Source organism: Tympanuchus pallidicinctus, unplaced genomic scaffold, assembly GCF_026119805.1.
Source record: "Tympanuchus pallidicinctus isolate F22 unplaced genomic scaffold, pur_lepc_1.0 scaffold22, whole genome shotgun sequence".
Taxonomy (NCBI): domain Eukaryota; kingdom Metazoa; phylum Chordata; class Aves; order Galliformes; family Phasianidae; genus Tympanuchus; species Tympanuchus pallidicinctus.
This window is the reverse complement of record NW_026294739.1, coordinates 5,307,563-6,460,995: the sequence shown is the minus strand read 5'-3', so window position 1 is coordinate 6,460,995 and position 1,153,433 is coordinate 5,307,563. Positions and strand designations below refer to the sequence as shown.

General features: G+C 37.8%; 5 protein-coding genes and 4 long non-coding RNA genes across 24 annotated transcripts; 3 read left to right on the top strand and 6 right to left on the bottom strand.

Annotated features, from left to right (window-relative positions):
• Positions 1-29,264: 29,264 nt before the first annotated feature.
• On the bottom strand, positions 29,265-42,130 carry LOC128082667 (uncharacterized). 3 transcript variants are annotated; one of them, XR_008207768.1, is made up of 3 exons: positions 42,092-42,130; positions 34,229-34,455; positions 29,265-31,054 (listed from the first exon to the last, which is right to left on the bottom strand). It is a non-coding gene; the product is annotated as an uncharacterized LOC128082667 (long non-coding RNA). The 3 variants fall into 3 exon arrangements; XR_008207767.1 differs by having other exon boundaries at positions 42,077-42,128; XR_008207766.1 differs by having other exon boundaries at positions 42,071-42,127.
• A 53,484-nt stretch (positions 42,131-95,614) lies between these two features.
• LOC128082671 (uncharacterized) lies at positions 95,615-100,490 on the bottom strand. 2 transcript variants are annotated; one of them, XR_008207773.1, is made up of 2 exons: positions 100,427-100,490; positions 95,615-97,300 (listed from the first exon to the last, which is right to left on the bottom strand). It is a non-coding gene; the product is annotated as an uncharacterized LOC128082671 (long non-coding RNA). The 2 variants fall into 2 exon arrangements; XR_008207774.1 differs by having other exon boundaries at positions 95,615-97,303; positions 100,427-100,474.
• Positions 100,491-253,214: 152,724 nt separating this feature from the next.
• Positions 253,215-1,111,864, bottom strand: PXYLP1 (2-phosphoxylose phosphatase 1). 9 transcript variants are annotated; one of them, XM_052687066.1, is made up of 6 exons: positions 301,778-301,889; positions 287,638-287,769; positions 268,770-268,931; positions 268,057-268,183; positions 258,401-258,540; positions 253,215-255,500 (listed from the first exon to the last, which is right to left on the bottom strand). In XM_052687066.1, exons 2-6 carry the CDS (start codon positions 287,714-287,716, stop codon positions 254,569-254,571), a joined length of 1,440 nt encoding a protein of 479 aa, XP_052543026.1. In that variant the 5' UTR covers positions 287,717-287,769; positions 301,778-301,889; the 3' UTR covers positions 253,215-254,568. The 9 variants fall into 9 exon arrangements, with proteins under 9 accessions (XP_052543026.1, XP_052543025.1, XP_052543027.1 ...); XM_052687065.1 differs by lacking the exon at positions 301,778-301,889 and adding an exon at positions 295,907-296,052; XM_052687067.1 differs by lacking the exon at positions 301,778-301,889 and adding an exon at positions 289,250-289,366.
• SLC25A36 (solute carrier family 25 member 36) lies at positions 349,738-380,558 on the top strand. Of its 2 annotated transcripts, XM_052687075.1 has the most exons (8): positions 349,738-349,968; positions 357,139-357,309; positions 362,578-362,655; positions 365,753-365,853; positions 372,376-372,420; positions 373,243-373,309; positions 375,105-375,394; positions 376,243-380,558. In XM_052687075.1, the coding sequence occupies exons 1-8, from the start codon at positions 349,928-349,930 to the stop codon at positions 376,434-376,436; spliced, it is 987 nt and encodes a 328-aa protein (XP_052543035.1). In that variant the 5' UTR covers positions 349,738-349,927; the 3' UTR covers positions 376,437-380,558. The 2 variants fall into 2 exon arrangements, with proteins under 2 accessions (XP_052543035.1, XP_052543036.1); XM_052687076.1 differs by lacking the exon at positions 372,376-372,420 and having other exon boundaries at positions 349,740-349,968.
• SPSB4 (splA/ryanodine receptor domain and SOCS box containing 4) lies at positions 472,371-562,634 on the top strand. Of its 2 annotated transcripts, none has more exons than XM_052687078.1 (3): positions 472,371-472,461; positions 495,234-496,090; positions 560,779-562,634. In XM_052687078.1, the coding sequence occupies exons 2-3, from the start codon at positions 495,397-495,399 to the stop codon at positions 560,904-560,906; spliced, it is 822 nt and encodes a 273-aa protein (XP_052543038.1). In that variant the 5' UTR covers positions 472,371-472,461; positions 495,234-495,396; the 3' UTR covers positions 560,907-562,634. The 2 variants fall into 2 exon arrangements, with proteins under 2 accessions (XP_052543038.1, XP_052543037.1); XM_052687077.1 differs by lacking the exon at positions 472,371-472,461 and adding an exon at positions 477,182-477,397.
• Positions 704,659-711,500, bottom strand: TRIM42 (tripartite motif containing 42). Its single transcript, XM_052687164.1, has 5 exons — positions 711,145-711,500; positions 709,451-710,157; positions 707,333-708,153; positions 706,443-706,670; positions 704,659-704,748 (listed from the first exon to the last, which is right to left on the bottom strand). The coding sequence occupies exons 1-5, from the start codon at positions 711,498-711,500 to the stop codon at positions 704,659-704,661; spliced, it is 2,202 nt and encodes a 733-aa protein (XP_052543124.1).
• CLSTN2 (calsyntenin 2) lies at positions 753,150-1,056,132 on the bottom strand. Of its 3 annotated transcripts, none has more exons than XM_052687062.1 (17): positions 1,056,018-1,056,132; positions 923,646-923,768; positions 832,483-832,678; positions 829,287-829,495; positions 824,699-824,848; positions 816,188-816,373; positions 813,284-813,532; positions 812,857-812,978; positions 782,018-782,180; positions 775,986-776,152; positions 772,506-772,654; positions 770,889-771,103; positions 768,462-768,632; positions 767,746-767,891; positions 759,902-760,025; positions 758,220-758,404; positions 753,150-757,594 (listed from the first exon to the last, which is right to left on the bottom strand). In XM_052687062.1, exons 1-17 carry the CDS (start codon positions 1,056,106-1,056,108, stop codon positions 757,391-757,393), a joined length of 2,850 nt encoding a protein of 949 aa, XP_052543022.1. In that variant the 5' UTR covers positions 1,056,109-1,056,132; the 3' UTR covers positions 753,150-757,390. The 3 variants fall into 3 exon arrangements, with proteins under 3 accessions (XP_052543022.1, XP_052543023.1, XP_052543024.1); XM_052687063.1 differs by lacking the exon at positions 1,056,018-1,056,132 and adding an exon at positions 1,001,276-1,001,364; XM_052687064.1 differs by lacking the exons at positions 923,646-923,768; positions 1,056,018-1,056,132 and adding an exon at positions 902,534-902,628.
• Positions 760,140-782,065, top strand: LOC128082669 (uncharacterized). The gene is made up of 4 exons (XR_008207771.1): positions 760,140-760,355; positions 774,132-774,219; positions 775,549-780,485; positions 781,940-782,065. It is a non-coding gene; the product is annotated as an uncharacterized LOC128082669 (long non-coding RNA).
• A 6,806-nt stretch (positions 1,111,865-1,118,670) lies between the features above and the next one.
• LOC128082155 (uncharacterized) lies at positions 1,118,671-1,147,380 on the bottom strand. Its single transcript, XR_008207565.1, has 2 exons — positions 1,147,312-1,147,380; positions 1,118,671-1,119,676 (listed from the first exon to the last, which is right to left on the bottom strand). It is a non-coding gene; the product is annotated as an uncharacterized LOC128082155 (long non-coding RNA).
• Between the last annotated feature and the right edge of the window lie 6,053 nt (positions 1,147,381-1,153,433).

Below are 1,153,433 nucleotides of genomic sequence, written 5' to 3'. Positions count from 1 at the left end.
CTGGCTTTCTCCATTATGTTATCCTTGCTCACCTCTAAGTTCTTGTCAAGGATAGCTGGAACTGGTGTGAAGACTACATAAAAAGAAATGAAGAAAAGACACATGAAGGAAAAAGAGAAAAAGATTTCTGTTACATTTATAATCCCTTCACAGCTTTCATGCCAACAGGAATTCAAATGGGTCCTCAAGAAACAGTTATTTCTTCAGTCTGGGAAAATACCTTTCCGTAGGCTGATGCATAATTTCATGCAGAACTTAGTAAAATAAGATAAAATAAAATGAAAATGGTGGAGTGGGAATGGGGTGGAAATGGAGACCTGTAATGCTGTGCAATAGATGTTCAGGTACCATATTACTTAATCTGCCTTCCTGAGTGCAGTTTCATAATAAGTGTTAACAGGCCAGCTTTAAACACTAAGGAGTACATTTGCAGTGTAATGTGTAGGGATTTGGCTGGACAATTTCCCATTAACACTAATGTGCACTGCATGGTTAAATCCCTAAACACCACATTGAAAATTTAGTTTCAAAAGTGGCCATTATGTTTGGGTGTTGCATTTTTTTTTAAACAGTTGTTAGTCTATTAAAAAGTCATTGCACTTATACTCGTCAGACTAGACCTTTCTCATTTTATTTCAGTTTAGACAGGTTAGCCAAAGATATATTTTTGTAACTTCACATGCTAAAGAAAATTAGTGCTTTAGAACTGGCACTGATTAAAGTCTTCAAAATGCTTCATCTACTGATCTACTCAAATGGTAAAATCTTCAGAAAAATCTATGATCAAACTACTAATTTTCTGTTCACAGAGTTTACAATGGAGAGAGCTACATTTTGTTACTGTCACTACTGGTACTACCTTTAACATAATTTTATCTCAGTTTCTCTATCATTAAAAAAACAAAGTGAACATGTGCATATTTGATCTTCTTTTTCTAGTTAGGCATTTAAAGTGTTAGCAAGAAAAATATCAAGGGATTTCACACTCAAGTCATGAATGCATGTAAAAACAGGCAGACCAAAGGAGCCAAAAATGAAGCATGGGGCAACATTGTGATTATAGCTAAGTTCTAACTGACAACAGCATAATCATTGAAAAAGAAAGGCATGATCACAAGCTGGTCCCCACCATTCTTGCCGTAATCTAAACCTGGTTTGTAAATCATGAGGTCTTCAATGAAGCGTAGCATAGTCTGCATATGAATGGGGCAGTCCATTTTTATTACAAAAAGACGCTCAGTCTTAAACCAGTTTTTCTGCTAATTATGTTTTTTAAGGAAAACGAAGTAGAGTTCTGTGGGTTTATGCTGGGGCAAGGGAGATGAGCAGCAGAAATTCTTCAGAGTATTTCATAGAATTAACTGAGATGAACAGCTCTCTATAAACAATGTGTGAGTTAGAATTTGTACTCTGCTGCTGAGATTTGTAAGTGGATGTGAGCAGATGGAGTCCACCACTTTTACAACAATTTACTGGTTCTTTTCAGTGGCTTTCTTAATTGTAAGCCTGCATTACAACAAGCATTTAATTCTTCAAAAAGCCCAATTTCTGCTTACGAGAAAATAAAGTACTTCCTCTTGCAACAGCAGGTATGCACCGATGGAATCCTAAAAAATCTAACCCCAATGTGCTAAAGACACCTAATAATCTTTAAACTACATAAAATACCACTTCCTCCCCAGTACCAGGATGTTGTAAAAAGCCTAATTAGTCCTTATAATAGAGCTGACACCTCCAAAACACATAAAAGAGGACTTTCAATTTACAAAAGACAACTCTAGTTGTCCTGATTTTTACCTTTAATTAGATAATAAGAGCTAGCTCTATGAAATTGCAGATGAATATTCCATTAATTTGGCTGTTAACCAACATATGAGGTATCAGCTGAGGGTAATGTTAGATTTGTGAGAGTTTTTTAAAAGCAATATTATAATATTCTGAATTGATTTTTAATGCACACTGTTTCATGGATTATTTAATTCTCTAATGAGGCAGAAAGAAATATTAAAGGCAATATTTTAAATGTCAGGTATATGACCCAGTTTAAGGCAAAAAAAAAAAAGACTTCTCTTGATTCTTTTGCAACAGTACCAGTAACTGCCTAGATTTTGGAAATGACTTTCTAATGTTTAGATTTTATATTGGTGCAATAATTGTGCGCAGTAGGGTACTGTACCTAGCTATGAAATTCATTTAAAAATGAAATAAGAGGCATGATGAAAAATACAGAAAAGTCAGTTGCCCCAAAGGAAATATAAATAATTTTGAAAGCAGAAATGTTTCTGTGGCAACATGAACTTTAATAAGACAAAATTTGCAATACTAGTAAGCTGTACCTAATGACAGGTAAATGCATGAATTTGACAGAGAGAGACCAGTGTTCTATACACATAGAGCTGTCTCATGAAATAAGGAACTAAAGATTACATCTGACCATTTAATAAAAATCATCATCCAGGTCACAGTGTGCAACACAAGCTTCACAGTCAGGGGAAATCTGCACTCTGATATATAAGGGGATCAGTATGCCCTCTGATGTGAACATTGCCTTCAACTCATCTACTCAAGAAAGGACAAAGCAGAGGGGCAGCCCCAGAGACAGGTCCTTCTTTCTGCATGCCAGCACATCTGGCAAAGCTGATGCTTTCCTCCAATTCTTTTCTCAAACAGAATGTTCAAGCAAAATGTTTACCCATCCCAATGCAATGAACAAAACAAGACACATGGAACAGTAACTTCTAGTGAAGCTATACACAGGAGAAAAAGAAAGAACACAGAAGGACTATCAATAGTCACCCAAAGACAGAAGCTCAGATAGAATGACCTGCTTATTTTGCAAAAAGTGGAGGTGCTTTGGAAGCAGAATATCCATCCTGGAATTGGGATAGAATTAAATACATATGAATAGATATTAAGAAAGAATATAACACCATTTTGATTTGAAAATTTCAGAGGATCTAAAAAATAATTTCATGTTAAAATAGTGAGCTTTTTTATAGGAAGAAAATCAGAATACTGCATCAGAAATGATTTTTCCCACCTCTTTTGGAATCATCAACTCAGCACTTAAAACAAAGAAATAATAGTACTGTGTCCAACACTTACAATCAGAGCGTTCCATTAATACTGCTTAAGAGTTCTTCACAGCTCTCTTCTACCCACCCACTCTTTTCTCTCCAATATCTAAAGCAACTCCTGCAAAGTATTTAAGAAACTGCACTACAGTATTAGCAAACAGAATAAATAACAGGGTGTGCACAGCAGGGAATCATGCCCATTCCTACCTCAGTCACAGCCATCTCTCCTTGTGTATCCATACCAACATACAGAAATTTTAAAGTAAGGCACAGATTCACAAAGGAACCACCTCCTTTACCATGGATACCCAGGCAGAGCTGTTCAACATGAGCTTTCTCCAACTATGAACTGATGAGGCTCAGTCCAGACTAGAAGAGTTATTAAAAGCTGAAGGTAACCAACCGGATATCGCTGAGTGCACATTGCTGCCTGGGTAACATCTCTCTTATACTTGTTGCTTCAGAAATCAGGAAAAAAACTTTGAGTTGTTAATAATTGAAGAACACACTTTTCTAGTCTATAAGACCTAATTAAAAATTTAGAAGGCTCATAATGATCACCTATTCATTTCAAGGGGGAATGCTGGATAAGGAACAGGAGAGAATTAAATACAAATAAAATTACAGAAAAGACATTCAAAATCTGATGACTGTGTCTGCATCTAAGATCAACATTTCAGTATGCATCATGTTCTACAAATATGAATGTAAGGACCTGTCCATTCCATACTTCCAGAAACATGATGCATTTTAATACTAATCTGTGTTTTGGCTATATCTGGAGACACTTCTCTAGTGGTTGACAATCTGCTTTAAAGGATGTTCAACTAGTGGCCTCAGAAAAAAAGGAATAAAAAGAGAAAGCTTGAAACATGATGAGAGCCTTAAGAAGAGAGCTTTGGGAAGATCCAAAGAAGTACAGAAAAATAAAGGATGATGAAGAAAAATTGGGAGCATGACTGCATTGCTTATTTCACAGTAAAATAATGTTTGATGAAAATTTAAAATTAGGATATATGCCACCAAAAAAAAAAAATCGGTGGTGGGGGGATTTTTTTGTTTTATTTTTCATTCCATTCATGTTACAGAAACATAAAAAATGTAAGATTATATGTCCAAAAGCATTCACATAGGATCACTGAATATGTGGGGAAATTATTAATAGCAGCTCACATTTGAGTAGCAAGAAAGTATGTTATCCAGCTTTTGAAGACCAGAATGAGACCTATATAAAAGCAATTAATTCCATTAAAAACCAGACAAGTCTCATGTATGATTGGACATTTGCACTTAAGACCTATGAAGATAAGCTTTAAAATGGAACATTAATAATTTCTTAGCTGGTAGTAGTGGATCAAGTTCTGGAAATTGCTTTATGAGATGGGCCAGCTAAAGATGTCCCCAGAGGCACAAAAGAAAAAAAAGAAAAAAAAAATTATTAGAGGTCTTAAAAGTATGGCCTATGAAAAAAGAACTTGAGTTTTTTTAGCTGGAGAAGCAAAGCCTGCCTAAAGCACATGGTTATTCTTCAAAATATAAGCCACTGCAAGGGCAATACACTGCTATCTGAGGTGTATCTGAGGATAGGGTGAGGGAAAAAAAGGCTTGAATTGGTGCAAAAGAAACTAAATGCCACACTGGGAAAAATGTTAACTCTATAGAAAGTTAGATTCTTACATAAATTTCCAAGGAAGTTATACTGTTTTTCTCATTAAAACTATTGGAAATTGGGCTTGAGAAGTACATGCAAGAGATGAGATGGGGTGGCATTATCTCAGGACAATCTTTCAAAACTTTGTTATGTTCTAAATGCAAGAAAACAGAGATGTTTTCTTCTAAACATGTCAGTATTCTTGACCATATGACTAAACCTACAGCAAGTCTATGCACATGCTATCAGTCCCAATCTGTTAACTTATGGAGTAAACAACTAGTACTCTTTTAACTTCTGCTTCCTCAATTTAAAATGTTAATTTCTGAGAAATGGGAATATCTATTCCAAATAACTTTTAGACCTGCCATCATAATATTTTTAGAGAGACAGAAGACAGGAATAAGGCTATCTCGTTTTCTTCCTCAAAGCTGCTTCTTGCACAGAGGTCTGGTCTTAAATTGGCTACTACCACCAGCTTTTGCTTTAAAATTAAGGTAGACTACTAACACAAGTTCTAGAGAGAAACATCTGACAGAAGACATTTGTCTTCTCCTGCCTGGCTGCCAACCCCAGCAATACAATGGATATTAAGAAAGGAAGCCAGTGCCTACAGCAATGAGAAATGCATAGGGCATGTGGGGTGGCAGAATATTCCAGCTCAGACCCAACTCTAAATGACTGCCAGTCTGTTTAGAAAACATGTTCTGTGAAAGTCTTATTGACATTCACCAACAAAAATCCTAGCACAGAGAAGATTTAAACTGAGAATTGCACTTCACCTTCAATAGAAGCATGTGGAATCCACAATCTGCTTTGCCTGCATGATCCTCTTTATTCTCTCATACTCGAATGTACATTTAATGTACTGTCACAGATAGCCCCAATCTGTAACTATTTTGTTTACTATCAGTAATAAGTGAAGTGAATTTTTTGAGAAAATGGTAATTTTGTCTGAAACATTCTAACAGCTGCAAGGCCCAGGAAACAGGTTTTGTTCAATAAAGATTTATAAACCATAAGCTTTGTTCCTCTCTCTCATATTCATTCAGATGCAGATGAGCCAGTCTGTGTCATCAGTGAAAGGATACAAACAGGCATTTTTTGCACTGATATCCAGACAGCATTCCCTGTGAGATTGGCCTTTAATTTTTGTCACCAGGAACTGAAGTCTCCTTTCTCATGAAGGAGATAAAGAGGGCAGAAGTACCTAGGTCTCAGCCCACCATCATACAATCTTCTGAAGAGACTTCAGTTTAGTCATATCCAAAAAGAATTTTTTTTCTCAGAGCGGTGACAATTCACAAATTGTTTTCTCTTCATCTTAAGTTTCTATGTGGTACCACTTCTCATTCAGCTTGTCATGCTGAGCACAAAGCTTTTTAGCAGTTCAAATCAATGCACTGGCAATATATTTCCGAGCAATATACATTTGATTTTGTTGCCTGTTGGTGATTGTTTTGTTTCACTTTTCATTTACATCTAAGTAATGTTGTTAACGCCTTCAGCTAGGAATGTGATTCTCACTACCTCAATAACAAGACAACAAAACTATTCTTTTTACATTCAGGGACTACAGCCATAATTTTCATAGAGATTTAAAGGAAAGAAGAGCACCAGGGGTCAGACCTAAAAACTGACCTTGCTGCTGACAGGACAATGAGCTAGGACACCACATTAGACACCAAGAGGCATCTCAGAAGAGTAGCCTGCAGAAGTTACAAGCTTATCAGTGAGCCATCAGATGCAGCATACTAACTACCAGAATATTTCTAACCTTTTTCCCATATTAGATTCTTTTAAGTCATAAGGATAAACATTCAATCAACGAATTCACAACATTCAATCCACACCTGAAAGCCTTCTTTCAGTGTCAAAATACACACTTTTTCTGCTTCTTTTTAAAGTCAATGACTTAGACCAACAGGATGGTCATTACTCCCTTTACTGTCCATCAAGGAAGCTCTGTGGGCATCTGCAGAGGAAGGATACATGTTTTTAACTCTCCAGGTAATTTGTTAAAGTTAAGTTAGCATACTCTGTAAATCCTTACATAAAAAACGACTGATTCTAATCTACAGCAGCCAGACTTATTTTTCCTCAAATACTCTACATCTGAAGATACATGTTAACCATGATCTGAGTGGAACGTGCAGTGCAAAAAAAGCAGAACAGGAGATATGTAAAGAATTTTAAGATGAAAAAAAATTAAGCAGAAAATGAGTTATAAGGGTTCCTATGGACTCCCCAGTACAAGCTCACCTTTTTTTTATTTATTTTTTAATTTTTATTTTGCTCCTATTATAACCTGAAGCTCTAATTCCTGATGGACTCCTTTTTGCTCTCTGAAAACTACCAGCTTCATAATTTGCCCCATCATTAAAACAAGGTGGTTTCAATATCCTTATGTTTCTTGTTGATTTGCATGTGACTAGTCATTAAAGCAGGAAAAAAAAATTGCTAAACTCCTAGACAATAGTAATATTTTTATATCTAGTAAGATGAGATTTCTCCCAGCAAGATGTATTAAAAGATGCATAAGGAAACAACATGGTGAGCTGCAAGCAGTCCAGGAGACTCCAGGAATTCATTGATAACAACTTTCTGGTTCAGGTATTGCACAGACCGACCAGAGGAGTAGTGTTGCTGGACGTGGTGCTCACCACACAGAAGAAACCACAAAAGACATTAAGATTGGAGGGAACCTAGGCTGCAACAACCATGCCCTGGTTGTGTTCACGATCTTAAGAAACAAAGGCCTGGCAGAGTAGAGTCAACTTCAGGGTTTTTTTTGTTTTGTTTTGGTTTAGGTTTTTTAATTTTAATTTTTTTTAAGGAATTGCTGGATGACATCCCCAGGGAAACTGTCCTCAGGGGAAAAAGAACAAAACAGAGCTGCTAGCAGTTTACAGATGTTTTTCGGACAGTTCAAGAGCTGTCCATCCCCCAGAATAAGAAATCAGGCAGATGAGGCATGAAACCAGCCATAAGCAGCCAGACTCAGATGTTAACAACCCTCCTCATGGAAGGAGCTTTGAACGGGATGATCTTTAAGGTCCCCTCCAACCTAAGCCATTCTGTGATATTACATAGACTGATACAAAAATGAGGGCTGAAGTGCTACCATTCTTTACAGCCATCCTCTGAGCTCATTAATGAAAATCTGTATATCACAAGATTAAAAACAAAGAGTGGGTACACCAGTAAGCTTGAACAGATAGCCAGATTTCTGGCTCAATCAGGCAGTGTTTGCTAATGTCCCCTTTCTGATAACTCCTCATTCTTTTCTCAGGAACAAATCCACATTTTCCTCTGCAGCAGCACTAACTTCCAGCTGTGAAGAACAAGTTACCACAGAGTCCTCATCTGAAACACAGACTGTAGTCATCAGCCTGTATTCTGAAGGGCCAAGAAAAATCTGCTGAAGACATACCTTAGTTATGGAGAAAGGTTTTAATACCCTTTCCCAGCAGATCTGATGGCAACAGGGACAGAAACAAAAATGAGTATTTATTGCTGTAAATTCCTTACTTTAAAGAGTACTGAGGCAAGCCTTTGTCCATAATTTAAATGCATCAAATTAGAGGTAAGCACTTCACTAATTCTCCCACTTGTGTGAAGAGGGCATTTGTCAAAGGCTTCAGTGGGAAAGAAAACTATTTCTTAATGATTTTGCCACCACAACACTTCTTTATTTTGCTATTGCAAATCCTAACTACAGTCAAAACAACAAAACATTACAAAAGCCAAGGTGCAGGAAGTCAGTAAGTCATGGAAATCGCTGTTTCTGTCTATTGGAAATGAAATGCCCTTCTCTGGTTTCAGTTTCTACTGTTGAGACTCAGATTGTATTTCAGGATATTCTGCTAATTCAATCACACTGTAAAATACATTAACACTATTCACCCCCAGAATGTTTTTCGTGTAATTTTAGGATTATGATGACACAAAGCAATCAAAGCAAGACCATTGACATACACAGCTAATATTCTACAAGCATCTCATCACATCATCTTTAAGATTAATAACCCAAAAGGAACTTACACATTCCATTGCATTTTGCCTCTTACATCACACCCAGTGCAACAGCATAGAATGACAAGACTGGGATTTGTCATATGCAGCTCAAGCTTTCTCAGAAGGGAAAACCTGCTTGTGAATACCTTGTACTTAGTTACTGTCTTAATTTTTGACTCTGCTATCACATACTTTTATGGCACCAGAACAACTAAGAACTGTTCTTTCTGACCAGGTTTGACAGCACCTTTAAACTCTTCAGGGCACAACATGGTCTAGACTAAACATTTCTCTTAACCAATTGCTTCCTGCAGCAAGTAACTGAGGATAAGAAACCTGCTACTGAAGCATAGGCAAGTAATTCCACAGCTTGTTCTCATCATGAACTGTCCATGGAAAAGACATCTGTAGGAAAAACATTCCCAGTGGTCTGATAGCAACTGTTTCATTCTCTAGTCATCCTTACACCGTCCCAGAGATATAGTTTTGCCTCTAGACTTTCCTACTGAAGAACACAGGCTTTTAACACAACGATCAGCATAATTTTTGGACAAAGTTAGTTGTTATCCCAACTCAAGAGTTACCATTACATTCAGGATAAAATATATTTGCAGGACTGAAGCAAGTTTTATATTCCTTCTCCAGCTTAGGACCATTTAAAGGAGTGACTTCAATCCTGGGCTTACAAAACAATCCCTGCATAGAGCTCTCAGGCTGACTGAGGGCATGGAAACCTCCCTGCTGTGGGTGGCAAAAGCCACAGGAGCACCTTAGCACAGTAACCTTCAGCTTGGAAAGCCTTTACTTTTTACTAGCATGTATACATTTAAAATAAGTTCATAAGAACTGAAATGTAACAGCATTGCTACATGGTAACCCTCACTATATGTTGCCAATTGCAAAATGACAAAAAAGACAGCGAATTTCCATCTCTTAAAGAAAAAGCTGGCCCTGGATATCTGGAAACTCATTAAACCAGTAAAAGTTTGGTGGGTGTTTTTGTTTGTTTGTTTGTTTGTTTGTTGGGGGGTTGCTGTTTTTTGTTTGTTTGTTTGTTTTGTATTTTTTTTAAGCAAAAGCAAACTTACATCAACAAATGGAGAATTTAATTAAAAACAGAGGGCATGGATGGATCCTGAGATTTTAAGAATCAAGTTACTTTGAAAAGGGGGAGAAAATCTTCAGTGGATAAAAAGTGTTTAGAGTCATAATGAAAACACAAAAGTTCAAATGATATTTCTAAGTAATTGAAATTTGGAAGGGAATTTCAGAGGAAAAAAAATTTAACAGAGAAACTCTGATAATTATATATCCAATGACATTTGACACTATTTACACAACAACAAATATTTTTCCCCTCATTAGTGCAAATTTCTTCCCCTTCCACAGCACCTACAGGATGCCCATATTTGAGAGGAGGTACCTAAAAGACATGAGAGAATCCTGCTTCAGTGATGTAAAAGTCCAAAACCTTTATTCAACATAGACACTCACATTCTTTTTTTTTTTTTTTTTTTTTTTTTCCTCCCAGAAAGAAAAACGACAGCTGAGAGAAGGCTACATGCAACTGAAGATACATGACTATTTTCCTCCTGCCAGTTTTGAATAACTGCTTCAAACAAGGACCATGTATGCACGCCAGTCCTCAGTCCCAGTTATCCTGCCTTGGATATCTTCACCCTTATACAGGTGAAGATTTTCATGTTTTCATTCCTGAAATTGGTTGGAATCATTCATATAACGTTTCAAGAACCTCTCAATTTTAACTGAATTTTTGAAAAATGTGGACCCTAAACTGCCAGACTGAAAGCAAGAGAATCACACACCACTTCTTCCCCACAGTTACTTAGCAAAGTTATTTGGTTCACTCTTACCCTATTCTGGAAATTCAGGGCACCATGAGTCATTATCCTCCCTTGCCAACTACTGTTTCAAAGCAGAAATCTCCATAAGTGGAAATTAAATATTTCTACAAATTCATGCTTCAAAAGCCAAGAGAACTGTTTCTTAGAGTGCTTCTTGACATGATATTCAGCAAAATCCTCAGCATAATCACTGCACAGGAATCAGAAACTGTAAGCCTATTCCAGACCTGTCACTTTTGTTTCTGAGACAGAAAAATACATTACTCACACAGCTTCTACTGCCACTGAAGTCAAAGACAAATTCTCCACTGGATTGAACAGGCGCAGATCCACAGTTATATCATAGAGCAGAAAAACTGTAAAAGAGCAGTAATCCTCCTAAGGAGAAGAGACATACATAGTCACTGCTCTTTTCCAGCTATTCTAAAAGGTAGAGCTTCATAAAATAGAAAGATAAGCAGTAATAGGATGAAAAGCTACTCTTCTTGTATGAGGAAATAAATTAAATCCTCCTAAAATTAATTTACTTTCTCTATTTCTGCTAAATAAATAAACAATACAACAGCAGAACAAGATGGGCTTCTTCTAATTATTAACTAATTAACACTACTAATTAGTGTTTAGCAGCAATTATAATTATAATCATATCCCTGTGAGGCTACTGAGGCTGCCACATCAGATGAATTGTAATGTTCCCTCTCCCTCAACAAACTTAAATCAATACCACAACAAATCTGATAGGGTCATTTCATGAAAAGTGATCAGAGAGTCACCTTTAATTTCTGTGATAAACTCAGAAATTCAAAAGCCTTTTGATTTGTTGGAAAAGAAATACTAAAGCACCGCTCTGAATTACGGAATCAGTACATGAAGATCCTTGCTGTCCCATCTGGCCATCATTCTTTAGGTTTTCATTTGAATCACATAAACAATGGCAAAGCCAATATTTGAAGGCTTTGTGCAACTAGCATGTTTCCATTAAAAGACAAAAAAATGAAATAATTCAGGACAAGAAGGACCTTTGTTGTCCAGTCCCCCATTACTCAGTTTACTCAGAACTCCCCTACTGCTCAGTTTGCTAAGGTCTGTTCTATCCAGGTGTTGAATATCTACAAGTATGTGGATCCTATCCTATGGGTCTATGTTCCAGTGCTTGATCATTTTCACAGGAAAAGAATACTTTCCCTTATGTCAGATAGGAATGTCTATCACTGCATCTTACGTTTCCCATACAGGAAGAGACATCAAATACCCACCATATCTCAAGGTCTGGATGTCAGCACTCTCTCATGTAGACTGTCTCGTTGAGGCCTCTAATGTGCCAAGTCACTCCAGCCAGTGCTGGAGATCACGGCCCTTCTCAAGAAGTCCCATGTTGTCTGGAACACAATTTCTGGGCTATTTTGAAATCCTGCTAACTGCTGCTACAACTGGTGACTCTGCTAGTTGTAAACTGGCAGATCAGCTCTTACACAGCCAACTGAATGGTGTTTGACATTTCCCAAGCAGCAGTCAGCTGCAATTGTAGCATTTCCTCTTCAAGAAAGAGGCAACAGCAGATCTCTGTGAGAGCTGACAGAAGGCCTCCGGAAGCAACCAGAGCTCCCAGCCAACGTAACTCTCAGATGTTCCGTGAAGGTCTCTCTAGAAGAGCTTGAAAATTGCTGCAATAGCTGCTGCCTCTCTGCTAGACATCTCTGTTTGCTGAACTGTTTCAAGCTCCAAGCCCTCATGGACAAATGATGTGTACATTTTTCAAAGAAAGGAAGAGCTTTGAACTCTTAGAGAAGCGTCTTTAAAAATACACAGTCATATGGTAGTTGGAACAGAGCTATTCTAAGTTTAGTAACAAAATATAAACATGCCAATAAGGCATCTGGGAAGAGTCTGAATGATGCTGGTAAATATCCAGACCCATGAACCCAGCCAATGCAACCACACAGGACACAGGCAATAAAGCAAACAAGAAATTAATCTAAAGAATGAGTAGAAAAATACTGCTGCAAACCGGTCTGGCTTACACAAGACTACACTTGACCATTTCTTGAGAATAAGTGAGAAATATGGAGAAGATGCTGAGCAGATAAAATCTAATGTAAGTTTGGCAAGGATCTAAGGTACTTATTCATATACAGGTCTGGGCTTCACACACGTAATAAACATATACAAGAGGAGTACTCTTATCAGTACTGTAATAATGAAAACAAGTTATAAGCACACAAAATTCAAAGAAAACAGAATTTAAAGCATCCAGAGGTCTGATTTGAGAATACAACTGTTGATGCTTTCAACACCAGAAGAAAAAGCACGATAGAGCTGAGTCTCACAGCAGCTTTTGTTGTTGCGATTAGCTTTAAAAATGCTAGAAGGAATCACATAAGGGAGAGAAAACCCACTGGAAAACACCAGCTTTTGATCTACCCTAGCCAATTATCTTGTTTTATTACAATTTTTGTGTGTGCTTTTCTCACTACAATTATCATAAATACTAAAAGCAATAAAGAAATTAATCCTGAAGTTTAAGTTTCCCCTATATTCAGCACTGGTGAGGCCACACCTCGAGTACTGTGTCCAGTTTTGGGCCCCTCACTGTAAGAAAGATATTGAGGCCCTGGAACGTGTTCAAAGGAGGGCAACAAAGCTGGTGAGGGGTCTGGAACACAGGCCATATGAGGAGAGGCTGAAGGAGCTGGGGTTGTTCAGCCTGGAGAAGAGGAGGCTCAGGGGAGACCTCATTGCTCTCTATAACTTCCTGAAGGGAGGCTGTAGTGAGCTGGGGGTCGGCCTCTTCTCTCGTGTCATTAGTGATAGGACCAGGGGGAATGGCTTCAAGCTACGGCAGGGGAGATTCAGGCTGGACATGAGGAAGTATTACTTTTCAGAAAGGGTAGTCAGGCACTGGAATGGACTGCCCAGGGAGGTGGTGGAATCACCGACCCTGGGGGTGTTCAAGGAAAGACTGGATGTTGTGTTGAGGGACATGGTTTAGTAGGAGCTATTGGGAATAGGTGAACGGTTGGACTGGGTGATCTTTTAGGTCTTTTCCAACCTTGGTGATTCTATGATTCTATGATTCTAAGTTTCTCATTTTGCAAGAAAAGTTGACAGGTAGAAGAGACACGTGGGGGGCTATGACTTGTTCCTGTTCCCTGGCCACCAGCTTCTCCCTACCTCTTTTCCATTAAAAATATATTCTTCTCCATCTGTTATGCTAATTCCAGGAGGAAATCAAATGTACATTTTCACTAGTGAATAAAGCTCTGATCCTACAATTAGTTAAGCACAACCTTAATTTTATGCATGTGAGTCATTCCATCAGCATTCCCATATGCCAGAGACTTTGTGGGACCGATGCCTAAAATGAAACCATCAAGAATGAACTCAATTTCTAAGTTGCAGAAATGGAATTGAAAAGTACACGAAGAACTGAGATACTAGACAATAAATCCACAGAATAACACAGGCGAAGGAAGTGGTATAAAAAAAGGGGGGGAGAGGAGAAGTTCAATAACTCCTTATTGTGAAAAAAACAAACAAAAACCATGTAAGTGTTGATGTTATTAATTAAGAATTTTCATTCTTCATACCCCAAAGTTAGTACTTCTCCAACACAAACATGGCAAAATGCCTCATTTTAAGGAGTACATGCCAGACTTTGGAGTGAACTCTGCCTGCTTTTGGCCAGTGCAGCGTGATAAATTTGGTGCATCCTTCATTCTGGCCCCATACGTTAAAAGTAGGTTTAAAACCAATCCTATTCTGCATATGCAAAACAAGAAACAAATTTCAGGAACTCGTAGTATTAATGAAAATCACAAATGCATGCTTAGTATATTATATTTGAAAAACACCTGAAAAATGTCAACTAAATAGTTAAAACTAAATATAATGAATTAATACACTAATGAATTAATCATATGAATCATGTGTTACTTAAAACTGCTACAGTATTTTAGCAATGGAACAGTTTGTTCTGACAGTGGTAACTGCTAGTTCTATCACTGGAACACAAGCCAAAATCAGACTGGCAGCTTATTAGAAGACGGTAGAACAAAATTTAATAGTTTAGGGTAAGATCTCAATACTGACATTATTGAACACATTTAAAAGAAATGGGCCCAGAACATCACTTCCAACCTGGTAAAAGACAAGTTCATTGCAAAACACTCTAAAGTAGATGAGACTTATTAATTTGAACAGAATCTCACACCATTAGCATTTCCACAAAGTAGTTTATAGAATTGTCTTTTCCGATACGCAAAAAACTTAAACTATTTTAATATGTTTTAAAGCACATTTTCTCTAAACTCAGTGCACACTCATCATTTACCATCATAGGCTGTATCCAGGGTCACTGTCAGAAGGGAGGAAGTCATTTCTCCACAGGTATCACTGCTCTGTATTTCCAAAGTACCCAAGGCTTATCTCCTTTAAGTTTGTAAATATGCTACTCTGAGTCTCTGGCATCTGGGGATTAGTCTGAATTGAACTCATGAAGCAAACACTGGTTAATTCTGTTTCTCCTAAGCAGATTAGTTGGAATAAATAAATAAATAAAAGTATTATTTGATTTTACAAGAAGAACTTCTAGTACCAAAATATGAATTTAAAACGTACAGTGGGCAAATATTTACCATGCCCTCTTCTCACAACATTCCTGCCAGTAAACTTATCCCTGATGATATTCATCTCCTGTAAACACTGGAAAAGCAATTTCGGAATTGTTATTCCACTGCATATTCACTAGCTGTTGCTGGAGGTATTTTGTTCAGCTCTAATTAGCACAGCTAATAAGATCAATATTTTCATTACTGAATGTTGCAGTAAGGCAAAACACGCTTAAAAACTTATATTTACAAAAATGTAAGTTCTTCTATTCTAGTTTTCTATTGATATAGGAAAAACCCTTAAAAGTGGAGGAATGATTTTGGTGTGTCTTTCTGATACAGACAAAAAATAAAACTAAAATATCTATATGATTTGGTGGTTTTGAAAAAGGAGGTATCATTTTTCCAGTTGTTTGGATAGAACTATATACAGGTGCACATTGGCTTTTCCAGAAGAAATAAGCACAGAATTTTGAATCACTCTCCCAGGTCTCAGTGTTGACCATCACATTCTTTGCACTCTTCTACCTCAATAAATAAATTAAAAAAAAAAAAAAAGGAAAAAACAAACAAACAAACAAAAAAAAAAAACAGAGGCACGGCAATCTGGTAGCAATGTTTAAAGTAGAAACTAAAGGAAAAGAAAAGAATACAACTGCAGATGGCAAAGAGTGCTAGGTCTGAGGAAACACCACAGCAGCCCTCGACGTTCCTGCCCCACAGGGTAGAAGCATCAATCCCTGGGGCTTTCTGCAGCTCTTCCATCTGCAGGGAGCATGTTTGTGCTGCTGACAACAACACATCAGCCTCCACCTTCTTTGGACATTGTGGCTACTGGAGCAGCACTAAGAAAAGGGTGGTAAAACACACTTATCAGCCCTCTAGATACTTAGATATCTGGGCTTTGTTAGTTAGCACTCTTTGTTTCTAATAATGTTCCTGAGCCTTAAAACTCTTTTTTTTTGTTTTCAGTTTTTTCTTCCCTGACATTTTTCTCTTCTTTTTATAAAAGAAAGTTTTTTTTGTTGTTGTTTTTTTTTTTTTTTTTTTACACTTGAAAAACACTCTTCTATCCATTCACCAACCTCTCTTAATGAGCTGAGAATTCACTCTGCCTCTCCCTCTGCATATATGTCAGTCAGGAAATTGTCACTGTAAACTATCCTAAAATAATTCTGTGCTCATGTTGAGTGATTTCCAAAACTAGGCCTGCAGAAAAATATGATCAAATATCAGATGTTGTATAATTAAGCAAGACATAACAGGGACTAAAATATAGATCTAGGTGCTTTATTAAGCACAAGGCTAAAAGCGCAGGTTGTCAAAGCAAGAAAGTGCATTATATTGCACAGCTTGTAACATAAAGCTTTTTCCTCAGGCAACACATCTTGCACCCGTTGAGGTTTTGCCACCCATTGTGTCCACTTGAATTAGTTTTCACCATTTCCCTGACTTCCTTCTCTACCCAACTAGCTCTACTTCCCCTCCAGCTGACACACTAAACTTGCAATTTTCAGCATCAGAGCTGAGAGAGAGATATTCAAAAATCACAAAAGAAGAGACAAATTTGGGGTAACACTTCTGGAAAAAAAAAAAAAAAAAGTGAAAATGCACATGAATCATGCTACGCCGTTTTGCAAGCATACTCAGTTTATAGTTGGCTACTATGAATTCTCAGAAAAAAAAAAAAAAAAACAGTTCTTTTAAGATGGCAACTGTAGCAGCATGGCCATCTTAATCTACTGTACAAACATGGAGTACTACTTTAAGACATAGAGGAAGGATGTTTAACAGAAGGAACATAAAGACAAGCCATTTGGGGATGTAATCAGCTCAGTAAACTTCATATATTTATTTTCTAGCAGATGCGAATGCAAGCAGTAGGCTTAGAATTACGGGAGTCAGCATGTGTGTGGCTACTTTACAGATTCAAATGAGATAGTACATTCTGCTTCTCCATTAGAAAAGAGCTGGATAAGTGTTAGGAGAAGAGAGGGTGGGGACAAGGGGTTACTCAGAAAACCTGAAACTAAACATGTAGATAAAAACAGCCTCCAGTGGACTCTACATCAAGCCAATTCAACTCAACTTCTCAATTCACTTGTTTGAAAAATGGAGTTTCGATTTCTTGTCTGGACATATCATTACAGAGAGATGAATTCTTTCTATATGTGGCAGCAGCTCTTTCCTCTTCCTCTTTCCATGAAATAGAGCGGTATTTAGGAAAATAACAAAGACATTCTTTGCTAAATGCAATCCCTTGTCAACGTGTGCCAGGAAGCCCCAGGAATTCATCAGTCACCAGCACTATCTCATAAAGTACAAAATTGCAGCTAGTCCAAATTAGGACAGCAGGAGAACACTGTGTAACCCTATTGAAGAGCTCAATCTAAAGACTGTACTGAGAATAATTGAGATTTACAATGCATCATTTCCCATTTTCATTATGTCACACAATGGATTTACAGGCTGTTGCATCCCTCCTTTTTACAGTCTCTGTCACTAGATGTCACTACATCAAAAACTTAATGTCAAGTGCAGCCTGTGAAAGACAGTAATAAATTGAAGTCCTTCATATTTTATAAGTCCATTTGTCATACATTCCAGTGTGTTTTTAAACACTGTTGCAAATGTAAAAGAGAGCAAAAGTAGCTGGCCATTCTTATCACAAGCCAAACTGTTGCATTGCCAGACACCTCCTAAAAACTAGACAACAATTACTAGGCATACATTTGTGATAAAGACAGTAAAACCAGGAAGCAAGAAAATATGCAAACATAACAAGTTTTGATTGTAATTTTAATACTGTATTTATTACATCTTTAAAAACCCTGGTATATATGTGTGCACACATTGCATATACATATATATATACACATACACACATACATATATTTCATGGAATCATAGAATGGCTTAGGGTAGAAGGGGCCTCAAGGATCTTCAAGTTCCAACCCCCCCACCAGAGGCAGAGTTGTCAACCACTACATCAAGTACTAAATCAGGCACTACTTCCATACTAGGAAGGCCTTACTTCCTTGCTAAATTGAGTGAGTAAAGGTGAGTACATACCATGCAGCGGTATTATAGGAGAATCCTCTGCCAATGGACAGACAGAGAAAGTGAAGGTAAACTAAGATTTTATTGCTCAGGTCTAAAGGGCTCAATTAATGCTGCAGGCAATGTCTAGACTGGAGACCGTAACTGTGATTGGAAGGGGAAGTGAATTTTCCTCATCACACAGAGTTCCTCGTGAGGGTCTCAATAGTCATGTTTTATAAAGGAAAGCTGGAATTTATCCTACATTCAAAAAAGCCACTGCAACTCTACTCCAAATTTTTGGCCATAGAAACGAAACCAGCATCATACTCTTACATTCTCAGAGATATAAAAAAGACTCAGAAAACCTGAAACTCAGAATTTCCAGAAACAGCTGCCAAAAGTTTCATGTTTGTTTATTTATTTGAAGCGGTCTGCGTCTAATAAGCAATGCATCCTCCTAAGCCGTCCAACTAAATCAAAACAAAACATCCCAAATGCATCCTTTTCCGTCCTCATGCCCACCTCCATTCAGAAGAAAACTTGGATCTGCCAACAATGGCAGTAAAACCAAGAAAAAACACACAACCATAAACATTCCTATCACTACACTTCTACTTTGTTTCTGCTTTACTTTGATTCTGCTAGTTAAACTTCACTCAATCACTTACCATTTATTGGTTCATTTATCTCCTAGCCTCTACAGAGTACTATCTCCACAATCAAAGACAAAAACATGAAATACTGAAACTCAGTAAGAGCAACACAAACATTGTTAGGAAGGGACTGTACTATTCAAAGGTCAAGTGAAACATTATTTGCAGGCAAGCGACAGTCAAAAACATACCATATTGTGCTTCCATTATAGAGGTTTATATTCTATGTTACAATGAAATATAACTAGAGTTGCTCTGGAATTTCTCCTCATTTACACCAAAGTAAATCAGCAAAGGTTTGGATCATAGGAATTGATGACTGAGCTTAGTCATATCACAGAGGGGTACTTGTGCAGTCTTTAATCAGAGAGAGCTTAGTTCTTTCTTTATATATAAACTCTAGATCTTAGGGGATACAATTTCTGTTCCCTCAGTGAATCACGGCTTGAAGCTTGCTTAATTCTACCACAGCATGCATCTCATGTAATGGCTTCCCTGCAGACAAAATTTCTACCCAATGTACTAGGCTATTTCAGAATGAAACCACTCTTGTTTGCCTCAATTGGTTGGTATGGTACATAAATAGCAACACTCACCTAGTGATTTCTTTAAATGCTTGTTTTCAAATGCTTAAATTATTTTTGGTTTTGTTAAAGTTAGAAAAAGGTTAGGTGGGCAAGGAGCGTCTAAGCTTTGAAGCAGATTTCTATCAAGCACACATATAAACTGGGGGCATGTTAACCAACAGAAATAGGAGTTGCATATTAAAAATTAGATGACTAATTGCAATTTCTAGGACTGGTAGTACTATTTTAACTAGACAAAGAAGCATCCAAGTGAGAAAAAATCCAAAACAAGCCAAAGCACAAAAGAACAGTGTAAATCCTCAGATGGCTTTGACATATAAGTGTATTAATTTTCAGATAAGCCATGGACTTTGGATACAACATCTGATAGTAGAATGAACAGAACTCAGCAGTGGAAGAGAAGAATTAGTAGTGCATTAAGCAGTTCTGTTCCAGTCTGATGGAATCATGTGTTTTTACTGGCCACCTGGCATGTCAGCTTAATATGAGAGGGTATCAAACGAGAAAAATGAAAAGCTAACATCTACACGTGCATGGTCTTAATGAAATAGTAGGGTAAAAAAGCTGTCTTGCATCACTATTAAATAACTATGAGAAATAAATTACCTTGATAAGTAGTCTCATAGGGTTTATTTATCACAAGTATCCACAAATTTAAGTGTTTCCACTAGCAGAGGGTTTTCATTCAAAGACAGTTCATACTTGCAAGCTGCATCCCATTCCCTAGCATAGTAAGTACTCTTTTGCAATTCCTCAGTATCCTGGAATCAAACAAAATCTAGATATCTGATCCTCGGCATATATTCTCAGAAGATCTCAACCTATCAAGTGTTTTCTCTCCTGGTACTGCATAATTTGGTTTCCAGGTTTTATATAGCAACTGAATAGTTAAAAGGTCACTACTCTCACCTTTAGTCCAAAGGAAAATACCTTCACAGGTTATACAAGGTTATACTCTCAAAGCTCTCCCCTCTCTTTCCATCTCCATCATGGTTCATAGTGAGGGACTCTGTTGAAGGTTCTAGAATCTGTTACAGGGCTGCTTGGTATGTGGCCAAAACCTTTAATTATATTTGGTCCTAAATGACCTTCAGAACTCCCTAAGTCTCAGATTCCTAGGCTATAAGGGTATGTTTAGAGCACGCAGTGGAAAGAGTGCAGGAGACCATGAAGGCTGATCACTGACAATTCAAGCATTATTTCCATCTGAATGTTATGACACACGAACAACAGCAGTATCCTGAATCCCCAGTTTGAGAAGAAAACACCCAGCTGAGGCCTGGCCCGCACTGTGGTGTTGAGACTCTTGGACAGCAGCACTGTGCTTTGCCTGAGAAGCTGCCTTTGTACCCAATCTCCTCCTTGGTGCTACTAAGCATGTGATATATGCCTGAGGATTTGCCATTACAGTGTATGGCTTCATAGCTGTTTGACCACAAGTTTGATTATCTGGCCCCACAATACCCAGTATCTCTTGTTCTGGAGTTGTTACAAACATTTGGCTTAACTAATCTTCACATGCAATACAGACTTGACCAGTGCCTCCAAGAGGGCTGATAAGCCTTACTTAGGCAGAAGTCAGGAATGACATTTTAAAAAATAGGTGCCTGTTTTCTCACCTTTCTGCTTGGGAAAGTACAGATGATTATTGTATTAGAAAATAAAGCTCTTTATTCTGCCATTATTCTGCCTTTATTCTGTCAATATCCAGCCTTCGATTCAGCTACGCAAAACCAAAAATAAGAAAAATGTATAAAGTTTGTCAGTGCGCCAATTGGTTTTTCTTTCTGACCTTTTCTTCATTTTCCAATGACTGCCTTCTTTCATATGTTAATTACATCTAGAACTAGATTTTTAATTAAGGTGCCTAACAATCGGATAGGCAATTAGGGCTTTAACAAACACCTCATAAGCTAAGTATATCACTCTATTGATGAGTTAGGCATATAAGTGCTTTTGAAAATCTGTCAGACATCTATATTCAGCTTAAAGCTTCTAATGACCTTGAAAGTTATCTCTCAGCTTCTAAATAGCATTACAAAGCCTTTTTCTTTTTTATAGATACATGCTATGAACATATACAGATGGAATATTGTGGACCCTCTCTCAAGTAAGAACCACAAACATTTAAAAGCTTGTACAAAAAAACACCACCCCTTCAAGCCCCATAAACTTTCTAAGGAAATTAACTGTCCTGTAATCCTGCTGGTAGAAAATGAGTGCAAGTTGCAAACCATACTCCAAAGCATGGTAGAAAGAGTAATTGGCTTCCCTCTCAATCTTAAAGTTCTTGACCTTTTGCTCCTCATTAGGGACATAAAACATTGGGAAAACAGTTACATTTGTCATATTTCTTGTAAAATTATACAAGTAGAAACTGAAATGGTTTGGAGTTAGTAAAATGAATTGGAAAGGCCCCATGTGAGGAAATGGCTAAGAAAAAAATCTTGAAATTCTCTTTAGCAGTAGATATGCCACATGCACTTGTATGATGCACTTCAAAGTATTAAAATGCTAACAAAGTGAAATTATAAGCAAAGCTATAAAATTTAAAGATGTTAACAGATGTGCTACTGTTCTGGTATTTAAGACACGTACCCTGGTAAAAACAATGGTGATCATGCAAACATTTGACTTAAGAGACTACATTATACCTACTCTTCTACCTACAACTCATTACTGGCTATAGAGAATCAGAGCATACTGTCCCTACGCATTTCTACTCATAGAACTTCTTCTGATTTCAGTGGTATTTAAATTTAAGCTCAGGATGTCAAGGAGAATATCTGTTGACAAAATTGTTTAACTTGTTGGTAAGAGATAACAATTTATGAACTTCAAGCCCTAGGATTTAAGAGGTAAATAACGTTATATAATATTTGATTGCTAATTTCAGGCACATACGTTAATATGTGCATGAATACAGATATTTGTGTTGGCTCTGTAAAAAAGTGATATTGATAAAAATAATGTAGTTCAATATTTAACACTAAAATAACTGATATGCCAGCACTGAAATGGTGCACTTCCAAAACTGCAATACTGTATCTCTTGAAGGTGACTCAGCACACGAATTTCATGCTGTAAATCAACAGTGAAAGAAATGCAGTCATCATTGTGAAGGTGCATGAGAGAGAACTCCAGTCAAGGGTGTAAGAGTAATTGCCACTTCAGTCTCTCACTCTTGACTAATTTTCAATAGCTGGTCAGTTTCTCTGTCTGCGGAAGCTCAAGCAATAAGGCAAGCAGAAAATAACTGAGCATGAGAGTTTTCCACATTTGTCAACTACTAATTCTACAAACATAAGTTGGAATGAAGGCTAAGATGTAGATATCTAGTATGGCATGGGGGAGGCAAATAATTTTAGATAAGAATGCAATAATCAGAGATGTCATCTCATGCAAAGTGTCAAAATATTTAGGAAATCTGCAAAAGAGCTGAGCACATTTTTGACCTGTACAGAATATATAGTAGCATATTTGAAATTTCACAAGGAAATTCCACAGCAGACACATTTGATAATTATGACTTAAGAATGAAACCAGAGAGAGAAGCAGAAATGACCTAACTTCACTGTAGATTCTCTCATTCATATTTCTTTATTTACAGCAAACAAGTATAATCTTTGTACTCATTGGCTGACTCATGAAAACTTTACTCCATTTCTTTGGGAAGCCAGACCCTTGCAAGTGAGGAACAAGTATAAAGTGATGAACTGAGATACTGACATCTTTTCCAAAAATAGTTTTTCAACAAACTTCGATATCCAACTTCTTTGCTATTCTGTTGACGTCCGTTTAACGGTACAGAAAGCTTTCCAGAATCTTTTGCCATTTTGCCATTTATTTATTTATTATTAATCAATGTGTTTTTTAAACTTCTGTATTCCCTGATTATGAAATAAGGCTTCTGCACATCAAAGATTTCTAAGAACTTTAGAATTTTTCAATGTTTGATAATAGAATTCATTAATAAAAATTAATGCTTTCAACTATAATACTTTAAACACACAGCTGCTTAGGTAACACAGGTTGTATTTTTAATACAATATCTTTTTGCTACCAGGAAGAACTGTCCTTTACTGATCTTTAATGTCAACAAGTCATGGTTCCAATACTGTGGTTACAGACCTCCGGCATAGAAACATTCTCCTTGTCTGGCCTTGTAATTTTTTTGCCAGGGACTCCATACATTTAGTTGGTTCATTTCAATTGCCCTGAGGGTTTCTTGCTCACTTACTAACAGGGAGCTTGATGCATCATTACTTTAACGTAGCAAAAGATTAAGCTGTAGGATTCGCTATTAAATAAATCACTAGTTCTGTTCTTAACAGATGAATTCTTATATTTATCCACGCATCAGCAAGGTCTTTACATTTTAAGTGTTATTCGTAATGAATCTATTTTTGAGTTTGATGCAGAAATTTCTGTAAAATAAGGAGTAATTTCTTACAGTTCAGCTGCATACACACAGAAACAGAGACAAGGTGTAGCTGTAAATTTTCTTCTCAAACACACACAAAAAAATATCAGTACAGAGAACGTACAAATTCAAAAATGCCAAGAACAATTTTGTTTGCATGTTTTGAAATAGCCTGGCTCAACTAAAACAGCACGTGGTACAATCCTACAGTGCGTTAAACCGAGGGTTGTTTGAAGATCCAAAAGCTGTACCTTGCTTTTCTGTCTATAGAGCTCTGATCAGAAACTTCAAAACGGCTAATGAATTATATTCCAGTCCTTTATAAAGAGTTCAGAAAAAACGCTGTTGGATTACATATGAATCTCACACTGTATGCATTCTCATCAACTGAATTCCCAGACTACATACTTTTCTCTATACTTTGCATATTCTTTGTTTAAAGTTTCTAATTACCACATGCAGGTTTTCTTCTCACAGCAATTCAAGCTAGGAGAGGCTATCTTAAACATGTTTTTAGTAATAACCCCTTTTTCTCTTCAGCTCTGTATGTTGATATCACAGTTTATGCAACGCCTAGAAAGTGATTAACTCAGGCAATATACCTTGATCTCTTCGAACTTTTCTTGAACTCTTTGAACTCTATGAATTCATAGAGTCATAGAATCACAAGGTTGGAAAGGACCTACAAGATCATCTAGTCCAACCATCCACCCATCATCATTGCTATCACAACCTACTAAACTGTATCTAGTAGTTCCTCATCCAGATGCCTCTTGAACACAGCCAGGGACTGCAACTCCACCACCTCTCTGGGCAGCCATTCCAGTGCCTGACCACTCTCTTAGAGAAAAGGTTTTTCCTTTTTCCTCCAGTTAACATCCTCCAGCTGTTCCCCTATTCTCGTGCATCTCCTCATATACACTTCTTCCTAAATTTTAAGGATTATGAGCTCCTCAATTATTGTATGTATTACTGAAAATGATTTTATATATCTAACTGACACGGTTTAGAATAATTCTAGTTACCAAATCCTACAATTAATCTAGAGCCAGAATACAAGAATGACAGAGCATAGACACCATGAACAAAGTCTCTTTCCCGCACTGCTTTGCTGCACCTACTCCCACCTGCATATACAATTACTACAACAGCAGAGACTGCAAATTATTTCCTACTTCTTGGCAAAAAAGGAAAACGATCTTGTACTAAATTAGATGCCATCACAAAAAAACTTGTTCTACAATATATTTGATTTCTTCCAAAAACTTCAGCCATTATCTATGTCCAGGAAAGAAAATTAGTCATTTCAGTTGTAAAAAGCACTGATTATCAAATCATATTACCAATATACTTGGCAGCCTACCTCTCAAGCAACATATTTGTAGTCAAGTCTTCATATGCATTGTGGTTCAATGGACTGAAAGTCCTGGCTGTCCATTTGATCTGCTGACCTCGAAAGCCAGCTCCCATCTGAATTTCCATTTACAATTAAAATTTTCTTTAAGGCAGAACTGATCTCCAAAGGCAACAAATGAATTAAATTAGATTAGTAAATTACTGTTCCCACGACCAAGTTAAAAGACAAATAAGTAGTTAAGTGAGAATCTGGTAATAATATTGCATCACAGGGCATCCTGGTTATTTCCTTGTGGAATTCAAACAGCAAAATTTCAAAGAAAATATTCTCTCACCAATACTCACGGAAGTTTTCTATGAAATGCATACATCTATTTTGAATAGAAAGATTGTAAATCTGTCTCATACCAAAATAAGCTTAAAATGCAAAGTTAAAGACAGCCTATTTTAATGTCAGTGTTACGATCAATTGATGTTCTCTTGACAGAGAGGTTCTTAGTTCCAGCTAAATGCATTAGAAATTATAGTCTAGTAGGGCTGGTTCTTAATTTAAATATGTTTTCAATAATTCAAACTATATTTTGATTAATTAAACTTTATTAATGGAGCATTACAGAGAGTCTCTGTGGGATCATGCTACATTAAAACGAAGAAGCTTTTAATACAGACTTTTAAAATTTTCGAAGTAAATACTCATACAGGTCTTCAGTACTGCACAGTTCAGTTATATGCACAGGTTAGAAATGACGGAATATCCTTTTCATAGGGCTGTCTCATGCCTCTGCCCTCAGTGATTGCATGGCACAGTCAAGTAATTCTCAGAATGAAATGTTCTACAGACAAGATGACCTATAATGCAGTAGGTTATGGGCCACAAAAGATGGCATATAAATAACTTATAATGCAGAATACATGGAAAAGTATCTTCACTTTTATTTGCTGTCACATGCCAAGGGCAGAAGCACCTTCATTTGTAAAAACGATTAAGCATAGTTTATATGTACACCCAGATACTAATATGTAATAATGTAAGAAAATACTATTTTATAAAATCCCTCTCACTGGCAAGCAAGCATTTGGCAGCAAGAGCTCCACAATGGATAAATTCTTAATGATGGAAAGTAGGCTAACACTGAAATTCTGCTGGCATATGACCTTATTTTCTTTCTCTTCGTTCCTTAAACCAGTATATTTTTCTCCAGAACGGCTACATAAACTCGAGTCCCACACAGAAGACAAGCCAGTACAAAGCCCTGGCCTAAACTCCATCTAAAAATGACCTTTCTGATTCAAGAACATTAAAAAAAATAAATAAATAAAAAAAAAAAAAATCAACATGACATATAAAATCTTTATTGTCAGCAGCCATACAGTTCAGAGTGAGTTCTGTAATCCCAGTGTGAGACCTAGAGTGCACACAGGAAGCTGGATTCAATTTTTCACTTAATTCCAGAAGTTATCCATTATCCTTCTTACTGTGAAAAAGGTTACTTTTCCTTGGCAAGCTCCTTGCTACGAAAAGCTAAACTTGGATCTCGGTCACAAAAGACCTGTCAGTAGACATTAAATTATCTAATTGCAACTGAACAAGTCATATTTAAACTATGAATGACACAAGTCAAAATCCATTCTTAAAATAACCCCAAGTAATACACATACTTCCTTTTTCTGCTACTGTCTCATATATACACACGCAGTGTGAATCATAACTAAGGCCTGTGAAATGGTACATACTTAGTATTTTATGGTTTAATTGGAGATGTGGCTAGACGCAATGCAAGAAATGCAAGTTAATGGCTCCATGTCCAGGTGGGGGCCAGTCACAAATGATGTCCCTCATGGTCAGTTTTGGGACCAGCACTCTTCAAAATCTTTATCAGTGACGTAGATGATGGGATCAAGTGCACACTCAGCAAGTCTGTGGATGACACCAAACTGAGTGGTGCAGTTGATATGACAGAAGGAAGGGTTGCCACCCAAAGGGATCTGAACAAACTTGAAAAGGGGGGCCACATGAACCTAATGACATACAACAACACCAGTGTGTTGCATTTGGGTCAGGGCAATCTCAGATATATATACAGACTGGAAGAAGAACTTAAAAGCAGCCCTGCTGAGAAAGAGTCCTGAAAAACTTAATGTGAGCCAGCATGGTATGCTTGCAGCCCCGACGGCCAGCTGTATCCTGGGCTGCATTAAAAGAGGAGTGGCAGCAGGGTGAGGGAGGGGATTGTCTCTCTCTACTCTGCCTTCATAAACTTTATCTAGAGTTCTGCATCCAGGCCTGGGGCTCCCAGCACTAGAAGGATGCAGACAGAGCTATTGGTGCAGGTCCAGAGTAAGGCCACAAGGATGATCAAAGGGCTGAAGCATCAGCGTTAGGAAGACAGTCTGAGGGAGTTGGAATCAAGTGCCTGATTTAGCAGCTGGCAGCCCTGCCTGCAGCAGGTGCATAGGACCTAGAAGATCTCTGAGATCTCTTCCAACTCAAGCCACTCTGTGGTTCTATGAAAAATAAAACCATGCAATGAGGATTACATTTTTTTAAAAGACAACAATTTCAGTGCACAAAGTTCTGTTCACCATTAACAACTGCAGTGAAATCTTACACAAAAAGTAGATCTTCGTTATCAGTAACACAAAGCACTGCCTTGCTGAAGAAGTAATATTAGCTAATTGACTAGTTTGAGAATGTCTGTTGGTTTTGCTTCTAGTTGCTTGTATATGGATTAACTTCTCATTTTTGCTCCAACTGCATGCAAGGAAATGGTTGTAAGGGTCTTACTAGAGGCCATGTCTTTCCCCTCATCTTATCTTGTCATTCTTACAGTCTGTATTTTCCCCATCTAGCTCCTACTATATTTGGTACCCTTTAAGCACAGACAGAATGAAGGTTATGTTTAGCCAACAGAAATTCAGCTCACATTAGTAAAGCATTGGTTTAACAGAGATAAGTTAGCAATCCCCCTCCCCCCCCATCTCAGTGATACCTCATTATTGCAGAGACCTGTGCTTTTTTTTTTTTATATATATATATATGTACACACCAGCAGTAAGTCTCAAATGACTGAACATGCTTATTTGGTGTTCCAATGAACAGAGGTATTTCAAAGAATAGCTTTTTATTATTCCAATAGGACTTTATTTACCTATTTATATATGATTTAACCCCCATAGCTCTTTCCAGTCTTCCATCGTTTTCCTACTGCGGAACGCACAGCACCACCCATCAAGGCCAATCTCCACTGCCTATTTACTCGCTGTTGTAAAGGACCAGGGCTGCAGTCCTTGCAAACTTAACGGCAGGATCACATACTCACAGGGACCAGAAGTTGCACAAAGAATCCAAATCATTGAAACCATACCGAAGGCCTTAAGGTCATTTCATTTATATAGACATTTTAAGAATACAATCTGTAGATGTTTCTCTATACTGTTTATGACTGCTTATGCTAACTCTACTTCTCAGTGCACACATTAATTTCACAACTTTAAGTTCTTAGAACAGGTTGAAATACATAACCTTCAGAGTGTGAATGAAAGCTTTAATACATACAATTCTTTTAAATTTGCTTGGATTTTTTTGTCATTGTTTGGTTAGTCGGTTTCTTGTATTGATACGGATCAGATGCAAATTTCACAACCCAATCCAGCTCTGAACCTATGATGTCTTAGAGGTGTGCAGATTCAGGCTTTGGTTTTGTCTGACTTCTGTAAGTTTTTAAACAGTTTTCTTACTGAAACCAGCAGAAAAATGTAGAGAACAGTTTTTAATTAGAGTATGTTTTTCTGCATGTTGGCCATTACTAATTTTACTGCCTGTAGGCTATCTGGGAAGTAGCTGGAAAGAGCATCCTACCTTCAAAGTCAAAACCAGAAAAACTGGAGCTCAGTGAAGAAGTCACATTATACAAAACATCCAGTGCACCAAATTTCACTGCATTAGCAGTGTTTTCTGTCTTTTTTTAAAAACATATGCACAAAAAAATACAAAAGCTTTGTGCATAGCTATTTGAAAATAGTTCTAATACATATACAGTCTTAAGAAATATACCTACTGAAGATATAATGTAGACAATAGCAATGCTGGCAGCTATACTATTAGACCATTACTACATTAGGATTGGCATTATATGTTCTTAAAATTAGTTTTAAAAGTTTACGAGAACATATCGTTCAATGTGCATTCAATTTTCCAGGTTTTAAGACTTCATGTTAGTGAGCCCTTGTAAACCAGTACAGAACTATTCTCTTACTCTACTTACACAGATGTTCACTACACCTACTATATGCATATCTAGAAAGTAGCAGATGATAAATATCAGTCAAATTTTAAGCATACAAGATTTACATTTGCAGTGGAAATGATACTTCAGTGAGAATTAGTGAGACGGAAAATACCTGAAAATATGATCTCCTTTCTTTTAAACATCAGAAAATTAATTATTTTTCCCTGATATCAATAGGGCATTAAATCTGGAATTAATTCCATACGTATGAAATGAAAGCTGTAAGGATTAAAAGTGTATAAGGATGCTGCAGAATAAATCAAACCCACAGCAGATTCTGCAAGGTTGCTGAAGTGAACCATTCTAGGCAATCAGGATATGAAGATTAAATCAATTTATGAGAGGACAAACCATGCTCACCCTCTAAATATTAATTATTTCTAGTATAGTGGCACCTGAATGATTCAAACCCTTTGTTCATGAGACACACAAAATGAAGATTCTAGACCCAAAAGATAAATACATTAAGTGAAACCTTTTTGCTTAGCTTTTAAATACACGGACGGCTGTTTGAAGCGTCAACATTCACTGTGCTGGATACAGATTCAGAGAAAAGAGACGTATATTTCTACTTAAACATCTACAAACGTGGGCCCAAATTCAGGATTATCCCAACTAGATCAGGTAGGATCTGAAATACACATTCTATTATCTAACTGAAAAAATTACAGCTAATTGCTGCTGTCAGACTACATTTGTTAGTAAGGTTTTAACTTCTAGTTACTTTTAGCTTTTCACAAAGAGTGTCCTGATATAATAAAATTATTACAGCGATTAATTCATCTCCCTGTTAAATTTTTGGTCTAGGATCAGCAGAACTAGCCCCCACGTGACCTTTACTTGCAAAGTCTTCAAGTCATAAATAAAAATTCTTTTGTCTAGGCTAGATATTGTTTACAGACTGTCTTACTCATCTGTTCAGCTTTCAACATCTGGTACAACAAGATCTTTGCTAAAGCTACAAGCTCGGATCCCATGAGGAATACACAACTGAGAAACTTGAAATACTTTGTGTAGCCTGCCATAGTGTATGCTGCTAACAGAGGCAAAGACCAAAGAAATTGTTTCCTTACCTTGTCCCTTTCTACATCTGTAACTTGCATACACTCTCTAAGGACACTCCTGCTTCAATGTCACATGCCTCTGTTTCTTTCTAATAGGATGTAACTATCTACTCCTTTAATTTGCTCAGTTTTCTTATCCTGAATCGTGCATTAGACAGGATAATTGTGCTCTATGAGACAGATCTTCAACAGATCTATGCTACTGGAGACCTAATAAAAGTCAATGGAGATAGACAGCACCTGAGATCCTAATGAACCAACCACGTGGTTAAAAAAAAAAAAAAGAAGAAGAAAACCAAAACAATGATTTTATGTTCCATAAGAAAGCTCCAGTATCCCAGGACTGCAAGTTCATGACAAAGTAGGCCTCTCTTTTACAAAGTCCAATGAAATTCCCTAGCTGTTTTCTGGCATGCTTCAGCCCTGTGAATCAAACAGAGGAAGGCTCATAAAAATGTGTAAACAAACATAAAAGGCTGGCCCTTAGTGCTATTGTATTTCAGAGCTGGCTCAGTGCTCTTGTTAAAGGGCTGCTATAGACATATACAAAGAATCATATGAATAATGCTGGAGCCATCTACCTACAGCACAGAAACGTGATCTTCTCTGTTCAAACGTGGTTGAAATTTGTTAGAACTGGAAAAAAGATTACTGTTTCCTTAAAAGGGCATCACTGCATGCTCATTGCCCTTTTTTTCCTTTTGATACAGGGTTGTGAGAGGGGGAAAAAAGCCTAAAAACCTATTCAGCCTTGGCTGGCTTAATAGCTTTAACATATTATTTCTGAAGAAGATGAAAAACTCAGACTTGTAAAAAGTGATCCCAAAAAGAAAAGAACAATGGGGAAAGGAAAGTATGGGAGGCAGCTTAGTGTATAAACATCAGTTAATAATACTACATTTTGAAGTCTTTAACTCATTAATTTAAAGGGGTTTGGCTCCAGCTCTTTATTTTGGCTTTTCATTTTTGTTTGTTTGTTTTTCCCTTCCCAAAGCAAATCTGGACTGTAGATGATTACTCTAAAAACAAAGCAGTATGAAAGTCTGGTAGAGAGATTCTTTTCAAGAGAGATCATTTGAGAAATAAAGCATGCTTTAAATTAACAATGAGTTGCAACAATGACAGGCCTCTGAGTTTGGTGTCAGAGCTCCACATTAATTATTTGCTAAAGGAATAGGATTTTATGCATTTTAACATGAGAATAAATATTAGGTTAAGTAATTTCAAGAGTTTAGCCTAAAAGAAAGGCTCTTCCTGACATCAACAGTGAGAAATCCAGGGAGTTTAAACTCATAAACTTGAAACTAATACACATATAAACAGAAAAGCCTTTTCTAATTATCATGAACCCCTGGCTATGAATCTGCTGACAGTAGTGTGTTAGAGATAAGACAGCTGTTAATGTCCAAAACTAAACAGGAGATTTTTTTAAAATCTATTAAGAAGGATTTGTGCATTTGAAGTAGCAACACTAGCTGGTTACTAATTTTGAGATCACAATCAGTTGTGCTATGTTTTCTTACAACTACAAACCAATTTCAAGTTAAGCCCCATGGGGACTGGACTCAAAATAGTGAACCACTGCTGATCAAATAGGATCTTTATGGACCGTGAACACTTTGTTCAATCAATTGCAAGACTCTGATGAATGCTCAATGTAATATGCTGTGAGCTAGAACTATGCTACTCAGGAGAGTTCTCATGGAACACATCAAATGATCCTGTTGAAGCACTCTGCTAACTAGTTGCATATTCGGTGAGCGAATTTGATTAATCAGAAGACAAAGCAAGACTACAACTTCCTTCTGTGATCCAGATGAAGAAATTAAACTGTTTTCCCTGTAGCTACTGCATCACCTCCGAAAACTCATGGTCTAATTGTTGAATAACATGCCCGGTTAGACAAAATTGTGTTACACCATGGTCTAGTCTTAATAAATATGTAATAGTTTTACAAGGGGAAAATAGGGTGTGTTTGTTTGTTTTCTGAGATGAGGAGTTCAGCTTCCACAACAAAGATGATCTAATGTGAATATTCTGACCGAAGGCCTACACTTATTGTACCTCCTGAAAATTCCTCAGCTAGGGAAAGCTCTTTTGGTACTTAAAGCACAGCCTCATATTAAAACCTGTTGGGTTGTTTTGTTTGTTTTTTTTAATTCCATGCTCTATCTTAATTTTCTAATTCAATTTGTTTTGGACAGCAGCTAAAACAATGCATTCTCCAGTGGATTAAGAAAAAAATAATTAGAGAAGGGCTGGAAGAATTTATGTCACTATACACAGCTTGAAAAAAAATATTAAAATCATAGCCCAAGAAAAGATGCTTCCCATCATGTTTCAACTGCTTCCCTCCCCCGCCCCTCCCCCCCCCCGAGACCAACACACCTATTCCTTTTTCCACTACTGTCAACTAGTGGACTAGTCCTAACTTGTACAAGCCTCAATGTGACTTCAGGTCTTGCCTCTGCATTTTGTGGCACTGGGTGGCAGACCACATACTAACAAATGTTTGCAAGAGGACTGAAGCACATAATGTTTTGAAAGCTTACCACAGTAGTAGAGACCCATCCTTGAAAATTTTGTGTACAAAGAAGAGAAGTGGCAAGCATCAGCCAGGTGAAAGGCATCCCCTCTAAAAATTTGAAGGGCTATTTCAAAAAATATCACAATGGAGAGATGTCCATATAACCAAGAAATTTCATATGTTTGGGAACAGATGAAGGGGCAATCATGCAAAGAATCTGAGTTCAAGAAATAGATAACAATCACATATCACAGACTCATAATGGAGTAGGTGAGATTAAAAAACAGTTCTGCCAAGACTAGTTATAACTGATACTAGTTACAAAAATAAGACATAAGTTTAGCTTCCAAGCTTCCACAGCCTAGTTAAAACTAGTATTCTCAGACATATACTAGCTGAGGTTAATCCCCCACACAATGTCTAACTCTCTATAAAAAACATTAACCACTAGCCACCACAGGAAAACAAAGTCCCAGCAAAATGAAAGTTTATTTTCCACCAATTTTTTCTTTGTCAAATTAAGAAAGCATTCAGGAGTGTGGATAAAAATAAACCTCCCCTAACTGTGGAGGTGGAGTGCTCTGACTTGCATGGATTTTTAGAATTAACTGATAAGTTCAAGGAAAAATTAATATGGTGTTCAGAACAGTCCAGACGACCTGTGCCAAATGTAACAGCTGGCATTAATAGAGTAAGTTACATGATTATATTAATGATTAATGGCATAGCTTTACAAATATAAATACCCAGCTCTGTTCAGCTTTCAAATCAGCTGTAGCAGGAGTAGACCAAGCAGATACAAAGGAGCATAAATTTAAAGCAGAAAAGTACCGTGACTAGGATTCAGAAATCCCTTGTGAGCACAAAATAAAGCTGATGGCATTTTCTGAGGGCTTTCAAAAAGAAGTCCTGAAACACCAATATTTTAAGCACCTGTAATGCTGTAATATGATGGAAAACACAGCAATGACAGCAGAGTAGCAAAGCCCCAGGCTGCAGTAAGTGAGGATTTGCTCAAATACACCAGCTGTGGACATGGAAACAAAAGAAAAAAGAAAAAATCTGCTTACCCTTGGAAGGCCTCAGGTAGGCAGGGATCTCCAGCAAGACACCCTCACCTCCACTGCCAACTGTTCAGTGAGATCTGGGAAGGGGTGGATCCTGGCTCCAGCCCTTCAGGTCACTCAGGTATACAGGCACCTTAGCTCCTCTGGGTTGGCCTTGCTTTCCACCAGGTACTCAATCAGTGCTTCAAGCTGTGACTTAGCATTTCAGTTACAGCATCTGATGACATTGCCTGGGAAGAGAGCATACTGAAATCAAGACAAAAGTATTGTTTGATCTCACTGGAAACCGAAGTTCTCTTCTATAAAATGACCTTGAAACTTTGGTCTGCGTTGGAATGAAAACAAACCTTTCTGTTTGGGGAGTGGAAGAGTGGAAAGGTAACAGTTGGTAGTCACCGAATGCTAATAGCACTTGCCATGGTTTGGGTTTTTCTGAAGTAAATCTGAAGCTGCATCTCCAAGTCCCTGTAAGAATGCTTTAATATGTGCTGCTGGCCCTCTCTGGCTTCAGAGACTATCAAATGTTGGCATAGGAGAATAATAATTCCTACAAAATATTCAGATGTTGCTATGAAGCATGGGGATAAAGCTTTCTAGCAATTTTTAGCTAGTTTTAGTTATGGTTCTGTAGCCTTTCTATAATGGAGTTTTTGTCATTGACAGTAACAGGATTACATGCATCGTTAAAGGTTGCAGGAGCTCTCCCTTGGCAGGTGCAGTTAATGAAGAAAATGATTTTCAGAGTACTTGGTTTGTAACAGAAGGGCTTAATTATAGTTCCAACAAGCCTGAGCTGCATAGATCACTGTGATCAGCATCAGCTCCAAAAAAAACCATGATGTAGTACCTCAGAGAGATACTGAAAGCAGCACTGTGGGCCATAGGATAATAATACACATAACCAGCTTCCACAGATGAATTCTGAGAGAAGAGATGGCATTTCATTATGTTTGTTCCTCCTTTCTAAAGGTGATTAGAAAGAACAAGAATCCTGGGTTCTTGCAATGCATGATGCAGTGTACTCAAACTAAAGCACTCTCTTTCAGATGGAGTCATCAGACGATCTACCAAAGGCAACTGCAGCACTAAACCTATACCTATTCAAAACTTAGAACACTAAAGAATCAAAGTCAAAACCAGGACATTTTGCTTCCAGTATGGATGCCTATGGAATAGAGAAAATAATCTCAAGCTTGTTTAAGTTTTTAGATGTAGTAATTTGTTCTAAACTGAACAAATAACTGAATTGGAATGAATTAACTTTCTAACATCTGTCTAAATAACTTGTTTTTTAAAGCATACAGAACATGCTAAGAAGATCTATTCAATACCATGATTCTAAGAAGTCTTCCTTTTACTATCAGTCCTATTAAAATCAGTAGTAATTCAATCAAGAGAATACAATGACCTTAAAGAAACATGCCCAGTCTAATCCCTTAAAGAGTTTGCCTAAAGCTAGTGCCTATCAGAAACTAACCTTTATTTAAGACAGTAGTTGAACATAGACATTTGGCCATTAGCCATATATATACTCTTGAACAACTGTGTGTGTGCGCGTCCATTTCTAGGGTTGTTTACAAAGTTATTCATTATATTTGAAACACAGCCAGTATCTACATGGTAAAGTGACCAAGGACATGATCTTGCACAGATCTGGAGATGGTTATGAACTCTATTAAGTCCATCTGAAAAGAAAAAATGGAAATAAACTGTACTGAAAGAAGTCTGGATGTGTATTTACAAAACTAGGTCAAGCTGCCACAGAAATCAATCAGAACAGGAATAAAGCTTGTACAGAACTCTCGGGCTGAATTCTCTACTGTTTCAAGCAATTTTTATGTGTGGAAGAAATAGGTTACACTCAAGGGCAAATGCTGAGGCATCTAAGCAGCCTGGTGAGGTACTGATAAGAAATACAGTGGGGAAGACTCTTGTCCTTATCCAGGATATGACAAGTTGCAGAGCTGACACACTATAATGCTCTGGAGTCTAGAATATCCCTCATTACTTATTCTAAACATCTAACACATAATAATGGGTCTAGGCCTTACACTTACTTATGGTTCCCCTATCTTAGGTCAGCTTGTACCAGTGAACGTCTTTCAAAGGGAGTTTTGGGCAACACAATTGTATTTGAATATACATTGCCTTTTTTCTCATAGATTTCCCTTTGTGCATGCATTAGAAGACCTATCCCTCCAAATGCAGAGAAGTACTAGAACAGTAATTCCTGTCCTGTACCTGCCCGTGAAGTACACACACAAAGGTATCAACAGAACACACAACAACAATTCTATATGAATTAAAGGAAATATAATATATATCTTGTATCAACTATAATTATGAATAATGGAAAATATTTAAGGTGGCAATGAGCACCAAGGTAATTTGCAGAACATTTTGCATCAGATGAGTTGAAAACCTGCCTATGCTTTAAATGCTTTAACTTTGATATTCCAATCACCGCCTGCTGAAAATAAGGCAGTAGTACCTGTCCCACTGATAAAAACAGCATAATCATTCTGGATCATACAAATCTAATCTGATTCAACTTAGAGGAGAAGGATTAATCAAGAAGATTAGATTCTCTTTCCAGGTTTTGTATTGATTCTTGCAGTTCATGCAGATACTTGCATGAAGGACATGGTCAGTGCAGAATAATTTTCCAGTCCTGCCTCCAGAAGCATTATATATTCAGTTACAACACCTCAGTACTTCTAAGAAGCAGAAACAGTCTGACTCAATACTTCTCATAATTAGAAATTCAACTTAATTTTATTGGATCACGTGATTAAAGGAAATTACTTAGCACATGCATCACTGGGTTAAAGCAAAACAGCATTTCTACAAATGACTTTCATTTTTCACTTCCTTCCATAACCCATCTGCTTCTGATGACTTAATTGTTCCTTCTCAAGATCTAGAGAGATCGGTAGTCATTAGAGGAATCTATACCACTTCAAGATTCTAAGATCTAATGCTATGATATAAAATACAGACAAACTAACATCATATTGCTAACTGCAATTACAAAATTCAATTGTTATATATTTATGGAAGCAGGTTCTAGAAAGCCTCAGCAGCCAAGATGGCTTTTATAAGTAACTGTGAGCTGCCTTTTCTGTGGCAGCCCCAAATCTGTCTCAAGAGTAGAGCAGCTACCTGTTTAGAAAAGATGAAGAGTAGCATGTAATTCTAGATAAATGAGAACCATTCGTCTAACTACATTTTTTGTTTCGCTGTTTGCATCACAGATTATTATCCAAACTAATGTGGCATAATAAAAATAGTAATGGATCTCAGTCACAAGAAAATATATTCTACCTGAGAGTTTTGATCACAGGACACAGTTATGCCACATGCAACAGAAGAATCACCTCTCCCAGAGCAGTTATATTTGAACAACAGTATCATTTCACAGTGGCCACGATGGCTGCTTTTAAAAAGGGAAAATTCAACTATTCTCTTAAAGTACCTTTATCTACATAAATGAATTTGGACAAAGTGCATAATGGTTAGTACATTTACAGTATGGAGTTAATGCCCTGAATGTCAAGAGTAACACTGATATTTGGACATTGTGAAATCATTACACCTGTTCCCTCCATGGAGAGGAAACTGACATTTTATCCTTGGGACAGATGTATTTCATTACATAGAAGATGTAGCTCTACAGTGTCTCAACAAGACTTGTCCAGATTACATTTACTGTACTCCTTAACCTAGAGTTCTGAAAACACACTGAACGCCCTTTGTGAAAGAAGAAATACATTTGTTATTTTCTCATTTGCCTATTCATCTCCATTTCACTTCATTTAACTGCATTAAAACCACAACACATACAAAGTGACCTATTTCTAGCAGTGTTGCCGTTACAGCTCTTACAGTGTGGAAATGTTACAAGCAATGACAATACAAGGAGACAGGGGCACTGCACAATCAACCCCGTAAAAGAGAAACAAATCATACTGGGCGCTAGGAAGCCAGGTTCTCAATTACTGAATTTACATGCAGACATTTATTCTGGATTCTTGTGTTAGCTTCCAAACAAGACAGAAAATAATTGAAAACTTTCATTTAACACAATATAGCATTTAGCACAATACAGCAGCTGTATTAGACATTCTGTAATCCCCACCTTGGAGCCCTGCTTTTAAGAAAGCAGTAGAAAACAAAAGGAGAAAGTGCCTTTCAGCCTCTGAAGCATATTTTCTTCTTTGCACAATAATAATAACAGATTCAAACATCATTCTTCTGTACAGCTTGCCATCCCAGCACACAGCTTTGCTATGCTGTTTTATATCATACTTGATATTGGCACGAAAGTGTAAGCAACAGTGAGTGGAAGCAAGGCCAGCATGTACATCTGAGGGGACACAGGAAATAAACAGTTCTTTTAAAATACTGTGTTTCTAACTTAAGGTAAATTAAACTTTTTCCGTCCAACTCTTTTTTTTTTTTTTTTTTTTAACTAAAAATAATTCTTCATGCACTTATATTTTGCCAGAGTTAGAGAAGAATGAGGACAAATTAGCATTACTTAACCTAGGATTAAAAAGAAAGAATGCTCTCAAATGATTGGGGTTTTGGTTGGCCTTCCAATTATGGCTTCAAGAAGCTTACATTCCTACAGAAACTGAGAAGAACATAAATGTAAGTTGTTATTTATACTTCAAGGCAATTTTCTGTCCTTAAAGTTTAGCTATTTGTGTTTTCTTCCATATAGAAATTAAATCTGAATGGCCATGTTAAATTATTCCAATATGTATTCATCTTAGTCTATTTTAGCACGTCTTTCAAAAGCAAGGTTTTTCTGATTTTTGCAAAATATGCAACTTATTGTCTATTTCAGACAGCTGGAAATCACATTTAAGTTTAAACAGTTATTCAAAATGCCTTGCAGTGCTGTATGGTGAGATTCTGATTGCCCTCAGGGTGTGTTCAGTTTCTAAAATGACTGATTTGCCACCAACTATACAGTATATACAGGACCTAGTTTGATATATGTTAACCTAGCAAGTTAATAAATGTGAAAATAGACACGTGGACAACAAACTCCTCCCTCTTCCCCCCCCCTCCCCCCAAAGAAAAAAAAGAAAAAAAAAAACCCTAACCCACCCATGATTATTTCTGGAGGATTCTGCACGATCTAGGGGTTCTAGTTGGTGACAAGTTGAGCCAACAGTATGCCCCAGTAATAAGAAAAGCCAACTGTATATGTTGGGCATAAGGCACAACACTGCTGGCTTATCAAGAGAAGTGATTGTTTCCTCCACTCTGTGCAAGGGCTGTGAGGGCAACCTCAGTTGAGTGCGCGGCTTCTGGTGCCACAACATAGGAAAGAATTAAGACTATTAGAGAGTGATCAAAGGAGGGCACTAAAGATGGTGGAAGGTCTAGAGTGCAACACATATGAGGTCATCTGGTTCATTCAGCAGAGAAGAACCTGGCCGTTCTGGTGGACAGCAGGTAGGCCGTGAACCAGCAGTGTGCTTCTGTGGGCAATAAGACCAGTGGTATCCAAATGGTGATGCCCCATCCCTGGAGACTTTCAAGGTGAGCTGGATCAGGCCCTGGGCAAGCTGATTTAGCTGTGCATGTTCCTGCTCATTGCAGGGGAGTTGGACTACATGACCTTTGAAGGTCCCTTCCAACTCTAAGGATTCTGTGAATCTATGATTCTGTGATGAAGACACACTAGAATTCCATTCTAACCTTTAGCATTTTGTTTTCAAGAGAGAAGCAGGTGGACCACTACCAAGAAACTTGGAAAGGGTGCTTTGTCAAGACAGCAGAGTAAAGAATCCGCAAGTCTTTCAACTATGCAAAAATTGTCTGCATGTTTATTTAGAATCTAAGCAAAAATATTGATTCATTATTCTGATTTAATTACTTGGATGTTGCCTTTGAACAAAGATGCACATATTTTCACATTCCTTTTAGAGTCAGCATTGTCTGATGAAGTCTTGTGGAACTGCTGATTTCACAAGATAAACAGAAATTCATGCTAGCTCTTCCAGGGGCAAAAGCAAGCTTTGGAACTTGTGTTAAAATATATATATATATATATATATATATATGTAAAGTTAGGTTTGGTAAAGAAATTTTCATTTGAAAGCTAGACACGGTTCAGTAAAACACTCATGCTGAACCTGAAATTTTGCCTGCTCTGTGTGTTACCACATTAAAGTTTATGTGAGCATATAAGCTAAACCTGTCTAAAATGATTTATTAGATGTAAGTCAAGAATACCAAAGATTATTAGAAAGATCAAAAGTAATGAGAATATTCAAACCTAGAACTACGAATTCTGGCTGTTTTTTCTAGTAACAATACAGTGGTGATTTCAGGGAACCCTCAAATACATGCAAGAAAAGAAATACAAGGGCTGCTCTTTAAAGTACAGCCTCCTCTGTTATGATGTTGCCCTCACCAACCATCAGAGGCAGATAGTGGTGGTATGGCAGTGAAGGTTGAACGTTCCCAACAATATCGCATTACATTGTTTCCATGTGACAGATGGCAGCAGAGGGGCAGAGTGACAAAATGGCGTCTGACACAGAAGTGCAGAGGTACAAAGGTGTAGGTAGGTTCCTCCAAAAGTAATGTCTCTTATTTATTTCCATGGAAAACAACAACTAACATAAAGCGCACATTAACACTGTTTGATAGATCAAAATTCTCAGTTATAAAACACTATTTTTCAACATAATCAACACCATGAGCTATGGATTTTTGCCAACAATGAACAAGAGCCTGCATGTCACACTTATAAAAATCTGCACCAGAAGTGATCCACTATCACTGTTGCCACTGCTGAAACACCCACAGCTTCACTGTGTTCACACCCACGGTTGGGTCTCCAGAAACACTCAGCAACACTCAGTGAATGCCATTGGTTGCAATTTTTTCCGCATGGAAGAATTTAATGACTCACCTTTGCTTCACACTCACTTCCTTTTCAGATAGCATATTGTCAGACCACCTCTCTGCTGCCATCTGTCACACAGCAACAAAATGTAATGGAATATTGATGAGAAGGTTTAACCTCTGCTACCACACTACCACCATCACTTCTGATGTTGTGGGTCAACATAATAAAATAGGAGGTGCTATTTTCAGAGCAGGCTCTGTACAAAGGCCATGTTATACAGTGAAGTGAAGCAGACGTTGAATAACTACTATATTTTAGCAATTGCTATGCAGGAGACGTTATTCATGAAAATTATTTTTCTTTTTAATTCAATCTTGATTTTAAAAGTTTTGAGTACTTATATAGCACTCTATTCTATCTCACTCCAAATGAACTTTGAAATTCTGAGGATAAATGAATTTACATCAGAGAATATGTTTGAAAAGTAAGTGGGCAGTGGTTATCATGTTTTACATGAACAAGTAATTATTTGCAGGGAAAAAAAGGTTCCAGAGCTACAGAAATGAATGACATGAAAGAAGTCTCTTACTTATCTTCTGATTTGCCTTCTACCATAACAATACAATCAACATAGATGTTAACCATCATGCCTAAGTCTCAAAGCTGTATGTATTCTCTGTAATAGTTTGACTGCAGATCATGAAGTTTCATATTTACTCAGTCTTTTTCCTCATACAAATGAAAACAATTTCAACTAGAGATGAAAGTTAAGTCCCAAGAAGTTTACAAAAATGTAAGGGTACTAGCTTAAATCAGTACAAACTGGGAGAAAGTACTGTTTATTTCTATGTCAAAACAGCTCAGTATGATTGTATGATCAATGAATACAAAGTTGTTATAATTACAAAATAAACAAGAGAGTTAAGCAAAGCAGATTATAACAACAAAAAGAGAATAGATAGAAAGCTTACCCATACCCTGGGCTCACTTACAAAACTCCAGCAGAGTGGATCTCCAGAAGAGATCCTTCCCACTGGTAGCCAGCTCTTAAATAGGTCTAGGAGAGGTGCGGCCAGCCTCCACGCTTTCCGGCAGCACAGGTGAATTGCCTTCAGCTGTGCTCCTGTGGCTGACTCATTGCTCACCTCAGGTGACCAATCAGAGGTTCAGGCTGTGATTCAGCAGTTCCCATACAATGATTAAGTACTTCAAAATTCCACCTCAAATACCGAGAAATGAAAAACTGTTGTTTTCTATAGCCATTATCTCTAATTAAATTCTGCCTGCGTTTTATTCTAGCACAGTGTAGTTTCATATAGATCTTTTAAAAAATTCTCATCTAGTTTTGATTCAAAGCATAAAAGCATTTTTTATACAGTAGAGCAAAGGTTTTACACTAGCAAAAGCACAAGTATGTAAGAAAAATATTTTTATCCTATTTTGGTATAGAAATGAAATTATTCAGATAAATTTCTATGAATTCTTTCCTGAGTAACATGTGATTCATGAGAGCAAGGAATTAATGTTAGTTTGAATAGTTACATCTCTAATAAGCTTCATAACTAGTTATATATTTAGTTTCCCTCTGTGTTCGGTTTTATTGATTGAAAAAGCTCCAAAAAAAATTGGTTGCTTTCCCACACCAGAGGACTCACCCGACCTATAAAATGTCAAAGGCTAAATTTTCTATTCTAAAGAAGGAGATCTGGAAGAATACAGTTTGGAAGAATGTTTTGAATTACCAGATATCCTACAGTGGTCTTATTAATTTTTACTACACATTTCTCAACATTTGGACTTTAAAAAATTTTTCTACTGAACACTGCATCCAACTGAGTATGTTCCCATGAAAACTCAGGGGTATTCCTGCTGAATTCTCTCTTTGTTGTTGTTCCTGTTTTTACAAAAAAAAAAAAAAAAAAAAGATCAGACTAAACTCATTAATGCTCTTCAAAATCCGTCTATGTTGCTACTAGCTTCTGCAATCCTTTTTATTTACTTCTCTAGGAGTTACTCACAAGTGTCCTTGTATGAAATCTTTAGGAACTCTTATGAATGTGACTAAATGTTCAGGCATGAAATAGATTATTCATATAGTCTATACATTTTCTCTGGAGAGCAAGCCTGGAATCATTTCATTGAAATACCACACATGCTATTACTTGGAGGGAATATTGCAAGATAAAATTGGTAGACAGCCAATAAATCTTTGTTTCTCTAAGCCAAAAATAAAGAAATTATATTTTGTTTTTCTTCCACCAATAGTTCATGTCCTCTTCACATCACCCCTAGTCTAAAGTCTTGGTCTCCTCTTCTAATTCTATCAGAAGGAAGCAACTCCATTGTTTTACATAGCAGCTGACCACATCACTCACATTTAGAGGAAAATTTTGTCCAGTCAATAGTAGCAAAACATTCTGAAGATGTGTAGCACACAGCACTGACAATTTCAGATCATAAGCATATGGCACGTGTAAAAATTACAATTTGTTGGCAGGCTAGAAAACAGTAGGAACAGTTCTGAGAGCCCACCTTATTGTATTTCCTTCTGACTTCCTTACCACCTACCATTCCTCTCAGAACTTCTTCCTTCCCGCCTTTATTTTTGTACTGGAAGAGCCTCAGAAAATTCAGGATGTAAAAGAGACAGACATTATACAACAAAATCCCTGTACCATTACAAACACCAAGAGGATGTCCACTACAGAATAAGAACATTTTTTTAAAGACTGCTTCATAAAGAGAGCAGCTTCATCTTAATAGGGCCATAAACTTACATTCTCCAGCTCGCTCTAAAGCTCTGTCCTTTACTAACTTGGGGCCTTAGCCAAGAGCACTGAGATATAAGGAAGTTGTAGCTAATTGAGTTCAGAGGGCCTTGGATCAGATAATCCTGGCAAGTCTTACTCTTCAACAGCTCTTAAAAGGGAAATAAAAAGTCTGTCTTATTTTACTCTTTCAAAAAGAACCAGAACTGCACAGAAAGGAGTGGAAAGTATCCAGATGACATATGTCCTCTTTAAATATCTGGTAACCTAAAAAACAAGAGATGATTAACTCATGCTTTCAGAAAATTGAATTTACAGGGAAAACCACAAGGAACTTTAATTTCTCCTTGCTCACTACAGAGCTACATGCATCCTCTGAAAATTTTTGCTTGTTTTACCCATTTTGTTTTGAAGAAAAAGAGAATAAATGGGATCGCTATCTCGACAATCTACTCAAAGAGGTTATAAAGACAGACAGAAAATACAGTCACACGTATTTTTTGAATTTTGTATGGTCCAATCCAATGACAGAAGCCAATCTCCCCATACACCTTCCCTCTGAAGCTCAGAGCTATGCTCTCAAATATCAGAACTACATTGATACAATGCAGTGATGACTACATGACCATTTCCTAATAGTACAAAAGCTGCACAAATGGTCAGCACTAAGCAGTGGTTGTATGACAGCAGTCCTCATTACTTGGCTCATGGAGACCTCTTTAAACAGTTTTCCTTGCCTACAAAAAGCTTCCTTGCAGTGTGGTCGTCTCTGTTGACCAGGCTGGGGGAAGCAGAGAGGTCAGGCTCTCCCTTCTGGCTCAACTTCACCTCACAGAAAGGCAGGAAAATGATACAGGCAAAAAGTAGCTCAGCAGCATTTTCTTCCTGAGGGTGACAGCAACAGATCTGGTTCAGGCCCTTTGTTAGTAAAGAGCTGGAAAACCAAATTCAGTCAGAGAATATGCATTCCCATTTATATCAGAAAACAATCTGTGAATCTCTTTTTAAAAATGGTATTTCCCTCAGAAAAGTCCACAATCATCTGAAATGTTGCTAGTTTACCATTAGCTACAGACAAATATTTATGACATTGAGTGTTCCCAAGACAGCAAACGGTCTCTCTGTCACACCCAGCATAAGATTCAAGACCAGGTTTGGTTATCTCCTTTGCTTTTGTGAGCTTCTATCCAGCCTTTAACATTACTTGAATGTATTTACTGTGCTCTGGTAACAGAACAGAGAACACAGCACATGATAGTGATTTAAACTGTGTCATTAGCACATGGCAGGGGGGAGGGCTTTACTTGTATAGTTCACACATACCATACAAATTCTTTAAACAAATAAAGAGCTGCAAAGGGAGGGAGGGAAGGGAAAGAGACCTATACAAAACTGAAATTTTCCATGCTTTCCCACACTTGTTTGGAGGTCTCCCCACAATACGATGGAGTCTCTCCTCTTACCCAGCTCATCAGCAATTCCTCTCACACTGCACACACTGGGGTGGCACGCTGCCTACACTTCAAGAAGATCTTGGCAGTGCACAGGCAGCTTTGGAACATGAACTAGACGCAGAGAACATTACCTCATATTTTAATAGAGGCAAACACCATTTCAAATTAACCCTTTTTGGTTATGAATTCACAGAAGTAAGTATTGAACAACACCCACTGTATATTGCATTAGGGTGGAAAACATGATGCTTTGCCCACTTAAAAAAATCACCAATGCATTTTTGGGTATGTTGGAGTTACACAGTGAAAGCAACTGAAAAGAAGTACTGGGCCAAGCCCAAGATAGCACATCGAGCCATGAACAAATTGGTATTCTCTCCTCTCTGCTGGTACATATCATGAGCCAGGCTGCTGTGCTCTGATGGAAGCAGCACTCATCTCATCTGTTACACTGCCCTCAAGGACAAGCAAAAACCAAAGGAGAGGGAGGTTACTGGAAGTGTGGGACACAGGTGAAGTTGATTTTGTATAATTTAACAAAGCATGACAGTTCCTGACTCAATCTAAATAGTTCATCAGTTTTGTTTTGTTTTGTTTTTTTAACTTGGTGCTGCTCTACAGAAGATAGTTCATATGGATTAAAATCAGTAAAACTTCACATATATTATTTAGTGACAGTATTTAACAATCTTGTAGATAGGTAAATAAAATTCTCTCTTTTATTATTAAAAAAACTGAGGCAAACTCATTCAGGATCAGAGTTACTAAAGATACAAATATTTCTTCAGTGAGTTTATCGGCAGCCCTTAGGAGTCTAAGACCCACTGAATTAACTGGCTCTTTTAAAGTAAAAAACACAGAATTAATTTGATCTGGAACAGTTTGTGGTTATTGTTCAGAGATATTCTACCTTAAAAAGTTCTGCTAACCAGATAGAAGCATGCTCTGAATAACAGGAGAGGACAACAACCCTACCAGGCTGTGGGGCAGATGCAATAGAATACCTAAACATTTATACATCACCCAGATCTGCAGCATGTACGAAAACTGATTTATTGTCTTAACAACTCATGAAGAAGGAAGAATTAGTTCTCAGACAGGGAACCAAGGCAGAGAGAGAGTGACTTTCTTACAATCCCACAGGAAGCACACTCTAAGTAGATTGCTGCATCACCTGCAGTTTCCAGGTTAATTTTACACAAAGATTAGCAGTTTAGCAGCTCCCAAAAGCGTTTTCAACAGCAGCAGGTACCCTGTTCCCCAGGGTTTAATCCCACCTTGAAGAAAAGTAAGCACAAAGAAGCTGAGAGAATTTTCAGAAAACACAGGCAGTGGTCAGCTGTCAAAGCCTAGTAGTGAAAATGAAGTGTTTTCTGAAGTGTCTGCCAGATATGATGTAGATGAGAAATTACTGCTACCTTAACATATCCAATTCCTGGAGGATTTCTGAACCATAATTTATTCTAGATATATCTCTAACCAGAATTAACACCGTTCTGCACAGATAGACACATAGTTGATCTTCCTTCAGGATTAAGCACAAAGCTGTAAAAAGATTAACATCCTTCTTTCCATCCCTATCTCTGTAGTTTCAAATTGACAAGACTTGTCCATTCTAAGAAAACTTCAACTGAAAACATGGAGGGAAAGAAGTCAAGGAGAGAAGGCAACTACAGGGAGAGAATGCAGAGCACAGTCATTTATTTTCAGACTGCTTCCTGTGATCGCCTAGTGCCATCTTTGGATGAAGCTCACAGAGTAAGAAAAAGCCTTCAGTCATATCCAGGAGAAAATCAAGATATCATTTCTTTGATATCTCCTTGCTCACAAAAGCATTCCTGCTGCATTCACTGTCTTTATCTGCAGTTACTGAACTAGTGTCTCCTTTTCTTGTACCACAACTCTGTCCCCCACAGTGATAGCTGGAAGAGGCTCACTTTACTTTTATGACTCAGCATTCTCATGCACCATAGGGAAGAGGTACGTGCAAGGAAGCTGCTTCAAGAAGCTGACACAGTACAGTCTGAAAAAGGAGGGAAAAAGACAAAAAATACATATTCTTTTGTTGTTTCAGTTATCAGACATGCCCTGTGGATTTTTGTACATTCTTGTCCGTGGTTACAACTACAAGCGTCTTGGGCCAAACTCTCAGAGCATGTAAAATGCTCCAGAAAAGCCAGTATAACAATTTTAGCAGTTTCAGCAATTTGCTGTTGCCAAGAATGAGGCCCAGGAGCATAACAAAGACAGTTGCTTAAATCTGTTAATAAGTAGTGTACTTTTACCACCTTGACACTCTAGTGGCAAGTAACAAAGCCATTTCAAACTCACATGTAGGTGGTCTGCTTCATGATACAGAAAACAGACAAATGAATTGAAAAGAAAAATGAAATACATAGGTGCAGATGCACCTATATATAAAGAACACACAGATGTGTGTGTGTGCGTATTTGTAAATATGCACATACAGAGATATATAAATACAAATATACATGTGCACATATATGTATATACATAACAAAGGCACACAGATGAAAACTCAAACACGCAACAGAAATACAGGATCATTTCAATGAGATATATAGAGTTACTTTAAAAGTAGGTCTACAGGTTTTTTTTTACTACACAAAAGCCAACAGCCAACATTTGAAATATCAAGCAAAACAGTCATTAAGAAGTTCATGGACCCACCAGCTGCTCCTTTAAAGCTTGAACTTAACAGTTGCTGTAAGACGCCAATCTCTTGCAGTGGTGCAGCATTACAGTGCTTGAACAAATGGGTTTACTTTCCACCTAGCACAGCTAGGTATTTGGAGAGAACTTTCTTTTTTAAGGTTAATCTCAACTTCAGGTTGTCAGAAACTGATTTGTGGTTTTTGGTCATTTCGCACTGTAAGGATTTCATACAGAGTCAAGCAACAGCTCCTCATCTTTCTTCTGGTTCTCCTCTTAGGATTTTTAATTCCTTAGCAGGGACAAGGAAACAGAACAGGAAAAATACAATTTCTGCTACTAATGGATAGCAGAATGACATCTACAGATTATATTACTTTAAATTAGGAAAAATAAGGATAGTGCTATTCCAGGTCTGCCTTTAGATGTCCTGGTAGAAATACCTTTGCCACCACTTTATCTCCTGAGAACTTCTCTTTCTATCTCTGCACTCTCATGCTTTGCTTCCTCTTTTCTTGAAGCAATAACTACGCTATTAACAGGCACCACCCAGCTATCATACACTCACCTCTACCTGCTTTCATTTTTGTACTGCACTACTGCAAAAATGTATCCTAAGGAAGCCTCAGGCTGTTTTACTTTGTGACCTGGTAATGATGTTCTCTCATGCTAGCAGATGAGAAAGATGACAAGTTGACTCTAGTCTGCTCCACACAGGTGCCATTTGAATATTAATTTTCTCTAGGTAAAACTCTTACTTTCAGGCTGTCCTTTGAATTTGAACTTAAGATGATGAATTTCATACAATGAGATTAATTCCTGGTTATTGGAGACAGCTAGTAGAGACAGGTAATAGAGACCTAATCAATCACATTGTCTATCTCTTTCCAGTGACTGTGAGCAGGCCTCAGTTAAGAACCTGAAGTTAGTTCAGGTGATTCTAGACTGTATCTTCTAGTTTGTATTTGCAGAAAAAGAGTCCTGCACAGGAAGAGTTGACTTCTCCATAGGAGTTCTCAGGCAAAATGGAGCCTGAAGAAGACATTACTGCCATCAGTGGCAGTATGGACATGACAGAAGTGATGGCTCATTTTCACAATCAGCTGTTGAGGGAGGGCACATCTGCATGTCACCACCTTTACGGTACTATAAGACACAAATCAATCTACTGTCAAGCATAACCTGTGGTGCTACCAAAGCACTGCAACTGACAGCAATTCAAGACAACAAGAAGTATTTTATGTTTCTTTTAATCACAGAGAACTCACTCTAAGATGCCCTACATTGACTTTAGTAGTCCTACAAAATGCAGTAATATTCAGACATACTTGAAATGTTGCTGAAATGTAGGACTGCAGCTTTCCCACTTCATTCTTGGTGGAGGACTTACTTTTGTTTTTTAAAAAAGTTTTCTTTTAAAAAAAAATCTGTTAAAATATATATATATTTATATTTATTGTATTTCTGTAGCTTTGTCGGTGATTTTCTATAGATCTATTAATATTAAGTAGCTTTGTATCACTGTTTTGATCCCATATAGGAAATACAAGGAGACAGGAAGCAAGAAGCTATATGCAGTTTACAATAATTGATGTTTCCTCAGTATAATCTTGGCATCTCTTTAAATCCATTTATAATTGTTTGCTACCTATTCCAGAGTATGAACAGGCTATCTCACCCATGAAGGGCAAGTGCTAAACTCCCTGCCTGGCTATGAAAGATCCATAACTCAAAAAGGTTGCAGGCTGGAGTCTGTGGTCAAGGTTTGTCTTTACTTTCTTTTTTCTTTAAGCAAGTTGAAGAATTATACTCACTCTTCATGGATGAGACAGCCTATTTGTTCTTCTTCGCTTGTGTTTCTGTTAAATTGAGCTTTTTAAAAAGGGACTAAGCCCTGGCACCAGACGTTAAACAGAAGGTTGGGGATAGATCTGGATAATTAGTATTTCCAGACTTGTGAGATAAGTCAAGAACATTTTAAAAAAACCAAACCACTTGATACTGAAACTATTTTGGGTTTTCCTTGGGGCATATTTCCTCCAAGATGAGTAACAAAAGTAACAGTGAAGGAAACATTTCACTTGGTCAGGCATGAAATACATTGTTTAATTCTCTAGTATATTTATCACTTAGTTTGTGTGGTTTTTTATTTCAATCTAACAGTCTCTTTCAGTGATTGTTAAATGAGTCACCAATTCACATTAATCTACAAGGGACAAAATGAAGAAGGAAACACAGCAAAGGGAATATCAAGAGACATCAGAAAATTGGTACAACCATGGAAACAGAATTAAGCACTACTGTAGAAATAGAAAGGGATAAAAATAAAAAAAGACAGAAATGTACAACCTGCTTCACAGTCGAGCTGGAGGCTATTGCTCTCACCTTGACTCTTTCAGGGAATACAACATTAATGTATACAAATAAGCCACACCTTACAGGAATTCACACAGGACTGCTGGCAGGGTACCAAAGTCAGAAGATACTGCACCATCCGCTCCCTAGGAGTCACTAGGGATTCACAGCAGAAATCCTTTAAGGTGATAGTTTGATCCCATAAACAGCTCTCTGCATGAGTCCGATTCTCTTAAAAGATGTAGATGTAAGTGCTAGCTCTGCAAAAAATCTCAGAGGCAGGAAATGAACTGCATTTAACAAACACTTCTGACTTTGTATTCTACGTACTAATTCACATGTGTTTTGAACACATCAAATCTCCAAGAGCTGTAAGATGCTTACATTTCTTTTGTCACCTTAACAGGTTTCCTCCTCCTCACCATTATTCTCCATTACAGTATTTCCCTCCCCTAGTTACACTGGCCCCGAATGTTGAATCAAACAGACTGAGCAGAGGGTTTCAGAATCAATATAATGCCACTCTGCAGAGCTACAAATGGGAGTCCTTTCCCGCAGTGATTAAAGATCGCCAGCTTTCCAATGAGTTTCTAGACCTCAAGATCACAAGATCTTTTTAAAGCACTGACAATTTAACTATCCTTACAGGAAATGCATTTTTATTACATGTACAGGTTTTAAAACCTCAGGGAGCGTGGACCAAAATTATATGCATAGCTTTTACAGCAAAACAAATTGGTTACTGTTAATTGTACTATTAATTGCACAAAGTTAATGAGGTCACTTGTTTACTTCATTTGGCATATGTACTTAAGTTGTAAAAGATCAGGAGTGCTCCAGCATGCAGTGCTTGACAGATACAGCTTTAGAAGGTAAGTATTCCTCTAAAATGCTAATATATTTGTAAAATACTTTACTTCCTAGATTATCTACAGAGGGAGTACGGATATATTTAAATTCAATCACTTTTATGCCTTTGATGCTTAAATTTGTACTTTCGGTTCTTCTGCCCTCATTTCCCAGAAGGGACTGGCAGACACACGCATAGCTGCCCTTCATTTCCCATAATGCACTTCTACTACAGCTGAACTAAATCTCAGGTTGCCTGGTAGAAATGTTTTAGAGATTATATAACAAGTGTCAACCTAGGCAACAAGTATGATCCATCTGTTTCTGTTACATGTTGCTTGCTGTTGCATCAAGCAAGAAAATAAAATTAAAACTTCGAAATAAGATATCACAAAATTTCAAAATTCCTGAAAGACATTTCTCTATTTCTCCGTATTACTATTATTAGTTTGAAATATTCATCTCATACACTCTGCTGCTGAATTTTTCTGTATTTCTTAACTGACTGATATTTACTAGAAGCTCATTTGCTATTCCTAATACCTGAAGCTTTACAAATTAGATGCAGGCAAAAAATTCAAATATACATTGCAAAATACTTTGGAAGCTTTCCCAGTCAGTCAAGGATTTCCTCAAGATAAATCTTCAACCTTTTCAAAAAAGAAGAACAAACACAGGCTTTGTATGTGTATACTGCATATAATGTGTGAATTTATGAATGCCAGGGCCAATATTATTTCAAACGTCTCCTAATACCTCTGGAAAAAAAGGTCTACAAGATATTTTCTGTATTTATTTCCACTCTCCATTTTAGCACGAATTATTATTAATAACTTAGAATTAATTAAAGAATGTTTATTCTTTGGAAAGACTATCAAACTTCAGTAAAAAAAAAAAAAAAAAAAAAAAAAAAAAAAAAAAAAACTTAAAAAGCTGTTTGGTGCCAAAGCACCTCATCTGTGATTGTGATACCTCAGCAAACTCTAGTGGAAATGATCACAAAATCAAGGTCAATGTTATTACAGAATCACAGAACCTCAGGTGTTGGAAGAAACTTCTGGAGATCATCCAGTCCAACTCCCTGCTTTAGCAGGTTCCCTACAGCAGATCACACAGCTAGGCATCTAGGTAGGTTTTGAATACCTCCAGAAAATGACTCTACCACCTCTCTGGGCAGTCTGTTCTAGGGCTCTGTCACTTCACAGGAAATAAGTTCTTCCTTATGTTCAGATGGAGCATTCTGTGTTCCAGTTTGTGCCCATTGCCCCTTGCTCTGTCACTGGACACCACTGAAAAGAGCCTGCACCATCCTCTTGATGGCCATCCTTTAGGTATTAATAAGCATCAATAAGATCTCCCCTAAGTCTTCTCTTCTTCAGGCTGACCATCCCAGGTCTCTCAGTCTTTTCTCATAAGGGAGGTGCTCCAGGCTTCAAATAATCTTTTCCAGAAAGAATAAACAAGAGCAGGCTATCTCCTACAACATATTCTTGCAAGCACTTTCATTAGTGACAAAACCCAAAAGATGTTAAGCAGGGGTGTGAACTAAGTTGTTAAACATTTACACCCTTCATCCCTTAACATATTTTCTAGTATCCTTGTTCCTTTTTTTTTTTCCCCAAAGTTACACCAGACATTGTTGATATCAACTTTAGACCCTAGAGGCTAATAGGCCACTATGCATTTAAAATAATGGAATGTACTGTTATCAGTATATACTGGGAAGAACTAGAGTATCAATTCACTTCAAACACTGCCTGCCAGAGTTCCTGCAACCAGGGCATATTTTTTAGATGGCATGTTTTAAGTTTGTGGATTTGAAGAAATGTGTACCTCGGGCAAACTGGCACAGCAAGTAGAGCACATCTCATCTGATTAAAGGACCTTATTAATGACTCCAATCACGTCTTCCTTCTGTCATGCTTTTTCTTATGATAAACACCCATGTTCCAGTCATAATGAGTCAAGCAATTCCTAAACGTGACTTTATTCAAATCAGAGATGGTCCCCATAAAGTTCAAGCCACTAGCATCATTTTTATGAGAATGTTTGATTCTTAAAGAGCAATGTGACATAGGAATGGGATGAACAGATCACAGGAAAACAGTTTTTGTTATTATATAAATACAGTGATTGGGAGTAAACAATTTCTAATTTTCTTCCAAGCATTTTCAACCAGGTTTTACTGAAATAAAGGAATAAAGATGTAAAGAGGAAAATTTTTTCTTAAATCATGTCAGAACTTAACATTTCTAATTTTCTCCTCACAGCTTATGAACAGGATTACATCTAGAAAAATAATTTATTTTATACTCCACTTTCAAATCCTTCAGGCTGAATTCTCTCAGACATTTGGTTAAGAAATGATCTCTGGAGATCATTTGAGACAGGAAGGGCTTGATTTCCTATACCAAAAGTTAAAATGTTTGCTGGAGTTGTAAAGACTGAGGTCCCTTCCAACCCCTACAATTCTGTGATTCCTACAATTCTGTGATCCCACACTGCTTTGCTCAACACCACTGCATTACAGCAACAGCCCTGGGAAAGCCAACTTTGTATATAATGGCACAGAGCAGCTAGTTAATTCTCTTAATTGTGCTCTAAATATCCCAATATTTACTTGCATCAGGATTAGAGGACATTCATCCCATAACGCTACACACACACACAGCATGACTTGTGGCATACTGCTTGGCTATCACTGAGATACACCATCAACACACTGCAGCTGCACAAGCCAATTCCATTTCAACACTTTTGAGCAAATCCTTTTTCACTGTCTTTGCATAAAGCAATGAGGGTATCAGCTGATATAAGATTTATTTCTGATTATTTCCCAGAAATGCACATTTATTACTGCTGTGATAATATTTTCCTGCATTACTTCATCAGTTGTCTGAATTGCACCTACCCATCCTGCACAGCACTGCTTTGTTTTTTATTTATGTTCATGTGATCACTGTTATGACTCATACACATATATAAACTACAAATGATTTTTACAGCATAAAGAGCACTAATGTTATATTTGTTACATGAAATACTTCATAATTAAGGTTGCTAGATGTTACAGAATTAAGTTTTACTTTTCCTAAACATAATCAAAATCCTCAAAACTATATTTACAAATACAGTACTGCTACTGATTTTAAACAAATACTGTATGGAACAAAATATCTGCTACCAGCTTCAGATGCAAGGATGAAGCCACTTCACTTTTGCTTAAGACTGTTAAAGCTTGGTCTTAAAATGATAAATAGTTTTAAAAGAATTAAGAATTTCCTACAATTCACTCTAGTAAAATAGCACTATGCTGCCCCTGAGAATGTTAATCCTGAGGCATTTTAAAACAATTTTATGAGAAAGCTTTACTACTAAAAATTAACTATTGGCTGTCACGATGATAATCTGAGGCATAACACAAACAAATCAGTGTTCATACACTGCATTTCTACAGTGAAAGCACTCACAGGTTGGTGCAGGTTTCATCTACTACCATATTAGGCACATGGGTTATCATGCAGTTTTTCATCAGAGATGATGCAGGCCTCTCCTTCTGGCAGAATCCTTTCCTGTCTTTCCCATCTCACCACAGATCTTTTTTTTTTAACTTACCTATTTCAAAGCTCAGCTACTCATGCACCTTGTTCTGAGCACTACAGCTCATTTCAACCCAGTTACTTGCCCAGCTGGCCCAACTCTCACTATCCCTATAGTTATGTCCCTCTTACATGGGTCTAGATCTAATCTCACAGAGTCCTATCTTAACAGGACGCTGATCCTATCCAAATTGGAGACAGATAGCTTCTTCTTTCTAACCTGAACTTCAACAAAGAAGCTGCAGATATGCAAGCAAAGTGTCCTTGTCCTCATCCTACTTTCTCCCTCAGTGGTGCTGAGATACAGAAAGCTCAGCCTCACCATTTATTACAGGCAGTGGTTTAGGTACCTGCCAGAACCAATAGCAAAGTATCCATTTTGCCTTGACTATAAACTGCAAGCAACTACTCTTTAAACATAGTGTCAATGTTTTATTGCTGTTGCTGATCCCTAAAGGGAAAAAAAAAGAATAATGTTGCACCTCATTTCCCCAGTTTTGAACTGACTATTGCTGAAATTTTGATGCTGGCTTCTCCTATTGAAATGATAGGCCTATAAGAGTATTTTGGATATGGAACACTATTTCAGGCTTTTTCCATTATCTTCCTCCAGCCTCATAAAACGTTAGACACAAATGGTCAATAATCCCTTCTTATTTATATTGCAGTAGTGGCACTTCAATATGGAGCTCTGGCTTACTTTCCACTAACATACATCAGTACATTTCAGTTTTAGAACTGTACAGATTTTCTTCATTCACATTGTTATATACACACATCACTGGTGACTTAACATCCATCCACCACCACTCTATCAAAGCACAGTTAAAACCAAATGTTTAATACTCAAAATATCAATAAAACAGATCTTTACTTGGCTGGTACCTCAGAAGTTATGATACTTTGGACTAGGCATTGCTTTACTAAGATAAATTCCTTAATGTGGTTTAGTTCACCATCCTTTAGGTCTAGAAAGTTCAAGTTCAAAAACAGTATCTGACAATTAACAGTTAAGAAGGCCTCCAGGAAAAGAAAATGAACTGGGGACTGGATAGTCTCTGTTAAGTCGGAAGCCAATAGTGAGATTTCCACATAACAGTCTCTTACTGATATATACTTCTTACTGAAAAATAGTACAGAATCCCGGCCTCTTATTTTGGACAGTCTCCAATACAACTGATGATACGGTGAATATGGATATAAAAGCTCATGACTGCACCACAGTAACTATGAAAGAGATTTTGGAAGAAATACCGCGTGTAATTCAGAAGACATTATGGTCCCTTTTTTGTGAATTGAGTGATCTTTAGTGAAAAATCTAATGACACAAATCAAGTGCCTTTGTGCTCACACTAAAATCAATGTGTCAAAAAATTCAACATTTATAACAATAAGAAAAGACAACAATGAAATACCGTCCTTATTCACGCAGATATCTAACATCTCTAATGCAGCTATTTCCTTTCATTTTTAACCCCTAAATTCAACTCCAAACTGTAATTTTCTACCACAACAAAAGGCATTTCTAGACACAAACACAAGGAAGGGCTGTTTGTGCCTACTGTTGTTAGTACTAGCATATGCTAGAATATTATTACCTACTGCTTGTATTTGTCAAGTATCTTGTAATACTAAACAAAATAGCAAGTACAGGCAAAACTAGGCCTTTTGCATAAGATTAAAGAATCTCTTTTCTAATTTTTTTACTGTATATTTTATGTAAATCACACTCTATAGTTTATTAAAGAACAACTGATAGTTGCCAGAGGTGAAAACTATAATTAATTTGTTGTTGTTGTTGTTTATTTAGTACATTAAAGGAGAATACTCACTGCTGGAGATGTTTAGCTTATACAATTTATTTTAAAGGACAGTGAAACAGAGAGAGCGATGTGGAGTTTTTTGTGGGTTTTGTTTGTTGCTTGTTTTAATATAGAAAAAATGTAGGTAGAAAAGGAAAAGTTGTACCAGGTATGAGGCATCTAAGTTTTATTTTCCAAACTACTAAGCCTTTTTCTTTTTTTTTCTTTTCCTTTGGAATAATGAAGTGATAAAGCAAAACTGTATGAAATATTTAAAGTGTCTAAATATCCTATGTGTTTCCCAAAATCTAGATGCTGAGCCAAATCCCTGAGTTGATCAATTCCATTACTCTAGTTTGGTGTTAATGTTTGTTATTTAGTTAGTCTACTAGACCACACAGCATAGCAGAAAAACCATATACATTGTATAGATTGTATATTGTACAGATTTCAATTAATAACTTCACAGTTAAAAACTAGGATTAGTTTTAAACCAGCTGTGTAGACTTCAAATCACCATTTGAGCCCTCTTGCTGAAGATTATTGTACAAATACTTCATGGAATACACTTAACTGTGGAAAATGTGGTTAAGTACAGAGGGAAATACCAGCAAACAAACCATAGTGCAGAGTCAGCAGGACTGGTCTAAGTACTAATCTAATCTTGACTGAATTAGCCTGGTTATGTAATATAGGATTTTCTAGTTGGGCACCTCATCTATCCAACACCATTCTTCTCTCAAGAGAAACTCTGTACTTTTTTTCTACGTATTCCTTGTTGAAAGAACAGGGAATAGCCTATCTGAGAACAACCATCATTAATGCCCTAATTAGCTAGGATTCTGTCACTAAAAATGATTTTTCATTTTAAAAATACCACTTCTTTAAAAATCAAAGCTTCTCTTCTGAAGTGCAGTATTTTCAAATAATTAAGGTCTGGCATGAATTAAGTCAGAGACTGTAATTAGCTGAGAGCCCAATGATTAAGGCACTTCCTGAGGATGTGGAAGATTCTACTTCAAATCTGGTTTGCCTGGCTAGATCAGGAATCTAAATCTCAGTCTTTACAACTCCAGCAAACATTTTAACTTTTGATATAGGAAACCAAGCCCTTCCTATCTCAAAACGTAGAACAGAACAATGCCAGTAGCAACCATTTGGAGAGATTCGTCCCTTTTGTGGGCAACAGCAGCCTATTGAAGAGCCTACAGTATATATTATTAGGGCACCCATACTGCATGTAGAAAGTTGACACAAGACTCAGTTGCCTGAACAGGGGATTCTAATGCCTTTTCAAATATCTTAGAATCCAAGACATCTTCTTTTCTTCACAAGGAGAGTGGTTAGGCCCTGGAACGGGCTGCCCAGGGAGGTTGTGGATGCCCCATCCTTGGATGTGTTCAAGGCCAGGTTGGACGGGGTCCTGGGCAACCTGATCTGAATGTGGATGTTTGGTGGCCCTGCTAGGCAGGGGGGTTGGAACTACATGATCCTTGAGGTCCCTTCCAACCCAGGTGATTCTGTGATTCTGTGATTCTGTGATCTTTTTTGCAATTATGACAGCGACTTGCAGAACTAGACAATGACCTGTGTCCATTGTGAAAGTCAGTGGGGGATGGAGGGGGGGGGAGTGAAAGTCAGATGTGAGAGTTTAAGGCATCTCCAATAGCACTTGTTTCCTACATTTAATCACCTAAATCCCACCTTATTTCCCATGCAACTCTCAATTAGACAAAACAGAAGCTTGAAGATGCTCTATATATAAAATTAGTTAGCTGAATACTAATTGTTCTGGATGAGTCTTCTCTCAAAATCTTTTAGATTGCATTTAAATTTGGGTTAGAAACACTTTCATTATTATTACTATTATTAATGGTGAAAATGTTCATGGGGTGGGAGAACTATTAATCTGTTGGGTGAAGTAAATCTGGAGACAAGTGGTCCACAGTGGTCTCCCAGTATGACTTTGTACAGAAAAGAAGGGGATTTAGTAATAATAATGCTGTTTCGAAGTAAACTATTAAATAATGTTAAGGGAGTTCTAAAGGAGAATCTGCAGATTTTTAAGTTTTCTAGTCCACTAAAAAACAAAAAACCATCTGGCTTACTAGGTTAGGCTGCATGTATGCACTAATAAAAACTGTGTTTTATTGCCTGACTGTCATTTCCACTCATCTTTCTCCAGGACAAAATTATCTAAAACAGTGTGTCCTTGAGGACAGAACTGCGGAGGGCTCTCTATGGAAATCTATGGTATAGTTTACTACCATTTATGTCATTCTACTTAATTTGCTATTTTTTTACAACATGTGGGTAATAATCACAGCAAATTGATTCCCCTGAGCTCCTTGGACAATTAAAGCTATTTGGTTATTGCCACCTGCTTGCTGCTCCCATTAATGCAATTTTCAAGACTTTATTTTTTATTATTCCTTCCTGCTCCTTACCCTACTAAATTATTTGCCCAGTCTTGATATATTGCAATTAGCATTAAAATGGTGTGAATGTCTTTCCAGGAACCCGATCGCTCACACTGCCAAATACTGCTCTTTGTAAGGAGTTTCGTGAATTTTTAAATTTAGCTTTACCTTATATAGAGTCTAAGGAAAACAAGACTTAATGACATTACACTATTTTTATAAGGATGTGGCCAGTTTTGTTCTTATTTAAATCTCTCTGTAAATTTTTGATTCTGCTAATCTTCATGATACTAAATAACTTGCTGTGTCTTAACCCCTTCACTAAATACAGGGATAAGAGAGGAAAGTAGGTTCTGCATTTGTGCAGGTGTGTCATTGCAGTTTAGTCAGATATTTAACCTTTTGTTTCTCAGAATGTCTTCTTTTGCCCACCTATTTCTCTATTTGGCTATCGGATTTTTTCGATCTGCATTCTCAAATGAGCAATATCATATAGATCTCTCTTTCTTTACAAGAACAAAGTGAACACTGATTTTGGAGGGAGAAGAAAGGCAAGAAAAGATCATGGATTAGAGAAGTAAAGATTGAAAGGGCATGGAGGAAATTAAAGGCCTCAGCTCAATTCTGTAAGTAAAAATCAAGTTTTGCCCTATATAGCAGTTAGAAAAAGAAAAGATCTGTAACTGGTTTCATCTTTTAAAATGAAGTCAAATAACATTAGGTTTTCTCATTAGCCTCCTTTCAGGGCTATGCTGGTTACAGTCAGATGCATGTTATACACAGACTAGTTTCTCCATATTGAATTCCCAAGGTGGTTGGATAACTGTGGGATAAACAGACTGCAAGAATTCTGCTGTTCACAAATGGCCACATAACTTACTGACCGATTCTGATGGACTCACTACTTTAAAACTGCACAAATATGAGCTCATAGTGTTCCTCATGTTGCAAGTTGCAATTTAAAAACAAAAAACAACAACAAAAAAACAACAACAACAAAAAACCACCCTATGAGTATAGCCTTGATTTTTATTCATTGCTATTACTCATTTCTCAAGCAGACAAGTTTAAACATGAAAAAATTCAGACCTACACTAAGTACAAATGTAGATCCAAGTAACTGTCCTATAAATGAATGTGGTTATAGACCACAAATTGTACCTTCAATGGAGAGATTAGACATTAGTCACATTCCAAAAACAGCAGAAAACCAATAGGAAAAAGTAGCAACAACCACCAAAAGAATCCCTAATTTAGGAACAAAGCTTAACCTATCTTTTTTTTTTTTTTCTGCTTTGATTATCTAACATGCCAGTAGATTTTATACACCAGGGTAGAATTTCCAGACTTTGCAGATCATTTAAAAGCTTAAGGGATTATCAAACCAGTCGTTTAAAATGACATTTTCACTGTGCAAATATTTGTCTATTAGATAGGCTGTACGGCACAGGACCTGATCAGCCTTGGCAGTATTACAGGTTCTTCATACACTGCAAACCCCACTGTTTCCTCATAAAGCTGTCAAGTCTTAGTTTAATGAAACATATATAAACTCAATGATGTTAGCCATGTCTCAGCAAGCTAATTCTTTTTCCCTCCCCTGTTGAGTTACCCCTATTAGGACTTTTTTATCAATTTTTCCTTTTAGGAACAATACAGCACATTTGGTGCTGGCACTGTGATATGAAATCTGACTATATTTAATTCTTGAACAGTCAAAGTATTTACATATGTAAAAATGTCCTGAGTGACCATCCCTGCATTACTCACAGAGGATGAAAATATTAGGGAGCTTAAGTCCCTTGAATTCTTCCATGCTATACTCTACTGTTGTCGGAGATGAATTCCTTACAACTTCTTTGTGTTTGTTATTAGAGCTAAAGGGTTTTTACTTACATTCCACCAGACTCAGGGTCTGAAAGATTCAGGAGTTACGAGCAGTTTTCAATAGGTGGGGTGGAAGCTCATTAATGTAAACAGTCTTTGGAAATTTAGACTCTTTACCTGGTTTTGTGATACCTTGCTCAGAAGAAAGGTTACCACAACATCTATTCCTTTCAGCAGTAAAGAATATTTCTACCATAATTTTGAAGTACTGAAAGCAAGTAGTGAATGTAAATAAGTGAACAAGCATGGCAAAGAATCTTGTTACCCCAGAAAATATATGATACTTGTTTTCTGAAAACTTGAGCACAACCACTGAAAACTTGTCTGTATGTTCTTGCTATTTATGAATTGCCTCAAATCAGGAAGAAAAGGCTTCTACATAGTACTTCTCTTTCTACCAATGAACAAAGTAACTGATGCTTCCTGTTAATGATTTTAAAAAGCAAAGCAAACCAAAACAAACCAAAACCAAAAAATCACCTTCCAATACATACAGAATAGTAAATAACACTGACATCTGTCTGAGTTTCTGACAAAATTTTGATTGTTTCTGCCCAATGCTATTCTCCACTCTATATTTGCTTTCCACAAATATTCTAGCAAGCAGTTCATCTTTCAGAAACAAACATCTTTAAATGACTATTGCAGAACAGATTTGAAAAGTCAACTGCTAGCATTTGTAGGGGAAACATCAATTGAAACAACTCAGTTTGTTCAACTGAAAAACATAAATACACTGTTTCCAGACATAAAATGAAAATTTGAAAATATAGTTAATGTATGTAAGTAGCAAAAGTTATTTTTTGTACTTCTTTTTTCTTTTTACAAAAAAAGAGAGCAATAAAAACATAAAATTAGAGCAATATTTGATCTTGTTTTTCTGAAATGAATGAATCAGCCTCATTCAATGGAACTGGGTGCAATTTTTAGTGAGTTCTGAAGATGGTCATCAAAGATTTTGATGAAGTTTTCTTCTTTCTGAGCTTTATTCTTGAAACTAGTTGGTCACAAATCTGCTTACTGCCAGAAAGTGATGACATGAATAAGGTGAGATTGTGAAGCAAGGGATATATTTTTTTGCTGGTAAGAGAGATCATACAAAAATCTAGCAAAAATGGGTAATCAAATTTTTCTTTCAGTTGAATGTCTGATTGTAACTCTACACAATCCACTATTCCATTTGAAAAGTTGCATGTATTAATGTTGACTAAAAACGAGGTTGCGACTACTCCAAAAAATTGACCATTTTTTCAGCAATCTTGAAAAATATCCTCAAATACCTTCATTTAAACTGAAAGCAAGGCTGCATATTGCTCAAAGGATTACATTTGGCCAATGTAACAAAATGCATAAAATTATTTGCCATAGCATAATCTTGCCATAATTTAATTTTGTATGCTGTTATGGTTTGAAATACAGCACACATAAGTGGATTTTCACCATGAAGACACAAGTTTAAGTCATTCAAATGAGCCATCAAATCCACCAATAATGCTAAATCTGTGAATCATTTTCAATCTTCATGTTGTGGCACAAATTTTCGTTTTCATTCTATACAGGAGTTGATGTCATTTCACAAATCATAAAATCTTTTTAGCATTTTACCCTGACATACACACCTTTCTTCACATAAGCAGCATCAATACTTCTAAGTAACTTCCTAAATATGCAATAATTCAATTCCTTGGACTTCATGAAATTCATAGTTTTGATGACAATTTGCACAACATAATCCATTTGAAAAGTTGTGAACATAACTTTTTGTGACATATGATGAAGAGAGATTTCATCAAACCTGAGACCTGAGTTACTGGCAGCAATTGCATTGTTTTCTATTAATTTCACGGGTCTCTCTTTTTTTTTTTTTTTACCACTGATTTACCACTGAGGTGCCATCAGTAGCCACAACAGGCATGTTGAAAAAGGTTTAAGAAATCACATTAAGGTAACTTTTACAGCTTCCCACAAAACAAGAGATTCAGCTGTGTCTTTCAATTGAATGACATAATATTGTCAATATCTCTAATGAAAAGTTGAGCCATATCAGCAGCACCAATAAGTTCATCAATCACCAAAATATAAAATTTGAAATTAGCAGTTTTACTTTAATTAGAGTAGAGATACATTTTCCTATTTCTTCAGATCACCTGACTGTAATAAGGGGAGACAAACAGACTTTAGAAGAATTTTTTATCATAATAAATGATATCTTCTATGCATTCCGTATACTGCATAATAAAAATGGAAGGAGGGGACATTTAGATTAGATGTCAGAGAGAGTGCTGATTGTGCTGGCGCAGGTTTCCCAGAGAGGCTGTGGATGCCCCATCCCTGGAGACGTTCAAGGCCACATCAGATGGAGCCCTGGGCAGTCTGATCTTTTGGTGCCTGATTCAGCAGTTGGCAACCTTGCTTGCAGCAGGGAGTGGGAACTAGATGGTCTTTGAGGTCGCTTCCAGCTTAAGCCATTCTATGATTTTATGACAATATACAACTCTCTACTCAAATAACATTAAATTAAATTAAATCACACCTGAGAGAGGAACAAATAAGGTTAAGATAAGGGAAAGTAAGACCAATCCATTAACCTATTGATGAGGAATGCCTGGGATAGCATTTATTTTATATCATATACCAACATTATTGCAGTTGTTGCATTTATCAGTGGCAACACCAAATATGCTACATCCGATGCTTCAATAAATCATTTATTTTTCTATTTTTGTGAAACTGCCCCAGTGAAAGTCCTTGGGTGGACTCTGGCAGCAAAACTTTAACACAACTACCAGAAAGCAAATCTCCATCTGCCTGGGAGCCCTGTGATGTCAGTGGAGAGTCACAATCACCCCGTGACCTCAAAACAAGGCAGGTGCCTAGAAATGCCCCAAGAACCCCGAGAAGCTGCATTATATCATATACAAACTGGTGCTTCTTTCTGTCCAGGAGTAGAGCAGTGTAAGTTTGTCAGAAAGAAAACAACTGTCTTCTAGCAATGCTCAAGACCAGGTTGGATGGGGCCCTGGTAACCTGATCTAGTGGGTTGCAGCCAGCCCACAGCAAGGGGCTGGAAGTAGATATCTTTAAGGTTCCTACTGACTCACTCTGTTCTACTATTTTGCAATAGTAAACTCACCGTCAATAAATGCTTTGTTTTTTGTTTTTCGAGATCAGATTTGCTAACACAGAATTTGCTTTTACAACACAGTCCTTTTGAGTTGTAACTTCTCAGAAAAATTTGTTGAGATGACCAACTTTTTTTCAGTTCTGCTTTTTTATGTTTACAAAGTGTTCCTTGATACGCATGAAATTTAGCAGCATGTTTTTGTTTATGTCTTTTCACATTGTAATCTTTGAAAAATTAAATAGTGCTGCATTTTTTGTCTCTATAAAAAAGTATTCATCTGTCTACCTTTTCTTGAATACTTTCTTCATCCATGATTTTTCTTTTTTTCGTTCTGTTTTCTTTTGAGACAACATTAGGTAGATTTAAATATTATTTTCAGTAATCACTGCATTTTAGTTGTCAAGTGGCACAAGCAAACATCACATGCAATAAACATAGGTTTTTATTTTACTGTCTATGTGTGGTGGGCACAAGTGTTAGAGGTAGCCCTGCATTGTGTCCTCCCCACGTCCTGGTTTTAGCTGAGACAGTGCCAATTGCATATCGTTATTTAGTTGTTGTTGAGCGATGGGGGCATGCCAGGCATGGAGACAAACTGCTTGGTGGGGCAGAGCTACTTCCATGATGGCACAAGACAGTGGGCAGCCACAGAATGAGCTGTTGTTACTGCATTACTGTGTGTTGGACAACCTGGTCTAGCAATGTGTGTTCCAGGGAAGAGGGTAAGTAGTGAGACTCAAAACGTGAACTGCGCTTGCCTTTCTGCCAGAAGCATGACTCTTGATCACAGAAACAATTTAAATAAAAATTAGGAAAAAAAATAATCACAGCTAGCAATAAGCCTTCTTTCATTTTCTTTTACTCTTCAGGAGATTATTTTGATGGGAATTAGACAGCCCCCTGCAGGAAGCTCTTTAGTTCATGTTAAGTCTTTTCACAGTGTGCTTGGCAGAAAGAAAGGCTTGTGTTTGATGCTGTTCATCACACTGCTGCTGATTTTCTCAGGTCTGTTTGCACCACTTTCAAGCACTGCCAAAGTGAAGATCTCATATGGGTTCCAAGTCTGGCTGCTGTGTTACAGCACATCCCCTTAGGCAAGCCTACAAGTCAAGGCTGAACAAGTTTCACATATCAAATGCTCATTAGAGGATCTTTAGTAGGTCAAACAGCTCTTTCTCCAAGTGACTGCATATGCTTGCGCTAACACTGATTTAACTTCATTTCTAGATTGTATTTGAAAATCATCAATGAAATCTTTTCCCCTTTTGGGCATCTGCTTTGAAAAATGCTACAGCATCTGCCCCCAGAGAGAAACTCCTTTTCCTCTTCTGCCCTAGAGACTGAACAGCATTTGTCTTTTCCCCTTTTTATTTCCAGTGGCCATAAGCAATAGCGATGTAGGTACCCATGATGTGCGGATTAATAATGAGCATCTATAGTGCAGTGCTTCACTAAGGATTAGCTGGAACTTTTACAATACATTATTTTCTGTTTTGTATAACAGCATGTCATTGTTTTCCTCCCTTTTCTGCTGAGGTATAAGCAGAAACCATATAAGGTATAAGGTGCTGTCCCCCTGCCTTTTTCAGTAACCCATGCTTCCTCTTGCTTGATTTGTAACTGTGTTTACGTTTCTTTTCTTCCCTCCAACTTTTCAGGTATGGAGTCAATTGTATTTTGTTCCCTGACCTCTTTGCCATTTACTCTCTAGATATAAGTCAGGTTCATACAAAATTAGTCTCTCAAAGACTGTCCTTGCAAAATAAGCCTTCGCTTCTTTGCTACTTTTACTTCCTTTCACACTTCTGAAAATTACAGAGAGCAGATAAAGTTTGAATCACTTTTACTGCTTATCAGGGGTTAAAAAAATTCACAGTTAATAAGACTCAATCACATACATTTGGTTTCCTCTTTCTCTCCCATTACTCAAACTGCCTTTGTATTAGGTGAAAAGCTACTATAAAGCTGTCCTTTATGGCTACCAGATCCTATTATGTCTACACACAGAGGCAGCACTTCTGTGAACCTGGATCTCTTTTCCTTCCTGTTCAAGGTCTGCTCTACTGTAGTTACAGAATTTGGTGTGCCATCATTGCACGCACATAGAAGTGTCTTTGTGCTGGGAAGGGCTGATCACATCTCCTCCTTGCATCATCAGTGGAAGGCTTCTCTTCAGTACACCTTTAAGAAGGTGTTGCCTGCACGGAGTCAAGGATCCCAGCTTCACATTTGTTATGGTTGCACACTTAGTTAATTAGGACAAAACAATATCTGTGCAGCGTCCAGTCACTGCTATCAGAAATAAGCACATTCCACTAACCTATGCCACTGCTTGCAGCTCCCATACCAAGAAAATTTTGCATCTCCCTGTGGCTTAGTAAGCAAACTTTCCTTATTTCCTAACCTTTCCCATGGAGGAAATTATACAGTGTATAAAGAGATCAGCTTTCAAGCTCATCCCTGATTACAGGCATACCTATTTTTTCTTTCAGTGGCTGTGATTCAGCAGCATTTGGATCCATAGTTATCCTCAGCACCTAAATGTGAGGTAGCATTAACAGCTTGAGTCAGAAACATCACTCTTCAGTGGCTCTGTGGCCAGTCAGTCTCAGATGACATTTTTTTCTGGAGGACTTTTGGTTCATTGTTTCATCTTTCTGCTTGCTGCAGTCAAGTGATACAAAAACAGGACATAGCACATAGATGTTACTATAATTAGCCAGATTATTTACCCAATTACTCCTTCCTGCTTTTTATTCATTCCTGTGAAATGAAGGTATTTTGTGACGAGATATGTATTGCCACAATACAAGAAAATGCTATACGAAAGCCCACAGACCCCCCATGGATACACACTGATTTCACACACATTTTCCACACATTTCTATTGGCTCTGCTTGAGACCGCATATTAAAACCCACCAATCTTCCCAGTACAGGCTGATGAAAGTCTCAGCAGAAACAGCTGCATTTCACATGTGGTTTAAGTTAATGCCTCAGCCCAAAAATTTAACTCTAGCCATGCTGCTTTTTGAATGTTCACAGTCCTCTTTGCTTCACATTAGAAGCAAGGTGCTGCTTCCTGAAAGCACAAAATAATACAATGAGATTGGTAGCACTTCATTTCTGGAGTGTCCAAAATCACGTATTTTTATTGTACATAAGATGAAAAGTCATCTAGGTTTGACATTCTGTGAACACATAAAACATTTGCATAGCACTGCTATATAGCATAAACAAACATTGATCTATATGCAGTGATATTTCCCTTCCAAAAAAAAAAGAAGCATTACCAAAACTAAGAACACTTAGCAGTCCATTCTAAAAACTTAAAAAAAAAAAAAAAAAAGAAAAAGAGAAAAAAGAGCGAGCAAACAAACAAAGAAAAAAACCATAAAGTGCATCATTCTATTCTCTCTTCCTAGATGAGCCAAAAGGAAAAAAAAAAAAAATGAAACCATTTACTAGAAGCTGGCACACATCTAACAAGGAATAGCCTTTTATAATCCAGGCAAATCTCTGAGGTGGCAAATGTGAATACAGAAGGCCCTTCTTTTGTTCCCCTTGAACCCAGAATTAAGTTAAAGACCAGTAACAAATAATCTTACACAAACAAGCCTACAGATATATAAACATAGTCTCACTCACATGAACAATTAGCACAGATCAGTGCTGCCATTTTTTCTTGGCAATACACACTTCAGGCCAGGTGAATGTGCTCTGCAGGTGACCTCACTACAAACGAAAGCATCCTACAGATTAAAAGCTAATTATTTATAGCAGTGACATAGGTTTATGTGCATTATGTACACAATTCATTGTAGTTTGTCCAAGGCACTGAGTAAATCAATTAGATCGCAGGAAAAAGCTTACGAAGGACCTTCTTGAACACGCTCATTGTTAAGTATACTGCAATAACAACTTGTAACAAATGCAGGAGAATCCATTCTCCAGCAAAAGCAGTGACAAGAGTCCCTGAGTCAGGATTATTGACTAATTTTTTCAGCTCTGAGACAACAAAAATTTCATTTGCCTGAAGCCTTCCTGCTCTCTATTCACTTGCAAGATCGGGGACAAGAACCATCAAATCTCTTTCATGATTTTAGCTACTTCTTCTTCAAGCTGAGATGATGTTACTCTGTGCAATATAACACAGGCACCAATCATTACTAGAGCTCTTCTATCCTAGTATTTGCAGATAATCAGCTGCCTTACATGAGTGCAAATCCTAATAAAAAACAGAAGCAGCTAACTAAATATTGTACAAACTGTAATAACAGCAGGCAGATAATGAGAGCAGAAGGAAAGCTTAGTTTTGAAATGTTTTTACTGCAGTCATACTGAGTAGGGGGTGGTGCCTAATCACATGATTTTTGGCTCTTTATCCCTACTCCTCTCAAAGAACTGGTGAGTCTTACCAGCAAGGCACTATTTACTGTTGTATGCTGTGCCTCTGCTAGCGAAGTTTGACAATACAGTCACTCCAGAAAGCCTTTTGCAATGCAGAATGAGCCCATCATAAATTCCAAACTCACTTCAAAAAGCATAATAGGCAGTAGTTATAGCACTCCAGATTGCTATTTTTGTTTCTATCAAAGAAGAAGATAGTAAAAGATGGGATTTGGTTTATGATTGTTTTTGTTTTCTTTTTGATTTTTTATGATTTTTTTTTTCTCCACTGTTCTTTACCTTTTTCTCCCATCTATTCTTTGCTTCCATGTTTCTCCTACAGTATATCCTCTTTTCAAAGTGTGAGAAAAAGCCACAGTGTTAGCTCAAACAAGATCTGTCATTAATTTTCTCCCATATTTTTTCTTGCCCCATCCCTCCCTCCAACTCACCCACTAACTGCAGTATCACTGACAGGAGCAGCCACTGTGGTCTCAGTAGCTGTTTCTCAGTATGAGTCTCTAGACACAGGCAGCAGAAGAGGTAACAAATCAGGCAGCACTTCCCATGATGCTCTCTGAGCTTCAGACAAAGTTTTCAACTACCTTTGATAACCTTGATGGTTTTATTATTCCATTAATTTGCCAAATTGTTTTTAAGTGTACTGTAGTCAGTAAAGTGTACAGAAGTGGCAAAAAGTCACAGCTGATACCTACCTGACTCCTTGATGGGTAGAGGGAAGGAATTTAAGAAAATCATGTATTTTTATTTGTCCCTATTCTGCAGTGGAAGAATGGAATAGGTCAGGCTCATTCCCTTTTGGCAACTTCCCTTTTTGCCTTCTTCTAAAGGTGTGCAATAACTGAAGGCAGTCAGCCTTAAGGCCAAGGAAAAGAGAATGTCTGGTTCAAATCTCATGAATACTTATGCATACTGAAGAAATGAAGTTGTGCACAGCGGAATTATACCAGAATTAAGATAGCAGAGCCTCAAGGTCAGACAGTAGGCTAGACAGTACCACCACACTATGAAACCCATTTCCCTGGAAACCAAGAAAAGGACAGGTCATTCCTTAAGCTGTCAAAATCTGCTTTATTGCTGTTTTAACAGCTAAACAACAACAAAAAAGTGAAAGAGAATGAAGGGAAAAAGAAAAAGTGATGTGACTAAGACCTCCCAATGGACCTTTACAAGCAAAAGAAGAAAGGCAAGAAGAGTAAGAGGTCACCAAAGTACATGTAATTAACATAATCAGTGTAGGAGTGGTGTCAGCAAATTAAAAATAGAGTCTGTATCACCCAGAATGCATACCCAGGACAATACCATGAAAAACAATGGGGCATGAGACAAGCACTTTATAATAAAGAACCTGAGGTGATAGGATTCCCAGTCATTGAAGATGTATATGTACAACGTACCTAAAAATCCTTTAATTGGATTTCATTAATAGTCAACTTAAACATTTTACATATGTTTATGGTATACAAAATAAATTCCTAGGACATTCAAAGCTCCCAACCAGTGCCTATCATCTTACTTGCCCTCTCCCTTGCCTGTAGGCAATATCCCATGGGATTCTTGATTCTTTCAAAGATCTCTGGGAAGACATGGAATACATTTCCACTTCTTCAACTCAAGCAAGGCTATATTCCCTCCATTCTTCACAAGGAATTGTTGAAGCAATCTCATGCTTGGAAACAAGGCACATAATTTATCAGTATACTGGAGCGCCATGGTTATATATAATGTGAAGTAATTTGTAATATTCAAAACATTTACAATTAAGCGGGGTGTTTATTGATTTATGTTCCTTTCTTATTTATTTCTTCCTATCATCACTAAGCTATCTGAAGAACTATTTACTATGTATTTTCTGTTGTTCACAGACTTCATAGCACTTCTCTTGTTAACTGGAGTTATTAACTCCAGTTGTATTAACTTCTATATCCACTAATTAATTCATACAGAAAAACATTTCCTTTGTTTGAAATGAACCCTTAAAAAATATCTAAAAAGAATTCTTCAGAAAACCGTATCCTCTGCAGAAATATATTGCAAAGAAAGGTTCTAAGAATAACATGTGAAACACGTTTCTTTCTCTTGTGCTATTCTCCCTCTTCCTCTTTGGGTAGTGAATCAAAAACCTTTTTCAAGGAAAACTAACACGTATGGCTAGAAAATGGCTAGACGGCAAGAACAAGAAAGGTAAGTTTCAAGAAAGGTAATTTTCCAGAAACTGGCAATAGGAACAATTTTGCATTCCAACAGCAGAGAAACAATTATGCAGTTAATTTTAACTTCCTTGAGCTTAGCTTCAGTTGCAGGGCTGTTTTAATTTGCCAACTGGAAGTTCTCTCTGTCAAATGCGTTGGGGGCCCCATTCAGCCCAGGCTGGACCCTCATTCTTGCTTTGACTATACCACAGGTAAAACTGTGCACATGCCCATCACATTTGGATTCATCAAGTGCTACACTATGCAATAATCGGGCATGGAAGCAAAGGCACAGCACTGTTGGTTAGAAATTAAGGTATAGCATTGTTCACTGGAAATTAAGGTACAGATTGTTCACAGAAGTACAAAAGCAGAACACAGCTTGTATGCCATTAAACAGCATGGAAGGTGAAATGGAAGCTCTGCTACTAAGTTCTGTGATCCGCAGTAGTTCCATAGGCAAAGTAACGTGTTGGCAGCATCGAAGGAACTTGGTATACTGGCTCTAAGAAGTACAATGCTGATTTGGGAATTTGGAAGCACCAGGGTTATGTGATAAAGTGGCACATTTTCTACCCTGGACCAAGATTCTGTTGCTTTTTTTGACAAAATGCCATCCTTTGGGTGAACTTTGCTCATTATTATATCTAAACACATCTCCATCTAAAAAGCTGCCTTCTTTCAAGGTGAGATCACCCCTCATGGAGCATATTCTCTGAATTTTTTAGCCTATATCCTTAAAAGCGATGCAAGAGAATTTTACACCATTCCAAAACAAAGGTATGTATAACTAGAATCACTGAACGTCACCCGTAGAATAAAAAATAGTTACACTATTTTTTTTACACTATAAAAGGGTTAAGAGAAGGGAGACCATAGAGCATACCATCACAGACAAGCCAGGAGGACACTGCTGGATTCTGAGAACAGTTGTCAGGCTGAGCCTCTCTTCCCTCCCCATAAGGATAAATATTGGGTAAGATTTGCTCAATCAAGTGTGCGAATCTTACTCAATAGTAAGATTCCCCATGGGGGGAAGACACTACCAGACAAGCTGGGAAAGCATCTCTGATTCCTGGGTTCAGCTGACAGGCTTTCTTGCCAACCACAGGAATGCCTGTTGCGTAAGATTTGCACACTTGATTATGTTGAGTGCTTCCTCAGTAAACTTAGAAATATATCTATAGAATTTTTTATAATTCAAGTGTGCTTGCAGCCAGGTTGTATTATTCTTACTTCTTTGCACATGCTTTGCAGACAGTAAATTTATCACCATCAATCCAAAAGCATCTATAATCTGTTGCTACTAAACTGCACTATTCATTAAGCTAGCTATGTGAGTTCTGAGAACGGCCAAAATTCGTTTGCTGATCTGGTCATGTAAGATCTTACTGAGCATTACTGGACAAATAACGAAGGGATCATGTTGGCTCATTTGAATGCTGCGAGACAAATTGTGATCTATTTGTGAATTCATCATCACCATAGGTCATATACTGAATGCAACTGGACTTCCAGCACTAAATAGGGCATCATTCAAACATTGCCCTTTAACATGGCAAAACTTATGATGGAGCAAAGTAGTCTTTTCTCTGGAAGTTGTGATCACTTGTAAACAACAGCCAAGCAGGATGTAAAACAATACCTAAATGCTTTTGTCTTTGTTTGCTATACACAAAATAAATTGAATTAGCAGCTCAGTTCTTGGAACTGGGGCAGTGGCCTCAGGGAGAGTCAGGTAATTCCTCAGCCTCTGCACTGCATGATCTGCACCTTCTAACATGGAATACACCTGTCTTCAATTAGAATAAGATGACATTTCCCTCCACCTTCTTTGTTACTTAAGAAGGACTGAGAAAATCATTCTAATTCTTTCAAATTTTTCAAAAATCTAAAGTTTCACCTCTGCATTTTCATCTTTTCCTTATTAAAAAAGTCTACTAAAGAACAGTATTATTGTAGATAGTACCACTAATTATTTCACCTGAAAAGTCACCCTTTCAATTCAATCATAGCCTTCCCTCAGCCACCCAAAGGCTTTCTATTCAGTCTTGTAATGCATCCCTAATCTCTGAACAAACTGTCAAATTCAAAACCTAAACATATAGCCTTGAACCACAATATTATGAATTTTCCAAGTTCACATATGCTGGGAAATAAGCCAGTCCTCATTATTCTCATGTCAGAGGCCAAATACAGGAGTCTGAAGGATTTAAAGAGAGCTGAATTTCTTTATTAGCCTGACTTTTAGAACAAAGAGAAAGTCTCCAGTACACCAGGGTACCCAGTGCCAGAAGCGCGTGGTGCTGGCACGGCTGCCCTGCCTGTGGATGATGCTGCTTTCTCCTCTTTCTCCCTGCACAGAAAAGACAACAAACAACTCCTTCCCACTTTGCATATTCCAATCTACTATTTCAAACAGAGTCTTTCGCTTTTTATCCTAAAGTGGTACTTGTTAAAGGAGCTGTGACCACTCAGGCTATTTCCTTTGAGGATGATAACACTGCTGCAGAAGCTTCATTATTATGCTAATCGAGCACAGTCTGAGCAGCTTTCATAACTGCCACATTAAATCATCTACCAAGGGGAGGCCTCAAGAGCCATTTACATTGCACTGCATGCATATTAATGAAGGCACTAGCAGCAGAATTGTTTTTGAAGCAACAGCCAGGTAAAAAGAAAAAAAAAACGTACATTATTATAAATGTTGGAAAAGCTAGAGATGGTTAAACCTCATGAAGGCTTTGAAAGTTCAGTGGGCTTGGTTCTATTGTCTGTAATTAAGACTGAATAAAACAGCAGAGCAGAAACCTACAGCAGCTGCAGTTGTGACAAGGGTCTCTGTGACAGACTGCAATAGACTCAAAATATCTGTGCTGTACAACCAAATAAATAGAAGAGCCCTCCTTTCTTCATTCTCCCCTCTTCAGACCTCATCCCCCTCCCTCATGTCTCAAGACACGCCACTTGCTATGCACCTAGAGAAGATAACGCTACCATGAAATAAGATAAAGAACAGTACCTAATAGCATCCCTTCCGAATAATTCAAACACATCCATCAAGACCAAAGGAATAAAAGCAAACAAGTGACATTTAGAATGATCTTGGGCTGACAGCTGAATACAGATACACTTTTCCCAAAAGATAAACCACCTGGAAGCCACCACAGATGAAGGTGGATGATAGCAGACTGGTTAGGTTGAAAAACTAGCAGGAGCAATAATCACAGCAGCTCAGCTGCCCTGACACTGTCACACTGCTTTTATTCACGTATGTTATAGAAAATGTGCATTCTGAAGAGGCAGCTTAAGGGCAGTGCAATGGCATTATTGACAAGAACTGGGAGCTTTTCTCACTCCTATAAGAAAACTGCATAAAGAAACCTCTCTACGAAAAATGAAGATGACGTTGACATTGTTATTGAAGCAAAATCAGGACGTTTTTATCAAATCATAGGTTTGTTTAGACAGTTAGGCATATTTTAAAATGATTTATAGGTGAATATTATGTGCAGTGGGGAAAGAGCATACATTTTGGAATCCTAGCATCCCAGGAAATGTTTTATTTTATAGTTCAAGCCATGCACTCTCTTCCATCATCACGTTCTGCAATATCAACAATCCACTTCCCTATCTTCCTCCTACTACTCCCCAACTCTCCTCCCCAGTTACCTACTCCCCAGATCCAAACAGTTCTTGATAGCAATACTTGATGTCCTTAAGACATCATCTTCAACATTCCACCCTTCCCCCAACCTTTTTACTCTGAAGGGATTAGATAAGATGAAGCGAGTTTTTATAAGATCAAAAATTCACCTGGAACAACTAAATAACATTTTTTCTGCATGGATCTGAAGTATTTAACAACCACAGTCTCAGGTGAAACCCAAGTCAATATCAACATCAAGATATCTATTTTTATTATAAATGAAGATCATTGCATATGTTCAAAAGGTAAATAAAAGGCCAGTCCCACAACTAACCTAAGTGCTAACCTAACAAGAAAAGGATAAAGCTAGAAAAACTCTGAAATATTCTTCTCTATCCTAAGAGAAAAGGATCACTTGAAAAAGAGTGGATCTTCAAAATACTGGCATAGCCAAAACTAAAAGCTCTGTTCAGAGGTACTGAAGAAAAGGAGATACTTTGCTGCAGAATGGCTGATTCCCATGTTCCCCAGCCAAGAAGAAATTATTCTGTACTTCTCTATGCAACTGGCTTTTGAGGATACACAAATATATTTTCCTAGTCATATTTTCTAGTTATTTCTTTTCTTCTCAACTGATTTTTTTTACAACTTAAAAGTCAATAAATAATGCTCACACTCTCATAGAAACTTCTACCAAAAGCTAAAAAGTTTCAGTTTCCCAGTTTTGAGATTTTTCCTTTAAATGTTACCTTTGCTATCTCAGTTCTGTTGCCTGCATTGAGAGGCACCATATCATCATATGGATCTAAGTTTAAATGGACTGTTCTGAATATTTCAATACTGGTTTTGATTTTAGGTCTAAGTAAGTTAAATTAAATAATAGAGAAAAATCCTAAAGAATTGTTTGAGATTTGCCAGCCCTAATCTGCTGTAGATGTTTTTCTAAAGAAATTAGTCAAGTAAGTTGACACATGGACATAATGTCCATCACTCATGAAACAAGATATTTCAAAATGCCAAACTTTATCAGGAATCCAGTATATGCCTCCTGAGAAAATACAATAAAATATTTACAAGTATAAATCAACAAGCAATATTCATCTGATACTCTGCTATATGGTAGAACAGTTATAATGCAATTACTTAAATATGCTTACAAAATCAATGAAACTATAACCTTAATTATGATATAACATACAAATATAGATTTTTATATAGATTTTAGGTTTCTAGGACAAACCAGCAAAACATAAGGAAGGTCTGAATAACTGCTAAAGTCAAGAGCTTCATTTAGCAAATGGATAAAACATGTAACATTTAAAGTATCTAATTGCAAATCATGTACACACGCTGCATTTTGTTTGCTTTTTCCAAGCCTTACTCTCATTTCTGTCCAACTAGCTTCAAGAGAGTTTTGGTACAGACTGATTCCATCTATATGTTTATATAGTACCCCTCACTCCTAAATGAGGTCTTTGCAAACTACACTGCTGTTACTGCTGCTGTTAATGATCATGCATGTGATTTGCACATAGCAAAGAGGCACGTGCCATAACAGATTCATACTTGTGATAACTTCACAGGCTAATTTTATTTCATTTCATAAACAAGGCAACTGTATTTTGGAAATGTGTTTTCTTAGCAGTTCTAAGACAAGGATTATTTTGAATTATAGGCAAATGAATTAATCCCAGCTTTTGAAATGCGAACAAAGGGCTAGAAGAGAGCCTGTATGTGTGTTTTTTTCTGGTGGGCAGGGTAGGGCTAGTATTACTATATATGTTTGCTAAGATATTATCCAAATTGGGGACATTTCCCACTTTTGATAATCCAAGGATTCAACTTGCTAGTCTGTGAATCACAAGTTCCTAAAACACTGTGTATTTCATTTTAAGCACCATCTTATCCAAACCATTTAGTGTCTATTAGATCACTGTGACATTCTGGTGGTGCCCTGTGTAATTTCAAATGTCTGTTTTAGACATTTATTGTCTTCCACTTCCTCAGAGCTGTTCTGCACCCAATTACTGTGTCTTTCTGAAGGGATTCTTTTCTGCAAGGTGGAATTAGGACAGATTTCACTGTTGTCACTGCAGAGTTTCCCTTTCACGTTGTGATTAACTCAGCTAGCTGAAACATTATCATGGAGGATTCAGGGGAGGCTTCATAAAGCCATCTAAGACTGAAAGAGGCACTGCAAGGCATCAGATGTGTCTGTAGGACTGGCACTACAACTGGCTTATCAGATGATAGCAAAGTGCCAAGGTATTACCTGCAAGGCAGAGTCTACAAGTAAGGCTGAACCTCCGCTGGGTTCTGCTTTCCTTCACGAGGCTATGCAAAAGCAGTAGAGCCAGTGCCCTTTGGAAGCAGCTTCTTAGATTCATCACTCAGTGGCTAAGAAAGAAAAAAGGACGTCTATCTTTGATTATTAAAAAAAATAATAATAATCTTTTGTTAATTTTGACAGTTTTGGAGATCCACCTCCATAAGGGTTTGTTTTTCAGATATAGTCCATCCTTATTTCTGTGTATGAAATGTACGAAAGGCAGAAGCAGGGAAGAGAGGATAAACCCCCACTTTCAAGATTGGGACAGCAGCCTTTAGAAGCCACCAGAGGCATGAGGAAGAGAGTTCCCTGAAAGTGAAAATCTGCAAGTTGTTCTCCTCTGACAGAGGCTGCTGGGAATGCCACAGGCAAAAAGGAAGCCTAGGAATTACTCCCGCTTATAACCTGTAGCTCAAGGCCATTAGCAGACAAACAGAGAGGGTGTGTACACCACACATCTTGCAGCTTTACAGTTTGGTACTTTCACATAGAACGTTTGGAGTGTTTTGTCTTTTTTTCTAATGATGTAGTTCAAATTCACTGTGCTTCCTTGTATCAGTAATTAATCATCTGAGCAAATTAGCTGCTACCATGAGTTCTTGAATGTCATGTAGAAGCTAAGCTTACAAACTGGCAATGGTTAAAGGAAAATCTGTATTTAATAATAGACAAAGCAAACCAAATACCCAGATTAGAGGAACAGACAAGTGTTTAACAACCCTTCCCACTTTCGAAAAGCAAGTTACTTCTCTGCGGAGACAGCTTAGTACAATGGAGTACATAGACCTGGACCTCTGCCAGCACCTGTCTGTTTGAGAATTTCATCCACTTAAATAAACTGCTGCTCTCTGGATCTCAATTAACCAGACAAGCTGGTGCAATTGTAGAAAACTCAAAAATAAGAGAGAATCTTTCACAGATTTTCCATCTGTAGGCCTTCTGTAAGCATGACATATATAAATAGAACATAATATTGTAGGTGACATCCTTAAAATTATGACTTACACTACATGTATGAGAAGCTAGTAGAGAAACAGCAGCGTGAAGCCTCAGAACAAATGTTACTTTTCATGGCTTACTTCAATCAATGTCATCAGAAATAAGCATTTATACTATGTACCTTATTGATACAACAGCTCTAGTGGAATCTGAAATCTGCCAGAGCTGCTAACTGCTCCATAGCTTAACCCTATATCCAAGAAGGCAGAAGGGTTCACCAGCATGAATCTAATTACAGAATGGAGCCCTACATGTATGCAATGGCAATTTAACTAGCAGAATATAGATATATCAGAAAAGACTTGGACAGCGTAGTAAATCATGAGAACTTAATTTTCACTTTACAAGAGTCTCGTGGATTTTAAAGGAATGGAATAAATAGATTTCTATTAAGAAAAAAAAAAAAATCCTATTATGTTTACAAGATATTGTATTCCTTCCACATATTTTCCAACTTCACTCTAAAAATCCAGAGCAGAGATAGAAGTTTCCAGTAAGATATTTCAGCTTACACATATAAGCAAAAACTTTCTACTAAATGTCACTAGATTGTTCACATTTATTCTTTAATAATGACATAAAATGCTGCTACTCCGCCCCACAAAACAGCCTGCCACTTATCAGACTGTACATCTATGTAGTCTATTGGAATTGTATGCTTTTAAAATTGGATCTTTCCATATTTATTGGTAATACTTTTATAACAACAAAGTTGTTAACCAAATTGTGGTATTTGGGGCTTTAGCATCACAATGCAGAATTTTATTTTTATTTACAGTGCATTATAGACAACTGTTAAAAGTGGGTATTGTTAAATAGTAATAAGATAATAATTTTACATTTTCCACCTCGGTGATTAAAGAAATTTTGATTCTACTTTAATGCAGGGCTCATAAATATCAAAAGTACATGTTATATTTTTTAAAAACATCTATGAAGTGGCAGAATAGACAGGGGATTTAAAAAATGCAAATCAGTGTGTGGTACACCTCCTCTTTTTCCAAAGCACATCAGTGCAAATAAGAAAAGGAACATGTCTGGTGATTTACTCAGAAAACAATTCGGATAATCTCTACTACATTATACTGCTCACAACTTCCTATTACACTTAGAAGATGGAGGAAGACACTATAACCAGGTGTAAGTTTACTGATAAAATAGCCGTAAGTGCAAGACGCACATACTCTTGAAACAGCTGCTGTTGCCAAGGGAGTTTGATCAACTCCTACTGATTCCTTGGAATCTTATCTGTAGGCAATCACAAACCATAAAATATATACCTGAAGAAAGTTCAAGACACTCCCAATCTAAAAGGCAAGCAAATAAGCATCAAGGCCATACTGGCATACTACAAGAAAGCTACTAGACTAAAGGTGGCAAGACTGCAGATTCCATGCCCTAATCTCTATCTATTTTTTAGCTTATTCTTAACCCAAACCTTTAACTTAGGCAACTTTTTCTGCTGTGCTGCCTTAATACAAGCTGAGTATTGAAAGAAAAAAGCTTACATTGTATATTATACTAAAATATAATATACTACAATATAAAATAATACTTTCCAATAGCTAGTCCAGTTCAAATGTTTGCCCAAATTTCATATTTATTTTCCAATGATCTGATTATAAAAATTCAGTTGGAGGATGGAATTAAGAATGAAAAGTTTAAGTCAACAAAAATAAAGCTTAGTACAAGTTTTACGTAGCTGACAGAGTCTCATGAGACAGGAACTAGGGACAGTCATATTCACATGCAGTGTTGACCCCCACCATCATATAATGCCTTGTAAGATACTAGAAACACATGGAGCAGCAGTCTTTAAAGAGAGGTGAACTTCCTGAAAAAAGTAGCAGTAAATTCATTTTCTCTTGTAGTTTGTTCCACTATCCTTAACACACATAAACCTTTTTCAGATTTTTTTCCTTTTTCCAAGGGCTAAAGATGCAGCAATATACATATCTCCTGTGAATGTAATAACTACCCTAAGAAGAACAGAAAAACCATACGCTTCCAGTTTTCTGTTTTAGATTGATCTTTGGACAGTTTTATGTTAAAGTATACTGCCAACATCTGTACATTGTGACTGCATACTTCTTTATCTCATCAAGGCATGCCGCATGAGATTACTGTGCTCATTGACTTGCTATAACATGATCTCACACTGTAGATCTTCAGTGGTAGACTGAGGTCGGGGTAAGATAAATTGTATCACTGTTATTTGTGTGATCAATTGACTGCAAGGTCTAATACACTGAAATCCAACAGAATATGTGAATATTCTAAGGCATACTGCATTACTTAGAAATCAATGACTGCTTGAAAGGTTTGATAATTAGAGGCTTTAGGCTATTAACATCAGCTGGTCATTACGTCCACATAGATTGTTATAGCCTTTATAACCCTTTCTTATATAAAGAAAACAATTAAACATTTGAATTACATTAAAGAGTTGACAGAAGATAATTGGAGGTATCAGGAAATGATGTAGTCCCATTAATGTGAGTTACTCTGTCATTTTCATTGTTTACCAATATACTTGCCATCCAGATAAAGTAAAAGTAACTCTTCAGTTAGGTCTACATTCAAACCACAAAGCATGGAAAACAACAAATAAGTAACACAAAGACAAATGAAATATGATATGGTATCATCTTCTAAGAGTATTATCTTACCAGTAGAGATGACACAATGACAGCGGCTGAGTTTAAAAGGTGCAGTAGAATCTGCAGAACTTAGTCACCTTCCATACCTTTGTTTTAAAACTGTGATGTCCACAGAAGCATAGGGAAATTCTATGTTTCTCTCACTTCTGTTACCTGTTCTACATCATTTATTTTAAAAATAATACCACTAATAGAGGACAGCCTACCTACACACACTTTTTGCATTACTTCATAAAGTGCTATCTTCAGATCTTTTCTGAGTATGAAAAGCTCCTACTCCGAAATATTGAGAGCCTTCCCTTCTCTTTGAGTGCACTAATCTTCACAGCAATCAAGTTACTATCTGAGAGAGACAGGCAGATGATTACAATTCGGTCTAACTGGGTTACTTTTTACATTGTGAATTTCGACTGTTTACAGTACGGAGAGAATGTACTCCTTAACATTTTGCTGCTATTCTGTTCTTCAATAAATTGCTGAGGCTGAAGCAGCAGCAGCAGTTGTAATAATTCCCAGGGAATTCCTGGTCATGATGTACCAGCCTATTGGACATTGAAGATTTACTGTTTTGTACTTAAGGGAAATACATAAGAAAATATTTACAAGCGGTTATTAGGGCTAACTGATGTCCTTATCCTGTGCAAGTATAGAGGGAATTAAGGAGCTTCTATAATGAGAACAGATGTAAGGCTGCACGCTTATGCAGGACTAGTCAGCTGGACAAGGGAAGGATGAAGAACTATAAGGTAATTGCAGAAAAAGGGTCGTGGTTGGTAGAAAGTGGAATGTGAATCATTCTTTACCACAGTCACTCTGGCATATATAAAGAGAAACATATTCTGGACTTTTCTCACCTTTCTGAGGCTTCAAATGTAGTATCGTATCCAAATTTTGGACCAGTACTTGAAGCAGAATGTAGAACAGAAGCAATACAGAAAAAAAAAAAGCACATAAGATTAATGTTCCATAGTATTTAGATGGTCCACATGATCTGAAAGACTGGTCTGCAAGAGCCAATTTATGCAGAAAACAGGATTACATTAACAGTTACAGAAATGGGATTGCCACATCCATAGCTGACAAAACTTACACTGTGGTGAGGAAGCGTCAGGTTGAACTGAAACAAGGGGACAGGCCATGAAAACATCTGACAGAGCATGTAAGCGGTGGCAGGCACAGATAATCCTGCTCTAAAGGGAGACAGGGACAGCACTAGATGGTCACAGTACTAACCACAGTATTTAATATGATTGCTTTAAAAATAGGATTCCAGTCAGTTCTTTATTGTATTGATAGGATTCAAAAGCCTATAGTTTTTTCAGTTTTTCCAGACCATCCTGTTCTTTGCCCCATCTTTACTAATGTCTGTTATATCACAAAGACTGCTCACACAAGTTTGTTTCCACTGACTTTAAAGGACTTATTTTCCATTTGTAAAGATATAAACTCAGTCAGAATTAGATCCAGAGAGTTTCATCTATTTTTCTAGAGAATTCAGCAGATTGCCTCTAAACACAGCACCTCCATCTACTGCAGCAGAGTAAATTCAACTGCCCTAATACCTTCCATTTTGTCCTACCAGAAAGACACACATGTAGTTGGTTGTCATACTATATGCTGTGAAAAGCCAGAACAGATGGCCTAGTTAAAGCAGCTCACAGAAGAACTATAATCTCTGAACTGATACTCTGCTCCATTCTTTTAAGTAGTTTGGTTACAACTACACAAAATCTCAGGTGGTTCTACGCAAAAATAGGAGCAACATGCTCATGAGGCAAATGCTAAATAAATCTTTAGAGCAAACCTGCTTCTGTGGAAAAATTTTCTTGTATAAATTAGATTTACCCTAATATCCCACACTTGAGTCCACCCATAACAAACGCTGCTTGCACGACAAGACCCCAGTAATCTGCTCTCTTGCTCTTTAGATTATTTTCCCCTAGGATGCTCCATCTGTACAACTCCCCAGTGTTTTTTTTCACAAGGTCTCTGTGCAAATGTGGCCTCGGGGAGCAATCCAACACATTAAACAACTACAAACAGTTCTCCTGATCTACATGATAAGCTATACTGTACAAAATGGTGCTATGAGGAAATAAATATTTGAATGTGAAAAAGGTTATAGCTCACTAGGGGAAGCAGGAAAGCAGACAACGACCACAGTATCACTGATGATACTGAGATAGTGAGACAATATTATGTCCTCATCATGGCTGTCTGTTCTTACACCAGATGTTAAAAATAGTCATTATAGATGTGTAATAGAAAATAAAATATCCAGACCCCTTCTTGTTGTGTGTGTGTGTATTTCTGTCCAAATTATGCTTTATTGGGAAGTTTGCATGTGGCCTTATACAACTATCCAGCTTTGCAAATGGGTACAACGTGATGTGCATTCATAAGGCCATAATGCACATGTATCATACAGGATCCTATATAAATTCTACTTAGTTTAATGAACAAACTCAGAGCACATTTACTAGATTCTATGAAAATGATTTGCTGAATTTCGGAAAAGAAGTCCAATGAACCTCAAGCATCCATAAAAGCACAAGCTAAGAACTGTGTCTTTATCTTACACACTTTGTGTAAAGATTTTTGCAAACATCCTGGATGCAAAGTATCTGTGGAGACAACTGATTAAATTAGTGGTGACACATCTTTCAGACACTAAATAAAGGTGAAATAGTGCTGTCAATTGATCACCTATAATCATGGCAAATAGCATATTAAGAGATTTTGCTTTTTTAAAGAAACATCAACTGTCAGGCATATCTATGCTCATCCAAGGGAAACACGTTTCATATGAATTAATGGTTATTTCACCAGTGCTACAGCACTTTATTTTGTGTCAGCATTTTCTTGGTGAACCATGTAGTACTAGATCTGTAACTTGTCCATAAAAATTTGCCCAAGGCAGGAACCTGACATAAAAGCTAACATAGGTACATTATTCTAAGCTGGGGAGGATTAGCCACTTTAAGCTTATACAAACATAAATAAAATTAGTGATAATTGGGTTTAGTCACTTCCTTCAATCATTAAAAACATAACAACAGTACCAAGTGTAATAAAGCAACCACTCATAGTATTATCATACACTTCTGCGATATTTTGATACATCCTCATAATGTAATCAGTGCATATCCATCACTTAAGGTGCTTTAGTTGTTCTTTTTAAATCTCCACCCTGTTGCTTCTCAAATGTGTGCACAGAAAAGATACCTTACGAGCAGAGGTGTTAGTTACATTTACATACAGAGACCACCAAAGGCCAGAAGTAATATCTCATTAATAATGTATATACAGCCAATGAACCTAAACCAGATTACCAGAAGGAAATATCTTCTGGTTCAGACAGACAAAGAAAGACAGAAAAGCTTTACAGGAACATTTCATAACTTTAGGGTGTCTTCAGAATCCACGATGCTGTATGTCAATGGACCAACCAATGGCCGTACATCATTAGAAAACTAACCAGAGATATGCACATGTTAGTCTTTTAATTATTTCCATACATTAATATTTTCTCATGCTCTTTTGAGTATTATTTTAGACACTTGCAGACGTTTCTCTGAAATACCAAACGCCCGTTTTCCAAGATGGTGCTTCCCAAGAAATATCCCAGGATCTCTTTCATGACACTCTAGGAAGATAATATTTGTCTTCAAGGGCATTTCTGAGTGTAGCTCACTCAAATTCTGTTGACATTTTCTGTTCATCTGCAAAATCTCGTGGTTTTGGCAATCTGAGGCTTTCTGCCTTGAGCCCTATCTGAATTAAGCAATCAAAGTGGGTGTAAGAATCTCTTCTTTGATCATTAACGTAGATCAGCTCTGGTGGATGCCTTTCAGGCTGCTTTCTCTCCAGCCTTGGCCCAGTCCTACCTGACAGATTATCTTGTTAATCACTCTGATCTGCAACAGGACATTCATCTTTCTGGTTATGCCTGACATTCCTGTGTAATATAGTTTTATAATATAAGTAATATATGTTTACCTCAGTAAACATTTGCATTGCAATAAAACTATAACAAGCCAGGTACATCTTTTAGTATTGATTGTATAGTTCTTTGCGTGTGGTTGGTTTAGAACAACCTGCCACATGATTGATACAGTCCCATCCTGCAGCATTACAGAATCATAGAATAGCCTGGGTTGAAAAGGACCACAACGATCACCTAGTTTCAGCCCTCCTGCTGTGTGCAGGGTCACCAACCACCAGACCAGGCTGCCCAGAGCTACATCCAACCTGGCCTTGAATGCCTCCAGGGGTGGGGCATCCACAACCTCCTTGGGCAACTTGTTTCAGAGATAGTTCAGTCTATGATCATTTGCAAAGCTGTTCAGGTCACAGTGCTACAGATAAAAAGTCTGAAGATCAATGGAAAAATTTTAAATTAACATGCCAAAGCTACTCTACTAAAGACAGGCTGAAAAAGGTGGGGAAATATATCCTGAAATGAACCTTGATTCTTTGTGAGAGTTGTTAGTCCATATGAAACAGGAAAAAAAAAAATCCTTTCCATTAGTCCAAGGATACAACAAATGGAAACAATTCCATAGGAGGCTCCACAGAATTTTATCTGTATTGAATCATACACTGCAGCAGCCAGGCTCTCCCTGTGCATGCAGGATCAGAAACTTTGTACAAATCAAATTCATACAAACCAAATCTTAAAACTAGACATTCCCTAGGTTGCTTGGTTCACTGAGGTTTGGAAATTTCATATATCCAGCTACATAACATGTTCTGACAGAAATAGCATTACTATATCTTAATATCTGGGATTTTAAAATTGAATTCCTCATCATTTGACCTGAAATTCCAATTCACTCCAAAATGTAAACTCAGAAATGGGAAGTCCTTATTTTTACAAAGCTGAAGGCAGACCTAAAGTGCACTGTGACCAATCATGCTAAATAAAATGCATCAGCCAAGGGGCATTTAAAGCAAATTATTCTTATTATCTATTGGTTCAATCACTGAAATTTTTTTATATAAAAACAGTGAGATTATAAAGAAAGCGAAAGAAAACAAACTCTATTGGCCAATCTTCCTCAGAGGAAGATTGTTTAACATTATTTTACTCCAAAGTATCTAAATATCTCTCAGTCTCCAGTAACACTACAACCCACGCAGCTTTCTAAAAACTGTCACAAAAACCCAGCTTTTTAACCCCTGCCTCAAGCTGATCTCCAAGGTGCTATACCTCTGGTTTTATCCAAAGAATGCGCAGTATTGAAGAATCCTAGTTTAAATGGTTTTCTTTGCAACTTCACACACACACAAGAAAAGTCACGAGCACAAAACTGGAAAAATAATGATGCCTCTGGATTTGTTAGCTTGAGTTTTAGTTTTGCATGAATGCTAATATATGAACGTTTAGAAGAAAATAAAAGCACTAAATCAAATGCATTAGAGAGGAAATTTGATCTGGAATGTTACATAAAATGCTCAGCAGGTGGTAAAAACAAAACTTTAGGACAATCTGTCTATTTAAGACCTGTATTACATTCCTGCTTGACAAAACACCTTAGCACAGATGTAAATTTAAGTCTATGCTTAAATTCAACTGAATTCCACCAAAGATTTTTTAAGCTGTCAATCACTAGTGAAGCTAAAGGCTTTGAGTTCAAATATCATAATTCTCACCTGCAGACAGCAGGACTCCTGTAAGAGAGAACAATTTTCTGTAGCATGCCTCACTATTTGAAGAAAACAGTTATTATGGTTTTCAAACCCTGAAGTTAGGTATTTAAATCCCAAGGTAGGTACACGAATAATCAAGCTGCATGGTTTTCAGACATGCTGGGTTCCCACTGATTTTAATGAGAGCAGTAGATGTTCAGATCCTCTTGAAAGAAAGATTGTTTGAATACCAGGGTATGAATGAAGATGCTTGACTTTCAGATGGAAACTGCCTCAAGACCTTAAGAAACAACAGGAATTTTTTTTATTGAATGCTGTACATCACTGATTAGGGTCTCTGGCTCTGAGAGATTATTGATCAGCACAGCACACAGAAAAGAAAGTGCTTTTGCTTACAATATGACAGTACCTGAGGTAGAAATAGACCACTGTCTAACTACTAAGGTAAAAAAATGTAAAATTTCCAGTGAGCTTCTACATTACTAGCTCCATGAGTGCCTGGATTTCCTAACAAAAACACATGGAAGTTATGGTATCATACAGAAAGATCATAGCTTCAGGTTTCTCAGACATGGCAGGGATGACACATATTTCACTGTTTAGATTTTCTTTGAGTCTTCTGACACGTCTGACCAAAGTTCATTTACTTGGTTTCTCCATTACAAAATGGTGAAAGCTTAAAATCTGGGAATGGATAAGCTGCTACAGACTTTGGTCTTTCACAGAGTCATTGCCACCTGACCTTTTGAGTCTATCTCTGAGGGACCAGGGTCAAGCAATGCACAACTTGAGTGAATCCTGCTTCTGTCAGCTCCTTGGAGTTTGACAGGAACAAGACTCCAGTTATTAAGTACTAATCCATACAGCATCGATCACTATCTCCAAAACCTTGTTTTGTCAATATATTCAGTGGTGAAAAGCAAAATGCTGCACAGCACTTTCAAACAGATCCTTTTGCAGTATCTGAGATATAACTGAGAGGAAAGCAACTGCTCGTTGGCTCTCACGCTATTAAAGCGATGTGTGTGACAAAATATGTCATCCATGTAAAACATCAGTTTCTAATATCAGTTACCAACTAAGAAAGCTGACAGAAGAATTTTTGCGATTAGCAGCCTACCGAAATTGAAGTTTGATGGTAAGAAAGCAATTTCATCTCTTTTTCTATCCTCTATGCTTCTACACTTTCTATTGTTACAGACCATTCCCAAGTAAGGATAAGGAAACTGTCTGAGGAAAACAACTGAAAAAAACAGGGAAAAATTGTCTACAGGATTTTCAGATGTTGTTTCCAGAGTTGTTACTGTATAGGATTATCACATTTCCCAGAGCTGTATTGCATTTATTCAGTGTAAGCAACTTGATGGGTATGATTGTACCCACAAATCAGAAGGCAAGGAAGCAATTCATATTCCTGACACAGTTTAGATACCTGGTCATTACTTTCAGGAAATGCAAATTGCTCAGAAGGACAACTTTTTCAAGAAGCTGCTTATTTAGCTGTTTAATGGATATTTTCGTCACACCAGGTCAAGAGAAGTCACATCAAAAGCTTTGCCACAGCACTTGATGCTATATTATCCTTTAAGAAATTTGTCTCACATCATATTATATCATGATACATTAAGTGTCATTCCAGGATATGAAATAATCCATCAGAAAAACCCTTTGGGATCAAAGGAAATTGAATAACTGACATTTCTGCATGAACAAAGTGTAGGGGGAAGTAAAAAAGTTGACATTTCAGAAACAAACTGTTTGAAGAAGCTTAATTATTTCTTTTCCCCTTTTTTCCTCATAAAATTTTACTTGCGTTGTATTTAGGTCTCAAATTTAAGGCTCTTCTTCCACTCAGTGTTTGGATTTCCCACCAGATACACTGTAAGAGTTGTAAAACAGACATTCTCTGTTAAGAATCTGATCATGTTAGTCAGACCTTTTTGCCTTGAGCTTGCATTCATTATATCCAAGCCTGAAAGCCAGCAACAGAAGGGATTAAGGAAGCTATCCAGATCACACCCTCACTTCCCAACTCTTTTCCTGTTCCCTCTGTACTAACCCAGCCTGTATTCCCAAATACATTTGTGTGCAGACTGATGCAGAGTGTTGAAGTAACAAAAAGTCCTCTTTGGGGAAAAAAAAAAAAAAAAAAAAAAAGATTAAAATTGTTATTTATCTCAAACAATACAAACCTAATCTGATGAGTACAAGCAATAACTGGTAAGATGACTTTTATGACTTTTGTGAGCCAATATATCAAAACTAACACTGATGTTCAGCATAGGCTTGGAAACTTTAGTTACAACCTGACACACACAGAATGGCCATTAGTGCTCTGCTATGAAATAATTTATGAATATCAAGAGGGCCAGATTCAACAACCAAAGTTATGAAAAAAGAATATTAAAATATATTACATAACTTCTTAAATTATTTTATTTCTTCAGCCACGTATGTCTCCTTTTGATCATTTTTCATTTATTTTACAAGTTTCAGACGAATTATGCACAAAGAGGCAGCTCCTCAGAGCAGAAAAAATAAGCTAAAGTAGTACCTGTACACTTGGAAAAAGAAAACATTCTCCCATTGCATCATATGAAAACAGAGCACACACAAACAAATATTGACTGGTGTATTTAAAACATCACTGATACTGAACTTCTAAAGAGCATTTCTAGAATGTCTCATGTCTCACATCTCAGAAAGCAACTTGTTTGATGGCAAAAAAAACACATTTTAATAGGTGGTGTTTAATTCATTACTGTGATCACAATGGCATGACCTCTGTTGCACAGACAGGAAAGGGATTTTTTTTTAAACCAACTAACCTTAATTACTTTCAATTTACAAAACACATAAGATAGCAGTTAGATTTTTAAAACCGACAAAATTAACAGCTTTCCTTTAATTATCATCAATTAAGTAGCCAACTAAGGAAGCATGTTTAGAAACATCACAATGAATTAGGCTTATAAATCCCTTTAATGTTTAATGATGTCCTTTCCTAATTCATGTGGGAGCTACTGAAAAATAGCACTTTAGATGTTGCTTTTACTGGGTTCATGCCAACGGGAGGAGGCTCAAATGGGACAGGAATGAGTGAATAGAAGAGTCAAGGAGCAACATAGTCAGAGAACAAAATGCAATCTACAGTGCAGTTAATGCTTCTCTAGAGAAACCATGGGCCTCCACAAGTACAGTGATAACTGCACAGCATTTGTTCACAGTGCTTTGGGCTTGCTGCACAGCTTCTAAACCTGAAATTTTCCTTTGGGGAACAAACCATATCATTCAGTTTCTTAATGCAGGCATACTGTATGCAGGCTGAGCATTACATCCAGTTTCGCTCACTGCTTTTTTCTCTCCAGAGCACATTACTGAGGAAAATCAAGGGCCATTTTTCCCACTAGCAAATGAGTAAGCATTAGGTGGGTAAATAAGAGCATGCATGCAATGGGAGAGTTTATGAATTGTTTTGACCAGTACATGTGTACAGTTATTTATCAAAAAGTATGCATATATACAGTAATGCAATGACATCTTCCTAAAGACACACTTTGACCTACATGAATATTTTAAGCGAAACCCAAGAGTCCCTCCCTGTTGGCCTGAAGAGTGGGTACACGTGAGGGATGAGCTGCACACTGTTTGGAGCCACGAGCTGCACCTTGCTCCCAAGCACTGAGGGGAATCTGTAGTTTCTAATAAGGTCTTATTTTCTCTGTTCTCAATTTTATCCCTAATACCTAAAGTTCACCTAAATAGCCAGAGCAAAAGACAGTGGTTCAAGGAAAGCTCCAAAGCAGCAATCACACTGTGCAACCTGTCTGAAGGCTTACCAGTTCAGTTCAAAGGGCAGAAAGGGGACTTTGATTCTTTGAAGCGTAGCTCCCCATGGTGTTCCTTCCCATAAAGAGCAAACACGTGCCATAAAACTTTATGCTCAGACTTACAGGAATCTGGCTGAGGGCCTGAGAGTGCAAGGAAACTAATTAGTTTAAGCCACCCCTTGGCTCCCCTGTTACCTCCTATCCAAACAGTAGTGAACCCAAGAGAAGTTAAGACTTTAATGAAAGTACAGCCAGACCACAGGCCACCTGTTTTCCCTTATGTAGATTAAAAAGGAAGAGGGAAACAAAGAAAAAAAGACACCAAAAGGACAAGAAAATATGCACTACCCATAGTAAACTTCTATACCATACAGAATTCATCAGAAGTATATAGGGGCAAAGAAAAAAAGGGGAAAAAAAAAAAAGAAAACCCCACAGATCTGTTTTCCTCAGATATCAGTAACATGGTATTTCTATATATACCCATATGTACTACGAGAGAAAGGTGCAGTAATGCAGCACTGCTTTCCACAGTATTCAGCAGCATTACACGCACTTAAATAAAAGAGAAAAAAGGTCAGAGTAGCAGCAACACAGCATAGCCAGAGGCAAAAATGAGAGACCTTCTGCTCACAGCAACTGAGGCAGACTTGGGAAAGACTGCAGTCAGGCACTGCAACAATAATTCCAACAAGAGATGTTACTGCAACACTATGCTGTAAAATACTTTGCTAAGGGGGTTGTGGAACTGATGAAGGCAGGCACAGATCCAACAATCTGCCTGCCCAAACTGTGCTATTAAGTTATGATAATGCTGACATTTCCATTAACTAAGAAAGATGAAGGTAAACAGATTGACTCTACACCCTCACCTGACTACATAGCCGTACAGCCTAAATAATTAAAATCTGTTCTCTGTAAGCATAAACCAAGACACTGGTTGACACTGCAGAGTCTACGGCCCATGAATCCAATGGGTCTTTTAACATATCTGGCCTAATATTTAATATTGAGCAGAGGGGGAGGAAAAGATTGACCAAGCATCCTTCCCAACTCTTCTTTCCCAAGTCCATTCCTTACTTTACATTGTGTGAATGAACTCTCAGGTACAATTCTGTAGCTTCAAAATTGGACTCAGGGAGCCATTATTAACACACAAATTAACTCCTGTCTCTTCCTGAAAATTCTCCCATGCTGAGATCTGCCAGAAGCTGATGGCTAATCACCCACACGCCTTGTAGGTTAATAAGTAGCAAAGCGATCACAACTGGCCCTGCCACCGCTGTTCATAGGCTAGCTCAAAGCCTGGAGTGTCTCTGTACTAGTCCTGTCTTTGCATGAGATCAGCCCAACTCCTGAACCCAAAGCACTTTTCTAAACCAACAAATAATCAACTGAAGAGGCAGCATTTGAATATGGTCATCATCAAACACAGTGAAGTCTTGCCCTGGCTAACTGCTTTTTGCTGACAGCTACTCTAATCAGAAGAGCCAGGATATGATGTCTAAGAACAATTACAGTTCTAGAAAAAATTATACTTTGACAACTGCTTTGAGTTTTCGAAAGCTTTCAGTTTTCTCTGCATAGTTGTATCAAATGACAAAAATGCACAAGGTCTGGTCTAATATAGGCACCAAGAATACCTCTATGCATGATCTAATGATCTTGACTAAGATGTATCTCATAACAAGCTGTTACTCAAAACACAGATAAAGAAGTGCCAGCTAACACCTACACGATGTGCTCAGTCCTCTGCAGAGTTGACAGCTTTGAAGATCATTTCAGACAGGGTCCAAGAAGTAGATCCCATTGCTCAATTAGAAATCCAAGCTGGCCTACACAAATCTGTATTCTTGCACCATATTCATTTTACACGTGACTAGGGTCACAGAAACCCATGTGACCACTTTAATTAGCAAGGGTTACAACAAATGTTTGTGGGCCCAAGACGTGAGAGCACAAATAACCACATCCTCTCAAATAGCCATTTCAGGTTTTTATATTGTTTAAGAAGAAGGAAGAGCAATTTGCAAAGTAATACACTTACTGCGCTGCGATTTGAATTTGCATAATAAAAGCATTTGCTTTTTAAAGCATGTATTAATCCTCAGAAAAGAGAGAAAGTGAATGTTCTAATATAATTCAAGATAGCTAGACACAGTTCCATTATTTTAATATACATTTTATTGGGTTTTTGCTTTGGTAAAGAAACACATGTTATAACTAATCATAGTTCTAATTACTGCCCGATTCTATCTTTTATTACTGCTAAAATTTCTATTAAGGGAATGAAAGAAACTAATAGGATCATTAAAAGATCAATAGGAAATATTGCTTACACAGAAGTTGCATTGTATAAACATCAATTCAACAGTTACAATCAAAGGAATTCCTTGGAAACAGAAAATAATGCATTCATTCCACTTAGAAAAGAACATGAACTGATTTAAAGGCTATCCACAAGAAGAATTCTTATAATTTCATTCCTCTGAGAGCAATAGCAAAACTAAAAAACACAACAAAAAATGATTATCTTTCCATCTCCACACTTTGTATAGAGTCTGGATATCTTCAAAATGTATCACTAAGATCTAGGATGCACATGACATTCCTGAATATAAGCAATATAGGAACGTGAGTTGCTTTTAATTCTAGCCTTGTGACCAAGGTTGTTCTTCTGAAAACATTGCTCAGCTAGATCACGCTGGCTCTCCAGAATATCTAAGCCCTCTTTTTAGCTTAGTTTCATTTAAATTTATTTCATTTCAAGTCATTATTTTGCCAGAAGTTCTTAATCCAGCATAAACACAATGCATAAAAATATCACATACAGTATGTCTCTTCACATATGAAAACATCGAGCTTGATATAACTTTTTCCTGCAGCTGACCAGAATGAAAAAAGTATGAGTGTACTGACATAAAGCAAAATGGAGCATCAATGGTTTATGGGCTGATTTAGCCTGATTCCATGACTAGCAGAGCAGAGGGATTTGTGGATCCTGTGAATCCACATCCCAGAAAGGGATAAGGGAAATGGATAGAAGGATGAGCCTAAAACAAAACAGGAGCAATGATCTGAGGAAAACCAAACTAATTTACTAAATAAGATATCAAAATGCAAGATAACGCACTGTAATACTATTCCAGAGAGGGGGTGAGTTTCTGAAATTGAGAGTCTCCATTCTGAAAGAGTGTTTCTGAGCTGATAGGGAGAATCTCCAATACAACATAATTAGAATTGGAGCTAATAAATAAAATGAAATGAGAACATCTGAAAGCTAAAGGCCTTATACTAATGCTGTGACAAGGAGGCACCCGCAACAGAGACAAGCCAGATGATTGGAAGAAAAGGGGACATCACCTGACCTACAAAGGCCTTTTATCTATTCTCCCTTAGCAGAAGTGATAACAGATAGCAAACAGCCCTGCAGAATGCAGCAGTTCTTCTCCAGGATCTGTACTCAGAACTGGAGCAGTAGCTCATTAACTCCCAGTGCACTACATGATGTTATAATGTGAAATACTGATAAGCAAAAATCATAAAACCATGACATTAACTTCTGTAATTATTGGTAGTATTTTAATACTTTTTAAAACCTCAAATTCCACCACAACTTCAAATCTAAATGCAGAATTTAATGAGAATCTGATGTGGTTACTGACTGGACAGCAGCCCCAGATCAGCAGTATCACATCCTGAAATATGTAAGGAACAGCAAACAGATATTGCAATTTTAAAATAGAGCTCACAAAGATTTACTGTCTGACCCAGGACACCAAATAAAACAAGGAGTACCAATGGGGCACAGATATATGAATTGTGCAGATGCCCAAAAGCAAAACTAACAAATTTATTTCTGTTCACAATCTTACCTAAAAATCTCTCTCTCTCTCCTTCTGTTTTATGGTTCTCCATAGAGCTTTATGTTCTTATTCTTCCAAAGTATTTGGAAAAGCAACTCTGTCAAAGATGGAAAAGAAATAAATTAAATACAATAAAAAAAAAAATCATTGCTTAAAATGTTTCAACTCCTGAAAGTCAAACACTCTCTCGGATATTTGCAATGATGGCTCCTACTTTTTCCCATGAGTCAAAATGTCAGTTCCTTGCTACCCTTCCACATCTCAATTCAGTAAGAAAAACCTTATAAGAAGGATGTTTTTGGGAACTCTGTCATCACACAAACTAGCAAATTTAGCATAATCAACCTGCTCAAAGCTCAAGACTTCAGAGCACTACGTAAGGTAGATCTCTTAACATTTCTGCATGTTAAGGAATATTTTGTAGCTGTCTGTGTAGGAACCTTTCATCACCTCTTGCAGATAACTCAGAAATGAGTGGGCAGCTGGCTTGGTTGCAAGTTAGCCATCAGAGAGATACCCTATCTCCATAGAGAGATGGGTTCAGTTCTGAACAAGATTTTCAAGGTAGGGCAGAGTATCATATGAATGAATCTATTTCCATGTAGGTGAACTTAAATCAAAAGGTGCTGATAGAGATGCTGTAGGTCTGTGTAGAGACCATTTGTAAGAGTCTTCCTGTAATAAAACAGCTGGATTCCTCCAGAAGGTATTACATCTGCAGCGGCACCTGTATTTACTAGCATTCTTATGAGCTAGAAGATTGTAAGAATGGCAAACAGAAATCTCAGTGCCCCTACAGGAGCCAAACAGTACGGTATGAGTCAAATTTAAGAATCCGTGATTCTAAGCAGTGTTGTGCAGGCAGAGCTGAAGCATGTTCCCCAGAGCATCCATTGATGCCTTTTATTCAGCCTTTCTCACCATTTCCCAGCCTCCAATAGCCCAGGTGGAAACTCGGCTTTACAGACCTTAAGAAACAAAAAACAACAACAAAAAAAAACACAAAACTGCTCAATGTACATATTAGTAACGTGAGAAAGTTCAAGTCTTAACAGTAAAATGAACCGAGACTGAAGTAACACTAACAGCAACAGAAATAGAAGTGGTTCTGTTTCTGTTAATAAGGATACTAACATCTGCTGTTTTTAAAAACAGACAGGATTGCAGGTTACTGTAAGCCAGCACTCATCGTTTACAAAAATACAGCCAACAAAAAAACTTGATTTCAAGCGGGTAAAAACTGATGTGAGGACAGAATGAATTTTCTTTAACAGAATGTTGCAACTCTGTCTTTTTCTGCCTCGCACAAAGAACTATTAAAACAGGTCTTTCTGCTCAAAGCAGAATCAATGCTTTAAGTCAAAGATGTCTAATATTCTCAAAAAATATGGCCTGATAAACAAACAATAATGCATATTTTAGATAAGCAAGTCACACCACGCAGAAGTATCAAACAGCTGACAGAACCTAAATCATAACAACCTCAGAAGCAGGCACAGTAAAATTCTTAAGACCACACTGAAAGTGAAAGAAGATATCCAGGTCACAAACCTATCTGTCTGAAACCTTAAAATGAGTAGAAAAAAAAAAAAAAAAAAAAATACAAAATACATTTCCTCTTTTTGCTCCTCCTTCAGAAGGTAAAAATATTCTAAGTATAGCATATATGTAGATTAGTTTACATCTTCTCTGAAGTTTGCCCATATGAATGTTGCTTTTCTCTACAATGAGAGAGTTTTCTTTAAAAAAAAAAAAAGTCATTTTGACCATTTAAGGAATTTCAGGTAAATTTCTATTTGAATGTCAAAAATTGTTTCTTTCCTGAATGGCTGCTATTTCATGAATAAATGAGATTATAGACAATTTAGAAAGCAATATTCAAAGTTATAGTTAGCAGTAAATTATGCATTGCAGAGGTCAAAAGGATAGGCTTTGCAAAGCTCTGATTCTCTAATCATCCTTAAATTGTTTTACATCATTCCACATAACATACTGCAGTTTATCAAGACTATTAATGCAATGTACAGAGTCAGTTAAAAAAAACAGCAACAATTAACCTAATGCCATAACGCAGTTAATCAGAAAACTGATTTGTTTGAAAACAAAGACAAGAAAACTTTGACAGCAACAGTGTGCCTCTTTTGGACAATCACAACACCTGACAAAGGAAAAAAAAAATGTTCCCATTTAAAAAAATCACACAATTTTCTTAACCTGTGTTCTGAAGAGATATTATACAGCTAAAAGTGTTTGCTGAAGGTAATACAGGGAGACATTTTATAGCTATTCCACAAGGCTTTTCATCAAAAGAAAACTGTTACAAATACAACCCATTCTTGGCAATAAGGCCTTACCAGGTGTGAATACAATTCATAACAGACTACCCAAAACCAATTGTCTCTGGTGTTTATGCCTACTATTCCCGTACAAAAACTGATCATCCCGACACTGCCCCCTGTTGATATGAACAGTGCAAATTATTGGCTTCTGCAGGCAACTCTGAGACGTCTGTTTCCTTCTTTTGTAGCTACACCCTTTTTTCTTTTCAGGATTCTGTTGCCTGGAACTAAGCCATGATCTGGTACCAATCAAACCAGTGGCCTAATTTACTCCAGTAATAATTAGAAAAGTTTTTTGTATGAGGGAAGACACGAAAGGGTTTGGTTCAATATCATGCTGCATTTCAGGCGGCATCCTACTCTACTGTTCTAGTGATCTTCATCTGCAAACATTTTATCATTGTCTAGTTGTTCTAGTAACAGAATGCATATGTGTCAAATAAACAGTTAAAATTATGGCAGTGTATTTCCAACCTCATTGCACTTCTTGCATTTGCAGGATCACCTTGCCAGCATCTTAATTACAAACATCATACTACACTACTGTTTATGAGCAGAAGTTAAAGAATTCTTGACCATCTTTTCATAGCTTTTCACTGTTGCCTCTGTTCTTGTTTTCTGTTTCACATTTGGATTACTAAGCGATTTCCCAAGGTACTGAGTTTTGTGCACTGGCTATCAGTTTGCCATATCCTCTCATGAAACTCATCCAGTAACAAAAAAAACCAAAACAAAACAGAAGTACAAACAATACACTCAACACTTTACTGGCAAACACTGACTGTACGAGGAGAGACTGAGATTAAAATTGGACATGACACTGCCCAAGATCCATCAATCCTAATATAAGCCACAAGAATTTTCATTATAGTGGAATGCATGTAAGCTGGTAATTTCAAGGCCTTTCTTCTATGTGTTTTGTTTTCTTTGCTTGTTTGTCTTAAGTGAATTGCAGAAAATATTTTTATTTTTAAAAATATGTTTTGCAGAAGTAAATAATGTATTTTAACTACATACATTTAACACACAGAGCATGAGTGTTTTACATGGTTTCAATGATCCATGCTGTAACAGCTTCAACTAAGACAATCACATGGGCTTAATAAAGTCAGTTGTAATAAAAAAGAAAAGCTTTACTTTAAGAGGAAAATATTTATATTAGAAGCAATAATTATATCGTATTTTTCATCCCCAGAAGTGCTTTTTAAGTGTCATCTGGTGGTTTGCTAGAAAGACTGAGGGCCAGAATTGAATTTCTTCTCCCCACTGCCACCAACTCACTGTGTGGCCTTGGACCAATTGCTTCTTGTCACATTCTCAGCAATGCCAGGCACCCATCCCAGTACTGCTGAAAAAAAAAAAAAAAAAACAACCCAGACCATCAGTTTCCTTGGGCCTCATTTTCTGCATCTGTTAAATGAGTTTAGTTACTCCATTTCACAGGGCTGTCAGAAGCATTAGTCAGTATTTGTAGGATGTCTGGAGATTCTCAGATAGGAGAGTGCTACAGCAATCTATTTATTGCACTCTCCTTCCCATGCCAAAGAACAGGAGTCACTCTCTGAGGTGGAATAGAGCTGCCCTTAAAGTGTAAAAATTAGGAAGTGGGATAAAAGTGAAGGAACAGCATTTCTCAGTTCTTATAAGCAATAAGTATGCCCTACCAGCTGTATTGCAATAGCTCCAGAGACCACTGTCCAGCATGGATTCTTCCAAGAACCCTCTGCTATACAGGTACATTAGAGTAGAAAGAAGGCTACATAAGGAAACTTAATGCAAACTAATTAAAACAGTAATTGCACACAAGGTCTGCTGGAATGCACTGGATCAGTTCTCACTGTCATCATTATAGCAGAGCCAGAAAACTTCAAAGGCTTTATACCACATTCTGCAACACATACAAGAATTAGGCTCCAGAACAACTTCTAAATATTCTTTCTATTCTCTCAGGAAAATTTGATATTTAGTTACAGTCATCTAAGCCAAATCCTTATTCTGTATGGAAACATACTTGCTAGAATGTCTTCTCCCACACCGCCTCCAGGCATAGAAAGGCAACCGATACGCTTAAGACAGTTCAAGCTACTTTCAACCACTAATGTTTCCAAGTTTTAATGGTATTGTGGCATGCATTAAAAAGAGAGTAGCCAGCAGGTTGAGGGAGGTGATCCTCCCCCTCTGGTCAGGCCACATTTAGAACACTGTGTCCAGTTCCGGGCTCCCCAGATCAAAAAAAGACAGGGATCTCCTAGAAAGAGGCCAGCAGAGAGCCACAGTAACGATAAAGAGTCTGGAGCATCTCCTCTATCAGGAAAGGCTAAGTAACATGAGTCCATACCACTTGAGGAAAAGAAGACTGAGAGAAGGATCTGATTCATGTTTATAAATACTAAAGGGAGGTGGGGAGGGGGGGGGCAAATGGATGAGCCAGCCTCTTCTTGGTAGTGTGTAATGACAGGACAAGGAACAGTGGCCTAAAACTTGAAATGGGAAGTTCCACACAAACATCCAGAAGCATAACCTTCTTTAAAGCAAGGGTGATAAAGCATTGGCACAGGTTGCCCAGAGAGGTTGTGAAGTCTCCTTTACAATGTAGTATCTCTTAAAAACAGAGCATATAGTTTAATGTATACTCAATGATATTTTTTCTGTAAACAGGATTAATCTTTGAGAGGTGCCACATACTATCACTTCCAATAGCTATCAATAAATGGTCATTTACAAAGGATCATTCTGACAGGATCACATTAGAATATCCTCATATTTGCTTTCAAAATCAGCTACAACTCAGTGCACATAATCTGGCTGACTAGTGAACAGTAGCTTTAGAAGAAGATTAAACCCTCTTCCATAACTCAGCTTTTTTGGAATTCTTGCCTAAAGAATAAAGATTAACTTTGATGTCAGTATTCTTTAAAGTATATTTTCACTGACTAACATTTTGACGATGCAGTCTCAAATCCCAGAGGAAAACATTACCTGCACACTTGAAATCTCAATGTGATCTTACAGCCTCAATTCACTCACAAACGATGATAACATTCACTTTGAGGCATTTTCTGTTCCCATGGGTTGATTATTCATCCTTTAACAGTGCTCAGACCATGATGGCAAAATTTGGTCAACACTTCTTCATCTGAGTGTTGTGTATTTTCCGGAGCAGTGCATCAATCCAGCATATGATTATTCAGTTGCAAGTTTGTGGGTTTTTTTTTCCTGTTTTATTGTTGTTGTTTTCAAGAAGTTCAACTACCAGCTCACTCCTCTCTCTGTTTATTGAATTTGGCAGTTCTGAGAATACAACCTCACACTGCACCTCCTGGTGAAGAGTGAGACCATGTTGTTTGAAGACAGAAGGAAGACTCTGACTCCTTGTCCATAATGTGAAATTTACTCTTTTATAAAATCAATCTCAATTTGTTCCTTCCTGCTCTAAAGACACAGGTGAAAGGCTGGCTTTTTTTTTTTTTTCTCCACTCCAGTGTTACCTCACTGGCTGCAATGGAATTACAAACAATTGATACTAGCTCAAGAAAGAAGAGAATAAAGCCTCCCTCCTAATCACAAAGATGTTCAAACATTGTACTTCCTTGTAGCCTTTTGAGACATAGTTCAGTTGATGTGTTAACATCCAAAAAAGTGATATTTAAACATATTTTTTTGAACAACTCAATGCCCAGCTGGGAGGTGCAAGGCTATGATCAATATAGCAACCATAGAACAGATGAGTTTTCAGCACTGCCCATTAGGCTTTATAGATTGCTTTAAAGTGAGCTTTAAAAAAATAACAAGGAAAGCAATTAAAAAACCCACACCACCATTTTAGCTTTGACAATCCGTTATATGATCCCCATTTTGGAGAGCTAAGGGAGAATAAAAACCCAACCTTTTAGACCTTAGAAACAGGTGAGTGCATTACACAGCTGGGCCCATGAATGTCATACTGTCCCTCCATTTTTGCTAATGGCTGTGCTCAGTCTCAAATACCAGCAGGGAACTGAATTTATCTCCAAAGGGTACAAATTCAGACAATGAGAAACAGAGCACAGAGAGACAGACACTGACAGGCATTTACTCAACATAGTTTTTTTTACACCTTGCTTATCAGTTGTGATTTTTAAAATACAACACTTCAGTGAAGAACAAATATACATATATATATATATATATATATGTATGTATGTATATGATGACCTAAGTTATTTATTTAGGGAGAAAAAATTACTCAGAATGCTTGCTACTGGGGGATTTTTCAAAACTCTCTCTGTTATCGTATTCTCCTTTCAGAAGTGCCCTCAAATTTGTATCATCTGGAGATAAACAGAATCCTTGATTTGGATCAGTGTGTTTAATTGCACATATACGAAAGCACACATGGTGTAACAATCAACATGATGGGATTGTGATACAGAAGGCGTAACAACAAAAGAACTAACATCACACAAAGGTGTTACAAAGGAAAAGTACTCACCATCTCTGAGGATCTCAGCTCACAAGGGAAGGATCTCCAAGCAAAGATCCTCCCCCTGTGGGGGTCAGCCCTTGAGAGAGGTCTAAGAGAGGTGCAGCCAGGCTCCACCCCTTCTGGTCACACAGCTGAATTGCCTTCACCTGTGCTCCCAGGGCTGACCAGATCCTTTCCCAGGTGCTCAATCAGTGGTTCAGGCTGTGACTCAACAGTTACCATACATATAGATAAAACAATGGCTTATTACACCTACCAATCCATCACTGATATATATAATGAAGCTCAAGTGTACTTTTGTACAATTTTAGGTAATAAAAATGCCATTTAATTTTTCAGGCCATAATATAGTTATAGGAAGTCGTAGGTGAAGTTAAAATACAAAGAAATCACCTAGAAAAAGAAAACCTCACTCAGTGTTTGCCACACTGAATTAACACCAGAGCTGTGTACGTGATTTCAGAAATACCAGTGCAGTACTAAGGCTGATACTCCTTTTGGAGATTGATTCTGTATACTGCAACATACACATATGATAGTGTTTAAGAACAGTTGCATTCCTCTTGCACACCCATAAAAATGCATGTTTTACCCTTTGTTTTATTTCATTCTAGAAGAGAAAGGTCTGCAAGTAACAGCTCTAGATTTTTCCTCTTTAATCTGTTACCCTGACATTCCATACACACCAGCCCACACACACAGCCCTAAAAACACTAATTACAATAGAGCTCTGATAATGGTGGCTAGGTTTTGGTTTCTTCACGTTTTAATATATGCTAAGAAAGCTAAATAGGAGTTCCTGCTACACAAGTGAGAACTGAGTGAGTTGTCTCAGGTAGCACTGCTTGTCTGTTACACTAGAAATGACTGGACTCTTGGAATAAAATTCATCCAATTCAGTCACCAGAAGAAGAGAACCTTGCTGGATGAGAGTCTAATGTAATTGTGAATGCTGTTCCCTCTACTACCATGCAACCTCCGTCATCCAAATGCCTGCTGTATATATACCACTTTCTCTGCATGATTCATGCATTCCCTCATACGTTGTCTGTTCCATCAGCTGTCTGCTTAGGGGACTTGGAGATCTCATCCTTGCCATTCAGGTTTAGTTTTTATTTTCCATTACCAGTGCAGTTTTAAAACAGCAGTCCTATACCTTGCTGATGCAATAAGAGCTATCTGTCTTTGCTCCCACTAACACTGTGCTGCAGTCAAAGCTATTCAGACCTCTTTCTGCAAGATGTACATATCACATTCAGTATTTAAGAACACATGGCACAAACAAGAGATTTTTCAAGACCATCCCAAACAGTCACAGTACCTCTGTTGCAGCATAATCAGTTAGGAATTACAACTGATTGCCATTATAATGAACAGATTACTTGGGGTCACGTGGCTACAGACAAGTACTATCACGAGCTCTCTACATAAGGGGTGTAAAAATGGAACAGTATTATCTATACAAAATGCATATCCACTCCTATGTCACTGTGTATTCACACAGACAGAGATTAAATGAATTCACCACTGATATAAGGAAGAACAGGTTTCCTCACTTAAGACAGAGGATTAGGAGCCATGTGAAGGATTATACAGGTAAGTAAAGCAAAAATCACATCTCTCATTTTAACTTACTCCTTCTGTCACTGAAAAAAACAGGATCTATTTCAAGATGATTTGGCCTGAACCCTATTGTAATCGGTCTTAGCCTTTTTTAAAGGAAGAATTGAGTTGTCTACAAAAGGAGAAAGAAAAAAAAATCCCATCATGGAAAGCTGTGCTGTGAATCTAGTGTCAGTAAACAGCATACAGCTGCAGAGTGAGACTGCCATACATTGCTTCAAGTCAGCCAGCAGTGCATATGCTAAATGCATACTGATTTAAGGCTTGATCCTTAAAAATAGTGTACAAATTCAGTAGCCATATTCCAATCTACAGATTATAAATATAATACATGTGTGAATCACCTTTTAAGAGGCAGTGCTAAATAAGAATTTGAAGTACATGGTTAAGACAATAGACAGTATTAACATAATGTTTGAGCCTATTCTAAATTCAGTGGTAATCCTCTGATTTTGATGACCTTTGCAATGAGCCTTAAGACTACAAGTTATTAAAACACAGAACTTAATCAAGTAATTCTGCTTCCTTGCTGATTCAATCAGCTTTATCCTCTCCACTTCTAGATACTGAGGAACCAAGTGACAGAATTATCATTACTTTGCCATTAAAAGGAAGTATCAGCCTTTTTTTCTTCCACTAAAAATGTAAGGATGTAAATATGTAATTTCCACTGCCACTTTCATTGATTGATCTAATTTTCTCCCTTACTTTCCAGAGCGTGGGTCAGGCAAATTGATATTCCATGCTTTCTTCTGTGATAAGGACCTCACAGAGAAGCACTTAGTGACACAGCTGCAGTGTCATTAATGATGTACTTGTGCAGGGACATCAGAAAACTAAAAGAATTGTTATCAGGTTTAGTTCCTTCTTCATCTATCTGGATATACCTAGACTTGTACTGAAAAAGGTTTTGCATGTAACTATTACAATGAAGAAAAATAATTTCCTAATTCGGGTGTTATTTTTCTTTCCAAGAGTGCCACAATATCGTGCATACATATGTATCTCTATATATCTGTAAATGTGCTGAAAGAGATTCCCAACTCTTCTAACAGTGAGAACAATACATTAGATTTGAATGTCTGTGGTACTGTCAGAAATTACTTGAGGTATACAGTAAGACAATACAAAATCTTTCAGTCTTCAATAGTTTATACATTTCCTTTGTCTCTAAGGAAAGCTACACAGAGGATCTCACGCAGCAATTCCTTAAATAGCCTTAAGTTTGCTCTCTTGAATTTCAGTGTCCTGACTTTGCTTTTTGTTGGGCCTGTCGCCCTCAAGATTTCAAAATGCACGAGTGCATGCTCTCTGCCCAGGATAGCTCCTATCTTAACTCTTTAATGAGCTCCAATGCATTGGTGAGCAATGGGTCCAGAAACACATCTCCTCTGGTCCTTCTGTCTAATACCTGCATTAGGAAGTTATCCCTAATATACTCAGGAGTCACTGGGATTGCTTGAAGCTTGCCTGAGTTGAATATCTGTTACCCTGCTAGAAATCAGTCCATGAAATTCTGTTCACGTTGACACGAACAAGATTGTTGTCTTGTCAGTGAAGAGGAAGTTCTTAACTTCAGTAAGATTCTAAACAGGCTCATAGCAATGGAGAAAAAGCCAGGGAAAGGTATTTATTCTAGACTGCAAGCCAGCCTCCTTCTTTCAAAATCCCAGAGGAAAAGAAAGAGTAAATAGATACTCGGAATGCAATCAAATATGGCCAGGTTTTTTTAATTTCTGCCTGATGGTAAGGGATCTTGGTGTACTGACGGACTGTTGGCTGAATATGAGCCAGCAGTGTGCCCAGGGGGCCAAGAAGGCCAATGGCATCCTGCATCGTATCGGGAACGGTGTGCTGAGCAGGACTAGGGAAATGATCCTGCCCCTGTACTCGGCACTGGTGTGAGGAGCAGTCCCAGCTCTCTCCTCGTAGGAGAGATGCTTCTGTCCTCCCAGGAGCTTGGCTGCTGTTTGCTGGGCTCTTTGCAGTGTGCCCAGGTGGGCTCTGTTGTACTGGGGAGCCCAGACCTGGATGCTGGGTGTCACCGGGGCTGAGCGGAGCGGAATTGAGCGATGACCTCGAGCTGCTTCTAACTCTTCTCCTTTTGCAGTCCAGGGAAGCGATGTCCGTAGAGCTGAGGCAGAAGAGCTGTGCGGTGCCTCAGCCTTCTCTCCCACAGGCTCTTTCTCCTTCCCATCTCCGGCCTCTCGTGTGCCATGTCCACCTGTGACGGACACCTTGTGTGTCTCTGGCAGGACCGCTGACATCTGGCATTCCTTGAGCAGGATCCTCGGTGGCTTGTAATCCACCCGCAGGACTCTTAATGTCTCGCGTAGGGCTGGCAAGGTCTCGATGTCTCGTGTTCCAATGGGAAGACGTTGACGCCTCAAAAGTCCCCAGCAGGACTGAAGGTGGGCTGGGTGCTCGGGGCATTTCTAGGCACCTGCCCTATCGTAAGGTCACGGAGTGATTCTGACTCTATGGTGACATCACAGGGCACACAGATTTGGAGATTTGCTTTCTGGTAGTTGTGTTAATAGTTTTGCTGTTTGTTTGCCAGAGTCCACCCACAAACTTTCAGAAGGGCTGTTTCACAAACACTGAGACTCACTGAGGATCTCTGTGGCTCTCCTCTGGACTCATTTCAACAGCTCCACATCTTTCTTGTGCTGGTGACCCCAGAGCTGAATGCAGCTGGAAGCTCAGTTAGAGTTTGGAGTAGAAGAGAGAATCACACTCCTGGTCTCTCTACTCTTAATGTAGCCCAGGTTGCAGTTGTCTTTCTGAGCTGCAGGCACATACAACTGGCTCATGCTGAATTCTCCATCAACCAGCATTCTCATTTACAATAATCCCTCACCAACTCTCATTTATCCTACGACATAATGATTTTTTTCTATTTGTTCCTCTCTTGGTCTTGTCCTATCCTTCATTCTCATTCAGCTTGTACAGTATGGCCATTTCCATGTCACCTCTGCTCTCCCAGCTCTGTATACCCACAGCCATTCTTCTCGATTACTGATGCATTTTTCTGATAGAGAACACTCTTGAGCATGAACTGGCTTTAAAACAGATAGCAAGGATCTATCTGTCACTGAGTACTATATATGAATATAGTATAGAGAATAACCAGCTGCTATAGCAAAATATTCTTGCAGTTTGTAGAGGTTAAGAAATACTAGAATCATCTCATTTCATCTAAGCCCTTCAAATATGATGAAGATGTAATAATATCTAAAAGATCCTTTAACAAGAGACACATTCAGTATTGAAAATAGTTGCAGTTATAACTCTCCTTTAAAAAAAAAAAAAAGAAAGAAAAGAAAAAAAGTGAAAATTCTTGCTGGTAGAAGAATGGTCTTTCCAAAAATACATAGCTGCTATACCCAAAAGAACTGTTTCTGTATGAAGATTATCACATTTCATGCCGAACTCCACTCATGAAACCTCTTCATTACTAGGAAAAAACCTACATAAAAACCTCAAAAGCCTCAAACTTTGCTTGAACTTTTGGTTCTGTATTCCAATGCTTGCAAAATCTACTGTTAGAAATAAGGTCACTTAAAAAATTAAAAAATACAAAGATCAGTATTTTTAAAAATAGAAATTTCTTAAGCAGATTGACAATTTTTTCAGATTGAAGAATTTTAAAGCTTGGTAAAGCTATGCACAGCTATGCACCAAGGAAAAGTCCAGTTTGCAGTGTCTTCTGTCCATCGCATATATCTGTATTAGAATATTTGACTACGGAATTTAGTAAGTAATATGAATTTTACTAATAGAAACAATGAATAAAATCAAGCATTTGGAGACACACTGCCATGCATTATTGACACAAAATTCAAATATATGATTGCTGTCTTTCATATGAATTTCAAAATTTTTTCAGTAATATAAGTAATACAGCAAAGTAATATAATTGGTAAATGTAATGTACTTCATGAATCAGAATTTGATGTATTAATCCACATACATTTATAAATCACATCAGGATTTTCCCTCCCAAGCAGAGCTTGCTTTTTACCTACTTTTTTTCCCACGGATTCTGAAACAAAATGTTATGAGCCTACATCTCCAAATGTTGTGTTAACTCTCCAGGGGTTTTCCAGAAAGCATTGAAAGATCACAAGAGCAAAGTGTGCAGTCCAGATGAACTTGGCAAGCACTCTCACGAGGCTATAGAGACTGGAACAAGTGCAAACATTAATGTAGTTCACATGCCCTTAACGGATGCACAATCAGAAGTTCATCTACAGCTGAAAATCCTCGCTCAGACCCAAAGCAGTGAAGTCATCATCTGCAACAAGCTCCTTAAAGCTTCGTAAACAATATTTTTTGGTCTCTGTTTCATTCAGAAGAATTTTTTTAAAAATATTTTTCTGCAGGAAATAAAATGAAATGCTGATAATTTACTTTGTACTGTGCCAAACAGAGCTACGCTAAAGTATGTCACATGGTACACTGACATTACTTAACCTACTTATTCAACATGGAAGAAAACGAAGCCATGTTCACATACTCTCTCACGATAGATAGACAAGGACACTTGACAGGAGGCCTTCTGTGCAAGTACGACTGGGGGACAATCTCAGGCCAGAGATGAACGGTATGGAGCCAGGCAGAAACAAGAGTTTCCTAGGCTGTTAGTTGTTACAGTCTTTTAGTGACACTTGTGATACTGCAGAGCTGAGTAATTCAGCAGGAACTAACAGAAGCATTAACCAAGCCCTCTCCCCTTTTCTCTCTGTCACTCTCTCACTACAGTTCTTTCTAGTTGACTATAGTCTTTATTTCAGCATTTTAATATTGACAAGAAAAAGATCAGCAATCCTGCATTTCTTGATGTTTTTCAGTTTCCTGACTGAAAGTGACACCTGTTCCCAGTTAACCTCAACAGAATTTCCAAAAGTCCTGTGAAACTTTTTAAAGCCTACATCAAAAGTTCTCAGTAACTGTGTCAAACTCCACAAAACCAGTGCTGTATTTTACTTATCCATTCTTTACCTTTAGAGACTCAATAAATTACACTGACTTTTTTGTCCCTTAAAGGTATTTTAACTCCAGCTTACTGACCACACTGATTATAAGGTAGCTGACACCAGCTACCTGTGAGAATTCAACAGCACTGTATATTAGAGTAAGAAGTGCAGGGCTTTAGTACATGGCTATGATTACTGTAGAGAAAAGAATTAAATATCCTTAAAACTGTATATGCTAACTTTACTGGACAAATTCTTTAAAATAGAATTTTAGAGGCTCTACATACACCTACAAGTAGGCAATGGCTATTTAAAAATATTAGCTCCTGAAGACCTAACACTTCAAGGCAATTTTACTCAATTTAATACAGGCATTTAAAAAATTCTGGCCAAATAATGACCATCTATAAGAATCAATGGGAACTTTGAGGCATCTTTATTAGCAGCTATTCATACACATACACTGCTATAAATCTTCTTCTTTCCACTCTCCTATAACTGTCAAGTTTTGAACACTTCTTCATACAAGATTATAGTAGGAACAATAGAAATGGGAATGAGGACATTAAGATCATTCATTTCAGGTGGGGAAAAGAGGGTGGAAACTGGCAGCAAACCAAAAACCATCCACTGTAAAATCCAGGCTTAATATTCAAAACAAGTTTTTACTAGTACCATTTTAAATTAAACTGGAATCCTTTTTAATTACAGGATAATTTCCTTGAGACTTCTTACACGGCCCTATTTTTAGAGTGAATATGAGCCATTGTGGCAAACAGTTTTTCATTCTTGAAGTGCTATCATGAGGATGTGCCTGTCTCCAAGACATGAGTTACAGCACAGATGGTAGCTTGGGGAAATCCAGCTGTTATTTCAAATGCCCTGACACCTCCCTCCCTTTATGCCCCTGCAAGCTAAACAACCAGTCCTGCTCTGTTCAATCGATCCCAAAACAAGTACTTTCTAATCAAGCAAAAAAATAAAAAAAGAGTATCATTTACCTTTGCTGTTGACTTTAATTAAATGTATTTCACTCCGGTGCTGGCACTCTCTCTGAACCTTTTGCTATGCAAATTTCAAGGCTAACTTCTATTCAGAGAACAACAAGTATACACTTGAGAATGAGTTGGCATCTTTTCAGTGCTACTGCTGTTTAAGTGCACTCTCAGGTGTTTATGTTATCCTTCACAACAGCCTCTTCCCTTTCCAATTAGAATAATTAGAGAACAACTAGAAAAGCAAAAGCTTTGTTTCTTTTTATCCACAATAGATCATATAAGACTATATTTCATTCTGAAAATAAAGCTCCTAATTTCATGCCCCAAGCAGCCTGAATACACGTATTTAGTTAGGAGACATTTGTAATGCAGCTATCAGCTGCATTCACACACCCCCAGAAGATCACCAGCTCTGCTGCTGCTGTTACAATTCAATACAGCAGGGCATTTCAGGGACTTTATTTTGAGATCTTTAAGTGTTACTGCTGTTACACGTAAACCGAAACTAGCCCCCAAGATTAACAATACTGTGAGCTTGTACCAAGTCTGACATCAGTTCCAAATCAACCTGGAAGGTTTTAGACTATTTCTGAACCAGCAGAGAAAAAGACTATCAATCACTCTCTCTACACAGCGTGTTACAAGTCCATTCACAGACCTCTGCTCATTCACTAAATCATGAATACAAAGGAAATTTATATCAATTACTACTATCCAGTAAAGAAGATGAATTGCTTCCTTAGACTTAATTTCCAGAAAGGGAAAGCTAAAGAACGCCATAACTTTGCTTATCAAACACCAAGTAAAACATCTCTCTCTCCAAGTAAGAGATTTGAGGAGAAACAACGACAGTATAAAAATGTAGGAAACAAACAAACAAATAAACCAACAACTATCCTCTTGTTGGGCTAGTACCTCTTAGTACCTGTAAGAAACACAGAAGTGGGAGTCTTCATCCTGCCTCCACACTGTGCTCAGCAATACAGCTAAACATGCAACTATAAACAGGACTAAGATCTGAATTGCTGAGTGAGCTCTAATAACATGAATTACTTTCTGTAATCATTGCTTAACCACAGAGACTTCACTTGAGAAAAAGAGATTCACAAGTAGTTGTTCATGAATGTAGAACAGTTTCATGGAGTCTAGTGAGTCACATACAATTTTAAAGCAGCCTTAAATCCATTATTTCCGTTCTCCAAATTATTTCTACCTAATTCAGTTCCACACCTTTAAAGACAACATAGAATCACAGAATCACAGAACTGTAGGGGTTGGAAGGGACCTCCAGAAATCATCGAGTCCAACCCCCCTGCCAAAGCAGGTTCCCTACAGCAGGTCACACAGGTAGGCATCCAGGCAGGTCTTGAACATCTCCAGAGAAGGAGACTCCACCACCTCCCTGGGCAGCCTGTTCCAGTGCTCCGTCACCTCATTGTAAAGAAGTTCTTGCGCACATTTGTGCGGAACTTCCTATGCTGCAGTTTCTGGCCGTTTCCCCTTGTCCTGTCTCCACTCACCACTGAAAAGAGCCTGGCCTCGCCATTCTGCCCCCCACACCTTAGATATTTATAGACCTGGATCAGGTCCACTCCCAGTCTTCTTTTCTCAAGGCTGAACAGACCCAGTTCACTCAGCCTTTCTTCATAGCAGAGATGCTCCAGGCCCTTCACCATCTTTGTGGCCCTCCGCTGGACTCTTTCCCTGTCTTTTTTGTACTGGGGAGCCCAGAACTGGACACAGTACTTCAGATGAGGCCTTACCAGGGCAGAGTAGAGGGGGAGGATCACCTCCCTCGACCTGCTGGCCACGCTCTTTTTAATGCACCCCAGGATGCCATTGGCCCTCTTGGCCACAAGGGCACTCTGCTGGCTCATGGCCGACCTGTTGTCCACCAGGACACCCAGGTCCCTCTCTGCAGAGCTCCCCTCCAGCAGCTCATCCCCCAACCTGTACTGGTGCATGCAATTATTCCTCCCCACATCCCCAGACTCTACACTTGCTTTTGTTAAACCTCATCTGGTTTCTTACTGCCCAGCTCTCTAGCCTGTCCAGATCTTGCTGAATGGCAGCATGGCCTTCAGGTGTGTCAGCCAATCCTCCCAACTTCGTATCATCAGCAAACTTGCTGAGGGTGGCCATTATCCCCTCATCAAGGTCATCGATGAAGATGTTGAACAAGACCAGACCCAGCACAGACCCCTTGGGGACACCACTGGTTACAGGTCTCCAGCCAGACTCTGCACCCCAACAACCCTCTGCACTCTGTCAGTCAGCCAGTTTTCAACCCACCTCACTGTCCACTCATCTATCCCACACTTCCTCAGCTTTGTTATAAGGATATCGTGGGGGACAGTATCAAATGCCTTGCTGAAATCAAGGTAGACTACATCCACTGCTCTCCCCCCATCCACCCAGCCAGAGACAAAATCATAGAAGGCTACCAGGTTGTAGTACATGCTGCCAACGTTTGCATTATGAGGAAATACAGGAAAAAAAAAAAAAAGTAACTAAGTACAATTTTGGGGGAAGTGATTTTCCCTTAAAAAATAGAGCAGATAAAATGGAAAACAGAGAAGGATCATCTTCTTTCCCCAAGATTGCTGAAAAAAATGCCTTTCAACTTAAACTTTATCCATAGATTTGCCTGAGATTTACACCGAAGATTCTCATAGAAAAATTATTGACAACAAAGAAATTGTCCCATCTGCAGACAAAAAGTGTCATGAAGAGAGTCTCCAAAACAGGCAATGAGTCACTTTCTGTTAAATATCTTGTATTATTCTTAAATATGAGCTAAAAGACAAAGAAAACCACATAGCATACTACAAGAAGGAAAGACTACTAAGGGACTTCTAGACATGATGAATCTTCCAAGAGTAGAGCATCATTACAGTAATATCAAAGATAGTTATATCTTTGATGACAGTAATCCATAAGAAATAAGCATTTTAACTTCTGTTTAGCTAAAGTACTATACTATTACCCACACTACTCAAATGAGCTTAGCTCCGTAGCTGTGTCAACATGCACATTTTGACTAGCACATACCCAAATTCATCTTCTCCTGCCTTGCCCCCTCACCTTAACTATTACTTCACCATGCAGAGTGGCACTGCTTTCACTTCTGTTGGTTAAATTTCTGTGCTTATGACAGGCATAACTATTTTTAATAGCTTGAGGACTTTTCACAGTTTTCAAATAGGACAAAAATGTGCCTAATTTGCCTTTGATTCTTCTTCAGACATTTAAAGAGTTATAAAAAGTGTGAAAACACACCAGAAAATCAGAAACAAGACATGTATACTGTTTTGTTGATATATGTTTAGTACACACAGAGTAGGACAGCTGAGATTCAGGCCTCGTAATGACAACTTAGTAAACACCTAAGCACGAAAACTCTCAAGTTGTCCATATAATACTTATTAAAGCATCTATATTGTCTCAGAAATAGAAAATGTTGACAACTTTTGTTAACAAACGATTTCTTCCCTTCTACAAATATAGAAGTATCTAAGTTAGCAGAGTTTGTCTTCAGTTGTATTATCTATATAAGTACTGAAGTCATTTTATTAAACCAGGGGAAAGCAGAAGTGAGTCCTTGTGCTTACACTGCAAGACAGTGGATAACAATAACACTGGGTTTGAGTTTGCTCATAATAATGAAAACGATGGTTGATTTCACTTCAGATGTATGGTAAAATTGCAGTAAGTGAAGAGCTCAATCCCTCTCTTTTACATGTTCCAGTGGTTTAAAACTACATTATGCAGACATAGGTCTGATTCTCCTCTCATTTACACCATCCATAATAACTAGCCTACCATCTACTTTGGCTGGTTGGATTGGTTTGATGTTCTATCAGCACAACTCCAGAATTAAACCACTGACTTATGCAGGATTACTGCTAATACAGTCATAAACAAGATGAGATATAGCCATGGTAGATTTGTAAAGAAGTTTCCTCCTGTGTAAACATAATTCTGCATACAAGTTCTCAGCATTCACTGTAAGAGCTCAAATACATTTTGTATGTTCTCTGTAAAGGTGGTTTTTCATACTGTGTTTTTATAATATGAAGCTGCTTTACTTGCATATTTCTGGTATTATCTTTTGTATATACACATGCAAAAATAGTAACAATTTAATATATCAGGCAATAAACAAGTATTCTCTTGAGTATATATTTATCGACAACAGTAAGGATTTGTAGAATACATATGTGAATGATTCTATAGAATCATAATACTGATTGAAAAAAGTTCTTGCATGGGGGAATAACTTCTATGCAATTACAGTAGCTGCTTTTCTAACCTAAGACTTTCTTTCAAGATGATTTCAAAATGCTCAGAATAATCTAGCTCATGGCATTAATGTTTTTATGACACTGATTATCTAAAATTTCAGAAGTTGTCAAAACTTTTGAAAAAGGTACAACTTCACCTTTCTTTACCTTCTGTAATTTTAAAAAAAACTCAACAGGCATTTCAGAAAGTGTCTTTACATAACACAATTCCCCTTTTCATAGGTCGACTGAGTAACTGTCAGCATCATTCCTCAGTTCTGCTTTACAGTACTTTTTCTTGACTAGATATTCTGCTGAGTCCCTTCAGTGTACCACTAGTATTACTGTACCATAAGCATAAAATAATGTTCCCATTTCTTCGGGCCAAGATCCACCCAGTCCACACTGTCATGTTTCCCATAATGGATAGTGGGAAAAAAGCATAAGATTAAGACATGCATAGTTTCTCTTCACCCAGTTTTGGCAGCAAACAGTTGAGGAACTTCCAAAGCTGGACACCACCTCTTGATATGTGTTTAAAGAACTGAAGATGAACATACTCTTTAACAATTTATGCTGGTTTTAGTAAGAACATCATCACCATAACTGATGTTTTCTTGGAAACTTTAACCTCTAGTCTAGTCAAATGATCACCTGACAATCTAACTTTTCATCTTACTGATTGTATGTTGCATTCATACAGCACACTTTTATTTTAGAAAAGTGAGTCCCAGTTGTCTCTCTTTACACAGAAAGAGAAAATCATTTATGGAGTCAGATTCTGAACAGTAAGTTTACCTCCTGTTTCAGCAATTATTGTGGAAATAGGGGGAAAGCCTCTATATATTACATGGAGATAAATAGAATGATATACAAAAATTTTCTTCCCAAGAAACCCTGCTTACATCAATATCTTTCCCAAAAGAAAACAAGAAGGATTTTTTTATATATATATTTTTTAAGAAGTATCACATATCTTTCAAGCCAACTGCATGATTTTTTTCCTGATAGTACAGGGCCAACAATACAAAATCTTATAATTTATTCTGCTTGCATACCTATCTTGGTTTTCTTTCTCTCATTGTTGTGGGTTTTTTCCTTCTTTTTCTGAATAATGATAAAATGTAAAGGTCTGCAGCATCTGCCTATAAATAAAGTTCATCATTTTACTGAGAACAAGAACTGCCTAACTAAAAGAATATACACACATTCTGGATAAGTACAGTATATCACCGAAATGTTAGAGTATTAAGACCAACAGAGGCACTCCTGAAAAATATTCCATACTTCACTGGATTCCCAGTGTGGTCTCTGAAGTACAACCAACGTAAATCCACCAGTTTATGATGATTCAACTCTTAACTAGGTCAGCATTATTTTATACACAAAAGGTGTCGCTCTTTTTCTGTTTTACAACCACTTTTGCAGAAGAATTATGTAGAATGAACTCCAACACCAAATTCTTTAAGCCTCCAGCACTTTATCTTTGGCATGGGATTGACAGTAAACAGAGAATAAAAGTTGCTAAGAGATAAATTTCTCAGTTATTTAACTGCCAAATATTTGGTGCCTGAGGGCTGACTTCATACTACTGACAGGTTTCTTTTCCTCCAAAACTGCAGCTCTGAGGAATGTTTCTGTGTGATAAAATAAGAATGTAGGTACAAACCTCATTAGTAAACCTCTGAGAAAAAAGACACTGGAACTGTTACACTGAGTTCCCAGATTTTCACTTCACCTTTATTTTCTCAGTTATTTGTATATGCAGTAGAAGATGTGTTCTAATGTACAATTCCTGAAATTTTGAGAACCAAAATCCAAGAGTTTTCACATCCTGAGGACGGAGTGAGAAATGGAAGATTATTTCACTAGTGGAAATTTAGTTAACTACTGCCTTTTTGTTCCTGCTTTTTTGGTTGCTGTTTGTTTGTTTGTTTTCCATCACATTGTATCACTGATAACAAGAAGCCAAGAATTATTGGTTGCTTTTTTTTTCTTTTTTTTTTTGAGAACTCCATACACCCTCCCATTCTGAGGCTGGTGACAGCAAACGAATGCGATGTAGGATCCTAAGGCTTCATTGAGCTGTTTATCCTAAAATATCTCCCAGCAGTTGCAATTCTTGTGTACAAACTAACACTTCAAACAGAAAAGATTTGTCTCAGTTACCATTTTCAGATCCTTTAGAAAGTCCATGAACAACTACGGTTGTTAAAAAAAAAACATTTTTTGCTTTAAAAAATGTATTTGTTGCTGGGAAGCTGACAACTATTTTCTCCAAAAAAATTCTGGACAATTTATTTATTTCTGGAGAATGTATTTCCTGTGTTGACCTCTAGCATCCAGTCTGGCTCACAATACCAAGAAAATGGATCTATGTCTTCAGAACTACATTGAGCCAGCCAATTAACTCACATCCTGCAAATCGTTTTCTTTATTCAGTAGAAGAAAACTCTATCAGTAGAATAAAAGTCCACCATTACTGACCAGTTCCCTGCTCCTCCAGCTGGCAGTCATACAAGATACGTATACGTATAGGCAGTCATTTTGCCCATTTCTCTGCCACAAGTGAGATGCTGGAAAATAGAGAACCATGGAGGAACAGTTCTAGTTTGTTTTTCTTTCTATTTTTCTTAGAAATATGTTTCCTATTCCCTCATTTATTTAATGCAGCATTCATCTAAGCTATTTTATGCAAAGCCACCTGGTGGTGCTTTCTTCTGTCCCCCAAATTATGTATCTTATATTGGAATGTTCTTATCAAAGGTAAAGCTTCTTTTCTTTACCTTCTTAGAAAGTACACGTTCCCTGGGCTATGAATAAAATATAGTAAATCAACAGTAAGCAAAACCTGTATGAAACAGGGAACAATTGTGCTGCACATAGAATTCAGTTTAAGAGAAATTGCAAGCAGCAAGGTTTTCTTAAAAAAGTAATTGTACGTTTTGAACATAAGTTCGATGCAAGAGTTCGACTATATGGCGAGGAATGCTCACACTATTCTTTATCAAAAATATCCAACAAATTCTGGAACACATCTAGTTCAAACTGTTAAACATGAGATTTTATAACATTTAATAATAGCAATGGATTTTAATGGTAGTATAATGTTTTTCTTTCCCTACATAATTTTTTTGTATTCACTTTATATTTTAAGTATGTGTGTCAAATGTTCAGCTTGTCAGATTATATAGTAATAAATGGCATGCAATAACAGCATAGCACTCAAATTTCATCACAGCTTGGCCAACTGGACAAAAAACATCTAAACAAAGGAAGCATAGAGGGGCAAAAACTAAGCAGAAGTTACTTAATATAACTGTTGAACACAATAATGCAATACTAATTTATATCATATGGGAATCCATAGGGAGAGAAAAATAGTGATAGAAATTAAAATATTTAGACAAGCAACAGAATTAATCCAAGGTTTTTTGAATCCTCATGGAAGGTGCTGGGCTTCCCATCTGTTGACTAAATATCTTCCTAAATTTAATGCTTGGGTGAGATGTGTACACAAATACATCAGTGTACTTTCGTTATAGATGTAGGTACAGCTTTTTAAGACTTGGTGATGCTGGGCCTTTATTAGTAAAATACAAAGTATTAAAGTCACCATGATATGGGACCACACAAAAACTCACTGAAATTGTTTTATATTTATACCAACAGTAAACAGTAGATCATTGTGATGAAGTTCCTTCTTTCCTCCTCATGAAGTAGTCAGTGTGTTTCTTGTTTCAGATCAGTTGAATCATAGAATCATAGGATCACAGAATTGTTCAGGTTGGAAAAGACCTTAAAGATCATCAAGTCCAACCACAATCAAACCATACAACCCTAACCCTAACAACCCTCTGCTAAATCATGTCTCTAAGCACCACATCCAAACGGATTTTAAACACATCCAGGGATGGTGACTCAACCACTTCCCTGGGGAGCCTACTCCAGTGCTTAACAACCCTTCCTAAAGGGTAAATAAGTTTTTCCTGATATCCAACCTAAACATTCCCTGGTGCAACTCGAGGCCATTTCCCCTCGTCCTGTCACCTGTCACCAGTGAGAAGAGACTTAACACTGCTCTCATTGCAATCACCTTTCAGGTATTTGAAGAGACCAATAAAGTCTCCCCTCAGCCTCCTTTTCCCCAGACTAAGCAGCCCCAGTTCCTTCAGTCTCTCCTCGTAAGGCATATTCTCCAAACCCTTCACAAGTCTTGCTGTCCTTCTTTGAACTTGCTCTAGCACCTCAATGTCCTTTCTGTATTGAAGTGCCAAAACTGAACACAGTACTCGAGGTGGGGCCTCACCAGTGCTGAATACAGGGGCAGGATCACTTCCCTAGTCCTGCTCACCACACCATTACCAATACAAGCCAGGATGCCACTGAGCACACTGCTGGCTCATATTCAGCCGACGGTCCATCAGTACACCAAGGACCCTTTCCGTCAGGCAGCTTTCCAGGTACTCCTCCCCAAGCCTGTAGGATTGCCTGGGATAGCTGTGACCAAAATGCAGGATCCAACACTTGGCTCTACTGAAACTCGCTGAGGTCCAGTAGAAGTGCCTAGTCCAAAGTTCTTTTCATTGTCTCACTGGTAATATCTCTGCTTTTCAGTGTCACTTCAAAGTGAAATAAAGAGTTTCTTAAATATCTTAGGATTTTAATGACATTTTTGGTATGCCAGTACTTTTTTCAGACTTAGCTACTGGACTGTTTCCAACTTTGTCAAATAAGTGAATACTTTGATAAATATTCACTCTTTTAAAATCAGAGCTCAGGCAAGTACCTATCAATACACAACAACAACAAAACCTGAAGAGTCATGTCCATGTCCCTTAATTAGTTCATAATCATTCAGACTTCACACAAGAAAAATGTAATTTCTGCACAGGTGGTTCTCCTTGTATTAACCTCCTCCATTTCATCCTAGTTGTACACTGACATTGCATGTAAATTGATTGTATGCCTCAATGTCATAAGCTATCATAGTGACAGTAAAGTTGGCAGGATTATAACATGTCTGTGATCAAACTACATAGAAGAATAATTTAAAGATTACTACATCAGCCTTCCTACTTAAAAGAAGAATACCTGCCATTGTGCCTAAGGTTAAGAAATCATACTATCAAATATTCGGCTGTTACACAGGTTTGTGATGTTTCTTATGCTGATAATCCACATAGATGATTGGTGGGATGAATCAGGACAGTTTATATTTTCCTTTATGAATGGGTCAAATATCATTTTTTTTTTCTTATTATTTCAGAGCTAAGAAGGCTTTCACTCGCCTTTAAATCTGGTTCTGCTAATTATCTTCTTCAGTTTTTGGACTACAATTTGAAACAAGAAATGCTTTCAAGCAGTTTTCATGCTGGCCCAATTTTCATTCACTCGCAGGACAGAATGGGAGTTCCGACTTCACCTTGGAAATGAACAAAGGAACTTTGTGATGGTCACTTCCAGCAGAAAAGTAGCCTTGGCAGTTTTGAGAATAATATATTATCAGAAAGCATGCAGAAACTCTGTCTGTGAAGACACTAAAACAAAACTTTTTATATCACTGGGTTTTTAAGATGATTCAAAGCCCACTAAAGTCAATAGAAAGATTCACATTGATTTTAGGATGCTTTGAATCATACTCAGAACTGCTCGTTCATTAGACTTTCATCCAACACAGTAAAATAAATCCTAGCAATCAATATATTTCAATAAACACAGGAGTACAAGTATGGATTATAAAAAGCTAAAACATGGATAACTAGAATACGTACACACACACAACAAAACCTAGTATTTCTTCCTGGTTTTAATTATCTGTGTGTAGTTCAAAAAAGTAGTTTTACTATAATGATTGATGCCAGGAATGCTTTCCTAAGTCTGATACATTAAGGCAAAAAATTTACAGAAAACAATTAATGTATAAAATAGTTGCAGCAAAATTAAATCTACTCAACATTTGGCATGCTATTTACTACAATAATAAATATTTTGTGAATATGACATTTTTGCCGTTAACTTTGCAAAACTTCTACATTTCTGTATATAAATATTTGGAAATATAAATGATTTTTCTTTGGGCTTCAATACATTCCTGGTCTTTACGTACGCCCAGGTCAGATAAGTTTTGATTAAACAACAGTGGGCCAAGTTCACTCAAACTGATCACGAAAATCAGTAGATGCATCTTCGTGCACATTTTTCTGAGGGACAGATGCATGTAAACTCTTGTGACCTACCAACCGTATCTACACATTCACTCAGCCACTTTTCCAGCATATCTATTTCTTTAGTTATTTGTTGAATGTGGAATAATGACTTAATGGAAGACAATAAACTAAGGGACTAAATACAAAATTTCACAGTAGGAAAAGTGAGCAAGCATGTTGGACATTTTGAAAATAGAGGCTACACTGAATTTGCAAGTATAATATCTTTAGGAATTTCAGCAATGTGTTCAAAGCAGTGCATTACATCTCTTTTTCAAGAGCTCAAATAATTCTCCCTCTTCTTGCAGGCCTCTTCAAGTTTAATGGCATTCTACCAAATTATGATTCTTCTCATAGCACAAAAATCAAAATGCTTTCTCAGATACTCTAAGAAAAAATGAAGGAAGTTGAGATGCCCTTAAACTGTTGAAATAGTGTTCAGATAAACACTACACAAATTGCAGCCATTACATGGAACCTATTCTAAGAGATTGTCTTCTTAAAACAAAACTCAGTAGATCTTATCTTTGGGTTACAACAAAATGGCTACTTGGCTACTTGACTACTTTGAAAAGTAATCAAAATCTTATCGGAAGTGTAGAAAATCTCAACAAGCTGAACTAGAGAAACTCTAGTAAAATACAACTTCTAACAGTCGTGTCATGCAAAGCTTTGGTTATCATACTGCAGTGGCCATTTTCCTAACAGTTCCTTATTAATATGAATGATACCACAGAAGAAAAAACTTTGTTTACACTGACTTTTTAACTACCACTTGAGGTGTGCTTAATTTGATTTAAAAAAAAAATTCTTTTGACAGTCTCAGTAGGTATACACAGATTCTCCAATCCTGTCTAAAATCCACATCTAAAATCCATAAACAATTTCCTAAAACTCTTAACAAGCTGAAACTCTTAATAAGAGTTACAAAGTAGTAGCCAGTTAGCTGGCTTTATATAAGAAGAGACATGATGATCAAAGTCTGGTCTTTTCATAATGGTTGGCTAAATATAGTCACAATCACTTCCATTGACATTTAAATTAAGGTTTCCTTAATTTAATGCAAATCCATATACAAAAAAAAAAAAAAAAGAAAAAAGTCTTATCCTGGTAAACTACATTGTTAGGTATCACAAGCATTTATTATTCCTAAAAAATAAAAAATTGTATTTCACTAATACAAGAACTTTTGCAGTGTATAATTTGGGTAATGCTTTTTTTCATCTTTAGCCATTCAGAAATAAGCTTAAATATGACATAGAGAATAGCTGATACAGTTTGTTGTGTGTTGTGATAACAAGCACATTTTTGTAATGATACAACTCTAGTTTAGACGTGGACTCTTGGAGAAACAAACCTTGGACTAAAAATTCTTCAAGAATCAATATCTAGTTGTCTCTGTCTATCATGCAAGAAGATTCTCGATGGGACTGTAAACGTCAAAAACACCCATATGTCCTAAATCTGACATACATTTGGGATATTATTCTCATATAGGCTTCCAAAAAGAGGAAACTCCAAGTTTTTGGCACTATCAGACTTCACTAATGCTGTTTTTTTCTACAATTCCTACAATATGCCAGGATGAACTTAGAAATTTTCCCTGTGGGCATCCTTAGCGTTCAAATATTTAAAGTGTCACAAAACAACATATTCAAAAGAAATGAAATACAGTGTTTACAGTCATTAATGTAAAACAGTAAAGCAAAACCTGCATCTACACATATAACCAGCAAGTTCCCTCCTCAGATATCACAGAACATTTTGACTAACACCAGACATGACTTCGTTACCATCTGCTCAGTCTTAGTTCTTGTCTCAAGACTTCACTCAAACGTACAATGTCCTGATTCGGTCACTAACGATCTGCAGCACTGCACAGCGCTTTCCAGTACTTCCTATTGATTCATTTTGATCCCCTCCCTACACACATGCACATATAGGTCACCACATCCAGTAATGTCACAACTTGCTGTGATCTGGAAGGAAACAACCCCCCAGTTATTTATGTATAACTCAAAATGTAGTCATTCTAAATTACATAGATCTCAAGGTTGGCTTTTAGAATAGATCACACTTTAACATAACAAAACTGACAGATAGCAATTAATAATGTACAAAATAGTAGCAACAAAACTTACTCCTTTCCCACCTACTAATTAATAATGTGAAAGCAGAAGTAGAGAAGTGAGTTACCTAAACCTTTCTTTCAAACAATAACTGCCTTCTCTTCACTCCTACTTAGCATCTCATTGTCCTCCAACCATTCACTCTGCCTGATGCAGTCTCCTAAGGATACTGTAATTGTATCTGCCCCTAGAAAATCCTACTGTGAGAAATAAGAAGTTTCTTAGAGTTTTTTTTCTTTTTAATTGCTCCCGTAAGTGAATAAAAATATCTTTACTTCTCCTACCTTCCAAAATTCAAATTCTCATTCCAAAAATATTTCACTCGGTAAATCAATAGTGAAAACTATTGTGTTCTTAGCATACTCCTTCCATGTGAGTAAATTTATTTCCTCCACATGTTTATATTCTGGTATAAAAAGTTCATAGTACATAGTCCTGACAAAAACTGAAGAAAGCATAGTCATTCAGTTTTATAGCTAAACCGTGAGACTGGTATGCAGGAAATTATTCTTCAACAGGTCTTTTTGGGTTCTGTGCTTGTATTTCAGCAGATTTAACTGCATATAATAGTAAGGAGATAAGCACTAGAGCTGAGAAGAAAGAAAAAAGAAAATTTAAAAACTTGGAGTAAACTCAGCAGTAATTGCACATGTATTTGAGAATTCTTTCTGTAAGGATGAGAAGTTGCATTTCAATAAAAAGAAATAATGATAAGCTTGACTGTGAAATATGCAGAATCATTAATGTCGTAACTGAGCAGGTGTTGCAAAGTTAATTAGGAAATCTCCTGAATGTTTCTATGAAAACGCAATAGCCTATTATACATAGAGACAAAATTATGTTTCAAAGAGAGCTGAAATTGTGTTATCCAACAGCACTGCAGTCTTCTCAGGCTATTTTCAAACCTTGGGCTATAATGACCAGCAAGATTGAACAGTTCCTTTTTCACTGTATTTAAGAGATTTCAGATAAGATAACCAAAGGGAATTAGGATAGTATTTTCATGGAAAAAACTTTTCAATTACCTCTGTAGCCAAATAATGTTACTGTGGTATTCAAATTATTTCAAAGTTATGACCTAGACTAAGCAAAATGAACACAGTATTAGAATTTAATTGGAAGAGGAATATTGTAAAATTATACATAATAGTTGTTGTATAAGTAAAAATTCATAGAATGTCGGGCAAAGATGTTTTCTGAGGGCCATGATAGATACTGCAACAAAAGTACGTGGTAGAATCACTTCTCAGAACAAGCAGAAAATATTGCCAACCACTTGAGAGCCATTAGCATCTGCTTAACATGACAGAATTAGGTCTTAGGTGTCCTTGCTAAAGTCCCTAGGTACTGCTAAAGCAGGTTGCAACAAAGGACTATGTATATCATTTGATACAAGTCAATCACTAAAACAAGGGTTAAAAGATGTTCCTTATTCAAACTTAGGATGAAGGTTCAGGTACTTTCTGATTCTGAAGTTGCTCTTTAGGTTACTGATGTGCCTGATTTTAACCAGGTTTTGAAAATCACGAAGCTTCTTGTTGAGCAGTCTGCTTCAAACGTCACTGCAGTTACATACCTGGATCCCCCTGTGCACGTGCGAAGTGAGTTTAACAGTGCATACTGCATTCCAAAGTCTGAAGAGAAAGTAAGTACAAAAAGTGGAAACTGAAGTCTGCTGCCTTTGGTTACACGAGGCTACGAATGAAAGTAGATAGAAGAGGAAGAGAGAACAGTACAAGCTATTTTAAACTATGGAGTAATGTGGGCTAACATACATGAATTCAGACTTGATTTTATGTCATCCAAAAGAATTTAAGGACCACTATATCAGCTTCCATACTTGGAGGTTTTGAAGGTGAAATTTATTTGAACATGTTAGAACAAACTTTTTTGTGGTAAAGAAAGTTTTGGAAAGGATCTGCCCCTGGTCTAATGTGTCCCTTTCCTGTTCATTTGTCTTCCAGTCCAGAAACTTCTAGTAATCTTCTGGGTCACAACAGACTCTGCACAATCCACTTCAAAACTTTCTAAATCCAAAACCAGAATTGATAGTCTAATTCACTGCTATTCTAAGCAAACCTCCCCCAGTCTTTCTTACCCCTCCCCTCTTCTCTAGCTTTTAGGATGAAACATTTCCCTTTTCCTTCAGGATCAAGTTTACAGCAATCAGTACAAGGCAAAAAGTCAGCCCAGCCTTTGCCACTCATCCACAGCTCAGCAAAGGAGCGAAGTATGACTCACACATGCACAGAACTTCAAGAAAGCACAAATGCAGGAAGTGTTTACTAAGGTAAACATATCGGCTACATACTGCAGCAGAAAGGTCTCTTTTTGAAGCAATGTTTTATGAAATGGTATCATAATGCACATTTATAAAAAGAATTTCATGATACACAGCCTGTGCTGGAAGCAAACTTAATAAATATGATGACTCAGGAAATATGCCTGTTCCATATATTTAAAGAAATCATGCTGCCAATTTTCAAAGCTAGCTACAGAATCTCAATCTTTATCCACATTTTATGGACTCACAGAACAGCTGAGTTTGGAAGGGACCTCTGTTGACTATCCAGAGGTGCAACTCTGCCCTGATCAAGCAGAGTCAGCCACAGAAGGTTGCAGCATGTTCAAATCTGTTTTGAACACCTCTGAGGATGGAGACTCCACAACCTCTCTGAATAACTCATCCCACTGTTCAACCACTCTGACAACAAAAATGTTTTTGTTGTTTTTGTTGTTGTTTTGTTTGATTGCTTATTTCGCTGGTTGCTTTTGTTGCTGTTGTTGTTGTTTCAGATGGAATTTCCAGTGTTTCAGTTTGTGCTAATTGCCTCCTCTCCTGCCATGGTCACCATTGAGAAGAGTCTGGCTCTACCTTCTATACACCCTGCCCATATCTATAAAAAAAAGGTGAAATTCTCCCTTCTCCAAACTATTCCAGCTATCTCACTCTCTTGTATGACAGATTTTCCAGTCTCTTTAATTTAAAAAAGCTATTTTTTTTTTAGATGTGAGAAACTATTCAATTTAGGGTAATGCAAGTTAAAACCATTTTGTGCTTTTCCTCACAAAAACAGCTGTATGATACTTGCTGCCTCATTTTCTTAAGCACCTCAACTTAAGATTGCGTACATCCAGGTCTTGCGTACATCAGGAATGTATGGAAATGGGAAAGACTAGAGATATAAAAGATTACCAATCCCCTTTAATTTATGCTTTCAATCACTTAATACAGAGCTATAATTGCAATTTTAATCACATGTGTTCTGTGTGTGCATTGAATACAGAGGTCTTCATATGTCAACTAGCACCCAGTAAAGCTGCAGGGATTTTTTCCACTCTAATGTATTCATGTTAACATGTAAAAAGATCCGTTTTAAAGGCTCAGAAAAAGAAAAAGAAAAAGAAAAAAAAGGTACGTGACAGCTTCAACTATAACTGTCAAAAGCAAAAGGATATGAAATTCCAGCTTGCCACTAATGGCAGGGTACTTTTTTGTTTTGCCTTCAAACACTTAAAAAAAAAAACTCTCTCAAGGTGGGTGGCAAGCTGCTATTTTGTGCCCTGTGGATTACTGTCAGGAAAGATGCCACCAGATTAGGCAAGCAGGTCTGCTGAGAAGAGCTGAAAGTGAATGCCAATAATGTTCCCCTTTTAACATAGCTTTACTCTGGATTTTATGTCTTTTTATTTTGAGTGTTTTAGCAGGAGCAAGACTTGCTTTATACAATACATTTTGTGTTCTCTGAAATCTTATTTTGAATGTTTAAAACTCTCAAGTACTGGAAGTGTTATGAACTGTTTCCTTCAATTTCAAACATAATTTCATATACTGTAGTGTAGTGGCAATTCTGTCACCATTATTTACATAAAACAGAACAAATCACAGGGTAAGACACTACTTTCTCAGACTAAGACTTGCAGAGGATGATCCTAAGCTATTTTCAAACTGACACTTTCAAACTTGCTTAGGAAACATCCTGTGAGTATACCCACCGACCTGGAATGGTCTCAGCTACATTTCAGCATAAAAATTAGGGTTTTTCAAATACCAAAATCTAAAATAAATACAAGTATTCTCAGAATTTAAATATGATAAATTAAACAAGGTCAGTACCATTCCACCATTAACTCACTTTTTTTTTTTTTTTTTTTTTAATATATACTACAGCCTCATATATATATAACATAAATCAACCAAAAATATAGGCTGGAGCCAGTAGGTAAGATAGACATCAATCATATCAAGAAAATTCCACTGCAGATGATGAAGCTGCATGACTGTAAATCCCTTTGGGAGATGAGAATCTCATCCTGTATTTCCTGACCAGTTTAGTGTCACAGTTCAAGTTGAACAAAGAAGCTAGAATTGAAGCACTATTAAAAATAGATGAAAATAAATCACATTGTGGTATTTTTAATCATTAAAATGGAAAAACATGCTTTTAAGACACTGATAATTAATTTACCAATACAATGCAAATATTAACCATGAATACTTAATATATAGGAGAGAACAATTAATGAAAAAAAAAAAAGAAAAATATTGCTATGATGTTGGATACTCTCCTATAAAATATCAAATTGAATCAAATCACCAAGTCTGTATTAAATTCAGTAGTTAAAAACCAATTCTTTATGAAAATTCACTCCAGCTAGCAGCACTTTTATCTGTATTTCTATTAAAGTGCATAATTTTGTGACAGCAAAATGTTTTCAGTCATATCAATTTCAATTTAATTTCTTCTGGCAATATTTTGAGATCTGGTCCTCTGTTTATCAAAGAAGAAGAGAGAAATTAAAAGCTCAGATTTGTAATCAACTACTTAAGCACCATTTTGTTTTACAAACACATTCCAGAGGCCAGCTTTCCACCCCAAAAGGCAATGCCATTATCCACTTCTTACAACCAAGCAGCAACTAAAATACAAGTGGGTCAACTAAACTGACATTTTTATTAAAATGATTTGGAAGTGTTGACATAAGGTGCAAAACCAGAACATCCTAGGAGAAGCTCATCTCCAGCTGCAAAAGTATCTGAGATGACTCCTGCATCCGCCATCCAGCTTCTGGAAAAGCCACACTGGAATAAACTAAGAGAACAAGTTGACTGTGGTAAACTCTGTGCAGCCCATTTTGACTATTGAGAGCAGTCACATCCAGTTCTCCATTAAAATCTACTTTCACCCCACCCTGTTATATCTTCTTTCAGTGTCACCTGAAATTCTGCCATCTATGCCCAGCATTGCTGGGCATCCCTGGCAGTTCCTTACCCGTGGCTGTGCCTCACCTGACTTTAGGCTGCTATCCTCCTGGGTTTCTCCCTTCCTGCCCCTCACTGAAGGGCCGTCCGTATACATCATTATTTACAGCTAAGTCTATGCTGCTGAATTTGATGGCATTTTTGTCATTAACTTGAAAGGAAGTCAAATTCATTATACAAATGAATTTCATACAAATTGAGTCTTTAGTTTCCTTTAACCACTTAGGTTAAAGGTAGAAAAGTGATTAAGCAATGACAAAAAGTGCAAAGTTTCTATGTGACTGCACAGTCCTAAACTTCATTACGTTTCCATTAGCTTGACCAACTCTCTAACAAAGAATGAAATGGCAATACTTCCTTCCCCATCTGTATCATTACAAGAGCACACTCTCCAGGAAAGCTCTAAGGATTCTCTTCAATTTTGTTGCTTTGACAACTAGCCTTAGGGACTAACATCTCCATAGGTTTGACTTCAAGGTAACACCTGAGCTGAAGTGTTGCAAGAACAGAAGACAGTGCTAAAAATCATTGGGTCCAACAAACCTCACTTAATCACGGGAGCAGGAAGGAAGGAGGTTGCAAGAGGTGGTTCTTTGATATTTCCTTTCCAGAACAGAAACCTGAAGTTATCCATATAACTGCTTTAATTGTCACTTGTCCTGAGCAGAGGATTTGTGCACTTCTTGCTGCACAGCTACAGATACCACAGGTTAGAAAAGGCAGAGGATGCCTCAGCCTGCAATGCTGGTAGACTAGCAGACAGAGAAAAATCCTTTTGTTTGGATGCAGGAGGATTAGCTGCTGCCTTTGACAAGATGGTGGGGAAAAGGGAGATGATCTCTCAATTATTCTGGCAGTTGCACTTCCCACCACCTCTGCTTCATGCTGGGGGATGTGACTGCAAGAATACCAGTGTCTTAAATATTCAGAGTTCTGGTGGAAGAGAGATTGATTTTATATCATAGGAAAGATCAAAGCCATTTTTCCCTTCTCTCTCTCTCCATTCCTCTCGAGTTTAATTTCATTTCTTATTTCAGATGTGATCTCAGTATGTATATAAGTATGTCTCTTCATGTCTGTCATTCTGTCTGTTCAATCCTCACGTTCTCTCTTTAAGTTGCAAAATGTAACCAGGCAATGCATTTAGGTCTTGGTAAATGGGGTGTGTCCGAAGGCAAATATTAAGTGTTATATTATTGGATTATATATTTATCCTTTATATATATGAGGGCTGCTCTGAAATTAATGCCTCCTATTTTATTATGTTGGCCAATCTCATCAGAACAGTAGAAAGCCAGCTGAAACTAACTTTTCAACAAATACAGGTCTCACTCCATTGCATTACTTTCTGCATTTAAAGTTTTTTCTCTTAATTACCATGTCCATTCCTTCTGTCCACATTTATAATTTGGCATATAGTTCTGCCTTTTATCTTCCATATTATTCTTCATTCACAATGCTACTTTACTTTTCAAACTGTTACAAAATGATCTACTATTGAATTCAGTCACCTCTCCTTACAAAATGAATTATATTTGAAATATTCCATCAGATGCAAATTAAAAGAGGGAAAAAATGAAATTTTAGTTTAGAAGGATGTTAGAAGGAATGATACCATTTTCAAAAGTTCTGTATAATTAGTAGCTACTAAATGTATATAGTCGTCCTAAGAATTATGTCTGCCAGGCAGGAAACTTTTAATTTAGATATATAATACATATGTTTTCTCCCCAACATTCTTCTAGTGATACTCACACAAATAATAATTTTTATTTAACAAGGTTAATAAATAATTTTAATAAACTTTATAATAAATAATTTTGTAACAAGGTTTATAATAATTTTACATAACCTTATATTAAGAATATCACACTTGAAATGCTTCCTTACAGGAGTGTTTAACTTGTAAGAAATTGTTTCACAAGCAAATCTTTCATAGCCTTTGATAGCATTGCTATGAAAATGATTCTCTCATTGCCTGTTCTTCTGCCTTACTTTTTAAAACTAATCTCAGAGAATGTGAAGATCAGCTTCTGCTAGTGGACAATAGAAAGCTAAACAGGAAATAAAACCAGTACAAAATACCAAACAGATAAATGTATGCTTGCTGTTTTGTGGTTGTTTTGGGGTGTTTTTGTTGTTGTTGTTTGTTTGTTTTTGTTGTTTACATGAAAACTTCTTAAAAATGGTTCAAGTCATTTAGTGTATCTTCACGTATTTCTCACTAAACCACTTCCATAAAATATATTAAAAGCAGCATGAACACTACAGAACAGATTTCAGAAACAAAATATTGTTTCTTCCACCACTAAACTGTCAGGCAACATTTCAAATGTACACTTAACCAAAGTTGGTAAGCAGTAGAGGCCTAGTTTCATCTTGGCTGTAAGAGTTCCTTCTCTGCTGCTCAAATGCTCAGTCCTCCTACACAAACCTATTACATATTTTAAAACAAAGTTTGGTTAACTGAGATTCATATTTTTCTGATTCTGTTCTCTAAAATATCTGCCTGGACGAGCTCTCCTATGAGGAACGAATGCAATATAACAACCATGACTGCACGCCTCCCTTTTCTAAAACTTGGCATCATGGTACCCAGATGGAAATATGGTTTACCCAAGCTAGATTAGAAAAAAGAATGGAAATTAAAGAAAATTAAAATTCAGCTCCTATAAACTGCTTCCAAATATTAAATTTAAAAAACAAAAGGGAGAGAGATATGAACAAAAAAAGCAGACAAAAAACCACCTGTCACATACAGACTTCCCCAAAAATAAAATAGCTCTGCTGTGAGATGCTACATTATCTACTTTCCTTTTTAGACTTCTCTATGTAAGCTCAGTCAATCATCTACTGCCTTATTTAAGAAAAGCTACAGTAAATGAACCTTATTTGCTCTAATATTCAATTCAAATCTGGAAAGCAGATATAAAAAAAATCAACCACATTCACCACTTATTCACCAGTTATTCATAAGTTCAGAATTTCTTCTGAGGACTCTTACCATCCATCCACTGATTTGCTGATTTAAGCAAGCATTTGAAATAGAATTCTTGACAATTTTATTGACAACTGTATACAAAACTAACTGTGAATAACGGTTCTAGTTGTTAGCATGATGCATGTATTTCAGAGCAATAGAAGGGGATATATTAAAACAGCTTTCACAGTACACAAAGCAAGCTTAATGTTGGAAGGGAGTCAGCTTCATCAGGGAATCAATTACAACAAGGAGCACAGGCTCCTTTTGGGAAACAAAACAAAAAGAGCAGGCTGTGTTTTAATGCACCTGATAACTTCTCTGTGGAGGAGGAGCACCATTTAATGAAGTCTGACCAATACCTACTCTTTCTTCAATTATCACAGAATAATGATGATGACAGAACCTGAGCTAGCTGTGTTTTTTGTTTTTGCTTCTCCAGAAGTAATGCCTCTTATTTTATTACGTTGGCCCATTTTATCAGAGGAGGATGTTGGGTGATGGCAGCAGAGGTTGAACCTTCCCGCTAATACTCCATTACATTTTGTTGTGTGACAGATGGCAGCAGAGGGGCAGCCTGACAGAATGGTATCTGACATGGAAGTGTGAATGAAGAAAAGATGTGTCATTGAGTTCCTCCATGTGGAAAAATGGCACCCACTGACATATATTGATGCTTGCTGAACATTTCTGGAAAGCGAACAGGGGAAACCTCAGCAAAGTGAGGCAGTAGATGATGTGTTTCACCAGTGGTGACAGCAACAGCAGGTATCCTCCACTGTGTGGATTTTTACAAGCATGGTATGCAGGCTCTTGTTAATCACTTGCAAAAATGCACAGCTAATGGTGGTGACTGTTGAAAAATAGTTTTGTAGGTGATAATTTCGTCTATCAAATAGTTTTATTGTGCTCTTTGTTGTACTTCCCATGGAAATAATTAGAAGGCATTACTTTCAGAGCAAAATATCTATTATGGAAATTCTTACTTTTGCAGGAAACAATCAGCAAGACGCAGAGATGCAATAAATTAGATTTACTGGATATACACAGTAACACAGGGATAGAAATGTAGGTCTGAGAAAAGTTTTTGCTCTTCCTGTTCTTTGAAGTATTCCCATAAGGTCTGATGCATCATACATGGTCAAAAGCCTTCACGCCTTTTGTCTAACGGATGACACATCTGACAGCTCGTAGTCATGTGTTGATGTCCTGCACCACATTCAAAGCAAACTTCCTTGCTACTTTGCTGCAAATATATTTTGTTCTATGTGAAGAAAAGCGTCTCAAAAACAGTTCTATTTTCTGTCTGAATTCTCCCTATGTTTCTTATAGTTATCTGTTTATGTCTGAGAACATTCCTCCACATTTTAAAAGTCTCAGCTACACTGAAGAAGTTCTGTCTCCATTGTTACTTCAGGATTTACATCAGAAGAGCACTCTTGGGTAAAGGTACCATATGTCCTGACCAAAAAAAATAGAATCTGATGCAAGTATGAAAACAGAATAAATTTTTTCTTCACATGGCATAGCTGTATCCTCACTATTGTTTCTGCAACTTCATATTTTCAGCCAACATAGGGGGATATAAAGCATACAGCAGACTTCAAATTGGGCATGTATAAAACATTTTTTCACAATGAAGAAAATTTTCTCCATCTAGTTTTGACCTTTTAACTCCTTGAGATAAGCTGATATAGATGACTAAATCTTTACAAAGTATTACATATACAGTTATATTTTTTCTTGTTATTTCTTCTTGCCTCTGTTCCTAGCCCCTCCTTTTGATGGTGTTTTGTAGTTTTATATGATTTAGCCATCTTTTTCAGGACCCAATCAATTTTCACATCAACTGCACTAATTGGCAACAGACTTGACACATTTCTTGATTGCATGCTATAATGCTTAAAACAAAGCTCTAAACCTTAAAAAAAAGAGAGAGAAAATGCAGTAAAAATAAATGTTCTCAGGCAAATACTATTAAAATAGAATTCTCTGGGAAGCAAAAGAAAAGGGAAATCAAATTGCAAAAGACCACCCTGTTGTAGTGTTATTTAAATCCACAGGTTTTACTTAAGTTTTCTACTTCTTAGTAGTCACAAAAGCACTTTAAGCCTTTAAAGATACGTAGTATTTGTTCTATCGCCACTTAATAGATTCTCTATTCAGATAACTTTTTAAAACTATATGATTAATTAAGTCAGTAAAGGTGCAAATATTTAAATAAGCTTTTATGAATTACTATCAATGTGAATCACACCAGGTGGATATAATTTTTTTGTTGATTTGCAACTTCATGAAATTTAGCAAGGAAAAGGCATGAAGACTAACAGTTTTGAATATTTGACATTTCATATACAAGCTATTCTTTAATATATATTTATGTCTTATATAGATGCAAAAAAAATGAAGGTTAGCTTCTTTACTGGAGTTCACAGGTTTGTTCTTGCTTTGGGAATGGTTTCTAGATCAGCAATAATTTCTTATTTTATTATCAAAACATCAAAAAAATACTAATTATTTTTATTGCACTGTAGTATAAATTAAATCCAGAAACAGAGCAGTGGACGATTTAGATTTAAAAATCATCTTGTCTTAGCCAGCTATGAGCATCTTTGATCTTTTCCTTACAAATTTCCTTCTCAAATTTTTTCAGAATTGCACAATGAGGTTTGGGTTGTTTCAGTCTAGGTTTGTTTTCATTTTTGTTTGTTTTGGTCTTGGGGCAATAGGAGGGTGGCAGGAAAAATAAAACAAATGAAATCATCCCCTTAGAAAATCTTTTTGACTGATTTAAAACTAGGTTTCTTCAACTTGTAAATAATTCAGGATATTATATAGATCCAGCCATTAAGTAATTATACAGGCTTCCCAAAGATATGTAGCAGGGAAGCAAAAGTTAAAGGTCAACAGAAAGGTTCAAATGTGTTATCTGTGCAGAATTATTCTGACACTGCAGCAGAATATTTATATATCCCTGTAAAGAGTGAAGGGTATAACAATATCTTCTACTTTTACACTTCTGCTTTGATGAGGAGGCGCTTGTCCATTGAGCACAGAGCAGATGGCTTATGTGTTCAAAGGGACATATTCACACCTCTGGCAGAGAGATGGTTCCTACAGCTCTACTTTACTAGGAACTTGATTTGATGGAGTACTGTCAGTCTTCTGAATGTTATTCCTCAATAGCAAAATGGTGGCCCACGCTGCTATTCACCAGTAACTTATTTAGAGACATTTAAAACAGCTTGGTTCTTACCTCATTCAGAAATGCAAACAACTAATCAAAAAAGCATTTTTACCTAAAGGATTAAAATTTATGTTTGATTTCATATACATTTCCTGTATGTCTTTAACTCCTTTTTCAGTTCCAGGATTTTAACCAACACTTCATTTTCTTCTGTCAAGAAGGAATCTTTAAGGCAGATAAATAGAAATTCATGCCACAGGAGGATTCTGTGGTTAATGCTGAATGCACTACTAGCACTTTTCCCAGCGATGAGAATCCTGATGGTGCCAGAATGTGAACACATTGTAGCATGTAAGCTGGTAATGCTGAGGAATAACAATTTAAAAAACAAAACAAAACAAAACAAAACCTGACAAAGTCCTTTAGAAATTATAAATAAGGAGTTATACAAGCTGTACATAAGATGAACTTCATTTATATTGGAATCCTAGATTTTTAGGTAAAGGGAATACAACGAAGCATTTGAACCAATAGTGGGAACTCTATCATTTGAGTGCACGTATAAATTTCCTGAGTCTACAAAACAAGAACTAGTAATCTCACGAGACAGCCTGCTTTTGGGAGATTGCCAATCCAGCAGAAACCATGTAATATTATTTGACTAACCAGCATTTCAGTGTTCTGGATTTAGATTCAGCTGGTGGTTTTGGGGGTGTTTTTTGTGTTTCTTTTTTCCTGCTTCTGCATCACTGGGGATGTTTGAGTGCAGAGGAGCATGAAAATGGGAGAAAAATAAAGCTAGGAAAGGGATGGAAAACAAGTACTTTTTTTTTTTTTTTTTTTTTTTTCATTTTTTTTGTTTGTCTGGTTTGGTTTGCATCCGACACTGGTTCAGATTAGACTTGAATTGAGACAGGAGGACCTGTATATGATCTTATTTTATCAAAGCCACTGAATTTTGTTTTAAATAGAAATGAAAGAAATGTTTGAAATAGGAACTATCAATACATTTTCTTTTGCATACCTGCTCAGTTTGATAATCAGAAACCATATCTTAAGGGTTTTCTAGTCCTCATCAATTTCATAAGATGTTCCAGAGAACTCAGTTTGGGCTTAGGTTTGCTCAAGCTGCAATTGTATGAACATTTCTTACCAATTTGTACTGAGATCTATTATTATTCCTATGCTAGTCATCACAGAAGACATTCTTCATGCAAATTTAAAACATGTTTGGTTTTTTTTTTCACAATTCCTCTAGAAAATATTCAATTTAATTATGTGATACCTTCTTTAATTACTGCTGTTTAAAACTTCCATTTATAATTCTATAATAAAATTTGAGAGAACTATGGGCTTTTACAAGAACTATAACAGATGATTGTTAGAAACTTGGAGATACATTATCATTTTCCACAAAAGTCTTCAAGATTTTTCCATATTGATGTCAAGCAAATGTTAATAATCTTTCCAGTACGGAGCTGATTGTGTATATCACATAGCACTGAAATAGTACTTGAAGGAAAACAGCAGTCTACTCTAGTAAGAAAAGAGGATTCCTTACGGATTGAACCATAGCGACAGAGGAGAAAGAGTGACCTCTCCTGGCAATGAGAAAAATCTAGCTGTTACCTATCAGAAACAAAGGCTGTCGGTACAAAGAAATGAGTTTTATTTGAACAAGTTAAAGTGATTTTGGTTTTCTTTATTAATCAAGCATTTTTTACCTCATTTTAAAAAATCAAATTCTCACCTGATTTTAGGAGTTCAATAAGAGTAAGCTGGAAATGAAATTATAATATAGTTTAGTAAAGTTGAGTGAGGATAATTATTAATAAAATGTAGCTAACACTCTCCAAAACTGCTTTATGTTTGTGGGGTTCGTGTGATTATTTGACTTTATTATTTTTGATGTTTCGCCCATCAAATAATGAATGTACAGTTTGTGAAATGTCAGACATAATTAGAACAAATAAAGCTGTAGCATTAACCCCCAAAAAGACTCCATCCTCATTAGGAAGAATTATCATCCTATGAGCCATTTGCTAACAGCAAAGGCAGATATTTTTCAGGTGAGAAAGCTGGCACATAGGTAATAGACAAAGTTTCTGAAGTCAAACAAAAGTGGTTGAGAAATTAAAATTACAGACTGGTAAGTGTCTCTGCTCTGTTAAAAGTTTCTACTTAGGGGTCTTATCAAAGTGCTCTAATTTAACAGCGGGATTCGTTGATAAAACAGGACCATGTTCAAGAAAAATATCACTTATCCGCTTCCACAAAGTACAATGTGGCTCCTTCTTTAAGTTAAAAAATGTTGTACCAAATCAATATCAGAGTTGATTAAAGTCACAGAATATTTGTACGCAATGTAAGATATTGAACTCCCTGTTTCACTCATTCAGCCTTGTTCTGTATGTTCCGCATTGCTGTTACCGCTCCAAGGTTTCCAGGTTGCCTAGAGGACTCTGTTTATTCAGTTGTTCTCTTCAGCCAATATAAAGATGGTGTCCCTTTTCACTTAGGAACAAGTTATTTGTTAATTTATACCATCACCTAACTGCTTTTACTTGTGACTGATAAATACTAAGACTGTACTCCTAACATACAACCGGTACAACATTGTAAGTATTAGTTTGGATGTATGTACAAAAGCCAGGTCAAATAAAAAATATGGCTATCATATATGCATGTAATTAACATCCAATGGGAACATCTGGGAAGTCAGAAGGAACTACATATATGAGATAGTAGTAATGTAGACAAAAAATATGGCCTTTGACCTAGCTTCTACGATGACAAAATTGCTGGATCTATGGAAGAGAATAAGATACACAAGGTTAAACCACTGAAGTTTCCACTGAAAACCAAGATCTGACCTCAAGATAACAGCACAACAATGAGAACTTAACAATGGAAGAAGTTGTAATGCTTTTCCATCAAAAATTACAGTGCTACACATAGATTATGATGTTTGATTGAGACTTCACTCAATAAATTATTTTTTCTGTTTTCTTCAAAGAAGAGGCAAACATACATACACATACAGTATTGGAGAAATGTGATATTCTAACAGGATTATTTTTTGTAATTCCTACTTTATTCTGTATAAAACATTTTTCATAGCTATTTTATTTTTGAGGGTTTTCTACAATGGTCCCTCAGAGTTCAGTTTAGAAATCACTTAGTGACTTTAACTTGGACAGCAGTTTCAGAAACCTGTTTTCTAATACCTTCTTTGGACTGTCAATGAGAACACTGTAGAGCAAACCTTGTGCTCCTAAATAGATATAGGAGACAGTCTTTGAGCTCCTGTACTTTGAATTTCAAGGAAAATCGCCCCTTTTTGACCCCTGCTGCTGCTCTGCTCACAGAATATATTAAATATCAGATTTCAGATGGCTCCTTATTTAAGAAAATGACAATCCAGACACTTGGGATATTCACTTAGGATATTTTGTGCTTTACACAAAGCGATGAGGACTAGCTTATATGTAAGGCAATTTCCACGGTAAAAACAGTCTCTGTAATTTTAAAAACGCACTGAAATAAGGTAGCAAAATCCAAACCCTCATCTAATGCTTACTTTATATAATTACTGTTGGTCATTCTATTGGTAAGCTTAGACAAAGCTAAGACAGGAGAAGATACAGCGCTTACTGTAAGAAACACCAGGGACAAATGCTGTTTCTTATTCATTCCCTGAGCATAAGCATCTACTACCCTAGAACTATCTCAGGTTTCTTGAGACCATCCCAGATCTTGTCACAGTGACATGCAAGGAACATTGGCAGCAACAGGGGTATGTTTACCCTTCACACTTCGCACTTCATAGCCAAGAGAACACCACTACCAGCACCAATAGCACCAGTGATATTCAGTCCCCACAGCAACTGAGAATTTACATTGAGCTACAAAGTGGGAACAAAATCTAGAACTGGAGAGTCACACTTTCTCAAATGCAAATATTCCTTCTGGATTTGTAGGTGCCCTATCATATGGAGCAGCTGTGAAAGTAAAAAATTTCACCTGAACAGAAAATGGAGTTAAACTTTCATGCCAGCACATTTCTAAGGAATGTGCACAAAAATGAAAAAACACCATAAACATCATGAATAATGTTTATACACCATCCCGATGCCAAGTGGTCCTCAATATTATCAAATAGATGTGTTAAACTAGAAGACAGCAGTCCTCAGACATGAGGAGATACCTCAGTTCAGTAAGAAAATCTTCTCCACTGCAGATTTCTTCAAAGTATTTCTTTAAGGATGTAGCTATGCAGGCTATGGACAATATGAGGACATCTGACTGAACTTGTTAGGAGGAACAGCAGCAGCACAACGAAGTTTTAAAAAGCAAGATAATTGGGTCATCTGCCACAACTGACTTCCTCTCTGATCTTTCAGAAATCTCAAATGGAACTATCAAAGTTCAAAATACACTCAGTTTCAAAATATTAATCCATTTCATTACTACAACACTCTGTGAATGCATAAATTTTCTTTGAGAAGAAAGGAAGTTACAGTTCAGCTATTCTTTTTCTCCTGTAGCAGAGGATGCCATGCACCAGACAGAGTGACTTTTGCCCAGTTTTGTGTATTGGTAGATGAGGTTCTCTTAACTCACACTAGATCCGCTTCCTCTAGTGAGTGGTACATTCTAGTGATTTCCATAAATGTGAACCTACATCAGCCTTAGTAGAAGTTACACCACACCCTACTGCAGTATACGTCTTATCTTTCTCATTCCGAAGGCAAGAATACTGATGTTCAGTGGGTGGAAAAGTAGGTAAATTCATTAGTGGTTACAAAATATATTGAGATCCTGAGCTGGAAAGTTCTGTGTAATTGAAAAATAATGTATTATTTGCTTTGGCAATAATATTGTATTTTTAATCTGGTGGTGAATAATTGGCAATTGCCCACCAGAGACAGACAAAAAATTATAGTCACCAATGCAAAAAAATAAAAAACAAAAAACAAACAAAAAAAAAAAAAACAGAGCAGAAAACCTGATTATTTAATCATAATTACTATTTTTATTTCATGGATTAAATATTTAAATAAAGTATATGATGGAAAAGAGACACTTAAGGGCATGTATGATATGAACTTTGCTAGCAGTAAAACACCTGTGAAGAACTAAATATATGAATATAAATTCTAATATATTTGCTAGGCAGCAGTTATCATTGTCTTGTTCAACTCATATTTACCATCATACCACAATTGCGGGCCACGGTCTTTAAAACAAATGTTAGACAACTGCACAAAATGGAGGATGCATTCAATATTCCCCAGCACAGACTCCAATCTTAATTTAGGCTGAAATATTTAATCATTCACTTTGTCTTTAATTGTCATAAACTGAAGTTTAAATCCTTCACTTGTCATATAATCTTTTATGAGGAATTATTTTAAAAACTGAAATAATTCATTTGTACCTTGAATTGCTATGAAAGTTAACACTGTTAAGAAAATAAAAGTTCAGAAGGCAGACTATCAGCTTAGAACAGTCTGCTTAAGATTATACAGAAATCCAATCAGTTACATTCACTTCTCTGAGACTGAACCTGCCCCAAGTTTCCCAATAACTTCCTAGGAAGGTTTTATTTAATCAAGAACAAGTTCCGTGAAGCCCCAAAGGTCACAGTTTAGAAGGATTACCTGACCTAGACTTTGTATAAAGCAGATGGCCCTGCTTTATGGCAATTAGTAAGCAGGAACTGTGGTATCTTGTTATATCTTCTGATTATCTGTTTATATGAAGTTATGTGAAACTGGAACCTCTTTGAAAGTCAAGCTGTGTGGAAACCATTTAAGACTATTTCATTTCTAATTATAGGCTTGATAAAACCATTTTCATGCAAGAGTAGAATCAGTGCAGAGACTGTCAAACTCCTGAACATCCATCCATTTGCAAGTGGTCTAACTGTTTCAAAGGCTATCAGCAAGATAACCTTGAGATGGGGAATGGGAACCTCACTTTAAAGAAAATGTAAAGCTCATCTACAAAAGTTTAAGTCAATCTGACCATTCATCTGGGCCCGTCTTTAACTTCAGACTGACTGCAGTAGTCATTAGCTGATGCTGGTTGCTTTAAAGACGCATACCTGCTACCAAAAACAGAGACTGACATCATTACTTTTGTACTCCCTTGCATTTCCCATCACTTATCAAGATACCTGAAATTAACATAAAGTAGTTTTTAAACTAATTCTAACCGGATCTTACAGTGTTACAGAGTGGACTATGTTTGCCATGGCAGTTATATGCAAAATGTGACATCTTGTTTTCCAGACTTTAACACCTTATAGCACGTCTGTGTGGTCAGCCAAACATTGTCAGACATTGCACGCGCCAGCTCTGCCATAGCTATCATGAGGCACATCTACTCTAGAGGAATAAAACCACAATGAAATGTCTCTAGGCCTGAACTAACACATCTAGACTTCTTGTGAGCCTTAGTAGTTCAGGCTTAGCACTATGCTAACATAAATATTCTGTCTTAATATAGCTATCCAGTTTCCACGCCAGCTAGTTTAAACTAGGGTTTTTCAAACATGGCTGGAAGAAGTGTAAAACTACATTCAGTTAATGCAAGCCGTGAACGAAACTGTCATCACTCTAAGCACTTGACCTTCCACTCATTTCTTTGCTTCTCATAGCCTGCTAGACTTAAAAAACATTAGTATCCAAGACACTAACACAATGCTGTACAGTGGGAATTCTTCCTTGCATATCTGCTTTTTTCATCACGAATCTTAGGTTTTTCCCTCCAGAAGAAAGAAAAACAAAAAAGTATCAACTGCAACTTTGTGACTATTATGTATGAAATAGTTGGGCAGCCTTAGAAATCCAAATTGGTCTTAGTTACAAGTCTAGAAATGTTCCTGTCATAAAGGAAAGCTGCATCCCAGTGGCAAGTAACTTTAAGAAAATGTTTCAAACTTTTAAAAATTCAATCATAACAATGTTTCCACTGGACTAATAATGTCCAGTGTGGTGAGGAGTCTGTACAACCCATGAAAAGTGATTTCTTGGCTTAAAGTTGGAGACATGATAACAAAAGCTCTCAAAAGGAAATAACTTTATTTTTACTACTGCATATGTGTGGGCACCTCTGTGCCCCAAATTCAGAAAGTCTGGACTAAAAGAAATAAGAAAACAAACAAATAAATACCAAACCACAACAGCAACAAGAAACACATAGCTTTAAAAACAACGAGAGACAACATTCTAATTTAGTCTTGGGGCCGATTTCTGTTACCCTCATAAATTCCAGAAATGTTTTCTTGTTCATGTAGTTTCACTCATTTTGCTATATCTTATTATAAGCCCACTGGGAGCAGCAGTATTCAATGGGAAATTTCCTCTGCACAGGTAACAAGAAGTTTTTATCAGGCCTTTTGAGACAAGCCCAGCACCAAATGAACCCTTTCCAATAGTATTATTACCAAATGGTAACTGTTGATGTCAATTGGATACTCAAGAGGAATACAGAGTTTCCTGAAAATATGGCTTAATAACATATTTTGAGAAAGGCACCAATGATAAATGAGAGGATGAGCAGAAAATGTCCACGATAAAATTGGAACATACATATAGGGTAAGTGCTTTTACAACATAACCAGTGAAAGGTAGTCCTAACAAATATTAAAGATAGAAGATAGCTTAGAAATGTATTGATGGAAAGAAAAATGAACATGGTAACTGTGTTCACAATCTTTATAGTCAAAATGACCAAAATGGCTGGAGGCGATAATGATTCAACCACCTTGGTTTCTTGTAAAGTATATGAAAGCTTCAAAGAAATCTAGAAATTTAGTTCTGACCATCTTGTACTTCCATGTGATGTTATTTCCATATCATTTTATAAGAACTGCATGGGTAAGGCTATTAATTTTGTAACACGTTTCATAAATGCACACCTCTGATTGCATTTTTTCCTTTTTTAGCACATGCTTGATTTCCTAACATCCTGTGTGCAACAGATTCTGTCACTTCTTGCTGCTTTAAGGAGTTCAATTCATTTACTCCAAACAAGAGTAAAAGGTGAAATTTCCTTGAAATTTTGTGCTCAGTATATTTATACTTCTGCTTTCTGCTTTTTGAGTTGGTTAGTTTCTTTTTTTGCATTATTGTTATTTTGTACTTACAGGTTTGTACAATGTAGAGCTAGCAATCAAGGTGCAAACAATCCTCACCTCTATAACGATATGCCCATTAATCAGAAAAAAAATATCACTGCTAAATAGGTCATAAAATCATAGTACTCCAATCCAAAAAGCTGTGGGATCAGATAAAAGCAGATAAGTATGTAACATCTGGTTGATTCAGAAGAATGAATGCAGATGCAATACCCAATGTCAGATCTAGACATCTGCAGTTCATCACCTTTGCATCCAAAGTTACATGTATGTACTCTTTCCCATTGCTTTACTTAGCCTGACACTTTCCTGCTTTTTGACATTTTGAGCTCTTTAACAAAGGATACTCCATCATATTTAGAGAAGTATATGAAGATGAAAACATACCTCTGTGAGACCTATATGGGAGTCACACCTCTCTGACCATTGCACATCCAAAACTGTATGTAGGTACCTAACAGATTTCATATTCTTACAATCTGTCTCTACAATATTGAGTATAAATTATGAGTTTAGCTGCATTTGAACACATGCTCTTTTGTCCTGTTGTGCAATCCCATGACAGTCATGTTGATCTGAGTCAGCAGCGCTAGTTGTATGATAACAATACTCAGGTGCTTAACTGCTTCCAGGCTCAGAAACAAATTTAGAAAGAGACTAAACCACTTTGTCAAAGGATTTTTAAAAGGACAAGTTTAAAATGGAAAAATGGGTAAAGGTAATGCACCCCAAAATTAACCCATTCCAGTGAGGGAACTACTAAGTTCCCTATTTCTATGCATTTTGCATTTCTATGCAGAAATGTCAACTTTTAAGTCTTTGTCTGACATTCTTGATACAAACTACACATTGAGAATTCTGCATGTATAGAATTCCTTCTCTGTGATCCTGAAATGCTAAATAAGAAGTGACATCAAGCTTTACACAGTTCCTCTTTCCATGTCGAATGCAGTCAGTCACAGAAATATGACTCATAGATTTGAGGAAAATGTTGGACCACAAGTTTTGACAATTAAAGTAGGTCTGTATCAGTTTGATGAACATTAAGGATTTTATTTACCAAAATACATGGAAACTCAATCATTCGGCTATCTGTGACAGACAAAGTTAAAACCATTTCTGGAAATAAATCTTAAAAGAGTAGGAGAAGCCACAAAATGGAGAAAGGAAACTCTGGAAACAAAGATGAGCTATTTTCTAAAGTCTTAAACAGAATTCGTGAACTCTTTTTAGTCCAATTAATTGTTTTTGAGTTTTGGTTGTTTGTTTGCTTTTTAAATCGTTTTCATGCAATTCTGGGTTGTGGAGAGGATCCTCAAACCAAATGCCAAAATACCTTGAAAAGACTGTATACACTACTTGACTGGGAGTATGACATAAAAGAAAAATGTCAGAAAAGCTTCCTCTCTTGTGATTTTCTATTTAGTTCTGTAATTTCAGAACAAGATTTTTCCACAGTGTAAGAATTCAAGTAAGCCCACAAACCTTAGACAAATTAGATCAAACTTAAAAGATTTTCCAAGCTTTTTGGTGTTCCTCCTGATCAAAGTTAATTTCCTCAAATATTCATGCAATAGAAATATAAATAGTAATATTTAATGTTCTGCAAAAACAAATGTAGACAAGGTGCAACAGTTAATGATAAATGAGCAGAACATAAAATCAAATCAATAACCAAATGAAATGCAAATTAAAGAAAATACTAATCAAACACTTGCCATGTTCCATATAAGTGTTATGCGCTATTCAAAAATCAGCCAAGCATTTGTTAGCATCAGCCTAGGAAAGAGGGACTAAGTACTGACTCAGATTAAAAGCCTCTGAATTACCTATACTTTTAAACAAAAGAGTTTTCTTTTACCACCTCTTATCCAAACGCTGACTGAGCACGAATTTCTGTAAACTTAATAACATCTGACAGAACATAGCCCGAGGTGATACAAGAGCAGACTGAGGGAAAGACAAGTACTGCAACTCTATCCATACAAGCACATTTTTAAAAGACAAACAGTATTTTCTAACAATCAATGAACCTTTTTGTTTCAGTGAGATGGAAGGTGATCACTAATAGAATGAGATAGTCTGTTAGCTCTCATATATATAGCAGCCCTGAACTCCAGAAGCAAGACTTATGCTGTTAGGCCTCTCCCTGGTAAGGATGCTTCTCCAGGTTGACTGGCTCCAAAAGTAAAAAGGAATCGAAACTCTGAATTTCTCAGCTAGCCTTAGGGCAATTTAATGAGTAACTGGGGACATAATATTCACATGCTGGTTATCACCTGTCCAATGTCAAAATACAGTCTTTCCGGGAGTAAGCTGATTTTGTATCAGGGACTGTAAAGAACTTAAGAGTCATCTTATAACATACCAACCCCTACCAACACAAGCAAACAAACAAAACCACAAGGAAAAAGAAAAGCAATGTAAAATGCTCATCATCTGAGCATGGTTCCTCAGCACCACTATCACTTTGCCTAGAGCTTCTTTCAAGCACAAAAACTTTAGCAGAGAGACAGCAGAAATATTGCAAGGACATCACTGATCTGATAACACTCCGGCAACTAGCTTAAGTTTCTTTCTACTCCATCAGCAGAATCTGTAGCAGTTCTTCTTCATGGCTTTACCCTTTGCCTTTCTAAATCTAGGCTTACTCATTCTCTGCTTATAACATTAACACTAGTCACACAAGCCAACCACAACAGATGATGGGGATACAGGCGTACGAGTGTTGATTGATGGTGTGCTTCCTAAGTAAGCAGAAGAAAGTAACAAAGATGACCTTAAGACATGATTTATGTGTGTTTGCCAAGTCAGTCACACACATACGCTGTAGACTGGCTAGATACAAAGAAACAACAGATTTTGGTCATCTATTGGAAAAAGTTTTGCTCAAGGTGAAGAACTGGTTCATCACATCAGAAGGAGGACAACATGGAACAATTGCAGCACTGGAACTAGATGAAGAAATGTATTTCATTTTATTTTGGGCTGTTGAAATCACAAGTAGATCTGAAGATTTTCAACTAATACGGAAAGCAATGAATAAAGAAGCTAACATTGCTCAGAGGAAAGAAGTTCTGATTCTGATTACTTTTTAAAGACAGAAAATTTAGAAATGTGTGATTAAAATAATAGGATGACTGTGGCTTTGTCAAACAAGATAGAAGAGTTCAAAGTGTTTATCTTTGCTGTGTAAGATGAGGAACCTGAACTCATTTTCCATAGCTTTTGCAGCAGAAAAAATTGCCCAGCAACAATAAAATTTCATTAATCAATACCAAACCCGATTTTATACTCATAAATTTATTAACTCTTGGCTCTTAATATATAGACATAAATATATAAAATATTAAGCACAGGCCAAGAATCCAGCATAGACATAAATATATAAAATATTAATGCATTTACAGGTGCTATCCAGGTAGAGATTTGTACTGTCTACATGGGGTGTGCAAATGAAAGGACACGAGTCAGTAGCAAACTGTCCAACAAACACTTTCCTCATGTACAATTTTATCTGGAGAATAAATGTCTGATGCATATGTGGAAATGTGAAATGGTTTACAAGTCGGATTTGTTTTTATGGAACTTTTGGTTTACTGTGTGGTGAAATATGAAGTCACTATTCCTGTGTATTAGCTGTTTTCTGATCTCTCTCCAGATCTCCATCTGGGAGATCTCTCTCCCAGAGAGGTATTTTCATGGCTAGAATGAATTACCAAAAGATTTCATCATGCCTTAATTTATGCATATACAAAAGACAAAGGATTCTTTAAATCAATTATTTCATTCATAGCTGGAATTTATTGAAGCTCTGAATTTATTGCCAATTGCTGCTGTATATAGTCCATAATTTGGAAACACAAAACTATATGCATTTCCCAAAGTCACTGCATCTAATTACTCACAAATCCTGGCAAATAGCAATAGTAGTATACAGGTGAGTAAAGAATAAAAGCATGCATGCACCCATCTATAAAAGCTGCAATACTGGTCAAAAAGATCTTTAGGAGTTTTCTGCTGTTTCACACACTCCATTTCGCTGGATTTTGGAACACAGTTCTGGTGTTCTGCTTGGGCAGAGGAACATTCCCAAAAAAATAGTTTTCCCCATGAATGAGAGGAACTGCTCAAAGGAGCTCTTCAATGAGAGCAGTAATGATGGCTCACAGTACTAACGTTGTGGCAACATACGTACCAATAGCTCAAGCCTGTCTCTGCTCTAACGTCCCTACTAAGAGTACTTATGCAATATCCGAAAAGATGAAATAGAAAGAAATTGATTTGTTTCACGAGCTGAACAGATCTCAGCAACTTCCCTTTGATACTTCCAGATGAGTAACTTCCAAAAACACTTCTCAAACAGTTGTTTTGTTTCTTTGTTCAATATGTGGCCCAATGGTGTCAAGAGAAACCAGGTCACTTTCCTTATCTTTCAGTAAAAAAAAATAGGTTTCATTTGTTTTTCTGAAGTGCTGGTAATGTTCATTCTATAGGATATCATGATGAATCACTGCTAGATATTAGTCACTACCCCATAGTTCTTAAGATATCAAATTTAACTGACTGAATTTGTGCTGTTCAAATTAATTTAACAGGATTTTTGTTTCTTCCTCTTTTTACATGTACAGGTCTGTTTTTCATTTTCCTAAAAAATCTACACTATGACAAAAACAGACATTAACAGTAGAATTAGCATTTCATAGCAAGAGATATAAAAAACAAAGTGAATTAACTCTTTGCCTTCACAAAAAAAATAGCTCTCACCCTGGTTTTTGGTTTTTTTGTTGTTGTTTTTTGTTGGTTTTTTTTTTTTATGAAGTCTTAACAAAATACAGTTTTATTACAAAACAATGAAAGAAAATGTAAATGTAATGTAGTACTTCAGGCTTTTCAAAGCATTTTGAGGTCTGTAACCATTTCTGGCATGGGTATTTCTGACAGCATTTCTGCTAAGTGTACTTCACCACTGTTTAGACAAGTTTATTTAACATGATACCTGCCTAATGCTGCTCAGTAGGTTAAAGGCTTTATTCTATTAGCTTACATGACTCTGCTATGAGGTTTCTGAGAGCTTTCATGACCAGGTAGTAACCTTACATTCATTATAAGAGCTACAAGTTTACAATCTCAGAAATGTTACTGTACCCTAAATTCTGTCCTTATTTAGAACTTCCTGAAAGACAAGGGGGTCTGCACACAGACTACATATGATCTTCACCAATAGCACAAAGTTACTTTCTTAAATCTGTGGAAAAGTGCTCTCACTGGGAAGCATTATCATTTTAAGGGGAGCAGGTTGTCTGCCTCATGCATGGCAGGTGTCCAGTAAGAGAAAAACAGTCTTTTAATGAAGAAATCACTCAAATACTTGACACCTTCTCAATCCCCAAAAATAATGCATAATCAACAACATATCTGTTGGACACTATTTACTAATAATAGACATATTTCTACGTTTCAAGGAGAGATCTTGGTACTTCATGTTAATAATAACACCATTACATGACTCAGGGAAAAAATGGCTGAGAGCCCTAAGGGGGAGTGAGAAAATAATACACAGTAAAACCAGTACGCTCTGGAACCTCACACCTTTTTTTGTCTGAGCATTGCAAAGTTCCATGACAGTAAGCAGAAGTCAGTTAGAAACACCCACTATTACAGGAGGAAGCCCCAGAATGTAAATTACATACAATTCATAAATTACTACTAGAGGCATGTTGCACCGCAAAAAGACTGCCATGCAAAAGTATGGGTACAATATTTATGATCAAACCTCAAATGCTTTACTTCCTCTGTATTATTTGTACCTCAAAATGTATATCCTAACATATTCTCCACCACATACGAAGTCATCAGAAGACATTATGAAGTCATACTTTTACATCATATGCAGTAAAGCAAATCGAAAACTGCATGTGTTTTCCTAAGAGGTACACAAAGCATTTCTGTAAATATTTAGCACATATTTTCTAGATATATTTACAATATATATCCACTAGCTTACATATTTTTTGAGCTTATAAAATCATAAAAACAAAACTGTTTTTCTTTAAAGGCAAAATGCCTTTTTTTTTTTTTTTAGTAAGCAATAAATACATATGCTGATCTAGTAAGATCCTTGGATAAAACACCATTATATCAAATATGATAAATCTGTGTCTGGAGGGCAATGAAAAAGAGTCAGAAAAATCTAGATTGCTTTCAGTAAAGGTGTGTGTTTGATCCAGATGTAATGGGAGTATTTTACAGTCTTCACACCACTAGTTCTGTTGATGGGCAGGCAGCTTAGACTTTGAGTTGGTCCTGGAGGAATTTAGTTAAGTAAATGCATCCCCTTGCCTGAGAGATGAAAAGCCATTTTCTATACCACATGATCTCTCTGTGGCTTTCTTCCACAGCTGTCAGCCATTTCAATATCTCTGCATGTCAAAAAGGCAAATTTGCATCTATGGCACATGTTAGTAAAAAAAAAAAAAAGATTTTTTTTTTTTTTTCCTAAAGAAAAACTGGAACATTGAAACAAACTGGTATACATTATAACTCATACACCTGGTTGTGAAATCCTCAGTCTACTTTTAAAATAACCAGAAAGCTGTTTTGACAAATATTCTAGATAACGTGTCAATACCCTCCATGCTCAAATGTCCCTGAGGTTTTCACCAGTATGTCCTATGAAGCACTCGATTCAGACTGGGAACAGGAAGCCTTGAGAAAAAAAGGCAAGAAATGAGTCCTGGCATTTAACTGAAATCAAATGTCTTTGTATTAATCACTGTTTCTGGTTAATTTTAATATCTTCCCTTGACATTCCAGACAGTGCTCATTTACTAATACTGCACTAGTATCTAGAAATTATGTGAACCTCATTGTACTAGGTAGAGCAGAAACAGCCTTTTCTCCAGTAAGTTCAGGGTCTTAAGAGCCAAAAGGACAGAAGTTAAATATGATTACATGGCACACTCAGAACAAAAGGTGCAATTTCTACTCTTGTTCTAATCTTACCTACAAGACTACCCTAATTTTCTCAATATACAGAACCAGAAAACTTTCTTATTAGCACTTATGCCTTATATATAATGATAAATTGAACATTGGCAATGCTTACAGTACTTTCTAGTAACTGATCTGCAAAAAATGATTTTATAGATAATTCAAGCAAAGAAGTGATTTTCAGCAAATATTTTTTGCTAGTACATATAAATATTATTCCTACGCAAATCAGAATCTATAGTTAAGTACACTGGGCTCACAGCATAGCTAAACATTCTTTGTGCAGCATATTTCATGAGAACAACAGCTCCAGTTCACCAATTTTTCCAATGTAGCAATGAACCTTAGTTAAGAACAGAAGATTTAATCTCAAGTCTAAAGCAATTTATGCTGGCATCAGTTATACATAGCAGCAGAAATAGCTAAGAGCAGATGAAATCTTCTGTCCTTGAAGTGCTAGTTGTCATTATGATGATTCTGGTAGAGTAACAGAATAAAATCACAGATTTGTTCTAGTACTCCTCTATTGACTTTAGGCTCACTAACATAACATAAACCTGGTCTCTGTTGGTGGTGTTGTCTGCCACAAACGTGTTGCTAAACAGACTCTAACAGAGTGTGGTCTTTGCTGTTCCTGCTCACTTTCAAGTGAGGATACAGTATTTCTGAAACACTTTTGAAACAATAATATGTACCATAATTTAGATTATGTAGGCATTTCATACTCTGGAAACACGTATGTGCTATAGAATTCTTTCATATTCAGTACTGAAAAAGTAAAAATTTAATCAAATATATGACATTTGTTGTTCAACATAACTTACTGAGATTCTGTCTTTAATCAAAGCCATGGCAGATAAGGTTATCCAGTAAAACTGAGGAACATCAGTCTTCCAGGAAAACAATCCAGAGAATGTAAAAGAATTTCATGACAAGGGGAGTGTTTCATTGATATGGATCACTCTATAGGGATCGGTTTGCAGCCTTATGGAAAGAGATTTCATTATTTAGATAACTGTGCCCAAGTCTTCTTCCAAGCCTTCCTCATAATGACCCCGACCTAGAGCCAGCAGTTCAAAAGCACATCTCATGAGCTGGATGTCAAAGCATTCACTTGTGCACTACCTTTGTTATCTGTATGGTCAGAGGTCAGTTTCTTTAATTTTAGAGCAACTACCATTATAGTTAGGACTAAAGGAACTGTATTACAACATTAGGTATGATGCAAAATCTAAGGCAGAAGGTTCTTTACATGGAGACAATGTGCAGTATTCAAAACAAATAATTTGTTCCTGATTTTATGATCCATGTGTAATATTACATTTACTTACTGTGACAATTTTCCAGATAATTCAGTCCTTTTACGTTCTCTTTTTTGGTGTATGGGTTTTTACATTATGTTAAGTTCAGCAATTGGACTGCAAAAGGCAGATAACAGCAACAAGCTTCACAAAAATGAATTAGAAAAAACATGAAAATCTGTGTCTGAACTTTGAAAGTTTTAGATTTATAATTATGCTCAGTTTAATTGATTCTCCAACTGACTAGTCAGACAGATGGATAGAGCTAAGCTGCCTGAACTTCTGTAGTGCCAAAGGAAAAATATTCTTTATATTTATTTATAATACAATATCCTGTATTTTTCTTCCACTCTAGTTTTGTGGACCTCATCTAGGATGAGTCCAAGTCAAGCTGATTTTCTGCATTGTCTTGAGAGGACTAACTCAAATGCTAACCTAAAATACATACCACAACACCTCACCGTAAGAATTGATGAGGAAATTGAACACAAAGGACTGTATCAAAAAGAAAGCATGAAATAACTATTCCTGTGCTCGAGTTTGGAATTACAACTGTAATTCCCAAGAGAAGTTCACTTTCAGCGTAAGTCATGATGCAAAATAGTCTATTGCCCTGAGATGTTTATTGTAGGCCCCTGGGGAAGGGGTATCAAACTTGACTTTTTCTATTTTCTTAGATTACCTAATGATAAAGAATTTAGTGTAGAAATGCTCAATTTAAGCATTCCAGATGCTGATGAAACTGTCAAAGAAGCTACACAAACAGTCATTTTATTTAACTCTCACCCAGCCCAGAGCATACTGCAGTGGTTTTTGAAGTCTGTTATTTATTGACCATGGAGAAAAACCAAAAAGATGGTAACTTCAATCTTCCAGCTCATAATGCCTAAATATGCATCCCCTAAATTTTGTAGATCTAAGGCAGTCTAAGCACATTTCAGGGGAAAGCCACATGCAGGTTTCAGTCATTCCAAACACATGGCTTTTAGGTCAGTGCAATTAGCTGAAGAAAATATATTAACAGCCTAAGTCTAAAAACTCTCAGAGCTTCCAACAATACTAAACAAACATAAACATAGAATACATATTAAAAAAAATCCCTTCACTGTTGTGACTTCATGAAAATAAAGCAAAAACCAAAAACTCCCCCTGCAATTTCCTATTACAGTACATTTTCTAACCAGCAATAGGTACAGAACGTGCTGTAACTATGCATACTAAATAACTATGTCACAGTAGTTTAAAGCTAAACTAGTCTTTTGTTCAAGACTAGCTTGAGATATTTTACTGATATAATTTCAGTTTGTTTCTGGAACAAGAAGTTGCCAATGTTAAATTTCACTCATTTGAAGAAAGTAAAAAGTTTCATAATTATCTTCTTTAATAAATTAATTTTGCATGTATCTTACATATATGATTCTGGGCCACAAAGTGATGTCTTAGAAGATTTGTGAAGATTTTGAGAGTGAGATTTATTGTTCTTGCTCCAGAAGAAAAAGAGAAGTCATATCATTTCCAAGAAGACCAAACTCTTAGCCACACAATTCTGTTAACTCCATACATCTGGAATGCCCTAACTTGTCTGGCTTGGACATGTGATATGTGCATTCAATTTTGCAATTCTGGCATATTGTTGTATTTTCAAACAATAAAAAACTTATCAAGATGTTCTGTTCAGGTACTGCAAAAATAAAATAAGAATTCCAAAGAATGAAATGTTTTACTTCTGTTGTGAAATAAACTTCTTGTTTACCCCAAATATATGTTTATCATGTACTATAAGACAGAAACTGGAAGGATGGCGTAAGAGGAAACAAATAAGGAAGCTAAAGTCAGACCAATCCAGTATATAAAGGACAATTCACTTTAAGTTTGAGTGAGATCTTACATTGTTTGATGTCTCTGAATAGAATTTCTTTTTGAGAGTTGTAGTACAACCAAAACTTAATCTGTGGATCTTAAGTAGATAAAATCAATCAGTGTGCAGAACACAGCTGATTGAAGTTCTTGTTGGGCCTTAAAAAGAATTCTATCTGTACAACTAAAGCAGAGAGAGGACTTGTCTGTACACAAATACATTATTTGTGCAGTATTTGTAACAGAGCATGAAAAACTTGCCTCTGGACAGAAGTATGTTTCATACTTGCAAATGCTCAGAAATGAGTATGTTAAAGGAAATACACAGAACCTCATCAAATATCTATACAGCTAGCCTTTTACTTACACATTACCCAGAGATGTTTTTTGTAAAATGAATGACCTCAAATCAGGTTAGGAATACAATAATTCTCAGTTGAGTTTGTGACTTATAATCACAGGCAGAAGAACCTATTAGCAGGACTACTGATAGGCCCCAGGAGAAGGAACATTTCTCCAAACAGCTAGGATTTGTTTGCTAGGTTATTTTTGGCCTATTAAATAACAGACATTATAAGAAAGCATACAGTTTCGTGCATCTCCCATCAGAACCATTGGCTCCTCCTATTTGTCACCCAAATTGCCTTCAATTCTTAATGTAATACTTAGTAAACCATGCTGACAATAGCCGGAAAAGAGCATCCATTTGAAAGAGATTCAAACTGTGCTGCATTCCAGAACTTGCTCCGCAGTGCTGTGCCCTGAAACACTCATCTTATTTATCTTAATAAAACATCCGTCTCTATTTATCTTAGAGGTCTTATTATTAATGTCTGATCTGAACAAATCTGAACAAAAAGGAGAGGTTACAAACTAGTTAAACCATGATAAGGCCTATAAATCTTTGCTCTTCATGATAAAGCAAGCTTTGCAAAAAATAATTTTGTTAAGAAATAAAACATTCCATTATGCTCTCGTGCTGCTTTTCATTTCTTTAAATATAGAGGAGTCTTGGTATCATGTTTTACCTTAATTTCTCTCCCTCACTTGCTGTTATAGTTCTCACTGTAGGAAGTCTTTGCACTGGGCCTTTGATGAAGGTTTATGATTCTCTAAGGCCACAAATGAAAGTAAAGTGTGAAGTATACAGTAACAACATTTATTTCTTCACTGTCTTTAATTAAGAGGTGGAGACATCTCCTACTTCGGGGGCATCTGTATCACCAGTCCTCCAGTGGAAACTGTGCATACACAGATGGAAATACATAAAAGGAGAAACTGGGCAAAGAGGAGGAAAGCTTATCTTCTGCAATAGCCTCAAGTTTAGGGAATGAAAAGCAATATCCCTTTTAGTGGGAGATAAAAGGATGTGAAGTTGACCACTGATACTGAGTACTCTACCAAGCACAGTTCAGTAATATTTGGACAACAGGGCAAATTCTGATAGTAAACCAATATAAGTAGCTACAGTTGTCCTTTAAAGCAATCAAACCAAAAAAAACCAAAACAATAATGACCATACACCAGGAGACGCTGGCAGAAAAACTGCAGCTGCTGTTAATAGTGAATTTAAAAACTGATATTGTGCGTTAACTGGGGAAAAAAGTAGAAAACATTCTCCTGATTTCACTTCATCTTAATTATTTTGGTAGCAAAAGCCAAAATTATAATGGGGAAATAAAGTTCCTCAGTCCTTCAGGTATCTAAATCCGTGGCAAGAAAAACTTTCACAGGTTACAAATTATTCATGTTTACAGTCTTAAATAATGCAACCTATATTTTTATTACTCATCCTAGTGTGTAATACTGTGTATGAGATATTTCTTGGAAATTATCAGAGACAATCTTAGTAATCAGGAAGGAACCAGTGTCAGCAGATAAAAACAGAGAACAAGAAGATGAGAGAAAGCTAGTTTTGTTCAGGATAAGCTAAATCAGCAATAGCACACAGTTGTATGCATATACAATTCTTGGCTCAATTCCTCATGTAAGGCAGGAGCAGCACTTATCACCATTGTTTTGATCTCAATTATATGACCTATGGCACATAGGAACTTTCCTTTTTCTCCTAATAAATTAAAGGTAATAAGGTGAAACTAATCAATGAAACCATACAGCCATATGGTACTGTGGTCCTAGATGGTAAGTTTATACTCTGAGAATCTGCAAATTAGCTGTCAAAATAAAAACCATTTAAAAATAGAGATAAAAGGATTGGAACACGTTGTTAAAATTACAGATTCCCAGACCCATTAAAGTGAAATAAAGGCAAATGACAATGTGACTTGCAATTTTATCAAATTCAGTAAAAGGTCCATTTCTTTTTTTTTCTTCCAGACAAAGGTTTGTGATCCTGAGCACCCCACAATGTCATGTGTTATCTAGAAAACCATACTGTGTCACCAGTAGATAAACATCATCAGGAGTCCAGTTTCAGTCCCAAGGGAAACTTCTGGGACTGCCTTTGGTTCATGGCTGGGTCAGGTCACTTAAAGATTTCACTGACCTGAACCTGATCCAAACCAAAGGATTGAAATTCCTGACCCAATCACCCCAAAGAGCAACTATAATGAATAACTGGAGTCATATGGTATTGCAAGCATATGCTTGGAGAACCATGCCTGAAACTACTTCAGGAGAGGACTTGCCTTTTTTTTTTTTTTTTTTAATCAGGAGATCCCCACTACTTACCATGGTTTTGACCTGAAGAAGTGAGTTTTATGGCCGGAAAGCTACTCTGCTGATTTTATTGAATTAGTCTAATAAAAGTAAGTGAAATGTAACAGTGTTTTCAGGACATTCCTAGCAATTCGTTTGTAAAACCTCATTTCCTTAGTGTTTCTCCTTGAAAACAGTTCTTAAAGCAATCTGAAACCCCTTACCACAGCAATACTGTTACTTTTCATATTTAAAATAATAATAATAATAATAATAATAATAATAATAATAATAATAAACAAACAAAACCACACCTAAATTTCTGGCCAATTTCACTTCATTGTAAAAGAAGTTACTACAACAGATCTGCAATTTGGCATCCTGGCTGCTTTAACAGCTCTATCCTGTCAGTAAGAGGCTACTGAAATGCATCTGTAACTTCACAAAGACTTAAAATAGCTACTGCATCAAAATCTGTAGAGACATTTCTTTTCAAAACGCAAAGGAAAGATAACTGCAGCTGAAAAAGCGCTGGCATGTCCATAAACAATTTTGCCACACTGTCATAAAGAAAAAAGATTCAAATATACCTTACAGGTAAAACTTCTGATCATTTAGTCGCAGATTAGGAGATAACAGGGTTATCATTTGTATTTTGGAATTTTTTATTGGATATTTTTGCTTGGTTTTGGTGTTTGTTGGTGGTGGTGGTGGTTTTTGTTTTGATTCTGCTGCCTTACCAAGATGTAACTTCATACTACACATAAACCTATACTGCTACAGAATGAATCTTCACTGAAATACTTTGGTATATCTCACCTTCCTCAGCATATACCAACACACACATATTCCAGACCAAGATAATTTCTGAAGCAGAACAGAGTGTATATGTGTAGCAAAACAATGCTGTGCAGAGATAACTTGATAGCTCCAACTAAAGAAAGTATGCTGTGAACAGTTGAACAGCAGGAAACAAAGCAGAGGACAAAGGAGAAGAAGTCTAGTTTTCAGGAAACAACACAGCACACCATGCAGACCTTGACATATCGCAAGTGGATGATGCTCATCACAAAAACACTGCTTAGACAAAATAATACTGCCTTCCTCTTCATGGCTTCTAGGCATCTTCCCACTTCATCAGGACTAAGTTTCAGCCAACTGTACATTCCCCTGCTCCAAAGGTTTTGCCACATACAAGGCAAATCATGAAAAATAATCAACCTTCATTGCTGAACTTGATGCACAAATACAAAATTACTATGATTCATTTATTTATATAAAATACAAAACTTAATTTCACACAAAATCCAGTATTTAATGTAGGGTTATATTTTTACTTCTTATTTTATTCTTTTAAGTATTCCTCTCGTGCCAGAGGATGGAAGGTGATCATTCCTTATTGACAGCGTGCAGAACCCCTACTAATTCTACTGATCTAAAAAGACTAAAACTTCAGCTATGTGACAGTACGAGATATCTTGCATTGGCATTGGTTGAAGCTTCTCAGCTCTTGATTTTATTAATCTTTTACATTGTAAACCTCAACTATGTTCTAGGTATTCCTTATATTTATTGCTCCCCTTCCAGCTTACAAGCTTATATGTATGCTTTATTTTATTGTCTGTTTTTAAGTTTCTTATTTGCAGGGATCTTTCTGTTAATTGATTAGACTTGGTTTCCAATTGGCTTTAGAATATGTATTTCTAATTTTGATCACTAGACTTGCTTTCTTTATGCCTTTCTTGTTGTAGGAACAGTGAAAAACAACATCCAGGACTGCTGGCACTTGTAAATTGATCTACTTCCTTTGCCAAGGATTTATGATAGTTTTCCTTAATGGAGATTCAAAAATTTACTTACAGCACTGACATATTTTGCTTAATGCAAAGGCTTGCAAAGGCATGTGAGCAGCTTAAAGTTTAACATTTTATACTTACATAGACAATACATAAAACTCCTCCACCCATTAAATTTTATTATAGTATGATGAAATTGACTTTTGCCTTCACTCCTAGCAGCAGATTGGTATCAATTTACTGTTTCATTCATCCTTCATGACCACAACTGCTAGAATTACTAATTAAGTGAATGAATTCTGAGTTTACTTGACAGAAATTCTTATTTATGCACACACACACAGGGCATATCATTTGTAGGGAATTGTATACATTTCCAGATTTGTAGTCATATAAGTAGTAGTTCAGAATACGTTGCTATGAAGAACATTGTGCAAATTGTATATTTGCGGCATTCTCATCAGTTTGACCACAAGCCAGCAGTGAGCCTTTGTTCCCAAGAAGTACTTTGGTATCCTGAGAAGAATTAAAAAGAATACAGACAGCAGGTTGAGGGAGGTTGTCCTCCCCTTCTATTCTGCCCTGGTGAGGTTCAATGCTGGGCTCCCTAGCTCAAAACAGGGTACTACTTGAAAGAGTTTGGAGGAGGGCCATAAAGATGATGAGGAGCCTGAAGAATCTCTCTTATGAGGAAAGGATGAAAGACCTGGAGAAAAGACGACTGAGAGGTGATCTTATCAATACTTATAAATATCTAAAGGTTGAGTGCTGAAAGAATGAGTCCAGGTTGTTTTTTTTTCCAGTGATGCACAAGAACAGAACAAGGGGCAACAGGCAAAAAGTGAAACGCAGAAAGCTCCATTTGAAGATGAGAAAAAAATAATTGACTGGGACGCACTGGAACAAGTTGCCCCGAGAGGTTGTGGAGTCTTCTTGTCTGGAGACATTCAAAACCCACCTGGACACTTTCCTTTGTAACATACTATCAGGAACCTGCATTAGCAGGGGGTTGGACTAGATGATCCCCGGGGATCTCTTCTGACCCCTATGGTTCTATGATTCTGTAATAGCGAACATGCATTTCTTTCAACTGTTAGGGTTAGGAAGTAATCAGAAAACTGTAAACTCAGGAAAGAGAGAAAAGCTTTGCAGTATGAGTAACACAATTTGGATTCTCATCATGCCTCTATGAACTTATGATTATCCTGTGTTTCCATTCTCACTACAAAACAGCATTACAGTGACAGAATCGTGCTGAGGTTTGCATCACTGTGAAAGCCTTTTGAATTTTCAGGAGGAGGAGACAAAAAAATTAAGTGAAAAAGGGAAAATATGTTTTTAGATTGTAAAGATACAGCCAATGTAAGAAAAAAAATGTTGTGAAGAACTGAAATATGTTACCGAAGTTTATTGCTACTTCCTACTACCAACATACATTGACAAAGATTTGAAGAATACTGTCTTAGAAGATATTTTTGTGGACATTCTCCTTCTTTTTCCATTTATACCTTTACTACTTAAGCCTTGAAAGTCACCACAGACCAGCAAGACACTGAACAATACTGTGGTAGAACATACAGATACAAAACTCCAGATGAGAACGCTGATCTTGTCCCTTTGTTATTAATCATTAATAACGAAGAGATAGCATGAGAAATACTTTCTCCAAATCTCCAAAGCTTTTGTAGGACAGCATGGCCTTCCAAGACTCAGGATTAGGAAGAGAAAACTGATTGCCACAAGTTGTCCACAGCAATTTCCAAGAACTCACACAAACACATCTAAAAACTGTGGCAGATTTCACTCTCGGAAGCTAAGTTTAAGAGATTATTGCAACAGGACTCATTGTTCGGTTGTAGTGAGTGCAGGATGTGATTTTCAAAGCTTTACCAGGACTAAAGATACTAGCACATACTTCACATATGCTTTTCAAACTTTCTACCTTGAAAGCCTAACTCTTACAGTTAAAGTCCTCATAAAAATCCCCTGAAAACCTAGCAAACAGTTACCAACATGCCAATATACAAATATCCCAGATCTTTTCCTAAGCAGTTCAGCACATTGCTAATTGAAAGTAAATACAGGTTTTAGTGATTTGAACTTCTATAAACCCCTTTCCAATTCAAAAACTAGAAATCTTCTTCAGGATAAAAAAAAATAGTTGCATAGAATCACTGCAGCAGAGCACAATCAAACTATCTCCATTTGTTTGTTTTAGCACTTTGTGGTTACCTCAGTTCTCAGATCCAGATTAATCATTTGTTAAAGAGAAAAATGAACAGTCTTGGATGCCTCAGCAGAATACTGATAAGAAACAGTGTCAGCTCATTTTAATCAAGGATAAGAACCAACCCAGAAATTATTATTATTCTTGGAAGAAGACTTGATGAAACATATCTCGAGGTGAAGAGGAAAATATGAAATTTAAAAAGATGATTCCTAACAACTCATTCATGGTACATATTTTTAATTGAATATTTCACTTTTACTATTTAAAATAACGTGCCGTATTTCCATATACAATGATAGAGTATGTTTCTTTTCATTCTAGCCTTAGTGTTATGAATTGAATACTTTTATTTAATGCTCAATATTGTATTTATTCAAAATTACACCATTCCAAGTCAGTTGCTCAAGGAATGCGTGAGAGATCTACAAGTTCATTACAAGTAGAAGATAGAATAAAGTGAAAAAAAATATTAAGTCAGGACAACTTTCTTCATATCTGGAGTAGAATACCGTTAGAGCCGAGTCTAAAGGACTGTCACATTATAATTCACAAGAGCTGTAAATAACTGCAGACCTTTCTTCATTCATTAGAATAAAGGGAGAAAATATTCCTATCAAACTTGTTTATTGCTTTTATTTACATACAGTAATATCTTTCATGCCAATCGCGTCCCACTTGGAACCTGCAAAAGCATTCCCAGTAGCACCCCAGTATCATCTGCTAGTTTCTAGCATTCACAAAACACTGCTGCCAGCCACGTTTACAGATCAACTTAAAAGAAAAAAAAAAAAAAAAAAAAAACAAAACAAAGAACAGCATTATAAATACAATTGCAATCCTAACAATGCGATCAAAAAGTATCTAACCGGTGCCGCGTGAAAGGAACTCTGCTCTGCAACTGATACAAGAAAGAATGTGGCACACACTGAAAGTGCCCGAAATTACACTCAGGGACAGTGCTTAAACTACAGCTTATTGGCATCACTTTACTCTTTTCAGCACACATTGTTAACAATGCTGTATCTCTATTTGCTTTTTTCCACTACAGTTTACTACCCTAATCCAAGGGTAGCAGAATGCATTGTCTTTCTACTGCACTTTAACAAATGTTTCTCTTGCTTTTCCCACTGAAGAACTAGGGAAACTACAACAAAGTGGAGTGCAGTGAAACACTGATTGATGTGCAATAATTCTCACCTATGTTAAAAAGACAAATTATGCATAATAGAATATATATATATATATATATATATGGTATGGATTTATACACAAACACACCATGGATTTATCAGTGATGTGACTGTATTCACAGATTTACTTTTTACCTGGTCCACAAAAAAGTTTTGGCCATCACTGACTGATACAACTGGATTAATATATTTTGCATTTAAGGAGTTCTCAGTAGAGGAAGCTTTCATCTTCATACACTGGAGTTTTTCATAAACATCTTTAGCACCTCAAAGCCCTCACAGCCCTTACCATCCAAAATCATAACTTCCTTGTCGTAATGACAATTAGTGAATCTTTATAGCAGAAGCTTGGCAAACAAAAGCAAAGGAATTACTCCCAGCTGACTGCTGTTGTTAGATAAATGGATGTGTGTGCTCAAAAAAATTCACGAGCTCTGAACTCTCAGCCTCCCAGAAAATGCAATTATTATAGGAATTTCACTGACTGTGTGTTCTGAAGGTTGATTCAAATCCAAAACGAGGACAAGATTCAATCATCGGATTTTTTTTTTTAAATCCACCTGAACAAGTAGCGCATATATTCCTCAGTGCAGCTGTATCAGGCGTTATCTGAGCAAGTCACTTTTTTCTCCAGTGTTATAGATAATGAGAAGGAACTATCAGTAAATCAAGCAATCAAATCTTAAGAAATTTAAAGCAAACAAGCTGAGGCATTATGTCAGCAGTGATCCTATTGGTTCAGGTAGTATCTACTTCCCAGACTCCTGTTAAGAAGTATTCAAGTACTTGTTATTCAGTGTATGACAGGTAGGACTGCTGTGCAGTCCTTCCTCTTGTGTTTTGGTTATGGTTTGCTTGGGTTTTTTTCCTTACTCTTTATTCCCTTTTTTGATAAGATTACTTTTTCCAGAAACTTATAAGAGCAACAGTACATTAAAAAAAAAAAAAAGTGGAACAAGGGAATTGTACAAAATGAGTGAATCAAACACATACACTGTATTCCCCTCTTTCTATCTGACGAACCATTAAATATCTGTCAGCTGACTTCCAAGAACCAAACTAAGTAGCTCATTCAAAAGTAATGCTTCCTATTTCTTTCCATAGAAACTACAAAAATACAAAGAGCACAATAACACTAATAGAACAAATTCTTATCAACAAAACACTATCTTGCAGCATAGTCACCACCACTAGCTATGTATTTTATCCAGTATGAACAAGAGCCTGCATACCACACTTGCAAAAATCTGCATCAGTACATATGACAAACTGCTTCATAGCTGCTGTGATGGCGTCATTGCTGAAACGCATCACCCACAGCCTCACTATGCTCACATCCACTGTTTGGTTCTCATAAATGTTCAGCAAGAACTGATGAATACCAGTGGATGCAATTTTTTTCTGCACAGAGGAATTCAGCTCTACACCTTTGCTTCATACACACTTCCATGTCAGATGCCATTTTGTCAGACTGCGCTTCAGCTGCCATCTATCACACAGCAACAAAATTTAAGAGAACTCTGGTGGGAAGGTTTGACCTCCACTGCTATCCCACCAACTGATGTCATAGGCCAACAATAAAACAAGTGGCATCAGTTCTGGAGCAACCCTTGTATTATTATGGAAAAAAAATCATTATCCTGGTAATAGCCCTTACTAGAATAAGAAAATTAGTAGAAATTATTGATCTGTAAAGTTGTCCAGAGAAATAAGAACATAGTTTAACCTAAATAAAAAGCAACATTTTGGGGGTGGTTTTCTCCCCTAATTTTTTCTAGTTTGAGCTGGTGATCGTGTTCATCTATGTAGGAATTACGTTTTTTCTCTCGTAATTTACATTCTTCAGATTGGAAAAAGCTCAACTTTCCTTACTTCACTGATTTCATCACATATTAAAGATTCAATCACTGGAAAGATACTTCCTGTGTATGACTCAAGTTTTTTCCTTAGCTCAAAAAAAGTGTGCAATTATTAAGCTTTGATCAGATTTCTAAAGATGCACTTTGATGCTCAAGTCTAGGAAAGTTCCATTGAAACAGGAAACATCAATTTAACTTGTTAAAGAATAAATACTTGTGATGGGTTGGAGGGACAACAAGAAAGGATTGCATAGACTTTCCTTAGTCTTCATTCCTAACAGCTTTTTTCTGGATAGTATCAGTATTTCTCCTCTCTTTCTCTCTCCTTCTGTCCGTAACTAATTTCCATGCACTGCAGTAACAAGAGCTCTGTTAATCGTACATCAGTGTCTGCACGTTCAGCATTGCTGCCCCTTGATTGGTGCCCCCCGTTGTTCTACTCTCTGAGCAATTAGCCAGTCTGCTAATTTCACTTTCTTCCATGTAAACCATTTTATGGAGGAGAGTCACTAGCTGTTACAACATAAGATATGGCAGCTTTTCTGTATCCCAAACCAACATCACCACCTGCTCCACCAGTGCTGTGCAATTCAGTGTGAAGGGATATTAAGAGCGAGTAAAAAGCTCTGCCAGGGCAATTTGGACTAAACCCAGTTTTTAGACCTTAATGTTTCCTGCAAATCTGTCCTCTTCCTGCAGATCTGGAAAAAATGGATTTCTATTGCTTTGCTACAGAGAACTGTTTGTACTGATGGTGAGACCCAGAAATTCTGTCTGTAGAGAATTAGAGCATGAGAAAGGATGACAGCTCAGCCTGGATTCCCCATTTCTCCCCTCAGACTCAGGTTCTCAACATCCTGACCTACTTATTAGAAAACTGCAACAATAATTGCAACAGTTGTAATTAAGTATTTTTTCCTCTAATGTTACCCCAGTCACGATATAATGGAAATAAATTGTCTCTAACAAGGACACCAAAGACAAAATACACAACCTGTGGGGAAGACCATGGTTTTCAAGGTATTTACTCGGTCTAAGAATCTGAAAACATGTTAAATGCATTGCACCCCCAAGACCACTTCCATTCAGTGCAAGCTTTTACTCAGTCTTTGAACCACAAATCTCATGAGACCCTAGAAAATTTTACGACACCACTAAAGCAGAGGTTGCGTAAGTCAAATACAGAGAAATCAGACTTTTTTTTTTTTTTTTTACTCACTTTAAAGAACATACGTATAAATGGAAGAGCCATTTCCTTATAACCTAGGAATTCAGAGACAGTACCAAAACTTCCATGTCAGACACCATTTTGTTAGACTACCCTATGCTGCCATTTGTCACACAGCAACAAAATGGATTAGAATACTGGCAGGAAGATTCACCTTGTACTAACATCTGCTTCTGATACCATAAGCCAAAACAATAAAATAGGAGGCATTATTTTCAGAGCAGCCCCCATTCACTTATTAATTTGAAACAAGCTTTTTCCACACTAGAAATCATTTTACCATGGTGGAAAGTACTGGATTGAAAAATAAATTCTGACACGATGTCTAGAGGAAGGTGTAGTAGGCTTTTATATGTTCAGTGCATTTTTAAAGTGTGAATTTCATTGTAATAGAAAACTACTTGCACACTTAAAATATCAGCACTGTGGCAGGAGAATGACATCTTCATCCTGAGAGCACTGTCTAGGAAGTGTGTTCAGGAGATGAAAAATGCACAAATACAGCAAAGAAGAACTAGCAATGACTGTGGAAAAACATCTGAAATGATCTGCAATTTTCCTTCAAGAATGGCATTTTTGTATTTCATTACATCTCATAATTAATAGCTAAATTATTTTTAGTCATCATGTGGTATTTTATTTATTAAATTGATGTAAACACCAAATTAAATTCTCTGCCACGGAATTAAACAAATGAAAATGCTTTGATGAAGAAAGCTGAATAAGTAGTGAAGAACAAATATCCAGACAGAAAGAATTAGAAGCAAGCCATACATTTTCGTAGCCTGTTAAAGATTTAATTATCAGTTGAAAAGCATACAATAATAAAAACATCTGTAATACTGAAAAAAATTACAGGAAAGTATGAAGTCAGTAACACTTTTATTAAAAATGAGTCCCTCCCACACAGACAATTAAACATTTACAACTAAGCTGCACTACAGAGAATTTCCATCTGCAGCAGTGGTCCCGCTATAATTGTTAGTTTCATCTGTTTCCTCTGTTTAAAGAATAAAATCCTACTAATAAATAAAAAATAAAATAATGTAAGACTAGCATGAACCTGGAGTGCTGTGGACTTAATTCAGATAAGAACTGAACTTTAAATGCCTAAATAAAGTCATTCACAGAGGCCTCATTCTAGATATAGATGCTATACCACTGGATTGTCTGCTCTTGAGTAGCTGGCACAAGTCTTTCTCATTACACGTTCTGGCAGGAGTTTGCAGGTCCCGCCTTCATGGCAGCAAAATCTCTGAGGATAATTTTTTCCAAAGAAGGCTAGAGTTGTAATATGTGCTAAAACCATTGTGCCTTCATGTCATTCCACAAAAGTGGAGCAGCAGGCTAAGAGAAGCCTTCTAGACCATAGCGATTGGTGTAAAAAGGAAGATTTTCATTTTTTTTGAAGGATAGGATTCTAGCATTCCTGCTAACACAGCTCCCTAATTGCTGCTATCTCTAAATGATATGCTGAAGGATAGCTACAAAGATGACAGGAAACCTCCTTTCCCAAAGATCTACCCAGAGAAAAGAATGGGCAACAGGTACAAATTGCAGCAGAATAGGTTTCAGTTTTTACAGTGAGAACAACTGATCACCTGAATAAACTTCCTGCTCCCCTTTGAGTTTGTCTAGGTGTGATTAAACAGGATAGAAGATAATCTCATCTAGGCTCCTTCTTCTCAAGAAACTTTGGACTTGATGATCTTCAATGGTCCCTTTCAACAATGGCTGTTCTGTGGCTTCTGTTTCTTTTAGCTCCAGCTTATACATAAAGTCTTTATAATTTATCGAACACAGTAGATTAGCTCTTTATTTCAAAAACAGGAAAGTGCTCCTAAATCAAGCACAAGTCAGCACAGGACATTTTTACTTTTCTGTTGTTCTTCAAAGTGTCCTCCAAAGAGGAGACAAACCAGTCCCTTTAGTAGCTATTTCAAGTGACTCATAATAGCCATAATCTGCTAAAAAGGCAATTTGTTTTAAAAAAAAAATCAAACTTAGATAAACTTGGCTTTGGGCAGTTGACCTTAACTGTTCACAGTTGATAGATAATCCTTCCTATGCTTACAGGCATAGGAACACAACTACACAGCTCATCCTCAAACCTCCTTACATTCTCTACAAGCAAATAAACAGCCCTCAAGCTGCTGCCTCTCGATTCAGATTAACAATGCCCAAAATCATAGTCCCATTCTCAGCATTTTATTTCAGACTAACCAATTCAAAATACTTTTATAACTTACACTTTGGGAGCATAAGCAGGGAAGAAAACCAATGGTAATACCTAGAAACTCCCCTTACAGTTTCTGAAAACTAATTTTCTAAGTGAATCAGCTACTGTAAATGAGCTATTTCTCCACTTCAGGTGCAGTTCTCTGGAAGGTATCTGCAGTCATTGGAAAAATATGAAGATTAACTTTTCTTTGAACAAAACATCCTGGAATAGAAATTCACCACCTGTTCTTAGTAGATTGTAAATAAGCATTGAAAGGATCATCTGTATTGGAAATCCCATTTTCTGATTCTACTGTCAGGAGGTAAATCAACACTGTAAGTTACAGTGAAGCACCATCTGATTTAGCACTTGCCTATGTTCCAGTAGCATACCAGTAGTGCATGCTCTCATACCAACACCCACTCATCATGCAAGTTGCATAACAAGCCCTCATCATGGCAAAATGGACATAGATGTAAGCCATTATATTTGCATTTATTAATGACCCTTGCTGAGGAACTTCAATACATGATATATAAACCAAGATTCCTTTTTAGATACACGTAGTTACTATTTTTCTCCCCACCATTTTTTTTTCTTTTCTCAAGGAAGCATCTAGGATCAAAATTAAGATTGATGCAACCGCTGCTGTCATTCTTCACTTTCATCTGTGATACCATCTGACAGTCACGTGCAACAAAAATTGAAAGCAACAATGAATGATGTAAACATCATCAATGTTTAACAATGTCTTAATATGGTAAGACTGTATTGCATTGCAAGAACCACATCCCTTTTCTATCAATCTCCGGGCCACAGTTAGTTACAGTACTTGGAATTTCTTTTCATTGTTATCAAGGCTGCAAGAAAGTAAGGACAAATGCTTCTGTACTCAAAGCACTTACTTTATTAAAAGCCTTTCTAATGTGAAAAATGCACACACAGTCACTCTTGCAGCAGCTGCATTACTGCTATTTTCACCACTCCAAGTACAAAATGAGATTACAAAAGGGGTTCAAGAGCTGGATTTAAATCCAATTCTGTAGCTTCTGAATGTGTGCTAATGTAATATCGTGAGATTTAAAGGTAAGGGCCTCAACAGCTTAATCTGTAGCTTTTTCAAACATCTGGGTCATTGGCAATGTCACTGCTTTTATTCTAACAAAATTAAGGGGATAATAAGTATAATCCCTAAGTAGCTACTTGCCTGCAAGTCACCAAAAAAATGCACTTACAGCAATGAATCAAGGGTATTAACCCTTTCAACACGTGGAATGCACTGTTACAAGAAAAGCTGACGCCTTCAACTCTATCTAAATAATAGTATAAGATCACAAAGTAGAGATCAAAAAGGAATGGTACAGTCAAACTAACAACAAACAACTCCAAGATTGCATTCTGCAAAGGTAGAGAACAGAGGAAAAAAAACAGATACATACTCCTGGTGTAACAGATTCAGGCACTGGAAAAAATGACTCGGTCTAAATTTATCAAGATTCAGACCAAATAAAAGGCCAGAAATTCTGGCTGATATTTTATGTTATGTTATTTTTTAACAGCAGCAATACATTTGCCATCTAGTGGCAAGTTACTAACAGCAACTTTAACACTTACAAAACCCAGTACCTGGATTGATTCGTTACTCAGCTTCCCACTCCCTTTCATTAATAGGGTAAGCAAGTGCTGGGACTAAAAGAAAACTCTCAGCGTACAGAAACTCTCCTTCTGCCTTGCTCTGATAAAGATACTTTTAAGGAATGATACTTCTGTAGTGTTTTTTCAAGTTTTTCTAGACTATTAGGAAGAACATGGTTAGTGTCACTGGGTTCTGTGTCCACATGCAGTCATAGTGCGGGAAAAGCATAATAGTTCAATTGTAATGCACATAGTTGTGGTAGTGGCTATATCAGAAGATGAATTATTCAAATCATTACAGGACTGAGTGTTTTTTGCAAATCCTTCTTAAAGAACTCAGCTCGCTAACACAAGAAAGCAGCAAAACTGTTCCTCCTAACATCAGCTATACCACAGGAGGAAAAAAAAACGATATACCGAGTGATAAATGGGTATAAATCTTCTCTGGAGCCTTCTCAAAAGCATGCTAAGTGCACTTCAAAGTGTAAGCAAGTACTGCTGATTTTTTCATGCCTTTTTATCACATCAGGTATTCATTTATCCACTATTCTGCTACAAACAATAGTGAGAAATGCTAGAATGAATTCCCTATTCATATTACTCTTATCATGTTCTCCCTCTTTTTCCTTCCCTATCTTTGCTCTACCTTCACTTTTTGGAGAACCTGCACTCTGCCACACTCTGCCCAGTTCTATGACTCACAAGACTATTTCAAGAACTATATCTTAGGCAGGTTAATACAGCTGTGCAAAGACTCCATACATATGTAATGATGGACCACTACAGGGGCTCAGCACTTTCCTGTTCTGCATGGTAACAACTGAAAATCCAGTAGCAATGAATACATTCTCATTTCTGTTTGGTTTTGTTCTTTTCTTCCATCTTTTAACTCAAGGTCTTGGCAAAAGAAGCATCACTGATCATGTTATTCAAAATAAGATGTAGTACAATATCCTATAAATACTGCCATCATATTTTATGCACTTCATGTTCTGTTTCTTTTTGTGTTTTTTTTTTTTTTTACCAGGATAGAATTTTAATATTTTTAACAGTCCCTACAGTACAATGACTTTCCCACAGAAATGCTCATGCCTGTTACGCATGAAATTAAAAGTGATTAAACATTGCATTTGTACAAATGGTACCTCTTCATATGCATTTCATGCATTAGTCTGCATTACACCTCACAGGGTTCCATTCTGCCTTTTTTGTTTAACTTTCCCAATGAAACAGAGGTAGAATAGCACCTCCAAATGTGTTGGGGTTTTTGTTGGTTTTTGTTGTTTTTTACTAAGGCTTCCTGAATTTCTTTGATTTTCCATTTATATTTGTCATTATAAACAGCAGCATTTTATTGTTTTTCAGATTACCAGTGATTTTACAGAACTGCAGCTCATCTCCTGATGCCTTCCGTTCAGCCTAATTAAGTTATACAGCATGCACAGCACACATTCTGTACTTTTGCATGCTTGCCTGCCAAACAATCGTGAGCACTGGACTATAGCAGCAGTCCTCAGCTCCAACTTGGTGACAACTTATTAGTAAAGAAATCCTCACATTAGAAGTGTTCATGTTGAATCTATAGCCGTCATAATGATACATAACTCACATGTGCATGAGTGTATGAGTATTTCAAGAGACTGCCAGAATATATGACCTTTTTAATTAAAGTTGTCCCATAAGTGGAATAACATAACTCCTTGCAGTGAAAACTAATATTATTTACAATTTGTCATGTCTCTGTGACTTTTCCAAGCTGAAACAACAATCACAGCTGATGTAACAGATCCTGGTAATTCTTCTTTTTAGTAAGCCAATACTGTAAAAATGGCAACAGTCTAAACTGACACTTCTGTTAAAAAAAAACCTCTTACAACAGTGTCTACATCATACTTCCCAAAAGCAGATGAGCTAACATGTTAGAGGTCTTGAAACGCTCAGAACATCCAAAATAATAGAAACCAAAGGACAAAGCTTCCACTAAAAGAGGAAAATTAACTAACTAATCTATTCCATTCTGTACTAATAACAAACATGAAAATGCTCCCTAATAGAACTGCATGATTCAGAAAAATTATGAAGTGGCTTCAGTATAGACACATGTAATAGCAATTTACATACTTCACTGCTACGTGCTTCTATACAACAGAATGTTTACTATTGCTTCCATCACTTCCCACCTTCTAAGCAGTGCAAATAACATCCAGCTCCTTAGATTCAATATGATTCCATTCTCCCTGAATTCAAGTGGCTAAGCAGCACCTTGTTTAATGTAATCAAGACAAACTCTTGATGCTAGAATTTCTGCACAGATCAATTTCTTTCCATTAAACTTTTCAGATTTAAGCTACATGCACCTTCTCCTTTGAGAAAGCAGGATGGAGAGGGCTAGAAATGAAAGTCCCGATATTCAATTTTACCTCATTTTAACCTTAATAGAAAGGTTTAGGCATAATGCAATCTCTTCTATCTACCTCTAATTGACTCCATATGATCCAAATTCTTTTCATTTTTGAATACTAAGGAAAGAGATATTGTCTAATAGTCCATTGTGGTCAGCTAGGCACAAGCTAGATTGGTAGTGTAGCATTCCACAGGCAGTAAGGTCAATGTAAAGTTAAAATTGACATAAACGTTTCATACAGTAGAGAAAGTGAAAAGCTTTCAGTTCCTATCCCAGGAAAGATGTAAAAGAAAATATATTAAAGGCTACCTGTGCAATGCAGACTTAACTAAATTTGCATACACTGTCAATCAAGATAAACAATAAGCTGAAGAACCATAAGAAGTTGGACATTTTTTGTTCTAGAACAAACTGACCTGCCAAACAAATTAGAAAGACTCAAGAGAAGCATGAATGCATCATAGAGATGCATCCTTAGTATGCTGGACTCCTCTCGAACTTCATTCTAAAACAGGTGAAAAAGTCTTCTCAATGATTCTCTGAAATTGTCTGCAAGTTTTAGCAGACCACTTTCCCTATTGTATAAACCATCCATGTCAATTTTAACTTTCTTTTGACCTTACTGATTGTAGAGAGTTGATCACTCTAGCTCAGTCTTCATCGTACAGACTGACTGCTATCAGTAACTGTATACTGTAGACCAGACAGATTTCTGGTTTAATAACTTTAGTCTTGGTACAGAAGCAACATCCCTGCTAGACCATTGACAACCATGAGGAAAATCGACTCACTGTTCACACTTCCTTTTTTCCTCTGGATTTTCCATTTACTCCTAAAAAAATATTCTAAATAAAATTGAAATGATTCAAGGATTCACTTGAAACCAGCAACTCACATCCCTTTAGCTACAACATGCTAACTGCTAAGCACTGCTCATTCAGCTCTGTTAGGTTTAAACTCTCTCTATTGTTTTTCCTTCTGATAGCCTCCACGCATTATAAAAATACATTCATTCTCTCTGTAAGTGAATAAATTCAATTTCATTCATACATAATTCAGGTCTCATATATGAATAAAATATTTCTAGAAAGTACCAAAGGAGACTTCCAGTTTTGATGACCTATGTTCATCCACCAGTAGAAATGATTAGGAGAACGTATTGTACATCTACGCTTTGTCACATAGATCTTTTCTTTTTGTAGAAATCTGTGTATTATAATTTTCATCTCCAAGACCCCACTTATCAGCCTGCCCAATATTTCAAATAAAAGATTTCTCATACTAAAGTCATCCAGAGCTTAAAAAAAAAAAAAGTTGGGGGAGTTATCCCAGTAGGTCTCTTTTGTGTAGCACAATACAACTGTAACTACGGAATATCTGCCACCTACTCCATCACCGGTTTGAATGGCAGCTGCTCCAGTGAAACAATAGCAACTATGCAGATGCTAATACCAGACAATAGCTTGACATGCTGAACCGTATTTCAGCTGCTACATTGTGCTTGAAATCTGATTGAAGTGATAATATTGGAATGACAGTTGGAATGCCATTATCTCATTTTCTTACTGCATTTCAGCATAACTTCACCATATTACTTAAAATTAAAACTGACTGACCACCCCATAGTGCTATAATAAAAAAAAGTGCTTTTATACAATTGTTTTGCTTCCATGTCACTTGCATGTTAATCTCATTAATATATCTTCCTAAACTCAGCAAGGGGACTTCCTTTTACAAAATGATATTTAAAAACCATTTGATACTTAACACTGCGAGACATCAAAAGAAGGCATTGTTTTCAGATTGTGGACTTGACTGAGAAATACATGAAGAAAAAAAAAAAAAAAAGAAGCTAAGTCCAGATAACTAGAAAGATCAGTTCCCCTTTCAGAATAACAGAACCATTAAGGCTGGAAAAAGACCTCTAAGATCATCCAGTTCAACCATTCACCTACTACCAATATTGTCCACTAAGCCATGCCTCTAAGTACATCTTTCCTTTGCTTAAACACTTCCAGGAGCAGTGATTCTATCAGCACCCCAGTCAACCTGTTCCAATTCCTCACCACTCTTTCTGAGAAGAAATTCTTTCTAATATCCAATGTGAACCTCCCCTGGAGCAACTTGAAGCCATTCCCTCTCATCCTATCACTGTTAGCTGGGAGAAGACGCTTACTCCCCCCCCCACGTTGTCACAATCTCCTTTCAACAAGTTATAAAGTTGTAAAGGTCTCCCTTCAGCCTCCTCTTCTCCAAACTAAACAGTCCCAGTTCCCTCAGCTACTCCTCATAAGACTTACATTCTAGATCCCTCACCAGTTAACATCTGCCTTTATAGAATCCATGTACTATCATTAATTCTTAAGTCTTAAGTCTATAATAAGGGTGGTGGGGCACTGGAATAGATTGGCAGGAGAGGTGATGGAAATCCTGTCCTTGGAGACATTCAAAGTCAGGATGGACAAGGTTCTGAGCAACCTGACTAACTGCAGGTGTCCCTGTTAGTTGCAGGGGAGTTGGACCAGATGACTTCTAAGGGTTACTTCTAACTCAAATCACTGTGATCTGGAATCCTGAATTACACAAGTGTCAAATGTCACTTGATGATGACTGAATTGTCATAATTATGATACACATCGGTGAAGAATCATGTATTTTGGTTGAAAAGGTGCTTTTTTTCCCCCCCTTTCTCCTGATTTCAAGACTTTTACTTTTTAAATTTTGTGCATGCACTGCTATCTCATTGCTATTAGGCTTTAAGATCACATCATTCCTTACTCCCCAATTTCAAAAGTTGATTTTTTTAAACTAATAGTTCTGTGCCACCTACTCAGTAACAGCAGTGCTCTGAGTTTATGAAATTATGATCTAATAGGAAAAAAGCACACATTATACCACAAAGTCCTCCTTCAAAAAAGTAACTAACCTATTTTGTGATTCTAGCTGCTCAAAGGTATTCATACTCTGAACTATCACTAGAACTGCAGTGAGTTTAAATAAACAAGCAAGAGTTTGCTGTTCTGGACTTACTTATCCTTTAAATGTCTGGTGAAGACAAGAGAAATTAAGTAATTTATTTGTGTATTCAAGTCAGCCAGCGCTAGAATTTCAAACCAGGTCTCCCAGCATTCTTTCCAAACACAATGCATTTAAGAACTATTTTTTTTCCCCTCTTAATTAAAAAAAAAAAAAAAAAAAAAAACTTAAATCAAAATACTTAGAAACTCACAGCTGTGTTCTGCTCAATATTTGAAGTTTCCTAAAAAGATAAATCAGAGAGTTTACATGATCTATGAAACTGTAAGAAGCTGCACCAAGTCTTCTAAAACTTCACTTAGAAGGGAAGTTTGTCTGTGTTCTCTCAGAGTTCCTACAAGAGTTGTTAGACCAAATAAAAATTTTAATCAAAAAAAAAAGATCAACCTCTTATGCATAATCCCTTCTTGTATCAGCAGCTCCTAGGTTCATTTACTATTAGATCCGGCCAGAAGTACCATTTACTCAAGTTTTACAGAGCAATTTACATGGGTTTGGTACTGGAAAATGGAGGATGACATCATGGTGGCAGAAAAGTCATTGTTATTTGTTATTAATTTAAAAAAAAAAAAAAAAAAAAAAAAGAAAAACATAACGATTCCAAGGAACTTCACAGGATACATACTTGAAAAGAAAAATGCAAGCAAGCAACTGTGAATATACTTTACACTGTTCATAGAGCTATTGCAAGTATTTCACTGACCTGAAAAACAAAGTATATTTTATTAATATGGACATTTAAACAGCAGCAAAACCAACTGCTGACATAACTAGGATCTAGGTTTGTAACAAGCAAGTTAGTACCACACCAGGCTCTCTTAACCACAACACACAAAACTATGATTTCCACATGTTACCATGTTATGTTATTCCACACACAATTGAAACGCACCATATGGCAGAAGCTTATTTGTGGAGTTGGACTGCCCTTTTCTTCTCTCACATACAAACACATTTTTATCCCCTTTTTCAACTGTTATTTATGGAAAGACATTACAATCCTCACATTACTGCTCTCCTCACAGCAAGAATCCTGTCTGCTTACAAATGTCAACTGGTTTGTTAGCACAAAGAGGAAAAATGCAATTCCATCTGACTGGTTAAATAAATAAATGCCCTTTCCACAATTCTAAATCATTCATCCCATGTGAAACTACATAGACCATCCTTCTGCTTGATTTATGATACGCTGCTAGCCACAGAATTACTTAGCAAAATAAGTTTGGATTGATGTAAAAATCTCTCTTCACCAGGAGAAAAAAAAAACGTAAGTGCCATAAAAAGAAGACATTAATTTAGGAATAGTTGAGCTATCATTGACTTATCAAAATAAAGCTGGAGACATAAATCAATTCTACTGCCTGGACAAAGATAAATCAATAAAGCTCAGAAACACATTATTGATTCTGTAGCCATCTCTCAAAGGCTCTTCATTTGATTCCTCAGCCATCTGCTTAATTGAAATGATAATTCTGATAACTTCTGGTAGGCCCTGCGCATGCTGACTTTGAAACAGTGAAATACAGATGGCACATGACCTCCTATCAGTTAGAATCCTAAATATGTTATCCACATGATTAGTTTGGATAGATACATTTTATATTAAACAACATGCTACTGTCCAAACTCATTCTTACACGACCTTTAGCAGGTGAGTCTTTTGTACAAATCCTCCTTTACAAGTTGTTGGACAGTAAACAGTTAAAAAGAGTATTTGACATTCTTCTTTCAAATACCCTTCCTCTCTTAACTCCTGCACCAGGGATGAATCATCTGAATCATTTACTTTTATTTTCCCCTTAAGTTGTACTTATTAAGAATAAGAACAGTGCATAATTTATAAAAAGTATATTCAGTACAGATATTTTAGTTTGCTCTTAGATTCTGTGCAATAAATCCACAGGATTGAATAACAGTACATTTCTATAATAAGACATAATACTGCATGAGAATGTGTGCAATCTTTCTGCAAACCTGCAGCTAGAAAAAACACTAAGACTAAGCTGCAACTCTGTAGTGATAAATTATTATATTGTTTTATCCTGTTTTACTTTTTAAGAGTTCCTCTTCAACATCAGGCTACTATGACCAAATACACACACTTGCACTGCAAAATATAGCATTCAACATATTGCACACTTTTTCTAGTGTTATAATGAAACAGAACAAAAATGCACATCAGAATCTGAAGACACCTTCTGAAAATTATTAAACTGTCAAGCTCATTTTGCACCAGCTTTTCTCACCCATTTCACTCCCTCCATACCATGGAGAGCTCGAAATCAAAACAGTGTACATGGCAATTCAGTCATAAGGGTCAACATTTGAAAACTTGCTAGTTTTTTTTATTATACAATAATTTCACAAAAAAAAAAAAAAAAAAAAAAAAAAAAAAGAGTAGGACTACGCTATCCAGAAAACCATAGAAAATAAACATATAACAATTTCAAAAGAGATCATAAAATAATAGTTACTTTATTTTCCCTGTAGGAACCATACTAAATCTGTGTTATATCACCACTGGGAAATACAGAATGACATAAAGCAACATTAACTTCTAGACTAAAGGTATGTATATAAACACAGTCTTTGACAGCATAAATGTTCTATTTCCAAATAATGAATTTGACTCAAATAAAAACAAAGGTATTGGATGTACAGCTACAACCTACTCTGTAACCAAATGACCATACCAATAATCTGCATAAATAAACCTGGCAGTGTCCTGCTAGTAAGACTGGAATTTGCACTTTCCATAGTTCAGAGCAGCACAAGAAGCAGTGAAAATTGAAGTTTGAGAAATCATGGCTGTGCATCAAGAAATACACAGCGGCGAGTGCTGGAAGCAGTTACCATTCCCTCATCAATAGGACTCATCTCAAAAAAGCACTTAATTTTGCTTTTAATAGGCAAATGCTTGCCAGAGCAGGCCATTATTCACTTGTAGAGAACATCCTGAAACTCTCCTATGCTTCAGTTTTCCATTGTAACAGTCTCTCAAACAGTAAATTATCTGGAGCAACACAAAACTTTGAAGCATATAGCTGCATGGAGCTAGGAGGTACAGCAGATACAGCTGGATCTCTCTTCAGAGTGTGAGAGGATCCTAGCTGGTCAACATTAGATTTCTACACAGGCACAGGCTTGTATCCTCTTTGGAGGAGGCTATACAGAAACTCTCTGCCCTCTCCAAAAGCATTGCAATGGATCATATTTTCCTTCTATAAAATATGGAGTAAAGATACCTGTGAAAAAGACAGAAGGAAACAAACTTTTTCATGAAGTTGTTTAGGAGAGGACTGGGTAGGTTTTTCAGCTGTCTATTTCTCCATCACCCTACCAGAATAAGTCTAGAGCATTTTGGCAGCACTTGAGCTAGCTGTTAGACACTGTTGAATGAATCTTATTTTCTTATGGCACTGTCCACTGTAAAGCACAATGTCAGCATAAATGGGAAATCATACTTTCTAAAGGCATCCTACTTTTTAACTGCATTTCCCCGCTGGTGTTAAATTGTTACTATAGCTAGAAAAGAATTTTGCTTAGAAAAGCAGGAAATGAAAAATCTGCAACCTCTTACATTCCCATTGCAGTGTTCGTCATTGAAGTAGCAACTAATATTTGAGTGTATAACATCACACCAACAAATTCTGTAGCTAGAGGATAGATGTTAATTTAGTACCATAGTGTGAACTATGTGATAAAGTTTCTCCCTGTTAACATCAATGACTACGCTACTTACATCACGCAATGCATTTAATTTATACTGATAATGTAACTAAATAAAGTCATATAAGGAGGAATTTTGTTTAAGAAAAAAAAAAACAGGATTATTTGTCATGGACTTCAGTTCTTGTTTCTATGTCTTTGTCTTTAAAGAAGACAGTTTTCCCATAGATGAAATCTATCCACTGTTTAGTATGTAGGTCACATGGAAAAATAATGGCTCTTGTATATTTCCATGGAAACTATAAAAAGATACAAAAAAACCACAATAACACTTTGATAAAGCAAATTCTCAGATCCAAAGCATTTTTCAACACAGTCACCACCATTAGCCGATTCACACAAATGAATTATTTAAGACACTTTTCATTTTGTGGTGTGACAGCTGTGTATGGCCATCCAGGACGTGGCTTATCTTTCACGTCACTGCTGAAACAACACCCACTGCCTCACTGTGCTACATTCACTGTTTGGCCTCCAAAAACATTCAGCAACCATCAGTGAATGTCAATGAGTACCATTTTTTCCACATGGAGGAATTCAATTCCACCTCTCTGCTTCATACACACTTCCATGTCAGACATCATTCTGTCAGACTGCCCCTCTACTGCCATCTGTCACACAGCAACAAAATGTAATGGAATACGGGTGGGAAGGTTCAATCTCCACTGCCACACCAACAATATTTACCTCTAACATTGTGGGCCAAAATAATAAAAACAGGAGGCATTACTTTTGGAGTAGCCCACTTACATTTTAGGATTATTATTACTGGTCTTGTTTGTCAGGGAACTGAGCGTCTCTAGAAGGGGAAGGGATAGAGAATGCTACAGATTTCGTATTCTGAATAAACACTGTCTCAAAGAGCCTTCTCAAGCTCCCCCATATAAAAAATTCAATCTGAAAAGTAAATACAGAGGGAGATAGAAAGAAATGTTCTCATGCAATGCAATGTGTACTCATATCCAATTAAAGCTGATAAATATAATTTGATGATGCAAGTAAAAGAAATACCAGTTTGTACAATAAACATTTTGAGAAATACTTGTTCATGTAAATTTATCTTTTCCTTTGGTTATTAATGACCATTGCAGTCAGAGAATATTGACATGTGCATGAAAGCATATCAAGTAAAAATTAAGTTTCTTATAGAGTATCTCTGGTTTGTCTCCATGCTTAGACTTAAAAATGCTCGCATTCTGAAATAGATTCTCTAACCAGCTCTGCCACACATCTGTCAAGGTTGATTGATCATCTATAACATCATTCTCCTGTAATCTCACCTAGAAGCAGTGACAGCACAGACACCAGTCCTTGAAGGAGATTTACCTCTCAGACCAGTTCTGCTGATTACACCGCTTCTGTGCCACCCTCACTGCCCGTACAGCGAAGCAAAATCAGAGTGAAAACTTCAACTGGACCACCTGAGTGGCAGAGGTTGAGGAATGAAATAAAAAGATTTCTGAAGTAAATGACATTAAGTCTCAGTACATAAATAAAATCAGGAAAGGGTTTTCATACTGCTTAGTCCTGTGCTCTATTTCAGCAGTGCACAGGAGCTGTTCATCCTTCACAGGATAAAGGGCCTTACAATTCAAAATCTACATAAGAAGATACCATGCAAGATTATATACTTTGTACACAGCCAAAACACCTGGGGGAAAATGAGCGTGGTTTCATTCCTTTTTACACTAAGTTTGCAGAAAAAGTACTTTGAGGGATCTAAGCAATGAGCCAATCAATGCCAATCCTTACACAGAAATAGTCTTTAAAAAATAAAATGTGACAATCCCAGTGTGGATAATTTCAAAACACACACCCTGGAGCTTTTGTTTCAAAATGGTGTTTCATTTACAGATCAATCTAAATTAAAAATGTAGAACCACAAAAGAGTCATTTAGCAACTAAACATTTTTTCCTCTCTTTTCTACAAAGGTGTGCAACATTTCTCACACAAAAACAATTTAATCCCCCACAGGAACAGCTGTTTTACTCTCACAGTGCCAAAATAATATTCACATAGAGGTAAAACTTTGGTTTGGAATAGAATACCTTAAGTTATACAAAGAACCAAGTCCTCTGAAAGATTATCTGAAATTTGAAATTAAATACTACAATAAAATCGGTGCCTATATTGTACTGAACAAATGATAGAAACATGAAATGTAAACTGATGAAAAGATAAGCCCTCATCCATTTGTAAACATAACCATTTGAAATAAATATTTCTAAAAAACACCAACCACTCCATCTCTGAGATTTCTCCCATTAGTGGTATAAAGTTAATACCAGTAGATAATAGATAATATGGGCATCATCAGCTTGAGTAGAAAATTAGAGATTTCAGTTACCAAATATTTTTGTAAGCATTTTGAAGAAGCATTATCTAAATTCCTCCAAGAACTCTGTACTAAAAAACAAAGCAATGTTTCAACTACAAAAAAAAAAAAAGCTTTAAAATTCACGTTGACCAGCTGAACAAACGAAAAGTATAGCATTGTCTTCATTGTCTTCATAGTCTTCATTGAATTGTGTCATTTTGTCTACCAAAAAAAGCACACAGAAAAAGGCACTACAGAAGCAGCAGGTGTTAGAAAGGTATATCAGTATACTACTTAAGAAAGATGTGTTCAAAATTTGGCTTATGGAAGATGTTCTGATGGGTTAGCTAAAAGCAACATAGATAACATCTTTTTTCCCCCTAAACAAATTCTTATGGTAATTTCAAATAGAATTCTTTACTCCATATTCTGTACATATTGTTTTTGCCTGAGTACATAGAAGAAATACAAGACAGCTACATTTCAACTGCAAAACAACTGAGGTGTCAAATACAGCTGTCCCCAGCTGTACTATTTTCAAGCAGAAGGCAAGGATGTCTCAATCCAGACCTTCAGCTGTCTAATGCCTGGATGAGGAGCTACGAGAGATGGTTTAGTGCTTGTGGTACTAATAGGAATGGGAGGGTGGTTGGACTAGATGATCTTGCAGGTCGTTTCCAACCTTGTGATTCTGTGATTCTGTAATGAAGTTATACAGCACACCATATTTAAATGAATGCTCGGTAGATTTATCTGTTTCACAGTGAACTTTCAGCAATGTAGTAACCAGCAGATAACCTCGGGTATATACAAACTCTTCAATAGTTTGTCATTCTACATAGGAATTAAGTATTAACTTATTCAAATCTTAGGAATTTGAATTTAGAAAGGTTTCTTATTTAAAACGAGCAAACAATGACAGTATAAATTCTACTGAGAAGCACTAATAAGATGAAAGCACTTTAAGACTCATCTTTCATTTAAGTATGACTGCTTTGCGATTGAACTCTGTGGTTTAGATTTGTCAAGTTCAGTACTACATTTAGGTAATGAAAATGTCTATTAATACAGAAAAGCACTGAGTTCTCAGGGACACACTAATTTCACTGATGTGCATGGAATTATCAGTTGTACAAGAATGCTTGAATTTTGTATGTATGTACTTCTGGGGAAAAAAATAATGGTATTAATGAGCAGTATTAACAATTTTACTTCAAATACCAGAGCATACAAACAATGTGATACAACTTAGATGGATCAGACACACAGTACAATGAATGACAAACAGGAACAGAAGAGAAATTGCTGGGAACTTAATACACTGTGCTAACATGCAGAACTTGGCTCAGTTCCTGCCTATACAACAGTCTTTTGACAAGTTACTGAATCATTCAGTAGGAGAGTAATTGGGGAATTGGCCTGGCTAGAAAACACAAGCTACACTGGCAGAGGACAGGAAGAATAGTGACCATTTAGCACTTTGTCTGCTCTACCAGCACAGAACTGAGATCATTGCAAAACTGTGTAAAGGCCAGAGAGAAAAACTATAAGGTACATACTACCGAACATGCTGAAAAATCTGCCTCAGAGAGGTTTTCTCAGTTTTTCTTAGAAAAAAATATTTTTGAAAAATACAATTCTACAAATAAAGAATTAAAGCTGCAAGAAATACAAAGAATTCCTCAGAAACCAAAGGCTGAGCACATACATTTTATTTCCATAATCATACCTTATTACTCAAATAAAATAGGACTTGTGTTTTTATAGGTCCTTTGATAAAAGCATATTGACTACTACTGAGTACTATGCTACTTAATCTAGACAAACTGAATTCATTAGAGTTGCTGGGGAAAAAAAGAACACAAGCTCTTAAACTACAGCTTAAACATAAAAAGGTGTAAGAGTGAAAGTCTTCAGCCTTTTGACAGTCATCAGCAAAGCTGGCTCTGAATTTTAAATGGAAGTGTCTGTACTGCTAGTTGAAAATAAGTTCTCCAAGTGATTGTTGATTAAAATATTGAAATTAACACTTGAGAGAAAAGATTATGTAAAATATTTACTCTAATAAAAATAGATTATGATAATTAATAGGATGTAAAAGTGAGATTCTTGCAGAAAAGCTATTTAAAACATAGCATGTACCTTAACACAAAAATCAATTTTCAGAAATTATCTTTTGCTTAATTTTGCTATGTCATAGCATTTGATTGATTAGGGGCGTGGAATATCTCCCATATGAGGAAAGGCTAGAAGAACTGAGACTCTTCAGTGTGGAGAAGGCTGAAAGGGAATCTCACAATTATTTATAAATATCTAAAGTGCAGGTGTCGTGGCTACGGAAGCAGACACTATTTGGTGGCATGCAGAAATAGAACAAGTGGCAACAGGCACAAACCCCCAGAAGCTCAGGATAGCACATCCTGCTTTCTGCACCAGAAGGAAGAATGGTCCCCTGTGTACCAGGCAATTCCTGTGATGATTCACCTTAAGACTCAGCCCCTCCTCTCATTTTACCACAAAAGCCCAATCAACACCAGAGCCTTCAAGAGCACGTGCCCACTTCCACAAGAGCATAGAAGAGAATACATCACATTTAATTCAGCATTTGAAGTTTACTTCCCAGATTGACCTCTACTTTATTATTGCTTCAACATATTTGCAGTTACTTTATATAAAATATTAAAGTCAAGAAAAAATAAAGCAAATTCTCTCCAAGATACAGGAATCAAGTAAGCTTATTTGCAGAAATTATGCGGCCTCCTCATATTACAACAATTAAAAAAAGAAAGAGACTTTTCCAAGCTCTTCTGAATTTCCTGATCTTTATTAAATATCCCCCTTCCTTTCCCTCGGGCATTAAAAATTATATTTGCTAAATTTTCCCTTTCTTTGGTCTGACAAACATTAGTCACGGAGGATTACAGATAACTTTCAATTCCCCTCAGTTTTTCTTAAGAGACCATCCTGCTGTCACTTGAATGATGTAATAATATTGTTGGACTTAATGATTCAAGCCTCAAAAACCACTGCAGAAATAAAACATCAGCTTTCAAAAAGTTGCAACATAAAAAAAAGAAAGGAACCCATTTGATGGGATAAATTGATTACTTCAATAAAACCCATCTTCTGAGAAGTAACAAAGTTGGTGTCATTAAAAAGGAACAGACAGAATGAAAAAAAAAATCAATCTAGAATGTTAATGAAAACATCTACTGCAACAAGAAAATATGGTAACCATCATCACCACTTAATTCTGGATTAAATAAGTTTTTGCATACTCACAATCTACTGAGGATTGAGGTGAAAATGGACATATCTGGTAAGAGAAGTCATTGTTGTAACACACCATGCTGAAGTGCATAATGCCTTTCACATTGATTTGCAGTTATCAGCATTTAGTAGTAAATTGATCTTGGGAAGCAGGTGGTTAATCTTTCCCTTTCATTGTGATCTGTTTGATACGAAAAGGAATGTTATCAGAATTTAAAGACCAGGATTATGTTAATGATAGTTGTGTGATGGGCCTTGAGGAACTTGTTTATCCTAAAAAGAAAACAGAAGTCCCCAGAAGCTCTGACACCTATATATCCATCACTCAATATTGTATTATACGCTATACAGTAATTATGATTTCTCTAAAGCTCCTTTTACAAGTAACAAAAAAAAATAAAATTATAGTTTTCTTCAGTTTACACTTTATTTTGTGTGCTACTACGAGAACTTTTAAGTTGTTAGACAATGGAATCTGAAACTATTTCTCATATTTATTGTTTTAACCTATGTTAAAATAATGCATGTAGTCACTAAAATTTCTCTCAAATTAAGAATGCTTCAAACCATTGTTTTTTGCTTATGTGACAGTCATTTGATTTGGGATCAATTTTAAATATATTAATGTTAATTATCATACATATATATAAAGTTGTGTATACATATATATAACGTGCATACAACATTGACATTGTCATTGATGTCAGATTTGGTCTTCGTGTCTGGAAACAATACCAAATCAGTTACTTATACAACAGCAAGCATCCATTGCTTGACAAACATTTGACAAAATAATGCAGGAGACTTTCACAAATCTTTCCTTGCAAGAGATTATGTATATAAAGCTAGCAACGTTTGTAGGTTGCTCCAAAAGTAATGCCACCTATTTATTTCCATGGAAACTACAATGGATGCCAAGAGAACAATAATACTATTTGGCAGAGCAAATTCTCAGCTATAAAACACTCTTCTGCAGCATAGACACCATTATTAGCTATGCACGCTCTCTAGCAATGAACAAGAGACTGAGTATCACACTCATGAAAATCTGTACCAGCAGAGATGAACTGCCATCACTGTCACTACAATTGAAAAGCACCACCCACCACCTCACTGTGCTCATATCTATGGTTTGGTCTCCAGATATCTTCAGAAAGTCACAATGAATATCACTGAGTGCAATTTTTCTGTGTGGAGAAATTCAGTGAGGCACCTGTGTCAAGCAATGCCATTGATGTTTCAGGCAATTACAGGCAGTTGCAATTGTCTGAATCACGACAAAACATTACTGGTTAAATTTGGAGAGCCCTCAGTGATAACAGAAAGGTATTCAGGAGTCAAAACATTGTTTGGAATCAGTTAAGACTGACTCTAAAAATTGTCTAAATCACAGAATCATAGGGGTTGGAAGGGACCTCCAGAGATCATCGAGTCCAACCCCCCCACCAAAGCAGGTTCCCTACACCAGGTCACACAAGTAGTGCCCAAGCAGGTCTTGAACATCACCAGAGAAGGAGACTTCACAACCTCCCTGGGCAGCCTGTTCCAGTGCTCCGTCACCTCACCTAGAGAAGCTCTTGCACACATTTGTGCGGAACTTCCTATGCTGCAGTTCTGGCCATTACCCCTTGTCCTGCCTCCACACACTGCTGAAAACAGTCTGGCCTCACCACTCTGCCCCTTAGATGTTCATAGACCTGGATCAGGTCCCCTCTCAGTCTTCTTTTCTCAAAGCCAAACAGATTCCGTTTACTCAGCCTTTCCTCACAAGGGAGATGCTCCAGGCCCTTCACAATCTTTGTGGCCCTTCACTGAATTCTTTCCAAGAGATCCCTGTCTTTCTCATACTGGGGAGCCCAGAACTGGACACAGTACTCTAAATAATCTAAATAATAATTATAATATTATATATATATATATATATATATAAATATTATATATATATAAATAATTATAGATACCACCCGTCTTCTGAGTAAGTAATGGATTAAGCGGACTTTTTGACTCCATTTTTTATGAAAGCAATTTTGACAGATCCACATCTATCAGTTTCCTCACCCTCACTGCTAATACTCAAATATTTATTGTGCCAGACCAAGTTTTCTAAAGCACAGGTCTCTGAGGAATGTCTCAGATGCTTAAAATAGAACTCTTTAGAAGGTAGCAATAAGCAGTTCCAGCTCACAAGAGAAATGCAGATAATTTTCACAATACTGCATAAAGCCATATTTGTACCTAGATGGTCATATGAACACTTTTGCCTGCAAAAGTCTTGGCATCTCAAGAGACAAGCATTCCAAGCAGAATATCTTGCCCTTCGCTGACAATCTGAACACTAACATCAGTGAAATCAAGTTACCATCTCCTAAGGAAATTCACTCACAGCCAAAAGCTACTTAAAGAAAAGAAAAATATTTCAGCCTTGAAGAAAGTGCTGGACTCTAGAATAGCCACCCAGTTATTAAGTGATCTTGTACCAGATATTACGGTGTTCATATGTTTTCATATTGCAAAAACAGTTCAGTAGTGTCAAACTCCCTTAAAAAGTGTTTTGAGAACTACTGATGAAAGAGGCGATCTAAAACAAAAAAAAAAATTTAATTAAATAAAATCCATTACTATATATTTGCTCTTTGTTCAGAAATTTGAAATTCTTATTCTCCAGTCCCAAATCCATAGCATCCACTTTTTTTTTGTTTGTGAAAGTGAGACTTTTAAATACAATAACTAAGAAACACAGCATGGTGTCTGATTTACATATACTTAAACTTCAGATGCTTCTAGGGGAAAGAAACATATGAGACTCGGCACAACAAGGAATTACTTTTAAAAAAAAAACGAGAGAGGAGCTGTTGGTTGGAAATCATCTTCCTTGCTTCCCTTGCTGAAAGCCAAGTTCAAAACACTTCCAGCTGAAGTCACACTCCAGCAAAACATGTTTTCTGAAACACCAACCCTCTACTGGAAGAAAGACTTGTCTTTCACAAGGGGCACTTGAAGATACATTTAGTAATACACTTTCAAGACTTAAACAATGTACGTTTTTTAGAGGGAAGATTATTATCAGTACAAACTTACACCAACACTTTATTATATAGCTGTCTGCTGTATAAGAAAGAGGTTGACGCAACTCCAGCATGAGCAACTTCTCTTCACAGTTCAATACTTAATAAAAGGAATGAAAAATACATTGAGGCATATCACTAACCAGCAATCAATTCTTCCCTCATAAAGCAAGGGCACCACTCTGTCACGTAACAAGTGGCAAAACTAAGATGACATAAGGAACATGGACATACCTGGAGATAGCAACGCCATCCCATTTTGATCCAAATCTCAATGTTTTCATTACACACTGAAAATTTTGACAATCTGAGAACGTGCGTGACCCTGTGAATAAGGAAGGCTGCAATTCTGTTCAGCCCAGTTCCTGGCAAAACCTACCATATGTAAGCATATGATTTTCTATGATTCTATGGTTTGCAGTGGTACTACTCTGGCTGTCTCGACTACCTTCAAGTAGTCTACCTAGAGTACCTCAGGTACCCTTAACCAACAAGCTGGAAAGTATGAATCCATATGAGTTTTCCTTCTTACAAAATACACTTCAAAGAGAATTAAGCTGAAATGGAAATATCCACAAAATTACTTCTGTAAATATCTGGATCTCAGTACTTCACTCAGAAGACAAAGATTTCTTTTTCACATACTGAAAAAAAAATAAAAAATCACTCAAGTCAAAACAGAACCACACTCAAAGTACATTCCAAAGATTTTACACATTCACTTAGAACTGGTAAAACATGAGTTCTAAGTGAAACAGTTCGAAAAGGAAGAACGCACAAGGTGTGAAGTCCTCAGGGATTAGTGATCATACCAAGCAGCATGAAGCATAACATCTTGCTTACGCATAAAGGCTGCAATGAATTAAGCAGAATGTGTCTTTTTTTCTTTTTTTAAATTAATTTTTAAGTGAAGTGCTCATTCATGCTTCAGACAAGCTTTACATTTATGTTTCCATCTTGGAAGGAGGAAGAAGGACAAGAGAAGGAACAAAAAAAGCAAAGCAAAGAGAGCCAGGAAACAAAGTACTTCTCTCTGAATTTTTGTATTCATATCACCTTTCAAAGATTCATTTTAGCAGCTAACACAGTAACTGCCTTATTTGTGTGGTCTATATAATTTTCATGCTGCCTTACCAATTACAGTCAGTTAATTGTCACAGCAAAAGTGTTGGACCAGAAACTGTAATTGTGAAGTGCTTTATCACATGGAAAATTTGGGGGGAAACTGTCAAATAGATGTCCTTTCAATCACTGCAAGCAATTATTTCAAACTCTTTGTAGTGTTACTATCAGGTTAATCTGTTACCTCCAGAAAGATAATGACTACCCACGACTGTTACATCTTAAGCTTCCTTTCTGAACGAAGTATCTCCTGAATGAAGATCATAACTAAACACAACACTGGCTAACACAGCAGTCAGAAGTGCTCTGTCTTAACCAGAAGTACCTTTTTAAATGTGTTGAGGCTGGTTAAGGAGGTAACTGCTCTTCACCCACACACGTACATGTAAACAAAGGTTATTCAAAGAAGATAAACATACAGAAAACAGGTCATTTTAAAACATGATCCATACTAGAGTGATATAATAGTGAGGAGGCTCGATATTAACTGCTGTACTTCCCTCAGTGAGTTTTCTGCTCATAGAATAACCTGAGCTTGTGAGGTGGCCACAATCTAACCTCCTGCTACATTGACCTGTTTCCTGCATCTTCCTCCTGCACTGAGTATGTGAAAAACATCTCCTTAGAAGGAAGAATTTCCATACATGCTTCAGTTGGCAAACTCTCTCCACACACAAGCTCTTACAGCCAAAGGAATAATACCTACACTTCCTAGTATTTCCTCTTACCTTTTCTAATGGAAGTCCTAAACTGACATCTTTTAACAAAGCTATGGCATGTATAGCCTAGAGGGCACAGTGAAATTGGCTATTTCTCTGTCCCATTTCCATTTCAGAAAAGGTAAGTGTTCATATAATAGGTGGTATTTCACACTCACAGATATCTTTCTTCATTACTCTGCTGACTGTAGACAAAACTACATCTGTCTCTTCCATTTGGCTGTATACATGTCCCATCTTTTAAGAATACTTTCAACTCCATTCCTTCTTCAAATAATGTACTGAACTCTTCCCACTGGTTTTCCACCTCTTGAAAAGAACTGAAAAAACATTCTTCACTCCCGAAGTTATAAGTAGATTTAACAAGTGAAAACTGTTCACTCAATTTGGGTAAAAATGTTCTGAGTTAGTAGCTGTCTTTTCCCACTCTCCCCCCTGATTCTCAATCAATGCCTGCCCAAAATACAACCATGCTTCAGAAGGAGAACAGCATGTTTTCATTTAAATTGTTACCTTATGGTTTTTGGCAGCTTTCTTAGCTTCTGAGCTGTAATCACGTCATTTCTTTTGGAGCAAAAGCTTCTCAGAGCTATGCTTCTGGTGACTTCTTTGTGAGAAATCAACAGCACACCATGTTGCAGTAAATCTGGGACTAAAGCTTTGAGTCCATCTAAAATTACAAATAAAACAGAATTAGAGGATACACCAAGAACAAAATCCGTAGATATAATTACCACATGTTTTCAGTTTGTAGGACAGACAGAGGAGGATATAGAACACAGCATGAATACAGAACACAGCTATGGTTGCATCTATCCCATGGCTCTTTTTTCTTCCCATGCTGAAGTCTTACATACTTCCCCACATAAATGAAAGACCGTGTCTGTGTTCCATATGGCTAAAGTCTCCATATCTAAGGATTTAGACTACTTACAGCACAATCTGTCATTGCATTTCAACAGAGAAGAGACATTACTGTTCTCATAGCAGAAAGAATACCTTAGTTTTGTAACTCAAAAATACAAATTCTGGAGCTTATATGACACTTGGAGACAGAACGGAATGGATGGACTGGTGTCCACAGAAATATGAATGTGTGCCTTTCTGCATGAAAAGCTGAAATACTAGCTTTCTGCATTTCATGAATATATCTCATTGTAAAAGGCATCTTTGCACTCCCTTTTCAGGGCAGAGGGGTGGTTGGTTTCTTTACTGATATTTTGTTGAGGGGTTAGAAAAGCAATTTTCTTAAGACTATTCCATACTGTTTTCTGGGCAATAACTAATAAAGCATGCTGAATATCTGGTTAAAACACAGCACTTGGTCATCTACATAAAACAGATCACTGCTGACAAAATCCTAAGGCACACAAAAATATTAACGGTCTCAACATGTTCCAACTGCACCAATGATTAAAAGTAGATCTGAACTGGGAATGTGAAGATTTTTATTTTTTGAGTAGAAATAATATTTTCCCTAACCAATGTAGAATGGCATGAAAGATATACAGATGAAGTGTTGAAATCTATAGAACAGTAATTCTTGCTTTAGTCAGTGACTTATAAAGTACAAATCACAATGGTTATTGGGAATAAAGCTGAAAAGCACTACCCACCAACTCACTGTGCTCATACCCATGGTTTGGTCTCCAGATTTCTTCACAAAGCTACAATGTGCTTTTTCTTTTTCTCCAGGTAATCACATCGGGATAATGTGCCCTAAACTACTAAAAAGTACTACTACTACTCCTCCTCCAAGTCCATTTAGAATGGAACTGAGCACAGTTTTCAGGAAACTAAGTTACTTATCCACTTTTTAAAACCAGAACTTGAATTATGAATTTATTCATACTCTTCCAAACCTGTATGCATTTATAGACTTGTTTGTACTGCAGTACAAGCTTTTAGAAAATATGCAGTCTGTCATATGTTAACAGTTAAAATCTTATGCAGCATTAAATCTTAAACCTGCATTTAAACAATACTTTAAGCGCAATATTTCTTTTTAAACTCAAACTAATCAAGAAACCACCCTTAAACAGGAATTCAGTCCATTTTACCAGAGGTTCAAATTATGATTTCAATCAACGAGTATCAATCTATAGCAATTCTTCTCACTGGTATAGATTAATTTTTTATCTTTAGAGATGTATCAGCAAATTTTCCCAGATAACTTTTAATATGGAAAAAGAAGTACAGTAAACCTTTTGTTTCTGATATAGAAAATCCATCCAGTCCTTACATGAGAACGTAGCATACATTTACGTCCACCATTTTTTAGCTTTGCTCTTTAAAAATGGATGATAAATGGAAAAATATAATTTGTGTACAGCTGAGAACAGAGGCAGATTGTGGTAGAAAAGGCATCCAATAGCACATCAGTTGTTCTACTTCTGGATAATTCCTTTGAAATAGAAATCCTGGAAGTATCAGTCTTCCTCTTGGTACTGAACAATTCAGTTTACTTAAGGCCAACAAACGGCAAAATACTTCCCTTAGTAAATTTATCATGCCACTCAAACTCTTAGCATCCTTATCTCTGGGAAAGTTCATTCCAGGCTATGCTGCTACCAGGAGGCTACACATCACAGAGTTAAGTTTTTAATACAATTTCTGGCAACAAGACTCCAGGAGATCAATAGTGCTGTTTCCTAGGCTCTAAAACTGCTTTTAGTGATACACTGCATTGTCAATGTCCAATAAAATAAAATGCTGACATGTCATCTCTTCCACGTTAGATTTGTCACTATGTTTTTCTTTTACCTTGTTGGAAAGAAACTTTATGAATGGAAAATATGCACTGCAAGTATTTCAGCCTCACAATCTCAAAGCAGATGACAAACACAAAGAAAACTAGTTCTGTATGAAAATTACACTCCTTACATTAAGAACTTAAACATTCAAAAGCCGCAGTCTAATTCAAATAATAGATCCCACTATTCAACATATTAGTTCCATCTTTTTAAGTCACTTCCAACTGCATGAAGTTCATGGTACATATTGATAAACGACAGGAGTGATAGCAAGTACAGTGGCACTTTAGACAGCTCTTAAATCCAGTAAAGACCATCATTTATAACGCCTGTACAGCCAACTTTCTCTTCACTAGTACTTATCCAATAGTAAATGACGAGTTATTAACAACTATGTTGTAAGAAAAAAAACCTTTTATAACAAGGTTGCTCTTTGTTAATGTAGGACAGCTGCCACAACCAACTTACGCTTTAAAGTTTTCTGAGCAATATTCTGATGTAGCTTATTTTGATTACCTCAAGATCATTTTGAGATAGGTTCATACATAACCAAAAAACCCAGCATGAAAAGGTACATCTCATAAGTATGAACAGGTATAATTGAGCCATTTTAGGTTCACGGAGCAGAGCAGTTCCATCTTTCTTTTCTCGATTTGGTAAAACTTTAGTTTTGTTTGGATAAATTATATGAGGAAGGAGAGAATGCAAAATATCACACTAAATCCTAATAACATTAATTCCTCTGTCCTAACCATAGACAGTAGCTGCTTTAGGAACTGCTGCTCACTCAAACAAACTCACAGAGACATTGTCTTGGACAAGTCTGAATTGTTTTCCTTTGTTTCCACTGAAAATGATTTTTCATTCCTACAGCACATACCTGCCTCTCCATTCCCCAGAGAAAGATTCTTACACTGAGACTGCAGAAATAAGGAAAAAACCTGCCCCAGGTTTTTCAGATAAGGGACAGTTATTCCCCCACTGCTTATACAAGTTAAACACTTTCCCTTAATCTTTAAAAAAAAAATAAGGATTGAATCTTTCCACAGTGGTAAACCCTGGCTTAATTCTGCTCCCACTGGAGCATTTTACTTCATTGTATTTGTGCATGAATCAGTATAAATAAGTACTTTTAAAATCCACCCCTCTAATTAGTGTGGACATGAAAAGAATTGTGGAAAATGGAAGTAATCTACGGAAGCAATACATGTGAATCAATAATGCCAACCAATATTTATGGATCTCATTATCTCAACACGTGCATTTTAGGATCATTTTAGATTACTATTAAAAATAGCCATAGGTACATTTAAAATTAATATTTTAGAGTTCAAATGGTCTGCATCTGCCACTGAAAATATACATTTATTATAAAGGTCTATTAGCTGAAGGAACAAAGGTTGTGCAGAATATTACAGCGTTCCACAGAAGAAGAGATTTCTAAAGGAAAATGATTCAATTATTCTAAATCAATTGTAACAGGAACAGCAATGCAGCTTTACATCAATCTCTTATGCATTCCTAAGTCTTTGTCTATTGCCTGTTGATAGTTTAATAGGAATTAACATAGAAAAATATATCCCACTGGGAGTCAGATTCAAGTAGTTCGGACTGTTTTTCTTACTCTGAATTCTCTTTGCTATCCTGTGATGAGCAAGAGAAATTCATCATTTTTGTGCAAGTGACAGCAGTGACTATGAAACACAGCTTCAGGCTTCAGTGTTTGGGATGGCTGGGCCAGCTGCATTATTTGTACATGCAAGAAATCTGCACCATGTGCAGTGTCAGAACACCTGGGCCAGGCCCACATTTTACAGACAATTTCACCAAGAGCCTTCACACAGAATAGCAAAGCTCTTTCTAAAATGAAACCAGACTAATCTGTCATCAAAAGCAATACATGTACTTTTGTTATGCAGAATAGGTGCAGACCACATGATAAATAGGTAAAGACCACATGAGAGCAACCTCAAACATTAGAGTTCTGTCTATGAAGCTACAGGGACACACATTAATACAAGAAGTCTTTTACACAGAGAAATGGAGAAATTAGAATTAGATGCTCATGTCATGAGCATCTGCTAACGGACCAGCCACTTAGCCCAACACTAGAAGAGCACAACAGTGAGCAGCACTTCCTCTTGCTTTTATCAGAAGAGAATATCTCCATTCCTTTCTCAGACTCTCTTTCTGTAAAAGTATCAAAGTAGTTAAGAAATGAATTACAGAGACAGCTGCTTCTTGGCTGACAAAGTACTGAGGCCTTGCTCTACCTACCAGCTACATATGGAATGTGGGATGAGGGGAAAGAAAAAAAAAAAGAGAAGGAAAGGAGGTTCATACAGGAACAGCTCTCCTCAAGAGAGATCAACTTTTATTGCTGTTGGTCCTTGTGTCAGTCTCAAGGGGTGAAAAAGAGGCTTTGATACATTTCCGGCAGGTCTTGCGATGAAAAGGCTCCATCAAATCCCTTTCAAATCCAGGGTAATCTCAGAAGGCTGTATCAATAATGTGTTATTAACAAAAGAAATATGAAAGAGGAAAAGAAAAAAAAAAGCAAAAGGAAGCAATGAGAACACAAAGTAGATGGGAATAAAGAGAATACTACTTATTTTAATACTCTGCTGAGAAACCTCAATCTTGCTATACTGTTCTGAAGCAAGAATAAAAAGAACTTATGGATACTTTGCATCATTAAAATAACTGATAATAACGGAAAAAACACACCTACATCAAGCTGATCATGCAAAAGCAGTCAAAGTGACTAGATGTCTCTGAGCTTTTCAAGTAGTCACATCCACATTCTAAATGGGTAGTTAACAACTAAAATCCAGCATCACGTATGGCATTATGAGGGGCGTGATGAGAAAATACAAGTTTTGGATGACTATAAAAGTGAAGACTGACATTTCTAGCATCAGCAGAACCTCACTGATCAAGGCATCCTGCTAGACTACACACCAAGCCTTCACTACTGCAATGCTGTTTGATGCCACAGTTATGGCTACATCTTTCTATTTCTTTTATTTTATGCTAAAAAGCTCATTCTCAGTTGAAGTAATATCTACATTAACAACCACAATCTAGGAATGCAAACTGTCATGAATTTAAATGATAGTGCTCTAGTTCACATTAATAAAGTTGTGAAATATTTCATTAGCACATCTGGGAACATGGATAATTTCCCACAGAATTTCACACAGCAACTTTGTCCTCTCATATATAGAAATATTCTTAACTTCTAGAAGACATGTCTTCAAAGGGATTATTGAAAGACCAAAACTTGTTTATTCCAGAGAAGATACTGAAATAGCTTTGTGATAACAACTTTTGGATACAGAAAAAGAAGAGCAAAACACTGCTTTCCACACACGTCTTGTGTATAAAACAGTAGGAAAAGGATTAGACATAAGGCAAATATTTCTAAATGTAACAGCACCACATTATTTCTGCAGTTACGGAATCTCCATTATGGGTAATTTTTAAAGATAGGTTAGAGAAAAAAACTGAAGTAGCACAGAATTCAACTGGCACCTTCTTGGACTACATGATTTCCCAAGATCCCATCTTTTCAGTTACAGTCCTGTAAAAGCTACACAACAAGATCCAGCTCTAATCAATTTATGTTTAATGGACAAAGAGGAATAAAACTCAGACACAAAAAAGCACAGAAATTCAGCCTAGTAGAACAAAGGATATAGAATCCCTCTGTGCAGACCAAAAGTTGAAAAGTTGCATTTCTGTGTACACAAATTCACTCTAGAGCATGAAAGATCATAACCTTGTTTTTTCTTCAGGGCCATCACCAAAATAAGAGTTCCAGCCAATATAATATTGAGAGCTACCCAGAAATTGCACATTTGTCTTCAGTGCTTTTCAACTTAAACCAGTATAGGTTTGCATTCATTATCATAGATAAATTTATTTGAGAAAAGGAAGAAAAATTGTGACAGCAAATTAAAATAGTCCTCAGAAAATCTTATCTTCAGCATAGGAATAAGTGGGAAAACCACTCAATTCCAGCACATATCTTCATCTGACCCTCCTGTCTTGTTTAACCAGACTGGAAAGAAATCCCAGTCACAGTGTAATGGCTAACCACGTATGTCTTCATAATCCCCCATGTAAACAAATAATCAAAAAACATAAATAAATTGGCATAATATAATCTACCTACAATAAAGCCAAAGACTAGCATTTCCCAGCATGCAATGAGACAGGTATGTAACCTACTCTGTCCTCCCATTCTCTGACTATGAAGTTTTAATGTGTAACCTCCATTTAATCATCTTTGTGTCCTCTGCATAAGGAAATGTCAAGAACAACTTTATTACTGCAGATTTATTTCCCTCTTGATAAGATTTCAGCCAAGAAGCAAATCAACAATCCAAGTTTGATTTCCCTTCTCCACTCCAGACTCATAGCATTATAACTACAACCAGGTCCAAACCTCTATTAAAATTAAATCTACCTCTGTGCCTGCAATAAGCGCCTGCAGCAGGACAAAATACATCTGGCTAACTATGAGTAATGAAATTGTGCTGTAAAATATTGAAAATACCTGTCAGTCCACAAGAACAAGTGATCTCTCTTCTGAACTCAATTCATATACAATCTAAAAGCCAGAGGGATTTTTTTGGCTCTCTTCCAACCTGTTTCAGCAGCAAAACAGACTGTACAATTTCAGCACCCAGGAAAGTGTTCTAAAGTCTTTTTTAACCAACAAACCCAGTTCAGGGATGTTAACTGACCTAACTAATTTCCTATTGCTTGGCAGTCTGACATGCCCCACAGCCCTACGTGCTAAGAGACTAACAAACATTCAAAGCTGCTGAGTCTAGGGAATCCATCCAGAAGAAGCAGAAGCAGCACCCCCTCGTACAGAGACAAAGAAATTGGAGTTTCCCCATACTGGTCTCATCAATTGCTGTTTAATGGCAGGGTATCTCTCTGCTGCATGGGAAAACAATCATCCGTGAGAGGAAAAAATTACTGAGCCTGATAGCCTTAGCCAAAGGATCCTGAATCAAATGCAGTGCTAGAAATGAGATGATGTGAAACAGCTCAAATATCTCCTGTAATTACAAATATTATTCTAACTGCCAAATTCATTATACGCCAACTTGTGACACAGGATATTGTATCCCATGGAACTGCAAACATTTTTATCACAGCACTCATATAAGTATACACAGAAGAAAATTTAGCCTTTTTTTTTTTTTTGGCATTTAATATGCCTCTTAACTAGTAAGTTCTCCACACCAGATTAAGTTTTTCATCCCAAAATGTGGAGCGCTAATTTCACTAGGAAGTATGAGATTAATCCAGCTCCAGATCAGAATTCAGAAGAAAACAGAACAAGAAAACAGCTCTCTGTGACATGCCACTGCATTCTGTGAGTATATGAGATCTGAGTTATAACAGCATAGGACTGCCAGCTTGACACAGTCACAGATCATGAGCCAGGTCCTTAGAAAATCTAAACATGGCTTAAGAACCATGAATTTTACAAAATTGAAATAGCATGGAGTTCCCGTTATTTCCTTATGTGTACTTAAGCCACTTGGATCACATTTCAAGCTACATTTCCCTTTTGGCAATATCAGCTAAAAAGTCTTTCATTTTATTTTTTAACTGAAAGTTGAGATTCTCCTGCAATCGCTGGGACTAATTGCACATGGCAGAGATACCAATTAGCAGTGTTTGAGAAGCACGAGGCTTTGGACAGTAAAGCTCTGCTTTGACACTGACTAAATTTCATCACTACTGTTTGAGAAACATAATAATGAACAGAAAAAGTCATATGTGTTGGGAAGCTGTATCTTTATAGGAATAAAGAAACTTCCTTGTTCATCTGTCAGTATATTTCAGTACAATTCCAACTGTGCAAAATTACTGCGTTACTATAGATAGGAACTATGAGCTAATTGCCTAACTCTACCAGAGACAGAAGCAGAGCCCTTACACGATTGGCATTATCAGTTGAGTCCTACAGAATTCACTGTACCTTGGATCAAGACATTTCCAACACCTAGGTCTCCAGCTGAAACAGCATGTGTATCTAGACTGCTAAAAACATTTTTATTTCAAGTAGTCACAGATAAAAATTTCAATGGTAAAGAAGAGGTTAAGCAACAGCATAACTAAAATCCAAAGTTATTTCTATAAAATTCAATGTTCTGTAGTAAAAAGAAATTTTCAGCTCCCTTAATCAAAAGAAGAGTGCTTGAGCTTTTGTTTATATCCCCTAACTGTGAGAAGAATAATTTGGCATAACAAAATACATATTAGACTGACCACTAGAATAAGGTAGTCAAAATTGTATAGGTTGCTCTGAATGTAATGCCTATTTATTTCTGTGGAAATTAAAATGGATATAAAAAGCACAATAACACCACCTAGTAGACAAAATATTCAACTACAAAACACTCCTTTGAATATAGACACCACCATTAGCTAAGCATGTTCTCCAGCAATAAACAAGAGCCTGCATACTGCACTCATGAAAATCTGCACCAGCAGAGGTAACCCACCATTGCTGTTGCCACTGCTGAACCACAAGATCCACTGCCTCTCTGTGCTCACATTCACAGTTTGGGCTCCAGATATGTTCAGGGAGTCACAATGAATGTCAGTGGATGCAATTTCTTCTGCATGGAGGAATTCAGTGACACCTTTGATTCACACACACTTCCATGTCAGACATCATTCTGTCAGACTGCTCCTCTACTGCCATCCGTCACACAGCAACAAAATGTAAAGGAACGCTGGCAGGAAGGTTCCACCTCTATCGCCACACCACCAGCATCACCTTTGATCCTGTGTGCTAACATAATAAAACAGGAAGTATTCCTTCCAGAGCAGCCCTCATACATTAAAATGTTATCAGTTTTCTAAGATTTATTTAGGAGCAATGAGAAGAGGTACAAACACCATTGTGTTGATAAATCACTAATAGTCAATCAGTTTATTTCCTAAGGATTTTATATCTCAGACATTATTCCTTCACCTTTAGATAGATACACTTTATGAAGATTTTTAAATTTTTCAAAAAGTAACTAAAAAATCCTCTAACCAACAACACAAAAAACTCAATGAGTTCACAATCTTCCACATAATATAAGAGTACATAGACCAAATAAGGTTCTTTCAGTTGAAAACTTTAAAAAAAAAAAGAAGTCTATCAATTGTGATATGTTTCATATGCTTAGAACTGAGAAATCAGTGAAACTATTGGTATCATAAAATATATGCACAAAGTAAGAAAGCAACAAATGCATAAACTAATGAACCACGATAATTAAAGAGACAAAACGTAGAGAGCGCTCCTGACTTCATGAAACTACAAGAAGTATATTGGAGGGAAGTTTAAGTTCACTAAAGGCTTTCATATTTGCCTGCACTTTTCCATCTGTAACGCAGTGGAAAGCACAGCAATAACAGCATAGTAGCAAAGTCTTAGGCTACAGCAAGTGAGAACATACTCAAATGCAGGAACTGTAGACACAAAAACAAAGGAAAAAAATCTGCTTATCTTTGGAAGATCTCCCATAAGCAAGGATCTCCAGAAAAACAGACTCACCTCTACTACTAACCCTTAAATGAGGTCTAGGAAGGGGTGGATCCTGGTTCCATTGCTTCCTGTCACTCAGGTACATTGCATGCACCTGAGCTTCCCCGTGTTGGCCCTGCCTTCCCACTGGGTGCTCAATCACTGCTTTAAGTCGTGGGTTAGCATTTCCACTACACCATCAAAGTAGCTACATCAAAAACACACTGCAGTTTTTCCAATGTCAAAAGCTCTACTTTATTCAGATACAAATTGATATTTTCACTCAGAGGGTGGGGAAGTACTTGAACAGGTTGCCCAAGGAGGTTGTGGATGCCCCATCCCTGGAGGCATTCAAAAGGCCAGGCTGGATGTGGCTCTGGTCAGCCTGGCTTAGTGGTTGGCAAGGGAGGTTGAAACCAGATGATCTTTGAGGTCCTTTTCAACCCAGGCCATTCTATAATTCTATGATATGATAATGTATGGGATAAAGAAGGTCGTTGTATTGCTAATGAGTGGTAAAGCTCAACAATAACTTGAGCCAGACGTAAACACCCACAAGGCCCTTGCCCTTGCATGTAACCAGTCTTGGTTGCATGGGAAAGCTGTTGTGCTGTGGGTATAAAAGGCTCTAAGCATCTACAATAAAGATTCTTTGCAGCAGTGAAGGAATCCACACCTCTTTCATTGCACCTGCAAGGGAGCTTGATGCTCTCTTGCAATAAAGTCTCTTTTAAAACAAAAAATATTGTTCTGCTGAATGATAGAAAAATAGTTTGCAGATAAATCCCCCCTAACAACCACTGTTGCTTCTTATGGCAGGTCAGTAATTTTTAAACTACAGACTTTTCACTATCCTCCCACCCAATAATGTCTCTCAGCTCTCCAGCGTGTGCTTCAGTGGGTTCCTTCTCTGAGTGCACCTAGTTGGTCACTACCAAGGCACAGTCATTCCCCCTCTTTCCCCTAAGGGGAATATACAGAAACCCAAAGAAAGTCACCAGAGAGACAGTACTCCTCCCTTGGCCAAGAGTAAATAAAACTGTGAGAAAAAAAAACATACTTACCTTGTCATTTATTAGATGTCACAGATGGAATATACGTGGTTGTCACAGGAATTTATATCCCTAGTTCATAGCAGTTGTGCTTATTGCTTGTACACAGGGAACTGTGTAACCATGCCTATTTTATTTAGGCATTGAACGCAATCTGATATACTTAGGGATCTTACATGCAGGACAGAGTATCAGTACCATAAGGGAAGAGTTACTGTCCCTTAATTACAGAGGACCCAGTGCACAATAACTAAATCAGAAAGCCTATATTTCATGTTCCTAAAGCTCATCAGTGAAATATCTGAAGTCACATAAAAAGTCTGAAACAATCAAAGCATGGATACATGTACCATCACTTTCATCTCTGTCAGTTCCTAAGTCTGTTTCTAACAACTCCTAAATACTGTCACCAACTACATGGGGCACTATTTATGCTTTTAGTAACACCTTAGCTGGAATATCATTCCTACTATGAAAAAATCAGGCAAGGACGTAACTACTGAACTAGAGGCTTTTTCATCTACAAAATGCTAATTAGAAATTTGGGCAATGTAAATCCCTGTAGTTGACTACTGTCCCTCAATCTAGCCTTTGGAGATGCTACAAAGATGTTATCAAACATACTCTGTATATTTTCAAAATACAGACATTCTCCCTAGTGCTGACAAAAGTAATTCAGTCACTAAGTTAGGGTACAACTAACAGAAGGCACCTCCTGAAGAGGTGATGGCATTTATGCAATCATATACCATGCCAAATTAAACCCACCATCACTTAGACCCTGGGCCCAAAGGAGCAGGCACCATGCCATTCAAGCAGATGGGCCATAAGTGCACACAGCCAAGAGACATTGTTATGTGTATTTGTATGTTTGTTGAAGGCAAGATTCCCAAGCTGGAATAATGAATTAACTATAGAAGATTCTCTTTTTCTACGCAAAAGGTATAATCTAGGTCTGTAATGGCTTAGCTTTTAAAAAGTAAATGATCACCAAAACTATGACAAGGAAGGAAACTAAACTTATCCCACCAATGAACCTTTGTGAAGACATTTCTCAAAGCATCTTTATCCCTTATAAACATTTCTGCCAGAAGCCAAACATATTTCAGGAACAAAGAGAAAGTCCCAGAGCCAGTTTCACTGAGTCCAGAGGACGGTAACATACAAACACTCGGTAAATAAATCCAGAATAATGTTAAAATAAAATATGCAAGATATAATTGCTTTCATTTCTGCTCAAAAGGATATTGTGTTTTTGGTTGTTTTTTTTTTTCATTTTATTTAAATAGTCAGCATTCAACAAAAACCCTTTCTTAGGGATTTTACTCTGTTAGACTGTTAGAAAATGCTCTAAAACAGACAGACGTAATCACACAGGTAAAATGTGAAGAGTAAGTTTCAGGGAAAATGCAATTGTCCCATCTGCTTCTCGGAAGTTAGGATTAAACAGCACAACAAAGCTTGCCTGAAATTGCAGCCAGCCAAAAACAATACCTCTAACCCTTCTTAAATGCTTCATTTATGCCACACAAATCAAAGAAATCTGACATTTTCCCATCTTAATATGATAATCAATTTTTTTGCTTTAGGAAAGTCTACTTTAGGAAAGCAGTTTATTTTTCCTCATTGTGAATCTCCAGTTGTTTGTGTTCTAGCATTTCCCCCTTTAGCTCAATCACAGTAACGTTTAGAGAGCATGAGTGCCAAACTCATAAGACCATTCTTTTTGCATGGCTTTGTTGTCTGAAGGCATGCATTTCCTACTGGTAACATCAGAGAAAAGCATACCTGAAGACACTCAAGATACTGATTGCTCAAAGAGTTAGACTGCAGCAGGTGGAACACATACATGCATATATATATAGCCATAAAAAAAAGAGTGCAGTAGGTTATTTAGGAATCAGGCATCCATGTTTCTCCCCAGAATTATCAGAATTCTTCAAATGAAAGTGCTTAGGTTGACTAAATTAACTCAATTTATCAAATGGCAAAGTTACAAACATGAAAGGTCTCCAAGTACCATATTTAGGCTCAGAAAGCATCAGACTGTGATTAACAAAATGCTGCCAAAAATACCTCATCACAGTGAAAATACTGAATATACTCAACTCCAGATGTTATTAAAGTTATCTGGAGGCCTGCTGCTGCCAGTCAAACCAAAGATATTCTCTTCTTTAATGACTTAAAGAACTGACATGATATGGTTAAAGATGTTCAAAAGCTGTTGATTTAAAAAGAATTTACTGAAAACTATAGTTGTTTTTCCTGCATTACTTTTAAAAATCATTATAGTAAAGAGTCACATATAGCTAATTCATCTGTGTGTGCACATATGTGTCTGGGGTTAATGATCAGCTAAGTTGCATTGGAAACTCAAAGAATAACTTTTATAGGATTTGCAGCAAGCAAAAGCAATTTTAGGTAGTCGCAAATCTACCATACAGCCTACTCTACCCACAGATATTATAACAAAGGGGATAGGCAAAGAACCAGAAAATAAACTCACTGATACTTTTGTGCACTAGAATTATAGTTAAGTAGACCTGAAGAGAGCTCTCTTTTCCTCCACGACATCCTGAAACCTGTCACCAGACTTCCTTGTTTCCTCTTCATAAGATAACCTATATCTTTCAAGTGGAAGGGTCAGCAAAATCGCTTGTTTGGATCCACATTACTACAATGACTTACTTGGTCTCCTAAGCCTCTGACTCTTTTGGCTTCCTCTGCTACACTGGAGCAGATGATGGCTTGGACCAACATTTTCAGACTCTTGGAGTTCATGATCAGAAATTATTTTCAGCCCATCCTGCCTTCCCCATTACTAGATGTGGAACAATACACCTGAAAAAAAACAGAGAACACTTCAATATAATCATGTCCTCAGATAATATGAACTACATGTAATTCCATTAACTGCACATTCTATCCTCTGTAATTCTAGAAACTTGCATCAAATGGTACATCACCACAGACAGTTATGCCTGCTCATAGATAACTGTGAAGACTATAAGGATGAGCAGGTATTTTGAGGGGCTGGATCGAAGACTCCCTTAAGTATATTCTGGAGACAATTCCTTTATTTCGTTCGGCAAAAATCAGAGATTAGAAAACAATCAGAGCCTGACTTTATAGTAAAGAATAAGTAGCACTTGTTATAATTCTTCTGAAGAAAGAAAAAGTAACAGACTGGCCATCACAAATGACTGTGACACTTCAAAGTAGTCATGTCGTCTACAGATAATGCTTGAAAAGTAACTCACAGAGATCAGCACAAGCTTGTTAAATATCTGTATTTACCTATCTATCAAGTATCTATATCAAGTTTCATCTGGTGTAATAATTGTTTATCTTTTACAGAAGTCCTTTAAAATCAATAGTAAAGAGAGAAAATAGTATTGTTACTAATTATTTCGTACAAATTATATAATGTAATTTACGAAGATTGCTAATGTGCAAGCAGTGTGTATCATTTTAGGCTTTAGAACAAAATTACAGCTCAGTCTAAGAGTTCAATTCATAAAAGATAACAAGATCCAGTGAGGGAAAACTTCGACCACAGGTCACAATCTAAGACAAATGGAAGAAACAGGGGTTCAACATAGCCTGTCACCTCTGGAACAGACAGGCATATTCTCTTACCATTCTGGCAGTGCATTCTGGAGAATAGAAACATAAAATTAAGCTAAGTTTATTGGTAAGGTTACATGTAAGAAAAAGCAAAATACAGTATTTCCACCTGGGTGGCAAAACATTGGTTAGATGAAAAGGGATCTCATGTTCCAAAAAATACTGCCAGAATAAACACTGCTGGCGATTCATCTATAGCCCCATTTTAGAGTGATCACACTATTCCCAACCCATTGGTCATCCAAAAGAGGTTCAACTAATGACAGTTTTCCTCTCTTGTACTATGTTGCTTACAGGTCTTTACTTTCAGGGTTCTCATGAGATAATGTTTAATGCAGAAAGACAAGAAATTAATCATATTTGGAATTAAGTTCTGTGGCCACAGTCCTTTTCTGACTGCCATTTTATAGATTTCCCCTAAAAATCACACAGAAAGATAGTTGGCCACAACATTTCTAACAGTCTGGTTATCATTTAAAATTCCTAACAATGTTGGCACTTTCCAGGTGATATACTGGGTTGACTCATGGAAGCTAAAGCAATGAAGCAAGTAGAATTCATATTGGATGGTAGCAAGAGAAATTACAAAGGTAAGATATTTGTCTTTTAGAAAAAGATGAAAAGGGGCATCTCATTTCCCTATAAGGCTACTGTATACAGGTCTAAAAACAGTACAGGAAGAAAAATAGAGCTTTGTAGTACAACTATCCAAATTAAACATTTGATGCAGCTGTTTTTGTGATTTCCTGTCCTGGCCAGAAGTTATTTTGCAAAATAAGCCATTTATTGATAATTAAAACACTTCAACCAGTCACAGAAAGAGATTAGACAATCCAGGTGCTTGACCTCTCACAGGACTTCTAAAACATTACTAAAACACTACAAACTCTAGCACACTTTTTTAAGCCAAAATCTATTTTAGATCTGCCTACTAAAGGAAACTTGCTGTAAGTAGAACATAGTTCCAGCACCAGTTGCACATTAAAATAAGCCTCAGTTAGCAAAACTGTTTTTCATTTTCTGCTCCCATCTGCAGTGAAATTGAAGGTTCTGCTGATGACTGTAAGGCAATGATTGGATGTGGGTTCTTCAATCTCTGTATCTAGACCAGTGGAATGTACAAGCTTCATAAACTTTACAGGCTGAAAAAAGGATTTTGCTTCCATGTATCTGGTGTTTTATTCAAAGATGGATGTGATGGCTAACGTGCAGTCCTCTTGTTCCAGTATATTTGTGATTTAAGCTTTTTACATCAAGGAACCAAATAACACATTGCAAGTGTTCCCTGTGGTTCACAGCAAGAGTAGCTGTGAACAAATAATGAATTTTCTTGAAAAACAAAATTACCAGACTTTCATTTTGTTTTAGAACCTACATGTTCTATGGTCATGTCTGTATTTTGTTGTTGTTGTTTATTTTTGTTGTTTTCTTATTACCTACACAGAGATTGAAACAACTGTCTTTCCTTAGAACCATAGAATCATTTGAGTTAGAAGAGACCATTAAAGGTCATGTAGCCCAGCTTCTCTGCAATGAATAGGGACATTGCCCAGAGACTGGTCCTTAGTGTGTCTCCAGGGATGGAGCATCCACCACATCTCTGGGCAACCTGTTCCAGTGCTTCGCTAACATTATTGTAATAAATTTATTCCTTATACCCTAAAACTCCACTCTTTCAGTTTGAAACCATTACCTTGTTCTACCACAACTCCTGTTTTTTTAGAGTATGTCTCTTGCATTATTTTCTAAGCAACATATGTATTAATGCTGTGGCTACTCAGACTTCTGCTTGCTTATTCATGGAAAAGGGCATCAGAAGACCAAATTCTCCATTTTTACGCAGCAGAAGTCTACTCACTATTCTAATGCATTATAGGAGGTAGCTTAGCATAACTCACTTGCTCATAAGCTGCTTTGGTGATAGGGTTTTCTTAGGTTACATATTTGCTCTGTTATCTCTCCAATATTACCCCTTCACAACAAACTTCATATGTTCTGGGTAGAAGAGAGCATCTGTAAGGTCCAGACTTGAATGTAGCACTCCTAAAAGCCCTTACCAAGGTATCTGTACACAATTCCACTCTCCTTAATATTATTTCATGAGCAGAAATTCCACCCAAAATCCTTAGTTTAAGATGCAGACATTAATAATAAAGCTGTGAGGATATTATGTCATTGATCACATTAATACAAGTGACCACAGATCACAGCAATCTTCAGATAACTGCTTTTCATACTTGCCTGCACAATGGTATGCATAAGAGGAGTAATAGAAGCCTGTATCAGATTTTAGAGGTCCTCTGAAGTGGAAAGAATTGTCATTCATTAGTCTCTAGTAAAAAGTCTGGTACATTTTGTCTTAAACACATTTTCCTTCTTCAGTCAAGCTGCATCATACGAACTATAATAAGAGCATATGAGCTTACATACTGGATCAGTCCAAAGTACAGTGGATGCCTAATAAACACAGCAAAAAGGGGAAGACGTATCTGAAATGTCTTCTAGCTCTCTTGTAGTGATTTGTGCAGCAAGGATCCTCCAGTCAGAAGCACTTCCTTTGCTTTTTGCTACTGAGTTTTGATACCACAATATAGGACAAAAGGTACTTCTTTCATTACTATAAATAACAAGGAGAGAAACAATAAATAGGATCAACATAATATCCTTGGAACTTACACCTCACTTATTTAAACGCATCTGTAGCATGCCTTATGCCAAATAGTAACAGAGAATAGGACTTGAATCAAACATAAATCCATCAAGATCATAAAAGAATTAAAGAGAACTTACAACCCCCGACTCCAAAATGTGAGTTTAACGTGTCTCGCATATTTATTTAACACATTTTAGGACTGTTTGGGTGTTGTTTTTTGCTTTTTTTTTTTTTTTTTAAACACAAAGTAGTGAGGAAGTGAGTAAAACAGAAAAACCACAAAGAACAACACAAATGCAAGGGATCTTAGCTAGCCCCTGATATAATGCAGCCCACCTTGTAAATTACAGTTTAATAATACTTCTGTCTATTGTGATGCCAGTTATTGGTCATGGAGCATTAACACAATGATGCCTGGAAATTGAATTTTTATGATCACTTAAAATGCACTTGTCACTTCAGTTGGACCAATTCATTGCTCCTTGCTGTTATGGGTAATTGTGGGTGCTGTCATACATCAGGCAAAATTGCAATTGATGTGAGTAGGTATTCTGATTAAAGGAACCCTGTAGTTTCATGTCCTGTTTTACCTCAGATATATCAACACTGGAATTATTTCAAGAGAAAAAACAAACAAACAAAAAAATTAAAAGCCCTTTTCTGTTCCTAAGCCCACAAAAGTCACATTGGCAGCAAGATTCCCAATTGGTTCCAGTGAGTTTTGTACTGAATCTCTATACATAGAATCATAGAATCAGCAAGGTTGGAAGGGACCTACAAGATCATCCAGCCCAATCATCCAACGATCACCAGTAGTTCTCACTAAAGCGTGTCCCTCAACAGAACATCTATACATTCCTTGAACACCTTCAGAGTCAGCAACTCCATCACCTCCCAGGCAAGCCCATTCCAGAGCCTGACCACAATGCGCCTTCTACTGAGCTAAACTAATGCGTGCAAGCAAATAAGCTAATTTTTTATTCTAAAGATGTTCTCCTGAAATCTGAGGTGACTACTTCCAACTTTAAAAGAGATTTCTGGAGTTACTGACCCTGACAAAATTGAGGAGTGGAGGAGGGAAAATAAACATTATGGACCCATTTTATGTAGAGAAGCTGTTGACCATGCTTTAACTGTCAGTGGGCTGGTTTAATACAAACTGTTGAATCATTTGGAAAAAAAAAATGACTGAGAAAGTTGAAAGCAATGGAGGGTAAATATATACACACACACACACACACACACACACACATATATGTGGTCTTCATTTCTTGTTTCACTTAAGGTCAAAAAATCTCTTGGTTCTAGCTATCACCCAACCCAGCAACTTTCAGTTACCACCATTCTTGAGAAAGTGACAGACAACAAAATGTGTTTACCAACTGAATTCAGTGTCAGTTCAGCTTATCTTAATACAGGCAACTAACAATGGAAGCCAAACAGAGACCACATCCTTATTGCTATCTTTTTTTGTGGAGAGAGCTCATGAAAGGGAAGGGACATACAGCCATAAGCTGTAACCTCTTGAATTCATGCAGGGTTACTCTTGAATTGTGAGCCAGAGCCTTAAGTACTGCATACTCTCTGCTGATGAAGTTTTATTTCTCCTTGCACTGAATCATTTGGGAGCTTGTGTTACCTACAGATATGCAGTCATTACACAAATACTGGGAGATAGCAGTAGTCTACACCAGAGTGCATTTGCACCTAAATCTTCTAATGTTTCACAGCATCAGTTCACTCAACTTCTATTTTTCCTAATCTAACTTTTTTTTTTTTTTTTTAATCAAAGAAACATTTGCTGGAGTTAACACATGCCCTGCATGAGGCTCAAGCTGCTAACAATTGGAAGGATAAATGTATTTACTTACAGCCTCTCAAAAAGTAGATCTTCTAGAGTGGATTTTTACGTAACTTGGTAGAATTCCAAGTGAAAACGATTAAATCACCAGGAAGTGCTATCTTTCCGTTTCTAATTCTCTTTTAAAATGTGTTATTTTGTGATGCCATCGGATATCAGCAGTGATATTCGGCAAAATTACATACTGCTGTTTAATTGCCTTAAAAACTATTTCCCTAGCAGTATCATTAATAACACCAAGCCTAAATTGGATTAAGTACTACACCACTATAAAGTTAATTCACTGTGATACTAATGAAATGTCATGTGAAGCTTCCTGTAAATCCAGCTAAACAGTAACTGCCAAGGATCATTAAATCAATAGTATGTTCAGCTATTCTGCTTAGAAAGTATTGTTTTAATTGCTGCCAGGTGATTTTCATTAATGTAAGTATCTTCCATTTTACTGACTTTTTAAGTCTCTTGGCATACGTGGCCTTTGTTAGTTCAACAATAGCAATACTTAACCATTGCTAGGAAATGAATGAAGCTTTCTGAAAAAGTTGGTCAAATTGGAATGGCAAAACTTCAAGCAAATTATTCCACTGGCTATTTATCAAGCATAGTTTGCTCTCATTCTTAAGCAAGATCTTTGGTTCAAACGTCAGCTGAAGCAATTTCACAAGATGCTGAATATTTACAGCTCCCACAGAAGATCTTCTATTGGACATCCCAGTTTGAAAAATACCAAAAATAGCTCTCCCCAACAGCTTACTCAGGTACAAAATGGAATACTTTTTATCTTTCAAAATATTCCCCATAGGAAAATGACTGCTGAGCACTGGATAAAAACGTTTGCTAAGGTGCTACACTTTTGCCATCATCCTGACCTGCACATCACCCTGTTTTAAGTTTATTGCACGTTTTCTCAGAGTAGGGTGTCTTTGTTTTCCATTTTACTCTGTATCCCAATTGGTTTTGCTCTGCTTCTCTTACTTTTCCAGAAATACAAGCAGCCAAAAGGTGGCCCTTCCAAACCTTAGCATCCTTCTTCTGAGGTTTCCCCATAGCAACAACTCAGGATCTGAAGATCTTGGCTGTAGTCCTGTTTCACCCATCTCTGAGCCTGCTGGAAGTTATGAAGTGTTATTCCACTAAATCGCTCATTAATAAAGCAATCTCTCAGCAGTCTCCCTTTTTAGACTGAGATCAGGCCCAGACTGATGCAGTTATAGTTCTTGGCTGAGTAAGCCTGCATCTGTTTGGAGATGATTGTGCAGACATATGCTTTAGTATTGGCTGTTGGTTGATACAGAAGGTGGAGAGACTCTCGCAGCTTTGAGTTACAGCAGCCTCTTTCAGATGTTCAAGAATCGCAACATCACTGCTACCAATATTATATTTTTGAAGTACAGCCTCTTTCACCACACCTGCACATTGAGCAAGGCAGCTCTTTGTACACTGCTACGTCATGCTCTACAGCACAGAGGTTTACAGAGCCCTTCTTTCTTAACAGATATGATAAAATTTAAGTAATGATTCTCCTTGTTCCACAGCACTTACTACTTTGAAAGATCTTTGAGTTCTGATCTGAGCTCAAGTGTGGATACTTACATATCTAGAGCAAGCACTCAAATATACAAGTATAGAATTTAAGAGCTTGTTTCATTACATTTATTTATTTTGGTGATTATATTCTGAATTTTTGTTCCACAGCATTCAGCAGGAGTTCCACTCCAGATGAAATGATATAGCTCATTCTGAATCTTACTCCCACTAAATAGCTTCAATCAGTTTTTCCATTTTGCTTACCTATTCTTCTGCATAATAATTTTCATCCAACTTAAGCCTTCATTTAAAAGAAAGAAACCACATTCAGGATCACATTTGGCAACGACATTCTATTAAGTCTTGCTACTCTGACACAGAAAATCTTTGCAAAATACACTCTCTTCTCTCAGAGATATTCTTCAGCAGTACTTGCACTGAATGGTATCATTCTCTTTTTTTAATGATCCTGCCTGACTAAAGCACTGTTAATGTGGACAAGTGATAAATCAGAAGCACTACCAGATGTCATTCTGTGTCTCTCTGCTTTGTAGCTAGAGCTTTCTATGAGGGGTGAGAGTCATTGGATAATTCTTCATAGTGGGCAAAAGCATCTGAGCCACTTGTGAAGGATTTACAATTAAGAAGTAACGTATTTATTAACAAAAATCTAACTCCTCTCAAGCAGAAAGAAAAGGGAAAAAAAACTGGCCTCCTATCCTTGCATTCATTTGTCAACTTACAGAGATATTTTAATTTTACTGGTAGTATTTAATTTTTAAATAATATTTTTAGATATTTCCCTACAAAACTGAAGATTAACCTAGAATAGCAAGAAGTTTGAGAATTCTTTCGTTGATAAAGTCCTTCTGCAAATATAGCTGCACTCTGAGCTTATCAAACAAATGGTCAAAGACTCAGTTTTGGTGCAGATGAAGTTCAGATTGTGACAAGTGCAGCAAAAGTGTTTCAGGGACTGCTGTGGCTGTCACAATTACCACAAGATTTTGCTGGCCTATGGATCTTTAGTTCATCTCCTGAGCAGTCAGCATAGCCTCTTGCTAATAAAGAGGGCAAACTGAATAATAAGAAAGTCAAGGACACTATAAAGGAGACTGAAAACAAGTTGTTAGGCATTAGTTTTGACATCAATAGCCCTGGGACAAGAATATGACCTTAGTGTAAATAAGTAGACAATTAACAACTTCACATTACTTTCCACTTTATGGAGTTATTATACTTAGTTAACTGTTGTAATAAACTATGCAAATATGTGTCTCTGTATTAATATGTATACATAGACATAGACATTTCAGACTAGAAAAGTTAATTCGTAAGATATAATACTCTATGTATTCCATTCCCTTTAGATATAGACCTATACAGTGGCAGTAACATTGCTATTTTTTCTGACCTCCAAATCAGAATTTTAAAAAAGTTGCAGCACTCCAGAACAAAAATGTGTTAGCATCCTGTGTTGACACCTCTCCAGCTAAGTTTCTCTGTAGCATTTTTTCCTTCACCATGAATGCCTTATCAAATATTGTCAACTCCATGTCTCTCCGGACAATTAAAGGCTGTAGATCATTATAAACTATCCCACTGTCACTTGGCGTCATATCCCGAACAACTGGCTTCCTGTGGTTTATCATCCAGCCTCTGACCAGAGGAATGAGGATGAAAGATGAACTCTGACCTGAGTGAGTGATTGAGAATCTACTGTTTGTCACTGTCCATAGAAAATATGAACTGCCTTCACTGACATCCAGACACTCTAAGTTTAGCTTTATGCTAAAGTCCCAAGATTTGTGAAACCTTTTAAAGAGGTGATGATAGTGCTTCATATTTCATCCTAGAACAAAGTTTAATCATGTGTCTTCCTAGGAAATCTTATAGCACAGTTCTGAAATAATAAAATCCTGGATATGTAGGCTTGGGCAGTCATTTAGAATTTATGCTCCTGTAAATGGGATCTGCAACATAGTCTTGTCACTTCAGGAATTCCATATACCTAAAATTCTCCATCACAATAACCAACATTTTATCCTCTGATAATTATGGTGCTCTCTACATGTTTTCAATTGCTGGCCTTTCACACATATAATTGTATACATTTCTTATGATTCAGGAAGATCATCAGTGACAAAAACACATGTCAGGATTTAGTTTAGTGGCGGTGATGTTGCAAGTTACTGTCTATACCTGATCTTTGGTAGGCTTTGCCCTCATATCTGAATGCCCTACAAGGAGAATAAAAATGCAGTACCTCCTCTAAAATAGCAATTCTCAGCAGTCCCTTTTCTCTCACTTTCTTTCATATTACATCCCCAGCACACACACACAGCGTATCTTGGTAATTAGGTGTCATAACAATATTAATATCTTTAAATTCGATTGTGATGCTACCAGCCCTGCAATTTGCTGTTTTCCAATGGTAGCCTGTAGTCATTCTACAACAGAATCTGTCTTCTTCGGCACCTACCTTTGGCCTATTTCTCATACTTCTCTGAAATTATGGGTTTAACTTTAAGTCTTGGATTCACTGCTGTAAAACGAGGAGCTCATGAGGCTCACAGAAGTCCATTTATTGTTGCTACACTGTTTTCTCCCATACAGAAAGGTCCACAAGATTTAATTTAGTGGTGAAAGGAGACCAGGAACCCAGAGCTTGATACTGTTTCATCTGCACAAGATGCATCCCAGCCTGTGTATCCAGTTCCCCCCCCCTCCCCATCTCCAAAAAGAAACTAATGGAAAGACTGAATTCTTTTAAAATAAAAAACAAACTAGGAATGCAAATCAGAAATATAGCTATTAAAAGGTGTCATCTGTGTGAAGACTTCCAAAGCTGATATAAGAAATTTTGTCTTCTAAATTTGGTCCAGTGGTTTTAAGTCCAACCGAGAAAATACAGAACATAAACAACACATGCATACATTACACACTTGTAAGTATTTAGATTTTTGGACATTGAATATATTGTAACTCAGTATTAATGCTTTCTACCTTTTCTCCTGATGATGTCAGCTTATTTCACTGCTTGCTGCTGAAATTATAACGTAGACATGGATAGCTCCAAGTCAAAATAGTTTATCATGCAGAACACATCACAAAATGCACAACCTTCTGCACATCTATGTCATGAGAACTAACTTTTGTGGGGCTGTGTGGCTGCAGGAGTCAACCAATTTGCATGAACTTGAAGTGTCTCTGAGTACCTAATTTAATTTACCCAAGAGAGTGGCCCAAGGTCAAAGAAAGTCACAGCCACTATGAAATAGAAGCTGAACAGTCCTGACTCAGTTCTTTGAGCTAACCATCTGACCATGCATCACTTCACATCCTTCCCAAGAGTCATTGAATGTTTCTTCAAGTGAAGCATAATATTTGTTAAATTCAGTGCCTAATTTATATTTTCTCACATAAAACATATGCAGTCAAGTTTTATTAGCACCCCCTGCCAAACAAAGCAAACAAACAACAAAAAACATCCTAGACATAAATATACATATCAAAAAGGTAGTCACTTGTTTTCCCATTTTAGTGGAAAAACAAGGAGGAAACCCAGTAACATATTTGCTAATTGTACACAATACTAATTTAAAACAAAGAAATAAACATCCTTTGGAAACTGACCAGCATATCATGACTGTGCCAGATTTAGGTTTGTATGTGGAGCATCAAAATTGGTTTGGTGAACACTCAAAAGAGATCTCAGATAAGAAAATCACTGAAGTGATGTGACACTGTATGTTTGAAACTACTCCGCTGCCTAGCAATTTTCAGCTGTTTTACCATTGGGTATTAAATACTACTTTATGTTTGACAAGCTCTGCAAAACCCATGAGCAATGAATACTGAGTTGGTCCAGAATTACTCAAGTTGTAAAATGTTCCAAGCATTTCTGATTTTCCACAGGGAAAGCAAAATTTTGTAATTTTGTAAATAACTTTGCAGATTGAATCTTAACATTCTTTAAAAAAAAAAAAAATTATGTGCTTTACAAATAATTTGTAATGCAGATGCACACAGGTGACAGACTGAGATTCCTCTGCTGCATACCATATAAGCAATGAGTGTGAAATTACTTTACTAACTTAATGTCTACAGACCAGACCAGACACACCCTACTGACCAGGTACTGATCTGCTAATTCCTGGCTTCAGCAGTCAGACCTCTACACTGCATACCACAGCTAGAACAGTTGTCTGCTCAGTAAGAAAATAATACCTAAAAAATCTGAGATACTAAACCTTACTGATTACAGTATGCACTTAGATATGCTCAAAAGACCACCAATCCCTTTCAGTCTCCCTGCTTTCACCCTGATGCCCAATTCATCACACCCCAATCATTCTCTCATTTCATGACCTCTACGTATCCAGTGTGAATTCCATATCCATCATTTCCCCTGCAGGGCTTTAAGGAGAATGGAGTAGCAGATGTTGTACGTAGCCACAAGGTGGAGAAAAAAAAAAGGCAAGGGTTTGGAATATGAGGTGCTGCTTCTTTGTCAATATAATAACAAAATTTGCAGTCAAAATTTTCCCTCTCCTCTTTCCCATTGTTGAGCAAGTGACAGTATTTTACTAGCTTGAAACATGCAGCTTATTAAGTAAAAGAGCGAAGGGAATATTATTTACCGATGGAAAGAATTGGGCAGTTAACTGGCCAGAACTGACATGCCTTCTGCCTTCAGCTGCATTCTGCTGAAGGATACAGCCCCCAGGCTCAAGGATTATGCTCATTTCTAAATGTGCATTGAGTTCTCGTAAATATTCACTAATGGGAGTCACGTACTCAAGGAAAGAACTCAAGTAGAAAAAATATTTTCAGTGAACAAGTTGTCAGACGTTTTCAGCCACTTTACTCGAGCAGTCGCTCTCGTTATGGACAGAATGACCCATTTTCTGAATTCTCACATTTCGTATTGTCACATGTATTGCTTATATGGATGTGATATTCAATTGGTTACCTAAGTCATGCTTCAGGTTTGCATGACATACGTACAAACACACCCAAGTATGCCAGAACCATTCTCCAGTTACACTAGTCACTTCACCTCTCCACAAACATACATACCCAGACAAGAAATAAAATGAAAGAAAAATATCATTCTAAGGAAAGAAATGGTCCTCATGCAAATACACCTCTAAAGTAAAATTTAATTTGTGTAAATGGTGGAAATCAAGGTCATACTAAAACAATGGTTTTATTTGGAAAAAGAAGTATTTTGAATGAGGAGGAAGCCACTTTCAAACAAAATAAAAGCATGAAAGAACTTTGCAGGGGACAAGAAAGGAGAGGAGGAAAGGAACGAAAGGAAAGAGGAGAACACCCTAAAACTTTTGCTGTATTAAGAATGTATATACCCACATAAGGATTTCCTTCTCTTTAAGAAAGCTTTCATTCATCTAATTAGTAACAAAATATTATAAAGGTAACATTTTTCACTTCTATATCTCCCTTCTTTAATTACAAATCCACTAGTTTTTCTGACTTGAGAACGACAGATGTTGCAGTGATGGGAAAGAATCCTTTGTATTTTATTACTTTCACTCCAGTACATTATATTAAATTAAAGCTATTTGCTTTTCATAAAAACTGAACAGCATAAAACAGGAATATTAGTTGATATTTGAATCATTTAATTTATCTTTCTTCTAATTAAGTGACTTCTATTTAGCATATTGCTCTGCTTTCCAGTGGTCTTAGTGTTTGTTGTAGGAATCATTATCTCTTACAAGTCTGCTATTGAATTGCTGACACCTCTGTGTTTGCCTCCAACAATGCTGCTAACTCTGCAAGTCTCTAATGCTTAGCGGTACTAGCTATAAATTTTAAAGGATGACTTTGTGGAAGGGGCAACAAACATAAGTCTTATTTTTAAACTATAGGGAAAATAAGACAACACAAAAAGCATTTGGGTTCAACGTTAGCTGTCTTCAGTGGCAGGCTTTACCTACCTTGTAACCCATTATCCTGTGGGCGCTGCCCTCTGTAGAGTTTAGCAGCTGGTCTACATGGCATATTCAAGAACTGAGAGTGTGAATCGTTCTTGGCTTTTTCATAGATAATGCATAAAAAAGAGATGAATTGTTTCTTCTGCTAGCCACACACAAACTATCTGGAGCTCATGAAATGAAAAGACTGTTCTTTCAGAAGCATACATATATCTCACTCTCCAGCAAGAAAACATTCATAAAAATTCATTATCTAACCCTAGAATAGTAAGCACTTTGTGTATTGCTAACAAAACCTTTTCCACCATAAATTTCGCAGAGACAACTTCTGTATCAGTAATGAGGCTTGTTTTACTTATTGTCCTTTGCTGCAACCTTTTATACTGTAAAGCAGATTTATGCCACTGGTCTATCCCACACCAACAACAACAGTCCATGGTTTAAAGCACCCACAAATGTTTGGTATTAGTCTTTAGCACATTGAGGAAAATATAGCTGCCAAAGAACTGCAAAGCTACTTCAAGTCACCCAAAACATATTTTCAGAGGGAATTAATTAATTATTATAAATTTTCTTTCACTGTTGAGTCAGTTTAAAATAAATGGAAGAATATTCCTGAACACCATTAAGAAGAAACAGTTGAAATTTGTATTGCTTCTGACAGATTAAAAATTCCTTGGATAATACACAAGATGGAGACACTTATTGAGACAGGACTTCCACAGGACTTAGGGATTAGTTCGTTCATTGTTATTCATGATAGCAGACACAAGCTCCAAACACAAAGCAAGAGTCATTTTTCCTCCCCTCTTTACATGTAAAGGGGGACAGGGCAAAATGGTACCCAGTACTGGAATTCTACTTTAACAGCTAGCAACTGCATTATAGAGAAATCTGCTTCATCAGCAGGCAACTGCACTGTAAAGATTCAGACATATTACAGTGTTTTCTGCATCTTTATTCCAGAGGTATCAGAGCAGCTCTAATATCAGTCTTTAACTTCCCACTCAACATGGCAGGTTTCCATTCCCAAAATTCTCTGTGGCCTCCAGGAAGGATGTAATATAGAAGGCTATAGGGAGTGAGTCAACCTCATGTTATGTAAAACCTGTGGGAGAAACAGTAAAGCACAAAGTAGCTGTAATTAGTGATTATATTAAGCACCATTTTCCTACCCTTATTTCTTTAGCCAAAACCACCTCCTGCAAGGAGAATTAAGAACAAATACCTGGAGTTAGGTTTGGAAACTTCACAGTCAGGCCCAAGGCAAATGACATATATCTTATAGGCCCACATCCATCACATTTGTAGAAAACGATAACCAAATGATCTATTTACTGATAAATCACACACAAACATGAGTAGGCCTTTGGCAGCCAGAAATCCATTGCTAGGTTTTGCAGACATTCCAAAGTGAGCTTCTGGTCCCCTTAAGAACTAACTTTTGTTCCAGCTGCTTTCTTAAGATCAGGTCCTCAGCACACATAAATCATTCTAAGCTCCAGTGAATTTCTTGTAAATGCACCTTGATTTACATTAACAGAAAAACCATCCCTTTTTGGCTCTCCTAACAATTTCAAGTGTTTGTTTTCTTTTTATCCAGTAGTTGTACAGCTGAATGCTAAACAGATGAGAGGTGATTCATTACCAATCAACGACTTCCAGAGGAAGCAGTATGAGCATCAAAACCTTATCTTATGCTTTTTCAGGTACTACACAGCCTCCACTACCCACAGACACTGAGATACTGTGTAGAATATTTCAGCTGTAGCCCACCTGTAATTATTTTCCCATATACTCAAGGTATTTTGGAGAATCAGAAACAACCCTTAGTGTTCTGAGGGAAACAAAGTTCTATGTAACTATTTCATCATATTTATTACTTAAACCATCCTTGAGAACAAAAGCTATACAGCAAAGGCAAAGCTTCATTTCACCAGGCACTCTCTTGACAGTCTGAGGGAAACTATTAAAGGGGGAAAAAAAAAAAAAAAAAAAAAGAAGAAAAAAAGCTAAAAAAGATCTTTTCTTGTAACATCACTGCTCTGACAACCACAAAGGCTTCCTGACAATCTTGATAGCTCAATTTATGATGTTACATTATCCTGCAACTGTGAAGAATGCTATTTCTACTAACCTAGCTTACACCTAAATAGAGCTGTGAAGCAAATTCTCCTCTCTTTCCAACTGTGTGACCTTCTGGAGAGTGAACAAAAAAGGAATCAGAAGATACTGAATGACTAGAAAGATGGAAATAGTGTCCTACTTCTTTCCCCACCTGGAGGCCAGTGTGTTTAAGGGAATCATACACTGCAAAGCCCTGGGGGAGAAACAGAAATCAATCACAAAAATGTGGACAAACACAATGAATAAGATGACGAAGAAAGCTATTTCAACAGCTCATATTCTTTTTTTGTGACATCAAATAGCATAGCTCTTAGACATGAGTGACAGACTGGTTTTCCGGGCTTTTAAGACAAAAAATAAGGCAGTTGATTCTTTATCTAGACAAAACAAGAGAATCTGAGCCTATCTGCCCCAGCTTGCCAGATGTTTGTATTATCAGATTTGTTCTATCACTTTCCAAATATATTTTGTTCTCCATCAAATCACAAAACACGTACTGCAAATTTAGAAAAAGCTTCAAGATTTTCCCAATGCCCATAGTAATACAAAATGTCTCCCAGCCACTCAGAAACATAATTACTGTAGGATGAAGATCCATACCCTTCTCTATGAACAATACAGCAATATTTCACTCATTAAGGACCATTCGTGTATAAAATATTTACAGTGGATGTCACAATTGTTGTCACCACTTTACAAGAGGACAAATTGAGGTAAAGTGACTGTCATAGCAGAAGGGAACTGGAGCCAAATATGCTGTACTCCTGCTAGACGGTCAACAAATACACTCCAGGAGAGAAAACATTTTGTTACCTGGGGAAAGGCATAGGGAAATTCTGTTAGGAAAACCATTGGATAAATAGAGCAAGCGAAGATTAAGAACTTGTATCATCTAACTTTAAAGACTTCAAAGCTGTTTTATTGTTGCTGTTCATTGTGTCCTGAAACTGATTTGAGTCAATGAGTTTGCTTTTATTGAATCTGACTTCTTAAAGAAACAGTTTGTGTGATTGTGCTGCCTATTCCTGCTAGTTAATTTAAACCAAATACAGAAAAGGTGTGGAATTTTCAAATGTAATTACATTCCCACAGATCTTAAGAAATGTTACTAGATAGGACAGAGTTGGAATCAGATTAGAGCCATCATTCATACTGTATAGTCAATGAATATAAAGATGTTACAATTACGAAATAAACAAGAGAGTTTGGCAAAGCAGATTATAACAACAAGAAGAGAACAGATAGAAAGCTTACCCACACCCTGGGCTCGCTGCAAAACTCCAGAGGAGGGTTCTCCAGAAGAGATCCTTCCCCACTGGTAGTCAGCTCTTAAATGGGTCTAGGAGGGGTGCAGCCAGGTTCCAACAGTTCCAGCAGCACAGGTGAATTGCCTTCACCTGTACTCCTCCTGTGGCTGACTCATTGCTCACCTCAGGTGATCAATCAGAGGTTCCAGACGTGACTCAGCAGTTCCCATACACATACACTGCCAGATATGGCAAGTTATGGCAAGAATCACAGAATCATAAAGATTGGAAAAGGCCTCCAAGGTCATCTATAGTCCAACTGTTCACTCCCACTAAACCACATCCCTCAGTACCACATCTACATGGATCCTGAACACAGGAAGCGCAAGAAAACACAAGAAATACAAAACAAGAGTTGCACAAGATAAAAGAAAAACATAAGATCTATTTTACTGAGTTAATTACTTGCCAGTTTCTTGTTTCTTACTATGTGTGAGAATTTACATTTCTGTTTATGGGCAGTTAGAACAATGACAGCCTATCTAAATGTGCAGCAGGTTCTCGGTTCACAACTGATTTTTTGAAGCATGCTGAAATCCACGTAGGCATATAGCAGTAAAATACAATGGTTATTAGCTAGATTTTTTATTCGTTATTTCATATCTAATTACTCAAAATGAAAATAATTGGTCAGATTATCAAAGAAAGACAATTTTAAAGCTTTTACTATTAATTACAAGACAACTTCCTACCGAATTTTCACAAGTGTTATTCTGAATTGCTATCAAAGAAGTAAACTATTTCTACTATGTTCATCCACAAGAACAGATGCAAGTCAGTTTGGCAGAAAATGTCTCCAACAACATTTACTTCAGTTGTTGTGTAATAACTTCATTGTTATTTTCAAATCATGTTGCCTTTTTCAGACTGTAGAATCTTTGTCTCTGAAACACGTCTTTTCCTACCTATGATCTAAACCGTGAGTGTCTCACATTTTGGCTTTCCTGGTTCACATCAAGTGAAGTGGAATTATCTTGGGCCACATTTGAAAGATTTGAAACATATTTAATATATATAAGTAACAAAAGTTATTTTTTAATATTTTTATTAAAACATAAAAAGAGCAATAAAAACATAAAATGAGTGGGATATTTGGCCTTGTTTTTGTGAAACTAATGCATCATTATGGTTTAATAGAAGTGGCTGCAATTCTTAGTGAGTTCTCAAGGTGTTTGTCAGAGATTTTTGATGTAATCTTACTTTTCCTGTACTTCATCCTTGAAAACAGTTGTTCACAAATGTGAGTATCCCCAAAAAAGTGCTGACACAAATAAGGCACGACTGTGGAGCAAGGGATATTTTTCTCTGATAAGATGAGTCTTATAAATGTCTGGCAAAGAGATATGACCACCCTTTAGCTTGAGTTGAATGCTTGCTTGCAACTCTATACATGGCATTTGAAAATTCACAAATAATATATTTATGTCAACTAAAAATGTTATACTTTTTGTGAGTTCTTTGAGATGTTGAAAATTAAAAACAAATTGTCAGTACCACACAAGTATTCTGGATATTTCTTCCACGGTGAAGATGTTAGCTTATTATTTTATGAAATAACACAATCCTGAGATCATCAATGAAATAAGAAAACTTATATGTCCACTTAGAAACAAAAAATCCATCTTCATGCACATACAATAGGTAGACTGACACACAGGTCACAGACATTTTCTTTGTCTGGAATCTAGTCTTCTAGAGGAAGTACCAGAAATCTAGTTGTTAACTGACATTTAAAGCTACATTACAAAAACAGCTAGAAAATTCACTACAAGAAATGATTCTCTGTTGACAAGGAAATGAGCTGTATTACATAATGGGGTAGATTTTACTTGCACTTAAGATTAACACTACTGTTGCTGAGATGAAAATATGGCCCCGAGGGCCATTTCTACCTCCTTTCTTCATGATCCATTTCCTTGCAACAGAGCTTTTAGGTTGTGAATACAGCGCTATCTGAAAGAAAAGCTGAGATAATGAAGAAGGTTCCTATTCAAACATAAGGGTCTTCACTGAAAAAAGACAAGGAGAAATTACTGTCAAGTTATTTGCTTTATAATGTGCTCCATTGTCTCTCAGAAATAAAGACTCCACTTTTCCATACTCTGGCATCTGCAATTTAGCCATTATTGTATTGTACTTGTGGGAATGGCAGTTTAAGTATCTAAATTTGTTTTGTTGTTGTTGCTTAATCAAGGGGAAACACATTTTCTGTCTCTTCATCAGTTTCTTATTCTTTTTATCCCAAATTATACAATTTCACTGTAACCTTACATTTTTTTCACTCCCTGCAAATTACTTTACCCCTTTCTACCTACACGAGCAGGGTGATCTTGTCCTGCCATCTAGTGAATCAAAGGCAGAACAACATGCTTCTTACCAAGCAGCTAGAGACATCTGAAAATGTCTGGTTCCTTTAAAAGCATTGGCTCTTATACGCCTGAACTTTCATAAAAACTATAAATAAAAGGTTCCACCCCGTTGTAGATGAATGTGTTTTCTCCCTAAACAGCTAAACCTATTATTGTAATTTACTGTTTGATTAACAAGAAGTTTAACAGGTTTCATCATGTGACAAGTAGTAATTAAGTATTATCCACCAATGTATTACAGCAAATTGTTTGATGCAGGCACAAATGCCTCCATTCAATAGGTACATTCCTGTGATAGGTATTTGTGGCTAAAGGTTCTGTTGTGCCAAGATAATTAAACTACTGATATAACATTTTGATATTTACCATCCTACATTGATGTTAACAATAAAAGCTTTTTCTGCTCACAAGAATATATCAGAAAAGCAGAAGTATCTCCTGCAACCAACCGAGCTTCCCTTTGATTAGTACTGCAGACTTTGGTCTCATAGAATACCAGGCTTTTGTTGTTGTTAGATTCTAATGAGTAAGATGTCTGTACAATAAATACAATCTACTATTAAATATTTCTTCATATATTTACAGTCTGATCCAAAGCCCATTGCAGTCAGTCAATGAAAAGACTTGCAACAGCTTTAAACTGGCTTTACTCCAGCGCTTTCTTCTCTAAAGAATAGTTAATTGAAAATTAAGACATAGCCAAAAAGGATTGCGTGGGAGAAAGCAGGCAGCAGATATTACCCAAAGAAGTGTTGCTCAGGCGTGTGTTTTTAGGATTAGATTATAATTAAAGCCCTATGAATAAGACCATCACTCACAGACAGCATGGTCAACATGCAGCTTAAAGCAAATTCTAACACAGTGAAAAAGGTGAAGATTTTGTTAAAACTGCAGAAATCTTCTTTAAACAAACAAGCCTCAGAAACAAAGGATCCAACAAACTACCACTAAAGAATAAGAGAAAACCACAGCAAAAAACTCTCTACCTAGCCGAATCTATTTGCACAGAAGATGCACAGACCTGGCCAATAGGAAGAATTTCCTTTTGCTGGTTTTGTGGGCATTGCAGAAACACACCACACAATGTCTGAATGTCACTTCAGTCTTTCACTGCAATTGTTTCTTTGAATGATGAGGGAAATACACTGTATTTTAAACCAAAAGAGTCAGTTATATTAGATTTCTATTGCTATTTTAGCAAAATGCCTTTGGTATCTGCAGTAAGTTTGTGTTCATTGATAAAATTAGTTCAAGATATTTTCTGCAGTGAAAGATGTTTTAAAAGATGTTGTAAATGGCATAAATTGGTTTTTAGATACACATATTCATAAATATTTCCCCAAGTCCAATAGTTAAAATGAGCATAGACAAAGTATGAAACTATTTAAAATAGTGTTTCTAAGTTAGAAACAGGATATAGAAATATCCTTAAACTGAGTCTGCTTGCCACAGTTCAGTACCCAACCTAAACATAAAACAAACCCAGAAGCAATCATTCATCTACCATTCAGAAAAGAGCAATGCATTGACACCTCACTTGTAAGCAATTCAGAAAAACAAGTTTAATTTCAAATCACTTTCCACATAATTGTGCTGTATATAGTAATATAAAACACAAGCATAAGCAAAAATTACTGCCTCTGTGGAACTGGTAGCAGTAGCCAGCAACGTATGGGTCTCTTTTCTTTTTGCATTCTCAGATTATATATATTTTTATATATACAGATATATTTTTTAATCTCTCTCTATATATATTTCCGTGCCTTTGCAGCCCAAAAAACCAACCATAACCTGGGCTGCATCAAAAGAATTGAGACCAGCAGGTCAGGGAAGTAATGCTGTCCCTCAGCTCTGTGCTGCTGAGAACTCACTTGAAGTACTGAGTCCAGACGTGGAGCCTTCAATACAGGAGAGACGTGGACCTGTTGGAGTGCATCCAGAGGAGGGCCACAAAAATGATCCAAGGCACAGAGGACTTCTCCTGTAAGGACAGGCTGAGAGAGCTGGGGCTGTTCAGCCTGGAGAAGAAAAGGCTTTGGGGAGACCTGAGAATGGTCTTTCAATATCTAAAGGCGGGCTGTAAGAAGGAAGAGGACAGACTCTTTAGCAGGGTCTACCATGACAGGACAAGGGGAAACGGTTTCAAACTAAAAGGGAGGGAAGGTTTAGACTGGATGTAAGGAAAAAGTTTTTTTAATGATAAGGGCGGTGAGGCACTGGCAGAGGTTGACCAGAAAGGTAGGGGATGGCCCATCCTTGGAGACCTTCAAGGTCAGGCTGGACCAGGTTCTGAAACACTTGGTCTAGCTGTAGATGTCACTGTTCATTGCAGGGATAGCCCTTATGGATCCCTTTCAACTCAAAAGACTCTATGATATTCACTGGACACATTCATTCATAATGAAATCCTAGTCAGATCACACTGCAAATTTTCCTTCTTCAACCAGTTCTGGTTCATTCATAGCACAAATTATTCTTAGCCTAATTTCCTAAAGAAGCAAGGTTTCTAAGATCACATTCTAGACATGCTTGCCTACCTCTCTCTCCAATAACAAGTGTTGAACTTACTGGCCAGTTTAACATTGCATAAAAAGGCAGGAATCCAAATAACATTAATTTCCTAAAACTACATTAAAAAAAAAAAAAAATAAAAGCTGGAAGGAGAAGAGAGAGGACTACTGTTCTTGGGAGAAAAAGCCTGCAAGAGTGCCATTAATTCCTTCAAGCTTATGAAACTCAAAGGAAACTTTGTTTTCACTGAATTTGCTAAGAAAAATCCCTTGCACTTCTACTGGACAGGAGAAACCACCAAATAAATAAAGAAAGGCATATTGACATGAAAAATCTGTTGTCATGGTTTTGTGATTTTTTGGGTTTTGGAATTCCACATCATAACATCATGTGGAGCACTGGAAGTTTAACTGTTAATGCTCAAGTTCTGGGTACCTGCCTGGAAGAGAAGAAGAACTACATTCCCCAGGGGACTTTGCAGTCACAGAGACAGAACTCCTGGCAAGGTCACCTGATGCGCTCTTTTTTTTTGTCCGCTCTTTTTCATCAGCTCTCCTCCTGTCTCCCTTCTGCTCAACTGCACAGCGCATCTCACCTCAGTGGTGAGTCCTATTCACCTTTCGGACGTTCGCTCTCTCACGGTATTTGATTTGTTAGCTTCAATTCTGGTTACATTGTATTATGATTTGCATTCTGATACTATATTTAGTAAATTAGTTTGTTTCTCCTCAGATCATTGCCACTGTTTTTAATTATTTTGGGGTCCACTGTTTCCTTTTTCCGGAGGCACTGATTTTGCAAAATCCCTCCACCCAGCTGATCACGGAACCAGGCCAAACCAGCCCATAAACCACTGATATCTGTAAATACCTTTCGTCAAACTGAAAAAAATTTGGGGTATATGCAAATTTCTGACCAAATTTTCTACACAGGGACTCAATAAATGTAGAAAGTCCATACTTTGCTTGAATTCCCTCATTAGACTGAAAAAGGATGTATTCATTTTACTACTTCCTATTCACTTTCAGCAGATGTTGTCCATTTACTTTCAACAGACGTCCCTCCACAGTTTTAGCGGTGCCCCCCCCCCCAAAAAAATGTTCGCACTTCTTAGCTATATATAACTTCTGATTGCACTGTTTCAGAAATAGGAATTTATGCTTAAGTATTATGATTCATTCCTAAATTCTGGTCAGTATACAATCTACTAAATTCTCAGCCTGGAAATGGGGAAAAAAAAATGAAAGAGGGAGAGATGAAAACTGGAAAGATGGTGAGAGAGAAATAACATTTATCTTCTGTGTTCTCCAAAAATTATATAATGTAAGGTCAGCACCATGGCAAGTTAAAATTTACTATAGTTATGCAATACTTCTAAAAATCACAATAAATTTTCTCATTCAATATGCTAAACCAAAAGTCAAAAGGGCTCTGGTACACGTTATGTATTATCTGTTGCATACATTATATTCTTATTGCCTTTCACTTCTTTATATTGAATTGTTCCAGGTAACTTGGAAAATATTGAGAAGTTTTATAACTAGGACCAGAATATCCAGATTACTGAGTTTTTTTCCTACCACCATCATCATTATGAGCAACAGGAAAACAATTCGCAAAAAATCACAGATTCATAGAAACACAGAATGGCTTAGATTGAAAGGGACATTAAAGATCATTAAGTTCCAACTCTTCTGTTGTGGGCAGGGTTGTCAATTGCTAGACCAGGCTGCCCAGGGCCCCCATTCAACCTGGCCTTGAATGTCTCTAGAGATGGGGCACCCACAACATATCTGGGCAACGCAGTCGATGTTCCAGCGACTCATCACCATCAGAGTAAAAAAAATTTCTTCCTAACATCTGATCTAAATCTATTCTTTTAGTTTGAAGCCAATCCACCTTGTCCTATCACTATGTAAAAGTCCATGTAAAAAGACAGTTCTCCCTCTGCTTGTAAGCTCCCTTCAAGTACTGGAAGGCAGCACTGAGGTCTCCTTGGAACCTTCTCTCCTCCAAGCTAAACAAGCCCAACTGCCTCAACCTTCCTCCATAGGAGAGATGCTCCAGTACTTTGGACATCTTTGTAGCCCTCCTCTGGACTTGCTCCAATTGCTGCACATCCTACTATACTGGAGGTCCCACGTCTGGACTCAGTACTCCAGCTGAGGCCTTACAAGGGCAGAGTAAAGGAGGACAATCCCTTCCTTCCCCCTGCTGGCCACCTCTCTTTTGATGCAGTCCAGCATACAGGTGGCCTTCTAGGCTGCAAGAGCACATCAACGGCTCATATCCAGTTTTTAATCCATCAGGACTGCCAATCTTTTCACCACAGGGCTGCTCTCAATGAGTTGCTCTCCCAGTCTGTGTTCATACCTGGGATTGCCTCGATCCCTTGCACTTAACCTTGTTAAACTTGATTAGGTTCTTGTGCTTGTAGACATCCACACTTCTTTCCTTATTCTCTTTTTCCCTTGGTCAAAAGAAAAGCTTAAGAAAATCCCTTTGGCTTTACAATAAAACCAAGGAAAGCACAGCAGAATGCAAACTGTGGGAAGCAGACTTTGGTGTACTCAGTGGTTGAACCACACAGCAGAGACTTCTTCTACAATGCAATTCACACAGTGTCAGCTGGCCCAGAAAGGAATTATATAGATGACTTGCTGAACCATGTACGTATTCAAATGCATTTTGAAAAATATTAGAGCTTGCAACTGGTGCTTCAGAACAACTCCTGAAGAGATGCTCACAAGTTCCAAGAAACTCAAGCAGCAGTTCAATCAGCAATCTGCAACAACAATTAATAGAGAAAGCCCTGCACAGAGGCTTCTTCATGCAAGGAAATTGAAGACTTCAGGCATTTAGGATAAACCAAACAGTGTAAAAGCTGGCAACTCTTCCACTAAATATTTTGGCTTTAGGGAAACAGTCAAAACCTGAGCCTCAAAAGAAAACAGAGTGGTGCAAGTTCTGCCATAGCGTATTATTTCAGAAGCATAAATAAGTCCAGTGGTGCTTTTGAAGAAAGGAGTAGTTTTAAAGTTATAAAATGCACAACATTCCTTATGTTTGCTGTGCAGCAACATGTATCTGAAAGATACGTTGTTTTCTAAACAGCTCTTTTTAAATAAAAAAAAAAGAGAGACAGACATTAGCTCCTTAATCTCATCAGTTGCAAGCCAGTATCCACACTGAACATTCTCCACTGATTGTATCTTCAGCTTTGTTTTGTTTAAAACCCTTACATTACCACATTAACCATAGCTTTGGACAACTTCTTGGCCCAGGCTCTGAGACTTTTGCAGGGTCAGGACGAAACAGTAAAGTTCTTTATGATTTCATGACAGACCACAAAAAACACTGCATAGCTACCCGCTGGTTCTGTTTACACATTGTTTTAGAAATGCATAACAGCTAGAGTCTGCTCTGCTGGCTGTGCTGCTAGAAGGTGTGGCTGGCATCCCCTTGCAGAGACAGCAAACCAAACGCAGTTCTCTGAAGAGCTCCTTCTCATATTAGCAGATAGGATTGGCCAGACTGGAAAGCCAACAGCACAATACAGGATTGCAAATGTACATGATTTAAGAATGCACATTCTAATAGTATTTAATTAAAAAAAAAAATAGCCTAGATCCTCCGAGTGATCACTAATTTCAAGAAGGCCAGGCTTTCATGGACAGCTTTACCTTTGTTCAACAACTCAAAAAGATACGCTATAGGAAACGAGTCAATACCACAGAAGGTTTAACAGCAGCAGATTTTACAAAATAAAGCATAACAATGCATCATATGCCCTTCCTTCCCTGAAAACATGTCAGTAGGTTTGCTTATAGGAGTGACTATGCTCTCCAGGTTAGGACAGGACTTCTCGCAGCGCATAGCAAATGGCAGCAGAAACAGATCCTTTTTCTCTTAAAAAAAATGTTAATGGCTGCAGTTTTTTTTCTGCAGGGAGGAATTCAAGGAGGCATCTTTGCTTTATATGAACTTCTGTGTCAGACATCATTTTGTCAGACTGCCCCTCAGGTACCATTTGTCACACAGCAACAAAATGAAATGGAGTACTGGCAGGAAGGTTCAACCTCTACTGCCATAACACCAGCATTCACCTCTGATGCCATGAGACAACATAATAAAATAGGAGGCATTACTTATAGAGCAGCCCCTTGTAGTTCAAAATCACTTTCTGAAGGCTTGCCTCCACCTGAAAGGGCTCTGTACTCAGACAACCCAAAACACAGCACTGGATTGATAACTAGGAAACCACCAAGAAACAAACTATGCATGCTGTAATATTCAACAACCTTCCACTTACTATGAAAAGTGTATTTGATAATTCATAGATACACACGAAAATTCATTTATCACCACACAAGGTTTTATCTGTAGCACCATCACAATTAGAAAAAGCAAAGCTAACCAAAAGTTGAAAAATATAATTTCTTTGATAAATTTTGATGCTTTAAACATTACCAAGATTTAACTGTAACAGAATGCCATTATGCAACACATCCATCAAACACACAGGATTGCTCATTTCCAAAAAAATAAATCTGCTTTCAAACAATCATTTTCACATGTATCAGTCATTCAGTTACTACACATACATATACAAAGAAAATATGACAGTAATAACAAGCCTTGGAAGATCAAACAGTCATGTATTTCACAGTAATATCCAGCCCAGATAAGCTTTTGATGGAACAAACAGCCTAGGGCCCATAAAAAAGACACAAGCCAAGTCACAATTGTCCCCCTAATTGTAGCTTGACATTACTTTTATTAGCTGAAAGTCAGAACTTCAAAGTCTGTAAGAGAAGCACCTTACCATGACCCTCAGTCAGATTCACTGAAACTTTTGAAAATCTAACTCTGCTGTTTGGCTTCAAGTGAATTTCAAGATTCCTCTTTGATAGACAGTACAAATGAGTCAGGGTAAAACATCATCATCCACTAATGAAAAGTAGCTAGTTTGCAATCCTTTCAGTAGGATTAGGATCCTTGGCATTTTTCTCTTTTTTTTTTTTTTTAAATAATACATACACATACACAAAAAAAAAAAAAAAAAAAAATTGAATATTTCAGTCTTTATGTGAAAGGCATAAAAACTAGAGCAACAGGTTGACCAAAATCTTTCAGTAGCCCTTAAGAAAACCAGATCAGTAACAGTAAGGAATAGCTTGGATTACATTGAGGTATGGAGGGGAAACGCACACAACTTTCCACACGTTAGCAAATACTCTGTAAGAAATCATTCTTTCCTTCCTTCCGCAATTTTCCCAGCAGACAACCAAATCTATTTTAGAAATTACTCTGCTCTGGTGTATCAGCAGGCACACCTTTCAGATGGTTTCCATTCCTCCTCTTTTTAATGACTCATTAGCAAAATGCATTCCTAAACATCAGCTTGTCCCAATGGCCAATAAGCCAAAATGTAAATGTTAAGGCCGGTCATATTTACATGTCACCACTTATGCTAATTGCAATCCCAGCACAGTACTCTTAAAGAAAAGTTATCAATCATCTTGAATATGATTAAGCAATAAAATGAGAAAACAGCTCACAAGGTGATCTCCCCTACTTCTCAGTCAATTAATGTTGTATTGTACTCCATCTGTTTGGAGAAATGTTTCATATTGAGTATCTCTTCACTCCTCCTAATGCACAAAGAAGTAAACATGAATTGCACCATTTTATCATTATTCTTGATAGCACAGACACGCACCTCCAGCAAGCTGCAGCTCCCCGAGTGTATGCTTTCCCAGATGTAGTCCAGATGCCTCCTAAATGCATATGGCAGGAAATTCTTTGCAATCTTTTCTGTTTCCCGTATATTATTGGTTTATAATTGCTGCTATCCATCATAATTTTTTTCTTAGCTACTGACTACTGCCCTGCTTTGCAGGTGTGTAGATGAAACACAGGCCTAGCAAATGAGTTGGTTTTACATCTATCTTGGTGGGGAGAAGTACAGCTAGTCTTTAATGTCAGTTTAAAGGAAGCTTTATTGGCAAAATCAAATACAACAAAGATGACCATAGTATTGCAAAGTTCTGAAGAGAAATAAGAGAAATACATCCTAACAGAGAATTAAGCTGTTTTCATTATAATTAAATTTACATAACTGCTGTCTGGCTGGAACTGTGCTAACCCAAAGCTCAAGCACAGTGCTTGATGGAATTACAGCGCATCATAATCCTACCCCACTTCAGGGATAAACCTGCTAGTTCTAAGAGTTCTAAGTATCTGTAGTGTAATGTAAAGATTTCATTTTTGCTCCCAACAGCAGTCTCTCTCTGTCAACATGATGTCGTGTTCTGATTAATTATCCAACTTCTAGAGCTGACTTAAGGATTCACAGCAAATGCAGAATAATTGTATCTGCCCATAAGGCTGAGATTTTACAGCTATGGAGGAGGAACAGAGTAAGGACAGAGGATACAGATCTGTAGTGTACAGGTACAAGACAGTACAGTCCTGAACATGAAATCTGGAAATGGTAGAGGTAATGATGAGCCTACCTCAGCCTCTGAAAACAGAGATGTCTACTGAGCTTGCTGCTCCCATCTGTACATTACGTATTTCCATCTATAAGCAGTATCCTAATTTGCACTGAGTCCATTTCCTTTTCAGTGATTCTTCTGACTGAGGTTTCTAACATTTGTCTTGTTCTGTGAGACACAGTACGGACACAATGTGAAAGTTAAAACACAAGATCAGCCTTGAGTCACTGGCTTCTTTAGCTTATTTTCTGACCTATAAAGTTTCTCAGTTCTTCAGTTTTGCCCTGAAATAATAGCATCAGAGTATTTCTTGTGCTTAGGACATGAAAAGATTTTCTCAGATAGTTATACTGTGGTCTTTTCTGGAACATTTCACTAGGCACACAATCAGCCATTAAAACTTGCAACTGTGGATGGAATAGCAGCTTAACCAGTTTTAAGTGATCAGAATAGGAAGGTAATAGTTTCATCGGGACATTCAAAAGTTCTCAGTAACTAATACTGCTAAGCATAAAAGGCCAGCCCCAATAAAAGACTAAGAGGAAAATATGTAGAAAAGAATTAATAAGAACAAAAAGATTCATCTCTAACATTTTATTTTATATTAAATCTTAACCTAGGTCTGACAAACAGCACTGGCTTCCTCTTTCTGAGGGGGAAAAAAAAAATGGATATGAAAGGTTTGGAGTGTTTGAGTTCATGCTGTTTTTTCCAATCACCTAAATCTAAAGTTCAGCAACATACTGACTTGCAGTTTTGCCCATGTACTCTTTAAGAATCATTCTCAGTCAACAGATCAGGTAAAAACTGTGAGAAGACACCAGACTCTTATTAACCTTGCCAGCATTTCAGTCTTTCATGACCACAGAGGTTAGCACGCATACTGAGGACGTACAGAAAATTAGTCAGAGAACTCCTGAAGTTCCCCCCTCCACTCCCAACCAGATGAGCAAGGACAACCTCTCAGTATAGATTATTCCTAATCTACTACAGTTATTTTCCAGGCATTTTTCAGAAGTCAGAGAAGGTCTCCCAATTTATTTATTTATTTATTTCTAAGTTGGAAAGAAGACAGTTTATTGAAATAAAAAGACTATACATACTTCTTAGAAGTGAACCTAGTAATAAGATCTGTATCAAAAGAAATTTCCTTCACTAAAATATCTAATTTCTAAACCCTACTGTACTTCCATAATTCAAGTCATCTCTGGAGCACAATTTGTTCACCATTCTTAATCAGAACCAAGATCATACATTTGTTGATCACCAGCTTCAGTTCCTAGATAAAATGATCAAAACCTACTTGACACCTAGAGAGTGAGAAAACTGTAATGAAAAAGTGTTTTTCTGTGCCTTTTTTATTTTTTAATAGACACAGACCCTTTTGAACACATTCAAAACAGGAAAATTAAAATAGACTGAAATATCATATCATCTCACAGAAAAACAAGCTCAGAAACCTTCAGTGAGTCTTTTACAGAGACATTCAATAGCACAGCCTCTCTCCCATGTATGTGTCTATGTAGATGCGAGTACTATATGTTTGGTGCACAAAGAGGAAGTAGACCTGTTTCAGAAAGCCCTTACCAGAAAATGCAGATAAAAAGGATAAAGAGAATTTTTAGGAATGTATTTCAGAAACCATCCTTTCAGAAGAGAATTCTCATAGTAGAGCTTGGGTTTATTGCTTCTTTTATATTCATCCCTAAAGTCTGCGTTAGAAATATAACAACCTTTCCAGCTCTACCACCTACTGGGAAAATACATGCAGGAAATAGGCCTTTATGAATGATCACCATCATATGTTCATTTTCTTAATGATATTGATTAGATTCAACAATCAGGTAGTATGGCTATGGATCTAGAAAAAGATCATTTACTCTGGTTCAATAGGTGTACAGTCAATAGGTACACAGAGGTTAGGTTTAGTAAGCCTATCACGACGGAAAGATAATCAAAATAAATGGAAATGCCCACCAGTGTCGTAAGCTCACAGTAAACTCCACAAGGAGCAATCTCCAGAAAGAGATCCTTCCTCAGTGGCAGTCAGTCCTTAAATGGGATCTAGGAGAGGTGCAGCCAGGCTCCACCCCTTCCAGTGTTACAGGTGAATTGCCTTCACCTGTGCTGCCATGACTGACTCACTGCTTGCCTGAGGTGGTCAATCAGAGGTTCAGGCCTTGATCAACAGTTCCCATACACTCTGGCAAAATACAACTTTCATAAATTATAAAGAGAAATTAGCATATAGTGATTGCAAATCTTAATGTATTGTGGATGTACTATGTTATAATTAATTTCTCCCATCCTGTTCAAATGATGATCATCTGAAGACGAATGAGTAACATTCTTCTTTTTGGGGATCAAATAGAAAAATGGGTTATATCTTGTACCAATCACACAGATAATGAAACCAGAAAGCAGCCACTCATCAGCATACAGCCCCTGTCCTCGCTGGTCTTTATTGTCACACAGGAGAGGCTGCATGATGGCAGTTTAAGACTAAGATCCTAGCCCTCATCTCTGCTCCAGTGGTGGACTTTATTACTACAACATCAGTAAGAAATGGTTACAGATTCACATGTACTTGCTTTAAGGCAGCACTACCTTCACAAAAAAGTAGTCCTACTTGACAGCTGCTTCTTCCTGTCCTTCACCACCCCATTTCTCATCCAAACAAAAGCAACAAGGAAAAATGAACTGTGTAAAAATTTTAACTTAAATTAGTTACTGTTAGTAAATTCCAGCTAAGATGGAATGGCAGCCACAGTGTTCTCCTAGTCAAAATAACAGAATGACTTAGGTTGGAATGGCTCTACTTCCAAGCCCCCTGTTGTGGGCAGGGTTGCCAATTGCTAGATCAGGTTGCCCAGAGTCCCATCCAATCTGGCCTTGAATGCCTACAGAGACTGGGCATCCACAACCTCTCCAGGCAACCTGTTCCACTGCCCCATTACCTTCTGAGCAAAAAATTTCTCTTTTTTTCGTCTACCCCTTCTGGCAACTTCTCATTTGATACAGCCCAAGATACCAGGATACTTCCCTGCCAAACTAGCTCAGATATACTCAAAACATACAAAAAAAGATAAAAAGACAAAAACAGTTATTTAAAAGCATTTCCCGTGAGCTAAAACTTTCTAGAGAGAAGGATTTAGGTAACTAGCAGGGGAAAAAAAGAAGTCCTGGTCTGATTCTCACTATTCATTACAACAGTCCAAGTGCCCGGTATGGAATCCAAGTTGTAAGGTTGTACAGAAGAGAATTACCTCCAGCTCCCACTCTGAGGATGCTGCATGTCATGATCTGAGGAGCTTATATTGTTTAACCTACCTAAGGTAACTAGTTCTAGCGTCAAAATTTGGTTTAAAACCCATAAGCTGTTGATTAAAACTCAAAATGCATTTCAGATTACATTAATGCTTAAGCAACCCAAAGAGATCTGGAGATTTACCATTTATATAGAACAGGTATAACTCAGGCCCCAGAGTAAGAGTTCTAAGGTATATGCACACACATTTGCATACGTTAACATGCACAAGACAGAAAACATACGGCCTGAAAAGCCATCCTGGTCAGTTCTAGAAGAAAGAACAGTTTCTCTAGAGGATGAGTCAAAGCTCTAGTAGGAAATTGGCCTGTTCTGTCACATTGGTTTCAATTAGAAGTTCCCTTCAAGCCTTTTTATATAAACTGTTCCTGTCTTTTCTCCTTTCTTTAGTTGTTCCATAACTTTCTCCTGGAAAGAGTTATCTCACTGTAACATTTACTGGCCTAGTTGTGAATACCTTTGTCTTTTGATTGCTTTTATCTCCCTTCTTTCTCTTTCTATTGGAACTATTTACAAGTATCCTAAAGTAAATTGGTCCTGGTTCTTGCTTTCCCAATCTTTCAACTATCCATTTACACACTCAGTTCAGCTCTCATCATTCATTAAGGTCATCTCCATATTCTTCTATCTGTTCTCATATTCTCTCTTCTCACTTGCTGTTTGGTCACCCGTCTTATTTTTTGCAGAACCCTGCTGCTTGTCTCAATCTGTGGGCTCTGCAACTCTGGTTCTCCCAAATAATCAAACACTGTGTCACTGGATACCATCATGCACTCAGAATTACCACAAAACATTTCACAGCTAATCATACCTGCAAACCCAAGTATGTTTTACACATTCAGTGCTCCTAATTCTGATTTCATTTTATCACAGTAAATTAAAGCAATGCCAAGCAATATACAAATGAAAAATTAGTGCAAGTAAGATGAAAAAGAACTCTCTATTTTCTAATAACAACAATAGTATTAAATGGCTAAAAAGGAAACTGGATAAGCCAAAATCCAGAATAAAAGGTCCTGGAAAATTGGAGGATCATTGTTTTGTCTAAGCAGAAGTGTCATAAAGAAACACTTCCTCAACTCATGTTATTTAATTCCAGAGTCTGCAATAGAATGGGATATGTCTCACTGAGTAGAAAAGGCATGAGAAAACACATTAAAATTTTGTACAAAATTGAGTATAAATACAATCCACTCCACAGGGACCCCTCTCAAGGTTCACACACAAGCACCTTGGCTAATGGAACTAACAGACAGAAATAGCACTTGCAACAAACAAATGTGAGAATCCATAATAATAACGGGGGAAAAAAAATGAATGCAGACAGCTTCAGTTAAATGCAGAGGCCTTGCACTGCTAGCAATCAAGCAAGGCACGAAAAGGTGAGGCAGATTTTTCATACACAAAGTTCAGATAAGAGCACTTGAAACTGATTTGATGGACAAGGCATCCAAAAGATCTAAAAGAGCAGATGAAGCTTTAATTTGGACCAAAGGAATAAACGAATGAAATGGGTCAATCTAGCAGTCAGAATAGTCACTGAAATACAGTTAAACCAATACAATTAACCAGGAAGAAAATTATCACTGAAGACATGCAAAGAAAAGACAAGTTTCTGTGTGTCATCCTCACAGGCAGTTGGAGGAAGGACAGCAGGAGATGTAGGAGGAGTGCAAGAAAAAAAAACAGTCAAAGTAGCATGAATGGGACTGAGGACAAATGAAAATCCAGGGAAAAGGAGAACGCATTGCCTACCCCCATAGGGTAATTACACTCAGAAGATATGAAAAGGACAACACATGTCAGTCTAAGAAGAATGACCAAAGGACAATGTGTGACTGAGAACTCATTTAGTTCCAATTTCTATGTTAAAAAAGAAATTCCTTCAGATTTTTAATTACTTACAGATTTAGAATTACTATATTTCTCTTCTTAAAAAAAAAAAAAAAAAAAAAAAAAAAAAAAAAAAAAGAAGCACCACAGAAAATATCATGGGAAAAAAAGAGAGAGATCTAGGGGGAATATTTCTTCATATAACGAATAGGAAAAAAAATAATAAAAAAAAAAAGCCTCAGTACAAGAAAAACCAAGCAAGCAAAATCAAAACCACAGACAAACTCGAAGACCTGACAGGCCTTGCTCAAGGAGCCAGTCATTATAAGAAATAAAGAAATAGCATGATTTTGCTTCCACAAATTGCTACCACATCTTGGAGAGCTTGAAATGCATTGAAGTGGAACCCAATGGAGGCCAATGAGAGAGGAAGAGAGGGCAACAGAGGTTATTTGAACCTAGGAATAGGAGGCTTAACTGAGAAACAGGCATGTTAAGAAAAAGCTCTGGAGGTAATGGAATACAGATTTAAAGATCATGGCAGCAGTAAAGGGGCAAAGGAGTTCAAAGGGACCTCACTGACTCTGCCATTCATTCTTGACCTCTGAAGTACCAGCAATTTATGATAAAAGTGGTGACACTACCCTTGCCATAGCCTTGTTAATTAACTAATTATCTAAGGCCATAATCATAATGAGAGCTACACAAACAGTATTCAGAACATATTGTCATTTACTTGATCAAGTTACAGGCAAGGAAAACTATTTTTTGTGGTTTATTTTCTCCTTTTCAGATTATTGTAGAATTATGATGATGTGTTAATGGGTTAAAAGTACCTTTGGCAAGTTGGTACAAGGCTCAGCTTTCAATGATAACCAGCAGTCTGAATGAGCCCATAATGATGCTTTACATTCAGTTCTGGGTGGCTGACTGCTTCACTCTCTCCAGACCATTCATATGGTTCTGATCATGTTGCCTTCTTCAGAGGAGAACTACCAATATAGTTCCTGAGGAGAGGTAAGAGAGGGGTTAAGGGTATCATTTACATTTCTGGGGAGTAGTTTTCTGGACTGAATGTTTTGGAAGCATGCGCTTGCCTAATGCAGTTCAACATCTGAACAAATGAAATGTCTGAGTTTTAAGTTAACTGTAACCATTCAGGAAGGAAAACAAAACAAAAACAAACAACCTAAGTATCAATGGATAGATCAGTTCAGTGTGTGTGGGTATTTGAAGAAGCAAACCTGAGGCTGGCTAATGAACATATAGAAATACTAAAAATACTACAAATTGCATCAGTTACCATTATTTTTTTCCTGTGAAATACTAAATTATGTTTTGACTGCCCTATGCCATAATCAGAAATAGAAATTTTGCAAAACAGCGATGGACATAACTAGAGACACAAATTGGCTTCTAAAGATCAAAGGTGGAGTTACCTGCACCCATTTCTCCAGCTGAGCCATTCCCTACTGCGATGCCAGGACTCACTGCTCCATGAGCACCCTACCACCTCCACTTCATCACACAGCACAATACACCACTCAGCCAATGTTAACCTTGGAGATTACTGAATGAAAGAGTTACAGCATCTAGACAGGAAACTTAAAAGCAAATAGGGTGCAAACACCTGCATGCTGAAAGAAATGTGAGGAGGGAAAAAAACACCACACCATTCTGAGGGATCAAGTGGAACTGCTAGAGAGTTTTTTGCACTTCACAAAACCACTGAAATGTGTTGAACTGAGCACAGAAGCAAAGATTTAAATGCACCACCATCATGGTGGGGGAGTTGTTTAAAAAAGAAAAGAAATTATTTACATTCTGGCTGTCTTGACAGGATGGATTTTGTTTATTTAATATGTTAAGTGTCCTAGCTTATGTTGTAATACATCTCTCTTGCTTGTTGTTAAGCCTAAAGCCTTTGTTTTTCTTTGGGAAGAGAAGCTTGTGAGAGAAGGTCCTGTCATGTTCCTGCAAACCTGGGATCCTCTGAATTCCCTTTACAACAGTAACAGATGCCTTCAAGCCCACACCACAGAGTCCATGGCATTTCATTTTTTGTAAATATTCTGTAGTTTATGTCTCATAAGTGCTCTTTTGTGCTGTAATTCATGGCAGAGGCTAAAGGGAGGGGACAGTTTTCCAGAATTACATTTGAAAACCAGTCTCAGATTTCCACTGCTTCATATGACAGATGAAATAATGGGGACGAGAGAACGCTTTGGAAATTTTTACTAATGAGGACATGAAATGCAGTTAGCTTTTGGAAATACCTTAAAGCACCAATTCTACCTATTAACTTGTGTTCTCTCTTAGCTATACTTAGAAGTTTTTATATAGGATTTACCAGTGCAGTACCTGAGCACTTCAACTTTCTTTTTCTAATGTATATCTCACTTTATCTATATATGCACACCTTGGACAAGGAAATGTTCTAGGTATGGAGTTTGGCCCTCTGCTTCTGAAGAGAAGCAAAACATTGTTCTGTCATTTCCTCTGGAGTTCCATCACAGTACTGCAGAGCATTGGTTACATCTCTTTCCAAGAAATCTGCGTGCTTTCTGGGACATGCAGCAAGTACAAAACAATGCTAGAAGTAAAACTTCAACAAGTCTAATGGGAAGCTGGTGTTTTAAGCCTCTGCTTCCTAACATCTTTCCTGACCAATGGCTGAAATCAAGCAGTGACTAAAAAAGGCTTCAAAGTATTTCCAAGAAACAATTCATAAGCTAGCATGCTGTTGTCACACTGCACATTTAAGCAGGCATACAGGCATATAGCAACACAAATCTATCATTACCTGAGGCTCTTTTTATCTAACAACTTGTTTGAGGCAATTCATATCACCTTGGAAAGAACGTATATTTAATAAAAAAAAACATTTTCTGAGAAATATATTTTCTCTGGATAATCATAATAATTCAGTCTCCTACAATTCTCAATACACCTTTTTAAAACATACATGTTATTTAACTAGTTAGGCTATTAGGCTAAAAATGCTGGATTATGATCTAAATTTGAACATGAAGTGGTACACGTACAGTTCACTGCACCTGACAACTCCAATTTTCAGCAATAGCTAACAAACTCATTTTTTACTCTTTGGGGGATGGTTGCTACCTTCTGAAAGTCAGAGCTCTCTCAAAGATGACAAAACATCTTGGCCAGACAAAATCTTCAGTTTTCTATACTCTTCATCCAAGAACATTAATATTAAAATTCACATTTCTCCTCATACTGTTTACATGGCTATCAGCATGGCAAATCAAAGAAGGAGTAATTTAACAGAGCATGCTTCTGAAAAGAAGCAAAACTTTTATCAGTGTTTGCTGACACCACTGGTAGCGACTTTTAATGGAGCAGGAAGAACATCTTTCCGAGATGGGAATTCCTTCAGGAGAATCAGCAAAAACATTGCCTGTTTGAGAAGAACAGTTTCTCACTTTGCATCTTTACTCTCTAATTGATTTCCAGAATCATTCTGTTAAGCTGCTAAAAGGGTGCAAGTTACACACGTCTTGCATTTCTGAAGGACAGCAGTATTTGTCTGCACCTTACAGCCATCAATAGAAACAAGCCTTCACAACTGGCTGCCTCTGTTGTAACATCACATCCTGGCCACACCAACTGAAAATATAAGCTAAATTATTTTTTAAAAAGCACAAAATATAGAATGTTTTTTGTCATTTGTTCTGTTGTGGAATTTTTATTTTTGTGACTCAACTTCCCTTTCAGACCTGAGGATTGCAGGTCAGGCGTGTTGAATTTCCATCTGCCACAGTTCAAACCAACATTGTTGCATGCCAGAGTTCAGAATTAAACATGCAGAATGTAGTGAACAGTTACAATACATCTCTTACAATGAGAATGAAAACATAAATAAGACAATTAAAAAGCCCACATCTAAACTAAAAATAGCAGTCACCACCACAGAGACTGTATGAGGCAAAATGAGAACTACATTTCAGCAAAACTGCACACGCTCCGTAGCTTGACAAGAAAAACCCTCTTCGCTCAGTGGGATATTAAATTTTATTGATTTACCTCTTATTTTTAGATAGATCTTTCAAAGCATAGCTTCTGGCTTCCTTAATTTCTTTTGTATGTAATATGTTTTGATTTTTTTTCCAATAAGGAGATGAACAGCCATAAATCAGTCCAAGATGTGGAGGTCTTAAAAAATGTAACAGTTAAAACTGTAACATTCATAAATATTTTTATTATCCTTTCTAGACTTGTGGAATGGCTTGACATTCATGTTTCAGTTTGGCAAAATAACCAGCATAAATTTGGAAGCAAGAAAGCACACTTAAGCCATCTCATTTCAGGCTGTTTAAGCAAGTGGAAGAGCCTATGTATACTCCCGATGTGCAGTGAGGGCTGTTAGTGCTATAATGTGTGGGTGACATAAAGCAGCAAAAGAATCTCTTACTCAACAGACCAATAGCAAAAGACTGATTCATGCTGCTGACAGACACTTACTACACACCTACATGGAATCTGCTTGCTGCTTCCAAAGAGTACAGCCATAGCTGGGGAGCCTTGATGAGCAGGTAGGCACAAATGCACCCCTGGAAGAGACAGCATTATGATTCTCATTACAAGTCAGCTGATGATCCTTTAGTCCCACCAATCAAAAAAATTAAAATGAGTCCAAGTACAGAAGCTGTGATCCACATCCAACAAGTCAAGCAAGGCAGAGGGAATGTACAATTTTCTTAAGATGTAGCATTATAATTAATGGACCTGTTTTTAGCTGTGAACGAAAATCTGAATCACTGTAATAACGCACAGCATTTCAAAGTTAAAGTTGTTCTCAGCAAACTGGTACTAAACCTCATTAGGAAACTTCAGTGAGCATAAGCCAAACATTTGTTTCCTTGATGTCATCTTTTCCATCGGGCACATACTACCGTACGGATGGGTTCAATACCACAGTGAAGCAAACCACTTGGCCAGGCATTATAGTATGTAGTAAACTCCAAACATAATGACTCCATTTATTTCCATGGAAACTATGACAGATACAAATAGCACCACAATGCTGTATGGTAGATCAAATTCTCAGCTACAAAACACTATTTTGCAACACAGACAACATCATTAGCTATGAATTTTTGCCAGCAATGAAGAGCCTGCATGTTACACTTGTAACAATCTGCACCAGCAGAGATGTCACCACTGCTAAGATGCACCACCCACTGCCTTACTGTGCTCACATCTGCTGATTGGTCTCCAGAAACATTTAGAATGTCAATGGTGCCATTTTTTCCACATGGAGAAATTCAGTGACACATCTTTCCTTCATACACACTTCTGTGTCAGATGTCATTTTGTCAGACTGCCCCTCTGCTGCCATCTGTCACAGCAAAATGTAACAGTGTTGGTGGGAAGGTCCAACCTCTGCTGCCATCCCACCAGCATCAGCCTCTGCTGCTAAGAAAAATTCCGTGAAGGGCTACATTCAAGCTCACATAGGACTTCAGGTGTTTTGGCTATTCCAGGAGAAAGAGAGAGCAAAGATCAGCTCTGCAAATGGAACTAGAATTAGCTGGAGAAAAACTCAAATACTTTCTACAACACTTGGAGATACAACTGAAACAATTGCCAAGTACACTAATGCAGAAACAGTTCATGATATACATACGGTGCTATCAGCTACCCCTTCAAAAGGTTTGGGTCTGGATTTGATTGCAGCTACAATTCATGACCAAGTCAAATCTAGAGCTTTGATTCACATCTAATAGTACCAACTTCAGTTATTTCCACGACATCCCAGCACAAAAGAACAGAATTATTGAGATTATCTGTTCTTTTAAAGCAACTCAATCCAGCACAGAACACTTCTTTGATTTTGAACTAATGTGGATTCCTCTAAAATTAACACTTACTACCATAAAAAATAATTTTAAATTCATTTCTGAGATAAATTGATTACACTAAGGCTTCTATGACTCAAACAGTGTTCGTACTATTTATATATATATTTATATATATACATAAGGATGAAAAAAATCAGAAGAAATCAGATTATGGTTTCTACTCTTTGCTGCATTTGCAATTCATACCAAACATGTTCACTGTCAAACTGTCATTTTATATTAGAATTTAATTTCCCTGCTATTGATTCTCTCTCTGGCTTTTCTTCTTCTCGATCTTCAGCTGTTAGGATTAGGAATAGCAATAACGACAAACTACAACGAAGAAACTGAGAACCCAGGTGAATTTTGCACGTATTTGTTCAACAGTCATCAGCTAGACTGACTTCTATAACCTCATGCAAATTGTCATTAAAGCTGCCATGCATTTAAAAAAATGAATCACTGTTTAAAAAGTAGATAAAATTAAATAAAGGTACTTTACGACACATGCCTATGCAGCATATTATTCGCCATGAAGATCACACTTCACTTACGAAAGTAAAAATAAAGGACAGAAATACAGCTCACAAATCAGATGTTTTATTTGAGAAATGAATTAATTAAATGTATCAGATGGGATTGTTTGTTACATAAGTGCAGTGCATTAAAGATAGATCCTGTTTTCATTAACAGGCCTTGTAAGCATAGATAGTCTCAAAAGGTAAGGGAAGGAGTTATACTTGTCCTTGCATTTCTCAAAGCTGTTTTCTGCTTAGTGGTAGCATTAGGAAAAGCAGCCTGGAGTATGAGCTAGTCCTCAGTGCATGAGATCTTTCTGGCTAGCAGTGATGGGACACCCTCTCCTGGAGAAACAGACACACTTTCCCTGCTCCTTCAGTTTGAGAACAGGAAATCATTGGTATTCCTGGGATCTGGAGCCAGACAGCTGCAACAAATCTTGTTACAATGAAAATAACAAATAACCTGGCATTTTCCCCCTTGCTACACACTATTCTTCCCACCATCCAGCAAAGACAAAGTTAGAAACAGTGGTCTTCAGAAATAACGTTCAAGTGCATTAAAAACAAACAAACAAAAATTTAAAAAAAAAAAAAAAAAAAAAATCAGGCTCTATTCAAAACACAGCATAAAAGAATAATATCTAAGATGAGATCAATCAAAAAATGAATTGACTCAAATACAGATCTTTCACAAAGGGATCTCACAGATTGATCAAGTCCCTGCATTTTACACTACATCACTTTGAACCTTACGGCATTGCTCTTCAGCTGGTTAGCTCCTAAAGCTGTAACAATCAAATAGTTATCAAAGCAATCATAATCCAAATAGCTCAGACTGAAAGACAGGGTCACTTTCTTTAGCTAGAACTCTTATTTCTTTAAGATTACACAGGCACACATCTTTATGATTTATGCTAATTCTTGTTTATACATTTAAATTTCCTTGGAATGTTATACGCAAAATTTATGAAAGTTAAAGTTGCAAAATTTCTCAAGGGGATGACTTGAAAATAATAATCAACATGCTACTGCCTTGCGGGTGAACCACCTTTTAAGAGAAGGCATGGAGAGCAGGGATTTCTAGTGGCAGTAAGCAGGACTGTGTGCCAGAATGTAAGAGCCTCACTGATTGTAGCATTCAAAAATGTAATAAATCAACAGAACTGGAAAGGGAAGAAGAAAGAAAAGTCACAGCTCAGTGTGGCCACTGATGTGAATTTCTTTTGAAACTGGCAGTACAGCCCCCTCATTTGGACAGCTTCTAACCAGTCTTTCTGTGCTATGGCATGTTTTTAACAAATACAAATGATTTAACTCCAAATACTTCTATTTGCAGCCCAGTTTAGAAACAGCAGAGGCACAGAGCTGTAGCACGCTGCTCAGACTACTTCTGATCAAAGAGAGATGATTGCTCTTGGCTTAAGCAGCATTCAGTCCCTGTTTACCTGAAGGCAGGAATGAATAGCAAGAGCATGGTACTGCAGCTCCCAGAAAGTTCTTGAAGCCTGTACTAAGTCTGTAAGAGAAAACTTCTAGCTTGCATTAAGTGCAAAGGTTCCCAATGTCCAAGGCAAACCAGAAAATATTCCCTTCCTCATGTTACTTGAATTAGCCATATGCGGGCTGAACCGGTCATTCTGCACCGCACAGCATCTTGCAGCATTAATAACTCTGCTTAAACCATTTTAAACTAAACACTCAACCACCACTGCACACACAGAGGGTTCTTACCCCACTTCTTACAGAGAATTAATAGGAAAGAGAGTTATGTGAATATATAGCATGTATTAAATGTCTGATTAAATTCAGCAGTTGCCTTCCAATCACTTAAAACAGTTCTATATTCAGTTATAGTTTGGTGTTAATAAAAAAAAATTCTCAGCGTGTCCTTGTATGGGTTTGCTCCCCAGTACAAAAAAGACAGGGATCTCTTGGAAAGAGTCCAGCGGAGGGCCACAAAGATGGTGAAGGGCCTGGAGCATCTCTCCTATGAGGAAAGGCTGAGTGAACTGGGTCTGTTCAGCCTTGAGAAAAGAAGACTGAGAGGGGACCTGATCCAGGTCTATAAATATCTGAGGTGTGGGGGGCAGAATGGCGAGGCCAGGCTCTTTTCAGTGGTGAGTGGAGACAGGACAAGGGGAAACGGCCAGAAACTGCAGCATAGGAAGTTCCGCACAAATGTGCGCAAGAACTTCTTTACAGTGAGGTGACGGAGCACTGGAACAGGCTGCCCAGGGAGGTGGTGGAGTCTCCTTCTCTGGAGATGTTCCAGACCTGCCTGGATGCCGACCTGTGCGACCTGCTGTAGGGAACCTGCTTTGGCGGGGGGGTTGGACTCGATGATCTCTGGAGGTCCCTTCCAACCCCTACAATTCTGTGATTCTATGAATGCTAAGCTAAGAATATGGTTTGGCATATAAACAATAAAATGGAGTTTAACAGCCAGATACTGCTGGTGCAGAGGCAAAAAGCAAGCTAAATACAACCACCTCAAAGACAATCCTGCACTGTAGAGCCGACAGCCTCAGATGGGTGCTAGGGCACTAAGACTTTTCTTTCCTGTGACTGACTGCTTAAAGCATTTTGGCTGCCTAGTTTTGGTGACAGGCTCATTCACACAGAGCACATGCACTGACATCTTGTCTATAGAATTAAGCTCACTTGGCAGCCACTATCATTCTAGAACAATGGCAAAATTTTTAAGTTAGACACAGAAGTTAATATGATGTTACCCATTCAGTATAAAGCCCAAAACCAGGCTAGAGATACCAGAAACCCTGTGTGCTGCGGTAGTGTTAAATTTATAAATCATTACCCACAAAACAGTGAAAACTTATTTTAAAAGAAAATAATCCAAAGTAAACTGAACTCAGAAATTTTTCCTAAATAAGTAGAAATGAGATTTAAAGTTCACTAAATATGTGGTTGAATCGTTCTTGATCTTTGTAAGAATAGTTGACCTAAGTTTCAGGATGCTGCATATGCATACAGCATTTATGTTAAATAAGCTTAACCAAAACATACAAGTAACCACAAGAATTTATCCTCCTTCAAAAAAATCAATCAGGCTGATAAAAGTCACCTTTCAAATAGGATCTCGTTTCTGTTGATTATTTCTCCTGATTATTTTATGCTGAACAATCCTGAGAAGGCTTTGAAAAATGTAACAAACCACTGTGTTAAACTGGATACATCATTTAATCATTTAACTCTCAGATGAACTCCAGCACCTGTTTGAAGCTGAGCAGCAAAACCATGTTGGCAGCATACAGCCCAAAGCAGCACAGCTTTTATATTGAAACTGCAAATGGACCTAAGAGCCAATGTAATTATAGAGGCTGGAATTTCAGCAGAAACAAGGGTTAAAATTCCTTTCACTACTTCTTGTAAACATCTGTAGAAGGTGAATTAATAACGAACTTTCCCTTTAGTCACTCTTAGCTTGAGTTGACATTTCTTCACTCATCTGGCAATGTCTTTGATCAGCAAGATCACAGAGAAATTCCATTCCCAGTTTGAGCTCCACAGCAGACACTGCACCTTGGAATGCGTTCAGGGTTTGAACAGAGGTGCAGGTGAGCCTTTTCAGAGCTTGGATCACAGCAGTGAAGGGGCCATGCTCCTTCACCTACATTGTTAGCTTCCACCATGCAGACAGCACCTTGCACTTTTTAATGCAAATACTGTGCTAATGCTTCCATGAATCTTTCTGGAAGCTGCTTCTTCACTTGATGCCAGCAAAGGACAGTCTCATGTCAAAAAGTCACTTGAAATTTACCCACCTGCTCTTCTTACAGCCACCCTTCAGAGAAGGTCAGCCAGCTGACACTATGGGCACGAATTGTCAAGAGCTCAGCTGCACTACCCTTAGAGGAAAATATCTATTGATGGAGATCAAGAAACAAGTAGCTGCAGAATTTTAGAAGCCTGGTATCTGTGCATTTTTATCCCATCTCTGACCAATTGCAGTGCCTTCAGAGCACACTCTAACATCCCCTGCAGAGGAGGCAATTGGAGGTTCTTCTTACACCTTGGTCACATATTTTCAGAAAATTTCTAGAAACTTAGAGACTTTATATTCCTGTCAACCACTGCTGAAATCAGCCCAGGTTCCAAAGCTACCAAAGGCAGACCTCTCCCCAAACCGCTGCAGAGTGTGATTCCCAAAAACCTCACTTAACATGTTAAAATATTACCAACAGACCAGACTCAGCCAACAACCAGAGCAAAGTAAAAAAAAAAAACCAAAACCAAAACAAAACAAAACAAAAAACACCATGTTTTTTTCCTGCACACAGCCAGTAAAGAAGCGGTGTGTGGAGCTGGCCTGCCAGGGTGAGAGTGGCACATTGGCAATGCATCAGACTGAGGAAAACTCTCCCAGTAGCAAAGAGAGCTGTTAAAATGTTTGATAAAAGGCACCAAATTCAACTTTGCAAAAGCCATTCTCTGTTCCCAGCATCTCAAGAAAGCAAAGAGCATTCTGTCTGTCTAGCTTTGTGCACATAACAAGCTTTCCAGTGATTTTGATGGCAACTGAACTAATGAATGCTGGAACAGTTTGAAATTTTAGATCAACGTTTAACAGGGCAGACTCATCTCTGGTAGGCAAGAGCTTTCATTACAAAACTGCTTTTCATAAGGCTACGCCAGAAATCTTTGGAATTCACACTCAGGAGGGCTTGAGCAAAGAGAACAATACCATTCAAACATGAATCTACTTTAACAGATTGGAGAACCAGATGTACTGTTATACTCCACTGTGTAAGAAACCCTTGCAATAAGCTGTATTTATATGCAGAAACATAGAAGTGTGCACAAGCTCACAGGTAGCTTGAATTCTGGAAAAGCCACATTTGCCAGCAACTTAAATAAGAAATTTCAAACATAAATACCAGCGTCTGAAAATGGTAGAGCAGATATGCAGCAAGCCCCACTAAATTGTGTTTGTAAAAGAAGGCCCCATACAGTACACAGGCAAGCATATTGATGTTGCCTGAGCTGTTACTGATTTAACAGAAAAAATATTTCAATTTCTTTAGAAAGAGAGAAATAAGGGGGAAACAAAAAAAAAAAAAAAAAAAAAAGGAAGTAAGGAAAGGTAGCAGATTGAGACAGTACAGATTTTTTCCCCCAAGGAGGCTTTCAGCAGAAACCCAGGAAAGAAATCTAGATTTGCACACTGCTGTGGGCACAGAGCAAACCCCAGCCCTGCCAAATCCTGTGGCTTCTTTTTGATGGATGAGAAGTCATCATATGGCCAGCTGTACATGACTTGAAAACGCTGAAGGAGCACGCAACTTCCGAATTCAAGCAGTTTGTCAGGAAAATATCACTAAGATATTCCAGCAGTATTTTACGTACTGCGTATTAGGAACATATTTTCAGAGAATCAAGGAAAAATAAAGGATGGAGTAAAAAGGATGAAAGTGATTCAGATCACCTATTTATTTCCTACTTGTCAAACAAGATCAGCTGACACTGCCAGACAGATGTTTCCATACCTGTTCCTAAAGACACAGAAGGCTGTGATTCCACAGACCCTGCACCAACAGCCCATTCCACCATGTTACTTCCTCCTGCCTTTATCTGGGCTTAGCCATAAACAAGAGATTCGTGAGATTCGTGTCCCTCTTCACAGAAGATTTTTTTTTTTTTTTTTTTTTGCATTAACTAAATCCTACACCACTACCAGTTTTCTGTTCTGGAGTCTATTTTGCTCCAGGTTGCTCAATCACATTTCTGAGCGTTCCCATTGCTCCTGAGGCTGCATGCCCAACGGAACGTGCAACTTGAGGCAATAACTCAGCAATGCTGGGAAAAGCGAAAGGACTGCTCCACGCATTTTATAGCCCATAATAACTCTTCAGCGTGCCACCTTTGGCTCCCTCTGGCTCCCTCCTGCAGCCCACAGACAGTAACACCATTTGGCTGCAGTTCTATTTCCCTTTGTTTTTCTCCCTCCTTTGCTCTTTCCCACCTCTCCCAGGAATCACCCAATCATCCTAATCCAACAATTTGGAAAGCCAGCATTAGAAGCTACCCTGTGCTATCACACCCTAAAAAGAAATGCTCTTCAGCCAGAAAATCTCAAGAGGAGAGACAGAAGAGAGTTTCTAGAGTTCCCCATATTTACTGAATTCACCAAAAGACCAATGATGTACGTCGTTTATTTAAAACTCTATCTTGGGGTCACATTCTGTTTCACCTACTTTATTTCATCAGACAGTCTGAAAACATTTCCCTTGGCATACAGAGTGGAATAATCACATAGAAATGTGTTCATTCATTGGCTGCCTATTTAATCCTTAGTAGAGTTATTGGGGACTGTTTGTTAGTTAATATCATCCACACAGCACTCTGAGTCATCCTTAAAGTCACTTCTAATAATTACAGATAGGAGAGAAATTTTCAAAGATTACATAAGTTATTTTGATTTCCTCATTTAACACCATTTCATATTGATAAACTAATGCTTAAAAGAGCTTTAAGAGTGAAGAGAAATTTTCACTGTTTCCATGGCAAATAGAAAGCAAAAGAGAATGAGGGTAAAATTATGGCCATGTCTCATCCTACGTATGTTCATTATTCAAAAGCACGGAGGACTGAAAAAATATGACCTGGATTCTGCACTGATAAAACAGAATGTAACTTTGAAAAGAAATTAAAGAAACACCACATCTCCCATTCCAAAGAAGTATGTAAATTACTCATATTATATTTAGAGCTGCAAGCATTCGTAATGAACCAGTTATTCATAAAGCCCATTTTTCCATCCACAAATTAACCACAAATGAACTTCAGCTTTAAATCTTTAAGTGCCACATCCAGAAGATTGAAACAGATTTCATGACACATTTCAGTTTTGAGCTTTCATGACACATTTCAGTTTTGAGCTTTCATGCAAACTGTTCCCCATCCCTGCTATTTCCAGCTCTCAATATCTGACATCTTGTAGCTGTCTCACCTCATTCACATGCCATTGGTAATACTTTTGTTCCCTGATCAGACAGTTATCAAAGACCTCTATGCATCTACTAAAGTACCTTCATGATAGCCAAAACCAGGAAAATACATATCTTTCTTTATAACGAAATACATGTTTGTACAATAGCTGATGTCTTCCTGTCAGTGTGCCAGTGCTGCTTTACTCACTATACAGACACAGAACTAAAACTCTCCTCTACTCTGCCCTTGTGAATCCCCATCTGGAGTACAGCATGCAAGCCTGGGACCTCCAGCAGATGGAAGATGTGGGGCTTTTGGAGCAGGTGCAAACGAGGATGATCAAAGAGCCAGAGCACCTCTGCTAGGAAGACAGCTGTGAGAATACTTTTTTTTTTTTTTTTTCTCAAAACTTGCTTCCTGAGGTATTATATCATATAACATCACTGCGTGGACAATTTTAGCTGTTTGCCTTCAGAAGAGAATGCTCAGGACTGGTTTACTGGTGGAAGATCTAGCCTGTGATCAAATCACTCCAGCTTGCTATGAGAGACTGGGGGATGGTACCACTGTATCCTGTGAAGGCAAGATACAAGTAGGCACCTCCCTGCTCCCTCTTATCTGCCCAGAAGGCCCGGAAAATGGGAACAAAAGGAGCTCCTGCTGAGATCCAAAAGCCAGTAGCTGTCACTCCAAAAGAGCTGACTCAACCACTCTGGACTTATAAATAAGTTTGTACTACCATTGGAAAGGAGTCGCCATCATAGTGGTGCACACCATCATCCTCAATGGAACAACTCCACCAATGACCCACCACTACTAAAGACCACTGACTGAACTGTGAACCACATTGGATCCACAGTGGTGACTATCTGCCTTTCGCTTCCTACAAAGACTCATTGCATCTTCTTTCCTATCTTTTCTATCACTCTCCTTCCCATCCCCACTACCCTAATTCATAATAGTGTCCATCCTCCCCTTCCCCATCTCCTTGATTAAGATTTGTAATAAACTGGTCAGACAAACATTTGAATCATTGTTTCTTAATCTCACGCCAGGTATGCAGATACCAAAGAACCTCCTCTCCCTCCTATAAATTAGAGTGAGACAACAGTCTGAGGGAACTGGGCATGTTCAGCCTGGAGAAAAAAAGGCTAAGGAGAGACCTGACAGCACTTCTAATACATATAAACAGGAGGAAAATGAACTTTTAAAACTGTTGGATAGTGATAGAACAAAAGGGAACAGTTTTAAAATAAAGAGAGGAGATTTGAAAGGAGATTTAGGTTAGATGTTACAATAAAATTTTTCACTGATAAGGTGGTGAAGTACCAGCAAACATTGTCCAGAGAGACTGTGGATGTCCCATTCCTGGAAGTGTTCCCAACCAGGTTGGATGGGGACCTGGGCAGCCTGATTTTTGGTTGCCTGATTCAGCAGTTGGCAACCCTGCCTGCAACAGAGTTGTGGGAACTAGATGGTCTTTGAGCCTACTTCCAATCCAAGCCAATCTATGGTTTTACCACAGTACGTGACTCTCCACCCAAGTCATGTTAAAAGTCAGACACTACTGAGAGGGGAACAAGTAAGGTTAGGAGAAGCAAAAGTAAGCACTGTCCCCTTACCCCTCAGTAAGAAATATCCAAAATAGTGTTTATTTCATATCCTGTACCAGAGCTGTTTCAACTTGTGCATTTATCAACAGCAACCCAAAATCTGATACCTAAAACTTCAAACAATCATCTAACGTTCAATATTTGTGAAACAGCCTCTGTGAAAGTCTGTGGGTGGACTGGCAAACAAACAGCAAAACTATTAATGCAACAACTACCAGAAAGCAAATCTCCATCTACCTGTGTGCCCTGTGATGTCGCCAGAAAGTCAGAATCACTCCGTGACCTTACGATAGGACAGATGCCTAGAAATGCCCCGAGCACCCAGCCCACCTTCAGTCCTGCTGGGGACTTTTGAGGCGTCAACATCTTCCCGCTGGAACACGAGACATCGAGACCTTGCCAGCCCTACATGAGACGTCGGATTCCTGCGAGCGGATTACGAGCCACCGCGGATCCTGCTCGAGGAATGCCAGATGTCAGAGGTCCTGCCAGAGACACACAAGGTGTCCGTCCCTGCTGGACACAGCACACGAGAGGCGCTGAGAGCCGGAGATGGGAAGGAGAAAGTGCCGGCAGGAGAGAAGGCTGAGGCACCGCACAGCTCTTCTGCCTCAGCTCTACGGACATCGCTTCCCTGGACTGCAAAAGGAGAAGCGTCAGAAGCAGCTCGAGGTCATCGCTCAATTCCGCTCCGCTCAGCCCCGGTGACACCCAGCATCCAGGTCTGGGCTCCCCAGTACAACAGAGCCCACCTGGGCACACTGCAAAGAGCCCAGCGAACAGCAGCCAAGCTCCTGGGAGGACAGAAGCATCTCTCCTACAAGGAGAGCTGGGACTGCTCCTCACACCAGTGCCGAGTACAGGGGCAGGATCACTTCCCTAGTCCTGCTCAGCACACCGTTCCCAATATGAGCCAGGATGCCATTGGCCTTCTTGGCCCGCTGGGCACACTGCTGGCTCATATTCAGCCAACAGTCCGTCAGTACACCAAGATCCCTTACCATCAGGCAGAAATTTAAAAAAAAAAAAAAAAAAAAACTGGCCATATTTGATTGCATTCCGAGTATCTATTTACTCTTTCTTCTCCTTTTGGATTTTGAAAGAAGGCTGGCTTGCAGTCTAGAATAAATACCTTTCCCTAGCTTTTTCTCTATGAACCTATGCTATGCTATGAACCTATTCAGAATCTCACTGAAGTTAAGAACTCCATCGACAAGACAACAGTCCTGTTCACGTCAACATGAACAGAATTTCACGGACTGATTTCCGACAGGGTAAAAGTTGTCAGTCACAGATACTCAACTCCGGCAAGCCGCAAGCAATCCCAGCGACTGCCGAGTGACCCACGGGCTGGCCGCCCCGCCCTCAGCAGCGGGACGGGAACTCGACGGCTCCTTCGCACCCTGGCAGCGCATGACGCCGCCTGCAGCGCAACCTGCGGTCGCTGCCGCTCAGACGCCGCTCACAGCCAGCAAACTCGCACAGGACTGAAGCGCTGACAGGATCGCGCTTCTTACTGCACCCCTCACAAATTCTCAGCTTCATTCCCGTCCCAACTTAAACCACCACCTTTTTAACGACCCCAATACGCATTTTACTACCACTTTTATATCTAAAAATTAAAACCTTGCTAATCTTAGCTTTTTTGCTGCTTTACTGCACGTCTCTTGTGAATGTCTGCGGCGATACCTCAATGCTCGAAGCCGTGGCGTAGAGGAGCAGGAAGAAGAGCTGCGTTTTGCCTCTGTGTTCGCCTCCTCCACGTATTCGCCCCGCCGCCCGGGGACGCAACCGCTCCGATAGCGGCCGCCTGCTGTTGTGACCGTTACGACCGTTGCTCACCGCAGGGCGGCACGAGCGCGCGCCCGCATCAGAGCAGGTTGCTCGGGCCGCGCGCCACGGCGCTTTGCTCGTGCTTTGCTGGCGCTCGGCCGCTGCTCCGCTGTGCCGCGTGAAGCCGCGCGAAGCCGCGCGGGACGGAAGGCGGCGCGCTGGGGGAAATGTCCGGCTTTTGAAAAAGTAGGAGACGCTGAATTTGTCAAAAGCCCGTATAAGTGGCCTTGTGAAAGGAATGCATTACGTGTATGACCAGTTCAAAAAGAAGACTGAAGTTAGAAACTAGGAGACCAGCATCAGCTCATCGGAAACCAGGCTTGGCTTCCTCCCTGTTGCTCATCACTGTTGAAGCAGTCAGGCTTTCTGAAGGAAGAAATAATTTTGTCACTGTTAGTGCCAACCTTCACAGCTTCTGAATCTGCAGATTCTCTTCTCAGCTCGCTCTGATTACAGAAATGATTGGAGTTGCCGAGTCCAGCAGCCCTGTAGAAGTGAGACAACACTGAGTTTATCCGGCAGCTGGCCTGGAGCCATTAATGTTTCAGTGACCTTCCACCCATGCATGCAGATGTGCACACTCACACACATGCACTGTGTCACCTCCTTAACTGGCCTTGGACATGGCCTGTCCCATGGCTGCTCCTGGATCCTTGGGCTGTGGCTACACGAACCTGGATTTACAACACACACTGCCATATATATGCACAGAATACGTCCCTCCAACCGATGGCATCTGAGGTATGCAAGACCCTGTGACTCTGGATCATAGGGGGCTCCACTCCACGTAAGCATACAGAACAATCCCATCCATCCAAGAAAATGGTTAGAAATGCAGTTTGATATGTTTACAGGACAGACTGTGGCACAGAGAACAACCAAATAAGCGTAATGCCTAGCAACACCTTATTGAGCAGATGACCCTTTTTATCCCCTTAACACATCATTTTCTTATGTTTGTTCTTCCTCGAACACCCTTGATTCCTCCTTTTTGGTGCATCCCACAAGCTCTGTACAATCCAAAGGCGCTCCTCCCCTGCACCCTATAATGAATCCCATACCTCAAGTAGGCAGTAACACCCCTTGGGAAGCAAGGTAACCCACAGAGCCTCTCCCATTTGACTCAGTTTCCCACCTGGACAACTGGGCTGGTCCTTCTCCTGTGTCAGTCCTTGGGAGTAACTGGAGCACTGCTTCTCCAAGATGGGGTTCCCCATCCATATTGCTGCTCTGTGATCCTTTGTGTTCATGGAAATGAGCCCTTTATTACATAACCTACAGTGAGAAAGGGGTTGCATTCAGAGACCTTGGCGCAACAAGCAACTGGAATCTGTAACTTGAATCACACCTGCTGTCTTCTCTTCCGCATTCCTTCCCTTCCTCTTTTCATTGAAAGACCCTGCTTCTTTGCCAACGCAGATGTTAACACTGCAGAATGAAGGGAATACCTACATAGCCTTGTACCAAGGCAAGGTTTTGGTATACTTAAAGCAGCCTCCTGTTCTACCTGCTGTAGGGCAGATTCATGAGAGAATAAGCAAAAGAGATAGAGGTTATATTTTCTATTTCAACTATTCCTTCTTTTATCTTGTTTGTCCCATTTTGGAAGGGTCTTCCACAGCAACACCTTCAGCACTTCAACTCCCTCCCCATCCTCCTCTCCCCACAAGTTCCCCAGCGACCAACTTCTGAATGACATCTTACAGACTGAGACATTTATGTATTATTAATTTTCCTTCTACAAAAATAACTGTCTTCAAATGAAGTCTGGAATGCTTTACATTTTGAACTACTTTTCTTACCCTTTTTTTCTGCATTTTAGTAAAATTTTAAGTGCTCTTAACAATGATTTTTGTCAGGATTCAAGAGGATAGCAGAGCAAAGTCACTTTTGAATATGGCTGTCCAGGATTTTGGAAACAAAGGTCTTACCCCATTTTTGTTTTCAGTTTGACAGAACAACAGCATAAGCAGTCCTCAGTTCCTGTGCTATGAGTGGAGCTCTGGGTAAACCAGCAGCCCTTGCAAGGGGCTGTGCCAGCCTTCAAGGGAGAAAAATCACAGTAGCACACACAGCAATTAATTGTTCATACGCAGAACAGACTGCATTTCAGGTGTATGATGTCTTCAAGCTTATCAGAGAAACAGAGACTACTTCATTTTGATTTGTTTTCATTCTCTAAAGTTTATAATGTTAGCTGTGATGGTGGGAAATTAGAGGGGGAAATGAGGTATTTGCACGCTTGCTTACTGAACTACATGGAAGGAATTGAAAAGTTCTGTCACTCAGTAAAGTCCTTAAGCAGTTTACCACCTTGGAAACTTAACAGAATGCAAAATTAATTTACCTGAGGTATGTTCTGATTTGCTGCATCCCATCACATGTTTATAAGATGTTAGCTGCTGTTGCTTGCTGCTGCTGTTGTTTCCTCTTAACAGAAATTGTCATAGAAATTTCTAGTGTTCAGCACTAATACTCATTACTGAGCCTAAATCCACAATACCATTTCATTCAAGAAGATCACAGAAAATATAACTGGTCTTTGCAAGGTTTTTTTTTTTTTCTTTTTTCTTTTTCTTTTTTTTTAATGGTTTTAACTTTTACTTCTCTACAGGAAGAGTCCAAATACTGTCAAGATCAGTTGTGCTTCCAAGGCAATAGCTGAACTGATATCAACTGTGCAATTCAAAGTCTCTCATGTCTCAGCTACTTGAAAAACTGACATAGTACACATACATAGCATGGCTCCTTTCATGTGGAAAAGGGGAAGAAATCAAACCACAAGGCCAGCAAACCCCCAGAGACAAAGCCAGCAAACTGTCAATTCTGCTTTATAATTACACACACTATCAGCTTTATTAACTTCAAAACTTGCTGTGCTGAAAAGAGTAGGACTAAAGTTGATACATAGGACAGCAAAGCTGCAGTGACCTGGAGAATACACTTATGCTCAGCAACGTGAACTCCTTCAAAATAGATTTCACAGCTATCATTATCCTCACTTCGCCTCACGAGATTTTGAGCACCTGCTATAAATTAACAGTAATTCACTTTCACTGTGGAAAATGTGGTCTCCTTTTCAGTCTGCAGGATGGAAGTCACTGGCAGCATACTTGTTAACACCGCTTTTCCACAGTGCTGCAATTCCAAAGCAAAGGTGTTTTTTTTTTTCTTCAGTTAATTCACGCTAAATCATTTTTGTGCAACAGAAGAACACCATGAGAGGGCACCTATTTCTTTATTTTCCCTAGCTCTCAGAATGCATTTTTCAAAGAGAATCTTCTATCTGTGCTATTTTACATGCAAATGTTTTGTATTTAACTGCCTTCTTGGGCACTCCCAAATACAAACATAAAACAGACAGCTCAAACAAAACCATAGAACATTCCCAATGTTCAAAGAGCATTTGAAAATAAGGCTGTTATACCTACCAGAACTGAAAGAAGTAGAGGGCAAAAAATGAGACTGCACATCAGCACTCACAGAGACATATGTAAGCTGAATTTTATAAGGAAAAACATGACACATTTCAACCCAGCTACAAGTACTCAACATGTTTAAACACTAGTTTCTAAATACTGCATTCAGTGCACAAAATGTCCCAGTCCTACACCAATTTAAAGGCAACCCCAGGATCTCAAACAGCATTCCTTGAAGCAGCAGCATTTATTTCTGTTCTGTTTGACAAAACCCTGCAATTGCTCAGATCAATGTTTCCTATTTGAAAGGTCTAATTCATCAATCCATTGCAAGAGCGTATTTAACAGATCTAGAATATGCCTTTCTCCATTGCCCAGGTAGATCTAAGACTCAAATTCAAATATAAATTCATTCTCGGGTGCCAATTTAATCATAAGGTAAGCCAAATTTTAAAACCTTGTCATTGAGTTTGATCATGCAGTTGGCTCACCATTTTGTTTCCACAATTAACTCAGGAAGTTGCATACAGGATCTCAGCCCTGCAGCTCTTCCTTTTAGATCTTGCAGTAGCATTACAGCTGTATCAAATCTTTCAGAAGAGCATATAGTCATAAACTGTGCAGATACAAAAGACTAATTAGCTTGCTTTCCTTTTTCTTCCCACACACGTTAATAAAAAAGCAGACAGATATAAAACACCAATAATAGGCACAAGGTGATGTTTTCTGCATGATTCCTGTAAATGGTCATCAAAGATCATCAGAATTCCAACAGATATCACTCTGCAGAGCAAACTACTGAAGAACCCTTCGGACTATTTAGCACTTACTTTAGACAAATGGTCTAGTTCACAATTTATAAAAAGAGAGTTCATCTTTCACATTTTGTCTTCCTGACTGCCCTCCAGCAGACAAACACATATGACTAATGAGTGAGATCTCTGATCTCTAATCTAAATCTCTAATCTAAACACTAATGACTAATGAATAAGAGTGGATCCCTTCGGCTGAAAGAAAACTTTTTCAGCAGTTACACACTCTAATGTGATATTGATGAAGTGTTCACCTGCTCTCTCAGATTTGGAACAGGAACACACAAAGTGAGCCAATGCAGAAGTTATTCAAGCAACAAGCAGCTTAACAAAATACACTTAGGCTTGTTACTGCTAACGACTGAGGAAGTAAAAATAAATGTAACACGCAAATTCACAGAGTCCCTACATTTTTATTTAAAGAAATACATTCAAATGCAGCACTGAAAACAGAGAGTGAAATATCAACAGTTAGAGACCTATGCTTAATTATGAGGGGTTTTTTTGTTTTTTTATAAACTAGCACCACTGAGTCACGAGTCACAGACTACTTTATTTCTAGAAGTGTAAAAAACCCACCCTCCAGAATTATAAAATCTCTATCGCTTCTATTAAAAACTATTTCTCAATTTACTGTTCCTAAAGAGATGAAAACAGTTGGAATACAAGTTCTCATACCTACACACTCCTCAGGTTACCAATAAAAGACAGTTTATTCTTAAGTCTGTACATCCTGATCAAGGGAAAAAATGTCTGGAAGTCAGCCTTTCACAGCTCTTTACAAACTGAAGTATGAAAGATCTACTGTGCCATAAATTTACACAGTGTAGTAGGTACACAAGTCTGATCATACAAAATAAGAGCATCCTAGCCCATAAAAATACTAAAATCAGCTACAAAATTCTTAGTGTTTAGCCAAGCTGTCTCAAGCAGCCACTATATCAAATTCCAAAAACACTGATTTGTTTATAGCACGGCAGCTTGAGCATGTTCACAATGGGAAAAAGCCCACACCTCACTGTAAAACTGATTCATAATCCTAATTTCCCATTCAGATTTAGTGGTAATATTAGTGTTTGTTACCTATTTTAATACAAGACCATTACGTATTTGTAGATTGTGTTTGTATTGTTCAAAGTGCTAAAAGTGCAGTCAGAGAACAGAGTTTTGCACACATCTTCCAGTACACCCTTCTCTGGCACAGGCAACGTATAAGTATGTATCTGTAGGTCTGTGAGGTCAGAAAGGCACACACTCATTTGTACATGCTCAGGTATAACCAAGCACTTTACTTTAAAGTCCTGTTCCTAAATATTAAAATGCTTTCTGAGTAGGGAGCACCCAGAATGTCCTACAAACAGATGTCTGAGTTTTTATAAATATCCTGATACAGCTGCTTACATGATTACAAGATAATGGTGAAAAAAGAATGCTTTGTTTTTAAACTCGTGGTGTGCAAGTATTGCTCTGGAATACAGGGAAATGAAATCTGTGCTCTCTCACTCTATCAAGCAAAGTCCAACATTACAGTAGCTCACGTGGTTTATCAATTCATGATAGTTAACACAGACAAAACACTTCCACAGTATCTGTTCTTCTACTGGAGACCATCTACAGTTTGAATGAAAAGGAAACTGAAGAGTGTCCCAAGCGATATCATTTGTCAACAAACAACAGAACTGAAACGCGCCTCAACCAGAATACAGACTTTCACCGACACAGAAGTTAACAGTTTCACTTTCCTTCCCTACAGTGGTCTTCTACGACATGCATCATAATAACTAGTGCTGTTAAAAACTAAGAACATATCCCTCTTCACAAAGCTAACAAATTTTTCTAGCGGGCACATTGGCTTGCTGGAACGTTTATAATAATCCTTGCAGAATGAGGTCTGGAATGTGACATCAGCACCATTATACAGGATGCGGATAAAGTGTTCTTTGGGTCTCTTCCCATCCTGCCACAGCTCAAAAACTAATCTGGCTGCAAATCGTGGAAATCTGGCCTCTGTAATGCCCAAGGCACTAAGAACAGGTGACAACGTGACATCATGTGCAGAGTGAAGAACAAATATTTCTTCTTTCTTGCCTTCTGCAATTCGCTGAAGCCGATTAACAGTCTGGTTGAGGAGAGGGTGAGTAGCCAACAGGGCATACAGGAAATAGAGTTTCTTTTCCTGTCTTTCTCTCTCATCCTCCAACTGATGTCTTTTGATTACTTTGAAGTGTTCCATACCAATGCAGCCAGTTTTGGTACAGGGGAAACTGACATTGTGGCAAAAATAGCACAAGAGAGAATCTATTGGGTTAGAGGCTCTCAACTGCCTGGTAGGAATGCCAACAATCTTTGCCATATCCACATATATTTTCTCCAAATCACCATTCTTCACCCGTAAGCTGTACTGCCTGCGCTGTTCCTCTTCTAGGTAGTGGTTCCGCATAGGACAGTCGCAGCTTCCAGAACAAAAAATAGTGCTCCACTGATGCCTCATGTTAATTTTTTTCCAGTCAAAATCTGGTAAAAAGGTGTAAAGCAGCGCCAGTGCACTCTGCAGGGTTCGGCTTTTTCCTGTTGTCTCCAAGTAGAGCTGTTTTGCCGTCCAGTCATTCAGCAGCAGTTTATGTTTGTTTATATAAATTTCTCGCAATAGTTGTCCATTTCGCAAGTGCTGTACGACACCTGAAAGAGATTTTTTGCTGTTTAATTTTTTAAGAAGGCACAACACATGATTATAATCTCCTTAGTTTTGATGAAAAAAAAAAAAAAGAAAAAAAAAAAAAAGAAAGAAATAGAGCTAGCATTACTGTTAAAAGCTCCGTTAAAAACTATGAATGGCAAAATTGAGCCTCACCTATTCTTGAAGACCAGAATCACAGAATGGCCTGGGCTGAAAAAGGACCACAATGATCATCCAGTTTCAACCCCCCTGCTTTGTGCAGGATTGCCAACCACCAGACCAGGCTGGCCTTGAATGCATGCAGGGATGGGGCATCCACCGCCTCCTTGGGCAGCCTGTTCCAGTGCATCACCACCCTCTGTGTGAAAAACTTCCTCTTAATATCTAATCTAAGCTTCCAGTCTTAGTTTAAAACCATTCTCCCTTGTCCTATCACTATCCACCCTTGTAAACAGCTGTTCCTCTCCTGCTTATAGACTCCCTTCAAGCACTGGAAGGCCACAATGAGGTCTCCCCAGAGCCTTCTCTTTTCCAAGCTAAACAATCCCAGTTCCCTCAACCTTTACTCACAGGAGAGGTGCTCCAGCCCTCTGATCATCTCAGTGGCCCTCCTCTGGTCCTGTTCCAAGAGCTCCATGTCCATGTACTGGGGGCCCCAGGCCTGGATACAGTACTGCAGATGGGGCCTCACAAGAGCCAAGTACAGGGGGACAATCACCTCCCTGTCACTGCTGATCATCCCTTTTTTTTTTTTTTTTTTTTTTTACGCAGCCCAGAACCCAGTTGCCCTTCCAGGCTGCAAGCACACACTGCTGGCTCATGTCCAGCTTCTCGCCCACCAGGACCCCCAAGTCCATCTCTGCAGGGCTGCTCTCAAGGAGCTCTTTCCCCAGTTTGTATAAATACCGGGGATTGCCCTGACCCAAGTGAGCACCCTGCAGCTGGCCTTACTGAACCGCATGTGGCTCACATGGGCCCACTTCTCCAGCCTGTGCAGGTCCCTCTAGATAGCTTCCCTTCCTTCCAATAAATCGACTACACCAATCAGCTCGGTGTCACCCACAAACTCACTGAGGGTGCATTTGATACCATCATCTGTATCACTGATGAAGATGTTGAAGAGCACTGGTCCCAAGACCAACCCCTGAGGAACACCGCTTGTGAGCCGCCTCCACCCCGATACAAATGAGATACCTGCTGTTCTTTCAGTATCTCTCAGATTTTAGGAGCTAAACTGAGATACAGACAGAAAAAGCTAGTTTTGCACAATTAGTTTAAAACATTAGTCATTTAATATTGCTTTTGAAACTAGAAATATGGGAATGAATGGGTCTAACATTACTATAAAAATAGGATTGTTATCAACGTGGATCCAGACATTACCTGAGTCAGGTTCCCAGTACAAATGTGTACTCTCTGCACATTTACGTTAGTCAGAAAAACTACCAGGAGTGAGGATAATGAAAACACAGAATGCAAATTAGCATGTAAACTCAAAAAACCAGCCTGAAAGTGAAGAAACCACATCAGGCTTCTTCATCTTCCTTCAGAAAGTAGAATCCTAGACTGACTTACATTGGAAATGACTTTAAAGATCTAGTTTCAAACCCCCTCCCCACAGGCAGGGTGAAGTACTCAAATTGCTTGGTAACGTTCACACTAGTGCTTTGGCTTTATTTAGCTGGATAGGAAGAAGGCATGTACCCTTCTCCCATACCAGCTCCAGAATCTATCTTGCTTGTGTTATCCTCCCTCAGCAGCCAACAGACAGGCACAAACCCTTGATTAACTTGAACATTTTTATAACCTGCTACAGGCAATAGGAGTCACAAACATTAGCCCAGTCATAAAGTGTGCAGTGATGAATCCAGTTTCATATGCAATCTGCTGCATCAGTAAAAGTCCCTGGTAATCTGGCAAGAATCTTCCCAAGATCACTTGGCAAGACTTGACACTGTTGCCTAACACAAGTTTATCTTCTGATGAGGCACAAGAACATGACGATTTGACAGATCATTTTTGGAATAAAAAAAATATAGGAAATTGGCACCATACTAATACACTGACTTTGACTTCAAATTCAGTTCAGCTAGTTACTCTGAATAAAAATATAAACAATTCCAAGAGCTCTAAAAAAAAAAAATATTTCTTACTAACATTTTTCTCTCTCCTTACCTTTTGCCTGTGGTGAAAACATCCATCAACAAGGCAGAAAAGATGAATCCATGCCTATTAGCCCAGTTCCCTTAATGCTATTCAAACTTTGTTAGAAAGCAAAAAAAAAAAAAAAAAGAAGAAAAAAAAAAAAAAAAGGAGAGTAAAAAATAAAAGGAGGGGAAGGAGACAAAGAAAAACTAAAAAAGCATCAGATATTTCAAAGATGTTCTACTTTGATAATATAAACAAATTTGTTACATCTGAATCTTCTTGATGTAGACTCAGCAGTTCTTTTACAGGTGAAAACTGGCAACTAACTGATTGTTCTTCAGTTCCAGGATCTTTCTGAATCACAAACTAACCAATAAAATTACCAAACCTTCCTCTGAAGGACTGTAATTTTCCACCACGTCATTTTTCATAAGGGTGACAAAGCAATTTTGTGGTTTGGGACAACATGAATTAAAGTTGTTCTAACTTCTTAATAATAAAGTTGAAAGAGATGCCAAGGGTGACTGACCTTAACAGAACGCAGGCAGGCTATAGAAAAATGTTCAGTTTCTTGGATGGATACCACTTTTGGCAGAGAGTTCAGTACTTGACTCCTATCCCAGCAAAATCAACCTATGACCAATATTATGATTTTCCCAAAGAAAAGCATTTATTAAGAAAAATAGAGCATATGCTTTCAAACAGATTGTGTTAAGAGAGCAGAGGAAAATGTAAAGCTGCCACAGAAACTTACCAGTCTGTGTAAGCTCTCCCATTTCACAAAGAGAATGACTAGGGTAACGAGGCAGGCTGCTTAGGGTTCCATCCATTTGGGCTGCAGAGCCTTTGGACATGTGTTTAATGAAAGCTTCCAGCTGAGGATGAGAAGGTTTCCTAGAGAGACAAAACAAAATGTGAAAATTTCCCAAAGTATACAGAAAATATTCTGTCAGCTCAAAATTTCATGGTGACGTTCCTTCCCACTGACATCTGCTCTTACTCAAGATTTCTGCAGGCATGCAAAAGAAATCCTACTTATTTAATACCAGAAAGCTAGAGGAGATCGATGTCTTGGCGTGATAAAATTATGGTATCTTTCATAAAATAATTTCCAAGGGTTTTTTTGTTTGTTTGCTTGTTTTGTTTTTGTTTTTTTTAACGCAACTGTACTGTTGTAGTTTTTTTTTTTTAATTAGATCCTTTCAAAAAAGAGCAAATCTCTCTAATTTCTGCAGTCCTACTGCACTTTAACAACACCATCAAAGGCACTAAGCACTATGTTAGATACAGTCTACAGTCTCGGACTTAACTTCAAATTTCTTCAGGCTGCAAATCAAATAGCACAGGTAGCTGATGGTATCTACAAAGCTGTTCCCAATGACTCCACTGAAAGCAGAGCCCATTGTTTTGGGTATTGTACCATTACGCAGGAAGAAAGAGGCCAACGCTGCCAGACACCTTACATGGGTAAGACTAAAGCAAACTGCACTGTGTCCTAGTTAAGGAAAAAAATGTTTAAACAATACTTAATGTACCTAATGCATGCAGGCTCTACAGCTGAGAAAACATTGGAAAAAAAATAAGAGATTATACAGAGATTAATCTGAAGAAATATCAATACAAAATTGTCCATTTAATTCAACCTTGCTGAATGTATACTTGTATCAAAAGCAATAACTAAAATGGCCCACATGATCAGACTGCATTATACAAATGTGAGTTCTGACTGCAGATGTGAATATCATTACACTAGTGGTGATACATTTTTAAATCAAAACACAACGCAAATTATTACACAAGCCCTCCTACATCTAGCTCCTTTCCTCTGTTGTCAGAATTGTCTCTGAGCTAAGCACAGCTTAGACAGAACAAGGCTCCGCACACACTTATCACACGGCACAACTGATTTCTGCTGTGTCCCACAAATACAGTATTTGCTAAAAGAACATTAGGAGAAAAACAAATATTTGCCCCTTTAGAAATGCTTCCTTCACACCATACAAGATGCAGACCTCTAATTCTAGAACAGCTGTGGTCTTCACTAATTTGACACTTCAGCAATGACCCGAGGAACCTGGGAACACAAAGAGCCAAGAAACCTCTGTACCTTTGCAAATGCCCCAGAGGAGCATGGCACGTAACCACAATATTTCTGGCAGTACAATGCAGCAATGTGACCACTATGCCTTTTTCATGCAGAGATTCAAGACAAAAAGCTGGCTAGCCCAACCCAAGTCGACAGATTTGGAGGAACGGACTGCTGCAGAGTTTCAGTCATCCCCTGAGAAGACTGGATTTTTTTCCTCCACATTTAAGCTTACTGATTTTAACGTGTAAGTAAAAACAACTGACTGTAAATATCCCCATGATGCAAGGAAAGAATACAAATGGAAAAAAATATATTAAGCAAAAGAGTTGAGGTTAACTCGTTGAAACAGAATTCACATCAATGAATGTTTAGACTCAGTTCATTGTTGTATGGATGTGCTAAAAAAAAATTAAAAAATAAAAATGCTAAAAAAAAACAAAACAAAACAATGCAATTGAAAGACATTTAAACCTTTGAAACAAACAAACAGCAACAAAAAAAATGGACCAAATTTCCACAACAGAACTTTACGTAAGTATTATTTCCCTTCTTGAACATCAACACTTAATGTGATAAATAATTTGAAAACCCATGGTTTAAGTCCCCAGGCAGCACTACATAAACTGCACTTCAAGGCTACTTTTAAGCATCATTTTATTTTTCAGCTCCATAACATGTTTGTGTTATTATCCACACACAAGCAACGATTCACAGTCACCTCTTTATTTTTGTGCAGAACTAAATCAGAAACTGTTCAGCAACCCATTTCTGCCCCGGATGGTTCTTGTTCTATTGGGACTTCCAGCCTAAGCAGTCTATATTGTGGATGTTCCTCACGCAATAAAGCCATTTAAAAATAAAACTGAAAAAGATTTCATCTGAGAACTCTTACAGAAGTCTGAGTTTAATGTTCATTGTAAGCATTCAAATTTTGCTAGAATAATACGTGGTTTTCATAGAAAATCCTCAGGATCTAGAAAAACTTCCTTAATTACAGACAGAAACCACAAGAGGGAGCAACAGAACTGCTAACGTATCAATAAGTGCCTGGAATCAAAATTTACCAGGACGAACATTTTTCATACTTACAAGGAAAAGGCAGAAGAGAAACTCTCTTAAATGAAAAAGCACTCACTGCAGAGCTATGCTCACAGCATGTATGCACAGGAGATCTCATATGAAACAGCCCTTCATCCAATATAAAGCAGGTCTTGGAAATCACATTGTCATATCACTTTATAAAACTGCACAAGTATTTAACTTAACTTCAGGGTAAAGAAGAAGGAAAAAAAAGAAGAGGATTCCCAAGAAGTTTGCACATTCATTGGTAAGAAAACATTACTGTAAGTCACAGTATAATGGCCAATCAGAAAAGTGCTAAACAAGCAAAATGAGAGAAAATTTTCAAAGTTTTTCATTTTTAACTTCAAATGAAAAAGCAGTCAACTTATATTTTAAACGCACAACTACCTCTGTATATTACAATTTTAATATCTCAATTAACATTTGAGCAGAAGCAGAAAAACACAGAAGGTTTTCTTCCTTTGTAAATCAGTTGAGATTTTCTGTTGCACCATTACACACCACAGAGCTTAATCCAGCTCCAGATGCGAGCTCCAAAACTACTTCTTGCACATTTTGCTATTTTCACAGCCCAGTAGCACTAAATGGAAAAAACTGAGAAAATTAAAGTCATTAGCAAATAGCTTTCTAAGCTTATTACAGATGTAGCGGGCTGAACTACCCATTTTCTACACTTCGCATTTGAAAAGCTCTAAACATGAACAAAATGTCAGCCACAATCTTCCTTAAATCTTATTTACTTAATTAGCAAGTCCTGCAAACACATGTATCAGAAATCTAATAAAAATGAAACTGCACAACTGTTCTGCTTCTTTTGCTGCATTCTATTGGAACCAAACCTGTACCAGCACAGCAGTCAACAATCACTTGAAAAGGTGCATTTTTCAGTGTATTCATTTATCTTTTCATCTATGTATGTAAATGCAAGTTACTTAACTTCAGATTTATTTTCAAGTAAGCACAAATTAAGCATCTCCTTGAAGAAGCACACAATGAAACATGACTGCTAGACATATTTTGAACACAGAATACGAGCTTACTACTTGTTAAATGTATCTCAAGGGGAGGGGATCAGACAACAGAAAAGCCATTCTGCCCGAAAGGGACAGACGTGTCAGGATAACACACCTCTGTACCGAATGTAATTCTCACACATACAACACCACTGTGAATATACCAGCAGTTCTCCCAGTTAACCCCACACAACTGAGAAAACAAATTTTGCTGTTAAGTAAAGTGAGTTTTTGGTTGGTGGGTGTTATAGGCTTGTTTGCTTTACAGCACTACTCCAGCTACTAGCTAACAAACAATTCCCTTCCCCACCCCAAGATTTCTCTTATTTAGAATATGAATCCTCCTGTAGAATTGGCCAATTTACAGATGCCGCAGGAGATGGAGTATCTAGGCAACACAGCTAAGACTGCTGGGACTGCTGGAGCTGGAAGCAAAGAAAATTACACATTTGTATAGTTGAGAAGACCAAAATATCCTTAAAATTGCATTTCCATTGAAGCCAGCAGAAAATAAAAGTGAAATAAAAAGACATCTACTGTAATTTGCTGGACACAATGACAGTGCTGTATTGTATTTAGCAATGTATTAACATAATAAATATTTCCAAATTGCTAGAAGGGAAAAACATTATTTAACATCACTAGCAATAGCCATACCTTTTCTAATTTTGAACATTTCTTGCCTATTTTTTAAAACTATTAAATCGCCTCCTAATATTTTATTGTTGCAAAACTTTTTTTTTTTTTTTACCTGTAACAAAAATGTGATGCTTCTTTTTGCTTGAATAATACACTCAACATACCTTTTTGTTATTTTCAAATGAACACCAGGATAAATTAAATAGACTAAATTGCTTGTTCAATATTTAAACATTTTACAAAGGTCTTAATAACCTTTAAAGAGACGTCATATTCCAGCATTACTGCTACACTGTTACTAGTGTATATAGAAAGAAAATTATATTGCACAGCTATTTGAAGCATACGTTTATTTCTGCCAGCAACAGAGCTGACATCTCTCAATAAGAAATTTCCTTTCAGGGTTCAGATACCAAAACAGAAATAATTTCTTTTTTTTTTGCTGAGAAGCAAACATTAATCTGTTGGCGGTTCTGAATTAGCACAGCAAAGTCAGAAATAGAGTACCACAGTGAGCACATGCATGTGACACCTCAGAAAGGCTGCTAAGGGATTAGGGTTGACTGCCATTATGGAACGATATTTTCTCAGAAACATAGATGTAATGTATCTACTTTCATGTATTATATATACGCAGAGGTATGAAAACTCAATTCATGCAGCTGAACATTAGGTTCCCACACACTGCACAGCAAAGCCTCATTTCTTGTACAGCAGCAGAGAAGCCTTGTTACAGGACATTTTTGCCAACCTGTCCCCATTCGAGACATCAGTGTCATTATTTAGGAACTGCAATGAGAGATGTTGAGGTTTTCCACTCCTAGATAAAGTGGAGTTCAGACTGAGTGCACAGAAGCCTCTTTTAGGAGAAAACTAGCTCTCTGAGCTCAGTACCTTTGCTTAGTAAGTAAGGATTATTTTAAAATAAGTCACAGCATGAAGACAAATGTCTAATATTCCATCATCCCTGCCAGACTGGACAGTTAATTCACCAAGTAAGAAGAAACAGTCCATGTTTCTCAGGGCTATTTGTCTCAGGACTACTAAGAAAAATATTGCCATTCATTTGTATTATCTATTTGTGAAAGATTTTCTGTGATTAGTTTAACATTGTTTCCTACCAAGGCTATTAGAGCAGTAAACCAATTGAAGCCTTATTTCTACTATGCATACTGTAAAGTGAAATACATTTTTTTTTGTTTGTTTTTTAAGAGTGATGACCACAGCATTCAATCTATCCTGACTCAAGAAACTGAACATGCTATTGAATCACCTACAAATTTGAGACTACTGATTTGTGAAAATTACAAAGTTAATCTCATTAAAATGAAGTGTATTTAAGAAACAGACGTGGAAAGGCACTACACTAACAGGACTATCTGCAGCTACTATTTATTTATTTTTAATAATTTCCAGACTCAGACAAGTTCAAGAGAAGCATAAACAACATAGTTTCACCACCACGAGATGCTACAGAGAGACAAAATATGTTGATCAAGGATTATGATTACAAGAGAAATTGGGAAAAAAAAAACTAATTATTGAGACCAATTAATAAGCATCCATTTATTTAAAAGTTAAAACTTGATTGTTTGCCAAATGGAAAACAATCAGTCGGCATCACTTAGCAGAACTGAGAGGTGAACTTTTCATTCTTCCTTACCTCTGTCATGCACTGTGCTGCCCTCTCACAGCAATGCACTCTGGAGTCTGCAGTAGATCTAGATGCCTCAGCAAAGAACCCATGGAAACGGAAATTAATATGACTGAGATGGATTTCCAGCCCCCAACCCCATTTAACTGTGAAAATGTAACTTCTGTTAGCAAATGGAGAATCTGCAGGAGCCAGAAGGACCTTCTGACAAGGAGCTCCAGAAACCTGTGTGTCACTGGCTAAGCAAATGCAGCCATGCCAGGCACGTGCCAAGCTTCAGATAAATGAACATCTTCTTGCAATCCTATCACATCAGATACTGTCTCCAAATCACACTGAAGGCAAATTACTTATTGTTCCCAACACAATTTTTCTGTGAAGCTCAAGTCGCCAAAATAAGTGTTAGGTGAAAGGCCTATACCATTTCCCTTTTAGAATGCAAGAAAACAGAAGAGCCACTAAAACAACAATGGATTACAGTAGTCTTACAAAAGAGATCCTTGAGACAGTATTAGTACTTCTGGAGTGTATTTATTCATTAAAGTCTTGTAGTCTGTACATTCTTAAACTCTACAGTGACCCAGTCAACTTCTCTCTGAGTCTTCAGTGAGGTCAGAAGAGACTGAGATCTTTCATCACCTAATTGTGGTCTGGCTTATGCTGTAACCTCACTACAAGGAAAATCCACACCCTTCCTTTAGCTCACAATATACTACTTGTCTCTACCCCACTTTCTCATTTTTTCTGAGAGCCAAACCTAAAATTCTTCATATCAAACCTAAAATTCAGGTACTTGTTGCAAAGCTTTTTATAATTAATACCAACAGCTCTCAGAGCGCCTTGAAACTTATGCCAATTAACCAAGAGTGCTATTAATTTATAACAGTCTTCTGAAGTCATTGAAGAGTTTTCTAAAAAGCATTTCTTGTCCCTCTCAGATAAAAATTCAAAGATGACACATTGCATACGTGTTGCTTTTTGACACTTGACATATAAGGCACAAAGGGAAGAGAAGTAGGTGGTTAATTTATTCTCCCAAAAAGCAAACACTACAATGAACAGATTTTCACTAGCACCATTCAATTTTCTCGAGGACAAAAGTATACGGATTATTCAGCTCCCTTGTGGAAATTTGCATCTAGAACAATGAAAATAATAATATTAATTTAAGCCTTGGATGGAAGAAATCTCCAAAGCATTTAATCCATTTGCTTACATTCATTCCACGCTTAGATGTCACAATCCATAATTCCTAAAACCTAAGTGCAACTTCAAGGCTACTCTGCATACCCATTAGGAAACCAAGGGACTGTAGCATAATCTGCTTAATTAATGAATTCCATCAGCTGAATGCCAAGTCAAATAAAGAACAGATTGAGTATGAGCAGCATACTTATCTAAAACCAATGTCCAGAAAGCTTAAACAAGCCAGACTTTTAATCAGACATCTCAAATTAATTACACAGCATAAACAAGCCTTCAGTTCAAAGGTAGCAATTATAATATTGTAATATTGTATATGTAATATACAATATTCTCTTGTAATATTCTCTGAATAGGTACATTTGCAATCAAGTACCAAATTTACATCATAAAGAAGTATAAGCCTGAAAGCCAAACACAGTAAATAGATTCCTGATGCTAAAATAATAAATATTCCATTTGAAACAATGATAGAAACATTAACAATTCTAGCTGTATCCAGAACTGTGAGCTGTAACATATCAGGTCACAACGGTACACCCTTTAATCTGTTGCTCTTTCAAAATCAGCCAAAAGATCCATAAGCTTTGTACTCCAGAAACCAATTGTTGTTCTTCATTCATGTGGTGATGAACGCTGGTGGATATATCACTTGTAAACTGATGTTCTAATGCTTCATAAATTGGTAACAGCCAGGGGTATCTACACTACTGGTCTCACATCCTGAATTTATGCCCTCTTAACTATATGACTTGGTCACTCTGTTGGCAGTGTCAAAAGATGCACTGCATCCTTGATTTTTTTATGGATAGTTATCCTGATTTCACAGCCTTCACATTGTATTCTTTGCCTGAAACTGTAGAAGTAGATACAAAAGTTTCTCTGATAAATACAAAACTGAGGTATCATGTGGCAACTAACACTGAGAAATACAGCAACTCATCCACTATTGTCACTTGCACTTAACATCTCTGCAACAGAGATTTCTCACGTTCTAGCGTGATATATTGAGTAAGCTCAGAGTATTAGATCTGGAAGGACTCCAACAGGGATCTGTATCACACTCCTTTACTTGGTATATTATTCTGAATATAATCTCACCTCTTCGAGGGTGGTCATTAGAAGTGCTATCACAGCTATCAGCAAAATGTTCCTTTTTCATCTTGTTGAAGAAATTAAACGGCCACACTATGGCAGAGATATCTCAAGTTTGGTGTCTTGTCTTCAGTCTACTTTGAGTACCAATATAAGACAATTAGTGAGCTTGCAGTGGGTGCAGAACACTGTTAGGGTTGGATATCTCTGAAATAATTGAAACTTCTCTTGGGAGATGTCAGAGAACACTAGGGAATGCCATTACTTAACAGAACACTGTATGCAAATATATATATATATGGAATATTGTATATGATTAAGAACAAACAAAGCCTATTAACTTTTTTTTTTCCTTAAAACAAGCCCAGATCTTCAAAAGACTTTATTACAATACTTTCATGTATGTGCACAGATGGGCTAAAACTGCTCATGCTTTAAAACTTTTGTAGGGTCACCCACTATAATAACTGCAGTTTGGACAAAGATACAGCTATTTTTCAATTACTCGTGCCAGGGTTACATTAGAACACAGGCTGTAACTGAAGACAACAAAGTCCTGCAAATTTCAGGATATTAATCACAAGGGCAATTTTTTTTTTTTTTTTTTAATCTTTACCTTTATAAAAATAAAAATCATAAATACTGCTCATCACAGCAAGCTACTAAAATTCTAATTTGGCTCATTAACCTATCAAAATAAGAAAGAAACTCACATTTGGTGTATTTGATACTCAGAAATGCATTTTCAGCATGCCATTATATTTCCAGTAAGACAAAGAGAGCCACTCCTGAATAATTCTAACCAGAAAAGCAAGAATGTTATCTCTTTACAGAAGGAGATTGCAGACTATTCTGGAAAAAAGGTATTTATGGTATATCAGCACCACTTTGTATACTGGTAGATCAAGAAGCCTATTAAGGCCTTTCCCTTTGTAAAACATACACGTACACAAAGCAGATGCAACTCCCAGGTCACTGAAATCACCCACATTTAAATGACAGACAAATATCAGTTTTCGACACTGAGTGGTAACTACGGTACATGTCATTTTCAGATAGCAAATAGCGTACTTTCTTTAGCTTGTATTTTAATAATTATATGTATAAACTCCTCCACCACCCCGAGAAGTTTGAGACAGATCATTAATTTAAGGGAAATCTCTGATAAATTGTATCATTTCTCTTTTCAGAAAACACAATTATCAATTTTCCTGCGGTAGTGACAGAGACGGATTTGTGCTCACGCAAAGAAAACGTGGTTAACTGAAAAAGAATTGATTCTCAAACACTGCACCTACATTTTTAACATATCTAGAAGTGTACCTAAAGAAATGTGACTGAGTAATTAAATAGCTTTTGCTTTTCTTTCTTTCTTTTTTTTTTTTTTTTTTTAATGGAAATATACAGAATTTATGCTGGTCTGAACACACAGCAGTTAATAGCTCCTGTTTCACAGGATATGCTGCACACCATTCATACAGCTTTTTTTCCTCTCATCTCCTTCAATCATCATAATACAACAACATCAGGAGCTACACCATACTTTAAGCTGCATAAATTTTTTCCTGAAGAGGAACAAAACAATTACAAAGCAAAACATGCATGTAGCAACAGTAAAAGCAAAAAAATGTTACCTGTTAGGCAGCAACGTACAGTCAATATCAGGTCTTTTTGTTTTGGGAATGGCATATAACGGATATCTATCTCCATGTCGAATCAACACTTGAACTGACACTAGCTTAAAATAATGGGGTGCATAACCTATAATGAAAAAAGAAAACGTAAAGAGTGAATGTTAAGAAAGAAGTGAGATGGAAACAGTACATCCAAAGTTCAATAGCCATACATGACACTGCTCCAACACTGGTCCCTGCCAATACAGTAATGTAACTCCACCTACATAACGGCTCTTCCAGACCCTTCTTTTAACCACCATCATACGCAGCATGCTTAATTCAGAGTTTATTGATATATTAGCTTGTGATTTTACATTTGTTAATGGCATACATACATGAGGGCGTTGATTCAAAATAACTTGTGCAGCTGCTGCAAGGTACACATGTCTTCTAGTTCACTTTTAATAAACAGTATAAAATATTAATTATCTCTAAAGACTCCCACTCTTTTAATTAAGGAATTCCAGTTGAGCACTGAGTGATAACAGAAACACATCCAGAAGTCAAGAAATAAGAGAAAATACAAAGGAGAGAAGAACAGTGCATTTTGAACAGTTTAACTGAATTCAGCAACCAGTTGACATTTGCTGTACCTTGCTCCAAGCAATAAAGAACCAACAATGCAAAGTCATTATTTCCACTAAATCACCATTTGCAAGCACAGAGGTTACCTTCCATGCTGCGTTCAGCAATAGTAGGAATATTGCAGTAAACACGAGCTTCGTAAACAGGATCTATTGCAGGAGGTTCTGTCAGCAAATCAGGCATTATTCTCTTTCGGCTCTTAGGATTCAACCCATCTTCCTTGATAGGGTTCACTGGGATTAAATGCACTGAAAGACACAAAACATGCACAGTATACCTTTAGGAGAATTCAATGACATACCTAAGCCTTTAAAAAAAAAAAAAAGAGAGAGAGAAAGACGATTTTTGTTGTGAATTTTTCACATTTTTCCAGAGTCAAGTTGTCCAGAATTTAGCAACCTCAGTGCTTGGCTAAGACCACAGAATTCCATCTCAATGAAGAACAACTTTGCTTGTCATCCTCCTGAAGCTGGCTTTTTCTGTCAGTCTCCCAAGAAGCACTAAAAGCATGAACTGGAGAGAAAAGATCCACCACAGGTCCAGCTGTCCTTCATCACTCTCACATAGAAACTTATGCTGAAGGACATCATGCAAAAGACAACTCAGTCATGATGATACTACAAACCATTTGGTAAACAAAGTAATGGAGATTCTATGACTGAGACTGAAGGAACTAAGCTGTTCATCATTTTTCTTACAATTTTTTCCCCCCCACTACTTAGCTACCTAGCCAATCTTAAATAATCTGATTTACTTTAAGAAAATATACACAAAATACATTTAGTAAAATGTAACTGCAATAGTTATAACAAAAAAGAATTAGAAAGAAATGCAGATAATGCACTTCAGACATGTAGAAGCACGCTTCTATAAAATCTAAATTTCAGGCCAGAGTTTCACTGACAAAGCCTTTTTGGGTTGCTCTGATGTGAAAGCACTAGTGAATTTCAACGCCTTTCAAAACTACACTTGTAATAACAAATGCTCTTCCCCTCCACTGCCTTCCACCAGCTTTTTCTAGTATTTGAAGAGGATCAGATTTGGAAGTGAAAACCAGGAGGAAAACTTAGTATTTTTGCTACCATTTATCTTTGTGGGGAAGGGGAAAAAATGGGATGGGAAAAGAAGAAGAAAACATAAGAAACAATTCAGAGCACCTTGACTGCCAGACCTAAATTTAGAGGTGAATTTATTCTACAATATAGAGTTGTGTACACAAAGAAAACAGTGAAACATACACAAGTTCTAAGAACACATAGGTGTTAATGTAGCACAGACTCTTCATTCTTACACTACAACATGCGACTTCAAACATTTATAGTAACCTCTCCCTGCACGTCAAAACCAGAATTCAAGCATTTTCCATGGCCTTACTAGCGCTGTTGACAAAGCTAATATCCACAAGGCACACTGACTTCAATCCTTTCCTTCAGCTGTTTCACATTTTGCATAATTGCCCACAGGACTGGTCCTGGTAAGAACATTAAACTGTAATTTTGACTTTGGCCCTTTAAGCTGCAGGGCTCAGCTGCAATCCCAACATTCATTTTTTAATTTATCTTTAAAAAAAAAAAAATTAGCTCCTTCCATGCTAGGACTGTTGTATGTTAATGGAAGACATTACAAACCACTGATGAAATAAACTATTAGTAACTCAGAGCCTTGGTGGTATTTCTTAGAGGTTGATGACCATGTTTTAAAGGGTACTTGCAGCAAATCTGTGTTTGGAATATAAATCCCAAACCTATGAAAGTGTTACAGGAGGCCGCTGACCTCTGCAAATAAACAGCGTTACAATAGATGGCCTAGAGTATAAATGGGGAATTACAGTAGTTACGTTGGTCAAGTTTTCTATGTAGAAAACATTAGGGAGCAAGAGCTTTCAGCTTTGTGTTAACGGTTTTCTCTACAGCAACCCACAACACTGCTACTGCTTGTTTGACATCATGAAAATGTAGAGCTAGCTTCAGTATTCAGGATTTATTAGAGCTGAGCATCAGTTTTTTTGGATGATAGGAAAAAAAACATACACTAATAGCAAGAGCTCAGGACTCTTAGCACCCTTGTGCTAAAATTTGGTTAGGAGATTCAAAAGCAAAATAAGGAGCCCAATTTTTGATCCAACGCAAACACAACAGATCACATCTTTGCACTGATGCTACTATCACACAGATGCCCATATTTTCTCCTTGAGATCAACTGCCTAGCATTCATGAAATTAAATATTTGATTTACAGATAGCAAAGTCTCATTTCTCATCTATCTAGTGAAAGTACTTTAACACTAACAAAAAACTTAAGAACAGGAAGCACTTAATCTTGCAGAAAAGAAACTACTAAAAATATTACAAGTTAAATTACAAGTAAAAATTGCACCTCCAGGAATATGACAATATGTTTAGTTCACAAAACCCACTGACAACACACTGTAAAAAGACTCTGAAGTCACCACAGCAATTATGGATGCAAAATAATTCTTGTGGACCAGAAACTCAATCACAGATTAGGAATAACAACATAGTTACAAAAAGTTGATAAAAACTGCCCTAAATTTCTAAATGCTGCTGCTAACAACAATTATTGATGACTTCATAGTAGCTGGTATTACCTTCATAGTTTAGTGAATAAGCTTGGATTACACCAGGGAGAAAGAAGGGAAAGAAATTCCAACCCAAACTGCTACCAGCTTGTTCTCTTCCAAGTACATCAGAGAGGGATGGAGCTCAAGCTTCTAAATTTGAACCTAACTGTGGCACAACCATATTATCTTCATTTCTGAAGGTATTTGTCTTAAATGACTCAAATTGGTTATTGGTTTCATCATCAAGAAGATCAAAAAGTTCTAGACACCTAAAGAAGCACTGCCACTGCATTCAGTATTTATTTTCAACACGTGGAATAACGCATATCAGAAGAAATCAACAAAACCATTCACACAGATACCTGGGTGTTCTATTTAACGACGTTAAACCGCAACAACAACAACAAAAAACCAAAACACATAAGATCTGGATATCAGTTTATCCAGTCTACTGGAAATCTCAAAAGAAAAAAAATATATATATGTATAAAATTATTTCAGAAGGCAGGAAAAACTGGACTATAGACAGATGAATTCCAGTTGGAAAGATGCTTTCCATCTGCTCAGCTTTAGCATTGTGATCCAAGGAGCTCACCCAGTAAGACTTGTTCCTCCTGTTGCACTGGAAGCTCAGTTTGTGCTTTCATTCTGGTAGCACTTGCATCACATGGAGCAGCTACTCAAAGCTCTCTGAAGCTTTGAGTGGTCTCCCTGTATCCCAGTACTTTTCTGCTGCATCAATCTCACCTCTGTTTCCCAACAGGAGTTTCTGGTCCATATGTAACAACACGTCTACACATCCACAAGTAATAGCGGACTGACACAGCTCAGAGTAGAAAAAATACCACTCATACGGAATTGAACACTATCATGTTCCAAGCTCTGTTCTTCCAGCTGTAAATCATTATAAGATCAGAATTCTATTATGCCTTTTTTCATATGGCTTTTTATAGCTTAGCACTATTTTATATGCCTTGTTCTATTGGTTCAACATGTACTTCCTCAAAGCAGAAGTCTGACAACGCAAATACAATCATACTTAAATCTTCAATTAAGAGAGCTTTTGAACAAGATCTCTACACTGCTGGACCTTTCCAAAGTCATGTTTTACAACAGGAATATAACAATGTAAAACAGATTAAACACATGAGGTTTGATCTACGTGCTTCTCCCACACCCACAGCAGTTCATGAAATAGATTTGAAACATATTTAATCATCTATCTGGAAACTTCACCAACACTGAAGCTATAAAGAATATGTACATATCATAGAGATAGCTTTACCAAAAAAAGGAAAAGAAAAAAGGAAAACATTTTCTTACATTTATAATATATAAATATAGCATATATAATATCTATGTTATTTTTAACAAAACCTAAAGACTCTACATAAAAAATGTTTGAAAATGTTCATTTTGAAAAAGCTATATTTAAGAGAGAAAAAGTAAAAGGCGTGCAGAAACAAAATGGAAGCAACCTCAATGCAACTCTGGTGTGCCAAATTAAAATTGCTTAAAACACGAAATAAACTAAACAGACTGGTATCAGACAAAAGTAAATCTTGATAGCACAAAACGCAGTCCTGTGAGAGAAGACACACACTACTCGTGGTAGAACAGCCAGCTACTGCTGTACTCACACTCCTTCAGCAATTTTTACAACCCCAAATTCAAACACCATTTCCTTTTCCAAAGTCAAAACCAAGAGGAAATAAATACAAAGTCAGTGGAGCTATCAAGCTTTTATATAAACTGGTCTTTTCCACTCTATTAATAAATTAAGAATGGGCAGCTGAATTAAAGAAAATATGTTGAGTAATTTATTTCAAAACAACTTACTCTACAGAACGTGAAAACGCAATTTTAATTAAAGAGAAATGCTTGACTACGAAATGTCTTTATGAACCAAGCCAGTGGTGTCTCAACTATTGCAACATAGAAACTGTAAGCACAACTTCTGTAAAGAGTAAGCAGCTCATTAGTCTGATTTCCACACGCAGCCCAATTTCTGCACACACAAAAATACACCAAAATAAGATCAATATTAGAAGAGTTGTTTCTAAGTAAGAAAGAGAATCACTCAAAGGTAATTTCAGTGTAATGATCATAACTCCTACATTGCAATCAGTCCTAATGGAAAATGTCGAGTTTATCAAATCAACTATTGTATTCACACTCCCAAGCAGGAAGCCAGTCTGGCACAAGTTAGGACAAGCAAGCTGACATCAATTTAACAGAATTCAGTACAGCAGAAAACCAAACACAAAGAGCAGTTCACACAGAAGAAACACTAAATTAAATTCATTACCAGTTTCTCTCCCTCCTGCAGTACTAGTTAAACCATGGAAGAAACAAGGTATCACCACTGTTTATCCAAAAGAAATTTATCTATGAGAAGGAAAAAGCTCTAACATTTACCAAAATACAGAAAGATAGGCAATAAAGTCATTCTCCACTCCTGTTTTCCTTTGTAACTCCAGCCTGTCTGAGAAGCAGCACAAGCAGCCACGTTAGCTTCAAGTAAGCAACTGACCAGGAACCTGAAGTTTTCATCTGTCCTAAGACAGAAGGTTCTTTCAGGTCCATGCAAGCAGGCTATTTAAAACAGTCACATGAAAATGAAGCCACACAGCAGAAATGCAAAAACAACCCACTGTAGGTAAACCTTATGCTAAGGGATAAGGAAAAGTAAACACGCATGGCTGAGAACACAAAAAGTTATTTATTCATCCTAGAACATTTTTTCTTCCCCTTCTCCTTTTGGCTCTGAAAAGGGCACTAAGAAGGCTGCAAGGCAGAGAGGAGAACACCAGCTTCTACAATTCTGATGATTAATGTAAAGTTTGCTCTCCACCCCCAGAAATAAAAAGAAGATACGAAAAGATTGTTGTAAAGATCAGTCAGGAATTCTTCAGAACAAATTAGATGGAGAAAAGAAGAAAATATGTACAGCAACAAAAACAAGCAGGAAAAGCAGGTAACAAATGGGAATGAAGTGTTTGTAACACAAGACTGAAGGCACACAGCCATCGGTTTAGAAATGAAGCAGCCTGGGAACAGCACTGCAGGAGCTCTGACATCCTGCCACCCCCAGGGCTGACTCCTGCCATCCGGCTCACACCTGAGGAGTGCACCCCTAGGGCCACTTTTACAGCCTGTGACTACAAACGTGTTTGAACATCAATGAAGTTTGAACACACTTGTGTGACAAATCCACCCTTCTCATTTTATTCTTCTGTACAGTTAAATACAGTTTGCACCTCTGATGTAGCACTGTACTAACAATCAGTGTCATTATCCACAATATACAAAGGCACAAACACAAATATACCATACTTAAATGCTGAGTGAAAGCATAAACAAAGACTCATTACCTTCACAGCAGTTAAACTCTCAGATATAATTAAGAAAAATAGACAAAGATCTTTAAAAAGCTTCCTAAGCTTGTGAACACACAGCTCAGAAGCAGAAAACAATATATGTGCCTGCACTGAACCTCTGATGAGGTGACAGTCCCATCACCGCCTGTCCTTTAATTGCCCACATCTGAACCTACTTCTTTCTTCATGTGTATGGCTCTTTTAGCAATAATCCTTCTATTTTCTCCATTTCTGCAGTCTTCTGCCTGTTCAGGAACAAGTTGAGCAAACGGCCCCAGAAGCACAGATGTTTCTCTGCAGAAAGCCCTCTATGCAATTGCTGCCCTTTCTATTACAGTGTGGGCTCTGAGCTTCAAGGCTTTCTTCCCACAGTGCTGCAAACGGCTCTGTGTGCTACTGAAAGGAAAAAAAATGAAGGAAGGTATGGGGGAGGTGGGCAGCAGAAAGAAGAACAGCGGGGAGGTGGAGAGTCTAAAATTCCAGCCCAGGAATAACAAACAGCTCTTCTGTAGCAAACCCTTGAAGATTCCTTGGAGTGTATTTTCTGCACAATAATTCAGTAATCACAGTAATTCTGGCAAATTTCATGGAGTCCACTGATCTACAGCACAATCTTATTTGCTGTCAACAACCTACATTTCATCTTCAAAGGAAGACGGTGCCAAAAATATTCAGGACAAATATTTGAAAGTTAGCAGTCAATCAGTAGGAATCTAAGTATTACTGAACACTCTTATCAAGTCATTGCTTCCAATCAGAAGTGCTGAAAAAAGCATTTGGTACAGCAAAAAAACATTTGAATACACACAATTCATACAGCAGAAACACAGACTTCTGCAATGGCCCTTCCTCTACCATATGCTAATACCAGAAGTTAGAACCTACCATGACATAAACACATGCACATCCCTTCCTAGAGCAAAAATACCCTTTTCTGCTTTTGAAGGCAATGAGGAATGCTAGAGCAAACTTGCAGAACAGAAAACTATATTCTGAATTCTTACATATGAAAATTCATCTCAAGCTTCCCCATTTCAATGGGCTGATCCTTGTAGGGTAACTTCCTGCATTACATGAGTGAATATTAGAAATATACTGCTTTTAAGCTTTTGCTTTCCACTGTTATGTTTGTATTTCCTCACACTCCTCAAACTGCACCTTTTGTTTCAATGTAACAACACACATTTCCTTTGTTCTTCCAAAATTACTTCTAGTGATTTAATAAAGATGAGGTGGGTGCCCCTTACTTTCACTCTTGCAGGTCCAGAAACCAGAGCTGAAAATCCCAGCTCCCTCCATGGCCCCACTCCCCTGGAGAGCTCAGGCTGCAACTCTGCACACAGTGGGGAGGGGAGCAGAGAGATATGTGTGAGTGAGTCATTTTCTTTCAATTGGAAAAAGTATTAATGGAAAATTAAAATTAGTATGTAGGATAAGCAGATAAACTTTTCTGCATTTTTTTTCCCTCCATAGCCAGTGAAAAGCCAGAAGAAAAATTACAAAAAAGCAACATACACAATGAAGAGCTACAGCAACTGACTATTTTTCAGCTCACAGTAAAAATAAAACAAATATATTTGGGTTTCTCTGATGCATTTTCTCTGACATTCTATGCAACTTCAAAACTATCACCTGCCAAAGGCTGAGATGAACACAATTACTGCAAAGATGAGATTTCACAAAAAGCTACTTCAAGTTTTACTTGTTTTTCTTCATTATTTTTAAGAACTAGGATAGTTCCTTAATCTCTGGTTATTTTTATTTTGTTCTGCAGTAACTTGTCTGTACCAGACAGCAATTTTCTCCCTAGAAGCCGGAACCACTTGTCATTGTGCAAGCAACTAAAAACACTGCTTTCTCTTCTTAAAGTGGAGGAAAAATCACTTTTCAGAAGCACCCTGCATGTCACATGCTTACTGACAGGAAATGGAAACTTAACGGTGTTAGAAGGCTGCAGGGGCACCTTGGCTAGCCTGGTGGAAGCCAGAACTGATTGAAGGGGGAAATGTGAGCTGTTAAGTGGTTCTGGTTGGTTTGTTTTAATGCATGCATTTTTAAGGGGGGGGGAAAATAAAAATAAAAATAAAAAAAAAAAAAAACAGAAGACTTCACAATGATCTTCCACCTTACACAAGCTCAAATACAAGATAAGGTAAACTTCAGTTAAACAAAATGGACATCTACACATGCACATATGTATGAGCTTTACAACACAGTCCTTTCCCTCTCCCTTGTAACAGTAATAATATCATTGTAGCTACAACCTTTAAGTGCATCTCAACTTCACTAATCAATACTGATTAGTATGTATGCCAAGTAACTATGATTATTCATCAGATGAGTTGTCAGCCTGTTTGTTTGTCAGATCCCTGAAGTTTTCCACTGAGACGCAAATCTCCCTATGGACAATACAAACTGCTGTAAATTGGCTGCTTTTCTTTGATGCTTTTCACAGACCTGCTCAGCTCAGCAACAGCCCAAACTGATCCTGGATCAAAGTTGAGAAATTTCCTTAAAGCTTTTTCCTCTCTTAGGAAAACTACCAGCTCCCAGCCCAGGCAGCAAGAGTGAGGCAGGTACTGACTCAGGTTCTTGCCCTTTTTAGACTCAGTGCAAAAAGCCAGCTTGCCTTGTCCATGTCCTGTTCAAAGCTATACATCTACACACAGCCACCATGTATGACAGCTCTGTCAGCTTTAAAGAACTCCAGTATTCTTGAAGAAAAGTTTGTTACTTCCAGCTGCATTAGATTGCATGCTTTGCTGGCTTTTTTGTGCTTTTTGTTTGTTTGTTTTCTACAGAGTCCCTATCTGACCTACAGAAGGAAAATAAATATGCTAAGAAACTCATTCTTGATTTCAAACACTACCATGTTGTGTTTCAACAATGGTAGGCCTACCATTATGTTTTTTGAGAGCACATTCAAATAGATATTAAATTATACAATGGATGCTTGCATTTATTCAATCCAGATGTGGTTCTGAAAAGAGCTTTACAGTTCTGGGTCCCCCACCTCCCATTTGTTTTTCCACTGACAATTCAGGAGGGCATATGGCATTACTTAAATAGCATCCAGGATTTTCAGCCCGACAGCAATAAAACAGCAGTGCTGACTGCAAGCTCTAGCATTTTCAAATTCAAGAGACGACAGTCATTTTCCATTTCTCCTACCAAAGTAAAAAACTCCTCGGTACATTTTATTTTCCTACTACACTAAAATATTGAAGTTTATAACATGGAAAAGATTTATATCAGCATCAGTTATATTTGCACTCCTTTCTTACATATATATGCGTGTGTGTATACACACACACAGATCATAAAGCTTCTCGCTAATTACCTCCCTGCTTCCCTGTCCAGTCCAGTCCAAGGGCTGGGAGGAGGTTCCTACCAGACATCTAGACGCATTTCCTGCCCTTTAAGCACATTGCTCTAGCCAGATATTTCCCAAGCTCCAGGTTACTTACTGGCAAGATTTAAAAAAGCCCCGCTGCTGCTTACAATTAAAGAGTTCTGTGAGTCCCCAGCCTACCGCAGGCTCATTTAGGATTCACACATGGGAAGTGTTACATAAACATAATGCTGCAAATGAAGTTGTTGCCACAACACATCTGCACAGTTGCCATGCCTCATCAGCCTGAGAGATGTCTCTATGAAATCAGTGTTCTGAAGACTACTGATTTAAGTAAACAAAGACTAAGGAGGTTTAATGATCTGAAAGCATGATTTCATAAATACAGTTGATCCAGCCATTGTTACTTATCTAAAAAGGTTCATGAGCACAATAGGATTTTAAAGCTCTGCCCTGCTTCTGTCTACAGAATTCAGAAACTGGTACACAAACTAATCTAGTTGAATTACCCTGGAACGGATTTTCTGAACAGCTTTTATCAGCTGTATTCAGATTCAGAGAATGCTATCAGCTGTTCTCATTTTTGTATTATTGTCTCAGAATAAAGGTCAGCACGAAAAGTTAGCTCCAGGACATAAAACACTGAACATGGTTACCATAATTTGCCTGTGGGTGGTAACCTTTGTTTTAAGTGAAAGACACTACTACTTTTTGTCCTGTTCATCTTACGGATCTCAAAAATACTACAGTGGGAAGCTGTGCAGTACTGACTACATCAGACTGAATAGAAGATGCTTAGCAGATTTTGCATGCAAACTGAACAGAGAGGCTAATCACACAAATTACTGTGTAGTGGAATAAAGTACGTATTGTTCTCCAGAACATAAATTGAAAATCTCGTCTTAAGCATTCTTTTTCAATCACAGCAGCTGAACGCAATATAAAAATACGGCCCATGCAGAAGAGTTGAGGACAGTTCAGTGGTTGCTCCTGTTCTGACACCTAGCATTAATAACATTGGTAATGCTTCAGAACTGTGATGGGGTCCCTCTGCTATTCTTACACACTTACTCCCCTGTTTATTCCTTAAGGGACTCACTAACTCCTGCTACTAAGCTTTCACTTTTGTAACAGATATGAAGAGGAATCATGCAGTATTGCTTTCTATCAAGCTAGATAAAATGTCATTTCCTCCCTTTGGAAGGCCTGAAACAATAGGAGCACAGTCATTCAAAGCTTTGAGTGCACCCGGGCTGCCCCTTCTTTTCAGTGCCTTCCTTAAATGACATCCCAAAATACCCAGAATGGCTTTTGAAACTTGAAATAACTTTTATTAAAGTATTCTTATTAAAGCAATATCCAGATATTGAAACAGAACACAAAAACCACACAGATTAAAAAGAACAAAAAATGAAAGGACATGCCTCTGCCCTGCACTCTACATTTCCGCATGCATTGCTTTCCTGGTTTTGTAATAGCAAGTCAGCAGCTGCAACGAGTCCTGTACACCAGCTTACAAGTAAAAGCATCTTTGTCACCTCTCAGCAGAGCTGCTCACTGCAGTTCTCAGCATTATTTATATCCTTTACTTCACACAGTGGTCATGATACAACAGAAAGCCTACAGGGTTCAGCCATTAGCCACTGCAGAGGATGCAAACTGTTTAATACATTAATGTCAAACAATCCACAGACATCTGGCACTTCCCTACATCAGTGTCCTTCAAAGACACAAACCCTTACAAATGCAAATCAATATTTTAACTACTGCATTAAATTAGCACCTTTCTGTTTCACATCTAATCTCAACTGTTTTCTGTCCACAAACTGATCTGATCAAGAAACTGATCTCAACACCATATGCCACTGCATATCCATACCAGCTTACTTGTTTGTGCTTGTAAAGGCCCACATAGCAGCCACAGATCTGCTTGCCAGCAGCAAGACCCAGAAAAGCATATTTAACAGAGCAGTGCTCGATAGCTGTTTGTGCTGGTGAAGTTTGTACCAAAAGATATAGTATAGTAAGGCATAGTGTCAGGAACTCCAAACAGCCTCTCTGGAACAGCATTATAAATGTCTTGAGGACACTGACTGTAAACTATGAGGGCTGCTCCAAAAATAACACCTCCTATTTTCTTATGTTGGCTCACAGTGTCAGACTGATGCTGCAGCAGAGGTTGAACCTTCCCACAAATATCCCATTATATTTTGTTGCTCTGTGACAGATGGCAGCAGTGGGGCAGTCTGACAAAATGGTATCTGACATGGAAGTGCGTATGAAGGAAAGGTGTGGAATTAACTTTCTCCATGCAGAAAAAAATGCACCCACAGACATTAATGAATGCTTGATGAACATTTCTGGAGATCAAACTGTGGATGAGGTGAACACAGAGTGGCAGTGACTGGTGTGTTTCAGCCATGGCAACACAGACCATGAGACACCTCCACTGGCAAAGATTATTACGAACCCTCTCTATCAAACAGTGTTATTGTGCTCTATGTATCTGTTGTAGTTTCCATGGAAATAAATAGGAGGCATTACTTTCCAAGCAACCTACAGAACTTAGAAGAAGTCAGTGAATCATATTTCTTGTCTTTATCCAGTACTAATGTGCACAATTGGTAAGAACAGATAACACCATGGACCAAGAGCTTCCATCTTTTTTAATCCAGCCAGCTCTCAAAAATCATAAAGGGAGATCACTTACATTTTCCAGGAGTTCATATTTCACTGCAGGAAGTCCACAAAAGCCTCAGCCTTTTAAATACCCCATCTCATTAACAACCAACCACAATGCCATTTAGTATGTGTAAGCACTGCTTTCCCCTCAGTGAGTAACCTTTAAAACATTGCAAGGGAAGTAACTTCAGGACAGAGATTACATGGTTTTCTCAAATCTTCACAGTCAAATGATGAGATGCTTTTGATCAAGTAAGCCACTGCTCCATTTCAAAAATGAAAGCTTAGCAAAAGCACAAATGAATGAGCAAAAACACCAAAAGGATAAGTTGCAAGAGAAAAATTAAGATGAGTAAGAAGAAAAACAAGCTATTTAAAGATGTGACCCATAGTCAATTCTGCAGTTTAAAAAGTTGCTCATGCTTTCCTAAAAGTGGGAAGGCTGAATGTAAAAGACTGCATTTTTGCCTATGACATTAAGTTTTGCCAATTGAGGCTCCACGTCTGCGCTCTAAACAAAGAAGGGAGGGCCATTGGGTCAGAATATTCCTCCAATAAAGATGCAAAAGGCAAATCTCCAACAAAGGGCAGTGAGCAATTACTGCATGAGGAATCCATCTGCAATTAATAGGCACTGCTGTATTAAAAGCTCTGATAAAAGTAGGAGGGATAATGCTAATGCATTCTGAATTGATTGTGAATTCTCAGAAAACTTCTCTCACATCACAGTGGTCAGCAAAAATTAGCAAAGGGCTTGTATACTAAAAGTGGCATGACAAAGCTGTCATTACCTTCTTAGCTTAAGACATTCAGGTTTTGTTTTGATCATATTATTCCTGTAAAACACTGAGGAGAAAAGTACAAAGGAAGGCAGCATGTAGCAAGGGGAATGAACTGCACCTGCAAAAGAAAATGCCTTCAGGGATGAGAATCACTTTCCACTGCCCAGCCAGCAAGAACAAAAAAGCTCACCAGGGAGAGAAGCAAAGAGCAGCAGAATCAAGCACGACAACCTCTGTATTTCCCAGTATGCCCAGAGGTGAGCAAAGACCAAAAATGTGTACAAAGCACTTCTCCCAGACAGTGTGGAACAGGCAGCAGCTGTGGGAACTGCATCCACACAGTGTTCCCTACAATACTGACATATCTAACTGTGAAAATCCCAAGCCCTTGAATCCAAACCCTGCACAGAGGGAACTATGCTCTTAGAAGAGGCAAGGGCTTATTTAAAACAGACTGAACTTACTTGAACCAAACCTGAATCACCAAGCCAAACTTCAAGAATCTAACAGCTGCAAATGGAAACAAAACTATCCCTCCTTACTATTTCTGCCAACACAATAAGGTGATTTTCAGAATTAAAAAAAAAAAAAAAAGAAAAACTTTTCACAGCTGTTAAAACACAGCTTAGGTCAATATACAAGTAACACATAAGAATATTATCTTTGGCTCTAATAGACAGACATCCTGACCCAAAGCGCATCTGCAGTTACCAATATGGCACCCCAACTCAGAATCCAAGAGCTATAATGAAGAACAGAGAATTGGACTGACAAGCTTTTCCTGAGTTGATTAGAGTGACACTCCTAGAACTACAAGCAACAAAAAAAGAATACATGGGGAAAAAATACTTTAATAAACCTACCTCTATAAGCAAATAATTGGCCTGAACGGAGCTCTGGAAGTCAACTGGCCTACTCAAAGCAGCACTAAATCAAGTCAGGTTATTCTGAGCACTGTCCAGACGAGTTCAGCTATAAATGGCTCAAAAGTTACACAAGTAGGCTAAAGCCTTCGGTCACTCAGAACAGTGGCAAGCAGATGTCTGTACGACTTGCTTATGGCTAAGCAATGATGATGAAAGATGCAAGTCCAACATCCCTTGCTGTCTCATATTTTACCTGAAATTGGTCCTCATCAAATTGAAATTAATATACAAATTTAAATAGAAATTGTCCTGTCTGAAAAATGATACAATTCACTTACAAAGGCAACTACTGGTTTATAGAAGGAAGAGACATTTTAGAAGTAGCTTAAGAGCAAAAAATACATTCTCTATATAGAAAAAATTAAAAAAAAAAAAAAAACCAGAAAGAATATGTCTTTAAGCAACAGAGAAAACCTGAGCTATTTATTCCGTGCACTCTCTCTCAAATTGTCTTTTGTCAAGTGCACTCTCTCTCAAATTGTCATTGTTGTCAAGTGCAACAATGCCATTAGAGTCCCACGCAACCTGTTTCCAAAAACCCTACCATATTCATAACAGACTACACTAACCAAGCTTACAGAACTGTAGAACAATAACGATATCAAAAGAGTTTGGAAGAAAAAATTTGTGAGTCACCACAAGAAAATTCCATGCAATCACCCTGTCCCTGCTTTCCCAGAAGTCTAGCACATCTCCATGTGAAAGTGTACACAGAAATGAGCTATGGGTATGGTTGCTTTAGAATATGTTACAGGAGTTCAAAGGCAATATAGCTTACAGCATTTACATTGGCACAATACTAATGTAGAAAAAAAACGAGTAGTCCAATTCACTAAAGAATAAATGCACACCTCTGGGAGTCTCTTGGACTAGAGATAATTCCACATTTTGTGCCTGAAAAATAGCAACAGACTGCAGAAGGGCCACTGTCTTAAAGAGTGCTTCAGGAAAAAAAAATGAAGGTCTATTTTACACTTTTATGGAATAAAACTATAGATTTGTTTCACGTGGCCACAGTGAATAAAATTTATGACCTTCCTCACATCATATTTTATCCCCATTTAGTTTTAAAGCCACAATCTAGTGATAAATCCAAGTACCTCTAGATAGCAGGGCTCCATTCAATGCAGAAAGATAAAGCTATCATCCATGCCCTTGGAAGAGATACAAGTCAAGCTTGTTTAAATAACATACGAGTAGAGATAACAAATCATTTGCTGGTGGTACCTATTTGTGTTTTATTTGCAATTAGTCCAAGAGTCCAACTTGATAGGAATGATTCAATGAAAGCACTGTACTTCAACAAAAATGGCTTAACAACTAGCAGCACTCCCACATCAAATATGTAGACAGAGAAATAAGACCAATACATTAATCAATGTGAAGACTAATAATAATAATTACTGCAAGTAATTAAGAACATTTTTATCCTATTCTGATGTTCATTTTCCTTTGCTGTTTTACCATTCAAACAAAATTCAAATGATTACATAAAAGAACATAACTATGAGACAGTCCCCAAGAAACTGGTTACCCTCTGGGTTAATTTAAAAAACAAAAAACCCTGCAAATTACAGTAATATAATTATTAAAAGATGTAATTCCACATTTTGGATACTTCAAAATTTTCCTGCAGGTATGAGAAGAATTATTTGAGTTGGGATTCAAGAGAAACGATAATGATTTTCTATCCTCATCTCCTTCCCTCTAGATTTAACTCATGACCATAGTTAGGACTTGCTAATGACTAACTAATGACCTGCAGTTCATTTTTGAGAGGTATTAGGCTTTATTTACAAAACCTCCAACCATATGTGTTCAAAGCTCACATTAAACTGTTTAAATATAGCTCAACTTACCATGATGGATGGAGCCAAAACATGTATTTAAAGAAGATTTATGAAGTTCTGCCAAGTAACTTCTACTGGTCAGATCCTGTCTTAAGCAACTTAACCCCATCTATTTTTAAAGCAGATATTTTAAAACAATTGCTCCATTTTTGTGGGAGAAATTAAGACTGGCCCATAATATCATTCTGAAGTATTTCACCATGTCTCCTCTGTCTTCAAGTGAGAATTTCTATAAAATGTAAACACGCATCCTGCTTCCAGGATGGTACATTATACCACCACTTTCAAAAAAATACAAAAACACACATCTTATTAAAATCTCCCATTAAAATATAAAAGCCATCTCTGACCAAAAAAACCTTTAAATTTACAATTAGCTTTCTTCATTCACCACTTGAAGTACACAGCCTTCAATACATTATTTGTGGGTTTGTTTTTCCCCTTAAATATAGATTAAATTAGTACATTGGAGGAGAAAAAAAAAAGAAAAGAAAACAAAGACTTCTCATTAGTGGAAAACCTACCAAGCTTATGATCTTGAAAGCAGAACTCAGGAGGGGAGATACTGCTCTCCTTTTAATTTAGCATCACATGACAAAAGCAAATTGTCAGCATCAGGAAAAGATTGCAAAGTTGGAGCTTTTTAAATCAATGTAAGAAAAAGCATGACAAGTTACATTCTTAAAATATGAAACATCATTAATTACTGTTGGTAAGGAAGTGGTAAGGAAAGGAAAGAGATTGTAATGAATTCACCTCTGATTATGTATCCTGTCTAGAAACTGTCAGAGGCTTCTTGGCCAACACCTTGGTAGGATTGCAGATGGTGCTCTCTCCAGTCCTCATAAAATATGAGCAGCCCACAGCACTCAAAATAAGTGAAAATAAGTGAAGAAAATAGGAGCTCAGTATTCCTGTATATGGCAGAATTTTATTTGACCCAGCAAGTCTATCCAGCACACTTTCAGTAAACATAACCAACTACCCCAAAGTCTGCCTTCTGCATCTCCGCTATCGTGGCATTCCAGACACAAGGCTGTGGTAAAACAGAGCTTTGCCAACTGGTAGATGTCAATTCACTGCAACTGTTGCTGGGATTAAATACTTTCAGCACTCAGACCTATCAGTTCTCTCAAAACATGTTTGGAGGAGAACTTTCAGTAATTCACGTTGTAAGTTAAGCTCTAATGGAGAGTATGCTCTATCTGCATAGTGTATGATTTACAGCTATGTTTAATTTGAAAGCAGCTCACCAAGCTCTTGTAGACTCTAAAACAATTTTGCTGGTTGTTCTGGGGTGCAAGTGAAAATGTAATTCTGGCTTGAAGACTCCAGTTTGGTTTCTAAGTTCTCCAAGCTCCAGGTGGTATCCATAATAATTCCATATGGTGACAGAAAAGTTTCGCCTTTGCTTTGGAGATGGCATTTGTTCCAAGTTTAGATAAATCTCTCCACAAGCTGAAGCTGGTAGAAGTTAAAATATTAGACTTCCTACTTATAGCTTATCCTAAGCTACTTGGTTCATGCTGGATTGTATTGCAGTTTTCATTTGTAAAAGTTTCTATATGGATTTTGATATTGGCACTAACCTTCGCAATGGCTGCTTTTTGTCAGGTGCTTTTTAAGGTACCCCTCAAACATTAATCTCCTGGATTCTCTCCTGCACAAGTGTTTTCTCTTAATTAAGTGGAAAATTAACTTGCTCTTTTGATGAAGACTCATCTTTCCATATACCGACCTCCTCTCTCCCTTCTAAATAAACCTCATTTTCGTGAATGATTCATTTCATACTCAAAGGAAGCTGAAACAGGAATTTGGAGCCACAGATTCGTCTACTACATGCAAATGAGTTGAAAGACCGTAAAATCAAGTGCTCTGAGTTTGTTTGTTTGTTTGTTTTTGCTGATGCTTTTCTTAAGAATGAAAGAAGGAAACTGTTCAATATGCACAAAACATAAAAAAAAAAAGATTGCTTTGGCTTTTTTTTTTTTTTTTTTTATAGCCACCAGCCAGGACATTACTCACTCTATGCAAAATTATACCTATATATACACACGTATATACCAGCAGAAGGACAATAGAGCTTTAAGCCAGTTTTACATTACAATCCTATCACTGAATGGTTTGAGTTGAAATGGATTTTTAGGATCATCTATTTCCAAGCCCCTTGTCATGGGTAAGAACACCCTGCAGCAGACCAGGTTGCCTAAAGTCAAGCCTGGCCTTGAACACCTCCAGGGATAGGCAACTACAACTTCCCTGGGCAGTCTGTTCCAATGTCTCACCAGCCTTTGAATAAAAACTTTCCTCCTATTTTAAATTTCTCCTCTTTTCATTTAAAGCCATTTCCCCCTTGTCCTGTCACTACCTGCCCATGTAAAAAGTCAATCTCATTCCTGTCCATAATCCTCTTTTAAGTACTGGAAGTTTATGACAAGGTCTCCTCGCCGCCTACTCTTCTCGAGGCTGAACAACTCCAGTTCCCTCAGTCTGACTTCATATGAAAAGTGCTCCAGCCCTCTGTTCAGACTCATGACTTTCTTGCAGTGAATGCCCTAGAATTGAATGCAGGACTGCAGGTGGAGTCTCAGAGAGGGGAGTAAAGGAGAAGAATTGCCTCTTCTGACCTACTAGCTACGCTTCATTTGATGCAGCCCATGATTCAAGACAGCAAGAACAACAATAAAGAACATTTACCCTATACTACAGGCATGTCTTCTTCCTTGCCTACCTTCTGTCAGCAAATTACATTGACATGTATTCTATACCTATAACACAACTTTATCTTGCAAGCAATATCGTTTATAAATTCAATGATAAGCAGTCATTTGGCACAATGCTCATTTGTCAACATAAACAAGCGTGCATTCAGGACCATCTTCCTACTAATCATCAGAAAACGAACACCTTCTGGATTGCCTGATAATTAATTGATCTGAAGCATAATATTATTTATTTTTCTTAAACAAATCAACCACTTATGAAGAGCTAATTCAGCAGTTACATTTTCCTAATGGGAGGGCATAAATAAGTTCCAACACTCAACACTTTCACAGCAGTTTTCTCAATCCTGTCTGGTCTGATGCAATGTAAAATACAGATTGCAGCAGTTCTTACTCATATGCATTTGATTTAATTCATGGGAGGATTAAATCATATTCAATTACTTAATTACACAACAAAACTAGGACTTTTTCTGAAATAATCTTATTTGAAATTATTCTAAATTGTATGGATTCCTATATAACAGGCTATTTTTATTCTTACACTTATTTCCCTATTATTGAAAAAAATTCAAAATATTTAAATACAAAAAGAATGCTTAAGCAACACGTAAGCACAGGCATTCTTAAAACACCCAGGGATCACCTTACTCAGAAAACACAAGGAAGATGCACTTACAGAATTGTAGACTGAGGCTCAAAAAGGCAAGTAAGGCTGCCAAAGCCAGCAAGAACAGAAACCGGTTTCGGAAAAGCATTATTATTCGTTCTGCTTTCTCTTCATGGTTTCATCTTCACGCGTCAGTGGTTTCTGCAAACAACAAAACATTGGTAAGTGTATTTCAGACACGGAAGTATCAGCTATACCTAGGAAAATTCACAGAGCCTTTAGATGATGTCAACTTGCTGCAAAAGTTAAAAGACAACATCAAAAAAGCCCCAAAACCAACAGTCTCCTGAAAACGCCCAAATAAGTAAAGTGCACAGAAATTGCTGAACTGATGCTTTGTTTTGATAGATGCCCATATAAGGAACAGCATGGGGGAGGCTGGGGCTCTCCCCTTCCTTCTCTTCTTAAGGGAAAAAAAAAAAAAAAAAAAAAAAAAAAAGCTGCTTTCATGTGTAAGAGATGAATCTTCCCAGCACTGACAGTGCATTGCAGGGAATCTTTAAGATTCTCAGATTCTTCGAATCAATTTCTGTTTACAACAGTGCATCCAAATATGTTGACAGAAAATAACAGCAGCATTTCTTATTGCCCTGGCATTTATTTGCTCATGGAAAGAGACTTCTCTTGCTTCTTTCCTGCCTTTGAGAATGAAATTACTTACATATAAAGCATGTAATTAATGCATTAATTAACACTGTATAATGTAATTAACATTCTTTCATCCACTTCCACTTATTTCATAAAGCAAGACGGATTAGTTACAAAATCACAGAATTCCTATTAGTTGTTCTGCATTCAAAAAACGAATCATCATACCAAGAAATTATACAAAGCTGTGATGGAAGGAAGGTAAAAGGATTAGTGAATACAGAATACTAGGAGAGAATGAAGCAGTTAAAACCGAACAGATGGAAGAACAGAAGGGGAGTCACAGGAAAAAGCAAAATTAGACTCAGATAGAAGAAGGTAAAGCACATTAAAAAGTCTCAGGAACAAAAGCTCTTGTGCACAGTGTACACTTATTAATACAGTCATTGTACATATAAAAGCTGCCACAAAAAAGGAAAGTTGACAAGACAGGAGAAAAGGTAATATCTCACACTTCCAAAATAGTTTAGAGCAGAAATTTAACTAGCTTCAAATCTCAGTTGCAAGGCCAGAAATTTTGAAGTATTTCATTTTAAACGCTCTAGTTAAGACATGATGAACAAGGCAGAACAATTTTTCATTTAAATATATTTGTACTGCTAAGTTGAAAGTCACTGTGTTTACAGGATCAGGAAAAGTTGCTATTGAATGACTTAAACGAGAGCCCATCAATACAGCCTGTCATCAACCGCCACTTGGTATCACAGAGCCAGAAATCAGGTGAGTGTACCTAACACCAAACCCAGAGTGGGGAGTACCATGAGAGGTACTGCCAGAGCAAAGCAGCACTTAGCAAACACCGAGTGAAGACAGTGCAATAAGCATTGTGAGCATTCACTGACAGGAGCATTTGGAAGCACATCATAAGAATATAATGTAATATAATAATAATATAAATTTAGCTTTATAATAATATAAAGCTAAAAACTTAACATAAGAGCTTCAGGAAAGAAGAAAAATGAAACAACCTTACCTCCCCATAAAATCTATTTTCCTATACAGACAAAGCACAAAACAAGCAGCAAAGCAGAACACATTCTGGGTCTTCGTAACATACTACCACACAACCAAACCAACCTTGTGCTGCAAGAGGCTGCAGCAGACTTGCTGCTAACATGACATTTAGAGAACACTGCTCTTTACCTGTTTACTCTGCACACAGGGCAGAGTGCAGGTCATGCCCCAGTCTCACCACGTCCACTCAGAAGCTCTCAGTACTCAAAGGTCACCAACTGGCAACGCTGCATTGCTGCTCAACAGGCATGGGCCTTGGCTCTTTTCCTCAGAGACAGGTAAGTAGTAATTGCTTTCAAAGGTGACCGTGCACCTTTGGTACTGCTGCGAACAGAGTTCATCATTTTAAATAGTACTAAGCACTCCGGCAACTGTTTCTGAGGTGTGCCAGAAAAATACTGATTCATGTTCATTTTCAGTCAAGAGAGAACACAAAACTGGATTAAGACGACCTACAAAGCCCAAAACTTATTTAGATAATGCTAATTACAAGGGTGATACGCACAAGCAGTTTAGATATTCTGAAGGATAGCTAATGTTAATAAAGCATTCTATATCTAAATAAAGATAATTAAAAGGCTACTTCAGAGCTGCCCTATGTGGTATAAGTACCTACTCACAGAAAATTTTTTTTCTTTAAAACTTATTCCACATCTAAACTTATCACCAGAGCAACTTACAGCATTTAGAGCCCCTCCAATTCTCACCTACTTTCACAAGACTATGCCAAACCTGTGCTAATGTAGGACATCGCATGCATACAAGTGTACACTCGCATACAAGTGTAAAAACAGTCTTGCAATTAAAGACCAGGCCTGGGAGTCAGAATATTACCCACACCTCTGCTAGGCTCATCACGTTATCTGTTTCAGGCCACTTCAACTGAAAAAGTTGACTAAAGAAATGCTGGGAGGGCAGCATGCTCATGAGCACGCACAGGAGGCTGCCAGGAGCCTGGGCTAAGCATGCAGCTCCCAGCAGAGCAGCTGCTGTAACTAACCTACTTTTTGTTCAGCACTGCCTGGGGGTTGCTATGTAGCACTCCACAAGCAGCCTTCTGCCCTTGCACCCTCCTCCTTATGTGCAAATTACAGAGATGCTGAGTTGAATAGTTGAGCTATTTCTTCGGAACATTTTAAGTCAGGCCTTGAAAATGTATTTGGATCAACGCTTTTAAAGATCATATGAAGGCTGACATGATGCTAAACCACCACAACTGAACTGCCATACCAATCTAATGAAACTGCTACATCCTCTATATTATCTGTAACCATGCAGAATGCAAACCTACTAGTTAGCATGAAGCATAAGCACATTATTACACTGAATCACCATGACAGCTTAAATGAGTTTACTTGATTAAAATAGCAATTCTCCATAAATAATCAATAGTACTCAAAGCCTGCTTTAGTAGAGTCACTTTATTATCTGATGTGGCACACCAAAATGACACAGACTGCTGAAATACAAGCAAAAGTACTCACAATGGGATGGCAAAAAAAAGAAAAAAAGCTTCAAAAAAGAAAGACAGCATTAAGCCTGAAGTTACCTGTATGCCAAAGACAACTTTATTTCCTTGCAAACTTATACTGCTTACAAAGGAGAATAGAAAGCCCATAGACGTTATGAAATTCATTTGGAATAACATTCATAGATACTTTTTGAAAAACCATCATGAAAGAACACAGGGATGTACTTATAACGTGATGTTTCTTCCATGCAGAAGACAATAAGCAACTTGATAATTTCTTATTGCAATTGCTTTTTCATGCAACTTTTATCTTTCCTCTACATCTGCAGGTTTATTTTCCAACAGAAGCTCTGTTTTGAATTTGCCTGATATGAAGGTGACAGCTCCCAATATGACTGTAATTAAGACTTCTGCCTTCACTTTCAAAACACTAATGAATGATGCTCCATCAGCTATTCCCCAGTCATTTGGCAGCAGCCTACCCAGCACTATATTTTCCACCTAGTAACTCCCAGAAGTCCAGCATCCAGGCATTTTCACACAGCTGAAGAACTTCATACTCTTAAACTAGAAGATGCAGAAAGCATCTCCATAAGCAAGTAGCACAAGCCAAACCTTTTCTTTGATATTTCAAAGGAAATGGCAGTGGGTTTCTTTATTTGAGTTTGTGTCCCTCCCATGGGGTGAAAAACAGTGGCTAGTATATCGTGGTTATGACCAAACCCACCACTGCTACAAGCATCTAAGGAAAAAATTAGAAAAGAGAGGAAACAGGATCACTCAGGAGAACCAGTGCTGAGGTCAGCACAACTTGCTTAGTTTTTCATGCTTGTAATTTTCACATGGAAGAAACCCTCACAAAATTCCTATAGTTGACTATAATTTCAGGAACTAAAACTGAGCATGCTGTTCCTGCACTGCTTATGTTCTATTTTGCACAGAATCAAAAAGCAACAAATGTAGCACCTGCAAAATTGCTAATCATAATTCTTTATTTTCCTGTCAGGAAAAAAACATTCAGTTTTTAAAAGCATTAATGAGAAATACATCTCACATGGAGAGAACTAAAACCTACACAGTAACATTATGTAGGTTAGTCCACCCTCCATGACTTAAGCTGGAAGTTAGCTACCATGGAAAACACAGAAATTGGCAGAAAGCACACACGCAGGTCAGCAGCTTGTTGAGCCTTAACAGAATAGAAGAGATAAGAAAAGACATGATTAAAAAAACCTTAGTATGTATCAAACCACAACAGAAATAAGTTAGTATCTGCTAGGGCAGAATTACATATTAATATGTAAAACATAACAGCTAGCTATAAAATGTTCTAGAAATTTTATTCTCAAGTTACATAGCATTTCACTAGCAAGCATCTGATTAAAAAAAAAAAAAACAAAACCACAAACAGCCATTTCAGTCACTCAGGTTTAACCTACTTTGGCATTTAGAATATTTAAATATCTACATCTAAATTTCTCTTTTCTCCTATTCCAAGTATCTTCCTCACCTTCTCAGTTCTAAATCCTCAGGCTGGCACAGCTGGTCTTCTTGAGACATGCAAAAGCTATTGAAAACAGCATAGCAGCACTGTCCAGTCTGTCTAAGCTGCCAACACAAACTCTTACTCCTCCTTAAAGCTAAGAGATCAAATAGGCCTCTTACTCAAATAAGTCTGGTCCTTCTATACAGCACTCGTTATTTTCAGTGTGCAGTACATTTACATAAGTTTCAAAGCCTCCTCGTTGCCACGGAGAACCCGTGGCAATCTTCAGACACAGGTGGTCCACTGACAAACTCCATCAGTGCAAGCATCTTAAAACTCAGCTGGAAGAGATTTAGAAACAATAGAGCACAGTAGCAAACATCTTAAACTAAGAAGTGGGTGATCTCCAAATCTCCCCAAGGAATGGAGATTTTAAGTTTCTAAAACCCTAGGTGTGATAAACCACTTCCACTGCTCAGCTTCAAAGGTTGAAAGATAGAAGAAGGCTGAGACTGCCACAAGGACTACGCTTAATGAACCTGAAAATACTGTTTTGAAGGCCTCCTTCTCACTACTGACTATTGAAGGAAAAGCTCGAGGGGTGGGAAGAGAGATAGGAATTACATTCTTTTAAGGGGGAAAAAGTATTCTGTTTGAAAACACACATAGCAATCTTCATGCAGAGTTGTTTAGAAAAATAATTACTGGGCTACAACCTGGTTGGTTTTTTTAACCATTAAAAAGTGAGGAAGGTAAGAAGGGAGGATGCAAGATTAAGTAGTCTAAAGACAATCTATCTATCATCACCATAAGAAAACATCCCAGGAAGCCTCAAGCTGACCCAAGTCAAAAAAAGAAACTGTAGGCTAAGGAAGCAATATTTTAAGATGGGATTACTGTGCTCCACACGGCCGTTCCTACATGAGTTTAACGTTTGTCACTCTACAATCATACCAAAGCATTTCCTCAGAAGTTTCTCCCTCAGGGTTTTCTGTTTCAGGGTCAACCCATTTGTACAGCTGGGGCTTAGAGCAAGTTATTAACCATAATGGATGAATTCTCTGTTCCTTTCAGTTAGGGCTGGAGGATGGAAGCAGCAGACTGGGGAGTGGGATGTAGAGAACAAGACAGGCAAGAAATTTATATATATATATATTTTTTTTTTTTTTTAAGAAAAGTTCTGAAGAGCTGCAAGTCAAATATCATTTCTAAGTCCAGCATATTCTTCTCAAAATAATAATAATAATAATCAATTTTAGGTTAGACTCTTGCCTTTCATCCCTCCTCACCCCCCCCCACCCAGATTGCTTTCCCTTTTAACAATTTAACAGGAACAGCTTGCTGCCTTCACGCCCAGTCTGTAGCAGCACACTGATGGCAGGAACTTTTCCTCCTATCAGCTTTGCTATGTTATTTATACAGAACATCAATGGTTCCCATCACCCATGACAAACAGATGACATGCCCCTGCTGGGAGGAATGCACAGGAGTCCAAATTAGGTCTGACAGTAAATAAAGGAGAAAAACAGGATTGCACAGAAAAACAGTTATGGAATGTTTAATGTAACCAGCCCATGTCCCAGTTTGTGCAGAAGTCTCACACTTCTTAATAGGTTTTAGGTTATCTTAAGTCTGTCAGCATCTGTATATTCAAAAAACAAATACCCACCATACTCCATATGTACAATGTGTCCCTATACCAAAGGTATATATAACGTATTTCTTACAGCATTTCTCTTCCCTTGGTTATTCCTAAAAAAGATTTCCAGCAAAGCTGGCAACAGATCTAACAAGATTAGAGATTACTTAATAAACATTCTGCTAGCCATAAGAGTTTAAGTTACTACTTATGGTGCTGTCTGCAAGCACCAAATACGATCCACGCTATTGTTGGTTACATCCAACACAGGATCCATAGGTTTGCATACACAGAATGAATCAAAAGAAAAAGTAGTGGTGACAGATACAGTGACACACGACTCATCTAGGTCATCTTGCTGGGCTTGCTGCTAAGCCATCACACTGACACGGAAGACTTCAAAACAAAGTGACAAAAAGACACTGAAGATTTCTACCATGTGTTTCCTGCTTCACAGTTTACAAGACCAAGCACCAAAGCCAAACAACATCCTCATTACAGCCCTTCTTACAATTCAGTTACATTGCCGGTTTTGCGTTGTGATTTTTGTTTGGTTAGTTGGTTTTGTTTGTTTTCTTTTTTTCTTTTTTCTTTTTTTAATGACTGCACCATCAATTCCTATTAACATGAAAGCAAAACCTTCACACAGCCTTGGGTTTTAGAACCTATGCACATGAATAGAAACAAAAATCTAAACTAAATAAAGCATATTATTTAGGTTTGTTTTTTTTTTAAATTATGAACACAAAAGTTTGTTACATTCCTGTTAAGTAAAAGATAGTAAAAAGCCCACCAAATAACATCACTGAAAGCTCACTAATGGCGTATCCTGCCATAGCAAATAAAAAAAACATCCTGGAAAACAAACGGTTTTCTATCCAGCTTTATAGAGAAACAGCACACAAGTACAAAACTTCACATTCTTCAAGTCACACTGGTCTTCCCTGCACCACTGTTTTGCAGACAGATTTTACACGCAAACGTATTTGCAGCAGATAGATTCTCTGCTACAGATGTAAGACTTTTTTATATAACATACTCCTTGCATTAAATCATGAGGACAAAAAGTCCTACTACTAACAGCATTAAAGCAAACACATGCTGATGCTGCCATGTGTATTTCTGTAACACTTCAAATAACAAGAGTTTCTCTCACCATTCCGTTCCCAAACTCACTCTCTCATCACCAGCTTATCAGGACCATCCATTCTTATGCCATGCCAGCTATTAACCTGTCCGTATGTATTAGAAATAATAGTTTTCTTAAAGCTCTCATTTCTAAGGAATCTACACATTTTATATTACTATAACGATGACAGAGAGATCACCTCATTCAACAGGAAAAAACACACTTACCTACCACATCTCAGAGAACAGCATCTGATATGAAAACAGATTTCAAATTTAAGATGCAAATTTGGAACTACATTTTGAATAGAAAATGATATAGCATAGTCTGCTTTCTTTCAAACATCAGAGAAGTTTCGCTATTGTGTTAAAAAAAGCTATCAAAATAATCACATGAAATTTGTCAAATTACAAAGCTTTAAGCAGTATTTAAGTAACTTATGAACGTAAACTGTTCCTCCTTAAAAAAAAAAAAAAAAAAAAAAAAAAAAAAAAAAACAGATGTTTGATTTGGGTGTGCTGTAAGTGTTGAAAAGATGGCAGCAATTCCTATGCTAGCTTAATATCACTTCTCTCACTTTCTCATTTCTTTTAGGAATTGTTAAAAGCTTCCTTGGTTTGGTTTTCAATTAGATTTCATTTGGCTTACATATTCTAATAGCAAGCATATGAAAGCAGGAAGTGTTTCAAGCAGGAGGTATCCTTCACTTCAATTTCCTTTGATCCATTTAAACTTAGGCAGATCCTTCCATCCAGGCAAAATTCTCTTTCAGTGCTCTGCTCTTTCTGGTTGCCAATACAACCAGCGCTATACAGCTTAACAGCTGCATATGTTACTCTGCTGAACTTTCAAACTGAAGAAATAACCAAATAGAAGTCAGTGAGAACTTACTTGGTCAGTATTGCCACTGTGAGGGCTCTGTGGAAACAAAAATTTAATAGCTAAGAAAACCTTTCATAAACCCAAGTCTTCTTCATCCACTTCATAAATATCACCATATTCCTAATTCTCTCCTTATCCAAAGACAGGACACACACTTCCACTTCGCTGAGCTGCAGAGAAAGTAAAAACAAAAACAAAGGAAGTGCTTGTGCTTCCTAAAAGGAAACTGAGCAATTCTATTTCAACGTTATTATAAAACTTGAAAGAAACCTTATGATTTGTGATGGCTCAGAGCCAGAACTGAATCCTAAATGGCAGCAAAACCATTCCAGAACATACTCAATTAGATAACTCTTTAAAAAGCACCAGAATTTACTTATTTTAAGCTTACAATTTTTAAAATTGCATACCATATGTTCGTAATTGTATAAGCAGAGATCTTAATCACACATAGACCATGGTCAAAGACGGATCAGATAACATCACAGCTCCAAAAAGCACGCAAAGGCAAAGCTGTCAGCATGCTTGAGTTGTTACACTTTTTTTTTTTTTTTTTTTTTAAGTTAAGATTTTCTAGTTAACAGCTTTAACTCTGGACAAATCTGCCCACTACAAGGCTCTCTTCTCTTCTGCAGGCACTTCAATATCAGCCTTTGAACATGTTCTGGACACAAATCCACCTCCCTCTGCTTCACTGAGGCTGTATGATGCTGAAAAACACTTTTCTCAGCCTTAACTTTTGAAGTAAATGTTGTGGGGATTCACTTAAAACTAATTGAAATCAGTCAGTGAGGTCAAGTTGAACAAACAGACCACGTCAGAGGTTTAGGCTGGAAAGCTCATAAGTGCAAGAAACAGATTTTCCCACACCAGGTCCAATTTATCCTCTCCAGCATTTGAGGATGTTAGTACAAAGGAAATCATTTTCCTCTACATACCTGCCCTTCCACTCAAGTTAGGTGGATCTGAGCTCCCAAGTCTATCCTTATTCTTTTAATTCCAGATGATCTTACACAGGATTGTTTGCGACCTGAGTTTGTTTCATGTTTCAGCTCATACCGAGGGAGGCAGCTTTGTCAGTTCTCCAGCAGCCTAACTCCAGAATGGGATTAGACAAATGCCATTAGTGGATAGACAGTATTTTCTGCTCCGCTTCATTTCCCACAGCACTTCATACAACCATTAGTTTGTCTGGCTGCTGAACATAGGAATGAGGAATAACACAGGGAGCATACTAGAAGCACTGCTATGCCCCTTTGCAAAAGCAATACCTGTTTTTCCCCTGATCATCATAGCAGCAGCACAAACTAACCTCCAGAAAGTGTTATCTTCAAATTAGAGACCTGCAAGCACAAAGTTGTAGGCAGGCTGATTATTTCTTTAAAAGAAAACAGGTTTAGGTCAAAGGTGCTAGCCTTAAACATGATGCCCCATCCAAAAGGCTCACTGCATTCATTTTTGTTGCTTAGCCCCAGCAAGGGCTTTTTTTTTTTCCAGAACATAATGGCCTTTCTGAAGCTCCCAGGGACGGTAACCAGAAGACTCAACAGACAGAAATGCAAGCCTTGTGTTCAGACTTCTAACTCATGAGCAATTTGTTAGCCAACACAACAGCCAGAGATGTGAACAAGATGAACAAAGCGTAACAAATACAGAAAAATGCAAAATATGGTATCAGCATTAACTTGTCCCTTTAGAACAATCTCTGACAACACAATATGTACGAATATTCACAGGGTCTCTTTTTTAATCATCTGAGAATACCAATTGAAGAGAACACAGCATAGTTGCTCCGTTGCATAAACAACCGAGGAACTCATCATAGTGGATGTGGAAACAACGTCATGGCATTTTGTTCTCTTCTCCACAATGGAAGACATGAATCATGCGACAGCTTTCTGGGGGAAATCGACTTCATTCTTGTTACATGGTAAGTTTAAGGGTGCTGTAAAAACTATAGATGAAACACCTGGCATACAGTTATTGAACACCACATCTGAACAGTACTTCTAATCAATATCTTTATCAAGTAGCACAAACAAATAAGCCTAATTATTTCAGCTTCCAAAAACCTGTTATGTTCATGAAACGCCAGCTAGTTTTTCAGTGCCCATCTTACATCCTTTTAAACAATATGAAGCAGCCTGTCAATCTTGCTCTAAATCATCAGAACTATTCAGTGATAATCACAGATTTATCATCCACCATTGCAGCTTTCCTAAATTTCACTACAGCTCTACACAAAGCAACAATGCTTTCTCTTTTTTTTTTTTTTTTTTTTTTTTGCTACTTAGGATTAATCATTACATGAATGACTCAGGCCCTGACTGGGCACAATAAAATGATGTCATCTCATTTAAAAATAAAATAAAATCAGAGAGCCAGTGGTTATAATAATACCCTTCCCCACTCTATTTCTTCTCCGAGTCAGAGAAAACATCTCACCCAGCTGCAATCAGTGCCCACCTAATACTTCTCAGAAAAACATGAGCATTCCTTTTGAATTCTGACTGAAGTAAAACCAAGGCCACAAAGCAAGCTACATGGTGAAAGCCCACATGCTCCTGCACAGACACAACAGCCACCCACCTTCTACCAGGAAGCGTTACCATCTACAATTTGTAAACTTTCTGCTCTGATTTATAAAGCCAAATGTTTGCTCAATGGAATTCCACTTCGACGTCACCAAAGAGCAGCCTCATTTTAACCAAATATGAAGCACAGTCTGTATCATATTTCTGGTATCTTTCTGGAAAGTTCCTACATCCTTCAGCCATCATCATCCAGCATGTAGTTTATGATCAACCGTTTTAATTTATATTTATACCTGTGTGATTTATACCATATATTGGCCTGCATTTATCACAGAAGGCATTCTGAAAAGCATTGCCAAAAAAAAGTGTATTTTACAGTACAGCACAGCCTGTGTATCTGTACTATAATATTTTAGTACAATTCCAGTATAATAACTTTGAATCTAAAAATCAGGCAAGTAGAAATCTTGCATGGAACTTACAATCAAAGTCTTCTCCCAGGCACTTCAGCATTTCTCCTCATTTTTCTATGCCATTTAAGCTTTTATTTCCAAATGCAGTTTCCCACCCAAACTAGAGTACTTTTAAATACAGCTTTAAACATGAATCAACACATCACTTATTTACTGATTCCACTTCTCACAGCAAGTCAAAACTAAAGGCTATGTTCAAACACTGTTCAAATCCCACCTTCTGCCTGAGCAGTTCAGGACCGACCTACACTGTTTGTTCAACATCTGAACTGCTGACATTCTCATTTGTTTAAAACAAATCCTTCCTCACCACTCAGGCTGTTGTCTGCCAGCATGTCTGGTACCACTCAAGTGCAAGTCTGTGCAGTTCAGCTTTCATGTTGCTCCCCGCCTCCCCGAACAAACTACGGTACCACCACCTCCTCTGTAGCACCCGCCATAAGCCAGAAATCTAACCATACCTAAATCACGAAGCGTATGCTAGTAGGTGGTTAGTAACACGTCACTCCTGTGCCTGCCTGATGTGTGCTTATAAGCAATGTGCATCTCACAGTGGTGGCTTTTTGTGTGCCAATTGCCAGTAGTTTTCTGTATTGTTACAATAAAAGCCTTGGAGATAGAAGGTATGCAACTAGCCTGAACATCAATCCAGTTAAAAGCCAGTCTTAGGAGTGCATGAATTCGCCGTCCATCTTCTGAGCAATAATATGCAGGTAAGATACAAACCTCTCATAAATTTAGAAAAGCCTTTTAGTAAGTTAAAAAAAAAAACAAAACAAAACAAAAAAAAAACTTGCAACTTCAGCAGGAAAAGCGCCCAGAAACATTCAAACAAAATCTGGTTTCAAAGGTCTCATATGATATTATAAACAGGAGGAAAGACCTACATAAGAAATCTCATAGGATGCTCAAAGTTTCTTTTGTCTAAGGAGGTTGTGAGGGAGGAGTAGGTAAGAACATAAAACCACTGGAGAATGCAAACTGCACAGAGGTCAGTCATTCTGTACATCTTGAAATACAGAGTTTTGTGTGTGCTTGTTCCAAGATGCCATTTTTTGAACTAAAAAAGCACAAAAGACAGAAGATCGCCTTTCTGAAAAGCAAGTTCACAATTACAATACTGAAACAATGTAACCAAGTGCCAGAAGACTGAACAGATTGTGACTGCTGCACAAACACACAGAGACTCATTTCGGCCCTTGTCAGATCTTTACACAAGAGCCAGCTATAAGGCTTCTTTATTTGTAGGACAGGGAGCTGCTTCGGCATATACTGACCCTTATAAAAATTAATGTTTCAGTATGGCTGAGTTTATATCAAAAACTTAAGAGACTACAATTAAAAGGCATTAGTAAGAAAAGCATGCGTATTTTAGCCATGTGCACTACTTCTAGTTACCTTTTTGAGAAGATTAAAATTAAGCAGCTTTTGCTTTCATCCCACTCACACCCTCCCACTACAAAGTCTGTCTGAGATAATCCTCCTTCTACAGACGTCAAAACAGGGCATACGTATTACAAGGACTCACTGCCAAAATGTGTTGGCTTAATATCCCATTATTATCGTAATACGGGTACAATAACTTATTATACATGACAGCTTATGCTGTTAGTCAAGTACAGATCCACTTACTCTATCGCTTTGTCACCCACCTATAAGTATACTCATAACATTTAAAGGAGAAAATTAAAGGTCTGAAGGAGATGCGCATCTCAGACGAATGCCAGACAAAACAGAAGGCTCATAAGGTCACACACTTCCTGCCCTCTCATTTCTATTGTCCCAGCCTTTATGCGCAGCGATCGAACCAGAAATTCAGGTCACAGGATTTACAAACACACTGTTTAACCACTTACTTTCTACCCTTTTAAGCTACACTTTCACGGATTTTTGAGTACAGCATTCTCCTTGAAGGCCAAGAAGATCTCCAGCTCCGAACACAATTGGTATGTTCAGTCCATTTGCATCAATATGTTCAGGGTTACTCTTCAGGATCTTGCAGTGCAGAAATACACTAGGAATTTTTTCAAGGCTACAATATTATTTGGGTTTAAGTACATAAGAGGGAAAGGACTGCTGTCAAGTACGCTAAAGACAACAGGCAAGGAAAGAAAAGATAAACCTGACGCGAGTTACTCCACGCCAGCCACAGACAACTAAACACCAGTGCACTGAAAAAAGCACAGCAGATCTGTAACAACATATTCTATCTAGCAGAGTACTAAGTATGAAGGCTATTATCACACGTATTCCGATGAACTCGTGAGTGCATCTCACGGGCTTGCCTGCATGCCTATACGTATATATCTGCGCACAGAGTAAAGTCATTAAACCGGACGGATTCACCTCCGCCTCATTAAGCGCCCAGGTTAAGCCTACACCGCTCCGCCCGCGCGCTGAGCTCCGTGCGCCTCCTGCGGAGCGCGGCTCGGAAGCAAAGTTCAGCGGCCGCGGCCGATCGGAGGCGACCCGACCGCCCGGGGCAGCGCGCTGCCGGCAGAGCCCCCGCCCGGGGAGCGCAGCCTGTGCCGGGCTCACCGCCCGCGTGCGGCAGCGGCTCCGGCGGGACGGACGGACTCTCGCCGGCCCTCACATCGGGAACAGCCCGGCCCAGCGCGGGGCAGCCGCGCCGCCGCCAGCGGCTCTGGTAACGCCCCATCCCTCCCCGGCCGCCGGTTATCCCGGGCAGGGGGCGCGGGCCAGCGGCTGCGCAGCCACAGCAGGGTCGTGCAGGGGAGCAGCCCGACCGCTCCCGAGCGGCGCTCCGCGCGCCGTCCCACCTGCGCGGCCGGGACAGAGACACACGGATCGCACCTCGGTAGTGGTGGCAGGACGGAGCCACCCAGGACACCCCGCCCACGGCACCTCCGTACCTGCTCGGCCGCGCTCTCGTCTCCTCCCGCCGGAGCTGCAGCCGCTCCCGCCGCCACGCCGCGGCTCCGGCCGGCAGCCCGCCCAGCGCCCCGACTCGGGCGAGCGCCGCCCCCACCCCGCCCGCCTGCGCCCCCTGCCGCCCGCCACGGGACGACCTCGCCCCGCCCTCGACGCGACTCCCCCGACGGGGCGGGGCTGCCAGCGCCACGAGGCCTGCCGGCTTGGTCTCGCGCCGCCTTCGCGGCCGCCGGCGCGGAGTCGGAAGGGGCGGCCGGGCGGCGAGCTCCGCGGCTGGGCCCGAGGCGGCGCGAGGGGCAGCGACCGTTCCCGCCATCACGTCCCGCCCGCCCCATCACTGCGCTGTGCGGGACGCGGCGTCCGCGATTGCTGGCGGCTGGTCCCTTCCTCCTCCCCACGCTGTGCGGTTCCCCAACTTCCCGCCCCACGCACGGTTCGAGCAGGTGGCAAGGAGCACCCTGCTGCTGCAGCTCGGAGCCGGGCCGAGCGGTTGCTGCTAGGGTCCGTGCAAACAGATGTCGCTCACCTAGTGCAGCTGGAAGCTGTCATGTCATTCACAAGAGCCCTTCAGAAGTGTCACAGAATCACCAAGGTTGGAAAAGACCTCTAAGATCATCCAGTTCAAACATGAAGTGCCAGCTCCAAGCTCTTGTCAAAGGGGAATTCCATGAATTTCAGTACATCCCTCGGTTCTGTTAATGCAAGTGAAGCCATTTCATAACTCCCCAGAAGTCTACCAGGATTCATCACTAAGACAGTTCCCACGTTATTGCTTCTTCCCTTCACAGAAGCCAACTCCAGGAATGCAGGTTTCTTCCTACATAAAGGCACTGCTTCAAACCCCAATTTTTCATCTATCCCTGAAACAGATTCTATAACTACTACTACAGACTGGAGGAGCACCAAAATGGCCCCGCTTGAACACTTTCATGCTGATCCCACACAAGCAGTCCCAGCACCAGGCAGCTCACAGCAGTGCTATCACCCTGTCGTGCCACAGGGTCACAGCAAACAGCAGTCACTGCCCTGCACGCGGAGGCAGGAAGCCAATTGTGCTCTGACATTGTACAACCACAGAGTCACCGCACCTAGCTAAATACCGGGCATGCTGTACAGCTGGCTGGGCTGATAGGATTTCAGCTGGACATGCCCCGAGATTCTTCATCTTTCACCTTCTGGGAAAAGCAGTGCATATTTGAGTACTTTGGACTGACAGACTGTGCAGGAAGCTGCCCTGCGGCTGAGCAGCCATGAGCCTGGTGCCTTTCCCTACTGCTGCTGTCTAAAAACTACATCTAGAGTTGCTGAGCAGCACAGTGGAACCTCTGCCAGCCAACAGCTGCACAGCACACACAGAAGCTGCTGTTCCTCCCAGCTAGCAGCAGCACATCCGATTAGAGCTCATCTATCATCATGACTTTTTTTCTTTTTAGAAAAGTAATGTCAACCATCTTAAATATCTAGAATGTTTTACAGAAGAGAAATTTACAGGAGAAATTCCAGGGCTCTAGCAGTGACACTTCTGACTGCTGTTCACTAGCACACTTCAGGGCTTTGCAGGATTGCAAAATGCCCACAAACAATTTTGGCCTTTCCCAACACAGAATGCAGAATGCATGCTTTACTGAAAAACCATCTCCATATGGAAACAATGATTTATGATGGCAGCAAATGCTTGCCAGCACAATTACATTTCTACCTCGATCAGAACAATGTACAGTTCACATAGGATTTGGAATTTGGGAACTGCTGATCTGTTCTCCTTGCAACAGATTTCACTTCCTTCATTGAATGCTTTCAATTTACAGCCTAAAATAAAGTTGCCTGGCTATACAAAAGAATATAACTCTGCTAGAGATGCTCATTTTTTATACCCATCACATAAAAGACTATATGAACTCAAAAGTTGTTAGCATCTTGAAAATTTCTCTGTGGAACACCAGACACTTGGGATTTACAAGGATGAAATCAGAGGAGAAACTGAATACACAGAGGACAGAGCAACTGCAGCTGCTATCTTTGGAGCAGACTTGGAGTGATGTGCAGTGCCTCCACATCACTTTGCTTGGTATTCTGGTCTTCCAGACCTACTTTCTCCTGTATAAATCCATAAATTTCCAAATAGCATGCATACTATTTACATCATCAGAATTTACTTCTCTGGCAATATCTTTTTACGGTACCCTTACAGTTCAGTGAATTAACTATGAATTAACAGATTTTTTGGTGCACTGGCCAAACTGCAGCTGGACTCACACTGAGTTAGATAACACCCAAGAGTTGATGTTGAGACAATCCCCAAAGGTCCTCTGTCTGACCTTTATCCCAAGAGGTAGATTGACAGTCTGAATTGAAAGGATAACTGGCTGTGAAATTCAGCCCCATCATCCAAGGGAGGTAGCACTAATTTTATGGTTTACTTAGGAGATCCCGATTCTTATTCTCCTAAAAATAAAGAATCAAGTTTATTCCAACTGTTGTATTTGTCTATAGGCTGTATTCCCTTATTCTCTACTGCTTGAGCTCCTCTTTGTCCCAGTTACCTCCTAAGACGAGGGCTGGAAACAGGTACAGGAAAACAGACCCTTTTTTCACAGATACCAATATAATTGTGAAGAAGGCATTGCTTATAAAGAATTAAACAATACATACAAAAATTAAGAGGGAGACTATTAGGGAGAAAAAGGAAAGAAATATTTTCCAGCCCCCCAAATATATATATATATATATATATATATATATACATACACACCAATGTCAGGTGTTACTGGCCTCTTCCCAAGATGAAACTCCTGAAGAAACAGCTTCTTATTAACTGTCGAAAAATCTCTTTTGTATTTTAGGGAGTGCTTCAGAAGGGGAGATAAGTAAGGATTCCTACGCTGCTGGGCCTTCTGTTGCAGTGCTAACTTTCAGTGGGTATCCAAAAGAACAGATATAGAGAAAGCTAATGGCTGCACCTCAGCCAGAGATCTGGCCTCTACGAACTTCATCTTAGCTCTCCTTTGGAATGGTGCCCCTGTAGAGAACATTTGAGTGTATTAATATGGAGTGACTACAGTGTATTTGATTCTTAGCAGTACATAATTAAACAATAATTATAAAAAAAACATTCTTAAAGTGCAATGTTGAATTTCATGCTATTTAAAGAAGAAGTGTCAACATAACTGGTATTCATTTCTGAACAACTGAATAACTGTGTTCTGTTTATACACTTCATATCCAAGATAAGGGTTTTAGCTTTCCTTGAATGATGCAAAGAACACTGCAAATTAAGTAAGAAAGTTTAATGAGAAAAGACTTATTCATGACAGTGACCCAACTAAAATCATGAACAAGGAGTTGACTTATTAGAAACAAGTAAGTGTGCTTGTCCCAAACTTTCATTTTGTGTGCCACTCATTTTAAGCCTGCATGTGCCTTTTTGTGATGATTAGCAAGAAACCTGGGGTAGAGCTTGCAAATATCCAGTGCTTGCTTCTAATACAGAAGCCAGGTAAACTAACTAATAAAGGAATGAAATGGAGGAAAACCTGTCTCTTTCACATGCTAACACTTTCTGTTCTACTAACAATAGCTGCAAAGCAAAATACTTGAAGTCTCATGGAGTTGAACTTCACAGTTTGTAGCTTCTAACCATTTATCATTTCTTCCCCGATTCAGTCCTTTGCATTTCTAATCTGTCAACCATTAAGTTAATACTCATTCATTAATATTGTCTATGTATTATTTACATAGTTCACAGCAAAGATTACATTACTTCTTGCAGCCAGATTCCTCTCTACCACAGGTACCCCCATTCTCCCAACGTAAATACTGTTGGTGTGCTATCACTTCCAAAGTTCATGAAATAGTATTAGGAATCCAGCTTGTGTCCTCTGTGCTCCCTACCACAATGTTGCATCTTCTGGAGCTTTACTCACAAGTCTGGTATAGCAAAATTCAGCTGGTAATATTTACCACATTAGGTGGTAGACTAAAATTTCAGTGCAAAGTTCAGCACAAGAGATTGGGAAGAGAGAAGCATGCCATGGCTCTATTGACAAGTTTCCTATCAGCTTCGCTAATAAAGGAGGGTTTCCGACACTTCTAAGCTATCATACATTTGATCTGCAGGAGATTATTTTACCTGAAGTTACATTTGAATAGAAATATTAATCCTAGTGCTACTTCTGCACTCCACTAGTTTGAAGTCTCATACTTACAAAAACAAAAGCAAAACAAAACCCTACAAAAAAGAACAAACAAAAAAGTTTCAGCAGTCTGAATCCTGACTGTAGCTGCGTTTCTCAGCGACATTCCTGCATGTTTTACAGAGTCCTTACTCTCCATCTAACAAAAGGTCATGTCTGACAGTACCCTGTTCATTAGCAAGCATATTTTCAGCTTGTTAATTACAGACTGACATGCTTTGTGTCGCATTCCTACTACCTTTAAGTATATTAAGAAACTGGTGACAGTTCTGAAAGGAAAGCATTTGAAAACAGTTATTTATGCCTACTTTTGGCCACCACATACCTAAAATCTGATGTCATTTCTTTCAGTTTGTCTGTGTATGCTTCTGCTCCATTCCAACTGTCACATGACATATCTATCCAAGGCCTGAACAAAGTTATCTCTGGTTTTACAGTTTGGAATGCCTTGATGACTCATGTATATTTTAACATTAAATTCCTGCAACCTCCTGGAATGCTATTTAGTGTTAAGCATTGCTTTTCCCCAGCCTCATCTATGTCTCATCATATCTTTAGGAATCTTTCAGTAAGTCAAAATCATTGGTCTGAGTACAAAAGCAACTCACTGACATTTCTGAAACTGTTTGTAACAAACAGAAAGATTAGTGTGATGGAATGGTGATACAGGAGATGTAACAACAAAGGGATGAGCACAATGCAAAGGTGGTACAAGGGAAAGGTGCTTACCATCTCTGAAGATCTAGGCTCACCAGGAAAACTCCACAAGGGAAAGATCCTCCAAGCAAAGATCCTTCCTCAGCAGCAGTCAGCCCTTAAGTGAGGTCTAAGAGGATGCAACCACGCTCCACCCCTTCTGGTCACACAGCTGAATTGATTTCACCTGTGCTCCCAGGGCTGACCTGGTTCTTTCCCAGGTGCTCAATCAGTGGTTCAGGCCACGACTGAGCAGTTACCATATACTGTTCTATTGCACTAGAGCAGCTTCTGTTTTCTTTTCTTTTCTTTTCTTTGTTAACTTATTCTACATATTTACAAATACAGTTTTACAACATTTAAATTTTCTCTGTTGGCTGTAGTATGTTATGCTCACGTTAGACATCACATTTTCATTTTTTCCTCTTGGGCTTAACTTCCTGATGATGAATCACACTCAGCCTCATCAGTTTCAGCACTAATTAAGCAACCAGAAATTAAAGTATATACTAGGAAAATAGCATATATATCATTATTTTTTCTTCTACTCATTACTGGTTGATTAAATCTGAAATAATAATTACAGATTCTACCCTGTTTTTTGCCTTCTGTGGCTGTATTTGCAAATACTTTCCTTTCTTCCAGATAGCATAATAAAGAAAGCATTTGTTACTGTTATTTTTTAGAGTGAAAATTCTGTTGTTCACACATGGTTCTAATGTCCTGGAGTATAAACATATATGTAAATGACTGACTGGACTTAGTCCAGCTGACTTGGTTGCAGGGTTTTCAAAAATAGATTAGGACCTCTGGGCAAATACATCTTGAACAGTTGTTTGGCCCATTACTTCCTTTCTTTTCTGAGCCCCAGTTTCACACAGCTGGACATGTATCAATCATGGGATTAAAATATAGGCGTCTCACCTCAGCAGTCCCACATCTTAATCCAGCAGGACCTCGGTGTGGACTCAGGAGGTTTGTCAGGGCACATCAGAATAACAGAGGCCCAGTAACTCAGGCTCTCAACAACAAGGCAGTCAGCTACCTGAGATAGTTCTGAGTATTCGTGGGGATCCGTATCACGGAGGTGCAATAATGCACATGACACCCCAATTGCACTTTTTTTTTAATATGAAAACAAGGTGTCATGTTTTGAAGAAAAAAAAATTGTTATTTCTTTATGGAAAAATTAGTGCAAGAAGCAAAACCACAAGTTCTACTTGGGGCTAAAGTTTTTAAAAGAGGCAGTCTACATGGGACCACATTCCTGAAAGAATGTGAATACAAGTAGACTAAGTGCATCAAGAAAATACTTGTATCATGCACAGTGATTGCTCCCAAGAACCATCCATTTGTTTTCACCATGAAGAGGCTCAGCTATCATCTTTGTAGCCAATTTGTTTCAGTGTGGGCGTGTAAGCACAAGACACAAGTAGGAGAACCATAGATCCCATTTTGTTCAATGCCACTAAAAAGATGCTGAACTGACTTTTTGGGTGGAGGGTTTTTTTGCTTGTTTTGCATCACAGCTTATGACGCATTAAACACGAGTTCAGATCAAACAGCTCCTGTTCATAATGCATTTCAAAGTAATTTGAAAGAAGATCCTACATGCATTTGAGAACAAAAACAAGTGAATCAAATGTGGTTTTTTTGTTTTTTGTTTTTTTTTTTTTTTGTCACTACCTAAGATTTATAATAATAACATTTGATAAGTATAGATTACAATGATAAAGAGTTTTTCTTTTAATAGATTTCTACCTGGGTGTTATTCTGAACACCTGCTTAAGTTTGAATAGCACATACAATGAGACTTTACAACAACTTCATGAAGAGCAGCCTTAATCCAAAATTAAATATTAAAGAAATTTGTCTTTAAGTCACACTGCACGGCTTTGCCAAAAAGTAGCCAGCATTGTACAGCTATGAGATAGAAGCAGACTTGGAGGCAGTTTCCAGTCTACCCATGCTATTTGGCTAGCTTATTATTTCACCTATTTAAGGCCCCATGTAGTAATTTTCCACCATGATTAGCTTCTGAAAAGAAAGCGTACAAAGGGTTTAGAAAAGTCCTCCAGAACACAGGTCTCTCGGATTGTCTGAAAATCTATCATTCCTTTATTTGCATTTCAAACAGATCAGATGAAAGCACAAATGCCTCACAAAAAGGCAGCAGGTGCATAGAGAGAGCAAAAGCCACAAAAACAACCTTTAAAATAACTGCATATATACACAACTACTCTCTAGCATTATCTCTGATACCAAATAGCTCCCTCTGTCTCCCTGGAATAAGGCAAGCCATTCTGACAGCACTTAATTGGCTCTAAGGGTAACTAAGTCCAGCTGCTCTGTCTAGCAAAGTGTCACAGCTGCCTTCTCTCAGTCCAGGGGAGCTGAAGCGAGGGATAGGGAAAGGAAAAAAAAAAAAAAAAGAAAAGAAAAAAAGTGGAAAGTACGCACCAGTTCATGAGCTCCGTTCCCAGGGTCTCACAAACCTGACTAGAATCTGGATTGGAATTTTAAACGGATCCATTAGGAGCAGCAACTGGCTTCCTAGGCAACCAGGGTGGTCGCATTGCTGCGCTGTTTACATGGAGATGGGAGGAAGGGGTGGAGGTGCAACATACAGGAAATTGCCCTTACACACTGGCAGGAGAGTTTCCCCATTCATAAACATTCTTCCTGCAAGATGTGATTTTAGGCCTCGATTTGCCAAAGCAGTAGGCAGTGAACTTATTCACTGACAGCTTTTAGCCTTCTGTTGCTGGATACAGTGGGACCAGATGCCAGCAAAACTGGTTTTTACATATCTGAATGCTTCCCTGTACCTGAGGAATTCCCAGACACCTTGCTGGGGAAGATTTCTGACCCTTCGGATAGGAAGAACTAAAGAATTGGTCCATTAAGCTAGGTGAATTTTAAGCACATTATATTATTTCTTTGCCATAATAAGTTTTCAGGAAAATTGCCCATTTTTTAAAAGTCTAATTAGTGAAGTTTACCCAGGAAAAAAAAGAAAAAAAGAAAAAAAAAAAATGCCTTTAGCACTGAAATTACCATTACTGACTTCTCTTTTACCCCATTCATATGCTTCAAACCTGCATACGAGGGGCTCTCCATCCAGACGTGAAGAGGAATGCCTGTTCCTTCCAAATCATTGCCCTATTAAAACCAAAACCAAGTGTGCCAAATAGGAAATATCTATGTCCCACATTACTGTTAATTTCTACTGAAATCTGAAAGTAGGGAATGCCATGGAATACTTAACAGACACAAACATACAAGCTCAGGATGACATACAAATATTATCCATACCATACTTTTTGTCACTATAGAGGGAAAGATTTCACACCTAACAATACATGCCAGCCTCCTTAGCATATAATCAGTAACATAGGTACAGCAACGTTTGGCATACTGAGACGGCTCCATCAGGAGGGAATGAATACGTAAGTTCAGAGAATAGGGATGGATGTAGTATAAACAGTTTTCAAATAAGATTATTAAGATATTGTTACTTGAAATATGAACTAAATAATTCTGAAACTGAATATTTTAGCTGCATGTTTCTGTGAGTATATCAGTTGGCTAAGAATGCAACGAAGATGTGTATAGCTTGCACCTGTCCTAGTTCAAACAAATGGTACTGCAAGATCTACCTTACCAAACATTTAATCTTTAAACTTAATATTAACACTGACTGATATATTGTGAAAATCAGCACAAGGCTTCTCCCACACAAATACATGCACATAATACTGTATCAGATGAGGTTCCAGAATGAACACATACAATTGCTCCAAGGTAAGAATAGTAACATACTAAGCCAGACCCATCAATCATTTTTATTTCTAATTGTGAAATAAATAGCAGCTGAAACTAAGCATGAACATAGGTGCACTGAATTCTAGCAAATAATATCTAGATCACAAGAAGCTTAATTATTGAGGTGATACACCAACTTAGGCAGCTCAGAACGTGTGAAGTATCAAGCAGGGCCCTCTCCCCCACATGGATTCCTAAGCCCATTTCTAACTTACTTTTTCCTAACAGAAAAAGAATACTAGCCTCAGGCAAAGCGGTTAGGTTTGTTTGTTTGTTTGTTTTTGTTTTTTTCCTAAAATATTTAAGAGCTTTGGTAGGTCCTAGAGTCCTAATTTGGAAAAGTGTTTACAGTTTTCTGCCATTTATGTTTTGTTAACGATTAGTGAGACATTACTACAGGCTCACGCTCTTTAAATGTCCTTTCTTCCCAACCTAAAAGTTGCTTCCACACTCCTTTTAAACACTCCCCTTCTTACCTATGAAAATACCACTAGTATTTGTTTGCACTTCCTATCCAGTCTTCTGTAGAGTTACAGAAGGTCTCTAGCCATATAAATAGAACTACTTGCTGTATACTTCTAAAATCCTAGAGACAAGTACCTTTGACACTGACAGTTGTATTTGGTGCACATCCCATTCATACTGCCTCTAAACTACAGCTGTGTTCTTTAGGGGAGGAGAAAGGGTTTTCTGCTCCCCATGGGGCAGAGAGCAGTAACAGCGCATTACCTGAGCAATGGAAGAAGCACAAATTTAGAAATTGGGGCCAGATTTGCCTAAGCGCCCAAATTCTCAGGTGAGTTCATAGTGGAGACATTGGTCCACAGGTCAGATTGACAGGTCCACAACAAAAAAGACTGAAGTAAAGCCAGGCCATCAGCCCACAAGTAGGCTCTGTAGTAATGCAGAGAAAGAGCTATAGTTAAACCAAAGAGCAGAACAGCCTCCTTCCTACAAAGACAATAGATTGGACACTAGTACCAAAGGCCCCAAACTCAGGTGAAACAGGCTCCTCAGCCCATGGGCAGGGACTTGAGTAGGTGAACCAGGTAAGGCTGGTCAGGATCATTAAGATCTGTCAGTGCCCTCGGGGCTCTAACACCATGCTTCCTTCCCATGTGAACCTTGGGCAACATTTCTTGTCCATGGCCACGACAAGTTGAAGGAGGAAAGATTTAGGTTGGATGTTAGGGGGAAGTTCTTCACAAGGAGAGTGGTTAGGGCCTGGAACAGGCTGCCCAGGGAGGTTGTGGATGCCCCGTCCTTGGACGTGTTCAAGGCCAGGTTGGACGGGGTCCTGGGCAACCTGATCTGAATGTGTACGTTTGGTGGCCCTGCTAGGCAGGGGGGTTGGAACTACATGATCCTTGAGGTCCCTTCCAACCCGAGTGATTCTGTGATTCTGTGATTCTGTGACAAGGGTACCTTTCTCAGTGATTTGGGTTGTGTTTTCATCAGTTCTTTTAATATTCTACAGATAGCATTGCTGGCTCTCAACAATCAGCTGTTAGGAGATTTCCACCACCATCAGTTCAGATATGTGTGAAGTGTGGCAAACATAAAGGGTCAGGGTGATATGCTGAAATGCTATAGTATGTCTGGAGAATGATGTGTTCCCATAGCTGAAGATCCAATACATGTAATGTAATGGCAACAAAATCTACTTTGATGTATCTGAGGAATGCTTGAAAGAAAACTGTATGTTTTGAATTGCTCTGTAAGATGATAGATGCTAAAAGCAGCCGCTTGGAGATTACCCTTTCTTGCATATATATTTAAAAAAAAAAGAAAAAAAAGAAAAAAAAAGAATATATTTTATTTTTAATATGTTAATAAATGGCGTCTTTTTTGGGTTAGAAGAACTAGTAACAGGCCAAATGGTGGCCTTACAAATCAACAGTAACTAGCATGAATACAGAGTATGTCACAGCATTTAGCGTTCATGAAGAGAGTGCCTGCCTGTACAAAACATTTGTCATTGTCACTCTGGGAACTCATATATTTTCAGAAACACTGTGCCTTCTTTGTCTTGGTAGTTTTTGCATACAGCTAGCTGGCGTGTCTCAAGGACAGGACAAGATCAAGAAAATATGGGAAGGTTTGAGTTAGGAATACAAGACAGACAAATGACTTGTGTGCTGTGTGATGATAAAAAAAGACCACTTGATAATAGTCACCTCAGAGAATAGCCAAATAACATAGATTGTATGTATGAGCATCACATTGCTCATAATGAAAAGAATCAACCAAGCAGTGGCCCAAATGCTTATTTTCTCAAGTACGTGTTTGAAAGCAAACATTTGTGTGAATGGAGCTGTCAGCAACAAACTGATTAATCCCACAGTCCCAGATGAAGAGTGACCCAGGTGCAGCAGTCCTAATAGCTTCATTTTCAGATATAGGAGAGACAGAAATAATGTTACTGCTGCTATCCAGAGAAAGCTGCAGGCCCCCTTAAATGTGAATTAGGAGTCATACCTGAAGATCACAGATCCTGACTAGGGATCAGGGCCCGAGAGATCCATCAGACTGTTTATGTATGTAAAGCACTCTATGGAATGCGTGCCATGGAGCTTACTAACCAGACAGACAGGCAGAGCATGGCACTCAGTCTGTCACTAGATCAAAGGTCTACAAACATCTCCTGATTTGAAACCTCCCCTCTGCATCTGTGCTATGAGAGAATTGGAGTTCAGATCTGTATCCCAGCACCAAATATTTATATCTATTGTGTAGCTCAATTGCAGAGAAAAAAGACTGACTTGCCACTCTCACTGACAGTCATTGAAGTGAGCTCTCAGTGCCACAGCTGCAGGAAACCAGGGGGCTATTTTTCTGACAGCCCTCAAGTAAATAGTTTTCTATTTTGAGGCTTTCATTACCCTTCCTCATTTCCAACAGTTTGATATTCCTCTACAGAAGCTTGCCACTGAAATGTCCTTTTTTTTTTTTTTTTTTTTTTTTTTCTGGGTCAGAAACCGATGTTCTAAAATTGAATTTGAAGTTGAAACAGCATTTAAGAGATTTTTTTCCTGTATGCAATGACAGTAGTATTCTCAGACATTAGCAGATTCTCAGAGCTTCTGAAGTAGCATATATTGGTTGTGCTTAATTTGTAGGCTAATTTCTGACACACAACGAGGACTCTGCCTTCTCTCCAGTGACCTCAGGATTTATTTCAAGTTTACATCAGCATGACTAAGGGGAAAAGAATTAGCCCTTTTCAAATGTCAGATAGAAATGAATACATCCCACAGGCAAGTGCAAGTTCTGAATGAGGAAAACATTCTTATATTTAATACATTTTATCCACTGAACTGCTGCTAATGATAGATACGTGTTTAGAGATTATTTACAAAGCAAATTCCCTCTAAATTGGCACAGGTACAAAGGCAGCTGGCTTCTCAGTTCTGCTCTCAGCTACGCTGGCGTCACATTTACTACACCTCCATGCATGACAAGCAAAACCAAGCCAAATGGGAATTATGAAGATGAGCTGAGGGATCCCAATGGAACAGTTGCAAACAGACAAGCTTACTATGTCAGGTTACTCAGGTAAATCCTTTTAAGGCTTTATGACTCTTCAGGGCAATAGAACAGACAACTAAAACCAGTCTACTCAGGATCAGGTATGAAGCACACATGTTCTTGCTTTTTTTTTTTCTGGCTGCCTGTACTTAAAGAGAGTAACACCACTGTATTGGTCTCAGTCAGGTTAATGGGTTAAAATTTCAGTGAACAACGTGAGACTGTACTGTTTGTATTCATTTGTTTACTGACGAGCAAATTCTTGTTTTTTAACAGATTAGAGGACAATCTGTGTTCCTCCAAGGGTGCTATTTCTAATGTTTAGAGACCCTATTTATGATACAGTGAAAGTAAGCTTCATTATGGATAATTCTACTCTAGCAAATTAGAAACCTCCTGCAGATGGGAAAATACTTATTGGAAGACTTCTAGTAAGCCTTCAAATTCTTACAGCAAATAATTTGTTGATTAAATGCAGTAGCCTTCAGCCTTCTAATGGCTGATTGAGAATGGTAACCAAGTAGCAGAATCAGTAAAAGAGATTTTTACAAAGAAATTTTCTCTGTAAAAATCTAGCATCTGCCATCTTGGGCATGTTTTTCCCCCTCTCTCATGTGCATGATTATTTACTCTTATTATAAATGTGCAGTTCATAGTCCAGTCAGTGTAGGATTTAATAGACTTCAGTCCTTGTAGTACTGGCTCTCATGTTTTAAAATCTACACCACTGTCACAGCAGGCAATGCTGTGCTGCGGCCTGTTTTGTTCTCAGCCAATTGATGGACAGGGTATTAAACCACATGCAGATGAGAAAGTTAATTTAACATCCTGGATGCTTAGACAAATAAGCTTATTAAAAAAGACAAGCAATATCTTGTTTTCCTAGTGTTGATGAATGCGAAATGACAGTTTTCCTCTCTGGTTTTGAAGCTAAACATTTTAGTTCTGGACAAAAGGAGGAGGGTAAGGTGACTTTCAGGACTGGAAGAAAACATTGCTATTCTTTGAACTGAACGCCCCAAAGATGAAAAACAGAATCCTCTGCGTTGTATCTGTCATACTGGTGCCTCCATAATTCACAAAAGGATAGCAAATGATCCCAGGCAATTTCAATGGCAGCAAAGTAGCAGGGATCCCAGGGGCGTTCCCATGGAGCTTTGATTAGAAATGAAGACTTGTGATACATTTAATCTCATCCCCTGGAAGACTTTGCTATGTGTTAATTGGCAGCAGCACACAAAGACCAGAACAGAGGTCTGGCAAAGTTGCACAGTTTTGTGTAAACCGGTCTCTTCCTTCTAACAAACCCTAAGCAAAATGGAAGAAAAAATCAGATTTCAGTCCACCAAGAATGAAGGTTCTGAACTGTGATTCCCCTGACTTTCCTCAGCCTATCATTGTTATTGTAGGACCAACACCAGCTGTCCTGCAGATCGTCTCTCCAAAAAGGCAGCGTTACATTTAGTATCTCAGCCTTGCCTCTAGTTACTTCCAGTTCTCATCATACGTTTCTCTTCTGTTCCAGGTTACATGCAAAGCTGAGACATTTTTAAGTCAATTCACAATCTATGAGGTTAGTAAAGTCCCTATACTACGTCCTCTTGCAGAATTTTGTCTTCAGGTAACTGGTGAAAGAATGAAGAGCAGAAATACTATGTATTTACTTCTTTAGGTCAAGGAGCATTACAAGAAAAGAGCTGAACTCAGTCTTTGCTCCTGCGATTTTCAAACATCTTTCAAGACATTACTTTGTCTGGTGCAATGCAGACTTTTAACGTAAAGGCTTTTCAAATACAAGTGAGTGATGGCAAATATTTCAGTTCTAATAATTGCTTTCTGTGTCAAAACTAGTGACAGAAGTTTGAAATCCAATAATGCTTATATTAAAAGGCAGTTTAAGAAACAACACTAGTTCTTGTTATTCTGGCAAGCAAATATTTCAGCATCAGCCAGTTAATTCTGTCTGTGAAAATAACTGAAATGTTCCTTAAGTGGCCACAATGGTATAATATTCTCTGCTTTCAGTTTTACTTCTTATTTTTTGTCTTTCAGTTTCCTTCATGTGACAGTGATTTAAGAATTCATTTTGTGTTACTGCTACTAATAATCAGAGTGACCTAATAATCACTGAATGAAAGACCTTTGGGGAACAGCATAGAAACTGGGTGATGTTTAAGTGCACATCAAGAAAAGTCACATATTTAAGGACATGCACAAGAAATACTACTGCAAAAAAGCTGTAATTTTTAGTGACTCTTTTGACATTTCTTGATCTCCTACTAGAGAGAAACCTTGAATATTGCACAGTTTTTCAGAACCAGCTTTTGAGTTTCAAGAAACTTTTTCATTTCCCACACAGAGAAAAGGAAATGAAAACTGTGTGCGTACAGAGAGAGCGGTGGATAAAGAAGACAGAGAAAACATTGAAGAAAAAATATAATTTTAAGGGGGTTGAGTAAAAGGCCATTCATTCCAGAAATATGTCCAAAAATAGCCTTTGAAAATTATCTGGAAATATCTGTTCCACTAAGTAAAGTACCAGTACAGTAGATGATTTTGGAGGGTATGAATACACGGATAGCAGGTGATGTCTTTCCAGCTTCTCTTTCAGGAGTGCTGTTATTTCTATGCTATAGACCTACAGCAAAAATTCTGCATGCCTGAAATATTCAGACAACATTGTTTGTAAAACAAAAGCCAACAAAACAAAAACAAACAAACAAAAAAAAGCCACAAAAGCCGGAAATAAAAATTTTCTTAAATTGAACCATATTAATAAGTTCTATTGTTCTGCACTGATAGTTTCTTACTCTATTACTGTAGTTGTTATTATTATATGCATTATTAACTGTGTTAGCAGCAGGACATAACAAATGCAAAGTACTTGTTCAGGAACACTACTGTTTTCAGCAGGGAATAATTAAGAATACATTTCAATAACATTTAGGATTCTAATGAATAAAAGATAATTCATGCAGGCAACACACAAGCCTGCATAATTTTCTCCAAGGAGGTTAAAATGTATGAAAAACGCCCAATTTACAAAGAAGCACTTTTGGGTCATATATTTTGATAGCAGACAAGATGTGATCAAGGTTCAGGTAACATAGATTTGAAACGTCACATTTCCTGCAGGAATACTTCAAAAGGATGTCAGAATTCTTGCATAACTCACCTGAAAAGCAGAAAATGACTCCAGGAGTATTTCAATGCCCCACAAACAGATTATGTATCAAAAGAAGAAATTTTACCCTTAATTCATGGAAGCACTGATAGCATTTTCCCACCTAGATCTGAGTTGGTAAGCAAGCACAAAGCACAACTGTGCTTTAATTTCCGAAACAGCAACAGAATGAAAGCAGTAAAGACTATGACCAAAGTCAAACTTTCTTTCAGACCCTCCCATATACCATTCTCATCATTGCCAAACACAGTTATTTAGTTTTGTATCCCCAGATTGTCTTGATTTTACTTCTTCTATAAAAATAACGATTGTGAAGATATGTTTATGTGGCTCAGTCCATTTAAGATTGCCTGTCTAATCTGTTTTGCATTTTGCTATTTGCAGCAAGCATAGGCTCTAGTCGCATTACCTTAATGCTCTTGTATTCCACAGCACAATACACATAACAGCCCAACTAGAAACATGTACTGCTTCTGTATAACTCTTCATTTCAGCAGGAATTCTGCATGCCTTTGGGAGGCAGGAGGTAGAAGAAATAAAGAAAGAAAGTGTAAGGGCTGTAATCATACAGAAACAAGTCTTTCAGTAAACAGGAATGAAGAGACAGGCCTTTCTAGCTGGATCCACACACAGTAACCTTAAAACTGCAGGTTATCAGACATTTCTAACAAAGAACAAACAAGATTTGTTCACAGGTTTGGAATTTCTAAAAGCCTATCTGTCAGTCACTTTTCTGAAAGCACTAAGTTCAATTGCTGTCTTTGTACTCTCTACTCTCTTGGAGGTATAGCCTCCTTCCTGTTCCCTTTCCAAGTTATCAAAAATGCCTCATATAGCTTGAACCAAACCTAAAGAATATCATGTTTGGACGATACTGAACAACTGCCCTTCCCTAGCAAGTGAGCAGACAGTAGCTAGGATTCCCTTTGAGGTGCTCTAGTGTTTACATACTGATCTGAACATCTGGGAGATAACCAGGCACAGCCAGGTCTCATGCAAATGGATGCTGTTTGCGGCCAGCACGAGGCACTCTGAGGAAATCGGCAGCTTTGTGGGTCGTGTTCTACTGCCTGTAGACTGAGATGAAGGATTTTTCTGCCACTTTTTTGTCAGTGTTCTGCAAAACGCTTTCTAACTTGTAAATCTGCTCTCCTGACAGCCTTCTTTGTTTGTATACATGCAGAGATTGCAAATACTTTTCTTTCCATTCCAGGTTTGGATAAGCCACAAAAGAGCTACATTCAAGGCAGCTTTATCCTTCTATCTCTGTGCTGTTGCCAAGACTACGAATGACAGACAAGTTGGTTCCTTTACAGATGGGCACAATGAAAGCTCTTCTGCCCCTCTGGATATTTCTTTCCCCATCCACACAGCTCTTCCCCTAGAGTAAACCCCTTCCCTCAGCCCACTGTCACCATACATAAATGGTTTTCCTTTGTTTTGTACTTTCAATCCCATTTCTTTCTCTTTCAACACAGTTTCTGCTACTCGTTATAGGGGAGACTAAATTTCTACATGTGATTCTGCAGACTCTGTTTTCCTGAAGAGGATGACTATTTCATCCATGGGCAATGTTGTGCATTTAAGCTGCTGATTTCCTAGTTTCTGGGACCCCCCGACTTCTACAGCTAGGTGATGCATTTATAATCTTTTCAAGCTTTCATGGATTTGGAACAAAACTTGAAACCTTGTCAGAGCAAATCCTATGCTTAAAAGCCAGAAAGAGAGCCAAATGGACCTATATGCATTAATCTTTCGAACTCCCAATTGGCATGTTTGTTTAAGGTCATTACACAAGTGCTTCTTGGCGATGGGAGATATAATTAAAATAGTGTTTGTGATGAGGAAAACAAAATTCTAAAAATTAGCTTCCCTTACCGAGATTCACAAACTATTTTGTTAATAACAGTTAGCTTAAGGAATCCGATCACGCTTCTACATCAGAGATTTTGAAGGTTTTTTTTTCTTTGTTTGTTTTTGGTTGTTTGGGTTTTTTTGTTTTGTTTTGTTTCTTTTTTCCTGAGCATGCATGATGTGAAGGCTACCAGGCAATTTTATGTTGCAGTAATGTCTGATCTCTACCAACCTCTACAACCAGCAGTGCAGAATGGGGCATCAGCTGGCAGCTCTATGTTCATATTCAAAAGACTGAGGTACATCTTGCAAGCCATCTGTGACCTAGTCTCGGGGGACTGAAAGTACACAAGAGTGCTTTGAATTCTAATGTGTGCATTGACTTCTCAGTGCCCTCTGCACTTGCACCCCATTTCCCTCCAAACAAAGTCATTTACCTTATACTTGTAAATATATCAAGGATCTGTGCTAAATCATCACAGTTCAGCTGAGGTTCATCGCTTTGTAATATCTGACTGTACATCTGCAGCTCTCTCCTTTTTCTCCCTTTCTCTGAACAGACAATTTCTTCCTAGTAAATATGAATCTAATGAGGATGAGGAAAATGCATCTTTACTCAAAGCAGAGGTAGACAGGCTCCAGAAGATATTTCCCTAGTTTCTGAGAGATGCTGTAGTAGCACAGATCTTGAGACATGGGATACCAGGGGCCAAGCAACATCTTATTTGATTTTTCACTGACTGGTCTAAGAAAGTCACTTGGGATTCACCACTTGCTGACCATTTTCTGGCCCCATTCTAATGGCAAATTGTTACTGATCCTGACAAACATTCAGCAAGTCACAAACAAAGGGGATGGTGAAAGAGGATGGTGAAAGAAGGGTTCCACTGCAAGCACAATAATTACTTTTGACTTACAGTGGTGTAAATGAAGTCAGTACTTGGACTTAAGCCTCCGTTTTAAGGATATAAATCTAAATGTCTTTCTGCAAACAGCATTTACAGTACTTTCCAGAAAATTAGGCAACATTCCAGAGGTCTACTTGGTTTTACTGGAAATGATCCCTTAATAAATGGTAAATGAAGAACTAAAAGTTATGATCAAGTCAAGAGCCAGAAGGTCTGAGATGCACTTCAGAATATGGATCAATAAGTCAGGAAAATTCAAAATAGACTCCTAGCTAAGTGTCGATACACATTTTCCTCATGAAACGAATGAAGTGCTGCTTTATTGGCAACCTCATTGTTCACTACTTAGTAAATACAGTAATGACTTTAGGCAAATGTGAATATTGAACCTGAAAGGTCCTAATACAATATGCAGGAAATGAGCATAAATGAAAGTTGCACTATGTGGGAGCCCCTCAGAGGACTAATAGAGTAGAAAACAGGAACTCAAAATTTGACTAAATACTTCTCCTAAAGCAGAACTGCTTTGAGAGCAGGAGTCTGGAAAGTAAGGCAGAAAAAACCCTGTGAATTTCCCTGGCTAGTTTACCATCTCTTTCTTTGAGAGAGTAAAGGCTCTGAAAACGCGTCACATTTCTAGCAATGCAAAGAGTGAATCACATAGCCTCCCCTACTTCCCTAATACACTGCTAATGGCAAAAAAACACAAACCAGAGCTTCAAGCACTGGAATGCTGTGCAAAGAGTAGGGCATGGGAAATACACTCAGGAAGCCTTCCTGAAACACATTAACATATATAAATGTAAATCATATTTCATATAATAATGACTCATTTTTTTTTTAAACCAAAATCTAGGTTGTTCCAAAAGATACTGAGGTACCCACAGTATCTGGTTCTGATAGGTCAGAGTATGGTCAAAGCTCCCCAGAACAGTTTAAATTTTGCTGGCCCCAAAGTCCCTCAAGCAGCAAAACTTCAGTGCAGTGATAGTGTTCATAATAAAGGACAAGGCCAATGGTACTTTGTGGAATAGAAATGGTCAGAGGAGTTTAAGAGGAAAAGGTGCTACAGGAGTCATTTGCAATCCTGGAAGGAACCTGAGTTCAACTGTGAACAGCAGAGTCAGTCAACAGGATTTAATATGAGAGCTTTCACACCAGCAAGATTTGGGAGCTTTGTAGAAGGCTTCAAAACACTTGACTAAGATATCTTCTCCAGAAGATCTCTGTCCTTGCTCTTCACTGCCAGATCAGAAGGAAACAACTCCTCCACTAGTGCTGCCCTGAGAGGAGCCACAACTTGTTCTAGAGGCTGAGAAAGGAGACACCTGCCCATTTCCCAAAGTCCCTCTCCCTTAGAAGGGCCAATGATCATTTTTCTGGCCTGTGCTAATTTCAGTCTCCTTCAGAAGAGGCAGAGAGAGCAATCTCATACCACCCTCCACTGCTAGCACCTTAAACTGTTGAAGTGGGAAATTACTGTCTGATAACCTCACTAAAAAAGTGCAAATCTTTCTGCTGGGTTTTAAGTTTCAACAAAGAACAAAGTTTCTCAGGAAGATAAGAATATCACATTCTTCCTCAAGACCAGATGAAGCAGGGAATAGTGTCTTTGTGAAGAAACTGGCACTGAAAAACAGTTGTAGAAATGTTCTACTACACTGCAGATGTTTTAATGAGCTGTATTACGTGTGAACAAAAGAGATGTCAGAATAAATTAGATGGGGCATTACTGGTAACTTTTTTTTTTTTTTTTAAAGCACAAAGGCACAATTGTCCTTCCATCAAGGAAAATTATTGAATAGACAGATGGATAACTTGCCCTTATTTGAGGCAGGAAATGAACGTCTCACTGCAACGAAGCACAGTCTCTGTTTAAAAGATTATGAATATTTTGTATATAGGACTTTTTCCTGCTTCCTAAAGCAGGGAGAAAGCTAATAAAATTATAGAATGTTATGAAGTTTAAGAATGCAATGGCTACTGCTATTATTTAAAATGCATGAGTACAATTAAAAATCAACATAGCATATTTAGATTCTCAGATCTCTTTGCATAAGTTTGTTGTGGTGAAACAGTGGTTTGCTGTCTCAAACAACTGTCTTAGGCAGTTACTCAGGAAGACATTTCAATTGGTCCCTTAAAAATGGCTGCTTACAAAGAATTCATAGCTTATTGGATGTGGTGCCTAGTGCTGGCTTCACTGTAACAAGATAGCAAGCTTCAATTACTTAACTGGTGTTTCTTGTCGTTACTTGGATTGTAATAAGACTTGATGTGATCCATTTATAAGATCATCTGTGAGTCCTTATACTTCTAATACTACCAACATTTCTTAGATCCTGGTGGCATCTTTGAAATGAAAGCTGTTGAAGTAAACTGGCATCTGTCTCATTATTTGTTACACTTGATTGTTATGTCTTCCGAATACTCTGTAAAGAGATGGATGAAAGGGGAATGTAGTAGAAGGCTGATCTATTCCTTAATCAGACCACTTTGCATAGGTTGGAAAACAGTAAAGGAAGAGTTGAATTCTATTATATCCTTACCACTTCACTACTCTGAAGCAGAAAAGCTGTTTATTTGTTCTTCATGGGTTGATAAATCTTCAGGCACCTAAAAGAATTCATGCTCATCAGACAAGGAAACGTAAGGAAAGCCTATATTTTCTGAGGTTTTCTGTAATGCACAATTGTTTCATTGCAGTCAGAGAAAAATGTTGTTCAGACTCCAACTACTTTATGCTTAGTGCTCTAAGGAAAAGTAGCTGTGAAGCAGCATTTCTAGAATAAAATGGTACAGCATGGGAAATTTTGAAACAAGTATGTACTATAGAGATGGCACCTGATGTACTGTCATGAGAGGAATGTGTTGCAGATCCTGGTCTGCTAGCAATCTAAAATTATAACCGAGGACTATTTAGGTAAGGCAAAGCTATTGCAAACTGCAGCTTCTAAAAATAGTTGGGGTCTGTTTGATGCAAGAGGGGAGGCATGGTGTTGCTGTTTGCTTCAAGTCTACTGAGCTTCGACAATACATGAAAAAAAAGGAGCAGGGGCAACCTTTATGTTTTAGGCTGTGGTAAGCACAGTTCCAATGGGCATTTTGAAACTTGCCCCCAGCTAGGCTGCCCACTGCTGTTCTGAAGGCAGCAGCTGGGTCTCTAGTACCGAGTGCCCACAACTTGTTTGTGCAACCTCCTTAGATTTAGTGGGATACAGTGCCAGAAGGAGAGAAGTTCTATAGAACAGCCTGCACACTGCTTAAAAAAGCAGACACCTAGCCCAGCAAACTTGCTGTCGAGGTCTGTAAACGGGAATTACTCATGTGACTGCATATGTAGTCGTCTGCAACTTCTTCATGCATCAATGTGCCATGCACACCTTTTCTTCTACACACTAGGCTAATGCTTGGCTGTGAACAACAGAAACAAGCCCACCTGCTTTGCACAGTGCTTTCCAGATCCAGCTCCCATCTCTGTGCTGCCATGGCCAGCAGCACCGTTGCTGATTGCTCTGACTTGCTTAAGCCTGAAAACATTTTGGGGTAAGAAAAATATTTCTGTGCACCGTTGAAGCCAAAAGCATCATCAGTGGCAAACCAACACTGTCAGTAATCCTAGAGCTTCTCTATGGCCTCCCTGATTACGAAAAGGTAATGAAACAATATCAAGAAAAGTCAGATTCCAGTGTAAATCAGATGAACTCTGAACTCGACTCATAGAATCAGAATTATTTCTAATTGAACATGTTAATCTCAGAGAGTACCACTATTCAAAAGTCGCTTTTACAAGTTTTGTTTGTACTTTTATTTTTCCAGACTACAGCCTGATTAAGGTGATGTGGTAGGCACATTGGCTTTCTGGAATAGGTTAAGGGCATTCCTCATGATTAGCCTTTCACTTTGTTCCACAACAAGTTGTGCTTTAGCCAAATTATTATTAATATTCAAACACTTAGCTTGGGTGCTTTAGAACAATTTTATTATGTGTATAAATTAATCACAAGTTCTTAAAGCATGTAAAGAACTCATTAATTATGTTGGCTCACTGACCCTTGAAGCACGGCTCACATGCAGACTGATGCTCTATGCAGCTGATTTTTTACTATGTAAATACTGCAGATTGGTTTTAATTTTTTAAATCAGATTTTGTACGAGCTGAGCGCAGTCCCCCTTTTCTTCCCCACTAGATGGCAGGATGCTCTCATACAACTGCTTTACAAAGGAGTAAAAAATGTATCCCAGCATACAAGCTTACCTGAAATCAAGACAATTATACAAAGAGAAGGAAAATATAAAAATTTCCCCAAAATGTAGGCAATACTAAATAATACAGAAAAAAAAGAGAAAAAAAAAAACAACAAAGATGTGATGATCTTCAGAAACCACATAACCTGGTCAGAGGGGTTTGATTCTGCTGGCTGCATTTCTCAATGATTCTAGAGTTATCAAATTAGAACAAAGTTGTTCACTGCAGGTAAATAACAATGCCCTCTGCAATGCATACTTACATCTGAACTTCAGGAAGATAAATTAATATATTATTTATTGTTTCCTGTGAGTGAATTAATGCCCAAATTAAAATAGGTCATGAACATACAGAGCCCTCTGTAAGTGCAGAGTAATGGATCTAAATTAGATTTGCACAGACAAGGAGAATTTTCTTCTCTATGCTTTTTAATTATTTTTTTGCTCAAAGGCCAGGCTAAATCAAGAAAGTTTTTCTTCCCTCCAGACTTTTTTCCCAGTGTTTAGACAACCCGACTTCCACCAAACATCAGCTTGAAACATTCTCTCCCAGTGCAATCTGAGAGCTGTCTCTTACCAAACACAAAAGGTTCTAACACCCTGTGAATGGTAATATTGGTTCTAATATTTGGGCACATTTTTACAAACCTGTGCTGACATCAGCTCTCTTATTCTACAGTGCAGTTTCTTTCCTGTAGCAGCTTTCAGCCAGCTTACTGCTGTGTGGCACAGATGGCATGAGGAAAGCCACTTTTCAGGTGTTTCCCACAGAACATTTTAGAGCAGGTACCATTTTAAACTGAAGGTAAAGCACAACTCTTGCAGCAGACCTCAAGAAGAAAGGAAAGCATTAGGACTGTGTCACACAGAGATCTCAAGACCCCTCAAGCCTAAAGAGGAATGAGCAGGTCATGAGGCTCAGTTGGCACTATGGGATGCATTCTGTTACTGCACATACCTTTCTATTGCACTGATGGTCCCTTCCCACATAGAAAATTTTTAAAGGATTATTGCTTTATTTGTAAGAATCATACATACTGTTCATATCTGGTTTTGATCATTCCAGGTAAATACTAAATGGCACTCAAAACTGTCACAGAACTTTTTAAACCAAAGAAAAACTTTATCCAACAGCAATATCTTCAAAAATTTCTTCCATAATCAGAAATGAGTGAAACGCGGCATTTTGCACGGTACCTCCAGCACTAATTTTAAATTTGTTTTTAAGCAGAAAAGAAATCATAAGAGGACAGTATTTCTCTCTCTAGGGCCTTACAACAATTTCCTAGAAATTGACTGGTTACCACAGAATGACAGGGCTATAGAGAGCCTAGCAAGGAGCATAATCTAACAGCTGCAAAAGAACAGGGAGACCTGAAGCCTTCAGCAATGCTGAAAAGTCTTAAGTAGCGGATCTACCTTCTAGCTAAAGAATCTGCTTGACCTAAAAGCAAAACATTTGTTTCCTATCATTTCTTTATATATCTCATTTACATTCACATGTTAACATGAATTCTGAAGCAGAAAGTGAGAAGACTGAAGAGCAACGTAAGCTATAACAATCTAAGGGGGACTTATCAAATAAAACAATTTGAAATAATTGAAAATTTAGAAGTGCTACCCTCAAACATTTTATAATCTGTTTAGTGATCAAGTAGAGTCAAAGGAACAGTTCAGTACTTTGCAGAAGCATTTGAAGAGATAACCAAGATTTAAAATATGAGTGCATGCTCCTTGCCCCATTTATCCATATAATAGAAAAATAAATCCAAATAGGCCTTCTATGTAGGAACTGCTTTGCCATTAGTATAGACAGCACAACTGAGAGCAGACACTGGCTTAGAGGAATGACATAGAAAGACATAAATAGAAACAGAGAGTGGAAAGAATGTTTCTCCTGCCTTGACATTCACTGACCTGTGACAGCACTTTGCTGAAATTAACAGTGGAACTGAGAGCTTGTGGCAACAAGGCTTGAAGATAGAAGTGATAACGGGATGAGGAACGACGCAAAAGAATACCACAGCCAAAGCATGTCAGCCTTGTTATTTCTCTCTTCCATCAAGGTGATTAAACATTCGTCATTTCTAACTTACTCACAAATAATCTCAGATTCTGAGTGCTTATAACAGACATGTCTAGAACATGAAAGACTATTTTATTTGTTCAGCTGTCACCCCTGAAGGTAGAAGATTAAATAATTGCTAACATCTATTATTCAAACACTTTTTCTTTATGAATTCATGTAACAAGAGCCTTAAATATACACTCATGTTTATAGACTCAAATATGGCAAAATTTTGTAGGTGTCTCATAACAAAAAAGTCTGGCTATCTTCAAGTGGTACCAAAAAATTGAGCCAATTTGCTGTGGAACACACAGAGCAGATATTTCAAATGTTTTGTCTACAAATGGATCTCCACAAACTCAAGATGCCTTTTATAAAGCTTTTCTCTTCCTGTAATCTGTATGCACATATGCCTTGTAATGAGAAAGCCCACCTCATTAGCACAAGCTCAGTTATCATAACAAGAGGAAAGAAGTATGTAACAACTTGTTGATAAAGTCTACATCCACCCACAGGCTACACACGTTTAAGAAGTTACACTGTGTATGTCATCATACACTGATGTGAAAAAGAGCCTATCTAAAAGCAAGCTTTACATTGTAAGAGGTGCATGCAGTAAATAACACCCAGGCAACATCTCATGCCAAAGATCACAGTGCTCCAAATCTTTCTGTGGGTGACTCAGAACAGAAAGATAGTAGCAGGAGCTCATCTCGTAGTTTATACTGAAAGACAAAAAAATTTCTAGGGCAGTCCCAAGTTTGCTGAAGGCACATGGACAGTGTAAGTAGGCTGAAGTCACCAACCTTGGCATGAGCCACTCACTGTACCTCAGAGAAGCTCGCTTCTTGCCTATAGTTCTGCTGAGTGAATTCATGCCAACTTAGAGCACCGCTGTGAATACTGCTAATAGAGGAGCTCAGTGCAGTAAAAAAAAGTGTTACAGTAATCAGCAGACAGACAGATCAAGAGTCCAGACTTGTAAAATTCGTTTTCGCAATCTGAACATAACATGCATTCTAGCTTTGATTTATTCTGGCTGTGGTTTACTCTGGCATCAGTTTAAGTTGTCATACTAGAGTACACCAGTCTGCAAAGCAGGTTTTTAAAATGCATCACAGTGATGCAGTGGGCCTTTTCAGGGTTTGTTAAGTTCTCAGCTGCTCAAAGAAAAGTCTGCTGTGTTAATTAAAAGTAGCATCCTCGTATACGTTTTACTTGGGATATTTAAAGGGCCCACTCCTTCATGGATTTACTACCACTGCAGGATGGAAGAGAGAATAAAAACAGCTGCAATGACATTCTCAAATAATGAAAATCAGAGTTCAGGAATCTGGTGCCAAGAGCTGGATGAACTCATTCACATTCTCAGTCCAATTTTCAGCAGACAAATTGCATCTACTGCAACTGACATTAATGTGTGATGTTTTGGCAATATCAAGATAGACAAAAGCTTGTGTGACTGTGGGAATTCTTCTGTATTATTGCCAGAAAAAGAGACGTGTCAAGGTGAAGATAGTCCAATAATTACTCACATATAACAGTGAAATAGTGAGAAATTGGTAGCACAGCCAGTAACTCAGTATATACCCCCATACAAAACATTTTCATCCACTGCTGCCTAAAAATATTCTTAGCAGTCTTAGGCTTAGGTCCTCTGAGAGTAGTTTCTTCATTCCTTTTCTATAACCAGAGCAAAAACAATATGGTGGGTGTAGTCATTACTCTGAATTTCCTGTCTTTAACTTTTGATTTCTCATGTATCTACACATGAATTTCTACATAGACTTGTATTTCTACGTTTCTACATAGAATATGTAGAACTAGTCCAGAGCTAGAGATTAAATGCAGTGTTTCTCCATTCTTGATATTCTCTATCCTGAAAGCTGTGAAAAGGGCAGCAGGAAGAGTTCCAATATAAATATAGTGTCAGAAAAACATGTTAGGATTTTAAATACATAACAAGAACAACAAAAAAAAAAAAACGTGTATAGCAGCCCCTGGAAAGACTGTCTTAGCACCAAAGGTAAGGAAATATCTACAGCTTTTATTCAGTCATACCACCAGTTTTTCAAGAAAAATTTCCAATATCCTTTCAGAGGAAATGCTGCTGCAGAAACATTAGAATGGATCATTGAACTGTAATTGTGGCATCATAACTAAAATCTGTGTAGACAGAATGGAGACATAGCTTAAATCCTGAGAGATTAAGTTAGCCGTGATTAATATCATCATACAAACAAGTATCTTTGGAAAGTAGCACAAGAAGCTATTGATATTCTGGATTAGTGTTAAGAATTAGAAAGTGAAGCCAGACTTTAACAGAGATAGGCTCCAATCTCTGCTCACTGAGACGTGGTGTGGAACTGATACAGACACTCCATTTGTCTTCACTAAGTAAAAGAGTACATGTCCTTGTGAGAATTCACTACTTATTGTAACAAGTTCACAGAATGATGGGGTTTATTTATTCCTTGAGAGCTGATAATTTTCATAAACTTACCAGAATTAATTCTAAAGCCGCGTAATTCTTAAAAGTGAAAGGGACAGATCACATAGCAAGGAAAGCAGAATAAGACGCAAAAGATAAGGAGAATCCTGAAAATTACTTGAATATAGTTCAGTGTACTCTAACAGAACAATTAAATGGAAGATAGAAAATAATAAAAAGGCTCACAATAAGCACAACCTCCATTTTCCAGAAAGGAAAGTCAAATATTTAGTTTAGTGAATATGCAATCGCATATTTTTAGCCATAACAAAGACAAAGGTAAATCATAAATATCAGAAAAAAGTAGCACTGGGATGAGGAAAAAGAAAAGTTTTTCATTGCAGACATTTACTATACCTGGACAAACCAGTTTCTTTGAGGCTCAGAATCTGGACAGGTTTTAGGTGCACCAGGATTTTTTCTACACTGCTGCAGAGGGAGCAGAAGGGAGCCTTGTGCTAGGAGTAATGACATGAGAATACCAAGATGTTGGAACGGATCAGGAAATGAGAGAAGTCTTCCTGAACAATGATAAGGTAGAAAAATATCTGTTGTCCTGTACTTTTTCAGCCTTCCAGCATATTAGAGATTGAACAGGAGAGGTTTGGTTCTACATTTTCCTAAACCTGGTTCAAAGTAACTTAAGTATTTAAAAATAAGACAGAGGTGTGTCACAATTCATAGACTGTTCTTCTGTGCAAGCAATCTATTTTTCTCCATAGTGTCAGCGGGATTCTGCAATCAAATGTATAAGGTGGGTGTTTTCCCCATTTGATATAACAGATTCTTTATCATGCAGTCCATTCATCGGTGTTTGAATTTGAAGTAAGCAGTGAATGTCTGGCAGAACTGTATATTAATTACGAAGTAGTATGAGGTTTTAAGACTTTGCAAAACTGAGGCAGTGGGAATGGGTGTTCAAAGAATCAGAACATAAACATTTCATGCATTACATCAAGTCTTTCAAATTTAGAACTCGTGAACATCCACAGGAGTTGCTGAGCTAAAACTGGTACTAACTGAGCAAACAGAACTGCGTACAGACAGCAGATATAACATTGAGGTCTTGGGGCAAATTCAAATATAGAACCAGTAAGAAGCTCCACTTCTGAGAAATTATGATATGACAAAACAGACAAACATGACAATGGCACAAGATGAGACAGATAACAAAATTATAAGTTATGAATAAAGGTAAGATTTTTTTCCTGATTTTCTGTTTGAATGAGATATTAGGATATTTCACATAAGACTGGCATAGCCAAGACTGCATACTCTAGCATCTGATGTTGAAGAAATCAGACTGCAGAGGTCCAGTACAAACAAAGGCACTACTGGTGAGTCAAAAGTTTTAGGTATGGGCAGTATAGCTAGAAGGAAGACTAGACTGAGAATAAATAGGATTAAATAGGACTTATTAAGTTTTTCCATATATATTATTTTCCTTTAGCAATGAGATAAAGGCAGAAATAAAACACAGCTTTGACAATAAAGTGGGTGTCAGCCTCTTCTGCATATCTAGTGACAAGGATTAAAGGGAATGTCCTCAAGCTGCAACAGAGGAGATTCAGGTTGGACATTGGGAAAAGTTTCTTCTCTGAAAGAGTGGTCAGGCACTGGAATGGGCTGTGCATGGAGGTGGTGGAGTCACCAACCCTGGAGGTGTTCAAGAAACATTTAAATGTTGTACTGAGGGCATGGTTTAGTGGGAAATATTGGTGGTAGGTGGATGTTTGGACTGGGTGACTTTGGAGTCTTTTCAACCTTGGTGATTCTATGCATGCTACTCTGTAAAAGGGTTAAACAAATTTCAGATGCTGTTAAACAAAAAGTCTTACACTGATAACAAATAGGATTATTATTTTTTTTTAACCTTAAAAAAAAAAGCAGTGTTTCTAAAATAATTCTCTTACCTTACAGTGCTTTTGTGAGTTGTACTCTGAAAAAAATGGTCTTAACAAGCTCTCACTCATTCAAACAGCTTATTCTGAGCTTCATTGGCCACAAGGTTGAATCAATCTTCTAATTAAATGCTTGTTTTTATAATTCAGTGACAGATTTCTCAGTAACTGCTGGCAACCAGTTCCTTTCTAGTTTGCTACTTATACCTTGATCAGAGAGAGAATTGATCCACAGCTCCATCAAGACAGACTGTGCAAATCAGAATGACTTAAAGTTTAATTGTCCAGGATCCAGTTCTTCACCTTGAGTGCTTGATGCTACTTCAACACCAGAAAACAGACAAAAATGTAGATTTCCTATGCATGTAGGATACATTCACAAGAAAAGTCTATTGTTTTCCAGTTACTTCATCAGATGTTCTGTCCTGAGCACAAATAATAAGAAAATGTGTTACCAATAGCCCTTAAGAGGAGCCAGCCACTTCAAGAACAGCTGCTTTCCTTTCATATCCTCCTCACAGTTACTAATGCAAAGGCCAATGGTCCAAGAGGCATAACTGCTAATTCAATGTGAGTAAATTACTACCTACATTGAGGTGCATTTTAGCTTTCTTTATCTGAAAGAGAGGAAAAAACTGTGCAAATAACTATTTCTCTGGGACTGATTTATGAATGGAATATAAAGGGAGATAAGGTGCAAGGTGTTCTGTTTAGAAAAGAACCACTTCAAAAAGTATTGTTTTGCTGCTATATAGATTGTTTAGATCCTTGCTTTGCCCACATCTTAAGTACAGAGTGCAGTTCCAGTCTCTGCATCACAAATACAAATTAAAAGAAAGATAAGAAAAGGAAAACTAAACATTGCAGGAGTTTGGATTTCTAGAAGAGTCAACACAGATGTATGCACTGATATCTCTGAGAGAGCAACTGCGGTTGCTAAAAGCATACAAGGATATAAACTGCAGGAAATTAAGAGGCTGGAGTGCTCTCTTTTTTCCACAGTCAGATAGAAAATACTGGACTACATGGACTGTTGGCCTGATCAAGCAGGGCATTTCTTATGTTATTAAGCATTTTGTTACAGCTGAATTAAACATAAATGATGATGAGACAGTAGTGTAGGTTTATCACACTTCCTAAAGTTTTGAGACACAATCAAAATATATAGCATTTAAAAATACCCAATAACCTTAAATTCTGTTTTTGGATTTTCTTCTTCCCGGGTCAAAGGGTTTGGAAATTCAATACATCAAAAGTAGCTTTGATTATTTGAAGCTGCAGAATCATGTGTTAAAGCAAGTTTCGTACAGCTTTTGCACTGTAAGAAGTGAAGATAGGCTAATTTTGTAATAATCTTTAAATTCATAACTGATTATTTATCACAGGTCCTCAGTGATCCTCATGTAGCAAATTTCAGAACCAAACTCTAGAATTCCTTTGAAAAAGTGGCTCTAGATTATACTGCTTCCAGTTTCCAGCAAAGTAAACATATACACTAAACTACCTAAAATAATGACAGCCAGGTACTACTGACAGTAGTTTAATATTTGCTGATGGTCCTTTGTACCATAAGGATTTCAATATTGTTTCCTAGATGCACATCATTTCCTACATCCACACTGCTCATGGTTTTTATAATCAATATCGCAGTTCTTTGACAGTACAGGGGATTGTTTATTACTTTATCATATAAAAGGAATATATTCCCATCAGCATGAGACCTACTTGGCTTTTTAACTTTGCTAATTTTTTCAATTTCTCAATCTTATCTGTTTTTATGTATTTTTTTTTAAATCTAGTCTAGCTACTGGAATGGTGATTGATAAATTTCTTGTGAATTATTTGGCAAAACTAAGGGTGACTGCATCCATAAAGTCAGGTTCTTTTCTTCTTTGTGAGACCAACTTCAGCACAGTAGCTGAAAATCACACTATCAGCATCTGAAGATACTGAATATTATTGTAAGTTAAGAAGGTTCAGGAGCTGCACAAGCATTTTGTTTATTTCAGAGTCTGGCAATTCATGCTGTTTATGTCACCACACCTATTCTGGAATGAGACTTGTGAAAACAGAAGCTGTCTCCAAAACTGAGTATACTTTCTGATTTCTAGAACTGTGCATGCAGGAAATGAAAAACGCCTCTTCAAAACAGGATTGAAACAATACAATTCTCACCTATACTTACTATCACCTATACTTACTATAGTTACTATCACCTATACTTACTATAGAGAAGCTGCTCTCTTTCTGAATCTGGTGGTAAGGTGATGCTATCACAGCAGCTCATTTTGTGCACAAAGCACTTTAGTGATACAAATAGAAGTAGGTAGCAGGGAGAGAAAATTACACTAGAAGCAGATTGCCAGAGCAACATCAGGTGCCCTTGGGACCAATGAGGCAAAAGTCTAACTTTATAAAGAGAGACAGCTAAACTATTACATTTCCTTCCCTCTTTGGTCAAACAGCACCACCACGTACACTTCTGGTGTTTTCACAGCTGCCATAGATAAAGGGTAACTATCTAGCCCTCTTTTCCCACTGCTGCTAAAACAAAAGGGAAATAGCACAACAGTTGCTGATCACTGAATCATCAAAATGGATCTTTTTCCTTGCCAGCTATTAACTTGTTCTAAGAGCTGAGCAAGCCAGAATTTAGTATGAGTCAAGGGAAGGTTTCTGAGAAGTATTTGAGCCTACTTTCAGTTAAACACTTGCTGAAATATCTGTCTTGTAAATGCTGGTGTTAATCCTAGTGAAGGCAAACAATTTAAGTAGCATTGCTTAATTTTTTCAGATGTTTAAAGATTCTTTCACACTGAGACAACTTTTGAGACAGAAATCTGTAAATGTTAGTCCTATGTATACAAAAGATTTCAAATGACTCTTCTAGACTACCCTGTTTTACAGAAAATAGAGGGTAAAAGCTACATTCTTGTAATCAGAAATAACTCTATTTAGACAGCCTTTAGATCAGCCTCTAAGAGAATGAATAGTTAGAGTTTAGCCTTACTCATTTCATACTGAAATATTTTGGTCCACTTAACAGTGACTAGGCTGATTTGTTCAGAAATAGCATCATGTAGAGTACTATAAAGCTGCACCACAAAATAGACCAGGGTACCAAGGCACATTTATCCCTGCCCACAAAGTTATCATACAGGCTTTTCAAAAAAGGCAAGGTGATACAAGAAGAACAGAATAGCCATTAAATCATTACAGAGCAATTTCTATCCATGTCCCACATCACGAGGAGATATGAGACATTTCAGCCATACAGGCAAAGAACCAGGCTAACAGGAAATATAGTACACATATACATAAAATTCTATATCTGTCCAGCTAGCTTATAAACTGGCTAACAACTCAAAAAGATTGTTCAGTAGAACTGTGGCAGTTCTATTTTTCTGTACTGTTGTGTTTTGTTTTCTTTTTCTAAACTTTTGTAGTTCAGAACAACTCCAGAAACTGTGGTTTATTTAAAGAGAGTGACAGCTACAGCTGCTTGAGTGGCTGTGGATTTGGCATCCTGGCTGGCAATAAATTATCCTGCTCCTGTTGTCCTATTCTCTACTGCACTGGGGCAAAGACAGGCCAAACAGTGCAATGAGTTGTTTGGAACTAGAGTGGATAAAGCAATTCAAACCCCCAGAAGTATGAACCTGCTGGAGGCTTCAGAAAAAGCATCCATAAGGATGCACACCATCCCCTACTCTTTTTTCCTTCCTTGTCAAACTGTTTCACCTCAGTCTTAACCTCTATTAAGTCTATTGGATGTTTGAATGTCTCTGCAACATCTGATTTTTCAGATAAGTTCACGTTTTGTAGTTAAAAAATTGTAGAAAAAACACAGGCAGCATATGAATGGAAGCTTTCTAAACAATCATTACTCACACAAGCAGCTGCTATTTGTAAAAATGCATCTCTGGTCCAGATTTCTTTATGACTCATACAACAGGGTTACATAATTTGTTGCCAATCTTAGAAATGAACTGTGACATTTTTTAAGAAGAGACCTGTTTCCATCTTTACATAAAGAATTACTTAGAATGGAAGGCACACACTTAAAAAAAAAATCCTCCCAGAGCTAGTTCAGTCTAGTGCTTATGAAATACATAAATTGCATTTTAGAAATAATCCTGTCTGCTACATGGGCTCCAGACAGACTCAGAGAGCACAGTTCTCAAGACACTGAAAAGTTACCTCGACTGAAGCAAAGAAGGAAGCTAAAAGGAAATATGAAGATATATACAAAAGCCACCAAAAGTCCTTCCCAAGGACTGTATGTTTTCATTAGTGCATTGAAATGGTATTGTGGTTTTGTGAATATCTGCCCAGCCTGTGCCTTACAGACAATGTCAGTGGTGGTAGTGGTGGTGCTGCTGCTTCTGGCTGCCTTACACATCCTATTGCTGAGGACTTTGTGCTTTTATGCTGCCTTCTCCAACATCACTGCTAGGAACAGAACTGTCTGTTCTCCACTAAATGATTTTCAGAGCATTTATAAATGATGCAATTGCATTACTGCTTTTTAAAGGCAGTTCTCAGCTCTGTCTTGCTGGAAGGTAGAATAAAAGCTTAACACTTAATAAAGTATGTCCTGGTCTGTTTCTAGTCACATACATCTCTATTGCAACAAATCACTTTTAGGTCCATTCTACCATGGGTTGGGCCCCTTTCCAGCTAGCAACACTGGATTCAAAGGGTGTTGGGTAAGCACACATTGAAATGCAGCAGAGAATAAGGCAAAGCAAGATGGAGAGACCACAAAGTGAAACAGGCGAAGGTGAAAAGTACATGGCAATTAAATAACAATTAATAGCTTAAGTGCACATCTTTATGCTGTATTCTCAGTGCACAAATGTACTGCACATTAACCACTATGTTCAATACACATTGTGAATTTACTTGCTTTGAAGGAAAGCTGAAATGCTGGCTAGAAAAAGAGAACCTTTTCAATACAAGTTCTGCTTCAATTTATCACAAGTTATCGATAACAATTTCCTCAGAGCTGTAGCATGTTGGATAGCAGGAACAACATAAAGGCCAGATCCAAATCTTGCTATGTGCTAAAAGGAAGGGACCTGGCCTAACACAGGATTTCCAAATTCCCATTTTTTTTTTTTTTTTTTTTTTTTTTAAAGAAAAACTGATTATTCTCCAGAACTTCTATGTTCTGTTTCTAGATAATGTGAAATGAACACCACATCCTAACTTCAGAGTAAAACATAAGATTTCACTGATCAAACACTTAAGAGAACTGCACAGCAATCAAATCCAAGTGCTCGTTCTTAACTTCAGCTTTGTGCGCATCAGATTCAAAACACTGCTTCCTTCATGTCTTTTTCTTCTGGGAAGATCATACAATAACTTTTCTTCTTTCTTCTTTTGTTCACATCACTGATATTTCCATCTCAGAGGAAAACACTGGGCTTGTTTTGCACTGCTACCAAGGATTTTCCTCTCAAGGATTTCAGCATTCCATGAGCATTAGCAAATCCAACAACTGTCTCGATAGCACTGTAGTTCTGCATACATTTTTGCTCATTTTTGAAATCAGGGAAGCTAACCAACCAGAACAAGGCCACTAGCCTCTCACTGCACTGAAGAATTCTCAGTTTTGAGTTTTACTTGTTCTCAGAGCTTTTAGCTAAGAAAAATACTTTCATATATTGCCTCTCAAATTAGCCATGACTCCATAAAGCAAATAGTTTTAAACATTTTTAACATTTCCCATTGTAGGAATGTTTTAAAATAATGGGGAAAATAACCTCTTCCAATATAACCACACGGTGCTTTTCCAGTATGCAAGTACCTACTTCCACTACAGACAATAGCTTAAGTAAATGGATATTACAATAACCACAGTAGCTCAAGCAGTTAATAAACTGTAATAGTAGAGAAGAACTGCTTCAATTTCACATTTTTTATATAATTTTCTCCAATACTGGTTGCAGATCAGATGGAGTTAAAACCTGGAGTGAAAACAGATCTGCAAACACTAGAAAGACATCTTATACTGATAATTCATTTGGAGAATTTTCCTCAGGAGCAGTTCCATCTTCTGTTATAACATCTTAATATAAACGGATGTGCCAGACATCAAATATAATCTGCACACTTGCTGTAGGCAGTTCCATTTACAAGGCTCTAAGAAATTTATTACAACAAGACACCATTTGCTCTAAACTTTGCCTCAGAGTCACTGACTATATGGGGGAACAAGAAGTCTTGCTTTGTATATTTGACATGATTTTGGAGAAAAGAGTAAAGAAGAAATAAGAGTGCAGAGATAGGAAAGCTTTTATTGGCATAGCACATAGAAAAATACAACCTGCCTCTTTGCTCTTGTCAGGAGACTGGAACAAGAGCTATTGCCAACCTCTGTACAGTCAGTAAGTTTTCACTCTCTAGCAGCATGAACATGCATTTTTTCTTCTAGGAGTGTTGCAAGAATATCATGTGGATAAGGAGCGGTGCAGAGTCCAAAGGGCTCCAGAAGAGAAAGTCATTGATATTGACAAGAACAACATACATTGAAAACACCTTTGAAAGGAAAAGGATTTTGCTTATTAGAGCAAAACGAAGGAATAGAACTGTTGTCAACTCCAGTTCCAGATCATGGAAGCACTCAGCACTGAACCGATTTTCAAATCCAGATGGGTTTATCTAATAAGAAAGGAGGCCTAAGCTTAGCTGTCCACACAGCTGAGCTTTTTATAAATGCAGGACCTCTTAAAAACTGTAATTCTTCTCTTGTATAAGATTTAGTAAAATCTTTGATACAGTAAAGTAGAACATCAACTGATTGGATTCTCAGCACAACATCAAACCCTCAGTATTGTGGTTTGGTTTTTGCTTTGCTTTTAATAGACTGTAAGAATTATAAAGAAATGGTTATGATGGACACTTAGCTATATAGTTACTTTGTAATTTCATACACTAGGGTCCATACAGCAGCAAGAACCCTTCAGTAATACCAGAGAAGCACATATAAAGTCATATTCAGCAGAATCAATCTTGTGGTAGACTGCTAAGCCAGCCCAAAATATGAAATAAGCATTTTTTATGAGTTGCCAAATGTATATTTCATATTCAAAGGCCAAAATTCTTCCAAAAGTTGCTTGACCAAGACAATAGGGCCACTATCTTAGCAGTGTCCTTCACCTGCAGCTTAACAATTCATCTTAACTTGAAGTTTAGTATTTCTGAAGACTAGCATTTCTACAGGGAAATAAGTGTGATTCATAATAAAGAAACAAAAACAAATCACAGATTATACGTATGTGACTGCTCCAGGATGATAAAGATATAAAACATATGTTCTTAGATGTCTTATTCTTTTCAGAAATCTTTATGGAAATGACTGAATAGCCTAGGAATGGAAGCTTCATATTTATGATTACTGACATCTGGGTTTGTAAACTTAACAGTCTTCTTGCTTGTGTAATGTTCTCTATTCTTGCTTTAATGTCAACAGTCATTTTTCTTACTTACAAAGGGAAGAAACGGCTGTTCAGCACCTTTGGCCTTTTATAACAGGAAGGAGTGATTTGTTAGAAAGCTTCAGATATCAGTCTGTAATCCACCTTTGGAGCATTCATGCAGTTCTTTACAGTTTCTAAAGCACACACATTCTGAAAGCTCAACAGTCCCCAGCACTGCTCTAACTTCATGCCATAAAAGGCTGTAACATGGAAAAATCTTACTAACCCTGTTATATCCAAAAGAAAAGATGAAAGGAGGAAGCTACAGAGCATAAAAATCAGAACACTTACTCAAAAAAGCAAACTTTTTTGCCCTCACAGTTGAGATTGCATTCCTTTTATACACGTTGGGTGTGACATTGAGTGTTTAAGTTGTCCTGGGAAATACTGGCATTCCCCGATCTGCCTGCTCAGAGCCCTGACCAACACCCAAAGGTGTTGCTGACTGAGATCAGAATACTTGAATGAAGTTTCTTCTCTACTTGACACTACACTAAACAAGCAGGAGCCTGCCTGGTGTTCCCTGTCTTCCTGCCTCTGCAGCTCTTCTTGCCCTGGCTAATTGATCTGTGGGAGAATAGGCTCCACAAATCAACACTTGATCTTCACATTCAGTTGGCCCTGAACAGACAACAGCACAGCAACAGCTCTATACTTCTGCAGAGCTTTTCAGCACTACAGCACATGAGAGAAGAGAAGTACAAAGGCATCTCTTTACATTTTACAGAATTTTCTAGGTGGGGGTAGCAAGGTTCCATTTATGCTGGGGAGGAGGAAGATAAAAACCATTTCCAGTTTGGGATGCTCAAGGTATATAATACTCTTGAATGCAGACCATTGACCGTAATGATTTCCTACTGTTTCTTCACTCTTTAATGCTCTATAGACTTCAATACAAGAAAAAACAGTGACAAAGTAAACATAAAACCAATCTCACCCATATTAAAGTGAATTTATCTACAGATTCAGACATCTTTGTATGAATACCCCTTGCTGTCATCCACTCTGCCTTATTTCTGAATGTACTTCTACAAACAAGCCTCCTGCTTGGATATAGAAAAGTATATGACTCCACTTATCTCACAACTGGCTATACTGTCTTGCATGCTAATCATGCAGTATCAAAAACAGTGTAGAAAATTCACCATCAATTACCAAAGCATTGAATTTTTTGCTCAATTTTGTGATCAGTTGCCTGTAAATTTTCTGAGCCACAGCCAAACAACTTCATCTGTTAGGGAGAGGAAAACAACATCATGAAATCCCTCATGTAATTCTCCCTCCTCCACAGGCAGGGCCACAGGCATTCAGAATCAGAATAGTCCATCTGCTTTCTGGCTTTCAAGACACACATCTAAACTTCCCCTCACCTCTTTAACAACCACCTCATTGACGACACTTAACTACTAGAGGCATCATTACCTGGAGCCTATAAAACAAGGCTCATCAAAACAAAACATCCCTTCTGCCCTGAAAAATAAACAGCAAAACCACACCTGCAGAGGATGGCACCGTGTTATTTACCAAGTCTACTGGATTATAAGTAGGGAAAAAAGGGTATGTACATGAAACAGTCCAGATCAAGTGGATAAATACTGTAGTTTCACCTCCCAGAAGAAATTACCATTGTTGGTAAAGACATTTAGGAGATAGAATGTTCAGGTCCCATTTAGAGTTCAGGGAACTTGTGTCACATTGAGGCCTGCAGAGTGTTTAATTCAGGCAGATGTTCCCTTCATACACATTTATGTATTTGTGTACATAATGTATGTATTTGTTATGTATGTATGTATTTATCACTACCAATTTTCATTCTGAATGCTGACGTCTGACAACTAAAACAACAACTGGAAATTCAAATTGTAAACAAATACTGCCTGTAAAGCTAGTTTGAACACTGAAATTTTCTCTCTAAATCTACACTGCTTTTTTTTGAAACAAAGTTTGAACATTGAAGTGTTTACTTACTGTGTTTGTGACACAGGATGGAAACATAACCAATGATTTGGCAGCTTGCTCTAAAGCTAAATGCACACTCTCTTTTATGAAAGGAAGAGACGATTACGCTGGAAGAAGCCTGATATTTATTCTGCTTTTAATTGATGTCTCCATTATTTGACCTCTCAAAAAGACCACAAAAGCAAACATAACAGTACATGTTTCTGACTTTCCTAATCTCCTCTTGTCTAAGCTGATTTATTGATTTCAGATGAAGGTTAGCCAGCATCGAACTCTTAACTGATTATATTAACTCCAAATTTGAGAAGTCATTTGGCATATTTGAAATCTGTGATGTTTAGTGCCAGCTAAAGATCACTGAAGTCAATTAAGCCAAAGCCCTACTGAGACTGCAGCCTAAATCCCAATACTAAGGTTCTCAAACTAGCCAGAATAGATTTACTTACCCAGTCTTGTGAAACAAATGTATCATTTGGTCTCCATAAAAAGTTATTTTTTTTTTCCTACACTTGCTGCTGCCTAATTGCTTTCTGTCAACATCCTGGTACACTCTTAGATAAGGCATTATATAGCAGTGTTGTTTAAATATATAAGCAGCATAATGTTCAGGCAAAAAAAATATTGTTTCTCCTAAGAAAATAGGAGAAAAAAAATCATCTGTAATTTCAAGTTATTCTTTTATTTCTGTCCATAACTAGGCTGAGATTGAAAACTAATTTCCACAGCAACTTAATCTGATATAACAAAAATCTTATGTGCATTTCTGATATATTAGCAGCAGCAGATAGTGCTGGAAAACTATATGGGAGCTTCAAGATATATTTGTCATCTGATTTTGAAAGTGTAGGTCCTCCTTTTTAAAAAACATCTCACTAATAAATAATAGCAGAAGAATACAGAAAGAGCAGAAGAGGACTGTAACAGGTAGTCTTAAGTATTCGCTGTGACACACCAACAGCACTTTGTTCCTGTGTGCTGTTTTCCAAAAGAAACACGAGAAGTGAGCTCGTCATCATTCATTGGTAATCCAACAGTTTTGCTGATTTATCTTGTACAATTTTTTCATTTTGTTTATGGACTCAAATTCCACATCTATTGGAGATTTTTTTTTCCCCCCAGCAAAATCATAAGGACATCTACGGATGTCCAGTCCTACCTGACATCTGGTTACAGGGGAAAAAAAAAAAGTGTCTTGAGCATGCTCCAGGGTAAAATTTTTCAAGGCAACTCATAGAATTAGGAATTCAAAATCCCATCTGCTCATACTACATACAAGTGAAATTGGAGGTCACATTTCTAACACTTAACATAGATTCAGATTTCAAGATTCCTCTCACTTTCCACTGCCCACAATGTAAATGTATCACTGCAATTGGTGTCAGTAATTGGTGTCTCCTGCATATCCTGGAATGACTGTTTCTTGTATATGTCACATACGTTTCTTCCTTTAATTCTCACTAGCATATTTTGAACTTCTTTCCACAAATACACTTCAGAAGTGGTTTGGACAGGCTCTTTATGAGGGCTATATGAATAACTTTTCATAGCCTAGGGAAGCTAGATCATAACAGAGGTTGCTTGTGAAATTTTTGTCTTAAATTAGAGGCAGTCAACACTCAATGTCATAAATACTTGTTACTTACCAAACAGAGAACAATATATTATTAAGTACATATTTACCTTAAGGAAGCAGTAGATACCATAAATTTAGATCCAACTCATTATAGCTTACTCCTCTGGAAGCAATTGTTTCAAAACAGGCAGCAATTTTTTTCTCTAAACACTATGATTTCAGGTTTTATAACAAGAATTTCCAGTATCTAAGTTGCTGTTCACTGTAATACAGCAGTACTACCTGTTTTTAAAATTCAATTATCATGCACTGTTGTATTTTCACCTGCTACTCTCTCAAGGGACTATTAGAATCGGATACACCCTATGACTGGCTCCATGCCATCTCTTCTAGAACTTAATGCTGAAAAATGAAACAGTGGATTCTTCACAGCTTTAGTCGTTACCCTAACATTCATTCCAAACACAAAAGAAAAAGTTGCAAAGGAGAGGCTCCTTCCACTCTCTCAGTTAACTGTGAACAGTTACTGCAGTATGGCTGTCCCTTTCTTTCTCTATAAAGACAGACTGTGACTAGTAACAAGCTTGATTCTGCTCCCTATCAAAAATAATTCAAAACATCTACCCTAACAGAAGAGATAAGCCTGAAAATACACAGCAAACCTTCCACCAGACTCCATCTTTTGTAAAAACACAGCCGCATATCTCAGAACTTCAACCTTGCACTCTAGCCTGGACAAAACACAGTAACAGATGAGGAAACAAACTTCCAGTACTGAGAACCTGAAGAACAACAGGAAACAAAGTCAATACTGTATAGCACAGCTGGATTCAGGAACATCTGATTTTGGAGATACCTGAGGCATTACATAGCCAGACTTGGCTCTGTGAACACATAACAGATTGCTGCTTTGCTCACATGGGAAACTAAAATCAATATATAACTAGATGAATTTTTTGGGAAAGAATAAAGAATGTACTAGCCAGAAATTGTTAAGTAAGCTATGGAGATTCAAATATTTTTAACAGATAGAAAATTTTACAGTACAATTAAAACAACATCTCTGGAATGTAGGTCACTAGTGATGCTAAGCATAGAACCTCTACAAATTCAAGGGAAAATACAGCTTGACAGAAAGATGTTTCATCACAAAATTAAAATCAGTGAGACAGTTTATGTTAGAAAAATTAAGATGTAGTTCTTTGTACCACTGTTACTAACAGTGTAACTTCCAAAGAATTTTTCAAAACAATCTCCATCGGATCTCAACTGTGCCACGCCACCACTGCTGCTTCCAAAGGGTTGATAAGATCAAATTAATCCAAGCTGCAACTGCACCAAGGCTCAGGAATTTACAAAGTATCCTCAAGGTTCATTGTGCATAAATTTACAAAAATGTGCAAAAACTTTCCCAGAGCACAAAGAACTAGGGAAAGATAACTCATTAAACTGCATTGTGTCTCATGTGTGAATAAGTTAATGAAGTGAGTTTATGCTAAACAGAAGAATTAATCACTCTGGGAAGAGTTATTGGAACATTTTATTCAGAGCTATGATATACCCCCAGAACTCAGATGAGCCTCTGTGCCTAAACACCCCAGAGCAGGTGGAGATCTCATTTGATTGACTTAAGCTGCTATTAATTAGTCATCATAATAGTGTGAATGTTTCTAAAGTTTAACTAAATCAGTATTGTATAGTCTTGAATAAAACAGATTAACTTGTAGGTTTCTACTTTTCCACTGTTAACCACTTTTAAATTGGCATTACTCATACCACAGGTTGGTTCACTCCATTTCTTCTAAGTGCCTTTTCTAGCCAAAGGTACCATTCCCACAGTTAGTTCTTAGAATGAGGGGAAAAGGCAGTTACAATCCTTATCAGCCTTTAAAAAAAAAAATAAATAAAACAGTTTCTCCCATTTCCAAAGGCTACCAGATGACTCTGGAACACAACAAGCTGTATCCATAGCCTACAGAAAATGGCCAAAGAATTCATAAATTGAAAATAAAATTTGAAACCATGTTTTCCTTATTGAGATAAACAACAGTGTTCAACATCCTGCAGTCATAGCAGCAGCTTACCTAACAGTTTTCATGTTAGTTACAGCTGTTACGTTGCAAAAATTGAGGCTGTAAGTGAGCACTGTCTCCTATGTATAACATTCAGAGCACAAGTCAAAATGAGAACTATTCTTCCTATACTTGATTGGTTCATTAGCAGTAATGAAGCTTAACTCCCTAATGCATATCAGAGTCAGCAAATTCTTTGTCTAGACTTAGACAAGCCAGAGTAACATCTCCGTATGGAAATTAAGCCACATTTATCAACTGAGAGAAGCAAGGTGGCTGACTTCCTAGGCAATGGCCTGAATGCACCTCTGTAGTCTTTATGCTCACTTAAGGTGGCTGGATTTGCTCAAATGTCCAAATTAGTCTGCTTACATGAAATCCTAAAGGCCAAGAAACCACAAAGACCAACATATACTGCTGTAAGTCTTACTCTCCATTTATATCCAGTCTTTAAAAAAAAAAAAACCAAGCTCACACACTCATTGAGGTGCAGTTATTTGTTACAACTGACAACAGCTTCAAGTTTCCTGCTTTTGCTTAATCCAGTTGTGCAAAACCCACACAGCCAAATGTTCACCTTTTCTAAATAAGCCAGTCATTCATCTGCCTTTCAATGAAAAAATTACCAAGAGATTCTCTTTCAGTGACTTAAAGAGCAAGATAATTCCTGAAATCTTTAGAAACTTTTCACATCAGGAAACATATACGATTCATGGCATATTTTGTTTACCCATCACTCTTAAAGGAAGCTAAAGATAGAAACCCAGGCTTTAGAGTTTATCTGAAACAGAACTGCATGATGGATTCACATTTGAGACACCCATCTGAGAACTGAGTGTATTCAGTATCTTAATATTCTACTCTGGACTTCAGGTGCTGTAAAAGAGTCATATCAGGCTCACTTTCTCTCAACCTCAATTTACTCATGGTCTCTGGTCACTCTGCTAATATTGACCTTTAGCTTGAATATTTGCTACTCTTCTGACATATCTGTAGGCAACAATCACATCTTGTCTCAGCCTTTATTTATCCAGCTTAAAAAAAACAACCAAATATTCTGATTGTTTTCTGATATGAGGCCTTCATGGCACAGATAACCTGAGCGGTTCTTCTGTAAAACTGATGTTTGAACACACCTCTCATGAAAACTGACAGCCTAAGTCACAACAAGTATTCTCTGCAGCTCCCACAGAGTCCATAAAATTAACTACTTTTTTTCCCTCTTTTATGTATATGGATGTTCTCAACTCTAACAGCCAGTTTTCAACAAATAGGGCCTATGCTTCCTCCAACAGGCATCTCAGGTACTGAAATGACAATGATACAAGGAAATGAACACCAGACCTGTCATCCTGCCTTCTGTTCTTCTTGTTTTTACACACACCATTTTCGTGCTCTTCCTTATTTTCACTCTATTTCCTAATTTCTATTATTATATTAAGATAAAGCTGCTCCTCTCGTCTTGTTTCCCTATTATTCATCTCTGACCTCTTCTACTGTATCTTCTGGGTATTTCCAAAAAGCCTGTGTAAGCTACAGACCAGGTAAATGCATGAGCAGCAGACATAGAAATGCAAGTGTTTTCAAGGAACAAGAAAAATAAAGTGGTGTTTTTTCACCACAGCCTCCATGCTTGCTTAATCGAGCAGAAGATTATTTCTAACACTATCAACAACCTGCCCAATGCCTCTAGGTTAAACATGACCTGTCTCATTTTATTACATTATTTGCAAAATAATGTTGATTTTGTATTTTTAAATACAAATCAATAGAAAAATATAAACAAAATCAGAGCATTTGCTTAATTTCTGAATGTAGACAGCTTTTGATAGGACAGAGGTCCTCCAAATATGCACTACACATTGTTAGACAAATTCACTTCTGTTGTGTCAGAAATACAAACATCCTCATCTTATTTCCAGCAAGGTTACACTTCATGAGCTGAAAAAAATTACTTGTAATGGCCTTGCTATGATTCCAGACCTGCAAATAACCTCTCAACTCCTAGCAAAAAAAAAAATCTATGCCTGTCATTTATGAGGACATTTATCATGGAATTCTGAGCTGCAAAAGTCAGAAAAAAAAGTTTTTTATAGGTCAGCCCTAAGATTTCGGTGGTTGTGTCTCAAGCTCTTTTCCCATTATTACAAATGTTTCTGAACGCATTAGATGAAAGATTTACAACCATCATCTCCTCTTATTTTGAACAGTCTGTGGAAGCAATCTAGAAAAAAACACCAGATAAAAACAGTTTTTAAAGTTAAAAAATCATTTCTTAATCTAAGATACTATGTGGTAAAAAATCTAGCCACTATCTTTCCAGAGGCTTACTCTATAACTAAATTTAACCCTCCTGTCAAGTCTTCATTAGCAGTAACAAAGTAGTTCAACTCCTCATTACCTGTAATAAGCACTAGGTCAAGCCTCACGGGCATATAGGGAAATTAACGGTTTGTTTAACGAGTAGTATTTCATCCAACCAAAAACATTGAACCCAATTTTTTTTTTTTAAGAAAGCACTTTATAAAAAAGCAAACGAAAATGAAAACAGTAAATCTTAGTCACTCACTTCTTTTCCAAAGCACAAAAGCTGTAATTTTAAGTCTCTTCCCCAGTTTGTGAAAGTAGCTCATTGTTTTGCATATTGTAACACAGTTGCTGCTAAATCCTAGAGGTATATTCCACTTACTGAGCTTATAAAACCTCATCTGAGGCTGCAGCTGAACCTGCAGTATCAACAACCTTCAATCATTCACACTTCTGTTCCTGCCACCAATTTCCTAATTCTTTTTAATTAATGCCTGCTATTAAGCATTTCACCACACATGACCACCTACAGTCCCTCATTAAACTATTTCCCATATTTCCCTTTTTATTTTGATCTAGGGACTTTTGTATTCTAAGGCTTTTACAATATTACTGCTGCAAGCTTTGGAAATAGCAAGTTGGAAGCTTCCTTCTTCTGTAGTGACATCCATGACAAAGAATGTGACAGCTCAAATGTGAAAATTCCTTCATGGGGTGTTTCCCCAATGTTTAATCCCATAGAAACTCCAATCTCAACATCTGCGGCACTTTTTCAATTATAGACACCTTGTGACTTTGTGCTAACTCTAGTCCTGAAACAGAGTTAGGGGTGCAAGCCCTGAAAAACTGTTCCTTTCATAGATACACTCCTTTTCCACTTCCAACTCGGAAGTGTGAAGATGGCCTTAAACACATCAAGTCAGTTTCCTCTAAGTTACTAGGCAGTAGTTCAGGGCCAACAAGCTGATGACAAAAAGTGTGCAGCATGAGGCCTCATGAGAACATGGCATCCCTCTTCTCTCAACAGAACGCTCTTCTCCCAGTTTCAGAAGAATCAAGAGGTAAGAATGACAGGGCTTTGTAGATGTTGCTCAAATTTTGCAATAAAATTATGAAAAAATATTATAAAGACTGAAGATCTTTTGAAAACGAGATCGCATGAAATTTGAATACTTTTATTAGTGTAACTAGAATCTCATAAGTGATTCCACTTGACAGTTCCTCATGAACTTACCTCTCTTGACTGGGATAAAAGGTGAAATGCACTGTAAGAATCCATAACCACAGACCATTGCAGATGCAGTCCAGACAGAAAATTCAGCCTAGTAAGGAGAATAGAACAAAAAGTATTATTAAAGACAGCTCTCGAGAAATTATACAACATTAATTGGAACCAGAGTGCTTCAGACTACTAATAAAAAACAGAAAATTTTCCAGTTGGGGAATTTTTAATGTTTCAGTGGAATACCATCAAGTTTCTATAGAAATATATTTTTAAAAAACTTACAAAGCTTCTAATAATGCAGATAAAATGTTTCAATAGCTCTATTTATGTTTACCACTCTAAACATTCATAAAAATCAAGTTACAACTTCTCATTTGTCACAGCATACTCTATGAGCTGCATTAGATGTCAGTTAGTTATGAGCTGAGTTAGATGAAGTTCATGGCTCCCAGATTAGGAGTTCACCTATACAGAGATGGAACAAAGAAGGGTCTTTGTCAAGCTCTCTTCATATTTTAACATTCTTTCAAGTTCACAGGAACATGTGCTCATGGAATGGCAGAAAAACCATTTTCTCTTTCCTCTTAAGCTGCTGAGGGAATTGGTAAGAAAAAAATGAACTTGAGACCTCAGAATAAGCATTTTGCATCTTCATCTTTTATGCTGCATTTAATGCAATCACTGGTAGCATTTTCAAGTACTCTTAAGTAAATGTAACAGTTCTAATTAAGCCAAATATATTTACTTTTGCTTGTGTGACACCTTTGGCCAAGCTGCACATGATCCCTTCTCAAGTTTTGAGTCAATACTTAGGGCTCATACTTATGTATGTATACTGTAGGTTGCTATGTGTCTTATCTGTGTTTTTTGAAACACTTGATTTTCAATGAGTTATTTCCCACTGATCTGTTTGCTAGTTTCAAAAAGATACCATGTGAAATACCAATGGAGAAACTAAACTCACCCCCCTACTTTTGTTTCAACTCACTCTAACTGCTGCCCCCCCAACACCACCACATCTCTTACTTCTCCAGGCCTCCTTCCACCCAGCCTCCTCCTCAACTATCAACACTTTTCCTAAGCTTTGCACTACATTCCTGCTTTACTTGTGTCTCCCACAGCAGCTCATCTTGTCACGAGTTTTTTTTTTTCCTACAGTTACAAAATAACTGCTTCAGAACTCATGCTGCTTGGTTGTGTTTTTTTTTAACTTCACTTTATACTAATAAGCTGCACAAAAACATACTACTATTAACTACACTAAAACTAATAACCCTTTGTTTTGCTTACAACAAATGTGAGTATAAAACTGGTCACTAAAAAAGAGTAAAGGAAATGACTATCACCATATCTACAGTAGAAAGAAAAAAACAGAAAGTATGATTACGTCAAAGGAGTAAAAACCAGATACTTTGTACTACATAATTCAGAAAACATCACAAGAAACAGCAGGCTCACAGAGGGTCACTTGAAACCAGGAAACATACAACCCACATACAAGAAAACGAAAGGCAAAATCTAGAGATACAAACTCACCCTACCTGCCTGTGGCACTCTGTAAAGCACACGTGCAGGAAACGTTTTCAACATAAAAACGTACCACGTGTCAGTCATTAAGATAAAAGTCCTTAAAGGGTAAATAGTGCACATTACTACGTAAGGTAAAAGGATCAGTTCGGAAGTAAATGGCAAAAGATGAATTTTTGCAAAGAAGTAGAAATACATATTGAAGAAAAAAGCTTGCATTCGTTGTTCAGGCAATGCTACATTCACGCTACAAAAGAATGTAACTCCTGCCGGACACTTGCTGGCTTTCAGACTCTTAAACTCTCAAAACATTACTTCAGAAAGCAGTTTTGTACATTAAGAATCCTGCCGGGGCATTACTTCTATCACATGGGACCACAGTGTTTCTAACCCCAAGTAACTCACTGTACTCACTTCACAAAAAGCCCCAGGAAGCTTCTGACTGCCTTTTTGACAGGAACAGTCCATGTGGCAGCCGAGATTACCAGCCCCAAGACAAGAAAGGAGCAGAACAAGAAAGCCCAGCTGTGTACCCTTCTGGCAGTGCCGCGGCCGCCTACACTTCAGATATCCCCATCTCTCCTCGTTTTCTGGTGCTGCACATTCCCCCCCAACTTCCCCCCCAAAGCAGGGGGCATCAGAGCAACCCCTCTAGAAAGCCAAAAACAGAAAGTTCTCGAAGGAGGTCACAACACACAGACACAGGGTGGCTGCAGAAGACACAGAGCACCGCATCAGCTCAGCACCACAGCTCGTATTACCTCAGAAATACCCCTAACGGCCTCCGCGCCCTCTTATATAAGAAAGGGCGGTGACGTCACACTCCTCCAGCCAATAAAAGCCTCTGTTTACCCTAACGCTCATTGCATATTTATGCGGAAGCTCTTTTCACGCCCTGTGCTGCTGTAGCAGCTCGGCGCGAAGGGCGGAGCGAGCAGCCCTGTCACGCCCCGGTTGCGCGGCCGTCTCCAGCCGCAGGAAGCCGCGGGGCCGTGGTGCGTCTTCGTACGGAGCCTGCCCGGAGCCGGCGGGGCGTGGGGCGGAAGCGCCCGGCACCGCTCCCTGCCGCCCGGGTGTAGGCGACGAGGATGAGCCAGAGAGACACCCTGGTGCATCTCTTCGCCGGCGGGTAGGTGAAGCCGCCCCCCCGCGCCGGGGGAGCGGGCAGGGCGTCTGCGGCAGCCTCGGCACCGGGCCCGGCGGCGGAGCGGGCCGCTCGCTCCGTCCCCGCGTGGCTGCGTCGGGCCGCGTCGCGCCGGGTTGGGGCGCGGAGCCCGCCGTGAGGGCGCTGAGGCGAGGCGCCCAGGCCGCGTTGAGGCCCGCCCGGCGCGCTGCTTCCCTCCCGCTGCCCTCGGGCCCTTCCGGGCCTCCCCGGGCCGGGGCTGCGCGGCCGGGCCCCGATGGAACACCTGCACAACCGGCCCTCGCGCCGCGGCGATGAGGTGCGTGCAGGCCGGGCCGTCCGAGCGTTGGGCTGCGGCGAGATCGGTGCCGGCTGCACGTTGGGCTGCGGCGAGGCTGCACTCGCGGACTGCCCGCTTCCTCCAGAAGTTTCTTCTTCGTTCGGTGTTTCCTTGGAGAAATAAATTGATCTTTCTGTGCGTGGGGCTGTCCCGGTGGCAGTGAGGTTACCTGAAGGTACCCGTCTTCCCAGCAGTCTACAGACAGGCTGGTAACTTCAGGATCAAGCATTGCTTGCTTGTGTTTCAACTGCTTTTAGATGAGGGGCTCCATGTCAACTTGTAGCCTGCAGCATCTGTGCACAAAAATAGAAGAAATTGGAGAGAAGAGCACAGTTAAAAGTAAACACGTGGTCCCTGTAGCTCTCTTGGGTTGGGGTTAACTCTCAGGTAACTGTAGGTGTGTTATAAAGCTTTGTAGTGCCCAGTTACAGTGCCTGTGTTTCCTTCGGGGTGGACTGGGAGCAGCACCTGTCTTAAAAGAAAAAAGGAGAGTCTGTTTCCTGTAGCAATAGGTATGTATTTGGGCTGTGAGTGTGGCTGTATGGAAGTAGGGGAAGAGAACAAAGAACATAATATATGTCGGAGTGAGCTTGAAGCTTGGGTTTCCATTTGTGTTACTCCTTTACAAAATGGTGCCTGTGACTGGAGTGTTTGAGGTGGAAGACTGCACTGTTTCTTGTGAGCAGATCTGGGTAACTTGGCTATGTGTGAGCACACACACCTTCCTGGCTTCCAGTATTATACAGTTTAGTACTTACGCAGGTTCTCTCCCCCTGCAACTTCTGGCTGAGAGGAGGGGGGTTATACGTTAACAGAACTGAAATGTGGTGCTCTGTATTTTTCTTCAGAATTCACATCCTCATAAACATACAAAAAAACAGTAGCTTGAACTTTCTGCAAAAGGCAGATTAGTAAGGAACAGTACATGATGACTGAGGCAGCGTTCCAACCTGTAATCTTAAGACTGAAGTGAAGATTGCTGAGCTCAGCGAAGTTGTTCTTTTTTTTACGGAAAGTCTGATCTGCAGGTAGCTGGCAGCCAGTTGGGTCAAGGGTAATATTGTGAGGGAAAGGCTGACTTTTCTTCATGTGGCAGCCACGTGTTTTCTGTAATCACAGGTCAGCAAAACAGCGTATATTTGGTCACATTTAGCAGCAGGAAAGTTATTTGGGTCATCACATGACTTCTTTCTAGCATGGTAGACTATAGATCTCTTGAACTATCTGTAGTCTTCAGTGAAACTTAAAAATGAAGGAAATTTTGTTTTCTTTTAGTTTTCGCTAGGAATTGTTTGAAAACAACATGATTGTCGCAGTCTGCTGACCATTTTGCTAAAAAAAAAAAATTTTGTTAAACACCAAGTCTTTAATTCCCATTTTCTTTGGGAGTAAGTGATGACATTGCTGTTTCTGTAATGTAGGTGGGGCTATTCTGGGATTTTTCTGTAGCTGCCTAACTTGTTTCATGACAATTCAACACCAGCTGTCAAACTGCACTACTTCTGGGGAATTACCAGTTCATACAGGAAGTTGAAGCTTCATTTCTAATAATCCCTCCTCCATCCTTCTTTTCCCCTGTCTCTGCATCCTTGTTGCTTTCCAAAAAGCTTGAGCAATGTTACTGTTAGTTTCATTTCTGAGAATGCCATCTGTTTCTGCTTCATAACTACATACCTACTGTAAAGATGACCAGTATTTTCCAAATAGTACTTCTATGTCTAAAAATAATTCAGTACTCATTTTGAGGATCAGTTCTAGCAGCATCAATAAATTGAAGTGGTGAAATTTTATTCCATCAGAACATGGGAACTTGCCCAGGGCCTTCTTTCCTCAGCAAAAGGCAGGACCATCTGGGGTTGGAGATGGATGGCTGCTTTTCTGAGTTCAGGGCTGGACAGTCATAGGTTTACTTCTGAAATTTCTTTCTTTCTGTTGCTTCTTCAGAAAGTTGGGCAGTTTTCTGATTTATTTTGTGATTAATTATAGGGAGGAGTCTCTATTTGTCTTGATAAAATTTTAGATTGAATCACTCAAGTTCTTACCGAATCTTTGCAGTGGTAGAAACAGTCAAAATTTAAATAATATATTTAAGGTAAAGTCTAAGTAGTTTAGACAGATCAGGTACTACACAGGTGAAATAACTTCTTTTCAGTTCAAGAAGATATTAATAACTGAGCAGGTAGAGTGGTGATAAGGATTTCTCCTGCCTTTCAGAAGTAGTCAGCTGAGCTGTAATGGAGTTACCAGGCCACCCAGTAACCTTTTTCCTTGAAGTACTTTCACTCCTGGCCTGACCCTGAATGTCTTTCAGGACAGTTCTTCCTGTTGTAAGGCACAGGGCAAGGTTAGAAACTTCCTGCCCTGACTTGAGCTTATTTTTGTGTTCAGATACTTTTCTGTGGGGTGGGTAAAGGGGGAGTAAGCAATTTCTACTTAAAGGTAGCTTGGGTTTTGCTCTCTTAGGTGACCAAATTGCATAAAAATGACTGTTTCAAAAATTGTGAAGCTGATGCGTTTCTCACATTTTCCTGTAAGTTGATTGATGTTTTCAGCTGTTCTTTACTTGATATGGAAGTCATGTTATATTTATCTGCCCTGGCTCCTAATTGAATCTGCACTTTGTGTTAGTGTTTGTTTTGGATAATGGAAGCCAGTGATGCTTTTCCATTTGTTATTTTTTCCAATTTTCATTTGTAGGTTTCAGTATGTCAGCACATTAGAGGAACTTCATTATTACGCTTAATTAGAAACAGCAATTTGATTATTACTTTTAGTTAATGGATGTTAACTTAAAACTCACTTTTTAAACCTTGGCAAAAAGTATTAGCAGTGAATAAAGGAGCTGGGGCTTCTAGCCGGCAGTGCTCCTAGCCAGGACAGTAAGGCTGAAGATAGAAAGGTAAATAATATACAAGTTTAGCAGAATAATAGCAGGAGAGTCATGACACCCATGTGCTAATGAGGTGCATTCTTGTTCTTTCTGAAAACTGTACTTAGTTAAAGCCTTAAATTGTCTTGAAGGTGGGATATGTGCGCTTAATATCTGGATCTGTAGGTTATCTGTGGATGTGAAAATCAGCTGTAACTGTGCTGTAAGGCAGGGCTGTGAAAATGCTGATACTGCTGAATTTATTCTAAGTGAGAAAGACATCAGGAGCTCTGTCTGTAGGTGGCTTGTTTGTTTTCAACAGTTTTGTACTCGCTTTCCTTACTGTGTCATCTGTCAGTCAGTACTTGTCTGGAACTTTCATTTTCATACAGGAAAGAGAAGCAGCTGGTAAAATAAGTGAATGAATGTAGGTGCAAGATAACAGGGTCAGGGGTTATCTTGGAGTCTGAGGCTGTGGTTACAAACACTGTGAAAGGTGAATCTGAGGTCAGGCCTACCTGGCTGCATCTTGTTTGTATAGAATACATAATTATCTAAAAGAATAGAAGTTTGGGATTCTTAAATAGGTGTAGTTATAAGTATAGATGAGCTGAAAGGCAATGGGAATGTTTGTAGGAGCATTTGTAGTCAGTCTAGTATCTGAAGTGTTGAGATCCTCATCTGTAACAGACCTGTCTCTGCTTTTACTGCAGGGTTTAAAGCAACAGCAGAAGGTATGCAGCAGTTCTGGACAAGGGTGGTGATTCCTAAGCAGATATCCTCAACCAGGTGACAAAAAGGTCACCTGTCCAGCTGTCTCTGGAAATAAAACCTGGGATTTGAGTGCAGAATGGGATTAGATTTTGAAGCATGTGCACATTTATTTCTTTGCGTATTCCCACAAATAATTACAGGCAGATTTGGAATGAAGAACTGAGTCTGTGTCCGGGTCAGCAAATGCCTTGCTTTGCAGCCAGGAGAAGAATAAATCTGATTATTTTCTAGGTGCTGAGAAATGTTTTTTTCTGAACTCCGCAACTCCCTGACTTGTATTAAGCTACAAATTGGGAAGGAAAAGAAAAGCAGCCCCTAGAAAGCTGGAGCTCATGGATGTCTGCTTTTGGAGTGCCAGTCTGGAGCTCAAAGCAGTAGCCATCTCTGTATTCCTAGTACTGTGTTAAGTTAACAAGGCCAGAAGCATATTTCTACATAAAATACTGCAATGGCAGAACAGGAGGCATGTTTCTGAATAGTCAGTTATTTTTTACAGGTCACATTGTTACTGAATTGTCACTTGATTTAACTACAAGCTGTTTATTTTAAGTGGCAATCTGAGATCTTGAAAATGGGGAGAGAGATTTTGAATCCAGACTATCAATAACTAGTGGAAGATGTGCAAGATGTGACCAAGTTCTGCTAAGACATCTTAAACTGCTTAATGAGAAAAAACAACACATCAGTAAGAAGTAGTGCTGAGAGCTGATTATTTGAAATCATGACCTGAATGGCAGGTAAAGGGTGCCCAGCTCTTAAAAGGAGGCAAGTGTTTGGCTGCTTCTCTTACAGTGTGTGTAAATTTGAACAGGCTGCCAGCTGCCCTTACAGCAGGCGGTTATCACGGAGCATCGCTTGCTGTAAGCGCACTTGGTCAAGGAACAAGCACTGTGAAGTTTTGTGTCTGTCCCATTCCCTAGCTGTCTGTTATTCCTTTGCTGAGGGAAGTCTAACCAGAGCTCTTGCAGCCAGGCACCGATCCCTTGTGGCGATTTGGAGTGGTGCAGGGGAGCGTGCAAAATGCAGCCTCCAGGATGGTGTTAATCTTCAACTTCAGACAAATTTTCCAGTTTGGAGTAGTGGTGGAGCTGGCAGCATTAAAGGCTCCAAATGCTGAGCCCTGTTGATGAATGGTGCTGACTTCTCACCTGTTCATTTCTTCCCCATTCCATAGTGTTTATCTCATTACATACTGTGCACTTTCTTGCTGTTGCTTGAAAGTAAGTCCTCATGTAACCTGCCCAAAATCAAATGCAGAAAGATCTTAAGTGGAAGCAGATACTGAGGGATCAGGAACAGGGGGGTTGCAAGAAATGAAAAAAACCTTGAAGCTAGCTTCCTGCATTGCCTGCACATGCTCATGGCCATGCAGCACTTGCTGCTGTTGAGTTGCATGAAATACAGCAGCTTGTTGTCTGTCTTGAAGATGGGCTTGTTGCTGTAATTGTTCCAGCAAGCTGTCTTGAGTCTAGTCTGTGTCTTATTTTAAAATTGTATTTGTAGCTTAATGTTAGAAGAGTAGGCAAGTAAAATGCTTGCTCAGAGATGCGCTCTGAAAGCTGTATCAGTCTTACTGCTTCTGTACAGTGCACTGGGAAACTGGCTACCATCTTCGTGTGCTGATGCTTTATTTCAAGCTGACAAACTTTTATTCCCTCAATTCAAATGTGTAAGAGGGTAAATTTCAATTTAATGTTGGAGTTAGAGCTGGAAAAAGGTGCTTCCAGGCTCTAGCAATAGACTATCTCTAGATTGCTAATTTAAACAGCAATAGTTGAGCATACTGAATGCTATTGTTAGGTACTCAGTTCAGTTCTTACAAACAGATTAGCATGTTAGGATGCAGTGCTGTACTGCCATTTCTTTTATTATTTACAGCAGAAAACAGCTATACATGATGGACTCTAAAAGTGATACTGGACAGACTCTTCACAGAGATCTAGGAAATCTTGAGTTCTGGGTATTACTGCTAATTTGTACTGAATTCTCCTTTCATTTTGGAAGACTTTAATAGCATTAAAAATGCTATTAAACAAACCTTGAGGCTTTTAAAAAAACTTCCAATGGAATAGAATGTTTTTCTCAATGCTTGCCAAGATCAATTACCAGCTCTACTTCTTGCTTGAGAGAAAAGAGTGCTGAGCCCTTCAAATGTAATGCAAATTACATTTGTGTGGTTGCTAGTGGTGGTGTTGGTAGCACTGAGCAGTTTAAATTGGTTGGTTTTTGGGGGTAGGTGCATAAAATGTCCTGGTTATTTTAAGAATGGTGTTTGGTGAAGTTGAGAGAATGCTGGTCTCTGAAAAGGTTCAAGCCAAGCTCTTTTTTTGTAACAGTTGTGTCAAAGAATTCGGAGTTATCTTTGGAATGAGAATTTGTGGGTTTGATATTCTTCTCTCAGAGGTTGTATATTGTCATGGTTAAACAGGAATGTACATATTAATAATTAGCTTATGAGCAAGCACCTGAGAAATCCTCTGAACAAAGCTGCTGAACAGCAGCGTGTTCCTGACTGTACTCTGCTGTAGCAGAAAGGGGAGAACTTTGCTAGTGTAAGTCACACACATTTGTTTGGCTTTCTTACAAAAATGAGGGGCAGACTTATATCTTCCCAGATTCAGCTCTACAGCATTCAATACTTGGGATCCAGTGTCTCATGCTGTGTAATGGGCAGAGCTCAAAAAATACTCAGTGAAGCATTACTTTGATGGTACCATGCACGAAATGCAAAGGGAGATTGTTGGTTCTAATTTAATAAATTGCCACAGTACAGTTTTTACTGGCTTTCCTAAGAGCGATGAGCATAGCTCTGTGTGCGCTACACAAATTATGCTCTAAAGGATTTTTGGCATCTCCTTTGTGACCAGGAACTCATTGAACATTCAAAAAAAAAGTTAACATTTACTACAGGCAGTTAAACATTTGAAATGCTGAGCGACTTTCCAGAATGGATTTAAAAGCATGTGCTGAAGACAGTGCACCTTCACCACGTGGGGAAAGCTTCTATTTGCCTGTTAAAATTTTCACTAAATGTCAACAGTTTGCTTGTCTTCAAGGACAAGTCATTACACCATTATCATGCATATACTGTTATTTCTTCACTGTTTGCTGTTCATCTCTGCTCGGTGTAACATTACTGTGTTCTTTATTTTCTTTGCAGTTTAGAAAATATTGACCTTGTTTCTCTTTGCAGGTGTGGAGGTACTGTTGGTGCAATTCTGACATGTCCACTGGAAGTTGTGAAAACACGGTTGCAGTCTTCTTCTGTGACTCTGTACATCTCTGAAGTTCATCTCAACACTGTGAATGGTGCTAGTGTGAATCGAGTAACTAGAGTTTCTCCTGGACCTCTCCATTGTTTGAAGTGAGTGTACAAGTTACTAGCTATTTGATTTGGTTTTAGGGCCAGAGGGGGAGGTGTGCTAGACAAATGGATAAATCTGTGTAAAAGATGGACTTCTGTATCTGTCATCTCACTTCTACATTTCCTGTATTTTGCTATGTAACTATAAATTTCACATTCTAGCTTTCCAAGTGTCTTTCATTTTTGAGTCTGTACCTTGAACTATCCAGAGCTTGCGTATCTTGTGGAATTCATGACCCCAGCCTACATCCCCAAAACCCACTGGGAGCACTCGTAACACTTAAGATTAGAACAGTTTAGTTGCAAGGGACCTAAAAAGATCACCCAGTCCAATTGTCTGACCACTTCAAGGCTAAACAAAAGTTGAAGTATGTTACTGAGGGCACTTGAACACTGACAGGCATGGAACATCAGTCACCTCTCTAGGAAGCCTCTTCCAATGTTTGGCCATCCTCACAGTGAAGTTTCTCCTACATCCAGTCAGATCTTACCATGTCACAGCTCTTAATCACTCCCAGTGCATTCTCAGCAGCAGAGCGTGGTGCTTCTCTGCTTCCCCTGCTCAGGGAGTTGCAGAGAGCACTGAGGTCACCTTTAGGCCTCCTTGCCTCTAGACTGGACAACCCCAGACTCTTCTCACAGGATGCACCTGCCAGCCCTGTTACCAGCTTTGTTGCTCTCCTCTGGATGTTTTCAATCCTTAACCTCCTTTTCATATTGTGGAGTCCAGATCTGTACACAGTATTCAAGGCAAAGCCTCTCCAATGCTCGTGGTGAGAGAATTGCATCTTTTTAATGCATTGTAATGTATTGAATGCATTCTTTTGGTGTATTTAATGCACTCCAAAACATAGCTTGCCCTCTTAGCTGTCAGGGCTTATGTAGAGCCTGCTGTCAGCCATCAGCCCCAGATCCTTTCTGCTGGTCTGCTCTCCAGTCACTTGTTTACCAATTTGTAGCTGTTTCTGGCATTGCTCTTCCTGGGTGCAGAAGCCCGCATTCTCCTTTGTTTAATTTCATACTACTGATTGTCCAGCTCTCCAGTCTATGTAGATCCCTTACAAAGAAGTCCAATTAGGTGCTGGATTTGTTAATACAAATTTTTAACTTGGTTTGTGTCCAGATCATGAATGTTGATGAAAACATAGACTAGAAGCCATTTGGTGTTTTCTAGTAGACATGTGCCTAGTGACACTTCTTAGAGCTAGAAAGAGTTAACTATGTTCTAATTTTGCTGTGGCCTGGGGCATTTTAATTGCATGGCACCTCTTTGAACAGAGAGGAAAACTCAGAGCAGACTTGCAGAGAACAATTTGAGGGTCCTGATGGAGGAAAAAAAAAAAAAAACGGCTTGACATGAGCCAGCAGTGTGTGCTTGCAACCCAGAAAGCCAACAGTATCCTGGGCTGCATCAAAGGAGGGGTGACCAATAGAATGAGGGACATGATTGTCCCCCTCTGTTCTGCCTTCATGAGGTCCCCTCTGGTGTACTGTGTCCAGGCCTTGGGTCCAGTGTAAGGAAGATGTAAAACTGTTGGAGTGGGTCCAGAGGATGGCCATAAGGATGACCAGGGGCTGGAACGCTTCTCCTAGGAAGACAGGCTGAGAGAGGTGGGTTTTTTCAGCTTGGAGAAAAGGCCCCAGGAAGATCTCATTGCAACCTTCCAGTACTTCAGGGTAGCTAACAGGAGAGAGGGAAACTTTTTACATGGTTTGATAGTGACAGGACAAGAGGGAATGGTTTTAAACTAAAAGCAGGGAGATTTAGGAAGAAATTGTTTACTTGGCAAGAGGTGAGGCCCTGGAACAAGTTGCCCAAAACAGTGGTGGATGCCCCACCCCTGACAGTGTTCAAGGCCAGGTTGGATAGGCTCTTGGGCAGCCTAATCTAGTAGTCGGCAACCCTGTCCACAGCAGGGTGCTTGGAAAGAAATGATCCTTAAGGTCCCTTCCAGTCCAAGTCATTTAATGATTCTATGACTGCATTTCTTCCCCTTCTCGTGAGTGCTTATTTCATGAAGTAGCAGCAGAAGAGGTCTCTGTCCACAGTTCTACTGCTAGTCTGATCACAGGTAGAGTTCACTTTGGGGGGCTTAGCTAGCCAGTTATGGGAAGGTAGCTTTAGAATTTGGATATAAGAGGATAGTTCTCTTCCAGGAAGGGTCTGTTATTGCTCCTTGCATTAGAAAGACTTAGTTAAGCTTCAGACCAGCTACTGCTGGTCTGAATAATTTGGTGAAGTAATTTGTAGGCAGTCTCTTTTGGCGATTGCTGTGTAAGATTTAGGGTTTATCTGGTTAGAAGATGGTGCTTAAATAGAGCTTGTACCCAAATAGCTGCTTGCATGGAAGATTTTTTTTTAACGTTTTCAGAATTGAAGGGTCAGGATTTGGTTGTCTTTTCTCATACTAACTTGAGTGCAGTGCTCCAAGTCTTGTGCATGAGCTTACAGTCCTCGTCTGAAAGTAGGATGAATTGTGCAAGTGAAGTTGGAATTTCAATTTAACTGACTGTTGTGGAATCATTTCACCTAAACAGTCAACAGTGGTGAGATATCAGAGGCATCTGTGCCAGGAAAATAAACTCAGATGAGCCAGTGCAGGCAACTGTGTTCTCTGGCAACAGAAGTGAATTCTCTTATTCCTAAATATCCGTTGGGTGTATATCATATTGCTCATGCCTTTTGTGTCTAACTTTGCTGAGTTTAAGCCAGAGGTCTTGATGATCGAAATCTGATCAACTTTGCATTGCAAATTACTCACGTGATATTTGCAGGTCAACTAGGGCTGAATGAAACATTACTGCTGCTCTCCCAGTTGCAGATTTGCCATTTACTGCTTTTGATAAACAGTACAGACTTTGAGATCTGATATTTAATTCAAAAAGTTTGTCATTTTCAGAGTAGACTGTACCTCTTCCAGCCTGTGAACGCAGAAGAGCATCAGTAACTATTGCCATTGTAGTCTTGCCTGCTTCCTGTCGAAGGAAAATTCTTCTGTGATTTCTGTTATTTGTTGCTTTGAGAAGTCTTGGGGATGCTGTAGATCCAGAAGAAAAAAAATGGAAGACTTATAAGTTTTACAAAAGCACTGAGGTTTCTGCTGCTTTGTACACATTCATATATGTGCATGCCTACATATAATATGTGCAGTGCTTTATGTTGTAGGTGATTAATGTTAAAGTATGAGTGCTTTGGGAACACAGGTTGCATGTTCAGTTCAGTTTTGCTATAATCTGATACTGTGAGTGTGCTGAACTCTGTGCTAAGAATTTTTCCGATAGTTCCTTCTGTGTAAGTATTAGAATGGTTTCAGGATGGCAGATATGCTGAAGTAAAGAGGATTTCTGAAGCACTTTTGGATGTATTCAGTACACTAATTCTGTGAAGCGACTCAGTGACCTCAGTAACTATTACGGATATGAAGCAAGTTATTGCTGGGCACATTATATGCCAGCATTCCTGATAGTCACAATGACTTCTTTATACTGATGCAACAGTTCAGAACCACTATTTTATTTTGATTACTGAGAATAAACTTATTAAACTTTTGGTTTGATTTGATGGCAGAGCTGTTGTGAAATACACAATTTCTGCTTCAGGAAATCAGATTAATTCCGGAATCTCTTTCTATGCGACAGAGAGCTTTCATCTATCAGTTAGGTTTCACTAAAATTGAAGATTTGTGGATATCCTCTGTACCAAAAAATCTTGCTGCTGTTTTCAGCTTGTTCTCTCTTTAAGAAACCACAGTTAGGTGGGATGGATATTCCAAGTGTTTCTGTTAGTAATTCCTCCTCTGAGATCTATCAACTGACTTTCTGTATTCCCTGTTTCTCTGCAAGTCTTACAAAGACAGGAGGTCACATGGAATTCTGCCATCCAAGCAATCTTTCCAGAATTGTATTTATAGTGAATCTGGTTCCTATAAGATTAGGACAGTACAAGAGGCTTCTTGCTTGTGAGAGGAGGTGAGAATTGTCTTCAGTAGTGATTTGAGAAGACCCACCAGCTCCATGGCTGGCAACATTGCTTGGGTAGGAACACACAGGCAGTGGTTCAGAACTGTTCAACTGTTGCTGTTGGATGGAGGATTGTAAGCCTCCAAGCCTCAAGGAAGGGCCACTTCTCATATTGGATGTTTCAATTTCCTTTTATTATAGGGGACATCAAAGTCAAAATAAAAAAAGTCTCTATCTTGTAGAAAGAGTAAAGCAAAGAATGCGTTTTTGGTTGAAAACTTAGTAACTGAGTACCTTCTGTCTTAAGTGGTTACTAATAATTTTTTACCCAATCAATAGAAGGAAGATGTTGAGTACCTCAGTCACAGAAAGAGCTGTATTGTGGTGCAGCAGTGACACAGGCACCTGCAGCTTTGTGAACTTGCATACCAGTGTAGGAAGAAGCCCTGCAGGGAAACATGAAGGACTGGAGGGGTGAGGGAGTGTGTACTGCTAGAGGTCACATGTATTGTAGCTTGAATCTTGCTACAAAGGTCTCGCAGATCAAAATCACGAAAATGGGACAGACGGGGTTCTCTAACGTGTTGATGTGGGCCCTGCATGGGAACAGAGAGGGCAGTGCTTCTTATCTGAAAGTCTGCTTCCCTCGACAGATGACAGGTGACTTACTGTACTTAATCTTGTAGAATCAAACCAGGGCAGTACATGCCAAATCATACTGAGGTTTCTGTCTTTACGAGAAGGGTAAGTGGGAGCTTGTAAAATATATGCTTGGCTGGGCATGATTTTAGCAACAGAGTGAATGCTCTCAGGAGGCTTACAGCTGTTCCTCTAACTGAATCTTTATAACTCTCTTCCTCCGTGCTCTGCCATTCTTACCCCCAAAAGTTCTCAAAATCTGAGAGCTAAGGAGTATGAAAGGAATATAGGACAATCTCTCTAAAGCCATTTCTCCCTAATGCCATCTAAAAGCCTACAGAAATGTGACCACTTCAGTGCTCAGTATTTTCTCACTAATAAAAGGACACTTAAGCATATTAACAATGAGTAGCATCATAGGTAGAATCTGATCTTTGAGAAAAGTCTGTGTAGACTTCTGCCTTCAGTTCTTTGGTTTTTATGGTACATTAAGCAATAATGAAATGTTATGCTGATTCTGGGAAATGATTTAACTTTTGTGGTCATCACGGCATTGTCAAAGCTATACACAAAGATCAAAGCTTAAAATGATGATGCCATATTGACTCTGGTCAATGCATTCATTAAATTTGATATGAATATTAAAATATTGTTGCTTTTGTTTTCTAGGATGATCTTGCAAAAGGAAGGTCCTCGTTCTCTGTTTAGAGGGCTGGGTCCTAACTTGGTAGGCGTTGCTCCTTCCAGGTAAATACAGATATTCAAAGTGGAATAATTTCAGTGAAATTTTGGTTGCTGTGTATTTTTCAAGAGATTGAGGGCTTATTTCAAGTGAGTTATTGCAGTCTAAATACTTACTAGTAATTATCCTTTTGTTCCTGGGATAGATGGTATCTGAAAATACTGAACAACTCATGCTTTGCTGCTCCAGACCCACATTCCTGCACCGGGTGTCTCAGCATTTCCTAATGCCTTGTTCTGTATGCTATTCCTTACTCTTGAGTTTCTACCAGTTAAAAAAGAGTATGTGTAAGGAGTTGCATTTGTAAACAGAAGTTTGTACCTTATGCACAGAGTTAGCCTTCAGTTAATCCATCATTTGGAAAGTAATTGTATGACCATAGGCAAAACACTGGCTCTTTTTTCTACATAAATTCTGGTGAAGCACAGACTGCTGGCCTTCTAAAATGTGAATAAAGATAAAAATGAGTATGGTGAAACTTAACACCCATCACAGATTAAGCAGATGCAGCAGCAGGCTGAACTCCAAAGGGCAGAAGGGCAGTGTCAGAGAATAAAGCAGGTCAGAATGTAAACCTGGTCTAAGTGGCAGTGGTATTACTGCTGTCAGTTATTCTGCGTTGGTTGAAATGCTACCCTAGTAGCTACCCTACTATCAGTGTCAGGCAGTGTGAGGTGTAGATTATGGCCAAGTTTGTATTGATCCTTGCATACAAGTATTAGCCACAGTTCATTGAAAAACAGAATTTCTAAGGAGGGATATGTAAGCAAAGATTTGTAAGACTATTACAGTTGCTTAATTCTGAGTGAAGCTGGTCTTCTTTTGGTCCATTTTCATTCTTTTCTATTCTGTTTTTAAGATGAAATATTTTTGCATCAGGATTATATAGTCATAATGATTTTATTCTTCCCCTGACTTTGTACCCTGCTTCCGTTGTTTTCTTTTTATCTGAACAGAAGATATTATTCCCATCTCCTGCACACTGATTTTGGGAAGTATCTTAACTATTGTGGTTCAGTGTCCTTGCATGCTTTTGGAAAATGTTATTAAGCTGGGTTTTCTATTCATCATTGCTTTGTCTTCTATTTGAATCAGATGGGGTGGTGTTTTGTAGATTCTCTGTATGAATAAGAGAAAAGCATCATCCAGCAGTTGGAATACTTTAATTTCGGCTGATTTTTTTGAAATATTTTGAATAGTTTAGGTATTTTCTGGTCACTAACTTAGCACTGGTGTTTGGAGAAGCTGAAGTGATTGTAGCTTTGTATTCTTGATACCTGTGGGATATCAATATGTAATATGTAATGTTGCAGCATTCTGAATGTAATTTCTTCAAAAATGAAAGGAAGATCTTGTCTCTTAATCTGCTGTCAGTGAGCAGTTAGCATCTGAAGACTTTGCCAAATACAATATTATGTGTATCTCTGAACTAGGAACCACCAACAAAAAATATAGATAGCAGGTGAGGAAAAACAAAAGCGAGAGAAGGCTAGAATAATTAATTTCCTCATTTGTAATCTAGATAGTTTCTATGCTGAAGAGTGGACTTGATGATAGTCTAGCTGGATCTGAATGTTCAGCACCGTGGCTTTCTCTGGTTCCAACAGATGCCTTTCCTAGGAAGTTCTCTCACCTCCTGTCCCTTTAATCTCCCCTGTTGTGTTCTGTGTTCATCTGTAACAAAACAATGTGTAGTTGTAGCTTCCTTCTTTAGAACCTGCAGCTTTATTCTCTCTATGCTACTAAAACCATGGGGATGCACACCGTGTGTGGACTGCAGTCTTGTGCTTGCAGTTCTCACTTTTTCCTTCTACAAAATAAAGTAATTTTTACATTTCATTTATTGACCCATAAAGGCTCACTGATCTCTTCGTTATTGTTTAGGGGTAGTAATTTCTTGGACAATTTAGCATTTGCTGCTTTTTTTTCCTCCCTTAATCAGCTTTTGTTTTCTTTTTGCAAGAGACTTAAAAGATCCTTTACAACAGTCATTATTACGTAGCATTGAATTCCATTTTGAAGTGACTACCCTCAATGAAGAACAGCCTCAATTGCTAAGAACTTATTAGGGAATTTCTTTTCAATAATTTCTGTTTGCATCTAGCTAGCCTGCTTTCTTTGGTGTTCATGCTAAAATGTCCTCTTGGTGTAATGCCTTATAAACAGGCACATCCCTGTTCCCCTCCAGACTGTTTTCATCCACTACTTCATTTCAATTAAGCTCTAGCTAAGTGGATTTAACAGCAGCTCTTTGTTTAAATAAGCTGTAGAGAAGCATGTTTTATAACATATCCAGTATACTTAACTGGGTCCAGATTCCATTTTAGAAATTACATCCATTAGCAAACACTTTATCATTTCTTGTAATAAAGAAAAACTTGTTTGCACAGCTAATGAGGTTGATGTTCTGTTCGTGAAAACTTGTATTACTTTTTCCTTTTGTAAAGATACTTGAAAAAACCTGAGTTACAAATTCAAATGTAAGTTTTTTTTATGTACTTAATATCAGCTTTATGGCCTTGATGAATGAAAACAAGTATTCTTATGACTGCATTGACATGATTTTTTGTCTAGCTTTGTTTTGACACCAGCTTGCAGATTTGAATGTAGCACAAGTGCTTTCTGTGTAATGTATTGAGGAAAAAAGCAAAGTGCCCGTTCTAAATACGAGGCTAGAGAAAGAAAACTCAGATCCCATGCTTACAGCTGCTGAAGCATTTTAAATATAAATATTTATAATCTGAAGTTATTAAATCTGCTGTTTGGTTTTTAAAATAACCAAACAAAAAGCCCTATTCTTCTCAGATTCTCAGAACTGCTGAAAACAGTTATGTCATTAGAACAAAGTTGGGCTGTTACAGAAATGCTGAGCAATATACCTTCAGGTCTGTTATTTTGCTTTCCTGGCTGTAGATTTCTTACTGTCACACAAGCCACTGCTGTATTTTCAATTATGCATCCTTCCCCTTGGTGTTCTCATTTTGTCATTCCTAAAATAGTCCCATTGCTTTGCAGGAATTATTCCTTGAGCAGTTTTTCCTTACTGCCTGTAAGGGCATCAACACATAAAACAGCATAACTCACATCTTGTTCTACTTTTAGAGCGATATATTTTGCTGCTTACTCAAACTGCAAGGAAAAGTTGAACAATATTTTCAATCCAGATTCTACCCAGGTACACATGATTTCAGCTGGTGTGGCAGGTAAGGATCTGTAACTTTATAGCTTCTTCATTTTACAGTCCTAGTGACAAATGAGAGTTGGTTGTAAATGTGTGGGGGGAAAAAAAGCAGAAAATGTTTGGTGGCTGAATGACGACTTTCGGTAGCTGTTACCTGTTTTGGCCCCTTGTTATAAAAGGCACTTGGAGAAATGTGCACAAGAAACATTGCACTTAGTGTTAATGAAAGTCTTTAAACTGTGTGAATAATCTTTACAAGGAAAACTTGCATGTCTGCTTCCTCACCTGTAAATTTGTGACACAACTGAATGCTTTAAATACAGTAGTTTCTGTTCTGCAAACTATAAACAGCACTGTGTGCATTGAACTTTGGCTAAATAATTCTTAATCTATTTTTTATGCTCATGTTTTCTGTTGCAGCTTTATATGTCTGACCTATTTTTGTCTTTCTGAAATATGCCTACAGATTTGTATAACTATATGTAACAGTTGTCCATCTTCCCTCCCCCAAACATCCTTTGCTCAAACACTGATCTATGTGAAGTTTATTCAACCACTACAGTGCCATAGTAGAGCAGACTTCCATCATATTCATATATTTTCTCTGAAAATGAATTCCTTTAATCTACCATGTAACTTCAGTGCATTTTAGCAATTGGCAGTACTTGTTGTTACTTAACTTACATGTTTTGTGCTTTGGGATTGTTAATGAGGAATTAAAGGTTCTGATAACAGACTTAACCTGAAAAAATCGAGCTCACAATTTGCCTGTTGTTGCCTGTGTTTTCTGTACAGAAACAAATTTTAAGAAGTTTTTCTCCATGGGTCATAGATAGTCAAGGATGAATTCTGCAGTATTATTATATATAGGCTTTTGAATTTTCTAATTCATGCCAAATTTCACAGTCAATGGGCTGCCCAGGATGTTGACAAAAAGATGATCAGAATGACTTCTGTTTAATACTTGCTAATGATCTATTACAAAGAAATTGTTATATACTGTAGTAAATTTAAGTGACGTTAGCTTCTTAGTTAAATAATACACTAATGCTTAGCTCCATCATATGAGAAGTGTAGTGGCAGTATTTAACCTTCTAAGTTACAGACGTGAGGACAGCCATTTATCTTAAACAGGCAAAATAGGGTTCTCAAATGATAGAGTATTTCTTCCCACCTACCAGTATGTGTTTTATTTGTAGGTGAGTAGCATGAAGCGGGAGGAGTTTCATGAAAAGTTGATCCTCATCAGCTAATCACTTCAGAAATCCTTATTATATGATTATTATTTCTTGTCTTCAGCTGTTTGTTAAGAGAATAAAGCAAAAATTGAATTCTAAAGGGGGAAAATGTATGGATGCTAGGGAGGGAGGAAAAGTTTATTCTCAGTTGAAGATCATACTGTAAAACTCATGCATTACTACAAACAAATGAGGAATTGATTTGCTGTACCTTTCAACTTACTGTCCTCTATCCATAATGGAAAGAACTTTTGTGGAGTTGTGGTGTAATGACTTTCCCAAGGACTTGAGACACAGATTTTCAAGGAGTTCTGTATGTGCCTGTTGACTTGCTTCCCTTTCAGAAGATTGTGTTTTGCACTTGCACTTAAGACTGCTGCTAAATGTAGGCTGAGGTAAATGTATTTTAGCCCAAACTTCTATTTGCTTTTTTTTGCAGTCACTTTATTATTGAATATTTATGTGGCTGTTATCTTTCTCACACTTACCTAGTTCTGCAGTTGTTCTCAAATCATATACCTAATGAAACTGAATGCCCAGTTCAGGTTCATGCTGCAGGTCACGTTTCTTTTGTAAATTTTAAACATTCTTTGGAAGACCTGCACAAGAAGGTTCTTTTACAAAGAATTTCTTTGCACTCAGTACAACTGCTGTTTTGATAAATGTGTGAAGGACTGTACTTATAAACAGTGTGCTAACTGGTTTTTTTGGGGAACATGCTAACCTTGTTTTTATAATTCTGATATATTTCAGACAATGCACTTAAAGCACCTGTTAAGTTTTACCAGCAAGGTTTGTACTGCTATGTGATGCAAATCATCTCAAGGAAATGGCAAAAGAACAGGGGCAAAATCAAATGAGACCTCCTAACTGCTTGACTTAAAGAGGTTAACAGAAGTCTGCTGTAATATGCTTGGGAACCTGAAATTGCAGAATTGGCAAGCTGGATAAACACTACAACTAGCAAAAATAATCAGCATTAATTTTTCTTTTGCAGCTGCCATTGGTTTCAGTAAGGAAATGAGTGCCTCAGTCTTAATTAAGAGGTTTTTGATGCGTAATGAGTATGAGGTGGTGTTTGCACTTACAAAACTTTTCTTATAGGTTGAAAAATACAGTGATGCAAACATGCAGTTTTTAAAAAAATCTGTAAGTCATCCATAGCTTTATTTCATTAATATGTTATATCAAAGCACTGTAAGCAGTGAACTTCACTAAACTTGAAATACTGTTTACTTGTGTTGATGTTAATACGTAAATATCCCCCACTAGACTAATGTTATTGCAAAGCGGATTACTTCATACACATGGCATTTTTGGAAGCAAGAAACTGAGGTACAGTATTTTAGACCTCCTTGGTTTTAGGCTTGGTTCTTCCTTCCCAAGATGAAGCATAGATTGTTGGTTTTACTTACGCTTCAGTATATTTGCTTTTTTTCTGAGGAGGATGAATTATGCTACATATCAGTAACTGATGCCTTATGCAATTAGAAAATATTTTTCTTTTCCTGTGTGCTAGCTTCTACAATATAATTTTGCATCACCTTCATCTCTAAAATACCAATGTATCCCCACAAAGATTAGATTACTTTTTGTTTACCACCTGATGTATTACATGATTCTTACTGAAAGCTCAGACAGTGAGTGGAGCTGCAGCATACATACAAGAATGAGTGTTTGCTGTATGAAGATAGTTTCTCTGTACATTCCGAAGTTAGGCTAAATTTTCAGATTCACTGTGAATTCTGCCTTCTCATTTCACTTGCTCAGCATCTTTTATCCCAGCAGAGAATAAAAACTTAAGAACTGAGTGGGATACTTGATTCCTGTATGGCTTTCTGATTTGCTTTTTAATGATTAATAGCATCATTCAGGCAATATTGTTGCAAATCTGCTTCAAAACTACTTTGCCTGAAGTACTATTGCTGTTCTTTTTGTAACTCTACTAGCAAACAAACCCAATCAATGCTAGTGTAGATAGATTTTTTTTTGTTTAGGACTGCTTTCTTTCTTAGTGAAGATAAAATGTAACTTTTTGGTGTACGCAGTAAACTAAATACCAAGTAAATTGTGTATTTAAGTTGCTGATTATTGACACTAGAAACTTCGATTTCATAAGGCATCCACCTTGCTTTTTCAGTCCTGAGGCAGGCCTACTTTTTTTTTTTAAGTGATATTTGGAAGGGTGTGGGAAAGGAGGAGGGTTCACTTAGCCATCTCGTACATAGGTAAGTATATGGAGATGTAAAATTGAACTGCTGCAAATGAGCAGAAATTTCAGTACTCAGTGCATTTTATGCAACTATTTTATTATCTGTGGCCTGTTCTGATTATTTTTCTTTCTTTTTTTCCTAAACTTTTACCTGAAAAAAGTTAGAATCTCAAAATAATTCCCAAACCCTTCCAATGGGATTCGATTTGTACACATGTGTCTGATGAGGTCACTGCTTGTTGTTATGATACAGAAAAGCCTGTGTCTATTTTAGGCATTTACTGTACATTTCTCCCGTGAAAAGAGTGAGATCGTGTCATCTCATGCTCCCCACCCGCAGGTCACTTCCTGCAGAAATATGGACTAACTTAAACCTCGTGAGTACTGAACTGAGCGTCTCTTGCAGCCTCTAGTGTAAGAACCACACGTTGGGTTTGTAATATCTATTAAATAAACAAATTAAGGGGAATTCACTTTCATTACCTTGAATACACATTGTGTGCATTGTGCAAAGACAACACTTCTGAACTCTGTTGAATTAATTTTTTCTGTGCAGTTCAGGGAAAGGTGGAAAATACCTTTCACTGATAGCTGCTACTTTTACTTAGCTCTGTTGGCTAATTCAGTGTCCCTTAGTGGGTTAAACAAGGCTTTTTTATTTTTTGAATGTCCCAGAGCTGCCTTTAAAATGCTGCAGCTGATATTTGTTGTCACATTATTTTGAAGACCTCCTTTTTTCTGTTTCTTTTTAATATGTCTACAGTGTCTCTTCTGTCTTTCTGTTTTCTCTTTCGGTTTGCTTTTATTTTACTATTTTGGATTTCTGATTCAGCATTCCATATTCACATGCGTCTGTATCAATTACATTGGCTTATAGATCTAAAAATATATATATAACTTCTGAAATATGATGCATAAGTAGGAATACCTGGGATCTTACCTGTCATTAGCTGGAATAGCTCAAAAAGTCGATTGAGATAGTGTTTTCAATTTGAGACTTGGATAGGAATTCGCAGAACTAAAACATAGAAGTTCAGGAGTTTCTGGTACTGCCAGATTGATCTGTATTTGTCATGCAATCTTAATCTCTTGAGGATATACCACGTTGATAAAGTTAAAATGCTTTACTATACGTCAACATTGAATACTTCTTAAGCATCCAAAAAAAAAAAAAAAAAAAGGAAAAAATGAGAGCTGCTTAGCAGTTGCTGGGAATCCTTCACCTTCATTTCTAAAGCAATACTTGTGATATAGGCTTTCTGTATCCGTAAAGAAAAGCTTATCTTATCAAAGATCCCAAAATTCTGGATATTTATATTTTGGAGCCTCTTCCTTGAGGGCAGCATCACTCAACTCTTTATTTTTCTTCTACTGACTGTATTTTTACTACATTACTTCTAAGAATTGAGTTTTGTGGTTGTTTCATGTTGAAACCTGAGTTGCTGAAGGCTCTTTGATTTGAAAGCTTTGATAGAGCTCTCGTGCTGCTTGGGCTTGTGGCAGCTCTGGGGATAAAACAGCTTTTGCTAGAAGTCCGAGCCTACAGTTAGCAGTGCTGTTCTTAAATAATGTATACAGCAACCCAAGGAAAGCATGTGTGGGCAGAGTCAGCTGTGTCCTGTGCCAGCCACCATTCACTGGCAGTTTCCAGGATACTCCTTTCAGCCTGCCTTGAGGAATGAGGCTGCTGCTCTGGGCAAATGCTGTCACTCAGATATTGCCTCTGATCTCATCTTTGTTTGCTGTTACAAATAAAGCATCTTTAGAGACCAGGACTGAAAAGGAAAGAGAAAGTACTGAGCTAATAGTACTGCAAAACACAGTATAACATTAATGAAATTCCAGAGCGTGTACCTGAGATAAATAGGAATGCAAAAATATTTTGGTCTTGTTCAACTTATTAAACATCTCAAATTAAGAAGGGATTTTGGAATGGATCTTAGCTTTGAGAGAAGCCTTTTCCTGGAATACGTGTGTGGTAGGGGACGTTAGTTATTATCCCCACCTTATTTCAAAGAGTCTGTTTCAGTCATTTTCATTTCTAGTATCCAACAGGAACTGTACCTGTGGAAAAACTCTGATTTGAGATAGGAACATGAAAATACAAAGTGTACATTTAGTTCAGTTTGGGGTCAAGTGCTGCTGGAATCAGCGGAATTCCAATGCCATAATGTGGCAGACAGGTCAGAAAGGCTGGATGAACTGCAGAATGTTTTTTTGCAGATGTTATGTTTTTAAATCATCCAGTGCTGTTAGATAGGTCCCTGAGGGCTTTAAGTTTTCACATAATTATTTGAAGTGCATGAAATGCAGGTATAAAACACTTCTGGCTTGTTAGGATTTCATCCCATGAAAGGTTATATGTTATCTTGTCATAGAAAAACTAAGTAGTGTGTCAAAAAAGCATCAGCCAAAAGCCTGTATGATCTATGCAGTGAGTTCTCAGGAAGTTTAGTTTTAATTTAGTCAATTTAAAAATATATTTAATCACTGAAATTGCTGAGGTGTTCTTGCTGTTTTGGCACAGAAATGTAACTCAGTTTTAGTAGCTTCTAAACCCCATAGTTTGTCCTTAAAACTGTAACTGAAATTCCTAATTGATCTATTGAAGAGTTTGGGGGGCAGAAGCAGAACAAACCTTAAAAACAGTTAAGATCCCTTGGCATTTCTCGGAGTATTGCAGTAATTTGTGTGCAGTGTAAACATAGATTGTGATTAAACAGAAGTAACTGGTATGCAAGCAGTTCTACTAAATATATATATAATTATGTAAGCTGTTAACGATCTCCATAAACAAGCCTATTGATACCCTGTTACTTGTATAAGCATTTTGTACCAGGTATGCACTGAACAAGATAACTCTTTGTTGCTTTCCCACAACCCCAGTCCATTCCCTCACAGAAGGGCAGCATGTCTTTGTAGTGATATGCAAGTGATGTGTGCCACTTAGCAAGCAGCTGTCTAAATTTATCATCTCTTGCCTGGCCATGTTCCAGTCCTTCCCTTTTCCTTCTCTCTTCTGCAGACATGTCACCTCATTAATGGTGCACGTGTGGTATTACAACTCTAGATGGTTTGTTTGTTTTTTTTTCAGAGCTGCCTTTCCCTTTGCTCTTTTTCTCTCCACGGTTGCGCAGAAGTAAGAGTGCTTCTTACTTCTTTTGGTTTTTTTTTTTTTTTCCTTTTCTCTCTCTTTTTTTTATTTTGTCTTTTTTCTTTTTTTTTCTTTAGTGGACTGAAAATCAAAGCTTTAACCCGTAGCCCTGATGCAAGCCCAAATAGTCGCTGTCTGTCTGGATAGTTAGAAGTCATACTATTTACTTTAACAACTTAAACACTCATATGCTTGTAAAAGTATTTCTGGCAATCAACAATCTGCTTTGAATGCAAAATGCAAAATAAGACATTAGCTCTTAAATTTAACTTGTCATAGTTCACTATTAAAAGGTCTCTTAACTTACAGTAATACATGCCTTTTAACTGCACTGAACGTAGTATTCATTCAGTTTGCATGCTTTTAAACTCGGATTGTATTTCAGAGAGCAAGTTAAATTGACACAATGCTTTATATCAAATTGCTGTTGCTGTATCTGCAGTGTGTTCTTACTAAAATGTTTTCCAAGTTAATTGGCTAATATTAGACTAGCATTGATGTTCTAAGGTGTCAAAGAAGGGTTGGTATAATTACGTAGGCATAGAAGTATACACAGTTGGGCTTATTTTACATGGGAATCTCTTGCTAAGAGTAAATTATAAAATCATTATGTAAAATTTTAAAAAAGCCAGATGTTTTTTGGCTTTATGGATTCATAAAATATCAGTGAAAGGTTACAAATGGGTACTTCCTGAAAATCAGTATAGTCCGAGTTTTTGCATCCGACCTTACCATGTGTGTTTCAAGCTTAGCTGCAGCTGCCTTTCTGATACTGTCACATCTAACTCTTCCATTTTTAAATATTAGGTTTTACTGCAATCACAATGACCAATCCCATTTGGCTAGTAAAGACACGACTGCAGCTTGATGCAAGGTGAGAATCTACAAATTGAAACTGGAAATATTTCTGTTGTGATAATACTGTGCTTAGACGCTGGGGATCTTTTCTGCTGTTCAGAATGTTGACTCTTTCAATATCCACAATTTTGAATTGGAAAGTTGGCGCTGATCAAGTTACAATTACGAGTTACACGATGATTTTTCTCTATTAGTCTGTTCTGTGCTGTGCTTGAGGCACTTCAGTAAACTGGCCAGCCAATTAGGAATGAATTATGAGGTAATCAATCTGATTAAAATATTATTCTTCCAGCCTCACACTTACGTTTTCCTTCAGTAACACATTCATTTTCTTTCTGCTGAGGTTTCTCTCAAAACTCCCACTGATCCTGTTAAGAAAATATTTGGGGCTTTGAAGCAATGTTGAGGCTCTCACATCACAACAACTACTTATAGCAGTCTGTATCAGTTCACCCATCCAGGCGCACAAGAAAGTTGTGGCTTGGGATGTTGTTGGAGCTGAAGACATAGATCCAGCTGCTTTCCTTGCCAGTTGTTCTTCAACTGTGTTTTCCCATCCCATCAGCAAATCAGAGCCAGCAGCATTACCTGCTGTGAAGTATTTGCCACCTTGCTCAGCCAAGTTTGGATTCACAGTTGTGTATACTTGTGCCCACTCTTTCTTAAAGTTGGGCTTGGTACTTTGCTGCTGTCTGGTACTGCAGTTTCAGCCCATCGGGGTTTAAATACTGCCATCTAGTGATGCATCATTTTATTTTCATACATCTGTCTTGCTTGGACAGTATCCATACGATTCATAATAATGTCTTAGAAGGTTGTTTGCTGTTCTGTTCTGTGCAAGTTGCTCATTCAGGAGACCTCTGCTGGTGGAATTTGTATGCTGCAAGTGCGTGCACTGCGTGCTGCACTGAAGCATGTGCTATGTATCATCACAAGGACTTTGCAGAGTTGTGTACAATCATAAATCTTTCCATGTGCGCAGTTCAATTCAGCGTGTCAGATAAAGTGAGAGTTAGATTTATTTACCCAAACTGATACTGTCTAGTATAACTTGACTTGGGTTTATAGTTTTTGTTTTGACATATGAAAATTAGAAGCGAGAGGCTAAGGATGAAGATTTTATTGTCCTTCAAGTGTAGTATGCATATCACAAAGACTAATGAGTACATGCCTTGACATCAGCTGTGGCTTGCTTGAATCAGATAAAGACTGCCTGTTTTCTTTGGTTGGCAGACCCTCTTTAGATATCTCTGTTGTTTGTTGATAGCTGTGATGCTGTGAGAGCTGCTGTTTGAATCATAGCTGCTCTCCACTCTTTTCATGCTCAAATGCCTCAAAATCATATAATTCCTAAAGGCTTTACTGCAAAACCTGCACTTCTAGAACAGGATGTAATTGCCATGCTGTAGAATCTGTTTATTTGAAGCATATTTTAAGGGAAAATTCTTTTATTATGCAGAAGAAAATCATCAGATTTTTCACAAATCCCTGACTTGTACAGTTCATTTGGAAGCCTGTTTTTTCAGGCAATTTCACTCTTTGTTCTGTAAGATTGTGGGAAGCATGGAGTTATTCATCTGTATGACATTTTTCTTTAATTTTACTATATGAAGTTTGGATTGGATTCACTGTAATGTTTTACTTGTGTTCACTTCCAAATTGAGAGTCTTCACTTAAATGTCAAAATTGGAATCTCTCAACATTGGTGTGAGTTATTTCCTGAATCATCTTGTCACTCAGAATACCTGCTTAATTATTTTCTAATCTCAAGTTGCACTGGTTTGATATCTGTCTGGTTCTTTTCTTCTTAGGAACCGTGGAGAAAAACGAATGAGTGCTTTTGAATGTATCCGAAAAGTTTATCGATCAGATGGTGTTAAAGGCTTTTACAGAGGAATGTCGGCATCCTATGCAGGCATATCTGAGACTGTTATTCATTTTGTTATTTATGAGAGCATTAAGAGAAAACTGCTGGAGCATAAGACTGCTTCTGCCATGGACAATGAGGACGAATCGGCAAAAGAAGCTTCGGACTTTGTTGGAATGATGATGGCTGCTGCCACGTCTAAAACTTGTGCAACATCAATAGCATATCCCCATGGTAAGAGGGACTCGTGTAGTTGAGAGCCTGACTCAGTGTGATCAAATTGTGTCCTTCCAGTGAATTGTAGCTGACTTTGACTCACTTGCTCAAGAACAAATTTTGGCTAATGCTATTCACGGCACATTCAGTGAGTCCACATGAGTGTAATATTTGGAAACAAAAATAATTTTAAATGGAATTATACAGTGGTTGGTTTTTGTCAATGTTTATTTTTCCCAGGGATTTGCCAGGGTGTGGCCTGAAGTGCTTAGGGAGATGGAAATTTTTAACTTGGAATCTGTGTACCCAGGAATTTCGTGTAACTCTATAAGGGACTGTGGTGGTTTACCACCAGTAAGTAGCTAAGCACCAATGCACTGCTTTCTTACTCTCCCTCCTCAGAAAGATGGGGAGAAAATATAATGGAATAAGCTCACAGGTTGAGATAAGGCCAAATAAACCCAATACAGAGAGAACAACTTTCTGGCTCATAAGAAAATAGGCAGCCTAGTGTGGTTTTTGGTTGCACTTGATTTTCCAGCAGGGTAGTTATGTATACATTGTTTATTGATGTATTGAATACTTAATTTGTGACCATTTCCAAGCTGAAAAATGCAAACTGTCCTCTTCTGGATTTTGACAAGCAAACTCCTTTAGCTGTATATTCAGCAGTGTGTAAGTATTTAGTTTTTGTCCCTTACACATAGCTGGTTAACTTCTGTTTTTTGTTTTTTTTTTTTAAGAGCTTCGCTGATATTGAGAACCTGAAATGGGGGAATGGTTGGCTTTTTTAATGTGAAATGGCTGGTTGGTTACTGGGAAAGGTGATATCACAAACATAACCCCATCTGGTTTCCTTTATACAGAAGTTGTACGAACAAGGCTAAGAGAAGAGGGAACAAAATACAGATCTTTCTTCCAGACATTATCTTTGCTTGTGCGAGAAGAAGGGTATGGATCCCTCTACCGAGGTTTAACTACACATCTGGTCAGACAGATTCCAAACACAGCTATCATGATGTCAACCTATGAGGTCGTAGTCTACTTGCTGGATGGATAGCAGCGCGACAAGTGTTCCTAAAGGAAGGCGGAAGACTGAAAGACTGGAGTGGACTACTGAATGCCAGATGTGGTGGGCAGAAGGAAAGTTGTATCAGGAACATGCAGATATGGACAAAAAAGAAAGTTGATTGTAGGCAACTATGATAATTTTGCTGCCTTATTGTATGGTCTCTTAGCAAGGTGACAAGTAGAAGCTGCCCCTTAGGGAATGCCTTGATGCATTTCTTTATTCAAAACTACTACTTTGTTTCCATCTGTTAATTTATAGATAAGGCTATTCAGTCATCTTCAGAGACTTAATGCGTGAGGGAAGGGTCATGGAACTTTTTGGGCAGCCTTATTCCCACCTTGTAATGGTTGCTCTCAGCCACATCCTTTTTGTTCTGTTCTACTGCACAGTAACATGTTGGAAGAATGAGGAGGATAATACTTCCATACTTTTCCATATCTGAAATTTTCATTCATTTGTTCTGAATGTTCGTACAGAGACTGAGGTAGTCAGTGTGTAAAGCTTTCCATGTTGCTACCTCAAGAAATAGGATATGACACAGGGACCCAAAATTGAATCACTTCTTCACTACAAACAGTGATACTTGTGTTGCATTTTTTCTTTTTAAATTTGAACAGTGTTCTAGATTGGTGAGAGAGAATCTGATTATTGAACTCTTCAGGTTATCAATTTCTTGATATTGGTGTATGTAGATTTTTAGTTCTTCTGCATCACTGTTTTTTCGTTCTGAAGTTTTCCCCCCTTTTTAAAAAAGAGAGGCCTATGACACACCCTCCTGTATCATCATTTTCTTTGCTAGTCTGTCAAGTAGCTCACACAGCCGAGGGAGAGCTTGCTGAATGCTACTTTATAGCTTCTCCAAGGAATGCTCACTGTTACAAGATATCTTTAACTAGCCCAGCCTACTGTTTGTGAAGACAGGATTAATTCAGAGTTTCTTGCTACTGCAGAGCAGGATGTTTTTATCCTAAGACTTCGGACAGAGCTTGACCTAGCTTATGGTATCTACACTTGAGTACAGGGGAAGATCCTGCATCACAATGGTTGGAAGGACTAGAAAGAAGAAAAAGTTGGAGCTGTGATAAGTTTCTTCAGTGCAGACAATCGCTGTACAGAACGATGGAGAAGTAAATTATTTTTTTGTAAGCATATCCCTTAATAATTGCTGTATCATTTTTTTCCAGTTTGAGACGGTGTTCAGAACAGCAGTTGACATGTAACCTTATCCTCCAGTTCTGAACATTCAGGCACTGGTTTTTGTTGCTTTATAAGCCAGCTGCAAAAATGTGTTGCATTCAGTGACAAGGCTTAGATAGTTAATTCTAACATAGCTTACAGTATTGTCCAAAATCATACAATTGATCATACAATCAAAAACAAGTTTAATGTTATGAGAACTTGTGCAGGTTTCCAGACAAATCTTTAATGTGCACCTTGAGTATCTGTCTGTCTACATCCATGATCCTAATGAGAAAGATTACAAAACTGGGGGCAATAGCTTTCTACGTATGAATGCTGCTACACTGGTATGACAGAACTGTGCTATCGATTCCTCCAGTGTGGTACTTCAGTGTACTTAAACTCTGCATTGTGTGCAATGGCTTTCTTATCAATGACTCCTTATGCACTTTGTGGCCTTCTGGCTTGTGAGATTTCTTTCCCACTCTGGTTATCTGTAGTCAAACTGTGTTCAGTACATGCAGTTTGGTTTTAAACAAAGCATGTGGTTTGATTTCCATATAACTGCAGGATAAAGCATTTTCTGCTGTAGACCTGTAGGATCTCTGTTGCAGTAGTTCTGTAGGCTGTACATAAAAGCTTGAAGCTTACAGAACAATAGGTCTGGCTTTTTCTTGTTCACTTTATTTTGAACCATGTAATGTTTTCCCCACTGTCAAAATATTTGAGTACTCCAAGTAAATGTACTAATTTCTTTTTCCTCTAAGAGCCACTTACAGTGTGCACACAGTGACCTCACAGTGGAATCTTGTCTGTATTGTCTTTGTCCTTGGGCAATGTTGTCTTACCTTTTAAAGGCAAATACTGTGGTCTGTGATGTACCCACAAAGGTGAATTTGATGGTTTTAAAGAACTAAGGGGAGTGCTGAAATGTATGTTCTAAAATTGGCCTCTCTAGGATAAATCCAGAGTATTATTTGTGGCTCTGAGTTTCAAAGATTTACCGTGATACCATTATCCAGACAACTAAGTGCAGAACTAACTACTTTAATTTTTGATCTATAAAAAGTGGATTACCCATCAGCTATCTGGAGTTGGTTGATCAGAGCCAAACATAAAATTGGCATGACAATTTTCAGCTTGGATGTTTGTGAATACAATTAACATTTGCTTTAGTCCAGGCTTTGTGCGGGTTACTCTCCTGTGGTTTTTACTGGATACAGTCTCCCTTGATCAGATGTACATCTCTTCCAGCAGCTGTCTGGGTACCCTGTGTACCTTCTGGGTGAGATCACTTGGAGTTGCTTTTAAAATAAAAATTCAAGCAAAGAATGCTAAAAGGACAATTAAATATGAGTGATAATAGCTGAAAAGAGACAATCAGCTTGAAGTTCCACCTTGTCAGTGGGGGTTGAAGTAATGTTTTAGCCTTCAGGGGTGATCTTTTTATTTTGTCTTATTTAAGGAAACAAAACTTAAGCCCAGTTTCTTGGATTTTTGTTAAACTACCGATAACTATAAAGTTACCTCTGAAATATTTCCCAAAGATCTTAAATAATTTAATATTGTTTGCCTGATATTTTTTACAAAAAGAAAAAAAAAAAAAGAAAAGCAAAGGGAATAAGAACATGCTACATTAGTAATATCCTTAACTACAGAACTGAAAGGAGTGTGTTTAAACTTTCTCGTAACTTAAATGGTCATCTTAGTTTATGTTTGAATGTAGTGTATTTATTTCACCTTTTTCCCTGCCAAAGAAACAAAGGTTTTGGAGGTCAGAGACAAGTCTCAGTAATTAGTTTCTCTCCATATATTTCCTTTGTTGTGATAGGCCCCTAAATGCTACTGCAAGCTACTCGTTTTGATTTGGGACACTGAGGCCGCAGTGTGCAGAGCTTGCCAAAAGGTGGCACTGCAGCATGCATTGATCAGGGGGAAGAAGGGGCTTCTCTGCCAAGCTGCGCGTGACGGTGTGTGTGCAGCTTGGTGTTGGGTTTCTCCTGCATATTGAGGGGTGATGTGGCAGGGGTGGCCTGAGATTGAGAAAATTTGACCTCAATGAGTGCAGTCACGTCTCACCGCCCCTCTGTTACCCCTTCTGTCTCTGTAGTGCTGTGCTAACAGGTGAGTTGTGGTGTGTTGCAGCGGGCTGAACCCAGCACTTAAACTGACCAATAGATCTGCTAGCATTTGTTCTTTTAGGTAGATTTACAGGAGAGTTTTATGGAGTTGTTTGGTTATTTTGAGTGAATCATCAGCCTGTTCACTTCGATGTGGACATTGCACCCGTTTAGTTCCCTGTTTACATAATGCACTCCATATATTTTCTTTGTAATTGAGATGTTTGTTAATGACATTTTCTGTTATGTTTTGTTCCTATGATTACATTTGTAACATTCCTCAGACCTGTACTATTTTAAAAGAAAACTTCCAGATCCAAAATGTTGGAGAGCCTTTATATGTATCGCTTCCTGTTTGAACTGTTCAAATTCAGAAAAAGCTGAACGCTGAAGTGTGCCTAGGTAAATGTGCTCCTTTTTTTTTCAAGTTTGTCTGTAGAGCTTTAGTTATGTAAGTTTTCAGTTCTTCTATTTAAGAGAGTCTGCCTACCCTGCATATGTGAACGTAATTATGCCCTGAGAGTCATAGCTAAACACTCACAAAGGATAGTTTGAGGATACTTTCATACTCGTGAGGTTTGCTATTATTCTTGCGTACATTCTTGGCTGTAAACTGTGTACATTTACTCTGTATTTATATTGTTAACTCTTTTGTTTGGATTGCTTTAAACTTCAAAGCAAATTAAAATGATGTGCTTCTATTCAGACGTTGCCTTCTGTGATAAACTGTACTTTGATGTTTCTGATTTTTTATTATTGGTATATACCAGTGCCTGGACAATTGTGATTAAAACAGAGCGATTCATTAGGAGATGACTGTGAATCATTTTTGTCTTTTGCATTTTTTACACTGGCTGGGAATAATGCATTTGTGTTGTACTTGTAACATTCATCCTTTGTTAGAAGTAATATTTGACATAAGTTACTGGTGTGTGCTCTTACAGTTAAATTCAGATGCTGTTTTTGTCTGTCAGCTGAGGTTCAGTAACCAGCCATCAGAAAACATCTAGCATGCAGTACTACTGGCAGAAATGAAGGGTGGTATTTCCTTAAAATGTTCAGACTTGAGATTCAAAGAGTGGATTATAAGTGCTTTTGTGATGAAACGTTATTAGATATGATTTCTTTTTAACTGCAGGTATTTAATATGAAGACCATTCTCAGAATTAACTTGTAAATCATTCTGCACAAGTATAAGCAGCTTTTGTTTGCAGTTTACGCTGCATTCTGGCCTAGCCTTCCCCTGTGTGTTCCGAAACTGAATCCTTAGCAGTCTGTGGTGCAAACTTGATGTCACCAATTCCATTCTTTCAGAAGTATTTCAAAATTCACATTAAAACAGCATGTGTATGATAACTTTCATTTCTTTTTCTTCAGTACGTGTTAATCTGAACTGACCTACCCTAATCTGCTTCTGAGACTCTTAGCAGCGAGGTCATCGAAACTTAGAGGTGATTGGTCTGCTGGAATTACTGCAGGCAACCCATGTGCTTATGCGTGGCACATCTGAAATGAAGCCTATCATTGACATAATGGTAACTGTCTGCATATTGATCTCAAGCTCTCAGAGAAGCAAGTTGGCAGGGTTAAGTGTGTGGGGATTTTTTGACATTCATGTTACTTTACAACTCTTTCTATTTGAGTGGTTGTATTAAGCTTGCCCTGGTCAAAAGGCATATATGAAAGGAAAGGTATGTGAAATCCTAATTGAGTCATGGCGTGGTGCAATGCAGAGGTGGTTGGCCATAGATGCAACCTAAAGCACGTGAAGCTTATTAAAGGTCTCTCACAATTAAAGCCCATGAATTCGGTAATACACTTAAAAATTAAAAATAAAATGAAAAAGATACTTCCAAAAAAAATACTTGTCAAATCTTCTAGGCATAGTTACCAGCCACTGTGCTTTAGGCTGACTCAATGTGAGTAGTTTCAGTCAAAGGCAGGAAATGCTGAGACAGAAATCTAGTTCTAATGAACAAAAAAGCAGTGTATTAAACTGGGGAAGATAGACTTGCCTGTTTTAAATTCAGTACTGTATGAAATACTCTTAATACTGATTTCACTAATGCAAGTGTACTTGCTACTGATAGACTTGTGTGAAGTTAAGTAGCTTTTAAAGACAGTCTCCAGGTGGTGAATCTTAGCACTACTGTGGATTTCTACCTAAGGGAGCATTTCATACCTTAACTGTGGTGGTTCAGAAGTTGGTAGCTTTTTCTCATCTCGCTCCTGTGGCAGATGATTAGGATGGGCCTGAGGATGCAACTGCTGAAATCAGTGCCTCTGAAGTGCAAACAAAATTCCAAGCTGTCTATTCTGAGACTTGAGCATCCATCTAAAATTCTGAAAATAGGCATGTAAAGTGCAAGTCTGGCAGAAAATATTTGAAGAAATTTGACAATTTGGGACTGTTGCTAGATAATTAGTGACTAGATGAGGTACTAGCAATATTGAAGGAAAACAATTACATGAGGAAACTACAGGCATCAGTAGCAAGCAGAGCTCCCAGTACATCCCTCTTCTGCAGAATGTTATACGTAAAGGTAAGCGTACAGTAAGAAAGAACTGATCATTTTGAAATAAGCTAATGATTGCTTGTGACAGTGTTTTATTTTATATAGAAAAAAAAATCAGAAAATACATTCCATATGGATTTTGTGGAAGTATCTCATGTGGATCTACAGAGAAAAAATCTTTGCTATTCCAGCCTGGATAGAATGTCTCAATGGGAAGTTTTGTAGTGAGAACTGTTGGATTGGTGTGAATAGTACCAAGTATTTGATGAAGTCTCTAGAAAATTTCTGCAACAGTCCAACTTGGTAACTTCTGTCTGTCAGTGCTTTGCACAGGAAAAACTTGGCTCGTTTCGTTATGATTTGTATATGATCATTTGGAAAGAACTGTCAATATATGGTAAGTGTTGAGCACAAGAGGAAAGTAGATTGTTCTGACCAGTAAAATAAGGTTAAATAGTAGTATACAATGCATACTAGATCAATTATAAACTATTAATGAGAATTTTTGTTATAGGCTAAGAATGTTACTTCAGCTTGAGAAGATAGAAGAAAAAGACTCCAGGTATAGTCAGATCAGTAGTGACCACTGTTACCTACCTATATTAAATAAAGTTAAAGTTTTAGGATGCTGGAGGAGCGTGAGCAGCAATTGTATGTATGAATGTTGAGCTGACCAGCTTGGGGTATTTTGCACAGTACTGGTTCATCACTGCTATGGAAAGGAGAAAGTTAACAGAAATAATTGGGAGAAGTGTGCATGTCCTGTCTGAGCATAAAACTGTTGTAGCCTGATGGAATCTGAAAAGGGATATGGTGACTTTCCTGCCAGCATTCAGTTATAAGACCTGCTGCTGCAAAATGAAGAGCTATTTGCTGACTAATTATATCTAACATAATAATGCGAAGCAGTACTAAGCAGGGAGCTGGAAGAAGAGAAGGTAGGCATCAAGTGCCTGAACAGTATGTTGAAGGGATGTGTGATGTGGTTGTCTACTGATAACACAGACTGCATTTACCAACCTAAATGGTTGCTTCTGTATTAAAGTGGTAATTAGGTGCTCTGCTAATGATTGAGTCAGTCTGTGTTTGTGGGGTGTATGTGGCTTTTCAGAAGGATTTGGAGAACAGATGAACTCTAAGGCTCTTTCTTCCTTCTGTCCTTCCTCTTAGGATCAAGCAAGCCCCAAAACTTTTTTTTCTAACATTCCCTTGGTGCGTCTATCTTCAAGCAGTTTATCACTTCTAGCTGAACAATATATTTTTCTGCTGATGTGAATTTTTCCATGTACTTTACCACATGCAGCTTTTCAGCAAATGTTTCATTTTGTTAATGCCTAAGAGATGATGTTATTGCTTACTAAGACATTAGGAAAGAACACATTGCTTTCTCACTGAGCATGCAAGAAACCAAGGAAATTCCTGGTGTATGTCTACTTTAGTTGAGCTAGAGTGGGACTGCTAATGTGAAATGTTGTATCTTTGGTACTTTGTTCCTGCTACATTTAATTGTACTGGTTCCAGATCCCTACTGCATTTCATACAGTATGTTCCAAATATTCAGTTAAATATAAACCACTGAATTATCACTGTCTGTACTTTTCCCTTTCTCTTAATGCTATCGACCACTGTTTTGACATAGGCTTAATGTTACAGAGTACTTCCTTCTGGATTTGTTCAGCTTAGTTCATTGCTATTTCATATAGTTGCTTTCCTCTAGTTTCCACGGGAAAGGATTTTGTAGATCTAAAGTGAATTATGATAATGAAAGTGCTGGACCTCATGAATATGAGATGACTGTTTCTAAAGATGATGTGGGAAGATTTCCGTGTAATCATGCTGTGTTCACTCAGAGTAGGCTTTAAAGGTAAAACCAGGAGAGTGATGTGTAGCAGCAGGTAGGAAAAACAGAAAGAAAATCCGGAACTTCCAAGGTGAAATCTAATTCAGCCTGTGAAAAAATGTATGTAGTGAGGGCAAATTTCTGCATTAAGCAAGGATTTGAGAATAATGAATGTGGAGTGATTGGGGGCACTGTAAAAGTTCTAAGGGGTCTTGATGCTGAGAAGCTTGTATTTTCCAAATTACAGGTTAAGAATTTCCCTGGAAAGCATAAAAATCTGTATATTACTTGGAAATGATATTTCAAAGCAAAAGTCTTGTCCTTGTTGTAACAAGAAGAAGCATGAATAGAATGGATAGTGAGGTGTGATAGAAATGGTGTAGAAATATTTCTGCAGACCCATGTTGCCTGCTTCCAAAGACGAAAGACCAGTTCTTTCAGGGTTATTCAATGTATGCTCAGGGTAGGCTTTGGTTGAAATTAGCAGGAGCCTGGTAGATACAAGTACTGAAGGGAGACTGCATCTCTTGAGAGAAAATTCACCTGTTTCTCTGGAATAACCTTTGAAGAGGGAGTGAATGATTGAACAAAGAAACAACTGTTCTTGCTGAGAAGGCCCAGTAGGTGTGAGTCTCTTTCCAGAGTTGAGACAACTCTGCAAGGAATTCTGAAAATCACCATGGATTTCCCTGCTTTCAGCTGTATCCAACAGCAAAGTCTGGGGAAAAAACAGAGGCTGGCTTCTTCATCCTCTGGAAAAGGAGAGAGATACTATTGCTAAATCTGACTGCAGTCTACAAGTACTGTCTCTTATGTTGGATTCTCACTGACGTATAAATAACTTCTTAACCTCTACCTGCTAAAGGCAGGTAAGAGTAATTTTTTTCTTAAGTTGGTAGATTTTCATGGTGTATCTTAAGTGCTTTCACTCTGTCATTCCTAGAGATACTTGTTTCCCCTCTGTCTCTTCTGAAACTTAGCCATCAGTGCAGGTTTAGAGTTTATATTATCATTGCCTGCCATTAAAACTGTTTCCTGGCTTTCATAGTGATTGAATGACTTGCAAATTGTTGTGGGGAATTCCTGCTGGATCTGTGCTGGTTACATTTATAGGTTTGGGAATATGGTTTGAATTTCTTGCAACAAAAATGATCCATTATCATTCACACGTTTTCCTAAGAGACTAGTTGAGGGAAAATTCTGAAAAATAACGAGCACTCAGCTATGCTTGTGGGGTGGTCCAGTATTATTCTCTAATTCACTCAGGCAATGGACAGGCATTTAAAGCTCTTTCTTTGCTATACTAAAATTCACAAAACCAGTATAATAATATTGACCTTTCCCCATTAGAGGAAAGGATAGCAGCCATAGTCCCTGTTATTATGGAGGAGGCTGTTGCCAAGTCTTTATAGCTGGGATATAAACGGAATATTACCTTTTGAGCAATAGTAGCTTAGAGCTGTTGAAACCACACACACTAAAGTATTTTAACCACACAGGGGCAAACCATTTTGACCTTTCAGGTTCTCTTGCAGATCTCCTGTAGCTCACTTTAGCTAGAACTATACTCCCATCACCTTCTTTCCGAAGATCAAATAGTTTCCTTATGGCAGGATAGGGATGCTGGAGCAGTCATCAGGTATTCTCAGCTATTTCTGTAGTGTTAGTGTTCTGGTAGTTCTGAGAATCTGAACTTTTCACTTAGGAAAAATAGCACCCATTCCTGAAAAGGGATGCAGAATTGATTTGGGAGGGATGGGATTTTTAGAGTTGGCAGATAAGAAAAGCCACTAAAAGGTAAGTAGAAAGCATAAGGTTTTAGCTTAGAAGAAAAGCCCAAAAGACATAACTAGAGCCTCTAAATATCTCAGGAAAGATAAATGGTGGAGAAACTTGGCAATATGTGGTGGCAGTACTTGCCAAGCTTCCTGTTCCTTCCTAAAGCTGAAACAATATTGGGATTCAGAGCTGTACATCCCTTCTGAAATGGTATAGGTGAAGAGATATGTGGTAAAAAATACATACTCCCATAGAGAGAGAGAGAGAGATATGCATCTTAATGCAACTGTATCAAGTCTTTCTGGTTTGCATGTGCTGGAGAACCAGTAGAGGAGCTTTCCAGGTGCCTGGTTTCTCCTTAGCTGTATGTCAGAACGCAGCTTGGAAGGGAGATGAGATAGAGCTGTAGCAATTCCCAGGCCTATTTGGACGCTCAGTGTAGCTCCTCTTTGCTGAAGTCAGGTACAACAGTAAGTTGGGGAAAGGGGATGGATTCCAGCTGGTAATGAGGAACAAAAACTTTTCTTCCTCGTTCTCTTCCTGTTCTGATTTTGGCAGGGAGAGAGTTATTTTCCTTCTTAGAGGCTTGTATGATATCACGTTTTGGATTTAGGAGAGGAGTAATGTGATAATACACTGTTTTAGTTGTTGCAGAGCAGTGCACACAGCGCCGGCATTTTGCCAGAGACCTCTTGCTGCTATAGATGAACTGTAGGAATGCCCAAGCATTTCACTTTGCAAAGCATCTGGAATTTTTTCTCTGCTTGTATCCAGAAATGCCATAGTGTAGATAGGAACATATAGCTTGATCCTGAAATTCCACATTCATTTTTACAGATTCTTTTAGGAGCTTGGTTTAGAATAGGAAGTAGGAAATGAAAATACAAGGAATAACTGCAGCTATCTTTGGTAATATAGACAGTGTTGTTCTGGCTTGTTGCTCCTTTTGCTTTACAAATAAGAAAAAGGTAAGAGCACTCAAGGAAGAGAAAAAGAATCTCAGATTCATATTCACTCTCTGTCTTGAAGATTCTTGCCTTTCAGATGTGTGAGACAGGCTGCTCCTGGCTCAGATTTACATTTCCTGCTTCTTTTGTTGTTGTTTGTTTGTTTTTTAGCATGAATTGCAACTGTAAAGAATTCAGGAGACTTGGAGGAAAGGAAGGAGAAAAAAGAAGTGTTTTGTTGGCTGGTTCTTGCCTTTTTTCTCAAATCACTGACTCGAAGGGGAAACGCAATCATGGTTTTTCTCCGAAAAAGTGATTTGTCTTTTGTTTTTTTTTTTTCCTTATGTACATTTTTTACTTCCCTTCTCCAAATATTTTTTCTGTTTTCTACACAACAGCTCCACTTCAGCACTGGAAGTTCAGACCGTCTCTACCAAGAGAAGTAGGTTTATATGCATTTAAATTTCCTTCAATAAAGGAGAGGCTTGGATTTGCCACGCCATTTTCTGTGGCCCAGAAACAGCCTGCCTTGCTTGGGGCTCTTTGAAAGAAACCATCTTGTCCTGCAGATGAGCTCTTTGCTATTGTCTTCTTGACAAATGGTGTTCTCTGAGCCAAAGACCTCTTAAGGTTTGGAGACTAAGACTTTGCTCTGTATTTTATATTACTCAAAGCAGATATGTGTAAATACTCAGAATTTTTGTGTTTTTTAGCTTATATTTGGAATGTGAGATCTTGTACTGCCCATACCAATGCTCTGATGATCTGGGACAGTTAGGAACTTCACTTAAAGTTCAGTTATTGCTCAGGACAGAAAACCAGCAAGGTAATTAACCAGTTAATTTTTGGGTGCCTAGGTCTTGAGACAGCTAGTTTGCTCTTTAGTTAGGTTTGGCCATTAGTAATGTTCTGTCAAGAAGAGTTTAAGATCTTGATACTACGTTGTTGTTTTGTTTTGTTTTGTTTTTTCACACAAAGAAAAATGATATTGTAACACCCCGGTTGAAGACAAGCTCAGTTCTATTTTGCCAGAGCTCTCTATAATAATGCATTAACAATGTACTCATGGAACTTAAAATGCTAGTATGAAACAGAAGGAAATACAGAAAATAAACAAGGAGATTATAGTAAGAATGATAAATGTGCTTTTATCTTACATAGGCCTTCATTTATTCTCTTCTTAGCATTATGCATTGATTTTTGTGACAGAAATTGCTGCAGCTTGCAGAGGTGCAAGTACATCTTTCCACCTTTATAAAATTACTGGGCATCCCCAAAGAGAAAAGCCTCAAACTACCGATGGTCAAAAAAAAATCAAAATATTGTTGTAGTTGAAGAACACAACTAACACAGCTTTTGACATAACTGTCAACTCTCCTGTGAGCCCAAATTGCATCAGAGCCTTACTGAAAACTCACTGAGGTCAGCATTGGCTGCTTGACTCTGTAATATTTTTCTCTTGCAAAATGGTCACCATGAGGTGACTGTGACATGAAGTGACTTAAGCTCTGTCAGGTAAAGCCTTTTGTTAAGTTGTGTTGAGGGGATTTGTATTAAGATATGGGTACTGTTATCCTGACATTGAGGAGTCCTCATGGAAAATCTGTGAAGCCCTGGACGTGCTCCTTTCAAGAGGAACGTGTCAGACGCTTTATAAGCACCCACTGTCAATGCAGAATGTTTTAGGTTTCTAATAATAGATGCAAATTGATTTTTCTGCAGACTCCCATGTTAGGTAAATGGTGTAGTCAGACATTCCTTATTTTAGCTTCCACTTGGTTAATTTTTCAAAGACTTAGGAGTCCTAGTGGGAAGAAAAGCATTTCCACCTGTAATATCTGATATTATTTGGTTTCTTAATCTGAAGTGTTCAAGTGGTTCACTGTGGAAAAAGCAGTGTAACTCCAGGAGACCAAGAGGGACTAATGAAAAGATGGCTATTTTTGTAAGAGGTCATTCTGAACTTCTGACTCTGAAACTGAGGCTTGTTCCTGACCTTGGGATTTCTGGTCCCTGGCCTCATGGTGATCAAGAATATTGAAACAGAGCTGTATAAAACTACCAATTTTCACTTAATATGAAAACTGATAGTTTTGCAAGTATGTAAAAATTTGATCCAGTGTACAGTTTGCTCTTTCTGCCAGGCAACACTCTTACTGCTGGTGTAAATGAAAGAAGTTCTCCCTCTGGGCAAAACGGTAAATTTGTTCAGGCGTAAATTTATCTTCTCGTGGAGAAACTTTATCCTCCTTTTATCAGAAGCAGCTTTTTATACAAAAGCATGGTTTTCTGCACTATTTTTCTAGTCATTAGAATTTTTGTGCGGAAACAGTAGTATGATCTTATGGGAATTGCATACCAGGTAAATTCCAGTTGTTCTCTAAGCACCATTTTCACACACTGACAAGTGCCTCCACTTCCACTTTTCCAGGTTACTAGAAAGTCAGAAAGACAGCATTAACAGAAGCAAAATTACATAAAAAGGATGTCTAAAAGATTAATTCACTATTTCCTTATTTACAGGCATTCAGAAATCTCCTAATCTGAGTGTAACTTGTGACAGGAGAAATACCACAAGATGGTCTCAGGAAAGCATTTAGAAAGTTAAAGAGAGTAATAATATCTTATTTTCAGTGTTCCCTGCAGCACAGGTAGGGTCACCAAGCAATAAGTAAGGGATGCGTCCTAATGCTTACAAAATTAACACAAGTTCACTTTTATAAACAGTGTCTTTCCTGTTACACAGAACTGCAAATGTTTGACTTTATTATATTTTCCCAAAGGATGGGAAGCATATGGGGAATTTAGAGTGACTGAGTTTAAAGAGTTTTACATATAAATCAAAGCTCAAGTTCTTAGAGTAGGATTTTAATTAGTTATTGAGCATTTTATAATGGAGGGTTCAGCGTATATTCATTCTTCTGTTTAGACTGATAGTCATAACAGCTTGACTCCCCCTGCTTGGCTTAAAAATAATCAACCAAAAAAGTGTCCCTTAACAGTGAGCTTTGGAATTAACAAATCAAGTGAACTCTCTGCCCTACTTGGTGCTAAATTGATTTTCAGAGCCGTCTGTCTTCAATATCCCTGCTCTCCAGAGGTGAAGGTGCAAAACAGTGAAAAGAGGTAAGTTAATTTAACTGTTCCATATACAAGCGTGTTTCTGACTGGTAATTTTAACTAAACACAGTCAAGCTGTGGAAGTAGAAGTGGAAGTACTTAATGTTACATGCCAAGAAATTAGTCCCGACTAATAACAATGCAAAAGCAAAAGGGGATTCTGCTGTGATTAAAACCAGGTCGTTCTTGTGATAGGAATTTGTGATATGTACTACCATTCATAAATCCATCATACCTCATCTTTAGACTAATTAGGTTACTTGTTCTACTGGGAGATTGCCTCGAAACCTCACTTTCTTGTTTAGAACTTGTGCTCTAATTCAGAGTCCTAACAATAGTCTGTATAAGTCAATGTAACCAGTAGGAGTGCAGACAGCCCTGTGAAGGGTCACTTCTGTCATGTGGTGTTTGTACCTGAGACAAGTGGTTTCCTTAATTTCCTGCTTTTACTTTGCTTTACAGTAGTCTGGGGGAAGATCTTATGTGTGAGAACAGGTTACCTCGTTCCTTGATGTGAATATTAAGAATGCTGTACTTTTAATGAATTTTTAAATGATTATTTCTAAAAACAATCAGAATAATGAGTCAGCTATTACATCTTGTAATGAAGTCACACAGCTGGCTCTGCTTTTCTGCATCTTCAGCAATTGGTTCAGATTGACTTCTTTTTTGCTCGTTTTTGCTGTATCTTCTGTCAGAATTGCTGGTTTGCAGCAGTGATGCATACATCTTGTAAGAAGCTTTTCTATTAGTATTTGGTACTAAATTTCCTGTTGATTATTCAATAAATGAGAATGTTATTGAAAAGTAACCTTGTCATAATTTAATTTGCATGCTTTTGTAGGCCTGTAGTTGCAATCCCAACTTGCTTGGGATTTGCTTGTTTATTTGAATATATTTGATTCAGGAACACTGACGGGTGAGGTGCTTGCACTAACCAACTGCTGTACAATACCTTTTTACTTTTTTTGGTGATACGATCTAAGACTGTCCTGAAGTGAGCATCAAACACTGCAGCATATTTTTTAGCTTTTCCTTCCTCACTGCTGTATGCGTCTACAACTGCTTCTGCAGTGTTGGGTAAATCTGTTGTCCTGGCAGTATTGCCCAGTGCCTGACCTTCCAGGCTGCAGTGGTTCTGTTGTTTAGAAGTTACAAGAGCAAGTGCTTCCATTCCTGGCTGGAGTTGTGCCATGTACATCGGTGTCTGACTAATAAATCATGTTGTCATCTCTGTAGAAATTAGCCAGATGTGTAAACTGAGATAGATTCAGCTGATCAGTGTGATAACAGAAGAACTCGATGACAACCAGTCTGTATTACAAATTTCAACGCTGTTGTTGAAAAGCTGGCTTCTACACTCCATTGTTTTCCTGAGAAAGTTCTCCCCTTCCCACTATTTGCTGCTGTGAACTGCATCGTCCGCCAGTCTCAGCTGGGAGGTTATGCAATACTGCTTCCAAGTCTTAGTGGGAAGGCTAGTTTTTTTAAATTTTAGAGAAGTCCTCTGATCAGCAGTATTACTTGTAAGGATTTTTATTATAGAGCCTTCTGAAATGGTCTCAGTTTGTGTCATAATATGATAAACTACTTTCACCACAATGTAAAATGAAAAGCAGGCTTTTTAAAAACTGCTTCACAGAAATCAAATGGAACTGAAATGAAAATGTAAGTAGATTAAGATAACATACAAAAAAACCCATATGTGTGCATATATATATCAAGCATGTTGTTCTGAAGGAGAGCTGTAGATTCAGTTTCCATATTATCTTATCACAGGTGGGTTGTCATGCTCTCAGCAGTAATGAAGGGGCATGAACTATAGATTGAAGGAAATGGGGATTTTACTTTCTTGCTCAATTGTCTGAAGTTTTCCATCTCTCTTTTCAGAGTTGGAGGCTGTCAGACTGCTTTACACACAGCCCTGACTGCATCCTGGTCTGGAAGCACCTGGAACAAACTGTTTCACCTGGCCTGGGAGCAGCTGCACAGCCACAGTGCTGTGTTTGGCTCTGCTTCTTCCCAGGCAGTTAGAAGGGATTATTCCCTAGCCTGGTTCTTCTGCTTATTACCATGCTCTGCTGGAGGCAATTTTCATCATTGGTGTGCCAGCGTCTGCATCTACATGAAGTTGCTCTCAAACATCAATCCTTCCCAATAACTATATTGACATAAATGTTATTGATGGTGAGGATTTTTTAAATTGCTCTTTTTTTTTCAGGAAACTTTAGGAAACTTTAGGGGGTGTGTGTGCATGCATGTGTTGTCAAGCTGCAGCAACAGCAAGGTACAGGGCAAACAGCTGAAAAGGGTTTTGGAAAAATAGTGTCTCAGTGGTCTAAATAGAGCAGTGTGTCTGACTAGACCTCCTTCTGAGGAATGTGGCAGAAGCTGCCACAACTGCAGGGAAGGTATCTTATAGTCATGGATTACTGAATGTATGGCATCTTTTTTCTCCTACATAACTAGTCATTAAATACTTGGCTCCTGCTGGAAGTCATCCCGAAAGCCTGGAGCTGGGTGCTTAAATTTCATTTGTCTTTGAAAATCTCCCCTTTCATTTTGCCATTGCCCAACAGCATGTAAATCCAGAAGGACCCCAGCTCATTTTGAGATACTTAATGGAAGAACAAATTTTATGATGTGAAAACATTATATTTTACAAGCCTGTTTTGCAATGCAAAACTCATAGTGAAATTGAATCAAAGGCTTGGCACTGCTAATTGATTATTTGATGTCCTTTAGCTAATGTTGTTATGCTGCCAAAGATGTGCATTTCTATCTCTTTTCCCCTTTTTCTCATTATGAGGATAAGCTGATAATTTTTTTAAATTTATTTTTGATTTGCACTAAATTTTCTTTTGTGAAGCTAAGTCTTTTTCCCCCTTTTTCTCAGCAAATTTGGAAAATGGCACATTATATCTCTGCAGTTGAATCTAGAAATAAATGCATTTTGTATCAGATTTGTCATAGTTTTCAAACAAAGGATATTAAAATATTTTTGTTAATACAGTAGAACCTGGGTACCAATATGAATGTATGATTCCTCATCTCTGAGGCTTTGAGTGTGGTGATACAAAGTATTAGGTTGCTAAAGGTGCCTTTAGTTCACTGCTTTTGCAAAGCATTTCAAATCCTGTAAGGTTGCTCACAAGTAATTTAATCCTTGAAAATTTTCTGTAAAAGATCTTTATGTAGTTCAAACAGGTGTCAAGACAAACGCTGGAATTCAGGCACTCGGATATCAGAGTAAAGCAAATAGCCTAAAAATCTAAGAGCACTCTGCAGTACCAACCCTACTCAACTCAGTGTGGTTTTCTGTGTGCAATTGCTAAGTGAAAATTGATTCTCTGTTCATTTAAGTTGGTGAGAAACTTGCTGTTGATGTAGGTATTGGGGAATTCATAGGGTATGACAATTTATAAGGCACTAGCACAAAATAAAGCAGCTAAGTCTCCTTGTTGCAACACCAAAAATTAAGCAGCTTTTAGTACAGGCTTCTTTTTTGGGCACAACTTGTGGATATTCCACCTGGTGCTATGATTTCATCATCTCTTGGAATCAGAGCATATTTCAGTCTGGCTGAGGCTGAGAAGGAAAACCCAGGATGTTACAGTGTTTTCATTTAGTAAATAGCATGTTCCTTCTGTTCCAGCTGTTTTGGTGATAAAGTATATTTATGGGCAGTATATTTATTTGATCAAACACCATTAACTGCTAGTTTCCTGACGGTATGTAGTCCCCCACTATCACTTGTGATGGGATCTTGACTGCGGGGTCTGTGACTGACAGGAACCCTATGAGGAGACATGATAAGCCTGCAAGCCAAGCTACTCTGTGAAAGACTGCGAGAGGCCCCTGCTAGCCGAATTTCCAGCTTTCATTATCACTGCCAAATGGATTTGTCCCGTGAGTCTTACATCCAGGTACTGATAAGCCCCTGTGTTAAGCTTACAGGATCTCAGGAGGTCACAGATAAGAACAGTGTGTGAGGCACCAATTTTTTTTGTGCCTCTTGTGCTATACGTTGGTGGCAGCAGAGCACAGCAATCTACACAACAGAGCTGTAAACAAGGGCAGATTGTCCAGCAGATCTGAGAATTTAAGTTCTCAACAGAACAGGTACTGATCTCTTACATACTCTTAGTGCAGAGACAGCTTCCAATTACCATCTGAAGTAGTACCACAGTTCAGCTGAAGCAAACCAGAATTTATTGAAATAGAGCTGTTTCCACAAACACAAAATGTTTATATTTGTTCTATGGAGATGTAAAGCCAGCAGGAGGTCCCTTTGGGCTAAATTTGAGATCTTCAAACAAGTCTCATGACGAATGCATCTCTAAAAATGTATGAATAATCAATCTGTCAGGTCTTAGGCAGAGCTTTTGCTCCTGTCTCCATAGTGATCTCGACAATCTCAGCAAATGGAACTGGTCGGTCAGGGAGGTAATTGAGGCATTAAAATGTTGTACCCCAGGAAATCTCAAATCTGTCATAGTTGTATCCTTATTGGCTGAACTTAATGAAGCAGAAAGACTATTGAAATGAATAGCTTTAAAGCTATTCTGGAAAAGAGAACTAAAGGAGAGTTGGGGGGGTGGAGAATTGTTAAATAATATGAAAACAGAAGCTGGCAAAGCAATACTGGAAGCACAGATTTAGGTGGAATATTTCAACAAATGGATACGAGAGAGTCCTGTGAGTGCTAGAATTTCACTAAGGATTGAGAAAGAACAATTTCTGAAGACAAGGAGTTGCAGTTGGATCTCATCTGTTTTCATGCATTTTAGTGGTCCAGTGGCAGTCTAAAACGTGACAGGAATTTAGCTCAGTCTGATATTCTCTGGTCTAGTGAAAGAAAGAATAGGTTTTCTATTGGTTTCACTGGGTTTTGGATTTTCCTGTTTTATGGCTTCTGAATAATATATATGCACAATATATTTGACTTCACTTTACATAGAATTTGTAAAGCCATGTTCCTAAGAGTGCTTGTAGTCCAATACAGATGCTATTTTGGAATTTGTTACAGCACAAATCGAAGAAAACTAGAGTTATTGACATTTAAACAGTAAATTAACCGTTATGTGGAACTTTGGCCATATATTAAGGACAACCCTTAAGGCTTTGTGCACACTACCTGCTTTGTGCCCTTCTCGGGCCTCAAATAACTGGTGTCACAATGGTAATTCTGATGCCTTTTGCCCAGACCAGTTGAGTTCTGGCCCCTTAGGGGCAATACAAAAACAGTCATAGCAGACAGGAAGGGAATTTGGGTTTGGTGGCCTGAGTACAGACCTAAACCATTACAGAAGTCTCCTGGCAGCAAGGCAAGACTCCGGGTCTTGATCCCTTGTTCTCAGATCTCTGTATATAATGGCATCCTGGGCCATCTTCCCAGCTGCAAATAAAACAGGCTTTTTAATACTGAAAAACAATAGAAAATATTCCAACTGGTGAAAATGTTTAGCTCCTTGCAGAGATGACTGAGCTTATGCATATGTAACTCTTATTTGCCATCTTTTACCTTGGTCCTTGGCATCTAAGTATGGGCATCTTGTCAGGAAGGATTCATCATTGCTTGTACTTGGGTTCCTGGTGTCATGGGTTCTTTGCATGTTTTTATCTTAGCGAAACTTGTGGAAGTTGAGGTGGCTTTTACAGTTAAGCAGTCACTCACCAATGTTACTGTATCTGCACTCTGCACTGATGTCAGCACTGATGAATAGATGTTCTGATGGAAAACACTGTACGTACAAACTGAGAACAGAGGACAGCAATCTGGTATATGCATAAGATGAGACATTCACTTTGGGTCCTTTCAGGTCATTTGGCATTTACAAACTCTGACATCTTCATCTCTATGACAAATTTTCCATTGCGGTGGACATGTCAGTATCTAACGGAGGCTGGTAAATTGAAAGGCTTCTGTACAGTAGATATTATCCAATCCATGCACCAAGCAGTGAGTGCCCATTTAACCATGCTTCCAAAGGCTTAATTAAAACTAAAAATACTTTTTAGGGGATCTGCAATAAAATCATTCTTGAGGCAGGGCTGTTATGTATGCTGTCTCAAGATTCTCCGGATGCAGCTCAGATTCTCTGCTTGTGCTGACAAGAAATAAGGGTGATTACAGTCAAGAAGCCAAGGTGCAGATATAGAAATGCGTTTATGAGGTGGTGTCACTCTTGGTGACCTATGTGTTGCTTGGCTTTGTATTCCCCCCTAACACTGTTCCAGTCTCTAGCATCTGTTTTTCTGAGCTGGTACTGTTTCCTGAATGGTGATTAATGAAATAATATCCTGAGCAGTACCACCATATGGCTGAGTGATGCTGTCTCTGTGCTACAACACATCCTCTGGGTCAATAACTATTCTAAAGTAGCTATGAATATAACAGGGCATTTCCTATTGGTGCGAGTTGCACTCACAACTGTACCCCGCTAAGCTGCTGGGAATATGCTCCCCAGACAGGGGAATCTAAATTTGTAATGAAGAATGGCAATCTATCTTCTGTTCATTTTACTACATAACTGTGTCCCATCTGCTTGCCTGCCTTCCAACTGCCAGGGCAGCACAGTGTGTAGATTGTTTCTGTGCATACTAATTTTTAAGGACAGAAATTTGCGCCTTTGGAGAACTAAGAACAAATTTGAATGTGAGCAGCACAGATAGATTTTTTCACCTCAGACACTTATGGCACTTGCAAATCTTGTTTCTTTCCAGTTGAGAACCAAAAAAGCAGATAAAAATATTGAGTTATTTAATGAATTCAATTCTTGAATGTTTTCTCTAGCTTAGAAATAGGATTCTGGATTTTACTGCTAGTCCTACTTTTTGTTTGCAAACACTTATCTGTACAGGAGAAGCCAGTTTGAAAATTGAGAAAACAAAATGTGCTCTTTAAGTTCAGAAATAGTTGCAAGAATAACTACAAGAATACGATCTTGTAGATTGCTTGTTTTATTTTAAAATACAGCCTAATGTTAATTATATGCTTTAAAAATAAAAGTCCAAATGACAGTAGAATCTGACAGGAACAGGGTCTTAATAGGCACATCAGCTATTGCAAATGTTTGGGGAAGGAGGGCATTTTCTCATGAACTCACAAAATACCCTATAAGCCATACAGCAGATTCATCTCTTCTGGTCTCTTTGCTTCCTCTTCTGCCAGGTGTCTGTGGTGCAGCTCTCAAAGACAGCATAAAACAGAAATAGTTGCAAGTTTTGGACCAAAACCCGTCATGTCCTTGACATCTTCTGTTTAATCCCTGTGCTGAAGCATTTGCTTGATATGACAGTCCATGTCTTGGTTCTGGTATCAATGCATGCTGTCCTCTTAAGTGAATTTGTCTTCTGATCATGTCATTTTTAATTAATTAGCACAAGAACCTCAGATTGTGTTAGCATAGGCGATTTCAAAATTTTAATTGTGTGGCTTGCATTGTAAGAAACTGTCGTGTTGATACCTCTAAATCAACTTGTTCCACTGTAGTTTACATGGAAATGTTGCCTGTTTTTCAGCTGCTCTTATTGTGGAATAAAAGCTGGAAACTAGGAAGAGACCTAGTGTCACAGGCTGTCCATTTTCTATAGACACCTGATCTCAAAATGGGAATATCTTCTCAAATTCCTGTGTTAACGAGTTAATGTAAGTGCAGGTCTTCCAGTTTTAGTCTTTTTAACATGTTTGAAGGCATACAGTATAGCTTAATTCTCCTGTACAGAGATTTGTAACAAATCACTGCTCATTAGGAAGACAGCCATGTGGACAGTGTGGTCTCTAATGAGTCCTTTCTTCAGGCAGGCCAATAGCTAAATTAAAATAGAGTAATAGATGGAATCTGTTGAAGTAAAGCATGGTGGTGGTAAGAATAGATATAGTATGGCTATGAATCTGATGTCCCAAAAGTACCCTACATATTTCTGGTTTTGTATTACCATATCTAAATAAGCACAGGATGTAAGCGCTACCAGTATAAAGTAGTACACAAATCCAGGAATACAGGTTCCCCTGTCTTTACCTGATACTTTATGGTGTTTCACTGGAGATCTCTAGGAATGCAAATCTCACTAGCCAAAGCTAGTGAAAACTCGAAAGGAGAAACTGGAAAGGCTAGTAAAAGGTTGGAAAGCAGTTATCCATGATTTTCTGCTTTCTTGTTCCATTTTGCTTGTCTTTGCCTATACCTTAAGGTAGAACTGTTGTTTGTTTTATGATGCTGAGTGTTGTTTATCACAGGAATAACAGTCTGACAAGGAAGCTTTTGATTCCAGCATGCAAAGGTATTTCAATAGTAGAACTGAAAAATATAGTCATTCAGAGATCCATGGATTTTATCTGAAGGTAATTGGGTATTGGGTTTTAGCTGAATTTCTGAAAAATTCGTAATGCCCTCTGTAGTGGAAATGCTAAGTCGTGCTTTGAAACACTGACTGAGCACCTGGTGGAAGGCAGGGCCAATCCAGGGGAGCTCAGGTGCATGCAGTGTGCCTGAGTGACCGGAAGGGTGGAGCCAGGATCCACCCCTTCCCAGACCTCATTGAAGGGTTGGCAGTAGAAGCAAGGGCATCTGGCTGGAGATCCCAGCCTACCTGAGGCCTTCCAAAGGTAAGCAGCTTTTTTCTTGTATGTCTGTGTCCGCAGCTGTTGTATTTGAGCAAGTCCTCACTTGCTGCAGCCTAGGTCCTTGCTGCTCTGCTGTCATTACTGCGCTTTCCATTGTGTTACCCCTTTCATACAGGTATCAAGCTGGCACAGTCTGATGCATCTTGATGTGCTGATACACAGTCACATAAAACTGAAGAGCAACACACCTGAGACCTTATTTAATGGCATGCAGTTTGAAGTATAATCTAAAACTGGTGTGAACCAAGTTTAGGATGTGGCATAGACCAGTATGTCAAGGTCAGGAGCAGAATGTAGGGGCTGTGAAAACTTGCAAATGGCTTTTTCTCTCATGTTAGTTGGACAATACTGAAGTGAATGGTGATGAAAGAGGATTGTGTTAGAATCTAATTAATATAATACATATATTTTCTGTATTTTGAGTAATCAGTTTAGGACCATTTAAAAATTATTTTTATTATATTAACTGTAGCTATCTATGTTTATTTGCATTTAAAAAGCTTGTTTGTTATCTTAACAGAGAAAAATATATTTGTGCAGATGCAAATCTTTCTGAAAGAATTTTCTTTGGAATGGCAGTGCATCACACAGGATATTTTTGCAGGGATCATGTCAATGTTTCATTTCTGTGTACATTTTGTCATGAAAATGCATCCGGATTAAGCTTATAGCTGAGGCTTTGAATGGGCAGTCAGATAAAGAATGAAAACTTGCAGCTTGTGTTGCATTCTGTATCTCAAAGACTTGTCTTAAAACAGCATGCACCCACAGCTTTCAGTTAGTTTGTCCAGTGATATTAGTTGATTTTGTATTCTTTTAGTTGCAGATCCACAATACAGAAGTATATGGCTCTCCATGCTGGCTGTATTGTGTACCGGATGAGTAGGAGGTGCCACCAAAGGTCCTACTTTTATTCTTGTATTTATGTCTGGTGTTTGGTCATGGAAAGATTTTTTTTCTTCTGTTAAAGCATAGTTAAGAACTATAGTTTTAGTGGATTATTTTCTCTATTAAATTTAGGGATGGTGTCAGGCTGTAATGAGTAAAAAAAATTGCTTTATTTCACATGCTTATTGAAGATTGGGATGGGATTTCTTCTTTCCACTTGTTAATGAAATTAAACTGTATATTTAGGAACTCTGAAAGCTGGTCCCATTGTTTCTAGGCTCAGCTCCTCAGACACGTGGTGTGATATAGCAGTACTTTTCTGTAGTGCCCGAACTGCACGTTCACTCCATGAGATGATTTTACTTTATTTTAGCTGACAAATGACAAGCATGTCATGATCTCAGAAAGAGTGAAGATCAAACCCCTAAAGCACTTCTATCATCTTGCCTTCAAAAGTTGCCCACTGATGTGTTAGGTAGCCAGAGGTATCCTTCCTCACACCCTGTTGTTCCTGATGCATCTCTGTAAGTCTCCTTCATTCGCTAGTAGAGAGAGAATTGTATGCGGGGTCCAACCATAAGGCTTGCTTAAGCAGATGGATTTAACAACTATGACAGCAAAAATCCAGAGCATTTAAATTTAAGCAGTATCAATTACTAACTCCTTAACCTTGGTACATATGGAGGCACTGATTTCAGTAACAGAGTACTGAGTGCACAAACAAAAATTTCATGGGCCTGAATAGCAATTGTGTCAGGGGAGTGACAATAAAACCACTGATATTCTTGTCTAAACAGAGGCAGACAGTGTTTTAATCTTATGGATAATTGGAAAAGTACGTGTGTTAATAGCAATTAACATTTCAAATAGTATCTTAAAAAGTTTGGGATGCTGCTGTACATAGCCGCTGGCTTATGTCTGTATGTCAGTGCTCATTTTGTCAAAGAACTGACTTAAGCAGTCAAGCTGACAGTAGTTTGCTGAGTGCAAATAGAGAGAAAATAAAGTAGGGCATATTGGATACTGCTATTCATTGTACTAGCAGAATTGTCTTACTGCTGGTTTTTGCTCAGTTTCTGTAGGGAAGAATTGTGACAATGAATTCCCATTATCCATCAGTGTGTCTCTCAGATTACCTCTCCAATCTGTTTCTCTCCCTGTTGGCTAATTTTACTCAAATTTATAAGAGGAAGAAGTAAAAAGATATAGTCAAACAAGTTTCTTCAAAATCAATGGTGTTCAAGGAAAAAATCCCTGCGAAACACCCTTATGAAGGAGAGCACTGGGTGCCAGAGCTGCCACCAAGGAATAAGGACTTGGGCAAGACTTGGGTTAAAGCACCCAGTTGTGAGAGAAGTGTGCAGGAGAGCAAACTTCATGAGCTCTGCTGCTGGTAAGGAAAGCTTAGTTTGCTCTGCATTCTGGTGAGGTAGCACTGTATGTTTAGCTGTCTCTTCACTTAAGGCCATAAAACTTGCTTCTTCAGCAGCTATTCCACAGAGCTGAATGTTACTGTAATTACACACATACCACTAACATGATAATAAGTCTTTCACCACAAAAAATGTTCTACAGGTTTGGAGGTTATAGGCTATAATGGTCATGAAAAGATAAGTTGATTTTTTTAAATGCTTTTTGAGCCTGTATAAAAGGTGTGCATTAAGATTATCAAGGAGCTGCTGCTCTTTTTTTTTTTTTTCCCTTAGACTTCAGCCCATCATCATTATGTACAACTAGACTTTTTCCCTAAACGTGTTCAGCTGGTTTAGCAGTGATTAATCTTGAGTAAGAGCTGAAATATTAAGTACAGCTCTTTGCTTCAGTTCCCATAGCTTAAAATGAGAAAGCTTTTGCAAAGTCATGGAAACAAAGTAGCTGTGCTAATCTGAAAACAGTGCCCTGAATGTGTTTTCAAGGAGAAAAGAAGAGTCCTAATGTTTGTGAATAACTGTGTCTGTCACGTATCAATTTGGGGCTGTAAATTTAGCAATTTTGCACCTGTTTTTGTAAGGCTCTCTCATGATAATGTTCCATCAAAAATACTCTGCCTCAATCTGAAATACAAACATGCTATCATTTAGGAGGAGTTCAGATACATTAGTTTGCATCATGTCTTTATGCAGTGGCAGAATAATATTCCAAAGTAAGGCTTGATATTAAGAATATATAGAAACAGTACTACAAAAAAGCATGCTTGTTTTTTTTTTTCTGGATCTGCTTGAACATAAATTAGTTTAACTCTAAGGGCTTTACTGAGGTATTCCCCTTCTCACTGCATGAGCGAGAGACTAATTTGCCTTCCTTTCTGCAGTAGTAGCTGCATGGCTAAATAACTATCAGGGCTTTTGTCTGGGTTCATCGAAGCAACTGGCAAATTTTCAGTATTCATCTCCTGTTAGTCCTTTCACACAACAGAAAGGTACATGTGAACAGCAAAAAATAGTGCACAATGGACATGCAAACTGTGTGGTAAGAACAAGTCCATCGTGATTACTGTTGTTGCAAGAGAGTTCCTGATGTCTGCTTCCTGATGTCTGCATGATTTTTCAAGCAACTTATGCATAAATTCTCATAAGGCCATTGAATTTATGCTTTAAGAGTGTAATCCATCCATCTACAAAATCCTGGTCAGGAAGTATATACAGTCATGCTAGATGTGGGCTGAGAACTCTACTTTTATAATAGGGGAATATAGGGGAAAATAACACATTAGGAATATCCTGATGAAAGAGATATTTCTAACAATATTTTGTCAGATCGGACCCAAGCCAGGGAATAAGTATTATTTTTCTTTTACAGTAGATACTATAATTTGTGTTGTGGCAATGACTGAGGTACTACTTAGTTGGTCACTGAAGGAATAAGCAGAAAGCTGGCTCCTGAAGACATGCATCTGCTGGTTTTTAATCATTGTCTTCTTGCTTTTTCCTTAAATTACTTTTTTAAATGTAAGAAAGAGAAATGAGAAATTCCATCTCATATAAGAAATGTCTTCAGTGGGGGAAATGTTCATGCTATTCTTGCTTTTATATATATATATATATATATATGTGTGTGTGTGTGTGTGTGAATATATAAAATATAAAGGGGAATTTTTAATGTTGTAATGGTATTTTTCAACTTTAAGTCATCTTTGTCTTTACCACCCTGTAAACTGTCCCTATTGCAAGTGATAATCCCAAATAGAGACCAATTGAAAGTTATGAGAGTTCTTGCTCCTTTGAAATTTCCAGTGTCAGTGACAGAATAAACTATGAGATGAAGTCTGGGTTGGTGTGCATTACTGTTGATATAGGAGATGCTTTGTCACCTAACACAGCAGTTGTAGACAAGCTGCTCTGATGCATCTCAGAATTTGTTTCATTTTCTGGAATTCTGCTTTGCTCAAATACTGTCAGACAAGTTGAGCTGTCAGATGATAGCAAGAAAAAGCAGAACAAACAGAAAATAATGTTGTTACATAAACATGTCTCTGTTTCTTCCTCTACTGTCTTAGAAAGTGATTTTGCCTCTGCACCACTGAAGCATTTGCATCTTCTTTTTCCCCTTTAGGAAATAAATAGGTCAATTGGCTGTAACAGGCTGGGAGGAGCCAGCTATGTTCATGGTATTGCCACCTGCATGCAGTTACTCAAAATATGCAGTTATCTACTAAGTAATTGTGTGTTTCTCTACTAATATTTTCCTGTGGTGGTCTTGGTCACTAGTGTGTTGAAAATATGCTGGGTACAGAATAAAGAAATGCAATGATAAGGAGATTCCTTGCATAGCAGTTCAGCCCTTGCCAGCTTTTCCTAAGGTCACCTTCATCAGCCTTCCTGTTCACGCTTCAGTTTCTGCCTGTTTTGTTTCAATGCATTCTGCAATAACAGGTTGCAGAATTCAGTTTCTTAAAAAAAAAAATTGGCTTCTTGAAAAAGTCTTTTTTTGAAAAAGCTTTAATAATCATGTATATCCACTCTGCAGGCTTTATATAATAATTCTGATTTTCCTTTTGTTGGCACTCAAGAACTAAAGCGGTGTGCAATAATAACAACAAAAGAAACAAACAGCAGCTTTTCCTTGTTCTGAAAACTGTTCAGCAACAGCTACTTCACTTTAGGAGTTCTCTTTTATGAAATCCTCAGAGCACTGTCCAATTTCTTGAAATGGTACTTAAGATTTTATGAGCAAATGCATTTAATATGCCTCCCATCTCTTGAGAAGTGTGAGATCTACAAATAGAGCCAAACTGCGATGTAAGTGGCTGAGTAAATGCTGCAAGTTGCCGAGCAGGGAGCCTGCTGAAGTCAACGGTTATGATTATACTTTCTTTTAAAATTTATGCTTATTTAGTAAGTGTGCTTCTATAACACTTACAACTTTATTCCCTAAAATTTTGAGACAGGTAGTGAAGAGAGGAAAGGAACAGGGAAATAACTGCTTCAAGAATTTTGATATTCATGAATTTGGTCAGTTGTGCAGCAGTTTGATTCACTGTAAGAGCTGCTCACAATCAAACAGCCTTCTGATGATTAACCAGACCTGCACCCCAACTGCAGAGGAAATGCTAAGTCATGGCTTGAAGCAGTGGTTGAGCATCCGGTGGAAGGCAGGGCCACCCAGTGGAGCTCAGGTGCATGCTGTGTGCCTGAGTGACAAGAAAGGCTGGAGCCAGGATCCACCTGTTTCCAGACCTCATGGAAGGGTTGTCAGTGGAGGCAAGAGTATCTTGCAGGAGATCCCTGCTTAACTGAGGCCTTCCAAAGGTAAGCAGATTTATTTCCTTTGTTTCTGCATTCGAACTCATCTTTGTTTGCAGCAGTCCAAGACTTTGCTGCCCCACTGCTATTGCTTTACTTTGCACCACATTTGAGTGTTACACCAACTTATCTCATGCATGGCTTAGCCATGGATTCAGAAAATCACAGCTGTGTCTGTCTGCGAGTCCACTGCATGACTTGCAATGTTTTCTAGTGGCACTGAGTGGTTGAGGTCTAATAAGCAGACATTAGGCTTCTCTGAGTCAGGTCAGTTTATAAATAATGCCAGATTATATATAGATAGCTGAACTACTGATTTCTGTTCAGCTGAATGTTCAAAACTTGCAGACAGGAAGCACCTTGAAATATTGCTTTATCTCTGCTGTGGTGGTTGAATGGATCCAACACAGCCTTTGTTTTCTGTTCTCCTCTCAGATAAACATGTATCTTTAGCTTCTGTGAAGAATCTTCTTTCAAAACATAGAAAGTTGTAATTACAGTAATGATATTAAAGACACCTAAAATTAATATTCACTAAAGGAGTCACCTAAGGATGATATTTCTAAAATACATAGCAACCTCATTCACACTTGTGTGCTTTACATGTACAAAGCAAGTTAGAAGAGACTGAGCTGAATGTGGCAGTATCGCATGCATTTACTAAAATACGAGTGTTTGAGGTCAGTCATGTCATAAGCTTTGTGATGTGTAATTTTACTCGCAAATATGAAAGTAAATTTGTAGTTATTCTGAAAACTTTCCTGCAGAGGATTTCACATCATTATATATATATCTCAACACCAGGAGGCTTTCAATTAAAAATTACAGCATTTCAGATGGTTCACACCAGATTAAAAGAACCATACAGAGAGGGAAAAAAAAATTGCATCCAGGTAACCATGCTGGCAATCTAGGATTTCGAAAGAAGCTACATTGAAGACAGTGGCTCAGCTGTGGCATTCTTTTGGATTCAACTCAACACTTGATGTTTTGGGTCTTTGTTTTTATTGGACAGTTCAGAAATTGAACTGAAGTTTTACCAACATACTTCAATCAGTTGATTTGTTTCAATGCAGAAATGTGGTAGGCTTATGTCACTTCCCCAGCTGGTAAATTTCTGTCGTGCACCATGAAGTCAGCAGTGAGTATTTGTATTGGAAAAGAGTAAAACAAATGCTACATTTCATCTGGCAGCGCTGCAGAGTGTGAATAGGAATTGGTACAGACGTATGAAGCATTTACAGCTCAGCTGAGTTGACATGCTGAGGGTGAAACTTCTGTCACACTAAAAGCACTGATGCTTTTGGCTTCAGCCAAACTTAACGGTGACATGTTCAGGTTTCCCTCGTACTTCTTTTTAACTAACTGAATTTAGAGGGAGAGCTCATTAAAAATGAGTAGATCTTCCTGTCTATCTTTATTATAAATGCAAGTGTGACTATTTTTCAGGCAAAAACTAGAGTGGAAGAGAAGGAAGCATTCATTTCAAATGAAGTAACAATACACTGAAGATGGAAAAGCCCTAAGAAAGCAGGAGAGATCTTGAAAAGGCAAATTAACCTATCTACCTACCTATTCTGCACTGGGAAGTTATTTTTAGCATGCCTGTGGCACTTCTGATAATTACTTTTCCATGTAATTCAAGGTTGTATTCAACAAAGCAGAGATGAAATGTGAGTTCAAAAAGAAAGGAAAGATGTCTCTGTAAACAGCTTTATCATGATCATGTTAGCAACTGGAGAAAGCACTGCTACAGAACCTGTAGTTACCTTCAGAAAACAGGGCAGAAATCATTACCTATATTAAGTGCTTGTTAAGATCCAGTGTAATACATTTTAAATTTGCTTCTGAATGATCAGATCTCAACAGGTGTGTACAGGCTGCAGAACCGTGGAAATGATTTGTAAGTGGTGTTACCTGCTTGCACAGCAAGCTGCTTCTTTTCCACACAGACAACGCCTCATATCAAGATGCCACTGAATTCTGTGAATTGAGTCAGTTGCTTTGCAGCCTGTACCAGTTGGCCAGTTCAGGACTATCCTAGAACTGAAGAATAAAATTTCCATGGGGAGAATTGTTAGACTAGGTAGAAACATGGAAAACAATTTCTGCATCAAGCTAGCAATTTTCTGAAAACTACCACAACAACTAAGTGCCATTCAGAGCAACACTGGGTTGCTTGCAAAGGGAAAGATCAACTCTGAGGAGAAAAAAAAAGCCCCAAATAGGGTATAACTCTAATAGAAAACTAGCAGATTAATAAATTTTAAAATCATCATGATTGTTTTTATCATTCCTTGTGGACTGTCCATGTAATCTTTTAAATAATGTAATGAAAAATTTAACTGAATGGGAGAAAAGAACCAATTTGTTCTTTTGTATGTGCAGTTTGTCAGCAACAGTGAATAGAATTTCTCCAGACTCATTTTGCTGAGGGCGTTTTCCCTATCATTGGTCTCGTTCTGATCTTCTGTACTTCCTAGAAAAGATCTATACTTTATTAGCCATGCTGAGGAAATTGAGTGACAGGATTTTTTTCCTTGACTGACTGCTGAGTGAAAAAGAAATTATGGATAGGTTACCAACGTTTTCTCCCGCTGTGCTGAGATTAGAAAAGCTCAAGTCACCACCTGGTTGGGGACTGCCCTCAAAAACATACAATAAAAATGAAATATAGTATTTCATTCACTTTTGAAGAAGGGTATCAGTTTCTGTGCTCACTTCCTTATTAAGAAAGTTCTCTTCCATCATTCAGCAATGCTCCTCTGCTTCTCAAGATGGTGTACTTCCAAACTTAGCACTTAGTAGGAAAGACAATTATTTTTGAGCTTTTCAATTCTCTTCATTGACTTCAAAGAGGAAAAAGATAACGTAACAATTCCTTTCAGTCTGAAAAGAGGGTGCGATATATACTTGTCAGTATACCTGGAATGCTGGTCGTGCCAATATGATCATCTGTTGTCTTTTTCAAAACATGTTGCAAACTGATTATGTTATAACATAAGTTCAATTAAGAGTTTGTTAAAATCTTCCTAATGTTTTCATCTTAATGTTTTTCATCTTTCCTGTGAATTTAGCTAGCTACACTGGAAATGATCCCAGAGTGATTTTCATTTTAGAAGTGAATGTAGGTATTTTAAATTTTCAAATATTAGAAGTGAAAAATTTTGGCAAGCGTTTGAGTATGGTAAATTCTCTCTATTGTGTTTAAAATATGGTATTATTCACAGGTAGCATTTTTTAGAACTTTAAGAGAAAATGTATCAGTTACGAGTCTTTACTAGCCCAAGCTTCAGATGAAATGAACTGTGTCCAGTTCTGGGCTCCCCAGTACAAAAAAGACAGGGATCTCTTGGAAAGAGTCCAGCAGAGGGCCACAAAGATGGTGAAGGGCCTGGAGCATCTCTCCTATGAGGAAAGGCTGAGTGAACTGGGTCTGTTCAGCCTTGAGAAAAGAAGACTGAGAGGGGACCTGATCCAGGTCTATAAATATCTAAGGTGTTGGGAGGCAGAGTGGTGAGGCCAGGCTCTTTTCAGCAGACAGGACAAAGGGAAATGGCCAAAAACTGCAGCATAGGAAGTTCCGCACAAATGTGCGCAAGAACTTCTTTAGGTGAGGTGACGGAGCACTGGAACAGGCTGCCCAGGGAAGTCGTGGAGTCTCCTTCTCTGGAGATGTTCAAGACCCACCTGGACACCAACTTGTGCGACCTGGTGTAGGGAACCTTCTTTGGTGGGAGGTTGGACTCGATGATCTCTGGAGGTCCCTTCCAAGCCCTGCGATTCTGTGAAATTTAACAATTAGAGTCTAATTTTCTAGAAATAAATGTTTGAAAAGGAGAAGAAACCAGGATAATTTCAGTAGGAGCATCAGGTATTTTATTAACTATACATTTCAGCTAATCCATTTCTTAATCTCACTTCTTAAGGACAGGCAGTTGTGCTGTGCAGATCCAGCTGCCATTACTGCTCCGTGATGCAACCGTTTCTCTGGTGTGGAGTTCCCAGCCTACAGATTTGTCAATACATTGCCCTGTTCTGCTGCACTATTTGTTGCTTTTTTTTTTTTTTTTACCATCTATTTTTCAGAACTTTTCTTAAATGCCTTCCCAGAAAAGCAATGCTTTTCATGATATGAAGGAATATTATTTCAATAGCTTATTCATAAAATTCTGATTGTGGTAGTACTTTGTGATAAAAAAGATGATTCCAAGTTGCATGTTTTCCTTTTGATTACTAGTTCTGCTTATCTTAGTTGTTCAGAAGAAAGCTAATGTGTTTCAGTTGGCCTTGCTTTTACTTTGAAAGCTGGCCTTACTAATACGATATATGGAAATCATGAGTAAAACAAATATGTGAGTGGCAAGTTAAACTTCTGCTTTCAATATTAACACTGTGGTATTGCATTTGAGTTCATTGCTTTTTAATCATAGCCAAAAATCATCTTTTCTTCAGCATTTGAAGCTGCTATTGAAAAAAAAAAAGAAAAAAAAAAAAAAAAAAAACATCAGTACAGCAAAATTACCTCAGCTAGCCATGATAATAGTTGTTCAGGCTTCACTGCAGCCAGCATTCATAGATGCATTATGGGTTTTGGTTTATGCTTGACTAGTGTGATTAGATCTAGCACGGCTTTACAGATATTCATGTCAGGTGATCATTACCCGTGGTGTGGTTGAAGGACCTTCCAAGTCTCCTTAGAAACCTGTTCTGATTACAAATGCAGCTGAGCCCAAAATTGTCCTACAGAACAGAATACCTTCAGCCTTCCCACTCCCTAGCCTATGTGCCATGCAGCTTCTGTCCTGAGAGATCGCTGAACCCACAAAATGTGAAGGAACACAGAGCTGAACTATTTACAGTCCCATTTAAAGCCAGAACACGGAGATTCTCTTACATCATAGCTAAGAGAATAGTTTAATGTGGTGGGGCAGTGCATCCTACCATGAGTTATTTTGTGTCTGACATTTGCATATTTATTAAACATCTTGTTATTTCACCATGTTTTCAATGATTATTCACTGACAACCCAGGATGTACTTATCACATAGCAATCTAAATTGGCAAAGCTGTACAGTGGCTGACTTCAAAGAGAGTGATAATTCTTACCCACTGTAAAATACAGCAGTGTCAGAGAGAGACTGAACTTTTAATAGGCAATTTACTATTGCAAGTTGTCTTCATTTCTAAATTGCTTTAAAATATTTGCGTGTTCAGCAGCACCAAACCTATCTTCACTAGCATACAGGCATAATAGAAACGCAGGTTCTGACATTTCAGATTCTAATTTGCATTCATGGTTTTGACATTAAGATTTAATTTCAAAATTTTGTTTTCAAAAATAGCATGGACAGGAAATTAGAACGAAATACAGTAAAATAATATGAATATAAACTGGTGAATTAACTTTTGAAGTCTGACATGAACCCCCCTGCTGAAGGTAACGTTTTTGAGAAAACATCCCTATTGAATACACTGGATTTACATCATAGAATCCTTGTTATTTTAAGGACATCCGAGATAGCTTGAAGAATATTCCATTCGAATATCAAACTGTGAATGCTCCCCAGTATGGTACTGACAGCAGTGATTTTATTGGTTTTGGCAAACAGCACGAAAGACTGCCTTTTCTTGGGTGTTAAATAGAAGCGTACGTTGATTGTGTGCAAGTCAAGATCTACAAGGTAAGATCCATGTAATCATGAGGTAGTGAAGTGCTAACCACTCAAGACAAGACGGTGTATATGATTTGGTTATAAATTCAACCTTGTTTGGCAACAGGTAACTTGGAACTAAACAGAATTTACCTTTCATCTTTAAGTAAAAGGTTGAGGCTACGTAGCTATACATTAAAAAGCTATTCCTATAAATTTACTGGGAGTTAGTTTTTTGTTCTATAAGGATTTACAACTCTGTCGTCAAATTCAAAGTGTTACATTCAACTAAAGATAGCACATTTGAATTGCAAGTCTTAACAAAAAGCAGCCCTGCCTGCTTTGCTCTTAGTAGCAGCATTAATAGAGATGACAGTAAAAGAAATGAGTTAACATGTTTTTAAGTCATAAGATAAGATTAATGTGTTAAATTGTACATCGGTTTTCTCCTGTGGGATTTATTGACTACATATACAGATGACAATCTTGGAAGGCATAGACAGAAGCTGCAGGAATGTGAGTTATTTCCTACCTCACTTAAAAGGTACAAAGAGTTTGGCTGTCAGGCATGTGGGGGAAAAAAAAACAATCAAAGCAAAAAAAAAAATTACACAACTGTTTTATAAAAGGCTTTTTCCAAGTTTTGCTTCTTTGCTAGATTTTGTTCGTTCCAAAAACTTTTAAAAACGTATTAAAGAGAATTTAGAACACTTTAAAGAAACATTGCAGGAAGTAGTTTCTGGTGTTGGAGTATTTATCTTTTCTAAGGATCGTTCATTTTATGTTACAAACTTAATAAGGTAACTTTGATTGGAAACACATTTTAGTTTTGTACTTCATGCATTGAAGTGATTTTTAATGGTGATTGTATATGAGCAATGGGTAAGTATTGCCATCAGAATTGACGTCAAAATGCTCTCAAACATTTAGTAATTTGGACAAAAAGTGAGTGCTGCTGGGGATGATCTGGTCTAATATTTTTCCTACTTACTAAATAAGAAATGAGGAAATTGTAATGGATTTATTATGTGAAATCAGTAAAACAAAAAAAAGTGGTATGGTTTGTGAAAAGGCTTATCAGTACTTGAAAGCTTGTTACTAAAAAGCTTTCTCAAGGTTCAAGACAACATCTTTAATGCGACAACGGAGTATTATATTAAATGTAAAATTGTATTTATTTTATGTGCAGAAACAATAGTTGACATACAAGCATTTTCCAGAATTGGGAAATTAAAGAGGTTATTACTCTTTCTAAAGCAAATTGTTACTGTTATTTCAGGGTTATTATTTCTATTCGTTTTCAGTGCAAAAAATTTGTTTAGCAGAATTTTGTTGTTCTTCCCACTCCCAAATCTGTTTTGTCTTCTGTCAAGCTTAGGTTAATGAGGGACCAAATGCATTTTGCATTTCTAACACAGTATCATTAGCATTCCAAACTAATGAAAAGTTTCAAGCCCCTGTTGCGCATTAATAAAAATGAGATTTGTTTTCTTTACTACAAATATGCAGCTTCCCATTCAAATGGGTGCAGTTCAAGTTAGGAATATTCAGCATTTGATCAGTGAAATTCTGAGGTTCTGGCACGTCATGATTCATCAGAATCAGGATCATTTATCACCATTTCAAAAGTTTATATAGTCACACTTTTCAAACACTGAATCCTATCCCCCCTGCCCCACTGTCCTTGTGTGAAGCATCATGGGATTGTCAAAGCTAAAAGCATAATATTTATATGTATTAAAGTTATTTGGAGCTATCATTAGAATAAAATCTTTTTCCTACAGCAATGTTAAGATTTGTACCAATGAACTGACCTGGATTTATTGCAGCAGACACAGGAATGATTCTGCAGGGCCTTCTGCAGCCCCAGCGGGGCAGTGGGGATAGCGCGCCTCCTTGCTTCGTACTCATCCTGCTGAAACTCTTTCTTGCAACTCATCCTGCACACAACTCTTTCAAGGTGGCTTTGGGCATGGTTGCATGGAATGCAATCTGGGTTTCTTTCTACTGAAAAGTAGGGAAAATTGACACAAATGAATAATAGTGATGTAGTAAGTATGGAACCTGCACCTACTTCAGTAATTGTGCATGGCAGTTTCTTAGTGGTGTTTCTCAGCTCTGTTCACGTCTTACAGTGATGCTGGTTTTTTTTTTATTATTTTCACACCTGAGAGAACGGGCTCTGAGGGGTCAGCCGTTCACACGCTGCGATGTACCGAGCAACCTCTCCTGCCTGCAGGCGGCGGGAAGCGGACGAGGGAGGGCCCGGCGGCGCTGCTCGCCGGTGGGGGGCAGCCCCACAGTCCCTCAGGGTCAACTCCAGGCGGCGGCCAATGGCGCCGCGGGAAAAGGCGGGAAGGCGCCGTGCTCGTCTGTGCGCGCTGTGCACGGCGCGACGGAACGGCGGTGGCGCGAGCGCGGGGCGCGGGGCTGCTGACGTGGGCGCCAGCGAGAGCTTCTCTCTGGGGTCGTGTTAAAAAAAACAACAACAACAAAAAAAAAAAAACAACAAAACACCTTGAGGTAAAATGGTGTTTTTTGCCACCCGTTTTTACATTCTTACGTCGTTGTCATAGGGGTAGTTCTGCTGCTTCTTGGTGTGCTCAAGAAAAGCATAATTCAATTTAGAACTGTGGTGTTTTGGGCTTTTCGTTTATTTGTTTCTCTGAGTGCTGAACAAGGAAACTGAAACACCTCAGACATACTTTCATGGATTTTTTTTCGAGACGCAGGATCTGAAGGACTTTAAAGAAAACACAAGGTAAAAGCACGTATTTGCCTGCTGTGTGCTGCAGATGCATCCCAAGAATAACTGGTTTTCATTTCCCTTTTATCACAAACGTGACGCCTGTGAGGCCTTAGGGGTCTGGCCGAAGCAGAGCCGCTGTGCGCAGCCCCCGGCCTCGCGCTGGCTGCCCTCGGGTCCCCATGGCTGCAGAACCACCGTGCCTCCCCTTGTAAAGGGTTGGGGCTGTAAAGAAATGAATCCTTTCAGTTTTGGCCTTTCTGCGTCGCTGTGGTGACAGCCTGTTGTGTGCGTGGTAGTGGTGGCAGCAGGTGTGTCAGCTATGCATTCGCTGTGAAGGGATCCCAATGTTGTTTTCTACAGGAATATACTAAAACCTGTATGTAACTTATTCATCTGTGGCAACAGAAGTGAAACGTTCGTATTTTAGCAAGCATCTCTTAGAAATAAATCACAGGAGGGAGCCTTTCTTAAAGAATGTTAAGAAGCATTTGCATCATCAGGAGAAACGGTGTGGTGTCACTGGAGACACTCAGACTTACGGGTACATCTGTGTTTGCTGTTAGCAAACACACATTTATTAAACGCACATTTATTCCTTATTTAATTCTGGAAAGCTTTGGAAGTTAAGTGCTGTCATAGAACAGTTTGCAGAGAAGCACAATGTTGGGGTGTTTCCTGGGCTTTGATTGTGAGCTTTTCAAACCAAACGTTCATTTTATCAGTCCTTGTGTTGGCAGTGGGATCTGACCCAAGGGGGCAAGGCAGTGTGCGTTGCATGAGAATGTTCTCTTTGATTATGGCCCATATTGATTGTGAAATACAATTATTAACTAAAAAAAAAAAAAAATAGAGAAGCAGACAGGAATTCTGTTGTCTTTCTGTGATTCTTAATGATGTTTTGAGTAATTCTGTAGCAATATATTATGAACTGGGGGGAAGAACAGTACTGCTTTGTAGTGCTTGGGTTTTTTTTGTTGGCTTGTTTTTGCACATGAAGTTGCAAATAAAATAATATTTTTTTTCTGCTGTTGATTACACAGAATTAGTGGGAAGTTGTGAATACCTGTTCCTGAAATAGGAGAGATAGTAATATCTCTAGGAAGGACTGCAATTCTAAAGGAGACATGTCAGTTCAGGGAGTTGATTGAATCGCTTTAGATTAACAGTTAGTCTAAATGAAAGTGGGTCCCTCTTCTTTGTGTTAATTTTAAAAGAGCTTTAATTCAAATTGAGAATAACCACATAGGCATTTTATAAGCTCACCATTAATTATATTTACCTAATCAGAAATATTGTAGTTTTGTCTATCTAGATGTATTTTATGTTCTGATGGAGAAAAGTCTGGTGCCTGTTAAAGCTGGCAATAAAGCTTTTGGAATCTTCCCCAGAGTTTCCATTTTAAAGCCTACTCATTGGCCATGTGTTAAACAGCTGTAACACAGAGTTACGTAGCAATGTTATGTGTAAAGAACAGTTGATTTTATGTGGAATGGAGATGACGTAACTCAGTTCTCAGTGCAACTATTCCAGGACACACGCAAACACCCACTGGATATTTTTCCTGAGAGTTCAAGGCCCTGATTTCAATTGTTTCATTCAGCATCGTTCTTATTTTTTTTTTATATTTGTCTTGTAATCATCATATGAATTGCATGCTCCAGCAAAACTATTTTTGAACTTCTCTTGGGTGAATTCTTGAGTGTATTTCCATCATATGCCCGTTTTCACTGAGACAGACTCTGTTGAAATGTACACAGATGTAACTGTGTGATACCTGTTAATGCCTGCATCTGAGTCCTGTTATGATTTTCCTTTGGAGAGGAGGCAAGTTGACTTTCTTTGCTTGGTGGCTGTGAAGGATCCTAGGGTTTTTTTCCTTTGATATTGTCATGGTTACACCTTCTGATACAGGATCTCACTGATAAAATAATAGTAAATATCCACTCTGTTCTTCCTAAACATGATTTGGGTATCCTGAGCTTGTGCTACAGCTGGAATAATATCCAGCAATGCAAAGAGGAACGATGTTCATTTTGGGCTCATTAAGCTCATTGGTGCTCCAGAGGACAGAGATGAGCTTAGAGCCACTGTAGCAGTGCAAGTGAATAGACACTTCTATTACATTGGCTGATAGGAAAAGTTAGGCCTATTCCATTTTAAGCACTCCTTCTCAAATGGCATAAAAAACTGGCAAGTTTCTAAGTCTTTGTTTTATTCCTTGACCTTTCAATTTCAAGGCTTTGTTTAGTGTGACAACTGCATTAAACTACAGCGCAAAACAAAGATAACAATAAACTCTTCCCATGTCATTCCGGATACAAGTTCTGGGGCATTCCAGTAGTAAGTGTCCTTAGTTGTGTCATTTAACTTTTTGACACACTCTGTTATATACCTCTTACACCAATATGCATTTTTTTTGTAAGAGTCTTCTATTGTCTGTTTATAAAACTGTCCTTTAAAACTGCTGAGTAATGGTCTAGTCATAGAGAGCTACTGAATAATCTACTTTGTACACTGTAAATGTATTTTAAACATCTGTTGGACAAAAGAAGTATGGAACTTATCAGTTAGGGACAAATATGTCCCTATATGCCTTCTTATCCTTGAAGGAAACTATCTTTTTTAGTCTTCCAGCTTGGTGACAAAGAATGAAAATCATTCTTATTGGACTACAGTTATCTTTTATTTTAGCAAATACTATTAGTTCCTGAAAGACCAGTTAACCTTAATATAAACAGATTGTCCTCTGTTGCATATTGCATTCTGGAAGCTCTGTTGCAGTTTGCTATGATTGCTCTCAGTGGTAATTAGATGTTAAAATGTTAATGTCTGGGGAATCAAGAAGCTGTGGGGCATTCTCAAGGGATCAAGGAAAAGATGATAGCCTGCAAGGTGAGATAGAGTTGTGCTCAACTCATACCGTTCATTTTTCATCTTTCTTTGTTTCTTTGGCAGAGATGAATAGCCACTTCAGAAATAGTTGAATGCCTCCTCGCAAGTGGAAGTGCATTTTTAAGAAGTGGTTGATTAGGCATGGGTTGTTTCCTTGTATGTAATTGCAGTTCTTGGAAGAAAGGAAGATAGGAAAAGATTACCAAAGGTACTTCTTAAATCCTCACCAAAACAAAGGTTATCTAAGTTCTGTATAAATTCTGCTTAACTCGATATTGTTTAAAAAACAGTACTAAGATTAAACTGGTGTGAATTCTTTATATTAGCTACTTACTGTGATGTCTTTACCATCCAGTGTTTGTTAGCCCTGAGTCGCAAATGTGATAGGAATTGTTAAAAGATAAAAGCTGTGTCAGTTACTTCTGATAGCCCTGCTCTCACAGAGCTGCATTTTAATACTGAGCTTAATTCTGAGGAGTCCTGGAAAGGGCAAGCCAATGGGTGCCTTGGTCATACACCCAGAGGCTGTTAGTACAGGTTGAGACATCAGCTCGGGGGGATGGGAAGAAACCATTCGTATGCCTTTATGAGAACTCTCAGGTCTGTCATAGGGCACTAAGTGCACAAATGGGCTTCAAGAAGAAGGCAGTCCTTTCTGTATAATCATGTTTTTATATAAGTAATTACTAGTATCAGAAATTCGATGCTACAGGAATCAAGTAGTTATGATTTTTTAGGTGTATGGTTCCACTTACTTTGCATTTTATGTATTTATGTACTCAGCAGTCCTTTTGTTCCTGATCCTCTGGCCATTTCTACTGTTACTGTAATATTATTACTCTGACAAGCATACGTGAGTCCTATTAACAGGTCTTTCTGCTTCTTAACTGAGCTAGTTTAGTCAGTGCTAATTGCTTCTGCATAGCACACCTATGTCTGTCCTTCCCTTAAGCTCTGTTATAACTTTGTGTTTTGGTGTATGTATGCTTGTTCCCAGAGAACGTGGGTGACAGGAAATAAGGAATTAGCTTGTCTGTTCCGGCAGAGGCTGACCAGCAGTTCAGAAGTACAGCCAAGGTAGACTGGCTTTAATGCTGGGGAGAGGGGATCTTGCAACTGCAAATCCTATGCGAATTGTTTCACCAGTATGCTGCTTTGATGCAATTACAGCTTGAGTGATGTTTCCTTCTGCCTGTAAATTCAAATAATACGCCATTGACTTTTCATGGATAATTTTATCATTTCCTGTTCCTTATGCATAACTCATGTGGGCAGCTGAGGCAGGTTTGATATCCAGTTCTGCTGAAAGCAGAACTGATGCACACAACGCACACTCATTTTATGCACGAGTTGTTTTTGTGGTGGCTTTTAATAAGTTAAATAATTTTAATAAGTTAAAACCAGATAATAAGGATTTAAAACCAGATATGAGTATTTGGGCTTTGACTTAATGGTTGGCTTAACATTCATTTCTTGGTTGGAGTATCTCTGCTTAGATGTATATACAATACCTGGAAGAAACAAACTGCCTGGGATTTGTCAGGTTTCAGGTGCTTTCCTTCCATGTACTGCTGGCTATTCATGACTGTGTGAACAAGAGAAAATTTCACCTGAAGCAAACTGCTCGTGCTGTCAGTGGGCTGTATGTGCAACTTTGAACTTGCAATTTGTTCTTTTAATGCTATACTGTGCTGTACTAATGTTACTAAAGTATTCCTTGAACGGATGTTTAAACACCAATATATCCAGTTATGTTTTCTCTGTTTAGACACTAATGTGTCTTTGTGTGTACAGCCACACAGCATCTACATGGGTTGCTCTGAAGCCTGTTTTATTTCTCCAGGAATTACAATAGGTATGAAGAGCACAATAACACTGTTTAGTAGAGCAAATCCTCAGCTACAAAACATTTTTTTCAACCACCATTAACTATGCATTTTTACCTGAAATGAATAAGAGCTTGCATGGCTGTGTGGAACCAGACTTGTCTTTCACATCGTAGTCATTGCTGCTGAAGCACATCATCTGCCGTTTGGTCTCCAGAAACATTCAGAATGTCAGTGGGTGCCATTTTTTTCTGCATGGAGGAATTCAGTGACACATCTTTGCTTCTGTGTCAGACACCTTTTTGTCAGACTGCTTCTCTGCTGCCATCTGTCACACAGCAACAAGAGGTAACAGAGCACTGGTGAGAAGGTACAACCTCTGCTGCCATCCCACCGGCATCACTTCTGATGTGGGCAAACATCCTAACAAAGGAGGCGTTACTTTCAGAGCAGCCCTCATATAACATTCATTATATAGAAACCTTCAGAATTTCTCGTATGTTTTTCCAAGATGCATCTACAAATCCTGTGCTTTTGTGAAAGTGCCACTTCTTGAACCGTTCTGATACCCTTGTTTTATAAGTAGATTCTTCAGAAAGTCTGTTTGCTGTTATCACTGGTGGGATGGCCTTGGGGCTCTGGTGTTTTTATCTACAAGTGGTTGTGAGAGTGTATGGGTGTAGAGTTAAGCAAGTATAAATTATGTAGCAATTAAGACAATGGCAATATCATACATCTATTTATGTCAGGGGAACTACCTGCAAAATATGGTATTTTTGCCCCAAGTTATTACTGTTTGTGAATAAAGCTACTAAAGTCTTGTCTATCAAGTGCCAAGGATGTGTGAATTATGAATTTACAGACAAAGTGTGTGAAACTTTTGAATTTCAAACAAATGACCTCATGGAACATTTAGACAATTACAGTGTATTTATTTATTCCAAAAATATCTCAGAGTTCAGATTAAAAAGACCTTTGGAAAGCAGAACATAGGAAAAATTAATGAAAGTAAAACATTTGCTTCTGAAAACTGTACCTCATGAAATATTCATAGTTCTACAGATAGGATATGGTTTGTGTGGTGGAATAAAAAAAATTGTTTCAGCTCTTGAAGTTTGATGTCTACTGATTAGCATTAGATGGTGATTATTTTACATGATTGCATGATAATCACATTGGGATAGCAGATATAAATGGCTTTGACTGGAAAGATCCTTTCACAAAGGTGAGGAGGTGTCCCACAGGCGTCCTGTGGGGTTTCTGCTGGGGTAAGTTGGAAAAGTACACTTCTGTTTCACTTAATTTACTGATATTTTCATCGTGCAAAACTGTTCCAAGTCTAAATATTCCAAATATCTTCAGTATTCCACTCTGACTTTGACTTTTCTTGTTACCACCTCGCATTAAAATAATTTCTAATAAGATTAATTTTAATGTTTAGGAATATGCAGTCGTCTTAATTTTGCCTGTAAAAAGTGCCCATTTCAGATGCAAGTTCTACTTCAGAGTGCTAGTAAGTAGAGGCATTAGTCTTGAATTCTTTTCTTTCTTTGTCAGCTCGGTAACACCTTGTCAGAGTCAAAAATATGCCCTTGTCAGTGGAGCAGAACAGAGCTAACTTAGCACCTGCCTGCAGCAGAGTTCCTGACCTCTACTGTACAGTACCTTTTAGTTTTAGGAAAGAGGTTGATCTACATCAGTGATAACACCATTCCTTTAATTCAGCTCAGTGTGTGTTAGAGTGTTTTGTCACTTCAGGCATGGTAAGATGCTCAGCCAGTGTCATGTGTCTGCATGGTTGTTTAGTGATCTTTTTCTTTCCTCTCTTATGATCTAGATTGGCAACAAAATGCCCTGAAACAAGAATATTCTTAGAACACATTTACTCCCCTAAAACTACAGTACAGCTTATTTGTAAGTGAATATACATTCAAATTCGTATGTTCGGATCTTGCAGTACTGATCGTGCAGGCCAGCCTAAGAGCTGAGTCCTGAGTTCAAGGTGTCCTTCTGAACAAGACACAAAAGTGAAGAGGCAGTAATTGCAACAGCGATTATTTATGATTCGCTTTGAATGCTTCCAAAAATGCCCTGAAAGGCTTCTGAAAATCAGAGACTGGGGGGATAAAGTACCAAGGTTACCTCTGGAAACTTCAGGGCCTGGGACTGGAATGCAGGCTACTGGATGCGCCTTATAACCTCAAGGGTTTTGTTATGGAGATGTAACACCAGAATTAATTTCACCCACTGTGATCTCTAGGTTCATTTGTACGTTCCTAGAAAAACGTATAAAATGAACAGTGTAATTTCTGTCATCTTTGTGTCTTTGTTTCAGAGCTGTCTGGGATTGGACTGGGGATGCCTTCCAAGTTATCGGTGTTCTGTGGCCTCTGGGGTTTTTGCAGCAGAAGGAGAGAAGTCTGTGGGGAATTTTTCTTTGGATTGGGCTTTTGCCTTTTTTTGGTCATGTTCTCTTGTTCCTTAGTAAGCTTCCTTATCTGTGTTTTCTGATTAATATCTTAAAGTGAACATTCCTAATGAACTGACAGAACCTCATATGTTTGGCATTCCTATGGTTGCTGGTGATCCTCGTTCCTCTTAATCTGCAGAAGATAAGTGATCTGTCTGCTGGCTGCTGTTAGACTGCGGCGTAAATTTGTGCTGAATTCATGCAGTTCAGTTACATTCATTCAGTAGAAGTAAGGGAATTAAATACATGATAATTCTGAGCTGTCTGTGGCTCAGCATTGAAAACTTATTTTTAAAATAAGTATCAGACTTGTACTGTTTTATCAGATAAACAGCAATGCCTCTAAGAAAACCACAGTGTATTTATTGGAGATCAGCCTGTCACAGAAATTAAAACTAGCCCTGTTTGAGGCTGTTAATCTAGCAAGTTTTTAGTAACCATTTATGTTCCATGGTGTAAAGAGAAAGCAGTGCATACGGCAACTTCCTGTTACCTCAAGGTGCATATTAAAAATAACAGCTATTTTCACAGAACTATGAAGTTTTATAATCTCTGTATTTGATAATTTATTTTTAATGACACGTGCTGTTAATGTTTTGCTGTGAATGTGGTGATAGTAAGGTGGTAATAATTGTGGTGTGTCATGTATTAGGGCAGAAAATGAATGTGCTGGCAAAGTGCGTTGTGTAATGGCTACCTGCCTGTGGTTACTGTGAGTTTTTGTAAGTTGCTTTGTTCAGCCTGTTCAGTGTGGAGAAGGGAAGAATCTTATCAATACTTATAAATATATCAAGGGCAGGTGTCAGGTGGTTGGGGCTCTTTTTCGTGGTGCCCAGCAACAGGACAAGGGGCAGTGGGCAAAAACTGGAGCACACATGCGAAAGAATCATCCTTTCCCAAAACTGTGTTCTGTATGCTCCTGTTTCTTTGTCATTATATTGTTCTTGATAATCTATTGTCTGTTGACTTTGAAGAATAGCAGCTGAGGAGACCCTGCTCAGAAAATCTAAAAGTAGCTGCTGATTTTGATCTTCTCCTTTTCTAGGGCATGTTTGATAACTCTTTTGGGGGCCGGCTTGTTTCTTTCTTGCGGGGAATTTTTGTCCATTTCAAAAATTTTACTGGGAGTTTGAGATTATCTCAGGCAACTGGGAGAGGATGTGAGGCTCTGTATGTGGTTCAGTGTGGAAAGACCACTTATCCAGTGGCCCAAGTTAGGTATTTATTAACAGAAACATTATAAAAGTTCTGTTTTGCAGTATTTTCTATGAAATCTCTTGTGTTTTCTTTTATTCTTTTTGAACACTGATCCTTTTTAGTGTGCTACATCCTACTTTTTAGCATTAATAGTTAAGGAGGAATTCATAGTGAAATTTCAGTCCTCCAAGATGGTCTGTGAATCGTGCATTTAGAAAAAAAAAGTCATTCTGTATTAGGGGAAGGAAGTTAAAATACTTTGACAGGATAAGCATCTGAAGATGTCTTTGTACTGTTGCTTGCCTGCATTATTTCTGACTGTAAGAAAAGAAGCACTACTTTCATGTGTAGAGGACAGATAACTTTGTCAGTGTTTTGGCTTTCTGAAGATATATCTACAAATACCCAATGTTCATGAGCATCTACCTGGAACAATTCATCTCACTCTGTGTGTTTCAGGTTCTCTGTAATTATTACTGGCTGGCCTCAAGATACAGTCCTTTGGAGCCTTTGCTGATGAATCTCACATTCTGCTTTGCTATGGACTTTTTGAGCATTTTTGAGCATGTTGCTCTTTGCCTGTTCACAGCTGTGAAAAACCCAATCTTGGAATTAGTCCAATGGTTGTTTATATTATGACATAATGCGGCTTTCACTTGGAACATGTGGTGAAGTTAATACCTATAGAACGCTTGGTCTGTGACTTCTCCTGTCTCAGCTTTCAAAAGATCAATTAAAATTTTACCTAGCTTCAGTTTCAGTAATTATTGATGAATGTAGAATTGTTTTAGTACATTTGGTCTGGAAATGTCATTCTTCAAAGTAAACTAGGTAGAAACCCCAGTGTGTTTAAATGTTATTAATATGTGAAACAAAGATGGGTTCTTCTCTACCTGGCATACAAAAGAAGGAAACCAGAACAACTCTGATGGATTGAAAAGGCCCACGGCATCCAATTCTATCTCTGTCAAGGAAGTGAACTGAGTTTGCTATAGGAAATGATTTTTCCTAGTTTGGTACAGGCTGAGCAGATGCAGTGTGTGAAATCTTGGGATCTAATGAAGAATTAGACCTGATAAAGAAACAGTATTTCAAATGAAAATACTGTGTCAATTTTATTTACATGACATGGCAAAATACTGACTTGGAGTTCCCTATCCAAAATGCTTTTACTGTACTCACTGTTTTCTCCCCCTACTTTGGGAGCAGAGACTCACCTGAGGGATAAGAAGGTCCTGTGAGACTGCTTAATAGCTTAAGGATATTAAGTAGAGAAAACACAAGCCTTAGCTGTCTTTGGAGTGGAAGAGTTCCCTAAACTCCTGAACTGTATCTGCAAGCTAGGCTTACAGCTCATGTGTGGTCTCTAACACAAACTGCAGAAGTCTGTGGAAGAAGCCTGCACTCGGCATTTAAGCATGCTTCCCTTTTCACCTCTTTCTTTCTAACCAGAAGCTAATTCAGCACAACTTCTCTTTTCTGCATTTTACAATGCACAGCTAAACTTGTCTGTAAAGGGTATGTACACCAGGTTGGCTTCCTGGGGCAGAACTAATCCAATAGTTTATGAGTTCAGCAGATGTTTCGGCTTTAGTGGCCAGGTGTAATCTCCTTTTCCCTGGAGTAAATGCTATCTGAGCAAACGGTCAAATTTAATTACTTTTTTTTTTTTTTTTTTAACCTTCTAGATCTGTGCAGTATCACCTTAAAATTAGACTTCCTCTCTTTTAGGGAGCACATGATACTTGTGCTTATACTTTCAGCAAAGAGTAGCCACTGCTTGCTTAACGTTTGCACTGGCATTTTCGGAGCTGTATGAGTGAGTTTGGTATAACTGGAACATCCCAACTGGCAGCAGAGGCTGATGGGTGGAATATGTCCTAGTGAAAATGCCTCTTTGTTATATTCATATTCCTTTCTGCTTACTTCACCAAGAACTTAATTCATCATTTCTTTACCCTGTTTTACTCTGAAGTGAATGTAAAACTTAAGTCAGAACTGGGCTGGAAAAGTGAAACAGCAGGGCTGCAATGACAGAAGAAGTGCTTTGAGATTTTCAATATTACTCTTTTTGGAGGTCTGCTTTCCCCTAACAACCATTTGAAAATACCCTTCGGGGTAATGTGGCTGTGTTGCTACTGATTGACTGTAGCAGTAGTTTGATTAGAAAAAAAGTGTAATGATAACAAATATTGAACTGTGGAGAGGCAAGAATGGTACCTTGGGAATCTTTGTTAGGTCTGCATTTATAAATTGTTGTGTGACTTAACTGGAAGGGGAAAACAGCATGCTTGTAAAACTTACAAGAGACATTAAATTGAGAGTAACTATGCACCAGTGTCGAGCCATGCAGGGGTTAGAATATGGAAATAGGATAATAAAGTCACACAAAACATACAAAACATGAAAATGTTGCCTGTGGGGGCTAGAAATCCTTAGTTCATTTCCCTCCATCATACCCAAGTTAGTTGTAAGAATTAAACAAAATAGACCAGTATCTGTCACCTTTGCAGGCAAAACAAGTTGCCAGAAAGAAAAAGAAAGGAGAAGGAGGGAGAGTTTTCAACCCTGACTATTCTGACTGTGCATGCAGAAGCATTGATTATAATGGTAATTGCTGTAGCCTACCTTTGCCTTTTGCCAGTACAGCTTATATTGTCAGAGAGGAGTACTGTATGCAGTCCACTGGTAATGCTGTTGCTAACACAAAACATTCCTTTGGCAGAATAAAACAAAAAAGCTGTCTTCCTACTGGCAAAACAATTATTGGACAAATCTTGTCTTGGCCAGTTCAGGTAATTATTTTTAAGTAATTTGAGTCACTACTGTTTACAACTAAGTATTATCCCTAAACTACAATATTATAAGTTTTTCTGGGCTGTGGAGAGAGAGGATTTCAGAAGCTGGTTCAGCATTTTGTTGTTGCTTGCTCTAGATGCATCTCTGTTGCTAACTGATGTTCAGTTGTGTTAGTCAGCAGCTTCAAGTTAGAATGAAAGTGCATGTCTATATTTTAAGCTACAGATGTGAATATGGTTCATTCTGGTTAGCAGATGTGCTCTCTTAGCCACTTACTGTAATACAAGTCAGTGTCCCTACCTTTTGGCTAAGGAAAGGTTGCAGCTGTTTGGACTAACAAGAGAAACTGTAAAGATGTCAGATGATAAACTAATACCGTGTTGAGTTTATTCTTATTCATAAGCCTAATGCTTTTGTTTTAAACATTTTTAACCCTTGGGAATTTATGTGAACATGTTTCCTAAGCAAAGTATGAATTTGAATGTCACTTATTTCTGCAACTCAGAAATCAGAGTAGCGTGATCTCGTAGTGGTTTCTGTGCAAGAAAATACATTGTCTGTACCAATGTAAATTTGCAGGTTTTATGGCATTTTAAAATGTAAATAAGTGGGGTCTGTAGACATTTCTAAGCAAATTTTTATTCCTTGGCTAAGTATGAACTTACTGTTAGAATGCATTGAATAGTAACACACATGGTTTTATTACATCAAGACTTAATTGTAGTCAGTTGGACAGTAAATTACAAGTATAGAAATACTTAAACATTGAAAAGCTTCTAAGAATTCTGAATACTGACTGGGTTAAATATTGTGTTTTCTGATTAAGATGATCACAATAATACAAATGCTAACATTGATGCTGATTAAGAAAAAAAAAAAAGGAAATAATATTTGTAGAAAACGCTCTGAAAATCACAGTTGCCTTAGTGGTTGTCTTCATGGCCATACGCATTCATTTTAAAGGACACCTAAGATCTCAGTAGCTTACAACAAAACTAGGAGATGAAATAAATCAGTGCTTTGTCCGTATCTTAATTTCTTTAAAAACAGAAGTCTTAAAGACATGATACGCTCACAGTTTTCAAAGGGTGGGCAAAAGACTCTGATGTGTTGGTTTCCAATCAAATCTTTATACTCTGTATTATCTGATAATTAATTCTTCTGTTCCCCATACCAAGCATAATTTGCTGATGGTAGAGTTACCGTTAGAGTCTGGGGCTGTTATCCTGTGATCTTGACGTTCAGTGATTTGATCAAGCCCACCAAAATTGTGCCAGTATTGAAGGCGTGGGCAGTTGAGAAGCCAGGCAGCAGATGTGTCCCAGTCATTGTGTTTGGGACAGGGTTCTCCATGAGCAGCAATCCTGTTGCTCATTTCCTGGAGTAATAGTGGCTGAAGAAATGCTTTAATAGGAAAAAAAAAAAAAAAAAATCTTGTGCATATGTCTGCTTTATTTTCTCTGCCTTGGTTCAGGTGTTTGTAATAGAATAGTTTACGTTTAATAATGATAACAGCTAATGTCTCAAATGCTTTTCCTTCATGAATAACAGCACTGGGACTATAAGAATAAGTACGTTGCTTTGATGTCCAGATGTAGCTGTGTCTACAAGGATTTTGCTTTAGAGCAGGAAAACCAGTTTCATAAAACAAGAGTCTTTACTTATCTGTCTGTCTTCAAAGGAACTTAATTTCACAGTACTTCACTTATGTATCCACACTTACTGTCAGTGTTATTAGAGTAAATCTTACTAAGATAACTGGATAACTTTTTTTTGCTAATGATTTTGACTATTTCCAAATTCTTCATTTGCCAGCCCTTCAGATGTGTATGGTGAGGTTTTCCCATTTTCTGATGCTTCATTTTTTTGTCTGTTTTTTTTCTGTTTTGGTCTCTTGCTAGACTAGCACTGTCTGCTAGTCCAAATAGTTCAGGATATTGTCTTTTGAGTTATTGCTATAGGGTTTTGAAACACTTCACAGAATCACAGAATCGTAGGGGTTGGAAGGGACCTCCAGAGATCGAGTCCAACCCCCCTGCCAAATAATGTTGCAAAGTATATTTATAGATGCTTATTTAATCTACTGTGACTAGTAATAATTATTGTTAGTATAGCTAATTAGAATATGTGGTCCTTAAAGGTCCATAACTTCTGTGTTTTAAATTTTTAGGAAGACCTGTTTATGGTGATACTTGTTCATACAGAGCAGGTATGAGAGTGCTGTGCGAGCTGAGCTGACACATGGCTTGTTTCTGTTTGTGATTGAACGCAACTGCTGAGGTGAAGCAGTGCCCAAACACTTGGTGTGTTTAGCTGAAATTGAAGGAAGTGATTGTCTGCATCTTATCAGAGCATAGCAAACAGGTTAGGGAGAGATACATAAGGTAAACTTGAAACATGCCCAGACTCAGCCCCAGACTGCTTTTCAACTAAAAAGTCAGCAGGCAAGAACTGGCTCTCGGTTTTGCTTGGCAGAGGTGTGATGCTGGGGTCAAACAAGGTAGTGCTGGCAGAAAAAGGTGATAACGCAGGTGTCATAACTCTTGTTATGCCTTGTAGCAAAGCAGGACTGGACGCCGACTTGTCCAGAGGTGATACTGGTAATAGGATCTCTAACCTTGAGGCTTAAAAAACCCTAAAGAAAGCTAAATGTGACTATTTAGTCTTCAGTTGTATTTCCTGTGTTTTTCTGTCTGTGTTAAACGCTGTTCAATGAAGATTTTGTGCTGAGTTATGTGAGGCAATTTAATGGTGTTGAATAAAGTCAAATAAGAATCAGTGGGGTTTTTTTTGGGGATTTGTTTTGCTCTGCTTCCTTTTGCTTTGATTGTTTGCCTTTTCTGCGTTCTTGTTGTTTTTGTTTTGATGTAGTGACACCAACAAAAAGGCCTGACTGCAATGGTTAATTCTGGTTTCTGATGGAGGAGAAGTTCTGACTGCTGTACATAGTTTTTCTTTTCTCTTAACCCTTGACATCTGTATTATTGAATACTACTTATTTTTCATTATCTGTTTGTTAAGACATAGCTGTTTAAAAATAAGTTGTTATCAATGCCTACTAATTGTTGTTCAGTTGGCAGTGTAATAGCCTAGTTTTGAAGAGAAGAGGGAAAAATACTAAAGAGAAACAGGGAATTAAGATTATGGTAAGGACAAGATTTGAAAGCTGACCTACTGGCCTGAGAGCTTCTACTATCACATTCTTTGATAGAATTTCAATTTGTACTTTAACAGGGGCTTCTTATTTTGATTATCAATCTATATGGATCTTGATGAGTACTCAAAACCATATTTATAACTAACCTTTCTTTTCCTATACTTTGCCTGTCAGTAGTACCAATGGGTTAGCTGAAAGTTGCTGGTGTTAGTTTATAGAATTAGTCCAGGTAGCATTGGGTCTGTCAGATTCTCTCACTTTGTTAGGCAAAAAAATAAGTAGATCAGTGATGGGGGAGAAATCCTTGGTCAAAGTATCTTTGGGTAACCTCAGTATTGCAATGTAATACAAATTTAATGCTGTATTAATTAAAATTATACACTGTCACATTTCTTTCCTGGTATGCTGAAATACATTAATGTTCTTGGAAATTTCTGAAGTTTCTGTACATACTTTTTTGCTTAGGATAGATGCATTTTCACCAGCATTTCTGACTACACTAAGCCTGCTTCTTTTCACACAATTTGGTTCCATTGAGGACTTTCTTACTGGCTCTGCATATTTGACAGGGTGCAGAAGCTGACCTTTGGATGAACTTCTTGTAATTTGCTTTTCCTATTTATTACTGATTTGAGATTTTGTAGAGAATCTCTAGCAGCAGAGCAGGAGATAAACAATAATTTATGCCCTCATTAAATCCTCAGTACTACATTTTCATTGAACTTTTCAGTAACTGGAAAGAACTAAGCTATTGTTCAATGTTTCTGTAATCAGAATTGTCCTTCTTAAGTAACCAAATGCCTACTGAATTTCTTAATGTGCTTTCAGTGAAAGGATTACATAGTGGCATTATTTGGAGTTGAGCATAGTAGCTAGCAAGCATGTTTGTTTTCCCCAAAATGGCTTTTTTCCTTCTAGACTGCTCTGATGGAAAGTAATTTGACTGTATGTTTAAACAGCCCAGCCAAAGATCTTTTTAATCACTTTTCAGTGCAGCTCATTCCTGCACCTCTGTTTCCTGTTGATAACCCACTATTTTGTCATTAACTTGAAAGTTCTACATGTAAACCTCTATCAAAGGGTTTTAGAATACTGCACGAAGTTCTGGCACCCTCTGCTTCTCTGGCTCCCCCTCGCCCTGCCTCCCTTCTGAACACTTGGTAGTGTTTTGCTGATTTCTGTGGTGGCTTTTAAATGCTGTTTTTCTTTTCCCTTGTTTGTTTTCCTCACTTTCCTGCCCTCATGTTCCGTCCTACAACATGGCAGTGTTTTTATTTTTGAGCTTATGTATTTGAGCCTTTATTGATTTTTTTTAAATTATTTAAACATTAATAAATTTATGGACATTGCTTATGAGTGTGGTTGATTGTCTGCTGTAAAATCATTGTTCAGGTAATATTATAAAGGTACTGAAATTGGTATTAAAATGTCTACTCATATCATCCCACACTTTTTAAAATGAAATTGCAGACACTGAGGAAGTTTGAATTCAAATGTGAAGTGACACATACCTGTGTATTTAACATATGGTGGCAGCAGCTTTGCTTTTTCTGGCTGTGATCCAATGCTTGAGTCTCCTTTTCTGTTTCTTTGCTCATTGGAAGTTCCAGTCACTTAAGGTGGATCTAGAGAAAAGCTATTAGGAAATAGATGACAACATAATGGTTAAAGAAATGTAGAGTGTATGAAATATAGTCTAAATTGGGTAGTTAACTGCTTTCTGATGCTCTATTTCTGGATCATCAGCGTCATTCCAACAGGATTTTTTTGTTTCATTTTGAAAATGCTGTTTTGCTTTTTAAAAAACGTTTTAACGTTTTTTTACTCTTTTTACATGAAAAAAATATTTGTGTGAACACGTTTTGTGCAGTCGCTGTGTAATGTTGCCACATGATTGGTAAATGTGTCAAATTTTTTATAGTATCAAGAAAACTTCTAGGATTATGCTAATAACAGCTCTGTTTGCATGTAACTTTGTTCCCAATCAGAGCAGCGTGATTGATCCTAAATAGTTTATAAATGCTTTCTATTTTTATGATTAGCTTTTTTCTCTGTAGAAATATATGTAAAGCAGGCCCTTTTCAGGAAATTGCATTCCTCTTTGCAGCAAAGTACTGTTAGTAAGATATGCTCTATGTTTTTATTCTTTTTTGTTGTTTTTTTTCCTTCTCCCTCAGGGTCTGCCTTAAGGTGTGTTTGTCTTTGTATTCCTGAGGCAACACATTTCAGCTGCCTGAAGCACAAACACCTCAATCCCAATGTCAAATGGAATTTTTCTAGAAAGATCCACTGACGGAGTGAAAGGGAGTAAAGAAATCCATCAGCTTGCTAAAATGAGGGTTGAAAGGCCTGGAAATTTTAGCATTTAAAAAAGAAAATGTTGATATCCTGCCAGCCATCTACTTTCTGTGCTTAGTGCTTGTGAGCTTCTAAGATATCAAATTAGGCTAGTTAGCCTCTTGAAGCTATCAGGGGGAAGCTGTCTTGTCTCCTTCAGCTCCCTGCTGACTCAGGAGAAAGGAACTAGCAGGCTGAGCTATGAAATGCATCTTTTAAGTGGACAACTTATTTACATCTATTTTTTTTCAACTCTCTTGCAAAGACTGAAAAATAAGTTTAAAGTTCTACATTTGAAGTAGTACTGAAGTAATTCTTCATACTATGTGTACTCTACTGCTAAAAAAAAGAAATACGAAAAAAGAGTATCTTCCTTGAAGCCCTTTATGACAGGATATACAGAGGAAGATGACCTGCACATTGGAACCTGTTAAACTTGACAATATCAATATTGAAATCACCAGGTACCCAAAGAACATGAGGCTGACATACAGATCACAACATTAGAAGCTGTTTGTTATTTTGACTTCCCTCTATTTAGTAAGAAACTATTTTAAAACATCTCTTAGCACTCATGAGAGCTGGAGACCCCACTTTAAAACCTGGGATTGTCATGTAGATGTTTCAAGAAACAACCTTGTCCTCTGCCCAGCCAAAACTGGGCGAAGCGAGCGGGCAAATAGGCACTGTGGTCAGGTGCTGTGTTTGTGTTAGTGTATCACGTATGGTGTTGAGAGGAGGCAGACTGCGAGTCACAGTGATGCAATGTGAAACGTTCTTAGAGAAATTTCATACTGATCTGTTTATACTCCACCTCTTTCTTTTTTCTTTCCCTCCAGCAGAAGAAGTGTTTCAAGATACTGAGCTTGGGAATTCTATTCCCAAAATTAATGTATATGACATCAAGAAGCAATGGGCAAATTTTAATGATTATTTTCCTTTTTACTTTTGTAGGAAATATATTACTTTATTTTATGTTTTCTTTAAAATTTAGAGACTACCACAGAGATGGCAAAGCCAAACAATAGTGCTTTATTTTAGTTATAATTCTTCTATGTGGTATCTCTTAGAAAATTACAGGGGCTGAAACAGTTTGTGGGAGAGCAGTAGGGCTGCATTCATTCAGAGTTCTGGGTTGTTATGCTTTTTAAAGTCAGTTCTTCAAAAAAAAATTAGAACAGAAAAAATCTATCAAGGAGCAGCCTTTAAACAGAAAAATAAACTAATGATGAGAACCAAATTGAGTGCAATCCCATTATGTTACAAGGTGACCTCTTGGCGTTGTTAGCAAAGATAATCTGCTATCTTTGTTCGATAGTAAAACCCTTCAGAATATCAATTTACATTATTATTTTGGTAGTCTCTGTAAAAATCATTGAGAGAAAAAATGTAAGATGAATTGCATACTGTGTTTGATCTTCTGTATAAGAGAGTAAAGGAGATGGATGGCTCTGATTTATGATTCCTTAGTTGAAGAATTCAGGATGCTGAGTAGGCAAAGCTGCCATTTCTCAGTGCTGAGTCATAGCTTGTTTTGTTCTGTTCTTTGGCCAGCTAGTTATGGTTTGCCTGCAAAAGGGAATGGCTTAAGATGAGTGCCGTGCCTTTGATAGGTGGGCATTGCTGTCACATTCTTGGGCTTTCATTTTCATGTTTCTTTCATCTCTTGTGTTTTGCAGTGGAAGAATAAATGAAAATTTCAATCATTTCATACACAGCAAACATTTTTAACATCATATGCAAGACTTTTCCCATTTAGTCAAAACTCAACTGTTTTTCAAATAAGAGCAGCTATTGAGGACGCTCACAGGCAGTCCAAACCGAAGTTGCATGTGCAGCTTCTACTTGGGAGCTGCAGTAATTTCTGCTTCGTGCAGAAAGCACTGTCCTCTCATCTACTCTCACAACAGAATTTCTCTGAAATGTGTTCTGCTAGTTTTTAGGGTGGAAAGCGTGTAGGAGAGTATGTAGCAGATGTAAAATGAACTTTGATTTTAGTGATTAATGTTAGTATTACACTTCAAGGAAAATAAACATCTTAAATATTTGGTGTGACTGTGGAATTAAGACAAGATTATTTTAGGACTAGTTTTATTTTACCTTGAATTCAGTGCTGAGAATTTTAAGGGTCTTTTATTTGTATTCATTTCCTATTGTTTCCCTTTGCACCCTTATTTCTGTTAAGCCTCATAAGTCTATAATCTGTTGTGCCTTCACATCTGTCTAAACACAAATGGTATTTCTGATTTTTTTTGTATCCTGACGGAATTCATAAACTTTGACCCTACAGTTGATATTAATGAGTCTGACTGACCAAGATCTGTTTTGGACTATCTGTCCTTTAAATGGCCGCATACAGTAGCCCTGATGTAGAGGGCTGATGCTATCTTAAATTGCAGGATTTAAGAAATAAGTGGTTTAAAGATTGATTTTCTTTGAAGTTAACAATAAAATGTCTGTCTACTGCACTGCTTCTTTGCATATGCCTATAAATGTCAAGACACAAATTTTCTTTTAAAACCAGTAGGGGCTTGAATCAGTTGAAATGTCTGCTTTCTTATGTTCCAGCCACTTCTAATGAAATGGCTTTAATATTTAAGTAACTGTTTTTATGAGCCTCTGTTAGACTTTAATAGGTGTTCCTGGAGTGCAGCTGACTTGCTCTTTAATAGTTAGCTGAGAGGAAAAGCTTTTATTCTTATCCAGCAGGACCCTGAGGGTGTCATTCAACACCCCAAGGGCAAGAGGCAGAGCCTAACTCTATCTCAGCATTAAGATGTAATGGTAAATCTGGATTTGAAGATTTAGCAGGTTAGATCTCAGCTGCACTCATTATCTACTTTTTTTAAATTCTACATGTTATATGTCCAGAACATAATCAGATGCTATTTCCTACAGATAAATTTGAAAGTTAACTATTAATGCAAAGGAATTTCTCTTCGTGTTTTGGGCCAGGCTAAGTTTTGTGTGAAAGATGATTCTTGAGAAAGCATCTTCCTTTATATTAGAGACAACTTCATCACTTCCAAAAAAAATCACAAATGATTGGTTTTATATACACACACCCCATAAGGCATGGCGTCTTATGTCACAGTAGATCTCATAGTGAGACTTACTGTCCTGCAATACTAATGCTGGTAGGCATCGTCTTCACAAGATTTTCATGTTAGATGGGAAAAACAAAACAACTGTCATTTCTACTAGTGTACTATTGAGTTGTGGGTATTTTATAGTTGCATTCTCTCATATTTGTTGGTTGATTTGGGAAAGCTAGGAGACTTTTGTCTGTTTTAAGAAACAAACAGAACTTTACCACCAACAAAGAAAAACAAAGCAGCAATAATTTCTGCTTGCTGAGATGCTGAACCTTGTATTTTATGTTTGGGCTAATCGCTTAAATCCAAGAAAGAGTGTATGTTTATATTCTACCCTAGAATGTAGGATCCCATTTGCTAGTTAAATACTGTGTTTCAGTAAGAAACATTGAAACACGATTTCTTCCTAACAGATGTTATAGCTCCTGTCTGAAGAGATGCAATGCAACTGGGACTCAGACTAAAACATCACTGAAGGTGAGGCCTCCAAAATCTCACGAAGTATAAAATTGGAGCAACTGCCAAGGTTAGTCTGTATTTTCCACTTACGTTCAAAATGGAATTTGTGAAAAGCTTGCATGTACTGGAACCTTCTAATGCTATGATGCACAGTCATGAGACAATTTCTTGTATATAGCTTATTAGTATTAAAATTTATAAGCAATACTGGTACTGAGTATAAGCAATACTGTACTGAGAAAAGTACATTCATTGGAAGAGTTTTTTAACGTGGAGAATAAGCTAGATTAGCAAACATTTGTAAAAACTGTAGATTTTGTGGGACTATAATGTTTGAAACAACTGTTTTACAGGAACGATAGATGTGTAATTCAGCTACCTGCAAAAAATACATAAACTTCATGCATTATTCCACATTTCAAGGAAAATTCATGTAACTTTATAATTCAAGTTATTAAAAAATACTTAGCATTTTAATTACTGCAATTTAATTTTTAAAAATCCAATCAGCGAAACAATGGTTCTTTTGTGAGGATGACTGATGTGTCTAAAACATTTCCTTAAAAATATTCTAAAAGTATGTTTAAAGCTAAGTCACTACTGAAGAGCAAACTTGCTGAAAATAGGTAAAGTAAAAGTACTGTCTTTGACTTAATATTTGGCAGAGAAAATACTATTGTGGGTTTTTTAATAGAAATGCTTAAGCACATTAATTTTAGTTACAATAAATTATCTGCAATATTTGCTGTCGTATTTGTTTTCTAGACAGCTAAACAGTTCAGAACTTAAATCTGTATATATTTTTTTTCTCAGTTTTCACTTTTTTTCCCCCTTGCTTTCAACTACTGTTGTCAGTGATGTGCTTATGATATTTTTCCTTTTGCACAGAAGTGTTGATAGGTTGTAAATACTGCTTTAGGGTTCATTTTCTGAAGTGATGTTTTGAATTGTAGCTATTTTAAGTCACTAGGCAGCATAAACCAGACAGATTAACAAAATGTGAAATATTATGGCTGCTGGGCATAGATTGAAGGCTAAATATAATTAAATTGAAACAACAGGATGAACAGCGTCAAGCTCAAAATAGAATCCACATAACTTATATTTGAAGCACTTTGTTTGAAGCACTCAGTCTTACTCTTGCAGCTCTAGGACATCGAGCAATGGACATTTAGTGGTTATTATTTTCACTCTTACTAGAAAGGGGAGTTTAGTAACAGAATTTATTGGCTTTCTTAAATGTAATTGATATAGTTCAGTATAGAAGCTAATTACTGTGGAGCTTTACTTGCTAAATATGGGGTACAAGTAAAGAATATTTGTGCTAAAGTCGTAGGGAGTAGCTTGTCCCTTTCAGTATAAATCTCTCTGGGAGAAGATCAGGAAAGTGAAGTAGAATTCTATTTTGTGATGTAATTTCCCCAAATCATAAATCTTAGTGGCACAAGGAGACATGGCTGTGGGTTGGTTTTGTTTGTTTGTTTGTTCGTTTAAACAAAGCATCTGTATGTGACTTCTCTGGGCCTTCATCTGACCTGGTTTTTTTCACTCAGTGGTATATGGCGTTCTCAGTAGTGGCAACCTGCTTGTATTTAAAGGGTATCTCAGCTATAGAGGAAATGATGGAGTACACAGTACCTGAATCTAGTCACTCTCTATTAATCAGAAATGTAGGAGATGGGGATAACTTATTGTTTTGCCCATTCTCACATGAAGACAGCTCTTCCCATTGTCCTTCTGTCATCCTCACTGTAGTGCATTCTTGTGTTCTGAAAGAGGCATCTTACTGCTAGAGAACTACAAAAAAATGGGCCTCATCTATGGAGACTCCATGATTGCTGTCATAGCAATGGAGGCTTGCCAGTGTGACTCTCATCTACAAGAAGGATTGTAAGGAGGAGCTGGGGAACTACAGGCTTATCAGCCTGAGCTCAGTGCCAGGAAAAGTTATGAAGTGGATCATGTTGAGGGAGATAACATGGCACATATGGGACAACTGGGAGATCAGGTCCAGCCTGCGTGAAAGGCAAGTCTTGCTTGACCAACCTAATCTTCTATGATCTAGTGACCCACCTGGTAGATGGCAGAAAGGCTGTTGACATAGTCTATGCAGACTTCAGCAAAGCATTCAACATTGTCTCCCAGAGAGACGATGCCCAGAGAGTGGTGGAGTTAAACCCTAATGGCGATCAGTGATCAGAAGTGCTCCTCACAGGTTGGTCTTGGGGCCTGACCTCTTCCATATCTTTATTGATGACCTGGATGAGGGCACTGAGTGCACCCTCAGTAAGTTTGCAGATGACACTAAGCTGGGAGGAAGTGTCAATCTGCCTGGGGGTAGGAAGGCCCTACAGAAGGACTTAGGCTGGATCACTGGGCTGAGGCTAATGGGATGAAGCTCAACAAGACCAAGAGGTGAGTCCTGCACTTTGGCCACAGCAACCCCAGGCAATGCTACAAGCTTAGGGCAGACTGGCTAGAAGACTGTGCAGAAGAAACAGAACAGGAGGTATTGGTCGATGGTCAGCTGAAAAGGAGCCAGCAGTGTGCCCAGGTGGTCAAGAAGGCCAGTGGCATCCTGGCTTGTATCAAAAATAGTGTTGCCAGCAGGAGGAGGGAAGTGATTGCCCCTTGTACTCAGCACTGGTGACTGAACTGTGTTCCATTTTGGGCCCCTCACTGCAAGAAATAGATTGAAGCCCTGAAGCATGTTCAGATGGGCAATGAAGCTGGTTGAGGAGTCTAGAGAACAAGTCTTCTAAGGAGTGGATGAGGGAACTGAGATTATTTAGGCTGGAAAAGAGGAGGCTCAGGGGAGACCTTACTGTTCTGTACAAGTATCTGAAAGGAGGTTGTGGCAAGGTGGGGTTCAGCCTCTTCTCCTGTATAACTAGCAATAGGACTAAAGGGAATGGCCTCAAGTTGCACCAGGGGAGATCCAGGCTGGACATTAGGAAAAACTTCTCCAAGAGAATGGTCAGGCAACTGGAACAGGCTGCCCAAGGAGGTGATGGAGTCACTGTCCCTAAAGGTGTTCAAGAAATGTTTAGATGTTGTTCTAAGGAACACGGTTTAGTGGTAAATATTGGTGATAGGTGGATGGTTGAACTTGGATGATCTTGTGGTCTTTTCCAACCCAGTGATTCTATGTAATTGATTTGGAGAGAATAGTCATTAGTAGTGTTGGAGCTGCTCTACCAGAGAAGATGCTAATATCTTTACACTTAGGACTAATTTTGCTTTTCTCAACTAATGTGTATGTACTTTTTAAAAAAAAAAAAAAAGTTATTTCCTTCCAAATACCCAATATATATATATGTATGTATATATAGTTTTTTTTCTAATAACAAAATTAGGCAATATATGAAGGCAAAAAGCAGTTTCTCTTGCACTGCTTGTGAGGTTAGGATACTTGCTGTTTTTAAGATGAGCCAGTATTGCACTGTAAATCAGAGATGATAAAGGAGCGCTAACCTGGCTGTATGGGGACTGAAGAAAGCCTAACTGCATTTACACAGAGATTTGCTCTTTTTACTTTCCAATGGGGTGGTTGTACAGTGCTGTGATGTGTGCAGCCTTGTATTGAAAGGATATTGTATCCAAGCATTTGTTGGGTTTCAGCTTCCTGCAGTTCCATTTGTCTCTGGTTCATCCCCCTTGTAGTCTGACTGTGTCTGTAACTGTGAGCCAAGTTCACAGATACTTATCACAGTGGCTTGGCTTTTGCAAAACTGTATGAGGAATTCAGGTTCTCCTTTACCTGTCCAATAATGCATTTGCCTTTAACTAGTATAAGGTATTTGAATATAAATACGAAGTAATTTGCCCACAATTTCAAAAAGTAAAAAATCTGATGGTTTTTATGTAGGTAGGTATCAATATACAGGCATACAGACACACACATACACTTAATCATTGCATTTTATGGACATTTGACTGTATTTGTGTGTAAGTTTATGTTTGTATAAATGTATTTCTATTTTGTAATTGTTTTTCTCTTATTACTGTAGAATTAATAAAAGGTAATTTGCCAGCTTCTTTAAAAAAGAAAACAGAAAACTCTAAAAGCCAGAAAAATTTGTTTAGATTTCTGCTAGAATAAACATGTCAAGTTGAACATCCTAATATGGGCAATTTGGTTCAGCTCTGACATTTTTGCCTTTGGCAGTGATTAGAGAATTGTGGTTTATGTCACAACCAACCACCTACGCTGCCTAATTTGATCCCGAAATTTCCATAATCAACATGTTTTATTTTGTTTTGTCGTTGAAATTGAAACCTCTTTGCTTGTTTTTTAGCTAATTAATATTTTTGACTCTTCTAAAATGTTTATGCTTAGCTTGAAGTGACGAGAAATTGGCCCTTCTGAGAGGCAAATGTAATTTACATTGAACTCTTTGAGATAATTCTTTTAAAAATCCTGCAGGCTCTATCCATAGTTCCTCTTCTCAATTGAAGACCTCTCCTGGAAATCTGTATTTTACTCACCATTCACAAACTCCTAAGAAAACCAGTATGTCATTCCCTGTGAGGCATCAGGCTCTAAACAACGGTACAGAGTGAAAGGATGAGAAACAATGAGCATAAATTTAAAGAAGGAAGGTTCAAAATGGATTCAGTGTTTTTATTTATGTATTTTTATTATTGTCGTTGTTTATTTTTCTTTTACAACCTGAAAGACAGTGAAGCTATGGCACAGGTTGCTGACATTGCTTAATCCCCATCATTTGAGGGTTTCTGGACCCAACCTGCTTTGAGCAGGAGTTTGGACCAGGATCTCCCCGAGGCCCCTTCCACCTTGATCATTCTGTAACAAGTCATTACATACATGCAAAATCAAACTTTTTTTTTAATTTGTAAGGTATGAAACACTTGGTCTGAAATTTAAAATTGTTGATAACAAAGCTGTGCCTGAGATATTTCAGTATAATGGGCAATTAAAACTGTACCTATTTATAAAATATATGAAATTTATAAAAAAGCAGGCACTTTCTTCCCTTCACAGCTGTTCACTTCTGGAAGCTTTTCTGCTTTTCCTATTTAAAGGCCTGTCACCTTATTTCTTCTTTCTTTCTTTCTTCATCAGATGTGGAAGCATCCTTCTTGAAATTTGTTGTATTTGACAGCACACTGCAACTTAAGGCTCCTTTCTCATTGTATGAGCATGCTAAAATATGCACTGTGGGATATGCTTGAGAAATTAAATTTCTGTTGAAGCTGTTTTGTTTTTTTTTTTTTCTTTTGTTCTGTGAATTTCTGTAAAAGCCTGCTTGACTTAAAAAAGAAAACAAAAAAGAAGCAAAATTTTAATAGCAGAGATTTGACAGCTGCTTGCAGGATACACTACTACTACATTTCTTGATTTAGGACCTACATGCATGCATTTACATACATTTTTAAGGAACGTTCTTTAGTCTAGTCTCCTTTAGGGCTAAACTAGATGAATGGGGATGGATTTAGGTATGTACAGAGCACTTAACTTAATGTGTAATGTCTATACCATAGGTGTCCAACCTTTTGGTTTGCCTGGGCCAGATTGAGTAAAGAGGTATCCTCTTGGGCTGCAAATGCAGAAGTGGTAAGACCTAAGTCACACAAAGTAATGCCTCCTATTTATCTAGTTTCCATGGAAACTAGAACCAATACAAAGAGCACAATAGCACTGTTTGATGGAGTGGGTTCTCAGCTTCAAAGCACTACTTTTCAAAATAGTCACCATCATTAGCTATGCATTTTTGCCAGCAATTAACAAGAACCTGCGTGCCATGCTCAGTAAAAATGTGCACCAGCAGAGGTGACACTGTTGCCAATGCTGAAACGCACCACCCACTGCCTCACTGTGTTCATATCCACTGTTTGGTCTTCAGAAACATTCAGCAACCATCCATGGATGTCAATGGGTGCAATTTTTTCTGCAGAGAGGAATTTACTTCCACACCTTTGCTTAATGCACACTTCCATGTCAGATGCCATTCTGTACTCCTCTGCTGCCATCTGTCACACAGCAACAAAATGTAAAGGAATATTGTTAGGAAGGTTCAGCCTCTACTGTTATCCCTCCAACATCAGCCTCTGATGACATGGGCCAATGTAATAAAACAGGAGGCATTGCTTTCTGAGCAGTCCATTAACTGCAACTCTGGGCAGACTTCAAAACATAGTATTGGAAGGATAGGGGAAATGTGCCTTGCAAAAATGTTATATTCCTTTTATAGCTGCATGTAGTTCCTTAGCATTATAAAAGTGGACAGAGACAACATTTCAAGTTCTTTTTAACTTTAATGCATGTTACTATATATGCGGACCAACTGATAACAAAACAGTAGCCAGTTTGCCTCTGTTTGTGAAATGTGCAGCTGTAATGTAAGAACTATTGAAATCAGGGAGAAGGATGAGAAATTGTGTGAGAGGATGATTACAGAACTGAAAAGGAACCAACGTGAAACTGAAGGAAGGTCATCTCTTTACTAGAAAGGATGTGGTCTCACTACTGTAGAAGGGTTTAATTTTAATTCTCAGAGATTTGCACTTCTTGTCTTCCTTGGAAATGAATCCCGCTCTGTTCATGGAGACTCTTTTTTTTCTTCCTCTTGAGTTCCATTCAATCTTTGTTAGTCTGAGTTTTCCTCTTCCCCAGATGATTATACTTTTTAATGTAATTGCTGTATTATTTCTTTTTGAAATCTGGCTTATGATTTAAATTACAAAAGAAAAGCTCAGAGAGATTTCCCTGAGCTTTAAACTTCAACTGACAAAGAAAAAAAAATGCAGCCACACCATTTTCTCTCTCATGATGTAATCAAGTTTTTTGAATTTTAAACAAATTGAATCTTACATTCCTTTAAAATTTTAAATAAATGAAGAAGATCCCCCTTTTGCACTAACACCTTTTAAAAAGTGTGGTAATGATATCAAAACAGGCTTAAACTCAACCTGTGGCATTCTCAGCTCTCACTCCTGGGTACAGGAATGTAGTAATGAATGTATAAATGTGTGTGGGAGTCTGTCTATACATACATGTGTACAAAGTATGAATATATACTAATTACATGTATCTTTCCCCTGCAAGAGTAATCACAAAAATAAAAAAAATAATAAAAAAAGAAAAACTTGTAAACAAGAATTTTCCAACAGACAACACAAAACTAAGTATCCAAATTAAAAAAAATGACCAATTAACAAAAAATTTAAAAATTGTGTTTCTCAGTGCTGGTTTTTGACCTGAAGCAGCCTCAGTGGTAATGAGAAGACTCTGTGAATGCTTGTCCTCTGGCTTCGTGAATGCTTGCTGCTCAGTAAATAATACTGGAGAAAACCTATCCCTTTGTCTCTGCATTTTTTTTTTAGTTTTATGTTAGTGTTACACTTTTAGATACTCTCAAACTCCAGGTTCATCCTGAAATCTAGTTTTCTGTTGCTCCTTGAATGCCCTCCAAACAGTGTTAGCATCCCCAGGTAGAGTCTGTTCTGTGAGCTACGTATGCCTTCAATTATTTTTACATGAATTAAGACAATTAAGGCATTGATTTATATTGTTTTGAGAAAATCCTGCCCTTCCTCTCATATGTATGTATAAAGATACTCTGCACTCTCTAATTGCTGAGCATGCCCAGACCCATATGGATCAGGGTCAGTTACATTGCTCAAACCAGCTACAGAAAACTTCATTAGCAAAAAGAAATGTGAAGGCCACATGCACAGTTACACAGCAGAGCTTTTCTCAGGGAAGCAGGCTGACATTGGTTGTTGTGACTGTTGTGATATGTTCTGATGCTGACCCTCAATTATGAACTAATTGATCTGCTCTCACAGCACAGTAATTATTCCCAAATGTAAGTTTACTTCTGTTTTCCCATAATAGAGTGTTTGCATGAATTGTTGGGAAAGAGAGGCTCTTGCACTATTGCTGAAAAAGTCTTGAAATAGGCAGTTTCTACATGTGTAATACATAGTGTGTATTAATGCTGTACATAAAGAGCAAGTGAGACTCACTGAAATGAACTGTGAACTTCAGTTTTGAAGAAAGCAAGTATTTCAAGGGATTGGATCTGTTGGAAACATTAACTGTACCACACAGTAAATTAATTAAAATAAAGCAATGTCAGTAGTATGGGAAGGGAATGTACATATTGGCTGAAATAGAATTCAGACCCTCTTATTTCTTAAAATATGCAAAAATATGGAACTTATTATTACATGTATCCGAACTTGACATCTCAGTGTCTTTGTGCTTGGATGGGACCTATTCTTGCACTGCAAAGATGTGAAGGTCTGTATATGGTGTTTGTGTAAAACATAAAGCTGTTTTAATAGAAATGTAGAAAGCCTTTCTCTCTGGATTGTTTTCCAGTGTCTGGAAAGAATAGATCTACTTTCTCTCGCTAATGCTGTTATCTATGTTTACCTAAACAGGTCAGATCTTGTGATTTGTGTTTTGTTATAGCTTCTAGGGTAGAGAATCACACTGTTCCCTCTGTTTCACAATGGTGAACACTTTTGTAACAGCCTTTCTTTCTTATCCTTTTTTTTTTTTTTTTTTTTGCATTTCTTTGGCTAAAGTTTGTTTTCCATAATCTTTAATATCAAAGAATGCATTTTGTAGAGAATTAGTTATGTGAAGCCCAACTGAAAACGTGTACAGAAGTTTTATGACCACTGCATCACCTCTGCCTTTCTTTTAAGAGATCTTTTTGGTCTTTAGAAGATCAGCCCTCCTAATCTGTTTGCAGAGCTCCTATGGAGTCTCTTTATGTATGGCTAGGCCTCCTAGATAGGTCCAGGATTTTTGTGCCTGGCAGGTGGATTGATGTACAGTGTTTGTGCTTTGTCTCTTGTGGGAGAACATTCTTTATGTTCACATTTAACTTGTCAGTAGTGATCAGACATCTTGTAGGATCTCAGCTATGCCTTTCATATTCTGTCACTGCTGGGAACAAGACTGCATAGCAGCGTGCAGAAAAAAAAAATTGAGGATAACTTGATGGAACATGATTCAAACACAACTGATGCTGCGTTTTCCGTGTAAATTTCCTTGAACAGTCCACAATTCTTTCGGAATCGTGGAAAGCAACACCAAGTGTGCCTGAAGAACGCAAAAAGAAAATAAGTTATGAATACTGAGAAAAAAAGAGAAATTGCAAAAAGGAAACTTTCTTCTGTAATGCTTCTTCTAAGTGGTTTATCTCTATGCTATTTGATGTAATTTTAGCACTGGATGAGGTGACGTTTCTAGCAAACTGCTTCACTATTTTGTTTTCATCTTTTTCATGTCTGATTGACAGTCCCAACTAGAAATAACAATGAAAAATTCATGAGGTCAATCCCCAAGTGATTCAGAAAGGACTTTCATGGGATTAGATGGTGGCAGTTAAATTTCCTGGGGCACAAGTGTGTTTTGGAGAAAGGGGTAAAAGTGCATTATTCTCAAAATAATCCTGCCTGAAATATGAAGGATAATTTTGGGTGAATAATTAGAAAAAATGTCCCAAAACTGTTTTTAATGGTATAGCATAAAAAGCTGTATTAATAGAGACAAAATATGTTTGCTTTCTCTACAGATAAGTGAACGATGTATCTTCTCTTACTTACACAGGATGACAACTTGCATTTTTTGCTCCCTTTAGTGAGAGTGACCTGATAACTCTGTGTCATTGAGTGTGGAGAGTGCAGAACTGTTAACTAAGTCTTAAGATGTTTTTGTGTTGTGATATGACAGTTAATTCTTGTATTTTCCATTTTCTCCCTCTATAGGTAACAGCATTTTCTTTCTCTTTTTTGTTTTTATTTAACAATTGGTGAGGAAATACCAGAATAATGTGTGACTGATGTTAATTTGTATTTGTGATCTGCACCGCCAGGAGATAAAGCCCTTTGTTCCTATACTGCGAAGTATGCAGATGTATAGTTGCAGAAAAATGAGGCTGTGTTCTCCTCCTGCCTATAATTCATTGTTATGTGCTGCAATCAAGTACTGGGCTTGAACTAGCAGGAGGTAAACGCGTTTCAGGAAATCAAATTTCTGTGATGATCTGCTGGTGCTTTTAGAGGAGCATTTCAATGAAGAATTTGGCAATGGAAATTCAGCTGTTATGATGGCACATACCTGGAGAAAAGCTGGTTTGTGGGCTCCAGGAATAAAACGGTCTTTCTCATGATGCATGGGAAAATGATTCTGTTTTCAGATATTGAAAGAGAAGCAGCACAAAAAAATGTATGCCCAAGGGATCTGGCCAGGATCCTTACGTGTGGCAATAGTTGTTGGGTATTGAGTAATCACTGCATCATTTGGGCTTCTCTTGGATGGTGGTAATTAACTGAGCTTTGGCAGGTCTTTTATGTTCCTGAGATGTCAACAAGTATGGTGTGTGATTTGTTTTATATATCCTGCTTAAATCTCAAGTTGTCCATTTTCTTTGTTTCAGTTTCTGGTCACATTATGGCTGCAGTATGCCTTCTTGCTGGTATAACAGGATGAGAAGTGATACAGGTTGCTTCATTCTGCTGCAAACATTGTGCTCTGGTGCTTGCCATTTTGACTGCTGGCAGTCGGATTATCAGTACTTGCCACTGTTCCAACCCCCAGCATTTCTTTGGGTGCTTTTACACATGGATGTTTCCATTCATGCTTCATTTAGACCAGTATTAATGTTTCTGTTGCAGATATTTACATTATTGTTTGTTGCTCATTGGTGCTCTTTCTACTTTCTGTCGCAAAATTACCTTTTTTTCTGGAAGCAGCAAATTACTCACTAAAAGTGCTTAGAATAAATGTGTGTTTGATAGCAGAGGATTTGTTGGGATGTTAGGTTAAAAAGACATTCACCCCTTTGAGTGTGGTCCATGTTGGCACCTGCTGACAACATTTTCATAGTAGCTGTAGAGAACTTCTGTCAAACTCTATTGTAGTGAGTTGGCAGCTGACTCTGGAGTCCTGTGGGTCCCTTTTACTCAATTAGCATTAAGAGTGAAGGAGCACTAGGAACTGTGAAGAATCATTCCACTGCCGGCAGGTTATCTTTAATCTTCTTGCCTTCATTCATCTCAGTGTCATATTTCACTTTTAGGATGTGGGTGGGATCTTCTTAAACAGGAGGTTGAATTTGGTACTTCAGAGTCACTGTGATTAGAGATCTTGCTTCCGTGATGACTGTAATCCTTTAAAAACTGCTTTGTCCAGAGGAAGAACGTAACTTTTATATGGATAATTCATGTGAAACCAAGTTTTGTGCTTTCTTGGATTTGTTTTGGGCTTTGGTGGGTTTTTTTTGTTTGTTTTTTTTTGTTTTTTTGTTTGTTTGTTTTTCAAGATCTCTAGTATACATGATAGTTGTTCAAACTAATTTTGAAAAGTAAGAACATTATCAAAGTAATTACTTGAATGTTAGTGCTTTCTTTGTGTTTTGCTTTTATCTACGTTTACCCACGGTTCTGTTATGGCACAATAGGTTTTGTATCGTTAAAGTTTGGTTTTATTAAAGAAAGTATTTCCTTCTGTGGGAGAAAAAGAAATGCTCCCTTCTCCTGATATCTTGGCAGTGTGTATTCTCTCTACCTTTCTATTTCTCTTTGACAATCATCCCTGCTCTTCAACATCACTATTTTGGTTCTGCTGAGATTGCCTTTTTCAAATAACTGATGTACAAATGACACAAAACAGACTTGCTTTGTTTAGTTTGCTTTGGAAAAGCTTGGAATATACTCAAAGAAAAAGGTTCCACAACAAATTCCCTGTTATCATTCATGTGGCACTTACTGTTTCTACTGCTGCTAAGTTTATTTAGATCTGCAGGTATCCAAAAATGATTTTTCTGATTACCTTATTCTGGAGTGTTCTCAGAGCATTTGGATTGCCTGCTGTTGTTTTACCCAAATTCACTTCTGCCCTTCAGTTTGCTCTTCATTTCATTCATTACAAGGAAGAGCTAAATTCTTTAAAATGAGAAGAAACAGAGGGTATGAGCACTTTGAAAGTTTGTGCGTGAACTCAGCTATTTCACAGAAGGTCTCTGGAGAGGCGTTGGTGGTCTGAGGGGTTCCACAGTTGGGTGGTCTGCAAAACAGCCCGCCTCAAGTCTGGGTGAGGTACAAGAGGAAAGAATGCAATTACAGGCTAATTAGAAATCCAGATTCCCTTTTGCAAAATGTGAAGTTTCCTTTTCTGCCTCAGAGGTGAAACAGACCTTAGAAGCACTTAAAAACCAACTTGCCAGCTAAGAAATGACATAGTGCAAAATAGCTGGTAACGAGAGAATGTATTTTCTCCTTGATTCACATCTGCAGTCTCTAACTACTCACCTGGTAGCTACTCTGGTGGGAAAATAGAGCCCTGTCACAATGAGTTTCTCCCATAAAACCTTCTTTTAAAAGGATTCATTCCAAGAAAAAGTTTCTCTTTTCCCTTTGCGTACAAAGTTTTTTTTCCTTTTCCGTTTGTTGGTTTGGTTTTTTCTGGTTTTGCTACACTGCTAAGAAGTAAGATAGTATGCTCTGGGCAACTTTTTTCTAGAGAAAAGACATTTGCTTACGAACGTGATTAATGACAAATGCATGCTGTGAGACTGGCTTTGTACTTGCTTTGGGTGTTGTCTAAGGATTTTAGTAGTGCGTAAGAACAGTTGTCACAAAGATCAGTTTACTAAATGGGTCTGGCAGAGGCTTTCTTCAAAATTATTACATATTTTTGGATTGTAGGAAAGCATCTCTCTTCAAATGTATCATTAGATTCCTATTGGAAATATTTGTCAGATGTTCACAGTCTACATAAATGTTCATAATATTAAGTAAATCTTATTATCTATGTTAATTCTAGCTGCGTATGTCCTATTCTAGCTGTAGATGCCTCTGTTCATTACAGGGGGGTTGGACTTAGATGACCTTTAAGGCTATCTTCCAACTCAAAAGATTCTATTATTCTAATTATACAATCAATAACCTTTTAAAATGTCAATTCCCAAATTGCAGAGTTCTCAGATCATTTAGAAGCCGAATCATTGTCTCATTAATTTGAAAATGTTTCCCTTGATTTAGTTATCCCTCTTGAATCCAACCAAGGAAAGCAGCAAGCAACAGCAACATGATGGGCTGTGTGAATAATGAGCAGGAAAGAATTCTTTACCTTGGAGTAAATTCACTTCCCAAGTCTCATTCACTGTCATATGATGAAGTATCTATGAGTTCTGCTAGAGCTAAGTTGTAGGTAACAGATTTCCAGAATAGGGACTTGATGCTTCCCATAAAAGAAGGAACATACAGAAATTCTCAGAATGATTGAGAAAGATCTGCTTTAAGACCTAATCTTTCTGATCTGGTCAAGCAGATATCTTTTATTTTAGTATCCTGCAGATGAATCTGATCATCTGCCAAGCACCACCCAAAGGAGATTGTTTACAGTAATGTGAGCAGATTTTGTGAGAAGGGCCTTCTTGATTAAAGCAAGAGAGGAAATACTGCAAGTAAAATTAGGATACGGCTCCCACTTGAATTTGTTCCTTCCTCAAAGTTTTGCAGGAGGTACTGTGGCTGGAAATTAAAACTTATTTTACATAAATACTGGTATTTCACCACTGTGTGCCTTATTGGATACTCTGTACTGGTAACTGTACTGGTAACTAAAAAAAATGAGCAGCTTAAAATACTGAAATGTGGTTAAAGCACAACGGTGAGGATGTCATAGGAATGCCACTGGGACAGACTGGAAACAGAGCAGGGCGGTAATCCTATAGTACAGGTAATACAGGATTTGGAGTGGTCAGGATTGCTTTCATTTTATGGAGTTTCAGACAAATTGGTATGGAAAATGTTCATTTATTTACAGAACAGCAGAATTTCAGTTCAGCCAGATTACAGAACTAGTTGGTTATTTATAACATAGAGGAATGAAGGAACTTGTGCTCACAGTACTTGCCTAAGTTTGATACCTGCACGCCTCATTCTGTGTTTCATCAGATACTTTTGTTGATTCTATCTTGCACTGCACTTTATAAAAAAGACAGAACAAGTTGTGAGCACCTCTTAGGCCCGTGCAGATCACCGATGCTGTACAAAAATAGTAGTTCTCGTCCTGTGAAAGACAGCATATCCTCAGTGGTGTACATAACTCACTAAGTTTGCTAATTCACAGGCACAGCAATACAAATTATGCACAGTCTCCTCTTTTCCTGATGCTGACGTTGCAGTTGCTTGTTTTATTCTAAATCTCATGATCAGATTTGATGAGTGTTTGATATTTGTTTTTGGTTTTTTTTTAGTGACCTTTTTCCTAAAGCTATCACTAGAAATACATGAGGGGTCTGCTGGCCAGTAACGCATTGGCAGCAGCACGGTTCCTTGCTAGTTAGCACCTATTAACAAGGACAGTGGTAATTTGCATTTCTAAGGGTAAGTGTGAAGAGCTATATTTGAGGTTTGGGTGGTGTGGGTTCTTTGTTTTCTTTTGAATTCTGTACACATAACACGTTTTAGCTTCCTAATGTGCCTTTTTCAGCAAAGGAACTAAAACCATTGAACTAAGGACATAAACTAAGCATCCTGTACTGTTTTTGTGAAGCCTACTCGGTTTAGCCTGAATCTGAAGTCCTTTGTGATGGTTCAAGTTACATTTAATGAATACCTTTTTTTCTCCTATATTCACTGGTTTCCTTTCTTGATGTTAAAGTGTTTATGTATGTACTTAATCATACCTGTGAATAGCTGCTTTAGTGAGTCTCAGAGATAACGTTAGTGAGAAGCTATTACCTGTAATATGGTTTTGTTTTTTCTCTTCTTAATAAGCTGTCATGGATTCTACTATACAGGCAGTTTAGTGACACAATTAGTCTAGTAATATGCCTGTGTTGCTCTTTATCCTCTCCTTCTAAATTAGGGAGCCCTAATGGAAGAAATTCTATTTTGTATTTATGTAATCGTGATGTTTTTTAAAGGTTTTTCATTTTTCAGCATTGTTGTCTTGCTTAAAAACAATCAAGGAAATGAAACAAAGCACCAGCAACAACAACAAAAGAAACAGCGCAGCGGTGGTGATCATCCAATAAGCAATAAATGGGCACCAGTAAATTCAGCATATGCTAGTGGTACTCTGCAGCTATTCCTCATTCTAATTATATCAGAAGTTACCAACCCAGTCAATACATTATATAAATTCTTCCTGTTGTTCACCAGTGCTGAATGCTGTCTCTCAAGCTGAATTTAAGTACATTCTTGTCGTCTCTCATTTCATCCTTTTTAAATGGACACTATAAGGTACATCAGTGATGGCTTCCTTTGCCACTTCCACTGTTAATGAGTCCAGGTCAGATCGGTGAGTTCCCTAAAAGCTCAGTGGTGAATTGATTGCTTTCAGTCCCGTTTGAAAGAGAGAGTTTTGTTACTGAGCTTACCGAGGCATCTCATTCTGACAATTTCAAGTAAGCATTTGCTGATTCATGTAAAATGCGGATTCTCAGCTTGGTTAGTTTGTCACTGGTAGTAACTAGGATCTTCTGAAGTAAATTAGATTTTCATCCTTTAAACAAAATGAGAGCAGGTTTTGCAGTGGACAAACAAGGGGTGTGCATTGCAGCAGTAGCTTATGTTGTTCTCTGCTTTTTAAGAAAATATCTACAGATGAAAGCTGTTGTTTTATCATTTTTTGAAAAACACATTTTAACAGAAATCATTGCTTTTGAGCAACACATTGAGATGTTCTTTAATATACCCCCAGTAAAATAAATAATAAAAAGTGCACTACAACGAAATTAATATGAAAATTCAAGATATTCTGTACAAGAGGTTTTTGTGTGTGTATGTGTTGGGTTTTGTTTGTTTGGGTGGTCAATGTTTTATTTATAACGCTGTTAAAAATTGAGATAGTAGCTGCTATGTTTGGCTGCATGCTCATCACAGAGAGAGGAATGGACTGATTATGCACTGCAGGAAAATACGTTTAATGGAACGTTTTCAGAGTTACAGAATTTTGCCTTAATGATAGGTAAGGAGAATTTTGTTCTCTCTTCCCAGAAGTTAGTTGCAGTTCAAGTCATGAGATGTATAAACCAAGGAAAGCAAATAAAGACATGACTGTGGGAAAGGCAAGAATCCTTAAAATCAGGGAAAAAAGAAGTCTTTTTTTTGTACGTATGTAACTGAGCTGTAAGTAGCTGTGTGTTTTCAATAGCTCTTCCTGAGCTGCCAGTGGCTAGATGAGACCTGCCACATCATTTTTTGCTTATTTATAATGCTTTTCTTCATCAGATAATGTAGTGTCTGTAGTAGTAAATAGTGGCTACCAAATTATCTGACTGCTTGGTTCAGATGTTTATCTGTAAACAGGTTTAAATTACTTCAGTAATTTTTCTGTTAGTAAAGCAGAATATATATCGTGTCCAGCTGCACTCCCTGGTTTATTTGACACTGGGCTGCTTACAGATTTTCCATGCAGAAGAAACTCAGAGGAAGCATTGGTTTTCTTTTACTGACTGATCTCGATAGCCTTTTATGCTTAGGAAGCATGTAGTAAATCAGAAATAAATTCTAGCAATCTGGAAGTTAATCTGTTTCTTTGCAAGCATCAAAACCTAACGCAAATATTCCTTGAAAGTGTTTTAACTCTTGGTGTTAAATTACTTGGGAAATTGGAATTGCTGGAAAAGCATAATTGCAGTTGGATATACAATCTCCAACTGATTGAAAGTGTATTTTAATGGACACTGAAAAAGGTAACAGCCATATGCATCCCTTTATCTGTGTGAAAGAGGTGTACAATGATAGTACTTGGTGCAAACTCTGAGTTTGCTGCTTTCTGGGAAGACTTGAGGATAAGTTTGATGGTAATCCCGTTGATGCTACAATGAATTTTTGTGGTAAGTATGAAGAGGAAATGACACAAAACAAAATGATGTTTGAAATACTGAGACTACCACTGTGTACATCATTTAAAATGTTTATACTCCTGCTGTTTGTACTCAAGTGGTTCATTTTTAATTCTTTTATCTTCAGGTGATGATTTGTGCCATGGAAGGCTAATTCTTATGAAGGTTTCTTCCATTGAAGTTTGGTACACACTGTATGAGTGAATGCATTGTAAAGGGGTTGAAATTTAGCAGGAACATCTGATGAATTTAGAAACAAGGCTGTTTTCTCCTATAATTTTCAGACTTTTCTGAAAGGAATGCATTCAAGCCACAGAATCCTATTACATTCTGTAAAGTAGTTTTGAAGTAATGCATACTTTACTGTTCTGTAAATTACTATCTTCTGTTAAGTTTTAGTATCATACACATCTCCAGGGATTTCTACTGAAAAATTCAAAAATATCCATGTTTGTCATTAGAGGACTGGTGGTCCTCTAATTCATATCTGATGTTTTTCTTGCCTTTTAGTGAGGCATCAGGACAAGAGCTTATTGCTTTAGCCTCAGCTTTAACTGACACTAGCAGAAAGGAAGGACTCCGTAAATATTTGTACAATTGAGTCTCCCTGGAAGTTCACTTCCACAGATGTACTCAGGTGATGTTAGCATGTGGTGGAAGAGGAAAACAAGTGAACTCTAGTCTGCAATTGTGCCAATACTTTTTTATTTAAACACTGCATAGTAAACTTAAATATTATGAGTATGTTGTAGTTACATTACATCATTTATTTATTTTAAAATATTTTTTAAACAGTCTTGTATATCTTTGCTTTTTTGTCATGGATTTTAATTTGTTTGTACAAATGTTGGAAGTTTATGCTCTATTCAGCTAAGTTCAGTTGAAGGTGATGAAAGTTGTGGGTCTCTCCTGAAGGATTTCCTTAATGGCCTCTTTTTTTTTACATGAAGTTAATGTCCTTAAATTATTTAAGAATTCAATGTATTTTTTAAAAAGATTTTGAATGATATACTGTGGCACTGATCTTCTAATCTGGGATGCTATTGATTGTGCACTGATGCTGACAGAACTGTTTTTCTCCCCTTTGTGCTTTTTTCACCTTTAGAACTTGCACAAGGTGATTCTGGTATCCAAAGCGATGTTTGGGGGTAAATAAAATAGGTGATTTATAAATGCCCAAGCAGAGTCTTGAAGTGTAACTTGAAAGATACGTGTTTTTTTCAGCCAAAGTTTGTAGATTTTTAGGTAGTCAATAGCATTCTGATTTGAAATATCCTGAGAACATCATGTTTAAAGAGTGACCACGGGAGTAAGCAAATGTTTAAGCTTTTTCTTACCCTGCAGATATCAAACACAGAGTTCCTTGAAAAGTCCTCATCTGGATTTCTTAATAAGTCAAAAGAGAGAAGTTATTTCTAGTATTTCCACATAGCTGCATGTTCTTTATTTCCACAGCCCCTGTACTCTTTAAAGCTGCTGGTTGAGCAGGTGCTTCAGCCTTAACAGTGGTTAAATCTGTCAGACCAGTTCTGTGCCAGCAGCATTTCCCGGCTCCTGGTGAGGGGGCTCCTCCCAGAGGTGGGGAAGGCACAGGCCCTGCAGGCCTTGCTAAATTCTACTTCGAGTCTCAAAAGAGCAGGAGGTGCACCTGAACCTTTCCAAGCTGCCATTGGCACCTGCCCGTAGTTCTGCTCTTCCAGCACATGCCTGCAGCACAGGGACAGTAGCTGCTTCCACCAGTGCTAGCATGAGTAGCCTACCAGCCCTCTTGCCCTGTTTGAGAGCTTACAGAAAGGCTTTGCTGCCTCTTGAACTGTGTTCACACCAACTGTTCAGAGCACTGATTTGTTCCCAAGATTGCCCAGGTTTTTTTTTCTGTTAGGAATATAAAATTTCTTAGGTGTTATAGGAAGTCACAATTTGCAGAAATGCTAAGTAAGGCATAATATGGAGTGTATGTAATTTAAATAAAATGTTTGAGGCTTGTGCCAATTACTTTATTAGCTAATGTATGTACTGTTATTAGGACAGTTGTTAGGAGGTGCAACTAGCAGTCTGCAGATGCACAACTTGTCAACGGTTTATGGGCTGGTCCGGCCCAGTTCCGTGACCAGCAGGGCGGAGGGATCTGCGGATCCGCGCCTCTGGAAAAGGGGAAGCAGGGGACCCCAAAATACTTGAAAAAAACAACAGCACTGATCTGAGGTGGAACAAATGATTTTACTAAATATAGTATTAGTAAACTACAAAGAGAGAGAGAGAGAGAGTCTGTTTGAATTGTATAGACCTCACCACAATCCTGGGGTGAGAAGTGCAGTCCGGTTGAGTGACTGAAGTACAGACGGCGAAGTGCAGATGGCGAAACGCAGGCGGCGAAGCGCAGGCGGCGAAGCGCAGACAGCGAAGCGCAGATAGCGAAGCGCAGACAGCGAAGCGCAGGCGAAGAAGAAGGCTCAGGTGACCTTGCATGGAGTTATATCCCCTTGCTGACCGCAAAGCCTCCTGGGGAAATGTAGTTCTTCTCCGACGGACGAACATTCGGCAGATATCAAACCCCACCCCCAGTGCATTACATGATGTTATGGTGTGGAATACTGATGACCAAAAATCATAAAACCATGACACAACTGAAATCCTTTATCTATTTGTACTTCTGTGCTCACACCAAGCAAGTGGAAGAAATAAACAACTTGACCTAACCTCCTTCAGCCATCTGGGTGGAGAACTGTATTTGAAATCTATGAGATGGGAACCATGATAGTAGTCACTTTTCAGGTTAAGAAGCCATTGTAACTCTGAACAAATGACTAACTGAATTAATTGAAGGAATTGTGTGCTTTTTCATCTTTATTTGTACTTACTGCTTTTGAACAGATCGTGGAGAACTTACTGTTTTGTGTCATTTCCTCATTTGTTATTTACATATTATTTCAGCAAACTATTGCTGGATGGCTGGTCACTGGAGTTCTTGCTTTGAAAATTTGTTACTCATTTTATGGTGATTTGAGATTTTGTTCTGCAATGTTTTGCATGTATACGATCTTGTTTAGTTTCATGCTGTTATGGGAAAACTCAGGAGTCATATAATAAAGTAAGAGTAGAAATATTAACACCTCAAAACTGTCGGAAAGGAGGTATAATATTTTGATGAATGTTACAGGAACCTTATATAACTCATACTTTTTGGAAAGAAGTACTTCATGTAGCCTGTACAAAACTGGAGGCAGAGGTAGTTAGAGAAAAGGAAATTACACAATAAATTTTCCTTTGTATTATTTTCATTCGCTTATAGTTTGAACCATTGGAATTGTAGATTATTTATAAACTGCAGAAATAAACTATACAAATCAAAGTGTAGAACTGTCATCACAACTCTTTTCTGATGATTTTCTACTTAAAATCTGCAAGGGTGTATTTTGCATCACTGCAGCATAAATTTTAATGGTGTGTCAGTGATGAGCTGGGCAGTTGGTGCTAAAGGTGTTCTAGCCTGATAGGTATGCTCTGTGCTGCCTCATTAATGCTGCATGTTCCATTTTTCATGAGGAAGGAAAGCGAATGATGGAGATTTAACAGGCATTGCAATCTATGCTTTGTAGCCTACTTATACAAATTCTTTTTATTCTTGTTCTCATTTTTTTTCTACAACAGGTGGGATATACAATCAGTGATCTTCAGCTTTTTAAGGAAATTGCATTTTGTGTTTTGATTTGTAATCTATTTGCATGAAGCAGAGGAGTATCTTTCATTAACTTCACAGGTAGAAAAATATGGCTTAAATTTTTTTCTTCTTCGCAGAAAGTGTAATTAAGGTGTAGAGTGTCTTTTTGCTCGTTTTTCTTTTCATTTGTCAAAGATTTTTGCTAACTTACTGCCACCACTCGCAATCACTGATGAATGTCGTTGGGTGCCATTTTTTCCAGATAGGAGATAATCAGTGACACACTTTGCTTCATGCGCACTTCCGTGTCAGATGCCATTCTGTCAGACTGCTCCTCTGCTGCCGTCTGCCACACAGTGGAATGTAACAATATTGGTTCAGCCTCTGCTGCCATCCCACCAACATCTGCCTCTGATGTCATGGGCTGATGTAGTACAGTTAGGAAGATTACTTCTGAGGCAGCCCTCGTAGTATTTTACAGTATGTAGGAACTGTGTAATTTGCCTTTAATTGTACTTCGGTTCTGCTGTGCAGAGCTGGCATGCTGTTTGTGTTACTGCTTCAGTTGTCATAGAGCTAAATTCCATGTTTGCATTTCTGAAATGACCAGCATTAAGATATCTTTTGCTTGGTATCTTCTCTTCCACTGCCGCTCTAGATTTCATGCTCTTATCTGTGGTATAACTGGTATTGCAGTTTGCATTCAAACTATGAAAATGTTTACATTTCTGAGGACTGAAGAAGTTGGTCAAGGCTAAGGGGCTGAAAAAGAAATTGGTTTGTGCCTCTGCAGAGTCCTCCGCTTTCTAAACATTTGAGGAACCTGGACTGGCAGCACTTGTGCAGCTGTTGAATAATATGTATGATTAACAGGAACATCGCTATCAAAGGCAAATCGGGAACTCTGCTGCTGTATTTTGTTCTGCCCTTTAGGTTCATCTGCTTGGAGAATGATGCAGCTGATGAATCCTTCATCTCTGAAGTGCAGCTGCTTGCAAATAGTTTTTTTCTCTTCGACATACATCATCATGCTAATGTTTTAGAATTTCATCTTGTTATTGTACAGGGTCTTAGTAGTTAGTAGTAGTCTGATACTTTTAGAGTACATGTGCCATTTTCTATAGCATTAATGTATGTATTGTATAGCTTAATGTATGTCTAGAAATAATGTTATTACATGCACTGATAAGTAGCTGCTCTGGGGAATAATAAGCAGTCACCAATTCCCCATTCCATGTATCACTGCAGAAGCATCAAGATATAAAAATTACCTTGGGTTAAAAGGAATTGCCTTTCTATGTCTATTTCAGCTGACTTGTGTTGAAGTGAAACCCCCATAGCTTCAGTTCACTAGAAATGCCCATTATTTGTGTATGTTTCTTGATTTGAAATCTCTCAGTAGAACATGGACAAATTCATGAAGAAACAAATGCCAGCGTATGGCAAGTTCACAAAGTCATGATGGTGAAGGTGAAATGTTTGCAAGTAGTGTCTGCAATACAGCCAATGCCCACATATTTATTATAATCGCCAGGTGTGGCTGAATACCGTGAAACTTCTTTGTTTTCTCCTCTTTTTTGTGTTATAGGGTGTAAGTCTTATGTGTGAACAGTATTTGTCAGCAGTGAGCTGTGTCAAATTGAGGCCTCATTAACTTCTCAAGTAAATTAGATTGCCAGGTCTAACCTACTTGTGCCTTTTATTTGATGTGTCAGTTGTACACGTTACGTTCCAAAAAACTCCGGTGTGATTGTATGTTCTTGAGTTGAGGGTTAGATGAAGATTAGGGAGAACTTCAAAGCTACAGTTAATCTGAGGAAAGATGAGCTAAAACCAAGTCATTAGAGACCCCTTTGAAGTGTTTTCAGATTAAGCCCTGTCTCTTTTAAGTGGGATACTTATCTGCCTTTCAGTATTTAAATAATAAGACATGACAGGCAGTGCTTTTCTGAAGGATTATTGTATGCCTGTGGTGTGCTGTAGAGGCGTGAGGCCAAAGGCAAGGAACTTCAGTTGTGGAAACACTGTAGTAATCCTTTCCAATTCACTGCCAGAATCCTTCTGCCAGGGTTAAGCAGACAGTTTGAAGGTGAGAAGACCACACACTGTATGTACTTCCAAATGGATCTTGCAGATGATAGTGTGACATTGGCATTAGCTAGAACTGAGTATCACTGTGAATGTGATGTTTTTGTTTTAGAAGAGATAAAGAGATGTTACAAAAACATTTTACTAGGAACAAGTTTATTAACCTTAAGCAAATTAAAATGCTGCCTTTTTCTGCGACCCATGCTAATCCATTTTGGCCTGTCAAGCTTTAATGCAACAGTTAGAACAAGCATAGGAGACCTGTGGGCTGCAATCGTGTATATGGTAATGCAAATGAAAGCAAACTGAATTTTAGAGTGCTTTTCTGTATAAAAAATGACAGATGGCTTTGTGTGTGTGTGTATGAATATCTACATATTCATAAAACTCTTAACATTTCTACCAATTATTCTACATATTCATAGCCATACCAGAGTTGTTTTCATAGAGTGTTTTGGTCTCTGTAGAAAGAAAACCTGAGTACAAAAGTTTATGGAATTGTGGAGTAATTTATGCTAGAAGAAACTTCAGGAGATTGAGTGGCCTGGCATCCTATGATGGAATACTACAAATGAGACAAACAAGAAGCAGGGATGGAATAATTAATATAAATACAAATAGTGTGCAGTACTCATTCAGGTCCTAATAGGTCCAGTTGCTGTCTATGAGCTGGTGAATGCAATTATCTGTGTGTCAACAAGTAGTGGTGAGTTTCCTTGAGTCTATTGAGGGAGCACTGGATTCGCAGGTGCACTGCTAAATCCATTGCACTGATAGAGAAAGGGAGGGGAAGGTTTCTGCATTCCACTATAAATAAATAACTGACAATTTTATAAAATTCACATTCTGTTTGAAGGCTTCTGTTCTTGCTTTTAAAAGCAAGAATTACCTATATGTACTGGAGCAAGATCTGAACTTATTTCAAGAAGTGACCCATGTAATGAAAAATTAATCATAATAACGGCTGTGCATTTCAAGTAAACATAATATGCCAGACAAATCTCTTTTGTGCAGTCCTGTTGCTGCATTTGTATTTATCCTTTCCCTTGAGAGCTGTTGCATATAAATTCTATTAGGTCACCTCACAGATCATTGTAGATGAAAATGTGTTAATGCTGACAGTAATTAGTGTTTTAATAGGAGACTGGTATTAGAGAGGCTGTTACCTTAATTTGGCTAGGGGCATAAAGTTTCAGAAATAGTGTTTGTAAAGTAAAGCTTTCTCTGTCAAAAAGAACCTTGAATATGTGCATATACCTATAGTGGGCATCAATCCAGGCTGCCTGTCAGCAGAAACTTGATTGCATGAGAATTTCTTTTTCCTGATGATGCAAAGACCAAGATCTGATAACTGAGATGTTGCTAAGCAGCTGGCATGCTCCCTTGATTTCAGAAGTCTTTTCCAAGTGGATTAGTATTACAAATCATTACCTGCAGATCTTTAAAGCCTTATTTTTCAGTCCTAGGCCTGTTAATGTGAGCTTTCAGGCTCAATCTGTATTTCGTTTTTTATAGGTCACTTTCTATAAAGACCTGCATTTCATACCTTTGTTTTCCTATTTCATTATTTTCAGTGCAGTTTAGAGTAGAAAAAGGAAATTCATCTTTTATGGAAGCAAATATTTATTTTTAACACGGTGCCATTCAGTACTCATTTGATGACTTTAGCATGTGAAATTTCATTAGAGATAACCTTATAAAGGTTATCACAGCTGGAACTGAAGGTGTTGAACTGTAGTGCTGTTAGTATGGTGAAGGCTGGATAGCTCTGTGGATGCCACATCACTGCCATTTTTATCAAAGATGCCTGGGCAGTTATTGTCAGGGGTTCCTGCAGCAGCCTGCTGGTTCAGAGAGTAACTCAGGATTTTCCCATTTTCCTGCTACACATTTTGTTCTCATGTAAAGAAAAACAAAAAAGCAGCATGGTTTGCTTATTATTAATATTATATGTAATTTATCTCCCTGATAATTCTCGACTTTTTTAGGAACAAATGGTTCCTAATGTCCAAAGTCTCCCAGTCCACTCAGGGTGATTACTAGTTACCTAAAGCAGCAGCTGAAGTGTGTGGGCAGAGCCCACTGCACATGTATAGCTTGATGTGGATGGTGGTATGTTAGAACTGCACCCATGTTACCAGTCACACCCCTTCAGTTTTGGACTTGGACTCACTGGGCTCCATGCACAGGGATGCCATGATGTAGTGTATGTATGTGTGCCCCTCTGTGTGGGAGCTCTGAACCTGTGTGGCCTGGAAATGTGATGGTTGGGGTATTTTTTGTTTGTGTTTTTTTTTGTTTGTTTTGTTTTTTATTCTTTGTCTTTTCTTCTTGGGGAAATTTCGGTTTTGCTGGAAGTGTGGTTTTAATTTAACAAATGTTATTTGCCTAAAGGTTCAAACTAGATTACAAGCCAAACTGCTATATTGTGATGAAATTCTTATGGCTTTCTATTTTAACAGTAGCTGTGGAACTGGCAAAATGGTTTCCTGTGTACAGAAGGTTATTCTTTGATAATGTGTATGACACTGTATTTTCAAGGTAATGCAGTTTTCTGCTTGCAACAGTTAAGTGCACAACCTGTGATAACAATCCTTCTATGGAACAGAACCATAGCAGATTTCTTTTTTATTTTTATTTTTAATTCAAAAGAGAGTTTGAATCACAAGTCAGACAACATGGTATCAGTGTGATGTTAGCTGTGGAAATTACACCCAGATGCAAACTTCCAACTTACTCCTGTCAAACGTAAGGACACCACATAATGAGTTCTGGTACGTGAGGACAGTAGATACACAGAAATTACAGAATTTTCACGAATTTTTAAAGTGCATTGAAAAGTTACTGTTGTTTTACACATCCTATCGTATATTAGGTAAAAAGTTTTCCCCGTGTGAGGATAACCATCTGCATCATGCAATATGAAAATGTGTTAATTATTCATGAAACTGTTACTGACTGTTTCCAAATGTGTCTTCATTTACTACCAAGAAGACACAGACAAAATAACAGCGAGGGCAGCAATATATGGTGAGAATTCCAATTTCTTTCTCCTGCAGACTTTAAGATTGCCATGAGTTCTCCTTGTTGAAGGGTCAGCTGAATGTCGCTCCTGATAGGCAGTATTTTCAATTTCCATGTCTTTTTTTCCATTCCTCTCCCAAATAGTCAGTATGTTATTTCTTTAGTGGAAAGCAGGAGGATACTTGTGTTTCATCCTATCCAGTTGCTAGTTTAGGATTGTAGATGAAACGCCCACATATGCTATGTAATGTCAGGGAGGAATGTTGTCTGCACGTTCCCAATCTATTTGCGATTTGGCTGTTTGGGGAACGTACAATAGAAGGTGTTAACTTAAACATTGTCCTCCTTTTAGTATCTTTGTTTCTCTTGTTTTGGAACTTAAGTAGAATGCTACTTACTGATCTGGAGTTTTCCTTCCAATTGTATTTCTAAAAATGAGTTTTACAAACATTTCAGACGTATTATAAGCATAGCAAATCTGTTCCCTCAATTTATAATTCCTACAACTAGAATATCTGTCTCACTGAGAAATATTTTGTCTGCCTGCCTTATTTGTTTCACTTGGCAGATAGAAGGCGGTAAGAAAAGTTTTAGGATAAATCTTTAGATTGAAGTTGTCAGAGCAGCCTAAAGAAATTCAAGTGGCCGAATCTCTGTCCTAGCCAGGAGCTTTACAACCTTTTTATTCCTGTCTATCAGCTCATCAGCAACGATTAAGCCAGATTAAGTCTTCCCATTCAGCCAGTTTCTGTGGGTTAATGTTTACTAAGCGTTTGACATGGTGCCGCTGGCTTTTTTCTATGGCACCTGCTGTTACAACCCAGGGGTTTCCCTTTCCATCCCAGTGACAGGCGGGCCCAAGTCTGCCCAGCTATAAGGTCAGGTGCGTTCAGCCCAATATTGTGTATATAAAATATCATTTGCTGAAAACGTTCACTTTTGGTAAAATTGAATTTTCCACTATTGATTTTTATTGTAATGAGGGATTGTATTACCTGAACATAAACTGCTGTTGGTTTGAATAAACTGATTTTGTCTGGTATAAATCGTTCAGGATTGTGCCCATAAGGATTCTTATTGACCAGAGCTTTGCGGATATGTCATTAAAAGCATTTGTCACTGCGTGTTGCTATATTTATGCAGTAATAAAACAGCAATATTACCTAACGTTTGATTTTTCACCCTAACATGGTATAAAGCTAAATCTTGATTTCCTTTCAAATGGTAAATAAGTGGTTTTATGCTCTCAACGTTAGTGCTAAACATTTCCAGCCTCGGCCACATTCCACGGAGGAAGACGAAACAAAATTCAGTGAGATTGTTTTCAGGTAGAATTCCTCTTTTTAATTGTAGTTTCTGCCATCTAATATGTAGTTCGAGGCAGGAAGTCTGTTAGCTGACTCAGAAGAGAAAGAACTGCCTGATTTAAATTTAAATTGTATTGTTCAACAATGTTGTGTAATTAGATGGGAAAGCAGGCAAATCCTTTTATTAGACATGTCTTTGTAGACAGTAGCCATGAGAGCCACAGTGGTTGATGCTAATTACCATATTTTGTTTAAACTTCCATCTAACTGAAAGGATCATTCAATTCAGAAGCTGCAGCCATACAAAAAACACAAGTGCAGTTGAATTGCTGCTGCCAAGCAGATGGGGCTTTGATCAGAATAAGTTATTTGCAGCCTTATTGTCTGCTGCCAGGGTGGGGCTTGTATGGAACCACCTCGTGCAGAAGGAGAAGAGGAGAAAAGGGTCTTGCTGATTTGAGTTTGTGGAAGAAATTTCCCGTTCTTGGTTTATTTTTGCATACTGAAATACAAACTTGCAAAGAAAAAGTGAGATCGTTGGTATTGGGCTACACTAATGCGTGTGATGGTTTTGTTAGGAACATGTTGGTAAGTTTGTTTTAGCCGTAGGATGGGATGAGGGAGAACAGGGGATATTGAGCACAGCTGACATTGTGTTTTTTTTTCCAAGGTCTGTTCTGTCTAAAGTACACGATGAGAATATTGCACTGCTGTACTCATTCACTACAAAAACCAGACAGCTTTGCAGGTCTGGGATACTTTCTGCATATCCACTGATGTAAACTAGACAATTTACAAAGCCATCCAAAGAGTAAGACTGAGGTGAGAGAAGAGGCAGGAGAAGGGACAACATATAAAAAGTAGCATTAGGTAGTATTACTGGGATGTATGGGGGATCTTTGATTGCATCATTTTATTGCCACAAAAACTGATTTCAAGCATTGACTGGAGGAGGGTGGGAAACATTACTTGAAGCTGTGTGGATCTCAGGTGGAAAATCTTTACAGATGGTCTATACTGAAGAACAGAAGTAGACAATACGTAGCACATTTATTTCCTGTTACTGAATTATACTGTCTCAGACTTTTCTTCCAGTGAAAATTAAACTATAAAAGTAAAGGTCAGTAATTCCTTCTGATATATATAAGCATGTATATATACTTAATGAAAAAGGATAGCCATGAAGTTGATCTTATTTTGTCCTGCACCCTAAATGTCTGCATTCAGGCGCTGAGCAGTTCTCAGGCATGGAAAATCTTTCACAAGCTGAAGCAAAACAAAAGTCAGACTTGGAAACACTGTATTTCTTCAGTGCTGTGCTGCAAATAGTGTGGCAGAACAGCATCATTTCCAGGCAACTAAAATTGGGAATATTTGGAGACTGCTTCAGCATTACCTTGTTTGACGCTTTTTTCCTGAGATGACAATCCTGTTTGTGCGTGCGTGAGTACATGCTGATGCTCAGAGTGCTTGAGTTTTGGCCTTCACCATGCAAATGAGCCTTGATAGTGATTTACCCCTAATAATAATGCATGGTCTTAAATCCAGATGTTCAGATTGGTGTAATTAGTACAGTTGAAGTGGATTGGAGATAAATGTTTAGATTTACTGAAGCTCCCTCCAGACCAATCATAATGTATCTCGTATTGTGTTGTGTTTTCCTTACACCCCTTCCTCTTTCCTTTCTCTGCTTGTCATCCCTGAAAAGAAGATCTCCCTTATGCTTTATACAATAGTTTCAAAAGAAAGCTTGCAATCTAGTCTTTGTATCAGACTATTGGAAGGAAAGCGTGATAAATTTTACACTCAAAGCATAATTCTTATGCTTTGTAAGCCATACTTGGTTTTAGAAGCACAAAAATAGAGATATGTTTGTTCTAGGTAAATGGAGTGCTCCTCCTAAAAGAAATAGGTTTGAAAATTGTTTTTGTATTGAAAGTTTTCCTTTTACTACAAAAAAAAAAAAAAAAAAAAAAACTTAGATTTGAAATGCTGTGTTTAGTTGAGCAGATTTAAGATACAAATTTCTAAACTGAGTCCAGTACTTTTACCCACCTTGTCTCTCAGATGAAACCGTAGTTGAGAATATGCATTAGTAGCTTAGTCAGTAGAGCGTTATTATTAGCACTTGGCTTTCTAAACATGGTGAACATGGAGTTAAAGATATTTCCACCATCATAAGCGGTGTGGCAGCACATGAATGAGACACCCAACAAATCTCAAGCTCTTCTGCAGAGGTGGCACACAATAAATATATACGTTAAGTAAGGCATTCATATACATGTTTCCAAGATGGTATTCATCTGACTTTCTAAAAGATGGTAGAAGACTTGGGAACCTCTTAGGGCATAACTTTTGGAAAGACTGTGGAACAGTAGGACAGGTCTTTTTTCTTGTCTGTGAGAGTGCCAGTGGATAAGCAAAATTTTGTCATATTTTTGGCAGTAATTTAACTTTTTTAAAATCTATTTTCTAAAAGCTTTGGCTTTTTTCCAGATGCAGGAGGCATCGGTGGTGCTGGAGAGCGAAAGCGTTGGCAGGAAGCAAGTAGAGACCTGGAGGGGTTCACTGCGATGGGAAGGGTTTAGATTTCACTTAGCTGTAACATTTGACCTGATGAGAAGTTATGAGTAAAAAATCCACATTTTGATCATACACACCTGAATGCAGTGTACTGCCAGCATAACAAAAGTTTGTTGCTCTGCACTTGAGAAATGCACAGTGGAATATTTGGATAAGCGTACCTGGTGACTGCTGAATACTTGGGCTCAGGGGGAAATGTTGGAGAATGGGTGCTGTTCCAGGAGATGAGCCTGCTGCTTCTTGTGGGGATTTCATCACAAGAGCACTTCTTTGCTTTGTAAGAGCTTTCCATCGCTACAATGTCCAGATTAGTCCTCAGACTGAACTTGCAGTTTACTTCTTGTTGTGTAGCTGAAAGTTCACTATTGAAGTAATCCTCAAAGTACAGTAGGAAGTTGGAGTGGTAGAGAATAAAGTCTCCACGCATTTCATTGTTTAAAGACCGACCTGTGCAGCAGAAGGGCAGTCATAACATTGATTTGTGCATGAATCTAGAGACTGATACTGCAATTTACTGACTTGACAATACCATGAACTTTGCACTCATTGCAAATTTGTGGCTGTAGAAGTGAACAGGTGAAGTGATAAAAGAGGTGATAAAGATCATAATCTGTGTGGAGTAACAAGGAGGAGGACAGAGTTGTTTCATTCACTTTTATCCTAAAAAACCATTTGTTTGACATGGTTCTAGAAGTTCAAATCAGGTTAAACAAATGCAGAAAGTCTGGGAAAGCGCATTAATGAACTAAGATTATTTATTAGAGATGTGAATTCACCACCAAGTTATGCTATAGATCAAGTTATATTATCTTTGGGTAGTTTATGTATTTATCTGTTTGCGTATTTTTACAAGAATGGACTTTAAAAAAGATCTGCTAAAAAGCTGCATACTTGCTTTCTTTTTACTTTCTTTTTTTTTGAAATATGAGGATATTTTATGAGCCATTGTCATATCACAATGACCTTTGGATTCACAAGTTTCTGTTCTTATTAGTGGTTAATTTAAAAATTCAAGGTGACAGCTGTGTGGTTGCTATAGTGATAGTTCGAAAATAAGAAGTGCAGAGGATTTATTTTAACCAGGAAAGAGGAAAAAGCAAACCAAAATCTTGATCATGTGTAAACAATCTAAAATTGGCAGCAGTTCGGACATGAACTTCCCAAACTGTTCAGCATGGATTACAGCCATTTGGCATGGTTCTTTTTCAGTTGTGTGATGTTATGTAATACAGTAGCTGGATGATTGTACCATATTTTGGGAGAGTATGTAAATACTTGAAAACTTTCATGTAGACACCTCTGTCTTTTCAGTTCCTCAGGAAATAGTTCTATTTTTGAATATTCTAGTTTAGCCAGCGTCTGTGGAAGCCATTAAGGAATGCTAAAGCAATGAGTTCTCTGTCTTATGGATTTCTGCTCTGTAGTATCTGCAAAGCAGCTGATGCATTTTGGGACAGTTTCTGAGGACTGATTTATTTGGGGAAATGAATGTTCCATAGGCTGAAGGAGAAATTACACTGTATTCGTGCTGTTGTATTTAGCTTCTGTCTTTAGCCTCCACTTTTGGAATCTGAGGATGCTCATGCAACTAAAAGTAATGCATAATAACTCAGCAGGTAGTTTTTTATGTTTAATTATAAAATAACTCAGTTCTCCTGAGAATTGTGTCCGTTTCCATATAGGAGACACTGTAAATGTATCTCAGTGTGGAGTTGTGAGGAGAGGGGACTCCTAATTTAGGTTTGTAAAGTTAAAGATTGAGAATAAAGACTGTGAATGTTGCCCTTGGTGTGCAGCATATCAGATGACATAAATATGAGATGAAAAATAATTGTGCAAACAAATACTCCCAATTTTCATGGCAGATTTGCCACTCGCTTCCAAGTGAGCCTGCTTGTAAAACAAGGACACAGGTAATTAAGGAAACTGTTTTCAAAATACCTGGCCTTACAGACAGCATTTGTTATGAGAAAAAATATCAGAAATTGAGAAAATTTTTCAGGGGACACTTGAGTAGGACATCAGTAGAACATTACATTTTAATGTATGTTTCTCTGATAGATAAATGAGAATTCATAATAATCTAATTTAAAAAAAAATAAGAAGAAATACTTAAAATAGCTGCTCCTAATCTAGGAAGGTTTTCCTGTATATTACTAAAATTAATTCATTTCAGATTAGGTTCTCAAGAGCAGTGAAGAATTTAAATAAATTGGTTCTTTTTGCTGTACTATAAAAATGTTTGTGGTTAAAAAATTGCAGTTAACTAATGCATTAAGAATTGTGCACTTAAGTACTTTCCTTATTTAAAGCAGAACTTCACTTCTGCAGAAGCTATAGATGAGGCTGGATAAACTGTATAAAGGAGACTGGCAGAGCTTCCTCTGGGTTGTTTTTGTTAAGGTTTTTCCCTTATAAGACTTATTCTTCTGTATTGGCTCAAAATCAGCTAGTGACTTTCCTGGCTCGCTTGAAGCACAGCAGAAATGAGAAATGTCTGTTGTCTGTTGCCCTTGGAACTAGTCCTTAAGAAGGCTTTTGTCCTTAAAAGTGTGGAGGAACAACATTGAGCCTCAGCTAAATTTTCACTCAATTCTTAGTTTCTAGACAGAGAGGCTGGATGCATTTCTTACGCTCCTTAAAGATTTCTCCTCCCTCTCTGCACTCCATCGCTGTCTTTGCAGAGGTATTTTGGCTGGAACCAGAGCTGTGGTTGGGATGGCTGACACACAGTAGTGGGAGAGAGGGAGATGAAAGCCTGAACTGCTCAACTGTCAAGACTGTCCTGTATTCACCAACCTTATTTCTATTGGAGTTTTACATTGAATAAGACTTCAGTACGTTGTCTTAATGATTAGGTGATGCTGCTGTTGCATTAGTGCTGCTTGCTAATGCAATTAGCAGGTATCAACCACTTTACTTTTCTCAAAAAAAAAACAAAAACAAAGAGCAATAATAGAATTTCCTTATCAACTCATTTTCACAAGCTGAAATCCTGAGCTATACCTTTATAGGAAAGTAGTACAAATGTAGTTCTTTTTGATTTGAAAAGTCAGGCATTGGATTTGAAATAGCTTAAATAGCCCTACGAATACATTTGGACTGTAATTGTCTTTGTAACCTGTTTTAGGTACCGGGACTGAATCTTGACGTATATTTGTTTTGTTTTTGTGTTCTGAAAGCAATACCACTTCAAATTACAGGTTCGTTAATCAGCAGCATTAATTAACGCTATCAGTCAGTCCCTTCCCTCTGGATAGCTATTTTCTAGAGAATGTATCTTGCTATGCTGGAATGAAAATAAAATGGATGCACGATTTTGTTAAATGATGGCTAAGGTTTTGCTATGTGTGTGACTTGGCTGTTTGTTTATTTTTATTATTTAATACAAATGTTGATGGATGTATTTTCATCTTCATTTCAATAACTTCAGGAAGGGATTATCTTTTACTAAGGAATCAAAAAGTACTTTTCATTTTCTTGGCAGAAAAACTGTAGATTTGAATTTGTCTTTATTCTTTAAATGGAATTTTGAGGGCATTATTTTTAGTTCTTAGGATATTTACTTTTGTATGAGGAGAAATACTGCCAATTTTTAAAATCTATTTTTCTTCCTGTAGTGAGAATCTGTCAATGTATATATTAGAATTAAGATTTAGAGATGCTGGTTGAATTGCATTTAACTTTTCAGTTCTGTCCATCCACTATCAGAAGGAAAAAAAAGAGTACAGTCAGGTGCAACTACCTACCGCCTAGCAGTGCAGAGAGAAAAGCGTTTGACTGGAATCATGTCTTAATAGCAAGATGACCAGTGTTTCAAAAGCAAAAAAGCAATGATATAGTCAGTAGAACAGACGCCTGCTCCTTAAAAACGAAAGAAAGCAAAGAAATTAATAATGATTACAGTGAAATAAATCCTGAAACCTACTGTTTGTGAGAAAGTGAGTTACTCCTTATGAGTTTGCTCACGCAAACGCCTGTTGAACAATAGTTAAGTTTATAATATTCACTTTAAATATATATTCTTTGTTGAGTACTTCTTTTACTGAATATGCTTTATGTTGTTTTTAGTTTCTCGGTAGCATCCTCCTCTCATCTTCTAGATTTTGAATACGTTTTGACAGCATGATATATGGTTTGGGGAAAAAAAAAGCAGCTCAATGCATCTTGTATGTGGGACTCTTTTTTAACCTAAGAAAGTTGTAAAGGATCTTGTCAAAGTTGACTTCTTTGTGTTGATCTAAAGAGCTCAAGATAACAGCATTTAGCAGCGTTAGTAATTTGTACGGATGGCAGATCAGAGCTATATATTAAATAGCTAGCTGAATATATGTAAACTTCTAAAAGCCTGCTGTCTTGTCATTTGCATAACATGTTAATTAAAAAAACAAAACACAAAAAAACCTTCTAATATACCTTATAGTAACACTGTGGTATGATTAAAGGAAGTTTAATTTGAACTTGTATTCATTTACTTAGCAATGTGAAAGTTATTTTGGCAACATGCTATTTATCTCCATCTCCCAATTGAGTTTTCTGCATCACAGTAATATTATTGCAGTTTAATGATATAGCTGCTGGCTTGCAGCTTCACTACCATGTGATTACCAAGCTTCTCAAGCAGCCCGCTCTTCATCCAAGACCCTTATTTAGAGGCTGTGGGCAGCTGCCCCAGAGATGCCTAATGCTCTGTGCTCACAGTTCACTTCGTGCCACAAAGTACTTGGGAGGCAGAGGCCTGCGTTCCTGAACTACTTCTAAAGGGAAGGATTGAATATTCTATTCCTGCTATAGTATATCAGGTTCTAACAAGGACCACTGAAGTGCTGAAACAGACAACAGGGGAATCTTCCTCCATATCCACCCACCCTGTGCAGTTGCCTCCTTTGCATGCCGAAGACCAAGCTTTGCTCTCCTCCCACACAGCACAGGGAGAGAGAGCATCCTTGTAAGATCACTCCTTGCCCATAGGAAAAGGTGGCCGGTGAATGCAGCCCTGGGCTGCCACACCAACACGGTGCGGGCAGTGAAGGTGCCAGAGCTGGTTCTCCTGCTTTGCTACCGCTGATACTGAGCGGCGCTGACTGCAGCCTGGAAGTTCTGGTGGTCTCATGCCCAGCCAGTGCAAGAGATATCCACAGTGTGATACCAGACAGTTCCTCAGTCCAGGATACCCAAACATGAATGTTTCAGGTCTTATTCAAACATGAGCTAATTTTGTGATAAGGTACTGATGTAGTATAGCACCGAGCATCATTTGAGATTTAGAGTTAGCAGTGGTTCTCTAATCTTGTGTTTTGGAATGGGACTGATTGCTATAGGGTTTAACAGGGAACAAAATTCATTTAAAACTTCCCCCCACCCTCCTTGCAGAGACCGCATTCAGAAGAGAGTAGGAACAAAGGGGTGCTGGCTTCCTGGGAATGTCGATCTCAAAGCTACACATTGCCTTAACAGAATATAGACACTTAATGAGAAAATTCAGAGGTTTCAGGATAGATTATTGATCCTTGTCTTTAAACAGAATGAAACTCTTGCAATAGAGGATGTCAGTTCTTCAGTGGTAATTTAAGAATAAAATGACCCACTACTGAAATAGTTGTCTTTCACACGCTCTTCATGCAAACAATCTGACAATAGTAGTTGAGCATATGATCTCCAATAACGTATGGGATGTGTAATTTTGATTTGGCTAATGCTAACTGTGCTCTACCACATGAAAACAAGGACAGGTGACAATGCAAGAATTTCTGCTTCCCTTTTTCTGAACGAAGAGGGTCGGTCTTCCATCTATTTCATAATAAGCCTTTTAGGTCCCTTGTCTTTTCTCATCAAATGTTCACTCATGGCTTTTTATGCATCTCAAGAAGACTGCAAGGAACAGAATTGCCTATACAGAAAGGATATGAAAAAATCTTTCTAGCAGAAATTGGACTTATCACAGGAAAGTAAGGCTTTGTCTGTGTGTCTTTTCTTATGTATGTATCTATATGTGCTAAAATACATATACACATATACAGATTATAGTGTTCTGCAGATGTACTGTGAGAGGTCTGCTGCTTTGTTTTGCAACTGTGCAATATGGTGTGTGCTGCTGTGAGATGAGCGTGGGCTTGGTGGCTGAGAGGGGCATGTCAGATTCAGGCATTGCGGGGCAGCCCCAGTTAAACTTATTTTGCTTGGATCAAAACTCAGCAAATGAACACTGGGGAGTATGTTAGCATTTCTGTGCTGAGTTTTTCATATATGTACCTTATGTGTTTCAAATAAAGAGGAAATGGAGCCCGTAAGTAGTATCAATTATCCTTAAATATGTTGCTGAGTGAATCTGTTAGCTTTGTAGAAAGTGTTTCTGAGTTTTTAGTATTCTGTATGTCTTCAAGACAGATTTTACTATTCTTGTGAACAGTTGTGTGATGGCTTGAATATGGAATTGTTACCAGTTAGCTTCTAAGGTTTTGGTTACATTTGCTTTTTTAATTTCTTAGCCAAATTGTACTTCTGCAAGAAGTTAGGACTTCTGTCAGAATTGGGAAGAAGTTACTGATCAGACATAATCACTTTTATTGACAGAATAATCTGGAAACATAGATACTAAATGCTGGAGCTCATGCATATGGAGAGCATAACATGTATATTTTGTAAAATACTTTAGAATTTAGTAAGGGTAAAATTTATCAACACAACCAGTTTTGTTTCCATTAAAGTGCCTTTTAATAGATTTCTGATGAAGTTGTAACTTCCTCCAGAAAAAGTGAAAACAGCTAAAATGAAACAATAGAATGTCATGCAATTGCAATGTCATCTATGAAATACATCATCTTTCAAAGGAAAGGAGGTCTTGGCATATCCAATTCCATGTCCTGACTGTGCTTCCTAGTGTCATTGATTTCAGAGTGTGTGGCAGTACTTTTTCCAGACAATGAAGTTCTCAAGTTAAAATGTTTGGATCGTGTTGTCCAGGAAGTAATCAATTGGAGGTGAAACACTTGGGATATGAATGCTGTGTTGCAATGTGTTGATCCAATTAACTGAGGGGGGGAAGGAAAAAAAAAAACAAAAAACTTCTTAAAAAGAAGTTAAAATTTCTGAAGTAATTGTTTTATGTCCAGCACATCTCTCTCTGTCCCAGGGAACTCAAAGAAACAAACTATTAATTAGCTCGCGGGTCAGTGTCTGAACCATGATAGCATTTGTTTCAAGCTAATGCCTGCTAACATCTCCAAAGTGAGCTAACCTGAGAGACAAAATACACACCAGCATTAACTTCTAAGAAAACTGGATTGATATAATAGGAATCCAGCCGAGTTCTTATATTCATCTGCCACTGTGTATGCTCTTTCATTTTCAGTTTTGACAGTTAGGATTTCTGTGACAGAGATGTAAAAGAAATGGTGGGTCTCTAGGTGTAGGAGCTTTTAGAACAAAATTGTTTATTTTAGGAAAGGGAACTGTATATTATGCTTTTACATCATCAGACGTGCATTGTGTCTTCTCTGCATTCACGTGGCAGCAAAATGTTTCTAAATTTGCTTACCTTAATCTCCATGAAAATCCATGTGCTTTCTCAGCGTTAGCTCTTCTCATTTTGCTCTTCATCCTTACTCTTGACCTGCTGTACTTGCCTGAGCAGCTGTTCCTGCTGCATTACCTTTTCCCCCATCTGGAAGGCAGATGGACTCATCCGCAAAGAGACAGTATTTGTTCATGGATCAGCTTTCGGAATCTGAAGTGAACAAGTGACAACCTTCCCAAGGATGCTGAACATGTCCGTGCCTGGGCAACGTTCTGCAAATCCAGAAAAGTCTTTCAAGGATGCATAGATTTTTGTGCGTGTGCATATATATACATATACACTTAATATACATAGGAATAGGAAGACAGACCACAGTATGTATGTGTATATATATATATATATATATATATATATATGGTTGTGGGTTTTTTTGGTAATTAGAAGATTACCTTGTATGTACCCTTACACTGGCATTTTATGTCTATGCGTTTTTTTGTTTCATTCTGTTATTTTTAGGAGAAAATATTATGAAAAGAAAAAGAAAGGACTTTCCTATTAGATAGCAGCAACTGCAATAGTGAAAATATATTACAAATTCAGCAAGGACTGTGCCATTTCAGAGGCTGGTGCCTGTCTATATTGACCTATGGTCTCTTTCAGACTCTTTTTCAGAAAGACATTTGGCTGTTTATTTAAATATTTGGGCTTTGTTGCCTGAAAGTTACTGCAGTGACTCCTTGCAGTTTAAATATGATGTAAAACTTTTCTCAGAAACTTAGGAGAAGTGCGAGATGAGCTGAAAGTACACTTAGCCATTCAAAGTTTTGTTAGCAGTGGGATGTACTGTATGCATTACTGTATGGAAAAGCTCTGTCCAAGGGGAACTTGTTTCTTTATTAAACCTATTTTTAAAACAATTGTAACATATTGGATGATTAAAAGTATTGAATAATGTTTTTCAGTTTTATCTTGTGTGTGAGTTAAATTAAGTAGTTTTCTTTATGTTCTCAGACCTCAAGTTTCTGTTCTGAAAGGCAGACAGTGAGTTGTGTCCTCTGACAAGCGACTGCCAAAAGAGTATCCCTGCAGCAGTGTGCATTGCTTTCTTTCCCAGATACCTGTGGGTGCTGCCAATTAGTGCTGATAACACCTTGCAGAAAGCGAGAGAAATGAGTCTACACGTGCTGTGAGTTACTGGGAAGTTGGCCTGTAGTTGTGAGAGTCCCAGAAAGAAAATTCTACTTTTAGGCTGTGGCTGTTGTAACTGAGGAGCGAAACCGCCTCCCTGTACAGAACCCTGCTCATTGTGTGATTTTCACCTTTGTTCACCATCTGTCCTCACTGGAGCTGACGTCTGCCATCTGAGGGCTGCCTCTCTGATGCTGAATTCTCTGATTAGATGCTTATGGCACCTTCAAAAAAGCATGAAAGCAAAGACAATCGGGTGTCTTTGTGTGGTACACACTTCCATATCCCCATGGTGCTTTTGTGCATGCACCCTTAAGAACAGCCTTTTGTGTGCCCATACCCCAGATGGTTGCCTGCAGTCACAGTCTTTAGTAGAAGAATCATATTCAAATGGTTTAATGGATAATAAACTGTACTGACTTTGCTTTTGATGTGAATGGATGTTTTCAAGTTGAAGAAACAAAAGATCTCCTGGGGAAAATTGCCAAAGATATGTATCATTGTAAATCTTGAAGGGGGTTGAGGGCAAACTGAATAAATCACTTAGGGCAAACGACTTAGTGGCTTTGCTGCAAAAACAGGCAGTGCTGAAGTTAATAATTGAAACCCAGAAAGTAAGGTGGATTAGCAGAATCTCTCTTAAATCCTGTTGTCTAAGTTATTGCACCTAAGCAATTAACACAGACTTTTTTGTTTGTTTTGCATTCTCACAGGCCACACATTACGCCTGGTAAATTTAGTGATTTAATTTTACTGAAACCAAATGCTTTCAAGACAAAGACTTCACAGTTGCAAGAGTACTCCCAGAAATGTGTGCAATAGTGATAGCTAAAAACTTCTGAGACTCTCTCCCCTCCCCTCTGCCCTTCGAGTCAGGGAACTGAAATACGTGACATGCTCTGAAAGTTTCAGATGAAGTTTCCTGGAATTTCAGATGTTGGTGACCAGTCTTTGTAGAAAAAGAATCCAAATGGATATTAATCAAGCTTAGGTGATATCTTTGAGTAATTATTCAGGGCTGGGAAAACAAAGGGTTTTGTTGACTTTTTTTGTTTGTTTTAAACATGATGGAAGAAAAATATGTTAATGTTGATATCTTTTTTAGTTCTGAGGCACGTTGCTGTATCACAATGCTTTCTGAACAACAAAAGTGTAATTTTTGTGGAAGTAGCAATTGACACTGATTTTTTTTTTCAGCATAGTAAGATTGTGAAACAGAACTCATAGATGTAGCTAATATTTGAGGAATGTTAGGAATATATAACAAAGTTGAATGTCTGGAATGTTTTGGTTAACAGCAACATTGTATATTTACAGGGAGGATGTGAATAAATCTGCCTTTGGTTATAGTTTCCCAAAGTTATATAAAATGCAGGATTTTTCTTCAAGAATGAATGCAAATGCAGGGTAAGTTCTATGTTTTCAAGAGAATAATCTGGTTTGGACCTACATCTTTATTTGTTTGATATCTGTCTTCCAAAACACTGTGGAAACTAAGTAGATTCGGAAAGCAGTTTTGAAACAAAAAGCATTCTGCTTCAGCTAGGAAACAATGACTTCTGACTGAGGTATACGTATTACTTAGATATTCAGAAATGCATCATGTGGAAATCTAGGTGATACATCTAACCACACCAGTTCCTTGTGACAGTATTTGATATAACAGCTAATATACTATGGATTTGCGTTCTGTAGTTGCCTGTGATCCAAGTATCTCTTGGCTTTCCACAAGTAATCATTCTGAGATGTCTTATTTACTTCAAAAGAAAAAGATGGGAGAGAAAAGATCATTACAGTCGCTCTTGCTAACTGTAAGGTCAGTGCTTTTCCCATGGGAGACCATAATGACTTATTTTCTCACTTGACCAGTTCAATGGACAAATACTGACATTAGCAAAAGCATCAGTAACAGTTAAAAGAGTTTCCTCAGTAGCTGATGTGGCAGAATGGATAAACAGTGCTTTATAATCCAAGCAGTCTGGATAACTCAAGATTCAGTCTAAATGTAACTAAGATGATCCCTGTGCTTTAAGAGTGCTGAGTTCTTGCACCTTGGTCTGACTGTCCTTTTGAAAACAACAGCAACAAAACCAAAAACATTATCTACTGCAGCACCAGCAATCTTGTATACTAACTTGGTTTTTGAGTTTCCTGTGACAGTCATGGTCCCAGACTCCATATCCATTGCTTCTTTACTTAGATTTTTGTGTTTAATTTCTCTTTTGAAAATGGTCTTTTAATAGTGGCATGTGATTGCTGTAATATAGTCTGGAAAGTGCTATCCAGTAATACCGCTTGAAAATTAGAAGTTGTACATGGTATGATTGTCTGCATTAATACATTCCAAAGCCAAGAGTACAACACCAGAGTTCTTTGTTTAACTAGAGGTCAGTCAGTTTCTGATGACACTTGTGACACTGTAATGAATTCAAGGGGTTTAATGTAGTTTCAAAGCAAGTTCTAGTGAACACCTACTTGTCCTGGGTTGCAGCAGGCAGTGGAAGTAGGCTGACTTCCCGAACAGGAACTGCCTCCTCAGAGGTCATTCTCAGTCAGAGGCTTCTGCATCAGAATGTAACCACTAGAATTTGCCCTTTTGGTCTTGCAGAATCCTGGATAAGTAAGTAGAATGAATTTTTTATTGTTTTCAGTGTTCTAATAAGTGCTGCCATTGTTTGTCAGTTGATTGTGTTAAGTCTTCTGAGATGTCTCTGCCTTGTTTACTGCTGGCACAAGACAAGCAGTCATGACTGTGTTTCAGAGAAAAAACTCTAAAAACCTTTGGCTGTCTTGCTTCTCTGTTGGTGGGAACTTATGGCTGCCTCTGTCCAGCTAAATTTTGCATAAAGGAACCACTTAAATATCAACTCCATAGAGAAATCAGTGACTTTAGTCCTTGTGACTCTGGGCTCTGAAAATAATACATGAACAAAAAGAACATGAACAGCTTTCTTCTTAACTTGTATTGTGCTTTCGTAGTCTGAAAGTAGTGGTGTTCTTTTTTTCCTTATCTGATGTGTTTGGAAAAGAAGCTTGTCTATGTTAGATATGAAGTATATAGTAAGCTTTGGAAGTACATTTGGGAGTATGGGTGGCTCTGCTTTTAGGTGGACTTTTGACATTTTAAAATAAGCCATGTCTGCAGTGTTAAGTGTTTCTGAATGTCATCCTTGTTTCTCAAATGAGGCATTCAAAATCTTTATGCTCTGTTCAGAATCTTTGAACTAATTATACATTTATGTAACCACTGATTTTCTAATCTGTGTGGGCTTTCATTGTTGTTGTTCTGCAAGTTTTTACTTGTAGAAATAAATTCCAACTTCTGCCCAATGACATGGGAGAGCAAATCTCTGTCTTGTAGCCATTTCTCAGCTCACTGAGATGCAGATGTCCTAGCTTCCTAGTTAATAGCTTTGATAGAGTGCAAGCACAGGTGGTAGAGTTTGAATTCACTGCTACAAGGACAGATATGGTAGAGAAGCTATGTCACCAGGAAGTGCTTTTCATGTGGATTTCTAAAATCCGTGAGAAAAAGAAATCAACTCATCATAATTTTCAACTTTTGTTCCTTTATAAGAATGATGATTCTAGTATTGCTCTAATGAGGGGGTTGTTAGAAAAAATACAGGTTTCTTAAGTGCCTTAAATAGAAAATGTGATGCAAGAAAACATAGTATTTATAATAAAGGAATGTTTGGATGTTGTGATGAGGGACATGATTTAGTGAGAGCTATTGGTGATCAGTGGATGGTTGGATTGAGTGATCCTATGGGTCTTATCCAACCTTGGTGATTCTATGAAATCACATTTGTATTATGTCTGTTTTCTGTTCCTTTAATGATCAGTGTGGAGAGGTACATGTGTATTCTCATCTATATATGAGGCACATACATATTTTGATCTATATAAGACAGTGTATTCTAGCCCTCATTAATCAAAATGACACTTTCTACACCTTCAAGTATTTTTGCACTTGCACATGAAGTGTGTTCCCAAAACTCTGTTCTGCTTCATTGATCTCTGCATTGTTCAATTTTCAGACCTAGGTGTCTAAAGCCTAGCTGGAAAGATAGAAAAGTTGACTTCTAATATGATTTCTTTCATCTATTATATGTGGAATTGGTATTACAAACTGTGCAGAAGGACTTTCCAAGTTTGCTTTTTGCATTGAGCTTGGCACAGACACGAACAACCACATCTCATCTTATGCTGAAAATCATACTGCCTACTTCCAGAGAAAGTGCTAGGAGACACAGTTGCAGTGGGAAGCTGCTTAAGGGAAAGGGTTCTGTTAGAAACTGAGGAAAAGAAAGCATGGCACAGGCTTTCCTCCTTAACTGTTCAAACCTTGCCCATTCTAAAGCTTCTCTCCCAGATGAAAGCCAACGGGTAGATCCTACTGGTACTCAAATCCAAGAGAATCACAGGATTTAAATTCAGTAACTTGTCCACTAGGAAAGTATATGGAAGACCAGTAATTCCAGGATTTCCCATTGTGTGTACACAAATCAGCAGCCACCTGAGTGAACGTGGAGCAAGAGAAAACCTTTTCTAGACTTGAAGAACTTTGGAACGTATGAAGACTTCCCATTCATCTATTTAATGCATAGAATACATGGGTGTTTGGGAGGTAGGTGTGTACACAGGGCCAGGAGGGGGAATTCAATATTAGTCCTGCTTCCTACATCAGTTTGGTGGACGTTCTGAGTGTGGGAGCCTTGCAGGCATCTCCAGATCCCCACAGAAGCCACTGCCGTCATCTTATGTTTGTCCTGCCCATGGGGAATGTGTGAAACAAATGGTCTTTTGCATTGCAGGTCATCCTGAGGTATTTTTGCTGAAGACTCAAAGAATTTGCAGCTTTAGGGTCTGAGAATCTTCTCTCCATTGTTTATGGTTTAAGCACAGCCATTTTTCTTGTCCTGTTAGTGCTTTGTACTTGCTAAGGTCTGAAGGCTTCAGTAAAAAAAAAAAAAAAAAAAAAAAAAAAAAAAAAAAAAAAAAAGGTAATGTGAAAGTAAATATCATCATGAAAATTGTAAAAATTTCTTGCACTCCACCCCAGAAGTACAGAGTACAGATAGCATTTGAAGAAGTAGAATTTGAGGAAAAACAACAGTGGCAAGTACTGTAAGTTGTTCACCTCTGTAAGATTTTACTGTCTCTTCCCACAAGAGACATCTGTTTCATGTCACCCATAAGGAGTGCAATGTAAGGACTGCTACTGTGTCCCCTTAAAAGGTTAACCTTCATTGGTTCCCTCCTTGTAGTAAGTTTTGGGGAGGAATGTGCACAGGCGGTGCAAGGAAAAGCTGCTTCTGAAGTGAGATGTGTGGAGTTGTGAGCTGAGCAGGGTGTGTGACGGGCAACTTAGAGCCAGGGTTATTAGGATTATAAAACAGTAAAATTATAAAGTTAGGGTTTAGAGATGTTAATGAGCAGTGATGGAAACGCTCACCTTTTGACTCTTGTGTAGCTTACAGTGGTTTGACAACTTGCTCTGGCCGTGACTCAGCGCTTACCTGGAAGCATGCGTTTATTTTTGGCATCCCAAAGTGTAATTCAGCTGCTCGGTCACAGCCTAGAGAGATGAAACACTGCAGAAACCCCCCTGCAAACCCCACGAACACGCCGGGGCGCTCGGGGCGGTTCCGGCTCCGGGCGGGCAGCGGCGCCCTCCGCGCAGCCCAACTCCGGGTGCCGGGGCCGAGCTCCCCCTCGGCGCGGGTCCACCCGCGGACGGGAGGGCCGGGCCGGAGGGAAGGGGCGTCACCATCTGGTGTTAATTCCCCGGCCATCGGATTCGTGACCCGCCGCGATGAGATCAGCGGGATCGGCTTTCGCGAGGGGGCACGGCGGTCCCCGCCGCCGCTCTCCCCAGCTGCGTCGGCTCTCGCATGCGGCGGCGGCGGCGGGCGGCGCCGGGGGAGGCAGCGCGCACAAAGCCCGGTAGCCGCGCCAGGCCGCCTCCCGCCCGCACACCGGGTACCGGGCGGGGCTCCCGGGCGGCCCGGCCCGGCCCAGCCGAGCGCGGCGCAGCCGAGCGGGCCGCGCCGCCCCGGTCCCGCCGCCCACCCCCGGGCGCCCTGCCCGCCTCGCCGCTGGGCCGCGGCTCCGGGCAGCGCCAGCGCCCGACTCGTCTGCGCGCCTCCCGGGGCAGCAGCTCCCGGCGCGGCGGGGTCTTCCTGCCACGGGGAGCGCCGCGTGGGGAAATTGTCCTGCGAGTCGCGGCGAGTTTCTTCTCGGCCTTCTTTGAGTTTACTTACACTTCGCGTCCTCTCCTCTGGATTGCCCTTCTGGTCGCGTAGCGGATCCGTAGAGTTGCTTTGATGGTTCTTTTATGGTAAGTTTGGGGCGGATAGGTTCGTCTGCTTGTGGTAGTTCTGTGTTTTGTTGCATGGGAGGTCTGTGGAGACGAGGTGCTTTTTTACACAGTGCTGTTTTCCACGCTGGTATTAGAAGAAATGCATTTCTGGAATGTTTGCTGTTTAATAACGTAACGTTTTGAAGAAGAAATTACTTATTTAACTTGTGGAAGAGAATTATTCCTTCATGTTAGCTTAGCTGAAGATTTAGGTTTCTTATAAACTTGTGTTGATTTGACTTTAAGCTGGTGAAAACAGACCCTCCTGTGTAACGCCTGCCGTAAGCCAGTATTTGGCAATCTTTAGTTGGTGCTTTTTCAGGTACTAAAACCTCGGCTTCACCGTTCAGATTGGCTGGAAATATTGAGCCATCTTAGTGAGGGGAAGAGGCAACTCGATTCGTACGCGAGGCTTGACTTGCCACAAAGAAAAGTACTGCCCGAATTCGTCCTCTAGTTCTAAAAAGTCCTGCTGCTGGCGGTGCTGGCGTGCAGCGATTCTGCGGCCGAGGGCTGGAGAACTGCGCGCTGCGCTCTGCCCCATTCATTCTCGAGGATCGCCTGTGTGTCAGCGCGGCAGAGGAAGTTGATGTGGCAGCGTCCGAGCTGGCAGCGAGTCGCTTCTGTTCCTTTGTGTTCGGTACTTACGCTTGGAGTGCTGTGCGGGGAAAGTGTCCTTTGCGTGGGAATGGCTGGTCGCTGGTTTGATACTGGCTGAAGTGTATAAGTTGTGACTGATATTTTCACAGCATGTTTGCCACGGGTGACAGAAACGATCCCTGATAAGGTGTCTGCGGGCTGTGAAAGGCTTCGTCCTCCAGGGAGGAGCCAGTCCCGTGGAACCGTTTGTTGTGCTTGGGACTAGAACTTGCCCCGCTTCTCCAACTATTTCGAAGGATGCTGCATTTTTAATGTTGTTTCTGTAACTAAAGCAGCCTGTCAGGAATGCGAATATCAAATTGCTGCGACATTGTCTGGTGCTGCTGACAGAATAATGCTAGATACCACACATTCTCTTAACGAGTCAAAGTGTTATAACTGGCATTGGTACTAGCTGGTTCTCTTAGTGGCTGACATGCCTCAGAGTTCTGCTTCTGGCTGTGCCAGGCTGTGTGCAGGCTGACAGCTCCCACATCACGAGGATGAGTAGCAGAGCTTCACGGCCTCGCCAAAGCCCTGCTACAGGTGTATGGGTGTTGCTGGGCTCCATCCTGCGGATCCAGCACCAGTGCATCTATGTGGCTGCCTTTGTTAATGTTACCGATGCCCTTTCAGAAGCCCCAGGCTTCCTGTCCAACAGGATTGGGGCTTTGATGTATTCAAAGTTGTGGCTTTTTCCAAGTAACCCTTGAGAGTTGAGGGTTTTGTTTATTTGCATTGGGTTTTTTTATTGTTTTATGTGTAGAAAGGCAAAAACAAACAACGAAACCCCAACCCTCTAGTGAAGTACTGCCTGATTATCTTGCTTCCTGAAGCAATCAGAGCTGGTGCTTTTTGATCTGACCAAATTAGTCATCCTCATGATTTGTGTCCTGTACCACACAGGAATTTCTGAGCCATGGGCCACCTCTCCCATGACTTCACGTGCAGAAGCTCATTAACTTATCAGGCCTCATTGTTGCTCTGTGAACTTCTGTAATGGATTTTTCATATATCTAGAAAAATCAAGCCAGCTCTTTTTGTCTTATTTTCTTTTGCAATCACTATTTGCCCTTCTTCTGAGGTCACAGCCCTCTTTCTGGGGGGAAGGAGAATACTTGGCACAGTGGAACTCTGTGCTGGATTTCAGAGTGCTGTTTGAGGGTTACTTCAATTGGATTTTTTTTTTTTTTTTTAATTGAGACAGCTAGAGACTTGGCCTGTGCTTACACACTAAAGCTACAGTAGCCACAATGGGATAGAAAAGCAGAGCATGGTTTCCTGATAAATTTACAGTTAAAAATACTTAATTAAAGTGATTAGCAGCAGTGGTTAGGCACCCAGCTGTCCTGTCTCCTTAATTCCTCTTTGCCAAGATGAGAGTGAAAAAGAGGGTGAAAAGAAGCTGAAGGGATGCCTTTACCAGAGCAAAGCTCTGTACCTCGTGTTGCCTTTAGACTGCATTTTCTCTGTAGCTCATTTGGCTGCTCACTGCTGTTCGCTGACATCCTTTTCTCGTGTGCTTTCGTGCTCTGGCAGCGTCACTTCATTGCAAGCAAGAGGCTTCTAGAGCTCTTCTGTATGCTGTGTATCCCAGCTTGAGCAAAGCAACATGGAGCAGTGTTGCTGTTCACTTCCTTTTCCTCCTTCTCCTAGTGACGATAAATGTACTCTTCTTAATGTAATGTACACAAAGGGAAATGTAGAGGTTTGATGTAAATGTTGCTGGACTTCATAAGCCCTGGCTGAAGGCCAAAGAGAGGCGGCTGGCTGAGGGGAGCACGAGTTGGTGTTGCTTGGTCCTGCTGGCCGCTCTCTGAAATGGGGCTCTGTGCTGGTGGAACTCGGCTTAGACTGATGCAGTTCATTTTGTTCCGTTTTGCTGGGCTACGCCAATAGAGCACACAGCTTGAGGCTAATGGAAATGTAGGCCACACATGTTGTCCTGGGGTCTTAAAGTATTTATTAAGCCCATTTGCTGCTCTGAAACCAATGGTTAAAAAAATGTGGTTATTCAACCAGTGGCCTTAAGTCAAAGCTCAGTGTACGGTTGCTATGCATAGCTAAATATTTGCTGATAATTCTGTAAATTACTGTTGTTGGACTTACTGTTAGAAAATAAACATATGCTGTGGACTGAAACTTGCCAGACCAGATAGCTACCTCTCCCACACGTGCTTTTCATGGGATTGCATACGTTGTTGAGAGCAACACGGATTCATTAACATATACATGTCTTTCAGCAGTGACTTGAAGATGTCTTTATAAAATGTCTTTATAAAAAGTTTAAGATAGGAAGAGCTCTGGTTGATGGGTGAGCGCTGCTCTGAAAGCAGTGCTTCCTAATTTTGATGCTAGCTCATGTTGTCAGGTGGATGTTGGTGGTATGGCGGCAGAGGTTGAACATTCCCAGCAATATTCTGTTATGTTTTGTTGCTGTGTAATAGATGGCAGCATGGCAAAATGGCATCTGACATGGAAATACATATGAAACAAACGTGTGAAACCGAATTCCTCCATGTGGAAAAAAATGGCACCCACTGACATTCATGGATGCAGCTGAATGTTTCTGGAGACCAAACAGTGGATGTGAGCAGTGAGGCCTGAGGAGGACTTTCAGCTAAGAACTGCCGGAATCCGATTGGCGGTATTTACTTAAAACCTAATGGCTGTATTTCAGCTGCCCCTTTCCTGTTACAGACTGGGCCTGCACATCAAGATCATTAGGAAGAAGTCACTTTTTTCCTTTTTTTGCCTAATTCTGGACCAAAAATGGAATGGTAGGTTCTAGTGCACTTAAATTTTTTTGTATATTTGAGACTTTGTGTCATTTTTCTTAAAGGGATGTTTTCTTTGCCTTGGAGACCAATGCAGTTAGTTCATCCCGTATGTATTCTTTCCCTTAGTGAGAAACATGGGTGTTCAGCTTTGACCTAGATCTGTTCACAATAAAGTCAGCTAAACTTAAACCAAGGCTAAGCAGCAGCAGTTATATTTCCTTCCCTTTTGTGTATCTTTGGGTTGGACACTGTGGGCTAATCCTGTTGGTGATGGGTGTCAGGTGCTGAGTTGGATTGTGTTGCGCTGCAGCGTGTGACTTAGCAACTTTATCTTTGAGGATTTGTCAGAGGCTGAGTGACAAGTAAGCTTTGGTGTGCAGCATAAAACATGGCAGTGAAATCCATCTTTGAGCTGACTGCAGACTAATTCTTGCAGAGCCGTAAAGCAGAGACTCTCTAGTTGAATTCACTTTCTTGTGAATTTCCTGAAGTGTTCTTGTTGGCTACCCAAGACTCAAATGCACTTATGTGCTGTTTTGACTGGGCTGTCCCTTTCTATTTTAACAATTCCTAAGGAACATCTCGCAGACGGACTTTGAGAGATATCCCACCTTTATCCTGCCTTACCAGAAGAATGAGGATTTCCTTCCTGCAGAAGTAGGTCCGTGTCCGGAAACGTAACCAGGATCTGGACTGTTCTAGCTCTGTCTTCTGTAACTTTGTCTTTGTGTTATCTGCTGGTCTTTCTCAGCAGTTAGATGCACTAGAAAGCCTGAAACTTTTCTGTCTTAAGTCTTCAGTAAAGGGTTGTAAAAGGACTGTTGATGTGATGGCTGTTCACTGTTGCTGTTTCCTTAGATTTCGGTATTGTCATGTCTGAGGTTGCTAACTTCTGGCTAATATTAATTGTGATTGTCACACTTGCAATTCACAATGTACTGATCATTCATTAAGTATTTATATAGTCCTCGTTTTTGATGTTGCAAGATAAAAAGGGTGTGTTTTCTGTCATCTTTCCTATTCAAAAGCAAACAGCACGTTGAGGCTGCTGGTTACTTAAAATGTTTAAAATATCAGATAAAGAAGATCCTCTGTACTTTGGTCAGTGCTAACATAACAGTTTTTTGTTATCTTAAAAATCTTATGTGAAGTTCATTGATGACTTGAATAAAGTAAGATTCAGCATTGTAAGTACAGTGATCATCTATCGATGATGTGAAAACGTGTATCTGGAGAAAAGGTAATGAATTCAGCAAATCAACTAAGCGTAAAAATTCATCAGTTTTAAGAAATGAAATGTGAATGTAAGCATTTGTTGTAGGTGAGGGACACAGATGAAATCAGCAGTTTCTGTGAGATACTTGTGTGTGCTTGAACTCCTTGTTGTGGGACATTAGCTTGCTGGAGTGGCTCCTGTTAAGTGGTGCTGGGAATAGAAGAAAGTGGATGAGATTGCTGCCTTGAATTCATGTCTAGGGATAGGGTGGTCTTTTATTTTATGCTGTTTTTTCCAGTAAGCCATTTACAGCATTGATAATTGGCTTTAGTTTTCTACTCTTGGACTAACAAGAATTAGCAGTTTATTCACTTATATGCACTTCATTCCAGCAAAGTTGAATAAAAGTGCAAGAGAAGAAGAAATCCATATCTGTCAGGCTGTCACAATTTGACTACTGGAAGAAAACACCAAAAGGAAATTGAAGCTGAAAGGTATTGACACTGCAGAGATGTGAGACTTACTGATCTGGCGTTACTGCTGTGCTTTGTCTCCATTCTGCTAATAGAGGATGCTGAAGGAGGAAGCTTCAGTGAAGCCAAGCCAACTTGCTTCCTTAATTTGTAAATTTTATTTTTTCATTGCAGTGAAATAGCTTTTAACTCATGGGAGTTATGCCCAAGGTTGGGCAGAAATGCCACAAAGTAGTGAGCACAGGCTAATGTGTAATTACTAACACGTGTATCAGGAGATGAGAGGAGACTATTTCTCTTGCCCCGTAGCTTTAGGTTGCAGAGATTGATAGACTGCTGTAATGTACTACAGTTTGCTCTGCCTGTGCATGGAGTTTTACTGCTTCTGCATATGGATGAAGATAAGTGACTTGATCGTTTGTTTGTTTTGATTGTTAAAGTGGGAAGTACACTGCCTAAATCTGCCATCTAAATTTAGATGCCTGAATTAGGAATGCAGGAAACACAGTAGTGAGTATAGCAGTAGCTCATTTCCCCAGGAACTTTGCTGACAATATAGACACTTACTCTTTTAAGCATCTAGACTGTGCAGAGCAGGCATCTGCTTGCACCTGTTATGAAAAATGTGTGTGGGATGCTTTCTCTGCATATCCTTACACCAAGACATAACTGACATTTAATAAAACTTTCATCACAGAGTTCCCACTTAAGTGGCCTTCACAAGGGATATTCTGCTTGGATGTTTTTGATCTGAATATTTGCATATAGTGGGGTTTGATTTCACAGCTGTTCTGTGTTTGGTTTTTGAAGGAATGTGGTGTGCTTGAATCAAAGCTAGGGTCTCTTGTATAAACATAATTGTAGGGGGAAGTTTAGTGATCACTGTTACAGCAAGGGTGTATGGTTTGACAGGCTCTTAGCAGGTCTTGCATTTAGGTCTCTAATGGTGCAAGAAGATGTTTTTATTGTATGTAACAGCTAGCTTTTTAAATAAAGCGGGGTATCTTTTAGTTTAATCACTCTGTCTTGTAACAGGGAAAAAATTGTTGTTTTGTAAGAATTCCAGTTCTGTGTTTTCTAGAATGGCATTTTAATTGAATGTTATGTTTATTACATTAATAATTGTTATTCTGGTGGATTCCTATGTGTTCCTCAGCCTACAGAATCAGCTGTGCTATTAAAGATGATAAACTTCTGTCCTGTTTGTCCTATCAAACAAATATTCAGTAGGAAAGGAAAGGAAATTACTACTTTTACTGCTATACATCATACTCAGCTACGCTTTTCTTGTTAACACTGAACACTGTACAGCTGCTTCATATGCAGTACACGAATTTTTGTAAATAACAAAAGTAGGTTTAAATTTCATACATGTACTTAGCAAAGCTAATAGCTGGTAATCAGCCTAATGGCTGATGATAGATTGTGCAGTGCCAGCGGGGGAGCTTGTGCCCAGGAAGAGTAACACAGGATTGGGAATGGCTAGAGAATAGTTGGTGAATTTGGTGCTTTCTTAATTCTCTCAATTAACTTGATTAAGCAGCTTAGATTAAATAGACGGTATTGGGGGATTGAAAGTTCTCTTGTGTAGTATTTCCCATTGCCTTAGAAATTAATTCCTTTAATGTTGTGTCTGTGTAAAGCAGGCGGCCTTGGTTGTTCCTGTGTCCTGCACAGACATGAAGTGGTATAAGCTTAATATGAGAGGCACACACAGCCTTTTCTCCTCTCCAATTGGATCTAGGCAGAAGTCATAAATCATAGTGATTTCTGTACAGTGCAGTTGAATGGAGGTTGACTACCATATTTTATTAATATTGAAAGTTCCCTGTGCTTACATTGCTATTAATTCTTCCTTGCAGAAGAGCATGCTGTGTTTTTTTCCTTTGCCTTTTGCTCTGCTTCGGAGCTGTGCTTGGCAGTGGAAGATGAGCTCCAAACGCAGTCCTCTGGTGTGTGAGCTAGTTTTGGCTGGTGTGCTGTGGTACAGCCTTGCCATTGCACTGCCTGGGAGCATTTTAGACATGAGATTCCTCATTGAAGAACACTGTAGAACGCTGTGGACTGTGCTCCAGCTATAGCATTTGAGGCTGTCTTTTCTCATTGCTCTTGTACGTCTGTGTTGGCTGCAGCTGTGGCACAGTTCAGTAAATATTTTTCCTCCTCTCCTTGCCTGATTGCTCCTGTGTTCTTTTGGCCACTGCTTTAAGGCAGCAGTTCCCAAACAAGGAATCTTAGTGACCACTTGGGAGCATACCTGAGATTCCTGGCTTTACCACCAATGTCCTTACCAGGTACATCCTCTTTCCTACCCAAAGTCTTTGTCTTCATAGCATCAGGTAGGGAATTGGGATAGGGATGTTAGATAGGAAAGTTAGATGGTAGCACAGAGAGAGGTTCTACCTCTACTTTCTAGTTTTCTCCCTTTATAGTAAGGGCTGTGTCACGTTAGGGGATCTCACAGTATTTTCTGTTTTTTAGAGCACCGAAAAGCAGCCTGAGGCCGGAACCAATTTCTGCATGTCCCACAGCCCCTGGTGGTAGTTTTATCTTGCATTATCAGCTACTGCAGCACAAATATGCCTCAATTCCACCAGTACATGGCCACAGAATGATTTTCTGAATAAATTGAACTACTTTTTCACTACTGGATGTTGTGATATCATTAAATATCACACTGATTGTCATTAAAGCCATGTGGTAGATTTGGAAAGTGGGACCTGTGTTTCTAACTTACTTTTGCTTACTAGATGTTCTGAAAAGATCTTGACATTACTGCAATGTTATCTCTTCCTCTGGATTACACTGTGCTACCCAAAAGCCGTACTGTTTTAGTAATGGTGGTGAGTCTGTGCATTTAGATTGAACCAAGTATGTGCTGTCTGATGAAAGTTGGTAGATGAGTGTGATTCTGTGGTCTGTCTTTTCAGCAGTGCCAGGGGGCTGCAGTAGCCTGAAAAGCGTGTGCTGTGGGGTTGGATGTAAACATCTTAAACTGGTGCTGAACAGCAGGAATAATGTCAGAATGGTTTTGGTGTATGCTGTTTCTTCTTTATGTTGCTTATGAGAAGAACATTAAGTGAGTTAGCGTGTTGGTTCTGTGCTGTATGAGATGAATTCCACTATCTGCTCTAATTTTGGAGAAGAGTCATTTTTTATATTCATTGCAAATTGGATGTTTACAGACTTTAATTTTGTCCTAATGGTGAGCTCATGTACATCACAGAATCTAAATTTTGTCAGGTTAATCCCACCCATGGGTCAGGTTAGTATTTCCAAATGGCAAAGTCAGCTGTAAATAAATAAGCGCTCTTTCAGGAACTGAAGTGGGCCAGTGCCAGAGGAGAAAATAGAAACAGCATCTGCTGGAGATTCCCTGTGGTGATGAGTATGAAGGGAGGTCAGGAGAGCTTGTATGGAGAGGTGGGGTGGGGGCAAAGCTGTAGTTCTTAGGAAGAATGAAAATTCCTGATGGTAACACACGGAGGTCTTTATGCAGCTGGGATTAGTTTGGTGTAGAAGCTTGTGTCTCAGTGACTAATGGGAGCTGGTCAGCTTTTATAAACAATCCTGTTTAATTGCAATTACTTTGAGGATAGGGTTTTTTTGTGAATTGTTGAGTCCTAACATGAGAGCCCTATGGAAGTCCACTGGGAAGGGTGCCTGAGAAAGCAAGCTCTTGGTGACTTCCAGACTTGCTGGGAAAAGGGTTTCGCAGTACTGAACAGCTGACAGTGTGGCACACAGAGAAAGGATGGAAAGGAGAGGGTGGCTGTGAGGAGACAGGGATGGCTACAGGCAGGCCCTTTGCTGTAAGTCTGTGTTGAAGAAGACGTGCACTGGAACTGAAATATCCGTTCTTTCCTTCCCTCATGTTAATGAACTCTGTTCCCTCCTGTGTGTGCTTTTCTTGAAAATGCTAAAAGAAACCAAATCCAACTCTGATAAAGTTGAAAAAGAATCATTTTCCCAATGTTTGTAGTGTAGGCCATATTGAGTGTGTTACGGTTTTATAACTCACTGGGAAAACAGATATCTTTTTTTCCTGGAGGTAGTCTCATAATTGTAAAGACATTTCTAAATGTCACTTTAATTCTTTATTATGTTGGAAACCAAGGTGGTCTGTCCATCCCATAGCAGTCTAGGGTTTCACTGCTTTTTCCAGAAGTAAGAACTCTGAAACAGTGCTTTTTTCCCCCCCCCCTCTGCTGGAGTTCCATTCTTTCATTCTGTGCAAAGTGCTGCTGATCCAAACTTAGACTGAGCATATTCTCTCCAGGGCAAAGTGGGGCCTGCCTGAGTTACTAGAGGGCTGGTGCCTGGCAAATTTAGATAATGGCTTGAAGGTTCTTTACAATCATATCAAATTTGTTTTTTTCATGTACAGTTTAATTGGAGCATGCACGTTTTTGTATAGCTTTGGCAAGGCTTCCAGAACATTATGCTAATTGTTTTAGTTCACTGGCAGTATATGTAGACATTGAGTACTGATATCTTTTTATTACCATCAGAAATTGTATCCTGGTACAGCTTTTTTTCAGATCATTTGCTTTTCTTTCTTTCTTCCTCTCTTTTCCCCCAGTGCATTCAAGAATGAAATAAAATTAGTAATGAAATACTGCTTGAAACAAAAGTCTCTGCAGAAGACTGTTTAGCGGCAGGAACTTAAGTGGGAAGTTATTTTGAGAAACACAGCCTTTGCAATGGAGCTTATGGATCAGTCTGTGTTGAGACTCCTGTAGGTAGGCACAAAGCTGATCTATTTCTATCCATACCTCTATCAGGAATTCTCGTGGGTTGTTTTGTTTTAAGTACTTCCCTATGGTCAGAAATATCTGGAATTGTTGGCACTTGTAGCATGAAATTCTTCTAGGATGTGCAGTCAGGTCGGTAGTAAGGAGATGGAGGAGAAGGTCTTCTCAATGTGACAACATCTTTCACTGTGGCTTTTCCTAGTTGGAGGCCCTGTCTGGTGCTAACAGTGGAAAGTGTAGGTAATGGGGATGCTTTTTCCTGTGTAAAATAGTATTTATTTGAGAAGTCAGCCCTTCTTCTTTGTCTAGCTCTGGCAAAAAGAGAAATCCAGAAAGGAAATAGCAGTATGCCTGGTCTCTCCCAAGAGAGGACCTGTCCTGGGTCCTCACACAACTCTTATGCCGTCAGGAGCCAGAGATGCTTGTTGTGGGGACATCAGTGGCTGTACAGCTTTAACTCTTTAAATCCCTGTGGCCTTTCCCAGGCTCCTCTGCATTACTAAATGCTCTGCTTCCTTCATTAACAGCAAGCACAGCAAGATACTGCTCTGTAAAGCAAGGAAGCTTTTAAGTGTATGAGAAGAAAGAATTTTGTAGTTGGAGTTCAGGTAGTTTGTTTCTGTTTTGTTACTCCTTCATTCCCATTTGTCTGTGCAATTGTTTGCTACTGACAGATGGACTTTAGCAAAACCATGCTTAAGACAGATGAAATTCAGTGCTGTTGCTTTTTTTTTTTTATTAAATAAAATATTTGTTTATTTAAGAGGAAGTTGTTTGGTCTCTTTGTCAGAGCTCAGGAGCTCTGTGTCACTTTGTAACCTCACTTGGGAAATATAAAACTGTCATAAATCAGTTCATGGTCTGAATTTCTGATGCTGCTTCCTTAAGATGTATAAAGTCTGTTTACTTTACCTCTGTTCTTTAAAAGAAGTCCCTCTAGAAACTGCAGGACTAATGAAGCGTTTCTTCCTGCTCCCTTCAGGACTTGACTTGAAGCTGCAGGATGCCTTGCCTGCTATTACAGCTTGAAGAGGCTTGTTGGGTTCAGAGCTCCTTCTTAGCCATTGGCTTGCAGTCCAACCTGGCAGTCCGTGTGGTCACTTGCAGTGTGCCTGCCCACTGCCCAGCTGCCCCTTCAATTGTAGTGTAGTTACTCTGAGCCGCTGCTGTTCAGACTTGGCAGGGGGTGACTGCTGGCTGAAGTAGTTTAAGGGGGAAGGGTTAGGAGGGATGCAGATGGTGTGATTGTGTAAGCCTATTTTCCTATTAAACAAAAGAATACGCTTTTGTTCGGAATGGAACTTGTTCTCGTGCATTCATCCTCAACATGTTTGCAGAGTACAATGGCTGGGTGCCCTCCAGCCCTGCCCTCCCCCCCTTCATGACGCCCTGTGTGCAGCAGTGGCTTCCCTGCGGCCTGTCCCAGCCCGCCTTGCACCAGGCTGAGCAGCTCGCTGCAGGGAGCCCATCTCCAATGCCTGGCCACTGTGTTTGGCTAGAGACGCAATATGTTTATGTCACTGGAGTTTGGTAGCTCTGCTGGAAATATTAAAGCCATCCAGGTCAGATCAGGAGCTGCCTCGTATGTGCTGCTTCAGCCGCAGTGTTGGATGTGTTTGCAGTGGCCCACCAGCAGTGAGTGTCTGACAAGTATTGTTCCTAAGCTGCTGCTGCAATTCACATGAGCATTGAACAGTGTAAGCCTTCAAAGCGCTACAAGCAGATGAACGTAGTCTGGTCGTTCCAGCAGCACTGTAATTTTTAAGCCGTTAGTGAGTTAGTTTTAATAAATGGTACAGAGGCTAAGAACTCACTCAGCTTATTCATCGATGGCTAAACATGTTGACAGGCATTGTGGAGATGGAAAACGTCTTGCGGAGCCTGCTAAGTCTGCAGCAGCCTTGTGGCTAAAACAGGAAAGTTCTTCCTGACTCCCATCATCATCGTAGACGACCCCTTGACCCCGTAGGTGACCCCCCACCCCGTAGGTGGCCCCTTGAAAGCCACCTGTATGCATTGGCTTCCTCATGGCTCACTAAGACTCACCAGGTGTGGGGAACATTGAGTCATGCAGTGACTGAGCTTGGAGCTGAGGGGCCAGCTTTTCACTGGAGTACACTATTATTGTATCTGCAGTTGAGATAAAGTTCTGGAGAACAATTGCATTAAGCTTGTTTGTCTGACAGTCTATTTCTGCTGTCTTTGGAGCTCCCTGGGAGCAGTTCTGGCACGTCCCCTGTGATGTGAAGTTGGCTGCATGGCCAGTGTGGTGCTTTCCAGTGGAGTTTTACTCATCTCTGACTTTGCAACTTTTTGCATTTTGAAGGCCATTCGATTCCATTTGAAGTTACATCAAAAAAAATGTAAGCAGATGGAGTGTAGTCAGCCTCATCCATGGTTAAGAGTTTTCTGTTTTGAAGCCAGTTTGTAAGAGTTGATCTATACAAAGCTGTGGAGTTAAGAGTTAAATTAAATTGCAAAAAAAAAGTTAGGCTCTTGAAAAGTAATAATGACTGGAGAGAAATTGAGATATTAAAGCTTAATTACTTTTTGAGCTTTAAATCTTGTGTGTTCTGACACCTATTGGTATTACTTATTTATTTGATAAAGCATGGCTGAGTAGAAATGTAAAGTGGGAAATTATACTCTATAATGCAAAATGAAACAGAAAACATAATTCTCCCGTTAGTGGTAAGCCTTATTCATGTATTAATTTGCTCTTTTAATAGAAGTATGACATTGAACATTCAATATGTCCACTTCTGGAAGGCGTTGACCGTAGGGGAGGGGTGGCTGGAGGCTGAAAGGTGCATGATTCCTTGCCTGAAGGGGGAGGAAGATGTGAACTCATGGCTTAAATTTAGATGCTATGACTGAGTAAAACCCAGTCGTTCAGTACTGGAGAGTTAAGTTCTGGAAACCTGCAGAGAGAAAGAGGACTGAAAAACAAACTGAAACTTCAAAACAGCTCAGTTTCAAAATACAGTAGATGGAAGCATTTAAAAATATACATTCTACTATATTCATAGCTATTCAGGATTCTTTCTGAATTCATCATCTGACTAAATTGCTTCTAACTGTGGTGTACAGATGGTGTGATATTTCAGATTATTCTAATTCCAAGCAACTAAATGCACAATCTATTTTAACAACAAGCTTATCTTGAAATTTGAAACAATTACAGTTTTGTAACATGACAAAACAAGTTACCCTTTATGGATGCACATCCTTGGGATTTTCACGGAGTTGAAGAAGTCATGACTTACTGCTGCAGCATTCATCCCACATGTGAAATGTTCTTTTGCTAAGTGTGTATGCAGCACAAAATGTTATCTGTAGCACAGGATAGCTCAGGGTGTCCAAGCATTTCTGGCTTCTTGCATTGTTACTGTATATTCCCAGTTTGACAAAGGAAGCCAGCGTTGTTCAATATATGCAATAAATCAGAAATGTTGGATGCCAGGACCTATAGCTGAAACCAAGCTGGCCAATATTTTAGGGTGCCAAAAATGTACTGAATTCATTGTCACCCTGGAGCAGTGTTGTCATGGTTTCGTAGCTGTTTGCATGCTGTGAACAAAAACCATAGACACTGGGCCTCATGCCTTTACATTTTCTGCTAAAAGTCCTTGTTCTTCAACTTGTGGAATGCTTTTCATCAGCTTGTCCAGCACAAAAGAGCTTGTGTTTCTCTTCTTACTCTCATCTGGAGAGAGGCTAGGACCAGATTCAAAGTGCTGGAACACTTTGGGGATTTGTTCTGTTCAGATACCTGGCGAAAGGACAACAGCTGTGCCCAGGGAGAAGAGGCACAGATTTGGAGACTTCTGTTGCAGCCCTTCCTGCAGCCTATGGCAGCAGGAACAGTGCTGCAGGGGCTGGATGCATGAAGGCAAAAAGCCAGCCAGAGCATTTACAAGAAGAGTGGGGACCACTGCATAGGATTTTGCCATGCTTGTAGGCAGACGGGTCACCTTCCTGGAGAGATTATTTCAGTATTATTTGTTAGAACTTGCTTGGCTTATTTTGGTGCCACATGAGTAGAACTGATGTAAGCCACAGCATGTTCTTACTGTAGTTTTGCACTATTTCTATGTTATTGTTTCTCATCTGTGTTTTTCAAGTTATCCGTGTTTTTCAAGTTTTCTGCATATGTTGTTCGTGGTAATTGATGGGGAAACATAAACATGAATGCTGAAAGCTGACTTCACAGGAAAATCTGTTTCTTTTATCAGCAGTTCTGTTCTACTGATGCCAACGTACTGAATTGCTAAAAATGCACTGTATTTAATTACAGTGGAATGATACCCCAGCAAGCTTTTTTCTGCTGAGTATAATTGGTGTTTTTATTGTGAATAACTTCCCTAAATATTTTGGCAGTCTGCATGAAGACACAGCTAAGCGATGCTGACACACTTTTCCTGTTAGGAGTTGGCTTGTTCTTGTACAGTATGCTTAATCTAATCGTCAGATCCTGACAAAGCATGGCAGGAGTGTGAGACTGAGACAGAAACACTTTAGGCTACACCAACTAGCAGTCTTTTCAGCCAGAGCTTTCCAGTTGCCTGGGGACAGTAATGGTATGATTCTTCTACTCTTCCTATGAAAACACTACCTTTTTTCACAAAATATATTTTTTTACAAGGGTGTCTGATGACATTTAATGTTTCAGTTTTAGCCTCTGAATGGATATTCTGGAGAGATCATGTGCAATATGCCAAATGGGAATATTTTCGTATTTCTTAACTGCTGTGGTGGTTTGAAATTGCTGGAGGAGCAGCGCTCTGTGAAAGCAACATTTTCCAAATCAAATTTGACATGTAGTTTGCATTCAGAGCAAAATTATACAGTGAAATCACGTGTTGCTTTAATTTTAGAATGTTTATATGTCTATATATGTTGTTCCTGATTCTTTTGTATATGTCATTCCTAATGATTTTTGACTTTGAGAAGACGGGTGAGGAGCTGAGTTTCCCTAAGTGAAGTAATATGAGTGTTGCATTGCCTCCTACACACGAGGTCACAAAAAGTCACAGGAGGTTGATGACAATGCTGTGCTTCAGCAAGTTTTCATCATTTCAGGGGATGGTGAGAAGTTGTGACCAAATATTTCTGTAAGTGCATTGAGTAGAGCTTAGCCTGAAAGGAACAATCTTATCCCATCCTGTGCATTAACCCTCAACTTTTCCAAGTTCTGTGTTGTCTACCATTTGGTCCTGCAGATTGGAAGCCAGTTTTGTGGTTTCTTTGCCTGGGAAGTTGTTAACAAGTAGCTCTTCTTCCCTTTGCGAGCATTTGGGCTTTCCTTACAAGCTCTGTTGAGCAGCAGGTGTGATGAGGAGCTGCCTGGTGCTGCTGGCAGTGGTGGTGAACAGGGCACTGCCAAGACTGCTGTGTTGATAGTGTAATGTTCCCCAGGAAGGGGAGAGAGCAGCCAGCTGTGCTCCTGGGGCTGCACCCCAGAAAGCTGCACTTGTCTGGCAGGATGAAGGATGAGCTGATGCCTCTGCAGATGCGATCTTGCTTCAGAGCTGGTCTCTGCCATCTGCTTGCTGTTAAATGGGCAGGATGCTGACAAAGGAAGGGAATAGATGACACATGACTGGAGGCAGGCTGGTCCTGCAGGCAGCCAGAGGGACTGTTGTGGTCTTCCAGGAGCACTGTCTGCATGAGGTGCTCCTTACAGGGCTCAGGTTAGTGGTGTGTAGGCTGTGGAGCGGAAGGCATTTGCTGCAACCTCAGATAAAGATTTCACATCAGTTACCACTAAATGCACATGATTGGAGCTGTGAGATAGCAGCTAGTGTGGCGTTACACCTGTGCTACTGCAGCAGTACAATTGTGTTGAATTTGCTCTTGCTTTTACTTGTCCAAGTCTTCTGACAGCTGAATGCTACAAGTATGGTTACAGTTGGCCTTATAGCAGAAGCTGAGAACAACTGTCAGACATGCAGGACAAGAATGGAAAGAGAGCACACAATATGTTTCAGTGGGTGGGAGAAAGTATTTGATGAAGGGCAGCTTTGAAGCTCCATGGAGCTCTTATCTTTAATGCATCAGGAACTATAAGATTTTACATTATCATTCAGTCCTAAGTACATACAAAGCCATTTGGCAAAATGTTGCAGTGCATGATTAAATTGTTTGATAATGTTGATATGTGAACAGTGTGTTCATATCTTTGACCAAACATTATGAGATACAGTTTCAAACCAAAATAATTATGAAGCACATCCCAGCGTAAAGACACAATTATGCTTGTATCAAGGTATTTATGATGATTACTGTGGATTACTGATCTGTTTATTAGCAACCTATTCTGTTACAATTTGGGGCGCTTTAGGAGTGTTTGTCTATGGCTTGCCAAGTGAGTCCCTTCGCTGTTTATAATCTTTTGGTAACCTGCCAGTTAAATCTCAGTGCCAAGGTTAATTCCTTGTGTGATTGGGAAGTGAAATGTGAGGATGCACTGAGGACTTTCCTGGCTGTCTCACCTCAGCATGCCAACAGGAACATGTCAGTTGCCTTGTGCTTTCAAGATGAAATTTTAAGAGACATGTTGAGTTAAATCTCTTCCAGGAATCACTGGGGTTCCTCTTAAACAGCTGTCATTTTCTCTTCCCATATACTCCCATCAAGCTCAAATAATCAAGCACCTTTTTGAAAGGAGCCATCCAATTACTGATCATGTGTCCTTCTAGGAAAGCTTCTTGTCTGATGGTATTTACTCCTTGTCACTTCTTTGTGTGTATATTACTGTCAATATTTTGTTGCCCTGCGGATAATTACTGTGAAATATAGTACTGACCTTGCTTCAGCTGACCACATTCGTCACTGTATCTTTGAGTCAGCTTTGCAGAAGTCTTCAATTGCCTTTGCAAGTTTGCAATGGCAAGCATCAAGTTAAATCTAATTACTGTTTGAGCTTCCAGATTCTCTTTACATGGTGTGGAAAGAAGGAAGAGATCTTTCAAGCTGATCTCATGTTGGATAATTTTCAAGTTGCTGTACTGTTTCAGTGAGAAGAAACTCCTGGGGAATGTTCTGAATCTTCCTGCAAGCACGATATGAGGGACTTGGGCACTTAAGTTGAGTTCTTATTTTAAACTGTTGAAATTAGGTGTTTTGATTAAAATTAAGTACAGAGAAGTTTTTAGTTCTATGCACATGCCTACATACACCTTTGTGGGACTGACTTTCCACAGGCCACCAGAAAATGAATACCTGTTGCATGGATTTAACAATCATTTTAAAAAAAATCATTTTTGACTTCACTGCTTTGGGAAAAAAAAATAAACCCAACCCTTTCATATAACACAGACACTGATTTGTTTACTTTCTCTGTGCCTCTCTTCAAAGTGATAGAGCTGAGATTCCTCTCTGTCAGAGATGCTTTCACACTTTGCTAAACAGGGTACCCTAAAAATAAACATATAGAATTCTTCAGCCGTTTGCTGTTGGCTTCATTTCTTCTAGAGGAGCCCAAAGCTGAAACCCTGTTTTGCAAGGGCCCAGGAAAAAGAACAGCTAGAAATGGAAGGAGATGTAGATCATGTTTCTGAGAGTGTGAAACAAAAGAGTAAGTGAAAGTGAAGATGCAGCTAGACACCAAGTTTATTGCTGTTGCTGGGGAATACCATGCTCCTTTCTCAAGACTGCTGTGAACCTGGCCAGACAAAATGGGTAGAAGGGCAGAAGGTGAGGAATGTCTGTATCCTATTATGAATTGCAGGAAATGACTGTCTGTGCTCTGTGTGCTGGTGGGCTCAGAATATGCTGTCATCAGTCTGGTTAGTGTGGTACGTTACAGAGCAAAAAGCGGTGAATTGTCAGCTTTTGTGTTTCAAATAACTACCAGGGAAAATAAGTTGTTCTTTAAAAATATGCTGTGGGTTTTCTATTGACTTTCTTAAACTAACTGGAAAATTTCTGTTGTTTTTTGTTTTTTTCCAGGAACATTTTTTTCTCTGAAAACATTGCTGCTAAAAAGCTCCGAACAGGAGAAGTAAATTCAGTCAGCTTGTCAGGCCGCTGGCTCAGTGTACAGGCGCTTTCATGAGGTAACATTGGGCCAAAGTCAGCTTTTCTTTCTCCTTGGTAAATCTGCAGCCAAGCAATGGGCCAGAAAATCTCAGGGAGCATAAAGTCTGTGGATGTGAGGGAGCCCCCTTTTAGGCCAGTGAAACGAGAGCTGAGAGGCCCGGATTTCTGTAAGCCTGCACGGCTGGACATGTTGTTGGATATGCCCCCTGCAAAGCTGGAGATCCAGTACAAACATGCTTGGAACAACGAAGATCGCTCTTTAAATATATTTGTAAAGGAAGATGATAAACTGACTTTTCACAGACACCCCGTGGCCCAAAGCACAGATTGCATCCGAGGCAAAGTCGGCTACACAAGAGGGCTGCATGTCTGGCAAATCCACTGGCCCACGAGGCAGCGGGGGACTCACGCGGTGGTGGGAGTCTCCACAGCCGAAGCGCCACTGCACTCGGTGGGGTACACGTCACTGGTGGGCAGCAACAGTGAGTCGTGGGGCTGGGATCTGGGGCGCAACAAACTTTATCACAATTGTAAAAACCAGCCTGGGGTCACGTATCCTGTCTTCTTGGAACCGGATGAGTCTTTTGTACTCCCAGACTCCTTACTGGTGGTTTTGGATATGGACGAAGGAACGCTCAGCTTTATGGTAGATGGACAGTATCTTGGAGTGGCCTTCAGAGGACTAAAAGGGAAAAAACTTTACCCCATAGTCAGTGCGGTTTGGGGACACTGTGAAATTACAATGAGATACATCAACGGACTTGACCGTAAGTCTTACCATATTTTATTACGCTCTCTTTCAACTCTTCTCTTTTTGAATTTGTTTTATCTTTTTATCTTCTAATGGTGAGCCATGTGTACTAGGAGATGACTGTCCTTTGTGAGTAAACTGCATCCCGTAGTTTTTACTCACAGCTAGTATCAATGAGGATGGTATGGATTGCATCAAAACATTTTCTTTTGCAAGAATTTTCTGTTTCAACATGCACAGCGGTACGATATCTGTCTCCAGTGGGAGTGAGCAGACTGAGGGGAAAAAGAAATCTTGAGAAATTTCTGGATATATTGAACAGTGAAGCTCTTGTTTACTTGAGGATGTGTTTTAAATCTGTAGTTTTCAAATAGGGTCTTATAAAAGTTTACAGTGGTAATGGGAACTCTTTAATAGTGTGTAGAAACATATGTGAATTCAGACCGATAGGCTTTCTTTCCATAGTTCTCTTTCCTGGACCCTCAGAAGCAACGGTTGATTCCTGAGAATCGGGAAACTCTGGTCAAAAACTGCATTCAGCATTTTTTTCTGAAAAAGAGTCCTTCTCTTCATTTCAGAAGGTGCTCTCGCAGGGTATTTTCTTCTCTAGAAATGCGGTTTCTTGGATTAAGCTTTAGCTGTTTTTGATCTAGAGGCATAATATAAAATCAAATACTTCTGTAGTCAGGAGCAGCATGTTGCTGTTGTGTCCCTAAAGTAGCACACTGGTGTGTGTGTTGCAGGCTGAGTTTGGTCCATCTCTTCTCACTGCTTGGGATCTACCAGATCCAGCTGCAGCTCAGCGTACGGTAGCCCAGTTATTGCAGTCAGCTTATGTGCTGCTGGGAATTATGCAGTGGAGGCTGAACAAGGTAGTAAGTGGACCTTTGTTCTTGTTAATACTATATTATTTGACTCGCAGTATGAGATGGATTTAGCAAAAAAAGGTTACTGAACTAAAATTCCTAGATTTTTGGATAGGAGTGGAACTTGTCTCGTGCACTTACTATTAGATTATTCTCTTTCTACAACACCTGTGTCTTTCAGTTTGTGATTTATAAAGGAATTTACTCTTCAAATAGGATAGAGTGGTCTGTTTTTTCCATCAAATTAATTCTCTGCTCGTTAGCACTGCATTTGACATACAAAGTAGAAACATAATTAAAGAATGTCACCCTTATGAAGATTACCCTATTATAAGCATCTATTATGGGCACTGGGGGGTGAAGAATCTTTATCTGGAGAAGCCATGTCTGAGGTTATTATAGTCAAATGCTAAATAGCTTCTTGAGTGCTTTTGTACATCTATGAAAATGAAAATGGCTGTTGGAGGATCCTAAGTATTTTGCAGTTACTCGGACGTTGTGGTGACAGCTTGCTACAGAGTTTTTAGAAGCTGGTGGGGGTGGGATGCTTTTGCAAACTGGAGATTTGTGTCTGAAAGCAATTTCTATAGTGCTGGGAATATCTGCCAAGGTAAGCAAAGTACAGCTTGGCTTGGTCCACCACATCTGCAGAAGGAGCCATCCCGCATTCCTTTTGTGCCCTTTGCAAGGCTGCTCGAGGCAGCACTAGAAAGATGAAAACGAAGGAGGAGAATGTGAATGGGTTTGGTAGAAATCATAAAATAAAAGGGGATAAGTAGGGAAGCATGGCTGTGGACTGTGAGACAGCAGGCAGAAAAATTCCCATCCGGTCTCTTGTGGTTTATTTCAGTTGGAAAGGCAGGATGGCTTCCTTAGATGATCCCAGAGGAAGACAGAATAGTTGCTTCTAAGCACGAACCCATGGCTAAGAGTAAACTTGTAAACCACGCTTTTATGTCCGCATGAATGCTGACCTGATCATGTGAAGAGGAAGCTTAAAGCCACTTCGCCATGAGGCACTGTGACATCCTGGAATCACATCGTTTGTTATCACATGTTCACTGCTCCCTTACTGTCCTGCACAATAACGGCATTCAGGAAACCAAAGTGGCTTGTCTAGCTGGTGCTCTAAAACAAATATCTCCTCTGTTAAAAGCTTTTCTGTCCAGCCCTACATATGTATGTGTTGTTTTTTGTTGTTTGCTTGCTTTTTAACCTCAGGAATTTTCTTTTTCTTTTTTTTTTTTCTCCCTGGAGGTATCTCATGCTGCTTGCTGCAGCTTTTGGTAGATCTGGGAGTGATAACTTGGCTGCTGGTGAAATAGTGCTGTCAGACAGTGACTTGTAACTTGCCATTTACTGATTGATCGTTACTGCTCAACGCACATCGCAGCTTAGGTGTCTGTTTATGTGATGTCTTACAGGGCAAGCAGAGACCTTGGCAGCATGGATTTTCAGCAGTTCAAGTATTACAGAATAGGGCTGCAATTTGAAGCTGAAGAGTGTATTTGAGACTACGCAAGTTCAGAATACCAAATTTTGGCTTATACCTGTCATATAATTAAAAAAATTTATTTGCAGTGTATTGTCATGGTGGTGACAAGTAGAAAACATGTAAGATCAGAGTTTTAAAAATTACTTTATCTAAAGCAGAATGTTTCTGATGACTGTAAATTGCTTGAATTGTTTTGAACCTTTTAAAGAGCTTCATTTTTTAATTTGAACTTTATCCCACTTTTCAGAGGAATTTCGGAGGCAGCCTCTTTTTTTTTTTTTTTTGTCTGGCAAGAAGCAGTACTTTCTGATGATATGGTTCACAAGTGGAAAAATATGTATGTATCTATATTTAATCACTTCTAGGGTGACTTAAACAGGTGTCAGGTATTATTTTTGTTTATTTTGACTGTCTATACTGCTCCTGTGTGGTAAGAGCTGCTATTTTCGTAAGGAGCCTGCCTAAATAAAGAGCTGGATGTCAGGTTTCTTTAAACAGGAGTGGACAAGCAGAGGCCTTTTATAGTCTGAATGTCTGCAGTGTACCTATTTCTGTTCAGAAACATATGTCCTATGGAGGCTTTCTAGTCTGGGAGGAATAGTCTGAGCCTGAAGCAAGTTTTGGAAATGATCAGTGTTGCAGTGTGTGCGTTTCTTCGTGCAGTTCTGGGGTGTAGAAGGAAGGTGAGATGTGTCTGGGGGCAGTCGCTGCGATGCGCAGGGAGGGAATGAGGAACAGAAAATGGAGCGGGTAAAGGCACGGTGGGCAATGACCTGAGCTACTGACATGGGGGCTGTAAAATACTAAAGGTTGAGGAAAGCAGGCGGATAAAAGAGAGGTGGAATTGAAGCAGTAATTGGTATGTGTGCTTGGGGATTGTCTCCATGGTGGTTCCAGCTGTGAAGAATGAAGTCTCACTTTTTTTTTTTTATCTTTTTCAAAGATGAAGTTGAAACTAAGAGTTACATTTGATATGAAATGATAATTTGTGAAAATCCACCTGACTGCTTTGAATTACTCATGAGTTTGCGCAAGATGTGTGATTTAAAGAAGTAACTTTGAATGTTCTGTTGTAAACCTTTCCCAAAGCTTCAGAAGCTCCTTTGAGCATCACATATGGATGGGTAGTGACTTCCACAAGGCAGTCTTCTGCTCACACTTGAGAGACCAAGAGCTGCGGGTGTTGGTCAGAATTTGGGAGGGAGGGAAGGTGGACAGGATGGAGAGCAGTCCTAACAAGCATGCTCAGTTCTTCCCTGGACAAACTCCTTTGATCAAATGCTATCCGTGTTTGCCATGTTGTTGTTTTCTCGGTGTCTGAGTTGCACAGAATTTTACATCAGATTTCTGACTCACTGTTTATTGCAGTAATTAAAAAAAAAAGCACAAATGCACAGTGAGGACAGGATGTGTTGTTTTTCAGATGCTTTTTTTTCATCAGAGTACTTTGGTGTTTTAAAAAATGCTGGGCTATTTACGTCTGTTGTCTGATGAGGAATCCTGGAGACTATTTATAGACTAGAAAAGAGAAATAGCAAAGTGCAGCAGATCTTCACAAATACACCATGCTTGTGTGTTTAAACAAAGCAGTGGGAGGACCACATAACAGTGCTGTGGAGGGAAACTTACTTCTGAGTAAGTGAACTGAACACAGTGATTTGTTTTGTTCCTGAAAACTACCTGCCAGAACAGCCAGCGTTTGGAATTCCAGCAGAATGTTTTACAGAACATCCAGAATACAGACTGCCTGCATTAGTAATAATAATGTGATCCACAGACGCACATAGGGAATTTATTAGTGCAACTAATAGGTACAAAATTTAGAATTTAGTATCTTTCAGAGAATGCAGGAGTCTGCAGAAAGGATTTCTAGGTATTGTGCAAAGCAACAGAAGTGTCTAAATGGAAGCTCTGCGTTCCCTGTAGCTGCAGACTGGCGGGACCTCAACCTGGGAGCTGCTCTTTGTGCCTGTGTCAGCAGACCTGGGAAGAAGCAGCTGGGGGTGTGCATCAATGCTGTCCTTCTGGCATGTCTGAGAACACCTGGTGTCACTTGCAAATTTCTTCATCCTACATAGCATGCGTCCACTGGAAGCACAGAGCAGGTTATCCCAGCTGCTGCTTCAGAGTGAAATCTGCTTGGGATATGTGGTGGGATGCATCCCCTCCTTACAGACTCCATCTCAGTGTGATCCTGACAGTTTTAAAGAAAGTTTCTAATGTGCCATGCCTGTGCCTAAACTCTTCATTGCTGTGTGTTTGCATTAGGGAAGGATGTATCAGTGTAAAAATCAGCTGTAAAAGTCTTGAAATCGCATGTAGAATGAAAGAGCCCCGATTTTTTAATTGTGACATGTTGATCACACTGTAGGAATTGACAATCAAAAGCTTGCACCTCACTGCCAATGTTCCTGATTAATAAATCCTTAAGCTATTTCTTTAAGAGTGAATGAATTTGATGAGATGTGGGGCTGATGCTGCCCGGCAGCTGTTTGGTGGCCCAGCGGAGTTCATGATTTACTCCTAGAATTATTTTGCCTTTGGAAGTTGCAAGAAGGCTAACTCATGCCGTGGGGGAAAGCCAGGCTGGGCACTGAAGAAAGATCTTTCTTGTAAGAGCGGTCAGACACTGAACAGTCTTCCTAGAGGGGTCGATGCCCCAGATCTGTCCAGCACTCAAAAGGCATTTGGGCAATGTCCTCAATATCCAGCTATAACTTTGGGTTAGCCTTGAAGTGGTCAGGCAGTTGGACTTGATCACATCTGCAGATCCCTTTCAACAAAACTGTTCTACTGTATTCTAAATTTACCTACAGTGAACGAACATAGATGAAAGCAATCGTGTAAACTGTTTCACGTGCTAACAGCTTGTCCTCTGACACTGCAGAGAGCTGCAGCAGACATAAAATTGAGGCTGTTTGGAGGACATTGGCTCAGTTTCAGGATGTGTATCAGTTACTGTATTGAGGCAGCTCAGGAGCAGTAATTCAAGGTTTTGGATGCTCATCCGCTGGGCTGCCTGGGGAAATGGTCCTTGTCGCTTTGGCTCCTGCCTTCCTGAAGGTTGGCTGCTTACAACTCCGTGACCCTCTGGAGGGGAGCACATGGGGTTTGTGAGCCTCTGTGTTGTTTCAGGAGCTGCAGGGGAGGAGGGGCTCAGGGTAAAACTGCAGAGGCTTTAGGGTGTGAGGCCTGTTCAAACCTTAGCCTCCCGGCCTCACTGAATGCCATGACTTAACCCTTGAATATTTTCCAGGCCTTGGGTTAGAGTTCTTCAGGATTCTTTGTGGACTGTATGTCTCAGCTAAAATAGCAATTTTGGAGCTCTGGGAATTAAGCACGACCGCTTTCCTATTTCCTATTTTAATTCACGTTGATCTGCCTGTAAAATGTTTCTAATGAATGTTTGTCATATGGACTCTTCCCCGCAGGCCCCTTTTTGCTGAAATCTAAGTCAAACCTGCAGAATTACCAACTACCTGGAGTAATGGATAATTTCTCATCAAGCACACTGGATTTTCCCCCAAGCGATTTTCAATTACAATTTTTAAATGAATATGTTCTTTGTTTAGATAAACCTGTTTGTTTTTAAATAAGGTATTACTCCAGAGGTTGCAGTGACAAAATGTCCTGTGAAGATGCAGCATTGTTAGATCTTAGGAAGAATTTTCCCTGCAGATGCGCAGTTAGAGCATGAAGTGGTAGTAACTGAGCTGCTAATGCTGTGAAGAAGCAATCTTTAGTTTTCAAGATGATTTAACAGAAAAAATGACTTTCAGTTCCTGCTTTAGAAACCAGGTAACTTGTTGTTGGGGCTTCTTGTTTTCAGTGGAATACCCACCTCTTCCCCTAGTTTAAGCACATTTCTTGTTCTCTAATTCTAATTTGTTGACATTTTCTAATTTATTCAGATTTGCATCCTTTTCTCAGAAGTTTCATGCCAATGCCTTGTCTCTTGAATATGCCACACGGTAAACTGGCTTTTTGCCCCAGCCTCCTCCTGCCCCTTCTATCTCTCTCTGAGATGCTCTGCTGGCATTCTTCAGTTCTTCAGCTTCTCTTTTCCCTTCCCCAGACAACTTTCTCTCTCCTTTTGTTATTACATGTCTATTAAAAATTAATTCTTACCTTTGTTGTTGTTGCTCTTAGCTTCAAGTAATGCAGTTTTTTTTTAAATTAATAACAGTGGAATGTCGGGTGCAGCATCACTTTTCCAAAGGATGGAAATGTCAGATCTGAGTGTGTGACTTTAGCTGCAGTGGTGAATCATCTTTGAAATCATCTGTTTGGGTGAATACTGAATACTTACAGATTTTTTTTTACTTGTATAAATTTACTGTAATAACACATAGAATCACCAGATTACACAAGGCAGGCAGTAGATCGTTGCTTAGTGTATGTAGCCAGAAAAACTTCTGAGGCTCGTACTCTTTTAAGATGAGCCATGTCTTGTTTTATACAGCTTTCACCTAGTAAGACCTCCAGTGATAGAGACGAGAAGCCTCAGGCAGTTTAAGGCATACTTTGCAGATATCAGAGTTTTCTCCTCACAATCTGATCTAGTCTATTTATTTAGCAGGGAATCCAGTTGTCATTGACCTATGACACGGAAAGGTGCTGGTATACTTAAAAGTTCAGTAGCTCCTGAGGTGAAGAACAAGCTTCAGCAGTCTGCAGCTGTGTTATGGTTTGTGTCCTGGCATACCTGTGCTTTTTCTTCCCTCTGTCATTCATAAAGATACCATAGCTCCTGCCAAATCTTAGTTTTAAGGAGACAACAGAAAAGCATGCCAGTGTTCTCTCTTCACATCTCAGTTTCTGTTCTGAAAATTGAAGTGAATCTAATGATACATTTTAAATATAGTATCTATTATTCTAAATTAGCAATTAAACATTTCATAGCCTTGCTTAATCGTTTTCTGAGTTTGCTGGAACTATTCAGCTATTTCTCAAAGTGTTTCTCAAATGTTTGCATTAGAAGCTGTGATTTGCAAGCAATATTTCTTTTCAGATTTGCTCTGTGTGCATTGCTGTCAGACACAGCACAGCATATATCCAACCTTCCATGCTAATAATTACGCCTGGCAATAGATTATCCGGTGTATTTATTTTGTTGTCAGAAATGTGCGTGCTTTCTCCATGTTGACTATGATTTCATATAAGTTTCCTCACAAAATACATTTCTCCTTATGATATTACTTTTAAGTGTGTCTGTAGCTCTGGAAGTTTCTTTCTTTTTCTAATCCTGAGCTTCTCGTACAGATGGCTTTAATTTTCTTCTCCTACAGGCAGGGTAGCTGAAGAGAGACAGATAGCAGCCTGGCTTCTTTTATCCAGAGCAGTGTTTCACTCAGATAAAAGGTGGTAAGCTATGCTGCAAGCCATCATTTTGTGTTCCTTTTTTCTTCCATATTGTGTCTTTGAATTTCCTCTCCCTCGTGCTGTGTGGCTGCAGGCACTGGTGCACCTCGTAGTGTCCTGGGGCGAGCCACCAGGGGAAGCTTTGCTGTAGCAGTCAAGCCCTGTGTTCAGGTTCAGTCCTCTGCTGTCTTTCGAAGATAACAAATAAAAGTCCTGTTAGTGGAGGCAGGACTGGATCAAAGCTGCCTCTCACCTTATTTGGTTAGCATATATGGAGAGAATGTAAGTTACTTGAGTCTTCCACTTGGAACTGTTTTGGGATGGGACTGATTAATCAGGTCTTTCTTCAGGCCTGTTATCAAAACAACCTTTAGTTTATCTGAAAAACTCCAGTACCAGAATTGTGAAATGGGATGTCAGCACTGAAATTCAGGCTTCAGGCAGGGGAGGTATAACGTAAAAATTACTGACAAAACTACACTTCATCTATAAGAAGCATGGGGGTTTTTTCCATTGCATAGGTACGAATTTTAAATGTTAGTTGGTGTTGAAATACAGAAGTTAAAATGATGACGCTTTTTCCAGGATCTTGTCTGACATTTTAAGTATTGACCAGTATTCTCTATGGCTGATTTTGGTTTACACATCTTTAGCACTGGTGCCAATGATGTCTATTGTAATGGAAGCTTTATTCACTGATTGCATTGGATAAAAGAATGGACTTAACAGTAATAAAGTGAGGCAGTGTTACTTTGCATCAGTTAGTCAAACCAAAACCTGTATTTTTTAGGTGGCCATGCCAAAGAAAAGACAAATTCCATACATTTGCCAAGCTCTTAGGATGTAAAACAATGCAGGGTGTTACCATATCTTATGTGAATGTTTCTGGAAGTAATGAACTTCCAGAGCTGGCAATCTTTCAATCTCTTTTTTTAAAAATAAGATGATTTATTAGAACTGTCTCTGTCAATTTCTTCACCTCACTGGAGGATATCTTTCACATGTTTCTATTCTGAACAACACAGCTTGGTTAGATGTCCGATGTTAGTTTCTTGGAATCAGTTGCATCTGTCCTACCAGATGAAAATTTAGTGTGTTTCTAGGAGTGTTGTATGTATGACATCCTTTTTATTTGTTGAAAGAATTAAGTTTTCACACAGATTTTAATTAGATGTTTTCTGACTGTGTGCCAGTAGGCACAGCTGCCGTTAAGCACATAATACAACAGATTTTACTGAAGACTCTAATAAAGCACTGATTCTGTCCAGCAGGACTTATTTAGAGTAGTCCTGCAGTGTTTGCAGTTTGCATTCATCAACCTGTGCATTTAAACTTGCAGGGTATAACTGCATCAGTGTTACAGAGTGATTTCTTGTTTCCCTGTATCATTGTTTGGCAAAACAAAGGATCTTGTTCCAGAAAAAGCAATTTGTGAGAACCCAAAATTAAGCACAGAGTAGGCGACACTGAAACAAGAGGTTCACAGTTAGATTTTCTCAGAACAGGCATTTTTACACCACATCATGCTGCATCTCCTGTGCATCTGGATATTCATGTTTACGTGTGCAGCTTGAACATTAAACTTAAAGATAAGACAATTGGTTTGCAATTAAAAGTAACTGTAAATGCTTAAAATATCACTCTTGTGCATGTCACTGAATTTTTAAAAAGCCTTTGTACAGCACATTGAAGCTAAAAGGATTTCTTCCTCTTGTTTCAGCCAACTTGACAGCTGACAAGTATTTAACCAGGATAAGTTTCTTTCAGATCCTGATGCTCTTCTTCATTTTCTGAAGCTATTAATTTTACTTTTTGGCTTTCTCCTAGGCAGAGAGCATGTAACTGCTCTCAAAAATACCAGTACAAAACAAAGAGCATGGAGTTACATTAGTAACCTGTTCACCCTTGTACAACTGGAGTGCTTAGTACTTCTGTGACTGCCTTAATTCTGAATCATTTAGAATATGTAAAACATAGTATTTGAATAGGCTTTTTGTAAAATCTTTGTCTGTAGAGGTTAGAATAATTTGAAAAGCTTAGACATCAAGGAATTCCCTCGTGTTGGCTGCAGTGACGTGCATCATCCGGCCATGGGCGGGCACTGCCTGTGGATCTGCTGTGCAAACAAAGGCAGCTGATCCACACGCTCAGAGCACACTTGGAGAGTGAGCACTGCTCCTCCAGCCTCACACTGTAAACCTTTATGTTCTTTGTGGTAACAACTGTCATAGTGCTGAACTTGCACTTAAAAACTGATACAGATTTCTCACTGATGTTATCAAAGACTGCCACTTTCCTGGAAAGCAGTGTTAGAGTTCGTGAGTAGCTTGGGTTAGACCAGGCTGGAACACGTGTTTTGGCTTCTGAAGAAATACCAGTTGGTTTCTTACCTCATACTGATTTTTCAGTGCGCTGCAAAGTCTCCTGATCGCATGTGTGGACCTGCTGTATGTTTGTTGTTTTAACTAAAGCAATTGCTTTAATATGCTTTGTATGGCTGTACTCTTGACTGCATTTCTACTTGATGTGTGCTTGCCATATGTGTAAACAATTTGCTGATTTTAGTGGTCTGACCTATTGGCCTCTGCCTGTATAAACAAATGAAAGCCAAAGTTCAGAGAGATCAGAGGGGGAACTTTAAACATCCTGCAAAACCTGCAGTCCATTAAGCATACATTAGTATTTGGTTACAGCCAGTCCTTTTGTACTTCCAAATAATTTGTTCGTAACACATTTGGGAAAGCAGGATAGCTTCATCTGATGCATGGATATTTCAGGGCACTTCTGAATCTTTTTTGCTTAAGGGAACTTCTTAATCATGTGAGTACATATGTATGTGGAACTGTCTTTCTGTAGCTACAAGAACTACAGAGTATCTATTTTCATTCTCTCATAGAGGGCTGAAGCCCAGGCTTGAGACTTTCATTTGCTAAAGGCCTCACCTGAATTTGTGTTTCTCTTGGTTTAACTCTTTCTTGCACTGATGATTTCTATATCTCTGAAGCTGTGGTTGGGGGATAGTCAGAAAGACAGAAATTAGATTGGGTGGAACGTTTGGAACTATTTGCCTGCTGAACTTCATGCTCATCTTCATTAATCATTTCAGGTGTTGATAGTCTGCAGGGTTAGGTGAGTCCTTTCTTCCTTAGTCCACCCTCTTCAGACACTCAGTACGTGGGTGTGATGGTCTGGCATTTGTTGAATGTGCTTGTGAGTGTTGGAAGTGGTTCCTTGAAGAACAAAAATAGCCCACTGTTAGTGAGATTTAGCAGTTCTGACTTACACATTTTTTGCCTGAAAATGTAGTAATCAACTTTGATTACCTTTAATAACATGTTGTGCTGGCTGGTGCCTTTAAGGGATAGTGAAGAAGATACTGCTAAGTCAGTATCAAAATTCTTACACTTCTCAACTTTAGAAATCATGTAATCCTACTAGCAAGCTGAAATACTCTGCTAATAAGTCAAAAAGTTATTTCATTTTTTAAATTTCCATTCCGTTTCTCTGCCTTGGAGTTCCAAATGCCATGGATTTTGGAAGATCTTTCCTGTGCCAAAGTTTGCAGAGTGGGCTTGTAAAATAAATAAGCTGGATGAATAAGTAGGTGAGAGAGAGGGCTTGCAAATTTTTTTTTTTTCTCTGAAGATACTTTTGTGGCTTCTGGATAGCACTATTCACTATTACCAGCTTAATCAGAGATCTAGTTAGATCTGTTCTGTTTGATATGGGACTTTTCTGTCTGTAGATTCTTTAAAAGATGGCAACTTTGTCATGTGATACTATTGCAGGGTGATACCTTAAGAAAGCAGCTTTCAGTGGTATTTTCTAGTGTCAGAGGTAATGCTAGCATGTTTTACTTTTCATTTAGAGATTTGTATGTTAAAATTGGAGGGACAGGCAGTTAGAAAAGGGTCTGTAATGTACAAAAAATGACTGATATCACAAGAGACAGATGACCAACATTCTTAAAAGAAATGTGTGTCAGGAGAGATGAAGTGAGAAGTGCCAGCAAGATCTCTGAAAAAACAATTGAAAGACAGTGTGAAGAAGGCACCTGTGCTTGAAAGGAAGAGCGAAAGATGGGGAAGTATGGTGTGGATGAAAAATGCAAAGCTGCTGATATTTTGACAGGAAGAAATAAGCTGCAGTAAGCTAAACAGCACACAGAAAAGTCAGGTCAGGTCTTTCCAAGTTCCAGAACAACAAATATCCCTACTTAACTTCACTTTCTGCAGCAGTTTCTCTGTCAGGAGCTCATATTGCAACCCCCGCTTTATGGCAGGGAGTGAAGATTCACCCCTGGGTCCTCCTGGCGTCAAACACAAACTTGCTGAGCTTTGCTGAGTGCTGATAACTGCTTGTTCTGTAAGCTGAACCAAGAGCCTGTAGAAGTCAAACAACTTGGCAAGTGTTTGCCGTGACTTTCAGTACTGGCTTCTCAGGAATCACTGAGATGCTGTTGGCATCTAACTGGGTCTTTGTCATTTGTGTCTTATCAACTGAACTTTTCAGTTTGAGCAAAAATGAGTGAACTGTGAATCTGAGTCTGAGAGGTCAAATTAACCCTGCAGATTCTTCTGACCCAAAATATTCTTAACGTTTGACAGACTTATGTTTCTAAAAATCTTCATTAATTTTCTGAAATCTTACTAAAAATTGTTTCTGTGAATCAGATCCTCTGTCCTCAAAAAAAAAATTCTACAAACTTCTGTGTATGACTGATGAATAAGAAATAATTTAAGGTTTTGTATAATTCCATGGAGAGAATAAAGCAAAAACTACATCATATGTAATGGGAACGTTTTCAAAATCCAACACAAAACTTGATATACATCAAATACTGGAGTATTTTATCATCATCCCTGGCAATATGTCTGAACTCTTCTAGATCAGTGATATGAGCAGTGACTGCACATGCATGCAAACAATTTCCTGAAAATGCAAATTTTTTTTTTCTAAATTGCTTAAGCAAAGGGACTTTCAGGTTTTCTCTGTCTCATTTCTTTCCAGCAGCTTTACATGTATAATATGTGTAAATGCATATACTGTTACCTTAAAGTGTTAATGAAAATAAGTTTGCCTTTAGAGCAGGAAGGAGATGAAACAAATCCAAACAACGGTTTGGGCTGTGTACCAACTGGGGCTGTGCTTTTAGCAGCTTCTGTGGCTGGGGAGCAGCAGCAGCTGTGCACTTTTACTTCTTAGCCATCTATTGTTTCTCTGTTTTTCTCAAAGTAACAAGTCTGCTGTGATGCAGATCTGAGAACTTACCTGGTTGTCGGAGAGTATTTGAGATGCTGCACAAAGGAATATTTAGTGCCTGTAAACACATGGCTAAGAGGAGTTGCAGTAGAAATTTCTAGAGATTGCCTGTTCCCAAATTAAAAAAAAAAAAACAAAAAAACCCCCCACAAAAACAAAAACCAAAAAACCACAAAAACAACAGAATGAAAAAGTCTTTTTCTTCTTTTTTTTTTTCTCAGAGGTAGGGTGAGGGATCTGTCCGCTTAGGGAAACTTCCTCTGCAATGTTATGCTGCTGACATAAGAGTTTTTGTAGTTGATAGACAGAGAAATGCAGTCATCATTTTGTGTGTAGAGCTAGTTTCAGAGTAGGAAAAATTGTGACCCTGTGGTGGAGGAATTTGTCCCTTGTATTCATTTGTACTCACAGCAATCCTTTGTACTCACTGATAACTGCTGGAACTTCCTGTAGCTGCTTGTCAGACCACTGGCATGCTGGTTGTTTCTCTGTTGTTAGAAACCTACTTCAAATGTCAGTATCAAAAAGTAAGACTTAATGTATGAAATGCGTGGGCATGAAATCTAAATGTCTTTTTAAACCTAGTATGCTACTTATTGCCCATAGTTTTGAATTACCATAACTTTTATTTAATAGAAATTCTTATTAAGTGTGCTGGTTCTAATTTACAAGTGATCTTAGTATAGCAAGCATAGTTATAGTTGCATTAATAGGGAAAAGTTTTGTCTTTGCAGGGGGTGAGTAACAAATTACTGCATCTGGTAAAGATGTCAATTTTCCTTCCTATACTGTGAAGAGAAAAACTTACCTGCAAATATATTGAGAACTTAGCATGTGCTCTACCATTAAGTAGCATTTACATATATGCCTTTCATATTCAGAGATCCCACCTAGTCCATAGGTGGCATTCTGATTTAAGCAAATTTTGTTTGTTTAAGGAAAGATTAAATCCTTCACATGTTGGGCTATTATATGAGAAAAGGGAAAGCGTGTCAGTATTTGGGCAAGGGGTAGCAGAACTAACATTATGCACATCAATTTTTCTGTCACTTATTATTGCTTGTAATAACAAATGCAGTTATCAGTTTTGCCCTGTTGTAGTCACCCTATAAATAGGATAAACTGGAGATCAAAACCCCGTTACATTTAACGTTTTTTCCTCAGTACAAAAGAGAGATGAGACTTTTAAACTGGAGCTTTAGGGTAGCTCTACATGGTTAGTATTTGAAATAATACATGAAAGTGGTTGTTTTATAGGAACCAGCCTGCTCTTAAAGCAGATGGAAGTGGCAATGAAACATTCCCTTCCTTTGGGAAGTCATTCAAAGTGTACAGCTGATGATGAAGAAAACCATTTTCACTTCTGTAAATAATATGAGAACATACATTAGGTGTGTAAAAATTTCAGGCTATTAGGATTAAGACTTCAAGCCTAAGAAGCAGATGGTAAATCCACTTCCCAGTGCTAATCTGGCAGTAATGTCCTGATCCTCTGTGGAGCTCAGGACTGCTGTTTGTCTGACATCCATAGGCTGCTGGTAAAGGGCTTCTCCCTGGGCAGTCTCTGCTGATCTGGCTAGTGCTGGAGGAGCGCCCTTGCCAGCAAGCAGGTATGGGTAATGCTGTTTCCCAATTTTGTCTCTAGTGAGCATTATACAATATAGAATTTCCTGGAGAAATAAAAGCAATATGTGGTCCTTTTTTTTGTTTGGAGGGTTGTATGCCAACTTCTGGGTTTTTTTTTTTTTTTTTTTTTTTTTTTTGTTTTGTTTTTTTGTTTTTGTTTTTGTTTTTGTTTTGTTTTGTTTTTTTAATAATCTGTGAATGATGCTCTGTTCCTGCAGGCTTGAAAAATGGTCTCTATCCAGCTGATTCTGCCAGTTGTTTTGCAGAAGCAGCATTTCAAATTGGTTTTTGAAGTTTATTTGTTTGCTTACTTAAAGAGGGAGGGAAATGACATCTGGAGAATTTAGGATAAGCTAAATGAGTCGTAACAGTGCAGTTGGACAAATATGTCTAGATATGTCTCGAGTATATCTAACTTTGAATTCATCCCCTATGCTATAAGTGTTATGGTTTTTGTTTCTTATAAAAAAGAAGAGCTTTCTCTGTCAATGAAGAAATCATTAGTTTTGCTTAGTATCAAAAATGACAATAAAACAGTTTTGGTTGTAAAGCACTCACTTAATTTTGCAGATTAAGAAGCCAAAGAGAGGTGGACTTTCAGCTCATAGATGCTGGAGGTACTGAGCAAGTGCCTTTCTGCACCTTCCTGCCTCTGGCACGGAGAAAGGGCTAAAGGGCTGTTCTGCTTCTCTTTCCATGTCAAAGCCACTGTTGGTTACAAGATTTCCTATAGACTCTTTGACTTTGTTTGACAGGGCCTACATAGCTTGCTTCTCCTCCATTTTATCCGGAGTCCAATAAAGCACTATGCAGACGGAATGTTTGTAAGGCCTGATGTTTGATGCTGTCAAAGGATTACATTTGTAACTTTTCCAGATCTTTATCTGTTTGTCTTTTTTTTTTTCTGAATGGCCATATAGGCTATCTGGAATGAATGAATACATGCATACATATACATATATATTACACATTGTCTGTCTGTATAAAATTCTTGCTTGTTTTAGGGCCTATAATGAAATTCTCATAAGATGCATTTAGCTCTTGCTGAGAAAGTAAGCAACTGCTTCATTAAACGTGTAATCGTGTATTGCAGACAGCAGTCTGAAGATGTTCCTACCTTTTCTGTGAGGTAATTGTGGCAGGGAGTTCAGTGGCCCCTAGGGCGCACAGAGGCTGTCTGTCTCTTGTTTCTTTCCTCCCAGAATGAGGCAGACAGCAAGTGATTTCTGGGTTTAATTAGCTTGACAAAGATGTGTGTCCTGAAACCTTAGAAGGCGTAATCATTAAGTGTAGTATCCCTGTAGGCATTTCCTCGATGTCCCTTACTGTTGCTCATATCTCCAGGCTTGCTGTTCAGAAGGCTGTGAGGATATGTGTGCCTTCCTTTTGGCTCAGCCTTGCACCAAGGGGCCATCTCTGGTGATTTGGTGATTTGCATGACCTGATGCTGCCTGTTGTTCTCTTTTGGAACTGGGCAGCTCTGCAGAACTGCTGCTGCTCCTTGCTGCCTGCACACGGTCTGCCTGAGCCTCTGAGTTCAGACAAGCAGTAAGTGTGAACTTGGAGCTGTAACAGGCTCTGCAGTGAGAGACTTCATTAGCAGCAGTGCACCGTGGCTCCTGAAAGCGGTGTTAAATTGACCTCCTTCTGGCTCTTTAGAGACCAGGGATTTATTTTTATTGCGTATGTACAGCTAAAATTGTACTCAAATGATAGTTTTGAACAAAAATAACTGGCTGGTGGTATTCCTGATGGATGATTATTTATGCTAGTCATACAGAGGATTTTTAAGAGATTTTTCAGCCATTGCAAATTTGAGAATCTGTTATTAATAATGAATCTATGAAACTAGAACTTCAGGACTGGAATGGTGATTCTGCAGCACTTTTATTGGCACTTCTGTGCTCAGAGTGCAGACATTTTCATGTTACTCCCACTGAGGCCTCAGACCTACTTTTTCAATGCTTTTCAATTTATCTAGATGTTACAGTTGAGAACACAGTTGTATTTTCAGTTATCTAGTTAGCATTAAAAATAACAGATTCCATTACTGAAGGAAACACAGAGTTTTTATTTCTCATTGAAGCATCATCAGGAGCTTTAGTGTTTGGATTAAGAGGAAATTAAAAATTTAAGGAAAAAATCGGTCCTTTATTAGAAACTGTAATAAAGAATAGAATTATTAGACAAGAGAGTATATATGATGATAATTATTGCACAGAGGGGAGTTTATGTATGCTGTCTGAAGGTGGATCATATGTGGGAATAAGGACAGTTCTCTAAGTTTTGAGAACCTTACAAAAGCCTGCCTTCCAAAAACAGTTGTACACCATTGAAGTTTAGCAGCTTAGTTATTTAGAGAATTTTCAGAAAGGCAAGAAACAAAAGGTAGAATTAAACATTTGGATTTTAAGATGGAAGGTTGTTAGTAGGGTCTCTGCTGAGATCTACCCTGCTCAGTATATTAGTAATGATCTGGAAAAGAATGTGATGGTGCAAATTGGAATGAAATAGGAAACCTGCCTATATTACTGTAGCCTGCTTATATCTTGAGTTTGCTCCTATTATTCATCCCTGTGTTCCTCCTCTGTGCAACTGTAAAAGCAGCAAGTAAGTTCAAAGCTAAATAAATACAAAATCTTAGTAGGCTGGATGAGGAAGACAGAATGGCTTCTGCTTTAAGAAAGAATAAAACGTGTAAGAGTGTCTGTGTTGGACCTGACCCAAGGTCCCCTCTGGTCAGTGTCCAGCCTTCAGCAATTGCAATTAGTAGCTGGCTAAGGGAGCGTACAGGAGCTGGGTGAGCATTTGGGATATTTCATCCCACAGCCTCTAACCAGGTGGATTGACTTCCTCAGCCATATATATGTGTGTGTTAATAGTTCTCAATAGCTTGTTTCCTAAACTCTCTAGTTTCCTTTTGTGGAGCTGCGTAAGCTTTTTGCATCCAGATCATGTTGTAGCAGTTTATGTATGTGTGATGTGACAAACCACCTCTGCTGGTTTGTTTTGGCTAAACTCCTCAGCCTCTAGGAGAAATATCTGCAGGAAATACCTATATTTAAAAAAAAAAAAAAAAAAAAATTAAAATCTGTGGCCTTAAATGGTATAGGGAAAAAGTGACTATTGAGGGTCTTCTGTAAAAATGTGATAGCTGAGGTATTCCAGTGAAATATTGGGTGTCTTATTTGAAAAGCAATTTTTTTTACAATGAAAAAGTACATCAGATAAGTTACTGCAGTAAAAAGTATAAATGGGATTAAAAGGGAGTTACTGTATTACACAATTTATTGTATTACACTATTTATTGTATTACACAATTTATTGTATTACACAATACAATTACATGTATTCATTACAGAACCACTGATGTTCGTGGCCATCCATCCAGTTGCGTTCTTTACAACAGGAAACCTTTAAACTGCTGGTGATCAGAAATTGGAAAACAAAATAATAAAATCACATACTCGTAACAAAGTTGAAATTTCATGTAGTGCTTCCTTGTAATTCAAAATAAATATGTGATTTAGCTATGTTTACTAAGAGTTTAATGCCAAAAGATAACAGAAATGAGGCTCTACATGTAATGATAAGAAGAGAGCTTGTATTTAATATGTTACTTATATTTAGTAAAATATCAAGTAATATTGAAGAGCACTAAAGTTATGTGTGTTCCATCAGGGATTACAGGGTCAGTTTGTCTGGTCATATAAGGTAAATTCCATTTCCACTTTGCCTCTATAAATAAGATTGGAATAAAGTATGGAAGTACTGTTAGAATTATTTGATATTTTGTTACATGTGTTTTACATTACCATTTAAATGTTTAAAATTGTTCCAGGAGACTGAAAACAAGTTTTTGTCAGTTTATAAAATACTTTCAGCAACTTAAAATGGAAATAACTTCTAATGGATTATTGTAGGTAAGCTTAAAAACTACCCTCGATAAAGATTAGACCATGACAAAGTTCCTGCTGTTGCTTCTTAGTGGAGTTAATTCCACTTACTTCTTGAGCTGAGTATGGATATCTATTCAAATTTAGGTAACCTTTACACTTAAAATTAAGCTATATGTGCAGTTTGCAGTGTTTCCTTAGAGCTACTTAGGGTTTATTCAGAACTGCTCTTCACAAATGTGTCGTAAATATCAAATCTTCCCTTCTGAGGAAAAGCAGCAAACGTTCTGTATTCTGTCTTTCAAGAGAAAGCAGACACAGCCCAAGCGGAGGAGAAGGAAAGTGTTCATAGAACGGAGCTGAGCTGACCTAAAAACCACCTATTAAATCTGTCACAAGTGCATCATCAAATACCTGCTGCCGACTGCTTCGTTAGAAGCAGCTTTATGAAACATATGCTGATTGGTCAGCACTGACAAAGTAACTATTTAGTACTGCATTGAAAATAAGTTAGATTCTGAAAATGGGTAAATTGTGAAATTACTAAGATGCTCACTGGTATCTTGTGGGGTTGAGTGCTCACCTACTTCTTTGGTATTTTTCACCATCAGCTTCATCACAGAGGCCCTTGACCCGCTTTCATCCACTTTTCCCCAGTTTGGAAGATTTCCATTGCTTATTGGGCCATAATGAGCCACTTTTTAAAAAGAACATATGTGGAACCTGAGGAAAATGGCCTTGCACGTTTTGATGCAAAAAATAGAAGTATTGTGTTAAGACTCCAATGCATCATGCAAGGCAAATCACTGAGACAAAAGAGAAAAGTATTCTGTTATGTTCTCAGTGCAGAATTATTGAGGAAAACGAGACTATTCACCCAGTAAAGCTGTAATGGAAGGTTTTAGAACTATTGCTTACATATGTTATTTCTTTTGCTAAACTAATATATTGGCTCTTAAACTAATGTACTAATCCCTGCTGCTAAACAAGCCAACCTATATCAGTAGCTTTCTAGGTATGTTTTGTCCAAGTTCACATCAGACTTGTCCTTCCTGATTTGCTTCTGCTCTGTGTCCCTTTAAATGATCACGTATTGATGTATATCCTAAATTAAGCATTTGGTAACTGATACTAGCCTGCTTTGTCTTGTTCTTGCATATATTTAGAGATTGATCTAAAATACATCCTTTTAGCATGATGCAGCGTATGCCGAAAGCTGCCTCTTGCCTAGTCTTGGCTTGTGTTGTTATGCACTGTTACTGTGAGCACTGACGGGTGGAAGTCTGGTCTTAGGGAATTGGTGGTGGAATATACTCAGTAATGCCTCCTATTTGTTTCCATGGAAACAACAACAGATACAAAGAGCAAAATAATGCTGTTTGATAGAGCAAATTCTCAGCTACAAAATACTCTTTTTCAACATAGTCACCATCATTAGCTATGCATTTTCACCAGGGATGAACAAGAGCCTCCGTGCTGCACTCCTAACATCCACACCAGCAGAGGTGACCATGTATTTCACAGCTGCTATGATGGTTGCATTGCTAGGAAAATTTTGCCCACTCAGTGCATCTTTCATTGGTCTGTGCAGATGGAAGTCAGAAGGTGCCCAATCTCCACTATATGGTTGGCGTGTTAGGACAGGCTAGCCAAGATTGGCAATGTGCCCTATTGTCTTCAAACTGGTATGGCATTATTGTATCCAAGAAGAAAGATTGTCTTCTTTGGACTGACTCCAGATTTATGTGCCTTTGTTCAGTCAGCATCGCTATGTAGTGCTGAGTTGATGGTTTTTCTGGGTTCCAGGAAATCCAGAAGATCCTGTTCCTAACCTAAAATACAGTGCATGTCACTTTACTTGCTAAAGTAAAGTACTTGCATCTTGAACCTTTTCTTTGGGGAACTGATATATCTCCACTCCATGTACTGCTCTGCTTACCTCTGGCTCATAGTGGTGACACCATGACTTGTCACTAGTAGTGCTACAATCCAGGAAGCTATCACCTTCAGCCTCATATTTGTTCAGGAGGTCCTGGCAAACTTGTGTACAGTGTTCATTTGTGGGATCCACCTGGCACAAATTTTGATATATTCCAACACTGCTGTCATTGCTTTCAATGCAGTGAAGCCGATATTCAGCTGCACGCACAGTTCCCTGACTGTAATCTGCCCATTTGTGCTTATGAGCTGATTGAGACGCTCTTCATTTTGTGGTGTGATAGGTGTGCCTGGGCGTCTGAATCGTGGCTTGTCTTTTATGTCACTGTTGCCACTGCTGAAACGCACTGCCCATCATTTCACTGTGCTCACATCCACTGTCTGGTCTCCAGAAGTGTTTAGGAAACATCCATGAATGTCAGCGGGTGCCATTTTTTTCCCCATGCAGTAATTCAGTGACACATCTTTGCTTCATACACACTTCCACGTCAGACACCATTTTGTCACACTGCCCCTCTGCTACCATCTGTCACGTGGCAAGAAAATGTAATGGAATATTGGTAGTAATGCTCAGCCTCTATTGCCAACCCAACAACATTCACCTCTGATGCCATGGGCCAACAGAATAGGAGGCATGACTTTCAGAGTAGCCCTCATAATTGCTACAGACAGGAATAAAGAATCAAGATACCTTTGGGGCAGTCAGTGAGCTGCTGCAAATCTTCACTTTACCCCATACTTCACTAACAAATACATCACCAAAATAGTTTTCCAGACAAGCTGCCAGTTAACAACACTGCTGTTTTATAAAGAGTTGGATTATAAGAAGAAAAAGGCATACATTTTCTACGTCTCTCCATTCTAACCATGAGGACTCTACTGGAAAAGATAGTTTTAGACAAAAATTATTTATGGGTGCGTTGAATCATTGAACAACCTTGGGGTAATTCAATTGCACATTGACTTATCTGCCAGTAAGCTCAATGTGTTTGATGTGCATTGATCCAACTTTGCCCAACTTTGGCAAGGTCTTATATTAGGAAACCCACGTCTTCTGGCCCAGAATGACAGCACCACCAGTAGTACCAGGTGGCCAACAAGCAAACCTCATGGGACTGTTGAGCATTGGGCAGCTGCACTGGAGTGTTGAGAAGGTCAGCAATTGACCTATTAAAAAAAGGGAGTAAGACATTCAATTGTTCTCTAAAACGATTACTTTTAAGTGACACATGAAATTTGTGTGCATTTTTTATGTTCAATTCTGTGTGAGAGAATAAGTCTGAAACTGGCATATAGTGATAAGTTGTTAGATAAATCAAACTGACTTTTAATTCACGGAGCTGGGAAAACTGTAGTAGCTTCTGTCCTATGGTTTAAAGTTGTACCAGAAGCTTGCTGCTGTGTTTTTTTAAGTTCAGTATTTGTTCACTTTCACTTTGAGGTTTTCTGCTTCTGAGGTACCGATGCAGTGTGCAGCCTTCTCAGTGGCAGCACATCAGTGCGAGGCGCTGACACGTGTGCTGAGTCGGAGTTTGACCAGCTGTCTGTCTGCCCTGATCACTTTTTCCTACTTGCAAAGGTTTGCAGAGTGTTACACAAGCTAGGACATAATGTTAAATGACGCTTGGTGTCTGGTTCACTCTTCTGGTTTTCCTATTCCTTTAGTTAAACTCATAAATCTTAGCTTTCACTATTAATATCTATGTAGGAGCTATGTTCTTCTGGAGGAATTACCTGAACTCAGTACCTTCTTTCTCTCTCATAAATGCTCTTCTCTTCCAAGTGTTATTTTAAACATGGAATGTAACTTGACAGTGCTGTCTGCGCACCTCTGCCCTGCTTTATGGAGAGATACTGATCTCTTGAAACCTTGCAGTGTAACAGTGCTGTGATGATGTTCTGGCTTTGAAATGCTTGATGTTCTTTCCTGACATTAAGGTCCCCGTATGATACCAAAAATACCAAGGAGGATAATTTGTAACACGTTGCACACAACACCTAAAAGATTTGGCTAAGAAAACATTGTTTTCCCTTTCAATGCTGATGTTTTGGGTTTAGTGTCCCATCTTTTTAGAAATCATTTTGTTGGTAGTCTGGGTTGACCTAGGACTGAAAAGGGTTGAATTTGAAGCAGTTGCCTGTAACCAGCCTGGAGCACATGAGCACAGGGGAGCTCCAGCATGATGATCTTGCTGCCTTCCTTCTTCTTTCTTGTTCTCCGTCTACTCCCTGCCTCCCCTTCAATTTGTGTGACATACTTCTGCTATACTGTAGCCACAGTTTGTGTTTTTTATCATTTCCAAGCATAACATTTGCTTTCCCTTGGGATAAGGCAAGTATTGAAAGTAAGCAAACTTTGCACTGGCAAAATAAGAGGAGTATTGTCTAATGGCATTTACTGTTTGACAGGAGTGCTTATGGTGGTAGACCTGAGTTCTGTTTCTGATACGGTGCTGTGCACATTGAGTTAAGCTTCATTGGCAAAATAGAGCATCTCTCAGGATAGTTGCTATTTGTAAAGCTCTTGTTCTCAAGCATCTAGCTAGTGCAGTGTACAGTATTTTATCCCGGGCTGAAAAAAAGGGAGGATGACAACATTGTCATCACTTCTTGGTATAGGATGATTTGAGGGATAGGTTATTAGATGTGATTTCATTAAGAGGGAATTATTTGATCTTTGTATGGCAGTTGACTCACAATCAAATCAACACCAGTGTTAAAAGTTCTGTGGGAAGTATGGAAAGGGACCATAAGGCTTTATTATGTAGGAATCTGTTCTATCCGATGTCTGTTTTCACTGGTCTGCATTCAGGTACTTTTTAATTTTGGAAGTATGTTTGTTATTTAAGCTCTTAGAGCAAATATTTACTTTCTATTAAATCTTACTATGGAATTCTTTGTAGTAGAGTACAACTGTATTAGGAATACATACCCTATTACTTTCCTTATTCCTTGACTATTTGATTTCCTCCTTTATTACAAAGGACCTTTTTGCGGGGAAAATGGTGCAATCTGTCATACTTCTGGGAGCTGTGATTGCTGTAGAGTTAGCATGGCCATGTGTTCCTCAAAGGCCTGTAAGGCAAGAGAAAAAGTTTGGTATATTTCATTTGGAAAGCTTGTGTTGGGATGAGGCCAAACTAAACACCAGTGCCTCTCTGCATTTATGATTTGCATCTTTTCGGCTGTTTGGGTTCCTTGGTTGCAATGATATTTGTACATACCATTGGTGAAGGTCTGCCTGCAAGGAGGATTGCTCCCATTATCATGTAGAACAAATACATGATGTGCATCTGGGGAGAGAATATTTCTGTTTGATTTCTGAAGGAGAAATTTTACTGCACGTACCTTGACAAAGAGTTTCTGTAGATGAGTGCATATCTTTCCATGAATGGAAATTTTGGAAATACTTGGGAATATCTTCACATTTTTCCACTGCAGTTTAAACATGTACTTTCAATATAAGATTTTATAGGTATTCTAAATTACTTGGCATACCATTTTTTTTTTACTAATTGGACTTTCCTCTATGTGCATCTACATACCTATATTGATATAAAGAAACAAAACAACGAATTTCTAGGATTGGAAGAACCATCTTCTGTCTTTGTCCATCAGAGGCAAAGCTGCAGCAGTGTTGACCTCTTTTCATGAACTGTGCTCTGTTCCTTGCCCAGTACTACTTCAACCAGAAACTACTGCACGGTTCAGGAGTTGGCATTCAAGGAGAAAATTGATGATAAAGAGCTCTTTCAGTTAGTGTGCACAGGCCCCAGAAGGATCCACTGCTTAGAAGGAAAATATGAACTGGAGGTAAGTTACAATTTTTAATAGTGGAGGTTACTTATAATCCTCTGGAAGGTTTCATCAGAATATATAAACCCCCTTGGTTGCAGGTTTTTGTCATTTGACTTTGACCACCTTGATAAAAAACATATTGCACTCATTGGATCTGATGGTAGGATTGCAGGGTTCTGTTTCATGACTGTCACTGCAGAGGCTCATTTAAATGACTTTGAGTCTTCTGGCTAAATATGAGAAGCTGAAATTCATTCAGTCTCAGCCAAAGCAAGCACTTGCTCACATTTGTTCTACTGCAGTCAAGTGCAGTTCTGCTTTTGGTGTTCCAGAATTACCTTTGGCAGTGCCACCTCTAGTCTCCTGTGCAGTTCCATGCTATGGAGCCCGTTGCTGCTTGGAGCAGGCGTGCAGCTTTGTCAAGTAATGTTCTGCATTTCAGGAGAGACAGATCACAGAATCACAGAATTGCAAGGTTGGAAACGACCTGCAAGATCATCTAGTCCTATCACCCTGCCATTCCTATTTAGTACCACAAGCTACTAAACCATATCTTGTAGCTCCTCATCCAGGCGCCACTTGAACACTTGAACAGATCAGAGCAGACTGGTTTTCCTTGCGCTCCTGGACACAGTGAGGCACCCAGTAGTTGTTCCTTTCATTTGAGTTCTGGAAATCAGAGGTTTTCAGAAACCTGTGTTGCACAGTACCCTTTAATACTCAGTGATTTATGTGGTCTGCTGGTAACGCACCAAAGATGTGAAAGTTTCCTTGTCCATATAGCCTGTGAGTCCTTGAATAATGAATGCATGGTGGCAGGCTGGCAGCTGCTTTAACAGGCTTTTTGTCAAAAGCAGAGGTTGGCTCCTCCAACTGGGTTCACCTCTGAGAATGGCACTGCAGGATTCTTCTCTCTTGGTCATTAAGTCACACAGTTACTAGCATTTCTTTTATACTGCACCTAATGGGATTATGGATATTTTATGTCATCTCTACATCAATAATGCAGTATGGGCCATGTCAAGAATTGATTCTTGTTTGGGGAGGGATGTGGAAAGATAATTTAATTGTTGGAAGTAGGAGATTCATTTCAGTAGCTCCAGTTTTAATGGAAGTTCTAGGTATGACCTTGAAGTCACAAATAGAGACAAGGAGGCTAGCTAGCAAAATTTTGTAATGACTTTGGATTAGTCCGTAAATTATAACTGCACAATGAAATCAGTATTCCCTTGAGCAATGTAAGTTGTACTGCAGGGGCAGATTAGTGCCTCGGAGGGTAGTGGTTGTATTGTTCAGCTATATATCAGTGTTTCATTGTATCTGAGAACTAGGTTGTTCTGTGTTTGTTTGTTTTTTCCCATGGGGTAGCCTGTGAGAAGTGTTAATTCTTGTGTGTGCTATTTCCACATCTGTTCTCCTTCAGTCAGATAAAGTCAGCACTTCTGCTTGCTGGTGCCAAGTGTGCCCTTCCGGAGGATCAGCGGAGTCCTCCAAGCTGCCCTCTGGAGGGAGGAGTGCTGCTCAGCTCAGCTGCACCCCTGCAGATGGCAAGGAAAGACCATGATTTAGCAAAATGCTCCCAGACAGCAGAATATTAAAAAGTGTCTGCTAGTGCCACAGTGCTGTAGAAAGCAGTGGGAACACTTGTATCTTGTAGATAAGCAAGAAGTGTACTAAATCAACTGTAGTTTTGGTTGAGAGAAATTCCCCTGAAGGCTGACAGTAAACTTTAAATTCAATCTTCAGGATTTCAGAAGTGTGAATTTTGTATGCATGAGTTAACATGCATCTGCTTGGTTCTGTTCACCCTGGGTGTGAGGTATTGAAGTAGCAGTATTGAGGTGTTTTTTTTCTCTGTAATAGTGTTTTTTTGTTGTTGTTTGTTTTGCATGCTGTAAAATGTATGTAAAATGCTCAAGCATTTGAGGAGATGATGGCCAAGAACTGGGGTGATTAACATGCAATGATAATTATTATTTTGAATGAGGAAAATATTTTTAAGTGGAGCTTTTGCTCATTGATGTGGCACTGAAAGCTTTCTGTTTGAGGTGCAACATTGCAGTTATTGTTAGTCTATAGTTTCAATACAGAGTGCTCTGAGTGTTGATATTCCTAACATAAATTGCATAGTCATGGTTATATAAAGGATAATGATTTAAATGTGGTTCTTCACCTAAAATTGCTAAAGAGAACTCTTCAATTTATTAATATTAATAGAAATGCATTTTCCTTCTCTTAGACTCAAACTTAACCCTTTTTTTTTTTTTGATACTTCAGTTCCTTACACTTGTAAGGAAAATAATGTTTATGTTATCTTCCTTTATTTTATACTTACAGACTGACAAGGTCATTTTCATTTCTCAGATCTGCACCCATCAATTGCAAGATTCCTACAGCTCATGAAAGATGAGCCTAGCTCTGCCCAGCAGAACACAGGGCTGAGTGGACAGCTTACTGGAAAAAAATTCTAGTCTTTCTTTTCTACTGAGGAGGTCATGGTGGAGCATATCAAGAAGCAAAAAACAGCTGAATTTGTGATTAATCCTTGCTTTGTTAACACAGGGTGTATTTCAGGCAGCATTTCTGGGTTAAATACTCTGCTTTTTATCTTACAAGGTGAGGTGATGAAGAAAAGAGATTTCTCTTACGGTTTTTGAGTGCTGAGTAATTGCTTGAACTGGGAAATAAGGAACTAAAAATGAGGGAAACAGTTCTGGTGCTGTAAAAGCCCCATTTGCTTTCATTTCAAAGGGGTTTTTTTTGGTGGGCTAAATCTTTTGTTGGAGTAGTATAGCATCTCTTTTTTAACTTCAGACAGGCTTCAATCATGTAGAAGCAAACTTTACAACTGCAGAACAATGCAATCAATATTAATGCATTGGGTGCTTTTACAGAGTACACAGTATTGTATTTTCTTTTAGTCAGTCCTGTAGATTCTAGTTCCATGTTATGCTACAGACCGCTCCGGCGCTTCCTCATATTGCTCAACATTACAGAGAAATGATTCCTGTGTTTGTCCCGAAGCCATTCACCCGTTATTCAGCCACTTCTTACAGGCACTGGGACAGTACAGCTGTCACCTGTACCACTCATGGTGTCTAGTTCGGCTAAGGCATATTTGGATAACTGATAACAGCTGGAAGTGCTGATGCCATGCTTGTGTGTTAAGCACCAAAGGCAGTGTAGGAAATAACTGGCATTTACAGAATTTTCAGATCTGTACATAAGTTCCTTTGCAGTCAGTGGCACGTAGGTGAAAGCAAAGCAGTGCTCCAAGGGCCAGGTACCAGGAAGTCCTCATCTATAGGAAAGAGACCAATTTACCAGTGGCAGAAATGGGCTATGTGCATATCTTATGGAGGCAGCTGATTCTTTAGTACTGGCTATTATTATGAAAGATTTGCTCTTCTGTTGGTACATAGTAAATTAGAGTAATCAACTGTGATTATAAAACAAGTCATTTGATCTAATAAAAAGCACAAACAAAATCCAAACAAAAAAACCCAACTGCTGATCCTTTTCAGTCTTTCATCAAATATGATTTTGCTGATGCTGGCAGAAATGAAAGGCAGGCACGCTATGAATACACTTACCCTCTTTTAAATTTGTCAGTGATAATGAAAACTCACATCGTTTCCCATTGACATGAAGAGTGCTGCAGACTTGCTGAGTTAACAGTCTGACTCTATCACCCTGTCTGTGCTACCAGCCCATCATTTTTTTCCCCTCATTCTAGCTGGCAAATCTGCAGCATCCAGAGTTGATGTAAAACCTCTGGTTGTGATAGAAGCTTTGTTCCTATTGACACTTTATCTTCCTGTGAGACACATGTGTTTCTGATCATTGATTTTGAATTTCTTGTATTCTGTTTAACTTGTACAACAATGAGAAAAGTGCACTCATTATGTTGGAAGATTTGCTTTTGCAAGCACACTAGCACTAAATTTACGTGGAAATAAATACTTATTTACTGGTAGGTTTGCATACTCTGAAATCTCAAGGGATAAATTTTCTACGATTCTTTTTACCATCACATGCTCTGATAAGGACTAATGTCAAAAATATTCTTAGCACCAGACATGATCTTTGTGAGCTCGCCTCTTCTTGTGGTGGGTTTCTTCCATAGGAGAAGGGAGCAGGCTCAGGCTGGATGGATGCCCTGATCCCTCCAACTGTCACCATGGCTCCCTGTTACTTTTAGTGATTTCAGCTGAAGGGGAAAAAAGGTTGAGTCAGCCATCAGCTTATTGTAAGACCACACGGACAGTTGTAAATATATCCTGTCTGGAGATTTGGTTCCAGTAATCAGCACAAAATAGCCGTAGACTAAGTGTGACTTGGAGCCGTTCTCACTGAAAAAACCTTGGAGGGGTGGGAGAGAGAAAGTGATTGATATTGCTTGAAGAAAAGAGTGTAATATTCACTGCTTAGAATGTGTATTTTCTTGTGATATTAATTGCCTTCCGCAAAAGTGGAAACAATTAACTCGTAGACCATTGCTCTGGGTTAGTATCTTCCAGTTCAATGCAGCTTTCATAAATACAACTCTAAAATAATATAATATCTGAACCTGAGGGTATAGGCTCTTCTGTGCTTCGGGACAAACTTACAGAGTGGGGAACAGGTTTCTCACAGTACATTTCATAATTGTTGATAACTTGAGATGAAGTCTTGAATTTAGCTTGCAGAAATATTTGAGAAGGATGTGGTTGCAATGGGTGTGTGTTTAATTTTTGTAAGCATGGCTTTTCTATTTCTGTTGATAAAGGCTTGTGAATTACATGTCTCCATTTGAACTTTGCAATAAGTGGAAGTGTGTGAAGTGAACCAGTTTCCCCTGCAGACCTTGCACTTGTTTATTTGCAGTGCTTAAGTCTACAAAGGCATTAAAGCAACAGAGCTGCCTCCAAAGGCAAAAAGCCTTTTTACTGAAAGCACAACAGCCATGCAGATCACAAGTACATGAGCTAGGCTGAGCGAGGAAAAGATAGGACCATTCTCTGCATATCTATAGGCAGCTGGAGTTTTCCTTCAGAAGAGGATTGTAACAGTTTGGGTATTGACTTCTTCTTTCTTTCTTTCTGGCTCTGTTAATGTGGTTAGGATCTCTCCATATTAAACGGTCCAAAACAGCAGTTAAATTAGATGTATTTTTTTTTTATCCAATATTTTGTATTTAACCTGTTTCACATGTTTATGGGGTGAATGAGAGATGCAGAATTCTTTTGAAAAGGCTGATTTGTAACACCGTGTGCAACCTCTGCAGCAGAAAGCCCCAGCGTGTACCTTGTTTCCATGCCTTTATCCAGAATTCTTGCACAGGGCAAAACAGTGGAAGCAGATTGCCTCTGCCTGGCATGTGGAAATGAGATTTCAGAAATAAATCAGTGATGCCTAGATTTGCTGTTCTGAAATGGAGATGGGTTGCAAAACAAAGATGATTTCATATAGATCTCTGTTAGTCCTGCTAGTGCTGCTCCAGGAAGCAGGAATGAAATATAAGGTATTAAAATAACAAAACCCCCAATTCCTTTTCTTTCTTTCTTTCTTTCTTTCTTTTTTTTAATCCTTTCAGCCCACTTATACATAGTCCATTTTTGAAGAGTAGTTACTCTGTCAAAAACTTCTCAAATTATCATGAAGTCTATGGCTGCTAAACAAATGTCTGAAATGTTCCCTTCAAATTAATACTCCCAGCAGGGCCTGCACAAGTCGATCTGGAGGGGGCAGCTTAAAGTCCTACCTCGTTTGTGGCTCACAAGACTCCTACCCTTAAAAGCCCCTGAATTCATTTTAAAGGGGCTCTGAACAGGCCCCAGGTACTGAACATGAGACCAGGCAAGAAGGAAGCTGAGGATACTAGACTGGGGATTTAAAATGCCTATTGAGATGGAAATAAGTGGTTTCTGCCCTGTGAGTATAATTTAGTTAATCAGTGCAGCTGTGTATACAATCTCTGCCTCTGAAGTTTTTGAACCTGGTACCATAGAAGGTAATTTTCAGTATTTCAGTGATGGGGTGTGGCAGAGGGGGCTGTGCACGATGAGTCCCTGAGGCAGGAGAGCTTGGGAGCGACCCTGCTGTAAATGCTGGGGACAAAGTACAGGTGACTGCAGCCTTCTGAATGAGTTGCACGAGCAGTGCTATTAATTCAGAGCAGGGCTTGAGCCCATCACAGCACCCGTCCTCTGGCAGACATAAAGCGCAGATAATGGAAAGTTTCCTCTTTGGGATTGCAACAGAATTTTCTGTTTTCTGTGGAAAATTTAAAACCAAGATGAAGTTGCTGATGGTGTGTGGCCTCAGGAAAACATTCCATGAGTTTCATTTGAAAGATGTGGGTTAATTGCTGATTCATCCTCTCAAGGATGTTTTGCACTTAACTGTACATTAAAAGAAATGAACACATTTTTCAGTGCGGTGCAACGTAACGATGGCAGCCTTCTTTAGGACCTAAGTATTGAATTTTGCTACTTGCTTTTTACAATTTATTTAAAATTTTATAAGTAAACCAGTTAATTGTTGGAATTAGCGTGTGAGAAAAGAATGCCATTTCCCAGGGAGAGTTCTCGACTGACACTTTAAAGTTTATTCTTTCTTCAGCTACCTAATTTGTTCTGATGGCCTGAAAGGCTGCCAGTGTCTCTACTGATTCAGAACAAGCTGACAGTGTTCTCCGTACTGCTGCAGGGATAGCTGGGTCTTTGGTGACTGTCCTGAATGAATTAAGGCAATGTTTATGGGCTGGAGGCTGTGAAGGCAGCATAAAATAATTTTGAGAGAGCAGTCGCCTCTGTTCATGTAAAAGCAAACAAGCAAAATGCCCGACACCCTGCCTGAAACAGCCCAGCGAGACTGCAGTGAATCTAGTAGCAACAGAAAGTTGATTTCATATGCTTGTAATTAGGGAATTTCATCAGGGCACGGGGCAGATGTTACTGCTAGGAAAGGTCATGAGTGGATGGCGACCGAGAGTTGGATGCTGTGTGCGTTCGCTCATCCCGTGCCAGCTGGAGCTGTGGGCACTGAGTGCTCTGCGGCTGCTGTGCTCCACACAGCTGTTGGCTGGCACTGTGCTTGTGTCAGCGTCCGTCCGGTTCTGGGAAAACTTTGGGCATGAATGAGAAGATGAAAAAAGTTATTTTAAATAAGCATATGAAATCTGAAACGTTCAGTTCTTCTGTCTTTGGGCAGAGATGACTGTTGTAGGGTACTGCCATCTATGTCTGATTTTAGAAACCTGTGTATGAGTCAGAAATGCAGCAAGATTTGTGGTTTTGTTTTCGGGAGGCTTAATTTGGAAGGTAATCCTGTTCTCCTTGATGTCAGCAGGATGTGGAGCAAGTGATGGGGACACCTTTTAATGCTTTTTTCATTTGTTACTCCACCAATTCTGGGCCTGGCATTTTTCTTGAGAGCATGCTGCCCTTTTTCTTAATGCTTCCAACGCCTGAACCTTCTACGTTCAGTTGACGTATTGCAGATCCCTGTGCTGGAAATAGCAAGGAAGAGCACACGTTCAAGCTTCCCAAATGTGTTGTTGTGATTGTGGATAACTGTTGTCTTTCCATAGCCCAGGGAGCATGTTCACAAACTTGGACACCGTGCTACCTTCAAATATGAGAATTTGTCTTTTTTTTTTTTTCTATTTCTATTAATAGTATTAATACTAATGTAATTCTTGCTTAAGAATTTACAGGAAGTTTTCAGAAACAGGTTTCTTTCCACTTTCATTCGCTTTTATTAAAAACCAGTTGAAAACTGTAACACTTTCATTGATAACAATTTGCACTTCATTGTAGGTTTTGAAAATTGTGATTAGACTTTTAGCTTTAAATTGCCTGCTGTTTAATTTGTGATGTCAGTGTGCAGTTGTGTATACAATACAAATGATATCTATTCAATACCAGATTTGGATTTTTAGTATTGCAAAATGGTGTTTGCTTTAACAATACATCCGTGTTCTACAAAATGTGTTTGTGTGGTTAGTGATGTGATGCAGAGTGATAAACTCTTTGCAAAATTTGCATTTTACTTTTTTTCTACTAAAATGCATCCCTTTCTGTTGTATCAGTGTAGTCTGTTCAGGATTCAGGATATTTTTGCAACAAGTTTTGAAGAAACAAAGATAGTAAATTGCACCACATCACAGAATCACAGGAATGTAGAGGCTGGAAGGGACTTCTGAAGATCAGCTAGTCCAACCTCCCTGCTAAAGCAGGTTCCCTAAGGTGGGTTGTAGAGGAAAGCATCCAGATGAGTTTTGAATATCTCCAGAAAAGGGTACCTCATCACCTCTTTGGGCAGCCTGTTCTAGGGCTCTGTCACCCTCATAGTAAAGAAGTTCTGTCTCAAGCTCAGATGGCACTGGTTTGTGTTCTGATTTAATTGCCCTTTGTTCTGTCACTGGGGACCAATGAAACGAGCCCTCACCATCCTCTTGGCCCCCCGTACTTGGATGTTTATAAGCATTGGTAAGAAATTCCCTCAATCCTCTGTTCTCCAGGCTGAACATTACAGATCTCCCAGCCTTTCCTAATAAGTGAGGTGCTCCAGGCCGTAACCATCTTTGTAGCAATCTGCCAGACTCCCTCTGGTAGTTCCTTGTCTTTTCTGGACTGGGTAAGGAGGCAGGTGTGGTCTGTGCAGCCAAGTCTGGTCTTCGGGGAACATTGCTCTTTGTGACTGGCTCTGTGCTGAGGTAGCTGTGATCTAAGATGATGAAAGCCCATTGTTCTATCAGTTTTTTTTTTTTTTTTTTTTTGTATTTAAATCCAAGGAACAAGAGAGTGAGGAGTAACAGTCCAGTGCAGGTCAAATGTCTATGGATAATGGTCCTCAGGAATACAGTCACAGAGAACAAATGTGTTTTTCTGCGAACGAGCACCTGTTGCTTTTCATGGAAGTGCTAATCCTGGAGCAGGTGCTTGCTGGGAGCACTGGTGTCAGCTCTCTGGCCCTGCTGTTTGCACAATGTGTCGAAGACCCAGCATGTGTCCTTATAAAATGAAGGTAAACTGATCCTTATAAAATGAAGGTAAACACTTGAAGCAGCGCTTGAAGACTATGTATGTATAGATGTCGATGTATGCCCTCCCAGTATCAGGACTTTCAGAAGATGGAGCAGGTGGGCTGATCCAGGAGGAGCAGAGTTCTCCTGCAGGGCCCACAGAATACTTCATTCTTGGAAGCTCTCCCCATTCCTTGTGCAGCTCCTAAGGAAGTAGTCATTAGGAAGAGGTTTAGAGCTTTCTTAGGTACTAAAGATCACGAAGCATATAGCCGTACGAAATAGGTAAAAAATGTTTTTTTCCTTCCTCTTCTCTTCCTACTATCTCTGCTTCTCTCTTGTTTGGGGTGTGTGTGTAACCAAGATCTATTTAAAAGGTTGTTTTTTTGGGTGGCTGTCTGGCTTCTTGGATTTTGTTTGTTTAGATATTTTTGTTGTTGATATTTTGTTTCTTTTGTTTCAAATCAGTCCTGGCATTCCTCTCATCTACTGGAAATCATTTTCCTTATCTAGTTTTATCACAGTGTTTCTTGGAAAGCTGGGAGGGAGAAAAGACATGGCAAACAAGTGCTGTTACATGATAACAGGCTGTGCACACAGCTAGCCCTTCAGACGACTGAGCTCTTATCCGTACTCCAGCTTTTTTTCTCTTTAAAATACAAATTCTTCAATTCTTTTTGTGTAGAGGTAGTGCTAAGATATGGTTTGTGAAGGCAGCATGGTCGGTCCTTGGGCTGCTTCCTGTAGCTGGAGTGGAGCACAGAGATGCTGTGGGACTGGGCTTTGAAAATGGATGTTGTGACTATTCCACAGTGAATGATTTCCTTTCCCACTGGAACGTGTCATTGAAGCCAACTGAGATAGATCCTCTTTTTCTGAGACGGGAGCCAAAATCTGTCCCAGAGGATGAGCTGCTTTGTAGCAGTGCAAAATGCTGTAGGCCCTGAAGCAGCCTCTAATTTGTCTTGAGGCGAAGACTGTTTTCCATGGGGATTCTTTCAACTGACATCAGTGATTACTCTGAAGCGTAAGCAGGAGGCATCTAAACACTAGTGGAGATAAATATATGATTTCTTCAACGTAAGATGGATGGAAATCCTCATGTGGAGGTTTTCTGTTACTCCTCTGGGACATTTTGGTGAATCACAGGGAGTGGTTTCTGTTACCTGGGATGTACTATTTGTCAGTTTCTCAAGATGAAACATTGTATTACAGTATCATCAGGCCCAAACAGTGATTGTAACAGTAAGCTTTGGAAAGTGCTGGAATGAGTGGTTGGCAATGCTCAGATTACATTAGGAGAAAATAAGATTGATAGTACAGGAAGTAGGGTACTTCTAGTCTGAACTTATAAGAAGGATGCTGTTGTTTCATTATATAGAAAAAGAAAGTATTTTCTTTGGAGAAATGGTTATTTGTGAAAACCATTTTGAAGGAGTAGCGATGCTGTGGGAAGTAGCAGAAACCTAATGCATGCTTTCAGCTTACTAAATTTATTTATTTTTTAAAATGAGAATAAAGGAGTAAACCAGTTCTACTGACTATATTACTGCTTGAGTTTTATTCAAGACTGGTAAATGGTTGTGGGGTGTCACGGAGTTGACCAGATCAATCTATGTCTGTGACAGAGGCAACAGGCCTCTGCCCTCCTCCCCCCCACCCCAGTCCCACAAAAATGGGAAGGAAGGAAGGGAGGAAAAGAGCAGTGGCAACAATCTATGGAGGAAAACTTATTTTACTATAATATTGGAATACAAGATAACAAAATATAATACAATTTAATTGAAATTGAGATTAATAAATCAGACAAGATGAGAGAGAGAGTTCCCAGACCGATTCAAACCTGAAAAGCTTGGAACGGCCAGGAAAGCACCTCCAGCACCCACTGCCAGGCAGCAAGAGAGCGCCCCCCCACCCGGAAGGGCCAGATCCTGTGACTGCTGTAATGTACAGGGATAGGTAGCTGGGATTGGGGCAGTGACACTTTAATGCCCCGTACACTACATGATGTTTTGATGTGGAATACTGAAACCCAGAAACAAAAAAAAAACAGAACTGTGACAGGGGTTGATATACAGACACAGGTACAGGACTTGGAAAACCATCTGTGGAAGGAAACTAAGTCATTCGGGAGTGATGTGTACATCTCATAGTACCCACTACATCTGACCTTCAGCTGGTGTGACAGAGAAGACATTCCTTCTTGGACAGGACACGTTAAGATGCATCTCCTGAGCCTGAGAAGCAATAGAAATATGAGATCACTTTTCAAACAGTTGGGTTTTTTCTTTTTTAGGATATTCTGGGTCTGTGCCTGCAGAGGAATAAATTTTTAGTGTCTGTTGTCATGAAATTCACTGGAGTTCTTCTGCTGACTTGAATAGCAGCAGATCGGGCCCTGAGTGTTCCTAGCAGCTGTGGCACTGTTTTCTGCCTCACTTCCCAGTCTGGCAGCATGTGGTGAGCATCTGCTCCCGTTGGGCTGGAGCCACGACAATGAGGCTTTTGTGCAGTGAGTATTTTGGAAGAGGAGGAGGCTGTGTGAAAGTTAGTTTTGGGTAGTAGGTAATCACTGTTGCCGTCAGCTTTGGTTAGTGCCATTGATGCAGTGATACATTGCCTGGGAAGGAGAAAATGAACAATTTTTTCAAAGCAGAACAGTTCCCTGGGGCTGTCTGTGTTATTGAGATCTCCTCTATGAGTTGGAGTTGGGGTGTAGCCAAGCTACAGAAATATGGGTGATGCAGTGAAACTCTTTCAGTTTTTAATCTTTGGTAGCTTGTGATTCAGATATTGGCTTTTGCATTCAGTTATCCCCCTGCTCCTACAGCCAGGTTTGGAGACACTGACTGATTAAATTATTTAGTAGTAATAGGTCTGAAGTACTCACATGAATTTGCAAAAATAAGTCAAATGCTATTCTCGGTGGGAAAGAATACATGGAGTTGATGATTTATAGTAATGTGAGCTATTACAGCTTACACAGAACTGGAAAAAGGGAGTTATTCTGGAGACACAACCTCTCAATGTCAAGGTTATTGCTTGTTATTAATATTTATACATGAGTGATATTAAGGTGTTCTATAACTGTGCTGTGCAGCTGGATGAATTCATTTTGCTTAGGCAGAAGAGCTGGGCATCTGCAGTCATCAGTAAGCAAGGCACGAAAGGAAACCATTAGAAGCCTGTATGTGTTTGTGCCTCAGCCTGTTTATTGCAGGGTTGATGGTACCTGCTTTTTTGCTTTGCTAGGTGACTTTTGTTCTGTTTCTCCCAAGTAAGCGCTGTCCTGATGGAGATGGGGAGACCTGTGTTCTTGGCCTACCACACGGCCCTTGTGCTGCTCACACCGCTGTCCCATCCTCCCTCAGTGGTTCTATGCCCACCTGCTCACCCAGTCCCCTAGTCCTGTGCTCATTTACAGTGTTGAAACTTTCTGTACTTCGATTTAGTGGTCGGTGAAATTTCTGCATCTAAGTGTGTTTAACAAAGACAAGGAAATAGTTTTTATGGTGAAGACTGAGCAAATTCTACAGAAGTTGGAATGGCGCTCCTTTTTTTTTTGAGTGACCAGGCAGCCAGTGTGAGGAGTGTTTGATTTAAGGTTGGGGCTGCACCCTGCTGTCATGTGTGACCTGCAGAGGAAAGAAGTGAGGCTTCCTTCCTACAAAGCAGCCCTGCATGCTTGGAAGGGTTTTATGGACAGACACGAGGCCAGAAGGAAGCCTGAGGTCAGAGCCTTTGGGTGGCTGTTGGTAGGAGTGGGAAGCTGACAGTGGCCAAGGATTGTATGCCTGAAGGGATGAAAGAAATAGCTTCTCCATGGGCATGCTGGGTGGAATGTGTCCCAACCCAGAGGATGCCTGAGTTGATTAGCTCAAAGCAAGCCAGAAAGAAAGGCCCTACACTGCCAGGCCTAGCAGAAGGGGAGGAAGGTTCTTTACAAGACTTTTCTAGCGTAAGTTCTGTTTTATCAATGAGCCAGATTCCTTTATCTGATATTATCTTGTTCTAGTCTATTCTGATGAAACAAGCCTTTGAGATTTCCTGTGGTATTTGGGGAGCGCTTGCTTTAGAGTTAAGGTTTGGGAAGATTTTTCCCCAAATGTTTGCTGAGTTGCTGTGAGCACCTATTCTAGCAAACTGAGCAAGGATTTTGCCTGTTTAGTTTTGAAGTTAATCTTTCTAACAGAGCAGGTTTTGTTGGGTTTTATCTGAAAAATGTCTGGATGAAATCTTAATATGGTTAAGCTTCCTGGGAGTTATTTTGGGACTGTGATTTGTCCTTTTGTTTGTTCGTTTGTACAGACTTCTTTCTTAGACGCCTGCTGAGTTCTTTATTGTGTTCTCACACAACCTTGTACTTTGACAGCGCAAATGCTATTTTTTTCTTTTTCTGTGGGATAAATTGAAGGATATTGTGGTCTAGTAAATCTTTTCCCTAAATAGCACTGCAAGATAACCTAGTCATGAATGTTGCCACTTTGTTTAGAATGCACTTTGCTGCTTTTCTACTCCTTTAATGCTGCATCAGTTGAGATGAATGAAAATGTGCAAGAGATAAAAATCAGATTTAAGCAGGAAGAGATGGTAAAGTGCTTGTATTTCTGCATTTCTTACACAAAAGATGAGGTTGTACTGCCTGATACACAATGTAATACGAAATTTTATCCTAAGGTAAAGATGACAGCAGCAGCTAATTTTTCCTTCTTCTTTGGCTCCACTGCCTCCTCTGTGAGACCATGCTAACACACATTATTTATTGTGTGATGGCAGCGTGCTTCCTGCTGGAGTTGACTTCCAGGATTTCTACCAATGGTACTTCTGGGAGAACTGCCATAGTGGCCCTTTGAAGTAAGAATGGAATCGGTGATGCACTCCCAGACAAAACACAAACTAAAAGCCCTTCACAAGCATTCTGCAATAAGCAAATGACTTGTGCTTGCATTTCTTTTTTTATGATTGTGGTTATTTTTGGGTAGAAAGCTGCTACTGGGAAGCTAGTTACTGTTTTCAGTCCTTCTGAAAATAAATGTATTTTTCAAAGTAAGTTGCCAGTATTTGTGCATTAGATATTACTCAGTAATCATAGAATCTTTAAGGTTGGAAAAGACTTTTAAGATCATCTAGTCCAACTGTGCACCTACCAGGCACGTTCCCTGAGCCTCCTCCAGACTGAAAAATCACAGTTCCCTCATTCACTCCTCATAAGACTTGTGCTTCAGACCTCTCACCAGCTTGTTGCCCTCTGGACACTCTTCAGGGTCTCAAATCTCTTTCTTGCAGTGAGGGATTCAAAATTGAACACAGTACTCAAAGGTGCAGCCTCACCAGGGCTGAGTACAGGGGGATAATCACCTCACTGATCCTGCTGGCAAAGATATTTCTGATAAAAGCCAGGATGCCATTGCTTCTTGGCCACCTGGGCACACTGCTGGCTCATGTTCAGCCTCGTCTCAATCAGCACCCCCAGATCCTTTTCCTCTACACAGTCTTCCAGCTGCTCTGGTCTGAGCCTGTACTATTGTATGGGATTGTTGTGGCTAAACTGCAGGATCTGGCACTTGTTCCTGTGGAGTATGTTCTTGTTGGATATATTATATATATATATTGTTGAATATGTTGAGTAATATTCTTTCCTAACTGATCCTTAGTCTCCAAGTATTAAGGAACAAGTAATTTTTCAAAAACTAGAATTCAATTAGGAAAATAATGCTTTTTTAAGTGCTACGAACACCAGCAACTTTTTTGTTTCACATTTCACTCTGTTATTTTCATAAGTCAACACATGGGAGATAAATGGTTTACTCCAAATTATTTGAGATCTACAGTATAGATCTATAGTATAGTACAGTATATGTATATGTAATGAGTCGATTGGCTCCAGTTGGGATATGGTGAATATGACATAAGACATCTCTAGCATGGTGCTGGACTGAGGTTTACACTAGCTAATAAACTTGAAGAAGAGTTTTGTCGTGGGACTTCTGTATGCTCCAGAGAGGAGGGCAGGAATTTATGAAGGGTTGCACAGAGAAGTGAACAGGGGATCTGGAAGGTCTGTGCTGACTGAAATGAAGCAGTAATTCATCAGTCTGAGGGCCAGCAAAGAAGATATGTGGGGGAAAACTTGGCTGAAATGATGTATGGCAGGTGATAAGTGCAGCTTTTCTGTACATTTACAGTATAATAGAAAAACTGTTCTTGAGAACAAACTCTTTAATATTCTGGTTAGACTTTAATTACATCGGATCTGCCTCCACCGTTTGTATTGCTGGCTTCCCCCACGCTCATTGCTTTGCTGTGGGGGACCTGGCGCTGTGTGCAGAAATGTACCTTCAGAAAAGAAAAGGCTTTGGTGAGGGAAAGTACGGACAGATCTCTTGTGAACAGTGAAACTACACATCTTGGTAGTTTGGCTAGGAGGCTCTGGAGACTAAAGCTGTGCCTCAGCTGACAGTGGTCACTGGCTGCCTGGCATTTTCTTGGGAGTGCTGTGTGGGCAGCTGGGGCTGGAGCTGGTGGAAATGCGTGGCCTTTGTGGGCCTTTGTGATAAGGAAAGAACTGTTACATGTAGAAAAATGAACTGGCAAAGAGGTTTGTGCAGTCTCAGAGAAGCATTAGGTTTTTTTCCCATCTGTTCAAAAAGAATTGTGTTCATAGCTTTTGATTATAAAGAATGAGAGAAATCAATTCGAGTTTGCTTACAGAGCACAGCAAATAGTACTGTTGACTAACAAAACAACCAAGGACTTGGATCAGATTTTCCACTTGGTTATGCACACCTCTTTAGAAAGTAGGGAAGGTCTTCTTCTGTTGAACCATGTTGCATGGATGCAGAAGGCTCCTGGCTGCAGGATCCGGCCTCAGGGAGGGCAGGATGTGACATCAGCAAATAGTAGGACAATGGATGCTAGAAGGGAGAACCAGATCCTTTGCAGTGCTCTTTCCCTGTGGAGTGCACACAGCTTCTGATTCTGTATTTTTAGATAGAGTTTTGCTGTCCACAAACTGCCGTGGGACAGATGTGCAGCAGTTCAGATGCAGAATGGCATGGCTGAAATAGGGACAAAGGATGAACTTGTGCCCTGCCTAAGGCTGTAGAGAAAAGGAGATTTAGGAAGTAGAGGAGAGGGGGATGCATAGCCGAAGCTGAAAATGAGTGAAGGAGGAGAGAATCGATAGTTCATTAGATTTGTAGAGTGGAAGAAGGAGAAAAAGGATCAATAGTTCATCATATCCAGAGATACAGCTTGGGAGATGTGGTTGCTTAACACAAAAACGTTTTGCTGGAGTCATCGTTCACGTTCCATTTTTTAACCAGTGCATGTCGTGCAGCAACATATATAAATGTATGTAGAAGATTAATGGGAAAGTAGGAATTAGGGGTAGAAAGCTCGTAAAGCCTATGTTAGGAGAAGGCCCTTGAAGAGATCCTGTTGATAAATATGAAAACATTCTTTTAGCTTCTCCTGCCCTCCTTCACCAGTAATGTCTTCACTATGAACAGCATTGCTCAATATTGTGCAGTTTTCAATTAGGATTTTGATGAATGTGAGTTTTGTCTGCAGGATTTGGCTTTGTGGTTTTAATGGTTTACAGCCCAGGTGAAAAGTAAATACTGTGCTGTAACTGACAGATTTCAGACATGAATGTGAAAGTTTCTACAAAATGAGCTCACTTATTTAACACATGTGGGCTAGAAGTGGTGCTGTCATGTTTCCATGATTATGCTGTAGGGAAATAATAGCTGCTATACTATAAAAATGTATTTTCAGAATGAAGGTTGCAAATATATAGTATCAGATTGTCCTAGCCTTCTTAGTAGATGTAAATAATTTAATCAAAAGGGGCTGCTTTTATGACAAAGTAGCTATTTTCTGTATTTTTATTAATTTAAAAGATTGCGTCTTCAAATTAAATGGTAAAGGTTTCATTAGGGTCTATGAAAATACACAGTGTAATGTCCATAGGTACCTTACAGTAATACAGGGATACTTTCTTCCATTCAGGAACATCATTAGATTTAAGTATTTCTGTGTTCCACGCTTCGTAGGAAGAGCTCTCCAGTACTGTGTGCTGGTACAGCAGCAGCGCCCACAGTGCCTGTGCGAATGGAGGCCGTCCGTTTGCCTGCTTTGGCTGTGTAAGAAATGCAGCGGTTAACCTGTCACTGCTTTCAGATAAAATGGTGCAGGCAGACTTTTAATGGCTGCAAGTGATGAGAGCCTCAGATGCAGAGTTCCCCATAGCGCTGTGAGCTGATGAGCGTACTCCCATCCTCTGTGATGAATAATGCATGGCCTTGCTGGTGTTAGTAAGATACCAGTTATTTCTTCAGAATTTAAAGGGTTTTTTTCCTGCTTCTGTTATTATTTATCTGCCATCCTGTTTGAAGAGAAATAGTTAAACACAGGTCTACATATGCTGTTGAATTTAGGAGACAATTTCATTGTGTGAGTAAAGGAGATTGACTGTTCAAATCAATGTTTTGTCTTCCCAGACTGACCAAATGACTCTCTTGTGCCACAGACGTAGACAGTGTACTAATATTCAGGTGATTTTGTCTTTAGACAACAGGCTGCTGTGTGTCTTCCGCCCTCACACCCTTATTCCCTAGCTTAGGAAGAGTTGCCATTTGCAGTGCTTTTTCCTTTGGTGTCTTTCTGTGCCCCTTCTGAGGCTAAACAAAGTAAATGTGTTTTGTATATTCAATATCATTTCTGAGTGAGTTGGAAAGACAGATGTACCTTCCTAGGATTGCTAGGGAACAGAGTCTTGTGCTTCTGTCTTTGTTTATCCTGATGGAATATCCTTTTGAATGTTTTAATTAAAGCTTAAATCTGTTCTTCTGCACTGTGTTCTGCACAGCTGCGGAGAGAATTTTGGTGCGCTCTGTTGATTTTAGCAAGATATTCTCTTGACTTTGAGTAGGTAAGGCAAAAATTTGAGAATGGCAGGGATTGACAGTGCACCTGCTAAAACAGACTGCTCTTTATAATCTGTAATTCAAATGTTTATTTTAAAAGGAAATAGTTTGGTTGGCAGGCTATGAAGTATGTGGTGATAGCTGAGTAAGCCTAAGCCTATCTGGATAGCATGAGGTAGAACCGGGTCATGACATGTTGTGCTTTTTCTCAAAGCATGATACTCAACAATTTTTCAGCTAGTTAACTTGATTTGCAGGCACCCATAAAGAATAACTGAACCCTAACAAAATGATTTTTGATTCATCACGACATGCTGTAAGCTGGACTGGAGAATAGAGAACATTAAAATTCTTCTGTGGTATCTAGTGACAATTACATATAGTCCTAAAATAGTTGAGAATAGGTGAGATTTATTGCCATAACATGCTAACAGCTCAGGGCTAGATCGTAGTTTTTATTCATTATATACTCTGTTGATTCAATTTATTGTTATTACTGTTATTGGTAGTGAGGAGATGGAGGGCTGGATTCACTGCTTGTGTGGAGCAGTGTAGCTTTGGCTTGATCACGTTGTTACAACAGAAGCTTAGGCAATAAAACTAAGAATTCCACACTATTGTAGTCAGGACCTTTCTGTTGTATCCAGTCTGTCTGAATAGCTCTCTTGTGAATAAATTGTTCTGTTTTCATAGCTATTGCCTTCCCTTCTGCTGCCACTTGAGTTATATTCAGATCAAATCATTTTCTTTGCTATTTGCTCTCAAGTTGAGAGGTAGTTAAGGACTTTATTCCATGCAGAAAGACCACCTAACATCAGGAGCACACGCTGGTTTCTATTAGAGCATTGGGTGGAATGAGTTGACACTGGGGATGCTGTGCTGACAAAACTGTTCTCACCTCATGTGTTGGATTCTAAATGTGGGTTGGCTGTAATTTACTCACCTTGTAGTAGTCATCACTATTGTGCTACAAGTATGTAAAGTGCAATAAATTATATGGCACCAACTAATTTAGTAGTCCAGAGCCAGTTTATTTCTTGTGTATCTGGTTCATTTTGTTAAAGCATTGCCATAGGTGAAATCAGGAAAGGAAGCCACTTACATTATTTTGTACTGCAGGAAAGGCATTAGAGAAAAACATTTGGTGGTGGCAGAAGCAGTTATTTAGACTGACAGAATTATCCAGTGTTTCTTATGTCTATTCTAATTGACTCTTTTTTTCCTCATGAAAAGTGGTATTGTTGTATAAGCTTAATCCACAAGCTCTGCATGCTTGATGCTATGTGTCTGGTTAAATTTTTCATGGATCTAACAGTTGTTTAAAATTCTTCTACATAAATTACTTATGATTCTTGTTCTTCTTCCTGACTGTGTTCCAATGAATTTTGTAAAGACTAATTACTGTGGTCCCAGCTAGAGATGCTCTTTTACATCAGTGTTCATTCACAACTTGCTTATTTGTAGCTGCAGGCATCTAGCAACCCTGGGAAGCATTTTGTCATTTATTTTTCACATTATACATCCCATCTGGTAATGGAAGAAGCTAATAGTTATAAGCATATCATCAGTTTGAAATCAAGTCATTTCTGAACCACTGTAATTACCAGTTCCTTCAGCCACTACTGTTGACTCTGAGCATCTGCACATGTGCTTGTGTGCGCCTATAAAGGGCAGGGGCTTTCTTATTTTTCTCTTTTGCTGCACAAAAGATTTAGAAAAAGTCCTAATAGTGGCCTTCCTCCATCTGGGCAGTGCCATGCCATTTTCCAGTATGCCAGCTGCAGTCTGAAAATGCAGCCTCTTCTGTGTGTTGCTGATGGTGCTGTTTGGTACATGACAGCATCACTTTGCAGCCCTGGAAAACAGGCACAAATGGTGTAAGTGTGTGAAGAGAACTCAGAAGTGTACTGCAGAAATGCAGAGTAAGTCTTTTCTGTAGGTGGGACAAAGCTTAAGCTGCTCTAAGGAAAGACCAGTTAGTTATGGAATGGCTGTACTGCATTACTTACAGCAGCAGGACATAAACTTAGCAATTGAGTCTTTTTTCTTCTTCTCCAATTAGCTTCTGTGCACCTGCTCCCCCCTCCTTTCTTAGAATTCTGTACTCTGGCTTAAGATGTTACTCCTCAGCTCATTTCTGATATTCTTCCAAAGCCACCTTTATTCTGAAGTGGTATTGTTTCCTAAGCAGTTGCCTTATATGCTGGGTGTTACAACCTTTGATTCCAATCTCTCCTGTCTTCTCCCCACTGCTACTTTCATTGTAGTAATTTCTGTAAGTGCTAGTTCTTCTAATCTCTTATTGCAGTCAATCTTAAATCAGGCTTATAAGTTGAATTACTGCATAAGAATGTTGGAAACACTAGAATTGAACAAATGCAATCAGTTCATTTACCATATACTACAATTTAAAAATTCTTTAGTAGGAAACTCAATTAGAGATTTCATTTTACACCAAATCTGAGAAATTGAAGGGTGATTTTTGTTAATTTTTGTTACAAACTGAAGAAGAAGAAGGTGTGATTGAGCATTTGCTTTTGCCACGTGCTCATTAATTTGCTGCAGAAAGATACGATCTCGGTCTACCCCCTTGACACGTTTTGCTGCCCATGTTAGGAATAAGCCATCTGTTGTTTTCTGAGTCTATTTCACAGTCAGTTTTATTCAAATGTGCTGAAAGCTGCTGAAGGAAGAGATTTTTGTCAGGCACTTAAGTATGACTAAGTGGAGTGACTGATGTCCAGATTTGCTCCTTGAGAGTGAGGAGTTCAGTGGTGGAATTAGGCTGGGCACGTCCTAGCTGGAGCTCTGACACTGTTCTTGTCTGCATGAAAAGCCACTGCAATTCTTTCCAGCCTGTCATGATAAACGAAGCTAAGAAGAGTATTCATCATATGCAATTAATTTGACAGGCATTTTTGCTACTAACAACAGTATGAATTTTGCCAGCACTACTCAGGATGCTGGCATGTGAGTAATCTCACTTCTGGGCATATTTGCAGCAACTGTGGACATATAGGTGAGCCATGTTCTTTTCACCTACTTAGGGAAAATGTTCCAAATACTTTTTTTCCACCTTTTTTTTTTTTTTTTTTAATCCCCTAGTGATTGTGAATCAAAGAGACGCTGACAGATCAGTGGAGTGTTGGTCATAAATAATTTAGATTGTGATTGCCACTGACTCCTTAGAAGGTAAAAAACTACTTGAGTATTTGTGAGCAGTGATAGAAAGTAACAAGGGTGGAACTTGATTTTAGATAAGAGGAAGTTGCAGAGGATCCAGCTTGTAGGCAGTGGGCGGGCAGGGTGAGCTCCCAGTTCCCCAGTCATCCCAGGACAGAGCAGGGTGGTCTGGCAGTGCGGTCACTGCACTCGTCTCACTTCTGTCACAGCAGTGCATGTTGTCTGCCTCCTGTAGGAGCAGCCTCATCCTTAACTCCACAGCTCTTCAAGAGGAATCAGATGTTATTTGTCCAGCTTAGATGTTGTAGCATATCTCTGTGTATTCTTGAGAAATAAAGAGCCAGTCACTCATTGTTAGCTGTGAAAAGAAAGAAACAAGTATGTGATCGTAATGCACCAAGTGCCTCCCTCCCTGCTCCTCCTGACTGGCACAGCTGGCTTCCTTTCAGACTTTCTTTCCCCAGTGCTGTTTTATAACTGCACAAACTTCACTTCACATTGAAGGCTCTGCAAATGCTCACTCAGTTAATACCTTCAGAGAGTTTTCACACTGTGTGAAAGCTGCTGTAATGGAAACCAGTCTGGCAGAAAGGTCACCTCCTTTTAATGACTTGCTTTTTGCTTTCCTTTCTCGGTAACAGCAAAAGGAAAACCCAGAAGTCTTCAGATATTGGACTTTCAGTGTATGTGCTTTGGAAAGGAAACAAATTTTTCCCAGCAAGGAAGGCAGATAATGATGAGGCATTTTCAAATGTTGCTTGCAAAAGTCTGCTCCTAGCTGTACTTTCTACTCCTAGTATCTGTTACGCTATATATTCCTATTCTACAGAATGAATTTTCTGCAAAAATCCCCCTGAAATTCAAAGTACAAAATCTCATTCCTTAAAAAATGGCTTTGTGAAGTAAAAATTGTGTTAAGGCCAAAACCAAACAAGAGATTATAAGAGACCAGCGCAGCTTTTGTGCTGTCAACCCTCCGTTCTTCACTGTTGTAATTTATCAGCAAAATGAGCCATGCGAAGCCTTTCTGAATGGAGAAGACTTGCTTTGACTTTCCTGTACCAGACAGGTTGCCACTGCCAAAGAGAAATAAATTCCAGTTCTCTCTGGGATGGAGCTGCCTCAGGTGAGTACCAGTGGCAGAGCAGCCCAGCTCTTTGCATTCCTCACTGGAGGTGCTGTATTTAGGAAAAGGCTCTGGACTTGCTTCGTATTGCTTATCATGGTAATACAGATTTGTGGCCTTTCATCCACACGGGGTTCTCTCAGATGTTCAAAGCTATACTGTGGTCTTCAGCAGGGTTCTGCCATTTCTGCTGCATCTCATGTCCAGCACTTTCCCTTTATTTCCAGCATGGATAGTGGCCAGGCAAACACTGAAACTAGTTCAGCCTTGTGAGCTGGAGCTGTGTTCCTTCAGCAGCTGAAGCCTGCATTTAGAAAACCAAAATAAAATCATTTCAGTTTCTAGGCCTTACAAAGTTCTCTTAGGAATCATTTAAGATGTAGCAAAGCAGTTATCAAGCTCCTCAGAATTCCAGAGCAGAGTCTGCTGAGGGCCGGTCAAGTCTGAAGTGCAGCACAAGCATGTGCGCGTCGTGGCGAGGTGCTGTGGGAGCGGTGCAGGGATCTTTCCCGCCGCCATTGGCTCCTGTGGAGCCTTCTCTGCAGCCAGTGGGTGCTGGCATTCACCAGGGGCCATGGCAGGACGCTCATGAGCGTGCTGATGAGCTGGTGGCACGGCAGGCAGTTGGCCCCGTCGGCGGCTTGGTACTCAACGCGGCTCCTGCCGAAGGTGTTCATTCAAGGATGATGCGGGTCGAGCTGTCCGGCGGGCCAAGGCAGACGGGGCGCTCCTCCTCCTTGTGGTCTCCGCCGGTTCCCTCTCCCTGCCATTGTTCTCAATGAGTTCTTCTCCCAGCCTGTATGCATAACTGAAGTTGCCACTTGATCCAACCTCTGGATGGTGCTGGACGAAGGTTCTGGCTGCTGCCTGGTGCTGCTGGCTTTGGTTCTCAGCCATGTGGTTATGCACTCTGCTCCCAGGCTGGTGTCCTGACTGAACGTTGTCTGAGCTCAAACTCTGCAGGAACTTCCACTGGTAATATAGCCTCACGATTGTACTTAAACTGTTCCTTTCACAGTATTTTGATGCATTCCCCATGTTTTGGTTTATTCCTGTGATATTTATTCTGTTTCAGATGCAGCAGTTTTCCAAAAGATTGGATAATTCAGCTTCCTCTTGCAATAGCCTTTAATCCATGTAACAATACAGAAAAAGCAATATATAGATTGCTTCTGAAGATAACTGACACCATTTTATTTTGAAGACACTAGTAAAGTTTGATGGCTTACCACTTAGGAACATATCTTAAGTGTTCGGAGTATGTACTATTTCCCTAGAGTGATTTATAATGGAGAACTTAAGAAAAAGGAGAGTTTGGATGGGAACACTTAAAATTTCTTGGCAGAAGCTTTTTGCTAGGGAAGCTAAGTTGTTTGGGTTTTTTTGCTCCCTTTCCTTTTGGGAATGAGAGATTTTGAGGAGGAAATGGCCGGTCTGCGTTCCTGAGAGCGCTTTCTGAAGGCAGACTTAGAGAGCAGGCTCATTTGCATCACAGAACACGTCCCTGTGAAAAATGCGGCATGTGCTCTTAACCTGCTGGACTTGGCTGGCCGTGTTTGGAGCCGAGCCACAGCAGCGAACAAAGGCGGCTGGTGGTGCTGCTGCTGACCACGGCTCCTGCACTGCAGAGGGCAATGAATTGCCTTTTTCTGCTGGACAGAGTGAAGTCACGAAGGTGTAACTAGAAACCTACCTTCTTGTTTCTAAAAGCAAAAATGGAAGACTTGCATAGGATCGAAAGCGTTCTGGCATTACATGAACAGTGCTATTTTGCTCTTACCAGGCGCATTTTTGGTTTCCAAAGTGATAATTATATTTTAGCAAATAGTAGATGCAGAGATGACATCATAGTTGCTACATTTTCCAAAAATACTGAATTTCCAAGATCATAGGTGTTACCTTCTCTTAAGCAGAGTTTCCCACAGACCTGTTTTAATGCTGTGACAGACAGTGCTTCACTGAGACCCTGCTGGAGGAATTCTATCCAGTGCATTGTGCTTGCATCGTGACTTGTGCAGAGCAAGGAGTGTATTCCAGGGGTTCCAGAAAGTCACAGGAATCTGAGAACTTCTGGTTTGCTTACTTCTTGCATTCCGTGTCATTCCTTCAAATTCCCTTGTTTGTGGTCCCTATATTACTGTGTGCAAACAAATGTAATTACTTTGCACATCAGTGCTGAAGTTTTTAGTAGTGGACTATAAATTTATTGCAAGTTTGATCTGTGTGGCAACAGATCTAGCTGTAGAGCAGCAGTGTATTTGCAGCCCTTGTTGTAACTACTGTGTGCCTGATGTGCCATTTTGCACAAGATAGATGCCTAGAAAAAGTGGAAAATGAAAAGCATGGCTGGCAGGTATGTTTCAACTCAAAATAAATATGAGATTGCCCTTTTGTGACTTTGTGTGGTGATGTTTGCCTTCATTTTCTTTGAAATTTCACTTTGTCTAGGATAACAAATGTAGAAAACAAGAACTTAAACTGTGAAGGGGCTGCTCACGAAGCAAGGCAGCAGCAGCTGCTTGGAAGAGCAGCACTGAAGGGCAGGTCTGCGGGGAACTGTCTGCCTGCAGAGGTCACTGCTTTTCGATCTGACTGAAGATAGAAATGCGTGGGAGGCTCACTCTAAGGTCCTTTTTACAGCTGGTAAACTGTGCGGTCCCTCACCTTCCCCCTCTCATGCATTTGTTTTAGATGGAACCCTGAACCATAGGCTCAGTCACAATTTCTGTGATCCGTGTAGTTGTTTAGGCCTGGTAGCTTGGGGAAGGGATGCGTCACGACGAGACCTGACAAACACGCACACGGATCTGTGTTTAAGTGAGAGCAACCGGAGTCATCTTGCCATCACAAAGCAAAGCAAGCTTTAAAGCAAGATAAAAAATTAGTTGGATGGTTTTTAGAAAGGGAATGTATGCAGAAGCAGATTTTCAGAGCAAGTTTTTAAGAAGGATATGGTATTCACTGGAGGATGGCGATTGTATGTGAAGACACGTTTGAACTTTCTCTGTTCGTTTTTCATGACTAGCAGACAGCTCAGCCTTTTGAACTTCCTATATTTGTGGCAGGCCTTTAGCCAGTACATTATTACTTGGGAACGTTCTCATTGCAGAGCTCCTTGAATATGTTTTTCTGTAAGCTGTGTGTTGCCATAAAGCGCTTCCCAAAAGGTTTCATTCACATATTCTAATGCTCAGTGCTCAGTGCTTAGCCTCAACGCTAAGGCGATTTTTGTAAGATACACTTGTTTGAATGGACTAAGCTGAATCTTTCATCGAACCTGGACAAAATCCCTGAGGAAAAATACACATAAAATTAATTGAGCTATACATATTTGAAAGCAAAGATTTAGTCCTGCTGTGTCTACAGAACACAGAAGAGGAACAGACAGTTTTGGAACAGGCAAAATTGTGTGACCTTTACTGTCAGTAGTAATTGCTAAGTCCATGTGGATCACCCCAAGCATGAATTTGATGGAATAGGGAATATTATACACAGCCAGCTCTTTCTGAAGACACCGTGCATCTAAGAAGCAACCAGATGAGTGTTTTTATTGGGGAATGTCTTCAGGTTTGCAGAGATCTTTAAGCAATGATGCATGTTTCTTTCTATGAAATTTGCTTTTGCTGAAGTATGCGGCTTCTGTTCAGGGCTGTATGGGGAGGAGAGGTGCCCAGTCCTGAGCAGCTGTCACGTGGCTTTGATGTTTTAAAGGGAATAATGCCCTGGAAGCCCAATTTTAATTGATGTTACCAAACAAGTGAAGTGGTGATAAATGATGTATAGTCCTGCTTTTGTCTTGGGAAGGTACATCAACTCAGGACATAATATGAAAGCATTGCCTGCTTTTACTGTGCTGGGAAGTTATCTTAGAGACTGTGCATATTTCAGTCAGTACCAGGGCCCTGAATACACAAACCCAGAATTCTGATTATGCTTCTGTGAATAAAATTAAAGCATATGTTATTAAAAAATATATATATTTCATTTGAAGTATTATGTACGTTGTATCAACCTATGAATTTAAATCATAAATAGCTGAGAAGATGTGTGTAGATCACATTGATAATGAAGCATGGGGAGTGGGAAGAAGCTTTTACTTTTTCCTTTGCTGATATTTTTCTCAGGTCTTGATGCAGTGCTTACCAGCCCTGAACAGCTTTTGTATTTTGTGAACTAGTAGCATTGTGCTCAGCCTCCACATTCCAGACCTCCCAGTCTTCCCAGGCAGGGATGAGCACAACTTGCCTGCAGTCCTGGGAATTTCTGCAGAGGAAATCAGGAGGTGCAGGTGACAAATGCCTGCTGCATTGCTAGTGGCGTGGTTGTACTGAGCAGCACGTGCACGGGCCAACTTTCGAGTTCCTGGCAAGCAGGCAGGGTGGTCACTGCATTGCCCTCCTTGTTAGCTCTTGAGTTGGAAGTTGATTCGGAAGGATTCAGGCGGTCTGCTTCTCATTGCTGCAGTGGCTGTAATCTTCACATATGTGCTTTGATATTGTTGCAGCTGGAAAGAGAAACATCTATCCTTGCTCATTAATTCTGATTTTTGAATTAGTTTTTTGATAAACATGGAAAGGACAAAGAGATGCAAAAATTATCAACACTGTGGGAGATGAGCACGTGTGGGTAATGTTACCTGGAGCTCCTAAATTTTCTTACCCTTAGTGTTAGACTACGGACTTCTTTGGGCTTGTGGGTTTTGACTCCAGTTAAAAAAAACCTGAAAACAAGCACAAGGCCTTGACTTCTGCTCCCAGAGAAGAGAGTAAAAGCACAGCCAAAATAGATAACTCACTAATGGGATGGTTTAGAGAACATCTTCAATTGAAGTCTGGTCTAGGTGGCTGTTTCCACCCATAAAAAGAATGACTCTGGAAATGTCACATTTCCAAATTTTTGCTCAGTCACTGTGTGCATTATTTACTTAATTAGTGCAGAAATGCCTGAGAAATCACAATGACAAAGGCATATTCCTACACCTGAGGGATTAGTGTTTTTCTCAAAAAACTGTGAATAATTAGGTGGAAAAAAAGTATATCCACTTAATTTTACAGGCTGGTTGACATTAAAAAAGACTTGGCAAGGGGAGAAAAGGCCATATATCCGTGGATAAGGGATGCTATTTAGCAGTATTTACCCTGGCAAAATTCCCTCTGGCTTTCCTGAGAATGCTGATGGAGTGAAAAAAGCTGAGTTGACACAAAGGAGAAGGAATTTAGTGGGAAGCATTCTTTTGGGCTGTGTGTAATTCTGAATCTGTTTTTAATATTTTGGGGTTTTGTACTCTGGATTAAATATTGAGCTGAAGAATTTGTTTTGATAGCTTAGCATTTCATCTGCTGGACCATTATCACCTAAGTTTCAGAACAAAAAAAGCCAAATAAACCACTATGCTGATGTTTACACACCCATGGCTAGAAGAGTCTTTCATTGTTAAACCTGAGTTCGCTGAATAACACTGTTTGTTCTGAGAGCAAAAGAGCACTGAAGGAAGGCAAGAAGACAGATGATAAGATATACTTAAATGGTTTATTAGGTCTGAAAATGTGGTCGAAAAGAAAGCACTCATGGTAGAATTATTATTATTAAAAAATACTGTTCAGAATGTGAGGCTGATAGTTAGGGAATCTATATCCGTATTCTGTTCGAATGTAATGGTAATTCGGCAGCAAACTGACATTCCACTAATGAAAAACAAACACGCACACACATACATGCTGTCTTCCTGTTAAGTAGTATTAATTTTTGATTTTGAAATTTCCATATCCCAAACTGTTAATAAAATAGCAAAGAAAAAGATGACAAAAAAAATAGCCATCCCTTCTTTTGGTCTGGAAATGGTATTATTGTTTCTACTAAGCTCTGGTCTCTGCTATACACTGTGATGATTCTAGTCATTTATTGAAGTAAGTATTGGCTAGTACAAATCAACTTAATCTTAGTCTTCGCATTTACCATTTCCCAGATAAGAAAATATATCCTCTTGTAATAAAATCATGTTGAATTCAGCTGATATTTTTGTACTAAGAAATTAGTATACAACTGCTCAAATTGTAGAATACGAGAAATATTTTTGCTGCGTGTTAATGATAGCATTTGCCCAGTTCCAGCTTAATTCCAGCACATACATACTTATTTTTACATTGGAAGAAGGAGGGGGTGGTTTAGATTTTTTCACTGGTGTTCACCCCTCCTTTATGTGTCATATGTATAAATACAAATATATATACATGTATATATATATCCACACACATAGAGTAGTAAGCTGAATGCCTCAGACCACTACCTAAATTTCTTTGGGAAGCTTTGAAAATGTAAACATGTAGAAAATTTTGAAAGAATTTTAGTGTATGCTCTATAACTTTCCTTCTGTATTTATGTTTGAAATTGGCGGAGTTAGTGGGATAGTGGGATTCCCTTTCCTACAGAAATGAGAGGTACACAGATAAGTGAAGAGATGAGTGAATTGGTCAGCTTTGCTTTGTCCCCAGCTGCAGTGCTTTTCTTAATTGCCAGCCCTACAGATTGACTTGGGAGCTGACCATCCAGGTAGATCTTTGTTCAAATAGCTTCTCTGCCGGCCAAACGATGCTCGCCTTTGCAGCGCCATCAATGAGATGGTGGCTAGGGGTGGGGAGGGCTGGAAGGGGTATTTACTGATAAAGCTTGTTTGACAGCGAATCAGTAAGAAGCAATAAATGCAGACCCTTTACAGTGTTTCATAGTTCCTTCCAGAGTGCAGTCACACTGCTTGGTACGTCATCTGCACTAGTTACTTCCTCATCTTGTTTGACATCAGTTACGTCTCGTGCAGATGGTGGCCATAAAACCATGGGTGGGTAGCATGAGGACAAAAGGATCAAACATGAAGCTGAGAAGTGTGATGGAGGAGAGGGCCCAGACAAAAGGTTCTGGACTCTTTGCTGTCCTTCTCTTTGTGTCTTCATTTTCTGGAACAGCAAGCTAGCACTTTCAGGGGATGAGTCCTTATGTGTCATCTGAGAGGTCCAAAGAAACTGTGTTAGCTGGACTGGTGACCCAGAGGAGGACAGGACAGTGACTGTGGCTGGTATGCTGCTGCCAGCCTAGTTCTCAAATTGCATTAAGCTTTGTGCTGTGAGGAATAGAGTGATGGATGTGTGTAGAACAGCAGCAGCTTCAGCCGCAGCTGCATCTTCTCTTCAGCCTCTTAGGCCAGTGGAGACAGCTCAGAGAGGGCTTCTTCATTCAGAGGCTGCAGAAAGGTCAAGTATAGGAAAGCTTTTCCCAGCAGTGCCGCCCTGAAGGGGTAGAAAAATTCAGTGCAAGCAAAATTCTAGTTATTTATCAGGTTCACATCCCATGTGAAAGCCAAGAGATTTTTCTTGAGATTTAATGTTTGTCCTCATGCTGAATCCCTTGACATGCTCAGGAGTGCCAGAAGTCACATGAGTAGTAAATCATTCTTACCAGGTGATCTGCTCAGCCTCACCTTGAGCATTGTGTGCCGTTTTGGGGGTCACAATATAGGGACAAAAAACAACATCCAAAGGAGGGCTGCAAAGATGGCGAAGGGTCTGGAGGGCAGGAGGTAAGAGGAGTGGTTGAGTTCCCTTGGGTAGTTAGGCCCAGGGCAGAAGAGCTGACGGGAGCCCTCATGGCAGCTGTGGCTTCTCACTGAGAGCAGACCGGCAGTGCTAAGCTCTGCTCTGTGTGACAGCATAGGACCAGAGGGAACGGCATGGAGATGTGCTGGAGAGGGCCAGGTGGGGTCAGGGAGAGGATGTGCACTGGAGGATGATGGGCATGGAGCAGCTCCCAGGGCACTGGGCATGGAGTTCAATGGGCCTTTGGACACTGTTCCCAGGCATAGGACTTGGTTTTGGGTGGTCCTGGAGCCAGTAGTTGGACCTGATACCCCCTGTGGGGCCTTTCTAACTCAAGAGATTTTGGGATTCTGTGATATCCCCCTCACCCATCCCTTTTCCTTCAGCAAACTTTGCGTTGGTGCTTTAAAGGCTCAGAGTGTGATAACATATAACCTAGAGCAGCTGTAGGAATACATAATAAGGAAATCAGCCTTCCTTGCTTTTTTTTTTCTCACAAAATGACCATTTTCAATACAGGAGTGCCAGTTATAGGCAGCAGCACAGCAGTGTGAAATTTCAGGCAGAGCTTTGCCAAGGTTGAAACATGGTTACAGGAGCTTGTGATAAGAAGAGCTGAACAATGGTGAGTAAAGACAGCCCTGTGCATCCAACTTGGGGTATCTGAGTGCTTTAGAAATGTCTTCAGAGAGCATCAGCTGTGTTTGCATGAAAGGAACAACAAATCATATGTTCAGCATGAAAATCAGATCATTTCTAGTACCCATTTTGTGCCAGTAGAGTTTATGTTACTTAAAGAAAAAAAGTCCCTTTCAAGAAATGTAAATATATAAATAGTAATGAAATAACAGGATCGAATTAATGCATTGAGCCTGATTTGCAATTTCATTGCTCCGGATTTATTCCAGTATAATTCTATTAATATGAGAAGTGGAGTAACAAAGTGCCAAATCAGGTCTGTTGTTTGCAGATCTCCCCCAGAGCTCATTAGGGTGTATACAATTGCATTAAAATTTTAATGATGCACTACACAAGTTTTTTTGCTTGGTTTGAGGAAATCTGCATATGCTGGAGCCTCTGGGTAAGTTAAATTGAAGCAATTGAGAAAGTGTCATGTAGCAGTAATACAAGGAGTGTAGTAAAATATTGATTGTCTCTGAACAGCTCAACACAATTTTTATAAATCTAAGCAGGATAGTCATCAGTTCTGTCACCGGTCATCACTTCTGTTAATTATGGCAAAACAATGAAGAAAGCAACAGTGGGATGCAGAAGATGTTTTAATTCCATTTCATTGCCAGCTAAAGTAAGTAACTTTATTATGTAGTATAACATGAAAAACCCATATAGAGAACTACTGTGGTAGGTTCCAGCTGAGAATGTATGAGCTGTAAGCCTTGGAAATCTTGAATGAGCATGTATTGGTTTAGTGTGATAGCATTTAGAAATTCCTGTGAGGCTCCAGAGTGCAAGATGACAGCTTAGTGCATCGTCCCACACAACAAGTAGGTCATAAGAAATGTAACAGGTAGATAGAGTAGGCCACTGGGAGAAGGGCAGACAGAGAAGTCAGACAGTCAAATGGGTTCAGCACATATTTGTGATGCTTTGTCTTTTTGTATGCCTTTCTCTCATCCACACATTTTTATTCCCTCTCTTAAAAAAGTGTCCTTCAGGAGATTAATCAAAAAAATAAAGTGTGCTTAAGAACAAGAGTGAAAATTTAGGATTTCGAACATTAGAATATTCTAAACTGCTGTTATACTGTTAAGACAGGGAATGTTCTAGTGAATCGAGGGATGGGCAAAGATTTGCCTAAAAGCAGTCTGAATTTTTCCCCTAGAACAATAAAAACTTGTTCACAACCACAGAAGTTGTTATATGCAGGTCCTTGTGCAGGGGTGTTTTCTGTGCCTGTTTATGAAGCACGTTTCTTGGAGAGAGAAACTGGAAGAAGTGTTCAGCGTATTTCAGTTGTCATGTTGCATATTGTCTGCACCGTGTGACTACCTGTTACAGGAGCTGTCTGCAGTGGTTCATCCTTGAAACCTGAACTTTCCTTCAACTTTCTCAGTTACTACTTCCCCTATAAATCTATCCATAACTCCCTAAACAACTCAGTGAAATTCTCATCCAAGCTTTAATCTTCTCACACCTTGATACGTTTTAAGTTCCATCTTTATGGCCTGGCATGCACAAACTGAATTTAATGGTGATAAATGTGCTGAGAATAGAATCTGTAAAGTGTGCATTAATCTGTGCCAGGTTCTCATTCCCAACGTGTTAAGCTTGAGGAAGCTGAACTGTGAGGATCTAAGGAGCCCATTCCTGTAACTTAGGCTCATCTTTTTTACAAGCACTTTTTGTTTGTTTGTTTTTAGGTGGTTTAAGGTGTCTTTTCTACTACAAAACAGTTAGATCATCGCTGAAATAACTGTCTCAATTTAGCTTCATCCAGTGTTCAAAACAGAGTGGGGAGTTGTTTTGTGGAAGTATTTGAGGGTAGGAGAAGAGCAAACAAATCTAGTTCAGAAAGCAAATTTTTCTATCCTTCCTATTTGTGTTTTCCTGATGCGAACAGGGAATGAAATCATACGTGTGCTTCCTCTTTCAGAAGAGAAGTGGCCGTGGTTTTCCCTCTCCCCCTCTCAGAGCATACAAAAACAGTAGACTACTGAGCTTTGCTGCTTTCATTGCTGGTATAATTTGTCATTATCTGGATCCATTTTGCAGCTTCTGAGAAAAAGAGCAGTGATCGTAATCTGTGAGGTGGATGAGTAGTGTGTTAAAATATTCTCAAAGCTGAATCATACCTGTAATTTTCATTACTGTGAATGGAATTATAATAAAGCATATGTGCATTTGAATTACCTTTCCTAATTCAGAAAATGAAGGTGTTCTGGAAAGGTCCCACATGTGTTGTCAATGCATTTATTTGTAAATTTATCCCCGATTTGGGCTGTGAGCTAGACTTTATATTGCCCTGTGTTGTAAGTGTGCTTCAGTTCACCTATTGCCTTTATTAAGGTGGACTGTAAACCCACCTGGATGGTAAGAACTGTGCTGAAATACTGTTCAGGCAGATGCTCACTGAAGTCATGATGATGAGCTAAAAAGTTCCTTGGGGCATGGTTAAACATTTGCTTCTGAAGCATTGTAGTAATATTGAAAATTCAGTTGACGATACAGCAGCTTACTTCATGAATTTCTGCGTCTATGAGAGCTTAAGATAACTTTTGCCATCAGGTAGACTAATGCTGCCAGTCTTTATAGGTGTTCTATCAAGTTGCGAGTGAGATTGTTGAGTTTCTGAGAGGTAGCCTAGTGATGTTGAAGGTACTGCTGCCAGCTCTGACAATTAGTGCTGTTAAACCACAAATTATCTTGCAACTCTCTTCTTACATCTGCAGGACCTGTTGTGTTGATCTGTCCTAGACCTGTGGGCATTGTTCTGTATGAGCAATCATTTCTTTTATTTATAAACTGCCTAGGAAACCTCTTGGGTTGTCACACAGTAAACAGCTTCATCTTGGTTTGTTGCCTTGTTTTTTTAACTCCCTCCCAGAACAATCCCCGTGCCAAGACATTTGTTTTTCTTTCTTTTTTGGTAAGGGAAGGGGAGAATGAAAGAGTGAACCAGCTCGAGTTATTTAATTCTGTGGGGGTGATGGACATGTTTGCTCTAACACCATCTCAGCTCCATAAGGCTCACCTCAGGACTTCGACTTGCTGTGAAGTCTCTGGACGAGGCATTTACCCACTGTTTATCAATATCTTTTCCTTAGTAAAACAGGTACAGTGTTATCAGTCTCTGCTTACCACTTGCATGGACCAACACTAAGTCAGTGGAGAATGTTTGAGCTTTCTAAAGAGGGTTGCTAAAATATTTAGATATGGTTCCCTGTATATACCCTTCCTGCAACTGTGAACAGGCAAATTACTTTTCTAGGGAAAAACACTCCTGTAAGTAGTGTGCTTGTGGCCTGTGCTTAGGCTTACTAAATTGAAACTTTTAGGAATAATTGCAAAACTTGCATTGAATTCACTGGATGTGGACATGTGCTCTGGTGCTTTCTGATGATTGTCCTCTCTTGTCTTTCTCATAGCAGATTGCAAGCAGTGAAATGTGAAGAAGAGATTACAAGGAGACATGTATTTACAGTCAAATGACCCATTCTTTATCAGCCTTCTAACAGGAGGCTGCTAGCTTTTGGAAATTTGGGGGGGATTCTTTTTCTTTCTCCTTTCCTCTCAAGAAAGTACAGCTGGAGAGCATAAGCTGAAAACAAATTACACTGCAGAATATTTGCTTGCTCACTGCTGCTCTTTGAGGTTAATTCTGCAAAAGGTTGCCTGACTGAAGCTTTAAGCAGCGTGTAGCTGTTTTACACTTAGAAGCTGAAGGTATGCTTAAATGATTCCCCTGGCCCAGCACATGACATGCAAGCAGTGGGGGCAGAAGTTTAACACGGAGTCGTTTTTCGAACTTCTCTACCTTCCTTTCCTCTTTAAAATATTTAATTTCAAATACCAGATTTTTGGAGGAACATGTGTTAGCTCAGCTACAGCGGGAGAGGTGCTGACATTATATTTATAGTTTTCCTTTTTTTTTTTTCTTTTCTTGCCCAGTCTGCTAAAAGCAAGGTGCTGATGCAGTGCTACAGGAGGTTTTATTTGTTCTGGAAGACAATTGCTGGAGATGCTGCCTGTCAACTGATAACAAAACCTCCCCATCTGTCACCTTTTGCAGAAGGGAGCAGGGTGGCTTGCAGCTGTGCATGAAAGCCCTGCAGGGCAGCAAGGGAATGGTGGTGGGGCTGCAGGGTGTGTGTTCTGCTGCCGAGAGCCTGCTGCTTTGGGCACATGTGTCTGGGAGAAGTGTGACCGTGTGCTCGGGTGTGCTCTTCTGAGTTGCATGCTTCTTGGAAGTGTTGTTCTCCTGGATCTCCAGAGCTGTGCCTAAAATGTGGTGTTCTGAGGTACTCTGTTTATGTGTCTTGCTGGGTTAGACTGCAGAGCTCATAGACATCTATGGCAAAGATAGATAAGAAATTTCTTTTATCTTGTTATGCTTTCACTGAATTTTCATTACTGCTAGGAGATTTATTAGTATTTTTTATGACCAGTCATAACCTATGTTCTTTAAAATATTATTTGCAATTTCCTTTTTCTAGAATGTGCCATTTAAAGAACACAAGTCAAATTTTCCATCAGTTGCATCAGGGAAGTCATAAATATGTCAAAGGGGGTGTATTTATGTACCGTATTATGTTGGAGAAAGATTTTGGCCTGTAGTGTGCAAAATTAAAACAATAATTAAGCTCTGACAGAACGGTTGGAAGGCAAACTACTGCCCTACTTAGATCTGTATGTTTATTGTATGTGATATTTCAAGGGTAATTACAAATTCCTATATACCCTAATTCACCCTAATGGAAATACTTGGGTCACGTTACCCTTTCGCAGGTGTTTTAGTATCTTGAATTAGAGGAAAAATTTAAGAAAAAGATTAAAAAGGAATGCTGTGGTCTGAAGCATGGAGGGCTTGGTGCCCTGATCAGGCTGAGGGCCACCCAGCAGCACAGGCAGGCATCGGGTAGTAATGGAGTTTGCAGAGGCTGAGATGAAGACAGAGTGGTTCAGAGCTGGGGCCTGACTGATGTGGAATTCCTGGAGGATGAGAGGACAGAAGAGGGGGAGTTGGTCAGTATCTACCAAGTACGTAGTAAACAGAAACCATTATGCCTAAATAATGCTCTGTCTTAAGACAGAGGCATCGTGCTCATGAAACTGAGGCGTCTCCTCAGTTTCCACACCTCTGTGCAGCAGGCTTTTGCAGAAGTTCTTTCCTTTCTTTGTTCTTGAGGCAGTGTGGCTTCACCTTATTCCCCTGGTGAAGAGGTATACATTTGGGAACAGGAACAATGTTAATGTTTGTTAATCTTTTATGGCCAGAAATACCAAAGTAGAAGATAACTTGGTGGTTCAAGTAGGCATAAAAAAAAAAAAACTCCTAAAAATTCTTAAATTTTTGTGACACTGGTGCTCACAAAAATCTCATTTTCCAACCAGATTTAGGATTGCTTTTTTCCCCCTAGACAATTGTTATTCTATAAAGTAAGATAAAAATGTACTTTACAAATTAATGAGAACTGCAAATGTTGTGGGTTGCTCTAGGTTTAGAAATTTATTTCAGAAAGTGATTACTGTCGTTTGGCAAGTAACTGCCTTGTGCTGAAAGCTGTTCTTTTGTACAAGCATTATGTAATGTGGCAGTTAATAACATTAATGTTATTGGATGTTAGAGGACTTCAGTATCTTGACGATAAAAGCCTGTTTACAAAGATGAGGCATTCTTGTTGGAGTGCCAGATTGTTAAGTAACCGCAGGTTGCCAGCCTAAATGAACTTGCAGCCTGTAATGATGTGTGAATTGCTATTGCAGATGCATATTTATTGGGAAAATGCTCTGGAACACTTCATTGGTCACAGTTACAAAGCGTGCTGTTAGAATGCATGCATGTATGTGCAGCTTGGCCTGGCTCATGATGGTGTCTACTGCCAGGGGCGCCTCTTGGTGGCGTGCAGCTCTGTGCCAGTGCTGGCAGTGCTCCATGCCCCCTTTTAAATTGAACTTGTTGTGAACTCCTGGGAGATATGGGAACTAAGCCGAGTAGTGATATTTTTTTCACTATTGTTTTTGCTGTTGAAAAGTATCTTTCGGTGATGTGACATCTCTGAGAATCTGCTGTTAGGTAGAGAAGTTTCATACTAACCCATAAATGGAAAGATTCCTGCAGATGCATTCAGAAATGGAACTGCAATTTGGAGGGAGCCAGACCTGGAGGCTACCAGCTAAGCTAGGGCTGATTTTTCTTCTTGAAGTTCTGCTGGAGCCTGAAAGGAAGCTAAGTTTCCTGTGCAAAGCTTGCTGCCATGTGCTGGAATATCTCACTGTTTCTTAGCCTGGTTGGGAATTCAGTACAAAGAACCATTCTTGTGAATTGTGTTTTCTTTACAATTTTGTATTTCAGCCCAGTAATTCATTCCTCTTTTTTCTAATTGATAGAGTATTACTGGAGTGCACATACCTTCACTGAAATGGCTGGATATTCTTTCTTTCTGGAAGCTTGAATTGCTCTAATTTCATTCCATTTTGGGCTATTCTAAAATAAAATATTTGTTTAGAGTTGGGATAAAGAGTAAACCTAATCGTTTACTAAATACTTTGATTTGAATTATCGTTTTCTGCCCTTGCTAGGGACACCAATCAGTTAATATCCTCATACTTAAAAGTTTTTCAAAGGTAAACAGTAGGAAGACATATTTCAGTAGCCACATTTACAGATTACCATGTGGCTTCAGAATATCCATTTTGCTATCTCTTGCATGTTGGAATATTTTATTGTCATTTGCACTGTTGAGTATTTTGGATGCATGAGGTCTGTGTGTGTGTGTTTTAGGTGACGTGCACAGCAGTGTATGCTTGAGACAGTTGAACTTGTCCTTTCCATGCTTTTATCTCTAACCGAACTTCCATGAAAACGTAAGGCAGTTTTGCTGTTTGCATGTGAGTAATCCTGCTGCTGTTAGAGCCGGTGATGAACAGCCTCCTCACCACCATCCAGTTCCCTGCCAGCAGTGCTGATGTCAGCCCAGCTTCCTCTCACCAGGCTCCAGCAGAGGAAGTGACGCAGTTGATGAACTATCAGCACCAGGGCACAGTTCTGGCAGAGCCTGAGCTTAGCACCCAGCTGGGACACCAGCAATCAGCACTTGGTGAACCTGAAAGCATCTCTGAAATTACCACTCACGTCTGTGCTGTGGGGCAGTTGTACTCTGGCCTTTGCCCTGCCGGTTTCTGAGGCTGTGCTGGCACCCTCAGCCCTGGGTGCTGAGGAAGTGTCCCCAGCTGACTCTGTCCACATGACTTTGGGGCTCGGTGCTGCTGAGGGTCCTGCCCAGCTGCTGAGGCTGGGATGCACTCCCCACTGCTGTGGAGCATGGAGTGAAGGCAGTTGTGCAATTGTCAGTCTTTTTGCACAGCCCCTCCTGCCTTCTCAGTGCATACAAAGGCGACTACCTGAAGTCGGCCCAATTTTCAGGATCTAACTCATGCTTCCTAAAACCCCAGCCTTTTCCCAAATGATCTTCATTTGTAAAATACTTCATAAAAATACAGCATAGGAGAGTATTTGCACAGAGGCACATAGCAAATGTTTCGTTGTCGCTCTGTTGAGCAAGGCTGCCTATAACTTTTCACTCTTTAATTTTAAGCAGCTTTACAATTATACGAGCTATTTTGAAACATAATATGATTTCTTTTCCTGAATTTAACTTTTGGTCATTTAGGACTATTCACAGCTGCAAGTTTTTATTTAAAATCCTGTTATTACAAATTTTCTGCAAACTCTTAGCAGAACCAGCAACCCAGAGAATATCACATCTACTTGTGTAGGACAAACTTGTAGGTTTCTTTGTTTCTTTGTTTCTTTGTTTTAACTGCTGTTTCATGGAAAGGAAAATAAAGATGGTGTAGTTAAATTTTTGAGTTGCAGAACACCTTCAGTGTATGTGATTCAGCAGCTGTTGCAAACACTTGGGGACACTTTCTTTAGCATTTCAGAATTCCCTGTAGAAGTGAGAAAAAAGAGGCTCACTTAGCAGTTCAAACTTGAAAAATATTTTAACCTTTCCTTAAACTGTGTTTTAAAGTTTAGAATTAACTCTGTTCCCAGCTGCACAGATGGCTGCATTTTGCATATTCCTTTGTCTAGGAGAAGAAGAGACCATGTGATCAGTTAATGGCTTAAAACACTGTTAGTCTTCATTTACATCTTCTTTATGGGACCCTCAGGGATTGGGGAAGATACTCGGAGAATTGTTGTTTATGGTGTAAGACCTGTGATATGTGTTGTACTCTGTGTCCTGGAACTCATGAGCTATTTTTGCTCTGACTTACTAACCCTTGTTAATGAATTTTAGAGCTTCATTCCTGAAGCATCAATATTCATAATTCTGATACTTAAAAGTTAAAACTACGATCTCAAATATATAGAAAATGTTACTTTATTGCTGTAATGTGTGGGTTCTCTTGAAAAAAAATCTTTGAATAGCCAAAATTCTACATGAAGTGGAAATGGATTGTAAGAAGAAATAGACTTCACAACTGAGTCACAGAAGTGGTTTTAAAGCTAAATATGCTTTTTAGGCTTTCAGCACACCACAGAATGCTTTGTAGGCTTTTTCCTTGGACAGTTTTTGGTAACACCGTAATGAACTGTGCATACTACAAATCAAATGTGGTGCTAGGATAAGTGACAAAAAATCCATGCAGTCAGTGGTCTGTCAATTTTAGTATATGAAGCCAATCCTTAAGCCTGGTATTTTGTCTTCAAGTAGGTTTTAAAATGATAGCAACTGAAAGATTGATAGATTAACTTTTAGATGTGTAAACCTACGTATGTGGGACATGTAAGAGCTCCTGACAGAACTGTTGGGAGCTGAACAATTCTGAGTGCTTGTAAGAAAACGTGTCAAGTTCATAAAAGGCTCTCACTGTTATAAAGGCATGACAGATTTTTGCTCATATTTTGGGATCATTAATATAAATGCTGCTGGTTTTACCCCATAAACACAGAAAGCTTCCTGTAGTCTTTAAAGCTCTTCTGTTTTAGAGCGATGTGTGCAGCCAAGTGCATCTGGTTCAAGTTGTTCTTGAGGATGGGCATAGCCTGTCTTTACAGCTTTATTCCTATTTCTGCTGCAAACCAATCTCCATTGCAAATCCCACAGTTACTGTGGTTCACATTACTACAGAAAGGAAATGCTGTGACCTTTCTGCAGTTCCCTGTAACTTGCACATCAGCATAGGAAGGAGATAGAGTTAAGATAGTTTGAGATTCTGTCATCGTTGTTTGGGTCTCCATTCTTAACTTCTGTCCATCAGGAATTTCAGTTGCTTTGTGTTTTGAGGTTATTTGTGTCTGTGTGAGAGCAAGCACAGTGGCTTCTGGTCTGCTGAATGCTCCTCCCCTCATTTATTAATGGGGTAAAGGTTAAATTCCCTATAGATTTTTGAGGGTCATTTATTTATTTATTTATTTATTTATTTTGCTTCTGGTTGATTTCTAAGAAAGAATGGCTAAGAGAGTGTCACAGGAAAAGCAGTGTTTGCTGAGAAGTCTGGTTACCCTTAAGTACTGTTTCCAGTTCCTGAGGCACAGAAGGAGTTGGTATGCAGGGGTCAGAAGTTGCCAGTTTAGTTCATGTTAACACAACATACGGAATGTTGTGTTACAGAGCAGAAGCTCTTTGTCTTATTAGAAATCTGGAAATGCAGTAACTCATTATGCTGCAACTTCGGAAGTGTGAAAAGTGGTTCTGTGTTATTTTAAGCCTTATAGCTGAAGAAGCTCAGTCTGAAATTGTGGTCAGCTGGAATGATTGAAATGTGCAGCATTATCTCTTTGCTTCTATGGAAGTTCTCAGTTACCTTATGGTCGGCAGGTTTTTCACAGTGCCATTACTAGCTTCACTACTGCTTAACACAATACAGAATCTATATTAATAACACAGACTGTAAGTGGAGATGCTGAGAAATTAACTCTGTCTTTTTTTTCCTCCAGCGGAGCCCCTGCCTTTAATGGACTTGTGCCGAAGATCAATTCGTTTTGCTCTTGGCAGAGACCGCCTGCATGACATAGAAATTCTACCTTTGCCTCTGTCTCTGAAAAATTATTTACAGTACCAATAAGACGTCTAGAACCCTCCGGCCTCACATTGGACTACACCAATGCAAATAGCAGAAAATTGTTTACAGCAAATTAAACATTTTCGTGATGGACACTTAAGTGTTATTTAATTTTTAATATATATATTTTTTTCTGAATCAGTGAAAGCAGATCACTGTGGGGGACTACTAAAGAATGTGAAAACATTGATTTGATCAAGATTCATGTGCTATCTGTTGCCTGTTGTGTTTACAGTCCTGAAAGCCATTATCTTAAGCTGTCATATATTGGTTTACTGTTGATGCCTTGAGTAAATGCCAATAGAAAATCTGACCTGCAAGATCCCCTATCATGCAGGACAGAGCATTCTTCAATAATGTGGCTTTTTGTTTTTATTTTTTTTTGTTTTTTTCTTTCTTTCTGTCTTTCTCTCTTCTATATCCTATCCCACTATGATCAGCTAGCAAAGGAAAACTTGAAAAATGCTTAAATCTGACCTTTGGTATCCAGAGTTGTTAAGAGCTTTGAGTGTTCCTGGCATCATCAGCCTGTAACACCTAAAAGCTCTGACATTAGGGAGGAGAAATTTAAAAAAAAAAAAGGAAGAAAGCAAGCAGGTTGTCTAGAAGAATGTGTGATTTAAAGCATGAAAGGAAAAATCAGATATATGTGTCTGAAAAGTCAATTTTTTGACACGGTAAGTGAGATGCAGTCCATTGCTTTCAAGACCAAATGTAGTCCCTCCAAAGTTCTGCAGTCTATAGCGAAGTGCTCACTACCCTAAGAATTCAGGAGACTAATATTTTAAACAGCTCATCACTTCTTTTTTGAACAAATTTATAATTTTTATGTGGTATGAACTCTAAATACTTGGTTCTCTCTTAATGTATGTGTGGCTATAATGTTTATTTATCTGTTTAGAATCTGTGGTGTTCTCATTTAACTGTTTCCCATTTTGGGGGTTACTGATTTTGTTGTGTTGGTTTTTTTTGTTTGTTTTTTCCCCCCAACTTCACCTGAAATGTTATTAATTTTTCAGGCTCATCCCATTTTTAAGATGCTGCTTTCTATTTGCATTTCTTACATGTTTCAGATTATCAGCCTCATCAGTTACCTAGTTTTTAAACTGGAAGTTGTTGCTATGGCAGGATGTCAAATATTTAGACTGAGCTGCCTTCAGCATATTTTAATGTGAATTTACTGATGAATGAAGAGAAAATTTCTAATAAAGTCTACTGTCCAAAATAAAACTCATGTCTTCTTTGATGAACTTCAACTGCATGCAGAGTTGGAAGTTCAGCTCCTCCTGCAGCTTTGTGAGTGTTTGTGTTTTGGAATCGTTTCTTTGAGTTCCTGTATGAGTGAAGATGATAATACTGCAGGCAGTGTAGTGTCCTGTTTCCTGATTTATGTCACTGTCTTTGAATGTGGTTGTTCTCGAGTCTTACACTTTTAATGTGTTTCTAGCCAGGCTCCTCCTCAAACTAATGCCTCAGTTATGTGTTAAATTGCACTTTGAGATGCAATGATTGTGTTGTAAATTGACATTTGACTGTGTGTGTGTGTGATACAGGCAAATGCCCTGACATGGAGATGGTTGTCCTGCTCTCAGTCACCCCAATTACAAATTCAATCTGAAAAGAGAAATCTGAGGTAAAAATACAGCAATATGAGCAAGTGTGGAAGTAGCAAGAGCAAGATAATGTAATGATGTCAAAAATGAAATAAAGATTTGCTTCTCTTGGGCGTAACTATGCAAGTTGATGACTATTTCAGCATTGATGTATATTTGGGCTTGCTTTCACTTAGGGTGAGAGGATACATGTTGTATCTCTAACTTTGCTAAGGGGAAGAAATTACAGTTGTGGTCAAGATTGCATATTTTTCCCATTTGCTTTGCTTATAATTTGAACCTTTTGTCTTACTAGGTAAAAAGGAAGAAAGTGATGTAAATATGTAAGAACTCATCCAAAATGAAAGAGCAACGTCAGGTGAGCAGCTGTTCAGGAATGGTGGAGTAGTCACGGTACATCTTATTTTTCCACCACTAAAATCCATTTCAGGCAAGCATTTCCTAAAATTAATGTTTTAGTGTCTGTAACTGGGCTTCAGGTTCCTGTGAATAACTACAGTGGTGCAACAGTGGAATTGCTCTTATCCTTTGTTCTTTAGCTAGGCCCAAGATAACAGCCTTTTAATGGTACAGTAATGTGGAACTGATACTGTGAGAAAATGAAAGGTGCCTTTGTGTGTTAATTGAGTTATTTGATAGGATTGAGATTCCAGATGGTACCTCTTTCTCTGTACCAAATGTCCTTACTAGAACTTCCAGACTTTTTTTCTAAACATGTAACTGTCATCCAAGAGAACTTGATTCTTTTTCTGCTGTTCTTTGTGATGCTATGGATGCACCCCCTCGCACTGGGTTCGGGCCCTGTTCTGAAAGGTTCAAAATCTTCTGGGTTTAGTTTTCTTAGTCCACAGAAATGTTATAGAAGAGGATATGCCAGAGACAACTGCCAGTGTTCGTGCTAAACTTAAGTTTCCAAATAGATTCACTTTTAAGAAGGCTGTAGGGAAGCCAGTGTCTGTCAGTACAGCTAAGATTGAGACAAGCAGTGAGGCTAAATCAGAATTCCTCCTCAAAAGAAGTACCAGAACAGAGTCTGCTCTCTGATTTGCTGAATTCCTGCTCCTCACATCAATTCTCAAGGCTCATGTTACTGGAATGTAAACATTGTCAATTGTCTGTTTCTGGAGTGACTTGAGCAATAATTTATGAGGTGCTGATGCATTGGCTTTCTCCCAAAACAGAGGTCAAATGCTAAATTACAATGCAGTTGAAACTTCTCAGTCTTTCTATCCTTTAAGCTTGGGTGTGGCAAGATACCATACTTACTAAAGAAGTCCACCCTCTGACAAATCTAATAGAGAGGATGACTGCTTGTTATAATGCTGTACTACCATATTTGCTGTTAGAGCTCTCTTATTTCTGTATTTTTAATTTAAAACCACTTCAGCTTTTATCACACAAACAAACTTGGGCAGTAGGTGCAGTGACTTTCAGCTTTTATGTCCTTGCCTCTGTACAAGAAGAGCATAGCTTTTCTAGTCCCGATCTGGAAGTTTTCCTGTGGCTGACACACCAAGAATAATAGAAAGTATTTATAGCAAAAGACATGAATCTTTTTTGTGAAATTTAAAGCAAAGAGGCATGTAGCTAGGAGCTGTAACGAAGTTGTGTCCTTTGTGATGGGTAAATGCTAATTAGTGCATTGGAATAGGAATTACTTCACCTACCATTTGATCTTAAATGCACTCCCTTCCTAGGAATTACTGAAGATACAAAGTCCCTTACCTTAAAGTTGTGGTTAAGACTGGATATGTGGTCAGCTTCTCTTCATTATTTTCTGAACATTGCCCTTCATCGTTCTGCAGGTGTTGTAGAGGAGGGAGCTGGATTTATCCACCTAGAGGTGTTGCTTTCAAGATCGCCATTCACAGAAGCTATAACCTCAGTGATCATTTATAGGACTCAGCTTTTAGACTTAGTAAAGCTGTAATTTCGTAACACCTGAATTAGGAGTCCAGTTTGACAAGCTGTTCACATTTAGAATAGCAGCTGATGTATGCATGTCACTGCTGGTCTGACAAAGCCAGTACCATGAAGGCTTTTTCTTCAGATTGGAGCAAAGAAGATGTTCTGAAATGTCTGCATTCTCACCCAGAGGTAATATAATACAATCTGTAGAGCAGCTGCAACACTTAATAGTGCTCTGGTGTTCCATGTTTTTATCTCAACAAATTCACTGAAACTTTCTGTTGAGATAGATTCAGACTTCACAGTTGTTTCTCAGTGTTCACATGAAGCTGGGAAAAGTTCTTATGGGAGTAGATTTGCAAGAATCTTTTGAGTGTTTCTGATAGTTATAAAAAAGCAGCAGGCCCGAGATTCCAAAAAAATTCCTCCTCATCTCCCTTACAGTTGGCATTATTCAACTATAACCATATGTTCTCATGTTACTCAGCAGCAATTGCTATGCAGCAAAATTTGTATCAGGTCCAGCAGTGCTCGTTCAGGTATAGTTCCCACTGACATCAGTGGGAGATCTGCCTGAGTCAGCACTGCTGACTTTGGTTCCCATGTAAAAACCCCCAAACATTTCCAATACATTGTATTGAGTGATATTTTTTTAATATGTTAGTGATGTCAAGCAGATGGTTTCTGCAGAAGTTTTTTTAATTTGGAAAAACATGCTGGCAAAGTGCAGTTAGGTGAATGCTTTGAGAAAGTTAAACGAAAAAACGGTGTCTAGTTGAGACTGGGAGTGATATTCAAAGGGGAAGCTAGACTTTGGCTCTGCAGTGGTGATTTTCAAAAACATAAACCTCATAGTGGTTTTAATTCTGCATGCTTAAAAGAATTCAGGGTCTTTATTCATTTCTTTTTATTTCATGAGAGAACGTCTGGTGATCATGAAGTAAAAATCTTTCGTTTGCTTGATAAATAAAATATTTTTAAAAAGTTATTCCTTAGGAAATGTTCTTTGTAGATATAGAGCCATGTGAAATACAGAACATGCAGAGGCCAAAATGAATGGCCTCACTGCCCCTTTTTTTTATTTAGATTGCAGTGATTCCTTCAGAGAAGAACTGCAGTGTTTTACAGGCAGTGTTTAAAATAAGCTGTTTGGAAGCATCTGACTCAAAGCAGAACACCACTGACTGCAGGTAAAGGAGAGCAAATAGAAGTGTGCAACAGTGGGGGCAAAGCTCTTGAGAATAGCATTTCTGTTGGAATTCAACAAATTCCAACAGCAGTAAGTTGTGCTGTGTTTCTGTCTCTTCTTGTAGGCTCTCTATGAGGTGCAAGTAAAACTCGAGGAAGGCTGTTCATGCTTCTGTCACCACCAGGTATTGATGTTTAAAGTTTAAGTGGCCTTTTCCTCCCTGGATATTATTTCCACAGACAGCACCCTGAAACCCCTGCACTGACTACATGTGCCTCAGGACTGAAGGATTCTGGATTCTCTGCAGTCATATGAAGTTACACCTTGTTCTACACACTGGAACTTAAGGAGTTAACTTCTAGGCACAGAGCACAACTGCTCTGTCATTATTGCTATAACTGCAGAAACTTGTGGATACCCAAACTATTTAAATGCAGGGCAAATAAATGCACAGTGAAAGGCAGCTTCACCTGAAATTGCAGTCTTACCATAAATACAGTGTTCATATTATGTAGAAAAAAAATATATTCACAGAGACACAAGTAACTGGTTTCTACATACCTGGGAAACTAATGTGTGCTTTCAATTGCGGAATGCTTCTACCTGTTTACTCTTCACAGAGAAAATCAGTTTGGCAAGTTTACTGCTTCTCCTATAACAAAATGTGAGCAGTTCTAAGACACGTGGCCAGAATTTCGATGTACGCTTTTGGAAGTGACTCCTCAATCACAGCAGAGGTACCTGTGACGTTATTTTGAGGCATGGAGTTTTGCTTTATTTATAGGTAAATTATAGCTGCATTTAATTCATGGGAATTAAAAGGATATGGATCCTGCTGAGTTGAGTATTCTATCAGGCCTTGTTTAGAGATGGAACCAAACAAACCCAAGCTACCTAAGTAAAGCAAAGCCTGGCATCAGCTGCTGCAGCTATTAAAATGTTTACCAAGTTCTATGATCTATTTGCATAAATAAGCCCTCCAAAAAAAACCCAAAAAAACCAGGGGTAGTTTTGTTTGCATTGGTTTCCAGAACACAGAAGTTGAAATCCAGGTTCTGCCAGAAACTGCCATGTTAGTGATCTGATGATTTTATTTTTCACTGTTTCTTTGTATGAACATCCAAAACAACTGAGAATTTTCTTCTATTTCTTATAGTTCGTATCACCATAGGTTCTGATATCCCTTTGTATTAAGGACCACTGTTTTTTATGTAGTGCTCTAATTCCTTCTGAGATGCTGACGTGAAGCAGACATGCATTGTGGACATCTCCAGCTGCACAGTCACTGGTACCAACTATGTTATGCTATGAAATTGTTGATTTATTTGTGGCTGACATAGTAGAAGGATTTCTTTTCATAACAGTTGTTAATAGGAGCAGGTCCATTTTTGGTCTTGGTTAACTCACTGCTAACAGTAGTGAACTGTGGACAGCACTGTGTTTGGCTCTTCTGTCTGATTACGTCGAGGTCCCAGGTTGAGTTTGTATTTAATCTCTCCAAAGGTAATAGGAGACTACCAAATTCAGGATTTCCTTGGCTTGCATCAGAAACAGTGTTGCCAGCAGGAACACCAAAGTAATTATCCTGTACTCAGCACTGGTGAGGCTGCATCTTGAATACTGTGTCCAGTTTTGGGCCCCTCATTGCAAGAAAGACACTGAGACCCTAGAGTGTGTTCAAAGAAGGGCAACAAAGCTGGTGAGCACGAGTCTTATGAGGAGTGGAGGAAAGAGCTGGGATTGTTCAGTCTGGAGGAGGCTCAGGGGAGACCTTGCTTTCTATAACTACTTGAAGGGAGGTTGCAGTGAGCTGGGGGTCAGCTTCTTCTCTCATGTAACTGGTGATAGAACTAGAGGGAATGGCTTCAAGCTGCGCCAGGGGAGATTCAGGCTGGACATGAGGAAATACTGCTTTTCTGAAAGAGTGGTCAAGCACTGGAATGGGCTGCCCAGGGAGGTGGTGGAGTCACCGACCCTGGAGATGTTCAAGGAATGTGTGGATGTTGTGTTGAGGGACATGGTTTAGTGAGAGCTATTGGTGATCGGTAGATGGTTGGACTGGATGATTCTGTGGATCTTTTCCAACCTTGGTGATTCTATGATAATTTACTGATACTTGCAAGTTTCCTTTCCCACACCTCTTTGATGGGAGGAACAGTTAGTCCCAGTTCTCTTCAGGTAGGAGAGATGCTTCTATTCTCCTGCTGCTGTTCGCTGGGATCTTTCCAGTGTGTCCAGGTGGGCTCTGTTGTACTGGGGAGCCCAGACCTGGACGCTGGGGCTGAGTGGAGTGGAATGGAGCGATGACCTCGAGCTGCTTCTAATGCTTCTCCTGATGCAGTCCAGGGAAGTGATGTCCATAGAGCTGAGGCAGAAGAGCTGTGCTGCCCAGAGTCACATCCAGCCTGGCCTTGAATGCCTTCAGGAATGGGGCATCCACAACCTACTTGGGCAGCCTGTTCCAGTGCGTCACCACCCTCTGAGTGAAAATAATAATGAATCTGTAGTTGTGTCTCAAAAAGTTCTTCTGTATGTGAAAGCCACGGCCTCCAGCTTCCTGCTGAATCTGAGCTGGAAAGCAGAGGTTTGAAGATCCTGGTTTCCTATGTTACTCCTACATTATTTGTTATTTGCTTTCTCCTTTTGGCATTTACTTACAGAAATTCAAAACACTTATTTGTTGAAGGTTTCTGTATTGTACCTATATGTTGAATCCATAGGACAAAGTAACATATCTTGTGAAACCAACTTGAATTGTAAAGGAATAGACAAATTTTCAGACTCAGAAATGCTTCCTACTATTGAAATACAAATGAGAATTTTCAAAGTTAAACTCAAATTAAGGAATTTTAAAACATGATTAGTATAATCAATAGTTACAGTGCAGGAGACAAGGAGATGAAAGAAATGATTCTATTACATTATGGTCTACTTATAGACTCAATATATGTGCTATAGCTTTTGATCTTCCTGAACCTGCAGCAGTTCCTCTGTTTTCTAACAAAACACACCTTTCCTCTTTCTAGTAGGATTTAATGACTTAGCAAGTTTCTGCTTTTCAGATTCTTCATCCTTTACAGTTGAATCTATGAAATTCTTCGATGGTGTAATTGATTAATTTGCATAAATTAAACTTGTATCACTAATTTCAAGTTGTGTTTTGATTTGAGGATCAAAGCTTCAGCCTACCTACCCTGAAAGTTTGTATGTTTTTTAGGCTATTGCATTACTCTCATTGAAGATGTTATCTCTGCTTATAAATTCACTCCTGCCAGGAAGTTTGTTTGTTTGTTTGTTTTTCAGGTTAAGCTGGGGTGTCTTGACATTTGTTTTCTTTTGTTCTTGAGAAACTCCCTTTTCCTCTAATCCTCTTCTAAACTAAAAGAGAACAAAATTGGTGCCTCCAGGTTCATCTGGAGGTGCTTCTCCTTCTATTAGCAGAACAGTTGAGGAATGGCAGGAAGAAAGCCAGGAGAATGCAAATAAGCCAGAATTCATAATTTACATATATGGGTACTTAAAAACTACATGAGTTGGAAGGCTAAGTTGGATCAAATGTCCAATTTCACCCCTAAATAGGAATTGCTAAGCAATGCTGAGAAACGCAGTTCCAACGCACATCTTGGAGTTCTTCTGTCAAAGCAGATTTTCAGCTGTCAGTGTTCCTAACTCAAGAGATTCTAGGCAAATGAATCTTCTCTTGGCCACCTGTGGCTCTCCCAAGGTCTCTGTGCCAGACGCTTGCTGTCTCTGCAACACAAGCAGAGCAAGGAGGTCCCAGAGCATCGTTATCTGCAATACACATTAAGTAATGCAAAAAAAAAAAAGTGGGTTCTTTTTTTTTGCAAGCTGTTAAATCTGTGCTGCCTGCAGCTGCTGATGAAGGGAAAGAAGACGTTCTTGGAAGATTTTCTTGAGAACAGGTTTCATTTCCGTAGTGCTCACATGGGACTGAAAAAAACCCCACCAAAATCAGATGTTAAGTCTAGAAAAAATTATTAGTTCATCTAGTCTTACAGTTTTTATAGGAAAGGTCGTAAAGTCTCACTTGAACAAGTCAAAATCTTTCTCTTTGACTATGATATGTAGTTGGATGACAATAAATGTGTTTCTCTTTCATTGTTTTTAACTGTATATCTATACCTAAAACTGCCTGCTTTGAGCTGCTATCCACTGCTGATTCTTGTCACTTTTTTCCATGAAACTAAATAATAATATCGCCTTCCCAGGTTGCTGCATGCTGCAAGCAAGCCACAACTTGATTGTATTTTGCTGAGCTAGACACATAGTTAAATATTTTATTAGAAGGAAACAACTTTAACTTTTAATAAAATTATATCTCCTGCATACGTGCCAGATTCTACCTTCTCTTAAAACTGGTTTTGCTAGTCAGTGGTCTGCAGGCGGGTAAAAATAGTTCTTTTCTGGCCCTGTTCCACACTTCATTATTTGTGTGAGGAACACATTATCCTTGCTATTTTCCCTTCTTTGTTTCATTTGCTGTGGCACTGCTTTGAAAATTCATATTTTAGCAGCATGTCTGTTTTGACCCTTATGTTTTTTTAGCTGCTATTTCCTGAAATAGCCTCTCTTCTCATAATTAAAACTTGATGTCGTCTTCTTTGATATGTAACTTTGGCTTTTACATCAGCACTGTGTTTGAATACGTATAATTCTTCAAGTGATGTCAATTTTTCTGTGCAACTGCCTGCTTCTCCCTTATTATCTGTCACCCCATCAGACCTTTCCTAATCTGCAAATTTGATAAACCGTGATGTGATAGTTGTAAACAAATCACCAAGGACACTTCAGACAGTACTGAAGTTGACTGAAAATGTTATTCAGTAATGACTGACTGTGGATGTCCTCTTTGGGGACTGTCAGCCAGCCAGGACTTGGCCACTGAATGTGCACATTGCAGAGGATGCTGTCATTTGCTGAAATAAGGCATCACTTACTAGATCAAATTACTTATCAAGGAAAATGTATTGCCTTTGATTAGCAGCTTAAAACAAAATGCAAAAGAGGAGAGTTATAGGAGAGGTGAGTAAACAAAGTGTGTAGTTGAGGAAGGGAACCAGAAGAGAGAAGGTCATAGAGGGAAAAAAAGGAGAGATTTGTTACTTAGCAAAAGTATAGATAACTCTCCTGCTGACTGTGACCCAGTGAGTTAATGCAGTCTTGATGGTGATCTCTAGAAAATATTAAGCTGCAAACAGTTCTTTGTGGCTAAGTGGCAGGGTTAAATTTTGTGGTTTCCTAGCAGTTTTTCACAAATTTTATTTTAATGACAACCTTTCTGTCACTGTGCACTCTCCAGTGTTGTCTATTGAATTGATTTAATTATGTTGGTATTTTCTGTTGTGGTTTTTGTTTTTTTTACTAAACCAATGAGATATTATCAATTCACTTCCATTTGATTACATTTCATAAGTATTTTTACCAGTGCTACACCAGAAAGCTAATGGTGACACTTTGATTTTTACCATTTTTTTCATGCTGTTTCTCAAATCTGCAGAGGGTCTTGCAAGTTAGAAGGATGCTTGTAAAGAGGTGACGTGTGACAACTGGTTTCTTCAAAAGACTCTGTGCTAAACTAAAATGCAGTCACCACATGCACGTCATACAGAAAACATAATTGCTTGTTAAAAACATGAGTTGAGATCATTCCTTTGTTCTGCCACAGACTCCATGTACCTGCCTCACTGTGCCATTGTCACTTCTGCATTTAGAGACGTTTATAGGCAGTCATTAATTCACAGGAGTTGAAAATGGCGTGCTGGAATGACCTGGTGCCTGCCATCTCCTAGTCCCTGCCAGGCCTTGTTTCAGGAAAGCTGTGCTTGGAAACTTCCTAACAAATAGCAAACAACCTTAGAGCTGCTAGTAGGAGGGAAACTCTGGGGTAGCAACCGTATCACCATTAAGTTCAACACTGTGATCAGGTGAAAGTAGGTTGTATAGGTTTAGTGTGTAGATACTCAAACTTTAGGAAGGGAATTTGAAGAACTGCGGGACTTCTTTGTACCGCATTCACCAGCTACCTGCGGAAGTGACAGCAAATGAGATCACCCACACTCAGATGATACCAAGTTTTTTTCTGAGTAGCTAAATTCCTCTGGCCCACAGTGACACAGCTAGGATGAAGGGCAGCATAGGAGATTGAGCACAGAGAAATCATACAGAAGCGAGTCTATGCTGAGCTCAGTAAGCTGGGAGGGTATGGGCTGACAGGGCCCTGCAGAGCACTGAGGTGGGCTGGGGCTCTGCAGCCCTGTCAGTGCCTGGGGCCTCACTAGAGGAGCAAAGCCTGCACTTGTGCTGCACTGCAAGAAGGAAGAGAGGCTGGGATTTAGCTCAAGTGTGTTTGTGTCTGGAGATGGAGGTGGCAATCCAGAGGATTGGAATTTGGGCCTGAATCTTGCAGCACAGATACTGCAGAGGTGGAGGCTGGCTGGGCTCATCCTGAGTACCTGGGTGGGAGAGGCTGCAGCCCAGAAGGCTGCAGTGGGCTGTGTGGACATCCCTGTAATGCTGTTGCTGATGTCTGCTCTGCACAGGTTCACCCTGAGCCACCAGGACTGAGGGAGCAGCTGGTTGACCATCTTCAGGTTCTGGATATAATTTGTCCCCTCTGTGTGGTCACATCCTTTCCAGGTGAAAATCAAAACCTGAGGGGAAATTCAAAAGCTGTCCCGTGATCCTCAGCATAGACCAGACAGAGTTTTTAATCTGTTCTTTCCCACATCTGTATTTAACTTTTCTAATTAGCTCCTCATGGCTTTAATTGCATTATTAGTAAGTGAGAAATTGGGCAATTGCTTTGATATTTCATATAGTTGCTGCATTTTTCTGTCATATCTATGGGATCCAACTCACGCTGTAGCTGGTGGCCTTCTTTGGCCTTTTTGTCCACAGTGAGATCGTGAGTTACTGTTCAACAACCCTAACCTAACTCAGATTGATCCGTGTCAGTGTTTAAGACCTGAGGAGATCACAGAATCACAGAATTGTAGAGGTTGGAAGGGACCTCCAGAGATCATCGAGTCCAAGCCCCCAGGAGATGGGTGCTCTAAGGCAGTATGGCAGGAGGCCACACGAGCTCGTCAGGTGCTGCCACAAGCAGAGGTGCTGTGGGCACACAGCGCCATTTTAGGAACGAGGAGCAGCTCCTTCAGGCTGACTGACAAACATTTGGGTTTTTCCTCTTATGGCATCTTTTTCTACTTTCCCAGAAGAGCCTTTGTTGTGATAATTGCGTTATATTAATTTTTGCCTGATTGTATCACTATTCTACTTTAGCTTCATGCTTTACAACACACTATACATAAACTATTACATTGTGGTTCATACAGCTGTTGCTTCATTAACTCCAAAGAGAAGACATGCAGCATATATTCAGCACTTTTTTGCACAGAAAATTTGTGAATGTACTGAACTGCTAGTCTTGGAAGACTGCCTTCTGGTACTCAGCAGCTTGAGGTGCATTTGATTGCAGCTCCTTTAACGGTGTTTCAGGTTTCTCATAATTCAGATTAATAGGAAAGATTAGAAAAATGTGGTTATTCTATGATCTTACTTTCTCAAGTTTACTATTATAAATCATCCAAAGAGCCTGCAGCTGCTGCTGAAAAGAGCAATCTCATCTGTTCCTCTCATCCCCAGGAATGATTGTGCTGTGCTCTCTTTGTGATGTTGCTAGCAGTAGTTGTGGACACGCAGGTGGCAAAAGGAAGAAAACAAATTAACTTTCAGCTGCATCAGCAACTTGATCTGACTTGCCATGTACCGGCGATTGCTAGTGGTGATGTGGAAAAAAGGCAGGGGCAGGCAGATGTGAGTGTGAGTTCAGATGGGTTTAAGTTTCACATAAAACCACATCTTAAGAAGCAGCATAAAAGGAGAAAAAAAATCATCTTTTGTGCAGAAATACTGAATCTTGAAAGAGGCTTCTGTTCTGCTTTAATCTTTCTAGCCTATGGTCTTCTGTTCTCAGCCATCTGTTGCCACCTGCCTGCATATAATGCAATGCAACCTCTCTTCCTTGCTTTCACATTTCACTTATTCTTTTTCCGAATGGGTTGTTTGCAAATGAGAAGTATTTTTGTAGTTTGCATGTCAATTTAAAAAAAAAAAAAGTTTCTTATCATGCTGCTTTATCTGGTATTCCTTTGTAGAATGGAGTACTTAGCAGAGGGAAGTTGCTGGCTGAAGAACTGAGATTGTACTTAAAATCCTGTTGGTAATACTAATATTTCATCCCATTGTGTTTTTCTTTTCTTTGTAGCTTCTCTTGATCATAGAAGGTAGGTGAACAGCTGCTGCTAGATTATGACTGCTAGTCCGTTGTGTCTTTTTCAGTCTCTGAGCCTTATGAATAAGCCTTATTTAAATTAAGTGTTTATCTGTTAGCTCGTCTGAAGCTTTCTTTTCACTTAATTTTTATACATACCTGAAGTCTGCTGTATGTTTAAAATGTTTAATATACCTAGTTAATAATTTTAAACAGTGACTTTTATTGTAGCTGTATTGTTCATAATACATGTTGTTGATGTTCCTCAGTTCCAGAACTTTCCTCTGAAAGATTTATTTTCTTTTTTATTGTTTTTTTAATTTTAAATATTCACTTGGTATTGAATGCTGTTTTATTTCTTGTTTTCACAATATCCATCTTACTGCCGCATTGATTTATAAGCCTTCAGCTTTCAGGACAACATCCTGTATTGTCTAACAGACTGCCACAAACTTTCTCTGAATTTTCTTAAAGAAGCCTGCAGGTGTTCTTTTCTTAACCACACCATTTGAGATGCAGATGCAGAATCATTATTTCATATATGAAATACTGTTATCAGTTAATGTGATCAGGGCACAATATGGTACATCAGCATGTATTCTCTGAGAAAACACGTGCTTCCTAATGGGGAAAGTCTGTGTAAATGATCAGGCAGTTTCTATGACAGTATGGATTTTCACTTTGGTTTTGGCATTGTTTTCCTTACACTGCCACTCAGCGGTCAGTAATGGTGTGTCTGGAGATTCCAGCTTAGGAGTCTAAAAACTTGCTATCCAGAATGTTCAGCACTTTGTTTTAGAAGGTTTTATTTCACGATAGGATCATACTAGAAATAAGTTTCAGTGTTCAGGGTAATTCTTACTACATTGCTGGATGAAAGCTTATTTCATGACAAAGATTTCAGGCAATGTAATAGAATCCTGTGCCAAGGACTTACTGTTCTGCAATATGGAAACAAGATTGCATTGCCATTCAGAGAAAAGACAGTCATGAAAGAGCAAAAAGTTTTGCTTCTTTTTTAAATTCTCCTCTTATTAATGTTGTGTATGAATCTTGAGAGGTTGTCTAAATCAGATAGATGATTCATCTGCTCTAAAGGCCAGTGAAGGAATGGGAACTTCTAGAGGGGACTCAACCTAGGCTGATGCCTTTCCAGTGAAAGGAAAATTCTTCATATCCAGAAATGTAATGCAGTATAGAGTTGTGATATTTTAAAATTCAAAAATATTCTAATTACACTCAGATAATCAAATGCATTTGAATGCAAAATCTTACTTTAAAGATAATTGAATTATCTCAATTTTAGTGTTTACATGATTTTTTTTTTATTATTTTTTATTTTATTAAAGGTGTTGCAAAATGGTGAAAGGTTTTGGTCAAGTAATTGTATGGAATATTTTGGTCCTCTTTGTTTTCCAGAACTGTTTTATGTTCCAGAAATGTTTTATGCATTTTGATATGTAGTGGAGACTTTCCAAGATGTTGCACACAGGAATAGCAATTCAGTTTTAAAGGAACAGTTGCAAGTGAGGCACTGTACATCACTTCTTTTGGATGAATGAAGAAATTAGCAGGACCTTCCTGGGGTTGTTCTTGAGCTGCAGCTAGCTGTGTGTACACTAGTACTTTCCTATGAACGTTCTTCAGGCTTTAAGCTCTTTGAAGCAGTTGGTCTTATTGGAATTGCTTACAGAACTGTCAGTAGAAAGGATGATAAAAGGAAGAAAAGATGATACATTGAATCATACAGGCAGAGATGCAGAATAGAGGATGGGGAAGGCAGTGCTTGGAGTGTTGTGTGCCTGACAGTGCTGCTCTGGGCTGCTGCCATGCAGCATGGCTGTGTCGCAACAGGAAAGGAAATAATCTGTGGCACGCTATGCTGGTCAGCAGTTAGAATGAAACCCAGTCCCAAGACATCAAGTTAAAAGAATTTTTAAAAGAAAAAAAATTTTTTAAACCTCTGTTAGACAATAAACTGGAAATCTGTGTTTTGGAAGGAGGGGTGAAGCAGGTGGAAGCAGATGGTTTGTGGTAAATACCAATAGAGATGTGAGAGAAGAAACATGAGAGCCACAGATAAATAAGAAGCTTGAACTACATATTTCTACGCTGAAATAAATGAGCTGAATGAGGCTGCAATTGAGTAAGAGCTTTTCAAAAGCATCTCCAAATCCTGCCGTATTCAGCAACAGTGTAGTTTTTCAAAAATGCCACCCTGCAAGTGAACAACACTTAGTAGTCTGCTAAATTGTAAGGGTGCTCTTGAAAATCTTACACCATAACAAGGAAGTTTGGAAAGATATTTCAAGGGAGGATGGTCTTCAAGAATTTATGTCAATTTCTGAATCAAGACTGTAAGCGTTACTTCCATGACAAATTGATTTTTGCAAAGCTTAGGGACAGAATTTAAAAATTTGAAAGTAATTAAATGTTCTCTTGAATTAGAGCCCTGTTTAGCAGGAGAAAACAGCTGAAGCAGATAAGATAAACTCATCGAGAACATCTAGAAATTGTTCTGGGAGCAACATGAGTGGAAATTGGGAAGACAAGCTTAAACTGAAAAGGATTGATTTAAAATCTAGAAGTGTGCTAATTCAGGTTTTTTCTTTACCTTTTCTTACACATCATGAATGACTGTTTTAAACAGAGACAAATATATGTATATAGGAAATATACAGGTCCTGAGGACAGTGGGCATTGTGCGTTTGTCCTTGGAAAATATGTTTCTTGAGGCAGGAATAACTAACAGAGTAACGGAGTAGTAGTGCTCTCTATTTAAAACTTTCTTACTTACTAATCACCCAAATCAGTACAAGCTATCTTCTCTCAAAGTTTCACAGTTCATGAAAAAGTGAAGTTAGTCATGCAAAATAATTCTGTCACCAATCTGTAACAAATCTTTAAGGTTTATTGAACACATTTGAAAGTATTCCAGGAGAACAGCTGCATAGGATTAATCATTCTCAGGGTAAAAGCTGAATTTTTCAGACGTTTGCATGCACTTCATAGTCTCTCAGAAAAATAGCCTGTTCCTATTTAAAAGCTGAAACGAATCAGCAGTTATTTTTAACAAATTTGTTGTCTTGACTAAGCAATCAACTCACAGCAACCTTTGGCAATCTTTGAGTTGTAACTGAGCCGTTTTGGATATGGGCTTTCATTAAATTCCAGCCCCAGAGCAGTGCCTGCTGATGGATGTCCAGTACCCATGTGCAGTTAGGTTGGGGTCAGGTCCTGCTCTTCATCTGGCAGTTGGTGTTTCCAAGCCTCTACAGCTGGCTGCTTTCATAGTGTTTCATGGTCAGCTCACCTGGGCTGGGTGAGGTTGTCACAACTTACCTTACATTGATGGCATGAATTTAACAGATGTCTGCAGTCTCCTGGGTTACTGAGTACATCCAAGTTCATACACATGCCAAAAATGACAGAAGCTGTAATTTATTTGTATCGCATCTGGTTTTGTTTTGTTTAAGCAGAGGGAAGCAAATAAATAACTTACGATAAAAGAAATTATCTGTTTGGAGAAATTTCATGGTCCAAATCACCTTTACCACATCCAGCCCATGTTGAGAGCTTTGTTATCTTTTTCCATGGTGATAGTTGTATCAACCTTAGTTGATAGGAATGCTGAAGTCTATGGGGCAAAAGCTTTGATGAAACATCAGCCTTTGCTTTGTCGAAGCATTTTTCTGCAAGTTAGTGATTCCTCCTGATGTTTTAACATCAGCTAGGATTTCCATTTTAAATCTAGAAAATGAATTACCTTTTTTCCTTATAAGAATGGGCCTCCTGATTCTGATCTTGCATGTGCTGCTGTTTTTGTGGGAACAACTCCATGAAAAAACAGATCTGAATGAGAACTTGGAATGTTTTGGATAATGGGTCTGGACTGTTTTTTGTGGCAACTTTTTCAGAAGGTTTCTGAAGAAGCACGGAGGTCACCAGCTGGCAATCTGCTCTACTGAATTTTGCAGCAGTAACAGTGAACAGTAAGTGACCGAACAAGGGCAAGACATGCTCATCAGCTGCTGGTGACACGGTCTGTTATTTTGTACTGTAACTAACTACAAGGATATTCAAAGTAGAAATGTCATTTTTTTGCAATTCAGGACAAAAACCTAGGATTCTGGTCTATATCCTTAATTGTTAATAATTGAATGCGATGTACTTTTCCAGCTTACTTCAAAGTTCAGGCAAAAGAAGGATGCGTGAATAAGAAAACAGTGTGTGAGCATTGCTCAAGTGAGCCTGCTGGACTTTTCCAACCAGAATCCCAGGACAGCAAGAGATTGCATTTGAATAATTTAATGTCCTGCATGCCATCCTAGTGATTGTGGGATTCAGAAACTGCAATGTACCTCATGCCAGCATCTGCATTTTCAGAGTGTTTCTCTGGATAAGAGTGATCCAGCTGTCAAGTAATGGGTCTGTAGAACAAAAAGATGAGCATTATAGAGATGTATGAAACTCTCGTCAAATTTCTGAAAGAGTGAAGTTTCATCTCATTTCTGGAAGAGCGGAGTTTAAAAGGAATTCATTAAAAATAGGTCAACAATACAGAACAGGCAGCAATAATTTTTTAGGGCAAAAATAACAATCATGGCAGGGGATAAGCAGGAGATAAATTGAAAGCAGGAGACAACTGTATAGTTTTAGGAATATAGATCTGAACTAAAACAAGGTTGCATGAAACCACACACGAACACATAAATTATTAAAATCTCTTGCTGCAATTACTCAGATGCTCAGTAGAGTGAATTAAAACTTGCCTGCAAAGAACTAAACAAGGATCTTTTAACTCTACTACTGCTGGTTATAAGCTGCTTGCTGCTCATGGTTTGTAAGTCTGGAAAAGGGATGATGTTTTATCTGCTACGTGAAATTTCCTTCTGAAGGAAGTATGTTAAATCAATGACAACAAAGCATACATATCTAGTTGTTACTACTTTTTTGAAAATCATGCATTAATGAAAAGTGATGTTCTGCTGTCCAACATCAAACCCTTGGTAGCCAGAGTTTTGAGTAGTGTTGTTCCATCACTATGCCTTTGCAGCTCAGAACCAGAATGGTTTCAGTAGAGACTAAGGATATTTCAACTAGCTCAATGTATATGAAGGAGCAACAAATGCTAGTGTTCATTCTGATGTAGTAATTTTTCTTTGCTAGAACTTAATTTTTAATGGTAGCTACAAGTATATTAAGTGGTTGGGGATATTGAGGCTGTTCTCATGGCCATATCCACTGGGCCAGCACAACAGTGAAAACCTCTTGATAGGAAGCTGTTTGCATGCTGTACTTGTAGCAAAGATGTGTGCACATCTTTGTGTATAATAGATGTGTCATGAAGAACTGGGTACGCTGATGTTCTTTTAAAACACTGTTTCATAGGTGGAATGTATATGTTATCTAGTGGAGCCTTTTTTCACTTCTTTGTATTTCATTCCATTTCTTTACAAACCATCCCTGGTTTTGTTTTATTTGGTTGTAGAAGCCTTTTGTCTTCTTGATTTTGGAGTGCTGCATATTTGTAGAGAGCAAAACAGAAAATCTAAATATCTGCACCAGTATGATTGATCAACAGCCATGCTTTTGTTCTCTAAAATGCCGTCATCTATTCCTTTGAGTCCTCTGGACTCCTCTTTAATGAAAGGAAGTAGAAGGACAGACCAAATGATGATTTATCTCATGTGCTCTGAATACCTATCTCAACATGTGAGTGTTAGATTACTTGGTTTTCTGGTTAATGCAAATTTAGTTAAAATGTGGTCAGATAATGAAGTAGGTATGTGTGTTTATGTATATAAAAGAACATCATCTGTTCCATTTCACCATAGTATTGAAGTGATAGAATAGGGAGTTTTTGAGTGAGTTAAATGGCCTTTGGCAGGAGAGTTGGAACTTGATGATCCTTCGGGTCCCTTCCAACACAAGCCATTCTATGATTCTATAAATGTCTGTCCTGGAGGAGAATGAGTTGCCAGTGCTTTTGTAACACGTTCTAATTTTTCTGTTCTCAAAAATACCTCTGTAGTTGAGTAACGAGATAAAAATATGTTGCAGGATAGTTCCAGTGAGCTTTTAAGTTTGGATCCCACGTTTAGATGTATGCTCTTCACTTATCCTATCTAAATATTTGAATGCAGTCTAAGATCAAGCCTTTACAATGTTAAGGATTGCTGCTCAGTCATTCAAGTTAATACGAATTCCTTGCCATCTTGTGTGACACCTGGACATAAGTATTTTAGAACAAAAGGGCTTAGAAATAAATATATGTATTTTGCTTTTTGCTGTAAGGTCTTCTGTATGACAAAGCACATTTCTGATATAGATAGCACCAGCTGTATTTTCTTTATGTAAGTTGTTGCATTTGGATTTTTTGTGAACAAGATTTGGTGCAAGGAGTTGAGGTAGAAATCTTACGTGATCCCATGTTTTTTTTTTGCTTTTTTTGTTTGTTTTGTTGCTGTTGTACCTTAGGCTATTATTCGAATCTTTGCTTTATGGCAGGTTTTATTTTTCAGAGAGACGAGTGGCTGTTGGAAGACAAAGCTGGATGTTTCACAACATCCAGCTTCTATTTCTTATTTCACCAAAGGCCTTTAAGGTGACTTTGGATGAAATACATCATTTCTGATGTCTAAAGGTACTTCTGAGCATGTGACCAAATTAGGATCCGTCGTATTTCTACTTCACTTCCTCATTTTTCTCATTTATTGCAAAGAAAGCTTCTGAAGTTGTACAAAATAAATGAATTAAAGGTTTTGTGGTACTCAGAAATTACTGTAAGGAGAATTACAAGAGAAAGCCAAATTATGATTCCTTTCTGGACAGCCCTCGACACAGCCAACGATTCCCCTCACTGGGCCATTGTGTGTAGCTAATGAGTCCCTGTAATGCAGAGCAGTTTGCTTCATTATTTAAAAATTTAGGGACAATCTTCAGCTGTGGAGGCATCTCAAGCTCTGCAAGCTGTTATCAATGTGAGCAAAATGCCGCATTCTTTGCTCCCAGAAAAGACACCGTAAAACCCAACTTTGCCTATTAATCTGCCCAGCTCCAATGGATTGAGTGAGTAGGTCTCCCACTCGCTGCCTTTCAGCGTGATGATAAAACCACTGCAGGAGTGGCAATCCAAGAAAATTATGTCCTTTGCCAAAGCTGTCGGGAGGAGGCTGGGTATTTGTTACTGAGAGGTGATGTGCTTGTTTTCAAACCACATTCCTGACTAAATTCTATGAATGGATTTGAATGATGCCCCACATATTACCTCAACCAAGTGCTGTATTCTGTCTCAAAAAATGTTGTAAATCAAACCAAGTGTAAAAATTCAAGAGCCCTTGAGAACACTGTACAAGTAATATAGTCATGGCAGGGTGGAGTAGCAGTACAGCAGGCACTTTTCAATATAATAAATATCTGCTGGTACCAGTTATGAAGTGAATACTGAGGTGAATTAGGCAAAATTTTCTCTGTTGAACATTTCAGTTAATGTGTGAAACAGTTATCAGCACTATCCTTTGTAAAAATGTGCATGGAAACACTTATGAAACACAATGTAAAGAACTGTTTCCTACAGACCTTTTAATTATTATGACAGGGAACAGAGTATTACAGTAAAAAAAGGGGGAATCAACAAGAGCTGGAGAAGATAGAAAATACAGATAAACTCTTTTATTTCTGTTTCTTTATCTCTTCCAATTGCTTATTATTAGTGTTTCCATCTAATGTGGTAACAATTATCTGAGGGTATCTGAGAGTCGTGCTTATGACGTTTTGATAAATTGTTAATTTCCATAGTAATGTGCTTCATTTTTCTTCCTCTATTACAGAGTTAGCTCTGATGGTCTCTGGGGGAATTTGAGAAGTGTGAAGGTTGGAAATGAATCAGTTATGCATCAGCTACATTTCATACTCTTGTCCTGAGAGTAAAGCAGTTATGGACTGGGCTCCTTGTTCCAGAATGACAGGTAGCTAAATACATGTAGCTAAATCACATCAGTGTAGTAAGCTTGCATGAGTCAAGCACCTTGCCTGAAATCTCTGATGTATTTACTGGAAATGCCAAAAACTTTAGTTGGGCTATGATTTTATTTTTTAACAAAAATAAGAGGTTAGTTTAAAAGTTATTTCTGTCCCTTTGCTGCATTATATTTTTTCATATTCATAAAAAACAGGCAAGCAAAGACTATGAACACTGTTGTTTGATAGCAATAGGAAGTCAAGCTCTAGCAGCAGTATTGTCTCTTACCTCATGTCAATCTTTGCTGCTGTCAAAATAACAACCTGCACATTTAAATCATTCTGGATCATACTGATGTTCTGTAGGCTCAAGCCCTTGTGAAACAAAGTGAAGAGTTCTTGTTTGTAATGGGCTAAACTTTCTCTGCTGAGTTAATCTGTCAACTGCCACCTACACTCACAGCTGTTGTTTGAGAAGACTGAATTGCTTGCTGTCTGATTTGTTTTTACCCTTTTGTGACACAGTGAGTTCGTGGCTGTGTGACTTACCTGTGATTTTCCAAATGGCAAGTGGAACACTTCAGTTTGCAATATAAGGTCTAGTGGGCAAGAAGCTTGGTGAAAATGAGCACAATAGCAGCTGCTATTCAGTAGTAGCACTTAGTTTCAAAGGAATACACAGATTTTGTGTACACCATTTCTTTCTAGTGTTGTGTTCCAAATATACAGTGGAGACATCCTGGGAATACTTACGAAGAGCTCAGTGCAAACCTCACCCCTCCACACTTATCCACAGTTGCACAAGGGAAAAGGTATTGTATTTCTTCACCATTACAAAAAGAAGGGAGAATACGTATTCTGATGCCATTATAGAAGCCAGCCTCATAAGCCTTTATTCTGTGATCCCATTCGTGGTGTAAAGTAAATATATAATTAATTAACAAGTATAATTAATCTTTTTTTGAGTCTTGGGAGTGAGATTTCCTTCTCTCTATCTTGCTGTTCACGACTCCTTTTTGGCATAATGCCATATATCCCAGGCACTCCTGTGAAGGATGTGTATGTGTCAAAGAGAGGGCTCAGCCTCAGCAGCAGTGAGAGAATCAGGCTGCTGTGAGCTCGTTCCAATTGCGGCCAGTTAGTCGCTGTTAAATAAATCCCAAATTATGGAGACAATGAGGAATTCTGTGGAGAAAAAAACTCTTTCAGCTGTGCCTCGATTCCTGCAGTGAGCAGGATTTAATGCTTTCAGTGGGAAGGTCACCAACTATATGTCCCTAAGTACGTTCATCAGCTGGTTTGGAAGATAGCAATTCACTAATTGTTAGTCATTGTCCTCCTTGCAGGATTAGCTATTATATAGAGCTCAGCTTGTTCTTCAGTTTGATCTAATTAGTTCATGTTCCTCCTATGTCCTGCTCACCAGTGTGTTAACTTACATTATTTATTTATTTAACTACTAAGTTATTTTCCATAGTAAGTGAATATACTTAGCTAGTATTGGCAGAAAATTTGTTAATCTAATTAAAAGTGACACACATTTGAGGCTTGCAGGCTTAGTAGGAATGTGTAATGGGTTAAGGAGTAACCTTGATCACAGTCGTTACTACAGTGTAACCTCCTTTTTATCAAATGAAAATATCAAAAACAAACATACCCATGGTTCAATTACTAGTCCAGGCAAACTGCAGCTAACTTCTTTTAACATAGCTAAGAGAAACTTTTAATATTTTATGTCAATATTGCCCATAGCATGCTCATTTCTTTGTTTAATGTGTAAGAACAGCATTTTCCCTCTTGTTTCTCTTGGAGTGCTGGATTTTACTGTCACTTCCATGAAGAAAGGTTATTGTTATTTATCAATATTGAGTACTTTGTATAGAAACAGGATATTTATACTTAGTTAAATGAAAACCTTAGTATCCATATCTGTAGAAATAAACTATGCGTGCCATGTATGACTGCAATCACTATTTTGATGTGTGTAAAATGAACACTGGAGCTTTATACAATGAAGAAAGAAGTATTAAGATATTTAATTTTATTTTGCAGCTTGCAGATTAATTTGTGTGATGAGTTGCTCTTGTCAGAAGGAAAACATTGGAAATCAGATGGCATGGTTCCTCACGGCCTGCCATAATTGCAATACTCACTTTATTTTGTTACAGTGCTGTAGCAGGAGCATGTTTTAAAGAAAAATTGTCCTAGACTTTTCTCATCAAAAAGCACCATCTAGTGTTAGTTATTCAAAGTTTGGCTGAAAATACAAAGAAAAATGAAAATAAAAATTAATAATCAGAATTTGACTTAAAATAATGACAGTGACTGAACTAGTTGCAGTTGGTTCATGGGACTAATGTTGTATAAAGTAACTGGTCAACTCTAGGGTTGTCCCAAACTGCTTTTAATCAGGTCTCACCATTTTGTATTTTTGATGTCTAGACTTTCAGTATAGGCAGAAATCTTTCTTTGTAACCTAGGTTTAGCTGAGATGAACCCGAGCATTGGGGATTTGCTATAGAAAGGGGAAATTCCCTTCCAGCTCATGTGGCTGTGGTCAGGACTGTGCAGGATGGGATATCCGGGATCTCTCCCCTGCCTCTGAGCATTTTATACACAGCACTGTGAAGCATTTCATGCAGAGTATGAGAGTTTCAGCAGAGACTACTGAGAAAGAGTTGTCATTGTGTTCCCTGTAACCCCTCTGGCCTGGGGGTTGGAACAGCCTCTGATGTGGTGAAGGCTCTTTGTCAGGATTTAGCTAGTAGGGAAAATAGGTAACTTTCTGCTGACAGAATCAAAGTTGCAAAGAACCCAGTCCTCTCTCTTATCTCACTAGGAGCTCTGCATGCAATATCTCATGATGAATTGTTAATAAATGACAGGACTGTGCTTGAAATTTTAGCTGGAAGAAGGATGGGGCAGTATTTAACTTGCCTGATGTGTTTTGAATCTATAATGTTTAATATATAGCAGAATTTTGATTTTCAGGCTGTGGGGACCAAACAAAAATAATGATAAAGAATCTAATCCAAAACTCATTGGGAGTGTAGGAAACATTTTCAGCAACTGATGGAGAATTTGGATCTGTCCAGAATTAATCTGTTTGATTAAGTAAAGTAAACCATGTTCTGAAGAAATCAGAGATGCATAAAGTGCTGGCTAGTAGCCAGGGAAGCCTTAGCAGAATTCCTCAGAGAATTTATATCTTTTCAAGTTGAAATGAAGTCTAAAGTTTTAGAGAACCAGAGTTATTTTTCATACATAGCAAGATTTTGGTTCTAGAGAAAAAAGATGGAATAAGCTGACAAATGTTCTATTAGAATCCCAACAAAATAAAAGAACAAAACAAAAGAGAATTAAAAAGAAATGGTTTGAGAACCAGAGGCAGGAGGGGTGTAAAAAGCGTCTGCATCACTGAGGAAAATCTGAAGAGATTTAATGATAACAGTGAAATTCAAATTTATTGGAGACACTATTGATGGGTTGCTCATTATTTTTAAGTTGACTGTGATAACTGTTGCTTTTGAATCATACAGTTTAGAGGTGTAAAACTTCAGATGCACTGAGCATGTAAAAAACTAGTTGAAAAAAAACACATAAAAGCAATTTTTATTGTTTTAGACCAAAGCAAAATGGAACCATTGTATTAAAATGTGATGTTTCCATTTTGTTTGGTTTATTTGTTTTATAGCGAAATGTTTTCTTTTAGGGAAGAGGAGAAAACATAGCAATGTTCTTCTCCAGAAAAGTTTTGTTCTTTATCCAGATATGGGCATCTGCTGCTAATCCATACTTTATTAAGCTGAAAGATTCATTAGCTGCCTCTGTTTTTGGAGCAGTTCCTGAAACATTACACGTGAACAACATGACCATGTGTTCAAATTTGGTGAGTTAAGCCTAGATCTACCAATTACAGAGCAGCTTCCTTAGCTCTCCTGCTTCATAAATCAAGAGGTTGCATCACAATCATAGATGTCTTTAACTTTTAGCTTGTTTCCAACATAGCAAAAAAGACCTTAAAACATATGAGCTTAAACACATGAACTCAGAAGATGTATGGAATACCTGTCCCAAAACAGGTTTAAGACAATTTCATGATTTTTTTAGCTCTATGTATATTCTTGAAAGATTGGGATTGTTTAACGTGTGCAGTTGGAAGAAAAATTACAGCATGTTTCCTGCTTGCCAGGAAGCTCCATTCTTGCAGTTGAATTTTGTATATATACATGCACACATCTTACTGATTTACTACATATATACACAGAGTATTTGCATATATCACTAGATACATTTATTATCAGTGTTCCTTGATATATTTATCTATAATTTTTTTCCAAGAAAAATTTAACCCTGAATGTAAAATTTAAGAATAACGACAGTGAATATGATTTGTAGTTAAATTTCCCAGTTCTCGTAGAAAGCGTCCATGGATCTATAGATGCTTGATAGCCCAGGTTGAAAACCACAGGTTTAAATGTAAATGTTTGTGGTTACGCAACATGAACAGCAGGTGGCAGTAGGAGGACGTTGGAAACATTTCCATTCGCTGTTCTGCTTTTGGTTCCGTGTGCTGGGAAAGCGGAGCCTGATAGAACTGCTTTATCTCAGTTGTCTAAAAATGTTGATTAGCAGGAACAGATATTCCAGCCAGTGAAGCATGATCTTCTATTGAGGAAGGCTCAGGATTTCAGGGATAGTAGGTTTTGAGAAGCATTGAATTAGAAATTGTCTCAGCTGTCTGTTCAAACTTGAGGATGCAAAAACAAAATTTGTAATGCATTAGTAGCTGTGTTGATGTTAGTGAGAGACTGCAGACCTTGTTAGCCACAGTGTCAGGAAAAAGTGAAACAAATGAAACAACAGTAGCATGTCTGCCCTGTTCATGGGAGTACGGTGAAGAGATGCCTGATCTGTGCCTGGGCTGCACAAAGTAGATGACACAGGCTGTACGTGGGTTGCTCTGAAAGTAATGCCTCCTATTTATTTCCATTGAAATGACAACAAATACAAAGACCACAGTAACACTGTTCGATAGAGCAAATTCTCAGCTACAAAACAGTGTTTTTCAGCAGTCCCTGCCATTAGCCAGTTTGCGTAGATGAGTTGATCAAGAGACACTGTTCATTTTGTGGTATGACATCTGTGCTTGGTCATCCAGAAAGTGGTTTGTCTCTTGCATTGCTGCTGCTACTGCTAAAAGGCACCACCCACCACCTCACATCCACTGTTTGGTCTCCAGAAATGTTCAGCAAGCATCCATGAATGTCAATGAATGCAATTTTTTTCCACATGAAGGAATTAAATTCCATTCTTTTGCTTCATCCATACTTCCACTCATTTGCTCAGACTGCCCCTCTGTTGCCATCTGTTGCACAGTGATAAAACATAATGGAATATTGGTGGGAAGATTCAACCTCTACTACCATTTCACCAACATCCACCTGAGACGTTGTGAGCCCAGGTAATAAAACAGGAGGCATTATTTTTGGAGCAGCCCTCACATAAGGGCATCTGGTCAGTTATGGAAGCAGCAGATGTTAGCCTGCAAGGACTCATGTCACTAGAGCAATTCTGCAGGTTGGCTTCATCTCACAGGGTTCTGCTGCATAGCATGGGTGAACTTTGTTGCGTGCTTGTGCCAGGGGGCACCTGGTAACTCTAGCAGCTGTCTGAAATAATTAGATTCATCTTCAGTCAACAAGATGCTTTCTGTCAGTGAAAGTTTGAAAAACACAAAGTGATACTTGCTTGAGTTATTCTCAACATCCAGTTGAAAAACATTTTCTCATTTGCTGCTGTTCTTCTCATTTCATCTCGCAAGAGATACTTCCTTCTTGTGTTAAAGAAACGCAGAAGAGGTTGACAACCTCATTTAATTTTTGCTACAGATGAAACAATTCCACTCCCCTGTTTTCCAATTTTAAGCCAAAAGTGAAAAAATGTGGTGTTTTTCTGTGCATCAGAATGCATTGTGGCTGCAAATTTTAATCTGCAGAGTAAACATTAGCCTAAAATTGTATTCAATATTTAAAAGGTAATCAGATAACTCCAAAGATCTAAGAGATTATTATGAAGATTTCAGTTATGCTGAATTTTGACTGTGAATTAATACAATAGTTTTTGACAGATGTAGTCATACACTGATGTATGTCTGAATGCATAGAAATAAATGTACTAGTAGACACCTTGATGTGGAGAGTACTGATGTATTAATAACAAATGTGAAAAGGTCTGCAAGGTGTTCCTATAAAACTAGTAGCAATGCATAATTGGCAACACCTTTTCAAAAGAGACATCTGGAGACAGTAGAAAGTTACCTTGACTCTAAAGCAGCATTCAAGATCTCTGTTTTGCTTAACAGGTGGCAGACAGAAAGCTGTGTGTGTAAGCCTGAATCGCAGTTCCTACTAACCCGTTTTGTTACATCTGGGAGACCTTGATAGAGGTCTGAAACTCATTTGATGGCAGTGAGATGAGGTGATATATTCGCTAAGGTTTAATAGAGAAGACAATTCTCAACAGCAAGTAACTAGCCCAGTTCTGAATTTAGCCACCGGTGTATGGTTCACGTACAACACTCTCTCCTTTTCAGGAAACTTTCTCTAGACTAACCTCAAACTGCAGGCACTTTCATCTCTCTTATAGTTGGTGTACTGCTTCATAATTGCATAGTGACAAGTGAAATTAATTTAATGTCATATTTGACTAGAGGATGGAAAGAGCTGACTTCTGATCTCCAGTGAGCCATTCCTTTTTGGTAATTTATTTTTCATGTTAAACAGTCACTTTTAGTGCGTAAGAGCCAGAGGAAGCAAGCCCCTTGTCCTCTTTTTTTTCCTTTCTTTCTTTTTTGTTTTTTTAATCAAGTGTTTCTTGACAGTTATGCACAGAAACTTATTACGTTCACCATTCTTTATTTTTTCCACTTGGCTGTAATGGAATTGACATTGAGGTACTTAGGGACTGAATAAGGAGAAGGAAAACCAGATTTGCTGCTCAACACTCTATTTCCACTTTGATTTATCACACTGGTTTTACTCTTTCTAGCATAAGCAAAGCTGGGTCTGCTGATTGATTATTGTCAAAGGTTTAATATTTTCTATTAGATGTTACTGTTATTAGATGGGTCTGTTATCCTTGTGGCAGAGAAATGCATGTTCTAAATTGTTGGCAATCTTTATTAAATGTGATCAACTGTCTTCAATTTGAGGAGCAGTAGCACTAGTCGTGGAATGATCCCATAATAATGGAAAAAAGGAAATTATGGGATGATTCTGTGGCTAGTGCTACTGCTTGAACAGTTAGAAAAGTTGTGTAGCTGTTTAGGAGACTTCATCTAACTTTAAAAATAAGGGGGTAACTCTTCCCTTTTGTACAAAAATAAATAAATAAATAAAGCTAATCTCTCCATGTTCTACTCAACAGCTTCCCAAATTCAAGACTCTCACCTCTGCCTTTCGGTATCTTTCCTTATTGTCATTGTATATAGGTAGTCTGAACAGCAAGGGTTATTTTCTACCTCTTCTTTATTTTTATTCTGTGTTTCTTACTCTGAGTTCTGCATTAATGTGTCCACAGCTCTGGGCGATGTCATGGATGTGCTGGACGATAAGAAAGGGCACTGGAGTCATAGCAAATCGGACAATTCAGTATAAAACCTAATGAAAAGAAATAGAGATGGACAAATAATAACTTCATGAAACAGTTTTGTGTACAGTGTTTCTTCAGATCAGTGTCTGTAGTGTCTGGAATCAGTAGTCTGATAGAGACATGTACAAGCTAACACATCTACAAAAGCAAGCTAACCAAAATGCTCCAGACCACAGCAGACTCAACAACAACATTCTTGCCCTTAACATTTGAATTTGCAAGGTCCTCTTTTCATTTAAGAGACTGCATTGGCATTATTTTGGCAATGTGAAGATCTGAAAAACTTTTGTAAGCATTTGCTGCTCCAGTCGTGGTCATCATCAGTACTAGGTACTGTTTCCATTTTACAGATGGTGGTCCAAAAAAAAAAGTGATTTAAGACATATAACATTTCTTCAAGCAGCCACCTTGACCAGTGATTTGGACAGCCCTAATTAGGTCAAGACATGAGTGTTTGCCTGTGCAGAGCAGAGTGGTCTCTGAATATCAGTGGGGAAAAAAAAAAAAAAAAAGCCTTTCTGTTGATGACAAGGAAGATGAATTTGGGTGAAAGTTATGAATTTAGGTTTACAGTGCTAACATAGAGGTGTTCATTAACTCCATGGCAAGGTGGTATGATAAAAACTGGAACAGAGCCTTATAAGGGATACCCCCTTAAAAAGTACAAGCCAGTGTCTCTCATGCAAGGAGGGAATGATGGAGATGTACTCTTTGATACTCAGCAGTGCCTGAAGTATCGCTATGAAGTACAGCTTGATGTTAGCTCTGTGTTTCAGACACTCACTTTGAATTTTCTGCTAGAGGGAAAAAGTCATAGCAGATATTCCTTCTGGAATTGTGTGTTCCTCTCTTAATCCTATTTTCATGCCTTAGCACAGCAAGGAGTTCCAATTGTGCAGTTCTTTAAATATCTGCCATTTAATGCTCTTACTTGTCATGCCCCCAGGGTGTTAGTCATAAGCATGCTGGTTTCCCAATAGTAAGTCTGAGATTCTTTATGCATTTCTGTGAAACTCAGTTAAAGATGGATGATATTTAGAGGCCTGGACAGGTAAACAGCTATCATTATCAATTGGAATGAATAAAAAATGCCTTGAGGGGATGATTTTGCATATGTTTGCATTAAAATGTGAAGACATTAGAATTATTAATGATCTCTGTCATGGAAGTACATGGAGTGTGCGTGTTTATCTTTACTGTGTTAGTGTAACATAAATACTTCTGACTTCTGAATGAAGTTGAAAGGTCTGCTCTAGCTATTGTGACTTGCATGTTTTGAGAACTCAGCCCTCAGAGCGTTCTGTTATCTAGCTTGGGAACTATGTATATTTTGTAAGGAAATAACAAATTATTTCAATCCTTAGTCAAACAGTTTTTATGAAAAATGTTACATTTCTGATAACTGAATAACATTGCCAGCTGTAGATGTTATTAATTAGATGAACATTCCATACATAACAGTGAAATTTGCAGTTTTCATTAATGAAGTATTTACTAAGTTAGATGGTTGGTTTGAGGGCTTTTTTGGGGGGGAAAGGGTGGAGTTTGTTTGTTTCGTTTTTAAATAATTGTTTACTTGTTATTGTTTTGACCAGGACTGCTGTGGAGGAGAAAAAAAAAATCATGTAATAAATTATATATTTTGTGGCCAAAAACTTTTGTGTGTACCAAAAGATTAATTTTGCAGTCAGATGAAAAGAAATAGAAAAAAAGAATAAAAAGTGAATATTAAGAATAGTCAGGTTAATGTATCCTGGAGCTAAATTTCCCATGTAAAAGAAATACTGAACATTGATAGCACCTAAGACTAATCCGTGTGCCAGAGAAATTGTATTGCAATATGCCTTGATTGCCATCTGCTTGATTTTAATTAATTTTCTTAATTGGAGAACAATGCATTTTCTAATTACACATGCAAACACCAGTAGCTATTGCAGTCTTTATCCACTGCACAAACTCTCTCAGTAGACCCACAGCCTGCCTAATTTATACAGACCTCGTTTCAGTGAGCATGGGCTGTTTGGCAGACTCTTGACAATTACTCAAACTAATCACACGTGAAGGAACATTCTAAACTTGTAATTTAGATGCAATAAAATTCTAACTGTGAATAACTCAGCTCATACAGATACCGGAGTGAAATGTCCACTAGAAATGTAATTAGAAAGCAATACAGTTGAAGCTAGAATCAAATTCCAAGTGAAATGTAACATCTGAATAATAGCTGTGACCACAAGAATGGAAATTAGTTGCCTTACTTTAGACCAAAAAGGTAGTGGAATATAAAATTAACACAGCAGGTGAATAATCAAATATTTAAGCCACACAATCAAAACATCAATCCCAGGGGACAAACTTATTCTGCTTGTAGCTCTATTGAGATCTAACTTAGTTACAGCCAAAATAAAATTGGCTCACTGATTTAAACTAGACTTTCTTCACATTAATGTCCCTCTTTTCTTCAGCCTAATGGAATAAATCCATCATGGTGTGTCTGTCTTGCAGCTTAATCTTTTCTTGGATATTGTCCATCACAGTTCAGTAAGGTACACGTTCATAGATTTCTATTTATCTGGCTGAGGCTTGAGAGAGTCCTAAATAAGAGCAAGGAGGTTTGGTCTTTATCTGAGTTATCACTTGTTTCCCTTTTGCAAGATTAATTCTCTGCCAGCTATTTGCCTTTTTATAAAATGAGATCCCATTTAGCTTTATTACTTGAACCTGTCTTCAAGGGCAAACTGTAAAAAATCGACAGTTTTCAGGCTGGGAAGAGGAGGCAGTGGTTCAAAGGCAAAGAATGGCAAAGATTTCCTCTTTGCCTTGGAGGAAGATACTTTGCAACATTGCAGGAAAATACTCCCCTTATGAATACATGATATCTAGTTACTCTGATGCATTTTCTATATTGTCTTTGAGATCACATTTGCTAAGAGATGTGCTTCTAGAATTCTGAATTCTATGCTATATTAATGTTTTGCCACATGTTAGCATTTCCCAATAGAGAAATTTCAGTCAACATAAATATCGTACTTGAATATGCAAGCATGAAAATGAGGCTACTGATAAACTTTATACTTCTGAAAAGACAGTTGTTTGTTAATTAACATGCAATAACTTTCATTAAGTGTATAATAGTACATCTACTAGCAGTGTTTATTGTACATCATTAAAAGCATATAGATCAACAGCTATGCTTTTCAGTTTCTAAGCTGCGTAAGAAGATATGAATCTGAAATGGGGCATCCCTAAAGGTGTTTTATCAATCATTAAGAATTTTTTATTTAAAAATTCTAATCATCTTGCAAACTTCAGCATGAATCCTTTTTAGAGGCACCAGACTGGGTTTACTACATGTTTCTGTTGGTTTCTTCACTGAAAGCAATCAAGTTGCCTAGTATCACTTTGACTATTATGCTACAGCTGCACAGAAAAGTATGGCCAGGTTCCTCTTTGTGGCTGCTTGTAAAAGATGTACTTTGCTGATGAATAATCACACCTTTTTATGTTTTTTTTTCTTTTTTTTTTTCTTTTTTTTTTACTTTTAATTAGTGGCTAGAGATTCCAGGTTCCCTTGGCAGCTGTTACCAGTGCTCCTTATTCTCATCCCATGAATGTTCTATTTTAACTCTATTGTTCATGTAGATACTGGTGACATAATTTTCTAAAGAGCGAGACCTGTTTCCAAATCAGAAACATTTCTAACAATCAAACAGCAAAAACTGTTTTATGTGGGTGGTATTTCTGTTTCTGAAGTATAGAAGCAACTCAGAAGGATTTATTGCCCTGGTTCTAATCGTGTGCCTCGTGCACCACCAAGACCTGGGAAGGTACTAAATTCTCTTCTCCTCTACTAACTAAAGATTTCAGTCTAAGTGTGTTACATGCAAGCTAAGAAAGGCTTTACTGGGACTCTGCTGATTTAAACATTCATTAGAAATTATCGTGCCTCATTTGGCTTGTACTGTTAATATGTCTCAATTAGTTGATAACATTTAAGCAAAAATTTTAAATACACAATTAATCGACTTCCTTCATTCTTCCAGTATCTCAGTCAGTCCAACTCCTCTCTATGGAACACAGCTCCACGGACATCTTCCCAGTAGCTCTTTTCTTGCCCTGAGCACGTACTTTCGGATCCGTAGCTTCTGTACCATTATGCCATACCAGTATGGCCAGCCATACTGCTGGCCAAGAGTGGCAGTCCTGCCTCCTACCTTGCCTGTGCTTTGCCACTTTCTTGGTAGGTAAAGAGTGAATGCTGAGATTTTGCCAGGTCTGTTGTGAGAGAGTCTTGAACCTCTGTTACTCTGGCTCCCATATGTGCTCTGCTGCATTGATGAAATAGACTATACTATATATACTAGCAACAGAAGGAGAGTTTTTAACCTATTAAGCCTACCTAGACAACATTGTTAGCAAAATAATTTCTGCTTACTACTGAGGTAATTCTATACTATCGAGAAGTGCCAAGCCTGAATATCCATATCAGGAAAAGAATTTTATCTGAGAAGGTAGGTGAAACACAGGGCACGATCAGATTTTTGTTCTGAGACATTCTTAAACTTGTTTATCAGTGGTTGCAAAGGCTTATTCATGAAACTTAAAAATTCAAAGCATTCTATACAAAATTATAAGTAAAAATGGAGCAGAAGGCAATGCTCTTTGTCCACGTAGACTTTTTAACTACATTTCTTACGGCAATACTCTTCAGAAAGATAGAAATAATTGAATTTAAGAGAACAGAAGTGTGTTTAAGATGGTCTATGTTTGAATGCTAGATGTAAGCTGATATTACCTCTGTTTCCAGTTTACTAATTTTCTTAATTTAGAAATACAGCCAGCGATCACATTGTATCTGACAAACTGGTCAGGATCTTTCTATGCATAAATGCACAGACTGACTGGATGCTCTCTTGATATAAAGAACCATGGACAACACAATCCATGCAATGTGTATCGTGCTTCAGTTTCTTCTAGAAAAATGACACAGGTATGCTTGGGATATCAATGCAATGTAACATCAGGGAAATAATTTGTTTAACATTGGTACCAGTGATTAAATCTCAGTGAGAACATTTGAGTACTGTTCTTTCCCATAAGATATTTTTGAACAAAGTTTGATGTAATATAGAATTTACTTACCTTCAGGTAGCTATTGCCTCAACTCATTTTTGACAGGATCCTTCTGCTCTTTTGCTTACAACCTGCAAGAAGACAGTTAGGTGCTACCATGGATGGAGTAAAATTACAGCTAAATCTCTGTTTTTTGTTTTTTGTTTTTTTTTTTTGGTGTGTGTGTGTGCATGTAAAGCCTGCTGGTTATGAGGCAGTAATGCAGACATACCAGTGCATCTTCAGGAGAACGGATCTCAGGATATTTAAACTGAAGATTGTAATTACACAGTGGCTATATTTGAAATGGAATAATTCTAAATCATTTTCCAGCAGATTTTCAAGAGTGATTTTGCAATGTTCAGAACAATGTCTATTCTTTTTTTTTCTTTTTTCTGATAGTACCTTGGGTTTTGTTTCTAAGGTCAGTGTCTTTCCAAGATTTGCTGCCAAACTATTAAACTTTCTGACTCATTTCTCTCTGAAGGAATAAAAGATAAAATTCAAGGGTAGACTGTAGAAAGGCTAAATTTCCAGAGAGCAAAGACTAATGATGAATTGCCTGTAAAATGACACTTGTACCTTTCCCTCAGCAATTTCACTCAGCTGTCTGGAGGTTACTTCAGTTCCCTGAAACTATCCAAATATCAAAAAAAGCCTGGAGGTATATGGTATTTCATGTCAACAGTGGAAGAAAATGGATTGACATGATTAGCTGCATTTCATATCCAGCAAGAGTTTGCCAGCAAGATTCAGAATGTTATTGATGATCAATTAATCTTTTCTTTTTGAAAGCATGGGATGGGAATAATCTGTTTAGGGTTGATTTGCAGGAACATATAGGAAGTAAATCCTTTTTTAGTTGCCAGTATTTAGATGTCACCAGCATTCACAAAAATCTCTATTCAGCTCTTGACTGACCATGGAGGCAGCTCTCAGCAGTGAGGCTTTTGCCTGGGAAGGACCTATAAATATTATTCCACTGAATATGTGTAATGAATTGATGACACTGCCATAGTCCATGCCTCCTGAGACCTGACAGAGTTCAGCAACAGTTACATCTGTATCCAGAGGCTTTTCATACTGTTGGTACAATTTCCACCTCATATACAGTAACTCATCCCTCATCTGGAAGACAGATGAGAACAGTCCTGCCTGTGCTTTTGAAGTGGTGATTTACATGCACATCTTCCATTTCTCATGACACTTTCTAAGGTCTGATGCAGACAGTGTTCTAGAAATCATCCCATTTCTCTGCCTTTCCCTTGTTCTGGTTTATGTAATAATTTAAACATTCCTTACAGCAAGTTTCCAGTTTAAGTAATTACTGTAGAGTTGTTCTCACTTTGCCATTAATCCAAAACATGCTTAAAAAAGAGATAAAAGCTGTATAATCGGAGTTATATGTGTATAAACCAGTTGCCTCTTTGCTTTTGACAAAGAAATGTAGAAATGCAAATAATGATTTGTTGTCTAATTTCCATTGAAGTATTGTTGGGACTTGGATTTAGGGCTTATTTGGTTGATAAGGACAGATTATTTCCTAGAAGCAAAGCTTCATGAAAAGGAGAATAACATTGTAATTACATGACAAGGCTGGTATTTCCAATTCAGTTATCCTGAGCAAGCCCATTTTTAATAACATTTTCCATAATATTTTAATAGACTTCTATACCCTTACTTGTATCTGGTATTAGGACTGGGAGTCAAATATTAGAATAGATAATGGTTTGTGTTTGTGGGTTTTTTGTTTGTTTGTTTGTTTGTTTTTTATTTAGTAATTCTTAGAAAATGTACTATTCATTCACTGTCTTTCTTATAGTGCCTTTTTTTGCAACTATAAACTCATTATATTTTTCTGTGTCCTGCACAGCCTCATCGTGCTTAGCAAAAAATTATTAACTAGTTATGATTGAGTTCCAGATGCAGTAGAAACTGAAAATCTTTTTGAAACTCCCTTTTTCTATGTTTTTGTAAATAACATTTCAAGAAAAATCATCTCTAATGTATAAACGATAGCAAAGGGCAAAAAAGAATTTGTATGCAAGGCTAGCTGCTTTCTGTCTATGCAGCTACTCCTAAAGACTTCTCCAAGAGTGTTTTTAGCTTATGGGTATGATTTAGAGTCAAGTAGTTTAATTGTTTAACATTGTCACTGCTTCTAATGAAGATCCCTCCAAAGACACTGATTGTGCAGAAGCTGCAATACTGTGAAGGTAAGAACGTTGAACCTGAAAGTTACTGCTGTTGGTAAAACCCTGTGCATTAATACTGCCTGATGTAAATTCAAGGCAAATATTAGGCTTAACATAGATCTCTAACTTCTCATGTTTTCTTACAAAAGAAATGCATTTCCTATATGAAGGGTGCAGATGGCAGTGTTGAATAGGTTACTAAATGTTGTCTTTGCAGAAAAACTGACAATTTAGCTTGCTTGAAGTATATTCTAAAGCTGTGTGACTGTCTCTCTCATTATTTAATCAGGTCATCGACCATCTCATTGTATTACCTTAAATAATTAAGAGGGTAAAGCTTCTGCTAATGCTACAGAACAGCAAGGATTTTGTATCCTGTATAAATTGAGTATGAGTGAAGTGTTCGCCAAGCTGCATTTCGAATCTAGATTTTTATTTAAGCTAAAATGGTGTAGTTCTGTGGAAAGAGTTGAAATTACACAGATTTCCTCTGCTGGGAACCCATACTTCTAACTTCTTCCTAGAATGGACAACTCTTTTAAACAGAATTATTTCATAATTGGATGTTACTTGATCTTCAAACCCTTAAAGGTACTGGGTACCTTCTCATATACTTAAAATAATAGGCTGCAACTGCAGTCCTAGGTGCTATGGCCACGTGCAGTGCCATCAGCTCAGAGGGTGGACTAGACTCTGTATGAAAGTAATAGTCCATTTTTGTGATGGTCTCAGCTCAGATTTCAGTAGCTGCAGCCACCAAGGGTGCTGCAAAATTATAGGACACTTCCTACTGCAGGTTATGCTTCAAGTATAAAAGCTGTTGTCAGTGCTGCAGAAGACTTGGGTGATTTTTCTGAGGTATGAATAAAGGAGCCTAGTTTCATCTGGATTTGTACATTCTAGCTGATTGCCTGTCATATTAAAGAAACCCTGACTGATGTCTATGCCAGATTATAGATATACATTAAGAGTTTTATCTTGTGTGAGTGGTGTCTAGCATGGAATATTTATAAGTCTTCTATGAAGTTGTTGAATTTCAGGGAAGCTGGCCAATGAATTTATAAGCCACAGGCGGCCAAGTTTTCATGCGCACATTTGGATGGAGACTCATTTTCCTAAGAACGAAAAGGTGTATGTCCATGAAGGGGAATGTCTCAATTATGAGAGGGATCAGAGCTGAAATATGTCTGGTCTGCACCTTGCATGGCTTTTCCTTAGGGGTAACTTTCAGAGCTATGTTTGGATAAAGGACAGATGATTTTTTAAACAAGTGTTCACATCTTACCTTCAGTTAGGCTAGGATTAACATCTCGATCATCACTAGGTACATATTATAATTCTGTTGAAGTTCCTCTTTAAGTGTTTTGTCTCCAGGTCAAAAACATGCTGACAAGAAGTAAACCAGACAATAGGGAATGCCACGGTATGATAACACATCTTTTCTGATTTCTAGGTATCTTTTTCAATATAACTGAAATACCTGCATTTCATTTAAGATTTACAGCCCCTAACGTTCTCCCTTCTTTACAAACAAAGAGAACTTCAACCTTTCCTCTTTACCTGGTGACATGGTGTTCAGTGTCAGCACCTTATTACTTAGTGCAGGATAGATTGCCAATTTCTGGAATGGCATATTGATTTCAAAGAGAAGTTAGCAAGCAAAGGCAAACATGAATTTCCTAGGAAGAGGTCCACTAGGGTTTCAGTTAGTTCCAATGCATTTTTTACAAGACCAACTGACTGGAATTTATTTTTTTAAAAAGGGTGGTTTTTTTTTTGCTTTTTTTCCAAATTGTGTCATAAATCCAGAGCTGAATCTCTTTAAGCTTACATAGATATTGCAACTGTGCGGTTATTATACTTACCATCTTTTCAAGTTAAGGATGAAATGGATATTAAAGATTTTTTGGAATCAGATCTATGATAACCTACCATAATTTCTATGAAAAATCAGTGTTTGATTTTTCAAGAACCAAAAAGGCATTGCCCAGGCCATACATAAAGTATTTTACACAATATGGCTGCCAATGGCTGATGTACTTTTCTGTCTCCTAATGTAGACTGTTCAGGTTTTCCTTCTGGCCCTGTTTTGACTAAAAGTAGTTCCCAAAGTCCAATAGAGCTGGAGGAACAAGACTACTGCTGAGAGTATATGGAATTTTTTCCTGTGGAATGTATCTTCAACATATTATCTTCATATTCCTTCAGTGTAGGATTTTAAAGTCCAAATCAGTTCTTTTGTGGCATCCTAGAATCTGCACTTGACATAAATTCTGAGGAGTTTTCTTTCCCCCCCAAAAAAGACTGTATTGAAACCCCAGTCATGCAAATGGCAGGTTGATGTCTGAAGACATTAAGATCAAAGACATGCATTTTTAATGTTAATAAAAAGAACACAGAACTGAAAGTACCAGCTCCTTGACATTGTTTGGTACAGATCCCCTTGTTTTCAGTTGCAGCACTGAGCAGCCAGTTCTTCTGCATCTGATGTTACATGTTCAGAATACTAGAACTGCATCCTTATAGTTGTCAATCTAATTCTAGATGCTTCTTTGCATCTAGTCTTTCTATGCATCTTTGTCCTTCCCCTGCCGTGTCACCAGATGTCTTGGGGATACATGGTTTCTGGGAAGGGACTGCAGGTCCCTATTGCTTCATAAGAAAACAAAAAATAATTAGCAATTTAGCTTCTTTCACTGAACAATCAGGTTCATTTATGGGCTCAGCCCATTCATGCTGAGATGGCCAAGAGTTTATTTACTGGTTCTTCTGGGTATGTTTGAATTCAGACTTCTGTTTTAATTAAATTTTTTTTCTAGTAAAATGGAAGTCATTTTTTGAAAGAAAAATGAGAAACATTTACCTTATACAAAGCTGTTACCTCTGTAGTGAGTTTGAATCCCTCTTCTAAAGTCTCATATTATTACAATATAAAATTGAAATAATAACTTTTCTAACACAAGCAGTACATTTCCTTCATTTTTGTCTTTGAAGTTGGCAGAGCCAATTATACTGATGTATTCCCAAAGTACTAATTCTGAAACGAAGCCGAAATTTATCTGACAGGCGAATACAGCAAAGTACTGTTCAACTTTTGGCTTAAACAACATCATTTGCATGTTTGAGAAATGAGTCTAAGCAATTACTAAGGAAAAACTACATCAGTTAAGGGAAAATACGTGTACTTCAAAATCCTAACCTGCCATGGATCAGAAGTTTTTCCCTGTGAAATCCACATCTGAACTGGAAGTATGTTAATGCTAGCAGAGGTACAAAATTTGAGGTTTAGTTCTTCATTGTGCTTCTCTCTCTACTTAGCCTATTATTCTTATCAGAAGCATCTGGTGAGTTGTTCTAGAGTGTCTTACAGATCAAGTCAAAGAAAACCTAATTCTATCTCTTTGTCAGGAGATTGTACTAAGTTCAGCATAATTATTTTGCCCTTCCAAGTAAAGGACCAGGAAAATGAGAAAAGATAGTAGAAAATAAGTGTTTGGTTTTTAGTTCTATTGTATGAAAGGTGAGCAGAAAGGACAAAAAAAGGGTGAATGTTTTCTGTTTACATGAAGCACTGCTGGTAAAACATAAGCCTTTAGATTCCTTATCTGTGTTCTGTGGAGTACCTGATATCTGGGGAGATTTGCACAAAGTGATGTGATTTCTGCATGCAGTATTTTTCCACATTAAGGTCTTTTTTTTCCCTTATAATTGCATTTGTTGGATAACGTAGTCGTCATTAATGTGTTGTGACACTTGCAAACAAAATCACTTAATCGATCACAGTTACATAAAAAGCAGAGAGCTTTATTCACATCTACAGAAAAGCTTCCTTACTCCGATGTTTTAAAGTTGCAGTAAATATTCTTCAAGTTTCTTTACATTGATGGAGTGGAAAAAACAACCTGATTACATATCAGAATCTGACTTATAGAATCACCTCAAACCCTCACAGTGAGGGAAGTCACATTATAAAGAACAAGAAAATACAACCTAATAAGGACAGTATTTTCTGTTTGTCTAGATACTTCCGATCTTTACTGTCACTTTTATATCTAGATGACAAATATTTCTCTCAACTCATCAGAGCTTAATTTTTTTGGCTGGGTTTTTTTTTTTTTTTTTTTTTTTTTTTTTGTTCTAAGGCACAGTAACTGGAAGAAATCTGTAGATTGCCTGTGAAAAATCAGTTAGTTCATAGGTTATTCTCTGTATAAGTGGGAGCTTGGCTGAAGGGAGGACATGCATGCATGATAAGCTGATAAATGGGCAGATGAAGCTGGCAGCTATACGCTTAAAAGCATGGTAGAAAAGATGCACACGTTCAAGAAGATGCTCTGGAAACTGAGATTGTACTACTTCATTTATTCTTGGTAATTAAAATGGAAAAGATGCGATGAGCGGCTTGATATGTTTTGTTGCATGCCAGAGGACTTAAAATCACTTTGATTGTGACCTTCACTGCTAATGAGTGAACGTTTCCCTTGGTTACATCTGTGCTTTTCCACTGACTCCATGGTTCTGTTGTAGCACAGTGCAGTGCTAGTGAAACAGTGCTTAAAATTCATTGCTGTAACTGAAATGCTGGTCACACAGTAACTGTTTTTAGAGGAAAATTATAAGAAACAAATACTTACATTTTGTATTGTTGTTTTGCAGTCTACTTTTCTTCTTCTTTTTAATCTGAAAAGAGTTGGTTTAGATTAGATACAGTGAAGAAATTCTTTACAATAAGGCTGGTGATGTGCTGGCACAGGATGCCCATGGAAGCCCTGTCCCCAGAAATGCTCAGTGCTGGGCTGGTTGGGGCGTTGGGTAACCTGGTCTGTGCACTGGCATATGTACAGTGGAGCCCACTCAGATCATATATTTGCTAAGAGTCAAGAGCCTTGGAAGCTCTTGTTACTGAATTTAAATATATGAAGCTGTGGCTATAACAGATTTCTCCATTAATATGGCTTCATGAATTCTAGCTGTACAATGTCCCGTTTAATCTTCATTTCTTTCAAGAAGCCCTTATCAAAATTCTCGCCACTTACAAGAATAGGAATGAAGAACTTCTATGATTGGCATCTTTTAAATGGAATGTTTCTCCTTGCATCTTTTATGCCTGACACTCACTAGTTTTCCCATCCTCTATATATCTTATGTGTATTTTGATTTGTTGAGTCATTCTCCTCACGTGAGGTCAAAGACATTTGTGAGCCTTCTGTCTTAAACTGCTCCAGTGAATTCTCAAAGAATAAGCATTGCAGTAACTTAAGTATGTGACCGATGAGCTATCAGCTGTTTGAGAGGAATAATACTTTGTCTCTGGAACAGCTAAATCAAGGCATACAGGTAAGAAGTATCTGTTCTAATTATGCAGTAATTCACATAATTATTTTCAGGGAATTGTTACCACGTTCTGGGACTAGACATCCTGAGATACTGATAATGGGATACGAAATTCTTCCACACAGATTACACAGCTGAATTCATCCCATAGACATAGCTCAAGCTGTTTCACATTGCTGTTTCACATTGCTGCTCGGTCTCTGCAGTATGAATAAAATGGTTTCTGGTGCGAAGTATCTAAAAATCGGTCTATGTTTGTTGTTAGCTGTAACCACTGTAGCAGAAGTAAGGTTATTCTAATAAGTTAGTATGTAACAAGGTAGTAATGAGACTTAAATTAAATCATATTTAATTAGTAATGAATTAATATTGCGAGTGAAAAGCTATTCCTGTCTCTGGAAGCAGCCACTCTGGGGCTGAACTGAAACATAGCAGTACACAGGAGCTGCTGTTCCTCTTTGCAGTTCTTGTAACAAAAGAGGAGCTTGGATTCTAATATTGCCAGTTTGGCACTTCTAACAAAACAAACTTGGCACAAAGAACATGGCTCTCTGAGAGGAGTTTGTTGTATAATGCATTTTACACTGTTGGTGTTGTGGCTTATAAGAGAGTCACTTGTTGAGTTAATGCACAGTGCACCTATCCTGGGTTACTACTCAGTCCATTTGGTGTGATACATCCTCTTATCAGGTAATTCCCGACTGAATCAAGTGTATTTTCTGCTCAATCCTGGCTTTAGTATAATTACTCAAAGTTACTTGCAGTTAAATTTATTATGATTGAATCAAATGGTTTGTTGGGCAGTGTAATTATTTGTAAGATGTAAAATTTATAAAGTAAAACATGCCTGTTTGTGACACCCTGACACCACACTCTCATTTTCCCCAGGCAGCATAAAACTGAGCTGCCCGAGGTTATGGACTCTCATCTACTCTGGGTATCATTGTGTTATTTACATTTTCTGTGTTGGTCTTTGATTAATGCTGCAGGATCTGAAGTCATATATGAGGAAAAAAGGTGTTAAGAAAGGGAAATTATGCTAGGACTGCATTGCTGACAATTGTGTGTTCAAATTTTGATAAAGAAACAACAGTTTCTTTATTGACAATTGTGTGTTCAAATTTTGATAAAGAAACAGTGTTTCCTCAGCCTGGAAGCTTCACTACCTTTGCAGCTATAGCCAAAGCAGTTTTAGTGTGTGAAAATTTCAACACAGATGTCTCTGAGAGGCAGATTACTACAAACAAAATGCCCAGAAATTTATTTCAATACGGAGTCTGCAGCTGTAGTAGCCTCAAGTGCAGGAGCAGAGCATGTAGCAGCTGGATCCATGTGTGCGGGTGCACGCATGCAGCAAACACATTGTGTTGAGTTAGAGTACAAATTGCTTCTCTGAATTTTGAAAGCAGCAGCTACAGCTTCCATTGCAAGACCTTGGAAGCAAAGGGATCGTTCAAAAGCAGAAATCTTCCAAAGACATGATAAAAAGTAGGAATACACAAAGGGATAAGTAACTGCCATCTGAACCCCTGATTCTCAGGCACTGGCACAAAGGAGGCTAGACACAAGTCAGAAGTGAGCTGGACTTTTTACAGGAAAGGTGGAATATATCATACTTTTATATATTCACAAACAGACACCTAAAGGAATTCAGGTTATTTCTCTCAGAAAAGCTCTTACAAATTGTGAAAAGCTAAATGAGTGCCGCTCGTGAGATCCTTATGGCAATCTGAGTGGGCCCCTTAACCTACTGGTGTGTTCTCAGTAGGTTTCAGCAGTATCATTAGAAACTCCATGCTCTAAGGGTTCCTAATTAAGCTTTTTATATTTCTGATCTGAAGTCGTGCATTAAAAAAAAACCTTGAAGTTCTTTTTCTTGTTACCTCAGAAAATCCTTAAACTATGTCACAGAAGTCAGTGTAGACATCTACATACAGAATAGTGCCAGTCCCCCAAGTTTTGTCACTGGAACTACAAGGCAGCCAAGAGACTGACATAACTTTGAAAACCTGTGGGAATTATGAGTCTTAAAATGGCTTGCAGTGGACTGTATGACGCACCCATGACCAAAGCTATCAAATCCCCTTGTACAATGAGTAGTAACTACAGATTCCAACTATTTTTTTTAGTCCTCAATGTATCTAAAAGTTCTTTAAAAATATAGTTAGCATCTGGGATTCTGAAAGCTGCTCTAACAAGCTCGGTTCTCTTTAGCAAAGGCTAGGCTTCCATCTGCAGCCTGCTTTTTATAAGATTGTTTTTCACAACTAGAGATTGAAAAAAAAATTATTCAGAAAGTATGCTGGAAAGCCAAGAAGACACTCATAGTACATAGCACTCATTTTACAACACTTGATCAAAGAATAAGATTTGTGACCAGAAATGTTAAGCAGTAAGGTATTAGAACAATATGAACAAGACTGTTTGTGTTTTTGGTAATATTTGTCCATTGACATAGTTTGTGAGGAAGGGTAAAATCCAGGACCACCTCCTTCTTTCCATACTTGTGTTTGACATCTGTTTCCCTCTCACTTTGGGAGATGGTGTGCTCCAGATTTCATGTTGGATTGTGAAGCAGGAAGGCCTCATCCACAGGCTCCCCTTCCTCAGGCGGCGTGTAGAACACCACCAGATGTCCTTTATTGGTCCGGTCCCTGACTTTCACCCTGAAGCTCTCAATCTGTTTCTCATAGGCAGCTCTTTGCGTTCTGTCCACCTTTTAACATAGAGGACAACTGCCCTGCCCCTCCTTCCCTGCCCAGCTCTTCTTGTGCCCCTTGATGGTCATCCTTCAGCCAAGTGAATCATCCCACCACGTTTCTCTAGCTGCTGTTAGGTCACAGCTTGCTAATTGCATTGTACCTTCCAACTCTTCCTGCTTATTTCCCAGGCTGCATTACTTTCTCCCTCACGCAGTTCCCTCAGGGAATATTCTGCTTCAGAGCAAGGTGCTCCCTGCTCATACTGCGGCTTCTCACTCCTTTCCTACAGGCAGGCAGCATTTTCCCTGTGCCAAACCCTCTGTCCAGCTGCACTGATAACCAGGCTCTGATTGGTTGAGCTGTGCCCTGCAGCAGAACCTTCTGGAACTGGTTGGGACCACCTGTTCCTCTCCTCACAGCCCCCGCAGCCAGCACCTGTGCGTAGACACCCAGAGCAAAAGCAGCAAAAGAAATGGCTTCTCAGAGTCAGCTTATGCAGTGCAGGGATGGAGGATAACAGCAGGGTTCCTGCAGCACCTGCCAGCCCTGCTCTGCCCGCCGGTGACTTGCAGGGGCTGCTCTGCATTGTGCCATCGACCACTGGGATGTCAGACTGCAGTGCAGAGGCACAGAGTGTTGCACAACATCATCCCGTCAGGATTTTTGGAAACCAAAATCTTTTACCTCCTATGGGATGCCTTCCTGCACTTGTGGTTGTGCAAAATGTCCCAGCCAGGCTGAAAATAGACCTTGTCCCCTCAGAAGACCACTGGAGGGCCAGCCAGCTCCTTACAGCAGCCGCTGCCGTAGCAGAGCCCAGGCGTTGCCCCGTGGAACTTTCCCTCGATTGCAGGAGGAGCCTTGGAAGTGTCGGCCCGTGCCTGGAGGGCAGGGGAAGGGCCGACCTTGCTCAGTGCCGACCTTGCTCAGTGCGGGCTCTGGGGCTTGAAGATCAGTTGGTCCTGCTTTCTAGGAAGAATAATGCATTTAAATCATGGACACATAGCCTATCAATATGAAGTGAGGTGCAGCGCAACCAAAATCCTCTCACTCGGCATTTAAATACTTTTTTGTCCTGAGTTTTCTGTTTCCTGGACTGCATGTTCACAGGATAGTACAGGTAAGCAAAATTCTTTCTATAAGCCTCTCATAAAGCCTAAGGGCAATCAAGCAGTTATCCATTATATCAGTCTTTGCTGGACGTTCTCTTTTGAGACAGTGACATTTGGAACATCGTCTTTGTTTAGGTGTTGAATAGGGAGATCAACATTTCCTTCAAATTCTGCTTTAGTTTTTTTATTCTAAGAACAATAACGTAATGCAGTGAGATTTCTTGTATACACTTTTATACTGTTTTAAGCATGCGATGACCGTCTTTGGATTTTAATGATCTTTGTCTTCAATACAATTAGTTGCAGTGGTGGTTTGCTACAAGAAATGCGGTGGGCCATTCGGTAGAATGCAGAATTCCATTACTGTCTAGGGAAAATACAGAGCAAACATTTAAATATGTCCAAAAATCCAGAACTGACAAAATTCAAGTGGGGAAGGAGTGCATTGCAGGAAACGCTTAGGAAGAAAGAGTGGAAATACAGATGTTTTTTAAGCTTACCATGTGAAGATGAAGAGTATTGCTGTGTTTAGAAATGTAAACACCATCAGTGTGAGACCAAAAGTGTTCCCTTACAGTTTTTCATACTGTGCTTCCAGTACTTCCTGGTATACAAAATACTCGAGAACTGTCTGAACTTGTAGAAAACCTGTTGCATGTCATCAGCTTTCCTACAGCAATGAAAATGGTTCTGCTAATAATTGATATGTATGCTTGTGTTTCTAATATGGACAGTAAGGAATGCTTTCTGGGAATTTTAAACAGGAAACTGGAGACTAGATATCAGCTTTGTTGAACTGTTAGTATTGTACAGCCTATTTGTGCTTACATATTCCACTTTTAAAGGAGAGGAATATTGCTGTGTGAGGGTAGTGAATGTGTTCATATGAAGTTCATTTAATAAGATATATATAAATACCAAGACTAGATGTGACATCTTCAGATCTTCCTTGTCAGGCTTGTTCTTAAAGGCTGAGTTATTTGTGAAATCAGTATTCCACAACACATAGAAACACTGACATGCATACGTTCTTAATGAATGTTTAAAAACACCCTTCAAAGCAATATTACAGTATGGTATAGAGTATGGCAGTTGTTACAGTAAATTTACAATTTGCTGTGAAGCAAAAAGTCTCCAGTGAACTAAGCAATATCACTTTCAGCTGCTTGTTTGCATCCTGTTCCATCTAGTAGAATTCTTATGTGCATGGATAAGTTAGACCACTGTCAAACTGTGTCCCATTGAAGTCAGTGGGGGATATGCATCTGCTCATCTGTGCAGTCTGGAGCTGTTTGGGAGCGAGGATGCTGTTAGTGCAACTCATGTGGAGCTTTATTTTTTCTCCCCCAGTTTCTTTACATCTAGCAGCATTTTTATGTGGCATTCACTCCCTATAATGTAGAGAGTATGGTGGCAATACTGTACCTGTTTCAGCTCTACGCTCTTCCATATGATTTGAACAAAGTGATTGTGTGAGAGGAATGTTCATAGGGTGGAAGAGATGTAGCATGAGCTGGAACTTTTTTATTGGGATTTATTTTCAGAAGTATTTCTCTTTAATGACTGCAGTACTGTAAATGATTTCTGAAGGTGAGCTTAATGTTCTCGCTACTTTTTTCCTTACGTTTTAGGTGTAATGGTGCTAGTGGGAATGCTTTATCTTGAAGGAGGTGAATAATACTCTGGCATGTTTCAGCTGAAGTCTTATAAGAAACCAGTAGAAACTAGTAGTCTGAGCTTTGTCTAATAACTGTCATGTAACAGTTCCCTTATTTTGTGGTCTTTCCTTCTAATAAATGCCACAAAGGCTTGTTTTCACATATTGCCCTCATCTTTTGCATTTGTATCTCACTGGAACCTCTCTTTAAGAAACATGGTATGGCATTAAAGTCAGCTTCACTGATTTTAAGCCCAGTCCTGAATATTAATGTCTGTAGCACTTGTCGGCACACTTTGCAAGGAAGCTGGCACTGCATAGACATAATGTCAAGTGTAAGTTTAATAGTATATCAAGTGTATCAAGTGTATCAAGTATATGACTTACCAGTAAATCTGCTGGGAGAGGTTCTCACCACAGCTGAAAAAACTCCCTCACTTATAACAAGTTGTCAGAAGTTTATAAACTCTTTTAATGAAGTAAGACTTTTTGCAGGGTAAGGAGTATTACCTGGCTACAGCCCCTGGGCTCATGCTCATCCAGGCAGTATTAGCTAATTACCTGGAGTTTTGGGACTTTCCCTCAAACTGAAGAAGAGTCAGGATAGTAACATAGGCAATTCATTTCTAAGGGTAGTTCAAGATGCGGAAGTGCTTGACTTTAACTTCACATTGCAGACTGCTGGTGTTATCTTTCCACAATTTTTACTTTGAATCTGTATTTACCCTTCCTTCTACTCATCATCAATTGTGATATCAGATTCATTTTGTACTTATTTTCATGATCTCAAAGAAATTTCAATCTAAACAACTGAAAACAGGCAAGTTTAAAAAACAGAATCAAGTCCTTTCTGTTTCTGCTCATTTTCCAGCAATTTGGGGTCAATTCTGAAGACTGTATCTGTCTTGGACTTTTAGTTATATGGCAACCTGCAAAGTTGTGGTAAAATTTACTGAGCACATATTGCCAAGTTGGTCTCAGCCTTGTGATCAATCTGGTGCTTGCTAAAATTGTTGAGATTTTTACATGTATAAAAAGCAACACTCCTCCAAGTGCCTGAACTCTCTGCTGATGAGCAATATGAAGCATGTTTCTGTCTGGGAAACTAGAATTACGCAAAATATCTTTTTTGAGACTCCAGAAAATTCAGTGAGCTTCTATAGGTAGGTGTTGTTTTGGACAAGTCTACCTTTCTTTCTTAGAAACCAATCCTATGTCATCTATTTTGATTAAAATTTTTCCTCTGGACTCTGTCTGACCCTTCAGGCTGTTCCCTCTGGATAACTGGAGTTGTTGGATATTCTCAAAAGATAGATAGTAATTGGAGATGGGCAATATCTTACAGGAGAATTGATACTCTGAGAGATCTCTGCAGTGGATTAGAGCCATTGCCCTGAACACAGATGTGAGGTAGGACAGCAGTGGTAGGGAATTGCTGTCGTAGAGACCTCTTTAGAATGACTGCTTCTCGTGGTTTCATTCTTAAGTGAATACTGGAGTTCTCTTGGCCAGGCTGGTAGCTGAAGTATACTTGAAGGAATGACCTGGAAGAAAGGAAGAGAAAGCAAAACCAGGTTGCTTTTAGAGAAAAAAGTGAGAGTGTGAAGGGGAAGGAGAAAGCATAGCATTGAGGAACACAGTTGTCTTGTAAGGCCCCTTTAAAGAGAAGCTCTGAGGTTTTCTTCTGCTACACCTTGCTAATTTTGTTGTTTTTACATTGTAATTCACAGGCTTCCCTCTCGCAGGCTGTGTTAATTGCAGTTGCAACCAGCCAGCAGATCAGCCGTGTGTACACCTTGAAAATTATGTGTTGCATCTTAACTTCTTATGTCTTTAACTGGAGTAAATTCTGGGCAGTTTGCTGCAGAAAGTTAATCATCTTGGCCTTCTCCAGATCTCTGGGGAGCCATGAGGCAGCTTAGACTCCTGTATCTGCTCTTGTGACCATCAGTTGAAATGTTGATGTAAGGCGTAATTACTGCTGCTAATTACACAGTACATTCTCATGGTATTACCTTTTTGCTTTTGATATTCTGTGACTAAAATAGCAAAATATACAGCATTAAAATCCATCAAGAACCAAAGCTCCCATATTTTGTAAGAGCCCTTTATCATATTAGCAAAACTTCCCAATTAACGCTTCATGAACACAGTTTAATAAAACATTACACAGTTAAATATTTCATATTATCAATTGCAGTTGATTAGCAGGCTCATGAATAGTGTGAAAAATTATGACAGTTTTAACAGTCTTCCATATTATGTGTGATACTGGAAGGGCAAATCTATTACTTTAGTAAGTCACATTAAATCATACTTATTTTACAAGTTTATTCTTTTAACCTGGCTGATCATAAACAATTGTGTAATGCTGCTACTTGTCAGTAAGGTTTTAATTAGTTTAGACTTGAACTGATGTGTAGAAAGTTTAATTTTTCAATGGGTTTATTCCTGCATTATTTATTTAGATAATTTGTATTAAATAATTCCCCAAATTGACCTGGTAGAAATTGCTTTGCAGGAAGGCAGCATTTACTACATGTGGAGAGATTTTCTGCCTATATTCTAGCTTCAAAGGCCTGTTTCAGGGTAAGCTTGGTATTCATTTATGCCTTCATGCTCCAAAATAAGGCTGCTCTGTAGATGTGTAGCACCGGCTGGTGAGGAGCACTTTGCAGGAGTGGACTCAGCAAAGACAATCTGATGCTGCTAATGTCCCTTCCACAACCTCTGGTTCCCTTAGTGCTGGTGATTTTTCTCCCTTGGTATTTTTCCCCCTTCTCTCTGTAAAGGCTGTATTTTGGCACTGAGAAACATCCTGTAGTACTCATTAAAGCAGAAATTCCTCTGAGACATGTTTTTCCTTCCATCTTTAGCAATGAAATAATGAATAAATCAATCTAGCTCACGGTGTTCTGTTTGCTTTGAGGTTTTGCTACTCAAAAAGTAGGTGTTTTAATGGGTTATGTATCAAAACATAAATACATGTATTTATAGATATAATGTATTTATGAATTTAAAAGGCTTTGGTCTTCTCTGGCATGTGCACTGTAGGGCAGAGAATGTGGCCCTCTTAAAGCTTGGTTGACTTTGCTGTTCAGCCACTTCTGTGGCATTTCACATGGTTCCACGTGCTATTTGGTGCTCGACTTTAAATAGCAATAGATACTGCCTACTCCTTTTTATTTCTGAAGCTAGTCTGTTTGTCCTGAAATCCTCTCCTGTCCCCTTTGTTGTGGAAGTTTTCAGCTTTTCTGAGAACTAAAAGAGAAGCTCTTCCCAGAAAAGTGTTGTTTTGTTGACAGTACTTTTTTGTTTTTTTGTTGACAGGGCACAGCACAGCTGGAATCAGTGTGAGCACTTTGGTGAGGGAAAGCATCTTCAGTGCAATTCCAGGTAACTCAAATTCTGTCATTCCTGCAATCCTGTTGTGTTTCTATAGTGGTGACCGATCCCAGGACAGTTTGTGCTGAGTGCCCTCAAAACCACTTGAGAAATTTTTGAAATAAGGCAAACGAGGGATGAAATTTTTAAACCTTGATAGGTACAGATTCTTTTAGAATAAGTGTTAGGGTAAACAAGATCCATGAAGTAATTTGATTGTTTACAACATCTTTCAGACCGCCTGATGTGCTATTAAACTTTTATCGCAATTAAAATCACCATCTAAATGAGAAATGCAACGCTGATGTTAATTTACCTTGTTTACTTAAGACTGTTAAAACTGCACTTAGTGGGTGCTTAAGAAGGAAAATACCTGAAGGCATTTATTTCAAAAGCAGTCGCTTGGGAATACCTAAATGGAAAGACCTGTTTGGCAGGGAGGATAAGCAATATTGATATGCGAAGTAATCACAGTCACAAGCAACGCGGTTTAAGGGCTCTTCTGCATTGAGAAGATTGCAAGAAAGAGAGAATTTTTTTCAGAGTTGAACTACAGTAAATGTAATTAATGAAAGACAGAATTTACTGAACTCAGGTGACAGAAGGGAGGAAAAATTTAAGCATTTTGGGGTCATGTTGTTACAGTCAGGACCTTGCGGTTTTTTTTTTTAGGGAGGAAGATGCTGACCAGGAAGTAAAAGTGAACTCTTGTAAAAGTACATCACAGGGGATTTGGTCCATTCCATAGGCTGAGAGCCCTTTCTGAAGTGAAAACAGTAAATTTGTTCTAAGAGATTAAGTTCTTGCTTCGTGGAAATCAGTGACAAACTTGTTACCAAATTGAAAATGGCCAGAGCTTTCTTACTGCCACAGGTTGGAGCAAGCACTGAGACATTCTGGATTCCAGACTCTTCAGTGTGTATAATAGGTGTGTTGTTAAGATCCCAATCTCACTTTTAAACTGCATGGTGTTTCTGACCTGTGGCAGAGAACGTTTAAATGTCTGTGTGTGTGGCAGTCCTTAGAGCTGGTTAGAATTTCCTGGTTCTTAAATTCTCTACTACTCTTTTATATTCAAGCATACAGCTTCAACCTTTTTGGTTCCATTCTTATCGGAACTAGAGAAAGGCTTTCATCTAGCTATCAATCATTAATCACTTTTTTACACTGGCAGCCTGGTTCATAGTACTGACCTACAGCTGAACAATACCATATCCAGTGAAGCTGGCTAGAGACCTACAAAAATATTAATCGTATAAATGATAGATGAATTTTGCTGTTCTTCACTGAATAATTTATTTTCATGACTGGTATTCAATAAACTCTATACCTAGCCTTATATCTGCCTAAATAACTAGATACCATCGATCACCTGCCAATGAACCCTGCAGCCCCTCTGCAATTTGGGTCCAGTAGTTCTCCATTTTAGGAGGGAAAAACTGGGAAGTATGGCCACCTTTTCTTCTCCTTAAAACCTTTCCTGAATGATGCTTGTGGTAACCCTTCTGACAAGTTTTTAGTCTTTGCAGTACAGATTGCATAATTCTGTTTCAGTGGGGACATGGCAGTAACTGTGCTTGACACTATAGTATAGTTTATCCTGAGCTGTCAGTAGATGGTGCTTCTCTGAGACGTGGAGTAGCGAGGATGTTTTATTTCACTCCCTCTGCAACGTGGTCCTCAGCAGCAAGACTCAGTACATCTAGTTATCTTCTTCAGAAAGATATATCCTGATGTAGATTTTACCATTTACTTTTCTGCTATCTAATCTGCCAGATGCATCAGTGAAAATATTTCCATTAATTAATTAATTAAGAATGCTGCTGCTGTTGCTACTACTTGCTTGAAAAGCTGAAGTATGTTACGGTGGTTCTGAAATCTTTTGTAACAACATCTGGTTCAACCTTCCCACTTTCAGGAATTTTCACTTGGCTTACAAGAGATACCTTGCTCGACCTCCAAGTACCATATTGACATGACGTTTCTGTAGCTTTTCAGCCTTGGTTGTGTTTTATTCTCGGTTTTCTTTCCATGTTGTCCACTGATATGTTGTACTGACTTGAAGTTGTTTCAGATCTGTGTTCAGCTTGTTCTGCCAGTTTTATCTTTCATACGAATCAGACTGGATTGTTATCTCAATTATACTAAGGCCAATCCAGTGTAGTTTCAATAATTTTTATATTGCCTAGGAATGTTTTTCATTAGCTGTGTACAAAATGGGCTATCTAAAAGGGCTTTATCGTGTTTATTGGTATTGCATTTGTTTGCACAAATGTGATATGTTTGCAATGAAATGTGCAATATCACCCATACTGTGAGAAGTCATAAACATTTGTTAACTGCTTAGACCAAATGTAGCTAATCTTGAAAGTATGTCATCTTTTTGATTAAAAAAAAAAACAATTTGATTTCACTGTATATGACTGAGCTTTGCAAAGGCTGTGAAATACACAGCTTCTTCCTATGCAATTGGTGAACAGCTGGCTTGCTATTATGGGCTGCCTCTTAGCAATAGCCTGCTGAAAGGACTAAGGGCATGGGGGACATTTTCATCATGTTATTTTGCTGTGGAAATGTTTGCTTGATTTTGGTTCACAGGTGGGAAAGAAGAGGTAATTCTTGAGACTGCAAATGCTCCATAAGGGGTGGTTTGCTCATGATAGCAAAGAGCTTAAAATAATATTGTTTAGATTGATGGTGATGATCATTAGCATTAACTGCAAAGCCCAAAATGGAAAATTGATTTCACATCTCAGGTTAAAAAAGAAATAAAAAATAAAATAAAATAATAATTAAAAAAAATAAAATTAACAATATCAGCACTTTCTGAAAAGTCAAATTATTTCTTTCTATAAAATAAAAATCCAATCTTCATTTATGCATTTATGTGATTTCGTTTGATTGTTAGTTTTTCTCAGGTAAGGACAGCAGGAATTTGACAGTCAGATAGAAGGATTCTATATGACATAGGCTCCTGAACTAACATGTACGTATGGGAGCCATTAATTGTTTTCTACAAATACATTTCTTTCTTCATGTTTTGGACAAAGATGAATGAAAACCAAATAGAATATTGACTGCTTTTCTATAAATTACTCAAATTTACTTTCCAGGATTGTTTAAAGCAGCAAAGGATACTGACCACATTTATCTGCATGCCCTGAGAGCCAATAAGCAGTACTATACGATTTCATATTCCTCACAAACCTGATGCTTTGAATATTTATCTTCACTCATAGTCAGAATACCTTCCCTGCTTTATACTGCTAGCATACTGCTTTTCTCAAGAATCATATGGTTCATCCCCTTCAAGATGTTTTCAACCCAATGGTCAGTTTCAGTTAGAAAAGGTAAAAGCCTCAGAACTAATGAGTTTTACAGATGCCACAGGTGCAGTTGAATTGCCAGACATAATAAACAGTTCTGTAACTGCAAGAAAAGCAAGAGGTTTTGAATATTTCTGTCCTTAATTTGTCTTAACATTAGGCAAAATATTATTAGACTAATTTTAGGTGGGAGGGATGTCTTAAGGCCATTTGGTCCAACCTCTGTCTGAGCAGGGTCAGCTTTGAAGTCTAGTTGGTGATAAAAGGCATAGAAGAGCAATTCTAATGCATGTTTGTATTAACAGGGTTTATGTAGATTAGACAAGGTGCTTCTCTTTGTACAATTCTTGTTGTGGATGTTCCTGGTGTTTGCTTATCTGTGTGACTGAGGATTATTAGAATCATACAGATAATATTTTGTATTTGGTCATTATATGATAAGAGTTCTGTAAAGCAGGTTAATAGAGAAAAGTATTCACTGTTCCTAATTAATTCAGACCTAGCGGGCAACTGACAAAAAAAGATAAAGGGTGAGTTTATAGGCTGCTGGTTCTGTTAAGGTAGTAAAAATGCAAGTCAAAAATTTGAAGGACGAAACTATTCTGAATGATGATATTAAGAGAAGGAAAGGCCCCAGTGCCAAATGGCAGAGATTACACAGGCAGTGTCACTTCAGGACATCAATGAAAAATTTCCCACTCAATTACATATGCTTTTAGCACCTCTTCCAATGATGCCATAAGCTACAATTCCCAACAAGAGCTGAAGGAGAAGAAGTATCTTCGAAAGTAAATATATCCAAATAATTTTGTGTAGAAGAAACAGCCTATCCTTTGTTTGCTTGGCTGTATCTGAAGCCCTTAACTTCAGCTGGCATTGTACCTGCGTGTACATAGGCCTACCAATTCAGTTTATTTTCTTGCAATAAACTTAGTTTGGTATCCACTGACTCCTTAAACAACTTTTATTTTAAATGCTGTTTGTAGCTTCTAAACGAGAAGAGTGTGTTTGGTAAACGTGCTGGCAGTACCTTGTATTCAGGTATCAAATGAAGATCACAACAGAGTGCACCAAACATTCTGTTTGGGTCCATGAGCTCTGATTGTCAGTATATACTTTTCCTTAATTTATCTGTTTTTAATGGCTTAGTCTGGTGGTTTCATACTGTCTAATCATACTGCATTCCTAATGTCACGTAATGCAATTCACTTTTTTTCCTCTAAGTTAACAAAGAACAAGAGGTATGGGAAATGCTCTACAGAGCAGCTGAGTCATTTTCAGCTTCTCTTTTAAAAAAAACAAAACAAGTAAAAAACAACAACAAAAAAACAAAATAACAAGTAAACAACAGCAGAAAAAAAACCCAGCTTCTGCAAGATTACTTTTGACTTTCTTTATAGCTGAACAGTTTGTTCCCTTGAGCCATTTTCTCAGGAAGTGTTCTGTCATGTTTTGCCATGCCATTTATCATTATTACTTTCTTCATTTGCACAGCTTCTTTTGCAATCTCTTTTTCTGTTCCATTTGTTCCTTATTTCTTTGGTTTAGGATTTTACTTCTCATTTTCAATTTATTCTTATTTAGAGTTACACTTTGTAGGTTTAATTATCTTTGCCAGACATAGCAATATTTTATGATAATCACTCTTTTTGTCTTCACGGAGATCATTTCATGTTAATTCCCATAGCTCCGCTCTCAAGTGACTTAACTATTATTTTGATCACTTATTCATTAAAAACATTTAATTTTATATTTCATGGTATTAATTCTGTTTTGATTTATTTCTCTGTATATTTTCGTTTTGTTTTCAATTACCTCCTGCTGTGTCTCTTAAAAATTCACAGTGTAAAATTACTGACCTGTAGCTTTTAAAAAATATATATTTCCCAGATGGTAACCAATTATAAAGTCTGGAGTTGGCAGCTGTTAGCCTGTCCGCAGCGCCTGCTGCTGTTGTCTGCTGTTTGATACCTCAAAGTGCAGACGTGTATTGCAAAGAGGTCACTCAACCACAAAGCAGGCAAATGCACACACTGAAAATACTGCTTAAACACATAGGAACCTTGTGGAGATTTGAAGGGCAAGTATTGAAATGTTTAATAAAATAATATCTTTTGTGAATAACTTTCTAGATTCTAGTCTATCTGTTAAAAAATTTATATTAACAAGGACTTCGAAATACTTGAGAACCAGTCAATTATTTCCTGAGATTTAATGAGTTTTGTAACCTTCTCTTGAACTGATGCTGCAGTAGCTGTAACAACATCAGCAGCTGTGCTAAGTAGATTTCAACTGCTCAGACACTAACTAGAGTAGCTCTACTTATTTATTTGGTCATAAAGTGAGAAGTGCTTGAGTTAAGTCACCCAATATGTGATTCTGAAAGAATGGAGATTTTATTCATTTATGGCAGCATAGTTTACATTCCTTTGGTTTTGTTGATGGATCTCACAGAAATTGTTCCTTCTTTTCTTTCTGGGTTCTTCACTTCCTCTTAGTTCTTCAAATTACACATAGTCAGCCTTATAGTTTTATTTCTAGCCAGTAGCACTACAATCAACATAGTTTTGTCTTTTTTTTTCCCTTGTCCTTAGCAGAATTTCACTATTTATTGTGTTACCACATCTGAAGAAGCCTCTGTGCCTTTTCTCCTGTCTGACTGAAGATTCTGTTTTCAGTTTGATTAGAAAAAAATGATAAATGTAGGAAAAGGGAGGGGTTTTTTTTGTTTTTTTTTTTGTTTTTTTTCAGGGCAAAAAAAGAAGAGTCTGATGAAATAGTCCAGTAGTAGAATTTTCTTTAAGTGAAGGCCAGGTGACAAATAATTTTTATTTGTAACAGTATACTGTTACTGTATGCCTCTCAGTCAAGTTTGTAGAACTGCAGGACCAGTGATATCAGAAACACTAAAAAGTGAAAACTCTCGTGATTGGCATGCAGCTAATATATTCTGAAGGAGTTACTAACTGTAAAGAAAACTCATTATGCAGTGCCACTATTATTACATCAATGCTTTTAGTAAAAAAACGTATTGTCAGCATTTTTTGGGGTCCAAACTAGGTAGCTAAACAAATAGTGTGAAATAATTACAATCTTTTCCACTTGTTTCATTAAGGCAGTTAAAATATTTAACATCAAGCATGCACGTGATGTTGAATTCAATTCTCTCCCACGTCAGTGGGAACTGTTGATACACTTCAGTTTCTTTAACAAGGGCCATGTCTTTAGATTCTCAGAAATAGATTTAAGTATATGCAATCGGGCGTCTAGACCTTGGACACCTGACCTATGCCGATGTTTGCTTATCATCATGGATTTATTTCTGTTGATAATACATGCTGAAAATAATCTTTTTCAGATTGTCATATAATTTTAAATTGTCCTTCTTGGATTATCTGTTGTGAAGCACAGGTGAGAATGGTGGCATTGATTCAGTCCACGTTACTGGACATACATGCAAGTGTTTGGTGGCACAGAGGCTCTGAAATTGGACAGATATAAAAATGGACTGTTGATCAATAGTCTTATTAAATGTGCAGCTTTTCTGATGATTCTTCTCAGTTCCTTAATGTCTCAATGTGGAGCTTAGTTACCTGAGCCAAGGAAAAATAATTAATCAATTTCCATTTTCTTTGGTGGTTTCAATTTCCTTTGCAGTAAGCTTCCTGCTCTGTCTTGTTATTAAGAAGTAAACAGATCTTTTCTCTTTTCTCTTCAGAAATTATGGATTATTGCCTACTTTGAATTACTTTAGAGTCATGCACTCTCTGAAATACAACTGCTGGAACTGGCACTTCTAGCTTTGATTTACTGAGTCTCCAACCTGCACAGAGAAATCAGTGGTCCTTTTTTAAACTTGTCCATGTTGCTCAGCCCTGGCGCTGTTCCCAAATTGCAGGCTGCACTCTCATTGTACAGATAAGTTTTCAAGAGGTGTTAAAAGTCATTTGAGGCACTCTTCCTCCTTCTATTGAACTATGGTGGCCATGTTAGGTATCCTAAACGTTTTTTTAAAAATAAATTTATTCCAGTACTAATTTCTGTAACGTTGTTTTCCATCCTTGAGGTTTAAGTACATTTCAGAACCTAGGGTTTAATTTGTAGTTCAGAGGCTGACTCTGTAACTGCTGCTCAGCAATAGCTTAAACTCTGTTGTGTTATCAGCACTATTTTGGTCACAAATCCAAAATACAGCACCATAAAACTGAATAAAATTAACTCTATTCCAGCCCAAACCAGTGTGTTCTGTGGAAAAAAATGCTTCTTCCTTCGTTAATAACATGCTCTTTGCCTTTTTCAGCACACATCTATTTTCATGTCTTCTGTTTTAAAGTCTATATTTAAAAGATGATTCTGCATATTGTGACTTTCAGGATTACTTTTTATTTCTTGTTTCAACATTTTTTCCTTTCAATTAAGTATTACTTCTTCAGTATTCTCATGAATATTTAAATGCCTGTGGAGACATTTGCTAATGTGAACATAGCAGTCTTCAAAAGGTGTCCAAGCATATAAATGTCTCACTTTTCCTGTCTTCTAATAATTCTGTGTGTGCAGCTGTGCAACCTTCACACTGCTGACCTGTTCCACTTTGTTCGTGACAAGGATTCTATCAGAGTGACAATATTTAGTCCTGCAGATAATTAGTTTTAAATCTTTCTGGGCAAACAATGAATTCTTCAAGATGACGAAAAGATTTAGACCTTAAAGATAGGAGCTTTAGGAACATAAAAAAAAGAGTGAAAAGAATCATGACAGTGAAATTATGATATTATTTAGAAGTATTTGAACTCGTTTCTAACAAAATTACCTTTCTGAATGTAAGAACAGAAATCAATTCAGTATGATCGGAACACAAAGAAAAAAACTAAGTAACATAAACAATCTTTCAGATAATTGTTTTCATTTCAGAATGGAGTAGTGCACACTGTAGGACCTCACTAACTACCAGAAGCCGTTCATAAAAAACTGTAGCAAAGCGAATTTTCTGCTTGTGGCAGTATGGCAAAAGCTTCTCAAATTTAAGGGCTCTGGACCTGTTTACATGGCTTCTTTTGTCCATTACAAAGTATTTGCAGTAAGACTGATGCAGTACGTCCATCCTGGATGGTGGGACACAAACTTCAGCTCCGGGATTTAATGTGAGCACGCAGCGCCAACACTGATGACCAGATTTTAGCATTGCTCCAGCAAGTGCTGTGGTGGGCTTATTTTCTTTTTGCTTTTCTTATTAAATACACCGATAGTGAGCAGGTTTGTCCTTCAGCTGTCTTCTTTAGAAGCAGAGGGTGCTTTGATTATTTTACTTGTTGCAAAAACTTAAGAGATTATTGCAAGTATAGTTTGGGTAAGTGTTCATTGGCCTTTGTTGTGCAGCTTTTGCTTACCTGTGGCTGCTAAAAGCCCCATATCTGTTCCAATAAGTAGCTCTAGAAACTTCTTACTCTGCATTTTTTTTTTAATTGTAGTTTTTAACTTGCTTAGTTACTGAAGTTTTTCTTTTTTTTTCTTTTTTTTTTTGCTTTTTTGAGATAAATGAAATAATCTCTTTTAATTATGCATCCAGATGTTTGACTTTGAACTGGAACAAGAATGCATTGCAGTATTTCTTTATGCTCAGAGCTGAGGTCCCTGTGCAAGGTTTGCCCCTCCCCAGGCAGGTCAGGGCACAGCAATTAGTGCTGCCCAACGAGGGGCACCTGTGGCATAAGGTGCACCTGGCAGCAGAGCTGCACCCCCAGCAGAAGGTCAGAAGAAAGGCACTTCAAAAGAGGCAGCTGCTTAGAAAGTGTAAGTGGGGAGAGGTTCGATAAAGTATAACAGAATGTCTTTTTTGGGGGGGAGATATAGCTGTTTTGTTTAGGTTGAAAGAATAGCTGTTTAGAATATTGGTTTAATTTTCTTAAAAAAAAAAAAAAAAAAAAAAGTGATTGTGATGAGTGTAAGAGAACTGGTGCTAGTTTTAATGATCTGGAAGCGCCTGGGAGAGGAAGACGTGTGTTTTCTACATGGTAAGGTAGCTCTTATATATATTTTTTTATAAATACTTCATTTGTGTGTAGTATTGGTGAAGTGATTGTGTTCGTTTCCATGTTTTGCTGTTGCTGTAGCATGTGAGAAATAAGAGCAGTTTTTCACTCTATTAGCTTCAAGAAGTGGAAATAAAAGCAAGGTCCCTGAATAGGAACTGTCTGATTCTGACTCTCTTTCCAAAATGTTCTGTTACAGACTTGATGTTATACTTCATAAATCATGTAGTTGATTTATGAATCAATGGCATCGGTTAGAAAATTACTGGATAATATATGTTTTGTGCTTATCTAGGAGTTAATTATCTGGCCAATAAATTACTGCCTTGATTTATATTCAGTTTTATATTTAAAAATAAAAAAAAATTACATGTTGTAGGTGCTAAAAATCCATGGTTTATAATTCAGCATATGATAAATGGGGGCACATAAAAAGATGAAACCATTGCATGTAAGTCGATGTCTGTCATCATGTATTTGTTCAGTACTATGCAGAAATGGAAGGCAGTTACTAATTCAGTGAAAATGTTATGCTGAAGATAGAACAAAAAAGGTGGCTTTTGTAAGCAGATAAATGGTGTATTTTTCAGTGTTCACTGAACTGGCTGGGGCAGCCATAGGCTATTGTAACTAATTTGTCAGTCTTCCCTGGCTCTCGTTTGCCCAAACTTTTTCTATAGTTATCCTGGATCTGCATTAACTTGTAGGATTTGTCTCCATTCTTTTCCTGATAATGTTTATACCTTGCAATGCCCTATTAACGCCATCATACTTCTTTATCTTCTTAACTTGTTCTAACTGTGATGTTTTCTACTAAAGAACACTTTATGACACTCTCCCAAATAACAGATTTTGTATTAAAATATTTAGTGCTCTTGTGCCCAGGACTCTGGCAGCAGCACATGGCTTCCCAAGTCCCTGGTGTACAGTCCATGCCTAGCTCCATTACACTCAACAGATTCAAATGACAACGTGTAAACTGTAACTGTCACTAGGAAACTTGAAAACATATTGGTTAGTGCCATGGTGACATAGCAGCAGCACAGTACTGATAAGAAGAAAAGAAATCCTTACAAAAAGAGTTGGAATATGAAACATCTCACCATTCAGGACATGAATAGCCTATCATGGAGTTTCTGTAGGAGGCACCTGAATTTCTAGCCTTAGCTGTGCAGTTTCAGGCGCAGGTGAGGTAGCTGAGGGTAATTAGAATTACTTTCATCTGGAAAGTTGCCACACTTCTGAATTAGAATAGCTGTTTGTGCTTGTAGCTTGTACTAAATTAGAAAGAAAACGTGTGAGTTTAACGAGCTTTGACAAATTTTGCTTTCATCTGTGCAGACTTCATTTTGATTTTAAGTATTTCATTTGATGATTATATTCATAAGACAGTAATTTATTGGAATTGATAGAAACTGATCTAAAGCATTTACTGATTGTTGTTAGAGCTTGTAATTAAAATTCAAAATTTTTGAGGGTTTTAAGGTAGTCATCTGTACTCAGTGGTGAAGGATGTTGGGTACCATATCCGCAGATGTTGATGTAACCCAGTTTTAGTTACAGACTGGTCATTCTCTGAAAGTGCTATTACATGCAGGGTTAGTCAAGGTGAATATCTTCGAATATATCCTGAATTATAGGCAGCTGAAGTCAGTGAGAAGAGTCCAGTTCTGGAGAGACAAGCATTGAAGGTATGTCTGAATATGCCAACTGTAAGTAACTTTTTTCATCTCAAATACCTTTTTTAGCTTGTTCTCATGGAGGTACCCAACTAAAAATATCAATCTTCTGGATGACGCCCACAATTCCTGTATGAACTCCAGAGAAAAAAAATGTGCTCTTGAAGAACAGGTATGTCAAGACATCAAAATCAATATTTATAGAACTGCGACTGGCTAAATATTAGAAAAACTCAGAAAATGCTCATCCAAGTATAAAACTTACAGAATTGGATTGGAAATGACATTATTTTTATGCTGAAATTACGTATCTGATGCTATGTGCTGTATTCTGTAATGTTATCCTCAGCACACTTCCAGGGGTATGATGAACTGCACAAGTTTATTTCAAAATAGTGCTTCAGTGAAGAAGGTGGCATCAATATATCGCGTTAGAAAAACTAGTTAATTTTAGTGTTACTGTTACAGTTTGTCTCTTTAAGATTATAATTGCATATGGAATCCCAGAAGAAAGTTTTGCAGGAGTTAGTGTTAGGAAATGTATACATTATTCTATTCCAGAGGGTCTTCACGATGATTTTGATAGATACAAATACTTGTTCAAGATGGGTTTCACTTCAAACATGCTTCCAATTACCAGTAGCCTTTTAAATAATACAGAATAGTCACTATGCTAGGGCTTCTATATAATACTGCCATTCAATGTATTTCTCTCTACTGTGTTGATGAAATAATGTTTGTGAGAATTCTTACGAGGTAAGTGAATTCTGTAGATATAATTTGAACCGTCTGTGTGTGTCAACACCACACTGAGGCACATTTTAGGCTTTTTGGGTGACTTCTAAGTGGACAAGTGTCTGCAGTTCAGTATTTGCAGTAATTAAAAACAAGGAAAGCCTCATGGAAGAGAAATTACTTTTTCTTTCCTCTGCTGTAACATTCAGTAACGTTCCTCTGCAACGTCGTGTCCTTGCATTGCACAGCGAGGAAATGCGATCCGTCCCTTCCAAAATAAGGCTTGCAAGGAATTGCAGTTAACTTTTGTTTAAGTTAAACTTTGCTTGTAATGATAAACTATTACATGCTCTGTTGGCTTAGAAAATGGCATTTTACTTGGAGATGAGTTACTTTTAGAATTATTTTAATAATTGTATACTTGTACATCCAAATCAATTTCTGATTAGAATAATCCCTTGCTTTTGAAATGAAGTTGCCTTGTATAAACATGTTTAGTCCTGATTGAATTTTATTTTCCCATTTAACAAATACTGTTCAATCATAGTGTTCTATCACTTAATTAACATGTCTTTAATTCGGATTGTGTACATGTCAATCAAATTCAAAGGAGAAATACAGCAAAGAGTCTGCCTGGCAAACAAAATACTTAAATGAAGTGAAAGTAAATTGAAAAATGAAGCATTTTTATCAACAGTAGACAGGAGCTCTTCTTATCGTTCCTCTTCCTGTGTGTTTCAGTTGAGTATTTTAGGAAGTCATGTTTGTTGTTTCTTAAATATTATAGGAGCTTTTTAATACTTGATTCTTCCATCAGTCTTTCTGATATTATGTTCATAATTCAGCATCCTCTGCTCTCTCTGATTTCTGTAATAGTAGGCCTGTAGTACACTCTGTGTATTGGAAAGTGAGGTAATTCTGAATATCCAGGGATGAGATTTCTTCTTCAATGTTATTATATGATGTAATTGTATTAACTTGTGTATGCATCGTGGGTGGGAAGAGAATTGTTCCAGAAAGCTTTTCCCATCAATCCTGATAAATTACTTAGAGTTTTTAAGTTTTCATCAGACTCTTCTAAATCTTATTTTGCATTTTGCATCTCAGTTAAATTTGCTATTTCATGTAATTAATTTTTTCTGTTCTTCTCCTGGACATACATTAAGGGTGTACTGACAATACAAATATTGTATTGTTTCAGAGACAAACCCAAAACCAATCAAGAAATAAGTCTTTATATGGATGAATTTGAATTCTTTTTAATACGCTAATGTGAGTTAATAAACAAGCAATTGGATTATGGCAATCTTTTTGTTTAGACTGAAACTTTTACTCCACAAATACTTTGATAGAAGTAAGCAAAACATTTTGTTGTGAAGGATTTACAAAGCAAGATAAATTCAAAGATCTAACTGCTAAATTAATTTTCATTTTAAATTATTTTAAAGCCTTTGAAAATTGCCTCATTGTGTTATCATGTGGCCTATGCTGAATTAAAGGAAATATCTCAATATAGCAATACAAAACCGTCTCATTTTATTTTTTGTAAATACAATGCTGTATTTTAATTTGAAAATTTTGCAGAGGAATCTGTTATTTATCGCTGTCAGACTTGCCTACTGCCAGTGTATACTGTTTGTTCATTTATTTTACCTCTTGAGTGTTTATTATGAATAACGTGAACTGAAGAGACACCAGGAGATCTGTGGAGATAATTGTAATACCTCAGAGTGTGAATGAAGTTGTTGAATGACTGGCATTCTCAGTTGTTGTGACCTCTTTTCTTTCAGTAACGCTGTTATGTTTGCAAAACTGCAGCAGAGGCATTACAGAGTAAATTAGAATATTTCATAAAATGCTGCACACAGCTTTTATAATGTCATTGGCAAAAACCTATTCCATTTATACTGCATACAGTTTATTATCCCATGTCATCTTAGCAAGGCGTTACAGCAGAAGATGACCTAAAATAAATTAAGATTATAAACTGAGTAGATAGAACTTCAAGAAGGAAATGTGTGGGGAGCGCTCACTGTTCAGAAGTCTTTCACAGGGAGACTGTGCAAACTTTGCCCTCTCCTGAGGGGTGAAATGTTCTACATGCCTAGAAAAATCAGAGAAGTTTGAACTGAACTGCAGTACGTGGTGAAGCTTGGCTAATGAAACTCTTGCTTGGGGCTGATGCTGCCCCATCCATAAGCTAGACTACTGTCCTGCTATTGCAGCTTTCCTGTTGTGTGGCAGCTCTCAGGCTCTCTCTGCATTGTGCATGGAAAGCATAGACACTGCTGTAGTGTCACCATATGCATGAACTTCCTAGGTACTTATGCGTGGGCTTTACCTGTGTATTATGTTTTAAGAAGAATTCAGGTTCAGGATTGTTCTTAACTCTATCTCACCTTAACTGCAAGTCTCTTAGGCTGGATTTCCTGCTACTGCAAGCACTTCTCTTTTTTTACTGCAGTGTTATGACCTTTGATTATTTTTTATGCACAAAATGCTCAGAACAGGTCTGCAATGAAAATACAATAATCAGTGTTACAAGTATTTGAACGACAGTATTGTTTTACCTTTTGATATTTAGAAATTCCAACCAGTACTTAGAACAGTTTATGTAATAGAGTCTAAGCTGGAGCCTAAACAATCACAAAAAAAAAAAAAAGGGGGGGGGAATGTTTCTGTTTGTTGGAAAGTTAATTTCTACAATATTCGGTTTATAAGTGTGTCAAGCATAAATGGTCTGTTGTAGACTGCCGAACTAGAGCAAATGAAATGGATTATCTTCCTATAGGAAAAGCCCATGAAATTTAAATAGGTGATAAGCGACGATCTGGATCAGTTGGGAATGGTGTTTGAGATGCTGCTGCTTCTATGAAGGTGTTCTTTTGTTCTTTATAACTTGCAATGAAGCCATTACCCAAATGGTGTACAAGGTATCAAAAATTAGGGGACTTTGTGCTTTCCCCAGTTCCAGTCAACTCAGTCGTTTCTTTCTTTGCAGTTTGTTACCTGGCAAAGCATGCTAGCTTATTACAAAAATTAATTGTAGTTCTTTTGAGTGACTAAGTGTTCTAAAGAAGGGGAGAACTGGAAATCTCACAAAGAATTTTTCTTGGAAAATCAAATTAGACGTTGGGTGTTATGAGGGAAAAGCCTGAAGTTAGGTCTCTGAAAAAACATGCAATTTAGTTCTAGGCTGAAAGTGCTTCAGTCACATAAAGAGCCAAGATTTAAAGAGACTGCTGTGATGAGAGCTGGCATTTTATTAGAATGCTTGTGACCTTGTGAATTTGAGCTGTGATATTGAAAATGAACAGGGATACTCAACTGAAGGATCTCACTCTCAAATATGGTATTCTTGGATCTATGTTGTATCAAAATAATACTTCTGCAACAAAGGAGTATTGGTTGAGCATGAATATATGTTGTATCCAAATATCCTAAGATGAGGGATTTTTCTTTTGAATTGGTGAAGAAACATTTTGAGGAAAAATAACTCATTACCACGTATCAATTCATGGCTTTTCCAATAACCAGAAGTTAAAAATCATACTGACTTCTGTAAGTGAATGAGAGCTAAAATGTTCCATCATCATAGAACAGCATGAATGCATATGCAGCCTAATAAATGCTTCAGCCCTTCTGTTTTTAGAGTAGCAGATAATATTAATGAAGTCATAGTGAACTCAAGAAAGTATCTTTAGTGTTTCCGTGATTCTTCATTTTAATATTCAGTAACTCTGCCTCTCAAGTAACATAAAGATTGGAACAGAAATCTTGGAAAGCGTGCTTACTTCTGTGTTTCCCAGTTTACTTCAAAATTCAGTGTATTATCACCTCAGAAGTGCAAGAACGGGGATGTTTGATGATGGCATTTTACTTTGTTTTTATTCTTTGTTTTTATTCTGTGGTGTCTTTCATTACATTCAGGAGTTTAATATATTCAATCAGAGTCAATGCACTACTTTTCTCTGCCACTGAACCTAGCTTTGAGAATTACATTCTAAATAACACCTAATGCTAATTAGATGATTTATATAAGCTTTCAGAGTCCTTCAACAAGATAATTAAGTATATCACAGGCTGAAACTAGGTAATGAGCTTACTTCAGTGGAACTGGAAAAAGATAAAATTGAGTATATATTTAGAACCTGGTAAACAACGATCTAACAATTATTAGGGAAAATGAAATTGCTGTTGGGATATGAGGAATTGTATGTGCACTTCTGATGCAGCCTAGAACTGAAGTTCTGTTTGTGTAAGAAATGCATTAGATCCTCAGTGTATGCATTTTTGGAGCATGTTCATATCACATTGTTTTTAAACTAACGTGTATAGCAAATACACATTCTGTATTTATAACACTAAGAATGAAACAATAAAAACAAGTCAGGTTAATAATTTGCACATTATAAAGTTCTGGACCTGTTACACATTTTGAGAACTTCTACTCAGCACAGCACCATTTTGGCAGAGCTAGTCACATTTGCAAACAAGATGGCCTCAGTAATAAAAGCAAAATTCCTGCATTGTGAAGGTATTCTGATAGGGTATTGGGCTGATATTACCTGCTTTTCTGTATTGTGCTATATAGACCTATATTACATCTGGATTCATATTCAAAGATGAAACCGTATTTAAGAAATGGTAGATGTGATAACCTTTGTTCCACTCAATTACATATAACAGAACAAATACAGATGTTGTTAGGCTTGAATTTATGAAGTGTAACACTATTTATGACTCTTGGTGGCAAGACAGATAATGCAGCAAAGAAGAGATGATGTTCTTCCCATCCTCTTATGAGGGTAAAAGGTTTAAAAGGTTCTGTCAGGTCCAGAAGATAAAGCCATAAAAAACTGTGCTAATGAACACATAAGAATCCCTTAAGTCTCTACCACCTTCTCTCAAATCTGCAATCAAAAACTGGAAAGGCCTAGGCAGTCCAGCACAATTTGATCTTGTGCTTGCCTGGTACCCTGTGAGGCTGCTGTCAAGCAAGAATAACTTGCTCATACTATTTTAATGCTTCCAAATGCCAATATGAAGTAGATGCATTGTTATTCTTGTCAAATGGAGGAAAAAGAAAAAAAAGCATCATAGCTCTTATTTCATAGAATTGAAGAATAACCTGTGTTAGAAGGGCCCTGTGAGGATGACTGAGTCCAACTCCTGGCTCCACACAGGACCTCTCATAAATCAGACCATGTGTCTGAGAGCATTGCCCAGATACTGCTTGAGCTCTGGAAGATCAGTGCTATGACTGTTGCCCTGAGAAGCCTGTTACAGCGCTTGAGCACCCTCTCAATGAAGAACCTTTTTCTGATATCCAACCTGAATCTACCCTGTTGTAGCTCCAAGCTGTTCCCTTGGGTTCTGTCGCTGTCATCGAAAAGAGACCATGCCTCTTCCCTGCACCTCCCTCATAAGGAAGCTGTAGGCTGCTGTGAAGTATCCTCTCAGTCTCCCCTTCTTTAGACTGAATAAACCAAGAGACACTTTGGCTATTCCTTTGTTGTCTTCCCTTCAACACCCTTCACCATCTTTATTGTCCCCCTTTTGACACTCAGTGATAGCTTTATGACCTTTTTGTACAGTGGCACTCATAACTGCACAGTTCTTCTTGTGAAGACATTAGGGAGTACTGGCCCTAAAATGGAATCCTGGAGAACTCTGCTATGATTGGCTGCTAGCCTGATATAACCTCAGTTTGATAACCCTCTGGGCAAGACCCACCAGCCAGTTGTTCACCTATCACATTGTGACTTTGCCCGGAACAGTATTCTGAGAAACAGTAGTAAAAATAACATCAACTGGCTTCTCTTGGTCAGCTAGATGAGTGATTTTGTTGTAATAGGAAATTAAATTAGTTAAGCAGGACCTTCCCCTCATGAACTCATGTTGGCTGTGACAGTGATCACATTGTCTTTCACGTGGTTTTTCAGTAACTCCCAGCATAATTTTCTCCGTAATTTTACCAGGCACTGAAGTGAGACTTGATGATCCTGAAATGAACGGGGTCTTCTTTCTTACCCTTCTTGAAAATTAGAATGTTTGCCAGCTTCCACTCAACTGTGACTTTCCAGATTCTCGAGACCACTGGAAAATATTTAATATTATTCATGATAGTTGGTTATTACATCTATAGCCAGCACTGCCAGGTTATGAAGTATCAGAATTTGATATGATGACCTTATGGCTGCAACAGGATACGAACAAAAGATTGAGTCTGTGTGAAAGCTTTCTCATATTCTCACTGATATGTTTTTCTTGGCAATTAATATTTATTCCAACATACTTTTGAAAAGAAATATTTTCACATCATAGTTGTGTGAACACCAGTGTTTTTATCTTCTTTCTTTGTCAGTCCTGCAAAAATAGTGTAGTTGCCCTGCTTCAGTTGTGTCAAATGATTTAAGGTGGTAAACTGTGTTATTTCTTTGTCATGTCAAAATTAATACAAGGTCTCTGATATTCCAGAATATGAATCAAGCCTCATTATGTATTGTAGGGATTTCTTAATTCCTCTTCAAAACCTAAAATCTTTCTCCATAGTGCTGCTATCAGTTCTTGCCCTCCAATAATGAGATGAAAATGGTAACAGAGTAAAAAGGAATAGAATAAAGAATATTAGAATGCAAAAGAAAAATAAACTGGGAGAAGAGTTGATAAAATGGTTGAAGAACAAAAAAAAGTGTGGTGTGTAAAACTGATATGTGATGAGGTTATGAATATTCTCACAGGATTTTAAAGAAGTATCCAAATGAATTTATTTAATCTTCCAGGAGATTGTGTGAATTCATTGATTCAATGAATAGAGGGTAAGGAAATACTCAATACTCAATACATCTCACATTTATTGGCTTTTGTGCTCAGAACTCACAAAATAACTTCCCAGGAATGTACAAATCCTCTGCTGAAAAGTAGCAGACTTCAAGCAGCTTTCTAACCTGGGTTACACTTATTTAAAGCATTCATTGGTTTCTCTGGAGAACCTAATAGTATGGAAAAGCTATTAGAAATAGTTTGCTGATCTCAGTTACTTCAGTGAATGTCATTGAAGATCACTGCTCCTTCCCTAAAGGGAGCAGAAGAGAGGATTCAGACACGACCCAAACCCAGGAACATGAATCATGATCCCATGGCAATGTAGAAGCAGTATGTGTACAGTGCAGAGCATGGACTAAGTCTGTGTCATATGGTCTGCTTTGAGAGGTGGGTTTTTCAGAACCTGAGAGGGGAAGAGCTGGCTGGAGAGCTAAAGAGATGCCAGAAATGAAGGCAGTGCAGTAACTGTTCCTGTTAGTATCTCTGTGGAATCAGAACTCTCCTGTTTTATGGGAGTGCATTCTTTGGATGATGTAGTTAATGAATTTTTCACGGTATTGAGTTAGTCGTATTAATCTGGAAGGAAAGGAGAAGGTTTTATGGGAGGGAGAAATATCTCCTTTAAAATAACTGATTCTTAGTGCCCTGTGTAAAAACAGGGCCCCCTTCAGAGAGTCCTTCTAGAAATGCAGATTCCAAATACAAAATCTGTGCTTTCAGAAAGCTGTACTTAATCCATTTACAAATGTATTTTTTGTATCCTAGATGCGTCCCAGACTAACACTGTGTGTAGACTTGTGTATAGAATTAATAATTGCTGTATTTTGGGGAATATTGCCTAATGAGTCTGTGGGAGATGACTTCATTAGCAGTGCTTATATTCTTGTTTTCTGTGTGCTACTGTTCATCATATTCAACCTCAGCCAGCCAGCTCTGTAAAATCAGGAGTAGCCATAAGAAGGATATATGAAGTCATGTTAACAATAGAGATAACATGACGTGACTGCGTTTTCTTATTTATGTAGAAAGTAGTTTCGAGCTTTAGGTGCTCAGGCACTGCATGATCCCTTACTGTTATTTTTGGATGACGTACTGTAAACATTTTATCCGTCGGTAGTCCCTTTGTTCAAGAGGGGACAGGAATGGAGTACGTAGGGTTCCCGGTCGTGATATGCATAGGAAAACCTGTGTGCTGAAACTGTAACAGCTTTCACGTGTGACCTGCAATCCTACAAAATAAGAAATACCTTATTTTCCAGCTCTGTTTTACAGGCAAAATGAGAACAATTCTATTGGTGATAAAATTACATCAGCAACTGAATACAAGATACAAAAGAAGATGATTTAGTTATGTTTGCAAAAAAAACTTGTTAATCCTGATGGATAGCAATCCTGTTGGAAAAAGGGGACATAAATCAAGGCTTTTAAGATCCGTTCTTAGCCAGTCTTCTGAAGAATAAGAAAGGGATACAGAGTTGGAAGTTTATTAGCTGCACCTGTAAGCTCTGTGTTTCAGCACATGGAAAGCAGTTATTTTTTGTTGGTACAAAAATGTTTATTAAAAGGGCATGCCGTAGATGTTAGTGGTGGAAATGGTCATGGACTTTTTTTTTCTTTCATTTTAATTGTATTATTCATATTAACTGAATGATGGGCTCACTTGGAGAAGGACTTTTAAAAAATATTTATCGATTTATTTTTTTTTTATGTTGCTGTTTCAGTACTGTGCTGAGGAAAAATTTCAGATTTAAATATCCATATTTAGTACCTGAATTGCCAGCTATTGTTTTCTTGCTTGTTTGAACTCTTAGATTCTGCTTGGCTTGTTTAATAAGTTAACTTTTACTATCGCAACCCATCAGCAACTTGACACTTTTCAGCAACTGTAAATACTTGTCATTCTCTCCAAGCACATTCCACTTTCCAGCACTAGTGTTTTCTCGCTGCTGTAAGGCTTTGATTTCCTCTTCATCTGTAGCCATTTGTGGTGTGTTGTCAGAAGTAAATCAAGTCACACAGGCAAATCCAACAGTTTCACTGGCAGAGCCTCAGTAAGCCTGAACAATGAACAATGTTGTGCAATAGCTGTGTGCCTATTACTAATTTTCAGTTAAAATACTAGGTCTTGAACTCTGTCTTCAGATCTTAGAGCATTATTATATCCACACACATCATTATCTTCTAATGAACAAATGTCAGATTAACAACTGCAGAGAGATTGTAGGAGGAATAAGGAATAGTTATGTTTCTCTGTTACTTTGGGAACAGGGAACTGATAATTACAGTTGACCAAAGGCATTGTCCATTCCTCTGTAATGACGAACTATTATCTGTAGTCCATCTCTTTATCAAACTGAGATTGGACTACTGTAATTTCCTTTCCCAGGTATAAATGGTTAAAGGCACTTGGACTTTAATGCACATTGCTGATGTCAAAGATAGCAGTAAAGAGCTTACCCCCCATTTTTAATTTTGTGTGTGTGTTTCTAATGTAAGTTTTGCACAGATTTTTTTTTTTTTTGCAATTATACCCCTGCAGATAACATAGATAAATCAGTGTGCTTTTAGCAGTATGAGCAGTGAAACATGATTCTTCAAGGTGTTTCAGCACCCAATGAAGTGTATACCTTCTGATACAGCAGGAGAGTGTTTCTTTAGATGTTTTGAAGATAAATTCACTCTCTCCATTTGGTGTTTTATTCTGATGACCGCTGGCTCTCTGAAGCAACTTGTCCTGCTTACCTGCATCACCTATTTACCAGTGGCAGCAGAAAATGGGCTGCTGTTTTGCTGAGTTCATACAGTTCAAAAATACATAATGTTGTTTTTCAGTTCATTTTTCATGCAGCTTGGTAAATACACTGCTTACCAACCAATGCTTCATTTTCTAATGAAGATTGCTTTAGATGAAAATGTGTCAAGTATTTCTGAGATACTGCTCTTTGAAACTTGAATTGATAATGTGGGATCTAGAATTGGTGTGGAAAATGAAAATTCATTCTATTCTTTATTATACATTTTTTTCCCACAGAAATTTCCTGTGTCCGCATGTCTTCAAAGAGAAATTCTGTAGGGCTTTGTCAAGATAATTGTAGTTCTTTGTAAAGAAGCTTAGCCCACAGTTTCCTGTACATCCTTTGAGAGAGACTTTTCAGTCTTCTTGTTATTAATGTAGAAAGCAGTTTTTTTTTTTTTTTTTTAAATCTGTTTTTGCAGTTCAGCAAATCAGTACACTGAACATGCTAACCTCTCATCAGTTTTACACATTAAGTCTTAATGTCTGTGCCCAGCTGTTGTGCCAATCACAGTTATACCAGTGAGGGCAGGTGGGGTTGATAGCTTGATAGCAAGCACAATGCAATTAGGATTATATCCTAGAAGGTAATTTTGTTCGTTATCTGCTTCTGATTTTACTGAGGACAGCAAAGCCTGGCTCTGACAGCTTAATACTGGATAGAGGAGTGTGTTACTTCTCAACTAATAAGAAGCTGAACCTGATTTTCAGAACAGCTGAGCTCTTGCAGTTCGGGTAATTTATGTCTGAGGCACTTGGTGTATCTGAGACACTTAGTGGATGCTGAGGAATTAGTAGTCAGCTTTTTAACATTGCTTTGAGGAGATCTCTGAAAGTTAGACTAGTTAGATAGGAGCTGAACAGTCAGATTGGTGGTCTTGGTGCAAGCTTCACAACAGCTGGTGGAATCACTCCTCATTTTTGGGGCTGGCCATTTCAAAGCAGCATCTGATTATTAGAAGAGAAATGAGATAATTAAAATTATTTGGTCTGAGCAAATAACTGAGTAACTGGACAGCGAAGGTGCTTAACTAGTACAGGGCACAGCAGGTATAAAATTGGATAACATTGTAACTGAAACATATTTTATTTGAGTCTCAGTATAACGTTCCAACTGTTCTTGAAAAGATATGTTGGCCTCACAGGAGCAACAGAATATTTACTGGAGAATAAACATTCTGACGTTCTAGGCAGAAGATTATTCTACTTTTCACTAGTCTGCATCTGGAGGGAAAAACACTCAACAGTATGGTCACCTGAGCATTATTCAGGTTAGTGGCTATAATGTCAGAAAAGTGGTCAGCCAGATTTAAAAGGCCTTGGTATCTTAATAGCAAATTAACAGTCAAAAAGTGTCCTTGGGGAAAGTGTAAATCCTTACCAAGACCACTTGCAGTCATACTGTGCTGATTACTTGATGGTGAGGTCTAATTATAGAAAACAAAGTCCTGTTGAAGTTTGTGGCAAAAGATTTGGTGGCTCCTTGCAGTCTGGATCCCAAGTTTGAAAACAGAGCCTCTGACCTGTTAACAGCATAAATCAGGAGAAGCTCACATTAGTTTTTTTGCCAATTTATACAGTGGAGTTGAGTACCTACTGTTTGCAGTCGTTCTGTGCTTTGAGTAATGTGTTATAATGGGTTACAAGGTGGTATAAAGAGGATATATACAATGGGATCTCTCTTGTGCCATTCCCCACTCACTAGCTGAGCTGGCTCCAGTGCTTCGTATCCTGAGGGGCAGTTAGAAGCCAGCTTTTAACTGTTCCTTCTCTAAGCTTATTTCTACTTTCATGGATTGTGCTTTCTATTGCTTACTTGTTCCTGCTGTCATTAAGCTTTGCTAAGCAAATACGTATTTTAAGGGATTCTGCCTTTGTGCTTTTTTCTTTGCTTTCCACAGTTTCAACCTTTGTGTTTAGTTTTTTTTTTATTCTCTCCCTATTTTCATCTCACACATCCTGTGAAGTCTCTCATTTGCCTTTCCTCCTATCTCTCTTCTGCTCCACCCTCTCTCTCTCCTCATCCTCCTGTGTAATATAAAGGAAAATTTCATTTTCAATCATTCTTTTGATCTTTGTTGTTCATCTCATTTCTGTCAGACTTTCTCTTTGTTTTTATCTCTCTTGTACTTCTGACCTCTCTCTTTCCCCTCTGCTGTGCAAGGATGTACATTTATTTAAAATACAGATGAAAGCATATTTAAAGTTATATTTATTTGCATCCTTCTCTTACCTCTTTCATACTGAAACATGACCCAACATCAGTTGTATTTATTGTGTCCTTAACAGTGAAACGGATTTTAGTCTAGTAAAGTAGATTTATTCGCTAGCAAGTTTGACATCTTTCCACAAAACTCATATAAGGAGCTGGATTTCAAGGACTGTTAGATTGCTACATAGAAGTAAACATGAAGAGAATTCAACCATAATCACTTCTATTTGTGTTCAGAATAACTCTCAGAGCTGCTTTAGGTGAGGTATAATCTCTTAGCATGAAAAAAAGTTTCAATTAATATTAAATATTGCTTTGAATTATTCACAGAATCATAGAATGTTTTGGGTTGGAAGGGTTCTTCAAGATCATCTAGTTTCAGCCCCCCTGCTATTGGCTGGGACACCTCTCACTGACCAGGTTGCTCACAGCCCCATCCAGCCTGCCCTTGAATACTTCCAGGGAAGGGGCATCCACATCTTTGCTGTGGCTGCTTTGTGCAGCAGCGTGTTTCAATGTTTCACCACCCTCACAGAAACAAATTTCTTCCTAATATCTAGTCTGTCTACCCTCTTCCCTTACCCTCTTTAAAAGAATTTATTCAATCAGAAAAAAAGGCAAAGCTGATACTAGGAATATTAATGCAGTTTTTAATATATTTTTTTCATAATAAGGATTTTAATATATCTTTTTTACCTTAAGTCACAAAACATAGATCTATTCTCTTCAATTTATTTTATTTTCTCAAATAGATGTAATTAGGCAACAGTTATGCCTCTGTTTTTTCTCCTCTTGAATTACGACAAAGCATCTCTCCTATCCTATTAAAGTAAATTCCACTGCTATGAAAAATAATATCAGTTAATACTATGAACAGATTCAATTCTGAGTCATTTGAGAGCACCTAAGTCTGAAAAGAGACGAGTTATGACACTTGCTGATGTCATTTTGGTATTTCAAAGTAGATGATGGTACCGTTGAACTATTATAGCAAAAGTGGGTTAGATTTATTTCACATTCCATTCTTATTAGGAGTTTTGCCACATGAAGAGATTCACCTGGTCCAAATCCCTGCAGGGATTAAGGATCAGTATTACAGCATGGGGTTCCTATTGTGAAAGAATAGTGATCATATGCACGTAGTGTATATAATAGTAATATATACACGTAGAAATCTAATTTTAAACTTTTGTTTGATTTAACAAGTTGGCCTTTGTTTTCTCTTGTACTTTCTGTTTAGATGGACTGAGTCAAAAGAACCTAAGTAGCCATGGCAGCAAATGAAATTACAGCATACTGAAAAGGTCAAAGCAGTGCTGCTCAGAGTGATAATTTACAAAATACATGAGGCATTCAATTTCAAATACATCATTTTTCTGACAGAAATTGCAAAGAGCACAGAAAATGACAAGTAATGAATCTGTAATTTTTGGAATGAAACTGAGTATAAGTTTAGACTTAGCAAGTCCAAGATTAAAAAAAAAAATGCACATTGTGTATTGTCTTCAGCAGCTGCACTTGGGTTTTAGGGAGGATTATTTCCCCAGAGCAGATCCATGCAATTGTCCATCGTTCAACACCAATAGATTTTCTCTCATGTCATAGCGATATATTTGGGTAACCACAGAATGTGTGTGCAGCAAGGGTATTTCAAAATTGGTGGAAGTTGTTACAGAAACATAAATAGCATTCACAGTGAAACTTGGTAAATCAAGGGGGAAAGTGTTAACTTATTTATTGTTGTACAAAGAAGAAGCTGAGCTCTAGAGCCAGGGCTCTAGACAGAGGCAGATCTCCTAGACCATGCTGTAATGCTGACTGATGCTTTCAGTGGGTCACCTATCCCAAGTAATCTTTAGTGTTCGTGCTATTTCCCTTTGCAGCTCATCTTTCCATGACTGGTGAAAATGTATGAGGTGGAAAGTGTTGTTTCCTTTTGAGGATACTTATCTGCTACAAACAGGAAGCGATAAGGTCAGGGAAATACCGTGAGCCAAATCCTTATAGTGAGTGGAAGAGACAAGAAGCAATGCTGAGTTATTCTGTCACAAACCATTATGCTTTTATGGTACTTAGCACCTCCTGAGGCAGTGAACTAAAAGCTATTGGCCAGTAGGGATTGCTAACTTTTGAAATGTGTAGTGAGAGCTATGTGCAAGCAGAACTTTCAGCATTGTCTAATGCAAAAGGAACAGAGTGTTTCAAGCAGTAATAATTGCCAATCTCTTGTGAAATGGTACCGTCAAAGAAAAGCACGTTTCCAGGTCATTTCATTTCCTAACAAGAACTTCCTGTTTATCTGTTCTGTAATAAAACTTAAAGACTGGTAGGAAACCAGACACTTTCTACTAAGGGTTCTCTGCATCAATGATATTCTCTAAACCAGATGTGCACAATTTATAGCTTTTATATCCCAGTGTCTTGTGCCTGAATCTCTTTTGTATTTTGCTATTTGAGTTCTGCTTCCAAAAAATGTTTGAGTCACAGGTAAATGGCGTAACTTTCAAAAGTGCATAATGTATAGATTGTATAGTAATACATATTGGCTTTGTTCTGCTTTTTTTGCTATTGAAAGTTGTCTATAGAGGTGTCATCTTGGATGAAGTCTACTTTTGTTTCTGTTGGAAAGCTTCGTGGTCCATTCTCCAGTTACTCAATCACAGAGCATGAATTCATACTGTACTAAACTGAACACAAAAGGATCACAACCTAAAACTGTGTACCCAGTAAACCTAGTAAAAATTATTTCCTGCATCTATTGTTATTAAAAGTAATGATAATATGTAGATAATATTGTGTCATTATCACTGTTTACTTTGAAAAATATATATTACTGTCCTTACAGTTGAGGCATTGCAATTTGAAAAGGTTATTCAGATGGGTATTTTACATAAAAATTACTTTAGCTTATCGCTTTAAAGAATAAAAGGAATAAAAGGTTGGAATCAATAGCTGTAGGTTAACTGTGCTTATTAGCATTTAAAGTAACTTTTCCTAACAAAGGTTAAGACAGTAGAGAATGCTGTTGCAGACTTTTCTAAAGAGGAAATGATAAGGAGCTGTGTTTTTATGGTGGTTGAGAACAGATGGAAGTCTCATGGCTGGATATTCTCATATGTAGAGAAGTCAGTGGGGTTTTCCGTTACTGCCCCTAAAGAATTCTGGAACTGCAATATTGCACAGTGATTCTGGAAAAAGAATACACTTATCTCTGAGACATTACCTTTCTCATTGTCATGAAAAATGAATAGATCAGCATGTCTGCTGTCTGCTTCATCTTAACATCACAGAATTACATTGCCATGTGTATAAATACCACCTCTGAAACAGTTGAATTTACTGTATCAGAAGGAGCAGTGAGTGACTTTAACGGCTTGTCTTAGCCTATCTTTCTGCCCTGCTGGCAGGACAACCTATACCCAGAACACCCTCCCAAATGGTGTTTATCTAACCACTTTACAAAAATCTGTAGCAATGGAGATGTAGCAGTCAAGTTCAGTGCTTAAACTAAAAGGCTTTTCTAGTATCTATTTCCATAAACTCATTACGTGTGGTCACTACTATTGTGGATAGAAGATAACCAATTATTTCCTGTGCTCTTGAAACAGCTTTCACAAATATGAAAACTATTACCTCCCTCTCTGGTAAACATGTTCACACCCATTTTTCACAACACATTTTTGAGATTTACTATTGTGTTTTTTTTTTTCCTTTTCTAAAATAAGAATATCTATTTAATGCCATAAAGGTAATTTAATTTTACAAAGGTGAGGTTTTCCTATTTGATGCAGCATTGCATAATGGGCAGCGTGTGGAATAATTTTGAGAAGAGAATTCAGAAATTCTCTGAGGTAGATATATTTCTAGTGGAGGCTCATTTGTTCAATTGGGAAACAATATAATGTACAACACACTTATCCAGTGTGTCAGCAGGGACACTAAAGATAGAGCTCCAGTTTCACTCTGCATAATAATCAGTTTTCCATCCGTCATTCATCCTATCTAATGAGTTGATGCTAAAGGACTTGGCTTTTTTAGGCTAGCAAATGGAATTGAAAATTACTTCACTCTGTAAATTTGTCTGGAAATCAACACTAGTGAAGAAGATCCGTTAAAGCTAGTGTATAAATATATATAAACATTCTGAGAGTATACTGAGGCTGGAAAACAAAACTTCCTTTTATAATCATCAAACAGATGAAGTTCTGCAACAGCCTTTTACTTAGGACCAAAAAGTGTAACTAATTTTTAAGAGGAGTTTGACTAACTTATGAAAGAATTTACACAATAGAATTATTTAGAGAGACCTTATGGTTAATCAGTCCCTTTCACATCTTCTCTTCTAGTGTAAATAAATACCTTGTTAAAAATTTCTTCAGCTCTCATGTGTCTGGGGAAGAAAATGACTTCTCTCATTTGCTTTTTTTGTTATTGTTTATTTGTTTTCTCTGTGACATTTAAAATCTAATCAAGATTTTAAAAAATAATCTGGATAGTTCTATAATTTTCTTGACTGGTCAAAGCTTTCATTTGCATTATAGCTTTCATTTGCATCATAAGAGATAGTGCTAAAGTTTCTGGATTCCTCTATAATAGAAATTCATGCCCTACTGTGACTGAATTCTTACTGTAAATGAACGTTAGTTAGAAACTGGCTGAGTAGGTGAGAAGAATGTCAGGTGGCTCAGTGATGTTAAGTAGGATCCACATTGTTAAAGCCTTTATGTTGGGAAATTTACTCCAACAAAAGGGATTTGCCGTTTTACTTAGAGGCCAAATTTTTTAATAGCCACTCAGAATTAAGGTGAATATCAGTACGTTCTTTTCTTCCATTATGGGAGTATATGCAGCTCAGAAAAATTGGACTTCAGATTGTACCATAGTCTTGGAAATGCAGAAAGTAGAGAGAAGAAGACAGGAAAGATATACTGAGTTTTGAAGAAAATAAAAAGTGGAAACAAGTTTCTTCTGTATTTATTTATGCCCATGTGTGTGAAGGGTTACAGGCTCAGAGACTACAGTAATTGTTCAAGGATTGCCATGTGCAAATGGAGTAGCTGAAATGGATATTTGAGTTATTCTGAATGTCCAAGAGAGGATTTGTTTCTAGTTGTGTTTAATACCAACTTTATAATAACTGTCTGACCAGTTGTGTTTCTCCTCTTTTTAACCTTCGTTGTTTAGGAAACACTGAAATTATTATAAACTTTTAGGTATCCTTTCAGCTGGCATCATTCAAGGTCTACGGCCAATAACTGGATGTTAACAATCATTAGAGCTGATTGTGTTTTTTACTGGTTGAATGATCCATCTTTAATTCGTTTTCCAGATAAATGGAGCTGTCCCTTTTTAGAAGAATTCTTCCACATGCTTAATAATACTTCTGTGTGTGCTTGATATATTATTTTAATACAAAAAAGAAAGCACAAAAATGGTGTCTTGTGAAGTTACATTGCACAGGCGGTTACTCAGATGATAACTTTCCATCTATATTTTATAAAAGAGTGATGCTTTTTTGTCACAGAAATCAATAGATAGATCTTATGGATCAATGGATGCCACGTGTGATATAAGCTAATGCTGTGTTACGTGGTGTAGCTTATAGAAATGGTTTATTTTAAGAGCAATTTGAAATATGGAAAGGGAGAATTTGGTTTAGAAGCTGAAGAAGATTGGTTATTACATTACTGTAAAGTCACAGTTTTGATTTTTGTTACCTTTTTATTTTATATAGGTTTTAATTTAAAGGAGGGAAGATTTAGGTTGCGTATCAGGTGGAAGTTCTTTACCAAGAGAGTGGTGAGGTGCTGGAACAGGCTGCCCAGAGAGGTTGTGGATACCCCATCCCTGGAGGCGTCCCGAGTCCAGATTGGATGGAGCTCTGGGCTGCCTGGTCTAGTGTTAGGTTTGGAGGCTGGCAGCCCTGCCTGTGGTGGGGGGGGTTGGAGCTGTTGATGATCCTTGAGGTCCCTTCGAACCCAAGCTATTCTATGATTCTGGGACAAACTGAACTCAATAAGGAAGAACCACGTAACTTTTTTTTTTTAAATCAAAATGAATGAATTTTCCTGATTGTGATCTTAGTTTTCAGTGCAGGAAATCTGAAATAGCCATCATGGAAAACAGCAAGTTTAGTGGTGATGTGCTTAGGAGCAGAGTCAGCCTGTGAATACGATCCCATTCAAAAGTGTAGTTTATTTAGTGAATACACAATGGTTGCAAAGCCAGGAGTAAGACATTAATTTATCCTCTGCTCAGGTTCTCAACCAGAAATACAGTGTATATTTTACGTTCTCCTAAATACCTGAATATAATTGGTGTTCTAGAGGCAATTATTGCCAAGACCTTATTACCTTTATTGAAATATATCACCTTATTCTCTTTTATTAGGAAAAGCAAAATTTAAACAGATAGCTACTGTCCTGCACACTGTGCTTTAAATATTTTTTAAATCCTTGTTGGGAATGCTTGAGCCTTGAAATAAAAGTGAATCATCCTGGGTTTACATCAGTATCAGAATAGTAAATGGTCGTTTAAAATAAGCCTACTCTAAAGGCTGAAAGCTTTCTGCAGGTAACTTGGGTGGAAGAGATGTTAAAACTCAAAACTGTACTGACAAAATTTTTCAGATCCAAGTCTCCCTCAAAGTCCTATCTCTGAGTAGATATTAAACACCATGAAATGAAGGGGGCAGATGCAAGCATTGCAGTTTGAGGGTTTGAGGCTGTCTATGGAATAAAAGTAAGGTTGCTTGGTTTCTGAAAAGATTTAGGTTGTATTTACTGCTTCTTCTATATGCATTCATTTGTAAGCACAATAGAATTTATTCTAGACTTACGTAGGGCACCTATATTTTGAAATTCATACCAAGCTGTCACTATGAGGTAGCACACGATGAAGTTTTATAATACTTCATATCGCAGTGAATGTAAAGATGAGCAGAGATCATTTCCATATTACGAAGGGTAGGAACATCATTGTGAAGTAAAGTCAAATGCAAGTGCAGTAGACTGAAAAGTCTTTTATAAATTAAATTCAGTGTTATCATTTGTGCAAGACACCTCCTGCTTAGGTGAGCAATCTTATCCCATCATGGAAGTTGTATTTCTGCCATTCTTTAAGAAATGTTCTCGTATTGGAATTAAGACATATCCTCCTGCTCTATATTTACATTTATAATCTCTGCTCAAAAAACTATGGATGAGTTCTTGTGGATTGGGTGATTCTGTAACACCTGGGACTATTTATTCTTTCGGTCTGTAGCCTCATAGGATGCTGCAGGGAGCTGTCATACATTGCTGTTTTTAAAAGAAATTTCTTGCAAACTTCTGAATGTTTCACTCTTCTCCTTTAGCTCACTGCTACCTTCAGACCTTGCAGACTTTCTGAATTGAGATATTTCTGGAAGACAAAAAAAGTCACAGTGGTTAATTATTTGAATATTATTAACATTACTACTTAACAATCTCACAATTTGGAGAGCATGTTTTATAGAGAACTTGTATAAACCAATGTTGTGAGAATTCCTATTCTCAGAAGAAATCACTCAAATGGTCAAGAATTTCTTCCTTCTGCAATGACAAAATAAATTGCATTGAGTAAACTAGGGACTGGGGATGTCAAGAACCTATACAGAGCCATGAAAATATGAAACAATGTTCATAGTATTCACTCTGTTATCATCTCTTCTGCTGGTAGGCTTTTGATAAATATGGTAAATATTTTAATTAGCACTGTAGCTGTAACCTGCAGAGAATTAGAGAAGAAATCGACGTACATTGAGAATGGATCACCAAAAGGAACTTCATAGGTGGTGTAACCTTGAAAAATCCTTATTCCTAAGAGTGTCAGGATCAGGCCTCATTTGATTTCCTTAGTTCAGTATCAAAATGAGTTTGTTTTGGTCTCTTCAGCTTGGCCAGTGCAAACAGCACAGTCCTCATTCTAAAAATATAGAGAACAACACATTTCAGTTCAATGTAATCATGTTACGTCTGACCTTGAGTAAGGCCTTCAAACACAGTTTTTAGGTGTACATTATAATTGAAAGCATCTTTCATTGACAGGTTTATTGGTGACTATTTTAGCCTGTCAGTTTTCACATTTTTCTACATAGATTAGTGTGGAATGTGAATAAAACAATTATTCTGTAACCAATAATATGCTTGCAGATTTTTTTTACTGATATGTTATTGATTCACCTGTTGCCATGTCTATCTTTAGCAAACTGTCTGTCTATATTTTAGGACTACTTAAATAGGATTGGCGTCAATTAAAGGTGGCAATGAGATGGAATGCACATTTATTGATAATTACTTATATCTAAAACTGTGTTCTTTTATTAACACCTTTAGTATTCTTAACTCTGCCTTATTTTAAGTTCATATGTGTGGGATAATTCTAGAAATAGTACAGTGGATAAGAACAACAATCAACCATTATTGATTTTTCTCTTGTTTAATAAAAGGAAAAACAGACTCATCTAAATGATTTCATTAGAGAGAGACTCAGTGTGAGTAATTCTGTTCTCTTCGGTTAGTACTGCCAGCTCTCCATAAAGGAGAGGACAATTTTCGTTGCAACTCTGCTAGCCAATATCTCTTCTGCATAGGGAAAAATATAGTCTGAGCAGTTAATAAGCTGAGGTATATTACATTGCAGTATCAGAGGAAGATAAGGAGTGGAGAGAGTTCAGCTTCATCTAGTAGAGAAAAGAAGGATGAAATTCCCAGTATTTTTTAGCAATCAAGGGAAAATCTGTGGTTTTCAATGTTCCTCCTTGTCTCTCTAACACTGGATCAACTTTGATATTTTGCGTTTATGCTATGCAGATCTGGGTCCTTTTCTATGAAGTCTTGGCAGTCCAGAACTGACACATAAAGAATAGCGGAATTGTATTTCTCTTTTGCTTTGCTACTCTTACCTGAGTTTCAGAAGCTCTAGTTATAGTAATTTCTAAGAGTTCAATGAAAATATTTTATCAGTGCTGGCTGAGGTTAATCTGACAAGGCTGCTGTTACTTCAGCTGAATCTTATCCAGTCAGTGCAGTTTTATGTGCAGCGGACAGTCTGAGCTAAAGATATTGCATTACCTGGGGAAGATTACAAAATATTTAATAACTCATGTACACACTATTCCAGGCTATATTATTCCCCCATGGGAATACTGAGCTTTTTTTTTGGAACCGTGGAGCCATAGCAGTGGTGATCCTTTGCGTAATTCATTGATATGGACAAATAAGTGCAACTAGTTCAAGGATGAAGAGGTAACAGTGATACATTTTGTAGCAAATGTGGCACTTTGCGAAGCATGCACACCATCCATAGGTCTCTCTGGGGATACTTTGATGGCAGAATCCTCCAAACTCCATAAGGGCCATTGCAGACATTTTATCTATAATGCACGTTTTAATAGCTACTTAATTACAAATTTATTCAATTCAGTGAGTATTTAATCGTCTATTGAGTAATTAACTATTTGCTTGAGAGATCATAATGTTTCCACTAATGGTGGTAAATAGGTGATATGGGAGCTTTTGCAAGTGCATGTTAGAGGTTATGTATATAAATACTTTACTCATATACATGTATGTTGGGAATGAAGCAGGAAGGAGATGTAGCTGTGGAATGCTCTAGGAAATTATGCTTGTTTATGATGCTAGGTTCTGACTTGTGACCTGATAAATTAATTTGAGAGCAGAAGTGTTGCTAGCAGCCTGCAGGTGCCATGAGGTTGGAAGACTGAGCGTCTGAAGATGGCTGAGGGCCACTGACTTGTGGTCAGTATTCAGAGAAGCTGCATTTTCTCTTGGCTGACCAATTTCCATGTCTGTCCTGCTCTTTGGTCAGCACAAATGGATTTGCATCTTGTGGGACTTTTGCCTCTGTTCTTTCTCAGTGTTACTTAGTAGCAACTTAAAAGTTGGAGCCAGGAATGACTGAGACTGAGGTGCTTCTGAGCTACTTTTCTTAGATGATAAATAGAACACACTTTTTCCCTAACATTTGGAATACAAAAACAGATGTTTACATTAAGAAAAAGATACTGGGCTTTGAAGTGGAAAACTATTCAAATGTGATTTGAATACAATACTTCATTTTGCCTTAGAAAAGTTCCTTCTTCCTTTTTTTGCAGCTTGCTTTGCAGAAATGTCTTCTTTAATATTCAGCAAAAAGTCAATTACTTCAGCGGGAAGTTAGTTTTATCTTCTTTCTTAACAAAAGACTGCATCATCCTCCTAAATTTACTTGAATAGCACTGTTGTGACTAAATTACAGCCTAAGAAGCTTCAAAGAAAGAAACAAGCGTACATAAACCGGAGTTGACCAAATTTATGTGACTATAATAGAAGATTTTGTTTAGAACTTATTTTTAATTCCCTATGGTGAACTTCCTAGTGTTGATATGATCACCTGGTGTCACGTTTTCAATTGAATTTGCACCAGTTGGGAGGAGAAAAACATTGTTTCTTAATAAATGTCACTGTTTGTTTATGCTTCAGTTGGCTGAACAACCACCATGAAAGGTGACGTTAAAAAAGATTTTTTTTTTTACTTCGGTCTCTGCCCGAGTAATAGTTATCAAAAATGGGAGATAATAAAAGGAAATGAACACAGCAGTGTGAAGATCTAGCACAGGAAAAAAATTACTGTAAGCAATGTGAGATGTACAAAATTGTTTTCTTACTTTTTTCTGATTCAATAAGGCATCTCTGAAGCAGTAATGGAACAGAATGCTTGAGTTATATGACAGCAGTGTAGAACTTGCATTTTGAAATTCTGGCTGATCAAAACAGTGTTCCTTCCATCTTCTTTCCAGAGTGAGAGAGAGAGAGAGGTTTTACTGAAAGCACTTCTTGTTTCTGATAATTGTGGTGAGTCCCTGCCCAGTGTGGCTTCTGTCATTTATATTCTGATTGTAATTCCCTGCTGCTGTGACATGGTCTGGCAAGGCCTGACATGCTCTTAAACACAAGTGATCTAGACTTTGCTAGGAAAGACTATGCTATTGCCAGAATCATTTTGGCAGTTGTCAAAGTTGGTCCAGCACCATGGTTTCCTTGAATTTTGCATTTTCATATTAATAGTTAAATATTTTATGCTGTCCCCTAAATCAAAATAGTCAGTGTGTTGGAGAATAATTTCTGCAGAGTAATGGTCAACAATATTCATTGAGGACATAGCTTAAATGTCCCATTTTCCTCACCTCTATCACCTGTATAATTAATAGTATCCACTTAAATAATTCCTTCATTCGCTAAAAATTCCCATACATCAAAGAATACAGGAATGTTTCTGTGCTCTATCTCATTTAATAGCACAGTTGTGCTTGTAGCCTTCACACCAGCCTGGTGTTTTATTTCATTCTAAAAAGAATGCTCATTATTGAAATGCCAAAATTTTCACTGCAGTAGCTCCAATGAAAGGCATTTCAAGCTGTTTTAGGGAGAGAAAATGGGAAATCAAGAAATATGATAGGGTTGAGCATTATCTTTATTTCACTGACAAGGAAGCCTCTAATATTCAGCTACAGTCATAAAATGGGATGTGAAAGATGCTTCATGAATAAAAGATACAAAAGCATTCACTTGAATTTGAATGTTAAGCTTTTTTTTAACATGGCTATGTGTTTATATGGCTGTTTCGCATTTGATGTAACAGCAACTAATACACAATTATAATGCAGTTCTAGCATCACATTATAAACAAAATTTATTAGTAAATGTGGAGTGAAAGAAAAATTGAAGACTTTAATTGTAGGTTAAGGTACAGTTGATATTTCTACTTTTTAACAGGCATTCTTTACCATGAAAAATAGTATGTTTTCTTTGAAGCTGCTCACAGAAAATTCTAAGGTTCATTAAACAGGTTGGGAAATTTTCTCAAACAGTAATTGTGAAATAATTAACAAAAATGTTACCAGGTTAATAGGACTGATTTCTGAGATGCATTTTCAAAACATAGTACGTTGCACTGCATTGTATTTTCCATGTACAATATAGTGCTATGTAGAGTGATTTACTGGATGCTGTCAGTACTTTGTTATAATGCTGCCATGAATGCTAAAACTTTCTGATTTATTTTTGCTAATGATATAATTTTATTACTTCTGGCTGCACAACTATGTAGGGAACTTCTTTCCCGTGTTCCAGGGATGGAACAGGTATGGCTTCAGGAAGAGATTACACTTTTGTGCAAAGATTTTAAGGAATAATCCACTGACACAGCAAAGTTCTTGGTAGATTTTCAGAAGAGCTGATGCAATTTATGTAAGCAACAAGACGTTTCCTGCAAAACCTCAGCTTTCACAAAGACTTACATGAAACAAAACCTCCTGCATCACGTAGAAATGATAGCACAGAGAGGAACTGGCACATTATTAGAGCTTTTTGAAGGGTCTGACTTATAGTTAAATGGAGAGAGAAATGACTGTGTAGGATAAATACATGCAAATATGCTTCTTAAAGATACTAACTTTTAATTCTCAGTGATAGTAGTGTAGAGCACTTTGAGGTAGTTTGAGAAAAATGGCAAGAAAAATTATAGAAGCTATGCATGGAACCTGCTTTGGTATATGTAGGAGAAAGGAGACTCTGTCTGAGGAGAAACAACTCCTGCATCTGAAGCCAGACAAAATTCTGTGGTGGCGAAAGGCAGAAAATGTTGGTGATGGAATATGCCTTTCCAATTTGATGCTGAAAAAAATCTGTAATCTGCATTTATAGCAACACTCAACAGGCAGAGCGTTAAAAATCTGAGTAAGCCAACTACTGGAAGAACATGGAAAAAGAAATTATTAGACAATAAGAAAGTACATGGTTTGATTTGTCTGCCAAATCTCATCACTTCTACCTGCACGTGAGAGTCATAGCAATTTCTATTCCGTTTCTCTTCACACTTCTGGTTGCTCTTTGCTTTTAGGTCAACAATAACATCTTCTGTAAAAGCTAAGGTTAAAGATGCACAGTATCACGCAAGTGTATTCTATCTGTCTGCCAGTGTCATACCAGCCTGCATGTTACACAGCACTATACGTATATTCTATTGCATATATGCGGTATATTTTCCTACTGAAATCACTTACTGTGATCTATAAGACTTCAGTGTTTTCTGTAGACCTTCTGACAGTGTGTTTTTGCCAAAGACAATTCCAAGAATAAAATTGGACATATGGTAATAAGGAATGATCAATTCATTATCCATTTGCTTTCAGTAAATGCTCAAAAATCTGAGTGTTTCTCCAAAACAAAATTAGGCAAAAAATACATAGGCTGAAAATTTTCCCTAGTGAACTGGGTCAGGGGCTTTTAATCTTAACAGTGATCTTTTATTTTGAGCTCTTAAATAATAATCTGTCTGTGTGTTGGTTTTCACTTCTTCCTTTGAACTTTGAGCAAATTACTCTTTTCTACATCTCATCTATTTAAAAATAGGGATAACGTATGCTTTGCTTCATGGGATCATTGTTAAAGAGAAATATTCTAAAGCTGAAGAGCAGGCAAATAGTACAGTTTTGTAGGAAAAATGAGCATTTAGCTCTGACTTGATATGAATTCCTATGGGAAGTTTTAAGTCAAGCGTTACCACGGGTTTTCACATTCCAGCTTTTCGAAGACTCAGACCTTGTAGAGTGAACTTAGAAAAAAAGAGAAAGATAAATCAAGCAAATTCTGTAAGAACACATGGCTTATTCATGACTGACATTTGTTAGCCCAAAATAGCTATTCTATCAAACATGTTCAGTGAATACCAATCTAGCAATTGTGAAATGTTCTGCTACCTTGTACCTTAGCTGTACTCAATAAGGCTGTATACCCAGGTACTGTGATATGCATCAGTATCTTTGCAAGTCAGAATCTCATCAAGGATTTTCCCTTTATGATACTCAAAATTACCCAGATATAGTATGCTACATCTGTGTATGTATGTCTGGATATATATATATATATATATATAAACATATTTTGCAAGCATAAGAGAGAACACAAACATCAGGTCAGCGCTATTTTTCATTGTCTATGAAGGGAGTTGATGATAAAGAATAAAACCAAAACATGTCGAAACAGTTTTATGTAAGCACATCAGAGGAATTGAGTTGAAAACAAAAAGTTGTCAACAAACTGAATTTATCAGGTGGTCTAGTATGTATAGTAAATGTAGATAAGAAGTAAGATGAAGAAGGCAGGTAAAATTGTATCCCAGTTCTCACTCTAATGTATCTCTAGAAAATAAAATGGTGATATCATTAATAATCACTGTTGCTTCTTTTTGGCATTGAGGGGTTTAGTGGCCTGATAGCATCAACAAACCTGCAGTTGATCACATGGAAAAAATCCATTCGTACTGAGTTCATTGAAAAAAGGTGACATTGACACTTTTTGTAGTATAATTAATTCCCATTGTTTTTCTGTATTTCACATTAATTTGTGGCTCAGAATAGCCCAAATTATTTGAGGGAAAAATACAAATACAGTTGATGTTCAAAGCAACAATCACTGATTTTTACTATGAACTTAAGCTAGTATAAAAGTTAAAATACAAAAATAGCATCTTTCTGGGATAGATAGCATTTCAGCATGATTCATTTGCTGTTATATGTCAATAAACATCTGATAATATTCTCAGTAATATTCTCAGTAGGGTTCTTTTATCCTTCCTTGAGCAACATAAGTGGGGACTTTTGTGCATTATATTAGCACTGAGTCTTCATAAATAACAGGTTGTGTTTACCTTTTAACAGATGAGGTTTTGTGCTGTAGCAAGTCTGTCCCTAAACAAATATAATTTGGTTGTAATAGCAAAATTCAATGGTGTAATTCACAATTCTAAATCATACTGCATAGTCTGTATTGTCAGGTGTATTAGATGACCTGCTGGAAGTTCACATAAATTGTTATGAATTAAGGCAAAAATGGGGAACTTCTCCTCCCGTAAGTGATAATGGCATTCTGGATCAGAGACTAATAATTTTATGCAGAGCTATGCAATAACTTGTTATCTTTCTGGAGTAGCAAGTGCACATTTCACATGTGAGGAGAACCTATTTTCTTGCTGGCCAACTGAAGTGCCGGAAGCTTAGGGCTCCTGGATGAACAATAGTGTTGACAACCTTCAGAAGACGGAGACAAAATCCAAGTTTTATGCTTGTTATTGGCCATGCCAAACTGCAGGCCCTGACAAAAAGAAAAAAAAAAAGTCAGGGTGTCAGGTAGATTATGTCTACTAAACACTATTTCTTCTTCTTCCTCTCTTCTTCTTTTCTTCTTCTTTTCTTCTTCCTCTCTTCTTCTTCTTCTTTTTTTTTTTTTTTTTTTTTTTTTGTGTGTGTGTGTGTGTGTGTGTGTCTCATCACCAGTGAAAATGTGTTATGGAAAATTTCCAACAGCCATCAAGACTAACACTTTAGGCTTTGAGGGATAAGTGAAAAATATGATATTTTCAGGGCTGACACTTCCAAATGCTTCTTCCTAAATAAGCTGCATTGAAACTGACCTTTAAAATCTTTCTTTATGTTAACTGCTGGGGAAAAAAGTTGTCAGTTTACACAGGTCTGTTTTAATGAGATGCATAGCAGAGACCATTTTGTATATATGATTAACACATCAATGTGTTTGAAAAAATAATTATTACACTCAATTATTGTCAGCCTGAAAAGGGACAAAGAAATGTTTCACACTGCTTTTTGTATCCTTTACTTTTTGCTTGAAATACCTGTTTTTGCTATCTGACTTAGATCAGTAATTTTATTTTGAGAAATACATATAGAGTCAATATAAGATTTTTTTTTTTTTTTTTGGTGTGTGATTTTTCTTATGCATGCAGTTTCTATAAATGAAGAAGCACTTTGGGTTTCTTGGAGGGTAGGGTGGAAGTTGAGAGAAATGTTGCTTTTATTTGTCTCTAACAGGACAGATGGCCTATTACCAATAAAATACCAAAAAGGTTTAAGAGAAGCTGGATTTTAAGACAACCAAGTTAAGATGAAATTGCAAGGGATTTGCAGGCATAGTTCAGTTACACACTATTAGAGTTACAATTAAAATAATTTCTTGTGAAGTGATAAGCAGTCTAAGTTGGGCAGTGATCAGTGAATCATACAATCACAGAATGACTTAGGTTGGAAGGGACCTGTGAAATCATCTCGTTCCAAACAGCTGCTTTGTGCTGGTTGTCACCCATTTCATCAGAATGCCCAGGGCCCCATCCAGCCTGATGTTGAATGCTTCCAGGGATGGGAGCATCCACAACTTCTCTGTGCAGTCTCTTCCAGTGCTTCACCACCCTCTGAGTAAAGAGTTTTCCCTTCACATCTAACCTAAATTTCCCCTCTTTCAATTTAAAGCCATTTTCCCTTGTCCTATCAATAGCAGACTGTGTAAAATTTGGTCCCTCTCCTGTTTGTATGCTCCCTTTAAGTACTGGAAGGCTGCAGTGAGTTCTCCTCACTTCTCTTCCTCAGACCATCAGATTGGTGAGGCATGATCGGTTGTTGCTGGCTTTCTTTGATTACCTCCCATCTTGCACATTTCTTTACATCTCATCCAGGATGGTCTGTTCTGTGATTGTCCCAGGCACAACCACGAGGCTCAGTGGCCTATAGTTCCCTGATTTTTTCCTTTCTCCTTTTCTTAAAAGTGAGTGTGATGCTTCCCTTTTTCCAGTCACCAGGGACTTTGCCTGACAGCCATTACATTTCAAATATGATGAAGAGTGGGTTGGCACTTGCGAGATATAGTATGTAAAGAGAAAATAATTGGAAATGTGTTCACCTCTCATTTCTGAGCTGAGCTAATGTTATTAGTTTATGTAACAACATAAACTCAGTACTCTTCTAAGTATTGATTTACTGTTTGAAAATGGAATTAATTGAATCTAATCATAATGTAGGAGCCTGAGGTAGGTGAAATCTGGATGTCACTGCATTCAATGGATGCTTTACAATTTTCCTGCGTAAGTCACAAATCTCTCTCTCTTCGCAGCTTGAGCACCCACTAGAAAGCACATCATGTACCCAAATAAGCCAGGGCTGCTCTTTTGGTACTGAAATGGAAAGGAGCAAATACTTCACTCTTGTGTGTGGTGCAATATACTTCCCCTGCAGGAACAGTGTATTTTGACAAGCTATGCGGTTTGTACGTGTGCATGATGTGTAGAGGGTACTTCAGCATTTCTGGTACTTGTGATATTTGATTATGAAAAAAAAAAAAAGAGGTGAGAGTGGGGTACATTTGTAAATTTGAATGGAGAGCAATTAAACCAGAATAAGAGAATGCTTCTTAGGCAAAAAGTATTTTTCAAGCAGTGGAGTTTTTTTTCCAGTGATAGAATTGTGTTTATGTTCCTGTTCCATTCCATCAGTTAAAGATTCAGCTTTCATTTTTTCTTTTTTTTTAATCGATAGCTAAGATTAAACTAAGATTCCAGTGACTACACAGGTGTTTTTATTGAGGAAATTACTATTCTGAAGATTGAGATGCTGGATGATTTATTTAACAGAGACAATTGAAGTCTCAGTTTGTATGTGAGCAGATCTCTGGTATCAGCCTTTGGCTAACAAGATTTATCACTGTCTCTTTTTCATGGTTACATAGATTGAAGTTTGGTTGGGAATAGGTTTGTAAAGAAGAACAAATGCTGTCTTTGTCATGAGCCAATGGGCAGTGCTGCAGCAGAACTTGCTGTTCAGGCTTGCTGGGTGTACAGTGGAATGAATGCATGTACCTCTTGGGCCTTTAGGAAAAAAAAAGTAAGGAGATATGAAAGAAAAGAGTAAGAACTTAAAAGTAAGAACTGGTTTACTGTGATTAATTATGATTTAACTGTTTTTTATGATTGCTTTGTTTGCCTTTTTTTGTTTTTTTCATTTTGTACTCAGAAAAGCTGCATTTTAGAACTCATGACTGAAGGACATGTAATCATAGGGAAGATTATGAATAATTTCTTAGAATGCATTTCAACACTTATGACTGTCCATAATTGTTTTCTTCATTTTGTGACAATTAGTGTCCTATCATCCAACAAATGGCTGTTGTTCTCTTATTTGCAGTCCTGAACTCATGTTTCAAACAGAAGCTATGATAAATTTGTTAAATTAAAAAATATACCTGGTGAATTTAGACATCTTTCTATTGTTTTTTCCTGTTATTGGCTGAAGTGTCTTCTCTGTGGAGATGTTAAAAAATGCAGAAGAGATTTCTGTTAAAATATTTCCTTGAATATGTGATAGAATTTCTACAGATAAGGAAGGAGGAGCAAGAGTGGTAAGGATCAATCAGGATGGCCTAGTAGTTCCAAAATTCATCTTCTGGAAATGAAATCATAGTGGCCTTTTCCAACTTTCATGATTCTAAGATCACGTAGTTCAGACATCACCCCATCACTACCACACCACTAAACTCAGTGCCACATCTGCCCTTTTCTTGAAAATCTCCATGATAGTGACTCTACCACCTTCCTGGGCAGGCTGTGCCAATAATTCACCACTCTTGCTGAGAAGAAAAATTCCCAAATATCCAACCTGAATCACCCCTGGTGCAACTTAAAGCCATTACCTCTTGTCCTATCACTAGCCACAAGAAGAGGCTTTGTCTTTTTCAGACCATCTAATAGTTCTTTGGTACAGTTTCAACTGTCATTGGGTATTTACAAAAAAGTTACTTTTTAATTGTAAAATTAAATCAGTTTGTAATTGTTGTTAACTGAAGACAGACAACTGTTGCTGGTCAGTGGTCAGGGCACGAAATTATTAATGGTCTCCTATACATCAGTTTGGGAACTTGTTATAGTCAGGTTTTGGTGACTGTATCTCCAATTTAGGAAGTTTTCATATAAATCAGCACTGAGAAAAATGTAAAGTTCTTTATTCCAAACGAAGCTAACACAAAAATCTTATTCCTTTTCACATCTTGCAAATTCCTTTACCAAAGCCGTATTTATTTCTGGTACCCAAAGTATAGCCAACACGTATATTGGGATAGAACACAAGATCAGTCACTGGAATAGCAAATACACTGTGGGGCTTTATTCACAATCCTGTGCAAGGGATCTTATCCAAATAAAGATTTGGACTCTAAATCCAAGTGAATGTCTCTGTTCATAAATATGAAATTTGCAGAGGCTCTGGAATTTGGAACAACAGAAAGAATACTTAATTTCCATGTAATCTGTTAAGTAGGCCATAGCAGAACTTGCCAAATGATGATTTTTGATTTTATAAAATGTTTTTTAGCTCATGATTTGCAGATCTCTTCCATGTCACACCCTTGCCCCAGGCAGGCTTTGCTTTTGCTCATATTTAAATCAGCAAATGCTGCCAGCTTTGCTGATGGGCTAAGCCTTGTGGCAGGACCTTCCAGAGCCAGGTGGAGCCTTCCAGAACTAGATGTGAACTTGTAGGCTGCCCTGCCTTCTCCTCACTGGAATTCTGCAGCCCTGCTGCAAAACCACAAAGTGCAAATCATTGGGCAAGATCAACCATTTAGCGGTTTCAGTTATACTAGGAAGGCCCTGACATGCAGCCCTTTCACCATGCAGGGTGCTGTGCAGGTCAGCCTCATCTCACAGTCTTATAGTGACTCGGAGTTGTTTGTAAGCCTCTTTACTTCTTTCAGAATTTGTCCAAGGCCTGAATGGCACATTCTGCTTCAGAATTTATAGCACTCTTACTTGGGAATGAAAGCTAAAGTCTACAAGGATTATTTGACATAGCGGTGTGTAATGAAACATGAGGCTTCTTTTGTGTGTTTTATTTGGTAATTCAGAGCATCATTCTAAGTAGCAGAGAAGAAGTGAGGACTGTGCACCAGAAGGATTGTGCAGCAGTTCAACAGCCTGTGGGCTTATCTTTCTTACCACAGGGTGCCACCATTGCTCCAGCAGATCAAAATTGCTACAGAAAATGGGTCACCTGAAGATTAATGTAAATATAAACTACTTTAATCTAGCTTTCAAGCTAATGTTTATGCATTTATGTTATAAACGCAATAATCAGAAAGCAATAATTTCCTAGCTTTGAGCTCTATAAGATGTGTAATCTATTTAAATTAGGGGAAGCAGTCCTCAGAGAGTTTACCAGTTCTCAGAAGCGTGTCTCCGTGCTTCCTAGCTTCTATTACGTTCCTGTGGCACATTGCCATTGAGCTGTGCCTATGTCAGCTGTAAGAACTGCGATGTTCTTCTCACAAACGAACAGGCAATTAAATGCATATGTTCTGGTAAGTGCCTGCAGTGAAGAAATAGGTCTGTCTCGGAGCTTTATAACATCCCCTTTAGGCAGTAATAGGAGTGAGAGGAACTTGTCTGAATCTTGTGTTGCAACTCATCAATGTGGTAAGTTGCAAAGAGGAGGAGAAATATTGCTTTAACAAAAGCAGATCTTCACTTTATGTAGTGGTATTCTGAAATAATAAGTGTCAATTAAGATTTGGAAAAGGCATGAAAATAGTGTATATAGGCATACAGTTGAAAGAGTAATGGAGTGAAGGAAGTTCTGCACTGATTGAACACTTTTCACTTCAAATTCATTGGACTGCCTGCTAAAACAGCACAGGGAACTGAAGCTGGAAATTGGAATAGTTCTAGGGAAGTCTCATTCTCAGTTGAACATAGAGTTCGATGTTCTTTACTGTATGGGTGGTGAGACAGATTGCCCAGAGAGGTTATGGATGCCCCTGGAGGATCGCCTGGAGGTGGTCAAGGCTAGGCTGGTTGGGACTTTGAGCAACCTGATCTAGTAGGAAATGTCCCTGCTTATAGCAGGGGGGTTGGAACTAGGTGATCTTAAAGCCCAAACCGTTCTACAGTTTTACAGTTGATTTGCTTTTTGGTCCTTCAGGTTTCCTATTTCTTGGTCTAGATTCAGTTACAGGGAATTTACTGGTAAAGATATTGAACATTAATTAAATAAGCAGAAAAATGGGTTCTTGTTTTTTAGGATAATATATCTGAGCACAGGGTGAAGAAGTAGAGGTAGTCTAGATGTTGAGATGGTAAAAGTGGTGACAACGGCCTGAGGTTTGTTGCTTCAGGTTTTAGTGCACCTTAATGACAGAGAGGTGATTATACAGCATCACAGCAATTTCATGTCTGAGTTTCTGGATTTTCTTTAGTTTGTAGTGGGAGATTAAGTGAATTTTGTAGGCATAAGGCTGGTAAAATTAGCCAACAAAGCACAAAGATGTGACAGAGTGCTGATAAGTTATTACTGGTGAGAAAACCTAGGTGGCCTTTTAGCCAGGAATACTGTACTGCTCTCACCAAGAGCCCTGTACTGCCTTTAAATATGCAGTTTGGTGCTTAGCAAAGCTCTGCAGTTGGGTAGATACAACTCTTAAAATCTTTAACATTGCTGCTATCCTTCAGGAAGAATGCTTATTTTATTTTGCTTGATCTTAACTATTTCCTCTGTTAGTGGCAGGACTACCCTGCAGGCAACCTAAAGAATGTTGTTTCGTAGCACTCATTTACTTCATACCCAGAAAATACAGTACTGTCAATTGTCAATTTTTTTTTATTTTTTATTTATTTATTTTTTTTAAAGAAGACTACAGCACTTTTTCTAACACATGTAGGGCCATCCAACATGTGTTCTAGTGTCTGCTGGGACAAATCATGTGTAGAAAAATTGTATTGAAGGATTACTGTATGTTTTCACTATTTTTGTTCTGCAATGTATCTTAAGTAACTGAATACTCTGTGTGTCTGAAGGAGAAAATATTCAGTTGTCTCATTTGGTCCCACAAATGGAGAAGAGTTTTCTTTGTGGATGAGAGGTGGTTTAAGCATTAGGCATTGAACATTGATCTCGTGTTAGAATCCTCTGTTTTGTATCCATCCTTTCTGTCATGAGTACCATAATGATAAAACAAGCAAACAAAAAAAAGCAACCCCACAACTGAACTGCAGAAAATGTCATCCCAATTTTCTGTTTAATCTGGTGTCCTTTCAGTCTTACTATACAATTTCTGGTTATTTCGGAAGAAATCTTAAGTGTCTTGAGGTGCATCCTGCTGATGTCTACAATTTGGAAGCAGGTCTGGGATCAAGAAAAGATTTATGCTTTTGAAAGTTTTAAAATTTAGTTATTTTTGATTGCAGCATTGGTATCTGTGTTTTATAGACTGTAAAATTGTAGTTTTCTTGAAAGCTTTTTTTTTTTTCAGCTGTGTGTTTGTGAAAATCAGTGTCAGGCCTGTAGGCACTGTGTTTTCCCTTTCTGGAGTTATGTTTGCATAATTATATGTGTAAATTTCAGCAAATATGAGAATGATTCTGCAAAATGACACATTAGCAGTTCCATCAGTCCCCTGCCTGCTGCAACTTAATCTGTTATTGAATTGCAGTTGAAAAATATTTTTTTCTCTTAAATTTCTGCTAATCTTCTTAATGTCTGAACTGGATTTCAGACTTGCAGAGAGAACTTGAATTTAAGCTCAGTCTCCATAGTAAAAATTCAGCCTGAAGGAGTATTTCATGGCCAAATTATAAACCTCGGGAAAATAAATTTCATATTGAAAATGTGAACTCAGCCTTCAGTGCCACAGTACTTTGCTTTTCCCTTTAGTAACATAATGTGCAGAATTTCTTAAAGAGTTTCTTGAGGCAAGCTTTTTCTGCTCTGGGTATGATAGGATTTATTATTTTATATATTCGAGTTAGCTCCAGTAAACTTTATTTAAAGACTTTTGTAACAGCAGTTGATGTTCGGGAATAGAATTGAATAAAACGAAGTAGTTCTAGAATTTCATGAAATTTAGGCACGTTTAATCGATTAATGTTCCCATCTATACAAACTTCAGTCATCATTTGTTTTTGTGATTTTTTTTTTAATGGCTCTAAAAACAGAGCAAAGTTTTGTATTTTCTCTTGGGAAAAAAAAAAATAAAAATTATGTAAAATGCAAACTCATTTCCTGAGACCTGCAGTGAAGGTGCAAATCACTCCATTGTGGGATGCATCCTATGGGAATAGGCCAGGCAAAAACAACTGTTTTCACACAGGCCATCATATCAAAATAAAAATTAGTCATTGTCTTCCTAAAGTTGATATGGGCTGCAAGAAGATTTTTATTTTTTATATTTTTATATAAAAATTTTTATGTACTTTTTATATATTTTATATATATTTTTATATTTTATATCTTTTATATTTTTATGCCCCCATGCTCCTGTGTGCATTCAATTGCATATTATAGAGCACCTTAAGTATGTAACTCACTGGCATGAATGAGAATTTCTTAACTGAATCAACCTATTTATTTCCTTTTAAGACAACTATGAAAGTGTAGAGTGCATTCTGTAAATAGCAGATGATAATGTGTAAGAAGTCCTTGCAGCTAGAGGTTTTTGTCTGCATAGTTAGCGCATCCTGAAAATGATAAATCATATCAAAGTGGAGAAGCCATTTCATTGCTTAAAATTGAAAAGAAAATCTGATTTTAAAATGTCAAGTTTAGAATTTATGAGCAGGATTCCCACAATCACTCATTCAGAATGCATTATTATTTAGGATCTATTTGCAGGCAGGCAAGCTGAAAATATTTTTGTGTACAGTGCCAAGTAAGTTTACACTATCTCTCATATCTAAATTGCTTTTTCACCTTATGCTTTTAGAAACACACACACACAGATTGTTAGTGCTGAGTTCCCTTATGAATTAGTTATAAACTGTGCCAGAGGAGCAAACTACCAGAAGGGGAGGTAGTTGTTTTTTTTTTTTCCCCATGGTACCATTAGTGGTTGCAGCCCCACTAAAGATAATGAGACACTAAAAACTATTATAGAATTGCCCTAGATGATGTTTATTAGTGATAAATGCTGTTGGGAATAAGTGCTGACAAATTGTTGTGTGTCGAGTTTCATTAATTATTTTGGAATCTGGGAATTTTTACATTGAATTCTTTGAGAGGGCAGGAAGAGAAGGAACTGCGAAAGATGAATGGGAGGCTATGTTTATTCAGATATACTGAAGAAACTTCTGTGGAAGGGATTTTTCTTAGTCCTGTCTGTTGCATGCAGCACTCAGTAGTGACTCACAACAGGGATTCCTATATACTACCACACAAGAGTGTAACAACTGAAAAAAAGAAAGCATGCAATGAAGTAAATATGTACATAATGACTACAAGTGTTGCAAACTGTGAACAAAGATGGATTAACTGAATCTCAGGCTCCTAGAATGTCTATATCTTTCTAAGCATTCTTATTGTTTACTTTTCCCGATCTCTTTATTGTTTCTTTTGTCCTTTTGGCATGAGAATTTTCCATGAAGAGTGTCTGCAGCTCTCCCCACTCAGAGATCCACAACGCTGAGGTTTCTGCACCTTAATAGATGCAGGTCAGACCAAGGTGGAAAACAGAACAGCTCCATTGGCTCTTGTCAAAAATCTGTTTCAGCTTGTCTATCTCATAACTGACAACGTGGAGGTTTAATGATGGACATCATTCTGTGTGTGTTCTTTGTGTAAAGAGATTCATGTAGAGGCACAGGGCTGAAGGTGATGTGAGGCAGCAGGGTTGTGATGGTGTTGTGGTTTCCCAGAGAAACCTGTGTAGGAACACTTGCACAAACTGCTGGCTTACGTACATGGACATTAAATACAAGTTCCACGTCATGTTAAATATAAGCCCAGGGATGGGAGCATGTGAAACTGGACCTTGGTATAAGACAGGATATAAAAGAATAAGAGAGCAAGGTGTTTTTTAGTTTTAATGACTCTGCTGCTTAAAGGATTTTACTCCATGTGGAAGAAGTCTGCTAGGACTTGATGAAATGGTCTGTAGCCTCTTGTCTCATGTTACAGTGATGGTTCTTCTGTCATTCGGTTATCCTCATTTCGAAGACTGTGCTTGATCCCTTCTCTCTTTCACTGACTGATAGCTGTTATCCTAGAGTTAGGACCTTCTGAAGTCCTCCATTTTTTTTTTTCCTGATCTCAGGGAGACTAAGGAGATATCACTGTTGAAGTAGCGAAAAAGTCTTTGAGTTCTCATTGTTTCCTTCTGTGTGAGTGATGCATTGGATTACAGACATCAAGAACTAATCAGAATACCTAAAATGATTCTGCCTTAGCCTTCACTATTCTGTAGGACACTGCAGGCAATGGGGTATCAGGAGGACTAGTTTAGACTTATAATCATTTGAATTACGTAATGAAGCAATAGTCATGCTGTTCCTTAGTAATAAACTGGGCTGATGCATGAGTCCATCTGAGAGCTAGTGAATGAAATGCAAGGGCTCAGGTAAGCAAATACTTCAGTAACAGGAATCACTAATCTGATTTGAAGAGTACTTTAAAAACAAAACCAAATAAAACTCAGGACTCAAAAAGGAGTGGGAGGTGGAATCTTGGGGTATCATGGCAAACCTTAAGGTACTATTGTAGCCTCCTGTTCACAAGGGAGAGACTTGGAATGAAGAGAAATTTGTTTCCTCAGAACTGAATGAACCAATGCTGAGGATACGACTATTCTAAGCCCAAGTTATGATTAGATTCATGCAATATTCTGTGTCCTGATGTGGAAAAAAAATCTGGAGTGAATGTTGTTGTTTCCTTCCTGAACTGGGATCCTGTGCAGAAAACAAGTTTGATAATAGGAAACCTATTTCATTTCACATCCATCAGTGCTGTTCTAGATTGCTCTGCACATACTCTGTTTCTTCACTTGCAGTCTGTGTGAATGGACTGTAGGGCAGTTTTGTTGTTTCAGTTGCTCCCTTTGTTCCTAGTACATTTCTGTAAGTGGAAAGGCCAACTGGATCTCCTTGCAATAAACCTAGTGATTCTTTCTTTCAGAAATAGTTGGGCACCAGTCCTAAACTTTTTGACACAGAAACATATCTTGTGGTTGTAAATAAATGTGTAGTTTGCTTCAAAAATATACTGCTGATTAGGAAAACTGTGATTTTGATTTTTATACAGCTAAGGTCTTGAATACATGCATAAGCTGCTTTAGAGTAAGCATATTGAGCAGTCCTTAGAGTAACTTCCTACTTCAAGTATAAGCTCTTTTAGATTCTCAAGCTTTCATATTAACTATAAACCGTTGTACCTTTTAAATTGGCCAGTATGTGATTGTATGGAACTTGTCATGGATTGGTAAAATACTCACATGCTTCACAGGAAAGCAAAGCTGTTATACTGTAGTTTCAGTTTACTGTAAAAGCTGGGCTGTGCTTGAAGCTAACAACCTGGAACTGCAGTCTTGTTGGTTGCTTTCTTTGTGAAGTTCAACAATCAACAGTGTCTGCATGAGTGATGCTGTCTCAGACAGTGTGTGAAGCTGTAGGGCATCCTGTGTTTGTTGCCAAGGCACTAATGCGAGAGAACACAATTGACGAGTCAGATGCAGTTTATTCAGGCATCTGGAAGTATAAGCCCATGACAGCAGCATGATGTAGAAGCTCAGTTTGGGTTCATTTGTACTAATGAACAAACAGCAGAATTGCAGCACCTTGACAAAACCTTCAGCTGTCTGCAGGAGAGGCAGCAATCAGGAATGGAGTGAGGAGGGGAAGAGAATTGCTGGATTTTGAAAGCCTTTTAACCTCTGACTTCAGAGAATAACGTGTGTCAAATCTAATGAAATAAAGAGACAGATCTGGGGGAACCTAATGGTGACACTTTTACAAAACAGTAGGCACAGAAGCTGCCTTTGAATGGATGCTGACAGTAATTTCTCTTTTCACAAAAATGGCAACTTGCTGCAGCAGAAAATAAAAATGGTAATGCATATATAGATGATGTATATACATTCTCCTGACTCCTGGAGCAGAACACTAGAAAATGGTAATGCTGGCAGCATTCTGTCATGTAGTAAGTCTATTCACACTCATGGCTTTTTTCCTATTTCTTTTCCTCAGCTTAGTGACCCTTTTTATAGCAGAGTACTTCCCTGTCATAAGCCAATAGAGCTGCTCCTCAGGGCAGTGAAGGTAACATTACAGGCTGCATTAGTTGTTTTAATCCAGCAGAGAGTCAGTCATTTTGCCTATGAATGACTGGCATTTTTCTTACCCTTTATCAGTTAGGAATTTCTTTTTTCTTTTCCTTAGAAACAGTTTTGAAACTATGAGCTTTAATATTCAGTGTAATTATTTTGTTGCCCAGTTGATGTTAAATAGTTGTTGGGTTTTTTATTTTCATTCTGGGCTGAAAAAAAGTCTGTTATTGAATCTATTGATTTTGGTATCTGAATAAAGGTGGGAGAAATATTTCCCATCTAGTGTTTTTATTTGTTTTTTGTTTTACTGTTCTGCTGATTACTATGTAAAGAGCTTATTAGATTTTTAAAATTCTTCAAAAGTACTGGCTTGTTGCCTTTGTTTTATGTGGATTGGAGAGAGATTGCAATGCAGTCTCACAGATATGGAGAGGATGGACTCAACAGGCTCTTGCACGTTTTAGTTGTGTGGTTGGAAGGTAGTATGTTTAAGGAAAGCATTTTTGATTGGGATTGGTGAAAAAAATTCTCAAAAAATCAACAAAGAACAGTTTTCTAAAACCTGAAACATTTTTGCTGAAACACTTCTCAGTGATTTGTTGTCCTCAGATCCAAGGTTGAGTTTTAGAGAACTCTGCAGTTTAGCTTATTGATTTCCCTTGGAATTCCCTGGAGGTATCAATAATTTTGATTTATCTGAACAACTTCATGTTCTCAATGGCTTCATGTTTACCTCAGCTCTATTTCTGTTAATAAGCTGTACTAAATTATAGACTAGTAACAACATCTTTAATGAACTCCATTTTTTTCTTTCCTTCCCTCTTATGGGGAGATGGGTAACACAGTCAAATATAGAAATCAAGGGGAAGTAGTATGTGAACAATTTTAATTCTGACTTCAAAATTCCCCCTCTTTTGTTGAATCCATCATCCATCATAAGTTACCAACTGTGGAGGTAATGAAAGGGAAAATCCTGTTTTGCCAAATGAGTGATTATCCACTGAGGCAGACAGAAGTGTGGATTTGTCTGTTACTGGATAATATGCCTTGCAGCTTCTAGCACCAGTAAGAGACAGTTTGAAACCTCATCTCATACCTTGTATTCAAATATCCCTTCCAATTTTTTTTTTTTTTTTAACATGAAATAACCCTTCTGACATTCTGTACCAAAGTGTGCTACCAATTCCAGCTGTAAATGCCAGGAAATCCCTACAGTGATAAGTTATTCAATCTAATTATATTTTCTACTGAAAATGGCTTGATCAGATTCCTTTTTCTGTCTTTTATACATATTTATATACTGAATATTTATAAACATATAAACTGAATATTTATGCACTCAATTCTTGGTTTCTGAACAGCATTCTCCAGCACGGCACCTATGCTATGCTTTTCCTGTTTGCTTAAGCTGATGTTGTAGATGACTACCAGTGTTACAAGTGGAATGATTTAATATTTAAGATACAATGGGAGCAAGGATATTTTATTTTTCCACAGCCATTCTATAATAACAGGAGAAAACAGTGAGAAAAGCTGAGTCTGTCTTTCTTGCCATCTTAGATATTAGTATACATTATTTGATAAAAAAAAAAAATCATTTTCCTGAAAGTTAGTGAAGAATAGTGAAGAACAGAAAATATTAATTGCTACTCTGAGATGTTTCTTCATTGCCTTATTTCTAGTTACACAGGGGAGATTTGGCATGCTGGCTGACTGCTATTGGTTGTTGTTACACTGGCACTACAGCAGTGAAAAACAAAAATGTTTGTGTGTGTGAACAATCATCTATGAATACTTTATGAAAATAGCTTATGATGTGAAAAGATAAATTATCTTAACACAGTTATTTTTTCTGCCTAGTAGGGACCCCAACATTCAATTGACCTCTGTTGTACATTGTGTGTGTTCAGCACTGCAAAGATGTCTCTTTTCAGCATTATTAGCAGACCTGCTTGTAGTGAAACCGAGCTGAAAAAAAACAACATCAAGTTTGGAAACTGGAAAAAATGAAGTTGACTATGGCATTATTGTTATTCTCTTGAGTGATACACATCATGCTCCTTCAATCAAGCACTCTTCCAATAATGAGCTCCATATTCTCTTACCTCAAAGGACCTCACTAGTGCTGTTCTATCTGTTTTATCACCCCATTCTTACTGCAGTTTGCATGTCTAGTACTTACTTTATCTGTTAATAGAATATTTCCTAGGAGAAAGTAGTTTTGGCTGATAGTTGCAAAATTTCGTGTGCTTTTCAATTGATACTAGAACCCACTAAAAATACTTTCCCATGCATACTCTAAATTCCTCAGTTGTCCTCCCCATGCCCTTCATTCTTCTGCCCAATGTTCTCTAGCACATGCTCTAAATCCTGTGCAAAAGCCTCTTCTCGTCTCCTGTATTGTTCCCAAGGCAGGAGGCAGCTATTCTCTGTAAGGGTTATGCACGTGCTGACAGGCCAGCAAGCAGAAGAAACTGAACAGCAGATCTTGCATTTCATGTTCCTTCCTTTTATCCATCTTGAGCTTTTCATAAAAATCCATCTACCTCACTCTGCCACATAAAAGTATAGAATTCTTTCTGCCTTTGAGATCTCTTCAGTGTTTGTAATTGGGCCAGTAAACTAAGAATGCATGAGAGTGTGGGAGATGAACAGATGATGTGATTGTGCAAGTCTGCTTTCATTAGAAAAACAGGGCAGAATACTTCTAGTGAAAATATCTTTGTAGCTGACATGCTGCCCGGCTCCTTTCTTACACTGTCTGCCTCAGTCTAACAGATGCTGAAGCTTTCAACCCTCAGGCTGGAGCCTTGTCATCCTTCTATGGAGAACCAGTAAAAATATTGAATTTTTACTTTAAATAGGTGCAAAACAGTTTTCAAATTCTCTTTGAAACCTTGCTTGTATTCTGTATCTTTCCTGTATCTTATCCTGTATCTTTTGTTTAGTGTAAATATTTGAGTGTTGGTCTCAGAAAGCAAAGAGATGGAGTAAAATGCAAGTCTGCCAGACCTTATAATCTTGAGTAAACTAGTTTGTTTCAAGGTGCAGCAAAGTACTCAGAATAGCGTGTCTGAAATCCAAAAAGAACAACAAACACTAACCAATTGGAGAAGCCAAGAACTTCTAGTCAACATTTTTTCAAGGAAAATGATAGTATGAAAATTGCATATATTTAGAAAGTTATGCATGACTGAAATTCTGTTTTTAAAATCATAAATTTGTTTAGCAGGTATATTGTTTAGGTTTTTGTTATTAATTTGCTTTTCGGATCTCTGTTTGCTGGTGAGAACTGAAAGAAGAAAATATCCATTCCTAATCTGATGTAAATTACTTTTTTCATTTCAGTGGGGAATTTAAGAAATGCTTTTCTTCATTATTTTTTCCTTAATTTTTTTGTAAGCCTTTTGTGCTGGTGCTAATTCAAGATAATTAGAAGAAATCTGAAAGGAATATAATTAGTTCTACTTTCAGGCTTGCAGCAATATTACGGTATTTTAAGGCAGGTATGCTGCTTCTAATACTAATGTCCTAAAAATAGTTCACAGAAATTTGGTCTCATCAAACTTGAGCATATCTCTTTTGTGAATTGGCTTGCAATGACATCTGGAGGCCTTCATTTAACTCCTGGACCAGATACTGTTGCTATGGCTCACCTCTTGTGGACCCTTCACTGTTGATACGTACCTATTTGATCTTCTGTGGTGTGATCAAATAATTGCAGTAGAATGCGTTGTCTTTAGTCCTTTCCCTCTAATCCAAATTACCATTGAATTTCATTTTTGTATCTCTGAAAGGTCATAGCATGTAAAAGATGATAAGTACAATCATTCACACTTGCCTGATATTTGTAATGGAAGAAAAGGTGATGATTATTTTTTATTATACACATAGGCAATGCTACGTTGCCTGAAAATGCTTCATGTAAGTCATCTACCTATCTCACCATGCAGTAGTTAGCTGGCAAAAAAATAAAAAGTAAAAATTCTACTTCAGATGTCTGTGAGTCACATCTTGCATAATTTGTGATATGTATAGAGCAACTCTGCAATTCCTCCTGCTGCGAAATATCTCAGCATCTTAACTTAAGATACCTTGCAAAGAGGAAAAAATCTTCACCACTGCTAAAAAGCCTTTCATGTCTGTAGTTTTTATTAGGATTTTGTCTCTTCTTTTGTTTCAATTTGTCAGCAGAAGTTCTGAATAACATTGGTAAATAATGTAGACTGATCCAGCATACAATTAGGAATGCAGACTCTAAATTGAACAGTAGTGTGTGTATCTGTGCAGGTGTGCACTTGGGTGTGTAGGAGGCAAGTTACTCTTTCCTAATTATTTACAGGCTACTTCTCCTGGCTATACAAGTCAAGTTAATTACTTCTGATTCCTGGTGGATGGTTGGTAAAGACAGCTCTGCTGATTGACCAAAAAAAAAAACACCCAGGAAATTGAGTTTTTATGGCAGTAAAAATGGCTGGTTTTCTGTGTTAACTTAGATGTATCTATAAGATTGCTGTGCTCCAGTAATAATTTTATGTGTATCATGTCAATAGAAGTGGAGATGATTAAGTGAAAATTGCCATGTTATCTCTGTAAAAGATCCTTTTGTTTTATTTTCTGGTATATTTTCTTTCCATTTAAAAGTCTTCGTAAATGGTACCTATGAATTGTCAGCGGATGATCTCCCATCAGTGGATTTAACTTTTCTTATGAGGAAACTCTAAGTTCAGCACATGAGGAAAAACAAGGAACTTTCAAGTTTTACCCCCCAGTGCTATTATTGCCATCATTTGCAGTCAGGGCGTTTGGGTTAACTCTGCTTTTGCAAGGTAACAGTAGCCCGTTCAGTGACCAGCTCATGAAGCTAGGCTTAGTTGTGTAGATAATGGTGAAGATTGTAATTAATCCTTGAAAATAAGAGAAGAATTTAGCCTAGTCTTTGCAAAGCACTTAAAAAGGCACAAAGGGATGCATGCATTATTTCAATATCTTTATGTGGCCTCCGCAATTCCTTCTTGTAGTAACAAGATTTGGGTAATTAAGCTGTGGGAAGTTTTTGGAGAAGAAAGTCAAACATGTGTTGGTAGCATTTTAATTTCTCTCTTGAACTTCTGAATCTATTGATTAGGCTCTGATTAAATAACACAGTTCCTTGGTGTGTGATTACATTTCATTTTATCATAACACCCCCCCAGTTCTTTGGCATAGTTAGACATAGAATTTGGAGAAGATTTTGGAGAAAAAAAATATCATGAAAGGTGTTGAAGGTAAGGGTGTCTGATCTCAACATTACATATGCTAAGGTTCTTTGGGAATCGAGCATCCCCAGACAGTAAGAATAATTCCTAAACTATGTAGAAAATTATGGAAAATTTTGGTATCTGGTATATGCAATGCTTCTTTTCACAAATAACTTTTGGTGTCAAAAACACTCACTAAGTAGGTAGAGGGGACAGTTGGCATGAACTACTTACAGTACTAAGCATGCTGATTTGCACTAAAAAAACATGGAATTTTTTTCTATTTTGTACTTATTATTATTATTATTATTATTAATAATACTTCCGATGGGAATTAAACTAATAGTGTTTCCTAAAGAAGTCTGTGATGCTACTCTGGCCACTTGGTGAGTTGAGATGGAGTGGGGTTCTGCTTTTCCCATGAAGATTACTGGAGTGTTTATTATGGATAATGGAGTTGCTATATCCAAATGGCTCATCAGCAATTCTTGTTTGATCCTCTGTGAAGGGAAGCTAACCTGTGCAGGAAAGAACTCTCCAGGAAGGTTAACACAAGTCCAAGCTGTGCTTGCTCGCTTTAGTTTTTGCTGTGCTAGGAAGAAGTATATGTCTCTTTGATGCTCTGTGGCTTTCCCCCTCTTGGGCATGCTGGCCTTCCCAAGCAGTAAATTGTTTATTTCTTTGGGAAAAATGAGGCACTAGTGTAGAACTAAGACAGTGTGTGTCTAGGTCACTGTATGGATGAGGACATACAGAATAACAGTATTGATGCTCAGTTGCTATTTAGGCTTTTTAAAACAAGTCTAATACTGTGAGCATTAAAACTTGGAGCTTTGGATGTGTACAAGAAAGGTTGGCATGTGGCCAGTGATGTTGCTGAAACTGAAATGCTGGTGTAGAAAGCTCACGTTTGGATGCATTACGAAACTCTTTGAAACGCAACCATGGATTTTTGTCTGGGTTAGAAAACACATCTGCTATGCTACTGTTAAGAGACTGGGGGAAAGAAAAAGTCAGTGTCACTGTGACATCACAGTTTTGTGATTAAAAATAAAAAAGCAAATGAAAACAAATTGCCTGCGTGTTTCAGAAATATTCTCTCAAATTACTGATTACTGATTGCAATAGCAGCAGCAAACTGGAGCCAGCATTTTCAAACTCATGCTCTAGTGATACTACAGATTAGATATGGGAAATTGCATATCATGTATAGACGTTTAGTGAAGGATCATTCCAACAGGAATGATTTGATAAAAGGGCAAGAAGAAGAAGAAGGTGAAAGGCTGCAGCTGTTTGAAATAAGAACTGTGCATTTAAAAGTCCTCACTGATCATTTGTCCAGTCACCCTTTGGCTGGAAATCCAAGAGTTTAAAATTCAGTATGCTCACTTTTGGTGATGCTTCACTTTGAAACTTATATTAGGTCTAAGTAGTATACAAAATCTAGTCTTATTTTAAATCAAGATTCATGCAACTGAAGAGAATGCCCCCAGTTATTTCCCTTGATTAATTTTTTTTTTCCAGTGGGTCATCTGGTTTGCTCTCAGATAAAGCACTCTATAAGATGAGCTCCAAGAGCTCACTTAATACGCCTCAACCATTGATGAGTGTTCAGTTCATGGACTCCGGTTAGAAATATTCCAAGAAAATTCCCCTGAAACACATGTAGTTTGGGTACTGTATAATCAAGAACAACTGCTTTATCTCTGCAACCCTTCTGCAGACTAACTGATGTTGGAGAACTGGCAGTGAATTTTAAGTTTGGGAATGTGTTAGTCTGCAAGAGTGTAACATGAGGGAAATGGAGATTTTTAAAATCTAAACTGTGTGTTTCCTTGCAGAGGGTTTCAGTCTTCTTGGACGTAGAATATGTATCTATTCCCAACAAACAAAATACTGCTTTTATAGAAGTATTTGAAAACAGAAGCAACTTTATTTCTGTTCTTTTGATTAGTTAATATTCAGCTGAATTATGTAGCATGGCTTCTGTGTAATAATCCATTACTGGAGTATGGAAGCTTTTTTTTTTCTGGGGAATTTATCTCTTTCTTCGCGTTCCTTGCAGGGGAGAGTCCAAATGTTTGAGTATTTTTTCTATTTCCTGCCCCACTGAAGCTGCTCAAATATGCCACCTTACCAAAAAATAAAAAAATAAAAATAAAAATCCAGGAATTTCTAATGTCAGTTGTTATTCACCTTAAAAAGAGCCTTGGCGTCATGTTTTAATAAGGTTGGGTTTGACTTTAAGACAAATGTCAGAGAGTTCACACTTTCTAAAGTGCATAAAGATTTGAAATAATCTTTAAGCATACCACACATGCTTAAACTTACCACATGTCAGTAAAAAGAACAAAATAATCCTCCATGTTACGGATTTGTTAAGAGGTTTTCTCAAGTGATTTGACAAGACAGGATTTTCATCACAGTGGTCAGAGAAGTATTTTCACTAAATGGTGTACCATGAGCAAACAGAAAAGCTTTTTGTTTGTTTGTTTGTTTGTTTTTTTCTTGTATCTCAAAGAAAAGGCCCCAATCTTGAATTCTTGTAGGATGAAAGATGCCATCGTAACTGAAGGGAACATTGTGTTGCCACCTGAAGTGCTTCTGTGATGTATATATCTATTTTTTGCTTTTGGGTGTTTTGTGAAGAGACTCGGTGATACAATGGAAATTCTCTTTTGTAGACATATGGTAGCCATCAGATGTGACTGTTTGGGTTTTACTTTGTTTACTTTACTTTGTTGAGTTTTTACTTATTTTACTATTGAAAATGAAAATACCGAAGTCTTTTCTGAAAGACTGAAAACCAGCATTTGCATTCTGGGATGATGTGCTTGAATTAATTTCTTGGTCTGGAGATCCTTAGTCCAATTTATTAATCCCTGGAACTGTCTTGCCAGTCTCTTTCTTTAGCTTAGCTAATTAAAACAAGTACAGAAATAAGAGAAAGGTTCATGTTGCTTCTAGAACCAAATGAAAACTCACATAAATGAATCCCAGAACTATCAAAAAGTCAGTCCCTGTGATAGCACGTAAGTAATAAAGCTTGTACTAATTAATTGGTTTTATATGTCCTAGTATACCAGCAAGCATAATTATTATCATGGTAATTTCTCTGAGAATATGAATTATGCTTCCAGTTGTAATAAAATTTTGTTATTCTGAATGTTTGTTTTCCAGAAGGAGGCAGCATTTGTACAGTGTACCTTTGTTGACTGTATTTTATGGTATGTGCAGCTATTGAAAAAGCTGTTTTTGGTGTTTGTTTAGCAATGTTTTCCAAATTAGCAGAAAAATATGCTGGTCAAACATTTTGAAATTTCTCGGAGATAGTAAGAGTAGAAGTTTGTAAGCTCGTAATTTTTTTTTGTTTTTTTTTTTTTTTAAGAACAACAAAAAAGCAACACCTGTTTTAATGCTTCCTCACAAATCTCTTCCAGATTAAGCCTCTTTAGCAAAATGCCAATAGTAAGTTCTCGGAATTGCTGAGTGATTGCTAAGCGAACTATGGACACCAGCAGAAATCCAAATGAATTAAGAAATGAGACATAGAATATTTGTCCCATAGTACTTTCTTATTAGAAATTTAACCTTGTTTTGCTGGTCTATCTGTAGCACTACTGAAAAGGCAATATGCTGCAGATAGAAGCATTGTATTGTCAGGCTCAGGTGCAGCTTTTTACTTGCCCTATAGTGAAGGAGGAATGTGAGAGGTTGTTCTTGCAGAGTCCATTGCCGGTATGTCCTGAAGTGTAGATCACTGCGCAGCACATTGAGTTCTCTCGCTGTGATTACTGCCATTTAACAAACTAGAAGTCAACACCTGAAGGGTGAACTCTGTAGAGATTTGTCTTAACAGTGATTTCCATGTGCCCATGAAGCAAATACATGAACAAACTTAAGTAGGTAGTTGCAAAGATAGGCCTAAAACACTCTGAGACTTAGCACTCACACATTGATAGTGACTGTTACTTTTCGCATATCCTATCAACAGAGTATTTAACAGAGGTAGAATCAGAAGATAGAGAGCAGCCATATCCCAATAACCAAATGAAATAGCTTTTTACCACTACTTAGAAAATACCGGTGAAATATTAGGCATCAAGAAATGCTCTTGTTCATCAATAAGAAAATCTCCTCTCTATCTCTTAATAATTATTTCACATTACCATAACAGCAGACTAATTTTATGAATGATTGCAGAGAGACATCAATCCTAATACTGCAAAGCAGATAGAAATGAATAACTGAGGTAATTGTGAACTAAGAATTTTTATGAAGGTCATAACAAAACCAGTCAGTCTCTGCTTTTTATTTCCTATTCACTTCAACATAGAATCTGATCTAGCAAGGAAATGTAAATGTGTAGGAAAACCGAAGTTACCTTCTAGATGCTTCTGTTATAAACTAGACAAATCCAAGATATCTGTTCCATGCACTGTTGAAAAAAAGGCAGGGTAGCTGAAAACACTCATAAATGGTATGGAAAAAACCTGAACTTGGTAACAGAGATATTCTTAAGGCACTTGAAAACTACTGTAATAAGTGGGGGGAAAAAAAAAAGATTATCAATTTCTAGTGAGAACCAAGGTAAGCGGTCACATTTCCTGTGAAGATTACAGCAAACAGTCCCAAGGAACAAAAAGTACAATTCAAGTCCTTACCCGTATGGTATAGTGGTACCAGAGGTTCTCTTTTCTGTGTTTATTTTCTGTTAAGTGTCAGCAACTCTATTTCACTTTTCATTAGGAGCTGTAATGCTTGCTGTCTGAGTTTGTCTAACCCCAGATACATGTGACAGGATGTACCTCTTAAAATTGAGTAAATCATAGAATGGCTTGGGTAGGAAGGGACCTCAAGGATTAAATCCATACACTTGTGCTGTTAAGTAGCACAAACCATGGATGTCCAACCTTTTGTCTTGCCTGGGTCACGCTGAATGAAGAGGAATTGTCTTGGGCCACATACATAAAATATGGTTAATGTATGTAACTTAACAAAACTTTGTGTTTTAGGTTTTATAATAAAACATTCAACATTGTTACATTCATGTGGAGAAAGAAGTGACCACTAAATACACAATTCATCAGATTTACAAGTTCTGAGTTAAGGGAGTAAAAGCAGGCATAATGATTGCCCTTTGTAAACCCATCTTCAGCATTCTGAGATTGGCAGCTTGATGCAGGGGTAGATGGTTAGTACTTCTATATTGCCCCCACCTGGTGAGATTAGCAAAAACTTATCAAATATATATTGTAAAACTAATTAAAAACATTTTGCACATTATTTTATACTGTTTGCAAGCTTTTTTGAGATATTGAAAATTACAAAATTCTTCAGTACTGCATGGTTGTTCTGTATTTTTCTTCTGCAGTGAATGTGTTAACTTACTAAATTATTTTTCGAAATCACAAACCCAAGTGTAATAATTACATAAGAAAACATGTATATCTGCTTATTAACAATAAGGCTTACCTGCATAGGCACACACACAGGTTGAAATGTTATTATCTGGCAGCCACTACATTTTATTCACTAAGTGGTAGAAGTGTGTGTTAAGTGCAATACACGTGTGTTTCAGTGTGACACAAGAGCAGAGTTAGCACTGCACTATGCCCTCCTCTCCCAGTATGTTCTCGAGCTACACACTATTGTCTCATGAAACACGTTGCTAAAAATCACACAATAATGTTGAAAGCTGACAGTCTTGTGGGGCTTCATGACTAGCTGCTCGGGGCCACATACAGCCCATGGGCTGCAGGTTGAACACACCTAGCTTAAGTGGGCATTGATACATGAAAGGCTGCTAGATTCCAGGCACTTTTCAAATCATAAAGGTATGGTGCAGTGAAAAGGAAGCTACTACAAAGTTTCATGCCATAAAAATCTCCAGAGGCCAGAACCTTAAACTCCAAGTAAGAAAACAAAGAAAGCAATTTAACCACCCTCTTGTTCTCTCTTTTCTAATAGCTCTTGCCCTTTTGCTTTCTGTTGCAAATACTGAAATCCTTCCTTTCTACTGTTTATTATATCTGTCACTAAGAGAAAAATTGTCCACACAAGGCTGAAACAAGGGAATAAATCCTTTGAAGGGTTGGAAGTCGGGATGCAGCTGTGCTTTTGGTATTTCTTAATGTGAGTTTGAAGCCTAGTATGATATTAGAGAAATGTTTATTGCTATGTCTATATGTTGAGTTGCTAAGACCTGAGCACTGTGACTGGCTGATTTTCATGCAATTTTGTTGTCAAGTATTACTTTTACTTGCTAGTACCTAGGCTAATCCAAAACCAAACATGAACAAAGACTGTTCTTTAATGTGGATAAGTATGTTGAAGACTAACAGAAAATAGTCATCTACATGTGTAGAAAAGATCAAGTACCAAATCAGTTTACTGTGCTTCTTAGCTCACATCAGCTTGCTGTGGTTGAGCAAATATCTCAATAATTTGCATGAAAGTGCCAAACTGCAGTGACTTAGAATGGTGTAGAAAGGATGAGTAATCAGCCACACCTCTATAAAGGAGACGGTATTCAGTGTCTCTCAGTGGGAGTTGAATTATCAACTTTAGAATTGCTTCCACTGTAGTCTAAATCAGATTATCTATTACCTGGAAAACGCTGCAAGGGTACAGTCTGCCAGGCACACTAAAAATATATGCTTGTATATCATTTAAGGAAGAACCTTCAATCATTCATTGCCTAGAATTCTGCACTAGCATAATAATATTTTCATCAAGGAAACCTTAAAAGCTAAAGGATGTGATCATAACTGCAGCACACAAGGGAAAGAACTGAGTGGGATATTTCATCCAAGTGCTCCCTACCTGATCAGGTATTCAGACAGTGTCCTGCTTCCAGCTCCTGCCTGGAATCACTTGCCTGTTTTCTCACCCTGGGTATTTACTATGTATCCCACTTTTCCAATGCTATCCATTCAACAGTGCTGACAAGAAAAATACTCCACCACAGCAGATGTTAATGCCTTAGGAAATATTCTTTCAATTAATCCATGTCATGGTCTGATTGTGTTTATTCTTGATAGAGGTAATCCACTGCTGAAAAAAAGCTTTTACACTATAATTCATTGTAACAAACGACTGGGTGTGGTGCTTGCCTCTAAACCTGTATCAAATAAAGGGGACCATCTGTACTAAAAAAAGGTAGAATTTTCTTTTTTCTGCACTTGTCTGTTGATGAATTTGAGCAATCACACAATCAAAAAAGGAGAGCTTACACAATATCTAGTATAACTGCCCTCTACTACCAAGCACTGGACCTTTTATTTGTGGAATTTGTTTACTTGGAGTATGAAACCACTCTGAATTATAGTGCTTACTGAGAAGGATCTTCCTGTGGCCATAAAGGCTGTGGGAGCTTAGGGAATGGGAAGCTGAGGTCAGTTGCTTACAGTTAGTCTTCGGAGATAGTACGAAATGAAGTTAAGATGAAAATAGCATTGGATGAACGATTGGCCAGATACCGAGAATGACAATAAATGGGGAACACTCCCTGCAAGAACTGGAATGTCAAAGGTTCTGATGAGCACTGTAGCTGCTTTGTTCTTCAGTCTTTCGTAAACTTCTGGGACTGTTTGCATTTTTGGAGGCAAGGGAAGTAAGAATCAGGTAAATTTTGCCATCTGTTTTCATGGTCATGGAGTTTTGGGGTCCTTAAATTTTAGTGAAGCTTTCAGAATTTTTAAAGGAAAACAGCAGAGTGGTGTCAGTTTCTTTTGCTGTGTGTAGAATACAGCATAGATTGTTCTTGCCTTACATTTGTCTTACTAATAATAACCATGGTGAACAAGTTCAGGCTATAAACTAATTAGAGGGACACTTGCTTGACGAGCTCTTCTCTTTTCACTTTAATTCTTGCAGTGTCTGTAATAAACACTTTATAGTAGCATGGGATTGAAGCAGACATACCAGGTAACCTATGATGCACACTTTTTTGTTTTGTTTTGTTTTTTAAATAGAGCTTTATTTCATGTAGTTTAAAGCAGCATATCCTTACCTTTATTAAGTACGTTTTTTTTTAATGGCGGGCTTCACAACTTGCAGCTGTTCTGTATCCCTTTAGCTGCTCGACTTCTATAGACAGTGCTGCATGTTATTTAATATAACGTCTAGTTAACAAGGGATGTTAAAAAAAATCTAGGTCTTCCTTCTTCTGTCTTCCTCACATAATTCTTGTGGTCTTACACGTCCTCCCTAGCTCAACTGGTCAGCATTTTTTGCCTATTTCTTGCCATAGTTCTTGAAAAATCATTGTATAGTTTGCAAATTCGTTCTTTGTATATTTCCTGTGTAAAAAGGAAACAGTTGAAAACAGTTCCCCATGAAATATGTTACTTCAGATTGTGGAAATGATTTGAACATAATGAACTGTACATTCAGAAAGTAGTTTCTTTTATCTCTTGCCACACAAATGGTAGAACTGCTTTCACTGATTCATGTGTGAAAACATCCTAAGAAAGATAGTGAAGACACATCTCTTTGAAGATGTAGGCCTGCTTGTGAAGAGGAAATCTTTCTCTCAGTGTTCTGCAGTGTATCATGTCAGCAGTAGGCAGTGCGTGTCTTCTACTGTATGCTACTGGATCCCCCCAAAATAAATGAGCTTTGTGTTTTTCCTTTAGGGAAAAACATAGTAATTGTAAAAACATTCTATTTTCTTCTCTTTATGCAAAAGTCTTGCTTTTAGCTAACATTTAACAATGAATTTTCTTTAAGTCGTAATTTTAGAGGTTGATGCCTTAATACTATTTTGTCTCTAATTGCAAAATGTAACATTTCAGCATTTGGAATTTTGAGTGTTCTAGTTGACTAACATTTCATAACGAATGTAGTATCAACATCCTTCCCAAAGACTTCATACTGATGTTGATGATTGCTTATCTGTAATTCCAACCATAGCTCAGCGAGGATTGTATGGGAATTTTCTAATAGGAAATGCATCTTTAAAGTCTTTTCTTAATATCCTCCCACACGTTTTTATAAAGAATCAATTTTAAGAATTCTTAAGGACAGGAAGGTTTTTACAGAACATATCTATCTAATAGAGTTCCATTGGTGGTAAATTATGAATTCAGTGCCTGATTGATGTGCTCTTTTCATTTCTGCAATGAGTAACTGTGAAGGGTCTTTGTTTTGCTTGATCCAGCCAGAGTGACATTTTATTTTCTGAAGGAGGCTGTATTGTGTGTTAGTGGCACACTTAACAGTAGCACATTCAGAGCAGCTGCCTGGCATTCTGATCACTTCATCATCTGGCAGCTTCTGCAAGAAATGGAGGAAGCCTTTAAAATATATATGTGTGTATATATATATATGTGTGTGTATATAATATATACATATATAATATATAAAATAGTAATATATAATATTATAACATCGTACATATGTTTGCCTAAATATTAATCCACAGCCTAATCTTAAATAATATATATCTTAAATATATTTAATATATTTATTATTACACATATAATATATATCTCATATATATATATATATATATATATAAAAGATTGAGCTGTGGATTAATATTTAGACAAACATACCGTGCTTATTTGATGACTGTGAATGTGCTGTACTCGATCTTTGAATTTCCAGAGCTCCAATCACCCTGATATTATCCAGGTGCTGTACAAGAATCAGCACAGCCTCTTCAGGAAAAAGAAAGATGAGATTCAAATCTACCATCATCAAGACAAAAATAGAATAATAATAATAAAAAAGTACTTCACTCTTTCTCTAAAGAACCATATAGTGCCCAGAACCTCAGTTTTTAAGACTGTTTATATATTTAAGGAAAAGATGTTCCTGTACGTGCCTTACAGTAAAAAAAAAAAATCTCCTTGATTTACAGGGCTAAAATTATTTAAATGCAATTAAAAATAATGGTCAATGAAGTAAATATTTATTTTAAATATTTAATAACAAATTCCATGAAGTAGTCCATGTGCTATGGTAGACTTTTAGGACCTGGCTCCTTTGTATTGTAGTTAGGCTTGTGTGAGCTCACTAAAAATGCAAAATTACTTGCTGGCACCTTTAAGGTATCATTTTTCCAGGACATTATGGAAAATAAGTGTTCTCTCTTTCACATGGACTTCATGGTCCTTAAAGGAAGAAAAACACCAGTTTTCTCTATTACCAAACTACCAAACATGACTTTGCAAGGGCATTTTGAGTAAATGTTTCTGCCAACCAAGTGATATTTTTCATCAGTCACTTTATAAGGTACAGATGTTGTGATCTAGTTCAGCTTTAGCCTTCGAAAACCATCTGAGTGAAAAAAGAGAATTCCGTTGTCTAACAATCTGTTGCCATCTGACAATGTTTCTACCATGAATTCTGAAAGTGTTATGTAGCCTTTTAAATTTACCTCGAATTATTCTTGGACAACAGTCCAACCTTTCTGTCACTGAAGAGAGAAGGAAAGAGAAATTATCTTCTTTATGTTCTTTCAGATATGCCATTTCAAGGTTCTCTGCTTGTTAGCTGCAGAGCTTCTTGGATGCGCGGATGGAAGACCTTTCCAGAATGAGTATAATGCCCATAATAGTGAGAAACTGTCCTGTATTCTCAACGATTGCTACCTCTTCAGTTTAAGGAAAAGCTGGTTTTTACGTGTTATATACTTTTTTTTTATTTTTTTTTTGATTAGTCACGTGCACTAAAATTTATCTTGAGCTGTGATTCAAACAGCATCAACAGCTGGCTGAGTCAGACTGTGGTAGGAGCTCGCTATTGAATTCCAAACTGGTGTTTTAGGTTGAAATGGGTAAACCTCAGCCATGGGTCTTCACAGTACTTAGAACACAGCACAACTATGAACTGTGTACTTAGAACTATGCTTTCTATAAGAAAAGCACAAAACTGTTGGTATCTTCTTATTTGTAAGACTGATGATTTTAAAATCTCTTGTATACCAAGATGTATGTCCTTGGGTCACCTGAACCTTCTATGAAAGATACAAAATTCTGGCTTTAATTTTTAAAGAACTTGGGAAATTTGAAATAAGAAAACTTTGAATTTAAATTCTGGAACAGAATATCTGTTATCCCTTTGCTTACGCAGATAAGAATAGCTATGATAGTTAGATTAGATAAAGGAAAAAAGAGTTCTCAGTTTTTCTGTTTTTTTTTTTTTTTATTGGTGGATTTTTCATTTTTCATTTTTAAAAAAAGTTAACAGTTTGAGGTTGCTGTTATATCACTGGGCTTTGGCATGCATATGTTGTGTGACAGAATCAGCATTCTAAGTATTTCTCTGGATAAAGAAAGCTTCCTTTAGGAGTAAAACACACTGTTGTTGGTTGATGGACTTAAGCCAAAACATGGTTCCTTCTATCCTCTCTCCCACAGTTATTAAAGATAGGATTTGCCTAATATCTGTTACTCATATCTCAGTGAACTAATACTGCCTGTTTGTATACCCACTACTTAAATTATAATACATAAAGCTTAGTTTTAGTTTTATTGTAGGAAACAGACTCTTTATTTTAAAGGGCTCGGTAAATAAAACTGGTCTGTCTTCTAACTCTGCCTCCTTGTTCCTAGTAACTGTTAGTCTACCTCTTGTGAAGCCTTGTTTGATTTTGTTTTCTTGTCTTGTCATTCCACCTCCACCTTCCTTCCCCTTCAAGTTTAATTGCAAAATAGGATCTTACCATCTGGTCCAGTGCAGCAAATCTTCTGTAGCACAGCATGCTGCCACTTGCAGGAACTTTGTATGAGCCAAATTTAATGGTGTCATAAATGGTGTGAATTACATGCCAGTAAATCGGTGCCAGTCAACATGAAGTGAATTTGGATTCTGGAGAGTGGCATATATTATAATGGAATGTTGTGTAACTGGTAACATTTTAAAGATAAAACTACTGTTTGGAAGGCTGCATCCAAATTTTTTTGTGTAATGGAAAACTTTCCCTACAAAACCACGTAAAGCTCCATAGTAGTGAAAGAGATGATTTTTAACAGTGACCACAATGAAAAGTGCAAAAGAAGGGAATGCAAAGGGAATGTGCAGTGTAAGAGAAAGTGGGAAAGTATTGTTACATATATTATTTTTAAAATTCAACAAATGATTTGGCAAAGGCAATTTGCTGCTGAATTTTCATTTCTGTTTGAGAATGATATCTCAGGATACTGCTCTGTGCTCCTACCTCCCCTAATTAATCTCATTGTTATGGTGTATTGTATAGAAACTGAAAAACTGAAATAATAAAGTGTATGTATGTATATATGTGTGTATACATACATAAAGGTTGAAATGGGCACACAGTGTTTGAGGATTTAGATTCTGCAAAAGGTGGATTTATTTCACCTACTCTTTCTTTAGACCCTGGGAAGTGCACGCTTCCTGAGGGTGATTTATCCCTTCATACTGTAGCTGCCTGAAGCAGCACTTCTGGTGACTGAACTCAGCATTCTCTCTCTTTCAGAAAAGAAGGTGCAGTTGCTCCTTAAACTATAAACCTGCCATTTCCAGCCTGGAACAGTCTATTCTAATATCATCTATGACAGTCTATTTTATGTCTAGTCTTTAAGTACTGGTAGATAACTATGTGTTGGGAAGTTGTTGACTTTGGGTTTACTTCCTTCAGTTGGGGCTCAAAGGATGACAGGCTGTATTTACATTAGTGTGAATGTGACATAGAGCAGATATGTGGAAAGAAGCTGCTGGTACTGAAGACCCAGTGATCACAGTGCGTGCATTTCCTAATCATTTCTCTGGCAGCTTTCATGAACCTCAAACAGAGCTGGTAAGGGCTATGCAGATGATAAGGCCAGTGTCATAAGAGGAAGCGGTGCTGTGATTTGGCAGGTTGTATTCAAGATCAAGCAGAAGCATCATCAGCGAGTATTGAGGAGGGCTAGAACTAAGACTGTTGCAAATATCTTGTAGTGCAATGAAGGGCTTGTATGCTTCTCTTGATCAAAAAATGTTACTCAAATTTCCTTCTTTGGATGGTTCACATCTTGATAAAGTCAATGTTTTAAAGAACAGACCTCCTATTGTTGTTGTTGCCCTTCTAAGTCTGGGTAACAGTTACTACCTCCATTTTGTTTTATCTCCCTGATTCTGATGTTGTTTGATTTTTAGAATATATTGACTTGATTTTGCATGTATATGATTTAGCATATGGAAGTACATTAAAAAGTCTGTCTTTTCAGGCACTGGCTGGTCGGGAATTATCATAGACTATATTTTGGGAACTATTGGCATGCACAAAATGGATTTTTTTCCCATAGTAAAATTTCATGTCATTGATTCCTATCACAACTTTATACTGGTGTAACAGCCTATTTCCAAGATATTCACTTAAGGTTTTAAATATTCAACAAATTTTCAGATCTCTTCTAAGTGGGACCTTGAGCAAATCGCTAGGCAGGTACTCTGTTTATGACAAGATGATGGAAAAGGAACATGATCATAGCTAAATGGTAGCAGAGGTTCACCTCAGATGTCATTGTAATGTTTCCCAGTTGCCTAGTCAAGAATGCCTATTCCCATCTTGGCATTTAGCGCTTCTCTGTGAAAGGTCTGTGTGAGAACTCTTGACAAATGTGGCTGAGGTTTAGCAAACGTTTATCACAAGGGAAAGCACAGTCTTGGGAGTCAGAGCCAGGCAGCACAGGAAGATGAAGGAGGAAATGTGCTTTATTCTGAGAGCTTTTTGTGAATTGACTCAACTGCTGCATGGTCTGCGGTGCTTGCACTTCATTATCTCTTATGTGTCTTTCCATACTCTAATAGAACTTTTCTCTCTGATAGGAAAGTGTGGTTATAATACAGCAGACAAAGCAAAGCAAAAACAAAAATAACAACCCCAAACATAAAGATACAGGGAGACAAACGTAGTTTCTGTTGACACCAACTCATTTCGTTGTAGCTGTTTCTTAGATTAAAACATGCAGGATATAGGCAAAAGATTGTTGAAGTATTCTGGACGGATGTAAGAGCAGCTGAGCAGCTGGGGCTAGTGCTACTTTCTTCCTAAGCTTTTGTGTAAGGCAATCTCAAATGTTTTTGCCAAAGTGGTTCTGCTTCCTTCCATCACACCAGTGTTTCATCTGCTTTTGGTATCCTTTAGTTATTCTGTTTTCCACATTTTTTTTCTTTAACTTGGGATGAAGATCATCAGGAAAACTGTATTAAATTATACTGACAGCTTTATTCTGGGTTATTCAAAATGTATCTTATTGTGTTGTTAATGCAGAAAATAAATTGAATTTCTAGTTATAAAAACAAAGAAGATTGAAAATGTAAAATATAAGCAGTGATGTTGAATGAATCAAAATAGACAAATATATTAAACCGATGCTGCTATGCTGTTTATAGCAGTGAGTGCTGATTCAGATGTCCAGCCACAATTTAAAGTTGGTGTAGCTGTGACATTCGTCATTTTAATAAAGAGTTTTGGCTAGAAAGGAACTATTTCTGCCAAGGAAAGATATTTTCAGTACAATCACAGGTAAAATAGATGTTTTTATATTTTTGACAACAAAATTATAACTTATCTCCTGAAATATGAAATAACAGAACAGAAATTTGGACCATGGTCTTCTCAGGCCTGCTAGACTGCTGAAGCTATTAAATCTTCTGTTTTGAATGTCTTTCTGTTCCAGTGAAAAGTCTGTCAAAACTGATAATACTTCCTGAAAACATGTGAAGTCAAATAAAATAACATATTTTAATCTTGACAAAAACTGTTCTTCAAAAATGCCATCCATTGATGCAGCAAAACCAAGGCAAGATTCTTTGCAGTACACATATGCTTACATTCACAGTCTGCATTTTTTTGCAGTTTTAGATGTTGTAATGGAAGGTTAAGAGATTAGGGAGAGTTTAGCTCAATTTCCTTCTATTTTATTTTTGATTTCACCAGTTAAGGATTTAACTGAGTTTAAATAAATAGTATTAGCTGAAGGCATCGTGCTGCTTTGTAAAACTTCTCAGAATTGCTTTTGATTGATTCCTGAAATCATTTTGAATAGACTGCATGGGCCTTTATCTACCTCACTGTACTGCATCTGTTGAAGAATTTCTGCTAATAAATAACTTATCTGGGTGTTTTCCAAAGGAAGTCATGACAGGAGTCTTTTAAGTGTCATTTTTAGATCTGCCAGTCAGTATTTCAATTGCTGATGAATACTTGCAGGTATGACCTGAACTGAAAGGTGGTATAGCCTATAGAAATTGACTATCTATAGGTGAAATTCTGTTTTTCAGCTGTGTATCAGTTCCTTCTAGTGACAGTTTCTGAGTGTTACGCTCTGTTTATGCAGGGCACAACGTCTAAATCCTGTTGCCTGTCTTCTGCTCTTGCTGTAAAACCTGGGTTACTACTTATCAGAACTTTTGTGTTCAAATAACTTTATTCCTGCGGGCTGCATAAATGTTGTGAATAATTTGCATTGTTTAAAAGGTCATGGGCTAGAATTACTGTGCTGAATGCTGTGTATTTTGTCACTGTTTAATTTACATTGATTTAAATGGTTTATTATTTATGATTTATTGAGCACTCGTCAGTCATTTTGCATTTTCTCTTTAGTTTATTATTAATTTTTTGCCACTGTGCTGAAAGTCACTATAATTGGTCAACTCAATTGCTGTCAGCAATAGAAATGAATTAATTATGCAGAAATGTCACGAGTAAACAAGCTTATTGTCTTTAAAACAGAATCAAAATAATCAATTTCCTATGAAAAGCCTGAAGACTTGCTGGTGGTTCTGGTTGGTTGTTTTGTTTGATTCTTTGATGAAGTCTGCTTAAAATGTAGCTAGAAAATGTGAGTTCTTCAAGCACAAGTTAAACAGTAAGTTAGGAGTTACATGGACTTCTTAACCCTTGATAAAAATTGTGAAATAGATGAGCACTGAGGTGATGAGGAATCTGTGTACATTTGCTATGTGTGTTTGCACGTAGAACATTACACCAATGCTTTAATATTTCTGAAGGTAATAAATATTTCCAGAGTCTGAAAAATAAGGCTTATGATCCAGCTCAACTAAGAAATATGGAACTCTTTAACATTCTTGGAAATGAATTTAAAATGAATCTGCTGAGGGAACTAATCTCTTGCTATTCCTGCCACAAATTCTAAATATGTGTGCCGTGGACAGTTCCGATTTATTTATTTATTTATTTATTTATTGCTGTTTAAGGAGATGTAGAGATCAACCCAATGATATACAACGTATCAGATGCTGCTGCCTTATGTATTTCTAGTCTTATGAGTGGCTTTCTCATTTCTAGATAATTTATCAAAAAAGCAAACATCTCAACTGACTGAACATTGATCCCTAACAGCTTAAGAATGTATTGGAAAACAAAATTTCCATTAGATGATGCTCCCAGACATGCAGAGCAACAAAAGGAAACAAAAGGAACAGAGGAAAAAGGTCAGAGTTAAAGAAAAATGTAATCTCCGTTCTCAGATTTATTTCTGCAATTGCAACCCAGTGAAGAGAAAAATGATGTTGCTCAGCTCTAACTTTGAAATGGGTAGAAATTCTGTACTCTTCAGTCAGTACTTTCCTATGTATGAATAAGATAGCTTTTTTTTCAACAAGGAATAAAACTACATTATTTTAATCAACTTATTGTTTTAATATGGGTACCACTGACAAGGCTAGATATGTACATATTTATTAATTAAGGGCTGAGTTGCTAGCTAACTTTATATGGTAATCTCAGAACTCTGAGGCAGTAACAGATGCTGCTTCTGATTTTATCCAGCTCTCCTCAGATACATGGTAGAAACAGTTTTCTACCACAAAAAAAAGTCAGAATTTTTGTTGCCTAATTTATGAGCAGCTTGGCGTATTTTTAAGTCAGATGATTTTTCAGTGTGTGGGATACCCAGTAATTTCCAAAAGGTAGAGCTTTAATTGACTTGATTATTGAATCTTACATTTAGATATGGAACTGCTTATTCATATACGGATGTCATTTAGAAAACACAAAAGCAACATGGATTTCATGTTTTTTACTATGCGTAGTCATTTACCATAGTTTATCCTCTTGCTGTCAGGATGTGTGCAGTTTACCTCTGTTTGCAGTTTTGCATCAGTAACGACAGCTGTTACATTATAGTGAAGAATAATAATTATTTTGCTTTTCCCAAGGTCCATTAGAACATAGCTAGGCTGTGTATTTGATATATCAGTGATGAATACTTTCCCCTGGGAGGATTTTGTAATAGTACCCATTCCTGTGTAAGAAATGATTTAGCTTTGCAAAGATTTGTTGTGGACTATGTCACTGAGGTTAGATACTGAGCTCTGGCATCATGGCGAGTGAGAGTAAACAAAAAATCTTGTTCTGTTTCTGAGGAAATGAAAACAGTGTGCTATTGAGTGAAATTTTGAAGGTCTAGAATTATTTAAGCTCTGGTGTTGTAGCTGGTAATGCATCACCCTGTGAAGCATTGCAGAGATACCAGAAATGGTACTCCTGGAAACAACAATAATATTATGTTAAAATTCCCTTCTAATGTAGTATTTTGACTCCTTGGATGCCTTTATATTCGGAGGTTTGGCTGGTTAAATAAAGAAGTAAAGTGTGCTCTGCAGCTTTTCCTTGGAATGATTTTGTTTGAAAGACTCAGAAGTGTTCAGATAGGGTTACTGCATGCAACTGAAATGCACTGATGTTTGGATACCCAAGTGGGAACACTTAGAAGTAATTATGCCATCTACCACTGATTTCACAGAGAAGGAACACCACTGTTGGCAATGGAATTTCTTCTTGTTTGTGCAGTGTGGATGAGAGAAGAATTTAAAATTCTTGACTACCAATTAGAGGTTGAAATAGCTTGCTAGAAAGTTGTTAGTGGCTTTTGCTTTGAAGGTGACTTCGTTATCTAGAGTATAATTTTTAAAATTGGAGTTAGAATTGCTGTTTGGATAGGTCTTAGAGAAACTTTATTTCTGAAGAAGATCTGTGTTGAAAACCTCCTGTTTCTGCTGAAAGAGCTGCTATCTGCCTGAGCAGCAGATTAGGAAATGTAACACTGTATTGCTGAGGCCTAATGAAGGGGTATCTTGTTCAAGATCTAGATGAATCAAAATGCAGCAAACAAACAAATTATGCAGCTCAAATAAGCATATTCTCAAGTGCTGAAAGATTGCTGTTCCCACTGAGCGCGGTATTACTTTAGTAAAGTTGTCTTTTTACACCGCACTTTGTAATGCTTCTCTGACTGAATGGAGTTTACTCCTTGCTGTTTTCTCAGCTGTACCTAATCTTATCTAGATGAGATCTTTTTTTGCAGTAGTTCTCACCTTTCTCAGGAAATACACCTCCTAGATTTTAACTGTTAATTCACACAAAGTCCTGGAACCTATCTGTGCTCTCGCCTCAGTTGTGTGAATTTTTCTGCCAGTCAGTAGCACCAGCAATGCAGTGTCTGAAGCTGCAGTATTTACTAAATTTACTGCAAGACTGTGTACCAGGCCACTCTAGCATCTCATAGAAAAATCCTACAGATAAGAGGCTGTGTAACTCTCATCAGCTTTGATGCTACAATACAGACAGCAGCTTTTTCCTAATGCTGCCAGCCATAGTTAGATGTTTTTGGCAGACAAGTTTTGCATAACAGCCTGAAAATATAAATATATTTTTGCCTTATCCTTTTCCATATTGATCTGATATCAATCTTAAAATATACTTAATTATACTATATTAATTTGTACTGCCAAGAATGAAGTGGAGAAAGGCCATGAATTACCTCTTGAGGACCATGCAAAAACAATTTACGGTTCAATGGACTGTGCCTTATAAATAGTTTCAGTTGTATTAGTTATGAATTTTACAAGCTATTCCATGCAGATGTATTATACAGTGTGCACAAATATCTCTCCTAAAAACCCAGAAAAGTTTAGCTGAATATATAGTTAGTGTGCAGTGATGCACTGCTCTGCCATTGCAAATGAAGCCTCCTTCAAAGCATTCGGTCAGCATCTCCTCAGCAAGTTTCAGTTTACACCCTGCAGCACTTGAAGAAAGAGTATATTTAGACAATGACAGAACAGCAGTTTCAGATAGGCAGTTTCATCTAAGGCACCTGATTTGCCAATTTGTTAATACCCTTTGCCTGTAGCAATTTCATACTTGGGTTGTCAAATGCATTTGTTATGTATGTTTAAGAAAAGACTATTAATGAAAAATACCTTATTCTGCAAGTTCCTCCATCTCTTCAGTTCCACACTCCGAGCTGGAGCTTTTGTGTACCATCAATATATGATACTTAGCTTGTAGCATTTTTCACCTCTTACGAAAGAGGAAAGCAATGTTAATAAAGGAAGGAAGGAGAAACTAAAATGTCTAAGGCTGCATGTGACAAAGGTTACAGGAAAAGGCAGTGTTACAGGGAGAAATACAAAGCTAGAAAAGGTGAAAGAAAAGATGAATATGTTAAGTTGGAGTAAAGGTCATGGAGGTTATGAGTGTCCCAGTATGTTCATAGGAACGCTATATAAAATTAAGTATATATATGAAAAAATATGTATTCAGATTTCAGTAATAATAGCTAGACTTCTGAAAAATTCCGGATTTGGGATTAAATAGGAAATCTTCATGTTGTCTATATTTGTAATTGAAATGAATGGGGCAGACATCCAGTGGAAAATAAGCTGTCTTTTGGGCAATGTAATTAAACTAGATTTCCTATGAAATGATATCTCATATTAACTGCGTTCAGTGCAATTATATTAAGCCTTTCTGAGCTAAGAAATGGTAAGAAAGAAATCTGTAGAATTGTTTGGATGCATAAACCTAGGAAAGAGTCAGCCCTATCCATTGATTTGGAAAATTTAAGAAATGCATCGAGTTGAATTGCTTCAGCATATAAAGATACCATATTTTCCTAAATCTGGAGTCCAGAAATAGTAACCCAGTACTCAAGACCATGTCTGTGGCACTCTGTGAGATGTTACAATATATTGGGCTGCTGCTTGGACACAGCAGAGAAACAGCTTTTTCTTAGAAGGGAAAAGGCCAATGCTTATTTCCAGGAGTCATTCTGAGAAGCTTGGTTCAGATTTTGTTTTTCATCTCCTTTACATCTGGGTATGCTCAGTGTGCTGCCCTTGCAGGATGTGAGAGGCTACTGTGTGACCTCTGTGAGCTGCAGCTGTGCGAGGAACTCACCTCTATTCCTGTCTCGGCAGTAGACAGACACTCATAGCTGCGTGCCTTTCTTTTTGTTTCACGTTGCAAGAAGGCTTTGTGGAAGTTTGTTCACAGTGATTGGATTTTTCTAAAGCTAGGACTATCCTGTCGGATCTGGTTAATACAAACTCTGGATATTTGTGGAAGTATTTTGCAGTTCAGTTGGTGAATATGCACCCAGAGAAAAGCTGAAATGAACTAAAGCAAACCTGTTCTGCTTAGTAATTATAAATTAAACAGTGAACAGGAAAAAAGTTCCTCCAAGAATCTGAGAATCAAGAGTTTTACAAGACTCTTCAGGTTCTTAGTATTCCTGGAGGAGTACAAGCTGCACCCTTCAACACCAGTATATTCAATACCATTGTATTTTTACCTTCCAAAACTGAGTTCCTGCATGCAAAACATGCTTTCAGCATGCTTTAACAGCAGCTGCTGTTACTGACTGATGCTAGTGGTTGTAAACCTGTTGTCCATGTTCTAAATGACACATAGTACTTCTGCAACTATGCAGAGTACAAACACCTTGAGAGTCAATGAAATCCTACAGTAATTACTTTCTTTTTATTTATTTTATATTTTGGAGAAAAGCTATTTGAAAAACTGCTGGGCCCAATTCTTATCTGCTATACCTAAGCCCTCTTCCATTGCTCTTAAAATTTCAAAAGGAATGGAAGCATTGAGTTATCAACAATACAGATCATTGTGTGTCAAGAATACTTCAGATGTAACAGATCTGTAAAGGAGCTATATTAAATCTTATGTACAGTTGTTAATGAGTTCACTTTCTCTTATGGACTTTCTCACAGTCACTTGATGTGTTCTTTGCTTGTTTTTCTCAAACCACCTAACATTAAAAATAAACTACTTATGATTGCAGTCACAAAGAATGAAGATAATTGCTTGGATCAATGGTTATGGTCAACATACAAGTAAATAAGAAAGAAAGGTGAAAGCATCAGTCAAGTGATTTAATACTTCGCCCTTCTAGAACTTCCATTTTATAGCTGCTTCAAGTAGCTTTGTCTACACTGTGCCAGTTTAGTGCAAACTCTCTGAGGAAGGGATGGAATGTGCTGAAATTTCTCTCTTGGCCTTTAGTCTGTGGAGGAATATTAAAGCATGCCAGAGGAGACAATTTTATAGGTGTCTGTTTTTGATTTCAGTAGTCAGGAGATTAAGAAAAAAATCCTTGTTCAGCGTCAACATCTCTAGCACTGTTCCTATTGCTATCTATATACTGTCTTAGAGCACCAGAACAGCAGTAGCTGTTGTGTTTATTTTTTTTTTAATCTCTCCCTACTTTAACAATTAATATTATAAAACATAATCTGTTGTCTAGAAAATTACGTGTAAAGATGTCTGACGTTTCAGCATGTATTTAAGTGAGACCCAAATGCAGCTGCCTGTGCATTCATTGGCACAATCAGCTACCATGTTTCAAAGAAAGTCAGAGTTAGGAAAGTCATTCTTTCAGTATGACTACTCATGTAAATATTCTCATCTACAAATATAATTGGTAGGGGCTTTAAAAATAACAACCTAAGCAATACATTTTCTTAATGGAATATGATATTAGTGATATTTTAGAGTATGAGATAAATGTTATATGGATCAATCGATTTGCCAGTCTGCAGCCTCATCATTTTTTGGTGTGATGATCCATTTATTTCTTGGTATAAGACCTACAACGAATATGGTTATCATTTAATCAATCTTGAGCGATGTAAAGTGCATAAAGGGCTACTGGATCAATTAGGAAGTTAGATCAGTTTATCAATATAACAGTACAAGATTATTTTAAAAACGGATCTCTTTTAAATGGTCAACTTTTTGTGTCTGAGGCAAAGCTGAGGTCAGGCATAAATTATATATTAAACTATTTCATTATCAGAACAGTTGTCCTAAAATTGAGATCAACTTATTACTGAGTCATTCAAAAACATAATATAAACAAGGTCCAGTGCATAATGCCATTCTTTATGGAACGTTTACATCAAATGTTTTTTGTAATTCATAAATACATTCTAGGCAATTGTCTGATTCCTCAAATTCTTTTTTTTTTTTTTTTTTAGTCTAGAATTTCATCCTTTAATTTGGATAAATGCAGTTTATCAGAGGGCTGAGACTGTCCCTTCCAGTGAAAATAAAATTTTGATTGTTGGTGATGTGATAAGTTATCTACAATTACAGAACATATTATGAAAATTTTCCAGTGATCATAATGCTGGGTAGGATAAAAGTAAATCATTCTGGGAAGGGAGAGATTTTAAATTAACGTTTTTATTGCCCTTTGAAATTGCTGCAAATAAGTCTTTGCATGGCTTCTGGAATTAACATTGGCAATATACAGTATGTTTTTATGTGATGTATTAACTGTCATAATTTTATTTTAAAAGCCTCTTATAAGTTGTCTGATGGTTCTCACTTTGAAGTGATGCAGTGAAACTTTTTTAATGATAAAACATTTATATAAATGCAGTGAAATGCATAGCATATGTAAATGATCACATGCGCAAATAGACCTGAGGTGAAATGTTGCAATTTTCATGGAGTTGTAGAATGGTTTGGGTTGGAAGGGACCTTTAAGATCATTTAATTCCGCCCCCTCTGCTATAGGCAAGGACACCTCTCACTGTTCTGGTTGCTCAATCCATCCAGCCTGTCCTTGAATAAAATATTATTCTTATCTAAATATAATTACATATAATTACACCTGTAAGAAGCCTAACACATTTTAGATAACACTGAAAAATCTCACATAACAAAAATTTAAAAAATAAGTATAATGATAATCATTTGAATTTACATTAAAATTTGTGTAATTTGTGGCAGAAATTTCGTATAGAACTTCTGTAGTCCTTTTGCCATTTCAATGAACAAATGATGTCAAAGTAAGAACACAGAATCCCAGAATGGCCAGGTTTGGAAGGGACCTCAAGAATCATGAATCTCCAAACCCCCCTGAGTATGAAAGGACTTCTGTTAACTATATGCTTAAAATCAGAAAGGCTATGCATTAGTTTGCATGATTTATCTCTCATTTTTAATTTGCAGTAATGTTATCTTTCAGTCACTATGCTGAACAAGGATGCTGAATCTCAAAATCATCTCAAAAGCCAATCGCTTGGCTGCAATTCCATGGAAATTTTTTGGAAACAATTATCATTCACTTGCTCAAGCCTGATAACTTACTCCAAATTTCTACCTTTTGATTAGTTCTGAAAATAGATCATGATCTGATCCTTTGAAAACTGTTTTCTTTTCCAAAAAGACCTGTCATGGATGAGTCCTTAGTATTCTTTCTTGTCTCCTAACTGCTAAGTAACAACATAGCTGTTAAATTCTGCAGTAGGAAGGCAGGGAGTTAATTTGAATCTTGGGTTTCCCTGTTTATCTAATATTATATCCCAGGCTATCTGCACTAAAAACCAGATGTATCTCAGGGGGGCTAAGGAAAGTTAGTCTGGTATGCTATGTCAGTAATAGTAGAAAAGAGATGGCCATTGTGAAAAACTGTATGAATATGAGCTGTTCTCAGGATAAGCAAGACAAAGGGAACATGAATTTTAAGGTATGTGCACTCACAGGAGGGTGCAGGGATATTTGATTGTTCCTGTGTGTCCTGCGCAAGTAGATCTGAAATGAACATCTTTCTATATGTAGTTGTAGCATTTAAATCTATTTGTATTAAAAACAGATATTTAACAATTTATAAAGAAGTGAAAATGACCAGAAGTTAGGGGATCATTTGAACGACCAGGGGAGTCCAATCATTCCTGCAGGCATAAGGCAGTGCAAAGGGATGTGGCTGAGGTACAATTGAAGAAGATAGGAATGAGCCCTGTTGCTGAATGTTAGAAGAGAATGATATTTCTTGTAAGAATTTTATAAAACAATCAATTTGCTTTTTCAATTTTATACCTTAAAGCCTAACTTTGAAGGTTGCTAAGTAAATCTCATCTCTATTTTATGAAAAAAGCGACCCACTGTAGCGAATATGGCACTTAATGTACCATGTGACCATGGACCGTAGTGCAGTGAGTTGTGTGTGCTTTTATGTGAATGATTGACTGTTAGACACTTCATAGAGAAAAATGGCATGAGTGGACTGATAAGGAAACCTGAAGGAGTGTGTGTAAATACCAGCCACTAATTTTACATTCAAACATAATTTATTCTCGTGTGTTATAAAAATATATTTATCCAGCAACATCATGCTTTATAAAAAATGGTATTATTTCTAGACTACGGAACAAAGCCATTTGGATTCAAGGTTTAATTAATTTTATATACTGATCTATCTAGAAATGATCTAAAAATATATTCACAAAAATGAGAAGCCCTTTTCTTTTCAGATTGAAGTGAAATGAAAATGTGACCCGTCAATTAATTTGGAGAATTAGTGTAGGAGTAGAATCTTGATAGTATTTCAGAATAAAATATTTTTCTGAAGGTTCAAAATGACAGGAACTTCAGTTTTGAGTTATATATTCTTCCTGCCAATATGCTCATTCATCTCAGGCTCTCATACAGACAGTATTAGCAGGAACACTTCAAACAAAGATAAATAGTTGGAAGAAAAAGTCTGCATCTCAAAATCAGAAACACTATGTGTAACATTTAGTTTATCAAGAAAACTATGATGGCTGCTCTGAAAGTAATGCCTCCTGTTTTATGATGTCGGCTTACAGTGATGGATGTTGGTGGGATGGCAGTAGAGGTAGCAATTTCCCACCAATATTCCATTACGTTTTGTTGCTGTGTGACAGATGGCAGCAGAGCGGCAGCCCGACAGAAAAGGTCTGACATGGAAGTGTGCGTGAAGTGAAGGTGTGTCACTGAATTCCTCTATGCAGAAAGAACTGCACTTATTGACATTCACTGATGCTTGCAGAATGTTTATGGAGACTCAGCTGTAGATGCGAGCACAGCGAGGCAGTGGGTGGTGCGTTTCAGCAGTAATGACAGCAACAGTGGATCGCCTCCACCAAGGTGCAGATGTTTACAAGTGTGGCTCTTATCACTGCTAGAGAAAATGTATAGCTAGGGATGGTGACTGTGCTGAAAAACAGTGTTTTGTAGCTGATAATTTTTTCTATCAAGTAGTGTTATTGTGCTCTTTGTATCAGTTGTAATTTCCAGGGAAATAAATAGGAGATCTTACTTTCAGAGCATTCTACATATCATAAATCAATTTTAGCTTAAAACAGGGAAGGGTGATTAAGTGATCTGAAAAACTAGTGGCAGTATCTAGCCTAATTACTTTCCTTTGATTGTGTAGTATCTTCTGAAAGAATAGCTTGGCTCATAGCAAAATGTAAGTGTGATAATCAACATTTTTCACAACACAGGGCTGTGAACAGTCTGTTCCTTAAAGGATGCAGTAGAATTTTTTTGTGTGTATGTATTCTTACAACATATGCTTAGGAAATGTAGGGCTTTTTTCTGTCCTTAGAAGAGTTGACTTTGTCCCTAAAGATGTTTTTTGGAAGAATGTCCTATGGTCATAGGCAGCTTTTGAAAAGACTTTACTTCCTCTTCCTCTCTAGCAGAGCAGTGGAAGAAAGGGAGCTGAGTTGTAGTGGAATTGTTAGTGTCATGTTTAAAACTGGCCAAAAAATAGAGGTAGAGATTTGTTGTTTTTTTTTTTTTTTTTTTTTTTTTTTTTTATTTTTGTTTTTGTTTTTGTTTTTCCCCTGTAAGAATTTTGGGGATGAATGCTGTGAAGGTGGAAGAACTATTTAAGATGATGAATGATTCTGGTGGCATACTGAAGAGTGAGTATACAATGTCCATGAATAAATTTATGTGGAAATTAGGAAGATCTACGTATAGAATGAGATTCTGAAGCATCCATTCCCAGGAGCAAAGGGGACATGAGCCCACTTGGTTTTAAGATGGATTTCATTATACTGTGAAGGAGTTATTTGATGTAGTTGTCTGTGATAAGTGATTGGATGAAAGCTGTGTCTGATGTGCCTTACTCTATCCTTTCAGAGTTTCATTCTACCCAGAGAAAGCAGGTGCCTTGGGGGATTTAAACCAGGAGATGGTGGCAATTTTTTTTAGCTAGATTGAATTTAATGATCAAAACTGTGATGAAGTTTTGAGTTTAATACATGGTAGGTAAAGGATGACATGATTTAAGCATCAAAGTCATGAATGCCTTTTATGACAAGTATTTGTTGACAGGTAAGTTAATATATCAGCCTTGGGAAAGATGGTGACTTTCATCCCTATAGATAAAATTCTCAAGATTTTGTAGCTAAGTGTTGGAACCTTATCAAACTCACTGTCAGTAGTAAATGCAATTAAACCCTGAACGTCCAGCTACTGAAGGATTCCACTGACATATTAAAAATAAAAACTGCTGCCTGTGATGAGTGACGTACGTTTACAGACTGTATATGGTGAAGGTCAGATACATGTTGTAGTAATCATTAGCTCTAAGAAGTCTTTAATGTTGCAATGTTCGTAAATATATTATTGGTGCAATGTATTACTAACACGGGTGGCCGATTTGCTTCCTGTTTCTACGATTTTATTGTACTTTTTAATTTAAAATTTATAGTACTGAGGTAGTTATATCCCTCATGTATAGTTATGAAAAGGTTTTGAATTTGAAGATTTATTTTTCCTTGAGAGTTTTATTTCCTATTTTTTCACAAAATTCATAAAAATTTTGTCAGATGCATTGGCATTTTAGTATTTTGACCGCCTACAGCTGTAGTCGTGATGTAATTCCATAACTTGTGAAATAATTGTAAAATACCTAAAGCTTATACCATTAAATGCAGTGATAATCTGTTTTCCTTAAACTTTTACAGCACTATGCCCTCCATTTGATTCAGAAGTACTGTAGACAGTTCTGGGTAGCGTTAAACAGGGAAATAAAGCATCACTTCAAAAAATAGGACAGATTCCAAAAGAACAATAACAGTGCAGTGCAAAGGTGTGTCATTCATGAAGCTGGGATAGTACTGTTCTCTGCAATATTGTGATGTCTTTCTATAAACCCAACTTTGAAACAGTTATTCAGATATCATGTGGATTCTTTATGCTGTTAGGAACAAGTCTTTCATTGAAGAGTGACCTCTAATTCTCTAGGCAGATTAATCCAAACTGCCTCCATAATGTCATTTGAATTGTGTTGAAATATTAATCAGTATTTTATGTCAGGATATAATATACTGGGCTGTGTTTTTTCTAAAATCACAGAGTTTCTTTAACATATAAGTTTATAGTAAATTGAGTAGTTCGCTTAAGCTAGAATTCGAAGTGACTTTATATTGTAATCCACTGGCAGACATTTTTCTGTGGTTTTAAATGCATCCATTGATTTTCATTCAGTGCCCACACTCATTCTATAGTTAATGCAGCTACCATCTTTTATTATTTTTTCTTCATATTTTCATGGAAGAGTTCTTAAGGAACAAGTTTCAAACACAATTAACAGCTCTTTGTTGCCTAGATTGTGTTACAGTTTCATCCATGGCTGGTTCTGAATATCTCGTTTCAAGAGGAAATTGTGGATGTTAATTTTTTCAGTGAAAATCCCATCTGATAACTCTTTGTGATATTTCACCTTGCTTTTCAATGTCCATTCATGAATTGTCACTGAAGTACTTTTGGCTTCCAGTTTGGTTATCTGGCACCTGGTATTAATAGGATGTTCTGTGAGATTCTCCTGTGCTTCTGTGAGATCTAATGGGGATGGTAAGGAAAGCAGGAATATCAGTTTAGAAACTGCCAGAGAATTTAAGCAATATAATCTACATACTGGAGATAATGAAGTTGGACTGTGAGAACTTTTTTTTTTTTTTTTTTTTTTTTTTTTTACATTTTTATTTGCAGGAGTTTGCATTTTTTTTTTAATAATCTATTTAAAATGTGAGACAAGTACAATAGAACTTAAAGTGGTCACTTTATAGTGTGTAAATTGAGTATTTGTGTTGCAGTGCATGAATTTATATAGATTTTGTCTATAATAAATACTCTAAACTTCATTTCAAGGAAGAAAATCTGTCTTAACCGGACTCCTGTTGAGAAAAGTGTTAGCAATGTTGTTCCTTTACGTATCAACTCTTTTTCAAAATACTGCTTGTAACATACTGGCTGTTAAAGTGGACAACTGATACAGAGATAATGCAGCATATGAAATTAAGTCAAGTGACTTGTAGGTGGTACTTCTGAACACAAGGTTAAGTTACTAGTTGAGGTTGTGTAATTTTAGTTTAAGACAGAATAAAGGAAGGAGAAATACGAGGCTGCATGGCATCTTATCAAAATCCACCATGGCGGAAAGTCAAACAGTTTTTGCTTAAGTAACTTTGTAAGAACTCAGATACTAAGTTAATCTGTAACAGTAACAGAACCACGTGTGTAGTCTGTAAAATTCTATGGAATTTACTAGAGAAAGGGATGAATTCACAGATGGATTTTTCTTTTTTTCTTGAACAAACTTAAAAAATGAGGTTAGGCTTTTGTTTTGTTTTTGTTTTTTTTGAAGTGTTCTAGCTCTTGTTTGGCAGCTGCCCACTGACAGAACTACATTAGATATTGTTAGGTCTTTATGAACAAGTGAAGTGTTTCTGAGACATGCACAAGCCTAGAAAAGTCTCAGGGATCCCTGTTGTTGACAAAAATATTTAAGAGTTGTACAGCCTGCTCATGTTAATAATATAACAAAGTACCAAATTATAAAAAGATTTGGAGGCTGCATCTTGTGCTGCCTGTATAACAACGAGCCATTTCTCCAATGTATTTGCTATCGACTTGTCATGGGAGAAGACATGTCCTTGCTCAGGTCATGCCACACATGTGATTCAATGGCTATACACTGATATTTTTGCTATGGATGGAGAGAATTAAACTTGAGTTTAAACAAGAACAGGAATTCAGTCTCCAGCTAATCAAGAGGAGGAGCAGGGTGACTGGTTAATGTGTTCATTGATAGTTGGAGTCCTATTACTTTAATGCAATTTATCTCATAAATCCAAGTCCTGGCGCCTTCTGCACTGCTGACTGCTAGACAGTTTTCCTACTCATTTTGTCCATGTTGATCTTTGTGTTTGGTCCATCACATCAGTGTCATCTGGTAATTGACTGCATAGCAACTCAAATGTCTGTTTCAGTGCTTCAGCCTTAATTGCTGTTGAGAATGGCTCATTGAGGTGCATGAGAGTGGCAGTAAGTGGAGCTCAAGCTGATTGGTTTCTATTGAACACTCTGAACAGTACTGATCTGAACACTGCTGTAAAGATGACCAGAGCATGTGTGTGATTTCTAACAACTGTAAGATTTATTTGGCAGTGGAACTATAGCCTTCTCCTGGTTGTAGTATTATTAGTCAAGGGGATAAGTTCAAAGTGTAGCTCAGATTTTTTGTTTCTATTTTGTTCCTTAAGTTTGAAACACAGTTTCTGTCATTGTAATAGGTGAGCCCTTCTCTGTCCTCCCAAACAGCAGAATTAAAAGCTCTGAATATGATTCTATGTTGTCTTTTTAAAGTGGTTGGGGGGGGGGTAAGAAAAAGAAAAAACAACCCTAAATGCACAGGATTGTTTTTTTAAACCATCATGAGAGCAGGAGATACCTAAGTTAATCAGGAGCAAATGGGAAGAAGGTGGATGATCCTACCAGCTGTGCTATGGTGCTGATTAAAAGATTGCAAGTTCAGTTCCCACCTGATTTAAATACTTTGTACCTAAGAGTAACTTGGCACCTCAACTCAGAGCTTTTGCGATGGAAGTCTCATCAGACGTGTATCTCTGACAAATCTTCCTTTTTTCCTAATAAACAGTAAAATAAGTTACATTAATTGCATCGGTTTCCTAATGTTTTTCTGACCAATCTTAATTTAAAATTCAATAGAATGGTATTCTTGAACTAGAAAACAACCTGCCTTACTTCTGCAAAGTATCTGGTTATAACTGCATCTAATTAGATGGATGTTTAACATCATACAACATAGGAAATATTTGTATGTGGTAATACAAAGTGTGACTGCCAAACTTTGTGTAGCAGTGTAGTTTCAGCATCTGTAAACTTCTTCTTTTGTTCTGAATAGGATCTGTGTCCTGTGTCTGTGGGAAATGACTCATTCTAGAGAGCAGATAAGTAAGAGACATTACTTTTGGAGCAACCTATGTATTTTAATGGGCATCTTCATTCTTAGTTGGGAGAACAGGAGCAGAAGCAGTGAAATTCTGGTCCCTGGAAATAGTAAGATTTGTTAGGGAAGTTTTAAGTGCATATGAATTTAGTTTCTTCTGCTTCAGCTCCTTCCTCTGAGTGTCCCTGATGATGCAAAATTAATTTGTTTCTAATTTAAGGATAACACTGGGGTTGAAATGTGCCATGAGCTCTCAGAATGATTTTCTTCCTTGAAGTTATGGCCATTTGCTTTCTAGGAGGGTATGATAGAATTTGAATTCCACTGCACGTCACTCTTAAGTGATGTTGCATAGTAGATTACTGCAGTATGCATTTAACAAAGTTGTCACATATCTCACATCCTGGGAAAGAGGCTATAATGGGAGGGTTCTGGTTGGTAGACTATTACAACAGTCTTCAACAAGCCTGGCTAGCCAATGAAACTGTATCAAGCAGAGTTCTCTCAGATTTTTTTTTTAGTTATTTACCTTTGAAAGTGATGGGGGCAAGTTGTAGGTGCCTCTGGAAAATAAAACCAAGCAGTGTTTTTGGTTTTGTTCTTTTTTTTTTTTTTTTTAAACTGGAACAGTCCCAGAGATAGCTGAATTTATAATAAATGAACAGCATATTTTATAGAAATAATGTAGGAATTGCAACATCTCCTTTTAAGTATCTTGTGCACAGCAGTGTGTATATTCTCTTGTATACCTACAGGTAGGAATTAGGATCCTGAGGATAAGAAGACTGTAATATAGCCAGGAGGAACATACACATGGAATATTTTATTCAGGTTATGATAAAGAAAATGAAGGTCTTTTGGCTCATCTTTTTTTTTTTTTTAAATTTATTTTTAATTATGAAACATTCAACATGATGTAATTAATCATCAATTACTGTAAAACTGAATCCATTTCCTTCCCAAATCTCTGCCACTTTCAATTCCTTCAATAAGTGTTGTGCTGACTAATTTCATGTTGGCAGCAGGTGAGAAAACAGCCCTTGGAGTAAGATATAATAATGATGCTTCTGATGGCTATAAAGTGTTATTACCAAGTGGTGACCTTCATGTTATACACGTTATTTCCAGCTCCATCCTGCTCTTTGTGTGTTGCAAGTTTTGTATCAGATATGTTATCCCTAAGACTGCTCAAGATCTACTCTGAAAATGCTTTTTACTGAAATATTTGGACTTGGCAAGCTGTCCTTAGCTTTTGAGTTGCATTTATGCCTCCCCTGGGATGTAAACTGTAATAATGGAAATGTGACCATACCATGCATAAAGGATTTTTATTTCCTTAGTGTTACGATTGTTTACTTGTAGGTCTGGGTGAAACTCTGTGAACTGAAATAATTATATACACTTACATGAGATAATGTAGCCTTTCCATAATTTTACGGGTTTTCTCTGCTGTCTGTACAAATCCTGACAAAGAAGGATGCAGAAATCCTATTCCTCCTCATTAACTGTTCACACTAAAAAGTCCAGCAACAGTTCTGTCCTTTTGTAGCTACTGAAATCTTTGTGAGACTTTCAGGTATGTGTCTCTTTCTGTTACGATGAGAAGTTCTTGGTAGCATTGTATATGTTAAAGCACAGTGAAATCATCAGAAGAATTAGTACTGAAGTGCCAGCAATTATCTGACTTCTCTTTGATTTGTTTGTTTTTCTCAGTCCACGTCTGAGCAATAAGAAATGAATTAACTTCTATGATTTTCCGTTATGTGTATGTTTGTTGTCTCTGTCCTCAAACTGTTGCAAACAGCTTGAAAGAGCTCTGATCAGAGCAGACGCTTTTTTAATGCATCAGTAAAATGTCGGATAATTGCTATACTGTAATATGGAGCCTAGATGATCCAGTTCAATAGGCTGATTTGCTAGACTGATCTCAGTGTTGTGTTAGCAGTGTGGCTGTGAGGATAGGGAGAATAATTGCACTTCTACCCCAGCTAAATACAATTCAGTACCTCAGTTAACCAATTCAGTACCTCTACTTAAATAAGTCTTGTGTTGTCGTGGAAATGTACTGAGTTTTGGCAAACCCCTAAAATGTGGTACTTGGGATGAGTAAGTCTTGTACTATAGTTCTCAGTAGACATTTTCAGATGCTGTCTTAAATATCACGGATGCTTTTGTCAAATACATTTGCCTTAGAGAATGGGAAGTGATTTGAGTATTAGAGGGCAAATGTTTCCAGCATTCAAATATATGTATTACCTTAGAGTTTTTAAATCACAGTCTCTTTTACATGGGCAAGTTTCAGAAGAGGTTGAAGGAAAATAAATCAAAAAGAAGGAAAAAAAAAAAAAAGTGAATTTTTTCTCTGATGGACTAATTAAAGAAACACCATGCATAAAGCAATACGTTCTTCGAGCTGGGCAAAGTTCCTTGCAGATTTCTGAATGATATACAGTAATCTAATGCCTAAAAAGGGTGACGAACGTCATTCACTAAAAGGAAACTTATAAAGTTAGTGGATAGAGATAACTTGTATTGCAAAGTTCTAAAATACGTCACTTGCCTAAAGCATTTTTTTCCAGTAATCTAGTTCTGAATAAACCTTGGAAAATGTGAGAAGGTATAATTGAACAAAATAAATTGTCACAGGCACATGCTTATATTTTACGAGATCACTCATGCAGGTGTAAGTGGGCAACAACCTAAGCAAACAGTGGAAAAGCCTCTTACAAAGAATATTGCTGCTTTTCCTTCAAATTTCTAAATATTGTCCCTTATAAGCTTTTAACATGAGGTTCATGTAGATTTACTTAGCACTTCCTTTTGAAATTCCCTTTGTAAATGTCTTCAGTATTATGAGACTTATTTTGCTGAAAATGTGGTGGATTTTTCTGTTTAGGTTTTTTTTCTTATTTCCCCTAATTGTGAACTTTTATGGGCAAGGCAGGCAGTATTACATGATTTCCATGGTAGAAGGAAATTTTGAACATAGAGCCAAGTTGATGAAGTTTTGAAGTCAAGTTGGATTTTGCTGCTGAGGATGATGAAACTCCTTACCATAAAGGAATGTAAAATAGTCAAGATGCTGAAAGAGTCTTAAGATGGGAATGGCCAAATTCATAAGAGAAAATACTTGTGAGCTGCTGGAGACTATTTTTGGTTTTGTAAATTCTTACGACATACCTTTATGTCCTGAGAAACATTATTGTTCTTGTACTTTTCTAGTCATGGCTGCTGGTCATTACATTACCCAACACACTGTTGGGTATCAGTGGATAACACACGAGGCAGAGCTTTTACCTAACCTGAATATTCTTAAGTGATTTGTATTGTGAGCTGTAATAGGAACAATGCATTCAGCACATCTGCTGTGAAAGGGGTCTCTTTCCTGCTGCTTCTTTAAGAGAAGTGCTGGAAGCATGAAGTGCTGCATTTCTATGTATTGTAGCACGAATTCAAAAGTTACATCGTTTCTGCTCAAAGAGCTTACTGGAGAAAAATTCCTGGGAAGTCACTGTGTCTGGATATCTTTGTGATTGTTCAGCCTAGAGGAGGGAAGGCTTTGGGGAGACCTTACAGCAGCCTTCCTGTTGCTAATGGAGGCCAGCAGGAAGCTGAGACAAATCTGTGTTTGTTAGCATCTACCCTATCTCTTTTGACAAAAATATTTTTGAGTTTTACTGATGTTTTCAAACTTTTATTTTTCCAGATGATGTCAATTTATGAAGCATTTGGAGTAAATCAAAGTTGTGCATTTGGGATTATGAGATATAAAAGGGACTTGGTTGAAACCATTCTGATTTTTAGTTAGTTTTCACTTTTGTTCCCTCACTTAATTTTGATGGTGCAGCCTTCTGCCTGTCACAATATACTACTTAAAAGCACTAAACTAAAGCTTTACAGCTCAAAACAGAACTACCGTGATAGGCTATTTTTATATTTGCTTATACTTACTGACTTACTCTCTTATTTTCTATTCATTAAAAATCCTGTAACTTAATACCTGTAATTTTTTACTTCAAAATTTTATTCAGTTATTAAGTCACTTATATGCACTGTAAACAGGGGCAAGGTGAGTCTGCTTGTATGCAAAGATTAGCTATGACAGAAAACCTTGGGAATATTTTCAGTCGGAAGTGTAAGTGTTGTAGTTAATTTTTAAGGCCTCCAAAGGTCAGTATGCTTCCTGTGCAGCAGTCATGTCTGACAGTGGGACCAATATTCTCCAGAGACCTGCAATGGTTGTGGAAATATTCTTGAAGACCTTGCAGATCAAAAATGGAATGATTTACATTGATAACTTTCTTATGGTTTACACAACAAGTGGATGATAAAAGACTGAAATATCTCGGTTTACTAGCTGATGTTCTCATTTCTAAAGGTCCTATGCAGGATGCGTTGATTAGTTGGCATGTGGCAACAGAAGCTAACCAGCTACATCTCCTCTACCATGCAGGAAGACAGAATGCCACTGGCCAGATCTTTTTATTTTGGACTGAAACTGTTCTTGATTTTGTCACTTCATAAAGTAATAGTCCCCATCCCATAATATTTCCTTTCAAAGTGTCATTATTTGCATCAGCTTCGCTGTTTGTTTTGGTAAATATGTGGCATTAATGAAAATGATTTGACAGCCATCTTTATTTTTTTGATGTTTTGTTCAGCAGGGTTACTTAGAAATATTGCGAGAGAGAAATGATGGTGAAATGTAATGATGGCTCATCTAATATTCAATTACATATATGTCTTTCATTTTTTCACCTTGGCACCACGCCTAGCGCAAATAAATGCTTATTGTTCCTTAAATAAATTACACTGGCTCTAAACTGCTTTGCAGTTTGATACTTACAAGAATTCTGTGTTTATTTGCTGGCACAGGCTGCTCTAAAGATACTCAACCTTCTGTGTTTTGGCTTCTGTTACTTTCATTACCTTGAAAAGTAATTATGCAAATTTCACATTGTATTACATTCAGGCAGGCTTTCATTTATTTATAAACATCTCAAAATTTCAGTTTCAGGATGTGCAACTGAAAAATGTCTGCACAGGATGAGAGATGGTGCTGCCTCACCACCAGTTGCTGCAATTCAGCAACAAGTAATAGATAAGCAAAATTGTCCTGTTCTTTGACTTCCTGCTTATTGAGAGGATGCAGTAAATTGGGCTGTAGACATCCAGTCAACATGGGATTTGGCTATGCACAGGCAGACACTGGACTGTATATAAATAACTTTTTTTTTTTTCATGAACATAAAAAGGGAGCCCTGGAGAAAAAAAAAAAAAAAAAAGAGCTGAGATAGAGATGTTTGAAAAGAAACACAGATTTCCACAATAAAAGCATCTCCACAATAATTAATAAAATTCTTAAACCTTGCATTGTGGGAATGACACTCATCTCTTATGATGTTGATAAGGTGTTGCCCTATTCAAGTGATCCAAGTCACTGTTTACTTTAAATAAGAATTGGAGCCCTGCTTGGCTTTTGCAGAAAAATGTGTACTGCAAATTGCATCTCATAAGAACTAGTGGGTACAGAAGGCTACTACTACCAGTAGGTAGCCAGAGGCTGCAAAGGAATTTTATATAGTTGAAACAAGCAGCAGTCTCATCCATCTACATAAAAATATACCTGGAGAAATACCAGATGGGTGAGCTTCAGGGCGTCTATGGACCACCAACAAAAATTCACATCCTTAAAATAGGCGTAAAATCTCACTGTCTGGGGAAAGGTTCTAAAAAGCAAGAGTATTGAAGGAACAATCAGGCTGGCTGTCTGGAAACCTCATTTAGATTTCCGCAAAAATCTAGCAGAATTTTGTAGACTGTGTGTGATATTCAGTTTTGAAGATCAGATTACTTTCAAAGCATTCAGAATTAGCTGCTTAAAATCTAATACTTCTATCATTCATTAGTATTTTTGAAAATGCAAACCTTATTTGCCATTGGTGGCTTTTACTCCTACCTAGTGACCACTGGGGCAGAGTAGAGGGGGACAATTGTCTCCTCTCCCTGCTGGCCTCCCCTCTTTCAGTGCAGCGCAGGATACTGATAGTCTTTTGCAAGAGCACACTGCTGGCTCACGTCCAGATTTTCATCCTTCAGGACCCCTAAATCCTTCTCAGCCCAGCTGCTCTCAGTGTACTCATAGCTGGGATAACCTTGACCCAAGAGCAACACCTTGCACTTGGCCTTGTTAAACCTTATTACATTCTCATGTACTCATTTTTAAAGCATGTCCAGGTCCCTCTGGATGGCATCCCTCCCTTCTGTTACGTCAGCAGCTCCACTCAGCTGAGTGTCATCAGCAATCTTGCTGAAGGAACACTCAGTCCCACTGTCTGTGTTGTTGATAAAGACGTTGAAATATACTGGTTCTAGGATAGGCCCCTGGGCAGCACTACTTGTGACTGGCCTCCACCTGGGCATAGGGTGATTGATAACAACGCTTCAACCACTTCTTTATTCATCTAATAGTCCAGCCTTCAAATAATCTCTCTCCGGTTTAGAGATAAGAATGTGATCTGATGTTAAATGCTTTGCACAAGTCCAGGTAGATGACATTGGTTGCCCTTTGTCCACTGATGCCATCACTCCATCATAAAAAGCCACCATATTGGTCAGGCCTGATGTGTCCTTTGTGGAGCCATCCTGGCTGTCCCAGATCATCTCCCCGTCTTATATGTGCCTTAGTATCTCTTCCAGGAGGTTCTGTTCTATGGTCTTCCCAAGCACAGAGATGAACCTCACTGGCCTGCAGTTCCTGGGTAGATTACCATGTGGTTGACATGGCTGAAGTTAAAGAAAGGATACCCTGAAACATCATTGCTGATCAGAAAAGAACATTACTTATTACTCTTGATCACTTAAACACAGGAACCTCCTGTGGATTCAGTAACTCCTGCTCTGACTTCTGACTTTATTTGTAGCTACTTTAAATAAATTGATACTATGCATCTCACACAGGTGACCTTCATAATAGTCAAGTAAAGCTGACTATAATTAAGAGCATAAAGTTGTAAAGTTCTGTCTGCCTGCATTTTTGTGTTTGCTGTCTTACCTACTGTTAGCTTTGATGTATGCATGCATGCTGAGTGAGGCCGAGACAAAAAAACATGTACTTACAAAGCAACATTCTGCAGTTTAAAGGTACGAAAAACTTGATATAGCCTCCTGTAGCTCTCTGAACTAGTACCGAGTGGCCTCAGAGGTAATAACAATTGTAATGTTACCTTGCTGTGCAAATATCTCATTATTTTCTTTGAAACTGTGCAGTTCCCTCAAGTAGACTGATCAGTTTTTTACTATATTTTTATGTAAAGCATAGTTTTTTTTTTTGTTTTTTTTTTTTTTTTTTTTTTTTTTTTTAAGGCCTTATTGCTACATTTAGAAAAAGGAAACGTAATGAAAAAGGTGTATTTTTATTATTATAATTTACTAGGAAGCAGTAAGTCTGAAGACTCTTAGGTTTTAGGTTGGTGACTTTGTTGAACAAGGGGTTACTGCAAGGCATACGTGTATTCTTTTTGCTGCCGTTGAACCAGAAATCCTACCTTTGTTTGCTGTCTATCTCTTCAGTGTTTGCTGAGTACCCTGCATACTATTCTCAGTCCTCCATCTGTCTTGGATTATCTTGTGTTCACCTGAAGTAATTATCTGCAAGTAAAATACAAGAATTTATTAAATTTCAGCATTAGTTATTTTGGGAATCAGATTTAATTAGTGTCTGTTTTCAAAAGAACTTGCCATTTACAGATGCATTTTCAAAGCTGCCAAGAGCTGATTTAATCTGTGTTGATCTTTGGGAAGTCTAAGTACCTATATTTGAGAAGAAATGGAAATTGAACTCTTCTAAAAATCTTACATTGAATATGAGCAGACAACAGCAAACATTTGATAGTGTTTTGTACATTGATTAATTAAAGGGGTGGACAGACTGCCAAATAGCTGATTTTGAGGAAGCTGTGATTCATCTGTAGGCCAATGGCCATGACACTGGGCTACGAAGAGAGAAGTACTTCCCACATTTTAGGTGTTCCCTCATTCCTAAAATTACAGATTATGTTTTTCCATTTTGCTTGTGAAGCCTGCACGCAGACTTAGGAAATCTGATCCTCAAGTTAAATATCAAAATATATTTGAATAACCTGTTTTGTGGAATTCAGTGTTTCAGGGTGCTAGTGGCACAGCATCAACTTTTTCAGTTTGTTTTTTTTCAAAAAGAAAATATGTATATAAGTCTGTTATATATCCTGTTTCATTTCCTTTTGCTATGGAACTCTTCTGTAAATTACAATGAATGTTATGTGAGTTTGTGTTTCTCTGGGATATTAATGACTGTGCTGCATAAAGAAAGAACAGTTTTCAAAAGAAGGAATCAATATGGCAATTGTCAGATAAAAACAAAGAATACTCTGTTTTAAGTGTAGGAATTGTAGCAGACTAAGAAGCTATCATTTATCATTAGACCATGCCAAGTAAGTAGGATGTCTGAATGCTGTTCCAAAGTCCAAAACTCTTACTCTGTACATGTGAAAAGGGGCAAGAGTCTTGGACAGGAACAGCACTTAATGAAGTGGACACAGGGAGAACACTTTAAAATGTGGTTGGAATCCTAGACTGGCACCTACCCTTCTTATGCAACTGCTTTTTTAATGCACTAAAATTCTATCACGAAAAAGGCATTAACAAGTGTGGTTTTGGTTTTTTTTTTCTTCTCTTTTTTTTTTTTTTTTTTTTCCCCTTAGCAAGAAAAAGATTATATCAGCAAGAAATTTGGGATGCAAAGAATGTTAAATTGAGTTCAGTGTCTCAAATTTGGATGACTTTTTGAAAACTTTCCTACTCTTTTTAACTTCTACCTTTTTAATACTTTTCTTTTTCTTCTAAAACCATGGTAAAGGAGCTTCATGGCCAAAGTTGTCAAAGGATATTCTTAATTTTTGTTTGGTTCCTCTCTCCCTTAATTATTGCCTTCTCTTTCTAGCATGAAAGTTTTTCGAATCTAATTCTCCATACTTTTGTTCTATGTGTTCAGAGAGATCAGTGTAAAGACTGTTTCAGACATGAAGTAATATTAATATTTATGACTATGTGTCTGTAATCATAACACGATCTCTTAGAAAAAAATCAACTGAGAAACATTCTTCATAGGACAAGCAATTACAGCTAGGATGAACAACGTATGGAAAAATCTAGTGTAACTATCAGCATTGCTTACCTAGATAAGTGTATAGGAATCTTTTATTCAGGTAGCATTCTTAGTAAATAGATGGAAAAAAAACCCTACACAAGTATGGAGGCAAGAATGTTAATATAACTCTACAAAACATTGGAAGAATATACAATACCTTACAGCTCTCACTCCATTCTCCTTGACCACTTTTATTGACAGCACGGACTTTGAAAAGATATTCTGTATTTGAATCCAGATTACGTATCTCAAGGTTCTGCTGCTGTATTTTGCTTAGCTTGCCGTCCAGTTGTGTGCAGACAGTGTTATCAGGACCAATACCAACAACTTCATAAAATTCTACCTCAAAGAAATCCACATCTTCTATAGGACAAGTCCAGTAAATCTGTAAAGAGAAAAAAAAGATCTGTAGAGCACCATTATGTGCCATTTTTGCTAATTTTCACTTTCGCCTTTTTTGAAAGGCTCTAGATTAGCAGATTTTAGTTTTAAAATGCTGAAGCAGCTGAAATTCTGTGTTTGTAAGATATATGTTGGGAGATAAGCACCCTCCTGGGAATTTCATAGTGCTGTCTTCTAACACATTAGAGTACTGAAGGCTGGCAGCAGTTGGTCCTTTGCAACATGCTCTTTTGATCTTATGCAACTGGCATCCTGTCCTTGTTAATATCTCTAATATATCATGAGGAAAATTACATAGACATACAATGTCGCATTTCAAGGCCAAGAACAAGGGTCAAATGAGTTGGTCTGACATACAGATATTTAGATGCAAACATAGTAGTACATCTATTTCTTGCTGCAGTGAACCATTCCTTTTAAGATATTTATGACATAAAATAATATAACAACATAATTTAATATGGTAGGAAAGTGATGCAACTCAGTTTATACTTCATTTTATCTCTATAGGCAAGTTTAAAATGCATACTCTCCTATGCAAATGAAGTGTTTGGTATTGTAGTCTTATTTATTCAAACTAAGAGCCTGAAAACATAGTGGTAATAATTAGTAATTGCGTATATTTAGGATTTATTAGTGACTTACTTTGGCAGACCTTGGGTAAACAACAGTCTGGTATATAACAACAGGTCCTGGCGCTGGGAATGATTCTTTTTCCATAGGTTCTGAACTTGGAAAGTTAACAATCTGATATTTCCTTTCTTTTCTTGAAGTTTCACAAGCTGCATCCCAAAATGCACACATTTTATTACTCTGTGTAGAATGATGGGGAGGTGTAGAGTTTGGTCTCCCAAGAGTGCTTTCAATTGGCATGCCTAATTCAAGCAAGGAATTTAAGGATGCGCTTTGGAGCATTGTTGATTGCTTGGCTTCATGAATGCTTGAAACATGCCTTGGAACCATTATTTCTGGGTTAAAAGAATAGGGATGCTTCTCTCCTTTACTTTCTAACTGTTTTGTTTCACTAAGGGTTGGTGAAAATCCCTGTAAAATGGCAAACAGTTCATCAAATTTGAATTGCAGTTTCCTTAAGGGATCTTCTCGGATATGTGGGCTAGGCTGGAAAATGGAAGGAATTGCATCTTCTATTTCTTTCACCAAACAGTGTGCAGATTGCAGAAATACAACTTGACTTTCCTCTTTAAGAGCCTCTTCAGCATACTGGATAAGGCCATCCATATATGAGAGCTGGCTGAATGTATAGTTTACATATTCTGAAATGTCTTTCTGTTTTTTAAGTTCGGTGTTTTCAAGCAACTCCATCATCTCTTTTTCTTGTTCATGTAGCACTGTATGTAGTTTTAAGAATCCATTTCTGATCTCCTTCCTTTGGAGATCCTTGGAGGCTTGGAAATTATTTTTTAGCAGGGTAACTTCCATTAGATCATTATCAATTCCTTGGCGTGCTGAAAAACAAAACAAAATAAACAACAAACCTGAGGTCAGTAGTTTCAACTTTATATTAGAATAAAGAGGTTACAAGAGACAGAGCAATAGGTTGTAGTTTAAAGAAATTTCAGGTTTGGTAGAACATGGGACAAGTGAGAATTTAGTATTTTTCTCTCATCTCTACTGCTAGGGAGCTCCAAGGGGAGTTGTTTGGGTTAAAATTTTCATATTTGGATGTATGAGAGTCAGGTAGCTTAATTGCTCCTTGATTATTATTCCTTCACTTATTTATCATTCCCCAAGATGGGCTTGATGATTTTTAATTAATTACATGGGAAATCCTGAAACTTGATTTATAGTAACTGTGTATTATTTTTGGAAATGCACTATGTCAGTAGCAAGCTAAAATAATTGTAGCAAATGTGACTGCATAGACCTCATTATGTCTGTGGCTGACAGTACATTCCTCTGATAGCCATTATATGAAGGTGTGATTTATTCTTCTGACACTAAAAATTGAGAACTGTGAGAGAACAGAATCAAAAACACCAGAGGCTGGCAGTAAATTTTGCTGGAGTGCAGCTAACATTTTGAAACAATGTCATATTACAGAATCCCGTACAAATATTCTGTATTTTACTTTTTGAACTTTAAGACTGTTATGAGAATGCAAATTGAATACTTCCAGTTATTTCTCACTGCATGTGGTTCACTTTTACCTTTCTAAATTTTATCTTCTGTGCAACTTCATTTGTCCCCAGCATTTATGATGTTATATGCAAAAATCGAAATATTTAAAAGAAATTCATAAAATCCCAGTCTCTGCGCAGTCACTCAGTTGCTATGGATGAAATCTTAGATAAAAGGAGGGACACTGCTGTGGTTCCTCAGAACAATGAGGCTGTCTTGCCTCTTAATGAGCATGGGATTATTGAGCATAATCATAATACTGACTGAAGAGAGACAATCCAAAATTTGACTGCAGGGAAAAAGGCGTGCACATCAGATTTAAAAATGCAGATGTAATTGGTGGCTGTTTCACGCTGGATCTCACAGTACAAAGTGGAGTTTCTTATACCTAGATGCGCTTTTCTATTCCCATCTTGCATACAAATCCTTAGTTCTCTAGTATTTGAATCTGGCTCATGGTGCTGTGCAATTAAAGACTTGTTTCCTTTATGTTTCTACAGTGGGAACAGTTCACCTTTCTGTCTCTTGTTATGTGCAGAGAATTATCATGGCTCATCAAATGTATGTGCAAGTATCTTTCCTGAGAAGGCACAGGGAAGTGTAAGAAGCAGCAGAAATACAAACCTTGTTTAAATTTTACAATTGTATTGGAGAGAGAAGCAGCCTCTCTTGAACATGCAGCTGCCAAGGGAATGGTCTCATGATCACTGTGCAGCGAATTCTTGCAGAAACCACAGATCAGTTTGTGGTCATCCAGACAGTATTCTGAGAGGTGTGAGTTGCAGTGCAGTAAGCAGGCCCACTGTTCGTTATCTTCTTGACACGTGCTGGTGAATATGTGGTCTTGAACACCACTCTCAGTATGATATAAATGCAGACATTCACTGCACATGTTAATTCCACATGTTCTACATCTTTTAGTTGCCACTCTTCTTCTCTCCCTGCAAGTTTCGCAATAGACTGGTCTTTCACTGTGGTCAAATCTCCATTTCAGAATGCCGTGTCTGCGCATGTATTTCTTGGCCAGTTTTGCTTTAAGGTAATTCTTCCTCAGCTGGATTTTGTTTGTGTTAGGGAGACAGTGAGCTTTGTTACATACTGGGCATATGATGATATAATAGTTATCTGTTGCTTCAGCTTTGGTCTTGGTTTTTATTATGCATTTCTCACAAATGCAGTGATTGCATGGCAGCATAAACGGCTGGAGAAATAACTGTTTGCACAGTGGACAGGCAAGCTGATCACGAAAAGCCTGGTTGGAGCCTTTCCTTTCTGGTACACTCACACGTGCTTTATTTCTAGTTCTTAATCTTGACATGACATCTGTTAACCTAAAGAAAATAAAATTGAAAAAGAAAAAAGCAAATAAATGAAAATAAAAGACAGAATATTAGTGTACAATCTAAGAAACAGAATGATAAAATAAGCAGTTCCACCTTGCATGCCAACCATCCTTCTATTCTGACTGGGTATTTTATTTAAACAATTGGATTAACACTGCTAAGAATTCATTTTTTTAAATTTTCATAACTATGTCACTATATTTGAATGCTGTTGCCAACAATGTGCGTAGGCAGAAATCTTAATCTCGTCAAGTCTCTCTGAATTTGTTGAGTTACTGCTGGTGTCCTCTTAAGATAACAACCCACATTTACATATGATCATCCTAAATTTTAGTCATTTGAAAAATCACCCATTCATGATTTCTGATTTTTAAAATAAATGGAGATTATTCTTAGTAGCAGTCTTATGTCATTAAAATTTAAGCAATTAATATGAAAGAATCAAAATTTGGATATTTTTATTAAAATTAGAATAATTATTTAATTTTGGAAATAATTTTTTCTCTGTGTTCTCTTCAAATCTTTATTTCCTAGCTTTCCTCTTAGCCTGTGGACATTGTTGTATAAAAAAAGTGTTACTTTAATAATGATTCTGACTGTTTTATATATCCTTGGCAAAGAGCATCATTATTCAGGATGTACACCTGATTCTGGGACACTACAGTCTGGCCTTCTGCCATGCTTCAGTTTAGCATCCATGTTTCTGTGTTGGTACTGCTTTTCTTTCCATCTACTTTGCCCAGATGTTCAGCCATGCTGTTTTTCTTCTTGTCACTCTAGAGAATGGTAGAGAGGGGGGAAAAAAAAAAAAAGAAGCCTTTTTTCTGCTTCTAAAAAAGAATGATATCCTGTGGTTTGAAATAGCTCCAATGAGCTACTAGATTATATGCTCCTAAATGCAAGACATCCATTAAGACGTAATGAAAATTAGAAAAATAGGAACCTAAGAAATTAAAAGCCCTTGATCCCACTTACTGAACAGTCCCTGGTGCTCTTGACTGCTGTTGGTCATAGACAGATTTTCCGCAGCATTTGCTTGCGTAGTATTGGCATGCTGAATTCTCTCCACCACAGCAGCAGCATTTGCAGTCTGGGTCATTTGAGCAAGAGCAGCAGCACCACCAGCAATTTGCGTGCTCTGAACATGAGCAGTGGCAGCACTGGTAAGGTTTGTCTTCTTCGTACGGGCATGGGAAACAGCTGCAGTTCTGCTCACTGGTAAATAGGAAGCGCCAACACAGGCAGCATTCCTTCTTTCTTCTGTGGCAAGTTAGATAACAGCAGTTTGAGAAGCATGGGCAGGCTGAAAAGGTACATCCATTTTCATCCATCTTTCCATTATACAGCTGAAAGAAAGTTCATTTATCCTTTTAGCTTCTCTGTAAACTATTGCAGTTGGGCTCCTACAAGGCACGAGGTCTGACTTGAGGGTCAAGGTCTGTGCTGTAGGCAATGCACGTTGTTCTAAATGGAATGTGACGTCACAGTGATGCATACAAATAAGGACACAGGCAGAATTCTATAAGCACGTTTATACACGTTTTATATATGCTTAATATGCTGATTACAACATCTATATGTCATGATACTTATACTTGTTTTTGAATTCCTAGACAGCATTTACCTCTCTCTCCATTAATAGCATGTGTAGTTCATGCACTTGGATTAGCTATCCCAAGGCAACATCTTGTCAGGGCTACATGCTTTACAGTCATTTTGTTAGCTTCAAATATAGCTACCACACATAAAGGAAATGTACACTTGAAATGCATTTCCAAGTATATCCTTTTACCTGTAATTTTTTTGCCTGCCAGTGTTGATGCACTTGAACAATGTATGGTATTTGATCCCCTGAGACTTGGGAAAAGGAACTATGCTTGGAGCACAAGTTCAATGCTCAATCACAGTGGACCTGCATTTTTCTTGACTCCAAATGTGCTTCTTCACCTCCCTTAACCTGACCACTCTCCTATAAACGCGATATCAGGCCTAATTCTTTAATTACTTCATATTAAGCACCTTTTTCTTCTTTTGTTTAGTTAATTTATTTGAAGAATTACATAGTGTTTTTGTCTATTTGCAGAGATTATGATTTTAAATAAAAATGAAATTGTTGTAAAGAATACGTGAACTTCTCAGAAGTGTATAGTAGTAGTTTACTGTAATGATAATCTAACTAAAACGAGCCCCCCACTAAGTTGTCTGCAGCTGACATCTGAAAGAGCATGTTCTCTTACTGGAAACTTTAGGACAGTGATGTCTGTACGATACATACTCAATAATGCTACCTTTTAAAAGTGGCTGCTGTACTTTATGTATCTGAGTTTTTTTCTGAAATTTAGTAATTCAGCTTATGATAATGTGTTAATGTATAACTGGGAATTACTGAAATGGGTCTTCACATAGTTTATTGTAAAAGCTCCTTTGATCCTATTTGCTGAAAGTCCGTTCTACTTAAAATTTTGTTGATTCAGAGCCTTACAGACTACAATGGCTGTGTCATTATGTGCAGCCATCTAAAAAATGGATGGGCCATAATGGGTTCTTAGCAATGGCTATAGTCTGTCAATCAGATTTTCACACAGAAGTATTCACACAGTGTGCTGAATGGTATAGCCTAGACATTCAGTGGATGTTGTTTCTGCCACTTGTCTTCCTAATTTTATCAGCAGTAAGACTTTTTTGCTGTGCATATTTAATTTTATCAGATTGAATAGCTTTCGCATTCAATTAGTAGGAATATATCTTGTGATGTGTGTCTGTTTTTCTTTCGCAAATATGTTCGTTATGAAATATGGTGGTTTTTGTTTTTTGTGTGAGAAAGAAAGCTGGTAGGGTAAGAAAAGAGGAAAAAAAAAAATATTAGTCGTGTGTCCCATATGCTAATATTTAGTCAGTGTTTTCCATTTTGGCATAATACAGAGGCTAATAGCAACTTGTATCATTCTTAGGAACATATACCTATTGATCCATTGGTTCACTGATTCTCTGTGAGTTGTATTTTTCTACTTTGTCTTAGACTTCTGTGGATATGTTGCCCCATGTAATTCCCCTAAACCGTCCCCTAAACCGTGCTCCAGGTTTTTTGCTTACTTACACTACCTGCCTCAGCAACTTGGTACCTGTGTTGCTCAGTCTGCAGGTGATCATCTCTTTAACTCTGTGTAGGCATACACCCCGTTCTAAATTGGTCTCATTTTATTAGTATGTTTATTCTTCTCTAACAAATACTGAAGGATGAAATCAGACTGACTGATTGAATTAGATGCAGTAGCCTCAACCATACTGCCAGACTTCTAGTAGTGTTTGGAGACACGTTTCTCCCTATTCATGCTTCTCTGTGATCAGTTCTTATGATAGCCAGGCTGTGATGTGTTTGACTTAAACCAATGAGAGATTTATTTAAAAGCAGGGTACTTTTCCATATGGCAATTTATCTTGTTCTGTTGTGTTTTCCAAGATAAGCCTAACATTGTTGTTTTCTGTGTGAAATAGCATGGACATGTTGTACACCAGTCATAAATTAGAAATGAAGTGTTTGAATCAAGTTCTTAATTGTGTTTTGTCACTAAAATGGAGAACTAGATTACCCTGCATTATCCCTATCTTTATGTCCTGAATATGATTTCTTTAGCAAATATTTGTTCCTCTTTCTGTTGAGTATAACAAGGCATCTCATGTCTGTGCTCTCACTAAGTTTATTGCCTTGCAGTTCTTTGTATTTCCATCAAGAGAATGAGTAAGGGAGCAAGCAAAAGACATTTCTTTCCTATGTCCTTGCTTCACGCAAGAATGTAGAGGAAGTACTGTCCTGACAAATCTGAAAATCTAACTTCTCCTGCCTTCATGTGCTCCTTTAGGCGTAAAATGAGCTTGTAAGTCAGGGGCAGAAGGAAGAGAAACTAAACCCTCGGAAGCGTAAGGGGTGACCTTTCCCATAAAACCATATAGACCAGCAGGATTCACTCTCTAAAGATTATATAGCAGTTCTTTCAATAAATTGCAATGATTTAAGAGATTAATTGACTGCACTACATAAAAATGACTGGTTGGGGGCTGTGGTGGTAATGTGTTAGGTTTAAATGAAATAGGAGAAGCATGATGTGATACAATCCAAAACTGATCCATTACAGCTGAAGGTTGCTTCTGAAAGTATTGTTTCTGGCTAGCTGTGGTTTGCCAACAGCAACCAATTTTTCGTAAGAAAAATCCCTGTATCTAGTATTCAGTCTTTTCACCATCACTGTAAAATATGTTGCAGATCAATTTCTGCATGGTGGGGCTGCCTAGGAAACTGTGCGGTTTTAGAATTGATGTTCTTTCCTTGTTTTTCCAGAGTTTCGTTGTTCCCTTTCTGCTCAACCCTTCATTTGTAGCCAACTAGCAGAAATATGTTGATGATTATATTGAAAAAAGAATTGAGGAATAGGAATCTCTCCATTTCTTTTATGTTGAAAGGTTGAGGTGGTTTAGCTGCTACTTAGGAACCAGCAGACAGCTGAGTGGCATGATCATTTGCAGTTAAGATTAGCAGCTGATAAAGCAAAATAGCAACAAACACACAGTAAACTTAAAGCTTCTTCATTCTTCTCTAAAGCTGTGGAGGAAATATATCACGCTGAGCTCTTCGTATACCTTTACTCACAGATGAAGAAATATACAGTTGATAAATTTTCTTTTACTAATTTTCACTTACATATACAAGAGAGATAATCTTATTTATACATCATCACTCCATAACTCAGTATTACTAATGTCTGCTTAATAGTCATTCGGATTCTCAAAACTATTTCTGAAATACTATGCACAACAAAAGACTCACTAATGGCATGTTGTGTATTTCTTCATTGAAAAAGTTAGCTGCAATCACATAGTCACACAATTAGTGCCAGGCACATACAGCTAAGAACTATACAGAATGCTAAAGAAAAAAGCAAGTTGTGTTACACTTATATAAACTGGGTATTTTCGAAGTATCAAGGTTTAATAAAGTTCACTGAAGGAACACCTGTAATAATGACAGGAGTTTTACAAGTTCTCTTTTGAGAGCTTGTGAAAGATAATGGAAAAGGTGCTGGACAAGGAGAATTTTAATGCTACACAAACTAGAAGAAAATCTAAATCTGACTTAGATGAGAAACCTTTACCTTAAAATGAAGGCTTTTGAGTGACTGCATGCTTAACAAATCATAGTATTTCATGCCCTTTTGCACAGATCTCAAATGGAGTAAGTGAAGGCTAAAAAATGCCTTAGATGATGTATTTGTCGTAGATACTAAAAAATTTCAATGGCATACAGTTACTGCAGTCTGCATGCAGAGTCTTTCACAACTTTGTTCTCATTCCTGTTTTGTTTAGCCTTGTTGCTTTCACATGTCACTGTCACAATGAGAATTTTTTCATTCTGTAGCTCAAAGAAAAGCTTGGGAATACTACATAATGACTGAAAACACCAGATCTGTATTATATATCTACCCTTTCCCAGCTGATCTGGCTGCAACCTTCATGTACTTGTTCTGGTGTCTGCTTGTGTCCCCTCAACCTAATGTATTTGTTGCTGTTCTGGGTCACTTTCAGTTCCCCTCCCACTCCCTGTCTGGGGGCTCCTCCTCACGTTCTGATTTTGTGAGCTGGCTTTTTCCCAGGATACAGGTGTTCATCTCCTTAACATGAGGGTTTATGTTGCTATTGCAGTGAGAAAGATGATAATCAAATATTTTTGCTTGAGTACTTCACCTGAGTCCTAACATAAATACTGGCAGCTGCAAACAAATGTATGTAAAGGTTAAGACATAAAAACTGCTGGACCACATAAAAGTGACTATATGGTTGCAAACCAAACTTATTTGTGTTTTTTCTTTTTAAAAATATATAAAATGCTGAGATAATTAAATATAAATTTGTTAAACCATATTTGGTTAAAAGGAAAAAAAAATCAACAAAAATTCGCATTGTCTGGGAGAAGAGGGGAAATACCACTGAGATGAGTGGAGTTGGGAAATAAAGGCTTCATGGATTTAGGCAGTGGATTATATAGGGAGCTAAAGCTGTTATAAGCAGAAGTTCCGTACTGTTGTGGAAGGATTCAAGTTTTTCCTTCATCCCTAAGAAACCAGCTAAGAAGGTTTATAATAAATGTTAAAAAAAAAAAAAAAAAAAGTGCTTTCTTAAGAACTCATGATGAGAAAAATAAAGCTCCTGGCATGATGGTTTGCAATTAAGATTAGCAGCTGATAAAGTGAAAGAGCAACTTTTCCATAACTATGAGTGTAAACACTTCATATTTGATTGAAACCTGAGGGAAGTGTTTTCTGCTTGTATGCCCCTGCAGAGAGAATGGGAAATAGGCCTGCCCACAAGCTCTGCAGAGGTGAAAATGCTTTTTGAGCAAAGCTGCTTGGTGTGTGCCTAGTCCTACACTTGAATTAACGCTTTCAATCAAAACTAGAACTATTGTGGCACCGACTGTTAAATTCAGTTGTATCATTTGTTGTTCATTTGCTGTTGCTTACCTTTTACGTTTCTTGAGGTCTCCACAGTTAAAACAAGTTTACCTCTTCTATGAGAATATTAAAAAAAAACATTTGTGCCTGGTGTAAGTCTTATCTCTATGCGTTTTCTTAGGAAGACTCAGGATGTACAAGTCCAGTGGAAATCCTTCTTCTTATAGGTGTAACAATGTTCCTTAAGCTGTTTATATTTTTTTGGATATTCTTCTGTCTGGCATTTCGAAAATGCATAAAATGCTCTAAAAAAATGTCCTACCTTATGTAACACAAAGGAGCTCTTTGTTGAAGGTTCTCACCTGTGTCATCGGAAATGAGGGAGAGAGAATTCTGCGAAAATGCTTAGGTTGCTATACAAAGTATTTAAATTATTTTTTCCCTAAAGGATTTTTTATCATTGTATCATGGTGTTAAATGAAAAATGATGCGTCATTTAGTCATTGGGATTACAGTTTGAGGTGATTATAATGGAATTAATTTAATTTGCTGTCTCATTGTTGGATAGAGAAGATACTGTATAATCGTAGCTAGTGTGCTCCGTATCTGCCTCACTAGTTAATCCATAGATGGATTAATTTAACTGGACTTCTTAGTTTGGCAGCAGTTTCTTTTATCTTATATATGTAAGATTACAAAGAGAAAGATGATGTATGTCATGCTATAGCAGGGTAGTATAGAATCAAGGAATAAAAACTTCCATTTGCATCAAGTCTGCTGCGTGTTGTAGGGACTATTTTATCAAAGCAAAATGGTACGCTAGGGCATAGCATTACTCACCAAGTTTGTAAGTAAGGATTTAAAAGCTGAACTTCTATCACTTGGAAAATCATTTTGCTTGGAAGCATACATCAAAGAAGTGAGCATGTTTTTTGAAATGATTTTTCCTATTTGATTTGCATAAATATAGTATTCTTTTCACTTAAGAAAAGTCATAGAAATAGTTGTCCTTTTTTCTTTTTCTCCCCAATTAATTTTTAAGAATTTACCAAGAGGCTTGTAGAGTGAACTTTATATCTACAAGTGATTCACTTTTAGTAGGTGCTGCTTGTGGAAATATGTAATGAGTCACTTAAGTCTTAAGTTGGGTTTAGTATTTTAGTTTTGATTGTTTTTACAAATACATTTTTACATTTCCTATTCATTAAAATCATTTTGTCATCAGAACAGAATATCAAGTGGTGAGGAAAACTGAAGTTAAATCAAAGCATATCATTTCCTATTTATTTCATATGAGAATGCTGATGTGCATAAGAGCTGTGTGTCAGAAATATCAGTGAACTGTGATTTGATGAAAGTGAATCCATTTGACATTAACGGATCACTCACACGAAAAGGTTTTAATGAAATTACTCTGATCAGACCACAGCTCAGAAGAAAAATTTTGTAGGCAGCCTTTGTCTGCCTGCAGACTATTCTACTTTGTCTGCTCCTTGTTTCTCTTAGCAGTATTTGTATAGCACATAAGGAGCAATTAGTAGGAGAACATTTTTTTTTTTAGGGTTTTTTTTTCTTTACCTTAGAACTAATAAATAATAGCAATAAATTCTAACAATGAAATGAATGAATGAAAGTTGGTAACATTTTTTAAAGTTCTGTAATCTACATATAGCTGTAGCAAAACCTGGAGGTGACAATTAGTGTGTCTGCTTTTTAATCTGAACTTTGTCTTGGTTTTGACTTGCCTTGGGTTGCTGATCTTTCAGCAGGAGACCTACATACAGAAGAAAATGTAACATTGACCTAACTGGGGCATATTCGCAGTGAAAAGAAAGCACAGAGGTCAGCTTGTGGTGACAGCAGGGGGAAATGATAGGTTATACAGAGATGTGCCTTTTATTCTTGAAAAAAATTGTGTCCCTTTAGCTCTTGCCTTGTATTCCTAACCCTCCTGCCCCATGATGCTCCTGTCTTCCCCTACATGCAGCACAACAAGAAGGACTTTATTAACTGTAATGTGCATTTATGGAGTTGTGTGAACTGGAAAGCAAAACCAATCTTGTAATCTTTTTTCTTTTCTTTCAAGTTGAAAGCTTACAAGATTTAAATACAAGATTTGTAAAAGAAGCTGAAAATGAAGTTAACATAAAACACCAGATACCTAAAAATGTATATGGTCAGATACAAACAAGAATCTCAGACCATCAGAGTAGAAAATAAAAAATGTTTTGAATTTAGCAGTAACATTCTAGTATTCTTGACATGGGAGTTCCATAAATTCTGTAATTGCTTGGAAGAAGGGAGGAAAAAAAAACCACCAAAAAACAGAAATCAGAATGATTTCTGACAAATTCTTTCATGACTACTTTGAAGATGCACAGTCTTCACCTCAGAGATGCACTTCTAAAAAAGAATCGATCATACCTATTGATGAATGCTCCCAGACTTTCACTGTAACTTGACTTCTAACAGCAAAGCATAGCTTGATTTCTTGCCTATGTTAAAAAGACCAATGTAAAGTCAGTATTACAAAGAGTTACTCATGGCTATACAATAGTTTCTGTCTGCTCATTTAAATATATTGTAGACAAACACAAATCTCAATTGTTGCAAAGTTTGTGCACAAACTAGCTGGGAAGTGCTCTTATCTCTGGTATTGTTTAGTTACAGGAATCCATCAGTGGCATTCTTAAACAATGAGATTTTGAAAACGCATTCCTGAGACTTCCTTAATATTGACAGTGTCATTTCAGGTATCCTTAATAATGTTGTTTTTTTTTTTTAGTGTTGTTAGCTGATATTTGTCCTTCCCAGCCCTTCTGAAAATCCTTCTGAAGGTTTTCAAAATGATGCAAACCTGGGAAGAAGTCACAGTTTTATCTTTCTCATGGCTTTGTAGTCTAAAGAAAAACTGTAAATGAAAAGGGTTTGCCTAAGGAAAATTAAAAGATATACCAAATAGCCTTTGTGAAGTTCTAGTTCAGTGAAATGAAGATGAAAGCTTTCCATTTCAAGGATTTATAATCATTTCTTTAAAGATAGTTGCTGTGATTATGTGAGTATGCATGTATCTAAATAGTGAATCATTCTGTGGGGAAGAAAGATGGTTTAGAAACAGTAGTTGTAATAACTCACTAGAACAAAAATGAAAGTAAAATGTGCAAAACATCTTTATTCTCTTTTTTATTCCTGTGGTATCTATGTTCAGTTGCAATTAAACAAGATTATGGCTTTGTCCAGTTCAGTCGTTTTGCTGAAGGGAGACAAACGTAGGGTAACAGCTGTTTAAAAAGGCATCTATCTAGTTATTTTGTATGACTGAGGTCACATGAAAACCCAACTAAGCTCCAATGTAACTGAAAGCCAGAATGCACTCTCACTTAATCTTTCTGGATTTTGTTTGTTCGCCTCTTTTCTGTCCTTTTTCTTGTTGTGTATCCTGTTGCAGGTGAATCAGTGCTGGTACCATCCTGTGACCTCTCCGTGGGGAGGTAGTGAAGCTCTTCTTAGCCCCCATCATAGAGCTGGATTTCTTTGATTTGTGGAGATTTTGATTTCTATTTATGCTTCACTAACATGCCCTTGCATTTAACCCTGTGTTTGACTAATTTAAAGTCCAGATTTTCCCAAAGTACTGAGTCAGTGTGACATCTGTTCTGTTTGGTAATTCGGTTCAGAAGTGCATTTTCCTCATACTCCCTATGTTGGTCCTAAGCGCTCGTTACGGTTGTGCATTGAGACCCTATAGTCTAAAGGCCTGGTTGCCAGGAAAGCTGGGGAGGTAGAGCCACATAGGCATTTCAGAGTGCTATGGGGATAACATAAGGAGAATTTTCAGGTGAGAACAGAGGAAAGCCCAGATGAAAATCGGGCTTATAGTTGTTTTGTTTTGTTTTGTTTTGTTTTTTTTGAGCTGATGAGAACATATAAGGAGGCTGAAAAGATGAAACTGATTTGGGAAGTAGGGTCTTTTGATGAAGTGATAAAAGATGCTTAAAAGAGAAAAATCCATTCAATATTTTTTTTTAATATAGGAAAAATATGATTTAGAAGAGTAAGAAAAACATTTTAAAAAAAATTAATTTGTTGATGGATACTAAATCACATACTAAAGATGTGTATAATTTGTGCTTCAGGGTAACTGAGACTTCGAGGCATGCAGAGTAAATATTTTTGAAAGCTGTGTTTTTTGACTGCTTTTGTCCAAAACCTGAAGAATATTACTATAGTTGCTATTCCTATTCTTCAAAAGGATCAATATATATCTTCACTTTTTTGATCAATGATTGAGAGTTGAAAGTAAAACATGATGCTGCAATTGAAGCAGGAGAAAGTTATTGCCTATAGTATATGCTGTGTAGTTATATTTATGTATCAAAATCAATACACTCTCCTGTAAGTGTGTGTTTTATGTATATAAGTACATACTTTTTTAGGAGTCTTGCAAAACTTAATACATATCTATCACTTTCTGTATGGTAAAACAAAGCTAATACAAAAGGAACTTCTTTGCATTTTAATAGTTGCCTTTATTTCAATCATCTGAGTGAAACAACAAATTAGTACAAAAGATACATAATTTTGACTGATAGAAACAGATGTCTAGGTACTTAGCTATGGTCTAGGTACTTAGCTATGTAGAGGACCTGCGGAAAGGTGAGACATGACAGGTATCCTGCATATTTATAGGAAATTGGAAGATCTCTGAAAGTAGACCCTACATGTTTTATTTCATTTATATGATTCTTCTATTCCTTCTCAAAATTGGGTAATTACACTTTCTGTTGCTAGAGTCAAAAGGAGTTCTTGGTTCTGAATTTTCAGTTTAGTTGAAGTTAGATGCTTTCCATGATTGTTGCTCTCAAATCATGAAAGGAAGATACATGTACAAAGAAGTACAAACATGCAACTTGGGCCAGCTGTAAGGAACTTTTAATTTGAGGAAGAAGTGAAGAAATGATCATTACTAAACAAAACTTAGTGGAAAGTCTATGTTTAAGAGCTGTGTAACTTAGAGCATTTTTTTAAGGGAGTATAGGATTTGCAGACTATTCTGAAAGAAGTAGCTGTGTTTTCATTCCTTACGTCAGAGGCAGCTGGATCTGATTGCAGTGTTTATCTGTGCTACAAATATGTCTTTTGAAATAGTTGCATTGGCTAAAACATAGGCAACTTGTCGTTTGCATTTTTATTCTTCAAAAAGGCAATCTTAATTTGATTTCCTTCCTAGAATGTAGAAAAAATAAAATCCTGGTAAGATGATTCATAGGTAAACATTTGCTGGAACTATAGCTATTAAAATGAAACCTTCCAGACAAGACACTTGCGGGATTTTTTTTTAGTGATTTTTTTTTTTAGTGATAATGATTTGTGTACTGTTATTACAGCAGGAAACAGGATAGGATTGCAGTAGCAGTAGCTAAGATGTTGCTGCAGCACTATTGGATAGAATCACCTGCATGCAGCTGTAGTGAAACAGGAGCTCCCTACACAGAATCTGAAGTGAGACTGGGGAATGGAGAAGATAATGCATTTTCTTTGAGAGTCAGAGAGAATTACTCTCTTTTTCTCGTTTCATCTGCAACATATTAACAATAGTCTGGAATGTAGTCATTGTTACAGCAGAGATGTACATTTTAATTTCATTTTACTTATCTATTCATCCCCCTTCTCAAACTGAAATACTTGTTAATTTAAGGAGTGGCATGCTGCTCTATTTTAAATCATCCATTGGAGCTTTGAGATATTAAATAAATTATTACTATGTTCAGAAATATGCCAAGTTTCAATGCAGGTTGAGGAGAGGATGTATTTTTTAGCATTGGGTAGCTGGCAGAAGAATAAAAATTCATTTATATATGAGTAAAATCCTCTTATTGAGTGTAAGAATTCCTGGTCCTTTCTTAACTGTATCAGTTGGGAGCATAGGAACTGCCATATTGCATCAAACCAGTCATTTGTCTGCTGCAGCACCCTCTTGCCAGCAGTGACCAAATGATTTAGAAGGTGAGGGAAAACCTGTAAAGAGGCCAGAGTGAGAAATGGTGATTTTGAGAAAAGCATTTTTCTTCCTGATTTCTGTTTTGTTTTTGACACAGTAGGAAAGATTGAAATAAAGCCCCAAAGCACTTGTTTGTAGTGAGATTTTAAGTTCTCATTTGAAAATTCATAACGTCAAAAAAAAAACTTAAACAAACTGCTTAAGTAAGAAAAAAAGGAAAAAAGTTGGTGTCCAGGTGCATTAAAATTAGTGTTTAATGCCATGTAAGAAGAAAGTATTCTTGTTTACCATTAATGTATGCATTGCTGCCTCTGCCTCTTTCCATCTGGTCATCCTTGCCAACCAGCTTCTTCCCCAGTGCCTGCTTCGCTTTGAAGGTACACTGAGATATTCTGCTTCTCAGCCTTCAAAGGGGAATATCTCCAGGGACACTTGATAATTTGCCATTGTCTACAGCGAGTCTTGGGACTATATGTAGGCTTAAAAACTAAACACCTAGTGCAGAGCTAGCCAAGGAGGTCAGAATTTTTCCATCAGCAGTGCTGAACTGCTGTCTGTTGGAAGGTGGTAGTGAGAAAATGTTTTTATGGTACCAAGCAAACCATTAATCGGAGATGATTAAAATCTCTTAATAGAACCTAAATGACAAAAGTGGAACAGGTAGCTCATTTCTCATGGAAAAAGTCTCATCAGACTGATCTGTAGAAGTGGAAGACAGGAACTTGGCTATTAAATCCCTCCAGAAAGGAATAGGGTCTTTGTGATACTGGTGACTATAGCGGATATTGCTTCAAATTGAACATTAGTGCCTTATAGTGGATATCTTGGTTCACGTACTGACATTTATCCATCACTGTATTAAAATATAGAAATTGTTCTGCAGTTGAGGGGAGTTAATGCTCAACCAAGCCCCCTCTTTTCCAAGTTAATATTCTTGGAAGTTGGATGGAGTACTATTTCTATTTTACAATCCATTGCACCTTCTGTAAACTTTTTGTAGTGAATACAAAAGTGGAGCTCCAACAGCACTGAGGCAGACTGCCTCTGTCCAGTCTACTTTTTGGTCATCTCTCAAATGATGTTCTTTGGTCACCTGGAAAATTTTAAATGAAAGCTATTTTTTGAAATGTGGGGTTTTTTTCCATGGGTGGTAACTGTTTTTAGGTGGCATCTCAGTTCCCCACACATCTACTGTTGTGTTTTCCTGTCCTTTGTAAACCAGTCTCTGTATTTCATGTTTTCTCTTGTTGTCTTCATTGTTGTCGGTGAAACACAGTGGACTTTTTACATATGACTTGAGCAGTGGAGAGGTTGATTGACCAGATTGCCAGGTAAACACAAGAGAAGAGGGACATGACTAAAATAAGGCATTATATGTTCAAAACAAGAAGCACCCGCAAAAAAAAAATGCCCAACCCCTCAAAAAAAAAAACCAACAAAAAAGCAAACAAACAAACAAGAAAAAACCCCAACAAACCAACCAAACAAAAGAACCCCCCCAAAATGGAACACAATATATTCTGGCTGAAGCACTATAATACAGAAAAATACAGTATCAGTAATGACTTGCATTCCTGCGGTATCTTTCATCTGGAGTTGTTTAGAAACATTACAGAGATCTCATCATTCATCCCTCTAAAGCAGTTGCCCTTCAGGTGAAGGTGAGGAAAAAACAGATTAGAAAGATATTGAGAAGAAGGATAGCTAAAATCTGGGAAAAGAGGGGCAGAACAGGCTAACCCAGTTTTCAAGAAAGTTTTACAAATCGTGCTGCTCAAAATCAAGTCATGGCTCTGCACTGAAAATGTGGATATTACTTGATAATATATATTGTGCCTAGACATCACCTCGGGACAAACATACTGTAGTTTCACCTTGTTTATGCTGGAAGACCTGCTTTACTCTCAGCTGTATTTTGGGGCTGGAACTGTCACTTGCAGGCATCATATCCTGATTGCACCCCAGTTTCCTCCAGGGAAGGGCTGTGAGGGAACTCTGATCTCTAGCCCCTTTTTTGGACTGAGAGTATAATACTCCACAAAGGAAATTCATGGGTCACTACAAATTAGACTATTTCAGATATAGTTGAGAATATAAAACATTGTTTACTCTCTTTTAAAACAGGAAAAAATATTAAGGCAGGACCATATTCTATCAATTGTATCCAATTTGATAAAAAATCTGACAGACTTGTGAGTTGAGAGTTAAAGGTTCAGGGTCTTTCAGGTTTACCCACAGACTGAAATTGCAGTTGTAATAAAATACTCAGTGGGGAAATTTCAGATATAGGCAGTCCTATTTTGAAAATAAAGTGTGTTTATCTCATTGTAATTCCTAAACACGGGCAGAAGGACTCCTGTTTGTATATTTCACATTCCTAAAGCATGTAAATTTATTTTGCAGTCAGGAAGTGAAAGCTGTCGTAGCCTGTATAAATGAGAGACTGCTGTAGTTCAAGGAATGGGATTTCATTGTGTGTCACTGAGTTCAATAATTTAATTAGGAGCACTGGCGATTTAATACACATTCAACTGGTTAATGTTGTATGCAGCTGTACTCTGCCACATGGTGGCATAAGATGGGACAAACATTTAAGCTTCAGCTGTACTGATTTTTGTATTCATTGTGTGCAGTGTGCTGGGTGTGCGTGGGCTGCTGGAGAAAATTCTATCCGAGCTGCTGCGTAGCTGTGTCTGAATGCTGACTGATTACACCTGCCACGTTTCATTTTTAGACAGGTTGATATTAACCTTCTATACTATAAAGTGTCATTCTCTTTCATGGTGCCTTAGACAGAGTTCCTGAGAGGATCCCTTGTATAACTGCCTTGGAAAAAAAATAAAGGCAGAAGGGCATACACTTTATAACAAAGTGATGCCAAAGGATTTGAATACTCTCCACATCTCCTTGCACTCTTATCCTCTTATTCTTTCATCATCAAGATATTCTGTATGGTGTGTAATTCAATTTTAAGTAGAAGCTACAAAGCTCTCATATATCCCTATCTCTGCTAGTACATGAAATAAAGATCCGCGCACAGCCAGGAGATAGGTGCATCTGATGCATTCTCTGCATCTGAGAAAATCAAGTAACTAATGCCACGGCAGGAGTCAGGTGAATGGGGCTGGAATCTTTTCAGTGGTGTGCAGCAGTAGAACAAGGGGCAGCAGATAAGAACTGACACAGGTGGGGGAAGTTCCATACAAACACAAGAAAGAGCTGCTTTACTGTAAGTGTGACAGAGCACTGCAACGGGCTGTGCTGACAGGTTGTGGTCTGCTTCTCTGGAGGTATTTAAAACCCACCTGGATGTTTTCCTCTGTGACCTGCTGTAGGGAACCTGATTTAGTAGAGGAGTTGGACCAGCTGATCTCCAGAAGTCCCTTTCAACTTGTGAATCTGTGATCTGTAGTCTCCCTTCTTGTTTCCGTTTGTATAACTTGATACTTGTCTTCCTGGCATATTATGGATGAGGAGAGGGAAAAAAGTTCACTTTGCTTTCTGATTTTGAGAAGTATGCTATTATGTCTGTGCTTTTATTTTGATAATTGATATTCTACATCATCTGAGCTGATACTGTTTCTTTGTAGTGTCACATTTTACAGATCTTTCTCACCTGTGTGTTTAAGTGCTTAACTCAGAACTTCTATGATAAGCCATAGCATTTTATTTATATTTAGCTGTTAAAAAAGAAAAAGAAAAGAAAAAGAAACCTACCAAAGAAAAGCAACAAACAAAAGAAACCAACCTCAAATGTAAAACTCAACTCATAAGCACCTGAAAGAAGTAATATGTATGATAAGTTTGATAAAGGATGCGGGTTCCTAGATAGGAACTATAATAAGGGAAAGAAACTGAAGCTTGTTATTCCTTACTTGTGGTGCTGCTCTTCTGATGCTTCAGTATAACAGCAAAAATCTTGTTTTTCCCATGACGTGCCAAATCTCTCACTCAGTTATTGAGCTTTTGGTTATTTTTGTCAGTGACAAAATTCCAACCAGTCTGCTATTTTTCTTTTACACAAATGTAAACATTTTTTTCTATACTATGGGAGTTTGTAAAAGCACCCATTACTTTAAATGTAAACCCTTTCTATGAAGCAGCAAATATAGCTTTAGCCTTTATGCAGCAGTTCTGCATGAAATGGTGAGTGATTCGTTACCATCATTAGTTCTCCAATCATTGTAGCTTTGATTCTTTCTCCTCTTTGAGTATATGTGTTCTCAGGTATCTGTCTGTTCCTTTTAACAGTAAAGCTTGATCTCTTCATACAAACAATTCAGTTCATTGAAATGCACATGGAAGACATTTGTAATGAGGTCAAGAATGTGACAGTGAAGTTCTCTAGCTGCTGTGGTGGGAAAAAAATGATCTCTCTCTCTGTCTACTTTTGCCTTGAACAAATAAAAAGTTATGTTTCTATAGAAGCAAGTTTTTATTATTTGAAAGCAGACCAACTGTTTCTAAAAGAGCTCTGTTACTTTTAAGCAAATCTGCTTACTGTGACACCTATAGTAAATATTTAGGGGATGTGGTTTATAACAAACTCAGGGTAGTTGATATAGTTGTGGCATCAGTCTCCTATATCTTAGCTTGGAAATGAATAAGGTTAATTTATTTGTCAGATATTTAAAACCAACAGCCTGTTGGACTTTTGTTTAGCTTGTGACCTTGGAATGATATTGGTATGTTTCAAGACTGATATCAAAATTAGTTATCTAATGATAAAGGATGGATCAGAGGTAGTAATTGGCATCAAGTTATTAGCCTTGTCAATGGATGTAATTTGTTAAAAGCAAATACTTAACCTTTATCAGGATGGAATGAAAGAGCAAGTGAATATATTGTGACACTAGTAATAAGGAAAATCCAAAACGATTGTTTCTTGTGCACTTCAGCATGTCAATGGCATAATGTTGTCTTAAAGTGGTGCAAAAAACTTGGTTTAAAAAAGAAAATTAGAGGGGAAAGGGTTTTTTGTTTGTTTATTTTGACATTGTAGTCCTCAGTTCACTCACTCTGGGAATAACAGTTGAGAAGAATCTGATAATTTATGGAGAGCACCTCTTAAATGACATCCAAATCTGCCTGACACTCAAGAGTCAACAAATTGCTCTGGGTCAGTACATCAAATCACATGTGAAGAGTAATTTCTTTCAATTCCTGAAAATTAAGCTGCTTTGTTACAATATTTTTAGAAAAATGCAAAATGATTTCCACCAAGGATTTGCTTCTCTAGCACATCAAGTCTTAGTTATGCCTTTGCTGACATGATGTCAGTTGTATGTCCCAGCAGAGATCAGTTAACTCCTCATTGAAAGCTGACATAATGATTTCTTTAAAAACTTGATATGGGACAGAGATGGAAAGCTTGTATTTGGAAAAGACCTTAAAGATCATCAAGTCCAACCACAAGTTGACTGCTTATCTGCAGAAGAACTATATGGGGGATCAGTGTTTCAGAACAGAAGTAATTCAATTTGAAGTTGCACTACATTTTACAAAACCTGATGCTAATCATCGGAGAAAATTATTTGTGTGGTTTTAAGTAAATCAGGATCAAAGCATTTGATTTATAAATGAAAATGATCAGCCATCAGTGAACTATATGTGCAGGATCAGCACTAAAGCAGCGCAATACTAGAACCTTACATAATGTCCATAAACACAGATTCCTCAACATCATTCTATAACTAAACTAAGCAATTTGCAGAGGTGGAATGCCAGCAGAGCAACTTCTGATGGTGCTAGACCAAGATTTGATGGTGCTATCTTCCTCTTTCTCTCTTCCTACGGCAAAAGATTTTTTTGGTAGTTTTTTTTACAAGCTGACTCCTCATTGTTTCAAAAGTGTCTCCATTGCTGTTTAATGTGGCTGACAGCTGTCTTTCTCAATATTGTCAGTTTTAGGGTAGATGTCCTCAGACTGCTTGGCTCTGTATGCTCATATTCTTGCTTTACCAGGCGTTTTGCCAAAAAGGAGATTCTGTGATTTTTATTTCAGTATATTGTCAGGCTGAATGATACCAGCCCTAGATTCAGAATTTGTATCTACTTTCTGGCTCCAGTATAGAAAAGATCCCTAGAGCAGGGCAAAGGAACCAAATTGTTATTTATGCTTATCTAGTTATGTGTTTATCAGAAGCCTTGTCTTTTCTGGGTTTTTCTCTCTCTTTTTTTTTTTTTTTTAAACATAAATACATTTTCACTGCCTCATCTAGTTTATTCATTGTTGAAGTGAAGTATTAGATGTTTTACTCTCTTTCTGATATGAGCCTTAAAAATTATAGATGATTCTATTTCCTAGATCTATATTATTGAGGAGTAACAAAACTCAGACTCATCACTCTCCTGTAAATGTTCTCAGGGATGTGGATGTGAATGATGACTTTTGGTTGATGAACGATAAAATTCCCGAAAACTAGGGACTGGAGATTTATAATCTTGTCTTGTGCATATTTTCTAATTCACTCTTGCCAGTAATTCCCCATTACAGTAGTCTTACTTCTTTCCTTGTTTTTAAAGGCATTTTAATTTAATCAATTTCCTCATGTCATCAGATTAGGAGAAACATGTATGTTCACGGCGTAGAAAATGTATTGTTCTAGTTCAAGATCTAACTAATTGCTAAATACCTGCAATATGTGTCCATTTCTTTAAATCCATACTCTCTCTGAAGTTTTTACCTGTGTTTGTAATAAATTCTGATCAATTATTATGTATTTAGTAAAAGAGAAGATTTGGAGATTTTCTGACTCAGATATTAAATGCTCCTTGAGATCCGAGGAAAGTGGGATGTTTTTAGACTAAACACACAAGCCCAAATTTTCATATTTGATTGTTGATTTCACCTACTTAAGTATCCAATAAAAATGTGATTTGCTGAGAGTAATGGGCAGTTACACTGTAAAAAGGAGTAAAATCAAACTGTCACCATATTCAGTTTCTGAAGCTGGGTATAAACAAAATGAAACAGAAATTAAATAGTAAGAATTCTCTCTGGCCAAACTTGTTCAAAAGTGGCATGTATTCATTCACTCACGATGTTTTTCCTATCTAAGCTGCAGCCTGTGTTTTGAAATGTCAACATGGTAAAGAGATTTTCCATTTCTTTTAAATATGACAGGCAGTTATGGATCTAGATTTTCAATATTGTGCACAATTAAAGATTGCAAATATGGCTCTGCAGTTGTGGGCAATTTGTAGCTGCAGTTAACGAAACTATGTGTAACACGAAAATCATGCTCTGATCCCCATGCGCGTATAAATCGCCATCTGTACCCCAAATCACTAAAAATCTGTGCAGTTCTTTTTTTTAATTGGGCAAATGCAAGTTTTGTTTCCTGTGTAACAGCCAACTAGACACATTGTAACTCAAACTCCACTGCTGTCTCCATCTTCTTTAGCTAGTACACAGATTTTACAGAAACTTGCGTGAAAATGTTTGCAATGTTTCCCTGGCTATTCTATGTAGGCTATATCATCATGTTGATGGATTTCTAACCATTTTTTCCTAGTAGATGAGTAAAACACAACTCCTTTGATTCTGAAAACTACCAGGCTGAAGTTCTGGTGATTTTTTCACTTGTTTTTCTTCTGTTCTCCTTTTTTTCCTTCCCCTCTGTTTCTCTTGTCTTCTTTTTATGATTCAAGAACTTGGATGAAAACTATTGCAAATACTTTATTTTTTCTTCAGTTTGCAAAAAGCTTTTTATTTTTCTCCTACTTTGGAAGGAGAGGGCCATGTACAGATCTAAAATCCTCAGGACAGCAGATTCAGAGGAATTTAGACTTTAAAAGCTATAGCTGTGGTTGCAAGAATTGTTCATAGAATCCTGGAATACCTGAGTTGCATGGGACCCACAAAGATCCCCTTGTCCAACCCCTGTCTCCACCCAGGACCACCCCAACCCTATTTATGAGAGTGGTGTCCAAATGCTTTTTGAACTCCAGCAGCTTGGAGCCTGTGCCATGCCCACTGCCCTCTGGTACAGAACCTTTTCCTGGCACGCAGCGTGACAGATGAAACGAAGTTTGGCTGTATACCGAGTGAGAGAGTTTTAAATCATACAAAAGTTCCTTCTTTCTGTCTGACTCTGTGGTGACTCTGAGGCAGGAAAGCATTGAACATATAATCAAGAGTCTAATCAATGACCACATTCTTTGAGGTCTCCCGGTTGCGAAGAAAGTAGCTGTTGAATGATAGAATCATAGAATTGCTCAGGTTGGAAAAGACCTTAAAGATCATTATTGTTAAGCAGTTATGGGAAATCTGTCTGCAAAAGGTCACAAAGTGAGAGATTCTCTGATTTCCTGTATAGTAGGGGGTGATGTTTTATGCAATTTACAGTTTTACCAGGTTATGTGGAAACCTCCTTGAAGATTTGGGTTCTGACTGCACAAGCTGCTATGTATGCTTGCAATAGAAATGGTTCGTTACCCCTTGGACTACACAATGTAAACAAATGAGACTGCAGTCTAGCAGGATGAACTGGGACTTTTTGCATCCTACAGTGTTAGTGATAGCGTAGCGTAGAGATTTGGGCTGGTGGTTCTGTTCCCATCTTCTTAGATCAATAATGTCAGCATGACCAATTGGTTCTGCCTTGGTAGCTGGCTGGCTTTCTGATAGTACAACTGAACTGTAATGCTTGCTAATTTTGTAATAACTGTTGTTTATCTAGATAAGGTAGTTGCTTTCAGCTTAAATCCTTCTAATAATAGATGAGCAATGATACATAAATTTCCAACTAGAGCATTTGAAAGATACAGTACTGAAACCTGACCTCAATTCTATTTGTGTAAACCTATAGAAGTCTACCACTGATATAAAACAGTAATTATGAATTATGAAAGTCAAAGGGGGAAATATTTTTTCCAAGTTATGAGAGATGTTTGACTTTTTATTCTTGCACAGAAGTGCACCTTGAAGGAGTTACTGTCTGTAACTGCTAGAAGTAAAAATGCAGGCAGAAATATGGTTCATAAGGACACCAATTATTAAAGTAAAAACTTAAAAGACTCAAAGCTATTGATGATCCTCTTCACAAGTATAAACAAATTTCTGTAAAATGAATGCCTTTCATTTAAATTGCTGTTTATCATTGTCTAGCAGAACCATTTTCATTATCAAATTCCAGCAGACTGTGGTGTTGGCTCATCATTATGTCTCCTGGGTATCTTTTGGCTGTGTGATCAAACAAGATATTTTCCAACTTACCTCCTTTTACATCCCATGAGGTTTCAGTTATCAAAGTTGTATTCTAGGTTGTGGTTGAGGGCAGAAGGGTTTCAGCAGATGCAGAGTAAAACAGCCCACCTTCACTTTGCCTTCAAGGATAAGGTGTCAACTTGGAACTAATCACTAAAGAAGCGGTGTTCTCACTGTCTCCTATCACTCTGTTTTGTGTATGTTTTTGAACAGAATATCTCTCAGCTGGGTAGATATTCTGAATTGGAAAGTTTGGAAAAAAAAAAAAGTGAGACTGAGTTCATTATGCAGCGATCCTGATGAAAATTTACATTATAGTAATTTTATTCATCATATGTTCTTTTTCAGTTATATTTGCTTTCTAAGATTTTATACAGATGCCATTGCTGTCCTCATTCATTGAGAAGCATACACACACACACACAAAAAAGCACTGGAAAAGCTTCATACAGAATAAAAATGTCACAAAAATGTTGACCTACTTTTGCATTGTGTCTATATGCATTCCAATTTGCAACGTAAGCAGAAAAGTGGAAATGAAAAAAGTTGAACTCAACTAAGTTTTCAGTTCAGCAAAATCACATGTGCTCAAGGAAATATATGCTTGATAATAATGTCAAAATCTGTGTGCTGATGAGGCTACAGTAGAAAGTTCTTATCCAGGCTGCTGTGAATAATTTCTAGTTTAAACCACACTGTATGCTCTTGAAATATGGATTGAACTAATTGGGCTTTAGTTTCTGTATAATGACTTATTGTGACTATCTGGAAGAGATTTTCTTGTCCTTTTCATAAAATGCAGTCTTAAGAATAATGTATGATAAATCACATGGAGCATTTTGAAGGTAAACCTCCTCACAGAGCATTCAGTCAGCGCACAACGCAGGTAGCAGAGGACCACCTATGTAATATTTGCTAGACATAATAGATTTCTAAGGCTTAAATTCAAAGAAAAGAGGAGATAACTATTTCTTCATAGTGCGGTTAGCTATGATTTGTCTTAAAAGACCTTTTTATCAGACATATCCTATTCTTGTTTTTCCGTGAAGATGGTTTGCTTTTGTCTATGACGTAATTGTTTTGTTGCTTTGTTGTAGGGGATAACTTGTACATTATTGAAAGAAGAAAAAATCTGTCAAGATTGCTTTTTGGCTTTAATTACAAAATGGGCTCTTCAGAAGAGAAGTGTCAAAGAGCACAAATTGTTGCTGAATTTTATTGCATTTTGTACAAGCGATTACTATTTGAACATGTTCTTTAGCAAACTATTTTAGAAAGCAGGGGAAGAAAGTATACTTTACTTCATAGTGTCCTGCTGGTATTATTTTAGAATCCAACAAATACATGAATTAAAGCTGTTTCTTTATTTAGAGTATTTCTGTCAGAGTTTTAATGAATACAAGCTCTCCAACTGAATTAAAGTGATTCATTTGCTGATGTACCTACATGGTGACTCCTGAGGAGTCACTGGTCTATCATGTGGCCCTCAGGGGCTAACTTTTTTTGTATCTCTAAAATAGCAGGAAGACCTGAAGCCAGAGATGGCTGAGCTCTGTGTTCGCTTTCAGAAGTACTGCGTATTTTGTTTGCCTAAATGAAAGTAGGAAATAGTCTGTTTGCTTGAATGGAACTATTCATATGCTACTTTCAAATGTGTCTCTGCGAGTGACTTTGAGAGAAACCAACTGGGTTACATTCAGAACATTCTTCATTTCAGGATTTCTCAGATGAGATACAGTAAAGCAAATGCTGTAACTGAACAAATGGAAAAACAGATGTTCTGTTTAGTAAATGTTTTTATATTCACATCCTTGTGAATCTCACGTGTGCATAGCTTCCTGCTTGCTTTCATGAAAATATGCAGATGTGGAGCTGGGTAACCTGTGCTTGCTATGATCCTGTGCTTTTCTTGTTGAATTTATCTCACCTCTAATACTGTCTCTTCCTTGTTGTCATCTGCTCCTCGGATTCTCAGTAGAATTAAATTTGTTTCATGGAGCCTTGATGTTATCACATAGGCATTTTCTACAAAAGCCCAGAAAGTTAACTTGATTGCCATCTACTATCCCTCATCTGAAATTTATCCTGTAGTTAGAAGGCAGCCCTCAGAGATGTGAGGAATTTTATTACAGTTAGGAAAGTACAAGGATGGTGTGCTCTTACTACTGAAACAAAAGTAAAATATATCCATAAATCTTATTAACTGTAATAAGTATTATATGACGTAAATTGCAGAAGACACCTGCAGATATCCTGAAAATACAGCAGATCCTAAATTGTGTGAGAACTTGTCTGAATCAATACCAAACAAAATATTTGCACAAGCCCTTGGGAATCAGAACTGCCAGATTTTAAGCAGACCCAATTAAAATAGTATCACACAACAGATGCTCAAGCTTGAAAAAACAAAGTTTCTTTCAGTACTGGTTTAATAGAGTCTTCATCCTTTGGTGCTGGCTTACTCATGAATAATGAATATTTTACTTTTTATTTAGGTAATGTGGTGCAGACACAACGTTGTTTATCCTGCAGTTGATGCAGATTGCAAGACGTTACACATACTATGCAAAGTTAAATAATAATCTGAATTCCCAAGGCCTTTTGGCATCTGCAAGAATGAATGGGAAACCTAGTGGAAGGAGAGCTTTTTAGATACGTCTGCTTCCAATCTTTGGGGTTAGCAGATTTGCTATCACATAAGTGTACTCAACACTTTCTTATCTAGAATCCAGAATACAAATATAATTGTAGAGAGAATATTTTCCTCTATTTTCTCCTTGGCTGTGAAGAAAATGGTGCCTACTACCTTCTGTCTTTAGGTATATGCATATGGTCTTTGCATGCTTTGCAGCTAGAAGTAGCTTGTTAAATTGAATCTTAGAAATAAGCTTTTCTCATTTCCTCATCGGCTTTTCCATAAAAATGTTAGTGAAGTTGTGTATGTTGTTATGAAACAACGTATGAACTTGGGAAAACAAAGCAAGGTGACTCTTTCTGAAACTTCTTAAACTTTACCAAATTAGAATTATTGCATATGTAGTGTAAGTCTTTACTGCAGCAGCACAGATGAGCCATTTGTTCTCTACAGTTTAGCAGTGTCTTTATCAATATATTTTTAACTGTATAGATGTGAGAACAAGAATTCTAGTGTGTGTCAGCAGTTAAGTTGAAAGCCCTGCAGTATACAGACTGTGTTTGCCAATACTTGCTGAAATTCTGCTCTGTATCTCCATTGACAGCATCGTGCATTCAGAGTATGGATAAGTATTGCTGTGTAGATGTGTTTCTGACTGAAAATTTAGGGCTCCTAAGTAGCGTAACTTTTTGAATGCAGGATTCTTAGAATTTTGGTTATACGATCCTTTGGGCCTTAGTTCTACAAAACAGGATCAATCATAACATTTTTTAAACGAAGATTTATTTATTATTTAGTCTCTGTGGCAAGGACTGTCTTTAATAAGTTGTAGTGTCAGATGCAATGTTTATTTGGCAGTGGAGTGGCTATAGTAAGTAATAATAATACACACAGTGCAAACATGTCTTAAAAAATTTCTCTTGTAACTTTCTTTTCAGGTTAGCAGAGAAGGCATTCTCTCCCATGGGTTCTTATTCGTTTATTTGTTGTTGTTGGCTGTTTTTTAGATATATTATTGTTGCTTGCCTGGCAGAAGAAATGCTTTATGGGCACATAATAGTTTTATTTATGTGAATTAGGGATATGATAGCTTCACCACCACGTTTTTCTGTTAATTTTTTTTTTGTTCACACTATTGCTCTAGTACATTCCAAACTTCTTACATATGTTTTCCTTAATGGAGAAAGAAAATCAAATGTACATGTATTAAATCAGAGAAAATTGACTGGAAAATATCAGTTGCTACAGTAGTTACAAGTAATACTATGTTGTTGAAGCAGCAAAAGGTAAAAAATTATTCACAGTAACTGAAAATTATGTTCCATTATGAACTGCATGAAGTTATGCTTACATATAGCATTCCAAAAATGAGCCAATTATCTTTCTTCAAATGTACACCTGATTTTCAGTGCATATTTTTGCTAAGATGATAGTAAGTAATGCTTTACATGCTCCTTAAATATGGTTTCTTTTCATAAGAATTTTGAAATTAGTTTTAAAGGACGTTATTGTTTTTGGTCAGGTGCAAACAGGGTTATTCTAGCTTTATACTTTTGTTATGCAGAGCAGAATGCGACTGCAACAACAAACATCCTGTGTTCGAAGGGAATTAAATGTATGTATACAAGAAACACTTTTTATTATTATTATTTCTTTTTCTCATAGTTGTTATATACAGACATCGTTTTTATTTGCTGTTCTCTCTGAACATTTTAGCTCTCTGGGGAAATAAGGAATACAGTAAAACAGTACTTTCACTTTTTTAGAAGCCCAAGTCTGGGAGAAAAAGGGAAATAGTTGATTCTGCTGGCTTGATCAGCAAATCTATTTTTTCTATAATATTTTCTGATTTTCTGTAGACCTCTGGCCTAATGTACCCTTAGCTTTTTGATATGGAACATGCACAGAACATAGCACTGCAGTACAGAGGGGCCCTTTCTGTATCTGTTCCCTCAGCTTAAAAACAGGGGCTGTGAAGGGTTCAGGGGACAAGCACCATGCATCCAGTTCCAGATGTCTGGACCCTTTCAGTGAGAAGCATTAGCTTTCTTGTTCCAGGGGCACATAAGCAGGTAAGGATGGTTGTGTTTTACCTTGCTGAACAGTGCAGTCAAAGGGTACCTTCAGTTTTGCTTGTTTGGATGAATGCATATAGGTTTCTAGGGCAAATCTATGCATGTACAAGTTTTAACTTAGGATTCTGTGAGTATTCATGCTAGTTATATTTCATTCTGTTCAGCTTTGGGGAAATCCTATTTTGAATACAAAAGCAAGGTAAATGCCAGAAGAGAATATTTCTGTTGAAGTCCTTTACTTACTAGCAGTTCTACAGCACTATACAGTGGAGTTTTACACTTCTGCATTAATGAATGGCTAACTGGCAATTCTGTTTACAATAAACACATTTTAAATAATAAGCTTCCACTTACTAGCCATCACACTACAGTCATAGGCGTATGACTGCAGCTATTTTTTTTTTCCTCACATGGGATTTAGAAGAATAAGAAATAGCTGAGTGCCATCCATCTTCCCCTTTTCCAGTCCAGAAGTAGCACCTTGCAGAATGATTAGAAACCTTAAAAGCTGCTACTGTCTCAACTGAGACATTCCCCTAATTATGGTTCTCTGGATCCTTTGAGCCAAGAGAAACTCCCTTGTGCCTCCTCAATCCAGCCATCTGAAAAGCTGTTCTGCAGGAGAGAAATGACATAGCAAAGCTGGTGTTTAGTGATTTCACTGATAAAACTGTTTGGAATAGCTGCTTATGGTGATTGTAAATAGAAGATTCCTATATAATGACTATGTAGATCTACTACCTAAAGACCTAAGGAGGGACAATGGAAAAGATTTTCATTGAAAGCAATTTAAATTCTAAATTTCTTTCTAATATATTCCTTTCTAAAATATAATAAGGCAGGTTGTCCTAGTGCATACTATGTAAATAGTGCTAGCGACTAAAGATCTTACAGTTTGCCCATGATACAATGAGACCCCAAAGTTCCTGATTTTACAACACTTAAATAGCTGGAAGTCAAGGAGGTGCAATATTGCTTGGGAGTTTTCCTCCACCCAGGATGAAATTAAGCAGGTTACTTTGAGAGCTGTTTGAAAACATAACTTTAATTAATTAATAGGTAAGGGCACAAGACTTCTGATTAAGTTGAGTCTGTGAAAAAGGAAAAAAAAGATTAAAATGATTTTTTCTTCTGCAAAGAAAATTAATCAAGTCCTGGTTGCTTTTAATTGGTTTTACCCCTGCTGTCTTGCTCACTCTTACCTGATTTGCTAATTAGACTACATGCCATCAGACACTATCAAGTCTGCTTGCCCGCAGAGAGTGCCTGATGCTTTAGGCTGGAAGTTTCCAAAAACGGTCAGGGAGAGTGAAGCAAAATGAAAAGAATGAAGCAGAGGAGAAATCAATAAGCACAAAAAGGACGTAGATTTTCAAGCAGTTCAGATGCTGAGACAGGGCTGTAGATGTAATGTAATGTCTTATGAGCCTTCTTTACAACATAATGAATTTTCTTTTTCCTTCCACTATGTTCATTAATATTACTGACTTGGTTTTTATGGACCTAATTTGTGAAGGTGTTTTTACAAATTGATCCCCGTGGTTATTAAGCTCCTTGATGATTTTGAGAATGTCACTAGATGCTAATCTACATCCTTAAGCAGTTTGGAAAGTCACCACATAATCGTTTTCTTTAGGTTTGTGATCAGGTTTTGATCATCCAGTCTGAGAGAAAGAAAATTTGGGGTGCTTTGGATAAAGAACAGAACATGTGCAATTAGTGTGAGAGTAAATGGAAAAAGCAAAATCCATGAAATGATACAAAAATCCTTGAGCTCCCAAATCCCAAAGGCGTCCTCATTCATTACATCAGCTGTGGTGTGAAGTTGGATACATGCACAGATTCTTTGGAACATCAAAATAATTTCATTTCTAACATAAAAGTTTGTTTACCTGTACTAACGGAGAACTGGTTTAAAATTAACCTTATCCCTAGAAATCCTGCAGCAGTCTGTGGGCAGAGCAGCGAGTTGGGAGTAAAGAAGGCTGAGAGCTCTTTGTGCTGTGCTCCATGTTTGAGGGAGATGATTCGGCCAGCTTCTTTTCTTCTGGAGCTGAATTGTTTAAGCTGTTACTGAAGTCAGTGAGAACAAAGTATTCATACAGGTGCTCCCGTAAGATGGTAAACAATTATCATGTGGGATCAACAGATTGTGCTGTTGTGTATATTCTGTCTCAGAAAGTAGCTGACAGCACAGCTGTAGGGAAGAATATAGGAAGCATGAAAATGAATGGTTTCTTTTGAGAAATGTTCCAGCCTTCTGAAATTTGCTAACCAAAGAATTTCTAAGCTGGAGACAGTATCTTTCTGCTGAATGGCTTTTGATGGATTTGTAGTAGTTTTGATGGATTGAGTAGTTTTTCCAACTACTTTTTGTTTTGTTTTGTTTTGTTTTGAGTTCAGAATCCTTCCGTGTCTTTAATGCCATGGAATCACCACTGGCACTAGCATTTCTTCTAGAAAGGAAGGAAGAAGCAATGTAATGCTACACCTATCACAGGGGTGACCAGAGAAAGGAAGGTTTTGCCATGATTTTTGCCATGACACAGGTCGTTCATGTTCTGTTACTTCATAGCAGCACTAAGCTTGCCGCAGATTTCTCCTGCCTACAGTTTTTTCTTACATGGGTTCACTCTGCACATCCCCTCTATCCCACAATATAGCTGGTTATGAGTCAAGATATAATCTCCAGCAGCCTGATCTCCATGACAGCTACAGGAAAAAAAAAGATTCTGTGGAAGAAATGCTGGGCTTGATCACCTCCTAGACAAATGAAATTAAAACTTTATTGAAACTCCCTGCAAGGCAAGATTAAACTTTTTCTATTAAATTAAACTCCCTGGTCCAAGAAGTGGAAGACTCAAAACAGACACTGTATCAGTGGTCAGAGAAGATAATTATCCTTGCAGCAGTGAGAGAAAAATCATAGCAATAGAAAATTCTTACCCAAGAGGACAAAACTTTTCCTATTAGAAAATCTTTTAGTAGAGCCTCAGAGATTAGAAAAATCAAGTTCAAATACAGAATAAAGATGGTCATCTGTTCCTATGCACTGCTTTATTGAAACTGTACTGCGTGATACTTCACTACTTTAGCTCTCTCTTTTTCTTGTGGGTGGGAGAAGAATTGTGTATGTTCCTCTGTAACTTTTTAGAGGAAGGGCCAAAGTAAATATAAGGCATACAGTTTTAGTGTTCTATGTGCACAACGATATTCTTCCCATCTTTCATGTAATCTGGTTTCATGCTTGCGTTGCTGTTGTGGACAGTGCACACATACATTGGCGCTGAAGGTTATACACATAAGGAATATCAGAGGAATACTGTCAGTTCTTTCTATGCATCCATGCCTCCTACCTTTACTTTGGTCAAGCTGTCTTTCCCACAGGAGGCAATCCCTTTCAGATATGGTTTGAATATATTGATCCTTTGCCTTTTTGTACTAATTTTGTACTGACAGCTAGAGTGGGACTACCACACTGTTGGTGGCCTTTCAGTTCAACATTCTTCAACCTGTATTAACCTTTCTTATTGAGGAGGAACTTTTCTATTACTTAAGTTTCTTCTCTCTGCTGCTGACATCATCACGTCAGTTAGTGTCACTTGAACTGAAAGTATCTCTAATCAAGCCAGATTGTCAATTGCTTTCAGGTGTTTCATACTGCATTTCCATTATTGATCAGTCTGCAGACAGAATGATTGTCAGCTGTCTGTAAGAATCTCTGTTTAGGGGTGTTCTTTTTTTGTTTTTCCATTTTGCCTTCTCCCCACAATCTGTAACAAATAATTATCTTAGCACTGAGGTCTGGATAGGCAATTCAATTACCGTGGTTTAAAAAGTTATCATCTGTTAGCTAAGGCACATTAACTTTTATGTGTGCAGGTTTTTAATACTTAGCACTCTAGTTATTTTACCGTGCAGCTGATGGCTGGCAATTTGCTGGTTGTTCTGTCATTCTGGGTCATGTAGCTTAAAGCCGAGAAAGTACTTCTACAGCTGATTATTACGAACTAAATTTATGAAGGCTTTAGAACCCCAAGGAAAGAAGTAAGAATCAGGTATCTTGAAAATCAGTTTCTGCAGATCTTCCCCAACAAGCTGCTTTCTTATCCTATGAAATGTAAACTTGGCATATCAGAAAGGATATAACTCTGCAAAGACTTAGAAGGAAATAATATAACCGACCTATGGATTGCCTAAATGTTTTCTTTGAATCTAGAATTCCAGGGTTCTTTTAGGCACATCCATTTAGACTCAAATGGAAGTACAGTTCAGATCAAGCCTCAGGGATCTGCTAACTGTGACGTGGTCTGCCATGTGGATTAAACAATGTGAAGTAGTTGCAGTTGCTGTTTCTTTGGGTAGCCACTGGCCAAACTTAATGGTTGGTTATCATGAGAAAATGAGATAAAGGATAATTATGTGATTTCCAGGACAGACTGAGTTATGTAAAAAGGAAAAAAGGTGATCTTGGTACTAGTAATAAAGTGGAGATGTCTGCAAGACGCAGTTTTCCCTCCCAAAATAAATATTTCCAAGCAAGCCTAATAAAAATGAGTGAGAGCTGTGAAAGTGATGAGAGTACTGTAGAAATAACAAGGAGACTCTTGGCCTGTTTTTCTTGCATTTTCATTCTTTCACTTGCAAATCATAGGTGCTTGTGGTCTTCTCTGCATCTGGGGTTTGCGTAAGAACTGTCAAAAGAAAAAAATGCTTTATGTTAGGCTTAGTGCTAGAAGTACAACAGGCTTCCAGCAATGATGGCTGATCAGACTCATGCAAACACGATGAAAAGATCTCAGAGGAATTTTGTTTAGTTGTTTCCCATATGGGAATATCCTCTGCCACCAATTAAAAACAAACCAAGAGGATTCCGTTCAGTTTGTTCCAAACAGCTACTATATGTAATAAAGAGCAATTGCTCTTTTTTTTTTTTTTTAAATCATCCATCATAAGATGCATAATTAGCTCTGCTAGCAAATCTCAAAGGCTGTTTTTAAAAATCTGTGTAAAATTTTCCCAGAAGGAATTAATTTATCTGTATTTGTTCAATATGACTTTGTAGTTTAGGGCTGTTATTCCTATCTTTAAGAATAGAATATCTTCACATAGACTAGCCAGTCCTTCATGTAACAGAGGCACATGCTTTTGAACTTTTGGTTCCTTCATGTCTGTAACTGAAATATCCTCCTTCCATATCATTTATAAAAGACTACCTCAGTAATAGCTAAAATGATGATGGGCTGATTTTTTTTTACTTGAGATTTTTTTTCCACTAAGAATATATAGTATATCATAAAAATTGTTTGTACTTGTCCTCTTAGATGTCTGGTGTAACTCTTGTGCATTTTGCCTGTTTTCTTACCGGAATTTTGCACAGTACCTCTGAAATCTGTGCACAACAGAGATCTGTTATTTGCCTGTGCTGGAGGCTTTGTGTAGGCAATCCAGCTCATTCAGATTGGTTCAAGTAGCTCACCACAGCACCGTGCTGTGTCATGTAAACTAAGCCAGAGAGATGGATCCTGGACTGATCGTGTGGGCTGTCATCTGGGTAGCAAAGGGGTTTTGACCAGCACAGCAGAACTTGAATGGCCATCGATGGCGGCAGCTCATTCAAAAATAATTGCAGTGTGTAGAGTGGAGCCTGGGCTCTGTAGGATGCATGCCCATGTTTTTACAGAATACAGAAAGCTGTCACTGTGGACAGTTGGTTCAAGCAGCCTCAAGCAGTATATAGCCTTCAAGCAGTATGAATATACTGAAGCTGCATCTGGAAGGTGCAGTTAGGAAGACTTTCTCTTCTATCTAACAGTTTACATGCTATGGACTTGCAAAAAAAAAAACAACAACCAAACAAGTGAGCTTGATATTAAGTGTGTATTTCAGGGCAGTATTCATTGTCCTTCTGTCTGAGCCTGAAACATGATAAGTTTATTTAAAGAAAAAAATCAATCTGTGAGGATATTATCATTGTGAAAGATCTATGTGGTTCTGAGGTGGGTGTACATTGAAGGAAATACTCTTTTCTATCCTGCTGATATTTGTAGGAGTAAAAATAGTTGTTCTGTTTGTCCTTCACCACTTTACTGAGCCAAGGCTCCAGAGCCTCATTCACTTTGAATTCATGCTTAATGAAGCATAAGCTGTATTAATAGCTACTATTAAATCTAGATAGTGTAATAGAAATTTCAGCTCAATGCAGTGTCCAACAGTTGCTCAGGTAGCAACAACTGGCAAAGCCAAGTTTGAGATGCAGTCTGGGGATTTCAATTCAGTTCCTAATGACAGCGCCCATGAATCACTGCCCACATAAGCAGAAACTACTTTCAGGATAAGAAAACTTGTTTACAAGAGACAAAGGAGTTTTCAACAATAGTATCAGTGAAGTATAATGCTTTCAGAGTAGCACATTGTAGAATGTGGAAGAAAAAATTCCTCTAGCTTTAGAGGCCAGCTTACCAGGTTAGAACATCTAGGAGTATATTTTTATTAGTGAAAAAATGTCAGTACTCCAGGGTCTTCTGTTGCAGGAGAAAGCAATGTGGAAGCCTACAGAGATTTAATAATGAAAAAGGATCTGAGATGATCTGAGCAGGTCTTTCATGGTGGCAGACAGCACCATAAGCAAGCTGTGCAAAATATAGACTAGTGTGGGAAGCATTGCATGGAGATACCCAACCTGGCTTTCTACCCAAATCAGCTCAGGCACAGCAGCCCTGATCGGTGTAAATTCTGTGCTCTGCAAGCATACCTGCTCTACTTCTCAGCAAAGCGAGGAGTTAGTAGAGTTGCATTTATTTAGCAGCATGTCTGTATTTTTAAACCCAGTTGCCTTTGCATCAAGTTGTCAAGTTGGGGAGCTCCTTCACCTATGGCACCATTAATATAGGCAAAATGCTAATAGGTAATCAGAGTTGGAGGTACTTGCCTAGTCAGGCTAATGAGTGCTTTACGTTCTCATTCATCCTTTGTACCAAAAGATCCAAAATATTTTACAGAGTTAACAAATTGATATATAAAGTATATTACACAAGCAACACGTTTCATTTGTTTGGTTTCTTAGGTTTTGTAAGTCCAGGAGTCCAGTATCTTGTGTTAAAATATATATATATTATTATATATATATATTATATATATAATATATATATTATATATATTTTATATATATATATATATATATATATATATATATATATATAATGAATGCGATGACTTTCTGTACCTGTATGTAAATATGTAAATGTAAAGTGACCTCAAATATCACACAGTTCTTCAATGTTGCAATCACCTGTACTATTTGTACCAATTAGCTCTCTTGCTCTGAATAATGTACTCCAACTGCAGATAGTCCCACGTTGAACATACAATTGCTTCCCATGACTATGCATATGAGAAAAACCTAGTTACTTGAACATTGCAGGTGACTACTGTATACTAAATAACTGCATTTTTAATTGTAGAAAACTTCTGTTGTAACTTCATATAGACCAAAATTAGTACAAAAGAAGACAGCATTTTTTATTTTTAATACTGTGGTATTTCTTGTTTCCACAAGTGCCTGAGAGAGTATATTTGCCCGTACAGAATTCTACTTTTTAAACTATTATTCTTACTAAAATTTGCTTTAATAGTCATGCTCAGCATCAAAGCAAGTCCAGCTCTCTTTCCTCAGCTTTCCAGTCATTTATTCCTTCTTCCTCTTAAATGCTTCCACTTTTATTTTGTTTCTTCCTTTAATTGCTCCCTCATCAATCTCCATAGTAGTCATATACTCACCAGTGTTCTCTCTTGATGAAGAGGTTTGGATGAAGAGTTTGTTAGATTTGGTTGCTGATCTTGAACGTTCCTCCACAGTTCATGCTGCTTCAAGTATTGAGATGACAGTGCTGAGGCTGCCTCAGTGTTTATTCTGTATGTTTTCCTCTAATATTAGTAGTGTTTTCAAGAAAGAACAAGTAGTCTGTATGTGCATGTCTGGTGTCATCTGTCTGTTAGATAATTGTTTTCTGAGGCAGCTGTTGAAGGAAGGCTCACATTTTTGGATGAGACAAGTGCATGAACCTGTTTTATAGAGGGTGATTATTCAGAGTCTTGTGAAACCCAAACCACATAGACGTGCAACAACATGCAATCCTCTTCAGCACAGCTAAGTAGATATGTTTCAAAATCCTAGCCAACTTCTTTCTGTCACCCTTGAATGAGGTCGGTATTTAGGATGAATTTTCCCCATGGTAGTTACATCACTCAGAGGGAGAGATTTGCAGAACAGTACAATAAAATGTCTTGACTTGACAAAAGTCAGCAAACAAAATAACTTCTATGTAGTCCAGACTTTCAGTAGCAGAAATAATATTAATGCTTCTTTTAATAGACTTTCATTGTGGCTAAATGCCCCATCTTTGCCTCGGCATTTACCTGAGTAGCGGAGAACTAATATTCTGCATCAATGCTCTGTTCTATGAATTAGATCTCTCATTAGTATCCTAAAAGGGATTGAAACCAGTTATTCACGACAAATGGCATTTATTTATTGTGAAAAGAAATCTAAAAATGGCTGTGTTGCCATTAAACTGGAGAAGCAGGTGGAATAGGGGCTTTTAACTCAACTCATGGTAATTTCAGGAATTTCTATGCTGCATTCTCACCCTCCAGTCTCTCACCAACTGTATGCTTATTGCCATCTCATAAACACATGTATAATGGGCATGCAGTGATGATAGCTGACAGTTTTACTCTTTGATGAAAGCTCTTGTTCTTATGTTTTAACTGTCTCTGGAAGTATTGTAGGACTTACTAAAATCATCATATTCAACTATTCACTGGAATAATGAGACCTTGTCTGCAAGGAGAATCACCTTGTCAGAATAAATGCTTGTGTGTTAGGATTTAGACTTTACTTTCATAATGTGCTACAAGAAGAGGCTATGAGAAATGTGCATTTCAGAACTCTTGTTTTCTGCCTGCATCTCACAGCTTGTTACCCTGCTTGATTTTGTCATACCGGGAGATATATTCCCCATGCAGATAGTATTCTTTTGCAAGTCTTACTTTTGTAAAACCAGAACCTCTAGTATCTATTGCAGAATTTAGGATCCTAAGGTAAATTAAGATACATAATATAGTACAAAATATTTCTAGTTTGTTATGTTATTGGGGTAGTTTGTTGTGCCTCTGTATATGATACATATAGCACTTGCTGCTATCTTTAAGTTGCACTTGATCGTGGGACTACAGCCAGTTTCCAGTTTCACATTTTTAGAGCATGGTAGAGGACTGATGTCCTAACCTCTAATGACAGATAGTCATTCAGCAATGTCATGGTTTGTCAGGAAACAATGTTTTCCTAATATTTATTTTGGAATAATGGATTGGATTGTCTTTATCTGGACCACCCAATACTTGTCTTGTTTTCTTTGAATTGCTGCAATTTTATTGCAGATTGATTAGATCTAAACTCAGAACTTTGGGAAAGCCTATCTTGAATTACAGTAAGAGTTTCATTGCTAGAAAGAAAACGTCTGGTCAACATGAGCAGTGATTAATGTATTTTTTTTAGGTGATTGCATAGTAGATCTGTATTTTGCATTAAGACTTGATTATTACTCTGATTGAAACTAATGTGCAATACATTTTTTTTTATCCCCTCCCTTTTTATAATCTGATGATAGAAAAAATGTATAAAAATATTGCTTTTAAGATGAGAGTAAGGGAATGATGGGTGATAATTGCTCTCTAGGGAAGGAAGGAAAATTAGTTTTTAAAAGCTATTATTTTTTTCTATTATGAAAACAAGCCCTGGAGCTTAGCAAGTTGATGATGGACCCAGCCTTTCTTAGGTAGAGCAGTCAGAACAGCAACTCCTAAGTAATATCTCAGACCCTCAGGAAGTTTTATTATTAAAAAATAAAAATGACATATATTTAATCGCGTGTTGTGCTAAAAGGAATAATCTTTGAGGAGAGTGGGAAAGATTATGGAAATGTATCTTCTTGACTCTCCTTAGGTTAAGAGGAAATGGAACTTTATACCAAAGCTAAGTTAGGAATTAGCGTATGAGGGTTTTATGAAGCCTTGGCTACTGTAAAGCTTGATAGCTGTGAAGATTAAATTCAGGACCTGTAGACCTTAAAAAGTAGATGTAAATACTGCTTAAATTAAGGAGAGAGACAATCAATAAGTAGATCCCTTGTAAACAATTACCAGCCCAGAATTAGAGCAAATTAGGTTGGAAGTGGCCTCTGTAGGTTGTGTGGTGCAGCCTGTGCTCCATAAACGGAGATTCCCCAGCCCCTCTGTGCCCATATTTGACCAACTTCATTGTGAATATCTGTCTAATTCAATTTCCCTGGCTACATCTTTCACCTGTTGCCTCTTGTCCATGACGAAACAGGATTAGGCTCACTGTCTCTTGTGTGTAGGATATAGGCAACGTTTTCCCTGAGAGATTTTTTCCAAAGCTGCAGCCAGCTGATGCACGCTGTTGCACTCAGATCAGGGTTGCTATGTCTGGTGCTGCTGTCAGCACTTGTTCTGGTCAGCATGACCCAGCTAAGAGTGGAAGCTCTGATTTAGTGGCCCAGGTTATGCTTTTGCCTTTTGCTGAGAGCTCAAAGGTGAGTCTCGGACTCTTCTGAAAATTCAGCAGAGCTGACATCTTCGATTTCTGACATTGAGTTCCTAATTGTGAGCTGATAATTAAACGTATGTGTCGACATACATATCTCATGTTAATAACTAGATTCAGCCTGAGGGGCTAACAGAGAGGAGCTGTAGGCAGAGCACGGACAAAAGGAAATCAAGTTAATTCCTACGTGTGGTCAGCTCACGTATTACCGATGTGAATGCAATTCATAGACAGATGACTCAAAGTGAAAAGTTATTTGAATGTTTTGAAACTGTTGAGTCTTCTGATGCATGCCATGTTATTCTTCAGGAACATGCAAAATTGCTGACGGACAGACCAGATATTTAACCTCTGCTGCCAGAAGTGTGAGTGTTCAAGGGTTATTGTTCAGGAAATGAGAAAATACCAATCATTGGTGAAATAAAGATTACAGAACATGATTTTTTATGTGAAATTCTAAAATTATATTTATTGGCCAATTCACAGAAAGTGCCGTAGTGACCACAAAACTGAATCTAGTTTTATACATGTACAGACGTACAGGCCAAGTTTTAAAATAACAGATCTATTTCCATTATGCATTTAGTAAATCATATGGAAAATATCAGGATATCAAAAAATCGCAAATGCATAAAAAAACTGCAAAGTGATGTGTTTTTTAATTAAATTTATCACAATGCCATGGGTGGAGTGGAGAAAGGAGGATTGCACACAACTTATTTTCACTATACTTAAAGTTAACTTTCATGTACTTTGTGTCAAAATTTACTGTACATTTTCATAAAGACAAGGGTTTTCTTAAAAAAAGCAGATTTTTTGTCCAAAAATCATTTTCAGCTCATATTAATATTTTTCATTGCATATAATCATGAAAATCATCATCCTGCATAAATTGTATATATTCACACCTTCATAAATGCATTTAGTATCTGCAACAAGACATTTCAAGACGTGGTTTATGATTGTTTCACATATACAGTAGGATATTTTATATAATGAATCTCTCTCCTGGATGAAGAGACTGCAGTTCTGAGACATACTTAAGAGGTCACAACCATAGAGTATGTGTTTATTTGAATCCCATCAGACATATATATTTTTTTAATTATTAATAGAGGTGGCCACAATTACACAGAAATTGGACCATTCACTAGGAAACAATCCCAAGGTACAAAAGCCATACTGCCAACTGTGGTTACTGCTCCTCAACAAGAACTAATGTACCGGCATGGAAGCAACTCTGGGGAATGATGAACTGCATGGGAAAAGTTCTGTGTTTTTTCAGTCGGATGAAGTATAAGTTTTACTGTCAAATACAAGATTGAATTGTTCCAGCCAATTAGAGCTCAGAGCTGTCACACTGAGTATGATGAGATTATTTCTCAGCTCTTCAGAGTCCTACACTCTAAATAACATCTAAGCTATAACTGTATGGCTACCTCTTAACTAGAAACAATCCAGAAATATTTGAGGTGATCCTTGCTCTCACATGTTAAGTCATGCTTTAGAGTTCCTTGCTCAGGAAGTCCTGTTCTTTTTAGTCTCTGTTTGTGTTGTAACCTCACCTTACAAGACTTATCTCCCCACCTCATCTATTAGACTTGACTTAATCATTTATTAAATTAATCATTCTTCATTCTATGAATGGTTTTGGAAGGGTGATCAGAGAACAGATGGGCAGCTACAGTAATACATTTTTGTTTCAGAAAACGGAAAGCTATTACTGCTAACTTTTCTCACCCACTGTATTAGGCAGTGTGAAGTAATCTCTGTTTGATTATGTGATGGCAATTTGTCATTTCCTATAATATCAGCTGTGCAGTGCTTTATGGCACTTCTATAGGTACAGAGATGCTCTGGTGGAAGTCAGTATTAGAAGGCTTTGTGTGCCTGCTCCCCCTTTTATGCTGATTCTTTCAAACAGCGAACAAGGGAGGTACTCAGGTCTTAGTGAAATGATGAAGCAGGAATCTCCACAGCCTTTAAGTACAAAGACTTCAGTTTTTTCATCTTTCAGATACAACAGGAGGGGTAGAAGAAGGAATTATATTAAGTAAATGTGCCAAGCTATTTACATCCTTTACTGGCTTGCTGGGTAAACAGGCTTCTGAGACAGAGAAAATAGTTTTGCTTGGAACATGCAGGAAATCTAACCATTTAATCACTGTGCTAGAGCCCATATATACATTGAGAATCTAAAACATGATATTAGGCACTGCAGCACTTAGTGAGGTTGGCACAATTCTATTCCACTGCAACAGTTAGCATGTGTAAAGAAATCTGGTTGTAGAAAGTAGGCGGTGCCTTCTACCAATAAGAGCTGATGAGAAATATCTTGTATTAATCTGCCTTAATATATTGGTAATGGTTACTAAGGGTATAACTGAGACTAATGAGATAAAAATGGCAAAAAGAGTTGCTTAAATTTATTATCAGGAAAAGCTTTTTTCTAGTGGTGAATTCTAATGGACTCCCATAATTCTACTGGATTCCCAAGGGAAGGAGTAGAAGCCCCAAGCTTAGACAAATTTAAGTAAGCTGAGACATCCCACTTTCCTCCCCTAATACTAGAAAATATGTGCTAGGGAACAATTGTGTATTGTTAGCCTGATAAACCTACTGCTTTTTCTTTACATCCAATTTCTATGTTTTTATTTCTAAGATTTAATTAGCCAGCACTAATTCCTATACTGAAATTTTGATGAGATAATTATCAGCAGGAACATGAACCCTAGTGTCTTACTGTGCAAGAAATGACCCAGTGCCACAGTTACACTTGTGATGACTGTGTGTACAGAACTGCTGTTGACCATGGTCAAGCATTTATTTGAGATTCTAGTGGTGCTGTATTTACAACAGAATATAAATAACATATTTTGAGATGTTGTTTATAGAGAATGTAACAATAAATATGTCAGTGTTTGATTCTGAGAATTGGGATAATAGCTTCAGTTCTCAGAGTTGGCTGGGGATTATTGTTATCTCTGAAACTTTTTTTTTTGTCTTTTCAAAGACAGGGTTCCTAACTATGTGTATATTTAGGGAATTGGATTGTGAAATAAGTTTAAAGATCTTTGCAACATGGACCACAATCTTTGTTGGATGTTCCTAGTTCCTTCTTCAATCTATAGAGTATGTTGGTTGCACAAACTCTCTAACACTCACTAACACAGTCTATGTGCCAAAAGTTCTTTTTCTTCCTTCCAGCTTGTGTGGTTACTGTAATTGAATCACAGTGACAAAATGCTTTGTCCCAAATTACCATGCCCTTTTCTTAAGCATAGAGCATTTCCTACATAATGTGGCACATGGTGGTAAGACTTGACTTCACTTGTCATGGCCTTGCTCCCTTCCCAGCTCTGCTGGAGGTACTGGAACTAATGAGGCAGCTACAGGCAGTGGCTACCATGCTATGTGACTTAAGCTTTAGTTCATTACTGCAACAACCACATCCAAGCTGAGAACGATGAAGTGACACACAGATTAACAAACACACACAATCTCCCTTACTCAAGCTTTTAGTTCCTCCCCAGTTTCTAGAAGATTACATTCCAGCTTTTCTTCACATCAACTGGAAACCGTGACTGTTTCTGTCCATTTTTCATGGGTTATTCTCTTGCCTTTGTTCACTCTTCCTTAATCAATAATGCAGTTTTCTATAAAAACTGACTGTAATTAATCCAACTCGCATTCCAAAAAACATGCCCAGTTAAAACAACTGTTTACCTCCTCATGTGTATATATGCACTGACTAGCAGACTGTAGACAAGGATGTGTTGCAAATTTCAGTACTGATTTGAAATATCATAATGGTAACAGACTTGGTCAGGGTTACCTGGTCAAGTCACTTGTATCCATTTATATATTTAGAGGAAAAATAAACAGGGAAAAAAAAGGTAGTTTTAACTATTTGTATTTTTTTTTTCTTTGAACTTTATATTTAAATAATCCACAGGAAGTGAAGGAACTTTATATCCAGCAAAGAAATTAAACTCTGAAAATGCAAAAGTGTATGCAGAATTATAGAAAAGAAATTGGTAGGGCAGCAGAAAGGCTTTTACTCTCATGAAATTTCTGGGTTTCTATAGTATAAGATTGTAATGCTATTATAAAGCTTTCGTTCATCATTTGGAGACTGTTTTTCTTTGCCTTATGCATCCTGTGTGTGAACGTTTCATCAAACAATGTACTCAGCTGTGAAAAAGATTCTTTTGATTCCTTGCACTCAACACAGGCACAAATAATGACAATATATGGCCTTGTAGCTTCTACAGCTGATGAAATGCCGGATTTCCACTTGAGTTACAGAACTGAAAATATTGGTAATGTTTCAAACTATTGTGACTGTTTCCTCCTTCCTTTCCTTTCTTTCCTTAGCAATAACTAAGGAAATTAGTCTAAAGTTCTTGACTGTAACCATTGACATTCATCTTGCCTATCTAGGGTGCTCCACAATGGTGATCTGTAAGTAGTGCTGGAACAGAATTATTGAATGGTAAGATCAGCAAGCCCTTTGACAGTGCTTTTTGTAGGGCTCACAGTGCTCAGCAGAGAATGTCAACATCATTATTCCTATTTAAAAACAGTGAAATGGAAACTAACAATTGAACCACTGTCAATGCCCACTCAAAAGACAGCAAAAAATGCCTCTTGGGAAACAGGGCACCTGATCTGGTGACATTATTTTCATTTCTGGGAATGAAGTTATGAACATGGCTTCATTTTCTTGTGCTAACCTTCCATCATGTTGGTGTTGCAATTTGCTATTAGACACAAGTATATGAAATAAAAGTCTATGTTCCTCTTCCCCCTTTTTCTTTTGCTCAGTTCCAGCTTTGCACATTTATGTTTTACAAATATCTGTTCTTTAGGAAAAAAAAAAAAAATAATCCCCAGCTCATTTACCCCCCCCCCCCCCCAAAAAAAAAAGAAACAAGAACATCAAAATCCCTGATGCTAAAGCAATACTGATAACAATACACTTTAATTCATCTGCTGGGTCATCTGAGATTTGTGTTATCTCCTTTGCTGTAAAGCTGACCACATTAAGAGGTTTCTTAGTTTAGCCTAAGGAGGCAGAGATGTAGTGCTATTATAGAATTGTTGATACTAGCTGAAACATGTGGTATATCACATTTATATAGCAGACTGTTATATACATAAGTATTGTTAAAGGCGCATTTATTTTTGTTGTATTTTTAATATATATGTATAAATTCTCTCTTCTCAGATTTGCATGACTGATGTCTCTGAACAGCCTGAGGCAGATATTAAGGAAAAATGAGCAGCTACAGTGAACGTCCAGGGGTGCACTAACCACAAGCCTTACTGTCAGAAGTGAGTGACACAACAAGCTGTGGCTAATACACAACCCTTTCTGCCCTTCTCTCAATAATTTTACTTTCTTGTTCAGTAATTTGTATCAGACTTCATTGTTTTTTTTGTCTGTGATTTCTAATATGCCAGCAGTTGAATAGCACCTGACAGAGATCCTAAAAAGCTCGGAATTAATTAGCCTGATGTAGGGGCTCTGACTCTACAGACTCTATGTTCCAGCAGTTCCAAATATTCTCTGAGCAGCTGCAGATGTGCAGCTTGAATCTACACAGCATCACAGAAAACTCTAGATACAACAAGAGTTGTATTTCCCATCTAGATATTGTATATTTATATCCATACATTAAATGAGAAATACCAGTGTGCTTCTCAGTTTGACAACTGTCAATATGTGTCAGAACTTCTACTTGTTTTTTTTCTAATGCTGGGATTTCATCCAGAACCAGAAGACAGACATCTAAGTAAGTATATTTAAAATCCCTTTGTGCAAGCTATGTCACCTTCATTTTCTGCCAAATGAGCTGTTCTCTGTCTTACTGTTGCTGTAAACCTCTCTGGACCTTTTTAACAGTGGTGTAGAAATACTACAGCATATATACATCCAGGAAAAAACTACACTGCAGCAAGGTAAAATATTTGCTAAAATAAATATAGAAATAAGAATTAAATCAACTTGTTATTCATGGTTGAGATGTTAATTGCCATAGTATTATTTGGCTCCGTTGCCTCCAAAGAGATTCTTGAATATTGTTTATATGAAAATTGTATCATGCTAAGAAAATTTTGTCATTTTCAGCAAGCGTACAAAAACTTGTAGTGCTGTACTGTTATGGCTATACTTAATTCACAATGCTGATTATATTAAGGGAAGAAGAGACTTTTCCCAAGTCCTAGAGATGTTTTATTACTTTATTTCTTTTCCCTCCCTAAATAATTAAGTATTCTCATCCTTTTCCATACATCCTTAATTTGGTGTAATAATTTATATTCCAGAGTACAGAAGCAGCTTCTTCAGGACATCCCCTCAGACTTTCTTCTGTCGCCTGAGTGATACCTTTCCTTTGTCTGCCAAGGATGGATGATGGCAGAATTCATCAGCGTGTAGCACGTGCCAACACCAGAAATTGCATCAGAGGCAGAATCATCTCCCAGCCGACTTCACTCCTCACCAGGTAAATGCATTACTTGTCTGAGGGAATGAGACAGCTGAGTGAGGCACAATTATATGCAGGGTTCAGAATAGTTGCCAAAGTAACATGAGGGCTGCTTCTGGGATTGTCCTCTGACCAGGCCTTCACCTGGAGTTGCTACTGTCCTATGGCACTGTTTTTCAGCTTAGTGTCAAGCAGGAACAGCTTCTGTAAATGGGGACTGATGGATGGTGCATGTTCACAGCAAGTCCAGCACCAGAAAGGGAAACACACTGCACTTTCACAGTGGCCCTTGGTGAAGGAGGTCCTTTACAGTTAAAAGCAGTAGAGCCACTACTTCCTTTTTCAGTGAACAAATAGTCCAGCAGAAACATATTTTATTATTTTAATTACCATTAAAGATGTCTCGAGCCCTGCATGTCTATTTCTAATTTGAAATAGTAGTAGATTTTGAGATTGATCTTGAAAATTGAGCCTGTTTCGTTCTCTTTGCAGAGATAGATAGATAAAATAACCATGGATCAGGTGGAAGTGAAAAAGAAATGAGAGCCAGTGATCACAAAACTCAACTTAGGCAGCTATACTAATGCATGTAACAGTGTATTGGTGTCTTAAATTTGCATTTGCAGCTTTTCCCAGCCTTCGATTAGAATTTCAACACTTCAAGAGCATTCATTGGTATCATTTTACATCTCTGTAGTCACAGATTCTGGCTGTTGTATTACAGGTATGGATTCAGAGTTGGTTTTTGGATGTGCTTGCTTATTGTTACTATAAGAAAGCCACCGTTTTTGTGCCTTGATAGCTCTTCAAAACTTGCAACTGGACTTAGGATAAACAGTACATCTGCAGTTGACATTCCAGAGTTTGCAGCATAAACACATTTTTTGGAGATAAAAGGTGAGATTTATTTGGCTTTTGATGGGTAGGGGAGAGGGCAGAAGGGGTGCCTGTGTGTGCATGTGATGTTCTGGTTTAGTTTTAAGCAACTAGTTTACAATAAAAAAAAAGTCATGGTGGGGAAGCTATTTAAAGTAATTCAAACATTTTTATATTTGTGTTATTCTAGTACTAGGTTATTGCTTATAAAGTCACTGTTGTGAAAGAAATACAAATATTTTAACTGTAAGGTCAAACTTGTGAAGTAGCTCTTTCTTACTAATGTTTTCTGCTCCTCTTTCTGAATGAAAAATGCTGCATAACCCACCGCCATGCTTACTCTAAACTATGTACAGTGATACACTTGAGTTTTCTGAGTATTTTGTTGCAAACCAAATTTATCTGATACCCATTCCTGCATTAATTTGCTTATGTCTAAAAAGGTAAGTTTATTTACAGTAGAGAAAATACCTCATATTGGCTTTTTGTGTAATGTACCAGCATGACCTGAATAGATTTGCTTCCAGTAACAAAAAGATAAAAATCCATTAGCTGGACAGACACAAGCATATAAAACAATGAAAGACTATTTATAATATTGCTGTTTTCAGCTTGCTTTAACATTTGCATTGATAACAATGATAATAATCAGGAAAAACAGAGACATTAAAAGCAATCTAAATAAAGTCCAGTTTTAAATATGAAATTAAAAGTAGATATTTAAATATCAAATTTCCTTTCATTTGCAGAGAAATGTGCTGATAACAAATATCATGAAGGCCCTGCTTCATGTCACTAATAAAAGTAGTAACTCTAGGGAATGATCTAAGGTATTAGGATGTAGTAACATGATTTTTTTGTGTGTGCAGGTTAGGCTCTCTATAAATAGATGCTGTAGCCCATTTTATATGATCTTTATTCCTGCAGATAAATTTTATGTATCTAGGCTCAATTCTTCACATGCTCTTTTAATTCCTATGAGAGTCTAGAACAAAAATAAACAACAAAAATGAGCACGAAAATCTCTAATTTTAAAATATATTCAGGTTTTTTTCATTTACTTTCTCATGACTAAACTGCACTGTCCAGTTGTGGTCAATCTTTTCCTACAGCTATTAGATGGATGCAGAAATTGATTTAAATTGATTTAACAAGTCCATCACCAACTAGAAACCCAACAATACATTCTCTAAATTCCAAGACCTGCAGGAGCTGCTGCTGCTAATGGTGTATGTGAGTACCCTCAAGATCTCTCAGGTTACTCTTTGCAGGATGAGTTATCATACATAGGTGCTCAGGAACATCCTAGTAAGTCAAAACCAACTGCTTGTTTCTTTGGGAGAGAGAAGAGGACATAGCTCATTTCAAATAGCAAATTACAAAAGTCAGTGATAAAATAGTAAACAAAAGGAACTATTTTAGGAGAAAAGCAGAAAAGCCACTAGGCAGCATTCACTTCCATGCCATTTTGGTTTTTATGCAGTAGAACAGTTATCCTAGCAAGTAACTGCTGCATTACTTGGTATGCAGAACATTTGAAGATAGATTATTAAGGAAAGGGGACAGAAAACACACCACAAAGACTTACCAACACATTGTACGTAGCTTTTTTTTTAACAGTGTATAAGAAAAATATGCTGTGTTACCATAACTAAAATACTCTCTCAACCTCTTACGAGTTTTTTTCAACTTCTTTTGGTTCCAGGTAGGTTTTAGTTATCCTAGTTCTATTTTATAAAACCTTTTCTTAACAATAATGGCTTCAGGAAGAAGAAATAAGGGAGAATTATGAGCCCAACAGTGGGCTGACAGTTGTGTTGTCACTTTCTTTTGTGTCACTCAGGGTGGGGTAACGGCATACTTTTCTATAGAATAAAGCCAGACAGGAATTGCAGCTGGCACTCAGCAAAGCAGAGGGGAACATTTTCCTCATTAAAAAATCGTTGTTTGAATCCCAACTGTACATATCTGTGGTATAATGAAGTCGCTTATTTTCCACTATTTCAGTAAGGTACTGCAGCAAGCTAACGATTTTACAGGACGGTTAAAGCATCGATTTGCTGCAAATTGTTCAATCCATAACTAATGAGTAGCTGTACAGGTTTTCAGTATATCAATTCAAACAGAATTTTCTGTTTGTATAAGATCATTTCATTTGTGGACATAGAATGATATTTTTTTTTCCCCCAGTAACCTTCAGCATTCACTTTCTTCAGCTTCTATGCATGGGTTGGATAAAATCCTTCTCTTCATGGTTCAGACAGCATTCTTGTAAAATACACTGTCTATTTCTACACAGGCATACATGCATCCCAAATATATTTCCTTGTAGAAGATAACATCCAAGAAGGCAGGAAGAGACAATGAATGGAATTTAGTCTCTGTCACCTGTAGCACTAAAACTCTCCTAATTTGAAGTGGGATTATATTATGTTACACCTGTAAATGTGTGAAGCCAAAGGGCAGCAACTGTGTTTGTAATTTGGACCCACACAGGTAGTTCTTCATAACAAGCTGAAATCTCTCCTGTATGGAAAAAATAGCAAAGAGAAAAAACCTCTGTGGACTGAGTGACAACACTTTTGTCACAGACTTCTGTTACAGAAAGAGGAAATTGAACCCTATGCTTGCTAACAGATTAAGTTCTAGATTACTTCAGAACTGGCAATGCCAGTATGATTGTACCATGTGTTCTCCAGCCTTTGTAGGAAAAGGGTGAGTTCTATCATTATCAATTACTACAACAAGATCATTTTAGGCAAAACAGTTACAGGCAAGCAGTTCAAATCCTGTCAAAGAATTCATAGACTGAGAAAACATTGTATTGGTGGTTGCAAAAGGAGCAATGTGGCTCAAAGGCTGTTAGTATGGGAGTGCTGAATCATCCCACTCCAACTGCTCTTGCCTGGTGAGATTCTGCTTGCCTCTCTTTTGGACAGTCACTTCCTCCTCATCCTCCTCATCCTCCTCCTCTTCACTTTCATCCGATTCAGCACTGGTCGTATCTTCCTCCTCATCATCTTCCTCTTCACTCTCCTCTTCTACCCGATGAGGCTTTTCATATTTCTACAGAAGATTCAAAGAAATGAGAGGCTGACAATAGAAGGTAAGTCCCTTCTTGCTAGGCAGTGGCTATGAAAACATGAACCCTTATTGCACATCATTTGAAAATGCTAACATGCAGGAAAAAATTTGCTTTTCATCATTATGTGATTATTAAATATACTACAGTTCAGTAGCAAATATAACAAGAATGGAATATTAATAAGTGATAGCTTTGTTTTTTCAGTCAAGCTGACAAAATTTAACCCCTCAATGCCAGTTTATCTGAATTGCTGATCATTTCCCCTCCCTTAAGAGTTTTAATATTTACAAAGTAACTACTTCATCTTAGGTGCCTGGAGTGCAAACACGAATGGAAGAAGTTATGTTGCACCCAAGAGTGCTGCACCATATATTTAATATTTTTTTTTATTGTCAGAAATAACTGCTAAGTTTTCAATTATATATTATCATGGTGTGCAGATCTCAAAATTAAGCAGCAGTCCTGACCGACTGTACATACAACTGTTCTGCCAAGCCTTATTAAATGTACACAAAAAGAGGCTTTAAACTTGCAGCTAAGAACCTACCAGCCCCGACAATAACTCCTGGTATTAACACAATACACTACTATGTTTCAGTAACTCACCTCCATGGGGTTGACAGTAATAGTCAGAGCAGAATCGTCCCAATCCATTTCATTTTCCTTACTGCTTTCATTGTCTGTAGAGCTGTGCTGCTGGGCTGTCCGAATTCTATGGACTCCCACGGCTATGATGAAAACGAGTACACTCACACAGATCACAATTACGACTGTGGCCACACTTGGAACAACTGAAACAAAAAGTGGAAAAGGCAACACGTTTATAGCTACAGACCAAGCTGCCTACAAAACACTGAACACGTCTATTTTTCACTCCTTGGTACCTATTTCTCTGCCACCTGTCTGGGACTGCAGAGTTGGTGAAGTGCCCACCTTCCAGGGCAGAGTGTATACAATAAGAAGTATTGCAGATCTTAACTAAAAAGTTACTATGCCTAACGTTCGTGATTTAATTCACTTCATTACAGAAGAAAAGCAATCAACCAGTTCAGAATCAATTAGTTTCAAAACAAACGTTTCTGCATTTTCATCTTACCTGTGTGTTGTCTCCTTCTGACTACAGGTAAATGAAGCTTTAACATCAGCTGTGAGAAAAATATATCTATCTCCACACTTGTATTTTAGAAGGTTTCAAACACTCATACTGGGATTTCCATTGTCAAGAAATAATACAAAGCATTGCTGCTCTATTGCCTGTGTTACAGTCTTTCTTAAAGACTCCTGAGGATTCAAGACATTTTTCCTCACTGTTCTATTGCACTCTGAGAAGCCTCTATCTCCAGCTAGTCACAGAAAGACATCTCCACACTGCTCTTATGTTATCACCTCCATAGTGGTACAGATTAGTGGAAATGTAATTTTGCTACCTAGGTACTGAAGTTCCAGGAGCTACAGTAGTTCTGTACCCCATTTTGCTGCCTTGCCTGTAAGACTGGAACTCTGAAATCAGAACAAGATGAAAGAAGAAAAGAAAGGAGCACTTTGCAATAGTTGGTTTTGCAATAGCAATTAAAAAAAAAAATAAAAAAAACCCCAACCCAAACAGTATCATAACACTCTAGAATTACCTATGCTTATTCAGCTTTGTTCTTTACATACTTGCTTACCACTCAGTAAAAAGAATTCAGAATCCAGCTTTCAGACAGATAGCTATGTCCTGAGTTTAGCTTTACTGAAAAGGCTTCTTTGGCTATACATTTTAACTTACACAGCTCAAATGTTTAGTTCAAATTCTGGATTTAATAAATACTAATGCCCTCTGTGCATCACTAGGAACAAATCTCTGCAGAGAGCTCCAGACTGAGGCCTGGACAGCAGCCAGCAGCACTGCCAGATTATTTCTTGAAAAATATTACAAAAATATTTCATTTTGCCTAGGAAAGGATAGGCAGAAACAGACATGCCATAGTAATGCAGATGTAAAACAACAATATCCTTCACACTATTCAGTACTATAAACAAGATGCCCTGTTGACTAGATTGAACCAGAGTACTTAGCCTTTAATGTAGACTTTAAAAAGAATACCAGTTTTTAGAACTAAGTACATCATCAGAAAGAGAAAACAGTGTAACAGCTTTCTGTCATAAAGGTGCCATGATCAATGTCAGGTTTCACAAGATATAACTATGGAAAATTTCAAGACTTCATTTGTTGATTAGGCTGAATCATAAAGGACATAACCAACATAACAATCATTTTGAGAAGTCACTGTAAAGGCATCACATACCTGAGCTGTGAACAGTACTTTTGCTTTCCTCTGGATGGCGGACTGACTGGAGAAAGTGTGGCTGTACTATCACATGGTTTACATGGTCCATATAGTTGGAGTTGGTGCTGTGCAGAATATTAACCTGGCACAAGAGAAGAGATCAGATATTCTATCAGATATTCTTCTGTATTCTGTTTGCTGGCCCCATATACTATATTGTATTAAGAAGTTCATCAGAAGATAGGAATATTAGTATATAAACCTTGAAACTTAATTCCTAAGTGTTAATGGTCAATTGACTATAGATGAAGTAGCACAGCAAAGTAGACTCTTTTTACTGATTTATCTGTAAGGATAACTAGTGTACTTTTTTTTCCTCTTCCTTTCTTGCTCTGCTGCTGAACTTTTAGATGCTCCCAGAAAGTTATTAGCAAAAACTCTGAAGTCAGTGTCATGGCTGCATGATGCAAAGGTAAGCAGCATTTAAGTAAAACTTAAACACATACTTTTGTTCAAAACAGATTACAAAATTTTGAGCCTGTTGCTAAGGTCTTGCACTCCTGTAGTTACTTGTTACCTGGATTCTAGGCTGGATAAGCAATTTCTTCAGCATCAGTACAGGTCTCCTGCTGAGATGCATCAAGCAGCCATTTTCTGTCCCTGAGCCAGCGTGAGGCACTGGACTTATTTAGTGCCAGCAAAAATAACTTCAAAAGAGGTATCCAGATTTTCCTATAGTGACTGACCATATGTGGGTAGTATGAAAGATTAAGTCCATGCTATGCATTTAATATCTGTATACTAACTTTCCTTCTCAAAGTAATCTGAAATAATGCAAGTTTGTCACGGAGTTGACCAGATCAATCTATGTCCGTGACAGAGGCAACAGGCCTCTGCCCTCCCCCCCCCACCCCGGTCCCACAAAAAAAATGGGAAGGAAGGAAGGGAGGAAAAGAGCAGCGGCAACAATCTATGGAGGAAAACTTATTTTACTATAATATTGGAATACAAGATAACACAATATATACAATTTAATTGAAATTGAGATTAATAAATCAGACAAGATGAGAGAGAGAGTTCCCAGACCGATTCAAACCTGAAAAGCTTGGAACGGCCAGGAAAGCACCTCCAGCACCCACTGCCAGGCAGCAAGAGAGCGCCCCCCCACCCGGAAGGGCCGGATCCCGTGACTGCTGTAATGTACAGGGATAGGTAGCTGGGATTGGGGCAGTGACACTTCAATGCCCCGTACACTACATGATGTTTTGATGTGGAATACTGAAACCATAAAAAAAAAAAAAAACCAACAAAAACATAGAACCATGACATTCCACCCCTTATTCTACATCGTTACATCATGCTTAGAATATATATATATATATATATATATATATATATATATATATACAAACAAACAAACAAAAAAATGATTAAAATGCACACATGACTATATACATATACATAGAATTAGTAACTACACTCCCCCAGCATCAAGTTTCCTTGTGGTACACATTGAACATCCCCATTCTTCTGCATTACCCACCAAGTGGATCCTGGTCCCTGGGCAAAAACTGTACCACGGAGAGGTTTGCCCTTTCCAGAAGCTGGAAGAACCCAAATTGCCTTTCCTAACATGTTCTTTACATGTACAACAGGGACTTTATCTCCCTCTACGGTATGTAGGGAACTGGATTGGTTAGGACCATCACGATTGATAGATCCTCTGGTATTGACTAACCAGGTGGCTTCTGCCAAATGCTTCTCCCAGTGCTTAAATGTTCCACCACCCAGTGCTTTTAGCATCGTTTTTAACAATCCATTGTATCGTTCAATTTTACCAGAGGCTGGTGCATGATAGGGAATATGGTAAATCCACTCAATGCCATGATCTTTGGCCCAAGTATTTACAAGAGAATTTTTGAAATGAGTCCCATTATCTGACTCAATCCTTTCTGGGGTGCCACAGGACTTGTTTCTCGAGACCCAGTATGGTGTTTCGGGCGGTAGCATGGGGTACTGCATATGTTTCAAGCCACCCAGTGGTTGCCTCCACCATAGTCAGCACATAATGCTTACCATTGCGAGATCGTGGCAAGGTGATATATCAACCTGCCATGCCTCCCCATATTTGTACTTTTGCCATCACCCTTCCTCCCACAGAGGTTTCATCCTCTTGGCTTGTTTGATGATGGCACATGTTTCACAGTTATGAATAACCTGTGCAATGGCATCCATAGTTAAGTCCACCCCTCGGTCTCTAGCCCATTTGTATGTTGCATCTCTCCCTTGATGACCTGAGGTCTCATGGGCCCACCGAGCCAGAAATAATTCACCCTTGTTCTGCCAGTCCAGGTCTATTTGAGCCACCTCAATTCTGGCAGCTCGGTCTACCTGATGGTTATTTTGCTGTTCTTCAGTAGCCCGACTCTTGGGCACATGAGCATCTACATGGCGCACCTTTACAATTATAGTCTTTGTTCAGGCAGCAATGTCTTTCCACAGTTCAGCAGCCCAAATAGGTTTACCCCTTCTTTGCCAGTTATTTTGCTCCCACTGCTGTAACCACCCCCATAAGGCATTTGCCACCATCCATGAGTCAGTGTAGAGATAGAGCATTGGCCACCTCTCCCGTTCAGCAATATCTAAGGACAGTTGAACAGCCTTTACCTCTGCAAATTGGCTTGATTCTCCTTTCCCTTCAGTGGCTTCTGCAACTTGTCGTGTGGGGCTCCACACAGCAGATTTCCATCTGCGATGCTTTCCCACAATACGACACGATCCATCTGTGAATAGGGCATATTTCTTTTCATTCTCTGGTAGTTCATTGTATGGTGGGGCTTCTTTAGCACGTGATACCTCTTCTCCTGGTGGTGTTCCAAACTTTTTACCTTCAGGCCAGTCCATGATGACCTCTAGGATTCCTGGACGGCTGAGGTTCCCCATCCGTGCTCGTTGTGTAATCAGTGCAATCCACTTACTCCAAGTGGCATCAGTAGCATGATGGGTGGAGGGAACCTTTCCTTTAAACATCCAGTTCAGCACTGGCAGTCGAAGTGCCAGAAGAAGCTGTGTTTCAGTACCAACTACTTCGGAAGCAGCCCGAACCCCCTCATATGCAGCTAAGATCTCCTTCTCAGTTGGAGTGTAGCGCTCTTCAGACCCTCTGTACGCCCGACTCCAGAATCCCAGGGGTCGGCCTCGGGTCTCTCCCGAGGCTCTTTGCCACAAACTCCAAGTGGGACCGTTCTCTCCAGCAGCAGTGTAGAGGATGTTCTTTATACCCTGTCCCGTCCATACTGGCCCTAGGGCCACGGCACGGGCTATCTCCTGTTTAATCTGTTCAAAAGCCTGCTGCTGCTCAGGGCCCCATGTAAACTCATTTCTCATTCGTGTCACATGATAAAGGGGGCTTACAATGAGGCTGTAGTTTGGAACATGCATTCTCCAAAAGCCCACTGCACCTAGAAAAGATTGTGTCTCTCTTTTGCTAGTGGGTGGAGACATAGCAGTGATTTTGTCGATCACATCCGTCGGGATGTGACGACGGCCATCTTGCCACTTTATACCTAGGAACTGAATCTCCTGGGCAGGTCCTTTCACTTTGCTTCGCTTAATAGCAAAACCAGCACTCAGAAGAATTTGGATCGTTCGCTCTCCTTTTGTAAAGACTTCTTCTGCTGTATCGCCCCACACAATGATATCATCAATGTACTGCAGGTGCTCAGGAGCACTGCCTTGTTCCAATACAGTTTGGATCAGCCCATGGCAAATGGTCGGGCTGTGTTTCCACCCCTGGGGCAAACGGTTCCAGGTATACTGAATGCCCCTCCAGGTGAAAGCAAACTGTGGCTTACATTCTTTGGCCAAAGGAATGGAAAAGAAGGCATTAGCAATGTCAATGGTGGCATACCATTTGGCTGCTTTTTACTCCAGTTCATATTGGAGTTCTAACATGTCCGGCACAGCAGCACTCAGTGGGGGTGTGACTTCATTCAGGCCACGGTAGTCCACCGTCAGCCTCCATTCTCCACTGGCTTTACGCACTGGCCATATGGGGCTGTTAAAAGGCGAGTGAGTTTTGCTGATCACTCCCTGGCACTCTAGTTGATGAATTAACTTATGAATGGGGAGCAAAGAATCCCTGTTGGTGCGGTACTGACGCCTGTGCACCATTTTTGTAGCAATCGGTACGTGTTGCTCTTTTACTCGCAGCAGCCCCACAACAGATCGATCTTCTGACAGGCCAGGCAAAACAGACAGCTGCTTAATGTTGTCTGTGTCCACAGTAGCTATTCCAAAGGCCCATCGATACCCCTTAGGGTCCTTGAAATGCCCCCTTCTGAGATAATCAATACCTAGTATACATGGAGCCCCTGGGCCCGTCACAATAGGATGTTTTTGCCAGTCCTTACCAGTGAGGCTTATCTCAGCCTCCAACACAGTCAATTCTTGAGAGCCCCCGGTCACTCCAGAAATATGGATCAATTCTGTCCCTTGGTGACCCGAGGGCATCAGAGTGCACTGTGCACCAGTGTCCACCAGTGCCTTATATTTCAGTGGTTCTGATGTGCCAGGCCATCGAATCCACACAGTCCAATATACTCTATTATCCCTTTCCCCCTCCTGACTGAGGGCAGGGCCCCCCTATTCATTACCTGTGGTAACTGGAGCAACTGCACTGGTGGTTGATCTGCTTTGTAATTCTTTCACCCGGGCTCGTAATACAGGAGTAGGTTGACCGTGCCACTTCCCCATGTCTTCTCCATGGTCACGTAGGTAATACCATAAGGCAATTCGCGGTGTACTACCCCTTACTTGAGCCGGAGAGCGTTTGCTTCTAACAGCTGAGATCTTTGATGGTGCACGTGAGAAGGAAGGTTCTTCGTCTTTAGTTAGGTTGGCTCGCAAAAATTTCATCATCTTCTTCACCTCCTTCGCTAGACTCATTTGATTATCCTGATCTTCATCCAGCGTTTCTGATACTGCTACAGGTTTGTTGCGGTTAATCAATTGAGACACTTGCTCCGTCATCATTTTTGATATCGCAGCAACGGCAGCATGAATTGGGGACAGCAATTGTTCGTAGTTTTGGAGCGTAACAATTAATTCATAAACTAAGGGCGTTCTCTGTTGTTCGTTGAATCTGTCACACGCTGACATCAGTGTAGAGGCATATTTGTCCGGCGCTGTTGTCACGATTTTCTGCCATATCTCAGGCGTTGTCCTCACTTTTTCAGGGTCGCGGTTTTGGTGTGGGTCGTTAGGAACAAAGTCAGGGTCATACAACATTTCCACCACGCCTGTTTCCCTCAAATACTGGATCCCCTTTTCAACTGTATCCCATTTTTTCATTGCAATCTTCAAGCCATTTTTGAAGGGATACTTTTCCTTCACGGCTGTTAACACTCGTTCCCAGAGGGAGGCAGCCTCATCTGAACATCGACTAATTCCTCTATCAATAGCTGGATCTCTGGCAATGGCGCCGAGTTGGCGAGCTTCGTTACCATCCAGAGACAAGCTATGGGCCCCACTGTCCCAACAGCGAACCAACCAGGAAACAAGAGTTTCATTCGGGTGCCGTGTAAACTCCTTTCTTGAACCTTGGATTTCAGTCATCTTTAGAGGCCGGCGAGTAGTAATAGAGACTTCATCATTCTCTTCTGCACGTCTCTTAGTTTTCCCTTTTGCCTTTCGCGATGGTGGTGGTTCTGAGGAGGGCCCCTCGCCTGGATCTTCCTCTACCTCCTCCTCCTCTTCTTCTCTTTTTCGTTCAAGACGCGAAGACACTCGTTTCCATTTCTTGCCCTCCACAGGAGCAACTGGTATTGTTACTGGTGTCTCCTGTGATTGATTAGATTTGACTTGTGGATTTTCCCCTTTAGCTTGAACCTCAGCTCGGAAACTCTCTCTCTCCAGAATGGTATTATATAGGGCACGGTAAGCACAAGCCAAACCCCAAATAAGTTGTACCTCCTTAGATTTATGTAAGCCGCATAGTCCCTGACTCAAATACTGGCTTAGTTTCTCAGGATCCCACAGGTGTTCAAGGGTAAAATCCCATGACACTGCAGGTCCCCATGCTTCTAAGCCTCCCCATGCCTTTCCTAAACCTCTCCATATTCCCTGCCAGTCATCATTCTCTAGTTTTGGGGAAGACTCCTTATTATGAATGCGTTGGAGTACACTCAGGAGAATTGATGACACGAACAACAACAACAACATGAGTATTAATTCAAGACTCGTAAAACGTTTGACAAACCGAGAAGAAAAACCGGAGACTGGTCTGAACATTGTGTTGTTTGTAAAATTAGCTATTCCATTTGGGATGTAGCTGTTTGTGAAATTAGCCATTCCATTTGGGATGCAGTTGTTTGTGAAATTAGCCATTCCTTCCGGGATGTAAATGTCAAAATTCAAATCATACCACATTGCAAGTAGGTGAAACATAGGTGTCTCCATCAGTGCCATTAGGTATCTATATACGGATGCAATTCCAACACACGTAAGTGCAAGATGGATTATTGGCCAGTAGGTTGTGAGTAACACCATTGCTTTAAATCCTTTACACAGCACCCCCACGATAACAAGTGGGTTCATCAGAGGTGCCTGCTAAAAAGGGGTTAATGAATTGAAGCTAACAAGAGCAGGGAAAAAAAAAGGAAAAAAAAGGCACTACCCAGACTAAGTAGTGCTCAAAGTTTACAAATATCCCAGAACACTGGCAGTACGCCTAATCTTTCAAGGTCAGGATTTCCAGCACAGAAACCTGAACTACTGATAATGCTCCCTAACGAAGTTCTCTAAGAGCAGAGAGAAAAAGAAATTTGTTCTAACAGCTAAAAAGCAGCTTGCCCCACGTTGGGCGCCAAAATCTGTCACGGAGTTGATCAGATCAATCTATGTCCGTGACAGGGGCAGCAGGCCTCTGCCCTCCCCCCCCACCCCAGTCCCACAAAAAAAATGGGAAGGAAGGAAGGGAGGAAAAGAGCAGCGGCAACAATCTATGGAGGAAAACTTATTTTACTATAATATTGGAATACAAGATAACACAATATATACAATTTAATTGAAATTGAGATTAATAAATCAGACAAGATGAGAGAGAGAGTTCCCAGACCGATTCAAACCTGAAAAGCTTGGAACGGCCAGGAAAGCACCTCCAGCACCCACTGCCAGGCAGCAAGAGAGCGCCCCCCCACCCGGAAGGGCCGGATCCCGTGACTGCTGTAATGTACAGGGATAGGTAGCTGGGATTGGGGCAGTGACACTTCAATGCCCCGTACACTACATGATGTTTTGATGTGGAATACTGAAACCATAAAAAAAAAACAAAAAACAAAAAAAAACATAGAACCATGACAAAGTTACCAGCAACAATTTCCACCTGATGGAGAAGATTTTATAAAAATTATTATAACTAGCTATTGCTTGGCAAAACTGAAAACTTGAACATAGCAGTAAAGAAAAGTGCGAGAGGTTAAAAAGCAACTAAAGAAAATAATGAAGCTGTGGTGATTTAATTTGAATATATAGATCCCAAAAACAAACAAAAAACCCCCCAACTGTAGGACATTTTACATGATAAATAGGGTTATGAAAAACCAATGATGACAACCTTATCCTGCAGAAGTCTCTCTGTTAGAAGAGTTCAAGACAAACGTTGTCACAGTGCATCTGACGAGGCAAACCCACAGAGGAATGAGAACAAACATTAATTTCCTCTCTGTATAAAAATTTAGAATGCTTCCTGAATTTGAAGTGTCAATCATTCTACAGATTTTAAACAAATCTAATTGTGAAAGATGGAGCAACTACTCAGCCTCAGTGTTAGAAAAGAAAGGCTTAACTAAAAGACTACTTACCTCCAGGTTAAATTCATTGCTGGTGTAATGCCCATTCAGCTCAGAGCACTTGATTCTGAACTTTCTTTCAGAGGTGGCAGAAGTGTACCAGTTACGGTATCGAATCTGCTGAAGAACCTGTTCATAGTTGTGCATGGTGTCCACACCTGAAATGGTGGCAGCGTTATCAGTTGGGGTGCTGCGCAATAAACTCTCTGTGCACAGGAGAAATCAAACAGCCACAGAAAATACAGGACTTGGCAGTGCATCAGATGTTCTCTAACAGAGAAAATAGCTTTCTGAATCAAAGGTAAGTCTATAATGGAAAAGAATAAATATAACCACAAAACTTCAGAATAAAGTATTAAGTACTCAGAGGGAAGAAAAAACAAAGCCAGTGTGTTACCAGCACTGTGCAGAAGAATTGAGGAACCCCCTCATTCACACATTCCAGCATGATGGTCCACAAGATCCTTCAGAGTTAAAGCAAGCAGTGTTGCTTTTTTCCTTGTTTGGGGAGTAGAGATGAGACAAAGCTGTGCTTATTCATGGAGGATAATGGATAAACACAACACCCCCAGAGAACAAGAACTAATTATTGTTTTTTGAGACAGTCTCTCCTGAAATACTTTACAGGTAGCACACCACAGCTTTCTCACAAATTTTGTTGTCCTTTCATTCCGAGAATGTAACTGTTGGTGGGAAGAAATAAGGGAATGCAACATCTATGAACATACCATAGATTGAATATCCTGCTGTGGAATTTGTGGCATCTAGATGTTTTCCTTGAAGCTCAGTACGATCTAGTTCTAAACACTCCTGTTCAGGATCTAGTTCTGCACCACTGACCAAAACATCACAGAAATCCAAGTTGTGGAGCATTTCTTCCAAGACCACTGACTTATTAGCTGTGAACACATGGCATATACCACAAAGAGAAAAGAAACAGAGAATTTTGCAATGATGTCTGAATTGTTCTTTGCTCATATGAAGCACAGTACACTTGAAGCAAACCAAGAGAAGTATTTTGCCTGTTCCGATGCTGCAACAATGAAGGTCTAGAAACACATAGTGAGATAGAAGATCAATTTTTCTATAACTATTTTTCTATAGTAAACTCACGTGCAGCAGTGAAGGCCGAAAACTAAAATTTGATTATGGAAACAAATTCATGTTAACAATTCTGCTTTTCAGTATTGATACCAGATTGGTACTGCAGATTACAAATATCAAATATATCAATGCATAGATGATTTTCTCAGTTATTCTGTGACCCATAAAAAGTCTGCATTATAGAGAACACTATGCCATCTATCTGAAAACATCATGGGATTATCATAAATGGCAAGAGTCTGTATGATATGACATAGAAAAATTAAGTCCTAAAGTGACTAGCCTTCAATAAGTATGATTAAAACAAAAATCTGGAATCACTGTAATAAAAGTAGAATATCAGTGTATTATTTTGATTCTGTGGTAAACATAGCACAAAGAGAGCACTTTCAGTCACACTGGGTCACACTGATTTCTCCACTGAGACAGAACAAGCAGCACACTTCAGCATTCCAGGGGACCCCTGCAGGTGAAAAAGGCCTCAGAGCCACAGTCATGCTGCTGCCTACAGCAACTGCCTGCTCTGCTTCTGAAGAGAGACCTGACTGGTCCTGTGACTGAGGAATACACAAGGACTACATTAGCCTCTTCAGCCTTGCCCGGCCGTGTGCATCGCTGCTGCACTTACGATGATCAAAGTATGTAGCTTCTTAGTAAGAGCAAAAATAGGAATAACTAGATATAGGTGAAAATTTATGGTTATGTTTGTTATGTATATAAGTCTATGAGATAGTATGCAGACTGAGAAAAATAATAGTGCGAGCTGTACAGTACAGGAACTGAGAGGTAGAATTCAGTAATCATTTGCAAAACAGTTATTCCCCAAGCCAATTATTATCTATTCATTTTAATTATTAGTGGATAAAAATAACAGGTGGCACATTAGGAAGTACCTGACTTCCCAGCAATTAAACAATAGCATTACTGTGTAGAATAGTAATGCTGCTATGTTCCTTCTGAAGGTGAGACCTCAGGCTTTTTAAGTTCCGAAGAGGTGCTACAGCCATAATTATGGCAACAATTGTATTTAGAAAAATGGGGATATACAAAACATATAAACTAAACTGGAGGGCACTAGTTCCTAATTCACTGAACAGTTCTGAAGATGTCATAATATTTAGGGACACGGAGTATCATACATGCAGCGTCTCTTAGATGAAAGATAATGCTCTCTTTTCCACACAGGAATTAATTTGACATACCTTAATTGTACGCAGTTGGTACTGTGATATAATGCACTTTCCAGTAATGTAATTTAAGGCAAGTTAGCATTATTATAGGGAATAGATTCAGGGAATCCATGCTTCCACCCTTGCACATCATTAATGATTTCATCTTTTTCAAGAAACGTACATCCAATGACTGCTTATTCTAGCCCACAAAATATTTACAAAGATGCATCAGGTTGTTAGGATTTTCACTTACTTAGCAAAGAATCATGCAAAAGGATGATTCCTTTAGACTATGTTTTTAAACCATATTTTTATTTGTAAACATTCACCTAGTGTCAAAGAGTAACACACGTTCTTCAGCATTAGAAAAAACTCTAATCACTGAAAATCTGTAAATTATTACATTTCTGTTATGTATGGGAAACTGAGTCAAAAGAGGACTGTGTTACTTACTCAAGTATAATCCAAAAGTCAGTAGCAGAGCTAGAAGTGTAAGAACAGACTAAAACTCCAACTATAGTCAGTAAGTACTTTCCATTGTCTCAATTAATAAATTTGGTTACAAAATTTAATGCAAATACATTAGTCAACAGAGTATGTAGAGTAGAAAGGAATTACTCTGAAGTAGGCAAGACATGAAATAGCTGCCTTTTCAGAAGCACATTCTGATCAATCAAATGAATAGGGATTTGTTCACTTTTTGATCTGTTTAAGTGAATGTCTTCACTGCAGCGTTGCTGTTGACTAATGTGGCTTAAAATGATTTGCGTGAAATGACTTTGTGCTACCTTTGTGCATTACCCTTTCAAAAATATGACTAATATATAATATTACTCATATTACTGAGTAAGCGATAATATTTAAAAGAAACCAACAAACCTCCATCATTTTTTTTTGAATGCTCCATTTTTGTGACGGTGCTGACAATCCTGATGTCAGGCAGCAGAATGACACCTCTTTCACTTTCAAATTGTGCAGCTGGTCTAGAAAAGTGGTCCATCCCACTTATTGTAATCTTGGGCTCATTGGCCTGAAGCACCATTACATATGCATCGATATCTGGGATATTAATGCAGACATCTTCACCAAAACATCTGAAAAATATGTTATTAACTGGATGTAACACATTGCACATCAAAGGTGTGTGGCACTTGCATCGTCTAAAATCCACCTGATGCCTCTTAATATTTTTTTTATTTTAATTTTATTATTTCAGTCAATTCCTTACTTTGACACTGTTAAGTAAGGACATGCATCAGTACCACATGCATCTGTAGATCAGCTAGCAGTAACAGCTCTGTTCCTTCTATCCCTACCCAGATTCACAATTACTGAAATTACAAAGAGAGGGTTAAACAAGGAGCTTTGTGACAAGCTTTATCTTTAGTAAGGTCTCTGTAAGAATAATATTTTGACATTTAACTGACATTTAACAAAGAAGTGCACAGTTAAAAAAATAAAATTAACTGGATGATGACAACTATGTATCGGAAACCTAACTTGAAATTCTCAAAGTGGTATCTAGTGAACATAATGGGGTATCTTGTCATGTGTGACTAAAAGGGCCTCTAATGACCTGTTTATATTGGACCTTTCATGGACACATTCTGGCATTCCCTAGTTTTTAGGGGGACGTATAATAGCATTTTTGTTTGAATCAGCACCGTGCTTTTAAGTTAATCTCCAAACACTCTACCTTACAAGCATGTTTGCATAGATCAAGGACAGCTCTGGGGTGTGCAAGCTGAACTCTATCTCAGTGACATGAAATCAGAAGTTGTTCTCCATAGTGTGGTCAGCCCACAGCACCAGAGTAAACCAAGTAAAGAACTGTACACAAGGGGTATCTGTCACTAGCTGGTTCTCTCTCTCAAAACCTGCTCTCAGTACTCTGCCCAACTTCTTGTAACAGAGAGGTACCCCTGGGAGCTCAGGAGTGGCAAATGGTTGTTTTACTACACAGAACTATAAACATTATTATGTAGGTTCTGTTACAATTTTAGCATGAAAATGGAAGGACAAAGATTTTTGTTCAACACCAAACACCAATGCTTCTGTGATGTCAGCCACAGAAGGATATAGACAGACAAAGACAACTTCAAGCGTAGTTATAAATGCACTTGCAGCTATGTAGTCTGTAAGAAGTAACAGGCCTCCTTTAAAAAACGTGGCTCTATGTATACTAGAAGAAACTATAACTATTTTTTTAAACGATCGTTGAAATAGTTATGCAATAAATGCATACACTCCCCAGTCCAGATTGTATGCTCCAGACTATAAACAGAATGCAAGTAAATTACATTCAAAAGAAAAGTTTCTTACAAGGAAAATATCAAAAGAAAACCACAAAGTAAATCAGTACAAAAGTAATTGAAATTCATACTTTTTGCTCAATAACATCAAAATATGATTTTATAAGTCCCTTTTTTACTTGTCTGAAGAAAGAAATAATTCATTGAAAATATTTCTAATCAGATGAGCTGAATTAAAACTTACTGGACTTTAGAGGAGACTTTGAGACGTCGTACGCCTGCAGTAGGAAACTGTCTAGAGTTGATGTAAGAGACCTTTCGGAGAGCTTGATTTATATTCTCAATGTCGTCTCCTTCCATGACAAGGACTGACTGGGAAGGGTTGAAGTGATACTGGGGGAAATGCATATGATTAGTATTTAAGGTACCAGGTACACAGTACAAAATAAGACGTTTCTAATGAATGTTGCCTAGATGTAAGTTTAAAATCTAGTGATTTAAGGAAAAAAAACAACTCTTAGTTGCTGTTGTTGGCTGAATATGTATATTGTAGACCTGGAACATTTTTTGGGTAACCATCTATATAATATCTTCATATCCACTATACTAATTAATTTTACAGTAAATTTATCCAGATTTGTCGTATTTTGCCCAGTATTATCTACTTTGCTGATACCAATTCTGCAGCTGTACAGCTAGAAACATAACCTTACTGTTGTTATTATTAGTACTATATAATTTTTTTTTAGGTCATAGGCATTCCTCATATAAAAATATTGAATTCCATAAGAGCAGTATGCAGAAATATATTTTTCCTGCTTTCTACTTAATTTTACTCTGGACAGTCTTTCTGACATATATTTCAACATGATTGAACAACAACAAAAAAAAAATACAGTGTTTCCCTCCTACATCTTCATTAATGTCAGACAAAATAAAGGGGATTCTCCTGTCTCTGTCTCATGATCAATAAGGGTGTCATGATTTAAGATGAAACCGCTGCTTGCACAAAGCCAGCTGCTGATCTGAGCCAACAAACCTTGCAAAGACAGTGGCTATTCTTGTAGCCCTGATTATTCTCTATTCCATTGCATTGAACTCAAAGCAGTTCCGCTGACCAAGATATATCTGCATAGCAAGCAACTGATTTTTATCTTCAGCATGATTCATCCTGATTCCTTTTTTTTTTTTTCGTCTTATAATTGGTCCAGCAAACCATCTGCATTGCAGAAAAAGCAGATTAGCCCCCCTAATTTTGTACCCTCAACTGACAGCACAGAACACAAAGAAATGCACAGAACACAAGGAAATGCACCCTCCTCTCATATTGCAAGGCTGGGTATTGATTATATATATATATATGAGCATATTCTATTATGTACAGACAATGATTGTCTACATTTCCTTAAAAAGACAGGTTAAAAAGTGAGTAAATAGACTGTGAAGAACAAAACAAAGTGTAGGTTCTCCGTTCAACAGAACACAGAAGACTGGGTTCAAGGCTTGCACAGGAAAGTCATAACGCTCTGAAGGGTATTTTTTTAACAAAGAGGAGTCACGACATGAGTCACAGCCCGCATACACTTCTCTTTTCCATCTGCAAAAGAATAAAATGAGCAGAAGGAGACTCTAGCTAGCTAGTTAACTTAATAGCTCAGCTGCCAGAACAGCTGGAATGCTGCCAAAGGGATTGGAGAAAGCCCTCGTCTGAGCCATTTTTGTCTTTCTCATTAAAAAAGGCTAAAAATAGCAACAGTTTAGACAGCTTCTCTGAGAGCTGTTACAGATACGTGAAAATGAGGCTGCAGACAGAAAAAGTCCAATGCTGCTGTGTCAGGAACTGAATTACAGCTACACTGCTCTTTCCTAGGTGGGTGCATGGGTGAAGTGTGTCCAAAGTGCCCTGAAGAAATTCCTCCCAACATCAGTTTGCCAACACTGAATCTGCTAAGTACCATGTAAACAGCTATTATCTGTACAACTGTGAAACATGTTTATGTGAGATCATGTATGTTTATATTTGAACAACAAAAAAAGTATTAATTTTCTGTTGAAGTTCAGCTGCCAACTGTTCCACTTTTATCCAAACTTCTTTTTGTCTGCACTGATAAGAAATCCTACCACGATTTATCTCTGACTGCTCCTTTTGTTTTTGCCTCCTGCTGTTACACTGACTGTTGATCTGGCTGAGAAAGTAAAAATGAAAGCAGGAACATTAAAGAAATACCATGCATTATCTGTCCTTTGGAAAATGAAAATGTTTTGAAGATTATTGCAAAAAAGAAAAAGGAGGACAACAGTCCTTCATTTTTCCTACCCTGCTGCTAAACAGTAAGAAAACCAATCACCTGCACTGGGCAGCAGTGGGAGACATCCTGGAGTTTTCCAAGTTCATGAAAAAACAGACAATTCAAACACTCTTCTATTTCAAAATGTGAAAAAAGGGAAGAATTTCTATACTTTTAAACATCATGCACCAAGTATAAACTTCTTTAATTCATGTAAAACCCCAGCAAAAGAACTTACTGGCTTGCATATACAACTCAAGTTCCAAAAACCCATAGCTGCTCACTGCATGCACTGCCTATTTAAAATAGTTCCTCCTTAACTTTGCACCTTCAATTTGTATTTTTACCCTTGTTTTTAGAAACATATTGGTTGTAGTACTGTATTCAGGTGTAGTACTGTATTCTGTATATTATCACCCAGACAGATATTGAATTTTATTTTAGGTCAGTCTCCTTTCTGGTAAAACAAAAGGTTTAGCTAATGAAATGTATTAAAAGGCACCTCCAGTGCATAATGCAGATCAAGTGTTAAAGTTCCACTTTCCTCTGCCAGATTGCCAAATAACCTGTGCTGTTTCACTGACTACACAGTCTGCAGCCAAAATATCTTCCCAGTTACATGAATCAGAAGCTTAGCTCTTTCAGGAGAGGGTACTGTGATTTCTGTACTAGGAAATAGCTTACCTGTGTTACTTTAGGCGAGAGAATACCTATCATCTAACAGGGTCAGTATGGGACATCTTAAAATGAATTTTTTATGTAAGCACTGTGGCAGTAATAATCAAGATCCTACAAGTGTACCCAAAAGAAGAAAAGCTGTCTTAATGAATGCAAAGCCATCTGGCCACTACATCAGTTGACACAGAGTTTCTTACTCTCTGTTCTCCCATCTTAGAAAAAGTGCTAAAGAATCAGGGAAGACAGTCATATGTATAATATGGATGATAACAATGCGTATGAAAATGTTTAATTTTAATTTCTTGATTTTTTGTTATCTAGTTTTCCTCTTGGAGTCCACTCAGAATTTCTCAGACCACCTACACTGGAACTTCTTTTTGCCTTAGATGAAAGATATTCCAATTACATTTTGCATTGCTTTAAAGCTGCTTGAGTTCCAAAGAATTACTAAATTTTGATCTACATCTACTTCCACAAGACTATGAAAATAAGCATGAATGAGAACATGACTTGGCAATTCTTACAGGCCATGAAATTTCAGCACCTTACTTTCTGAGCATCTGCCTTGGTAATAATGGAAACATTTTGTTTTGCAGCATCATAGCTCTTCTAGTGTTCCACTTTTTCTTTTCATGACTTTATGGGAAATTACATTAGTTTTAGAAGCACGCTTGTACTGTGTGTACTCTACCTCTGTCCCTCCACTTCATAAATCATCTCTTAATTTTTATCAAGGACGATGTCAGTTCATTCCTTACCTTCACTCCCTGGCCAAGACTCTCAAGTGAATTAATATCCAGACCTTCCTTGCAGGCCTGCAAACAGGAAATCACTTTCTGACTCTCAATTTTTCCAGGACGGATAGTAAGACTGGCTAGGCTGCCGTGGAAATACTGAGCAAATCTAGGCTTGGTGACTTCACCTCCTGCAAGAAAGAAAATATAAAATGATTATTGTTATCGATATAGAAAACATAAATCAAATAATTCACGTTTTTTGGGGGCTGAAAATCAAGTTTCGCCAATTATTTCTGAAGTTCCATTTATTGCGCTAAGTAGAATTGCTTTGCAGGTTGTTGGATGGTACTAGCAACCTGTCTTTAAGATTCTTGTCAGTGTTCTTCTAGTACTGTATTCAGGTGCTTACAAAGCTGTGATAACATACTTTGAGACAAAAAATGATTTCCCAAATCTGTGCCCAATGAAGCAGAGCATTTTCAAAAATGAATTGAGATTATTGGAGTGATCAAACGTGAATTTCACAACATTTTTGAGGCCTTACTTATTTATGCAGAAACTGTACCTGCAAGTTCTCTACTACAAGTTCTCTTACACAGCCTTTATCTTTTTCCTCCGAAACCAGCTTTGACAGACCAAGATATGCTCTGTGTAAACAGTGCCTAGGTCTCTAGGAATACAGTATAAATTCAGAGCACTGACTGCACACTAATGTACAGCACTACGCTAAAAGGCTTACAGTATCTTAGCCAAGCCAGCTCATTTGGTGCTAGATGAGGTCCCATCACAGTACATTGCATTAGGCCCTCTAGCTATGCTCTATTCAGCTTCACTCTATGCAACTTCAAAGGAAGACTGATCTTTAGGAGTTGTCAATAAAATGTGATTATATACTGCCTGCAACAGTGATGATAGCATCTAAATTACTCTTGGGATATTTAATGATTTACTCATTCTCCTCTAAGATAGTTTTTACAGCCTGCTTTTCCTGCAAGCATTAGCTGAATTGGTGCTTGTGAATTGCTGCCTACCTTGAGCCTGAGAGGGACCAAGAAAGCCACGCAGTAGTGAAGCCGTGCAGACTAATTGCATTAGCAGTGGATAAGCTGCTGTAATTGTTAGATAACTCATCTTCACAGCGTTTGTAGCTTTAGTTCCCAGTAACCTATTTCTGCCTGGCAACATACCTCAGGCTTGAACTTTAACTTGAAGATTTGTGTGTGGAACAGTATTAGGAATAGGGGATAAAATGGCAACTTTAGTTGAGGCTGATGTTACTGCCTGAAAGCCATCTCTTTTAATCTGTGCAGTAAAAGCACAACTTTTTCCTTATGTAGTAAGGAAAATATACACTGTTGTGCTGAGAGTGAAGAAGGTGTCTAGGCATGCTTTTTCTTCACAGAAGCAGACATTTCTGTTCTTTTATGTTAAGCCTACAGTACAAACTGCTGCTCTTTCTACTTCAAAGAAAGACCCTCAGAGAGAAATTATGTTTTTTCCCTTCTTTCATTTGTCTGTCAGTTATACAGAAAACTTCTTCTGGGCCAAATTTTTTAGAGGTTTCATGGAACCTTTCACATCAGTTTGTTCTGTAATGTAGGCCTTATCAAGACAATTGGTAAATAGCTAGTACCCTACAGGGATGCCAGTTCTTCCCAAAAATGTCATTACATTTATGTATTTGAGTTGTCTTTAAAAGCATATATTTCCACTAATAATATAACAACAATGTACCTGATGATGACAAAAACAGGTGAAACCTTACAGGAGAAAGGAATCATTGCATTTGAAGCTTCTCATATCCTTAACATAGTTCTGAAGACAGCAAGCTCTAAGGTTAAAACCTTAGGTTTTGAAATTTAGAAACATACAGTAAAAGTGTGCCAGCAGGTCGTAACAGTTCTGATGAGATGCAAAATGAGAAGCAATCTCAGATAAGCTAATGTATTTAAATATGAAACTAGTTCCTTAAAATGTATGAAGGGATAGACAAGAAGCTAAAAGAATTTGGTGCTATAGCTATCTCTGGCAGTACAAGCAATATAAACCAGCTGAAGTGATCCTACAGAACTGCATGACTGCTGCTTACATCCATGCACAGCAATTTCAGGTAAATTTCAGGTAATAAACTCATTTATAATTTTTTTTTCAATTGTTATTTCATTTCAGACTAATTCTTCTCAGATGCCATCAACAAAAAAGACTTATTTTTGGTTTGAATGTGGTGGGTACATGGCTGGTGTGTACAGCCAGTTAGTTTCCTCCAGCAAGAATCCAGCTCATGTGCTCAGACACTGGTCCATGTGGACAACAGCAGAGGACTGGGGATGATCAGGGGATTGTTAAAAGCGTGCTCCTGATCCAAAACGACTCACTAATGTGGGTGTGCAAACACAGCAGCTCTGTAAGTGGTTACCTTCAGCCTGTGAGTGAAAAATAGCTGGGAATAGCTACTGTCCTGTTGTATCAGTAGAGAAAATATACAAAACTATGCCCACAGTTACAGCAAGATGGTTCATACTAGGACAGTTGCAATGTAACAGCTGATAGCAGGATCTGAACAGACACTGGGGGATGACCTTGTCTGTCCACTAGCCCCAAGACAAGATCACCTGTGCCCCATTGTAGTACATATACAATATATATGTACCTGTACCATTCTAGAGAATTGCCAGAGATGTTCTAAACTCTTCTGAAGACAAAGGTTCCTGAAGCAGTCTACTCCATTACTTACTGATCTTTATAGTGTTGAAAGCTTATTCATAAAGAGAATGTTATCTGTCAAAATATTACCATACTTTTTCCTCTGGCAGTCTAACCAAGATCTTCCCTTTAACTGTTTCCATCTAGAACTGTAGACTCTGATCATCCCTCTTGCTCTTCCTGGAAGTGCTGCTATTATTTACTGATCACAGCTTACAGGTCTTCTGAATGTTACGTGTGTCTTACAAAGGCCATCCCTGTTAATTCAGGATAGCATGAAAAACTAGCCTTTTGCACAGGACTAAACACGAGCAATTGTATATGCACACTTACAGAACAAATACTCTTACACGTAATTAGAAAGAATATGCTGCCAGATAAGCGTTTCATAAGCACCTTTTGCCAGAGCCAAAGACATATGATATACCTGCTAATTTTATCCACTAAGGTGAATAGATGTCATTACATCCGACTCTTATCACATCACTTGTAATTGCACTGTGTTGACGTTTTCATATTCTTCTACATCAGCATTTCAGAATCTTCCCAGCTTAACAGGGTAAGTTAACTTGATGTGTTTCGGTAGTCAGCCAATTATCAGTCCCATACAGCTCAAACAAATAGAACTCAACTCCAGAAAGGTGGTACAGTAGCATTAAGACCTTCCTAATAAATAAATAAACCGTAACTTCTCAATTGCCTAGCATCATGTGTTTCACTCAGCTGTTTACTGATTATTATTAATATGCTGCAAACATTATTTCTTGGGGGATACTTCAGAAGTGAGCAACAAGGGAAATGCCAACTGTCCTTACTGTCAGTCAGGGGGTTAAGGTCGATGTCTGCAACACACAAAAGGCTGAAAAAACCTTTTAGAACAATGCCACTTACTTATCCTCATTACAGACCCTGTATTACAAATCTCAGCTGCTACTTTTATCACGCATTCTTGACACCAAAACAGAAGAAGTGTCCTTCTATGATTTGCTGATCACCCACTGGTTAAAACCATTGTAACAGGCAATTGTTCCAAGACAGAAATAGTTAAGACATAATATAGACACATGGCTTAGAACAGACTGCCAGAAGAAACCAAGAGCTGCTTCTGGAATTGTCTAAACAACTGTTAACTGCCTGGGGCACTTCCTATCTTAATGTAACAACAGTATCCCCAAAACCCTCACCCAATTCTAACTACTATCAGAAAAAAAGGAAAAATAGAAATCTTGCTTGTAGTTTGCAATACCTTTTCATACAACACTGCATAAGAATTGGTGTATTACTGTTGCAACTGCAAAATGGTTTTAGTTTTTTCAGTCACAGTTATCTGCCTGCAGATACCACAATGCATACTGCCTATACAACCTGTTCAGGAAGGCATTTCAAATGCATCAAGTTAAGTTTGGTTGTGCAATTTTTAATCTTAGGTCACATGTACTGTATATTAAATGAAGTAATATAAATAGTTTAGCCTAAAGATGGTTTAACTCCTACTCCTAAATAAACTCCTTCACATTAAATGTGAACTACATTAAAAACCAAGAGATATTTGCTAGAATATTATGATAGGACTCTAAATTAAGGCAGGAGCTCTGCGTAGACCTTCCCTGTAATGAACTCCTTGAAAAAAGAGCAAAGGCTTTGAAATTATATTAAAAAGAAAGATTCTACTATAAGAAAATCCAGCATACATTATTTTAGGTAGAGGAAAATTAATACTGATTATGTCCAAACAAAAAGTAAAAAAACATTTCTACAACTTTTCTCATGCCAGATGTGCTGTTAAAGCTGGAAACTAGCCACCATGCTTGCTTTTAGGTAAGTCACAGACTTCCTTGGACTTCAATAAGCTTTACTCAGTTTCTGACAAAATGAAGTTAGAGTTGGTGAACAGTTTGATAGGTATTTCACAACATACTTTTAGCTAAAAAAAAAAGGACTAAGATTGCTTTAGATTTTTAGTACCTTAGAATAATATTAAAGGTATTCTGTTATATATATTCAACATTAAGGCAATACTGCAATTCGCTTGTTCATCCTGTGGAGATGAAAGGGTGCAAACATCAGGTAAGGATGGCTCAGTGTATATTTGTACGTATGTGTAAGTGTAATAACACAGTGATTAACTGGCTATCATAATACTCATCTGAGTTCAAAATGTATCAAATCTTGTTTTTACTAATAGTGTGGCTTTATTCTTCGTTTTACCACCAAAATAAAGATTGGATCTTTACCCCCAAGGTAATCATAATCTAACAATTGGATTTCCTTCTAATGTTACTCACGCTGAATAGCTCTGGCATACATAAGATGCCCAAATTTTTCAAACAAAATACTGTGCAGAAATCAAACTGGTGAACAAGTTAACGAGAGAAAAGGAACCATCATTAAAGAGTGGTGAGGAAACAGAATCTATGTGAAAGCATGTTTTCCTAATTGTACAGTTTGCTTCACACCATGCTTCATGACTGCAATAAGTGAAAACAAGACTAAGCATAAACAAAAGTTTAACACGGAACAGTAACAAAGAGAACTTCACAAGAGCAGATAAGCAGAAAAGGACAGTTTCAAGTGAAAGCAGAAAACAGAAAAGGAAACAAACGTTGGTATAAAAAGTATGAAAAAAGAAATATTATAAAAGGTAGGAAAAAGGATAAACTAATATTTAAGTTGAAGTACGGCTTTGGAATGAGACTTTCAGGTTTACTTTACCCTCACTTTTATATCTGGTCTGTAACAGAGTAAATTCTTTAAATCAGTGGAATTACTGGTAATATACCATCGATGTGGTGGAATCACTGTCCCCCAGTCACTGTCCCTGGAGATGTTCAGGAAATGTTTGGATGTGGAAGGAACATCCAAACAGGATAAGGAACATGGTTTAGTGGGAAATATTGATAGGTGGACGGTTGGACTGGATGATCTTAGAGATCTTTTCCAGCCTTGATGATTCTGTGATTCCACGTGAAGAGTGCAGAATTTGTCCATAAGTAGTGAAAACAACAACAAAAACATCATGCAGAGATTCAAAGCGGAGTTGCACTTTAGACTGCTATTTAGACAGTTTGCTTAAAGTTGGACATTAAGGGAAGTATTTAAAAATAGTGAAGTCAAAAGATAAAGATGATAATATTTCATATTAAATATATAAACTAGATTGAACACTTCTTTAGATGGTGGAACTGCAAAGCTTGCTAATGTCCTACCTGTTTTTATCCATGGACTTTGATCAATTATTAATCTGGATCTCTTTTTATACCAAAACCTTTTAGTAACTTTCATTATTGAAGTATCAAGACAAGTGAAATTCCATTTTGAATTCAGAATACTACTTTCTACTGCCATATTACCTTGCCAGCAAGCACCGACTGTCAGCTGCATGGCTATGTGTGAAGGGTGAATAGGCCAGTCATTGGTCACAAGGTAAGGTTCATATGTCGTTCCATCCATGTATAAGGTAACAACAGGAAACTCAACATTGACAACATAGTAATGCCATTCTTTATCACAAATCTGAAAAACAGAATGTAAGAGAAAGATTAATTAGCATTTAGTGACTGGTGACTAATTTTGACATCCCATACACTTTTATAATTGTACAATTTCTAAATTGCACTCAGAAAAGAAACAGTTATTGCAATTTATACATTGTTAAAATTAAAGTCTAAAACTATTGTGATAAATGCATATATTATACACAAAATATATTTGGTAAAAAAGGCATTTTAAAGCACACTCTTTGAGAACAAGACATGGCTGAAACAAACAAAAAGACCATTGATTTGCGTTGCATTCTTGCTTTTGTTAATACATAAAATTAATTTCCTAATATCTATATCAACTTTTCAAAATACAAAATTGAATGTAAGAAGTGTGTACTTGGTACGTTTTGGCACTTACTGGAGGTCCCTTTTAGCTTCCATTTAAGAAAATACATAGCACTTAGATTAATTACTATCAACTTTATGATTCACTGACTGTCATTAACTATTGCACTGGTATTTAAAAAGTCCTGTTCATTGCCAGGATTTCTGTTGTGCTCTGTACACACACATATGAACTGAGTTCAAGCAGCCTCAGGCAGGCAACCCAAATCATCCCTGTGCTTCTTGTTTTAGTCTGTTTTTTCCCCCTGATATTCTGCAAAACGAGGATCCATACGGTTTCACTGATATGCATCAGTTTTGAAAAGCAATAGCCACACTGTACTTTCAAGGTGAGAATATCAGTGTCAAAACTCACAAGAATTTCTGAACAGGACAACCAGGGATTACTGCAAGACTGTCACATTTTGTTTGCAAGCTGAATCAGTGCCTCTGCAGACAGAAGCCTAGTGTGCAAATACCAACACTCATCCAACTCTTTTTTTTCCTTTATCTTTCAGATTTAAAAGTTCAAATAAATAAATCACAGCAAATTGGAAGGACAGGCTATGTTTTTAGAAATAAAGCAGTAGTTACAGTCATGCTGCTTTCAGTTCTGCAGAGATACTTGTTCTGATGTATCACGAAACTGAAGTGCTTGAATGCAGATATCCTTGCTGTTTTCATAGATGCAAGCAGAAAAGTGACATTTAAGCATAAAGCTGCCCTTGGCCAGGTTACATCTATTTCCTGCAGTATCTGCCCTTTGGAAGCAAAAGCTAATGTTTTGTTCCAGAAGACACTTGAACAAGAACTTAATAACTTCTATTTCAAATGGATACATTTATTACTGCAGACATCACAGATCCACAGCAAGAGATAAATGCTGCAAAGTGGCTGCTGGAGTCTTCCCGGTGTAAGCAGTAGACAGCACAAATATTTTCTGAAGGTTAAATGAGCTGAAACCAAAATTGAAAGTAAATAAATTGGAAGACTGGAAACTTTATCGAAGAAACAGCAGTTGTGAATATGATATGCAGTTCTGTCTTTCAAGTTAAAACAGCTCACCAAGTGTCCTGACCTGATCATTAGACTGTGATTCATCATAGCCCCACTTGCCAGCCATTTTATATAAAACAAAATAAATGATGTGCCTGAGTTTGAGAGACCTTGTGTGATAAAAACGACAGGGGTTAATATTTCACATTTTTCAGAGAACCACCACACAGCATTTCTTTCTTGTAACCTTAAGCTGCATCGGTTGGAACAAGCCAACCACTATTAAATGAGAGCAAGCAATCCTCATATGTAAGGATAGAGCATTTCAACATGGCTACAACAAACATGTGCGGCCATCATATACATAAAAAGCATTGCAATGTGTAGCTGGTCTGATTATTCTAGTGACTGACCAATAAGGCAGTGACATTTTTCTAGAGAAAATGCTGTCTGGAAACAAGATTGCACAGTCTCCACAATTTAAGAATCCAACGGTGGGTCTCCAGTGGTTCCAAAAAAATGCACACGTCCTGCTGCAAACAGTCCACAGTCAACAAATTACTCACTTTAATTTTTTCTGATACATTTTGGAACATAAGATACAGCAATTACAGACAGCTTGATAAACTCTTCAAACCATTACCTGTGTGTTTGTGAGCTGTTCCTTAAACTGCAACACTTAAATACAAGGTGGTTTTTGTTTTTTTTTTTAAATGAGAATTCAGGCATTTAAAATCTCAGCTTCCTTACTGATTTGAAAAGCACAGAAGCTCCTGGGTTAATAATTCTCATATGACTGCAGTAGAGCTTAGGTACTCAGATACAAAATATAATCCCCTGAACTATCTTCCCAGCATTAAAACAAACTTTCTACAAGATGGCAACAGAATTACTTAAGAAACTCTGGAATACATCACAGCCACTCAACAGCATGTACTATTTTGTATAACCAACAAAATTAGAAATAAATAATTGTGGAGTGCAATTTGTTATGCTATTATTTCAGACATCTTCACCTTGTTAACATAGAATGCCAGTATTTCCCGAGTGCATTCCATCGTAGCAACAGAACGTAATGATGGCAGTGAAGCAATGAAAATAAAATGATAAAATATACTAGCTTGGCAAATAAAGAAATTGTAGACATCTCAAGTAAGAACTTTATTAAAAAAAAAAAAAAAAAAAGTCTAATTTGCAAAGCTTTCCTAATGAGATAAAATTACAGATGAGTAAGCTTGGCTTTTGAAGACTGCTGGATTGCTAAGCTGGTCTAATCACTTCATCGCTTCAGTCTGCCTCTAAACATATTAATCATATCACAGTCAATTAACCATCTTAAAGTCTCAGTGATGACTATAAACCATTACACTGCAATACGGTTTTATGAAATAGAGAAAAACAGATACAAGCCTGTGAAGAAAGTTTCTCAAGACGTGAAAGCTCTCAGTTTTTTTCTCCTTTATATTGGAATGCTTAGGAGTGGACTGAAATCAAACTACTCTGGTCTGAGAAGCACATGACAGTCAGAAAGAGTTCCTCGGTCTGCAAAGCATTTCTTTTATGACTTTGTACATAAGGTCCAGAAATGCACACATGAGAACATGCCCTTTACAGCTCAGAGATGTTTTTTAGTCTTGGTTAGCTTACCTGGGGCATCTGTTTGGCTAGATACAACAGAGAACCTGTACTTCAAGAAGTGCCCCAGTGCCTTGGATCAACAGCAAACATTCACAATCCTCTGAGTGGCTTCCTAAAAGCCTCTTTTGCCAGCTATGTTCAGTAGTCAAGAAGTTCAGCCACACAAAGAGCTGCGTACATCCGGCCTGTGCTACTTACTGCCTGTTTTGGTTTATTCCTTTAGATTTGAGAAAGTTATTAGTTCCATTCCATCTATCAAATGTATGAAGCTTTAATTTAAATTTGTATTCCTTTCATGGAAAGATTAGATAACCTGTATATCATTTTTTATGAGAAATCTGGATAGTCTCAAGAATACAGCAATCTGTGCATTCATTTCAGATCTGCTTCAGATTTTGTATTAGAATCCCAAATTATTTGTTTAATTCAATCATGGCATTCTGTTGCAAACATACTCTAGACATAAATGAGAAAATTAAACAAGCAAACAAAAAAACCCACAAAATGAACAGAATGGAAAATTTGAAAACGCTATAATGCTTTCAACCTAACTTCCCCATTTTTTCCTTGCACTGTCGTTAGGTAGCATCAGCATAGCAGTACATGCTCTGAGTTAACTAAGTTGCATTCTCTGACAGAATTTTCCATGCCAGGTATTTGCAAGCAGCAACAGAGGAACTTATTCACTAGGTTACAGCCTCATTCTTACATTTCTGATATGCTGCCGTCTCATCTGATGTATTTTATTTTTTCACCTACAGCATTTAATCTATTATAGTACCTTCAATACTGACTTACACAGAATAAAAAATGTCACTACTACAGGAGTCTTTGATTTTGTCCTGCCCCTTTCTCAGTTTTGTCTTTGCTAACACATTGCTCACAACCTGGTCAGCTGATTGCCTCAGGACCTTTCACTCACACATGCATTATGCTTAATTCCAGTCTTAACAACAGACTCAAGTTTGAATAGTTTCAAAAGAATCTATTTGCCAAAGCAAATCCTAAGGTAGGTGAGAACATTAGTAGTGCTGTGATGATGCTCATGTTCAAATGCCATTGGAAACGTTAATGGTGCTAGAGAACCTCCTCCAGGGGCCCTAGGTTGTACACTGGGGCTGAAGAAGAGATGAACTGCTGACAGTGACTACTGTGCAAAAAAATTGAAAACAAGGTTAGTTAAAGAGAATGTTGCAGTCATTGCCAACATCTGGGCTGGTGAAACCAATCTGAGATCTGCTTTCATTTCTGTCAGCCTGGAGGTGTTTTAAGTCTGCTAACACAGAACTTAACATATTGAAAGTGAATAAAAGAGAGAAATTGCAAAAGTATTTAGTTTTCCTTCTCCCTTTTTCTTTTCGTGGAGAAATTCTATGCATTATTTCCATTAAACTTTTGGATTAATTAATTCATAATTCTTATCAATGGAGATGACATAAATTGGAAGAAAAAAAAAAAGTGCAATGTTGTTTCTTCACCCTAGCCTTCTGTAACATGAACCATCCTGCTTGAACTGATGAATGCATGCTGAAATGTCACTCAAGGACATACTGGCCACTGAGAACTGTAACTGTCTCTAAGACCACAGAGCACTTGACTAGCTGTCTTTTCTTCATTACAGATGAATTCTGTGTCCCTTCATTAGATTTATTTTCTGCTGTAGTGTTTCAACGACTAAAACATTTTACTTAGATCACTCTACTGGATGAAGCTATTATAATCATTGAAAGCAAAAATCTTACCATTGAGTAATTGCTTTATTGTCAAGGATGTCACTATAGAGTAGATCAGGTCATCATCAGGAAAACTTCGTAAACATGTAGAGCTCACTGAGGCTGTGTATTTTAAACTCATTCCATGAAAGAAGACAACAAATTCAAGGAATCTCCTTTTGATCATATGCTTTAGCATTGTCCATTTTGTTGTAGCACCCAGATCTACCCTGTTCTGAAAGCAGCCCCTCTGCTTCAAAGCATGGCATCTCTTACCCTTGTTCAGAGTACAGAACACAGATCATATTTGAATAGAAATAGAGATATTATTTTTGAGTTTAAAAAGGAATACCACATCTTTCTATCTCCAAAATAATCCTTTCTGAAAGAGCTATGTAAAATTTACAAATTTTGTCACTTGCCTTTTTTTTGTGACATCAAATAAACATTAAATGGCTTCAGTGTTTCTGGATAGAAACGATAATATTTTTACAGCAATGTGCAGAAAGCACTGAACTGAATATAAACAGAGAGCTCAAAGGTAACAGATTTAAAGATTCTTCAGGACAGTTTCATTGCAGCTCTGACAAGGACTTAAGGAATCACATTAATGTAGGAACAAAAGTGTTGAAAAAGAAAACCAAGCTATTAATTTGGAAATGTGGCAGTGAATTTCCAGACAAAGCTAAAACATTATGCACATTTCCATATGTTGATTTTTTCTTTTTCTCCAGAAAATGCTGTACATTTACATATGTCAAATGGAAAGAAAATTTCCTAAGAGCTTTACGTAGTCTATTTATTGTGCAGAAGGTTACTGAGTTTTGCATGAAGGCAGCCCAAAGGTGAGCACAGACAAGGCTTTCTCTTGTCCCATTCTGGGGTCTGCAGCTTCTGTCTCTGATAAACAAGAACTTGAAAAACATTGTTCAGTTAGTTTTGTACTGTTACATCAGAACCTCATCTAGCATATTAACTGCTTTCTTGTTGTCAATTCTCATCCACAAACTAATACTATTATGGCACATTAGGTTGAGAAAAAAAGAAGAAATTATCTTGGGGCATTGCTTTTGCTATAATTCCACTGCTCTCTTGACCTTTTTAGTATATATTTGCTTCAAAAGCACAGCTACCTGCAAAAACTGATTAACTGATATAGGGAAATAAGTTGCACAATTGACTTTTCCTCTCTTTTCTCATTGCATATGATAACCTTATGATTTATCTTTTTTTCTTTTTCTTTTTTCCCCCCATCACCACAAGATACACTGCTATAAATATCGTAGTGTAGCCTGCAAGTATGTAATTCAGTATTCAGGATGTGCTTACTTCACTGGATACCTGTTTTGTAACGCAATGAACACAAATATATTTCTGTTGTGAACATGCAGGCTTTACAGTCAAAATTTATTTTCAAGTTGCCTTTTTCCTACAGTATAATCAGCAAGCTTACTCATTTTGGGGAAAAGCTGTTGGAAATAAACAAAAGCAAAGTGCAAACAGACTAATCAGATTCATCTAGCAATATGAATTGCTATGTCTTGTGGCATTATTTATTCTGCCCCAGTAATAGGCTGTTGCATTAGGCCTTATCTGCCTGTTCTCCCCCTCTGCCATTAAATTTTAACATCCAGATATGTTGGTTTTATTTAATTTAGCACTGCAGAACTCAAAAGGATTTAAACACTAGGGGAAAAGGGTTGACCACTAAGTGGAGCTGTTCAGACTGCAAATAGCTCACAATTCCACAACATCCTAATAACTCCACAGCCTCTTCAGAAAATTTTAAATAAAGCTCTACAATATTCATGTTATATACTGGGTTTTTAAAAAATCATCTCTTTGGGTTTCTCCTTCTACATTTACTCTTTAGCAGCTGTTTCACATTACACTTTTTTCACTCTTTAAAATCAATATGCCCTGCTTCTGAACTGGCAGTAGATAAAATCATGTATGCACTAGTTAAGGCAGAATGGAAGAAAAATTTATTGTATGTAGGAAAAAAACAAAGGAATCAATACATTCTCACCATTTAAATTAACAGGCGATGGATCGTGAAGCGGAATCTCAATTTACAAGTTCACTGCTTTTGTTTGTCAGAATACTGTTGCAGACTCATCCTCCATACAAAAAATTGCGGTTTGGATCTTGAATAATCCTGCTCAAATTTGATCAAACAGCATCTCTGAAAAAGTTCTGACATTCTGACAGCTGGTGGCAGGCAGTGAAGGGAGAAAAAACCAACAGATTGCTTTGCTCTGGACTAGTGCTTTTATGCTATGAGACTTGAGCATCACCCCCCTCTTACAGCTGCTATGGTAATATAATTTGTACTCCTATGTACTCCTATGTGAAAGAGCTTTACATAACTACTATCTGCACTGGCACTTGGGTTTCTCTAATACATATCTCTCTGATGTTGTCATGTCAGCTTCATATATGGGAGTAAATTTTGAAAATGAAATAAACATTTTTTCTATATTTGTTTAAAATTTATTACTTAGAATCAGCTTTTAGAGACCTTAACACAGCATTTCTTCCAATATTTGCATTTTATTGTCATGTAATTCTGAAATTGTAAAGGCATGCATACGACTGGTTGTAGAGTAAAGGAGATTGAACACAAATGAACCCCTTATTCCTTGAACCTCAGGTAAGTGTCAGAGGTACATTTACCAGAGAGGAGGTAAAAGACAGACTGCTTTGCTCCTTATGCCAGTCTTAAGCAACTTATTGCTTTCTCATAGAAATTTCAGTCAGGAAATTAGAATGCAGCTTCTATTCCCTATCTTTGGTTGCATGTAATCTCCTGGGGGTTTATTAAGTTGGACAAGAGCCACAGGATTCTCAAGACTCCATGGACAGCGGAGCAAGTCTGAACTTCTAAATGAGGCACCAAATTTACATGCCACAGACAGACAACACAAAACCTTGACAACAACACCTCTAAAAGTTCTCTCCAAATGTCACTATGCTGGCACCTTATTTAGGAAGCTAAGCAAAGGAGAAGATATCATCTATGACTTTATATTTTAAAAAAGAACAAAGGTCAAGGGGAAGCTCCTCTTTGCCCTTTTCATCTCACCAATTTTAAAGATAATGTAATTTAACACTGATTTTACAAAATATTTTTGTATAACTTATGAAACAAGTTATTTCAATATAAAATATTCAGTACAGAGCACTGAGTATAAAATTAAGGGGTTTTCCGAAGCAGCCTGCTCAAGTAAATACTATATGCAAATAAGCACCTACCTGATTACTGTCCTTCCAAAGTCAGTTTTTCAAATCTTTATTCACTTTCTGGCCCATGCTTTTTCTTCTGCTTAATATTTATACAATTTACATATTTATTTTCTCTTTAAAAATATATATCACAGAGAGTAGCAAACAACCATAAGATTGGTTTGCTACCCATAAGAAAATACTGGTAGAGTATATTAAAATACCTTCAGCTCTTATATTTATTATGCAGTATTGTTTACTGGACATGTCAAAAAGTAAAATCTGGATTATATCATTTAAAACTTTTGGTGAGGGAAGCACCATTCTGTAACAAATTTTAGCTACAAATACCTCAGGACTACTAATTGCTCAAAAACCAATTCCTGAAAATAAAGTCACATAACGTAAGTATTCTTTAGAGCTACTGATGTTCACATAACAAGTGTAGTGTTGCATTTTACCAGAAATGCCAATTTACCCCGCAGTGACAAATATAAGGAAGCCCTTTCCATCTCTCCTCAGCCTTTTTCCCTTTGTGCACATGCAAGAAGAAGGGAAAAGCAAGCACTTAAAAGGAGTCTGTATTTAGTACCAGACTTACAGAGGCAAGACATAGATTAATCTTTGATTTTCCTGAAATAAATGATGGAATGCAGCAAAAGTTTGTAGTGTATTTTATGTTGAGGTTTAACAGAACAACAAATGCCTTTCATCTAAAGAAGGGATGAACAAAAACACCGCAGTCACGGTGGCAAATGGGGCAAGTATTTTATTACTGTGACTAAGTTCTAATCTGAACTATGTATCAATTTAAAAGAGCCAAGTATACATCTGACTCTGAATTTTCCAATATCTGTTATCTGGATTTGTCTAAACTACCTGCTCTATATGCTACAGGGGAGATGCTAATTGTAGCACTGACCTCTTTGCTAGATAGATTTGAGTCTCTGTGCTACTGGTGTTCTGTCAGGCCAAGCAGATCCCTGTCTTTCACCACAGTATTCTTTGGTAATCAAAGTATCTACTCTATTGCTGCTCTATTTAATGAAGTCAACTTCCTTTCAATTGCATATGACACTGGAGTTATCTGGAACCAAACCTCAGAATGTAAAAGCTGAAAGGAATGGTAAATTTCTCTTCAATTGTTGAAGAAAAAGAAAGGGTAAAAAAAAGTAAGGCAAAAAAGCCAACAAAAAAAGTACACAAATTAAAAGACATCTCATAGCTTCTCCTGATAAGATTTTTTTTTTTAATATTATTGCTAGTCCTTTTCCAGAACAATACTTTCAGTTTTGAAATAAAACTGATTGTTCACCTACATAAAGCTGCCTCTTGTCTTATTCCAAGAGGAGATTGGAATACTTTCTACCATTTCTAAATTCTTTACATAAAGACTGAGAGGGGAAAGACAAGACTATGATGGAGGGAAAAGAACAAGTTAAAAACAAATCAATAGTTCCATACTTCCTAACTTTCAGTTATGAACACGTATGTGTGTATAGTTCATATGAACACACGTAGGCATACAGACACACAAGGCTTCGTTTCCTCTTGTCACAACCTGCAGTCAAATAAATTAGAAAACGAGTTTGCAGAACAGTTATGGATTTCCAAGTACGTACAAATAAGACAACATTATTGTTATGATGTCAACGTGGAATAATCGGGAAAATGAATAAACCCCAGCTTGTAAAATCAATGGGAATATTTCCTTATACCAATCTGCAGTATCCTACCAGCAGTGAGACTTTCATTCTAGTAGTAAAGACTTGACAGTGCTTTCACAGCTTGTATGAAAACAGATCAATTTAAAAACTACTAAAAAAAAAAAAAAAGGAAACAATCCAAAGATAAACAAAAAGATGACCAAAGAGCATTCAAAAATACACACAAAAATTCTAAAAAACAATATTAAGTAACTGAGACAAAAACTGAAGATAAATTACTGAAGTGAAACATAACTAAGAAAACTCTTTACTGTTAATTATAATATTAAATAAAATTGTTGATATTCCCTCAATTATAATAGAAAAGTTTTGGGAATTAAGATAATGTGAAGCAATTTGTATAAGCTGTTAAAAAGACCACATAAGAAATAATCTTGAGATCATGAAGTAACTGCTTGATTATTTTCCACTAGTAACTACATTTTTCCTGGTCATTATAGTTTATATCTCTGTCCCTCTTGCCCTCAAGTTAACAAGTGCTGTGAATTTTGCTGAAGCTGATGTTCTGGATTGAGCCACCCCTCTTTGCACTTGTTCCAGGCTGTGGGAAAGGAGGCAGTTGCAGCAGCACCTGTTTCAGAAGCAATACTCCCTACCATTAGGCTGCCAGAAATCACTGCCTAGTGAAGGAGACAACACTGATTTCAGCAGAAGTTAGCAAGCCAGGATAAATAGGTCAGTTAAATAGGGATTTATCAGCTTTCTATGGTATTATTTACAAATCTTTTTTTAAGGTTTCCATTTTGTTTGGACTTTCCTTCTAAGGTTCATTACTTTTATAGAGTTTCACTGAACTGCAACTCAGACCAGTGGTATCGGGGGGTTTTCTTCATTTTTTTTTCCTTCCCCTTTTTTCTATCATCACTGAAATCAAGTGCATAAGAGTACCCAAATTTAAGTGGGCTCTGAGGTCAAAACAGTATCCGGTATTCCAAGTGCTTGTCCAAATTAGTGATCTCAAAGGAGCATTCAGTAATTGTTTTCATCATTCTGAAGGAGGAAGAGTCTATGAGATACCAGAATGTTAATTGTACAAAAATGTCATTAGGCATCAGACTTTCTTCCTAGCATTTTATAAGGTATTCTTTCAGCTGTGGCTAAAGAAGTTTGAAATCTTTAGACAAATAGAACTCTTCCAAACCTTCATTCATTGCTTCATGCATTCTACATGGAAAAAGTTCCCAGAACAACATAAAACATGGCATGGTAGAAAATGAAAACAAAAGAGCCACAGTAAATATTCAATATTCACTCAGCAAATCAGCATCCCAAGAAGCTGCGAGTTCAAAGTTGGTTTTGTAGCTTAATTATGCATACTGGTTTTTCCCTCAAACTAGTTTTTGAAACAATATATACAGTAAATATTTGATACTCACAGGGTATCAATATGAAGGCTTTTTGGATGCTCCTAACATTGCAGAACTTATGTAAATCTCAAAAGAACTACTCAAAATGTGTCAGTAGGTCCCTACCTGAATGATTCCATACATCTTAAAATCCTGTATCCTTAATAGACAAAAATAAATTGTAGGAGTACTCAGATGAATATTTCTTTAATTGCATATTGCATCAGCACAGCAGGAAACTAAAAGGTGAGTGTGTTATACGTCTCTCAGTGTACATCAGAAGTAGGTATCATCTGTTGTCACAGCTGAAGTAGGAAATACCTGTCCAGCTTCTCATACCCTACTATACCAAGACTCATCATGACCAGTTATATGCATTTTGATCTCACTGGTGATATTTTTGACCATATGCTTACAGGTTTTCCTCTTCTGTCTTCATGGATAGAAAAGTAAATGTACAGGCCACAAGCTACTTGGGACAAGAGGAAGGAGCAGTGGTTTTATTTACCCAATTTAGCTGTTAAATTTGAGTGTTCACATTAAGTTAAGAGACTTCCAATTTCCTCAACTTTTACAGAGAATCTTCTTGTTGGGTGCTAAAACAACCTAAATGTCTTGATCTTGGCTGCAGTGATCTTAGCCTGATCTGACTACATCGGATGACAGCAACAAGTGTATTTACCATCTGCTTACGTTAACTGTATAATTAAAAAGTTGAATTTCAGAGTTAATACAGCTATGCACAGCTTTAAACAACTGCATGATTTTACAGTCACACTTCAACAAAAAGGAAAAAAAACAAACCCTGCAGTAACTAAATATACTATGTGCAGTCTCCTAACAATAGCAACAAGCTTCTGCAGCTTCACACTCTAATATAATGCTTATCTCAATTTTTCAAACTGCATGCATCCTAGTCAAATGCCAGTAGGCAGCTTCAATGTGGCATTCTTCTGCTTGCAGCATTACTTCTCAGAAAATTCACATAATCATACCTTCAGGTTACAGACAGCTCAGAGGTCTGTTCATCAGTAAATGGCCTCCATACACACTGCACATGCAGAATTAAATGTAGACTAATAGGAGACACATAACATTTCCTCTGCAATTCCTCCTCAGAAATACACCAAAAATTTAGATAAGCAGTTGTGGCAAATATGTTGCAGGAACAAACACTGTGCATCTCTGGAGAAAACATACTAACAGATGTCACTAAAGGTAGGAGATCCAGGATCCATTTAAAATACTGTATACTGTGAAGACTATTACTAAGGCTCATAAATCTGTAAACAAACAAACATGAAGCACCACACATAAAATGAATATATACTAAATTTTAAATCTCATTCACATTATTCACTTTTAGCTAATTTGTGATGCTGGGACAAGTGAAAAAACGAAAAAAGACACAGGAGTTGCCAAACTCATTGCTACCCTCTGTGTGCATGCTCTACAGCTACCAACAGAAGTGAGTAAATGCTAGGTACAGTTTAAACTTTATTTTAACAAGTCCTTAAATCATGCTAAAACAAAAATAAGGAACATTTTATCCCATTTCCATATTTGTAGAATACTTAAATACATTTAAAAAATTTATATTGAAAAGATGACTTCACTCTTTGTAAATAGTACTTAGGCAGTGGAAGCTTCTCCTATTAGTAGAGCCAGAAGAGAATCTAGAAAAGCAGTATGAGGGCTGCTCTGAAAGTAATACCTCCTATTTTATGATGCATGAAGCAAAGGTGTGCCACTCAATTCCTCCATGCAGAAAAAAAAAATGCATCTATTGGCATTCACTGATGCTTGCTGAACATTTATGGAGACCCAACAGTAGATGCAAGCACAGTGAGGCAGTGGGCGGTGCGTTCCAGCAGTGGTGACAGCAGTATGAAAGACAAGCTGTGTTCCAGACAGCCATGCAGATTTTTACAAGCATGGCATGCAGGCTCTTGTTCATCACTGGTGAAAATGCAAAGCTAATGGTGGTGTCCACACTGAAGTTTTGTCGTTGAGAATTTGCTCTATCTGATAGTATTCAGAATGCTCTTCAGGCTTTACTTCTGGAGTAAGATGCTTATTTCTTTTAAAACCAAAGGTTAGTATTTTCATCAGATCCTGTACATGTAGTATTTATGGATGAAAATAATTGTAATGTTCCACATCTATTAATTTGGGAATTTGAACTACACCTATTAATAAATTTATTCAAAAGATCATGCTACACATGCATGCTTTTTCAACAAATAGACTAAAAGCAGCATAGGATACATACACACTGCTTCCAAAACATTTCCCATTTTAAAGGGAGGCAGATACACTCCGTAAGGTGCTCTGAGATACAGCAGTATGACATTTACTGATGCTTACTTACAGACCACACATTCCACACAAGTTACTTGTACATACAAAACAATAAATGAAACTTAGGGATGAAGCACAGAACTTTGCCACTGAAATGCAGCACATTCACTGTCAGCATGGGTTTGTCCTTTGAAATCTATTGCTGCAGACACTGGGAAAGAATGAGGCATTATACCTCCCGCCATGAATTGTTACAGATTGTCAGGCTCAATAAAATACTTCATGGACCTATCAGGGTTGGAAACGGTTTCTTTCTAAATGGAAAGAGCGATCAATAGTCTGAGGTGAATGCACTTCCTGATAATGAAACATGGTAACAAACTTCTTCAAAAGATGAAGTGGAATCAAGATGAGTCAGAGGACAACAACAATAAGACTAAAACAATAACAAAAAAACTAACAGCCTAGCCAGAATATATACTGCAAGCTTAATTTTACTCTGCCAACTTCAAAGGTTTATATAATATTTCTGTTTCTTTATATTGCAGATATTGCATTATGATATGTCAGTGTGACTTTCTTGTTGAATACCTCTTAAATTCAAACAACAGAAAACAATATAAGTGTTACATAGCCTATGCCTGTATTTTTAAACATCTAATATATATAACCCGAGATTTAACAAATGCAAATACTTAGGGAGATAATGCCTCTGAGAATTATTGCCAAACTGAAGACATTATTACCATTTAACAAGTAAGAGTAATAGTAAGAAAAAAAAAAACACAAAACCCAGCAGATCCTTTGACCTCCTACTTAACAGAAATAACGTGAATACCTAATTTGTTTCATAGTCTGAAATGCAGAATTGAATGACATTACTCGATCGAAGCTTTTATGTTCAATTTTGAATTTTGACTAATTCCTTTACGAAGCATGAAGCTGTTTTGTTTCCAAAAGATCACAAAACCACTTGAGCTGGAAGGGGTTCTTAAAGGCCATCTGTTCCAACTGCCCTGCAATGAACAGGGACACCTAGAGCTGCAACAAGCACTCAGAGCCTGGTCCAGCCTGACCTTGAATGTCCCCAAGGATGTGGCATCCACCACCTCTCTGGGCAACCCGTGCCAGTGCCTCACCACCATTACTGTAAAAAACTTCTTAGAACCACAGAATCATACAATCAAATCTGCTCTCTTTTAGTTTGAAACCATCTCCCCTTGCCCAACCACAGCAGATCACAGAATCACAGAATTGTAGGGGTTGGAAGGGACCTCCAGAGCTCATCGAGTCCAACCCCCTGCCAAAGCAGGTTCCCTACAGCAGGTCACACAGGTCGGCATCCAGGCAGGTCTTGAACATCTCCAGAGAAGGAGACTCCACCACCTCCCTGGGCAGCCTGTTCCAGTGCTCCGTCACCCACACCTCCTGCTGAAGTCTGTCATCTTTTCTAATAGTCTCCCTTTGGACACACACACTGATCATGTATGCATCAATTAGAAGTGACCAAATATATGTGGAGTACTCATTCATTTACATGGAAGCCCAAATTGTACTAACCTTGCACTCCTACAGTATTACTGTGTCCTTCATAAGCATGATGTATAAGCAAAATTGAACACGTGTGGTATCTTTTCAGCAAACTGCCTTTGAAAACTGTTAAAACAAGCCTTTGGTCTGTGAGCTTATTCCCACCTTGAGACAGAATATATCAATAACTACACTATTTCACTTCTGAGACCCCATATTTCAGTCTACCTGGAATTTAAGCCACCTTCTGAGATCCCTGGAATCTGCCTTCTGCTGAGCTGATACATATAGGGATTCTGTCTGTTCTGTATTTCTGTAAAGAGAACTTACTTTTAATTCCTTGGAGCATTTAGTAATAAGTATGACCCATAAAAAAGTCATAAACTACATACTGAAATAGTAAACTTATAACTCAAATACACGTCCAACTAGCTTCTTGAAACATATTATTTGCTAGAAAACCAAGGAAACACTTTTCAGTATTACCAACATAATACCTTTGAGCTAATAATCTTAGAAGAATGAGTAAGTTAACTTAAAACAAACAAAATTTTTATTATTTCCGATTACCATTCAAATATTAATATGCTGTTATTAAAAAAAAAGAAAAAAAAGTGAATGAAATACCAAAATTCATGTTAAAGGGTAAGTTTAAGTTAGGTATCTCAACTGCCTGCTGCTCCAAGGCCTGAGATTTCAAGCAGCTGAGAATTCTGGCCCTACTCCTGAAGGATATTCAATAACTCAGCATTTTTTTCTAACTGAGCAAAAGGAGGCTGCACTGAGAAAAAAGGAGGTAGGCTGTTACAGTTCAAAACAGGATGACATATTCTTCCCTTACTGTTGGTGTGTGAAGGAACACAGTGCTTGTATTACTCAGTTATGCAGAGATGTTTTAAAAGTGCAGAGCATGAGTAACACAAACTGCAATCTGGAGACAAAGCAAGCAGGCTGGTCATGGCTTGTTTGTTTTTGAGGTGAAACACCATGGTTCAGCTACAAAAACAATTCTGAAAAGACCTCTTCTCTCCTCCTCACATATTCCTACCTACATGCATCACTTGCTCTCTCAGACCAAAGCAGTGGACTGCTTGTACCTATTCCAACTCCACAGAAGTACTATGTATAATTTTTCATTCATACGATGAATGTCTTAAGATCTCAGTTCTCAGCCACCAAGCATAATGTCCTAAAACTCCTGGGTTGGGCTGTCTGCACGTAGAAGAAAGCCCATCAAAATTCCCTGGAGCTTGTGACCTCTCTGTTGCTGGAAATGGAATCATTGGTTCAGAACATTTTTCACCACCTGGCAAATCTCACTTCAAAGTCCTGCTGTCTCTGAAGGAAGCGCTGACGCTGCTTGCAGCTCACAAGGATTGCTCTAAAGGTCCTCACCAAAGGAAGACAGAGTTGACACAGCCATTGAACATCATTTTACACCTTCCACATTCAGGGAAAGATTCTTTACGTTTGAAAGGTTCTTGCTCTGTTGAAGGCGTGCAGTGCAAATCAGGGATAAAGGAACTCAGTTGCTCCAGTGCAACTCTCATGCTGATAGAATATCTCCAGAGAATCACTTAGTGCTACGCATATGGGAGCCGACTATTATAATAATTTTGAATATTGCTGTAGTCTGTGATTGAGGTAGCTAGAACTGTAGAAAGACACGTTATACAAACTCCTTCTCCATACAGATTACTGCTGTATTTTCTTCAGTTCCAGTAGATAATTAGGACATAATACAGAGAAAAGCAGATGTTATTTTGTTTTTATTGCAGATGAAAGGTAGCAGTGAGATATAATTTGCTACCTTCATTATTTCTACAAAGTGAAGAATGGATGTTTCTGTATTTATACTCAAAGATGAGTGAGGAAATTACACAATCCAAATATTATGTGCAGTCTCTTTACTTAAATGGTAACTGCTGGGCCTTTAATTACATAGCTGGAATTTTTTTAGAAAGATTGATTATATGTTGTATATCACGAATAGGTAATTAGGTATCAGCTATACTTGTGACTTTGCCAGGGAATGTTATTCATTCAGCAGATAGCTTTCTTTTAGTACTAATTACAATTGTGTTCTTAGTGCTTTTATGTGAGGAAGCAAGATAGCACTGTGGGCCAGTATCCCAGAATACTTTGGGTTGACGTTAGGGACATGAAACAAATAGACTGTGGGAATGAATTTTCAGTGTTGCACAAACCCTAGAAGTTTTATGGATATCATTAAAGTAATTATCTAAAAGATCAAACATTTATTCACAGTTGAGCTGGTTGAAATTTTCCCTTTGAAGCACTGCTTTGCTGATGGGAAAGTGGCTGTTGGATTAAAGATATCTTCCTAAGATAAAATGACTGTTGCTAGAAATGGGAGGATTGGTTCTTCCAGAACTACTTCCCAGAATTTCCTTCATTATTTTTATATTTTCACAGCAAGAACTAAAGCTCTGTCTGTATTTATCTCTTATACGAGATCCTCATATTTAATGTATCGTGTTGTTTTTCTGCTACTTTGCTCCCCTCTAACACTCTCAGTCAGACTCAGGAGCCAGATTCAGGCTTTTTGAAAGATACTGCTCCTCAAGGAGAGGATTAGATTGAATTTGCAGTGCTCTCTTTTGTGAAGTACTCATCAATTCAGGATCAACAACACTATTTTAGTGTTTGTGGCTACATTTCACTCAGGGACTGTAATTCACTCACATACTGGAATTCACGTCCTATACAAATACAATATGCTGAATGTAAAAACAAATTTATAAAACAGAGTAAGTATACACAGGGATAAGGCAAAAAAAAAAAAAAAAAGAAAAAAAAAGAAAAAAAAAAAGGACTATAAAATGATCATACAGCAGTATGTATTCTTCAGGTGAGATACCAGAAAGTATTATGTCCATACACAGTTAAATAAAATTAACTCTGGCCAGCAGTTTTTCTGTGTAGCAGAAAGTGAATGTACATTCTGATTTAGCCCATCCATTGCTATCAAGGCCATAAGCCCCATACAATAGTACAAGTGTAGATATCTCTAAAAGGTAAGAGGAAACATACAAAGTCCATACCATGTATAGTGCAGGAACTGTGCGCACAATAACAGACAATTTTGGTTGTATGACCTTTTATCTTTTCATCCTCCTCCTGAACAATGAAACTGAGATCAGAATTGCGTTTGTGTGTAGAGCAAAGGAAGAATGTTTGATAAATTAATGATTGATATCTGTATATCTGTATATTATAGTAATTTCTCAGAATTTGCTTTACTTCCCAGAGGCTTGTGATTATTTTGTATAGTTTGCTATTAATGTTCATTGTAGAACCACCAAGCATAAGATACTTTACATTATTTCACAGGAAAGAAATTGACTTCTGTTCTTTGCTCAATCCTCTTTTATGCTATGAAGAAAAATAACATGGGATAGCTGAGTTTTTTGATAACTTTATCAATATACATAAAGAAAACTTTATGTAAATGAAGTTCATGTAAATGCTTTCCTCCTAGCTTGGATAATATATAACAGACAGGGATGTTAATGGGGGAGAGGATGGAAGTATAATTACAACATAAAAGTTGCTCTTATTTTTGGAAATATTATTGGGTTTGCCTTTTATTTAAACAAACAAACAAACAAAAACAGAAAGAAAGAAATTGCAAGAATATATGCCAAAATTAGATATGCAACTCTATCTCTTCTCTTCTGTACGTACAGATAATATACAGGAGACTTCTATCTGCTGCTGTGATTTCATTTTTCTCCTATATTTACTCTTACTCTTTAAGTATGACAAAGCTTCTTCTGAATCATAGCCTTTAAGTATTAGTTTTTCATTCACTACTTTTCATTGCCTCATATTTTAGCTTTAGATTCTGAAGCCCCTGTAAAGGTTTGTATACCTATGTTTTCCAGTGATGATTAAACATGCCTGAAGGATGCAAAAATGATGCACATCTTCATGTGCAAATGTGAGAAATCACATTTACGCTCAAACTCTTGTAGCAAACTCACAGTTGGATTTATTGCAATAGAAAAGGCAATTCTCTGGGGCAAGCAGACTATCAAACAGCATGAGGCTGTGTGCTCCCCTCAGGTGCACAGCAGCATCCACCTAGATAGCAATCCCATTGCTGCTTAGGTTAAAAGAACAGCGTTACTGGCAGTACAAATTAATAATTACCTTCCTTAAACTAGTATATTCATTGTGCATTCCCAGAGCAGAATGAAAAATTCCTTTTTAAAAAATGTATTATTGAAAAAAAATACATAAAAGATTTAAAGTCGGCTTTTTTTTTTCCTGGTTAACTAACAAAAAATTATCTACTTCCTGATTTTCGAATTTCAGGCATGGGGTTGAGGTGCCAGTGTTACATTAAGTCAAAAGGTTCATATTCTGCTAACTTAATCATTATTCCTAATGTCAATCAATACTTAGGATACATCAGTTGACTGTCTGGATAATCCATGTAAGTCTTTCATTTATTTCTCTAAGATAACTGAAACAACCAGCTAAGCTGAAATTTGGAAATTATGGCAATAACATAAAAACTATTTGAATTCTTGCTGATTGATTCTATTTCAAAATAAAACTGTGAAAAATACCCTATACGTGCCTTTAGCACTGACTGCAGAACACACATCAGTTCTATTAAACTCCTACTTCAGTGTTACATAAATAAATATTGTGAAATACCCTTAACCTAATAAAATACCTGACATTTTTGCTCTTAGCAGAGGTATTCTGAAATAGGAAATTAATGGGCAGGACTTCTAAAGGTATGAAATTCAAGGACGGGTTTCTGCATACAAACATTATCAGTAGCAATTCCAGATATAATGCTCTTTTTTATACTGAAGCTTAAAAGCAGCGCTTCCCCAGCTTGGAACTCAGACATTTGTAACATAATACGATATATTTAGTGTGAAAATTTAAGGAAATATTTTTTATCTTTCCATTATTTCTCCTCTCAAATGCTTATCCTTCCATCTTGCATCAGATGTGTCATAGCGATGACATTTTTGGAACTTGATGTAGGAATTTTATGACTTAAGTAGAAAAAAATCACGGCCAACAAGCCACCAATAAAAATATTACAGCTATCAATAGTAATACTAAAGCTTGTTAATGTATTTCCAGAAATTATGATCCAATAAAGTTGAAATTTTCAATATTAAATCAAATTTCTGCTCTACGCTAAGCCTCCAACCTGCAGTGCTGTGTTCAGCTCTGGGGCACCCAGCACAAGAAGGGCATGGAGCTGTGGGAGTGGGTCCAGGAGAGGCTACGAGGATGCTCAGAGGGCTGGAGCACCTCTCCTATGGAGACAGACTGAAAGCTGGGGTTGGTCAGCCTGGAGAAGTGAGGGGTCTGAGGAGGCCTTACAGAGGCCTTTCAGTGCTTAAAGGGGGTTACAGGAAAGCCGGGGAGGGACTCTACCAGAAGTGTAGTGACAGAACAAGAGGTAATGGCTGTAAACTGGAAGACGGTAGGTTTATATCAGGCATAGAAAATAAATTCTTTGCTTGGAGGGCATTAAAGAACTCTAACAGGCTGCCCAGAAAAGCTGCAGATGTCCCATTCCTGCAAATGTTCAAGGCCAGGATGAATGGGGCCATGGGCAGCCTGAACTAGTGGGAGGTGTCCTTGCCCATGGCAGAGTGTTGGAACAAGATAGGCTTTAGAGTCCCTTCCAACCAAAACCATTCTATGACTTCCTGATCCCAAAATCCAAATGAGGTTCCTGCTACTGCCTGCCAAGAAAGATTTTGTAGCCTTCATTTCCTATCCACAAAGAATATGTGGCCCCAAACTAAAACATGCTTTTAAGACATGAAATTATTCATACAAAAGGATTCCCATTTTCTACTTCCATACTTCTGAAATACAAATGGATTTACAATCATTTTTAACATAAGATTCTAGTTGACGTTAAATTTTGCAGCTTTGTTTCCTAGCTCTATTGTGCTCTGGCAGCAGTCACGGATCCAGGCACATTTTGAAGACTTTATTTCTAATTGGTGGCATTGAATTCACAAACTGCCCTATTATCCAGACCCTATTTAAAAGCTGCTGGCATTCTCTTTACTCTTAAAGAGCTTATGTGGGTTCTGCAGAATGGCCAAGATTTATATTCCCAGCAGTAGCTGAAATTGAAAAGAACAGGGCAGATTTACATTAACAGAGGCATTGGCTTGCATGTCTTGCAGATGTTTAATGCAGCTCTCAGGAACATTTTACTTTCTTCAGCAAATAAGCCCACCATTACAGTAATAGCTCAATATGGCTGACAGACATCAATTCCCCTGAAATCTTGAAGAATTGTTTCTTAAATCTATTTCATAAGACAGTCAATATGCTAAAAAAAGCCGAGCTCTTCGTGAAAAGTGAAATTGATGTTTTTTTCAAAATCATGTAAATTGTACACATTTGTTTTACCTATCAATAGTTCAAAATACACCCCCAGAGTTGTGTAAATCGAAGAACAGTTTTTGATTATGTAGAGAAGAGGTACAGTGAGGACTGACAAATCCACAGTAGAGGTCTCCTGCAGTCTTAGGTGTGTAGTTAGTACGGTCATTTTCCATAACAAATTACCAACATAAATTTCATTAATTATCAGCCATAATAATATATATTTTTAAAATATTAGACATTAAGTGAGGAGCAGGATGAAGGAATTTTAGGACAACATTTAAAGTTCATCTCTCTAAGCAATGGTTGTACCATGTATATCTAAAACAGAAGAAGAAAATAGAATTTAACAAGTGAAGGATAAAAAGAGATTATAAGAGTAAGTTCTTCCATTCTAATGCACATTTCAGTAGCAAAAACTTTAGTTTTTGTAAGCTTTGGTGTCCTAGTCCAAAACTAAGTTGGATTTATGAAAAAAAAAGATATATATATTATATATATATATATAGATATATATATAGATAATATATATATATATTATATATATATATTCATATATATATAATTTCATAATATATATATGAAAAAAATATAACAGAGTGATTTCCATTCTATTCGCTAACTGTGATAGACTGAGTTAATTTTAATTGTGTGCTCTCCTTTAATAATGTGCTCTCCTATTTTATGTCATTTGCCAAAATTCCACATTATTAATATTATCCTCTCCTCAAAACGAGCACCTCTTCTTGGGCTGTACTTTTGCCCACTGCCATTTGTTCTGCTTTGTGTACTGGCCAGGAAAGGTTTCAATGTAAGACCACACTTTTTCTTACTGCCTACTAAGCATTACTCCACGAGACGAAAATCCATTAGCCTCACAGAAATGCATGACCTGAGGTTTCCCTTTGAACACAGTCGTCAACATGGCAGAATAAACAGATGTGCATCCCAAGGCCTAGTGTATTTCAATATTTAATTACGAACTTCCTGAAACTCACGTATTATATCTAGCATTCTCAGAGCAAAATGAAAAATTGTTTTGCTTTTTTTTTCCTCCCCATCACTGTGTGATAGAAAACTGCCGTTTTCTATCAAAAGACAAAGTATTTTGCTTTTGAATAAGAACACTGCTATACAGTGTACGTTAACAGTTGCACTGTGACAATACTGCAGTCAAGTAGGTGTTTGCAAACTGCAGTTTGTACACAAAGTGTGAGTTGCTTTTCTAGCCTTAAAACCTGTAATGTGCAATACTTATATTCACAATTGGTTTAAAAATATGGATGGCTTAATTACGGCCTTAAATGGTAAGACTGCTTTATCATACTGACAGAAACAGCACACGAAAGGCCTGATTATTCCTGTAAATGCAGTATGTCTTTATGCTGCCATGTTGTAATTTCAATGTGTCTTAATAAATTAGATCCATAGTTTGTTCACAATTAAATAATTCTATTGTAATCAAGTTTGTTGCTAAATTGCATCAAGCAAGCCTGTCAGTTCAGTAACACTTTATGGCTACAGTTAGTGCACTGTGTTTATTTTTTAACTATGAAAAACTGCTTTAACTGCTCAGTTGCAGTTTTTTATGTAATGGTTCATTAAAAGCAGGCATTTCTAGGCTTTTCTACTGCCAAGAAATCAAAATGTGGAAAGTAAAAGCAATCAAAAACCAGTACTTCCAGAACTGGTGACATCCAGAAACCATGGCACCAAAGTAGGAATAAGCAGCTGATGCCCACAGATAAATCACTTCATATTTATCTCTTAATGTGCATTGTGAAGATGTTGGTACCAACTTTGTGAAGTTCTTCAAGCACCTTTCTGAATGCTCCAAAGTCATCCTGCTTTACTTGAAAGATAAGCCACTCAGCAGTCCTAGTAAAATCACCCAAGTAACAACACATTTTTCTCATGGGCAACTTTTTCTAAACAGTTATGCATGTTTTATAAAAACTCTGGTGGCATAATTGATAAATCACAGTGCACAATATAAATATTAATAACTCATAAGAAAACAAATGTGCCTGTTCACTTTCAAGATAATTCAATTCAGATCTTAATTGGGAATTTTTGTTTTAGGTTTCCTTTTGGTTTCAGAGTTCCCAGAGTATTGCAGAAAACTAGGCAATTTAACAGCCCTTAATCCAGCTTTCTAGATGTATTTAAAAACTCTCTATGGACATTTTCACTCTGCGAGAAATTCAGCTGACGTGGGGCCATTCCCAAGGTAAGCTTTAAGTCAGTAATACTCATTTCATGGTGCTACAACAGCCTGGCTCATCTTAAGTCTTTGGAAAAGAGCAAGCTATTATGAACAACCTTCAAAACAATATTCCATGATACTATCATGGTGCATTAAAATGAAAAACATAATGTAGAATATGTAGAAACATATAACAATAATTTTAAGAAAATGCAATTAGTTAAATTGAAAAATACTTTCTGTGGGCAGTTCAGCTTCTCCTAAACAGATACAGAAAGTTTACAGAGGCACAGAGCAGTCACTGCATTTCACACTGTACTACAGAAATCAATAATGCACAAATCTAGGTCAATTTATAGAAAATACTTCAGAGCCAGGCTAAAGGAATATTTGCATGTCATAAAGCAAGTTCTTGCCAGCCACTGTGTTTTGTTTTTCAATATTTTGTTATTACCAATGATAGCACAGTTGCAATAAAAACATATCTCTACCATGCTCCTATGAGCTGGAATCTCAAAGAGTTTTTTCAGCATTTGTCAGTATTGCTGACTCATCCTTATGCTAGCAAAGGCTGTTTTGAAAAACAGCCTGATGCTGAACAGAAAATTATCAAAATAGCACTTAAAGATGGAAAATGGTAAATAAGTCATCTTAGATAAGACAGAGCTAAAATGTAAAAGACTCAAGGTGCTGCAGAAGTTTTTTGAGTCCTGGAATGATTTCATCCTAGTTGCTAAATTAACATGATTCATTTACCATTTCTCTCTTACTGGCTCCGATGTAAGTTTGCAGCTTTCTTTCTTTAGTCTTATCAAAGCTGTATGTATGCATAGATCAGTGCAGGTTTGCGTACCAGTTTTCAGGAAGTTTAGAGCATGAAGAACTCTTCTGGACTTCAAACAAAGATGGACAATAAAGCTCTACAACAAAATAAGTTAACTTTCAGCAGGCATAATGTTAAAAAGCATGGGACTGACAAGCCTTGGGTTCTATACATATAAGTGAAGTACACAGCACATAGTGATGGCAAAAGCTTGCATCTTCCTCTCCCACTTAACTCTCCAGGACAGAGACAACTAAGCACTTCCCATAAATATTCATTTGTTTTCTTTCTTTCTGAGCCTGTCAAGAAGGAGGACACTTATGGCTCTCATAATGTAAATGATTGTCTTCTCAGAACTAGATGTACACAGATAAACAATTTTGAAAAGTCAGCATATGAGAAGTTTTCATTCATAACTGCTTTAACGCAGCAGAAACAGCTAATTTAACTTAAGAGAAGGTGCAGGGTCCAAATCCCTTTCACTTTGCTTTCTTACCACAAAATTATGTGTTTTTTTCAACAATCAGCTCCTGCTCTGTCATGTCCTTTCATGATGTTTTAAAAAGTAAATGGCAATGAAGTGCTTCACTGAACAGTACTGCTTTCTACAGGTAGAAGACCCCACTATATGTGGTCGGTGAATTAAATGCAAGTGCAGCCCTGCCTCGCACCTTCAGCGTGTCTCTGTATGTGCTGAGACAGAATGCATCATATTTGTATTTATCTAAATAACCTGCTTTCTCTATTTCCTATTATGGAAGTAATTGTATGAGGTTTTTCCACAATGAAAAAAACTGCAGGCTTATTTTGGATTATTCAAAGCAATTTATCTCATCTTAAAAGAGAAACAGTGACTGTCTGTCTCTTTTGCTGATTTAGAATGACTCTGAACCATGCAGTGCAATCCTTGTTTTTTAAGGGGATCAATAGTGATTTTGCTTGTGGGCTGAAAGACAATCTTCAGAATGATAACATGGATATAAAACAATATAATTCTCATTGCAAACAAAAATAAGTTCATTAAAAATGTGGATACTTGGCTAAGATCCTTTCCCCGCTCAAAGAAATATTCCCATTCTGACTCAAAAGAAGGCAAAAGACCTCTTGGCTTGATTTTCCTTCAGCATCAGATCAAGTAACGTATCATCCATAGTACATAGAGTGTGAAAGACACTGTGAATTGGCCTGCATAATGTTATGTTTTCCACTCTTAACCAATGGCTTGTATGCCTTGGTTCATTACTCAAAGTATTATTTGGATTTAGTCCCATGAAGGCTAGAGAGAACAGTTACACAGAAGATGAGGGACAGAGTTCTCAATCTACTGACCTGAAATAAAGAGGGCAGTTACTGCAAAAATTCGATGATCAAGAGTTTCTCCTGAGGATGACAATGAGGAAAGGGGCACACATTCAAACCTTCTCAATAGAGTTGTTAGCAGAGCTCAGGAATATTTTTGCATTGATAGGAAAAGAATTGAGACGACCTGATCTTTCGTTTGCTTGGGTTTTGTATCTCTCAGGAGAAATTCTGCCAGTGTTAAAATCATTCTCCCACTAACTTCAACAGTGCTCAATTTCTGAAATGCTGAATCTCATTACACGTTGATCTCTTTTGCAATTCTGGTATGCACGCATCAAGGAAATTGACAAAAGCTAGACACAGCACTAGTGGCTGAAAGGAAACACGATCAAGGGCGTGAGTTAAGAATCACACCAACTCCCCATTTTTCCTAGCCTGCTGTAAGGCTGCGGAGATCAGAAAGCTCAGAGCTGAACCAGAACCATACCACATGAGGTTATCTCCGGCGTGCCTGAGGAGGCTGTGCAACACAGCCATTTTCTGAAAACCTGTCATCTGTCCGTAAGATGAGTGCCAGGAAAGAATGAGTACATAAAGAACCCTAAAGATCAATCACCACAGACCTGAAGATTAAAAAAATCACCAAAGTATATTTCTTGTGTTTTTCTTTCATGGCCCAAATTTATATTTGGCTACCTAAATTGTCCACTTTTAGCACACCTATTCCTACTCGCTTGAGAAAATTAGATACTGGTTTAGGTGCCTTTTACTGACTTTGTTGACAAAGCCTCTTGTAATAGGTACTATGCCATGAATGGAGTCAAATAATTAAGTATGAGAAATCGATGGGAGGGAAGTGGAATCAGTTTCTTCCACTCCACCTTTCCTCCTATTTCTTAAAACAAAGGCACTTTCAGTTGAAAGTCTGTTAGCTCTTATTAATACTTTCTTAACAGTTTAATAGTAAAGGGACACATACACACAGGCCTATGCACACTCTGTATAATAAGCAAGAAATTTCCTCACTGAAGTCCATCTGCTTTAGCATAGCAATTAGGGCTGGAAACCTTTAAAGTCACACTGAAAATAAATTCTCCAGAACTACCTTGGTCACCACAGCTATGTGGAAGATTCAGACACTTGCTGTGCATTACAGTTATGGCTGCATTGCATCTCAGAGCTTCAGAGGCACTGCTCATGTGTAGGTATATAAAATGGGACACAACCTCTTGTATTTGGCCAAGAACAGAGACTGCAACTTAGGTTTGTGCCACTCTTCCACATCACAGAGATGTGATCTAAAGAACTAAATTTGGAATGGTAATAAAGTCACATTCCTGGCCAGTGCCAGGAAAGAATGAGTAGTTTTGTGGGCTAGGTAAAGCCCAAAGCAGCTGGTATAATAAATTTTACTACTCTGCTGTAACAATGATAAATGATTTCACTGGTTTATGGTTCACCCTATTCCAAGGTCACAAGATTCCTCTCAGAAAAACAAGCCATGAATTGTGTTGCCATCATAAAGTGAACTCAGCAATGAAGTATGCTGCCACATTTTCCTCTGCTCTAGCTGTGCTTTGTACCAACCATTGAGCTGCCTTCCACAGTTATGTATGCAACCTGATCTGTAGCACTGCATATCAGTGCATTGCAGACTGTGAGAAAATATCCAACAGTTAGCTACAGCCTAATTCCCATTCTTTTCTTAAAAACAAACAAACAAAAAACCAACAAGAGCAATTAATTTACTTTTGAAAATCTAGCCTTTACTTCTTTCCCTTTTGAGATCAAGGAGATTTTATTGGAATGCTGTCCAAATGGCTCTTGAATATCTCCACAGAAGGTGATGCCACAACTGCTCTGGGCGACCTGTTCCAGTGACCCATTGCCTTTACCATAAAGGAGTTCTTATGCATGTTTGTAACTTCCCATGTTCAAGTTTTAGACCACTGCTCCTTGTCCTATTACTACACACTACTCAAAAGAGCCTGGTCTCATCCATCTGCCTCCCACCTCCCTTTAGATATTTGTAAACATTAAAGAATAAAAATGAAGAGTATGTATAGCTCATTAGTAACATCAATGCTACACTATTTCCAGTGTAAGGCTAATCACACACAATAATCAACTTGATAATGAAACACAGAATCACAAAGCATCCTCAGTTAGAAGGGACCCACAATGATCATCAGGGCCAAACTGCTGGCTCTGCAGGACCACCCAAACCCGAACCCTATGTCTGAGAGTGGTATCCAAACTCTCCAGCAGCTCAGGGCCATGCCCACCACCCTCTGGAGAAGAACCTTTCCCTAACCCCCACCTGACACAGCTCCATCCTGTTCTCTGCTGGCTCAGATTCAACTTGCTGTCAAGCAGAACACCTAGATTCCCTTATGTTGGGCTGCTCTCCTGCCTCTTTGTCCCCCAGTCTGTACATATATTCTGAGCTGTCCCATCCCAGGTGCCAATTTGGCACTTGCACTTGTTCAACTTCATGTCACTGGTGAGCTGGTGATTGCCCACATTTGTCAAGGTCTTTTTGCAAGGACTCAACAGCTCATGCAGTTCAGTGTTGACCTCAAACTTAGCACATTCTAGAGTCCTGCATTCAGACAGATCAAGCTTTTCCTTCACAGATTTAGCACTTAGTCCTGTAGAAGGGAGTGTAATCTAGAAGGTTTAAAGAACATCACTGGCTTTTTTTATCTTGCTTTCTAAATTTCTAAAATACCAAATAAAACCACAGGAACCAAAGAGGGCTTATACATCTCTTGTTTATGCCATCAACAAATGTACTTAAGTGTCTTTTTCTGGTTGGACCTGGGAGATGGCTGACATTGCAGAGCATCATGTGGGTACACAGCTACTCCCCTGCAGAAACCATGCTATTGAAATCATGGGGCATTTGCAAGAAATGGAAAAAAAAACAGGAAGAGACTGCTATGAGTTGTACTATAGCAGCTTTGGTCCTGCCCTATGAGAATCTTTCCCATTTATTAGGAAGTCAGATCATATTAGAGATGCAATTGCCAAAACATGAGCTTTATCTTACTGACACACAAATCCATATGGCAGCTTGGTTAGAATGTATATTGTAGTTCAATTTTATTTGTACTTTGGAGTTCACATAAGAGAATGTTTCATGAATAAGCTCATGAAAAAGTTACTCTCAAAAAATTCACTGCTGAAAGAATCAATTATTTATAAAATGCCATACTTAAAGCATGGTATACTTCCACCTCAAGTAGTTCAGGATATACTGTCTATTTTGTGATATAAGAAGGAAAAATATAATCAGAAAGATACTAGCATTTCAGTACTTTCTGATTTATATCTTTTTTTAAAAAACAACCAACCAACTCTGGAAATGATATGTAGAAACTAAAGTGCGAATGAAGTAACTGCAGATGGTAACATTAGATGACAAAGTTCTTTCACATGATCAGATACATCCCCTGAAAATGGAAAATTCTTCTTGACAGTCCATTTTCCAATACTTCATCACGGGTAAGTTACAAGAGTTACACATAAACTTCTTTTACTGAGTGGACACAGTTACTCTCCCATTCTAAGGATACAGCAGAGAAACTGACTGCATTCAGCTTTCCAAGTCCAAATACCAAAAGTCATTCCAAAAGTAATGCCTCCTATTTATCTCCATGAAAACTACAACAAAGAGCACAATAACACTATTTGATAGAGAAAATTCTCAGCTACAAAACACTTTTCTTCAACAGAGCCACTACCATTAGCTATGCATTTTCAGCAGTGATAAACAAGCCTGCATGGCTGTAGTCTGACTTTCACATTGCTCTCACCACTGCTCACATCCACTGTTTAGTCTCCATAAACCTTCAGCAAGCATTGATATATGCCAATAGGTGCAATTTTTTCAGCATGCAGAAATTCAGTGTCACCCTTCGCTTCATAAACACTTCCCATGTCAGACACCATTTTGTCAGACTGCCTCTCTGCTGCCATCTGTCACATGGCAGCAAAATGCAACGGAATACTGTTGGGAAAGTACAATCTCTACCGCCATGCTGTCAACATCTGCCGCTGACATCATGGACCAACATCATCGAACAGGAAGCATTACTTTTGAAGTCGATCTCACATTTTACATAAACTTTATAGTACCATTGATGATTTTAGATCTTTACTATAAAGCCATTTGAAATTCATCTTAGCACTCAGAACAGTATCTTCTGAGCTGACACTGGTTACTTGAGACTGTTAGTCTTAAGTATGATATAGTTCAAATGTATCCCTTTCTAGGCACCAAGATTTCATACCACATACAGCAGAAACTGTTTCCAAACTGGTTAATGGATATGAAAAGCAAGTACTATGATCATCCCATGGTTTATCACCACATTCTTCTGATAATCAAGACACAAATGGACTTTTAATAGGCATTCTGAAGGTAAATTAGCAAAGCTACCACTCCTATATCTACATCTTTGATACAGTGTGGGCCAAAATACATGAATAAGCTTGCTTATGTAAAATACCAACTTGATGAGATGTATATTCAAATAATTCCTATCTTGTTTAAAATTGATAAATATTTCAAAGACAACTCTTATCTCTTTAATAATAATTTCCTTACAATATACTGTTCATAAAAATGAGAAATTACAGCATAGCAGATGAAAGTGAAAATCCACACATTAGACTTAAAAAATATTAAAAATTGTTTCCCACATGTCAGCATACTCTGTAGTGAAAAAGACTTCTATCACTTCCATTATGCTGATACAGCAGATTATTATTTTTTTTTTTTAAATGATAAATGGAAAACTTCTATGGAACTACATGTAATGTCAGGACTCTAAGATTCTCCACTAACAATGGATATAAACCTCTACTTAGTGTTTAATATGACTCCACTAAAGAACTTATTGAAATGAATGATTCAGCCAAGCTAACTAATTTAACTTCCTCTGTGGAGCCCAGTAAAGTCTCACAACAGTTGGAATTTCAAACGTAACCGAAGAAGTCTTCTGATTTCCCCAAACAATTGCATCGGTATTTGAGTTGTTCTCTACGATTCTAAAGCAGATGGATATATGGGTGGGTTACAGATAAGAAAAAAGCCACAAGTACCTGATCCAGTTTCCAGTGGAACTCTGCAGGGCGGAAGGTGTCCGCCTGATCAAAGTCTTTACGCAGCAGAAACACTAATCGGCAGTTGTGCACGTACAAGGCATAGTGATGTCGGTTCATCTCTGAAAGAGGTGCGGGAAGATTAGTGAGCTGAACTATCGTCAACATTTTTGTTTAGGTTAAAGTGTTTCAAAGCAATACACAGCCAAAAGATAAAAAACCCAACAAATCAAAATTGTGTTTTTTCCAATATTGTGCATCATTATGGTTCTAGTGAAAGCTATCTAATATCTCCCAGAACTATGCCATAGTCATTTTATGGAAGCATTACGTCCAAGTTAATAAACAAGACCCAAATCAATATTCAACTTAACTTATAGAGCTTCACCAAATATTTTATGCCTTTCTCCTCAACAGAAAGACTCACCTGTCTTGTCAGAGTTGCAGAGAATAGTCTCCTTCTCAGCTCTTAGTCCTGGGCTAGGTCCATGTTTCATCCACAAAGAGATGGTAAATTGATCAGTTAAATTCTTTGGGACTATTCCATCTGGGATTTTGGCTCCTTGTTTTCCATCAAATTTAAAAATCATGTCATTATTATCCATGAGAAGCCCAGCTGTCCAGTTAGTTGTTGCACTGGGAGATGGTAAGAGATCAATGGCACCTGAGGATGCTCCTGCAAACGGTATGTAATTAATAGCACAATGAGAGACTAATGAAAAGGCTGTACAGATGAATTTACCATGGGCGTGGGGCCTGATTCACATGTTTATATTATTTGCACATCCCAAATGGTCCTGTAAGCTTCACTGTCAAATTACATGCAGCAAGCATGCTAAACCAGTAAAAGCAGTAGGTGAAACATACTGCACAGTGACTACAGAAAACATTATGTTACTTCTCTTAGAAGTTTCTCATTATTTTCTAAAATTCATTAGTGACATTTCTTCAGTTATTTCAAGAAGCGCTAAGACTAAAACAAAGTTCTATACTTCCAACAGGAAGGCTTCACATCCTCTTTGCTGTCTGCACAGAGATATTTAGTACACGGGGGTGATGTATTGCCAAATTCAGTACAGTGGATATGAATGTAGAACAAGTGCCCTGATGTCCAACAGACAAAAACGGATTCTCGTATTGTTGGTATGAATATCATTGCATACAGAATATTCGCTGTATAATTAGTATCACTTTAATGCTGGATTGTGTCAGGGTGCATTAGCTCCATGTATTCTTGCCTAATGATAAATACAGGACTTCAGTGGTATTCAGAACTCAGATTAGCCCCTCTAAAGAATGTAAATCATTAGTAAGTGGTCCCTAGTTAAATGCATTTATTTGTTAGAATTAACTGGGGGGGGAACCCTTGAGTCTGTCACACATTGTTATTATTGTTGGATGACAAGGTAAAAAAAACACTTCCTAAAATACTTTGAGGCACAATACTAATAGGTCCTTGACTTTAAATGATTTGGTTGCAATTTAATCAGTAAAACTGCCCACCCTTTACTGTCAAAAGTAAGTACGCATCACTGAATTACTGAAAGGCAGAGATGAGCGATCAGTCACATAAAAATAAGTGAATTTTAATGCATAGTCCTCAGCACCTGAATCCTCTGCATTTCTAACTGACTAATTAAGAACTGAGCACAGGATTTATAAACTGGATCCTCAGTTACAGAGAGACAATCTTGCTTTTTACATGGCACAAACAAATACTTGTCTCTGATCATTCAATTCTGCACTCTCTGCAATCACACAATACTTCACTGATGAAAAAAATGCAGGGTTTTCTTCCTTCACTAAGAATTTATTTATTCAACCATAAGATAAAATAAGATCATTTCTAGAAGAAAGCTGTTTTCCATAAATAATTTATTTAACTTGCTTTCATAAGATTACCTGTTATCTCTACAGTAAGGATGCCAACAACAGCCAAGCATCAAAATGTAAATCCAAATGCAATTCTGGTGTAGAGTCCACTTTCATTTTAAACTTTTTATCAAAGTCCTATTATCAATTTCTACCTTGCCTATACTTCTCTATGAAGAAATGGAAACCTTGGACAAAAAAAATGCTCTTTCATCAATAAGACTTTCCCCACTTCCTTTACATATACTTTTTACATTCTATTTTTTCAACTGCTTTACATCCCATTCCTTCACAGATATGCTAAGCTAAAACTGGAAGTTCAGCAGTATACTTAGATTCTGTCCACTAGCTCATACACTGCCTGCAGCTACTACAATGCCATTGTCAAACCTGTGGAAATGTACTGACCATTCTGTTTTTAACCTATTTAGGGCCTATACATGGTACAGCCAGCTACTGAATTAAAGTTCGACATTGGGGAAAAATCCAGTTTATTCAGTAGAAAAATAGAAAAACTTGAAATTCAATGTGCTGGTCCTTAAGTGTTAGCAGGTAAAGTAATGTTAATAAGGAGCTGCTCAGAGTGTTCGTGCCATTTGCAGTACAGGTCTGTAACAGGCATAAAGCAATGTTCTTTTTGCTACCAACATTAAGTTCTTAAAGTCAGCGAAAGCACTTGACTTAAGCTATAATGTGTTTATTTTTATTTAGAACACTAACATTTTATGAAATCCAGTTCAGGGTCTGATCTCATAGCTTTGTTCAACCTCTCAATTTTAACATCATGAATGTGATGATGCATACAAACGGTAATGGGCTTTCTCTCTTTTTTTTTCTTAGGACCTTAGTTGGACAGAGATACAGGATTAAACTAAGCAATTTTCAGATTGAAAATATTTTGACATTATGTGAATTCTGTTATTCATGTTTACCTCTTTTCTCAGTCTCCACAAGTGTTTCTTAAATACTTTCCCTGAAATGATTGCCCATAATTTCCTTTATTTTTGTTTGCTTTTGCTCTGGCACAATACTTAGCAGCAGAGCAGAAAGCTGAGTGAGGAAGACTTAAAACACAGGATAGATTTAATTATGAAATCCTATGGTCTTCTTTTGATGGCCAGTTTATATGTGAAATCTCAATATACTGTCACAAAAACAGAATTGGTACCAAAGGAAAAAAGTGAAAGATGTAGGATAAGAAAATAGGAAAAAATAAAGAAAGGAAGAGCAGGAATTGAATAAAAGAAGAAGTAGTAAAGCAGGAAAAAGGCATGAAAAGAAAGTGAAATAAATGGAAGTGAATAGGGCACTAGTTAATCATCAGTTCCTTGATTTTTGTTGCTACAATCAAAGATGAACCAGCTGAGCTAAATGCATATATTGCATGCTTACAAGTCACAAGGATTTGGCACTTTTTCTGTAAAGAGATTGTTATATTGACTAACAGCCATGTTCATACCACATAGTTTCTGCAGAGATTTTTCTGAGTAGGTTTCACGATCACAGCCCTTTCCAATATAGTTGGTCTGCAATTCAATTGTTGTATGTATTGATGAAACTGGGCCATCACACGTTTCTAGATGAACACTGGGAAACAATGGTATGCTGCCAGAACCAGGCTTGTATTCAATATGTTTGTTCCAATCTGGAAAAGCACAACAACAAAAAATTCAAGAGAGATTAAAAATGGGAAAGGAGTTATGTAATTTTAGATGACATACTGCTATCAAATGCCCCTGGCTAAGACAAAAATCATTTCTTTTATTAATATCCTATAAATTTGGTTTTGCCTCACCATCAGGCTCTATTAAGTAATACTGCTAAATCACACAAACACAAGTTACACATTCTGACATAAGTGCTAATCGGTCTGGGTCTCCAATGTCCATGCCGATATGACATCCTGCAAGCTAGCTCTACTGAGATGAAGCTGCTGGCTTCACTGAATCTGGTTAGATTTCATAGTTCGAGATAAGAAGAAATATCTCCAAGGACCTGCAAGAGGCATCGGTCTTACTGGACTGTGTCCAAAAGCTAATATATAACATGTCTATAGTGCTACCTGTTGTCTTTCAATTTTGTTAAGTATCCATATCTGAAAGTTGCACCTCAAAAGACTATTCATGCATTCAGCTAGGTCTGGCCAAGCTCTGCTTGTGCAGATGTTTCACAGCCGATAAAACGTTGAACAATCACCTGCCTTAGGCCACCTGGACATGGTATACATACCACTGTTTCTCAACTGAAGCATTTAATTTTTGAAATCCAATTAACTACAACTTGCTTCAGAGAAATCCTAAACAAGCATCATTAGTTAAAAACATGAATTTTTGGCTATTTCCTGTTCATATTTTTCAGCCAACTGTAGCCAGCCTACTAAAGAACATAAATGACAGTGCCACCCTAATACAGAGATGTAAGCAGTTAATTATTTTGAAGTCACAAAACTATTCATCTTTGCTACCAGAGTGTACCATCTGTGTACCTGTAAAATTTCCCACCAGAATAACTCTTGCATACATAGTTAAAGTTCCTCTATTTTTAGTCCTAGGTAAAAGAGGAGTCTATAAATGGAAAAAAACCCACAAAACAACTAGGTCCTGGCAGTCAATTGAATCTCCTAAAGCAAATGTACAGAGACAAATCTCTATGAATTCAGTAAATGAAAAAGTTTGGTGTTTTTCAAGAGACTTAGTTTTCAGAAAGTTTGAAGAAGAGTGCTCTATAAATGCCATAAGTAAATCTGGCAGTTCAGGCAAAAACTTTGAAATGCAGAGCAATTGCTAGCCCAGAGTACAGACGAAAAAGATGATATGTTGACAATCTGCATCTGCATTCGGACTCTCAGATTTTCTTTGTGACTTTTAATACAAATGGTGATGACAAAGCATTTTGCTTCTATGAGGAAGCTGAGACTTCAAAGAACATTCTGTAGATATTAGCACTATTTTTATTAGAATTTTTAGGACATCCCTGACTAAAAGACAGCTATGACTACTTTATTGCCTGCGCATATACCAGCTGAGCTACTATTGTAGTACTAATTTACAGGTAGTAATATTCCATATAAAGTGAGATTTGATCTGCACTGTTGCATACATTTCTCTTTACTATCAAAGTAGACAGTTGCCACTGAATTTCAAGAATCATAACGTATATCATTACAACAACAGATTTATCTTTCTAATCCAATTTTGAAAGTTGAAATTAACATTTCTGCAATCAAACGAGAGCAGGAAATTATTGCAAATACTTAAGGTAAAAATAAAACAGCTTGTTTTGAGCATACGCTAATAATGTAAGCATTAACAAGAATTATTGCTTTTTCTAATCTCTTATTCACTAGTAAAGCATTATATTCCTCACCAATAAGAAAAATACTAGTCAAATCTGTATCTCAGCAGCTTTCAGATTTCAGACACTTTCTTGTTTCTCCATTATAATTAATTAAATGGCTCTCATGCAAAATATTATTGGGAAATGTAACTAAATTACTCACTGTAACTTATCTACATGCAAATGCACATGCAACTGCAGATACATGAAGAATGCTTTATATAAAATACAATAAATAAAACGCTTCAACTCATATGGAAGAATAATGGTGCTCTATTACTGCTATATGGGTGTCCCTTGAATTGGAAGAGTTGTTTCATTTCCCAGTATTACCTTTCTACTTGTTAAAAATGATGACTTGTGACCAGGAATCGTAAGCCCTGAATGTTCTAAATTACCTGCATTTTTCTCAGCTCTAAATTGTAAAACATCAACTACACTTGAACTGATGTCTTTGTACTTGGTCTCCTGCAGCATCACAGACCAATCCAAAATCCTAAGTCTCACTTGAACGTCTTTCACTGATGGAAAGAGGTTTCAACATATATTTACGAAGACAGCCAAGGACTACCCCAAACCACACACAGAGCCTTACCAGGCAGGCATGGGGCAATACCTGGGATACCTTAAAGTTGGTAACACCTTTGCAACTGTCTTATTTATATAGTAACTGTCCCCATGGCATTTCAGTGTCCTAGAGGCACTGAGCTTGAGGCCAGCGTCTTCTGTGTCTGACTACTAGTGAAGTTAGTAGTGTTGAAAAGAGAGTCAGAACTAGCAAAAAGAACCACTGGCAGTATGAAGAGGTTTTTTTTTGTTTTGTTTTTTTTTTTTAATGAGAAAAAAGGATTTGTGAGAAAGACCCAAATCTTTCATTTAACATTGAATGTGGCAAAGTCGGTCATTTTATTTTCTCCTAAAACTGCATCCTCTATTGGATACATTCAAAAGACCAGCACCTTCCCCTCAGGAATGTTGTGGCAATTTTTCAGTTCTTCTAGAATTGATTCAGAGGAAGAACCTTATGTAACCTAAGTCTGCAAAGACTGAATTTCAGAACAGGTATTTTGAACCGGATCTTAAAACGTGACTCATGTCCGTGCTTTTCAAACAGGCAGAAGTATCCCCACCTGAAACAGCAGGTTGTGCTTGATTACTAAACTCAAACAGTATTGTTTCTCCTTTGGCACAAGCTAATGTACAGCATTACCACATTACAGTGCAAATTTAGGGAGGTAAACACTGACTCCCCAGTGTGGGGGAAGGGGAAAGCCAATGGGAAAATCTTGATTAAAATCAGCCCTGTTTAGCCTGGCAAAAGACAGTCTTCACTTGGAGTTTTTTACTCAACAGGCCTTACAGAATTCTCCAAAGAGAAGGCAAAAATGGGTTACTCTGAAAAAGCAAAGCTTGTGGAACACAGGGAATCCATCTAGCAAGGATCCTTATGAATCTACCTTGGGATTACTTGACTTCTCTACTCCTGATCTTGATGCAAAACTGTATTAATTACTGTTGCTGATGAAGAAACTGGAAGGTAATCCTACACTGAAAGTCAATGTGGGAACAGAATATACTGATCACAGGACAAGATGACCTTGGTAACTGTTAAAGAAACGTTGCTTTGTGGTTATGATACAAAGTACCAGTTCGTGGTCAGGAACTTCTTCAGTAAACTTGTGCTTAAGTACGAAAAGAAGGAAACATGGAAAAAGAGCTAATTCCTTTATGTTAATAGTACACCTGTGAACCACCAGTCTGATATGGCCAGGCAAAAAAAGAGTAAAAGACATAAAAAAAACAAACAAACCACTTATCTGGAACATTCACGTGTATTTAACCATAAGACATAAGCAGAATTAGCTGAGGAAGTGCAGTTCTAGCTTAAAAATGAGGTTGAAACAGATCTGTCTGCTTTGTCTAAGTATGTCTGGTAGGTAAACAGCAGAACCATGCCAGAACAAGTACTGAAAAGGAGTATGAACTCACATAACCTGTGAGCCCCACAACTAGAGCTACTCAGCAATTCAATTAATTTTCAAATGTCTGAAAAAGATGAGACTAGGTATTCTACTAAAGACTGTGATTCAATTTAACAGCTCAGTGTGAGCATTTCATTATAATTACCCTAGTTTAATGACACATACACAGCAGCTCCAAGATTAGAGTAGCATAAAGTCATAAAGCAATAACTTTCATTTCAAAAAAAATGGGCAAATATCTACAGCTAAAACAACACAAGCATTACATTTTAAACTGCCAGGTGCATGCATGGAATGGGATTGGAAGTCAATTTATATTTACTGAAGAAAACATTTAGTTGTGATGACTTTTTTTGTTGTATTTTTTTATCTTAGTTTTTAAAGTTGTTCCTCAGGACTAGGAAGTTTTCTGATTTTATTCTGTGAGGTTTCTGTACCTGACCAGCCTCTTTCATGCAAAGTCTACTATAAATAGTATGTGAAGTATGTGTACTCACAAATGTTCTAACATCCCTCTGCTACTAAAAGAGAAGGTCCTGCCCTTCTCTGAACAAAAGATTATATTTCAGCAGGAGAAGCAAGCTGATGTGACCTTCATATGATCTCTGAACGACTAGCTCACCTGAAAGAGATTATAGGAATGTGCCTTTCGTGGCAGAAAAGCCATAGTTCACCACCTTAATAAACCACACATGCCTTACAAATGGAACACACAATATCTTTATAAAAATTTCTGACAAGAGAAGTATCAATCTATTAGGTAATTTAATGGAAGTTTCTACTTCCAAAGTACTTTTAAGTAAACACCAAAAACAAAGTGAAATTGAGGATGTTTAAGGAAAGTGTTACTCTGCTAAAATATATTGTGCACAAAACTCAGATAATTAGGTACAGCTTTTGTTCTGTTGTCTTTGCTATATATTGACCTCCCCAAGATAGCCACTGGGGACTGACTGGGCTGGGCACTGGTTGGTGTAATGTAACAAATTTCATGGATGGAACAAAAACTGAGAAAACCAAAAACCAACCTAAAGCCATCATTCAGTGGTAATAATTAGCAACAGATAAGTTACATAAAACAGAATTGTGAACAAATAAACTCTGAGAGTAAATAAATCAACATTGTGTTCAACAGCAATTAAACATATAATATTTATAATCAATTACAAACTAATTTGCTAACACGCTCTGGTCAGATCTGCTGTTATCTCCACCCTTTGTTGGCCCCATGCTGAGTGACAAAAAAGACAGCTGTGGTTTCATCTGGCAGGCAGCTCAGCACCATGCAGCCATTCACCCACTCTCCCTCCCCAGAGGGATGGGGGAGAGAATTGGGGAAAAAAAAATAGAACATGAGAGTTCAGATTATGACAGCTGTTACAGGAAAACAAACAGAAGGAGAAGTGAAAAGAATGCACAAAACTAGTGATAACGCAGTGCAATTGCTCTCCACTAGCTGATCACTGTCCAGCTGAATCCTGAGCAGCCTCCAACCCCCTCCTGCCAACTCCTGTGATCTGGGATGTCCCTTTGGCCACCTTTGGACAGCCATCCTGGCTATGTCCCATCACAACATTTTCTACACCACCAACTCCTCTCTGGCAGACAGCACAGGAAACTGGGAAGTTCTTGACGTAACACAACTGCTACTCAGCAACACCTGAAACACTGGTGTGCTATCAACATTATTCTCATCCTAAATCCAAAGCACAGCACAGTATCAGCTACAGAGACTCCATCCTTGCTACAACCAGGACACTTATTCAACCTTTCCCTGTTTGTTTTGGAAAAGCCAGAATCCTCCAACACTTTCTTGAAGCATCCTGTTGTTTGTTTTAGGGGAGGTTTTTGTTTTTTTGTTGTGCTTTCCTTTGTTTGTGCATTTTATGCCATTATAACTACATTTCATCTGAAATCAGTAAGTTTTAGGAACAACCTGACCTCAATTCTGGCTTGACTTCCAGTAATTGAGCTAAACTTCAAAAATCTCAAAGTATAGATTAGGTTGTTATATTACTCTGCTCTTTATTTATTTATTGTGGCTAAACTCTTCTTCTATGCTTTTCTAGTACATTATTTAGCACATTGTCTTATTTCATTTATTTCTGCTAATCCAACTGTGGGAGAATGATTCCTTCAGTTTCATGGAACTGGTCTATAAATAATGAAAGATAATTCATTATTATGGTATTATTAACAGGTTAAATGAACATGATCTAAGTTACAAATTTATGGTTCTTATTTCACCTATGACCTGATGCTTTTTATAAAAGTGCTATACATGTATTTATTTCTGTGTTGCTACACGTTTCTTTCTCCTGAACTGATTTAGACAGCTATAGCTTTATAGTAGTTAATATCAATATGACAGTAAAAGTACTGCAGCAAAAACAATCGTTCTGGAAGTGAATCAAAAAATGCAGACTGATGCAAAAACTATATGGTGTCTGCTCTGTGTCAACAGAACAGGGAAACAAAAGTAGAGCCTAAGAGGAACAGCTAGAAACACCTAGAATGTGCAGAAATCTGTTGCTTAAAAAAACCTGCAAACGCATAGATGTGAAGCTGAAATTATCTATCACTGTCACATAACCTTTCCTCAACAGCAGTCTCCACTGTTACTTGGTAGTAAGTGCTCACCTGGGCAATCAGCAACTAGTTGAAGTTTAACAAGAGCAAGTGCCACATTCTGTGCCTGGGATAGGGCATCAGGCAAGTAAAAACACTCTTAAATATTTTCCATTCTTAGTCTCCCTCCAGATTTCTTCTCTAAGTGATGGAAATACTATCAGTAGACTTTTCTTAGTTGATTTCTTTCTATCAGCACTTAGTCCTTACAGATATTGCTTCAAAATGAAAAACACCATCAAATATGTGACTATCTTCACATTTAGAAATAAGTAGGTTTTTAAAAACTGTATCTATAAAACAAATGAAGAAATTTCTGAAAGAATTATGCTGCATCTTTCTTTCAAATAATAATTACTGACTTGATAGTTAAGAACTAATGTCTCACACCCAATTATTTATTTAAGTATCTTATACCCTGAGAAGACAAATACCATCCACTTGCACCATGTGTCAATCAACCCAGAGACTTGCCAGCAAAATGAAGTAGTCACCTTGCTGACAGACAGAAAGATACAATTCCACAGGCAAGGAATAAGCTCAAGCAGAAAATATCTGAACTACCTGATATTTTTGCCCTGCCTGTAATAAAGAGCTATCATAAAACTTTATCAGACAGAATAAAGACAGAGTGCATTTGTGCTAGTTTACTACAGAACTACTAAGTCCAAATTCAAGCAAAATGAATACTAGAAAAACACATCCTTCCTTACTAGAGACACTTTAGTCAAGCTGCTTTAAACCACCACATCGTGCTGTTTTTTGTTCTTGTTTTTTAAGAGGTTGCTTCCAGCTAACAACTTGGCAGCCTGTCATAGCGGTTAGTTTAACATACAGCCTTACTTCTAGGAGGGGAGAAAAAAAAAAAAAAAAAAGCCTACAATAGAAGTTTAATTCCAGATTTTCATTGGAATCACAAACCCCACATAATTGAAGATAAACCAAAGCATCCATAAATGAAAATAAAACCAACTTTATTTGTGGTTGTTTGTAAGTGTATGTACTTGATATGACCACGAATGATCACCTGAAATATATTTGATACATGATCTCTTATACAGCTATGACAATAGTTGGCAATATATCATTACTGATATCTCTTGGCAAAAATTATTCAGTCACTAAAATTCCCTTGGGCAAATGAAAAGTCAGCAACTTTCCAATAGGAATTCTAAGAGAAAACGTGTACCAGTGATTAGACAGGACTCCACAAAACTGAAACATTTCCGAAGTGTAGAGACCATATTATTAATATGGTATAAATCAAGAGCTTGTGTTATAAAATGTGGAAATACTTACTAGTGTTATATTTTTATAAAAATGCTTTTTGAAATATTTGATGGAGGTGGAGGCATCCATGAAAAAATAAAATGTGGTTCTGTTTTAAATGAAGACTGTGAAAATGGAATTATGACATTTCAGATGTACGTCATTGTGAAGTTTTCTAGACAAGAGGTGGTCTCAATTTACAAATTAAACACTTTTTTCCCTAAGTGTCAGTTATACATATTCACCTGCTAGTGCAATAGTGAAAATGATTCTTTCCTTCTGGATTATTCTCTTTAAAAATTACAATTTTGAAGGTCAGATTAGTCCTGAGTGAAATCTCCATAATGTGGTTGCATGAATTGTATGATTTTTCCTTAATTCAGCCTTCCTGTTCATCTTAACTCCTTCTACTCTGCATCTTCCCACTTCATCACTAGCTGGGTTTTTCCTCATTTTAGATGGTAGATTGCAGCTTCTTAGAACTGTTTTTCAAAAATAAATTCCTACTGAACTCTCTCAATATGATGACAGTAATCAAGATAAACTTTGCCTTTTCTACCTATTGCAGATGGAACAAGCCTTCACTCATGCATTTGTGCATTCAGATGAAAGCGGATTCCAAGGAGAAAGACAAGCCAGAATAATTTTTTAACCTTTCAGTATATTTAGACAGACTTAGAAAATATTGTGTATGCATTTGCTTGCCAGCCCAGGGATAGAAGGGGGGTTGGGATATACAAGCTAATAAACCTTACCTTGCCAGCCTGGTTTGCACACTGGTTTGACGTTAACTTTCACTAAGACATCTTCTCTCGCATGTTTTTGTCCACAGTCAAAAGCTGTCACCATTATCTCATACTGATGCTGTTTATCATAGTTTAGCTTCTCAGTGTTTCTGATGTTACCTACAGATTCAATAAAAGATAACATTCAGGAATTTTGGCATATGTGGATTATCGCATTCAAGGTAGAGTTCATCAAATCATAAGCTCTTTGAAACACACAGGACATCCACAGGGATGGGCAGGACTTTATTTCTTTACTGGATGAAGGGAAGTTATTAGACAACTTACAACTTTACTAGTCTTTACTACATATGGGCATTTCTGTAGCAAACACCTGCTCAATATTTTCTGAAGTAAGACTAAGACTATTTAAAGATTAATATTCAAATGCCAAGTATGAGCAGATGCTCATCTTCCACATCTTCCCAGAACACACTGCCTTAATGTGGCAGCTGCACCTTGCTCTCTTGAGATCTAATGCTGAATGTAAGTCCAGCCTAAGTATTTTTTCCCCTTAAAGTTACTATCCTTGAAGTGACAGATATTTAACCCCTTTCCCTGGATTTTAAATGTAAGGTGCAAAATCACCTTCTACATAAGAGAGCTCAGCAGTATTTGACATGACAGAATTGAGCTACCACATGGAAAATAAAACTCAGCAATACCAGAAATTACCTGCTGAACCTGACACACATATGAAGGTGACAAATCACTTGTTTCAGGATCAAAGAAATAACTTTTACAAAGAAATGTCTTTCTCAGAGCACTTCCTGCAAGAGTAGGAGATTACTATGTAACTGTATGAACATGTAATTAAAGAGTTTAGCATTTTAATTCTGCCCATTTCCACTGAAATGCCCTCAGTGCTTAAACCAAAATTTGAGACTGTACAGTGTATTTGACATGTCTTCACTTGGTTTTCATACCATCTCTTTGAATGAGAATGCTTACTCTGGATCAAGCTGTTATGGAAGGTCATTTGGATGCCCTGCAGATATTACTGCAATTCATTGATACCCTAAATATGCAATTTTTCTGTTATCTCTGATGATTTATACTAAGTCATTTTGCAATTTATGATTAAAAGTAGACACAGATGGTAAACACTATAAACACCAAGCACTATAACACTGTAAACAAAGACTAATGCTTTACCAATAGACTGAGAATTTCTATTTGCATCTCATCCATGAACAGAAAGGTAATCAATAAAAAAGGAAATTTCAATGGGAAAAGTAAGTACTTCTCTACACAATACACGATTAATTTTCTTCAAGCTTTCTTAACATTGGCCTTTTTTCCTGGAAATACCAAGATCTATAACAGATTTAAAAACAAAACAGAAAGCTGATTAAGTGAACAACAGAAATATGAATATTCTTGTGTGAGGACTTACACATTTGCACTGCTGTTTCTTCAGGGTCAGTTTTGGGAATAGTTTGATACAGACTTCCCTGTTTTATGGGTATCTTTTATCCTATTCTAAAGATCTTATTCACAAGAACAGGAGACAGACTCAACTACTCTACTACTGCAATTCCCATTTGAATTTCATGCTTACTTCCTGTATGTACAGGGAGTATGAACTTTAATCTCCAAACCCTTGCATGACACCAGAGCTAGCAATGCTGCAAACAGCTTCAACATCACAAGATCTCCAGCAGCGAAGAGCCAGCAGACGTTGTATTTGACAGTATGCCAATAGGAGGACTAGTATGACTTCTTTTCAGAACATTCACTTTTCTAAGCCAATGTAAAGAAAGCATGATTTGATAAATAAACAAATACACACAAATAAAAACTACATGCAAATAGTTAACTAAAAAGTTTCACTTTTCTGACAATATCAGGATTTTAGAGATCCTAATACCGATCTCAGTGCTGTAAAGTTGACCTTGCAAGGTTCTGCTCAAGTCTGTCTTCTAAGATAAGTGACCTGACAAAACTTGTACTGATTTCATCTTCACAATGAGCTATCTGAACATTTATTTCTAAGCACTTCCCAGGGATTGGGCAAGTAGCTTCTTCCTCTGTAAAATGGGTATAATGATAAGTAACAGTTACCAAATGTCTTCTCCAAAGTCAGAGTGCAGTTCAGAGTCATAACAGAATTAGTGTCTAAATGTGAATTCTTAGGAATACCAGATCTTTGGTAGATCTTTGGATCTACCAAAAGGTAAAAGCTGATGACAAAGCATGTTCATCTATCTCAAAGTCTGTTAATGGCTATTTGCACAGGTTTGTGGTCAAAAGAAACATCTCAACATATGAACCAATAGTTGCATTTATTATTATTTTTTTTAATTACAAACCCTTTACTTTTGGAGAATTTCTGGGAATTGAAATACCACAGCTGTATTTCTGAAAAGTGGAAAAAAAAAAAAAAGATCACTTCCACAAGACACAATGACATGACTTTCACTAGAATGGAGACCCTAGATTGGTTTTTCACAATGGGCAAAAAAACTATAAACAAAATCCTAATTAGCACAGCATTAACAGACAGTCCCAAGCATCTCATACATCTATTTTAATATATCCCACAGGTAACAAAAATGGGAACAATGCCAAAGAATTTGCATCAGAGAAAGCTTGTATCTGCTGGCAAAGAGGCACATTCCGAGCAGTGAAATGTGTTGGAACTAAGCAACATATTTCTGTCACAAAATAAAAGTGCAGCCATCTATTCTATGTCTCTAATCCCAGTGAGCTTAAGCAATCACCATTATTTTAAAAAATTGCAAATTAGACTGCAATTACTGTTGACTGTGGCAGCAGTGTTCTTTTAGTGAACAAATAGATCAAAGAGTTATTAACTGAATTCATGACCAAGAAACTACACGTATTATAACCTAACACCAATTAATCTTGGCCTTTAAAGTGATTTTTAAGTCAATTTCTGGTTGTCTTTGCTGGAAAGCAGGTCACAAGCACATGGGGACAAATATGTAACCAAAGACACTTGACATTTAATGTGCTTTTGATCATGCCTCTGACATAAAAGAAGCCGTGATCGCTCAAGAGCCAGCTGCACTGCGAGATAACACCTGAAAAGGCATAAGCAATTGGAATGCCTGCTCCATACAACGCTCATTTTTGTCAGTTATTTAGCCATTATAAGTCACAAGCCTATTCATGAAGCCACCTAAACAGCTCAACATTTACCTAAACACAGACATACTCGTGACTACATCTTTTATATAGTATATAGAATGCTTGCCTCCAAATGATGGTATTACAAGTGGTCTTTTTCCACCAACGCCATTTACACTGCACTGATGTGCTAACAGATTATTATCTTTTGAAGCTCAGCTGTACATTATGCAAGAGCTGTGCAAATAAAGATGGATCATTTTTGAACTAGAGAAAGGTGTTTTTTTTTTCTCTTTCTCTAATAAAACATCCCAATATGAAAACAACTGCTTAGAGAAAATGTAGCTCCATGCATGCTTTCAATCTCCAAACCGGCAAAAAATCACATAAATCAGAACACTGCTGGGTATACAAACAGGGTGTTTGGTTGGGGAAACATGTTCTGTAAGCACAGGAATTTATATTTTATATTTTTTCACAAGGGTGCATGTGCAAATACTGATAACTAAAACCAGTAACATGAAGGATATTTCCTTCAGTACCAGTGTGGTGCACATGTAGAAGAACTTCCCATGGGTCCATCACAGGCCTCTGCCCCAGGTACAGAGAAAACAGCACTCCTATTTACAGAACGATGCCAATATGGCACTGCTGAAGCAGGTGAAATACAGAATCACTATTTTGTATTGTCTAAAGCAAGCAGAGAATGGGCAGGGAGAATCCTTAGCTCATTTTAAATGCAGCCCAGCCACTTCTCCCAAACTCAGTGACAAAGTCTGTGCTCTTCCCCGGTCAGAACTTGACCAGGAGAAGCAAGAAGCTGACAAGTAGAGAAGCCAATGTCAGAAAGTGCACCATATGGAAAACTTACTATGATTCATTATTTTTTGAGATGTCCATTTAGTATTACATTAGAAAACCAAGTAAAATATGAACCCTTGAAAAATGTTACGATTTTCCCAAAGCATATTTTATTCTATACTGCAGAATAGGAGACCAACTTCAGGAAGGGCCACAAATGATTAGAACTGTGAACTACTAAACACAGTCAGTATAGTGTCCATTCTGCATCCAAAGAGTTCAGAAGACTGGGACTAGCTATAAACCTGCAAATAAATTAAGTAGGGCTACATGCTGCATTACTGCTGCACAGGAAACTAGATTTTAGACAACTAAGAGAACAGACTGACTGTCAGAGAAAGGTACTGCACATCTATAAAACCATTTTTTCATTTCCATGACGCATATTATTGTGGCACTTTCTGACCACATCAAACATAAAAAAGATGTAATTTTCCAATGTTACAGTTTCTTCATTCTCAGAGATGAGAACAGTATTAGTTTCTTGAGTTAAAACTCAAAGGGCTGGATTATCAATTGGTATCAATTATTAATTATACACTATCTGCAAAAAAATAACACTATCTGTCCTAGAAATTACAGTCAGATCCTTCTCCATACTCACCATTTCTATCGATAGCAAAAGGAACATCTGTTGTGACAATTTCATAATTGCAGATCTGGCTATACTGCGGGGAACAGTCCTCATCTATGGCTTCTACCTGCAGTATGCTGTCATAGATCTTTCCCTCTGTCACGGTGGCCTTATACATACTCTCCTTGAAAGCTGGTGAAAACTCATTAACATCCTTTACTTGGATATGGACAACTGCCCTAAAACACGTAAGAAAAGAAATCAAAGAGAAAATAGTTTAGAATGACTTCAAGATCATATTATTAGCAGTTTGCTTTCTTAATGTAAAAGGGCTGACAAAAAATATATAGAAGAACATGTCAACATTTGCTAAAATCAGATATTACTGAATTTCTGTATTTAATTTGCCCAATTTAATACCTTAAGTTTCTGTAGGTAAAAGCACTGTGCCAAAAGTATCAGGGAGAGGAACTCAAAGGGTTCCTTGCTAAAACCGTGCTGCCTTTTAACACGGAGCCCAGCAGAAAGTTGTTGACATTACACCAGTGCAAAATGGGTCAGTAAATGGAAAAAAGAAACTAATAAAAAAAAAAAAGCATATTAAATACTTGTTACATAAAAATTGTCAATTTATGGCACTCTTCAATACAAAGTATTTCACCCTCTGCTGATTCTAACTACCTAATTACTTAAGTATAATATTTGTAACTTGCCTTCTAAAGGAAAGAGTTGTGTCAATCTTAAAAAGTGAAATGCTTGGTAGCATTTAAAGAGAAAAATGATGCAACACAAGCTGCATACTGATGTAGGTCTGAGATTCCCCATTAAATCCCAAGACACTAATTTACTTGCAAATATAAGAACAGGATCCTTGCTGTTGGCACCTCTTATCAAGATAATGACTTCCCCACATTTTCAATATGCACATTATGGTAAGCCTCTGAGGATCAAAAATAAGAGATTTTCTGCACTTAACGTGCTAACTCTCAGTGTACTAAATTGAAACAACTTTGTATCTGGTTGGATAAGCTGGGTAACAAGCAGACAGAAAAGGGAAGGGGTGTTCCAGATCAACGGCAGAACCAGGAATAGGTGTTTGGACTCCAAAAACCTAGCTTAGTGTGTTTACTATACAAACGAAAGAAAGAATAGCAAAGGCTGCTCTGAGTGAGCCAGATTTAATGACCATGATTAGACCAAATTTTCCAAGTCTAACACTCAGCAGCTTGTTAGTAATGTGAGTGAAAAATGCTATAAAAATTAATAGTATTGAGGAAAAATTGTTTCTGTAACTTGATAATTATTTGATATTGTAGACTTTTTTCTAGATATACATTCTTTTTAAACATCCTAAAAGAGTTTGGAATGCTTTATAGAGCTAATGAAAATTTTAATTGTCTGGATGAATGAAAGGAAGACCTATTAATCATTTAAGTGGTTCTTAGCAAAATGAACAGGAGTTATACTTCTATATCTGAGTTAATGACAAATGGTCTGCATGCCTTGCAGGGGGAAAAGGGCACTGCCTTTATTTAAAAGGTATGCAGGAAACTGACTCCACAGTAAAAAGTACCACCTATTCACCTTGAATACCCTTTCACAACTAGAGGATGTTAATTCCTCTGGGACTTTCTGTCCAAAAGTTGAGATCAGAAATCCACTGTGCAAAGGCAACACTGAAATAGCTTATATATATGCACATACTAAAAAAATGATCAATTTCCCCTTTTCTTACCATTTCAAATGAGATGAACTGAAAGAACACTTAATTACAATTTCTAAGTACCAATTAAGAGCTAGGTTCTATTTCCTGGATGATCTGTTCAGTCAATGTATTTAATATAAAAGCAAGAATGGAAAAGTTAACCAAAACTGAGATATACTTCTCCACTTAAACCGTGATTCTGTTAAAAACTTCATCTGGAACCAGTGCAGAGTAAGTCAAACTGTCAGAGGCAAAAAAGAAAAAATCTCTAAAAAGAAATAGGAATTAAAAGTGGACAAACCATTCTAACAACTAATCATCTTGGTTTAACTGCTTTCTACATGACTACAGTATAAACGTATATATGATATCCTGGTCACCAAATTGGAGAAAAAGGGAAATGATGATGAACCACTTGCTGGATAAGGAATTGACTTTCTGGCTGCACTCAGAAAGTTGTGGCCAACTGCTTAATGTCCAAGGGAAGACTGATGATAAGTGGTATTCCTCAGGGATCAGCATTGGGACTGGCTTTATTTAACATCTTCGTATGCCACATGGACAGTGGGATTGAGTACACCGTCAGCAACTTTGCAGATAACACAAAGCTGAGTGGCACAGTTGACATGCTAGAGGGAAGGGATGCTATCCAGAGAGACCTGGACAGACTTGAGAGGTGGGCCTGTGCAATCTCATCAAATTCAGCAAGTTCAAGTGCAAAGTTCTACACTTGAGTTGGGGCAATCCCAAGACAGACACAGGCTGGATGGAAAATGGCTTAAGAGCAGCCCAGAAGAGAAGGTTTGGGAGCACTTGGTTGATGAAAAGTTCAACATGAGCCAGTACTGTGCACTTGCAGGCCCAAAGGCCAACCATATTCTGGGTTGCATCCAGAGAAGCGTGACCAGCAGGTCAAGGGAGATGATTCTGCCCTTCTACCCCCTCTCACAAGACTCCACCTGGAATATTGTTTCCAGTTCTGGAGACCCCAACACAAGAAGGACATTGAGCTGTTGGAGTAGGTGCAGAGGAAGGCCATGGAGCACCTCCCCTGTGAGGATAGGCTAAGAGAGCCGGGGCGCTTTAGTCTGGAAAAAAGAAGGCTCCAGGGGGACTTTATCGCAGCCTTCTAGTACCTGAAGGGGCGTACAGGAAAGCTGGGAAGGAACTTTCCATAAGAGCAGGTAGCGACAGGAAAAGGGAAAATGGTTTTAAACTGGAAGAGGGTAGACTTAGACTAGATATTAGGAAGAAATTCTTTACACTCACTGGAGTTTCTCACACTGGAACATGTTGTGAATGCCCCCTCCCTGGAAGCATTCAAGGCCAGGCTGGATGTGGCTTTCAGCAACCTGGTCTAGAGGAGGTATAATTGCCTACAGTGAGGGTTTGGAATTAGATGATCTTAAAGGTTTATTCTATCCCAAACCATTCTATGATTCTATAAAAAGGGTACCTTCAATCTGTTTTGCACCATAGAGTAAATGCACAACAAAGCTAATAAATGTCATTTTCACCTACTTGTGAGATTTCTTCCAGTTTACTCCACTTGGTCCTGATCCACAGTCATAGGCTTGAATGATGAACGTGTATTCTTTCTGCAGCTCACAATCGATAGGACTTTTGGCTCGAAGACGACCTTCTCCAGATGTCTTGTTAAGCACAACAGCTTCAAATGGCATTTCTTGTCCGTGAATTTTAAAAGAACATATCTCACCTGTGAGGAATAAGATAAATATAACACAAATATTAAAATACTGTAATATAAGTATAACACAAAACAATCATAATCTAATGTATCACATTACCACTGGAAATGTTAACACTGATCTGTACTTCACATGCTGTTATGGATGGAGTAATACTGACACAGGTATAAGATTAACACGTGTGTACAAGGGATGGTGGCCATGCGTTTGTGGAGAGTGATGGGGTGAGAGCAGCTCTGGTCACGTCCTCTCCTCTTCTTCTGTCACTGCAGAATGTTTCTTAACACTCTAGAAACCATTCCTTAGATATGGCAACAGGTTAAATTCTGAGCTAAGTTAAGATGACAGTGCTTAGTTAAAAGAGAATAGCAGAAAGAAAAGAGAACGTTTTAGAGGTGATCTTTTCTAACTGCTGTCACTGCTTCCCGCAGACACTTGAGCTAGCAGGTGGTAGCAGATGTTCAGATTCTTGCAGCTTAGCTACCAACAGTGAAAAAACTAATGATGCAGAACATAAGCACATTCAAAACATATCTTACATTATTTACACACATATATCATCTTTATCATCTTCGGAACAGAAGTAGTCAAAGGAACACAGGCAAGCGTCTCTTTTGGGCACTGCAGTCACCCATGCACACTCACAAACCCATACATGATGCCTTCTAGTCAGCAACTCTCTGCCTCCCAACTGTATCCTAACAGAAAACATCCACAGCTTCTCTCAGAGGAATACTATGCAACGAAATAGATGGCAGAGCAAGGACTAAAAAACAGATCTGGACACAGAAGCTAAGAACAGCAACAAAGAAGGTAATGCAGACCTCAAAGGGGAAAAAAAACAGTTTCCAGTGATTTTTCTTTATATGTGTGTATGTATGTATGTATGTATTACCCTTTATGCTGATGGCAAGGATACGCATGCTGAAGTCATTTTTAGCCGCTCCAGAATTCAACTTTAAAAATGGAACATTTATACAAAGACCAATGTGGCTTAAATATTTTTATGACACATTAAACACATGCTCTTTTAAGAGCAAGTCAGTCTCAAGACATGCATTATGGATTCAGAGCTGTATCCCAGTCACATAATCTATTTCCATTTATTTCCAATTTATACTTGCAGCCTTTTGGCTATCTCCTTGCCAATCATATCTGAACCAACTGCCAAATTCTAAATTAACTCTGAATCTGTGACCTCTAATACAAGTGTTAACTGACTTCTCTCTTTCTGTTCTAGAATGTTTGTTTTTAGAGAAGATGCTAGCCAGTGACTTTATAGAAATGACAGAGTTCATCATTCTAATTACGAAGGGAATGAAAAAATGAAGATTTAGGTGTTTGTATTTTTAGGGGGGATAGGTGTGGAGGTAGAAATTGGGTATGCTTAGGCATATTATGCTTTATGAATATTTATGAATAAAGATCTTCAGGATATTCCCTGAACTACGATTCTTCCCTTGATTACAATGGGAGTTGGAGCTGAGCTCAGCTACATACACTGACATTTAGGCAGATAAATCCCACTCTTCACCCTTGCTATCAGTGCTGTGAGTGCTTTTACAGTGTCTACATGCAGTTGTTTTACTAATTATGAGGCATAGGGAGAACACACTGTTTACTTGGACATTTGCTCACTTCAGCCCCTCACTCAAATGGCACGAAAGGGCTGTGTGGTATTTCAGGACGGATGGAGGATTTGCTCTATTCCAGGCTCTCTTCAGTTTGTGCTCAATGAGCCTGAATACTGGGGCTGTAGAAGAAGGAAGGGATTTTGTCTTGAAAGTCAGTCTCTGGAAAAGACTAAGTCCTTGCATCACCATATAAGCAAGCTTCACAGTGCTTGTGATCTGTTCTATAGGAAACAAAGCATAAGAGAAGGCTGAAGTGAAGCAGTTTGTTTAGCCTTGATTACAGGCACCAAACACTGAATTTGCACCTCAATGTTGTTACCATCTCTCTCTCTCTCTCTCTCTCTCTCTGAAAACAAATACTATTCTAATTTCCATGCAACTTCAAAGTGAAATGTTCATCTAAAATGATACTGTGCATTTCAGTTTTATAAGTGTGGGACGTTTAATGGAAGAATACCACTTCTTGTATTCTGTAACAGTGGCCTCTCAATAAAAATAAGCTATCCTCAGATGCACAATCTGTCAACAGAAATTCTAACTTCAGTGCTTTGCATTTATTATTTTATTGATCCACTGTTTAATTATAAACAATGCAGCATTTGCAGACATCAAGCCTACATTCTTGAAGAGCAGAAATAGCTCAAGACAGGAAAAAAGCAACCTCTGCCTTTGTCTGAATGTTTATCATTTTTTCCTTTCCAAACATAGAGGGCCGATGCAAAGCAATTATAGAAGCAGGACAAGTTTAATTAGTTCTCAGCAAGTATTTGGAAGGTTCCAAATCCTGCTTGTATGCTAGATATTCCAGCCTCATTTACAACTCTAATTTTGTCTTCTATGTTCACATTTATTTAAGATAAAATAATGACAGCTGCACAAATATAGGGAGCTATTTGTAAATATGAAAAAAAAAAAAGCATATACTTCTGGATTTAGGTTACAGCACTCTATTATTTTCATATAAATAGCACATATTTTTAAGAACTAGGTAAGAATTTTCAGAGAGAGAGTTCTGCTGTTTCTAAAGGAATAAGTTTACTCTAAAAATGTACAGTAATTGTAATGAGTAATATTTTTAATAGAATTGATCAGCTGTAACAAAATTAAATGATATCTGTCTTCACACTGCAAGACACGTACAGATATATGGAATTACTGTTAGACATCACAAATACTTTCTTTAAAATATAACAAGTATTATTTTTTAACTACAAAATGGAGCCCCGGGGCTTTATTTTTTAATCCCAGACAGGCCAACCCCAAACCCAGCTGATGCCTGTAAAAACTGTGCCAAGCTTATGTTATTTACCAGGCTCATAGATACATGCAGTTAAGTATTCAACGAGGAGATGGGTCTCTGTCTTATTCAAACTACTTAAGTTGCAGAACAACCACCTTTGGGACACTGACACCACTCACTTTTTGTTTCCTTTGTAGAGGTGCTTTAGAGTGCAAACTGAGACACTGTTTTCCGCACAACAGACAATGCAGAAAAATAGTACTATGTTTAACCCCTCATTTCATTCAAATGGGTTTGGGAATAGAAATATATAGGGTTTATTGATCCAAATGGTGGTGGCAGTGAGTTCATGAAACAGGCACAAGATGATGAAACCACATAAAAGTAGACTAACATTCATGACATGTTATAGCAGTTGAATCCAGAGTAAAAGGAAAGTCCCTCTTCTCCCAGGGCCAGGAGGTACAAGCTCCTGGATTTCTGCTGGATTACTAAAGAATCTCCTCACTTTGCTAAGAGTTGCTTCATGTAAACACACTTTTTAAACTGAATTCTGACATAACGTTTTCTCTTCGTATAATTCAGACAATTATCAGTCATCAGCACCATACATTTTTGCATTATTTTGAGAAATCTGGTAGAAATCAGTAGGTTACTAGCAAAGAAATATTAAATTCCTTTGTAAGAATTATACTAGCTTGAAAATGCTATTGACAGTTCCGTGTTACAGAAATATTACCAACAAATTTTTCCATCATTTAGAAATTACTAATGACAATGTTTCCTATTCAGCTACATTTACACAGGCTTTAATCAACAAAATTGCATTACAAATCATATAAATAAACAAAATGCCCCTTGCTTTCTAAGAAATAAAAAGCAATGTTACAACTTTAATTGCAACACAAAATTATTGCCTTGAACTCAATTTCAAACGTTTCTAAAAATTACATATTTGCACCCTTACTTTGCCTTTCCCATCAATGTTTGCTTTTAATTCACATTTTATTACATAAAGAATATTGAAGAATGCAGAGATCCCTGACATTTGATCATTATGACCAGTAATTAATAAAATAGAGTTGCATATGAATCAGTAATTACAAAAGTTTTGTTCAACCAGAGTTCCTGGCACATTCTTTCTTGCAGCCTTACGATTGCTTATGGAGTACTCAGTATGTGTGGGAGTGTACACACACGTATTTGTTCCTCCCATTAACTCCAAAACCACTTGCTGATTTCAGCTAAACATTAAGAAGATTAGTTGCTTCCCACAGACACTAAGTAATCATGCAGCTGCACAATATCAAGAAACTACAGGAATAGTGAAAGGGTGTCAAAGAGGTCACATCTCACTAGATGGCATCCATTCATATCAAAACCTTGTAAAAGCCCAACAACAAGAAAAGCTGCAGTTCTATTTTTCACCTTTTTGACAGCAGTAAATCAAAAATGAGGCACAAACCTCCAGGAAACAAGGCTTCATTAGTTCACTGCCGGCAAAATGGCTCATTAACATTCATATCCTCTTCTGATATTATTATTCTCTAGACTTTTACTACATTTCTATGCACATTTCCCTGAGATGCACAAATCAGCATAGCTGATCATATATTTAGAATTAAGGATGCAGCTTTATTGGTTTTATACATCCTGAATTAACATGAAATTCAAGAAAAATGTCAGGTGCTGCACTTGGGACAAAGCATTGCTGGACAAGGCACAGCTGTGGAGATGAATAACTGGAGAGCAGCTCAGCAGGAAGGGGCCCAGGCTGCTGATGGCAGCAGGCTTGGTACAAGCCAACAAATGTGCCTTTACAGCAGAGGGGCAAAATGCTTTGTGGGGTGCACTAAACACAACGTAGCCAGTCAAAAGTAGTGCTTCTCATGCTATAACATTTAGTGCTGGTGCAGCCTGACCTTGTGTGTATTTCTGGGCTCCACAGTATAAAAAGGATGGTAAGGCACTTGGAAAGCACCCAGAGGAGAACCGCAAAGCTTATAGCAGGGTTGCAAGGCATAACCTGTGACATCAACTTGATGTCTGTTTTCTCCAACACGCAGCACGGACGCAGTACATGCACATCATGGTTTTTTCAGTATGTTTGGTTAGGGGGTTGGTCTTTATTTTGTATTTTTAATGCAACTGCCCAGGATAACAACTGTACACAAGTTTCTCTGTTTGAATCCTGCAAATACATCCTGCAGTGCACAGCTGCCAACCTTTAGCGTGTCTCAGTGCCACTGGCAAGGCTTACTGCTTTGACAAGTTTTTTTATGATAAGCTGTAACTACTGTTTAAATAATTATGGAACACTGAAGATTGGGATTTGAGAGAGAAAAGAGTGGTTGTTTGGAAAAAGGAAGCGAAGTGATGGAGATGTAAAATATCTTCAAGGATAAAAATTATTAAGAAAGGTGGTAAGTACTGTGTATGCTTTTCCAGATCACTGAAGCCAATGCTATTAAACTCCTCGTGGAATACTAAAATCCTGGAAGCTATACTGAAATGACAAGCAAAGGGAGGTGCTAATATCCCAATAAACTACAAAAAAATGTTATTTCCTCCTATCTAATTTTACAGGCAGCAAGCTCTGCAAAGCAAGAACATAAATCCACTGTTACCCTTCCTATTCCATTCCTACAGTTTGAAATTGGAAAATGGAAGAAGCTGCGCTGTACTTCCAGTGATTCATTGCTGTCATAAGCCCACACCTAACTAACCAGTCTCATTCTGCTGATGCAGGGAGCAATTGCTCAGGATAAAAAGATAGTTCTGCGGGTAGCCCACAAGAGCAGCCATCTCTGGCTTTCATCCTGGCTCCATGATAAGCCTCCCAGGGAATTCGCTTAGGTCATGAAGGCACCCAGCAACACAGAAGCTGGAAAAGTTACTCTATTTATTATTTTTTATTTCTTTAACATAGAAGGTTGTTTAAAAAATACTGCTCTGGTTAATATTGAGACATTTGACTGAAATGCTTTGTTGAAGATCAGACCACCACTGCTTAGAGGCATAATGTGTCACACTGTGCACACAAATCTGGACAAAAGATCCTTACGCTCTAGCTTAAATGACAAAGAATTGATATGTGCTTATTTGAAGTTCACAGTAAGCAGTCAGTTAGATCAGAAAAAAAAAAACACATAAAAACGAGATGTTTTCACAATTAAAAGTGTTCTTAATTTACTACAGACTATGTAGTTCTTTCAACATTCTCTGAAGCACAGAAACAGAAAATATTGCCACTCATTCCTCCCATCGATCAATACCCACTAAATCAACATTCTATTACAAATATTCACAAACATTTCTTAATCTTTTCTTTCTGAAATCTGCAGGAATAAATAAAGGAAGAAAGCTGGAAGGCTCTTTTTTTTTGTAAAAAAAAAAAAGAAACAATCAAAAAAACACCTGCACTACTGCAATCAATATATGGAGCTCTGTGCCTACCTGTCAATGAAAGGCTTTTGTTTACTAAATGGTTAATGCTCACAAGTATCCTATGGATTCAGCAGTGCATCTGATGTCACCCAAACACACTCCACACGTACAAACAGCTGTCCAGTTTAGCGAGAATGCTGTAAAGCATAGCACGGTATCTTTAACAGCTACACAGTCATTACAGAAAAAATGCTGCCTTGCCACTTTTTAAGGATGTCTGATCTACTTTTCCACACGTCAATAACAATCACCACTACGCACACTGGCCATTTGTATCTTCACACAAACTATCTGCATTATTTGATTAGCGTTCACTTTCAGCTTAACATTTGCAACTGTGGTTGCAAATCTTCTGTTCCCATACTCGATGTCTGCCATAGCAAAAACATCTTCCAGTAAACACAGAAGCCCTGATGCTACCACAGCTCAAAATTCCATGTCTCTGTCTAAAAGATGTATCATGAGACTATCTAACCTCCAGATTAATGAATTCTACACTGAGAAAAAAAATGGACATAACTGACCCAGTGAGGTCACACATTTTACTGTGCGTATCCTTTGAAAAGGATGAATCTATTTTTATAAGAGACTTAGAGGACTTTGCATGTAAGATTTTAAAAATTATTATTTGTAATATTATTGTAATAACTTTTGTCTGCTAAGTATTGCTGAGGTGTTAAAAGACAAAAGCTAATAGAATATGTAAAACTATGTAAAAAATACCGATGATTTATAATGTGACTAGAATTTAAAATTAAGTAAATATCTAGGATTAGGAATGTTGCCTACTAGATTTGTAATGCTTACAGAACTTCTACATTGTGATAGACAAACCTAACAAAAAAGATCCTTCTGTGGCAGGATACTCGCACCAACGTGAGCTGGTAGATGCAGCTCCCTTGTGAAACGTACGAAGACAGAAAAAGGCAAGTGACAACAACGTGTCACACTTGGATTAGAAAATCAGATATTTAGTCTACTGCAGACTCAGAGGAGTGACAGAAAAATTATTTTTTAATTAAAGCACTTTCCCTGAGGCCTATATCAAGGCAGACAATTTCTGAGATAAAGCTCAGAAAATGTATCTATTATAATTATTCCTGTGAATAATTTATTTTGGGGTATAGCAGGCTAATTCAAAGCACAGACAGGGCAACCAGTTTGCTCTTCTGCTTATTTTTACTCAGAGCCAAAGGCATCACTCAGCTCTAACTTGGGATTTTATACTAGGAGCTTTGTATCAACTGGGACACAAACATAAAAAGCAATGGACTTGACTATGAAAGTCAGTGGAGAGGCAGATACCCTTTTCAAAGAGAGCACACAGAGATACCAGGTACCACAGATTTGCAAAAAAAAGCATTACAGAGGTGAGGTGTAAAATATCTATGGATGATTGTGGAATTTTTAGGACATTGTCAGCCAATAAAGTGAATTATACGAATAATGAAATGATGCAGTTTTGGTCTTAACACAAGATCCTACACTCTTATTAGCATGTATAATAAAATAGGTCAGGTGTTAGGTAAAAAGCACACAAGACAGAACAGAGAGAGGTTAGGAAATGGGTAAAGTGCTCCCACCATCCTAAGCTTTTTACTCAACTATTTACTCTTTTTCCTATGAAAGAAGATTAATGAAAAGCTTCAAAACATTAATTCAATCTTGGCGTGGAGCCTAGGCACAAGGGTCTAATCTGTGCATCCTGCAGACATGCAGCAAAATAGAGCATGAGTTTAATTGTTACAAGCGTACCATATGGTTCCTCCTTATCGTGGCTTTTTTCCATTTGTTTTTACTTCCACTTGTCCATCACCAAAGAACCTGAAATACTCAGCTCCAAGCATCAAGTCATGATTTGCATCTCCAGACGTGAATTACTTTGGACACATGCTTTTATTACAAAACATCACCTCAAATGAAAAACAACAGCTAAAATTATAGCGTCTGGCCTTTTATCAGAATGGAAATAGCACAACTGAGAGAGTAAATTCATCCACAGAAAAGGTAAATGCAAACCTGCCATTAGAAGATCAGCTGCATTCTACTTTGTGCGCACATTTAAAATTGGTGCCTTTCTCTAAAAATATATACATTCTGCTTATCATATTCAGAGTCTTACAATTTCCTCCTTTCTCTGTATAGTTTATTTCCTGTTGCACCGATACAGAGCTGAGTATCAGCGCCATTTTACACTGTTCTGTTCTTAGGTGTAACCTTGGTCCCGCAAGACCACCAGTAAGACATCAGTGGCTCCAGCCACTGCTCAGAATTGAGTCAGTGAAAGGCTGCTTTCTTATGCAGAAAAGGTTTGTGGTGAGTCCTCACAGGCAGTTCATTAGGAAGCCTGCTTTTTTAAACACAGAAACCTGAGACTCCACATCCCAGCTCAGTGTAGGGATGCCTTATTCTTGTTTAAGATTTTACACCTTAGAAGTGTGAGTCAGCTGAATGAGCTGACTATCCCAGTGGTTCCAATGCTGTCTTTGAGCACCTGTGACACAGTATTTTGTTCCTATTTACAGCTTTTGATTCTACTAATAACAGCACAAAAAAACAAGCAACTCGACATCTCAGATTTTAAGGCAGTAATTCACATCTATTCAGAACTTACTAAGATTCTTGCCTTCTAATGCAGGAGTATCAGCCACAAAAGTTCCTCATATATTCAGTGATTCAGACGGCACTGCAGCCATGAAAACAATCTCAGTAACCCAGACCTTTGGAATATTATTTGTAACACCAGGGATATTATGCACCAAGAAACCACAGGCTGACTGCAAACATCAGTCTTTAATTTAACAGAATGCAGTAGTATAAAATCACCTTTTCTGAATAGAAACTTAGATTAAGTTTTTCTTTTCTCACTGATATGAAAATAACTATACTGAGTACACAAACTGCATCTAAACAGAACCTGAAGTCAGAGAACCATTCAGAACACCACAACAAAATGTTTGCTCTGTTCCTTCTGAGACTTTAAAATGGGATATCTTATCTGCATTAATTATTCAGATATGCAAGGTTTCCTTTTAAACAGTAAAACATTTAAGCTTTTTGCTTCTTGAACATCTCCCATAGCAAATATGCAATTTTTAAAATATATCTCAGATGTTACTCTTTTTAATGTTGCCGTCTTTTCTCATGAGCAAGAGTTACACAGAAGACATAAATCCTGTTGTTCAGCAGCTCTGAAGATAATCTTCGCTTTTTTCCTAATGTGAAATTAAGAAGTGCTCAAAACTTTTCATGAAAATGAGCTGTATGAAAAGCAGCTGTCTTCAGAGAAAGGATTTCAACACAACCCTGTTAAAAACCCTCAGCACTGCCACACCAACCTAAACATCCACTCAACACTCCTGCTTCAATAAAACAGTAGTTCTGATATTTAGTATTGTTGCTAGCTCTATTACAAACAATTAACATCTTTGCTCTTTCTGATTCTGCTTCCTCTCTGGTGGTCTAAGAGCCGCTCATGTCAAGATACTCAGCTACATTTTATGCCCGTCTTATTTACCTTCTAGAAACAGTTTCCTTCTTTCTCTAAGCATACGATGACAGGTATGCCAGCCCTACTGACAAATGTGTAGCATTTGCCATAAGTTACAATGGGTGTTGGATGTTATCCTTGGCTTTACTTTCTACCTTCTAGAAATTCAGACTTGCTAGGAATTTCTAATTGCTACATTTCTTGTCCTCAAAATACACATAACCTGGTAAATATTTTAGTACCTGGGAGCATAGCAGGAGTTAGCTTTCACCCTCTGATTCAAATAAGCTTAACAAGCCACTTGCTGTTCCTAGCAAACTGAAGTTCAAAAGCCTGTGCATACACTCAATAATTATTAAAAACTGGCTGAATTCTGAAGTAGTACTCTAATGGAACAATCCATGCTGCAGACATGCATTCCAGTTTCATCCCTCCATCTAAATGTTCCTGGACTCATTTTCTGCTCCTTTAAATAATAAGTGTTTCTTCGGCATATTTTCATCTCCAAGAGATGTGACTTCTGTGCGAGTTTTCAGAGATATGAATTGAATTATAGCTCTAACTCTTAGCAGAGCTAACCCTATAAATGTTTTGCAGTATGAATTCCAAAGAACATTTCTGTATTAGCTTTTCAAGCAAATGACACATCATATAAAAAGAGAAAAAAAAAAAAAAAAAAAAAAAAAACCTGAAAATGGAGAATTTAAGTGAAAAAAGGAGCTATCTTAGCAATTAAGCACAAACTGTATGTTGATATCAATGGAAAGAGACAATCCTTGCTGAGTACTGGCAAAACCCATAATTGTTAAAGGCTAAAACATTCTTAGTTAACAAGGACAGAATAAATTTTGTAGCACTGGAATTGAACACAGATCCCACAGTTACAGATGCTGTTATGTACAACACCACAAATCATGTTGAGAGATTACGTTTCTACTTAGTCTGTATTCCATCCCCACTTTCATTTTAGAAAGTAAATACCAAAGCTTATTTTTTATGCTTTAGGAGCCATAGCTGAACTTTCACTGCAATTTAATGTTTAATTTCAAATTAATGAAATGAAAGATGCAACTATTAAAGCCCAACATGTGCAATATAAAGCAATAAAAATGTAACGCCATGGAAATTGCACAGTAATAAATCATTTCAGCAATTTAGAAAGTGGAAATAAATATCTGTATAGTTTCTGTTTAACTGTTCCTCAACAATATAAAAAAACAAATTGTATTTGCAGTTTCTGAAGTAAACTATCATTCTGCGTATTTCTGGTAAGAAACAAACAAAATAGTTTATCACAATGTAAAATTAATTCTAAGCCACTGTCGTTGTTGACACAAGGCATTAACACCACCATGACCAGACAATCTACCTGCTCAAGCTCTGGGTTACATATGTTGAGTTGACACAGCTTTTAGAATAAGCATTTATGGATTTGGATAGCTGGGTGACAAAAAGTTTTCTGAAAGGAGGAGTTTACTAACTGCTTGTCAGAGCATCTGCTGGAAACAGCTTTCCTTTACCTCTGATATTTACCAAGCTGGAGAAGAAGCTATACTCGAAGGTCTTTTGGAGAAGAGGATTGGTCTCACAGGCTGCAAAGAGGACAAGAGCAGCTGCACTGGTATTCCTTCAGCCGAGAGCAAGCAAATGACCCTGAATGAGCTCAGACCCTTGTCCTTAAGGACCATTGGGACTCACTATGTCTTCAGTTTCTCAAAGTTCAAAAAAGGGACAGCCATCACAACCAGCTTCTAGTAAGATGATGTTGGAGATAAGTTTTTTTTCCTAAATTTTCTGTAAGGGAAAATGTAGACAGCATAATCATGGCTTTTGAGATTTCTCAGTATGCTCAAGGCTCATTAACAGATATCTTTTAATTGAGAGAAAAGAAATGTTAAGAACAAGAAGAGAAGTTAAGATGAATACAGGGAACAAAAAGCCAGATAAATGAAGTTTGCTGCTGCTTCAGTGTTCTTCTTCTCTGCCCTGTCACTCCCAAAGACTGCATGCAAGATAATTAAGTGCCACTAAGCAATAACTATACCAATTAAAACCATATTTTGAATAAAGATATGCATCTTTAATTTGTGCAGTCTGCAGAGTCCTAAGTAACTTTGCAGAGTTCTATAAAATAACTTTAAATACTCTTAAATATTATTGTCTTCGGAAAGTTTGAATTTATCCAAACAATATTAGGTTATGTGAATCCTTATTCAAATGTGTAAGAATATCCAGTAATTTTCTTTCTAACTTGTCTGATCTGACAACTGGATACTCTCTCTACACCATGAAAATAACTACGTATTTGAAATACCTAATTTCACTTAAAATCAGGCATTTCTTTCAGTGAATACTGTGCAAAAGTTGTCTTTTAGAAATGACTAATAGTGGCAGTACTATCTGTACTTGTTTGCTTTGTTCACTCAGAAGTCTTAGCTGTTTGCTCTCATGACACAAGTAGATGCTTACAGCTCCTTCTCCTATTAGTCCCACAGCACAGAATTAAATTGAGTGACCTGCATTACACTTCTGCTTGCACGTAATTAACAGAACTGTTCACTAGAAGCCCAACTTCCAGATACATGGAGGAAATGCTTATCCTCTGAACTTCCCAAGAAACTGCAGGTAGTTGCAAAGGCTAAAAACCAAGCAATCTGTATTTGTGTAAAATAACATGATTGTACAGGTATTTTTAAGGGCATACACTGAAGACAGCAGGATCAAACAGCTGTCAGCAAAGAATCTTTACTTCCAATAAATCCAGGAACAAAAGCACTATGAGGCATTCTGTCTCAGAGACTACGCTGAGTTTGTAGATGTAAAAAGATAACAATTTGTTTGCCAACTGACCACATCTGAAAGTACTAAAACAGAAATAGACAAAGTATGCACTTTTAGAAGGATATGAAGTTGCTGCTCCCTTAGGGCAAAGCTGTTTGCAACCTGAGCATATTTAGCAAAACTGGGACTTGAGGCAGTTTTTCTCACAGCAAAACTTCTGTACCTGTAGGATATCCTTCCCTGGTCTCACTCACCCATTGACCACTGTCTCCCAAAGACCCAGGACCTCAAAATTTCCAAGGTCCTTCTACCAACACATTTACTACAGCAAGGAAGAGGTCACTTGGAAATTAAAAGTACTAAGAAGCAGCCATGCTAGCGCTAAGTCAGTAGAACTGAGCTGCACACAATCAGGTGCCAGAGGCTACCTCCACAAAGCCTAGCAAATACCTGGGATCAATTTGGATTCAGGACCAAAAACTGCCCACCACACACCCATGTTGTGCTAGCTGTGCGGTGGGGCATGGGGCATGGCACAGTCATGGACATGGGGCAAGGGGCCCAGAAAAAGGTGACTTGATTGAGCAGGTAAGTTTCAACCCAATGAAGTTCTTCACATACTCTCAAATGCAGAAACAGCAATCTTATGGTTAATGAAAAACAGCCAGCCTCAACAGGCTAGAGAACCAGCTACAACCATCATCATCCTCCCAGTGCTGTTAGATAATTAGTACTTCATGACTGTCCAAATTACTTATCCAGATACTATGATAGCTCACTTAACAGATTATAACTGCTTAAACAGTTATAACAAGGTATGTAGCCAAGTAACCCTTGCAGAAATTGGAACATTGTAGGACTAACAAATGAGATGATAATTAAAGGAAAGTTGCTGAAGTGCTCATCTCTTTTGACAAGCTGTGATTTTTGAATTATCAAGTATGCCAACTTTTCCATCAATAACACATGTTGTTTTTAATGGTGTAAAAGGTTTCCAGCTGTGGCAATGGTACAAGGTTTTGTGATGGTATCTGAAAGCAATCTGTTTGATACCTTTCAGATAACTAGCATCTCCATCTCTTTGTTTGATTTCTGGAAAACTCTACAAAGTGTGTGTACGTGTATACAAAGGCCAAGGGGAAAACTACTACTGATTGAAAAACCACCAAAACAAACAAACAAAAAAATCCTAGCTCAGAAGCAGACAGCCCTCTGTATCGTCAGCATCAGGTATGTCACTTAGGAAGAAATAAAACAGTCATTAAATATGTGCCAAGCTTAGCATGTCTTTTGAAATGCTTTCTTTATGGCTTACTTCTTACAATGACAGAAATGCGTAATTGCCTCCTATGATCCCCTCCATATTTTCAGAGGGCAGATGGTGAGGGGGTGAGCAGAGCTTTTTCCTTGACAACTCGACTTCAGATTTTTTATTAAAATCAAAATGTATTGCTGTTTGAGTCTCTCAGCTTCACATCCAGGTAACAGGGCGATCTGGCAACAGAACTAATAATTTTTTGCTTCTGATGATGAAGTAGATCTCTCGATATCTATTAATTCATAGCACTGTTTCACTGACCTCAGAAAGCTGTTCTCTATTTTCATGGCTGCAAAAAAAAAACAATATGCACAATAATCCTCAATAGCAGGTGCAAGTGATACATTTGGATCCAAAATCTCAGAATACTAATAACTTCCTTTTCTGATGTGAGCAAAATCTCAAATTGTTTCAAAGGACATACACAATGTAAGCTTAAAAAGTTGCTGTGTAAATTCACTAGATTAAAGCAAAAAAAATTATTTTTATTACTAATCAATGACAAGTACTTTGACCTGTAAGGTAGAGACACTTTAATACACTCATTCTTAGAAAGTTATTCAGTTGGCCATGACATAAGAATATACAGCTATTTTGTATTGTATTCAGTTTTTCCCTTGGAATCTTTCTCTCTTGACTTGAAAATAAATGTAAAATGCCTTCATAGAACACATAATATTCAAACAGAACTCCAGCACTACTTTGATGGCGTGCAGAAGATCTTTGATTGACTGTGCTGTCTAGAAAGGAAAGAGAAATTACACATTTGGTTGTGTGTTTTTCTCTTGGTTGATAAGGCAAAAACACCAACTTGCACTACATTACAGGTAGAGAGAGGAAAACCATTACTCTATATTACAGGAATTTGCTATTTTTCAGACATTATGGTAAAGTTCATGAGCTGCTTCAAGTCAATTGCTATGATAATCCATGTTTTGGTGCAAGATTGAAAAGATTCAGCCACAATCATCATCACATACTTTTGTATCTGCTACTGAGCAGCAGTATTAGTAAAACAACAAACAAGGCTTGTGGTAGACACAACATGTATTTATCACAGTCCTACCTCATGTAGGATAAGGCAATGCTGCTAAAGGGACTTAGGCAGCATCTTTGATGGAGGAATTTAGGAAGAAATCACATGTGCAACTTACCCAAGCATCAAGCCACTCTGAAGAGAAAACACACTAAGATCACATTTCCTGGTTTTATATCCACAGGACTTCATAAACAGAAACAGCTAGATTTTCAAGAGCCAGAGACAACATAATGGCTTCTTACCAATGCATCAGCAATATAACAACTGTATAATTTATTCTGTGCCACGTCATGATTTTCTGAATTCACAGACATTTTGGGAACTAAAAGTTCCATGACTTAATATATACATGTATTCACTTTATTGGCATTAGCAAACTCCAGGAGTGTGGAGGAAAATTGTATTCATTTTGAATACAGTATGGCCACACTCCATTAATAGGTTTACCTGAGGCAAACACTGCAAGATCTATTCCCAGAAGGAATACAGGTACGCTGTAGCACCTGTTCAGACTCAGGAATCTACACCACCTAGAACTCTGAGGCACAGCATTCTCTTACCTCTTGGGCTTGACAGAATCTCTTGCTACTACATCACCATGCTAAACATGCTCAGAACACCATGCTAGAAACTGAAGGGAGAACTATTGTGCAAGCGTTACAGACATCAGTAACGAGTTCACAAAATCTTTAAGGACAGCAACTCTTCTCAAAGATTTGAGTTTCACATTTTAAATTTCAGAACAGGAAACTTTTATTTTTACATGCTAAATAAAGCATATTTAAAACGGAAATTGCTGATCCACAATAAACAGTAGAACTACATCTCCTGTTTTACAACACCATTATTTATGCAATAAATTTCCTTCAAAACACTTTTAGAGAAGTACTTAGGCTGATAATAAAAATCCATACATTACAGCCATAGTATTTCTTTAACAGTACTTTTGTTTAATGTTTAACCTTGTAGTGTCAGCAGGATGACTGAAAGTTGCTCATGCTAAGTTAGAAAAAAGATCATACTATCTACAAAGCTTCTATTTCTAAAAGGTGGTTCCTAGACTCTCTTTTTAGTTTGTAACATTATTATCAGGTCTCTGAGTTTTTTTCATGCTATGTGCTTTCTTCTTCAAAAACAGAACCGCAACTGCATCAAACAGCACAGACAAACCTGTTAGCAGAACTGTGCTCCTCACTCTTCTTTCACTTTGTTTTTCTGCTCTATTTACTTTTGATATAATATTTTGATATAATAAATAGGATGATAGACTTATCTCAAGCTGAGGAATTCGTTAGGATCACACAAGACCTAAGGAGTCAGAAAACAGGTTCTCAGTGCTTTCCTGCAAGACATTCTCTAACTCAGACATGTTCAAAATTCTTCTAATAATTTTCCCTGAGAATACTGCAAAAATATATAAACTAAGCACACACAGAATCAGCAAGGTTGGAAAAGACCTTCAAGATCATCTAGTCCAACCATCCACATATCACCAATAGTACTCACTAAAACTAATGTCGTCTCCGAGATATATTCACTCCCATGGTTACTGTAATACATGGCATGTTCACTATTTTATTTTTATTTTTAGGTAAAATAGCTGCAGTCAGAGCATTATCTAAAATTTGAACCCAGAACTAATTCCCAGATCTTTACACAATGCTACCTATCATAAGGCTCTCATAAAAGGATACGTTCTCGTAAGGGAAGTCTGGGAGTACATAAAAGACTTTCTTCCAATGAATAAAAAAAAAAACACAACCATTCTCACATCTGGCTGATAGGACAATTTCAGTGACCTATTAATCTCACTTCCCTTAAGCAAGGGAAGTGCTAATATGGAATTTCCATTATTTCTTAAAAGCTCCTAAAATGTAAAAAGAGATTAGAAAAACAGTGTAGAAACACAAGGGAGCAGGAAACCAACCAATCCTACTAGACCTGTGAGTCGCAGATTCTTCCTACGATAGATGACCGGTCACAACTCAATTTTGGTTTTGTTTTTTTAATACAGTGTTCTTTTGATACAGAGTTTGATTTGTCAGTTCATTCCATCCTGTTCCAGCTACTAAGCTTTCTGTATCTGCCAATGCATTGTCTGATGTGAGGCAAAGGATCAGAAGACTGATAACAGGAGAACTGGAGGAGCCAATCACACACAGTGCACTGCATCCAATTATTTCACGCAGCTTGCATAAATTATTCCAGATCCTCTTCAGTTTACAACCTTGTGACACTTTCTTCCCACAACAGCTTTTGTGATAACTAACTTGAAAACAGCAAATATAAATAACGACGTGATGTAGATCAACTTGAGGATTTGCTGCTGCTTCAAAAGGAGAACTTCACAGTATTTCATATTCAAAGCAATGTTTAGCTTGGATTGTAATAGAAACGTTTTTCCTGTAAAAAGTAGTGAAATTCACTTGCCTACCCCAAAGTGGTTTATTCTATGTCAGCATTAAGTTAATAGGTGCACCTCATCATTAGTTTTCTATCTCCTCTAGCTGACAGAAGTGAAATGTGTTAATACAGAAGCAAAAATGGGAAAAAAAAACCTACATGGGATATAAAGCAGTCACAGCTGAAAGACTCAGATTACTAATTTTCTTCTTCAACAAGTCTGTCCTGCTCAGAATATGAACTCAAGTGCTTTACAGCTGAAAATGAAAGTTATGTTCTCTAACTCCTCAGCAAAAACAAAACCTACAGAAACAAAAGGAGAAGGAAAAAGGAATGGAAAGCACGCAAAACATTCACAAGCAAAACATACTAAGGGAACAAGAAGTTGCCAAACACAATAAATTACATGCTGCTTTCTTTCAGAGAGTACCTTTTCCTGCATTTGTTCCCTCCCTCCAAACTTTTATTTTTTCAGAATTATTGAAACTCTTTCTTTGAATTTGTTATGAAAAAAAAAGAAACTGCCCTCTGCTGGATTTCACAGGATGCATGAACATGAATTCATTTGCTTTGAGCTATCTTCCAATCTCTGAGCATTACAAAAGCAGAGCTTTTGACCAGATAAATATTTCCTCTTAGACTTTCAAATGCTTACCACTATTTTACAGACACAAGAAGATTGTTTCCTAGATGCCTCTGGCAGCCTAGCTTTCTATCTCAAAACAGCAAAGAAATAAGTCCTGAATTTGAAATGTCACTAAAAAACTAGGTTTTTTGCATACTACACATAGCAAGTTTGACTTTATATATATGTAGATTTTCAGAGAGAAATTAGTGTAGCTGGAATTCCTTTTAGTATTCCTTTTTAGCAAACTCTTAGCACCTGACAGGAGTGGATTTAATGAACTCTCCAACATCACGCAAGGAAGAATGAAATACTTCGAGAGCTTTTTTTCATACAGAATAGAATCATAGTTCCTCAAAAATGTTTCAGTATATTGCTCTTAACATAGTACCAACATTAGCACATCATATCATCCAACTACACTGGAGTCACTTTTCAGAATATATTTCTGAAATATAGAATATATTATCTCCTGGTTCTCTATAAACTTTGCTACTGAAAATTTATCAGTTTTGAATTCATTTTGCAAGGTGAGGAATTGAAATACAGCAACAGTAAGAAAATTAAATGCAGCCAACGGTCAAACAGTGAGTTTTATACAAATTACTTCCATCATAACTCCATTCTAAAACTGCTGGTTATTCACTTTTCAAAACATATGGCTAAATTTTTTGTGCTTCTCAAAAACCTCAATGTCACCTGCTGTGCTATGAAAATCTCTGAAGTGAGAGAGCATTCCAGGAAGGTGAAATCTTGCTAATCACCAGGATTCTTCAGACTTCTTACAGAATGTTATTGAAAAGAAAGAAACAACTTGTTTATGATAAAGAGATGCTTGACCCAAGAATTCTGCAGCGATTAATTTGGCTCACGTAGTTCTGCAACTGTGCAATAGACAGTTTCAAATGAAAAGGACACCAAAAGCAAAATTTGTAAAAAATTAAGATGAAAGAAAATTCCCAAGCGCTCCTCCAAACCAGTAACAAAATCCAACAGCAAGTAAAAGCAATTAGAGAAAACGTATAATAAAAAAACATGAAAACTGTAACTTGGGAACGAATTACATTAGAAACTGTTTCATCTCATTGGGTCCATTTGTATATACAGATTAGGAACAATTAAGCTTGGAACAAGCATAACACAAACAGTATTCACAGACCATGATCCTTGAAAAACTGAAAAGAAAGTTGATCACTTTGGTAATTCATAAAACTGTTGTGTGGTTATGGTCACACAACACACAAAATATCTGTCTGAGCTGGGATTTTGTTCATGAATTCAATATCACAGTCACGGTCTTCCAAGTCATTATAACAGAAACAGCTGAACAAGGAGGAACGGAATAAACAAGATGCTGAATGCTGCCTCCATGCCAACCATCTAAGATTGCTGAAAGTTAAGAGAAATGAAGCTGTAGATGGATTATAAAAATTGCAAACTCCACAGAGTACGTCAGAATTGGAAGCAGATGGACTTGCCAGGATGAGGGCCTAAACTGCATCTTTAACCCCTGAAAAAAGCACATGGCAATGAAAATTAAGCCCAAACTTTAGCACAAGGCTGCTAAACCCAGCTCAGCCTTCAGGTTTGGTGAGTACTTTTCACCCTCAGTCTAAAAAGAATTTAAACTGGAAGAGGTTTATGTCTCATGAAGAAGGAACAGAAATACAACAGATTCTGCTATGCCAAAATATACCTGGTTCAATTAGCACACATGGCTGAAATCTGAAGTGAAATTAATGAATCACATTGTCCAATATGCCTTTAAAACAAGATTTAAACTAAGTAATGATTAATGGAATAATTAATGTTCCTAGTAATTGACAGGCTCTGCTTTACTTGCCATTAATTTGTTCATTTACATGACAGATTGCTCATTGGTATATGGAGACTGATTTTGATATGTGATTTTTCATTAGCTAGGCAAAGGCTAAGTAGCACTTTGGTGTATGTGGATATCTGAAACCATATTATGTTCCTGATAGTATTTGCCAGCTACTGATTCTGTTAAGAACTCTACTACGTAGTTCCACCATAATTCTGACTTGGTGCACTGCACCAGGGAATTACTCAAAGAACACTGCAGCTGGCAGAATGGCAACTTCCTATCTTTTGAAAACCGGATTTGTGGAGTTTAATGTTTTAAAAGAAATAATGAAAGGAATATTTATGTAGCAGATGAGTAGATGGAAGATCACAGCTGAACGTTTGCCCAACTAAGACACAGGCAGGTCCACAAGCATTTCACCAAAACTCAGCAGGCATGAAAAAACATGGGACCCAAGCTATGTTCCTATTTCATATATTTTTTTTTTCAACTGTCACCCAAAACAAATCAGTCATTGATGGCAATGGGAGCTGAGCTTAGAATTCAGCTGTATATTTTAATGCAATAGAAGCATCAATGCATATGTTAACTTCATTGGGACAATGACTACATCCCTACATAAAAACATACAGAAAACATCTATCTACTATAGTAATGGAAAAGCAGTTTTCTTTCTAATAGATATACATCATGAACCATATTTGAATGTAATTTGGTTTTAAGCCATAACAAATCTGACATTTGTACTCCATGATGAAACACAGCATTAAGAGGTAATGTGTCTTGAATAAAACCATGTGGGAAATGAAGACAATTTTAATAATGCTTGGATCTCTTAAAAATCAACAGAAAAACACAGAGTATCCAATGCCCAGAAATATAAAGCATATGATTCTTGTAAAGTAAGTATCAGGATACCATGCCACATGATGGGGAAAAATGTTTAAAATGAAATTCATACGTACATATCTTCAGGTATTTGAAGGAAACTTCATAGAAATAAGAAGAATATTTCTACTATTTTTTGCATTGCTAACTGAAATTGAGCATGCACAGTAAATGGGACAAATATTTAATGCCAGGAAGTTGATCATTTAGGTGCATAAGGCTTCAAATGATATTTTAGAAGCTGAGATAGAACCTGAAATAAATCTTTGAAATTCAAGATGTATGGATTTCACAATAATCCCCTGAAATATCCATTTAGTACTCAGAAGCGTATAGCATTGATATTTACTAATAATTAGATCATATTTTGCTTTTATTTAGAAGCAACATAATTACAAAATTCTGAGATGGGGTTCATATTTTAGTTCACATTTCCTCATCTACAAAAAAGAACACATTGGACCTTTTTGGAAAAAAGAAGCATTCCCTTCTTATCTTTCATTTCATAGTGTCAGCTAAATCTGTAAGCAAAAAGCTGTATTAATTGCAATCTTTACTTGCCCCAAAAGGTTTTCCATGGTTTTATTACATCAGAGAACCATAACAGACTTTATTCTACTTGAAAGAGGAGAGAAATCTTTTGAACTGATAAAAAAAGCCTACAAAATGATCCCAAAAAACAGCAATTTGCTGTGTGAATAAAAACAGACAAATGCAAAATTTATCAGTAGAATGATTTATCTATCATTGTTATCTCCTGTATTCAGGCGTAACCGTTGAATTACTTTTGTGGATTTTTTTTTTCCCCTCAAACAGATTTCTTTTCCTCCTCTTGCATTTAAACCAGCATGCAAACACTGGTATTTCTTTAACACAACTCTATTTTAACTCTCACTTCACTATCTTACTTGCCACAAATAAACTTTCAACAATAACTTATCTCCCAAATGACTTAGTGATGTAGAAAGGCCTTGCTTAGATGACACCCATCTAGAGAGCTTTCCAAATAATCCCAACACATAGCTCGTGCTTTCACCATTCATTCTCACCCCATACTACAACATGTCTCTCCCTGAGTTGTTCACAGCAGAATACTAAAGGGAACGTGTTGTGAAACAGATTGTGAACTGAGCCAAGTTAAAAATAACTCTAAATAATAACACTAAAAAACAACAACACCTAAGTCTTCACATTTTCATGTAACCCTCAGGGACTTAGAAGAGCCTTTCTAATGCTGTTTTCACATCCATAACCAACTCACCCATGCAAAAGCAAATACTAGTTGGGCTTCAACTTTAATTCTCATGCTCAGCTAAGCTTCATTTTCACAGACAAAGAACTATATCTTAGGTTTGTAATCTCACTGAAGACAGATTATACCCAAGTCAAGGCAGAAAATCATTAGTGGCAAGTTTCAAGAGCTAATTTAGTTTGGCTTTCAGTTAATGGACTTACAACAAAAAAGTTTTATTGCTTTTTAGACTTTTTTTTTTTTTTTTTTGGAGTTTGCTTTTTTTGTTGTTGGTGTTGTTGCTGCTGAATCGAGGAAACTTGCTGTCAATGCCAGAGGAGATTACGGCTCCTTTTACAGCAGAAATTACGCTGGGTACTGCTTCCCACATGAGAAAAACTGTCTACTTTAGCTGATGGGTTGCCTCATTTTATAAGGCAGAAAACGTAACTTGTCCCTTTCTCCATCACATTAAGGAGCTGATGAGATTTTTTTTCCCCCCTACTTATACAATCATCGTCAAAAGTCAAAAGGAGAGCATCACAGAGACATGCAGCCTTTTTTCTTTAGGGAACAGAGGTGGGAGCAAGGGGCTGTACAACCAGTTACAGCAGAAAAGGCTACATTGAAATACAGTCCACAGAGAAGGAAAAGCACTTCTTACAGCAGGTAGCTAGAACAGTTCCAGTTGGAGCCACAATAAAAGCATGTGGAACGCAACTCAGAAAATTCTCAATTACATAAGGGTATTCTCATAAATCTCATTTGTCTTTCCTTGCTGTATTTAAAAAAATAGAACAGTTCCTCAGAAAGCTCTGAGTGGGACACGGGGTAATCAAAGCTCTACCTATAATGGAAAATCCTCACAAATCAATTCCAAAGGCACAGAAAAAAATAATTGCGGAAGCAATGCAGAAATCCACTCAACTGCACCTTCTAAAAGCTTTTAACAAGATGTTTGCAAATAAAGAAAACAGAACACCAAGAACTCAGGTATTATGCAAAATGAGGGCAAGTACCCAAAGGTGGCACATGCATTGAGAACACAAACAACACAATCACATGTCTTATGAGTCCTGGCTTGTTCTGGAGAGCAAAATGAAACACTCATAAAATGCTTATGGAATTTAAAAGCACTTAAGAATGAACCCTCATTAATGGACCTTTACTGGAAAGACAGCTCTCCTAAGGCAGAGTTTGTTCTGTTGGCCACATGCAGGACATTAAAAATATACAAAGAAATACAAAGATTCAGAAAAATTAAAGAAAGTAACAGCCCAGAAAAAATGTTTTGCACAACTGATTTGTTGTCATTTCCACATTCCTAACCATCCCGAGATTTAAAACATCCATAAATTCTTATTCAAGAACCGCTTTAGCATTATGAACAGTTACAAATGTGTAAGGAGCAAAAGGAGAATTCTGCAGGGCAAACTGTGCACAGTGGTAAACAAGACTTAATTCCAATAGTTATTCGCTCATCTCCAGCTGCATGGCTGAGGTCCCGTGTAATTTAGCATTACCTGCATCAGAGGTGCAGTGTTCCAGTACTCCCCTCCAGCTCTGCATGCATGTAGGTCTGTCTCCAACAAGTAAAACTAACATTTATTCATAATGATTCTGTGATGAAAGTAGCATTTAGGTAAGGGCCATGTATTCATCTGATTTACAAAGAAACCAAGGATAACTTCTTAGAAGTACTGAAGAACATAAAAACTTGACTGGTGATGATGCTTATATCATCTTTAATAATTTTTCTAACAGCTGCTCCCACTTATCATGACAAGACATGGTCACAGTCTGCAACACAGCTTGTAACATCCAAGCAGGAAATTACAAAATTATGGACCATTCTTTGTATAAATAGCCCTGTTTGAAACCACAGAATCATGGGATGCTAACTTGGTCAGCCATAGGTAATTTGGGGATTAAATAAGTAACAAGACCCCCAAAAGCAGGCACAATTAGTCAAAAAAGGTTAACAGCTTTAATTTTAGTTGTTAAGTGATCAGTGAGAAATATAGCTTCAATAGTATTCTGAAGCAGAGATATCTTTATAAGAATAATTTTCTAATGACAGTCACATCAGAATTATTTGATTTCGTATTGTCTTTCTTAAGTTCTTACACTGTAACATTAACATATTTATTGCCTAATGTAATAGAGGGAATGATGGAACTCTGTGACATAACTGACTTTCAACATCTTGCAAATTCTCCACGTCTACACATTTGTTTTTCCTCCATGTAGATTACTGCCACTCTACTTCCAAATTTAAATAGCATTTTTGGGAAAGGAAGACAATACAATTCTCAGGCTACTTTGGACTCAGCCTGTGAACAGATAAGGCTTTATAAGTCTGTAAATTCACCACTTACTCTTCTGTAAAGATGCAATACTGTGTTAATCACAAACCTGCTGCTGCCACTGTACTTGCTGCTTTCATGACTGCTGTCTCCAAAACTGCCAGTGGCAAGCAGTATCAGCAGGAAAGCTGCTGATAGTGTGCATGTTCAGTATTTAAAACAGTCTTTGTTTTAGGCAGCTTTTTCCAACAGACAAATGTGCAGTTTTTACAACTGAGAACACAGTAAAGGTAACCCCAGCAAGACAGGAAATTTGAAGACCAGGATATACTGTAACTGTAGAGCAGAAAACTTGTTCTGAACATGTAGCCTGCAAACCTTACAGGTTAAATGAAACAAAAAAAGTGCTGATGTCATACTGTCCAACAGGCAAAACAAACTAAAATACATAGATGTGGGGGAAAAAAGCGAAAGTGGACAAGTGCAGATATGATTATGGTACATAGGTGTGCTTTCTCAGTATAGAAGTCAGCCATTTCCATTTTATCTCATCTTCCATCTTCATTTAGTACATGTGATTACTACTGAATTGTTAAGACCTGCATGCAGCAACTTTAACTCCATTTTCAATTAAAAAAAAAAAAATGCCTCCAGCTTGCACACCAATTTATACATAGTGTCATTACACTGTTAAAATAATGAAGGTGGGCTCCCCAAAGCATCAGTTCTTGCAGGAACATAAATCAGATATCTTGCAGGAGGATAAAGAGATAAGCAAAATGTCACCAACCTTCCAGCAAGTTGTTCAAGGGAGAAAAGAACTATTTGATGAAAAATTCCAGTCAGATACTTAAGATATGAGCTATTTCCAAGGTCATGGAAGGCTTCTCTCAGAAGGCTTCAGAAGGTTTATCTGCAAGGCAACCGCTATTACACAGCCTATTTCCTAAGCACAGACAAAGGGAGAACAGTAGACACTGCAGATCTTGATTTCAGGAACCTTTTTGATGCTCTCCCATAACCACCTCACTGACAAACTGTTAAGTTACGGGATAGACAAATAACGAGATATAGTGAATCTGGCTGAAATGCTGAGCTTGTGATAAGCAGCACAGACTTCAGCTGGAGGCCATTCACTACTTGAGTACTCCAGAAGTAAATAGTGGTCTGATGTTTTTCAGCATCTTTTCATTTCGTCACAAAATGGCTTAGATTAGAAGGGACTTTAAAAAAATAAAAATAAAAAAAATCATTGAATTCCAACCTCTCTGCTGTGGACATTGTTGCCAAAAACTAGGCTGCCCAGGACCCATTTTGAAACTGAGCAGAAAAGCTCATAAGTGGTTCAGTTTATACACAGACATTACAGTATTTCCCTAAAGAAGCAAAAATAAATAAATATTTGCTGGTTTGGAGGAAGTCTGAGAAGACAGAGATATCATGTCATTAAGAAATACTGTTTTTAACACATAAATCAGTCTTTCCAGTGAAATAAGACCATCATCTGTTCATTCCAAACCAAGATAAACAAACTGATTTTGTCATTTTTGTATTCTGATGTAAAACTAAGACAATCATTTTGTCAGCTCTTACAGTAAAGGGATCTGAGGGAAGGCAGAATTGCACAAAACAGCAAACAGTTTGGTTTGTAAAAACCTTCAACGAAAAACTGAGCAGTTTCACACAGCTCTAATGAATGTCATAATGAAAGAAAATGAAGTCAGATGCTACAGAATCGAGTTATCAAAAATCCAGATGAAAGCTTATATTGACTTTTTGTTACTGCTCTCTGAGGAAGTAGAACATTCATTTACTGGAAGGAAGGGTATTACAGACCCTGCTTTTGGGAGTCAGAAGCGTCATTCAGAATGACACTGAAAAAGCATGTGTGTAACAGACAGAATATCAGACTGAAAAGCAATAAAAGCACCAGCATGACGATGTATATCAAAGTGCTTGGTTCAGTACTAATAAACAATTGTGTATGTGGAACAGGATATTGTCGATATCAATTTTGCAATTGTTTCTTTTGGATCTCTACAGGAAGACTAAAACATGGGTTGTGTGTTTTTTCACACATGCTTTGTGGAAAAATAAAAAAAAAAGTTCTGTGTTGTATGGCAGAGAGCAACAATCTATCTTTTATTTTGTACACGAGCATGTACACATGGGCTTTGCTCGTGTAGGTTATGATCAGACAAGGAGTACTGGTACTTATGTTTTCAGAAATAGTTCACCTGGCAAACAAGGTGAGTATGTATAAGTGATTGATCTACTGTTGTCAGTTTCTCTTCAGCAATTCTAAACATTCCTCCAATATCCCACCCATAAAATTATCTCTATTTTAGTACTTATACGACAAAAAAAGATCAGAAGCACTGTAAGGTTATGGACCTTAGAAAATGTCAGAATTGAGACAATAACTTTTCTTAGCACAAATATCTTCAGGTCTCAATTAGAGCAGTACTAAAAACTTGTTTCCACATAGATAGCTTATCAAAGCTCCTTGTTTCCATCTATTCTTAGATGTGATTATGTTTATTTGGCCATAAGTTTTAATGCTTTGTTACTGTTTACTGGTGGACAGTTAGTCTATAGAGGGTATTAAACACTTCTGCACTGTAATCCAACAGTTTACTGTATTTGCAAATACAAATATCAATATCTCATAAAGAGATGCAGCTGTTGCACGTATTGAAATCTCAGTAAATTTTTCAGCTTGATATTCTGTCTCCTATGATAGTGAAGGCTTTTATTACAATAATGTTATATCATTTCTCATCTTCAGGAGGTTGATCAACAACCTCAATATGAGAAGTATAGATGGATAGAGAAATAGATTTGCAGACAAATCATCGGGATTAAAGGCTCACAGGAGAAACTGTGTGAAGCTCTCCTTGGATATGCATTATTCCAGCCTCTGAGTTTACCTTACAGATTCTGCCAACTCTCTTTTCTGTACAACAGTGCTTGCACTGGCTATGCTTCACAGACTCACTCTCATGATCTTGATATCGTTTCTGCTTACATTGCTTTACTGATAACGACAATACAATCAGTGTCTGAGGGCAGAGCACAGCACAAGCAAACTGCTCCCTGGACCTAAGGACCACTGCTGGTCACAGACCTTCATGCATTGCATCCAGGATAAATGCTCCTGGACAATCAAAGGTTCAACTGAGTTACTGAGTATCACCTAAAGATGAAAAATGCTGAAAAAAAAAATATCTTCCAATATTAAAGCCTAAGTAATTTTTACTGGTTACAGCTATACTGTGAAGACACTCTGCTCATCAGTAAGAGGAGCATAACAAAGAATAAAGGTGAAAAGTCCTCCCTTCTCTGTCAAACATTCTATGATTCTATGTGCATACTGTCTTGTCTAGTATTTGTACATAGGGATCTCTGGATAAGCACAATTACTGGGCAAAAGTCAAAAGCTTTTCCCTTTATTACTTCACTTGACACCTGTCTATTTTCTCTCTTCTAGTGAAGGACCTAATTTTGGTTGCTGCACCACAGTACTGGTTGTGATTGCCTTTTGGCAAACTGAAATTTGTATGAGAAAAGCTCTACATTTGGGAAATGCCAGGTTGGGCTTTTTTTAAATCTACATACTTACAAGCCATAGAGTTGCAAGTCCTCTATTCCATCAAGAAATAACACTGGCAAATGGTGAGGCAACAGCAAAAAGGCAGCTTTCCTCTACGTTCATGAATAGCTCATTAAAAGTTCATCAGTCTCTTTCAAAATGTTTTGCTATAAACCATTGTTTTTGAGAAGGGAGCATCAACTAGAGAAACAAAAGTGCGTTGTTTTGATGAGAGCCGCTCTGCTCTCAAGATTTGAAACCCTGCAGTGCAAGGCCGAACTACGCCTTGGCTAATCTAATCTCCTTTTCAGTATATCATGAACATAAGGCTTATCTGCATGAGTCTCCAGCTTGAAGTGGTACTTCAAACACCAGCCCACTGACTTGCCAGGAGCATGGGTCAAGTGCTTTTACAGACTATGTTGGGAAGAGTTGCCTTCTAATATCTGCTGCCTGCAAAACATTCTGTGCTGTGTGTTCCACCATCCTGTTACTCAATGCCATTTTATAAGATGAGACAATTTTCAAGCAAGTAAGGCTTATTCAACAAGAGTTAACTTGAGCAAATGCTCCAGAGAAGGCAATTGCATAGTGAATGACCATACCGAGGAAAATGCTCTGTACTTCACAGGATTGAACTTAGAATAATTGCTCATTACAGGCTGTAACTCAGGGTCTCTCACTCTCTTCTCTGTTCCAATACATTCCTAAAAAACAATGCAGCATTTTGGATCCTTATTTATCATGTTAATGTTCTACAATACATCTCCACTAACAAACACCTGCAGTCAACCCACTGCATTCCAGAGGAACATCCATCATTTAATTTGCATTCTATTCTTAATAGTCTCTCTGTGTGGGAGGAGAGAATGACACTATACCAAAAGGAAAATAAAAGCTGCTTGAACATATATAATTATTTACTGACAAAAAAAAAATAATAAAAAACAAACAAACAAAAAAACCAAAACACAAAACTAGCAATAAGCCATAGATAGGCTTGCTTTGTAGATGCAGAAGAAAAATCAGACTTTGTGAATGCTTCCACTTTGTTTAGTACAGGAGAACAATCCACAACAAATGACAGCAATAAAAACATTGGAGGGAGTAAGCCAGTTTACCATTGAGTAAATAAAGCAAACAACTCCCCAATTTAATTTACTAAAAATCACAGAGAACTATAAATTCTATATATATGAAACACTGAACTGAAGCAATGTATCATCCCCTGCTCCTGGTATTCCTATCAGCAGTATAAAGTTTCAAGTTAAGTCCCTTCTGCATAGCAGTTTAACGTAGCGACATTCCACTTCCTTACCCAACTCATAATAGCATGGGAAAAAAGCACTGTTAGCTTTATAGGTCCTATGCAGTACTAAAATGAGAGCAGTAATTTTTTCCCATTTCTGCCCAAGACCTGTATCTTACCTTTCCCACATCTAGGAACCAGCTTCTCTTTTCTGGTAGAACACCACTTTCAAATTTTTGGATCTATCTTTCTACAAATGCTCATTCACCAAAAACACTTCTATCAGTTTTCTTGAGTTATGAGATGCATGATATTTTCATTTTACATAAGAACCATCTAACCGTATCCAAAAAAGCAACATTCAAAATACTTTTCTGAAAGGAGCTACACAGCGCAGACAACACTTCTGAACAAATCCTACACAAAATCAAAGTAGGATGGTAACACTATTTCACTCAGTAGGACAGAAAGATGATACAAAATACAAGAGCATGAGTACTGGGATGAGTGAATGAAAAGCACCTAACGATATCTGAGCTCAGGAGCCATAATCTCAATAGGGAATTATGTAAAAACCATGTCAACAAGATTGTAGATTGAAGGAATAAGACAAACTGAATCCAGCTGTGCTACCACCAACATGCAACAATTATTTTCTGAACCACTCAAATAAAATGCCTTCCCTGGTCTCGGAGCTCAGAGGTAAGAAGAGGTGTTAGTTTAATTTGTGTGTGTCTGTCTCTCAGCAGGGGCAAAAAAGTCAGACAATGAACTGTTTGTAAACACAGCTTCTTTCACTTCTTTCAAATGTACCACAGCTTTGGGTAATATTTCAGAACTTCCCCTTTGAGCACTACTTTCCTACAAAAGCAGCAGACTGCCCTCAATGGGGATGGGCCCTTCCACTCCTTAATTACTACTGATGATACAACTATAACCTGATCAACATTTAAGCCGTGCTGTACTCATCCAGCCATGCCATTTTCCCACGCTGCTTTATCTCAGGTGTCTTTCAGACAAAGATGGTTCTTCTAGGACAGAGTCCTCCTGCCATCTCAGCAAATGGGAGTGACATCAGGACAGCACAAAAAGTGAAGGGTAGAAACAAGCTCATGCTTTACCCCAGAGTGGTGCATTCTTCATTGTCATCACTTAAACTCTTGAAAATGAATCAACAGACAGCCCAACACACCTTTACAGTAAGTGACATGATCAGTTGAGTGGCCAAGAATGTATTTCGGGCTCTTGGTTAAAAAAAAAAGTGTGTAAAGCTTTTAGATTAGCACCTTCAAACGATGAAACTCATCATACATAAAGCACAGACTGAACAGGACAATTTGTACAGACCAAAAATAAATCTAACGCTGTTCAAATAATAAATAAATGTTTTCTACTCCAAGAGTTTCAAAGACATTGAAAGTGAAGCAAAGTAAAGATGCAGTCTCCTGTACAGATCTGCAGCACAGCATTTATTTCTAAATCTGAGGATGTAAGCTGTGTTCAGTGCTACTCTGTTAGTGATGAATTCAGGTTGGAAAGATAATAAAAGCCTTTTTTTTTTTCAAGTTGAAAAGGCAGTACCAGTTATATTTAAGGCCAGAAAGACTGAAATGAATTCATTACCTGGAAAGCAGTTTTGTTGCGAACACTGACTGCTGAGGACACAGACTTATATGGCTCTACAGCCATCATTTTTTCCTGCAAGTATATAGATTCTTACCTAGACACTATTCCTTTGATTCTGGTCAAGCAACGCACTTCATACATGTTTAAGCTCATACATGTAACCTATCTCATAGTTGCCACTTATTTGTAAAGAGAATGCAAATAATAATTTGTCTTTCTATGAAAATATGCTCTTTCAAACTCTTAAATGAAACAAAATCTCATTCTATCACTCTATGCACAACTTTCTGACAATTTTCTAATATTCATAAATATATAATAAATATGATTTCCAGCTATTTCTGATGTGGTATTTCAAGTCAAACCATTAAATCCACCTGCTACAACAGATAATCCTACTAAAAAGCTAAGATGTGAAATCTGAAATCTTACACATTTTAGTCCCCCCCCAGCACAGCTCCATGCCATTCCCTCAGGCCCTGTCACTGTTCCCAGGGAGCAAAGCTCCATGCTGCCCCTCCACTCCAAGCACAAGCTGCAGCCACCATGAAGCCTCCCCTCAGCTCCTCTGCTGTAGGTCTAACTACCCAAAGGACTTCAGCTACAGAAAGCTACCCAAAGGACACCTACAGAACTACAGTTTTGTAGCCCTCCTTTGGGACTCTAATATTTTCACATCCACTTATATTATGGAGCCCAAATCTGCACATTTGAGCTTGAGCTATGGCAGCACCAGCACAGAGTGGAGGGGGAAATTCCTTCCCTCGACCAACCCTCATGCTGTAACATACATTTTACACATCAGTTCTTCAGCAATTCAGGTTCTCGATTTCCCCATCAATATAAAAGGCCAAAATAAATCAATTTTGATCAGTTTGTTTGACTTCCCTCATGCATCCCACTGAAAGTAAAGAACAACCAAATGTCTCTGCCAACATTTAAGGGAAGACCAATTTATGGGAGCTTACCCACACTGACTGTGATGCCTTTATTCTAAGAAACACAGTTAATGGTTGAAGAAGACACTAATTACTGTATTCTAACTTTTGAATATACACTGATGGCAAAGTATGCAGAAAAGTGAATGCAAACACTCAATCACACTCGACAGCATCCCAACACTGACTATTTTCTGAAGTCCTGCAGCGAAGTGTGAACCACTGAGACCTCAGCTTAATCAGTAGATCACATCAGCTATAACCTGACTTTTCCATCACCAATGAACTCGAGTTAAGATGATCAGCAAAATGAAAAGGATGCATGCAAGCTTAGAAGTTTCAAATTTAGTCCTGCATGTATACAGTAACTCATTAACGCATGCTGCTATCGTTCAATAAAACTATTCAACTGTGGTTTCTTTCCTATTGGTTTATATGTACAGAGCAAAACAAAAGCAGAATGTATTTTTCAATCTCTGCTGCCTTCGCATTACTTTTACGCATCTCCACTGTAACTACTTTCACAAGACAATGAATTTTTACAGACCAATTCACAGACAGTCCAGAACTTCTAAATTATTTACACTATCAAAGAAATCACCTTAAACTGTATTCCCACAGTGCAACACTTAGGTAATATTCTAAAGCTCTTACTGGGCTTTAGAAAGCAAAAGTCAAATGCATATCCATGAAAGTCTCCAGTAAAAAAAGAAAAAGAAAATCCATAAAAGAAACACAGGAAAGAAACGTATTTGATTTTAGTAATATTACACTTTAGATTAAAATCCTCAGTGTAATCCATGAATGAGATTTACACTGTTGCTTCAGTGTTATATGAAAGACTAACCTCTCTGCCTCTTTTGTTGATTTTATTCTTTTGTGCGGGCTACATAAAACATCTCGGATTCTTCTTCTATTATTGTATTCCAAGTCACTGTTGCAGTTATGAAACTTTTGAGGTACTGATGCAAAGGAATTACTAGCCACCATTTTATTTAGTTATTTACAAAAAGCAATTACAGAAGTCCGTAAATGGAAATGTAAGTTAAAAACTTTCCAGAGCCTTGTAACTGTCATTCCACCTTCCTCCTTTACAACTGGGTATCAGAAAAGTAGAAGAATTTGACTATTTAGGACTATGAAATAATTTAATGACTTGTTCCCCTACAGTGTTGTTTGTTTGTTTGTTTGAGGTTTTTCAATATAAACAAATAAATCACAGCTGAGGCTCTGTGATGGGTTTGAATGGGAATGAGTTGGGCAGACTTGCAGCTCCCACTCAAGGGAATTTGGTAATCTGCATCTTTACAACATTCTGCAGCTAAACTTCATAGCTTTGACAGATCAATAATAAGGAGAGTAGAAGACAAGGAAGGTCTTTCTGTGCAGTACCCCTTAGTAAGCTCTTTCTGAAACAAACAAACAAACAACACCAAACAGTTTCAAGAGCCAAACTCTATAGCTTTCCTATGTGTATTTGTGCAAGCTTATGTTCCTTCCAGCACACCACAGAAGATGCACAATCTAGCACTTAATTTAACCCAGGAACACGTTATAAGCCACCAAACTATCCCATAGAGCTCTCCCAACCAAGTCTCCCAGGAAGTAAACCTGATGTGTTAGTAATACAGGTCGCTTAGACACACTGGGTAAGGCTTTCGCTCACTTGCTCCAAAATCTGATGAAATAACGTAACAGTTACAACACAGACATTTTCCTAACAGCCTTAGAGACCTGTACTTGCAGTTTTTCCAGCCACAGTTATGAAAAGGTTATGTTTAATAGAAAAGATTTCAGGTGGAAAAGTGAAACACATGACTTTTTTTCTTCCTTGTTTTGTTCTTCCCATCCCCAACAATGAAAGCTGCTATGTTACACACAATTCAACACAATTGTTGTGAAGATTGAAGTCCATAAACTATGTGAAACAAAAGCCATCTTAGGATAAAACTTCACCTTTAATTTTTTTGTATGTGCCTTTGTATGTGTCTGCTGAGGCTTCTTTCAGAAGATCCTTAACACTTTTCTGTGAGCAGTAGCATTATAATACATAGGTTTTATCTATTTGGAAATCAAAAGAAAATGAGCCGAGACCTTAACTATTTGAAACGTTATTTTGAAAAGTCATAAACTATCTTAAATACCTGTCTAAATCAGACTGACTGTCAATTATAGGAATCAATAATAAATAATTCAACTTGGAAAAACAGACATCAGCATAGTACTTGCTGCTGTGAAGAATGACACATGAAATGCATATGAATTACATACCAAGCTGCTGAAGGTACCACTGTATTACACAACTAAAGAGCTGCATTCTTCACCCCTCTGAAGCAAACTCAAACATTCAGAAAATATCTGCACAACAACATTTTTCTGTGTTTTCACAAAGCAGTTTCCAAGATCTACACTTGGTACTTTGCCGATGGCTCCTACCATACAAATCTTACCAAAATCTAAATGAATCCCTGCAGACTAAGAAGTAGGAACAACCTGTCTGAACATGAGCAAATAAAAACAAACCACACACTTAATTTGACAGAAAGTAAATAAAAAAACTATTCTAATATTAAAAAAAAAAAAAAAGAATAAGGAAAAAAATAATAAAATCAGTCTGCAATGCAAAGGACAAATATGTACACTAGTACTACTTTGGCTATGAGGCAGAGAGAACTATTTCTCTGGACAGAGGAAATTAAGAAGGAAGAAAAAAAGTGAAAGAAAGAAAGCACAGACAGCAGGGGTCTGAACTGACAAGGCTCTAAGATACAGCATACAAAGATGTTAAAACAAAGCTCTAACCAGTAAAGGAAAAACATCCAGGGTGCAGTCTGTAACAGGAATAAATTCATAAATAGCAAAACATATTACCAGTTTCAAAATGGCCCTCACAGTACCCCTCCGTACTCCCTTTAAGGTAAACCTTTGGGGTTAAACATTCATCCCTATCAGAGAGAAGAACCTCCAACACCTTATGTCAGTCACTGAGACATTTTTTTCTTTGAATTAAAATCACAGATGTCGGCTTTAGAAAAAAGCTGTCACACTGCAATGACCTCATTCAGAATATACTGCAGAAAGAACAACTACATGCCACATTTGAAATTTCCATATGTTTTAATATTCTTCCAGTCTAACCCTATCAAGCTGGATGAAGGGAATTCAATTACAGAAATTAAGGTCACGCCTGGGCAAGCATTCATCTAGATTTTTCTCCTGTAACGTCCATGAATACTGATGGATTTACTGATTTTAAACAATGGTTAAAAACAAAAAAAGTAAATCACCCACCTTCATCATCGCCAAAATAAAAAACATACCACACTTGAAGAGCTAAGAGGAACAGTAAACTTTTTGATTCTGAGAACATCTATAGAAAGGATTGCAGAGCCACTCTCAGCTAGAGCTTTCCAGTGAGATCATTTGATCACTTGGAAATTCTGGCAGCAGAGGAAATGAAACAGTTGACCTTTCATTGTAGAGGAGATACTCCTTTACCCACTCACATCTTATATGTACTACTCTTCTCAAAAGCTCTTTCCTTTACATCTTCACATGACTAGAGCCTTTTATTAATCTGGATATTAAGCCTGGATATTAATCCGGGGCCATTTTTGAAAGGACAGAAGAATAGGAACAAAGATCCTGATGAGCATTGAGAAAAACACAGTGACAAAAATTATGAATAATGTAAGTTTATACGCATGCAGAGAAGCAACAGAATTGTAATTTTGCATAAAGAAAAAGCATCAGCAATAGCAAGAACGGAAAGGCTTATCTTACAGCCTGAATGCTTACTATAAGTGACCTCAAATATGACAGTACTTATTTCTTTAAGCTCCTGAACAAAATGGGAGTTTCTCGGTGAAAAAGGAGGCTAATTGCCTCAGCTAAAATAGGCTGATGTTCTAAGCAGGGTCTTCTGGGAGTTTTGCTCTCTCCACAGCCTTCCTGCTCTGTATGCATTCTGCCAGTATGTGTTGTACAACTCGATGTTCTACTCATTAGTCCTGTCATCCTCTCTCATCATTCTCTTCTTATAGTCAAGAGAAATGCCATCGAATTCTGAAATATTTAAAGATTTCATATATATATATATATATATATATATTTCAGATTTCTCTGCTCAAAGAAAAAGAATAAACTAAAACATCTTTTCTGATCTTAACAAATCCAGAAGCACTGAGACGTTAAGCAATAAATGCATCAAAACTCCAATCTTAAGAAAGCAAGCAGTGAGCCTCAGCTAGCTTGGCTCAGTCACTTGAGATCCTTTCTTAACAAACGATTAGCCCGCTGCCCTTCGATTCTGCAGCCTACGTAAGTTATTTAAAATCCATCTATTCTGTCACATTTTTGGGAATTGATACAGACAACCTATCACAATGTTGTTACAGAATACTATTTCTTGTGGGTGTGATCTCCTCATTCTGAAAACATACCTACTCACTAAGCAGCGTGATCAGACAGCCTCACAAACAGAACCAGAACTAGGCTAGCACTATATGAAACGTTTTGGTAAAAATTATGCTTTCCTGTTTTTCCTCAGCCCCTCTGTTTGCCTGTTAACAAAGATAGAATTTAGGTAAACAGCAAAAAATTTGCTAAGTCTTGGTGTATTATTTTCTTATCTGATAAACAACTACCTTCATTTCAAGAGGACAGAAAATAGCCAAGGTCCGTTTAAGAAAATTTTTCTCTTTTCCGTAAATCACCGTTAATATAAAATAGGGAACACTTGTGTGAGGGCACTCCTCATTCTCCTCAGATGGAAGCCGATAAAGAGACATTTTTCACCATGTTTCCATCTTCCAGCTTTAGATATAAATGCTGCACACAGACAACTAATTTGCCAGCAAAGCTGATTTAGGAAGTGTATAAAATAAAACATTTGAGATTAGCAAATACGAACCATTTTATTCTCAGGTACCTTAATATACAGCCTGGGTTCATCACACTTAACCAAATGGAAATATAATTAATTCACTGATGCATACCACAGACTGGAAGAGCAACATATACTTAAAGATTTTTCTCATGTAATACTTATTTACTGCAGCTTGCTCATTTCTGTTGCACAGCAGTAAGAATATTTGGCTCATTAAAAATGTATTTGATGTATTTTTCAAGTATTATATCAACAATGAAATAACAGCTTTAAAATCTGGAGCTAGAAATTAAACTTAAATCATACCCTTCAGCCAAATTAAAAGGTGAACAGCTTAATTAACCATTTGCCATAGATTTGTAGAGGTACAAAGCATGTTTAATATGTCATCTTCATTTGTCCTAACAGACCTCAAACACTGAAGGGTCTGTGGTATTCATACCACATGCTTACTACTTGCCACATCCTATTTTGTTCTAATCAAAGTCAGTCAGCATTTTTCCAGCCATTCTCAGCGTATCAAGGGCAGATTTTGCATCATTTGCCTTAATAAAATCTATTCTATATAATTATACATACATGCTGTTAAAGTTTAGATGTCCTACCTCACATGCATTACAAACTTGCATAGTTGTATGGGCACAAACAGTAGGCTGCACCATAAACAAGTTATGTGGGAATTAAATCATAACCACCAACAAGCAAGGTCACTAATGAGTTGAAGAGAGAAAACAGAACTGCTGGCTGCCATTCAAGTTTATATTCCAAATATTCAAATGGACAGGTCAAATTGAGACCAGAGAACCAGATTAGTGTAATAATGAACTCACTGTTTATTTGAAAGTTCTAAGAATTTTCACAGATAATATCCTTCCTGAAAGCAGGAAATGAGAAGCTGTGTCTGGTCTGTGATCTAGTTTTTAATCACAGCAGGAGTCCCTGTGTGAGCTGTCCTTAGGTCACGAGCAGACATACAAATTTGAAGAGACAATCATCTCAAAACAAAAAAAAACACACATTAAAATCTATTGCCAGAGCAACTGAAACACAATGTCACGTTAATCCATGTGTAAGAAAATGACTTTGAAGCCCAGAACTTGTCTTTGTCACCAAGGGGAATTTCAAATGGTGTCCTGATGACATTTATTTCTGTGAAAAAGAAAAATCAGAGGGGACTGAGGAACACGTTCTCTATTGGAACAAGTTCAGAAGTGAAGGATTAAAAAAAAAAAAAAAAAAGGAAAAAAGCAATTATATAAGCAGAAATGTTTTTGTGGATTAGTACAATCTCTTGCTATCCTGATGCAGTAAAAAGAAAAAAAGCCTCCCATATTATTTTTGCCACATCTAATGGCTATCTAATGGAAGGCTATGCAAACATGAACAAATAATCTTCAGCTTCAAAATTTCAGGTCGACAGGAGACCATGGCAGACGGACATGCTGCAGAGCAGGCAGCTGCTTCACAGCCCATCACTCAGTAAGTTATCTGAAAATAAATACTTACTCGTTTTTACTATTTAACATGAGCTTTCTCAAAACAGAAAAGAAAGATCAAAGATTTGTATTCAGAATGAGACAGTTCCTTTATGAAATATCTTGTCAAGCCAGCTGTCCCTAAGAAAGAAATAAAGGCACTGCCCTCCATGAATATCAGTAGGGTTCTCAAAGGAAGTAGAAAATTGGAGATATTCTTTCACAATTACCTTCCTCTGCTATGGACAAATAATGTATTACAGCTTTTGACTTCCTCTGTGAATTGAAAGATTGAACCAGCTGATCAAGTTGAGCCAGTTGATCAAGCACATCACAACCACCACTTGATATTTACTGTGGTGCTCTTCTCACACACCATACAGATCTGCCATTCTTTGCACCACGTATGAACACAAATAGTTGTTACTACTGAAGTTCTCTAACATTAAATATAAGTAGGAACAAGGCCTGTGCTCTCAATAACATACCTTTTAATAGTGTGCATGTATCTCTACATACACACACACAAACACAATATATTATGTATAACAGAACTTCAGAATTATATTTATACTGTTATGTACATGCATACTGTGATATATATAACAGTATAAATAAATTTCTTAAGTATATTTATATATATAAGCATAATATAAATTAACATATTTATAACTTAAATATGTTCAAGCATTTAAGTAAAAGCACCAAAAGAAAAAGTCACTTCTCTATTTACAGTGTTATTGAATAAATACTTCCATAAATAGGTAACGGACAGGTAAAGTAAGGCTTACTGGAGCAACAGCATAAATATACTCTTTAAACTTGGCTTTAATTCTCTTGCATACTGATTTTTTTAGACCATCGATTTGTGGTCTAACTACTACAAATGCAAAAAAATTGAGACTCAGAATAGGTTAGCATTAGATCTATTCTCCATGTAAGGAACTGAAACTGACGATACTATTGTGATCCTAACATTGTTTCATTACTATGGAGACTGTACCACGTATCTCATTGGGCAGATCCCACCTGTTGCTCACTTTCAGATGTGTAATGAGTCCAAAATTTCACGTAAGCAATTTAGACATCTCTGTGATTTGGAGCTCGAATCTATATTTCACTGAAAACAGTTTGTGGTTTTTTTAGTCGTGTTTTGTCAATTTTTTTTAACTTATTTATTATTAAGATACCTTTGTTAGCACTATTTTAAAATCATTTATCTGAAGATTTATGAAGAAACAATAAGAAAACTAACGTTCAATACTTAGAAATGAACATCAGTATTATTGCTTTACCAGAAATTTAAACAGAAATATTTTACATGGAGAGGACTTGAAAACTTTTTTTCTGCTGTGCTGTTAATATATTCCAGCACATACAGCACAGCCTGTTCACAGCACGAGAATGTTACTGGGCAGTAGCACTAATCGGTTTGAATACTTTGATCTCAAAGGTCTGTACCCCAGGCCCACTCTATAACTTCGACTGAAAAACACAGGAGGCATACTGTGGGCTTGACTTCTAGAGCAAAAACGTATGGTGCTTATAAGCCCTGGTTAAAAAGACAATGATCCAAGCAGGGGAACTTGATCTCACTAATGGCAGTACTGCTGACAACGTACTGTAGCCCATGAGGGAATGGGGAGCACCCAGAGAAAGGATGAGAAACGTGTATGGGGAAAATTCTTAATTTCATTCAAGTAAAATCTAACACTTTAATTTTTGCTTTCTGTAAAGTTTGCATTTCCATGCAAGATGTAACACGTTATCCAGCTCCAGAAATTTCTAGCATGCAAACCCTCTTATGATCATAAGGCCTAAAAACTTGAATTTTTAAAGTTGGTAGTAAATTATATAAGATTATTTGTTACTTAACTAAATTCAAAATAAAGTAATTCCATTTAGGCAAAGTTAAATTAGTACAAAGTTGTACGGTATAAATCATTTGCAATGTCCCATCCTGAGAATCACCTCTTTCATAAATTATTATTGCAGATGTACTTACTTGACTTGCATTCTGCACTAAATCAAAGGTAGAGGTAAGTGCTTGAAAGAAGATGAAACTTCAACATAATACATTTCTCTGACTGTCCAAAATATGGTATGTTATCCATGTTCAAGTTTCAAAACTGATGTTACTCTGAATTTTAAATTCCTGAAAATAGTCATTTACAAAAAACTTTGGCAGACTTCAAGTAATGGTAGTTCTTAAAACTGTCATCATGCTATCAGACCACTATTGACTTGAAGCTGCTCTGTATATTTAGCTCTGCCTCTTCATTTCAGTTTGTATTATCTGGAGATAATGCAACAATTAATAATATAATTAAGCAGAGGTTTGTTTGTTTGTTTGGGGTTTTTTGGTGTTTTTTTTGTTTGTTTTTTCCCTGAATCAATGCAGTGACTGCTGACCAGTACCTTTTGAACACTCAACTTCCATGTTCTCATCACTGGTTTGTTTCCATGACTGCTAATGATCAAGTCCTGCAGCAAGGATACTTCTGCATCACTACAAGGCAATTTGTACTGCTGCTTCCACTGCTCTCACATAATGCCTTCAGCTATCATGGTGCAATACGCTAAGGTATTCCTATGAATGTGATCCTCAACAGAATTCAATTTACAAAGACATTTTCATTATTTTGACATCCGAAAACAATGTAAGTGTTTATAATGAGCTCTTTTTACCAGTCTTACAATAGACCAAGACTGTTTACAATTCCAAGGCACAGTAATAGGAGACAGATTACTATCTGCTGTGTCCACTGATAAGACACATAATCTTTCCATAGCAGAGCACAAACCATGAACAAAGTAAATGCCTGGGGTATATCCAAATGCTACTTATTCTTCTACTCTACTATTCTGTTTCATCTGCCTGAATTGTACAAACTTGTGCAGTTTGAGCCTTGCACCTTGCAATAAAAGCTTGGAATTAGCTGATACTAACAATGCTTGAACGAGGCTTAGGCAATTGCTAATTTTGAGCCAGTCCTCAACTCAAGGTTGTGCTCAAGAATTTTACTTACTAGGAGTTTTACTTACTAGTCTAGGTTACAGTCAGGCTCAAGTTAAATGATAGTAGAAGAACTAGTTCTAACTTGGGTTCAATTGCAATGACTTCAGCAATTACATTTTGGGTTGCCAGCTGAGAAGTCCCCAGCAAGTGGGTGCATCTACCAAGCCTGAAAGGAGAGAGCATAAGCATTTTAGGAGGGAGAAGAACTGCCTTGATGTGAATTCAGACTTCTGCCCAGCACTACAATGCTTAGCTGTCTGGCACTGTTTCAGAATCCCTCTCTCAGAACTCTGTATTGTGTTTGCACTGCCATATGCTCAAAGTCTTACTACAGCACACTAGATTCTCCATCAAGTTAAAGAAGAGCATTTCTTCCAGGCCAGGAAGGAAAGTGGACAATATGGTACCTGCTACAATATTCAGAAAAAGCAAGGATATCTTCCATCTCCACCAGTCTGCATTCCCAGCTGATCATAACAGTAATCACCAAGTCCTCTCTGGAGTCAGCACTCTGCTTCTAATGCATCTTAGGTTGAGACGTGACAAAATACTATAAAAGTCACAGAACAGCCAGCTGGATTCCACAGCTCCCTGTCTCAGCTTCCAGGTGTTTATAGACCATCACTACTCGATGAATGTTCATAGTACATAGCTTAGCTTACAGCTAATTCTTCATTCCCAACTGTAGGTCTTACAAGCAACAAACTTATCAAGGGTATTCATGCACATGCTTGAATTTCACATCTAAAATCTTTCTATTGTACTTTAAAATCCATCCAAGTACGATGCAATGGAAATTGTACAATCTCACTGTAACTGCTGCACAAGAATTTATATTTTTTTTTTATATAGAGCACATATATTAGACATATTGTATCTAATAAATGGGTCCCAGAAGACTGCAAGTATTGCATCAGTTAAGGTAACCATGCCACAACTGCTCCTAATGCTGTTTATATCCATCCTGTTCTAACAACGTAAGAGGCTATATTTTCTCAAAAGTTACAAGGTGGAGTTTCAGAAGCTTTGTTTCTGGTTTTCATTGCAGCTGTCCTTTAGAGATATTTCCCTGTCAAGGCTTGCTACACTTGAATGATGTATAACTTTAAGTCCTACTGATTAGTACATTAAGTGGTTTCAACACCACTTTATTAATAGGAGTAGAATTAGTTTCATTACTGCCAGGAAACTGCCTTTGCTGCAATATGATGATTACATTTCAAGTTTACTCTCTCACAGCAACATGGAAGAATAAAGGAGAGAACAAGAGGGACAGCACAAGACTATTAGCAATAAACATTCTTCACTCATGGATCCAATAACAGACTCTAAAAACATGCAACTTACATAATATTTTAGCCTTTTCTTCTTTAACATAATGAATATTTCTGTTTTAGCATTTTTAAAATATTTAGTTCTCCCTTTATATAAAGTTGCTGGCATCAAAGTGTCATTTTTTTTTTTTTCTGCAAGGCTTTTGACTGAAGTTAATTTTTTCTTTTGGAAGTCTTACATACATATACATACACACACACATTTATATATATATGTATACACACACACACACACATACACACTCATACACACACCAATCACTCTGTATGAAGAGTCTCCAGGACATCAGAACATTCAAATAACTTAGATTCATTATGTCATTTTCACTAAGTACTAGAGAAATAAGGTCTTCTGTGATATTTAGCTACTTACCTTCCTGATTGTATTCTCTTACAATTAGCAGGAAATACAGATAAATTATCACTTTTTGCAGAATCTAGTACCAATTAGGCTATTCTCTTAAAAGTTTAATAAGTGGAAAAGTATGTTACAAAAAACCCCAAATGCTCAAAACAAAATTCTTTCAAATTGTCCAGTCCTTCAGGAAGTGAAGTATGCAAAACTGTTCTGGATATTTTTTGTATTAACTTACTATATCAGTTTCATACTAACATTTCAGCGTAGATTAGGAGTCTGTTTTAAAACTATTTCTCAATGGCCACCATCTGACTATCCTCTGATTCACATCACAGAGGAGTTTCACAATCTGTGAATTGAATTTGTTACAGATTAAATGAAACTAGAGACAAAGCAGAATGAAAAGCACATAATGCATTTCAACCTCTCATAGGCCACAGGCTATGGGAGCACCATATTTTGCTCTAAATCCTCAACTTGCTCTAACGAAGTTACTGCAACATCTACTGCTATTGAAAATGAACATCTCTTTGAGTACTGAGTTTTGTTCCACTGCTTGTACTGCCACTTACAAGTCCTCAAAATCACTCTGCGGTTTCTTCTGTCTCACATGAATTCTTCCATAGTTTGTGTCCTTTACAGACAGAACAAGAACTGCAGTGATCACGACTCAGGACTGCCCTACAAAATATTCACATCAGGGAATCCAGAACAACTTTTATTTGTGGAAAGTTGTGTATCAGTAATAGCTCAAGTGACCCATTTTTCACCAGTAGTCTCAAAGGATATAAGAATAAGCTGTCATTTCAGGAAGAATGACCTTCACTGTAAAGCCATTCCTCTTTTTGTTACAATCTACTTTCAATTTTGTAATTTATTAATTTATCTTTCACGAAGAGGAGGACTGGGGGAACAGCAAAGGAGAGTATCACTGTAAATACTGGTCTACCACTAAAACAAGGAGAATCTTAAAAAGCCACTATTTCAAAAGAAAGTTTTTTGTTTGCATCAGACTACTGATCTCCTAATCCTAAAATGCATAGGCTGAGGAGGAAGGTTTAGTGTTTTCTAGGCAGTTGTAAGCTGCAGATCTCACCTACACAGCACCTTCCAGGGATGGTATGAATAGCCCACAGCACTCTAAACATAATCAATCAGTAATGGAGGAAATGCAGTCCCTCTTCTGCCCATTTGAGGTGGCTACAGTCTCACATGGGTAGGAACAGATGAGGAAAAGATTACATAAAGCACATGGGCGGCAACATAGTTTATCTTGCTTTGCTTTGCTTTGCCTGGCACAAAAGAGCAAATCAAAGATGATGATAGGACCATAAAATTGAAAAAAAAAAAAAAAAAAAAAAAGAAAAAGAAAAAGAAAAAAAAAAAAAGAAGATGGGAATATTTAGTGTTACAGGAAGGCTTGCAAGGGATGGAGAAGAGGTAATATAAAATCATTTATCCTTCAGACAAGTTACATTTACAATCATACCAGTAAGTTCCTGCTTCAGCAAAGCAGTCAAATGATATACATTTATTCATGGTCATTTCAGACTATTCTATTCCTTCTCCTCCTGTACTGTAAAAGGCCACTATATCACATAAGGAGAGCATTCCAGATTTGACGTGATGTCATAGTAAGATACATCCACATGCTATCCAGTGTGGAGCTGTTTGGAGTAACACTTATCAGAAGAGAAAAGGTGCTCAGAAGGAAATTCACCGCTGTCAGCATCCTGGCACATAAAGTACCAGGGAAGAAAAGACAGCAAACGCAGCTCCAAGGAGAGCACAGTTGGAATCTCCAGATCCATTTACAGCAGGAAACTACAGAAAAGCTGGCTCATTGCATGTGAGAAGGTGGCACTAAAGGATTATTCCCCATCTCCACTACAAGTGAGTCTCCAAGCAGGTAGATCGCACTGAGAAGATCAAATTTCCCTAACCCATGGACACAGGAATTTACTGCCAAACCAATTCAAGTATCTCTGAATGGGATTAAAACTCATCAAATCTTTAAATTAGTGCTATGACCTGCTCTGGTATTTCTAACATGTGAGGCTACAAGATTTGCTCTGTCAAAAGGAGGACTTTGCTGTAATGCACAGAAGTGCACTCCCCAGGTGAGAAGGCAGAACTCTCACTTGTCCACAGCTCACCCACTGAGAACCACAGATTGTGTTCTGTGTTATTTTTGCACAGAAAATGTACATGCCCTGACCTGGATTAAATAATCAGATAAATTGCCAACTTGTAAGTACTGTTCCCTTAAATCACTTGCATACTGAACAAAACAAATCAGGAGGAAAATCTGCACTGAAATCCATCAGAAGACATCATGCCATTTGGTCCTTCATGCTGAAGAGAGAGCTGAGCTTCAGATTTGATATTTTTGTTTTATAAAATTTATCTTTAAGTATTATAATAGACTTGCCACAGCGAAGGATGCTAGACTCACTAGCAAAGAAACTCTGCCCAAAATATGCTCATGTCAAAGAACAAACCAAATGGCTTAATAAAATAAACTATCACTCAGCACAAGGGCTTCCCACAATATTATATTGACTCATTTTACTATTGGAATTATTAGTTTTCTGGGGTGCTAGTACTAAAATCAGTTTCACAGAATGTTAGTTTGAAGAACTGCCTAGGGTAAGCACTTGATTCCGGTAAATAAAAAAGAGGTACCTTTTACCCAACTAATTCAAAGCCTAAGCAATAATTTTTAAGAGGACTCTTCTAATTCAGCATGATAGTTTCAATATCATGTCTGAAAGCAAGGCAACTGTATTCACTACTAACAGATGGAGAGTACAGTTCTACAGTAAATGACTTGTGGGTGATCTAAAAAATTGCTCTAGGATAGAAAAAATGATAATTTTTGGAAGCTGGGCATTCTAGTTCGATAAGCCTCAGTTCTAAATAATCATAATATTTAGTTCGACAGCTGAGGGCAAAAGTCCTCAGTTTAAGTGTTTAACAGTTTCAGATCTTTATTATCACTGTCACATTAGCACTGAAGTACCACTTCCTAGAATGTAAGAACTCAAAACGAAATTTTCCTCATTTTCCAAAGTGACCAGGCAAAAGCTGGAACATGGCATACTGTTTGTCCCAGAGTGGAATCCTATGAAATACAGAGATGAAAAGAATTCACTAGGAAACTATCTGCTTTCTACTAACTTCCTTTCTTTTTAACTTTTATTTCATTCATTAAATTCGGACAACAAAAAGAAGCCTGAATAAAGATTCTAGCAACTCCTTCTTGATTTAAAATAATAACATGAGAATATACTTTTCTTGTGAATAGGAACAATGACAACATGCATACGTTCACACCTGAATCTGGTTATATGACGAAGAAAATCCCAAAGGAGATGTCATCTGAGCTATCTGGGAGCTCCTCCTTACCACATGGACCTAGCAGGATCATTTCCCAAAGGCCTCCATCAAAACCTTTGGCTTTAAGATAGTAAATCCTATGCCTCCATTTCATTCTTCAATCAACAAAGTCCTCTAAGGAAGTGGGCTGAAACAAAAAACAAAAGAAGTAGCCTATCTCCCTTCTCATAAACCTCTGTGTACCCAATGTCATGTAGTATTAGCTGTAGTCCAGTTTTCACATTCTCAACTGTGGAAGTTTCCCCATTAATGAAAGGATCTCACAAAAAACAAAAATAATATCTTTTACAGATGAAACAAAAAACGACCATGTATGCAGTCACATAGATTATAGCAGATGCTGTAACTACTTGATAACACTTACCTTTTCATATGGAAAATCTGCATATGCCTACAACTCTGTTGCACTACTGTCCTGTCTCTATTAAAGTAAGAATTAACCAGTGAGATAGTCCTGCAGGAAGAAGTCTTTCTTTTTTTTTTTCCAAATATATTGCAAGCTTTTTCTTCATTAATAAGAGGACAGTGAGACTAGAAGTGTTTTTTGATTAAAAAAAAACAACAAGCAAACAACACAAATACAAACATACAAAACAGATAACGTGTTCCTCCTTCTCCCTCCCCCTTTTCTTTCCATTTTTAGACAGATTTATTACAAGATGCTAAAGCTCAAATTTACTGCTTTTACCAGACAATGTATATATTGTCATCCAATCTGTAGTTAATATACAGCCCTGGGAAACAGCAAGATCGTGAAAAAGGATGAGCCATTAATAACTTTTTTCTTATGAGATACCGCACAAAAATAGAAAAAAAAAAAAATAAATCATAGAAGGACTCTGAGGTCAAAATACAACAGCGTGGTTCAATCAAAGTAAATTTACAGACTGAGCATAAAGAAGCTGTACTGGTAGCTACAGCACCAAGCTGAAGAGTAGGCAAATTCTTCAGCTGGTAGAGTCACAAAGGGGTTAGACGGATTGTATCCCCCAAAAAGTAAAAGCTGTAAATATTCATTAGGAAGACCATAGTTTCAGAGAACACAATTGAACTATCAAATAATCACCACCCTAATTACATGAATGCAATAAGGTCCAGTTTTATTAGAATGTTACTACGACTGTTAAAAATCTTGTATTATGTAACAAAAAGCTACAGACTGACAGTATGTTTTTGCACAAAAATTTCAGTTAATATGATAACAACTCAGCAGCACTCACATTTATTGAAGATAACAAAGTGTGGAAATTAAATTCAACATAGTGGATCACAATAAATGCATTAATTCCACATTACAGTATCTGTGAGATTTATAAGTAAAAGTTGTCATTAGTAAAGATACTCATCTAAATGTTGACATGGAAATCAGTTCATTAAATCTGCATTTCTCTTGGTAACCACAGCCATCACAATTCCTGAACTACATTTGGTAACAGTTTGTTGACTCAATCTAGAAATAGACTCAAACATTCGTGAACATATGTGTGACCATTTTAAAAATATCCATCTACCATTAGTTTACACCACCCAGCTCCGGTAATCTCCTTTGGGTTCTGAAATCAGTGGAAACATAAGCGTTCATCTCTGAACACTCTGAAGCAACGTTTCTTTGACCCTAGCCAAGAAAAATAAAAGCCATTACACAATTCCAGTACGTCTGGTAGTCTATTCATGGTTAAACAAAGTGTTGCTTTTGGACAAACATGTTAAATAAAACAGCTAACTATATCAACGTGGCCCTTCAGAATACCATCTAGCTCACAGCACCCTTTTATCAGAAACGTTCCATAGTAGTTCTCTGCTCTTAACAGGGAGCTCAGGCTTTTCTAGAAATGTCAAACTATCACTGATGCTCAGATGTTCCAAGGGAAGTGAAAATGAAACACATACAATTACATCAATGCAGCAAATGCAGCAGGCACAGAAGACTTCTTGCTAAATGAAATCGATTATCCTACAAATACCATCAGTCAGAAACAAAAAGAACAGAAGCAAAAGATGACACCCTGAGGCTCTTATTACTGAAAGCACATTAAAAGGAAACACAGTGGAAGCTAAAGAGAAACAATACAGGATACTTCCATTCAAGGCTTCAATACTTACATGAAGATAGGATCTGGATTATGTTCTTACCTAATCTCCTAAAAAATCATTTTCACTACAAATTGTTCATTAGCCATACCGTAATGCATAAAGCAGAATTATAATTGTTGCAAATTAGAGTGTAAAAGACCGTAAAGCTTGTATGTCCATATTGATGACATTTAAATAAAAAATAAAAATTGAACAGAGCTGTTAGTAACAGCGAAACAGGACCCTATTATGCACCGTAATTAGATGTCAGTATATATTTTGTCAGTTTATATGTCAATTTTAACTTCCAGGGCAAATAGTATTATATGTTTGACATTTAAATTGATGCTATGCAGAATAACAGTGCACTGTCATGAGCACCAGATCTGAAAATTAACCTCTTTTGACATGCTATTGCTTAAGAGTTTGAATTTGCACCACAAGTGAGCGAGGCTTAGATGTGGCTGCAATTTGGATGAAGAACATATTCAGCAATTAGCCTGGCACGTGAACAGAAGCTGCACAGGACAGGACAACCGATCAAATATGCCATGATAGTTTCACTTATTTCAGTGATATCCTTGATTTTAACTCATGGACTCTAAGTGGGTGAAGTTTAGCAAAATCATATAACTGAAACGCATGCTTGAAAGATCAAATGCCAGAAATTCAACAGCCCAAAGTTAGAATAATTTCATGCTGCTGCTAATTAAAGAAATAAAGCCCCATCCAGATACCCCAAAATACTACAGTGACCTCTGTTAATTATAGTAAGTATAACAATTGACATAATACCACTGACATCCAATATTTTGCAAACCTCTGTGTCACACTGAATGTTTTATCTCAAGAGCTAAGAGAATTCATCGTTACTTGTAGTGAACACATCTACTGATAAAAAAAGTTACAGATGTCAACGTATTTTTTTCCCCTCAAACTTTCTTCAGATCTTAGTCAACAGTAGAATTCAAGTAGATGGTCACAATTTTAAATTGTCATGCCAAACAAATAGAAGACAGCAAGTGAACGGTTTGATAGTAGATGCATTTGATATTGGGCATATATTTCTTTTTTTTAAAAAGTCAACCTATACATTGCCATTGCAGTACATTTGTAACAACTACTGTAGGTTGATCTCCAGATCAGAAAATCTGAAATCACAAACGTTAGGTCTTCCAAGGAGCTTTTGATGAGTTTATGTATGTAAAAATCTACTTCTACAATTGCTTTGTAAGGACCCTGTCCTTACAAAGTAAGGTTCAGCCATACTGTCAGACATGGAAAATTCTGAAAACTCTACCACTGCTTGTAGATCAGCAAAACAGAGCAAGTAATTGATATCTATATTTCCATATATATACAAATATTAATCCAGTTGTTTTTCTTTCATTCGGTCTTAAAAAAAAAAAGTTTTCTTCTGAGGCTAATTGAGAAACAGCTTAGCTAATAGAAGGACACTTCTCAATGCTCTTCATCTGCATTGAAGACAAAGAAACTTAACTCAATAAAAGTTAAATTCACAGATACAATTGGAGTTTGATGAAAATATAATTTATGTCAAGTTCTAGCAATGTCACTAAACCCAACCCAGTTTGTCTATGGAACAAAGAAGCAGTCATGGTGCATGCCAGAAGAGCCTGACATGCATCATGCAAAATTTTATATATGCACACAAACACTGAATGAGCTATCATTTTTATTTTCATGCACTTTGAGGATCAGGATGTAGGAAAAAGCTGCAGGAAGTTGAATATTATCAGTCAAGGTTTCAATTATTCTAAACTTTACCTGTGAGAAGAACCTCACAAGAAATTAGCTTCTTCGTTTTTAATCTGAGCATTTCAGTACAGCGTCTATATATTATTTAGAAGTAGTTCTCTACAGGTGACTATGGATCAGTTTTCCTAATGTTACAAAATACTGATGTTGTTGATTTGTAGTGTTACACAGTGAAAAGGCAGTCTGAGAGGACTGCTGAGTGGCATTTGAATTTCACACAACAAAGAAAACTCTAGAGCAGCACTGGAAGGAAATCAAATACAAGGAAATGATTACCAGATACTCAAATATGTTACAGTACCACATTCATTCACACAATCACATTCATTCACACTACAAAGACTGGAACTTGAAAGAAATTTTTTTTTATATTATGCAAGCATATATAATATACTGATCTAAAAATACAATCTCGATTTCCAAAACCAACAAAAAGTTTATATCTATGGGAATTTCAAATAGAAGACATCAAAAGGGTGTTTAATGCATAGGCCCTACGGAGAGATTATATTCACTCAAACTTTATAAAGGCATTAAAATAGAAAAAAATATAACACATCTAATGAAAAATGTATTTGATAAGCTATAGATAAAATCCATTAGCTACTTTATTAAAAAACCTATTGCCGAATCAAGATAAATTCCATGAAAATTCAGGGTCTCACCCAGTATTAGTTAACACTGATTTTAAGTCATTAGCCTTAAGGACATACCCAAAAATTCCCATCATAAACCACTCATAACAAAGATATTACTGAAGTAACTTCCAACACAGATCTGAACACAGATCCTTGCACAGCAGTAGTACCAGACTGAGATGGATACCAACAAAGCACATTTAGGAAGTCCCTTCCTTCTCCAGAAGCAATGTGCCAGATGATGCAAACACCTCCACTGAGGCACAGTGCCCTCACTGACAGCAGTCGCAGGCCCCATCTCTTTGGCCAGTCGTACTGCACACTCAGACCAAACTGCAACTACCACACTCCTGCAGTTTCCACCTATACATTCCAAGCAGTTATTTAATACCAGAAAGCAAAAATAGCCATACAAGACACTCCATGCTCAACTTCCTCTCAGATGGATGTAGCATCAAAATGCCAGCAGCTCTGGTCAGCAGGTGATGCAGAGCCCACTGCATCTCCAGAAAATGTGCTGACACATACACAGTTTCAGATTACTTTATCTTTCATCTTATGAAACAGTATTTCTTCCACAAGAGAGATGCATTTTGCTTCCGGAACAGACAGAACTCAAAAGCAAACTGTTCTACACTTACAGTATTTGTCTGCTACTTCTCCCTATGTACAAAAGCAGCTCAAGTCAAGTAAAAATAGTTAATCATCTAATATGATAATATATACATCTAATATAAAAATATTAATATAATCTAATACAAAAAGAATATCCATCGTATCACTGGATACCACATCTCAAAAAAGATTAATTCTTAATAGATGATAAAAATTGAGAATGACACATACCCCATGATGTTGTTTTATTTCTGAACTTAACTGGAAGAGCAGCAAAACAAATTCAAAAAGTGTACTTCTGAGAATTTAAGAAAGAGACAGAAGACGTAAAGCAGATCAACTTTTCAGTTCACATGAAAAAGTCCAGATCAGTTTCTGGCTTAGTGTGTAATGCAAATTTGTTCAAGCTTGGATTTTTAAGAACTGATGCATATACAGAAACCACATTGCATTTTGTACTGGCCACCATCACTGCAGTATACATTAGACCATGCTCTTTAGCAGACAGCAACTCTTCTAAGAAAAAGTCGTGAAACAAAAAAGGACTAGTCTATGTAGGAACTTAATAAGAGTTCCCAAGCAAACTATTTCATCAATCCAGCTGATGAGGGAGCAGCAGTCGTCTAAAGAGCAATAAAGAACATCTCAGCAGCAATAACATCTTACAATGATTGTGTATCCTGATGAAGAAACTGGAATTATATTACAGCTAAATTCTCTAACATCCAGGGATTTGGTCTGATTTAGGATAAGTGAGTTTTCCTCTTTCCCTTCTGAGCAATCACAATGAGAATTCTTCCTTTTGTCACTGCAGAGGACAACAGTATTTCACGTATCAGATCTCCAAGGCACAGCTCTATTGCTCTGGTATTGCAATCTTAGCTGTTTAATAGGGCTCCAAGCTACAAGATAGATTTCCCATCTTTAGCAGATCCATCTAATGACATTGCTGCAGTTTTTAAAGATTGATTCTGTAGTATGGGTAACAGACTATGTTTTTAAAAAGCTATAACACAAATTGTCTCTGCATATAACATCAGGGGAAAAACTACTTTCATCACTTTCAACACTTTCTTCTGTACCATTCCCAGACTTCTTATACAAATGTTTTGCACTGAAGCTCTAATCCATCAACGTGCTCTGGAGTGCTGTTGAAAGGAATAAATTAACTGCCAGCCAGACACATGAAGATAGGAGGCAAAAATAAGAAGTTTAGGGAATATGTTCTCAAAATAATAAATACATTTCTCCATGCGAAGTAGAAATGAGAAATCCAGAAAATACAACTTTCCCCACATAGAAATATACAATTACAAGGAGGAAAAACAACACTCCAAACTTCAGAGGGCTAAATATTAGTTCTCCTCTTTTGTATTATTATACCATATCTTAGCAGTTTTTATATCATCTTCACAATTCAGTACTGATTACAGAGTAAAAAAACCTGTAATACAAGGCTCTGAATGGAAAGCTAGCACAGAAATTAAGGATGTAGGAGACAGCTCCTTAAATACAAACAAACAAGCAGAATAAGAAATCACAACTCTGTGTGTGATTTTGCATTTTTCTCCAAATTCCCTACAGGGACTAATGTTTAGGTTAGGTCTCACAACAACTTATGCTGCAACTGGAATAAAGTTCAACACAGCGCAGAAAGAAATGATCATGCTTTAAAGATTGCACCACAGCATTTCAACAGCTTGCTTGGGAGAAAAATTTTGCATAATTACTGGCAGGTTGTTGGTTTAAGCTGGAAAAAATGTACAGGAGCACTTGTCATGATTAGGATAGCAGACACTTTGAAACTACTGTATACAGTGTATACAGAAATTCCTTACTTCTGACATCAGCTGTTTTAACTTCACTGAAATACTGGACTCATGCTTATAAGTTAACTGAATAAAGACTGGTTTACAGTAGTAAAAGAAATGGCAAATAATTATGTTCATTTAATTCACCCGGGATTCTGCTTGTTTTCTGCTTCCTTGATATTAATGAAAAGAAATCCTATTTGTTCTACATGGTAAGACAAGTAATTTAGATGCTTATTAATGCACAGTTCTGGGAGCAGTTCTCCAAGAAACGTCTTCAAAAATGTTTGTTTTGAAAGTCAAGGAAGCTGTGAGTGTAACAAAACAACATGTTTTGCAAAGTTTAGCAAAACTGGAATAAAGCATTGTTTCTCACCGAGTGGGCAGATTGCAGACTTTACTGTAACTCAGAAAAAGTGATTTGGTGAAGGCACAACTTTTAAAATATACACATCAGTACATTATTTTTTTTTTTTCTTTTTAAAGATTTATTGGAATTATGCTGAATCTAAGAAACATATGATAAGGGACCTATAATAGTCTCTAACATTACATTACACACAGAATACACTTTGAAAAACTACTGCTACTTTAATTTGTTGTTCCTATCCACTTAGTTATCTGACCTGCTCTAACAAGGACACTCCATTATGACACTCCCTGTATTCTTGACACACAAGTGCTTCCATCCTATCTAATTTTTTTTTTTTTTTTTTGGCACACCTTTGAAAGTAGTGCTACAAGTGCTATAAATGGTTTAGGTACGGGGAAAGAAAAGCATCATCAAGTAGTGCCTTGAAAGTAAGCAAGTGGCAAATGTCTATCACTGCAAAACCAGTCTCTGATCTAATCAGTGCAAGGCAAAGAAAAGAATGGCATGGTAGAGAGCTCCTATGATCACACACTGCTTCTGGCCTGAACGAAGTTTGAGGAATCAAAAGACATAGAATTCTTAGGCAAAACTTAGTTCACATGTTCATTTTTTGTTGCTAATAATAAGAGGAACATGAGGTTATACTGTGAATGAGGAAAAGAAACAAAGCATTCCTCCAGATACAATTAGCTGTCATCACCAAATAAAAAGATGTGAGAAAAATGAGTGTGATATGAAGTAATCAGTCCTTTTTGCTACAAAGAGGTGTATTTGACAATAAACTTCATTTCTCAATAGTATTTGAACTGCATAATCACATCTGTACATAGTAAATGTATGATGCAACTGCTACGCTGTGCTGAAATGTGAGTGGAAAGAGAATTGTCCAGATGCAAACATGAAGTGAAAGTTAGTGAATGAATTAAGTAATTTCACTGCAATTCAGCAAGCCTCCAGTTTAGCTGAAATTAATCTGTATAAAACAAAAACTAAGAAAAAATTCACAATTCTACTTGGAAAAACTCCACAGCCACCCTAGCAGGACTGACTCTCTGAGGAGAGATGCCATTCTGTCCCTGTGGCTGCACCACTAACATTTCCAGAGTGCAGGAACCAGAAGACAGCAGGCACAGCAATGCAAATGCTATCCTGAGACAGAGATTACCACTGCCTTCATTCATTCACGCAGACCATGCAGTTTTGGAGTAACTCGAAGCAAACACATTAAAAAAATATTACCGGTTAACTCTGCTGTTCTGTGGGATGAAAAGAAATGACAAAATAGTGGAACATCCTGCAGGGTAAAGCGCTAGCTTTCCATCAGTCCTTTTCATAAGAGAGTTGGTTTCCCGTACTCTTCTCAATTACACTCTATAGATTTCAGTGCACATACAGCTTGAGATCCAGGAAGGATAGAGTCCTGGAGCCTTGCACATTGCCACTGAGAAGAAAAGTCACAGTATTACTGCAGCCATTTGTTTGGTGTTTTCTGCAGAAAACCTTCCTCTCAACAAGTCAGTCACACACAAATCTATGATCATAGCACTCTCTAGCCAGGACAGTCAGTAGTTTCTTTCTAGTCTCATTTTAATGTATTCACAAATTACACAATCACAAAATTACCCGATGCTGGTGGTGTGTTTTTAACCTTGGCTTAAAAAAGAAAAAAAAAGGGGGGATGGAGGAAATGATGATCTATCTATCTTTGGGGGATTATATTTGAGTAAAATAGCTTTCATTTTCAAAGCTGGTAGGTAAGAATAAAGGAAACATTTTCCTTTTACATTTTTTCGAGATTGGGCTTCACTGCTTTTTCATTTTTCTGATTGGGCAAAAATTTCTTATTTTTCATATTACAACAGAGAATTAAAAGAAGCATTAGCTCCTTGTATATCCTGCTCCCAGCTGACATCATCACTAACGCATCAAGAACCCACTGGCAAATATAAGAACTTTCCCCCTCAGCACTGGTGAGGCCGTACCTCGAGTACTGTGCTCAGTTTTGGGCCCCTCACAACAGGAAAGACGTTGAGGTTCTGGAGCGTGTCCAGAGAAGGGCAACAAAACTGGTGAGGAATTGGGAGCACAAGTCTTATGAGGAGCGGCTGAGGGAGCTGGGATCGTTCAGTCTGGAGAAGAGGAGCTCAGGGGAGACCTCATTGCACTTTACAACTTCCTGAAGGGAGGTTGTGGTGAAGAAGGATTTGGCCTCTTCTCCCAGGCAACGAGCAGGACACGGGGTAATGGCTGCAAGCTGTATCAGAAGAGGTTTAGATTAGACATAAGGAAGAAGTTTTTCTTTCAGAGAGTGGTCAGGCATGGAATGGCTGCCCAGGGGGGTGGTGGAGTCGCCGTCCCTGGCAGTGTTCAAGAGGCGCCTGGACGACGTGCTGCGTGATGTGGTTTAGTGCTTGTGGTGGCAATGGTGATGAGGAGACGGTTGGACTGGATGATCTTATAGGTCGCTTCCAACCTTGTGATTCTATGATTCTACGAACTATGATATCACCATAAACAATATAACAATTTGTAGCAGGTCTGAATTTGATTCATTTCCCTAGTCCTCCCATAAGATTTGGAAACCATTTATCTTCTGCTATGACTATGCACTGAATAAAGTGTTAAATAATCACAAATTGCATTTCTTGGAAGACAGTACAACTACTGTAGATCTCCACCGTTTTTTGAGTTTGATTGCTAACATCATTTTTGTCTTCTGTCACATCATAGGCTGTATCCTTCTCCATGCTTACTGAATGCTTATAGAGTAATTTGTTCCTTTAAAAAATAAATGACTCGCACAGTAAAATAAGAGGTCCACAAAACTGAGGTAGTGATTTGATAGCACAGGGCCCTCTTGATAGTAACAGGTAAGCCCTCACAAAAGAGAAGGAAAAAGACAACTTACTGTTATGCATTTGCACAGCAAATACAAATATTCACCCAGGACACCCCCAGTTGGGAAGTCATGCCGGACCTTTAATTCTAATCTCATTGGATTTTTTTTTTACCAGAAAGAATAAATTTACATTGCCAGTAGACATCTCCACAAATAAAGAGGTTTTCTCAATATACACTAAATCAGACATGACTTGATCTATGTGATCCAAGTGTTCTTCTCTTTAATGTAGTGCACACTCATGGAATCAAAATTATGAGAAGCTTTCTCAGTCCAAAAAAACTCCAAATTAGTATGGGTCCATCTGTTGCAAAAGAAAAATTAAGCTCTCTTGTCTACATTAATCAGTAAAGCCAGATCTATACTTCCCTTGACTTCCTAGACAATAGAAAACTCCTAAGCTTTGACGAGGGCATCCTTGAAGACTGCCATCCACACCAGACTGCTTTGGGGCAGCCTCCCATGCCCTGCACATGCTACTTGCCATCAAATCTCCCTGGAATAGGCTGAGAAAAACCTCTATCTATTGCTCTGGAGTAGGGTCTACTTTTATCTAAGTAAAAGTTCCTGTTTTTCAGTAGAAGCTGTAGTCAATAGGAGAGGGAAGGAGAAAAAAAATAAACTAAAAGAAAAAGACATTCTTCCCAACAATCTCACTTAAAGTCTCTGTTTAAATATATATAGATGTATGTATAAATACGTATGTATTACTATATACATAAGTGAAAAAGACTGAAGACTAAATAAATGCATGGAACACCCATATTGGGCTGTTAAGCTAATATAGTACTTGAAATGGTTGGTTAAACACAGCATGCTTGTTTTCACTGAGCTACAGCTGTCATTTAAATTTTGCTTCTGGAATTCCATTCCTTAACTATTTGCTATTCTGCTAGATGCAAATTAGCAGCAGCTTGATACTGTTTCTGGCAACAGTATTTTGATGTCAACTGCAACGTGATGAGAGTTCTTTTTCACTAGCATACCCTACAAATTCTTCCAATCAGATGCTTTTTGCCTTTTTTTTATCCCTGACGAGTGGATACTTACAGTTCTGAACTTTGTTGCTTTATATGTAACTAGGATCATTTTCCAAAATCCTATTTATGCTTTCTTTTAAAAATCACATTTAATCTATTTCAATTAGGATGGTATTTTCACAGCGCTAAGTGATTACTATCTTGAATATATTTTGATAAAGGCATTTTAGTTAGATGGTAAAACAATAAAGCTTGCTATAGAAGTCTTTAGAAGATCCAACATGCAATCTCAGAAATAAACACTACATATTTTACAAATAAAATATCATTTAACTTCAATTCACACTCCAAAAGAGTGCAAACACTGTGCAGTTTGACTTTAATATTTTTCAATACTTTTTTACAAAGTCTCCACAGAGGAAAGCAATGCTAAAACTTCTCAAAATCCACAACCTGAAACATTCACAAGTTGGTAACAGAAAAAATGATTGTTCCTTTTCAGATTTAACTTTCTTCCTTCATAATCCATTTTGTAACACTAAAGGAAATAATTTTAAATTATTTTATTAAATACAAACTTACTGGACATTTATTACTAGCACTTCTTACAGCTTTATGCATCAATTTATCATTTAGTACAGGTCCTTGTGAAGAGGTGAGAGCTTTTTATTGAATGATACTCTAGATATCCTAAGTTTGAGTGCTGTGTGCTCCTAGAAACAGAAGTGCAAAAAAATATCATTATCTACTCTTTTTTTTAGCACATCTCACCGTAGGACTTCAAGTTTTGCTGAATGAAATACATGCCTTTCTTGATGCGCATGAATGATAGGAAATGAAGGCTGCATTTTAACAACATCTGAAACAATCAGCTCCATAATGCTTCTAATCTCTTAGAAAATAAGGACTGGAAAAGAGAAAGGAAGATTTCTCCAGCTGAATGCAGATGAAACCGAAGCTGCAGACAGTAAACTGTGCCTTGTGAAAAATGCACTCCAACAACCAAAGATGCTCAGAATTTATGTCTTACCCAGCAGATACTTCTTTGTCTTTAGAACACTTCCTAACACCATTATGGATTACTGGATCAGTAACCATTTGGCTTTTGGAGACATTTGCTTTTTCCTTAGAGATCTGTCTAGCCATGAAACAAAACTGCACAGAGTGAAAGCTCAAAGGAGTAAACAAGCCTCTGCTTTTTTTTACTCCAAGTTCCACATATTTCCACATTTCACTTTCAACTAAAGTATATGAAAAGAGAGGTAGGAGTTCAGAGACGCAGCAATTCAGAGTAGAGGGAAGGCTGGCAAAGGGAGTGAATTGTGCTATTGGAAATACTAAATCTCTACGCTTGGTTAATTACTCGAAAGCATCCAAACATTGACATAGACTAAGTAAATCAATTTTCCACCATTATTTTTGCCAGTGAAGAACTCATATTGCTGCTGTAACTCAGGAAAGGGATATTTCCATCTATACCTTAATCTTCTTCAAAGCTATTTCACCCTGTCAGAAAGGAAACCAAAATATTCTGGTAGCTATCCTAAACTTCTAGACTTGTCAATGAGTACCAGAACAGGTGCTTCTTCATAATGAGGAGCAGCCAGGCTGGGTCATGGACAGGTGCACTGGTACTACAGGTACACTGAGCTGTTTCCAAAACATCAGCCTTCCAAATTTTACAACTAGATTTAAAACAGAACATTGCTAAGGCTGTACTTTCCATCTGTTCATTACAGACGCTTTTCCTCAAGATCAAACTTCTGTTACTATGACAGCTAATTTCCCACGTAGGATGGCATAAAGAACGTTTAAAGGTATAGAGAAGTGAGATTTGGGGAAGATAAGCAGACAAAACAATAGGTTCAGGCCAACATAAAATCTTAAACCGGTCTTCATATATGATCTCCATAGATCAACATTAGCTTCACCACTATTATTCTTTTCATTCTTCTACCTCTGAGCCACAAGTTGTTATAGCAACCCACCTTCCAGATTCAATGGACTGTGCATCTAAAATAGGAAACTTTTGAAGTGTTTGAGGTAGAAGAAAAAAAAAGGAACAGTTATTTCATATTTCTCTGCTTTAAAATGATTTGTTTTGAGGTTCCATCCAACCTGCATCCAATATGTAGTACAAAATAAATCCTTGAATTGCAAATGTCCCTGAACAAATTTTTGGTACTCAGCCATCCGCACTGAGGATCCTTCAAAGTGTGAATCATGCCACAACCAGCATTACTTTCTCTACAGTAAAAGGTTTCTCTCTCCCCCCATCCCTCCCAATATATTATCTCTCACAGTTCAGGAATGTTTAATTGATCTCAATCATCTTTTCACATTAAATAACAAATCTGTAAAATGTGCTTTTTGATCAGTATCTTTGATTACTCATATTATCAGAGTCAGCAGAGGAGACAAGATTCTGGGCATTTAAGATATGACCTGTTCAGGAAATTGATATTGGTATTTTCTGCATCATTTGCTTCTTCTCCAGATGAGAATTACTTCCTCGTCTTTGACCCTCTCAAAAAATTTTCAACCTTACAGGAGAATAAAACTGATTTAAAAAACAAACAAATAAAAAAACCAAAAACACACACAATCCAAGTCAGGCAAATTTAGCTTCAGACAGAGGGTCTGGGCCTCTAGTGTATCTACTTATCTGTTAAAATAATCACCTGAAAGTTGCAGTCTATCCCAGAAAATAGTACGGTGGAGGTAAACACCAATTTATTCTTTAAGGATGACTATAATGCTTATGACTGTAGTTTAACCTAACAGTTTTCCTAAGACAGGAAGGACAAGAGTAGAGATAAATTAGGTTGTAAGAAACACAAATACAAACAGAAAGGTAATATGGAAACTATTTTTTCTTTCTTTGTACAGATGGAGTCCATTAAATGTTACAGAGATGACAGAAAGTGTTCATTTTGTTCAGGGATATAGTTTGAACTATCAAGCAACAGACTTTGTTGTTGTTTTGGACCACATCAGTCACCCACTGACATACACTGATGCTTCCTGAATGTTTATGAGGACTAGATGGAATAGTAGATATGAGCACAAGGAGGCAGTGGGTGGTGTGTTTTAGTGCTGGCAACAGCAGGTCACGTTCACTGGTGCAGATCTCTATGAGTGTACCACACAGGCTCTTGTTCATCACCAGCAAAAATGCAAAGCTAACATAGTGACTATGCTCTCAGATGGCATTTTGTAGCTGAGAATTTGCTTCATCAGTGTTACTGTGCTCCTTGTAGCTGTTGCTTTCATAGAAATAGAGGAATCACTTTTGGAGGGAACTGCATATTTTATATGGGTGGACCAAGACAATTTCTCTTCACTTAGTGTGGCCCAGGCGAGACAAAAGGTTGAACACTCGTGGTTTGTCACATATTAGTGAATACATCCACTACTTCAGTAATGACAGTTCTTAAATGATATAGGAATCTAAGATGAAAATGAAAATAGCCAAGATTAATCGCATTTGGTATCAGCTCTCTTCCACTATTATCACTCTGTCAGTTATCCACTTAGAAAACCAAAACAAACAATTAAATATTACCACAGCCTGGTATTTGACTTTCAAGCAATTCAATCATCGGTTTCCCTCTGGTACCCTTTCTTAGGGAATGTTTATAACAGCAGTTACCAGAGAAACATATCCATAACTATTCAAATTCAGTTATTATATCAGCTGAAAGACAGGAAGGCACTTCACAGACAACACCATAGAAACAGTGCTAAATGAGAAAAGCATAGATGGAATCTTAAAATCGCAACTGTGATTTAGGTCTAATACTGAACATAATAATATGTTAATAAACAATAAACAGAAATGGTTTATAGCATTTTACCAATTACTTCGTCCTAGAATTCTTTACAAAGCCTCATCAGCCCAGCTCCACTCTCAAGAGTCCTCCTGAATACATCATAATTGTCCTAATAAAATTAAACTACATCATAATAGTACAATAAACCATATAATAACATCTCCCAGTAAGCTTTTATTGTCAGGATCAGTTTGTGTGAACAGACGACACATTAAACTAAATTTTAAGTCAGAAAAACTTCAAGAATATCAGTTTTGCTTCCCCCTTCTTCTCTGTCCTTTTACTTCTTCTACATATTCTCCTTACTTTTATCCTTATTTGCCTTTTGTTGAGTAGATATCAAGCTTATCCAGACAAAACCAACCCTCACAATATCACTCTGAGCCTAGAACCAATGTTGTGGTCAAGGGCATTGACCTAAACTGTTCAACATTAATGCAAGCTTGTCAGGTCAATAAATGACTGATAAGACCATAACTGAGCCCACGGTAATTTATCAAGACAGTACAGGTAATTTATCAAGACAGTACAAGCCACTGCACTTCGAGTCTGGCCATATCCACTATGAGCCTGGTTCATCCTCCCAGACTGCAAACCACTAAATTAGACATGAGTATTGTAAGAAATAGCACTCAGCCTCTTGCTAAAGGCAACGTAAATGACAGCCACGACTCTCCCCTTGTCAACAAACTGAGTTAAGAAAGAAACTAGTCAGGTTGGCGAGATGTGATTTATTCCTGATAAATTCTTCCTGATAAATACTTCCTGAATGTTCCCAATCACCTCTTGTACTTGAGCTGCTCACAAGTGCTATTCCAAGATGTCCGATGATTTTCCTTGGGATGGAAGTCACACTGAGTTACCTTCTGTTACCTACAGAAATCAGTGACACAAGCACTCAGGCCACCACTTTACTGGGAGGTCATTTACTATTATACAGAAAAACACAGCATGTCCAGCTCTGGAATCAGTTTCAGAACTCACGTTGCCTGACATGCAGCCGCAGCTTTGTTCAGTGTTCACTAGCCACAGCTAGTGTTCAGTGTGGAATACTGAAAACCACTACTGTATTAAATGACAGGAGTTTTCTATTACACACTACCACCATATTAAATATTTCTGTCAGACATTATATGACAGAATTTTGATGCTTCTAAGTAAACTTAACTAGTGTAACAAATGCATACAATATATATTTACTGTATTATGATGGATAAAGTAATTTTGAATGGCAAAAAGCAAAAGGTCTTATTTCAGACAATTAAAATAAGAAAAATATTGTTTCCTAAATACACAAACATATTTTGCACAAGAGTCACTCAGGAATATCAACTGTTATTCTACAACATCAATATCCAGCTAATCAAATGACAGAACCCTCTATCTTGAACAGTTTAGTACAAAGGAAACAGAGTCACAGGAATACAATGCTTGTCCCCATAATCACAATAAAAACGTTACATTTTCTGCAATGCTTGACAAAATGCAAAGCTTTGTCTTCTGAGATGTGTACCCAGTATGCTGGGAGGAATCCTAGAAGTCACTGTGAAAGCAGACTTTTAGAGAATGTATTACCTTGGAAAGGAATACTTACAAATTTTAAGGCTTTCTGTCCTTATCCAGGGTTCAGTGCAAGAGGAAAAAACTTGGTGCTTCTAGGTTTCAATATTATTATCAAGTAAAAGCTAACACCCGTTTTTTTAATATGTTTGGCAAATTTGTTTTCAAAGGCTGATAACTCTTACCATAAGTTCATGAACCTAAAAAAACTAAGATATTTTAGTGCTAGCACATTATCTCATCTCAGAAAGCCATTCTATGAACTCATGATAGTGCTCCCATTTGCAGAGATACAAGCAAGTTTTTGTAGCAGCAAGCATTTAGTTGAATGCATTTCTCTGATATAAAATGCATCTAGGCAGCAGAATGTTGAAAGTATCCTCAGTGTTTATAATAACATTACCCATTTCTTCTTGAAAAAAAATCAGCCTTTTATTTCTTAATTGTGACATTCAGATTCCAGGAGAGAAAAAAAAAAAAAAAAAAAAAAAGCCTAAACTTTCTTTTACTCCCCACTTATTCAGAGTTTCTCCAGATTCAGGCTCAAAGAGATAAAAAGAAAGGAAAAAAATCTTTAATCCATCAGACATTGCAAGATACATATCTCTAATTTCAGGAGGTGTGAAAATTCTGCTACAGGGTTTATTATCAAATAATACAAAAATAGTTAAAAATGAAGGGTTTTCACTGCCCAATAATGGGACAGTAAAATATATCAGAGCAGAAACCAATTTAAATGTTCACTACTGCTTTTCTTTCTCATCACATAAGACAGAAATTGATTCATTCATGTAGAACATGAAGATAGTAAGTAAAAATAAGGATCACAACCAAGATACTACTAAAATGAAGCCATAACAGTCAACATCTATTTGGGGGCATAAAAATCAAATGCTGACAGCATAAGATGAAGAAAAACATTTCACCTCCTAATGTTTTGATCCTCAAAGCATTTTGAAATCATCTTTTCAATTGCCGCTATAATGGAAACTTGAATAGGTGTCTGTCTTCTCTCTTAGGCTTAGCTGAGACAACTGTGGGGCGAAAAGACCTCAAACTCTCTTAAAGGCTTTTTCTTTGATTGATCCTGCTTTGTGGCTGGAACTTTCTCATTAGATTGCTTTCTACGATAGAACTATATCCCAGTAATATTGTAATTAAGGTTTAAATAATGTTCAGAAAAAAGAATTATAGCCTGGCACCTGGGTCTGGTTGAGATGGATTTAACACTGCCCCCAGCAGCCCATGCAGCACTGTGGTTTTGTACTTGAAGCTGGTATGGTGTTGACAGCAGACTGGTGCTTTGGCTGTGGTTGAGCAGCACTGGTGCAGCACCAGGGCTGTCTCTCCTGCTCCTCACACAGGCCAGTAGGCTTGAGGTAGGCAAGAGATGGAAAAGGTACACATGCAGAAGTTGAGCTGAATTGGCCACAGAGGTATTGCATACCACATGGTGTCACGTTCAGCAATAAAACCTCAGCATAGGGCAAAGAAGTGTGTGCGGGAGGGAAGGTACAGAGCAAGAGATATACATATTGAGGCCCTGCTGCCCATGAGGTGGCTGAATTTCATTTGCTGACGAGAAACAGAGAAAGCGTTTTTTACTCCTTTTGCTTCCATGCAGCCTTTGCCTTTTTTTTTTCCCCCCTCCATCTCACTTTTCCACTCCCCACTCCATCAGCCCTTCCACTGAGGAAGAGAAGCGACAGAGCCGCTGTGCGGTCCTTAGCTGCCTGCCGGTGGTAAACCACAGCACTTGTCAGAAATAAGAACACTCCACCCAAAGTTATGACATTGACAAACATGGTGGGAAAATAATCCTAAAAGCAATGAGATGTACTGGACCATAAAATGCCAACATCCAATTGATGTTCCACAAAGTGCATAACAAGAAAAGTGGCTGGAAGGGGCCATAGATTTTGCTCCATGGCCTGAAATACGCAGCACCTATGCCACTAGAAAATCATTAAAGATACTGACAGGTTAAAAAGCATTCTTCTGCACAGACGTACTCCTACAAGCTTTTAACAACAGTCAAATTAATGATTTTTTTTCCGTTCAGCTTCCCATTGAGTTTTTCATAAATTCAATGCTTCCAGTGCTAGTATTCATTTGTAACACTGTTTACCAATACTTGATGCACAAGACTACTATACTGATGAGATATTTTAAAGAAATGCTATAAATCCTTTTTTTTTTTTTTTTTTAAATGCTGATATGTTTGCAGGCATCTCTCCGTCCAGAAAGATGGACAAAATTTAGTTAACTTGTACTGCAGAAGCCACTACTCCTCCCTTATTTTATTTATCCCACATATTAACAGCACAGACTTTACTAGCCATTCTGGCAAAATTGTTTTGGATTTGTATCAGACAACATGCAGTCACAACTAATGTTTTACCCACAGCATCAACTGCACATAGTAATGAGTATCTCAAGGAACAGCTAACACATCTTAACCTTCAGTTTTAACTCCAATCTCTAAGAAAATTTTAGAATTTAAAGCCATATAACCAAGATACAGGTAGGAGCAATGAATAAATACTGTATGGAACAACAGGACACTTTAACCCTTGGTAACTTCCAAACCATCTTAAAGAAGTTCGACTACATAGAAAGAATTTAAGTTTAAGAAGTTAAACTGAGTCTCCAAAATTCCAATAACATGGTGGGCAAATCAAGTTTAACTGGTCTACCATCTACATCCTTACAAAATTCAGCACTGAGTAGGTGAAAGTCTAAATTTTAATTACATTCATATGAGACATTAATTTGCTCATTTGACAGCAAAAACTAACAAAGTTATGAGGCTGTACTGCATTTTCATCATAAAACATGCAGATACAAAAACTTCTGCAACTGGGAAGGAAACCCTCAAATTATTATATACCACTGCTAGTATGCTCAGATTCAGTTATACCCAGAAAAGGAGTGATAATATTATCAGTAAATGTATAGTTATCCTTGTGAAATTTAGGTCCTGGATTTCAAAGCAAAATTCATCTATCCAAGGCATATTTCAGATACTTTAAGCCTGAAGAGGCTACACAGAAATGTAGAGGTTTATATAAAAGCACAAGGATTGAAATAGGTGCTTCATGACTCACCCTATTATTTACCTCTTACCCTAGAAGCAAGCGAAAACCCCAATGCAGGCATGCATAACAACATTCCCCTCTGTAAAACTGGAAACCAGCAAGCACCCAACTTACAGCACTATCAAGTTCTGCAATGCCTAAGTGTGATTAGTAAATCAAGGAATGTACATTATTCTGAAGATATTTTGTAAATGTCCCTCCTAATTTCAAAACACCGTATAGCACTACAATGAATTATACTGCTAATTTTGTACTTTACCTCAAGGAGAGCAGACGGTGTTTATAATTCTGTTCAGATAGTGATAAGGTTTGAATAACTAAAATAATAAAGACAAAGAGACTTCTGGGAACCTGCTTTTACTACTAAGGAACTGTTTTTGCACCTAATTAAAAATAACAATGGACAAATTATCATGTTTCTGGGATTCTTGTTAAATGTTTCTCTTTTTAATGTATTTTACATTTGTAACCACTCTCACAACTGCAAAATTAATCCATTTTTTGGAAATTACCTGAGAGTGTTAGACTAAGATATACCATTTGCCTACATACATTTATTTCATTCCTAAGGAAGTATATTCTGAAGTACTGTAGAAGCACCTTCATTTTCACATCCATTATTTAGTGACTTAGATGAATAATAAAGAATTAAAATCAATAAGAAAAAAAATCTAGATAAATAATAGCTCTTACACTGTCTCCTGATATTACCACTGCACTTCTGCAGCAGAGAATTATACTAAGAGGAGTAGGCTGCAAATAAAATAATTGAAGTTAATCATGTAAATCATTCAGTTATATATTCCATCAGGACTCCATAAAACTCTCTTACGAGGAACAGAACTAGATCTGGCTCTCTATTCCATATTAACCTTCCTATTTTTCAAGGTGAATATTTTCTGTAAGTAGTGCCAGGATTAACATACAGAACCAGCATTTATTGTGAAACCCATTGTACTCAAATCCTCTACAATTCAGACTAGAATCAAGACTATGCTTTATTGCATAGAAGTAACAATTAGAAGAGAACAAAACAAGACTTTGACAAATTTTTGCATTTTGCTGCTTTTACTCTTACTTCTCCCTCTTCATAAAGTTTCCACTTTTTTTTTCTCTCCTCCATCCCAAATTGTACATTAAGATATACCGCTTTTTTTTTCCACCTACATCTCCAGTTCTACCTCAAAGTTCACTCAGTCACTTCTTCAATACAGAAAACCTGCTGTATTTTTTTGCTTCTTCTGAATAGCTCCTCCATTCATTTCCATTTCAAACATTCTGCTCCCACTGACTCCCAGCTAACTAACCACAGAGAAATAAAGCTGTTATCTCCTAGCCCAAGGAAAGCATCTCTCTTTTCTGGGTTATTATTCATTTCATAAACCGGATGCCATGCTGCTTTCATATATTAAGGCTTTTTAGAGGAAGCCTCTGGGCTTCATCTTTAATATGCATTCCATGTTCCGGTAAAGCTTGATAAATCTTTCTAATTGCTAACTGAGAAAACACAAATATTTCTGTTTTCTTTCACCAAACTTATTGTTACAGTGACTGGGCATGAAGGCAACCTGCTTTTCATGTCTGGGTTCTTTCCTGAGTCTTCCTCCAGCACGTCGCAAGAAATCCTACACAGATGGGATTTTTCCAGCTACTAACAAAGTGATGCCAGTGTGATTTCTGCTAGGTTCACTCATGCCAACTGAAGTTTCTGTAGCACACTTCATTGATTTTAACCAGTCACAATTTACACCACTGGCAAATCAAAGCATTAATTAAGGGAGCTTGCTTAACCCATACATGTCAGGTCCCTCTTTCTAAAACAGGGGATGGGTAAATGTTCAGGGACATAGCACCTCTCAGAAAACATACACTGACTGTCCTTTCCTCTGTAGTAGAGCAACAACACGCCCAGATTTCCAATGTTCTAACATACAGCTCTGTCCCTTTTCTCAGAAGACTCTCACTCCTCATCAAGAAGGCTGACTTCAGCCACACCTCCTCTTGAAAAATCCACGAGCCCCTGTTGACTCTAAATGAAAGCACTGTACCGATAACAATACATTTTCCATGCAAACTGTTCTGTTCAATAGCACAGGAACAAAAGTTTAAATTTTAAAAAGTTTAAAAAGTAAAAAGCACTGTCAGATTCTTCAGAGTATGTCTTTTGGAGACATTTATTCTGCGTACGTTGGAACACAGATCAAGGTCATCAAGTTTCAGCAAAATATTTCAGCAAAAGTAATACTGAAACAGTCGAAAGGAACGTCCAAGTGCAGAGTAGCAAAAACTTCCATTACTGAAGTACTCTCATAAGAAATGCAGAAACAAAATGTCAGATGCAGCCATGTAACTAGAGAACAGTAAGTCTGGGAGCATAATGTGGCCAAATACAGTAACAAATGCCACAGTTTGTGATGGGGAGAAGTCTTACACTGCAATCTTTGATACTAAATTTCTGTCTACTTTTTTTTTAAGATAGAGGAAAGGCTGGTATTTACTTATCAGAGCAGGTTAGAGAAAATACTTTAAGGTGTTCATACTGCAAAACATATTTGAACTTGGGTTCTGTTGATCAAAAAAACCACAAAAACTTTATTGTCTTACACACATGCATCTGCTAGCTTTGAATTCACTTGGTGAGAGAACGAGGAAAATATAAACCAGGTCAAAATTTTCATGAATAAACAACTGCAGTAACCCCACGAAGCCAACATATACATCCACAATGAGTGCAAGAATTATCACTCCAGCCTATCTTCTCCTTTAGTGGAAGGTAATTATTTCAACACTTGTTCCATGTTATTTGTATTAAAAAGGAACCAAAATTTAGGCCATACAAAACCACATACAAAAAAGAGTTTGTGTGGGTAGCTGTAACAGCCAAATACGCCAGCATTAACAACAGACTTCTTGTTTGCCCTCCCAGTGTGCAGACTTCAGTTACTTTGCACCCTACAAGGACAAATCTACGCTTCCATTGTTGCCTAAATCAATGTAATAAATTGACTGCAAATTACATTAGAAATTTTATGACCATTTTAAACAGTTCTCCCTCCTCCACTTAAACACAAAAGCACCTAAAAATCTACCACACAGCTTTTCTTCTTAAAGTAAGTTCATCCATAACCTATGGGCTGGCAAGATGAACAAAAACTTACAGAAACTGCAAAGTTATAACATATTTTCACTTAAAGCAATTCAAAGGCTTAGATAAAGCACATCCACTTCAATAACAGCTTTAGGACACTGAAGCAAAAGTAAAAAAACAAACAAACAAACAAACAAACAAACAAAAAACCCAACAACAAAAAAACAACCATGAGACATCAAAGATCAAACTCTTCTAGCCAGTGAAACATTACTGTTACAGCTGTGTCTTTCCCTTCTGTTTCACCAACTTTAACACAAGGTTTATTTAAACAAACAAACAAAAAAACAAAAAACAAAAAAAAAACCATAAAAATTCACACATTAAATTACTGAGAAAAGTCAACCAGAAAGGAAAAAAAAAAACCCAAAACTTCCACAGTCCTACCATTTGACTCTCTTTGTATAGAGTGCATTACTACTCATTAGCTTCTCATTTTTTAATGAGTGGTGTTCTGTTGTCTTTAAAAGGGCAATGTAATAATTATGCTTATTCAAAGCTCCCTCACACTTTCTTAATGCTACTGAGATAAGATAGTAGACCCATTTTTCTTCTGCACTTTAATGAAGAAAACAATCTAGAAAGACAGCACATTCAGTAGAAATGTTAAGGTCCAACATCTATCCCAATTTTTAATTTCACTCTCAGCTACCACAGCTCTTCATTGAACGGCTCCCTGTAGATAGGCACAGGCAGCCCTCCTGACTCTCTTCCCAGCACACTCCCAGCCCAATCAGGCAAAAGAGCCATGAGCAGCACGCACAAAGCCAAGTGCGAGATACTCTAGGGCTCAGAAAATGAAAACACTGAGGTCCCATCTCAGGTACTGTGAAGCAGCACATGCCTTGCACTCAAAGCTCTGAGACTGTGCTCCCCACTTCCCAACTCTCCTCCTACAGACATACATATCTTATGAGAAAGAAAACTAAAAAACACACAAGGACTCACCCGATCTGAACACGGCACACTGAACAGCAGGCTCAAACACCACTGAGAGCAGCTAAGCACTGTAAGGGCAATGTGACCCCCAGCAAGCACAGCTGGACTTGTTAGGGCTAGCTACAAACACCCACCTGACGCTCATTGGCATCTGATTCTGCTGCATCTAGAAGTTTCTCCAGAACAAGCAGGTTTAGTGGTAACTGTTTATTTCTACCCCCCAAATAAATAAATAAATAAATAAATAAATAAATACTGGCAAACATAGAAGCAATCATATTCCAGGCAGCATGTAGGATGAAATACTAAGAAAACTCCATTTATACAGCATAAATGACGTGTTTGTTCATTTGCAAATGCTTATTTGTGTTATCATCCCTCCCTCCCCCAAATTAACAGAAATTCAGCACTGATACTTTGCAAAATCCTGCTCTCAGAGGCACACCTCTGACGCCCCCAGCTACATACTGCAAGTTCACTCTTCACTTCATTTTGCTAAACAGAAGGCAATATAATTCATGAATGTGGATATTTGCAGCCAAATAAGAAAGAATTTACAGTTTGCCATATGTATCTAACAGCTATCAGAAAGAACTAAATCCATTTTGTACTTCTCAAATGCTGGTGCCTAGCACATCATTGCTTTACTTTGAAAAGAGTCATGTATATTTAACTGCTTCCACCCAGAACACAAACTGTTTTGGGGGGTATTTTTGGTGGTGTTTTTTTTTCCCTTCAGAACTGCAGCATACACAGAAATACCAATAACTTTCTTCAGGCTTTTTGAAAAATACTTCTAAGCTGATTCATAAATACTTTTTAACTTAGTATTCAGTTAAACTTGCTGGGTGAGAAGGAAAATGTAAGGTGATCACAGCTGCAATGCATTTTGTCATCAAAGCAACACAACTAAACACAGCTGAAACTGGTGTACAATTGGGCATTTCTAAGCAGGACTGGGGGTTGCCTGGCCAAGGCAGGGTTATTTCTATCTAAGTGTTCAGTGTAATTTGGATGGAGTTTGTTTTTTGTTTGTCTTTGTTTTTTTGGGGGGAAGGGGTTCCATTTGCAGGGTGCTTGCTCTTTTACACATAGCCCATGATTTATTTGGTTACTTGGTATTGCTTGGTATGCGATGCATTCTGCTGCACTTCCACAACAAATTCCTCAGAACATTCACAGATTTTAATACAGTTATAGTGTCTACTTCTCACCACAGAGCTTTATATTAAATTACATTTTAAAGAAAGCTGGGTAAATTCCTGCCTTTGCCTTCATTATACACAGGGCTTAAATGAATCTAACTTGAATACAAGTGAAATAAAGACCTCTAAAATACATATAGTGTCCTTCGGGAAACAAGTAAAGCAGCAGAGAAAGGCAGCTGTTTTCCAGCAAGGTGCCCACAGAGCAGTTCTTGGCAGGTATGAACATAGCTCTGCCTTCGATGGAGCTAAGCATACTTTTGTCTACTGCTCATTACAGATATTTACTTCCTCACAAGTCTGATATAAAGACCAGTTATATTTTCCTTTTTCTCCTTTGTAACTGCCTGAATTAATGTATGGAATAGTTAATATGACAGCATTAGCAACCCTTCAAAAATGTTATTTACTGCATCAGAGAAATCGGTGCTCAGAGTTCTGTGAAAGATGAAAAAATTTCCTACTAAAACAGTTCAGTGTCTTAATTTTTTACATCTGAAAAAGAAAACAAAGCAAAAAATACCTCAGTGTTAAAAGTCAGCAAAACAGTTTCTTACAAGCAGCACAAAAATTCTGCAGGTCCATCAGTTACTAACTCACCAACACTCACTTTCAAATACAAGAGATCTCAGATAGAACTTGAATACAATCACATGAACTGTTGGAGGTTAACCTTGTGTCCAAACCCTTTGCTGTGTAACAGTAGAACTTAGGCAGTTCTTTGCCGATGGTCATCATTTCCATGTGTTCTAGGAGATACAAGAATGCTCCAATTCTTAGTTGGAATACTACAGCACTACAGTCACACAGCATTGTGAGACCCCCTATCTCCTTCATGTAGCAAGTCTTCAACATATCTATGAGCTTCCATTCTGCGGTACACGTTTGAACTCAGAGAGCTGATAAGGCAGAAAGTGACTGCGGCAGGGCTTATGATCTGACAGGCACCATCAGCCAAGGAAACTGCAGAGAAATTAATCAATCTTGAGCTGTTAGAACTACTTTTGTGATTGCTCTCTTTCAGTCCAACACTGAACCAGATTTATATCCCTCCCCTGGTCTAACGAATACGGGCTAACATACACTTCCAATTAAAATGGAAAAGTTAACAGGAGAAAATATTGATTTTATTTTAACCTTTGCTCTAAATCATTTAGAGAGGAGTAGCACCATGCTGAACACATGCCCCAAACTTGGCCTTTCAGATTCTACCCATCTAAATTAATGCACTTGGGATTGTGGCAGCTGCACAGTCAGGATCAGACCACACAAACAATCCACTTGTTTTGGATTTTTCTCCTATTTTGAAGAAAAACAAACAAAAAAAAACAAACCAAAACAAACAAACCAAAGATATCACAGAGCATGTGAATCACAATTCTGCAGCTAAAGATTCCTGCCCTTCCCTGCACTCACTACTCAAAGTAGACATTGTCATTATTTCTTTTGTTTGAAGCAACAAAACTCATAAACTGATAATATAGTTATTCCCTTCCAATATAAACTTCCATTAAACTGAACTGACAAAGAAATGGAGAAAAAGTGTAAGATTTCATTTTTTTTTGCACATTTCAAATTGGACACGAGCAGTTTCCCCAGCTAAAGACTAAAATAAAGACATTTTGAAATTCTGACACTTCAAAAATCATCCCAGTGAAGCTGACACGCTCCGTTACACAGGACAGTAAGAGCACGTCACACCAATGTTTTGTTCTGCCAGAGGTCTCCCTCTGAATATTGATAATTTTGAAAGCTTTCTCATCTTCTAGCCCTCACAGATTAAGCTGGATGTACCTGAGAAGAATCCAAACTGCCAGATATAACCATGCCACAGTCAACAGAAAGGAAAGGAATCTGAATGTTTTTGTAGTAGTAAAACATCTCAAGAGCATTACAGTCAATACTACAGCTATTATGTCTTGAAAGGAGGCACAGCTGTCTTTATTTCATACTGACAGGCACTTACTACTGACAAACTAGATATACAGACCTTATTACATTTTCACGTATCTCATTCATTTACTTATATACAAATACTGTGATATTGATTTCTTAATTAAAACATGCGGATGTTCAGAACTATCCTAAGAAGATCTGCAAATATACATCATTTGACATGAATATATGTGCTTATTTGTAAATCTGCCTGCACACGCTTAGCATATTCGATTAGTAAAGCTAAAATTATGAACCAATTATACCAACAAAACTGCTGTGTCAAATTTATAAAGAGTGAATATGCTTATTTAAAATAAAATACTTTCTGTAAACATTTCATAAGCAAACAGGTTAATGCTGAGAACATCAACAATTTCAAGTTCAATTTAAATGTAACACAATTTAATTCTAAGTTATGTAAATTATGACTGCTTAAGATGTCCCAACACAGCCGTGAGTAGAAACATTTGATTCGAAAAAAATGAAAAAATAAAAAGTGGGCATCATAGACATCGTAGTAGAATGAATTGCTGTGTTACTTAATACAGAAAAATATGTATTAAAAATGCACATAATAGTAAAGTTTATTTTCTGCTAACAAAAAAAAGCTGGGAAAACAAAACAAACAAACAAACAAAATCACTCCAAAATACTGTCAGGTTGAAAACCATGCATAATTTAGCACTTAAATTGATTTTTAATCTTTTCACAATATTTGGAGAATACCAAGGGTAATAAAGAATATTCCAAACAAAATCACAGCTTTTATATGCAGTCAAAAATAATACAATGGCTAACAGAAATCAGTTCTTTGAGCTGGCGACAGGAATACCTCAAATACCATCAATTTGCATCTAAGTTTACAAGGTTGATCGAGGAAATTAAAAAAAAAAAAAGTCACAAATTCTGGAAACTTTTAATCATAAAAGGGACAGGGAACACCTTTAAGACTTCAGGAGCTGGAACAAAGATCTATCCATCAGTAGATGTTGCTGTTGCTATGTTTTCCTATGTTCTTCCACCACCTTACAACCACATACACATTCCTTCCTGCAAACAGTTGAACGTGTTTCTCAGACTGTGACTTTTTTTTCGGAAATCACCGAACCCTGGTAAAATCCCTTTTCTCTGATACCCACCAGGAACAAAGGGGATTTGTGATCTGTGTCACTATCTTTTGCTGTCAAGCCTGCAGACGAGTGCACTGAGATCAGCGCTTAACTCTGCTGGTTTATAGTGATGTTTAACAACAAACTACAAAACAAGGGTGTCTAGTTGAATTAAAAGCATCCAAGATCTCCATGCCATGTAGGTCTTTGTGCAAACCCCAAACCAGACTTTCTTCTGGCTTAAACACAAAAAAGAATCGGTCATGGCATTAAATGACAATAACTGTATCTGCAAAAAACATGTTTATGTCTCTTTTACTACTACTTAAGCTCATTCTCAGCTGCACCAGAGATACTACGCTCATATCAGTGATAAAGATTAGCTGTTTTGCTGCAACAGTAGATTTATTTTGCTTTATAAGGTCATTTGATTTTATTTGATATTCCATTTTTCAAGTGCCAGCAATTAGGAAGATGAAGTCCATGAAGCAAGTCAGTCCTGCATTTGCAGTAAGGTGTTTATGCGTTAGAAATATATCATTTTTACAGAAGAGGATGGAAAAAACCAAGGTACCACTGCCTGCACTGCACTAAAAGAAATGACAACTCGATTCCGGGCTTCAATCATCATTACCAGAGTAGTGGGTTCAAACAGTACTTTAATATTTAATTTTATATGAATAATCTTAATACTGTTACACTTTCCGTATTTGCAGATCTAACATTTATTTGCTACACAGCCACAAGCATAAAACAGATGATGCAGCGTTCCTCCAGAAAAACTGGAGAGGCAGAGGATGTTGTTGAGATTTTTATTCAAAATAATCATTTAGTTGCTTGTAATTCTCAGTACTAGTTTGGACGATCACATTTCCCCAGCAGCACTATTTTGTGCTACATTTCTTACACCAAAAGGTTGCAATGACGTCTATTTTTGTATTTTTAACTTAGTAGAGTTCCAAAACACTACAACAGCCTTAGCTACCAGCGTAGCAATTACTTCTCCTTGGAAACCAGAGACTTTATTTAAATCAGCCATAAAAACTGAGTTTTCTGCAGCTGTCCACTCTTCCAAACACTCAGATACAGTGATGAGAAAACCCATGAACATTTCCCAGCCTTCTCTCTTATATAAGCATTCAATGCACATAATCTTGATAATTATAAAGCAAACATGATTTCATTCAATAATTCAGTTTTCTGACAATTAGAAATTCTTATCAAAGGAGATTTTGAAGGAAAGCTGTCTTCCTGATTAGAAGAGAGAATAAACTATAAAAAATAGATTGGGCCAGACCCATAAACCATACTGCTTTGCTGTCGTTTGTTTTTTAGTAGTTCATGCCAACTGAAGATCTGATCAGCTTCTTAGCATTTTTTTAAAATACTGAATTTAATCTCAGCTACATGAATGGGTTCTAGATTGTGGAAAACAGAACATCAAGAACGAATGAAGAGGGTGGTTTGTTGTTTTTTTTTTTCCCCAACTGAAGAGGAATAATTGTTGATCTGTCTTCATGAAAAGCATTCTACATTTTCCTGAAAAACTTCTTGAAGCAAGCAATAGAAAGCATTATTGGCAGAAAACGCCAATACTGACAACACTGATACGAGTAAGTCTCTTTACAGAGTTAAAGGGTCCTGGTTCTATTGGCATGACATCCTAATGCCAGTGACAGGGTTGTTATGTGATCCCATGCCTGTTGCATTACTGTGCAGCAACAGAAAAGAGGATGATGGGAAAAGAAGCCATAAAATATTTGTGTACATATATATATGTACACACACATCTATTTCAAATGCAGTCTGAGATGAAGAAAATGCAAGGTAGAAAATTCAAATTAACGTTATCATCATATGAAGCAGGAAGTATTGCATACATTACTGTCAAGAGACTTATACCAGGAACACGAAAGGCAGTAATTATATTAATAATAGCCATTTGTTCAAACAGATTCTTCAGTATGTGCTGATGGTCACTAAATAATGAAAGGAAATAAAAACTGAGGACTTAAGTGACTACCTAGAATCTGTGACAGAAGGAAGAAATACAATTTGATTTCCCAGGTTCTCTGGGCTCTATTTCTCCTAAAGGAAGCTGACACGTACGTACCTGAGGTCAAAGAGGAAATTAGGAGAATAATAATTCTTAGATGACAGCAAGATAAAATGAACATGACAGAAAAATGGCTGACAGGTGAGATGTGAAGTGGATAAATAAGCTGGCAGACCATGGCTTTCTCAGTCAATTCAAGTTTGTTGACAACCAACAGAGGAGGGAGAAGCTCCTCTCTTTCACTCCATTTCTAAGATGTTTCCATTGTTGTCAGCAAAAAAAGCATGTAATGCCTTAAGTGCAGAATACTAAAATATTAATTTCTATGCCCTAGTTTCATGCTCTATGCACCCTCCTGAAGTGTGATAAGTTACTTATTTTGTTTGCTTAATAAAAAATTGATTGATTCTGATCACTGTAAACCTCTTAAAAAGCCTATTTTTACTCAAGTATAAACTTAAAAGCCAGCACAACAAGGGAACTTTGGTGCACTGAAAAAGCAGAAAAGCAGTGGACTGTATCACAAAAGAAATGGTTTTCAATATGTTATACAGCATGATAGTAGTTTGTTCTATCAATACAAAAATTTAAGTCTGAAAACTGCATACAAGATTAAGACAAACTCAGAATAAATATTATGAAGACAGCATTCACAGAACTACTTGAAACATGCAACATCTATTTTCTTTGGTTTATTCAAGCTCCTGCTTCATAAAATTTACCTACTGAGTTATCAACCTCAAAAATTAATTACAAGTTAAGATCAGTACATCTTATTTCAATACCTAAAAATCATTTCCTTCACACAATGAAAGTAACTCAATTTTTACTTCTTTATTCAAAGTTAGACCTTCATTTATAAAGCTGCTTTCACGTCTTTTTGGATTTTTACATATTTTCCAAAAGAATAAATTTTCTATCTTCATATTCTCACGTTTTCATAATAAACCTAAATCATTTAATTTAAAAAGTTATGATTTACATATGCTTTAGGGTTATCGTCTAAAAAAGAGTCAATAACCAAGATAACTTAGGTCTGCACATCAGACCACAGTGAATAATCAGATCACATACAGACTTGTGTGGATCTCCAGTTGCAGTTTTTCTGCTGTGCTGTCACATATAATACCAAAAAAAGAAGGAAAAAAAAGCTCTTTCCAGTTACCAGTAAGGAGCATCTTGCAACACATATCTTGTAAACTGAGGAACAAAACTACTTAATTTCTTATACCATTCTCAACACATCAACCAAGTATTCACTCCCATGCCCAACAGCCCGTGGCTTCTCCACTAGCAAAGTTGAATTGCTCCGTGTGTATATTTTACAGCAGCGCCTCTCTAGAGTGAATGGACCAATATCACCAATGGATTTTGTAAGGGGCACTGGGGATGCCAACAGATGGCAACAGATGGTTCCACTTCAATTCAAAGAGAAAATTTTAAATAAAAAGATAATTACAAAGCTTAAGAGGCTGCTGCTTCTCCACCACATGCGATTTCTGTTGCCTTTCATGATGCTGTTCCCAGTAAAGAGTTCCAAGCATTGGTTTTTACAAATAAGACCAGCACAGCACTCCCACAAATGAGCAAACATCGACGGAACCCAGAAGAGTTGCAGAATTTTCCCCTTTGTTCTACGTATGCTTTACTGAGATACCACAGGAGTGAAGCACCATCCGAAGAGCACAGCTCCACAGCTCCACTTAGATGCCCATTGTTCCTGTCCAAAACTACCTTGAAGTTGATGTTAATTTATTGCCACCATTTCAACTCTAGCATGTTCATTAATTACAATATTTCATGTAGTTTCAATACTCCTCTCTCCTTACCAAATACATTCCCGTCTTTATTCACAGATTTTCTCATTAATGTACCCAGAATCTCTGCGAGGCAAGCATCACAATAAGGAGCTGAAGATCCGTCAGATACAACTAAAATTTATTAAATTTGTTACCTGTAGTAACAAATAAATAATGTACTAATAAACCTTTCAAAAATCATTTCAGCAGCTGGCTATAAACAACCTGATGTTATATCCAAAAACCTGCAAATGCTTGAAATGCTGTTGTTTTTAGTAATATTTACTGCTTCAGAATAACAGACACTTAAATGTCTTTGCAGTACACATGAATGTTAATTTTAAATGCTTGAATAACATTTAGTTGAATAAATTAAATGAATTAAAATTTATTTAGAATAATGAAATTAATTTCAAGTTAAATATAACTGCTGTGGAGATCACTTTCTACAGCAGGCTGGTCAATATTCTTATTCATTTATCCAAAGTAATTTCCTGTTGCTTTAAAGCTAATATAAAAAGGCAAGTACATTATAATGCATTAGGATTTTTATTTTTTTTTTTTTTTAATCAAGGAGTTAAATTCAGAAATTGAAAATGCATCTTCTCACATTTTTAAACAAAAGTAATATAAGTTTGTTTTGCAGTATGGTCACCATGCTGGTTCCATGGCAATAAGGCAGGGTTACATTCAATCACGTAACTCATCACCCTGCAGAACTATTTTTTTTCTTTCAATCTTTGTATTGTTCTGTAATATTAACATATAAGAAAATGTTAAGTGAAAGAAACAGACATATAATGAGTTACTTCATTACCAAAAATAAGCAGCATGTGTGATTATGCAAGTTGATTGGTTGATTATACAAGTTGACCTGGTCCAAAATGTGTTATTATGTAAGAGAAGTGTCAAAAACTACGTGCATTGTAAATACGTGTAACGCACCTATCTATATTTTATCTACACACGCCTTCATGAGTTTCCAGTAAGAACAGAATACCTTCCAAGCTCAGTGTGCATTAAAAAGAGGGAATTGCATAAAAAAAGGCAAATCCATTTACAATCCATTAGACTCAAACATGCAAGCATTGAGAAATAGACCAATATTCTGCAGAAATGGTTACTGCTTGGAGATTTTGTGTCACTGCAATAACACTAAGATCTCCTCACAAATTATATCAGCTGAGCCCCAGTTAGCTGGGCAGCTTTTGTGTTTGACATCACAACAGGAGCAGAAGTCAACAAGGGCTCTGCAGCATGCGGGAGGAGGCTGAGTATAAAAATACTGTAAAAAACTAATACAAATAATGCATTCAGCAAGTTTTTGTTTGCACCTCTCCTTATGATGAAAGTGTCCACAAAAAAGAAAAGCTAAAATTTCCATAATTAATAACAAAATTCAGACAACACATAATACCTGAAAAGCCCTCTTGTCTAGTATTCCATAGACACCTTTCCTCACCAAATGATATCTGCAATGTGATTGAAAGGTATCCTTGTTTTACTGATTGGTAATAACTCCTTCTGGTTGAACAGAGCCTAGGTTATATAATTGCTTGTGCAGAGAAAAAAAATATTTTTCACTTGTTTTTCTTTTTTGGTTGTTTGTTTTTGGTGGTGATGTCTTGGTTTATTTTCTAAAATGTTTGCTCTTTTGTCAGTTCATACACAATCACTAGAGATCAAAGGAATAGAACGAAAAACAGAATAGAGAGAATGTGTAGTAAAAAATCCATTATATTGGGTAAAAAAATCTATTTAAAATTGAAAGTAAATGAATATATTCAATTAACTTGAAACAAACAGATGTCCACCAGCATGGCAACTTTGAATCCCTACCATCTCTTTCATAACCTCTCCTCTAAAAGTTTGTTTGTAAGAACAATTAACAAGTAAATCAAATCCCACTGAGAAATTCAGCCCCAAAACGAATCAAAGGTAAGCAATACAGATTCCTTTTAAAACTGTATCCAGCTACTGAAAGAACCTAATTAAAATACTTTAGCGTGTCTAACTGTATTAATTGAATTTATCAAATTGACTTGTTTCCATTAGCAGGAGAGGACTAATATTAGTGCCAACTTATTTTTGATACACTAAAAGTAACCCACACTGAGATAATGACAAAAAAAAATACTTAGCTGATATTCATTATCAGTGTTCACACAGGACATCTGGCATTTCAAGACTACTATGTGATTACAGTCAACACACAACTGCTATGCAAGGTAATACAGTCTGGATGTGAACCATTGCCAAGGTAATCACTCAACACACTCCAAACCTTTTGCCATAAAAATGAACGGAAAGAGCCAATTTATTGTCAACTGTCCTCACTGCACTTTCTTCTGAATTGTACAGAAGTCCAAGACATATAAAGAGCATTTATGGCTAAGCAGTCATATAAAAGTTTAATAATGGGCATTAGGGATTTTTTATTTATAACATAGCTTATAGGCCTTCATTTTTGCGCACATTCAATGTAGTCATACTCGTTACGAGTAAAAAAGAACAGTTCACACAGAAAGGCATTGCTTCTTTTTAAAATATGTTATTTTGATATAAAAACATCAGTCTGAAACTTAAAGGAACACGCAACACAGTGAAGTTGTCCTACTCATTTAAGAATAAATTGTAAGATGCAGAACTTTGCTAGCTGACTTCAGCCAGGCCAGTGCTACAAGAGATACCTAGTCCCTTGCCCTTATCACTACCAAAGGAGGCATCTTCCTCACTTCCAGTAAGCAGCTGTGTTTCTGATAAAGCACTAGGACAAACTCAAATAACTTCCCACAGCCTGCCTAGCAATTTAATTTCAGAGAAGAAAAAAAAAAAAAAAAAGAAAGAAATCCAACATCATAGAACCACAGGCTTAAGGGGTTGGTCAGGCAGAAAAGTACTCAGGATGTCGCTGGGACACTGCCCTGCTCAAAGCAGGGGCAACTGTGAGGTCATGTCAGGTTACTCAAATTTCTATGCAGTTAGGTCTTGAAATCCTATTAAGATGTTAGTGCTTCAAAACCTGGCTGTCCAGTCTGAACCTCTCCTGTTTTAATCTGTTGTCTTTCCTCCTTCCACCACAGTGACCCCCAGCTTATTTCTCTCAATTTCCTCCTACACAGGTACCAAGGGGCTGCTACTATTTTTCCCAAAATTTGTATATTCTTCAGGCTGAACAAGCCCAGTTCCCTCAATTTCTCCTCACTGGTAAGTGTTCCAGCTCCATGACCAGCATCACTATGAAGCCTTTTGTCTTAATAGCAGGCCCAATCACTTCTGTGCATTAATATTTATCTATTTTCCAGATTAGGTTAAAATTGCAATTATGGACATGAGGTGACTTATGCCTCTGTTTCCTACTAGGGGACAAGGTTAGCTACATTATCCCATACTTTTAGTTAATAAATAAATAAATAGTTTTCCTCTCCCTCCTCCCAAACCCCAAAGAAAAGGACAGTTACATCTTCCTTGACATAACAGAACCCCATGACTAAGTACTCAAATTATTAGTTATTATTTTTAACACTTGAGAAGTAACAGCCAAAACATGCCTACACAGTGCTTGTGCATCAAAAGTATTTAACCTTCTGTAACAGCACATCACTTCCTTCCCCATTCCACTACTGCTTATACTTTCTCTCTTTAGGTTTCAACCCTAGCTCTGCACTGTGTTATTAATTTGACTGCCTTGTTGTCTCAGAGCTGATGGGGCAGTGACAGCCACGCAGACAGAGCTGTGCAACTATGATGATACATATCTCTAACAGGATTGTTAGCTCAGGTTCAACATCCACACTAATCCAATTGCACAGGCTGGATCTACACCACACGTACTACATATGTAAATAATAAAAGGTTATGGGTGAGAAAACAGTGGCATCTAGGGATAGCAAACCCTCTTGCCCTTGGTGTCACAGAAGACTACATTCAGCACTGCACAGTTATTGAGACACAAGCACTCAGAACTGTTTTTTGTTGTTTTTTTTTTTTAATAGTTTAAATTCACAGAAGTGAGGACAGCGTTAGAAACCCTAGGTCAAGGGAACAAATGGGTTTGATCCATCTCATGCAGCCAGAAGAGTAGAACTGAGTAGAAAATCAATGCTCTGAACTACCAGCCCATAGTCAAATTCTTTATGCTCTCTTTCCCTTTCTTGCTTCTTAGAAGGAGAATCACATGCTTTTTTTTTTTTAGACTGCCCTGGCAAGAGTAGTAGCCACCCTTACAGACCATTACGACAGCTTATTCTGTTCCAGAGAAATAACATTTATGGAGCTGAGAAACCAAAGATTACCGGTAAGAAAAACGAACATCAAAGATTAAAAAACTGCCTAATTAGGCTGGTTTTGTTTGTCTGTTCTTCGATGTATATTTAGAAATCATTTGGACAAACTACATGTTACTCTCATACCTTACATTAGCTTACGTAGTTTCGCTGTGGGGAGTACACTTTACATGACATAGCTCTCATGCTACTTCAAGTCCTCCCTATGAGTCCTTTATGCTACTGGGGTACTGGAAGTAACGGTGAAGGAGATTTTTAATGCTCGATTTGAAAGCAAAAGTGAACAGATCAAAACGACCGAGATTTAAATATCAAGTAAGGAAAGAAAAAGGAACACTTATCATTCTTGTTTGTTTCAACCTTCTCACTGTCTAGCTTCAGGACTCTGAGTTACACTTTATACTGGCATTTTTCAAAGAATTCCATTTGTAATGATAAATGCTTTAAAAAGCTTATTTGCACCTGAACTGGTCAGAACTTTTTCAGATATTACAATATTCACTGCAAGCACAACAAAAAGACATCTAGCTACAGCAGGAATCTGTCACTTTTCACCTGCTTGCACGTACTAGGACAGTACTGACTGCAACAGAAAATCCTCTTCAAGCCCAAGGCAGCCCTCAGTGTCACTCATGCTGTAATACCAGAAATATTCCTTAGCCTTTTCATCTCAAAACAGAGGATTCACAGGCAAATATTTATTTACCTAAATTACGCATGGTCTACTTTGTTGAAAACAAAATAAAGGATACAGATCATTTAAATAAATCACTTTATATTTAAACTGAAAATTCAGGTATATTGTTTAAACATACGTAACAGTAAAACTGCACTGCTAGAATCACTGCATGTTGTTGTCTCCTTACAGATGGACACCGTCAGCACAAAAGGCAGACAACTACAATATCAGTGAGTTTAGTTTTACCAATTCAAGATGTTTCACCCCTAGAAATGTTTCTAAAAAGGTGTTTATCATCAGTAATTTACATAGCCTGTACTATCTTTGCCAGTTTATTGAGATGCAGTACAAGTATTTTTATCAATTAATAACTGTTGATAAATTAAAAATATTCTTTATTTCATTTTACTTTCCAATTTTCACAAGAGAACTTTTGTGTAAAATGTAAAATTTCAACGAACTTTGAAATTTTGCAACAAACACTTCAGCAAAAACATTTAGAAAATAACATGAGTGTGGATGGATACCTAGAATTCCAAATAAAAGTCAAGTTCACTGATCACCTTCAATGATCACTGAAGAAAATCTGTATAAAATTCAAAGCAAATTTCTACAAAATGTAAAATACTGTGAGGTCAAAAAGATAAGCATATTGCGGCTAACAGTATAATTTCATATAATGAAATGGGAAAGTATGAAATGTGGTTTTCTGAAGTTTTCTTCAAAATTTGCCTGATACAATTATATCTGATTCCAAAAAGAAATTTATGACTCATATGCTGTGGTTTCACATTGATTATTTTGCTTTTGTTTTAATGTCTAGATACAGTTCAAATAAACCAACTGCTTTTCAGAGTTGTCCATGACTTTCAAGATGAATCTTACAGGCGGAGCTGAAGTTGTTTGTTTTTTTTCCCTTTTAGCAAACCTTTTTAGCAGAAAGGTCCAATAAGATTGCATCTCTCACTTTCAGGGCTGCAGGAATTACAATTCTCACAATTCAATTCATTTGAATTTGGAAAGAGAACTTTTAAATACACTTTTAAATAGTGAACAATTCTATACATTGACAACATTAACAAGTTTTTAAATTTGGGATTTTTTTTTAATTAAATGTAATGGTATTCATATGGAATGCATTAACAGGTTTCATAAGGCTCAAAGAAGGCATGAGATGCAGAAACTACATCTATAGTTCATCTGTAGTGTAACAGCATTACCAACTGCGGGACCTACAGGCCTAGCAATTCCAGTACATTCCATTTTGGTTCATCTCTAGAGTCCAGAGCAGCCCTCAAGTTTAATGACAGACATTCTTGTAAAGTTGTAAAAAAAACGCTGTTTCTGTTACCAAGTCACTGCTTATTGATAAAAGCAAACAAGTAAACAAGAAAGATAGACAGCTTCACAATTTTGAGCAGAGAAATGGGATTTTATATTCAAGCCTCTGGATGTAAGCAGACTCACAACGACTGGGCTTTGCTGTGATGCTACTCAGCATACACACTTCTACAAACTGCTAAAATAGCAACGATTATTTGGGAGAGTTTGTGGATGCAGTCAGAAGTTAACGAATATTCAGAAATTCTTACATATTAGTACTGTCTACTCATTCTTTACTGTGGTTTTAGCACAGCCAAAATATTAGTCAGTGGCTGGAACTCCACCTACAAACAAGGCCTGAGTTGCAATTGCAACTGTGCACCTGTGTGCTCAGAGCCATGAAGGGATAGACTTGACCTTTTTTAAAAAAGGCTATCTGTAAATCTATCTGGAATGTAAGTGAAGCTTAAGACTTAATGGGGACAGCTTACTGAGACAAAATTATCCAGCTCATCCTTGGTACAACACACTGGACTCATACAATTCTATCAGCCTAATAAGGGTGATACAGAGAAGTGTTAGGAGCTTCACTTACAAGCTGAAAAGGTATTAATCATCACCTCATTGCTCTGAAAGTCACCTCCTATTTCTCTGCTTCACTTCTCTATCAGTTACACAATGAACAGCTGAAGTTCTGTGCTATTTAAGATGTTTATAGTGCTCTTAAGGAGTGACATAAAGGGCTGTTACTGAAAAAAAAAAAGAAGAAAAAAAAAAAAGGAATAACGTCTTCTGCCTATCTCTAGTGGATAGGACAAAATCTAATAGGCTAAAATGGCAGCATAGAAAGCTCAGGTCAGGTTAAGCATCATGATAAAGACTGGAAGAGATTGCCCAGGGATTCTGTTGCATCTGTGTCGGTAGAAATCTTTAAGATTAGGACAGAAAACTATTTGTCAGGAATAATATAGGTATAATAGGTCCTGCCTTGGTTTTTTTTTCAGACCCATTTTTGCACGTTACTGATGAAACAGAGTTGCTGTTAAAGAAATATATAAAGGTGTCCTTTCCAAATACCATTCCAAAGTTGTACAGCATTTTGTGGCAGTTTCTTGCCATCTCAGAAATATACCATTGTCAAATTGATTCAGCTGATCTCAACTTGTTTGTAGCTGAACCGCTCTTAAGTAGAAAACCATTCAAGTCAAAGCCCTGAAGTGGTCTCCAGATGACCCCAAAGGTCTGTTTCATGTTTCATCTTTGTAAGAGATTTCATTGGTTTGGTGTTTATATTTATGATTCCCCAAATGGAGTTTCCTAAATTAGATAATAAGTCAGCCCATTCTACAACCAACACTCTGTTTCTTAAAAGGAGAACAGAAGGCCTAATCTAGTTTCTACAGAACTTGCTGTTTTTCATGGTTGTGGGTTGTTTGTTTTTTTTTTTGTGATACCTCGCATAAGGCAATATTCAGGATGTTAACACTTAAGCATTTAACAATTCATGATAGTATTTTCAAACAGTCCTTCAAAACTGTATGTATAGAAAAAAGGAACTTGGATAACAACAAAAAAAAGACACGGGTATGCTGATATCATAATAGTTCTAAGAACCATGGTTTTATATATACTCTATCACACAATTCACAATGAATTCAAGAACCTAAAAGGCAGTTCACTGTAATATTGTGAAATTCTTCACGCTCCAGTTATGAAACAGGCTGATCATATTTGTCAGCCAGAATTTTCAGAGACCAAATTCAGAGTTTTCTATATTTCCTGTCAATCCTCCCAAGAAACACAGACCTGCTGAGGGGGAAACTGTACAGATTTCTTTATCCTGTCATCATTTTTAACTTCAGATGTAAGGGCGCAGAGAAAAGCAGTGCTGAACGCATTTTCTTTTGTAACCACTCTATTAATAGGGGATCGACATGCACCGTAACATCTGTATAATACTAGAAGGATTTGACAAGACAGTAAAAGATGTATCTTAGTAGCCCTGGAGAGGAAAAAAAGCACAAGTGTTCAGAACAACGTTAAAGTTTCCAGAAAACAGAAAAACTAAGAGCAGGTATAAGCTACAAATACTGAAAACAAAACAAAACAAAAAACCCAACAGAAAAATGAGTATAGAGAACAAAACCATTGGGAGGAAATAAAAATCATGGGCAAATACCAAACGTCTTAATAGCTTAGTACTGCTAAGCAGCAGGTCAAAGATTCTTCGCTGAGAAGCAACACGTGAAATGCATATGCTATATGCACACCATGATAGCTGAAAGGAGGAAGGTGCTTTGCTCAAAGGATCTCTAATAATACACAACTAAGACCAGTTCCAGGGTACTGTTGCTGAACTTCAAGATCTTACACTGAGTGGTATGAACAGCCCTTTCTTGGCTCCTTTAAGTCAAGGCTGAATTTCTCATGTAGGAAAAAAACAAACAAACAAACAAAAAAAAAACCACCAATCTCATTCTCTGCTAGCACCTGCTATTAGCAACATACATCTTGTTATCACTATAATCCCAGAGAACACAGCGCTAGATTATCCTCAATACTAACTTTGATTTATAAAGCATAATGTAGATTTAATTTGGAGATTAAACCTCTGACACATGGTTCCAGTGCACCGAATTTGAGATTGAAAGAATTGAAGATTGAAATTTCAAAGAAGGTCTGGATATCCCATCCACTGCACGGGGTTGGAACTGGGTGGGCTTCAAGGTTCCCTCAAATTAAGCCATTCCACTATTCTCTAATTATTATTTTTTTAATCTATACCTTTCTTGTGGAAGTTTACTCCCCTTTGCTTAGTGAAGTACAGCGTGACACTTTCTAGGAAGACTTCTCTCCCAGAACTTGTCAGAGGGAGCAGAGATGAAGCAGCTGAGAGCAGCCTCTCAAGCAACATGACCATGCCTTCAGACCATGGGTTTCCTGTATTTATAAGTGTTGGACTCATCCTTTCTTCCAATGTTCAGGTTAACATTAGAAATCTACAGTCTATTCAAAGATTTTAATTCTTCCTTGTTGTCACTTCACTACTGATCACTGCACTGAAAAAAAGACTAGCAGTCCAATAGCCCTGGATCAATACAGGACATCTTCCCAGTCAAGCACTTTTTAAAATTTGTTTTCTTCTTGTGGCATTTTGGTTGATTTCACAGATACTGAAATTACTCTTCAATTTACAGCACCAATTAAGAAATAATCTTGCTGTCTCCCTCCGACACCAAGTCCATACAAGATCTATCCTGACCTAGATCTCTAGAAGAAAAAAAAAGTTGTACTGAACATGCTCCTGGCTTTCTCAGCTCTAGAATTTCAGGCTGCCATTCTACTTCATACTGAGTACTTCCATGAATATTGTTCAATCTTATGCCCACATAACTTGATTGTAACTTGAAGAACTGAGCCTGAGCTGCTACATTTTCTTTAAAATAACTAAACGGTAACAAAGACTGCAGGCATGTGAAGTTGTAAGTGTAGTAGTGTAATATGTAAATACTCGTGGGGTTAATGAAAAGGAAATTAAGGCTTTTGAGAGCTATGCACCAATCTTCTAACTTAGAAGAAAAGTTTGGCCTAATAGATTTGCAAAGCAAATATTGCGCTCTTGTACCTATCCCAAATCAGGATTCTGACCAAACTTTGTTTTTACTATTGACATAACAGCTTTGTTGTGCCCAAATTTTGTCCCTTCTGAAAGGGCAGCATCTTCATGTTGAGTTTTAAATGCATTAACGAAAGCTGAGAAAATAGAGAATGGAAAGAGTTATTGCTTCTTTCCTACACTGTAAGGCAAGCTGAGCGATGCAACAAATGCTAGAACCTCATTTGAACTACTGCAGCAACTATAGCTCCAGAGGAAGAAACTACATACTTTTAAGCTTAATACATCTTGTTCAGGGAGATCCAAGATATTTAAGTGTAAGCCAGAAACTCTGCCCTGACACGTTATTGAATGAGCCCATTTTTATGAAAGACAGTTAATGGAAAACTGTTTCAAAAGGCTAACATTTTTTCAAACAACTAAATAATAAAAATATTAATAGGGCAAAAATGAAGGAACAGTTAGACCTCTGATTCTCTGGAACAATTCCGGTACAATTTGAGGCCGTACCTCAAGTACTGTGCTCAGTTTTGGGCCCCTCAATACAAGTAACACATTGAGGCCCTGGAGTGTGTCCAGAAAAGGGCAATGAAGATGGTGAGCACAAGACTTCTTCTCCATTCTACATTAAAATACTACTAAATGTAAGGCTAGTGAGTATTATTAATCTTAGCTGTGTACATTTTCAGTTTGCTCCTACTATATATAATCATACAAACTGAATTTTCCACAAAGACCTATAATATTAAGGATGTTATGGAGCCAAATGAAATTACATGACAGTGAAGTCTAAACTTAAGATAGAAATAAGAATAAATGTTACTTCAAATTAAAGAAGAAAAAGCCTTTTAAAAAAAGAATATGCAGCGGTATTTCAAAACAGATAAGGAATCCAGGCCCTTTGAGGGAACAATGGGTTCAGTCAGAATTATAATGTTATCTACAGACCATAGACCATAAGGCCAAAAGCAAACAAATAAGTGGAAATGAACTGAAATATTAATGCCAGGGAATATACACCATGTATTTTCCTTCCTAGACCACATAATGTATCTTGAAATATAAATAAAAATCAATAAATGAAGAAGCTAGATTAAAACTATTAACTAAGGTAACCTCTTAAATCACACAAGTCTGTCTGTGTGCAAGTTCAGTATTTCACAGGATGATATTCTACAGGAAAGGTAAATCAGTAACTCAAGATCAATATGTTGATTATCCCAACACAAGAAACAAATTAAGGTATCAAACAATTAGCACACATTTTGAATAAGTATCAGTGGAAATAGGACATCAGTATCATCGCTATAAGGTTCCCAAGGGAATACAAGTGAAAGAGGCAATAAGGTAAGTGTTCATACCAATAGAAGACTCCTAAGTGAAAAAGAGACTTTTAATTGTGAAAAGATCTAATTCCTAAACATCTGTAGCTGAAGGTTCCATAAATTCAATCCTTGAAAAAATAAAATTTACTACTGTTTTTCACATTTGAAAGAATGAAGTGTATATACATGTAAAGACAGCATACAAACCAAGCTACACAAGTATATTATAGATATAAGCTGCTTATCATATGAGGTTTAACAGTTTATATTTTAAAGTAGAGTAATATCTTAATGAACGCATGAACAAATAACTTGGAAACTAGTTTGTTTTTTTTTTCTTTCTTTTCTTTGCTTAAAAGAGATGTGATGCCATATCCAGAGCATCTACGTATGAAATACTCCTGCTCTAACTATAATTAGCATGTCCCACTTAGAGGTAGCTTCCTTATCTTTGAATGCATATTGATTACTTCCCCAGTAGCACGTAAATCAGTGTCACAGAAACTGATATACAGTATTGGGTGCTTAGGTTGCTGTGGCCATACTGGATGCTCTTTGAGGTATCTTCCTCTGAATAAATTCACCTGAATGTCCTCCACTGAATTTCCCCCAATGAATATGTATTTGAGGAAGAAACATATTCTGTGAGGCCAAGAACCAGGGAGCACTGCGAGTCAAAAATCAATCTTGATCTTAAAATGGAATTAAGCACATAAAAACATGAGTAAATCTCTGTCTTGCATAAAATTAGTTTATCCCATTACGTGCTTTTGGGGAAAATAGCTAAGAATTCTTACATGATATTATAAAATACTTTTTGGGCCAAGTACCATAACTTACTGCTTCCTGAACCTGACTGTATTTCACAAGAACAATCTGAGGCTTTTCATAGAACATTTCACTAGCTCCTTTGCCTATAAAGATAAATATTCTTAAACAATAAAATATTTTTAAAGAAATAGATGTTTTTAGAATCTTCGTAACAGGCTGTAAAACCTTAATATATTCCCATATCTTCACAAGAAATACCCTTAATAAGGAATACCCTTAATAAGGCAGGGAATTTAAGAGCAAACTTAGCTTGATATGCAAAAGTACTCTTTTCTGCTAAAGTACACAGTATGACAGAATAAGTGTTGGGTTAATACAGGTTAAAACTTCTATAGGGCATACATCTATCATACAGTAATCTTAGCAAAAATCTTCAAAACCTCTATTACATTTTCTGTCCAAATCTTGACAGTTATAAAGTGCTAACATTGTAATATAAAATTTGAGCTCCTTTTAAATATCTTTCATGGAATTTGCCCACAGCCAGGTTTGGACCAGGAAGTGGCACAGGAAGATAATAAGTTATTATTTACAAACAGAGAATTAACTACATATGATTACTTTAGGCAATTGCAATGACTAGTTTCTGTAAAAGTATATTCAAATTTCATTATATCATTCCCAGGTTTTCATTAAAAAAAGGTTAACGGTGTAAGTCTGCTGTTTTGTAATCACTTCTGCTTCACAACAAAAGCAGACACCAATCTTATTTCAAGGTCTATGAGCCGATGGTCAAGTCCTGAGTACTCAAACTGTACTCAAGTTGAAACTAGATGATCATTGTGGTCCTTTTCAACCCAGGCCATTCTGATTCTATTATTCTAGGAAATGCAGTCTCTAAACATTTCCTTCAGATTACATTCTCTGCGTTCAACAAATTAATTTCTTACAAATGCTAATAACTTTATAATGCAGTCCATACTCTCAAATACCATTGCTAATGCATTTTCCTACCTGCAAAGGGAACAGGTGCATCTTTATCCAAAGCAACAAGAGGAGGATCCAAAATTACAGTGTCATTATTTTCGGTTATGATTCCATGGTATGATGTCTCAATCCAGGGCTTATGCTTGTTCACTAAAGAAGAAAAAAATGTCTGATCAATTAATTTATAGTTCATATACCACTAGTTTATCTTATCTTCTTTGAAGAGAAAACATTTAACACATATCCAATATTACTACTCAAAAGTCACTTACAAGGCCCCAAGTTTCTTTATAAACATTCAAATGACATTATAGGCATCCCTCCAATAAAGACACCAAAATAAAAAGCCAATTTTCGAAATGTTTTTAATGTGTTCCCAACTGTCCAACATAATTATGGTCAGATACTTTTAAAGGAATTGCTTTTGGTTCCAAAACTCTGATCCAATTAAAGAAACGTCCAAAGAAATACAGCTTTGGTCAAGATTCAAAGGCAAGTAGAAAGGCAGGCAAGAATACCTGTACTCCAGGCAACTACTCATTTTACATTTTTTAGGAAAATACCTAGAAGTACTCTTGTATTCTCTACCTTGTAGAGTACAAACCATGCATCATCAGATTGTCTTACTCCTGAATGTTTTGAATGTGAACCCTCTCTTAACAACCATCCCTTATTTATTGACATGGCAACATGACTTGGTCTTCCTTTCTGTTTTGTAAGCAGCATAGCACTAAGATCACACAGTCATCATCTGACTTTTACATTTTTGTAACTCTTATAGAGGTAATACAAATTCCAATTTGAAGCATGTTCTACCACAAGCATCAGTAAATACTATGCTAAGGATGTCTACCATATTACCACCAAGTCCATATACAACATAATTTTCATACATATTATTTAGCTGTGTGTATCAAACACTGAGAAAAACACCTGGTGAAGTAACAGGAATCATCCATCTCAAGACAAGACAGAAGGTTGACACTTAAACAAAAGTCAAATTTAACTAGATGGGATTATTTTGAACAATCACAGAATTGCAGGGGTTGGAAGGGACCTCAAGAGATCACTAAATCGAATCCTCCTGCTAAAGCAGATTCTGTACAATGGGTCACACAGGTCAGTGTCCAAACAGCTCTTGAATATCGTCATAGGAGACTCCATAACTTCTTTGAGCCACCTGTTCCAGCATTCCATCACCCTTATTGTAAAGGAGTTCTGCATGTTTGTAGGGAACTTTCTATGTTTAAGTTTTAGACCATTGTCCTTGTCCTGCCGCTGCACACTGCCAAGAATAGCCTGGCTTCTACCTTCCATCTTCCTTTAGATATTTATTAACATTAGTCAAACTGCCCTTCAGTCTCCTTTTCCCCACTCTAAACAGACCTAAGTCACTCAGCCTGTCCTCATATAGGAGATGCTCCAGGCCCCAAATCATCTTTGTGGCCCTCCTCTGGACTCCTTTTAGGAGAATCACAGTATCACAGAATGGTTTGGGCTGGAAGGGACCTTTAAGATCACCTCATTCTCCCCAGTTCTCACCTAGTAAATCTCCCTACCATAAGCAGCAACACCTCCCCCTAGACCAGGTTGCTCACAGCCCCACAACAAACCTGGCTTTGAATGCCTCCTTGCCCAACCTCACTGGGCAACCTGTTCCAGTGTTTCACTGCCCTCACAGTAAAGAATTTCTTCCTAATATCTAGTCTAAATCTTCTCTCTTTTAGTTTAAAAACATTTCCTCTCTTGCCTTGTCACTATGTGCCCTTATTAAAAAAAAAAAAAATAAAAAAAATCCCTGCCTTTTTTGAACTGGGGGGCTGAGAATAAGACACAGTAGCGATATTAAAAAAAACACAACCAACAGTTCCTCACACATACACACCACCATCAACTCTTTGTTGCCTTGTCTTCAAAAACCCTCACACAAGAACAGGTTTGATATTTCAGTCACAGAGCTTCTTTGAAGTGGAAAAAGTAGTTCTAGACATCAAAGACAACTGAGAAAGTTTGTTCACAATTGAGAAGCTCAACAATGAAGAATTCTTTTGTTCCGTCGTCATTTGGAAAAAATAAATACATTTATGACTAACTGAAGTTACATCTTTTTCCTTCTTGCTCCTTTGTTTAATCATTAGGAAATTGTGGTCTCAGGAAGAATGATCTGAGGCTCTTTTAAAGCTGAATTATTCAATACTACAATTAGTAAAAGAACTTTGAGTTAACATACGTTAGAGTATATATTGTTTCAGAGGAAGTTATACTAGTTTTCCACAGTTCTTTGCCCATTTGCCAATAACTAAGAAATGGAAAGATTAAACTGGGGATATATCAAGGAAAGGTGAAAGTAGGAAATTCAAATCTCTTTATTATGTAATGACTGAACACCCAGAAGGAAAAACTGGTGAGTTTTATACAATGAGATCCTAGTTTGCAGGGCAGATGAAGTCTTTTGTATGTGTTATTTGAATAGATGAATTGCCTCAGCAGAAATAGTTGCACACATAAATATGCTCCACTTATAGTCCGATACCACTCCAAGAGTTTGATTGACAGAATAACAATCCATCTCTTGATTAAATGCAGATACAATTCAACAATAACTGAATCAGTTTGAATGAAAAAGAAAGCCCTTAAGCAACTAAAAATACCAAAGGCAGATTTTCCTCCTTCCTGGTTCTGTTAATTGCCTGAGCTCTTACAAACAAAACAAACCAATAAAACAAACAAACAAAAATTAACAAAAATCATACTAAAATAATCAAAATAAATCTTAAAAAACACCAAATAAATTGCTTTTATTCCTACAACAGATTCTGCATAATCATTTTGATGATGTTGTTGCTTAAGAAATTGTCTCAGCATTCAGTGGTTGCAACTCTACAAGCACTGTCTTTTTTCCATTAGCGTCCCATGAGCTACAACAACAGGCAAGTCAATGACAGCAACATAATTCCTTATATTACATTAGAGCAGGAAGAGAAGAAAGTAGATTAAGAACAATTGCTACAATTTAGTCCTAGACCTTGGAGACTGGCATAGCAGGAAGAAAGGAACAATAAAATAAAAGCGAAACACAATGGAAGTTCTAATTATTTACAAGATGCACTTCTCCAAAAGAATAATTATGACTATATGAGATTAATGTAACCTGTGGTAACTGGTTTTTAAAAAAAGATGTCAAAAGTGTTTTGTCCTTTCCTCCTTTCCTTCTCTAGCTACTGAGCCACATTTGAAGATATTTGAGAATTAAATTCATTTGAATACAAATCAGATATTTTTCTAGTGATGCCCACTTTAAAAACATGTCATTTCTCCTCCCTTATCTACTTTATTTTTTTTATTAGCGTACCGAAATAAAACAGTACATGCAATGCCTCCACTTATCAACTCTCCTTCCTTAGAGCAGGATATGTTCAAAACAAGATTTCCAGTAACTTGAGCAGTACCTCCTTTGACCCTCTTGTTTTCTAGCTCTGACATTCAAATACAAGGGCTGCTGCGAATGTAGAAAACTACAGTGAGACTAATTTTGATATTTTTTAACCCTTCTGACAAATTCCCCAAACCGCATTTGAATAGCATAGTTATTTTATTAATGTACATGTGTATATAGATACATAATTATGCATACATAATTTTCATTTTGATCCTCATTTGGCTTTAAATGGCTCTAATCAGCGTTGAAGTTTCTTTTACCAGTTACATCAGTAAATGGAACCTTAAGTTTCCAAAGTTAGAGCAATGTCACTCTGCATTTATTAAAAAAGAAAAAGGAAGCAAAAATTGTTTATTCTGTTGTCTTCTTTACGCTATCTGAAAGAGAACATTTAAACAGAAAAATAAATTGAAAATTGAAATTCACACTGTGTAAGAAACAACAGTCCTAAGCAGTCCTATTATAGAAAAGTGTTTATACTGGACAAAGACTAACATTATCATTTCTGAAATTGTTATAAACTTAAAGATAAGGAGGGAATGCAGTATTTATCATAAAAATGTAAGAAGTAGAAATTGCTACCAAAAAAAAAAAAAAAAAAAAAAAACATTTCAATGTTTTAATGTTAATTTAACAGTTCTTGCAGTTAATAACTGTCTATAAGAAAGCAATAGTAAAAGTGCACTTTGTATTTGTTAAAGGTGATGGAATAAATTTTTATAGAGGCGTGTACATGAAAGTTTCAGGAACTAAAAGAGTAGTGTACGATACAGAAAGAGAAACTCAGTAGAGCAAAAAAGCATGAAATTCAGCTGATAAGAAGTAAACAGTAAATTACTTTTCCTGTTGGGCTATGTTATGTTGCAGTATACTGCTATGGTCTAACCTGACAGGTGGCAAAGCCCTGCAGTCATTCATTACCTCCCTGGCAGAATGGGGGAGGGAGCCAGGGAAAAAGAAAGTAAAATTTGTGGGTCGAGATAAAACTATTTACTAAAACAGAGAAAAGGAAAATAATGATATTTATTACTATTTAAATATATAGATATGAATGTATATAACAAGCAATGCACAAACAATTGCTCACCGTTCCCCCAACCCACGCCCAGCTATTTCCTCAGGCATGGAAGAGAGCAAGTTGAACTTGCACTCCCTTCAGAACTCCTTCTACATGATGATGGTATGAACACCTTTGTGGCCAGTTTAAGTCAGTTGTGCTAATTCTGTTCCTTCCCAGCTCCTGTGCCTTTTGCTGAGAACGGCCTTAGCTCTGTAAAACACTGCTTAGCAGCAACATCAGTGTATTATCAACACTGGTTTTCGCCAAGGACTGAAAACACAGCATCACAGCAGACACTGAAAACAACAATTCCATCCCAGCTGAAACTAAGACACACTCCTAGAGTAACTCCAAAAATAAAAAATATACTTTATTTTTATAAAAGATCTGCCTCCAAGGAATGAAAGCATTTGATTGATACATGCAGTACAGAATAAGTGTTGCTCTTAATTCACCAGATGCCTTTTACTTGAACCTTTCCGTCGAGGTAAAAGTCGAAATCAGTACCATGGGTTCAAAAGTTCAAACATATTTAAGACATAGAGTTGACTTATACCAGGACTAAAACTGGGTTTTTTGTTTTCTAAACTTCTTCTAACTAACATACGTTGTTAGTCATTCATATAAAATGTTAATGTAAATAATTTCTAGGATCTAAGATAAAACAATTCTCTTTTCATTAATTACATGTAGAGATCAATTCATTAAAATCTGTACACATCACTTACGCTTCATTCTCATAGTTTTTCTTACGAAAGGTGCTGATCACAAACTTTCTGGTTTAATCAAACCACCATGGTAGAAAACTACTACTCTGTGTTGCATCTACAAATGCATCTGGCTTGAAAAAATGCAAAGAAAAAAAGCTAAGGAGAAACAAACTATTTTGTAGAGTCCACAGGAACCGCTGTGCTCCCAGGCATGTCTCGAAAGTCAGGTCAAGGACAAAAGCCAAACCAGAAGCAGGAGGAATAACTGCTAAAAAAAATATACGGCAAGCCCCTACTTTCTATCTTGGTGTCTTTCTGCCATTCTCTGCATTATGCCCTGCGCATCACCCATTCCTGACCTTTTCTCAACTTCCCACTCCGCAGTTTGCTACCTGATACATGGTTAGAGAAACCATCTCATGCCAAACTCACTCACAAAGATTCCATCTGAGCACTTTACACCTCCCCAGGGTGGCCCTGGGAAGCAGAAACCAAGAGAACAAAATCACGGTAAGACATTAATCCATTAACAGAATAGGAAAAGCAAGTATCAAATACATTCCCTGAGCCCTTTGCCAGTCCGCCCAAAGCTCTTTCCTATATGTATGACTGCAGGTACACAGTCTACTTGCTAGCATCTACAGAGCTAAAAGGTGACTACCTGCTCTATTACACTGCAAGATGTGTACAGGGCTTTCTGAAGACAATCACAGTCTCTGTAAATTAAATTTTCCAAGTCACAGCGTCCACAAATAGAACTTCAATTTGTCAGTGCAGAAGTAATACCATAAATGGACCAAAATATGGGCTATATGTCTACCTCACATGGAGCAACAAGAACTATAACCCAAGATAGGCCCTACTAGGCTAGGAGCTACTCCCTACTAGGGAGCTGGGGGTGAAAAACAGGAATACAAGGAATGTACAGTGGCTTTTCTAAATTTTAGATGTTTTCTGACTTAAAATACATAGAACATTATACTGATCAAAAAATAGCACTTTATAGAAGAAATACGAAAGGAGAAAAAAGTGAAGCTTAGTAGTTGCAGCTACTGACACTAAGGTATAGTCAATATTGCCTAGCTGCTTTAACTGATTTTGAAGCTAAAGCTTGCAGTAGCAAATTCTATGAGTTAAGAACTGCTTTATGAATACAAATGTTTTCCTTTCTTCTTTTCCAAAATAGCAGAACAGATCTATTTTCCACTTAAACACACTGATATGTTCTCTCATCTCTAGCTTAAAGAGTTTGTTGATAATAGTAAAATCAGCAGAAAGCTTAGGCCTTCTTAACACTCAGATCAGCTCTTTACATTCTTTCATCTGTTGACTTCAATAGGCTTCAACTCAGCCTATTGGAATCCTGTCCATTTGACAAAGGTCCTCCTTTAAAATCAGTTAAAGGTGAAGATGCTTCTTTAAAATAAGCCTTTAAAATATATACTTATAAAATCTCACTCACTCCTGGAAGATAAACAGCTGAATTTCATACTTCATGCAGTCTGCACTACAAACCCATGTTCTGTAGAACAATGATAAAGAGCACTTCCAACGCCCTGCTAGGAGAATATTGAATTAAAAACCAACTCCTAATGATGCAGACAGCATACTGACATGTGCAATGTGTAATCATTATGGCCAAAAAACCCTCCTCCTTCTCCAATCTGAAAGCCATCAGTTTGGCCGTCCACTCTTCCTTTTGGGTGATACTTCACTAGGCAAAGACCTCATGGTCAACAAGGGCCAGAGTTCTAGCTCACTGGCTCTGCTTCAGGCAGTTTATACACCCGACTGGCAGACTTACTTCCCCAGGATAAACCTAGAGTTGCAGACCTGAACTTCCTGTACTGCCTGCTTCAGAACGAGCTGAAGCTAGAAATAAAAGAAAGAGATCTAAAATCTGAGAGCAGTGGAGAAGGATAAACAAATTAGAAAAGATGAAGACTTTAAGGCTTAGGTCACTGAAGAAATGGAAGATTAAATTCTGTCTAACTACTAATCCCCTCTTCAAGGCAGAGAAGGCAAGAGGAAATGGAAGCTGAATGCATTTTGAAGAAAAAGAAACCAAGTTAGAAGTGGATACTAAAAATTGCTGGAAAGTAAGCAAATGTTTGCATTTCATAGGGTTAAATCTTCCTCAGCACTAGGAATAAAACACTAACTAGCTATTTTAACAGAAAACCAGAAAGCTGTGGTTCCCATACATACAAAAGAGGCTCAACACTGGTACAGATTTTGTATGTTGCACCAGTGACAAACCGTTAAGACAGAATTTATTCTTCTGTCTCACGATATGCTTAGTTCTCTGTGTGATGCTACTGCCTAAATTACTGAAACATCAACAGTTACATTCAGGACTTCCTTTTTCAATAGATGGTTTTTAATTGGAACACTCCATGTGCTTTTGCATAAAACAATAATGTGACATTCCAAGCCCAATTAAGTCAATGTGCGTTTTGACACTAAGTCCAGATAAAGTAGGACATATGTAATTTATGAGACATGATTCTCCCAGAACTCTTTGGAGAACATTTTAAGTAAAGAATACTTTATAAACAGTGAATCTCAGCAAATTACTAGTGGAGAACCAACATATAAATTGGCAATGGTTTGATCATACTGCACAACAAAACCTATTTTGTATGAAATAGACTGAACAAGAAAGTCTTCTACAGTTAGGATATTTTCTGCCCCCCCCAATTGAACTCCTTTTCAATAATGAGCTCCCATTAGCAAAATCTGTTTTTACACTTAAAAAAAAAATTGAAAAATCTGATATGCATTCATTTGTCGACCAAAAGCTGCCTGATATCATGCAAGCAGTCTATTGGTTAGTCCTGAAGTGAAATAATATACTCTGCATTTATCCTGACATGATTAGAAGCTTTTGTAGCTATATATTTATTTTTTTAATTATATTTTTTTCTCATATAAACATATTTTTGGAGTAGAGGAGATATTCATTTTAACACTGACCAAATCAATCTAAATATTTAATAGGAATTTAATCAAATACTTTGTCAACCCATTCCTGTACCTTTCAGGAAAAAAATAAAAAATAAAAACAAACAAACAAAAAAAACCCAACACCAACGTCCTAAGCTAAAGATGTTATAAAACTCTACTAAAAGTTTTGTCATATAAAGCTGTTAGAAGCATTTCTGCTTTTGATCTCCCTATTTCTATAAAGCACATTTCCTATCTACATACATATGTGAATATGCAAGAAAAGCTTTACAGTGTGAGTTTCTGTTGTCTCTTAGATAACAGATCACAAATCTATGCTCTCTGTGCCCTAAATTTGTACAAGCTTTTTTATTAATGCAAAGAAAACTTCATCTCTTTGATTTAGATGTTCAGATGTGTACTATAGGTCCCACAGCTAGTATGGCAACTTGCAAAGCACCCCACAGATGAAGTCCTTATCCACAAAAGCCTATACAGTTAAAAATCTTGGAGAAAGTATCTGTTGGCATAGCAAAATATTTTAATTTTTGTTACAAGAGCAGAAAAACGTCATAAATAAATTAGCTTGTGTCTTTCTGTGTACCTTCTAGTCAAAGAAACATTTTAAACTTGCATATCTTGCTTAACAGGGCTTATCTTTCATTTAGCATTCTTGTCAGCAGCTGCACATTCTCGTTTAAAAAATATAATTTGAGAATCATAACATAGTAAACATCTCTATTTAAGTCTTCTTTACTATTTCACTTAACTTTTTCATTATTTAATAACTCCATCTTCATTGTATGAAGCTGTCTTACTCCTACAAGTTTTACGTTTCTCTTGTTTAGACTGAAATCTCTGCAGAACATGAATTTAATTTTCAATTATGAGGTTACAGCAAGCATTCTGAATACACCTGATGCCAGTGCTTGTGTCTTCTGACAAGTCTTGCCACATGATAGTACCTGAGCAAAGACTCAAACACTGTTGGGCCATTAACTGGATATCAACATCTTGTGCATAATACAGCAATGCTAAGAACATATGGATCACTCATAAACATTCATTTTTAAATCTAGACAGTGTGTTGCCATAGGAAACGAACAAAGAAAATTATGCAAAATAGCAATAGTAACCTCCAAACAACACCAAGGACAGGACAGATCTCACTGAGGAGTAACAAATCTGCAGGGTGCCCTGGTTAACCAAAAACCTTATTTCAATGTTTAATATCTTTCAGTGCCACTAGTATTAAAACCAAGGAACTTTGCTGGCATTTTTTCTTATGAATAGTCTCAATGATGACATCTCTACACAAACACGTACTTTAGCTCAACATTATAATAAAGCACGAGACATTTTAGCATTTGGTGAGATTTTCAATGGTACTAGTTTCTTCTGCACCCTATTCACTAAAGGCACGGCTTTTCTTAGTAAACAATGACCTAGAAGTCTTAAAAATAAGGATTAAAATAAGTTTGGTTTTATGCAGTTATGTTTGCACAAACTTCAGAGCTGCACCAAAGATGCAAACGGTGTTTTGAAAAATTCAAAATTAAAACCATTATTCATGAGGCTAAACAAAATAAAAGATAAGTTGATTAAGAAATTGTAACCTTTACAAAATACATCAATTTTGTGCCAGAATATTTTTATAGAACAGTCTCCTGAGTGTTACATAATTTAAGCTCACTGATTCCACATGCTCCAATCATGTAATCCTACACATCTGAAACCTTGGAAAATACGCTAAAACCTAGAACAAAAGAGCTTAAGGAAGAAAGCATTTTATTATTTTTCTTAAAATGTAGAAAAATTTATGTTCATATTTCCATTATTTGTTCAAAATTACAGAATTCCATACAGCAGAAGCCTAGAGATATCACAGTAAAGGGGATCTGATTATGTTCAAGATATGTATTGTTTCTAAGTAGCCATACTTTATTTAATCTTGAGAGATGGTAGCCCAGCTATATCTAAAGGGCCTAGAGAGCTTTTTACTTATGATGACAACCATTTTTTCCCCGAAATAGCCATGTTGTTTTTCAAGTAACAACTGTATTTTTGAAAGGAGAGCCTTTGTTCCCTTATGAAAACCAACAAAATGAAATACCTCAAGAAAACAGGCAAAAACAGAAAGAGGGCAAGAACACAGGAGATGCCAACAATTCAACTCATGTTTACATGAGCAAAGGTTTGTGAAGCAAGGAAAGATATAACTATGCCCAGAAATAGAGGCTGGAGCATAGGAAACCTTTACAGTATGTTTCTCCTCATCTGCTTTGCACTGTTTTTAGATTAGGTTAAGCCATGAATGGCATACACTTAATTCAGAATCCCTGTTACACCGCAACAGTGAACACACGTAAGGTGGTACATGTCTGTGTGTTCCAGAAATTCTAAATTACCCTTTCTCATCAGAAATGCTCTGTCAATATAACGCCATGTTTGGTACAATTCAGTCTTTCATGCTACTCCTCATTTCCAATACAACCTTTATTTTTTCCCAACAAAAGTTTGTTTTCCTCAGTGCATTTCCTACAGATGTAACCCTAAAATTATCATTCAACCTACCTTAATGTTTTATTCCTTCCTCAAAACTCTCTCTTAAATTTCAGCTTGGAAACGGCCTCTCATTTTTCTTTCTTATTCCTCCTAACTTCCTTAGTGTCTCCTAGTTTCTAAGTGATTTGAAACATATTGCTCTATTTACAGAAATTACCTTGCCAACAGCCTAATTTTAAAACACAATGTATACATTAGAAACTACTTCCTCCTGATTTTTGGATTTAAATATTAAAAAATAAAAATAAAAATTGAGTACATTTGGTGCTTAGGGGGAAAACCTGGAAAAAATTGCCTGTCTTAGGAATCAGGATTTCCTATCACCAAGCCCTGTTCTGGACAGAGATTGCACCAGTGAGTAACACATTCCTGTCCCTAGATGGCTCCTACCACAAAATCAAGAAGCTTTTTAGTTCTTACGCTCTTTAGAATGCAATCTATCAACTTCCACGGTGATTTAAGACAGCTTTCCTCCCTAAACAACTGTCCCTCTCACTTCAGCCTCATTATACAAATGAGCAATGAAGGAAATACCCAAATGATGGAAGAAATCTGTAGATCACTTGAAAGCATTTACTTTTTTCCTCTGCTGTTAAACAGCTGAAGCTGTTACTTTCAGCTTTGCAGAGCCTTTCAGATACAAGCATAAATGTTATTTAAAGGTTTTGGGTTTTTTTCCTCTTTCAAAAACCATTAATTCCTGTCTGTTTCTGTCCTACACAGACAAAGCCAAGATGCTTTTAGACTGAGGCACACTGCACAAGGAACCTCATGACAAAGAAAAAAAACATAGCAAGTCTGACCAATCTTCCTAACTGCACAACCACCTGCTAAAACCTTCTCTTCAGTCCTAACTACACAGGTATGGGACTGAGTGACAGACGGGAGGTGACGACACCAGCACTTCCCTCCATTCTGCTGTAGAATTGGTTCCACCCATTTGCATGGATATCAAGTGACAAGTGATTCCCTACTCTGTACTTCTTCCCAACAACACAAAAGGTTAGCTAGCCACCTCTTCGTTTCCTAGCTAGCCTTCTGCTTACCAAATGATTTATGTGCTCTAGTAACCCAAGTCATGAATTCTGTGGAAGTCCCACATGGCTCACGAGCTATGGACCGACCACTGGACAGTCTGCCAACAGGACTAAAGCAAAGAAAGGAAATAAAATTTGGCAAAACCTGCTGTTTTCAGTTTTGATGCAAAACATTACATTGGGTCATGGTCCCTAAGAGAGGGCTACCTAGCAGACAAACAAGAATAACCAATGGTTAGACAATGGCATCCAGATGTCATGCATTCTTCAGCTCCATAATATTAATAAGTTGACAACTCAGCTATGTTTCTCCCCCAAGACACATTTCTCAGAGAAAAAACATCTAATTTTGAGAAATTTGGAAAGACTGGATGCAATCACTATCTTCTTGCCTCCAGGTAGGTAACATCAGAACAGCGTCACATGAAGACTTTCATAGGATATTCTGTTTGTGTCTATAAATCCATTCAGTATTCACTTTTGTCTGCTGAATCTTAAAAACAGATAATCTTCAGTTAATCAGGACCCCTTGATAAAGAAACGGATTATCTCAATTACTGCTATGTGCTGTAAAATGAATTAATGAGCCAAGCTTCAACCAGCATAGAAAAACTTATTTTTCTTGAGGTTTTTTTTTTTTTATTTTGCAATGGAAGACAAAATAACGGAAGAAAAATGAAACTGCATCTTCTGCACATATATACATATATTTATTTTTAAGATAACTTATGAAGTCTCATATCTGAGTATAACGCACTATTTTTTCAATCTTTATCACTTTGTTCTTAATTGTCAACCACTGGTATAAATTGCTAATAAAGGAGATTGATTTTGAGCCACGACATATCAAACTTTGTCCTACAACGTTGCAGACGGAACACATTTTATTGCAAATTTCATTCTGTACTTCTCATTGCAAAAGATATGGAACAATGAATGATAATTATATATTTTACAGTTCATTCAATTCAAACTATCATTTTATATTCATTACTCCAGTGACAGATTCGTCCTGTCAGTTTTACTGCTCATTATGAACATAATACCTGCATGTGAGCAGGCAACACAATCTTGGAAAGAGACTTAAAGTAAGTTTTCACATAGAAGAAAGAAAGAAGAGCCAGCTTACATTGTTGCATTAACTGTACTAGCTGCTGTCAAAAGAACAGGTGATCAAAAGCACAATTCTGACATTTCTTCAACCTGTCTGAAAACGAGGGTTGAGCATAAAAGAACTATATAAATCATTGCTATGAAAACTGAAGAAAAGTTTAAAAGCATCTGGAAATGTTTTCAAACAATAAGCTATTACTCCAATTTTTAGTAATATTTCAGATTTTACAAGTTCTACAACATAGAAATTATTATTTTGCTTTATTATTGTTTCAAGAGGCTGCCATAGTGATAGTCAATGACTACCCAAAAAGGTAGGTATAATATAGTATTTTTTTTTTCTGGTCTTCCTGAAGCAACAACTATAGGCAGCCTCTACCTACTGGCTTCAAGTAAGAGTCCTTTAGACACTCTTTGACTGAAGATCCTTCTGTCAGATAGAATTGCTGATAATCGCAATCTTTTATCCACTGCTTGCACACTCAGCAACAAATTCAAATAGCATCACCTGCAGTAAATCTGAGTTGCTAATAGTAAAGCAGTCTGATCTTGTCTTTAACTTTAATATCCCTTGGAACAGATTCTGGCTCCACAATAGGACATAATAAAAAAATAAGAAATATGGCAAGTTAAATATAAAACACCTGGAACCAGCAAGTTCAAAGGCAAGCACACATAAAAAAGCCACATCAGAAAACCTCAGTACAAATCAATGGAGGATTAAATGAAACTTTTTGATACACATAGATGAATCATATCTATAAATGAACTTATATGCTGGATAACAATAGAAGAGAAATGATGAAGACAATCTATTAACTTACCAGCCTTATAAGAACCTCCTTCAATAGTTCATGCAGAACGTGCCTGGTATAACTACCATGGTAGGCACCTATCAGGTCAGTCAGGCCTTTCTAATAGGAGTCAGGACTGCTATGGAATAAAGGGGCAGGAATATGCTGGAGACTGCCAGCATAAATACAGAAATCATACTGCATCATAAACGGTAAGTCTCTGAAAAACACATTTTTTAGAAGTCAACACCGATAGCTGTGTATCCTCAGTAAGTCCCAATGACCTCACTCTACGCATTCTCTTCTCTATGCAAAAGCAGTTAAGGTCTAAACCATGCCTTCACATCAAGTGTACAACATTTACAGGTTTTCTCTCAACCAGAAACACATTTGTAATCATCCACAGTCATGGCCAAAACCATCTAATTCCAGGTTTTGTGATGATTGAAACTTTACGCACTTAACATCTATGCACTGTAACTTACAAGCAAAACCTCAAAATATAATTTTTTTCTATGTAAAGTATGTATAAAAACAGCATAACAAAAACAGCAGAGTTAATTGAATGTTTGTATCAAGCTTGGAAATCTATGAAACCACCTACAGTTACATAAATGTGGAAATGACACCACATCATCACATAAACGTGCACTGAAGAAGGTTGACACAGTCATCTGGCTATTGTCTGCTTGTATCAGCACATGTTCAGCACTGCTCATCAACCTTCACTGCTATGGAAAAATACAAAACACAATTTGAGGTAGGGCATGTTTTGTACAGCAGATGTAAAGTAAAAATGTCACGCCTGCTTTTGCCTTAGTATATTAGGCCAAGCGAGAAGAAAGGAAAAAGCAACAACAACAAACAACAGAACTTAACTTGGCTCTAGAAAGATACTTACAGTATTGGTATCAGTAATAATATCTGCAAGCTCAATTCACTTGATGTTCAAAGCAGCTGAAAACAGTTGCCTGACAAAGGCAAGAGTCCAACTGTGTTTAAATCAGAACAGGCAGAAGATGATGACCCCTTATACATGACCAGTCTCATATATTGTTAGTCTCCAAATGCAGAGGAGAAAAAACCTGCTGTCACAAGCGACACGCAATCTAGAGCAAGGCTTGGCAACCTTTAAAAAGTATCTTCTTTTTTAAAGCAAAACTGAGTGCTGTTACATCAAGCACGCCTGATCGCATCTACCAGGCCAGCAGTTCTCTGCTCCTTGTCCCGTGTGGGTTCAATAGTGCTTGGAAAACAGCTCTTGTGGATATGGAGGGCAAACAGCAAGGCTCCCATGTGACATCTTAAAGGTGCCCTGCAGAACAGGGCTTTGGGAGGCACTTTTTCTCATAGATACACATCAAACAAGATTATTCAAATGTATAAAGTGTATACGTGCATTCACACATTTTAACAAGATGCAGATGACAGAGGGAAACGATGACAAGCAAGCTGCCCTAACAAATGCTGCACATATTTTCATCAGTCTTACCACTTATATTAGAGAGCACATTTGCATAACAAAGTGGTAAAGACACATGGGTCTCATGCTTATATCATCATGGAGGAATACTAAAAAAAGCATCTCTTACTGGGTACATCCCTTGTTAGTTAACCGCTACTCTGAATAAGAGGTGTTAACAAAACTCAGCAGCACGCTGCTACTTCACACCAGCAATAGTAGTTCTCCCCATCATTGTTCTGGGGTAAAGAAACAGGAAAATGCTAAGAAGACTGTGCAGGTCTGGAGTAAAGATTAAGTAAATTCCAAGAGTGTAAGGAAGTAATTTAAAGGTGACAAAGTCATGGGCACCACAAACTCAAAAGTTTACTCAACTTACAGGGCTAGATTGCAACTGAGGTTTCATGCAGTTTGTCCTCTGCATGCCTTTCCTCCTCGTAAGGCAAGAGCTTCATTTCCATTTGTGGACAAGTCCTGAACTACTTCAGCTCTGAGCTCAGCATACCAAGGCAAACAAAATCTGCTGGTGAAGTGAGCTTCTCAACTGCTCTCCCTGCCTCCTCTTTGACACTATCAATATTTTTCTATCTGCTTTTTGAAAAAATATTTAATTATTTGATTATTTATTTACTCAGCTTCCTTAGAAAAAGGTCTGCTTTTTTTCCTTTTTGCTGTTTGTTCTTGTCTACTAACACTGCTCACAGTCACAGAGCCCATGTGGAAGCCTTAGTGGAGTGGTTTGCAAGCATCGTTAAGGAGTACACTGAACAGGTAAAGCACAATGTCAGCTGCTAAGATTAGGGCTGGCATAACTGTGGAAGAGGCACTGCCAGAGGAAGTTTATCCTCCTTCATAACATTATGCTTAAATATATCATCATGTAAGTGCCGTGATGCAGAGGTAGTGCCTCTCTGGTGATGAGATTCACCAGGAACCTGGAAATCTAAGGACAGAGGATGGGAGAAGCAGCAGATCATTTTTCTCTGCGTTGGCGGCTTTCAGTTTTCAACAGCCCTGAGTGAAGGACACTGTCAAAAAAAAAAAAAAAAAAAAAGGGCTTAAAGGGAAAAAATGAGAAAATGAGTGTCACATCAAATCAGTTCTAACCCCCGAACTTAACAAAAGGGGGGGAGGGGGAAGGGAAGAGAGATCTGTCTGTAAAACTGATATGTGAGGTCTTCTAAAAGAAAAAAATCAGTTACATTCTACACAGATGTGTTCTGTCTGTTTTGTTGGGGGGAGGGGAGGTGGGGGTCCTATCCAAACATGCTTATTGCACTGACCCCCTCCCAAAAAAGTGTTAAGCAGAAAGAAAAAAATGTGTGTCACAGGGGAAAGACTTTTAGTGACTGAGATATATGCAGATATCTGTCATTATTTTGTAGAAATAGGACTGCTATTTTAGTTTCTTGCTGATGTTTAATGTATTTTAGGAGCTGTCATCATGGGCTAATACTACAACCCAGCTCTTCTCTCATTCGTAACATTTTTTCTTTTTTAATACAGAAGAGATGCACACCAACCATGGATTTTAATACAACTCTTGAAGAGTTCTGCTGTCTTTTCAGTTGAAGCCATTGCTTTAGGGCAAACTTCTCAAAAGTGCTCCAGCCATTAAGTCACATTATTGTGCTGCTCAGTATCAACCACTTGTTTTCTGTTCTAATTTTATGCTGTACTTTAGAGAGTTTTTCAGGACTCGTTGAAGTACTCCTTAGTATTTGCTATTCAGATGATAGTGTACAGATTTAGCCCTAATTGCCAGATTATTTTTTAGTCACATTATTTTACCTGGTTTTAGTTTTGTTTTGGTTTTTAATGTAGAATGAGGTGGGGTGACAAATTCTGACTTTTTTTTCTTAACAAAAACAAGTTCACCTTAAAGTGATCGATGAAACTAAAATTCTGAATATTCAAAGAAAGAATAATGAAACATCAACTTACGTGGCATAACTGAGCAATGTGCAGTTGTTCTCATGCAAGAACATTATATTCACTATTTAAAAATACATAACCAGAAAATAATCTCAGTAATTTTAACATAAATAATTTCTATTTTTATTTTAAGCCTTTTCTAAAATATTTTTGGATGGCTTTCATTTTTCCCCTCACCAATAGCAGGAAGACCAATACCATGCAAGTCATAATTTCACAAATACGTGAAGTCAGTACCACTGCCAAAAGGAAGTGTTTCATGCTCCCTGTGTAGCTCATTCCAATCCTTTCTCCTACACAGGTATGGCTTTGTATGGCTTCTCCTCAGCAACACAGCCGGCTATGTTCAACAGGATACAATTTCCTTTGGAAACACAGGGACAGGCTGCTTGGCAGGAGCGAGCAGCTGGGGGCAGAGGGGCAGCACTGCGACTTCCTCATGGCTGCAGTCCTTGAGCAACTACATAGTTGTGCCAACACTGCACCTCAAACAAACGTAGGGAAGCAACAAACAGGAAACTGAAGTCTCTTTAACACACACATGCATCTGTTAAGAGCCGGAGTTCATGTGAAGCATTTCATATCAAGTACCTGGAGAACGCTGCAGATCCAGAAAGCTTTTCTGCAACAAGCAGTGCCTCAAATTCCACATGCACCCACACCAGACCAGCAAGATTTCAAGGCAACAGCTCTAGCTCCAGGCCAGTATACCAGCCTCAGTCACATTGTCTCACAACCCCAAGATTATGTCTAAATGAATTTGCACATTCCAATCTGTTTTTCCAGCTTCTTTCAACGATACCACCTTTACTTTCATCCCTATGATCAGCTTGCATTATTTCCAACAGAAACACTGATAAGCAGCAGTCCATATGAACCCCCAAGAACCCTATTTCTGTAGCACACCTTCAAAACATACTGTCTTTTTGTTCCACACATGTGCTCCACATTGAACAGGAGTACTGGTTCAGCCATTTCAGCAGTATCAGAAATTAGGTATCATTTCTTTTTTCTTTTTCTTCTTCAGGAAGAAATGTCTTTGTAATTCTTAAAACTAGCCACCAAATATATTGTGGTAATTCTTGTAGCCCTTGGACACAAAATCATTAGGCATGGACTATTACTTGCATGATCACTATATTACTAGATCATTATGAAAAATAAAAGTTTTAATCAGCATGCACATTTACGAAGCACAGTGGTTTGAAACTGCTCCCTGCAACAGCACTTAACCAGAAAAGTAACTTTTCCAGAGCTAAACAAAGTTAAAATTAAGTTCCTTTTTAGACATGAGATGATGAGTGATGGCAGGTGGCTAAGGCAGCGCTCAGAAGCAGAGGACACCAAAAGGATACACAATGTCATTCAGAAGAACAGTGCTGGCACAGAGAACAGCACATAGAAAAAAATTACTACTACAATGACTCTCACAGGACTGGTTGCATGGTGCACAGCCACGCTGAGCTTTCTCAGCATTTATACAAAGCTAGACAAGTTAAACACACAGTGAGATATTCAGGATTCCTCTCTCCCAATCCCTCACTATTTTTCTTTCTTTTAAACCTTTGTCAGTTAAACATTTTAGTGGTAAAGGCAGCAAACGTTCTCTCAAGAACATGTCAGTGTTCATTTTTATTCATCCTGCTCTGGTTCTGATATTGATCATCATATACTCTTCATCTTTATTACTTTTTAGATCAATATTTTCCTTTATTTCCTTTTCCTGACAGTTTTAGCATAATTTTATATAATGGTCACAATATATCAAGACGGACTTGCTCCTCCACAAGGGATGGCACACATTCAGGCAGTGCAGGCTGAGGCATGCTTAAGGGCTACATCCACCAAAGAAAATGAATAGGCAACAATTAGGAGCAAATGTCATGCTTTTAATGTGGCTTCTGCTGTTAATTTTTTTCTGAAACAGCAATTGCTACTGGTGACCATACAAAGGCGGACCAGATCATATTTAAGGTCTTTCCCTCATAATTTCCTTGCTGGTCATTTTCTAAACATTTCTCCGAGCACAGGTATTTAAGCGTACTGTATCAAGCTTGCACTAAACTAACACCCTAACATTCTTACAGCAAATACTGAAGTGAACAATATGATCCCACTTTAATGAATAAATATGCTTCTAAATATGATTACAATTAAGAGTACATTGCAGTTCTCATGTTATATTGCACAATTTGTGGCCTTCAGGAAGAAATGACCCCAGCTGTAACTTCAGTTGTGAATAACCCCAGTCCACTCCAGCACAAAGTAAAAGCTTTCCCACTAGTGTGACTGAGCAATGAAACCGCAAGTGCTCAGGGGGTCACTTACATCTCAGTAGGAACACAGTAACTATAAGTGAAAGGCAGAAGTCTCTAAGCTACCCCCTTGCTTTAGCACAACCGATTGCAGCAGATAACAGTGCAGCTGTAGTCTCAAAATCTGCAGAACAAGAAGTTCTAAGCTCTGCAGAAACGACTGTGCAACAGACCAAATCAAATGCATTTACCTCACATCAACCTGACCACAGCACAACAACTGGCAAACCTACCCTATATCTGAAACAGGAGACAGCTGCTTATGTGGCTTCAGACTTCAGCCCCTTCTGTGTTTCCAAATAGGTAAAATCTGTGCAACATAAAAAATGTATCTGCTAGAAAAAAAACCAGGTGCAGCCAGGCTCAGCAGAGGGCACAGCCAGGTGCCCATGGCAGCTGGAAGAGGTAATGCTGAGGGGTTTGTTTTTAAACAGATCTTTAATTACCTCGAGGTGCTCTCAAAGCCCCTAACCACATTTTCACAAATTGCAAAGTAATATGAAAATCCTGATGGTTTCTATTTAAGCACTGCAATGTAAGTATTCAGGATGGAAAGCGATTGGAGCCTAAACCTTGGAAACACCACTTCCAAAGCAAAGATCCCACATGAATCCTCCTTCAGCCCCTAAGAAATGCATTCCGAAGCTGTGCTTTACTGCTTAAGACAGTAATTAAAATTAACCCCCACCGTCACATTATTTCCTTCCTAATCTGAATTGAGGCAAGCTCCTTCCCGAGGACACGCAGCAGGCGCTGCTGGGGGCTGCCTGCCCACAGCTCCCTGTGATGGTGCAGAGCACAGGTGCCACGAGGCAGCGGCTCACCAGAAATGCTCCTTCTGCAAAGTGTCTTCGCCTCTCTTTCTCTCACTCAATTCAGACTTCTGTTTTGCAAACACGAGTTTCCGGTGCATCCCTGAAGAAGCAGAAAATTTCTTTTCTAAAAATTATCGGTATTCTACACGCAACAGCTAACTGCATAGGGCGCAAGTGGCAGCCGCCAGCAGGGGGCGCTGCAGCCCCTCTGAGGAAAAGACAGCGCCGCTGCCGCGGCTCCAGAAGGTTCCGTACGGCTCAGCCAATCAGAGGCCGCGGGCCTCGGGGGAACAGATAGAGGGCTGTAGAGAGGAGCGGCGATGTGCTCCTGGTATCCCCAGCAGCCTTTGCGTTTGTGAGGCCTCAGCCCGTTACTGTGTGATACAGACAGCCATCTCCTGAAATGCACTCCACTCACAGATTCAGATGTCCTGCCCAGTGTTGGAACTGACTGATGTTGGAGAGGTTTCCTCAGGGCAAAGTTTCTATTAATGCTAGTGCCCATAGAGTCAGCATTTACAAACATCAACAGCCCCAGCTCGTAGCACTGCCTGTGCACACACTGTGGCACATCCATGTAAAGATGGGGTTTTTGAAAATTAGAAGCATAGTGCCGAACAGGTTACTAAAATCTTCAATATTCTGTGTTATGAAATTATATTGTGTATGTCTTTTTCTTACTGAATTTAGCATGCTAAGCAGCTGGAAAAACTGATTCCCTTGCAATAAGACTCGTGTATTAATGAAGAAAAAAAACACTTGTAAGATTAAAAATGGCAGAGAATAGAGTTGTCCACTGAAGTCATTGTTGTCAACATGAAAAGAGGTAGAGCTATGTACTATTGAGACCAAAGCTACTAAGATTTAAGTTATGGTATCATTTATGTTAATAATGTGTGGCGACCAGAAACAAAATATGTCAAAAAAATGATAGCACAAAGACCTGTGACACATTAACAACAGTTAACATGGTGTAAAAGCACATGGAGTTGGAAATGAGAGAAACCAAATCTCTCATATATATGTTATATATGTATATATTTACACATGCATACATACTATATGTGTAACAGACAACGCTAGAAAGCATCTGATGATTCTGCAACCATTGCTTTACCAGTAAATGAAGAACCTGCCCATTCATACTGCAGAAAGACAAAAACTAGCCTATAGGCTTCTCAGGCCAATTCCTACTGAATATGGTGTTACTTTCATCCCCTGGACAGCATAGAAACACAGGAACTAGACAAATGATTACAGTCTCCAGTTTGCTCAAGGAGAAGTCCAGCCACACTCTCCCAAGGAAAGAAGAAAAGGTTTCTAGATATCATAGTATACTGAAATCTTAAGTATAATCAATTTTTGGCTGGGAGTGAATCCTTTATTTTCATGCACAAGGCGTCACTCGTATAAACATATTCAAGGTAGGAGCTTTTGCTTTCAAATCTAATACGATGATTAGAAAACACACAAGTATACAAATACAATTATCTCTGTTAAGCTCACTGTAATAACATCTTTGAAATGTGTGAATGACAGAAAAAGAAAGAAGCACCTTGCCTTTGCAAGGAATTTTTAATCAAAGTTAAGAGATAAGAAAAATGGTATGTCTGTGTTAGGTTCCATCAGCCTCTAAAGCTAGGCCTTTCTTCAGAAAACTCTGTTGAAATAGAATGAAACGTTGACCTGACGAGGAAATGCAGCATGCCTTTTTAAGAAAGGAGACAACTCTGCTTCAGGAACAGATGGCCACAGCATTTATCCTGTACTGAAACTAATAAAACAGTTTCACTCATTTTGACCTTATTGATAAAAACATTCAGTGTTACATATACAGTGTAATACAAAATATTGACAGTTTCAAAATTTAGCTCTACACTAAAAGTTTGAAAATTAGCACTCTGCAAGTTGAAGAACAAAGAGAGAACAGAACAATTCCCATCTCTGCTAAACGTTCCTGATGGAATTGACAAAACAGTAATGTTTGGGGACAGTAAAGAGAATACTGAAGCTTACTTAGGATCTGTACAACACACATTAATTATAGTTAAGTAAAGTGGATGAATGTTTAAACAGTGTTGGCCAAAGGGCGTAGAACAGACTCATCTCTGAATGTTATAATCTAAAGTTTTTAATATGAACTAATTGACTTACGGGCAAACAGATGTTTCTTCTTCCTGTAAGAAGAAGAGTCTGAGTCAGATGAAATTGCTCGATCACTATCTGTGTAGATTATTTGCCATGTAAAGTGTCTGTCTGCCAACCACATAAGATAAACCTGTCAGATGCAGCTCTACTAGCTTCAAGGGCAGATACAGAAGTGTCATTTGCAATCCTTCATACTGGTTGCCCTTTTTGACAGACTTTGTCGTCTTCTTTCTCTTACTAAATTCCAAAAAAAGATACAAGGATTGTACAGAAGTAACTTTTCTAATGGGGAAGAGAGGGGCATACCAAACAAAGGCATGAGTATGTGTTTCCAAACGCAGGTAAGATCCTGTACATTCACAACTTCTCTTTACTACCTTGCAGTGGATCACAATACACACCTGCAACTTGGCAAACAGTAAATGAAATAAAAACATATAGTTGCCTTGAATGAATACTTATGATTTATTTATGCCTCAGAGTCCTTAGCTCCACAGTGAGCCTCTCAGACATCAGCCTTAGCCATGGCTACACACACACCCCCGCAGAGAAATTTTCATATTCACTCATCTAGAGTGAATTTCAGCAAGCTCTTGAGACCTTCTGTGTAACCATCCTCTTAATTTCCTTTTTTATTCAAAAAGAAAGAATGCAAATATTTACATACATATATCATCTCTATCTCCTTAACATAAGATTCAGGATGGAAAATCAAAAGATGTTATAGCAATAAATAATTTTAACATATACTCCATGAATTAGTCTGAGATATTTCAAAACATGATCAGTTACGATTTTATAATTAGCTTAATGCCAGCTTCTGCTCATTCAACAGAGCATGAAATACCCAACTCCCACAGTCACCTCAGTTCCTCACAGAGACAGTCCTTGTAGATACGTGCATGTACAAGGAACACATTTAATGAAAACTCTAGTTAACCAGTCGTGAAAGACCTACCCATCAAATCCCTACTGCTTTATTCCAGTGAATGGCATTGTGAAAAATATAAACTATGGCACTTCCTCTTGCTGAGGGCAGTCCTTTTGACAGCTCAGGCACCTTTACAGTACACGCAAATATGTTCTTGTGTTCATATTACTGTGACCTAAATGCCTAATGTACACAAACCAAAGCCTCAAACATACAGTGCTCTGGGATTACCTGCATCTAAGAGCAGTCCTTCAAAATAACAGATGCCATACGTCATGCTAACGAAAGATCCATAACGAACTGTCGTTCAGACAAGCACTTAATCAGAGGGAATAAAGATTTACTTTCCTTATGTTTGAGGAGCCTCTTACGTGCCAAACATGAAGACTAGCTTGCCTCCTGATTTTATTGTTTCGGGCATAGAGATGGGAGTGTCAGATAGACAAATCCCTTCCCTTCAGTGCAAGAAAGACAATTCAACCAACTGGCCAGGGAAAGAGAAGCCTTTGTGCTCCTCCACAGCCATTAGAGGACAAAAAGCTGGCAATGCAAAAGTGGCATTGAAATAACAGTCACATAAAGAAGGCAAAGAAATAGTTGCCTGGCTTCAGAAAACATGTAGAAGTATTTTCCATTTCATACTGTGATAAAACTAAGACATTGCGAGATGATATATATTTTTTATTTAATAAATGGTTAGCAAGAATAGCAGATGACATCAGGAAGATAAATTTGGTGTGAATACAGCTCCAGAATAACCACTTGGGATATGAACAATTCAGATGAGATCTTATATGATCTTGAGTCTCATGTATTAAGCTCTGGGCTAGGGGTTTGATGCAGATCTCTCTCTTTCAAATTACCACTTTCGGAAACCTGAGAAAACACTCTTGGTAAAAGGCTCATCAAGACTGGAACACCAGTGAATTTTCAGAGTCAAGAAATCAGTGTTTGGTAAGACACGGTAAGACATGTCTTGCTAAAGAATCATGACTTACTCTCATGCAACAATTTCTGTGCTTCCTTCTAAAATAAGAATTACTTGTCTCTACAGATAAGTATTTCCCCTGTAGGTGTTTTCATAGGAGCTGGAAGATGCTATAAGGTATAAATTACTAAACTCCAGGCACTGGCATAGCACATATGCAGTTGAGTGCTGAGCTTGAGGACTGCAAAACAAAACATTCAAAATACTGGATATTCAAATTAAAGAAATATATTGAATGATCGTAAGATGAAGAAGATACATCAAGAGCATGGATTTCCAGCCCACAACTCAAAACATAAATGAACTCAATCACTCCCTCACTGTAACCCTTGTACTCAAGTAGATGTACATTACGATGACTAGGCTCCAGATCAACATCACCACCTTTTCTAAAGCCTGCAACGTAGAGCAGCCGCTGTAAGCATGCTACTTGTTAAAGATCTCAAAGTAGAAAGTCCTACTGCTGACAAAGTCAAAGTTAACCTGCCTGGGCTCCCGATTAATAGTTCAACCACAGCAGTTAAAAACTGACAATGGAAAGAGTTGCATGAAAATTGAAAGTGATATTAAAAATGTTTCTTGAGAAAGGAGGCTGTGTATGCAGACAGGTAATTTAATTTCCTTCCACTGCCTTGTAAATTTAGGTTTCTTAAATTAATGCAAGATTTGTTTTCATACTAGAATCCACTGGGAGACTGATTATGCAGAAACACACTTCACTAAGTGTTGGAGGAGCAAAGAGGAATGCAGACAATATTTCAATACATGAATACTGCATATTAAGTAACTCTTTGATTTTCCTAAATGAATATACTAAAATGAAAAATACTTCTTATGGTGTCAAATGAAGATTTACCACAGAGTAATGAGTAACTGCAGGCAAAATTATACCTCTTTAGCCAACTCACTTTATGTTAATTTCATTGCTAAATACTTCGAGGAGCATTTCTTATATAAAAATTGTATCGTTCTCCTTCAGTAATGTAGAAGCAGGTAGATTCATGATGCAGGCCACGCATGAGTCCCAGATAAATTATTATTTTCATTTCCAGAGTGACTTGCTATTATCTTTCACCAGTTCTCAGCCCAGTCATTCATTTTCAGTAGCTTCATCCAGAGATATAAGCTATTAAAGACTAGGAACACCATGAAACAAGAGAGTTCATTTGACTCAATGACTGCACTTGTTGTTACATGAGATATGAACTGTCCTGCTTGTAGGTATCAACCATCTGGGATCAAAATAATGACAGAGACACCTGAATCTAGATAAGAAGTGATATATCAGTATGTAAATGACCAAGCTTCAAAGATTTCTCTCTGCTTCACAGATAAAAGCCGTTATGGGAGACAGAAAAAGCAGCATCTACATGGCACTGTTGAGCCCACATAGGCCTTCCTTCCTAAAGGTTCTGCCATTAATGGCTGTTTTTCCAATACCCCCTTAACATCCAGCCTCAAAGAGTTCTACGTGGAAACCTGCGCTAAATCTGCTGCCCTGAAAAATCTGAATGAAATTGCTGGCCAATACCAGTATGTCCCCTAACTGTGAAAAGATGCTTATGGGCACAGAAAAGTTCCTTGCAGTTTTGATTCCCTGATGTCTCTTCATGAGCTAACATTCCAGTTCATTGCTGGTTTCAGGCCCCTGCTGAAGAACAGGACGTATCACAATAGTGAAGGGAGCCAGCTGACTCCAGAGCCATCATCTCCAGACCTTCACTGCCAGAGGTCAGGCTATATTTCAGCAGTACATTTTGACATAAAGCTGCAAAGTTAAAAAAAAACAAAACCAAAACACAAACTCCACATCCCCATTCTTTGCTCAAGTCAGAAAATACTGCCCAGCTGCCTCCAGCAGCTGGGAGCCTTGATAGCAAAAGACCCTCCATCCCCTGATGGCAGCTACACAGCACATGAGGAAAGCAGAACAGCTGAAATCACCATCATACCACATTGCTGTGTGCTGGAGAATTTGCTAGGAAACATCAAACAAATCGTAGAACTTAAATGCTGCAGGAGCAGAAATCCCCAAGATTCTGTACTAATCAGACTTTGAACAATTTCCATTGTGACCTCAGATTGTTAGCACTGTACTCCTAGTGAGTAAAATACATCAGCTGGGCATCTGGAGCCCATTACAATACAAGAGTAGCTTATCCTCATCTCTATCCTGTTTGGAGCTATAGGCAATTCTCACATAACCAAACCCACTCTGACGGAAGTACCTTTTCACCATCCCTCACTTCTATTAAAAAGCAGAAAAAACAAAAAACAAAACTTTCTCATCCTTTTACTAAAATCCCATCTACACTGAAGTGCATATCAATCTCATGAAAGAGTCACTCATGAAAGAAAACTTCTTCCAATCTGTTAAATTTCTATAAATGAAACATTTTGGTTTTCATTTTAAGTACAGTTTGTTTTGAAATACTTTCCCAGGAAAATTGGAAAAAAGTCATCTCAGTAAATGTTTCTGGGCAGTTTAAGTAACAAAATTGCAGGCCTGTCTCTTCTTCACTGATCTGCAAGAACTTCAGCTGAGGGTATCAGCGCTCAGATATCGTAACAAATCTTAAATGAATTAAAAGGAAAAGAATGCCAGTATAAACCTTCTGAAATTCTGCACTGCTTGAGTGATCCCAACAAGTCTGCAAAGACTGCCGTTAGGAATCTTGTCAGAGCAGATGGATTTCACTCAAATGGCCCCATATGTCATTTTTCATTTGTATGGCAGTAGCCTGAACTCCAAGAACACCTAGGGCCCGTTTTCATCAAAATGCCTTGCTAAGCAATCCAAGAGATGAAAGAGATAAAGAAGATAATGCTCCAAATCTTGCACTGGGCAGAGAATGTGACCCAAACAAAATGAAAATCTGGCAGATTCTTTCAAGTTAAGAGATGGGAGTAAACGAGCTGCAGAGGTATTTGGCAGAGGGAACATTTCCTTCCCCATCATTTTTTTTTTTTTTTATCTTACAAGATTTGGCCATCTGTCCACTTTTACAGCCTTTTGAATGAGAAACCAGTTTGGAAGAATAGAGCCGTCTTCACAACTCTTCTCTTGCAGGGCAGATAAGGACAGGAAGGGATGATTAAAGCTTTTGCTGGTTAGCAGTAATGGAAAGCAAAAGGGGTGAGGGGGGAGGGAAAAAGAGGTGTTCTGAGTCTTGTGTGAGAGAAGCCAGTTTCAGACTACTGCTGTCCATAATTGTCAGAACAGAAGCTATCACACACTTGGCAGCACAACAGCTCAATCCTATATTTATAATACCCAAGCTATTAAAATACTGCCATTTAAAGCACATCCAGTCAGACAGAGAAGTTCAATTTCCAGTAAGAGCAGGTGAATAATACAGATGGCGCACTCAGCTGCAGAAAAGCTCTGCCTTTTCTTAACAGGGCACTTGGTACTCACACCTCCTGCAGCATTCTCCTCTTTGAGGTGCAATTCAATCTGCTTGCATCCAGCATACAGCTTTTTTTTTTTCCTCCTTTTTTCTCCTGAGACTTTCATTAGTATCAGTGGAGACATTTATCAAATACAGATGTAGGGAGGGACAATCCAAGCTTTCTGATAAGGTGACAGTAACGTTGTCTGTGTCAGGATGGCCTCTGGAACAGAAATCTATGGCACTAGTGTAATGAAATTTCATTTGAATGAAATAAAAAGCTGCACTTTTTGAAAAAATATAAATACATAACAAAAACCTGTTCAAAATCACATCATTCAGAGCTCACCTAACAATAAGATTTGTGAGTTGCTGTGTTAGCTGACCAAACTGCATATATCTACAGATTGAAAATAAACACCCAGTGCCCTGTTCGTGTCACAGTAATCTGCAAAATATGGAAACACATCAACAAGTAGCACCCTCAGAAAGTTTGATTTGAACAAGTGCTCTGGGGCCCTGATCTCTTCCCTACATAATGTAGAATGGCTGCAAGGTATAAGACAAGAAGCCCAGGTTAGAGCACACACAGCAGCAGAGAGTTTTTTCCTATTGACTAGCGAGTAGTTGGATGTGACCCATTTCCATTTATTTTCTTTGCAGAAGTCAACAAACTGTGCACAATGTCTCTTTTGCACTGCTCAAAGCCCCATTTTTCTTCAGAAAAGGGCCAGCTGAAGATGCACATTTTTAGGTCGTTTGCTGCCACTCTTTTTTCCATTGTGCATTTCAGACTCGTGTTCCAATCACCCCCTCAGATTTGCATCTGCATATTGGAAAAATCACACATCTTTGTACCAGTGGGATGGTGCAGAAATAAGTTCAGCATCTGGAAAGTACTTTAAGGCCATGAAAAAGTCGTACCCTAAGCGCATGCAATTAAAGGAAATGTACGAGCTATCTCAGTGGAAAAATACTCTAAAACCAATTCAAAAGCAACTATTTTAACGGGGAAAACTGCTTCTAATAGTGCTGTTTCTGTTGGCACTTTAAATATATTTCTAATGTATACAATTTTATACAGCCAGGTATTAGACTACAGTCAAGTCAATGCGACTAATGCTTTAGCATTAGCAGCTTGAGTAATTGCTCTGCTGATTTCCAAGAACTGAAGAATGTGGTGCTGCACTTCTGTGCAGCTTCACATTGCTATGCTACAACTAAATGCAAAGCATCTGTTAATGCATGGTGGAAATTACTTACTTATAAATGGGACCAACTGGCACAAGAGCGAGTAGAGCAGTAAGTTAGGGAGATGAGATCACAGGACACTGCTTGAACTACGCAGAAAAGCTTGCATAGCATTTGTCTGTACTAGGCCTAATGCCAGCTAGTAGTAGCTCAGTTTTATGCATAGTAAACTCCCTCACACAAGGGAGAAAAAATTATACAAGTCAATTTAAAATGTCACTCTATATTTTGTCTGTATATACGTGTATCACATACGTATATATATAGAAAGAAATCACTGGTGATGGCGAGAGGCATGAAAGATTCAGAACACGGAGTAAGGTGAATCACTTTACAAGACAGACTTATGAGAGCTCAACAGGGAATACAGGGGGTAGGTAATTGCTTGTTCCTTCAATAGTGCTGAATTTAGAAATGAACAGTAGTAATAACATTCATAATGAAAATCCCTTAACTGTTTAGGGACCACAAATCTAAGCATGTTATGTGCTGACTACAGTATGAGGGGTTTTTCGTAAGATAGGGAATACCACAAACATTTGTTAGCAATTTGTTAGAAATGCTGTGGTATTTAACCACTCAGAGTCTGTTTTCATGCTCTCTGAACAGATAAATCAATTTGGAAAAAGGTCCTATGGAAAAGTTACGATAGACACAGATGCATTCACCATCATTTTTTTGTCATAACATTTTCACATCTAAATTATCCCTTCAAGACCTCAATAAAGAAAGACGAATTGAAAAACTGAAAACTCTGGACTGCTACGAAAGTCACTGGACAGATTCAGAGTGAACACTGAGATGGGGACAGATTGCAAACAAATTTTGCAGACTTTTCTTCAAATTCTTATTTTTGTTTTGGGGAAATTAACAAGTAAAATCTGTCATGCTTTTATTGTTTGTTTTTTAAATTCAGCCTGACAATTACAAAGCACAGACAGTTTATTTCTTCTTGTTTCATATGCCTACAAAGGAATGCCATCTCAATTTACCTTCTATAGAAAGCAGATCTTGGTGAATAAAGTTCAAGATCATCAACATTTGAAAACAAATAACACGTTTTCATTTATTTTGTATTGATTTAAAGCTGACTGCAGTCAAAATTAGCTTGCCTATTGACATCAACTGACTATAAGCTAAAGCCGCCTTCTTTGCTCTGCTCTGGTTAAAAGAAATATTTTAACTGAATCTTTAAAGGTATTTCCAAAAATACCACAGAATAATGCCTTGAAAAGAAAGATGAGAGGGGAAGAAGAAAGCAAAGCTCACTTAAGTGAACCAATCAGCCATACCTCACCTCCTCCTGTACAGAAGGCAGATATGGTAAGGGAAATGAAAACACAAACCACCTAGTTATTTGGTAAAGCACCACACCCTGAGTATGCAACTGATTGTCATTAGCAACCAGGTGCTTAAGTGCCCACTTAATGTCAAACACTTCTACAGACTGTTTACCAGCAGTGATCAGAGCTCTGTCTGCTCAAACCCAGCTCCACAACAGCAGAACAGCTTTCTGCCGTCCTGCTTGAAAAACCCATGTCTTTCCCTCACCAAAGTTGTATCTTATCAGGTTCTGAAGCAAAGCTCCAATTATCTACTCCATTCTAGTACAAATAATATATATTTTGCTGCTTCAGGACTTCGCCTCACAATATGAGAGAGATTTGCACAAAGACAGACATGTGGATCACAGCCTGTTTGCTTGCTGCCACAGAATACAGCATTGGGATGTCCACACAGATGTGCCAGTTCAGACTCAGACATGTTGCAATCACAAACTGGTTTTAATTCTACGGTTAGCACACAACAGCAACACAAGTTTGGCTGTACTTTCAAATAAAGACAGCCTTCATCATTCCACTCTTACAGCTTTTTGTTTTTAAGCACCTCTTTTTACTGTGTGTTAAAGCCCTCGTAACAGGAATTGTTAGTAAATACATCTCAAAACTAAAAAAAAAAAAAAAAAAAGAAGTCACAATAAGTAACAGATAATTCTCACAATCAACTGCACAAGACTTTTACCACAAAGCATGAAAAGTATTTGTTTACAATTTTGCAATTAAATTTAAAAAAAAAAAAAGCAGTATCACTGAAAAATTGAAGGACCAGTGTCCTATAACGACAAGCTTTTGTGTGACAGAGCTCCAAAGTGCTGCAGCTGCTGCACAAGGAAATACCATCCTTGGTCACTTTTGATCCAGATGTAGTAAAGATGACAAAAACTGAATTCTATCTTCACAATTCTACTACCACCCACTGAAAAAGCCACTTTTGCTCAGAATCACAGCAAGAACAGGAGTAGCCTGCTTAATCTTCAAATTACATTTACCCAACTATAGAAGTACAGTTAGATACAGAATCTAGAATCTAAGAACAAGTGAATTAGGATCAGACTCTCTCATGAGGCAAATTTCTTCTGCTGCAACTGTTTGAGCGAGGGCACAAGGGCTGGGCATGAAGCTAGAGCCTTTCTGATTCTCAGTACAGAACACCATGTCCAAGGCAACACTTGCAGACAAATAATTCTGGTCGATCAGCACATGGGTATGGTGAGGTTTGAGACGCTGCCTCAGAGATACCACGACTTTGTGATTCAACCTTATGTTCAATTTTCCTTTCCTACTTCATATGTACTTTTAAGACTACATAAAAGCCAAGGCACTATGTAGTTCTATGTATGCACACTGTGAAAAAGTCTGCAGCCTAACCCAACAGGAGACCATATCTATCATTCAGGACTAGCTGTACACAGTGATATATAGCTATTTCCTTTATCATCCTTTAATGTTGAAAAGCACCATTTAAATCCCTCATGTAAATGTATTTTGATTCTCATTTATCAAACAGCAGCAATGTCCTCATCTGCTAAACTAAACCACATAACATGCAGTGAATATTAGCTCTCCTCGCAGCATACTGAACTAAGGGAACATACTCTAAAGGACTTGATCATAAGAAGGATAAACTGTTTACCTCTGAGTCATTCAGATATGACTGTTTTACACTATACTCTGAGTGTAGCAAACAGATAATTTTGTTTATACTGTTTATTTTCTCCTTATTTATATAATATACTTATTTTATTAATATATTATTAATTTTTATTTTTATTATTATTATTTATTAATATATCTCTTTATTTTATTAATACATTTACTTATCTATCTATCTATATATCTCAGTCTGGAGAAGAGGAGGCTCAGGGGAGACCTCACTGCACTCTACAACTTCCTGAAGGGAGGTTGTGGTGCAAAAGGGTCTGACCTCTTCTCCCAGGCAAATAGAAGGACCAGAAACGGCCAGAATTTGTACCAGAGGAGGTTTAGGTTGGACATTAGGAGAAACTTTTTCTCTCAAAGGGTGGTCAGGCACTGGAATGGCTGCCCAGGGAGGTGGTGGAGTTGGCAGTGTTCAAGAGGCGCCTGGATGAGGAGCTACAAGATAAGGTTTAGTAGCTTATGGTACTAATAGGAATGGGAGGGTGGTTGGACTAGATGATCTTACAGGTCGTTTCCAACCTTGTGATTCTGTGATTCTATTTTTTTCTATGGACAATGATAATATTAATTGCAACAGAAATGACGGAATGCCGAGCAATCTAATATAATTTATCTGATTTTAAAGCAGATGTAATTTCAAAGACTTCACAACATGGGTCTAAGTTTGATGTCAGTCTTGGTGTGTAAATAAAGGTAATATTGCATTGCTAAAGGTCGATATAAAGCCTCTTGAAATTATTTTCTCTAGCACAATACTAAACTGCTATCAACACATTTTTTTCCAATAAACATCTCTTTCATATTCATTCTCTCCTTCTTAGGGGCATTTAGATGATTTCCTTCAGTAAAACATTTTCATTTAAAGGATTTCATCAGCATTTCACAGTCTGCTCATGACCTATTTCTTTGTATTTGAACTAAAACTAATCATATTTCCCATGCACTTTACAGAATAATAAGATCAAGAATAGCATTTTGGAGAGAATGCAAAAATACCACAGAAGACATTTTCACATTACTTCAAAGAACCACGGAATAACACCAACCAGTCTGAAACTCTGAGTTTCTGCTTCAGTGCCACTCATACCTACCCTGAAGACCTCAAGAAACAGCTTTAGTTGGCAAGAAACGAAGCCTTTTCAATAACTACCAAAGATGTACCTGACTAATTCTAAGGAAGAGATGCCCCAGTTAATGTATCAATGTAATTGCAAACTGCAATGCAAAGAAACAAGCTTGGGTTTTCAAAAACTGCATAGCTAAATTAACACAGAGCCACACCTGAGCAAGTAAGTCTGGCAGCTACAGGAGAGCAGAAAACACTTGGTAAATTTCAAAAATTGTAATCAAAAGGAATGGAAGAAGCAGATCCTCATCTGCCTCTCGCCATCCTGCACCACATTCCCAACCCCTCCCATGCTTGGCTTTGTGCTTCAGGCTGCACCAGTAGCAGCAAGACCTGCCTGAACTCCTGAATTTGTTCTGAAATTTATGCAAAGAGGGAGGACTACGCATCCTTACCAGATGCAACTGTATTCATTCTATCCTTGATATTTATCATCCAACCACTTGTAATTCCTTCTCCTCATTTACCCAGTCAGACCTAAAACAAACTACTGAACTCTCTCGTTTTCCAAAGGGTTCAGTAGTCAGAGGAATTAATCCTGGGAGTGCAGTCTCTTAAGAGGAACATTATTGGAGACTAAAGCCTGCTGAGGAGCAAAGCAGCTTTTCTCAGTGGGACATGCTGCAGCAGCAGCTCCTGTGTTAAATATTTAAGAAAATAAATTACGGAATTATGCTAGGAAAAATAGAGAAGATGTGAGAAATACAGTTTGCAATACAAGCTTTCTCAAAACAATTTCAGTGTGAAAGTGCCCTGCTGAGCATCTTAGTTTCACCAATAAGAACATAAGCACAAAGGTAACAATGCCACTAAACATCTGTCACTTCTAACATTTTCTGGGATCTTCCTATTTATTTATAAAGCATCCTTTTGTTTCTTTCAAATGTACACAACAGCAGGCATCAAATTTTAGATGTAGTCTTTGCCAAGTTGGTAAAAACAAGGTTTAATGCTTAGTACCATACCTGGCGTTCACTGATGATATGAAAGGGCACTGTGTGTGCTGCACGCTCTCTGAAAGGCTCTTCAAGCTTCAGACCTTTAAGAAGAACCATCAGACATCTAATCTTCATTGCATTGCATAAATGCAAGGACTGTAGTTTCTTTAAAATTTTCTGCTCATAGAAAGTCAGACTACTAGCCTTTCAATGCTATGGTGTAACAAACTACTGTGTGTATAACTACAGTGAACAGAATGATTTATTAATACCCAAGGCTTTCTTTTTTGTTCTGTGTCTGGCCACAACCCAATCTATACAGGATTGCAAATCGTAATGACCTATGACCAAAACTCAAGGGCAATCCTGTCACTTTTGAAGATACGTAAATGATTAATAACTAAAAAGGGAAAAAAGGAATCCATTATTTGCTGTATTAAGTAATCTTTCTAAGGAACATTCTATTTCATGTTGGGACGCATAAAATCACTGAAGAATACACAAAGAATACACAAATCAGTCTGGTATTCTGCATCAGCAGCACAGAATGACAGCCCACAGAGCAGCAAATGCATCCCCACCCACAGGCTCCCCTTTTCACTAGGCCAAAAGAGCAAATCACTCACTCCCCTTTGTAAATAGTTTCTCCTGCAAAACAAGAACCTAAATAAGAAAAAAAAATAACCATTTGTTTAACTAGGAATTAAATACTTAATCAGGTAACAAATTATTATCTTAAATTAGATAAGCCAGCCAAAAAAAAAAAATAATCTCCATTTCAGTTTTAGTATTATGAGCATGATTTTGCCTGGAAAACTACACTGATGTGCTGTGTCTGTGACTGAAGGAGCACATCCTACCTTTTTGTAGCAGCACAGACCTAACAATTATGCTGCTAGAAGAAGTTACACTATTTGAGTTTCCTATTTTGAACAAGTGTTCTTTATTTCACTGCCTTACTAATATAAAAATTACATCGCGTTCACAATAACTCACTTCTTCCAGTTTTGTCTAAATGTTCAGAGTAACACAGAGAAATACTAATAGATCATTATACTGCAGTATGCTCCTAGGATGCCTCCAGTACAGCTGCACTATCATGCTTCAAGCAGAAAGGTACCAGTTCTTACAAAGCTCTGCCCCTTGAAAGTATCCATATTAAATGTTATTAAGCTGTAGCAAAACACTGCTCTGAAACAAAGCAGGTATTCCATTCTGCACTTAGCAGGCACAGTTTATTCAGCGCCAGCAAGCCATTAAACAAATATCCTAATAAAATCAGTGTCCAACAACATCAAATGGTTCAAACTACCAAGTCCAAACTTTTCAAAACCACAGTTTCCAGGAAAATACGATAGGTTCCAAACTAGAAAAAAAGACTTCCATTTTTAATCACTTCTGAACGGGTGATAACTGACTACAGTCTTCACCACTGCTGCAACAGATAACTTGGCACTTGCTGGGCTACCTCATTACAGCTTTCTCCAGACTCAGCACAGGTTACCTTGGGCAATAAATTGCAGAGCTTGCGTCCTGCCGTTCGCAGGGGGGGCTCTGGGCAGCCACACTTACAGAGAACACAAGATGCATGAGCTGTCGCTCCACTAATCAGTGCAGGAACATCATATTAATCAAAAGATCAGCAAGAAAGCACACATCAGACAAGTATCCAGATGGTAACTTCGCAGAATTTCCATCATGCACTGCCAGTTTAAAGGCTATATTGCAATATTAAACTCAGACACACAAGTCAGTGAATACAGGTACAGAATTCTCTGACATGAAACAAGTTCTAATTTTTTGTTTGTTTATATACACATATATATTAAAATCAGAGCAAATTCTTCTTTTCTCTGAAAGCAGAAAGAGATGCAGAACAGTGGATTTGTACTTGGGAGTCCCCCTATTTCTTCTGTACTACTCCCACCTCTTCTGCCATGAGGAACAAAAAAATCAGTTCAATCCTATTGCACGTCTGCACCAAACAGACACTAAAAGATGAAGGCTAATATCTTTCTTTTCTAAAAAAGCATCACCAACTCTCAATATCAATTTTCTCCCCTCCAAGTTTAATCCCAAAACAGTAAATACTGGTAAGAAATGAAAGAGAAAAAAAACACAACACATAACATGGGAGAAGACAGATAAAGCACATGTAAACAGAAAACACTACCTACCTCTTATTACCTCTTCTTCTCTACCTTTACAGAAGGTCAATGAAGGAAAGAGGATAAAAAGCAAAAGACAAAGAGAACAGAAGAAAGAGGAAAATCCCTTCCTAGACACAGCTGTAGGTGCGTCTTTGAACAGGACAGCCAGGCTGGTGGAACGTATTCCTACTCTTCATCACATAAAGGATACTGGCTGTTGCAGACCCTTGCAACCACTCAAGGAAAATTTAGTAACTGTTAGGTTCTTCCTCCTCTAAGATTTTATTTGGGAGCACCAGTCTGCTCAGAAGCATCTCTGCAAAGCCTTTGTGACTCTTTCAGCAACTGCCAGGAGATCCCCCATGAGCACAGGAGACCTCATCAAAAAAAGCTCCTCCTGGTGCTGCGTCTCTTTGAGTACATTACTCTTTCAAGAGCTTTTTCCTGTTTCTCAAAAGTATTTCCTCATTGAATCCTACCCACTTCAGAGATGCAATGTCACTCTCACCTTTTGCAGCCATAGCTTCCCACGGCAACAATATCTCACTAAAAAGAAGCAATTCTGATTTCAAAGGACTGAAGCTTCAAAGGGCTAGCTTAAGACAACAAAGTCCAGTCTCAAATGGGATACAACCAAAGCTAAGCCAAATTCTGAAGCTAAAATGGAAATTCACCACCCTCCCCCCAAAAAAGGAAAAAATAAAGTGGACAGGAAAACATAATTATATGAAATTCTACTTCAAGTGAGGTCTGTTTTCTGCTGTTTCCTGTACTTACCTCTGCAAAGCAGCATAGGAGAATCATTCCAACCTGTCTGTTTGTGACTGGCAATTTAAAGATCATCACGAAGATGGCAAGAGGTCCCAGTGGAGACCTCATGCTCAGGTTAGTAGGTACCGAGACACCTACTCCAGTTATCATACCTTGTACTGCTTTAAGGAAGCATAGAAAGTTTTACTGCAAAATATGCATAAAAGGCAAACACTTTTCAAAATGACCACTGTCACGTTGATGATTAGGTAATAACAACACTCTGAACATGTCTCAGATGGGACCTACAGAAGAAGCAGAATTTTCAGAAGAAAATAAAATTCTGTTACCATTTAGCAGAAATGAAGTTTCAAAGTACTGAGAAACAAAGCCCCTCTCCATCAAATAAATGAATGAAATTTCACTTTGAACAAGAATGTCAGAAGTTTGTTTATTCCTCTGAAAACCTGATCCCTTATTTGTAAGCTTCTTTATATTACAGCTCTCCTTAGATTAGTAAAAACTTGCATACTACAGTTAAATTGCTTAAAAGATAATATAACTTTACTTTCTCTTAAATTTAAGCAGAACTAGAATATGTAACTAATTCACACACTCTCTTCTGACGTTTACAATGACTAGCCTTTCTATTAGAGATTTTTTTTAGTATGTGAGATTCCTCTAATTATCCTTTTCTAAAATTTTAAAATAAAAAAATGGCACTAAAAACTGATCTTTGTACTTGTGCAACTTCCCATCACCAATATTAATAAAATTTCAAAAATAAATCAGAAGAAAAATGAGACACACCAATGACCTCCTTCATCAGATAAAGCTAAAGTAATTTCTGGTTCATAGGGAACTATTAAAAAACAACAGTTTTTTGTGTTTTTCAGACATCTACTACATGAGACATCTTGCTACCTGACAAAGACATCTTTATTTTCACAGGCACAGAGTTCCCCCAAAAGTGGGAAGACAGAGCTGTACACAGTTTGCACCTAAAGATCAGGCTCCCTAACGCCTCCAAGCTAAGCAGCTAGCACAAATAAACAGTAGCAAACATTTGAGAAAAAGAAACAGATTTCTCCTCCTAAACAGCTGTTGCAATTTGTGCATGAATCCATATGGTACTATTCCAATGAAAGCATTGTTTGAATATCAAACTAAGTTTGTCCTGTACTAAAGGACTGAAAATGGAAACTGAAACCTTTACATATGCTTGATTTACTCACATGCAGAATTCTTAGTGAAGTATAGAGAATGATTTTATTAGATGAATCTATGGACTGTAGTAATTCTCTTTTGGTTATAACACAGTTAAGTTTCTGACAGGCTTTTTAAACTTCAGAATTAAAAATAAAAATAATCATTACCTACGGATTGCTCCTCAATCTATTTACCCAACCACGCAAACTGCACTGAAGTAGAATTTATTACTGTTCAAATAGAATGCACCTTCTCCAGTCATCATGCAGTTTTTTTTTTGGTGGGTTTTTTTTTTTTTTTTTTTTTTTTTTACACAAATCACACATGATGCAGAGTTTTAAGCACCTGTGGGGTTTTGATATTTTTTTTTGTTTTTAAAGGGCACGTGATTCAAGTAGGACTTCTTATATAGTTAAGGTGACACACACATCCTGACAGGATCAAGATATAAAATGCTAAAAGGAATGAAGCATCCCTTTCATTGCCTTCACATTTGCCAAGTTTGAACAAATGAATGCACACTTCAGACAACCTACGATATATGGCTATCCTGGAGGAGCCCACGCAACTCAGAACAAGACAAAATGCTGACAGCTGTTTTGTCTGCAATTGAAACTGCCCTCTGCACTCTTCTGTGTATCCTCCCTTCCTGTATCAGCCAGCATACTCTGAACACACAGAGAACACAGCACTGCAGGAGTTTCAGCTCCATTCTCAGCTGGGAAATATGACCTATAAGCAGGTCCTATCAAACATGAAATTGTTTTGTATTTTGGACACTGCAAAGAATGTCATAGGAAGTCTTGGGTTGGAACACCTTCTAGGTTCCAACCCTTCTGATACACAGGAGTTAGTCCAATGCCAAGCTGCCTACACAGTCAGGGAATGGAAGAACATACCTATAAAAGAACATACCAGAGAACTGGGTTTGGTCAGACTTCAGAAGAATTAGAGGAAAGAAAGCAGAAAATACATTTAAGTTGTTCACAGTTGTTACCCTCACTGATAATATAAACATAGCATATGCATTTCACATGAACTACATTAATAACGTTCATTGTAGGAACAAAATTGACTACTCTATTTATAATTTCTGCATATTCTAATATCTGCATAAAACTTCCAGAAGTCCTGATCTATTTTAAAAGTTTAGAAGTCATCACTGGAAGTGACTGTGAGACATAAAGAAAGTTGGGGATTGTTACAAGTCATCAACATGCTCAGAGCTCATTATTTCCTTAAAAAAAAAAAAAACAAACCAAAACCACAAATCTTAGGTTTTCAAGGGTGCACTTCACTCCTCTTATTTGCAACACTCAAAGAGTCCAAATAGATACTTCCAAATTTCTGATTACTCATAAGTCAAATGCTATAGTGTGCAGTAATAGAATTAAGTTCCATGATTTGTGTAGACACCTTAGAACAAAAAGTACAGAAATGCAACATTTGTAATGATTACTTCCTTAATGTAGAAGAACATTAAGTGCTAAGAGGAGGACAACTGGAAGCGGCCATAAGATGGGAGAGCCTTTCCTACCAATTTAAACTTCATAGAAAAAAAGGGATCTTATGAACAGTTACTAGTACAGGTTGATCACTGATAATGGGTAATCGCTTGAGGATGCATTTCGACATCTTAAGAGATCTCAAGAACTTAAGCCCATGAACAAAAGGAAGGAGATAGGAATAGAATATTTATAAGCATGGGAAAGTTTATCTACCTCAATAACAGATTCCTTTGTATGAAAATAATAGTCATTTCCCTTTCTTTAATTTTTAATTGTATGTTTCTGAAATGGTCTTACAACAGCTAGTAGTCTGCAGAAAATACAGTAAACAGACAACACGTCTTTGTAAACTCCATCATTAACTAGCTTTTACGTATATGTTACAACTTCAGCACAGTAGGCAATTCCAGCTAGCATTCATACAAAGCAGATCAGTGTTGCCTCAGGATAAAAATATCTGATCGACTCCAAAATCTGCATTGACTTGCAATACAGTTCAAGCATACGCAGTGTCCTTATATTGTGTGATGTCCTGGGAGGTTTGTATGTCAAAAGAAACTCAGTTTAATTAAAACCCAGTCAAATGAACAGCACCGCTTATACATTTAAAAACAGGCATTACACCAAATTTCCTAATATTAGCAAGTAGTACTTTCTGAAATTTGAGCTGCAAAATTAAATTAACCTGAAATTTACAAATACTAAGTACCACAAAGAGATTAATATCTATTTAAAAGAATGAGAAAGTAATAGATGCTTATAAATGAGGGCTATTCTGAAAGAAATGCCACCAATTTTCTTAGGTTAGCTCATGACGCCAGAGTTGGACATTGGTGGGATGGCAGCAGAGGCTGAACCTTCCCACCAATATTCCATTACATTTTGTTGCTGTGTGACAGATGGCAGCACAGGGGCAGCCTGACAGAACGGCACCTGACATGGAAGTGTGCATGAAGCAAAGGTGTGTCACTGAATTTCTCCATGTGGAAAAAACTGCACCCACTGACATTCACTGATGCTTGCTGAACGTTTACAGAGACAAAGCAACGGAAGTGAACACAGTGAGGCGGCGAGTGGTGCGTTTCAGCAGTGGTGACAGTGGATCACCTTCATCCCTCTTCCCAGTGTGCCTAGCATAACATGTGACATTAGGGCTCTAGATCTACATAACACCCAGTAAACTTAATATCAGAGATACATTTCTCACAGCACTTCCCAGTGCTTTCCCAGTTCTGGTTGGAATACTTCAGGAGACAGATGAGAAACTGAGAGCACTGATAAACTCCACAGTACTGTTCTGTCTAACAGTACCTACTAACGACTCTTCTTTTCCCCTTGGTATTCATCTTAAGGATACCTCTTCAGTCTCATGTTCATTGATGAACAGAAAAAAATAGTATATATACACACACACACACACCCCTAATTTTTCTCTTTTTATATTTTTTACACGTCCTTGCTGCGAATCCAGAATTTAGTAGAGCATTCTCTGTGTGAAATCAGAGCAACCTAAAAATCTCAGCTCCAAACTGAACTCACAGTGTGAGTTTCAATTCTTAGAAATCCCCAACTTTTCTTCTGCATTTATTTAAAATGCATCATTTCTGTTCTCCAAGTTGTTCTTATCCAATAAATCAAAATACTCCCCTTCCAAACTTCTCATAAATTTAATTGATACTGTCATTTTTCCATGTAACAAGTCAAATTTGATTGCTACTTCTGCAACGCAGAACAGTTCCTGGCTTTCATTCCTTAAAAGATGTTATACTGTGATACATTTTCCCTCTTCCACACTATTAATGGACATAATGTCATTTAGCACCTCACCAGACACTGCATGAAACCATACTGAACAACTTCAATACAATTGTGTGCATGTGTGAGCACGTCTGTAGGTTTAAGAGACTTTAAGAGACACCAAAAGTAGCAGAAACTTTAAGACTAGGGGTAGAGAACCAAACATTGACAAGTTCAAGATGAATTTGCATCAAAAATACATTCATATCTTGTGTGCATATATATACACACATACACACGTTTATATTTGCTTATTCACAACAATAATTACATTTTGTAACTCTTCAATCCTGAAAACGAAAGAATAAACTTCCTGCACTTTAGAGCTTAGCACTGCTACTTCTTCTTTAAAGAATTTACCCTAAATGTTTACAGAATTACTGGAAAAATCATGCTTTTCTCTAGCAGAAATAGAAAGAAACACTTGCCAGCTTGTATTGACCTTCTCTTCCTACAAGTCTTTTCCTTACTCTCATGCAATTTCTTGACTATTAACAATTCAAGTTGCTAAGCATCCACACTTAGAGCTGAGGCTTTCATTAAAGGAGGAATCTCAGCCTCAACTATTCCAGCAATTAGAGTAATTATAAATAACTGTCACTTCTTCAGAGTAAGTGATCACAGTAAAAGCTGTCACCGTAAGTCATGACCTATTACATCCACTCTGTCTGGGGAAGAACTGTGGATGTGACTTTGATAGGCAGGCAGTCTTCTGACTGATAATGTTTACCTTTGCTCTAGAAAAATTAAATAGCAAGCATGGGCACTTGTGTGTGGCTGTTCTTGCACACCTACTGAAAACAAGAGCATGAAAAGCAGTCATCACACCAAGGAGACTGCATTCAATTTCCATTTCCTAAACTCAGTTCTTTGGTGGCAACTTGCTGCTGTGTTTAGCAAGTGTTTTGCTTTGTAAGTCAGGAAACAGACACAATTTATAAGTGGTTTAATATGAATTAATAAAAATATGTCATGAAGTAGCATTCAGTAGATCAACAAAAGCATATAGCTGTAAATTAAACTGATGGAAGTCAGCAAATCAAAGCTATGAGCATTCTCAGTACTACAGAAACTCATTCTTAAGCCAAGCCCCGTTCACACGTGAACATCAAGCTACAGGACATAAATGCATCCATGGTAGCCAGTACTGCCATCACGTACTAATGCTCCTGCTCCATAACAAACACAAGGCGGCCAGAATCAAAGAACCCAACTCAACTTACTTCATATGTCATATGGCTGAAAGCATCATAACAGCAGCCACTAGCCACTATGTAGTTATTTGTGTGCAAATTCGCAGCCCCTGTCATCAAGGTCACCATTATGTGAAGTTCCAGATTGAGATATTCTGCAGCTGAGCTAGAATTTTATTGCTACAAAATCTGCTTTTATTTTCTACAAAATCTTCTTTTATTTTCTAGAGGTAGACAAAGAACCCTACAAACAGTGGATGTGTAGCACATGTATCATGTTATATTGTGTAACAGATGCTCAAACAACAGCTGTGAAGTTTTGTAATTCAGTATATCAGAATTCAAAATTGTAGAACTAAAGAAGCGAATTCTGCTTCAAAAAAATGAAAATAAGTTTTTTGCCAAATTGACCTATTCTTACTTCCAAAGTCTCCAGTATATAATTTGTCAAGGCATACACATTTCCTGTATAAGTGAATGGTCCCATCAACTTTGATTTATAAAGCTAATAATGCAATTAGTCCTTTACAGAATCAGAAAGTCAATTCCAAATTCAGATTTTCAATTTAAACACTCTGGTACTGTGCCACGCAGCAGAGGTGCAGAGCATATAACCAGACACAGCATTTATATTAATGTCAAAGTGGAGTGTGCCTTCAAACCTTTGCTTTTGGTTTCCCTAGTATGATCTTGTATTTCTGCAGTTATATAATTGGATTTATTGAACTGGATTACTGAAGTGTAAACTACGAAATTGTCTGCGATTGTAACATTCTTCAAAGAAAAAAAAGCAAGTGTTATAAATTAATTGGTAATGAAATGCATTTGTACTATGAAAATTTTAATAAAATCTATTCCAAAATAATAAAAATCTATTTTCCTCAGCAGTTAAGAGCCACCCAGAATGAGAAAGGAGCAACTGGAACACACATTGTTAGTGGCACGATGCTAGTTTTACCAGAAGACAGAACATAAATTTAGAGACTGCTAAACAGGTAAGCTTCCTGCTGTTGTTACATACTGCCAACTATAGCACTCTCCCCTACACACACCTCCCTCCCAGTAGGCACAGAACACCATCTCTTCCAAGCTCCTCCTTCATCAAAACTTAAAAGTAGATACAACCAAGAAAGGAATTATTTTTTGTCCCCTACACAAACCAACACTTTGAATTTCACAGCTGTCAGGGAAATACTCATTTTCATACTCACTTTGTCCATAAAAAAAAAAAGATAAGCAGTTATTATTTACTCATGCAGTGACCTTCAAAGTAACATTCCAAAAATTATTTACATACAATCCCAAATAGCAGGTATTACGAACAGGCCTCTTACAGCACTGACAGCACGAAGCATGTTCAGTACAGCCAAGCCGGCACTACCTTAGTTTTTTACCTGCAGAGGAGGACAAGGTTTGTGATAATAATAATTTATATTATTATAAATTATATATAATTTATATATATTAGGTAATAATTTAATACCAAAGCATAACGCGATTACGCGCTTTCTAAAAAAGGGAAGTCTGCTTTTGTATGAAAATGAACATTCCGATTTACCCCCAAAACTGTGTTTCTTCTGAATGATTTTTCCAACTTCTCAAAAAACCAGTCTTCCAGACTCACAAGCTGCCACTGCTTATAGTGGCTATATTTCCAGCAAAACTGGTGTATGTGACCTAACCCAGTTCTGGTTTTGAACATCACCTTTTGGAATGACATGTCTTCGAGTTTTAGAGGTCAACAAAGTACATATTGTAGGCATGTGTCCCTTCCTGTTGTCAGCAACTTGAAATAACATAAGTGACGAAGGCAGAGGGGAAGGCTGCAGCGGATGCCTGAGCTAAGTAAAGGAGAGACTTGAGAAAGCTTTGTTTCCTTCAAGGAGTAAGATGTAACATACCTCCAGGATATCAAGATGAAAGCTGTTTTACTGACAGACTGGTGTATTGTAGCTCTCCCAGAATCTCAAGGAGATTAAGAGGTTGTCAGGAAGATACCATGGACTTGTTTTCTTTGATAAAGATTTTACAGCTAGGATAAGTTGAAAGAAATATCAACCATAAAAAAGTCGATTTTGTTCAATATCAATTTTCACTCTGTTTAGCAGTCTGTTTAGTCTCCAAGTGCCAAGGTAAATAGCTGAATTCATCTTTTCAAAGTGCCAAGCAAATAGTCTTTGATAATATATTAAGTTTTCATTGCTATTAAGAATGCATATTAGAAGACATACAGCCCTAAAATATAAGCTATTTTCACATACTAAGTAGATAAGTCACATTCATGATGAGTTCAACCGAAAAATACAACTGGTTAAAAAACATGCAAGTTAATTTCCATCAAATAACTGATTAATGCCTATAAAACTCTCAAACATTCATCATTATTTTTTCAGTATGCACTCAGATCTCCTATAATAAATGCATTGTCTGAAAAGAAGACTGTTATAATTCATCTCTGAAGCTGGATCTATCTAAAGACACAGATGTATTTAGTACCAGAATGCAATGCTTTTACTATGCCACCTTTTATCAAAAGTGATATTTACAATACCAACTCGAGTAGTCACTAATGAGTTACCTCTCAGCAATTTTGTCTTTTCTAGTATTTAGAGGTGGGTGTTCATTAGGTTGTGCTCTCTTTTTACTGATATATGATAGAAGTTCACAATTCTCAAGATGGTGGAAGTTTGGAAGAATACAATAGAGATGGAAGCAGAGGAAGTGATCTGTCTACTGCCATGAATTGTTTCTCTTGAAGTTTTTCCCAAAGCACACCTGACCTGGACTGCACGTGAGACAGAAGAGGCCTGTGGAGAGGCTCAGCAGATTCTTATCTTAGAGGAGAGCAAGGAATATCCTTTAAGGAATAAGATGAAGCTTCAGTATCTTGCGAATAGGTAAGCACAGGCTGTCATCCTTCATACAGATTCCTGAGATACGTCCTCAAAGTACTAGCAAACTTCAAGAGAGAACAAAGGAAAACCATTTAGCCTAAAGCTATGATAGTGAAAATCAGCTCTAACAAATGCACAGGAGAATTGTGTTCTTAAGATTAACTGTTTGAGAACAAAGTCAGAAGCAGGTGAGGCTTTGTTACAAGCACAGTCACTGCTCAAACACAAAAACTGCACAAGGGGCAAGCTTCACTTTTGTTAAAGCCGTGCTCGACATTCACTATTTTTGACTTTCAGTTCTTTATAAGCAACCTGTTATAAATAAAGCATGCACACAACTTTATTCAATCCCCTCTGAATAGGTATGTATCAGATACAAAAGAGGCACATTCAGTACTGGTTTGAGACTTTCACTGCTAAACCATACAACTTCAATTCTCTAGAGTAAACTGTCTCTGCTTATGTTTCTTTGGAAAGGAGAGAATCTTATGAGCCTGATCTGTTGAAGCCAGGAGACTTGTAAGATTACCTGAACATCAACTGAAGAGAGGAGCCCCATCACCTCAGCTGGCATGAACTTGTTACCATCATCCCTTTCTCCCCTCCCTGGGCAGGCTTCAAGGACTGTAGACTCCCTGATTATCCCCTTCCCTCTCAAAGAAGCTCCCCATGTCTTTTGGCAAAAAAAAAAAAAAAAAAAAGTGCTGATTAAAATCACCTTAGCAGCTCTGAAAGAAAAGATCCTGAGAAGTCATTGCCTCTGAATCACATTACAGTAAATGGCAAGAGCTGTACAGACCTTTCAGCCTAGGATCTAGGACAGAACAGTCCTGCATACATGATCATTAACATGTTCACAAGTTCTAAGTGACAGGAATAAGACGTCAGCAGTGTAAATTACTTGTCTTCTCCCCCCACCCCCGCTGCTGAGATGTGCTGGAAACTCAAAGGGAGCAAAGACTCTCTCAGAGGGTTTTCTAACATTCAAAACGATTTACAAAATGGCTAATCATAAAAAACACAAATGTTTTGCTTTAATATCTTATAGACCAAGAGTCTTTACACTAATTACACCCTATGCTAATTACGAATCAGCATTATGCATTTACAATCTTGACATTCAAGCTAGTTGCTTATTGCATGGATTTACATGATTATATAAAGTATATTTATGCCTCACAAGGCAAGTACGCTTGTTGCATTGCCTACTACATATGTTTAGGAAAATGTCTGTGTTTGAAAGCACATTCCAGTTTATGCACACAAAATGGATCAATACCCATATACTAACTACCCCACATAGGCCAGAAAGCTTCACTTTGAAACATAATTTAAGAAAAATCTCACATCAAATGCACACAATAGCACTGCTGGATGTTAGTGAAGAGCAAAATATGATCCCAAATGCAGTTATCTTAGTATTTACCATCAGTAGCTTTATGCTGGAATCCTATAATTGATCCAGTCACTTAGAAACCAATCCCCTATAAAGTAAGGAAGAAGCATACTATCTGAAACAAAAGACTCTCCAATATTTTGTAAGAAATAAGCATTTGAACTGTGACTTTTTGCAACATTTTCTTGGTCGACCGTAGAATTGCCATTCCCTTTTGTCTTCCCTAATATACCCCTTTATATTAGAACTTACGAGAAATTTGACGAATGAAGATAGAAAAAAAGGAATTAACTACTTCCACTAAACATCATTATTCTTTTCACACTGCAAAACCACTACTTTCACAATTACCACACTGGAACAATTGCAGACCCACCTAAAATATTGAGGGCTTTTTTTTGTTTTCTTTTAACATGAAGTAAGGAGTTCAAAAAGCTATGGATTCTATAGAACTCGAATTCAGCTTTTTCAAATTGAACAAATCCGCACAACCTGTTAAATATTTTTAAACATTTCATTTTTGGGGTTTAGAAAATTAAAAATAAGGAGGAACCTAAGGTCCTTGGCTCCCCAGGTCGGCACCACTGCCAGCAAGGGAAATGCATTAGGCTTCCAGAAGAAGCTTTTAAGAATAAATACTGACAAAATGCTATGCTAGAATCTCTCAAGGAAAAACATCATAATAAGAAAACTGTACTTTGTTTTATTAACTCATTTGAATTTCTGTAACTTTAAGTTCTAAGAACTGAATTTCCTTACTTTTCATTAGTAGATTAAAAAGCTGCCTATCGTGAATCTCTCCATCCCTTCCCCCTTGCAGGGATTTATATAATCAAGTCACCTCCAGCACTAAAACACCTGAACAATGAGATAATTCCACATCTCAGTTTGAAGGACTGTCCTCATGTTTTCCTTGTAACTGAAAGGATTCCCACCCCTGCTCTGTCTTTACCAGGCCCTGCATATACTCAAGCCAGGGCCAGGGGCCTCAAGACAGTTGTTGGCTAGTTGTACTCTGGGCTGGAAAAGCAAAGTGTAGTGCTCTGCTGGGGTGCTTGAATCTCACTAAGCAAAACTGTTCACTTGGCCTCACCCTAGGAGGCTTTTAGAGAGGGGTTGAACAGTTTGGGCATTGCCCCCACTGATGGTGCTGATTGTCTCAAACTGAAGCAGGATTTCCCAGGAAGCCCCACATGTGGAGATCATCTCTTACTTAAAGAACAAGGAGAAAATGAATCCTAACGTTCAATTTGTGATTAACAAATGTCAGGATCAGCTGGCAATATTAGGTGACTGATAAAAAAATGCTTTAGAAGAAAAAAAAACTTCTTTTGGTAATGAGTGTCTACTCTGCTTTTGCACAGCTGTCTTGAGATAGCAATGGTCAACAGACACCAAATGTGAGGTCACTGCCAGATGGAGTATTGACAGCATTGCAATGGAGCTCCAGTGCTGTCAATGTCTGACCCACAGACTGGCAAAGTGCTTCTGGGTGACAAAGGGGCAGCCTACACAGGTGGCAGAAGCCAAGGGACCAGGCTAAAGACCAGAATTTGGAACAAGCTGCAATGCCCCATCCTTGGATTTGTTCAATGCGAGATTGGATGGGCCTTGGGCAACCTGGTCTAGTACTTGATCTAGTAACCTTGCCTGCAGCAGCGGGGCTGGAATTTAATGATCCTTGAAGTCCCTTCCAACCCAAGCCATTCTTTGATTTTATGATTCCATGATGCTAGACCTGTAGTTTGCTTTACGTGAGAACTGTTTATCTGGATGGTTTATAAGGTCTAGACACCAAAAGAATGTAAGGTCAAGGACTCATGACTGAAGGCTCTTTCAAACTTCCAAAAAAGCTCATACTTTTGGAAAGCTTTTTGAGACAACACAAGTTCAAATCACGCATCCTACTAGTCCAGCAGTCTTTATCCTGGTAAGTGAAGTAGCTGTTAACTCTCAGGAAACTGATCCTGACACATTTTTCTACCTTTATTTAATATGTGCTGCAGTTTTAAAAAAATAAAAATAGCAGCTTAAACAGCACCTCTCCCTCTGAAGTGCCTTAGGACTAGTCGTGCATCAAGAATACGTTTGTTCACCAGGGGTACCTGAAATGGGAGTATTCCAGAATACAGCTCATATGCGCATAAAGAATCCCACAGGCTCTTAGCCTGAACATTTTTTGATGTTCAGTTCTATGATTACCTCACTGCTATCCAGCAGAACAAAACATGGATGCAAATCAGAAATAGTATTTATTATTTTCCTATAGAGTCACATTAAGATTCATTGTTTTTCCTTCCAGGAAGTGTGTTTGGTGGGGGGAACCATCCTTTTTTACTTCAATAAACTCCTGCAGGCAGCTCAATGCACTAAGTTGGGTGTGGATGTTGTGGGCCATATCCAAAACAGGTTAATATTCACATTGCTAAATGCCAATTTATTGCACATTAAATGAGCAACTTAAAGTACATGCACTTAGATGCAAAACAAACAAACAAACAAAAAAAAGCCTGTAAGTTGCTTTACACAGGGCTGCAACTTTTAGTACATTTCTTAAAAACTAAAGAAATCAGAAAAGTAGAAAAGTTAAGAAATTAAGTCTCTGCACAGAATTTTACTGGCTGAACCAGGCCTACTGGCAGGGAACTGTCTGCACTTCTGCAAAGATCAACAAGTATTATTGAAAGAGATCTTTCATACTTTTCTGTTCATTATCATTTTTCTCTCTAGAGCAGCCAAGCAAATGCTTGATTGTAAGAAAAGGTTAATTTACAAACAGAAATGCACATTTCATGAAAGCTCTGATAAAGCGTTCCTAATTTTGGAAATTACATTGTCTCCAGTAAATACTGTAAATTCTTTGGGGGGGAGGAGAGAAGGGTATAGATTTCTCCGGATGCTGAATGCCCAACTCTGTTGAACTAATTGGCTGGTCATGCATGAAATTAAACTCCACCTGTCAGGGTGACCTTGTAAAGGTCTTGTACAAGCTAATATTTAGCATACATTTCAGGACACTTCATCAGGAAGGACAAAGAATTAGAGAGCTAAAAAGCACTTGCTAAAGGAACGCACAGATATCTATTTTTGTAGTTATGTGTTATACCAGCAAAACATTTTGAACAACCTTCTGTTGCATCTTTAATTTTCAGTGATTTCAGAGACTATTTAAATATAGAACTGTTCCAAAAAAGTTCTCTTTTCTTAATTAGTTTGACATGCTCAGGTTACCATGCAGTATTCCATACCTAGATTCCTACGCACAAGGAAAAATTTATCTTACTTGAGAGCAGTCAAGTAATAAAACAGGATTCCTAGAGTAACATAGGTGATGACCCAGGCCTATTGGTGTTCAAAAAAGCTTGGACATTGCCCTCAGTAACTCTGATGTAAACTGTAGAATTTTTTCCATAGTTTAAGAAGCTGTCTCCTCTAATTGCAGGGGATGCTTAAATACATTGAGGACAATCCAGCAGAGGAAGTGTACATCTCTCTCTCTACTTGTCCTTAATCAAAAACGAACAGCCATCTCAGATCACCTACTTTCCTCAAAGCTTCTTTCTTACCCTTTCTTACATAACTGCAAATAGACAACCATTCATAAACCAGCCATAAAGAACAGGAAAGGAAGATAGAGCATAAACAAGCTAAGGCAAGGTCAGGGCGTGGGGCTTTTTTGTTTGTTTTCTTGTTTAAAAACCATTTAATACATTTGTCTGCAACATATCACCAAGCCTTGAATGTGCGCAACAATTACCTGACTTGGACAAACTTCAGTATGCATAGCTGAATACGTAACCTAATTTAGCTTATTTCTTGTTATCACCTTGAATTCAAGCTGAAGCTTTCTGATTCAACATGCTATACAAATAACAGACAATTACTTACATTCCTACCCATTAAGACTTGAAGATCCCCTATAAACATCAGGATGTGTAAACAACTATCTTAGTATTACATTTAAATTGTGATTGCTTATGAACTGAAGCACTTCATAGCAGACCTGTGTTATAACTATGACTTGCCACAGATCTGGCAAGAAAACTAACACATTTCATAAGACAAGGTAACCCAGCTTTATGCTTTATTACGTGCCTGAGAACTAAGGACCAGAAAACCAAGAGAAGAAGCATCTTCCTTAGATGGTATCTCAGGAAAGATTTCTGCAAATATCCAGGCCAAGTCAGAAGGCATCTGTAGTGACATACTTTCAGAATGGGCTTTCATCATTTAACTTCAAGTAAAGCAGGATTTTAAGAGAAAAACTGGGTGTGAGAATTGGAGCTGGCTGGATTTCAGGTAAGCAGAAAAATATTGACAAAATTGACAGAATTTTTCTTATGCAATGGGAAATATTAGAGAACATTCTCATTAACATCTTACTGGTTTCAACCAGCTCGTAACATGGCAAAATATTCTGATAAATAACAGTGTTGCTGATGCTCCATCTCCTGCTTAAAACTCAATTTCATGCAATGCAATGTTTATGAAAAAAAAAAAACAAACAAAATAGATACTAAAGGCAGCAGCTCGGGTGGGAGGCAAAATCTGCCATGTCCCCTCACAGAGAATAATTCATTGCATTTCAGTAAATTATGGCCTTGAGAGCAATAAAGTACTCATTAATTTTCTTAGCCTGTATTTATTCTGTTTACTTATGAAACTCAGGAAATGCTGAAAGACTGAAAGGCTCCTTTTCTATGTTGTTAACAAACATTGGTTTTGTATTTTTAATTTGATGATAATTTTACATGTAATACATGGTAATTTTATAGGTTTCTAGTGACAATTTAAAGAGAACTTGGTAGAAGAGAACTAATCTGGCATTTGGCTTACAAAGCCTAGGACTTGAACTAGGGAGCACATTAATTCCACTGCAAGCATCCTGGGCCTATAAAGTTTATAGCATTATTCCTGAATTACCCACAAGCTTTGAATTAGTGCACAGGGCACCCTCCAGAGGATCCCAGATCATCAACTGTGCCTAGACTATTCCCAAACGTGCTGATCAATAGGAGCCATAATTGGAAGGTCTTGAATAATTGGAAATTTCAAAGGAGTGCTGCAATCTCTACAGCACACAAGTGGTATAGTAGCACATACATATGTTGGAGTCAGGAGGGAGTTTAAAACAACGCTCTAGCTTCAGCTTTCAAAGACTTTTTCTATTCAGAAACATCTTCACCATCAGTAGTTGGCAATTCCATCCAGAATTAAATGAATAAAATTACTTGAGAATATGAACATTCAACTTTTGAAAATTTATCTGTGAAGAGTTCTATTTCAGGTATAGAAAGCATAGACAGGCATAGAAAGAGCAAATATACTGTATTATTAAAATACAGTAAGAATAAATATGTAGAGATTACATGTTTCATAAAAGGCTTAGAGCACAGCTTGGCCTTATTGTAAAAAAAAAAAAAAAGAAAAGCATTCTGATAAGCACTGCCTATCCCTGCTTTCCCAACATTAGAAGACAACTAAGCCATGAGCTCTGTTCAGATGGCACATGGGATATGCTGTTAGTGTCAAAGAAAGCAAGAGAGATGAATCCCTACTCCCACACTAGTCTGCACCAGTAGAAGAATTGCTATAATGTTTAAAAAAAGAAGTGTTTTTGTGGAAAGCCAAGCCGCTGCTGAGTTGCTGCCTAACTATCAGGACTAACTGTAAAGGTCCCACCACACTGTAATGATGTGCCAATTCAGTCTTCTTACATCTCCACACTACGTCTACCAAAGGGGAAAAAAAAAAGAAAAAAAATGTTGACAGTTGCTTTTCTGGATTTACTGCCTGCTGCAGTTCTGACAGGAATATAATCTCCTGTCCGTCTCACTTTCAAAATGCCTCTATTCAGAATCTTTTTGTTGTTGTTGTTCAAGCCTCAATTCTTTCCTGAGTGGATCAGACTGCTGTTTGTCACTTACTTGAGCACAGACCTTCATTTGAAGTGGGGATTAATTGCCAGTGAAAAGACTGCACACTAAGCTGGCTCATTACGTGCTGAAACAACCTGACAGGAGAAAGAAAAATCTTCCTATGGAGTGCTAAGCAGAGGCTGGATCAGATTTTATGATTTGTCACAGTGATGAATTAATATTTTATTCTGCCCAAAAGGTGCCATCCAAAGCCAGTGTTAAAAATTACACAACATACTTGCTGTCCCAAACATGTCCTGTACAAGATGATGTTCCTTTTACTCTTTCAATTGAAAAATCTGTGTTAGCAAGAAAAGGAAAGTCAGCACACTGACCACTGACCTCTGCCTTGGCTGCACTTGGAAGCAAGGCTGAGACAACAGCCCACTGTCAAGAGCTCTGCAGCCTGCAAGGGGAGGCACAGTGCTGGGGTGGGAAGGACACTGCAGGAAGCTGCGTCTGGTCACAGATCTTGAATCCGTACCTTCATGAACACAGGAAAACTGCTGCAAGTTTAGTGCAGCACTCTGACTAGTGAGGGAAGTGCTGCAGAGCAGTGTTGTTTGAAAGCTCTGGTACAGCTCACACCACAAGAGGCCATAAAGCTCTGATTTATGTTTTGGAACACAGTTTTTTACATGAGAATAAATATTACAAAAAGAATATTCACCTCCTACATACAAACAAGAACACAGTACTGAAATGCTACGCACCACAGAGCGCTAGATTAAAGCTGTTGATAAATAACGCTTTCCTCGGGAGTCAATGTAGTGAGCAAACTGTGCTGTGACCTACAATACACAGAGGCTATGTGCTAACTGCAGATCTACCACAAATAAATTTGGACTTTATTCTATTGTGATGACAAATGCATTGTACTCACAATCTCACCTAAAATATAAGAAAATACTACTGCAGGGTATTAACCTACTTTGCAGTAAGCATATTTCTTTTTTGATCAAGTAAGAGATTACAGCATTTATCATATGCAGAAAAGGTATGCCTTGTGAAGCATTAAGTGTCATCCTAAAACAGAAGGTCCAAGTGTAGCTTGCACTGGGTAGGAAGCACTGATAAAAAACATGCACATCTCAACCAATCACCCTTTACCAACACCAGCCCCGGTGGCTTACGCATACATAAGTATCTGACTGACAGGGCTTCTTTTGTAACAAAAAGAATGAAAAGGTTCTGTAATACCAAAGGAAAACGTTGAACTCAGGCAAAAAGGTACGTGGAGCATTCACAGAAAATTCTGTTTGAAGAGATTGTTTCTTCTTTCAACAAGGTCTGTCCTCTCTTGCAAACTTGATCCCTCCTCACTGTGCATGCCCTGCACTTCTGAAATGCAAGTCCATTTAAGCTAGGACAATTTGCATACGACCATTAAAAAAAAAAAAAGAAAAAAGCAGTCACCAGTCACGATGCATTCCTTACCACAAAAACAGTTGAATTCTCACAAACCTGGCAAATAATTAGAGAGGGGAAATGCATTTTGGGATTAATGGGAGCCCACAGCAAAGAATGAGCACCACCCAGCTGTCCATATGGACAATCCACTGAAATCATGAAGTATTAACAGGTGTGCTATCCTACATCATGCCCTCAGATCACTGAATCTTTGTCTCTCTGAAACTGCATTTTCAAGTAGTGGTTATGAAGAGTTTTTTTTGTTTTGTTTTGTTTTGTTTTTTAATCTCCATTTCTCCAAAGAAGTCTGTAGTCAGTCGGTCAGTTGTGAAGTTTGCCTTCAAAAGGAAAAATACTTGATGACACTAGCCACCAGCTAAAGACTTCTTACTTTTTGGAAGTATTTTAAGAGCCTGAAAATTTACCCTAACAGGACAAGTTACCTTTGACAATTATTTGCACAAGAGGGACAAACAGTTTATCCGAAATAAAACTACTTCTAAAACTCCTTCAGAAATTTAAGTACTATTTAAAAAAAAAAAAAAAAAAAAAAACCAACAAACATTCCTGAGCACGTTTATTCATGCCAGTCCACCACTCTTCCAACCTTTCTGCCCAATAAACCAGAGAATTAAAAACAGAGGGGAAGAGGGGAGGCCTCCCAGAGAGACAAGTACCCTCAATAAGAGGGAAAAACAATCTATCATCTTCAAAGTTGTTATACATTATATTCAGTTGCACTTTCTGTTGAACTAGCCTTCTGGAAATGGCATTTCTGTGAGCACAGAGTGTATCTACAATGAACAGCTCAAAACACAACATACTGAAAACTCAGCATTTCTGAATATTTAACCATCCTAAAACATGAAATGGTCAATAATGCCAAGTCAGTGTTGCAGCAAGAAGAGAAATAGGAGCAGATACCAAAAAAAAAAAAAAGAAAAAAAAAAAAGTCAGAAAATACCACCTTCTTAATGTGATTGTGATGGCTATGTTAAAATACTTACAATATGAGGGTAAAAAAAATTATTAGTCCGGTTGTAAGCGATTGCCTTTGAAACTATGAACACACAACACCTATTTACTTCCCCACAAACTATTTCTTCAGCCACTGATGTCATTTTACGGCTTTGCTCTCTTTAATTGCTTTTGATGCCAACCTATTGAACTCAACAGCTGTTGAGAAATCAGCTTTCATTTTTCTCATTACAAGCAGCGCTGTGTTAGTAACCAAATATTTGAAAAGCTGAAATTTAATGATGGGGAGAAGACTTGTTCCAACGTTTCAAAAAAGGTCAAAACGTGAAGTTGTTAGAAATCACAGTTTGTTACTACTTAGGAAGAAATGGTAGGTTTTAAAAGGTTAACTGTGACTTTGAAATCTGCCAAGAAGTTGAGGGTAGAAGGTCTAAAAAGACAGAGGAGCAATCATACAGCCACTCTTTTCTAAGCAGCTCCTGAAGTTAAGAAACAATTAGTCAACATCTTAAAATATTTTCCTCTGCCCAATGTCTTTTTCTCCTAGCCTCAACATGATACCTCATATTTTCATCTGCTGAAAACATTTCAGAATTCAGCTCAGTTTTGTAGGAATAGTATTTCAGGAATCAAGCAAGGAAATTATTTTCACTATATACAAATTTTATATACATATATAAAACATATATTTATTTGTGTGTATATATAATGTTTCAAAGCACATATTTGCAATGAGCTTTTTTTCAATTCCTATCATGAGATTATAGTAATTCTTTTAATTTCATAAGTGACATGGGTTTGCACTTAACTTCCCCATGTGTCACTGAGGACATAGGCCAAGTTTGGGGGCAGTGGAAATGGAAGAAGGGTAAACAAAAACATACTCATAACGTAACACATGGAAATATTATGAGAAATTCTACAAAAAAACAAAAAACGGTTTTAAGTGACCGAATATTTTTGGGTTTGTTTTTTAAAAGGCCAACCAATTGTCATCACAGCCAACACCACAGCTACAAGGACTGCCTGTGCAAGAATAGTGATCAGAGATCACTACTACAGCTACTGCTGTGCAACATTACCCACATATGGAAGTTGCTCTGAAAATAATGCCTCCTATTTATTTCCATGGAAACTAGAACAAAGAGCACATTGTTTGATGGAGCAAATTCTCAGCTACACTACACTTTCTCAGTATAGTCACCACCATCAGCTATGCATTTTCAGGAGCTATGAGCAATGGCCTGCACCACCACTCTCTTCCAAACCTGCATGGCCATTCAGAACATAGCTTGTCTTTTGCATTGCTGTAGCTGCTGCTGAAACACACCACCTTCCACCTCACTGTATTCACATGCACTCTTTGGTCCTCATAAACATTCAGCAAGCATCAGTGAATGTCAATGGGTGCAATTTCTGCGACATGGAAGAATTAAACGTCTTTGGTTCATACACTTCCGTGTCAGATGCCATTTTATCATTTTCTGCCATCTGTCACACAGCAACAAAATATTGCTGGAAGGTTTGACTGCTACTGCCATACCACAAACATCTGCCTCTGACACTGTGGGCCAAGATAATAAAATTGGAAGAAATTACTTTCAGAGCAGCCCTCACACACTGTAGCTGGAACCTATGAGTTCAGTTGTTTAGAGCATCCAGACTAACAGCTGGCAATCATGCTCTTTAATTTTCAATAAATGAAGTTATTTAATGAATATTTCCTCTGTACCACGGGCAGTAGTTGAGGCCATAACTCAAATAAGCAAAGTAACGAGAGGAGAAAGGTGGATCACCTTGGCTTCAACAGGCAAAATTTCTAACACTCTAATTGCTTAAACAAGGGAAAAAAATAGTTTTAAAAAGTCTAGATATCAGTTGTCCATCAGATACAAATTCAAACAAGTAGGCATCTTGAACACACAGAAGAAACTTTTGTGAAAACAAGTGAGACTGATACTAAAAAAACCACAAAAAAAAACAAAACCAAAAACAACACTACATCCTTGTTAGCCAGTATCTCCTGCATTTTCAAGGATCTTCCATAAAAGAACAATGAAGGAAAAAGTAGCATTTTTTATTCTGCTATTTATTTGTCAAAATAATCTGCCATTTGGGAAGTTTCAGAGCCTGATCAAAACCCCTCTAGACCATTTTATAGGATAAACAGACAGAGGCACGAGTTCATCTAGATTCATGATTAGAAAAGCAAGTTTCTGACAAAACAAGTCGCAAGAGACATGCTGGAGTTTGTACACTTATCAAAAAACAATCTTCACGTACTTACTCCATTAAAGACTTTTGAGTGTAAGTGTGCCTGGAACTCTCTGCCCATCTATCACCAGAGGAAAACCCATTTTAATGCACACTTGCTAAATCTTTTGCTCTTAATGGGAAATGCTGCCTGTACAGGGGTACAGTTATGACAACATTAGCTCCTCAGAGATAAAAGACATCTTTTTCCTACTTTAAAAAAGCAACTTCTGTCTTGTTTTTTTTTAAAAGAATTAAAATTCCTTTTCCCTACTACTAAAATACCCAAATCACTAGGAACACCTCAGTGCAGTTAGTGCTATGAGACAAACATCAATCCACGCAACATTTCTTATCTACTCAACACATCCTTTGTTAACTACACCTCCTGAATACAATATTAATAAAGGACCAGTGGAAAGCAAGACACAACCCAGGTTATCTTAATTCAAGTGACAGAATCAATAGACAATACTTACTGGTCAGCACAGTATCAGCCTTAGCTTTAGGACCAAAAACAAAGTTATTGACAGTGGGAATCAAATAGATTCTGTCCTCCCAAGCATTACTGGAACTTTCTCTATATTTGCATTAATTGCTTTAAAAGGAGCTTTGGGAGTTCTCAAATGAAGCTTACTTAGGTATTTCATTTCAGGCACCTGAACTTGCTGCAATGCAGGTTTTAAGAGAGACTGACGCATGTTTTTTCCCCATTCTCTGAACCTACCCGGAGTAACAAGAAAAATACTTTCCACCATATGTTTACAGTGACGTTTGGCACAGCATATTCTATTTTTGAAAGCTGAAGTCACATGCCTAATTGCCTCAGTACAAGCCCAGATGATTGCAAAAGGATCTTCATTGTATAAACTTGGAATTATAATGTGTAAGTGAAAGACAACTGTTAGAAGGTTCTCACTGTCCCACCTACGATTTTTCTCAGTTCCCAGTTTAACATCTGTCCTAGTGCAGTTTTACCAATGATAAGCTGTCAGAGAACACCAAGCATCGCTCTCTCATTAAGTTAGCAGTGCACATGATTTCAGCAAATCCACACTGATGCAAGGTCACCTTCAGTTTTCCAGTGACCCTCAGTATTCACCTATATGACTGAAATATCAGATGACTGCTTCTTGTGCTGCTCAGTGCTCACCGCTCACCTATTCTCATACACCTCCTGCTTTGAAGAGCGTATTACTGTTACATACCCCAGATAAGGGAGCACAATCAAAAGGATTTTACGTCTACGTGCAGGCAGATCATTTAAAACTGAAAAGTAGGTCTATCACTCTTGGTTGGAAGATAATACAATTGTCTTAATATTTTTTGAAAGGGCAAGCGTTTATTCCACAGTTACATTTCTCAACAGAAACCTGATTATGCTAGCCTTTGCAATCCAGTGCTACTAAACAGATTGCACAACTTTTAAACTTGCAACAAATGCAAACTATATTAAGATCACTCTCACTAAGAAATGACAGTGTTCTTGCTGTGGAGGAGTTCCAACCTTTTGAAAAAAGGAAATAGTGATTTTTGAATACTTCATCTCATTCCTCAAATATTCTTCATCCCTCTTGCCCCTTATGGTACATTCCCTCTTCCAAGCATTTTCAGTTGGCTCTGACCTCCTCATATTTCTCAGAGTCAGAAATTGTGTAAATATGCTTAGCTACCTTCCTTTATTTACTCCTCCAAATTGCATATGGTTTGCTATTTTCTTCTTTCTTTATTGTTGATGTTTTAAACCCCTATAAGATTTTCATCTGGTTCACATCACACACAAATAATTAAATTACAGAATTTACAAAGAACTGTCCAAAGAATCCTCCTTGGTAATATCAAGATGACCATATTTCCTTAGCTTCCTAATTATCTGCATCCAAAAGCTCACAAAGCACAACAGTTTCTACAGGAAAATATAACAGTATATAAAACCCCAGCTGCATTACATTTTACAGCAGTCTATTATTTAGACCAACAAAATCTATCATATATTATGTAATTATCTAATATATAATATATTATATAACAAAATAAATTATGCTATATAAGAAACTCCTTCTCCACATTGTCGGGTAGCTGTGGAGCCCCATAAGACTAAAGTCACCAGCATGTGTGACTGTCCAGGACCATGCCCTTTAGGAGACATTCCATTTCATGTGCAAAGCTAGTTCCATAGTCAAACGTTGTTCTTGGAATTCACTGGGTGAATAATTTTTAAAGCAACCACTAAGCACAAAGACTTACATGCCTGGTTGGGTTCTGCTAAGGACTACTGCTGCATTTTGACATACTCCATGCACAGAGCTTACCACTGATCACAGCCATATAAAATACACAGGATGGAAAGATGCAGTTGAAAGGCAGACAGGAAATATTCAGTGCTTCACAGACCTTTTCTTGCTACACAGCTATGGATCCTCTCAAACTGCTCACAGCAATAAGCTCAGTTTTGTGGACTACGGTATTATTTGATACTGTTGCTTAAGAAAAATCTTGCCAATATGAAAAAGGATGGAAGACACATGAAGCTGAAGTTTGTGCTGACTACCATATTTCAGTAGCAAGTGAATTCTCAGAGAGCAGTTCCTGAACCCTGCTAATTCCTCCAAAATCCACCAGACCGCTCCTTTCCTTAGACATTTATGATGCTGTACTACTTGTGGAGAGATTTCACACGGGTACTAAAGATTGCACACTGAAGTGCAACTATATATGGTAAAAAATAAGAAGCATGATCATAACTGTTCTTCCAATGAGGACTCATGAGTAAGATTTGGAACCGTGGGTTCCAATTGCTGTCTGTAATCTTAATTAGCCAGTCATCAGATAAATGCAGGAAGAACTGATATAATTTAAAGAAAGGGAATCAGGAAGAACTAAGGTAATTTTAAAAAAGGGAATCAAAGTAACAGAGTAGAATTTAAAGTGTTCAACACTTCCATCACGAGTTTAGTCTTTAAAATTCCCACAACACGTCCAGGATGCTCAGCAAGCTTGAGAAAAAAAGCTCATCAGCTGGTTTAACACAGGACATGCACTTGGTGCTGGAGGAAGTAACACGGTCTATAGCTCCAACCATAAGATGTAGCCATGAGAAAATAATTAGTCCTTTGTACATAGTGCTACTTGTGCTGCTACTTCCACTCATGATTTGCAAGCATTGTCTTATCGTTAAATTAACACTACGTGCAGCATGCCAAATGCGCACACATGGCAATGCAGAATTTACAACAGCTTTGAGCAGTCTGAACAGTTATGAGATGAAGTGCTGATTATGTTTTACTGTAATTGCTCTTTCTAGCAAATGCTTCAACAAACTGCAGTGGTGCGATTACAATATGTTGATGATCAAGTATTTTGCACTAGTCCTACATTTTAGGGAGTTTATCAATTCTTAATTTGCTCTATAAGGAAAAAAAATTTATAATGATTATTTTCTTTCCTTTTTTCACTTCTATATCAAACCACCCAGTAACCCCTCCAACAGTCCCAAACTGAGATTAAAAAAAAAAAACAAAAAACATCTAACCAATTAGGCCTGTACATCTTTCTCTCCTTTTTCCCCTGCACCCCAACTCTTCAGCTCTCTGCAGGCCCTAATTGAAGCTTCACTGCAGAACAACAATGAGAAAATCAAAGTAACTCCACTGAATACACTTTAATTCCCACTGTGATTTAGACAGACCTGTAACACCTAAAAATCCTTTATTTCTGCAGCATCCTGAACCCTGTGCCTTTCAGTGTTCATGATGCATGTGGACAATGCCATTAGTTAGGTGAGTTATGTGCTAAAGCACTAAGGTTAGCTGTGAACTTGCCAGGCCGTTGAACACTATGGTCTTTGTAGGCCCCTTCCAAATAAACTCTTCCATTTTGTGTACTTTCTCTTTTTGCATCCCTTTATTGCCTCAATCTGAATCACACGGATGAGTTCAGTTTATGCTACAACCACACTTCAATTTATAGATCCCCTCACTGATTCTGAAGTGGAAACTTTGATAATTGTGTCAGGTCTGGTTGGACTAGGAAAGGTTGGATCTAATTTTACGTTTATTAGTTTGTCAACAAACACTAAATTTGATGCCAATTTGAATGTGCGTTTTTAAAGAACAGATGGCAAACCAACCAGAATACTTCAGATTTTTAATTCTGAACATTGTCACTTACTGCTTTTCAAGATCTTCAGACAAAATCAGCTTAAACAAAACAATTTATATGCATCAGTTTACCATATGGATTGATCACAGCTGCAGTTCTATATCAAACCATAAACACTCAAAATCTATTTTCATTTCCTCCCTCAAGCATAAAATTCCAGGATCTACACCACAACTTCACTGTGATGCAATGTTTAATTACATAGAAAGGAAGAAGACTCATTCATCATGCATTCATTACTTTGCAGTAAATTCAAGCAAGTTTCATAAATATTTCTCAGGAAAACAGCAGCAAAGAATATCTAGAAGTAACATATAATGAAATCGTATTTCTATTCAAATGCATGAAAGAAGAAATTACTTGAATTCTTCACGTGCATCACTTCAGTTTTAAAAGACAGTAGTCCACTTCCTTGCACCTCGTCACCACCAAAACCAGAATGAACCTTTTCAGACAGATGCTAATTGAGTTTTACATTAGAAAGGTTATTTTCTTTTTCTAACAATAGTTATTTTTAAAAGCATAGGTAATAGTGGAAAAAAAAAATCTTTACTTAAATTCTCCTTCAAACAAATATGTAACAGTAGATTGGTATTATAATAAAAACTAAAATAACACCTCAGTCTGAGTTTCATAAAACCTTGAAACATAAGCATATCACCTTCATTATGCAGCTGCACCAGAATTTTATACATTTAGAGCTCAGCTGCTAAAAAATATTAGGCTTTTCAAAGTCAGTCTTCCAGCACACATCATTTCTATACATTATATGCTCAGACATGTCAGAAATACCTATGACATATTTGTCTGAATTACTTGGACTTATTATCAGAAAAATTCCTGCTACACCTGTTTAGCAATACTTTTTCAGGCCATATATTGTCAAAACAGCCTAGTCTATGTCAAGAAGAGTGTAGCATGATTCAGGAGAAAGGTGAATTAATACATGCTTGAAATTTGTTGTGTACATGTCCTCAAGCTATCAGCATTTCTCTGTATTTGGAAGTACTGACATATAAATAAATAAATATTTAAGTATGACACAACAGTGGCCAAATGACGACTCTCTTTTGTCTGAAGTCATCTAAAATGAAATACATCAGCATTCAACAGAAATCAGACTACTGATAGGAAAGTTTTCTACTGTGTAATTTCATACATCAAGTTTACAATATTCCTCTTCGTATGACAACAGACAAAGTTAGTCTCTTCATTTGTGACATCCAAATCCCAAATACTACTGCTGCTTTTGCTAAGGAAATATCACAAAGTATTTCTGGCAAACATTTCAGTTGGGCAGCCCATGAAGATGCAAGAAAAACACTTCCAAAAACCAACAGAATGAAAACTAACAATGCTTCAAGTACAAAAGAGTGGTTGACCATAGATTTTCCTCCTGCTTGTTTAAATGTGTGGTGAAATTACTTGGCATTGGAAATAGGCAGTTAACATGGCTGCAGTCCTGCCTCAAAATTCCTAAAATTCACAGAACAGTCCATAATTGGTTTGTCTTTTTTTCCCATTGCTACAGCAGTCTTATTTACTTGGTAAAAGCCAAGATTCAGAAGAAAAAAAAATAACATCTATCAACTTGGTCAGTTGCTCCTCATGATGAGAAACAGTGGAATAAAATTTACCAGGTCCATTTTTTTTTTTCTTCCCTCTACTTCTCATTTTAGTAGGAAAATCAAATAACATTGATTGCTACTTATTAAAATTCATTTCAGCTGTGAAATACAGTGATTGAAAACTGCAAAATACAGTAGTTTACTCGCCCTTGCAAAATGCACGTTATCTAATGGAGGAGTTTTTGAGCCAAGATGATAGACATACACATAAGAAGCTGCAATATTTATGTTCTTATCTTTGTCTGGCTCAGCACAAAGTAGATTTGCAACAGCAGAAACTTTAGGTAGTTCACACTATTATAGTAAACACAAACCCAAGAGTATTCCTTGGGTACAGTCAGCAGTTAAGCATTTTCATGGCTCTCTGCTCCTCTGTCTCACAATAACACAAGTACCCCATATCTGCTTTTGGGCTGGTGTACCGATCTGCCAGAGCTGAGAAACAACAAGTTTTTCCGCTCCTAGGCCATGCCCTAGATTACAGTTTCTCACATATCTTCTATCATCATATTTAAGTTACCATAGAAGTAGCTGCCATTAATTCTTTACATTAAGGGAGTGTTTCCCTTCCCCTCTATCCATTTTCCTCTTCTTATGGCCAAAAATTATCTTAGCAATTGAAAGAAAAAGGGGTAGATAGAGGTGAAAGAAGCGTAGGCTGTTTCAATCCATACCTAGTGATCTACAATCCCCCAGTAAGACCTGGTCAAGTGCACAGTCCAGTGGATGCCAACAACAACAACAAAATGGAATACTTGTTCTTGATTTATCCCTTAGACCCTCTTAAAGCATACTTTGCAAAAAAGAGCAGAAAAAATAGCCACTTAAATGGACATATTATGATCTTTTGAGCTTCCACTTGAATTTTACTGTTTTTAATGGATAATCACACAGATCTTTCTAAAGTCATACGTAACAGCCTCCTCCTATTCAAGTTTAGTTATTTAAGCTAGCAGTGCAGTGTTACTGAAACACTTGCATGTTTTCCTAATAAAAAAAAAAAAAAAACCACCAATACAGTAAGCTTTATCCATGACATGACTATTTTAGACAATGTTCACAGATGTATGGAGACTTTGCTACTTATAGATTAGAGATATTTGCAAAAAAAAAATGATCACTGGTAGTTGACAGTTGCAAGTCATATTTGCAGTATGTCTCATTTAGCTGTATTTTGTGCATCTCTGCCCTGCACAAGACAAAAAGACCCACAGAAAAATTGTCTCTGGATTCCAATGAAAGCAACCTCATCAAGGCTGTGTTATACCTGCAGGTAAGCATGTTTGGATCAAGACTGAACGAGTTGCATGTTCACACACAAAAAGACAGGTCACTAGGTTCTTAAAAATTGTGAGTTTCAAAGGATGAGCAGCTTCAGAGCAGCTGCCTGTTAAGCAATAATGATACTATTACCACAATAGTAGCAGAAAGCATGAAAGGAAAAAGGACATTTCAAGTCTAACATGACTATTCTTGTCTCTGGTAGAGCATCACTGTCCAGAAGGATTAAAAAAAAAAAAAGAAGAAGGAAGACTCAGAAGATGGCTCGTTTTACCACCACCCAGCACTTTACATTTATATCTGAGATACTCCTCTTCATATTGATGGAGAGCTTTACTAACTCAGAATATTCTACGAATATGCATTATTGAGAGGGTAATTACTTGCAAATTTCTACAGATATAGCAGAGATTACAAAAATTATTTTATTACTTCGCATATCCCTATGCATAGATCTTGTGCAGAAATATGATTCCCAAGGAAGAAACATCAGTCAGAAGTACAGGAAGAACTAAAGAAGAAAACATTAAGAATGTAATTCTGAATCTGCTAAGTACTTCAAACACTTTTATTACCACTGGGGCATTCACAGTACATTTTTTTAATTATCCATCTTAAAGAAATAATGAAATATTTGTTTTAGAAAGTGCAATGCAGCAAAGTTTAATTTACATTCACTAATTTTGCCTTCCCAGCAGATTTCTAGTGCCTAATACTCTCACTTTTTGTCTCCTAAGATACAGTGCAGATTACTAAATAGAACTCTCTGAAAGAGGAGCCTTTTACACATATTATTACCTACAAACTGTACTAGCTTGACTTATATGTTGTTTCCCCACCTTTTCAGCTTTACAGCCACTAAACTATACCCACACTGCCAAACACATACCCCTGATTGTCCAAAACCTCACACTCCAACATTCTGGAAGAACCTCGTCAATGCAAGCCACAGGAAGTCTTCTCTTTCCCTGCAGACATCATCTGTAGTCTCAAACACAGCAGTGTGATGAGCTCCCAAAAGAAATGAACAAGATCTTGAAGAAACTGCACTGAATGTACTGCAAGATTTGACTTTTGTTATGGCCAGCTGTCTGGATGAAGTTCTTAATGCAGCTTTTGACAGAGGATATTCAGGTAAGCCCAGAGTTGAGCATCTGAATAGTAAAATTTAAGTAGACATGCTGAGATTGCTTCTATATCAAATTTTAATAGAGAATATTGACTATCAACTAGGCATATATATCAAGTATAAATATGAGCTAAGACTGATAGTTTAAAATTGAGTGAAAATGCAATTAAAATAAGTGGCCCATCCAACTTAGCACATAAATGACTGCCTGGTTGTATAGATACACTTGAAGCTCCCATGCATGTAGAAACAAGTGTATGATACCTTGTGATCCAAGATGAATAATTTCTAGACAACCTTACATGTAGTCAAAAAGATACGATGAACTTCCTCACCCTGCCTCTGGTAAGGTGTCTACATCAGAGGATTCAAAAATCTGACAGCAATCTGAAGCAACACACTGTAGTCACAGAACACACGCAGTGAATATGGACTGGCTAACAAACATTTTGAAAGATACAATTTCGCATGCATGTAACTAGAGATGTGGTTTTCCTTCACCTATCATCCAAACACCTGATCAACACCTACTGCCAGCAGTATCCCTCAGCCAGGGAAGGCAGATTCTAAAGGCCTCCAAAGAAACTGGCAGAATGCCATTGGAGATTAGAGCAGGAGGATATTTCTTAAACCGAAGGCATTTCAGACAGGCATTTTCTGTCTTCACTTCAAAGAAAGATGAGTGACCTGACATACAGGTTCCTTTCAAAAGGGTATATGAATTCATAAGGCATCACTGACAGACAGAAATCTATCAAGAAAAGGTTAAAATACAGTCTGTGATGGATTGAAAGCCAAGGTCCCAAGCAAGTTTCCCTTACAGGAGTAAGAAGGACCACAAGTGCAAGAAGGAGTCTCAATGAGGGCTCCCCAGACAGCGCTGCACCAGACTGGGGCTCTCTTCCTTCACTAGAGAGAAATGTTTGTAGGCCCAGGCAGTCCTGCTTATCCCTACTGGAGTCATACTACAGCTGTGCCCTGACCCACACACATACTTGGAACTTGTCTAGGGATGTGTTTAGCAGCTGGGCCTCAGCCTGCACCTGGTTCTGCCCCTCACTGAAGCCACTGCAGCCCCTCACCTGCCACCAGTCAGCTCCCGCTCTCCCACAAGGAGCTGATGACTCCTGCTGCCACCAGACAAAAAGACCTCACAACAAGGAAGCTATTTCTTCTTTTGCCTCAGAATCAGCCTAAAGACATAAGGGAAACAGCCCAGCAAGACATCCTGCTGCGTACTTCTACAGGCACCCGGCCATGGAAGCCAGCATGGCTCTTCTGAGGCTTTGTCACCCTCAGACTGCTAAAGCCTGAGGACCAAATCACTGTAAGAGGAGACAAAAAAGAAATGGCAAGCAAGAGGAGGAGTCAAAACACACCTTAACGAGGAGAACAAATGGAACATTAATATGGGTGCAGGATAATCTTAAAACATCTGCAGGGATACGGAAACATTTTGACTTCTGATATTATTTACCCCCCTGACCTAAACCACAACTGCAGCAGAAATTACACTCACAAAAGCAAATAATGAATATAAACTCTTGGCTCAACAAATACCAAGACAAACTGAAACAAGACCTAATATGCAACCAGAAAAAGGGGTTAAAAAAATAGGCAAAAATGAGAAAGGTGAGTCTGATGTCTGTACTTGTAAATCCAAAATGAATCACTGAATCTTCAACAAACACTGCCATTACCTATCAAATCAAAGCATGTACCTATTACTATCTACCTAGCTCATTTTAGAGAATCCTAAATGTATTATTTCACTGAAAAGGTCTGCATTTTTCTCAATTTTTCCTTATAAAACAAATTTAAGGTGTAAGCCTGTACAAGCTCATTACCATATTAGGCTGATTTTCAGGTTAGACTAATATTTACAGGCTGTACCTAAACAGGACTCACAACACACAGTGCAGCAAAAAAAACACCTAAAATTGCATGTTGCCTTCTGTAGTGCTGAAACAAAGGTTACTTTAGAAGGCATTCCAGGATAAAGGCACTAATGATTTAAAAAAATACAATTTGATCTCAATTATGTGTGAGGTATATTTGATAATTAGTCTGTAACTGCAATGATAATTAGGCCCTTCATTATCCCACTATAGCTTATGTTGAAAAAGGCTGGGTACCTTTCAGAATGCTCTCTGATCGAGACTGTGCCTGTTAGCAAATGTTGAAAGCAAGAACTGTAACACCAGAGATGTACCAAATGAATTTTCCTTCACAGATCCAATTAAAAAAGGAAACGTAAATATGACTAATGCAGTCATTAACATTTGTGAAAATGCAGATGACATACCAGTCAAATGTGCAACTTTAACATGGGGATCTCTTTCCTATGAAATCAGATGTGCAAGGCAGCAGTATCATTTACTGACATCTTCAACTGAAACAGGAAACATATGGCCCTTTCCAGTAAGTGAAAGCATTGCATCATCATTCATCTGCTTTCCAAGCACACATCCCATTACCGTCAAGAAGAAGGTTTACATTATTTGGTTGGCATCATATTGTGGTATTTTCCATAAATGGCAAATCAGCTGACACAAATGCAGATAACAAATAGCTGTCTGACTAGCATAGGCAAGACATGTATCAATTCATCAATCTATAATTTTATCTTTCTTTCTGAATCTAAGTATTAAAATTGATGGGGGGGTGGGGGAGAATGCATTTTGCCTCCCTTATCGTCTTACTTTATTTATATGTGGTGCCAAATTTTTCCAAGGTGTTGTTAGATTTCCTGATAATTGACACAGGAAAAGGAAGATGACAGCAGCAATGACTTCCCCACTAAAGAGAATACACCACAGCCTCCACAAACAAGTAGCTGTAATACACAGAAAAGGAAATTGTGTTACAGAAAGCAAAGGACTGCAAAACTAGTTTTTAAAGAACATGAACATAAGATTTGAGGATTACAGTAATTTGAAAAAATGATTCTTTTACTATCATAATAAAATAATAGACTTTGACATTAATACAGACTGCACTTGGCACAAAAATTATGGGCCGCTCAGAAAGGTTATAAGCAACTCAGAAGGCAAAGCTTGTCAGCTCTGAATAGCTTAATACAAATACACCAATACACTGAATATGGTCATTCCAGCAATTCCTACTTCACTGCTGACCTATGTAGTAACTTCTTAACCAACAACAACATCCACAGACTTTGGAGAAAATCATTACAAACTATATTGGCAGAGTAAAACAAGAACTGCAGGGGTGGCTACCTAACGTGCTCTGCATCTGCAAATCCATTACTGCTTTAATTACCAAAATATTTGTGTTCTTCTGTTTTTGTTCCCCCAACCTTGCTACTGAATATAGTCGGTCAATACTTGGGGCAGACTTCCTGTGGCCTATAATTTGAAGTAAAGATTTTTGCACTGAATTTATACAAGTCATAACATTTCCTAATACATCTGACCATAGAAAAACAGTTTAATTCTAAAGTATAAGAGTAATAAAACCAAATCAAAAAACTCCTTTAAGTTAGTTGAAGTTAGTGGATGACTGTAGAAAATTTGCAGCATTATTGCGCTATGTAACTTATCACCCAGAAGTTCCAAGACTGCCTCAAGTCCAAGATAGTAGAGAAAGAAGCAATACAATAGAGGACACAGAACCAGTAGTGACTGGATGCGAGAAAGAAAAGATTAATACATCCAGAAAGAAATTTGGAAAGAAGACTAAGTAAAAGAACTATAATGGATTTGGATCTTTGAGATCCATGAAGAGAACAAAGCACTGACATAGCGAGAAAAGAAATAATGAAAAACTCAGGGCAAAGGCAAGGTGCTAAGCTGAACCTGTACATTTTTCAAAGGGAGTTGATAAGATACACTGAGACCTCAACCAAAGAAATGTGCAGGTACAGAAATCCCCAGTACATTTTTTCTTCCCCTGAAAAAGGAACTCATCTTTAACAATGACTCCTAGGGCTTTGAAATCGTAACAGTCACACTGGCAGCCATAAATCAGTATTCTCTTGCACAATTTGTTATTTTTAAGTTATTAAATTTTGATTCTTAATTTTGGGGGATTAAAAAAAAATAAAGATATTCTGTCTGTATTTTTTCTTGGTAATTGTTTTTGCACAAGAATGCAGCTTCCTTAAAGAGGGAATATCAATACCTGTTTTTGCATTCACAATCCAAATGTGAATTTTGTTACAAATCCTCAAGTTCTTAAAATATTTTTGATTAAAGCTCTACTGAAACCAGAACAGGTTTACAGAGTACTTCACAACTAATTTATTTGTTATTTAAATAGATTTACACCGAAATAGGTTCTGACACAAAACAAATAGGAAAAGAGAATGTAATCTGAACCACATTTCTGGCAAAACATTTATTTACTGTTCACCCCGTTTTTGCAGGTGTGTATTGATATTATGAATTATTTTAACTGCTTTTGGACTTAAATAGTTGGATGAAGGGTGAAGATGTGAAACATGCTACCTGAATAAATTTAAATAACACACATAAAACATCAGTTCTGATTCCAGCTGTGAAAACAAAGATATTCAACATCACTGCTGAGAGACAAAGCCATAAAACAAAGTAGTGCTCATGACAGGCAAGGAGAAGCCATATGGAAGAGAAGACAGTGCAAACAACTTTGGCCTTTCTGTAAGCAAGGAATCAAGTCTGTGATTGTGTATTTATTCTCTTAAAAAAAAAAAAAAAAAAAAACATTTTTTGCTTCTCTTGGAAATTAGGTTTATATACAGTACTGAACATCATTGTAAGTTTCTTCTTGCATTTAAGCACACCTGGCATATTTTCAAGCAAAAGAATCGTTCTGTGGAACAAAATATACAAGAGCAATAGAGCACATACATCTTCCCGCAGTGAAGAAAGCTGCAAGCTGCACTCTGCAAAATAAACTGTAAGTTCAACAAAGATGATTGCTTGGTAATTATTCATAGAAAAAAAAAAAAAAATCACCTCTTAGCAGTAATTTAACTACTTCTCTAAATATTCCTGGAACTTTCTCCACCTCAAACATTAGTCACGAGTGCAGAAGTTCATTTGCCTGATAAAGACCCTGAAGAGCAAGCTGCTGAAGGCAAGTCTGCCAAAATTCAGCACTGAAAGTGTCAACATGTATTATATTTATTACAGGAAAACAAGGACCAATTAGAGCACAGTATCAGCTCTAATGTGTGTTAATAATACTGGATAAGCCCAAACATGAGGGCAAAATCTAAACCTCCTTTATGTATGTGAGGCCGCACACAGCCTTTTGAAGAGGACAGAAAAGAAGCTGGAGCAGCCCAAGCCACCCTCTGTCAGTGCCCTGGGGAGGCTGCCAGCTTTGGCTCTGCTTCACAGGCCCACATCACAACTCTACTGCCTGCATGCTCCCCTGTATTCTCACAAAGAAACACTTTTGGTCAAATGCCACATGACATTTTCTTCCCCCACATTTTTCTTACACTAACATAAGCAAACAAACAAACTCTATAAAGAAAGCCATCGTACCAAAACATCCTTCAGCATTTTATCATCTGTTTTGATACCTTCAACTTCACCACAGCTTTTGCTATGTAAAAGCCTCCCAATGGGGAAAACATTCATCAAAACAGGAAGCTATAATACTACAAAACATTGCTAAGCAGAATCCGTCACAGACTTTGACTTGACAGAAACATGCCCTGCACACAGTTATTCACTGGCTCCACTAAGCAAAGAATTTTATCAAAATTGCAACACATGCTCAGACACTTTTGGTAGGGAAGGATGGGGTTAACTGTGTTAAGCAAATAGAGGTGATAAAACCAAATCTAGCAGATCATGATGGATTTACCACTACAAAGACTTATCTTAACTGGCACCTATTTTCTTGAAAAAGTTAGGAAACAAAGCTTTAGAAAACCAAAAACTCATGCAAATTGAGATTCTAATAAAAATAAGTGATGAAAACAACAAACAAGATAATTAAGAACATGAATAGACTTCAGTTTCAAGTCATCAAAAGTAAACTTCTGGTCAATAGCTTGCTATGTTATCCTGCTCTCTTCTGTTCACATGTGAGTTGAGGAGCTGCTCACTACATTCATCTCCACCACTCACCACAGAACTAAGAGCACTACGAGCCCTCCTGTTTCTCCTGATACGTATGAAGGCAAGTTTCTCAGTATGCTCACCATGCATAGGACCACCTGAGCTGAATGATACGACACAGCTGTTATCACTGAAAGATGTACTTAAACCACAAAGGACGAAGTAGCCCTTGTGAGAACACTGTGAAAATTTCATGATTAGAATGCAAATCAGACCAATACAATATATTTTCCCAGACACAGCACATGAGAAAGTCTGCTAGCATCCTACCCAACACTTGTTTGGGACCCTTCCATCTTCAAGACGAAGCACATCTCTGCAACTGCACTGAACAGTCACATACACATCAAATACTAGTACTTGTCATCTTCTATTTTCTAACAAAATCTTAATTGAAAATAAACTTGTCTTAGTTAAATGATAGTTTGTGTAATCCCATAATACTTTTAAGATAAGAGAAACAAATAAAGCTAATAATGAAATACATAGTTATAGGCTATTTAAGGCTGTAGTACTTTTGTCTTTTTTGAAGAGAGAGACTAGGTAATAAAAACCAAGCAGATGCTCTCCTTACCTGGCATCCATGTTAAGTATTTTATGTATTTTTCTTTGTTAAATATATTTAAAGCATTAAAGTTATTTAATGACAGCTATACATCATCTACTCACTATCTAACTGCTGTGATTTGATTGGGAAAAGGTTGCTTTAAGAGCACTGTTTGCACCACAGAAGAGGTAGAAACACTATTTGATAACTGTCTACAAGAAACTGAAATGAGAAAGAGGTAATAGGTTTGCACCATATTCAATATCTTACACGCTTTAGTGAACTAAGTCAATACAACTAATTGCCTAGTAAGTGTTTGAAAGCTAATATCTTTGAAGTGTGTGCTACTCTGATGATAAAGGGGATAGATACAGTGAAGAATTCTCCATCAAACTCAATATCCAGGGTGTCTGAGCCAAAGCCCAGCATAATTAGCCACATGCCTTCCTATCTGCTTTGATAGATGATCAATAAAATCCGACCAATAGTTTTCAACAAGAATCACACTCTTTGAAGTATTAGTCAATCCACGAAGTACTGCAAACAGTTTAGTCTCAGCTGCACAAACACAACATGCCATGCACCGAGTTAACTTAGCTTATAAAATCATTCTTAGCCAACTGAGACAAGCAAAAAAACCCTTAAGTACTCAATGTTAATTTCACATTACAGCAACTACATGATGAGGCTGTACACATTAAGATTTCCCTTATTTTTAATACAGAAGATGAATGAAGCTTATTTAAAAAAAATAAAGTCACAACTAATTTCTCAAACTGCCCATCCACTTACTCCTCTCACTCTTAGTATTCTTGTATTATGCAATGACTGCATGACTAGCATGCTAACATCAAAGACTGATATATAAAAGCAGATCTCTGAAAGCTAAAACCAAGCAGACTTATTTAGGCTTTGGACAATAATTCTCTGCAGGTTCTAGAGATATCTGTCAAGATTTCTCACTTTCATTTCATCTTCCAAATAATAAGCAAAAAATGAGAACTGGCAAGTTATTTTGATACCAATCTTTTCATGCTGAAAGGAAAATGAATTTTTTTGAAGTGCATATTTCAGCTGCAAAGGAGCTGCTGATGCATGCTCTATCTACCAGACATCCCATCGCTTCAGTATTTTACTTACTGCTTATTTTTTAGCCACTAAATACCAGCAATATTTATGTTTAATTGCTGTAACAAGTATTCTTCTGAAGACCGTATTTTGTTCTAGCTAAGAACAACAATGGCAGTAAAAAAAAAGATGGGTAGAGACAAAAAGTCCTCCTTTAGCTTCACATTCATTGAGAAGTTAAAAGTACGCTACGCCATCAAACACCAGCTCTTAGTTAGGGCAGGAATTTTTTAACAGGCAAAGAAACAATCAAAAGGACTTGCTATGTGTCATAATGTAGAAGATAAAGCATTTTTTGTACAAAATAAAAACTGAAGTTTGAGATTAAAACATGCAAAGAAAAGCCTGAAATTCAAATCCACTAATATTGACACTGGAAAATAAGCTTTTACAAAACAGTGTTTGTTATAGCAAACCTGTTGCTAGTACTTCCACAAAGCTCTTGTGTTTTATCATAGATAAATTTAGTTGTAATGATTTTTTGACAGAAAAGCTAAATAACAGTAGCATTCAATTCTAAAGCTGGTTTTCAGAACTGAAAAATTTACTATTTCATACTTGTATTTTAGGGTTACACTACGCATTTACATTACTAAGTGTCACTGATATCACAACATTCTCTTTATTTCTAACAGCTTATTTAAAACAATGCATCTGAATTTGAGGAATAAAAATCACATTTTTGTGGTGCGGTGTATGTCCTGAATGAAGGACATATAAAACTTCAGCCACAGCAGGGGCTAACTCAAATACTCTTCAGCCACGTTCTGTCCTGCTGCTATGCACCAGAGCCTACCTGGGAAGATAAGAAACAGCAGCAACCCTTACTTTAAAAACAAAGGTTGAGAGGGCTGTTGAGGATTCAGACTTAGATCTTTTTGTCATACTTGCTATCTACAAGAGAAACAACCTGAAAGACAAAAATTTCCCTGGTAGCTTTGTTAGTAAGGTAAAGCAAAGCTTAACCGCAAAATTACAGGTGGTCACAGTCATAAAGACAACTTCTGAGGAAATCTGAGTAAAATCAAATATACTTTTGGTAGACAATTTTAATTAAATCTGATTAAAACATGGAAGAAATACTTGAACTACATCTCTCACTGCAATGTATTTGAGTCAATTATATGAATTCAACAAGAGTTTGACAATGTTGCATTATGGAACAGTAGGGACTGAGTGTGAAAAAAGTAAGATAAAATAAAAGTTTTGATTTTGAAAAAAATAATGTATGTTAGGGGTCAATCTGTAAAAGTAGGACAACGTTAAACAGACCTGAAGAGATGCCTGGAAATATTCATGTGAAAATAGTTTGATAAGAGAACGCACGCATAACAGAGCCCATAAGATTTTCTTCAGCTACTTCTTGTCTGACTGGAGTACGTACTTGCCTCAGATTAATCTAATGGTGAACGGTGTTTAACATTTCCCCTTTCTTCCATGTATCTTGATTTCCTGTCTGAGTTTTGCTGGCTAATTTTCCTGTATAAAATTCTACAGAGCTTCCTAGACTGGAAATGCCTCTTTCTTTCAGAGATCCTTTCATGGATAACATGGAATAACAACATAAAGAAATCTGAGTCCCTCTGCACAACAGTTTAAAAATCAAGCAAGTTATGCCATTCTTTGAACTGTATAGTCTGTTCTCATTTCCATTTGGTTAAGTACATGACATACTATGATCAAATATGCTGGAATTGCTTTAACAATATTTCTGCAGGTTTCTCTAGAAGGAAATATAACTCCATGCCTTTGTGAAAATTATTCTTTGTCCAAAAATGCACCAGTCATTTGTCACCTCTGCAAAATTTGACTGCTTGGCTCTAGATGAATATTATGCAGCTGAAATTACTTTTGTTGAACTAGTTACAGATGCAGGCACCAAAAAAAAGAAATTCTGAGAATAAGACAACTCATTGCATAGGGGAAAAATATTTTAAATTGAGTATTTCTTTCAGGCTTGCATATCTAGACCCAAATTAAAGTACACCACATTTGGGTTCTGCGTTCCATTTACACACACACACATTCTCTCTTCAGAAGAGAGCTACAAATGACAACACCATGCTCATGCTTCATCTTATAATAAGTAAATACAATTTTAAAAAGCATAAACCCTCGTTTAAGGTCAGTGCAGCATTGTGGTGATAGAACAGAAGACTTCCTCGATCACAACTCCTGCATGCATGCAGTTAGTACCAGGATGTGCAGTTTAAAGTAATAACACTCAGCCCTCCGGGGCTTCCAGTGTTTGTATAGCCTACAGGCAACTACATTTTTTGTTGACTTAAATAAAAAGCAAGGAGAAGAATTTGAAGTGCTGCTTGACAAACAGGCTCATACACGTAAATTTCTGTATTTGTCTGGCTGCTGCAGGGCAGATGTGTTTTACAGATACCTAGCTTCACCACACTACCATGTTATATTACTTCTGCTCCAAGTACAGAGCCACAACAGATTTTTCATTTTCCTCCAACTCCACCTCAACTTCAAAAATAAATGATACACCATCAGTTCTCAGCAGATCTGAAACTTAGTAGCTCCACATAGGAGATCTTTTTCCTATAAGCAGTATCATTCTTCCATAATTTTAACATCTTACTCACTTTATTGATTTTAGTAGAATAATTTAATAACTATTCAAACAAAGTAAAAGCATCTCTTCTTCACATCTAGCTTTGTGCACTATTGGCAGATCCCCTTACAGGCATTTAACTTCCATTTTTAGAAGAGCTTATGGACTCATTCAAACTTAACAGAAAAAGAATTTTATGTCAAGTGAGGCAAATCAGTGAAGGAATTTCTCAAAGCCAGGTACAGATGCCAAATCACTTAGGCTGTGCTTTGTATAAAGACAAGTAAAACACTTTAATTTCCTGAAAACATGAAAGACTGATAACTGTAATTTAATAATTCACCCTCACTAGAAGACACTGATTATCACTCATCTTCCTCAGAGTAAAAAAATTATGTGGGTTTATGTAACAACTCTTCAATGTCATTGGCATGATTTAAGAGCAGAGTGTTCAAAAACACAAGCAATCAGTTGTCATGGCATGTTTGAGTGCTGTGATACACATGACCTGCTAGAAGGATATAGGACACCCAAAGCAATGTTTTATGCTAATTTGCAGAACTGCTATGGTCAGATAAGCGTGAGTGCAACACTGAATGAATTACCTCTGGTATGAGCTTAGTAAAATCAAAATATGGCAGTGATGCAAACAGACAAAGTAAAACCAGTTAGGAGTAAATCGGAGCAAGTTTGTCTAAAATTTCTAATAGGCAGAAAGAAAAAAAGAAACAAAGTCAGAGCTGGGTGAAAATTGTTTTACCTATGGGCGAAAAAGTGACAAGGCAGAGAAAAAACTTCGAAAACAAGCGTCCAATCTACAAAAAAAAGCTGATAGATTATAGATAGATAGCACGTTCCAGAGATTGACCATGCAGCAAGACAATAGCAGAAAATAGTTTTGTCATCTTAAAAGTGAATGGCATCCCAGATAAATTCAGCCAAGAACCATATTTAAGTAGTAGATGTTTCTTTCTTTGCCAAAGAACAGTAAGGCTACACTTCTGATCAGCCATAAAAAAAAAATAAAAGTAAAAAAAAAAAAGAAATAAACACCACAATCCACAACAACCACGCATCTGTTGAATACCATCCTTCTGCAAATGTAGAACATTTGCAAAGATAAGAAATTAAAGATTTAAATTAAAATCAACTGAATAGTCATCCCTATCTTCTTATATATTGCTTTGGTTAACTGGTACGGATGTTAAGAGGAGAGCTTTTCTTTTTTTCCCAGAGTAAATTCTTTGACTATCTCTGAGTAATTATGAACTTCTACTGAAGCACTTAATACCACTGTAGAGATTTGGTAGTATTAGTTTTGAGAATAAGGAATAGATGTCAACTCTCGATCAAAAGTTCTTGTACCTTAAAATTCTTTCATTTGTTAATTCTTCTTCTGAAAGCCTAACTCACAAGCACAAAGTCCTAGGAAACTGATTCAGGTTTTTGTGTTCTTTAACATTTTCAATAATCATTTGTGACAGTGCTAAGAACCATATGCTACAAACTTCCCTTTTTCTTATAACACAAGAAGACGGAATCAACCAACTGAAAACCAAATTGTGTGGTTGAATAGATAACAGTATCCCTTCAGAACATTTTATTCACTATTTGTTCTATGAAACTACGAAACTGCTTCTGACAAGTTCTTTGCCATAGCAAAGAATTGTTGGGAATACTAATAGTCAGGTACAGGAAAAAAAAGTTGACTCACCCAGCTGGCGATAAGGATCTCTGGCTGTAGAACACTCCTTAGAAGGAAGCAGCCTTCATCCAGGAGATACTCTCCCTTCTCAGGATAGTCCTTAAATAAGCCTGGGGGAGTAGGGGGAAGGAGTGATCCAGAGTCCACACCTGCTCTGCTCAGGTGGGAAGCACTCTAAGTATTTGCACCTGCACCTCCTGGACCTGCCATATCCCTTCACCAGGTGCTCAATCATCAGTTCAGGCAATGATCAAACAGTTCCCCAACAGTCACTTTTTCAGTCCTCATTCTGGATAATGAAACAGTTGAAAACACTCTATTCTACAGGGCAACATAGCCTGGACATGTCAAAGTACTTTCACATTTTCGTAAGTATAATCAAGTTAAGAGACTGAAAAAATATTAGAGAGGATGCCTGGAAAACAGAAAATGCAGCCTGTAAACAAGAACAAGGAAATGGGAAATGTACATGTACATATCTTAAAATAAATCTCAATTTCCTTACTGCTACTGTCAATTATATGTACATAACAGGAAAGAGGCAGAAAAGAATCTTTATTTTGGTTCCAGTCATGAAATCTTTGTATCTGATCAAATCCAAAGCAATTTGTGGAAAAGTATTCCAATTACATTTCTCACTAAGGTAAAACTTCAGAACCCATGAATGTAACAAGCAACCAATTCTCAACCAAGCTCAACTGTGGAAAGTTTGCTAAGACGTGCTTTCCTCTGCACCTATACAGTCCAAAAAGCTTATGTAAATTTTCTGGATGAACACCTAGTATCACCTATTTTTATGATGTAACATAACTTACAGCAGGCAAATAACAGGAAGAATCATGCTTTTAAACAAAGAGCTTTCTTTGATGTTCTTTGCACACTGCATTTTAAGCAGCATTGAGAGAAGATGGTAAGAACAATAAGAGACTCAACACACTAAAGGGTAGAGAAGCGTCAAGGGTTTGATCATTAAGATTTACGTTCTGGGTAGTGGACAGAATATAAAATTCCAATCTGGTGAAGAGAATAAAAAAAATACCATGCATGGCATCAAAATAAGGAACATCTTTGGATCTTTAGTGATATTTCAGTGATAGAATTTTGTTACAGATGCAACAGATTTTATTCTGACAGGAAAAAATGAATACATTTAAGGTATGCTAGATAATATAACCAAATTCTCCCCTGCTTCTAAGACAGTTTAGTACCAAGCTATGCCGGCAATTCTTACGTGAAATACATTACCAATCCCCCCACTCCCCAGCTTAGGGGCATCAGTGTATGCTTTTAAGCACTAACCATCATCACAACACTAACAACAACACAAAATATTTTTTTTCAATTTCTGATCTCCACATGTGCTGTTGTGTCTTCAGCTGAGCAAAAAATATTTCTGAGAAATAGTGGATTTGCTAGAAAAAAAGTTCTGAAGTACTTGGAACTATACACATTTTACAAGATGAATTTTCTAGATACTTGGACAATGAGAAATGTGATAGTAGGATGTCAGGAAAGTGAAATTACAGTGTTTGACATCTCCTGACACGCTACAAAAACTCACAATAAAACAGAGCAGACAAAGTATGAAGTCAACACAACTGAAAGTCAATTTTGATCAACAGACCTACATTTAGTTTAGTTGAGTCTCTCACTGAGCTTTCTCTCACAAATACTCCACCTGCTCCAGAAGGTTAAACCTACACGTCAGTGAAGTATCCTATGATACACTCTTCATTCTTCCAGTATATCTGCTCCTTCTGTAAGCAGCTCATTTAACGAAGCATTAAGAAATCTTGCTATGGTGAAATGTTACAAGACAATAACACAGTCCACACTGAACATAAATGAAACCTAAGAAGACATAAGCACTATTAAAATATGTCTTCTAATAACACGGAAGGAAATATACAGTAATATTTTACTGCCAGAAAAGATTCTTACATGAACTTTCATATTAATGAAAACACTCGGCATACACTTTCTTGTTTTTTGTTATTCATTATAACTACTGACTCCTAAAATCTAGACTTCAAGGCTCAGTATAATATGAAAAACTTATTAATGTTTTTGCTGAATTTAAGATACCAAAAAAACTGAAATTTAGCTTGAAAATATTAGATCAAGATATTTTAGAAATTTATGAGCTGAAAACAGCAGTGTGAGAACCACCCTATATTGTAGCCACAACACGTAGTCACGCATTGTATTACCAACACTTCTAATGAGTACTTACCAGAGCAATTCGGTCATGGGTTACCTAGACAAATTCTGGTTCAGAGAATAACTCAACAAAGGTGCATGTAATTATCAGAAAGAATAATGGGTTCTACTCAGACCTGAGCAATGGCTGTCCCTGGAGCTCTGTAATCCCATCCCTGGACAGGCACCAGGCTGTAGTTAACAATTCCAGTGGTGGTGTCCAACGTGACAGGGTTACGGTCCAGCAATGCTCCAGGGCACGGTGTACAATGAGCACCAGAAGGCAAAAAGTATTTTTTGAAAATCTGTGTCTCACCACAGGGAGCTTATGTTAAGAAGGCGGCTTGCATGCCCCTATGTGAAAAAATAGTTTTTCACAGGAATAACCTCTGAACAAAGCCCTGCATCAATCACACGGTACACTCTATGCACTGCTTTATTTTAGCCACTGCAACATATTTATTTTCTGATCGAACATTCTGTTTTAAACAGATTTTTTAAAACCTCAAATATTTAGATGTATTCACAGTGCTGTAAATATGTAAATAGACATGGCCTACAATTTGTAGGACAATTCATAGGATTTTTTTCTTACAACTTTTTTCTCAAGATTTTTGCCTGCTCTTTTTTTGTACAATTAGTCATGACAGCTTTGCTGCTTCCTCCAACACTGTAAAATACTCTAGAAAAATTAGAAAAGTGAGCTCCACTTACATCAAAGAAATACGGCATGTAGTTACTGAGCACCTACTGGGCCCTGTGAAAGTGCTGCACACACAGCTGTCCCTCAGATTTACAGAACAGACATACCATACAAGCATAGTTATGCAAGGCTCTGCACACCTCATGTCTTTCCTGCAGTTACATCTATTCCCTGATGCCCACGATCCAGGGATTGTGCATGACAGAGCTGTCTTTTTGTCACATTCTTTGTAACAAAAATGGGCTTAGAATTATAGCTATCTTATTCTATTCTGCCAAACCCTAAGACAAGTTTGGTATGCCTACCAAGTTACACAAGTCCTCGAAGACCACTGTGTGCTGACTTACAAAACTACACCTCTAAATTTAAACCTTCTAACTTATTCCTAGCAATGAATTTCAGACTTCAAAACTCACGTGTTCACTGTCTGATAAATTCTTGTATTGATACCCATTACTTTTAAGCCTTGGCAACAGTTTTGCTGTCATGGCTCTCAAGCTGATTATTTGAGTTATGCGCTAACACAGTGGTCCTGTTTCAACATACTGGGTGGATATGGAATGGAGGTCTGGCACTTCAGCCATACAAATCAATGGGGCATTACAAAAGGTAGCATGAAAGAGTTATTATCTATTTTGCAGAGTTTGCATATTTACTTCCTAAAAGTTGTTTAATAGCAGTATTTCCAAAAACTGAATTTTTTGTATTTCATCATGTTCTGAAAGTATTCTGCTTTGCGTTCCAGAGTAACTCAAATCACAAGCTCGACTTCATACTCAAGTATAAACACCCTCCCTTCTGCTCTACAATCCGATAATGTTTTCCCATTTTGGAACTCCCTCACACAGCAACTCCTTGCAGCACTGGAAGCACTTCAGCAAGTGACTCCAAGATGTCACCAGGATCATGGCTGACAAACCACTGGGCTCAGCAGCGATGAGACATCCCCAAGCCTACTTGTGCTAATAGCTGTTGATGTCTCTCAACAAGGGTTTCTTAATGACTAACATAATTTGCTTCTATCCAGGCAGGCTCTACATCCAAATAAGCAGGTCACTGTGATCTTTCACATTAAAAGGGCAACAGCTATTATTTTCCCATGACTGTTGGAACCGAAAACAATACAACATGCTTACACAGAATTTCTAGCAAGCATTCAATATATGACCCACAGCATTCTAATGATCTAATGATCAATCCAAGAGATATGCCTGCTTTTAAATGAGGTGCAAAAGCCACATATATAAGCTGCATTAAAGTTGTAAGTAAATAGCTAAAAGCACTCAGTGAAGTTATTTTTGTCCAGGGTTTACTCCTTCCTCCCAATACTTTTTATGAACTTAACCCCAATTACAAACACTTCACCTTTAAAAATAATAACCTATTGAACAGACCTTAGTTTAAAATGCAGGCATAAAATACCATCTCTGTGAAAAAAACTTTAGAGGTACTTCATGCATTACTGAACTTCTCACCAGCCCACCATGCTGGGCACAGTAGGTACTATTACCTTTCTATCACAAGAAAAATGGAATTGAGGAAGTAAGAATCTACCCAGGTTAAAGCACTGGAGCATGGTTTAAATAGAGAAATTCAGAGGCAGAACATACAAAGCCTGAATCACTGTACATACTCAGTACTCTTTCCCATAAGTGTGAATGCGGACCAAGGATTACAGACAAAGCAGTGCTGAACAGAGCAAGTTAAGACTATCTGTAGCGGGTTTTGGTGGAAAAACTATTAGATGTTCACTCAGGCTCAATCACATCAAGCTGAAGTATGACTATTAGCTCATGTAAAACCAGCACAATTATTCTGACTTTGCAAAACATACCTACCCTTTTAATAGATATTAGCACTTAATTCCTCTGGCAATACAATACTCCTATTATTTCTTTTTAAAAGATGCTACAGTTAAGATCACTTTTCCTTGTTTTTCAGGAACGGATAAAACTCAACACATTATGCCGGCCAACACTCAAATGGCCTAACTCTGTCTGATGATATTCTTAGTCAGCAACACATCATTTATGCCTGGAAAAGACACTGAGTATAGTGTGTTCAGCACTCTTGTCCAACGAAATTCTTCCCTATAAATCTGACTTCCAGACTGTGACTAGTGAAAACACTTATTTACAGTACTTCATAATACCAATATTTTTCAGCAGGGTATTCTCGTGTCAGAAATACTGAAGATGTGCAACTTGAACTCATCAAACAGAATCCATCAATAAAGCATCTTGGTTAGAAACCCAATTTATTTCATGCATCAGCTGAATACTGATGGAAAAACAGTTTACCTGTCTGAATAAGCCATTTATTTCATTGTTCATAAGAAGATAGATTGATACTTAAATTCTAAACAAAAACTATGTATTTGTTTACTTAGATACTGAATTGTCCACTGATGAGAACTGAAGATTCCCACTAGTTCTGCTTCCTCTGTGAGTCTAGGAATATATATACTATCATAACTAAGTAACAAGCAGCAAGATACAGACTAGATGTTAAAGTACGTTCTGTAGTTCTGCATGTTTTATAGATCTTATTCTGGTGAGAACTGCTCCGTTTTCAGCACAATATGGCATTCTGTATTATGAAAACAAGCTTTAATAAAACTTACAAGTTATTAAGCAGGATCCAATTTCTATCAAGTTCATGCTGTTGCTAATGTGAACATATCAAAGAATTTATCTTTAATTCAAAACTTATTAGGAAAGACTTATCACATCTGAGTCAAGTTTCTCCTAATCAACGAGATCATAGCAGAGGTGGGGGCACAGGACACTCACATCTGCTAGGGCCTTTTGGGAAGACATCACTCTCCTGACCTAGCACTTCAGTGTCTTACCCTGGACTCATTCAAACACTTTTAGAAATCTGTACTTCCTGTTGGTGTAAATGGGAAACTGAGTTTCCATGGAGTCACTGTTTAATTCTGCTGAAATGGTTTTAATCACAATGTTGAAGTACTGCAGAATCTATGTTCCCCTCCACTGGATGACTGAAGCTGAAAGCAGCTCCTCAACTCCTCTAACACTTGAGCCCTGACCAAAGCATTTCAGTGACAGCATTACAGAAATAAAAACTGCAAGCCACCCACTACTTTCAGGAAAACCTACAATGAGGTAAGCAATGCTCCAGGGCTTATCACCTGGGAAACAGTAGGGCAGCAAGTCTCTCTGCTTAAGTAAACACAGGTGGATGTGTTAATTGGGCTCATCTGGAGCTGGGCCTTTAGCAGCAAGAAGAGTGCTCCTGTATTTCTTCTTCACCTTGTCAAGTGGCACCTTGAAATACATAAAATAATGGTTATTCTATTCATCTACCTCCGGGTACCATCCACAAAAGAATCATTTTCAATAACAGGAAAAGCTCAGCAGCAGATTCCAGGGAACCTAAATTTTGAGACAGTGTTTAGTATGACTGTGAAATATACATCTGAATTAAGATGTAAATAAATACCAAGGATTTTGCTCCCAAGTGGTTATTTTGACTTAGTCCGCTTCATTTAACAGATATGATTTTACCATATCAAAAAGCTGCAAAGCTTTTCAGTAACTCCCTAAATGAACATTTTGATACTAATTATTTGTCCCATTTGTAAATTTAATTTATTTTTCCAGTAATATTTGTATATTAATTAAGCCTTAAAAACTCTGAATTAATATCGAAGACTCAGGAAAGGCATTCTCTTTGGGGAAGTTCTGTATCACACATTAGCTGTGTGTCATCTTGTCTCAGTATGTCTTATGTTTCACCTGATTACAGGAAATCATTTTAATCTCTCTTCTTTTTAATTGTCAAATCACTGTATGAGAAAATTCCCTAATTTTAATCATCTTTTGTGACCAACTTACCATTGCTTTATACTGCATTAACATATAAATGCACCTGTCATGCAAGACCACGGGCCTTGGGACCAACAAAATGAAATAACAGATTGAAACTACAAAGTGAAATTTTATGTTAGGATCAATATGGCCCTCACTATGTGGAATGTTAGGAAAGACACATTCACACACATAAATAAGCGTACATCCTAACGAGGCAAGTTCACCAAAGCACCATCTGTTAAAGATGGCAGGCAGTTACATACACTGCTACCTGCAGCTCCTTGGGTTCCTCTTACTATGCAAGTTGCTGTTCTTCCTTTTACCAGCTAACATGCATCCAGTCTTTATGATATCCCTATTAACAAAGGATAGATACATACAAACACAAAAAAACTACATTACTTTTCTTGATGGCATAATAAACCAGGGTAATTAATATAGATTCTTCATCTTTCCCAAACTAGATTTTCCTCTTCCAAATAAAAAAACATTGGTAATTCCTGAATAGTTAAGAAAGTTTTCTCTTCATCATTGAAGAAACCACCCAAAAAGTATACTGTAGCTACAATCTCTGTCACAAACACATTCATTCTACACCTTGATTCCATGATGTTTCAAGCAGATCAGCAATGAACTCAGTAACTCCTTGGTTCTTCACTAAAATAACTGGTAGCACCAAGACAGATAATCTCTGAAGACATAACAGCAGTGACTCTGCATACCAGTTAACATATGGTTACATCTGCAGGCATATATGTTTCATTTTCTCAATTCAAATAGCACTGCTCTTGACCTGATGATCCCGATCTCCTCAAACTCAGCTGCAATAGAAGAGCTTGCCCAGTTAATTTTCTTCCACTAGTAGTTCCACTAGGATGAAAAGATCATCTCTCCTAAACATAACCCGAGTGATGAGATTTGTATAAAGGACGTCAGGAATCTCACCTCTCTTACCCTTCATTCAAGTACTGGGAATGGTGGGCACCAGGATGGATAAATTTAGAGGAGGTTTATACTGAGTATACAAAAAAAAGTGTTTTTTTCCTTGTTTTTGTTTGCTTGGGTTTTTTTTGTTGTTGTTTGTTTTGTTTTGTTTTTTTACAATACGTGTAGTGAAGCATTGGAACAGGTTGCCCAGAGAAGCAGTAGAAGCCCCATCCCTGGAGACATTCCAGGCTGGGCTGGGCAGGAGTCTGTGCAACCTGACCAAGCTGCAGCTATCCATGGTCATTGCTGGGGAGTTGGACAGGGTGAACATTAAGGGTTCCTTCCAACTCAAAACGATTCTGTGACTGTAAATGCTCCAGCAGCAGCAGACAGCACTGAAACCGAGGTCACCCATAAAGGTGTTAATGGACCTTCTATCATTAAAATTTGTGCTTTCCCTTTTCAAAGGGGCAACAATCCATGCACAGAGAGCAACTTCTTTTGAAGTTCTCCTGCCAAGAAATATACAAAAAAGTACTTTTATTCTGAAAATGCTTTCTTGCTTGTTTTTAAAGACTTATTCCAAATATTAATTCTTTTATTTCAAACCATTTGTTTTTCTTATTTAGACTAAATTCCCAATCTTCTTTGGAACATGCTTTTCTAAACTCACAGGGCTTACCTGTAGGCTACAATTCAGAGAGAGACAAAAATTTCTTTAGCCTTACTCTCTGAAATTTACTGCTCCTTCTCCAGGAAATCTTGAAACGTTACATGATAAATGGTTCATGACTTAATGGCATTTTAACATACCATAGGAGTTCAAGCTGAAGGGTTGAGGCATTGCTGAGCCAGCCTATGGTTGCATTAAAGATTAAGCAATTCAAAGCTGTAAACCATACTTTATTCATTTCTCAGTCATAAGTTAAGTATTGATGCCTGAGCTCTGCAGCTAAACACTAAAGCTAATAATTTTCATTTTATGGTCTGAGCTGTTTATCTGTTGCTTATAAGTAAAATTGCAATCAAACCCATTTCAGAAAGTTCAAAGAAATGGAATAAAATAGTGCTGAGTATTCTGTGTTTCAAGATGAGTTCCAAAAAATCAGCATATTTTCTGGTGAAGCTGAAATCTTTTCTGCCTCTCAAAAGGAGTGCATTTTGCATTGCTTCAAGACCAATCTCTCATTCTCCATTTGAGCAAACCACAATACAGACACATTTAATAAGGATGAATACTCGTGGCACTGTGATCCTGCTACCTAGCTACAAAATACACAGGTCATAACAGAAAATACAGAAATGGTCTGGAAGCTACGCACACATCTTGCAATCCTCCTCTTGTTGTGAGTAGTTTTAAACAAAACAGAACAAAAAACTGTGCCTATGCTAATCTATCTCCTGTACCATTTAGCTGACTCCTTTACATTAATGCAGTCACTATTCCCAAATTAGTGATAAGGACAAACTCACCGATACTCCAAAAAGGAAAGGTAAAGGCAATTTATTTTTATTTTTTATTTTTTCCAGGGACTAAAACTAAAGAAATTATCTGGTAAGGCAGTAGAATACAAATTCTGAGCTTTATAAAAAAACAGTGTCTGTTTAGCACTATCACTGTCCTCTTAAATTGCCTACAGGAAATAAAACTCTACTTTTGAAAGTCCTCCTAGTTTGCTGCCTGTTTAAATACTTTAGCAAAGCATTCGTATAGATCACACCTTTTCACTCATTTCACTGTTACATTTAAAACAACAATAACAACAAAACATGTACAATTAACTTCCTGTATCCAGAAAGGTTATCAGCAGAGAGACAGAAAGGAAATAGCCCGATCCTCTGATACTCCTCCACAGAGGAGAGTAACAGCTTCTTACTCAGCATCAGCAGCCACCTGGACAGCAGGAGCAGGGCTGTGCTGCAGCACGGGGCTGCACAAGCTGTGCCCGCAAGGAGCAACAAGCAGCTGGGGCAGCTGTGTGGGGCAGAGTTGTATTGTAACCCTGAGAATATCTTGCAGTGAAAAATTCAGGCCTGAAACAGCAGGGTAAAAGGGCACTTACAAATTTGCTTCTGCCCAGAGGCAAGAACGATGGGACAGAAATAAGAGAGAAAGCAGGCCTGAATACTGATGCAACTATGGTAATGGAATATGTCCAGCCAGGAGTGCTGCTAAAAATAGCTGTTATCTTCTGAAGATGAGTTTGGATTTGACCATGAAAATCACTGAACAGAAATCCAGCTGTGCTTTTGAAGAAAGAATTCTGACAAAAAAATTCACTGGTGTCGTAACAAAAATACCATAAACTCTGAAGTGCCAAGAAGCAAAAAGATCAACATACACCTTGGCTTTTTTTCATTCTCACCACCACTGGTCTCTAATTCTTTCATTTATGGTGTAACTGAAAAAAAGACCAAAACACTATGAAAGTCAAGGGACTCTTAGTAGCTGCTCATCTTGCATTATCTTTATCATAACATGCTAGGAAAGCAGACCATTAATACCCTGCAAACAGGACGGGGTGCTGTTTTATTACAGGATTCTGTTCTAATTGTCCTTGCTGCCAGAGTGATCATTCATACTGAAGAGCACTTAGCCCAAGACTAAATAAGAGGCAGTTGCTCTACCAAGAGCTGTGAAAGGTTTCCTTAATGTGTTTCTTTTAAACAAAGTACTTTGAGGAGCTAATGTGAAGCAGATGTTTCCGAATTACCTCAGAGAACAGAAGACGACCTATTTCATCATCGCGTGGAGTAAGATATTACCCAAGGCAAATGCTGGTAATAAAATTTTCCCACAGGATTCCTGCTGCTATTAGGGATATTATCTTGCCCTAAGTATAAACGAAGTACACAAATTTGCTAGAAGGCAACAGCAAAGGCAGAAAAGTGCTTTGTTAAAACCAATAGCCTTCCTACATTTTTGCAAGTTGCAATGGCTTCCATCACTTCTTGAACAATACCTTAAGTGTAACCATTCCCAAGCTGAAAAATAATATTATTCTTTTATTTCCCCAAGAGACATGGTCTGCTGTGATGTTAGTCATTCCAAGGTCACGAAAACACCACATCTCATTCCACATGCTTTTCCAAGTCTCTTAACTTTTCTGTACTATGATTAAATCCAGTACATTATTTAGCCCAAATAACTAGCTATTTTTGAAACTGAATTCCGTGCAAAAATCCAGTAATTATTTCAGGTCTGGACAGGCTGTTTCAGGTTGATGAGAAGGACAAGACCATGGGAATTCTAAGCCAGTGTTTCCATGTGAACATTTCTAAGGACCCAACTTCTCTGTCATAAGATGGCAGCTCCAGATGTGGGCACTGCTAAAACAGCCAGTTTACCCATAACAGCTTCAAGAAATCTGTTTGAAAAATTCTGTGTAGGAGAAACTGATCCTTCCTTCCTAGCTGTAACACAAACAGAATTCAAACCCAGATGGAGCTGCTTGTTCACTTCAGAGATGGGTAGCAGGCACACCTCCGTTCGCAGCAAGGTGACATCACAGCCATCAGGTCACATGCTGCTCAGGCACCAGGGGGGCAGCTCAGGACAAGTCCTAGCCAAGCTGGGGAGATGATTACCTCATGCTTCTTTCCATTTATGTTGAGTACATTTGGTGCAGCAGGCAACCAGACCAAATAATTAGCCTTTAAAAAGGGACAAGGCATAGCAATGAATGAATATATGGTCTATATAAATCATCCTTTATTGTTTTTATTTCATACTCAATAATCTCTAAACAGTCAACAGTAACTTTTGCAGTATCACAGAGGATCTTTGAAACTTTTCCTCAAGGGCATGAGGCTGTGGCTGTGTTCTTCTCCTGAGCCCAATAACAGCATGTAGATTTGCACTGGACAACTCTAGTAGATGCTCATTTTGAAGCAGAAACTGCAATTCGCTTCAAAAAATCATTATTTAGGAAAGCATACATTAAGCAGCAAGGCTACAAGTGAACCACAGAGTATAATATCCACCAATACAAAACCGCACATAAAGGAGACATCTAGTTAGTACTGATGTCTCCTGGACATCAGCAATGCACCTGCTTGGGCTCTTAGCTCCTTATTTACTGTTCCAGTTACTTGAAAATATAATTTGAGTGGATTCTGATCCTTAAAGCCAAAGTCAGCAGAAGCATTCAAGACTGTAAAAGATTTCCTGAGAGATTTAAAAGACACAAAAAGTTAATACAAGAACTAGATCAGAAAACAATTTCTTCCTTTTCTACATTACTTCAGAAATATTCATTATTAATACGGCTTGAATACTTCAATCTTCTACGTCCGTAACACATGAAAATACATCGGTCATTCATGGGGTAAAGAGAGCATCCAAGAAAAATACACTACTCTCAAGTAACTTCAGGCAATGTTCTATTCCACAATTTCTAGGATTTTAATGCAACACAGAAGAATGATTGCTGCTGTATCACTACAGGAAAGTTTGTATGAAGATCACAGATCTGTTTTTATGCTTCTTGGCTTGTTTAAAACCAACAAATCCTGTTTTTTCTTTTAGACGCTTTTCCAGCTGAAAATATGAAAAACAAAGTGACATTTCCATTCTGAGATTCATGGCTACATATTTTTGAACAAGCACTTCTGAATTTTAATCTGAATATTTCAAAGCATTATTTATAAGTACCCAGTCATTTGACATTCTCCCCCACTCCCGTCCTAAATCAAAGGAAAGCCGTAACATCACAAAGTTATTCTGCACTTCTAACGAAGAGGTTATGTTATGTTAAAAATCCAGGGAACATCAGCATTTACTACAATTGGAGTAGAACACTTGGTTTCCAGGGAATATTTAAGTTACAGCAGGAAATTAACAGGCAAGTTTGCATTAGGAGATAAAAGCTTTCAATGAACAATGACAGATGTTTGTTATGAGAATGCTATTGTAAACATGGATGTAGCTGAAGATCCAGCAGGATTTTATGAGGAGCACTAATTAATGGGAAAAAAATTGGTGAAAACTTACAAACATCTACTTGTTGCCCAGCTTATGAAACATCTGCATTTACTGTGCTCCCCCAAGCCTCTTTGGAAACTGTATAAGCCTTTGAAATAGAAGTAATACAAGAAGTGATTTCTATGTAAGGCTTAAAAGGTATCAGCATGCAGACACAAACATGTACTACTCCTTCATTTTTAGATCCTAACTAAAACCATTTTCTCCATGGAATCAAGGAATCGAACACATCTTTTACTCCAAAGTTGCTCACTTGATGATTTTAGTAGAATAGGTGATATAAGCTTTTATGTCTTTACTTTGCCTAAATAAAGCTGAATATGTAGCTTCCTCAGTCAAGTGAAATAGTAGATTCTTTCATAGATAAGGTTGAACAAAACTGTTACTTTAGAACATGATGCTTCAAAATACACCAAAAAAAACCAACCAAACAACAACAATGGACCATATGCATTGACACTGCCTTTGGAACTGCTGTTCTACCTTAGAAACAAATGCTTAAGTAAGAGAACACTTATTACACAACATGGGCTGCCTAATTTGGAACTGATGCTATGGCACCATCATTACTGACACTGCTATTTATTTGAGAAAGGTAAATTCCTACAAGGAAGACCATAGTTTTTTTACAGTGCTTTCTTGCGCAGTGTGGTTGAAATTACACGACCTTGCAACCACTCAATCAAAAAAAACCACTGCTCCCACTGCCATCCATGTGTTAGGCAGCTGACCAGGCGGCTCTGGCAGCATCGGCATCCTCTGATCTCGCACTGCTCCCTTCATCCCGGCAGGAGCCGCCTGCAGTGCTCCTCGCACCAACTGCTCAGGCTCCCTCCCACAACATCTCCCAAGCTCATTCTGTCCTACAGTGCGCAGAATATTAGGAAACATTTCTTCTCAGAAATTCTCAATGCATTGCATTAGGCTGTTCAAGGCGGTGGTGGAGCGACTGTCCCTGGAGGTGATTCGAGAGCCATGGAGATGTGGCACTGAGGGACATGGTCAGTGGACATGGTGGGATGGGCTGGAGTTGAACTAGATCTTAGAGGTCTGTTCCAGCCTTAATGATTCTATGATTCCATGTTTCTATCCTACACTGAAGGGTGTCCTAACTACCAAGTCAATGTCAACCCATTTAATTCTGAGCAGTAAAAATGGAAGTTTTTTCTTCATAATATTAGCAATAAATCTACAGTGTTTCTCCAGAAAGTCACCATTTGGAAGAACTTTCAGAGACTTTCATGAGGTGTATCAGAAAATGACAGAAATATAACATGAACTGAATACCTAGGGAGCCACACCACTCTCCTCCTGAAAACAAAATAATACCGGTTTTTAAAGCTGGTCTATTTTCTTCCACAAAACTTAGGGGTGGAAGTTGACAGAAAGGAGAGCTGCTATTAAACCCAAAATATATATAAAAAAAAAAACTATTTCCAAATCAGAAATTTGCAACCAAAACATGAATCTTACAGAAAGACATTTCAGATAAGCCAAACAATCCAACTGAAAAACACGGATTTTCTATCCTGAAATTTATGAAGTGTTTTGAGGCTTTAAAATCTGCTAAACTTTCCTACCTTTGCCTCATACTTCTGCTCATGAAATGATTTAAAGCTGTTTCCAGAGAGTTGCTATGTATTTTACCTCTCTTCACATCTTCTGCGTTCATTATAGCCACTCTTGGCAAAACTAGCTTACATCATTATTTTGTACCTATTAAACAAGATATGAAGGAGTATTACAGTATGATTATCTATTCTGCAGCTCATAGCACATTTTAAACAACCTTCATGAAAACCAATCAGTATCAATACGAAGACATTTCAAATCATTAAACAATATCCCTGCTTTTCCATAGTTAATCAGCTGCAAAGAATTTGTTCTTCTTACAGTCATACACACCCCGCTTTGTGTCAGTACGACATATTTTAAAATGGATACTGTATTTAAAGACAATTCAAGTCAGTCTGTTGCTCTTATTGATCTTAGCATCTTCGAAATGATTGGTCATACGCCCACATTTCTAATACATCTATTTGAGCAGATAAATACTCTTTCTGTAGAACATTAATTGTGACTTCTCATTATAGAGCTGAAGGACTTAAAGGAATTTTATTGCCTCCTTTTAAAAAGAAATTAGATGCCTCATTCTTCACTCCTTTTTCTCTACATGGCAGATGCCTGTCTCATTAATAATCCTTCCTTCCACTTTCCTCCCTTCAGCTTCCCAGTACTGCTTCTCCTCCTGCCTTTCCAGCTATGCACCTACCCACCTCCTCTCTCCCAGGATGACACAAACTCTTCTTCCTGCCATGTTTTAAAACTCTTCTTATTCCCAAGCACCTTAATTTTCTTTCTCCGAAAAGCTGGCATCCTTGAACAAGGTTCTGTCCTCACCTTCTACATATACTGGTGCTCTGGTTTTCAAGCTATCTGAAGGACCTGACAATTGCCTGAGTCAGAACTCAGGGGAGCAAATCTGCTTCCATTTTGCATCAGCTCTGTTACCTTCTCTCCCAAAAAGTCTGTAAGTGGATAATAACCTTGTCCAATTCAGAGCAATTCCAAATGACAACCCACAAAAACATTCAGGGAAAGAGGTTACCATTCCATTAACCACCTGCACCCACACTTGGTCTCTTCCACCACAGAAGGGCAGGAACTGCACTGTGTCTGAAGTGACTGAATGAAGAACAACATTACAGCAACATGCAGCTTTCACATTCAGACTAGGAATAACACAAGATCAGGGCTTGAAAGAGAAAAGTTTGAAAGAGAAAAGTGCTTCCCTTCCTGTTGATAGTACTCAAGCACATTTCACAAGCACTCTCATGCAATCACGAGCCAGCTCCCTCCCACACTTCCCTGCTCTGTCCATATCACAGATGGAAACTGCCTTCAAACACACTCCCCCAGGAGAGATCCCAATTTCTGAACTGAAATCCCCATGGATGGTGGTATTTGAGAAATGTTACACATGTAATACTTGATGCATAGAGAACAGAATCCCCTCCATTACGGCCATCTGAGCTTCCCCTTGCCAGCCCAAGTTAGGCTAAAAAAATAAGGCATTCACTAAGACACAGTAATATTTACTACAATAGCATCATGTTGTGAACAAAAAGGAAGAGGAAAATACACAGAATTCCTCATCCAACAGATTTTTTTTAATAGAACAGAAATTCTCCTATCTTCAATTTTAAAATGAATACATATTTTATATGGAATATATACTCAGATTTTAAATGCCAGATATCTTTTCAACAGAGTGTTAAACTGACTGGCTTAACACTGAGTTATGAAGAAAAAGCCCTTAATCTTTAAAGAGCATTACTGCTCCTAACATCCTAGATTGGGCTAATAAATCCTTTTATCATTTAAAATATGAATTCTGCTAATACTTAGTAAAATTATATTTGAATATATTAGTAAATGTTTTTTATAGTTGTGCAGAACAACTCAGTATCTGCTTATTTATGTAATCTTGTTAATTTAGTAGTTAAGAAGGAAATACTTAACCACAAAGGCTGCATGGAAGGTTCTTTGGTGGTTTTTGTTAGAGTGCAAAAAAAAATGGCATCTACATATTTATCTGCCCATACATAGAAAAATAGTAGAGTTGAAAATTGCTGTGTTTGTCAAAAAAATAACATTCAGAAAAAGTTCTGTCACTGAAATTCCCCAGAAATCAGTAGAAATTTAGTACTGCTCTTTACTGGAAAATTGGAGCCCACGTGTTTGTACGTCATTCAGTATCAGTACAATACCAATATCAAACTGTACAGCAGAAACATACTTCTTGTGTTGTGTTCACGTTGCACCAGTGAAGCGCTCTAGATCTTCACTACTTAGCATCAAAATTGCTCACTTTGAAGACTTGTGCCCAACACCATAAGTACAGGCAGAGAATCTGGCACACTGGCAAATACAAATGCACACATTAGCAAATACAAACGCACACACTGGCAAATACATCTTAGTAATGTTTCAGCCACTGTTACTTCTAGGGAAGACATACAGGTATGTATAAGCAAGCACTGTGATTGCTGATGTTTCGGTCTACACATTACAGAATGGACTGATAGATGATCTTTTGGTTTCTTGATATTTATTTTCTTAATAATCATGTAGAGATTATTCCTATGCTAAGTGCAGAGAAAAATAATTGTATCAGGAAAGAAGATCTAAGTTTGTTGAGTCAGTATTGTATATAAGATTAAGTATGTACATATATCTGATATAGGGCATAGGAACATAAATGTGCAGCTATTTCTGGCTTCTTAGTCTATCTCAGCTTTTTGAAGAAAACGGCTTGTTGAATGGAATCACTTAAGAAATCTCCTCTACAAGACCGACCAGCAGATGCACTACTTCCATAGTTTCAGAACTCAGCTTTCCTCTTAAGACGATCCCCAGTTGTGAGAAATTGCAGGAGAAGAGGGGTCAGGAGTCTCTTGACTGACACAGGAATATAATAGTTTCTTCAAGCGCAAAGTGGCGAGCTACAGGAGAAATTTCAAAAATCCAGAGTCTATAAAAGCCCTCATTCTTCCCAAGAGCCAAGCTGTGAGGCTTTTCTTGGTGCAGGACATTTTTTTTCCCCCCATGAAATGTACAATTTGTTGTTCCACATGAACTCTGTTACCTACTCTGACTGTGGATACTCAAAAGTTTCACTTTTCTCCACCTGCTTCATTGGAGGGCAAAAAAATAAAAAAGTGATGAAAGTGCTTTTTAGTGAAAAGTGTATAGATTCCTTCCTTTTTTTTTTTTTTTTGTTTTGTTTTTTGTTGTTTTTAAATGAAATGCCCTGATTTTTCAGTGCATTTTGATATCCAGTCTCCAAATGCTTCAATAAAGGAGCAAGAACATCTTGAAGCACATCTCTTCGAGTGGAGCAGCTGTAAGATGAAATTGAATTTAAGAAAAGAGAAACTTATACCACATCTTTGTTAATAGAATGAGCTCCTCTGACTGCATGGAAAAGTTTAATATCTGAGTGGGAAGCTACAAAATCCACCACTTTTCAAGCCAAATGTTCCCAATGGAATTGAAGCATTCAGACATTCCAGGGCATGTTCACAAAAATTCATCTTAGCTCCTTCAAGTGTACTAGATGGCATTCAAACACTTGAAAAGCAAATTATATTCTTTCTTCCTCTAAAATTAATGTGAAAAAAATTCAAAAGGCTCCCAAAATGGGTACTTGCTCCAAGCTTCAGACTATAGCAACTGAACACAGAAGCATAGGCACAGAAGTGAAGTGAAGAGAAGCAAAATGTGAGTGAGTACTTCATTTTTATGCTATACACACAGGTCAAACACAAGCCACTGAAGAAACAGAATCATGGTGCTCCTCTGCAGTCCATGGTATAGGAAAATGTGAAAATAGAAACAGATATAATATAACCAAGCCTTAGAGAAATGCATAGAAAATAATCAGACTGCTAAAAAAAAATGCAGTTAAAAATTAATTACTGAGCAGAGTTGATGAAACAACAGGAATCCTAACGCCATACTTCCAACACAACCCTCTGCAGCCACAGCACACAAGTTCTCACTCACAGGTAGACTGTGCAGACAAATCACTCCAGGAATATTATTCTTACAGTTCTCCCCAAGAATTTGGGATGGATTGAAGGTGCCTTCAGGGCTTGGTAAACTCAATCAAGATGATAGAAAGATAACAGATTAGCCTTTAACAAGCGTTATGTTGAATGTTGCTATTATTGCTTAAAAGCAGTCATGATCCTTAGAACTAAGTCACTATAGGAAGCATTTATGATGAGCTTACTGAAATGCAGTATGTTGGCTTTTGTTTAGTGGGTTTTTCAACCCATGCTTTTATATAAAGGAGAATAAAAATTGAAAATGTGCTTGCAAATTCAGTAACACACCAGAAATGAAGTTACAAAGAGAAATAATAATGCAAAAGCCTAGTCACCTCTAACAGAAGTAGCAACAACCTCTATCTGGTATCAGTACCGATAATGAAGTTTAGGTTCTCTAACACAGAGCCATGTAGGAGAAGGTTCTTGCACAGTAAATCAGAGCCCTTAGTTTATAAAATTGTAAATGAAGAGGGTAATAGCTTAATGAAACAGTTAATGCATTTACACTTAATTAAACTGTAAAGTAAACAATATTATAATATAATATATATATATATAAATATATAAAATATATAATATTTTATTGTTTTATATATATATATATATAAAATAATAAAATATTATCTTAATTGCAACTTGAAAAGTGTTGGTCCAGAAAGTGGGATAAGAGTTCTTTCTGGCACTCTCGCATTTTCCCTTTGTGCATAAGAAAAAACATACTGGATGCTTACCCCTTCTCCATCATTTGCTCTCCCCACATAAGATTTTGAATGGAAGAGAAGCACATGTTTTTCTTATAAAGAAAAAAAAATAACAGAAGTACTTCTCCAGCATACTCATAAACAAGGAGTTCTTTAACAGCTTCTTCTAGATCAGATAAATGGGTCAGAACTCTTAATTTGGAACCAAAACTTCTCCAGTTTCACTTAAACCCTCAGGACACGGAATATGCATTGATTTATTTGGGTGGTGCATAGCAGTGACCACTGACAGGCTCCCCTGTTCTGACTTCACCTAACAAAATGACATCAAAAACAGCAGTCTTTCTTGAAAGCATGTTTTGTGATTGGAAGAATAACACCTCTGGAAAAAAAAATAATGAAACAACAAACAATGGATAAAAGAAGATATGAGCCTTAGTTACTTTCAATTTAATAAAGCTAACACTAAAAATCAAGAGCTGTGGTTGCACACAGACTGCAGAAAGGGATTGTTTACTCAGGAGAATTTTCCAATATAAAAAGAAAAGGCATGTAAAAAAAATGAATAGGACCTATCTTGAGATGACTTTACACAAGCAAGTTACAATAATAAAATCACCCAGAGGAAAAATTTTCACTACTTAAACAGAAGAAAGTAGTTAAATATCTTACAATTTTCCAGATGGATCAGTTAAAGTATCTGCAGCACATTATGAGATGACATAAAATGGACAAACGGGAACCAGTGTTTTCTGGGAGATGAAATCATGCCCCATAACTTGTATAAAACAGCCGTGTAAGTGAGGAAACAAGCACTGCAGAGCCCTAATACTGCTATGATTTGCTCACATTCAGCTATGTGACAGTTCAGAGGCTCAAAGAAGCAGAGTGGAGTCTTCCAGTGGATTCCAGTATTACCTCTTTTCCAACTGACCTAGCAACTACTCATTTGAGTAGGAAAAGTAATAAGCAGCAATGTTCTAATTCTGAAAATTGTAATTTGATCAGGGGGAAAGCAAGGAGTAATCTTTAGTAAAGTGCTTATTTCTCTCCTCACGTTGAAACTCAAACTGCATCCCATGGCTACCACACTGCATGCATTTAGGTGTCGGAAGGAGATGCATCTGCAACAGATCAACAGGTAACAGCCTTCTCTCCAGTACAGGTCCTGAAAAAACATTTCAAGCTCATAGCCCTGGAGGGATTTTTTGAAGTTTTATTCATAAAGGTTATAAAACCAGCTGCAAGATGACTCCTCCTCCTATCAAATCACTATCCTTATTAAGCCACAAAGAAAATATTGGCAAAGGCTTCATCTATAATTGAAACGACTGAAATATCAATTAAAATAATTGATATCACAGAGAATTAAATAGGTTTACTCTGTGAAGAACAAAGTACAAAACTGTATCCATCCAGTTCAACCAAAGGAAGCCTTATCTATGTTATTCTTGCTAGCTAATTTGGAGTATTTTCATAGCAGACTTTGAATAATAGAGAAGCAGTCACAAGTGTCTTGGAAAACATCACCTTCGTGCAAGGAAAAAGACATTCCTATTGTTTCTTTAGGGAGCAGCATGCACACACAGCTGCACATAGTGCCTGTTTCTTACTTTGGACACCAAATGAATCAAAAGACGTTACTGTAGTTATACAGCTGAAAAATGACTGTTTTGAACAGCCACAGCAAAGTTGCAATGTGTGGTGCTTGAGGTGTTAGGTTTGAACTTCATAATTTAAATAACTCACTTTGGAATTAGAATAGGAGATATACTTAATCCAGCTGCAACTGACTGAAGTAGCCAGTACAATTCAGGCAAATTAAAAGACAACCAACTAACAAGCACATACAGCTGTATTTCATGGGTAGATGAGCTGCACTAGAGACAGAGATACACACACCAAAGTGTAAGAGCAGTTATGTGTAAGATCTTTATCTCATCACAGAAACAAGTATTAAATAATACAGGGAAAAAAAGCACCATTTCAGAACAAAAGGAGCACGCTAGCTTACTGATACCTGCACACCCAGGAAGGCAGTTATATGCTAAAGATATTCTTAAAGTCTAGTCTGAAACTTTTCATTTTTTTCAATAAAAGCAGGTATTTTACTCTGAGATGTGTTGCAAATTACAGGAAGAAATAGAAGAATGTCATTTTTACCAGTGCACACCTGATCACTAAGAATATGAACGATGTCTTTTAGAGAATTGGATATGAAGATGTTACAGAAGATGTAGACCTTCGCCCATGACTATGTATATGACTACACAGTGAACAACACAACCTTAAAAGTCGTACAGAGGCCCTGCGATTCCTGGGAATTAATAAAGGAAACCAAACACATCACATTCACCTATGTGTCTTTTCTATGAACCACAGGGAAAAGATCCAAGCTTTCTGTCCTCATGCTCTATCAATGCCATGCTGAATGAGGAGACAGAACAGAAGAGTCTTCAGTACACCAGAAAATGTGAGAATGGGCTCTAGAAAGGACACGTTCTCCTTTTTCAGATTGAGAAGACAAGAGTAGCGCTCCATCCTTGGAGATTTTACCTCCAAAGCACGACAGAATATTTGTGCAACTCACAACTCACATGGGATGTCTAATTTAAATCATAGAAAGGATGGGCTTCCAATAACATTACTTTTCATCTCCATCTTTTCTCAAAGCTAAATAAAACAAAATGAGCAGCCCTCCTTTTCTTCAAAGGAAGAAAATTTCAATTAAAAGCTGTAAACAAAACACTAATCTTTACAAGTGTTTGTAAAGTGCTGCACAGCTACGTTCTACAAAAACCAATTACTTGAATTTTTAATCATTTTTTCGTTTCAGAAGTAAATTTTAAAAATCTAATTACTAAGTGACATCTCTGAAGATATTCTTTCATATGAATCCTTCATAGGCTGTGCATTAATATTTAAATAGACATTACAGAAAGGGTATAAATATAGGCATGCCTTTACACTGCATGTGAATAATAATTAAAATGAAGGGGCGGAGGGGGGCATTTAAACTGTACTATGCAGCATAACCAACATGACCAGCAGGTTATCTCAGTGCATGTGTACAGTTAGTATCACTACACTGATTTCAGCTCCAGTAGAAATTCCCCACCTTACTTTCAAACCTGTGGCTTGAAGGATCAATTTGACAGCAGGCATGCAGTGCTGCAAGACACACCCTATAGCATCCATGATGTCTGCACGCTGCTGGCAAACGGGATGGAAGCTCCAAGGGACAACGGCAGTAGGAGGCCAGGGGAGATTCACAACAGCACTGCACATGACAAACAATCAAATCCTGCCACTAGAAACACCTACATCAGCTTCAATATACTAAATACACAAGTCTCATGAGAAGTGGCTAAGAGAACTGGGATTATTTAGTCTGGAGAAGAGGAAGCTCAAGGAGACCTTATCACTCTCTACAACTTCCTGGAAGGAGGTTGTGGCAAGGTGGAGGTTGACCTCTTCACCCAGGTAACAGCAATAGGACAAGAGGGAACGGCGCATCAGGGGAAGTTCAGATTGGATATTATGAAGAATTTCCTCTTCAAAAGAGCAGTGAGGCACTGGCACAGGCTGCCCAGGGAGGTGGTGGAATCACCATATCTGAAGGTGAAGGAAAGGGTAGATGTAGTACTCAGAGATGTGGATTAATGGGCGATATTGGTGCATAGTTGAACTAGATGATCTTAGATGCCTTTTCCAATCTTGCTGATTCTGTGATAATAGAATTCAAAATCAGAGGCAATTTTAGCTGAAAAATCTATTAAAAAGCTCAAATACATGCTGAAGCAGTCATCCACACTAAGTTCAGCACTGTGAGAGCCACATCCCTACTAGTTTATAAATAGATCTCGTAGACCTACCTGCACAAGCTGCAGTAACACCTACAACAGTAACAAAAGCACACAGACCCCTAGATACAGCAGAGATGTAGGCACACTATGCTGCATGCTGCTGCTAAAAAATAGCATCTTGCCCTGCCCACATGAACTGCTCCCATACCTCTCACGTGAGATAGGAGAGAAGTGGAATTTCTATAGTCCGCTCAGAAGAAATGGCAGAGCTAGAAGAACAGCAAGGTAGTTGCTGTTATTTTACTTGCAGTTATTTTTCCCCCTCATCTGCATAAATAGATTTCATTTCAGATGTTTCCTTCATGTCTGGCTTAGAACTTAGATAAACTTGTTTTCAAAAGCATTACAGAGTGAGGGAAGCACAATGCATCAGTTCCCTTACTATATGTTGGCAGACCTTTCATTAAAACATACATTTCTTCTGGGTCGCATAATAAGTACTAAAGTTCTTCCCCATTAATCAAGTGCTAGTTTTTGGTCTTAGTATTAATAAATTTAACTAGGCAGATAAGAGAACATATTAAAAAGCAAAAAAAATTCTGACCTGTATATTTTCCCTGAAAATCCAAGCTCACATTTCTCATTCCGTATGAAACGCGTACATTCAGGGACATTCACAGCAAAGTAGTGCAGATGTGGAAGAGATGGTGATAAATTTGCAGAGACAAATCAAAAGCAGTCTAATTGCGTTGTTTCAACTGAAGCTAGCTCAGTGACTAAGCTCTCTAAGGACATGGAATATAAAGCTTAGTTCTTTCAATGAACACAATTCAATTTCTGCCACTGTTGGTCACCTAAGGAAATCCCAGATGATGAAAGCTTTCCAGTTCTGGAGATAATGGATAAAAGAATACAAGTCTTATTATCTCAGTCGAGCATAAGTTACAACAGTAATGAATTCAGCTTTTTCAGAGTTCAGTTAAAGAAATAAAAGATTTTGTCATTTCCTGGTTTCAATTTTTTTCTTGGTTGAATTATAGCCATTGTAGCCACAACTGTGTCCAAATATTGCAGGTGATAAGAAATTACCAGCGGAGTTACCAGCTGATCATTGCTTAATTCAGAAAACATCATTTGTGCCTTACTGTTCATTCAAGAAGTCAGTTTCATTTCACACATTCTTCCCATAGCAACCATCACTGTACATCTAGGATGACTGCATTCTGAAACCTGACACTGACATGAACTCCTGTCAGAGCAGCAAAATCATAATTATGGCAAAAGTTGTCCTTCATCTGAAGGATACTTCACTGATAGAACACACTAAATAAATCGTTTGGACAAGTTTCCATTAAAAAGTTAAAATTTAAAAAAAGATTTCAAGCTTTATTCTTCACCTTATTATAGTTCAGATACAGAAACAATAGTTATAATTCTATTTTTTTTCTTTTTTCTTCCAGGAACACAAGGGCACGTTACCTTAATTTATTTGGACTATCTACCTTAACAGTCTTACATATATCCAAAAGCTACTGTGAAGTACTCCTCTTTCTATGATTTCCCCATCAGTAGCTGGTTCTTCTGTATTTGGCAGAGAAGGGTCAAAAGCTTTGCTTTTAGATTGATTTCTGAAGAAAATACCAATCCAGACCATGTTTCAAACAAACAAACAAGCCACATACACCAAAAGGATGCAATTATTAGCCCCTCTTTACTTACACCGAAATAAAAAATTAGCCCAGATTATTTAAGTAAGTCTTAATATTTAGCATCTTGTAGCAGGAAGAAATACATTTTAAGAAAGGAGGTACTTCCATGTTTGTGATACAGTTTCCTTTCAATTTTAAGATTTGCAGGTGAGCAATACAAAAAATCCAGCTATGCACAGCACTAGCTTCCATTAACACAGGAGGCTACTGTAGTGTAAGTGACTCAACTGCAGTAGAAAAAAAAGATCCATGCTAGAGGTTTCAGTAAGAGGCTTCTCTCCCTCTGCACAACACTAGATAAAATACATTGAAAACTTTAAGTTCTATAAGAGTCAGCACCTCTTTAGCTGAGCTTGTGAATGGTGGGGAAACAAATGAGGAGCTTCCAAGCACCATGTATTAAAGTAATTGCAATGTGCCTACACACATAGACAGAGAACCATCATGTCTGTAAGTAGTGTTGCTCAACAGAGGACATCTGATGAGTGAAATAGCTGGGCCTGAGGATCAGAATTCACTTCTGCAAGTATCCCAGAGGACTTGAATTCAGAGTAACAGCAGGCAGATGCACCCACAGCTAGAGCAGACAGCATTTAGTTCAGTTACTTGGTTCTCAGCCATTTTCTGATTCAGAAACATGTGTGAGCAATGGAGCGTATTTTCAGGACCCTTCAGAATACAAACGGAACATCTCACTCCACACAGTGGAGCTCTCAAGATACTGCTTACTGAGCCACCATATCTGAAGGTACAAATCCCTTATTACAATCCACAGACAAGCTGGAGTAGCTCCCTCCTCATTCTAGTAAAGATGCTGTAAGAGCAGAAGCATTCAGCTGGACCCAAACCAGACATAAAGCAAACGAGAGAGACAACATTCACCTAAGGGGGAAACTTCTGCTACACTTATTTCTCATGAAGCTGTTTCACAAAAGCCAGTGAACCTCTCAGGTGCACAAAGGCAATCACAGCCACCCATTTGCCAAACATCCCATCCTACAAGGTACCCCAGAAAGCTTATTTTAAGGATCTACACAAAATTTGACTAACTTCAGTCACACCTCTTGAAAAACTGAACTGGGGACATTTTTACAGATAAGAAAGTATCATTTGAAGTGTACATACACAGAATTATTTTCTTAAGAATGAAAGACGAAGGACTGAATGTTTGACAGGTTCCCTAAAAAATGAGTAGCTACTATGGAAGCCAAATTACAAATACAAACAAATACAAGCACCTGTAATCACACCTACATGAAACTATTACATTTCAAGTGTACACAGACACTGGGATGAACTGTGGGACAAACCATCCAACTGTGTACGAGCAGAAACAGAACTGGCAAAGCTGAATACGCACAAAGAACAGCTGTACTAAAACCTCCCCATGAAAAGGAGCTCACAGCCTATTGCATAACCAAGTAAATATAATCGGTATGTCTGGACAAATAAATATTTTGAGCTCTGCTTGGTACCGTAGGCCTCTACTCTAAGATTTGTTTTAGGAAAGTAATTCTTTTCAACTACCTTTGATCTCCACAGCACAGCTAGAGCCCATGCTGAGAAGGGCTCCTAACAGGACTCCTTGTACAGCCTTCTCTGGCAGGATGAAGCAACGCGCGCAGTGCTTCCTTTGCCAACTCTTGTTGCAAGAAATTAAAACAAGTCTGACTGCAGTCACATAAGCGGATTACAGAAGTTCATATAATAATAAAGCTCAGCTAATTGTGCAATCAAACTACCACAGAGAAATGCCTGCCCAGAAAGGCTTCACCAATTTCACATCTTTGCATCCCAGTCAGACTTTTCCATCTTGACTGGTAAACAAATGTTCAGTTTGGTCAAAAGTCTTTTTTCAAAACTTTTAGCCATCCAATGATAATTGAGTAGATTACAATCAAAAGGAAAATTTTAAATATTTAAATGTTATACATAAAAATTCGTCATTGTTTAGACCTGCTTACCTAGCTTGACAACAGCCTAACTTGATTATGAACAGAAACTATATAAAACACAGCCAGATCTGATCTCTTACCGGTGTGAAAGACTCAAAGATGAAGTTTGAAAAATCAGGATTTTTTTTTCAGCAGTTATTAAAATTGATCTGGCAAATGCAAGAACGCCTTTTCAAAGTGAACCATCTCTGTTCCTTTTATTTAGTCTCTCAAAGCCCTCTAGCCACTTAATTCTAATTAGATAAGAAAATTGAACTACAATAGTCATTGACATTTCATTAATGTCTAGTGTTCCCTAAGAAGCAGAAGAAAGCCAGAGTAATGAAGGTTAAGACTACCTTTGCAGAACACACACACACACACACACACACACACACAAAAAAAAAGAAACTAAAAAATGTAAAAATGTTTCAAATGATGGCATATCTTTGAGTAAAACCTGTTCTACGCATAGACCTAACCTCACAATTTTCTAGACTTTACAGACTCAGGCCATTCAAGTAGCTGTGGGGTGCACCATGAAATAATTTTCTTCTCTTGGTATGGGGTCCCCACAGTCTGTTCCTGCTTTGGAAGGGCAAGTAGGCTTAGGGGCACTCAATCAGTGCCTCACTTGGAAGTGGTAGCACACACACTACTAACACTGCCAGATTTCCCCAAGCTCATTGATGGGGAAGCACCTGGTCTATAGAACAGCAGTCATTTCAGTGAGATGCCCTGCACAGGAATTGGTATAACTTAACTACAACATCCTGCTTTGGACACTGAAACAGCGTAAGAATTGAAACTCTGCTTCTGGAAGCATACTTAGAGACACACTACAGGATACCAATAGAATCTTCGAATCTGTTATCGCATCTAGGATTATACAAATGGAAGCAAACCTCAGTAAACCCAAATCCAAACCATTTGCCATTTTCCAGGATCTTTCCACTCACTGGGAAGGGAAAAGTTATTCTCAAAGCCAATCTCCTTCAAAAAAAATCTAATTTCCTCTGCTTGTTAGTTGTCACTTTTTCCTACAGGATGCATTATTTATTAACTACGCAGGTTGGAGAGATACGCTTCATGCACTGGAGTTGTAATTGATCAACATAAAACAATATGAGCTGGTCCTGGCAAGTCTCAGCTGGGCCTGTGGGTATGCAGCACCACTGAGTAAAGAATTCCTTCCAGTACTTACTCTCCAATCCCTGGGACCACAAAGCAGGCAGGGCAAAGCTCCATTTGCAGCATGGGATATGGAAGGTGACAAGCCCCTTGATTTTCACCAACGTAGCAGTACTCCTTTTCATTCTCACATACCAGCAGCACACTGCCTCTCCTTGTCAGTAACTTTTCCAAAGAAGGGGTGACATCCCTATGCAGATGCAAGTTTTTGGATTTCTTAATTATTTTAAAAATCAGTAAGACAATCTTTGATAAAGAACGCAGGGAGCCATTTTCACGAGCAGGGTTTCAGTGTCTATTAACTAATGCATCTGTAATGGTGAATTGTAATGGAGCCGTTAGCCTTTTTCCACAGCATACTCACAGGAATAGTGAATAATTATACTTCATACAGCTTTATGACAGATTTCAGAAGAATTCCTAATGAGTGGACACTTGATCTTAGCTAAGCTCCTTAGTCAGAGATAACATTATGAGAAGACAATTTTTTTCCACCATATAATAAATAATTTAAACAAAATCTTACCATGAACATTTATTTTTCACCTCTATTAAATCTTTCATTATGGAAGAAGTAATAAGACCTTGAAGTTAAAGGCTGTGTACTGCTGCAGAACACAAAGAAAACTTAAAGGAAAAAATCATTACATGAAAACAGGTTAGACTGATTTGCTTCAAAAATCTGTTAAATTGAAGAAAACCTCTTTTAAAGGTAAATGAGTGTCTTTGAACACTGCCAATTTAAAAAAGCATTTTTCCCCCCTCTGAAATGCAGATCCTGTATCTGGAATTCCCAAAGCTATAAGCCACAGGCTGGCTTTTATAGACCAATCCCGGATAAATCATCTGCTGTCACAACTCTACTGACTACAAACCCCAAATATTCAACTCAATTATACATACAGAAGTTTTACTCACTAACTGCTTTCTTGTCCTCTTTCTTCTTCTCCCCTGTGCCCCATCCACATCCTCTTGACACACACGCTGTAAGACGTAATACCACATCTTGCAGAAATACACTAGTGGCTCTGGTTGGACTGAAAGAAGTCTCATTACTAGTTTTAAATCTGTTGTATGAAGGAGGCAAGGCAAAGGCTTCACAACCTTTACTCAATCCACAGAAGGGAATAATTCAATTTAACTCAAGCCTGACTTAATCTTCTACCCCACACCATCCTTGAGTTGACAAAACTGAAATAAAGACACAAACACGTCCAGATTAGGACAGTAAGTTAGGAGAGGGTTACTTCTTCCTCATCTGAGCAAGATCTCTATGCACTCCATTGTCTGTCACAACAGGCCTGACTTTCTAATGTACCAAAACTGCAGAGCTCCCATTACACTCTCACCTTGCCTGCTCTAGGTTTTAAAAAATGACATCATATTGTGTCTAACAGTTGTAAAAGATCAGTACAATGACCATGTACACTTGTAAGCTGGAACAATGATATCCTGCCATCTGACCAAACAACTGCCTAACACAGCGTAACATGATGACTTGATTTCATACTAATTATGCAGATATAATGCAGAATGCTGAATATTTCTGTGAAGAGGGCCATATCTGTAACATGTCCTAATTTCTGAAGCTGTAGAAGACAATGTATTTTTCAAAACATCACTATTGCTTCAAGACAGTTCTGGGCATCTCAAAGGTCAGTTACTGAAATCAAACATTGGAGAACTCAAATAAGGCTTTTGTCATCATTTCAGATTCAGATTACATACATTTATCTGAATATATATATATTGTGCAAGTTCCAAACCCCCCTCAATGGTACAAGTGCTGCTTCATACCATATTTAGTGACAACCCAATTACATCAAGACTATTCCACATAACTGAAAGAAATTTAGAAGCAGGCTCTTACTGCATTGTAACATAGCATCTTAAACACGCTTTCATGACTCTCCTGTCTCTATTAACTCACCAAAGCCATACACACGACCTGAGGCTGATACATAATCTAAAATCACTTAAAACAATCAATACCAACAATGGGAAAAAAAATCCATGTTTGATCCCTTATCCAACGATTCAAATATCCAGTCTTTACAAGATGCAGAGGAAGTTAATGTTTCCCCCAATATCAGTGCAACATTTACCACAAATCTATTTCCTTGGAAATATAAAATCTTGGAAAAGATTTTGAAAATAATTAATTAAAAATCTGGGTAAATGCTCTTAGCTTCTTGGCTGTTTCCAGAAAGTTCTAAAGAAATACCTTTAAGAGCCTTAGGACATGCAACAGAATGGAAGACTTCACACCTTAATGTTCTGTGTTCAAATCTGGCAGAATGTCATTATCTGCTGATGGCTCACAAGTAGCTGTGTGATGTAAATTTATAATGCTGCTCAGTGGAACAGGTCACCATATTATCATTTGTTTGGCTGTTCTCTTGTTAGTGATGTTAACAGAGGTTAAGGACTGACCAGAGCTTGCACAAGCGGTCTCTTCCAAACACAATGAAATAAAATGACAGCACATTGCTGCCAACTTATTTGTTATGTGTCTAAATCACCCACATTCTAAGAACTCAATTAGCACCAGTCATAAATGCTTCAGATTCTATTGGTTTTCAGGTCAGTACACACAGTGAACTGATTATGTGCTTCCACTAACTTATGCCAGAGGAACAGCAGTCTCAAAAAAAAAAAAAAAAAAAGAAAAAAAAAAGTTCAACTTAGTTTTAGTTCTCTGAGTTCTTAGGGGCTACACTAAGCATTAAAATTTAACTCTAACAGCTTAGCAATAACAATTCTAAGAAAGCTTCTTCAGAACATATTCAGTAAATGACAGACTAGAATGGCCTTCCCTGCTTGGCTGTGCAACCACCCACAAAAGCCAGGAACACTCAGTGCAAAATCTTCTAGCAGGCTCTTCAATAAATTATCATCTTACCAAGAACTAACTGGAGTTGGTTAGTCTTGCTAATACCACTTCCACCTTAGTGATTATTATAAGAAATACATTTTAAATTAAAAGGCCGAGATCATTCTATATGCCTTATTCTAGTTACACTAAGTTACCAAATTGCTTGTTTCCTGGGAGTCAAGAAGCTGCTGGAGTTTTTCTACTTCATCAGCCAGTAAAACCAATAGGATTTATTGTATAAAACTGTACTTACAGCCTAATTATCAATACAACAATGAATATTGGAACTAAAAATTTTGTCTTACCATGGATTTCTAACGGTGACATAGCAACTACAAGGACTAATCTAGCCATCACCTACAAAGTTGATTTTCTCTCCACTGACACACAGGATAGCATGTAAGATCCTTCTTTAAAGGCCACAAAATCAACAAGGAAACATACAGGTCACCAGATCATCTTCACAAAGATGAACTGCATCCACTCTGAAATGAGAGCTTTCAGGGAGCAGTACTCATTTGTTTGCCATTATCTGGTTACAGCCCTTCCTAACTTGTTGTGGTTGGACAGATATTCCCAATTAACAGCAGTGTTTATCTAGCATTCAGTCCATTACAGAAAATATATTCACAGAACTTTTTTTTTTTTTTTTTTTTTAAAGTTCTTCATTCTTTTAAGTTTCAAAAGTTAATCAGAATTACAGAAATAATTTCAGCTTGCATCTTTTCAGCAAGACTGACTCCACACTAAGGTTTGAATTTTGGCAGAGCAGTGTGCTGGCTTATTTCAGTCATATATTGTGCTAATCACTACAGCCAAGGCTTTCCTACATTATGCTGCTATAAACACTAAGCATTTAAAACTACCAACATACCATAGAAAGCAATATGAGCTGCAGCTCATGTATACAGACTGCACAGTACTCCAGAGGGTCAGAACAGCTACCTCCGCCCTCAAGCTCTTGCAATGCCAGAGCCACCTCAAACAGGCACTCCAGTGTTGGGATGGGTTCTTTTTGTGCCTTCTTTGCAGGAGCCACTTTAGTCTCTTGTATCTGAAGTTAGATTATTCAACTCAGAAACCAAAGCTCCAGTTATGGATTTCTTCAGTGCTTCTAAAAGTTGAGCAGAAAAGGCATCGTCTTTTGTCACCCTTGCTACTCACGTACTGTAAATAAAAGTTTGAAGTTAAAAAACTTCATTTCCTCTCATGAAAGAACGGAAAACAGTTCATTTCTCAACTGACATATATCATTAAAGCACAAATTGCAAAAGGTGACAGTTAGCAACTCTGTCATTCACTTCCCTTCCCACATATCCCTTCCAGCGGTAAAAGGAAATGTTCTATATTACATTACCTTCTTATGCCACATAACAATGGCTAACATGCACTGAAATTAAACCAAACTATTCTTGTTGAAAGAAAATACTTCCAACATTTTAAGAATGTTCTTTCACCTGAGAAAACACAAGAAAGTGGCTTTTACCTACAGAAATTCAATTTGTCCCTTATTAGAAATGAACAAGTGATACATGCAAACTGAGTTCTTACTCCCTCTAAAATAAAATCAATCTGAATAGTTACCAAAAAGCTACCCAGCTGTTTGTGCAGCAGTAACATTCTGGCCAAGTTCAAGATTTTTTGAGCTCACTGTTTCAAAACCTAAACTTAAGGCAGGATCCAACTCCATTTACTTTAGCTGTCAAAAAGAACAATTTGTTCCACCTTCTTTAGATGAGCCTTCCTCCCTGTATAAATATTGAATTAGAGAGGAGAAATAGATCAGAGACAACTTCTAAACAGCCGGAGTTGTAAAATAGGTTCTCGCTTCAAACCTGCCTAGAACTACGCACTACATGTACTTTAGGCTGGAAAAAAAAAAAAACAAAAAACAACTCAGTAGAAAAGGCAGCAAGCTTACAGAGTCAGGATCTGCAGGGAAAGCCAGTCACCTAGCACAAATAATGCACGCAGTGCTGAATTTTTCATCTGGACAGACCTGCTCGCTCCACAAATTGCGCATTTTGTGGGTAAACCAAATAACCATCCAGCATCAGCAAAGTGTGCAGACATGCAGTAATTACTCCAGTGTACCCAGAGAGAGGACCAGAGACCAGTTGGGTATCGGGCATATTATTCACTGCTGCACTGCCATACCTGCACAGTTCAGGCCCAAACTCCAAGAATCTTCCCAATTAGATTACACAATAGTAACTTAAATGAACCTAGATTTACTGAAATCCAGATAACTTTATTGTATTGCCCTACTCAGTTGGGTCAACTGTGATAAACGGCTAAAAATATCTAAGAATAAACAGTAAAAACATATTTATGAAAGCAAATGTGGTTAACTGCTTCTTTGTTAGACATACTGAAGGCACTGAAAAGCCTTGAGACCTCCCACCCATTCAGAATTCCACCACCAAGCTCTAAAGAAGTACAGAGATCGCTCCACAATGATCAGCCTGAGATCCTGCACAAAGCAACCTCATTGGAAATATTCAGCTCTAGCCTCTGAGAAGCTGAATTTAAATTAACATTATTGACCTCTTTCCAGGACACTGTTTTATCATGGAGAAGAAGAAAGTTAATTGCTGACAAGACTACTCATTTGATCCTGTACAACAATTTGTAGCAAAATACATTAAATTTAGTGAAGGAAAGTAATAGATTTTACATTCAATTTGGTCGCTGAAGAATACTGTTACACTTTTCCATTGTAGCTATTTTTGCTGCAAGAGCTTATTTCAAGCTCTTATAGAATTAGTTACTTCCACTGATGAATTGGTTAAAAAGCTTTCTGGTCTATTTCAAGTTACTCATAATACATTAGATCAGTTAAGAATAATGCTTCCGTAAGGAAAAGACTCTTTCTCTTGAAATACCTATGTGATACTTTCCATAGACGCAGCTGTGTGTGACCATACACACACAAGAACCACAAGAAGATGCTAATGATTTGTGTTTAAAGCAGAAAATTTATCTTGGTTGCTTTGTCTATCAGTGATATATAAACTATACACACAACTGTACCATGTGTGCTAATGAAACAAGGTCTCTTAGTGCTTCCATTATACACTGAAGGAAAAGGATTTTGTGCCCTTGCTCAAGCAATAGAAACCATTTCAAAGCAAACATGATTTGGTCTCACCACAAGGGAGAGGACTCAGTGCAAGTCTACTAGTAAGATATGGGACACCCAGTGTAACTCCCAAAAGAACACATCCTCTCCCCAGACCAGTATAAACTGCTCTGTCGCACTCCAGATCACCAGGCCCTACATCAGGCCAACCAATCACAGGTGCAACACTGAGTACAAAATCAAGAAATGATAAACCATAGTCCTTGCATAGCATGCAGCCCATCTAGAGGGACGGGGGAGCATGAAGAGGATTTACATGAATAACCCCTATACACGGAAGTAATGCTCCTCAATTCCAGACTTTTCATATTTTTGTGCTTTAACATCAGTTTCTACTGATACTCTGTTATGTCGTTTCCAGTCACAAACCACATGACGCCTGATTGTTTTAAAGCCTATCCGTCACTGAAAATCAGCAGGGTTTAGAGTCCTCAACCACCACTGCCATAATAGGACAGGATGGAGTACGTCCTCCATCATTTCAGTTTCAGAGCTTGTACTAGCTGCAAGAAAACTGCATTTTATGAAAAGTCAGGTGGTCACAAAGTGGATGCCAGCCATTCCAAAAGGCTGCATTCTGATTTCCAAAAACTCAGTTGAAGTGCTAGTGCACACACATCTGTAAATACACTGTAAAGTGAAACTTAATACCAATCTAGTTTTAAGCTCGTTTCAAAGTGGACACAAATGTGTGCAATAAAACTACACTAAACTATTTCCATTTCCCCTCCACCCCACTACATAACACAACATAAAAATACATTTCATGTGCAAGAACTTCTAAAATGTTGAACTAATTAGAAAAAGAAAACTAATTTTGACTACAAAAACATACCTCGGCATTTTCCAAAACATTTTTTGCTTTGTTTAGAAATACTACAATTACTTTATTATTAATTAATTCCTTTGCACTAATGTTCCTCTATTTCTTTCGATCATGTCAAAGGAAAGTAAATTCAGACCAAAACATTACCCAAGAGTTCAAAAGAACTCAAAGCAAGGAGTTATTTAGACAGATTACGTACTCCTTATTAATTGTCCAGAAGAACTACTGTTCTACTCAAGGCAGAGATCATACAGAAATGAGCACTTCAATCAAAATTGAAAGAAATCACTTAGTCATTAAAGTTAATTGCTTTTCTGTGCTTTTTTTCCTCTCACTACAGCTGACCACTGATGACGTCCATTATTTCACATGATTAGAAATAGTACTTAGTTTTATGAACATTTTATTTAGTAGTGATTACATTTTAAGTCTTTCGTGGTTGCATTTGACTTTTCTAAAAGAAAGTTCTGAGAAGACAGCAAACATTCACCCTCACAAATAGCTAACTGGGGAAGGGAATCATTCACACCAGTTCACAAATGAGAAAGAAGAAATGCTGAAAAACCCAAACTGGAATCTAAACCCTTATAGACTTTAGCTTATAAACAATGTCATACATGGCTGCAGTCACTCAAGTTTCTAGGAAGTCTCTTAATACCAAACAAATTTTGATGCTATGAAAGTACTGATTCACAGCTGCAGAAAAGGAGTGATAGGACTAACTATGAAGTGCCAGAAAAATGTCTTTTAGAAGAATGTAGCCCTAACTCTGCCAGGTACTGCACATGGCCCAGCCAACACACCCAGGCCTGAGCCCTATGAGTCCTTCAGATGAATAGAAGATGCAGAGAAACTCCCATGGATGCCAAAGGTTTTTAGAGAGCATATTCCAGACAGAAATTCTTCAAGAGAAACACTGCATCAACCAGTGCCACAATACAAAGCACAACACAGAGCTTCAGGTGAGTTCTCTGTTTTGTTGCTTTCCTCAGGTTTGTCACACCTTGCAGCATTACCCAGGAGCATCACACTTCACATCTATGGAAGGAGGAAGAGAGAAACCAACAAAAAGCAGCAGACTACAGTCATGATGGCATGGAAAGCTAGACCTTGAGGTCAGTTTCCATTCCCAGAAATATACATTAAAAAACACAGGAGCCTCACCTGTCAGACCTTTGCTTTAGAATAGCTCAAACATCACCTATTCTGGCACACACTCTGTCCTATTAAACCATTCGCATTCAATTGCCGGTTACCTGCACTTAAAAATGCGTAAATACATACTGTATAGACAGTAAATTTGTCCTTCTTTCTTTTGAAATCACATTTCCATTGCCACAAAGCATCCCCAAGAAACTACCAATTTCCTTTCTCCATTACCTGCAGTACCTTCGCACCCCTGCACACCTCATATTTATATCCTAGTTCATCTAACACCGAGGACACTGGGATTCTGCTCCCAGATTTATAGCAGAAGTGGAATCATGCAGGAAATTCAAGAGTTTGTTTCCAACAGAAGCTCTCTCTTCCAATCCATGACACACAACTTCACTGAAATTAAACTCTGCTTTCAGTAACTGCAAATTCTGCCTGAATGAGGACTACAAGTAATCCCCTGTTATATTTAGATAGTAGAGAACTTCCAGATAATTGAAGGGCAGAATGCAAATGAAGATTAATCTTTTTCACATTGACATGAATTGGTTATGGAACCAATAATACCATTGAAAATACACTAAGATGTGGCTGGCACTGCCCAAGGCACTGAAGAAGATTGATCCCAAATAGGTCATGGAGCTGCTCAACTGTCCCCAGGGCTGGTAACCAGCTGCTGCCATCCTAAAAGAAGGACTGTGATAAGAAAAGGCTCATGGAAGGGCTTGCTTTTGGGAAAGCTATCTCATAAAATCTATTTGAAAGTGCCTCAACTCTAAATGAAAGTGTATGTTTTTATAGCATTTTGCTTTAATATGGGAATACAGGCACTGGCATAGAAAATAAACTCATCAGGCATCTTATCAACAAACAGCTATGAGTGATTGCGAAGAAAATAAGCATCAACACATATTCTTCAATAGCATAAGAACTGTTTATTCATCTACTGTGAATTAGACCACTGTAAAATATCCCTCTTCCTTGCCGTGCAGCTACGAATGCCTGTAACAGCAAAAATAAAAGTGGTGCATTGGAATCATTAAGAAAAATATATTGATTTTCATAAATAAAAAAATGTCTTTCTCCCATAGATTAAATAAACTCTTTGATTCAGATCTCTGAGTCTCTTTATATTTAAGGACAACAGACTTTTCAGTGAATTTATACAGAAGCCCCCAGAAGGGACGCTCTGTTGATTAAACATTCAATTGCCAATGAATATCACTACTGCCTTATTATCTGGTGGTGCTGCTCGAGAATGAATCAATTCTAGTCTGCTACTGAAGCCTGTAAATCTTTTCTCAAGTGAATTTGCTATTCCATACTTGTTACCGTTGAGTCAATTAGTCATTTGCACACTTCCTTGCCCACTGTAATACAACACACACCATAACCAATTTAATGCCTTTCAGGTCCTAAAGTGAACAGGGAAGCTACAGGCTTCAGGAACAACAGCTCTGTCTATTTATATGCTTTCTTTGCTTTTGTTTACTTTTGAAAGTTTCACTACAATTTAGAACTTAATTTGAAAAGCAATTTGAACTGTAACTGATCTTACTTGATAGAGATAAGCAGAAAATACCAGAACCCATCAAATCACTTGTAAATACTTATAAAGTCAAACACAGGACAGACCTTGTAAACGGGGTATCGTCTCACTGATAAAACATCCGCAAATCTTAACTGCATTTGTAGTTCCACAAGCTACTTCAAAGTTAAGTTGCTGGGGTTTTTTTGTTTAGTTCTATTCATTCTGATTTTAAAAAGGCAAAATTCAAGAGTATTCTGTTTGAAAAATAATTGTCTACATGAAGCTAGAAATATTACATTGATATTAAACTGTGCAGAACAGAGTTCCCATATAAACAAAACAAAATTATGGCCTTATCTTTTATGTAATTTCATGCTACCACAACGCTACATGTTAAGTAGCAAAGAAGAATTTATGAAGAGGGCCATCAGTGATGTTAATTAGGGCAAAAACTAGTCTGACCATAGTCTTAAACCAGAAGGCAAAGAAAACTTGCAGGAATACAGAACTCCCTGCAGCACAAGAAAATACATCACTTTAAAAAAAAAGCTTTACTTTCAAAGTAAAGTGTATAAATGCCTTTTGAAAAGAAGAAAAAGCTGGGGTAGAAGAAGCACTTATAAGTTATTAAAAATATGAATTTTTTTATTCTTATGAAAATTAAAATAAAGCTTTGTCTTAATTTTGTTCTGAAGTCTCTTCTCAAACACAGAGGAACTTCTCTTCCAACACATAACTGTAATACTCCCCCTTGTATTTTATGAAGGAAAAAATGATTAAAACTATTTATAAAGCAGCTTGGATGTCATCTTAGATCCCTCTTTTATTCATGTGCAATATTATCTACTGTATCCAATTTGACAAAAGGACACAAAGAATGATAGAAAAGGATGGTGATCTTATCTTGGCCTGTGCTTTCATATATCAGTGCAATCAATTAAATGATATGTAATGTTTTATCTGTCAGCTACTTTTGCTAAGGCAGCACGGTACTTCCATCTGAGTTGTAGTTTCTGCCAATCATGCCAATATTTGAAGAAGAATATATATATATATATATATATATATATTTTAAGAACAAAGTCATCAGTATTTATTTATTTTTTAAGAACAAAGTCAGCAGTAAAATAAAATGAGGCCTGAAATGACATTGGTCTCTCACATTTCCTATTCATGGTGTGTAGTTTAACAAATAATGTGTCTGTGCTTGATTTTATTATGTTACTGTGTGACCTATACAATCTCAGGAGACCAGTAACAGAAGAGATGAACATTATTCCATTAGTGAAAAAAATCAATAATACTTACAAGCTTGATGCAATCTTTTGCAGAGCTTCTATTTTTATAAACATGAATTAATACTGAATCTTAGAAAATACATTCTTAACTTTCCCCAGTCCAAAAAGTGAAAGAAAGCTGTGGTCCATTCAGAACCAAGGCCACAAGTCCCATTGTAATGTAGAAATATATCAAATGCAAACATATCATAGAATGGCCTGGGTTGGAAGAGACCTCAAGGATCATCATCAAGCTCCAACTCCTCCAAAGCAGGCAGGGCCACCAACCTCCCCATTTAATACAAGACCAGGCTGCCCAGGGCCCCATTCAGCCTGGTCTTGAACACCTCCACGGATGGGGCATCCACAACCTCTCTGGGCAGCTGTTCCAGTTGCCACTCTCTCTGTAAAGAACTTCCCTGACATCCAATCTAAATCTTACCTCCCTCAATGTAAAAGCATTTCCCCTTGTCCTGCAGTTATCAACCCCTTCAAAGAGTTGATTCCCCTCCTGTTTGTAGGCTCCCTTTAAGTATTGAAAGGCTGCAGTGAGGTCACCCTGCAGCCTTCTCTTCTCCAAGCTGAACAAGCCCAGCTCCCTCAGCCTGTCTTCGTAGGGGAGGTGCTCCAGATTCCTGATCATTTTTCTGTCTCTCCTCTGGACCCTCTCCAACAGCTCTCTGTCTTTCTTGTACTGGGGGCTCCAGACCTGGACACAGCACTCCAGATGGGGCCTCACAAGAGCAGAGTAGAGGCGAGCAATCACCTCCCTGTCCCTGCTGGCCACCCCTCTTCTGATGGAGCCCAGGATACCATCTGCTTTCTGAGCTGCAAAAGCACACTGCTGGTTCATGTTCAGTTTTTCATCCATCAGGATATCCAGGTCCTTCTCTACAGGGCTGCTCTAAGTATTGTTCCTCCCAGTCTGTATAAATGCCTGGGATTCCTCGGCCCAAATGCAAAACTTTGCATTTTGCTGTGTTGAACCTCATTAGATTCACACAGGCCCACCTTTCAAGTCTGTCAAGGTGCCTCAGAATGGCTTCCCTTCCTTATATTGTGTCAACGTATCAATGTAAATAGTATCTGTATTACAGTATTGGGTTGCTTTCAGAGTTGGTGGATAGGTTTGGTTTATTCATCCTTAAATAATTATTGTCTAAAAACTCATATCCATTAGAGTAAAATATGGATGTTATTCCTATCTGGAAATGATAAATGCAGAAAATCTACACAAATTGAAATTAGAGATCAAGAACCAAGCATTCTGTTGGGAAAACTAGAAGACCATCTACAGCTTTTCTGCCATTCCTGTTACCTTAGGCTCCTTTACTTCGTTAGCCAGATGAGAAACTCCACCATAAATTGGAGCAACAGGAAAACTAGCAAAACCGTAAGAATAAAAACATGCTTAAAGCTCTGAATACATTGGTTTCCATCCACTGGATAACTACCACATGGCAAAATGCACACTTGTACCTCAGGAACAATTGTATGCTCCCATCATTAACTGGGACTGCTGTGCAGCATGAAGGTTAGCATGTTCTAACTACTTTCTAAAGATTAAGTATTCAAAAATGAAAGCGTTAGCTAGATGTGCACTACTCACATTTGTGAGTAACTCACAAACGACTGATAGCAATTTGCACTGTATTTTTAGGTTATTTTTGAAATGTGCACTAACACTGTAATTTGGCTAAGGAAGAAATTGTGTTACACTGGAGCAAAACTAACAAAAGAATGTATTTCTTGGATGGTGCTTGCAATAATCAAAAATAATTATCTCCTTATGAAACAAACTGCAAAGCACAAAGACATACAAGTCTGGAGAAAAAGCCACTGTGCCAAATATGCCACTGCCAGGGGCTACGAAGTCACTCACACATAGGTCTGCTTTGCTTATTTCCCTAATTATTGCCCTTCCATACTGTTATGTCCACAAAGCGCATGCACACTACCTGCTTTGTTATTCATCAGTTGCTATGGCAGTATATAACAAAGCTGACAGAAGCCTTTTTCTTGGTTAAACACAGAACCAGAGCATTCCCAGTCCTGCAGTAGGGAAACTTCAAAAGCACAAACTCCAGGAGCACCTTTCATCCTCTGGATCCACCTGGCAAACCAGCCAGGATGCTGCTCAAATCCTTTTACTAAGGCAGCAAACACACCTTTCAACCCAGGCATAGAGGAAGCTCTGTCAGACTCCGAAGAGCAGGCTCTGAACAATTGCAGGATGGCTGCAAATGGCACCATTAGCCACCTGAACGCCATGTGCAGAGCTGGCACGCTCACTAGTCCAGAAGCGGGATGCAAGTCACTGCATATGCTCTCTTCTTTTCATGATCAACGTAAGTTTACCTCTACCAGTTTCAAAAAAATATAATGCAAAAGTATTGCTTAAGGGTTACCTAAAACAAAGATGAGTCACCAAAATAAAAACAAACAACCAAAACACTGAAAAAAACGTCAATTGGTCTCTCTGTAGTAGTACAGACTACTCTGTAGTAGTACAGGGTGCAAAAAGCTGGAGGCTGGCAATGGAAAACCCACAGTACCAGCAGTGTTGGTACAGTGCCCACATCTGTGTCTAGAAGTGCTATCTGATTTATGTCACTTGAAAGGGAAAGTCTCCAAAGTATATTAATAAAGGCTGACTGGAAGACAGCAAAAGGAAAAAATGGAAAAGAACATAGAACCTTCTAGTCAGATCACCTAGAAACTAACTAAACCTTTAGGGATAAGCACTTGGGCTGTGAAAGTTGTTCTTTATAAATTTTAGCAGAAAATAAACTATCTTGCCTCGCACTACTCTATAAAGAAAGACACTAGTACATGTTCACCTTAACAGCAGAACTGAGAAGGAACCTATTCATTCTGCTACTACTAGCTTATTGGTTTAATACAGAATTTAGGCATCATTTTGCCTGTCTGCAAGAATTAAAGGAGTCAGATAAAGACACGCCCTGGCACCAAAGCAGGTGTTCTTGATTCCCATGCATACTCCACTGCCCACAAAAAACAAGAACACCGAAAGAAACAGCCTGGCATCACAGTATGGGTGGTAGGCAGACATTCAGAGAATATGGCTCATCTCTTACAAATCAGTAGAGTTTAAAACACAAATTGCATCACATCTCTCACAAAGAACAAGCAGTAAAACGAAGTAAATTTAAAGCAAAATTCTGTCCATGGAACCTTCTAGAAGGAGCACGGGCAAGTAAATAGCACACAGACCAAGCCCACTACGGCATCACCTGAGTGATGTCTCAGCCCTTCAGCCCGAGCCTTCTTCCTTCCCAGTGCCATATTGTGAGAACAACTTCTGATTCCAAGTCAGCTTATTAAGATGGGTTTTTACCACCACTTGAAAAAAGCGGGGCAAAATGCTTTGTATTGCTGCAGAGCCTATTCTCCATCTACAGAAGATCTTTATAACCGAAGGCAGTTTTGATCCCATTACTTTCAACTTAATTCACAAGATATCCCACAGATTTCAATGAGAAAAAAAATGACAGGAAAACTCATTTGGCACCATAATTAAAGGGATTAGTGTCTGCAGCATATTAATCCCAAGAGCCATCTGATTAAAGAACAAACCAGAAATACTGTGTAACCAATTAAGAAGGAAGGTCTTTTTATCAACTCATTAGGAAATGCATTAGACATATCTGAATTGTCTACACTTCAAAATATTTACATCTTGCCTGCAAGAATTTCAAATTAAATATTAACAAGGCACCAAATCCATCATTCTCTTTTACAAAAAGTTTTCAAAAGCTTATCAATGCATTGCTCTCTGAATCTGGCAGATCTACTTCCAAATGAAAATGGAACAGCACAGTTGGACTCCATACACAATAATTTCCTTATACTCAGAATATTCTAAGTATGTATGTAGATACAAATAATACAGGGTACTTATGATGTGCAGTGTTTTCAAAGTAAATTTTTACTTGCTTGTTCAAAGCATACTGCATTTTGCTTCAAGTCAACTTAAAGTGGCAAACATTTTCATGAATCGCTCACATGTATTTAAAAGTGCTAACAGCATGAAAATCCATCCTAGAGAAGACTTAGCAAACACATTTTAATTCTGATCAGCAATATCTGCACCTTAAGTAAACTTAAACCTTGGAGACTCAGTAACTTCCCTCAGTTCCTGGCACAATATTTTGTATAAGAGGTCTTCTGAATTAATACAAAAATGCATAAAACACATGGAGTGCGTTTTATCCTGGTGTCAGCTGCATTCTGATACATTGCTTATGATCTTTCTCTCAATCCATCATCTCTTCAGAAGGGAACATCATGCTGAGAAACAACCTTGTCCATCAGATAAACAGCAAGCATCATAAGCTCACCGTGTTGCTCAAGTCATGAGCTGCCTTTTTAGGCTTAATGAAACAATAACAGAAAGCTCTTTGCATAAATCTAATTCTTAATTTTAATGTCCGTGCCAACAGCCGCACAATATTAATTACTTCTCTTGAGATGCAATCAGAAGTTCACTGAGTTACAAGTAACAACTCATGCTTCCTTATTTTCACTCAGCTCTGGAAGAAAAAAAAAAAAAGAGTGAGAGAGAGAGAAGGATTCTCTCTCAGACTGAAAACATCTGGCCATTAAGTGGATAACCTGAACAGGCTGTGGGTATCTTGAGTACAAGACAACAGTATAAAGTCTGGTATATTGTCTGTGGTCTTTGCCAGAATGGTAAGAAACATTACTGACTGGGACAAGCATTACATAGTCCTTTCTCATACACTTTCCCACTCTCCAACAATCTCTGTCTCAAAAACACAGCACTATTTTTCTCTACTTTTCCTGCACAGTACATTATGTTTACTAAATCAACCTCATAACTCATTGTCCTCTCAAGGTAGGACCAACTGCTGCTCTGAGATATGTAGTACCTTCCACCCAAAGGGCTGAAACCACCCTTCAGATTTCCTGCGCCATGATGCCCAAGTGCTCTGGGAGCCTTAAGCTCTATGTAAGGGACTTTCCGTGCAGATATCAGTGCCACACAGCAACTATACTAAATAATTCACAAGTGGCAACTCACTGGTGCTTTCCACTAAACGTTCCTAGTATGCATTTACTTGCTTGCCTTCCCTTCCCATCATCTCATTTTTCTTCCTACGCATACAACAACAGCCAGGAAAGCTAACGGTACTTTATACAAGTAAAGATAGACAGCAAACAGCTTGTTTGTTCACACAGGTCATAGACAATTTTCTCTGGGGCCCAGATGATTCAGCTCCCCTGTGTAATACTTGGCCTTCAGCTTCCTCTTTTCTTCAACGCAGGCATTATACTCATTGCAGCAGAAAAGTTAAAAGGTCAGAAGTGTGTTCTAGGATAATTATATTTTAAATCGATGTAATGGAATACTAGTTAAATCTCTAATGTAGAGCCAACCTAAGAGAACTAGGTCAGACAAGATCTGTAAAAAGATATCCAATAAACATTTTGCAAGGATATTCTCAAAAATGACAGAAATCCTTTCCATTACTGCTTCAGTCAGCAGTCTGTAGAAGGCATTTTAGGATAGGTCATGTAAGCAAAGATATCAGAACATTAATTTTGCTCCTATACTCCAGGTTATCCCTGAGCTACTCCCAGGTTGTCAATAAAAGCACCGATTTGCAAAATCTTGCAAAAATATATTGCTTATTGGCTTAAAAAAAGAAGAGCAAGTCCGTAGTTTCCATAGCTCACCATCTTAATCTTGTCTTACATTTAAGGGTTTGTGGCCTCGGCACCACTCCTGAAAACACAATCGAGGCAAAACATCTGAAAGATTCCAGAATGCCAGCATTTCCCAGCACTCTGAAGTCTCTGAAGACTGAGCTCCTGGTCCCAGCTCCTCTCTGTCTGCTATTTTTGGCTGAAAAGCCAAAGCCATTGGAGCCACACGTGACTCAGGAGCCTCACAACTGAACCACCAGTGGCTGCTAACCTCAGGGCCAACCTTTGCTCCCCATGTGGTATTTATCTGTCTAATCAAACCTTCTCTACTGTGCAAAATCAGATGTATCTGAAATGAGACTGTGAAAGAGTTTTTCCATACACAGCCTTATTCTGTACTGAAAGCATTTACGTTCTTCTTTGTCTAGGTTCAAATATTTTGCAAGTAGGCTAAGACAAGCTAAGCAGGAGTTTAGCTGTAATTGCATGTTTGAATGGCAAGTTTAAGAATATATTATTGTATTTTAAGATTTACTCAGTGGTAAATTCTTCTACATCTATAGAAATATATGCCCTCTGATACTAGGAAACAGGAGAGCCAAGTTTTCATTGTCTAGAATGTAATTCTGATGCTGGAACAAAGTAAATATTCTGCTTTTCAAAGATCATTCCAAAAAACAGTAGTTCTGAAATAAAGGCAGTTTTAAGCTGCATGATCAGCTCACTTCATACTGCATAATTTCATCTTCTGTCCCAGATATTTTGTTGATGTTTATCTTCATCACCCCAGTTTTCCTTCACTAAATACTTACGTGCGTACTGTACATGCCCTACCTGCCCCACAAGCCACTGAAGTGTTCTGCAGACACTAACACAGACTGAAGGCAAGCAAACACCATATTTTTCTGCTTGGTCCTACAGACACGGGTCATTTCAGAAGCCAAGAGATGCTTTCTTCCAGAAAGGAAAAGTACAATGAGACTGCTACTGCAGCATACCTGCATGTGAGGGAAAGCATTCTTTCAGGGCAAAGAAAACCAAAAGGTATTTGTAACATGAAATAAATTGATCATAAAGCACATTTCATTGCCTGTGTCTTACTGCAGCTGGCATGGTACTACCTGACAAGAAAACAAAATCAGCCAGGAGATGCAATGAAGTGTTAAGCGCAGAATCCGCAACTTGCAAAGTGCAACCAACAGCAGCAGCTCCCCACGTTCTGTTTCTATTGCCTAATAAAACATGCTGCTACCATTTTACATCCAACTGCTCAAATAAAGTGAGATTTTATATCTTTTGAAGCAAGCTTCATAAGAAGACATCACTAGAACTGCAATGCTTACCTCCTATACACATACATCATTCCAGTTCTCTCTGATGAGCATAATTCTGCACTCAGCATTTGCCAAAACAGAGAAATGACAACATACTTTCAGAAGATTCTGATAAATTTAAAAAATTTACATCTGCATCCATTCATATCCTTTATGCAGTACCACAGCCTCAGCTGGCTTAACACTGCATTTCTGACTTACGCCGACAGAAATTTGATCCCTTCACATTCTAAAGTTATGCTTCTCCAGGTAGTGAAAACATTGGAGCTCTTACCCATGGATTTAAGAGGCTTTAAGAATTGGAACTTAACAGAATTTTTAAATGCTTGGGACTATACAGAGAATAAATAAAGATTACAACTTAAAGATTAGTTTTCAGTGACCACTATTTACTTATTAAGTCTGAGATGTAACATCTTTAAATACATACGTAATTAAATTCTAACCTAAGCTCAAGTTCTAAAAGAAGGAATTCCTTTTGGCAAAAAAATGTTTTATTATTAGAAAGTCATGTTGACACTTTTTTAAGTCATGCTGTTTCCACCAAATATGCCTTTATTGACATTTTAATTAATTTATCTTATTTATAGTATTCAGAAACAGCTCCCAACGCTTCTGAATTGTCAGTCAGAACAAATTTAGAGATGGACAGCTGAATGGTAATATAAGCTCAATAAAAATAGGCTTATTTTTCCTGATTATTTTTTGCAGCAAATGGAAGTAGTCCGCAGACTCTGCTACAAAGGCTAGAGGTAAGGAATGGGTGCCGAAGGGTTAAGGAAAAAGAAAAAAAATAATAAAAAAAAATAGACCTTTAACTATTATCCTTCAAACTGGTCTCAGAAGGTATTCCTCTTGTTTTGCATTTAGCTTCACCAATACCTTGAAAGGATTGTAGTTTCTTTTCACTGTATACCTCTGTACTGCTTACATTGTTTTAGAGGTGGAAACAAGAAGATGGCAGCCAACCACAGTATCCACAGTGCCCCTCTCCACATGTGCCACCAAACCCACAGTGTATGAATTAGGACCACTATCATAACGCAGACTTTTTGAAACAGCTTCACATAAATCACACTGGTTTAAATGTCTGTAGGTTTTATTTCTCAACATGAATTTAAAGTTCTGTTAACCAAGATCTTAAAACCGCACTTTTTCTTCCAAAGACTGACAACAATGGCAAATGCCATCTGTTCAGCTCTGGATGAGGAATATTTAAAGCAGCCCTCAAAAATGAAAAGCAGAGGAAAAGCTCATCCAATATGACTGCCAAGAGTTACACCAGAATTGCCTTGAATATTATTACTAAATTTTCCTATGCTTACCTCTGCTGCTAGCCTTTGTGAGTAACTCCAGAAATAACCAGTATCTGTCACAAAGAGAACCACGACAGACCCAACAGGCAACTCTGACTTTGTTCTACCAACTCGTATTTTGGAAGTTCTACTTTTAACCACAAGATTCAGCCCAAGTAAGTACTGCATGTTTACAACTCAGTATAAGACCAGGCTGAGTGATGCTTTCCAGCTACAGTCAGGTTTTCAGCGTATCTCATACAAACAGGTTAAAAAAAAAACAAAAAAACCACAACATCTTAAAAAGGAAATGTTCATTGCTACATTGGAATTTGTTAGCTTTTGTGATACACCTGTATCACCTTTTCACTTCTCCATCAGCTATAACAAGTAGAGCTAATAATCTTTTAAGGAACAAAAGCTAACATTTCTTAGTCTTTGTTTCAGAAGTCAGGGATTTAAGTGAAACATAACAGAAAAACAGATGTCTTTATTACACGTATTTTGAAGATCAGTATATGCACTTAAACACTACCATAAGTAGATCTTACTTGCCATCTTGGTCAACACTTCATAGTTTTAAGCTGGTTGAAAAGCACTTCAACTTTAAAAACAACAACCACCACCACCACACACAAGAATTGTTCTGTTGAACGTCGTTTAAATCCAAAATTCCCTCCCAAGGATAAAGACAGCTATTAGTGGAACAATAATAACTTTGAGAGAATTGTTTACATTTACACTACAACACACAAAAGATGAAACTGATTCACAGCAAATCTTGCATTGATTCAACCAGAGTCAAAATTTCACAAAGACAAAACATCTAAACAATACTCTTAACAGCTATGACAATGCTATTTCATGTATGGCCGTCTTCACAAGCAATACAGAGAGAAGTCACATAAAATGAATTGTAATTCAGTAGATATCTCTTCGTATTCTATTCCAAAAATACTTTACAATAATTGACTAAATCCTTTTTCATAGGCCAATAGTGCTTAAATGATATATTGATCAACCTGCACTCCAGCTGAATGATCTTAAAGACTCTCAGTACCATACAGAGCAAGAAGTCCTGAGTCTTTCCTGTTCTACTGCTGTCAAGCTGTATATATTACACCAAAATGCTAAAAGCAGGGCTGTTTCTCCATCAAATAGAACAGAAAAATTGGTGTACATAGCACAGTGACTTCTTAAAAGCCTTTAGGTATCACACATCTCCCACCTTAAGAAGAATTTCAAGAGTTGGGGATGAGGACAAATCCCAAACTCGTTCAAAATTTTTTATTTTAGACACTCAGTGTTTAAAAACAAGTCAGTGAACAAGAACTACAGCTGTTATACTGCTTGAGGAGAGCATTTATATTGTATGTTTGATGACGTTTCATACAGCCTAATATTCTAACAACTTACTCTTAATAACTTACTCCCTTACTCAACAGCTGCAAGCAGCTATCCTATTCATTTTTACTAGAATACATGCAGCAACAAAATAGTTGTTTAGAGTGAACTCCGCACTCTAGAAATCTATAATTAAATCTTCAAAATACTTAATTTCCCCTCATTAATTTAGTGTATTCAGTAAATGAATTAAAAGAAAACAAAGCATTCAAGCACTACAGGCACCTACAGTCATCAGCTCGAAGTCCCACAGATGTGCACAGCCCCTCCCATTGGGTATCACTGCAAGCATGCTTAACAACAAAGCAGAAGTTCTCATCCTCTGCAGGTTTGTGGTCATTCCGAAAAAGCAAGACTACATCAACAGAGCTCACCAGGATGTAAACAACAGCAAGCCTTGGTCTCCATGCTTCTTACCTTCAACAGCAGGGTTTACCAAGGAAATAACTGCATTTGAGCATCCTATTCAAGGATTTTGGCACATTCTTATCTTGCGCAGCATGCTTACAAGAGATGTGGAGTGTAAATGAATTAGGAACTCTTCTTTCAGATTTGTGTAATTTCTTGTATGCCAACAATTGAGTGTGTGGGAACATGTACGTATACAACATTCGCTCTATTTAAAATAAACACATGGAGACACATGCTTTATACACACCTATTTTCTGAATACTATGTAAATCATACACTGCAGATCCTGTTTTGTCATTCTGCAGTGAGTAATATGGAGTGCAGGAAGGTGTATGTTGCTGAAGAAGGAGCTTTATATACAGTACTGTGAAGTGACAGACAAGTAACCCTGCCTCTACATACAGTGACAGATTTAACAACAGCTCTTCAAACCACAACACAAGTGTCTCTTGCAAAATTCACTCTATTTTAGTTTTAAAAGCAACCCTTCTGAATCATGACAGCTTTCCTATTTTTAACATAATCTCAGCATACTTAAACTTATAGATAAAAGTCCAAGGAGATCAAACCACAAACTTTAGTCAGAGAATACCTTCTTTTGATATAACAAATGGCTTTCTCAAGTTTGACATTAAGCTTCCTTTTCCCACCTCCAGTTCTTTTCAAAGTGTCTTCCCTTTTTACCCATACTACTTTGACTCACACTTTCCAAACTCTACAAGATTTGCCTGTTCTCTGATTATGAAGTCTAACAGACCCAGGAACAGCAAGCACATATGAAAGAGAAAAAACACGTACAGTTCCACTGCTGTACAGCTTCCCAACAGTAGGTTGCAGAAGATTGCTTTCAGCAAGCAGTTGTGCCTTTCTTTTACACACACCTTAGCTTTTTTTTTTTTCTTTCATGAAGCTGTACAATCACTTACTGAATGCATCTGCAGGTTTAGCATCCACCGCATCCTGCAGCTTCTCCCATAAATAAGCGTTTGGGGATTAGCAGAGTTGCTTGTTTATCTGGCATCAAAAATATGGACAGCCCATGTGATTGATTCCAGCACTTACTGCTATGCTGTGATTCAGTAGACTACTCTAGAGAACAGCAAGAGAGACACAGCTTCACACAGTTGTCAAAAACTATTCCTTTTGAAGACAGAAGTGGTCTATCTAAAAAAATACATAAATGAAATGAGAATGTAAATATCTCCATGAGGGATGGCTGCAGCAGCTGCCACTCAAGGAAGGCTGTTAGCCTGCAGACAGCACCTGTAGGGAGACCAAGGAATGATACAAGTTGCCTGGAGAAGCAATACTTCATGTGCTAAGATGGTTTATTAAGCCTTATTGCCTCCATCTCCACTACCAAAACTTACTGTGTGGTGGTTTTCTGGGTAGCCTGAAAACTGCAGTTTTGTTTGAAGCATGACAAGGTATGGAAAATCCTAGGAGGCTTTAGCATCCATCTTCCTCCCCACCAAGCAGTTTGATCAACTTTATTTGCTAATATTGTTCCAAACAGTTCTTACTCCTCTCCAGTTAAAGGCTCTGTGACATCCTACCCATTTTTCCAGAAGCCTACCCTGAATCTTTGTTGATGCCCTTTACTTTATGCCCTACCAAAAAAAGAAAAAAAAAGAAAAAAAAGAAAAAAAAAAAAGTTTTACATACCTGTTACATGAGAGCCTGTCCCCATTTTCATTTTCATTCAACTAAACAAATTGAGCTGACGTGCTGAAGGAACTGCTTCTAGACTTGTAGACTTGTGAAGCATTCCTGTCTGAATATCCTCCAGCTGGTCCAGATTTTACTCCAAGTACAAAATTCAGAATCAAGTATTTCTCCAAATATTCAACAAGGAAATAATCTTCCAACTCTTACTATCCTCTACACAACCTTGTTAAAACCAATTGCAACTTCAGTTGTGCTTGAAGATTTTTTTTTCCTGTTAATTTTTGTTGGCTAACACAAAAATAAGACATGTGAGAGACTGAGAAGTCACCATTCAAGTGCAATCACTAAAAAAATCCAAAGCTCACTTTGTATGTGCCCCTACCTGATGTAACTGAGCAGCCTGCATTTTCAGACTGCTCTTTACAGAAAGCACACTGGAGAAGGAAAGTCTCTGAGAACAGCTACACTTGATTTGTGGTCTCTACAAACACCCTATAAATTTGAGTCAGACCACACATCAAGCTATTAGGTTATAAAAATCATCTTTAAGTTATACCAAAGCAATATTTAGTAACACTAAACATGATTGAATGTTAGTGCTTGATTATTTGCCTTACTCGCTAAAAAAACAAACTAGCTATGGGCAACAGAACTACTTGATATTAGTAATTAGCTTGCTATAGAAACAATGCATTTTATCTTTCATTTTCCCATTACTTATTTCACGGTAGGGAAGCTCTCTCTACTAAACAAAGTGTTAACTCCATCACTCACACACTCTACAGGAGCCAGGCAAGCTATCTAGTGCCTTCTAATACAGCCTTCTAGGAAACTAAAGAAACAAATACATCACTTTTAGGCAACTAAGTCAACATGAAGACCAAGAGAAGGCCAAAGAAATACATATGAAGGCAGGACAGGAAACAGGTTTGAAGCTGGATTGAGAACTATGAAGTTACCTTCCCAAAACATCCCATCAACACGACACAGGAAATTAAAAAAAAAATTCTAGAATAACATTTTTATCAGGTATTAACACCTTCGTGATTTGTTTTTTCCCCCACCAAGAGCCTTAGGAGTAACAAGTTTTAAAACAAAAAAGAAAAAGCTATAAATCCAGTAACTTGCACTCTGCTTTTTTAACACCTAACAGATGCAGAGGAGTGCTGATCATCAATACATTTTCCCAGTTAAATCATTAAACAGTCAAAACAAGGCAACAATGCCTCTGACAACCTCTAATCAGCTTTCATGCGCCTCTTCAGATCTTTAAAAGAGAAAAAGAAAACCAAGGCCACTTCCAAACATGCAGTTTGGCCACTGCAGGGTTTGTCCAGGTGCACATGCTGCCTCTGAACTCTGAGGGCTGTCACATCAAGAAGGAAGATGACCACTCTGCGACTGTGAAGCCATTTAATGGCTAGTGATAAAAGGCATGCTTCATGAGGCGTTCTTTAACATACCTACACTTTGCTTACAATTGAAACATGCTTCAAAAACTCCAAAGCTTCTAGTTCCCTATCTTTGGAAGTATTCCAGACAATACAATTAAGGTTGGAAATGATATGATTATGGCTGGCAAATGTTCTCTAGCTTGGTAATGACAACTTAAATATAGTTGTCAGTCACCTATGATGAGATACCTCAATACTTAAACAGTTATCAAATACTCTGTGTTTTTGGTTGGGTTTGTTTTTTTTGTTTTTTTTTTTTTTTGGGAGACCTCTGAATCATTTCATTGTCTTGACACCTAAGCTTCAAAATCAGATGAATATTTTATCCTAGGAGACAAAAGTCTGCTTTCATGAATTCCATTTCCATCAAAACACTTTAAAAATATTAATAAAGTATTCCCATCTCAATGTATTGATATAAGAATGGAAACATGGAACCATTAATGTGTCTTTGCCAGGGTTTCTTGGTGAGCTACAGAAATCTATTTCTTCATCCCCCATCTTTTGACCTACAGCTGGCCAAACATTACTATCTAAGTATTTTCAATGAGGACAAAAATTTCTTATTTTTCTTTCTTTTGAATTGCTATGGCAAAGTATTTTATTACTATTTACTGTGAGAAAAGGATTTATGTAACCACAGTATTAAGCTGAAAAAATTCAAACATTAGAATCCATGTAGCATGTTTCCAAAGATTTTCTCTTTAATTCCTTTCTCAACAGGCTTCAAGCTTTCTTTTAAGCAGAATATGCTGTCTCTGTCTCCCTAGGTTAGTTGCTCTTCTATTGCTGATAGTCATATCAGCTGTATTCACATAATAGACTTGCCAAGTGGGACTGAATGTTCCATTGATTTGGAAATGTCCTGAATGACTAAGGCTTCAAGTTTTGCTCATGTAATTAATTTAATTGGTATCAAATATTCTTAGTTATTCAGATCATTGAGATACTTACAGCCATACTTAAAAATTAAGATTAAAGTGATGTTTGTGTTAATTACAGTGTTCAAATAAAGTCAAACTTGAAAGGCTGACTAATTGGGTCTCACACAAAATTTGGATACATCAACCTTTTCAGAACTTTGCTGAGTTGTTTGATAGGTAAATACTAGAAAGGAGATAAGTAATTTTACAGGTCAGTTTTATGCACAGATTTGTAGAGCAGCAGAAAGGGGCAGGGAAGTGCAGCAGGTATTCCTGCCTATCTGCAAGAAGTACAAATTCTGAACATGCTGAAAAAATAGGCAAGTCTGGCCTTTCAAAATGTTGTTTTACATAACTGCAGATCACATAAAGGTGTGCCCACATGATTTCCAAACAGCATTAATGCAATTGCAGTAATCCAGAAAGCATGCCTCTTTGTGTTACTGAAGAAAAGGGTCTGAAAATATTTTAAATACGTTTTTCCTGTTTAAAACAGTGATTTTACTGAACTTCGGGTGCAAATCCTGTAGTCAACAAGCTGTTAGAAAGCTGACAACAAACTGCTTGAGTTTTTAATATGTAGGTGAGATCTCTAACTGACCACTTATTAACCATTCCAGCATTACCTCTTACATTTAATTTTCCAATAGAAAGGGCCAGAAAGTTGTTTTTCCTCAGTTTCCTAAGGGGTAGAATGAGAAAAAATAAATAAATAAATAAATAAAAGAAAAGAAAAAAAGGCAGGAATTATTTTTGTGAAAGAAATTATTATTTTTCACTGAGCCAGAGTGGCGAACTATGAGAACCAATGCTGTTCCAGCGATCTTCCTTCCCATCTCAAGAACAGCAGAGGAGGGGCAGCAGGGACAGCCGCCGGCTTCGGGGCTGTTCTGAAGAGCAGCGGAGCGCAGCAGGGCGAGCGCGCGCACAGGGAGCTGCGGCGCTGTCCGACCGCGCGGTGCTGAAGGAGCACCCACTGCGTCCCTCCGCACCTCCACGCCAAAAGTCAACTTCGTGCCTACAGCATTAAGTTTCTCAGTTGTGCCGTAATGTCAGCCAGAATGCCCCTGGAATTACGACTGCCTTCCTTTAGAGAAAGATAACTCAAAGCGGGGAGAAAGCAGAGCCACATAATGTTTAAATAATGCCCTTTTCCTACACGCCGCTAATTGAGGGCGGAGGGAAAGAGTCCACTGAGACAAGTGCATCAACCGCATCTGGTGCCAAGATCTGTTAACGCATTCATTGATCCTGTATCGCAGCCTCGGGGAATACCTGACTTTAGAAGTGAAATATAAATAAAACGGATGTAAAGTAATAAGGAAAAGCTAGAAATACTCACACGCCGATATAAACACCCTTAAAATGACGATTTTTAAGCGCTCGATGTTTTTAAGTTACCGCTGTCGGAAAACGCTCTTTGCAGCCCTCCAGCGGTGAAACACAAAGCACAGAGCCGGCCCGGCTGCGGCTGCCGCGCGGAGCTACCTGCAGCTTCGGGGGGCATCTCCGAGAGCCGGCAATGGGCACGCTCGGCGAAAGAGAAAATCCGCATAAGAGAGAGCATCGTTTTAAAATACCGAAGGAAACAAAGGGCAGCGCGGCGCCCCCGCACAGAGCCGCCCCGATTTATTTGTTCGCCGCCAGCGACGCCGCGGTTCCCCGGAGCGCCCCGTTCCCCCGAGACACACGGGGCTGCAGCACCGCAAGTAACGACCCGCTCCTTGCGGTTACTCTGCTATTCGTAACTTGGAGAAAGTTAAGGCAACAAAGAATCGCTACCCTCCCAAAGTTGGTCATCGCGCGACCATTCGCGGTAAACAAACCAACCCAACAGAAGACAGCGGTAACTGAAGTTTTCCCTTCACACGCGGAGACGAAAAAGGCGAACGCCCACGGACAGCAAAAACAAAGCGGAGGAGTTGGTAAGGGCGTGCATTGAGCCGGGCGGAGCGCTCGGACCAAGTTCCGCCGCGGAGCAACGCGGGGCGGCAGCGGAGCCGGGAGCCCCACGGCGGAACGCAGCCCAGGTGCGAGCGGCCGCGCTCCGCCCGCTCCCCGCATCGCCCCACGCCTCCGTCCGGAAAAGTTGCGACGGGGAGCCGTAGCCAGGCCGTCCCCGCCGCGTCCCCGGCGCCGCCCGCCCCGCCCGGTACCTGCCTTTGGCGGCGAGCGGACAGCCCGGCGGTCCGAACAGCGGCCCCAGCAGCAGCAGCAGCAGCGCCGCCGGCCCCCCGCAGCGCCGCCGCATCCCCGCCGAGGCGCCGGCCCTCCACGCGCGACGCGGCGCCCTGCGCGGCTTCGGCTGGCTGCGGCGCGAGGCGGCGGGCGGGGAGGCGGGAAGGAGCCTGCCGCCGCTCCCTCATTCGCCCTCGCGGCCAGCACCGGGGCGGCTCCGGCTCCCGCCCCGGGACCGCGGCGACGTCACGGGGAGGGGAGGCATCAATATTCATGAGCGGGGCGGGGGGCGCCCGGCTCGGCCGCCGAGGGACGGCGCCGCCGCCGCGTCCGACCCTGAGGAGAGCGGGGCGGGGCCGCGCGCGGGCTTGGGGGGCTCGCGCACCTGCGCGCGGACGAGGAGGGCTCGCGCACCTGCGCGCGCTCCCCGGAGGCGGTGGGGCCTCGGCTGACGGCGGTGAGGATAGCAGGCAACGGGAGAGCCCGGGCACGCGTGGAGCTGCGCGGGTCGCCCCGGCTATACGCAGGGCACGAGGAAGGCCGCTCCCTGCTCGGCTGTCGCCTTGTCGGTGCCCCAGCCCGTGCGTTGTGCATCACCGCTCTGGGAAACGAACGCGGCAGGAGGCACAGCTGATGCACGGCTGCTCATCGCGGGGCTGCCTGCTGCTGCGCCTCACGGATGGCAGCAGGCCCACGATGCTCTGCCAGCGGCGGGAGCCTTACTGAACACCGGGTGCAGAGGGTCCGTCCAACGTGTGCCACAACTGTCTAAGCAGCGATTGCACGAGATTGGATGGGCGTGGGCCTTTCGTTTAATCCTTTCCGTTAGTTTTCCCTCTATCAAAAAGGCTCAAATCCCTTTGCGTAGTCTGAAGTACGATTCCCTCCTCCCCCCAACAACACTACAGAAGTAGGAGGAGGCACAGCCTCGAGGCCCGAAGCCTCTTCCCCAACCCAGTGGGCAGTATTTATCAGCTAGAGAAGGAAGGAACACACGTTTTCTGCTCCACTTCACCCAGACAAATACTTTCCAAGTTACATTAGTTGGGATAAACTTCTGACATCCTTTATGCTTGCTCATCTAATTAGAGCTACGGAAGTTGCTTTCTTGCAGTCCCCATTGCAAGGCAGAACAGAACAGGACAAAGGAAAGCCAGGAGAAAGAAGCAATAAGATAATTTGGCATACCAAACAACTGCTCAGGGAACGCTTTTTGTCAGCACTCCATTTCTCACCTTTTTACCGAGGATGATTTTTTTCATGAGGAGTTTGGCCATTATAAAACAACATCTATTAGTGAAGAGGCAATCTCTCCATCCCGAAAGCACTAACTGTAAAAACAACGTTGGCTGCATGTGGCTAACAAGGGTTTCCTGCTAACAGCCCCAAAACCCTCCCAGGACTTGGCACAAGGCATTGTTCCTGTTCCATTGTTCCTGCAGGGAGCACAGCGCTGCCTGCCCTGTGAAACTGGCTGCGTTCATTGCAGCTGATTCCTTAAACATACATGCGGTGCTGAGCACTTAATTAATGTTCTTTTAGGGGTGAATAGTAAATAGAGTGCAGGGAGGTTTAACTATCAACATGATGGGAATTATAGGGTAATTTCACGTTGACCTAGTCAAAACTGTCCACATTTATAGCAGACTGAGAAAAACTGAAAAGAAATAGAGAACTTTAAAATCTCTAAGATTTTTGTTTGCTGACTTAGGTTTGTTGCAAGCAGCTCCAGAAGTCTGTAATACAACATCCCACATGCTGAAAAGTTAGGAATGCAGCCTATGGATTAACACATCAAAACAATGCATATGAAGTTCAGAAACACACTCAGGAACGTATTTTCATCCACCAAATCAGCAAGACTTAGCTAATTGGTTAACATTAATATTTATTATAAATGGTTTGGTGATGAACTCTAGATGGTGGCTTTGTAAGGCAGATGCTGTACAGGATGACCTCAGCCATGTTATAAACTAAATAAGCAAGCCCAATCAGAGGAGTGAGATGGGACAGGTGTTCCCCTCTTCTACAGGTAGGGAGCTATAGTACAGAAGATGAGGAGACGTCACCTATAGATGAAACAATATTGGTGTCAGAGTCAAAAATTAACTTCAGCCCTGGTACTTCAATCAACACTGCTCTACTTTTTACTTCACTGTACGTCTTTATCGCAATGACTGCCTGAGTGTTCTGCAGTCCTCTCGTGGTGTTGTATACCAGTAATGGGGGCAGTTGGATAGAAATAGTTACAAATTATGATATTATATCCCTATACAAAAATTTAAATCAAACAACTACCATTAGTTCTATGATTCTGTAATACCTACGTTTTATGCTGCTGCTCTGCAACGAGGTGTGCTCATTAACACTACAGCCTGCTCTAGGGCATAAGAAAGCAAAGAGGCTGGAAATCCTTTAGTCAGTTCCACTCTGTTGAATAACTGTGCACTGCAAGGAGCATATCCTTCAGTCCTTGCTTATATAAATTTCTGGCAGAACCATTACAGGAGGAAAACATAGCATTTAATCTCAAACAGGACATTACCAAAAGGTTACCTCTGACCTGAGACCCATCCATTCCTGTGTCTAGAACCATCTAAGAAAAGCAAGAACCCACACTGAGAAGTGCAAAAAGTCACTTCATTCTGACATGTTTTATTGGTCTTGTAAAATAGAAATTGTAAAACAAAGGGGAAAAGGTCACAGTCATGCATTCACTGAGAATTATTGACATGCATTTGCCATCAGAGGCAGTCAATCAGAAAGATCCATTTCAGTCTGGAGCCATAAAGATTATTTTTATCATAATTTCCCCTGTGTAAATTCAAGATATTGGTGGAGAAGAGGATTTAACCCTGAGAGACATTTTGCTGAAGAAACTTGAGTAGCTCCCAGGGCAGAGTCAATCCTATCTCCCCACCGGGACATTGAAGTGGGATTTTTAACCATTTTGATAATCATGTTTTCCAAATGAGTTAATAATATGGTGAATATCAGTTATTCTAAGTAATAAAGAAGGGATCGTTTAGCAGGAATATTCCACGTTCCAGTACCAAATGGTTGTACTATCTTGTTAAGGGAATTACACCTAACTAAAAACTAACAAAAATGTAATCAAAAATAATGGAAATCTTAAAAAAAAAAAAAACCAAAAAAAACACCAACCTATTTTTCAACATAAGAAAAGTTGAAAAGTTCCCAGTCATATCTGAGATTTCAGTGCATTAATATAGACAGTTCAGATCCTACAACAAGCCCCACTGCACTGTTCCTTATAGAAACAGTTTTAGGTTCTTTATTGCTTTATTTTAGAATATTGCGTAACACTCAAATGGGGAAATACAATCTTACTGGGTGCCCAACACCATGATTTATACAATATTAAACCTAATTTATAGTTTAAAATGAGTATGTAGCCACAGGAATCTAGACTTGATTGCACTTAGGAGAAGTTTATGTATTGCTAGAGAAAATTATGTTTTTCTTTGGAAAAGCACAGAGAGGAGTGGAGCGGAGTGTGCATGCTGTTTTAAAGAAGAAAATAGATTTAAAATGTAGCATTATGAAGCATGTATTTTAATGCGATATATTAAAGTCTGGTTTGCAATCACAGGGTAAAGAATAATAAGCATCCACTTCTCTAATAGAATGGAAGTAGGATTTATTTCTGCTAGTCATATAAAGTAATGGTTTTCATGTGCACCAAATCCATTAACAATGACATTGATATCATTTTTTCTTTGCAGCAAGTTTGAATTAGGCCCAGGGTCTTCCTGCTTAGTTGTTCTTTTGCTTCATGGCATTAAGCCTGCCTTAAGTAAGAATGGAACAAAATGCTGCAGCACTTTGCTACTGCTGCCACAAGTTTCATTGCCTCTCTAGAAGTTAGCAGGCATTTCTCTAGAGACTTAGGTCAGTAGCTTTTAATAAATAAGCAGGGTGCCCATCAAGTTGAATAGAACAAACAGTGCCAGACATGAGTTTCAATACAAACATTTCTTTCCATTTATGCTGCAACTGCTAATGCGTTTAGCAGAAGAAAATATATTTAAATTATTTATTCTTAATAAATGAGCCATCTGAATAATAAATAAATCTCTTCTGTGATCTTTGGGAAGATTTTTAAACAAAAGGTTCTTCTGCAGTGGAAAAACCACATGGAAGGTGTGCAAAGACCCATATTTGCTAAAATAGCATTAAGAAGTTCACTAAAGCTGGGAAGCTGCAATGTTGGAAATCAACTCTACCACCACCCTTCTGCATCATCCCTTATTACTTGTGTGTGATGTTATAATTCCTATTTAAGAAAGCAGATTGAAATTTTCAAAGTATATAGAAGCCTACATATTATAATCATTGTGACAGAAAGGAAGCAAATTGTTCCTCATCTCTAATGGCTGAAGCTTTAACGTATGCTCTGCTTTTAAACTCTTTGCTTTCATCGTGCTCTTAAATTGCAGTAGACCTTGATCCTACTTTGGCTCCATAAAGAACACATGATTTTTGTTGCTATTTGTAGTTGCTATTTTGTTGTTATTTCAAAAGCAATGTTTGTTTTAAACATTTTATGAACCTTGCTTGGTATATATAATGTGAGATTGCTAAATAAAATCATGTTATATGTTAATTTAATCTCACCTAATCACAAAAATAGCCTTTTGATGGGCACCCGTATCAAGGTGCCATATAATTCATGCGAAAGAAAGCACAACCAGGAGCACATGTCCTACCAAATTGCCTCCTTCATTTTCTGCCAGACACAATGCATTTAAACTCTTGGCTGCTCTTTTCCGGTAAGCTGCCATGTTTTGCCTTTGCCTTCTCCCACCCCCACTGTAGTTTTTTTAGAATGATTTCAATGGAAAAAATATTGAATCATAAAAAGAAGATTCCAAAACAGCTAGGATTCTCCTCTGTCTCTTCTGAGAGACTCTCCTCAGTGTCATTCCAGCTATTAAATAGGTAACACCCCTTCTCATCTCTCTTATTCTCCTGCATCTGCAATTGAGCTCCAGAAGAAATAAACCAGTTTTTATTTGGTTGCCAGTACAACACTGGATGACCAAAGGTACCAGAGTGGGCCACAGGACCTAAATCAGTCTGTGACACAGCGTAGTCTTACCCACTAGAAAGGTGCTGGATCACACCCATGCAGTGACTTGCATCAAAGCAAGACTGAAAATTTAGTGTAGGGTGCCAAGCGTGAGAGTGTAATGCTCTCTTTAGATTATTAGATCATGAAATTGGTGCTGCTTTACAAGCAGCTGAACTAAGACCTTTCTTTGCGACCATTTTTGCTATAGGCAGAGGCAAAACCTCAGCCTGCTGTCAGACACAGTAGGCAAATTCTTAAATTTTTCAAAGCATTTATTGTTCCTCATGTATTCTCCTTTAAACCAATGGATTTTCTGCTACATTCCATTTTAGAGGACATACATTCTGTAAACATTATGGTAAAGTTAGAGATGGAAATTGGTACCCTCTCGTAAGGTTTATAGCCTATGTTAATTCACCGTGTTCTTCTGACATCTCTGTACAGACTTTAAGCAAGATACGAATCCCTGCAGGGATATGAATATGGCTACTTTAACGTGTATAAGGGGAAGAACAATAAATATCCAACATAACCTTTGAAACCCAACTGAAAAGGCAATTTGAAAAACTTTTAGAAGTGCTGACCCCATAAGATCCTATGCATAACAAAGCATACATAGGATCTGCTTTTCATGCCTTTTGCTTTCTTCAGAAGCCTTTCATTTCTCATACTTTTCCCCATGTTCCAGAACGTTTACATGAAAAATGCATTTTTCTTGTTCGCCCTCAATATTGTCCGTATTAATCAATGCTTTCTTCTCCTACCTTTTTCTAATTTTTGTATATTTTCCTAATATTTCCCAAAGTTCTTAGAGCAAAGCGTAAGATTTTAAATTAATTTTGGCTGGTACACAAACTGTGAGGTTTTCGCAAACATGAAGCTTTCCAAACTAACACTTAAATAGCCTCTACTTATTCATCAGAGAGCAAAGCACAGATTCCCTTTACAAATTCACAACCTTCAAAATGAAATGAAAATTTTGCAGAAAAGAATATTCTAATATAGAAATTAACATCCTTGTAGTTGATGCCTTGCCTATTATTCAACCACCAGCTTATCATACCAGACAATGTAAGAAATGATGTGGATTTTCCAGTTACTATAAACTTTCCTTCTCAAGATAAATTTGAACCAGGTACATTCTATGGATGTTCTTTACTTTCCAATTCATTTTTTAAATAATTTCTTTACTTCTCCATGTCTAATTTCTCTTGATTATTATAATCACATAATCCTATACTTTGTCAATTTTGTTTGCACTTCTCTAATGAAAACGTCCTGATAGTAACCATTTTGGATTTTATTCTGTTTGAATTGAGCTGCAGAGGGCTCTTGTATTCAGGCTGATCACTTAAGACTTGATATTTACAGAAGGTAATCATTTCGTTAGGAACATAGGTGAAGAGTGCCATGCAAAGACATGCAGATCTCAGGGCATACTGGAAATTCAGAAGAACCTGGGTGCAGTGAGTCACAGAGCCTGTAAGGAGTTTCTTTTTCCCCTCCACATGGGATTTAATATAAAGAAAAAAAATCTAGATTACATTAAAGACCAAAGCAGATAACATATCTGTGTCACCGGATATTAAAGTACTACTTCCAGCAGTACCTCACATTGTGTAGTTTTATCATTCATGGCTTCTGTCCTGAGAGCTCTAGTTTCCTGTGCATTGACTGTGTTCTTCTTGTATATAGAAAGGAAACTATGATGATTTTTTGTGCTTCTAAACAGTGATCATATCACAAAGCTGAACAGAAAAATGGATTGGAAACTAGATGTTGTTGAAATGCAGTGATTTCCAAAGATGATAAATAACAGTAAAATTACATCAGAGAGATTCAACACAGAAATACACCCACATAGCTATCCACATGAATCCGTGAAATTCAACTCTAACAAAAATCACCTGAAATAAAAAAAATAAATTGCAGTCAAACCCTTACAAAAAATGAGTTTGAGAGGACCGTAGCAAATTCAGAGGGGAATCACATCTACAGGGAGAGACAGCAGATCTATCACTCCAAGAGGTGAAGTGAATTCTTAAATATGTGACCACATCCATCTGGCTTTCTAAACCAAATGAAGTAAAATCACCCAAGAGTTCAAATCCTAGAATAATTCCAGAGGCAGTGCTATTACTTCAGCACAGATTCAGATGAAAAAGTATTTTTCTTACTTACAGGAAACTGTAAGACACCCGAAGACAAATATGCAACTAATTTTGTCACAGAGAAGAAACCTTCAAATATGCAGTACTTCACACTGTTGTTTGATAACTGCAACTGTAGCTAGAACAACAGTTCACTTACTTATGCCTTGGCTCTCCACAGTGGCTTCAAGTTTTCAGAAGGGCTAATCCCTTAACAGAAAATGATAAATACCTTAATTGTTCTCAATTTCCCCAAATGAGGTTTATTTTAAAAACTACTTGAGCAAGGAACCTATTCCTATACATGATGTAGCCTGGGGCAAAACATTCCAAAGGAGGTAGAAAGGTTTCTCTTGGGTGTATTTTTGTGAACAAAAGAGTACCCCAGTGCTATCCTGCCTCGTTGACTGGTGCTAATGTGGCATTACTGGTCATTGTCAACAGATGCCAGTAACTTGGAGAAACAGTTCACTGAAATACAGTGCATCCTAATAGCCCCATTTTCTACCACTCTCATTGCTGCAAGTAAAGGCTTATAAGCTGCTGCTTGAATGAGGTTACACTTATCATCCCATTTCATCCATTCACTTGCTGGCAATACAACATAGGATTTTGAATTAAGCATATGTATTTTTTTGTGATTTTTTTTCTTCCAGAGAATATCATTAACGAAAATAACATTTTGCTACTCTTTCAGGAAGAATGTTGGTCTTCTGAGTAAATTGAGAATTTCTTATTTTGAGGGTTGCAGATTTCAGGCAAAGCTTCTGGTAGGCAATGAATTCAAAACAGGTTTACTAGCCCATTAAGTGACTCAAATATACAATAAATGGACCAACAAAATAAAAAGGGAATGCAGCAGAGCTTTTTCTCAGACAACTGCATTTTCTTACTATCTCATTAGAGTCTTGCTGCAGAGACTGCGAATTTCCCAGTGAAATTTCTCATCACCAATAAACAGCAAGCAAGTATTGCTTAGCAGTAGCCCAGCATGATTAGCATTTGTATTGCATCTATCACTGGCAATAACAAAGCAAGTTCTATGTTTTAGTAATTCGCAGCTTGAAAGGGCGGCAGCTTAATTTTTGTAATGTGAAAAATTATCATCATACAAAAATTATTGTTCTCCAAAAGCTCATAAAGTTTGGTAGTTACCAATTCATAGATAAAGCAAAAGATGTGACTGAATTACAAAAACAATTAAGCAGTGTGAAATTATTTCAGATGTCCTTGGATCAATAAAGAATACTCTGTGCCTTGAATAACTTAACATTGCGTGTTAATCAATAGGAATGATTGATTTTCCTAAAATATTTTTTAATAAGTCCATCATTATTTTTCCTTCCTTTGATCAGAGGTTTGCGATACCAGCAGTGCTTCAAGTAGCCGTGCTCTGAATGCAAGGTGAATGCAGTTCCACTGCGAAAGAGAAAGCAAGCCTCAGAGCTCCTCTTCCAAGAGGGCCACCACCCCCTTCCCATCACCACGGCCCTTCCAACTGGAGCCTCTAAAGCATCAGTTGGACACTTCTGGACAGCAGCTGTAGGACTACACAGAATCATCACCTCTGCTGAGTTCTAAGACAGCATAGGAAGGGACTCGAGTGTGCACTGCCACGACTGAACCAACTGTGGCCTGACCAAGATAGCAGGCTGCTTTCCATCCCAGTATTGAAGTACTACAGATGCTACATGGGAGGTAATACAGGGTGAGGGTGATGTGTGAAGACAGAAGTTGAGTACAAATAGATTACATTGTTTCATCTGCACACACTGGTTCCCAAGTTCTCAGACAAAATACCTCACAAGCTTGTCATTTGGTTTAAGTAAATGACCTCACATCCCATTGGTAGCTCACGCAAAGCATAAGGGTAATTTACTGATATGTAATTAATGTCATTTATGTCTCTCTGGTAAGTATCGTGCATTTTGTTTTAAATTAAATATTTTCAAATTCTGGAAGTGTAAAATAAGGAACCTGGGCATTTTTACCATTCTGAAATTCATTCTTGCTACTGTCAGTGGCCCCTCTCCTCCATTTTCCTTGCCTGAGCTATTTTTACTAAGGGTATCATACAGGAAGACCTAATTCATGGATCGTGAGTTTGCAATTACATTTCTTTCCTTACATGCCCATGAAGTTATGCATGTTTTTGACTCTAGCTGTACAAGGTGCTCTCAAATATTGATCTGATTTGTTTAATTGGTTTCGTATATTTGCTCTGGCATAGGGATTTAATAATCTTATGGTGAAAAGCATTTTTGCATTCTATATAACTTAAATATCTTTTTAGTACCTAGTGGTTTAAATGTGTACATATGAAGCTCGCTTTCTACAAACCTTTGAGTGATTAAAACTTAATTTCCAAATGTTTATAGGAGTTAAACAAAGTCAACCTGAATTAAATTTTCAATCCAAATGAATGAAGGTAGATTTTTTTCTAATGCTTATCCAGCTTTATCCATTTTGCCTTAGTGAACATCAGCAGGTTAGCATGTTCTAAATAAATGTAAAGGGATTTTATATATGCTTTAAGTGCTTCTGTAGAATAAATTAATCTCTTCAGAGGAAAAAAAAAAAAGAAAAATCTGAATTAATTATGAACAAAATACACTCCTTGTAAAATAAATAAATAAATACATAGATACGTGAATCAATAGCAGAGGTTGTAGTAACCCAAGTAGCGTCGTACCCTTGGCTTCAGCCTTTAAGAAACCATGTGTAAGTCACTATATTGTTTCTATCTGTAACTTGTCATACCAATTAGTCTTTGACAGAAAAATGATATCTCACAAAAATATACTAAAACATAATTACTACTTCTGCAGCATTAATCTGAAAGAGCAATGTTTCTACATAAATGGAAATGAGTTAAGATGATCTGCCAGTCTACCAGATGTGCAACAAAACTCTTAATTAGCAGAACTGAGACCTCTGTGTGCCCGTATAATGTTGTAGTCTCCATCAAAAAAAGTCAGTCTCAGGCACAGACTGTGATTCTGGCTATGTTATCACTTCCCTGGGAACTTCTTAGAACCCAGCATGCCCTGCAGCATCCTTGGGTGATAGCTGCAGCCATCAGTTCCCTGATCTCTTCCCTTTTCATTCAGGCTCCTCATGAAACAAGAAGCAGAGCAGAACCTTCCCTCCCCACTTCTTATCATTTGGATGCTCAACTTTCAAGGAATATGTTTGTGACTGAACTATTTCCAAGGAAGACTAAAAGCATCTTTTTCCCCACACACGCTGTGGGGGAGAGCACGTGTCTATTATCCAGTATCTTCATATTATCCAATGAAGAAGCTTTGTAGAAAATAAATCTGGATTGGTGATTAGTCTTGAATGTGAGGCAATTACTGTCTTGTAAATACAGCATCCTGTGTTAGCAATTTACAGGTTTTACAGATTAATATAAACCTTACAAAGGTATCTGATGAAGTAGCACAGGTTAATGAGTCAGCTTTCAAGAATGACAAATCAGAAGAGAACAGGAAAAGAAATTAAGACTGAAGCCGAAGAGATCAGAGGTGAAGGAATTTTGCAACTGTTTCTCATTTTTCCATATCAAGAACAGCTTTACATGTAAAAGAGCTATAAAATTTGACCACAAAGAGAGTAACAGTACACTGAGTTTAGAAAATAGCTGAGAACTTGTAATATTGAATGCTGCCAGAGTCCTCAAATACATTTCTTTTTGTTGTGTAAAAGGTCATTACTATCTTTGATGCTAAATTGTCTACAAACACCTCAGCTATTGCTAGTAGGTCCTTCTGGAAAACTGCCTAAAAATGCAAAGATGTTGTACAGCCCTCACTACAGATATGTGAGAGCTCTAAACAAGCAGTAAGAGAACTTCCAATGAAAAAAATCTTAGCTGGTCTCAGTTACGGGGAGTTATTGCTGAGAAGCAAGGCTGATTTCATAGAACAGAATACACATGCTTCCTCTCAGATGTACTGTGAAGACAAAGTGGTATGAACTTGCTGAGCACAAAAGAAACAACGCAAATGATATTATAGCTTTAATGTTGTAAGTTTTGTTTTGCATAATTAAGTATTGATTATTTGAGGATTTTCAGGAAAAAAAATTTAAAACCTGATTGTTTTTCTAAGAGAACTGTATCAATATTTTAGATTTTAAATTCACATGGTGCTCCGTAACATCTATCTACTGTAACAAAAACATTTAATTCAGAGAAATAATTTATTGCAGTGGTATGAGTAATTAGAAGGACGGGGCTCATTTCATACCCATGGAATCCACAATATCAACTACCACAGATTTCCTCAACTTTCACCCTAAGCCAGACTTACAAAAACTCAGAACAAAATCCAGAACATTCAGCTAAGCCAGGAAATCCATCTTAATCAATCAAGCCATGTGCATGAAACAAAGAAAACCAAAGTCTAAAACTTATTTCTCAAGACAACATTTGCCAAGCCTTTTTTAAGAGGCTTTGCCATGAATCATTTGTAACTGGTTACTTCAGGGTGCAGATCATCCATTCAGATGCAGATCAAGCAGTGGATCTTACTGGTCTCAGCTACACTCCTGATTAAAACAGGTTCAGGTGATGAGCTCAAGCACAGATATTCAGTGATTTCCCTGACTTCTTGCTCACTCCATGACTCCTTGCTGGCTTATGCCATGTCAGAGTCTCCCAAACTGTAAGGGGCACTGTTTGGGAAATAGTTTACCATTACCAATAGGCCTTAGGGACAAGAGCAATAAGGAGTCCAGAGATGCAGAGCCAGTGGCACTGAGGAAAGCGCATAGATATTTCAGATAAATTATGGCATTACAGTGTCTTTGCTTCCTTTGCTTACATCAAGAGACATTTTGGCTATTTGCTTTTCTGTAACAAAAGATGGTATCATATACTGTTATTTTCTGGTATATACCATTTTAAGAGGTGTTTTTCCCCCCATATTTCATCTATTTCCTGAGTTTAAAGAAGGCTTTACTCAGTTGCTAACATCTACTGCTCTTACTGCAGCTAACAAATAGCTTTTCTGTTTCCCTTTTGTCTGTCGTGTGTAATGATTTTGTTCCTTGCTCAACAGGGTGTGCAGTAAACGGCATCTTCTCCTAAAGATAATGCAACTTACCAAACATGAATGTTTTGCAAAGGCAGCAGCATATGTAACAAGTTAATTATTTGAAGACTGACACTTATAATTCAGACAGAAGGAAGATTTATAAAAAATAATGTATGAAATGTATGTATATGTCACCCAGTATATCAAGAGGAAAAAGCGTGTGCTATGTCAGCATATGGGCCATTAAAAACAGGGATTGTTATATTATATTATGCTGCATATATGTGACAAGAGAAAGGCACATACAGATTGATTACTTCTAATTTCAACAGTCTTTATATTAAAACCAAAATAATGCCTACGTGCTGAGTCACAGAGTAGTCAGAAGAGGAAGAGAGATGAGATGAACAAAAGTGATTCAGAAGGAGGAGAAGGGGAAGACATGAGTTGTCTTCACAAAAATCTAACAGAAAATAAGTGAATAGTCTCAAACATCCGAGATCACAGTCAAGCTAAAAAGGCAGATATGGAATATAGATTATTTATCAGCAAGGCCTACTAATACAATACTAATGAGGAACTTTCATAGCTAATTATTTAAAGTAAAATAAGCTATGCATTCACAGATGGAGAAATTTTTCAAGAAAATCCTTGTCTCATTCCCATCTTTCCAGCCTACTTCAATAGATTCTCTGCGGATGCAGGGGAATCAGAACCACATTGTCTATTAATTATACTATAGAATTTTCTAGTGAAAGATTTAGAAACATCCTATCAAACATTTAATTCAGCTTCACAATTACTGTCTCTTCAGAAAGGCATTAGTACCTTTTCACATAATTTTTCAAAACTAAAAGGTTTGAGTGCCCTGAACGTGACCACACAGCAAAACCAGTATGAAACCAGTACTGTTCCCAGAAGGCAGAGGAGAGCCAGCGGCAGCACTGCCTGCACCAGCAGAGAGCAGCTGCCTGAGCACATCTCCGGCTGCCCCGCCTGCCGTCAGTGACCATCCCTGCGGTGGAAAGAAAACCATCTCGCAGAAGTGATGTTCTTAGCAAAACGAGCAGGAATTAGAGAGCTGGACACCAAGTAAGAGGAATTAAAGGGGAGATCCCACCTGTGGAGTATCTAGCAATATTGCCTCTAGCACACTGGTGTTCAAGTACTCGTGTCCATGAGATGAAAAGGCATGGAAATACTGCAAAGGGATTATGAAGAGGCTGCAAGAATGCCTAGAGAACCAAGAAATGTGTTTAGCATAGACCAAGAAAGAATTCAGTCTATTAATTTTGTCAAAACACATTAATTAAATCTGGAATCACATTGGTAGTAACAACCTAAGGAAATTATAAGGCCATTTAATTTTGCAGACAAAAACAGGAAAACTGCCAAGTGCTGACAGTGGAAATAAGATTTTTTTTTTTTAATAATTAATTAGTTATTGGAATTGATTACCAAGAAAGCTGAGAAAATCTTAAACAGCCAACATCTTTAATGTGAGGCCAGCTGCAAAGAAAAATTAAAAAGAAGAATCTACCAGTTTCTAGGTGTAGAAACAGAATATTTAGCTGTTAGCTCAGTTAAATGATTGTAATGATTCTTCATGACTTTAAAGGCCATGAATCAATATGAAACACGTGACTTCTGTTCTTGTACATGCGAGGTGTTGTGGTCCTCTGCTCAGACCTTCCTGCTTTCTCAAGAGTAGCATACCTCAAAGAAACAACATCTAAATGAAGACATCAGGAGAAACTTCACTGTAGGGAGAATATGGAAATTCCCAATCTCCAGATGATTTGCCTTTTTCCGCATTTATTTTTTTTTTTTAAGTAATTAAATAGAAATATTTGCATGGTCATTTTATTAGCCACTCATCTTGGCTTTCAGCATTATCCAGAAGAATTTGAACTTCTTGGACCTCATAGCAAATCATCATCTGCATGATCAGTGGACAGGACATAACTGATTACAAAAGTGAGGAATTAGAGTCTTCAGCCAAGTCCAAATGGTGTGAAGGAGAGCCACTGTGGTCCAAGACTGCCAGTTTATAACTGCCCTACACAGAGCTCTCAAGAACCTTCACAACTGCTAGGTGGATGGCCAAGACTAGACTATAGGCACTAGCAGTCTCTTTGGTGATTTTCATGATCTTTTTGTTCAGCACTGTTGCCTTCTTGTGATAGATAGGTTTCACCTGTTTTTCTAATAACAGCAGTTACAAACTTCTCAGCAGCACAGGCAAAATAACTCCTTTTGTGCACAGCCTAAAAGGCAACAAAAAAAACAAGTGCTGATGCTGGAGGCAGCCACGGCTTCCCCTTCCCTGGGCAGCTGTTGCTGGCACACACTCTGGATCTCAGAGAAGAGCAGGCACTGCCCAGCTGTGCCATACAGCAGTGCCCAGGGAGTGCAGAGCTCAGCACTGGACGATGCTTCTCGCACCCAGCTGGGCCACAGTCCTCGCAGAAAAGAAGGAGAGCAGCTCCCAGCTTGCTGCTTCACTCTCCCTCAGAGCTCTACCTGTGCCTGATTTCCTGCTCTCGACCTCACTACCTGTTTCAATTAAAATCCAAAAGAGCTCCTACTGTTACAGCAATATAGATAGATCGAGTCTTTAGACAACGCCACTGAAAATAAAAAATAATAAAATAAAATTGCTGTTTACCTTGTCAGCAAACATTTTCAAGGCAAAGAGCTGCATTTTGAAATCACCACAGACCACTGAGAAGTCAAAACTATGGTCCTTTTCAGACAAATAACTCTCCTGAGCATCCAGAGAGGTAAGTATGCCCCCATTAGTACAGAAAGCAGGAAGTTAAAAGAATGGGACAAAATGGAACTGAAAAAAGAGGTAAAATACGGACAAACATGGAACATGTTACATTGTTCTGCCAGAATTTATGTGCTTAAAGATGTAAAAAAAATAACATAAGGATTCCCTAACAAAAGCTAAAGTTTAAAGAAGTTTAAAGTTTCTGCCATACTGAGCTCTCTAAATCTGCTATTCTAAGTGAGGTGTAGTGCTGATAATTAAAGAGCCTCTTTATTCAAGGATATGACAAAAGCTACATACAGATTTCAGTTTCACATCATTGTATTCATGTGGCAGTATCTGACTTCTATGCTGGAGGGCTGTCATGAATGTATATCAATAATTTAATCATTTATATTCTCTATGCTTTAATTTTGGTTAATATGATAATCCAGAAGTCAATTTACTTTGAAATAAAATATAGGTATTACAAATCTAGGATGATTGCAAAGAAATATCCTAAACCAAGCTGTGTGTGATCATTCAAATGCTTTCTTTTCCATTTCCTATTTTTGAACTAATCTAGCTAGAAATTATCTCGAGACAAATGAATAATTGCAGTTGCAATTTCTTTGTATTTGTGTCAAATACACAGTGTCCAGGTGACGCTGCCCAGAAAATTAGGTGAGGAAGACTTTGCAGATTCAACAGTAATGAAACTATTCCCTTGAGCCCTTTTGAACTTTGTCTCATGGCTCCAAAACCAATTTTTTAATTGGTAATTTTGTGTTTTTACTTTCTTCAAGAAACAGTCAGAAACTCTTCACAATGTGTCATCAGCAAGAAAGCACCTGATGGTTGGGATCAAATAACTGGGTGCAGCAGTAAGGGGTTTCCTCTCAGATGTTGCAGAGGAAACTCTTTTTGGTGAAGTGTGACACATGATCAGAATCACGAGTGACCTGGGAGCTCATCATGACATTGCTGTGATACACCAAGGTACTGAGACCGGGGTTACAAAGGAGAGCAGGTGGCTGAGGGTGGAAGGAGAGCTTTAAAGACCTCTTCACCTTTGGCTCTAAGGCACTCTCAAAAATGAACCAGTGGATTCCTGGTCCCTGAGCATTTTCCTTCAATTTCATTCTCCACTGGAAAGATTTGCTCTTGTCTAGAGTCCAAATGTCATACAGAAAGAAAGGTCTTGTGTTGCATGTCAGTCTGAGGTGACTTTTCACTCCACAAGTGAAAATAAGGGGAATTCCCTCTTGGGACTCCCCAGAGATGAGTAAATGTTCAAATACTCAGAAGGGGGGGGCAATCATTCTGCTCCTGAACAAACTAAAATTACTGCATTTCAGAACAAACCTAAACTTTAACAGGAGATTTGAAGACCTTGTATTCTCAAACTTTTTTTTTTTTTTTTTTTTTTTTTTACTTAAGTGGGAAAAAGAATGTTTAAAACATTGGTACAAAATACAAGAGTAATGTTCTGCAGCAAGAATAATGACTATAATATCAGTCTTTGCAATAGTGCTGGGACTTTCTTCTTTGCTCTCTGTATTACATCCTTAGGCAATGTTTTCTGCAATTGGCACAGAAAGATCACAGTATTTTTCCATGGGTGACAAAGTTGAGAATTTAGTTTCCTACTCTCTCAGCCTTTCCAAACAACAAAATAGTGCTTTAGTTGATATGGTCAATTCAGAAGCATCTCTGAGCTTCCATTAGTTTCAAAGGTTGCAAAACAAAGCACATTATCTCCTACATAAACTTTGGCACCAGCTGTACATTGGGTGCTACAAAGAGCTATTAACTCTCTGGTTCTGCAACTTCACAGCTTCTTTGTTTCGCTAGGACAGACTGTACTATTCCCTGCTTTTTAGGCAGAGCCAAACATTATATCCACCTTGAGAAGTGAGTAATTTCACAAAGACAGGCATAACTAAATTCATGATAGGAAAAGAGAGAATAACTAAGCACTGAAAGAGAAAATGTCATTCTTACTTAAATGAATTTACCAGTCTAGACCACAGCATAAGCTGATATTTACAAAAACTCACAGCAGAAGTAAAAGAGAATCTCTTACGATGGCAGTTTCAATGCTCAGGGTGAGCCCAAGATGTTATCCCTACCTACCAGACCCTGGACTAGCTGAAGCTATCACTGGAGCCAATTAGGAAGCACTGCTGGGGTGCCGCAAGCATTTTCATGAACACTTCTAGACTTAATAATCAGATTTATAAAATACTTTTTCCTGAGAGTTCATTTTAAAGCTTCCTTTTCTCCCACAGCACTTCCTATCTGAACTGATTATGATCTCTTATGCCACGTCCTGATGGAAACCCATTCAATCAAAAGAGATGCTTTGATTATATAGGCAAACTGCCTGGAAATCAATGGGGAGTTGCTCACAAAAGGGAAAAGGGAATGCATCTTGACACACACAGCAGATATAATCTTCCCTTTTGCCAATTGTTGGACTGTTGTTGACTCACAACGCAAGATTTCAGTGCACTTAACAACATCCTACAGACTCAAAGATTTATTTTCCTAAACATCCCTTTTTAATTTGTGTTCTCCATTCTAACTACATTGACCCCTATTAAAACTCCATGAAAGCAGTCACTCCTGTAGTGATTAGAAACTATTATTTGCATTTGAGCCTCTTAAGGATTTCTAGATTCCACATTGTGCTATGAAACCAAGGCCAGAGGGAAGACTCACAGAATATATATATATATTCAATAATATATATATGTACAGAAAAATAGACAGGGATTTTTCCTTTTTCCCAGTAACTAATGCTAATATTTCTCAGAAGATTTGGAAAAAGTAGCACACTTCCAAAAACGAACAAAATATAGCAAAATTAAAAAGGAAAGATACCTGAAAGCAATGAATATCTTTGTTGCATCAGAGCAACAGAAATGACTAACACATCCTTGGATTTCCATTGGATATTGAAAACTGGTGCTCAGTTTCACGTGATCCCAGCTATTCACACAAATTGTTTCAACCTCCATCAGCACCAGAATTCATTACTCAAAGTGCAGCACAGAGTGCAGGAACCAAACCAATTTGTCAAACAAAATGTTCATGTTTAATCTTTTACAATTTATAATAATCAGAGGCATTTCAAGCAGTGTTTTATGTTTGCAGATTGATTCCAAAAAGTAAAATCCTATAGGCCACTAATATAGAGCTTAGGAAAAAAATATTTGGGTAGAAATACACATCTTCCTTTCTTTATATTAGTAGCAACTCCTATAATTTAAAACATTGGACAATTTCAATTATAAAACACCATTTTAATTTGCTTCTAATTCCAAAAACACCAGTAAGCTTCCCTGGGTTAAAGCTTTGCTGGCATTCTAATTCATGAAAGCTTTCAACAAAAACTGGCTTTTTAAAAATTATTCTTCTTCATGTTACTTAGACTAAATATTTCTGCACTTTAAAATGTTCTCATATCTGTAGTAAAGCTGTAGAAGCTCCGTTTTGGAGCACTTGAAAAGGGTCAGAGACATACTTTTAGCTATCTCCAATGAGATTTACTCAAATCTGTTTGAGACATCCTTTGTAAAATTTCCCTTCCCAAGTGAGGATTTTATACTTGTTTTAAAGCATACAGGTCTTCTCCAGAGATTAAACTGTGTGCACGTTGAGCAAGCTCTAGCACAGCTTTTCAAGGGCTGACAAAGATTTTGTCTGCTTTCCTGTTTGACAAGTGCTGTGGTTGGCACAGAAACACAAAACATGATAGCAGCACATCACACCTGTGCTCCCCAGTCTGCCCCTTCCATTGGTGGCAAGAAAAAGGAAGAAAATCCCAAGGGCGGTGCTGGGGAACCAGATGAAAGCAGAGGCTGAGGGGTGGTTACAGTGCAGAAAGAGAAACCTTAGAGCAGAGATTTGCTAATGGGATGCTGGCAGAGTACACAAAAGCATGATACACCATGTAATTAAATGCTATACAGTGAAACATATGAAAATAATTTAAGGATAGGCAAAACTAATTCCAGCATGTAAAGCTTATTAGCGTTTGACTTGGAAATCGTAGCAGCATCGTGAGTCCATGTGGGAGCTTTTCTGGGAGCAAAACAGGCAGTAAAGAACAGAATAGGAAGAAATGTAATGATGAATAAATAACAATCGTATAACTGGCTTGAAAGTTGCTAAGCACTGTAAGAATTCAGCAAGTGACAGCTCCAGAATAAGCATTTAGAATCTAAAAACATACTGCAAAGATGTAAGAGGCAAAGCGCTTAGCTCCAGCTAAGTCAGTGGCAAAGGAGTACTTCGGTTTTGCTTTATGGGCAATAAATAACAAAAAAACCCTAGAATATACAGTAGAACTGACAAGACTGTGCAATCCTCACCAGACAGTGCACAAAGCTAATGAAACACATTGGCTCATTGCCTCCCAAGCTCCTTCACTTTACAGCATTCCTCTGCATCCAAACTTTCTTGGTTGAAAAAGGCAAAGGATGAAGTTATAAATCACAGTCAAAATATAATGAGTTTGGCACATCCTACATACTAATTCATGCAAAGCTCTTACAGAACTACTTAAGTGCTAAAGAAATGAGCAAGCAACATCTGCAAATTAATATTTCTTTTGCTGCAGAACATAACTGCTTTCCAAAGGCAGTGAGTCAAGAGGGGGCATGATGCATGAAGGACACGAAAAATGTAGTCTCCTGCGATTGTCAGATGGAAAGGCATCTCTGAGTGCAGATGACCATTACCCACAACTACAAGTAAAAAGCAAAACTACAAGTAGTAGTACAAGCGCACAGAACTGAATGCTCCCTTTCACACTATTCATTCATATTCCATCATCCCAGCTGTTTTTGAAATAGCATCTAAGGTGAGTCTCCTGCTGCCCTGAAAGGTAAATATACTTCCCTGTGTGCTACAGCAGATAACTCCAGTAAAATGTGACGGTACTTTAATAGAAAAAGTGCAGGTCTGCATAACATGTTGAAAATGTATTTTACACTGCAATGTAATATTCAGTGATACTGTGTTAACAAACACCAGGCAACCTGACAGATACATCTGTTAAAAGTGTAATTAGACCAGATAACATGTATTGGTGCCTTTCTCTGTTAAACAAAACAATGGATTTTCATTCAGAGGGACACCTTAGAAGATTAATGGTAATAATGAAGCGTGAAATATTTCCTTCCTAGGGTGGTTATTCTGAAACAGAGGAAACAATCATTTCACCCAGGAGGGATAATCCTTCGAGAAGAGTTTTCAGTGAAATAATGTATTGCCATATCTCATCCCACATATGTCAACAAAGAAACCATCAGTGTTGTGCTTAATGCAGTGAAGGCTAACAAGAGCAAGAAAAGGAAATGGAATCAGCACAGCATAAAACCAGGTACACAGTAACGTCAACAAGAGATAGCAGGGAAGGCAGGAAGCAATAGGATAGACTGCAAAGGAAGATAGCAGAAATTAAGCTACGGGCACAGAATATGAAAGGAATTGTTCAAATTAAGCCAAAGGGAAATAAAAAGAATGCTTTAAGGGACAATTTTTTAGGTTAGTCTTGTGTAGTGCTTTGTCATAAGGAAGCAGAGACAGGCAGGCATTGTAGCAGACCAGTGCTGTAACACGGCCACCCCACACTGCAGAGGTGCCAGGAGCCCCAGAGCAGCAGCAGCCCACAGACACCGTGCTCCTCTGGCCCTCTGTGCAGATGGCACCATGGGGACGCTGCCACAGCACTCTGCCCTGCAGTCCTCAGCTGGGGCAGCAGCTGCTTGATGGCAATGGCAACTCAGGATGGGCTGAAGCAGCCTGAGTGCTGCACAGCTTTGGAGCCTGGAGTAAGGCACCTCAGCTTCAGGGCTGTGTGGTCACAAGCCTTTCTTGGGTAATCAACACACAGAATGAGCTCTGTCAACTAACACACCCACAGAACAAGTTCATAGGATGGTGCGCATATATATATATGTATGTATATAAAAGAAAAAACAATATTTCATGATTTTTTTTTTTTTTCCATTCATCAGTAAAAGCTTATCAATCAAACACTGGTGTCCCTAGGAAGAAATTCCTTCAGATCAACTTATTTGCAATCAGCTTCTGAAAGTCCTACTACTAAACTCTTGCTCTATCTTCAAAGAATAGTCTCAAGCCTTTCATTTTTGGCAGATAAGCCATTTGATCGATATTTTCAACATTAATCAAGGCCAAAAGCAATTACATTTCTCTTACTTTCCTCAGCCACATTGGAATTGAAGTAAGTGCATCACTCTCTTTTTTGCTCAGGCTAAGTACACTTAGGATAGAAGCTTTCAGTAATAACTAATTCTGTCGAGCCAATAATATTGCATATTTATCTTACCTAAGCAACAGCACAAAAAGAAATGAAATGCTAAATTTTCTCTAGAAAAGAGTTATATTAAACTTTATTTCTGTGTTGTTTTTTAAAATGTGAGTGCACTTTTATGACTTGAACTGATGACTGCTGTTGTCTTTATACTTCTGCAAAGTATGCATTATGTTCACAGCATGCTCAGCCCAAAGCACTAATTAAAATCACAAAGCAGCTATACTCTTTTTTTGCTGCCCATACTGCATGAAACTGGTCTCTTTCACTTATATTGGCAGTTTCCTCTATAAGCACACCTGGGACGGGCAATACTAAAGGACAACCAGAACCCAGAAGAGGACAGTGCAAGGCCGTGCAGTGCTCCTCACAACTATTGGGGCAGAGCCCACAGCACAGCAGGCCACAGCCAACTCCTGGCAAGCCCGACATGCACTGCGCCTCCCCTGCTTCTGTGCAGGGCTTCCTGGTCCTGCAGCCAGCTGGAAGAGAGAGAACTTTGTGTGCCCTTGGCAGGGAAAGCTAGAAAAAGGAGGAAGAACCACAGCTGCCTTGCTTCTTGTTAACATGGAGAGCTGGACGAGTGTAGGGAGAGTCACATCTCACTAACCCAGCTGTATTAAGTAATTCAGATTCTTCCTGCGGCACAAAGAAGATGCTGTCATTACTGAGCTATGAAAGAACATTCCCAGGAGTTCTGCCTACAGCTTCTCTTTCCATAGCATTTTATTTGCTATAATCATGCCATACTTGTGACTGATACTGCGGAGCTTGGAGGCACAAAGCCCACAGTGTGAGAAGGAAGCATGACTGCAGGGACCTTGACAGCAGGCTCCAGGTATTTCCAGTTGAACAACAGAAATAAATTGGTTTATCAGCTAGTTTGTTCTTTGGCCTTACTGACAACCTTGGCTAGATATGGTTCTGGCCATGCTATATAAGCACATACAGGCTGTTCTCACTAGCACACTTCCTACTTTTGTGTCATGCAGCAGTCAGTCCTTTGTTGCTGCTAAGGAGAAGAAAAAGGAATAAAGACCGGACAGTATCCCACTGGCCATCAAAACTCATTCCATATTTCACTTCTGAAAAAAAAAAAAAAGCCTCTTGGCTATAGCAAGGCAAGCACTGTAGCAACCCCATAGGCTTGTCTTTGGGAAGGGAATTTTGACTTTGTCCTCTGCACCTTAAAACATCACACGCAAGTCACAAAGAAGGGCAGTCTTTGTTTCTTCCTCTAATATTACAACAAACAAACAAGAGAAAGTTCTCTTTCACAACCATTTCCAGAGCTACCAGAAGCTTACTGAATGCTCTCTGCTTTGCAAACACAAATTTAAGACAGCTTTATGGGGCCAGTTATTTATCCAGTGTAACAGCTTGTTTGTTAGGGGCTGGCACTATAATTACCTGCTTCAGCACTAAAACTTTGAGTAAGTGGTTAATGCAGAGATGACAAATCACTGGAATGACCAACAGTTTACAGCTTTTAGCACCAGGGAAGGTCTTTTTTTATTTCATATTTCCTTTAGATGCCCTGTTCTCTTACATGCACATGCATGTTCACAATTAAGCATGTCTAATAATGATTTATTCACACAATCGATTACCAATTTTCTGTTGCTTAATGTTAGTACACATTAATTACACTTGGAAAAGCAGTGGAACAAGAGAAAAACTCTGACCAAGTCTGACAAAAATGTCTTTGGTCCTTTGTATTTACTCTGAAGCATCATCCAGCAAATAAAAACTACACTAATCTGCTCAAATTTACTCGCTACCAGAAGAGCGGGGGTGAACTGCCAGGAACATCAGCTAAATTCCAGAGTATGGAATCAGAAAATCTGTGGACCAAAATTCAGGAAAATGTGCAGGCACATCTGCTAAGATCTCTCACTAAAACCAACAGAATTAACGCCCACAAAATGGGGCAACGTTATTTACCTACAGACCATTATCACCACACTGTATGAGTTTCACCTCACACATAAGCATAATTTACTTATTTTTCTCACCCTCCTGCTCCTGTGCTCACAAAAGCTTACATGCTGCCTGGAATTCAATGTAACCATCTGCACCTCCACCCCCAGCCCTTGACCCTTTAATAAGTTGTGGCTGGTAGGCGGGAGGAGAGAGACAGCCACTTTTGGAAGGAATGGGTAGCAACTGTTAAAACAAAAACTCCCCTAAAATCCAAAATGAAACAGCAGACCAAAAGAAGAGTGAAATAGGAATGACCTTATCTCTAACTAAGGCTAGTTAGGATTCCTTTTGAGTAAAAAATAGCGAGGAACAACTGGCAAATGTCAGCCTCATTATCATGAACTCTTTGTAGTACTGAAACAAAAATTAGCCCTTCAATCTTTTTTCAACAGACTAGACTGCTCTCTGTATTAGCAGCCTCCCCATTTCTTCTGAATAGCTATCAAATCATGGGGACACCTTTTCCCTTTAGTATTAAAAGCATGTTTCCACTTTAGTTGCTCTGTATGCTTTCTACAAACACTTCATGTTTAAATAGTTCGGACATAATGTCCAAAGAAAGCTGAACAAAAAGAACAGAGTTCAGAGGTAATTGCTTCTCTGTGTTCCTTATAATTTTTTATATTGTTCTTTAGAAGCACTTAAAAAATTGAATATTTCAGCTATACATAAGAAATTTTACTTTACACAGTGCTAGTGCCACTGTTTAAAGCTGAAATAATATTTTTCAACCTTGAATCCATAACAAATGGTACAGATAAACAATACCACTGTTCTTGACCAGATAGATCTCAACTGTTGTTTTTGAAAGTAATAGCTTAGTAAGAATTCAGGTCCTAAAGTGGTGCAAATTGTTCAAGCTCTAGTGAAGTCAACAGAACTGTGCCATTTCATGCCAGCTAGGGCTCTGGCACAATGTAATTTCATCAAGATTCTAACTGACAATTTTTTTAGCCAGCAGTTTAATACTAACACATGTTTACAAGTCCCGTGACTAAAATATATGGCATTTTCTAATCCTGTTTTTTCTTTTTCTGGCAGTTTTGGTCATTGATTCTTTGACATTTTGCAGTAACACATCTCAGGCAGATACACGTCTTTAAATCTTCAGCTGTAACAATCCCTCCAGTTTGACCCAACAGTTACTACTCTGATAAAATCTACACTGATGATTCAGTTTTCTCTATTCACATTATCAAAATTCATAATTTATCACTTATGGAAAGAAAGATCATTTACACATTCCTGATGCCAACAGGCAATGCTAATAGAAAAAACCTCATCTAACTTATCTCCGGATTAGTTCTCTGAATCTCTACCACATTCATTTGTTCAGCTTCCTGGACTGAAACAAGACAGTCTTAATTAAGCTTATCTGCTCAGTGATTTGCATTGCTTATTCACTTGCAGTGAACCAGTAGTATGAAAACATCCAAATCCTACAGTTGATGTTTCTTGTTTCCCTGGTGTCTAGAAATATGAAGCTGAGCCTTTGAAGATCAAGATCTTACATCTACCGTTGCTCCCTAGAATCATACAGGGGTTGTGTGTCTCAGGTGAGCTTTGGTTCTAACACATTCAGGTTTACCCAGCTGTAAAGGCTTGTGCGGGCTCGATCCTCTGGTGGGCAGTTTGGTTTGAGCAATTCACCTCCACTTGTATAGGGAAAATAAGATTGGAAGTAATGCATGTATTTCTGGCAGCTGGTCAGGGGGAAGCAGAGAGGTGAAGGCATTCTGCCTCATTCGTAAAAGATCCCCTAGAGGCAACTGCAGCCAGGCAAGGCCATCTCACATTTCTCATCACTCCCAGGAGAGAGTGCCATGGAGACCAAGCAGCACATAGAATTTCACTATGAGAAGAATGCAGGGATTCCACTCAGTTTAAGAACAGAATATGAAGGCTAAACATAATATCCCATAAGATACCTTAAAATCTTACATTTCAAAACAAAAAAAAAAAAACAAAAAAACCCACAACAAACAAGAAGTGATAATACATATCCCAGAGATGTTATGAAGCTCAGTTTATTCTTAAAGTTCAGTGTGATTTGCTGATGTGCCCTATCAATGCCAAGTACTATTACCTCTAAAGAAAACAATCCTCCAATGTCTGTTGCCAAAGTATGATTTATAGAACATTCCCCAAAGCAAGACAAGAGGACAACTCAGATAGATGCGGACAACAACAGACTGTAAAACAAAGAGTGCTGCTGACATGGAACTAACTGCCTGGAGAAGTGGCTTCTAGAGAAGCAAAAAGCAGCAATGTATCACTTAACAGCTGTCCTGACTTTATGAAGACACTGGTGAATGCTAATAAATCTTATAACATTTATCTTATTGTGCACTGTGATTCTCTGTTCTACACCTTGAACACTTGCTCTAAACAGATGCTTCCCACAAGGAAGTACTTCTCACTTCTACTGGGCATGCTGAAACAGGGTTGTACTGTCTCCTCTCTCATAACAGCAGAGAAAGTTACAGCAGAATTCCCTCCAGAGCTTCTGAAAGTTTCTTTTCTTATGGCTTTAGTTCAAGGCAACAGTAGGTAACTCAATCTCCCTGGATGTCCTTCTAAAATATTACTAAAAACATTTTCGATCATTTCCTGTGAATGCAGGAAACAAGAAGTCCTTGAGGTATACAACCTGTAACAGTCCGTCCCTTGAATGTCATCCTCAAATTACAAAATCATGATGCTTACAGCTGATATTCAGAAGAAAACAAATTCCTGATACATCAAATATATACTATACCAGAAAAGAAAGAACAATGATGATACAGCGTGCACAACTACTTCTAGAAATGAAAAATCCACAGTAGCCTAACTCATGATGGCACAGTCAGTAATAGTCCAATTTCATTGCTAAGCAGACACTATAAACTTGTGACCCAGTAAGCCAGCAGCTGTGAAATAATGTTTCCATTAAAAATACTGAACATGTTGCTTATAAAATGTTTACACCCAGTTTACCAATTTGTGTAGCAATGATGCTTACAGCATGTTTCTCCTGAATGGCTTTGAGATGCTAAATGCAAAACAAGAATTAGAAAATAGAGAGCAGATAATTGTTGCCAAAAAAAAGATGGTATCAGCATACTGCACATACCCATGAAATCCGTATGGCCTTGGCTATTTTTGATTATCTCTGTAAGTTCTACTTCGTTCTACTTCTTTCTTCAGAGTTTGTGTTCATGTTTTTAATTAAATATCCTGCAACTGCTTGTGTTTCATGGCACAAAACTATAGCACATTAAACTATGAAATAAATAAAGCAAATCAACAGTTTGGCAGCTGAGAGCATGGCTGCAGCCTACACAAGGTAAAGCACTTAAATATCTTGAAAAACCCCTAAGAAGTGAGTGAGAATATGGCTGGGAGACAGTAGGAATAAAGGAGGGACATCTGAAGAGTTGTTACCTCTTTATGGGAGGAAGCAAAATAGAGATGTATCCTCCAAAAATTCCTTATGCAGTTTCCAAAATGTTAAAAAAAATAAAAAAATAAAAAAATCAATCCTACAATATTTTAAAAATATTTTTAAAATCCATAACGCCCAAGTTTCCACCCCAAAAATTTCAAGAATATCTTATGATTGGCTGAAGCACTGGACTCTGCAAAGCATCTAAGTAGCCTTTTCTGATGAACTGAAAGTTTTTTTTGCAGCACAGTGCTACAGAAAGGCAGGATCACAAAAATATATGCATATTGAATGGTAAAAATAGATAAATAAATGGAATGGAAATAAGTTTCTGACACAGAAAACACTGAAAATAGGGACTGCAAGAAAGCAAAAAAACAAGACTGGAAACCAACGTAAGAGCTTTACATGTTTCACTTGCAATGGTGGACACAGCTATTATTTGACTGGGAGGGCTGTGCACCCACTCCATGCTATTCACCAGGGAGAACTTAAGATACCAATTACAAAAAAAAAAAAAAAAAGAAGAAGAAACTCATGAAAATTATATTGCCCTTTTCCACGAGGAAATCTGACTCATTCTGTATGGTTATCTACAACAAACTTGGAAAAGAGAAAGTATCTGGATTAGATCTTCCCAGGGCATCTCTTCTGATAGAGCTGGATGGAAACTCCTGCTGACACCTGATGAGAAAGAGAAATTGGAAGCGTGCATCTTCTTGTAAATACAGGCAAAACGGAGGATATACGATAGTGGAAGAATACACAGTTCTCTGAAACCCACTAATGTGATCAAAAATAAGAACAAGTTGTCCCCAAAGCAAGATTTATTAGCTGCTGTGCAAATTAACAGCAGGACCTGAGCTTCCTCAGAAGAAAGAGGACAGAGAAATGGTGCTTGTTTTTCTCCTGTTCTTTTTCTGAGTTCACAGTACCCACAGGTAACAAATGGTTCTGTTCGGAACTATTTCTCTTTTTGAAGTCAAGAGCACAGAAAAATTATAGGTAAGGAGACAAGTTTTAATATAGAGGATGTGGAATGGGAATTTTTTTGAAATAAACAAAAGACACAAAAAAAACTTGAAGAGTAAATTGTGTTCTGATGTGAAAATTTCTTTTGGCCCTCGGCTCCTGATTTTGTAGACATGCACGCATCCACAAACACAAACATTTCTGGCTAGGAAGTTATACATTGTCTGTATAAGGAATCCTATTAAAACACTACCTCAAGCTTAATGTATTAAACAGCCCAGTGCTACAAGATGTAAAGCTTTTGAGAGCAATTTGTAGCCAGTGGTCACATGCCAAACAAACTGCTGTGCAACATGTGACTAATGTCTTTGCTGATATCCTCTATTCCTCTGCCAGCATCCTGCAGCAAGTTCTGCAGTAAACTGGCAGCTCCACTAAGGCAGAGATCATTGATATCCGCTGGGAGTCTGCCTCTTATCAACCATTTCTTTGCATTTCTTTGGGCAGCACCATAAAACTAAAATCTACTGTCTGAGAACTAAGGTAGCACTGTCCTACATGTAGATACAGCCACTCAAGCTTCTCCTTCTGTTCACCTCCAATTACAGGGATGACAGAAAACAAGGCACCCCTGAGCTTTTCTCAAGCCAAAGAGATAACAGTTATTTGCAGCATCAGAAAGAACTGTTGCTTCTAGGAGTAACAACTTGAGGTGTCAGTATCACAAGGTCTTAAGACACAGATAGGAACAGAGCTGAACAGAGGTGGTGAAGATTTTTGTCATACTCACACTGCAGCTTCATGGTGAAGCTGAAAGCAGTACACAGGCATTCTGGAGGAGAGCCCAACTCACTGCTTGGATGGATCTCCTGGAACCAAATCACCTTCCAGTCAATTCCAGAGGCAGCCAGAACCAAGATTCGTGCTCAACTAGCCAGATTTGCTTCATGAAATTCCTGTGCTATACAAAACTGAGAAGTTTCTATCTTTTAGCCACTGAACATTTCAAGACTACTTCAAACAAGAAATATTTTGGGCAAGATAATGAATGTAACAGGCAACCTATCCTAGCAGCACCAATTCAGAAGGTGCAAGAGCAGCTAAAAATGCATCAGAATTAAGGTAATTAGGACAAAACAGTACTTAAGTTTTTCATCCTACTTCATAAAGCAAAAGTACTACACTTCCTGCATTACCTTGTTTAAGCACAGTAATATCTAAAGAGAAATCATAAATGTAATTGCTTTTATAGCATGTGAAGTATATTACAAGTTCATGAGCTGTGTAGCATTTGGAAGGAGAACTTGGGAGAATCAGAAGGCTTAGCCATAAAATATGATGAAAGTATGTATTTTGAATAGATATAAAAACATTTGCACCATTTTCAAATGAAGGAAGCTCTGTAGATAGAATTAAAAAGGTCAATACTAGGTTTGAGACGCTACTTTATACACTCTTTATAAGAAAATTAACCTAATCATAAAATGACATTACAGCTATTGCATTAAGTACAAATGTAGTTCTTGGTAGAATTACATCTCTACACACTACACTCTGTAGAACTACTATTCCTACACATGCTGTAGTGAACCCATACCATCTGTTTGGAGTGCCAAGGACAACTACTTACTTCAGGAAACAGAGATATGCTATAAAAACAGAACCACTGCAGTTTAGTAGATTTGCTGTTAAAGAGTTAATCTTGTTTGCTTTGCAGGCACCTGGCTTAAGTAGCTTCATGAACAAAATGAGTGAGATAACATTATTTACTAATGTACCCTCACTACTGATTTGATTGTTTGTTCTTCTTGGTATTTATTAACATGATTACCTCTGAAGGGAGAGAAAAATGAGTATTTGTTTTTTTATCTAAACATTTTACATGGGCTTGCGCCAAGTTTAACAGTTGCCAGTTGTAAAGCAGCAGAATATTTACAGCAGGAGCCAGAAGCAGCCTGAGCTGCTGGAGGCTGCCGTTGGCAAACCACAGAAGCTTCTTCTCAAATGGGCCTTGGCTGAACTGCAATGCATGAAATCATACCTACCATGAATAGCAACTTGCTTTTATTTGTTTCTCTATTTCAGATTTGGTCTTACTTAAATGTAGCATTTCAAGTTCCTCTATTGAATTTTTACAAAGATCAGAGAGAAACAAATACAAAAACCAAGACAAAATTAAGAAAATATGCTGTATGCTTCTATGGTTATTTTAGGTCAGTTTCATGCAGATTTTGAAGGGGGTCTATTACATCAAAAGCCAAAGACTGAAGTAGCAGTTCAAGTGGAATTGAATGAAAGTTAAAATAGTGGCAGTCAAAGCCTACATATTGCTTTAAGAACACCTTTTTTTTTTTTTTTTTTTTTTTTGTAACAAGGATTTTTCAGCCACTAAATATACTGACTAAAGAAAAACGTAAACAAAAGGCTCTATACTAAGGCTGGATCCAACAGAATCTCTCTCTCAGCCTGGCCAAGTATCTCAACCACACAACCTCAGCAAATGTTTTTCTCTAAAAGCTGCATGCCCTGCACACCAACACCAAATTTCAGCAAGAGATCAGCATTCATCTCTATTGATGGCCTGTTCTCCCCATTTTTTGTTGCACTCCTTGGTACAATAACAGAACATCAGTAAAAACAGAAGAATGGCCCCATCACATCAGGAGCGGCCCACTCAGCCATGTACTCTGTTTCTGCAAAAGATGATTTGGGAATGCAGATGAACCCAGGGAATTTTCTAGGTTTCAGCATTAAATAACAACAGCTTCTTTAAGATAAAGTTAGATATACACAACAATGTAAAAAAGCTATTGATCCAGTATTTTGTGAAGGATGTTTTCTCAAAGAATATTGCCCAGTGAGTCAGTGAGAAATGCTGAAGACTCTAAAAAAGAAGAAAAATCAAACAAAAAATCCCACAACTGATTTTTTTCCTACATATGCCTATTTTTTTCTTACCTTATTCATGACATTTCTGATCTTAGAGACCACATATCTTCTTACATTTTGAGAACTGAAACATGCCTTTGAGAGTTGATCAGTGATAGTGAAGTATGAACATCATGTCTTCATTTCATGCCATATCTATTCCACACTCATTTAATGAGACATAAAAGCTGTATTAAACAATACTACAATATAGGAAAGCACATAGCTTTGCAAGAGAACAGGTTTTAAAGAAAAAGCAGGTAAAAATATTATCTGAGAAATACCACTACTTTCAAAGTAGGAACTTTGTCAAAATGGTAGCAGCAGTGATGGTAGTACAACAGTCAGTGACAAACTCCGAAATACCCGATGATCTCCACTGGTAAACCTGGCAGCAAAGCTTCATAAAGATTACTTAACAAGAAACCAAGAGAACAGTCCATCATATTAACAAAAAAATTATTTGCTTTATTTTTCCAGTTCCATAAAACGTGACATGAAAGAAAACACATTTCATGTTGCAACTGTCACCATGGCTGAAACACTTTCCTCAGCGTACATGTTCTACAGGAAAACACCTAATTAATCAAACGGGTAGGTTGACCATCTTGCCTTTTCCTCCAATCTACATCTACCTACCTGTCAATAAAGACGAAGTAACTTGATTATCTGACCAAGAACTTTAATTATCAATTTAGTTTCAAACTGCAATGGTTCTGCAGCGATCGTGTACTGGTGGCAAAAATAGGACACAAAAGCAATTCAAGATACTCAAGAAAGTCAGGGTTAGTGTTATTCTGCTTTTAATTATATCTTCCAGTCTTCAGACTTCAATTTTTAGTTTTGCAACTTAATCTAAAGAAAGCTTCTAGTCCATGTTGTCATAGGGAAGTGAGGAAAAGATAAGGAGAAGGAAAAGGAAACCAATAAAAAGATTCCAAGCAAGAATAAAACTATTTGACACTGGAGAAACGGGAGTCTAGCAAGGGTTTATAAAGCCATCTAATAAAAAGAATTAGATAGTAACATCTTAACATCACTTAGTGATCAAATTCTTTCATTTTGTTTCCCACATAATTCCTCTTTAGAAACTTGTTATTGTAATCTTTTTACAAAGACACCTTCAGGAGACATGAGCAATTCAGCGGAGTAACAGAAAACTTCTCCAGCAGAAACAACAGCAGACAGAAGTAGCTTCCTGGAGAGCGAGACAGAAGAGCTTCATCCAGGCTGTATAAAACTCTCCTGTGGAGTTGCTTAGTAGCTTCCATTTGAGATTTAAATTGCAGGAAATGCGCACTGTCTCCTAGGGGCAGCCCTGAGATCAGTCTAACCGAGTGCAGCTGGAGCACACCATTCATTGCCTACGCCTGGGAGCAGCAGCAGGAGATGCCAGGCAGGCTGCCTGCAAGCATCCACAAGTGACAGGAACACTGATGGGAAACGAGGGGCAGTCAGAGTACAAAGGATTTACAGCCACTGTCAGTAGTGGCTTTTCTCTGCAGAACATCTCCAGATAGAGAAGGTCTCAGCATGGAATTTTCTTCGTGTGTAAGTTCCTGTCAGCATGCATGAGAAAGAATAGTACTATACAGGGACCATGAGGCAGATCTTCAGTGTTTTAACCCACTGTCTTTCAGACCAGAACAACACAGACACTTTCAGGAAAGCTTCCTAGCAATAGCTTATCTTTTTTAGGATCCCTTAAGAACAAAGCCAACTGCATGGAAACAAGACAACTGGAAAAACACAAAAGCTAAAAAAGGAAAAAATGCTGCCAGGCTGACAGGTGTTATTCAATGATAATGCTGGAGAAGAGATGCTAAAGCATAATAAGTGTATAACAACAGAAAAAAGAATATAGGTAAGTAATTTCTTTTGAGTTCTTAATTGGCCAGCAAATCAGTGGAGTTACATAAAATGAGTTACTTTCAGTGATGGAGAGAAGGTTGTTGCACACATAATATTAGGAGAACTACCTGAGACAAGAAAAGATTTTTCTTTTGCCCTAAATAGAATTTTTAATTAATTTTCCAGGTATTTTTCTACTGCAATACAAGAACTCAGATGCTTTATCCACCTCATTGTTTAGTGCTTTTATAATAACCTACTGTCAGTACTATGTTATAAAAAATTCCTTCCCCTTCCTTTAAAAAAAAAAAAGGGGGGGGGGGGGGGAGAAAAGAAGATTGTGGGTTAGAACAAACCCACAAAGGTTTCTATTTAACAGAGTAGCCAAAAGAAAAGAAGAGCTGAATGGGGGTATTAGTGAGTTCTTCAGCTCCCCTCATCTTCCTCCAAGATGATCCAGAAGACACTAATTGCAATCAGAGTAATGTTTTCAGATAGAAGAGACTGAAAAACACAAATGGTGAGTATACCAAGCCTCCATTATACATCTATACATATCAACATGATCACAGTCTCTGCCATTGCTGTAGGGCACAACAGCATGTGGAGACAGATGGTAATTTTCAGTCTTCTTAGTTATGGCAAGTGAAGAGCCTAAGTAATTGTATGGGGAGATGCTAGCACAGCACGTTCAACTACACTGTGATAAGACCTATTGCTCCTGAAGCAACTTTACTATTTCCGTTATTATAATTCACCTAGATTTTTTTCCTTGACTAGGTATTTTTACTGCTTATTTTGAACATATCTGTGCTGTCTGTTTAAAAAGTTATTTGGCACAATCTCCTTCTGCCTGAAAAAGTTAAATACTTCAGTAAGAATCTCCAAGGAAATATCTGAAAGCCAAGTCATGAATTGATGTCCTGTCTTTATTCACGTGTCTGCACACAAATTGTATTCAGAGACATTTTTGTGCAAATATTTCAGTGTAACTTCTTTATCTCACACAGTCACACTCCATTTGCTTCTAGCTCTGGAACAGACTTTTGCTTGTTCTTAATTCAAAATGAACTGGGATGTTGTTTAAGATTTTTGTATCTGAAATTTACTTGGACAAATATGGAGCCCAACTTGCTTCCAAGATTTGATGATTCCGAGCTGTGATGTCTTTCTGAAAATATTGTAAGATTTCAGCAAAAATCCCACCCAGAATATTCTTGAATATACAAGAATATTTGTAGAAAGTAAACACAGAAAGAAGAGTGACAGAAAGTGAATTCATAGAAGATCAAGCCACATATTCACCATTCCTTCAATGAGCTTTGGTGCAAGCATCACATCCTGAAGCCACCACGAAATACTGATATACCCCTCTACTATCTTGTCTTCATCCCCACTGGCTCGTGTAGCTATCAGCCCCTTTGCTTCTGCTAATTCTGCACCACCTGGCCACCCCCCCTTAAAAATAAAAGGAACAGTTAAAAAGGCAGCAACAAAAGTGTTCAAGATGGTAGAGGGCTGAATGAGCTATCCCAACTAAAAATTGCTGTATGTTCAGTAAGTGTACCAGTTATTTAGGCTAAGCACTAGGCGTAGACTTTAAGGCATGTGTAAAATGTGCTGAAAATAATAAAATTAAGTTTATCTTATTCAAAAACTGGTGATACAGCAGGTGTTTGGGGAAAGAGATCAGAAAATAAGATTTAGATTAAAAATATAAGGCAATGTGAATAGCAAACAATTTCCTAGGTTAGTCAAATATGTTGTTGGTTCTAGAAATACCCCAGAGATTAGTAGAAATAGCATTATGAATCTAACCAACAGCATACTGCTGAACAGTGATGCAGTGACTATATGTAGTGAAACGTGAAACTTCAACAGTAAAGAAGGAAGCAGTATGAAAAGAACCCCACTGCAGGAGTTCATTTCTAGTCTTGGTCATTTCTAGTCTCTTGATCAGTCCTAGTCTCTTCCATGGAAGAGCTGAAAAGAGCTGAAAAAGGAGCTGAAAAAATATCAGTCAAGGAAAGAAGAGAGGAGGAAAGGAAGGAAGATAACATGAAGTACTTCAGAGAAGTAAAGAAGGGAGTGGATAACATGCTACATACAGGCACACATTAAGCAGAACGGAAGATGTTTTTCAGTTTATCTTCACAAGAAAAATGATCCCATGAAAATGATCACTGAGGAGCACAAAGCTGCCACGGAGGTGGCAAAGAGACCAAGAGATCCTGGCTTCTACAAGCAGATTCATGGATCATAAGGGAAATCACAAGCAAACTTTAATCCTTTGTAAAAGGTGCAGTGATTTTATTGGAAAGCATTAAATCCCTACTAGGTCTAAGAATACACATCTGCTAATTATTTTCACCACTGGGAATTTCCGTGAAGTTCTGAAAGAAATATTTATCTTCTGCAGAGACCAGACAGCAGGCTCCAACGACCTGGCCAGCCCTTATGAGAGTACCTGCACTGCCTATTTATGTACAAGAAAGAATAATAGGGGTACTCAAAACTAATACATCCTCAGAATAGTAGTTTGAAATAAGAGTCTTGAAATAAGAGTCCAAGCTTTTCCTCAATGACCTTTCAGAGACCTTGCTACCTAAAACATTTCTAGCTTGTGTAATGATACAGTAGCGCTGTAAATCAACATTAATAACCAAAATTTGCTTTGTAACACAAAAATTAAAAGAATTTTGTTTTCCATTAATCATTGTTTGCATTTCAGTTATTTTTCAATCAAAATCTTGATAACATTCATTCTCAAAATAGTACACATACTGAAAATCTGTGGCCATTTTCTTTCAGTAGTATAACAGAAACACTTTTATCACCTTATGAGTTTAACAATATATCTTTGTGTGGCCTCCTATTGCTTCAGATCTCCATTATTCATAGTGTAAAAGGTGGACTCTTGCACATTGCGTTCACAGTTCTCCAGACCTGCATCAGATCTGACAGGACGAATAACTGTACACTTGTCATCCTTTTTCAGACACTTATTCCTTTATCCCAAGGCCCAGATGCTTTTTTGTTAGACTGTGCTTCTTCTATAGCTTTCATCTCCCTTTACAAAAGGCAGAAAGCAATGCAGTACAGGAATTGAAAGAATCCTGGCAAAGAGCCTCTGAAATACTGTATCTTCCCTTCCTCTGTTTTCCTTATCTCCTATTCTTCCTGCACTTGGCTATAGAGTTCCTCCTGAAAAATTTGGATGAAAAGCAAATATTTTCAGATGAATTTCCTCACACTGAAAATTCTATTTTCTTCATATAACCCTAGGGCACTAATAGGATCTTTTTATGTATTCCTGCTTGTCTTTCCTTCCATCCATTAAATCTCTAGATCAAGAGTTCTTGGACTCAGCTTGTGCAATCTTATCATGCTGTTTTCTTAATTTGAATGCTTGCCTTCACTCCGTGAATGTAACACTTCATCTGTTCATTACAAGTCTCCTTAATTCACAGTGTTGATTAAACATTTAAATATGTATATATTAAATATTCATAAGAATTGGCTTTCTCACCCCAGTTCTAGCCCTGGAGTAATATAAACAGTCAATAGGGTTGATCAGTGCAATCATAAAGTCATCTTCCTTTTACCCTACATCAGAATAGTTTTCTTCTCACTGAGTCACAGCAAATTTTTAATCAAATATTTGATCATTTCTAAACTGTTCTTCATATTTTCAACTGTATTTTTCTCACCCACGAGAAGCACCCTACAGTCCTGGTACTGTGTAGCTGAATCATGGCCACCCTTGCCCTTCCTCCTGAGAAGCTGCTCAGTTTATGTGTGGGTCAGCCCAGGGGATAGAACAGCAGCGTAACACAGTGACTGAAGTTTGGCTGATGTGTCTCTCTCTTCTGAACCCCAGCTAACACACGTTATCCAAGGTGGATGGAGATAGAGAGAAATAAATACTGAAAAGCATGAGAACTGTCCTTGCACAGCACCCTGACAGAAGAGGAAGGCAGGAGGTCCCCAGCTGAGGGCCCTACAGCGAGGAGCAGAGCCATGCTCCTGCACATCCCAAGGCTGTGCTGCAGCCACCACGCATGCCAGCAGTGCTCCCTTTGTCCAGAGGGACTCCTGCAGCTCAGTCAGGCAACTGATTTCAAATTTAGTAACTGAAAATATAGTTATATCTTTCCCTCAGATGTTATACTCGTACAGAAGAGAAGGGACTCTAAGGAAGTCTGGCTTAAGACACAGGCTTTAGATCATTATATCACAGTTTCCATCTCAGTGTTCTTGTAATTGAAAAAAAATATTTCCAGCAGTGAAAAATATAAAGAACTGTGATTCTTTTTCCTGTGCCAAAGAGAGTTACTTAGGTTAGGGAGCTGGAGATAAAAGATTGTGTGCAGTGAGATTTCTTTTATTGTGGCACTGAATACCCAACACAAGAGGTGTAAGTGCCCTCTACAGCTCAGAACAGTCTCAAATGTCCACATTTGTGGATTCCTATCAGCATGCTACCTCACCCTGCTGCTCTAAGTTTTCTGAGATGCAGTGGTCCTGACTGCTCGTACGCTAGAGATCTCCACACTAACAGCAAAGTTACTCAAAGCCTCCTGTGAGGTTCAAGCCACTATTACTGAAAACTAATGTCATGCTTAAATATGCATTAAAGCAGTGAGTGCCTTTTCATTATTTGAGATATTTTCACACTGTAACTACAGTGGTGCCACAAACACATAATTAATATTTCTCTTCCACTGACACCTTCTCCTCATTCCCCTCATCCTCCTCCTGCTGCTGTAATTTCTTCCCAGCTGCTACCCTACACCACTCCCTCCGATTTGAAGCCACCACCTGACAGAGGCAGGCTTTTAAAGCTGAGTTTGTCTTTATTTCCATCAAGAGCAATCACAGCTGCAAGTTTCAGTACCCACAGAGGCTTTTAACTGTAACTTTTTATTAGAAGTGCTAAATCGGGAGTAATAAAAATTCCCAGTTTAATAGTTTAATAAAACAAGGAAGTTAAAAGCCAGCATGGAGCAGCACCGAGACTGGAGGTGCCAAATCTTTGGGTTTAAAATTGTGAGGCTTTCTCCTGTATTTTATGTTATAAGAAAAGATTCTCCAGTGAAGTGCTCTGGGCATAGATAGATTTCTGCAACTAAGCTGAAGAATATCACAGTCTTTGTAACTGTACTCCTACAAATTGTGAGACTAATATACACTGCAGCTGCATACTGTCACCTTTTGCACATCACCTGGGAGCAAATGGTCCTTTCAAAGTCGCACTAGGAATTTTCTAACGTGTTCTGCAGTGAGACCTGAAGGCAGGTTCTTTGAAAGAGCAAAGGATTTCTTTATAAATAAAGCTTCTGGGGCTTGGCAAGACTGACTCTTCACATTAAATATATTGAAAAATGGATCTTCATTTTTAATAAGAAATTTGGTATTATTTTATCAGAAATAAGGCAGGTTTCCAAATTTGCTTTCAAACAGCAAGGGGCAATCATGAAAATTCGTGGAAGCTGCAAGAGAAAGACTATATTGAAGGAGTCAAAAGTCATCCATATTTCAATCAGTGTCACACAAAGAGGCCAATTCCAGACCTACATGTTGCCAGATCTGCTCAACTCACTGCTTAGCAGTGCATCTTCTTTCATTATTGTGCACTGTCAGAAGTATTACAGGGGCTTAGGTTCATTTCCACATGTCAGAACTTAATCTGAAACTTCATTTCACCAGGAACTGGATTAAACCCAGTAATCAGAGCATAAGAAAAAAAAAACATTAGATTTAAAAACAAAATAACAAAATTAGAGGGAAAAGCTTACAACTTCCCCTATGCACAAAAGCAATGAGCTCCTCTGGCAGGCTCCAGCCTGACCTGCCATGCACAGGGAGCTCCCCACCAGGTGCCCCTGAGTGCGCTGTGCCCAGGGCAGCCCACTTGGTTTCCCTGATGCATTTTTTCTCCTGCTATCTCAAGAATCTCTCCCTTCAAGGAAAAAGCCCCAAAGGTGACGTGACAACCCTGAACCCTGCAGTATAGATGTATCTCAGTACCATGCAGAAAGACTGTGGGCAGCCCAGGGATAACACATGAAAATCTCCTTCAGGAAACCAGCAGCTCAGATGTGGTTACCCCTTCCAGTCACTCTTTTCCTTTTAATAGCTAAAATCTTCCAAGAAAGTATTCCCAGCACTGTTCTCTGATTATGAGGCTATTCAATTTCACACGTATATTTCTGTTATTTGATTCTTCTACGTAAGAAAATTCCCATCCAACCCTACTTGGAAATGATCTTTCACCCATTTTTCGTGTTTGTCACTTGAGAAGTTTCTATTCCCCCTCTACTGGCAACTGTCCTAGAACTATGTTAATTCCCACCCTTTTTTAGTTCCCTCTTAATTGGTATCTTGCTGGACAAGGAAGGCAGATAAAACTTGCCATACACATTAGCAATACCTACGAAAGCAGAACAGTATCAATTGCCACACCATAGGAAGGAAAGGAGGAGGTGGCCCAAATTGTGTATTATGGAAAGTTTGGGGTTTACATTAATCAAAACAAGCAAACCGAGTCAGTAAAACTCAGACCTGTACTACCACTACTACTAAGATGCGTAATTGGTCCACTTAGTTCCTTTCATATTCAGGTCAGTTAACATTATCCTCCTTCATACCATTTTTTATAAACTCTAATTTCTGAAAATACAGCTGTTACCATTAAAGTGATTTTACATTAAATCCCTTAATTATCTTTACATTATTTTCTTTTGGCACGATGCCTTGGTAGCTCTATTTTGAATTATTTTGCTCTATTCTTTGTTTTATATCAGGGAATGCATTTTCAGTAACACATAGGCTATCAGTTCCATTTCAGTAGTAGATAAATAAAATAGTTAAGGATTATATATGTTTAATTTTTAGAAATATCAGTTACTTGAAACAGATATTTTCCTTCTAAGTTTTGAGAAAACGTCATCAGAAAAGGCTACTGAGTTTCAAGATAAAATTCAAGTCCACCACGTAAAAAAAATTGTATTCTGAACTCAAATTTACATTATACAAGGTGCAGAAAAAGGAAGTCAGTAGTTTGCAGGCGAAAATGCTCACTCATCTAGACATACACACTATATGCCCATGTTTCTTTCCTCAGTTATCCTTATTTCTCAGCGATGACTGTTTTGTCTTCCTGTTTCTCACACAGGCTGACCTGACTCCCAGAAGAGCAGCATTTCCTACCGTATCACATTTTACAAAGCTTTCTCCACAGCCTGCTATAAATGACAACTGCTGGATTTCCATCTGTAAAATCCTGCAACCCTGGCAAGACCACTTAATTGATTTGTGGTCACGGATGAGATGCCATGTGGGTCTGCCTAGAGTAGGATCAATTTCATGGTGCTGCAAAAATGTAAAAGATAGAAGAGGCAAAGACTGGTAATTCTACATCAATAAATTTCAAGGTCATCTAGAAGTGACAGTGCATAATTAAAGAGCATAATTGTATCACCAGCAATCTAATCTCAGTTAACCATCTTAAAGTTCCTGAATGAAAAACAGAATGAAGACAACTGTTTTTTTAAATCATACTCTCAATATTTTTTTAAAGTCTAGTCAAGGGCTATGTAAAACCACACTTTTCCATCTCTGATCTCTTCTGTTATTTACAGCTCAGGCATTTTATTTTACATAACTACAACTCTCCCTATTCCTACCCTCCCTCCCCCTCCCCCCCAAGGGTTCGTAATATTTAAAACATGCATTATAGGGACATTAGTAAGATGCTGAACCTATTTTTGTTCTTGTATATACTGCTTTGCTCTGGCGAGTTGGGGCATTTTGGAATCCAACTTTATTTGGCATTTCTATTTTGGAGCAAGAATAGTCAAATGCCAGACATAACATCCGAGCAAAGCAGGAGTTCCCTCCCGGTGCACACCACTAGAATTGTACTGATGAAAGTTAGCTCTGCACATAGCCTTCTGAAAACAGTCAACAGCTTATTTTCATGTCTCAAGATTATTAGCAACTTAGCAGATGAAAAGAAGCACAATGTGTTTTGGGAGAAACGAACACATCTCACTCTTCTCGTAACTCACGATGCTTTACAAAGCAAAGAAGTTTCAGACAGACTTAGTGACAACAGTAGATAGCTCTTACAGAGATTTTATCGCTCCATCTAATTCGATATTTGGTTGGAATACATCGTCTTAGCATGAAATTTAGAGAAAGATTAAAATTCACCATAGAACATCCACAAAGGGAGAGTAAGAAGCACCAAAGGTCCAGTGAGCTGTCACATAATCATAGGCCTACAGAAACACGTAGGAGAAAGCCTAAAAGAATTAAGGCAGCACACTTTCTGGAAGGGCACTCCTCAAATCTGCGTAGAAGATGCAAATGGAAGAGAAAGAATTAAAAAACTGTTTGTTGTAATTAAATTGTTCTTCTACTCTCTGAGAGCAGAAGAAAGAATAACAGGCTTAGCATTCAACAAGAGATTCATGAGAGACACTAAGAAAAATTCCAAGCAATGAGGATAGTGAAGAACTGTAATAGATTGCTTCAGCACTGATGAACTTTAAGAACATATTACCGAAACATTTATCTGGAAAAGCTTGGTAGAAGTGATTTTGTGCTCTGGAAAGGCAGAGTCTCTCCTTTTTTTCCCCAACTCCTCAAGCTATGTTTTCCTATAATTTACCATGATTTCTTTTTTGCTTAAAGCTGTTTATTTGTCTGCAAATTTCAACATTAACTTGCATCCACATTAGTTAGTGGAAGTGGTTTATTCTTCACTTAAATCTTCCGAGATGAAGCCCTGTGCTGTAGTCACCCATCTTTACAGCTGCACAGAAAGCTGTTTGGAGCTATAAATATTTCCCTTCCAGACTGAGCCCAGCACGCTCACGGGAATTCCAATCTCCATAGCACATGGAATAGGAAGTTGTGACTGGAAAGCCAAGCAGACAGAAGCCTTCCACCGAGACTGGATGCTATGCTTATTTCTTACGAGTGTTACTACAGTAATAATTCGCTGTGATGCTCAGTAGTGCTGCGTAAGCCTTCCTGGCTGCTTTCAGGGTTTTACTACAGATCTACAAGGAACATAAAGCCTATCAAATGTTTCAGCAAATCAGAGTGCTTAGGTTTTATGAAGATGCTCTGAGTCCAAATTCAAAAAGAAACAAACAAGTCTTTCTTACTCTGTGGAAAAGGTGCTGAAGTAGGTCTTATACGTCAAAAGGGAAAAGGAAAAAAATATACTGTCTATGGTACTCATTCTTTTGCCCCTTACCAACATAGCCTTTAAGGCTGGACTTAACCACAACCTTTCTCAATCAACTCTCACACCAAAGCGCTAGAGTCCTACTATATGACTTCTGACCCGTCACATCTACAACATCTTTATTAGATACCAATTATCACCTCAAAATCCAATTCAAAAATTACGAGTAGCAACAATGTATGAATTAAGCAGTTGTTAATTATAGTATGAGGAATCATACATTTTTCCCTCCAGATTTTTTTTTGTAAGCAGAGAAAGCAAATACACTCACAGTCACTGTTTATTAAGATGAGAGATATAAAACATCTGCTGTTTCTTCATAAAATTTACCAAGAATCTCAGTATCAGTCTATCAGCTTTTCTTAGTGCACCCTTTCTATCTTACTGGCCACGCAATCTCAAGTGCTAGTCTTGGAGTTTGTGCTGAGTGTTCATGCAAGGCACAAGGAACTTTCTGAATTAAAACTTAAAATTTGGCTTGATGCCTTAGGCCAAAACAGCAAACCTAATAAACAAGCAAAAGCTACACAGCTAGTTTGCTAAGATACCAGAAAGACATTTTAAAATTCATAAAAAGAGCAAGAAGCAAGAAAAAAAAGTTACCGTATCTGTTTTTTAAAATCTTGTTACATAACCAAAACTTCTATTGATGCTCAGCAGCTCACACCTGCTTTTGCTAATTGTACATTTTTCAAAAAAATAAATATTCGAAGAAATATTGCTTAATTTGTTTTGTACCACATTGACTTTTAAATCCAAAAGTATTTAGGTAAAAAATTTTCCAAAGAAGTTCTAAAATTAAAACACATAACATCACAATAATTTACCTTATTTTTGTTTTGTGAAAAAATTAGAAACAACTTAAGAGTTCATTACAATCAAGCACAGATTGATTTTCTTAACTGCTGCTGTTATGTCTGAAATTGAAAACCCCGTTTTGTCTATTAACACTGAGTTTCTCAGTCTAATTTACTCGTTCTCAGGGCATTATAACAGAGTAAGGGACTCCTATAATGCCCATAGTGCAGTTGGTTACTGCACGTAGGTTTCAGTAGCCTGAACTGAGGCATCTAATGCCATGAAGTTGTTCTAGGCTTACCTGCCTGCCCTCTAACTGCCACCCCCAAAAGGGGTAGTTGGATTGTCCATACTTCCCAAGTCATAAAGGCTGGTACCTTACTTGTATAATCTTATGTTCTGCTTCAGATTTTAGTAACAGTAAGTAGGCAATAACTGCTTTGTTACTCTCTTACTATGGATAGACCTCAGCCTTCTAAATAACTGCGCATTTATTACTGGAGCTCTGGCCTTCAGAACTTCAGAGCTCTGACACAGCAAGGAAGCAATCACCTCACCAGAGTAGACAGCCTTCCTACCATCACTGCTCATGGCATTTCTTGGCTGCTTTCCCTCTCAGCAGCATTTTAGGCACCCAGCTTGCTAGGTACTGCAGTAGAACATGAGCATGTACCTCAGGGCTTTGATAAGCAGTATATTGAAAATCCTAACTGTTTTTGTAGCCCTTAAATTACATTCACCCATGGTTACACTGCAAGCGATAATGTAGAGAAATTGAGTCTTCTCCCTTGAGTGACAGGGTGTGCTGATCACTGACCCATGCTGCTGTTTACCTTCCTTGGTAGAAAATAAGTTTTGCCTTTTATTAACTGCCACTAAGTCAGAAAAAGAGCAGGAAGTAGGAAAAACTAAGAGTAAGATAGTAATAGTTGTAAGGTACAGCTTGGGAATTACACTGGCTGGTTTGTGCATTCTACCTGAGCTCATATGGCAGAAGGGGAGACTCTGGAGACTGAATAATGGAGCTTATAGCTGCATCTTGATTTTTTTTCTTTAACAGGGAATTCACATGTTGCCATTCCATGTACTGCCATTTTGACTCCAGCTTGTGGTGACACCACATCTTGTCACGGTGTGATCCAGTAAACTTTCACCTTCAGCCTCGTATTGGATCAATAGGTACTGACAAACCTGCTGTAATGTTACAGTGGGATGGAAAGCACAGCAATAAAAGTGGGATGACAAAGTCTTAGGCTACAGCAAGTGAGGATAAGCCCAAATGCAGCAGCTATGGATTTAGAAGCAAAAGAAAAAAACTGCTTACTCTTAGAAGGCCTCAGGTAGGTAGAAATCTCCAGCAAGTGTTCCTGCCACCACTGCTAACCTTTAAATGAGATCTGGGAAGGGGTGAATCCTGGCTCCACTCCTTCCAGTCACTCAGTTACACTGCATGCACCTGAGCTCTCCTGGACTGGCCCTGCCTTCCATCAGGTGCTCAATCACTGCTTCAAGCTGTGGCTTAGCATTTCCATTACACCTGCACATAGCATTCTTTCTGTTCCTGTATGAGCACTAGTGGGACGCACTTGGTGTAAACTCTGCAACGTTGCAATGTTGTCACCATTGTTTCAAACCTATTGAAGCTGATATTCAGTTCTGTGCACAGTTGCCTGGCTGTAAACTGCAAATTCAGATGGATGAGCTGATTGAGATGCTCTTCACAGTGACAGCTGTGCATGGCTACTATCTCGAACGTGGCTTGTCTTTCATGTTGCTGTCATCACTGATGAAATGCGCTACCCACCGTGTCACTGTGCCCACATCCACTGTTTGGTCTCCAGAAACATTCACCAAGTGTCAGTAAATGCCAACGGGTGCCATTTTTTCCACATGGAGAAAGTCAGTGACACTCTTTTGCTTCATATGCACTTCCATGTCAGATGCCATTTTGTCAGACAGCTGTGTGAACACTTTTAGTCAATATTCAGGTTTTTTGGCTGTCTTCTGAATATCACCATAAAGCTTGATCTGTAATACTCGTTAAGGATACACAAATAAATCTTTGTCACATCTACTCTAAACTATCAGGATGCACTCAACTCTAACACATGCTCTTGCCTAAGAAATCACTGAGTTCTACAAATAGAGCTGAGTGGCACTGCCCTTATTCCATATATGAATATGGGGAAACACTGAAGCATAAGTGGGCACAAAGTTAATGTTGAATACTTAGAGCTTTAGTAATGCATGTTCAGTGTATGCACCACAGTGAGAAGGATGCATTATGTCATTTCCTCCCCAGCCGTCTACACTGAGCACCAAGAAGAAAGCATTAGCAGTTCCAAGGGGAAAGAGAGCTTTCCATGTTTGCTAGAGTGATCCCATCTGGCCTAATTAAATGATCTGCATTGACTGACTGCTGGGTAAAGTCTTATTGTGCTCTCCCAGCTGGAGGATGAAAATATAACTGAGGCCTGCTTGAGGGAAATAACATGCAAGTGCCTGTCAGGCAGCTGGATTGTGCTTGAAGCTTTTAAAAATGCAGAAGCAGTAGGTTAAGATAAAAATCTAGGGAAAGCACCATCCTTAGCTTTATGAAAAACAAGTGATCCCCTACTGCTTAGATAGAGATATTACCTACAGGTTTAGTTCCTCCTTGGTGAACAAGGCCAGTGAAGAACACAAATAAGGATTTCTTGCAGGAGGAAATGGTACTAGAACAGAACATGAAGCACAGAATGCAAATAAGCTATGGTCAGTAATATAATGAGTAGCTGAAAAGTGCAAAATGAGCAAATGGTAGACTAATTATGACAGAATATGAAGGACTGCCAGCATCAAGCACTTAAATACTGTGTCAAGACTCATAAAAATCATAAAGTCATAAATTTGGAGTCTCTTCATCTTCTGTTGTCTCTTGCTGAGCCCTTAGAATCATTTTCCTCTTTTTCCGTTGCCTGTAGTAAAAATGCTTTTACCATTATGAGTACTGACATGCTTTTTTTTTTTTTTTTTTTTTACATACAGTCATGTGGTGCTGGAAGGCAGTGCTCACACTGAGTTATTTAGCCCCAGGTAGTGGTGCACAGTAATTATATCCCTGCTATCCTGAAGGTGTTGAGTGTTATGAAGTGCATAGACTCTTTATGCACATAGATTCTTTATGCAGATAGGGATGCTTACAGTTTTGTTTTTCTATATTTGTTTAATATAGAATATGACCTAATATTGTAAATGGATTGATGTATTTAGATCATGCATCTTGATAAGTAATATATTCACCTGTTTAGGTGGTAACAATGTTCAAACAGGTCCCAGTCAATGAATCAAGGCATGAAAGCATTTGAGTTAATTTATATTAATAACTTTTCCTTACGTTACATTTGACATGTTTTGGAAAATATCAAGTATACTCAAATCTTTTTTAGAGTGAGATGTGCTACGTCTGCTCACAAGCTATTTTGAAAGGCTGACTTTCCCACTGTATGTATGCTAAATACAGTTAAATGTTCTGCTAGAGGGACTTGAGCTGAAACGACAGTGATTCTTGGAGTACTACACCAAGGAGAATGAAAGAAATGAAAGTGATTGTAGCGAATCAGTTCATCTTAAAGGAACTGTAAAGATGGAAGCACAGAGCACTAATCACTCAATTCCATCTATCAACGTCATGGCACACTGTACGAATAATGCACAGATCACATAACACACTGCCAAAGATCTTTCCGTCTATACTGCATTCTCAAGGTTTTTATTGCTTAACAATCTGTATCTTCATTACAATATAACTCAAAAATGGATTTATATTGAATATAATCATAGACCTGACTCAATCTATAATTTATGTGCAATCTAAGGTCTTCTGTATGAATTCCGGATGAACAGCATGATTTTACACTTGGTAGCATTTTTATCTTTTGCTAATATCACACTGAAACATAAGCTTCTTTAAGAGGTCAGCTGTAAGTTTTATCATCTGTCAAAATTCAAAGATAAAGCCTCCATATATATGCAGATTCTACCCATCTAATGACAGTTCTTTTTAGCTATATTCTCAAGTAACTGAGTACACCACTAAATCTAATTACACATCTAGATTGCAGTGTAATCTAGATACCAGGCATCTGCAACCCCGGCCATCAGGTTGTGGTCTGTCAAAATAAATCTGTGAATGAACTTCAAATAAAAACACAGGATGAAAAATTTACATATGTATATGATGCTTTACCTCATAACTTCAATCTGCGTGCATACAGATTAACAGGAAGCACATTTGTATCTTCTGAAGAGCTTTTCTATTTGATTTTCCAGTTAATCCTAGGTCCTTTTTAGCCTTTCTTTCTGTCTGTTTTAATGAGTAAACTAATCCATTTTTGAAATAGCTCTTTTCCTAATGAAGATGTAAGTTCTCAAAAGTGTAAGGAATGTGCCATCAGTGCAATAAAAAGACATGAATATGATTAATGAATACCTCTATGAACTGAGAATGAGGGCATCTAAGCAGAGCTCTCAGTTGTTCCGCATTGCTGCAGAACACAAAGCAGATCACTCCCTTTCTCTGTATCGCTGCCATTATAAACCTTATCTCCTACATTGACATGCATTTGCAAAGCTTCTGCAAGCTTCACTGGGGACACACAATCTTACAGAAAAACTCAAACACAGAAGAAATACAAAGCTACCAATTTCATTGCAGTTGCGTTTTTGGCAATATGGTCCACAAAGTTAAGGAAAGCCAACAGAAACACTCCCTTCTCATTCATTAGATTCTGGTTCAGATTGGTTTAATCAGAGTGGAACCAGACCAACCTGTTTGTTATACACAGTTGTGACCAGAGCTGAGAGTTTTCTTTTAGTCTATGCTGGAGTAAATCTTACTGTATGTCTGTTAGATCACACCAGTTGCAGTCTTATTTAATACTCTGAATACCTTCACAAGCTGAATTGCCATGAGAGCTGCTAGATTTAAAATTACTGTTATCCATACTATGTGGATATACACCATTAAACCACTCCTTAGCTAAGGATAACAGAATATGAAGTTTTTATTAGGGAATTGTTTCTTATGCGTTTATTACAGTTTAGGCAAGACTAAACTCCCTGTATTCAAAATGACATAGCTGTCAAAACTATATTAGTAATTTTGGCCTACATCTCAGATTTTGTGGTTAAAGAGGATGGTACTGATTTAAAGCTAAAGAACAGCCTTCTTCTCTTTCAAATTCTGTAGTTCTGAACTGTCAAAGCAATTGATCTGAAGGTTCTTCCAGTTATCTTAGTGGAACGTAGGGAATAATGGTCTAGTGGAAGATTTCTTTCTCAAATCTGTTCTATCCTTGCCTATGGGTTGCATGATATAACCTAACTATTAATATCTAGAATGTACTATCATATTGTTGTTTTTTCCTCTCTGCCCTGGCCCAGCTGTTGAGTAAGATGCAATCTCAATCAACCACTGCTGGGAAAACATCTGAGCTTTACTAAGTGTGATCAGTTTAGTTATGGTTTTCCCTTTTTTATTATACACTAGTAGATTTCAGAATCTGCAAGTACTGAAAACCTACAGTGAATATAGGAAGCCCAAAGTAACTCATTTATTTAGTATAAACCATACATGAACAGAATATATTTGTATACAATTAATGAAATGTAGGAGTCTGCTTCCAGTTCAACTACATGAAGAGTTAAAACATTTTAGCATTATTCATCACTACTTTTCCAAGGACTGAAAATACTTTATTGAGATATTTACAGTAACTTCACACAGCAGCACAGCTGCAAGGCAGCATCTGATTACATACATTCACAGCTAGGAAGTAGATCCAGCAGTTTGCAGCACTATTATTACATTAAAACGAAAATAACTGTTTTTGCAGTTCAAGATAGTACACAACACCAGTTATTATTAAAAGGGCCCTGGATGGATGCTCGTTGGCTCTGCAGCATTCCAAAGGGGTGGCCTAATTTGCAGGCACCCCAAAGCACAGCTGAATTTGCAGTCCAGGACTCTACATCACCATCTGTTCAGCATTCTGAACAGCCAAGCTTATCTTCTTCCAGACCCAAAATACATTTTTTATGGCACAAATGTATTTTTCTATGAGCAATTAAGGCGGCTCCAGGAGATGGATTATTATAAGATGTACTTCAGACACTGAAATGTTAATTGGATATTCTGGACCAGCCAAAAAAAAAAAAAAAAAAAGAGGTAAATTCTCCAAAGTTTAACTGATTTAGGAGGCCTGGTAAAAACAGCCCAACCCACTGACCCCCAGTAAAACAAATCTAATCCTTCTCTGCTAGTTCCACAAGTATGCACTTTATCACAGCTATATATGAGTATGCATGCAGATTATCAAATCATTGGTGTGCACAGTAGTGCATGGAGCAGAAAATCACTTCGCATGCATCACGGAGAATTTTCCATACACATTGTCTGCTATGTCTTAGGAACAGAGGAGGTCTGGGGAAAGAAGTTGAATAATATGAATTGTGGTAAAAGCACATTAAGAGTAGAATTTCTCTTTCCAGATTAACCAGTGAGTGTAATTTCAGTCCTACAAGCATTCAGTCCTACTACCACTGAAAAAACATCACTTTGGAGTGAGATTTTACACCACATCTGCTGTACTAAAGCTCAGTATATACACAGCAAGTTTCTTAGTATTTTTAAGGAACATAGGGTATCGCTTGGATTAGATTATAAACACTGTATTCCTATGAATATGATGCCGCAGCTCCTGCTGTGTATAATATGGTGATTAATGAACATACGCACTGTAGTGGTGGGATGACTCAGGACCAGCACAACAAGTTTTGCACTCTAGTAATTCAACTTGTGCTAGACCTACTTGCAATACAAGCTTGCCATACTGCTTGTGTTACCCCAAATTTTACCCCAATATCTGTTTCACTCCAATGAGACTTTTTTAGTACGTGTTTTGTTAGCTAGCTCTATAATGCTCAGAACTCATTTTTGTTTATTCTTCTTAAGTAGATCAGAATGGTGCTCATTTACTACAGAACTTTCTTACTAAGATGATGAAGACACAATGGCACAGTTTTCTCTAAAGTAACTAATATGCACTTGATTCTATGTACCTAATTTTTTTGTAATGTTTGGTCTATTTCTGCAATCCATTCTTTCAGATCATGAACTAAAGTCTCCCATGCTTGAGCTACATAATTTTGTCCATCAAAAACAAGTTTTGTCTCCAGATAGCAATATATTGTTTTGTACTTCTTGCATACCAGAGAATTTTATTTTACTTTGCAGTGCATATATATGGTTTTATGGATATATTACTCTTTCAGACTAATTTAAAATAATCTTCTGACCGTTAATGCTTTTTCTAAGTTAAGTTTGATATCAGAGTTCCTACTTAAGTTTTCCTTTGTATTTGCAGGTCAGATTTAGATGTACTCTGAAACCATTCAAATATGAATCAAATACAGATCATGGTAGAGCAACAAACTGTCAGGAAGACAAACTGTATAACAACTCAGACTTAATAATCATGTTCATTTCAGCAAGACTCACTCAAAAAGCAATCAATGCAAATAAACTCCTCCTATGTTGTATACTAACAGCTGAGAGCATGGGGGGGAAACAGATGTCTGGATACAGTACCAGGTCAAACAAAAAGATTCTACCCTCTAAGCACAAACACAGTAGTTCCTTTTCCCTTGAGTTCCATTCCATCTCCAGTACAAAATCCCAGCTGTCTACTTTCTTACAATTTTATTCTAAGTAATTTGCCATGATAAAGCTATTTAGCCCCTAGGCAATTTTCCACATTTCTGTACTGTCAGTCAAAAGAACAAACTTCGCCCAAATTGGCTCCAAAGCCCAGATGGAGAATTAAACTTTTTTTTTTTTTCTTCCCTGACACAGAGCCTGTGACACCCTGTTATACCAAGAGCAGGTAGCTCCTTCAGGTCCACTCCAGAAGTGGTCTCTCTGTTAACTGTGCTTGCTCTCAGCTCTCACCTGTCACAGCTGTGACTTCGTTGGTCTCATCAGCTGGTATGACAATGCTCAATTTTCTCTAGCTGTCTTACCTGGGACTTCAGCCTCCCTCTCTGTAGTCAGACAAACTTCACAAATCACAGAAATGGGAAAAAGCACATGGCATCAGCATTGTCATTAATTATTTGGTAAATGCCAACAGCAGGTAACCTACAGCCATGTCCATTTTCTGCCCTTTCGTTCTGCATCATTGAGCTGTCCCAAAAGAACCCTTGGAAACCTTCCTATGACATGGCCCAGCTCACTCCCCAGGGGCCAGGGTTGATCACCTGCTGCCGCCCACTGCTGAGAACCTCCTGGTTCCAAGACTGTTCACTTAAAATATACGGCTGCAAGAGCAACTCTTAAAAGCAGTGGTTCTGGAATAACTTCCTAGCCAATTTGGTAGAAAACTGATAAGGTTTCCAGTGGAAACCTGCTAGCAGTGTGAACAAAATCCATCAAAACTGGTATGCCTCAAAGGAATAGCTATATTTCTTTTTAAAAAAATCTGTATTTTGCAGTAACCTCATACTTCCTCGGAAGATGAGCAAGTGCAGTTTTTCATCCTTCACCTTTCTTTCCCCCACAGGGCCTAACCTTGCAGGTGGTTTCTCTTTGATGCCATAAAGACAATTCCAGACTTTGTAATACCTTGCATGCAGATAATGCACCACCTCTTGTAAGCTTTGATGTTAAACACAGCTCATGGTTTTGGGAACTGACTCTCTGTCCCCATAACTTTTCGGACTCTGTTTTCTGTATAATATACATAAACCTGTTCCTCCCCTCCTCCTTCCTAATGGAATTTCGACTGGGGATGAGCCCAGTCAGAGCTTGGAGGCAATTGCAGAAGCCATCTTCTGATTGGTGCTACTCCAATAGGAGTATGTGACATTGTATAATTGCCATTTTTTTTTTACCATGTTTAAAATCCAGCTTGGAGCAATTGGGTGATAATTGGCTCCCATTCTATGAACACTTTAAAAAAAAAAATTAAAAAAAATCAGAAGTCAAACTTAACATCTCCCCCCAAGTTATATCCACTTCACTACTTTGAATATATTATGGCTTCATTTTCATTCTTAAATCACTCTTTGTCAGCTCTTGGCTATCAGCCGTCACTTCAAGTATTCAGCGATACGAATCAGTTACTTTCATCATTTACACAGTGCTTGTTCTAGAAGCCATTACCGTTATAGTAATGAAATCTACTTTAAAAGTGTTTTTTTTAATTTTAGCTAAAGAACTTCTTTATGACTTCCAACAAGTTTAAGATCACTAAAGTGAAAAGAGTAAGGAAAGTGGTGCAAGAAGAAAGAACAGTTTATAGCTTACCATTCAGAATAAAAAGGAGTCATAAAATTAGCCTGTGAAGTAGAACATTCACTGTCTCATGACACTGCAACTACAGAAATATCAGACCCCCTCAAAAATCCATTTTTAAAAAGAATACCACAAAGTATTTCAATACCTCAAGAGCTTTGTAGCTATGCTGAAACCCTTCCATAAGACGTAACTAACAACAAACCTGTCTAGTTAGGAAAGACTGTCCAACTTGCTTTTTCTTGTCTTGCTTCTGTCTTCTCTGCTACAGAGGTTTTATTGGCCAAAAGAGAATTTGGTACACTAATACTATTTCATTTACAAAAAAAACAACAACAACAACAACAACAAATACATTTAGCTGCATCACTTACACTGAAGGGAAAAAAAACCTACCCTCTAATATTACATTTCTCATACTACATGCCTCATTTGAGAGATGGGGAAGTGGCTGCCCTTTGTACTGTCCTTATTTTGAGTGCTACAAGATAATCAGTGCTATCAATATATTGATGCAATTTCATCAACAGCAAAACAGAATTCAGCAGCCCCTTGAGCAAAAGAGCAAGCTACAAAGCTCTATAGACTTTTCTAAACCTTACTCTTTTATCATCTTAATACAGATGTGTACTTGCTTGTAAAATAAGTTCTCTTTGGGATTAAACAATTTGGAGTCTTTAACCATTCAAAATACAAAATAAAAAATTACCAAAAGGTCTCATTTCAGAATGTATTGAGAGGCAGGCCAACAAACTCTTGAAACACAGACTGGGGGCACTTGCAAAAGAAGCTCTCAAGTATTTTTCCCTCATACCAAGATAAAGTTTTCAGTGTGAATACCAACAAGCTCAGTTATATGATCTAAATGTCACCTTATCAAAACCCATGAGCAAATTCATATGCATTTTCCAAAATCCTATGTTTTGAATGATTAAGCCTCTGCTGCTAAAAATTCTACCAGAGCAGCTGAAGGAAAGGGAAGGGAGAGCGAGGAAGAGTAGAGAAAAGCTCCCCAATTTGTATCTTTCTCTCAAAGCACAACCAGGTCAAGGTTTTCAATGCAACTGATAGATCCTTTTTTAAAATCAGTTAATTAACAATATATTTGTTCTCCCAGGTTTCCACAACCCCTATGATAACTCCCTTCACTAAAAACTTTGAGCCAGAAAGAGAATACCTTTCAATTCTACTAAATTGTTTGATTTCAAATTCTTCCTTTCTGCACCAGGTTAAAAAAAAGCAATGCTTTGCAGTTTCCTAGGAAGGAGCAGGTCTCTGGAACATCCGATTTCTGAAGACATTCACTAAATCTTTGCTCTAAAATTCTGCCAGACGCTGTTCCAATAAACACACTCATTACCAACATCAAGTTGGGCAGAAAATCTGGGATTCACGGTTTGCTGAATTTCAGACATGTCCAAATAGCTGCCGGCTTCTTCAGATTAACCTGCCAAGTCTTCATATACTAAGATTAACTTTTTAGAAACAAACAAAAATCAATACAAAACAAAACAAAAGAAACCCAAACATTTCCACAAATGCCTTTGTTCGTTTTTATCCATTTGAATCAATGGATTTCAGGGAAACCGAGGAGCAATTCCACTGAGCTAAGGTTTGACTCTTGGTGAGAGGTGTTTTCAGAATGGCAATTTTTCATTTCACTTCTGCATTTTAATTTTTCTACATGCATAGATGTTGCACTGTGAACAGGAGCTATTACGCATACAAAATTGAAGGAATCCTATGAAACACAAATCTGAGGTTTGGCATTTTCACTGAGCTGCCAGATGCATTCTGCAGAATTGTTCTGGGACCTGTAAAAATGATTCTGCATATCTCCTGAGGAAACTGATAACACTGCACAGTATCTAAGGGAATGAAAACTTTCTAAATGGAAAAACAGATCAAAGATCAAAGAAACAGTAAAGGCAATGGAGAACAAAAAATGATTAAAAATCACAATAGCAGATTGAGAGCTGCCTGAAACCGTGAGAAAAAATAGAAGCATTAATCTTCTGTATATCAAATAAGTACAAAAATGATGATGCTAAATGTAACACGAATTATACTCATTGACTGATATTAGTAAAGAAACATTCACATCCGAAGTACTCAAAATTTCCATTTGTTTGTACTAGAGATCATGTCTTGTCCACAAATGCTCTACGTATCCTGAAAGGCACATAAGATTTGTAAATTATATTTCTGAACTCTATTCAAGAGCTCAGCAAAGCTGAGATGACAGACAGTTGGATTTAAAATGCTCAAGTATCGTACTGATTCTTGACTCTGTTTAATCATGAGCAATTTTGAGCAAAGAATTATTTCAGAATTATTTCACTGTAACATTTTAATTAGTTTACTTCTAAAGCTTTCTGGCAGATGAGGATTTTAGAGAGAGATGTGAAGGACAGTACAGTACCTGGCAAATAGACACTGTACCTAATGATCATGGAATCTAACATACAGGAGTTTGCCATAAGACACAGGTTCCTGAATCACACTGCAAAATTCAGAAGCAGTGAAAAGAGACACAGTGTTATTTTTTAATATGTCTCTTAAAAACTGCCTTTAATGTCTAAAAATTAACAGCTATTTATTCACAATTGAGGTATGTAACTTCTAAAAAGTTATCATATGACCATAATGCCTCAGCACAGAATTGTAATTTTGTGCCTACTCACCATGAAATACCTCCACTGCAGCTCCTTGTCAGCTTGAGGCCTCTTTGTTTAGAGACTGAATCCAGTGTGCTGGCTCTGTTTTACTTATGCAGAGCAGGTTCTGAAAGGCAAACAGAAACACGAACAGAGGATATGTTGGAAGCAAAAAGGAAACAATAGAGGTTCCAGTCCACAGGCAAACCAAATGCACACTTGGATTCCCTTTTTGCAAAAATACAAGCTAATAGAAATAGAAACTGAAAATATTCCCACTATTTCTCTTTAGTGAAAATTTGAGCTAGATAATTTGATAGATTCCTTTACCTATGTCTTCTACTGATATTTTGTTTGTTTCTGTTTTGTATTTTTTTTTCCTCCCTCACCCTGCAGACTCCCCAGGATATATCAGCAATCCAGAACAAAAAAGGGCTTTAGGTACTTATCTTTGAAACCTCAAGGATAAGCAGACCTGAAATTGTACAACTGGCTTCTAAAGCGCTGACCATATGGTGACACAAAGCTTTACACACGGGTGTGAAAACTAACTCTGCTCACCTCTATCAACAAATACGGAGATTTTGAGTACTCAAAAATCACAAAATGGTTGAGGTCGGAGACACCTCTGAATCGATCTGCCCAGCAGGCTCAGAGCAGTGTTCCTGGGACCACATCCAGACTGCTTTTGGAGATCCTCAAGGAGGAGACTCCACAACATCTCCAGGCAACCTTTGCCAGTGCTCTGACATTTCTGCACAGCACAGAAGTGCTTCCTGATGTTCAGATTAAATCTGTATTCTGCTTTGTGCCTGCTTCCTCTTGTCCTGGCACTGTGCACCACTCAAATGAGCCTGCCTCTGACCTCTGCACACACTCTCTTCAAGCCTTATAGACATTCCACACTTAGACCGCAGCTCTCTCTGCTTTGCCTTGTAGAAGGGGTATTCTGGGACTTTCATCATCTTGGTGGCCCTGTTTTGTATGTTCAAATGTCTGTTATACTGAGGAGTCAGAATTGGACACAGCACTTCAGGTGCAGACTCCCCAGCACTGAGCATAGGGGAAGAATCACCTTCAATAACATGCCGGCAGCATTTTGCTTAATGCAGCCCAAGAGGCCATAGCCTTCTTATTGGCAAGGACACAATGCTAGCTCATGTTCCACTTAGTGTCCACCAGATCCCAGGCTCTTTCCCACAGAGCTGCTTTCCAGATCACAGAATACAGAATTGTAGGGGTTGGAAGGGACCTCCAGAGATCATCGAGTCCAACCCCCCTGCCAAAGCAGGTTCCCTACAGCAGGTCGCACAAGTCAGCATCCAGGCAGGTCTTGAACATCTCCAGAGAAGGAGACTCCACCACCTCCCTGGGCAGCCTGTTCCAGTGCTCCGTCACCTCACTGTAAAGAAGTTCTTGCGCACATTTGTGCAGAACTTCCTATGCTGCAGTTTCTGGCTGTTCTCCCTTGTCCTGTCTGCTGAAAAGAGCCTGGCATCGCCACTCTGCCCCTCACACCTTCTTTATAGACCTGGATCAGGTCCCCTCTCAGTCTTCTTTTCTCAAGGCTGAACAGACCCAGTTCACTCAGCCTTTCTTCATAGCAGAGATGCTCCAGGCCCTTCACCATCTTTGTGGCCCTCCGCTGGACTCTTTCCAAGAGATCCCTGTCTTTTTTGTACTGGGAGTCCAGAACTGGACACAGTGCTCCAGATGAGGCCTCACCAGGGCAGAGTAGAGGGGCAGGATCACCTCCCTCGACCTGCTGGCCACGCTCTTTTTAATGCTCCCCAGGATGCCATTGGCCCTCTTGGCCACAAGGGCACACTGCTGGCTGATGGCCGACCTGTCGTCCACCAGGACACCCAGGTCCCTCTCCACAGAGCTCCCCTCCAGCAGCTCATCCCCCAACCTGTACCACTGCATGCAATTATTCCTCCCCAGCTGCAAGACTCTACACTTGCTTTTGTTAAACCTCATCCATTTTTTTTCTGCCCAGCTCTCCAGCCTGTCTCGCTGAATGGCAGCACGGCCTTCAGGCGTGTCAGCCAATCCTCCTAACTTCGTATCATCAGCAAACTTGCTGAGGGTGGCCACTATCGCCCTCATCAAGGTCATTGATGAAGATGTTGAACAAGACCGGACCCAGCACTGACTCCTGAGGAACACTGCTGGTTACAGGCCTCACACCTGACTCTGCACCCCAACAACCCTCTGCACTCTGCCAGACAGCCAGTTTTCAACCCACCTCACTGTCCACTCATCTATCCCACACTTCCTCAGCTTTGTTATAAGGATGTCATGGGGGACAGTATCAAATGGCTTGCTGAAATCAAGGTAGACTACATCCACTGCTCTCCCCCCATCCATCCCATCCAGATGAGTGCCACCAGCATATGCTGGTGTCTGGGGTTGTTTCTCCCCAGATGCTGGACTCTGCACTTCTTAATGAACTGCCAGAGACTATATAATGAAGTTACTACTGTAGGGAACCTGTTTTAGAAGTGGGGTTGGACTAGGTGATCTCCAGAGGTTCTTTCCAGCCTCTACAGTTTGATTGTGTCAGCCACCTCACAGCCTGTTGAGTACACTCCGGATGGCTGCATGGCCCTCTGGTGAGACTGTCACTGTCCCCAGTTTTGTGTCAGCTGGCAATCTTCTGAGGGTTCACTCTGCCCCACTATCCTGATCCTTACTGAAGATATTAGAACAGGACCCAGCATCGACTCCTAAGAAGCTCCTATTGTTAATGGCCTCCAACAAGACTTGCATCACTGAAATCCTCTTAAAATACCCTTTTCTTTTTAAACATTTCTCTTCTATACTTTCATAGAGAATATGATTTTTTCCTTAATAAAAGTTTTAAACCTAATTCCCATTTCTCAGGTCCTTGGGCCTGGTGGTGCACTTAGCAAAATGAGATGATTTAGCTGTTATTTATTAGCTAAACATGAGCTTGACAACTGGGAACGTAACTGCTCTGTTACTTGCTGCTATTGCTACAAGGAACAGTTATTATTCTGCAGAAACTGAGATTTTTTAAATCATAATTGATTCCAGACTGTCATTTACTCCATTTTCAGAAGACTGACATATGCTACCACAGAAATATTTACAAAGAAGAGTAGTGGGGAAATCAGATTCCCTCAGAACATCTCTTAGCAAGAAAGATCATGACAGTGCAAGATCCAACAGTTCATAGTCCTTTCTAGTTGGTTCCTTGTGTGAACTCACTCTCTTCAAAAACTGCCAACCAAAATAAGACAACATACAATTTGACCCAGAGGTTCCAAGACTCTTCAAGTAATTACCAACGTCTGTTGCATAAAATCAAGCATAATAATTATAATTAAAAATATCCTCTCTATTTATTGCATCTTCAGTAGTAATCAGCAGTATTTGCTCACACAGTCATTAAGTAGAATTAAACTGCCTGCTGCACTTCCAGCCCCAGTTTGCTTTAAAAAATTTTAGCTTATACAATAACACAGGCAATCTTCAGCACAAAGATCTTCAGGTAAGAGTAATTTTAAAACTCTTGTGTTATATGCAGTAGATTAGATAAACATGCAGAAATGATGCCTGATATAAATCATCATGAGAAAACATCGTGGGTACCTATGGGAAGATAGTGCATGCACAAAACACTAAAGAATTTGTTGATATTTAGGTCACAGAAGGTGGAAAGAATGCTGCATCTGTATTTAGACTCATTCCCATCCACACAGACTGCAAAGGATATTGGAAAAACAAGATGGCTTTGCACAGAGTAGAAACGTGGGTGAAAATTTCAGCTGTGACGACTGGCTGTGCTACCAACATTTTCTGCACCTTCTGCCCGTGTCCCATAAGCTGCCCCATCTACTCACTGTGCCCCTTCTGGGTGGCTGCGGGCTCCCTGTGTAGTTAGCTGTACAGCCACAGCCTTCTCACAAAGCTAGGAGAGCATTTGCCTCAGCTGGGGACTTCTCCTTGTGTGGCACATTCTGACTGCTGGGAACTCAGTAGGCAGTCAGCCACTGCATTTCACTATGACTATTTTGCATCATTAAGATACGAACAAGTTGGCAACTGACTTGAGCAAACAAAACCAAGTAGTTTACAGGTTAGCAAAAGCATGGGAGGTGTTACAATCACCAGAGAGTAAACAGATGAACTTATCCAGAACTCAAATTAATAGTCTGGAGTGACATCCTGACCTGAAATTCAGATTCCAGTCTTGGAACAATTCCTGTTAAACAAAACCACTTCAATAAATATTATAAAATCTACGTGACAGTAATTATTCTGGCCTCTAGATGATGTCCTTTTGTTCTTTCAGATGCTTCTGTAAAGCCTCAAGAACTTTGCATGCACGCTTTCAGTGCTCAGTTACTACAGAGCTGAATTAGAGCAGCGATAGCAGAGGCAAAATCCACAAGGCTCACAGATGATGCTTTTTCTTAATAGCTATTACTTGTTTGTAAACTAACACTGAAAGTGAATGGATTGAAAAACATCCTACAGGCAATTAAAAATACAACGCAATGTCTGATAGACCTTGGGGCACCAGTTGCCACCTGAACACAGTGTACATATGTTGGCACTGTGCTCTGGTTATGAAGGCAAACAAGTACAGGAACATAGAGCCCCAGCGACGCCAGACCAAACATGACTCTACCATTACACAATACTCATTAAGGATGTAAATGAGGATATAGCAAATGATTCAAAAGCAACAAGTTACTACATGTTATCATCCATTCGTCTCAATACATAACTGACTGCTCATCATTAGCCTCCTCCCATTATGCAACTGCATGGATTTATTTAAACCACACTTGTGACTGAGATAACTAAAAGCACACAGGTGATGAGCACGTGACCTTTACTGAGCATATTCCTGTACACAGCCACTGGGAGATAGCAGTTTGTTGTGCCATGGGAGCTCATTCCTTTTGATTGTCCGCACACTGTGTAGCACATCGACCTCACTGGAACAAATAGGGATAATAACAGAGATTGCTGTGTACATTTTGGACAAGTCACCAAGAAGCTTACCAGTCAGGAAGAGATTTTTGATACCAGACTACTTCCATTCTGATGTAACTCAACAACAGCTCAATGGGAGCTGCATTAGGACTAAGTTCAGTATCTGAGAAAGCTTATGCTGAGTTTGTTTGGGAAAATACGGCAGAGAAGTAGGCATATTTTTCTCACATATTTTTCCCTCACTATTCAAAACTAAAACAGGTTTCAATAAGACCCACTTGTGTTTTCAACATGAATTACATTGTGCACTTCACAGGCTTTTGCTGTGACACTTCCACACAGCTTGCCAAATGATTTTAAAAGTCTGGGTTTGTGAAGTCAAGTTCAACTAATTAAAATGAACATAGAATTCTGAAGTCATGAAAAACACAGGTCATCCATAAAACATAAAGCTTAGTAGGTCAGACCAGAAGTCAGCCAGTCCATTTTGCCAGCTGCTGAACAAGGATGAAGAAGCCAAATACCAAAGGCAGCTTGCAGCAGTAACAAAAAAGGTCAATTCACCTCTCCCATTCATTGCACAGAGGTATCTAGTTCATCCTATGTTGCTAAATAAAGACTAAAATTGTCCCCCATTTGGGCACTTCTGATACACCAACTATTTTTCTGTGACATCCTGCATCTACTAACCAAGAGTTTGGTGCAGTGAACAGAACAGTGGGATGGCATGCAGGAGCCTGAGGATCTATTCTTTGCTCCATTCCTTCAGCCAGCACTGCCTTTGTCCAAGCCCAATCATCACACAGTAAGACTGCAAAGTTTGGAGGACAGAAACTTTCATGCTGACAAGCTGAACGCAACCAATAAGAACTAGAAACAGAATGGGCTACATTATTATCCAGGCCTTCAGCTCAGATTCTGAAAGGGAACAGGAAACCAGGACACTTTGTCTGTAACAGCTGCTCTCCAACTCTGCCTGACTCAGTGCAGCCTGGGTGGGTGTGCATGTAAGGACATCTGTTCATCATATGGAGGAACTGTAATTTTACGTAGTCTTGCTATGAAGTGTGCTACTAGATGCCTACTGCATCTGACTTCCAGTGTTTTATCAGCTATACAATCTGATTGCCTTTCTCCTAATGTGAGCTTCTCTTTCCTGTGAAAAGCTTCACACTGCTATTTATATTCTGGCAATTTCCACATCTAATAAAGGACAGCTCTCGTTCTGGGAGATATTGTACAGATACAGCAAAGACCAACAGGAGCTTCTGATCAAGAAATACAAAACAGGCAGCACATACATAGGAAGAAAAAAAAGATATCAGAATTATTACTGCCTTCAATGAGGGCTGATCCAAAAATAATACCTCCTATTTCATGATATTGATGCACAATGTCAAATGCAGATGATGGTGATAAAGCAGCAGAGGTTGAACCTACCCACCAACTTACCATTATGTTTTATCACCACGAGACAGATGGCAGCAGAGAGGCAATCCGATAAAACAGCATCCGACATAGAACTGCAAATGAAAAGAGGGCCGGAATTGAATTCCTCCATGAGAAAAAACAGCACCCATTGGCATTTAATGACATTTGCTGAATGTTTGTAGAGACCAAAGAGTGGGTGTGAGCACAGTGAGACAGTGAGTGTTATCTTTCAGTGATGATGCTTTCGTAGCAGCTGTGAAACAGTGGGTCACTTCTACTAGTGCAGCTTTTTTGGGGTTTTTTTGGTGTGTTTTTTGTTTTGTTTTACGAGTACATGATGCAGGGTCTTGTTCACTTCTGGCAAAAATGCATAGCTGATACCAGTGACAGTGTTAAGAAACAGTGTTTTGTAGCTGAGATTTTTTTCTACCAAATAGTGTTAACTGTGCTCTTAGTATCTTCTGTTGCTTTGATGGAAATAACTAGAAGGCATTACTTTCAGAGCAAGATAGTTTTACTGAAAATTTGGCAAGAGGCAGGAGCAACTCACCAACACAGCCTACACCTGACCTGAATGACCGTAATGAGTGTCAGTAACATAACAAGATTAAACTTACAGTATTTGAATGAACTGGAATATAGCTGTCCACTGAAAATCTGTAAAAAGCCACCAAGAGGAATACACAACAATTTAAGAAAAAGTTAATTTCTTAAAGCTATCTGGATGAGATTTCACAGCAATCACAAAATAACTGATATTATCTGCATAAAAAAAGTACACGTGTATAGCAGAAATGCTGTGCTGTTATCTCAGATGTTCAGCTTTACTTAACAGCCTGTAAGACAACTATTTGTTCTTTGTTTCTGGTAGATTATGAGGGGATTCATCAGGGAGGATTACTGTTTATGGAAAGGGTCATAGGTTAGTACAGGAGAGAAATAAAAGAAAAATATACATATCACTTTTAAGAATAAAGTTTCTTGGGGACAAGCTGATGTTAATGTATGTTAGCAGTGTCCATAAGGACAGGAATCGACCTTTTACACAGTGCCACAACATGTCACGCTTCTTCAGTGTGAGAAATTCATCAGAAGTGGATCATTTAAAAAAAACATTCAAGGAAGCCCAGGCAGATCAAAGCCTGCATGGAGAGCTGGCAGAAAATGACACAGGAAAAAAAATCTTGCAAGGAACCAGAAAATAAACAAGAACTCTGCTGGAGCAGCAGGAGGGTTCCCTCCTCAGCTGTACTTCTCCTTTGCACTGAGATTACACCAAGGTGAAAAATAAATTTCATCAGGGACTTGGGGTCCAAGGTTGACCTTGCTGTTGGCCTGTTCTATTGAAAATTTTCACCTTGCAGTGCAACCCAAGTGTGGGGTGGATATAGCAAGATGTACATCCTGAAACCAGAATTACGGGGATGCTGCATGGGACTCTTTGACAATGAAGTCACCTTAGTGTTGTTTCATTTCTCCCTTCACAGTGATCAATGTCATTCACTCTTTCAAAGTGGTAACAACACTGTGTTACTTTTGCAATACTGCAATATTGTAGATACAGCGATGAAAAATGGCTTAAATATTTTACCAATTAAAATCTAGAAACATCAATGTACACTTGCTAAAAAAGTAGTTAAAACTGAAGCTGCTTTATTGGAAACAAATGATGATTTACTTGCTGTTTTCTAACAGGCATTACAAAGTAATTATCAACTATTTCCAACTTCTGAAAGCAAAACAGCACACAGCCGCCTTTCACTGTAAGAGACATTCCATAATAATGGCAAACAGGACGTTTCTCCAGTGCCCCCACCATTGCAAGTAAAGATTTCCTTCAGACAAGCATGCCACCTGCACTTAGTGAGCTGAGGATTTTTTTTTTTCTGCTATATCACCAGTTGCTAAAAATGTAATTCTGTTCTGTTGCTTTGCAATGGCAGAAAAGCCACACAATGCAGACACAGGAAAGCCAGATGACACAGGAGAATTGATACCCCCAAACATGGCATTTAGCCAGGCAGCTTCAAGTACTGAAGCCAATCTGACGGCTGGAAGTATGCATCCTGGATTAAGCCACTGGTTCTGGCAGATCTAGATCTTTGGTTTTAGCTGCCAGAAGCCCCAAATATTTCAGTAGGAGATAAATTCTTCTTCCTCCAAAAAAGCTAGTGAACTGTCCTTCTTTAGGTTGAAAGCCTCACTCCTGACTTCAGCCTAAGTTCACTGGGGCTTGATTTGTATAATCTTTCATAACTGTACATTATTGATCAAAGAAATCTTAAATCTTTCTAAAATCATACCGCACAGCTGTTTGGAAATGAAAAGTTTGATGTGGAGCTTTTCATGTTGAAAATTCACTTGTATTTTGGCAACAAAAAATATTGTCCGTCCAGAGTCCGGTCACAGGAAAAGGAATAACTGGAAAACCTTTTTTTTTTTTTTTAGGATTCATCAGCTTTCATTCAGTAGTAACAATGGATCAGAATTCAGGGACCTGTAACTTGTGGAATAAGGGTTTCCAGTGAGTTGTCTGTCACAGCGGCAGTCTGCATCTTGTCCTTCAAGAAAATTAGCGTGCCATACTGTAGTTCTTCTTGTGCACAGTGACAGCGGAAAGTCACCACAGGCAATTCACTTCCCTTTTAAAGAAAACAAAAAAATATCTGACACCAGGCATTCTAAGTCCTGCTAAAATTAAGGGAATATCCAGACTGGAAGGTGGGATAGGTTGGCTAATACAGATAAATTTACAACCTATTGTACTAAAGACAATTTTCAGACAGACAGAAACTCCACCATATAGTCAATCCTCACATATCAGATCACTTATAAAATCCAGAAGAGCATGAAAAGGGAGAAAAGTGAGCAATTCTTAACATCTGAGACAGTTCAAGGGCTATGGAATAATCAAACAGAGTAGTATTAAAATAAAAGGAGGTGGTTTCTCAACCAACATGTGGTTCAACTATAGAACTCTGCTACATGACATCTTGTAGATGTCAGCATGCTTCCAGATTTAGAATTACAGAAATCACTAAAGATTACTAAGCATCAAATTATACAAGAATCTGGGAAAGTGTGCTAATGAAGAATTACTGTATTCTTATTATATTCATTTGTATGGACCTACTGCCTATACAGGACCTAATACATTATTCCAACAGTTGACCTGGCTTCATGTGTGTTCTTGGTAGTTAAGAATCATGTCTCATTATGTCTGTAAGGCATAAGGTATGCTCTGTGAGATTGTAATACGGGATTCTTGACTCATTTAAGGGTTCCACACAGAGCTATCCTTACCAAGATATTTCCTCTGTATTTTATGCAGAACTATGCTTCACCCAATAAACCAGATATGACCCCATTACATAAAATCTCTATAGCAATCTCTACTGTTGCATAATATTTGCACACAAAAACAAAAAGCTTGCAAACACATATAAGACCCTCTAACTCATGTTTTACTATTTCACTCCCTTTTTCTTTAGTCACTGGCCAAATTCATCTCTGACTGATGTCACCACAGTTAAACTGAAGATCAATTTTGCTCAGAGGTTCATATAAATCCTTACAGGCTGAGGAAATAGCACCAGGCAGCTCATAATAGTTGAAAGAACCATTTTCACAGCCATTACAAGAAATTACACATTTCTTGAGATGGCACTGCTCATTTTTGTTTCAAATCCATATTTTAGTCAATATTAAAACCAAAGTGGAAGGACTGTGAAAATGAGCATTATGTTTGTATTGAATAGTAGATAGTAACTGCTACTAAGCATTTTATTCTGTTTTAATGAAAACATAAATTCAACAATTTTTAGGCCAGCATGCTCAAATTCAAGCAACACAGAAGAGGTGCTCAAGCCAGTTCTGGGTCACTAAATACAATAACTCATTATCAGGAATGCAGTGTACTCATGACTCTTCGTGAAAAAAAAATGGTCACTAGAAATATGCAGTAGGTCCTAGTGTTAGCCAACAGCATTTTTATTACCCTATATTCTGTATGAATATTTTGTATCAAATACCAAGACTGCCACCAATATTTCTCCATCAATTCATTTTTAACTGTCCATGTCATCCTTTGGTTTCTTTGGTTCTCCTACTTTCCCTTACATTATAAATGCCTAAGACAAACAAAGCTGCCAAAAGAACTTCAAATTACTTGTCAACTAAAGCCACTTTTCAGGTATTTACAGATATAATCTAGAGCAGCACTGCAGCCATTTTTTCCTAAAATTCTGATTCAACTAAAGAACAAGCTTTCTTAATTAGCTTTCTTTTCTTCTTACACCTTGTATCTTTTTTTCCTCCCTGATAATTTTTTTTCTTTTCAAAGCCAAGTAAGGCTTTTGTAACAAGCAGAGAGGAGTTTCCTTTGACAGAACATTGCCTGAAGCAAATTAGTTGACCTAGCCAAAATTTAACTGAAATGTACACTAGCTAGTGCTACAGAATAATCAGTGTGTTCTTAATTTTCTCATCCTGGAAGCAGGAAGGAAGTCTGAGCCTCAACTTTTCAAAAGCAGTAAATATAACTGGAAGTGGTAAAAGACGGGATTTCTTGCTGTCCACCTCTCAGAAAGTCATTACTAAAAGTTCAAATCACATACCTAATGGACCAGATCGTCATGGATCTCTGAAGATGTACACACATTCCAAGTTTCACAGGAAAGGCAGGATATGAGCCAGACTGGCTATTATTGGCATAAACTTTTCCTCATAGTCAAGGACAGGCTCAGTTAACAAAAGTGCTCCATTCAATTCCACAGATTCACTCAGTATGTCTGTACTGACCGTTAATTTGTGGGCCACAAAGCAAACTAAAGCACAAATTGCTACACAACTCATGCCCAGATACCTATGCTTTTAAGATGCTGCTGCTTAAATGCAGTACGTATGCTGTAATTTAAGACCAAACCTGAATGATCTTCATATTACATCAAACCTTGCTGCGTGAAAGTTTGAACTCTACAAGGAAGAATTGGCACAGCCTTGTTTGCTGCTAATGCCTGTGATGTTGCCATTAATTTTACCTGGCATGCAAAATGAGCATAGTGTATGTATAGAGCATCACAGTGCATTTAGGTGTATTGGGTGCATCCTTGAAAAATGAAGGGACAGGCATCAGTCTCCTCCCTTACAGCATTCCAGGACATTTGTGTCCAGGGCACTACGTGGAGTGCATGTAAGCAATCTGGATGCAGGCCAGGTAAAGACTCATGCACAGAGTAAGACTTCAGCATAAAATACATGAATTAGATCCTACTGAAAAGCATACTTAAATCTTGCTGGCAGGAAGACCAACAGAGTATCGACTGTGGTGAATTTGCCAACAGCTAAGATTTAGGTCTACTTTGGAAGAGCAGCAATTGGTAAAACAAGAATGAGATCAGAGTTCATAAAAGCATCAAATTAACTAGTAGTGGAAACTGACTTGTGTTTAGATTTATTAGTGTTACACACTAGGAACCTATACACATGGCAGTGAAAGAAATACCTAAGAGCTACCTACCAAAAAGGAAAAGAACTGGGAAATTAAGAAATATATCAACTTTAAAAACAGAAAAAAGCAGGCATTTTGATGAACAAAGAAAACTAAAAGACACCTCTCTGTTAAAAAGGAAATTTAAGTTTTTCACTTTTTCAACTTGAAACAAAAGCTGTTTGAAGTTGGGCTCTGTGAAAACTTCACATGGAAATTAGAAGTTGTCAGTGGTTCTAGGGACATCTCACCCCAGAATTTCATGAATAATGTCACTAGAAGCTCATCCACAACAGAAGTCTCAGAAGAACCAAAAACCATGGACATGTCTCCTGAAGTGAGGATCCTTCAAATCAGTACAGTAGGAGTGCTAAATCTTTTCCTGTTTAATGTGTTTTCTTTACATCTTGCTCTAATTTCAATGGTTACTATTACCAGGAGCAAAAAGTACAAATCCATAGATTACAATATAACCACAACCACTTATGAAATTAGTTAAATGCTACTCTTAAATGACAGCTATATATCTTGCTCACAGTTCTCACGATCTTTTTGAGCAAGCTCACACTCAAGGCACAGAGCTCTCTGTAAGCTTTGCTTTTGTAAAAAATTGTCTAATAATAGGCAAACAAGCTCAAGAACAGAGTTCTCTGGTCTACAAAACTTCTGTGCACTTCGCATAATCTATACGAAATGATACACGAGTGTTGAAAAAGCTCATGGCTGCTTTACTATAGCTGTGACCACAAATAGCATTCTCCTGATGTCTAGGCATACAGCTCAATTTTGGTCATACCAATAATTGTAACTAAGGGAGTGTTTGCATGTCTTCATGTCTTCACCGATACGACTGAGCTAAAGCAAGGATTTCTTTGTCCTCTTCTGAAGTCTGGCATGGTAACCAATGGGCACCAGAAACAGAGGAGCTATCTCACTTTCAGGAAGATTCATCACTGAAACAGTTGGGAAAAAAAATCCTAAGGTCACTAGAAATCAGTCTGTACTAGCAAATCTTCCTAACAGGAAAATTGAAACAGCCTTCCTACTAAGGCAAGATTTATTGGCTTGTGGACTTTTCTAATGAAAGTTAGAAATCACTCAAGGCTGAAGAATTTCTCTGCCAAATTTCAAGAAGGACAGATTATTTTATTTCCAATTTACAAAATTTCACAAACACAAACCTGACAGTAAATGGTAGAATAGTGGGAATACGAATGTTAGCATTGTACTAATATTTTCTGTATTTTCTATGGGCATCAAATAAATGGTTAAATACAACCTTTCAGTAGATTTGAAAACATGATAAAGAAACAACTTCTCAGTTCATACTATAATATTTCAAAGAGGATGCACCTCCTTTCATTGCTAAGGTCAGGATGGGAAAATCATGTGTTCAGCACAAAACAGAAACTCAAGCCTTCTTAATATACTGTTTACTATAAACATAGTATAATAGACATTCACTGCCTTATCTCTGCTTACTGATAGGAACACTCTTGGGAACATTTGGCTCCTCCCCCCAGTCCACACAACCACTATTTCACACCTTGTCTAACAAAGCTTTTTCCTAATAGTTAATCCTATTTTGCAAGTCACAATAATAAGAGGGGAAAAGAAGGATTCACATACCCCGTTATTTCACTTTGAAATGCATAATTCAAACAGAAGAAATTCAGATTCATTCATCCTCCAATCCTCTTAAACCTTTGAGCCCATCTGTGAAGACTCAAAACCATACCAGGAGAGCAGCTATTCATAGGAATGCAGACAGAGTTTAGGGTGGGAAAATCTGAGCCAAGATCAAAATGGTGATCATTAGGACATGATATCTTCAATCTTCTGTTCAGTATTTACCTACACAATGCAAGGTGGTGAGAATCCCTGCCTAGATGGGAAGGCAGAGCTTTTGTTGTCTACACGCTGTTGACGTGTCTTAGCCAAACTGTTCCATGTTTTTCACATCAGGACTCTGTATTTGCCCATCTATCCATTTCCTATCCTCCACAATTTCCCTCTCTTAGAACATGCAATGTGTTCCCTTTCTACTTCTATGTAAAACGCTGCCCTTCTAAAGCAGATTTGCAAAGGCCATGAGGTGGAACAAATTTATCACCCTTCATTAAGTGATTTGACATCCCTTTGAAGCCAACCATTCTCCATGCAGGTATCTACAGACACCCAGGAGAAGGACTGATGCATATAATCAATATGGCCAAACATTTGTGGGATACTATAGCAGCAGGAACACCACATTTCCATCACAGCAACTCAAATACACATATTTTAAGAGACCAGTAAACTTCATACTAGTGATTAAATGAGAGGAGAAGAAAGTCTATGAGTATAATCTGGGAGATTTAACATTGCAGCCAATAGCACTTTTGTAGTTGTTTAATCGTTTCAAATAGAGCAGCTTTAGAAATGAAGCAGATCATCCCTTCAGGCTTTTTGAATTTTCCACTGTAGGTTCTCCTCACCTAGAATATAATGCCAGTGAAATTTAATCTGTCAGGAAGAAGTGCTTCCAGTTAACTGATTTTTTTTCCTTTCAATTTCCTTTCAGCCAATTCAGTTACACTTTTGAAGTAGACATGAAATGTTTTTGGAAAAACTACAGCAGGCCCACTCTGACTGCAATGTACTGAGCATACCTGTGGGCGTAACTTTGTAAAATTGTGATAAATGAGAGAGAAAATACAGGCAAACATCTCTGTAACAATACATGGAACAATATTCCAAAGATCATCTTCAAATAATAAATATACTTGGGATTGCATTTGAAAGGGAAAAGCTAACAGAAATACAGTGAGGAACTGAATCCAATGCTGTTCTAACTCTGCTCACCTTTGCATTTCATTTAAAAGAAATTCTTGCCTGTTTAGGAATTATTCTTGTTCCACCTAATTCTCTCCGTGTACCACAAAGCCAGCATTTGAATATGCAGCCAGCAGTATCCCCTGCAGAGGCTCCAGCTGTCACTTCCAAAAGAGGATTTCTTTGGAAATCAGCAAACAGCCTCACCTTTAACAATCTGTTAGAGATCACATTCCCAGGGTGCTATCCATTCTGTTTTGTGTGATCATTGCCCAATTTGTTCTTATTATGTTATTAGTGCTGAAAGATGTTTTCCATGTGCTGCTGCAAGCTTTCAAGTTCTTGCTGGTTAAAAGATGAATTAAAGGCTTTCAGCTCTTAAGGGAGAAACACATTTGCAAATATTTAGATTTTAAAAGAACAGGTGGTTTTTGTCCAGTCATAGAATGCCTTGGATTGGAAGGAACCTTAAAGCCCATTCAGTTCCACCTCTCACCAAACCAGCTTCCCTAAAGCTTCATCCATGCCTTTAGCAGGCATGGGACTTCTGTAGCTTCTGAGTAATCTGCTCTAATGCCTCACTACCTCATAATGAAGAAATTATTCCTTATAACTAATAAAAATTTACTTAGTTTAAAATTACTCATTTACTGGGGAGTGCATTGACAGGATAAGAGTCTGTCTAGTGCTTTACTCTTTAGATTTTGAGCTGAAACTCTTAGTCTGCCCAGGATTGTAGAACCTTAAAACAGCAGGAACAAAATGATTTTATTAGGGTATCTGAAATCATAATTACAAAAATTTGCCAGAAAATATTCCATATCACTAGCAGAAATGTAATGCATGGAGGGAGTGGATGGTGCAGTTTATTGTAATAGAATAAATAATATTGGCTACCAATTCATTATAGGCCTGAGTGGTAGTGACCAACAATTGCTCACTCCTCTGCTGTTCTTTGGTCAATGCAATCTAAGTTTGTACAAGCTGAGTTCAAAACAGAGCGATATTCATATTATAAAGTAATCATCATAATGTCTGTATTGTCAGGCACATTCAGAAATTCAGACAAGCCACAAAAACAATCTTTTTATCTCTCACTACAGTTCTTCTGGGCTGAAATTGAAGCAAAATAGCTGGATGCTGCCTGTGACCTGCGATATTCCTTACAAATTTCTAAGAGCCTTCAATTTCTAGACTTAATCTGCCATATGCCATTAGATACAAATTAATAAACTAACAGAGTTAAAAGCATACGTTCTTAATTTGCTAAGGAATCAATTTCTTATGATTTGAGTTTTATTTTATTTAATAAGTAAAAGAAACCTAGGTCTCAATGCCAAAACCTTTTAATACACAAGTGAAAACAGCTTGTACTTTTCAAGTCCATATATTTCCAAAACCCACAGATTTAATGGACAACTAATCTGGTAGCATTTCTGTGGAATGAACTTTGCCATCAATTGCTAATAAAAGCATGTTAAATTGTTACAGGTAAAACACTTGTGCATCTTCATGCTTACAGTGAGGTATACCTTTGTGAAGAGAAGCTCGAAAATTTTCCTGCTTCCAGCAATGAGAGTTAATTTCCTTTTTAAATACTAGCACCTTTGCTCTCAGAAAACAGAGACCAACACCACTGAGTTGGAACAAAACACTTTGCACAGCCATGGAAACTCCACTACAAGTGCCCTGCAATCTGCAGGGCAGAGATGGCTTCTCTGCTGCTACCCCATCAAAAACTGGCAGCTGTGTCATTCGATGAACACAAATATCACCGAGACATTTCAGGTTATAGCAAAGCAATTCGATGTGTGAAAGCATCCAATTATGAGCTTTTCCAAAAGTACAAAGATGCTTGTAGCTATTAGACCCCCAGTGTGCTGTCATTCCCTTCTGAGAAATACATTGAGTTGAGAGCAGCTATGGTAGTAACAATGGGAGCAGTCCATTGCCTAATCAACTCCAGTTCTCAGGCACATGCACTTCATAGTTAAACAAATTACATTTATATTATTCCAAGAAAGTGTTTTTATCTAGTTGATACAGCAAGTTTCTCCTCAGCACCTGTACCAATTTGAGTTGTAGGTGCCCTCACATGAATACATGAAGAGGAAAAGGACTTGGAAAGGTAATTCATTGTTTGAGAGGTGATGCCATGAATACATTCCAACACTTCCATGAGATCTGTTTAAATAAATAGCTCAGCTGCCTTAAAAAAAATGTATCATTAGATCAGTTCATCTTAACTTCAACACTTAAATGATCAAGTGATTTCACTAACTCCAATTATGAAATATAAATAAATTTAATTTAGGCAGATCACAAGAATGTCCTGGTGCTTGCTTCATCTCAAGCAGCAAGAAATTCTCAAGAAAACATCCTTTTCTTTTTTTTGGACACTAGAAATTAATAAAATCATCTTTTAAGAAAATTCTGTAAAAACTCAGAAGACCAAACTGATAGGTGAACTTTTCCATGAATGGGAGCTGCATGGTGTGCTGTATTCTGCTTAGAAGCCTATTTAATGCCTCAGAACTTGAGGTTTCCAGCACATGAAGGGATACAAGACCACACATAATATCCTTCCTTATATAAAAGATATTCTAAGCAATACTTCACAGAGTCCGAGTCCCGTTTTTACTGAGATCCTAATGAACCATCATCACCTGGCATAAAACAGAGACAGGAAAAAGGACTTAAAAACCTTCAAAGGTTTCCTTCAAAATTTCCAATTTGGAAATTTTCACTCCAGCTCTAAGCCTAGCAACATAAAACACACTTGAGCAGTTGGAAGCATTGGCCATAGCTCCTAATAATCTTTCTGGAAAGGCAAGTTTAAATGCTTCACAACTTACATTTGGAAGAAATCATTAACCATTTCATCACACATATTAAGATCTGAAATAATCAGTGAGGAGGTTGAGTTTAATTATAACAAAGGAAACATCTTTTCATATATGGTACCAAGACTAAACATTAAAATATTTCTGTCCTGCATTCATCATTGTTTGTTTTAATATTTCAGAGGTATATGCTTACTTAAATACAAGAAGTCATTGTGACTGTAGGCTCTCTGAACTGTGCCTTGTTTCACAGCGCTTGAACTTGAGAGATGAAGTCCTGCATGCAGAGAAACTGAAAGGAAGGCTGCATGGTGGACAAACTCCTAAAGAATGGGGGAAAACTCAGCACCAAGAATATGAGGAGTTCTAAATTGAAGTCAGGCCAACGCAGTCACTGAACAAAAACACGAGGTAGGCAGTATTAACTGGGGGGAAATTTGAAAAGCACAAATATGCCAAGATTTTCATTTGGCTATGTCTGTGATTATTGCACAAAAAGTAGTTATCAGTAGACCACGCACCTACACTTAGATTCCCCATACAGAGCTTCTTTCCTGCAGAATACCTTTTCTACCTGAACAGCATATTCAACTGTAATCACACTCAGAAGACAAAGGAGTCCGGATATTTTTTTTTTTAAACCTCAATCCCTGATCACACGAGATCTGGGCAGTGCTGTTATTTATGATCCAGAAGACATCAAGCAATCAGTGAAAATAAAGACTTATGTATTCTTATATGTCTTATATTTTCCTATATACATATTTTTATACACTAACTCAATAGCTATTTTTATTTTACCTCTGTAATGCTGTAACAATGGAAAACGCAGCAATGATAGCATAGTAGCAAAGTCCTAAGCTGCAGAAAAGGAGGATAAGCTCAGATGCATGTCAAATGGACACAGAAATAAAGGTAAGCATCTGCTTACCCTTGGAAGGCCTCAGGTACACAGGGATCTCCAGCAAGATACCCTTGCTTCCACTGCCAACCCTTAGGTAAAACCTGGGACGGGCTGGATCCTGGCTCTACCATTCCAGTCACTCAGGTACACTGCATGCACCTGGGCTCCCCTGGCTTAGCACTGCCTTCCACCAGGTGCTCAATCACTGCTTCAGGCCATGACTTAGCATTTCTGCTACACCCTCCTAGAGAAACACAAATTGCATATTGGAAATTTAAAATAGAGTAATAGATTGTTCAGACCCAAACTATAAATAGTTTTAATGTATGAAATCCAACCAGAGATTGAAATCCAATTAGTTATTCTTGGGCATAAATTATACACTGCTTTGGAAATACTACATTCTGAACAAGCTCATTAAGCACATACAGATAGATGAATACTGGGAAAAGGCCTAAAAATTTCCCTTGCCAGGTACAAAGTAGCCTGAGAAGTTTTAGTACTCCTACTGCTGTCTCTTCAGAGTAGATGGAAACAAATTGACAGTTGCTAAGCCTAAGATTTATTCCTGCTTCTGAAACTCTCCCAGCACCTGCAGCAATGGGAACCCTAGCAAAGCAGGCAGTCATTGCTTTTTAATGGGAAACTTCAAGGCAGTCTTACATTTATAGATCAGTACACTTCTGGCCTGAATATCTCTGAAAGGAAAAAGGGTATTTTGTCCTGTTGTGTAAGAGCTACATTTCAGCTTCTCAGTGTCACAGAAACTCCTTGGCTGTTGTACAGCTTAATTGTTCAAAATCACCAGTATTCCATTGTCATTTCTAGACAGTATCAGTTCACAGCACCTACTTTCTCTGTTCAGCTACTCACTGAAATAGTTCTGTCTTGGTCAGTGAAATAGCTTGTGCAATTTACCAGACTATACTCTTACCGAACATCTCAAAAAGCTTTAAGAAATGTTAAATTTGTTAATATTATGTGTGCACATGCAATGAACAAAAATTTATGATGCAGAAATGCAATACACTGTTCAATACCCACTTCTTAATACGTACATTCAGGTAATGGCCTAATTCAGAACCTTGTAAAAGCTTTTACATAAACAGTTACCATTCATAGCAGTGCCCACTACATGCCTTCTAACAGCGGTAATGGCCTGAACTGTATCATTATAGATGTTTGAGATAACTTTCTCACAGATTACTTAGTCCCTCTCATTATCATATTTCATTTTCCAATGTGCTCTGAAAGGTCAAGCACAAAGTTCTCCATACCTAAAATTTTCTTTTAGTTTTCGGAGGTACAGGTCAAATAAAACACGGTCTTGCCATTTCTACAGACAAGTTATGGAAAAACTTCAGAGTTTTTACTTGCTTTTAAGAACTCATTTGGCAGATCTCAAGCAATATCATTATTTGGAAGAGAGAACTGAAATTCAGCAAGGCAGTATTTCTGGTGGCCAGATTGAGCCTGTTTCCATGGAAAACTATAGACTCTTGATCAAATCATGACTTCTAGGAACACCTCCATTTATACACTCTCAAGTTCCACTTTGGAGTGATGTAATTCCTCTGCATTTGACTTTCTAGTTTTGTCGAGGCTCTTGCCCATTTATTTCTAATGTTTGTCTGTAACTTAGAATTCAGTGAGAACTTCATTAGGATTATACAGACAATGCTTTCAGAAGTACATGAGCTATACTACTGAAATAACTCAGCAGTATATGCAGGTTGCTTTTTCAGTAGGTCATTCACTGACAAACACAATGTGCAAGAAAACTGCAATGTTTTATTTCCCCTCATTCAAATACCGTGCCTTACTATGATGCCAGAAGGGAAGGCATGACGGACATGCTAACACTCATTCTTAGCAATATAGGACTTTTTCTAATGCCATAAGGAAATCTTCATGCTGGCACTTAAGAAAAACTAACCTCCAACAAATAACACCATGAAATTTTACTGAAACAATTCTAATGCCAGAAAGTGGACTTATTTTTAGTATTCTTTCAAAATAGCATCTAAATACTTAAATCTTAAGTTGCTACAGTTTTACAGTGAAAATGTAAATACCTCAGTCATTGAAGTCAACAGCTATGAAAAGCTGCTGTTGATGTGGATTTCCTTTTATGAAAAAGCCTGAACTTTTAACACACTGTATAATCAATGAATATTAAGATGTCAACGATTACTAAATAAACAAGAGAGTTGGGCAAAGCAGATTATAACAACAAAAAGAGAATAGATAGAAAGCTTACCCACATCCTGGGCTCACTTACTAAACTCCACCAGAGCAGATCTCCAGAAGAGATCCTTCCCACTGGTAGCCAGCTCTTCAATAGGTCTAGGAGAGCTAGAGCCAGGCTGCCCCCCTTCCGGCAGCACAGGAGAATTGCCTTCACCTGTGCTCCTCTGGCTGACTCAGTGCTCGCCTCAGCTGACCAGAGGTTCAGGCCGTGACTCAGCACTTCCCATACACACACAAATAAGATATATAACCAAGGAAAGAAAATTAAAATAGCAGGAAGTCACTTCAAGGCTAACTGAAACTTACAGCACGTTACTGAAGGAGTTAATCAAATGCCCCTTACAAAGGTCTCTTGAACACTGACAGGGATCGGACATCAGCCACCTCACTAGGAAGCCTGTTCTACTGTTTGACCACCCTCACGATAAATGTTTTCTAGTGTCCAGTCTCATTATGTTAACAATCACTGGGTTTGAGTAATAGCACAAATGAGTTGCAGCTTATTTGTGCTTTTCAAAAGAGCCTCCTCCTGGAAAACAAACAACAAGAAACTGCACACACAAACTATCTGAGAATACTTTGTGATGCTTTCAGTCCAGCTGTCAGAATAAGAACATACAGAACAAAGTACTCTTTGAACTAACAATCTTCAGTTACATTCCTGCCAAAGTAGCCAGAGTTTTCATTTTTTGAGCCATCACATCCCAGAACAAGCTTTTTTGTCAGTTTGATTGTTTCTATAGTGAAAAAAATGACCTATGGTAAGAAGTTCAATTCACTAGCTGTAGACCCTTAGAATTACACACATCAAAAATATATGCTTCAACCTTTTGTCTCCAACATACCACAACCGATTAAATAACATCAAATGATAACATTTCACCTTATCATTTACAGAGACTAATTACAGTAACTTTTGCTATAAGTGTTTGACTTCATACAATTAAACTCTATTTCATTTCCATTAGTCAAGTCATACAAAATGTGTGGAAGACAAAATGAGAAAGTATTTCCAGAACTGGCAGTAGACTGGGTCATAACTCAGGAAAAGTTCCATCTAGTCTTTTTTAAATTATGATCCAGTCATCCCCCAAAATTGGTAGTATTTTCAGACTTTGCGTCAGCCACAAGTTTTGTAATTGTACCCATCTCACTTTTGTAAGAAGATTACTCATTAAAAATTAGAATCACAGAACCATACAATGACTTAGGTTGCAAAAGATCTTGAAAACCTTCCAGTTCCAACCCTTGTGCTGTAGGTATGGTTGCCAACCACCAGATTAGGCTGCCCAGAATCCCATCTAACCTGGTCTCAAATGCCTCTAGAGATGGAGCATCTACAACCTCTTTGTACAACTTGTTCCAGCACCTCACCATTCTTCAAGTAAAAAATTTCTTCCTAACATTTAACATAAGTCTCCTCTCTTTCAGTTTAAAGCCATTCCCCCTTGTCCTATTAATATCAGACCACATAAAAGATCTGCCCCATCAACTCCTTAGAAGATCTCCATAGAAGAGGTGCTGTATTTTGTGGAAGTATTAGATTTGTTTTCCTCCATTTTAATATCATTATCAGTAGTGGCCCACTGTAACAAGGACATAGTGATTCCAAGCAGAACATAAACAGTGCTTCACCACAGTCCTTCATGGCACAGACCTACACATTAGGGTCTGCTACACAACTGTGATATTAATATGTTCTTCCTTTAACAGTACCATCTGTAAGTACTGCTTGTAAAGGCTTGTTCCTATGGGGAGATGTAAGAGCATAATGTATGTAAGAGATGTAAGATGTAAGAGCTTTCAGTGAACCTTGGTGTACCACGAAGTACCATACTGTACAGGTAAGAGGCTGACAGCTTTGCTCCCTTGGAAGAACTGCATAATGATGAGAATTAAAACGAGGCTGGTGAACCTCACCACAGGCAGGATCTGTGCAGCATGCTATGATCAACATGAATGGTGTCATTCAATGCTGCATACACTGAGCTTTCTAGCATCAGAATCTGCAATCACCTTCCCACTATTTTTATTCTTTGCAAAATGAACTTGCTAACCAGACTTTAATGACATTTCTTACTGAGAAGCCAAAAGAACAAGGACCACTCTCAGTACAAAGCAGGGTATTAAGCTTTCCTGTATGCTGGAAATAGTAGTGCTACAGCAGTATAAATACAGAGTAATTCTATGATGAATACCCTTTCACACTTTCACAGAAGTTATCCTACCACTTCTATTCACCAACACAAATATTTCCCTGTTGACATTCTAGAAACTGTAGAAAGACGATAAAAATATTTGCAACATCACTCATACATAATTTTGCTGTAGGAAGTGCTGTGTTAAAGAGACTTGAAAGAAACAAGTGCCATCCTTTTCTCTGCTAAGCATAAAATGCAGTCATTTTTTGTAGACATTATAACATCCCAAACTGCACAGGGAAATCTAACAACTATAAAACATATAATGAGTGATCTCTACCTAGGAAAATTCTACAAGCTCAGGCTAGAGTTTCTTTATGAACTACAGTTTGTTATGAACAAGTCACCAAGAATAAAATGGATTTAACCCGCATGAGTTCAAGAGCTCAACAGGTTATTGGTATTGATTTGGCATTCAAAAGAACACTACCATCTCTCAAAAGAGCCTAACTCAGCAAGAAATACAGTAGCACAATTTAAGTCACATTTTGAATTATATAATGATAGTAGAGTTCAAGATATTTCAATCCTTGTCATTGTCAGTTTGAAGCATTAAGCATGCAGCGGGATAACTGAGGGGGAGAGAGGTTTCTGATAGTTGAGAAAACTACAGTTACTTCTTAAGATCAGCCTATTCAGATTGAACCAATGACTAATTCAAAGAATGTGTTGGTAATGGCAGTATTCCAGCCCCAAAACCTTTGAGAAAATATTAGAAAACACAAAGTGAACTCAACAGAATGATTTATTCTAATGATGACATACTTAGTTCATCTATATTCTGACAAGCAGAAAGGGCCAGAGATGCACCCTAACACCAGCCCTCCTGTTTTTTTTTCAGTTTCTCCTTACTTATATTCTAAGCAGGCATTAGGATCACCCTTACAAAACAATACCTTCTGCAAAGCTGTTCACAATGCCATGTCATTTATTTTATTTATATAATTGGTGTGTTCATTAATGACTAACTGTGCTCCAAAGATGAGCAATACCCCTTAAAAAGAAACAAGCAACTTTTTTTCTCTTTGCCCTTAAATAGATGTTGTGAAGTATTACATAAAACAGGAATAATACAGATCTCCTCTTCTGTAATGCTTGACAAGGGTAGAGAGCAGCATACTCTATTTTCATTCAAGTCAATTCAGGAACAAATTATTCCTTTGCCTCTGTGACGTACCTTGCAATACCACATCAGTCTCTGTACTGCCTAGTACTCATTTATCCAAATCCTCTGCCTACAAATTTCAAAACTGACATGATTTGTTTGCTGTATGGTATGACTCAAGTCAGACCTAGACATCAGGAACAGTCACTGAGACTTAGCCAAGAGCACTTCGTAAACCTACTTCAAGTATCTGAACTTTTGAATACTTTGGATCTACAAAATAAGGTTGTAAAATCCTCTCTAAATAAATGGCAATGTTATTTCAGATGTTATTTCACCTGCAGACAGCAGATGCCAGGGAGGCTGCTGAAAACCTGCAAAGATGTTACTTTCTTTGTAGCTGATATATCATTGCCCCTGTTTCTAGAAGAAGTTAGCCCAGGAGGGAAAGAAGATGATAAATGTTGACATAGAAGTATCTTACTAATGGCACAGATGGATAGCAAAGGAAAGCTCCAGAAAAACAGAGCAGTGAGGCAAGCTTGGCCCTCCTCCTGTTTATCCCTATCTATTCTCATCTATCTCCCTATCTGTGTCAGCCTGCACAGAGAAGCGAATGTCTCATGAAGTACAGGACAGGGCCACAAGCCTAATTAAGCTCCCTTCTGTTGACTGTGCAAAATACTCATGTTCTGAAAATTATGAGGTTGTTGTTGGCCTTCTTTAGACTGAATTGATTACAGACTTCTTTTTGCTAGCCTCTAACATTTTCTTGGCATAAGCTTTTTTTCAGCTACAACCTCATAGCAAAGAGGCTTCCTTGGATAGCTGCAGGGAGAATACTAGCACTCCCATCCCCAAGACTAACGCTTAACAGTGCACACATGGTAGGCATTCTTTATATTGACATTTTTGAGACACAAAATAGGGGAAACTTTCTTTTACAAGCTCAAGAGCTTATCCCTTCACCATTTTTAGAATGGCATGCATATACATTAAAGAACATCAGAGCTATTCACAGCTCTTAACCTCAGATTCCTCAATACTCATGAAGATTCTTTGAGTTAGACCTAAGGATCAAGCACTCTAGAAGCAGAAACCGGGCAGCTACATCTCCAACCACATAATGCAGCTGTATCAGTCACCAAGATAGAACAAACGCAGAGACTACACTCACTACTTCCATTCACACATTATCTTCTAGAAACCTTTTCACTTAACTGTTCTATAGATGGTTTCTTCCAAAAACACAGTATCCCTGTAATTTCTCCATCTCTCTCCTCCAACTATTTGTTTCTACTTCACTTGAACCGACAGTTACAGAACCCCAAATCCTACAGCTTCCTTTAAGGACTTTTGCACTGAAAACATAAGTTCCATGTTACCAGCCAGTTGCCAAAAGGTCTGTCCATTTTAACCCCAGGCATATTGCCTGGGGTGCTGGCAGCTCCCTATTTCTTTCCTTCCACCAGTCTCACAGCTGGCAGTCAGTGCTCAGTGAATAAGAACATCTCATTAACCTGGTGGAAAAATAACCTAGGAAAAAGAGTAATTTCCTTAGGAGTAACAAAGTAATCCACACAACCATCAGACCTGAAGGGAAGCAGAGCACTGCCCATGCATAATGCACTGTACATGATGACATTCACACCTTCTCATTCTCTGTTCCTCCTTATTAACATCCAGTGGTTTTTGTTCTGCCTCCAAAGAAAAGTTAAATTTCTTATAATAGTAGTTGTTCAAAAGCTGAAAAAACAGATCTACCTAGTTTGTAGTTATTGCATTGTTCTCTCATAAGAAAATTACCTGGATGCCATGAGACATGAACAGCCTTATACAGATATTCATGTGCCACTCTTCTGCACCCCTAACAAATGTAGTTAGAGACAACACAAATTATGGCTACACAGTACAACACAGATATAAAGTAGGAGGATGCTGGCTCATTTTTAAACTAGACATTGCAAACAAATGATTTCCAGCAAAAAGTGAGATGTGCTGCATCATTTGAAAGATTTAACAGTATTTTGATTTTCACCATTAAATTTTCACCACTTCTACCTATTTTCCAGTGCCTAAATAACACAGCTTAATCTATCGCTATAATCTATTCAGACTGTTGGTATTGTAACAAAAACCTTTCCCTGTGGCTACATCTGAACCCAAAGACTATGTATCTTATGGGCTCAAAGGAAAGATACTTTAAAGAAAGACTTCCACAGACTTAATGATTTGTGGAGCAGGTTCTGGTCATGTTTACACCTTTATATATTTGATATATATAGAAGTTATACATCCATTAGCAATTTGAAAGGTTACATTGTAAGCACAAGACCCATCATGCTGTCGTGCCCTAAGAAATTCCAACATTAATTTATATATATGGAAGCATCAAAAAGTTTGTTGTGGTTTTACCAGCATATCCTGCATTTTCTGTGATGGTTAAGATAAATTGCTCTAGAATCAGCCTGGCAAACATGCACAGCAAAATTTGAAATCTGAGAACATTTCTAAATTAAAACTTGATTAATTGTACAGATCAGGGCAGGCAGAAGTTGCATTCCTCCTAGGAAGCATACTTGTACCTATCAAGTAGGACAAGGCTTGCTGCAGGACCAAAAGAAAGAAGGAAATCCTCCCAGTAAAGGAAATAGGAATTTTGAACATTCTCACCTCTAATAGGAACAACTTGACATGTGTGAACATACCACAAACACTTCCGTCCTACCTGACAAATTTCCAGTTAGAAAGTCATGCCATTCGTGTAATTTGTAAACTAACAAATTGATCAACATAGTGCAACATTTCCGTGCTCAGGGAATGCCCACAGTTCTAGGCAGATAGAGCCCTTCTCACGTAAAGCCACCACTGCATTAGGACAAATTGCCTTTTCATTAACAGTTGTCTCAGGTCTATGTGTGAGATGTCATCAACAGGGGAAAAATGATCCTTGCTGATCAGTTTAAATTCAACCTAAATTCATATGGAACTTCAAAAAGAAACATTTTTCTACCTGTACCACACTGTCAAGCTGCTGAAACAGATGGAAATAAGAATTTCTAATGCTATAGCTCTCTACTCTGTATGAGACGGGTTAACTTCGGCTCTCCTTGCCAGGCTCCCTCTTCTGGTGAACACAGGGTACTTTCAGGTAGATTCAACATCGTTTTTTCTTGACCTAAATTTCAAGCTGCATTTCTGAAATTCTTTCATTCTTTCCCTCACGGGAAATCCAATTCCCTCATTCTAGAATTCTATTGTATCAACAATTAGGTGAATTTAAGCAATCAGTAACGCAATAAATTCTTGACTTTTCTCATTAATGCACGATTCATTGATCAAATGACAGTATTTGCAGACTTCTTTCTAGACTTCTTTGTCATGGATGTCTAACTGTGCTCCCCGGTTTGTTTTTGTTTTTGTTTTTTGTTTGTTTGTTTTGTTTGTTTGTTTGTTTTTGGTTTTTTTAGGGATTTTTTTCACATAGGAAAGAACTTGATGTAAAGCTAAAGGTCAGTGTGGCAAAACAGAGCTGAAGTGCTGTACACAAGAAGAGGAAACTGCCAGGACACATTACAAACCGAATTACATACACAGCATGGTGTGAGAGTCCACTTCAGATTCTCAGAGCCACCGAGAGATGGGGCAGGACTCACCTTGCTGCATCCCACACTCAGGGAACAGAGATGAGAACAGGAATCAGAATGGTGCTTCGGTCTTTTACTCACCGCTCTTAAATGTAGCTGTATGAACACCAGTGACCTGTACTGCTAGCTTATCATATTACCTCACTTCACTTCCATATCAAAAACAAAATCAAAACTCAAGAACAACAAAAAATTACCAATTAAAAAAGTGTTGTCCAGCAAAGATAGGTGCTCTAAAATTGCTGATTTCTAGTTGATACAAACCACCTAACAGGCTATGATTATTTAGCTGATATTGCTAAACTTCTTTGTGCAATCTGGAAGATGGCATCCATCAGACTTACCCAGTATTTTTTCTTTTAGAGGAACAAGAGTTACAGAAATCATCAACAATTACCAAGAGGAACATGAGGCATGAGTTACTTAGTGGTATAAAAATAAAGACATCTATTTCTGGGTTTGTTATAGCTCCAGAGACTATTTCATGGCTGAGGACCTCCATTTCCATTTCTAACTTGAGTACCTTTTCTGTGTCAAACTTCAGAAATTTTCTGCCCCAGTTCTCAAAGGCAGGAAATTTCCATTGCATTCTGAAGGTATTTTGGCTTCTGTCAGACTAGCAACAAGAATCCATTTCCCTGCCTTAAGAAATGAGATTTTCATAGTCAAATCAGGAGCAGTTCCTCAGATCTAGTGGGCAGGAGAAACCCAACAGATGACTTCAGCCCGCTTAAGCTGTACAATTTAAGCTTCAAAGTCATCCTCCATCCCACCCAGTCCTAGGTTTATTACATAAATAACTGTTACAGCTCAGCATCCCAACCTTTCTGGAAAAGTTTCCTACCTCATCATTATGTAAAAGCAATCAATAATGAATATTATATAAAATGAAGTTTTAATGCTGTAAGTAAAGAGAACCATAGCAGCAACTGAAAGACCACTGTGAAAAAATGATTTTAAAAATAAAGAACATTGTAGGATTTCATAATGTGTATGAAATACAGGATGCAAAGATAATTCCCTAACAACCTAAAAGCAGTTTAGTCTGAGACACCAAACTTCCATCACACCCCCAAAAAATTATCATTTCACCTGCTAGACCTTACCCAGCTCACGTTTCTGCCTGTAGCACTCTCCCCTTCTCTCAGCATTTAGCTATCCCAGCTAACTAGAAAGCCTGTGGAAAGAATAACCTATTTCTTGGGACCCATTTCATTCAAAGCATTTTGATGTAACAGTGAAAAGCTGCAAACAAATACCCAATCTCACATTAAGTGGAACTCTTTTCTCTCCCATCAGCTGTTCAGAGGGAAAAATTCTTACTATCACGGCACAGGTGGCACATACAAAGCATAGATCAAAACTGGAGTTTCCATACAACAAGGGTGAAGACAGCAGCTGTGCTGGATTAGTGTTCTGTGCACCTAATCTGCATAGTAGGGATAAGATGGGATAGGTAAGGGAAGGGTGCAGAGCAGGTGTGTGCATCAGGTGTGCTGCAGTGCCTGTGCAGACAGTAAGCAGCATCCAGGCTCCAATTTAGGAACATTTCACTTCAGCAAACTTGCACGCTTGAATGAAATTTAAGTAAGCCTTTCACAACCTAAATGCTGTATTTTTTGTCTATCAGCATTAGACATGGGATGGATCAATGAAATTATAGAGCTTATTGCTACTCTTAATATTCATTATCCTCCTATAACAGCAGGTGCTGTACAGACATACAGGCAGTGCCAATGAAATCTAATCAACACCCAAACAAACAAAAACAGCTTTTGCATGAAGATAACTCAGTGTGGACCAGCTTCATCCTGACACAGGGAGACACAGAAGGACTGACATATTCCAATGGTCAGAGCCTATGGCAGCACAGGAAACTAAACTCCTCAGCTGTACTGTGGAAGTGACAGTACACAGTGCAACACTTGGCTCTTCTTAACTTTTTTGTTCATTTTTTGGGCTATAGCTGGTACATTCCTTTTACTTTCCAATTTGGGCTGCTTACTTTAAGCAGTCTGATTACCTGTGAGAGTGTTTTGTTTGCATCTTCTTTCTCTCTTCCATATCAGAACTTAGTTTTAGTGCTCACCTCTTAGGGAGGCACAGCAACGCGTGAGACAAATTCAGAAAAATACAGACTATGAAGATAAAAGCACAGGAAATCTCAGAGGTCTCAAAAGCCAAGATGAATCATAAACCTGTATATGCACATCCTGGTTATGGATAGGATAGAGTTCATTGTCTTCCTAGTAGCTGGTATGGTGCTTTGTTTTGTATTTAGGGTGAAAACATGGATAACACACATTTTGGTTGTTACTGAGCAGCATTCACACTAAGTTAAGGACATTTCAGGTTCTCCTGCTGCCCTGCTAGCAAGGAGCTGGGGAAGCACGAGGAGCCCAGAGGGTGCACAGCCCACACAGCTGACCCAGAACAGACAAGGAGATGTCCCATACTGTGTGGCATCATACTGAAAAACAAAACTGGAGGAGTTGCCAAGGAGTGGTCACTGCCAGCATGCAGCTGAGCATCAGTCAACAATTTGCAATTGCAATGTGCATCAGTTACTTCGTGTATTCTTTTCTCATTATTTTCCCATCCTTTTCACACAATCATTAAGGCTGGAAAAAACCTGTAAGATCATCTGGTCCAACCCACCCCACCATGGCAGGAAACCTTGTCTCTCAGTGCCACATCTCCACAGCTCTAGAATAAAAAGCATTGTTGTGAAGAAATTGAAATAAAAATACTGCAATACTCGAAGCATATTTAGACATTGCCTCACTTTCATAGCAGTTCTACAGACAAGGTCCTTGTCAGCATTCCTGTCAGAGCAGATTGCTGATGGATGGTCCTTGCAAGGCCTTACAAAAGCTTTAGGACTAAAGCACAAGAATTTCAGTTGGATCTAAGGTCAGAAAAATGCCAGTACATCACCACAAATTCTGCTCTGTGCGTTTTCCTTAATTCAGCAGCTGATCCCTGCTTGTAACACTTGTTATTTTCATAGTTTTCCTAAAAGCAAGATGCAACAGAAGAGCACAAAGGGGAATATTTCTAGGCAGAAATGTCTGGGCACACAGAAAAGAGGTGGGAACAATTAGTCCCAAGTAATAACACTTGTTGAACTGCTTTGGATATTTGTATTTGCAAATGTCAGAGTGGACCTGAATGAATAAAGCAGGCAACGACACAGTGAGCACATTACAGCTTGCCAGATTTAGACAGGAAGAATATATTAACGAGGTCAAAAGGAAGAAACAAACATATCCTACATTCTTTAAGTCAGGACTGTGACACTTCTAATAACAATTTGGTATTGAGAGTAGGGACTTATAGTTGTCAAACGTGTATAAAGTCATTAGCAGAATAGTCAGTGACATTTATTCGCTGGAAGTATAAGCAGCTATTTGCCTGCAGAAACACACAATATCCAGTGAAGCAAAATTGGTGGTGTCTTGGGAGCTTTCACTATTTTCAGACTTTAGTTGTCCTCTCATTTTACCATACTTTTCCAAACTGTTTGCATAGCAGATTCAATAAGAACAGTCAGTTATGCCACTTACACTGAAATGCACCAAATCTATGTGAAATGTAAATTCACAACAAACAAAAATGGGATCACTACATTTGTCCTGCTCATCTGGGCAACAATTGTTTCACCCAACTTTGTAATATTACACATTTCCACAGGCACGCACTAGAAATGCACCAGCGAACAGCTCACAGGACTTCATTCTGGAGCACCAAACCACATCCACAGTGGGAAAGGCCCACGAGAACTAACAACACAGCTTGCAGTGGGAAGATTAGTTGTGTACTTCCTTAGTTTGTGTTGAACTGGAGGCTTAATGCAATCTGCAGGAATCAACTCCTGACAAAGCAAATGCAGTTTTCAGAGCTGGATTTCTCATTAATTCAGTCTTCTTTCTGAAGCAACTTACCATTGTTCTGTTTGCCAGTGCATGAAATCTACCTTTCCCTCACTTCATATTTTCTTCAAAGTTACAGGGTTTTTCTAATAATGGTATGGATTTTCTCTAAGTGGTGAAAATGTTTCATTTAAAATATTACTAGAGAGACTTCTACTCCAGATGCGTAAAAATCAAATGACACAGTGCTTTCTGTGCTAACTCCGTAACTGTATCTGAGGAGATGATCACTCACTGTACCCTCTGTGTAAGTTGCACTGCTAGCAAAATTTCAGTGCTAACAAGGATTTTACTTTCTGTATAATTTTAACAAAGTCAACTACGCATTCCACTGCAGACTCTACAAAGGGGCATTCATGGCAGTACGATTTTTTGGTTGGTTTTCATTCGCTCTCACTTGCAGATGCACAAACTGAATTACATTTGTTTAGACAATTCATTCTGGTAGCTGGTGTACATAATGCTAAGAGGTACATCTGTACTAAGTGGATACTTACAAATTTCATCCTGCAAATGTTTGATAGCATTTCCTACTAATTTAGACAACTGCTTTAACATGTCAGAATTAATATTGAAAAGGCAGGTAAACTCTAAGTGCTGTACACTTCACAGCTTAGGGATGAACACCGAACAATATAGATCAAGATATTTTTGCCTGTTCCTACTTCTGAAGTGAATTAGATGACCAGATTCTTCTTTGTGCTACATACTTCACCTCTGTATCTGTTAGTCAAAAAACTATGTCAGTTCTTCCTTTGTCACACAGCCATGGTTTAAAATAGATGCATTAGAAGCAAGAAGGAATCTAAGTCCATCCCCACACATCTTGTTCTATGAATGAATTACAAATCACAACTACTCTAATAAATTCTGGCTGATCAGAAATATTTAGATTGTTAACTAAATACTTCAGAGGGAAGTTTGGGTAAAAAAGCACACATTTTAGTGTCACTCAGTCATTTCTTAGACAGCTGTAGGAATTCCACGGTACAAAAATGCCCAAAACCCACTGCCCAGTATTGGCCTGAGACTCAAATCTGGATTTGTGCAGTCTCACAAATGTTATATTTTAACTTCTTAAGTCACACAAACCCAAAAGTTTAGAATTTCCACAGATAACTTTGGGGTTATCTACCTAAACAGTTGTATGAATCTGCAGCCGTTTTTTACATCTGAAACATGGACAGTATCCTTGCCTGATATGAATGTTAAGCTAATAAATGTTTTAAGGATCTGCATCTCCCCTGTAAAATGTGCCAATGATTGATAGGAGAAAAAGTTACTTAGGTTTTTAAAGCACCTCATTTGAAAAACTCTTATTCTAACTTAAGGGCAAATTCCTTTCTTGAATAAAGCAGTACATTATTAACTACACTGAATTGCAGGTCTTGGTAAATCAAAAGCACCTTTCCTACTACTGCTTTGATTCAAACTATTCATGTTTAAAGGAAGTCAAATTAATAGGAAATGTGAATCCAGTGCTATAAAGCAACTTCAGAGATAACGAGCACCTGCATTGTCACTGCAGAAAGTTTTACAAGAGGAGCTGTTTACTGCCAAGCTCACTGTTCACTTACTATGTATGGGTTCACAAAACTCTGGAGAGGAATACATTAAACATCGTGTTCCCTGTAAGCTACCCCTCCTTATTACACCATTTTCTAGTGATATCGTATCTGTGGACGGTTGAACTATTCCTGGATTATGATGCTTTATTCACCTCACTGCCATTCTTTGCCAACTGTGAGGAAATAGAGTTGCTTTAAATATAGCACTACTCAACTCACTGCATTTCAAAACCAAAACACATTAGAGCTTTGGGGCCTCTTTTCCCTCCTCTTTTTCACTGTTATTCTGTGATTCTCTTTTATTTTTGCAGTAAGTCTGCCCCCTTTGTAGTTATTTGGCTGTCTGAATTGCACACAAACAAAAATTAAAGTCTACAAACAAGTGGTTTTAACATTTTTGCTTAAGCAAGTAATATTTCCTCCAAAGTGATGCTGTTCCTTTCATGCATAATCACAGCTCTATTTTTAGCTAGTCAATGTCATACACTACCTTCATGGTTCAGAAGGTATTTTACACACAAATTCATCTTATTTCCACTAGGGTTTATAGAATCAGATTCCAAAGCACTAGCAGTGCTGCAGCCAGCACATACCTGGCCCTTTCACAGCCCAAGGAGCCCCAGCCTGGCTCCACATTCAGGATAAATACAGGGAAACTGAACAAAGGAAAGAACGCAGTTCCAAGTTTCAGCAGAACATAAGCGGTGCTATTGAAATCCATTACCACCTTCTCTCTTCCTTAACACAGGGAGGATGAGAAAAAATTAAACAAAGCCTTTGGAACAATATCCTCCTTCTGAAAGTTTTTTGGGTGTTCTTTTTTTCTTTCCTTAATACAATAGATTATTATTCCCTGAAGCTTTGCTACATGGATAAAGGCATATTCTGAAGTTTACAGTGGCAACTACAAGAATAAGAGAAAAAATCCCATTCGTATAAAGGAGCTCTTCCTTCATACCAAGATAGTTTCATATTCCAGACAGTTTTTGCATGCTCTGATCACACCGTTAATCACATAAGCTTCTCTTGGAAGAACAAAACAAAGTAAAAGTTCAAAAGCAGCAACGTTACGAATAGTAATAACAAGCAATTATACCTGCTGGGGTATCAAGAAGATACTCAAAAAGCAACATGAGAATTTTCTTGATCACTAAACGGAGGAGAAGGATGAATGAGCTTATCAACAAAGGCCAGGCAGAGTGACAGCAGGAGCAAATGCCTGGGCTACAGGTGCTGGAAGTTCATTATTAATAAGGCAGGGTCCCACTTGAAGGCCTCAATTAAAGGATTCCCAGCAGTACGAGTAGTTAGTGACAAAGATTTCTTTGCAGAGCTTTGTTAGAATATCAATGCTTGGAAGGCTGGGATTTAATGACACATTATAAGTTGAGGCTTAGGACTGGTAATTTTAGATACTCTCATTTGCTCAGTTCTCACCAGAGTCTCTTGTTAAAGCCTACTCAAAATGAGTTAACTTCAGGAAGTTATTACAGGATACTTTTAATCTGTCACTATGAGAGATACTATAGCATGAAGAAAAACAATGTTATTTGCTTATTATTGTGGCACGTTGTTTACTTATTGCAGTAAAAGCCCACACTCACATTGTTTACTTGGAGATGCACTTAAACATCTTACACATAAACTGAGAAACTTTATCCCATCTCTTTTGTAAGTTTCCTTTTATTCTCACATCTCAAGTAACAGCTGCTTTTTGCACATAACCATGTAAGTCCTTGTGGTCTTGAACAACGACATCATGTAGTGACACTGAGCATCTTTAAGAGAGTATCAGTGAAATACAGATTGCAGAATGAACTCACTTCTACATTCAACTTCAAGAAGAAACATCTAGAAGAAAAGATTACCTAGGAAAGAGCTGCACAGCCTCCACTTCTGAGCTTCTGTCCTTGAATTCCTCTATTTTCATAAATGCATATTAGCTTGCACTTGCAGTCTTATTAGCCAGCACATTCCTGATATCTTACAGTTCAGCAGTTTTACTTTGTTTCTGTTTGGATATACCAATTCATACATTTAAAGCCTGCATCACAGATTTCCTATTTAAAAGGCACAAAATGTCAACAACTGAATGTTGCCTCACGTACCGCCCAAATCTCTTAGGAAAAGAAAATAACAGCAACCTGTTGAATCAAGTTAGAGAGACTTTGCAATTCCTTTTGGAGCGTGCAAGTAACTATAATCACACTGCAAAAATGTTGGTGAGAAGCGTTGTTGAAAAAAATCACAGATGAGAATTTTTTTTGAGCCATAAAAACACACAGTAATATCTCAATTCATAGTACTCAAAATTACATGTAAGGCAACTCAGGATAAATTTCTACTAAAACCCACTTGAAGCAATGGAGCCAGCCTGACACACTGCTCTGCTGATTTAAACGGTACCTTCCAGCAAACTGCAATAAACCTGAAACTTGCCTAAAGTGAATAAAAAGTAAGCACTAGAACAGAGACCCAATGTATTCATCCTGATATATAATTGCAGTAAAACTAACAGCCACAGCCTGAATAATGTTTGTAATTTATTCGAAATGCTTTTCCAACCATCAAATACACTTTTCTCCTCATAAATAAAATCTTTACCATAGGTTTAGGTGAAGGAATAACACTTGGAACTTCAAGCAGGTGACATTCATGAAATAGTTCTCTCATCATTCAGCAATTACTTAATCGTTTATTTATTTTATTCAACCAAATTGCTACCGTGGTAATTCTCAGGACACTTACGTTGCAACATCTACCTTCATGCTCGGTTCTCAAAATCATCATTTTTCCAAGGAATGTTCCATTCTTTGGAATTGGATGGATCATTTCTTGAGGGCAAAAAAAAGTTGCTTACTGTTATATTTCTAAGTGTGTATGCATAGGACTTTGAAATTAGCTCATCAGGAGGTTGATGAAGCAAATGTTTCTCATCCATCATACAGCAAGAGCAGTAACTCATTCTAATCCTATGCTAGTATGATTTTGCTTGGATTTTTTAGTAATAATCTAGTTGTTCAATTCTGGTAGAAATTATACACCCCAGATATATTCTGAGTATGTCTTGATAACCTCAGATTCCATTACGTGTTTAATAATTGACTACTCAATAGAGCATTGACATGTTTCTGTCTGGAAGTAATTCACCTTTGTCTGTGTATCAGCAGGAATGCACACTGAATTACAGATATGGTCTTGAGATGTTGTAAAGGCCATATGCTTTATTCAGCTCAGGTTTTTTAAATGCATATTCATGACGAGCACCACTTGGAAATTAATATCCTAACTTGTGTAAGCTATTATATATATACAAAATGATTTATTAAAGCAGCGTCTCATTGAAAAGCACCTTGAACCCTTACCTGGAAAACAGCAGCTCCTGTAACAGGCCTGACCTCGAAAACAGAATTACATTTTGCCATATTTGCTGATACATATGCTATGGCGTATTAACAAATAAAAACAGTGGTCATAGTGCTTAAAAGATCAAGTTAAAAAAAAAAAGCAGAGAATTGCTCTTACTCATATTTCTCTCATATAAGAGAAAGCAGTAAGGAAGTCCCCGCTGTACCATACCGACTTGTCATCCCCTGCAAACAAACAAAAAAAAGGTCTCTAACAAAGTGCTTGCACACAAATACAGGATTTTCTGACTCAGAAAGCAAACATCCTCCAACCCCTCTACTCTCTCTGACCAATGCCAATCAGGGCCCAGCAGCCTTGGTAGTTATCAGCACAAAGCTACTGATGAGGGTCACACAACCACCACTGAATTCAGACACAGTGCTGCCGAGAAAGAAGAAAAACAGTTCTGAAGAAAACAACCTCTAAATTTCTCAACAATTAACATTTCATCTCAGGGAGAAAAAGCAGCAATTTTTTTCTACATTATTTAAATGACCTTTTAGCTAACCAAGCTGCCCTTTCCTCATTGAAGCTTTGTTCCTACAGGTAAGTTGGTCTGTGGTACATCAGTCAAGCCAGGATCTTTAAGAGCAATAAATTCACATTAAAAGTAGTCATGTCACTTTACCATGAGAAGTACACTAATGGTCGTTTGGAGGCTTTGAGTTTCCTCCAACTAATGACAATATCTAACGCTTTGAAAGTAAACTCCAAGAAGAGTTACTGGGGGACAGTTTTTATACCCTTTCTTGACAAATCTTAAAGTATTTCCTGTTGTACAGCAGGTCTATGCTGCTCTGCAAGATCAGTAGTGATACATTAACCAGTTATCCAGTTCTTGAAAACACTCTCTCCCTCCTCCCCCAGCACAGTGATAATTACAGAATATGCTTTTATGTTACCGTTGTTAGAAACTATTCTCTGACAACTGCAAGCATCTCTTCACAAGCTTACTGTAATTCTTTCCGTCTTTCCAGCCATCCATCCCAATCCTAAAATTTTAGCCTCACAAGATGCTTAAAACTGTAGCAGACTTTCTTCCCTAACTTCGCAGTTATTTACCTTTCCTCAGAGGGTTTATAGAATGCTACAGACTACAAAGATGAAAGATTTTCTGAAAGATGAAAGGAAAGTTGTGAACATTTTTATCCATCAATCTGTATGTGTATCTCAAGAGGCATTGTACTAAAGCAGATCAAAGTTTGCCAAGGTCATTGCAGAAATCACTACCAAAGCTGCCCTCCAAAGCTCTCATGCAAGCACCAGATCACTATTACTAAAGTCTGATTCAAAAGAGCACACTACCACAATAACTCATACTCAGAAGTTCCAAGCGTACCCTCCTCCACACAACTGGGCCTACCTACATGTCCCATGTATTCAGTGGGATATATACCTTCACGTCTGGCATTTAGACACCAACGAAGCTGCTGTGTTCTGATAATTGAGTGCCATTTCACCTATGCGTGGCTGCTAAGTGGCAAAGAAATTCCTTTGCATAAATGGAAAGGATTTTAAGTCTTGTTATCTGCCAAAATGTTGGGCCAGATTCAGTAGTAGGACTGCTCTATCATCATTTATGCCTGAACCCACATAGAGAAAAAACTCGAGATATCTACATTCACTAATTTCTTATAACGTGAAGATGCCTAACTTCCGTTTTCCTAATTATTACTGGTTTGACTGCATAGCAATCCAAGCATTAAACTGCTCCATTCGTGACTGGATGCTTGTGATTTGGTGTCTGTGATCATCCCTTGTGTTATTTATGAAGCCCTCAATAGAAAAAGAGGATTCAGCAGCAGTAAGTCAGAAGGCACAATTGGTATCTCTGTTCAAGTGTTTGTAACCTCTTCAATCACTTTTCTAGATGTGATGTGACCCTGTCGTACTTAAGAGTATTCGAACTTTCTCACATTTGAGAATATGTTTAAGTATGATTGATTCCAAGTGGTTTATTTTACTTCAGTTTACATAAAAGTATATTTCATGTTCTTCATCTACTTACATGATGCTACAGCTCTAAAGTGTTGTGTCCCTTCACACACACACTCACTGTTGCCTATCTGTGTATAATTGTAGTCCAGACAACACAGACACAGAACATTAAGAATTAATTATGCAGTCTGACTTTATATTTCTTCTCCTTCAGGACAACTGCTAGGCGTTCATAATACAGAAAGCTGTTTTTCTTCTGTTTGCAAATACCTCGGTTGCTACCACATTTAGAAAACATGTCTAGGGAAAATGCTTTTCATTTGAAGACTTCGGGAGACAATGCAGGCTCTGCATTAGTTAGCAAACACTAACAGCTCATTTTACCAAGGTGCTGGCTTCTAAGTGGATACTTCACCTTTTAAAGGGCTCATTACATTGTTGGCTATACACTCTACCATTACCCAGACTTTGTCTGTCATCAACAACAATGAAAGCAATAAGGCTTTTCTAAAGCTCTAGAGGCATTTCACTGCTGATAGCTTCTAAGTAGAGAAAATAAAAGAGCAGTTTCTCATTCGTGAGTTATCTTTCACTTTTCTTAGTTCTCTCTCTTGGTTCTCTGTTAAATGTCTCACCCAGGACTAAAATGAAAATGCATTGGGAGAACATGGGAGAAAAGATTGTCTGATTTTCTTTAAAAATACATCTGTCTCAATGGCAAAGATGCACTGATCATAGATCTGTCTCTTCCTAAAATGCATACATTGTCCTTTCAATATTAGCAGATCACAGACAGTTATTTGCAACTATAACAGAGACAGTTACACAAAATTTTATATCTCTCCTGAAAAAAAAAAGATCCTTACATGACAGTAACAATAAGAGAAAAGACTCTAGGTCTGCTTTTCACATAGCTTCCTATAAAATATTATTTGCTGTAAGGATTTATTTCATCAGTGATCTCTGCAGGAAGAAGAGAACTACTGATAAAGTCAGGCACTGCAGTCAGATTCTGAATTGCTTGTGTATGGACAAACCAATTAGTGACTAGCAATAAGTCATCAGGTGCAATTGAAAGGAATATGCAATCTGGCTTTCCCTTTCTCAAGAGGCACTTATCTTCATCTACTGCAGCTATAACTTGAAACTCCTCTGCAGTTGCCATCTGGCATGTAAGCGTGGATCTGGGCTTAAATGAGAAACAATAAAGATAAATGAGAGCCTTGATGCTTTGAGCTGCACAGTACTGCTTTTTTGAAGATTCTTTATATTAAATTATATTAAAATCAAGATTTTGAGCATTATATTTACACCTCATCATATCATTTTCAAGCTTATATAAAACAGTTTAATTAATCTTCCAGCCAAACCATTGAAATCTAGACTGAAGGCTGAGAGATATCCTTACCTGACAAAATGATAACATAAATCAATAAAGAGAACTACATTTAAAAAGGGTAAGTGTGACACTTACATTTAAGTAAATCAATACATTTAATATTTTCTTTGAGGTACAATGCTTGCTGTTTTTAAAAGTGTACAAATACAAACAAATTTGATCACACCTTTTAATTAAAACCATGTTGTGCAGCAGTGACGACTGGGACTATGAGAAGGATGGCAACATTAGCAACACAGGAAAGGCACTGAAGCTGAGCAACACCTGCATAACACTTTCTGCTACTACTGAAACTCAATGGCTTTTAACAAGCATGAGTATGATCACTGTGTGCACAGAAAGGATGTTGTTGCAAAAACAGCGATATTGGTGTGTTTACTCCAAACACTAGAAGCACACTGCTGACCAATTGAGATGTTCTTGCTTGCTTGAATACAAGAACTCTGGTGTGCTACCAGAGGTTTGATAAATAACAGACATAGGCTTCCTCAATTTCTACAAATGCCAGAAAGACAGGAGAACAAAGAAAGGTTTCTTTGAGAAAAAATTCTGTATCTGTAGTTTGTTCTTAAAAAGCAACAGCAAACGTATTCAACAAACACACGAGGCTATAACAGCAGAAACCAAGATCTGGATTACCCACATAGGTTGGAGTGAAGAAACAATAAGCCTATTGCTCAGATGAGTAACAGCAAAGACTTGCAAGGTTTTGAAAAAGTTCTTTACACCGTAGTGAAAAACTACAAAGTCCTCTCACTGAAATTGTAAAAAGGAATTGAGTAAGTGCAATGTGATAGAAAGAGCAGCAACAAAGGCCTAAGTTTCAGTAAGTGAGCATTTGCCCAAATACAACAGCTACAGGCACAGAAACAAAACAAAAAAGCCATTTGCCATCAGAAGGGTATGCAGAGATCTCCAGCAAAATACTCTTACCTCTACTGCCAACCCTTAAATGAGGTCTGGGAAGGGCTGGATCCTGGCTCCACCCTTTCTAGTCACTCAGGTACACTGCATGCACCTGAGCTCTCCTGCCTTCCACCAGGTGCTCAATCACTGCTTCAGGCCATGACTTCACATTTCTCTACAGTACGATTTCCAATTTTATGAAAATGCAAGCTATTAATTTGTTTTGTTTTCTCTTTACCTTACTTATGTAAGTGATCAACAAGCACTATATAATCAAAACTTTACCTGAACAAATATGCCACTGTGATATACTTCCACTTTTACTAATGATTCTTTTTAACTAGAAATACTTTAGTTTAAAATATTCCATTCATTAGAGGACTGTTTCTGTGCCTCACACAGAATCTTGGTGCTCAAAGCACTGTTCTTCCTCTCAGGTACACCAGTGTAAAGCTAGAATGGTTCTGCTCGGGTTAAGAAAGCAAAGATGCAAGTTACTATCTGTACGGTAACTGTTGAATCATGGCCTGAATCACTAATTGAGCACCTGGGGAAAGGACTCCTCAGCCCTGGGAGCACAGGTGAAGGTAATTCAGCTGTGTGACTGGAAGGGATGCAGCTTGGCTGTGCCTCTCTTAGACCCATTTAAGGGCTGACTGCCTTTGGGTTTTGTTTTTTTTTTCTGGAGAACTCTCCTTATGAAGCTTTTCTTTGGAAGCTGAGAACCTTCTGATATGGGTGAGTAATCTTTTTGTTTTCCTTTTTAGTACCTTTCTATGTGCTAGCTCTTCTGCCCTTGTATTTTTGTTGTAGTGCCTTTCCTTTTATATTGTTCTGTCTAATTGTAACTCTCTCACTGATGTGTATATTAGTTAATGCTTATTTTGGTTTGCTGATGGTAAACAGCTCTAAAGCTTAAATGTATTCTCTTAGAATGTTGTTACTATTAGGGCTTCTGCTGCAGTGGGAAACTGACCTTGTCTGACTGTGGCTTTCATATCAGTTTCCTATCTCCTCTTCCTGCAGCCTCTCAGCACAGTAACATCTGCTAGGCCATAACATGCAGGGAGGCACCCAGTACTAATGGCAAACTGCTTCACAATGAGAAATTTGTTGTTGGTTTGCCTATGTAGAGCATTACAGCCCCTTCCCTGTATGATAACTTTACTAGGCAAAAACATGTTAAAGCAAAAGTGTTTTTTGTTTCAGTCCATTCTGAGTTAATACCAACATGTCAGCTGAACAAGAATGTATTCTTTATAATAGAAGCATTATTTGCACTTTTGGTTTAGTAGATCTACCAGATACCAAATTTCCAGTGGTTTAGAGACTTCATATAAAGAAAGGTTGATGTTTAGCAAGTATGATGCTGTGGCTTCCAATACTACAGTTAAAAATATCCACATGTTACAGAGGAAAAATACAGTAGCAAACTAACATACATCAACAGATACTTTATATCCTGTGAGAATTTAAAGAAAGGTCCTCAATGCCTTTTTAAAATCCTCTGGAAAGAAAAAACTAAGTTTTTTGCACTGAAAAGCTCGTGCTAATTCTCTGCATAGATGTTATTTCCACATAATATTCTGCCTTTTTTTTGGAATGACTACACTGCCAAACATAATCCCATTGCTGAGATTCTGTCAGCCAATAATACCGTTCTGGGAAGGCAATTTGTAATGATATCTGAAACATTATGCAAACACAATGAGCTATTTTAATTTTGCTGAAGCTTAAACTACAAGGAAGAAAAATGACCAAAAACAAAAGGTGAAACCAAACTTCAGGCAAACCTAAAGTCCTACCAAGAAACAACTGATGTATAATAACAGAATTTTACTAACATAAGAGGATTAGAGAGAGAAGAGGGAAAAAGGCACAAACAATTGCAAACAACTAAAAATATACAGTGTTCTCTAATAGTAAAAAGAAATGACCCAAGCACAAATGTTCCGTCCAGTTCACCTGAGCCCAAAAAAATGCTTTTATCATTGTG

Coding starts and splice junctions, on each gene's coding strand:
- TRIM42 (XM_052687164.1), bottom strand. CDS start 711,500: ATGGATGAAAATGGATGTACCTTTTCAGCCTGCCCATGCTTCTCAAAC. Junction 710,158..711,144: donor AGAGCACCAGGGACTGTTCA/GTAAGTGGGATC, acceptor TATTTTCTTTAG/GTTAACAGATGTCATGTCAA. Junction 708,154..709,450: donor AATTGTAAAATTTAAACAAG/GTTTGTATTTCT, acceptor TTTGTTTTTCAG/CACGCCAAGGAATTGATAAT.
- SPSB4 (XM_052687078.1), top strand. CDS start 495,397: ATGGGCCAGAAAATCTCAGGGAGCATAAAGTCTGTGGATGTGAGGGAG. Junction 496,091..560,778: donor ATACATCAACGGACTTGACC/GTAAGTCTTACC, acceptor TTTTTCCTCCAG/CGGAGCCCCTGCCTTTAATG.
- PXYLP1 (XM_052687066.1), bottom strand. CDS start 287,716: ATGCTTTTCCGAAACCGGTTTCTGTTCTTGCTGGCTTTGGCAGCCTTA. Junction 268,184..268,769: donor TGCTGAACGCAGCATGGAAG/GTAACCTCTGTG, acceptor TTTTCATTATAG/GTTATGCACCCCATTATTTT. Junction 258,541..268,056: donor TGTACGTTGCTGCCTAACAG/GTAACATTTTTT, acceptor TTGTCTCTCTAG/GAAACCTTCTCATCCTCAGC.
- CLSTN2 (XM_052687062.1), bottom strand. CDS start 1,056,108: ATGCGGCGGCGCTGCGGGGGGCCGGCGGCGCTGCTGCTGCTGCTGCTG. Junction 812,979..813,283: donor CTGCAACTCTGACAAGACAG/GTGAGTCTTTCT, acceptor CACCTCTTTCAG/AGATGAACCGACATCACTAT. Junction 772,655..775,985: donor GTCTTGGCCAGGGAGTGAAG/GTAAGGAATGAA, acceptor CATTTCCCCCAG/TATCACTTCAACCCTTCCCA.
- SLC25A36 (XM_052687075.1), top strand. CDS start 349,928: ATGAGCCAGAGAGACACCCTGGTGCATCTCTTCGCCGGCGG. Junction 372,421..373,242: donor CTCTCCACGGTTGCGCAGAA/GTAAGAGTGCTT, acceptor TTTAAATATTAG/GTTTTACTGCAATCACAATG. Junction 375,395..376,242: donor ATCAATAGCATATCCCCATG/GTAAGAGGGACT, acceptor TCCTTTATACAG/AAGTTGTACGAACAAGGCTA.